The 1,050,861-nt window shown below is 38.8% G+C and overlaps 3 protein-coding genes, 1 long non-coding RNA gene, 2 other non-coding genes and 2 pseudogenes across 20 annotated transcripts; 4 read left to right on the top strand and 4 right to left on the bottom strand.

Annotated features, from left to right (window-relative positions):
• Positions 1 to 61,343: 61,343 nt before the first annotated feature.
• Positions 61,344 to 62,100, bottom strand: SF3B5 (splicing factor 3b subunit 5). The gene has a single exon (XM_036106725.2). The coding sequence runs from the start codon at positions 61,955 to 61,957 to the stop codon at positions 61,697 to 61,699; it is 261 nt and encodes an 86-aa protein (XP_035962618.1). The 5' UTR covers positions 61,958 to 62,100; the 3' UTR covers positions 61,344 to 61,696.
• Positions 62,101 to 90,601: 28,501 nt separating this feature from the next.
• LOC118544782 (large ribosomal subunit protein uL24 pseudogene) lies at positions 90,602 to 91,038 on the bottom strand (annotated as a pseudogene).
• Positions 91,039 to 100,732: 9,694 nt separating this feature from the next.
• STX11 (syntaxin 11) lies at positions 100,733 to 148,204 on the top strand. 3 transcript variants are annotated; one of them, XM_036106726.2, is made up of 3 exons: positions 100,733 to 100,990; positions 101,124 to 101,304; positions 146,241 to 148,204. In XM_036106726.2, the coding sequence occupies exons 2-3, from the start codon at positions 101,238 to 101,240 to the stop codon at positions 147,107 to 147,109; spliced, it is 936 nt and encodes a 311-aa protein (XP_035962619.1). In that variant the 5' UTR covers positions 100,733 to 100,990; positions 101,124 to 101,237; the 3' UTR covers positions 147,110 to 148,204. The 3 variants fall into 3 exon arrangements, with proteins under 3 accessions (XP_035962619.1, XP_035962620.1, XP_035962622.1); XM_036106727.2 differs by having other exon boundaries at positions 100,978 to 101,038; XM_036106729.2 differs by lacking the exons at positions 100,733 to 100,990; positions 101,124 to 101,304 and adding an exon at positions 110,219 to 110,411.
• An 18,131-nt stretch (positions 148,205 to 166,335) lies between these two features.
• Positions 166,336 to 181,555, bottom strand: LOC118544783 (uncharacterized). Its single transcript, XR_013441064.1, has 3 exons — positions 181,448 to 181,555; positions 174,658 to 174,756; positions 166,336 to 166,496 (listed from the first exon to the last, which is right to left on the bottom strand). It is a non-coding gene; the product is annotated as an uncharacterized LOC118544783 (long non-coding RNA).
• Positions 169,700 to 716,595, top strand: UTRN (utrophin). Of its 13 annotated transcripts, XM_078054618.1 has the most exons (76): positions 169,700 to 169,914; positions 175,313 to 175,372; positions 229,734 to 229,904; positions 324,897 to 324,958; positions 338,821 to 338,913; positions 340,356 to 340,433; positions 340,782 to 340,874; positions 343,001 to 343,173; positions 345,492 to 345,607; positions 346,284 to 346,444; positions 350,618 to 350,821; positions 351,757 to 351,938; positions 352,665 to 352,815; positions 354,162 to 354,281; positions 355,898 to 355,999; positions 359,009 to 359,116; positions 359,400 to 359,579; positions 360,378 to 360,544; positions 364,365 to 364,488; positions 368,585 to 368,672; positions 374,363 to 374,604; positions 374,750 to 374,930; positions 378,428 to 378,573; positions 379,240 to 379,452; positions 390,878 to 390,991; positions 391,661 to 391,816; positions 395,819 to 395,989; positions 397,821 to 398,000; positions 402,065 to 402,199; positions 403,756 to 403,905; positions 405,176 to 405,337; positions 405,779 to 405,907; positions 406,602 to 406,775; positions 408,510 to 408,665; positions 414,642 to 414,812; positions 419,176 to 419,355; positions 421,639 to 421,767; positions 422,078 to 422,248; positions 424,654 to 424,815; positions 425,258 to 425,395; positions 436,669 to 436,857; positions 437,724 to 437,896; positions 445,410 to 445,560; positions 446,971 to 447,146; positions 450,957 to 451,092; positions 452,436 to 452,585; positions 455,671 to 455,746; positions 462,907 to 463,121; positions 465,439 to 465,556; positions 469,097 to 469,302; positions 470,887 to 471,041; positions 485,426 to 485,615; positions 569,109 to 569,281; positions 582,171 to 582,327; positions 609,216 to 609,345; positions 622,811 to 623,079; positions 629,361 to 629,507; positions 632,115 to 632,193; positions 635,290 to 635,350; positions 649,558 to 649,619; positions 651,280 to 651,354; positions 657,762 to 657,963; positions 663,213 to 663,298; positions 667,035 to 667,192; positions 668,706 to 668,872; positions 669,793 to 669,904; positions 685,893 to 686,029; positions 691,842 to 691,880; positions 692,106 to 692,171; positions 693,230 to 693,295; positions 701,875 to 702,033; positions 702,417 to 702,657; positions 705,366 to 705,474; positions 706,906 to 706,998; positions 712,374 to 712,396; positions 714,557 to 716,595. In XM_078054618.1, the coding sequence occupies exons 3-76, from the start codon at positions 229,826 to 229,828 to the stop codon at positions 714,563 to 714,565; spliced, it is 10,296 nt and encodes a 3,431-aa protein (XP_077910744.1). In that variant the 5' UTR covers positions 169,700 to 169,914; positions 175,313 to 175,372; positions 229,734 to 229,825; the 3' UTR covers positions 714,566 to 716,595. The 13 variants fall into 13 exon arrangements, with proteins under 13 accessions (XP_077910744.1, XP_077910750.1, XP_077910743.1 ...); XM_078054617.1 differs by lacking the exons at positions 169,700 to 169,914; positions 175,313 to 175,372 and adding an exon at positions 223,923 to 224,044; XM_078054619.1 differs by lacking the exons at positions 169,700 to 169,914; positions 175,313 to 175,372 and adding an exon at positions 224,187 to 224,379.
• On the top strand, positions 169,836 to 169,917 carry TRNAL-UAA (transfer RNA leucine (anticodon UAA)). The gene has a single exon. It is a non-coding gene; the product is annotated as a tRNA-Leu (tRNA).
• LOC118544781 (single-stranded DNA-binding protein, mitochondrial pseudogene) lies at positions 201,357 to 203,854 on the bottom strand (annotated as a pseudogene).
• LOC118548576 (U6 spliceosomal RNA) lies at positions 595,913 to 596,019 on the top strand. The gene has a single exon (XR_004923650.2). It is a non-coding gene; the product is annotated as a U6 spliceosomal RNA (small nuclear RNA).
• Positions 716,596 to 1,050,861: the final 334,266 nt, after the last annotated feature.

Genomic DNA, 1,050,861 nt, shown 5'->3' with positions numbered 1-1,050,861 from the left:
TTTAATTACATCTTCACACCCCCCCCCTTTTTTTTTTTTCCAAATGAAGTAACATTCTCAGTCTGGGGGATTAGGACATGGGCCTGTCTTTTGGGGGGGCACCTTTCAACTGTCTAAAATGGGCAAAATCCCAGTCAGCTTTGCTGTGGAAATTGACAAACTGAATCTAAACTTCATATGGAAATGCAAAGAATCTAGAATAGCAAAAAGGGAAAAAAGGAACAAAGTTGGAAGAATTTCACCACCTGATTTTAAGGTCTATAAAGCTACAATAATCAAATCAGAATGGTACTGGCATGAACAGTATATGGAGTCCAGAAAAGACCCACACATATAATCTATTGATTTTGGACAGAGGTACAACATAATTTCAGTGGAAAAAGATAAATGATGTGAGAACTGTTATCTGTATGGAGAAAAAAAAAACCTTACACTTACACTTCACATCATATACAAAAATCAAATTAGAGCACAGATCCAAATAAAAAACAAGAACTATAAAACTTTTAGAACTGCCCTGTCCAATAAAGTAGCCACCAGCCATGCTATTGAGCACTTAAAATGTGACTAGTCCAAACTGAAATGTGGTATAAACAAACTATAGTCTAGCTTTTGAAGACTTAGGATAAAAAGAGAATGTAAAATATCTCAGTATTTTTATATTGATTAGCTGTTGAAGTAATATTTTGGACATATTGGTTTAAATAGAACGTATGACTGAAATTAACTTCAACTGTGTTCTTTTTTACTTCTTTAATGTGGCTACTTAAAACTTATATATGTGGCTCACATAATAGTTTTGTTTGACGGCACTGTTCTAGAAGAAAACCTGGGAATAGCAAAGACTACTAGGGTAGGACACAAAAAGCAACAACCACGAAAGAATAAATTCTTAACTGGATTTTACCAAAAATAAAATCTGTTTTTCAAAAGAAACCACTAAGGAATTGAAAAGCCAAGCCACATACTGTGAGGGAAATATTCCTAATACATATATCTGACCTAGGACTTGTATCAGAATATTTAAAGAATGCATACAACTCAATAATACAATAAACAATGCCATAAAAATGGGCAAAGACTTGAAAAGATACGTCACCAAAGAAGGTATTTGAATGACCAATAACTACATGAATGATTCTTGATGTCATTTCCCCAATGACTAGTACAAATTAAAATCACAATGAAATACCACTACCTACCCGCTGGAATGGCTAAAATTTAAAAGACTGACAATACCAAGTGTTCTCAACGATATGGGAAATCTAGAACTCTCATACATTGATGGTGGGAATATAAAAGAGTACAGCCACTCTGAAAAATTGTTTAAAAGTTTCTTATAGGGGCGCCTGTGTGGCTCAGTCATTAAGTGTCTGCCTTCAGCTCAGGTCATGATCCCAGGGTCCTGGGATCGAGCCCTGCATCGGCGGGGAGCCTGCTTCTCCCTCTCCCAGTCCCCCTGCTTGTGTTCCCTCTCTCGCTGTGTCTCTGTCTCTGTCAGATGAATGAATAAAATCTTAAAAAAATAAATAAATAAAAGTTTCTTATAACAGGAAACATATACTTACTATATACCCAGGGATCCCACTCTTAGGTATTTATCACAGAGAGATACAAAGACTATCTATCTATACAAAGACTTATACACAAAGATTCATATTAGCCCCAATCTGGAAACAAATTGTAAGAAAATAAGCAAACTGCTAATCATCTCATAGGTGAATCTAAAAAACATGATACTGAGTAAAAGAAGCCATCATAAAAGAAGACCTGCTATATGAATCCATTTATAGGAAATTTTAGGGGGGGAAAAAACTAATATAGAGTAACAAAAAGCAGATCAGTGGTTTCCTGGGGTGGATGGAGATGGGGCATGAAGGAACTCTGTAGGGTAATAGAAATGTTCTGTATCTTGATCAGTGAGATGATTGCATGGATATATTTGTCATACTTCACCGAATACTACACTTCTAATAAGTACATTTTGTTATATGTAAATTAAATCTCAATGAAGTTCATTAAAATTTTTCTATTCTTACTTGCATGGAAAGGGGAGAAAGAAATTATGAGACTGTTTTTATCTTCATCCACTATAGTTTGAATTTGTATTTACCTTCTGCTTTTTTGCTAACTCTTTTGTGAGCACTCCCTGATACATCATCAGTTCATTTTCTCACCTGTGAGGGTTTAAGTGGCAGAGACGAAACTCCAATCCACGTCTTCCCTCAGACCCCTAATCCAGTGTTCTTTCACGATACAAGCAGCCAAAGGAAGCAATCACAGTATACAGTTTACATTTTGCTTAACAGACTTAAACCATACAATTTGAAAAAAAATATTCCAGTGAATTCAACTCAACAAATATTCAATAAGTGTTTAGATTTCATTTTCCCTAACCAAAGTAAAAGTAACACCTTAAAACCTAAATAAACAGTTCTTTTGAGGCCCATGGCTTCTGGCCAAACTACATCTCTCACTGGCCTTATGCTGGCCTTCCCTCAATCTCCAAGGCCCCCTTTTTTTTTTTTGAGAGAAAGAGAATAGGTGCACAGGTGGGGGTTGGGGAGGGGCAGAAAGAGCGGGAAAGAGAGAACCATTAAGCAGACTCCACGTTCAGAGCAGAGCCCCATCAGGGGCTCGATCCCACAACCCTGAGATCATAGCCTGAGCTGAAATCAAGAGTTGGATACTCAACCAACCAAGCCACTCAGGCGCCCCAAAGTCCCTCCTTTTTTTAGAGACTGTAATCCTTGGCTCACAGAGTGCAATAGAGTCAATTTGCAATGACTTCTCTATCCAGGTATCACTTCCTCAAACAGGCCTCCCATGAGAACATTATTTTTCCCAAAGTAAAACAGACTGATGTCCACTTCTATCTTCAACTGACTGACATTTGGTGAACATAGTAAACTCACAAGGCAGTGTTTCAGTAATGTAGTTCCTCTACTCACATTTTTTACATTACGTGGTCAAGTTTTCCTGTTACACACATTTTGGAAAGTGCAACAGAATAATCATGTTGCTTTGCCATGTATCAAGGATCAAGAGAACAAGAGACAAGAAGACATGGCTGCTTGTGGCTTCCAAAGAAGTGAGGATGGTCCATTGATTTAAGCAGCTATGTGTTTCCTATTTTTATAATAAAATGTGTGGTTGTAATTCAAATTATATGAAGTATGGAGAAGACTTTCCAATTTTTAAGTAGGAAAATTCAGTGTCTAGTGTCTAGCTTGAAATGAAAATAGCACAATTAAAGATGGGGGGGATCCATTCACCTTTTATTAATAAGCAGCCAGAACCAGTCAGAAGTAATTTAAAATATAATCAACAGCATTGGTTTTCGTATTTGTTGCATGTGGCATGAAAAGAACCAAGTTGACAATGAATAAATGCTGACCTTTGGAGTGAAAAAAATAAAAGTAGTATACAAAGGCCAAATATTGATATCTATTTTTTTCCGACTATAATTAAAATTTTATCACAAAATTCAACAGCAATAGGCAAGAAGGTACAAGAAAGAGGGAAGGTGGTAGAGGCTTTTCATAATTTAGGAGTACCAGCCATTCATTTTAAAGTTAAAGGATATGGCAGGCTGACTATATCTGTTATCTTCTCCCTCCCAGAGCTCTGCCAAAACAAGGACAGCAGAGAGAGACAGGAGCCACAGTTGAAAGAGTTCAATAGATTTTAAAAGACAAAAACAAATCCTGGAGTGGTAACTGACTTAAGAGTGGAGAAGTACCCCCTGAAGGGCTGGACGCTCAGGGGTACCAGAGAGCAAGAAGTGGAGTGTCCATGAAGTGTTGGTTGAAAGCCTTTATTTTGCGTACAGAGCAATTAGGTGACCAGGTCCCTTCTTGTACCGTGGGTAGTCTGGCAACCCCACTTCCCCCACCCCAGAGGAAACCAGAGTTGCTATCTGGATAAACTGAACTGAGAAAGATGTAGAGATCCATAAGGTAAGAGGATTAAAATAGAAGAAATACTAATTATCTGAAGCCTGAACTAGGGCACCATACATTATTTGGCTTTAAATCTGCCATATGCTTTTAATTCACATTTTTAAAAATCATTTAAAGAATTAAAACAGCAATGAACTTTGCAGTAAGTACATAACTGCTTCATCATATTCTTTACTGTTCATCTTAAATTTTCCCTTTCCTTTTTGGAGTTAGCAGTCTGATAGCCTGCACTCTTGGTCCACGGACTTTACCAACAGTTACTCGTGATTATCAGGAGATATATTTTACTTCCCCTCCCAAAATGTCCCTAGTGACTTTTAAGTCTCTGCTTTAACACAAATTCCTGTACCTTTATCCTAGAGAAGGGGTCAGCAAACTACGGCCTATGGGCCTCATGTAGTCTTTATGTCTCCTTTTGTAGAGCCTGTGGGCTAAAGGTTTTACATTTTTTAGATGTTTGGGAGAAAAAAAAGCAGAACGAGAGTATTTGGTGACATGTGAATATTACATGAAATTAAATTTCAGTGACCATAAAGTTTTATTGGAACATGGTCCCCCTCATTCATCTACATATCGTCAATGGCTGCTTTCATGCTCCAACAGCAACCGTCTGTATGGCCCACAAAGCTGAAAATATTTGCTTGCCAGTCCTTTACAGAAAAAGGGCTGACATATGCCCTAGAGGTCCAGGCACAATCCTGACCTCAGCTCAAACCCCCAATCTCTTGTTTTCTTTTCATCCTTTGCCCTTCAATCCTCAATTATCCTGCAAGGTAATCTCCTCTCAGATTACCCTGAGCTTCCCGGTCTCCTCTCACTCTCTATTCCTATGGCTGTCCGTCCTACTGCCCTTTCCCTTGTGCCCTCTGATCCTCTCCCCAGTAGCAAGACCATGCTTCTCCCTCCTCCTCTTCAAAGGTCTCTCCAGCTCTCCACCTTTACTCAAAGGCCTGGCTCTCCTCAAAGATACCCCACACCAAGGGCCTTTTGGTTGAGGAGGTACAATTGCCAATGGCCACTCCACACTGGAGATGTTAAAAAGACAGCATGATGCTTACCCCCATCCCCACTGCTACATCATTGCTTTTACTCACATATTAAAACATCTTCTTTAGGGCCCAGGACATCTGGCTCCTCCACTCTCTTCCCACCTCTGTCACCGTCATCCATGGACTAACTCACTCTAGATCTTGAACAATGGAGAGCTTTGGCCCTTGGCTCGTATAATTTCTCCTCCAGTTGCCCCATCTTCCTGGGCCAATTCAACATCTACGTGAGGGATTTATGCAATACTTTGGTCTTAGAATTCCCTTGCTTCCTCCTAATGAGAAAAACCTTCTCTCCACTCAAGCTATCATCTGAATCCATGGCAACCTTCTAGCCCTTCAACAACCTGGAAGAGCTCCACCTTAAAAAACTTTAAACTCCAGCATCCCCACCTCTGACCATGACTTCTGATCCTTTCGGGTCTCTCACTCTGTGCTCCCGGCATATTTACTTTGGAGCAACACACACACACACACACACAAACACACACAACACACACACATGTGTGTGTGCCTTCTCTGGGTTCAGTTTCTTCCCTAGACTGTACAACTCATTCTCTCTCCACGGTCTTCTTCAATAGATGCTAAAACTACTGGGTGAAACTTGGAGAGGAATAGGATAGTCACAGTCCATGTAGTTCCCAAGCATCGATCCCCCCACAAATTTCTTATTAATTAAAAAGGGGGAAAACCATAACTTGACAGCGAAGAAACCTAGCAAATACCACCTTAACCAAGTGAAGAGAGTTTGTATCACCAGTAATGGGATAAACTGACCTATGCTTCGTGATGCAATGCACTGATGAGGACACATCATCACATATGGAGCATTCCTGCTGGAAACACAGGACCCAAGTTTACAGTAAGGAAACAAACTAAAATTAAGGGACATTCAAAAAATTACTAGATGGTATGTTTGAAAAACATCAATGTTACAAAGGACAAAGCTAAAAAAATTCTTCCAAATGAAAGGCGATTAAAAATTCCACTGAATGTAATGTCTAATGAATCCTGGAGTGTTTTTTGTTTGTGTGTTTTTTAAGCTATAAATATATTGAGAGGTGACTGGCTGGCTTAGTCAGTAGAGCATGTGACTCTTGATCTCAGGGTTGTGAGTTTGAGACCCACACTGGGTGTAGAGATTACTTAAAAATCTTCAAAAAAAATATTGAGACAATTGGAGAAACCTGATACATTCAATAGTATTGTCCTGATATTAAATTTCTTGAGTAATAATTGTACTGTTGTTATGTAGAAGAATGTCATGGTTTCTAGGAGATAAATGCTGGAATATTTAACATTAAACAAAGTCTAACTTACATTCCAAAACAATGTAAGTATTGCATACATAAAAATGATAAAGCAAATGTGTAAATATTAATAATTGGTGAATCTACATTAAGGGTATAGGGGAGTTCATTCTTTCAACTTTGTATTTTGAAAAGTTTCAAAACCACAAAAAATTTTATTAAAAAACTCCAGCTCATGTCCAACCATCTATGGATGCTCCCATAGTCAGGCTGTTGAGAACTCCTGGAAAACTCCCACCAATGAAGATATGATTGTCGACTGAGCTGTGCCAAATATTGCTTATTCACTTGCCACCCATTTGCTGGATAGCTTTTTGAAACCTTTATCCCTCTCCTCAAAACATCTCAAACACCCTCACCATCTTCCTGCTTCCTAGAAAGCTGAGATTATCAAGAACAAACTCCTACTTCCTCTCTTTTTCACCACCTATGAGCTTGCCTTTATCATCCATCCTGCCCCTTGTTTTGTCCAGAGCTAATTCCCCGCATGTGAAATCTTCTCCCCCCAACGCTTCAAAAAAACTTGTGCTGTCAACATCCAAAGCCCATCTTTAACACTCCACTGGCTCTTTCTCCTCTGTAAACAAACATATTACAGTTTCTCCCAACTTGAAAAAAATGTTAAACCCAAGCCCCAGATCTCCTCTAGCTATACTTTATAGTTCTGGTTCCCCCCCCCAACAAAAAATCTTCTTGAGAGTAACCTCTGCTTGATCTCTCTACTTCTTCAGCATCATTCATGCCTCGGATTTGGGTCCCCAGTTGTCAGTTCTCCTCTGTCGCCCTCGCTACTCTTCCGATGCCCTTCTGAAATTGGAAAGCCAATAGAGAGTCTGCCATTTGGAATCTCTCTGCAGCATCTGGTATTACTCCCCACTCCTTCCTGCTTGGAAGGACCCTCTCTCCCGGTGCCAATGGTGGTCTTCTCTTGGGGCTTCTCTCTTACTACTCTGACCATTCTTTCTAAGCCTCCTGGGAAGGGTAGGAATCTCTACCAGGACTATTTTGCCAGGGAATTTCAGCAACATTCCCTTTCATGGGCTCCGGAAAGGTCCTTGGCCCTCTGGTCTTGTCACTTGAAACATTAACACCCAGGTGACCTCATCCAAACCAGTAATAGTAGCAGCCACAAATATATGCCAGGTACTACACTAAGCACCTTCATGTTTCATTAGTTTCTTTGACATAGCAATCCAAGCAGGTACTGTTATTATCTACATAGTACACTTGAGGAAAGAAAATTTAGGGAGGGTAAAGAACTTGCCAAAAAATATCTCGGCTAATAAGTAATAAGGTTTAAAACTCTGATTCCAGAGCCTGTGCTGTGTTACTCCCACGAAATCATTAAGATAAGACAACACGGGCATAATGGCACATGACCAAAACAGAAACTAAATGGGTAACAGGGCATTCTATGAGATCTCAGTGCGTCCATAATGCAGGATACTAAAACTGAAGGAAAAAGGACTTCATATTCCATATTTAATAACACCATGGGATGGGGTTAAGAGCCCCTACAAGTTCTATTTTGTTAGGAAATTTTAGCAATTATTACTGTACTTTTTGTGTTACAAAGGTTTATTAATATCTTTTCTAAGTTTATTCCATCTGGAGATATCTTCAAGATACTGTACCCCTACTCTTTGTGAGTCTTTCTTGTAGTTACTTTCCTGTTCTGTCCTTCAGGGGACATTTTTTGCAGGAAAAGTAAACTTTCATAGAAAATGGGGTTTGCTCTTTCATAATGGAATAATTACATAGAGGAAGGATATAGAGAAATTCTAAACTGCCATTGTTTTCCCACCTGCCTACAAATGTATAAAATTTGTAATACACAGTAAACATGGAGGTCATTTTTGTGAGCAGTACCTCTGAGACATGATCCAGTATATTTCTGTCCTATTGTCATTTTAAAGTCACTGACAGATTTATTTCACTCTGGCATGCCATCATAACAGTTGAGCTTTTAGACAGTGGGAGTAATAAAATTCCACAAAGAAATTAAAGACTCTCAATGTCTGGATCGTGCAGTTCTTTTCCTTTGCTAAAGCAATTAGAAAGGTAAGGGGATCTAACTGTATATTGGTAGCATTCCAGGAGGGTTTCAAAAGGTCAGGTGGTCATGGAATCATAGAACTGAAAATTGAAAGATACCTGCTCTCTGGAAGGTAACTTAATATTCTTCATTTTACAGATGAGGCAAGCAAGACCCAGAGAGGCTGACTGGTAAGAAATGGAAAGAGAGGGGAGAAGGTAGCTGCAGAATAGATGATCCAATGCTCCTATCTCAATCAGATCTGGGTCTTTGAGCCAGAAATTCAGAGTCACCCAAAGAACTTTCAAAACCCACATGCCAAGGGCAAGCCACAGACTGGGAGAAAATATTTGCAAATCACAAATCTAATAAAGACTTATATTTGGATATACAAAGAATACTTAACAACAACAATAAAACCAATTTAAAAATGGGCAAAAGACGCAAACGGACCACTCACCAAAGGAGATATACAGATGGCATATATGCATATGAAAAGATGCTCAACATCATTTGTCATTAGAGAAATGCAAATTAAGACAAGATACCACTACACATTTATAAGAATGGCTAAAATCCAAGAATCTGACAATACCAAATGCTGACAAGCATGCAGGGCAAAAATCCATCATTGTTTGTGGTGATACAAAATGGCATAGCTACTTTGGAAGACAGATTGGCAGTTTATTACCAAGCTAAACATAAACATACCATAGCATCCAGCCATTGCTCTCCTCGGTATTTACTCAACTGATCGGAAAACTTATGTCTACACAAGAATCTGCACATAAGTGTTTATAGCAGCATTATTCATAATTGCCAAAAACTGGGAGCAACGAAGATGTCCTTCAAATGAATGGATAAACAAACTATGATACAACCATACTATAAAATAGTCTTCAGCAATCAAAAGGAATGAGCTTCTAAATTCATGCAACAACATGGAAGAATCTTAAATGCATATTGCTAAATAAAAGGATCTAGTTTCAAAAGACTACATACTATATGCTTCCACCCACCTAACATTTTGGAAAAGGGGACACTGTAGAGATGAAAAGCAGATTAAACTCACCAGAAGTTTTGGGAGGGAAGAACACCAACTATTCTCGGTGAAGCACGGGAGGAGTTGTTGTTTAAGGACAGTGAAGCAATTCTGGATGGTAATGCTGTAGTGGATACATAACACTATGCAGTTGACAAAACCCATAGAATCATACAGCATGAAAAGTCAACCTTATTGGATGCAAATTTTTTTTTTTTTTTTTTTTTTTTTTATCAACCAGGAGGTCATGAATGCAGACTGTGACAAAAGAATCTAACTGTATTACTAACGTATAAACTCACGGAAGGGAGTCGGAGAAAAAAAAGGTGTTGACCTAAGTAACTTTAGAAATGACTAAAGACAAAAGAAACTGTACATAAGCACTGAACTCCGGTTGGTAAAGTTGTTTCCCATGGGGGCATAAGTTAAAAGTTCTGAAACCACTGTACATGCATACTGGGAATGAAAAATTAGTAAACAGATGGTGATAATGGAAGCCAGGATTTTCTCACTGTTGGAGAGGGAGGTTACAAAGGAGAGAGGGGAAGGCTAGAATAACCCATGTAGTGCTAGATTAGAGTCAGAGATTAACATGATGAACTCAAGTTTACCTTAATAAAAATACAGACCGATATGGCAACAGTTACAGGTAGGTGTGATCCACAGGTTAACATTTCCTACTTCTGTCTATTGAGAAGACCAAGATGCAGTAACACCCTGTCACCATGAGAACACCCAACACTCACATCTTCGTCTCGAATACAATTCTCCAATGAAAGGAACCAGCCCCCTTGGAAAAATAGCCAGTTCTAGGGCTGGGGCAGGGGATGAAACTACAGCATCCTGTAATGTCAGAAAGCAACAAAGTGCTCAAAAACAAAATGGTCATGGGGGTAGGTCAAAGAGACACAGGAGCCAACCTAAAAGAGTTTCCCATGACCGAAACTGGAATAATTTGAGCAACAAAACATTGTGTGTAGTACTGAATTACAAGACACGGTACAAAATAAGTACTCATTTAGATCAGTATTGACAAATCCCATGGGAGGAGAATTCCAAATAATGTATGTAGATCTAGATCCCCTGCCTTCAAGGAAGTGGAGCATAAGTCCTCCCTCCCTAGGTAGTGGGCCACACACAGTGACTTTCTTCTAAAATGTATGGTATGGAAAAGGGAATAAAGGGCAACCCTGCAGTGGAGTAAGCTGACAAACATCGACAGTGACAAGTCATATTCATAGCATAGACCCTATTCCCTCACCTCTATGGTCTTCATCCCCCAAACCCCCGTTAATCATAAGAAAAACCATCAAACAAACCCAGATTAAGGGACTTTCCACAGAATACCTGATCAGTACTTCTGAAAACTGTCAAGATCATCAAAAAAAGGAAAATGAGATATTTTCACTGCCAACAGGTCCCTAAAGAGACATGAGGACTGAACTTCATGTGTTCTCCTGGGATGGGATCCTGAAGCAGAAAAAGAACATCAAGGCAAAACGAAAAATCTGAGTAAAGTATGGAGTTTACTTAATAATTATTAGCTCATTAATTGTGACAAATATACCACAGAAATGTTAAGATGTGAATAATGGGGGAAACTGGGTGCTGGGTATCTGGGAACTCTCCATTGCCTTTGCAACTTTTTTGTAAATCTGAAATTACTCTAAAATAATATATTTAAAAGAAAAAAAAAATCCTGGTCTGAGCTCCACCTAAAGAGATCTGGATTCAGTCTGGGAACACTGCTATGAATAGAAGCTAAAAGGAATACTGAGTAATGGACAACAAATGGACAAAACCTACCTCTAAAGAATTTCTCCAGTCTACCCCAGCACTTTATTACTCACCCAGCTCATTCATTCATATATTCGATAAACATTTATAGAAAGCCTACTGTGTGCCTGGAGCTCTGCAAGGTACTGTGAATCAAAACCTAATAAACCAGTGTTTTCTAAATAGTGAGCCACAAACCATTAGCGGGTCATAAAACCAACATAGTGGGTCACACCTAGCATTTTTTCCCTAATGAAGGAATTTAAAAAATATGGATTCGGGGGCATTGGGTGGTTCAGTCGGTTGGGCATCCAACTCTTGATTTTAGCTCATCTCATGATCTCAGAGTTGTGAGATCATACCTGATTTAAGCACAGAGCCTGCTCTGGATTCTCCCTCTCCCTCTCCCTCTGCCCCTCCCCTCCAACAAAAAAAAAAAATCAGAATGCAATTTCCACAGAAGGATTTTGCTTTTGGGAAATTATTTTGAGGATGTGTGTGCTTGTTCTGGACGATGATGTAAAATGCACTTCTTAAGGTAGGTATGTTAAAGTCAAACAAACTTGAAAGCTATGCAATAAATTATGTTCCTGGCTTCAAATTGCTTAAATTTAGTAGGAGAAAAGATACAAGTAAATCTTAGATTTTTTTTTAAACTATAGCATAATGAAACTGTTTTCTATGATTCAGACCAAAAAAAAAAAAAAAAGGTACAATGCCAACCAGTTCACACAATCTTAGCCTAAGTAGTATCATTGCATATTTATAGTGATTTACGTATAACTTATTCTACCTGTTTGGACTGAATGATGTCTCCTTCCAAATTCATATATTGAGACTTATCTCCAAATATAACTGTATTTGGAAATAGAGCCTTTAGGGAGATATTAAGGTTAAATGGGGCCATTAGGGTGGGGCCCTAATCCGATGGAACTGGTATCTTTAAAGGAAGAAGAGACACTGGAGCTCTGTCTCCATGACCACAGAAAAGAGAGCAAGTGAGGATGCAGTGAGAAAGTGGCCAATTACAAGCCAGAAAGAGAGGTCTCACCAGACACCAACCCTGATGGCACCTTGATCTTTGACTTCTAGCCTCTAGAACTGTGAGAGAATAAATCTCTGTTGTTTAAGCCACCTGGTATGTGGTATTTTGTGAGGGTAACCCTAGCAGACTGATACTACTATACCTCCAAAAGGAATTTAAGGCAGCCAACTAGCTAAGATAGTCAGCCAAGTTATGAAAGTTAAAGACCCGGCACTCAGTTGCTGTGCACATTTTCTTTACAAATGGCTGAACAAATTCCTGGTGGTATATTTCTACAGAAATGCATACATCCATGATTTTCCAATAATTCAATTATACACAAGTCTTTGATTTATTAATTTTACTGTTATTTTAAGTTAGGATATATATACACGTTTCTAATTTCTAGATCACTTCCATAAGCACACAATGATGCTTAAGATCAATTAGTAGTCAGTCCTATGGATGACCTGTAAATCATTGCAACTACTAGCAAGCAGGTGGAAAATTTTCTATTTAAAGACTGAAAAAGTAACTTTTCAACTGAAGATTTCCAGGTTGGACCAATTCACCTTAGGCTTCTCAAATGCAAATTAAGTATATTAATACAACCTAGCATTGACATTTTGTCGGACGTATAAAGTAATTAAGAAGTTAAATCTAAGTATTCAGAATAAAAAGTGAAATTACAAATAAGAGCCTCCTTTTGGTTGCTTTCACAATTCCCAGAAAAGAGGCTAAGGAGGAAGAGAAAACATAACAAAAGACTAGTAGGAGGGAACAGGGGAGAGGGAAGTGAATGGACATATGGGAGGGTGCATAGAGTCCTGAAATGTGAGGGAAAAAAAGACAACAGCCAACATGACAGCCCCCTCCCCCTGAGCTCCAGCATCCACTGAGCCACACTGAAAAGGACCTATAAAAGTACCAGTACATTCAGATTCTGAGGTTGTGCCATGGTGAAAGCATGTTTAAGTGTTCCTCTTTTGAAATGAGGTTAGATCTTTGAAACAATCTCTTCACTGGGAAACACTTTGCTCTGCTGGGGAAATCTTAATCACGTCTGCGAAACTATTATATTTCCATTCTAATTATCTCAATTTCTCCAATCTTGCTAATATGGGTATAGGCTCACATATAATAAGATCCTAAAGAAAGGATTTGGATGTTCTCAATTGCCTCAGAGTATCATTCATTTTGTGAGAAAAAAACAAGTGCCTTAGAGAATTTTAAGGGAAAAACAAGGTCAAGGAAATATAAAGAAATCAAAACTCCCATAATGCCTAGAACTGTCCCTTTGAAGTTGCAGCCCCTCAAAGAATTTAACTGAGGGCGTATATAGCTCTTTATCAAGTTTACTTATTATAATTTTATGGTATAACCAAAAGAGAGGTCTTTTGTGAAGTTATTTAACAATATACAGTTACTGTATAAGCCATTAACTTTTGAAACATCTTTGTCTCTTTTGAATACTCTAAAATTAACCATTTCTCTCATAAGCACTCCAGAATATATTAGTATAAAACACATTAGATCTTTTAAATTATATTTTTTAAAAGTCGGATCTCTGGGGGTGCCTGGATGGCTCAGTCAGTTAAGTGTCACTCTTAATTTTGGCTCAGGTCATGATCTCAGGGTCGTGAGATGGAGCCCCCCATCAGACTCCTCGCTCAGCAGGGAGTCTGCTGGAGATTCTCTCCCTTCCTCTCCCTCTGCCTCTGCCCCTCCACCCCTGCCTCTCTCTCAAATAAATAAATCTTTTTAAAAAAGGTCAAATCTCTGTCATTTTCTAATGCAAATGTTTTACCTTAATTGTGGTGGCAGCTCCAAAGGTAAACTCATTTATCAAAACTTAAGCTGTATAGTGAGATTGGTTATATTTTATTGTTTGTAAGTTATAAATCAGTGGAGCTAAGGAAAAAAAAGCCTCTACCAACGGTCATGAGGATGTAGAAACTGAAAAAGAAAAAAACAACAACAACAAAACACAAAAAAAAATGGCTTAAGTTAAAAAGAAAGCCACACCACTACTAGGAAGAAGAATTTAAAAGAGAAATTTAAAAAAAAATCACTATTACGTGCTAATTTTAGGGTGCCATTGTAATTTGAGCTGCACTTTCTCAATGGTGAAATACATAAAAGAGAACATTCCCTAAGATCCTGATACCTGACAATAGAAGAAAAGAAGAAAATCTGGATAAACTAGCTCTATTCTGGACAAACAACCATGGTTTTCTTTGCTCTACTTCTGGGCTGCTGACGGCGTGAAGAATGTCAAGTAGCTAAAGCAAATGGACCCCACAAAGCACATAGTATATGATGCATGTGGAATGGCAGTATCATCCGTGTTGTATTTTCCTTATTATAAAAAGGCAGGCTTGTTTTAGAAGTTTAGGAAGAACTGGAAGACATTTTTTTTTTTTTTTTAAAGATTTTATTTATTTATCTGAGAGAGAATGGGAGACAGAGAGCATGAGAGGGGTAGGATCAGAGGGAGAAGCAGACTCCCCGCTGAGCGGGGAGCCCGATGCGGGACTCGATCCCGGGACTCCAGGATCATGACCTGAGCCGAAGGCAGTCGCTTAACCAACTGAGCCACCCAGGTGCCCCTGGAAGACATTTTAAATAGTAGTAGTAATAATAATTATCTCGCCATCTAATTACAATTATTAATATGCCTTCCATTTATTCCTTTCCATTTTTTATATTATTGAGATGATCTGGAATAGACACAGTCTTGAATCTGGCCTCAATCTGAACACAAACATCTTCCCATGACATTCTTTTGTAGGCATATGAGGAGCTTCCTAGAAATATTATTTATACAGGTCACATCCTAATCCACTGTATAGCAATATTACAATTAAAACAACCATTCTTCAGGGCGCCTGGGTGGCTCAGTCATTAAGCGTCTGCCATTGGCTCAGGTCATGATCCCAAGGTCCTGGGATCGAGCCCTGCTTCGGGCTCCCTGCTCCGTGGGATGCCTACTTCTCTCTCTCCTACTCCCCCGGCTTGTGTTCCCTCTCTCGCTGTGTCTCCGTCAAATAAATAAATAAAATCTTTAAAAAAAAAAAAAAAAAAAGCAACCATTCTTCAATTATTGTACTTCTGTATGATCAGTTTTTTTTAAAAAATCACAAAGAATGCAGTAAACATCATTACATATAAAGTGTTTGGTCTACTTAAAAATTACTTCCTGAGGTAAGGAATGCCTCCCTAAGTTGGACACGAACTCCAAAAGCCATGAAAAAAAATCGATAAATTCAACTATATAACGAAATCAAATTTTTGTCATGGCAAAACACACCATAAGCAGTTACAAGACACCAAACTGGGGGGTGGGGGACTGTGACTCATGATAAAGGGCTAATTTCCTTAATATATGGAGAGAGTGTGTCTACAGATCAGTAAGGAAAAGAACAACTCAACATAAAAATGAGCAAAAGATAGGAACAGACACAGTTCATTGAGTGAAGAGTATGCAGAGAGCTCTTAAATCTATTAAAAGACACTCCTTTTAATCTTCAGAGAAATGCAAATTAAAACGGTATTGAGATTTTTCACTTATCACACTTCCAAGATTTTAACACATATTGCGCTGTCAAGGGTCTAGAAAAAGTACTGTCACCCTTCACCGAGAGGAAGCTCTTCATGTACCGACATGAAACAAATTGCCGAGGTCTTAGTAAGTCAAACAGCCAACTACTGACCGGTTTAGATAGTGTGTTATCATTTGTGTAAAAATGGAGTGTGGTGAGGGGATAATACCCCTCCCTCCCCATACACGCAGGCATTTGGATGTATAATGAACAAAAATACTTGGAAAAGAGACACAGGGTTTTCCATAAACGCTAGTGTCTGGGGTTCAGAGGATCAAGCAAACTTCTTCACTGTCCACTCTTCAGTGCCTTTTGAATTGAAAAACATTTTAATATATTTCTATTAGAAGAATAAAAGTCCAATTTAAAAAATAAAATTTAAGTCATTTCTTTAGGCTAAATATCTAAAAGTAGAATCTTCCAGCCAAAGAGTCTAAACTCTATAAGACTGTGGAACAGCTTTCCTAAAGGGCTGACACTCTATTTCTGGTGGCAATATGGGATTATCTTTCACAGGCTTTATAGGCTACACAAGAGTGGTTAGTTTTTTAAGTTGTTCTGTTTTTTTGTTTTTGTTTTTTGACAGAGAGAGAAAGAGAGAGAGAGCCCAAGTAGGCAGAGTGGCAGGCAAAGGGAGAGAGAGAAGCAGGCTCCCCACTGAGCAGGGAGTCCGATATGGGGCTCAATCCCAGGACCCCGGGATCATGACCTGAGCTGAAGGCAGACCTTTAACTACACTGAGCCACCCAGCCAGCCACCCCAAGATCTTTTATATTTGAGAAAGTGATTAGGAAAAAATGGCATCATTTTGATTTGCATACCTTGATTACTAGTGAGATTGAGCATTTTCCACCTTTTGTTAGCTCTTATATATATTTGCTCCTTTGTGACTTCCAGTCATCACATTTCTCCTTTACATATCGGAGACAATGTTTTCCCTAAAATATACTATACTGTATATCAACCTTCTTGCTGTCACCTATTGGCAACTTTTTTAAACCAGTTTTTAATCTTTTAAATTGTATTTGACAGAAGTTTTAACCTCTTGCCTGGTCAAATATAGTCCTCACTTCCTCTATCGAGTTCAGTCCAAACTTTCTTTGGTCACCACTGCATACCAGGCAATCACTGAGCCCTGCGGGTAGTTGAGAGGCACAGTCTATCGGGGGACTGGCACGTGCAAGATTCTTCTGACAGAGCGTGGTAACTGAAGGTGAGCCACATGCTATTATGGACACACAGCATCGGGGCACTTAGCTCAACTCAGCAGCAGAGACCAATTTTCTAAAAGAGATGATTCTACACATTTAGTGGATGAAGACATTTGAGTGGGACGAGCACACTAGGTACCATCATGGACTGAGTGTCTATGTTCTGTGCAAATTCATATGTTGAAGTCCTAATCCCCAGTGTGACAGTTTGGAGCTGGGGCCTTTGGAAGATACTTGGGTTTAGATGAGGTCATGAGGGTAGAGCCTCAGTGATGGGATTAGTGCCCTTGTAAGGGGATGGTGAGACCAGAGCTCTCGTCTACAGGCACAAACCAAGGGAAGGCTACGGCAGGGTGGAACTGGGAAAAGGGTTCTCACCAGAAACCCAACCCTGCTGGCACCCTGATCTTGGACTTCCAGCCTCCAAAACTGCAAGAAGTGTTACCTGTTTAAGCCACCCAGTCAATAGTAATCTGTTACAGCATCCTCAACTAAGAAACTGGTACTGAGAAGTGGGCAGTGCTTTAGCAAATGCCTCAAAATATGGATGAGACTTTGGAACTGGATAGAGGCTGTAGAAGATTTGAGGCGCATGCTAGGAAAAGCTGAGATTGCTTGTAGAGACTTTTAAAGGAGATTTTGGTGAGAGCGCAGAATGAGAGGACAACTGTAGAGAAGGCCTCCAGTTTCTTAGAGAACACATCTGTAATCACGTACAGAATGTTGGTAGAAATATGGATGGTAAAGGCCATTCTGATGAGGATGAGACACAGATGAGGAACGTGCTATTGGACCATGGAGAAATACCAGGGTTTCGTGGAAGGAAGAACTTGCAAGCCATGAAATTGAATATTTAGCCAAAGAGATTTTTTAAGCGAAGTTTTGAAGGAGCAGCTTGGTTCCTCCTGAAAGCTTATATAGTAAAATGTGAGAAGAGAGAAATAAACTGAAGAAGGAAGTGTTAAGCAAAAAGGAAGCAGAACTTAAATATTTGGAAAATTCTCATCTTATCCATCTTGCAAAAAATGAGAAAGCATGTTTGGAAGAGAACACTTAGTGTGGTCTGACCGACCATTTGATAAGATTAGTGCACGGGTGTGAACCATGATTAGTGACCTAATCAGCCACTCCAGCAGGAACACCGCCAGTTTCAACAACGGGGGACAAAATGAAGGCAGGCTCTCAGACTTCCCAGATCCTACAGGACCTTAGAATTATTTGGTTGTGAACACGCACTATTCTTCAAAACAAAGGAAGAAGCTCACTGAGGGGGATTCAGAGATAATTGGGGCTGCCATTCCCACCACAGAACCAGAGGACCTGGGCCCAGGGAGCATGGCTGCCCCTACCTCGGTTTTAAAGGGTGGGACCATTGCCCAGCAGAGCTGTGTGACTGGGGCTGCCCAGAGAAGTGGGGATACAACCCCCACCCAGCAGAGCCTCAGAGTCAGAGCCATTGCCCCAGTGAGTCCAAAGGGTAGACCATCCAGCCAAAGAGGATTATTCTAAACCTTGAGGTCTAAGGGAGTATGCCTTCCTGGTTATGGACTTGAGACTCACTGTCCCTTCCTTCTTTCCTATTTCTCCCTTTTGGAATGGGGATGCCTATCTCATGCCTGTCCCACCATCATAGGCTAGAACCAGAGCTTGTTTGGTTTCACAGGTTTACAGCTGGGTTAAAATTTTGCCTCAGGCTGAATTATACAAGTCTCACCCATAGCGGATTTAGATGATACTCAGATGACACTTTGGACCTTAGAATTGATGCACGAATGAGTTAAGACTTTTGGAGCAGGTGGGATGCAATGGATGCATTTTATATGTGGGAAACTGGGGAAGCAAGGAGCATAATGCTATGGGCTGAATGTTTGTGTCCTCCCAAAATTCATATGTTGAGGATCTCACCCCCAAATGTTATGGTATTTATGGGTGGGACCTTCAGATTATTAGGTTTAGATGGGGTCATGGAGGTCATGAAGGTAGAGCCCCAGTGATGGGATTCTCAAAAATTTACATGGGGATGATGAGACCACAGCTCACTAGCTCCCTGAGTGCAATACTAAGGAAAGGCTACGTGAGGACATAACCAGGAAGAGGGTTTTTGTCAAAAGTCCAATCTTGCTGGCACCCTGATCTTAGACTTCCAGCCTCCAGAACTGAGAAATCAATGTTTGCTGTTTAACTCACCCAGTCTACGGTAACTGTTCTAACAGTTTGAACTAAGACACTAGGTAATGGTAAGACCAGAAGAAGTGCCTGGTATCTACAGGGAACTCCCAGCTGCTGGTTATTACCAGAGCCTAGAAGACACAAAGAATTGTGAGAGGTAAAGCTAAAGGGCTAGTGAAAGGTCAGCTCAGACTTGTGAGTTATAGAACTGTGAGGTAATAAAATAGGTATTTTAAGCCACTAAGTTTATGTTAATTTGTTATGGAAGCAATCGAACACTAACACAGACTTTGGTGTCTGGAAGTGGTGTGCTGTTATAACAAAAATATTGAAGAGTTCTGGAATCAGGCTGTAGCGGAGGCTAGAAGAATTTTGACAAACATGATAGAAAAGGTCTTCAGTGGGGCACCTGGATGGCTCAGTCAGTGAAGCGTCTGACTCTTGATTTTGGCTCAGGTCATGATCTCAGGGTCGTGAGATAGAACCCTGAATAGGGCTCCTCGCTCAGCAGGGAGTCTGCTTAAGATTCTCTCTGTCTCCCTCTGCCCTCCCCCAACCCCGCTCTCTCTCAAATAAATAAATCTTTAAAAAGAGAGAGAGAGAGAGACAAGTCTTCACCAAACTGTTTGTCAAAATATGGGCATTAAAGGTACTACCAGTGAGGACTCAGAGGGAAATGAGAACATGTTACTAGAAATAAAGAATGCCACACCTGAAATTGATCTACAAGCGTAACACAATCTCTATAAAACTTGTTGCTAATTTCTATGCAGAAATTGAGAAGCTGCTCCTAAGTTTATACGGAAATTCCAGGGAACCAGAATAACCAAAACAATCTTAAAAAATAAGATCAAAGTTGGAGGGCTCACCCTTCCCTAATTCAAAACTTACTATATATAAAGCTACAGAAAATTAAGACAACATTGTACTTGCATAAGACTAGATATAGATCAGTGCAATAGAAAGTCCCCAAACAACCCATACACCTATGGCCAAGTGATTTTTTTTTTTTTTAATGAGTGCCAAGACCATTCAATAAAGAATAGTCTTTTTGACAAATGGATAAATAAAATATGACCTATCCATACAAAGATTTAGCAGTAAAAAGAAACGAAGAACTGGTATATGCTACAACATGGATGACCTTTGAAAACACTGTGCTATGTGAAAAAAATCAGTAACAAAGGACCACATATTGTATGATTCCACCTATATGGAATGTGCAGGATAAGCAAATATAGAGACAGAAAGCAGATTAGTAGTTGCCTAGGGCTGGGGAGGTGGAAGGATTGGGGGCAAGAGGTTTTTTAGATAATGAAAATATTCTAGACTTGATTATGGCGATAGATGTACAACTCTATGAATATACCAAAAATTATAGAACTGTATACTTTAAATGATTAATTGTACTGCATATGAATTATATCTTTTTTTTTAAGAAAAGAAAACCACATCAAGGCACATCATAATCAAATTACTGGAAAGCAATGACAAAGAAAAAATTTCAAAGCAGCTGGAGGAGGAGAAAAGGACATAAAATAAAACAACAAACCACAAATCTGAAAGTAGGCTTCTTATCCCAGAATTACAAAGAACTACTATAAATAAAAGAGATAAACCACCTGAAATGAAACTGGGCAAAACATATAAATAGGCACTTAACTGAAAAACTGAAATGGTCAAGAAACAAATGAAAAGATGGTTGACTTCCTTAGTAATCAAATAACAAGTTTAAAAATGTCAGATGCTGGGGCACCTGGCTGGCTCAGTAAGTGGAGCTTTCAGCTCTTGATCTCAGGGTCATGAGTTAGAGCCCCAGTTGGGGGGCAGAGCTTACTTTAAAAAAAGAAAGAAAAAAATCAGATATCATTTACCACTGCAAAATTTAAAAATCTGACAGGAACATTTACACTTCTGATGGAAGTATCAAATAGCACAATCACTTTGACCAATAATTTAGACATTCAATGAATAAAAAGGGGTATATACTAAATATCTCAGGAATTCCATTATTGGGTATAAATCCTCGAAAAATGTGTGTATATGTACACCAGGATATATGTAGAAGAATATATCTCAAAATAGGAGAAGCAAACCTGTTTATAGTAGCAAAAGATCCAAATGTCCATCAACAGGAAAATGAATAAATTGTGGCATATAATGACATTCTTTATGCCAATAAAAATGGACATAGTTAGGGGCACCTGGCTGGCTCAGTCGTTTAAGCATCCAACTCTTGGTTTTGGCTCAGGTCATGATCTCAGGGTCGTGAGATCGAGCCCTGGGTCAGGTTCGCAGTGGGCATGGAGTCTGTTTAAGATTCTCTCTCTTTCTCAAAGATGTGATACATACACACATACACACACACACACACACACACACACACACACACACACACACTGGAATATTACTCAGCCATCAAAAAATCAAAAAGAATGAAATCTTGCCATTTGCAATGACGTGGATGGAACTAGAGTGTATCAACTAAGCGAAATAAGTCAGAGAAAGACATATACCATATGATTTCATTCATATGTGGAATTTAAGAAACAAAACATAGGGGAAGGGAAGGAAAAATAAAATAAGAGGAAAACAGAGAGGGAGGAAAACCAGAAGAGACTCTTAACTACAGGGAACAAACAGGATTGCTGGAGGGGAGGTAGGTGGGGGATGGGATAACTGGGTGACGGGCATTATGGAGGGCACCTGATGTAAGGAGCACTGGGTGTTGTATGCAACTAATGAATCACTGAACTCTTCCTAGGAAACTAATAATACAGTATATGTTAATTAAATTGAATTTAAAATAAAAATTAAAAACATTCTCGCTCCCTTGCCCTCTGCCCCTCCCCCCATGCGCTCGCACTCTCTCTCTCTCTCTCGATCCCTTTCTCTCTCAAATAAATCTTTTTTTAAAAATAGACATAATTACAGTTAGGTTCAAAAAAGCAATCTTCTATATAATTTATATCATAATTCTACTTATAAAGCTAAGCAATATTCACAAAAAGGTAAACTATGAAGGGAATGATAAATACAAAAATCTGCCTACTGGTAACACTCAAAGGGAAATGAGGGAAGGAAGGATTTAGAGAGGAAGTCAGAGAACTCCAAAGTTAACAGGAAGTAGTAAAGACAGAGGGTTGCAGGGTACTCCAAATAGAAAATACTTTTATTTGGGGTGCCTGGCTGGCTGAGTCAATGGAGCATGCAACTCCTGATCTTGGGATTGTGAGTTCAAGCCCCACGCATAGTTTACTTAAAAACCTTTAAAAAAAAATAGAAAATACTGTATAATTTGTGTATCTACTCAATGTCTCATTAAAAACCATTTCTAAAAAAGCTAATGGGGGTGAAGAACTAGAGAGGGCTAACCTTCAGTATTCTTTAGAACATTTGAGGGGGAAGAGAGAGAGAAGACAGCGGTTAGAAGGGGCCCAGGGAAAAGAGAAGGTTTGGCTCTATTCTTTTCCAGAATAGAAAATGGTTTAACAAACAAATGGGCTAAGGAATAAAAAGCAGTAGAGACTTCGAGATTAGTAGGTTAACGGTAGTAAAGGTGGGAAGAGTAGAAAGAGCATTCACTGAAAGCCTCAGGCAGATACTGCTCCAAGCCCTTTACCTGCCTTATGTCATGGCCGTTCTATCACTAGTCCCATTTTTCAAATGGAAAAACTGAATCATAGAGAAGTTAAGCAACATGCCCAGAATCAGACATTTAAAAAGTATGAAACCATATTCCAGCCTGGCAGACTCTGGCCCCAAAGCCAGGATTTTTTATGCTCTGTGCTCCTAACCTCTGACTATAATGGAGGGGGTATAAGTGAGGGAGCAAAGTCCTACAGGAGTGAAGACAGGTCTTGACTAAGAAAGATATTTCTGAGGCTGAAGAGGAGGGTAAATGGCAAGGGTAGGGAAGGACGGATGGGAAGAAAGCAGTTCACAAGTTCACAATTTATAGTCTCCCCTCCCCCCCCCTTTTTTTTTAATGAGGTAGGAGGTCAGATTGTTTGTTGCAAGTGGAGTGGAAGCTGGTGGAATTAAAAATATTTGTGGTTCTGGTGAGAGTTGAGTGGAACTAAGACCAAGTAAGGGAACATGAGATTCACATTCTCCATCACATACACCTACTGCATGGAATGCTAGGTGCGACCTCCCGCGCTGACTGATTTGTTCTCTTTCTCTTGATCTTGACTGGTTGAGCTCAAGTAAATTAAATGTATCCATAATACAATCCTACTGTAAAGTCTTTGATACCAGCAACCAGAGCTCACTTAGCTTTCCTGCTTAGAGCCCCTAAACTTTATCTTTTGTTTGTGGTTCTCCTGTCCTCCAAGGAGAAAAAGGTTAGCTTTCTTTGACATTTCTGTCTCCATAATTAGATCATAAATTTATTCAAAGGAATAAGACCATGGTTTGCAAAGAACAAGGATATAATATTTAAATCTCTGTCCTGGCTAATTCAATAATTGCATTTCTATACATATCTCTGAAACAAATTACAGCACAGAAAAATAGACTTCTTAAGTGCTACCAAAATCTATGTATTTTTACAGATTTAAAACTCTTAAGATCTCTTTACACAACCATTTTTAGCAATAAGCTCTTATCTTTCCCAAGTATCAGTCCAATTGTCCAAATTATCAAATTCCAAATTAATGACCTTTTCCTATAGTCTATGGAGTCCCCCAATTTAGGAAACTGAATCTGTTACTCTTTCACTACAAATATATATCTTCGGGCAAAATCCATTGGCAAACGTTCAGAAATTAAGTGGAAAAAATAATTTTAAAACAATTTAGTAGGTTATATTTAAAAACTTAAAGTCTAATCAACTGTAGACGTTAACATAATCAGATTATATGATATTGTCTCAAATAGGTAATTTATTTCCCCAAATTTCTCTATATACCACGCAATTAAATTGCAAAATATATTTCAAAAAATAACGAAACCACTCAATACAGGAAACCGCAATAAGCAAAAGAATAGGACACAGGGAAACCAGTAACTGCAACGTGTGTGTGTTTAATGAAAAAAAAAAAATCTGTTCAGGCATATGTTCAGATGCCAAATAACTTCCACTAGAATTCTCATCACAGAAATTCTACTTTATTGCTGTGATCCCTTTAGGTAATCAACCTACACACTAAAATGATTGCTAAGGATAATCATCTACTTTTATTTTTTGTCACGAACAGTCTCTTACCTGATGTCCTTTAAGCCAACGTTTCAAATGTTTTTGACCACAACCAACAGTAAGAAAAATTTCATGTTGCAACCTAATACAAAAATATTCATGAAGTTCACATAATATTTATCTTACTAATACTGATATACTCTTTTTTTTAAATACTGGTTTCATTCTACCAAATTAAAGCAAGAGTTTGAAAAAATACCGCTTCAATTATTTATTTTACTCACGTGTGTGGTTTTTTTTTGTTTTTGAGAGAGTGCGAGCAATTAAGCATAGGGAGAGGCAGAGAGAGAGAGAGAGAGTCTCAAGCAGGCTCCATGCCCAGCACAGAGCCCAAGGGCGGCGGGGGGGTGGGGGGGGCGGTTTCCATCTCACAACATTGAGATCATGACCTGCGCCGAAACCAAGAGTCCAACGCATAATGGACTTAGCCACCCAGAGGCCCCTACTCACATGTTATTTTTAATAACATGATTCTAGGTTGCTATTCAGAAGATGAATATGATTTGCCCTAGTACTAGAATAGGGTGTAAGTGACTCCCATGGATAGTATATCTTTCCGCATCTGTACCATGCCACACAGGATGGAAAAGAGTGAATCACCACCATGGGAAGAGTAAAGATAAAGTAGACAAAACCATCCTGCTGATATCTGACCAGGTCCTCCAAAATTATGTAAGGTACTATAGCATACAGGATAGAACACTGAATTTAGAATTAAGTCCCACTTCTACTAGGTTGGGCAGGACACTTTGCAGAGATTTAATGTTCTCATCTGTGATGAATAACACGGGTCAGGGGCTCACTCTCTTAGCCACTACTCTATTCCCAGAGTCTAGAACAGTACTTGACAGGTAGTAAGTGCTCAATAGAGATTGTTGAATGAATATCTTGTTCATATCGTTGCAAGCAGGAGAGCGTCCAAATGTGTGATTTTGTTTTTAAATTCAGTCTGAAATAACTGGAGACCCAATATGCTGGAAGCTTCACACTATCCAGTGATTGACTAAGTGCCTTCCTCTTTTTTCCAAGGAAAAAAAATGGGGTTGGGAAGACTTTGTATTTTTTCTTTTCTAACCGCTCATCCTTATGAAAAGAAAGTATGTGTACTCTTCTCTAGACATCCAGCATATATGCAACATTGTGCCCTCTTAAACCACAAATGTAAAATCTGAGCTACTCTTTCCTGCACCAAAACCATTTATCTCCTCCTTGGTACCAAACAGATGATTGAAGAGGGCCCCAGAACAAAATTGTAAATTACAGTACTCAATTTTTCAGCCTAACATGTATACTGATGTTTTAAAATTATTTTGGCTGATGCTCAATCATAGTGAATTATCCTTATTAGCTATAACCTCACGTTGCCAAGATAATTTATTCCATTCATCATTAATTTTTGAGTAATTCTTTTATTCTTTAACTATCATGCCTGCTTCTATGAGGAATACAAAAGATGCCAGTCATTGCAATCTTACCATGACTTATCATGAAACTGCCCCCTAACTATGCAAAATACTATCTGATTAAGCATAACAGTATAGATAGTAAGTCCTTAAGATATCTGGATAAAAAGAAATCTTTATCTTCATAAAGAAACTCATCACCTAAAATTCTAGGATTTGGGGATGGTAAATACATGGCAAATGATCATTTTCTTCACCCTTTAGTACCTTGCTCAGGCCAGTTACTGATCATGGTTTTTTGCCCAGTGAGCATAGATAGGACTTCTGGATTCTTCCCTCTAGGCAGCCACAACCAAAAATGATGACACTCATTTGTCATCTCTGGGTTCAAGACTCTTTAAGTGACTGGAGAAAAGTCTTTGCTTATATTAACTATCACATGAATCTTGTCCAAAGATACACCAAAAAGAACACATTTAACCCCCAAATCTACTCTTCTAATGGAAGAGGTATCCATTTTCCTAGGTGGTCTAACAAAATGATACTATTTAACTTTAGGTCTTAAATTACTTATGTCAAATGGTGATCATGGTCTACCAATCCAATAAAGGAAGACACTTTATGACCATGAAGGCTCATTCTGTAACAAATCACACATGAAATTATAAAAAATATATGTTCATTGTAAAAACACAAAAGTACCTATGTAAAAATTAGAAGTTTACCAGCCCCTTTAATAGTCCATTCCCCAGAGGTAGCCAGGATTAAGTTTGGTGAACATCCTTTCAAACTCCCTTTATATTTATATAAGGACAAAGTGTGTGTGTATACATGTCTGAGTTATACCAGAGGTATTTTCTTTATGAAAATATTTCCAGTAAATTTTAAATTTGAAAATGATCTGTAGTATTTAATAGACGAATGATAATGCAAATTTAATGTTATATCTTGTACCTAACATAGCTCAGTGTTCGACATAAGACACTGGAAAAATACATTAACCCAACACTTTTTCACAACATGTTATAATGAAAGATCCCACCCAAATTTTGTTCAAGCTCAAAAAAATGGAACCTTCTATTGAAAAGTATCCTTTACATATGGTGGTACCATATACACAGAGAAAGGAGGGTCTCATTTCTTTTTAGGAAAAATATGAAATATGAGAAATGAGCACTGAGAGGCACAGATATTCATATCCATAGTTCTTCATGAAAACACACTTGCCGAGACACAAGGTATTCAGCAGAGAAGGAAGCTCGCCAAGTGCTTAGTTTAACACTTTCATTTTACATATAAGGAAGCAGATTCAAAGGTCACAAAGCCAAGAACAGAGGCAGCACGAGAATCACAACCTACTGTCTCTTGCTGTGCCCGTCATACAAAACCACATGGCCTCGGCATTCTTTAATGTGAGGAAATGTGTTTATATGGATTGAGGTTTATACGGTTTAAACACAATTGCCTTTGTCCCCAAATCTTGCTCCTTAGGATCCCACTCTCCTGCATCCCTCTGTCCCAGGACCCCCAGCTACCCTCCTTTCTCCTCACTCCAGGCTGGATTCTACAGTCTCTTCTATCAGCAACCCTCTGGCTGGTGCATTCCCACTCTGATCAGAACTTTGTCCTTCACTTTCATCCTTAGCAAAGTCCTGAGGCTCCAAGAAGAGACATGTGGCCTGCTCATCTCCAGATACAGAGCCACAGTTGTCAGAGGGATAAATCATGTGTACAGGTGCCTTTAGGAAAGCCAAAGTTACATTTCCATGATTAGTGATGACGAGCAAGACCTGGGAGAAAAACTCTGATCCCCATACACAATTATATAACCAATGTCTTGATTTGGGTTCTGTATTCACAGAGATAGTTTCATGTTCCAAATAAATGGCAGCCCTATAATTTGGGCTGAAATGTAGCCTTTGAAAGTTTTTATAATAGTAGCACTCTTACTTCTGAAAGCAGATACACTTTTCCATAATGATAGAGCAGAAGCTCAACATATAAAAGGAACAAGAGTAAAGCAGAGGAGTTGAAGCAGCATGTAAAAGAGATTTCACTTTATTTTTCCCTCATCCCTTCTCCTAACCCACATCTACTTGTGGGCACCCCTGAGGAACCCCTGAGCTCCAGAGAATTAGCTTGAACAACTTTATCTTTTGACACATTCACCTTTATTAAGCCATGTCAACACCCATATAAAGACAGAGTAATCGACATTTTACACATTGCAAATTAATAACGGGTAGTATTCTACTTACCTCTTGCTTGCTAAAAACTTTCTACCCTTATTTTTCTCAAACATTAAACTATAAATATCTTGTTCTGTCTTGGATAATGTGTATATTAAAACATTTTTTTTCTGATCACAGAGCCACCCCACCCATGTCCCCAGCCAAGGGCTGTCCCATCAGTGGCGAGAGGGGCACAAGCCCAGTGCCAGTTTCATGCGGGCACACTGTTCACAGTGCTCCAGAGAACCAGACGCTTCCCTGCCCGGGATGCCGCCTTCCAATGTACCCCCAAATCCCAAACCTTCAAGCAGCTAAAGACACTATATTCCCTTCGATCCTCTTGCAAAAATGACACCAAAATGAGCTCCAACAATTCACACTTCTGGGCCCCCCCAAAAGCCCAGTCTAAGTACTTGGGCCCCTGGGATCAGGGGTTGTTGGGGGCGGGGTGCCATAGGCCATCCCATTTCCTCCACACCACTCACCTCCATTCCTCCTACCCCTAGATGCTGCTTCTATCTTCCTTTAGCCTAAAGTCTTCAGGTTTGTGGACTTGTGCAAATGGATGGCCAATTCAGAAGCTACTCATTATTGTAGTTGTAGTTCAGCCAGAGCTCAATCCAAGTTTAGGCTGAGCCAATACTTGATCATCTCTAATAAGAGTGACTCAAAATTCACACACATATACTGAAGCTAGAATAGGTGTAGTTGCCAAAAGAGTCCTCAAAAGTAAATTTGCACACACTAGAATTTCTCCTAAGAAAAATGACCCCCAATTTAAGAGAGATTATCATGACTAAATCAAAATCACGAATGCCTGAGAGGTGGTTGACAAATCTAAGCAAAGGCCGGTGATCTGGGAGTCCTGGAAAGGGAGACTTGAAGCGGAGCACTGCAGTCCATGCATCTCTCCCACTGTGCAAAGGACAGCCCAGCCTCGGTTCATTGCTGGGCGAAGGGTAAATCACACACTTCTGGGGCTTCGTGACACTATCACGGAGGATCAGTCAACTCTTCTGTTCTCTTTTCTCAACAAGTAGCCCTCCAGCCTTTAACTGGTTGCCCCTGCCATAATGTAAATGCCTCAACCTGCTTCTGAAAAGGCAAAGGGGCCTGCTAGTCACTTTCACCTTTCAGATGTAAATTAATAATCTAAAAATCAGATGCTTTAGACAGATTCGGATTTGTTTACTTAGTGTGACTCAGACCCACAGGTCTTGCTACCATCTGGGCAGAACTCAAGGGCCTTTGTGTCTGATAACAAAGGTCCCAAAGTCCTCTCCAGACACCTCCTCTCCACTTTCCTTTCCTGGGGATCCTATGGCTTCCTGATCTCTAAACTCCGTTCCAAGAACAGGGAAGAATCATTTATACTTTGATAAATGTTCTTCACAGCCCTACCCAAACTCTCTCAGGTGTTTCCAGTATATTTAGCAAATGTATTCAATGGACAGTTAATGCCTATCATAACTAATCACTAGATCGTCTAAGACGCCCTGTGACTTTCAGGGAGCCTTGTCATTGGCAGAGGAAGCTTTGCCTTGCTGCTAGTATTCTCCCCTGGAGGCTGCGCAGCAAGTAAACCTGCTTTAGTCTTTTGGGATGCCTGGGACTAGTTGTGGGGGATGAGCCTCAAGGTCCCAGTTATCTGTACTCTTACTCCCTCAACTCTCCATCCCTAATGCCACCCACTGTTCCTGCATCCTCAGGGTTTGAAAGGCCATTCTGACCCCTGCAGGGAGGCTGCAGTCCCCTCTCCTCCTCTGGGAAGCTTTCTCAAGCCTTTTGGGAGACTGTGCCACATCCATTTGGCATTTACATCCACCCCACCACTTGTTTCTTCACTGCTTCTTGGGCTGTTGACTTTTTACCTTGAGCGTCACCTACAGCACCCAACACTATCCTAGGCACATGCAGTTTTGATTGAGAAAGTTAAAAATGCTAAATTGAGGGGCACCTGGGTGGCTCAGTCGGTTAAGCGTCTGCCTTCGGCTCAGGTCACAATCCCAGGGTCCTGGGATCAAGTCCGGCATAGGGCTCCCTGCTCAGCAGGGAGTCTGCTTCTCCCTCTGCTTCTACCCCTCCCCACTGCTCGTGCTCTCTTTTGTGCATGCTCTCAAATAAATAAAATCTTTAAAAAATGCTAAATTGAGAGTTATGAAGTTGGGAATCCTTTGCGTGTAAAAGGAGAAAGATGATCCACGAAGATTAAAGGCACACCTTCGTTAAGGAAAAAAAAAATGAACGAAAGCTGGGGGCTGCTCTCCAAAACGTTCTTCCTTTATACTCTTCTGCATCCTTGTTTCACATCGAAGAGATTCTTGGTCATACTTCTCCATTGCAAATTACCAATTAACATTCTAATTAAAATCTGACCCATAGCCATGAGGTCTCTACACAGCCATGATCCATGATCCCCTCACCCACCTCTCCAGGGACAAGACATATGTGACGGGATACGCAGGGACATATTTTTGCACCAGAACCACCAGCTGCAGATGAAAGCAGTTAAGTCACTGAGCAATAAGGCTACTTTTCTAGTAATATTACAACACATTACTGGAAGTTGGAGAGAGGGGCTCCCCCTTTTAGAGCTCTTCCATATAAGACTTCCATTTATGGCTTTCCCATGGTCTCCCTCTCCCAATCCCATCCATAAGCCTAAGAAAAATGTAATTTTCATAGAAATCAACAATGAGAAGGGGAGAGTCACTGGGGGCTGGTGTTAGTGGAAGAGTTGTAACAGACACCCACGGTTACAGCCTTTGGCCCTTTAAACACCAGGGAGGGGCGACTTCAGCCAGAACCCCATTAGCAAAAGTGTGGAGCAGGAGAAAGGCAGACACAAAATTGCAAAAGACAGAGCTTCTCCCTTCAGTTCAGCTACCCATTACCTATATGACTTTCGAAAGCCAGCCTGGCCCAACTCCAACTGGAAAAGGAGGACAGAGCTATCTGGCCAGCTCACTGGTGCTTCCACTAGGATCAAGTAAGGGGAGATAAGAACAGCAAGAGCAGAGGCCACCGGTGATTGAGGCCTTATCACAGCCAGGGGCCTCCCAAGCATCATAGCTGTTAATCCTCGCAAGTCTCCTGTAGATCATATTATCCTCATTTTACAAATGAGCAGACGCAGGTAGCTAAAGTCATCAGTCAAACTCAGAACTGTTGGGCCCATGCTTTAACTACCACACTGTACTGCCTCCCCCTGTGTTTTGAAATAACTTTGAAAACTAAGAGTCCATACACATCGAATTCCTGAAGAAGCTGGTGGCCATGTTTGATTTACCCATTTCTTTTTTACTCTTCCCTCCCAACAAGTACCCCCCTCTCCACCACTGATTCTATCAAAGTCCGTTCTCTTCCCGACCTCCTCCTCCTAATTATTCCTTTTTTATTCCTCTTGCAGCTTTCCTTTTGTGCTTTCTCCTCTGTTAAATCATTTTAAGCTTTCCTAATTAACATAATGAAAACCACCCAAAAAGGGGCACATTTTTAAAAAATGCATACAACAGACTTTATCTGAATATTATTTTTAAGTGGAGCTAAATTATTTAGTAAGAATGTAGGACACATTGAAAAGTTTTTTTTAACAACTCTTTCTTGGATTAACTTTAGACACAGCTGAGACTTTTACAAAGATAAAACGATAGAAAGCCTAGTAAATTTTAAAGAGAGTCATCATGAAACCAAAAGTCATTTCTACTTTAGATTGTCAGCATATGATTACACTAGAATTTCATCAGATTGAAAAATAAGAACACAGATTTGACTACACATAGAATCCTCGATTCTCAAAGCTTTTACAGAAGGGTGCTGTTTACCCAGCTCCAGGGTAATGCCCTTCCCCTGAGGCTGATGGGGTTGCTCTTTCTTCTGGGCCACATGGAACTTTGTTCATTCTATACCTTTATAATCATCTTAACCAGGCTATATCGTGGCCTGTTTTACACATCAGTCTCCTCCACTTGCCAGAGACAGCTAGAACAACAAACCCAGCATTTTATTCATCTCTGTATTTCTAAAATGCCTGCTACACCAAGATCCTCAACACAAATCTGTTGAGTAATGGAACCAAAATTCACATTTATCAGGGAAACATGCAGCCTTCAACCTGACTGGGGTTAACACAGGGCAGGACACATTGGTGGTCACTGGCTCTTGATTTGCCTACATGAAAATAATCTAAAGTCTTTGGGGTTTTTTTAGAGGAGGAAATATATATGGTGCCTTTTCAAACCATCATCCAGAAATGGGGCAGGCTGGAGCTTGCGTTTCTTCCAGATGATTCTGATTTTCTGAGTTACACTTTACACCAACACTGTTCCAGATCAGACTACCTGAAAACAAACACTCCTTTTCCCTGGCAGGGTGTTTTCCTCCATTCCCCCCCCCACTGAATCCAAACACAGCTGGCAGAACCAAAGCCTGTGTCCTTTGTTGCCACTGTACCAGAATTTTGGATCATTTTTCTGATTTCTCCCTTTTCGACACTTTGTTCATTCTACACCTTTATTATGATCTTAACCAGGTTACTGGTTATTTAACCAGGTTACAGGTTACTATTTTACAGGTGAGGAAACACTGTGCTTAAAATTTGTTCAATGGTCACACTGGGAGTAGAACCCAGTTCCTCCACTTCCTGATTCCTAACCAAGTGCCCACAGCAAAATCCCTGGGGAAGCGCGCGCGCCGCGCGCACACACGTACAGGCCAGGGCTTCAACCCCAACACTTCTGATTCCGGATCTTTGGGGTGGGCCCAACAGGTGTACTTTGACAAACTCTCCAGGTGCTTCTGCGAGGTGCCTCAGGTTAGGCCGTCCGGCACCAGACAATATAAACCTTGTAGGGTTATTACGCATCCCCTGAACACCTCCCAGGTATTTCTGTTTTCATTCAAAGTGGCCAGACAGACGCTCAATACCACGATGTTGGAATAAGTCTGGTAATTGTCACTTCACTTATTTTTCTCAGTAGGAGGGGTTTCTACAGACATCTTCACACTTAAGTAAACGAAACCGGGGGGTCACTTTCCCTCGGGTAAGCCGCTCCCCCCAACACACACACCACCCCCAGCCCCAAGCAGGGGCGCTGTCGCTGATAACACAGCTGAGCACCTGCAAAAGCTACGGCGACCGCCGCCAAAGGCAGCGTGTCCCGCGCGCCGTCTAGCAAGGCCACTCTAATTCTCTGTGCCTTGTCGAGGGTGTTGGGGGCACCACGGTCCCCAGTCCCTTTTCTCCCGAAGTCTGTGGGGACTTCCCCCCGCCGTCACTCGGTCATTTTCTTCCCATCATCTCAGTCTCTCAGGGGACAAGCTACGCTTGAACTTGAGATTCTCACGTTTGGGGTGGTTCAGAAATTACCCTGCGGTAAACGCAGACACGCCCGCACCCCGCGCTCCCAGCCTCCGCGCACGCAGAGCTTGGATCCGGCAAAACACGCCCCCCGGCTCGGGGACTGCGGGGCGGGCGGTAGGTGGCGGCTCCTCCGCTCCCTCTTCACCGTCACCCGCCCCGCCCGCCCGGCGCAGAAGCGAGCAGCGGCCGACCCGAGAGAAAGGGGAAGCGCGCCCCGAGCCGCACAGAGGCGGCCCGCCGGCGGCCGATGCGCGCCGCAGCACGCGGGAGCGGCCTGGCCCCGCGGCCCCGGGTCCCTCGGCGGCCCCGCCTCGCCCCGCCCCACGGGCCTCCGGCACCTGCAGCCCCGCGGCCGCCCGGCCTGCGCCCCCACCTGCGCGCGGCGCCCCTTCCCCCCCCCGCACCCCTACTGCCGCCGCCGCCCCGCCCCGCCCGCCGAGCGCCTCACCTTCGAGTCCTCCCGCCTCGCCGCCAAGTTTTCCCCCTTGGAAAGTTCTGGGGTCCGATCCCGGGGCCCGGCGCGGGCAGCCGAGGGGAAGCGGACGGTCTGGGCGGCCGCCGGGCGAGCAGCGCGGCTCCGACTCGGCGGCGCGGAAAAGGAGAAGGGGAAGGGGAGGAAGGGGCGGGGAGCCTCGGCGGGGTGATCCCCTCCGACCCCAGCCTGCCCGCGTTAGCCGCTCGCAGGGGCTTGAGCGCTGGTTTTCCGCCCCGCCGTTGGCGACTCTGGTTGTCCCAGTTGTCAGCACCGCCAGTGGCTAAGAGTTTGGGCTGTGGGGTCAGGCTGTTTTAAAATCTTGCCCCACTACTTGCAAGGGTGTCATCTTGGGCAATTTACTTTACCCCTCTTTGCAAAATGAGGAAAACTATAGTACCCATCCAGGGCGAATCCAGATTTTGTGGGTCCTGAAACTGAAACAATGAGGGGTGGGGGGGGGGCTTCTTCAAGGGAAGATACAAAATTAGACTCAGGGCTTTGGAAGGAACTTAGACAAGAGAGGAGGCCTGAACCTTCACTAGCTTTACACCTCAAATGCCTTGTTGGGAGAGTTAAATGAAATGAACCACGCGAAATCCCACAATGGGTCCTGGCACACTCGACAGGTGTTGGTTATAGGGATGATATCTTTGTAGCCCGTCAGGTGGACCTGGGAGGAGAAGAAATAACACTGTCAATTATGTGCCAGGTGTTTTAAATACATACTGTACTTAATTCACGTTATGCCAATTTTACAGTTCAAAAACCTAAGGCTCAGAGAAGTCCTATAACGTGCTCATGGTCACGAGGAACCAATTCTGCCACATTGCAAGTACCTGGTTTTTCCACAATTCTACCTTACAAATACTAATATGTAAATATCTTCTATAACTTTTTTGTTTGAACGAGAAAAGAAAGAAGAAGAAATTCCCCCACGAGAGAACAAAGTGCCTCAGAAATACCTGTGTTTCTGAATTTTCACTGCAAAATTTCCCCAGTTCAATACAACGGCAAATGGATTGCCCTTGAAATCACACCCACTGCATGTGAAGTACCCTGTTGCAAAATCAATAAATGGCTTTACTTCAATGTGTTCAGGTTACACATTTGCTTGCTGTGCTAGCACTGTGTGTTTACTTTCTCTATCGATTATTAATACTACTGCAATTCAGATTGATGGGTTTCTAATCTATCCCCAAAGGGTTTATAAACTAAGACGAACAATAACATAATGAACTCTCCTTGTGGAAGGCACTTTATATACCTTTCTCTTAGAAGCTCCACATCTTTTTGCTATAGATATAGTTACCCTCCATTAACTGACGAAAACTCAAAAGTATATTGCCTCTAAGTTCACACGGATACCCAGAATTTGAACCTAGTTTTGGTTGGGACCTAAGCCTTGGCTCTTTTTTTTCTACACCTTGGAGAAAAGAGAAGAAACTAGCAAAAATACATGAAGTCACTTATGTCTTGTAAAGTGAGGGAGAAGAAGATGTCAAATTCTAGTGGTACTTATCCTAAATTAACTTTCGATAGCAGAAACCTAAGACATAAAGCTTAGACAATTTGGTTTTCTAGAGTGAGGAGAGTGACAAGTATAATGTCAGGCACATAACAAACAGTATATTTGTTGAATGAACTAATTCATAAAAGAATTAGCGAAATGGTACTTGGTGGCGCCTATTAAGTCACAGTTTTTCGGTGGATGTGATTCTTGTAAAATGACAGTATAACAAAGAGGGATCTGTTTCCCCTCCCCTCTATTTTTTTTTCCACTGTGTCTACTTTTGGGTCACTATTAACCAGTAAAATGGGCAAGTCAAATTTTAAGAGCAAGCAAAAGGGAGGAAAGAACAGAGAGAAATAAAAGGACCATAGGCAAGAGAGGAGAGAGAAGGAGGAGGGACATCCTTTCCTTTGCCTGCGTCTCAAGGGGAAAGATCTTTTATCTGTTAAGAAATACGAAAAAAATTCAAAAGTATGTGAAATCCTCTAAATTGTGAAATTGAAGCCATAGTTTTATTTTTATTATATTAGTGTAAAAACAATAATATTTTGTTAAGACAGAAAACAAAACCTGCATCTAAGCAATCTGTGCAAACCCCCCCCCCCCCCCCGCCCCGCGCACACACACCACCACCACCATGTTTGTTCTGCAGCGGCTTTGGATGAGGTGGAGGCTGGGAGGTCACACGTTTTGATAAAGAAGGCAAGTTCACTACCTCTCCCTCAGGCAGGGAAGCGTTCATGCAGGAAGTGAACTTTCAAAGACTTTCAAAAACGAATTCAGTAAAGGAAGTGAGAGAGGGGGGTATACATGCAACTTTCAAGGAATAGGTGATTTTTCAGAAATTCCAAGGAGGGGATGAAATGGTGGTTCTAAGGAAGGGAATCACAGCTAACGTTTTAATGTTTACCCAGGCAAGCTGACTCCAGAGTCCAAGCTCTTTAGCCTATGCTGGTAAGCACTTGGAAGTAGAGGAGGTTAGACCATCCAATCTAAATAGGGCAGGCTGGAGAATAGAAGGTGAGGGGAAAGGAACTCTGGATGCTTTCTTGAATGATCTGCAGAAGATAGGAGGCTCTTGAGCCTGAAGCTTAAAGCCAAGTCTAAAGAAATGAGTGAAGGGGGTCAAAGGGTAAAACAACAAAACTACAACAAAACAAAAATCTGTTGAATGAAAGAATATGTTGGCTGAACTGAAATCTATCTGAATCATCTCATATAAAGCAAGAATACAAAATTGACTTTACACATTCAACTTTCATTCAATAAATATTATTTAGTATTTTAATCTAGCATTTTTATCATAATGTATACATACAGCTCTTTATGAGTAAACATAAAGTTAAGCATATTGAGACAAAATGGTAACTCTCATTCTACATTTTTTTCTATTGAAAGCAAGTTCAGCTCTGATGCTCAGTGATTGAAGTATCATAATTTTTTTCAAATTACCTTCTCTAAGGGGAACCCTCCTACACTATTGGTGGGAATGCAAGCTGGTGCAGCCACTCTGGAAAACAGTATGGAGGTTCCTCAAAAAGTTGAAAATAGAGCTACCCTACCACCCAGCAATTGCAGTACTGGGTATTTACCCCAAAGATACAAATGTAGCAATCCGAAGGGGTACGTGTACCCCAATGTTTATAGCAGCAATGTCCACAATAGCCAAACTATGGAAAGAGCCTAGATGTCCATCAACAGATGAATGGATAAAGAAGATGTGGTATATATATATATATATATATATATATATATATATACACACACTCATCTTGCAGCCACCCGAGACAAGCCTTGAAAGTAAGTTCCTTCCCTTATTAAATCTGCTACCTACAAATCTGGAGTGGTTGGCCTCTTGGCTTTTCCTTGCCCTCCATATATAAGGGGCCAGTTTGTGAACTAACACTACCATAGCTGGAATTTTAACAGAATCTCTCTGAAGTATTGTCAGGTTAAGCAGACAATAATAGTAAGGATATAGGAGTTTTGAAAAAAATAATTAACAGGCTTGATCTACCAGATACACATTCAAAATAAATAAATAAATAAGGCAAATTTATTCCCTAAACCCAGATTGAGAGAACAGCTCTCTTTAGTTATCTTCCTGGTTAGGACAACCCTCATCTCCTCATCAGATTTCACAGGCATATCCAGTAGTCCTCAGCTTACAAATACAGTATCTGAGTTATGTATGGTCGGCACAGTTGTGCACTCTACATGATACCCGCTCCCCCCACCCCAACTACCTTTCATACCCCAAATTCCATTCTGGGCCATCATCTGCTGAGAGATGATACTAACTACTGAGTGATTGGGGCACTATCAACTGCTTACCAAAAGGTCAGGCTTTGGGGGGAAGCCTGAGTTGTGCTGGGGGCTTATGGCCCCAATGCCCACTGCCCTATACCAAATGACAGTGTTCTGAACCTCTGCCTGCCACAGACGGCATCTTGAAGGAGGCTGGGGAGTCATGTTCCAGTGCCCAGAACCTACTCCACCCAGGGGGTGGTGGGGTAGTTCTGACGGTCAGCCTCTGTCCAGTAGTGACATCTTCAACTCCGGTCCCCTCTTCTGTTCCAACTACACAGCCTAGCATGACCCTGGGAGCCAGGTTTAATCTCCCTAGATGCCCAGGACAAGGGGTAGCCTGACACCAGCAATGTGCCTATTTCCCCGCTTGGCATTGCAGGGTGGGGGGTGGGGGTGGGGAGGCTCTAACTCCCACTTGCTTCCCAGGCTGGGCTCAGGCTTAAAGGAGCCAGGGCTTACTGAAACCCTAATGAGGAATTTTGTAATCATTTCTTTGTTGTAGTAATGAGAGCCATTTATAACATTTATGGTTTTCCTTTCCTTATACATTTGCCTTTTGAACACATTTCCAGGAACTCATTCATTAACAATATAAGGGACTGTCTTAGCCAATACATTACTCCAAGCATATAGATTTCTCTTCTCATACCACAGCCTCCTGCTCTGCCCCTCCCTGTCTTGCTTCCTTTTTTTTTTTTTCTTAATTTCTTTATGACCTTTAATCCCTAGAACCCCTTCCTATTTTCTCAGTCCATTATCTCCATTCTGACTTCCCTTAGCTCCCAACCCAGTGGAGGTCAGTTGTTTGTGTGTGTGTGTGTGTTGTGTTTTTAACATTTTTTTAGTGCACGTTTCCTTACCACCAGGAGACTCTCCATTCCCTAGACCTCCCTCCATTCCCCGTCATCCCTCATCCGGAGTCTCTCCCCATCTACTTTCATTGTTACTTTCCCAAATTGTTACATGTTACTAGAACATCAGAAGAGTATGTGGATTGGATCCACTGTGAATTCATACAATCTGAGAAGAGCATCTCTCCCTTCTTAGCATCCTTTTCATCCTCTTTCCAACATGCTCTTTTCCAGCATGCTCTTCCTCAATCCTAAACCTTTTCCATCCAAGACCTTGGTTGATGCCCCTCCTCACTGTCCACAGACAGGATTGCCTTCAAGTAGAAAAGTACTCCCCCCTACCCAGAGCTTCCACAGATATTCTTGCATCTTTCCATTCTTTATCTTTCTTCTTTCTGAGAAACAATTCCTCCCTGCAAAAGCCAATCCCTGTGCCTGAAACCCCAAACCCTCAACTTCTCCAGGATTGGACTCTATCAGTTGTCACCTTTTACTTGCATTTTCAAAGTCCTCCACTTTGTTGGCTCTTGGGTCTCTGTCTTCAAGCTGAGGCTTCGATTACCCTTTAAATAATAATTATTAATATTAATATAAAATTTTCCACCAGCTCTGCTATTCCCTTCAACCATTGACCTGTCTCTATGTCCCCTTAGCATCAAACTTTATGAATGAGTGTCTATTCTCATTCCTTCAGATACTGGCCCTTACCCTTTGCAGAACGCCTTAGAACAGCACACCCACCACCTATCCCCCGGAATCTGGGCTTCCCAACCATTCTACTTTGCCTCCTTCCTTAGAAATCAATAATCAGATCCACTTGGCTCAGTCTTAGCATTATTCACTTCTCTGAACCATTTACCAGGTTAACCTGTCCTTCCTCCTTCACACTTTCTTCCCAAAAGCTTTTTTTTCCCTAAGAAATTTAGAGGATTTTTTTTTTTTTATTGGCTATATGACAACTACTTGATGTTACCCTTATTTAGAGGTATTGGTTCCTTTGGTAGTCCATCAGGTTGAACACTTTAAAAAAGCCAGACTCCTGGGCATTCCATGCCATTGATCAATATTCTAAAATTATGTAGATTTTATATGCTCTTTTCTTTAAGATTTTGTTTATTTATTTGACAGAGAGAGAGATAGCGAGAGCAGGAACACAAGCAGGGGGAGTGGGAGAGGGAGAAGCAGGCTTCCTGCCGAGCAGGGAGCCCGATGTGGGGCTCGATTCCAGGACCCTGGGATCAATGACCTGAGCCGAAGGCAGACGCTTAACAACTGAGCCACCCAGGCGTCCCTTATGTGCTCTTTCAATATTCTCTATCTACAGACTTTCTGGGGAGAGGGAGGAGGAGTTGTAAATACGCCCAAGGAAATAGCTAACAGCTGTAAGTAGAGGCAAAGCAATTATCAAAAAGCTGAAGGAAATCCTACATGAAATGATCTGTCTGTCCAAAGCTATTATCTCCGTACTGAGGACAAGATGCCAACCCTGGAAGAAAACAATTCCTCACTTAGCTTCTGTGATTCTGAATCTCCTGGTTCTCCAGACAGTTCTTTATCTCCATCCTTTTCTCTTCCCTTTTCCTGAATGTAGGCAGTCCTCCAATGTTCTAGCTTCAAATCTTTTCCTTTTTCTGTCATCTCTTACTCTCCTTTTTGCTTGTGTTCTGAATAAGCTTATTATAAACCACCTGTAGGCACACAAATTCCAAATCTCTAGCCCTGAACAATCCTGAGTCATCTTCCCCTCAGATCCCACCTGTCCTTCTAACTCAACATTCCAACCTGAATTCAGTATTATGTCACTATAACTAGTTTCATATTTCAATTTTTGTAATAACAGCACTGCCAATTTCCTAGACACCCAGATTTGAAACCTCAGGCATTTTTTGCTTCTTCCCTGTTCCTTCTCTCTCATTTCATACTTCTTAAATTCTATCAAAAGTGCACTTAGAATAAACTTGGCGTATATAGCCTTATGATACCTATCTTTGTCTTGAATTACAGTATGTGACAATTGTAAGAGAAAAATCTGTAAGAAGAAATTTATTTATTTATTTATTTTAAAGATTTTTATTTTTTTGACAGAGAGAGAGAGAGCGCAAGTAGGCAGAGTGGCACAGAGGGAAAGAGAGAAGCACGCTCTCTGCTGAGCAGGGAGCCTGACGTGAGGCTCGATCCCAGGACCCTGGGACCATGACCTGAGCGGAAGGCAGCCACCTAACTGATTGAGCCACCCAGGTGCCCCTGTAAGAAGAAATTTAAATAGTATTACTCAGATACTTAAGTTAATATCAATGATATTCACTCCGCAAAAATATTATTTATGGCAAGTACAAGATGTAAAACTCAACTTCTACCTTTAAAATTTAATTTCAATGGTCTAAAATTACATGCAGTTGAAATATTTTACCTACTAGAAAAAATTAGTAATAGTTTAAAACTACATATCAGTCATTTTACAAGGTAACTTAATTTCATTATGTGTTAAGGACTGAATTACGTTCACTCAAAATTCCTATGTTGAAGCCTTAACCCCCAAAGTGACTGTATTTGAAAATAGGGCCTTTAAAGAGGTAAAGGAAAATGAAGTCATAAGCATGGAGCTCTAATCCAATAGGACAGGTATCTTAATAAAAAAAGGAAGAGACACCAGAGATGCACGTGCGTAAAAAAAAGGCCGTGTGAGGACACAGGGAGAAGGTACTATCTGAAAGCCGGGAAGAAATCCTCACCAGACACCAACGCTGTGGACACCTTGATCTTGGATTTCCAGCCTCCACAACAGTGAGAAAATAAATTTCTGAAGGATCATAGGGGAAGGGAGGGAAAAAGAAAACAAGACGAAATCAGAGAGGGAGACAAACCATTAAGAGACTCTTAATCATAGGAACCAAACTGAGGGTTGCTGGAGGAGAGGGGATGGGGGATGGGGTAACTGGGTGATGGACATTAAGAAGGGCACTTGATGTAATGAGCATTGGGTATTATATAAGACTGATGAATCACTGAACTCTACCTCTGAAACCAGTAACACACTATATGTTAATTAATTGAATTTAAATTAAAAAAATAGTAAATAAATAAATTTCTGTTGTTTAAGCCACCCAATCTGTGAATTTTTTTATTATGGCAGCCCTAGCAGACTAATACATTATGAACATTTTAAATATACAAAGAAGAAAAAAGAGTAAAACGAGTTCCCCCCCAAAAAATCATTGCTAAAACTTAATAATTACCAAGATTTGGCCATATGCATATCACATATATTTTTTCTTTTCTTTCTTTTGCTGACGTATTTAAAGCAAACCCCAGACATCAGCTTACTTCATCCTTTCTTACTTCAAGATGCACCTCTTACACAATATCAATACCATTGTCACACTGACATAATCAATGATAACTTGGAATTGTATAAAACCCAGGTCACATTCAAACCCTCAAATGTCTCAACAATGTGTTTTCACAACTGTTTCTTGTATTGTTTCATTTTAATCAAGATCTACACAAGTTCCACCCATGACAGTTGATTATTATGTCTCCCGAGTTCTAGTCAATCTTTTTATTTTCCATGTCATTGATTTGTGGAAGAAACCAGGTCTATAATGTCTGAACGGTCCCCATTCTGCATTTGGATGTTTCCTTCCTTCCTAGTGGTACCTTGTTCCTCTATCCCCATATTTCCTGCAAACCTATGCCACTCTGTTTGTTTTTTACATTTCGTATTTTTTTTTCTATCTTATGGGTCATTCACAAAAAGACGTGTTTCAGCGATGCCTTTTTTTCTGAATGCATTTCTGTTGGGTTTTAATGTTTCATTCAATAGGCACCAATTGTGGTAAGTTAGTCATGTTCTAGTTTTTTCTCCAAGATTAGAATGATGATATAATGTAGGATTTGAAGATATATCAACAGGAGTTAAATAAAAGAAAATTATTTTAGAAGAAATTCCAGAAACAGTTATCATTGTTTTATAGAGCTATGTTCATTGATTCAGTATGCTCTACTATAAGAATATTCTCTCTTCAAAAATTTACCTATTTTAAAGGAAATAAAATTTTCCCATATATCAATTATCTTTCTCGATTATGAGGGCTACATTTTTAGATGTATAGAAGCAATTATTTTTAAATTACCGGAGGGATTCAGCTTATATGTGTGCAGACATGCTACTTTTAGTAGTATAGATGGGGAATCTTGTGTTTCATAGATTAAAAACCAGAGCTCAGTGAGTTTCAGTGTCTTTCCCAAGTAAATATAGATATTACAATTAAGTGTTTTATCATGTATGTATAACTTTTTAATAAGTATATAGGTTTTAAATATTTTCTCTAGACTTGATAATTCTTCAATGTTATGGAAATTTTATAAAAGATACACTGGCACAATTATAATTACTCACATTTATTGGGTACCTACAATGTGCCAGGTATTAGTTTATGCTCATTATGTGTAATAAAACATTTCGACTTCACAACAACCCTGTAAGTAGGTTTTAGAATTATTCCTGTTTAATGGATGAGGAATCAGTCACAAACCAATGAGGTTTCTTTCCAAGTTTTTTCTCATAGCCAGTAAGTGGCAGAGACAGGATTTGAATCTAGGCAGCTTAACCCCCTGATCTTTAGAGACCTGATCCTGAGCCTTAGATCCTTACCCTCCATGCTGTGCAAAGCCTGTATTAAAGTGGTCTAAGCAGGAGGGAGGAGGAAGTCACTGATTAGTTCCCAGCCTATACAGGCCAGTGCCCAATTTCCTCGTGGCTCCGGGGGACTTCTCCAGTTTCAGAGGGGCTTCAGGGAATCCCCATCCAAATAAAGCGGTGTGGGATAGATCTGAGAATACTCTTGAAGAGCAGCGGAAAGCCCCGGCCATTGAGAGACTTGAAAGAGTCTAGCAATTTCCCTCCCTGTCTCTTCTGACAGAACTAGCCAGAGTTAGCTTACAGAGACTGCAGCAGGTCAAGAAAGAAGTGGATGTAAGTGCCTTTGGGAGAATGCTGAGCTAGTCTTTGTAAGGCTGTGTTGCCTCGATCCATCATGTCTTCCAAGAACACGTAGGAGGAGGAAGTTCACATTTTGAAGATCAGTTCTGAGCCAACTGACTTAGGTGAAAAGTTGCTTGTCATACATGCCTTTTTATCCTTCATGCTGAATACCTCACTTTAGATCTTCAAAAACTTCTGTAAAGAAAACCTTTCTAGCATAAAAAGACACTGTATTAAAAATGCGGTTGATGTGGGAGGGTTCTGTTTTGTTTTGTTGCAAACATCCCTCTGTATTTCTGAAACTTAACTTTGAACACATTCTACAGTTTATATTTTTACTCCCCCCACCACGTTTTATGTTTTTGATGTCACAATTTATATCTTTTTCTCTTGTGTATCCCTTCCCTTAGCAAATTAATAGTTATTTTTACCACATTTGTCTTTTAACCTACATACTAGCTTTATAAGTGATCTATTAGCCCATGACAGCATTAGATTATTCTGAATTTTACTGTATATTCACCTTTACCAGTGAGATTTATACTTTCATATGTTTTCCTATTACTCATTTCATTTCAGCTTAAAGAAGTCCTTTTAACATTTCTTGTAAAGCCAGTCTAGTGGTGATGAACTCCTTTAGCTTTTGCTTGTATGGAAAACCCTTTGTCTCTCCTTCAATTCCAAATGATAATTTCGCTTGGTAGCGTATTCTTGGTTGGCAGTTTCTTTTTTAGGCACTTTGAATATATCATGCTACTCCCTTCTGGTCTGCTATGTTTCTGCTGAAAAATCTGCTGGTAGTCTTATGGGGTTCCCTTGTACTTAACGAGTTTTTTTTCTCCTGCTGCTGTTAAGAGTCTTTCCTTGTCTTTAAGTTTTGACACTTTAATTATAATGTGTCTTGGTGTGGGTTCTTCGGGTTCATCTTATTTGGCACTTGCTGGATCTGGATGTCTGTTTCCTTCCCCAGGCTAGGGAAGTTTTCAGCCATTATTTCATCAAATAAGTTTTCAGCCCCTTCCTCTCTCTCTTCTCTGGAACCTGGTAAGGCTAATGTTGTTCTGCTTGATGTCATCCTTTAAGTCTCATATGCTGTCCTCACTCTTTTTTTGTTCTTTTTGCCTTTTGCTGCTCTGATTGGGTGAATTCCACTGTCCTGTCTTAAGTTTACATCGAGTGTGCTGTTGAACCCCTCTGGTGTATTTTTCAGCTCTATGATTTCTCTTTGGTACTTTCTTATATTTTCTATCTCTGTTAAAATTCTTACTTTCTTCATCCATCCTTCTTCTAAGCTCAGGGTATGTACTGATGACCAGTTTGAACTCTTTGCTTTTCTCCCCTGAGAGAGAGAGAGAGAGAGAGAGAGAGAGATGGGGGGGGGGCAGAGAGAGAGAGAGAGAATCTTAAGCAGGCTCCACGTCCAGTGCAGAGCCTGACACAGGGCTCATCTCATGACCCTGAGATCATGACCTGAGCCAAAATCAAGAGTCCGATGCTGCTCTCAGCCTTAGCTTCATCTTCTTGGAAACCTCTGTGCCATGAGAACCAAGTGGAGAAAGAAGCGAATGTGCAAGCTAAAGTGTAAAAGAAGAAAGATGAGGCAGAGGTCCAAGTAGACTGCTAGCTTGTGCACCCATGGAGACACAGGGGCAGAAATAAGGAAAGCCAGAGGCCAGGGATGCTGGTACCAATTATTGGACTGCATGCCTACTTTCTAGAACTTAATTCAGTGGAACTAGACCACCCATCGCCATCTGATTGCAACGACCACCTTTGAGAGACCTGCCATGTTCATACCGAAATAGTCCCTTTTGGTCCTTTGCCCTGGACCTGTGGCTTTCAGGAATAATTCTGTTTTCTTTTGTGGCTGAATGTAACATGTGTACAATAAATAATCTCTTCTGCTGTCTTAGCTGAAGAAAAAAAAAAAAAGGAGTCCAATGCTTAGCCAACTGAGCCCTCAGGCATCCCTTGAACTCTTTATCAGGTAAATCACTTACCTCCATTTCATAAGGTATTTTTCTGGATTTTTATCTTGTCCTTTCATCTGGAACGTATTCCTCCCTTTATTCATTTTCCTTGGCTCTTTTTGTTGGTTACTATGCATTAGATAAAACAGCCACTTTTCCCAGTCTTGAAGGAGTGGCCCGTGTAGGAGATAAAACTTATTGTTCTACCCTGTCCTCGCTCTTGGTTGTCTCTCAAACCTTTGTGATTGTCCAAGCAGCCTACTTTATTTTTAGTGGCTGCCAGTACTTGAGGGTGCACCAAGACCTGTTAGTGTCCCAAAGGTGAAGAGCTCAGTCAGCATCTAGATTCAGGCTCGTTAGAATCCAGACCTTCTGCCAGCAGCTTTTAACATATGCAAATATGCCTCTTCCCAGGGAAGACTGGGACAGGAGTGTTTCTGTCTGCTCCCTTTGCACTGAGCCCAGGGGGTAATAGCCAGTTGAGAACTGCTTCTTTCTTTGCTATTGTCCTGTTGAACCCATGAACATAAGCCTCACTTGCACCAGAGCCAGGCTCTCAAGGGATGTGTCCTCTGGGTGGCAGACCCAAACTCTGGGGCATCTGATGTGCACACAGACTCTTGGAGATACTGATCACCTGGAGCATAGCAGAGAGATAGCATAATGACAGCATCGCAGGCCTCCCTGGTCTCTGGATTGGATTGTAATCAGCCCTGGATGTGTGTCTAATCCTTCCCTCAGGCCACAGCCATGAAGACAAGTTAACAGACCTCTTTTGCAAGAAAGACTAGGGGTGTGTTTTAATCTGCTGTCTCATTGCTGTGCTCTGGGTAGAGGGTAGCTGGTTGAGAAGTATTTCTCCTTTTTTTTTTTTTTTAAGATTTTATTTATTTATTTGACAGAGAGAGACACAGCAAGAGAAGGAACATAGGCAGGGGGAGAGGGAGAGGAAGAAGAGAGCAGAGAGCCCGACATGGGGCTAGATCCCAGGACCCTGGAATCACGACCTGAGCCGAAGGCAGACGCTTAACGATGGAGCCACCCAGGTGCCCCAAGTAACAGTCCACAAAATCCACAAGCATAAGCCCTGCTGGCCACCAGGGCCATGAGATTAAGAAGTGTCCCCAAGCCCAGCCCTGGAAGATACTAGCAACCAAGAGTGAGGTGGAGGGAGAGCACAAAGATGGCACCACTGGCCTTCATCCCCAGGGAGCACCTCAGTAGGTTTCTTGGTGCGTGCCAACCCAGAAGCCTGCCCCTCATGCTGAAGTTCCAAGACAAGCAAATAGGTATCTTTCACAGAAAGACCTGGGGTGTGTTTCAGTTTGCTGTCTCTGCACTACGCTCTGTGGGTGGGAGCCAGCCAAGAACTATCTGTCCATTTGTTCCAGTTCCACAGGGCCCCCACATGCATGCCCCACTGGCCACCAGAGCCAGGCAATAAAGGGCAATCTCTGAGATGGAAGAAACCAAGGCACCGGACACATGTAGAAGCTCTACTCTGGGAGATACCAGTGCTCTGAAGAAGCGTGGCAGAAGGAAAGCTCAAAGCTAGCACCAGCCCTCTGAGGTCTCTGGAGAGCATTGAGTCGGGGCTCTTAGATGTGTGTTTAATTAGAAGCCTGCCCTTCAGGCCACAGCTATGAAGATAAGCTAATAGGCCTCTATCACAGCAAGACTGGGCGCCTCAGTTTGTGGTTGCCTCTCTGCTGTGCCCTGGGGGTGATACCTGTTTAAGGACTCTTTCTCAGTTTTTATAGTCCTGCGGGATCCATGACAATAAGCCCTGCAGTCATGAGAGCCTAGCAATCTAGAGGTGTCCCCTGGGCTGCAGCGACAAAAATCAGGGCACCAAACAAATGTATAAGCTGGAGTGAGGCCAAGGGAGAGAGTAAAGATGGCACCCACTGGCTTCTATCTTTGGAGAGTGTATCAGTAGGCCCCTAGATATGTGCTAAATTACATGCCTGCCCCTCAGGCAGACACCTGAAGATAAGCAAATAAGTCTCTTTCACAGAAAGTTTGGATGCTTTTCAGTCAGCTGCCTCTGTGCTGGGCCTCAGGTTGGGATGTCTGTGAAAGCCCATTAAGGACTGCTTTTCAGCTCACTACAGTCTTGTGGATCTTGTGGATGCAAGCCCTGTTGGCTTTCAAAGCTAGATATTTGGGGCACTTGGCCCGCAGGTGCAGGTCTTAAAAGTTGGGGTGCCAGATGTAGGGTCAAACCCTACACTCCTCAGGGAGAAGCCTGGGTTGTGAGTTCCTCCTGATTGTGTGTTGACACACCAGGGGGTGAAGTTTGTGGTAAGATTGTGTTTCAGCCTCTCCTACCCACTTCAGTGTGGGTTTTTTCTTGTTTACCCAATCTGTAGGCATTGCTCAGTTACTTTTTGTTTTGTTTTGTTTTTTTCCAGAGGAAATTTTTCCATATGTAGCTATAGATTCAGTGTGCCTGTGGGAGGAGGTTAAGTTCAAAATCCTCCTACATTGCCATCTTGAAATGGACCTGCTCTTCTTTTATTATTTTCATTTCTATTTCTTTCTCAGAGTATTTTCTCTGTCTTCATCCTCCAATGATAGATGATGACAGAACTCTCCTTCTCCATCTTGTACCCTGCCCCTTCTATCTCCTTTACCCCTTTTCTCTCTACCCAGTCCTTTCTTCATATTGATTCCAGGCTCATCTTCTAACAGCGTAACTTTGAACAAGTAAATCTCTGCTCAGAAATCCCCATTACCTCACTACTCATAATATGGAGCCCAGACTCCTTTGTTTGGGATTTGGGGGGTCTTTCACAATCTAGCCTCCAACTAGTGAAAACCTTCCACTCTTGACTTTCCCTGAATGACTCATTCTGGCCAGGGGCATCTTTCCTCATAAAGTACACATTTTTACCTCCAATTTTTTTCTTGCCAACTATTCTGTTCCTTCTAGAACAACCTCTCTCTTCTTCCTTTTTGTTTACCTGAGTCAGAACCTTACTGAAATGCCAAGTTCAAGACCCACTTCTTTCAGAAGAGGATCTCTGATTACATGATACAACCCAATTGCAGAGACATGAAAATGTGATAAGATGTACATTTAAAAATAAATAAAATACAGGGACACCTGGGTGGCTCAATCGGTTAAGCGTCTGCCTTCAGCTTGGGTCATGATCCCAGGGTCCTGGGATCGAGCCCCTATTGGGCTCCCTGCTCAGCGGGAAGCCTGCTTCTCCCTCTCTCTCTGCTGCTCCCCCCTGCTTGTGCTCTCTCTCTCTCTCTCTCTCTCTGACAAATAAATAAAGAAAATCTTTAAAAAATAAATAAAATACAATATGTAGCATGTAGTCGGCTGACTGTTTAACAGACTTAGTGTAAGCATCTACAGAGGAAAACCGTGGTTTGTCTTTGTTCAGTGTCCATTCAATCTTCTCTCGATAACTGTCCCCCTATTTCTCTCAATGGGTCCACCCCTTTGCCTGCTGTGGGATCAGGTACCTCGGGAAGCAGTGAATCCACATACAATCCAGGGATGGAACACCTGACCAAGGCTAAATTAGTCCATGTACTAATACCCCTGACCAGAATGATTGGTTTAGGGAAAATCTGGGATTTGAACTCGAGCTCCTGGAGGTACCAGCAGCCGTCAGGAAGTGGAGGCAGCACCAAGAAACCAGAACTAAGAAATTAAGAGAGAAAGAGAGAAAGTTGTGGTCACATGTTCGAGTCTTGGATCATAAACCAGCAAGACAGCAGCACCTGGACTGGTAATGACATGAGTCCCTGTGCTCTCCTTTTGCCTCGGACAGTGGATCGCAACACCTTCTTTTGCAATTAAAATAGTCCTGACTTAGAATAAAGAAGACAAATCCTTAGCTATAAAGACACATCCAACAAATATTTACGGCATGCCTATCATATACCAGCACTGCGCTAAAAATAAGTAAAATGTCTCTCCATTTAAGCTCCTTTTAGGTAGGAAGGGAAAAGCCGCCACCAATCTTGCCCAGGTCAGTGTGCCATCCTACTTGGATTCTTTTGTACACCCTGAACAGAATAAATACAATGTCATGTGAGTGGCTTAATCAGGAAGAATTGCTGTAAGCATACCATAAAACAGATAAAATTTGGACTTTATTAACCACATATTTGTGGTAAACTCTATCCTTTTGAAAACCATAATCTCTCATTACAAAAAATTAAGACACGACACCAATTTAAAATAGAGATTTAACATTATCTCTTAAAACCAGCAGGCTGTTTCAAGGAAGCTGTTACTAAAGATACATAGAAATTAGAGGGTAGTTGGAATTAAATCCTTTTTAGGTTTATGTGCCATGCACTACTGATATTCAAGGTTCAGTTACTTGGTGGAAATGTGGAAGAGAAAATATTCAGTGGATTAGGCTGAAGAACAAAGAGAAGGTATACATTCAAGTGTACAGCACTTGGTGTACAAATAAATGTCTTATTCATTTCAACGCTTAACATGGCAGAGAGAAGCCAACTGATGTTGATTATTTACATGCTGGGCATATAAAATTACATTTTAGCATTCCCACAAATAGTCTGACACCAAAAATGTCAGCAATTTAGAGATAGAAGAAAGTATACAACTTAAAGCTCATAAAATCAATATTATCACATGCATACTTAAAAAAATAAGGTAGGGCGCCTGGGTGGCTCAGTTGGTTAAGCGACTGCCTTCGGCTCAGGTCATGATCCTGGAGTCCCGGGATCGAGTCCCGCATCAGGCTCCCTGCTCAGTGGGGAGTCTGCTTCTCCCTCTGACCCTCGCCATTCTCATGCTCTCTCTCTATCTCATTCTCTCTCTCAAATAAATAAATAAAATCTTTAAAAAAAATAAGGTAGTTATTATTAATACTAGTTGGGATTTTAAAACTCAAAGCCTAAGTGAAAAAAGAGTTTCTGCAGAGATCTATACATATATTATTATTTGAAACTTAAAAATGGACATGCACACACAGTGAGAGTCAATTTTTACCTTGGTAATTGACTAGGGCCTTGTGTCTGAGGCAAAAGTAGGCTTTTATATAAGTTAAAAATGATACATTAGAATTGAAAGAGACCTTAAAGGTCTTTAAAGTTACCTAGATGTAGAGCAAACTCCTCATTTAGAGAGGAAGGGTAAATTGAATACATACAAATATAACTTTCATGAAGGCACAAGGCAGCCCTAATTTTGCAAAGAACAAGTTTGAGGCAACAGGCTTTGAATAGCAAAAAAACTTTCTGTAAGGTGAAATCTATATCTATATATCTATATCTATGTATCTATACCTATATCTATCTATCTATCTCTCCTAAAAATAATTCTTCCAGAAATACAGAACCATTACCTCCAAACACTGATGCTCCAAAAAGTGGCTGTTGGGAGAAACACTGGCCTCTCACTGCTCACATGATACTATGGCGAAGCCATGCCCTTTGGAGGGCTCTCTGGTAACAGCTTCTAGACAGTTGCATCCACTTTCCCACTAGGAAATATTTCCAGGAGTCCTGGCCTGGGTAGCGTTATAGTCTGTTTCTCATTATTGCATTAGCAATGAGCAAATTTATTGGCTTAATTAGAGAATATGCTCTCATGCAAAAAATACTTTTGCTAAATAAATTCATCACCCTTAAATTTTTTTCAGAGATTTGACATGGAAGCATGAAAAACCAGCTCCAATATAATTAGCACATTAAACATACTCAAGTGCTCCTAATACAAATGAATAACCCCTCTTATCTTCTGTACAGACCCATAAAAGTATATAAATATTATTAAACATTCTATTTTCCATTAATAATGCTTATTCTATAAAAATAAAGGTTTGTTATCAAACTATGGAATCCTTCACAGAAATACGTCTTATTTACTATCTTAAAAAAATCGTGCCTCTATGACACAAACTTCAGAGTGTGTGAAATTTAATTAGCACCACTTGTTTTAATATGCGAATTCTAAAGAAGTTCTAGGGCTGAGAGAAAAGGTTAAAGGTGTATTGGCTTCACTACACCAATTATCTGTTAATTATCTTATCACAGAACAGCAAGAATCAAGAGGATGTAAATGGGACGGGAGATAGAACACAAGCCAGAGAGAATGCTGAACACAGAGAGAAAAAATGAATGTCAAATCAGCTTACAACCTCGAGTGTAAATATATTAACTTTTCATAATTCAGATTCTAATAATTACAGGTCCATTTAAATTAACTGGAAGACAAGGCGCGTATTTAGTCCTGTGCTACCCCATTATATTCATCAATCCCAAAGCAGGTCCTCACTGAGATGTATTTATCTCAGATTTCATTTTCCACCAATCAATATCTATTTTCTACTACATATTGGAGATATTTTATTTTTAGCAAAATATCCCTTCCCCAAGAAACTAAGAAAGAATTCCCATGTAATTCTATAAAAATGGATATTGTGAACTTGCTTATTCAATCAAAAATGTATTTTGAGATTTACTTTGCTTAAGACTTTCATTTTATATGTAATTGTCGAGTTATTTGGGTATTTGATATTTTTCACATATGTCAAGTGGTAGGAACAGGTGTGCATTTCTTTGAAAGATGTTGAGGCTGGGGGATAACCCTATCTGGCTTATCATACTTGATAAGACTAAAATCATTTGGGTGAGGTTTTTAACACATCACAACACATCAGAGTTCTGTTTTGAGCCTTAAGGGTGGCAAGATACATAATAAATCTGTGTTTAAGTCCATCTCAACTTTGCCCAATCCCCATTGCTTTTTGTGTATTTGTTCATTCAACTCACTCATCATTCAACAAATAAATTTATCAAGCGCCTACAGTTCTAGAACCTGGAGATCCATGGGTGTACTATGTTTTCCTTGTTAATTGTGACCTTATTTTTATCATCTTTTCATCTGTTCAGTGCCTAGGACTGTGCTTTATATGGTCTGATGATAAACCTTACTAGTGTTGATGGTCAACAAATATTAAAGCATCTATACTGTGTTGGATGCTAAGCTACATGGAGGACAATATCAGCTAAAATCATCGTCCATGTTTAATAACTTATCGCTCAAAGTTCGAGTTAACCTAGTAGGAAGACAGAAGTTATAAGAGAAGGTCAAATCCTAAATTTCGTAGGAAATATACACCGTGTTCTTTTGAACTCATTTTTAGAAAAATTTCTTCCATGGCTTATACTCTTTTTTTTTTTACAAGATGGGATGGAGTAGGTAAGGGTAAAAGAAGGGCTCTTGACATAGGGAATATATTCTATAACATTGTAATCCCTTTGGTGACAGATGGTAACTAGATGCATCGTGGGGACGGTGGAGATCGGGAATCGCTTTGTAATGTGTAAAACTATCGAATCACCATGATGTACACCTGACACTAGTAAGATATTGTATGTCAATTATACTTTCATAAAAAATTTTGAGATATATTTTATTTTTTACTTTTTTAAAGATTTTATTTATTCATTAGAGAGAGCGTGCACGTGAGTGGGTAAGGGGCAGAGGGAGAGGGAGAGAGGGAATCTCAAGCAGACTCCCTGCTGAGATTGGAGCCCATGGCTGGGCTCTCACCAGCCTGAGATCATGACCTGAGGCGAAACCAAGAGTTGGTCGCTTAACCAACTGAGTCACCAGGTGCCCTGAAGAGATATATGTATCTTATATTTCACTATTAAAGTTCAAACAAAAAAAAAAAGAAGAAGAAATTCTCTTTCAAGAGGTTGGGATGACTAAAATGCTGTGTGTCTGTGGGCGGGGGGCTAGATAACAAATGAAAATAGTGGGAGGGAAAGGGGGTGCATGGAGGAAGGAAGAGGGAGAAGCTGAGGTGGGCGCAGATGACAACTGTGGAGTGGGAGCTGTCTCATGGAGACTAACATGCTCAAGAGTCTGTCACTCCTGATTCTAACCAATTGGTTGCTTCTTCCCCACAGACTGTGAGATCCACAAAGGCTGTGACCCCGTTTGCCTTGGTGCAGGTTCAATAAACATTCATTAAATGAAGGGCTAATAGTAAAGGTTCTGAACGTGAGAACTACACTTACATTAATACCTTTCAAAACACATGATACACATTTGTGCCCCGAGTAGGACACCCTGCCCACACCTGAGGGGATGTATGTGAGGATGTTCCACTGTTTGAATCAGTCTAAGCCCTTAATTAGGGAACAGATATATAAATTGTGGTATATTCCCATCGTGTAGCATTAAAAAAAAAAAAAAACTACATATCTGTATCTCTCAATCAGGATAGATCTCAAAAATGTGTGAAAAAAGCATTGAATTATATGTACAATATAAGACTATATATATATACACACACAGCAAATATACAGACACAACTTTATCAAGACGTAATTCACATATCATACAATTCACTCATTTAAAGTGTACAATTCAGGGGCCCCTGGATGGCGCAGTCGGTCAGGCGTCTGACGCTTGGTTTCAGCTGGGGTCATGATTTCAGGGTCTTGGGATAGAGCCCTGCATTGGGTTCTGAGCTCAGTGAGGAGTCTGCTAAAGTTTCTCTTTCCCTCTGCCCCTCCCTGCACTTGCTCTCTCTCCTTCTCTCTCTAAAATAAATAAATAAACCTTAAAGAAAGTGTACAATTCAATGGTTTTGATGTTAACTTTTTAAAATTATAGTAAAATACCTATAACATAAAATTTGCCATTTTAATAATTTTTAAGTGCACAATTCACTGGCATTAATTACATTCACAGTATTGTGTAGTCATTACCACTATGTTTTCCAAAACTGTTTCATTACCCGAAACAAAAATTCTGTAACTATTAAACAATAACTCACCCTTGTGCCTCCCCACAACCTCTGGTAATCACTAATCAACTTCCAGTCTATGAATTTACCTATTCTAGATACCTCGAATAAATGGAATCATACAATATTTGTCTTTTTGTGTCTTGCTTATTTCATTTAGTATAATGTCTTCAAGATTCATCTATGTTGTAGCATGTACCAGAACTTCATTACTTTTTATGGTTAAATGATATTCCATCGTATATACTACAAACCATATTTTGTCTATTCATTCGTCTGTTGATGGACACTTAGATTGTTTTTACCTTTTGGCTGTTCTGATAATGATGCATCAAAATTGGTGTACAAATATCTGTTTGAGTCCTTGCTTTCAGTTCTTCTGGGTATATACCTAGAAATGGAATTGTTGGATCATATGTAATTATGTTTAGCTTTTTGAGGAATTGCCAAATCTTTTCATTGGTATATTTTTAAAAAAACACTAAACACTTTGATAGATGATAGATAGATAGATGATAGATAGATAGATAGATGATAGATAGATAGATAGATAGAGATATATGTTTGGTCTAATGCATATACTCACAGAAGTTATTATTTTGGTGGTAGGGATGGGATGCACATATGGAGAGAGGAAAAACTAGGCTAGGAGTGGTCGAAGGAAACAGTCTTATCTGTAATGCTTCTTTTTATTTTTTAGAAGGGCTACATATACATACATTATTTGTAGAATTATCTTAAAAATAGTTAAGAGAAAAGAACATTTGATACAATATAAACAGTTGTTAATTTGAGGTAGAAGGAATATCCATGTTATTCTTTGTACCTTTCTTATTTTTTTTAATTAGAAAAAGACAATTTTTTCCTAAAAAGTACCTATCACCTGATCCCCATACCAAAATTGATGAAGGAGATAGGACTGTGATATTATCCTCATTGCAAAGGCAAAATTCTGAAATGGACAGTGGAGGACCAGAACCAGAGACTCAGGCTCTGGGCTGCTTAGTCGGAGGGCTCGGTGAGGAGAGGGAAGCTGAGGAGGCGGGCACCCTAAACTCTTTGATGCTGTGTACCACAACCCCTAAATATACCTTCTCAATGGTAGGATGACATTTCTGTTTTAAAAGCCACCACTTTTGTGGGGAGATGTGAAGGAAGAAAGGATAAGGTTCAGTAAAGCAGGAGGATAGCATGATAAGAGGGAAGGCTGGGGGACAAGGTAACAACTCACAATGGTGGCTAGGAAATGAGGGAAGTGGAGAAAAGGAGGGATTCTGAGGTCATGCAGATCAAAGAGATAGGGGTTCAAAGGGCCATTTGTAGCCGACCATTTGTGCTGTGTGAGAGATGACATGGATTCTTCCGTGTCCTGGTGTCTGGCCCGCACCCCTCACCCCGTCCCAGTTTTCACTATTTCTGTGCTAAGTGATTGAGCGGGCAGGTATGTGTGATGTGCGTACTGCAGGTTAAGAAAATGAAATGATGGGGAGCCTGAAGGGAATGTGGGATGTGAGATAAAAAGCCAGTTAAGTTAAGAACAAATTATCATCTCTCTGAAATACAACTAACTGTCGGCTGCCAGGTCATTCACTACTGATCCCTTGTCATCTTCCAGAACGAATAAAATGAGTGAACAAAAATGTCCAAATTCCTCAATAACATTGCTTTTTTATGCCCTTGCCCTGGAAAAAAACCTTAATAGCTTTGTCACTAATTTGTACAGTTTAAGTCTCCTTTCTTTCTAACATCTTAAAGTTGCTAGTTTCAGATGAAAAGAATCGGAGCTGAGAACAAGGAACGCTTCACTCACAAAGGTGAGGGAATTACAGTCTAAGAAGGAAAGCGAAGTTATCTGCGGGGATGAGCTCCACCTATACATTGCCACCAGATTTATTTCCCTCAAGCCCAGGGTTGAATACATTTACTCCATTCAAATTTCTTTCCTTGCCAAAAGCAGTAGCCCCCAAAAGTATTTCTCAAAATCATCTTGGTAAGTGTTTCTTGAGAAAAGAAACTTGAAGATCAAATAAGTTTAGGAAGTGATATGTTAATGCAGAACTTTAAAAAAGTAAAAACTAGGGGCGCCTGGGTGGCTCAGTCGTTAAGCGTCTGCCTTCGGCTCAGTTAAGCGTCTGCCTTCGGCTCAGGTCATGATCCCAGGGTCCTGGGATAGAGCCCCGCATCAAGCCCTGCATCGGGCTCCATGCTCCACGGGAAGCCTACTTCTCCCTCTTCCACTCCTCCTGCTTGTGCACTCTCTCTCTCTCTGTCTCTCTCTCTGTCAAATAAATAAATAAAATCTTTAAAAAAAAAAAAAAACCCAAAACTAAAAACTAACCGTGAATCTCCAAACTGCGGGGGCATTTCTGAAACTTATTTGACCAAGATAGTCCCCTCTCTTTATTCCCCCCTCCCCAACCCCAATCTGTAACTTTTTGTGGAATTAGAATTCTGTGAAACATAGTTTTGGAAACCTTGACCTACCCTCTAAAGCCTGGATGCTGGAAATCAGATCTGAGTGTAAGTTCCTACCTTAACACTTAACTAGCTGAGTGATACTAGGCAAACAATTTAGTTTTCTTACGTCTGTTTGCTTATAGGTATAATGGGATAATAACCTTCCCAGGGTTGGTGTGAAGACTGATTGAGATAACTAATGAAAGTGTTTGGCACGTAGTGAGTACTCAGTAAACAGTAGCTGTTACCTCATTGTTACTCTAGGATTTGAACCTTAACTTGCTTTTCCAGCCTTATGAAAAAAGCAGGAGCCTGAGGGTGGGGAATCTTATAACCCACCAGAAGTTAATGGAAGTAATGAAAGGTTTTATTTTTATTTATTTAAAGATTTTATTTATGTGACTGAGAGATAGAGAGAGCACAAGTAGGCAGAGTGGCAGGCAGAGGGAGAGGGAGAAGCAGACTCCCCGCTGAGCAGGGAGCCTGATGCGGGAATTGATCCCAGGACCCCAGGATCATGACCTGAGCCAAAGGCAGACGCTTAACAACTGAGCCACCCAGGCGCCCCAGTGGAAAGGTTTCAAATGGGAACAAGTGGTTTGAATTCTGCCCCCTTGCTGGGACAGCTGGTATTATCTCCAGAGGCTCATCCTGCTTTGCCATTGTCTTAACATGAATACATCCTACTTATCACTCAAGGCCCTCCTTATCACTCAAGACTTGAGATCTCAACAATGTCCTCATTCACTCCCTCACTGGCAGTTTGCAATAATCTCTTCTTGTAAACTTTATAGCCTTTTCTTCCTATATCTTTCACTAGCACTTACCACTTGCAACTACGATCGTTACTTATGTGCTGCTGTATTTATTTCCCTAAGTGGCATCCTTTAAAGGACGGGGTGCACATCTCGTCCCATGTTTGTAAGCATAATACAGGGATTTGTAGTATTCGCTATGTATTTATCAAATGAAAAACATGCTATCACTTTATAGTTCAGCGTGGCTTTCTAATGACAAAATCAGTGTAAATGAATATAGAAAGAGTTGATTTTCTCCAATTAGCAGAAATCTATAAGTATGGAGCTCTTTCCAAAAGTAATTTCTATCAGAGCATCATCTGCTGCCCTCCTGTGTTTGATACGAATATTATTTTATACCAGAACAAAAAAAGAATAACTGGCTCAATTAAATTTATTTCGACCGCATTTTGCTTACTTTCAGATCCTCGAATCAATTTTTTCCCATACAAATTATTTTCCTTTTCCCATTACATTTATCTTTATTCAATACATTTCAAGCTACTTTTTTTACCTAGTGTTATACAGTATATAAGAACTTTTCATACTGGTTTGATACTCCTTCAGTATAATCTACTAAACTTGTTATATTTTCATTTTTTTATCTGAGACAATAACTCATTTCAACTTATTCTAATGTGATTTTTACATACTAGACCTGCTTGGGTAACAGTATATTTAAGACTGTTCTTTGGAGCTAGAAAGGCCTGGTTCAAACCCCAGCTTAGCCACATAGTAATTGTATAATCTTGGGCTGAAATTGTATAATACTTGCCTGAAACTTTGTCATCTGTAAAACGAAGGTAATACCTCCCAAAGAGCACATAAGATAAAATGCTTCGCGCACCATAAAAGCTATTACTATTTAGGAAGCATGTTTTCAAATGTCTTTTTTTTTGGTATTACCTATTTTGGTGAAGTTGAAGACTGCATTAAGGATATGAATTAGGATGACCCAGCATATTTATTATCTGGATTAAGTTCTATCTTTCCATATTCAACACTTAATATTTATTGATCTCCTGCGATGTGCCAGGCATTGTCCTAAACACTTGGCCTTGTGCAGCCTAACAATATAAATCCTAGCTACCTCATGAACTCTTTCTCTAAGTTACTAACTTCCCTTTAAATTCTTGCAGGTCTAATTGTCCACATTACTTATTGGATTCTTTATACAAGCTACCCCGTGTTATGTATCCAGTCCCTTCCTCTCTATCTTCAGTGCAGGCTGTCATCTCTCTTGGTCTACCGCTACTGCCTCTGGTTAGTGACAGGGACTCATTCTCATGCCACTTTGTATACCTTTAAGTTTTTTCAGGATGGGGATTTACAGCTTGAATCTCTCCTACTCTTCAGCATAAGGGGGGAGAAAGCATTAGCGTTGATACTTTTATTTAATTGCTGACAATTACAATCTCTTCTCTGTTACACCACCTCAGTCTCTTCTCAACCAGAAGGATTAGCAGGATCCTCTGAAACAGCAGGTCAGTTGTTTTCCTTGAAGTGATGTCCCCTTTCATTCATTTCTTGGCAAAATGCCTACCAAATACTCAAGTCTAAATAGCCATAGTTTAATCTACCATCTATCAGTTTTTTCAAGCATAAATGATGGGAAAGGAATTTCAGGGAATCTGTGAACTTAACACTATTTTCATAATATGAAGATTTGCCATTTTTAGCTGTTTTAGCGTTTGTACAGATGATACAAAAGCAACAGAGAGTAAACGAGCACTTAGCATGACTCTAGGTAGTGGCACCGAACTACTAGCGGTCTCTGTATTTTCCCCCGGCGGGCGCTCTCAAGAAAAACAAACAAAACCAAAAAGTGAACTCAGTTTCACTTAAAAATGTCCTTTATGCAGTAAAAAGTAGTAATTTTATGAAATCTTAGCCCTTGAGGGCACATGTTTTTAAATATTTTGTGTGACAAAATTGGTAGTACGCATAAAGCATTTCTGCTGCTGCCAAAGTTTTGGTTTTAAGGAAAAGCACTTATTATTTGAGTTGCAAACTGAACCGGCTTTTTTTTTTTTTTTCCCTCAAGGAACACCATTTGTACTTGAACGATTGACAAACTATAGTTACTCAGAATTGGGTATTTGGCAGACATTTTCTTGAAAATGAACCAAGTAGGCCTGTCACTTCGAGGAAAACAAAACAGTATTTGCTACCAGTGATCAAATTGAAGCTATCAAGCAAAACTTAAAATTGTGGAACACTCATACCATCACTGTGAGTTTTTCAGCTTCCCAATACTCTAAGACTTCCCTGATGAGATCAGTGGTGATATTAGCGTGATTTTTTGATATGTATAATGAGATGTGTCAACACTGAAAGGCCTCTATTACTCAGGGAGCCAATACTTTCCAAATGAGGGAGACATGGTTACAAAATCATGTCTGGGTAAAAGATTCTTTCCAAGTTCCAGATAGATGAATGAATTCTAATGTAACAGAATGAAAGTTCATTGATCAGAGTCCATGTTATAACTAAGTTTTAAGAAATTACCACTTGTTGGAATTTTGCTAGAGAATTAAAGATTATCCACAATTATTTGAAAAGGCTATTAGAATATTCCTCCCTTACCACCTATTTTTGTGAAGTGGACTTTTCAAACTTCAACCAAAACTTCATATCACAATAGTTCAAGTATAGAAGCAGATAGGAGAGTCCAGCTGTTTTCTATTAAACCTGACATTGAAGACATCTGCAAAACTGTTAAAAACAAACAAACCCCAAAACATTCTTCTCACTAAATTGCTTTTGGAAAAAGTTATTTTTCATGAAGTTTTTTTGCTAATATGTAATGGTTTTGTTATTGTTATCTTTACACGATTTACTAAATACTTTAAAATTTCGTTTTAACTTCTAATTTGATGAATATCAACAGCTATAACCCTCATAAACAGACTCTGTGGGGTCTTCAAGAATTTTTAAGAATGTAATGAAGTCCCAAGGCTAAAATGTTGGAGAGTTACTGATCTAAAATATGTCAGATCACATTACTGAATAAAACCATTACTCCCAGTGGTTCCCTACTTCCCTCAGGACAAAAGTCCCAAGTTCTTGCACTGGCCTACCAGGCTCTACTCTTAACTGTTCCTCCGCCATTACCTATCCCTCTACTCTTCCCCTTGCTCACTCTCTCCAGCCACATTTGCCTCTCTGATGTTTCTCCAATAAGCCAGACACAATTTCAGTATTAGCACCATTGTCCTGGCAGTTCCCTCCGCCTGGAAAACAATTCCCCCAGTTTTCCCCATGGCTATTTCCTTCCCTTCCTTAAAGTCTTTGCTCAAGTGTAACCATCTCAATAGTCTATCAGAAGCATCTTGTACTGCAAACGTACTGCTACTCCCATCCTGCACAATACCTTCTACTACTTGCTTGTTTATGCCTACAATTTGTGCGGCCTCCCCCGCCCCCAAGTATAACATAAGCTCCAAAAGCGTGGCAAAATGCCCGCCATATAGAACTCAACAAATATTTGTTGAATGTTGAATGAATGAAAGAACTCGTCTGGCAGCCTGTCATTTTTCAGGGATGTGTCCAGAGTCCCAAGATTTAAGAGAGGATGCAACTTACATAGAGAGGAGTGGACAATGCTAGCAAAGATTTTTCGAATGGAAGAAAATGAAGGAGGGATACAGTGATCACAAACCTCAACAGAAGGCGTTATGGGCCTGAAAAAAGGTCTTGGGAGAGTGTGCAAGGCGGATTTAAGTGTCTGGCAATGAACGCTGGCCTTGTGCTTAACTCCCCCACCTCCCGCCTCTTCTGTCTCCTATGAAACCAAAATCCCAGAGCCTTCCCTGGACCCCCTCCACCCGAACACAAGTAGTCCACACCAAAGAGACTGAAAAATTTCTAAACTTTATGGAAAAAGCAACGACGACAATCAACTAGCCAAAAAGGAGCTTCCAAATCCCGTCTCATTCTAGTGCCTTCTCCCCTCTCCTGCTGGCTTTAGGATGTCTCCACCGTCTCAGTTCTCAGGGGTCCTGATGGTCTCCCAACGCTGTGTTCCGAAGGGTCCACAGGAAGGCAGGTCAGGCGGGACGCCCCCAGGTAAGCACTTCTGTACGAGGCAGGCACGAGAAACAGGAGCAATGGAGAATCGGTCCACTTGGGGAAGCAACACGCGGGAATGACGGCAAACGGGGGGACCTCAGGAGAGGCTCCCGCACAGCAGTGACAGCACGGGGTCTCAGTTCTCCTCCGGCTTGTCGGCTGGCGGTCCGCAAGGCTGCAGCATCTTCTCCATCAAGTTGAAGCGGACTCGGGCTTTGCTCTCATTCTCCGCAATGGCGAAGTAGTTGAGAAGGTCGAAGTGGCCCATGTAGGAGCAGTAGGAGTCGCGGTGCTGGTTGACCAGCCACTCCCATTTCGTGGTGTCGGCGTGGCCCGTGCCGATGTACTTGGACTGCAGGTGCTCCAGCTGGCTGTGGATGGTGTAGCGGTCAGTCATCTCGCCGCTTTCTCTTTGCTCCCAGGTCAGAGGCCACAGAGAAGGAGCTGCCCCAGGTTTTCACGCGGGAGAGAGGCCCACGGTACGGAACCTCCGGGCCGCTCAGTCGCAGGCGGATGACGTCACAGCCACGAAGCTGCGTGGACTCGCGGGCCTAGGGCTCAGAGGAGGAAGCGGAAGTGTATTCTGTCACGGAATTGGAGTTGCCTAGGCGACGCTACAAGTCGGCCTCCCCCCTATAGAGTGCCCCTCCCCCCTCGTAGAGCGTTGCATTATGGTTCAGTTAGTGGTCTTTTTTCTAACCGGGAGCTTTGCATGCCGGGACCTGTGGTCTCCGAGGGTTCGTGCACGCCCACTTTTGGGACCAGTCGTCGTGGTTTAAGAGCCCGCCGGCGGCCTAATGGAGCGTGGTGTCGGGGAGGCGGGGAGCATCCTTGGGAGGTTGAAAGCTGAGAAGAAATGGGAAGCTCATGTAGGACAGGGCTACAGGCAACCGTGAAAGTGAACTCGCTATAATTTTGATTTCGGAGCGAATGTGACAGCCTGGAAGTCCCTTCACAGCCAGGGATGGATCACCCTGAAAATCAGTAGACGCAAGTTCTGGTCCCAACTATGTGTCTTATAAGTTGTGTAGAGTGAACGTTATTTCAACGCTCGCAGGGCCGCCGTTTCCTGCCTGGTGACCGAAGTACTCTACCAGTTCTGACACGTTCCGGCTCCCACACCAAGCCCCTCCTTCCACTCCGGCTTCTTAATTTGATAGCCTCCCTCCAAGTCCTCGCCCCACCCTACACACCCCAGCCTGTATTTCTCAACATTCCGTGCAGCTCGCCTCTCCAGTTCTTTGTACTAGATGTTCCCTGCGCTTGGAATGCTTTTGTTTCCTTGGCAAACAGCTTCTCTCTTTAAGTCAGCTCAAAAGCATCTCCTTGAAATCGGCTTTGGCCACACCAGACAGATGTAAATTCTCTTCCTTTTTTGCTTCTTGTACATTTCTTCATTATTATCGCTTTATACCCTACTTTTTGGTTTAAAAACTTCCTCGTGTGAATTCAAACTACTTGAGAAAAATAATTGATACTTTTTTGATACTATTATCATATGCTTCTTTTATGATATCTTTTTATGATATCCTCATGGCCCAGCAGAGTTTGTATTCTCAAAAAAATTTGATGAATGGGTGAACAACTGTCTGGCAGCCAAATAGAAGGAACTCTTTACTGGGAGAAAGATAACTTTAAAATAGTTTTATTCTGATACAAAGTTGCAGTTATGTACAGATGAATAAGTCTAGAGATCTATTGTGTTGAGTATTAGAAATTTGCCAAGAGAGCAGATTTCAGGTGCTCTGACCACACACACACACAAAGGTAACTGTGAGGAGAGGGATATATTAATTAGCTTGACTGTAGTAATCATTTCATTATGTACATAAATCATGTTGCACACCTAAAACAGTTTTTATTTTTTTAAAAAAGATTTAAAGGAAAGAAAATGACAAAAAAAAAAATATTCCTTATGGGATCAAATGCCTGTACCAAAAACAAAACAAAACAAAACAAAAGTCTTATTCTTTGGTTTAAACCATGTTATAACAAACATTTCATCCCTAAAATGTAGATACTATTATAAGACATACCTGTGGATTCACCATCCAGATATATCAAAGCTTGCAATTTTGCCATTGTTGTTTCCAACTTTGTTATGTTTGTTTTGGTTTTGGTTTTCAAACGAATAAAACTATACAAATGAAGTTCTCTGTGTTCCCCTCCCTAATCTATTTACTTCAGGAAACCAGCTTGAAATTAGAGTTAATCATTCCCGAGTCTGGTTGGGTTTTTTGTTTTTGTTTTTGATTGCTGAAAGTTTGTGTATCCAAGAGGTTATCGTTACGCATGTTTTGAAACTTTACATAATGACACCCTGGGGGGGCGACTGGTTGGCTCAGTGTTAAGCGTTCAGCGGGGAGCCTGCTTCTCCTTCTCTCGCTGCGGCTCCCCCTGCTTGTGCTCCCCCCACCCCATGTGTCAAATAAATAAACCTTTAAAAAAAAAAACAAAAATGACACCCTGTGAGTATTTTCCCTCATCAGAATCCATGTTGATATATGTAGTTTTAGTTCATTTTTCCTGTTGTGTAGTATGCTGTTGAATTAATATACCATAATATGTCCATTATCTCAATAATGAACATTTAATTGCACAGCTTTGCCATAAGAAACAATGCTGCAATAAATATTCTTGCATATATATTCTTATACACATGAAGGAGTTTCTTTAGGGCATATATATAGGTAAAAATTTGTTGAGACATAGGAATGAGTATCCTCAAGCTTTGCTAGTTATTGCAAAATTGCTCTCCAAACTGGTTATACCAATTGGCTTTCCCAGCAAGAGAATGAGAATTCCTTTTGATCCACATCCTTCCCAAAACTTTGTGTCCTCAGACATTTAAAATTTTTTTCTAATTCAATGGGTGGAATAGAACTTCACTGTGTCTTTAATTTGCGATCCCTGCTTACTAGGAAGACTTGGCATGTTTTTAATTTTTATTTATTTATTTTAAAAGATTTTATTTAGTTATATGAGAGAGAGAGAGAGCATGGGGGTGGGGTGGCAGAGGGAAAGCAGACTCCTCACTGAGCAAGGAGCCTGACATGGGGCTTGATCCAGGACCCTGGGATCATGACTTGAGCTGAAGGCAGCTGCTTAACTGACTGAGCCACCCAGGCACCTCTGGGCATGTTTTTTTATGAGTTTATTGGCCTATTCTATTTCTGCTTGGTGAATTGCATATTCATATTCTTTGACAATTTTTTAAATTGGGATGTTTGTCTTTTTCTTACTAATTTTTTAGATCTTTATATATTCAGAATACCAGGCTTGCTAGTTATATGCAATGAAAGTATTTTTTTTCCAGTTTGTGATACATCTTTAACTTTCTCTATGGTATCTTGTACAGAAATTAAATTTAAAGTAGTGAGATGTATCAGCCTTCCTTTATGGTTGGTGCTTTTTGCAATTGGATTAAAAAAACAAAATCAAGCATAACTCTTTTTTTACCCTAGGGCCATAAAAAATAGTTTCCTTTACTTTGTTCTAAAAGTTTTATAATTTTGACTTTTTATATTTAGAAATTTAATCTACTTGGAAGTTTTTGTTTTGATTTGTTTGGCTTTAAGGATCTAATTTTCAAACATTTTCCTATTTGGCTGACTAGTCCCCGGTGATAAGGATCATTCATTAAATAGTACAACCTTTCCCTACTCATCTTTAATGCTTTTATTGTATATGCATAGATCTGTTTCTGGGTATTCTGTTCCATTAGTCTCTTTGTCTATACATGCATTGGTAACACAAGATGTTAATTATTATTTAAAAAAATTTAAGATGTTAATTATTATACCTTTATAATAAGTCTTGATATCTGACAGGGTGAAAGCCCATACATACAATTTCCCTCTTTTAGAAATATCTTTACAATTCTTTTTTTTTTAAAGATTCTATTTATTTATTTGACAGAGAGAGAGAGAGCACAAGCAGGAGGAGCAGGAGAGGGAGAAGCAGGCTCCCTGCTGATGATGAGGGCTTGACCCCAGGACCCTGGGATCATGATCTAAGCTGAAGGCAGATGCTTAACCGACTGAGCCACCCAGGCGTCCCAACAATTCTTGATCCTTTGCCCTTCCACATGAATTTAGAGTTGTCAGTAAAATCCTCATGGAAGTTGTGATTATGTAGTCAAAGCCAGGGAAATTAATAATTCCATATCATTAAGAATTATTCTAAGGATGTGAGAGAATTCCTCAAATTCAAAGGCCTTTAGAACTAGATGGAAAATACATTTACATGTAGTAATTAAGAGCTAAGGTGTATTAGTTTGCTGGGGCTGCCCAAACAGAGTACCACAGACTGGCTGCCTTAAACAATAGAAATTTATTCCCTCATAGTTCTGGAGGCTAGAAGTCCAAGATCGAAGTGATGGCAGAGTTGGTTTCATTCTGAGGCTTCTCTCCTTGATTTGCTGATGGCCATCTTCCCTCTGTGTCCCTCTGTATGCCTGTGTCTTAATCTCCCCTTCTTATAAAAAGGTCAATCATATTGTATTAAGGTCCATTCATATGACCTCATTTTACCTAACGGCCCTCCATTCAAATGCAACCACATTGAGTTACTGGGAGTTAAGACCTCATCATGAATTTTGGGGGGACACAATTCAGTGGTAATGGTTTTATACAGTAATGAGGAATATATAAGAAAACTTGTGTCTTTTTACATATTTGTAAATTTAATTAATTAGATTTGTGGGGCGCCTGGGTGGCTCAGTCGTTAAGCGGCTGCCTTCGGCTCAGGTCATGATCCCAGAGTCCTGGGATGGAGCCCCACATCAGGCTCCCTGCTCAGCGGGAAGCCTGCTTCTCCCTCTCCCACTCCCCCTGCTTGTGTTCCTGCTCTCGCTGTCTCTGTCTCTGTCAAATAAATAAATAAAATCTTTTAAAAAAAAATTAGATTTGTGAACACAGTTTGTTTAAGTACATGAAAAAGCTTTATTTGTAAGACAATTGCAATACTTACAAGGAAAGTGCAACATATTACATTAATAAGTGTGGTTTAAAATGTTTTAGAGTAAAAATTTGGAGTGGAACTAAATTTTATCCAAAGTCCTCTTAAGAGTGATTATGAAATTTTGCTAGACTTATGAATCGTTTAGAATTTTTAACTGAATTTACAAGCTTATGGAAAAAAGGAAAAGAAAAAAATATATTTTAGACAGAAAATTATATTTTGTCTTGTCTATTTTTTAAGTCTGGAAATGCAAGGTAACATTTTCTTTTTTCATTATTCTTGTTCTTGTGCTGATGGCTTCAAATTTTTTAAAAGTCATTTCATATTTTGTGGTTGTTCTTTTTTTTTTTTTTTAAGTAGGCTCTATGCGCAGCGTGAAGCCCAACATAGGGCTTGAATTCATGACGCTGAGATCAAGAACTGAGCTGAGATCAAGAGCAGGATGCTCAGCTGACTGAAACACCCCGGTGTCCCAAAAGTCATTTAATATTTTTGAATAGTCAAGGTGTCATTCAAAAACAAAAGAAGTATACAGAGGAATGCAGTTTCTAATATCTGTCCATTTCCCACCCCCATCCTCAGTAAGTAACCATGGTTATGTGTATCTTGTGTATCCTTCCAGAGACTTTTTTAGTGGATGTATATAGGCAAACACAAATATATATGACATTTTACTCCTTTTAAAATGTAGATGGTAGCAAAGTGCTCAAATTAATCTTTTGTTTTTTGTTTTATTTTCTTCGACATATCATGGAGATCATCCCAGAGGAGTACATGAAGAGCTTCCTCATTCTCTTTTTTTCAGTCTTGTTTTATAGCTGTATAATTTCATTGTATAGATGTATTGTACTCTAAGTAACTACCCTCTTATTGTCAAATGTCTTCTGTATCCAGAAATTATATTTACATTTTATTATTATTGCAGAAAAATATGAACTTCAAATGGACATAAACTAAAGTCACATTTCCTTTGGTGGAAAATTATTTCAGGTATCATTTTTTGTCTGTAAGCAAGTTTTAAAATATGATTTTCAACATGTACAGGTGTTGATACCATGTTTCACACTAGGGGACGCCAAAACAGTATTTAACACCAACAAATAGCCTGGTGGTTGAGAACATTTTATAAGGAGGCACCTGGAGTTTCTCAACCACAGTAAGCAGGAACGGTCCATGCGGCGAAGCTGCTGAAGACAAAACTTCGGTCTGCTGTATTTTTAAAGGCACGAAAACTCTGATAATTTAGGAGGAAAGCAAGCAGTCCTCTTCTTGTCATGCAAATTTTCCTTTGGGGTTTTATATTTAGTTGGATTAAAGAGTGATGTGGAATTTAGGTGATATAGAATTTAGGGAAATTTTAAAAAGAAGTTTGCTAGACATGATCTTATGTTCCTATGATTAAAAATGTCTTTAGCTTCAGCTTTTCTTTCCTGGATATCCTGGGTTTCATATATCTGAGCAGATCTAGAACTCGATTTTTGAAGGGTTTTCCCTCTAATTGGGCATATGTTTTGAAAGAATAAAGTGTTCTGTATCATTTTTATAATTGCTCCTGGGGAAAATATGATTGCCGCAGACATGCATTCTTCATTTGAAATTTAATAGGCTGTCCCTCTCTGATCTTTAGTGATTACATTAAAACACAGGCTGGTATAATTTTTGAACAAAAATTTCTCTGGAGAAGTTTCACAAAGGAACTTTGAAGTATTGTATACATTTTCTATTCATTGCAGTGATATGAAATCCTGCAGCACTAAGAATAATGATTGACATATCACAGGTATTATATTAATATTTATTGAATAAATTAATGAATGAATGTTTATGACAATGTCTTGAGAGAAAGCAAACGATTGAAAACAACTTTACTGCCAACAATAAAGGAATAATTACATAAATTATGGTGTAATCTGGATACATGTGACATATCTCACTTAAATGTAAGTTCTTTTGAAATACGTAACTTTTTTCTCCATTATATTAGCATAATGGTTTACCCATTGCTGGCACTCCATAAATACTTGTTGAATTAGAATACTGTTCTCATGCTGGATTAGTCAGGGAGATACCCAAAATCTCACAGCATCCCCCAGGAGTTGGGACTAGCCACCACAAAGTTGCCACCATTCTTAACCCTAAGCTTAAGAGATGTGGATTGGAGGGGAACAATTTTTTCTATGGCGTTAAAGGGAGAAAAAAAGACCTATGATAAGGCTTTACAAAACTGTGACTATACTAAATTTTAACTATTATAGAGTTGCTTCAATGAGTTATTCAAAAGGACCATGAGGAACAATTTTTCATTAGCTGAGCCAGGTGCTTGAACATCAGTAATCAGAAATTAGAGTATGGAATCTAAAAACAAGAAGTGAAATGGATAGGACTGACTTTCTACGCAACATTTCAAGTACCCAATTAAACGTGGTTCATTACAGTCTACCTAGAGTAAAAGTTGCAGGTGAAACTGGAAGAAAGGAGCTGAGTTTAGACTTTCCTTTGATTTGAATTTGAGCAAGTGTAAGATTTGTCCAGTTCCTAGGGAAGATTTAATGCCTCTTGGTTTTATTGTTTTGTTTCAAGTAGGCTCCTTGCCCAATGTGGGGCTTGAACTCACAACCCTGAGATGAAGAGTCGCAGCTCTACTGACTGCGCCAGCCAGGCACCCCAATGCCTCTTGGTTTTAAATCAACACAGGGAAATTGTTTCATTTTGATTTTTTAGAATAGGTATGTATAAAAGAGAACTGATGACATACTTTTCAAAGTATGATTTCTTTCACTTTCCACAAGTTGCACTTACTTCCATGCATCAAACAGACCATGTTTCAAAATCTCTGTGTGAATTTTTGTGATTTTCTTCATTTGTAGTGTATCTCCTTCATATGTCACCTATGAGTGTTTCCTTAGAAATCCCAAAGGATCTGTGTTAATATGGCCCAAAAAGAAAATGACATAAAAGGGCGCCTGGGTGGCTCAGCCGGTTAAGCGTCTGCCTTCAGCTCAGGTCATGATCCCAGGGTCCTGGGATCGAGCCCTACATCAGGTTCCCTGCTCAGTGGGGAGCCTGCTTCTCCCTCTCCCGCTGCCTGCAGCTCCCACTGCTTGTGCGCTTTCTCTCTCTCTGTCAGATAAATAAAATCTTAAAAAAAATAAATAAGAAAATGACATAAAAGCAAGCCTCAAATTTTTAATGCTGTTAATTTGGTTACAGTAGCTTAAGGCCAAAAAGGAATCTGGGGGTGGGACAGATTAACACACGCAGCCATGGCAAAGGACCGGTGGTACGATTTGCCCACCCATTTTTTCTCACTTTTTCTTCAGTTTACATATACCACTCTGCAAATGCAGTTTCAAGTCTCTCCTCTTCCAAGTAGTTATCTGCCTCTAAGTCTCTCTTGTCTTACATCCTTTAAATTTTAACATTACGGCCACCAAGAACTGCTCTAATCATACGTTTCAGTAAGTTAAATGCTTTAGTTGTTTGAGGAACTGATTTGTTCTGTAGATATAAAAATATTTCCAAAGTCCCTTCTTTGGAGCCCTCAAGATAGCTAAATGCTGCTGGCATACTTTTTTTTTTTTTAAGATTTTTTTTATTTTTAAGTAATCTCCACACCCAACATGGGGCTCAAAACCACAACCCTGAGATCAAGAGTCACGTGCTCCACTGACTGACTGAGCCAGCCAGGCACCCCTGGCATACCTTTTCATTTCTATGTTTCTGTCCCTTGATTTGCTAGGATAATCTTTGTATTTTGCTTAATGGCTTTACTTAAAAAGGTCAGAAAAGCACCTGCAGTTCTGTCCCAGTTTTAGTGCAGTTCTGCCCTGAGACGAAGAAAAGAGTGGGCCTTGCCCTGGGCCCCCTCACTGCAGAGGGTCTTGTTTGGCTTTCCCCTAGCTACACCCTCCCAACAACAGAAACGTCCATGGGTCAAGGAAACATACTCATCCATGCTCCCACTCCCCCAATCCCTGACTCAAGCACACACAGACTAAGCTTTGAAACACAAATTCCAAGTACAAATGGCCCCAAGCTCCCTTCCAGGACCTGTGCAGGCTTCTTCCCTGAGTCTGTCCTCCCCAAGGCTGACCTGGCTGCTGATGTGCACACCTCTTGCTGCAGTGTGCCCAAGGAATGGCTGTCTATTCGCTGGCATGTTTACTTTGTGAACTCAGAGAGGCAGGTTGAGAAATGCCATCTGAAGAGTTTGGGCTTGGAGGCCATGTAACTTAGAGATGATTTTTAGAAGGACTTGGGTGCAACTTGTAGATTATCCTGTACTTAAACTTCCTCCAGGTCCCCATCCAGTCTCAAATTCCTTGCTGGCAAGTAATCTTACCATCATAAATGGTATACTTAGTAACAATGACTTGTTCCAGGGGGTAACCTCAGTTCTCCTGAAATGAAGCTTCTTATCACCTGCAATGTTAAAGCTGCTTCATTTAGAAGGTGAGTGACTTTTTTTTTTTTAAGATTTTATTTGACAGAGAGATAGAGAGCACAAGTAGGCAGAGCAGCAGGCAGAGGGAGAGGGAGAAGCAGGCTCACTGAGCAGGGAGCATGACGTGGGGCTTGATCCCAGGACCCTGGATCACGACCTGAGCCGAAGGCAGTCGCTTAACCAACTGAGCCACCCAGGCGCCCCAGTGAGTGACTTTTCAATCAGAGGAAGATTTATAATACAAGGATGATAAATTAAATCATATTATTAGAATTAATATGTTAGATTGAGGAATAGCCTGTTTATGTAGTTAAAATGTAATACTTAAAGAACTTTGGCATTTTAGACTGACAGATTAATGTTGTGATTCTATTTATTTAAAATGTGTAATTGACTTATAATTTCAAATTAAAAAAGGAATGTGACCAAGTTTGTAAGTGGTATTCTAATATTTAAGAGAAATGGCTTTACCAAATATATAAGTTAAATTTAGATTTATTAGAACCTTTGAGATGCTTTGGAATATTTTTCTTACTAGGAGATGTGCTTGCTTGGTCAGACATTTGAAATGCTTAAAAGTAAATTGAACATATGAAACCCATTAATGCAGTTAAGGGAAGTTGATGGATACAAAATCAATATAAAAAAGTAACAGTGTTTCTATATTTCAGTAAGAAGAAAATAAAATGGTCCCCACACAAATGGATACTTGATATATGACAGAGATATATTGCAGGGAGGTGGGAGAAAAGACAGTATTTTTAATAATAGTATCATATGGTTTCACTCATATATGGAATATAAGGGATAGGGCAGAGGATCATAGGAACAGGAAGGGAAAACTGAATGGGAAGAAATCAGAGAGGGAGACAAACCATGAGAGACTCTTGACTCTGGGAAACAAACTGAGGGTTGTGGAAAGGGAGGTATGTGGGGGGGATGGGGTAACTGGGTGATGGGCATTAAAGAGGGCATGTGATGGGTGTTATATGCAACTAATGAATCATTGAACTTTACATCAAAAACTAACGATGTGTTATATGTTGGCTAATTGAATTTAAATTAAAAAATGAGAAAAAAAATAGTGATAGTACAACTGTGCACTATGTAAGAAAAAAATGAAATTGGACTCCTAATTTACACTATACACAACAGTCAATTCCAAGTGCATATGAGATCTAATACAACGCCAATTATAAAGTTATTCAGTGATTAATATAGGAGAATATCTTCATGACTTTGGGGTAGAGAAGGATTTCTTAAATGAGACACAAAATGCACTAACCATAAAAGTTAAGATTAGGAGGGCCGAGGGAGTTGCCTTCAGTAGAAGGCAACATATTCAAGGGCTAGAAAGAGTGGCTGGCTAGCTCCAGGGTCATGAAGTCTCCAGGAGGAGAATCGAGCAATCATTTGGTAAGTCCAGAGGAAGCTCTTCCTTCAAACAGGCCCAACAGAAAAGTATCTAATATTTTTGGACCAATTGAAGAACCTCAGGACATACCTAAAAGGACAAAACCTCCTGGAAGGAGAAGTGGTATTTTTGACAAATCAGTGGTGTCTGAACCCATCTGGTGGGAAGACCAGTGATGTTTCCTCAATCACTGTCACTTCACCCTTGGCACACCAAACAAATCCAAGGATCATGTTTTCTTATGTGAAGGAAAAGACCCCAATCAGACCTGAAAGCTGCCAGGAGCAGCTCCTCTAAAAAAGAGTCCAAGACAGTTATCCCCTTTCAGTTGCCTTGCTGACTTTGGAGCCAACAAACACTCATCCGATGTACTCATTCCATGTGACTGACTCTATTAAGTACTTCCTGTCTCCGTCCTTTAAATGGTTTGAGGTTCAAAAGCCGTTATAAGAAAGTTGTTTAGATTTCAGAGCATTTTTCCCCATTAAAAAATGTCCTATATGGTGGTTTAACTTTTTAAGCCCAAACACACTAACTTGTTTAACTTACAACAAAATGTTCTAATGGTAGAAATGAACTACCATTTATAATTACGTGTTTTTAATATATAAAAAAATAATTTGTGAATTCCAAATTGGATTGCCAAGAAGAAGCTTGACATTGTAGTGCTGGCTCTTGTGGTCCCTCCCTAGCCCCCCCGACACACACACACCATGAACCAAAAGGGAAGAAAACTCTCTAGTTCTGTCCACTGACAAGGATGATTGCATTGGAATTGGGGGAAACCAGAGATAGGAATAGAAGCTTTGGGGAATGAGGAAAACATGAACTATAACAAGAGCTTCTGAGCAGCAGTGATAGAATTCTCTCATTTCCTTTCTCCCCATCTTTTCCCCATTTCTTTTGCCCCCTGAGGCTGAAGGAGTGGGTTCAGTATGCCTGGGCAGTCTGGTAAACAAGAGAAGCACAAGAGGAGTTTCTGCACACATGAGTCTGACAGGAGGGCATTTGTATTTGGAAAATGTTCTATACATTGGGGACTACCTGCCTTTGGAAGATTGAAAAGATCTTAGCATCCTTTTCTCAACATCTAATTTACATTGAGAAATTACTAGTCTCTGAATTTTTATTAAGCCTTAAAACTTTTTTAAAAAGTGCATTTGGTGCAAGTTTTTACTAAAGCTGTATCAAAAACAAAGCAGCAAACCCGTACCCACATCAAAATAAATTTTGATAGAACTCATACAGTAATTCAGCAACATGGCAGGGCACAAAATCAATGCACAGAAATCAGTTGCATTTCTATACACTAACAATGTGACTGAAGAAAGAGAAATTAAGGAATCGATCCCATTGACAATTGCACCAAACACCGTAAGATACCTAGGAATAAACCTAACCAAAGAGGTAAAGGATCTGTATGCCAGAAACTACAGAACACTTATGAAAGAAATTGAGGAAGACACAAAGAGATGGAAAAACATTGCATGCTCATGGATTGGAAGAATAAACATTGTTAAAATGTCTATGCTGCCAGAGCAATCTACACATTCAATGCAATCCCTACCAAAATACCATCGACATTTTTCACAGAGCTGGAACAAACAATCCTAGCCAGGGGAATGTTGAAAAAGAAAACCAAAGCTGGGGACATGACAATGCCTGACTTCAAGCTATATTACAAAGCTGTGATCATCAAGACAGCATGGTACTTGCACAAAAACAGAAACATAGATCAATGGAACAGAGTAGAGAGCCCAGAAATGGACCCTCAATTCTATGGTCAACTAATCTTCGACAAGCAGGAAAGAAAATCCAGTGAAAAAAATCTCTTCCCTAAATGGTGCTGGAAAAATTGGACAGCCACATGCAGAAGAATGAAACTGGAACATTCTCTTACACCATACACAAAGGTAAACTCAAAATGGATGAAAGACCTGAATGTGAGACAAGAATCTATCAAAATCCTAGAGGAGAACACAGGCAGTAACCTCTTCAACTTCAGCCACAGCAACTTCTTGCAAGACATGTCTCTAAAGGCAAGGGAAACAAAAGCAAAAATGAACTACTGGGACTTCATCAAGATAAAAACTTCTGCACGGCAAAGGAAACAGTCAACAAAACTAAAAGGCAATCTACAGAATGGGAGAAGATATTTGCAAAGGACATAACAGATAAAGGGCTGGTATCCAAGATCTATGAAGAACTTACCAAACTCAACACCCAAAATATAAATAATCTAGTCAAGAAATGGACAGAAGACATGAACAGATACTTCTCCAAAGAAGACACCAAATAGCCAACAGACACATGAAAAAATGCTCCACACCACTTGCCATTAGGGAAATACAAATCAAAACCACAATGAGATACCACCTTACACCACTTAAAATGGCTAAAATTAACAAGACAGGGAACAAGAAATGTTGGCGAGGATGTGGAGAAAGGGGAACCCTCTTGCACCATTGGTGGGAATGCAAGCTGGTACAGCCACTCTGGAAAACAGTATGGTGGTTCCCAAAGAAGTTGAAAATAGAGCTACTCTATGACCCAGCAATTGCACTACTGGGTATTTACCCCAAATATACAGATGTAGTGAAAAGAAGGGGCACATGCACCCCAATATTCATAGCAGCAATGTCCACAATAGCCAATTATCATATGGTTCACTCATATGTGGAATACAAGAAATAGCACAGAGGATCATAGGGGAAGGTAGGGATAACTGAATGGGAAGAAGTCAGAGAGGAGACAAACCATGAGAGACTCTTGACTCTGGGAAACAAACTGAGGGTTGTGCAAAGGGAGGTGGGTGGGGGGATGGGGTAACTGGGAGGGCACATGATGTGATGAGCACTGGGTGTTATACGCAACTAATGAATCATTGAACACTACATCTGAAACTAATGATGTACTATATATTGCCTACTTGAATTTAAATAAAAAAAAAAGAAAGTTGCATGCTAAAAAAAAAGAAAAAATTCAATTTTGATAGAAACATTCTGTTATTTTTATAAAGTGGACTTGGCTATAACAGTTGAATTAAACTTAGCAATCATGTACTCAAAAAAAGAGTCAAGATTAGTGCATTTAATTACATAAAAATGAAACACTTTTGTTCTAAAAATACCATTAAAAGAATAAAAATACAAGCCATAGACTGAGAGAAGACATTCACAGTTTATGTAACCTAACACCACCACCACCACCACCAACGAAAAACTTGTTTCCAAATATATAAAGAACTCTTTAAATTTGATTATTTAAAACAGGCAAAATCTGGGGCGCCTGGGTGGCTCAGTCGTTAAGCGGCTGCCTTCGGCTCAGGTCATGATCCCAGAGTCCTGGGATCGAGTCCCGCATCGGGCTCCCTGCTCCGCGGGAGGCCTGCTTCTCCCTCTCCCACTCCCCCTGCTTGTGTTCCCTCTCTCGCTGTGTCTCTGTCAAAAAATAAATAAAATCTTAAAAAAATAAAAAATAAAAAATAAAACAGGCAAAATCTAATAGAAAAACAGAAAAATGACCTGATTATGCATTGCACAACAGAGATTATCCAAATGGCTAGTAAATATTGAAAAGTTGAATAAACAGAGAAAGGTTGATTAAGCCAATGAGATGTCACTGCACACCTACCATATTAGCAAACTTTTTAAGTTTTAGAATGCCAAGTATTGGTGAGGAATTCTAACTTTTGGTGGCGATGTAGTACAACCACTTTAGAAAAGCAGTTTGGGATTATCAAAATTGAAGATATTCTATACCCTATGTCCAAGCAGTTCCCCTCCTGGATATATTCCTGAGAGAAGTGATTCTCAAAGTAGAGTCCTTGGATCAGCAGTATTAGCATCATCTAGGAACATTTAGAAATGAAAATTCTTGGGCACTACCCCAGGCCTATTGAACCTACTGATCTACTGGGGATGGGGTCCAGCCATCAATGCTTTAACAAGCCCTCTAGATGAGTCTGATGCATTGTGTACATGTATATGTAGCAATATATCAACAAGAGAGTTCATAGCAGCACTATTCATAATAGATCCCTAAAAGGAAACAGACTAAATGTCCACTGTTAGTAGAAAGGTAAATTCATTTTTAATTTGGGAACAAATGAAGTATCTTTATGTACTGAGAGTCAGAAACAAATGGGAGAGCAAAGGCAGGAGTTAAAGGAGAAAATAATTTGATGGAATAAGTTAAAGATCAGATAAAATCTAACTGGGGAGGTCATTTGAGATGAAAAAGAAAAGTCTGAGAGACTAGAGAAGGAATGCAGAAATTTTACTGAGGGTGGGAGAACAGGAGGAATTGAAGAAGTTTTTTCATCCATGAGAGGATTTATTTTCTTTATTTGTTAGGAATCAGGGTCCTATGCAGAGGGGAGGGGATGGGCTGGGTGGCATGAGGAGAGTTATGAAGGTTTGAAATATCTTAGGAGCAGACTGGGGTAAGATGTGGAGCAGCCCAGTTCTAACTGCACATTTGGAACCTGTTACAGTGGGCCTAGGAATGATAAAATTGCACAGAACTGCCTTATCGTTTCTGTTATCTCTCTGACACTCACATTCTTCATCCAATCTCTGTGAACTAGTTATTTCAAGTAATTGCTTCTGTTGAAGAAGCAAGCCGCATCTCAAATACTCTTTTTTTTTTTTTTTTTGAGAGGGACAGAGTTTGGGGAGGGGCAGAGGGAGAGAGAGAATCTCAAGCAGGCTCCACATCCAGCACGGAGCCCGATGCAGGGCTTGATCTCACGACACTGAGATCATGACCTGAGTCCAAGTCAAGAGCTGGATGCTTAACTGAGTGAGCCACCCAGATGCCCCTCAAACACTCTTAAAACAGTATTACATTCTGTAACAGCTGCTCAATAAAAAAAATTAAATCAGTGATGGAGGGTTAGCGAATGGTGGTGGATTGCATACCAGAGTGAGTGTGACTTAGTGAAAGAGGAAAGTCTTTGGAGATGAAAAAATTATATATATATATATATAAATAAATATTTATATTATATATTAAATTATATTATATTATATATTTATTTTGTATTATAATTATGTAAATTTATATTTATAGTATATATTATATAAATTATAATTATGTATATATTTATAATTTATAATTAATAATTTAGAATTATATAAATTTATATTTATATTATATGTTATATAAATTTATATTTTATAATTATATATACTACATATAATTATATTATATAATTTATATTATATATTATTATTTATATTATTTATAAATTTATATTTATATTATATAGTATATAAATTTATAATTATAATTTAGAATCATATAAATTTATAAATTTATATTTTATAATTATATATAATTATATATTTATATAAATATAAATTTATATTTATAAATTTATATAATGTAAATATATATTTATAATTATATTTATAATAAATATAATTTATATATTTAATATATAAAATATTAAATTATATTAAATAAATATTTATGTTTATATATTTAAAATAATAGTGACTCTGCAACTTAATAGCTGTTCTGATCCTAGGAAATGTGCAGTTCTCAAGACAGGTCCCCTAGAAGCACAGCCTGATATGGGGATTCTTGGGTAAGTGATTTGTTGAGGGGGTAGTCTCAGAAGAAGGGAAGGAAAAGGCAAGTTAAGGCAGGAAGAATAAGTTCAGCTTCTCCTGATCCCATAGGAAGTGATGGAGCTCAGATTGCCCACAGAGCTCATCTCACCTTAAAGCATGAGTGTCCACAGTCAGTATCTCCAAGTCACTCAGTTATTGGAATGGGCTATCCACCCTAGGGGAGATAAGTGCCCAGGCAAGGGGACTTGTGCTTGGCCAAGGTCAATTCTCTAGAAAAGGAGGCAGTTGTGGGCCTTTAGAACTCAAAATTCCCAGCAGCCTAGAATTAGTGCATTGACCTGGTTAAGGATATAGGACAAAAAACAGCATCCACTACAATCCACTCCTTGTACCCACTTAGCTCTAATTCCTTCTTACCAGATTTTTGGTTGATCACAGTTTCTGGGAAAAACTAACAGAAGAAAGATTAGTGGACCAAATGTAGCTTCTCACTGTTGCAGTTGGTCTCAAGTTTGTAACTGATGTTTATCATCTCCCTTCATCACCACACACTCCAGATTCCCCTCCGCTCCAGTTATCACCTAGGTTGGTCCAGGTGGCTTTCCAGTTAGGCTGAGGCAGACTCTCATCTCATTCAGGTTACCTCTAGGTTACCCTACTATTATTGGGCTGTGGGTGCTGTACTTCTGGGTATAAGGTAACCAAGGGACACTCTAGTAGATGATGTGTCAAATATATCATCTTCTTGTGTTGATAAGGATCAAGCAACCCTAACAATATGGTAACTCCTTTCTTTGATGGCTCATTTATAACAGCCATAGCTTTAAGTTTAGTTGTTTTCTTACTATGTTCTTTGGTAGAAACATCCCCTTCTGGGAACCAGGACCTTTAGAACCACAGAGCCTAAAATTGTGAGAATAAGAAACGTAATTTCTTCAGAGTCACAGGAAGTAATGGTGGGACCATTCTGACTTTTATTTGTTGGATCCCATTGGACCCATGTAATCTACTGAATGCAGACACAGCCATATAGTGGATGATGGTTTAAGCTATACTCTGCATCCTGAAGGATAGTGCCCTGTCCTTTGCAAGGTATCACCAAGCTTGTGCTTTGGCTGTACCTTCAAGATGCTATTGCACTGTTCTTTCAGGCTGACAGTTTCTGGATGGGGCACATATGTGATGTAAAATCGTATGCCTATTGCCATACTTCCTTTACTACAAAGAAGGTCCCTTGGTCCAAAGATGATGTTAGGTGTGACCCTATGCCAGGATATCATATGCTTTATGAACCTTCACATAATGGTGATAGCTGAGGCACAACAGGCAGGAAAGGCAAATCCATATCTGGAGTAAGTGTCAATCTCATTCAAGATAAAAAGGCAAGGGGGGACCTGTAATATGTCATCCATTTAGAGAACCAAAAGGAAGTTCTGTGGAAATTCCAGATGGCCTGGATCCCTTTGGACCCTCATGGCAAAGAATTAATAGAGAATTAATACAGCATTGGGGCAAGACCATGAATGTATACTATTATCCATCCTGTATGATGGCAAACTGTCTAATTCTCATTCTGATAGATATAAGATAAATAGATGTAGACATACCTGCAAACCATACAGCAGAGGCTGTGGTGATCTGTTAGAGTAAATATACTACATCTAATATAGCAGATGCAGATGAAGAGACTACTTGGGTAAGTTTGTAGTAACTCAATGTCATGCTCTCTGATTCACCCATTAAGCCAGAATGGTGGATTAAATGGGGGATATTGTGAGACCCATCACCCCTACATCCTAAACTCTGCCATTGCTCTCCTGAGATTTAAGTTGTTTTTGATTTACAGTCTTGGCTGAGAGTTGAGGGTGTATTTTCAGGGACTTCTACTTGCCTTTCTTACTACAACAACTCTTATTCTACAAATCAAGGAACTAATATGAAGGTTCTGTAAAGGTTCCCAACTCTATAATTTATAGTTATTCTTACCCCACAATTCTCAAACCACAGAGAGAGTGCACTAGCTGGTGCAGCTCTTTCCCTTTATAGCCTATCAAATTCACTACAAGTGAAAGTCTTAGCAATCTCATCTCTATAGCATGCCAGGAGCTACCAGTACTCTACCTACTACTAGTGACCACCAGCTGACCAGTGAGTGAATCAACTCCAGAACCACATTCAAGCATCCACTTCTTAGGATTACTTTCAGTACGAGTTACCTTAGGTTGAAATTCCAAGTAGCAGAACTTGAGGAAAAACAAAAAGTATATTTGTTGTTGTTGTTGTTCATAGTAGTTTCCTTTTTAAAAATAAAAATTTAATTAATTTATTTATTTGAGAGAGAGAGAGCAGGCTTGCATGTGTGCATGCGTGAGCAAGGGTAGGGGCAGAGGGGGAGGGAGAGGGACAAGCAGACTTTGCACTAAGTAGGAACCTGACCTCACCACCCTAAGATCATGAGCTGAGCTGAAACCAAGAGTCAGACACTTAACCTACTGAGCTACCCAGGTGCCCCGGCGGTTTTCTTTTTTAATTTATTATTATTATTATTATTATTATTATTATTATTATTATTATTAATTTTTAAAATTCTAGTAAGGTTAACATACAGTATTATATTAATTTCAGGTATACAATATAGTGACTCAACAATTCATTACTAAGTGCTCATCACAAAAAGTGTACTCTTAATCCCCTTCACCTATTTCACTCATCCCCCCACCCACCTTCCCTCTGGTAACCACTAATTTGTTCTCTATATTTAAGAGTGCGATTTTTTTGTTTGTTTCTTTTTTTTCCCTTTCTTTTATTTCTTAAATTCCACATGTGAGTGAAATCATATGGTATTTGTCTTTCACTGACTGACTTATTCCACTTAGCATTACACCCTTTAGATCCATCCATGTTGTTGCAAATGGCAAGATTTCATTCTTTTTATGGCTGAGTAATATTCCATTGTGTATATATACCACTCTTCTTTATTCATCTATTGACAGACACTTGGGTTGCTTTCATAGTTTGGTTATTGTAAATAATGCTGCAATAAACATAAGGGTGCAGATATCTTTTCAAATTAGTGTTTTCATATTCTTTGGGTAATTCCCTAGTAGTGGAATTACTGGATCATTTGATACTTCTATTTTTAACTTTTTGAGGAAATTCCATACTATTTTCCAAAGTGGCTGCACCAATTTACATTTCCCCCAACAGTGTACAAGAGTCTTTCTCCACATCCTTGCCAATGCTTGTTTCTTATTTTTTTGAGTTTAGCCATTCTGACAGGTGTGAAGTGTTATCCATACATTGTGGTTTTAATTCAAATTTCCCTGATGATTAGTGATATTGGGCATCTTTTCATGTTTCTGTCGGCCATTTATATATCTTCCTCGGAGAAATGTCTGTTCATGTCTTCTGCACATTTTAATTGGATTATTTGTTTTTTGGGTATTGGGTTGTATAAGTTCTTTATATATTATGGATATTAACCAGAATATTCTAGATATTAACCCTTATTGGATATATCATTTATAAATATCTTCTCCCATTCAATAGGTTATTTTTTGTTTTGTTGATTATTTTCTTCACTTTGCAGAAGCTTTTAATTTGATATAGTCCCAGTTGTTTATTTTTGCTTTTGTTTCCCTTGCCTCAGGAGACATATCTAGAAAACTGTGGCTACAGTTGATGCCAGAAAAATTACTGCCTGTGCTCTTTTCTAGGATTTTTATGGTTTCAGGTCTCACATTTAGGTCTTTAATCCATTTTGAGTTTATTTTTGTGCATGGTGTAAGCAAGTGGTCCAGTTTCATTCTTTTGCATGTGACTATCCAGTTTTCCCAACACCATTTGTTGAAGAGATTGTCTTTTTCCCATTGGATATTCTTTCCCGCTTTCTCAAAGATTAATTGACCCATATAACTGTGGGTTTATTTCTGGGTTTTCTATTCTGTTCTATTGATCTATGTGTCTATTTTTGTGCCAGTACCATATTGTTTTGATTACTACAGTTTTGTAGTATATCTTGAAATCTGGGATTGTGATACCTCCAGCTTTGCTTTTCTTTTTCAAGATTGCTTTGGCTTATTGGGGTCTTTTGTGGTTCCATACAAATTTTAGGATTATTTCATCTACTTCCATGAAAAATGCTGATGGTATTTTGATAGAGATTACATTAAATGTGTAGATTGCTTTGGGTACAATGGACTTTTTAACAATATTCATTCTCCCAATCCATGAGCACAGAATATCTTTCCATTTGTTTGTGTTATCTTCAATTTCTTTCATCAATGTTTTACAGTTTTCAGAGTATAGGTCTTTTACCTCCTTGGTTAAAGTTATTCCTAGGTATTTTATTATTTTTGTTGCAATTGTAAATGTGATTGTTTTCTTAATTTCTCTTTCTGCTACATCATTATTAGTGTATAGAAATCCAGAAAACTGCTGTATGTTGATTTTGTATCCTATGACTTTACTAAATTCATTTATCAGTTCTAGTAGTTTCTTGGTGAAGTCTTTAGAATTTTCTATATATAGTATCATGTCATCTGCAAAAAGTGAGAGTTTTACTTCTTGCTTTCCAATTTGGATGCTTTTTTTTTTTTCCTGATTGCTGTGGCTAGGACTTCCAATATTATGTCGAATAAAAATGAGAGTGGACATCCTTGCCTGTTCCTGATCTTAGGGGGAAAGCTCACAATTTTTCCTTATTGAATATGATGTCTACTGTGGGTTGTTAATAAAAGGTCTTAATTATGTTGATGTATGTTCCCTCTAAGCCTACATTGTTGAGGGTTTTTATCATGAATGGATGTTGTACTTTGTCAAATCTTTTTCTGCATTTATTGAAATGATCATATAGTTTTATCTTTTCTCTTGTCAGTGTATTATGTTGATTGATTTGTGAATATTAAACCAACCTTGCCTCCCAGGAATAATCCCACTTGATTGTGGTGAATGACTTTTTTTAATGTATTGTTGGTTTTGCTAATATTTTGTTGAGGATATTAACATCTATGTTCATCAGAGATATTGGCCTGTAGTTCTCTCTCTCTCTCTCTCTTTTTTTTGTAATGTTTTTATCTGGTTTTGATATCAGGGTAATGCTGGCCTCATACAATGAATTTGAAGTTTTCCTTCCTCTTCTATTTTTGCATAGTTTGAAAAGAATAGGTACTAGCTCTTCTTTAAGTGTATGGTGGAATTCATCTGTGAGGCTATCTGGTCTTGGACTTTTGTTCTTTGGGAGGTTTTTTATTACTGATTCAATTTCATTGTTGGTAATTGGCCTGCTCAAATTTTTTATTTCTTCTGGATTCCATTTTGGGAGGTTATATGTTTCTAGGAATTTATCCATTTCTTCCAGGTTGTCCAATTTGTTGGTATATAATTTTTCATAATATTCTCTTATAATCCTTTGTATTTCTCTGGTATTGGTTGTTATATCTCCTCTTTCATTTCTGATTTTGATTATTTGAGTCCTCTCTCTACAAAAAGAGTATTTTACTAAAAACTCTAACATGTTGGAAATGAGGAACATAGCTCAGAAACTCATCTAAGGAGGTCTTGCCCATGAATGAGGGTGGGGAGTGAGACAATTCCTTCCCACTTCACAGCAGAACATCAACAGCTTTGTCATCTCGAGGGCTTCACTGTCTCCACTGTGGTAGAGACAGCTATGCTGGGAAGACCTGTCAGTAGATAGCACCGTGATTCCGCAGGATGGTGGCAGCAAGTAACAGGTGCAGACATTCATGAGTATATGTGTGAACCCTCTGGGAACTCTCAAGCATTCTCTAGAATCACCTACTCTATCAGGCTGATAGAGCCTAGGGAAGCTTGGTTACAGCTCTGGCATTACTAGAACACTCAGCCAAGTACAAACACCTAGCAGATTCTCAATCCATTTTCCACTCATCCCTCCCCAATTCAGTGCCTTGACCCTGCTGCCTTTCTGTCACCAAGGAGGCAACCCTGAATACACATTTTAATTACTGTCAGTTTGAGGAACCCTTGCTTCCAGACACACCCTTGCATTTAATGACAGTATCTGTGAAAACTGTTACTTTTTTATTAAATTCCAAAATGGCAACTATTTTTTCAAAGTGGGTGGAGGAATCAATAACTTAGAAAATCTAGTATTCAAAATGAGCTTTTGTGAAAAGATACTGTTTTGTTGTTCTTGTTGTTATGCTTTGTTTTGTACCTTAATGATTCCATGAGTCACTGCCTGAATGATTTGTCTTTTCTTTTGTTTTCCTTGCCCTAGAAAGTTAACCTGACTTCCCATGTATTAAAAAAAAACTCAAAATTTGATAAAGAGTTAGAAATAAAAATATTAACCTTATAGTTTATTTTCATTCTGTCCATACACTTTCCTAAGCCTTCTTCTAGGTCAGGATTCAGCTGGAGTGATATGTCATCCTGAGCTCTGATTGGTGTCCCAACTCCTCCCATACAAATAGGATTAATACGAAGTGCATGAAATAGTTTTAATCAGATCAGAAACAAGAACTATGGACACAAAAAGAGGTCAGAGAGGGTACAGAAGAGGGATAGACAGAGGGACAAATAATAAAAAATTACAAAAAGGTTAATATGAAATCCTATTTTTCAAGAAGAGGTGTCCTTATAAGGCCGATATGGGGTTCATTTTCATATAATTTATTAATTTTAATTGGGAGTTTATTGTTTATTTCAAATTCTATAGCTATATCTTCCTGTCTGAATCTAATACACAGAGAGCTAAGTGAGAAATTGAGAGAAATTGACCAACATGGACAAAAGATTAATATCAAATAGGTCTTGTGGTCATATTTAACAGATAATTCAATGTTGAAATTATTTTCACTTCCACCTGCTGTCACAAGACAATTAGCAGCAATCAAACTATAATTTTCTTTATTTATTATTTCTGACTAGGCCTGAGAGTTAAAATAGAAAGTAAAGTAACACAAATGACAAACTGAATGACCTAGCAAGTGTTTGACTGAGATAAGTTACAACACTTCTGCTAAAAACTGGAAAACTGTCACTTCCTTGTTAGAGCTGAAAATAGCTCTTACAAGTTGTTCTTTCTGATGCAAATCCATATTAAGCTTTGTATATTAACACAAATCACTTAAAACAATTCCACATAAGTACATATAGACTTAGAGAGAATTATGTAGTAAATAATACTAGATTGTTGATAGAGCACTTAATGTAGTTTAAATGAGCGTTTTATCCAAAGAGAGATGACTTGAGATTTTTCTCTTTCCTTCTATAAATTTAGTGGTTACATACTAATTCCATTTAATAAATATGTATTGTGCAGCTGTTAGGTAAAAATTCAGAGACTAGGTGCTCCCAGGACTGCAAAGATGAGTAATATGTAGTGAATACTATGTAATTCACAATATAATCATGGTTATGAATATGTAAATTTATAACTTATTAAAATGGAAGGCAGCATAAATACAGTGGCCATTCTGAGAATGGGTAAGTTATTTTTAATAGAAGTGATGAAAAATGAGCTTATAAAAGTAATATCATTTGAGACAGAGTTGGAACTCTGCGCAGTGTTTCAAAGGTTGGTGATGGGCTTTTAGGGAGCTCATTCTGGTGGAGGGTCTGCCATGATCAAAGTTATGGAGAAGTGAAAGCTCATGGTATATTCAGGGAATGGCCAGTTGAGAGGATAAAAAAGGGTAGGAAAGAAGAGGGAGATCAAATTGAAATGGTATTATGGAGGATATTAATATCATATTAAGTAAAAGGGTTTAGACTTAATCTACAAATAGTAGGGACCCAGTGAAGATTATGGGACAAGAGAGTAATGTAATTAAACCTGTGCTTTGAATTCATGACTAAGGACAGTGACCTAGGAGACTTTGAAAGTGCAGGCAGTAGACTAGTTAGGTGAATATAATACAGGTGGAAGAGGAGGTCACATTTGGAAGAGCCTTGAAATGTTAGGAACTCATGACAAGGACAGTTTTTTGTCTTCCAATAATCTTTTTCCCCATCTTCCTTTGAATAAAGATTAATCCTTGCCTCTCTTGCAGTTAGATGGGTCCATGTGTCTAAGGTCTGGCCAATGGATGAAGAGGAAACCATGCAATTTCTGTGGAATTATATCAAAGGAAGAGGTTTCCTTTTTATCTTTTCTCCTTTCTGATGGTTAGAATATAGTGCTATAGACTAAATGCTTGTGTCCTCCCAAATCCCTATGTTAAATCCTAATTCTTTTTTTTTTTTTTTTTTGAGAGAGAGAGAGAGAGCATACAGGCATACAAGTGGGGGAGGGGCAGAGGGAGAAGGAGTAGGAGAATCCCAAGTAAGAGAATCCCCACTGAGTGCAGAGCCCAACACAGGGGCTCCATCCCACTACCTGAGATCACAACTAGAGTGGAAATCAAGAGTCAGACTCCTAACCCACTGAGCCACCCAGAAGCCCCTTAATTCTTCATTTTGGTGAAATATTTTGTTCATGTCTTTGCCTGTTTTATAACTAGATTGTTTACCATTGAGTTTTGAGAGTGCTTTATATATTGTAGATATAAAGCCTATGTCAGATCTGTGGCTTGCAAATCCTGCATTCTCTTTACAAGGTCTTTCACAACACCGAAGGTTTTAATTTTGGTAAATTATTAATTTCTTCTTTTACAGATCATGCTTTTGGTTCTTGTCTACGAACTCCTTGCTTAGCCCTGTCCCAAAGAATTAAAAAAACAGAAACAAAAAAAAAGAGGGCACATCAACCTGTTTGAAGTTAGTGATGCAGAGAAAGATCTTAAAAGGAGCTAAGAGGGGCGCCTGGGTGGCTTAGTCGTTTCGCGTCTGCCTTCGGCTCAGGTCACGATCCCAGGGTCCTGGGATCGAGCCCCACATCAGGCCCCCTGCTCAGCGGGAAGCCTGCTTTTCCCTCCCCCACTCCCCCGCTTGTGTTCCTGCTCTCGCTATCTCTCTCTCTGTCAAATAAATAAGTAAGATCTTTAAAAAAAATAAAAGGAGCTAAGAAAAAAAGACATGTTAAATACAGTCTTTATAGTGCTGGAAGGGAAGGTACAAAAGGAATGATTAATATTTTAATTTCATATATCTATTTATCTGTCTATCCATTCACACACACACAAACACACACACACACACACACAGGGAAGTGTCCTTACACAGCTGGATTAGCAGACTCTGTAAGGCTGATACCTGAGCTTAAAGACCAGAGCACAGGTGGACAGGAAAGCAAGATGGATGTAAATTGGCGAAGAGCAAGAACAAGCTGGAGCTTACAAAGACAGACTGAAATCCTTATCAGTTCTCATTGCCCCAGATCTTGATGGTATGAGTGTCCTGCAGAACCTGAGGCCCCTCAGGATGGAGCTAATCACACACACACACACACACACACACACACACACACACACACACAGACACCTGGCCTAGGAGTCAGACAAGGTAAAGGAGGATCCTGGGGGAGGTGGAACAGTCAGAAGCCTGGCTTCAGCCTTGCACCAATGAGCTCATCCAGCAGATAAACAACCATATGCGTGAGCTAAAAAAAATTTCCCCCAAATCTCAGACTCTATCCTATGGCCCTCCCTACACAGAAACATATAGGCAGGGGAATTCTGGGAAGTATAATTTAGCCTTACTACCACACGTGATGTTTTGGTTTATTTTAGAACATTTAATAAAGTGAACATAATGATAAAGATACCTGAAAAACATTTGGAAAAAGGAGTACGCTTGTTTGGTAGATTGAGATCTAGTTTGTTGTGGGATCCATACCCCAGAAAGTTCATAAACTTTGCTTAATGGAGAATATATCTGGCTTGGCTCCAACAGAAAACAAGTTCTTTTTAGGTGAGATTTTGATGAGAATCTGTTAAATTTATCTAAATGAAGAGAACCAAGAAGGAAAACTGAGGTCTCTAGAACAGCACTGGCAGAAAGGCTTTCCTTCCCCATAGCTCCAGTAGGCTGAACTCCACTGGAGCTGTGGTGGTCAGGAGCAGGGACAGCCAGAACCTCAGCATCACCTAAAGAAGAACAGAAGAAATAGGGGTGCCTGGATGTCTCAGTCCGTTAAGCCTCTGACTCCTGATCTCAGGGTTGTGAGATCGAGCCCCATGCCTGGCTATGTGCTCAGCTTGGAATCTGCTTGAGATTCTCTCTCTCCCTCTTCCTCTGCCCCTCCTCCTGCTCACCTGTGTTCCCTCTCTGTCTCTCTCTAAAATAAATAAATAAAAATTTAAAAACACCCCCAAAAAGAAATACCCTAACTCCGTCTCATCCTTTGGGTCTCCTGCTAAAGCCTCCTGGGAGTCAGAGCAGCAGACAGAATGGCTCAAAATGGGTCTGGGATGCACACAGAGAACAGCTAGCTCAGTGAATGATATCTAATTCAGCCAAACTTCCTAACATTTACCAAAGAGCTTGGAATAGTTATGATGATAAACAATATGGTGTAGGGTTTACATTTTTTGTGAAACTTGTTCTTTTCCACTGGTGTTGAAACATATTCATCATCATCTTTATGAATGCCATTAATTTTCATTTTTCCTCAAATGGAACATTGCCCTATAAATTATTTTCATAGCAAAGAGTGACTCAACTCTCAATAAAAGTGATTTATGGAAATCTGCCATGTTCTCACTCTGCGACTTATAAATTTTCTGCATGTAGTCAAACTTCTTTAATTGTTCTGAGTCACAATAACTCATGGTCAGGCACTGAAATGCAATTCGACTATTTGAAAGGTGAACGCAAATAATGGGTTGATATGTCATTCAAGTAATAACGTAAGAAAGCGAGCAGCTCAACAAAGTCAAAGCACTCATGAACTTAGTTCAAAAAGTTGGTGGATTTAAACTCATAAAGTCAATGTCATAACAAAATACTCCTCTAGTGCACTCTCACTTTAAGTATAAGTTTAAAAAGTCAAGCATAAATCTCTGGCTATTTCTTTGGAGTTCATTCAGGGCTCACCACCCCCCCCCTTCTTTCCTCCTATTTTCAAGCACTTCCATGTACACCATCTTATTTACCCCTGAATAGAGGTATTATCCCCATAATGCAGATGATGAAACTGAAACCCAGGAAGTTTAAATAACTTGCTCACTCTATCCAGCCAGGAAAGCTAACACCCCATAAAATTAAAAGCAAGTAACTTGCTTCCAAACACTCCAACTTTAATAAAATACTTTATAATATTTTAAAAGGCCATTTACCTGCTTGCTGACTCTGTAACCTATACTTTCTGTGACCCGTCATCCTAAAAATCAGTTTTTGACTTCACTCTTATGAAGGCCCTGCCTTGTGAGGAGAAAGTGTTAGTACAGCCTCATAGAAAAGCCTTTTAAAAATTTTAAAACTTCTTTGCAAACTTATCAGGTCTACAGTAGTTAAAAATGAATACACAAACAAACAAAACCAACTCAAGTGGTAGTAGTGACCTTTGAAAGCCACTCTTTAGGTCAAGAGACAATAAGTTGACTATAGAGACAGAAGTCATCAAATGCATCAGAAACACAAATAGCCAGTTCAAAATCAGCTCAAAAAAGAAACCCTGCCAAAAGCTTGTGTTTGTCTATTTAATCTTCTTCAACAAGCATTAGAGAACACAGAGTAGTGTGGAGGGTTTCCTCAGACATGTATTTTCAGGAAAGTCTACTCTTACCTGCCACTTTTCTTCCATTCACAATGATAATATTAATAGTATTTATTGAGTTCTCACTTATGTGCCAAGAACCCTCAGATCTTTATAAACTCACTAATCCTCATGTAGACCCTGTGACATAGGTGCCCTATTTATCTTGACTTTCAGATAATGAAGCAAGCAGAGGGAGGTGAAGTAAATTGGCCCAGATCACCCAGCCACTATGGGCAGAGCCAGGCTCTGAGCCCAGATGGTCTTACTCTTAATCTCTGCATTGTATTGCCCTCCAGCCTAGGCCTTCATCCGGTCCCTTAGATGCATTCCTGTTCACCTGAAATCTCCTTCCAGAGCAGGAGCCATCTGTGCCAGTAGAGTGCCCAGTACTATGATTGCTCAGCAAAGTTTATTGTATGATTGATAGAATGAATGAAGGAAGGAGGAATGAAAGATGAGTATACAAATGTGTTCTGAGTAGTTGGAAAAAGAAGAGACTCTTTTAGAATAGGTGGGGTAGGAAGAAAAGGTTCCATCAAGAAGCCTTGAACAATGGTAGAATTTCAGTAGGCAGAGATAAAGAAAAGGGAATTTCAGGTGGAAAAATTATATAAATTTGGAGACATTGGAAAGCCTAGAGATACATTCAGAGAACAGCAAGTTGCACCAATTGGCAGAGGCTTGGGCTACATGAATGAAGGCAATGCAAGGATAGGTCTGATCCAGTTAACCTGAGGTTAGTTTGCTGAATTTTTTTTTACCTTAATGGTTTTTTTTTTTTTTTTTAGATTTTATTTATTTATTTGAGAGAGAGAGATAGCAAGTGAGAGCACAAGTGGAGGGCAGGGACAGGGTGAGGGAGAAACAGACTCCCCGCTGAGCAGGGAGCCTAATGTGGGGCTCAATCCCAGGACCCTGGGATCATGATCTGAGCTGAAGGTAGATACTTAACCGACTGAGCCACCAGGTGCCCCTCATCCTAATAGTTCTTATTTAAAGTCGTATATGAGATTACTTTATTCCTGCATCTTCTCAATTGTTTCTTCTGATATTTGCCCTTTTCCTTTCCTACTTGGTGAGATTTGGCTTTATATTCAAGGATCTTTTCATGGCCGTTGTCCACTTGTAGTCTAGTGATAACCACCTTGCTAGGGTGAATGGCCACATGGACAGTTGTGCCATTTGCCTTCTCTCGCTGTACTCGCTCAATGTAGATGACAGATTTCTTCCTGTAAACCTGGATGACTTTGCCAATTTGCTGACCTTTATAGTGTTCTTGTACAACCTGTACATCATCATCCTCTTGGATGGGCATGGATCAAACATTGTACTTCTGTCTCAGCTCTTTGGAAAGAGGGGAAGACATAATCTTCCTGTGAATGTGGGAAGGCGCATTGAAATGCCTTCCATGGTTCTTGCTCTGGTCAAAAGTCACAAAGGGATTGAACTTCATTTTGGCCGCTTCAGCAAAAGGAAAGAAGTGCTGAATGTTTTTTAAATAGCAGGCTGAAGGAATTACTACTTAAGGAAATGGACACCTCTGGAGAAGTATGAAAGATTTAAGAGGATGAAAATCTTGGGACTGTGCTTTCAGGAAACTAAATGAGCAGTAATTGTCAGAAATTCAGAGCAGGGGCTGCTGCCCTAAAATGAATGAATACCTGGATGAGTCTTAGGAAGTCTGTGAATCCCTGAAAGACACACAGAATTTTGTCTGTATTTGTGTATGTACACATTTCTATTGAGACTGTCTACAACCTCTCAATGATTTTCAAAAATTGTGATCCCCTGCCCCAAACAGGACTGCCCCAAGGCAAGCATCCAAATAGATGCCACCATTCCATATATCTAAATATCTTAAGATTATAAATGAAGTTAAACTGTTAAATAAAATAGGTTCTTCATCCTATCTTGGCAAATATAACCTCATACTATATAGTATAGTAATGATATTCAAATTTTACTTTGAATTTACTTTTATCAAAAATGTAAATTAATGTAAATGTTCAAAACCTCAAAATATTAAACAATATATTATTAGAAGTTATCTATTAAAACTAAAAAGCAATTAAAATAAGAATGAGATACTACTACACACCTATTAGAATGACTAAAATCCAAAACAACAACACCACCAAATACTGGTGAGGATGTGGAGAAACAGAAGCTCTCATTTACTGCTGGTGGGAATGTAAAATGGTACAGCCACTTTGGAAGACAGTTGGACAGTTTCTAAAAAACTAAACATACTGTTATCGTATGATCTGGCAATCCCGCCTTTCAGTTGGTGAGTGGATAAACAAACTGAGCATATCCAAACAATGGTATATTATTCAACAACAAAAAGAAATGAGCTATCAACCCACAAAAAGACACAGAGGAAGTTTAAATGTACATTATCTAGTAGAAGAAGCCATTCTAAAAAAATACATACTGTACAATTCCAACTATATGACATTTTGGAAAAGGCAAGACTGTAGAGAAAATAAAAAGATCAGTGGGTTACCAAGGGTAGGGGAGGCAGGATGAATAGATGGAACACAGGAATTTTTTTAAGCAGTGAAACTATTTAGCATGATACATGTGGATACATTTGTCAAAACCCAATTCAAGAAAAATCACACACACACACACACACACACACATGCATGCACACTCCAGAGAATGTACAATACAAAGAGTGAATCCTAATACAAACCATGGACTTTAGTTAATAATGTATCAACTGTGGCTCATCAATTGTAACAAATGTACTCCACTAATGAAAAAGGAAGTTTGGTGGGGGTTGGTACTCTGTAGTTTCTACTCAATATTTCTTGTAAATATAAAACTGCCCTCCAAAATAAAGTTTATTAATTTAAAAATTAAAAGGAAAAATACAAATTATAATGAATATAAAAACTTGAGAATTGTTTAAATAGACCAGAATTGTATTAATTTATTAATTTGTGTATTTGGAAGCTGACATTGGTACATAAACCTAAGATTATTTCTTCCTGATTAATTGATCTCTTTACATTATGAAATTACTTTCTTTATCACTACTATTTCTGCTCTACAATGTATTTTTTTTAAAGATGATATTTATTTATTTAATTGACAAAGAGAGAGAGACAACGAGAGAGGGAACACAAGCGGGAAGGGAGTGGGAGAGGGAGAAGCAGGCTTCCCACGGAGCAGGGAGCCTGATGTGGGGCTTGATCCCAGGACCCCGGAATCATGACCTGAGCCAAAGGCAGTCGCTTAACCAACTGAGCCACCCAGGCGCCCCTCTGAAATGTATTTTGTCTGACATTAATGGAACCACTCTTGCTTTCTTTTGATTTGTGTAGCATGCCGTATCTTTTTTCCATTCTTTTGCTTTTACTCTGTTTCTCTTGACATTTAATAAGTGATTTTCTTGTAGGCAGCATATTGTGCTTTGATTTTTATCCAATCTGACCATCTCTGCCTTTTAATTGGAATGATTAGACCACTTACATTTAATGTGATTATTATGTATTAGATTGAAATCTAACCTTGCTATTTGTTTTCTGTTTTTTCCATCTTTGTTCTCTTTTCCCTCTTTTTCTGCTTTCTTTTGGATCAATTGAGCATTTTAATGATTCCATTTTTTTCTCTTTTGCTGGCATGTTAGTTATTTTGTCATTTTAGTTGCTTTAGGTTTATAGTATCCTTCATTCACATATCTCAGTTTACTTTTGAGGGATATTATACCACTTTACAAATAGTTTAAGAACCAATTTTAAGGTTCTATTATTGTCATACATTATTATTAACACATTTTATAAATCCCACAGTACATTTTTATTATTTTTGTTTAAACAGTTAATTATCTTTTAAAGATATTTAATATTAAGAAAAAATCTTGTATATTTATTTATTTATGTAGTTACCATTTCTGGTATTCTCCAGTTTTCTGTTTGTAGATTTCCATCTAACATCATTTTCTTTTTGCCTGAAAGGCTTCCTTTTACATATCTTATAGTCTGCTGATAATAAATTCTTCCAGTTTTTATATGTCTGAGAAAATCTTTATTTCACCTTCATTTGTGAAAGATGCATTCACTGGATATACAATGATAGGTTGACAGGTTTTTCCCTTAATATTTTTTCTTTTAGTCTTCCATTGTTTCCCTCTTATATTATTTCTGATGTGAAATTTCTTATTATACTCATCTTTTTATCTTTTTTCCTCTCTACATAATGTGTTTTTTCCCTCTGGCTGTTTTTAAGATATTCTCTTTATCACCGGTTTTGAGTAATTTAGTTATGATATGCTTTGGTATACTTCATGTTTCTTGTGCTTGGGTTCACTGAGCTTCTTGGATCTGTGGGTTTATAGGTTACATCAAATCTGGAAAAGTTTTGGACATTATTTTTTCAAATATTTTTTCTATCTCTCTTTTCCTTTAGGGGACTCCAATTGTGTGTGTGTGTGTGTATGTGTGTATTGAGTTTTCCTACTCTTAAAGAGTAGGAAGAGTAGATTATGTATTATACCTTGTTGGGTGCTAGGTATTTTTGAATTCCCATAAGTGTTCTTAAACTTTGTTAAATTACTTGGAAACAGTTTGATCCTACTGAGACAAAAATTTTCTGACCACTTCTTCCAGTGAATTATGAGGTTTTTCAGTCTGGTTTGTGAAAATAGGCACCATTTCTGGCCTTGTGTAAGCAGCAGTTACTGCTTCCTCCAATCCTTTTACCTGGTTTTGCCCCCAGCCCCAGGTAGTTTTCGGACATGCATTAACTGATAAATCCTCTGCTGAATACTCCAGGGGGATCTTGTACAAATCTGCTGGGATGTCTCTATATTCAACTCTCTCTCCCCAATACTCTATCCTGTGAACTTTAGTCAGCTTGGTCTTCCTGGACATTCAGATTCATCTCCTCAACTCAGGAAATCTGCCTGGCTTCTTCTCTGTGCCATGTGCTGGAAACTCTTTCAAAGCAGCAAGCTGGGACAAGCAGGGATTACCTTGTGTGTTTTCCACATCTTGGGGATCACAGTCTTTCATTATTTAATGTTTAATATCTTGAAAATTGGTGTTTATATATTTTGTCTCTACTTGTTATTCAGTTGGGAGGGTAAATCTGGTCCCTGTTACTCCATCATGTTTGGAAGCAGAAGTCAATGTATAAGTATTAACTAAATAGTAGAGCAGTATCTAGGCTCATTTTCTTCAGTCAGGGGCAGAAAAATGACTGTTAATAACCAGGACTTACAGTGCAATTCTACGAGTTGCTGGATTTATTATAAACTTTTAGAATTAGAAAGATATACAAAAATTATCTGGTCTAAAAGGATATAATGCCTGGGAATAGTCTAGGGTAGAAAGCATTAGAATGAAGGATTATACTGAACATGACCTAATAAATATTTCAGCTTAAGGATTAACTATTCTAGAGACTTTTGTACAGACCCAACATTTGCCATAATAAAGAGTTTAAAAAATTATCCAATCCAAAGAAAAGAAAACAACAAAAAAAAAATTATCCAATCCAACTTGGATGATTTTACAGTTAGGAAAACCCATGTGGCTGTGTTGGGGCTAGCAACATGATGATAATGATGATGATGATGATTACTACACTCAGCAAAGTACTTTCTGATTTCATCCTGCACAAAACAAAGAAATAAAAGAAGCAATGAGTGTTTGCAGAAAGGAGAGTAGATCTGATTTATTGTGATGGAAATTTGTGGTTGTTGCAAATAAAGCTGAAAGTGATGATGATGATGATGATTATAACAGCTTACTACTTTCTAGGCACTATTATAAGTAGTTTGCATGAGTTATCTCATTAAATTCTCATAATTTCCATATATGAGATAGTCTGCAATTCATATTTTTTCACATTTTGACATTTCTGAAGTCAGGATGGCTCTTTGACTGTTGGTATAGTACAGTTACTGTCAATCTGGATAGTTTAGTATTTTCAGAGAGAGTGTACCTTTGTTTCAGCCAGTCGTCTGGTGTCATAATTAAACTAGTCCACTGTAATCTATCTGAGGCCTTTTGCCCCACACAGGTAATATGAATTCAGACTTCAAATTTCCATGACTATGAACTGCATACAATTCTCAGGGGAGATTTAACCCCCCTACATCTAGTGTCAAATTGAGATACAAGTAGGACCTGGAATAAGATAAGATGGTGGGCTTGCAATGAAGAGTTGTCGAAGGATAAAAATTGGTATGACTAGAAGCGGATTTTAAAAGCAATTTCTATCAACATATTTTTTTCCACTATACCTGATTAGCATCTTAGTTCTCTATGGCAGTAGCAATAGTAAAATAGGCCATATTAAACAGGACTATCTTGAAAATTTTATTTACAATTCCAAATGGAGCTTTATATTGTGTTTGCTCTAAGTTTATTTATTCTTCTCTTCCAGATGACTATAAATGCAAAGTAGAGCTTATTTTGACACTTTCAACAATGGATAGATCATCCACACAGAAAATCAATACGGAAACATTGGACTTATACTATGTATTAGAACAGACAGACTTAACAGACATTTAGAGAATATTCCATCCAACAGTAGCAGAATGCACATTTTCTCAAATGTACATGGAATGTTCTCCAGGATATATCATTTGTTAGGTCACAAAACATCTCTTAGTAAATTTAAAAATATTAAAATCATATTAAGTACCTTTTTCAACCATAATGCTATAAAACTAGAAATCAGTTACAAGAAAACTGGAAAATTCACAACTACGTGGAGAGCAAACAACATGCTACTGAACAACCAATATGTTAAAGAAGAAATCAAAAGAGAATGAAAAATTTCTTGAGACAAATGAATATGGAAGCACAACCTACCAAAACAAATGGGATGGAGCAAAAGCAGTTCTAAGAGGGAAGTCCATAGCAATAAATGTCTACATAACGAAAAAAAAAAAACCCACTAAATAAACAACTTTACACCACAAAGAAATAGGAAAGGAAGAACAAACTAAGCCTAAAGTTAGCAGAAGGAGGAAAATAACAAAGATGAGAGTGAAAATAAAGGAAGTCGAGATTATAAAGACAATTGAAAAGATCAATGAAAGTAAGAGGAGGTTTTTTGGAAAAAGTAAGCAAAATTGATAAACCTTTATCTAAACTTACCAAGAAGAAAAGAAAGAAGACCCAAATAAATAAAGTTAGAAACAAAGGAGGAGATGTTACAATTGATACCACAGAAATACAAAGAATCATGAGAGACTAAAACAAGTAATTATATGCCAACAAATTGGACCACCTAGAAGAAATGGAAAATTCCTAGAAACATACAACCTACCAAGACTAAATCATGAGAAATACCAAATCTGAACAGACCCCTTACAAATAAAGTAATTAAATCAGTAATAAAAACCCTCCCAACAAACAAAAGTCCAAGACCAAATGGCTTCACTGGTGAATTCTACTGAATATTTTAAGAATGAGTACTTGGGGTGCCTGGGTGGCTCAGTCAGTTAAGCTCCTGACTTCAGCTCAGGTCATGATCCCAGGGTCCTGGGATTGAATCCCGCATTGGGCTCCCTGCTCAGCGGGGAGCCTGCTTCTCCCTCTCCCGCTCTTCCTGCCTGTGCTCTCTCCCTCTGTGTCAAATAAATAAATAAAATCTTAAAAAAAAAAAAAAATGAGTGCCAGTCCTCAAACTCTTCCAAAACAATAGAAGAGGACAGAACACTTTCAAACTCATTTTACAAGGTCAGCATTACGCTGATACCAAATCCAATCAAGGACAACTACAAGAAAACAAAATTACAGGCCAATATCCCTGATGAACATAGATGCAAAAATCCTCAACAGAATATTAGCAAACTAAATTCAACAATATATTAAAAAGATTGTACACCATGATCAAGTGGGATTTATTTCAGGGATGCAAGAATGGTTCAACATCTGCAAATCAATCAATGCAATACACCACATTAACAAAGTGAAGGATAAAAATCTCGCAATCATCTCAATAGATGCAGAAAAAGCATCTGACAAGGTTCAACATAGATTCATGATAAAATCTTGTAATAAACCAGATATAGAGTGAACATACTTTAACATAATAAAGGCTACATATGACAAGCCCACAGCTGTCATCATGCTCAATGGTGAAAAGCTGAAAGCTTTTCTTCTAAGATCAGGAACAAGACAAAGATGCCCACTCTTGTCACTTTTATTTAACTTAGTATTAGAAGTTCTAGCCAGAGCAGTTAGGCAGGAAAAAGAAATAAAAGCCATCCAAATCAAAAAGGAAGACATAAAAATTTCTCTCTTTGCAGATTACACATAATAGATAGAAAACCCTAAAAACTACCCCCCAAATTTTTAGAATAAAAAAATTCAGTAAAATTGAAGGATACAAAATCAATATACAAAAATCAGTTGTGTTTCTATACCATGACAATGAACTATCAGTAAGAGAAATTAAGTAAATAATGTATTTACAATTGCATCAAAATGAATAATATACAAAGAATAAATTTAACTGAGGAGGAGAAAGATCTATACACTGAGAATTATAAGACTTTGATGAAAGAAATTGAAGAAGACAAAAATAAATGGAAAAATTCTGTGTTCATGGATTAGAAAAATTAATATTGTTAAAATATCCATGTTACCCAAAGCAGTTTTATAAGGATTCAATACAATCCCTATCAAAATTCCAATCAAAATTCCAATTTTTCAAAGAAATAGTATGGTATTGGCATAAATACAGACACATAAGTCAATGGAACATAATAAAGAGCCCAGAAATAAATCCATGCATATGTGGTCAATTAGTTTTCCATAAAGAAGCCAATAATATACAATGGAGAAAAGATGGTCTCTTCAATAAATGGTGTTGGGAAAACTGGACAGTCAAATACAAAAGAATGAAATTGGACCTCTGTCTTATACCATACACAAAAATCAACTCAAAATGGATTAAATACTTGAATGTAAAACATAAAACCATAAAACTCCTAGAAGAAAACATAGGGGGTAAGGTCCTTGACATCAATCTTGGCAGTGATTTTTTTGGGGGAGGGACTTGACACCAAAAGCAAAGATAATAAAAACAAAATAAACAAGTGAAACTACAGCAAATAAAAAGCTTTTGCATAGGAAACTATCAACAAAAAGAAAAGGCAACCTACCAAATGGGAGAACATATTTACAAATCATGTATCTTACAAGGGGTTAATGTCCAAGACATATAAAGAACTCATACAACTCAATAACAAAAACAAAAACAAAACAAATCATTTAAAAAATGGGCAGAGGAACTGAACAGACATTTCTCCAAAGAAGACATACAAATGACCAACAGGTATATGAAAAAGTGCTCAACATCACTAATCATAAGGGAAATGTAAATCAAAAGAACAATGAGATATCACCTTCCACCTGTTAGAGTGGCTGTCATAAAAAAGACAAGAGATAACAAGTTGGAAAGGATATGAAAAAAAGGGACACCCTGTGCATCATTGGTGGGAATGTAAATTGGTGCAGCACGTATGGAAAACAGTATGAAAACTCCTCCAAAAATTATGGGGCGCCTGGGTGGCTCAGCCAGTTAAGCATCTGCCTTCGGCTCAGGTCATGATCCCAGGGTCCTGGGATCAAAACCCGAGTGGCTCCCTGCTCAGCAGGGAGCCTGCTTCTCCCTCTCCCTCTGCTGCTCCCCCTGCTTGTGCTTTCTCTCTCTCTCTCTCTCTCTCTCTCTCAAATAAATAAATTCTTTAAAAAAAGAAAGAAAATTCCTCAAAAAATTCAAAATGGAACTACCATATGACCTAGCAATCCCACTTCTGGGTATAAATCCAAAGGAAATGAAAATAGGATAGTGAAGAGATATCTGCACTCCCATGTGCCTTGCCGCATTATTCACAATAGCCAAGATATAGAAACAACCAAAGTGCCCATCAATGGATGAATGGATAAAGAAGATGTGGTGTATATATACAATGGGATATTATTCAGCCATGAGAAAGAAGGAAATCTTGCCATTGGTGACAACATGGATGGACCTTATGGGCATTATGCTAAGTTAAATCAGCCAGACAGAGAAAGGCAAATACTGCGTGGTACTCTTACATGTGGAAACTTAAAACGACAACAACAACAAAAAAGTCAAACTCATGGAAACAGAGAGTAGAAAAGTGGTTTCCAAGGGCTAGGGGTTGAGAGAAATAGGGAAAGGTTGGTAAAAGAGTACAAACTTTCAGTTATGAGATGAATAAGGTTTGAGGATTTAATGTAAAACACGGTGACTATAATTAATAACATTGTAAGTTTATATCATTGAAATTTACTAAGAGAATAGAACTTTTTGCTTCTTCAAAACAACATAAATCAATGCTGTTCATTTTAATATTATAATTTTATACTTTTAATATGTAGATTTGTTCAAATTTTTTAAAGTTTTTTATTTTAATTCCAGTATAGTTAACATACAATGTTATATTAGTTTCAGGTGTACTATAGTATAGTGATTCAACAGTTCTGTACATTACTCAGTGCTCATCACAGTAAGTGTACTCTTAATCCCCTTCACCTATTTCACCCATCCCCCCACCCACCTCCCCTCTGGTAACCATTAGTTTGTTCTCTATAGTTAAGAGTCTAGGGGTACCTGGGGGGTTCAGTCGGTTAAATGTCTGACTCTTGATCTCAGCTCCAGTCTTGATGTCAGGGTCGTGAGTTAAAGCCCAGTGTTGGGCTCCACACTGGGTGTGGAGCCTACTTAAAAAAAAAAAAAAAAAAAGTTAAAGCATCTGTTTCTTGGTTTGTCACCTCTTTTTTTTTCCTTTGTTCGTTTGTTTCTTAAATTCCACATATGGTGTTTGAATTTTATAGTTTTCTAATGAGTCTGTAACCATAAGGAATTTATACCATGTTTATGTAAGTAACATTGTATTTATATTATATTCAAGTAATTTGTCAACACTGTCATATATTTTTTTCCTTGAAGAGGGGTCTACTCACTACTTAAATTGGAGACAAGATGTCCTAGGACCATGAAAAAAATAAGGCATGAATAGATTATATACAGCACCCACATTTGCATTGTAGTGAATCACGAATTCCAGTTTGCCTGGGGGCATTTGTTTTGTAAATGTTTCTTTGTGACTAGGGATGTAGAATTGTGGCAAAAGTTCCTGTTTCATAATTGACTATGCCCAGCACCAACTTGTAGAAAATAGGGTTTAAAGAAATCAGCTAGAGTGGCCTGCTTTCAACACTGAGGCTTAGTGATGCGAGGCCCCGTCAGCTCCTACCAAAGATTCCTATTCACACTCTGGGCCTGTAAGTAAGGTAAGGAGCTGCGGACTGAGAGGACCATCTATCAGCTTCCCCAAGGTCTCATCAACAAGATCATCACCCCAAGAGCAGGCACCTGAAAGAAGACTGTCCCCTGAATCTGTGAGTTTACTGCTGAGACTTCAATCTGTTTTCACTGTGTCACTTTTAGTAAGCTCATCTTTAAAACGTATTCATCATTTGAAACCTGTTTGTTTTTTGCGGTACCAATATTGTACTTTTAAATTTTCCTTAGGGTCATGGAAGGATGCTGGCCATGGTCCATGCACTCACAGAAATTATGAACCATTTCTAAGGAAGGACTCAGTCCTTTTGAAGATTGTGTTAAAGGGAAAAGTAAGATAAAGTCATGGAGCTGCAAGAAAAGGATGAAGTGGATGAAGAAAAAGAGAAGAAAATCATGTCTCAGCCCCAAAGTAAGGCTTTTTGGTGTAGAAATACATAGTTTCTAAATGAGTGGCACGAATTAATCTAAATGAACAAAATATGGATTATAAAAATGTTTAGTCTGTGAAAATTATGCTTGTTGAGAAAAAATTTAATTATTCTGATTCAAAGCCAATACTTAAAGGCTCATGATGAAACCATTACTTTATTATTAAAAGGCTTGGCTTATTTGTTAGATTCTATTTATGCTTTTCTGTTTCACTTTTATCAGTTCCGCAGGACAGGGCGGTGATGCAAAAAGGGGTTTACAAGAAGTGAGTATTGAGAAAGTCTCATAAAATAGTTTTGCAACTTGTTATGCAAAATCACAGATGCAGAAAAATCATTAAGAGCTGTTAAGCAGATCAATTATACTATCTCTAGACCTGATATTTTTTAGCTCATTCTCTTTCACAGAGAGTGTTCTATTTGTATGCAAAGAACAGCCGTACATGCTCACCTGCAAGCCTCTTGCAAGTATGCCAATTTATCAGAGGGAAGTTTTCACTTAATTGCAATTTGGGTTAAAATAAAAATACAGCCATGTCACTTCAGGAATTGTAGGCAGGAATAAGATTTAACTAATACCAAAACAGTACATTTTCACCGCTAATTTTCTACTCCTCCTTGTGTACCATGTACAGAAAAATAAGCTTACTGCACAATAAGAAATTTGTTTTTCTATGAGTTATTGTTGCATTCTTTTCTTTCTTTCTTTCTTTTTAGTAATTTTTCTAAGCTTATTTAGATTTAGACATCATTCTTTGAGTGTAGGTAACAGGATAAGAGAAATCATTTGCTTCAAATAGTCCTTATTTTTTGGTTCTTCTGTGATCTTTAATGCTGTTCTTGGATTCTTAATTGTGGTTAAGAACATGGACTTTTGTGTTGGATACGAGGATTTGAATCTAGGATCCTTTGCTTGCAGGTGTTGGGACAGTGGACAGGAGATTTTAAGGCTCATTTCCTCCTCTGTCAAATGGGGTTGAGTTGTACATGCCTTATAAATTTGTAATGAGAATTAAACAATATACAAAAGTGTTAGCATAGTGGTTGCCACATTGTAACTGAGCAATAAGTATCAGTTATCTTTATTTTATTTTTAAAAAATATTTTATTATTTATTTGTCAGAGAGAGAGAGAGCATAAACAGGGGAAGCGGCAGGCAGAGGGAGAAGCAGGCTTCCCACTGAGCAAGGAGCCCAATGCGGGACTCGATCCCAGGACCCTGGGATCATGACCTGAGCCGAAGGCAGATGCTTAACTGATTGAGCCACCCAGGTATCCCTAGTTATCTTTAATTTGGGTATTAGCATTATGGGGTTTATGTATTTTTAAATGAGCTGATGTCTGCTAATAATTGTATACATTTAAATATTGAGCTTCAAAGGGTGTCTTAATCCATATAGGCTATATGCTATAGCAAAATTACTCTAGACTTTACGGCTTATAAATAGCAGCAGTTTATCTGTCATAGTTCTGGAGGCTGGGAAGTCCTGAGATCAAGGTGCCAACAGATTTGGTATCTGGTGAGACCCTAATTCCTGGTTCATAGATAGCTGTCTACTTGCTGTGTTCTCACATGATGAAGGGGCAAGAGAGCTCTCTCGGGCCTCTTTTATAAGAACATGAATTCCATTCTTGAGGGCTCCATCCTCATGATCTAATCACCTCCCAAGGCCCCACCTCCTAATATCAACACATTGGGGATTAGGTTACAACATATGAATTTTTGGCAGACACAAACATTCAGTGTATAGGAAAAGGTTAGAAACTGTGTTCTCTGGTAAACTGTGTATATTGAGTAATGATGGTTTCTTTGCAGTACTGAGGTACAGATTTTCTCACATTTAGAAGTAATTTAAAGCTTATTAGATATTAAGATATTTAATATCTTAAACATAACCTATTTATTTTATAGTCTTCTTTATATATTTCCATAAATAATATTTTATGTAGAGAAGCTATATGCAAGAAGATTTGCCTATGAATTAGAATATTTTTCTAGTCTGAGTATACTGGAGAAAAATTTATATTATATGACATACAACATGGTTTCTTCATAAAGCTAACCGGTAGATTGAAATAAGGAGATGCTAATACTATCAGGGAACATTTTCGTAAGGACTGTAGGTATAAAATTTTCAGAGCAGGGATTTAGACACTACGGTATAGCTGATTAAGGATGGCTGTTCAAGGTCCCAACATGAAACAGATGGCACATTCAAATTAGAATAATTCGATGAAAGTTTATAAATAAAGGTAATATTATAAAGGTATAGGCAGAGTGGAAACCATAGGGACTCCCAGGAGGTCATACTCCAGGCCTGAGAACCATGAGTAGGGAGAGGTAATCAGAACCAGGAAGGAGAGGGAATCATACAGAACAGACCATCTTAGAGGAACAGTGACCTTCTGTTGAGGAACACAGATAGCCCTCTGCTTGGAATAAATTCCCCGACCTCATTCTACTCTCCTGCTAGATTTCCCTATTGGCTAAGCCCAACAGGATTGCCTGTTGCAATCATCCATTAAGATCAACCATCCAGGGTAGACAGCAGAATGGAGGGAGGTAGGAAGTAAATCTGAAGGGGCAAACAGAAGGTGTCCGCACACATGCTGACATTATTGAAACCTAGAATTTGTTCTTGTTATTATATTCATTGGTGGCCAGTGTTTATAAAAGAGTTGAAGCTTTATAAACATGTACTAGACAAGATCCTTACAGGAATTAAGTTTTAAGCTATTTTTTGAACAATGAGAGAAAAGAACATGGCTTAAAATCCCTGTTTTGTTAAAAAAAAAAAAACAAACAGTGCTAGATCCATATTCCTAAATCTCATGACACCTGGATGCCGCCCTCTAAAATGTTATCTCAGTGCCCTGAGCTCCCAAGTTCTGCTCAGTGCTTACTTTTGTCATCCATTCACTCATCATTCAACAAATATTTATTGAGAGTCTCTAATATCCTAGGTATCGTGTTAGGCTTTGGGTATAAAGTAGTAAGTAGAAACCTGATTTCCAATCTGAATCTAAAAATATTTTTTTGAAACCAATGGTTTAATAAAGAACTGTTTTGAGTGATATAGAGAAAGGCTTATCTAGTTTAGCAAATCTGTGTTCATAAAGGTAATCATCGAGAGCAATAGAACCACATAATCACTGAAAGTCCAAATCTAATATTTAAACATAAAAATTTGAGACCTTGTGTGGCAGCCATTTATGTATTAAGGGCCATAGAATTTTTAGGTAGCATATTTCCTCCCTCCTGAAAGAAAGACCTTTATCTTAAATTTTAAGCTGTCCAACTCTGGAAAAGCTTATCCAAATATGATTTGTGAGACAAAGCACAGGGCCCTCGCAGGATCTAGAAAGCACTGCCCAATATAGTAACCAAAGAACCAGTAATGTTCGCAGCAGTGTTCTAGTCTGCACACTCCGATACAGTGGACACTAATAACCACTAGTTATGGTGGCTGTTGTGCGCTGAAAATGTCACTGAGCTGAAGAAGTGAATTTAAAATTTTGCTTAATCTTAATTGATTTAAATTTAAATAGCTACCTGTGGCTAAAATAGTGGACCGTGCGAATCTAGAACAAGATGTGCAAGATGGGGCTTGCTGATTCATTTAATCTCATTTCCCTTTTCAACAGGGTTAACAACAGCTGTTCGTTCACTCATACCACATCATGTGCCTAGCAGCGTGTCAGGTAGAGAGGAAATCAGAGCTAGGTTATAAGAAATAACAAGTGTCGGCAAGGAGGTGGAGACATCAGAACTCTTGTGTGTTGCTAGTATAAATGTAAGACGGTGCAGCTTCTGTGAAAAATGTGTGATGATACCACAAAAAAATTACACAGAGAATTACCATATGATCCAGCAATTCCACTTCTGGGTATACACACCAGAAAAATGAAAGCAATGACTGAAAAAGAAATATTATTTAGGCTTTAAAAGGAAAAAGATTCGGACACACGTGCTATAACATAGATAAACCTTGAAGCCATTATGCCAAGTGAAACAAGCCAGTTACAAAAGGATACATATTGTTCCATTCTACTTATACAAATGTCTAGAATAGTCAAATTCACAGAGACAGAACATAGAGTGGTGGCTGCCAGGGGCTGGGGAGTGGGGGATTGGAGAATTAAGTGTTTAATGGGACGGAGTTGTCAGTTGGGGATAGCTAAAAAATTCTAGAAATGGATGGCGAGGATTGCGTAACAATGTGAATGTACTTATGGAGCTGAACTTTACATTTTAAAATTGTGACAATGGTAAGTTTTATGTCACATATATTGTATCACACACAAAAAAGACAGGTTAAACTAATATGTCCTCAAGGAGTTTGCAAACTAGCATGGCAAAGAGAAATGATGGTTGGTGGTTACTACATGGTGTGGGGATAAAAAATGACTATTTACTGAGGGTGATGGAAGAGTTGTACTTGAGAGGGGTGGCTGGGTTAGATGACCCTCCAATCCTGAGATTCAGTGGGTTTATGAGCACTTCAAATTTGGGATGGCAGTAGGATACAAGATAGTGTATACAGAGGACAAGACTTCATTTCATGTAGCAGAGATCCCCCTCTCCAAGCGCTTGTCCTGCTTTATCTGTGTTTACCCTAAAGTCCTCATCCATACTCATGGTTCAAAAAATCCAGACTGGAGGTGAGAGCCAATCTCTCCAGAAAAAATGTATAAAACATAGGAGACCAACCTGGGAGCCTAGATGGGGGTGGGCACATCAATTGCAGAAAGCCCAGGTCAGTCTAGACTTTGTCATTATCAACATCTTCAGCCCTTCATCATCTAAGTCTCAAAGATCCCACTCTCTGATAACCAACTTGCTTTTTTCCAACTGAATCTCTCTAATCCCCCACTGCACAATTCCTTGACATCCTGGGGCCTCCAATCCATTAACCTAACACCTTTTCACTTTCCTCAACACCATCATTTATGTCCTCTTTTCTCTCCTTCCTTGGTTTAAATGCCATGGTCCTTCCTTATAATCATTCCCTTGCATAGATGCTCCATGCTCTTGTCCCTCTCTCCTCCAACATATTCAGCTGTCAACTCCAAACTCTGGTTGTATCTGGACCTCTGCCTAGCATTATTTGTACCCAAATAGGCAAATGAGGCTGGTGAGAATACATAACTATACCAACTGGCCTCCCTTTATATCCTGGTCCCTGACTTCAAATGAACCCTTAGTGTTATCCAGCAATCTGACTATATTTTCAGAGTCTATTTACTCTCTCACTGTCCCTGGATGATATTTCATACTTTCTATCCTCTTCTCAAACTTCCTCTCTTTCCACTGATAACCTTGCTTCTTCACTGATAAAACATTTTTCTGCCTCCACATTAACCAGCATCTGTGCCCATATGTTCTGCCTCCCCTCCAGCTATCAGAAAAGAATTCTATTTTCTCTATCTTCTCCAATTTAACCCCAACATTCCTTTTGTGCGTTGGATCCCACCCCTGCTCATCTACTCAAGAACATTGCTACAGCAATGATCTTCACTCCTCTGCCTCCTCACTTTTTCCTTCTCTTTTGGCTCATGGCCATGAGCATACAAACAGGCATATCTTCCAATTAAAAATAAAAATCTCTCTCTTGACCATATATTTCTTCCAGCTATTCATCTTCCTGATCTCTGACCTTTGGAGTGCCCCAGGGCTCAGACTTCACTATCTAAATTCTATCCGCACATCACCTATATGCTAAGGACTCCCAATTAATAGCGTTATCCCAGACTCATCTATCTAAATGGCTTCTTGACAACTCCAAACTTAAAGTGTCCAAAATGGAACTCTTAATCCCCAGCAACCCTTCCCTCCCCTCCCCCAACCCCACAACTTGCTTCTCAAGCAGTCTTCCCTGCTTAGCATAAGGAACCTCTTTTCTTCTAATCGCTCCAAGTAAAAACCTTGACTCATCCTGATTCCTTTTACTCTCTCATGTCCTACATCCAATTAATCAGCCAGTCCTGTCAGCTTCTCCTTGGGAATATATCCAGAACCTGCCCACTTCTTACCAGCTCTACTGCTAGGGTTTTGAATCAGTGAGGGTTGTCGGAGAGACAGAACCATGTATATATGAATGAAACATATATATTATGGAGGCTGAGAATTTCTACGATCTGTAGTCAGCAAGATGGAGACCCAGGAAAATTGGTGGTATAATTCCTGTCTGAGTCCAAAGGCCTGAGAAGCAGGAGAGTAAATGGTGTAACTTTCAGTTTGAGGCCAAGTCTGAAGGCAGGAAAAAATTGATGTCCCAGTTCAAAGATAGGCCCAGAGAGGGGCGCCTGGGTGACTCAGTTGTTAAGCGTCTGCCTTTGGCTCGGGTCATGACCCCAGAGTCCTGGGATCGAGCCCTGCATCGAGCCCTGCATCGAGCCCTGCATCGGGCTTCTGCTCGGCGGGAAGCCTGCTTCTCCCTCTCCCACTCCCCCTGCTTGTGTTCCGTCTCTTGCTGTGTCTCTCTCTGTCAAATAAATAAATAAAATCTTAAAAAAAAAAAAAAAAGATAGGCCCAGAGAGGACAAATTCTCCCTTTTCCAGGGAGAATTGTTCTATTCCGTTGTTCTATTCAGGCCTTCAACAGATTGGATGAGGCCCACCCATACTGGGGAGGGCAATTTACTTTACTCATTCTATAGATTCAATCAATAATGGTGTAGAGGAGATAAATCTCCCCTGCAGAAGAATTTGTAAAATTGGCCTTCTTCCATCCTCTCCCCTAATTTGTCAACACAACAGAAAAAAAAAAAAAAAAAGCCATATCAGGTCACTCCTCTACTGAAAATTCTTCAACGTCTTCCTTTCTCAATCAAGATAAAATATTAAGACTATCATGACCACGTAGGCCCTACATACACTGTTCTCCACCCCTAGCTCCACCACCCATTGCCTTTCCCCCACTCATTCTGTTCCACCCACACTGATACTATTCTTAGAAGCCAAGCATGCTCCTGCCTCAGGGTCTTTATATCTGCAGATCTCTCTGCTGGAAATGGTCATAACCCAAATATCCATATTGTTTCCTCCCTCAAACTGTTTTCTTATCTTAGAGACCTTTGAAATAACCCCCCCTTTTTTTTGTTTTTAGTTTATTATAACACCCCTCATCTCTCTTATTTTACTTAACTTTTAAAATAACTTCATTTTTTAGAACAGTTTTAATTTACAGAAAAATTGCAAGGATAGTATAAAGTGTTCTCATAAATGTTGTTCCCATTTTCCCCTATTACTACCATCTTACAATTAGTATGGCACATCATCATAACTAATGAACCAATCTTGATACTATACTGCTAATTAAAGTCCATACTTTATTCAGAGTTTCTTAGTTTTTAAAAAAGATTTATTTATTTATTTATTTATTTATTTATTTGAGAGAGAGAGAGCAAGAGCACGAGCATGAGTGGGGGCAGGGGAGGGGTATAGGGAGAGGGACAATCTCAAGCAGACTCCCCACTGAGTGGGGAGCCCTCTAACGTTTGATCTCACAACCCTGATATCATGATCTGAAAGGAAATCAAGAGAATGACTCTTAACTGAATCAGCCACCTAGGTAAACCCTCCTTAGTTTTTACCTAATGGCCTTTTTCTGTTGCAGGATCCCATTCAGGATACCATAAACATTTAAGTGTAATGTCTCCTTAGGCTCCTCTAGGCTGTGGCAGTTTTTCAGACTTTCCTTGTTTTTGATGACATTGACAGTTTAGAGAAGTATTGGTGGGGTATTTTGTAGGATGTCCCTCTGCTGGAATTTGTCTGATGTTTTTCTTATGATAAGCTGGGGTTATCGGCCTGGGGAGGAAGGCCACAGAAGTAAAGTGACATTTTCATCACCTAACAAGAGTGTATACTATCAATATGATTTATGACTGTTAATGTTGACCTTGATCATTTGGCCAAGATCGTGTTTTTTAGGTGTCTCCATTGTGAAGTTACTCTTTTTCCCCCTTTCCATACCTTACGTTTTGGGATTAGTCACTTTGAGCAAGGAGTGGGAAGTTGTGCTTCACATAAACTTTTACAAGTTCTTCTGCATCTCCTCTCCACCATTTATTTATTCATTCAACTACTTATATCATTAGGAACTCATGGATTTTCTTTTTACTTTGATTGCAGTCTACTACCACTATTTATTTTGTTGCTCAAATTGTTCTAGCTTCAGCCATTGGGAACTCTTTCAGTTGGCTTCTGCATTTCTCTGAAAATTCCCCATCAATGAAGCCTTTTTTTTAGCATTTCCTAACTTTTGAGCCTCAGTCTTATTTTTCAAGATACTTACCACCATTTCGCGTAATATACCCTTTATCCGTTTATCTTTCCGCACTGGAATGCCAGGTCTTCGAGGGCAGGGTCTTGGAGCTATTTTTAACCAGGGTAGTATCCTCAGTCCTTGAGTGGACACTCAGTTTGTACTGAATGAATGAATGTACCCGGCTGGGGCTCAGGGCTACTTGAGAGGGGTGAGTCGGAGGGGGCTCTGGCAAGACCGTGCTCAGCCTCCCTGCCCGCCTCCTGGCGGGTCCCATCAGGTGCAGGGCCGGCCCCAGCCTCTCGCACTCACACCCACACTCAGAACCGGCTGCACGGGTCCGGCTGGCAAACGTCACCAGCGCCAGGGGGATTCCCGGGGAAAGTCCGGTGCCTCCGGCCCCCCTCCCCACACGGGGGTGGGGGAGCGGGTGAGGTGCCTCGGTCAGCACGCGGAGAGGGCCTGTGGGCGCCCATGAGAGGGGTGGCGGCTGGAGCTGACCCGCAGGGGCGCATGGACTCCGGGAGGGGCGGGGACGGACGCGCGGGCGGCCGGCGCAGTCGTCCCGGGGCGGGGCCTGCTCCCCCAGCTGCGGGCTCTGCAGACACCAGGGGCTGGGCCGGCGGCGTCCAGATGCGGCGGCGGCGGCGCGGAGCTCGGGCGGCTGAGGAAGAGCCCAGTCCCCGCCGCGGGAGGCGCCGGGAGCCTCGCCGCCAGGAGTCGCGCGACAGGTTTCCTTCCTTCTCACGACTCCCAGCGTAGGACCGGCGCCCGCGCAGGGCAGGGCTTCCCGGTTCGCGCGCTCGGTCCTGTTCCTGGTTCGTTTTTTCCCTTTGTACCTCTTTGTTTCTCCTTAACTGGCCCAGGAGCGAGGATGCGCCCCGCTAGGCTGTGCGCGGAGAGCCGCGGGCGACGCCGGGGTGGCCTCGCTGGCTGGGCTTCGAGGGATGTCTTTGGGGGGATCTCGGGTCCGGCCGCGGTGCTCACGCCGCCGCCTCGCGCCTCAGCGAACTCGGCCCTGGGTTTCTCATGTACAGCGGAGGGACTTTTTTTTTCTCTCAGTGGGCAAGGGACTACGCATTTAGGGCTGCATTGAAATTACTTCGGGTACCTGTTGATAGGCTTCCCTTACAAAGTGTGCACCTAAGACTACTTTGGTTTTAAGTCGAGAGGCTGAAGTTCTTTTGAATTACCGGGGCCATTACTTCGGTGCGATCACCTGTTCACTTCCTATTTTATTTTTATTAATCAATTAATTTATTTATCAACTTATTTATTTATGAGAGAGTGAGCGGGGGGAGGGGCGGGGGGGCAGAGAGAGAGAGAGAATCTCAAGCAGGCTCCACGCGCTCAGCGCAGAGCCCAAGAGGGGGCTTGATCTCCAGGACACTGAGATCATGACTTGAGCCAAAATTAAGAGTCTGCCGCTTAACCAACTGAGCCACCCAGGTGCTGTTCACTCCCTATTTTAGGATGCATTTTCTCAAAAACACCAGAATGGGTACTTCTTGACTTGAACTTGACAATATGACTCAGGAGCCAGGAAATACGGAGAAATTGATATTGCCTTGAGATAGTTCCTTCCAAGCCCACATAAAAAAGACTTTATTTTTAGAAGAATGAAGACAAGAAATAGTGGCAAGGTGACTGCCAGAGCCACACAGCCCTGAGAGGGAATTCTAGACTCCTCTGACAATAGCTGAGATGTGTATTACTTCCTGTGGTTCTCATGCACTTGTTGAAGCCATTTCTCAGCAAAGGGAGGAGTTGTTATTTCCACACGGGTATCCAAAAATGACTCACAGGGCTGCTCTTTTAATTGTGAGACTTTGTTAATGAACTTTTGAAAAGTGAGGTTCACTCTGGGTGTGTGTAAAGTAAGACTAAGATATAAAGTGCGTGCACTGCTAAACTGGGGCTGGTGGTATAGGAAGTAACAGTTCAAGTTTTCAGTTTCCTAAAGCACCTGATGGTACAGCCTACCAGCTAGGGTCACTAGGCTGATGTAAGATAACCATTCAAATCATGTGCTTTGCTGCAGAGGCCCAAGAGAAAATTAAGTTCATTGTTCAATAACCAAGTGTTACTACTTTCACTGGTATGGTATGGTAGAAATATGTCATTTTACATAGTGATTGAATGTCACTCTCTGAATCCAAATATTTTGGACAGTTTGTCTTTAGTAAATTAGTGCCACATGAAAATATTTGAAATGGTGGATACCTGTTGGAGGTGAGATATTAACATATTTAAGCTGATAGGTCCCATTGCAGCTGGGTAGTGGCTCTTGGGAAAGGACTATGCACTGTCTCAACACACAGTAGAGAAGGGGACAGCATCTCTGTTGGAGCTGAGTTGAGCTGAGGTCAGCCCAGCAAACAGTTACCAGGCACCTTCTTTGTGCCACGCTTTTCACAGAGGTGTGGTTATACAATCGTAAATAAGACAGGATGCTGCTGAAAAGGGCCATAAACACTAGTGTGGAAGGTTGGAAAATCCAATGAAGGAGATGGGCACTATGACAAATCTGTGTCCACAGAAGAGCTTCTGTCTTGATATATTTCTGCAGATCTGGGATTTTGAATGAACTGTGTCATCATTGCTGGAAGAATGAGGAAAGTTTTGAGTTTGATCATCTACTTGTCTTTGTAGATAGCCTGTTGTGCTTATTCAGTAAGCATTTCATTCAATGAGTGATTTAACAATGTATTAATTAGAGAGGAATGATTCTTAAAGTGTTTGAATTAACCATATTTCATATTATTTATAACCATGTAAAAAGAAACTGAGCCTGTTATTACCCCTAGACAGTTGCAGGCACTTAGAGTTACTTACCTTTGAAAAACAGAGTGGCTAGTTAATGGCCTATAACTTTATAACACCATATTGAAACAACTTTCTGATTATTGTTTTTTTATAGTTCAAATCAATCTTTTCCAACACATCATAGCTGTACAAGTCAAAATGACTAAATCTACTGTGTCACAGTTTATTGTTGAGATTGAAGTCTGCTGAGGTACTTTTGGACTTGATGCCAAAATATTTGCAATTTCTACAATTCCATAAGGTATTCCAACTAGTGGGGGAAACAATGCTAAACTTGAGACAACTCATTCTCAATTTCCATATTTCATTTCTCCCTCAAGGGTGTCAAAGTTACTTTTTCTATGAGAAAGAAAGGATTGAGTGTGTTCTTCATCATTGTACTCCCTGACCTTGGTACAGGCATTATTCATGGCAGGTGTTAGGAAGTATTTATTGATTAAATAATGAGCCTCAGTGTAAGAGGGGGAGCTGTCGGGCAGATGGAGGGATAGTTGACCCAGCGGAAGGATCAGCGCTGTACTGTTAGGGAACTCCAGCCTGGTCAGTATGGGCACGGGGTGAGGGTTAGGGAGACAGACTGGGCCACATTACAAAGTCCCATGTGCCATGTTGGACCTGTGACTTTATCCCATAGAAGACTTCAGCAGGTGACTGATATTGCCAGATATGTGTTTTGGAAAGACAATTCAGAATCAAGATGGAGAATAGATTGGATGAGCACAACACCAGCCTTAGGGAGACACACAGGAGATTACTGTAATATTTGAGAAGAGAAATTGGAGAAGGCTTGAGTCAGGCAGTGATAGTGAGGAGTGGAAAAGAGGGAAGGAGCTGACATGTCTAATAGGCAGAATTTGGCCACATCTTTAGGGGTGGGCAGTGAGGGAGAGGAAGGAGTTTAGGATGACTCCTACATTCCTAGTTAATGACTAGGATGGGAACCTAAGTAGAAGAATAGGTTTGTGCTAAAGGACCATGAGGCCCTTATACAGTGCTTGGCACATAATCAGTGCTCATTAAAATTTTTGAATGAATAATAATAGCTAAAATGTATAGAGTGCTTATTAGTGCCAGGCACTGTTCTAGGCTCATTATGTGACTTCAGTCTTCTACTTCTCATTGCATCCCTGTGAGTTAGGTACTACAATTGACTGCTTTTGACAGGTGAAGTAAGCGTAATGTTAGTAACTGATAGAGCTAGCAATTGATCCCATGCACTTGGTTCCAGAGCTTACATTCTGAACCACATTGCTTTGACATGGTATCTCTAAGAATGAATGAATAAATGAATGAATGAATGAGTGAGTGAATGAGTAAGTGAATGAATGAATGAATGAATGAAGTCTCAGACACTGTGGTATACTCAAATTGGAGTCATTGTCTTGATGCCAACAATTCTTTCTCGTCCAGGGATGGCCCAATATATAAGATGGGCCCTCAGTGGCCCTATTGTGCTGCATGGCATCGCTCCCCCTACCTTCACCCCTAGATATATTTGGTTGATCTAAGAATAAGCCTAGAAACTTCCCTTATCTTTACACCCCACCCTGAAGTATTTAATCAGTTGCTCCTCACAGTCTGGGGAAAGCAGCTTTTTCTGCCCGAGTGTCCTGTCTCCACGCTTTAATAAAACCACCATTTTGAACTAAAACAAAACAAAACAAAGAAACAAACAAACAAAAAACAGAAGGAATAAGCCTAGAATAATCAGAAAATTTCTCCTGGGAATTTGAAACACTTTTATGGAGACTCACTCTGGCTGTGAGTTTCCAGAACTTCAACAAATGTGTCTTGAGAGCTGCCTTGATTGCCACTTTCCCCAAACGCTGAATGTTCACTGCTTCGCATTTCTTGGATGTAGTCAGTGATCTGTTGCAGAAATCTGTAGTATTCCTCTTGTGGGGAAACAGAGAGGTTGGCCAGGGGATATTAATCTACAGAGCAGGGTCCGATGGTAGAAGAATTGCTAACAAATTCAGGCAGGTGCATAACTCCAAATCTTACACTCCCGGTTTGTGATCTACCTTCTGGGGCCTGTTTTATTCTGGTTTTACCCCGAAGCAGGTCTTTCCTCTAACTTCCAGAATCTTACTAAGTGAAGCTGGCCTGCAGTGTCCCCTGTCTTCTTGATTATAACTAGGCAAAATGACTCAGATTTCTAGGGGTTGGGACCTATTTTCTATTTTTGTATCCAGATAGATTCTTTTGGTCCCAGTAAAGGTATTTTTGACAAACAAGCCAAGCTCCCCACTTCCCCCCAAAATCTGGCCTCAGCTCTTCACTGTTCTCATTATTTCATGAGTTAGATTAAGATTTTGATATTTGTTCAGCAAGCAGGGTCTAATTATCTTTTTCTCAAAAACCTCTACTTTGAACTATTTAAGGATTATAAATACTGAATTAATGTTCTACCTAAACTGAATCAGCAAACTCATCTTAAGGTTGAAGTTTTAAAATATTTTCTCCGTGCATGAAGGAAATGTTTCATTCAGGATCTCTTCAGGCTTAACAGGAAAACAAGGTATTTATAGCTTCCCCCTATATGGGGAGACACTATATGGGGAGACATGTCTTTCCACTATATGGAAGACATGAAGCCTTCTGGAATGATCCAACCCACATGATCACCTCTTGTTCTGAATTCCTGTATGCCTATCTGTAATTCATTCAGTACTCAAATAATAAGAAAGGGAAGGATTTTGGTTAATATTTCATGTGGGTTTGTCTTGCCTCTTCTTTTTAACTGTGGTTTCTCTAAGAGCAGAGAATCACTGAAGTTGGGGGCTTTCATAAGTCTCTCAGCTTCCTTCCAGTTATAATCATTCTGTGACTTTTGCTGATAATAAAGCCATCTGTCAGATTAAGTCGTTCATTAGCCACTCCTTCTGAGTCTGTGAATACCAGACATTATTTGTATATCTCATTTAAGTTCTTGGTAAGGCTCAGTAATTTGGTAATTTTTAATATAAAGCATAGTTTTAGAATTGATAATTTCCACTATTCTTCTTGAACTAACTCAGTGTTTTCAACTTCATTTGTGTATTGTGTTTCTTTTTTTTCTTTTCTTTTTAGTAGATACAGTATCAAGGTAATCCAGAAAATACTTAGTTGCCTGGAAAAGTATTCCTCATTTTATATACTTGTTTCTCTGTTCAAAGATGTAAAAGATATTCCATTACTCATTGCGTAACTTATTGGGTAAAAATGTGAATTCTGACTTTACAGAGGAGTGGAAATTGCTCTGTTGCTGTCTTCATATGGAAACAGAGTGAACAAATATTGTTCTGTCTTCTCTTTCAGTTTCAGGATCGTGGTAGAGCACATCTGACCTGACTTTATTTCTAATTTTTTTTATTTTGTGCCTAGCTGTATTGATTAGTAACACAAATCTCTTGATTTGAGAAAGTAGCATCCAGTGTGTAAGCCGAATGGTATCATATTGGTAGATATCCTACATCCTTCTTCCTTCTGCCTTGATTACTGCACGGTAAACCAGGATATAGAGATGTTAGATGATAGTATGATGTAGCTCTTCTTTAGTTACAAAGTACTCTCATATATGGTTTCTCTTTTAATTCTCATAAAAACCTGGCAAAACAGAAATAGTAAGTATTATTGTTGTTGTCATCTGTATTCGAATTCTATACTTGAGGAAGGACACACTTGGAGAAATTAAGTGACCACTGGATTACCCAAGAAGTCAGGTACAGAGGCCCACTACACTGTGCTGTCAGTGCTTGACTGAAAAGGCAAGTTCAGCAACTTCGGTCACATTCCCTGCAAATAGACTGTGAGGTTTGCATACAGGAGGTTTATCAGAAGATGCTGTGGGAACAGCACTTGTCAGGGAGAGAGAGCCTCAGGATTATGCAGAGGGAGAGACTGAACTTCAGTGCATGTACAATGGGGGCCTCAATAGCAGGAAACTTTGGAGCAGGAATGGCCCTTCAGAATTGTTCCGCAAGCAGGGGAGCTAGTCATCTGCATTCCCTGCATTGACAAGTCACTGGATATGGGCTACACCCAGGCATGAGGTGCAGTCTTGGACTGAGCAGCTTCCTTCAGTCAAAGGCAATTCCTGGAGCTCTGAGCCTTCAGTAGCCAACATTTCTGGCAATTAGGGGAATGAGGGCCTTGGTCCTGAAGGGGATCAGAATATCACATCATCCACAACCATTGTATGGAAGAAAGCATTCTCCTCTGCTGCAGCCTTGTTTGTGTCTTTCCGACCCAGACTGTTGCCCTGCTGAGTGGAGCCCAGAAAGTTGGCATTTTTTCCAAGGCCCTTAAGGATTTAGAATAGCTGACCAGATAGCAAGAAGACAACGTAGGCTTAATTCTAGGAAGATGAGGAGCAGAAGGGGAACCCAGTGAGGGAAGGCTGGGATGAGTGGCGTGTAGGTGCCTCATAGAAAACTAACTTCTGATCCCACGGCTAACAAAAAGCCCTTGGCTGTCCAGACCCAGAACAAAAGTGTAATGCATACTGGCCTTTGCTGTGATTCTGGGCTTTACCATTGTTGAATGGCAAACAATTTTGTGATATTAACCTACATTTTCTTTCTCTTTTCTCCCTTCTTCCCTCTCTCATCTTTCTACACCTTTGAAAAGCCCCAGACCAGTCCAGTGACTCTCAATATGTAGCCTGTAGATTATAATCTTCAGAATTACTTGGGATCTTTAAAAACAACCCCCCAAACCAAACAACAACAACAAAGAAAACAGAAAGTCCAGGCCCACATTTGATATCTATTGAAACAGAATCTTTAAGAGTGGAGCCTATGAACTGATATTTTCAAAAAATTTTCTACAGATGACTTTTATACATACTATATTTTGAGAACCACTGACCTAAGCTGTTATGCTTTTGATGGTGACCAAGCCTAGTGGGATTCTTCAAATAAGAAGTTATGAAAACTGTGGAACAACAGAGGAACACATGAGCCTTAATTCCAGCAGGTTTGATAGAACAACACTTACCCCTTGTCTTTCATAGCATATCTCTGGTGTGGCCATGAAACACTGTCCCGAATTCCTTGGCTGGTTTTGCCCCAGATTGCTGGAAAGAGAGAGGGATGAGTCTGACTTGGCCTTTTACTAGCTGGGTAAGAGAGGCCAAATTCCTCGAATAGTCATAGGGGAGAAGTCAGTGAATTTATAGGAATCAGTAAACTTTCTAGTAGAATTAGAAGATTCTAAGAAATTTTATCTCAGATGAAGCTTTGAGGTGCTATCTTATAACTTTAAATGACCATCCAATAGGATAAGAAAGAGAACTATGACAAGAAAATATATTATCTTATTCATTGAAATAAGGAATAGTTACTGTTCTTCAAAGGGAAAGGCACTTTTAAACCTACCAATTCTGAGTCTGGTCATTGCAGGAAGTATCAGTCACCTAAAGAAGAGTCTGATAAACTCCTAGGACATTTTGATGCTGTACGCTGGGTGCTCTGGGGTACATGGCAAGCACAACAGGTGCAGCCCCTGTGGAACTTATGGGCAAGCAGAGAGGATGGGGAGTCGAACAGTTAACAATAGCATATAGTAAATATCAGGAAAGAGGAAGTGCCAGAAAGTGTGAGATCATAGAGCCAGTCATCCAGCTTAGTCTAAGCTTAGAGAGTTTCCCATTCTTCTGAAACGTATAAAAATAGAAGCTACAAGGCTGGCTTTGGTTCTAAGACAAAGGGCGTCTTTGTAACAAAGGAAAATCTTTTGGTCTATCTAGTTTAAAATCGACCAATCCTTCGTGTGTGTGTGTGTCTGTCTGTCCAGTATGTAAGCGCACACTTTGGCAAAGAGAGGTCAAGAACATGACTCTTTTATTTAATGAGGAAAATAGATAGCAAGGAGCAGAGAAGGAAGTCTTTTGCATCTCATTTGATGTGCCATTGCTTGAAGTCAATTAATGTTTTAACATGTAATACATAGTAAAAGAAAATACATGTAAAGCTCTGAAAATCATGGGCTTATATCCCAGTTTTTTAAAAGTTAATTTTAAGAATCTGATGACTGTGGCCTTGGAGGGTACTCGGCAGCTTTACCTCCAGGCCCTGTCACAGATCAAGTTTGAAGCACATTTTCTCAGAGGTCAGTGTCTGTTCTCGCTCCTCATCTTCCTGCTTCACATTCTTGGCCCTGGTGAGAGAGGATTCAGCAATGGTGTTGAAGTTCCGAGCCTCTGCCTGTCCTGGCAGCTCACGCTGGGCCCTTGTTCTCCTTTTCTGGGCAGTTTTTGCTCTTTTAGTATTTCTGTATCAGCTTCTTTCTCCCCATAAATTATAAACTTCGTCGAGGGCGGGGATTGTGATCTCTGGATTTTTAAATCTTTGAATCTGCAGCAGTTCTTCTATTATACTTTATTACATTAAATAAATAACCTAAAATATAGTATCTGAATTAAGAGGTGATCCCTGGGTTGAGAAAGTAATTAAATTAGTTCTCCATTGAGGACATATTTCTTGTTTAACCTGCTATCACAAAGCAAATATGCCAAGTGCTAATATTTGCATATTTATCCTGTGAATGTCTACTTTAATTACTAAAAATACCATCCACTTGGCTGAGTGTAGGGAAGGGAGGATTAAGTCATCATGGAGCAGCACTTATTAGGTGTAGATGGAGGTATGGGTCTCGCTTAAGTCAACGTAGACATATGTTCACACCATAACATTGGAATAACATTGATACTAAAAATTAGAATTAAAAACCATAGTGCAGGGGCTCCTGGGTGGCTCAGTTGGTTAAGCATCTGCCTTTGGCCAGGTCATGATCCCAGGTCCTGGGATCGAGTCCTGCATCAGTGTCTGCTCAGTGGGGAGTCTGCTTCTCCCTCTCCTCTGCCCCTCCTGCTTGCTCTCTCTCAAATAAATAAATAAATAAATAAAATCTTAAAAAAAAAACATAGTGCAAGTGAAAACATAACTCAGGCTTAAAGTGTGACTTTCAGTGAACAGACATGTGATGTCCTATTATGACCATTTACCGTGTTTTCTTAGATCTTTCTTCCCATGCTTTGGCATGTTCCTTGGTTTATTTCAAGTATGAGTCAATTTACGCTCTTATTTTTTTGTCTGGCTTTTACTGTAAATACTGTATATATTGAGTACATGAATGGTTAGGAAATCATTCTCGACATTTGTTCTTCTACTTTCTATTTTGTGTAGTTCAAACTTGACTTATTACTGAAGTACAGGTTATGAGTCAGGCCACTGTGAATCTGGTTGGATACTTTGGTAATTGTAAATTAGTTCAACTTTGATATTTTCATTAAGAATTGGAATTTTTTAATAAAAGGCTATGTTGGTAAAATGAAATATTTTCTCCTTTTGAAAACTCTTTAGAAGTTGGAGTTTGTTCCCTAAAGAATCAAAATGCTGGTAGTGTCAACTCATCTGAAAGAGGAAAATCCCAGTTAGTCAGTATGTTTTTGTTGTTGTTTAATTGGAAAATTTGTCAAGTTATTAATTGCCTTTTGTTGAAACTTAGAGTGCTATAGACACTTTCTCCTTTCTGTTGACATCTACTTACCTATACCCACCACTGATAACACCGTGAACACAGAATAAGGATTTTTAAAAATTTATTTTTAATTGAAGCATAGTATATAAATATTGTATTAGTTTTAGGTGTACAACATAGCGATTTGACATTTATATACATTACAAAATGCTCACCACAATAAGTATAGTTACCATCTGTCACCATGCAACATTATTACAATATTATTGGCTGTATTCCCTATGCTATACTTTACATTCCTGGTGACTTATATATTTTATAACTGGAAGTTTGTGCTTCTTAATCACCTCCAACTACTTCTCCCATCCCATCACCTCCCACACCTCTGGCAGCACCAATTTGCTCTCTGTATTTATGAGTCTGTTTCTGTTTTGTTTTTTCATTTGTTTTGAAATCATACAGTATTTGTCTTTGTCTGACTTATTTCACTTAGCTTACTTAGTACCCTCTGTGTCCATCCATGTACACAAAGTGTGTTTTTATTTTCTATTCTTTCCATCTAGTCCTAGTAACTAAAGCATCGATAAATCTTATATTCTGATTTCCCCACTCATTTTTGGCTAAGATAATAAGTCTAAACTAAAGTATTGTTTTTAATTTGTATTTATTTGCTAAATAGTAGATGATAATTTCATATTTTTATTAAGAATATTTTGTCTCCTGTGAAATTCCTTTCTACATATTTTGCTCAATAATTTATTGTCATGTTATTTTCTTACCAGTTGGGATTGTCTCTGCACATAATATTGAATACCTACACAATGTTTATTATGTTTTGTGCAAATATTTTCTTCCAGTCTCTTGCTTTAATCCTTAATATTTGTTATTCTTTTTTCTGCATTTCTTGCATAGCCTCACATCTTATAGAAAGTTATTTTCCCAGAGTACTGATGTTCAACTTTACTTTCTATTAGTATTTCTGTTTAATTTTGCATTTTTAATTCTTTGATGTCCCTGAGGCATAAAAGGATTAGAGAGGAATAAATTCTTGCTACTCAATTATACCAGCCTAGTTGCTTAATATTCTTCTCCTTCACTATTACTTTTTGATGGTATGCCTCTTCATATACTAACATTTTACATATAACTGATCTATTCCTCAATGTTGTGTTCATGTCCACTAATCTAATTTTTATGTTTGCAAAATTATTATGCTTTTAATTATTGTCTTATGACAAGTGGTAATATCTGCTAGGGCGCTCCCCATTTCACGAGTGCTATTTTCTTTTCAATTTATAAAAAACTTTAATCATTTATTATTTGAGTTTCATTTAAGGATCATTTTCTTTTTTAGAATTTTTTTTAACCCTGGCAGGAATTTTGGATTTAGTTCAGTCAAAAAAATTAACTTGGGGGAGAATTCCAGATTCCATTTATAAATGCATCTAAATGTTCATTCTAAAGTGGAATCTGTAAAGAGATGGTTCTCTAAGAAAAAGAGAGAGAAAGAAGTAAGCAGGCAGGATGGAGAGCTTCTGGTTACCCCTCAGCCAGAATTTACAGCATTGCCCTTTTAGCTAGTGTTTTTGATTTCCGAAAGCCTATTTTGTTCTTTTTTCTTGCTTGCTTCTCTCTCTCTCCTTCTCTCTCTCTCCCTTCCTTGCTTTCCTTTCTCTAGTTTTTAATTTTATCAAACATTCATACATAATTAAAGATTCAACTAGTTCTATAAAACTAATGAACAATGAAAGTCTAATGAAAAAGGTTCAGGGGCGCCTGGGTGGCTCAGTCAGTTAAGCGTCTGCCTTCGGCTCAGGTCATGATCTCAGGGTCCTGGGATCCAGCCCCGCATTGGGCTCCCTGCTCAGCAGAGAGTCTGCTTCTCCCTCTTCCTCTGCCTCTGCTGCTCCCCCTGCTTGTGCTTTCTCTCTGTCAAATAAATAAATAAAATCTTAAAAAAAAAAAAGAAAAGAAAAAAGGTCTCTTTCTATTTCATCTCCCTCTCCCCCAAGGCACATATGTTTACTGTACCTTTTCTTTATTGTGTTTACTATGTTTACTGATTCTTTTGGTATTTATATTTATATCTCTAAATAACATGCTTCTATTACTATTTCTTGATTTTTCCATTTTGGGCATTATCTGTTGATTTCCCTGTACAGAAGATAATGATTTAGCTCATTTTAGCCCTCACTGCCAGAGATATGCACCTCTCTTATTCCTTCATCCCATCCTCCCAATACAGCAGATTCCTAATTTGAGTTAGATCAGTATTTAATAATTATATGCTTATGATTATGAGCATGCTAATCACAGGAGATCCATGTTTTATATCAAGATTACTCTCCTATAACCACATAATCTGTTTTTACTTTCCTGGAGGTTAATTGTCTGGGTTTGTTGCTGTTTTTGTTAGTTTAGTTTTATTTATACTTACAACCTATTCAATCCCAAATTGTCTAAATCTCCTCCCAAGAAATTTTGACCCATCAGTAATTCTGAGTTTCATCTTTCTGAAGAAATCTCTCGTGTCACCTACTTACCTAATCTAGACAGATGGTCTTTCCAGTCAGGTGCCCAGCTCTCATCTTAGAGTTTCCCTTTGCCATCATCCTGGGCTGCTCTCTGCCTCTCTCCTCTGCTGGATTTCAGGTTAAGATTCTATAGTCTGTGTCTTTTTTGCTTCACTTCCCTGTTTTGTTGGAATGCATTCCCCAGTCTCTTCTTGAGAAAGAACATAGGAATCTTTTTTTGAGACTTTGTCTATCTGAACATGTTTTTATTCTACTTCATATTTGATTGATGGTTGGCTGAGCTTAGAATTCTGGATTGAAAAAGTATTTTCCTCAAAAGTTTAAAGGCATTGTCCCATTATTTTTTAGTTTCCAGTGTTGCCATTTAGAAGTCCAAAGCGTCTTGACTCTTGATGCTTTGTAGGTGATCTGTTTCTTTACCCACCCCCCACCACCTTATGATGTGTTCTCTCTGAAATTCTTGTTATTCAGAATTGGAAATTAAAGTACTGGACCTCCAAATTCCTCATCATCTCTTTATTATTATTATTTTTAAAGATTTTTAAATTTATTTTACAGAGAGAGAGAGAGCAGACAGTGAGAGAGCATGAACTGGGGGAGGGGCAGAGGGAGAGGGAGAAGCAGACTCCCCGCTGAGCAGGGAGCCCAGTGCGGCTTGATCCCTGGGCCTTGAGATCATGACTGGAGCAGAAGGCAGACTCTTAACCAGCTGAGCCACCCAGGCGTCCCAATTCTGTTTATTATTTTTAACCTCTTTATTTTTTCCTTTGCACTTTATGGAGAAGATCTCTCATTCTCCTGCCTGTAGAATATGGGTCGCTGTGCTGGACAATAGGTGAAAGAGGAGGACTTGGAGGTCCACATTTCATATAAAAAAACATTCTCCTCATCCTCCTCTCTTCAGATAAGTACCTCTCTCCTGGTATAGCTTCAGAGTCTAGCCTGTACTCTCCTGCCAAGGGGGGATAAGGGGTGACAGGTCCTTTCCCTTCTTAAAAAGGCTTTCACCAAACTTAGTTGTTACTCCACCATCACCTCCCTTTTCAGAGGTACTCGGCCTTTCGTTCTGATTCCAGGGTATTTATCTCATGGTTGTTTCTTGGTCTTCTCCACTGTTAGCTTAGGATTCAACTTTTTAAAATATCTGCTAGGCAGGGGCACCTGGGTGGCTCAGTCGTTAAGCGTCTGCCTTAGGCTCAGGTCATGATCCCAGGGTCCTGGGATGGAGCCCCGCATTGGGCTCCCTGCTCAGCGGGAAGCCTGCTTCTCCCTCTCCCACTCCCCCTGCTTGTGTTCCCTCTCTCACTGTCTCTCTCTCTGTTTCAAATAAATAAATAAAATCTTAAAAAAAATAATTGTTTAAAAAAATAAAAATAAAATATCTGTTAGGTTAGTTATCTCTCGCCCACTTGCTTTACAGCTTCCAGAATTTTATTGTTGCTCTCTTCTCTCCGCTCTTTCTCCCTGTTGGCTTATGCCGTTGTGAAAGTTCTTTTAGTAGGATTTTGGAAGGGAGCAGAAATACTGTTTAATTTACCATGTTATCCAGAATATAGAGGTCATCTTTAAAAATACAAATGTGTTTTCTAGAATGAGTGGTAAATTAAGCTACAAGCACATAAGAACAGATATATTCATCAAAATAGCTATTATTGCCTTAAAAAGTAGAGACTGAACATAGGACTGGGATGTTTAAGTGGGTAAGTTTGGATTTGCCTGAGGAGTAGGGAGGGGTGAGGGTCATCTCTGATTGGAGGGCATGTCTAGAAGGAGGGCAGGATAAAATGGCCATAGTGGTGTTTCTTTAGGCCAAGATAGATTGGGGGCAGTAAGTAAAAAGCAAATAACTCAACTATCATCTACAAATTTTCTGTTGATGTTCATGGAAAGTGTGTATGTTTACCATCAGGAGTAAAACCGTAAGTATGCATTTGTTGAGAATTCACTCACTGTGCGTCAGGCACCTCACTGAGCACCCCTTGAGGTTGGTAGTGTTATTCCAGTTTGCTCAGAGCAAATTGGGGGTTCAATGCAGGTTTATTAGACTTTGCTTCCTCTTTTAAATAGTAAACTATTATATCTTTGTGTCATAGTTGACAACAGTTGTTGAAACTAAGAAACTTTTTGTCATTGCACAGAAAACCGAAGTTGTAGCTCCCTCATTATCTTCAGAGTTCTGTCTTTAAGCGTGTCAAAAATCAGGAAGTTGCATAAGTCGGTTTTGGTTTCAGCTCTGTCTGTACTTTAAGTATATCAGAAGCTTATTTGACATTTCTTAATTTGCATTTTTTTCTTTAAAAGTGCTTTCTGGGGCGCCTGAGTGGTTCAGTCGGTTAAGCGTCTGCCTTCGGCTCAGGTCATGATCCAGGGTCCTGGGATTGAGCCCCGCGTCGGGCTCCCTGCTTGGTGGGGAGCCTGCTTCTCACTCTCCCTCTGCCTGCCACTCTCTCTGTCAAATAAATAAAATCTTTAAAAAAAAAAAGTGCTTTCTATAAGTTTTTTTTTTTTTTTCTGTTGTTGCTTATCTAAAAAAATACTTTGAAGGGACTGAGACCACATCTCTTTTGCTAACCTTATCCTCTCATATTGCCTGGCACATGGTAGGTACTCACCAAATACCCGTTGAATAAACACATAAAAGTCTCTCTCATAGTAGCCCAGGCAAACACATGCGTCCTGAAAGATATGCACAAGAACAGCAATCCCATAGCTTATTTTATGAATGTTACTTAAAAGCTAGTTAACAGGGTGCCCAACTTGGTTTATAAAAATAAAATAAACCTAACATGACATCATTTCTATGCTGTTATAAATATTTTAGCTAATAAAATTGAGATATTTTAATATAATGCTAAAATCTAATAAATGCTCAACAGAAAGTTATGGTACTTAAAATTATATGCATTTTATGGTTGTTGGAATTAATCTACAAGGATATTGACAGTCTGTGCATGGGGGAATAGATAAAATTATTCTTTAGCTAGAGAATTTTCTGCAATTTTGGACAGATAGGAATTTTTTTAAAGATTTTATTTGTTTATTTGAGAGAGAGGGTGAGAGAGAGAGAGCAAGCAAGGGGAGTGGCAGGGAGAGGGAGAAGCAGACTCCCTGCTGAGCAGGGAGCCCAATGCGGGACTCAATCCCAGGACCCTGAGATCATGACCTGAGCTGAAGGCAGATGCTTAACCAACTGAGCCACCCAGGCACCTGACAGATAGGAATTATCTATTGATTCCAATTATGAATATTACCAATACCACTGTAAAGATGCAACTTCCCTTTTATTCAAAATGGAAGCTCCCACATAAGGGAAATTGTAAATTCTGTTAATATTAAAACATCTGTAAGATTACTTCTCAGCACCTAAAGGTATTGATTCTACATAGCACTAAACAGCACAACTGCTACGTGGAACGGTTTTTATTGGGGTAAATGTGTAAGAAGTTTGGTCAGCTCCTGCTTTCTAGTTTGTTACTTTTGTTTTGCAAGGAGCTGTTGTTTGTCTTCTTCGACAGGGATAATGTGAGATATTCATTTTGAAATAAAAGTTTTCATTATAAAGGAGTTTGTTCCCTTGTCCCTCCTTCATACAGTAAATGAAAAACATCAACTCCTACTTTGCTGTGGTTCTGAGTGAATATAGGGCATTAATATTCTGTCCCCTGAGTAGTTTAATAATATAGAACCTGGTAATAGAATAGTTGTGTGGTGTTAGAGGATCACTTTAGATCACATGGTCTGTACGTGTTTCTTAAGGGGTAGGACTTGTAGTATTTTGAATAAACTACCTAGGGCAGTAAACTGATGATGGATGGCAATGGTAGAACATAATAATTTCTAATACCACGTTTGTAAAATACTTTCAGATATATAGAGTGCTTTTATGTGCATTACTTACATCATTTAATGATCTCCTCCACCCCTACCTTCCCCCAAAAAGACCCTTATGAGATAGGTAGTGTCATTACCATTTTACAGGTGAGGAACCTGCCACTCCAAGTCATGCGAGGTTGTGCTCGACTTCATACAGCTGGAGATGGAAGTGAGGATAAGTCCTCTGATGGCTAGCTGAGCACCCTCTCTCCTACACCACATTTGCTTTCAGGACTCATGTGAGCTAGCTGAGGGGCAAGACTTCTTCCCTCCATGGTCCTGTATCCAACTGGAAAGCAAAACAAAGCCTACCACTACTAACAACAAACCTTTACTTACTATTGGGGTGGGGAATAGGGCTTACCTTCGTGAGACATGTATGAGGGAGATGCTCAGGGGGTGTTTACTGAATTAAAATTATTTATCTGCTCCCCAAAGAAAACCTGGTCACTGACTTTATAAACACTGAATCTTGAAGATAGCGGTCCTCAGACTGACAGAACCCCTTAAGACTCTTCTACCGTCTCTGGGATGTGTGGAATTGGGATCACCATTTTGAGATTCTTAAACATGAAAGCAAAAAAGAAGGATTCTATTCCTTTTTAGAACTTCCTTCCCCTTTCCAAGTTGTTTTCATTGTTCCTGATTTCACCTGCACAAAAATGTTAGTGGTAGAGAATACAGAGGGACATGCCCTACAGGCCTGCATCCCTGAGGGATGCCTCTGGCAGGGAGAAACCCCAGAGAACTCCTGTGGTTTACTGTGGAACCATTCCATATTTCACAGTGTCAGGATCAGTTCTGAATGTTGTCTCTTAAGTATTCACAACCTTATAAAATAGAAAAGAGTCTGGATTGGTTATTTTATATATAGTTATTATATATAGTAGTAGTATTAGATGATGTGAGATTTTTACTTTCCAAGTAAAACAATTCTGTATCATTTGATTTCTCTTCCTCCCCCTTCTTCTTTAAAAAAGAGCATGTGTTGGGACACCTGGGTGGCTCAGTCGGTTAAGCGTCTGCCTTTTGCTCAGGTCATGATCCCAGGGTCCTGGGATGGAGCCCTGCATCAGGCTCCTTGCTCAGGGGGGAGCCTGCTTCTCCCTCTCCCACTCCCCCTGCTTGTGTTCTCTCTCTCTCTGACAAATAAATAAAATCTTAAAAAATATAAATAAAGAGAGGAAAAAAAAACGATGCTAAAAAAAGATTATCTCACACACAAGCAACATCCACAAGAAAGGCCAGAAACTGTTTAGTTTAAAAAATAAAATAAGATAAAAATATAGAAATAAATATAAAAAATAAAAATAAAAATAAAGAAGAGCATGTGTTGCTTTTGTACTCAGAAAAGAAGAGATTTTACAATAAGGGCATTAAAACAAAAATTATTTAAACCGCCAAATATGAGTGTTCACTTATGACTATAGGTGAGATGGGTCATAAACTGTTGGTAGTATATTAGCAAATGCACTATTTATACTAATATTTATACAATTATAGTTGCTGGATATCCTTTGGCTTTTTAAGTGAATTAAAAATCACGAAGAGACAATAACAGCATATAAGAGAGCTTACTCTGCCAGGCACTCTTCGAAGACTTGTACGTGGATTATCTCATTTCATTCTGTCCACCATCCCATGCAGAAGGTATTTATACTTGGGGAAGATAAGGTAGAGAGAAGAAATGTGGCATAAGCAGAGGTTTGAAAAGCACTCATCTATTAGGCGTTGCCCTGTCTTACTGCTGGGAACCCTGAAAGCAAAGCAGTCTAGGCTAGACCCAGTGGTGGTGGAGCTGGCTCAACACTTAGCCACTCTCTTAACATTTCCCTGAGCATATGCGGAATCCTAAGCAGAGTATACAACTCTGAAAAGAAGTACCCTGATTGCCTTTAACAGTCTGAGAGGTTAATAGGGCCATAATCAATTTCTGATGTTTCTTCCAAACCTAGTTCACATCCCTCTAATTTTTATTCTTTTTAGTATGATAGCAAGAAACGTCTCTGGTCATTTGGAACATGGCAGTGGACATGTTTGGAAGTTGCATTTTTGTCTGCCCAGTGTTCTTTATTTTGGCAGTCTGAACGACAGACTTATGATACACTTGAAACTGTCTACCTCCATTTCAGAACTGGCTCTTCAAGTTCTCAGAACCTCTTATCAGACTGAAACTCAGCCAGGGTTAAAAGTGCTGTGTCTTTGTACAGTCCTACCCCCACCACTCAAGCACTCTTACTTAGCATGCTGCATTACTAAACAGTTTCTGGCCTTTCTTGTGGATGTTGCTTGTGTGTGAGATAATCTTTTTTAGCATTGTTTTTTTTTTTTTTTCTCTCTTTACTATGATTATGACCACAATCTTCAAAAGGAAAGGAAGGCTGTCCTCAGACATGTTGAGAAACACATACTCTTTTTTTGTGTATGCTTTATATTAATGTTTGCATACAGTATGAACAGAATATTGTAAATGCACACTGCATTAAAATCCAAGTATGTAAGTGAACCATGATCATCAAGTAGGTGACATAGAGCATCACGACAGTCATATGGTACATGCTGCTTATGTTTGTGTTTTTATTTATTTTTTTACTTCCCTCCCAAAATCAATTTTATTACTTTATTTCTTTATTTTTTATTTACTTTTTTAAATTTAAATTCAATTAATTAACATATAATGTATTATTTGTTTCAGGGGTACAGGTCTGTGATTCATCAGTCTTATATAACACCCAGTGCTCATTACATCATGTGCCCTCCTTAATGTCCATCACCCAGTTACCCCATCCCCCCACCCCCCACCCCTCCAGCAACCCTCAGTTTGTTTCCTAAGATTAAGAGTCTCTTATAGTTCGTCTCCCTCTCTGGTTTCGTCTTGTTTCATTTTTTCTTTTGTTCCCCTATGATCCTCTGCCTTGTTTCTTTTTTTTAATTAATTAATTTATTTATTTTTTAAAGATTTTATTTATTTATTTGACAGAGAGAGACATAGCGAGAGAGGGAACACAAGCAGGGGGAATAGGAGAGGGAGAAGCAGGCTTCCCGCGAAGCAGGGAGCCCGATGTGGGGCTTGATCCCAGGACCCTGGGATCATGACCTGAGCCGAAGGCAGACGCTTAACGACTGAGCCACCCAGGCGCCCCTTGCCTTGTTTCTTAAATTCCACATATCAGTGAGATCATGTGATAATTGTCTTTCTCTGATTGACTTATTTTGCTTGGCATAATACCCACTAGTTCCATCCACATCGTTGCAAATGGCAAGATTTCATTTTTTGATGGCTGCATAATGTTCCTGTGTGTGTGTGTGTGTGTGTGTGTGTGTGTGTGTGTACACGTACCACATCTTCTTCATCCATTCATCTGTCGAAGGACATCTGGGCTCTTTCCATAGTTTGGCTATTGTGGACATTGCTGCTATAAACATTGGGGTGCAGGTGTCCCTTTGGATCACTACATTTGTATATTTAGGGTAAATACCCAGTAGTGCAATTACGGGGTCGTAGAGTAGCTCTATTTTCAACTTCTTTGGGAACTACCATACTGTTTTCCAGAGTGGCTGCACCAGCTTGCATTCCCACCAACAGTGTAGGAGGGTTCCCCTTCCTCCACATCCTTGCCAACATCTGTTTTTTCCTGACTTGTTAATTTTAGCCATTCTGGCTGGTATGAGGTGGTATCTCACTGTGTTTTTTTTTTTTTTAAGTTTACTTTTATTTTATTTTTTATTGTTATGTTAATCCCCATACATTACATCATTAGTTTTAGATGTAGTGTTCCATGATTCATTGTTTGTGCATAACACCCAGTGCTCCATGCAGAACGTGCCCTCCTCAATACCCATCACCAGGCTAACCCATCCTCCCACCCCCCTCCCCTCTAGAACCCTCAGTTTGTTTTTCAGAGTCCATCATCTCTCATGGTTCGTCTACCCCTCCGAATTCCCCCCCTTCATTCTTCCCCTCTTGCTATCTTCTTCTTCTTCTTTTTTTTTTCTTAACATATATTGCATTATTTGTTTCAGAGGTACAGTTCTGAGATTCAACAGTCTTGCACAATTCACAGCGCTTACCAGAGCACATACCCTCCCCAGTGTCTATCACCCAGTCACCCCATCCCTCCTACCCCACCCCCCACTCCAGCAACCCTCAGTTTGTTTCCTGAGATTAAGAATTCCTCATATCAGTGAGGTCATATGATACATGTCTTTCTCTGATTGACTTATTTCGCTCAGCATAATACCCTCCAGTTCCATCCACGTCGTTGCAAATGGCAAGATCTCATTCCTTTTGATGGCTACATAATATTCCATTGTATATATATACCACATCTTCTTTATCCATTCATCTGTAGATGGACATCTTGGCTCTTTCCACAGTTTGGCTATTGTGGACATTGCTGCTATAAACATTGGGGTGCAGGTGTCCCTTTGGATCCCTACTTTTGTATCTTTGGGGTAAATATCCAGTAGTGCAATTGCTGGATCATATGGTAGCTCTATTTTCAACTTTTTGAGGAACCTCCATACTGTTTTCCAGATTGGCTGCACCAGCTTGCATTCCCACCAACAGTGTAGGAGGGTTCCCCTTTCTCTGCATCCCTGCCAACATCTGTCATTTCCTGACTTGTTAATTTTAGCCATGCTGACTGGTGTGAGGTGGTATCTCATTGAGGTTTTGATTTGGATTTCCCTGATGCCAAGTGATGTTGAGCACTTCTTCATGTGTCTGTTGGCCATTTAGACGTCTTCTTTGGAGAAATATCTGTTCATGTCTTCTGCCCATTTCTTGACTGGATTATTTGCTCTCTGGGTGTTGAATTTGATAAGTTCTTTATAGATATCGGATACTAGCCCCTTATCTGATAAGACATTTGCAAATATCTTCTCCCATTCTGTCAGTTGTCTTTTGGTTTTGTTGACGTGCAAAAGCTTTTTATCTTGATGAAGTCCCAATAGTTCATTTTTGCCCTTGCATCCCTAGCCTTTGGAGACATGTCTAGCAAGAAGTTGCTGCGGTCGAAGTCGAAGAGGTTACTGCCTGTGTTCTCCTCAAGGATTCTGATGGATTCCTGTCTCACATTTAGGTCTTTCATCCATTTTGAGTTTATCTTTGTGTGTGGTGTAAGGAAATGGTTCAGTTTCATTCTGCATCACTTCTGGACACTTCTGGGACTTCTCAGACCCAGCTCTTTGCATGTGGATCCTCCTGATCCTGAGACAATGAAAAACAACAACAAAAACCCCCAGTTATCTCCCCATACACACCTAACATAAAATGATGAAATAGGGAAAGAATAACCAAAAGACATAATCCATTAAAGCAAAAACATATTCACAGGATAAAAATAACCATCACAGTTCCATGCCAATTCTATCCAGGTCCGTGTTGCTGGTACCCCCGCTCCTGGGCTAGGGGGTGATTAATTAGGACCCAGTTCTGCATCTCAGGACTGGTTCACAGCTACCTATTTCTCCACTGCTCCTGGCTCCACCTTCTGAAACATTCCTCTTTTCCCCTAAGAAATGGCTTATTTCTGCTTCTAAATATCTTCTTTAGCCTACTTCCTGCTCATAGGAAAGCGGGCATCCTGAGGCCTCTTTTCCTCTGAATTCTGGCTTGCCTTTGCGCTTATCAGGAAATCCTCCTTAAAACCTTGTGGATTTCCTAAGAATCCCAGAGAGTCCCCGCCCCTAAAACTCATGTCCACACTTTTTTTTTCAAGACAAATCTCTCTCTACTTTGGGCCGAGTGTTACGCTGCCATGAAATCACATGTTTAGGCGTCTCAGAGTCCCTTTTGCCCCGCTGAGAAGGTCTACGAGGCACCCCATTAAATTTTACCAAGGTCTTTATTCTGAGGCCATTTTTTCCTATACAAATCTTTTCTTCCAACTGAAGAGACTGAAGGTAAACGGTTTTATTTTCCAATCTCGTGAATTCTGGCTCTTCTCTCTTTTCTCTACATAATGCTTATTAAGTAGATCATTCAGGTTTTAGCACCCCTCTCTCTTGCAGAACCTTATATGCAGCTAGAAGCACTCAACGAACACTTTCAGCCTTCAGCCTGGAGACCTTTGCAGCTGGATCCAGCCTTCACTGTGTGTGTTTTCAGTCTTCTGTGCTGTCACAGACACTGTCTGGCTGCTGCATAATACGGGTTGCCTTTCCCCCACGGCTGCATAGTTTCCTCATCCCTCTTTCCATCAACACTCACATTTTGCATGCCATTTTCCCAGTTTTTGCTAATAGCTACCTCACAGCTTTTCACCTGCTGTCTGGTCCCAAAGCCATTGCTGAATGTTTTAGATTTTTGTTATGGCAACATGCTACTTCTAAGCACCAATTTCTTTTTTCTCTTTCTCTTTTTTTTTTTTATAGATTGCACAATTTATTAAACCACTGATAGTGGTCAATACATAGATTGTCTCCAATTTCCTAGCAGTCACAAGCTCTTATACTAATAAATCTTTGTATATGTGTCTAATCATTTTATTGCGAATTCCAAAAAAATGGTAGTGTTAGGTCAAAGGAGATATACATTTAAAATTTAAAAAAAATTTTTTTAATTTTTAAAAATTTTATTATGTTATGTTAGTCATCATACATTACATCATTAGTTTTTGATGTAGTGTTCCATGATTCATTGTTTGCTTATAATACCCAGTGCTCCATTCAATATGTGCCCTCCTTAATACCCATCACCGGGCTAACCCATCCCTCCACCCACCTCCCCTCTAAAACCCTCAGATTGTTTCTCATTGTTCATCTCCTCCTCCAATTCCCCTCCTTCATTTTTCCCTTCCTACTATCTTCTTTTTTTTTTTTTAACATATAATATATTTTTTGTTTCAGAGGTACAGGCCTGTGATTCATCAGTCTTACACAATTCACAGCGCTCACCATAGCACATACCCTCCCCAGTGTCTATCACCCAGCCACCCCATCCCTCCCACCCCCCACCACTCCAGCAACCCTCAGTTTGTTTCCTGAGATTAAGAATTCCTCATATCAGTGAGGTCATATGATACATGTCTTTCTCTGATTGACTTATTTCGCTTAGCATAATACCCTCTAGTTCCATCCACGTCGTTGCAAATGGCAAGAGTTCGTTTCTTTGATGGCTGCATAATATTCCATTGTATATATATACCTCATCTTCTTTATCCATTCATCTGTCGATGGACATCTTGGCTCTTTCCATAGTTTGGCTATTGTGGACATTGCTGCTATAAATATTGGGGTGCACATACTCCTTCGGATCCCTACATTTTTATCTTTGGGGTAAATACGCAGTAGTAGGCACCAATTTCTGTGCCAGTTAGTTTCTGCTGTGTTGTTCTAGGGCTCCCTGTGGCAAGCCCTTTTGCACAGTGCCTTACAAGATGCTCCCATCATCATTTTTTTTTTTCTGCATCATCGTATTTGCTGTTGTCCCATTGGCCAGAGCAAGTCCCATGGACACACTCTAATTTAAGGAGTTGGAAAATAGTCTATACCTCTTGATGGGAAGAGCTGCGAAAAATGGGTAGTGAATTTTTGTTTCAAACTTCCCCAAAAGAGTATGTACAAATTTGGAAAGGAAGAATGGGGGCACTTGGGAGGCCAGGTCAAGAAAATAAGATGTGAATTGATGGTCATCACATCATGGAAATAATCTAATAATTTGTTGCTTTCATAGTTCAGAGACTATGAGGTACTAAAAGAGTAAAATTAATAGCAATTATTTATCGAGGTTCCTTTATTAAACTTTCAATATATGCCTGGTTCATGAAAATGCTTTACATATATTAGAATCTTTTTGCTATAAATGGAAATGTCTATTCCATAAGAGTTTTCCCCCTTACTAATAGCCATCTCTTTACCATTATTTGTAGGGTACTTAAATATAATGAGCTTCTCTTTCCTCATCTTTAGAATTAAGGCATGGGTGCAAGATAATCACCAGTCTTTCTGCTTCTCTGATTTTACTTGACATAATTACTGGGTTGATTGAAAAGGGAACATAATAAATAACTTCCCCTTACCCATCTGATTTCCATACCCACTGAAATAGAAGGATAAAACAGAGGCCGAAGTGTTACCTTTGTTACCAATAAAGACAAGGTTGGAGGAAGTGGCTTCATTGATGGGGAACTGTGCTTTATGTCCCTGAATCTAGAGTGCCCTCCCCATCAGCCGACCTCTCCACTCCCACCCAGGAGCACAGCGGGGGAGAACACGGGTTCTCCGTGGTAAGCCGCCTTTCAAAAGGAAGAGGGAAGAAGAGGCTGGGCTATCATGGGCAATTTCTCCTTCCAGATTCACCAATCAGATAAGCAACTCTGTGCCCTTTGGCAGGAGGAAGTGACAAGAGATGTCTACAGGGAGGGAAATGTCAGAGTGGTGAAAAATGTTTCTTCTTAGCAATACTTACACCACGTACCCTCAACTCTTCACACAGCTTCGCGCAGGACTGAGTGGACAGAACATGAACATAGGATCTGGACAGATGTGGGCTTAAATCCCAGCCTTCTCACTTACTCAGAGACTGGCTCATATTGGACATTCAGTTTGTCACTGACTAATTAGCTTTTCCTTCCTTGCTTTACTTAGTACATTTGATTCCAGAGGGTTGTTGACCCACATGTAGTTTACCATCATTCAGTGCTTGGCTTTTATCTAATTTCTTACTAACTTCTGCTACAACCTATAAAGGGAATGAGAAGAATATCCGTAGCTGGGAATAACTGAGGAAAGGTTTGACATTTTAACCCTGAGGCAAGAGAAACATTTGAAAACAAAGTGTATCCCCATACAGTTCAGAGATGTTAATAATGACAATCTGAGTCACCAATAAATTGTATCCAAAGTCTTCTCTTTAAGGAAGGAAGTACATCAGTGCATTTTAGAAGAAGATTTTCAACAAAAATGAGTGAACCCCTTTCCTATTTGAAGAGAGAAAATTCAGTTAGGTAAAAAGGTCACTTACATGGAAAAACCTGCAGTGATGACGTTGGATAACTGAGATTTTTCTGTGCTCATGTAAAAATTGTCAGCTAGAAATAATAAATTGTTTCATTGAAGAATTGAAGAGAAGTAAGCAGCCAACAGGATTAGAATCAGTGGCTCACAGGACTTTGTCTCAGAGAAAAAGGAACAGGAAAAAAATATCTACAGATTCTGTGGGATGGTCCTTAACTGATATTATGAGTTGGGAAAGAAATGGTCATTAATGATTCTTGAAAACTCTACTGATTTCCCTTTTTTAAGAAAGTACCCTCTGGAATACTTATAAAATATGAAAGTTTAATCAAAGACATACTGGACTGAACATTTATTCCCCACGATGTTTTTTTCCTCCAAAGATTTCTTCTATATTTCCCAGTCACAAGTTTGTTTCACATTCCAGGGCCAAAGCCAAATCAGATGTAGAATACTGCAACTGGTTTTGTTTGTAAATCCTCATACAGATAAGAGTGGAAAAACTTGTACAGATGATTCGAACCTTGACCCTGGAACTCTGCTGTCTTTACTCTCTCCCTTACCAAGTTCAATCATTAGCCTTTCCTCTGTTACCACTTCCACATTCCTGACTGTAGAATTTCTATTCCCAAGTATCAGTGCTTGGTTATTTCAATAGTTGAGTCAATCCTAAATACAGTGAATCTTTGTTATAAGAGAATTATCTACGAACGTTAATTCTGTGGACTTTTGTCAAGCTGTGATGAGTTACTCCTGTCTGATAGAGTAACAGAGGCTCTAATAATGAAAGCATTGCAGTGTTGGGGAAACTCTGATGTGAGGAAATTATTATGAGAAAGAAGGTAATTGTTCTAATGGTGCCACGGTTTTCATGTGTTCTTTCATATCTGGGTTATTAGATGCTAATAATTTTTGCAGATATAAAACATCGATTGGGTAAGAGTATGGTCTGAATGCTTGGATCCTTCAAAATTCACGTGTTGAAATCCTAACCCCCAACAGGTCTTTGGGAGGCATATTAAGTCATGAGGGTGGGGCCCTCATGAATGGGAGTAGTGCTCTTATAAAAGAGGCCCCAGAAAGCTTGCTTGTTCCTACTGCATTGTGAGGACACAGGAAGAAGACAGCCATTTATGAACCAGGAAGCAGGCCACCACCAGACAAAGAACCCAACCATGCTGGCACCCTGATCTCAGACTTCTGGCCTCTGGAGCTATGAGAAATAAATTTCTGTTGTTTATTTATTTATTTTTAATTTTTTTAAAGATTTTATTTACTTAGAGAGAATGAGAGACAGAGAGCATGAGAGGGAGGAGGGTCAGAAGGAGAAGCAGACTCCCTGTTGAGCAGGGAGCCTGATGTGGGACTTGATCCCGGGACTCCAGGATCATGACCTGAGCTGAAGGCAGACACTTAACCAACTGAGCCACCCAGGCACCCAAATTTCTGTTGTTTATAAGCCACCCTGCTTGTGGTATGTTATAGCAACTCAAATGCACTCAGACAGGGAATAATAGTTCCCTAGAAGATTAAAGAGTTCTTCCTTTTTTTTTTTTTTCTTTTCAAATTTTGACTTAAATTCTAGTTAGTTAGTATACAGTGCAATACTGGTTTCAGGAGTAGAACTCAGCAATTCATTGCTAACATACAACACCCAGGGCTCATCATAACATGTGCCCTCCTTAACACCTCCCTCCATCAGCCCTCAGTTTGTTCTCTATCTTTAAGAGTCTCTTATGGTTTGTTTCCCTCTCTCTTTTTTATTCTTCTCCCCTCTCATATGTTCATCTGTTTTGTTTCTTAAATTCCACATGAGTGAAATCATATGGTATTTGTCTTTCTCTGACTGACTTACTTTGCTTAGCACATAATATACTCTAGCTCCATCCACATCGTTGCAAATGGCAAGATTTTATTCTTTTTGATGTCTGAGTAATATTCCATTATATATACATATAACACATATACCTGTGTATGGAATATATATTATATATATATGGAATATAATGGAATATTATATGTATAAATATATGTTTAATATATAAAAATATATCAAGGAAGATTAAAGGTTTCAAAGCCTTTATCAAGGAGTCTCTGGAAAAAGAAGCTAATGTAGCTTTGTGGTTTATAGATGGGCTCTTAAGTCAGTTTTTCTGGATTCAGGCCTCAGCTCCACATTTACTTAGAGTGTGACTTCAGGCAAGTTGCTTAACTCATTAGGCCTCAAGTTTCCTCTCCTGTAAAACAGGGATGAAAATAGGGCCTCATAGAGACCGCACAGTCCTTAGCACACTGTTGGACACTCTACAAATACTGATATAGCTGATAAATGTCAGCTATAGAGCAGAATGTATGGACTTTGATTTACAGTGCATACCTGCAGAATGCATCTGAAAGCATATTGCTGTAAGTAAGATCCCTCCTGCCAACTGGCGATTTACTGGCCATGCATACTGGACTGCCTTCTCTTCAAACGTTGGCTGAGAAGTCTGATTGAGGGAACTGAAAAGTGAAAGTTTCAGGAAGCAGCAAATGAATAGAGTGATTAAAAAGTGGAGACTGGGGCGCCTGGGTGGCTCAGTCGTTAAGCGTCTGCCTTCGGCTCAGGTCATGATCCTAGGGTCCTGGGATCGAGCCCCACAACCGGCTTCCTGCTCAGCAGGAAGCCTGCTTCTCCCTCTCCCACTCCCCCACTTCTGTTCCCTCTCTCGCTGTGTCTCTATCAAATAAATAAATAAAATTAAAAAAAAAAAAAGTGGAGACTATCTGCTCTTTTAGATTAGATTCCCCAGAAATGCTTTGGAAAAACTCCTGGCTTTGCTTTAATGAAGAGGGGAAGTAAGAAACATGTATTATTATTTCTTCTAGCCTCAGACTTTTATAATTAGAATCCATTTCGGATAATACTTCTCAGACTCTCACATTATGCTTTGAGTGAACCTCAAAAAGTTAAACAATTAAATGTGTTCTTGCCAGTGCACTTTGGATCCAACACAACTTTCTTTGTTTGTTTGTTTTTTTAATTAACCTTTAGAGCAGTAAGAAGATAAGTCTTTTTAGGGACTCTTTCTATTTTAGCCTATAATTTTCAGAAGTTCAAAGAAGGATTTTTACCTCTTAGATGTGTCATTTTTTTAAATCAAAAAATAGAGCAGAATGCCAGGTTTTACTCATTTGAGTAAAATTATTATTTGTGGACCTGAATCATCCTGTTTGGGAAAGTACACTTGTTGCCCGCTAAGTGCTGTGTTCCTGTGTTGTGTGCTGGAAGGTAACTGCTAACTTACCATGACATAGGACCCATAGGACTTCCCGGCCCCACCCACTGGGCAGGAAGGTCAAGAAAGGAGCACGCAGGGCAACCACACGGGGCTGTGCAGACTGCCCAGTACAAGGGTGACTTGCCACGAAGATAAGAGAGACTGGAAATCCATCCTGTGCCCAGTTTGCCAGATGCTGTGCCCTGGTGCAGGGCTATATCACTCAGAGAAAGGGGCACCCTTCTAGCATCCACAAGGATGTCATAGGGTCCTACACAAGGGCTCATTAAAATGCCATATGGACCGGGCGCCTGGGTGGCTCAGTTGGTTAAGCGACTGCCTTCGGCTCAGGTCATGATCCTGGAGACCCAGGATCGAGTCCCGCATGGGGCTCCCTGCTCAGCGGGGAGTCTGCTTCTCCCTCTGACCCTCCCCCGTCTCATGTGCTCTCTCTCTCTCAAATAAATAAATAAAATCTTTAAAAAAAAAAAAAAAAAAAAAAAATGCCATATGGACCAGTGGTGGACTTAGACATAAAGACATTCTGATTTGTAATCACCATTTTTTGTTTGCAAGACTTAAAATATTGCTATAAAATCAGGACCTAGGAGATATAGATTATATGACCTGAAAATCAGAACATGGACCCTTCATAATTGAAGTAAGGGAGTCATTACTCAAAAGTCCTTATTTGGAACTATCTATCATGGGGCAGGATATTTTTAGTTTCATTAATAGCTGATAACTTTATACAAAGCCTATGCACACGTGTGTGTGTCTCTCTCTCAATGTGTTTTTTTTTAGTTCCCATTGAAACAAGAATCTGGAACTTTCTGAACTCAAGAGGAATAAAGTCTCTAAAAACATTTCTTTGTCATAAATACAGAAAGGAAAGTCCTTCCATGCTTTTGGATTTGTTCCCCTCCGTTAATCTACAAGTTGAGTTTCGTAATAAACCTCACATGATTGGCACATTGCCTTGCATTGAACTGTGTATCCCCAAGTCTGAAGTTTCTCACTACTTGTAAAAATACTTTAACATATTGCTGTGAAACAAGAGAAGGTTTTGTTTTCTGGGAATAGGCAAAATTTGCTTAATGTATGCATTGCTTAATGTATAATAATATATAGATTATATAAAGACCTCCTTTTAAGTTAATTCCCTCTTTAAAGACCAATTGCATTCTGAGGTGCTGGGGTTAGGGTTTCAATATATGAATTTGGGTGGGTGATATAATTTAGCCCATAACAATGTATGAACAGTTTTGTTCTTGTTCCCCTTAGAGTAAGTAGGCAAAACGTTTCTGTTGTATGATCAGAGATATGACCTTGTGTTCTGTTTACAACTGGTTCCCTTAGAAGCAAGTAGGAACTTTCATAGTTGTTCTTTGTAGCATCCAGTATATGGGTTATTTGTGTATTATAACCCCACTCATTGACCTTCTGAGGTATGTCCAAACCTGCCTTCTGAATCTTTCTTTTTCTGTCTTTCTGAATCTTTCCCCATCAAGTTTAACACCCAGCCATGAGGACTATTATAAGTGGTCCAGAACTGCATTATGCTTATGAATCAGAAGCTGTCATGATCATTATCTACGGAATGGGTCACAAGTTTTAAGTGTGCACTGGAATCACCTGAAGGTCATCTTAGAAGTCCTGAGTCAGAAACTCTAGGGGCCCAAGCATCTGTAGTGTTTGCAGCTCTCCAGAGGATTCTATTGCCTCCTAAAGTCTGAGAACCACTGAGCTACCATCACTTCTCTGTTCCTATATTTTTTTTGTACATAAAATGTAATTGCCCAACGAAAGAAGGATTACACAATTTCCCCTTCCTTCCCTGTGGGACCTTGTTCTCAGGACACATGATATGCATGCCTGAAAAGGAAATTAAAAGACAGAAGCAGATTTCTGGTAGTTAGTCCTCAAATTTCGGTTGAATTCTTCATCTCCACATGACTCAAAGCAGGATTTATTTTAGCAACTTTATAAATACAATTTACCAAAATGTATTACATTATTCTTTATCATAGTGAGACAGGATGGTCAATAGAATTGTTTAATTTTTCTTTCTCATTTATCATAGTTTCCTTTTTAAGATCTCACAGTACAGAATCAAGCTACTGGATGTGTAGGTTAATTTGATGTTCTTTCAGTGCCTGCATCTATATTTTGGTATAACTACAGCAAGGAATACATTTTAACCTTTTGGGCCACATTCTTAGAAATAGCAGCTTCATGGTTGACTTTTTTTCTCTATTTTTTAAATTTATATTTTATTTTTAAATTTTTCCCCCAACTTTTTATTTAAATTCCAGTCAGTTAACATACAGTGTAATATGAGTTTCAGATGTAGAATTTAGTGATTCATCACTTACATACAACACCCACTGCTCATCACGTGTCCTCCTTAATATCCATCACCCATTTAACGCACCCCACAGCCCACCTCCCCTCCAGCAACTCTCACTTTGTTCTCTATAGTTAAGAGTCTGTTTCCTGGGAGCACCTGGGTGGCTCAGTTGGTTGAGCGTCTGACTCTTGATTCTGGCTCAGGTCATGATCTCAGGGTCCTAGGATTGAGCCCTGCATGGAGTCCTGCATCGGGCTTCCTGCTCAGTGGGCAGTCTGCTTCTCCTTTTCCCTTTCCCTTTGCCCCTCTCCCCTGCCTGCAATGCTCTCTCTCTCAAATAAATAAAATCTTTAAAAATAGTTCTTTATGTATTTTGGATACTAACCCTTTATCAGATATGTCATTTGCAAATATCTTCTCCCATTCCATAGGTTGCCTTTTAGTTTAGTTGATTGTTTCCTTCTCTGTGCAGAAGCATTTTTATTTTGATCAAGTACCAATAGTTTATTTTTGCTTTTGTTTCCCTTGCCTCAGGAGACATATCAAGGTAGAAGTTGCTATGCCTGATGTTAGAGAGAGTTACTGCCTGTGTTCTCCTCTAGGATTTTGATGGTTTCCTCTCTTTGGTTGACTTTCTGTTGTAGTTTTCCTAATGCTTGCTCCCTGGCAACCAGAAGACCTCTGGATCAGTGGGACCAACTCAATCTGGGGTGGGTTGGGCCAGGCAAGGTTGGTAGGAAGGCAAGGTAAAGGCCACCATCTCCTCTATACCTCCACAGAGAATCTTTAATTCCCCACACTGTTCCTTTCACTCTCCTTACCTGATTATGGACTTGAGCCTTCAAATGAGCTTAGGCCTTCACTTGATTTAGGATCCATGCCTTTATGGTTTTCAGGTCTTGAGAAGGAATGACTATCTCTGAACATCTTCTTCCAAGGCCATTATCTGTATGATTGAAGTGTGTTTTTCTGCTCATAATATGAATGAGATGATTCCCCCAAATAGCTTTTTTGTGGCTTTAGGAGAACAATACAGAGCATGGGACCTGTCTAAGACTAGTGGAAGACCAGCAAACAGAGTCCTAATGTTGTGGTGTGTGGTGTTTTACCTTAACCACCCATTCATTACCTTCCATTGTAGTGCCTCCTAAGTCTTGGCCAAGAAGCAAGGATGGCATCTATTCTTACCTGGTTCATCAAAATATATCCCTTCTCTGTACCATCTACCTGTTGCATCGTAGAATATATTGGATACTAACTTAAGCAGATAGATACAACTCAACTCCAAACCAGCTAACTCTAATGTACTTTGTCCAGGTCACATAAGGTGTTAACTGATTGCAATGCATATGTCTTAAAGAAGGACCTTAAGAAATTAGTCCTTTAAGCAAATAATATTTACAGTTTTGTGGGATTTTATTTAATTGTAAAATCTACATGGGCATCATAAAAATTTTGGAAAATACAGAAAAGCACAAGGAAGTAATTAAAATCATTTATAATTCCACAATTCAAAGAAACCAACTATTAACATTTTGATGCATATTGTTCAAGTCCTTGTTTCAGGATGTATGTGTAGTAGCGCTACACATCCTCTTCTCTTTACCTAGTTTGTCTACCTAAGATGGTTTTTTATGCTTTACTACCATTAGATAGCCTTCTAAACTGCAATGATTTAGCAGCCAATACCTCATTTTTGCACATTTAAAGTATTTCTGAATTTCTGTAAAAACAACCTGACGATGGAAATATTTACAGCAATGGGCTTCACACACTCTTGCACAAATTTTTAGAATAAATGTACATGGGGCAAAACAAATACGCATTTTAAAAGCTTTTGATGCATATTGCTAACCTCCCCCTCAAAGATTCTATCAATTTGCTCTCCTACCAGCATTTTTCAGAGTTCCCAGAATCCTCACCAATTTTTAAACATTATTATTATTATTATTATTTTAAATCCTGGCAACTTGGTGGGGGAAGAAAATCACAGTGCTTAAATTTGCATTTCCTTGTTTAATAGTGAAGTCCTTCATGACTCACTTTTATTTATTTGCTGAAGAAGTTAATGTAGTGGTTAAGTAGGGCTGCTCTAGGGCCCAAGTGTTCACTTCCTGGCAACCATGGGTAAATTCCTTAATCTCCCTATGCTCAGGTACCAGCTCTGATAATGACAATACTTACTTCATGGAATCTGTGAAGATTAAAGAGGGTATCACATGACAAGTGCCTAGAAAGCACTTGGTATTACAGTAAGCACCTGATACATATCAGCTACTCCTATGTTCTCTAGCATTTAGATTTCTTCATATATGAGTTGCCTTTTCATTGTCATTTCATTGTCACCAGATAGCAAAAATGGCATTTTAAGCAGGGTATTAAAAATCATCACCTTGGAATAAAACTTCTGCTTAATTTATGTAAATAATGATCATAGCAGATGAGAGGCCATGGTTAATATTTCACCATTTCCCATTTATCACTAAATCCAACTTGTCAGCATTCTTTGGTGAAATAAAATTAATTCCTTCAACTTGAGAGAAGCTTTTAATTTGAGATCAAGATCCCTCATAGATTGAGTGTCCATTAAGTGCTACTACATTTTCCTTCTTTGCTGCAAATTATACAGTCAGAAGAGAATCTTTGTAGCCACAAAATCTTGTGCACAAGGGAACATGTTCATTATTTTGACATTTATACATGCTACTAAAAATGAACGTTTTTCACTTCCCTGGAAAAAATGTGGACACAGAGAACATTATTTTACCTTGCTATGTAGCAACGAATTAGAACCACCCTTATGAAAACATGGAAATTCTGCTTGAGCTGCCAACTTGTTTCAAAAGGTCATGAGAAGTACAAATATTGCAGATAACACTTGGATGTGTACACAGATGCACAATTCCAATATAAAAGTAGCATCCATGTTCATCTGTATGTATGTCTGTTCCAGATCCAGTTTATACTCCTCCCTGATTCGCTCAGTCTCAACTACCCTCTAGTTCTTGGCTGTCCGATCAGGGAAGAACCAAGAACCCAGCTGTTTGCTCTGTCGCCTCATCCCCTAACACTGCCATCTGTCTCAGCCTCCCCTGAGGACCAGACCTTGGCAAGGCCTCTGTAATGTGTGCTGTGATGATAGCCACATCAGCTCCAGTGTGTGGGGGTGACCCGATGCACCCACAGAGGCTTAGGTGCCCTCATGCCTGTTTTCACAGCAGCACCCGGTCATGGGCATAGGACTTGGTTTCCCCAGTGGCTGCCCTGAGGATGTGGATAAGTAGAGGGGTTTTAATGGCCATTGGCTGAATATTGACCAAGAAGAGACAGGAGACAGGAAGGAAGCAATAAATAAATGACTCCCTCTTTCTCCTTTTCATGGACTGTTCCAGGTGCCATGACTCCATGTAGTGTTTCTGGAAACTTCTAGTTGACTAAGCAACTGGCTGTGTTGTTTTGTAAGGCTGTAGCCAGCTGGGTATTTGTCTCTGTTCTTTCCCATCTCACTTCCCTTCTCCCCCTCACCCTGGGGGCCCTGGGATTGTATCACAGCAATATGTTGGCACATAAAATTTGTTTCAGACTGCTTTCTTGGGAACCTGGGGTAAGGCAGCATCTGAGAGCTTTCATATACATTTAAATGAATATTTTATGTTTAAGCACTGTGTTTAGCATTCAGATATGAATAAAATACCAGCATGTGCATAACAACAACAACAAAAGTACAAATATTGCTACTATGTGATGGTTAAATGGGTTAAATGAGAGTGTGCTTTATTACTGCTACTAGGGTTATGTATGATTGAAATTTTCCATGTAAAAAATTTTTCAAATAGTTTTGTTAAAGATACTACTAGGGACCTTGGGAAAAACTGAACATCTTTTGTTTCTGACATTTCATCTGGTTATGCTATGTGATTGCCGCCTAGAAGGGTATCTTCTTTCTGCCCACCTCTCCTACTTATTAAAATCACATTAAACACTTTCTTATCTCTTTCACTTTTAATATCTTCCATCAAAATATATTTTCAGATGTCACCCCCACCAAACAGGCACTCAAACTGAAGTCTGTATCAGTGATAATGAACAGAGGAGCAAGGAAATGTCAACGTCCAAATTTTATACTTCCTCATTAGATTTTTGTCTTTATTTTGTTGTCTTACTTCAAGCATGTTTTACTTTTATAACATTTTTAAGAGAAAACATTTTAAACCATGATTTATATGGTAACTGTTTTAAGAACTGATAGGTTGCTTGGGACCAGGCATGCTCAGCATTTGCTGAAATAGACAAAAAACAGCACTTAGAGCTGGCCCTCCAGCCTTGGAAGTACATTGATTGTCCTTATTTAAAAATCTTTAGCCTTCCAAATATTTTCTTTTTCCTTTTTCTGTGCCTGTTTTGATTTGCGATTTTTGGAAAACATAAAGCAAGAAAAAGTGATTGGTTCCTAATGCAATCTGAAATTTTATTTTTTTAAATTTTATTTTATTTTGTTATGTTAGTCAGCATACAATACATCATTAGTTTTTGATGTAGTGATCCACGATTCATTGTTTTCGTATAACACCCAGTGCTCCATGCAATACGTGCTCTCTTTTAATACCCATCACCAGGCTAACCCATCCCCCCACCCCCTCCCCTCTAAAACCCTCAGTTTGTTTCCCAGAGTCCATAGTCTCTCATGGTTCGTCTCCCCCTCTGATTCCCCCCCTTCATTTTTCCTTTCCTTCTCCTAATGTCCTCCATGCTATTCCTTATGTTCCACAAATAAGTGAAACCATATGATAATTGACTTTCTCTGCTTGACTTATTTCACTTAGCATAATCTCCTCCAGTCCCATCCATGTTGATGTAAAAGTTGGGTATTCATCCTTTCTGATGGCTGAGTAATATTCCATTGTATATATGGACCACATCTTCTTTATCCATTCATCTGTTGAAGGGCATCTCAGCTCTTTCCACAGTTTGGCTATTGTGGACATTGCTGCTATAAACACTGGGGTGCATATGGCCCTTCTTTTCACTACATCTGTGTCTTTGGGGTGAATACCCAAGAGTGCAATTGCTGGGACATAGGGTAGCTCTATTTTTAATTTTTTGAGGCATTCTGAAATTTTAAATTGCTGATTGAGTTCCGAGCTGCAGAGGCCTTACGGGCTATGAAGTACGGCTGTGTTCACGCCTCTCGGTCACGGTAGTCCTTTCCTTGTGAGCCAAATGTCCTAGAATATTTAGCTCCTTTAGTGTATTTGTTGCCTACACCCGGGAATAAAGAACTGGGAGCGCTGTGCAGAAGTTTCTTTATTTTGGGCGTCAGTGTTCTCAATGCAAGTATTTGACTCGCTGCAGGAGTTTAACCCCAGTCTGTACTTGCAGGCAAGATGAAGGACCGGCTAGCCGAACTTGTGGAGTTAACCAAGAGCTATGACCAGCAGTTCCCAGACGGGGACGATGACTTGGACTCGCCCAACGAGGACATCGTGTTCGAGACGGATCACATCCTGCAGTCCTTGTACCGAGACATCCAGGACCTTCAGAATGAAAACCAGCAGCTGATGACCGACGTGAAGCGGCTGGGGAAGCAGAACGCCCGCTTCCTCACGTCCATGCGGCGCCTCAGCAGCATCAAGCGCGACACCAACTCGATTGCCAAGGACATCAAGGCCCGGGGCGAGAACATCCACCGCAAGCTGCGCGCCATGGAGGCGCTGAGCGAGGAGGCGGAGGCCCGGCACGGCCCCCACTCGGCGGTGGCGCGCATCTGGCGCGCGCACTACAGCGCGCTCACCCGCACCTTCCAGAGCGCCATGCACCAGTACAACCAGGCCGAGATGAAGCAGCGCCACAACTGCAAGATCCGCATCCAGCGCCAGCTGGAGATCATGGGCAAGGACGTGTCGGGCGAGCAGATCGAGGACATGTTCGAGCAGGGCAAGTGGGACGTGTTCTCTGAGAACTTGCTAGCCGACGTGAAGGGCGCGCGGGCGGCCCTCAACGAGATCGAGAGCCGCCACCGCGAGCTGCTGCGGCTGGAGAGCCGCATCCGCGACGTGCACGAGCTCTTCCTGCAGATGGCGGTGCTGGTGGAGGAGCAGGCCGACACCTTGAACGTCATCGAGCTCAACGTGGAGAGGACCCTCGACTACACCGGCCAGGCCAAGGCGCAGGTGCGCAAGGCGGTGCAGTACGAGAAGAAGAACCCCTGCCGGACCCTCTGCTGCTGCTGCTGCCCCTGCCTCAACTAGCAGGTCGGCCCCGGCCGCGAAACACCCCGGGGAAGATCTGGGGGGCCGCGGCGCAGGGCTGAGTTGCCCCAAGTCCTAGGGGCTTCTTAGAGAAAGAAGAATTTTCAGGTGCGAGAATTCCCACCCCGCTTGTGTTTGGGAAGGGGGCTCATGCCGCCCCGTGCTTCTCCGGTAAGGACAGATCGCCAGGGCAGTTGTGGGAGGGCATTATATGGCACGTGGCACCCTTTCCCTCTTAACGGAAGCCCAACAAAGAACTTGACGTCGTAGCTGACTGTGCAGTAATTGTCCAGGGCGTGCTTCCTAACGACTCTCTAGACGGAAGTCGGTTCTGCACTGGCTGATGGTATGAACTCATTATCACAACTTAAATTCCTTTACCTTTTCCTGAAAGTGCCTTGGTTCTGTTCAATTTCACATGACATGGATCTTGAGAAAAACTGTACATCTTTCATTTCTGAGTCTTCATCTGCCTTGTCCTGTGTGATTCCTGCCCAGGTGTGCACCTTCTTTCTGCCCACCTCCCCTACTTATTAAAATCACGCTTAACACTCATTATTTCCTCATCTCTTTCGCTTTTAATATCTGCCATCAGAATATCTGTTGGATTTTTTTCCAAATATTTTTAAGCACTGAGTTTTGAACACGTACTCAAATTGAAGTATGTTATCAGTCATATTTTATATATTTTTCATAAATAATTTAAAATTTATCTTTTTACTTGATAATACAAATGCACACAAATCCGTAAATATAAAGTACTAATATTAACACATGTACATAATGACCAGTTGGTTTAACTTGACTTTTGTAAATATGGTCTATAAATATCAAGAGCAACACTTTCACTGGTCATTGGTGTTGGTTTGCTTGTTTTGAGTTTATCTCATTCCCATGTCCATAGTCACAATTCTATTTTGAACCATTCTGTGTTGGTCGTGGTGGTAGAGACAGATGTCAAAGGCGAAAATGCATACAGAACTGGAGATAATAAAATAACATTCTTGGAAATACTACTTTTGTTTTACTGTGGACCATTCCTTTCATGTACTGAAATGGAGTAATTTAAAATAAAATTTAGCTTAATAAACATTACACTGTAACATCCCCTTTGTGTATTTTTATCTTGGCCATTTAAATCTTAGTTTGCTTTTTCAATTGTTATTCTTAAAAATTATTCTACTAGCTGCATGAGGCTGCAACATCTGGATGGAACTCTGACTAGAAGGGGAAAAGATGAAAAAATTCCCTTGTGGGTGTCCTGCTTTCTCTCCCAAGTTACTTATAATAGTTGAGCAAATCATCATGTTTTAGAGATTTGGTTTTGTTTGCAAACTTTGTAATGCTCTCACCCACGTTTACCATACTTCCTGTCTTTCTTCTGAGTCAACTCTTAACTTTTTTTACTCGTTATTTACTAAATGAGCAAGTTTACTCAGCAGTCAAAATTCTTGGGTCTTGCAGACAGATTTTAGAAAGGAGTAGAAAGAAGAGCATGTGAACTCTTTGGAACTCACTGACGAACCTCCTTATGCCCATGAAGATCTAGCCCTGCACCTAATTTTAATTTCATGGTTAAATATGAGAATTGTGGAAACCAAGTTCCACTGGGCTCCTCTCAGATTTCTCCTGATTTCTTTCTCAGTTAACCTCACGGATATGTTTCACTTTTAACCGAATTCCCTTTCCATAAAAACAAAACAAAGCAAAAACAAAAACAAAAACAAACAAAAAACGTCTTCACACAGCTCCATTGCTATGTCTTCCATTGAGGAGAAGTGATATTGTGAATATAGACCACCAGCTGGTTTCCCTGAGAGAGAATGGTTCATGAATTCGACTTCTTTAAACCCATAAATCATTTTCTTTGCCTAGAACCAGTCATAAAAGTAAATGAGTTTGCAGGCTCTGTATTCTTTAATTACCCACATTTCACATTAGAGGTAAAAACTGCACTTTCATTTACTAAGTGATTAGTGAACTGTTGCCTATGACAAGGTAAGAATTTTTCTTCCTGCTTTTTAGTAACTTTCTGAGTGTTCGCATAGTAGTTAAGAGCACTGATTCATGACCTCACTCTCTTGGTTTCAATCCTAACTCTGCCACATACTAAATGTATGATTTGGGCACATTACTTAACCTGTTTGTGCCTCAGTTTCCTCATCTGTAAAATGGACATAATAAGGCCTACTTCATCGAGTTGTAAGAAGTAAAGGCTATCAGCAATGTCCACAATAGCCAAACTGTGGAAAGAGCCAAGATGTCTATCTACAGATGAATGGATAAAGAAGATGTGGTATATATATATACAGTGGAATATTATGCAGCCATCAAAAGGAATGAGATCTTGCCATTTGCAACGACGTGGATGGAACTGGAGGGTATTATGCTGAGCGAAATAAGTCAAACAGAGAAAGACATGTATCATAATGACCTCACTGATATGAGGAATTCTTAATCTCAGGAAACAAACTGAGGGTTGCTGGAGTGGGGGGTGGGGTGGGAGGGATGGGGTGGCTGGGTGATAGACACTGGGGAGGGTATGTGCTCGGGTGAGCACTGTGAATTTTGCAAGACTGTTGAATCACAGATCTGTACCTCTGAAACAAATAATGCAATATATGTTTGAAAAAAAAAAGAAGAAGATAGCAGGAGGGGAAGAATGAAGGGGGGGAAATCGGAGGGGGAGACAAACCATGAGAGATCATGGACTCTGAAAAACAAACTGAGGGTTCTAGAGGGGAGGGGGGTGGGAGGATGGGTTAGCCTGGTGATGGGTATTAAAGAGGGCACGTTCTGCATGGAGCACTGGGTGTTATGCACAAACAATGAATCATGGAACACTACATCTAAAACTAATGATGTAATGTATGGTGATTAACATAACAATTAAAAAAATTTAAAAAAAAGAAGTAAAGGCTATCTATGTTCATTATTGTTATAGCTTTCTGGTAGACTGAGAGAGCTGTTACTAATTTAGTAAATTAATAGTTATTAACTTCTGAGGAAAAAGAAATGTTTATTTTTCTGTTGATAGTCTTTAATAAAATGGAATAAAGAAACCAAGACCCATCTTCTTTGAATATTAGGGCTTTTTTTTCCTACCACACACACACACACACACAAAAAAAACCATTTTCACAATGGCATTTCTATTCCTTCTTATATCCAAACATGTTCTGGAAAAGTATTAGATTTTCTGCTCAAAATGAACAGTTAAGCAGGAAGCAGGTGCTCTGTTCAATTTGGCAAGTATATTCCCCTGATCTTCCCAAGCTGTGAGTCAGAAAATCCCAGAAAGTGTTAAGTTGTGGAGGCCAGGTCACAACAGACTAAAGAGAACAGTTGGCTTTTCCCACATCCTGCCCTGTTCCCCTGAAGCCCTTCCTGGCTCTGAGTGCCGTGCCAAACAGTGTGTGAGATGCTGGCGTTTTCCTCTGGAAAGGCTACTCCGGTGCCCCCAAGAGGTGTGATAGAGGTTGGTTTTACCCAATCCCACAATGCTCTCTTGGCAAACTCTGAAAGTTGACCTTGCGCAAGAAGAGGAAAACTTTGTGGCAAAGCTACTAATTTCATACACTAACATCATTTAATGTACAAAATGAAAGACCCAATCACAAAGAACAATAGATCCTTCAGGGGCAGAAGGTGGAAATCTATTTCTAAAGCTATTTTCATATATGCAGTGACTCCTTCTAACTAGCCAAACGCCAAACCTTACAGTCACGGCCACAGATTATAGGCGGTGACTCCAGAAAGATCAGATATAAGAGAGATGCTCACCGACAATTTATCAGTATCCAGGATGACATGAGTTCGAATTTTTTAAAAGCAGATCAATAATTCAAAAGGATTTGAACTGTGACATCACGGGAGTGAGTTTATGGCCTTTCAGGATAATGACTTTGAAAGAAAACAGCGTTTCTTCTTGTGCTTCCTATTGATTTAAAAATAGCCCCAATGCTTTATAGTTGAATGTCATATGCACGTATTTTTCAGGCTCTACGATGTAAAATTCCTATCTTGACAGGAACCTGCGGAAGATTGTGTACAGCTTAAAAATAATAAAATAAGGTAACTGTCATCTTGGATTTTATGTATAAATCCCACCATTCTATCTTCCATCATCAGATAAATTTCCACTCCTCTCTTCGAAATATGCATGGTATCTCTAATGCAGCATGCAGTTCACTCATTTGTAATCTGGACAATAGCTTGAAACATCCATTGGCGTCGAAGTAACAGTTGACTTGCTTTTGATAGCAAGAATTGAAAATCCTGAATTGTGCAAGACTGTTGAATCTCAGATCTGTACCTCTGAAACAAATAATGCAATATATGTTAAGAAAGAAAAAAAGAAGAAGAATGTAGCAGGAGGGGAAGAATGAAGGGGGGGAAATCGGAGGGGGAGAAGAACCATGAGAGACGATGGACTCTGAAAAACAAACTGAGGGTTCTAGAGGGGAGGGGGGTGGGAGGATGGGTTAGCCTGGTGATGGGTATTGAGGAGGGCACGTTCTGCATGGAGCACTGGGTGTTATGCACAAACAATGAATCATGGAACACTATATCTAAAACCAATGATGTAATGTATGGGGATTAACATAACAATAAAAAAATTAAAAAAAAAAAGAATTGAAAATCCTTGCAATTAATAAAATGGGGCTATTAGAAACGGAAAATGAATAGGATCTAGCATGCAACCTCACCATCATTTAAATATTGGGCATCTTTATTACCATGTGCTATAAAGGAAAGATGAGATGGCCTTATACACCGGAAACTTCTGTTGTGAAGATTATGTATATATTGGTAAGAAAGAAGGCTTTCTGACCTGATGATCTAGGTGAGACCACATAGGATGCTTTTAAACCAGTGATATCCTAAAAACTGAGGAGTGAGAAACAACTCCCCAGCACTATCATTTTCTAATTCTTTTTTTTTTTTTTTTTTTAAGTAAGCTCCATGCTGGGCGTGGATGCGGGGCTCGAACTCATGACCATGAGATCGAGACCTGAGCCCAGATCAAAAGTCAGACACTTAACCAACTGAGCCACCCAGGTGCCCCTCTAATTCTTGATATTTATTTTGAAAGTATTTTAATGCCCCTTTTTAATTATAAGCATCTTTAAGCTACTCTTGAACCTCTTCCATTTTTTCCTGATCTGTATCTCTACATTTGCAAGGTCTTATAGGCAACTTTTTTTTTTTAATTTTTTTATTGTTATGTTAATCCCCATACATTACATCATTAGTTTTAGATATAGTGTTCCATGATTCATTGTGCATAACACCCAGTGCTCCATGCAGAATGTGCCCTCCTCAATACCCATCACCAGGCTAACCCATCCTCCCACCCCCCTCCCCTCTAGAACCCTCAGTTTGTTTTTCAGAGTCCATCGTCTCTCATGGTTCTTCTCCCCCTCCGATTTCCTCCCCTTCATTCTTCCCCTCCTGCTACATTCTTCTTCTTCTTCTTTTCTTTCTTAACACATATTGCATTATTTGTTTCAGAGGTACAGATCTGAGATTCAACAGTCTTGCACAATTCACAGTGCTTACCAGAACACATACCCTCCCTATAGGCAACTTTTTAGACATATCCTTCTCTCTGTATCCAGGTATCCCATAATATTCTGTAGTGGATACAAATAACAGAGCATGAAAACTATATGTATATATATATATCTCCTTATCTCTCTGTTTTCAGGTTGGCCCAGCTATGTGCATGTGCTTAGGTTTGCTGTCCCAAACAGAAAGCACTCTGAGCCATTTAACAGGAACATACATGTAATGCATGTGTTTCTAAATTTCTGTGTCAGGATCTTTGCACTGCCCCATCAGTGTGCTCTCCAGTTATGTGCCCCCTTTCCCTGATACCTCCTGCAGATCCTGTATTCACACTTGGGGATTGCTCTGAGCCACCACAAATCTATTATGGAACAAGGTAGGGAAAGAAGAAGGAATGAGGAAATACCCACATCTATCAAAGCTCACTGGCTGAGGCTGAGTAGTACTTGTTTTCTAAGTGTTCTTGGAGACAGATGGTACCTCATAGCTGTTCTACACTCATCCCCCCTGTTTCCTTGTTTTGTTCACTGTGGATTTGACACCTTGCCTAACTCTTCACTATTCACGTATTCCTGATGGTCTAGTTTCTGTTCAACTGCTTGCCCTGGACTCTGCAACCTGACTGCTATCCGTCTGCAAGTCTTCCTGGCTGTTTTTTGTCCCCCTGACCTTTCTTACGTACACCGCTGGCGCTACCCTGAATGTGACCCCACTTCGCTCAAAAGTCATCCCATCCCACAACAGACGTAATAATACCCATTGGTAGAACACCTTTCAGTTTACAGGGTGCTTTGATCTCAATTTTTTTCATGATAATCCTGTGAAGTAATATTACCATGTCATTTTTTCAAAGAGGTGGGAACTGAGAATGCAGTCCTCTAATACTTGACAAAATTGTGTATTTGCGAGTGTCTATTTCTTACGCTCATATTACTAAGCTGCTCTCTGCATGTTCACATAGACGTCAATCTAGAAGCATAAACTGCATGACGAGAATATGCATTTTCCTTGACTGATCTCTGTAACATTAGTGAAACCAGCTCTTCCCTTGGCCTTCTGGCTCCGCATTTCTTTCTCCTACCTTTGGCTCCCACTTCTTAGTCTCCTTTACAGGTGTCCCTCCCTCTTCCCAGCCTTCACTACAGAGCCTGCATCCATGGCCAACTTCCCTGAGCTATTTCTTTCACTCTGAGGGTTTCAAATACCACCTTTCTAAACACTAGTCGTTTCCAGATCTGTACCTCCAGCCCTGACTTTCCAGCTGTGACCTGAGTCTGTATGTCCAACCACCTAGCAAACATTTGCAATTAGATGTCCCACCGGAGTTTCTTCTTCTTCTTTTTTTTTTTTTAAAGATTTTATTTATTTATTTGACAGAGAGAGACACAGCGAGAGAGGGAACACAAGCAGGGGGAGTGGGAGAGGGAGAAGCAGGCTTCCCGTGGAGCAGGGAGCCCGATGCGGGGCTTGATCCCAGGACCCCAGGATCATGACCTGAGCCCAAGACAGTGGCCCAACGACTAAGCCACCCAGGCCCCCCACCGGAGCTTCTAATGCTAATGCTGCGTACGGACCCTGCCATCTCCCCCCCTCCCCACCTCCTCCTGCTCTTCGTATCCTGCAGGCGTCATCAATCACTTTCTACCCCACTGAGCAAACCAGCGCCCTTGCTGCAGCCCCTTCTCTCTCCCACTTTGCCTCCCCGGGAATTCACGCACTTCTCTTCACACACAGCCCTTTGCCCAGGTCAGACAGTCGTCCCCTCCTGCCTCGGTCACTTCAGCAGCTTCTAACTGGTCTCTGGCTTCTCGTCTTGCCTTTTTAATTCAATCTCTATACTACAGCCATAGTACTTTTTCTTTGTTTTCTTTTTTTTCCTTTCCTTTTTTTTTTTTTTTGGTTATTACTCTACTATGTTGGAATATTTTAAATTGTGGTAAAGTGTATATATAACCTAAAATTTACCATTTTAGCCGTTTTAAAGTATATGGTTCAGCAGTGCAAAGTACACTTATGTTGTTGTGCCCTTAATCTCCAGAACCTTCTCATCTTGCAAAACCGAAATTCTGTACCCGTTAAACAACACCTCCCCATTTCCCCTCCCCTCAGCCCCTGGCAACGACGGGTCTACTTTCTGTCTCTGAGTTGTGACTACTCTATGCACCTCATGTAAGTGGAATCCTACAGTATTTGTCTTTCTGTGACTGGATGATTTCACTTAGCCTGACGTCCTCAAGGTTCATCCATGTTCTCGCCTGCGTCAGATTTCTTTCCTTTTTATGGCTGAATAAGACTCCAGTGTGTATGTCGACCACCGTGGGTTTCTTCGTTCATCGGTTCATGTCCTCAGTCTGCTTAGAGCTCTGATGGTGGCCCCTTGCTGTTGGGATAAGGATGCAGGCCCCACCTGCTTCTGCAGCCGCCGCCGCCCCTGTTCGTGACCGCACCCCCTTCCCCAGCTCTGGCGGGTCCTGTGCGCTCTTCTCTGCCCGGGTCTCGGCCCAGCCTTTCTCCCCGGCGTTAGTCCGGCGGCTCTGAGAAGCCGACTCCAGCAGGGGATTCAACATGCCAAACTTCCATTCGGGGCAACGTGTTAGAGAGACGCCGGGAGAACATCACAGCTGCCTTAGTGTCCCTGCCGCGCTCAGTGACGGAGGGCGGAGAGGGGCTCGCTGGAGACGGAGGGATTTCAGCGGCCACCCCTCAGCGCCGGGGCAGCCAGTGCGGTGCGTTCTTCTGGCCAGCGCGGCCCTTCTCGTCGCCAAGCACCTGTGCTTCCTCTGCGGGGCTGCTTTTTGATTTTTAAGGGCAGACAATATCATCTTATGTGGTTTCTGATCTCAGCATTCTGCATAGTATCTCTGGCTTCATAGTACTCAAACGTTTGTGGTCTGAATGCAGAAATAGAAATATTCAGAATTTGCTTTCTGTTATGACCGACTTTTTGTGTGCCTTTAAAAAAATGTGTTGGCAATGGGCACCTGGGTGGCTCAGTTGGTTAAGCGACTCCCTTCGCTCAGGTCATGATCCTGGAGTCCCGGGATCGAGTCCCGCATGGTGCTTCCTGCTGAGCAGGGAGTCTGCTTCTCCCTCTGACCCTCCTCCCTCTCACGCTCTCTGTCTCTCATTCTCTCTCCGATAAATAAGTAAAATCTTTAAAAAAAAAAACTGTGTTGGGGCGCCTGAGTGGCTCAGTCCGTTGAGCCGCAGACTCTTGGTTTCCGCTCAGGTCATGATCTCAGGGTCCTGGGATCGAGCCCTGAGTCAGGTTCCACACTCAGCAGGGAGTCTGCCTGAGGATTTTCTCTCTCTCTCTCCTTCTACCCCTCCCCCTGCTCACATTCGCACGCACTCTCTCTCTCTCAAATAAATAAATAAATCTTTAAAAAAATTTTTAAGTAAAAAATGTGTTTATTTTATAGCATAAAGCCCAATATCTAGTCCCTGCCCAGTGGAGGGTCTGTGCGGGGTGCTGGGCCCACGGGGGTGGGAGGGAGTGTCCTGGGAGTAGGGGTAGGACTTGGTGAGGGGCGGGAGGTGGATTTGGAAAAAACTGCATGGGAGGAAGGCACTCATCCAAGAGAATGGTCAGTCTGAAAGGGCTGTGCAGAGAGAGAATGAAGGTCTGAGTCACGAGGGAAGCCAGCAGAACTGGGGGGCAAATCATGGCCCGGAAGGAATGGTTCCAGGCAGAGCCTTAAAGGTACAGACTCTGGTTGGATGCAAAGAAACTTGTAAAACAATGTTCTCATCTGGAAGGACTTTCTTTTTATTCTTTCAGCCATATAAAACAAAGATTATTTTTTAAATTGGGGGACACAATGTATTGGCTTGAGTTTCAGCTACACACATTCCTCTCTACTGTTGCATCTAGCAGGGTAATTTACGCAAAATACCTTGTTCTTGGCTCCTGGGCAGAAAAGGATGTTTAGGCTGATGGCTTTGGACGTCAGTCCTGAACTGTCCTCAGTCACTGAGGTCTCTGAATAGATGAGAATGCCCTGCCATGCCTCAGCCCATTCTCCTAAGTCTTTCAGGAGACCTATACATACAGACTCCTTAGAGATCTATATAATGCTTATTCAGTACAAAAATGTTCAGCTGCACATGTACTCTGAGAAAAATAACTGCAAGACCCCTCCTTTCCCTGCAGGAGCTGAAGACCAAGGAGACACTGCAATGATCCTAAACTGCCCTTCCTTTTATCTGGAGCTCAGCTGGGCTGCAAGGCTGCAGTGGGCCTGGCAGATCTACTGTTGCGGGGCCTGAGGCGCCTTCCAGCTAACAGCAGCTGGTGCTTCAGCTCTTTCAAACCACAGCTTGGGACCAAATCACGACAGCAATCTCCAAGGGTAGAGAGGATATACAAGGAATGTCACCCCTCGATAAAAAGAAATGATTTAGCCTCCATGTGACACAGACAGGAATTTCACTTGCAGCGAGGAATGCTTAACTAGTTCATTCTTTTGTCCTGCCCTGTGGTTTACTCTGGTCTAATGCACCCTTAAAAGGGCAGAGATGAGGGAACACGGTTTCTCTTCATAATCTCCATCCCTATTTTGTAATCCAAGAAACCTGTCAAACAAGAAATGTTCCTAAGTGGCAAGATGTTAAAACATGCACTTCCCCAGGAGAAAGTAAAACTGTCCGGGAAAGGGAAGAGAGTGCCTGCTCTTTTAATGTTGTAACTCATCCCTAGGGGAGCTTCTTGTGTTTGGCACCCCGCATTGACCATTATCGATATTTGAAGTAACTCTGCAACAAGTTCTCATTTCCAAAAATCTTCATTAGCAAAAGTTGCGCTCTTCATGCCGCTAAGAGTCTCAGTGCTACAGAAGAACACACTGGAGGATGTGAACATGGTGATGAGCAACCCTTTCCTTCTTGATAAGAGACAAGAGGCTTATAGGAAATATTTTTGTAAGGAATAATCTAGTAGCAGGAATGAATTTTAGATTTAAAATAAAAAGAAAGGGAGAAAGGATGACTTCTTCCTAAGATAAAAGGTGGGTCAGAAAGCAAGAGAACCCCAGGCAACCAGAAGTGCAGAGTGGAATTGGGGGGTCTGTCAAAAGTGGACCAAAAATTAGAAAGGGAAGCTGAAAATACACAAAGTAGATTTTCCTGTGATCTAACCCAATTAATTTTCATCAATGTACTAACAAAGAGAAATTGTGAGTCAACCACTAGAGGTTGGTAAGCTTTCTTTTTTTTCTCCGTAGGCCTTGTGAGCACAGCTTGGTAAAACTGTGTATTGTATTCTCTAAAAAATTTGTTTGGGCTTAAATTCAATGTGGTAAGTGGAATGAAAATTTTGGAAATTTCTCCTAACACCTAAAGGTCTTTGTAGATTTATGATAATCCAATGCCTTTATATTCATTTGCATATTAATTTCTCTTCCTGTTACTTTTTTTGTAAAAAGATGAAAAATGTCTGCCTGTTCTTACAGTTTGATAGAATATAATTGCCAACCCTCTCTTCATCCTACTATTGCATTGTTCTTTAACAAAAAATAAAACCGAGGGAGAAGGATACTATTAAAGCCATTTAGTTTATTGTTTCTTTGCTTGGTCTGCTTTTTTACTCAGAAGAAAATTTAAAATACATATTTTCAGTCTTAAAAACAAAGTTGGTACTTGAAGTTTCTCCCTGAAATGAAAACTCATGTAATTAAAGGTACCTCACACAAAACTGAACAACTCAATTACCTCCTTAAACTATATTGCAAAAACAAAAGGGAAAATTCACGCATTTAGATTTCTATTACCAACTCCTTTGATTTATTCGACAGGAGAAAGAGGCAATAATCGGCCAAAGGCCACACGCCCCGTGCCCTTCCTTCTCCATTGCAGCGTGTGCACACCACTCAGCCTTAGTAAATCATCGCATGTGGTTAAGGCCACTAAGAAAAAGGGGGAGGAGGGCAATTGGTGCTCCCCAGTGCTCGGGAGCACAAAAACACAGTTGCCTCATGTCTGTTTCAGGATATTGGGTCAAATGGGTTAGCCCACACGCTGACATGAGAAACGGCCCAGACTTCTGCCCTTGACTCTCTCTTCTCTGTACACCCTTTGTGGGCCATCTCATCCGTCCCCAGGCTTTGCCCTCTCATGGTGGTAATTTCTAAGCCTTTGTGGAGAGAAGACTGACCACCGACGGCTCCAGCAGCTCCCTTCAGTGTGCCTAAGAGTCTCAGCTTCACTGAGGGCCCGCAGCGCTGTCAGCGTGAGTAGGCAACCTCCCTGACACCCAAGCTAGACTCTTTTCCGTCTGCTTGCAACACTGCTCTTACTCTTACCTTTGAAAAGCATTGTTTTGAGCAGTAGGGCTCAGCTCACAATGTATCCATCCAGCTGGGTCCTGCAAAGTATACCATGGGATGATGCAAGAGGACACGGGCATCAGGATGGGGCCACCCCTCTGCCTGCAATTCCCGCCTGCCCTGGGTGACGCTGTGGCATTTGCCTAAGCCATTCACTCAATAATCTTTATCTTTTGCCTGGATCTGCCCCCTGAGCTCCAGATTTTAATACCCTATTGTCTGCTTGCCCTCCCTTCTCGAATGCCCCACAGGTTCCTGAGACTCAGCATTTTGTCCTTCCTCTATGGACCTCCTTCACTTAATGGAATCATTACCTTCCCAGATCTAGAGGCAAAAGATCAGAATCACCTTCACTGTCCACAGCCTAATGAAATGAAATTTAAATTGTTGCTGATACTAAAAAGAGAGAGAGAGATTAATATTTGTGGACTATTTCGTGGTTAGCATAATCCGAAACGCATACCAGGTACTTGAGGTGCGGTGTGAAGGCTGCTACAATTTCCTGTCTGGACTTTCTTAATTGACCTAGCATGAAAGTGTTTCACGGATCAGGAATTGTATTTTGATTTACATTTAAATTGATATAATCCTTCATGTTAATGTAGTTGATCATTCAATAAATGTCTATGGGCACCTGGGTGGCTCAGTCGGTTAAGCGTCTGACTCTTGGTTTCGGCTCAGGTTGCGATCTCATGGGTCCAGGGATCAAGCCCCAGTGGGACTCCCTGCTCAGTGGGGGGCCTGCCTGAGATTCTCTCCCTCCGCCCTGCCCCCAGACTCACTCTCATGCTCTCTCTCGCTTTCAAATAAATAAATAAATCTTTAAAAAAATGAATGTCTACCAGGTGCAGATCCGATACTAATTCATTTGGGTTTAAACTTTCACACATATTTCTTTTACATAGGTAAGCTACCCAGGACAGCTTCTCCAGGCCTGGTATCCCTGCATCATGTTTAATGGCTCCTTTTCTCATTTTCACAAGTGTCTGTGTTTGGATGACAAATTATATGGTCACCCAACATATATCTGATATATATAATCTGGATGTCCCCATGTTTGACATTTTCTAAGCTGACCCTGCCCTTTAATATCTAACCAGTTTAGGGGTCCCTGGGGGGCTCAGTGAGTTAAGCGTCTGACTTTGGCTCAGGTCATAATCTCAGGATCCTGGGATGGAGCCCGCTGTCCAGCTCCCGACTCAGTGGGGAGTCTGCTTGTTTCCCTCCCCCTCTCTCTCCTCTTCCCTCCTGTTCCCCCTGCTTTTGTGCCTATGGGTGCGCCCTCTCTCAAATAAATAAATAAAATTTTTTAAAAATTAAAATAAAATCCAACCAGTTTAGTCTGAGCCCCCATTCTGAGTGGCTGCAGAAAGACCCTGCCTTTTGTTAGACTGTCCCTCTCCTCGGTGTGAAGCCCATGGAGACCGAGGATGTGTTCTTTCTTTCCTCACTGCCTCTTCCCGAGGCCATATTTCTTACTAGCCAAAAACACAAAGTAAAATAAATATCCCTAAGGACAAATGAACAATTTAAAATAAAATATCACAAGGAAGGGAGAAAATTAAGAAAAACTAAAATGTAGAAATTAAAATATAAGGGTTAAACTACAAATGTAGTGAAAACAAGCTGTCACAAGATCCAACGATCACATTTAATTATAAGATAAAAATTAAAAGCTACCACACGTAAAATAAAATAAAAACACGAACATAGATTTAAAAAACCCTCAACTAAACTGGGAATAAGCAAAAATTCAAAAGGATGAAAAAGCAAGAATATTTTTAATGGAAATATAAAGGCGATGTAAGGGAAACAAGATAGAGGCTGAACACTTGAAGAATGAAGAACTAAAACAGGAATGGGGGAAATTAGATAAAATGAATGAAATGAGATAACACATGTAAAATGCTTCTCACAGTGAAGTGACATTGCCACAGTGCTCCATAAAACAAAATTTGTCTCTAATAAAGTTGGAAAACAAAATATGAGGTCGGAAAGAGGGGAGCAGGGAGTAAAGAGCCCCACTGGAAGAAGCCAAGTGTCCCTGGCAAAATGCCCACTGAGACTTCTCAGTACTTGGCTCCCCGAGAGCTGGGGGATAGAAGGCAGAGGCATTACAAGCTCCTTTCCCCTGCCCTTTGTCTCGTGTCCCCTCACATGTCTTTATGGTATCTATGACCCACAGCTGTCTGAAAGAGCCTCACCACAAACAATTTTGGGAGAGTCAGGGTTGGTTAACTTCACACATGTTCAGCCACCAACTGTGTTCTTTGAAATCCAGAAGAATGGCATGCTCAGGTATCTAAAAGTGTCTGGCAAAAGAAAAGGGGGGTGAGGGGCGCCTGGGTGGCTCGGTCAGTTAAGCGTCTGCCTTTGGCTCAGGTCATGATCCCGGAGTCCTGGGATCGAGTCCCACATGGGGCTCCCTGCTCAGCAGGGAGTCTGTTTCTCCCTCTCCCCCTTCACGCCACTCGTGCTCTCTCTGTCAAGTAAATAAATAAAATCTTTAAAAATAAAAATAAAAAAAGTGTCTGGCAAGTATTTGGTAATCCCCAATGTAAGCAAACAGATGGCTTTTCATTCTCACCTGCAGATGAGAAAATATATCCTAGTGTTGATGGTGTTTAGTGATAATATGATCACTAATTTAAATAATGAAAATCTATGCTATATTTCTTCATAATATAATTGAGATAAAGAATGGGTTTTAAAGTAACCTGGATGTTGAAGCATTTAACTGATGTTGAAACAAAAGGGTGTTAGAATAATGTTGTAGTAATCAAAACAGTATGGTACTGGCACAAAAAGAGACACATAGATGCATGGTACAGAATAGAGAGCCCAGGGCGCCTGGGTAGCTCAGTCGGTTAAGCGTCTGCCTTTGGCTCAGGTCATGATCCCAGGGTCCTGGGATCAAGTCCCACATCGGGCTCCCTGCTCTGCGGGGAGCCTGCTTCTCCCTCTCCCCCTCCCCCTGCTTGTGTTCCCTCTCTCTCTCTCTCTCTGTCAAATAAATAAATAGAATCTTTAAAAAAAAAAAAAAAAGAATAGAGAGCCCAGAAATAAACCCTTGCATATACGGTCAATTAATCTATGGCAAAGGAGGCAAGAATATGCAATGGGGAAAAGACAGTCTCTTCAACAAATGGTGCTGGGAAAACTGGACAGCAACATGCAAAAGAATGAAACTGGACCACTTTCTTACACCATACATGAAAATAAACTCAAAATGGGTTAAAGAATTTATAAAACTCCTAGAAGAAAACACAGGCAATCATTTCTCTGACATCAGCAGCAGAAACATTTTTTAAGATATGTCTTCTCTGGCAAGGGAAACAGAAGCAAAATTAAACTGTTGTGACTATACCAAAATTAAAAGCTTTTGCACAGTGACAAGGCAATCTACTGAATGGAGAAGATACTTGCAAATGATAGAGTCAATAAGGGGTTATATCCAAAATATATAAAGAACTTCTACAACTCAACACCAAAAAAACTCAAATGATCTGATGAAAAATGGGCAGAAGACCTGAACAGACATTTTTCCAAAGAAGACCTACAGATGGCCAACAGACAAATGAAAAGTTGTGCAACATCACTCATAATCAGGGAAATGCAAATCCAAAGCACAATGAGTTTCACTTCACACCTGTCAGAATAACTAAAATCAAAAAGATAAGAAATGACATTTTACTGAGGATGTGGAGAAAAAGGAATCCGTGTGTGCTGTTAGTAGGAATGCAAACTGGTGCAGTCACTGTGGAAAACAGGATGGAGTTTCCTCAAAATTAAAAATAGAACTGCCCTATGATCCAGTAATTTCACTACTGGGTAGTCACCCAAAGAATAGGAAAACACTAATTTGAAGTTATATACACACCCTTATGTTTATTGCAGCATGACTTACAATAGCCAAGATATAAGAGCAACCCATAGATGAATGGATAAAGATGTGGTATATAGACACAATGGAATATTACTCAGCCATTAAAGAGAATGAGATCTTGCCATTTGTAACAACATGGATGGATCTAGAGGGTATAATGCTAAGTGAAATAAGTTAGACAGAGATAGACAAATACCATATGATTTCACTCATATGTGGAATTTAAGAAACAAACAAATGAACAAAGAAATTAAAAAAGAGACAAACAAAAAAACAGACTCCTAAGTATGGAGAACAAACTGGTGGTTGCCAGAGGGGAGGTGGGTTGGGGGATGAGTGACATAGGTGAAGGAGATCAAGAGTACACTTATCTTGAGCACTGAGTAATGTACAGAATTGTTGAATCATTATATTGTATGCCTGAAACTAGTATCACTGCATGTTAATTATACTTCAATAGAAAATAAAATAAAAGAAGATAAAAGAAAGAAAAGAAAAGAAAAAAATGGGTTTAAAAGTAACCTGGACTTTGAAGCATTCAAGTGATGTTGAAATAAAAGGGTGTGAGAATGATGCTAGGAAGTGAAAGATTTCTGGTAAGGTGAAAGTAAAGATTCTCTTCAGGACAAGGCACACCTTAGGAGGAGGCAGTTTCAGGGTTCCACACAACAATTGATATGGCTCTTTAAATACAAGAAGACAACAAGTATACCCTCAGGAGATAGGCTTACCTAAGAGAAAGAGGTAAGTGTTAAGAAATCAAGCCAAAGGTGGGGAATCAATTGAGGAAGCGCCTTTGCAGGAATACTGTGGAGCCCTTCATGCACTCCACACGTACTGCTGGGGCCCTCGGGAATGCTTTGGGTCAGGAATGCTTTGGCAGAAACCCTACTGTGATAACGGAGACTCTAAAACCTGGGTCTGCCTCAGATCACCCAACCCAAGTGTGCATTCAAGAAGTTGGGGTGAGGCTCGAGAATTTGCATTTCCAACAAATTCCCAGGTGTTCCTGTCACTCCGAGAGCCACTGGCTTCTATTTAAAGACATGTTCATTTTCTTGCATAAGAAGCAGATTGGAGGTGTGTGGTTTCTGGTTGGCCGTGGCTCACTAAGGTCTTTAAGGGCAAGGTCTCTCTCTAATTTACCCTTCTGACACCTTTGGGCATTAGCTGATTATCCCTAGGCTTGTCCCCTCATGGTCACAGGATGGCTAACACAGCTCCAATAATTTCACCTTCACACCATCTCAATGAAGGCAAGGAGAAAAAAGGAAGGAATAGTACAAGCTTTTCACTTCCCTAGGCTTTGTTTTTTTATCCAGAAAGAACATCTTTTTCAGAACCCCCACCCAACTTTCCTTATCTCTCATTGACCAGAACTGGATCACTTATTCCTGCCCAAACTCACTATTGGCATAATGGATGACATGATAATCACCTTAGACCAATAATAATTTGTCCCCTGGGACAGGGAGAGGCATCTACCTTGCCTGAAATCAAAACAGGAATGGCTGTTCAAAAAGTAACAAATATTGGGGCACCTGGGTGGCCCAGTGGGTTGAATGTCAGATTCTTGATTTCGGCTCATGTCATGATCTCAGGGTCGTGGGATCACCAGCATCAGTCTCGGAGTTCAGCAGGGAGTCTGCTTGAGATTCTCTCTCCTTCTTCCTCTGTCCCTCCCCCCCTTCTCTGAAATAAATAATAAATAAAATCTTTTTTTAAAGAAGTAACAAATATTGACTATCACCCCAACAGGAGCCTACCTCCAGCCAACCACCCAGCTAGATATTTTGCATACATTAATTCACTGAATTCTCACATTTTCTCTGAAGTAGACATTATTATTCTCATTTTACAGGTGAGGAAACTGAGACTTGAGGAGGATGAGTATTTTGTTCACACAGCTAGGAAAAATTTGGAATTTGAACTAGGTCATGGTTCCACAGTCTAAACAGTACCCTTACGTCACAATCTCCTGCTGCCTCTTGTTTTAGCTAGAGCTCAGAGAAATTGTTGCTGTCATAAATGACAGCCCCTGATTACAGACAAAAAGGCTGATTTATATGCTGCTTACTATATAGGATACATGTGTACTATATCTCACAAGATTTGATACAAAAATTTAAATCTATGAGTACTTAAACAGAAAATCCTGTCACCAAGAATAATATATTCTTAATGATATGACATAGCTTAATTTTTTTTTATGATAAACAAGATCCGGCAGAGTGAGAAAGATGCTTCTAAAAGTGTAATTTGGAACTTCCCGAGTTTTGTACACTCATATTTTCAGGAAAGTCTAACTTATACTTACTCATTTCACTTTACAATTAGATGTGCGGTGGGAAGGGAGGATTTATGTGGAGTCTTGGAGGAGAATTAGGTGGATAAAAGCAGCATGGGACATCGACAGATGAACGGATAAAGAAGATGTGGTTCATATATACAATGGAATATTACTCAGCCATCAGAGAGGATAAATATTTACCATTTACATCGACATGGATGGAACTGGAGGGGATTATGCTGAGTGAAATAAGTCAGTCAGAAATTGATTCATGAGATTATTCACTTATATGTGGAACAAAAGAAACAGCGCAGAGGATCATAGGGGAAGGGAAGGAAAACTGAATGGGAAGAAGTCAGAGAGACAACCATGAGAGACTCTTAACTCTAGGAAACGAACTGAGGGTTCGTGGAGGGGAAGTGGGTGGAGGGATGGGGTAATTGGGTGATGGACATTAGGGAGGGCATACGATGTGATGAGCACTGGGTGTTATACGCAACTGATGAATCATTGAACATTACATCTGAAACTAATGATGTATGTGTTGGCTAGTTGAATTTAAATTTTAAAAAATTAGAAAAAAAAAGCAGCATGGGAAAGGCAGAGGAGAGACAGAAAATGGCTTAGTATCTTCAAGGGACAAGTGGTTCCCAACTTGTATAACTGGGATTTCAGGGGTGGTGGAAAGGGGTTACTCATGCTACTTTAACTTTTAATGTGAATCTGTTTTAGGAAAGATATTTTCATTCTGAAAAAATAAAGAGAGAGAGAAGTCAGTGTGGAAGCCACACATCAGAGGATTCTGGGGGAAAAACTGAAAATAAATGGGTAATCCATTCAAGAGTTGGAGAGCAAATGGGAAAAGGAACATTGGATGTTTGCAAAGGGGTCAGCAAGATTATTCTTTTAAAATATATATGTGAAAACAAAATATATGCTCATGAATATATCATCCAAGCTAGAAAAACTAGTTGGTATGCATATTAGTCATCTATAGCTGCATAAAAATAACATAAAATAACATAAAAATAACATAAAACTTAGCAGCTAATAATTCATTTAAATAAATAAATAATATTTATTATTATCTTACATAGTTTCTGAGGGTCAGGAAATCAGAGCCTGGCTGGTGGTTCCGGTTCAGGGTCTCTTATAAGGTTATAGTCAAGATGTTGGCCAGGGCTACAGTTATCAGAAGGTTCAACTGGGCAGGAGGATCCATTACCAAGTTTGCTCATCCAGGACCTCAGTTCCTTGCTGGGTGCTCTTCACCACATGGGCCTCTCAAAGGGCTGCTCATGAAATGACTGTTGGTTTCTGCCAGAGGAAAAGATCCAAGGGAGAGAAACCAAGACATTAGCAGCATTGATAACCTAGTCTCTGAGGTTGTATATCACCTCTTCTGTTTTATTCTATTCGTTAGAAATGAGTCGTTGGATTCAGCCCACATTGCAAGGGAAGCTCCATCTCTTAAAGGGAGGACTGTCAAAGCACTTGTGAACACATTTTTAAATCACCAAAAAAATGCATAAAGAATATCATGGCTTAAATAAACACACATGCACAGTGAAAAATACTTTAGAGTAAAACATTTGCCCATAAGAAGTATGTCAAATGCAATTCCCTGAATGTGAAGCCATTTCAGTGTTGCGAAATTTGTCTTAATATTGTCACTTGCTTCCTAATATTGTCAGTTATAACAAATGTCACTGCATAGTGCTTTTCACATTTTGTTCCAACACTCAAGTGGATATTTGTCATGCCTTGCAGTTGCCAGCATCTTCTGAACACCCTTCTGATGTTTGGGGAATGCCTGCTTCCTAAGGTAGAAAAGCCAGGACTTTGCTTCCTAACCTCCCTGTGGCTAGGACCTCCGGATACAACTTGTGTTCCTCTACCCAATTGACATCCCAGGAAGGATGTCAATTTGGAAAAGGGCAGCATCGCCCAGGATCAGGTTGCCAATAAGGAGGAGGGAAAGAACTCCAGTGATGGACTCACACTTGGACTCTTCATCTCAAGATGCTGCGTTCCCGTGTTGGCTTTCGTATCAGAGAGCCTTTTCTATGTAACATTCTACTCCCCGACTGCGGAACTCCACTACACTATCCCAGTTTATCAGTCTCAGAGTTTTCATTAACTATTGTTTCATTAAAAAAAAAAAAAAAAAACTTAGTGGCACAAAAAAAAATATATATAACATTTTTATTCTGCCCATAGAGTCTGTGAGTTAGAAATTGGAAAAGGATACTGTAGCTTGTCCCTGTTCCATGATCTGGGGACTTAGCTGGAAAGATTCAACAGCTGGGTCACTTGATGGCGATGTGCTAGATTCAACTGGAGGCTCATTCACTTATATTTGCAGCAATTAATATTGACTGTTGGTTGGGGCTGTTGGCTGGCAAAAGTACATGTGGCTACTTGGGCTTTGTCACGGTTTGGTGGCTGGGTTCCCAGAGCAAGAATCCCAAGAGAACAAGGTGAATGACCTCAGAAGTCACAGAGCGCCCCTCTGCCACAGACCCAAGGCTTCCCAAGTTCAGTGAGGAAAGAACACAGACTCTATGTTTTGACGGTATGGGTGTCAAAATCACAGTGGAGGAAGATGAAGTCACACGTGGGGTGGGAGATATTGCTGTGGTCCTCTTCGGAAAAATATAGTCTGCCACTCAGCAGACCGAAATTTTCTCTTCTGCAATAGCTCAGTTACCTGCATCTCTGACTAGACTAACCTGTGTTCCTGCCCATCCTTAAACAGCGGCCAAAGAAATTTAATACATCTCAAGGCCGCCAAAGAGGAACTTGGGTACCCTATGGTGTGGCAGGGTTGTTCAGAACTGGTTTATACCAGAGGCTTTTTGGAGGCTAAGTCTGGGGTTAAATAAAACTATCATTCAGATAGTATATTGCCGTGTTCCAGAAGATCATGGAGGATTTGATGGCTGGATGGTGGGAAAGGTCTGTAATGGCCTTGAGGTGCAGGGAGCATGTCTAGGAGGCATCTTCTTATATTTGGGTGAGTTTGTAACTGGGCTTCTTAAACCTGAACATGGTGATATAAACACTTGCTATACAGGCTTGTTAAAAAAAATCAGATTAGACAATATATTTAAAGAGCTTAGAGCAATGACTGCCACATAGTGAGTACTTAGTACATTCTTTTATTATTACCATTTTAAGTACTCTGAAAGCCCAATTTTATGAAATCTGATGCTTCTTGATGATTTGGTGCGGTAAGATGGAGATGGCAGTAGGAGGGGGTGATCCTCTCCTTTGGTGCGGTAAGATGGAGATGGCAGTAGGAGGGGGTGATCCTGTGTCATCACCCCATGGATGTCTCTAGACCCCCGCAAAATCTAAGTTCCCCTTCTTTTCTCGGCAGAGCCGGCCAGGTCTAAGGCTCCGGTCGGCGTGCTTGGGTGGGCCAGGCCTCGCGCTCAGTAGAGGCGATACGGTTGAGGCTGGGACGCAGACGCACGCCCCTGTACCTCACAATGTTAGGTGGCCAAGTGAGTAGGGGCAATTCCACCCCCGGCTGTTGCCCGGCAGAGGGGCCGTCCATGTTCTTAGCTGGAACTCAGAGGCTGAGTGACAGCCTCCCCAGGTCAGGGCAATATGCCCGGGGTCACAGAAGTTCGAGGAGGTAGCAGGGCCGTGGGTTTCTTACCACGTGACCCAGCGGGTGACCAGCCAGTCGGTGAGGTCCCACACAGTAAGGTGGAACTGTGAAGTCTCCCGGATGATAGAAGCTCTTGGTCAAAGGCAGCCGCCTACGCTGTAGGAACCAGGGCGTGGCCGCCGGATTGCGCTCAGGCCCCCGGCTCCCCGACTGCGGAACACCTGAGCCTTGGCTCTGTGGTAGGTTCGAGGTCCTGGGTGGTGGGGAACGCAGTGGCGGTCCTGGGAAAGGAGGTGACAGGACAAACGGAATCTCCTGTGCAGAGAATGGAGGGAGAGCATTGCAGGACAATGAAGAGAACCTAAACTTCCAAGTGCACAAGTAGGTCGTGGGAACAAGGCCCTCGCTGCCCCTGAGGCCGTGCAGCCAGCAGGTGTGGTGCCCGCAGCCAGCGGGAGGGCCACTTGTACCACACGCCCTGCATGTGGCGTGGCGCGGTACAGACACGAATTTCTACAAACTTCCTTCCTGTGTGAGTTGTGAAGAAGAAAAGCGGTGTGCTGCCCGTGCCACTCATTCCTTGAAGTTTATTCTATTCAGAATAAAACCAACCAAAGCCCACCCTCTGGGCTCCGTCCCTGCACCCCCATTCCCGCGCGCCTCCAAAACGTGCCGCTAGGAATCCCGAAGTTTACGAGTGTGTTTGTTTCCCGCGCCCGCGCCCCTCGAAACCGAAAGCACAACGGGCTGCGCCGGAGTCCCGCCCGGAGCGAGCAGCCGAGCGCCGCCGCCAGCAGCGCGCCGAACTCGGCTGCAGTTGCCCTCGCTGCCGCGCCGGGCCGGGGGCAACAGTGAGCTGCGGCGGCGGCGGCAGCGGCGGCGGCGGGAAACGGAGGCTCTGGCGGGGAGGTCGCTCCAGCTCGGGATGGGAAAACCGGGAAAGCGGCAGCGAAGGATCCTCAGAAATTCTTGAGGGAGGGTGCGAGGACGATGGAATACAGCTTGTAGGAAGAGTGAAAAGCAGACCGTTCGCCTGAACCAGGATGGCCGAGTGGTTAAGGCGTTGGACTTAAGATCCAATGGACAATGTCCGCGTGGGTTCGAACCCCACTCCTGGTAGATGTTTGCTTTTTGCTTTTTTTTTTTTTTTTACTTAAAAATTTTATTTATTCGTTAGCCAAATTTCACCGAGCACACCATGCCTTGGGCCCAAGAATTCCGCCTTCTAGCTGGGAGAGACGCACCCTTCCCCACTCCTCCCCCCAACACACACGTCGCGCGGCCTCGCTTCCCGCCGGCGGGAGACGACGCGGCGAGCGAGTTGGGCGAGGGCCAGCGGGCTGGGGTTGGGGGCTGGCGGGCCGGCGGGCCGGGGGCCTGGCTGGCGGGCGGGCCGGGGGTGAGGGGGACGCGGGCGGGCGGGCTGGGGGTGGGGGGGGCGCGGGCGGGCGTCCGGCGGGCGTGGGGCTGGCGGGCCGGCCGGCGGGCCGGCGGGCGGGGGGGTGCGGGCGGGCGTCCGGCGGACTGGGGGCTGGCGGGCGGGGAGGCGGGGGGCGCGGGCGGGCGTCCGGCGGGCGTCTCCCCGGCTGGGGCTGCGCGGCGTCAGCGGCTCGCTGGGCCGAGCCGGGGTGGGGACTCGGCGGCGCAGCCAGGCTCGGGTTCCCGGCTGCAGAGCGAGAGCCGGCCGGGCGGGGGCGGGCGCCTCTGCTGTGAAAGCTTAGTTAGAAAGCTGCCCCTGCAGAAAAGTCAGAGATAAATCTCTCCCATTTTCCTTTTAGCAAAATTAATTGTGTGCACGCAGTTCTTCCATTAGCTCCTTGAAGGCGGAGACAGTATGCATCACAGCTCTAAAATCTTAGGACTCTAACTTGCATTCGGCTTAGAATTTTAAAATACTAACGGCATGGTCTACTTTGTTTTTTAATACTTTTTAAATATGAAAGTAATCTAAAACCTAGAGGAAAAAGTTGCAACTACAGTGCAAAGAACACTTAAAAAAATCATTTGACAATAAGATACCGACGAGATGCTCCAATACAACCATTAAAATCAGGAAATTAACATTGATAATTTACTACATCTACTGCCCAAACCGCATTCAATACTGGTTGTCGTTTGTAGTAAAAAGCTCCTGTTCAGAATAATGTATTGCATTTCCTGTCACATCTCCTTAGGCTTCTTCAATCTGTAACAATTCCTCGGTGTCTTCTGACTTTCATGATCGGGACACTTGTGAAGACGACAGGCCAATCATTTTGTAGAATGTCCCTTTGTCAGTTTGGATTTGTCTGATTAGATTCAGGCTGTGTTTCTGTAGCAGGAGTATCACAGAAGTATCACATTGCATCCTCTAGGTGGAGTGATTTTGATGTGTCCTGTTAACTGAACTTAAATCACTTGATTAAGCCTCTGCCAGGCTTCACCACTGTAAATTCACTCTTTTTCCCTTTGTGATTAATACATATTTTGGGAGAAAGTGCTTTGAAGCTATATAAATGTCCTATTACTCATCCAACTGTCCATTTTATTCAGGTATTTATGGAATCATAAGTAATCTAAGTATGCACTTATGGTATCCTATTTGAATAAATGGTTACAATCCATCCTATATTTGTTTGGTGCTCACAGTGTCCCAGATTTGGCCAGTGGGAAACCATTTAAGCTGACTTTTGACATGTCTCCATCATTCTTTAGCACTTCCCTTACTTCCTAATCCAACATATTCCATGCTTACCTTGTATTTTCTGTGACCCAGCCCTAGAATCAGCCATTTTCAAAAGATCCTTGGTTCTCTTTAGCAGAGAATGGTAATTAGAAACCAAGACCTCAGTCTAGATGTGCTCATACTTTTGATGTGTTACTGTTCCCAGGCTGTCTGAGTGAACAGAATTAGGGACTGTGTATGCACGTGTGTGTGTGTGTGCGTGCATATTTATATTTACCTACTCTCTACTTATATTTATATCCAGGAGTTTATACCAACACTTCCAATTCTGTTGCACCATCGTAGATTTTGTTTTAGTTTTTCTATCCATATTTGTAATTCCCTAAGCTTGCCAATGTAAAATTTACCTTGCTTGAGCCTATCTAATGGCTTTAGAATTGAATTGTTCAAGAAGGGAAGGAAAGAGGAAAAGAAAGAGTGTCTAAGTAGTTTGGAAATGAGCATCCTGCCAGCATCTGAGAACCGGCTATGAGCCAGTCACTGTTAGACACTTGGGATGTGCAGATAAATAACCCAGCATCTGTCTCACAGAGCTCAGTTAGTGAGGGATAGATTTTAATGAGCCACATTTATAATGACAAAATATGAATTATGTCCAAGATGCTAAAGGAGCAGTGTGGGAAGCCCTCTTTCCCAGAGTGTCAGCTTTAGTTGGGAATGAAAGGAAGAGAAGTAGGGCTCTGGGAGGGGAGGGAGAGAGGTACAGGTGAGGTAAGCCATCTTGAAACCATGCTAAGTATGGTCTCTGAAGTCCACTAAAGAATTCAAAACAAGAAACAAACTGATTAGTGTTGCATTTGGAAGTTTCTCTGTCGACATAGAAACTCTTGGTCTGTCTGTATAGGTTTGGAAGAGGGGGAGCATATTGAATTGGAAATATTTTTGGGTGAAGATGACTTAATTCAGTCCATAGCCAATTCAACTGAGCTCGGTGTCCCTCTCCGTTTCTCCTTAAAGGCCAAGCAAGAGAAAAAAAAAAAAAAAACAAACAAAACCATATTGATTTGAAGCCTTTCCAGCCTGAGCATAGGAGCTTGTGCTAATTTAAGTGTTCGTCTTACTATGTTCAAGTGCAAATATGGAGCAGTACTACCAAGAATAGGGAAAGAGTAGTGTGGAGTTTTACTTTGTTTCTTTGAAACTATATTGTAAGTCAGGCTTCTAGTTTGTATTAACCAGTTACTGTGCATTAGCAGAGATAGTAAAAGACTCATGAGTATTCTTCTTAAGATTGTTGAAATTCTGCCACATTACTCTGAGATGCCACAAAGAGGGATGAAATGATGTCTGAAGACTGCTGGTCTAGAAACAAGAGAATCTATTAGATAGATCCTAGGGCACTGAATCACAAGTTTTCTATTGATTAGTATGTAGGGCCTACTTAACCACAATCTTCACATACTAATTTAGGTGGAATCTTTTACTTTACTATTTCCTTCTCTGCATAATGTTTTATCACTGGTTTTCTCTCATTAGCAGGATTCTCTAACTGAATTTTGATTTACTGCAGCAAACATGAAGAATACAATTCAATTTATAAACGTTCAAATCACATGGTGACTCAGTAGAAAGAACTCAGGCTTTGGGGTAAGACAGGTTTCCCAATTTTCTCAGGCTACTAGTCTGCCTTTTCCCATTTGCAAATAGGAAAATAATACTTACCCCACTGAGTGGTTGTAAAGCTAAATGAACTATAATAACGCCTTCTTAATGATAATAATAAAAACAAGCATTATTAATATTATTAATTTATATTGTTCTCATAATAATGCCTTCTCACAAAAGTAGGTGTTTCATACCTCTCAGTTCTCTTCCCTTTTCTGGAGCCACTCTTTGTGGGAAGTACAGAAGAACCACACTGCAAGTGGGAAGAAGTCTTACATTGCACGTAAAAACCACTTTGCAATTTTTCAAAAACACTTTTACATTCACGATCTCCCTGGATAGACAAGTTCATACAAGACTCATTGTACATAGGTGGTGGATACAATTATACACCCCCATCTTCTTCCATACATGTAAAACGTAATGTTTTCTTTCACTCAAAATTATATACAGAGAGCTAGAGAACGTCAATAGTTCTTAAAAATCGAAATCCTGTCCTAAAATGTAGCAGCATCTTTACTTTCCCATGAAAAGTAGGCCTGTTATATTAGACTCTTTGTTTTTAAAAATTCGTAAAAAATTTTGAATTTAAATTTGAATCATTTGTGGGTATACCACCGCTAAGTTTAGACTGATTTTCCAATAATTGTTTTAACAATAAGAAATCAAGTCACTACTTAATTTGAATTACAAATTATGAGTATGGGTTTGTAAACATTCCCTATGTGGGTTTGAACAAGTTGTAAGTTATTCAAAAGTGTTTGATTCTTTTCTGTTGAGCTTCCTTACATAGAACTCGTTGGAAGACTGTTGCCAATACATTTAAACAGTGACACCTACTGGTTAATTGGAGGCAAATTTGTGTGTTAAATTCTGTCTGCTATAAATTGTTGTTCCACAGTCACTATGTTTAGGAGCACATTAAGGCTATTGTCTTATCCAGCCAATATTTTGACTTTCTTTTTTCTCTTTCAATCATTGATGATAAATCTGCCATTGGAAAAAATTCCCAAATCATTGACCCAATTTGCACGAGCCATTATTTTAATTGTATGAACAGGGCCTTTATCTCATCCTATCCATCATCTTTGTTTCAGTGTATTTGTTTCAAACTCAGAAACTATGAGATTGAAGATGAATAGATATTTAGGCTAGCCACCGACTTTAAAACACAGAAGCCATGCCCAATTTGGGGAATCCTGAACAAGAAGCTTTCTTTGTCCTCAGTACCAAGTTGGAATTTGGAGATCTTAATTAACCCCTTTGTGTTACATCTTGCTTTTAAGTAACCATTGCAGCTAATTAATGAACAACTGGAATGCACGTCGCACATTTGGTAATTGTTCAAATGAGATAAATGATAATACCTGCAGCTTTCATGAGCATGTTCAGGTACAAAAATCCATGGGAGAGTCAGGGAACATAATTCCAGGTTCCCTGCATCCACACCACTGCTGGAGAGAAGGCCATGGTGAACTCCTTGATTTCATTTTCATGTAGGTAGATTTTGATGTCTCTGAACCACTTACCAGAATATCCGGCAGAGAGGGAGTGATTGTGCTGGGAACTTACTGGGAAACTGTGCCTAGCAGAGTGTCTCCAGCACATCATATGCGTTGTAGAAATGCCTGTGGAATGAATGAACAGCCTTGAAACCCACTGAGCAGACTTCATAGTTCACCGGTTTATTGTACACATATTAATTCTCATTTAGGATGTGTGTTTTAAAATGTACCCCAGATTTGTTTTAATCAAGTACGGTAAGATATACAGACACAGACATGACTGATAGAAAGGAATAATTTTTTTATACCCACAAATCCCTAGAAACAAGCGTCATGGCATGCCATGGAGGGGCACATAGGGAAGCACCAGGGTGAGTCAAGAAGCAGAGGAAGCAAGGGGAAAGGAGGCAAAACCTTTATTGTGGTTTTCACAGGAAGGAATGGGTGAGGCAGGGTAAGCGGGCTTAGGATTTGGTGGTTTGAATAATGTCAGCAGGCTCTGGGGTGTAGGGACTGTTCTGAGGTATCTGGCCTCTCTAGACATGAGCTAACCCTGATCAGCAAGGGCCCAGATGCCAGAATGTCAGAAATACAGAAAATAGGAAAATATAGTTAATTTATATGGGTTCAGACATTCTTACACTTCTTTTTTTTTCTCTTTCTCCTTCTTCTTTTGTAGCTAGGGTGGGCCCTCTCTGATTAGAAGAATCAGGATCCAGAAGCCCAAGGGGGCAAACACGTAAGTGGTTTTTCAATCGTTTCCATTTGGGTAGGTCATGCATGGTACTTGTGCAATTCATATCTCAAATTCATCTTTGGGGTTAGATTGTCTTCTCAGCCATTTTATTCATGGCTATAGTATAGTGATGCTCACAAGTGACTGAAAAAGGTAATTTTTTAAATTGCATTGAAAAGATGGATCATTAAGAAGAGTGTTGAATATTTGTCTCAATTCTACAATCTCCTTTGTACATAAACGCAGAAGTATGTGCATTTGTGAAATACACTGCATAGGTCCAAAGAGGCAATGCAGAACTGTGACTAGAAGTCAGTGAGCCCAAATTTTAGTCCCAGCTCCAACTCTGATTAGCAGTGTGGTTATTCAGCTTCACCAAGTCTTTGTTTTCTCATCTGTAAAATGGGGGTGTTTATAGAAGTACCTATCAAATGATTTCTTGTGAGAGTTAAATGTGCTGTTGACAAAGTGCTTAGAAATTGCCTGGCATTTGGATGATCAATAGATTAAACTATGGCTATACTTTAGTGATTTTTATAAAGTGTACCTATAGATTGACTATAAGACCAGTTTTGCTACAAAGGTAAAAGTTGTTCATGGAATTGATTCTGCTGTTGGATATACATTGTATTTGCTATAGCAGTTGCAATAAAATGAGATCATTAGCAAAAGATACAATTTTTAAAAAGATTTTATTTATTTATTTGAGAGAGAGAGAGAGAGAGAGAGAGAGCATGAGCGGGGGGGAGGGGCAGCGGGAGAGGGAGAAGCAGACTTCCCGCTGAGCAGAGAGCCCGACGTGGGGCTCGAACCCAGGACCCTGTAGATGCTTAACCAACTGAGCCATCCAGGCGCCCCCCAATTTTTTTTTTTTTTTTGAGAGAGAGTGTGTGGGCACATGTATGCAGTGGGGTGGGGCAGAGTGAGAGGGATGGAGAGAATCCTAAGCAGGCTCCATGCCCAGCACTGAGCCTGACTCAGGGCTCCATCTCACGAACCTGAGATCATGACCTGAGCCGAAATCAAGAGTCAGATGCTTAATCAACTGCACCACCCAGGCACCACAAAAGACACTATTTTAAAAGACATGATATTTGGGAGAGGGGCATAGATTGCATTTTTCTGGTTTGTTCACTAAACTTTTTTCCATTTAAAAATGGAAATGCCTAACTTTCCATCTACAATCTTTTCTTAAATAACACGGGTAATTCCTTGAATAATTTTTATGTTAAAAAAATAGCACAGAGTTCTAAACTCTAACTTTTCAAACTCGTGATAAGTGAGCTTATTGTTTTCCTCTGGGTGTCACACCCACTGGGTTAGTCACAAACAGCTATATTAAGGATGTTGTTCACATTTTTTAAACATTAGCATTCTGGCCCACCCAGTTCTGCTCTGATTTTAAATGCAACCTGACTTAATTTTTTTAATTTCACATAAAGAAAAATAAAAGACCCCTATGACTTGGAAGATGTTTAGAATAATATGTAATGCCATGCTTTTAAGTGTGGCAAAGTGCTTCATAGAGTGTAGACTGGCCTTCGAGTCTGTGATGATGCAAAAGAACCTTTTTATGACTCCATGCAGTGTCTAATTCTATTAGTGCACTACAAAGAACAACATGTAGAAGGATACACAGAACCAAAATGAAATTTTAAAGTGGCTTAATGAGTTGAAATGACCTCAGTAATATACTAATTGAATCAATTAGTCAATTTCTTTAATGCTGATTTTAGTCTCCCATGAGGATTCCTCAGACCAAAGGAAGATGAGGATGAACTTGGATAATTCTGGGTGGAGAAGCCCCTTGGGTAGATCTGGAGTGAAGAGGATGATTTCCACTGGATTTCTCTATTTTGCTTCTACATCTCTGCACCATCAGCCGTCTAATGCCTGCTTAGAAAACACACAGCTTCTGCTGCCTTTTGCCCATGTTTTCAAAATGTCTAGGGAAGTCTTGTAGGGAAACACCAGCACTGAAATGTGGGTGACCTCTAGTTCCAACTGAACAATTCATTCATTCAGTATTTTTTAAGTGACTAGAATGGGCAATGCCATGCTGGTTGCTCAGATATGGCAATGAATAAGAAAGACAAGGTCTTGTCCTCATAGATCTTACAGTTAGGGAATAGAGGCACTAAACAACTACTCATAATGTTAATTCTTTCCCAGTCCTAGTTTTCTCCTAGACGTGTGGGCATAGTTTGGTGCAGGAGAGGAGAGGCAGAGGCCTTTCCCAGAACAGATAGAATGTGAATGGACAGTAGCTGTCTGCCCATCACCAGGAGAGAGCCTGCATTCAGCCCACAGAGAGAGAGAGAGAGAGAGAGAGAAAGAGGGCGAGAGGGAGGGAAAAGAAGAGGGGAGGAAGAAAAAAAGAGAGAAAGAGGAAGAGAAAGAGAGGGACAGACAGACAAAACCCCAAAGCCTCACCCAAATTCCTGGAGCAAGCTGTTCTGCAATCAGCTCCACACTTGTATTTCCAAGTTAAGATCGTGAATTCCTCCTTAGTGCGTGGCTTCTTATTTGGAGCTAAAAGAGGCCTGTCCTGAATAACATAGCTTTTAAGTATCGGCATAAAGTTGAGTATCTTCTTGAATAGCAAAGGAGTTTAAAAAAAAACAAACAAACCTGTAATATTTCAGAAGGAGAACAAGTGATGGCTCCATGAGATTTAATCATGTGCTTGTTGACTGTTAGGGTTGGAAGGGATTTACTTAGACAAAGCTTCCAATAAAGCAGAAATAACCCACTGACCACTCCTGGCAGAGGTAAACCAATCTCTAAATTAGTGGTCATCAATAGTGCTAACACTGGCCTTGGGGAGCATTCTGGAGGAAGGTGGGGGCATTTTGGGCTTGACATAATAATTTGGAGGGAGGTTACTGCCATGAGGGAGGGGTCCTGGATGCTGGGCATGCTGCAATGTCTGGGAGTCCCACATAATCAAGACTGATCCTTCATCCTACAAGAGTTTGGACTGTGCAGCAGAATATTCCTGCAGGTTAAAAGCCTGTTTGTCTGACTGCGCTTTTTCAAAATGTCTAGGGAAGTCTTGTAGAGAAACACCAGCACTGAAAGGTGGGCGACCTCTAGTTCCAACTGAACAATTTCCATGCGCTTTCCATGTTAAACACAACCTAACTGCGCTTTCCATGTTAAACACAAGATATTTTTGCAAGCTTTCAAAATGCAGTGAATTTTCCAAGTACCCAACTACCATGTAAATCAAGGAAACATTGTACTTCATTTTATTTAGAATTTCATCAAGAGCTAGTTTCCATGTTAGAAAACACATCACTCACAGCAGCAGGACTATTTGAGTATTTGGTATTTGATTCACTAGTTCAACACACCTGCCTACATTTGTTGCTATTGTATTCCTGATGATTTGGTGGGTTCTGTCCTCTGTGGTATGGTCATGCTCTAGCACCTACATATTGAGCTATCCTAGAGAACCAGATGTCTTTGACTTCTTCACTCATCAAGCTGGGCCTTTCATCCAATTCTGGCTCATTTGTTCTTTTGCTGACATAGGCACAGCCTGCCTGCTCGTGCCTCTTCTTGAAACGTCTGCTTCCCACATTCTCCTGAGGCCAAGTAGGCAGGATTACATCACCCCAACCTCCTTGCATCAGTTGACTAGGCCAGGGGTGGGTACCTGACTCAACTGGGCCAATTACGTTCTCTCTCAACCATTTGCAAAGATACATAAGGTCATTTTCTGCTGTGTGCACAGAGAAGCAAGACCATCTGATGTGCAGAGAGAGAGATGGAAGAAGCCAATGCAGAGAAAAGCAGAGATGAGTGACCATGTGGCCAAAGAGAGAAATAGACACCAGTGAGCAGCTGCTTTGGTCCACAGAGCATTTCCTAATGCAAGTTTCTGACTTCAGGAAGCCTGGCTGACTACTCTACTGCTTATACTTGTGGTCGAGTGGTGCGTGACACGACGGTTCGCCTTTGACTTGGCCAGATGGGTGCAGCAACTCTTCAAGACCTGAGGGTCAGGTAGAATGAGTCTTGAGCTACTCTCAGGTTGCAGTTTCTCCTCTAACACTTTGCTAGTTCATGTGTCTCAGTTGAACTTATGTAAGTGATTTTTAAAAACTTGTATTTGAAATTATTTAAAACTTTCTGAAAAGCTGTAGAAACAGTGCACCCTTTACTTGGATTCCCCAATTGTTAACATTTTACCCCGTTTGTTTCATCCTTTTCCCATTCTCACTATCTCTAATTCGCTAAATAATTTGAGAGTAAGTTATGGATATGACACCCATTACTCCTACATGTTTCCCAAAACACAAGGATACCCTCCTATATTACTACACTATAATAATCAAAATTAGGATGCTGATATCAATATAATATTAGCACCCAATACATAAATCCCATTCAAATTTTGTTGATTTCCTCAATGGCATTCTTAATAAACACTCTTTCCTTTTTGGTTCATGTCTCTAGTCTAGGCTCTTCAATCTAGAATAGTTCCTCCTTCCTTTTTTCACCTTTGTGACCTTGACTGATCAGTTATTTTGATAGAATTTCCCTCAATTTATATTCATCTTCCATTTCCTCATGATTAGATCCCAGTTGTTAACTTTTGACAGGAATGCCATGTACGTGATGCCATGTTCCTCTTAGTACATCATATCAGGAGGCACATGATGTCAATTTGTCCTATTTCTGGTGATACTGACTTTTAAACTTAGATAAAATGGACAGGTTTCTCCACTGTGAAGTTAATTACTAAGTATTGTGTACTTCCACCCACCAGTATTAACTTCCATTGATGATTTTTATCTGAATCAATTATCACTATGATTTTTGCCAAATGGTGATTTTTTTTCTATGTCCATCATTCCATCTACACTTCTTACTTAGCGTTCTACTATAACATAGACTTTCCTCCCTCATGTATTCATTCAATTACTCAATATAAGCTCATGGATTCTTTTTTTATTCAACTGGTTATAACCCATACAGTCATTAAGATTTGGCTGTTCAAATTTTCCCAGCTTTGGCCAATGGAACCCCTTTCAAGCTGGTCATCTCGTCTCCCTGACTCTCTCCATACGTACCAGCCAAGAGAGTCCTGTGTACTTCCTCTGGTCATGCTGACCTGACACCATCCCCAACCCTGTACGATACCCATGTGCCAGGTAGCTATGAATCTAAATGCTGAACTCTACACAGCTTTTAATAGCCTTTATTTCAGCTACTCTTTTAGGTTATTGAGATCATTTTTGAATTTTGATTCTGTCATCTGTTAAACTACCCAGGCTTTTAATACATTTTTATTCATGTTGTTGAGAAAATCTTGAATACAACAGGGGCCAAGACTTTTCTACTATCAGAGATACTTTTTCCTGGTGGAATTGATACATTAATACATACTTTTGTATGTTGTTGTTCAACCAGCTCCAAACTCACATTTAATAACTATCCAGTTTGCAGTTATTCATTGTGACCACAAGCATGTCTTGAAATTTTTCTCTAATAGTGTGCCAAAATTAAAATGCATTCTGTCTACGCATAGTATAGTGACCTTATAAAAAATAAAATTGTTAGTTTGACCTAAGATGTAGTAAATGAACCCATGCTGACTTTTAATGCTCATTGCCTTCTTATCAGAGGGGCTAAGTAACTGGCTCGATGTATAGCTAAGTGAAGACCTGGAATTTGAGCCCAAGCTGGTATATCTATCTCTAAAGCTTTGCTTTTTTCACACTGCCTCTGTCAGTTTACATGGGGATGGAGAAGGACTTCCTCTTTCTCTTTTTACTTTTTTTTTTAAAGATTTTATTTATTTATTCATAAGAGATAGAGAGAGAGGCAGAGGGAGAAGCAGGCTCCCCACTGAGCAGGGAGCCCGATGCGGGACTCTATCCCAGGACCCTGGGATCATGACCTGAGCCGAAGGAAGAAGCTTAACCATCTGAGCCACCCAGGTGCCCCATCTCTTTTTACATTTTGTGTTACTTTAAGGAGACATTGTCCGAGTGCAAGTCTTGGCACTTAGGTGTGCTGAAGGGCAAGTCAAAGTTTATGCTGGAGGGGCTCAGGAGTTACCATTACCTCAGTTCTCTGGGAGTAGACAGGCAGCCATTCTTCACAGTTTCTTGAGTCCCTTCCCAAAATGTCCTACTGCATCGCCCATTTGATGTATAGATTGAAACCTAACTTAGAAAAGCAGATAGTGAGTCTGTTTGACTAAGAGCAAAGCATTTCTAAAACACAATTATGAAATGAAATTATTTGTACATGTGAAATATTTACCCAACATTATTTTATCTCTCAGAACACTGGTATTTCAAATATTATGCAGCTGCTTAGTTCCGGGAAAGTTAAGAATTTTGTTGTTGTTGTTTCCTTCTTTTTTAACCCCTTTAATCTAAGGCTCACTACAGTTTAGAAATGCCACAAAAGCCAGGAAAGCTATCCCCACTCAATGAAGGTGGCTTTGCCAGACAAAGAAAGAAGAGGAAATAAACAGAAATCTCCTTAAGTACTAGGAATGGTCCCTTGCGGCTGTTTTGCTGGATTTGGTGAATGTTGTGTGCAAAGATCACATTCTTGTGGTTGTGGTCGTATTGAAGGGATAAGAACCCAGGAAGAAGAAAGATTCTGAACAAAGGGAGATTGAAGTTCACTAGCAGGGAGAAAAATCCCCACAGAGGAGTCTGTAAATTCAAGGGAAGTGGTGGGAGTCCTCATTTCAATGCTTAGAGATGAACTGCACAAAATAACAGAGGCACTTGTGTGGGGAGCAATCCCAAGCTGGTGGCTGCTCAGACAAGTCCACCCACCAGGATTTGGCCACTTACAGCTCTACAGCTTTCTAAGCTTCTGGGATAAGGGCTCCCTGCTTCCCACCTCTCAGGAAAATGGCCCATGGGCCCCAAAGCCCATCTATCCTGTGATGCACCTGAAGCTGAGTGAGCCTGCGGGCCCTTGAAAAGAACCCTGCAAGTTCACTGATTTTTTCCATGCAAATATCTTTTTTTCTCTACAGAATCTTCATGAAGAAGTAGCATTTCCATCACCTGTTTCATCAAATAAATCTAGATATTTTCTCCTGGTTTCGTTCATTGTTTGTATTGTTGAGACTTCTGGTGGCCCACCTTCCCCCATCTTTTCTCCACTTCATCCAAAGTAGTTGAAGCACAATGTTTGGCAGGGACACATTGCTGCCTGGAATAAAGACCACATTGTACAACTTTTCTCTTAGCTGCAGGCAGCAGTGTGTGTAAGATTTGGCCAGTGACATAGGTAGAAGTGCTACTGGAAAACTTCCAAGAAAACATCCTTAAAGGACATTGTGAGCATGCCCTTTGCTCCTGAGAACATGGATATGGTGACTGGTCATACTGGACCACGGGGAAGGAGGCCACCGCCTGGGGTTGGGAGAAAAGAAAGCTAAAAGGAGCTTTTTCCTGAGGTCTCATCTTAGTAAAGCAAAACCACCATCACGGCTCAAGACTACCGAAATTCAGATGTCCATGAAGACTGGAACAAACTGTTATTTGGGGAATCCAAATTTCTTTTATCTGCAGCCACTCATCCTACTTGATAGTAGCACAAATCAGTATAAATATTAATATTAGTATAAGAAATACTAGAAAGAAGTCACTGACCATTGCTCTATACTGACACTTCAGCTTTTTCTTTTCTTTTCTTTTTTTTTTAAGATTTCATTGATTTATTTCACAGAGAGAGAGAGAGAAAGAGAGCATGCACACAAGCAGGGAGAGCGGCAGGCAGAGGGAGAGAAAGAAGCAGGCTCCCCGCAGAGTGGGGAGCCCGATGTGGGACTCGATCCCAGGACCCCGGGATCCTGACCTGAGCTGAAGGTGGACGCTTAACCGACTGAGCCACCCAGGTGCCCTCACTTTTTCTTTTTATCACGTCCTTTCAGTCTTGCCCTGAAATACTGACATATAATTTAAGGGAATTATCAAATTTCCAACCTGCCTACCTGAATATTAACATAGAAAAAAATGGTCACATGATTAATTTTTTTTTTTTCCTAAGCGAAATTGCAGCCAATGATACCAACATTAAGATGTCAGGCAAAGCAGACAGCAGACTCTACATACTTTCTTTTTTTTCTTTTTAAGTTTAGGACACTAAAGGAGCAACAGAGTTTCTGAATCTGAAGGCTCTGGTCCTGTGTATGTGTTCCTCCTCTCTGAATCCCTCCATTCTCTGCTTCCCCAGAGATTAAAACTTAGGAGAGAGATGGGCAGCTTAGTTGGTTGAGCATTTGGCTCTTGGTTTTGGCTCAGGTCATGATCTCATGGGTCGTGACATCAAGACCCACACCGGGCTCTGCATTCAACTCAGAGTCTGCTTGGGATTCTTTCCATCTTCCTCTCCACCCCGCCCCCCCCCCCCGTCCTCCACTCCCCCCAGGCTCACATGTGTGTGTGTGCACGTGCGCACACGCGCTCTCTCCCTCTCTCTCAAATAAATCTTAAAAAAAAAAAAAACTCAGGAGAGAGATAGGCTAGAGATATAAGATGGGAATCATCAATCTAAAGGTGATAATGAAAGCAAAGGAATGAAAAAAAATTACACAGGAGTAAGGAGATGAGTAAGAAGAGAGTCCCTGATGGATTTCTGCAGAAAGTTCACATTTAAGTAATGCATAGAGAAAGAGACCTTCTTAATGAAGACTGTGAGGGAGTGGTTAGAGATGCTGAAGAAAAACAAAACATTATCAATGTCTTCTATTGATCAACTGATAAACAGCATCAACTTTCTGTGATCTGGAAAATAAGACATGAATTGATAGATGGTCACTTGGATCTAGCAACTAGGAGGCCATCAGTGATGACCAACACACGAGCAGTTTCAGGTGGCAGGAATGGGGCATGGGGAGAGGTTCAGGCAAGAGGTGGGGCAGGGCAAGATTCTGTGCATAGATGTATCCAAGACTATTTCCAGCACACAAACTATTGGGCTGCTCTTTGTTTGCATTCAATGGCAAAGTTAGTTAAAAAGTCAGTTGTTTGACTGAGTGGACCTTCCAAGTCCTTTGAAGCAAATTAATATTTGTGTGCAAACCTAGTCTATGGTAAAAGAAAGAGAAAACTGGAAAGCAGTCTTTCTTGGAGGGTAAAATCTCCTTTATGGCACCGCAGTCCTGCCAAAGTGCCTCTCAGGGGCATCTGGAAAGGGAATGGAAGCCACCACTTGCTTGAATAGTCACATTAGACTTGAAAGGCATTAGACATCTAAGCAAATGCTCTACTGCTTCCAGAATTAAGCACTTACCACACGGAGGGAGGCTGAAAAGTTAGAAAGAAGAAACCTGGGCAAAGAGCCTGAGAAACTGACCTACCTTTTGAGAGCTAGAATTAGGATGGAAATTTGGAACTTGGAAGACTTTCTGGTTTTTCCCACTGTTTCTATTTTCTGTAATTATTTCCTTTTTGTAAAAGCTTGCTATTTTGTAAAGTTCTCTGATATGTAAAGACAGTTTCTTCTTATTATCTCTGTTTCTCAGTGCTTTGTGTTATCATGTGCTAAATATATTTCACCATTTTATTTACTTCGGGCTGAAGTGCTGACGCCATTATGTGACTTCTCCACATCCAAATCCGAGCTGCACATTTCAAAGATAAATCACTGTAATTATTTATCCTCTGCAGCAGCAGGAGGTGTAAAAGCCAAACTAATATGCACCTTTAGCCCATTGGAATGAGTCTTTGAAAACAAATTGCTCAGAACTCTTAACTTTGACTCTGTATTTCTAGATCCCGTAATAGTATGAGATAATTGAGGTTTGTGGAATGAGTTGGGAAATTTTACTTATTTTTCAAAGACTCCCAACCATAGCTTCATATTTATTAGGATTCTTATTGAGTCCTACAGGGTCAGTCCTCAGGGTTGGTCAGTCCTCACCAACAACCTCAGAAAGAGCCTGAAAACTAGAGGTTTGGAATTCAGAGTGAACACTTTCGAAGCTAGGGCTCAAGAAGTTTCTATTTGGTTGCTTTGGTTTATTTTTAGAAGGCAATTCTTGACTCCCTAGCACTTTTCTTAGGTAACTTAAAATGCAATCATTATCACAAATTCGAATTTCCTTCCCTTCCTGATGGCAGAAAATGAAGTTTGCTAAAATTTATTTCCTATTCCACTCTGAGGTAGAGAAGTTTTCTGAAAAATTCTTTCCTTAAGTGGATGGACAAAAAATTGCCCACATTGTAACTTGACCTGACTTTGAAAGGGTAGTATGCATAAAGGCAATCACTATTTTTATTCAGCAAATGTACCATCAGGGCCTTCATGTTAAATGCAACCTCTTACCCCAACAGAGTTGCCAAGTTCTACTAATTTATTTTATTTTATTTTTTTTTCCCTGCTGGACAAATTTCTTGGTTCATTGTTAGAGAGTTCCTCCCAGGTTCTTGGGAAAAACCTTGGCTGGTCAGAAGTGGTTCATGGCTTCCTTCTCTCTACCTCTGCCTTTTTTATTTTAAATACTTTCAAAATGCAATCTCTTAATCACATGCTATACAAGGAAATCTTGATGGAAAATACTAGGGTTTAAAATTTCTCACATAAGCAAATTTTTTTAGATGATGGAAGTTAATCATAAGCAGAAGCCAAGAATATAATTTGCAGAATTCCAATTTGTTGAAGGCTAGTTTTCCAAAAGCTGATTTATAGAATATTCTAATATATCACATTTATGTGAATATTGTAAATTTTTAAAAATATTCAATTTCTCAAAATTTAGCATGTTCTATGGGAATCCATCATACTTTTTTCTTAATATACAGGATCATTTTAGGTAAATTCTGATTCATTCTAGATGGTTTTAAACTTGAAATAAAAATTTAAAGCTGATAGAGATGTGACAATATTCCTGTTAAAGCTAACAAATATGTCTGAAATACCAATAAATCTGCTAAGTTGTTTGTTCAGTAAATTTGCTTGATGCTAATTTAATGTGTGGTGACTAGATTAAGACATGTCTACCCTGTATAGTGTGGTATGTACCCTGCATATATCCAGGGCATTATTCACATGAACTATGTTGTGAATGGGTCCACTCACAGTTGTGCAGCACAGAGACCCTAGACCCAAGATAGATCATAACCCTAACCCTAACCCTAGCCCCAACCAAGTAGCATGTTGGGAGCTCCATTAACCAGACCAACAATTCCAATCTAATTTGGAGGAACACACATATCCTAGAAGTTCAAATTAAGAGGATCAAGCAAGGCCAGAAGCATAGCTTATAGCATAAGTTAGAATTATCTGGAGGAGATTTTAAAAATTCTTATATCCAAGTTGTGCCCCAGACCAATTAGTTCTTGGTAGGATCCAAGCATGAACTTTTTTTTTTAAAGATTTTATTTATTTATTTATTCATTTATTTATTTATTTATTTGAGAGAGAGAAAGAGTGTGCGTGCATGAGCAGGGGGAGGGGGAGAGGGAGAAGGAGAGGGAGAATCTCAAGCAGACTCACAGGGCTGGATCTCACGACCATGAGATCATGACCTGAGCCGAAATCAAGAGGGTTGAACCCTTAACTGACTGAGCCACCCAGGCATGAACATTTTTTTTTTATTCGCATATAATGTATTATTTGTTTCAGGGGTACAGGTCTGTGATTCATCAGTCTTACACAATTCACAGTGCTCACCATAGTACATACCCTCCCCAATGTCCATCACCCAACCACCCATCCCTCCCACCTCCACTCCAGCAACCCTGTTTCCTGAGATTAAGAGTCTCTTATGGTTTATCTCCCTCTCTAGTTTCATCTTGTTTAATTTTTCCCTCCCTTCCCCTATGATCCTCTGTCTTGTTTCTCAAATTCCTCATATTAGTGAGATCATATGATACTTGTCTTTCTCTGATTGACTTATTTCGCTTAGCATAATACCCTCTAATTCCATCCCATGTCATTGCAAATAGCAAGATTTCATTTTTTTTGATGGCTGCATAATATTCCATTGTATATATATAACCACATCTTCTTTATCCATTCATCTGTTGTTGGAAATCTAGGCTCTTTCCATAGTTTGGCTATTGTGGACATTGCTGCTGTAAACATTGGAGTGCATGTGCGCCTTCGGATCACTACATTTGTATCTTTGGGGTAAATATCCAGTAGTGCAATTGCTGGGTCGTAGGATAGCTCTATTTTCAACTTTTTGAGGAACCTCCATACTGTTTTCCAGATTGGCTGCACCAGCTTGCATTCCCACCAACAGTGTAGGAGGGTTCCCCTTTCTCCGCATCCTCCCCAACATCTGTCGTTTCCTGACTTGTTAATTTTAGCCATTCTGTCTGGTGTGAGGTGGTATCTCATTGAGGTTTTGATTTGTATTTTCCTGATGCCGAGTGATGTTGAGCACTTTTTCATGTGTCTGTTGGCCATTTGGATGTCTTCTTTGCAGAAATGTCTGTTCATGTCTTCTGCCCATTTCTTGATGGGCATGAACATTTTTAAAAGCTTCCTGAGTGATTGCAGTATGCAAATGTTATATAATAAATAATTGGATTGGCATTTGTCCCTGGTTCTTAGGGAGGAGAGAAACTCCAAATTCTTGGAATTCCTCCAGTGATAAGAGTGTCTTTGTTTTTCCATAGTGAGCCCTTGGACCACACCTGAGTTTATGCTAAGTAGATGACTCAAATCAGGGGCTGGTCATGCCTGAAAGACCAACCATTGGATTAAAAGCTGAGTCTTGAGCCATAGTGATATTAGCACAAATTTTCAACTTCCAAGGCGGTGAGAAAGGCTAGAGATTGAGTTCAATCATGTAGCCAATGATTCCATCAATTATGCCTACATAATGAAACTTCAATAAAAACTCTGGGCAGTGGCTTGGTGAATACATAGATATGCTAGGAGGGTGATGGGTCCTGATTCCATGGGGAGAAGGCATGGAAACTCTGTATGTGAGACCTCCCAGACCTCACTCTATGTGACTCTTCATTTGACTGGTCCTGATTTGTATCCTTTACAAAAAACTGACAATCATATGTGTAGCACTTTCCTGAGTTCTTTTTTTTTTTTTTTTTTTAAAAGATTTTATTTATTGATTTTGATATAGAGAGAGAGACAGCAAGAGAGGGAACACAAGCGGAGAAGGCGGGGCTAGAAAGGGAGAAGCAGGCTTCCCGCGGAGCAGGGAGCCCGATGCGGGACTCGATCCCAGGACCCTGGGATCATGACCTGAGCCGAAGGCAGACGCTTAACGACTGAGCCACCCAGGTGCCCTCTTTTTTTTTTTAAAAAGATTTTATTCATTCATTTGAGACACAGAGATACAGAGAGAGAGATAGAGCATGGGCAGGGAGAGAGGCAGAGGGAGAGGGAGAAGCACGCTCCCCGCTGAGCCAGATGTGGGGCTCGATCCCAGGACTCTGGGATCATGACCTGAGCTGAAGGCAGACACTTAACTGACTGAGCCACCCAGGCACCCCACTTTCCTGAGTTCTGTAAGTCATTCTAGAATATTATCAATCCTGAAAGGGTAGTACAACCTCCAAATCTGCAACTAGTTGATCGGAGATTGGAAGTGCAGGTGGCCTGGGGACCCTGAACTTGCAGCTGGTACCTGAAGTGAGGGCAGTCTTATTGGGGACTTCCCTTAAACCTGTGGAGTCTGATGCTAACTGTAGGTGATTCACATCAGAATTGAATAGTGGCATTATAAAGATTTTATTTATTTATTTGTCAGAGAGAGAGAGAGAGAGAAAGAGGCAGGCAGAGGAAGAAGCAGGCTCCCCACTGAGCAAGGAATCCAATGATGTGAGGCTTGATCCCAGGACTCTGGGATCATGACTTGAGCCAAAGGCAGATGCTTAACAGACTGAGCCACCCAGGCGTCCCCAAATAGTAGTACTATAGCAACAAAGTTGAGAACCACTCTTCTAGGAAAAGATGCTTCAGAGCATTAAGAGAGTGCCAAAATCAAATTGTCCATCCAGGTCAAGGCAGGGACATTATCAGGGTCCAATTAGCATGGGCTAGTGTGGAAGGAGTTTGAGGGCAGGCAGGAATGAGATAGAGGTGCTTGGCCTCAAAGTTCCATCTGGGAATGAGAGTAGAAATTATAAACCAGGACATAAGGTCAGTCATGAAAGGTACCTATATGTTGTGGGACACTAGAGCTCAGTGCTCAAACAGATAAGCTCCATTGTCCCCAGAGGCAGGCACATTGTCCCCCAGAGGCTTTGACACACAGCCACAGACTCTTGGTGGTGGAGCATCACCCCCAGCAAAAGTCGTTGGATGGAAGCTCTCTATTTCACCAGGGCTGGTTTCATGAGTAAGGTGGGGTTGAAACAGCTAGTCCTGGAATTATGGTCGTTATGGCTGGATGGATCTGGAGTCAGTAAATATAAGATTTAAATAATCTAAATTCTTCCCATAAGTGGCTTCTTAAAAAAAAATATGCTGAACATACAATAATTTGAATATATCTTGTGTCTTGCATTTCTTGATATGGAAGGCTGAATGAGAAGCTCTTGTCAAGGGTGGGATGTCACCGAGCAAGGTCAGGTGACTGGCTGACTTCCAAGAGGTGGCATTCATCCTCAAGAATCTGCCACAGTCCGGAGTCTTTCTCAGCTTTCCAGGTGCATCATTTTCATCTTGCTGCCACTCTAAAGTTGATTCTTCTTGGACAAGCTGATTCACACTGAAGTAAGCCTCGGGTGTCTGAAGTGTATAACCCAAATGTGTGTGAATTCATAATATATCAATAGGAATGGGCTTTCTCTATACACAGAATTGCTTGGGAAAAAAAATGTTATGGGGTGAGCATGCAGTTAGAACAAGACGAATCTGTTGTACCGCACTTAGAATGTCTGATGCTCTGAAGCCCTGTGAGACAGATGGCAGCCATCTCCACCATGGGGTGGGCACACCCACTCTCTGACTAGCCTTCCGCCTCCCTGCGTGGCATCGGTCAGACCCTGCAAAGCTTGCCTCTGCAACTGTCCCTTTGCTTTGCTTTCTTTATTGATCAATGCTCTCTGCTGATTGATTCATCTTTCTTTAGATGTGTTATTAACTGTAATCGGGTCACTGCCAAATCTCGCAGACCCGAGAGCCATTTTGTCTCTTTATCAAGGTGACTTTACATCGTTCTCTGCTGGCCCATCATGAGTGATTTGACTCTCAGAGTACAATTTTCCAAATTTTCTCCTGATTTAAAAACACATTTTTAACTGAAAATACATAAAAATATAAACATCCTTCATAATTCCACCACCTCATTGGAACATAATTATATTCTCTCTACTTACAAAGTTTGTTTCTGGGTTTCTGTGAGTATTCTGTTTTATTTATTTATTTATCTATTTATTTAATCTACTGAGAGATAATTTGCATATGAAATCCACCTATTTTAAGTGTACAATTCATTGATCGTTTTTAAATACATGGAGTTGTATAGCGATCATCACAATCCAAGTTCAGAACATTTCCGTCAGTTCAAATCGATTTGCAGACAATCTCCATTCCTCACTCCAGTTCCAACAACCACTAATCTATATTCTGAATCTACAGATTTGCCTTTCTGGACATTTCATCATAGAAATAGAATCATGTGATCTTTTGTTACTTAGCGTAATGGTTACTTAGTTCATCAATGTTGCAGCACGTATTTGCAATCTGTTCCTTTTTATTGCATAATAGACTTCCATTGTGTGGATATGCCACATTTTATTTATCCATTCACTGCTTGATGGAAGTTTGAATGGTTTCCACTTTTTGGTTATTATGGATAATGATGCTGTGAGCATTTATGTGCAAGTCTTTGTATGGACATATGTCTTCATTTCTCCTGGGTAGATACCTAGAAGTGAAATTGCTGCACTATATGGTAAATTTATGTTTAGCATTTTAAGAGACTGTCAAATTCTTTTCTAAAGTGGTCGTGCCATTTTGAATTCCCACCAGCAAAGCATAAAGTTTCCAGCTTGTTCACATCATTGCCAACACTTGGTATTATCTGACTTTTTGAATATAGCCATTTTAAGTAGGTATGAAGCAGTATCTCACTGTAGTATTAATTTACATTTTCCTAATAACTAATGATGTTACATGTCTTTTCACATGCTTATTAGCCACTTGTATATCTTCTTTGGTGAACTGTTCATCAAGCCTTGTCTCTTTTTTTAAATCCAGCTGTTTGTCTTATTATTGATTTGAAAGAGTTCTTCATATATTCTAGATACTAGTCCTTTATCAGATACATGATTTGCAAACATTCTCTTTCTACAACTTATCCTTTCATTTCTTAATGGTGTCTTTTAAAGTACAAAAGGTTTTAATTTTGATGCAGTTGAATTTAACATCCTTTTACAACGTGCTCTATGATCTATTTTGAATTACTTTTGTGTGTATGATGTGAGAGGTTAAGGATCTAAATTCATCTTTCTGCATGCGAATATCTAATTATTCCAGCACTATTTGTTGAAAACACAATTCACATTGAATTTTCTTGACCCTTTTCCAAAAATCAATTGACCATAAATATTTCTAGACTCTAAATTCTGTTCCATCAATTTATATGTTTTTTTATATCAGTACCACAGTGTCTTGATTACTGTAGTTCTATACTGAGTTTTGAAATTAGAAAATTTGTTCTTCTTCTTCTTGGCAATTCTACTCTGCTTTTTGAGTTATAGTCACCACTTGGTATGGTTTTTCTCTTACCTCTCTTGCTGTTAGTTCCCACACCTGGTTGCTGTCAGGGTATCCAATACTAGAACACTCTCCTCCTTCTCCACCTCCTCCTCCTTCTTTTTCTTCTTGTTCTTTTCACCAGCTTCTGTTAATTATATGCTTTGGTCTGGAAATGAAAGAACACTGTCTTATACTGATGCCATGCTTTCTATTTCTCCCACCATGCATGGGTCACCAGCACAGAGAGGACTGGGAGATAATAGCCCCTGGTATAGTTTCAGAATGGAGAACACTCTCTCACTCACTCCTATATTGACACATGAAGTTTATAATAAAGGAGGCAATTGTCCAACTGTATTCACTGGTTTTACCTTATCCAGGGAACTGAGTTCATATCTGGACACACAATATGAGTTTTTCCAGTAAATACAATTTGTTTCCCCTCTGAGACATCAACTTTTTCCTCACCTAAGGCCATGCACTTCCAATAAAGTCTTTATTTCTTAATCCTGACTGAGCAGCATACTGCACTCTTTTGGTAACAGTGGTGAGTTCAGAAGAAAGCACGTAACACATTCAGAGCTACTAACATACAACGAGACTTTTTCTGGATTTCTGAAAGATTCCCACTCGGCCTACTAGACTTGAGATTGCAAAAAGGTAAGGCTGTATTTTTTTTTAACCATGTTGCTCTTCTGAGCAACCTGGCTCTTCTGAAAAGCCTCCCTGGATTTCTTTCTTAGAGAAATGGAGCTGGGAAATGAGAGAGACAGTGAATCCTGATTCTGGTCATGTTCTGTGAGCCCCTGTTCCAAACCATGCCTTGAATGAAACTTACTCTGGAGTTTTTTAATTATGTGAGCCAATAAGGTTTCCTTTTTGCCGAAGCTAACTGGGTTTTGTTTTTGTTTTTTGCTACATGCAACCAAAATACTTTTTACTGATTCAGTTTAAGAGAGACACTGATAATTTAGAATAAACCCGGAGAAGAATTGCCAGGGGAGGTGAGTGTGACCAGAACTGTGTCAAAGGGGAAGAAAGGGAAGAGTTTGACTTGAAGAAAGAAGGTCTGGTGTGTATGTGTCGCAGGAGAAGGATGTTAACGGCATGGGGGAGGAAACTAAAGAAAGAGAAATATCTCCAAATATTTAATTAGAATTATTGATAAGAAGGTCCTGGGAAACCTATTTCAACTCAAAGTGTTAAAATTTTAACAACTTAATGTGTCTATAAATGGAATGAATTACACTGACAATGTTTGCTATGTCCAGAAGGGTTTAAAATGATTTACCAGAGATATTGTAGAGTGAATTCAAGTGACCCAATGGATGGTGTTTTTTTAGAACTTGGTCATTTGAGTATCATCTTTATAATTTTTGTCATATGAGAAAGGTACAACTTGTACCATCTTTTATTCAGTAATTTCCTTGCATCAACTCCTTATTCTTGTCTAAATAAGTTTATTTTAGAATGAAACTTGAAATCACTTCAATAAATTTAAAAAAAAAGAATCAGTGGCCAAAAATAAATGTAATAAAACAAAACGATGTTATTAAATCCTAACTAGAATTTGCCTGGCCAAAGCTCTGTGTCTGTGATCTGGGCTCTCTTTGTGAAAAGGAAAATTAATAGTTGAAGATATGATAACACCAAACTGATCATTTATCTTTCTCTAGTCAGAAGGATTAAACAAGAATTGAATAGGAAAGTTTTTTCTCACTAAGCAATTCAGTGTTTTTAATGGCATGCCTGTGTGCCATCTAAAATCATCAATCTATTCATACATTGGGAAAGCCTACAGCCTGGGTGTAATTCACACCAGAGCTTCCCAGTCTTTTCATAACTCGTCACACACAGAGAACAATATTATGTGGCACACTGGGGTAAACTAAGTCAGCTGCTCACCACCTGAGATGACTAGCCCAGGGGAGCTGACTCTGGCCAGGCAGCACGCCACCCCCACCGTTGGGGTGGAGGAGATGAATATATTGACATACAAGTAACTCTTGTAGTTAGCATTCTATTAAAGAGTTCTTGCCAGGACGCCTGGCTGGCTCAGTCATTAAGCGTCTGCCTTCGGCTCAGGTCATGACGCCAGGGTCCTGGGATCGAGCCCCACATCAGGATCCCTGCTCAGTGGGAAGTCTGCTTCTCCCTCTCCCACTCCACCTGCTTGTGTTCCCTCTCTCACTGTGTCTCTCTGTCAAGTAAATAAATAAAAAATCTTAAAAAAAAAAAAAGAGTTCTTGCCAGGAGTCTATAATTCTATACTATTTACTCTTCAAGTTTCGGGAATCTAAAAATTCAGCTTGAAGTAGTTACTTTTTATATGTATGTCTGAGAGCTCATAGGCTGGGTAAAGACCATCTCTACACCTTCTGGAAAATTCTCTCGTGGGATATTTGGCATCTCCCTTTGTGCATATGACAGAGGAGCAGCACTGAAATCAAGTTGCTATGTTTCAATGGGAAAACATATCCCCCTAGCTCCCTGACCACCAAATGAAACCACAGCCAATGTCTCTTCTTGGATTTATACTACCCTTTTCTCCAACTGGTACACTGGAAAGTCTGACTCAGTAAAAATGTGGGGGGTGTGTGTGTGTGTGTTTTTAAAGAAACCTCCACAATCCTTCTAGTCTTACATGTATAAATGCACTTTAGTGCTGACAACAATCAGTTCATTATACACCAAATAGACAATCAGGTAAGAGGAAATCGTTGTCTTTACGAGCATAGCTTTTGGCTGGGGCTACCTTATTTGGAAGAATTTGAAATGTTGTTACGGCTCGCAGAGCTCTATGGCTGGAGAACATCTGATACCAGTTTAAGATTCCATGATTCATTAAAGGATTTTGGTCTGTTCCCTACTCTTTCAGTATTTCCTTAAAATCAGATTTTAGGATTTTTCCAAATGGACAGATTATTTCTCTGAGTTTATTTCTGTTTTTCCCTGCATTGTCTTTTTCCCTAATTGTGGTGATTTACTGTCACTGGTGTTTTCCTTTTGAGTTCTTCGAGTCTGGGTGGGAGATCATTTTTGGCTTCAGACTGGAATGTCCCAGAATAACTGCTGTTTAACAGGCTACTTGTGTGTTGCAATTTTAAGGAACTCCCATGGTTGAGGCTGAGATCTATCTATAGGCACCAAATAGAGTAGGAATATTTATATTTCTGATTTCTGTTCTAAGACTCCCATCACTTCAAAGTACATTTAGCCCAATTCTTTACTCAGACCTGGAAGAAGCAAAGCAGAATGTGGACATCAGAGAATGTACTATAGACTAAGTGTTGGTGTCACCCAAAATTCATGTGTTGAGACTAGTTCTGGGTAGTTTTGCTGTAAGCATCTTTGCCACAAATGTTTTTGCTGCATAACTAATTGGTTGTCAGGTAATTTTGCCATAAAAGACAAAATCACGAACAATAAAAGGGACATTCATTTAAAAGGATATAATGAAACATGAAAAATGAATGACAAAATTTAAAAGACTGTGTTGCAAAATGCAAAACATTGGAATGTATCTGAAATATATAGCATAGGTTCATGGCAATATTGCCCAAATAGCTGATTTTATTTTGTGAATTGTACCTAAGTATTTGTCTTCAAAATCTTTAATTCAAACCCCCCCCAAAACCAAAACCAAAATCTTTCATTCATAGCATTATACATTTTTTTTGCTTGTTGACTCGTCTCCTTGTTTAGCATCATGCTTTATCTTTTTTCCCTAAAATTTCTTCCTTCATTAAGAGAGCTATCAGTTTCTAAATACTAGGATGCATATTTGTAGATGTGTTTTGTATTGAGTTGTGAAAGCCTTTCACATTGTTGTTTGTTTTTGGCATATTGTTCCATCTCCATTTATAGATGTTCCAAAATTCCATGGGGAATGGGGATTAAAACTCTGTGCCACTGTATAGACCATTATGAAGGCTAAGATTTATATAATATATATCTACAATATAAAAATGGATCTCTGCATTAATGGAAAAATGAAACCAAACTATCAACAAGTTATTTTTTTTTAATCATTTACAGCAAAATTGCTGTATGGCCAATTAGTTGTGCAGTGAAAATGCTTGCAGCAAAGATGTTTACAACAAGGATACTTACAGCAGAAATACCTGACAAAGTTTCAACTTCAATCCCAGCTGTGATGGTATTTGGAAGTAGAGTTTTGGGGAGGTAAGTAGGTCACGAATGGGATTCATACCCTTACTGAAAAAAAAAGGCCCAGAGAGTTCCCTTTCTCCTTCTGCTATGTGAAGACACAGCGAGAAGACAACTGTCTGTGAACCAGATAGCGAATCTGCCAGCACCTTGACCTTGGCCTTTCCAGACTCCAAAACTGCAAGAAATAAGTGCATGTGCTTTAAGTCACCCCGGCTATGGTATTTTTGTTATAGCAGCCCAAACACATTAAGACTAAATGTAATAGTGGGGCGCCTAGGTGGCTCAGTCGGTTAAGCATCTGCCTTCTGCTCAGGTCATGATCTCAGGGTCCTGCGATCAAGTCCCTCATCGGGCTCCCTGCTCAGTGGGGAGCCTGCTTCTCCCTCTACTCCCTGCTTGTGCTCTCTCTCGCTGTTTCTGTCTCTCCCTCAAATAAATAAATAAATAAAATCTTAAAAAAAAAAGACTAAATGTTATAGTAAGAGGCAGGATTTTAATTCTAAGTGCTTTTCAATTATCCTGGGACCTTGTTAAAAGACAGATTCTGAATCAGTAGGTCTGTAGTGGGAACCAAGACGTTGCCTTTCTGACAAAGTCCTGGATGCTGCTGATGCGGCTGGTGTAGGCACCGTATTTTGAGAACCATTGGTCTGAACTATTTCCCAAATTTGCCTGAAGGTAAGACTCACCAGAGGTGGCTGTTAGATATACCGAACACTAAATCTTTCTCTTAAGAATATTGATTCAGCGGGGCGCCTGCGTGGCTCAGTCGGTTAAGTGTCCAATTCTTGATCTCAGCTGGGGTCTTGATCTCATGGTCTTAATCTCAGGGTCGTGAGTTCAAGTCCTGCACTGGGGCTTAAAAATATATCTATATCCATATATATAACTTAAAAGATAGATAGATGATAGACTGATTGATTCAGAGGTCCGCATTGGGATCTTTAGCCTGCCCTTTCAAGAGCCCCTTCATGCTCTGGTTCCAGACTACATCTTCACCTGATATAGTAGGACTCCTCTACTGCTCCGTTCATTCATTTTCCTCCCACCCTTTCAATCTGTCTCTTTCTCTCCCCTCCCTCCTTTCTTCCCACATATATTTGCTGAGCATCTCCTTGGGATATAGATCTGAATAAGAGAGAGAGACTCTGCCTTTACAGACAATAGATAAGTAAACAGATAAGTAAATAGGAGAATTACAGTTTGTGACACAAGCTAAAAAGGAAATAAATATGGTGATATGATGCAAAGGGGTAAAGCCGAGGTAGGAAACCATTTAAGCCAAGGTTGTGAAGGGTGTTCTCTAAGGAAGATAGTTAATCTAAAATTCATATCCAACCCTCCAATCTAACCCATACTACTTGCTGAATGTGCCTGTGTTTTGGGGACACATTGCCTGTGTTCATGCTGTTTCTTTCACCACAAATGCCTTCTTATCAATCCCATCTACCAGTTAAAAACCAACGTAAACGCCACCACCTTCATCCAGGTTCCCCAGCCATATGTGAGACCTCACCCCTCTGAGCTTCCGAAGCACCTGCTACACCTCTGATCTTGTCTTGATTTTTCTGCCTTAAATTGTAGTTGTTTTGTAATAATAATGGCTGCATTTTGTGAAAGCACACTATTAATTTACATACATTATCTAAATTATTCAACATTGGGAGGTGATCTTATTATCTCCATGTCATAAATAAAGAAACTGAAACTTGGGAGAGTCTAAGTAACTTGCCCAAACTCTCACAACAAATGAGTGACAGAGCTGAGATTCAAATATGCCCTCCTAGTGGATCTGTCCTATCTCCTGTAGCAATCTTAAGCAACATGGGAGAAGTGACTACTTTGTCTTTATATCCTTCAGTTAAACAAACAAAAAAATCAAGTTGCAGAAGAGCTGTAACATTTGTGAAACAAAAGAGAAAAAAGAAGAGAACAGAATTCCCCTACCAAATTATATTAGTTTGCTAGGATGCTGTAACAGAGTACCACATACTGAATGGCTTCAACAACGGAAATTCATTGTCTCACAGCTCTGGAGGGTAGAAGTCTGAGATGAAGGGCTCAGTAGGAACATACTGTCTCTGAAGGTGCCTGGGAAGTACTTGATCCAGGTCTTTCTCCTAGCTTGCAGTAGTTCCTTGGCTTATGGAAGCATAGCTCCAACTAATCTGCACATGGTGTTCTCCCCACATGTGAATCTCTGTGCCCGAATTTCCCCTTGTTATTAGAATACCAGTCATATGGAATTAGGGGCCCATCCTACTGACCTTGATTTAACTTAACTAATTACATGTGCAACAATCCCAGTTTCAAATAAGGTCAGATTTTTAGGTAGGGGGCTTAAGACTTCAATATATGAACTTTTAGGGGACACAGTTCAACCCACAATGCAATTCTACCACCTAGCGTCTATCACAATGCTGATCCCTTAGCCAGACAACCTGACATAGTTGTTCTAGTTGTCCTCTCCTAAAACCAACATTACAGAGGGGTCACATGATCAATTTAGACAAGTTGTATCACGCTAACATGGAACCTGGTTTTAGCTTTGGTCTTTGAAAGATTCTGTCAATCTGACATCAATATTAGCTTTTCACATAAGCAGAAAGGTCATCTACTTAGTACCAAAAACTTGGTCTACTTGAAGCTACTCTTACCTGTGATTCCTTTTGCCTCTCACGAAAGGGCTGAGTCAATTTCTGTAGATAACATTACAATACCTACAAGTTATGTTTGATGGTGCTTAAAATGCTTAAATTTTATTTCAAAATGGGTTTAGCTTAGTGAGTTTCACTAAGTTTCAGCGGTAAAAGGAAATGAAATATTAATATCAAGAACTATTCCCATCAAGAAAGAAGTTGGGCTGGTAATTTAGGAAGCCCTAAATGGGAAATGATCTCTACACAGTACATCATAATGCAAAATAGGTTAGAATGTTGCAAAGTCAAAAAATTAAATGTAAAGTTCAACCAAGCACAAATCGCAGGGGCATGTAAATGTGAAGAATACTGAAGAGGCCAAGTGTAACATTTTGCTTAAGAGACTGCAGAATTGGGGTGCCTGGGTGGCTCAGCCGGTTAAGCAGCTGCCTTTGGCTCAGGTCATGATCCCAGGGTCCTGGATCAAGTCCCACATCGGGCTCCCTGCTCAGCGGGGAGCCTGCTTCTCCCTCTCCCTCTGCCTGCCTCTCTGCCTACTTGTTCTCTCTCTCTCTATGTCAAATAAATAAGTAAAATCTTTAAACAAACAAACAAACAAAAAAGAGACTGCAGAATTCCTGAGGACAGGGACTCTCTCCTCTGACTCAGCTTTGCTCCCCAATGGTGCTTAGCCCAGGGCATTACACAGAATCACTTTTAATACCTTAAGTTGAATGAAGTGTTTTTTGTTTTTTTTAAAGTATCTTATCCCTCTTAATAGAGATAGGAAGCATTCACAGTTACATTGTAGAAGTTAAATAAAGATGGGTAGTGTTTTCTATATGCCAGGAACTGTTTGAAGTACAAGCAGGGAATGAGGTTGACTCTATTATCTCCACCCTAAAGCTAAGGGAACAGAGAGATGAAATAGCTCACACAACTAGAAAATGGTAGCCATGGGAATTCACTCATAGGCTGTTTACATTGAAAGCCCACATTCTGAACCATTGTACAATATGTCCGTTAACACCACTGGTGAGCAGCCAGAGAGAGCTTTTTTTTTTTTTCCTAAAGAATTCTTCAATTGAGATGTTTACTATCAGCTAATCAGTGTGTTACTCCTGTTGAACTTAACAAATTCAGTGTGGTGACTAAGCATTCCATCTTTGATAGTTCTCTAGACCTAAGTTTAAGTCCTGGCTTTGGCATAGCTTGGCTATGTAACCCTGTGTTACAAACTTTTCCAAGACTCCATTTCATCATCTGGAAAATAAGGCCGATGATTCCTACCTCATAGAGTTGTGATTACATGTTTAAAGCATTAGACACAGTGCTTGATACGTAATAAAAACTCAAATGAAATCTAAAATGTATACCTATTTTATAAGTAGTATTTCATTGTATGGATATACACAATTTGATTATTCACTGTTAATACATATTTGGATTGTTACTAGCTTTTAACTATTATAAATAAAAGCTACTATGAACATTCTTATACAAGTCTGCCAAAGGAGTTTAAGAAACTTTCCAAAGGAGTTGTACCATTTGATATTCCCACTAGCCATGTAAGAGAATTCCAGTCCCTCCACATTCTTGTCAGTGCTTGGTATGGTCAGTTTTATTTATGTATTTATAGAATTTGTTTTACTGTAGTAAAAAATCATAGAATTTACCATCACTATTTTTGAGACACAGAGATAGAGAGAGAGAGCATGAGCAGGGGCAGAGGCAGAGGGAGAAGCAGGCTTCCCGCTGAGCCAGGAGCCTGATGTGGGGCTCAATTCCAGGACCCTGGGATCATGACCTGAGCCAAAGGCAGACGCTTAACCATCTGAGCCACCCAGGCGCCCCACCATCACTATTTTTAAGTGTACAGTTCAGTAGTGTTAAGTATATTTGCTTTGTTGTGAAATATTGTACATAATGTTGCTGTGAAACATCCTCAGAACCTTTTCATTTTGCAGAACTGAAACGCTATACCCATTGAACAACACCCCCAACCCCCCCCACCTTGCCCCTGCCAACCAGCATTCTACTTTCTGTCTCTATGAATCTGACTACTTTAGATACCTCATATAATTGAAATCATACAGTATTTGTCCTTTTGTGACTGGATAATTTTAGTTAGCATGATGTCCTCAAGATTCATCCATGTTGTAACAGGTGATAAGATTTGTTTCCTTTTTATGTATAGACCCCATTTTGTTTATCCATTCATCTGCCGATGACATTTGTGTTTCTTCCACCTCTGGTTATTGTGAATAGTGCCACTATGAACAGGGAGGTACAGACATCTCCTAGACCACGCTTTCATTTCCTTGGGATATATATCCAGAAGTGGGATTGCTAAATCATATGGCAGTTCTACTTAAATTAAAATAATATGACTAATTAAATTAATAATTAATTTAAGGTAATTAATTAAATGAGCAATTAAAGTAGTATTGGGGGGTGCCTGGGTGGCTCAGTCGGTTAAGCATTTGCCTTTGGCTCGGGTCATGATCCTGGGGTCCTGGGACTGAGCCCCACATCGGGCTCCCTGCTCAGCGGAAGCCTGCTTCTCCCTCTGCCACTCCCCCTGCTTGCACTCTCTCTCCCTAAAATAAAATAAAATAAAATAAAATAAAATAAAATAAAATTGTATGAGGAACTGCCACACTATTTTCCAAGGTGGTTGCACCATTTAAAAATCCCACCAACAATGCTCCAACTTTTCCACATCCCTGTCAACACTTGTTTTTCCCTTTTCTTTCCCTTTCTTTCTTTCTTCTTATAGTAGCCATCCTAATGAATATGTGATGATATCTCATTGTAGTTTTGATTTGCATTTCTCTGATGATTAGTGATACTGAGCATTTTTTCGTGTTTATTGACCATAAGTTGAACCGTCCAGGAATAAATTCTACTTGGTGGTTGTGTATAATCCTTTTAATGTGCTATTGAATTCAGTTTGCTAGTATTTTGTTGAGGATTTTTGCATCAGTATTCCTTGGGGATATTGGCCTGGAGTTTTCTTGTAGTGTCTTTATCTGGCTTTGGTATCAGCATAATACTCATAGAAGGAATTTGGATGTGTTCCCTCTTCAATGCTTTACAAGAGTTTGAGAGGGATTGTAGTTAATGCTTCCTTAAATATTTGGTAGAATTTTCCAGTGACACTATCTGGTCTTGGGCTTTTCTTTGTTAGGAGGTATATATATTTTAATCCTTGTCCTTAGAAACTAGAGAGACTATACATGATTTGGAAATGAGACTACCAAATAATGGCCAAAGAAGAATAATCAATCCATTCTCTGCTTTCTCTTTTGTCTGGTCACCCAGAAGTGTATTACCTGTTATGATGATCATTGCCTGTCACTTGGAATTATTTTTATCTGTGCATTCACCTGAACCTACTTTCCCTTGCACATCAATTAAAGACCCCTTTTCACCTACTGGTACTCCAAGTCTCTGAGGCCTGGCCATAATATTGATATTCTGTGCCATGTTGTCTTTTGACTGACATTGCCCATTTGGTATACCCCACTTTCCTCTCTGATTGCCACATCTCATTTCTGCTAGAGAAAATATTGTTGCTGGATTTTTTCCCTTCCACCTGTATCATGACAGAGCCCTGACCCACTTTCCCAAGTAACTGCACACAATTTAGAGATCTTTTGAGAACCAAACTGCTAGCTATTTGAGACTCATGTCTTACAAACTGATGAATACCTGTAATTCGGGTCTTTGAAACATGGCTTCTATATTTTCTTACAATCTAATCTTCAGTCTTTTCCTGATGCTCTAGCCCAGACATCTATGAGCCAGGGGAATCTGTTAGGAGGTTTTTGTTTACTGATGCAATCTTCTTAGGAGTTGTGGTCTGTTCAGACTTTCTTTTTCTATTGATTCAGTCTCCGTAGGTTGTCTGCTTCTAGGAATTTTTCTGTATCTTTTAAGTTATCCAATTTGTTGGTATGTAATTGTTCATAGCAGTCTCTTATAATCCTTTTTATTTCCGTAGCATTGGTAGAAATGCCCCCTTTTTCATTTCTGATTTTAGTTATTTGAGTTTTTTTCTCTTTTTTTCTTAGTGAATCTAAGGGTTTCTCAATTTTGTTGATCTTCTCAAAAAGCAACTCTTAGCTTTGTCGATTTTTTTCTATTCTCAATTTCACTAATCTCTGCTTTAATCCTTGTTATATCCTTAAGATAATAAATATATGTTATTTTTTAATCACAATTAAATATTTTTTCTTTAAAAAAAGAAAGGAAGATGGGGCACCTGGCTGGCTCAGTCAGTAGAGCATGCAACTCTTAATCTCAGGGTCGTGAGTTCAAGCCCCGTATAGAGCTTACTTAAAAATAAAGCAAGCATATCAGTTTGCTTGGGTAAGGAACAGGAGGGAGGGATTATCAAGGGTCATGAGGAAACTTTTGAAGCTAATGGATTTACTTGACTGTGGTGATGGTTTCACAAATATAAATATATGTCAAAACTCATCAAATTGTACACTTTACATATATGCTATTTATTGTATGTCATTATACCTCAATAAAGCTGCCAAATTACAGATTTTCTAAAAACAAATCATATTTAAATTTTTAGGTATACATTACTACAAGTGGTTTTTTCCTAAGTATAGTCTATTCAAAATTCCTTAACTAAAAAGTCAATATGAGTATATTTGTCTCCTTTACATTTTCATAGCTCTCCAATTTTGATTCTGATCTGCTGTTACAATTCTGAGTCCATTTTTCTCAGTTTTCTTCAGAAGAGGCAGTACCTCCAAGGATTGAAGTTCAACAGAGATACACTTGCAACCGTTTTTCAATTAGGCTTTCATCATGATGTCTTCAGATAGCTATTCATCCCATCACAAGAGGTTGTATCAATGAGATGATATTGTTTTCTTAATTTTTTAAAGCATATAGCATTTATGACATTATTGCAGACATTTCATATATTTAACTTAGAAGGTTATTTTTTATTTTTAAAAAATATTTTATTTATTTACTTAGAGTGAGAGAGCATAAGCAGGGGTATGGGCAGAGGGAGAGGGAGAAGCAGGAAGCCCGCTGAGCAGGGAACGTGCCATTGGGGCTTAATCCCAGGACCTTGGGATCATGATCTGAGCCGAAGGCAGATGCTTAACCGACTGAGCCACCCAGGAGCCCCAGAAGTTTATTTTTCAAGAGCTTTATTTATCAACAGCAAAACCAGCAATGATGTTATACTACCCCAGATGTCTTTAAGATGCTTATTGTGTTGAAGAATTTATACAGTTTAAACCGCAAATATGACTACTTTTACACTATTGCCTTTAAATAAATCTAAAGCCCCTCTTTGTTAAAATAAACTGAACCTAAAACACTAGTATGTGCTATATAATAAATGAAACTTTTTTTTTTTTTAAAGTAGGCTCTACGCCCATGATGGAGCCCAATGCGGGAACCCAAACTCATGACCGTGAGATTAAGACCTGAGCTGAGGTCAAGAGTCAGATGCTCAATCAGCTGAGCCACCCAAGCAGCCCAAGATGAAACATGTTTTAAGGTAGCCAGACCTAGGTGCAACTGGGCATTTTTTTCTTTGATTCTTAATGATGACCAATGTAATCACACCAGGTTCAATGCAATCGAAAGATTTCTTCTCTGCTTTTGTCTTCAAAACTAGAAATTTGCCCTCTTCATCTAATAATTCCATTATATACTCCACATACAGCAACTTCAACTCCACATAGTGGCTTCATCTGCAATTTAAATCTTACTAGTTCCAATCACCCTTGTGGAAGGCTGTGGCTTCTAGGTAATTTATTCAGCATTTTGTTTAAAAGATATTTATTGAGCGTCAAACTATGTGCCAGGGCTCTCTACCAGAGACACAGTAGTGAGTAAGAAAAATATGGTCACTCTCATGGAATTTATAGTCTAATTGGAAGACAGATATCGAACAAGCAATTATAAGATTGATGAGTGTTACAATAAACGAAGTACAGGATGTTCGCTATGAGAACATTTCTATTTTCCTCTGGGCTTCAGGAGGAAAAACCACCAGATTAAAAAAAAAAAAAAATGATGGTGTGCCCTCCAGCCCCTGCTCCTGGCAATCCAAAGGAAAGATTCCACGTAGGGAGTATCTCTATCAAGAAGTAGAAACAAGCCCCTGAAACTAATTTTTTTCCTTCCTTTTTTAGGAATGTAGAAGCATCCTTCTTAGCAATTGGCATGTTTCCAGCTTAGCTGCTGACGGCATAAGACTAGGTATCTATAACAATTCTTTTGGTTTTCTCTTGGCGACTCCAGTTGTTCCCATTTTATTAGCTATCCCTGCCTGGGAGGTACAGAGAAACAGCCCTCAAAAAGAGATTGCGTTCCTGTGTTTTGAAACAATGGCTAAGGCAGTGGTTTGACAACATCTGCAAATGGTTTCAGGAGAGCCTTGAAGAGATTTTTCTTTTTCCCTTATGTCTTAGATTTCTTGAAATACCTGGGAGTTCTCAGAGAAAAGCCTCTGCGGATTTTTAAGGCCCCATTTACAAGTCAATAGTATTTTTGCTATGAAAACCATTTGGTGGATCTGTGCGCACAGTTAAGCTTGTCCGGAAGGAAGTAGATGAGCAACTTGGGTCTTCTGCAGGATCCGTGGGTTCAGCCTCACCCCCGATGTCAGCAGCAGCCAAAACAGCAGAAAAAAAGAGGGCCGCATCTGGTTAAGAATACAAAAGAGAGAGAAGAGGCTTTTCAAAAGGCTAACCTAGGATTATTTTTCAAACCAGGGCTAAGCCAAATAGAAGATAAATGACATGTTTACATGCAGAGTCCTATAGAATTTAGGCCAGGCCAAGAATGCAAGCCTGCTCAAGTGAGTTCCCTTTTCTCCATGATCCGTCACCCTAGCTCAAGGAGGAGGGGACAGGAGCTCTGGCGCCCGCTGGCCACGCAGGTCTTGCCGCCTCCCTCAGCTTCCTAACAGCCCTGGTATGCAGGAGGAGGGGTGCAGGTCTGTGAGACTAGTTCAGCATTTCTCATGAGTCTCTACTTCTTTTGGCTGGCAAAGATGAAAAATTGTCCTGGCAATGGACCTGGGATGATCAGGCAGCACCTCTGTGTGAATGTTAACACTTTGGGTAGAAAGAGCCCTGAGCTTTGGGAAAATCATGCAACCTCTCTGGGTCTCATTTTTTCTTCATTTTAAAAGGGGCTAGGTTAGAAGGCTGCGCAGCTGAATTGTGTGGGACACTTGTTAAAAGTGGGTATTTCTGGCCCACCCCTGCAGATTCTGATTAGTGGTCAGATGTGGGGGTAGGAGGTGAGAGTGGGGTGAGGGGTGGGAGGATGAGTTGTGGTCTGTTTTTGAGAAGCTCTGTGGCTGATTCTGCTGGGGACCAGGATGGTTCTGCTCTAAAATCCCTCAGGGATGGTTTTGGGAAACCACAAAGTTAATATTCCACAAGGAATGCACTAGTATTGTACTAGGTAAAGTCTCACAATCTATGCTGAAAAGAAAGTATTTGTTGCTCTTTCCTCCCATCTCCCAAAGAGGAATCTGAGTTGATCCCAAGGTTATAAATATAGTAATAATAACAATAATAGAAAATTTACTACACACCAGCCAGTGTTCTAAACATTTCATATGTCTCCATAAAATTCTCTCAACAACACTGTGAGATAGAGTATTACTTTTATCCCCATTTTACAGGTGAAGAAAGCAAGGCACAGAAAAGTCAAGCAACATTCATGTGGTAACACAGCAAAGTGTCCTGGCTGGATTCAGGCTGCCTCAGGGGAACTTTCTGTTTGGAGAAACCCAAGTAGTGTCCCTTTTACTTTGGGTAGCAGTGGTGTTTTTGTGGAAAAAGCCCAGGGTTTGGCATAAAACACTTAGCCAAATTCTGGTGCCACTACTTACCAGCTGTGTGATCTTGGGTGACCTTATTTAGCCTTGCTAAGTGTCTTAGTCAGCTCAGCCTGCTCTAACAAAATACCATAGACTGGCTGACTTCAACAACAAACATCTATTTTTCACAGATCTGGAGACTGGGAAGTCCGTGATCAAGGTGCCAGCCAGTTTCGTTCCTGGGGAGAGGAGAGGCCTCTTCGTGGTTTGCAGAAAGCCATCTCCTCGTTGTACCCTCACATTGCAGAGAGAGAGAGAGAGAGAGGGTCCCGGTCTCCCGCTCTTCTTAGAATGGCCCTAATTCCACCATCGGGGCTTCATCTTTATGGCTTCTGTTAAATCTAATTAATGTTCGAAGGTTCTACCTTCAATTCCATCACATTGGGAGTTAGAGTTTCAACACAGGAATTTTGGGAGGACATAAACACTCAGTCCATAGCACTAAGCTTCAATTTCTTTATCTGCAAAATATATATCACACCTATTTGTAAGGTTTAACAATGAAATAAGATTTTTATAAGGCCTTAGCTCAGTCTCATAATAAAAACAAAGTATTCAAACATTCCTGACTATGTATCATGCACTGTTGAAGAAAATCTAAAGAATAATAACGATTTATGGAATGCCATTCTTTCAGAACTACGCTAAATGCCTTTATGCATGTATTCACTGGATCCTTCATAACACCCTACAAGTATCATTAGTAAGTATTGCTATCATATTTTATAGATAAGGAAACTAAAAGGCTAAATATTTTCCTGAAGTCACAGCTGGTGACTAGCAGAACTGGGAATGAAAACACATTGTGTGCCCTGAGTTCTAGGATATATAGCCTCTTCTGTTTTTATGAGAATATATGAAATTCATTATTTAAAATGGTCATGAAATAAATATAAATGAATATTTTTTACCTAAGAGTTCTGAGGTTGCAAGAAATGTTTACCACGAGCCTCACAAGGAGAGAATTCAACTCTTTCATCTTAAGGATGACTTTAGTTGCTGACTAAAAATAAGAATACATGGGGAGGGGGACTTGGGAAGATATTAGTCAAAGGGCAAACACTTTCAGTTACCCAAGACTACTAGGTCCTAGAGATTCACTGCACAGCATAGTGCATATAATTAACACACTGTATTGTATACTTAAAAAAACTGGTTAAGAGAGTAAATCTTATATTAAAAGTTTTTTTTAAAAAAAGAGGGAGGGTGGGAACTTTCATGGGTGATGGTTATTGCATTGTTTATAGTGACAGTTTCTTTTTTTTTAAGTTTTTATTTATTTATTTGACAGAGAGAGAGAGAGTACAAGCAGGAGGAGTGGCAGGCAGAGGGAGGGGAGAAGTAGGCTCCCCACTGAGCAGGGGGAGCCCAATGCGGGACTCAATTCAAGGACCCCGAGATCATGACCTGAGTCAAAGGCAGTTGCTTAACCAACTGAGCCACCCAGGTGCCCTATAATGACAGTTTCATGGGTGTATGCTTATCTTCAAACTCACCAAGGTATAAACATTAAATATGTACAGCTTTTTTTGTATGTCAATCATACCTCACCTCAAAAAATATATATATAAAGACACATGATCTTACAATGGGACAAAATGGCCAAAAAGGAATACGGTAGCCCTGATCTCTGTTTTGCCCCTCTCCTCCCACCCTCCACTCTTGACATCTGTTACCAAGGGCCAACTTCAAGGAGAGAAATATAGCTCTGAAATCATTGAGCCTCAGGGAAACATTCTTTTCTAGAATTCTTTAGTGTGTGAGCTGTCACCCAGCCCCTAGTTTTGTTTCTGACTCATCAAGAGGTGTAGAAACATTTATACTCTCTCCTTTGGAAGAATTCTTCTGTGACCTTTTCCACCTCCAGCCCAGCCTGCAGGCTGAGCGTGTTGGTTAAAGACAGAAAAACTTAATTTTTAGAGAAACTGATAAACAAACTGGGATTGAGTTTCCTTTTTAGGAAAATCTTCTAGGTTAAAAAAAAAATCAGTATTACTTTTAATATTGAAAAAATGTGTTGGTTATGAAATTCTTGGGAAAAAGTATCATCGTAGTATTGAAATTTTTTGAAGAAACTGCAGTATAATCACAAAACCACACAACTGGTATTAGAAACAAAGGCACTGACAGAAAAACCTCTTTTCCAACATAACCGGAAAAATGATTATAACCACCGAATCTCTGTCAAGTCCAGGGAAATGCCAGAGTAACCACACTATTCATCTCGCCAACCCCAGACAGTTAATCAATCACAAAGACAGAAAAATGAACAATTAGGACTTCTAGAATTTAAAGAAGTTAACCCTGGGAATCTTGGCACCGTTGATGCAATGGCCCCTCAAGTTAATATTGAACAAACCATACCATTAGCCTAAGAAAGATAAGCAAAATATGTGGGGTTCTGGCGCAGCTGCATTGAGCCACTTCGGGGACTAGGTCTCACAGAAGGTTCTAGTAGGAGTAGCCTGGTAATAAATAACATTTTGTGATAATTAAACAAGGATTGTTACTCACAAGAATTGTGGCCAAGAAATAAGCCAAAATTTATTCATATGTTTTTGTGTTTTAATCTTGTTGCTGACCTTATCTTTCCAACTTGTAATTTTGATATGGTCCAACTGTCCTCATCTACTTAGTTTCAATTTTATTTAATCATTATAGAAATAAGCTTAAGTCCCATAGAGAAATCTGTAAGCCACTCAATAGTTAAATACTTATTAAGACAATGACAGCAAGAAATTCTCTTTTCTCTCCTCTCTCTTTTTTAAACAAAGATTGGTTGAGAATCCGGTGATGTCAGGCCTAAAGTATTTGGCTTTCCCCTTTGTTCAGGACTCCTGGTAAAGCAGGGGTGGCCTGGTGATCTAAAATTAAGATGACAATCCCCCCCTCCCTCGTCTTTTGCCCCAAGCTTTTCATGTATGAATTAAGCCTTTGGGGTTTTACAAGGTGCTAGCACTTTTAAAGACTGTTGATATTATTGTCGTTTTGATTAACAGATTTGTAGTGATTGTAACTAACCTCAGCCAAAAGATGAACTAGAGATTTTTGTGAATTCAAACAAAACCTACTGGTATTACTTTTAAAAACAAAAAACAAATGAAATAACTCTGCTTCCATAATTAATTTCAAAGGACAACCATCAAAACAGTAATCTTCCCCAAAGAGTGGGAAAATTTTTTAAATATGTATTTGAAAGGATTTTGCAACTGCAAAACAGACATAAGTCCCTCCACTTAAAATTTGAAGTTAATAAACGCTCAGAAATCTTGCTAAGCTAATGAATGAGACCTGTTTCCTCAAGCGGTCCCTGATACGTTGTAGTTGAGGGAAGAAAAACCTCCTTTTCCTAACCCTCCCCCATGGGAAGAGGCTTGCTAAGAGACCACACCTAAGGGAGGGATTTATCCCTGCCCCGTGAGCCTGGGTCCAGTGAGCCCCGCTAGGACAGGATGCAGGTTGAGTACAAGTCTGGCTGGAATTCCCAAAAAAGAGGCACAGCCAGGGTGGGGCAGAAGCACAGTCCTCCAGATCCACAGCTGCTATCAGTTTCCCAAACTGTTTTTAGAATCCTCAGGGCTGGGGAGTGGAATAGGTCGTCCTCACTCCAGATGGTTTGGTTTGCAAATCTGGGAAGAGAGCCAGATAGACCATTTTCTCCCATAATTCTGGAGATGATGTGTGCTCTCCAGAGATGTAAAGTCATAGACTTATAGCATTGGGCATTTGGAGATTATCTAGTGAATCCATCTACTCATTTTACAGACCAGGTGATGGAGGCATTAAAAGTTAAGAACTTTGGGCACCTGGGTGGCTCAGTCAGTTAAGCATCTGACTTGGGCTCAGGTCGTGATCCTGGGGTTCTGGGATCCAGCCCCTCGTAGGGCTCCCTGCTGAGCGGGGAGTCTGCTTCTCCCTCTCTCTCTCCTCCTGCCTCCCTCATGCTCTGTCTCTCAATAAATAAATAAATAAATAGATAGATCTTTTAAAAAAAAAGTTAACTTGCCCAAGGTCATTACATAGTCGGTCTCTGGTAGAGCTAAGAGTTGAACCCAGTGTTTTCTTCCAAATCATTCATATTTGATAAACTAAGTAGATAGTACATTAAAAGTTTCGATATAATTTGAAGATAAATAAAATATGAACTTTGATATATATAATATATATATAAATTTCATGTTATATATATTTTATTACAATTAAAATTATATATATTATATATATAAAACATATATAAAATGGACAGTTCAGTGGTATTAAGTACATTCACATTTTTACAATGCCCTCTTTCTACATGGAAATGGAAGAAGTCAACCAAAAATATTTTTCCCTTATTAGTTAATTACTAAATGGACACATACTGTGTGACCAATACCATGTAAGGATCAGACAGACTCTAGACCCTCAAGGAGCTTTTAATTTGTTCAGGCAACAAGATACATAAATAAAGAGGCTATAACTAACCATAAAAAAGCAGTATATGATATGTTTTAAATGAGTGTACTGACAACAAAACGTTAAGACTCCAAAGGACACAATCATTATGGGATAAGTACTTAGGAAAAGCTTCCAAGAGAAGATGGGCTTGAGCCACATTAATAAAAGGGAAGGAGAAGCCACGAGAGGACATTCCAGAAGAAAGAACAGAGTGACCAAAGGCATGGGGGTGCTCTACAAAGGACTTTTTGACAAAAAGTGGATTAAGAAGTCTGAGAATACCGAGAGTAGTTTGCTACTAAACACAAATGACCAATTTTATCCCATAGGCAATGCGAGCTCTTGAAGATTTTTGAACATCATGATCACCATGCTAACAAGTTGCTGTGATGGAAAAGTGTAGGATGGATTGAAGGAGGAAGAGTTGGATGAGTGAGTCCAATTAGGAGGCCATGACAGAAGTTCGGGTACAAAGAAGAGACGGGGTAATCGGTTTGGGAATGGGTAATGCAAATGTGTGAAATAATGCAAAGGAAGAGTCAATAGAGTTTACTAATCCATATTGAGAATGGGGAGGAGAGGCAAGAATACTAGGTTCGAGCTAGGACTAAGCTACAGAGACCAGAATTGTACCAATGAATGGACTGAATAAGTCAAGAGAGGGAGAGAATACTAAAGAGAAGTTCCATTCTAGATAATGCTGAAATGGAAATGGTAGAAAGACATCCAAGTAGAAAAGAGAAAGTACCCAGAGAAATGTATAAAGTTGCACAACTGCGAGGTATTATTGAAAAGATTTTTAAAGCAATTCTCTTAGTTTTTACCTGCATCTTTGGGAACAAAATGTTGATCTCAACCTAACCAATTCAAATGGGAAGCTGATCACAATGTATGATATAATCTTCATATGGATGCATGAAGGTTGTAACTCAAAGGCAAATGTCAGGTTCACTTTATAATAATGGAGAGAGAATTGGAGACATAAAAGCCTTTTAATATTGTATGTAGTTGAGAATAACCCTATGGAAAATTGAAAATATATCCAACAATTTCAATTCTGGTTTACATTAAGCTGCTGGGTTCAAGTATTCCAACATGATGTTACTGTTATGAAATAAGTTTAGAAAAATCAAGAGAAAACATTGTGTAAAATGGTTTTGTACTAACGGTATTGGGATCAGAGCAAATAAAGCTTTATTGTTTATGAAGTCATTTAATTTGCCATCATTCTGACCTAGAAATTTTGATTCCCAGCAAAGGAAACTTTGTTACTTATATAGAAAACATAAATCTGTGTTTTCCTCCTTTCTTTTTCCTGCAGGGAGGATTTATTCAGTAGGCACAGTGCTTAGGGTCAATGATATTTTTAAAGAGCCCATGAAATTTTATTGAATTTTGCCTAAGAAGAAAAAAATCTTGAAGTATTTTAAGTTATACCAAACAAATAATTTAAATATTGATATTATAGTGGGAGGGGCCCACAAAGTCAAAAGTGCCGAGGGCCCATGAAAGTCATAATATATCCTGCTTCCTGTACTTAGATCTGGGTCTCTGGTCCTAACCATAAACCATTGCTCTTTGTACTATTTTACATGAACTTAGAAATTCTGTGAGCTTGTTATTTTTATGAAAGTGAAATGTGCACATAATTTTAAGAATCAGCTAGTTCTACAAAGTTTGCAAAGACAAATAGTCTCCAACCCTTTTTCTCCATATCCCTTTTCCCAGAGGCATCTACCTTGATCTTTTAAAGATACTGCTTCTTAGGCATCTGCCTTTGGTTTGGGTCATGATCCTGGGGTTCTGGGATTGAACCCCGCATGGGGCTCCCTGCTTGGGGAGCCCGCTTCTCTCTCTCTTCCTCTGCCTCTCCCCTGGCTTGTGCTCTCTCACTCTCTTTCTCAAATAAATAAATAAAATCTTAAAAAAAAAATAAAGACACTTCTTTTGTTGATGGACACTTAGGTCAATAGACAAATGGATAGGGAAAATGTGGTGTATATATATATATATATATATATATATATATATATGATGGAATATTACACAGTCACAAAAAAGTATGAGATTGTGCCATATGAGACAACATTTGGGTGGACCTAGAGGGTATTTTGCTAAGTGAAATAAGTCAGACTGAGAAAAACAAATTCCATATGATTCCACTCATAAGTGGAATCTAAATAAATAAACAAACAAAAAGCAGAATTAGACAATACAGATGACAAACTGATAGTTGCCAGAAGGGAAGGGGGAGGTTGGGCAAGATGGATGAAGGGGAGTGGGAGATCCAGGCTTCCAGTTATGGAATGAATAAGTTACAGGGATAAAAGACACAGCATTGGGGCGGGGTGGGGGGGTGGGGGAAGTACTACTTCTGTTATTACCTGCATAGCTCTAAGTACCAAGCTTGTGATATTCGTGTTTTTTTTCAGGTTTAGATATTACCTATTGACTTCCTGTCATGAAGATGAGGACTTAGATATCTTGTCTCTTCTACTCTTACCAAACCCAGTCATAAACACTTCCCAGCTGTTCATCCTGTGGATTGAGATTCATTGTAATTTTGATTGACTCAATGTTCAGGGTTACATTTTTATGGCTCTGTAGGCTACTCCATGTTGAGTCATGTAGAAAACTATGATTACTTCTTCTTTACTGCTCAACTTGTAGTTTTCTCTCAGTTAAGAATTGTCTTGTTTTCTCATTTGCCTAGTTTTCTATGTACACACTTATTTCTATGTACACATGTCTACCAGATGTTGAAATATCTTCTTGATACATTAATGTGTGTTGGGTATTATATCAATTTTATTTTTTTTTAATCTCTTCTGAAGCATGTGCACCTGTATAAGTCCAGATGTGTTGCCCTCGTGCTTGGTGCATCATCCTGGGTATATGATAATTCCTTTGCATTTTTTCCTGTTTTGGATCTTTTATCCTGTAAAGCGTATCTTCCTTTTTCTTGGTTTACTTCCTTGTTTTGGTTGCATATATTCTTTGGAAACTCTCTTAGAAAAGGTGTGTGTGTGTGTGTGTGTGTGTATGTGTTGGTTGCACATATTCTTTGGAAACTCTCTTGGAAGAGGGGTGTGTGTGTGTGAAGTGGAGGTAGTTTTTCACTGAAAAATCTTCACCCTCACACTTAGTTGAGAAGTTAGTTAGATATTTAATATTAGTTAGAATTAATTTCCCTTCAGAATTTTGAATGCGTTGCTCCATTTTCTTCTAACTTCCTGTGTTGCTGTTGAGAACTGCAGAATTATTTAGATTCCTGTTACTTTGTATGTGAACTTTTCCTCTTCACCTTTCTGAAAACCTACAGCATCTTCTCATTGTCCCCTATGTTCTAAAATATCTCTTATGTGTCTTGGTGTGGATCTGTTTTTATCGCTGGACACTGGGTAAGCCCTTTCACATTGGAAATGCATATCCTGAAATTTTCAGAAATCTTAAATTATTTCATTGAGGAAATAATTGTTTTCCCTAGTCTCTCTTTGAGGGACTTCTCCTGGACTGGGGTCTTTTAATTTGCTTATACTTTCCCTCCAATTTTTCATGACTTTTTTCTTTTTGTTTTCTTTCTGCAAGATTTATTATACTTTATCTTCTGGTCTATTGAGTTTTCATTTCTACAACCATGTTCACATTTTTTGTTGTTGCTGTTCTCTGTGTCTTTATTTTTTGGCGCTTCCTATTCTTATTTTATTAATTGAAAACCTTCTATTATCTTCTGTAGACACTAAATTTTTTTCCCCTGCCAGCCTAGTCATTGTTTCCTTCAAGTTGCCTTTTTCTGTTTATGTATTTTATTCCAACATTTATGCGAGGGCTTATATCCTCAGATGTTTGATAATTCTTTTTTTTTTTTTTTTTTTTAGGAAGGAAGAGAGAGATGGGGGAAGAGGGAGAGAGAGAATCCCAAGCAGGCTCCACACCCAGCGTGGAGCCTGACATGGGGCTTGATCTCACCACCCTAAGATCATGACCTGAGCCGTAATCAGGAGTTGGTTGCTTAACCAACTGAATCCCCCAGGCGCCCCAGATGCCTGATAATTCTTAATTGTGCAAGCATGATTAAGGGTGTTCAAATAAAAAGCTGTGATGTAGGTAATGGGGCAGCTGTTTGTCTTAGAGCCTCTATTGTCTATCTTTAAATGTTTCTTCTTAGGCTGTTCAGAATGTGCTTCTAGTCTCCTGTGTGGAGGGTAAATGCCTGTCTGCCATTATTCTGGGAGTGAGACTGGGAGGGGAGGCTGGGGATGTCAGCTTTGAATATGCATACTCAATCCCCCTGGTTCTGGGCACAGTTCCCCTGCCCTTGACTTGGTTTCCCAGTACAGAGATTCCCTGGTTTCTCTGAAAGTTGCTCAGCTGTATAAGGAAGGCCAATGACTTGAGAGACCTAACTACTAATTCTTACAACCAATCCTTTTTATCTTCTCCCGGTTACCCTCCTCTCCCAGGGACTGCTGCTTAGAGTGAAGCCTTTTCAGGCCTGCAATTCAATTTCCACTTGACCACCTATGTACATCCTTCAAAAGTGTTGCTGTCATTGCCATCTTCAACTTGTGGTCTTATGTCTTAAAATAAGCCTCTTTGGTGTAGTTTCAGTGGTGTTTTGGAAGAAGCAATATTAGATGATGTTTTCAATCTCCATCTTTATCTGAAAGTCACTGCAATTGACTTCTTGACTGTATAGAGTTTGAAGTATTTAGCTTTTATACAAACACAGTGACTTATGGGGTTTTTGATGTTTCTGATATTTTATAAAAATCTATGATCAACTGGTCTTTTTTTTTTTTTTTTTAAAGATTTTATTTATTTATTTGAGAGAGAGCATAAGCACAAGCCCAAGGTGGGGGAGCTATGGGCAGATGGAGAAGCAGACTCTCCACTGAGCAGGGAGCCTGATGTGGGATGTGGAACTCGATCCCAGGATCCTGGGATCATGACCTGAGCCAAAGGCAGATGCTGAACCAACTGAGCCTCCCAGGCACCCCATACCAACCAGTCTTAACATGGCTATTGTGTTAGCCTAACGCTTTGCAAACTTCAGTAATGTTCCAACTCTATTCAGGGAAAAATAAAATCTATGGACTTCAAGTACTGAGTTACAGTAATTGTAATATTACTTAAATGTGTACAAATGTAAGTATAGATTATTTATGCTTATAGCTCTTGTGTATTTATATAAGCAAAAGCAAAAAACTAACTTAATATAAGAAAATCGCATATTTAATTCAAATTAACAATAATAATTTAATGTGACTGATGTTATTTTAATGCAACTAAATTTAATGCAACTAAATTTTAATGCAACTAAATTTAATGCAACTAAATACTCTAAATATAAACATGGTACTTACTGCTGTGTCACAGGTTCTTTTAAGTCCACTGTCCATGTGCTAGCACGTGTTGCAGGAGAAACAAATTACCCATCACTCTGAATTTGAAATAAGTACAGGGAAACCTTTTTTTTTTAGATAGCAAGATTTGTTGTCATATGGGCATCATTTAGCAAGAATGTATCCTCAACCTATTAAGCCTGCATCTGTTCTTTTCATATTAATGTAACAAATAAAGTAGCACTTCATAATGTCAAGACGATCATAAATGCAAACAAGAATTTGGCCCTTATTTTAATTTAGAAGTATCCTCCGAGGAAAGCTCTGGCTACACACTTGAGTTGAGTGATGACCCCGTAGGGCCTCAGATTTCTGGGACACCTCCTGGGTAGAGGGGACTGCTAAGGAGAACTACAGAAATGGAAAACTTGATCCCAGGGCTCCATCCCAGGGCTCCATCCCAGGGCTCTGGGATCATGATCTGAGCCGAAGGCAGATGCTCAACCGACTGAGCCACCCAGGTGCCCCTTTTCCTTGCTTTTCTTCTTTCTACATGAATGAAGATGCATATAGGAAGAAGGGTACGTTTGACCTGGTGACATGGTTTCATTCTAGCGGCAGGCAGCCACTAGTTTGAGATGTGGGGTGATTTTAAGTATGCCGAAAAGCAGTTGCCCTAGCTTTGTAAAACAAAACAGTTGCATTTGTTAAAACAATCAATACTTAAAATTTTCTGCATAATACCGATAAACTGCCCAAATATTTTACCCTGTTACTGTGATTGGATCTTTGGGCTCTTCCTTGGGGCCACGTGGCCAGAAAGGCCCAATAATCACCAAGGAGGCACTGACCAGTGCATCTGGGGCCCCAGCTAGCTCTCCGGGGAAAGGAGGTCACTGCCCTCCAGGCACGCGTAACATAGGATGGTGAAACTATGTGGCAATATGTCTTTTAAAAGCAGGGTAAGAACCCAAAAGAATTTGGTATCCACTTGAAAACAGTAAGAGTGTTTTCTAGATGCAAAGAATGGAGGGCCGGTTGGTTAATTTCATCACTTGATTAGGCTCAGGTTTTAGTCCTGCTGGCCATCTCTCCACAATACAGAGGGGCCACTGCCCAGAGGGAGGAGTCCAGGAAGGGGGGGCCGTGGAGACAGTCCGGCCTGTGAAGCCGGTCCCTTTCAAATCAGCCAGCTGGATAATGGAATGTTTGGCTTCCAGAGGGGCATCAGGAACACTGACCTCACTTAATCAAGCCTTCCTGTCTGCAGAATTGTACTGGAGCATAAAGAGCACACCCCAGGCTGGATTCTCAATGCTAGAGGGCTGTTATCTATTTGTAAGTGAACCTGAGGGTGCATCCTGGAGCCTGAAGCCTGGCCCTGGGTAGATAGCAGGCAGACTTGGCTAAGGGTTAGGGCTCTTGACAAACAGGTTGTGATTTAGGACACATTTCAGTTCCAATATGGGGCACAATCTAGGCAGATGAAATATATGCAAATGGCCTGGAAATCTCCATGGTGATCCCCACCTTATCAGGTTAAGGCAGGGGATTAATTTGGGTTAGCATGTCTAGCATTGTCTCTAGGGAATTGGGGGTGGGTGGGGATATCAAGCAGGACTTCAACAAAAAGAAATGTTCCTCCTGAAACTAAGCACCACACATACAAAACCTGTGTTCTTTCTTATCCTCAAGCCTTCATCTGGACCTCCTCTTTTCCTAGTTACCTTTTACATTAGACTGGGCTTGGGCAGTTGCAAGTGATAGAATTCCAACACAAGCTAACATTCATAAAAAAGGGGGTTAGAAAGAGGGAACTGCCCCTGTGCCTGGAAACCAGGGGCCCTCGCATCCTCAAGACTTTCTCTGTATTTTTTTAGCTCCTCATGAGATGATTTCATTTTCTCCTTTTGCAGGTACAGAACTCCACCTAGTAGCAGGGGCAGGAAAGGGGCATGGAGGGATTGTGGGATAGTCTCAATTTTATGTTACTCCAGTTATTAATTCCAAAGAGAAAAAAGAGAATTTTCCCTTCCAGTGTTATTCTGGAAATTCCTCTGGAAGAAGATATGTGGGTATAGATCTCCCTTTGTCCCTCTTGGATCAATCGCTATGCCTGGGGTTGAGGCCTATGGTTGGCTGTTCTTGAGTCATGAGCCTACCCCAAGGCTAGGTGGAGAGGTGATTGACAGCCCCATAAAATTTGATTGGAGCCGGGGAGGAGCAATTACCCAAAGGAAGGGGTAATGTTCCTTTACAAAGAAGGGAAAGATGCTGGGCAGAGGCAAGAGGACAGATGTCCTTTAGGATTCCTATTCATCTGTTAAGGCTTGACTCAGGTGTCACTTCCTGGTACCCCCTGTCTCTCTCCTTCCCCTATTGGGTTACGTGGCCCTCTTCTGTGTCATGTTACATCTTAGCCGTACTGTGTATCCATAATAACTTATAATTGTCTAGTTATGTGTTGGTCTCTCTCACTAGACAGTAGCTTTTTGAAGACAACCACTGTGGCTTATTTCTATTGGCACACCCAACCCTTCAGCAGACAATGAGCGTTCCAGAAATGTTTTCAATGAAAAAATAAATGAAGATGATCACAAAATGGCAGCGAATCATCTTGATTTAAAAAAAGGAGGAAGGAACATAATAGTAAAAAAAAAAAAATACCAGGTACTGTGATAAATGCTTCATATCAAGTAATTCATTTGATTCTCAAAACATTTGAGGGAGGTATTCTTTCTATTTCAGACAGGAAGCTAAAGGTTAAGTAAGTTCCACAAGCTCATACAGCTAATAACTGTCAATTTAATAATTAGCACTCAGACAACTTAAATCCAACCTCATTTACTTTCAGCAACTCTGTCTTCTGTTCTCCTCCTCCTGTTCCTTCTGCAGGTTAACAATGAACTTATATAACCTAGGGATGCTCTTTTTACTTCTTAGTGATTTGGACATTTTCCCCCAATAGATTTTTATTTTACCTAAATGCACTCCCTAGCCTGTTCTGCATCTTTGTCATTTGTTTCTTTAGCCACACAGTTAGAGGGTTGAAGGAGAAACTGTAAAATCCCTTCCAGTACCAACATCACAAAACTATACAAAGTAAATGAAACCAACTAAAAGTAACAAGTCTGACAATCCCTAAAATTTTGTCCCTTCCTCTTTACTCAAAAGGCTTTTGGTTCTCAGGGGCAGCACACTGTGAAGGGGTGGGTCTAGGTGTACCCCTCCACTCTCTCCTCACCTCTTCCTTCTCTTTTGGGGACTCTTTTATTCTCTCCTTTTGTTCTATCAGTTGTTCTTTTCTCCTCAACTGCTTAGTTTTTTTATTTTGTCCATAGCTTCTTTAGACCCTGCATTTCAACTCCCCTACCTTCGGCACCCTCCCTGCCCTCCTGTCAGCTGACTTCTCTTGCAGGGCATTCGGTCAGGACTGGCCAGGCTCTGTACCATAGGGTAGGCTGAATTGCCCAGAATGCTCCTGAGGTGTTAATGACCTTGGCAACCTCAAGGGTGATCCACAACTAAACAAAACACTTGAATTCAAATAGATAAGGCTAATTGTGGGCATTTTGAAATTATGATCGATCCAGTGGGCAATGTTTTTCTTGTAGGGCAATTTCTCAACTCCTCCAATCATCCAAAGTGGCCTATTTGAGGCCAGCTCCTTAGGGAACAGTGGCTCTAAGTGAGAGTCCCCAGCCATCCTGATCTAACTTCAAGAATTTGTTTGTTAAAACTGCAGCTTCCTGGGCCTCACCAGACCTAGCAAATCAGGATTTCTGGGAGTTAGTAGGCAATCTGAATTTAAAATATTCTCCTTGGTGATTCTTAAGTTCACTCAATTGTGAGAAACTCTGCCTTCATTCTAATTATTCTCTAAAAGTTTAGTGCATTACTACTATTAGTTTCCTTAATTGTATCACAAAGAATTTTATTTTATTTATCTGTTTTCAGCTTGCACAATAAATACTAGATATTTGACTGAAGAATTCAGCAACAATATTTAGCAAATATTCTGGTATCTATTATATATAAGTCACTTTCTTGACCTGGAAAAGATAAGAAAAGATGAATTCCCTAAAATTTTGTCCCTTCCTTGAATGCTTCCATGTGGGGCTTTATTCACACCAGTCAACACCAAGGGTGAAGCTGAAGGAGTGCCTTGTTTTTTTTTAAATTTTTTGTTGTTGTTTTTTATTTATTTATTCATGAGAGTCAGAGAGAGAGATAGAGAGAGGCAGCGGCAGAGGGAGAAGCAGGCTCCCCGCCTAGCAGGGAGCCCGATGCGGGACTCGATCCCAGGACCCTGGGATTGTGACCTGAGCCGAAGGCAGACGCTTAACCATCTGAGCCAGAGTGCCTTGTTTTTTATACATGATGTATTTCTCTATGTTTCTATTGTTTAAAGAGGAACTACATTTAGATACTCTTACTGTACATACTATATTCATTATATACAATGTTAAGTAATAAAGTTTTCTTTGCGGCTCTTACATTAGGATGCAGTTCCCTACATATGAACAGTATCTATGTAGAATCATGTCTCTCTATTATATATACATACGTATGCATATATTTCTACATCTGAATCTCTATATACACTACTTATCATATTTTCTCCTATGTCAAGGGCTTTGTCCCATTGACGTCAGTTCAGTTTTCTTGAATTTTTACTGTTCTGTGGTGACTGTGGAGCAATTCAGAATCTGAGTTAATGGTAGACCCCAGGCCACCTTCCTATCACTTTCTCTAAATGCTCTGCATTGCCCTTTGGGCTGGGGAGACAAAACCCACTGAGTACTGTCATTACAAGCGAATGTCCCTGGTGCATGGACCCCAGCTGGACTGTTGGTTGCAGGTGCACTAACTGCTATCCTCCCTCTGATAGTCTGTTTCCACTTTCCCCACAACTTGATTCTGAGGCTGGGAAGGAAGAGCACACTGTCTGCCCTAAGGAAAATAAGCCTTCTGTGGTTACAATCTTCCACTAAATGTGTTTTATTCCCTTGCAAAGGAAACAGGGAGTAGGACCAGCTTGGGACCTCCTGGTCATTCCAACAACAGGAAGTTCTTTGTTTGGTCTCTGCCCATGGCCTACAGAGAGTATCAGTCTCTGCATGCGGCGAGAAGGGCTAGAAACAGGGCACAGGTAATGCACCATCAGCCACTGAAGCTGGGGGTGTGGGTGGAGTCACTCCGTGTACAGATGGCAACTGTACTCTTATGACTTTCCTTATGGCCTTTGGGGAAGCTTAACTAAACATCCCCTCAGAGTTTGAAAAACTCAGAAATTCTACGTCCCCAAGCAACTGTGTTTTTCAAAAACTTTGAGTTAAATAAAGTAACATTTGTCCAGCACTTTGCAATTTACAAAGTGCTTTTCACTTACATCCTTTCAAACAAAGAAATCCTTAAATGCTTCAGTGTGGTTTTATTTTAAAGGAGGAATCTGAGTTTCCATCAACTCAACCAGGAGGATACAGTGCATGATGAACAGCTTTAAGGGTCTGTAGGATTACCAGTTAAACTTCAGTCTCCCTGGATACAGAGACTCAAATAGCACTTGATCTGTCCTTTTTTTTTTTTTTTAACGGCACTTATCACTGATCTTGCCTATCCTTAATTGTTTACAGGCCTTATCTCACTTGCTAGATTTGACATTCTTTAAGGCAAGATCTGTATCCGATTTTTCTTTGCATCATTCACAGGGCCCATGGAACTGGCAGGCCATAAATTGGCATTTGCTAAATGAATGAACCAATGAAAGTGAATGAATAAACTATGTCCATTTCAAGTTAATCATCCGGATGTATTGTGGGGTTATATGAAGAAAGTTCCCCAAAGGAAGGAAGCTAAGAAAAAAGATAAAGAACACTATCTTTCAGGACGTCCGACCCCTCTAACAGCGTTTAGGGACTGGGGAAACGTTCACTTTGTAACTAATAAAAAACTAGGGAATTCTTTCTGGAAAAAAAAAAAAAGCATTTAAATCCCCTAGTGGTTTATCTTTGCTAAATCGTAAATTAACTTTCAAATATTAAACCAGCAATAAGCCAGAGCTGTGTTCGCTTATCAATCATCCTTTCTCTTTTTCACAAACTAGGAACTCAGGTTGCTGCCCCCCCCCCCAAGTGTGGTGATCCTGTGAAAGAATCATAGGAACACATGAGGAATGAAATATGTTACTCTCCATGTCTGTATGTGTGTATATTGGAAACAGAAAAATATGGCCCGCATAGCACTGTTTGTAGGCATGACCGAATATAAAACGAAATGTCAAGTTTTTAACACTAAAAGCGACACTAAGAAAGCTAAAATAAATACACCCTTGGAACGAGGACCTGCAAATCAGCAACGTCAGCAAACGGAGGTGGGGTGAATGGAGGGGCAAATGGAGATTTACCTCTCCAACAAAATCACCCGAACTACCCGGGTTGCCAGAAGTGGGGGCGTGACTCACATTTTCGGGTAATCTGAATAAAGGGGATGGTGTTTGTGCGAGGTGTCCATTCTCGCTCGGGGCGCGCCGCACGCACCGGGAACCGCGCGGGGCGCGCAGCCCCAGGCCAGCCGAGCGCCCGGCCAGCCGCTGCCGGAGGGGAGGGCGCGCAGGCCGGGTGCTGATTGACCGGGCGTGCGGTCAGGTGACTCGGGGCGCCACGTTCCCGGAGCCCAGCTCGCTGCGGCCGCCTGGGCCCGGCCGGCGCCGAACCGGAGCCGAGAGGAGCTGCTCTCCCGGAACAAAGTTGCCGGGCCTGCGGCGGCTGGGCCGAAAGCCGAGCGGGGCGGGAGCGCCGGGGGCGGCGCCGGCCCGGGGAGCGGTCCCGCTCGGCCCCCTCCTTCTAGGGAGAGCGAGTCCCGGGGTGCCCGGACGCGAGCCCGTGTCCCCGGGGGGCGGCAGGGCGCCCCTGCTCGGTCCCGCGTCCCCTCCCTCCTCAGCCTCCTGCGCCGCTCTCCAACAAAGGGGCAGGCGGGCGGCGGCGGCGGCGGCGGCGGAGGAGGAGCCGCCGGAGCGAGCGGCTCGCGCACAAAGTTGTGGAGTCGCCTTTCCTCCTCCGAGGGGAGCGGGCAGCAGCAGCCGGCCGCGGGCTTTCTCCCGCCGAGGGCCGAGGAGGAGCCTCTGGCTTCCGAAGCCGATTGGGGCACCACGGCGAGCGGTGCCTCCTTTCTTTTGGGTCACTTCTGCAGACGGAAAACTCTCTAGTGTTTGGCAAACTTGGTTGCCTGCGCGCCCGTTCCAGGTTTGCACTTGGACTGTTTTGTTTTTGTTTTTGGCGGAACTACCGGGGCGGGAAGATTGCACAAGTCGGGGGCGTTGTTTCAACCGGGTGTCAAAAAAAAATTTTTTTTCTTTCGGATTTGTCTGGTTCTTCACATTTCCTTTTTTAAAACACGTCGCCCCACAGAACTCTCGCTCGCACACTCCCCCGCGATCGCTACGACCCAAACACGCACGGAGGAGCCCTCGGCCCGCTCGGGACGCGGCGGCGGCTGGCAGGCGACGCGGGCCCGCTGGTCCCGGGAGCAGGTAAGCCCGTGCAGTGTCTCAGCCTCGCGCAGTGGGATGTGACCGCAGCCCCGGGGCAGTGGGGCGTGGGCTGCGGGGAGGATGGACTTTCTGAGGCTTCTACCCTGCGCGCCGGTCTCCTTCTCAAGTCTGAGTCTAAGATGTCACCAACTTTCGCGTGCACTTTCCTCGGAACCTGAGCTCAGCCCTCTTCGGCGGGAGAGAGAGTGCCAGAAACGTGGAGAAAGCTCGGACCCGGAGGTCCTCTCAATCTGTCTAGGAGCGAACGACCCCAGCTCCTCCGACGCCGGGTGCCGTGCAGCCGCCTGGCTCCCCCAGCCCTCCTTCCGCGCTGGGTGAGAGGGTCGCGTGCCTCTTGCTGTGAGCTCCAAGAGGGGACGTGGCTTCCTAGGATGGCCTGTGCCACACACCCCGGCCCCGGGAAGGCGGGGCCCGAGGTGTCCGCCAGGAGAGGGTGGGAAGAGGGTGGCGGTGTGGTGGATGGGCAGGGGAGCGGCTCGCAGCCGTCGGCCTGGCAGGAAACGTGTTCACCCTCCACGCCGTTGCTGCTCCTGAGGGTGGGGCTCCGGGGAGGGGACAGGGGAGGCCAGTCGGTGCTTAGTCCCCACGGTAGCCTCTTCTACTTTCCCGGACTCTTGGCATCACTTGCTGCATCAGGTAAGGTAATTCGTGTCCCCTTTTGGCCCCGGGTCCGAGGCTCTGGTTGCCCAAGGCCACTTATAAAACCAACAAAGCACGAATTTTGGGCTGTGCAACTTTTAGAAGGCACGCTGTTACAGGAGAATTTTTTTATTTTTCCCAAGCCCCAGATAACGAAAGGGACTGTTCCAGGGTTGGTTCAAGGGAAGGAGAAAACGTGCCCGACCTCCAAGAGCCTGGGGACCCGCATTTTGTTTTACATTGAACTGGAGAGCCCCAGGTCTAACTTGGGGCGATCGGCTCCGCTTTCTGGGCTGTCCCGGGGCCAGTCTCCTCTTTCCCAGCCTCCAGGTCACTTGGGTCATCAGGGCCTCGCGGGTCAGTTCTCCATGCCGCGTTTGGGAGGGTCAGTGCACCGGTTGCTGCGGCTGGAACGCACCGACTTTGCGGAAGCTTCGATTCCCCGGGTGCGGGCTGAGGCCGGGTCTCGGGGCCTCTGGGACCCGCGGCAGCAGCCTCATCCACTCATTTGTAACTCGCGCGGGCCTCAGGAAGTGCGCTTGGCCCCTCCCGGCTGTTGCTGGTGGGCGTGGGGGCCGCGGCCTGCGGGGAGGGCTGGAGGAATGCGAAGCTCGTGGGTGCTTCAGCTTCCCGAGTACCGGCGGCCAGGGCCACGGTTTACGCGGAGTCATTCCCCGCCCCCTCTACCCAAGTTTATGGGACCGATGAGGCACCTCTTTAACTCTCCTTTGGGTGTTTACCTAAAATTTATTGCTCCTGTAAACAGTATTAATCACCGTAGTACTAACCTTCCCTTGGAGCGTTTCCGAGAGTGAATGGCAGTTCTTGGCACTGGGCGGTTTCTTGTACTGTTTCAAGCAGAGCGGCAAATTCTTGGCCCCTTCGCTTCCCTTTCCACTATCTTCAGCATTCCTAGGTTTTGGTTTCTGGTTTAAATGCATGGATAGTTTCTGCCCAAGGACGTATACCGCATTTCCATCATAATTACACGGTGTGGAACGTATTTGTATTCTTACATTATCTAGTTGCCAAATTGTTTTAAAATTGAAACACTGGCTTCACCTTTAAGGCCACCCCCCTACCCTTTCACCCCCAAGTTTATTGACACACACTCATGGCTTCTGTTCCGTATGACAGCCAGACACGTTCTGAAGAAAGAGTTGCTGAATGCAGAGTTGAGTGTATTAATTTCAGTGAGAAAGATCTGGCTACACTTTGCAAAACATAATTCTGAGGGAACAGAGATCTGGAGCAGTGCTAACAATAAATGACAGTTGTATAGGGCTTAAAGCTTCTAAGGCAATAATATCCCATTCATTCTCAGTTTCTCACCCAGCTTTGTGTGGAAGATGGCCTCTCTTACAGTCTGTAGATGTGCCAGTGGAAGGTCCACACCTGAGGAAGGTCCACACACTGTCTGTGAAGAAACCTTGATTCTGTCTCCTGACAACCAGTTATAAATAGCTGCAGCATTTAGTGATTTAGAAGGAGGTATCTTTTTCTGTGTGCTGCTCAACCTGGGGTCCCCTGCCCATTCCTGGCAACAGGTGACAGTCACTGGCTCTCACTGTTCAAATGGCCTTCTGTGTTTCTCCCTCCTTCCCATTCTTTCCTTCTCCTCTGAACCTCTTTCTGCTGTATCTTTGTAGCAAATATGGGATTTTGATGATCAGGAAGAGAAAATTTGAGAAATTAGAGTGGCAAAATAAAAAAAATATGATAAATATTCATGTGCAAATGAAGTAAAGTCCTGTGTAAACAGTTTACTTTTCTTTTCTATGGAGTGGGGAAGGTCTTTGGCATGTGTTGAAGTGAAGACCCTTAACTAAGACTAGTTATGAAGGAGTCAGAATATTTTAAAGGGAATAGTTAATTGCTTTCCAGTAAAGAGAAGTTTTGTTGGACAAACCTGATTTTCCATAATAAAATTTTATATGCATTCTTCTGAACAAAGCTTTACGTTCTTGAATATATTAAAATGCACTTAAGAACAGCAAATCTTTTATAGGTATGTACCCCCAAAAAGGAACTTAATCACATAATAATCCCTAAAGTCTTAACAGTAGTAGAGCAATATAAAAAATGAAAAAAAGTTTTTTATACTCAAAATTTAGCAGACTGGTGATCTAATTCACATGGTCCTCTCTATAAGAGAGGAAATTGTTCCTAAATCTTTAGTAGTGCACCAGTTCTCTTCTGCCTCAAACTGTTAAATACTTAAAACATTTTTTCTAAGGTAATTTTGACCTCTTTATTATTAGAACACACCCTTTTTCTGACTGGTCAGGAAAAAATATAATAATTATTTTTTACATATATTTATATTATAAAATAATATGGAATTTCTTTGAATGTTACATATAATTAAACATAATATATAAAATACTAAGTATTACATAACTATGCCAAATGAAGCATATTATAAAATAATACCACATGGTGTGTCCTTGAATTAAATGATTGAGTTGCCTAATCCTAGCTAGCAGTAAACTCTTGTTCTGTTCTATGTTGTAATATATGAATTAATGCCCATTATTTGCAGGTTAATATTTGGATGTGTTGACTGTTATATTCCCAATTAAATGATTAATTTATTTAATTGGCATTTGGGGTCCACTTAAGGGGCTGTTAGGATACAGCTAAGTTGCTGAACTTAAAATTGAATTCTGATTCTGTTTGGGTTGTAGGGGCTATATATTCCAGGAAGTATTAGGGCAATGCAGAACTCTCATGATTGACATCCTTAAAGAAAAGGTGGTTCTGCCGAGTAGAATCCTCAATTCTTTAAGCTCTGAAGATGATTCTAATTAATTACTGAAGATTAAAATTATTTTATTGCTGGGGCACCTGGGTGACTCAGATGGTTAAGCGTCGACTCTTCGTTTCTGCTCAGGTCATGATCTCAGGGTTGTGAGATTGAGCCCACCTGGAGCCCCATGTGGGGCTCCTGAGATAAGTGCTGAGCTTGCTTGAGATTCTTTCTTCCTCCCTCTCCTTCCCCCTCTCCTCCTCTCCCTGCTTGGGTGCTCCCTCTTTCCCTTTCTCAATAAATAAATAAATAAAATCTTTAAAACTATTTTATTGAGTGATAGTTATACTCAGCAGAATTCATATGATGCACCTTCTAGAATAAAATCTGTGTCAATGGGTATAATGTGTAACTGTCCAGATTTTTATTGAATCCAGACCATTTTTGAGATCAGACCTATATATCCAACTGTCTTCTTTGTTATCTGCCCTTATATAACTCAGAGGCACCTCAGACTTAGCAAGTCCAAGCCACATTCATGATTTCTTCCGCCAGTGGCTTATCTGCCAGTGTTACCCCAGCTCAGTGAATGACTCACCCTCCACATAGTTGCCCAGACCAAAACTGGGTAGTCATTTTGCACCTTAGTGTTCTGAACAACTCATATCCAGTCAGTTTCCAAATGCTATTGACCTTCTGTATTTGATATTTAAATATCCCACATATCTACCCGTTTCTTTCCATGTACCCTTGTTTAGACCACAGTCATTTCCTGCCTGTAATATTATACTAGAAAGAAGAGTAAACACCCATACGCTTTCTCTACATTCCTCACTTACCATTTTCCAACAGTTGCTTTCTTTCTTTCTCTCTCTCCCTCTCTCCCTGTATGTATGTATATAGGTAGAGAGATACCTGTACCTAGATAGATAGACAAGCATATGCTGTCCTGTTTGAACTGAAGTTGAAGTTATTATCACACTTCGTTGGTAAATATTTTATCAGGTGTTTCCTATAATCAAAGATATTCACTTGCATAATGACAAAACCATGAACCAATACTAAAGAACTGATAGAAAATATTACTGATAGAATAATATTGTCTGATATATAGCCCCAATTCACATTTTTCACATTATCCCCAAAACGTTTATTTTTTAAATTCTAAATTCAGTCAAGGATTATACTTGGTTGTCATGTTTCTTTAGTCTTCTTTAACCTACAAAGCTCCCCTTCCCTCAGGTGTTTTTGTTTTTCACGATGTTGATAATTTTGAGCAGTCCAGATTGTTTATTTTGAAGACTATCCACAGTCTAGATTTGTCTGTTCATGATAAGCTTCATGAGGATACTATATAGATGATGTGGTATATTTCCCATTGTATCACATGATGCCCCATTATTGGTCATACGAAGTCTGATCACTTGGTTAAAGTTAAGAATTATTTTTCCCAAAATTCTGTTGTGAAAAAATTTTAAATATACAGAGGAATTGAAAGAAATTTTTATTCAACACCCATGTGCCCATGGCACATTGAATGAACAATTGCTATATTCTGCCATAGTCTTCATGGCTCCCCACTCATCCCCACAAACCAGAACGATCTTTTCAGAAGGCAAATCTGATCTTGTTACTTCCCAGCTTCAAACCATCTACTGGATCCCCCTTCCTCTTTAGAGAAAGATCAAGAGCCTTGACCTGGTCTCCAACACCCTGTCACTGGTCCTGTCTACCCACTTCACCTAGTTCGCCAGATTTCTCTCTTCTTGGCTATTTTCTCTCCAGAGACACTGGCTCAGCCTCTTGAATGCTCAATGATTCTTCCTGCCACTTCACATGGAAGGCTCTTAACCTTTTTCTCTTCCCACCTCTTTTTTTTTTTTTGCTAATTAAATTTTTTTCATCACTGAAGGCTTGGCTCAAATGTCACTTCTTCAAGAAAACCTTCTCTAATTGCCCAGGGCAGGTCAGATTCCTATGCTGTATGCTCATATTACTCTATGCCTCTTTATTTGTACATTTGTAACATATCAGTATTACAATGAAATAATTCATTATATAATTAACAGCTTAATGTCTATAAACTTTGTAATGGCAGAGTCTGGGTCTCTTTTTCAGTCCTATCTCCATTGCACAGATCAGTGCCTTATACATAGAAAGTGCTGAATAAGTATTTGCTGAATGAATGGCTAGTATATATAACTATATGATTATATATATATTAAATAAAAATGTATGTATACATTTTTTTCCAAGCCAATACATTCCTTTTCTCTTCAGATATTGATGTTGAGCTGGACCATTATGGAAAACTGGAAGTCTTAAGAAGAGGATTTAATACAGTCTTTGGATTAAATTGAAACTCAGCAAAGATGGCCAAGTATGGAGAACACGAGGTCAGGCCTGATGATGGGCAGAATGAGTTCAGTGACATCATTAAGTCCAGATCTGGTAGGTAACGGAAGCTTAAGAAAATGATGCATTATTATGTATAAACTACTTAGAAGACATAGGTTTTTTGGCTTGTTTTTGCACTGTTCTTGTGAGACAAACTTCTTTTGAGAAGCACAGTTCTGACGAATGACTATTATATTGTAAAAGGTAATGTACTGTCTCTGAGTATCCGGTCTTAATTGCCAATCCATTTTGGTCTTATCATATGTTGATGGGCACTGCTTGGTGAGACTCCTACCTGTGGTTGGATGCTTTTCCTTGATGAGACTACCCCTTTCCAAACAGACACACAGCTGAGCAGTTTTTTCTTGTTGGTCTATTTTATGAAGTTGAAGGGATCACGTGCTTAAAATATGAAGTAGCAGTTTCTGGCCAGGTGGGTCTTCTTGAGTTTTGCTTCCATTACTGTGTATCCTCACCCCTGTCCTTTATGGGGGCCAGGGTTGGGTCAAAAGGTGCCCTACTTTGCTTCCCTTTTTGGAACTTTTTATGAGTGTTCTGAAGGTACAGTTTTCACGTGGGTCCCCCTAAGACAGATTGATGGTTTTCATATGAACATTTGAATTGGGGACCTGAGGATACCACTCCCTTCCTCAATCTTTTATGTAACTGAGTGCTTTCTGACTCTGGCTGTACAAATGAGTCAACTGGGGAGTTTTTAAAACATGCACATGCACTGACTCCACTCCAGACCTGTTGAATAATTTCTGTATTTTTTAAAACTTCAAATATGATTTTGAGACAGGCTCTAAGGGGAGATATTTTTTTTTATTAACATATAATGTATTATTTGTTTCACGGGTACAGGTCTGTGATTCATTGGTCTTACACAATTCACAGCGCTCACCGTAGCACATACCCTCCCCGATGTCCATCACCCAGCCACCCCATCCCTCCCACCCGCCTCCCCTCCAGCAACCCTCAGTTTGTTCCCTGAGTTTAAGAGTCTCTTATGGTTTGTCTCCCTCTCTGGTTTCATCTTGTTTCATTTTTCCCTCTAAGGGGAGATATTTTTGAGCAGGCAAGGCCTTTCTGAGCTTTGGAAATGACACAGAACTCCACCCTGGGTGTGAACACTGTACTTAAATAACTGAGAGTTACTTTGAGGTATGAAATTATATCCAGTGTCACTTTAAAAATGAAAAAGGAACCTAAACCCTGTTTTTGCTGTGTAAACCAGCTATTTCTTAATTATTTGAGATTGCAAAAATATGTACTGAAAATAAGCTGTAAATTAATAGAGATACACATTTAAGATACACCTTTCCCTCCATGATACTGGTATCAGTTGATTGGTAGAGATTTTGGTTATTATAGTCTTGGCTCTAAATATGTAGCTACTATTGTATAACTTTAGGGCTCTTTTTGGGGGTACAGCTTAATATCCTGTGTTAAAGTTCACTCTCAGGATGTTTTATTCCTCTAAATTTCTTTTTGTTTAAGTGTTAAGTGTTTTGTTTAGTATAAAGGGCGATGTAGATATAAGGGATCATTAATATCTTCTTTAGAGCACAGAATATATATCCAGAAATATGTAAATGTAACAAAGAGGAAAATAAAAGACACAACTTAACATATCCATGCTTGTCATGTTCTATAAATTGTGAGGTGGTATATACTTAGATAGATTTCTGAGTCAATGTCCATTACAGTAAGACCTTTGGTATTTATAACTATGTATTTTAGCCATGTCCATAAAGAAGTCATTATATAAGTTTAAAAATATTGGGTATATATGATGAGTGCATATAACTTCGAAACTCTCCTTTAAATTAAATATTATCATTTAAAAAGACTGACAATTCTCATACATTATTGGGGGACAGTTGGGCAGAAATTGTCACATGTTTTTACCATATGCAAACCAACTGGCTCAATAACTCTATTTTTAGAGTTTTCCCCTAGGGAATACACAGACATGTACAAGCAAGAAGTTGATCCCAGCATTTTGTAATAGAAAAAAATTGGAAATACCATAAAAACCCAGTATTGAGGATTGGTTAAGTCATAATTTCCCAAGGTATTTGTGAAGGAGCACAAGTTCTGATGTATAATTCAAAAAAGGATGTCGTGGGCCAATAACTTTAGGAAGTAAGTGTTTAACCTACTCTGTTCCTTTAGTGTAGGACATCTAAACAGATCATAGAGAATCTCAGTGGAGCTAACTAAATTAGGGTATATCCATAAGGTAGAAGGTTGTACATTCACAAAAATGTTATGGATGTGTATAGAAGTACATTCTTGTTATTGTTAAGTAAAATATATGTGCAATATTAAGTCCTACATGTGGGAAATATTTTTTTCAAGAAGATTTAGCAGAGCATACACTAAAATATTAATAGTGCTCATCTTGGGCATTGTGGCATTATTATTTTTCTCTTTTTTGCTTATATGTGTTTTCTAAAGTTCTTTAATGAGCCTATATTACTTAGTTCTTATAATTTTAAAGACTCTTAAATTGCTTAGAGTGTTCTCAAATGCCAAAGCTGTGACTGTTACTTTGGAGGCACCTACTTCAAAACACATTGAAAAGCTAGCTGTTGCATAGCTGAGATACGAATCCCATTCTTTTGGCTGGATTATGTTGCAAAAGCCAGTAGATAAATTTGGATTTGAATGGGCGTATTAGTCCCAATCTCGCTTTCTGGAAGGCACTTTCTTGATTATTTTATGGTGAATACTAGTAGACAGTGGTCAGGTCTTATAGTACTCTAAAATTTACATATCGAATAGGGAGTTTTAGTTCATATCATGTCAAAGGCATCATCTACATATAAAGATCCTCCTTGGATGTGTTCTATGCTGAATTTGTTGTCTTTTCAGTTTTTTTTTAAAGGAATATTTTCCTATAAGAAAATTTTAATTCTAATCTGTTCCTCAATGTTTCTTCCTTTTGGAGGACTGGATGGGGGGAGAGGGGTAGAGATTGGGTGGGAAAAAAACTAATGTTGAGAGTATATGGATAAACTTAATCTCTTGGTTTATGAAGATTCTTTTCTTTCCTCTCCAAACTTGAGTTTGGACAGTCTAAAAGCCTGGCATAATAGAAATATTTGTGCATTTAAGTTATTAGGCTTGTTTATATTGCCCTTATCCAGTATTGATTTGTTTTATGCTCTGTGTGAGGTTTAAAATTTTTTTCAAGTCATTTACACCATCTGAACAGATGCATGAAATCATCAGGGGTAGGTGATGAAGTAGTGTCGTGGATGTAAAAACTGTACATTTCTTTATGGTTGTAGTACACTTGTCTTGGATTTGAGTGAATTTTAGAAAAGAACTTGAAAGGATATGACCTTTAATGGTTCAGGGTTGGGTAAAAGTAGACCTTTCTGTCCCTGACTGAAAGACACGTAAGTCAAGTTTATCGTCAATGACTGCATCTTTGACAGCCTGAATTAGTGAGCTTCAGAAGGCTTAACAAGTTAGTAGTGATTTTGAGAGAATAGGCCAAGAATTAGAGGTGGTTTTTTGTTTTGTTTTGTTTCTTGTTTTTGTGTGTGAAATATATTGCCAATGGGGTCTGTGATGTGTAAGCTTCTGCTTGGGCTTTTTAAGCATGAAATAATAAAATGGTTTGAGATGTGTATAAAGTCAAAGAATATCTTTGTTGCTATTTCATTCCTACAATAGCTAACACACTTTAAAGCCAGTAATGGAGAATACATCATCCTTTTCTGTTCTTAGTGCTGTTGTGGTCATTTTTTTTTAGCACAGAGCCTTCCTAACTAGGGTCAACCTCAGGGCTGAAGGCAGGGTGTCAACTAGCTACATGTGAGGATTTTGGCCATTTGGGGATTCGAATCAATAGACTGAGATGGGAAAGGGCCATTTGTTGAATGAATGAGGTGAGCCACACACTGTTGTATGATTCAGTATCCACTTTAAAAGGTCTTGGGCATTAAGCCCGAGTGTAACAATTTTATCATTTCTTCCTTCGCCTTTTCTCTTCTTGCCTAATCCTGGTGACTAATGGTTGATGGAACCTCAGAGGCCATAGAACCTGACCCTCCCTGTGGCATACCCACAGTCCCTGTACCCAGTCCCTGCTTGGACACGTCCAGTGGTGGGGTCACACTGGTGATGGTGATGATGATGATAATTCTGGCAGTTTACATTTGTTGTACATAGACCGTGTGCAGATACGGTGTTATGAGTTTAATCCTAATGACCACGATTTTACAGATGACGAACAGGAGTCACATAGAAGTAATTTGCCACACTGGCCTGCCTTCTATTTCTCCAAAGGCCCAAGGCCTTTGCACATCCCTCTTTCCTTGTCTTTGCCTGTTCTTGTCATTGAGATCTAGGCTTAAATGTCACCACTGAGAGGTCTTCCCTGCTGACTTTAGGAAATAGATCTCCTAGCCATTCCTGACTGTATCACTATATTTAAGTTCCCTAACGTTCTTATTGCTATCTGGCATTTTTCTTGGTGTGTGTGTGTGTGTGTGTGTGTGTGTGTGTGTGTGTTTGTTAATTTCCTTCCAACTAGAATTTAATTCCACAAGAGCAGGAACCAGTACATCCCTGGCATCACGCCCAGAGCCTAGCTCCTAGTAGGTGAGCAATGAATGCTTCTTCAGTAAGAAAGGCTACAGAGCTAGAAAGTGCCAGAGATGGGATTAGAACTCAGGTGCTCTGATTCCAGAAACTCTGCATTTGACCTCCACATATTGCCGAGTCTCCCAGTTTATAAGGTAGTTTATTCCATTGCCGCTGGATGATTCTTTGTTTGTGCCTGAATCTATTGCTTATATATTTTGCGTAGTATTAATTTGGCTTATACATCCCTCTGCCTCTTCCCTTATATCCACCAGGGTTGGGACCCTGGGCTATGAGGTAGAGCTTCTCTGGGCCTCCTGGCGTCCTAGCCCTGCCAAGGGAGGGCCAGTGGTGGGGGATACAGCCTTCTGCTCCCAGACTTGTCCTGGCCTTCCTTGGCTCCGGTCTCTGTCACTTTCTCTAAGAGTTAGCAAAGGGGGAAATACCAGAGGACAGGCAGTCTTCTGGATGGAAGGCAGAGAAACTGATAATTTGTTTCTGATGTGAATTCCCTTTTCTTTTTTCCTCCAACTGCTGCTCAAGGCTTTTCACTGGCTGGTGAAAAAACGTAGTAGATTTCAAATGCACTGTGATTTGGCACAGTTTAAGCCCTGGTCTGATGCCCAGATGGATATCTCTGGGATTGAAAGAGTGGGTAGCGGTTGGAGGCGGGGGAGGGAAGAAAAGAGAGGCCAGTGAAATAAAAATAAAATGAATTATTTCATATAGAATATTATACCTGGTTACATTTATAGCAGGTCTCCTGAAAATACTCTGTGTTTGCAATTAAAGCAAACTTGCTTAACGAGATTCAGTTTTATAAAAATTATGAGGAAGATCACCTTATTTGTTTATCTTTCAGGGGCCTTACTTTACGAAGGACACTGGTTACGTTGCATTGAGGGAGTCCTTGATCTACTTTCCCTTTCATTTAAAGAAATACCTGTGAGGGGATTTTTCTAAACAGCCTAAAGGACTGTGAAAAATTGTCCCCCCCTCCCGCCAAAGCTTTACTTGGCTGGAATACCTCTGCTTTGGAGGGAGCTCTTTGAGCAGGTTTGTTTTTTTCCATGAGCCCTGGGGATTTGTGGGGAGGGATGGTAACCCTGATGGAAATTCAACTCTGACAGAGGAGAGCAGCTATTCTTGTAATGCGTGTAAAAATATTCTCCATGTTGTCGCCTCATTATGCTGAAGTAGTGCAATCGTAGAAAAGTTTCCTGTATTAATGCGATTCTCATGACCTGTTACTGTGCTTGTGGAAGCTTTGTAGGTGATCCATTCCCAATTGGGAGACATGAATTGCTGAGAATGTTCTAAGCAATGGAAGTACATTAATTATATGGACAGAATGGAAAACTCAATTTTATTGAACCTTACTTGAGGCCAGAAGTTTGAACTAGATGCTGATACGATGATTTTCTGGGAACAAGGGAACATGTGAGATCATTGCAGCAGTTGTAAATATTAGTTAAAATTTAATTGTGAAAGGATACTCAGGTGGTTTCAGATGTATTGGCCAGATTGTCCCTTAAGCTGTGTGTGGAGGCAGAGGTATTTACTATATTACTATTTTTATTTTTTTGTATGCCTCAATTGTTTAATAATAAATATACTCAAGTCAGTATTTGAAATGTGAGTCATTGTGAGTTTTTAATATATATTTACTCTTGAAATGATGGCTTGTGGACTGAGAAATCTAAGCCAGATCTAGCTCTTTCACTTTTGCTTCCTCTGTCCTTGGATTTGCACATGTCAACAATAGGAGGCCTTTGCACTGGGGCCTTTGAACAACCACCCACCTAAGGTTTATTTATTTATTTATTTTTAAAGATTATTTATTTGACAGAGAGAGACACAGCAAGAGAGGGAACACAAGCAGGGGGAGTGGGAGAGGGAGAGGTAGAAGCAGGCCCCCCCGTCGAGCAGGGAGCCCGATGTGGGGCTCAATCCCAGGACCCTGGGATCCTGACCTGAGCCGAAGGCAGATGCTTAACGACTGAGCCACCCAGGTGCCCTGCACCTAAGGTTTATTTAAATCCTGTGGGTCTTCTCTATCAGAAGCTTATACTCCTGGCCTGGTTAATAAGGAGAATTTTTTTTTTGAGTGCTCATGTGGCAGCTAAGATTAAGGTTTGGGGTGGACCAGTCTCACATTGGTTTTGAGAACTCAGTTTCTTAAAAAAAAAAAAAAATCAGTTCTATCACGGCTGTTGAGCTCAAAGTGTAAAGTCATAGAATAATATTTTGTAGGTGAATATTTTCAAATGAATTTTTCTTTTGATGGGGAGGCTGGCTGGTTATTATTATGATTTCTGTCCAGTTCAATAATTTTAGCATTTGTAACAAATTTTTTTTTTTTCAAGGAGCAGAAAAAGCACATAATACTACTCTTACGTAGCAGAGAAGCCCAATTAAAAATTGACTTTGTGTCTCTAAAGTGGTACAACTTTGAAATAAATACATCTGCTGTAGTTTAAAAAGTATTATCTGGTTAGACATTCTTTTTTAATTCCACCGTTTTAATATTTGAGAATTTCTTTCATCATGTAACATATAGTGGGGGATGGGGATAGCATTTTGAGTTGATACTCACGGATTGGTTCTCTTACTCTTTATAGGCTATGTGTGAGTCATGTTAACATTAATTCAGTAATTACCTAGATGTATATGTATGCTTTTATTTTGAAAGTTGGGTTTTGGGCTCATCGCATGTGGTACTGTTAACTCAGGCTGCACATCAGAACCACCCTTCTGGATTCAGATTCAGTCGTGTGGGGTGGGGTCTGGGCATCTGGAGTTTTAACAAGCCCCATTGCTTTATGGAGAAAGAAGGCCAGTTTAAGACTGTTAGAACTAAAGTGAAAATGGTCTGTGCATTTCAGAGGAGCGAGGAGAGCTATAGTCAAACATTGAAGATTATTTCTACCTATAAACACTTCCCTTTAAACATTATAAAAAGGTAATGGATTCTTGCTATTGGACATTTTTTCTTTTGCTTTGTATTTTGAAGAGTTTGGGTTATGTTGAGCAAAGGAAAAAACCATGGGGGTCAGGAGAGTGGTGAAATTTGGTGCATTTCTTATCGTGGCCCCTTAAACCAGAAGATCATAGCAAAATATTCAGCAGCAAAGTATTTCTTCATTGAACTTGTTGGTCTTCAACTCAGTGTACTTAACCTCTTCCTGCTGTAAGTTTAATGTCATATCCTGAAGTCTTACATGAAGTCCTTGCTCAATTCATTGTAAAAACTTATTGTGTATATTTTCTAAGAAATTGTTTCTAAGACAGATATGTTTTTGACTCATGGTGGGGAAAAAATTCTCATGTCCAATCCTGTATGCTAGTTTTCCTTTTTTTTTTCTTTTTAGTTAAGTTATAATTTATTCATACAGTGGAATAATTTGAGGTAAAAAATCACAAGTTTTTTTCTGTATCAATATGGGGTGATTTCTAAGATGGAATACAAAGTATGAAACAACTTTCTGCTAGTTTTCTTATATTCTTTAAGGTTAGAGACAATATTACATATGTATTTCCCTCCCTGTTTTTGTAATTTTAAATAGGTGACATCTAGTACTTATATTTAATATAACTAAACTTCCTTTTGATGCAAAGTAATTTGCCTATCATTCTTTTAAAATACACTCATTTTAAAAGGATAATTGTTTATTATGTCAAAGATGAATTAGGAGTAAAGTCACTTTTGGACCACTCTAGCAAGTTCCTTGAGGATCTGTAAATACACCCCAGAGGTCTTGAGATGTCCTTGCATTTATTTAACTAAACCAAGCCAAACACCAGACTCCCACTCTTAGAGTCCTTGAGTTCTTTGCAGTAGTGTCTTTGAGCTCTAATCTTTAACCTCTTTGAAGATATAGGAAGGGATTTTCATTTCTTCATTGATTAAACAAACTTTGGGGTGGATCAAAATATGTAATTGCTCTTTTTTTTTTTTTTAAAGATTTTATTTATTTGACAGAGAGAGAGAGAAAGCACAAGCAAGGGGAGTGGCAGGCAGAGGGAGAGGGAGAAGCAGGCTCCAGGTGGAGCAGGACTCTGGGACCATGACTTGAGCCGAAAGCAGACGCTTAACCGACTGAGCCACCCAGGCGCCCCTGTAACTGCTCTTACACACATCATGGTGTAGAATTTGAAGCAGGGACGGGATTTACTTGTCCTGCTGCCCCCCAAGGCAAGCCTCATATGTAAGTTCCCTTGCTGATCAAACCTGCCACCTACCAACCTGGAGTGGTCTGTTCTTTTTTTGGGCTCTCCGTGTCTTTTGTATATGGGGGCCAGTTTCAAATTTCACCTGGGAACTCTTGAGGTTGTAAACCAACATATGCCTTTATCAGATAATATGATTTACAATATATTGTCTTTAAAAATTTTTAAGTATTGCAAGTATTGACTCAGAGCTGGGAGAATGAATCTGAGTCTTACTTTGTGTTGAAGGCTCCTGGCCTTATTCAAAAGCTACCTTCGTGGCGGGGGGGAGAGGGGGGGGCTCTTAAATAAGTATGTTCTAGTTTACTCTGTGACCCTATGTAGTTCCCTCATAGGTGTTTAGAAAATGTCATACTGCAAAATGTAAAGATAATTATTTTTTTGTGTTTTTTCATGTGGCATCAGTGGCCAGTTCTATAACATATCAGATCCTCACTCATATATTAGATCCCATTTTAATATACCATGTCAGCAGAAAAAAATCAGAGTGACTTGAATTCTTTTAACTTATATGTGCTTTTTCAAGAGACATAACCTGTTATAGGTTAGAAGAGTGTTAATATTTGGGGAATGCACATATATGCTTGCTCTCTTTCTCAGACTGGCTTTATTGAACATTTGGTGTAGGACAGATCTTATTCTGGGCACCTGGCATGGAGGCAGATTGCTCAGACAGGGGGACTCATTTGCTGCATGCATGTTTAAATGAAACATTTAGAGACATCTGCCACCATCTTACCTTTCTAGCAGCTCTGCCTTTCTCCATGCCACCACAATACCCTCTGAAGGAAGCAAATGGCACCGTGTGAGGACCGCCCATGGTCCTTTTCTTGCCTTTGCGATGTGGCTTGCTTTGTTTTCTGTGCTTGGTTGTTTTTCCCCTCCCAACCCCCCCAGCTTTGAGACCTTCATTCTTCAAACAGCGTTGTGCCACAAAGCATTCTACTTTCGATCACCAAGCCAGAATCAATCTCTCCCTCTTGTTCAGTCTTTATTTCGATTTTTGGCTCTTCTTGCTTGTGTATGGTCCATGCTTCCCCAATTTGATTTTCCGATGCCAGCCTTTAGCTTAGTCTCCACATGCAGTAAGTGCTCAATAAATGCTTACTGTATGCTTTAATGTTTTTTTTACACTTGATCTTAGCCAAAAGGCCGAGAAGCGATTTTAATGTTTTTTTTTTTTTAAATCAGACTTGTTTATATACATACCTTAGTTAATCAGCAAATGTCTGTTGTTCAGTCATTATTGCTAGATGATGGGCTCAGAGGTGAGCAAGACATGTCTGTTCTTAACATGCTCTCAGGCTAGTTGGGAGGAGAGGAATAAATAGACATCTTGCACAAAAAAACAGTGTAATGCACACAAGGCATAGGAACATGGAAGGGATGAGGACAAGCTCTTGCGTTGGTGGGAATGAAGGTCTGGCTGGTAACGACACCTTAACAGGAGGGAATTTGAGGTGTGCCTTGAAGGATGCTTAGGAGGTACACATATGGACAGTGAGGGAAGGACATGCTAGATTGATGGAAAAGAGCAATGCATTTTAAGTCTGTGGTAGGTGAGTGTGGCTGGGGCATTGTGGATGGTGGGAGAGGTTGAGGCCAGATTTTGAAAGCTCTTTTGAAGCAAGTTAAAGGGTTTGATCGTTTCGCTGTAGGGAGCCACTATAGGATTTTAAGTGGGTTAATGATGAGCTTAGTACTATTTTTCAGAAAGATAATTTGGTTGGCAGTGTGAAAGGTAAATTTAGAAGGGACCAGAGTTGGAGGGAGGCAGGGGAGCAGGTATAAGGGTTGTGAAAGTAATTGAGGTTAGAAATTATGGGAGCTTGAACCAAAGTGGTAGAGGTAGAGATGGAGTAGGAGAAGGGATCTGGAAGATGGTCAGCAGTTAGTAAAAACATGTGTAAAGGTGCAATGGAAACCTCACCTTCATGGGGTTTGTTTTATATTTTTCAATCAGCTGGATAGTTTTTTTTTCAAATCATGTTTAAGTCAGGTTCTCAGCACTTCAATTATTAGCTTTTCCTCCAGAATGAATTTTCTTAATTTGCTTAATATCTACATTTTATGTAATTAATTTTTTTTTTTAGAGAGGGAGAAGGGGAGGTGGGGCAGAAGGAGAGGGAGAGGGAGAATCTTAAGCAGGCGCCACACCCAGTGCAGAGCCTGATGTGGGGCTCGATCTCATGACCCTGAGATCGTGACCTGAGCTGAAATCAAGAGTCAGATGCTTAACCCACTGAGCCATCCAGGCGCCCCTCCTACATTTTAAAGGTAGCTTTACTCATCAGTTACATTGACTACTGCTGTTTTTCTGAAGTATTGTCTCTTGGTCAGTTTGTTTCAGTAACTTTGAATTGAATTGTTTCAGTAGTATTTGTACTTTTTTCTATAAGTATATTCTGAAAGAAATGTGCTTCAGAAAAAAAAGATTAATTAAAATGAGAAGAAAGTTTATTCATGTTTATTTAGTATAATATAAAAGTTCTTTGAAGTAGCAAAAGAAAGGTAGTATTAATCTCATCTTAGAGTGCAGATAATAGTCTTGCACAGCTAAAAGAAAATCTGTGTGCGAAATGAGCCTGGAAAACTATTTCAGAGGAACTTTGATTGAAGAATAGAATGTTTCATGTGACTCTGTGAAGATAATGTCATCCTGTATTACTAATTTCAGCTCCAACAGATAGGCTAGAGTAAATGCAAATTAAAAATAAATTAAGAACAGATGTTGAGAAATACCTTTCATTTAGGGAATAATTAAATAGTGGAAAGGTCATTGAAGTTCAGTCAATAAAGCTGGGATGCTCAGAACTCATAATTATTCAAGTAACAGATGCTTTTCTTAATATGATGCTTTGCTGTGGAGGTTTGGGTACTAGGAGAAAGAAAAGACTGTTATTGTCGTATTGTTTTTCTTTTGAGTTCCATTTTCGAAATTCTTATATTCGGTAGGCTGATTTTAAATTCTGGTGTAAGCCGGTATCTCAGAATGGTGGTTCTCTTGACCTTTAAGACAAAATAAAAGGTCTCATTTGAAAAGTATGCATTGTTGGGTTGGGCACTGGTGGTGTGTAAGGTTTTGATTTGGCCAGTTTAACTGTCCCTCTTGGTTGTGAATCTAGCGTTCTTTAAGATTCAGCTCTATCTTATGTTCTGGAGATCATTAGGGAAGGACCTGTCTGACTCTTTCTGTATCTGTATTTATCTATCTACTTTATGTAGTCTATCTGTAAAAGACATTTTGTTTTATTTTAATTATTATTATTATTTCTTTATTTTAAAGATTTTATTTTTAAGTAATCTCTGCACCCAGCCTGGGGCTCAAACTCGACATCCCCGAGATCAAGAATCGTATTGCTCTACCAACTGAGCCAGCCAAGCACCCGTGTAAAAGACATTTTGAATGGCATTTTGTTACCTTGCTCATACTGTGTGCCAAGCACTTGGATTGGCACAGTGTGAGCAAGACATAGTTGCAGCTGTCAATTGCTTTTCACCCAAAGAGGGCGGATCTCATCAGATTTGCTGTTCAGGAGAATAGATGCCTTGGGTTGGCATGGTGGGTGGGGCCAGGCTGGGAGCCTGGAGGGTTGCTGTGTGACCATCACAGTGGAATGAATGGTAAGCAGTCTTGTTGGCCTGAACTAAAGAGTGGTGGTTGGGATAGAGGAGAGGGAAGAGATGGAAAGCTGTAGGCGGGAGACCGACTTAATGGGGCATAGTGGTGTAGGAGCAGTCTGCCTTCTGGCTTTAATACTTGGCAGGTAAAGCTTATCTGTTAAGGTTTTGGTGTGAGGGAGGTGGGTAAGGGAATATATTTCAATATATATTTAATATATAGGATATGGATGGAGATATATACATATATATATATCTACCAGGAAAGTGGTGTGGGCTGGGATCACATCCTTGAAAATTGGCAGCTGGATTCTTGACTATTTTCCTCCATAGTCCATCGAGCTCTTTTAAATATATTCTTAAACTTTCTCAAAATTTCATCAAGAACTGGTTTATTTCTCTTCGTATTTTCTGAGATTTTTGACTGACCCTAGAATGAGCCTCTGGAGAAAGAATTTAAGAGATGGTAGATTATGGCAGTGAAAGATGAGAAATTAAGTAGTTTTTGATTTTTATTATTTTTAGCAGATATCGGTACTTGACGCCTTGGGAGCTGACTATATATTTATCTCCCAGGGTCATAGGAAGCCTACTTGTAGATGTTATTCTAGCTAACCGGGTTGGCTTGAGGAGGGGGAGGGAGGGGTTAGGAAATGCTTGCAATGTGTGCAAATTTTTTTACAAATGTGCCTCTGTACATTTTCTGGGTAAAACTGTCCATGGTTTTCATTATACTATTAAAGGAGGCCTATGACCTACCAAAAAGTTGAGTCTTATAGGGTTGTGTCTCTCATGGGGTTTCAGTCTTTTCTGATGGAAATGAAATGGGCAGTCGATACTCTGGCATGAGTAGTCCCACAATAACTATTGACACAACTCAGATTCTGGACAGTTATGTTATAGCCCCTGTTGTCCCAGAGCCATTCAAGCAAAGCTAGAATTAGGATGAGTAGACACAAAGTTTGAAGGGCAAAATTTCTGATAATGTTTGACCCAGTTTTGCATATAATGAATTTTTATTTGTTGATGAATCTTTCCCTTTTGTTGCTAAAAGTGGCAAATAATCAGACATACATTACTAATTAACAGTCTGGTTCAGATTTTTTTTTTTAATTAACAGAACTTGTGCTTCATCAAGCTCAGATGGAGTATCACAGTGCTTTATTTTTTCTAACATCAAAAGTAATTTCTTTTTCAAAAATGTTGTTATATTTGTCACTTGAAAACAGGCCAGTCTCTCCCATACTCATGGAGTAAGAGTAGTTCTCACTGGAGGACTCTACTGCCTGATTGCTCCTTACTTTACATTCGGACCAGACCCCCTGTCCCCACCTTAAATCTTATATCATCAAATTGCATCACCAACTAAAGCTTGGTGCTGAGATGCCACTCTGTCCCCCCATCATTCCCTCTTATTTCTTGGTGACTTTAACTCCTAGTTCACTGTCACTGTCTCTAAAAGTTATTCTTATGCTTTGATTTCAATGTAAGCATAGATGATCCTTCCAAAACTCTATCTCTCAATTTTTGAACTTTTCTTTCTAGTGATCCTGTCTTCCACTGTGATGGTAATATCTTGGCAAAACTATGTCATCATTTATGCCTGTGGCCCCTCCATAATCTGAATTTTAAGTGTCACACTTGCTGCCCATCACGTCTTATACTTCTGGCTCACGCCCTCTTATATCACAGCTCTAGCAGTCTCTGATCCAGTGGGGTCTGTAATCCATTGCACCTACCACCATTATGGTGTTGCCCATCCCTTCAGATACCCTCTTTGCTCTTTACTGAGCTTCCATGGTCAATCACAAGCACTCCTTTGCTTTCCTTGTCTTTCTTGCTTCATCACAGCTGTGTCAGACTCCACCCTTGGTTAAATCTGACTCTTCACCTACTCTCTACCAGCCCCCATGCAGAGGAATGAGGCTGGAGAAAAACACAACCCTAATGCCTTCAGTGAAATTCATGATCACACATGAGACCTTAAGGCTGCTTGGCAATCACTCTTCCACTGTTCTACATGATTATTTCACACGTCTTCTCTTTCCTGAAACATCCACCCCTTCCTCCCCATCCTGATGCTTAGCTGATGACTTTGCCTATTCTTGTCCTAAGAAAATTGAAGTAAACTGAAGAGGAATCCCCAATCTGCCTCCAACCAGCAACTTCCCAAGGCCACCCCAACCATACCTCCTCTTGCTTGCTCGAAGACATCTCTCTCTCCTCTGCATCCCTACTATTTCCTTCTCTAGTAGATCCTTTCCATTAGCATTCAAGGTATTATTTGTCCTTTCCTAAAAAAACTGTACTCTTGATCCCACCTCTCTCTCCAGCTATCACATTTCTCTCTTGTCCTTTATGAAAGAGTTCCTCAAGAATTTTTTATGCCCACGGTTGCAATTCCTCTCCATTCATTCTCTCTTAAAACCACTTTAAACAGGCATAGCCCCTACCATTCAACTAAAAGTACCCTGAAAGTAGCTACAGACTTCCCTATCACTAAATCTAGGGGTCAGTTCTCAGTTTCTATTTTATTCATCTCTCGGTAGCATCGACACAGTTGATCATTCCGTCCTCCATGAAGCACTTTCTTCACTTGGCTTCTAGGATATCTCACACTCTCATGGTTTCCCTCTCCTTCTCCTTTTGCTGATTCTTCTTCCTAATATTGGAGGGCATAGTCCTTGGACCTCCTCTTTGTCCCACTCACTCCCTTTGTCATCTTCCATCTCCTGGTTTGAAATACCATCTGACACTGGACTCATATTTCTAGCTCTGGCCCAGCACTGTCCCGCCAAACTGCATGCTTCTATTTCCTGTCATCCACTTGACAGCTCCACATGTTTGTTCAAATCTGAACTCCTGATCTCCCCCTGAGGCAAACCTGATCCCACGCTCTTGCCTATCCCTCTTAAAGGCAATCTGATTCTTCCACTTGTTCAGGGTGAACATTTTGGAGGCATCCTTGTAGTCTTTTCTTTATCTTAGAACCACATCTCATCTGTCAGCAAATCCTGTTTATGCAGAATCCAGTCACATTGTACCATCTTCACAGTTCCTGCTGTGGTGTAGGCCACCATCATTCTTGCCTGAATTTCTGCAGTGGCCTCCTTACTGGTCTCCCTGTTTCCCCCTTTGTCCCACTGAGGCTGGTCTCAGCCAGCAGCAGAGTGAGCCTTTTTAAAATGGAAATAGATCGCATCACCCGGGGTTCACAGTTCTGTAGTGACCTCCCCATTTTACTCACAATAAAAGCTGAAGACCTTACAGTGATCCACAGGGTCCTGAGTGATCCTGCCTGACCGCGCCTCCCCTTACCCTTTTGTTCATTGTCCACAGCCAGTGGTCTCCCAGTTCAGGGCCTTTGCCCTGGTGGCCCCTGGGGGCCTGGAGCGCTCGTCCCTTTGGTGACCGTATGGGTGATCCCCTCCTCTCCATGACCTACCTGATCTGAGTGAAAACTGCGAAGCTCCCCTCTTCAGCACTCTGCATCACTTTCCCTGGCTTTATTATGTTCCATAGCACTTATCACCCACTAGCACACCTGACAATTTACTTGTTGGCCTGCTAATGTCTGTCTCTTTCCACTGGAATGTGAACTCCAGAGGGCAGGGTTGTCTGGGTTCAACCACTAGTATCTAGAAAAGTACCTGGCACATAGTTTATGCTCAATTAAATATATGTTGAGTGACTAACAGTGTTTTTTTTTATCGCTTTTAACAAATGTGTAATCCCTGAGACAAATACCATTTCGATCTTTATTGTTTCTTTATTGTACTGATTGATTAGCTCCACGCTAGCCTGTGACTGGCTAAATGTTTCCTAAATGCTGATTGGCAGACCACTTGATGTTTTCTTCAGTATTCACACGTGAAATGAGAAGGCTCGGGCCAATGTAAAGTAGATGTATGTCACTGCGGGGTTGTCAACTGCACTTTCTTTTCCAGGTTTGTTCATTATTCTGAGAATATGATAATTTACTTGGCATGAGAATGCCCATTTAATGAATCGATGATGACCAGTTTTCTATGAGATGAATCCTGGCAGTAGGAAGCTTTCTTTGGGTTAAGCATTCCAAAAGGGCCCAGGAATAGGGTTCTTGAAAGTGAGGATGCTAATATTTCTCTTTGTTATATGATTTGCATCTTCCCTCCTTTTCTTCTCCCTCCACTCCCCCCTCCCTTCTTCTCTCCCTCCCTCCCTCCCTTCCTTCTTTTTATTTCTTACTTTCTTTTGTCTCAGAAATCCTTCTGGAAACAAATTTTAGATGGAGGCTCATTTTAGGAATGTGACAATACATTGCTATTCTCTTTAATGCAGGGCGGACAAGTAGGGCATAACTTTTTATAAAGCAGGGTTTGGGGAATGGAAGTGTCAGGTAGCTCATCCCAGGCCCCTGAGGGTTCTTCATGGGTTTTGGAACATAATTTACAATCAGTGCTTTAAATGAGGGGCACTTGGTTGGCTCAGGGGTGGAGCGTGGGACTCTTGGTCGTGGGCTTGTGAGTTTGAACCTCACATTGGTTATAGAGATTACTTAAAAATAAAATCACTGTTTTAGTTGATAAATTCTAGAAAACTTGCATGCTCTATTAAAAACAAGGATCTTACCTTAGTCTCAGAGGAATTAGGTTCTAGTTTTGGTTCTGCAAATAACTAGCTTTATGACCTTGAATAAATCACTCAGTCTGCGCAATTAGTTGATTTGTTTGTAAAGTTAGGAGTGTGGACTATATGACCTCACACTGATCACTTTAGAAGCTCCAGAGAATGAAATTGCTAATGCTTAATTGTTGAGGTGGTGCTTGCGAAGGGTTGTGTTCCATTATCTTCTTCCTCATTGCTGTAATTTCAGTTTTGTGTGTACTGATCTTGTGACCTTCCCAAATATTGCATATACTTGGATTCTTACAGGCAATATTGTTTTGGGGATTATAGAAGGGATTATATGATAGCATTTGGGGTAAGCATGTTATCTCTAAATTGGGTTAGGTATCAAGTATAGCATGATGTTATTATTGTATATAAGATTTAAAAAACAGTGTAAGAAAATCCTACAGTATTTAAAAATCTTATTAGTGCTCTCTTGTAGCTTGTAATACAGCTCTGAACAGTGGTTCAGACTTGTATTAGATGATGTGGTTTTGAATCTGAGCATGGTACATTTTGGCTCTGTGAACTTGGGCAAATTGCTTAGCTGCTCTGTGCCTCAGTTTCCTTATCAATAAATTGAGGATAGTAATAGTACCTACTTCCTTGTATTGTAAAAATTAAAGAAATTAATATATGTAAAGCACTTTGGTACATAGCAGCACTCGATAAATGTTAGCTATTACCAAAATAATACAGATGCTTAGTATAATTGTGAGTGTATTTTTTTCAGTCTTTTAAAATAGGCATGTAACAATAGTTTTAATTATATCACACAAGCAAAAATTGTGTTTTTCTTTCCTAAGTAGATCCGGAATTTTGCTTATTATTATTATTGTTATTGTTATTTTTAAGTAAGCTCTATGCCCAATATGGGGCTTGAACTCATGACCCCGAGATCAAGAGTCACATGCTTTACTGACTGAGCCAGCCAGGCACCCCCAGAATTTTGCTTTTTAAATTTTTCTTTTTTGTATTTAATAAGAAGACCTCTAGGGTAGACTGAGCATTTATTTTCAGGTCATTTTATACACTTTTAGATGCCATGGTTAATTTTCATATGGAACTCATTTATTTTTTCTTGTGTGTTTACTGTATATTTGATACATTTTTTGGTAGGATTTTTGAAAAAATAACTCTATCCATGTAAAATTTCTCCTCCCTTTACCCATTTCTTTTCTTCCCCCTTCTTTAAAGGCTTGGTACTGTACTCTTTTGCCTGGGATCACTGTAGTTGACTCATGGTTGGCCTAAGCATACCTCCCGCGAATCTAATTTACAACCAGTTTATTTAGAGCATTTGCACATCTATTAGTGAGAGGCTACACTCCTGTACCAGAGAAACGTCAAAATTCAGTGGCTCAAATAAGATCAAGGTTTGTTTCTCTCTCACCTTACAGTTCAGAGTTGGTGGGTGGCTTTGGTGGCTCTGGTCTGTAGGGCCTCTCAGGAATCCTGGTCCCTTCTTTCTTACGGTTTGCTATTCCACAGTATTGTCTCACCTTCTTGGTTGTGGCTGGCCCCTCAATACTATGTCCACGTTCTAGTCTAAAGAAGAGGGAAGAGAAGAAGGAAAAAAAGCATTTCCTTTGTAAAGGATGTGACCTAGCGGTTGCGTGTTCGATTCCCTTGCCATCCCACTGGCTGTAGCCAGGTCACGTGGCCTCATTTTGCTGCCGCGGAGCTTGAGACATGGGTTTTGTGGTGAGGCGGCCCTGTGCTGAGCTCAAACCTCGGGGGAAAGGGGCGAGGGCTGGATTTCTGATACCAAAAAGAAGGGAAGAATGGATAATGTGAAGTATACTTTTACAACAACTTGGTGAGCCCGGTTTGAATTTAGAATTCTGCAAGTCCTCGGAGTTCTGTGCCAGAACACGGTGGCAGGTGGAACTGGCGTGGCCTCTCTCCTTCGTGCTCCCAGAGGAAGCCTTTGCAGACAACGTCGGTGGCCACCCTGGCCAAACATCTGTGGTCTCTGTCCTGTCCCACTTGCAAACAGTGGCGTGAGGAGTGAGCACCTTGGGAAGTGAGCTCAGGGCTCATTTGGGCAGGATTACAGGGAGCCTGGGTCCCTAGAGTATGTTTTGAAAGAGGTTGTATGGGCTCTCAGTGCACGTGTTCATCCGCGTGGCCCTGTGATCTCTCTATCCCATTGGGAGGGGTGGGGCTGGAAGGGGGCCACCATAAGAGCCTTCGAAAAGGCAGGGTTGCAGGCAGAGACCCTGTAGTCTAGGTCTTAGGGTGGTACTCTAAAGAGAAGCATTGATTTGATTTGCTTCTTAGTTTTCCATTTTCCCCATGCCACTGCTTCATTAATACTCCTATTTATCATTTATAGTGTACACGCTATATATTTAATTTACTAAGAGTGGAATATTTTTGGAATGAATGGAGTGTGCTTTTAATGGATGGTAAGGATGGATAAGGGCACAGTGAGGGAGGCTGGAGAATATTCACTTATTTAGCTTAATGTTTTCCGCAGCTTAAAAAAAACAACCCTTTGAGTGGCCCTTGTGATTCTGTGGCAGTTTGCCCAGACTCAAGGGAGCCAGTGTTGGGAATGAAAACTAGATTCACTTTGAAAATCTAGAAAAAAAGTGACTAAACAAGTTACAAGAATGTGCTTGATGGCCTGCGTCCTCTGAGAGCAAGCGAAGTACTATGGCAGGCTGGGTTTCCACGTTCCCTGTCTGCTCAGCCTTCAGCTCTTTCCTCCTCCAAGCCCTGTGCATGGCCAGCCAAGACCAGGGTCCTGATTTCACCTGTCCCAGGGCAGAGCTACTGTTAACACTCAGACAGCCCGGCAGCTTGTCCAGCAAAAGGTTGCAGTCGAGCCTATCAGACTGCTCTGGGGTAGAGTCAGCAGACCACCACCTCCTTCAGTTGAGGGATGGGTTATGTACGCTCTCCATCTCTTATCCCAACCCTTGGAACCGGGTGTGTTTCAGGATTATTGGTTTCTTAAAGTTTCATGTAGATTATGGTACATATATCACATATTATGCAGCATCTCTGGGGGACTTTGGGACAGTACCCTATAATGAAATATATTAATATTTCTGCCACAAAGTGTATGAATATTCATACTAACTGGGACACAAACAAAGTTATAAATAGCTTCAGGTCAGTTCAGGTCACGTTTTGCTGCCAAATGGGTTATGACAAAACCGTTGGTTTCCAGAACTTTTCAGAGACTGGCATTGTGAATCAGGGATTGTGCACCTGGGATGGGGACTATTTTCTCAATGTTTACTCTGTGCCAGATGCTCTCACGTATTGGATTTTGTAGTGCTCACAACAGACCTAGGAGGAAGATATTTTATTATCCCTTCTTTTTTTTCTCCCTAACTCCCTTCCTTCCTGTCCTTGGAAACTGAGGTTTAGTGAGGTCGAGTGACTTGCTTGAGATCAAGAGGAGGAGGCCAGGACCCCAGGCCTGGACACTTACCTACATAAAAAGTTTCTAATTTGCTTGTTTGAAACTTTGGAATACAAACTGACTTGTAGAATCCTATTTCACATTTCATGGTAGCTGAAAGACAATACGACACTAAAAGTGCCATTGGAAGTAATGACCCCTTACAACATTGTTTCTTGACAGAATGCCTTTTAAGTTCACCCAGCAGGGGCAGGAAGCGGGATCCAGAGCCTTGCCCTTGTCTGTAGATGATCCCCCTTCCTGCAGAGGTCCTCCTCCAGTCCTGGCACGGATAGTCCGTCAGGGCACTGTTTTAGGACCGATGGGAGTGTGGGCAGGACATGGGCACAGTGTAGGACAGAGAGAAGGTTTGGGTTTTTGGCGTGATAGAAGAGGTCGGGGATGGGGAAACTGGCTGAGGTTCTGACATTACTAGGTCAGGGTCCCATTCCAGACTCACGTTCCTGTTCTCATAGCAGTCACTATGGATGTTCCAGAAGCAGGCATCAGAGAGGGGGTGAGTTTAGCCTATCTGTTAGGTAGGGCTGCTGCTTGGCTAGATTTTGTGGGTGGCAGTTTCAATGTGGCTGCTTGGCATTAGTAGGGAATCTGCCGTGTTAGAATCCTTGCACCTGCTCTGGGATGATCCTGTGGAATGAGTAGCTGTGACTACCATTGGCGGATGAGAACACCGTGGCACACTCACACTCATTTAAGCTGCTTAAACTCATCTAGGAGTTTGTGCCTCATGGCTCCTTGTTGTCCTGGTCAGGACAGTTCCCTGCACACGCCCTCTTCTAAAATGGAGGAGACAGCTGAAGGATTTCAGGATCTATCTCCCCCAAGTACTTCATCCTTTGCTGCTACTCTTGTTTCAATATTGTATTAAAAAACACGTAGACTGCTACTGATTCTTATTTGGCCGTAAGTGGGGCTAGTTGGCACTTGCTGACCTCAGCTCTCATTCATGTAGTTTGTGTTACAGTGGGCTCCTTGGGGTGCCATTTGGGTTGGGAGATGCAGTTATGTTAAAAGAAAACCTCGGAAATTAGAAGGTCTGGGTAAGTATATTTGTATACCAATCCCTTTGTTCGTGGTACCTTCATTGACATGACCCTCATTTAAAATTCAACATGATTTGTTAAACTTTTACTTCACGTAATGTATAGGTCTAGGAGTCTTAGCCAAAGTCAGTGATTTTTATGGGAAGTGTCTGGATATACATTAACCTTTTGAAATTGTAACCGGTTAGTTACACCATAAAAACTAGCAACGTGTGAACTAATTGGTTGCTTGCTAGATCCAGAGCACATGAGGAAAATTAATTTTATATTGAGAAAGTAGTTCCTAAAGGTGTGGAAGGAGCTTGAGAGCTAAGCGTATGTGCTGGGACTTTTCAAACACATGATTTCATTTCCTCCCTACAGTAATTCTATGGGGGGGATGTAATTTTTCTGTTTCATAGATGAGGATACATTTGAGTTATTAGTCAAGTCTTACAAGTTTTTGGCAATATTTAAAAGATTATACTCCATCTTATTCCAGAATCCTACAGAAAGTCATATCAGGAGTAGAATTTGAAAAAAAAAATCAACAAAAATGCAGAGAGGGGAAGAATGAGTTGATTAGTTAGATAAGGCCAAGAGGTATTGGTTCACAGGAGTTTGGCTTGCTTCAATATAAGGGGCCCTGTCCCATTGTGAAACTTTGGATGCAGATTTGTCTCAGAGTGTTGTATTAGGCAATGCAGAAAGGAAAATGGTTGTTATAAGATTGACGTTATCCACAAATGTTTATTTTTTACTTTTTAAATTAATTTTTTAAAAATAGGCTTCACGCTCAACCTGGGGCTTGAACTCACATCCCTAAGATCAAGAGTTACATGCTCTATTGACTGAGCCAGCCAGGTGCCCCTATCCATAAATGTTTAACAAGACGTTTACTAATGTGAAACAATTTTTTTCCCCTGGACTTGAGGCCCCAAAAGACCTTTTTTTTCTGGAACCTCATAATGAGACAGTGAATGATAGGGAGAAGCTATCTCTTCAGCTCTATGTGACGTCTAGACTAACAGACTGTTGATGGGTGGCATCCTTTATTGTATAAGCCAGGTACAAATTTATAAAATAATTTTTGAAAATAGAGATGGGAGGAAATTCTCCAGTGATCTGCCTTAAATCAGCAACAACTTTAAATGATCCTGGTATCTCAGTCAGTTATCAAACTGTTGTAATATGAGGATAATACCTACTTTTATCTTTCTTTTCATAAATTAATTTAAAAATGTGATCCTCAAACTTTCCTGTCAAGAAATTCTTTGCTATTTGATCATGTCTCATGGAGCTTTCGCCTAGTTGTGTATATATTTCTACTCTCACGGCATGTAATTCTTAATAGAAGCTTTCTCTCTGGGTTTTGTTCTTTCCTTCTTTCCTTTCCTGGAAATAGCTTCCAGATGGGATTATTATTTTTTTTGACAAACCTCAAGTCCTTATGCTTTACCGTTGTCTGACCCATTATCTCTTTTCTGAGTTTCATTTTTGGCTTAGGTACTCTGCTTTCAGTATTTTTTTAATACTCTGTAATATATACTGGAAATACTTGGCACGGGTTATGAAGCTGCACAATAATCTGTTAATGATACAATGCTCTGGACTTCTCTGTCACTCCCAGTTTATAAAGGAAAAAATCTTCGTTCACTGTATTCCTTCTTTCTTACTCCTAGATGTTTATTTAGAAGATAGCATGAGATATGGTATTACTTTATTTCATTCCTTTTAATGTCTTCTGAAAAAAAATAGAAAACAAGGTTGTTTAAATTTCGTTTGAATTAAAATAAATTTTTATGATATTTAATTAGGCTTTTTAAAATGAATCTTCCGTATTTTTCTGAATTAAGCCACGCACATTCCACCCTTTCAACATCATGGCCCAAGGTGGTGTGTCTGTTGACCAGGCCTTTCCCTGGGGATTGCTGTTTTGGGACATGTCTGAGTGCAGCTCAGTGTTTCTGTACTTGCATGTTCTCTTTTGCCAGAGACCTTGACCCTGAAGCATTGGTTGCTAAAATGCTTTAAATTATTTGTTTTATGAGATGTTTACTTGGACTAGGGATTTAGAGTATTGCTCCCCAAGAGTTACTTGGTTTACTAAAATCCTTGTGCCTCTTATTTCGTCTTCATCCTTTCTGTCAATAAGGGAGTCTAATAGGTTTTCCTATAGAACTTTGTATACCATAAGATTTATTTGAGACATTGTATCTATCTTCAGTTTTTGGAGCCAAGTTACTTAAAGTAAATTTTTAAAAATGATAAACTCTGGGGGCCAAGTAGAAGAAACATAATGGTTCTGCTGCCCTTGAACGGATCTGTAGGGTTGCTGTGACGGTTCAGTGAATTAAGGGTGTTTGGCTGGTACAGTTAGAGGCTCTTTTGTCCTTGTCATTATTACTGTTATTTCCCGCCTTCATTCTTGTCCTCCCTCCCCCTTGCCTCATTTGCTCTTGACTTTCTGCAGGCTGTTGAGGGAGATAGCCACTACATGGCTTGGCCGAAGTTACCAGGGCTGGCTGAATGGACTTTGACCCATGTTTCCAGCCTCTGATTGGTTGGCCCTTGCCTGATGCTCAGGCACACACAGTTTGACTTTCTGGTTGGATTTCGTAGGGTTGGGAGTCAGGGGGCAGCGGGAGATTGAGGAAGGATATAAACCTAGGCAAGAGGGGCATTCTGGAGCAAGGAACAGTTTCTCATAGGAAGGATTACAGAGGTACAAACATTAATCAAAACAAATTAATGTAAAAACATTAATCAGATAAATTAGTGCCACTTGCTCTGTTTTCCACCCTTTCCTTTCAGTCATGGTGTGAAACATTAGAATCCAGGCTGATGATGGATTCGCATAAGCCTCATTTAATACTGGGAACATTCACCCGAGTCAGCTGTTTAAACTCTGTTAAGTACTTTTTCAACTCCGAGATTCTACTTGTGCTTTATGTACCAGATTCTCTAATGGCCTCTTCCTGCTAGTGGGGATGGAGTGGGGGAAGGTACTGGTTGAAATCACTCAGATGAGCTTATTGTTCCTTAGTGGCCATATGGGCACAGATGTTTGGTATCAGCTGATAATTTTAAACAATCTCTAACTCATCCTGTTAAATACATTTGCACATGTTTAGTGTTTGCTTAGCTCTAACCTAAAACACTACATGAAGTAATTTGGTGTATAAAAAGCGTTATAGTAACAAGAAGTGTAGCTTGAATGGTTTTTGCATGCTTACTATGCTCATCACTATTTAACTGTTTTAATATTATTCGTACACACATCCCACACCTTCCCCACACACCCATATATGTGTATATGTGTTTGTCCACACTTACATGTATATATACATATAGACATACACACATGAATTAATTAATTATTTTTTTAAGACTTTATTTATCTGACAGAGAGAGAGAGAGCACAAGCAGGGGGAGCGGCAGGCGGAGGGAGCGGGAGAAGCAGACTCCCTACTGAGCAGGAAGGTTGACGTGGGGCTCGATCCCAGGACCCTGGGATCATGACCTGAGCCGAAGGTAGACGCTTAACCCACTGAGCCACCCAAGCGCCCCCACATGAATGCATTTAATTCTCCCAATGGAAGTGGCACTTCTGTTACCATCCCCATGTTACAGTCAGGAAACCAAGGCACAGAGTGGCTAAGGCACTTACCCAGCCTAGCACAGGTAGTGAGTGCCAGAGCGAGAATTTAAATCTGCATCCCTGTGCCACACTCTTCACTACTGCCCTGTAGTGCTTCTCAGTGCTTAGTCTTTAACTCCAAGCAAATACTAATTATAGCTAATAAGTTATTTTGTTATGAGAAAATCTAAAAAGCTATATAGTTTTAAAAATGGACCCTGGTTTCTGTTGCTTAGCATGTATGGGCCTTTGTTTGGGGTTTGGCTGTTTCTGTTTGTTAAGTAAAGCCTTTAGTTGTTCGGATGTTTGCGAGGCAAACAGTGTTTGTGACTCCCTACAGTGTGTCCTATGTTAGTGAGCTCCTGTTGAGTGTGTCCACTGATTTACCATCTCTCTTCTGGGCACCTTTATCAGCTAATTCCCAAAAGTTTGTGAGTGGCCTTTCATGGTGGTCCTGCAGGTGACTACTGGCCAGGAATTTATTTCAACCACCCAACTCACGCTTGTGACTTATCATCTAGGGCTTCTGTCTTTCCTTATTAGGTATTGGGGATTAAAGAAACTGACTTAGAAATGTTTTCCGCCCAGGGGCCTGTTAAACGAGACTGATATTTTGGTGGGCAGAATGTTGAAGAAAAAGTAACAGGATTTCATGGACCATTTCATGTCACTGCCATTGAACAGTGTTTGACATGTAGGGACTGGGTATGTGTCTCAAGGATTAGCAAATAGAACACTTTAGGCTTCAGTCATAGGAAAATGTGCAGGGAGGGTTTCATTTTGACTTTTTTAGAAGGAGCATTCTGTTTAAATGTAGAGAGCGGCACTGTTTCAGTTTGCCTGGGGATTCAAGGTCTGATTCCCCGATTTAAGTAACAACGACATTTTTAGTTATGAAGGAAACTTGGCAATTCTTAAATTGATGATTGGATTGATTATACTTCCTTCCCTAGGCTATTAAATTATCATGACCCCGAGGTAAATTATGGATTAAATGCTATAAATATTGTTTGTAAATATCTTAACATCATTCATCTCTATTCCTCTTATCAAGACTAATGATTATTATAATTGACAAAATTATTATCATTTGAATGATAGCAGAACAATCCTCCCGCTCAAATTAATGACATGATGGGAAAGAGCAAGGAAATAAATTTTTCAGATACTCTGTTTTGAATGTTAGGGACTGTTAAATATTCTTGGATCAGAAACCATGGAGCACAACATTAATACTTATTTGACTTTAATGTTTGAAGTCACTTAATAGTATTTACCTTTATTTTTTTACTTTAAAGAAAATGAAGGAAGACATTAGGCATTTCTTGCTTTCTTTTATTTTTGTGATACATTAAAGATATATCACAATGTGGGCAAAATAGAATTTCTAGGACTTTCAGTGACTTCATCAAACAGGCTGTATGTGAGCTTCTAAACCAAGTAATTTTTTTTTAAAAAAGATTTATTTATTTATTGGGGGAGGAGGGGCAGAGGGAGAGAGAGAGAATCTCAAGCAGACTCCACACTGAGCGCAGAGCTGGACATGGGCCCCATCTCACGACCCTGAGATCATGACCTGAGCAGAAACCAAGAGTCGGACGCTTAACCGACTGAACCTGGGTGCCGCTTGCCCAAGTAATTTGGGCAAAAGTTTGCAGTTTTATGAATTTGCTGGCAGACTTTGTCTTCCTTTGCCTGAGAAGTTTCCACCCTCCTTGGGTCCCCATAGTCAATTTCACTGGGTTTTGTGGGAAATATTGGCATCTAGCTATGAAGTTCTTTCTGGTTCAAAAGAAGGTCTTGAAAAATTATTTCTGTATTTCATGATGTTACTATTAAAAACATGCACATTCCCTTTCAGCCCAGTTGGGAATTACTTTCTGTGTTTTTAAAACTTACAGGCTGTCCTCTCTATTGGTCACAAGGTACTGAGCATTTGGGTTATAGGACCATCTATATTTTGTCTTTCATTATTAATATACTTGATACAGTTATAGAGTTTTTTTAGTAAATATAGGTGAACTTTAGGTTTCTGTGTTTATTTTAACATATTTTCAGAGATAAAATTTATTTGATTTTTTTAATAAAGTTTTAATGCAATTTAGTATTTTCAGTATGTAAAGTGAATTGAGGTCCCCGAATAGCAGCTGTAATTTGGCTGGATTGAATAGGACTGAATGTACAGTAAAATTTCACATTTAAAGATAAAGGAAAGAAATGTAATTTGATGCTATATCTATAAAATTTTGCTATATCTGAAATGACTGTATCATATTATAAATATTAAATTCAGATTCCAAATTGGACCTAATCATGAAAAGAATAATTAACTGACAGTTCCATCTGATGTTATGAATATTATTCTACAAAGTCTGGTTTTGACAGTAAGATATTCAGCAAGATTGTCTTTTGGGATTTGAGACTGTAAGAATCCAGTCTTGCCTGCACGCTACTGCCATGTGAAACCAGTGCTTGGCTTATGGTCGTGAGACCATTTTAGGACTCTCCCTAAGAATAAATGGAAGAGAGCAGAACTTGTAGTTGAAAGTGGGAGAGTGGATATGTGTTTATCACTGCTTGCTGCCATAATATTACAGCAAAAAGACCAAAAAAAGGAATAAACTAATACAGCCAAAGGAAGTGGAGACCAAGTGGCTTTGGATGGGCAAGGCATCACGTGTTGGAAATGATGGCGGAGTGGTAAGTACTAAGGGGTCCAGGGCAGAGGGTGGTGACAAGAGGCCTCCTATTGCACCCCTCAGACTTTGTAAGCCTCCTGATTTGGAGTCACGAGTACTGCCTGAGGTTGGAGCAGGGGAAAGTGGGAGATGTTTGGGGCTAAAAACTAGGGGTTTGGTTGAGATCTGTAAATAGTGTGCCTTGACTCCCAGATCTTTCCTCTTCTTCCCTACCTGCACAGGAGAATATGGATTTATATATTCTCTGGAGAAATTGAACTCTGCCTTGGGATCCCTGTCCCAGAGAGAATGGTGGGGTTCTGGTTTGACATCAAGGAGGTGAAGAGACACCAAGATTGGGAAACCCCAGAATTGCTGAAGCTATACCAGCCCCAAATCAGAGGGTGCTTTTATTGGGAAGATAGTATAGTTATAGCATGGAATTTGATGACTTACTTTGAGTCCATCAGTTCGCAGGCGATACCCAAGCACGTAGAACTTGGGCATTTGACTGCCTCATTTTGAAATGTGAGGGGCTGCCAGGAGTCAGGTGTTTGAGGAAAGCTTCCGTTATTAAAGCCAAACCCAACCAACGGGAAAAAGAAACTTAGGGGAAAGGGAGGAAAATGATATATAATATAATAAATATCCTCAGAGAGGTGGGAAAATAATTACATCTTTGAAACAAGAACAGAATGCTATAAAAATCAGATTCAGAGAGTAAGAAAGGAATCTTGGAAACTGTATGATACCAGAAATAAAAAACTGGATAGAGAACTGGAAGAGTAGATGTAACAGAGGTAAATGCTTAATTACCATAACAAAAATTTTGTAACTTAGAATCAGAAAATAGCAGTATAAGTGCACTATTTAGAAATACATAAATGTCAGAACAAATAGGTGATAGATTGAAAGAAGGACTGAGGCAGGACTGCTGGATTTTGTTATAATCCTATTTGATTAAAAAAAAAAAAGGCAAACTGTGTATTTATTGCTTTAATAAAAATTGAGAAACATGTAATGAGATATTTACTTTGGAGATCATTTTGTTGAAAAATTTTATTGACAGTGTAGAAAATTCTGCACAATATTACTTTTTTGGCAGTCACATAAGCCTCTGTGAATAATATGGTCCCTTAAATTTCTTTAGTAGTTGTCTTTTCTCAGCACCAGTTTCTAGCTGCAGTTAGGCATGGTTATTGTAACATTTTGTATACCTTCCTCATGCCTGGCTGGACAAACTTTGTGGCTTTAACAATCATTTATTGTGCATGTGAATTGTAAATGTCCCAATAATTTTGAGACAAGCTTCTCCTCACATTATAGCCATGTATTTTCTGTATTGCTAGTGATTATGGGAGTATTTTCTGTTAGACATTTCATACACTGTGGTTGTAATGAAATACAAATGTAAGGAACTAAACATTTGAGCGCTAAGAGCAAGCAGACCTTCAAGCTAAAATGATCTCTTTCCAGCATTTCCTGACTTATAAACTTGCGCGTGTGTGTGTGTGTGTGTGTGTGTGTGTGTGTGTGTGTGTGTGTGTTTGAGAGAGAGAGAGAGAGAGAGAGAGAGAGATAAGTGGCTTTCTTCTGCTCTTATCTCTCACTTACAACCATGCATGGCTGTTGTGGCAACATGGACCTTCACAGAATTTTAGAGCTGGAAGATGTTTTAAGGGACCATTTTCTCCACTTCTGTTGCCTGGTAATTGAGGAAACTGAGTCAAGGAGGAAGGAAATGACTTTCTCAAGATTAAATAGCAGTCCCAAACTCAGTATGCCCCTGCTGCTCTGGGCTACCCGGGACCTTAAGGGAACTTTTTGCTCACTTTCCTTCAAATCTCATTTGGTTGTCGATGGTTTTTTTGTGGATGCGCACCCGACAAGAAATGCTTTTACACATTTCCAAGAAATGTTCTGGTGGGGATGGTGGGGGGTGTGAACTTCTAGAAGGATTTTAGGTTTCTGTTTACTGTGTGAAGTTGAGGGGGTTTTGCTAATATGCTGAGAGAGATGACTCCTGCCCCTGGATTAAAGCAGGCAGACCTTGGGCTCCAAGTCCTCAGTGTCTGCATTTATAAATAGGGAGAGGGGGAGGGAGAGGGGAAATGGGAGGAAGAAGAGAACAAGGTTGTGAGGACCTTTTCTATCCTGTTGTTTTCCTTTTGGTGGGAAAGGGTGAGAATGTTACTGAACGTAACTGGGGCTGCTGAACTGAACTGGCCCCAAACTGTCTTAATTTGTGTGAGAGAAAAGCTGTGGTGTTTAGTTCTTCAGAGCAATTCTCATGCAGCTGAGGCCTGCTGGCTGCCATTGAGGTTCTGCAAAATTTGATTTTTGTACCTTCTCTGAACTTTTTTCTGCTGACCCAGCCCCTGAATGCTGTTCACTGGCCTTCTAACTCCATCCAGGCCTGGCCTCTCTTTTTCTCACCAGAGCTCCTTTTTTTTATTGGTGTTGTGCATATTAATGGTTGGCTGATTAAAGCAACTCACAGTAAGGTGTTAATGATTACTCTGTTACTCCTCCTGGTGGGGTATGTGCATATATTTACAGAGCTGTTACAGAAATAAGATGGGACGAACCTTCAGTTGATAGGTTCTAACTATGGAAACACCTGGTAGAAAGGAGTGTAATATATTTTGTAACCTTGTCTGCCTCGTATCCTCATTTTACAAATCCCAGGGGCTCATTGACTGAATGACATCATTTTGACGTCTTTCTGGAAAAAAGTTAGAGAAGTTTCATCATTATCAAGGATATGTCAAAAAAGTGCTCAATGTCATTAAAGACATGGAAACAACCTAAGTTTCTATCAATGGATGAATAGATAAAGAAGATGTGGTGTACACACACAAACACACACACACACAGGAATATTATTTAGCCATAAAAAAGAAGGAAATCCTGCAAAAATTTGTAACAATGTGGATGAAACTTGAGAGTGTAGTAAGTCAGACAAAGATACCAGACAGATCAAATACTGTATGATCTCACTTATATGTGGAACCTAAAAACAAAACAAAACAAGTAAAACAAGCCCAAACTCATAGATACAGAGAACAGATTGGTGGTTGCTAGAGGCAGGGAGCAGGGTGGGCGGGGGGAGGGGGGGATGGTGGAGGTGGTCAAAAGTACAAACTTCCAATTGTAAGATAAATAAGTCTTGAGGATTAATATATAACATGGTGACTATAGTTAACAATACAGTATTGCATATTTGAAAGTTACTAAGAGAGTACGTCTTAAAAGTTCTCATCACAAGAAAAAATGTTGTAACTATGGGTGTCGGTGGATGTTAACTAAACTTCTTGTTGTGGTGATCATTTTGCAATACATACATGTATTGGGATCATAATGTTGTACACCCACAACTAATACAATGTTATATATCAATTACATCTCAAAACAAGAAAGAGAGTGTATCAAGGATATCTAATAGTTGAACTGTATAGTAACTATTAAACTTGTAAATGTGCCTTGAGTATTTCTTTTTTTTATAGTTTTTTCTACTGAAACTAATGAAATAAATATTTCTATTTATTATAAAAAATAACTTCTTTAATAATTCTGTTTATTTTGAATTGTCTTTCAGAAATGTTTTATTCCTTTTTCCCCTGAGTAAAAATATGTTCAACCCATTGAAAACAGAATATAAGCATTTTTTGGCACATCAAATGTTTGTATCTCACGATAATGATATAGATTAGGGATTTTATTCCTTATCCTCATCACACCCTCCTCTTTTTTTGACCCCCATTGGCTCCTTTAGCAGTGTGGTACACCAGACAAATGTTTTTAAATGCATAAAATAAAGTACATGGCATTATAAAGGAAAACTGATTATATTGAAATTCACTTACAAAATAGTTAAAAAGCCTGTGACAGAGTAATCTTTGTTTTTTATGAATACATTCAATGTCATGATCCAACAGTTGGTCCATAACTGTTCTGAGGGGATGATGAGCCAAATGATTTTTCAGCTGTAATATGAAGTGAAAATGGCTATGATTTTTGCTGGTAATACAGCCAAAGTTACCACCAGTTGTGTGTTTTCTGATTTACGTTTGTAATAAAAGGATGCAAATTTTTGTTAGGGGTTAATGAAGTAGTTAATTTTTCTTCCTGTCCAAGTTCATGGACCCCTTGCCTTGTAATAACCCCTGAAGAAGCTGATGGCTTAAGAAACAGCATTTATATCTGTAGAGCTTTGGCAGTAACAGCAATGTGCCATGAAGAATATTTTTGCAGATAACAATTTGAAATGGAAATAACTTTTTAAAAAAAATATTTTATTTTAGAGAGAGAGAGAGTGAGCACAAGTGGGAGGGGCAGAGGGAGAGGGAGAAAGAATCTTGAGCAGATTCTGTGTGAGCACGGAGCTCAACGTGGGGTTTGATCTCACAACCCTGATCTCATGACCTGAGTTGAAACCAAGAGTTGGGTGTTTGACTGTACCACTGAGGTGCCCCTGAAATGGAAATAACTCTTTATTGAGTTCTCCATATACCAGGCATTGTACTGGGCATGGTCAACAAAATTGACAAACACAACAGCTTTGGTGTCCATCTTCTCTAATGTGTGTGTTGACTAGTAGAAGAAACAGGTATCAGGGCGCCTGGGTGGCTCAATCAGTTAAGTGTCTGCCTTCAGCTCAGGTCATGATCCCAGGGTCCTGGGATCGAGCCCTGCATCAGGCTCCCTGCTTAGCAGGGAGCCTGCTTCTCCCTCTCCTGTTCCCCCTGCCTGTATGCTCTTTCTCTGTCTTTCTCTGTCAAATAAATAAATAAAATCTTAAAAAAAAAAAAGAAACAGATATCAAACCCCAGAATGTACAAATAGTTAGATGTTTATTTGCTAGGGAATAAATGTCCTAAAGTGCTGTAATCGTGTATGGGGAAGGGGCCTGAAATGGGTGCTAGTTGTGAGGGAAGCCATATTTAAGTTGATGCTTGAGTGTTGACGGAGGGCAGAGCTTGGCCCACAGGAAACCTGAATGAGGACAGTGACTGGGAATGAAGTGAGCAGAGGCTACACCTTGAGGTTCGCAAGTTATGCAGTTTGCATTTCATTCAGTAGTATTTTTAACCCTGGTTGAAGAGCATAGTTCACCCTTGAGCTTGATGGCATACATGTATTATTTAAGTATATTAATGAGGGCTAGACACTTAAGAACATTTTTTATTGTGTAATTCCTAAGCGTTTTCACTCACCCAAGTTTTCATTTGGAACAAATTCAAGGAAAACCAAAGGAGAATTGAGGAAGTGCTTGGCTCCTCTGCATTCTGAGCAATTTTAACAGCGGTGTTTGTAGAAATGCATACCTTACTTGGCTGTTCATAGGCAGATAAGTGCTGTCACACCTGCGGATTTTAAGGCCACAGGCTCCACAGCCTGGCGGAGGCTCAGATGGAGTAGACCAGGATTGGGCTGTGCACAGAGGCAGGAATGTAACCATTCTGGTCTGGGCAGTCGGGGAGGGACTCCTCTTGCCACCGTTCCCATACTGTTTGGCTCTGCTTTTCAATTTGACTCCATCAAAGCACACTCTCCAGTGGATGGGTACACACATCTTTGTGACTTCAGAAAACACGCATGGTTGGCTTACGAATCTTAACCACCTTTGAAGGACATGCTGAGTCAACGAGAAATGGAAGTGACATCTGATTCTACACATGGAGACGACAAAGGGTCACAGGCAGGTAATGAACCCTTGCTTAGAATGTTATGGTTGCTTAGATTTTTGTCCAGTGGTTGTAGACAGGAAACCCAGGTATGACTCAGTGAACCAAGAATTAGTGTGAAAATTCCGGAGCAACAGATTCTAAATTATTTTGTCCTCTGGGTGATCTTGGAATTAAAGTTTTTTTTTTTTTTTTTCTCTGAATATTATGAAAGAAGTTAGTTACATATGTTCGTCATTAACAGCATTTCGGAAATATGATGTGCTCGCCTTACTAGCGTTGTAGATCTTCATGGATAGGGCCGCTTCTGGCCTCACAGCCTTATGCGGGGCCTGGCACTTGAAGCGTGCTTATGAATGTGAATAAATTGGTGCCCAGCGTCTAATGATACTCTGTGAAAATTATTCCATCACTTTCCTGTGATGCAAGATTTGCCCAAAAGTGTTTGTTGTATGACAGTCATGGGGGCATAGAAATCATCCTGCCCCCAACACTGTAAATGGGTTAGCGAACTGTATCCATGGTGCTACTCCAAATTTCCAACACTGGGTAATGAATTAGCGTTGGTGGCGCTCCTGCATTCCTTTAATTTGTCCATTCCTCTTTTGGTTTCTTCATCCACTCACTTAAGTTCGTATCTGCTGGTGCCAAGTTCTATATAGACTGCTGGGGAACAAAGACAAATAAGGCAAGATCCCTGCTCATGGGTCCTTGAGCACAGTGATTCAGCACAGCGTGGTAAGAGGTATAATAATGCCACACATGAGGTGCTGTGGGACCACAGGGGAGGGGGGATTAACTTCTGGCATCTTTGCTCTGACTTGGAGGGTCTGGGAATGTTTTCCAGAGGAGGGGCCTGTGAGGTGGCAGAGGGGAGTGTGGAAGAGAAAGTACTCCTGGCCAAAGGAAAGTGTGTGATGGCAAAGGCATGTCGGGTGGATCATGTGGGGAGATGCCATTTCCATATTTATAACGTGCCTCCTCTCTCACTGCCCATGGCCCCATCCATGGCCCTATCCATGGCCCCATCCATGGCCCTATCCATGGCCCTATCCATGGCCCCATCCATGGCCCTGTCCATGGCCCCATCCATGGCCCTGTCCATGGCCCTATCCATGGCCCCGTCCATGGCCCTATCCATGGCCCTATCCATGGCCCCGTCCATGGCCCGATACATGGCCCTATCCATGGCCCTGTCCATGGCCAGCTTGCAGCTCTGGGTACAGCCTCTTTACAGGCTCTTTCCTCTGCCTGGAGTACCTGTCCTCCGGCTGTTGGCGAGCTCCTTCTACTCTTTCTGGGACTGGGCACTGGATTAAATCACCTCTCTTCCTAGATGCTGTCCTGACTGCCCGTCTGAAGTAGATCTCAGCCTGTCATCTCCTACCACTTGTCCTGTTGCTTGTTTCAGACCGTTTGGTCTCCTCTGAATGAGAATCCCTTGTGCGTAGGTCTGTTAATGCCAACAGGTGGCTGGCAGGCATATTGGCTTCAGCCAGGGGATGGATGGTTGGCAACCCCTGATCTGTTCATTAGTGAAAGCTCTTGTTCTTGGCCCCCGATTCTGACCTTCCATTCTCTTTTTGAGGAAATGGGAAAAAACACATTTGCATATTACTCCGAAGGTAAGATTTTATCTTTATTTGTGAAGACAACTTTTTGTTTACCTGCTTGTTTGTTTCATTCATTCATTTGCTAAGTATATATTGCCCACCTGCTATGTACCAGGTGCTATGCTGGTCACTAGGCATGAAAAAAATGTTTTAGTATGATCAATGTTTAAATTATTTTGGAGTAAACTGTGGGAGAGGACAATGTGAAAGAAGTCATGTGTCAACAGAGACATATTTTGTGGTCTGTGTGGTAATTTTTTTTTTTTTTTTTACAAAATTGCTACTGGAGAGAAATGATGATTTGCACTTCTGACATCATTGCAATGTTGGGTTTCTGGGCTTGGGCTCTTTGTGCTGCGGAGGCAAAAGGCGTTTTGAGAGGCTTAATTTCACCAGAACGCGGCACCTGTTGCTGGCTATTCTTGCGTATGAAATCCAGAACCTAGAGTCACTTGCTTTCATTCCCTTTCCCCGCCCCGCTCTTTCCGGTATGGAGGGGGTCAGGGTAGTAGCTCATGCGAAGAGTCACCACCTTCTTCCTTCAGGGTATGATTTTAATGCCCTCGAGAGCAGAAGTGTCATGTCCTTTTGTCCTTCTGTTGCTGAAAGACTCCTATATGAGCAGGCAGCAAGATTCTGAGGCTAGTGTTTGTGCCAGAGTTTGGGACTGGGGTGGGGCTGGACCAGCTTTCAGCAGTTGTTGCTGCCACCTGATACTTGGAACCTTCCTGCTGTTGAGGAACAGCATTTCCTCTTGGTTTCATATGATTCTTGGCTGTGTATCTGAGGAAGAGAGGAAGTACTGTATAGTATCATTTACTTTCAGGAAACTAACTTGGAAATCTCTGGGCTCCATGTTGGTTAAGGCACTGCCCTGGACCACCAGTGAGCTGCTTTCGAAGGCTCACGACTGCTGGAGGGAAAGCTGTGGGGCTGAGAGCTGGTTCTGAGGGTAAGAACATCCAAGGTGAATTTGTGTTTCCTCTGGTGTCATGAAGCTCCGTTACTTTATCTTCCAAATGAGAGATGTACCAAATATTGGTACAGCTGCACTTGTAGGAATTTTGCAGGTGTCACTGAAAATAAATGTGAAGAAACCCTGAGATTCAGAGGTCTCTGAAGCTGGTGAGTTTTTACTGAGCAGTTAAATCCTCTTGTTCCAACGGGGACATCAGGGCTTCCAGCACTCTCCTGAGTTGGCAACCTCCAGGAAGATATTTTAGTCCAACATTCCCAATTTAAAACCAAGTTTGTTATATTTGCTTTATTTATACTCTTGTAGATAGACAGATTTACTCATGGACCTTCTCCAAGGGGAACCATTTTATGGAAAGTAGAGCTTCGTGTGGAACGGTACATAAAGGATCCCAAGCTGCAAAGTTGGGTATGGCCTGCTCACCATCAGAGCCTGCCCTGGGATAAGAGGGCCTGACTCTTGTTTTTGCCTTATTTCTGGATCACTGTTTTCTTTTTTGTACCTTCTGGAATTGTTTCCAAGTTCCACCCTCCTATCTTCCTCCCTGTTCTTTGTGACTTCTGAGAATACTTTAACAATAGGCTGCTTGTGCATTTCTTGCCTTCTGTGGTGATCACTCCCACCTTGTTTGCTCAGCCTCTGCCCTCTCCTTTCCCTTTTTACGGGCTCCAGCCTGTCTCGGTGCTTCAGCCCGATCCCTACGGTGATAGCAAGTGCCACAGCCTCCCTTCTGTGGCACTTGGTGTTGCGTCACTCTGCCTGGCCTGGGAACTGGTTCTCAGTGCACTGCATGGAACAGAGTAGGCGCTTAGGGAACCCAGCTTTGGGCCCTGGGACCTTGTTGCTAAGTCCCATGGCTCATAAATTCTTGAGTGATAACCAGTACTTGCTTTTTCTATTCCTTATCTGGTTACCTCTTGGAAAATCTATCATCTCAGAAATCCTGGAGCTGATTGAAATATGCCTGGTCAGTGCCTTGCATTGGTTCTGCCTCATTATTACCTGGATCCTTCCTACGTAGTCTCCCCGCGCTCAGCCCTAAGTTGTCAGAAGTAGATGATTACACCTCATTCCCAAGTTGAGAGGTAGGACCCATGGGAGTTTGGGTGGGTGTGCCCATAATTAGCACTATCTTTGTGTGGTATCAGCTGCAGGCGGAATGTACACATGACTCACACATGTTAATACCCGCATCCCCGGAGTGGCCAACATCCTCAGATTTGCATAAAGGGCATAAAAGCTCCAAACAGAACACATTGGATTGAGATTGTCACTGCAAGTGACTGAGGGGCAAAGTGTTATGAGTCCCACGTCTGGATCCGTAGGCTGGTGTGCCCGATGGGTGTGACTTAGGTCACCTTTCCCACTAAATGTTTTTATTGCTAACAGTAAAGAATAATCCCCCCCCATCTCTTCTTCATATCTTCTCCTGAAGCTTGATGGTTCTAGAACCCTCTGAAACTGGAGAAGTTTTCCTCACAATGCCAGCAGATGCACTTCAAGCAAAATCACTTGCTGACCTTTGCCCTACAGACCAGCAGGTTGCCTCTACTTTTAAAAATGATTCCACCTTTATATTTCTGAATGTGTCTTTCTTACCTGGCCACAGCTCTCTACTCCTCTGTGGAGCCCCTTTCTGCAGTTTTGGGGTCTGCCCTAGCTCTGCAGTGTTTATTTTGCCCCCATCATAGACCTTGCCTGCTCCCTTCTCTATCAGGTGGGCCTGGATGTGAGAGCCGGCCTGGGCTCCTCTCGCTATCCTGCTCTGCTGTTAACTTCTGCTCTGATGATTGCTTCCACATCAGCTCCTCTCTCTTCTCTCACTAAGTGTTCATTTATTAGGTCCTTGCCATGTGCCAGTCAGTGTGCTAATGGATGGCAGCATTTCTTTTTCACCTGGTTTGTAAAAACAGAACATGCAAAACATTCAGAAAAATCACTTCCATTTTCTTCCTTTTATAATAATGTTTAAACGTTCCTCTTTCCTTTTAAAGCATTTGTGTTGTTTTATTCATCTCTTTTGATGTCTCCTTAAATAACTATTCCTGCTCCTTGCAGAACCCTGGCAGTGTCCTTCCTTTCTTCTGCTAGAGTGGGATGCTTGCTTCCAGAGTGGCCGTCCCAGGGATGCCTGCCTTCAACAGCCAGTACTGCAGGGCTCCTTCTGCTGGCCCGGCAGACTGGATGCTGGCTTCTCCAAAGCCGTGGCGTCACTCGGCAGCCATGTAGTGTTGGCCTCTTCTAACACAGATGGCTGTCAGCTCCTGGGCCTCACCTCTGTTGATTCCAGGCCATGGCCATTCTGTTTGGAAGCAGCATTGCTGGTGAGAAACCCTGCTACACCTGTGTGTGTGTATGCGTGCACACACACACACACACACACACACACACAGGAGGCCTGCCCTGGGAGGGCACCCCAGGTTCCTGCTCAGAGCCCTCCTCACCTGTCTGGGTGTAGGGAGTGGATGTATGCACCTACCACCTCTGTCTACCCATCTCATTAAGGGATTTGGTCGTACTCCTTCCTTACCTCTGAATCTCACTACTTCTGTGCAGTTTTCCTGAGATAATTGTAAGAATGTTTATAATTTAATCCTGAAATAAAACTTCTAGGAATTTTTCTTTTAATTCATCATTCCAAGTAGGTATCTTTGACTATTTGCATGCTAGGAAGTAAAACTGATCATACTTAAAATAATATGATTTCTTTCCTCCTTCGCTGGCATGTTCTTAAAGTCTGCATCTGAGGTCAACCTCTGCATGATTGGGGATAAATTCTAAGCTCTTCAATGGTGGGTATTTTGGCTTGACTCTCTCTAATGTAATTTTGTTGATTATAATGTCATTCCATTCCATTAGTATACTAATATGGAAATAAAGGCATGATTTCAGATTTTATTTATATCTTCGTGCTTTGGAAAAACAATCTCATGAGAAATCACTCAACCCATGAAATACCATCCTCAATGTTACTTTTTTGGTTTTGCTTGTTTTTAGAAAAGTTTTCCTGGCTTTTCCTCTTTGTAATTGTTTTAACCAGATCAACAGTAGGGTTGTGAGTATTTTTAGATATATTATTAAAATCATGTGAAAAATCCTTTTCATGTCAACATGTGGGGTTTTGTTAGTAATCTTTAATGTGATCAAGAACTAAGGGAGAATTTCCTAGCTAAAAAAAAAAAAATGAGTTAAAATATCCTGATACACTCTGATTATTAGAGAAGTTGTATTCTAAGCAATTATTACTCTGATGAAAATACGAAAGGGATTGAATTCAACTGTGAGAATCTTGAGGGACAGAGACTATACCTTTTCTATAATGCTGTGTAGATGGTCTGGACCATCAGGGGAGTTGGCTCAGATTATGGAGACCTGTGTAAACTTCATGAAGATGGTGAGATTCCAACCCCCCCCCCCCTTTTTTTTGGCAAGGGAAATCTTTGAGGATTATGCGACTGGGGAGTTGTAGATATTTTAGAAAGATCATTCTGGGGAATCTGTGGAAAGGTGGATTGGCGTGGAGAGAGCCTGGAGGCAGAGGGGACACTGTGGGTGGCTTCGTCGGGAGACCGAGTGAAAGAGGATGTGGTTGAGGTAGGCGGGAGATGAACAAGGCCGTGGATTTCGTAGGCAGGTCCACCATCCCTCATCTGCAGTGATAGTGGTTTAAAAGAACTCTGAACACCAAAAGGTACTTTCTTTGTACTTAGTTCGACAGTAAACCTGAGCTTGACCTGAATTCATTTGTTGGTGAAATCTGACTTGAATTGCTAGGATGCTTTTAAAAAAAGCTCTACTTATCTCACTTACCATTCACGACACACACACATTTGTTGCAGAACTATTAATGCGTTTGCTTAGGGGAAATTGCCCTGGATCTTGCTGTTTGTTTTTTTTTTAAAGATTTTATTTATTTATTTGACAGAGAGAGACAGTGAGAGAGGGAACACAAGCAGGGGGAGTGGGAGAGGGAGAAGCAGGCTTCCCACGGAGCAGGGAGCCCGATGCGGGGCTCCATCCCAGGACCCTGGGATCATGACCTGAGCCGAAGGCAGATGCTTAACAACTGAGCCACCCTGGCGCCCCTGTTTTCTTTTGTTTTAATTTAACATATGCCCTCTGTGCTCTATTAACTTTGCTCAAGTGGGGAAAGTTCTAATTCGGCAAAACAACTGGTTCAAGGGTTTTGGAAAGGGATTGTGAAGCTCTATTTGACCTGTGTTTACACGGTAAAGTTGATAAGACTGACAGAGTAAATATGAAGAGACTTGTGGAGGAAAAGAACATTCCTAGCCTAAAAGACTCCATGGTTAACAGTGACACCTCCTCATTAGCATGAGAAGAAACAGAACTTTTGGAGGGATCAGAAATGTTCATGAGGTACTGCATTGCATGATTTATTGAAAAGGACATATCCTGGATTTTTGAAGTGTTGCTTGTGTGCGGGATCTTGGACTGAATCACAAATCCCTAGGAAAAGAGGACAAGTGGAGAATTTGGACATGACCTGTGGAGTAATTCATAGTGTTGCATCAGTGCTAATTGTCTGGTTTGACAGTCATACTCTGGTTATGTAATATGGTAACATTTGGGGAGGCTAAGTGAGGGGAATATGAGAACTCTGGGTACTATTTTTACACCTTTTTTGGTAAACCTGAAATTATTTCAAGTTCTAAAATAGGAGAAAATAAGTTGCTTGTCATACCAGGACATGGCATCCTCATCCATGCTGCTTTTAAGTAGAGAATATTTATTAGCTGGAGCACAGTTTTCTTGGAGATTCAAAGTCTGTAACAGCAAGTCCAGTAAAAATTTTTTTTTAAAAGATTTTATTTATTTATTTGACAGAGACAGACACAGCGAGAGAGGGAACACAAGCAGGGGGAGTGGGAAAGGGAGAAGCAGGCTTCCCGCGGAGCAGGGAGCCCGATGCGGGGCTCGATCCCAGGACCCCGGGATCATGACCTGAGCCGAAGGCAGACGCTTAACGACTGAGCCACCCAGGCGCCCCTCCAGTAAAATTTCAAAGTCAGATCTCCCCTCCCTCTCCAATTATTTTTAAAGCTGACTTTGTTTTTATCATAAGAAGATTAATTTAGCATTTTGTGATCTGAGAAAAATGTTTGATTCTAGCCTAAGTGTGCGTAGAGGAATTACAAAGTGAAGCCAGTGTTGTCTAGAGAGTTCGCAGGAAGGGCCTTAACTCCAGCGTTGCTTGCACTGGTGTTGGAGGGTGTGGTTTGTCTCTAGTTTTTGTCTGCTGCTGTGCAGGGTTACATGTAGGTTCATTAGTTAGGACCGACATTACAATGAGATGTTCAAAGCCAAGATGGTTTGTAGGTAACAGAAAGGATGAAGAAAATGCGTGCCTTCCACAGCAAGGTCGGCTCACTGGTGCCTGGCCCGTGCCTGAGGGAGCTGAAGCTGCTGGGCTTGCGCCTCCCCAGTGGAGAGAGCTTAGTCTCCCAGGGGCTCTCTGACTTCTGTTCCACTGCCTGGGGTTTCAGCTGATTCACTCTGTGATTCTCTCTCCAGTCCAATCCTGTCTTTCCTTTTTGATGAAACAGTGGACCTAGGCTGGCAGCCAGTTGCTGTTGAGCTATAATAGAGCTAGTGGTATGTACCAAATTTGATTATTGCTGTCAACACCAGATTGAATAAGAAAGTGCATCCCCCAGACAGATACTTGCAACATAAATGGTCTCTTGATTTCCCAAGAACTAGAAATGAGGTCAACGTGTAATCTAGCAGAAGGGGTCTGTGGATGGAGTGGGTTCTGACATTACAAAACAATTTTAAAAAGTGCCCTCCTATTAGATCTTTTTAGAAGAACTTTCAGATACCTTTGATAAGCTGATGGTTGCTTCTGATTTTCTTCACCATCAAGTTTTTATAGCAACTCTGATAAAACCTTTGTGCTTGTGTTTGATCAATGGTTTGCTTTCCCTGCATAGAATCTACTTTAGAAGTTGTACTGGTTGACACAGACCATATTTGCTCCTGAGCTATGATGACATTTCCACTTAGCTTAATATGAATGTTTTAGAAATTTCCCACAGTGGAAAGTTCTATTTGACATAGGAAAGTTCAGCGGCCAGTTTCATAGTTAGCTGTATGCCAAGAAATAACTAAAACAATGGATTACATAGTGCAGCCTTGGGACATGGAAAATTTCTTAGGAGAGGGATGAATCATATTATTAATACATGTAAGGCTTGAGGTCTTATATTGGAAAATAAAGAAAAAATTATTTTTTAAAGCTTATGGCATTTTTGTATTTTCTTTGTCATATTTTATGTAGGCTTTATTCTGTTTATTTTTCTTTTTTTAGGGATCAAGAAAATGAAAATCCTAAAGTCGGATGTTTTAGGAAAGACATAATTCATATCATTGTACATGAATTTGTTCAAATGCCATAAAGTCTGAAGAAAACTGTAATTCCTCTGAACTAGATTAGATAATCCCTTTGCTTTAGAAAAAAACTGATCATCTCTTTGAATTAGAGTTTTTGAATTTAAAATTAGATAATTCTTTGAATTAGATTAGATAATCCCTTTGAATTAGAATAATTACTATCCTCCCTATATCACATTTCTTTTTTACTTGAAGTATGGATGACACACAATGTTACATTAGTTTCAGGTGCAGAGCATAGTGATTCGACAATTGTGTATGTTACACTGTGCTTACTGTTGGTAAGTATAGTTACCATCAGTCACCATACAAAGTTATTACACTATTATTGACTGTATTCCCTATGCTGTACTTTTCATTCCTGTGACTTATTTATTTTATATCTGGAAGTTTGTACTTCTTAATCCCCTTGACCTGTTTTGCCCACCACCCCACCTCCTCCCCTCTGGCAGTCACAGGTTTGTTCTCTATTTATGAGTCTGTTTCTATTTGTTTGTTTATTTGGTTTCTTAGACTCCATGTATAAATGAAATCATATGGAATTTATCTTTCTCTGGTTTATTTCGTTTAGCATAATACTCTCTAGGTCCATCTGTGTTGTTGTGGATGACAAGATTTCATTCTTTTTTATGACCGAGTAATATTCCATTATATATGTATGTGTGTGTGTGTGAATATATGCCACAGCTTCTTTATCCATTCAGTTATCGAGGGACCCTTAGATTGCTTCATATTTGGCTATTGTAAATAATGCTGTGATAAACTTAGGGGTGCGTATATCTTCTCGACCAATATCACATTTTTAAGAGGAGAGGGGAAAATACTGCTGGTATCTAGATCCTGACTTGTTCCTCTTGGCTACCTTCAAAATTTGTGAGACTCTCAATCTTAAGTCACATCTGGTCTAAAATTTCTTCCTATAAATAATTATGGCTGTTCAGAGGCTGCTTTAGTTGAGCCTATTTATTTAATTTTTTTTAGATTTTATTTACTTATTTTATTTTAGAGAGAGAGAGAGAGTGCGTGAGTTGGGGGGGGTCAGAGGAAGGGGGAGAGAGACTCTCCAGCAGACTCCCTGCTGAGCGAGGAGCCCCATGTGGGGCTCGATCCCACGGCCCTGAGATCATGACCTGAGACAAAACCAAGAGTCGGTCGCTTACCCAACTGAGCTACCCAGGCACTCCTAAACCTATTCGTATTTAAGCGGAAGACACATATAGAAACACAGAAGGAAAGGAATGATTTGTAAATGTTTGAAATATCATATTTACATTGATAATTTCATCTTCTAAGTTTTCTTAAGGAGCCCTTTGGTAGAGAAAGAAGGACTAGCTGCTTTAATAGCCTCTTACTGGAGATATGATTCAAAGGTCAGTAGTTATTTAGCCGGCATGAACCCGTACAGCTGTATCAGTTGAAATTTTTTCATACCTGTTGGAAAATAGCCGCCGTTAAAGCCAGACACCTTTAAGGTCTTGTTTCAGCACTGTAGCCAGTATCCATTTTGATTAAGTGGTCCCCATGCCTTACTGGTTGTTCCATATTTTGAGTATTGAGTCCTGCCTACAAGAATGGAGACATTTTTGGGCCACTGATAAAATTAGGCTTTGATAAAACCACCAGGGAAATGCATATCAAACCACAATGAGATGTCAGTTCATAGCAACTGGATGGCTGTAATTAAAAAGGTAGCTAATAATAAGTGTTGGTGAACATGTGGGTAAATTGGAACTTTTATACACTGCTGGTGGGAATGTAAGATGGTGCTGTCACTTTGGAAAACTGTCTGATGGTTCTTCCAAAGGTTAACCGTGGAGTTACTCTATGACCCAGCAGTCACATATACGAGAAATGAAAACACGTCAACATAAAAACTTGTTCATGAATGCTTATAGCAGCATTATTTGTATTAGCCAAAGGTTAAATACAACTCACATGTCCATCAGCTGATGAGTGAATAAATAAAATGTGGGGTATTTATACAATGGAATATTATTCAACCATAAAGAGAAGTGAGGTGCTGATACATGCTACAACATGGATGAACTTTGAAAACATTATACTAAGTTAAAGAAGCCTGTCACAAAAGACCACATATGCTATGATTTTATTTATATGAAATGTTCAGAAAAGGCAAGCCTATAGCGACCTACAAGTAGATTTTCATGGTTGTCTAGGGCTGGCCGGTGGGGAGAAAACAGAGAGAGATTGCGTTTTGGAGTGATGAAAGTGGCCTGAAATTGATTGTAGTGATGGATGCATATATCTCTGTGAATATACTAATAATCCTTGAATTCTACACTTTAAATGGGTTAATTACATACTGTGTGAATTATATGTCAATAAAGCTCTTAAAAAAAAAGAATTGGGGGCGCCTGGGTGGCTCAGTCGGTTAAGCGTCTGCCTTCGGCTCAGGTCATGATCTCAGGGTCCTGGGATCAGACCTGCGTCACGCTCCCTGCTCAGTGGGGAGTCTGCTTCTCCCTCTGGCTGCCCCGCTTGTGCTCTCTCTCTCTCAAATAAATAAATAAAATCTTTGTAAAAAAATAAAAAAGAATTGGGCTTTGACCATGTGGCATAATTGATGGCACTGTGCTTTTGGCTGCTTGCTCCTCGCAACAATCCGAGGAAACAGGTGGGGCCGCTACTCCCATTTTACAAATTTGGAGATTGTATTAGAACGTATTTTGCTGGAGTCCTACAGCTTCTAATCTAGGAAACACACAGAGATAAGGAGGAGGAGAGTGGGGCAAGTCTTGGCAAGTTCTCTCGATCATACCTTAGCCAGTAGTGGGGACAGAGATGGCTTTTACCTTAAGCCCCTGTGTATCCTGGCAAGGGTACATATTCTATGAAATATGAAAATTTTTGCTTATAAATGAAAAGTTTCTATTTCAAAGCAGGAGAGAAGAAAGAATAGAAAAAGAAGAAGGTGTGGCACTATGGGGACTGATTTTCCTTGTTTGTTGTGCATGGATAACATGTGCAGAGCAAGAGAGGACCTCACATATACAGAATCACAGAGGCTGGAAAATATGAGTCAAAAGTTTTACTTCTTATTTTATAACTCTGTGTTGTGAAGCTTATTTTTTTCCATAATAGTAATGTGTAAGGAATTAAGCAGAAATCCTTGTGAATTTCATTTCTCCAAGGTATATGTGCATATTAAAGTAAAATAACAAGTCCAATTTATTCTTTGAAGTATAGTTAATATGTAACCAAACTCTTCAGCCCAGTTGTGCACCCGGGGCAAATGCCTCTATTTATATACATAGTGGGTCGGGAGGTGGGTGGAGGTGTCCTTTACCAGCCAACACTGTGAAAACAGGAAGCAAAGTTATAATCTCTTTGTAGTAGATTAGAAACATTCAAGAGCCCTGAGTTGTGACAAGTAAAAAAAAAAACCACAAAAACACAACAACGACAGTAATGAAAACGACCTAAGGAGTTTTCACTGACTGCTAAATGTAACTAACTGTCTGGTGTGTAGAGGAGGCTGGCTTAGCTTTAGTCAGATCCTCTCATGGGAAAAATAAAAGCCACCCCAAAACAGGACATCCCAGTGTGCAGTTCGCAGGCTGCTTTTGTTGTCCACTTCCTCTGCATCTTTTTCCTCGTCATTTAAGCCATTGTAGGTGATGAGCAGCCGAGCAGCCACCCCGTTTCGTTGGAAAAAGTGTAGACTTGACTTGCCAGGGCGAGGAGCTCGCCAGGCCTGCAAGCACGTACCAGGTAAGTGTGTCAACTTGCATGACTCCCACCCTGGGAGGTTTTGAAAAGGGGACGACAGCAAAGACAGGGCTCTCTTAGTCACTTAGTGAACCCGATTTGTTAACAGAGCCGCCGAAGGCAGGGCCTGGCTGGTGAAGGGAACATACCAGTTTGTGCTTCCTGACGCCACATCTGTCTAGACTCCAAATAGTAGAGACCAAGGCTGTCTGCTTCATCCTTCTCTTCAGAATGTGACAGTTTGCCAGTCATTGGCTTCTTTGGAAGAAGCACTCAAGGGTCCATAAATACGTTGTCACAAATGTGCTTCAGTTTATCTCCCTGTATTTTCAAAGTAGCTTATTATGTGGCTTGACTATTTATTGTCATATAAAGTTTCCTCTTTGCCGTTGGACAGTGACAGAGCTCATCCCATGGGGTACCTGGTTTATTGTACTGGCTAGAAAGATGTTTTACCTTTTAAAATATATAGTGTAGAACTGATAAAGGGGTGAAGAGGACATTTGTACTTTGGGAGGACTGTAAATGAAGGGGTTTTCGTCTTAGTACCGTGCTGTTGAGGAGAAACAGAGATGCAGAACTTCACATTGGATGTGGTCATGTACGTTTCTCACCGGGGTTTATTTCCAGGGTGATCTAGATTTTCTGATCAGGTCAGATGTACGTATCTTGTTTAATGTATATATTTGCATACTGGTCATAGAAGCTTTTCGAGGAAAAAAAAAAAAAACCCAAGTGATGGGTATTGTTTGACCTCACATTCATGCTTGAATGTTGTCTCTGTGGGAAAAGTTTCAGGCTGGTTAGAATTTTTACAGTATGTGTGTTTCTTCCCTTTGGAATTACTCTTTATCTCTTACTGTTTTCCTTCCTAACTCCATGTGAATGAGGTGGTCAGTGCTGGTAGGCACGTTCTCTGTGGAGCACATTTAAACTAAAGTAGTTGGAGCAGTCCCTATTTTCTTAGTTGGGTTTCTTGGCCAAGTGTAATAGGAGATCAGTGGGCTATAACTCACTTCTTTGGCTATTACTTTTCTCTCTTATTTAAAGAACAATATGCTCTCAACTGAAAATTAAAATACAGTTCAGGGACCAGAATTAAAATCCCATGCATTGGGGTGCCTGGGTGGCTCAGTCAGTTAAGCAGCTGCCTTCGGCTCAGGTCATGTTCCCAGGGTCCTGGGATCGAGCCCCACATCGGGCTCCTTGCTCAGCGGGGAGTGAGCTGTCTCCCTGTCTGCAGTTCCCCCTGCTTGTGCTTGCTGTCTCTCTCTCTCTTTTGTTCTCTCTGTGTCAAATAAATAAATAAAATATCTTAAAAAAAAAAATCCCATGCATATGAAAGCATTGTGGCATCATGGCCTTTCAAAGATCTCTGGACTCTGATTTAATCTTCTTTCTCTGGCTTTTATAGTCTCCACAGTCCGCTTGTGTTTGTGTTACTGTCTTGCTACAAAAAGCCTCAAGTGACTATGGTGGTGAAATCAAAAGACAGGAGAAAAATACAAACAAATCTTTAAATAGTAAGCACATTTTAAAATGAGCAGACTCTAGCTTTAAATATGAATTCTGGTCCATTTAGATAGCATTCTCTCCTGCCCTCTGACCAGCCCAAAGGCTTTAGGAAAATTGAAAGCATTAGAAAAAAAAAAAAAATTCAGGACATGTTCTTTTAATAAAAATAGCAAACCAATGTGTACTTGATTTCAAATTCCACAAAGGCCTAGGCTCTCTTCTCATTGGTTTTTGGTAAACTGAATATTTTTGTATTTGCTGGGTAGATCTCTAGTGATCTTGTAAGAAATAAAGATACAAACAAATACATTTTTAATGGGTGTTATATTTCATCGCAACACATGGCCTTTTTTGGTTTTCAGAGCAGTCTCCGTAACAGATTAAACTTTGCGATGAATCCTTTTTTTTTTGGATGAATCTTTTATTTTTGGATGAATCTTTTATTTACAAACCTCAAGTAAGGTAGAAAGAATGAAACCATAAGTGTTTTGCATTAAACTTTTGACAATAAAGAGTTGATATGCAAATGACCATTGCAGAATTTAAAGGGAATAATAAAAAACAAGGTGTAAAATGGAGTGAATTTTAGATACATATTTGCTCAAAATAAGCCATTCAGTGTTATTTTTGAAAATCCTTTGCTCTATGGTGTGATCTGGAATGGGGAACCCAGTGTATTTGCCTCTCAGCCACCCACTGAGCTACAACAGGGAAAACTGAGTAAGTTGAAATCTGAATCTCTATGTTTGTCTGTCTGTCTGTCTATCTACCCATCTATCCATCCATGTATTTATTATCTTTCTTTGATATAGAATATTCTTATTTTATAATATTAACCCAAAGCTTTTGTGACCTAATTCCTTTTCTTAATCTTGATGTCTATGTACAGATGATCAAATATTAAAAATAATCTAATTGAGGGAGACCAAAGTTAAAAAACAGTCTTGAAAATGTGAAAAAAAAATTATTTGGTGCCATTCTAGGACTTGTAGGCATCTACTAATGCACAGACGATTTATGTCTAGAAATTGCCCTGCTCAGGAAGCCACTTCTGGGAGGCCCAGCTTATCTTGCCATCCTTCCTGCTTGCTTGGTGGCTGACAGGACTCTATGTCAGCCATTTCCTTTTGAGGTGGGTTGGTTAAAATATCCTCAACCTTGGCTCCACGTTAGAATCACCAGTTTTGAAGCCCCACAGCCAGAGATTCTGATTTAAGCAGACGGAGGCCCTGACTTTGTAGCTTTTCAAAAACTCTCTGACTGATTCTACTGTAGATTCAAGGTGGAGAAGCACAAGGGAATGTTATTTGTTCCCTAGGAGACTGAAAGCTCCATGAAGAGGGCAAGAAGGAAACTTTGTCACCATTGTACCCCGCACCCAGCTGTGTGCCTGGCATGCAGGAAAGGCTTAGTATCTGCTTGTGGAATGAATGAATCAATTCCTCTGAGCAACAGGAAGGCTGGAAGAGGGTTGGATCTCTTCGTTTCCGGTTGGTGATGATGTAGGAGAGTATGTTGTATTAGACTGTGGCTTCTCTGAATATCAGCTGTCATCTGGGAAGAAGCTCCTGGAAGGGATCATAGGAGAACCGGCTGACCTTGGGACACATTGAGCAGCCTTCTCAAGAGACAAGCCTCCCAGGTGGCAGCGTCTTCACGAAGCAAGGCAGGTTGAGAACTTTGGAATAAGAATTTCATCAGGGGCTGAGGTGTCTCTCTGAACGTGGAGGTGGGGCTGGTGGGGGGGGGGGGGCGCACTACCAGGAGGTTCTCTGGAAGGACCTGTGTAAAGATTAGTTTGAAAGGAAGGAGTGTGTTTATCTTTGCCAGATATTAAGGGCTTGACCTGCCAGCTGATTCCATCAAAGTGTAGGGAAGTTTGTCTGGGAGAATTTCTCAGGGCTTGTGAGTTTTTAGCTGATCTTAATGTTTATAAAGGAAATGCATTGGTGGTTAGGAAGACCAGGTGGAATATAATTTGCAGAGGTGAGAGAGAAAATTGTTAAATTGGGAGAAGAAGAGTGGACAGAGTGACTTGTTTGAAACAAAAGAATTTGGGGGCAGAATGAGATGTCTGACTAATATGGTACTGAACAACTACTCAAGGTATGGACCTGGGTCTCCGTTCCCCCTGTGATTGACTGTGTAAGTCACTGAACCTCTGAGCTAGGTCTCCAAACCATTCAGATTCCCCAGGGGGCATTTTAAAGCACCTTGCAAACTATAGTAACATTCAAGGTAAATAAAAAGAATAAGTTCTATAAAAATTATCAAAATCTAGTCAGTTGATAATGGGCTTTGCCTGGTACCCAGAGTCTAGGAATAGGAAAACAAATATAATGTTCATTATGGTGCTTAAAATATATTTAGGCTGAAGCTGTGCACCCTGCCATCATTTTTGTTGTGTTTTCCCTTGGCCTAACTTGAAAGGCATGCTCATGACATGGGTCCTGGATCTGTTTCATGTTACACTTGGGTTCTTTGACCCTTATTTTGAGGGCACCAGGTGCTTCCTATCCTAACCATTTGCAAATTCCAGATTTGATTGGAGGGCCAGCGAAAAGACTGGTAGGAGCAAGGACTGTTAGGAGCACTAGATAGGATCTGGGTGCAGTGACTCGCTCGATCCTGCTGCAATATTTTGATTTGAACAGTTCAGTGAACCAGCAACTCAAGTAGTTTTTTTCCCACTGAACTAGAACTTTCATTGTTATGCAGAGGAAGATGAGTCATAGCCTAGTTTTACCATTGTGTCAAAGTGAAATTTTAGTCTAGGACTAAAGGAACACAGGTCAAACTTTCTGTCTAAAGCAGAAGATTGAAACTTGGATTATGAGCTGGGCAAAAGTAAGCGTGGGCTCCCTGTGAGGGTGGCTGTCAAGTTAGAGAGGTATTTTATTATAAGAGATTTTCGATCCCAAATGTAATTTTTAATAATGTATTTAAGCACCTTAAAAAAAAAAAACCTTAAGCAATCAGTTTCTTTCTAAAAAAAAATTCAGTGCAGAATAAACATTATAGAGTAGAAAATTGTCATTCCTTCTCCCCCTTCATAGCCATTGTTAATAGTTTTGTTTGTCCTGCCACACCTTTTCCTATGAATATACAAATGTGCGGCTTTATAGCTAAGTTCCCACAAGCAGCGTGGTTTTTCATTTTGAACCAAAGTCGGAACCATCCAGCATTAGTAGCATCCCATTAAAAAAAATTGTTAGAAATAATGAAATGTGTACATATATCTTAGTTCATTTGGGTAATTGCTGGGGGCAGATAAGTGTCTACTGTTAAATTGCTGTCCAGGAAGTGTAGAGAGATGAAAAGTAGTATATAAATGTTTGAATTTGCATTTGTTTTTTTTTTGAGAGAGTGGGAGAGCGCACATGTGCTCATGAGTTGGGGGGGGTAGGGGCAGAGGGAGAGGGAGAGAGATCTTAAGCAGGCCCCATGCTCAGCATGGAGCCCCATGTGGGGCTCGATTTCATGACCCTGAGATCATGACCTGAGCTGAAATCAAGAGTCTGATGCTCAACTGACTGAGCCACCCAGGTGCCCGAAGGTTGCATCCCTTTTTTTGTTGTAATTGAACTTCTCTGCATATGTTTAATGGCTCTTTGGACAAATTCTTCAATGAATTGCCTTTTCCTACATTGCATCCACCCATCCACCCTTTTTTTCCTGTTTTTTGGATCTCTGACTTTTTTTTTAAACTACTACTGATTCTGAAGGAAATTCTTACAAAACGGCAGATTTTGAATGACTTACTTGAATTTCTTTTGAGTTTGAAGATGGTTAACTTCCAACTTAAAAGACAGGAGTGATTTCTGGATCTCTGGGATAGAAGTTTGAGTCTTTGGATTTAAATTCTGTGTTTTCTCTTTCTCTTCTCTAGTGTGATAGCTGTCAGCATCATCCCAGACTGTGCTGTGACTGGTGATTCTTTAGGTGCCCTCACGATTTTATTACATTTTCCTATACCAATACATTACTTTCCTAGGGATGGTAAGTCCCAGGGGTATCTATAGAATGCTCATTTTTCCATGTAATTTGTAGAGCATAATACACTTTGTGGGAAGAGGCTGTGGAGTTGGACTTACAGTTGAATCCCAGCCATCCTGCATCCTGGGTCTGTTTCCTCACTTGCAAAATGGTGATAATGGGACTGTTGTGAGTCTTTAAAGGTATATCTGTATAAAATCCCTTGCACATTACTTGGCAACTTGCAGGAAGGATTATAGTAAATGGTGGCTGTTTTTGTTAGTAGAGCCTTTCAAGTTAATCCAGGAAAAATGAATACAGCTTAGATAAATAAAGATAAGACATGAGTTTAAATGAGGTCCCATATGCATCATCATACTGAAAATTGACCAGTTTGTCCTCATCCTTCGATCTAGATCTGTTAGTGATTTTTCACATCACAGCATCAAGGCAGTAATCCTATGCTGGACTCCCTTAACTGCAGATCCAGTACGTGGCAAGAAATATAGAAATACATGACAACAAATGGCCTGCAGTTGCTTGGAGAATGTCTTTGTGGCAAGGTGCCCGAAATGTTTTGCTGGTTTCAAAGTTCACTTTCATTTGTTCAGAAAGGTTTTTATTGTTTGCAAGCAAGCAAGGCAAGCAAAGGAAAAGGGCACATGGCCTCCCATATGATTCTGTGCTGTACGACCTATTTGCCTTTTGGTACCTTGTATGAAAAAGCTTTATTTAGTCTGCAGAGAGGACTATTTCTCCAAATAGAGGAGAACTGTCATAATGGTCTGGAAACATGATAGATTTCAGTTTAATGCTGTTCATCCAGACACCGTGAGAGGCTGGAATGCACAGAGGTTGTAAGATAGGCATCTCGTACAAATTCTTCCAGGTCACTTGCATATCATCAATGGAAATGCCTCCTCAGATAGCAATCCTCTTGGCCCTCTGAGAGGTAGCTCCTCCTTTCACACCAACCCTGACCCTTTTCTCCTGGCCCAGCCAGCCCCTAGCTAGGAACCTGATGCCAGAGTGAGTCTCCTGGCTTTGACCTGGCCTGTTTTCTTGTTCTATTCCTGAATTCTGTGCCTTTAGCTTCTGCTTCAACACTTACACAGTCACGCCCTTTCTGGTGTTAGTAGCTCCTGGATTGTGTTTGACAGAAGAAATTCATTTCCCTAGCAGATTCACTTTCTAAAACTCTAGATAACTCCAACCCACCCATGCAATCTGGTATCTGGCATTGCTCTGAGAACTGTTTAGTTAGTTTTTAATAAATATTTAATGGCTAACTCTGAATAACTAGTGTTACAGCAGGAAAAGAAAGGAAAAGCATAGTTTGTGTGTATGTGATTTATGGGACATTTGGGAATAGAGGAGAAAGACATCATGAAATGAAAATACTTATTATATTTTATCTCTGCCCATGCAAATTCTTTAAAACAATTGTTCTGTTCTATCTTTGCTCATATGAATTTAAAAAATCATGGTGGATTTCATAGTGATGGATTTTAAACTGGGAGGTTATGGGTATTTTGCAAGTAGGTTGAGAAAACAGTTCTCAAGTCCCACTGGATCCTTCTTATCTACCCACCTCCTTCCTACTTATTTCTTATGCTGTTACAAGGAGAATCTTATGTTTTGTGATGAGAAGTTACTTTGTGGCTAAATGAACTGTGCACTATTACAAAAAAAAAAATCTTTGAGATTGTGTTCTGTGTATTCACTGAATTTGTTGCTGGGGCCACATGCTGCAAAATTTCTCAGAGTCATAAAATCTAAATAAAAATAAATGGTGTTGAAGGTATATCTACCTCTTGATTACTGAAATAAAGAATCGGCATTTACTTCCCATAACTTGGAAGTCTTCAGTAAATAATATGTGCCTGGTGTTTCATGATGAACAATTCTTACTGTAGTGGGTTTGTTTTAGGAAGAGTGTCAGCATTGATTTCTCTGTAATTTTCTAAAATTTCTCGTCTGCTTTTATTCTTAAATCAAGTAGCACTTACTTTTCTGTCAACCTCCGGTGAGCCACACATCTAAGAACTAGAAGTGAGAAAAAGAAGGAGCCCAAAATAAAAGATTTAAAGAACATTTATAGAGATCTGCTATTTTCTGGGTCCTGTTGTAATTGCTGGGTTTTAAGTGGTTTTAAACTCGATGATTCTCCTCACTGGCAGCCCAGGACCACTGCATATACTCCGCGGACTGCACAGAGGTGACAATCGACATTTCTTTCTTGGAGTGTGCAGTGCAGGGACACCTATGAAGCACATCAGGCCCTCTTTTAGTGACTGTCTTCTCAATTCACACTTAGGTATTCAGTTTCTAGATCTAGGGCAGTAAATCAGAAGATCCAGCAGCAGGCTGGAGTGCTGCTGAATATCAACGCAGTGACAGCAATGAGATGTGCTGATCATATAGAAGACCAAAAAAAAAAAAAAAAGCAGTGCAAAATAGCCTCAAAGCCAAGCAACCTGGGTCAATATGGCAATAGATTTTGCAACCTCTAATAGGGCTGAAAGTGAAAAACCATTAACACGTGAAAAAGCTTTTCCCATGAAGTGGCTACACAGTTGAGGGGAGACAGTATGGTTTTCTGGGCTGCAGCAACCGTTTGGGCTCTAGAATCCTGTTTGCGTATTTTGTCAGACCCCACTGAGTTAAGACAAAGCCCCTTTCTCCAGCCCTGGAGCAGCCTGAGTTAGGCTCATGTGCATTGCTGCTTTCTAGCTGCTGGGGTTGGGACTCTGTGGCCAGCGTTCAGTGACTTTCAGAAGCACTGTACGTGTTCTTGGTTCTGTGCCAGCCCTGCTCGAGGCAGGGTGTGACCTCAAGGTTTATTCTGCTATTAAGTGATCAACAATTCACTTCTTTTCCAGGAATTCTTTCCTGACCTTCAAGTATGGGTTGGGTGCCCCACTCCTCTGCTCCCACAACTTCCCTCCTGGGATCAAATTCAGTGATTCCTAGATGTGTTCATCTGTCACAGCAGTTATGACAGGTTTTATAGACCAGCGTTTTTGAAAGCATGGTCTGTCTTGGTAGGGTGTGGCCTGGAAACCTGCATTTTCATCTCTTGAAGTGGTCACTGTGCATGCTCGAGAACCTCAACTTTAGACTATGACCTTGAAGACAGGCCCTCTGCTTCTTTGTCTTTGAATCCTCAGGCCTGCCTCAGCTTTTGGCACATTTTTGTTGCTCAGATATTTCTTTTGTTGTTGTTGTTGTTCAATGGATGAGATAGGATTCCGAAATTCAGAAATGTATGGAAAGCAGGTGTGCATGTGGAATCCAGCACAGTCAGAGCCACGCAAGTGATTCTCGACCACTTTTCTTTATTGTTTTATAAATAAACAGAATGTGAAACCGAAGATGTAATAGGGATGGACCAGAACTAGCTTCTCTTATTTTCTTGCCCAAGAAAATACCCTGTAGGTGATTATTTTTATTTTTACCTTGTTTGAAATAAACTTTTATTTTAGGGTAGTTTTACATTTATAGAGATGTAAAAGCAGAAAGTATGCAGAGTTCCCATACGTCCCTCACCCAGTTTCTACTTTCTTCCCTGATTGACATCTTATGTTACTATGTTGCATTCAGTGTGTCACAATTAATGGGCCAATATTGATCCATTATTATCATTAACTCATTAGTCATCTCATTAACCAAAGGCCTCCATAAGAGTTACTGTTAAAAGTTGGTAGATTAAGAGATGAAATAATGTTTATAACACACGTACCAAGTCTTTCTTGAGGTTAGTGTTTTGCATTTGATTTTTTTTTAAGATTTTATTTATTTGGAAGAGAAAGAGAGGGAGAGTGAGCAGGCGTGAGCGGGGGCAGGGGGTAGAGGGAGAGGGAGAAGCAGACCCTGTGTTGAGCAGGGACCCTGCTGCGGGGCTTGATCCCAGGACCCCAGCATCATGACCTGAGCCAAAGGCAGATCAACTGAGTCATCCAGGCACCCCGTGTTTGAATTATTACCTGCAATCACAGTTGCAAGTATATTCACAAAGCAAGAGGTACAATTTCTGTGATTATGAAACAGATTTTTCAGGTGTTGGTCTTCTGGGATCAGGAAGAGGTGAAAGTTATTTTCAAAGGCTAACATTTGGTTAATATATCTGAAGTACTCCATATTAATTAGAAATATTTATTGACACCTCAGGTTTTGTTAGATAGGATATTTGTTTTGTCTATTTATAGTATATTCAGGCAGAGTTACTATTTAAAATACTTAATGACCCGTGGGAGAACGGCTCAAACCTATCAGATAGATGTCAATTAATGAGAAGGGGCGATGGCTGGTAAATATGTCTAATGTCTAAAATGCCGTAAAAAGTCTCTTGACCTTGCCACATGTCCCGCAAGATCACTCCCAGTCGAAAGCCCCTGATAGAAATCATTTAGAGCCACCTGTTACTGCTCTCGTAAGTGCTATGGAAATATTTCCTGTCATTATGATTGTTGTTGGTATCTTCCTTCATTTCAATTATTTATTTCTGATACGTTTAAAAACATACAGCTAAGACACATCAGGATTCTGTTCTCCAGTGAAATCGCCACATGTAATACGAATAAGGCTCTACTTTTGATAAGATTTACTCACAGTTTGTCAGAGCACATACACAGGGACTCTTCCACAGAGGGCGTTTTTCATTTTTCTCACCTGCTGCCTTCCTTCCTGACATCTCAGCGCCCTGAAACCGGAGCCTGGGAGGACCGCCCGTAGGTGTGGAATTGGAGACCAGATGTTCCTCTGGGCCTCCTCCCACCGCGCTGTAGCCTGCTTTGAGTTGATTAACGGCTCAGCCGGGGAAGGAGCCTGTTACTTTGGCTTATGCCAAATTCCCCTCCTTGCCTTATGATGATATGTTATTAGTGTCTTGATCCCTCTTATTTGTTCAGTTAATCTGCACTTCCGGGATCTCAGCAGATCACAGCATTTTGTTTTCAGTGACTTCATTTCATAATATATGCTCTGGGTAGGCTAGACTAGAGACATTTAAGCCCATCAATTTAATATCTACAAATATTTTATAGTTAACCTTCCTATCCATTCCTCTTCAGCATTCTTGGAAACAGATGCTTAAGCTGTTTACTCAGACAGTCCTACTTATCTAAGGTATCCATTTTCCTATTGACAGGATATAGGCTTATTTTTTTAATCCCCGAATCCATAAGAACTGAATATCCAGTGGGACATGGGGATCAACTGAAATCCCCCCATGTTAGAATCATTGATCACGTGGCTTCTGGTGGAAACTCTGACAACCTTACTGTTTTTTTCCCTTTGAATCCTCTCAGCAGTTTCGACAAACATTTATTTGTTAATACCCATTGATTATTATAAAAAATAATTTAAAAATATCTAAATATGAGATAAAAGATTGGTTAAATCATTGTTAGGTCTACCCACACAATTAGTAAATGTACTTCAGAGGGTAGGTTTTACAACCATGTATCAGCTACAATCCGTCTGTTGCTGATGGAGTGGAGGAAGGGTAGAGCCTATCTTTCCCTCACCCCCACCTTGTCCCCAAGTACACTTGGGGCTTTAGAGTCAGACTGCCTTGAATTTCAATCCAGGGACTTCCATTTACTAACCCTGTGAGCCCTGGATAAGTTGCTTCATTTTAAGTGTTTTTGACCTCTGCTGGAAAATGGGGATCATAAAAACATTTACCTTGTATGGATGTTGTGGGATTAGATTACATAGTAATCCTATGTAGGAGGCATTCAGTACATTGTTGCTAATAATGGCAACAACAATAATGTTACTACTACTAATATTGCTACAATTATTAATACATTAAAAATAGTTTAAATTACTGTATATAATAGAGTTGCTAAAATGAATCAGATTTAGCTGAATTAAAGTTTGATTCTTTTTGTTCATTCTCTTTAGATGATAGTAAGCCATGCAATAACTGAAAGAAAGAGTGGTAAATATAAAATCTAGGTTATTGATTCTTACCTTGAACATACAATCGTATTATAACTTCAGAATTTTAAAGCACTAACATTTGTTGCTATTCTGTGGAAATCCTTCTTTCTAATTTCTCGATAGTAACTGTCTTCTTAGCTTATTAACTGTTGTGTTGTTAAAATAAGGTATTCCTGGGGTGCCTGGCTGGCTAATCAATAGAGCATGCAGCTCTTGATCTCAGGGTCATAAGTTTGAGCTCCACGTTGTGTGTAGAGATTACTTAAAAATAATTCTTAAGGGGTTCCTGGGTGGCTCAGTTGTTGGGCGTCTGCCTTCGGTTCAGGTCATGATCCCAGGGTCCTGGGATCGAGCCCCGCATCGGGCTCCCTGCTCAGCGGGGAGCCTGCTTCTCCCTCTCCCTCTGCCCTGCTTGTGTTCCCTCTCTCTCTCTATCTGTTTCTGTCAAATAAATAAAATCTTAAAAAAAAAAATCTTAAAATAAAATAAGATATTCCTTATTTCATAAAAAATCATTCTTTAAAGAAAATTTCAAATTTCTTATCTCCAGTGTTGAGTGTTTTTTCTTTTAAAAATCAGAGTAGTATCAAAGAATGTTAGAAAAAGGGAAAAAAATTCATTCCTATTTCTACCATGTTAACACAGTAGTAACTTTAATGTTTTATCTTCCCATTTAGTCTCTATATTCATACCTTAAAATAATTGTAATTATATCATACTCCTAGTTTCTTATTCCAGTATTTTAGTTTTATATTATATCATAGGTATTTTCCAGCTTCTCTTAGGTCATTCTATAATTTAACTCTCTCCCTGTTTTTTGGTATTTAGTTTATTCCTAGTTTTTCAACATTATGGATAATGATGAGTGAAAATGATCTTTATTGATCTGTAACGTGGAGGTAATAAAAATATCCATAAGGTTGTCATGAGGATTACAAAAGCGAATAGATACAAAACAGGGTTTCTCAGACACAGCCCTCTTACCATTTTGGGCAGATAAATCTTTGCTGTGGGAGCTCTTCTGTGCAGTGTAGATGTTCCACAGCTTCCCTGGCCTCTATCCACCAGTTTTGATAAACAAAAATGTCTCCAAACATTGTCAAGTATCTCCTAAGGGGCAAAACCATTCCCAGTTGAGAACTCCCAATATAAAACACTTAGAACAGCCTGGCTCGGCTCTAGTGAGTGCTGCGTAAATATTTGCTATTACTATAATTGTTGTTGGTATCATTCTTTGTTTGGGTTATTTCTGATAAGTTCCTAGAAATAGAATTTCTGGGACAAGGGTTTCTGACATTGATTACTAAATGCTTTCTAGAAGGACTGTGTTAACTGTGTTAAGTTTAATGCCGTCAGTTGTATATAAATATGTCAGTAACTTTGAGATCCAGCCAGTATTCAGTTGTGAATTCCATATATTGTTTTATGTTCAATTTCTGTAACTACTAGTCAAGATGAGCATTTCCTGTTTCTTCACTTGTATTGCCCCATCTGAAGGTTCTGGTAGAGGTTTTTGTTGATTTGTTGATTTCCCCCAGCCTCCTCTCCCCCTGCCCTTTTTGAGTTGCTTTACCATCCACCACTTGAGATTGAAAAGTCATACCCTCAATAACCAAGTCTGTGTTGGGGCGCCTGGGTGGCTTAGTCGTTAAGCGTCTGCCTTCGGCTCGGGTCATGATCCCGGGGTCCTGGGATCGAGTCCCACATCGGGCTCCCTGCTCAGCGGGAAGCCTGCTTCTCCCTCTCCCACTCCCCCTGCTTGTGTTCCTGCTCTCGCTATCTCTCTCTCTGTAAAATAAATAAAAAAATCTTAAAAAAAAAAAAATAACCAAGTCTGTGTTAAATTTCTTTGCTTGACCTTTAATGGCATCCAAGTTGAATGTTGTGAGGTCCTTTCAGATTATTGTGTTTTACGCAAACAGTCCTTTGTGATTTCAGATTAAGACAGGGTAATTGACAGTGTCTCATAATAATAGAACTTTCAGGGTTTAAATATAAGGTGGCACCCTCTTTTTTGAAGGATAATTTTGTGGAGGAGAGCTCAACTTTGTATTCTGTGATGTGTCCTCTAACTAATGTGGTTGCCTCTGGTTTACCCTTTTGGAAATAATCCTAATCCTTGCTGTGGGAGGTCCCACCCATATCCCTGGCTTTTAGCACTTCAGTGCCTGGGGCCTTCCAGCTGCAGTCACTGGCATTCCTTTGCCTGAGGGCATTCTCTGGCTGGAAAAGCTCACACCCAGGGTTGGCAGGAAGTGCCTGACCACTGTCAACTGCCAGCAGCCAGTGACTGCTACAGTATAAATCCCTTGCTCTCTTGCATCTCAGGTGAGCTGCCTTTGAGATGAACATTTTACCCTGAGGTTCTCTGAGTTCCCAGTTGGATTATGATTCAGTGGTAATTTGCTTGAAAATGACCTTTTATTAGTTACTTTTCCTTTCCTGTCTCATTTCTTCATTCCCCACCCAGTGTGTTTTGGGATCACCTCCAAAATAAACTGCAGTTGACCTTGAACAACACAGGTTTGACCTGCATGGATCCACTTCTGTGGAGATTTTTTTCCCAGTACATACAGTACAATATTGTAAATGTATCTTATCTTCCTTATGATTTTCTTAACATTTTCTTTTTGCTAGCTTATGCTATTGTAAGAATACAGTATATAATACATATACAAAGGATGTGTTAATCAACTTTATGTTATTGGTGAGGCTTCCAATCAACAGTAGGCTATTCGTTAAGTTTTTTTGGGGTATCAAAAGTTATATGTGGATTTTCGACTATGCAGGGGGTTGGCATCCTGAGCACTCAAGGTCAGGTTGTTCAAGGATCAGTTGTACTTATACATATGAATGTATAAGTTTGTCTCAGTTTCTGCTTCTGGGGAGAATCTAAGATGTTAGCCAACTTTTCCTTTGATCTTGACCCTTTCGTTTGACCTTGACGAAAGAAGAGCAAAAATCAGACCAGGAGAATAGAAATCTTTTGAAGACCTGGCTGTATAGAAAGTAGATGAGTTTAGTTTCACTGACTCAAGAGACAACTTGGACAAGTAAATATTCTAGTTATGCTCCTGCCCAGGGAGTTTTGAGAAAGAGTGGCTGGGTGGCACGATGGGATTAAAGCCACAGCAGGAGGCCTTTTAGTGTCCCCACCTAATGTGACTTTCCGCCCACTTCCTTCACACTCTGGACTGACTCGGGCTTGCTGAGTGTCAGAAAGCCTGGTTTTTCAGCTTGTGGCTTTCTCCACATAGGGACTGACTAATGTTAGGAAGGAAAAAAGAATCCTCATCTGTTGCTTTCCTAATTTTGTCCTTGTTTTTGAGATTTTATTAATGCTTTGGGAAATTTTTTGGCTTGCACCTCTGCTAGTTTGGCAGCCAGGGGCATTATTTCAATTGCAGGCTTAGTCCAGAGGGCTGTTTGAGTGAAAACCACTTAGGAGTTGAGGGATGACCTGGTGGGTCTATTTCAAGATGCTAAAAGGGGCTTTGCAGAACCATTAAGAGTAGCCCCTTTAAAATTAGAGGCAGAGCGGGGCACCTGGGTAGCTCAGTCTGTTGAGCCTTGGACTTTCGATTTTGGCTCAGGTCATGATCTCAGTGTCCTGAAATCAAGCTGTGGGTCTGGCTCCACACACAGCGGGGTGTCTGCTGGAGATTCTCTCTTTCTCTCTGCTCCTCCTGCTCGCTTGAGCACTCTCTCTCTCTCTCAAATAAATAAATAAATCTTTAAAATTAGAGACACAGGTTGGTTGATTCCAGGGATTTCTGTCATTACGCTGCTACTTCCTTTCTCAAATTTAAAGAACAGAAACAAAGACCAAATTAATAGCAGTACTAAGAGGAAACAAAGAAAATTAGTAAAATAAAATTGTAAATATCTGTTTTGTTAATTAAAAAAAATCAAATCATTCAAGCTGATTTCTAAAAAGTCAAATTTGGCTAGACTGTAAGAACTGAATTTTATGTGGGTGGGGTCAGAATGCGGAGGTCCTATGTGGGTATCCCATGCTAAGGCAGAAATTTCTCTCTCAGGCCCTCCCAAGGAGGGTAATTAACTGATCAGCCTATTACATGGGCACCTGTCTCCCTGACCCATTCCACACCCTCCCCGCCGCCTGCGCCATCATCCAGCTGCTTTCCTTTGGTGCCCGCTCTTCAGACTGCAAACCTCCAGGAGCACTTGTCTTAAAGTCACATAGCTGTTTTGTTTCCTTGCCAGCAAAATATTGCATGTAGTTTCTAAAAAGCCAGGGTCATCACGTGGTTTCCAATGACTTTAGCTGCAGGTGAATGTGACCCAGAGTGAACCAAAGTGAATGATGGGCAGCATAGGTTTCACGTTTTCTGTGTGAAAGTTCTTCCTTTGTTGTTTGTGATTAATAACTGAATAGGATATAAAGCCAAGTGATTTCATTGTTGAACACAGACTTGAAGGTCATGAGAAACTGCCTGTTCAAATTAAACTTTGCCAAGATATGGTCAAAAGGTCAGCATTAACACCTGGATAGTTTTTGAAACAAGGCAGAGAAAAACAAAACAACGAAACACCATTCTTTATTCAGTGTAAAAATTGATGTCAAGTAGATCAAATGATGTGTCAGATCCTTACAATAGATGACCTAGACCCTGAGTTTACACAGGGAGAAACACTTTAAAACAAAGGTGTACTGAGGACCTAGTGTGGACCAAGTTGTTCAGAATGAGTTTGTTGTGCCAAGAAATGTGGCAAAGAGTTAGTTGTAGGTATGACTACTTTGTTAATAACTCGATTTTTAAGTTTTGTATCGTATTGTTTTACTGTTTGAAATAGGGTTTTGAATCAGGTTTCTTGGTACTTGGCACTTTGAATTTTATTGTTTCCAATATTTCATTTAAGGGTCACACATAATAACTGATGAAAATACAGAGGGACTTAAATTTAAAAATAGTGAGGCTCCTGCGCATAATACATAGCATCTTCAATAACTATCTTTTATGCTTATTTTCTTTTCCATGTATTCTCTAGGCTTTTGAATTTAGAAGTTACGAAAAGATTTTCTTCTAGTCTGTCATCTTTACTTTCCCCATTTGGAGAAGGAACTGCCCCAGTTCTTAGTGACGTATTTGTATACACATGTCCATTTGTATGATGAATTGCCACAAGACCTAGCAGCTATAACTTTTAAACCTAAGGATGGGTTAATTTTGAAGATGACACACTGAGAGCCTGGCTTTCTCAGGACTGGTGTGATGTAGATGTAGAGGGATGGCTGGGCCTGCTTGGGTCCTGTTCCTTCCTATGTTATTACTTGCTTGTTTTCCAGCTGGGTCTTCAGTTTCTTCTCCTGGGACAGCTTCTAGGCCCTAAGTCAACTGGTAGGAATTTGTGTGGTAGAAATAACAGCAGATGGGCAGAGATACAAACTCCTCACTTTGTTCCCATTAGAATTTTTCCCTGCTGAAAGCAAACAAACCAAACCAAAGAAAATCCTCTAAAACATTATAATTTAATCGGAATTGAATGATCCCTCTTGAAGAAGTTTTCTTACATGGCTGACTCTTAATTACTTCTGAATGATTAGGATTTTTCTTTTTTCCCAAGGATACATCAAGTTATTTCTTTGTCAGTGAATGTTTATTGTATATTTATGATGTGTAAGGAACTATGTGAGAGAGGCCAGGGGTTAAGACAGTTTCTTCCTTCAGGGAATTAAGAATCTCATGAGGTGGGGTGCCTGGCTGGCTCAGTTGGTAGAGCTAGCATGCGACTCTTAATCTCAGGGTCATGAGTTCAAGCCCCACGTTGGGCATGGAGCCTACTTTAAAAAAAAAAAAATCTCACAAGAAGGGGAGATCAACATGGGCATATATATATATATATATATATATATATATATATATATAATTAATTCCCCCCCAATATTTTGTTATAATTAAGGAACAAAATATGTGAATTCAAAAGGTGGGGGTGGGGTAGATATAGGGCTGGGGAGGAAACTCTAAAGCCTTCATGAAAGAGGATGCCATTTGGTATGGAAACTGGTGGGAGCTCTGGGACCAGAGGAAAATGTTCCAGAAAGAGGGTGCAGATCGGTAGGGGATGGCTATAGGGAGGCATGCAGAATGCCATGCTAAGTAGGTTACTTCACCCTGTAACATATAGATGTACCTGACTAGAGGCAGTGGATGATGTTTGGGAGGTTTTGTGTGTGCAGAGTTTCATGATCACAAGAAGTTAATCTTTCAAAGGGGGTTAGGATGCATATAGGAGGGTGGATGGTATGGGAGGTTGTTGTAATACACTGAGGGGAGGATGCTGAGGAGCTGGACATTGAGGTTGGTAGCTTGGGAGTATCTTGGCTCTGTTGAAGAATTAAATTGAATTATGTCAAAGCTCTCTTCATGGTTTTAATATTTAAGATTCTGCTGCCAGAAGCTGAGCTCACTCTCCTCTTGGGTGTAAGTATGACTGAAAGGACTTGTGTGTGAAAGATTCTTTCCTTTCGTATTTACAGTATCAGTTTCTAGTTTAGGAGCTCAGCTGATACCTGCAGAAATTGCTTCTGATTGTGACCTGCTTCCCTCTGCTGTCCCTTTTGTGCTTTTCCTAGTTATTTTCCCTTGGAAGATAAAAGGAGGTGCTTAGGTCACATTTCATTTTTTTGGGTCAGTTTGTGTGGGATTGCCCCTCTTCAGTTGTGTTTGTAGGTGCTGATCTGTGTGTTGTGCCCAGTTAGGGCTAAAGGCTTGGATGGTTACAGTTGTGCTCTTCCTCCTCTGTGTTTCTGCTTCTGGTTTTATATTTCAGTTTGTGGTTCCCAGGCAGAGATGAATGACTGAGAAATGTTGCCGATGAGTGGGTGTGTTTGTTTCCTATTGCTGCTGTAGCAAACTAGCATGAATTTCATGGCTTCAAACAACACGAATTTATTATCTTACAGTTCTGGAGGTTAGAAGTCAGGCACAGGTTTCACTTTACTAAAATCAAGGTGTTGGCAGGGCTGCATTCCTCCTGGAAAGTCTAGGGGAGAATCAATTTCCTAGTAGCCTGGGAATATCTTGGCTCTGAAGAGGCTGCCCCCATTCCTTGGCTCATGGCCCACCCGTCTTCAAAACCAGCAATGGTGGGCCAAGTCTTTCTCACATTGTGGTGGATAAATCTTAATTTTCATTAAAAAAAAAAAATAGAACATCTGCACAAAGAATTTTGCACGGTGGTTAATTCCCCAGTCATTCCTGCTTGTTCAAAATAAATTTCATCACATTTGGGGGGGGGGACAGCTGATTTATAATTAATTTTAAAAAGTAGTTAGAAGCTTTTCTTTTCCATGTATATGTGTGTACGTATTATATCATGATATGTATGTTTGACCAATGATGGGGAAAAGGGAAGGAATGAGCCAAGTGCAGGCATTGGATTGTAATTCTGGAAAGGGTCATAAAGAGGAGAAGTAACTTCACTGTGACAAAAACATGTAAACCACTCATGATTTGCCACTTTTCACACTTTATTCTGAAGCCCTATACTTCAATTAATGTGATTTAATGGTTTTCTCTCAGTGTTATTTGGCAGGATGTTGTTAAGGAAAGACATCCAACATGGTGTTGGAGTCTATTTGGGAACAAAACAAATGAGTAGCCAAACTAAAAGTGAAATTTAAAGAGTTTTATTTTATGAAAACTGAAGGAGGTCAGAGGCTAGTTAACAGGGAGTTTCTTTGTACATTTATGGATTCAGTGATAGTTCGGCCTTTGGAATTTCTTTTAGGTAAGCCAAATATTATTAAGGCAGATTCTAGATTTAACGTCATTGCATTCTACTGCTGACGTAAGAACCCGGGTGGCGTAATTATCACAAGAATATAAAAATTGATGTATTATAATCGTACAATTCATGTTCATTTACTTGGAACTAGGGAGTATACCTATGGGAGATGTCACTTCCATGAAATCTCTTCCTGCATTTTTAGGAAGGAGTCATACGTGAGTCAAGGATTTCTTAAGAAAACACTTCTAAGACAGTAATAAATAAGTCACTTAGACCCACCACTTCTTCCTTGTTAATTTTATAGATAGGATTTTTTCTGCTCCTCCCCAGTCATCATTATATAGACAAGGCAATTGCCATTGAATAATATTTAGAATTTTTAGAATGATAATATTTAGAAAATTTTTAGAAAATATGCATTTCTGAAATACTCAGATTACCATTAGAATTAAAGTAGGGTTTTGTTGTGGACAAATATGTCAGTTTAATAACCTATGAGCCTAAATCTTTCATTTTTCGTCTGATAAATTTGATTAGCTTTTGTTTTTCACGGAGACAATTGAGTTGGGTGAGGGCCAAGAGAAAAAGTCTAGGAATGTTAAGCCCCTATATAAGGGGAAGTTTGCATTTCTTTTATTGCTGATAATCCTTACTGATCTAAGGATTGAGGTCCTATATGTTTGTCACTGCTCTTCCTTTTCATGTCCCCTAAACAGCCATCGTACAAGCCGTTGGGACATGCACAGTTAAGATGGCCTAATGTTGGACATTTGTTCCTTCAGTTTCTTCAATCTGCTGCATGTAGAATGACATTAATTAAAGGAACAATGAGTCTAGCATGTCGTAGATGCCTAATAAACAATTTTTTAAAGAAATGAATCAAATAACTTGCTTGTATATGTGGTTAAAGTTAGTTTTTATAGGGTAGATTATTTCTCTTTCTTTTTGCTTTAGGAAAGGTGTTTGTATTGTGTCTAAAAGGAAAGAGAAACATATCCTTAACATTTAGAACTATAAATCTTAAATTTAAGAATAAGATTAGCCCAGTGTTATGCTAAGAACTACAGAAGAGGACCAAAGAGAGATCTAGTGCCTATTCTTTCATGATTTGAAAAGGTGTCTCTATACTGTGTTTGGCTTAAGGGGTTTTGTTTTGTTATGTGATCCTTTAATTTCTGTCTTGACCTTTCATATAATGAGACCATATAATCTTTTAAGATAATGTTCTTAAGGTTTTTTTGGGTCAGAGAGTAACTTAAAAATTGATAGAAACTATGGAATTTCTGCCCCCCACTCAAAAAATCACATATGCAAACACATAATTCTTCTTAGAACTTAAAGAAGTTTGTAAAGTCACTAAAACTTATCCAGATACGTAGCAAAATACAAACTTTTGTTCATTTATTCAGTTTATTCTTATTTATCCATTCATTTCCATAGCTTTATAGGTTTATAGGATTATCTAAGAGAAGGCTACCTTTGTTTTTTTTTAAACAAAATATTATGTACTTATGTTTAAAAAGCCAGACATTTCATTGCATAAAAATTACGCCCTGGTCCCAGGGGGGATAATTCCCATCATTAGATGATTAAAAAATTTTTTTTTGTTTGTGTGCATATTTAGTGTATGTATTATAATATGTTTCATATTGCCTATTTTTAATAAATACAAGATCATATTATTTATATTGTTTTACAGGGTTTGGTGTTTTTTTTTTTTTTTTTGTGCTAGGTATGCATATTCAATCTTTTTCCATGCCAGTATTGGTAGATTTAGCATATTCTTTTAAATTACTATTTCACCCTTTAATTAGCATGGACATAAGTCTACAGACATACTAAAATTATTTATAAAATAATTTTTATAGTTAACATGGTTGGTGGCAGAAATAAAAGGAAAATAAGGAGGACTGGTTGGAATGACATGTCAGTTGCTAAAACTCCCCTTTGTTCATCTTTTCACAGAGTAGTTGTGTACCGTAAGGCTGGGGGAGGCATATATTTTGAACAGGAGGTTGTTGGCCAAGAAATAGGCCTCCACCTAACAGAACACCCACTGTGATGATTTACAATGTTTGAATCTCAGCAAAAATACCACTTGTATTCTGAATTCTTTTGTTTCAACTACATAACTCAATAGAAAGAAAGTTTCCTACAATTGAAAAGAATAGACACTGTTTAGAGGCCAAATTTTGCCTTTTAAGGCTGAATGTGCTTTATTTTAAGCTGCTCTTTCTTCTCAAGAAGACTGATATAAACAAGAGAACAGCCCTCTGGTATTTCTGTGCAAAGCATCAGTAATACTGTTTCTTTCTTTCCTTTTTTTTGGGGGGGGGAGAGAGCAAGCAAGAGTGTGCATGAGTGAGTGCAAGAGGGGATGGGGGAGGGGGAAGGAGAAAGAGAATCCTAAGCAGCTCCATGCCCAGCATGGAAACCAACACAGGGCTCGATCTCAGGACCCCGAGATCATGACCTGAGCTGAAATCAAGAGTCAGATGCTTAACCGACTGAGCCACCCAGGCGCCCCAATACTGTTTTTTTTTAAATTAACTATTTTACTCCTGTTTATCCACTTAGTGCTCATTATGTAGCCCGGGAGGGGTTCTGTATTTCTGAATATGAATATGAGGAGCTCTGTATTTCTGACAGTATATCCTATGGCTGAGTGGAGGCAGCTTGTCTGGGTTGGAATCTCTGCTTCAACTCTTACTAGTTATGAAACCTCACACAAGTTTATGAACTTTGTCTCATCATCTGTGAAATGGAGGATACTCACAGCACTATCTCGTGGTTGTTGGGAGGATAAGGCAAGTGAAAAAACAACCCAGGTATGGGGGAAAAATTTGCAAATCATATACAGTAGTTCTCCCTTATCCACGGTTTCTCTTTCTGAGGTTTTAGTCAACTGCGGTCAAGCATGGTCCAGAAGCAGTTGATCCTCCTGCCGATTCATGGTCAGAAGGTCAATAATAGCCTAATGGTGTGTTCACAGTGCCTACGGCATTCCCCTCACATGATCTCATCCCATAGACATTTTATCATCTCTTATCATTACAAGAAGAAGGGTGAGTGTAGTACAAGAAGATATTTTGAGAGAGAAAGACCACATTCACATAACTTTTGTTATAGTATATATTTAGAATTGTTCTATTTTATTATTGGTTATTGATGTAAATCTCTTACTGTGCCTAATTTATAAATTAAACTTTATCATGGATTTGTATGTATAGGAAAGAACATAGTATATACAGAGTTCAGTACTATCTATGGTTTCAGGCATCCATTAGGGGTCTTGGGATGTATCCCCCACAGATAAAGGGAGAGTACTGTATCTGAGAACGTTCTAATGTCCAGAATATATAAAGAATTCTTACAACTCAACAATAAAATGACAAGTAGCCTAATTGAAAAAAAGGGCAAAGATTTGAATAGACATTTCTCCAAAGATACACAAATGGCCAGTAGACCTGTAAAAAGATGTTCAAGATCATTAGTCTTTAGGGAAAGGCAAATCAAAATCACAGTGAGATTTTACTTCACACCCACTGGGATGGATATAATAAAAAATACGGAAAAGAACAAGTGTTGATGAGGATGTGGAGAAATTGGAACTCTCATATGCTGCTGGTGTAAATGTACAATTAGGTGTAGTAGCTTTGGAAGACAGTTTAGCAGTTCCTCAAAAAATTAAGCATTGACTTGTCATCTAACCCGGAACTCCCCTCTAGGTTATATCCCTGAGAGAATTGAAAACTATGTCCATATTAGAGCTTGTATGTGGATGTTCATAGCATCCTTATTCATAACAGGCAAAAAGTAGAAACAACCAAAATGCCCTCAGCTGATGAATAGATCAACAAAATGTGGTCTCTCCACACAATGGAACATTATTCAGCTATAAATAAAATGCAGCATTGATACAAGTTACAACATGCGTGGACTTTGAAAACAATGCTAAGTGAAAGAAGCTTGGCACGGAAGGCCACATACCATATGATTCTATTTATATGAAATGTCTGGAAGAGGAAGATCCAAGGAAGGTCGAGTTGTGGTTGCCTCGGATTGGGGGTGGGGTGGGGATGGGGAATGACTGCTCATGGGTACAGGGTTTTTGGGATAATGAAAATGTTCTGGAATTAGATAGTGCTGAGATTGTGCAACTTTGTGAATATTACTAAAAACCACTGAATTGTACTCTTTAAGTGGGTGGATGTTACGGGTGTGAATTATACCTCAATTGACAAAAAATAAGATGGTGCATGGGAAGGGGTACCATTCCTTCATAGTGGGGACTGTGCATATGGTAGCTACTTCTGCTATCATTGTATCATCATCATTATTATAAAAAGATAATTGCTTGTACTGTGGTTATATTATTTCTAGTTCTTTTCTTCAAATTACACAAATACTAGCAATTTAGTGCTTGCAAAACGTTTGTAAAGATCTGCATTTGTGAACAGGTTTTGTGACAGAGAGCCTTTGAGTTACTGTGGGTATATGTGTTTTTCCCATTTGCTTACACTGCATCTTCTTAGTATGAAACATGGTACTTCTTGACAGGTCATATAGCATTTATAGATTTTTTTTTCTTTTTATTCTCTTTCATTTGATTTATCTGATTGGATACATTCAACTCCTGTGAGGGAGAGAAAGCAAAAAACAAGGGATAGGATAATCTAGAGGAATTCCTCAGTCTTGGTGAAATTTTCCTTTCAGTGTTTTCTCATATAGTTAAACAAGGGTTTTTTCTTCTTCTGGGAAATAGCTACATAGCGTGAGATTTACAGTAGTACAATGTTAACATAATCACACTTGGACGATTTTTGAAAATCTTTTATATAAAATACATGTAAAAATTGACTCTTTCTTTAGTCTGAAAGAACATTTGGGCTGTGTTTGCTGAATATGTCGACCATATCCTAAACACTGTGATCCTTTAAGAACTATTAATAGATGAGATTTGGGTGCATGTAAATGGTTTTAAGGATTAAATGGTATTTATACAAGTATATAAACTTTAATAAATTATAGCATGTTAGAATATTTGATTATGGCTAGGGAAATGCACATTATCTGCCTATTACAGGATCTAAAATTGACCCGAGCTTTAACTTTCATTTCTGGATTTACTGCTTCAAGCTTAAAGGGTATTCTGATTTCATTAGTATCAATACCAGGACAAGAAGGTCTTTTCAGTTTCATTGTAACTGAGTATCATGGTGGCCACCCCACCATTCACCCCCCAGCCCTGCTCTTTGTATGGATGTTAGACTTGTCTTTGGTTATTATATATCTCTACCCCCGTCAGCCTTTGCCTGGCTACCAGTTTGCAACTTTGACCTTTGATAAAGCTCTTACACTGATTCTTTCCTAATGGGGACCCACCTGATTGTCCTGCCAGTTGGATGCTTTGGTCTTGCTTGCTGTTTGGAGTATGTCCCTCGATGGCTTTACATGTTGGTATCCTTGTTTTCTAGCTCTTGTCTGAGTGCTGCCCAGGGGCACTCTCTTCTGTTCTAGTGCATAGGCTGGTCTCCAACAATTGCCACATTCTGTGTGGCAGTTTTAAGGCATGCTTCCCCCGCCCCAAAGAGTAGCAATCTTTTAATGAGTTGTGTGCTTATCATGAGTATTAATACTAAAATCTTATATGTGAATAAATTATATATAGTTATTGTTTTGATATCCAGTGTCATTCTGATTTGGATTTTTCTGGAATAATTATTATGTCTTAAACATTTATATCATTTATTTTCTTCTTGTTATTGAGAAGAAAATAGTTTAATCAGTCTGGTGATTTATACATTAAAGAATTATATATGCAATTGCCATAGGTGTCTGTGGTTAAATTCTTTTATTAAAATTTAGTGAAGTGAAAAATGTACCACCGTAAAAATGGTCTAGCTCTTTTACTTGATTTACGAAGTGAATAAGCATAGTTAATATTAATGATATTGTACTGTGAGCTACAGAAAGAAGAATATGTGTCTCTTATTTGTCACAGCAATAGTTTTACAGACTCATTGGCTATTACATCTTTTACTCTACCAAGTGATGTTTATTTGTCTCTGTGCAAGTGTATAATATACCTGTGTTTATATGTATAATTGAGTTTATCATATTCTATCACTATGTATTCACATGAATCTATCAAATTAAAATATGTGCCGTTTATCAAAGTTCGGCACAATTAGGTGTTTATATGTAAACCTGTAAGATGCTGGAATTTAGTTTTGGTGTGTGTGAATGTGAGTGGGAAGACTGATACGTGGTTTCTGTTTCTTTCCTCCCTCAGTGCCATGCACAGTTTCTTTTTTGGTTAGTTGTTGCCAGCGCTGCTATGGGGCTGCTCCGTGTGTGTGGCTTCGCCTCATAACCCACACTGTCTGCTCCCAGACCCGCTCCGTGTCTGGTTGCAAGTCAGTGTAGTGTTTCCTGGAATTGTGACTGGGCGTTGCTGCTCTACCCTATGCTTTAGCTTGCCCTTATTAGTGTTTCTTGGTTCTCGCATCAGCGGGTCTCTGATTTCTTTATCCACAAATAGTCTTGTGCAGAGTCATGATCCTCCTGCCTTTGCAAATCAACCAAGCTCTGGCAAGGGAAATGATTATTCATCAAAACTCTAAACACCAGGATAAAATGTTCCTATTTAGATGAATCAGGGGTCAATTTAGTTTGCTAATGAGCTTCAGAATTGCTCTGCCTGTAGGGACTATTTTTATACTAGTTTTTCTTCTTTTTAATGTTCCTAGAAGTCAAATTTTCATTCTTTGTCAATAATAAAAGGATCTTCAAGCACATGAAATGAGGAAGCAAGAAAGAAAATCTGTGAGTCATCTTGATGATCATGGTTTTAAAATTTTGTAGAAGGATGAAAAGGCCATAGATATAACATAATTTTTTTTTAATTGAAGTGGAAAAGTTAGAGGTCTAGATTGAATTACGGTCAATACATAGTTTGTGTAGGCCCAATGATCAAATTAAATAAACTCATCCAATGATTTTTTTTTTTAATTGACAACCTGTTTTGGGAGTTGCATATAGTATGACAAGCAAAGGAGACATTTCTTGTTCTCATGGACTTATACAGATCAATATTGTAATCAAATTGAAATAAGTATTAGGGAGCAAAAGAAAAGAAAACAGGATGCTTTGAGAGACTGTGAAAGTCTAGAAGTCTCTTCTGAAGAAAAGATGTTTAAAATTAGACCTGAGATAGCCATAGGAATTAAGCAGGTTGAAAATGGGTGAAGAGTACTGTAGGCAGGCATAGCAGCATGAGCAAATGTCTTGAGGCAGGAAGGGCTGGGTACACACACAAAGGACTGTGTGGCTGGAGCTCTTGAGAGGAAGGGAAAGTGTTGCAAGATAGGACTTGGCTTGGGTAGGGAAGGGTTAGATGAGTCAGAGCTTTGTAAACCATGTTAATTTAATTGTTCCAAAGTTCATTGTCAAGCTGACTACCATTTAGAAAGTGTGTTAGAAAGGAACAGGAGCAGAAATGTTAGGTTTTTGGCTTTAGGTTAGTGGATTCCAAGCAAGAGATGACAGTAGCTCAGGTGGGGGGATGGCTGGGAGATGAAGAGTTGTGGCTGGATTCAAGGCATATTGAGGAATTGGAACCAACAGAGTTAGTGATAGATTGTGGTATCAGGTAGATTGTGGAATGCCAAGGATTGGTTTTAGGGTTCTGGCATGAACAAGTGGGTGGATGAAGGTGCTGGGTACTGAACTAAGAAAGATTGGAGACAGAATTGATTTGAGAAAAAGCCAGCAATTCAGTTTTAGATGTGTTAGGTTTGAAATGAGTCCATGATATATCTCAGTGGAGAAGTCAGATAGATGCTTGGATACATGCTGTTTTTATCTCTTGCTGCATAGCAAATTACTCTGAAACTTAGCAGCAAATTTACATTCATAATCTACTGCTGTATAACAAATTACCCCAGTGTTTAGCAACTTAAATAGCAAATATTTATTATCTCATACAATTTCCTGGGTCAGACATTTGGGAGTGGCTTTGCTAGGTGATTCTGGCCCAGGGTCTCTCATGAGGTTGTGATCAAGGTGTTGGCCAGAGCTGCAATCATCTGAAGGCTTGACTGAGGCTGGAGGATCTGATTCCAAGATGGGTTATGCACATGGCTTTTGGCAGAAGGTCTCAGTTCCTTGCTCGTGTTGGTGGGAGGCCATAGTTCCTCACCATGTGGACCTCTCCATAGGGCTGCTTGAGTATCTTCAGGACATGGCAGCTGGCTTCTCCTAGAGCGAGTGATATGAGAGAGTGCAAGGAAGAAACAGCAAAGCCTGTGACATAGTCTCAGAAGCCCTACATCATTACCTCTGCCATATTCTACTTGTGAGAAGTGAGTTACCAAATCTAGCTCACATTAAAGGGGACGGGAATTACACTCTACCTCTTGAATGGAGGACTAACAAGTAATTTGTAAACATATTTTGAAACCAGTACACATAATTTTGTCATTTAGTAGAGAGGTTTGGGTTGGCGATACAACACTGGGGCTTCTGCACATAGGTGGTATTTGGAACTATGAGAGTGGATTAGAAACTACTCGCTAAGAGTGAATAAATTGAGATGTGGCCCAGGACTGATCTCGTAGGAAATCTGACCTTTAGAGGACCTGCTATGGAGAAGTAGAGGAGAAAAAGGAAATTAAATCTGGAAAGACAATATGAGATTTTTGAGAGGCGGGGAATGGTCTACTGTGTGGAAGGCTACTGAGATGTCTGTTTGACTTCATTTTTAAGAATTTGTTCTTTGAATGAATGAGTGAATGAGTAAATAAATGAGTCATGCATATGTATAAAATTTTAACTCTAAATATGTTTGTTATAGAAATGCTTATCAACTTAAAAACAGGAAACATCATCAGGAATGTACAATAACAGGGTGGTAGTGGGAAATAAATATCAAATGTCCAGTCAATAAAATACCTATGGAGCTTTGAAAGAGACAATGTAAAAGAGTGTGTCATAAGAAAAAGACAAAAATGTCTAGGAGGACAGACACAAACATGTTAATAGTGATTGCCTCTCGGTGGAGGGAAAGGGGTGATTTAAATTTTCTTCCTTTTGCTTATCTGAATCTTCCTTAATAAATGTGGATTGCTCTTGTAACAAAATGTTTTCAAATATCCTCCCAAGGCAAAGCAAAATAATTAAAATAATACTTATACTACTGGCACTTAAAACTTCATTGAGGAAAATTGTGGCACCAAACTCTGGCAGCCAAGGCAAGGTGATAAAATGTGTGGATGAAGTAGCTCCATTATTTAGGACAAAGAAGGACTCTAATTGATTTGGACAGCCTGCCTCATTCCTGGTTCCCAAAGTGAGAGGATGTGATATACATTGCCCTCTAAAGCAATTTCACATAAACTACAGAGATGTTCTTAAATTGTCGTGAAAGCAGAGAGCATACTTTTATTTTTTTTTTAATTTTTAAAATTTCTTTTTAAATATTTTTTTTTTAAGTAAGCTCTACACCCAGTGTGGGGCTCGAACTCACAACCCCGAGATCAAGAATTGTGTGCTCTACCGACTGAGTCAGCCAGGTGACCCCAGCACAGAGCATGCTTTTAAATGTAGGTTCCCTGAAGGCAGTTCTTTAGGCAGAGGGCAGATTCCTGTATGGGGCTTAGGGATACAACCTTTCTAATGATTTGATATAACAAAGTGGTGAAGTTTGTAGTCTCTTGAGAATACAGTAGTTAACATTCGCTTAGACCAGACTTTCCCCCCATCTCTGCGTGATGGGCACCCTCCTGGCTCAGTAAGCCTGGTTGGGGTCAAGGAATCTGTGTTCTGGGGCGCCTGGGTGGCTCAGTCCATTAAAGAGTCTGCCTCCAGCTCAGGTCCTGATCTCAGGGTCCTGGGATCGAGTTCCACATTGGGTTCCCTGTGCAACGGGGAGCCTGCTTCTCCCTCTGCCTGCCACTCCCCTTGCTTGTTCTCTCTCTCTGTCAAATAAATAAAATCTTAAAAGAAAAATAAAACATTTATAAAAAAATAAAAAAGGAATCTGTGTTCTGGGGAAATTCTCTAGGGGAGTCTGATGTTTAGCTATGTCTGGGAATGTCTGCAGTTTGTTCAGATGAGGATGACAGTCACTTTTTATTGAGCATTGCCCTGAGCCCCTTGCTACATACTTGGATCATACTATCATTTTTTCTTCCTGCAGTCATTTGAGTGTTGCATTTTTCTCCCCCTTTTACACAGGAGGAAAATCAGAGAGACTGAACGAGGTGTTTAAGGCATAAAGATATCAAAAAGCAGTTCAGTGGAGTGGTTGGGAGTGTGAGCTCTACCTTGTGAGGTTGTTGGGATTTGTGTTGCACACGGAATGTCTGGTCTGTGTCTGGCTTACAGCAAGCATTTAATAAATGTTAGTTTTATTATGAAAACATATTTGTGGGGTGAGGCTCTGACAACATCCTCAATATACTATCTCCCTATTCTAATCGCCTTTTAGTGTTACCTTGTATATGGGGGCTGTTACGTTTCAGTCTGGCCAATGTCCCTTTTACAGACGTAGACTATAGGACTCCGTCTTCTAGACCAGAAATATTCCTGAATTTCTTTCCTCAGACTTATCCCAGCGGTGCCAGATTGAATTAGAATCGAGTGGAACTGTAAGGAAGAGAAACCCTACTACTCTGGGTTATAAGAAATAACTCCTTTTCTTCAGAAACCTTCTGTCTGTAGATAGGCAATCCAAGGCTGGTTGGCTGCTCAGGGAAATGGGCTGCTCCTGTCTTCTTGGAGAAAGGTGGAAGGCCAAGGGTAAAATGTTTATGGCAGCTGCATGTGTTAAATTTTCTCGGGGAGTTCATAGCTCACCTGGAAGTTCCATCCAACACTCTTTTGCTCACCATTGGCCAAAAATGGGCTGTATGGTTGTCCCTAGTTGCAAGGGGAGGTGATTATTGTAACTGGCCACCTTGCCTCAAGGGAAAAAAAAATGAGATTCGACTTGTAAGCAAGAAGAGGGGAAGAGGGGAGAGGTGATTGAGAAGGTAACCATCAGTATCTACCGCAGGAGTTTGAACAGGCGTGTTTCCCTCTTGAGTTAGAGGTCTAGAGGCGTGGTCATTGTGAAAACGGTTTTGATTCTAGAATTTAGAATATCTCCATTTATATCTTAAAAGAATCATCTGTTGAACTCTGAGTTTTAAAAGATGAAATTGGAACCAAGTGAAATTTCCCCATTCGTCGTCTTGGAGAATGTAAGAGGTGAGGCATACTAAATATCTCTTCTGTGAAAGTCAGGTTGCAATGGGAGTGAAAAATGTTTATTGCACATGCTTTTTCCCCCCATTTTTTGTGGTGAAATACATAGAACAAAATTAACATTGTAACCATTTTTTTTAAAATTTTTTTTATTGTTATGTTAATCCCCATACATTACATCATTAGTTTTAGATATAGTGTTCCATGATTCATTGTTTGTGCATAACACCCAGTGCTCCATGCAGAACGTGCCCTCCTCAATACCCACCACCAGGCTAACCCATCCTCCCACCCCCCTCCCCTCTAGAACCCTCAGTTTGTTTTTCAGAGTCCATCGTCTCTCATGGTTCTTCTCCCCCTCCAATTTCCCCCCCTTCATTCTTCCCCTCCTGCTATATTCTTCTTCTTCTTTTTTTCTTTCTTAACATATACTGCATTATTTGTTTCAGAGGCACAGATCTGAGATTCAACAGTCTTGCACAATTCACAGCGCTTACCAGAACACATACCCTCCCCAGTGTCCATCACCCAGTCACCCCATCCCTCCCACCCCACCCCCCACTCCAGCAACCCTCAGTTTGTTTCCTGAGATTAAGAATTCCTCATATCAGTGAGGTCATATGATACATGTCTTTCTCTGTTTGACTTATTTCGCTCAGCATAATACCCTCCAGTTCCATCCACGTCGTTGCAAATGGCAAGATCTTATTCCTTTTGATGGCTGCATAATATTCCATTGTATATATATACCACATCTTCTTTACCCAATCATCTGTTGATGGACATCGTGGCTCTTTCCACAGTTTGGCTATTGTGGACATTGCTGCTATAAACATCGGGGTGCACGTAGCCTTTCGGGTCCCTACTTTTGTATCTTTGGGGTAAATACCCAGTAGTGCAATTGCTGGATCATATGGTAGCTCTATTTTCAACTTTTTGAGGAACCTCCATACTGTTTTCCAGAGTGGCTGCACCAGCTTGCATTCCCACCAACAGTGTAGGAGGGTTCCCCTTTCTCCGCATCCCCGCCAACATCTGTCATTTCCTGACTTGTTAATTTTAGCCATTCTGACTGGTGTGAGGTGGTATCTCATTGAGGTTTTGATTTGGATTTCCCTGATGCCGAGCGATATTGAACACTTTTTCATGTGTCTGTTGGCCATTTGGATGTCTTCTTTGGAAAAATGTCTGTTCATGTCTTCTGCCCATTTCTTGATTGGATTCTTTGTTCTTTTGGTGTTGAGTTTGATGAGTTCTTTATAGATTTTGGATACTAGCCCTTTATCTGATATGTCATTTGCAAATATCTTCTCCCATTCTGTCAGTTGTCTTTTGGTTTTGTTGACTGTTTCCTTTGCTTTGCAAAAGCTTTTTATCTTGATGAAGTCCCAATAGTTCATTTTTGCCCTTGCTTCCCTTGCCTTTGGTGATGTTTCTAGGAAGAAGTTGCTGCGGCTGAGGTCGAAGAGGTTGCTGCCTGTGTTCTCCTTTAGGATTTTGATGGACTCCTGTCTCACATTTAGGTCTTTCAACCATTTGGAGTCTATTTTTGTGTGTGGTGTAAGGAAATGGTCCAGTTTCATTCTTCTGCATGTGGCTGTCCAATTTTCCCAACACCATTTGTTGAAGAGACTGTCTTTTTTCCATTGGACATTCTTTCCTGCTTTGTCAAAGATGAGTTGACCATAGAGTTGAGGGTCCATTTCTGGGCTCTCTATTCTGTTCCATTGATCTATGTGTCTGTTTTTGTGCCAGTACCATACTGTCTTGATGATGACAGCTTTGTAGTAGAGCTGGAAGTCTGGAATTGTGATGCCGCCAGCTTTGCTATTCTTTTTCAACATTCCTCTGGCTATGCGGGGTCTTTTCTGGTTCCATACAAATTTTAGGATTATTTGTTCCATTTCTTTGAAGAAAGTGGATGGTATTTTGATGGGGATTGCATTGAATGTGTAGATTGCTCTAGGTAGGATTGACATCTTCAACATTGTAACCATTTTTAAGTGAACAGTTCAGTGGTATTCCCTACATTTACCACCATCCATCTCCATAACTCTTTTCATCTTGCAGAATGGAAACTCTGTACCCATTTAACAATAACTCCCAATTCCCCTCTCCTGCCAGCCACCATTTTACTTTCTCTCTCTATAAATTTAGCTACTGTGGGTAAATGGAATCATACAGTATTTCACTTTTTGTGACCAGCTTATTTCACTTAGTAAAATGTTCTTTTTTTTTTTTAAGATTTTATTTATTCGACAGAGAGAGACAAAGCGCGAGAGGGAACACAAGCAGGGGGAGTGGGAGAGGGAGAACCAGGCTCCCCGCGGAGCAGGGAGCCAGATGCAGGGCTCGATCCCAGGACCCTGGGATCACTCAGTAAAATATTCTTAAGGTGCATCTATGTTTTCTTCCTTTTTAAAGGCTAAATAGTATTCCTGTGTGTGTGTCTCTGTGTGTGTGTGTACGTACACACCACGTTTTGTTTATCCATTCATTCATCCATGGGCACTTGGGTTGCTTTCATTGTTTAGCTGTTGTGAATAATGCTACTATGAATATGGGTGCGTAGGTGTTTCTTCAAGATCCTGCTTTCAGTTCTTTTGGGTATATTATTGCACATGCTTGTACCTCAGACTCAGTCAGGTTTGCTCGTCCTGAGGGAAATGCTAAAGCTTTGAATAAAAATTATCCAAATCTTTTTGTTTGATTCACTCTCTTGCTAATTAAACTTCAAGAAAAATTTGTCATCATGAATTAGACTTTCTATAGTCTGGGATAATGGAAAGGAGACAGTCATTGTAGTGCTCTCACCCGCCCAACCACTGAGCCACCCAGGCGTCCCATCTTCCTTTCTAATCTAACCTTGAGATCCACTGGCCGTTGGCTTGTTGCACTATAAAAGGACCTAGTTTTTAAAGTGTCATTAGGAAGGAAACAGAGAAGAGAACAGAGAGTATTACCCTTCCTTTGCAAAGCTGTGTTGACTGTGCACCTGGATGACTCTGAGGTTCTGGCCTTCTAATGAAGAAGTGATTTAACAGTGAGAGGAGTCTAGTGAAGGAAACTTAGAGTGAATCCATTTGGTGTTTCCATAAAGCTGACTGAAATGATTAGGACTCTTGAGTCTAAAATGATGAAAATAGAGAGGAGATATAATAACTGGGTATAAAGTCATTTATTTCAGAAGAGCAAACATGAACTTGTTCTAATCTTCAACTGAATTAATTAAATTAATATCCAACTAAGTTAAATTAATCTAGACTTTCTGATGCTTAAGAGAGGCACATTTTAGACAAAGAAAAGAAAGAGCTGTTTTACACAGAAGGTGATCTCCCAGTTAGCTGTAACCAGGGATGGTATAGTCTGAAGTTATGAATTTTCAAAAAAGGCAAATAAATGTTAGACCTACAGTAGAGTATTAAATATAGTGCTGATTTGAGGCAGGATCTTAATTTTCAACAGTAACTTAGAGGATGAATGATCATAAAGGATAACATTAGCATGCTGGGGAAGTGGCTTGAATATCAGGTTTCTTGCATTTTTTTGTTCATACTGTGGATTTTATCTCTCTTGTCCAACTCTACCTGAATAAGCTTTTCAATAAAAAAGTATTAATGGCTCATGTGAATTTTTTACATAGTTATTAGCTATGTAAATTAAAAATGAGGGAGTATGCATTTTCCAATCTGAGACTATTTAAATTATTTTACTCATTAACTTTCAGTTTATATACTTTGAAGCAAAGAGTGCTGTGCTTCATGGGCTGATTTCTTAACCGTGAGGCCCATGGGAAGAAATCTTTGCCCCTGAAATTTTAAGGGGAAACATAGTGTTCCTTTCTGGCATGCTCTTTCTGCTTACTGTAAATATTTTTCTTGGATAAGGGATTGCATTTTAATGCACTTGCAATTTTGAAAATATAATTACTAAAATGACTCCTCCCCCTTTTTAAATTATGTCATATTTGGTTTTGACTTGCCATGGCTTAATATTAGAAGACTCTAAAATAGAGAAAAATTCAAAAAGTACTTCTGAAATACTCTATTTTCTATTTTAAAAATTATATATATGTATAGGCCCTGAGAAAGTCTAGATGGCTTGGTGTAATCTGTCACTAACATTTTGGTTTACATTAATCTTCTATTTTTGTCTTCCCATCTTCATAGCTGATCAGTACCCGGGTAATTTTACCTTGAAATACTTGGATTTATTGCAAAAGGTGTATTTTAAATGATGCAACTCCCTTTTCAACAATGTTTCCATAGTACATAGACTAGAAGATGGGAAGAGATGAACCTCCAGAAGCACAGCTACTTTACGTGTACCCAATTATCTCTTCAGACTGAAGTGGGAAGCTCAGTGGAAAGACAGATAGAAGGAAAAGCAATGTACCCTGGAGAGTTTCATTTTTAGAAATGGGTGACCTTCACTGCACCTAATGTAGGAGCTTGGGGCTTGGTCTCTAAGGGAGCTCTTCTTGTGTGTTGTGTGTTGAGTGTTGGCATCTACAATCTCTCCCTCCCTCCCTCCTTCCCAGATCCTTCCTGTCTGCATGTAATTACAGACAGGCCATGTCTCCCTTATTCTCACCATCCCCCACCAAGGCAGGCAGGCAGACAGACAGACCTTCTCTCAGCCCAGTTTATTTTTATAGCTGCCACATTCTCTTCCCTTCCTACGTGTTTACATTAATGTGGAAAACAACATACCTTTTGCAGAATGGGTGTTTTAAAGAAAAAAATGGTACAAAGTATTATTTGTTACAGAATTTTGAAAACATAGCTCATAAAAATAGAACATAAGAATCTCTCAGGATCTTAGAAATAGATGGTGCTAATATTTTGCCTCTTGTCTTTCTAGTTCTATATGCACACAATGTATAAGTGAAACACTGTATACTTTTTAATGATCTGTTTTTTTATTCCTTAATGTGAAAATCCTTCCATATCTTCACATATTCTTTCTTAATATCATTTTTTGGTAAGATTTTATTTTTAAGTAATTTCTACACCCAGCGTGGGGCTCGAACTCACAACCTTGAGATCCACTGACTGAGCCAGCCAGGCACCCTCTTAAATATCATTTTTTTAATGGTTGTATTTATGCATGAAAATATACTTTTAAATAATCCCTATGGACGGGGCGCCTGAGTGGCTCAGTCGTTAAGCGTCTGCCTTCGGCTCAGGTCATGATTCCCAGAGTCCTGGGATCGAGCCCCGCATTGGGCGCCCTGCTCCGCGGGAAGCCTGCTTCTCCCTCTCCCATTCCCCCTTCTTGTGTTCCCTCTCTCGCTCGCTCTCTCTCTCTCTCTGTCAAATAAATAATATCTTAAAAAAAAAAATAAATAATCCCTATGGATGGATATTTAGATTGTTTACAGGGTTTTGTTTTTTTTTTTTTCCAACTATGGAGCGTACTTCAAAGAAGTACATTCTTTTAAATGTATCTAAATATGTATGAGTCTAATTATTTCCTTAAGATAAATTTCTAGAATTTGTGGGTCAATGGTCATATAATCCTAAATATGTTAGTACAGAAGTTGTCGTATTGCTCCAGGAAACTTGTAGTAATATACATACATGTCTCCCAGCCCAAAGCCAGCTTCCTTGCTCCCTTTAAAACATTGGATGCCAGCTGATTCTGGGTGGTTAAATTCACCGTCTTTCTCCAGGCACTTTTTCCCCAGCTCCTCTGGTGCTTTAACTTTGTTAAGTATGCCTTTCTTCTGAAAACTTCAGCTCCTGGGATGGTCTCCTGTAGGTGAAGACATTCTCTTTACTGCCCTAGTCTTGCCTTGTCACAGGCTTGCTTGACATTTTCACCTGAATATCCTGCTAACTCCTGATTCATTAGATGCAGAGAACTTCCTTTCTTTCCTAAGTGGTTTCTCTTCCTGTGCTTCTATTTTTCTTTTTCTTCTTTTTTTAAATGGAGAGGCACTGCCATCGTTTTTGCGTTACCTGAAAGCCTGGGACTTTTTTTGACTTCTCTTCTTCTTCATTGCCCTTCTAGTAGTTCAGTAGTCAGGTCATGGTAACCTCACCTGGACGACTCAATGCCTCTTTACATCCATCTCTTCCTTTCTAATTTCTTTTTTTTTTTTTAAGATTTTATTTATTTGACAGAGAGAGACACAGCGAGAGAGGGAACACAAGCAGGGGAGTGGGGGAGGGAGAAGCAGGCTTCCCGCTGAGCAGGGAGCCAAATGAGGGGCTCCATCCCAGGACCCTGGGATCATGACCCGAGCCGAAGGCAGACGCCCAACCACTGAGCCACCCAGGCGTCCCATCTTCCTTTCTAATTTCATTGCTATCTCACTACTTCTGGCTTTCAGATGTCCATCATGGGTGACTGTAATAAGGGTTGCATTGGCTTCCTTTCTTCTAGCCTTCCTCTCTATGAATCCATTCTTCATATGAAACTCACTAGAGCACATTTCTGATCCTGTTACTCCTTGGCTCAGAAAGTCAGTGGCCCACATTGCTTGTTCTTTTGAACTTAGCTTGATTTTAAAAATCCTCCACAATCTAGCTGCAGCCCATTTAAAAAATTCAGTGATACTGCAGCTGTGATCAAAAATCATCCAGCCAGAGAAACAACTCATAGTTTTGTCTCTGTATCCTGTTCTTTATGCCTTGAGGACCTTGCATGTTCTCTCTTCCACAAATGCCCTAATGGTGTCTACATGCCTCAAATAAATCAATTCAAATGCAGCTTATTCCTTGCATCCTCTTCTGATTCCCTCCTCACCCCCATCAAAAAGAAATATTTTTCCTGTGCATTTATGAATGTATCTGTACCTAAGATATTAATTATAATTGTCCATCACTTATTTATATACTTGTCTTATCCTCTCCCCACCCCCCACCTTCCCTCTGTGATACCTTCTTGAAAGCATCATCTGAATCTCTTTTGGGACCAGCATAGTAGATATTCAGTAAAATACTATTTGGTGGTCAGTAAATGCCACTTTCTATTTCTTTTTTTTCCCATAAAGTAGATGAGCAACTAATTTTCATTAAAAGAGTAGGAAATATAAAACTTTAGGTGGTGACTATAACAAAAAGCAGAAATATTTCCAATTCTTAGTAGGTCTGTTTATTGGACAAGAAGTCTTATAAAACAACTGACACTAATTTTTTCATGCACAACTGTTAATTTTTGCATTATTTTTGCTCAGTCCTGTTAGCTCCCAATGCTTAAAAGTAGGTTATAAGGGCTATCGATTGTCTCACTGGGAAGACTGCAATGAAGGCAAGCTTCTCAAACCTGCCATGCACGTTGGCATTCATTAAACAATCATTATGAGCAAGCAGGCTCAAAAACAGTTCATATAGCCTGTTTCATAAGCTTGGTAAGCTGCAGCTCTCTGTCCTTCTGAAGGACATGAGGGTTTTAGTTGGAGTAAATGCAGCAGTATTCCAGAGCTGTGCAACGTAGTGGGATGGCTACCATGTACCTGAACCATGACCAGTCTGAGTTGGGATGTGCTATAAAAGTAAAATACACCCCATATTTCAAAAAGGGTAGTAAGAAAAAGAGTGTAAAATATCAATAGTTTAAAAAATATTGAGTATATGTCAAAATGATAATATTTTATATGTATATGGGGTAAAGAACACATATTACTAAAATTAACTTTACCTCCTTTTTTTTAACATGGCTACTCGAAAACTAAAAATTTAAAATTTTTATATTATATAGCTTGCCTTGTTCTATAGAACAATGCTGTTTTAGAGAGAGGATTTAGTTAGACTTTCTGTCAATATCAGGCAATGAGGATCGTCCCAGCTGATGGCTGAACACAGGGTCTGAAGGGATTGAGCCTCCTAGATATGCCAGGTTTTTATTCTTTTTAGTCAGTGGTGGGACCTGTCTGTAAAATATTTTGGCCAATCCACATTTATTGGTTAACACTAAACTCACCAGTGGGAGACTGTTCCTAACCTTCTAATTATGCCAATTACCAAGCGCAGTAAAAGCACATTTCTCATGTTCATTAAATTAATTGGCAAAGTCTCTGGTGTTGATGGTGACAAGGATAACATACCTTGGTAGAGGCCACCTCTCGGGTTTAGCCTTTCTAATTAAATTACAACTTACCTTGTCTGGAGTTGTTATCCTAGGTTGGGATAACACAAGCCTGGGAAGTGGTTTGTGTGCTGGAGTCCATGTGTTCCCCTGTGGCCAGCCGGTGCAGTGGTTAAGCAACCTGCCTCTCCTTTCTCATCTTTCCTCTCAGGATTCCCCTCCTCCACTTTACAAAAGAAAGACACACCACTCACCCTCTCCAGATCTTTCTGTGCTTCACTACTGCATTATTGCAAACAAGGGAGCAATATTAGAATGCAAAGTAAAGAACATTCCCTTAAAAATTATTAAAATGGTTAGTGCTTTATTGCATCCAGGGGCAAGGCTTTGTGCCTGCCATGCATCCATCCATCCATCCCTCTCAGAATGAGAATTCTGATGGGAGCTGTGGCCTGGTTACCCTGGAGACACATATGAACATGGTTTATAAATAGAAAACTAAAGTCAGACTTCCCTCGTCAGAAAATAAGTCTGATTAGCTGATTAGTTTGACAATGAGGACTAGTTTTGCCAATTAGGTAGTAGAGACATTTTCTAATAATTGAATGAGCTAAATTTGTGGCTCCTTAACAATGTGCCGGAAATTATATCTTTTTAACTATTTAGATTTACCATAGATATTAATTGTCAACTTGAAAATGTGCATGGGAATTCTTTTAGAGGTTCATGAACACAAATGTTTGAAGCCTCTGACTTTAACACAAACATAGCATCCCATTTCTATGTTGAAAATGTATATTATAGGGGCGCTGGAGTGGCTCAGTCAGTTAAGCATCTGCCTTTGGCTCAGGTCATGATCCTGGGGTCCTGGGATTGAGCCCCGCATTGGGTTCCTTGCTCAGTGGGGAGCCTGCTTCTCCCTCTGCCTGTCACTCCCCCTGCTTGTGCTCTCTCTCTCTCTCTTTTTCTCTCAAATAAATAAATAAAATCTAAAAAAAAAAAAAAAGAAATTGTATATTATAGACATCATACAGGAAGTTTTAAGTGGAGAATGAAAAGGTGCAAAAAGACACTCCAGAAAAGAAATGGTACAGAGACTCAAAGGGTGTTGGGATTGCTTGAGGGTTAACACACCCGTGCAGCCCGGTGATCTGTATGGCTAAGAATTCCAAAATGGTGACCTAAGCCAAAACAGGTCCAGGGAGGGGTTTTGGAAAAGAATATTCAGAGAGGCAGGATGGAGGGAAGTTTGGATGTTTAAAAAAGCAAGATGGGTGGAAGAAGGAGGTGAGTAATAAAAATTAAGAGGAGAGAAGGAGGGGAAGAGTCTCAGCCCTAAGGATTCTTCAAATGATGGGTTGTAGTCAAGGAGGCTGGTAGCTCTAGACATTTTGGAATGTTCATTCTGGCCTCTAAGGTTGTGTAGACTTTTGCCAAGTCGAATCTTGAGCAGCTGAAGATAGCTTTTCTTTGATTCTCGAATTCCTTGGGGTCATATTGCTCTTTGGGGCTACCTGGAGACTCTCCTGAGTGGCTGAATTGAAAGGCAGCACTTGAGCTTGCATGAATTGTGGTCTGAGTCTTCATCTGTCTCAGGGTGCTTACATGGGTCCTGACACACACAGAATTAAATGGAAATAGTTCCAAGGAGGGAAGCCAAACAGTACTGCCACACCTTTTAATTCAGTGGAGTTGTTGGCTTCAGAATGTTATCACTGGCATCTAATGATGCTCATTCACTCATTATTAATTGCTCGCTGCTTCTCAGTATATATTTTTATCTGACTGTGATGACCCAAAGTTGTAATTACAGAAGACATGTGGTCTACAGTTAAAGTTTTTCTCCATCGGTTCTATGGAAAATAAAAGCATTCCTACATAGGAGTGAGAGGAGATATTTGGATACTGAAAGTATTGTTTTCTTTTTCTTTGGATATTTTTTCCAAGATTTTTTGTTTGACAAATGCTATTTATTGGACATTTTTGTTTAATTACATGGACTTATTAGGAATCTAAAAGGAATCCAGATAGGTTCCTCATAAAATGGGGAAAATAATTAAATAATTAAAATGAGAAAACTACTATGTGAATATTTAGCAGTCTTGGAAGGACATGTTTTTGCTCCTATTTTAGAAAGTAGAACTTGTCATGAGAAAGTTTGAAGTCAGATCACTGGAATGTTTTTTCCATTCAAAAAAAATTTTCCCCATTCTCATAAAAACTCATTTGCATGAATTTTTATACATCTGGAGATGTATGTTTATGAAGATTTCTGTAGACAGTTGGTGGAACATAATAGATCTTTAATAGGAATAAAATGAGAGAATTTCGCAGATATTTTCTTTTTAAAGTCTAACTTTTTTATCACTAAAATCACTAAAAAAATTAGTTTTCTATTGACTTTTCATGACAGTGACTCATCATCATTGTGACTCATTCACTTCTTCCTAAATAACCTCTCCTTGTACTGTGACATTTCAAGTGATTTTTTTTTAAGGATTTTTTATTTATTTATTTGAGAGAGAGAGGGAGGGAGAGAGCACGAGCAGGGTGAGGGATGGAGGGAGAGGGAGAAGCAGACTCCCCTCTGAGCAGGGAGCCCGATACGAGACTCGATCCCAGGACCCTGACATGACCTGTGCCGAAGGCAGACACTTAACCAACTGAGCCACCCAGGCTCCTTTCAAGTGATTTTAATAAAGCTCCTTCACTCCTGGGACAGAAGTCCAAAATGAAGTGTTTGTATGTAAAGTTTACAGTTTCTGCCCCCATAAATTGAGTGCTTGTTCTTTTGCATTTGCAACATATATAATACAGTTTATATCTAAGATATGAAGAGTTTTTCCAAAAGATATTTCCAGAGAAAAGCTTTCAAACAATTCTGGATGCCTACAAATCTTACAGTCTTTAGGTTGAGTTTAGCAGCTCTAGAAAGTGAAAGTTGGAAAACGTTCCCTCCTGTATTTAAAAAACTTGAATTCATCAACTAGAAATAGGTAAGAGGTGAATAAACTCTAAAATTAGAAGATGGTCAGGAATTATTGTTTATATCTAATTTTGGAAATAATTCTTTAGGGAATAGATTGTTTTGCAATATTTTGTAGATTAAATGCAAAAGAGCTATCTGAACCCCAGTGACTTTGGAGTAGCATGCTGTTGAACTTGGGCTAGTTTCCTTTTGGCTAAGATCAAGTGTAGAAAGTCTTCAGGATATCTCAGATTTTGGTGGTTTTTGCATTTTCAAAATGCAGTCTTATGGTCAGCATCATCAGTCATTAGAGAAATGCAAATTCGAACCATGACATACCACTGAACACCTACTAGGATGGCTATAATTTAAAAAAGGAAAATAAATGTTAGTGAGGATGTGGAGATTGAAATCTGTCTACGTTGCTGATAAGAGTGTAAAATGATGCAGTCATTATGGAAAACAGTTTCCATGGAAGGCAGTTTCTCAAAATCTAAACATAGAATGACCACATAACCCAGCCATTTCACTGCTAGGTAAATACCCAAGGGAACTGAAAGCAGGGACTTGAACAGGTACTCGCATGCCAGTTTTCTTTGTGGCTGTATTCACAATAGCCAAAAGGTAGAAATGACCCAAGTGTCTATCAGCAGACGAATGGATGAATAAAATGTGGCATATAGGTGTGTCTGGGTGGCTCAGTTGGTTTAGCGTCCAGCTCTTGGTTTTGGCTCAGGTCACGATCTCCATGATCTCAGGGTCGTGAGATCGAGCCCCATGTCAGGCTCTGTGCTCAGCGTGGAGTCTGCCTGTCCCTCTCCCTCTCTCCTCCTCCCGCTCACTCTTGCTCTCTGTCTCTAAAATAAATAAATAAAATCTTTAAAAAAAGGTGGCATATACATACAATGAAATATTCAGCCATAAAAAGGAAATTCTGACACATGCTACAACATGGATAATCCTAGAAAACATGATGTTAGGTGAAATAAGCCAGATGCAAAAGGACAGATACTGTATGATTCCACTTACATGAAATATCTAGAAGAGGCAAATACATATAGATAGAAAGATTAGGGGTTACTAGTGCCTGAGAGGAGGGGGAAATGGGAGAATTATCACACTTTATTTGTTTTTATTTATTTATTTATTTATTTATTTATTTATTTATTTATTTATTTATTAGAGCGTGGGCAAGAGAGAGTGAGGGAGAGCACAAGCAGTGGGAGCTGCAGGCAGAGGGAGAAGCAGGCTCCCTGCTGAGCAAGGAGCCCGATGCGGGACTTGATCCCAGGGTACTGGGATCGTGACCTGAGCCAAAGGCAGCTGCCCAATCGACTGAGCCACCCAGGCGTCCCAGCACTTTATTTGTTTTTTAAGTAGGCTGCACTCCCAGTGGTGGGGCTTGAACACACAACCCCGAGATCAAGAGTCACCTGCTCTACCGACTGAGCCAGCCAGGTGCCCCTGTGAATGGGAGAATTATTGCTTAATGGTTATAAAATTTCTATTTGGGCAGATGAAAAAAGTTTTGGACATGGTGGTGATGGTCGCACAACCTTGTAAATGTAATTAATACCACTGGGTTGCTCCCGACGTGTCTAGTTTCAGAATGGGGTTTGATCTCTAATTTTATGTACTTTCCTGCTCTTAGACACACTGATTTTGTGAGAGTAAGGTGGGTAGTTTGGGTGGGTTAGGTTGGTTCTCTGCTGAAACAAACATTTTCCTCCAATGGTAAAAATGACAGAAATCCTAAATACAGTGCAGGTGGGGCTGTAGATTTTTTGGAATCCAAGGGCTGCAGAATTGCCATTAATTTGGGAGGGGAGTGAATGGATCATGCTAGAAGAACTTGTGTTTATGTAAAGAAGTTGCTTTTCAAAGAATCCATATTTTCTTTCTTTTTTTTTTTTTTAAAGATTTTATTTATTTATTTGAGAGAGAGAGAGTGAGAGAGAGCATGAGAGGGGAGAGGGTCAGAGGGAGAAGCAGACTCCCCACTGAGCAGGGAGCCCGACGTGGGACTCGATCCCGGGACTCCAGGATCATGACCTGAGCCGAAGGCAGTCGCTTAACCAACTGAGCCACCCAGGCGCCCTAAAGAATCCATATTTTCTTAAGAAACATTTTTGAGCATATATTTGTAACTCTGTACTCATCTTTTTATGGGTATAAACATTTTTCAGGATTGAAAACTTTAAATTTTGGAGTATTTTAGAATTATTCTTTGAACATTATTGTATGTTAAAACCCTCTGTTTTCTCATAGATACGCAATTATGTTTTAATTAAATATGCTGTTTTTTGTAGATAGTGAGTTTGAGCCTGAAATGAAGAGGGTATTGTTCTATTTTCTCTTACTCTGTCTAGAATGCCGTTCTTCTCATGAACCAGACTTCGTCTGTCCTGCAAGATATATTTTAAGTGACTTTTTTCCCAACGAAACTCTGACCTCCTTGTGCTTGGCATACATTGAACGCAGGTTCAGGAGTCAGTGGGACCTGGTTCTGTTTGTTACTCTTGTCACTTGCGCAGTGGGTGACGCTGAGCAATTCATTCAGCTTTTGTCTCTGGATCTCAGGCTTCTTATTTGAAAAGTAAAGTTGTTTTCCTCTTGTCACTTCACCCACCTTCACGTCTCCTAAAGAGACCATTGAATTGTTTTTTGCTTTTTATAGAGTGAGGTCTGAAAGTCTGTTTCAAATGCAGTTTTTGGCTTTACTAACTTAAATGTGATAAGCGTACGAAGCTAACATTTGAAATGTTAATTATCTAAACTCCACATATACTTAGGTAGTTTTGGCAATTTTGACAAAAAAGCACATTTTAAAGTTTTTTTTTTTCAGGCCCTCTGAGGATGTCAGATTTTGAAACAAATTCAGAGTTTACACACTAATTGAGAGCCGTCTGTCTCCTCTTGTCTCTGTATCTTTGACTACATGTTTGCAACATTTGGCAGATTATTACATAAATATTTACATATTTCCATGTGCCATTTTAATTCATGTTGTTTCAATAAATGAATTGCTGGTGTTCAAAGGCCAAGCAAGTGGGTAGCAGACACCAAGAGAGGAGAATGATCTCACTAAGCCTTGGTGGTAGGTTTCTTTGGGCTTGACTAAATAGAGTAGCCAGAAAAAGAAGAAGTGGGAGTATGGTCTGAAATGCTTTCATTGCTTCTGAAATAATCTCTTTTGCTAATGAGGAACTGGCTTTCTAGGGTGAGTTGTGTTTCATGAGAGGCTTTAATAAAGCCAGTCCAAGTTTTAAATCATCCAACAAGACATTTCTCTTTTGGTTTAAAGTGTAGGGACTTCTTTTCTGAATAACTGCATTCTATGGAACTCAGGTTATTGCCAGCCAATTGGATACTCTTCAATTTCTTTGAAAGATGTACCGGCGGGTAGTGCTTTCTCTCTAATAGTAGTCCGGTTTTAATGGCGGTATGCATGTTCCTAGGACTTGGGTATTTCCATAAGGGAAACAAGTCTAATTTCTCTGCCACATTTCCAGTTTAGGATTTAAATTGAGATTTGTTGCTACGTTCTGCTGAAAGAATTTTTGTTATGCATTTGAGCTGGTGAAGTGAAAAAAATTGCAAGCCAGTTTCCTGGAAGATTTATCAGGCAGTTTTGTTGATGTTTCTTGCTTCACTTCTCTCACCCATCACAGAAATAAAATTCCGGGCGAGACAGCAGCAAAGGCCCTTGGATCTGTGTGAGCATGTCAAAAGCATTTTAAGAGGAGCAAAATATTTAGAGGAAGAATTTGGAAAATCAGCCTTAAGGGATTTAACACATTTTTCTTCTCCTAATTCAGTCCCGTGTTTGTCCCCCTAATGGAGAAAGGTCATTAATGGATAAGATTTGCTAAGCCCCAAAAGGCTTTCAGAAACTAAAGAGTTTTTCTAAAATCCAAATCTAAAGAAAATGCTTGTTTGGAAACTGGAATGAATACATTTAGAGTGTAAATTATACTAACTTATTTATATAGAATAATCGAGTTATATGTAAAATGGTGTTGTCTATACATTTTTATTTTGGAGAAATTAAACGACAGATTGGCTTGATAATGGGGAACTGAATGACTTTGAGACTTTTGAAGTTCTGTATAAATTTCTAGGAAGGGCAGAATGATTGATTTGAATTCCATGACTGAGATTTTTTAGTAGTCTTGCTTATCGCTTTGCTAGCATATTTTCACCTCCCAGAAACAGGACCTGGGCCAGTGTTGTTACCTTAATTGTGGTGCAGAGGGCAATTTTCTACTAGTAAGTGTTCCAAATTTGTTATATTTTAATCTCATAATTGAAAAGCTACAGGCTAATTCCAGTTCTTTTACTGAATTCCTCTCTGGTAGAAATAAGAGGGGTGTGTGTGTGTGTGTGTGTGTGTGTGTGTGTGTGTGTGATTGTTAGAAAAGGGAAATGTGAACTAACGCCTTATTGAAATATGAACTCTTCCCCCCTTTTTAAAAAAAATTTTGTTTTATTATGTTATGTTAATCACCATACATTACATCATTAGTTTTTGATGTAGTGTTCCATGATTCATTGTTTGCGTATAACACCCAGTGCTCCATTCAATACGTGCCCTCTTTAATACCCATCACCAGGCTAACCCATCCCCCCACCCCCTTCCCCTCCAGAACCCCCCCTTTTTAAACTGTATCAGGAAAATGAATACAGAGGAGTGTTTATAAATTTGGGAGTATTTTTGAAAGGTTTGGATGCTGGACAATTTATCTCTGCAACCTCATACTTTATTTCATATTGGTTACTTAGACTCATTCAAACTTTGATTTGACCCAAAGATCAAAGACTATTATAGAAACATTCACTTATTAATTTTTATAAACATCTCTGTGTGGCAGGAATCTATTTTTAGAATTTGATTTCCTTCTTTGTGTGATAAGTTGAAAAACCTTAGTTATCATTTGGTAAGGTGCACATACTCATTTCTTTGTCTAGTCTATATCTGGAGAGGAACCTATGAAGTATTAAATATTTTAACATGTGTTTGAAAATAAGAAGGCTAAATGCTCAGAAAAGAGGATAAGAAAAAACCAAAATTTATTAATATTAATCCCTAAGAGTATTCTCCGTTTTTATGGTGATAAAATCTTCAAATTGTATGAATGTTATGAAATTAGGAAAATTTAATATTTATGACCTTTATATGTATTTTTGTTCATAGCAATATGGAATAATATGTATGGTAAAATGTACAAAAGTAAATCCTTTCTAAGGTTAATGGGACAAATAATTAGCTTTTCTAAGAGCTCTGAACACTGATATTTAATATTATATTGGTGGGGCTGGTATAGTGCTCTCTGCAGGTTGATGTATGTGGCTGACTTCTATTCTGTGTATCATCTCAGCTCTGTCCCTCTTGGGTGTGATTGCAAGGTGGGGACATTCAGAGTGTGTAAGCAAGTCCTCTTGGTTAATAAATGGCTTATATGTGGCATTGATCGATGGTAGAAAGCCTGAAATCAGGTCTGATGCTGACTGCATTGTCCTTCCTGGAAGGCAGGCTACCTACCTCTCAGTGCAATTAACATCAAGAAGCTTCTTAGACAGCAGTTTTGTTTTTCATCCAGTTGTCCCCTTTGTGTCTCTGAGTCAGTCTCCAATTACCTTTATGGATGTGTAAAAGTGCACTCTTTTCTGGAGCTGCAGCTATCCTATTTATTTCAGGAATGACCTTTTAATCACAAACTCTCCTACCAGAAGGGAGTAAGGACCAAAGATATCACAAACTTGGTGAAGTGGTGGGTGAACTTCTAATTCTGCTGTTAGAGATGCATGAGGTCTATGTTGAAGGCAGCCCTTTGAAACTAATGCACGGAGAGCAGAGCGCACTGGGGCCTCTCTCTTATTATTTTACTGTTACGTTGTGGCAGGCAGCCTGGCAGTGTGGATGGTCCCGGGCAGGCGGCGTATTCATACACACAGATAGAACCGCAGCTTTCTGCATGGTTCCAAATCCTCCTGAGGCAGCTTTCGGAACCGGTTAGAGATTGTTAATGTGCTGTTCTCTAGGTGTTAAGCCAACACTGACTCTTGCTGGTTGTAATAGAGAACTGGGGAGCAGTTGAAGAGGGTATCATTAGAAATAACAGAGAGGGTACAATGGGTATTTATCTTTCATGTTTACATGTATACTGTAGTAATAATTGTAGCAATAACAGTAACAAAGAGCTCAAAGCCAGCTCTTTGCCAAGTGGTTTCCGCTCATAGTCACTAATCCTCAAAATGCCCTTGCAAGCTGGGTGTTATTTATTTCTCTTTTACAGATGAGAACCCGAGGTGAGGAGGCATTGTAATGATTTACCCGAGGTCACACACTAAGTGGATTGGGGTGCAGTCTATTTTGTTCTCAAGCTCTTTGTTCTTTTTGATATATCACATGGTTTCCCTGTGCTTAACTAAATCATTCTGCCCATCTTCAAGACGTTCAAGATGCTGTAGTTTTTTTTTTTTTTTTTTTTAATTCATGAGAGTCAGAGAGAGAGAGGCAGAGGCAGAGGCAGGCTCCCCGCCCAGCAGGGAGCCCGATGCGGAACTCGATCCCAGGACCCTGGGATCATGACCTGAGCCGAAGGCAGACGCCCAACCATCTGAGCCACCCAGGCGCCCAAGATGCTGTAGTTTTTAAAGTCAATTTTTATTGGCTTGGGCTTGGAACATGAATTTGTAATCAAAACCAAAGTTGATCATTTTTTTTTTTTTTTAAAAACGACTCTGATTTCTCCACTTGTAAAATACTGTATTTATAGATTAAGATCATTAAAACCTTGTCCTATCAGTTTTACTACAAGAAAACAGGTTGTGGAATAACCTTATGCTAGTTTTTGTTCTGAAGGGTGTAGGACTTGTACAGAAAAGGAGGAAGATCATGAGTTTCTTAGGTTTTTCGTGGATAACTTCGATTTTTGTTTTGGACATGGCTAACGTCTTTATCATGCTGAAATTTTACTTAAACAAAATGCAACAGAAAGTATTATGTGTAATTGTGAAAGTGAGGTGCTGATTCTGTCCCACACACATGATCGAATGGTTGGCGGCAATATGCTGAGGCTCAGGATGGGAGGGCCAGCCCCCTAGGGAAGGTGCCCCGGCTTCCTGTGCAAGCAGACTCCCTCAGCCTTCCTGTTCTTAGCTGTGGATCTTTGTGCCTCAGGAACTACTAGGAGGACTTCTATTTTAAACTCTCCATGATGGGGATGGTTGTATATAGAACCCTTCCCAAAGTTACAGACTTTCATACATTTCCCTTCTTCCTTTTCCCTCCCACAGATGAACACAATGACGTGCAGAAGAAAACCTTTACCAAATGGATTAATGCTCGATTTTCAAAGGTAACGGAGACTTTCAAACACTTTATGGTGATTCAAATGCCTCTTTCTGATTGACGGAGTTTGTTTGGAAGTGCAATGAATTTTCCCATGACGTGACCGAATAGAAATCTTCTGAGTATGCAGATGCATTTATACTTTTTAAAAAATTCTTTTCTCAAATATATTTAAACGGAAATCCTGATACAAACAGTTCGTGGTGTAAACACCTTCATGGTATAAATAGCTTTTTATTTTTACCTGGCATTCTCCAGATATAGGGCAACAGTTTGCTGCTTTTGACTCTGTGAATCCTGGGTATATTTAGGAAATGAATATATCACTGGGCAAATTTTGTGTTCACTTAGCTAGACAGATGATGATTTCACTTTGCCTGGTTAAAATCAGATTGTTATTCAGGCAGCCTTTCTACCCCATGCAGAAACGTTTAAGGATTTTCCTACCTGTGGATGTGGCTAATAATGTTGATCTGCACTGTGGTTCTTTTTTTGAGCACTTTCTCACTTCTTTCCCCAAGAATCTACTCTTTCTCAGCATTTATAACCACTTGGAACATAATCAGTGTTTTGAGCAATATTCCTTTTAGGGGCAGGGCAAACCGACAAAGGAATTGGCAGTGCTATTTTCAAACTTGTTCTTATGTAATTATCCATTGGTTATTGACACTGGAATTTGGTCCTTTAAGTTTGAAGTGGGAGGGAAATTTGCAGGACTCTACACCAGAAGGAGGAGAAATAAAAGTTTCTGGGAGAAACATCATCATAGTCTTTTAAATAGTATGAAAGCTACTTTAATTAAGAGGTTTTTTCTTTTTTTTTTTTTTCAGAATTTTCTATTTGAGAAGGTTGCAAAGGTCAAGAAAATAAACATTGGTATTTCTTTGAGGCAACGTGAGAATGTTTTAGGATTACTATGTGTAGCAGCACGGTTTAAAAATTGCTTCACATCTCAGTGTTTACAGATGATTATTTGATTGCAGTGTTTTCTTAGGTTTTGCACGTTTTTGTTGAGGGATGTTTTATCTTGCCTCTGAGAATGTAAGGAATGTGAAAACGAACTTTGACAGAAGGGTCAAGAATATAGAAGTGCTTGCATAATTGGTGGTTTTATGTGTAGGATTTATTCCAGAGCAGACATAGGTATTTTGGGGGAAATTTTAATTTGTTTTATTTTAGAAGCACAGGTAACATCTGGGTGCTTTGGATTTGACATGATTCAAAACTTTTGAAATATCCGTCTGCGTGTGACCATATTCTGGGCAGTATTGTTTCAGCAACTGAGAGAGTTTGGATAGGAGATGTTTTAACCCAGTGGTTTTATGAGTGCTCAGATGTGTAAGATTATCCATCCTGGTTGTTACGGAGGATGATACGGTCATTTCTAGGTAGAGCAAGTTAAGCAGACCTACTTTTTAGCAGCTCAGTGTAGTCATTGGGGAAGAATTACCTTAGAACTGATTTTAAAGATCATTTGAAAACATCATAGTCTTGGTAGACCTACGTTTGGGGAACATTTGAAACTGGGTGAATGACTTTTACCCCTGTCTACGAGAATGGAGAGAACTAGTGCAAATAGGTCATGGAAAGGTGGAGAGTAGGCGAATAGAGGTGACAACTGAGAAAGAATAATTGAAAATGAAATTGAAAACTTTATCAGTGTTGCCATAAATTTGGATCAGGCGAGATAGTACCTTGACACGGTATATGACAGGCGGTTGAGCTGGAGCGTCACCCAGTAGGTGTGCTTCATCTCCAGGTCCAGAGCTGTTACTGATGGATGCAAGGCCGGTACCAAAGCTGTCACTCATACCCAGTGTGGCCCAAGTACCCCTTTGCTGAGCTTTAAAAACATCCTCACTGCAGCTACTGTCCCTTAACTTCTTTTCCATTGGATGGTCCTCAGTGTCTACTGGATCATTTGGGTCATGTACCTGAATTCTCTCAAGAAATAGCTCAGTATCGGGGCGCTGGGTGGCTCAGTCAGTTAAGTGTCTGACTCTTGGTTTCAGCTCAGGGCATGATCTCAGGGTTGTGAATTTGAGCCCCATGTTGGGCTCCACGCTTAGCGGGGAGTCTGCTTGAAATTCTCGCTCCCTCTACCTCTGCCCCCTCCCCTCACTCTCATTCTTTCTCTCTCTCAAATAAATAAATAAATCTTAAAAAAAAAAAAGAAATAGCTCAGTATTTATCGCTGATGGTTAACATCTTTAAAGAGACCTCATATAACACAAAGTCCAGTACTACCAGGATAGTTTACTTAAAGAACTTGACATTTAAATTTGTACATTTTATAATGTATATATTATTCTGTACTATTCAGTGAGGGTTTTAAGTCCCATGTAAATTATTTGCCCCATGTAAATTATCTCGTAAATTATTACGAAGACAGTGAAAAGACCAGGTAATATTATCATTTTTAACATTTTTAACATTTTAACAGTTCCAGTTATGTAAACTGACACGGAAGCTAAAAGCTTATTTTGTTTGGAGAAAAAGTATCAAAAGTAGAGCTGACCCTGGAAACATTTCCTTTCAGATGACTTTGAGTCAGAAATCAAAGTAGAAGGAAAATTTGATGGTTCTAGAACAAACTTATCAAAGAAATTATGAATATTTGGATATAAAGAGATGGAGAGTTCATGGCAGTGACATTGAACTTCATCCACATTTTTTCTTTCCTCTGGCTGTCTTAAATCCATAAATCAGATTGCTTCCACACTGCTGGTCAGGAAAGAGAATGACATTTCTACACTGGGAGATTTCCATAGACTCCCATACAGCTTAATTCCACTCTGCTGGGAAAAGGTAGTTTTTGGGCATGGTGTCACTAGGTAATCCAGAGGCTAGCACAAGAAAAAAAAATCCCGGTGAAAAGAATGAATTTGATTTCATTTATTTTTTTATCCATGTCTTTTGGTATATTGTGGTAGAGTTTAAAATAGAATTATTGATTGAGTCTGCTGCTTCCCTGCAGCGTGGGTCCCTCCCTAGGGCAGTTGGGCCCTTGTCCTGAAAAATGCAAATAGATAACTGATGGTATCTTCCACCGTTTAGGAATTTATTTTGAATTCCATCCCTGGACATTTTCTTTGTGGTCCCCTCCCCAGCCCATTTTTTTTTTTAAGTGTTTTCATTTTTTATTTTTTAATTTAATTTAATTTTTTATTTATTAGAGAGAGAGCATGAGAGGGAGGAGGGTCAGAGGGAGAAGCAGACTCCCTGCCGAGCAGGGAGCCGGATGTGGGACTCGATCCCGGGACTCCAGGATCATGACCTGAGCTGAAGGCAGTTGCTTAACCAACTGAGCCACCCAAGCACCCCCTCCCTGGCCCATTGTAATCAAAACGCCAAATCTTAATTGATTCCACTACCTATATATATTCAAAATGTCTACTTTTCTCCCTCTTTTCTGACACCTCCTTTTGCCAAGTCACTATCATCTGAGTTAGGAAAAAATGTGAAAGACTTTAAGATAGGCAGAAAGATTAGTGAGAATCCTGTCAGCTCAGACATCTGGGTTATTGGCCTTCCCTTATCTGTGAGCTACTCTACAACTCTGAGAGTTGTAGAAAACAAATAATGCAAATAATTCTTATACATAAAAATGCAAAGTAGGTGGAATGCAGTTGATTATTATACCTTGGATAGACCTATTTTTGCATCTATTGTAAATTTATTTCTGCTTTCCTTTATTGCATATAAACATGTGGTCTTTTGAATTCTCCTTTGAACCGGTCATAACACCTTACTGGTTCTCTTGTCAATTAATGAGTTAAAGTCTTTGACACATGTTGATATTACATGTGTATGAGTCATGATTTTACTGTTTTTGAAAATTATCCCTGAACATGTGGACCACTGTAATAATCTACCAACTGGTTCTGCCATGCCATGCTTCGCCTATCCAATCCCTTCCTTCTGCTTTCTACGGAATAGCAGGAGTGGTCTTACAGTGTAAGTCTCAATACCCTTTTCTCTTCAGTTAAATCTTTCAAGGGCTGCCCACTGTTCTTACTTGGCTTTTAAGGCCCTCAATTGTTGCCCTCTCCAATCTACTTCTGATTACATTTTGCTTTACTCTCCTTCCCTCTTGATGCTCTAGCTATTACGATGAGCCATCTCATGGCTTCTACCCTTCTACATCTTTTCCTGGCCAACTCCTTCTCCTATTTCTTGCCTGAGCTGAAATGTCATTTCAGGGATACATTTTCTGAGCTCCTAGACGAGGGCACATGTGCTCTCTACTCGTAAAGCTTTATCCACTGATGCACTGATCAGAATTGTACTTTAAATTAGTTGCATCTGAAAATATTTGTCTCTCCTCTTCTAATCAGTGGATGCTCCATGGTGCAAGGATTGTTTATTTTGGTCACTGGCACCACTTCTGGCATTTAGGAGGCCCCCAGTGAGCCTTGATAGGCTTGATAGATTAGTCAATGACAGTGACAGAAACATATTTAAATGCCTGATACTTTATATCCATAAACCAGTTGGTAGTGGTTATATTGGAAAGATGTAGGAGGGAGTATAGAATTGAGTGCAAAATGGCATAAATGGAGTTATTTCATGGATATGAATACATTTTTGCTGCATTTACTCACAAAAATCGACAAATCCAGCTATGCAGTTTCCCTAATTACCTGTTTTTTTGAAGTTGCACTGGAAAGATTGTTAAATCACCATTTGGGTTTAATACATAAGATTCGCATGCTTGCTGCATAGGATTCTTCAAATAGAATCCTCCTATTAAATTTGGGTGATGAAAAATGAGATTTAAAAGTTAAAATCGGCTCAATTCATTCCTTGATAAGGGATTTGGTAAAGAGCTTGAGAATATTGAATAATATGGATCTAAAACCATCTTTTGATTTTTCACTTTATAAAGAAACATAGCTAAGGCAGCATTCACTATAAATATATATTCTTTTTGCTGCAAATCATGTTAATATGTTACAGAGATATGCTTTAGAGTTTGGGAATCCTGAGAAGTCATCCAGTGTAGAACAGCTTATGGTTGTTGGATTTTAAAAAGTTATGAAGAGCTCAGAAGAAAATGATTATCTAAAGGAGCTAAGAGTTAGGAAATTTAACATTTATTCCTGGATGTGCTGCTCATTTATTTATAACCTCAGGCAAATTATTAGCCAATTTTCCCAGGTCACTTGGTTTTTATTCCTTTAGCTATAAAACACACTTGATCGTAATTACTTGCCTTATATTGCTAAGAAATATTGAGGCATTATTATGAAACATTATAGGAGATTATAATTACTTAGGAATGCTAAATTAGGACCCTCTCAGGTAACCCTAACTTGTGGTACCCCTGGTCTGTGCTACACATATATTTTAAAACAGAAATGAAAAAAAAAAAAGAAAAAGCATTGGCTCATTAAACCCACTTCATTCCATTGTCTGGTGGGTAAAGCTTGAGTGTTTTGTTCCTCTCATCCTTAAGAGCCTCTGGTTTGTTAGTAGGCTGGTCTCCCGAGGGAGGCAGCAACGGCCTCATTGCTTCACTGTTGGGAACTTTCTTCTGACTCCCAGCCTGCATTTTGTTTGGCTGACTTTCAGAGCTGCTCATCTGGCAGAGCTGAGACATACAAATTGCAGAAGCTCTTTTATCAGTTTGGTGAGGCGATTCTCAAAAGAGGTTTAACAAATAAAGGTTAGACAGAGAATGTGCAGACTTCAAAATGCTGAACTTTAGTTTGGGCAGATTTCTGCCTTTCCCTTTTTGTAGACAAAGATGAGCCAAGTTTTCATATAAGTCACTAAATTCCAAACTTGAAGTTTAAATTGATGGAGCATAAAAGGAAAATCTGTGAAGCATTTTTTTTTTTTAAATAGATTTCAATGTGGAGAGCTATTCAAATGGGTTCCTTTTGGAGGCAGTGGGACATTGCTTTTAGTGTCCCATTGTTTTGTCCTCTTCTCATGTTAGAAGTTGATGGTCACAAAAATGAGTGGGAAAAGATGTGTAGGAAGCTTTGTAGAAGATGGGGCCAAGAGCCCTGTGCTCACTGATTCTTTGTAGCAATCTTGCTGGCTTTCCTTGCAAGGTGTTTAAAGACCTCCTTAGGCATTTCGTTGCACTCATTTTGCTCTCACTCTTCTCAGTCAAAAGCAATGTTGTTTTCATGCTTTCCCTGTGGGGTGGAATCATAAAGTTGATATTGACCATCATAGGTCTTCATTCCATTGGTGAAGCTATAAGTTTATAGTTGTGATGAACCTCATTTTATCAGTTTCCTTAATCTTGACTAGAGATACTATTCTTTGTTTTAACCTATTATTTATTGTACGCAGTAATACACATCACAAAAAGTTAGAAGAAATCCAAAGAAAATATTCTACTTCTGCTACTTTTCTTCCACTACCAAGAGAAAAAGCATAACATTTTTGTTATAAAAAACGTAAAAAATATATTTATATATAAACATAATTAACCAAAATGGCATTGTTCATGGTGCTCACTGATACACTTATTGACTTTTAAGAAAATGAAGAATTACAAGAGCCAAAAGGATGCTGAGATTGGTGATTCATAAATGAAAGATTCTGGCTTTAAAAATGTTAAAAGAAATATTAAATTATTTTGCTTATTTCTTTTTGGAGTTTTAAAATAACCAAGCCCTTGCCAAAAATGATCAAAAACAGAAAACAATAAAAAAATAAGAGAGAGGTGCTAAAGCTTACAATATGTTATCAGAAGCTGGGGACATCAGATTAATCTCAGATGAATCTGAGAAGAATGCAAATACGTTATGGTATATATGCTATATGGTATGTGTGTATATATGTATATGCCATGTATATGCATGAATACATGTGTGCACACACACACACACACACAGTAAACAGTGGAGATTGTAACTGAATTGCATTGGCTGCCTCAAATCCTGTTTTTAAAATAGATAGAGCATAAATAACAGAATAGCTGAACAATGTCAAAGGGCTCATATATTATTTGTTTGTAAGCTACCTTATCAGATATATTAGTTGTGAAAGCATTTAAAAATTAAAAATTATACCCAGTTGTAACTTGATTATTTATAATGAGATTAGGTAAATCATAGGACAGAATCTGCCTGTGTACTGTATCTGTTATTGGTACAAATTTGGCAGAACCACGCTAGCTCATGAGTCCCTCTTCATGTGCTCAGCATGCTGTGTTGGTTTTGTTTGCATCTAGGTTCCGAGGGCCTTGAGGGCAAGGGCTGCATTTGTCAGCTGCGGGGGGTCGGTGTCAGCCTAGCAACTCCAGAAAGAAGGCACTGATCAGTCTTCCAAATGGAAAATACAAGTCCTAATTTTGTCTCTGGTTGGTTGGTTGTTGCTATAAAGAATTAGCACTTGGCCCTTTTAAGACCTCCAAACTAGACTTATTAAATTTTACTTTCTTATTCAATCTTCTGCAGAATTTTTTTTTTCTATTACCACTACTACTATTGCTGAAAAACTTGGCCTCTATGATGGAAATAACTGTGATTTGGGAGTATCAAAGAAGGAGAATAAGACAGTGTCAGATTAGAGACAGGGTGGGGACCTGATCACAGAGGATCTTTTATTTGGAGTTTGGATTGTCTTTGCCTATAATTAGAGTTATTCTGGCTCTCATGCAGAAGCAAAGGGTTCAATTAGCCTGGTCCTGGAGGCATGAACTGGAGTGGGAGCAAGATGACAAGGAGAGGTGGTTACCTTTGGAATGTGTTTGGAGGTAGAAATGTGAGGTGGGGAGTGAGTGGAAAAAAAAGAATCTGAAATGACCAACTTCTTTGTGTTTTGTCTGAGCCAGTAATGACTGCTGGTGTTCTGTATTGAATCATGTTCTTTAGTCTTTGGCTGGTGTGGTATCTGTGTGTGTGTGTCCTTTCCACAGAGTTTATCAGTTCCTCAGAGGACTCACTGTTGACTAAACGTACATTTCACCTGCGGTCATGTCCTGTGCAGAGATTGCTAATCAGTCGCCCGATGATCTGCTATGCCCGTGGACACAATTTGTTTATCTGCACGATGTTTTCAGGAAACTACAAATATCTGGAGATTACACAGATAAATTCAGATTTCCAGGTTCTTTTGCAAAACCAGTAGTCCTGCCCACAATGACCTGCGATTCCTACATGGCTGTCAGTGGCGGGAAATGAGTACTAGCTGTCGTCCGCAGCCTTTGGGCTGATTTCTCCGGGGGTGACGGAGCCCATCAGGTTGGCTTCATGCGGTTGTACTGTCACATGTCCCCATCAGTCTTTGCAGCTGCTGCCCTCCGTAGACCCTGGCTTCTCCTCATGCATTGTGATGACAGTTTGCTTGTATCCTCTGACACTTTTAAATCCAGAAGCTTCCGTGTCCAGCTGCTGGTTTTATACTGGTCCCTCTTGTCACAATTGTGGGGTTAAAGCTGGTGTCAGGAGAGTGCACAGAAGTACGGGGCGGGGGGGAAGGGTTGGAGGAGGGGGTCACCGGAGCTGGTCACCTGCAGCAACTGTCATCTGGACTCATATCATGTTGCCTTTTCAGTTTTTTAAGGTTAAATGTGACCCACGGCTTATCTACGTTCCAAGTTCAAGATTGTTCATTTGTATTATTTTGTGTTTATTGGAAAACCATGAGAACCCTCTCTTATGAATGAAGAGGGTGGCCTGAACTTGGCATTTCTGCAGGGCCAAGCACAAAGGGGGTATTCACCATATATTTGTCTGATTGAATTATTAAACTGTATTTTCTCTGTCAGAGAAGGCTCTGCAAATATGTCTTTGCAAAGAATTAAACATCTAAATAAGAGGTTGACTGTCAGGATGAATCAGTTTTTAATTGTATTCAGTGGTGACTTCTGACATTTCCAAACAGTTTCCCAGGGTGGACCCCATGTTGAGAGCCTGTGATATGAAAGCACAGATATGTGTTAAAGCTGTGTGCTTGGGAAAAAATCGTCTTCATTTTGAGTTCATTTCAATGTGATATGTATTTTGTTGCTTTCTTTGGGAAGTCATTAAATAGAACTCCCTCTATTCTGCCCCCCCCCCATTAAGTATTTCCTTGCTTATATGTCACAGTCCTGTCCCCTTGTAATTTGAGTGGAAGCTTAGCACAGACTTTGAGAACATTGATTTAGAACCAGATTCTATAGTATTAGATCCTGGTTCTGCCTCTCACTTGTCACATCACCCCTGTCTCGTTTCCTTACTTTAAAATATTATTATCAAGAAATAACTAATACATGTAACTAATACATCTAAATCTCTATAAATCTCTTAGAACATTTCTAAGTGGTTGCTGTTACTCTAAGAACATTTCATGTTTCCACTGCCTGTTTTTGTATGGCCCACAAGCTAGGAATGGTTTTGACATTTTTAGGTGGTTGCAAAAAAAAAAAAAAAAAAAGAATATTTCATGACACATGGATATTATATGAGATTCAAATTTCAGAGTCCACAACGTTTTATTGGAACATAGTCATCATTATGATTGGCTCATTTGTTTCTGTATTGTCTGGGCTGCTTTCATATTACAGTAGGATTGAGTAGTTTGGGTAGAGACCACCTGGCCAGCAATGCCTAAACTGGGTACTCTCTGGATCTTTCCAACAGAAATTTTCTGACCTCTGCTTGTAGGGCACAAAGCACTGAATCACCATATGTACAGTTGTTACTCTCTTGGGTGGTAAGTGGAACTTAACCTTTGGCATAATCTGGTTTTTTCTGTCTGTATATGGGACATTCCTAAGTTGTATTTGTCAGGAATATGTACTTTTGTAGTGACTGGCCCTGTGTGTGGTGAGTGTGGGTGTGTGTTCTCTGTGTAAGCTTTGAACCACAGTTTTGGATTTGTATGAGCCCAGGTACTTTCCTTTACTTTGTCCAGTGAGGAGATTCACAGGCTGTATTTCCCTCTCTTTGGCCGTCCTGCAGGTGTAATCCTTGCGAGGAGTCTCAACGGGAATATATGCTGATAACACTATCACTGGTGTGGGGTGGGAGAGTGTTGGAGAAAGGGACACAGCACAAAACATGTTTTTTCCTGATTGCCATCAATATTCATCTGAAATTTGGAGACAGAATAAAGAAATTGTGTTGCTGTTACTGTAGGGTTTTGTTTGTTTTATGTTTTTAAAGAATATAAGGGCATTGGTTATACTGTATGAATGACAGACTTCTAGAAAGACAGGGCTGTGTCTGGGTCATGTTTGTTTCAACAGAATGTTCCACAGGGAGCTTTTCTCAAGGTTTGTTGCTCAGTATACCAATGAACTAGACAAGTGAGAGAGGAAAAGGGTGTCTCATCTAGAAAAATTGATGCTACTCCTAATGCCTCCTGCTTTGCCATGGACCAGCAGTGGAGCTTAGGGAAGAATCTAGTGAGTGTGCTGTTGAATTATGGCTTGTCTCATGGTGCAGACCTACAGCACAGTGCTCTAGTCTTACCATGTTCATGGCTTTGGAAGGGGATGTATCCCTGCCGGTCATCCTCTTAGTGAATTTGGGACTGAGAAGATATTTGTCTATGAACCGACACTAACATGTACTCAGGTTCAGAATCTGCTTTTGCATTCTTGCCTGGGATGAAGAAGTGCTTCTTTGTTTTATTCGTTCTTCCAGATATTGTTGAAATTTTATGGCACTTTTATGACAGTGGAAACACTGAAGTTATGCTCCTACTATGAATGATAGTATCAATCATTTATTGAACATCTGTCATCTTCGTTTTTAACAGATGAGCAAATAGATATGGAAGGGCCAAGTAACTTGCCCAGAGTTATATGGCTAGTGAAAGGCTTTTTTGTTAGTGAGATCACTGATGGGCATTCATAATTGTCGTATGGGCTAATATTTATATTTACCTTATTTTATATTGTGCTGGTTTATGTTATGTTATGTTATTTTATTTATTTATTTTTTTAAATTTTATTATGTTATGTTAGTCACCATACTATGTACATCATTGGTTTTTGATGTGGTGATCCACGATCCATTGTTTTTATGTTATTTATTTTTGAAAATGGATAGTGGATTTGAGAAGACATTATTAGCTGTACTTGTTATCAGTAATTTTTAAATTAAATAATGTTTTATACTTTATTTTTTTATTAACATATAATGTATTATTTGTTTCAAGGGTACAGGTCTATGATTCATCAGTCTTACACAATTCACAGCGCTCACCATAGTACATACCCTCCCCAATGTCCATCACCCAGCCACCCCCTCCCTCCCACCCCTCCAGCAACCCTCAGTTTGTTTCCTGAGATTAAGAGTCTCTTATGGTTTGTCTCCCTCTCTGGTTTCATCTTGTTTCATTTTTCCCTCCCTTCCCCTATGATCTTCTGCCTTCTCAAATTCCACATATCAGTGAGCCACTCTGGAAAACAGTATGGAGTTTCCTCAAAAAGTTGAAAATAGAGCTTCCCTACCACCCAGAATTGCACTACTGGGTATTTACCCCAAAGATACAAATGTAGTGATCCGAAGGGGCACGTGCACCCCAATGTCTATAGCAGCAATGTCCACAATAGCCAAACTATGGAAAGAGCTCAGATGTCCATCAACAGATGAATGGATAAAGAAGATGCGGTTAAAGAAGATGTGGTGTATATATATATATATATACATACACACACACACACACACACACACACACACACACACACCCCACAATGGAATATTATGCAGCCATCAAAAAATGAAATCTTGCCATTTGCAGCAACGTGGATGGAACTAGAGGGAATTATGCTAAGCGAAATAAGTCATTCAGAGAAAGACAATTATCATATATTATCAGTAATTTTTAAGATCCTTTCTATGCCTAGGTATCCCTCTTTGTTATTTATTTATTTATTTAATTTATTGTTTATAAAAGATTTTATTTGAGAGAGTAAGAGAGAGCGAGAGCATGAGGGGTGTGGGGGTTAGGGGCAGAGGGAGAGGGAGAAGCAGACTCTCCCACTGAGCATGGAGCCCAGTGTAGGGCTCCATCCCAGGACCCTGGGATCATGACCTGAGCTGAAGGCAGACGCTTAACCCACTGAGCCACCCAGGCATCCCTTGATATCCCTCTTTATTTCTCCCATGAGCTTTACCTATATTCCTGACCCTTCATGCTCAGAGCAGAGTCACTCATCTCTCCCTGAAAAGGAATCCGGTTATTTGGTGGCTAGTTCTCTGAAGTGTACTTTGGTGGGCTTAGAGAGGAGGAAGGTAAGAGGTAGCAGATGATGAGGGCCACTTCTTCCCTTTGCTTTTACAGGTGATAGGTAGGAAGTCTTTAACATGCAAGGAGCTCCCCCTTGCTCTACCTCCCGGAGTATCCCCTCTGGACCCTTGGGCCACATCTCACACATCACGCAAATCAGTTTGTTATTGTGATTGATGGAGATAATCCACGTGTCCCTGACACCAGCACTGCTCACCAGAATGGCAGCTGGAACAAGAAAAACTGCTTTGTTTCAGACACAAATAAGTCATAGTATGTTATTATTATTATTATTTTTTTTTACTGATTCTGTGGTGAAAACTTTACCATACTTCCCCTCATTTGGAGTATGTGAACTATCCAAAAGCCATGCTAGTCATCATTAGTTGACAATACTTTATATTTAATTAAAAATGTAAATATCAGGAGAGGAGGAAAAATGGAAGATGCTGAGTTTTAGGAAATCTCAGAATGGCTCCCTTCCCCCTCCATTTCAAGCTCAGAGTAAAACTGTGCTTCATATGACTTTATGTATGTTTTCTTTAAAGATTTATCTATTTATTTGAGACAGCGAGAGTTCACGCACATGCATGTGAGCTTGGGGGTGGCGGGCAGAGGGAGAGTGAGAGAATTTTCTTTCAAGCAGACTCCCCTGAGCACAGAGCCTGATGGCAGGCTCCATCTCATGATCTCACGATCCTGAGATCATGACCTGAGCCAAGAGTCAAACACTTAACCGACTGAGCCACCCAGGTGCCCCTGTTTATGTTTTTTAAAAGCAAAAAGTGAAAAAGATAAAATAGTTATCAATTATAAAATATCTTTATTATTGACAGAACTAGGACTGTTAACCTCTGTGGAAATTTCAGATTAAAGGGGAATAATTTGATACAACATAATGTCACACTTATTACATTGTGCTTTATAGTTGTCTAGACATTTTCACATAATATTATTTATTGGATTTTTAGCCTGTGATGCAGAGGAAGGTTAAGAGGTTGATTTAGGTTTACCAGTTTGTTAATGGTCAAACTGGAATTAAAACTGAGGCTTCCTGATTTTCTGTGTAGTAATCTTCCTATTGCATACAGCCATCAGATCATACAGGATCTGCCTGTTGATGGGTGGGATTTTCTGGCATCAGACACAAGGGTTTGTTGGTTGGTGGAAGTTGGAGCTATTTATCAATTAGGGATGCAAGTGTAGAAATTCTATAAGCTTTGGCATTCGAAATACTGGATTGGTACCTTACTTAGACACAGAGCCCAAGTGTCATAATTGTTTAGAAATTATAGCTAGAAGTATAGGTACAGCACCAGAGAGCTGAAATTGTGGACAAAATGACCTGTTCCTGTATTTTTCAGTGCATCTCTTTATCATTCCTTCTCAGGGATATATACCATAGTCAAGGCATATGGACATTACCCATAGCTTTATTTTGTAAGAAATAATGCCACTTATGTAAGAAATAATGCAGTTTATATTGTTCAGCTTAAAGCATTTGTTATGGATATCAGAGTTCTCTGTAATTATGTTTCTTTCCATACAAGGCAAAGCTGAATAGTCTGCTGCCCATCCAGACTTTTAATTGGAAAAAAAATGAAACCACTCATTTATTTGCCACATATGTATGGAATTTCTGCTGCTAAAGAAACTGATAATTTACTTTTTCCTTTATAGAGTGGAAAACCACCCATCAATGATATGTTCACAGACCTCAAAGATGGAAGGAAGCTCCTGGATCTGCTGGAAGGCCTCACAGGAACATCACTGGTGAGAGGAGTCATCTTTGAGAACCAGACTAACAGAGTGTCTCTCATCATTATTGACTTGAAGACCCTCTGGGGGTACTTACAATGTCAAGGCCCAAATAGGAACATTAAAAAAAAAAGGTGGTTCAATGAATCTTTGATACAGCATTATTGAGGCTTTATTGAGGGCTCTATTTTTATCAGAGATAAGATTATATATTATATTTATTACTCTCAGGGAGCCCAGGAGAGAATTACAAAAGAAGAATGGCTATGGAAAGAGGGCATAATGTTTTGAATAGTAGAAAACACATTTTTTGGGGGCGCCTGGGTGGCTCAGTCGTTAAGCATCTGCCTTTGGCTCAGGTCATGGTCCCAGGGTCCTGGGATTGAGCCCCGCATCAAGCTCCCTGCTCCGCGGGAAACCTGCTTCTCCCTCTCCCACTCCCCCTGCTTGTGTTCCCTCTCTCGCTGTCTCTCTCTGTCAAATAAATAAAATCTTTAGAAAAAAAAAGAAAACACATTTTTTGTTTTTTAGAAGATGTTAGTTGTAGAAAACACATTTAAATGTTATTTAATAAATATCTTAAAGAGTTGCTAAAAGCGATGGCATTTAATTTTACTCAGTTTTTCAGTATTATCTTTGTTTCTTCATCAAACCCAACTCTATTACTTTACGTGTTATACTCACACAGAAATAACTCTGCTAATGAAGAGGATGCATTTTATGGGTACAAACTTTAACACTAGAGGTAGAATTACTATAAAAGGTATAGGGAAATGCACTCCTGAAGATGAATTCCTTTCTTGCCAAAGTGTGAGGTGTTATACTCTGCCTTTTGCCTTCCAGATGGTGGGTAAGGTACCTGTTGGAGAGGCTGATCCCTCTCTCAGATAAGACTCCCTGGTCAGTGAGGCAGAAAGAAGCCTCCCAGATCACTTTGCCCCAGATGGCTCTTCCTGCCTTCCCAGTGGGCCCTTGTAATGCTACCTGGAACCTGGGATAGTGCCTCTGAATCCTCCCTGCTCTGTGCACACTGGTGCAGTATGAAGGTGACATGACTTCTCAGTCTTCCTGTGTCCTGCCCTGTTTAGATAAAAGAAACTTTGTCCCGGGAGCATTGGTTACCAAACAGACCTGCACATTCGAATCACCAGGGAAATCCTTTAGAAATTCCAAACCCCTGCTACACCCCAGACTCATTAAGTCATAATCTATGGGGGTAGGATCAGACAGGCTTTGTATTTTTTGAATGCTAGTGTTCAGGCAAATAAGGGACCTACTATCTCAAGATGTGCATGGGGTAATTTGCATTCTGTCACCACTAGCCTCTGTGGTGGCCTGAGAAGCCGGCCCGAGCTTCTGGCAGAGAGGGGTTCTGCATGCTGAGCTTCTCTGTATACCTCAATGTCGTTGGCACTGTGGAGAGTCTGTCTCATTCAATGTCATGTTTTGTTTTCTAGCCAAAGGAACGTGGTTCCACAAGGGTCCATGCTTTAAATAATGTCAACAGAGTGCTGCAGGTTTTACATCAGGACAATGTAAGTTTGCGGTGTGACTTTTGGGGTTTTTTGGTGCCATCAGGATGATTTATTGTCAGACCAGCCGCCTGCTCTGTGCATTGTCATCAACTGATTTTTGGAAACATTTTTCTTATAATAAGTATTGAACCTTTTCTGTGAGTGAGGGAATAGTCATGCTTTTTCTGATTCCTTTATTGATATATTGTATAAATAATACATTTTTGAGATTTAGGTATACCTGATTCTGAAATTTCTTATCATTCACGTATATTGCTGTCCAAAGGTGCTAAAACAAAAGTCTTGGCTTCTGTGGCAAAATTGTCATAAGAGAGTTTTGTTTGTTTGTTTTTGTTTTTTTCTTAATAGGTGGATTTAGTGAATATAGGAGGAACTGACATTGTAGATGGAAATCACAAACTGACTTTGGGATTACTTTGGAGCATCATTTTGCACTGGCAGGTGGGGAAATTTTCAATCACTTCTTAATAGAAATTGAAAATGTATCATTTGTGTGTTAGTTTCTTAGGGCTGCCATCACAAGTACCACAACCTGTGTGGCTCCAACAAGAGAAATTTATTTTCTCAGAGTTCTGGAGGCTAGAAATCTGAGATCAATGTATTAGCAAGATTGGTTTCTTTTGAGGCCTCTCTCCTTGGCTTGTGGATCACTGCCTTCTTCCTATATCCTCATGGTATTCCCTCTGTGTGTGTCTTTGTCCTGATCTCCTCTTCTTCTAGTCATAATGGCTTAGAGCCCACCCCTATGATCTCATTTTACCTTCATTAGAAATCCTATTTCCAAATACAGTCACATTAGCCGGTAGTGGCAGTTAGGACTTCAAGAATTTTGGGGGGACACAATTCAACTCATAGTAATTTGGAATGAAAGAGTCTGACAAACAGCTGTATTCTCCTGGCATAGAAAAAAAAGGTATCTTTAAAAAAAAATATTAAATTTAAAAAGTTGACATAATTTCAGATTTATAAAAAAAGTTGGAAAAATATCTTAAAGAATTCCTGGATACCTTTTACTCAGATTACCCAAATGCTGACAGTTATTATCTGTATTTCTCTGTTTTCTCTCTTTCTTTCTCTTTGCCTAAATAATTCAGTGTGTATTTTGTAAAAACAAGCCTTTTTCCTAAAAGCAAGGAATTCTCTTGTGTAACTAGAATATAATGTTAATATCATAATATACATGTACAATATATAATATAGTGCTGGTGCTAATATTGTTAAACATATGATAATTATACACTAAAATAATATATAATTATTAAAATCAGGAAGATAACATAAAAACAATACAGTTAAGTAATCTATATATCTTATGGAGATTTTGTCAGTTGCCCCAGTAATAGCCTTTATAAAAGAAAAAGAAAATACAAAATCATGCATTACATTTATTTGTCACATCTCTTTAGTCCTCTCTAGTTTTTTGAGCCCTTTGTATTTCATGATATTAACCTTTTTGAAAAATACTGGACAGTTACTTTGTAGAATGTCCCTCCATGTGGGTTTGGCTAGTATTTTCTCATGATTAGATTCAGGTTATTCATTTTTTGCCACAGGGGCATAGAAGTGACGTTGAGTTCTTAGTATACCATATCAGGAAGCACGTGCTTTCCGTTAGGTTTTTTTCTGGCAGTATAAACTTTCATTGTTTGGGTTAAGGTGTCTCCCCTGTAATGTGACTGCCCTTTGTTATTAAAGAGTAGCTTGTGGAGCTATACTTTGAGACTGTAAATATTCAGCTACTTATCAAACTACTTTTCCATCAGTTTTAAGATCCATTCATAGTTCTTACCTGATAATTATTGTGATGCTTGGCAAATAGTGATTTTCCAATTTCATTGTTCCTTCTACATTTATTTGTTGTCTTTCTAATTGTAAGGAAGAGCTTTCCCTTGTCTCTTGTTTATCTGTCTACCTATTCATCCATCCATACATTTATATATCACTGTTCACTCATGGATTTTTACTTATTTGATAGGTCAGTAATCTTTCACTATCACTATTTATTTTGCAAGCAAGCCCCCTTTAGTTGGCTCTTGTGTCCTTTTCATATGTTCACATCATTCTTTGAACACTTCCTTATAATATATGTACTACTTTAGAATAATATAAAATAATAGTTCTATATTATAATTGTTATTACCATCATGAAATGTACTTCATTCTTTGATTTTGTGGTTAGTCAAAAGTTCTTCCTTTCTCGTTTTTGTAGAAAATAAAAATTGTTTTCCTTTTATAAAAAGGTGTTTGCTAAGTGTATAGTATTAAAATATTACTTTGTGGCTGTGAAAGCAATGTTCACTGTCACCAAACCTAATATAAATATTGCTAAGATGTAGAAAATACCATAATGCCTAAAGGTGAGGTAAAAAATTACTTCTAAATCCTAGTACCGTAAAATGATTACTGTTAAAAACACATTTATCTTTCCAGTGTTTAAGGGAAAATTTTGAGATAAAATGAATACCAATTACCTGATCAATGATGGTTAATTAATGTAATATTCCTTATTCAAGGACTTGATTCTAGCAACTATTTTAAGTTATAGGCAGCATGGTTTTTTTGAACAGGTAAAAGACGTCATGAAAGATGTCATGTCAGACCTGCAACAGACAAACAGTGAGAAGATCCTACTGAGCTGGGTGCGCCAGTCTACTAGGCCATACAGCCAGGTCAACGTCCTCAACTTCACCACCAGCTGGACAGATGGACTTGCCTTTAATGCCGTGCTCCACCAACACAGGTGAGATTTGACCCTGCTTAGATGTGGGCCTTACAGATTTGTATCTCCTCTCTCTCTCTCCCTGACTATCCCTCCCTAAAGCCCCTTCCCCACTACCACCACTCTCCTCTCTGCACATGCTTAAGCATTAAGAAACATTAGCCTTCATGTCCGTAGGACTCAAACACCACCGTGCAATGTCCTTGGTTTCTTCTACATATTTATAAGTTTAAAAAATGTAAAATAATTCACATAGTTCAGTCCCACTCACTCAGCACTAACCAGTAATATATACGATGAATTGTGTTAAGTTTTCATTCTCCTACTGAAAGGAAACCTCTATAAATTCAGTGTAATCTCAATTAAATAAAGACAATTGATTTTTTTCATAAAATGTGTAATTATATAAAAGACTAAAGGCCCAAGGAGAGCCAGTACACTCCTGAAGAAGAACTAGGTTGAAGTACCTCCCAAACAGAAGTAAAATTAGTTATGAAGCTATATTTATTAAGACTATATGTATAGTACTATAAGTAAATACGTGAATATAATAATGGTCTGAAAAATGTGAAATTGCAAAGATTTGGCTGTTTTGACATATAAGAATGGCAGTTTCATATAATTCAGCCTAACAGAATAAAAAACTTAGAAGTAGCTCCATCCTGCTATACACCTGAGCTGATGTGGATGAGCAGATGAATGGATAGTATGGGACAACTGGTTACCCATATGTGAATAAATAAATTGGATCTTTACCTCACCATACCCAAAAGTAACTCCAGGTGCATCAAGGATTTAAATGTGAAAGGCAAAATTTATTGTATGTTTTATTGCTATTGTAAATTATTTATTGTTTCAAGTTCTGTTTTCTGTATGTTTTTTGCTTATATGTAAAAAATGCAATTGACTTTTCTACATCTTAGATCTGGAAACTTGTTAATTTTTTACAAATTTTACAAAAATATTTCTGTAATTGCGTGTTTCTGTAGGGTTTTTTTTTTTTACTATCCATGAATCATAATAGTTTCTTCTCTCCTCTTCTCTTCCCCCCTCATTTGTGCCTTGTCCTTCAATACAATATTGATTTGAATTAGTGATAGTGAGCAGAATGTTTTGTTCTACATAATGAAGGGAGTAGTTTCAGTATTTTACCACAAGACTGTTATCTGCTGTAGCTCTTTTCATATACTTTTTATCTAGCTAAAGAACTCCCACACCCAAGTGTCTTTCACTTCTTCTTTATCAGTTTAAAGAGGATTGGCCTTTCTTCCTAGGTGGTTTAGAGATGTTATCAAAGAACTTGAATTTTAGCCAAAGCTTTCCCCCAACTATTACTTAATTGATTTAGCAAGTATGTGTGGACTGCCTTCTACATGCTGGGTATAGGGTGTATAGCAGAGAACAAAACAAGCAAAAATCCTAGTCCTTTCAAATAGAAGGAGGAAGACAATTTAAAAAATGATAATGTAGGTCATATAGCATTTAGAAATGGTAAACATGCTGAAGGAAAATATATCGGGCAAGAGGGGAGGAGGGACCGGGCATTTGGGAAGTCAGTGGGTGCAGTGGCATGAATAGGAGGAGTAATAGGAGACGAAGTCAGAGGAGGAACTGGGTATGGGAGTGGGGCAGGCAAAGCCCAGAAATTAAGTGGGTCTAAGATGCAAGAACAGATAGAGTATAAAGAAAATTATCAACTTTTGGGTAAGTCAGAGCAACAATAATGTCCAACTTGCTGGATTAAAAGAAAATTGAGATAGAAAGGAAATACTAGACAATAGTAGTATGGAGGGAGATGATTGATGGAAAGTTCTCTCAGGGTTTTGTTGCAGTAGTATCCCATGAACAGATCAAAGCTGGATTTTCTATTCTGCTAATCTTGGTCTTTCAGTTGGAGAATTTAGCCCATTAACATTGATTGTGATAATTGATGTATTTAGGTTCATTTTTACCTCTTGTTCTAAGCTTCTCATTTCTTTTAACTTTTCTGTATTTTTTTTCTTTGTTATCTTATATGAATAGGTTCTTCTTCCCTTTTTTTCCTTTACTATTTGGGAAATATTATATACCATTTCTAATCTTTTCATGGTTACTTCACAGATTTTAATAGGCATATTTAACCAACACAAGAAACTTAGAATATTTTATCTATTGTTTTCATATTGTAAATTACTTTAAAATATATATTTGACAAGCCTTTGGGATATAAAAGATAAAAATTTCTTCATTTAAACTCACAAGTAAAATAATCTAAAACTGGAATGTATTAAATTATAGCAGTGACTACTTTTGTCCATATATTTCATTTTCATTCAGTTGTATTTGCATTGTAATTTCAGACCTGATCTCTTCAGTTGGGATAGAGTTGTCAAAATGTCCCCAATTGAGAGACTTGAACATGCCTTTGGCAAAGCTCAAACTTATTTGGGAATTGAAAAGCTGTTAGATCCTGAAGGTATTGTTCAGTGTTTAATTTCAACCTTGATTTTGCTATACAGTTTTGAATACTTGAAAAATAGTTTTTTTTTTTTCTTTTTAGAAAGAGTTATGAGAATTGTGGATTGTTTTTTCTTTTGAAGTATGGTGCAAGCCATTTCATTGCAGACTAGTTATTAGTACTATTGTACTTAATTTGTAGGATACTTCTGGGGGAAATTTAATTACATCATTGGAGAATAGTTACTTGATACTCCCATAAGATTTAAAGGTTTAGGAAAATATAATTATTAGAGAAACAATTTAATATTTGGCTTATTTAATTAAAATGCATTTTTATGTGGTCTTCTTGCATATAATGTGAAAACTTTAGTTACAGATATTGCAGAGCTGAATTCTGAACTTATTTTCATATTACAAATAAAGTATGTGTCATCTTAAATGGTAGCTTATCTGAACATTTTGGGGAAGCTTTTAGGGAAGATTTTTAAGAAATAGGTTACTGAACAAAATAATCTTCTTTTGTCTCATCTCTTATTATATGAACTAGAAATTTACTGAGCTCTGGTATTATAAAGATTATATACTAGTATTGTTTATGGGTACTAAGGGTAGTTATTTTATAGCTAATATCGAGCAGTTCACATATTTTGGACATCTAATTTAAGCTGCTTCTTATTTTCTTCCACTTTTAGATGTTGCTGTTCAGCTTCCTGACAAGAAATCCATAATTATGTATTTAACATCTCTCTTTGAGGTGCTTCCTCAGCAAGTCACTCTAGATGCCATCCGTGAAGTAGAGACACTCCCAAGGAAATATAAGAAAGAATGTGAAGAAGGAGAGATTAGTTTACAGGTACAGGTCAACTTTTATTAAAATGTTTGACTTGCCATATTTGTTTTCTATTAGGTACTAGATTAAAACACTTTCAGAGGATTCTTTTCTTGACTGAGAACATCTTGGGTTCTCAGCTTACATAGGCATAAGAAATTCAGTTTATCAGTTAGCACGCTATCATATGTCACCCGTATGTAATGGAGAACCATAGCTCAACTGATTTTATTGAGAAGGAACATACATCATTTTACACAATAAGGGCTGGAGTTAGAGCCCAGGGCTGTGAGCATGCTGCTGCACGATAGGCTTAAGAACCTACATTGTCCCATCGTCTGTTCATTTTGTCTTTGTTGTCATGTGCTGAAGATGGTTTTCCCATATCAGCCTAGTTTGTTCTAAGTATAATCTTTGTTTCTTTTTTTTTGCCACTGAAAAAAAAGTTTTTAATCATTATATTCTCACAATGGCTATCAAAATATAAGCTTTATTTCCCCTTTCATTTAGGAGTAATTGACAATAGGCTATTAGGTGAGTTTTTCATTTAAGGGCTTCCAGAGGTTTTATTCACCAGGATATAAATGTATATTTTGGGGGAGATATTTTTTCTTCCTGAATTATCCTATCTTGAATCAATCTGTATTTTCTTATTCTGCTTTAGTCTAACCAGTTCTCTTAATTCATAAAATGAGAGAATCTTAACAGTTGGAGGAGACCTTTTCAAAAGTCATTTGGTCCAACATGTTAGCCAACGCAGCAACCAAGGGACATACATGGATTTCAAAATGATAAGAAATACATTTTAGAGAGGCAGAAGGCATGGGCTTGGAAGTTCAAAGTTCATTCCTGTTACTATTTGTTTTGAGTTGCTTACTTACCTTTTCAACCACAGTTTTATCTGAAAAATCTGGATAAAACCACCCACTTAAAAAAGCACCCACAGTGATATTGATAGACATTCAGTATGCAGCAGCTACCATCACTGTAACTTTTCCTTCTAAATTTGTTTTGGCATTGCCATTTATCTTCATTCAAGAAGTTCCTTTTTAAAAAAAATGTTAGTTAATTCTCATATAACGACAATGGTCTTGAGTTGGCATAACACTTGTTTTTCATTCTCCAGGGCTCGAGAACTTACTTATTCTTTCAGATTTTCTTTGGGTAATAGGTACCAATCCTTTTATATTCTCCATTTCAAAAAATAGCATGATTTATGAAAAAGAAAATAACTTATTGAAGGAAAGAGGCAAGAGATGGGCCAGATTCTGAACCCAGGGCTCTTTAGTAGTTTTGAAAATCAAGTGATATTTAGGAAAAGCCCTAATGTTTTATAACTGACTGAAAAGAATGCTGAGAAGCATTTGTTTCGAGTAGCATAGCTATCTTTCATTAACAATTCCCTGCTAATTGGCTCAGATAATCTTCTGAGGTTGCCTTTCGGTTTTAAAATCCTTTCTTTATTGGATTGGGTTCCTTTTGTTACAAAGATGGTATATTTTACTTCGTACAGTTAAAGCCATTCTTTAAAAGGAAGGAAATTTCAGTTGCCTTTCATGATGTACAGATAAAATAATCATTTCTGGTTAGTGCTCAGGATTACATGATAAGGATTAGAGAAGCCATTTGCTGTTTGCTTAAGAGCAAGTATATTAACATTAACCTCTTCATTTTCATGCTTTCATTAGTGCCATAGAGGCTGAATTAAGTTAACTGAAGAAATAAAATGTGGTCAAGTTGTAATCATCTACTCTTTGACAGAGTTTGCCACTCTCTACTTTCCAGTGAACACTGTTAGCCAGCCTTCCTCTCTTGTTCTTCCTATAAACATATGCTGTAGAGTATTAGGTAGTCAGCAAATAATTTTTGCATTTCTCTGTAAATCAAACTTTCAGTTGAAGGTCTCCTCTCGTGTTTCAGTTAATACCTTCTGAACATTTGCAGCTAAATAATGCCTTCCACTTCACTCCTCATGGATCGTAGGGCCCATCTAAGTGACTGTTGGCTGGTCACTAACTGTCCTTATGCTCAGATATCCTCATTTTAGTCTAGAGGTTTGGTACTAAATGATATCCAGGGTTATTTTGTCTCCACAGTTTCAGGAGTTTAGGTCCAGAACTTACCTCATTTTCCCTTCTCTGTCTTTGGCACCATCTGTGTCTTAATTATCCAGCATTTCATCTGCATGCACCCTGATTCATTTTTTTAACTCCTGCATATGGTTTACTGGGTCTCTTTGATTCTTCCACCAAAATGTTTTTGGTGTGTGTTTTCTTTCTGTTCCAGCCTTCATGCTAATTAAAGGCCTCATCTTCTCTTTTAATTTACAAGGCCCAGACTACCTCTGCAGTTCATTTTCAGGCCGCTGCACCGTAGCCATGGTGGACATTGTCTTCTTCCCCAGGACTTTGTTCATGTGCCTTCCTGTCTATGAAGTGCTCCTCCACCTACTATTTGCATGGCAGACTTCCTGTCTTTTCTGTTTTAATGGGACTTTTTCAGAGAAGTCTTCCCTGAAATCCCCATATACACAACACACACATACACACACACACACACACGCCCGCACACACTGTTTCTTGCTGTCAAAGTATTTTTGTAAACTGTGTTAAGAATTTTAAATTGTTTCTTAAGAGCATTGGGAAAGCAATGAAAGATTTTCAGCAGGGAAGTCTTGTGATGTGATTCTGTTTTCCAAAGATCCTTCTGCTCCTCTGTGACAAGTGGATTGTGGAGGTGGGAGTGTGGGTGACAGTGGTCAGCAGGTAGTTGTAGCTCTGAGGACAGACATCATTTTTTTGTGGAGTTGGAAGGGTCTGGATGGATTTGAGGTAGATGTTGAAGGTACAGATTGCTTATGCATTAAATGTGGGAAGTGAAAGAGAGAGAAACCAGGGTGGGCTCCCTAGTTTTTAGCTGGAGGAATTTAGTGCCATTCCAATGGGAATGGAGGAGACCACCGAGACAAGATATACAGAAAAGAAAAAGGGGCCTGGAACTTAATTTTGAGGAGAGGCATTACTTAGAGGTTGACAAATATTATTTAACCAGGAGAAAGCAGGGAAAGGAGAGCCTGAAGACAGTGGGGAGCGCTCAGCCACGTGGAAGAAACATAGGGTGATGATCAGATCTCTGGGTTTGCTTGGAACAGTTCTGGTTTATGTGTGTTGTCCTGGCACCATTATTATAAAAAATGTTCTAGTTTGTTGGTTAATTACACGGTCACTACAAAGATGATGCTAGAAAAGTGAATTTGTCAATGGAAAGGTTATTGGTGACATTGGCCAAAAGCCTTTTGAGGTGAGTAGTGAGGACAAAAACCAAACTGGAGTGAAAGGGAATGTTATCGAACTATAGATGCTAAATACATAAACATCTCATATATTGTTCTCTATACATTTTTGTATGTTTGAAACACGTATAAATTGTGGATGAGGGGTAATAAAGTGGAGACAGGCTGCACACAAATTTTAAAGAAGTTTTGTTCCGAACAGGAGCCCATGAGTGAGAGAGATAGTTGATTTGGTTATAAGATTTTAAAGTATATGAGAAAATACTCCATTGCTTAGAAAGAGCTTGAGATAATTTTATTGCACAGGTCCTTAAAAAAAGGCCAGCAAGTAAACTTGAGGGCAGTTGCCTCAAAAAATACCATCGGTATACCAGCCTGGATGTGTGGCTGTGTTTCAGTGTCAAAAATGCAATGCAAAATGCAATTTAGTAAAACTGGGGGTCAAAGCAGAGTTCCAATCTCTGTCTGTTTTTCCTTAAATTATATACATCCTTCAAGGCCCACCGTGTTCCAGATTCGCTATAAAACTTTCCTGTTTTAGCCCTTAGTGAACTCAAATAGCATCCCTTGTTGGATCCATGGAATTTATAACTTTGCTAATAGCCATTTTATTTTTGTTCAGAAGTGATTCATGTGGGTTATTTATCTCTCTCCAACTATATTAGAATTTGCATGAGTACAGAATCCATGAGTGCATTCCACTTTTGGACTCTTTGCCTTCCTAGCACACTTAATATAAGTGCCTCCTGCCTAGTTCATGGCATTGCGCCGCACCCAGCTCCTGAGAAGTGGATGAATGCCTAAGCCATGGTGGAACCTTAAGGTTCTCGATACAGCGTGTCTTTGTTGAGCACTGTCTTGTTTTCACGATGCTCGTGGGTGTTTTCTTGGGTTTGTTTTTCTAGAGCTCAGTGCTGGAGGAGGAGCATGAGAGCCCCGGAGCAGAAACCCCCAGCACTGTCGCCGAGGTTGACATGGATCTGGACAGCTACCAGATAGCGCTGGAGGAAGTGCTGACCTGGTTGCTTTCCGCCGAGGACACTTTCCAGGAGCAGGAGGACATTGCCGATGATGTGGAAGAAGTCAAAGACCAGTTTGCTACCCATGAAGTAAATAATGTGTAGCTGATGAGCAGGCGACATCCACCGTGGTGTCATGGTGCCTTAATCATGGGCTCTGCCCCGATGTGTGTTGTTTATTCACTTCTCCACAGAAAGGTCATGGCATATTTTAGGACTTGTGATATTTAAATAGGACTTTGTTATAAAATTGGTGTGGGTCATTAACTGTGCAGTGGAATTAGATAGCAGATTTTGATCTTATCATGACTTGTGTATTCTGTGGAGCCACTGACAAAAATTAATGGGTAGTACTGCTTGTTTCTGAAGTTATGGTTATATTGTTATAATTAAAACACAGCATGGCTAATCAATACACCAAATCTTTAGGTTTTGAGTACTCCCTAGAAAGTGACTATTTTCATTTATTGGGTAATTAAGCAAATGTTATATCCGGTGTTCCTATGTAATTTTATATAATGAAAATTTCCTATTGTTTTGAGAATATATATATTTCCTAGTGTAATGATTTGATTATATGGAGATTTCCTTTGATTAAGTAGTTTGTTTTTTTTTTTTTTGGTGTGTTGCTATATTAATTGACAGGTTTTATTTGCTATTTTGATTTGAAAATAATAGAAATGGTAATATTCCTTAAGCAGTTCCTCTTGGGTGAGCATGGTGTTTTATTTACTCTATTTTCTCATAATTCCATGTTCACAATCAGTAGCATAATCAGCATTTATTTAAAAATAGCTGTTACTATCAGATGTAACATTGCCCTCTTTGATCTGTTCCCCTTTTTACTTAGGCCAGCTGCTTAGTTCCTATATTCAGCGCTTAAGCAATTGGATCAAAGTCTACTTTATTTATACTCTACATGGCTACTTTTTTCTGCAGCACTGATATTAGGCATTAACAATTTAATAAGATTTTCTTTTTTCTTCAATGAGCAGCTCACAAATCAAAATGATGTACCTTTCTAGGCTTTTATGATGGAGCTGACAGCACACCAGAGCAGTGTGGGGAGTGTCCTACAGGCAGGAAACCAGCTGATAACACAAGGAGCTCTGTCAGATGAAGAGGAGTTTGAGATTCAGGAACAAATGACCCTGCTAAATGCTAGATGGGAGGCACTTAGGGTGGATAGTATGGACAGACAGTCCCGGTGAGTGGAAGCAAAGAAATTAACCCTTTATTCCATCGACTGTATTGCCCAGTTTAGCTCAGTTAAAGCCTGCATGTCTGTGAAGACAAGATAATTTCAGAACTTGCCTTGTAAAGTTTGCACTTTTCTTTTTGTCATATTGTTGGAATTTTGTGTGATCTTTGTTTCCTCTTTGATATGTTAACCGAATGAGAAGGTAAAGGTTGGAAGACAGAAATTAGCAAAAAAGGAGAAGACATTTCTTACGGACAGTTATCTCTTCACAGTATTAAAATTGGCTAACCATGAACTCTATCTGAAGACAGGACTATGTAGTATTTATCTAGAATTCCATTTTGTAACATTTTTTTTAGAGCAGTTTTTTTTCCCCCCATGGTTCATTTTATTTCATGTATTGTGTATTAAGGAGCAAGCTGCATTCCATTGCAATTTCCACCTATTTAATAAGCAGGAATTCCGGATTGAAGAAACAATGATTTGGATATGAATAGAGGGGGCTGTGATTTGCATCCTTTGACTCCATTTAATTGACTCCATTTAGGAAGAAAGTAAAAGTTTTTTTTTTTTTTTTTTTTTTGCTTGTTTCTATATTTAAAGACTGAATGGTACTTTGAATGGTTAGACAAGACTGCATTCCCTTGCCCCATTTCTTTGGTGCCTGGAGCATGGGTTTGCCTTTGCAAAGGGAAAAAGCAGTGGGGCTGACGTGTGTTTATCCCCGGACAGGCTGCACGATGTGTTGATGGAACTGCAAAAGAGACAGTTGGAGCAGCTCTCCACCTGGTTAACGCTCACAGAGGAACGCATCCAAAAGATGGAAACTTGCCCCCTGGATGACGATTTAAAATCCCTACAAAAGCTGCTAGAAGATCATAAAGTAAATCTGGCTCATATTTCTTGTATACCTTATCAAATATGAAAAGGCAGCACTCAGCCTTCTCAGGGGCTGATGGCTTCTGTCATTCGTGCAGAGAGGGGACACTTCTTCAGTGTTCTCTTCTCTTAGGTGTCTGATAGGGTGGAGTTCCTGGGGGTGTGGCTTTTCTAAGCCCTGGATGATAGTGCAGGTGAAATTTTACATAAGTACGGGTAGTGTTCTTATGAAAGTACTTAGTGTTCATAAGGCTCTCATGGGTTTTTGTTTTTTTTTTTTTTTTATTTGTTTTGACAGAGACACAGCGAGAGAGGGAACACAGGCAGGGGGAGTGGGAGAGGGAGAAGCAGACTCCCTGCTCAGCAGGGAGCCAGATGTGGGGCTGGATCCCAGGACCCTGGGATCATGACCTGAGCCAAAGGCAGACGCTTAACAATTGAGCCACCCAGGCGCCCCGGCTCTCATGGGTTTTTGTTTTGGACCCATAAGTGGCTAAGGACCCTAGTGTATTGGCATTAATGCAGGGTGTGGGGAAAGAGGCAGACCCTTAGATTTATCTGTACCTAATCTTTAATGAAAGCTATGTTTCTTCTGTGATAGAGGAGAGTATCAGGCACTAGACGAGGAATCGAAATTTGGTAGACAATATAATTTGGCCATAAATTTAGAAGATAACTTTTCATAGTCAAGGAAAGGAAGAGTAAAATAGCCTCTCTGCAAATTATTTGAAGAATTTTATTTTTCAGTGGAATATCTAGATAACTGATAAATAAAATCTTAGGGATACATTAAACACAGCTCAAGAGGCATTTAACAACACTGTTGGTAGCATTTAAATAAATTATCTATATACAAAAATCTTATGGCCTATCATGCTCTTCCCATGGAAGAGGGGAGAATGGAAGGTGTCCGTATACCCTGCATTGCTTCCCTGGGCAGCTAATCTGAATGGCTTCTGACTTTCAAATACCATCCTACTTACCTCTCACCTTACGTTATGCTTCACTAAAATGATCTGACTCTGTATATTTTTTTGTCTTACAAAGTCTATGTTCTTATCTTAATTTCTATTATATTCACTCAAGCCATCTATTCCACTTTTTTTTTTTTTTTTTTTTGCCAGCACTTGTAAATAAGGGTGATGATATTTTCAACCTGCTTTGGTTCATAATGAAATGTAAAAACGTATAAGGGGCTTGTTTCATTAGTAGAACACTTAGGGTAATGTTGGGAAATTTAAACACGATGCCTCATTAAGTGTCCTTAATTATATTGACAGCTGAGTGGATTTTAAATAGGTAAATGTGAAAAGAGTAGAAATAACGGTGTTATCTTCATTTTTTTCCTAGTGTTTGCAAAATGATCTTGAGGCTGAACAGGTGAAGGTAAATTCACTAACACACATGGTGGTGATTGTTGATGAAAACAGTGGTGAGAGCACCACTGCTCTTCTCGAAGATCAGTTACAGGTATGGACCCTGGAGATGGGCTACTTGCAAGGACCCTGTGGTCTGAAACCCTGATTTGGCACCCCTGTTGTTCAGGTCCTGTCTCGCTGTTCATTTAGAGGAGTACTCTAATCTTTAGTCTGGACTTCCTAGTTGGGGCCCCCCAGCTTGTGGGTTTACAGGAATACCTTGGTATCTTTCCTTTCCTGCTGCCTTGGGTGTGGAGGGTAGATGGGCAGGGCTGCTTGTGGTCCCCAGCTTCCTCGTGCAAAATGGAAACAGCTTGAGGACTTTGTTAAAATATAGATAACTGGACTCCGCACAAACTTGAATCCCTGGGAGTGGGGCCAGTGGATCTGCACTTACGTGCATATTGAAGTTTGAGAATTTCAGCTATGTAGGGTTAAATATCCCTGCCTCTTTGGTAGATCAGTGGGTGAATTTCAACAACAGTTTTGGGAACCCCAACAAATAGCTGCTTTTTGCACAAAGGCTATAGTGTATCTTTACAAATCTTTAATAAGAGATTTATTGGTATTTTATTTGAACAGTATTTGGATTACTGGATATGATGTCGCCAAATGATTTTCAGTCACTTTTAGACTATTATCATTTGAAATTCTTTTTCTTTTATAACATTTAAAGTTGGTCAGTGGTTCTGAGACTTTTTGGTGGAGTAGTACTTAGTTATTACAGTAACCTGAGAGGTAGGCGTTCATGTCTTGCCTATTTAACAGTGAGGGGACTGAGATTTGGAAAGGTCATGTGATGCCACCGAGAGTTAAGTAGGCAATGAATTTTCATGCCAAGACTGGAGTCCTGTCTTTTGGCTCTAACTTCTCTACCCTTCACATTCTACAAAGCTTACTCTGGTATTAAATATTGAAATCGTATAATATGAATTAAATAATTCCTTGCATATGTAAGTAATGTGGAAATTAAATGTACCATTTGTTAATCATTATTTATAAAATGGCAATAAAATTATTTGTTGGGAAAGTCATCATGAATAATGATTTTTAAACAACCAAATTTATTCATTTAGCATTGCTAATACTCCTAAGATTCTGTTCCTGATTTTTGTGTAATATAAACAGAACAAATCAATTAACCTTTTTTTTTTTAATCTTACAGAAACTCAAAACAGTTTTTATAAGGTTAAATTTTTTTTTCATAATTTTAGTATTCCATATGAAAATTTTGTTGGCATGTAAAAGGTGGCTAATTGATGCAATGAATTTTTTGAAAAGATAATTATAGCCTGAAAAATTTGAAGCACAAAAAGTAGATATGTATGCTGTGTTCTGAAGATATGTGTAAAAATGTCAAATTGTCATATAAAAACCACTGATATGGAAAGAGCAGGAATTTAGAGTCAAAAGTTAAAGATCAGAGTTCGAGCTGTACCACTTCCTAGCTATGTAATATGAAACAGTTAAATTCTGTGGAAATTAGTTTTTCTCATCTATAAATTTATAGGATTCATCTGTATTATTTTAAAGCAATTTTTATTAAAAATATTTTTCATAAATTGCTACTCTGTAGTAAAGAGCAATGGATGTCATGAATTTCTTTAAGGATCATTGTAACTATCTTTTAAGCTTCTGTTGACAAAGGATGGTTTCTTCCTTTACTAGAAACTTGGTGAACGCTGGACAGCAGTGTGCCGTTGGACTGAGGAACGTTGGAACAGGTTACAAGAAATCAATATATTGTGGCAGGAATTATTGGAAGAACAGGTATGAAACTGTTATCCATAATGGGCAAGACAGATGGTGAAAAGTAACCTATCTTTAATGTTGGCATTATGATAAACTTGTCTTGTTTACTTTCCTTTGAAAGGAATACACACAATGTTTATTATTTTCAAAATTAGATTTCTATGTATTTTATAACCAACTGATCGAGTAGCTTATTCATTGAAATCGCGTTATATGGCTTCATTGTAGTAACACTTAATTTGATGTGTTCATTATTTAGAATGTTAGTATTTAGACATTCTACTTTCGTGATTATGTTTTTTTATTGTATTTGTGTTGGGTATTGTGTTTGAACTTGTATCAACATAGTAGTGCCTAGTAAATAATGCATAAATTAACCCACTCAATGCTTTGTGAATTTTAAATCACAATTTTTCTTGATTTTTAACCAGAATAACTGCTGAAATTAACAAGAAAATATTATTTAGCAGCACCATTAATTTAATACTGGATCAGTACTGTATTTTTTCCAATAAGGATTACTATGGCAAATGAACTTTTCACACAAAGCTGCCACTTGAAGTTTTCAGTCAGAAGGGTGGCCCTTTGCCTACCCTCCATCCTTCCAGAAGAGCAACCATCAAAACAGAATACAAATAAGCAAAACTTTTCTCCCAAAGTGTCAGACATTTGTGGTTTTAGAAAATAAGCGGATACTTTATTCCCACATTTCAGTGTCCATTTAGATTCTTTTAAATGCATTTCATTTCCATCCACAAAAAGCGACTATATTCTTTTCAAGGGATAAAAACAAGTGTATGATGTTTTGTGGTTTACTAAATATGGTGGCGGAGAGAACATCTTAAAAAGTGGGTTGCAAAATTTGTCCCAGTAGAAATTATTAATCACTACCTCTTGCCCCCAGTCTTTGGCCAGAATTTTCTTTTTTTTTAATTTTTTTTCAGAATTTTCTTATTAAGAATCCTTTGATGGATCTTATTCTGACTTCTGAAATATTTACATTTCACTTTATAAATGTTTATATTTACTTGGACCCTTGTATTCAGGCCAAAGAGTCACAGAGAATAATTAACTTTTACTTCAGTAATGACAGTAGGAGACATTGATTGCTAGAGAAAACCATCGTGTTACTCTTCTACTAAGTAAAATAATTTAAAATTCGGAAATACTTTCAATTTGGTAATTAAAAAATATTTTAAAAATAGGGACTGACTAGTATTTTGGCCACTTGTATTACTTTGGATTTAAAACTAACCTTTGAGTGGATTTCTGCTAGTGTTAGGGATGGAAGAATCTTGTTAAGATGTAGAATTGGAACCAGTGTTGGTACTTAATATACAGATAATTTGCTTTTGCATGGAACGAGACTAAATAAACTGAATCTGGATGAAAAAGTCTTTCAAGAGTCTATCTATTCACTTGGTTGCGGAGGCTTTACGATAGTTAGAAATGGACTCTGAGAATTAGTTCCAAACTTACGCAGGATAGGCCTAGTGTAAGTGTGGCATGCAGGATATTCCATAAAGGACGCCAACCTCCCTTTCCAACTTTAATTTTCCCTCGGTCTTTCCATGTACCCAGGTTCAAACCCTGAATTCCCAGTTTGTAGCCCGTTCCTAGACTGTCAATACCACGAGAACGGTGCTGGTTTTTTTTCACTGTTCTGTTCCCAATGCACAGTACATTGTAGCTTCCTCATGGTTTGTGTGTTGTTTTATTTTCGTGTTTTTGAAAAAGTGAAAGTATTCGGTTTGTTTTCTAGCCTCTCTGTTTTTGTTTAAGGTGTCGTATCTGCTATTGAATATCCTTTTACCAGTTTTTTCATTTCTGAGTTCTCCTCTTCCTCAAGGAACATGAAGTCATCTATAAACTACCTCTCCCTCCCCCACTGTTCTAAATCTGGAAGTTGTCTCTTCTTTGGAATTGCCATGACATTTAATGTGTCTGTGTGTGTGTGTGTATTTAATTCCCAAATTAAAATATAGTGCAGACACCATTATATAATATTTTCTATTACATAAATATATATTTTTATATATTATAAATATAAAATAAACTATTATATATATATCTTTTGTGGTGTCTGCACTTTCTTTTATCATAGTTACTTATGTGCATATTTTACCACCTTTACTGTATTGAGGACAGGATCCCTGTTTGCCATTTAATTTCTTAATGTTCACCTTTTTTTCTTTGGTGGGGGGAATATAGAGGCAAGGAATAATTGTTAAATAAACTGATAAATAAAACAGCTGGAGAGAGAATTGATCCTACTGCTAACACAGAACCAAGATTTTCTCCTCCAACTATACAGAAAAGAGCTTCTGCAACAGATACTGTATTTTGGGAAGAATTATCCAAATGCAGCCATGTGGTTTTCCACCCCTCTTTCAAGTTTATTTTTTTACATTACTAAACATCTTCTGCATGTTGGCTCATGAGGTTTAAATATTTTTATGTTGGCTTCGGACTATCCTTAAACTTTCCCTTCTAATCACAATTGCTGTTGAACCTGGAGCATTAGTGTGGTTTTCCTGAATGATGCTGTGGAAAAACCACTGGTTTAGGGTGTGGGTCTTTGATCTGATTCTCTCATTAACTAACCAAGTAATCTTGGACATATTATAATGCCTTATCTTTCTCTCCTGCCTAAAATGAGGGGTGGGACAGGACAATTCCCAAGTTTCCCCCTGCCTGTAGACAGTTATAATGTGATTCTTTTGGAGATTTGGATAGTTGTTGGATTTAGCCTTTTAGATCCACCTACCTTCCTGGGAATTAGGTTTAATTACCCAGGTGTGGGGCTAATGCCAGGTTGATCTGTTGCAAATCTGAGAAGGATAATGTCTTAAAGAAAGATGTATTTCTAGGCCATTCATGCCTCGAGCTTGAGTGTTTGAAGTCCTTCCTACCCTAGGTAAGAGTGAAGCCTCAACTAGCATAAAAGTTAGAGATTTGGGTACTTGATTGTATTGAATTACCAAATGATTCTCCAAATATATTTCTCACTTTTGTTATTACTTGTAGTGCTTGTTGAAAGCTTGGCTAACTGAAAAAGAAGAGGCTTTAAATAAAGTCCAGACGAGCAACTTCAAAGACCAAAAGGAACTAAGTGTCAGCATTCGACGACTGGCTGTAAGTGGTGTCAATGTCAGCATCTGTCTTGTAAGCCTGTGATATTTTAGTGTTTTATATCATTGGCTAATGCAGTTTAGTGAATACAGATTATGACTCATTACCCAACACTAGAATGCCGCCATCTAATGATCTAGAACCAGGAATCTTTATGTTTTAGCATTAGTGACCTGCATAGCAAGTAAATTTCACTATAAAATGTATGTTTACATTTCCTGACTGGGGAGCAGGAATATAGAGTCCTTTTAAGAGGGAGTCATCTAATAAATATTTGAAATACTAGATCTTGAAGGAAGACATGGAAATGAAACGTCAAGCATTGGATCAGCTAAGTGAGATTGGCCAGGATGTGGGTCAATTACTTGATAATCCCAAGGCATCTAAGAAGATCAACAGTGACTCAGAGGAACTAACTCAGAGATGGGATTCTTTGGTTCAGAGACTAGAAGATTCCTCCAACCAGGTACCTTTTGCTTTGGATTGTATGTTGTGCCATGAAGTGGAAATTAAATGTTCAGGTTAGTTTTAGTTTTTATGAAATAAAAGAATAGTAGGTAAACTGTAAACTAAAAAGTAGGTTCCTTACACCTGGCTTACTATAAAATTGAGAAATTGACATGTAAAAAATCTTTACTTTTCTGAAGTAAATTTTAATGGATCTTCAAAAAACTTACTAATATCCAGGGACGCCTGGGTGGCTCAGTCATTAAGCGTCTGCCTTCAGCTCAGGTCGTGATCCCGGGTTCCTGGGATCAGAGTCGGGCTTCCTGCTCAGCGGGGAGCCTGCTTCTCCCTCTGCCTGCCACTTCCCCTGCTTGTGCTCACTCTCTCCCTCTCTCGCTGGCAAATAAATAAATAAATAAATAAATAAATAAATAAATAAATAAATAAATAAAATCAAAAAAAAAAAAAATTATGCTAGCCACGAGAAGCCAGTCCCAAGATTAAATGCACTGTAATTCTATCTATGTGAAATACCCCAAATAGGCAAATCCGTAGAGATAATAAAAGAGATTAGTAGTCACGAGGGCCTGGGGGGAGAGGTGGATGGGGAGTGGTGGGCTATTAATGGGTATGGAGTTTCTTTTGGGGAAATGATAAAACTGTTGTGCAGTGAGAAAGTGGGGATGGTTGCACAACTCTGAATATACTGGTAACCACCGAACTGTGTATTGTCGAAGGGGGAATGGTATGGCATGTGAATTATATCTCAGTAAAGTAGTGAGAAAACATTAAAACATGTGGCTGATTTATACTTCAGGTGACTCAGGCTGTGGCAAAGCTGGGGATGTCCCAGATTCCTCAGAAGGCTCTTTTGGAGACTGTTCGTGTAAGAGAACAAGTAACCACAAAAAGGTCTAAGCAAGAACTACCTCCTCCTCCCCCAAAGAAGAGACAGATTCCTGTGGATATCGAAGCTAAGAAAAAGTGAGAACAGATAGAGAAATTTTCCAAACACAGTACCGTGCATCACGTGTTTTGTACTCATCACTAATCATATGCCAATTTAGATGTCATTATTGTTATGGAAATTCAGTTGCTGAGCCCCTCACTGCCCCTGACTCTTCTGAGTGTTCTTCCCCACAGTGGCTAAGCATCTGAATGTCTCAGGTGATTTTATGTATCCTGTGTTCAATCTGGAAAACTGTGTGCCAGAACCCTTCCTTCTTCCTTTCCATTGTCTGCCTTGGGAGGACAGGGCGGTCCATGATTCCTTGTTTATGCTTTCTCTCACTGTGAGAACCCTGGTAGTTTTGCTTTAGATACATCTCCTTATTCTTTGTGCTTCTCTTCCCTCCTCTTGCCATCCAAAAGTACTAAATGCAGGGAAGTCATTCCTTTGTAGTCCCCTTCTTCCTCTCAGTCTTTTTTCACATTTTCTTTCTTCCTTTGTTAATTCTTTTGTCAGATTCATGAACACATTCTTTATGTTGGGCTTAAAGATCCGTCTTTGACATAAAATGTGTGGTTTTTTTTTGGTCTTATTGATTCAGAGGAAACTCAGGCTCTTTAGAAAAGGACTAATCACAGCTACATAACTTGAGCATTTGCTAATGGCAGTTACTTTGTGGAGCTGGGCTGTCTGACAGCCCGGTAATGTACCTCACCCGGCTAGAGCAGCCGAGCCGTAAATCAGCCCTTCTGTTCTCTCCCTTTTATGGGAGAATCCCAGTGCTTGGATAAATGGGCAGTTATTTTGGGCCTGAATAAAAATGATATGATTTCCCCAATGTAGCTTTTGTCAGACGAAGCAGGATTCCAATTTTACCGGATGATTTTCATTTTGATAATAAGGCTGTGTTTGTGCCCCCAGCAGCATCTCCCTGCCGGGCCAGAGCACCTCCGAGGTGCAGGCGGCAGCTATGGACCCTTTGCCCGTGGAACCAAGCAGCACGGGAAGAAGATGCTGCTGATGTTAATGTTGCCTAGATCTTTTCTCTCCTGAGTGTTTACGTTCTGCCCGGTAGATCTGGCGCTGTGTCTCTCCGGTGCTGACTTGGTGCATTTGGCAGCAGGGAACGCTGTAAAAGGCTAAGGGTGCAGAACTATAAAAATCTTAAACATGAGCTTGTTGTAGAGAGTGCACTCTGCTGCCGGAAGTAGAATCTATACCAAAGGTGACCTAAATAATGAGGTCATTGATTCTCTCACATTACGAGAAGTCCGGAGACAGGGCATTTTTGACGGGATGGTGGGGCTCAGCATCCTGCCACCCTGCCTCTCCGAGTATGTTCCCTTTCACCATTGTGCTTGTCCTCTCGTGGTCCCAAGATCCTGTTACAGCACTGGGCAGAACATCCTTGTATAACCTGATGTATATATATATATATCTATATATGTAGATATAAATATAGATATATATGTAGGAAAGGCAGTTTTCCCCTATTTGTCTTTTTTTTTTTTCTTAAATTAGGGAGAAAGACCTTGCCTAGAAGACATTGGTTAACTTCCTCCATGGTCTCACTGGCCAGGATTCAGTCACTTGCCCCACCCTGGGTGCATGGGAGGTTGAGACTCTCTGGCCTTTTTGGTCCCTGTAATTGTGTTCTAGGGGAGTTGGACAGCAGAGAGAAATGTGGGGAGGGGAGTGTCTGTTGCTTGGGCCACCAGCTGTGAGTACCATAGTCTTCCAGTCCATGATTTGATTGATGCAGAAATTCCTTTAGTTAATTCCTGGACAAATAGAAGCTTGTGTATGTCCAGTTCATTATGATAGAAGGCAGTGAGATCTCATTATTCGAAAGGTTATTTTTATGGGCAGCTGAAGTGCGCCCCCTTCACGTCTACCCTTGTGTACTAGTTCTGCTTTCTGGGGTGATAATAGAGCTGCACCAGCCTTCTGCAGGATGGTGCCTCCTCAGTATGGGAGGGGGTTTCATATTCCCATTTCTGTGGGCCTACAGTGTGGAGTCTCCTTAACCATTCCGAGTGTGACATGCCTTCCAGACCCTTTAATACCTTCAGTCTGCTGTAGAAACCACTATTAGCTTGTCTTAAAATGGGCTGTCCGAGCAGATGTGAGCTCAGTACAGTTTATAATACATGCTTCGGAAAAGGCAGTTTATTTCCCTTCTCTTCTCTTTGTGCTGCTAGTGGCTGTTTTTACCAGCACAGGGTATAGAGGGACAGTTCTTTCCTATGATGGATATCTCTGTTAACATGACCTGAGACCAGCTGCTGTATAGAAACCAAAGATTCATAATTTACCAGAAACACTTTAAGCTGTTTCCCAAAAAGAATCAGACAACCTGTGCTTACCTTAAAGTTCCTAAAAATCCCCAGGAGTTGTGTCAAGACTCTGGGTAGAGTCCTGGTGAGGAAGACCCACTGAACTCTATCATCTATAGCTATGTGGCCTGGGGCAGTTATTTAAAACCTCCCCGGTGCTTGGGGGGTTCAGTCGGTTAAGCATCTGCCTTTGGCTCAGGTCATGATCCCGGGGTCCTGGGATCGAGCCCCGCATTGGGCTCTCTGCTCAGCAGGGAGTCAGCTTCTCCCTCTCTCTCTGCCTTCTGCTCTGCCTGCTTGTGCTTTCTCTCTCTCTCACTCTCTGTCAAATGGATGAAATCTTAAAAAAAAAAAAAAAGTAAAAAAATACGCCCCCTCCCCAGCTCCATTTCTCCAGCATTAAAAGGGGTAATAATAGTCTAGGCCTCTCAGGGCTGTTGTGAGGATTACTTGAGTTAATAACACATGCAGAACTTTTAGCCAAAGGCCAGGTACATGGCCGACAATCGGTGAGTGTTCCCCTCTTGCCCCCCTCACGGTGGTTTCCACAGGCCTTCTCGGGTTTGTCCACTCTCTTCCTTCCCATCGTCACGTCTCTGCTCTGGCTGCCGGGACCACCACAGCTGCTCTCCTCTGGCCTTGCCTCTCTTTATTCTTCCTGCGCAGTGAACACTAGAAGATGAACACAGTCATGCCAGGCCTATGCTTTCAAGCCTTCACCGGCTCTCTGTTGCCCTTTGGTTGTGCCCAGACTCCTTAATCTGTCCTTCAGGACCTTCCAGGAACGGGCTGGTGTGGCTCTCTGCCACGTTGGAAGTGGTCCTGTCCCCTGCCTAGTACTCACTATTCTAGCCACGCCTAGCCGCTTGCTGTTTGCAGTGTGGTCCTCCTTCTCTTTGCTCTCTCTTTGCAAGGAAAACTCCTGGGCATCGTACCATTGTTGTGCTCCAGGAAGCCATCCCTCCCTGACTGAATTAGGAGCCATTACTGTGAATTCCTGGGGCAGTAGTACCTGGCGAGTTCTCTTGTGATTTGCCTGTTACTTTCCATTGCCCCTACTAGACTGGAAGCTCCACGAGGGCTGGGATTGTGTCTGAGTTACCTTCATATCAAGAGCCCAGTCCAGTGCCTGGCATACACTGGACTCAATAATTAATGTTAAATTAAAGGAGGCATTGACTTTAAGAATATCTGTCCCTGCTTTTTCCTGTTATTTTCTAATCAAATCTTTTTCATTATCTATAGGAGTTTATAAAAATACAAATGATTTCTTACGAAGTTTAAAAATTATTCAGTTATTTAAAAATTATTAACATGACAATATTATTCCTCTTTTCAAACTTTTAATTGTAAATGTGTGATTTTATTTGGTGTGCTTACTCTATGTCTATGATGCCTGTTTTTTTGAGGCATATTGAGAACACGTGCCTGGTGGGTGTTTGATGGCTCTGTATCTTGAGCCAAGTGAAACAGTAGAGGAATAGGAATGACAAACAGTAACATCTGAATCCTAAATCAGGTTTCATGCTGCAAGTGAAGAGCTGCTGAACTACATTTTGAAATCAAAGACTGCCATTCAGGCCGCAGAGATAAAAGGGTATAAGAAGATGCAAGAGACTTCAGAAATGAAAAAGAAGTTGAAGGTAAAACATAAAACAAAAATATCCTTGTGAATAAAATATTTCATCGGGTTTGATTTGCTGTTGTGATGGGATCCAAAGGCTTCCTGTAAAATAAATATAGCCGTAAGGTAGCTTTTAGAACATTCTAGTAAATTTTGAATCAGTCAAGCTGGCTGGCAATCAGATCCCTGTGTGGAGGAAGGAATTTTTTTGCCCCTTTTCCCCTAACCTCTGAGATGTGCAGGAAGGAATGCTTCTAAGGTGATTCAATTATTAGTATTATTTTTTACCTTGATTAGATCTATTTTAATCTAGTCCCTAATAATTTATGACTTTGTATGTGCTGAAGATATTTTGCACTCTGAATGCAACAAATGATTTCAAATCTCAAAATCCCTTCAGTATATCTTCTTTAGAGAAGAGACACACTTTAAAAAAAGAAATACTGTGAAAATGCGTGGGATCTTAGCTCTGCTACTCTGCACCTGATGTGTGTTACTGTAAATTGTGACAGGAGATTGTAGTGACTTAGGTCTTCGGTGTTCATTTAGTGTGTGTACATCCTTTCACGAAGTGTTTGGACATCTAGAGCAAGTGTGTAGTCCCGTCTACGTTGGTGACGGAGTTCATGAAGAGTTTGGAGAACATTTCCAAAACGAGATGTGTGTAAATATCAGGGATCTAAGCCGGAAAGTGGTAGTCCCATGGGGGTTGAGAGGAGACCAGGATTGCAGTGGTCTCCGTATTCACTGGTGAAGTCCAGAGGGTGAGGTAGCACCACACTGGGACCTGAAGGCGCTTGCTTGGAGCGGGGTGGGAAGGCCCAGCAGGCAGGGTGCCCCTGAGCAGAGGCATGGAGGTGGACACGTGGGTTGTCATAGTGTTTTTTTGTCCTGTGTAGGGCTAGGTGTGTGTGTAAGAGTTGTGGAGAGTTAAGGTTGGAGAGGCGGCTTGGAGTCAGACCCTGCTTGACTTATGTTTGGGTGAGAAGTTCAGACTGACTCCTTACCGCTGCCTTGTGACTGCTCTTATTTGAGGTCACCATTGACTGTTGGCTTCCACATCCAAAGGATGGATTTGTTTCCTCATCAAACCTGCTGCCTCTGCAGCATTTGCCACCGTTTACCCTTCCCTTCTTCTTACATCTCACAGCCCTTGGCTTCTGCGGCCAGTGATTCTACTGAAATATAAATCCGATCAGGTGGCTCCGGTGGTTGCAGCTAACTAATGGCTTCCCACTGCAGTGGGGACAAAGCCGGCATGTCCCTGACATGCGCCCGGAGCTACAGCCCTCCTGAGTCCCGCTCTTTGCTCACTTCCCTGCCTTCACCACATGTGCTGTTTTCCATGCTCAGAGTGGCCCTTAGTAAGCCTTTGTGCTGTGTGGCTGAAAAGGCCTCTGCTGCAGTAAAGCAAGCCTTTTAGCCTCATTAGGAAGAGTTAAGTGCTTCATCTTTGGCCTTCCACGTTGCTTTGAGCGTGCCTCTGTGAAAGCCCTTATTGCACGTATATCAGTATTTGTTTCTATGCCTGCCTGCTAGTGCTTACAAGTGAGGGTAATTTCCCATCGAACCCTCTATTTTCAGCACTCAGCAAAGTTCTTGGCTGATGGAAGGAGGGAATGATGGCTGTGGAAAGGGGGATGTGGGAGGTTGTTAGCTTAGAAGCCCCATTATCGAGCCCTCTGCACGGGGAGTTGGGAGGACCAGAAAGAGGAGCCGTGTTGCATCCTTTTGTAGGCTTCTTACAGCGCTGAAAAACCAATAGGTGTTATTAATGAGCATTTAACAGCTGGATTCTCAAAGGCAGAGAATTTGGAAGTTACAGTGATCTTTATGGAACAAGTTCCAGAAAATATTAATAAGTTAAATTCCATCCTATGATCTAGAAACTTTTTTTTTTTTTGGGTGCAAAATGGTGGTTTTTTAAAGCATGGGTCCTGTCCTGTGTTGGGGCAAGTAAGGAAAAGGGAGGTTTCAAAAGAATTTTCATATGCTAAAGAGGACTGACTACAAGATACCAGAGCCATTGTCAAGCTTGTTTCTCCCCCAGCAAGGTATTAACATTGAAACAGTTGGGAGATTCCTGGAAGAATGTCACACATGTCCCACCCAGAGAGGGGGAGTGGGGTGGGGTGGGAGAGGTTGTGCATATTATGCTTTGTCTTCCGCTAGCCTTCTGCTCCCTCATCATTTCCTCCCTGAGCAATTTTGACCCTTAAATCTAAGGTTGTTGAAGGCAGAAGGTCTCATTTTCTGTAACGTCCTCTCGCTGAATAGGGGCATAGAGATGTCCCTACCTAGGGGAGTTACAAAAGGGGAGGCAGCTGAATCTAAGGCTGACAGGAAGTCAGGAAGTGTCTCTGTGGGTGGTAAGAATCATCTGTTGATGTGAAGTCATCATAGGGACGGAGTCTCGCACTAAGTGGAGAGATACTGTATATGTGGGCAGATTCCTCTTCTCGAGGTCCCCAATATATCCTGAGGTTCCCGCACCTGGTGGGGAAATCTGGAGTGGGTGGTGTTAAGTCCAGGGGGTGCTCTTCTTGATGGGGTTTTGGAATATAGGTGAAATTAGGTGGGGTGAGGTCCGGAGCCGACGACCAAGAATTCTTGAGACATCTTTGGTGCAAAAGGATGGTGTATTCTGATCTAGAAACAGTTTTACTCCTAGAAATTGTTACTATAATATTTGAAGGGATAAAAATAAGGACTGTGTTTGTAACTGTGAGGCATGATTGTCAGTTCCCATGTTTTCCTTTAATATTTATAAGTTCACTTATTTTGTTGTTTTAGACAAGTAGGGACAGATGCCAAAAGGGTTGGAAAAATGTCAAATGAAGAAAAGTTAACCATCACTTTAATCTCTAATTTTTCTTGCAAATTGGGGAAAGGGCAGCTTACTTGTGTTTTAGTGAAGGACTACCTTGTTCCAATTGATGACACACCTGGGTAGAATCCCTCTTTCAATCTGTCATCACCACATAAAGTAGCAACAAATCAATTTGTATAGAACAGGTAATAATTCTTTTCTAGTTTGGTGACTTTTTGCATTGATACTTAGTTTAACAAAAACAAGTGGTGTTTCTTTGAATCTCTTGTTATTTCTTCATCTTTGACTGTAAAATAGTCACAATAAAGTTGTGCAGATCAAAGTAGGATAGTTTATTGGATGGTGCTTATATGTACAGAAGTTAGAAGTGGGATTCTTTGCGTTTTCTGGTTGAAATAATATGGTTGCCTAGAAGTTTTGATTTTCCTATTGTGGGCACTCTTTGAGTAGTTAATTTTATCAGTGGGAGTGAGTGGGAGAAATTTCAAATACTGACTGTTCATGCATACACACACGTGTGGGTGTGTGTGTGTGTGTATGTCTTCATGATTATGTTTAACCCTTTCTTACTAGTTCTGGAAAGATTTTGTCTTCCTTGTCTTTGAGAAATAGGGACGTTGAGAATATCAAACTTTAGAGACGTAAATATTAAAATTAAGAGCCACTCTTCAAACATAAGGAACAAAATGCTTTGGTTTGGGTCCCAAAGCATATTGTCATAGTTTAAAATTATGTATGAATTATGCTTGTGGTTGAAGTTTGCATTAGATCCTAAACTTAATATAATATCAATAAATAATAATAACGCTCAAATATTTCTATTTTTCTTGTTAATTAATTTTTGTCCAGTGATCTCTGTCATAGGATATTCAGTTCACTTGACTTCAACAGTTGTTTTTATTGTGTGGCACAGACACTGACGTTATGTATGTAAATAGATATCCTGGATCTAAAACACTAATTTTAAATGTATCCTCTTGATAGGAACTCATAATTGTACAATTTTTTTCTTATAAAAGTAATCAAAGTTTTTTTTAAACTAACCAAAATTTTATATTGTTTGTTTAAATTTGCCTTTTGAATTTAATCAGCTTTGGAATTCTGTAGGGCAGCTTGGAATTGCATAGTTTTGTAGAATTTCTCTTATGTCAAGTTTGATTATGACACCAAAAGTGATTGTGGGAGGGACACAAAACATGAAACTTACAATAGCATGAACATTACATTCATTGAGAAGAAATGTAGTATTTTTGCAGCATTCTTATATTGGAATTTTTATTTCCAGGGATTTGAAAAAGAACAGACAGAAAGATGCCCCAGACTAGATGAATTAAACCAAACCGGACAAATCCTTTTGGAGCAAATGGGGAAAGGTGAGACCCTTGATTTTTTTTTTAAATGTTTTTTAGATGGTAGCATTGAATGGTATTTACAGTTTGACAAATTATATATTTATTTTATTTATTTATTTAATTTTTAAAGATTTTATTTATTTATTTGAAAGAGAGATAGAGAGCACAAGTAGGCAGAGGGAGAGGGAGAAGCAGGCTCTCCGCTGAGCAGGGAGCGGGACGTGGGGCTCGATCCCAGGACCCCAGAATCATGACCCGAGCCGAAGGCAGACGCTTAACTGACTGAGCCACCCAGGCGCCCCTATATATTTATTTTAACACTGTAACCTTTTTTCCTTTTTTTTTTGTTTTGCTAAAAAAGTGGTTTTCAAAATTTTTTTAGGAATCTTTTTTCAAATGAAATCCTATGCTGAAGCTGGGTTTATAAAACAGATAAAAGGGAAGTTGTTCTGCTTTTACAGAGTCAGACAATCTAAAACTCTGATAGCTTAGCAGAGCAGGTGAAATCCACTGCTGTGGAAGATTTTAAAATCTCCTTCTTTAGGGTTCTATATTGGGAATTTGTTTTGGAGAGCAGTGGCAACAGAAAATTTTACTTTGGCGATATTTGGGAAATGAAGTTGTGTTAAGGTAAATTCATTAAGGTTATTTGATTTTTGATCACTTTCAAATTAATATGTTAATTTACTACAGGTATCTTTTTATAGTTAAATTTGATAAGGTGTTACTTGTATTTGAAATTTTTACCTGTATTAAGGACTTTTTTTCTTTGCCATTAGCCCTCAGTGATTCAGGGGAGTGGAAAGATGAATATTTTTGCTCTCAGTTTTGCATATTATACTTTCTTTGGTCTAGCTCTGAAAGGCCTTTCTTGTAAGTCCTATTCGTTATTCCAATGCTTTGGAGGTCTGCTGCAATATTCTTTGACATAAGCCATACACGCCCAAGGCAGAATTAGGAATATTAGTTTGACAACAATCTTCAGTGTAGTTGTTTTCAATCTTTTTATTTTTTACTTTTTATTCTGGAAAATATAAATATATACAATGCAAACAGAATAGTGTAATGAAACTCCTTGTAGCAATTACCCAGCTTCAGTAATTAACGATATTCTGCCATTCTTGAATTATCTATACCTCTACTCATTCCTCACCCCCTTGTTATTATTATTGTTGTTTATAGTTTTTTAAAAAGTAAAATTTACAGGGCACCTGGGTGGCTCAGTCGGTTAATGTCCGACTCTTGATTTCAGCTCAGGTCATAACCTCAGGATTGAGCCCCGCATTGGGCTCCTGGCTCAGCAGGGAGTCTGCTTGTCACTCTCCCTCTGCTCCTTGCCCCTGCCACTCACACTCTCTCTCTCTCTCTAAAATGAATAATTAAATCTTTAAAAAAATAAAAAGCAAAATTTATTTACATTGAAATACATGAAACTCAACTGAGCTGTTTTGACAAGCCTATATCCACATAACAGTATATAGAAAAATTCCATCTCTCCAGAAAGTTCCCTGGTGTCCTTTATGGTTCAGTCATCCTCCCCCTAAAATCACATTTTTAAAAATAGATTATTTTTGCCTCTGCATTTAAAAAAAATATGTAAATTAATTATACACACACACAAACTATGGACACACACACACATTTATACACAAAATATGTGTGTGTCCAATATATGGCCATTTATTTGGAAACTATGCAAATATACCACTGTCAATCCATAGATGTTAGTACAACTTAATTTCTTAAAAAAAATATAAATAGAGCGGGTATTTATTAAAAAATGGTATTTTTATTCAAAATCCTCCTGGCTCAGTGTCTTAGTTACCCTGGGTGTGAGTACCCCACTTGGAAATTACTCTTTCAAAAATTTACTTAAAGAGATCTAGAGATAACAGAGAGACTGTAATTTCCATTGAGATGCTGATTCTTTCAATAATTACAATAAATTGTGGTTGAATTTATGTCAGTTACAATCAGAGATTCTTAACTTGCACATCAGTTTTGCAGTTTGGGTACCAGGCTTTGTCTCGTGCGAATGTGGGGTACTTTCATGAGTCTGGGTACTGAATTTGACCTCATTTCTGCATCTGCTTTTAGGCAATGTGGCAGGATTTAGGTGCTAAGCCTAGTGGGGAAAACTGCCTAGGGGAGAAGTTGGTGAAAGGTGCTATGTTACAGTGAGAATAGCAGGAAAATGGGAACTAGGAGACCTTGGGGTCTCCTACCCTTTTCCAGTTTCGTGTCCCTGGGCGAGTCATGTAACCCATTTGTGTCTTTGCTTCCTCACCCAGAAAGTGAGGCATTCACCAGCGGAGTACAGCTTTTGTTGCATGAGTTCTTACTGTGAATAGGCATCTACTAAAATATATACTCTGGAAACTGAGTTCATGTGAAAGTGCTACTTGTAAAATATCAAGTGCAATATTGGGGAATATATTTGTAAAGGAATGAATTTTGTGACATAATGTAGACTTGTTTAATTTCATGGGAAACGCTTTATATTTTGCATTACCATGTTTTTTGGAGCATTAGTAGACTGGAAGTGCATTCATTACAGGATCCTAATTTTATTTATCTATTTTTTTTTAAAGATTTACTTATTTATTTTAGAGAGAGAGAGAAGGGGGAGGAAGAAACAGAAGGTGAGGGAGAGAGAATCCTGAAGCAGACTCCTTGCTGGGCATGCAACCTGACACAGGGACTTGATCCCAGGACCCCGAGACCATGACCTGAGCCGAAATCAAGAGCTCGCTGCTTAACCCACTGAGCCACCCAGGCACACCTTAATTTTATTTATTTTAAATGACACATTTAGGATGGGATGGGAATCTGGGCAATGGGGCATTGATTTGAATAGGATATTTATATTCTGAGTTTAATTTCTTGCTTTTTGAGGAGTGTCTGCTTCATGTTAGAGAATAAAAGTGATTTTCAAAAATCTTTGTATATTACTTCTCTCCATGTGGTTTTAGTGCTGTTAATCATACTGCTCTTATAAACTAGAAATGTTGTTTAACAGAAATGAAAGCACAGTTGGGTGCTTCTTGTGCTCCCCTCCCCCCATTTTCCCTAAGAAATTTGAAACAAATTCTGGAACACAGATAATTAATATAGAGGAAGTTTTTTACAGAGTGTTATTTGGCAAGAGATGTTCCAATAATCATGTCACTGATTTCCTCAAACTAGTTCCATCAAAAGCCCCACCAAGGTGAAGTTTGATGGGACTTTTCTGTCTAGTGCATTTGAATTATATTTTGTGGTATCTTGTAAAGCATAAAAAGGTTTTAAACAATGAAATTATCTGTTTCATTTAACTTCCAAGGCTATTATATTTGGTTTTCTTGGTTCAGCCTATGTTTTTCCTAGAGGTTGTGAACAAATAAAATAGAGTAGTTGGGCACTTGGGGCGCCTAGGTGGCTCAGTCGTTAAGCATCTGTCTTCGGCTCAGGTCATGATCCCAGGGTCCTGGGATCAAGCCCCATATCGGGCTCCCTGCTTGGTGGGAAGCCTGCTTCTCCCTCTCCCACTCCCCCTGCTTGTGTTCCTTCTCTCGCTGTGTCTCTGTCAAATAAATAAAATCTTTAAAAAAAAAAAGAATAGTTGGGCACTTGGATAATATGGCTTTATGAATTGATGTTTATTATGACTAGCCTAGGGAATTTGATAGTGGTCCTATGTTTTGTAAATTTTCCTTCATTCCAATAGTGATAGACTGAAAAGTGTAAAGTCAAGTGAGAGTAAGTGGCAGGAATATGTTATATTTTGTTTCTTTTAGATAATCAATAAGATGATGGTCTATTGATTGGGCTTTTGATTAGTCATTTAGAGTTGGATATTCTATGGAAGTAGAAAATTTATTACTCAGGATCTCCGGAAGCAAAACAATTATTTTAAAAGACAATTATTTTAGGGACACCTGGGTGGTTCAGTCAGTTAAGCATCTGCCTTCGGCTTGGGTCGTGATCCTGGGGTCCTGGGATGGAGTGCCGCGTTGGGCTCCTTGCTCAGCGAGAAGCCTGCTTCTCCCTCTGCCTGCCGCTCCTTCTGATTGTGCACTCTCTCTCTCCCTCTGACAATTAAGTAAATACAATCTTAAAAAAAAAAAAAAGACAATTACTTTAAAAGACAATATATAATTTTCCTTGCTTGATATGCAAATTTTGCTTTAATTATTACTTGATATCTGTCTAACTTAAAATATCTCAAGCTTAGAGGAAGGGAGATTTAAATTTTGAGAATTAGTTTGAAGGGGCAAAACGAATGAATTGTACTATATTGTCAGTGAATAACTGCCTCTTACCTGCTTTCTAGATGAGTAGTGATAATTTTCCATCTCAAAATTTTACCAGCTTAATCTTTCTTGTTTAGCATAAATTGCCCGACATGAAAGTGAAGTGGCTGATGTTATTCCTTTGCCCCCTTAGAATAGAAATGACCTGGCAGACACAGAGCCTAGATCACCATTGCTCAGATGGTTTGTCGGGAAAATGGTGATTTGTTTTGTTTATGACCCTGTTAATAGAGATAAATGAACTTGGACTGTGGTGTGGATGATTTGCCTGGGTCTAATATTCTATTACCTGTGTAATGCTGGCCAACTAACTTCAGCAACTGACATGGGTGATATATTCAAATTATGTCATGTCCTGTTGGCATTTCTAATTTTCAGTGGATACAGTGTGTTGTAGTATTTTTAAAATTGCATTGTCTGTGGATCCTAAGTGACCTTTTGTTTTACATGCCATTTTATTCCTTAGAGCGCTCATTACCCTGAATTTCGATTGCATATATTTACAAAAAGCATCATTGTTTTTTCTCCTCCTACTCAAATAATAAAGACGTTAAGCCCATTCTTTCAACATGCCTGCTCTCCTAAGGAGATAAAGATTCTTTTGTAGATTTCCCATGCTTTTTCAGAGTCATTTTCAATGATTTGATGTATTTCATAGTAAGGGAAGGACTGTGATAAAACTTATTACTACCTATAACTATTATTTCTACGAACATTCTTTACCTCTCAAATATATGAGGGAAAATGATAAGATTTTGGTAATAAACATAATGCCATTTATTTTCTCTGATGTGTTTCTAAAGTTGATGCTTTGGTATTTGCTCGTCCATGTGTGGCATGCCCCACAGGCTTGCTGACGCCTCTTGGGCCTGGCTGCTGGCTTGATGCTCCTCCACTCACCAGGTTGCCCCCCTGCACTAGTTCTTGCCATTCATTCTGCAATTCCTATGACACTGTGGTTGGGGCTCCAAAGACTCTTTGGAGCTACCTCCTCCATTGTTTAGCCAGCTGTCTTTTTTGTGATGACAGAGGGTTTACCTTCTCATGTAGGAACTTCAGACAGGTGCACATCGTTCACTATATTTCCCTGGTTCTGTCTAGAAGCCAGTGGAGAGGTGGATGCACATACTCTCTACAAAAGCCCATGACTGCAGCGCCACTGATCTGGCTTTGGGGATAACAGTGCTACTCCTGAACTGCCATTTCAAGCTCCCCTTCTCCCACTTTGGTCATGGAGTGAAACATAGTTACTCTTAAGGGCATCATTATAATTTTGTTATGTTAAAAGGGACTTAAGGGAGCGATCATTGTATGTGACATCGCCTCATTATTTTGAATAGGTTAGAATGTTTATAACAAATTCAAAACAAGTTTTATAATAACATATGAAGCGTCTCCTTATTTTTTATGTCTGCATAGAGGGTATTCCTACGGAAGAAATAAAAAATGTTCTGGAGAAGGTGTTCTCAGAATGGAAGGATGTATCTCAGCGTCTGGAAGATCTGGCAAGAAAGATTCAGCTACAGGAAGATATAAATGCTTACTTTAAGCAGCTTGATGATCTCGAAAAGACCTTAAAGGCAAAAGAGGAGTGGCTGAAACACACTCCCTTTTCAGAATCTCCCCAGCAGCCCTTGCCGAGTTTGAAGGACTCCTGTCAGGTAAAGAGAGAACCATCCAGAGCATGGAAGCATTCTATGCCCCATCCTGTATTTAAAGAAGATGCTACTTCTATCATGAACTTTAGGTTAATGCTGCTCTGATGAACTTCAGTCAGTTCTGTGACCCTTATTTTCTCTTCCGTAGCGGGAATTGGCAGATCTCCTGAGCCTCCACCCCAGAATTGAAATGGCGCGTGCCGGTTGCTCAGCCCTGAGGTCTCGTCCTTCTGCTCCGGATTTTGTCCAGCAGGCCTTCGAGAGCCTTCTGGGCCGCTACCAAGCTGTGCGACAGGACTTAGAGCATCATCAGCAACAGCTGGAGAACGGTAAACCCATTCTCTTGGTTTTCTTGGTAGATGACTCAATTTTTTTTTTAAATTTTATTTTATTATGTTATGTTAGTCACCATACAATACATCATTAGTTTTTGATGTGGTGATCCACAATTCATTGTTTTTTTTTTTTTTTTTAAGATTTTATTTATTTATTTGACAGAGAGAGAGACAGCGAGAGAGGGAACACAAGCAGGGGGAATGGGAGAGGGAGAAGCAGGCTTCCCGCGGAGCAGGGAGCCCGATGCGGGGCTCGATCCCAGGACCCTGGGATCATGACCTGAGCCGAAGGCAGACGCTTAACGACTGAGCAACCCAGGCGCCCCCACAATTCATTGTTTTTGTATAACCCCCAGTGCTCCATGCAGTACATGCCCTCCTTGATACCCATCACCGGGCTCCATCCCCCTCCCCTCCAAAACCCTCAGTTTATTTCTCGAAGTCCATAGTCTCTCATGGTTCATCTCTCCCTCCGATTTACCCACCTTTATTTTTCCCTTCCTTCTCCTAATGTCCTCCATGCTATTCCTTATGTTCCACAAATAAGTGAAACCATATGATAATTGACTTTTTCTGCTTGACTTATTTCACTTAGCATAATCTCCTCCAGTCCCATCCATGTTGATGTAAAAGTTGGGTATTCATCCTTTCTGATGGCTGAGTAATATTCCATTGTATATATGGACCACATCTTCTTTAACCATTCATCTCTTGAAGGGCATCTTGGCTCTGTCCACAGTTTGGCTATTGCGGACATTGCGACTCTATTGTCTTCTCTCTTAGTTTGCTGTAATTTAAAAATTACTCCCAGTATTTAGACAAAGAGCACACTGGCTTGTTTTGCACCAGCACATTCTGTTTTCGTCTGTGCCCTGCTACTCTTCGGGGTCTTAAAATATTTTGAGTATTTCCTGGATTCACACATGTTTGGAAAAGTGCAAACAGCTTTCACCTGCTCTAAAACCATGTTACTAGGATACAGTGACTTTCAAGGAGTTTTTGGAAGGGTGCTGTCCCCACCTTTTATTGAAGGAGGCCCGCTAATATCCTTACTAGCAGGGCTAAAAAGAATGATCACTTACTTCTGTTTGCTCAAAGTGGTTTTAGCAATACCATCTCCTCTTTGAAAAGAAATCATGTTTCTCTTTCAAAGTCTGAAATTATTTATTTGTTCGTTTATTTGTTTATAAGAGGGGGAGGGGCTGAAGGAGACAGAGAGAATCTTTTTTTTTTTTAAAGATTTTATTTATTTATTTGACAGAGATAGAGACAGTGAGAGAAGGAACAGAAGCAGGGGGAGTTGGAGAGGGAGAAGCAGGCTTCCTGCCGAGCAGGAAGCCCGATGCGGGGCTCGATCCCAGAACCCTGGGATCATGACCTGAGCCAAAGGCAGACGTTTAATGACTGAGCCACCCAGGTGCCCCTGAGAGAGAGGCAGGTTCCATGCTGGGCTCAATGCGGCTCTCGATCTCACAACCCTGAGATCATGACCTGAGCCAAAATCAAGAGTCGGATGCCTAACTGACTGAGCCACCCAGAGGACCCTCAAAGTCTAAAAAATTTTAAATAGTTTTTACTTTTGGAATAAATCTAATTTTGGCAAGTTACCTGTTAAATGTTTTGAGAGCTCATTTCTCATCTGTTTTTTCTCCTTAGCTATTGTGTAAGTCAGGAATTGTGTTATATCATGTAATGTTATGGGTAATGCACATTAAAAAGCTATATGTTGAACCATATCCTTCCTTGTAGCAAATGTAGATTTTGTAATGACCTGTAGGAATCTGTATGTGTACATGGCAAGCAAATATGTCATGTTGTCTTTTTCTTCTGGAAAGGCATTTGGACACCATGCTTTTTTGTTCATTGAGTTCAGTTAACCTAGAATGTAAAATAAATGTTTGAGAGTATTGCTTTTTAAATTTACTCTTATAGGGGCACCTGGGTGGCTCAGTCGTTAAGCGTCTGCCTTCGGCTCAGGTCATGATCCCAGGGTCCTGGGATCGAGCCCCGCATCGGGCTCCCTGCTCCGCGGGAAGCCTGCTTCTCCCTCTCCCATTCCCCCTGCTTGTATTCCCTCTCTCGCTGTGTCTCTCTCTGTCAAATAAATAAATAAAATCTTAAAAAAAAAATTTTTACTCTTATAAAACATGCCTTCATATTAATCCTTGTCAAAAGTAAAAGCGTATTTTGTAACAGTAAATTGAAAAAGCAGTACACTGAAACATCTATTTAACATTACATAATACAACACAGTTCCTGACCTGAAAGTGAAAAAAAAGTTCTAAATCTATTTTTTTTTGTTTTTAATTGTGGTAAAATATACATAACATAAAACTGAACATTTTAACCATTTTATTTATTTATTTTTTAAAATTTTATTTATTCAAGTAATCTCTACACCCAGCGTGAGGCTCAAACTCATGACCCAGAGATCAGGAGTTGCATGCTCCTCCACCTAAGCCAGCCAGGTGCCACATATTTTAACCATTTGAAAGTGTAGAGTTCAGTAGTGTTAAATATATTCACATTGTTGGGCAACCATTCTCCAGAACTCTTTCATCTTGTGAAACTGAAACTCTGTAGCCATTAAACAACAGCTCTTCATTTCCTCCTCCCTCCAGCCCTTGGCAACCACCATCCTGCTTTCTGTATGCATGCCTTTGACTATTCCAGATACCTCATATAAGTGCAATCATGAAGCATTTGTTTTCTGTGACTGGCTTATTTCACTTAGTGTAACATCCTCGAAGTTCATTGGTGTAGGTAGCACCTACACCAGGATTTCCTTCCTTTTTAAGGCTGAATAACATTCTATTGTACGTATTATACCGCATTTTATTTCTCCATTCCTTTGTCAAAGGGCATTGGGCGGTTGTGACTGCTAGCTTCTTAACTTTTGCTTCTAGTTGGTTTCACATCTTTGTACTCCAAATGAGTTTACTTCCTTTTCACTCAAGTGTTGCTTGTCTGTGATTTTTACCTTGGTGACTGAAATAGACATCATTCCAGCTACCTTTTGCAGTCCGGGCCTCTGAGAGGACCTGCAGTAGCCCGGCTGTGGTGTTCCGTGTAACACCCAGAACTCTGTAGACGGCTGTTTGTCTACCCCCTTGAGCTCAGAGGAAGACTGGTTGAGGGGATCAGGTTTTCTATTATTCCTTGTGTAGCTACTGGGGAAAAGGAGATTAGATGAGACAAAAGAAACATTGTAGTACCATCTTTAGAGAGACATTTCATCATGATGAAATGAAGAAAAAATGATAGTTAATATTTCAAACATCAACATCCGCCAAATGAAGTCACTGACTCTCAGAAATGCCAATGGAATGATTTATCATAGTAGTTTAACAGAGACCCATTTAAATTTTAATTATGGAGTCTGACTTATTAGGTATTAGGATTCACTTATTTAGAGAAGATTAATGGTATGTATATAATAATATTAGGTTCCTAACACTATTTTCTAAAAGTAAGTGTTTTTAAATAAACAGAACTGAAGAGCCAACCTGGACGTGCATATTTGGAAACATTGAAAACACTGAAAGAAACACTGAATGATTCAGAAAGTAAGGCCCAGACATCTTTGAATGCCTTGAATGATCTTGCAAAGCTGGAGAAGGCCCTGCAGGAAAAAAAGGTAATACATATTTTAGGTCTTAGAAGTCTAGGGTCATTTTGAATACCCCCTATCACTTATTTTGAAATATTTTTTCAGCTATTTAAAAAAATATTAGTCATTTTGGGTCAAAATTGGTCAAAAGTTCCTTATAATTTGAAGGTTAGTTACTATAATGTAGTACCTCAGCTAAAAGAAAAGATACTTATTGAATATTACTAATAGAATAAAAGCATATTTTCTCCTTCAATTGTAATTAGTCTAGAATTCTCAGCCTGTTCATAATCTGCTAAAATATCTTTAATAAAAAGAATATCATTGGAATTGATGTGTTTTTTTTTTCTGTGTTGAATAAAAATGCTTCTCTGGTCATTTAGGGTATATGACTCTGCATTATTTCATCAGATAAAACAGATCAACCATTGAACACTGCACACTTGGTCCTCACTGAGTGTATTGTTTTACTGGATTTTAGTGTGGAGAATATATTATTTCTGGCCCACACACAATTCATGAAGGGAAAGCTTTAACTTTTTTTGGTTATGCTTATTTTTTTTTCATGATTTTTGTGCAATTCTTTTTTAATTGTATACCTTTTAAAAAGTGACTTTAGGCTGTTTATAGCCCATATTATTACATCTGTACAAATTATTGTGCATATTTTTAATCTTTAAAAATTTTTTCCAGGCCCTTGATGAAATTCTTGAGAATCAAAAACCTACATTATATAAACTTGCAGAAGAAACAAAGGCTTTGGAGAAAAATGTTTCTCCAGATGTAGAAAAAATGTATAAGCAAGAATTTGATGATGTTCAGGGCAAGTGGAACAAACTGAAGGTCAAGGTTTCCAAAGATCTGCATTTGCTTGAAGAAATTACCTCCAAACTCAAAGCTTTTGAGGTAAATCCAGAGGCTAATGGCATTTTAAATTTATCAGAGAGCAAAATGGTAATTTATCAAGTAAGACTCTACTATCTATTATTTGGATATTTGCATTTTTTTCATTTCCCATATTTATTATGTATATAAGTTGGGATTTCCAACTTGCTTTTGATGTGCTGGAGAACACATTTATTTGCTTTGCTTTGCAGAAGGGCTTCTTTGTAAGAGGTGAACTGGATCTTGAAGATAAGAGAAAATTCCTTAAAATTGGTCAAAGTAACGTTTCGGGGATGAGGAGCCTGCATGATATTCAGACCGGTGATTAGATTACAGGGGGACTTTGTTGGAGTGGTAAAATTGCCCAGGTGGTGGCAGACAGCTGAGTCCTTGAAGCTGGTTTTTGTAGAATTCAGACATGAATTTGTAGAATGGTCTGAACCAGACCATTGATAAACAGCGTCAAACTGGGAAAGCAGGTAATTTGAGGGATATGAAAATCAGAAGTAGGATCCTTTGCTACATCTGAAAATGTACACAGATGGAGCAGTGATAAAAGTTCCAGAGGAAAGGACAAATGTTAGGACATGAGGAGAAAGTGATTTATGTCAATGTCAGATAAGACAGGATTTTAACATTTTACCTGTGAGGAAGATGGAGAAGTGGTCTCCAGCAAATCACCTGGTTTTCTACTAGAAAAGGTCTGGGTGAAGAATGAATCAGTCATACTCTTCTCCCTTTGTTCCTGATGTCTCCTTACTTTGGTCTTTTGTGTTGTGTTGTGTTTTCCCACTGTTGTATCTCACGATGGACTTCTGGTATCATGCCTGGCAGAGAGAAGGCAGTCAAGGAATATTTTTCAATGAATGAAATGAAATTAGTAATAGGAGATTTAAATTTGGATATATATATATATATATCCAACATTACTTAATATAAATATATATATATATGTATTTGGATTTAGATTCCAAATCTATATATATATATAGGAGACTATATATATATATAAACACATATATATATATGTGTATATATATATATTTTTCATACATATGTGAGAATTTGTGTAAAGGATGTTGTTAAAAAAGTGAGAAGATTGAAAATGAAGACAAAATTAAAAAAAAAAATGCTGTTTTAAAAATCAAAACCAGGGAACATGAGGTAAAAGAGGGGCGGGTAGATACAGATCAGTGTGAAGATATCCAAAAAGATGAGATGAGTGTGGTGACCACTGACCATGGAGGGAAGCTCTGCCCCAGTGGACAGCTCCAGTGAACGGCCAGGAGAATAAAGATGGTGAGGTTCCTGTGAGAGAGAGAGAGAGAGAGTGAGAGAGAGTGCGTGTGTGTGTGTGTGTGTGTGTGTGTGTGTGTGTGGTGGTGGTAATGGAAGGAACTTGTTTTTCCTAGGTGCAAACTGCAGTTCTATACCAAAACTGAGATCTTCTTAGAATAAAGCATTAATTTAGAAGAGGGGTGTGTTATGTGTAGCTTAGTATTTTGGAATCACTGAACTTTGTGAGTGGATCCAGTTCCCCTTATATGGCTTCCATTGTAGTTCTTTAAACTTTAAAACCAGAATTACCCTTATTCATGAATGTAAAATTTGTGCTTATGGTCCAAGCACTGTGTTATCTGTGGTTCTCAACCAGGGGTGATTTTGCTCCCCCCCCCCAACATTTGTCAGTGTTTGGAGACATTTTTTGGTTGTCACAACTGGGGGGGGAGGGGGTGTGCTATTTGTTTCTAGTGGGTAGAGGCCAAGATTACAGCTAATGCATAAGACATCCCCCACAACCAAAGAATTTTCTGGCCCTAAATGTCAGTAGTGTGAAGGTTGAGCAATGCTGGATTAAATATTTCTCATCTTTTCAAAAGAGCATTGCTTTGTTTTCAAATTTAAATAATCTTCTTTTGACTTTCAGAAGTGTATTTTAGGGTTAGCTAAATGTGTGCCAATATTTTAATATGGAATTTAAAGAAAATAAATAGTGTTCCAAAACACAAAAGAGAGTCCTGTGGTTATAGTAATCCAGCTTTAGGCTTTAGTGAGTTGTTGTTACTAATGTCGCAAATCTAGGCACTTAGAGAGCCAGTTGGAATGTGTGCCAAATTCATTCCATAATAAATATCCCAGATATTTAGATTTTTTTGTTATCACAGTAGCAGATTTGTAATGTCCAGCTATTCTTTATTTTTTGTGTTTAACTACAAGATTGTTGACAGTATGTGTTTTCCCTAACTGTGCAACTTCTTTTTTTTTTTTTTTTTTAGATTTTATTTATTTATTTGACAGAGAGAGACACGGTGAGAGAGGGAACACAAGCAGGGGGAGTGGGAGAGGGAGAAGCAGGTTTCCTGCAGAGCAGGGAGCCCGATGCGGGGCTCGATCCCAGGACCCTGGGATCATGACCTGAGCTGAAGGCAGACGCTAAACGACTGAGCCACCCAGGCGCCCCATAACTGTGCAACTTCTTTACTGAAATATGTATTTTTTTATTCTAAAGAAAACTTTTACTCCTTTATTTGCTTTGCTTTGAAGGCATTGCTTGTTACTTAACTACTTACAATTCACTTAGGAAACCTTAGTTTTTAACCCAAAGCTAATTACAAATAAATATTCATTTGTAGGTTAGCATTGCTTCCCTCTTTTCAGTGACCCAATGTACAGTTTTTTAGCCATTTAAGTTCTATTTGTCTTTAAGGCATGAGGCACAGTAGGTTTTTGATTCAGTGCTGGTTTAAGATGATGCTTCTTAGGAAAAAAATGGTTGGCTTGTTTATTTTTAAAATGCGTTTTTAATTATGTAAGTAATACATAAAGAGTGCTCATTGTGAAGAAACTTGAGTAATAGAGAAGTATTAGAGTGAACATTTAGAATTCCCTTTCCCCCTCAATACCATCCCTTTCCTGAAGGCAGCTAATATTTTATTTTTAAAGATTTTATTTATTTGACAGAGAGAGATCACAAGTAGGCAGACAGGCAGGCAGAGGGAGAGGGAGAAGCAGGCTTCCTGCTGAGCACGGAGCCCAGTGCAGGGCTCTATCCCAGGATGCTGGGATCATGACCTGAACTGAAGGCAGACACTTAACCGACTGAGCCACCCAGGCGCCCCTGAAGGCAGCTAATATTAACAATGCATCCCAAGAGGACACACAAAAAAATGGAAAGACATTCCATGCTCATGTATTGGAAGAATAAACATTGTCAAAATGTCTATATTGCCCAAAGCAATCTACACATTTAATGTAGTCCCTATCAGAATACCAACAGCAGTTTTCACCTAAGTAGAAGAAATAATTCTAAAACTTGTATGGAATCACAAAAGACCCTGAATAGCCAAAGCAATCTTGAAAAAGAAAAGCAAAGCTGAGGCCTCAGAATTCTGGACTTCAAATTATATTACAAAGCTGTAGTAATCAAAACTTGTTTTAATGACCTTGCATTCCTTTTCCGTGATCCAGCAGCAGGTGTTGCCCATCTCAGACAGGTACAAATCAGTGCTTTTGAGCAGCGATGGTCAGTGTAGAATTTTGGCCCTTCCAAACAAAATGTTTTTGTACTGGCACAAAAACAGACACATAGATCAATGGCAGAGAATAGAAAACACAGAAATAAGCTCACAATCGTAGGGCGATGAATCTTTGACAAAGCAGGAAAGACTATCCAATGGGAAAAAGACAGTCTCTTCAACAAATAGTGTTGGGAAAACTAGACAGCAACATGCAAAAGAAAGAAACTGGACCACTTTCTTACACCATACACAAAAATAAATTCAAAATGGATTAAAGAGCTAAATGTGAGGCCTGAAACCATAAAAATCCCAGACGAGAACAGGCAGTAACCTCTTTGCCATCAGCCATAGCAACTTCTTTCTAGATATGTCTCTAGGGAAACAAAAGCAACAATAAACTATTGGGACTACATCAAAATAAAAAGCTTCTGTACAGTGAAGGAAACAATCAACAAAACTAAAAGGCAACCCATGGAATGGGAAAAGATATTTGCAAATGACACATCTGATGAAGGGTTAGTATACAAAATACATAAAGAACTTATAAAACTCAATACCCAAAAAGTGAATAATCCCATTAGAAATGGGCAAAAGACATGAACAGACATTTCTCCAAAGAAGACATGCAGATGGCCAAAAGACATGTGAAAAGATGCTCAACATCACTTACCATCAGGGAAATGTAAATCAAAACTAAAATGAGATATCACCACACACCTGTTAGAATGGCTAAACTCGATGACACAGGAAACAACAGATATTGGAGAGGATGTAGAGAAAAAGGAACACCTGTGCCCTATTGGTAGGAATGCAAACTGGTGCAGCCACTGTGGAATACACGATGGAGGTTCCTCAAAAAGTTAAAAATAGAACTACTCCATGATCCAGCAATTGCATTACTGGGTGTTTAACCAAAGAATACAAAAATACTAATTCAAAGAGACACATGCACCCTTATGTTTATAGCAGCATTATTTATAATAGATAAGATATGGAAGCAGCCCAAGTGTCCATCGACTGATAAATGGATAAAGATGTGATATACACACACACACACAGCCATAAAAAGAATGAAATATGCCATTTGCAATGACATGGATGGAGCTAGGGAGTATAATGCTAAGCAAAATAAGTCAGAGAAAGACAAATACCATATGATTTCACTCATGTGGAATTTAAGAAAAAAAAAAAGGGCAAAGGGAAAAAGAGAGGCAAACCAATTATAGAGCACAAACTAATGGCTACCAGAGGGGCAGGGGGTGGGGGGATTGGGATTAAGGAGTGCACTTGTGATGAGCATCCGGTGATGTATAGAATTTTGAATCACTAGAAAGAAAAAGGGTCCTTGCTGGAGGTTAACATATTCCAAGTAAAAAAGAAAAGCTCATGAATGTTACTCATTCTAATCATTTTTTTGTTCACCCTAATTGAAACAAGTGATGTTGGACCTCCATGAGGGACATTTAAATAGTACACAAATGCATGAGCTTGGAGTGTGAATCCCACTACCAAAAATAATGATGGTGCCTTTCATTGGTACAGCACATTTAAACTTCAAAAGTATTTCATAGCTATGTGCTTACTACCAGGCAGCAAAACATTTACAAATACATGAACATTCATTTTTTCATTATTGATTTTACTTGATTTTCTTATGAATTATGGGGATTACATATTATAAACTTCTAGGAGGCTGGTTATATATCTCTTATCACCAGTAATGTTATCTTTGCATTCAGGGGCTACAGGTATTTTGTATTGTTTATTGTTTCTTTTCCCTTCTTCAAGATCTTTTACGGTGTGGTATAACTGCAGAATTGTGAAACCATCCCCGAGGCCCACACAAAACTCTGTCTTATGTTTATCACTGCTCCTGCATCTTCAGACACTCCTGCAGCCTCCCCCTGCTGTGTTCAGACTCCCAGAGAGTCCCTTGCCCTGGCAATCCCATTGCCCTTTAAAGCTGCTCCCGCTTCCAATCTCTTTCCTCCCAAATTCCTCTTCCCCAGTGGTGCCAGAGTTCTACTTCTGGAAAGGATCGGGTTGTCTTTACCATGGTGATAGAGAGCACTCACAATCGTCTCCTAGCTTCTGCCCCTTCCTTGCCCCGAAGCCCCTCCTGCACCGCCCCCTTCCTCCCCAGCAGACCCTCCTTCGTGAACTGAGTCTGGTGAGGAAACAGTGTAGTAGATCCTGAAGACCACATTGGACAATTGCCTTTCTCCGGAAATGCCACTTACTTGCTAGGAATTCACACCTTCCTCGTCTGAGCTCATCCTTTAAGAAGAAGCTTGTTCTGCAAGCAGTGCTCAGTCTTGCTCACCACCATGTCCACAGCTAATTATTCCCTCCTCTGGATTCTACTACGCACTGTTTACACCTTCACAAACCCTCATCTCAGGCCAGCTTTTATTAAGGCTAGGCCTGTGTGTCTCTCCACCCTCAAGGACTGAGCTCATTGACGACAGGAGCCCTGTGTGGGAAACAGCAAGTAAATGGATGGGAATGTCATTGCTTTGTAGGTGCCTACAGGCATCTTACCCAGTCACATTTCTCTACTGAGGTTGGATCTATACAATCTAAATGCCTGCTCATCATAAATGGAAGGACTCTGTGTAGTCACACCCCATCCTTCAATTGCTGATTAGTCGATGTGCTCTGACCCAGAGTTTGGAAGGGGATATGCCAGAGCTCTGAGACATGCAGAACTGAGCTTTGAAATGACTCTGGAAAGAATTTCACAGTAAAAACGCTATGGTAAATACCTAGTAAGAGTAATCTGCAACATGGCTGATTTAACTCTTTCTAGGTAACATATGATTGATGATCTCATAAGGTTTTTTTTTCCTCTCTCATTTTGAATGCATTTTACTTTACTAAAGGTGCATTCTAAACCTTAGATTTAGGAAGTCTTCTTAGTTTTAGATAATAAATGTTGTAGGAATGTCCTTGCTGGTCTTCCCTATTAAATGAAGGAATACTTTTTTAAAGAGTGCATTTGAGGTTCACAAATATTATAAAACCATACAAAATAGAAACCCCATTGCCTAAAATTACTGTTTTAATTCTGGTTTCATCCTTCTTCTTGCCTGTGCCTTGGATTAGAAATTGCTTAAAAAGCTGTGGACATTCCACCAGATGGGGAAGGGACAAAATAAAATGCCAAGAATTTAGCTGTCAACAAAATCTTGGGAGGTAGTTGTGTACTTTGGAATCTTACTGTCTTAAATCCAGAGTTCCCAAGCTTCATATTTCCCCCACCCCTAGCTCAAGGGCCAGGCTGGGAGACAGGGCATGTTAGGATTAGAGGACTTGTTTCAATGACCTTGCATTCCTTTTCCATGATCCAGCAGCAGGTGTTGCCCAAATCAGTGCTTTTGAGCAGCGATGGTCAATGTAGAATTTTGGCTCTTCCAAACTAGAGTATTTGATACTTTGGTTTTCAAAATACTGTATTAGTCACTTTATATTGGTTTCAGAATTTGTGAGTATAAGTGAGAATGAGACATGGTTGCCCTAGGTTAGTACTTACAATTTATTTTGTGCATGTGAATTAATGATAGATATTTATTGTAGAAGTTTACAAGTCTTTTTAAATGTTTTATATTGCTTTAAAAGAGCTGAGGTCCCCTAAAGAAGAGAGAACATTAGAAATTACCCAATCCTAATATATATATATAATAGTCAGAACATATAATATTATATATAGTAATATATGTAACGTACATGTGTGTATTTATTCTGCAAGTGGATGGAAGTGGAGAAAAAAATACTCATTGTACATTAGAAAATCATAAGTGCATAAGCTGAGTGATTTTTTTTATGGGCAGAGAAATACTTTTCACGTGAGCTCTTGTACTTTGAAATTTCTTTCTTGTGTGATTGACTTTATGATGAGCAGAATTTGGATATTTTTTTTTTAAGGCACAGGAAACACCTGCCACGGGTGGATTGAGACAGTATTTTCCTTCTGGGGAAAGAGGAGGTATTGGAGGGCGGAGCAGAGCTCTCGGTCTCCCACACTTGCCTGCACACAAATGGTGGCCAGTATTGATCTTACTAACGTTTTAACCCTTCCCATATGGTGTAGCCACAGGGGGAGGGGGGGAATGCCATGAGAATCTGCTGCCACCAGGCATTTCTAAAGTTTGGGCCTTCCCTCATTTACTGGGCTTCCTTCTGCTGAGCTGACTTCAGAAGATATAGTAGCTATTTCAGTTCCTTTTGAACACCAATAGGATAGGACAAGGATTAATCCTGGCAACAGTTAAAAACATTAAGCTGACTCATGACAGCATGTACCCTCCCTGGCTGCTCATTTCTGAACTTGGAAATGGTAGCTCTTTATGGGTTAATCTTGGTCCTAAAGCACTTGGTTTTGTAGATCTTAGTAATAATAGCTAGCATACTGCATGCCTGCTTTGTACCAGGCCTTGTCCAAGCATTACCTCTGTTTTTCAGAACAACCAGGTGAGCTAGTTGTTGTTATTCCTATTTTATAGATGATCTGCTGAGGCTCAAAGAAAAGAAATTAGTTTCTCAGGACCTTGTGGCTGATGAGGTGCTGACCTTGGTATTCACACTTTTTGTCTTTCTTTTCATGGGTCACACTGCTTCTCTTAGAATTCGGTGTGGCCAGGATTACGTGAAGGATTCTTAGTAGTGAAAATTGTCAGATTCCCACCTGTTCCTTTTGTTACTGTTGGGATGATCAGCTAGTTTTCATGGCTTGTCTGTGTCTATTGCTTTCTTCTTTTTTTTTTCCCTTTCTCATGTTGAAGTGTAAGAGAGAGAAGGAACAGGTGTGTGAATCATGTGTGCTCACATGGGTCTGTGTGTATCTGGGAGAGGGAGGAAGGAAGGCGGTTGATTTCTCACATGCCAATGACAGATTGCTGAGGCTGCTTGCTTCAGTCAAGGCTGGTTGTGATGAAAACCTCCATGGAGTGTAATGCTTCCCTCTAAATTTCAGTAATCCTTGGCCCAATTAAAATCCATCTTTTAGGGGCGCCTGGGTGGCTCAGTCGTTAAGCGTCTTCCTTAGGCTCAGGTCATGATCCCAGGGTCCTGGGATCGAGCCCCGCATCGGGCTCCCTGCTCAGCAGAAGCCTGCTTCTCCCTCTCCCACTCCCCCTGCTTGTGTTCCCTCTCTCGCTGTGTCTCTCTCTGTCAAATAAATAAATAAAATCTTAAAAAAAAAAATCCATCTTTTAATTCAAAAATTGGAGGTAATGAATTGCCCAGTTATACAGCCGTAATGGTGTTTTGAGTTCTTAAAAAATTTAGAATGGAGATTAACAGTGCAGGAAGTGGCAAGTCAAATGGGCAGTCAAAAAAAGTCCCCCCTGATTTCTAGAGATAGATGCATTTGTACTTTCTCTCTTTTTGCACTTTTATCTTTCTGCATCCCACCTCCCCCTGTCCTGGGCATGTCTTACTGCGTAGATCTTAGGACACGGAGCAAATACAGAAGAGATATGTCACCAATTAAAATAATACATAGGAGGAAGAGTGCATGAGCTTGTGAGAATAGTGACAGACAGGCTAAAGAACAGAGGAAAAGGACGCTTGAGGGAAGCTCACAATGTGACTGAAAGGGTTTTTGAAGCTGTGTTTGGAAGCATGTGCAGGGTGCCCAGGGTCAATAAGAGAGGCTGAAAGGCCAAACAAGTGCTTTTTGCTCCCTGTTTTCATCAGACAAGGGCCCTGTAAATTGGAAAGTATCAGATGGTCATTATGGAGGGAGCATTTGTGCCTCAATTAGGAGTTAGATAGGAGAACTACCCCAGATCCTACAGTGCCTACATCTACATCCCAAGTAATGTGGGCATTTTACTCTTGGTCTCAAGACCACATTATGCATCTTGTGAGAAATTACCAGAAAAATAGAGTTGGGTGAATGTCCTAATTTGGGGGAAACATTATTTTCTAGAAGTTAAAGACCTGAAGTAAGCTTGATGTTCCCGGCAGAACTATAGATAAATGACAAACCAGAGATCTTGTATGTGTTTAGGAAAGAATGTGGTGGTCGCTAGGAATCATCATAGACACCACTAAGAAGCCTTGCCAAGACTTATTTCCTTTAATTACTGCTTTCCTTTATTTATTTTTTGGAGGAGGGATACTAGATTGTTAGATATACAGATTCATAATCTTCCATTTCATGTATGCTCATTTGGTTCAAATAATGGCTCCCAAACTCATTTTTGGCAATTCTTGACTTCATCGGTAAAGTATTTGAGAAATCTCTTCCAACCTTATAAGAAGGAGGTGGTAAGCTGGTTAGGTGCTAGTGTTACGTAGATTTCCATATTTTGAAAACTAAGCTAAAACTTTGTTGATTAATGAATGACATAAGTCCTCATGGGGAAATGCTCAGGAAGGCACTGTCATTGGTTCTGTTTTTCACCAGAAAAAAAACTAAAAACCCAACAACAAAAAAATTCCTATAGAAAAAGGACATCCCACTGTCAGATATGCAGATAAGAGAAAGCCAGGAGAAATAGCTGGTACAAAAGTGGTGAAACTAAAAATTCAAATCATTTTGTTGGCTTCTCATTATTACATTGGTAACTACTATTGTTAGCATAACAAGGGAAGATTTAATATTTATAAATACCAAGTCTTGAATTTATTCCAGAAGTCACTGAAGCAATATGATGTAAGGGAAATATAATTTTGAGGTAGTTGTGGGAATTTTGGATTCTGGCTAACCATAAATACCATTGTGACTAATATATCTATAAACAAACAAATGGAAGAAAGAAACAAAAAACAACCCTAAAATAAGAATAAAACTTAAATGATTTTAGATGGCATTTTATGAATGTAAGAGCCATATGTGAAATGGTGGGTTCTATCGTTACCATTCATTCCAGCATTATAAGGAGAAGAATAGTTGGTTCTGGGTGGCATGTTATAAGGACATCAAAAAAAAAATAATTGGCATAGTTTCCTGAGAATGTTGATGGGTGTGGTGAGTGCCATACCTGGATCTCATGTCCTAGAGACATCCCAGAAGGAATTTGGAATGCTTAGCCACTAGGAGACTAAGGGAGGACACAGTGGCTGCTTTTAAATCTTGAGCAGGATTGTAAAGGTACTTCCATTCTAAGGGTTGAACGAGAAGCAAAGAATCGACAGGATATAAGGGAACAAATTTAGCTCCATATCAGGGAAACTAACAAGTCAAACTGACCAGTGACTTTAGAATGGGAGGCCTGGGGAAGAAATGACCATTACTTTGCTCTAATACTGGAGATCAAGTTGGACCTACCTCATTGTATTAACAGCCCAGTTCCAATGTTACTGTCTCTCCTTCTCTTTGCAAAATGTTTTCTTTCTCACTTGGTTTTGACCCGCAGCACCATACACAGTAAGGATTGCAGTGGGTGCCTAGTAAATATTGGGTGAAAGGATGAAGCTGAGCAGCGGACCATCCTGGGTTCTTAGGTAACAAGGTGTCAGACAGCGGAACTAAGAACAATCGATCTATTGTATCCCCTCTCGTGTGCTATTAATTTATTCCTGTTTTGAGTAGCTAACTTTTGGAGAGAATTTGTTCTAAATTACATGAGAACAAAAGATTTTTTTTAGGGAGTTACATCTAGCAAAGCATTTTTACTGTAATTTGAATTTTTAATCATTGATATTGCTCACATTTAAGCAAAGTAGCTTGGTTCACTGGAGAGTGTTTTGAAATTTTTAGAATGATCACCAAAACTGTCATTTCTTGAGGGTTTTAGTCAATCATCAAGAAAATCATGATTTTCAAATTTGGAAGATTTAACAAAAAGAAATAGAATAAATGAAAATGCTGCTATCAAAGTTGTGAAAGGTTGCCTTTCTTCCAGTAGCGATAGATCTTGAGATGCACTAGGTTGAGTGTCACTGAGTAATTTCCTCCTTTGTTATTGTGTTCGATTTAGGCGGATTTGAAAGTCATTGAGAAGTGGATGGATGGTGTGAAAGACTTCTTAATGAAAGAGCAGGTGGTCCAAGGAGATGCGGAAGGGCTACAAAGTCAGCTGGACCAGTGCTCTGTGAGTTCTGCTGACTTAGGGCCTCTGCTGTAATAAATAACATTTCCGTCTGCTTCTTTGTTATTTGCTGTTATTAAAATTGCACGAATATGACATGACAATAAACCAAGATAAAATATCTTTCACCATAAACCTTTTTTTTTTTTTTTAACTTTATCGTTATTAAAAGAATGACTGGTTATTCATATTTTCATTTTTGGCCAGGGTTATAGAATTTTGCATAGAGAGAATAAGAGCAATTTTAATTAATTAGGAGCTTCGCTATTTTATGTTCCATTGATAATTTTAGGGTCATAATTACCAATTATATATTGCTTTTATTATGCCACATGGTGAGGTTTAAAGAAAAACATATTTAACAAGTGAAATTTGCCAGTAAGACTGCATGCAATTTATATTTGGTGAAATCATTAGGCTTTTCTCAATTAATTGAGAGTACTATTCCCTGCCGAGAGTCAAGTATTTCCAATCTAATTTGGCAGATGGCTATATGAAGCGCCCAGGTGAAATGAATTTCTCAAGGCAAAATATTTCTTAAGTAGTTAAAAGTCCTGACTCCCAAGCAGTCAGTTTTTATAATATTTTCAGGGATACAAGCAGAGACAAATTATAATTATGGCACCCACTTATATAGGAATGAACTCAACATGGGTTTGTTTCTGTGTTCAGGCCTTTGTTAATGAAATAGAAACAGTGGAATCATCTCTGAAAGACATGGAAGAAATAGAGGCTAACCTTCGAAGCTGTCCAGCTGCTGGAATCAAAACCTGGATGCAGACAAAACTAGTGGACTACCAAACCCAATTGGAGAAACTTAGCAAGGAGGTAAGTTTTTCAGCTTTGCTGTCTGTGGCCTTTAAGAGGCAGACCGTTCCTTTTTTTCAGTGTCTGAATTGATTTTATAGCCCATCCAGTTTGAAAAACAGTGGTCTAGAATACCTATAGCGTGGGTGGCAGGTTGGGGCAAAAAAATGGATTTTTCTTTTAATGAAGGGAGGGTACTAACTGTCCAGTTTGGCTCCTTGGTGGGAATGAGCTTGGTGTGTTCAACAAAGAACTAGAAAGGCAGTGTAGCTGGAATAGAATGAAGAGAGGAGTTAGCGGGTGGGTAAGATCTGAAATCAGAATGTAGGTGAGATGGATTGTATTGGCCTTGAAACAAAATTTGAAAATTTTATTTCAAGGATGATTTCACACAGAAAGCAGACGGTTTTGAGCAAGGAAGTGACATTACCATGTGGGTACTTTGCTCTGGGAAAGCCAGAATGAAAACAGAGAGATTATTTAAGAGGTTATTGCTGTCTTGGCCCTTCAGACTAGAGAGATAGTGGTGGAGGTCATGAGGACTGTTAGGTTTGGACTATATTTTGAAAATAGAGATAGGAGTCTAGTAATGGATTGGACATGTGATCTCAAAAAGGGAATGGTCAAGGACAACTGAGGGTTTGGGCAGAGTTTCCACTTTGTGTGAATTGTGGTGCTATTTGGTGAAATGGTGGAGACTCAAGGAACGAGAAGCTTTTGTGAGAGCAGGTGAAACAATGATTTCCATTCTGGAAGGGTTAAGTGTGAGATTATGAGGCATGCAGACGGAGCTCTTCAGCACTTACTGCTGGAAAGAGGAAAGGGCGAGTCCAAAGATGCTGAGAAGTTAGGGTCAGCTGGTGGAGTAACACGCCAGGAGGCTGTGAGGCCCCAGGGCCAGGTGGAGAAAGCTTTCCACGGTGCCCCGTACTGAGGATTGCTGAGGCCAAGGAGAACTGAAAGTCAGGCTTTAGATCTGACAAGATGGAGGCTTTAAATGACCTTAAGGAAAGGGTCTGGTGGCATGGCAGGGAAGAGAGTCACGTTGGAGAATGTTGAGGAGAGAATGGGAAGTGAGCAGTTGGGACAACAAGCATAACCAACTTTGAGGAATTTCTCTATTTAAAGGGGCAGAGAAATGGGGTGGGTGCAGAGACCTGGGGGTCCAAAGAGGTGTTTTTGTAATTTTTAGAAATAAAAGATGTTACAGGATATTTCCATGCCAAAAAGACGGACCTCCCTAAGAAGGAGAAAATAATGAGGTGGAGGAGTTTGAGAGAAGATATTCCTGGAGTTAAGTCTGTCATATGTGAGAGGGATGGGGTCCACTCTCTCTGTGAAAGAATTGTTGTTGGATAGTTTCTCCATGGTGATTGAAGGAAGGCAACTCTGGGTACAGTAGGGCTGCAGTATAACTGTTCTCCTCTGATTGCTTTTGCTTCGCCAATGAGGTTACACAAAGCTCATGTGAGCGAGGAAGGGTGAAAAATGGGAGGAGAAGATGTGAAATACGGGACTGTTCCGCAGACAGCCCTCACGTCATACACATCTCTTCATGCAAGGTTTTTGGTTAATGTTTATGTAGGAAAAATTGATATTTGCATCCTTGGAATATTTTGTTTTGTTTTCCCGTAAATTCTGTATTTTGAATATGTTCAAACTTAAAGGAAGTTTGAAATAAAGGTAGAGGGAGTAGCCACATGCCCATTCCTTAATTTGCCAGTTGTAATGTTCTACCACATTTGCTTTCTCTCTCTCCTTCACTCTCTCCACACACACTTTTTTTTCCCTAAAAATGTACTTTTTTTTTATTATGTTATGTTAATCACCATACATTACATCATTAGTTTTTGATGTAGTGTTCCATGACTCATTGTTTGCGTATAACACCCAGTGCTCCATGCAGAACGTGCCCTCTTTAATACCCATCACCAGGCTAACCCATCCTCCCACCCCCCTCCCCTCTAGAACCCTCAGTTTGTTTCTCAGAGTCCATAGTCTCTCATGGTTTGTCTCCCCCTCCGATTTCCCCCCCTTCATTCTTCCCCTCCTGCTATCTTCTTCTTCTTCTTCTTTTTTTTTTTTTAACATATAATGTATTATTTGTTTCAGAGGTACAGGTCTGTGATTCATCAGTCTTGCACAATTCACAGCACTCACCATAGCACATACCCTCCCCAATGTCTATCACCCAGCCACCCCCCCTCCCCCCCCCACCGCTCCAGCAACCCTCAGTTTGTTTCCTGAGATTAAGAATGCCTCATAAAAATGTACTTTTGACAGGGATTTGAAACTATCATGGCACTTCATCCCTAAACACTTTAGCATGGATATTAAATACTAAATACTTCTGTCATGAATAAAGACAGTCTTCTACAAAACCACAATACCATTGCCACACTTAAGAAAATGAGTTTTTAGTATCATCTACTCTGGCCAAATTCAGATTTCTCTAAGTGTGCTATAATCTGATGGTTTGTGCTTGAATCTGTTGAGATTTGGGAGAAAGTAAATACGGAAAATGGTTTGGAAGTGCCAGCAAGGAGTAAAGAAAGTGATAGATGGATAGATAGATACAGACAGACATAGTTATTTAGATCTATGTATCTGTCTACATATATACATACATATAGATATGACAACATAGAAATAATTATGAATTACCATTGATTCATCGTATGAGAGTAAACGTATGGGAAATTTTTAAGTGTCCTTATCAAGGAGGCAACCATGTGTTGTGTGAATCATTATCTAAAGCCATTCCAGACTCTTGTGTTTCATTGAGTAGTATAAAGGTTGAAGAAGTTTTGGACAAATACAACGTTGCCAAATTTTTATTTTGCTAAGAAAGGATGGGCGTGTAAAGTCAATCAACAAATAAAAACAATCTATTTCATCTGTTATAGCCACGGTATCATGAAACAAGGAAAAATTTTAATGCCAAAAAATAGAAAGTATATAATCTCAGGATAATTATAGTTTTGAGCTTTTCTTTTTTAAGGTCATTATAGTGTCTTTATTTCTCTCTGGATCTATGAGAATTATATAATTGACTAGTGTCCAGAAACTAGTAAGGAGAATTTTCTGGAGGCGGAACCCAAGGAATCTGTATTTACATATATGTATGTATTTTTTAAAAACAGCTGCCCCACTTAAAGTGCTGATCAGCAGGACGTGGGCACCAAGGCTGCATAGTCCGCTCGCTCCTGCAGCGCCATGCGGGCCAGGGAAATCAGAGCTCCTGTGTGGCCCCTTTCTATTTTTATGTCTGTGATCCTCTTTGAAGAGTGGGTACAGGAAAGCCTCTGAGGATTCTCTCTCTCTCTCATGAGAGCCGTCCTATTCCTGTGCTGACTTTTGGTCACTGTCAGCTTTGCGGCCAAGTGAGCCCCTGGCGCCGTGAACACTACTCTGAGTGGGAGGAAGTGAGCGCTGGGTGATCTCAGTGGGATGCTATCTACGGAAGTCCGTTTGTGTCAAGTATTTGATTATCTGAAATATTTAACTAAGTTATTGAATGAGATTCAGATAAAACCTATTTTCTGATGTAACTTTTTTGTGTCTGTGTGCAGGATACAAGTATAGTAGATCATCAAAACCAGAATTTTGTACAGCAGTGTTTTATGGGAGAAAATGGACATTCTGGTTGCTTCCAGGTTTTTTTTTTCCATAATAAACAGTGCTACAGTAAATTTCCTTAAAATATATGTTTTTATGGCTGTAGGCTAGATTCCTTCATTTGGGGTTACTCTGTCAAAAGTTATGCATTTTTAGAATTATAATAGGTATTTCCATATTGGATTAATATCCAAAATGTGGTGTAGCGTCCCAGTTATAATGATTGTTTTCGTTGTTGCTTATATTCCACAACATCAGCACAAAATGTATGAAGGACTTTATCTGAATGTTAAAACAAGACTCTTTGTGGAAGGTTCTTACTGTGTCCTTAGATATTAGAAACTAGAACTTGACATTTAGTGTTTTAGCATTTGTTTATCTGGGTGAATGGCTTTTCCTTTCCAGATTGCTATTCAAAAAAATAGGTTGTCTGAAAGTCAGGAAAAAGCAGTGAACCTGAAGAAAGATTTGTCAGAGATGCAGGAATGGATGACCCAGGCAGAAGAAGAGTACCTGGAGAGGGATTTTGAGTACAAGTCACCGGAAGAATTAGAGAGTGCAGTAGAAGAAATGAAGGTGAGTCTGGGGCCAGTGTCAATAGGCTTTATAGCTCCCCTTCTCCCTTAAACATGAATGAATGAATGAATGAATGGGCGAATGAATCTATCTATCTATCTATCTATCTATCTATCTATCTATCTATCAATCAATCATCTGTAAAGCATGATATGTACATATAATCTTGCATAGTTGGATTTCAAATTGGAAAAAAAATATGGAAGGATAGCTGCTATGATTTTAGTAGAAAAAGGAAGCCGAGACTCCACGTGTTCCATTTGGCCCATGAGTTGAGTCCATGAAGGCGCCTAAGACTGTCTCTTCCATCAGAACCTCAGGGAGCCCTAGAGAATGACTCAAAAATTTAGTTTTATCAGTTATGTTCACAGTGTTGTGCAACCATCAACACTTATCTATTTCCAGAAGTTTTAAAGAAGAATTGTCTTTTGTCAGGAACAAGGGCGACTTCCCAATTTGGTTGCGATTTATCTTCATTTTATTAAAGGTATTCTTCCAGTGAATTCATGGGAAACACATGAATAACAAAATTTTGTTAGAGCAGGTAAGAGTCGCAGTAGGAACATTGTCAAGGGATTTAATATCATTTGGGTCCACAGGATGTATTTCCTGTAAACTTATATTCCTGTGTCAATAGTCTTGAATGCTTTCTTTTTTTGTATAGTGAGGGAACTGGGCATCATTCCCAAATTTCTAACATTGATTCAAGTGTCCTTCAGTGTTCATACCAAAGGAGATAGTGTCTTAAAGGCTATTTAAAAGAAAATAAGATTAAGCCACACATTAACTGTTTTATGCCAAATTTAACTTGCCTAAAAATATAACTAAAGCAAAAATTTCTGTATATCTGTTTAAAAAGGGATTATATTTCATCAATGCATTATTGAATGTGAATCAAAGTAAATACAGTAAGGGAGTCTTACTGTACTTGTATGTAGTGTTTTCACTGAAGCATCTTTTTTTAGTGTAGTTTTTTTTGAGAGCTTTTAAAATATTCAGTGTAAGGTATTTTAAAGGTAGCCTACCATGTTAAGAACCATCTTATTTAATTTATTCTCTTCCTTTATATTATTGGCATTGTAGTTTTGTGGTTTCTTAAAGTCACTAGGGATGAGAGCTTAGAGAAATAAGTTTAAAACCCTTGATTGGGCAACATTCTATTTGTTTTTATTCTTCCAAACAACCGTTATGGTTTTAAAAACCACTATACTTAATTACTTTAACAACCGAGAGAGATTTAAAACCATTAAGCAGTAGAGGAAGCTAAAAGGGAAAGTGAAAAGCTGTCTTGGGTTGATTTTTCTGAAAGTGAGTCTTCATCCCCAGCATGGAGGGAATGTCAGGAAAGAAGCTATTTCTAGGTTAGACTTCTTAGTATAACTTCGTCAACTTCGAAATGCTATTAATTATCAGAAGCATAGATACACCTGTGTTCCAGGAGAAAAAAAGATATGTTTAAATTATTTTTAAATGATACCTCTACTATGGCAAAAATTTATTTATTACAGTTTAATATGCTCAGACTTACAGTGTTTAATTAAAATACCTCACTTAGATTCTTATCATGGGCCCAGACTTTGAAAATACTCCACGTCAGTAACTGAGGGTGACTCAGGTGTTCACATTGCTTGTTATGAAATGTAAATGTTACAGTTAGTGTTCGTTCTTATTTCAAAAGTACTCTCTGTGGTGATTACCTAAATAACATTCCAGGTAGGTAGTTAGAATCATGTCAGCATTTTAATTTTGGTTTAGTTATCTTTTTAAAAAAGAAATAAATTAGTTACTGAGAAAGGGAGACAGTTTTCAAGTTCATCCTTTCTTGGACTAGAGGGCGAAAGAGGACGTGTTGCAGAAGGAGGTGAGAGTGAAGATTCTTAAGGACAACATCATGTTACTGGCTGCAAAGGCGCCCTCTGGTGGCCAGGAATTGACATCTGAGCTGAATGTTGTGCTGGAGAATTACCAACTTCTTTGTAACCGAATTCGAGGAAAATGCCACACGCTAGAGGTATGTTATTTTATCAGTGACATATTTCTGAGATCAAACTGTGTAAAGTACCTACCATTTCCATATCTTGGAAAAAACTCGAATTTTCTTTTCCAGTATGGGATCATAAAGGAAGAGTCGTTCTTGGATAACAAGTTGGTAAAATGAAACTGGGATAAAAAAATAGGAAACCAAAATCTGCCTTCAATTAGTAGCAGGTTCTTGGGAAAGCGGTTTCATATCTTTAGAATTTTTTTATATGTGAAATCAAGGTTTTCATGTTTCAGGTGATCTGTAGGGTCTGTTCCAATTCTAAAATTTTAGAACAATGTAATGTGAGCCTCTCCTTCGTTTTGTTTTGCCTGGTTAGTACACAGAGGTGAATTGAGGTTTTTTGTTATGACTGGTGTCTGAAGTTAGAGAGTCACCTGATAGAAAGAAGAACTTGCAGTGTGCTGGTATTTTGCTGGACCATTTTCCCCCCTGGCCATTGGTTGAAGATGTAGATGATGCTGAGTTGTTGTTGTTGTTGTTGTTGTTTTTAAATAAGTTTTTGCTTGTTTGTTTTGACATTAGTGTGACTTTTGTTGCATCTTACTGAAAAGATTTAAGAAGAATTTCAATTTATAAACAATTTAATTTAAATTCAGTTCAACCTAAATTAAATGATTGTATTGTGGTAAATCCTAAAATGGTAAACAATCACAGTTGTAATATTTAAATTCATTCAGTGCTTGGCTTGTTCTGAATCTGTTTTGTGCTAAGATAAATATGTATAATTCAAACTGGTTAATAAGAAAGCTGTAGGTCAAACAAAACTTCATTCCTTAAAGTTAACATACAGTTGATCCTTGAACAATGTGGGGGCGGGGGTGGTTAGGAGCACTGACCACACCTAATGTCACCCAGCTGAAAATCTGTTTATAACTTTTGACTTTCCCAAAACTTAACTACTAACAGCCTACTGTTGACCAGAAGCCTTATTGATGATATCAACGGTCAATTAACACATACTTTGCATGTTATATGTATCATGTACTGTATTCTTACAATAATGTAAGTTAAATGTTAAGAAAATCATAAGGAAAAGAAAGCATGTTTATATTATTGTGTTGTAAAAAAATCCATGTATAAATGGATCCACGCAGTTCAAACCTGTGTTGTTCAACGGTCAACTGTATTGTCTAATATAAAATACCTGAGGTTACTCAATTGACAATTTAAAATTTAAAATTTTGTAAACATAATATATAATATTATGTATGCCTAATCTTGAATCCTAGTGAATGATCTTGGACTTGAACTTTACTGTAGTTTTATCCATGTTTTTGTTTTCCTATTTATTTATAGTCAAAACAACAACTCATAATATGTTAAAATAATGAACAAAGTCCCCAAGTTATACTAATCTAACAAAAGACCACCACGTATCCTGTGTCATTTCTTCAAGTTGTGTTTATGACCCAGAGGTGGCAATTTGAGGATGAGGAGTGAAGTATGCATGTTGAAAATTTGGAATTGCTTTGAGAATTACTTTGGAATTAATTTGAGAGAATTACTTTGAGAGAAGAGAAGGAAAAATGCCAGAAAAAAAAAAATGATAAGAGAGAAAAGATGAGGCCTTGATATCTTTAAAGGGGGAAATGAAAAGATGAATAAAGAAGTTTAAAAAACTGAAATGCTCTGAAATTTTGTCCAAGATGACTAAGGAATCTTGGGCAGAAATAGCCCAAATTCCTAAATTAGAGTAAGAATGTTTTTCTTTGGCAGGATCCAACTTTATTACCTTGATTATTTCTAGATCCCTTAATTTTTTTTTAAATCATGAAATATTTCAAATTTATAGAAAAGTACAGATAATAACACCTATATAGCCCTATATAACCAATGTATAACCATATATATGTGTGTGTATATATATATATATATATTCTTCAGATATAACTTAATGTTTTGCCTTATTTTTCCAGATCTTGTTTTTAAAATAAAACAAATTAGCATTACAGACTATGTTTCCTCCTTTCCCAGCCCGTACCATCTCTCTCAGCCCCTCTCTTGAAGTAGTCATTATCCTGGAGTTGCTCTATATTCTTCCCATCCCTGTTTTTATATGTTTAATATATACACTTATGTTTCAGCTGTCAGTTGCTATGTAACAAACCTCACCAAAGCATAGTGACTTACAAAAACAGCCATTTATTATTTCTCATGATGCTGTGGGCTGATCTGGCCCAGCGGAGTTGCTCTGCTCCACGTGGTATAGGGAGAGCGCACTCAGGGGGCTGCATTCCTGTGGGAGCTCAGCAGGGGGCGCTCGCAATGGCCTCTCCTCTGCCGGTCTTTCTCCCCGTGGTTCTCTGCAGCAGGGCGGCTGGCTCTTAGGAGGGAGAAGCAGAAGTTGCCAGTCCCCTTAGAGGCCAGGCCAGCAATTTGGTAGAGCATCACCTCTGTAGCATTCTTTTGTTCTAAGCAGGTTGCGAGGCCAGCCCACATCCTGGGGGAGGAGAAAACAAATTCGCCACCTAACGGGAGTAGTGGCAAAAAAATGTGTGGTTATTATCAGTCCGCCATAGTTCACTCTCTGGCCATAAATTCGTTCCATTGTTCCCTCATGCAAAATGCACTCAGGCTCTCCCAGGGACTCCCAAAGTCATATCCGGTACAGCATCAAGCTCCAAGTCCAGTGTCTTGTGATGTGCGCGTCAGGCCAGACATAATGGGGCTCGTTGGAGCAGTTTCTTCAGGTGCAGGTGTGTGGGAGCAGTGCCTCTAGATCTGGTGACCTGGACACAAAAAAGACAGGTTATCTGCACCCCCCATACCCAACATCCATGGTGAGATGGGCACAGGAATGCCTCGGTGGACACTTCCATTCAAAAAAGTTGGCAGAATGGAAGGTAATAAGCAGTCACTGGTAATGGCGACTCTGAAATCTAATAATAGTAGTTTTGGTGTCTGGCCGGGTAGGTGTGTGTAGGCAGTGTCCCACTCCATCAGAGATAAGGTTCTGTTGGCTGCTGAGTAGATCTCGGTCGGCTCTCTGTAGAAATCTGGGGGACTAGACACCTCTTTTCTCTTTTATTTTTTTTTTATTTTTTTATTTTTTTAAGATTTTTATTTATTTATTTGAGAGAGAGAGAATGAGAGAGAGCGAGTACTTGAGAGGGGGGAGGGTCAGAGGGAGAAGCAGACTCCCTGCCGAGCAGGGAGCCCGATGCGGGACTCGATCCAGGGACTCCAGGATCATGACCTGAGCCGAAGGCAGTCGCTTAACCAACTGAGCCACCCAGGCGCCCTAGACACCTCTTTTCTCTTTTAGTCTTAGCCAGGGGTTGGCAGATTATAGCCTAAGGAGTAAATCTGGCTTGTGGCCTGTGTCTGTATGGCTCGTGAGCTAAAAATGGTTTGTCTGTTTTTAAAAGAGTGGTTCAAAAAGCAAAACACACACACACACACAATAAACAAAAAAGAATCTGTGACAGAGACTGAAGGTGGCCTATGAAACCTAAAAGACTTACTGTCTGGCCTTTTATAGAAAAATTTGCTGCCCCCTGATCTGCTAAACACACCTCCTGTGGAGTGCTGGGATGTACCTTCTCTAAGTCAATAGATCTGAAAGACGGTCACCCCAGGAGGCTCCCTGCTGGACTCTTTCTCCTAAATTTATCAATCGAATGGGCTCATCCTATATGGGAAGGGGTAGTTCCTCCCATAACTTTGCTCCTAGAAAGTGGAGTATAAATTTATCCCTCTCCCCCCAAAACTCCCGTAGGAATGGGGAATAAGTGATTGGGACTTTGGCATTTAAATAGATCCTTGGAATTTTTTTTAGTGCACAGAGGGAGACAACTCATTCCTCTTTATCCCCCGACCCCCCCCCCCCCACCAACTGGTCTCATATGATTTGTTGAAGAATTTTATTTTTTCACTTACTGCAATTCCAACTTCATCAGTTTCTAAATTTTCAAATATACTCATATCTAAACGAAATTGTTATTATTGGTTAGAGAGAATGTGTTGTACGGAGCTCCATCACCTCTTAAATGACTTCTTTTATAATAGAGCTTTTTTCTTGCTCATGTTAGGAAGTATGGTCTTGCTGGATTGAACTGCTTCACTATTTGGATCTTGAGACCTGCTGGCTGAGCACTTTGGAGGAGCGGATGAAGAGTACCGAGGCCCTGCCCGAGAAGGCAGACGCTGTCAATGAAGCCCTGGAGGTGCGCAGTTCTTTCTGTGGCAGCGAGGCCAAATGCGTACTCCAAGGAGGAACATGGTGCTTTCTGCTGACAAAGGCATTTGCTTTCTCGGTGGTTTTCAGCGTAACTTCCATGACCTGCAGTATTTATACAGTCCTGTGTATTTAGATTATTGGTGACCCACAAACTCAGCCTCGTGGGGTGGGTTAGCTGTTTGATAATTAACACATTTTGGGCATGAGTACCTTTAGCAGAGCACCCTAGTGATTTTCCAGCTTATTTTTACCTTTCCCCAGATGAAACTCTGCCTTCTGTTATTAGGGTAATTGCTCTCTTGTTTCTTCATAAAGTTATTTTTGCTCATTAGACAGGGCAACTGCTGAGTTTACAGTAGCTCTTGCTCTGTTATCTTCCCCCATGTGAAGAGCTGGGGACGGGTTAGAGTGGTTAGTCTTTGAGGCTTGGATCCTGTCCTAGGAGCTTGTCCCCAGGCTTAGGTTCGAGCTCCACGAGGCCAAGAAATGTACCTGCTTTTTCATCATTCCCAAGTTATCAGCACAGCGTGTGGCACACGATAACTTAAAAACTCTTTCTTCAGTGGATTAAAATGTGAAGAGAGTAGATTTGCTTCAAATAAAAGAGGAGGAAGAGGGTCCCTTTGCTTTTAAAATGGAAGGGACACAGGATGGTAACTGAGTGGATGACTGGACTGAAGGTCAGGAATGAGTCCAAGGTGGGACCTGAAGTCCAAGAGCCGGATGCTCTGATGGAGGAAAGATACCGCTTCTCAAGTAAGATCACAGGGTGAGAGGTTGAGAGAAGAAGAAAAAGTATGAAAAGCTTCCTTTAAAAACATATCTTCCTAATATGAGAATTAAAACAGGTGCATTCCAGAAATATGGGAAAATGGAGAGAAGTAAAAAGCAAGATAAGCACTTTTAAACGTTTTAAATTTCTTCCTAATTATTATTTTCTATCCATACTGGAAGGCAGTACATTATGGTACTGGATAAATACAGTCTTTAAGTACAGTCTTAAAGTTGGAATTGTAGCTCTACTTTTTACTGTGTGTTTTTGTATTTAACCTCTGTGAGCTTCAGTTTTCCCATCTGTAATATGGCAATAGTATTTAGCCCATCCAGCTAATTAGATTTATGTATATAAAAAGTGTGTATATAAAACAGGGTCTAGCATTCTGTGTATGTTGTAGAAAAATGAGTACCTATTTTTAGTAATATGGTCAATAACCATTGGAGATAATTTTGCTTGTATTGTTTTCTGCTTTTAAAATTTTCATCATACCATGAACATTTCCCTACGTAATTAATAATTACTGAAATTATTTTTATGAAAGTCTAGTAACATGTATCATCATTCATACTGAGTTTTCAATTTTAGGTATTTATTAATACCATGATGGCTATTTTTGTAAATTAATCATCTACCTCATTTCTGGTCCTGTTCTTTAGGTAGATTTATAGAGAATGGAATTACTTGTTTAAAAAAGTGAACATTTTTAGGATCCTTGATATATTTTGCCTCAGTCAATGCATACTTTTTCTCCTCTCCCTGTCTAGTCTCTAGAATCTGTTTTGCGACATCCAGCAGATAATCGCACCCAGATTCGAGAACTTGGCCAGACTCTGATTGATGGAGGGATTCTTGATGATATAATCAGTGAAAAACTGGAGGCTTTTAATAGTCGATACGAAGACCTGAGTCACCTGGTAAGAATTGGGGAACCCAAATGTTGATAGGTATCACGGTATAGAGCTGACTGCAAGAACTTTTACCAAGGGGAAGAGTTGGTAAACAACATGAATAGGGGTGTCCAGGACATTGAAATCCTAGGTGGGGAAGAGTAGACCTAACACTTAGAAGACAAGCAGAACTTTGATGAATAAAAAAATCTACCCTTGAGATTGTTTCTACTTATGAACTATTTAATTTCCTTTAAGGATATTATAGCTATATATAAGAATAGGAACTCAGATTATCCTAGTAAATATTAGGACCAACTGAATTTGACGTAAGTTGCTGTTATAAAATGTCATAATCTCTAGATACCTATTCAGAATGCATCAAATATGCATGTTCATATCAGTAAGTAGAGAAAGGAGATTATCCTTTATAGGAGGGTTGGATGGATATTACATACTTTTAAACACATTAAATAATAATGATTGATGTTTAGGTTGTGAAGAGCATCAAATTCACCCCAAAAGTGCAGCAGATGGTGGTTCAACACATATGTAAATCCGTAGAACTTGAGACTTTGGGAAAAAAAAAAGAGATTTATATGTTCACTCTACTGATAGACATTCTTGTTATATTTTATATCGTTATTGATAAGCTTATTGTGGGTTCCTGTAAATATCCTAAATGTGTAATAGATGACATTTTTATTGTCTCTGTCTAATATGTTATGTGGGAAAACTTTTTTTTTAATTGAGGTATAATTGAAATATAACATTATATTACTTTCAGGTGTATGACGTAATGATTTGATATTTGTATACGTTGTGAAATGATCACCACAATAGGTTTAGCTAACATCCCTCACCATACATCGTCACAATTTTTTTTTCTAGTGATGAGGACTTTTAAGATCTACTCTCTTCATACTCTCAGTCTATTCTCGTCTCTATGAGCTTGTTTTTTTTGTTTGTTTTAGATTCCACGTATAAGTGAGATCATGTGCTATTTGCTTTTCTCTGACTCATTTCCCTTAGCATAACACCCTCAAGGGCATTTTTATATTTTGTCATTGTATATAGAAAGAAGTAAAAATTAGTAATTGACTGTAAGATAAATAAGACACTAGAAGAATCTTTTCACTGTTATCTTTGCTTGTTATTATTTATTTGTAATGTAGGCCAAAGTTTTGAGCTTTTACAGTCTGTTTCTATCTTGGTGACCAGAACATGAGGGTTTTCTTATATTCAGCTCTTTATATTGGTGCTGAGCAACTAATGATTCAATTTTTCCCCTGTGTAGGCAGAGAGCAAGCAGATTGCTTTGGAAAAGCAACTCCAGGTCCTACGGGAAACTGACCACATGCTTCAAGTCTTGCAGGAGAGCTTGGGGGAGCTGGACAAGCAGCTCACAACGTACTTGACTGATAGGATAGATGCCTTCCAAGTTCCACAGGAAGCTCAGGTACTGCCATGGAGTGGAGGGCTTTCAAGACATAAAAAGAGCATATGTAATCACTTCCTCCCCCACAAGACAACCAGCCCCTCTTGCCATTCCAAACTGAGTCAGTGAGGAAGGTTCACCTTACTTATGGGGCTGCATATGGGTTTGGAGTTCTTTTGGTCTCTCTGTGAGACCCTGGCAAATGACCGCCATTTTAAAATTATAATTATGAAGTTGGGAAAATTCCTTTTTTTTTATAAATAAGTGGTGAACACTAGAAATGACGAACGCCAAGATCTTAGTTTGTGTGTCCCACATGGGAGTCTGGCAACACAGGTGGCCTGTATTATTATTAAACTTATTAAAGCTTGTACAGTGGTCAACATGTTCTTATGTATTGTGTAAGTATCTGGAACTTTTAACAGAAAAGACGTTGTCCCCTTTCTGATCTCTTTGTTGCAGAAAATCCAAGCAGAGATCTCAGCCCACGAGCTGACTCTGGAGGAGTTGAGAAGAAACACACGCTCCCAGCCTCCAACTTCCCCGGAAGGCAGGAATGCCAGAGGAGGAAGTCAGATGGACTTGCTACAGGTGAAGAGGGAGAGCAGCTCCCTTTCACTCTTTGATGTGCTGGGTGTAAAAAAAATGAGGAAGAGCCGATGACTTGGATGCCTTTGGTCTTCTTTATGCTATGAACAGTGGGATGGGAATGATGCATTGCATCCCGGGCAAAGCAGCAGAAACAAATTGTTACATGGGTGGAAAATACTGATCTGATTTTATAGTTGAATTAAGAAGAGAGAGCAAGCTAGATTTAGAAGTTATCTTTGTATAGATTTTTTCCATTAATGCAGAGCCTCTGTCCGTTCTGGTGTGGCCTGGTGCACTGGGCAGGCTGAGAGCGTGGGAGGCAGCACCACCAGTCCTTTAACGGTGGATGCGAGATTGACATTGACTCTGAGCTTGCCATGAAGGGCATTTTGAGTTTTAGGTTCTTGAACTATATTTTTCAAACAGGTGAGAAATTCTGTGAAGTTTTAATTCCAGGAAGGCCCGCTTAGCCTTTTCTTATGTCTTAGACTGATACTCTGTCAAGTAATTCATGACACTGCGTCGTGCAGTGCACTCAGGTGATTGCTTAGGAACAAAGCCTGGGTTCCTTTAAGGAATGTTTTTATGGCTGCTTTATCTTGCAGCTTTCTAGCAGTGTATGTTGTATTAATATCATCTGCTGAGAGAGATTATCATTCTGATGTGAACTGCTTATTTTCATTTCTGGAAACAGAGGAAGCTTCGAGAAGTGTCCACAAAGTTCCAGCTTTTCCAGAAGCCTGCCAACTTTGAGCAGCGCATGCTTGATTGCAAGCGTGTGTTGGATTGTGTTAAAGCAGAACTTCATTTTCTGGATGTGAAGGATGTGGATCCTGATGTCATACAGAGCCATCTGGACAAGTGTATGGTGAGGCCATTGGGTGGATAATGTGTCTAGTGGGTTTTCCAGCAGCTTAATATGGCTTCGTCTGGTGCTTCCGTACATGGCTTATTTAATAATTACCAGTCTATAGTGAGCTAAGAAGAGAGCTCAGTGGTGAAAAACAGGTTAAAATAAGAAGTGTGGTAACCTTCAAGGAAATTAGAAGAGATAAGAGAGACAGGTGGGAGAGAGTAAAATCAATTACTACAATGTAACGAGATAAGGAAGCTGGAATAGACATGCATATTACATGATTTAAAAACAAGGGAAACACATCTTAATCACAGTATGAAGTTAGGGAAGATTTTGACAGAATGTGACTAATAAGCTAAGTTTTAAAGGATAAATTTGAGTCAGCTAGAAGAACCATATTGAGAATAGATGTCAGGAATATTACAGTGTAAAAGAAAATCATTCTTAAGGAAAGTAAAGCTTTGAATTTCAACTTAAAAAGTTTAAGCCTAAAATATGAAAGAAGAAATTAGAATTGATGTCAGAAATATTACTGCATAAAAAAATCATTCTCTAGGAAAGTAAAATTTTAAATTCAAGTTTAAACCTAAGATGTGAAAGAAGAAATTATTTATAAGGCCTTATTACTATTTTAGTCTTCAACATTATAATTTAGTTGAGTAGAAATTTTAAAAATAATGTGGCTAAGTATACACAATCTTAGAATTAGTCTTCTTCTTGAGAAGAGTCACGAAGAAACTTAAGATGACACTTGTTAAGACAAAAGTCTGGGGAGAGTTCTTTGTGCTTTTCAAAATTGCAATCTCCTTGTTTGTTACACACTGAAGGTTTGTGTACTCAAAAACTGGAATGGGTGGGAGAGTGAACAAACGGTAAATTTGTGGGTGTGTGAGTATGTGTGTATGTATGAGTGTGTATGTCTGCATTTGTGGGCGTATGTGCATGTCTGTGTGTATGTGTGTGAGTGTAGATGTAAGTATTTACTGATTTAATGAGACACAGAAATCAGCAGAGCACTATCCTTGACCTTGTGTAACTTAGTCCAGTGGTCTGTTATTATGTGACAACACCACAGGAGATGTTTCAGGTCAAGATCATGATGGACGGAAACAAGAGAACTTACCCAGATAAAAGCTTTTTAGTTTCAAGGTAACTAGGATGAGGACAGCTCTGAATTTGACCTACATAACTCCAATTTCTTATAGTTACATCATCTTGATATATTGAGTATATATCTTTTCATCATATAAGTAATACATGCTCATTGTGGTAGACTTGATACTTCAGAGAATTCTAAGAAAAAAAAAAAGTGAATGTTAATACTCCCAAATTTCAACAGCCAGAGATATAGCCAGTGTTGGCTTTTTTCTAGTAATAGCATGTATGGTTTTTAAAAATGTAATTTAAAAAATGATAGACATTCAGTTTTTAGTCTTAATATTTTTCCATTTTATGTAGGAAAAATGTTTTTATTACTAAGCACTTTCATAAACCTTGAAAATACATGTTTGAGGGTTTTTAAACAAGTATAATCTCTATTAGTTTATTTTCTTATCTGATTTTAAAAAGATAATACAACCTTCATTTCATTTCACTCATCCTTTGAACCAAATCCGAGGAAGATAAAGCCCTTTGATCTCCATAGTTACTTTGTAGCTGTCAGTCTCTATAAGCCGGCTTCTGAAATGATTCCAATTAGCAATTTTTCACCACAGTGTGTAAAATGTGCCTTGCTTTCTTTTAAAGAAACTCTATAAAACTTTGAGTGAAGTCAAGCTGGAAGTAGAGACTGTAATCAAAACAGGAAGGCACATTGTCCAGAAGCAACAAACCGACAACCCCAGGGGGATGGATGAGCAGCTGACTTCTCTGAAGATTCTCTACAATGACCTGGGTGCCCAGGTAAGGGCAACTCCACTGCTCACCTGCGTCTCTCTCATTTATGTATTTTAAATGTTTGCTCCTGGAAGAATGCATGTTTGAATTTTAGGGCACTAATAATAGTGTTTTCAGTTATTCCAGTATTTTTTATTATATTTCTTTACATCTGTATATTAATATCACAATGATGAATAAGTGTAGAGAAATTCACTTTTAATATTTAATTCAGACTCCTTTTTATATTTTCAATGGCTAGTCAATTTTCAGAAGTTATTCTAAGGAAACTCTACCAGTAATAGCCCTTGTATAAACTCAAGTTACTGGTCCTTGGATTTCTAAATTGAATAGTCTACTGAGAAATGTTAAAACATTGGGACTCTAATAAATGGTAAGTGACAGGAAGTTCACATTAATAATCTAGCAGGATCTAAAATCCTTTTAAGAAACATCTATAAATTTAGGGCGCCTGGGTGGCTCAGTTGGTTAAACGACTGCCTTTGGCTCAGGTCATGATCCTGGAGTCCCGGGATCGAGTCCCACATCAGGCTCCCTGCTCGGCAGGGAGTCTGCTTCTCCCTCTGACCCTCCTCCCTCTCATGCTCTCTGTCTCTCATTGTCTCTCTCGCAAATAAATAAAATCTAAAAAAAAAAAGAAAAAAAAAAAAAAGAAACATCTATAAATTTGGGCATCTGAGCAAATCTGCAGGGGGATTTTTGGCCATTTATTGTGAGTGACTATATTCAGAAGGTTGAATGTCTTCTCTTATGAGAACTCTGCCCTGAAACCAGGAAAGCAAAACAAAACAAAACAAAACAAAACAACAACAACAACAACATCAAAAGTGTTTAAGTGAAACCTTCTTGGCAATATTGGAAAGCTGTGTTAGATAATATTTTAGATCCTTCTTGGGTTTTTAAATATTACCTAAGTTTCTACATAGACCCAGAGAAAACTAGCTGAAATTTTGTTATCATTTTTGGATCAGTAAGAATGAGCAGTGCATACATTTTCTGGACAATTTTGACCTCCTCACTAAAGCAAGAGAAAATTGCTAATCTGATATATTTTGTATCATTTTGATACATTGCACATCTGGAACACACAGTGTAGGGCTTCTTCTTTGTATTATTATACAGCTGAAGTTATTTCTCAAATATTGCTGTATTTATTCATCAACTGGGCATTTTTTGGATGGGAATGGTGCTGCCGGTTTTAATGTCAACTCTCCAGTTGTGACTATGGTTTTAGCGTTAAGTCATTTTCTCATTCAGCACAATTGAGACTGTACCGTGTGACAGGAATCATATAGGCAGTAGGGGTGGTGCACAAAAAATTATCTTTGTCTAATAGAACTTAGGATAACGAGAGAAGAAAACATTAATCAGGTAGTCATACAAAGTAATGTCACATTAGCAGTCTGAAGTGTTGTGAAGGAATGTATGTGGTGCTTTAAGAGTGTATGTAATGGGGGATTTGGCCCAGACTGGGGTTACAAAAACTTCCTTGAAGAAGTGGTACGTAAACTGAGATCTGAAGGATGAGTAGGAATAGCCTGGGTGAAAGCAGTGGAGGAGACTTTGAGGTTGCTGGGACAGCCTGTGGAAAGGCTCTGTGGCAGGGGGCAGCAGGGTACATTTGTGTGGCTAATGCAGCAAGTGTGGGGAACGTGGTGTTGGAGAAAGGGATGAGACCAGAGCATACTAGTGTCTTAGGTTTGTGGTAAGGATTTTAATCTTAAGAGCAATAAGCAGTAATTGCAGGATTTTAGCAGGGAGATAACAGGCTCATGTATTTGCTTTTTAAAAGATCACTCACTGCAGTTGAATTGGAGAAAGGTAGCAATGGATGTGAAGAGAGCAGTTAGGAAGTCATTGTTGCATTCTTAGTGAGAAATGATGGTGGCATTAATGAGGGTGGGGCAGTGGAGATGGCATGAGCAGATGGACTAAGACACATTTAAGAAGTGAGGTGAGTAGGAGTCGATGATGGATTAGGATGTGGGAGTACAGGAGGTGGGGAGATGAAGGATGACCCCTGGGTTTCTGGCTTGGTTACATGGAAGATCATGGTACCGTCATTGGGAGGGGGCACTGGAAGGAAAGGCGGAAACATGGCAAAGTCATAAGTATGTATTGGGCATGTTCACATGTTAAGTGCCTTTGTGAGAGTGAATTGAATATATCAGGTACTCAGAAAGTTATTCAAGTCTGGAGACTATATCTGGGTTGAAGCTAGGAATTTTATGAGTCATCTGCATAGAGATGGTAATTAAAGTTTTCAGTGGTGATGAGATTGTCTAGGGAGAAGATATAATGAGAAAAGAAAAGCCTATACAAGCCACAAAATAAAAAATAAATGAGTGGGACTACATCAAACTAAAGAGCTCCTGCACAGCAAAAGAAACCATCAGCAAAATGGAAAGACAACCTACAGAATGGGAAAAAGATATTTGCAAATCATATATATGATAATGAGTTAATATCAAAAATATATAAAGAATCCATACAACTCAATAGCAAAAAACCAAATAATCCAATTAAAAATGGGCAGAGGACCTGAATAGACATTGTACCAAGGCAGATATATGAAGGGTCAATAGGTACCTGAGAAGGTACTCAAGCATGACTAATCATTGAGGAAATGCAAATCAAAACCACAATAAGATACTACCTCATACCTGTTAGATGGGTAGTATCAATAGAAAGAGATAATGCTGGTGAGGATGTGGAGGAAAGGATGTGCACTGTTGGTAGCATTGTAAATGGGTGCAACTGCTGTGGAAGACAGTGTGGAGGTTCCTCAAAAAATTAAAAATAGAGCTACAGTATGGTCTAGTAATTCACTTCTGGGTATATATCTGATGGAAACAAAAATACTACATTGAAGAGATATCTGCATCCTCATGTTCATAGTAGCTCTGTTTAGAGTTGCCAAGGCATGGAAACAACCTAAGTGTCCATTAATGGAAGAATGGATATGGAAGATATGGTGTGTGTATGCATATATATATATGGTTTATCTCACTTAGCACAATGCCCTCATTGTGCTAAGTGAGATAAATCAGAGAAGGACAAATAATATATAATCTCACTTTTATTTGAAATCTATAAAACAACAACAACAAAACTCACAGGAAAAGAGATCAGATTTGTGGCTACCAGAGGTGGGGAGCTGGTGGATCTGGGAATTGGATGAAGGTGATCAAAAGGAACAAACTTGCAGTCACAAGGTACATAAGCCCTAGGAATATAATGTACAACATGCTGACTATGCTCACACTGATGTATATGTACATAGGGAAGTTGTGAAAAGGGTAAATCCTATGAGTTCTCATCACAAGGAAAAAAAAGTTTTCTCTTTTTTTTTTGTATCTGTATGAAATGATGGATGTTTAAAGTTATTGTGGTAATCATTTTGTAATATATGTGAGTAAAGTCATTGTGCTATACACCTTAAACTTATACAGTGCTATATCTCAATAAAACTGGAAAAAATAAATTAAAAATAATTTTTAAGTAAATTAAAAAAAAAAGGGCCTGAACCAGGTCTTGAGGAATTAGATCATTTAGTAAGAAATTTGAGGAAGATGTGTTTGCAAAAGAAACTAAAGTATATCTGTGCCACATTTTATTTATCTGTTCATCAGTGGACATTTGTTTCCACATCTTGGCTACTGTGTGTAATGCAGCCATGAACATGGGCAGGCAGATATCTTTTCTAAACACTGATTTCATTTCCTTTGGATATATACACCAAAGTGGGATTACTGGATCATATGGTAGTTTTATTTTTAATGTTTTGAGGAACCACCATACTGTTTTCCATAACTATACTTGAAATCTGCTAAGAGAATAGATGTTAAGTATTTTCACTACCAAAAAAAAAAAAAAAAGGTAACTATGGGAGATGATGAATGCATTGATTAGAAATGTTAGCACACCAGGAGAGTGCTGGGGCTGGGAAGCCAGGGGAAAAGGGCATTTTGAGAATGGGTAGAGGCACTGGTTTTGAATTATTGAGCATAAAAAATGATGTCCACTTAAAGATGTCCATTTAGATCTGTTGCCTTTGGAGTCATTATTGAGCTGAGTCAGCAAAGACAATTTCTGTGGAGTGATAGGGGCAGAAGGCAGGATGGGAGGAGGTAAGAAATGTGGGGAAGGTAAGAAAATGCTTTAGAGGATTGGTAAGGGAGAGATAGGAGAGAGGAAGGTCTTAGGGTAGATGGAGCCAAAGAAGGATAATTTTTTTTTTTTTTTTTTAATATAAGAGACTTGAGTATGTATATACTCAAGGGGCAGAGGGAGAGGGAGAAGCAGACTCCCCGCTGAGCAGGGAGCCCCATGCAGGGCTCGATCCCAGGACCCTGAGATCATGACTTGAGCCGAAGGCAGACGCTTAACTGACTGAGCCACCCAGGTGCCCCAAGACCTGAGTATATTTCATAGCTGATGGGGATGTTCCTATTAAGAGGGAATGATTGAATATCTAAGAGGGAGAAAGGAGAAATGATTAGGTAAAATCACTCCAAGTTGATACTGCCTAATTCAGAATGCATACATCTCAAAATGTATTGGTTAGACTGAGAAGAGTTTTTGTTGAACTGTAAATTATTTTCTTCCTGGTATATACAAATCTTTGGTAGCATTAAGTTTTATGATGATTGTGTAACTGCCTGGGCATGTCAAGATCAGATGAGATCCTCTGAATACCTAATACCTTTTAATATAATTCGTGTATTTGTCTCCTGAATTCTGCATTGAGGGGCTATTAATTTAAAGTCATGAATTCTAATTAAACTCTGTAGAGAAAAATCTTTGACTTTTAAGAAGGAATTTAATAATAATCCTTGAGGTACGAAAGAATAAAATTGAATCTAGGGGACCAGAAAAAAGAAATGTAATTCCACATACTTAAGAAAATTCAGTCTTTTTATCATCTAAGAAAATTTTATCCCATACATGACTTATCACTCTGCTACTTAGGTAATGCGAATTATCTCTACCTATGTGCACATAAAAAGAACATGTTTATATATGTATTGTGTTGTGATACCCTTAAAAATGCTATCTCAGCATTAGATTATGAATGATAGTTTTGTTAGAGCATACCATCATGTAATGTAAAGTGTCAGACCAAGCTCAATCCAGTGGCCCTGTCCCACTGATCGTAGCCTTGGCCCCTTTAAGCTTCACGGCCCTGACCTGCAAAGTAGAGGCTCCGGAGGGTCTTACTGCACAGCATGTGTAAGATTCTTCAGCGTGATATGGGAGCTATGTTAAGAGCCTGGTAAATGTTAGTTCAGTTCATTTTGCTTTCTGTCAACCACAAAAACAAAATAATACTGAAGGTTTATGTTGCATAGCCCTTTATTATATTTTAAGTTAAGTAGTTAATTGCAAAACATAATTATGAAAATCATACTATTTCCCCCTCAAATTTCTAGAATATAAGGTATATGTGTGTGTTTTTTAAACAGAATTCTTTCTTGAGAGGATTGTAGGGCATCTTCTGTTCAAAATGATAAAAGGTATCATTTACTGATTCCTTAACTTTGTTACAAGGCCTGGCCAAGCCCTCTGTGCATGTATCTTTCTCATTTGATACATAACAACCTTTTAAGGGCTATGCCTCTACCAAGGTCACTTAGAAAGTAATTGGGAAGAGCTGAAATGAAAACCCAGGGTTGCCTGACACTTAACCTCTGTAGTGTGTTGTCCCCTTGTGGAAATACAAGAATGGAGTGATTCCAGGTGGGAGAGATAAAGGTTATGTATGTCTTGGGGGTTAAGTATGAATAGTTTGGATCTTTAGTTATTATTTGGATTCATTCTTTTCATGTTCTTTTCCCTCTTCCTTTCCTTTTCTTTCTCCCTCCTCTCCCTCCCTCTCTCTCTGTTTCCCTCTCCTCCCTCCCTCTTTCCCTCCTTCTCTCCTTCTCTCCCTCTCTCTGCCTCCCTCCCTCTCTCTTCTCTCTCTCTCTTTCTCCTTTTTAGGTGACAGAGGGAAAACAGGACCTGGAAAGAGCATCACAGTTGGCCCGGAAAATGAAGAAAGAGACTGCTTCTCTCTCTGAATGGCTTTCTGTTACTGAAGCTGAATTGGTACAGAAATCCACATCAGAAGGCTTGCTTGGGGACTTGGATATAGAAATCTCCTGGGCTAAAGTAAGTTGTAGTTTGGGTTACCTGCCAATATTATGCCAGGGTCTCCTGTGGCATTTTGTTCAGGATGTCATTTATCTCCATTTCATGTTAAATATAGCCTTTTCTTTTTTCCATTATTTTTTCGACTTCTGTCTTAAGAAAAAAGAAAAGACTATTTTGAAAGACAATAATTTTAAGAAGATATTTTTATCTTGATTCCAAAAGCATTAAACTCACATGGATCATCAGTAGGGCCTACATAGGCGTTGTGCCTATGTGGTACTTAAAAACATTCTAATCATTACCTTCACAATTGGTGATATTTTTTGAGTATTCATTTTTCACAAAGTATTGTGCTGAATTGAATTTATTTATTAATTCTTCTGTAATAACTTTTATACCAGTAACTAAATTTTCTATTGCAAACGAACTGATGGAAAGAGCATAGGAACAGAATTTTCAAAAAAAAAAAATCAATGAAAGATCCAAGAGTTTTCTGTAACTCTGTAGTTATTTTGACATCAGAGATCAGAGAACAGATTTGCTGATTCTCTTTTGAGGTGGACAAAGAATTGAATGGAACAGAAACTACTTTTTTTTTTTTTTAATTGAAGGCATTCTCTTTTCCTAAATTTGCTTCCTAAGAAAGAAGCATGTATACTAGAGATAAGTCCTGAATATAAATGGTCAATACTGTGATGGAAATGTATATAGAGCCACAAATATCAGTGTTGACATCTACAGGTGTTTGCTTGTGGGATGTGGAGAGCAGGTGCTATGAGGTCATGGAGGATGCACCCGTTTCTTAATTTGAACATTTTGTAGAGGTAACAGTTGAAAGAGAGTCAAGATATGAGGCATTACAATAGCTCATGAAAAGTATAATTATGCCATGGGCTGTGTGATGTGACAAGGATCTGGAGAAAGAGATGGAGGAAAGATAGGAGGAATATTGGAATTTGTCGATGAATGCAAAGCAAAGACATCAAACTTTCTTTTTGTTAAATTTAAGTTTTTCAAGGAAATATTATCTTCTTTGTACAATACATTTTGAAAACCATTATTTTCTTATTAATAACTTAAGTCATATAAGCTAATTGAATGACATTTGCACAGTGTAATGAAAAAAGGCAAAAGCAAAAATCATTTATACTCAAAGAATACACCATTTTCATTTGTTTTTCATAGGCATATATAAACATGCACAGACAGAAACATTTAAAAGTAATTATATTGTGTCTAATGTTTCTTAACATTGTTTTAAAAACTTTTATCTTTAATATTTTTCTTTACCTACAGGGGTTTTGTATCACACATTGGAGAGGTATTTTTTATTATGTCATTCCTCTATTCATGTCCATTTAAATTATTACCAGTTTCCACTATTGTAAAAAATGCTGTGATGAATATACTTGAAGCTAAATCATAACATATATTCATGATTATTTCTTAAGGATAAATTCTTAGCCTTAAAAATATTGGTCAAGGGATATACCCATTTAAAATTCTTATACACATTATGAAATTGCCCTTCGGAAATGTTGTACCCACCAGCTGTGAGTGAGAATTCCTGCTTGGTCGATGGTAGGCAAATATCATGTTTTGGTTATTTAATTGCAACATTTTCCAAAGTTTAGAAGCCATTTGTAGCTCTTTTTAAAAAATCGCCTTTTTGGGGTGCCTGGGTACCTGTCGGTTAAGCATCCGACTCTTGATCTCAGCTCAGATCTTGATCTCAGGGTTGTGAGTTCAAGCCCACATTGGGCTCCACGCTGGGCATGGAGCCTCCTTAAGAAAAAATTGCCTTTTTGTATTTCTGACCATTTTTGGTCTTTTAATTTAGAGCTCTTTACCTACCATAATAATAAATGCTTAGTGTGTTGTGTGTTGCATTTTTCTTTTCTTTTCTTTTTTGTTTTTTTGTTTTTTGCCTCTGCAGTTTCCTTTCTGTTTTCTGTTTTTTAAACCACTGTATTATATATTTTTTAAAGAATAAAATTCATCTTTTTCTTCACTGTATCTATCTGTAGTGCTTGGAAACTCCAACACTACACTCTGCTCCAAGGTTATATAATTCTTTACTTATATTTTTTTCTAGCTCTTTTATAGTTTCATCTTTTACCTTTAATGTTTTAATCCTTCTGGACCAAATAGTTAACCATTTATCATCCTTTCCTCTCTGATTTGACATGCTAAATTCATATATTCTTTTTGCCTGTTGCTTTTCTCTGTTTTCCGCTTCACTGATCTGACCCTCTGAATTGTTCTTCAACTGTTCGACTTATGGCTTCATAATGTATTTCAACATGTAGTTAATGGATTCCCTGTCTTCATGTTTCTGGGGTTTTTTTGTGTATACTCATAAAAACTTAAGAAATATTAGTCTGAAATTATTTTAAAAATTCTGTTAGAAATTTTGGTTTGAATTGCCATAAATTTATAGATTTGTTTTGAGGAGAAACAATATCTTTGTTATAAGTCTTCTTAGTAAGTGGTATGTTTCATTTTTCCCCCCAATTTTTTTACATTACTACATAATGCTTTGGTTTTTTTCTTCAAAAACATTATATATGTATGCAAAGATGTTTATTCCTGCATACTTACTTTTATAGGTGTATAAAGAGTATGCTTTTTCTCTATTTTTACTAATTATAGCTTGTACATAGGTGATACTGATTTTCACATATTTAATTTTTAATCATCTGTTTACTCACATCAATTCAATTCAATTAGTTGATTCTCCTTATTTTTTAAGGTAAAGGCTTTTAAAACAATGGTAAGATCGTCTCTTCTGGTGCTATTCATTTTAAAATTCCCATTTAATCTTATTTCAGGTTTGAAATAATGAAGATGGTAAATACAAATCACGAATTCACAGCACATTCTCTTCACTAGAGTAAATCAAATGAAACATCAGTATATAACATAATCACCCACTTTTTCAATGTTGTTTTCAGATTTAAGAAACATTCATATTTTACAACATTTTAATGTATTTGCACTTAAAAATTATGTAAAATTTTTTCAATGTAAAAATTTAAATAGCATTTTCATTCCTGAACTTTAACAGCATTTTTATTCAGTAGCTTAAATATTATTTTCAGTGTAGTCATTTTATTTACAATACAGTCTATTAGCGTAGATAGTTGTGTGTACTGTTTGCATTTAATTACTTGTACTTAACTATTTCGTATAGTTCTTAAAGACTGTTCTAGTCAATCAGTACATTCCCTGTGAAGGTAGGTAGAAAGTCTTAACTGCACAGAGCTTGGCCGTGGTTTTTTTTTTTTTTTTTTTTCTTCTCCCTTCTGGAGAAGAACATTTAAAAGAAACATTTTAGTGCCTTTATAAATATACCAGTATTTGATGTGGCCAAGTGAATGTTTAAACCTTGACTCATCTGGGAATTTGCAATTTTTATGCCTTCCAAAATATAATTTAATGATGTGAAATTAAATATAAATGAGCTCCTTGAAATGATTTGTTTAAATGTTGGCTAAAAAAGGTACAAAGCAGTGGGGTGGGTAGATATGCTCATGTTACTTTTTGATTTTAGAACTTTGTAGTTTTAATTTTGGAATCCAGCATTTTTGCTGTATTTCTCTGCCTGGTCAAACCTTATGAATGTGCAAATCAAGTTATCATTATACCACCCAGAGTATTATCTTTGCATATGGCAACTATATGACTACAGCTTAGATGTGCTAGTTTTCCTATGATTTAGCTAAGATGAAATATTTTTTATAATGCTGATACAACAGATTATATATTAAGTCACCTAGTACAGGGTATTATCCTTCCAAATAAATGTAGTACACATCAGTAGTTTCCTGTAGTAGTCTAGGACATAAATTCATTATAAAATTTTGAAAATTGTGACTTCTGGGATAGTTCTGCTTTGCCAGGTTATAGTTACTGAAAATAAAATTGATTCTTTATGTCTAAAGCTATGATGAAGATACTTGGTGTTTGTGGGTAATAAGTAGCATTTGTACTACATTAAAATTAATGAAATGATTACCTTTTCACAACTGAATTTGTTACTTTTTTGTATTTGCATAATTAAATGTTCTTATTTTTATGAGGAAGTTAAGAACTCTCAACATATTAATCAGATGTGGAGTTTTGGAAACCTTTGACATATTGTGGATTATCTATGGGAGTCATGGACTACTATGCATATGTTGAAGAAAAGTTTTTAAAAAATTAAAGTTGTATAAACTAGGTGTTATCTGCAAGTGCTGAATCACTAAATTCTACCCCTGAAACTAATACTACACTATGTGTTAACTAACTTGAATTTAAATAAAATCTTGAAACAAAAGCAAAAAGCTTTTATAATGTTCTGCAAGATCAAGTGGATCTTGGTGTTTTTCTTTTCTAGAATATTCTGAAGGATCTGGAAAAGAGAAAAGCTGATTTAAATACCATCACTGAGAGTAGTGCTGCCCTGAAGAACTTGATCGAGGGCAGTGAGCCTGTTTTAGAGGAGAGGCTCTGTGTGCTTAACGCGGGGTGTAGCCGAGTCCGTACGTGGACAGAGGATTGGTGCAATACATTAATGGTATGTTTTGGGGAAAATTTAACAATGACGTCTTTTCTCCTTTAATTATTTAAAAGCCAATGCAGCTCTGATTAGAATCTTAAGTCCTGTTTTCTCTGTGTCACAGTAATGTTTTGCTTCAAGTGAATTAATTTCATTAGACAGACTACATGTTATTTCTTTCCTTTGAAAAGATAATAACCAGAAAGAGTTAAAAATGTCTCTATTAAGTAGTAAATCATTTGTGATGTACATAGAAATGTGTACTTTAATATCTTAGTAAACGTACCTCATTTGTTATAGTGTAATGATTTGATATTGTATTTAATTTTTATGCGATCATAAATCATGTATATAATGTTTATAATGTTCTAATAATGGCATACTAACATCTGATGGCCTAAGTAAAAATTTTGACTACTGGGGGGTGACATTGGTGAAGTCACTTAAATACTCTCTAAATCTCAGTTTTCTCATATGTAAAATGGACAGTATTATAATTTCTACCTCATACAGTTTTTGTGATTATTATATGACGTAAAACATGGATATTTGACTATATAACTATACTTAAAATAACCAGTGTTAGATATCATGATGATGTTTATGCTAATTATTAAAGGTTGTATGTTATCAGCCTTTGGTTATGCCAACTGTTAATTATTTCATGGAAATAGTGACCATTTAAATTTCACAGTGGTTTTCTGTCCCTCTTCTACTAACAATGAATATATGGCAACCTCCCTCTCTCTTCCCATAGAGGGTGTTTCATTTATAAATTATAATTTTGTTTTGACATATCTAAGATAGGACTTTTTTCAAATTCATAGAATTACTGGGTAATAAATAGAGACAGAGAAAAAATAAATTATTGTGTAGTTGAGCATTTACTGAAATCAGAATGTGTAGGGCATTGAAGCTCATGGGCTCATATCTTGATCTGTCAGCTTTTTATCTAGAGTTCATTCACAACTTACTACCTGCAGAACTTTGGTAAATTACTTAAATATTGCTACATTTTAACTTCCCTATATATAAAATCAGAATAAAAGAACATATCTCACAGAGTTGTTAAATGTTAAATAAAGAATATGAAACTCTTGGCTCATGGAGTATGTTCATTAAATATTTTATATATTCGTTTTTATTGAAACTAACTTTATTCCACATTCTCACAGCTTACTTCTATATTCTTCAGTCTGTACCTTCCAAATTCTCCTTTCAAATAATACCTTTATAGTCCTGTTAGAACATTTTTAAAAAAGATTTTATTTATTTGAGAGAGAAAGAAGGAGAGAGCATGAATGAGGAAGAGGGGCAGAGGGAAAGTGAGAGGCAGACTTCCCACTGAGCAGGGAGCTGGACATGGGGCTCCATCCAGGAACCCTGTGATCATGACCTGAGCCAACCGCAGACGCTTAACTGACTGAGCCACCCAGGCGCCCCTAGAACATTTAACATTAAATAAGTCAGGTGGTCATCAGTTCTTCTTTCTTAGAATCAAGATCACTTTCCAAACTTTTCTCATTTATAGGTTCTCATTTTCTTAACTATTCTCCCATATTATGGATTAATAATTTTTTCTTGTATTTTAAATACTTCTAAGGTTTTTTTCTAGTTTATCCTATAAAATATAGTTCTTAAAAGTTGTTAATTTCATCCAAAGGCTTCCCTAATCTCTTTGATCAAGTCCTAAATTCTTGCCTTAGTCTCAGCTATTTTGCTTTGTTTTAAGCGCAGCGGCTTTACTGTTTTCTTTTGGTTTTCACATTTATTCTCTCAATCACATTTTCTGTCCTGCTTCAGGAAATGTGAGGTCTGTACCAGCTGTACTTTTAAGTGCTGGTGGCACTGAGTTGACAAGCCACAGGCCTACCAGTCAGTCAGTCCACTGAGCAGGCAGAATCTTATTCAACCCATATTTTAATCGTTCTTTTATATTACTACTTTTTAAGTGAGTTTTTAAAGAATATGATCAAGGGGGATAAATGAAATTACTTAAAAGAATGAAGAATAAGGGAGACAAACAAAATGAAATTGAAAAAGAAAGTTTCACCTTTTATCCCTCTTCACCTTTTGACTGTACTGAGGTCTAAATCAAATAAATTTAAAAAGTATGTAACCATAGCTGTGCATTTTCAGGAATGAGATTTATTCACTGGGAAAGAGCTTCGCAGAAAGACGGAAACCTATCTTGAAATTCAGCATACATTTGGCTTTTCAGAGGTCTTTTAAATGTCATCTAAGATTATTGTCGTAAATATTGCATATGATTGCATCAGCATTTCATTAATTCCTTTCTAGAATCATCAGAACCAGTTGGAAATATTTGACGGAAATGTTGCTCACATAAGTACCTGGCTTTATCAAGCTGAAGCTCTATTGGATGAGATTGAAAAAAAACCAGCAAGTAAACGGGAAGAAATTGTGAAGGTACCGAGCACAGAGCATCAGTAACACTTCCGGGAGTGGAAGGTTTTGGTGTGGTCTTTCTCTAGTGCTCCAAGTTATTTGTGCATTCATTCTTCCCTTGCAGTAGATTCATTAGTTTTTATTTTGGTGGGAGAAACTGAGGTCTCATATGAATCCTATATGAACAGCTCTTCATTAAATTGATTATTCTAAAATCTTCTCCAGGGACCCAAGAAATTCATTTACACTACCTTTAATTCTGAGTTGGCATCATACCCATCTTTGGTTTTGATTTTTCCCATATGATAATTTTGTGTTTTCTTGCAATTAGCGTTTAATATCTGAGCTAGATGATGCCAACCTCCAAGTTGAAAATGTCCGTGATCAAGCCATTGTTTTGATGAATGCACGTGGAGGCTCAAGCAGGGAACTTGTAGAACCAAAATTAGCTGAACTGAATAGAAACTTTGAAAAGGTGTCTCAACATATCAAAAGTGCCAAGGTGAGTAATTATATTTTAATATAAAACTACTTTTCCTGTGGACATGTATCTCAATGATAGGTGATTATATGGTAAATACATCAAAGAGTTCTGAATTAAAATGATTTTAATCACTTTTTCTTTGAGTGGAGCATCAGTCCTTATTTATTTGTGATTTTGCATATGAAGGAGAGACAACAGGAAATTAGTATTGAAGAAAATAAACCATTTGAGAAAAACTTTCAAAGTCTCAATCAGAAGTTAAAATTGGCTATAAAATAATAAGACTCCCCTCTGCCCCTACACACCGTGCTTATTCTCTCTCTCTCTCTCTCCCTCTCTCTCAAATAAATAAATAAAAGGTGGGTGAGCCTGGGGGGCTCAGTTGGTTAAGTGATTGACTGTTGGTTTCTCTTCAAGTCATGATCTCAGGGTTGTGATATCGAGCCCCACTTCAGGCTCTGTGCCCAGCACAGGCTGCTTAAGTCTCTGTTCTCCCTATTCCCTCTCTGCCCCTCCCCCTTCTCTCTCTCTCTCTTTCTCTCAAATAAATAAATAAATAAATCTTTAAAAAAAAATTAAGACTCATTTCCAAGCTAGGCATGAATATTAAACCCATTACTGTGTAGTCATACTTTATAAATTTGTGCACACTACATGCTTGTGAACTGGTTTTTTGTTTTATTGCATCAAAAATTACAAGAAATTTCACAATTTAGAACTAATGCAGAAAAGCTACTATCTGCTGTTTTAAATTTGAAAAAGGGCTTTATAAATTTAAATAAGAGGATAATAAGTAAGAGTTTTCCTTTAAAAAGTTTTCATTTATGCTTCCTTATTATAATTTTTCTCTCTGTATGTATCTTACTAATTCTCTTTCTTATTTCCCTTGTTTCCTGAGGGGGAGGGAAGGAAGCATTTTATTGTAGTGTTCTCAAGGCCTGGAGTATGGCGAGGGCTCAGTAAATGTTAAATTGAAAAGATGAGAACATTTCGATGGTTTGCTAGGCAAAAAACAAAATAGCATAGCTGATTTTGGGGGTCATTCAAACCAGGTGTTCATTCTGACAGAGGATTATGAGGTTTTCAGGATCCCAGCTGGGCTCATGGGTTGGCATTTTTGAGTATTTGGCTAATTCTACCTCTTGAGAGTGGTGTGTGTGGAAATTATCTAAGAGGAAGGATCCTCTTTTTTTGTAAGAAGTAAACATTGTCTAGTCTGCTTTAATTTGAAATATCTGACATAATAGGCCAAACTATCTTTCACAGCTCATGAATATATTTATGTTATTCACAACTTAAGGAAAACAAACAAATAACTTGCTTTAACTTTTGTCTTCCTTAGCTTTGACCTTACTTCCCTACTTTTCTTTTCAAAAGGTATATAGGTATATAGGAGCATTTTCCTGGTTTAAAAGAGTAAGGCATGAGACATAGGGATGGAGTGAGAGGAAGTACAAAGAAGCAAAATTATTGTTGTCCCCATAAATAACTTCTGTTAACATTTTGGCATACATGTCTACTCTTACTCTTATCTATGTGATATGAAAATATCAAAATTTTTATATTGTTTTATATGTTCTCCTTTGACATAGTTTCCAACAGCTATGGGGTGTTCCATTATATGATCTGTTATACTTTTGTAAGTCAGTTTTCCACTTTTAGTGTCCTTTTATAAATATTGAATTGTCAAGATCCTTTTATGCATGTCTTTTTGCTCATTTGTTAATATGCCCTTTAGGGTCAATTCTTAGAATTTCTTGAAATTGTTCTAAGAGTTGTGCATATAAATACCATCAAATAGATTTTTCCAAAGAGTTCTACAAAAGTTTGTGCCAATTTCTACTTCCATAATCAGTGTGAAAGTGCTCGTTTCCTCATGTTCAGCCAACACCTCGTTATTTTCTTTCATGTTAGTTTTATTAAAGTTATTACATTGAGTTGAGTCATATAAATATAAAGTCTTTCTATAGTGATACTATCTGAAAATACTGCATTGAGAAATATGTACTTTTTCAGAGTTTGGGTATCAAAATCCAAAGGGGATTCTATGGGGGAAGGTTACCTGGGAGACATTCTGTGGGATAGACCTGTAGTCGGTGGTGGCCTTTCTTCTTTCCGTGGCCGCGGCACAGAAAGATCTTGGCACTATTTCTTGCTGTGCTCATATGCGATCTCAGAATCCTCCCATTGCACTCCAGGGAGCCACAGTTACTTGCACACTTGCTCACGTCTCTGGCTGGAGTTTGGAGAAAATGGGTAACTCAGAGAAGCCCAAATAGATAAAATCATTGCTCTATGAATGAATGAAATTAAAGTCAACTCAAATAAATGCTAGCTCTTCTCTTGACCCTCCGTCCCTCTGATTAACGATGGCAGGTCTGATTAAGAATGTATCTTTTCAAAGAACACTTTTCCTTCTGCAGTTGCTAATTGGCCAGGAACCATTAGCCTACCAATGTCTGGTCACCACTGAAGCATTTGAAGCTGATGTACTTTTCTCTGACCTGGAAAAATTAGAAAGTGACATAGAAAATATGTTAAAAGTTGTGGAAAAACACTTGGAATTCAGTGATGAAGATGAAAAGGTTGGTTCAAGGAGATTTTCAAAACCATGGTGTTCTTACTTTTCTGTTCTGTTAATTATATTTTTACATCCATGATGTTTACCCAAAGAATTTGCCAAGTCATGCCAAAGAATAGACCCATATGTGATTTTCTACTGAGTGTCATTGTAAGATTTGCCAAGTGATTTACATAATGCTTAAAAAAATAGGCACACTTTTTTGACTAAAGGTACTTTTGTTTCAGTGTTCTCTAATATCTTCTAAACTAACATTCTTTATGAAATATTTTAACCTCAAATGTGAAATATTTAAAAAAACACGAATTTTTGTTGCTTATCATTCAGCTGAACAGATCTTGACTGATCTCATACTTCGTAGGTAGTTCTCCTACTTGGGAACTGATAAGTAAGTGATGCTGTGCATTTTTCTTTTGAGTAAATTGTTTTTCCTATTAAACATTCAGATGGATGAGGAGAGAGCCCAGATTGAGGACGTTCTACAGAGAGGAGAACAAATGTTACATCAACCTATGGAGGATAATAAAAAAGAAAAGATCCGTTTGCAGTTACTACTTTTGCGCACAAGATACAATAAAACTAAGGTATTGTCTTGGGAGAGACTCTGTTTTCCTTAAATAACTTATTTAGCTTGTGCCATTCAGATATTTGATGTTGCATTCCTGGATACCTTAAAAAACAGGTGGAATAGTATCTCTTTCTCCTTTCTAGTATCTAGTATGCATTACTAAATAACATTTATATTTTCAGATGGAACAGGACTCAAAGGGAATAGAAACAAAATCTTATTATTGGGATCTCTTTTGGACTTCTAATAATAAATTAAAAGGCATCTATCCCTTTTAGAAGTGACTTCCTCCTTCAGTTCTGTATTTTATATGTGGAGGTCTTCATCAGCTCAAAAAAATTTTAGTTAACAAGTAACTAGGGGTGCCTGGGTGGCTCAGTCCTTAAGCGTCTGCCTTCGGCTCAGGTCATGATCCCAGGGTCCTGGGATCGAGCCCCACATCGGGCTCTCTGCTCAGCGGGGAGCCTGCTTCTCCCTCTCCCACTCCCCCTGCTTGTGTTCCCTCTCGCTGTCTCTCTCTCTGTCAAATAAATAAATAAAATATTAAAAACAAAAAAACAAGTCACTAAATTTGTGAATTGATAAACTATGATTTGTATTCTAGAAAAAGATTCACTAGCAGCTCCCTTTTCAGTGGCCGTCATTCCAACTGCACTGTAAGTGTGTTGGTTTTCTCTAAAAGTCTGTTCTTAGGTAATCCTTCTAAGGACCGTTTTTAGTTGATGATGTTGAATCTAGTGGAAGATTCTACTCTCTCCGCTTGCTGCCTATTAGATGTCTCTCTCTCTATGCACTGCAGCCTTGTAACATGTCCCAAGCTAGACTCGTCCTCTCCCTTCCCCTTCCAACCCATGTTTCCTAATTTATTCCCTACCTTAGTTTATTTCCTTAAAAACTACCTATTCTCAAAGTAGTAACCTCAAAATCTTCTCAATCATTTCTTGTTCCTTACACCACATCAAGTAGGTATTAAAACCCTCTCTTCTGAATGAAGTATGGTGCATCTGAACCTAAAGTTAAACACAGCTCTACTTGCTTTATGACCCTGGGGAAATGACTGAATTTCTCTTAGTCCACTATCCTTTCCATAATTCAGACTCTTATGATTTTCTCTTGTTATTCACTATAGTGTGTCCCAAGCTGGGTTTTTTATGTCCAGTTTTTCTTAACTCTAGCGCATCCTCCATATTGTCCTCAGAATAATTTCCCCCAAAGTTATGGCTGGTCAGGACATTCCTTTACCAAGAAAGTATTCAGGAAAATATTGCAAAATACAGAAAAAGCTTTAAGTGCGAGGTTCATCACTATACTATACACTAAGTTTTCTATCTGGCCTCCAGCTACCTCTTTGATTCACTGGCACTTACCAGGAATATAGCTATGCTGGTTTTCTGTACATTTTCCCAAACACACTGGTGCCTTTGCACCTTTGGGATCTTGCTAATTTCAATCTTACTCCTTGGTGTGGGTTTTATCTCCTTATTTTTACCTGAAAAATGTGTTATCTTTTAAGGCTTGGCTCCATTTTTATTCCTAACATTTTTTTCAGATGATGTGATAGTTCTTTGCTTCACTGTTACTTTTTAAAAATTTTATTATGTTATGTTAATCACCATACATTACATCCTTAGTTTTTGATGTAGTGTTCCATGATTCATTGTTTGTGTATAACACCCAGTGCTCCATTCAGTACGTGCCCTCTTTAATACCCATCGCCAGGCTAACCCATCCCCCCACCCCCCTCCCCTCTAGAACCCTCAGTTTGTTTCTCAGAGTCCATAGTCTCTCATGGTTCGTCTCCCCCTCCGATTTCCTCCCCTTCATTTTTCCCTTCCTACTATCTTCTTTTTTTTTTTAACATACAATGTATTATTTCTTTCAGAGGTACAGGTCTGTGATTCAGCAGTCTTACACAATTCACAGCACTCACCATAGCACATACCCTCCCCAATGTCTATCACCCAGCCACCCTATCCCTCCCACCCCCCACCACTCCAGCAACCCTCAGTTTGTTTCCTGAGATTAAGAATTCCTCATATCAGTGAGATCATATGATACATGTCTTTCTCTGATTGACTTATTCCACTCAGCATAATACCCTCCAGATCCATCCACGTCATTGCAAATGGCAAGATTTCATTCCTTTTGATGGCTGCATAATATTCCATTGTATATATATATCACATATTCTTTATCCATATGTCAGTGGACATCTTGGCTCTTTCCATAGTTTGGCTATTGTGGACATTGCTGCTATAAACATCGGGGTGCACGTACCCCTTCAGATCACTACATTTGTATCTTTGGCGTAAATACCCGGTAGTGCAATTGCTGGGTCGTAGGGTAGCTCTATTTTCAACTTTTTGAGGAACCTCCATACTGTTTTCCAGATTGGCCGTGCCAGCTTGCATTCCCACCAACAGTGTAGGAGGGTTCCCCTTTCTCTGCATCCCTGCCAGCATCTGACTTGTTAATTTTAGCCATTCTGACTGGTGTGAGGTGATATCTCATTGAGGTTTTGATTTGGATTTCCCTGATGCCGAGTGATGTTGAGCACTTTTTTATGTGTCTGTTGGCCATTTGGATGTCTTCTTTGGAAAAATGTCTGTTCATGTCTTCTGCCCATTTCTTGATTGGATCATTTGTTCTTTGGGTGTTGAGTTTGATAAGTTCTTTATAGATTTTGGATACTAGCCCTTTATCTGATATGTCATTTGCAAATATCTTCTCCCATTCTGTCAGTTGTCTTTTGGTTTTGTTGACCATTTCTTTTGCTGTGCAAAAGGTTTTCATCTTGATGAAGTCCCAATAGTTCATTTTTGCCCTTGCTTCCCTTGCCTTTGGCAATGTTTCTAGGAAGAAGTTGCTGTGGCTGAGGTCAAAGAGGTTGCTGCCTGTGTTCTCCTTTAGGATGTTGATGGACTCCTGTCTCACATTTAGGTCTTTCAACCATTTTGAGTCTGTTTTTGTGTGTGGTGTAAGGAAATGGTCCAGTTTTATTCTTCTGCATGTGGCTGTCCAATTTTCCCAACACCATTTGTTGAAGAGACTTGTCTTTTTTCCATTGGACATTCTTTCCTGCTTTGTCGAAGATTAGTTGACCATAGAGTTGAGGGTCCATTTCTGGGCTCTCTATTCTGTTCCATTGATCTATGTGTCTGTTTTTGTGCCAGTACCATACTGTCTTGATGATGACAGCTTTGTAGCACAGCTTGAAGTCTGGAATTGTGATGCCACCAGCTTTGCTTTTCTTTTTCAACATTCCTCTGGCTATTTGGGGTCTTTTTTGGTTCCGTACAAATTTTAGGATTATTTGTTCCATTTCTTTGAAAAAAATTGATGGTATTTTGATAGGGATTGCATTAAATGTGTAGATTGCTCTAGGTAGCATTGACATCTTCAGAATATTTGTTCTTCCAATCCATGACCATGGAACGTTTTTCCATTTCTTTGTGTCTTCCTCAACTTCTTTCATGAGTATTTTATAGTTTTCTGAGTACAAATTCTTGCCCCTTTGGTTAGATTTATTCCTAGGTATCTTATGGTTTTGGGTGCAATTGTAAATGGGATCGACTCCTTAATTTCCCTTTCTTCTGTCTTGTTGTTGGTGTATAGGAATGCCACTGATTTCTGTGCATTGATTTTATATCCTGCCACTTTACTGAATTCCTGTACGACTTCTAGCAGTTTTGGGGTGGAGTCTTTTGGGTTTTCCACATAAAGTATCATATCATCTGCAAAGAGTGAGAGTTTGACTTCTTCTTTGCCGATTCGGATGCCTTTTATTTCTTTTTGTTGTCTGATTGCTGTGGCTAGGACTTCTAGTACTATGTTGAATAGCAGTGGTGATAGTGGACATCCCTGCCGCATTCCTGACCTTAGGGGGAAAGCTCTCAGTTTTTCCCCATTGAGAAGGATATTCGCTGTGGGTTTTTCATAGATGGCTTTTATGATATTGAGGTATGTACCCTCTATCCCTATACTCTGAAGAGTTTTGATCAAGAAGGATGCTGTACTTGGTCAAATGGTTTTTCTGCATCTATTGAGAGGATCCTATGGTTCTTGTTCTTTCTTTTATTAATGTATTGTATCACATTGATTGATTTGCGGATGTTGAACCAACCTTGCTTGCAGCCCAGGGATAAATCCCACTTGGTCATGGCGAATAATCCTTTTAATGACTGTTGGATCCTACTGGCTAGTATTTTGGTGAGAATTTTTGCATCCATGTTCATCAAGGATATTGGTCTGTAATTCTCCTTTTTGATGGGGTCTTTGGTTTGGGGATCAAGGTAATGGTGGCCTCATAAAACAAGTTTGGAAGTTTTCCTTCCATTTCTATTTTTTGGAACAGTTTCAGAAGAACAGGTATTAATTCTTTAAATGTTTGGTAGAATTCCCCTGGGAAGCCATCTGGCCCTTGGCTTTTGTTTGTTGGGAGATTTTTGATGACTGCTTCAATTTCCTTAATGGTTATAGGTCTGTTCAGGTTTTCTGTTTCTTCCTAGTACAGTTTTGGTAGTTGATACATTTCTAGGAATGAATCCATTTCTTCCAGATTATCTAATTTGCTGGCATATAGTTGCTCATAATATGTTCTTATAATTGTTTGTATTTCTTTGGTTTTGGTTGTGATCTCTCCTCTTTCATGATTTTATTTATTTGGGTCCTTTCTCTTTTCTTTTTGATAAGTCTGGCCAGGGGTTTATCAGTCTTATTAATTCTTTCAAAGAACCAGCTCCTAGTTTCGTTGATCTGTTCTACTGTTCTTTTGGTTTCTATTTCATTGATTTCTGCTCTGATCTTTATTATTTCTCTTCTCCTGCTGGGTTTAGGCTTTATTTGCTGTTCTTTCTCTAGTTCCTCTAGCTGTAGGGTTAGGTTGTGTATTTGAGACCTTTCTTGTTTCTTGAGAAGGGCTTGTATTGCTATATGCTTTCCTCTTAGGACTGCCTTTGCTGAATCCCAAAGATTTTGAATAGTTGTGTTTTCATTTTCGTTGGTTTCCATGAATTTTTTTAATTCTTTAATTTCCTGGTTGACCCATTCATTCTTTAGTAGGATGCTCTTTAGCCTCCATGTATTTGAGTTCTTTCTGACTTTCCTCTTGTGATTGAGTTCTGGTTTCAAAGCATTGTGGTCTGAAAATATGCAGGGAATGATCCCAATCTTTTGGTACTGGTTTAGACCTGATTTGTGACCTAGGATGTGATCTATTCTGGAGAATGTTCTATGGGCACTAGAGAAGAATGTGTATTCAGTTCCTTTGGGATGGAATGTTCTGAATATATCTGTGAAGTCCATTTGGTCCAGTGTGTCATTTAAAGTCTTTATTTCCTTGTTGATCTTTTGCTTAGATGATCTGTCTATTTCAGTGAGGGGGGTGTTAAAGTCCCTCACTATTATTGTATTGTTGTCAATGTGTTTCTTTGCTTTTGTTATTAATTGGCTTATATAATTGGCTGCTCCCATGTTAGGGGCATTGATATTTACAATTGTTAGCTCTTCTTGTTGGATAGACCCTTTAATTATGATATAGTGTCCTTCCTCATCTCTTATTGTAGTCTTTGGTTTAAAATCTAATTTGTCTGATATAAGGATTCTCACCCCAGCTTTCTTTTGGTGTCCATTAGCATGGTAAATGGTTTTCCACCCCCTAACTTTCAGTCTGGAGGTGTCTCTTGCAGACAGCATATTGATGGGTCTTGTTTTTTTTATCCAGTCTGATAGCCTGTGTCTTTTGATTGGGGCATTTAGCCCATTTACATTCAGGGTAACTATTGAAAGATATGAATTTAGTGCCATTGTATTGCCTGTAAGGTAACTGTTACTGTGTATTGTCTGTGTTCCTTTCTGGTCTATGTTACTTTTAGGCTCTCTCTTTGCTTAGAGGACCCCTTTCAATATTTCTTGTAGGACTGGTTTTGTGTTTGCAAATTCCTTTAGTTTTTGTTTGTCCTGGAAGATTTTTCTCTCTCCTATTTTCAATCACAGCCTAGCTGGATATAGTATTCTTGGCTGCATATTTTTCTCGTTTAGTGCTCTGAATATATCATGCCAGTCCTTTCTGGCCTGCCAGGTCTCTGTGGATAGGTCTGTTGCCAATCTAATATTTCTACCATTGTAGGTTACAGATCTCTTGTCCCAAGCTGCTTTCAGGATTTTCTCTTTGTCTCTGAGACTCGTAAGTTTTACTATTAGATGTCGGGTTGTTGACCTATTTTTATTGATTTTGAGGGGGGTTCTCTGTGCCTCCTGGATTTTGATGCCTGTTTCCTTCCCCAAATTAGGGAAGTTCTCTGCTATAATTTGCTCCAATATACCTTCTGCCCCTCTCTCTCTTTCTTCTTTATCTGGGATCCCAATTATTCTAATATTGTTTCGTCTTATGGTATCACTTATCTCTTGAATTCTGCCCTCATGATCCAGTAGTTGTTTATCTCTCTTTTTCTCAGCTTCTTGATTTTCCATCATTTGGTCTTCTATATCACTAATTCTTTCTTCTGCCTCATTTATCCTAGCAGTTAGAGTCTCCATTTTTTATTGCACCTCATTAAAAGCCTTTTTGATTTTGACTTGGTTAGATTTTAGTTCTTTTATTTCTCCAGAAAGGGTTTCTCTAATAACTTCCATGCTTTTTTCAAGCCCAGCTAGTATCTTTAAAATCATCATTCTGAACTCTAGTTCTGACATCTTACTAATGTCCGTATTGATTAGGTCCCTGGCAGTCAGTACTGCCTCTTGTTCTTTTTTTTTGAGGTGATTTTTTCCATCTTCTCATTTTGTCCAGAGGAGAGTAGATGAATGAGAGAACAAAATGCTAACAGGGTAACAACCACCCCAGAAAAATATACACTATCCAAATCAGAAGAGACCTGAAACCGGGGGAAAAGAAAGGGAAAGAAAGAAAAAAGAAAAAAAGAAAAAAAAGAAAAAGATTAAAAAAAAAGAATATGATCAAATATGATCAGGCTGGTGCATAGATCAGTGCCACACACTAGATTTTGGGTGTATTTTGGTCTGTTAGAAGAAAGTGCCTCCCAAAATTTTAAAGAAAGAGAAACTTATATATGTAGAAAAATGAGGGTAAATACGATGACGGGATGGAATATGTAAAGATGAAAATTATAAAAGATTTTATAAAAGGAATTGATAAGAAGTTGGTTGAAAAAAGTAAGAAGAGGAATTAAAAAAAAAAAAGGGAGAGAATGTGATCAGGCAGGAGACTAGAACAAAGCCATACACTAGAGATTTAGGGTATATTTTGGTCTGTTAGAAGAAACTGTATTCCAAAATTTTAAAGAGAGAACAACATGTATATATATACCAAAGATAAGGTTAAGGTTAACTACTATGAAGGGATAGAATATGACTCTAAAAATGAAAAATGAAGATTTTTTTTAAAAAAGGGATTGATAAGATGTTGGTTGAAAAAGGGAAGAAGAACAATTAAAAAAAAAAGAAAAAAGAAAATTAAAAAAATTAACTTTGAGAGACTAAAGAATCGGGGGAAAAAAGCCATGAATTCTCTGTGCTGTATTCCCCTAGTGCTGGCATTCTGCCGTTCTCATTGATCAGTGAACTTGGTCTTGGCTGGTTGTTCTTGCGAATCTTCTGGGGGAGGGGCCTCCTCTTGCAGTGATTCTCAGATGTCTTTGCTGGAGGTGGAATTGCCCCACCCTTGCCGGTCGGGCTAAGCAATCTGCTCGGGTTTGCTCTGGGGAGCTTTTGTTCCCTGCAAGCTGTCCGTACAGCTTTGGAGGACGAGATGAAAATGGTGGCCTCCCAATCTCCACCCCAGAGGAGCCGAGAATTCAGGGCCCCACTCCTCAGTGAGCCCCCAGAGAAAAGCAGTCAGTTGCTCCCGTCTCCCCGGTCTCCGGCTGCACTCCGTGCTCACCCGGCCTGTGACCAAGCGTTTCTATCTCTGGCACCCGACCCCGTGTGGAGTCTCCAAACCCAGCAGATCCCTGCGGTGTGCTCCTATGCCGCTCCTCCAGGGGGAGGAAGGGGAGTCTCCCCAGATCTGCCAATTGTTGGGTCCCTGCTAGAAGAGCAGTGGCCCGACTATGCCGCGCATCAGTTTATGGCAACCCCGAGCTGAGAGCCCGCTCCTCGGCTCCATCTCTGCAGCCGGCTTCCCCGCTCTGACACCTGGGAGCTCTGCCGCACTCAGGCACCCCAGGTCTTTCTGTGACCCCCAGGGTCCTGAGACCACACTGTCCCCGCGAGGGTTCCACCCCCTGCTTAGCCACTGGAGTGACGTCGCTCATTGGAGCAGACTTCTTTTTTTTTTTTAAAGATTTTTATTTATTTATTTGTCAGAGAGAGAGAGGGAGAGCACAAGCAGGGGGAGCAGCAGAGGGAGAGGGAGAAGCAGGCTCCTCACTGAACAAGGAGCCCAATGCGGGCCTCGATCCCAGGACCCTGGGATCACGACCTGAGCCGAAGGCAGACGCTTAACGACTGAGCCACCCAGGCGTCCCTGGAGCAGACTTCTAAAAGTTCCGATTTTGTGCACCACTGCTCTATCACTTGCTGGTAGCGGCTGATGGAGGCCCCCTCCTCCGCCGTCTATCCTCCCGAATATCACCTCGGCTTCACTTCTCTGCACGTCCTACCTTCCAGAAAGTGGTCGCTTTTCTGTTCAGAGAATTGCTGCTATTCTTTTTTTCAATCTCCTGTTGAGTTCGTAGGTGTTCAGAATGGTTTGATCCCTATCCAGCTGAATTCCTGGGACCAGACGAAATTTAGGTCTCCTACTCCTCTGCCATCTTGCTCCTCCTTCTCATTGTTACTTTTTTAAAGTATCTTAACTTTCCTAGAACTTTATCTTTGGGTCCCAAATCATAACTCATTACTGGTCCAAAATGGAAATAATTTTTGGACTTTTAACAAATACATAAATTTGTTTTTTAAGAGTATTAACATACAGTACAACAGGCACATTTCATTTTGGATTCACTAGCATTAGTTAGTGTAATTGTTTTAAAATGCTTGAAAAGGTTTTGTCCTTATCTCATTAGCCCATATCCTTCTTTAGACTTTCAGTTTTTAAAACTGTTTCTTATCTGTGACACTAGAATCTCTTGGGGAACTTAAAAAAAAAAAATCTAACCCCCAAACCAGTTAAATCAAAATCTCTTAGGTTGGGCTTATCTGTGAACTCTTTTTAAACAAACAAACAAACAAACAAACTTTCTAAGTAATTCTAATGTTCAATCAGAATTGAGAACCACCAGTTTATAGGATTCATTTTCTTACTTGAAATGTGTGTTAAATGACCTTTTCTCATTTGTTTATGAGGGTATGTATTACTATTTTTAAAATATGTGTGAGCGCTTTATAAAATAAAGATATTAGTCTTCTGTCATATTTGCAATAAAAGTATTATCTTGTTGATTTTCATGTTCTAATTATTTTATCTTTAACATACAACCATTTAAAATATTTGTTTAGCCCTACATGACTATGTTTTTTCGTGGGTTTTTTTTTTTTTCCCCAGCCTACTTGGGCTCTGGAAAGTCCTTATTTTCCACAGAGATGATGAATATTCAGTTCTGTTTAGTTCTGGTTTTTCCCTATGGTTTGATAAAAACAAAACTTAGGAACTTTTTATAACGTGTTCATATAAAATTAACTTTTTAATCTATTTATCTGGAATTTAGTTGTGTATGACGTGAGCAACATCATGTAACACTGTCGAATGTTAGCATTAGCTTGCAGTAAATTTACATTTCTGTGTCCTAGCAGAATTCTTTAAAAATAAAATTATCCAGAAGTAAAGTCTGGGTCAGATCTTGAGGACTTTTTTTTTTTTTCCTTCTCCTAGGACATTTTGATTGATCACTCTCTTGGGATAAAATCTATTTTTGGAATACAGAAAGCACATGTTTAAATTTTGAACTGCCTTGCTGCTTTTGCAAGAGTATGAAGGCTCAGGAAATCCTGGGTTATCTTTATAGTCTGAACAGAAAACGGTAGTCTTTAATGAATGTGATTTTTTTTTTCACTTGGAACTTCCTATTTACAATACCTACAGACTTTCCTATTCTTTTATATTTGCTTAAAAATATAATTTGCCTTCTTGGACATATGGGTAAATATCTAGAAATGCTTTCTGACTAAAATTTGAATGCATGGCATCAGGATAATAAAATTAATATTAGTATCAAGTATAAATAATCCTGTGGCTAAAATCAGGAAATCTGGCTTGCTTCTATCCTGCTATCCAGGACTGTCCAGCAATTGGTGAACGCATTTTATCACATTCTAAGAGGCAAATAAATGCAAACCTCTAGATTCAACACTATGTTGTTGACTCACTGGTTTTAGTCTTGATTCTTGGTTTCATTTAGGAATTGTAACTGTAACCACTTTCAGGACAGTACCGTATTTATGATCATTTTCACTGCCATCTTTGAATTTGCAAAGGAATATACTTTTTTCGAAGTTTAATAGAGAAAAATAGTGAAAGCATCAGGGAAGCTACTTTAATTTATTAGAAGATGCACTTTACTGTTTGCAAGTTGTAGATGGCACTTAATAAACTGCAGACATTTGGAGTCAAGGACGTGAACGTGAACTGCAAGGCTGGTAGCTAATCCTAGAGAACACTTTTTTGTTGAGAAAGCTCTGATTAGAGAATATATTGATAACTAGTCCACCTGGCTTAGGATCTGTCTGAATTGATTGTCTTATATAGGAGCCATGTTCTGTAATATTGTTCGCAAAGATGAAGATTATATACTGCACTACCTGGATATTATTTTAATCAAAACCACTGTTGCATTTCTTAGGTTACGAATACTTGTTTCACTTATTTATGTTCTCAACAGTGAGGTCCAGAAGTGTTTAATCTAATTGTGACATTTTACAAAATGGGTAAAATGATAATGGTATTAGAACGTTTTATTTCATATGGAACTTTATGATTTGTGGCATATTCTCATTTCCCCAACAGCTCAGGAAAGGAGTTGTTACGTTTTCTTGTTTGCTAAATGAGTTTAGGTGGCACACGTTGTAAAGAAAAACCTGTCAAGCTGTCACTTACTTATACTGTTTAACCACAGGCTGCAGAAGAAAATCAGTATAGAAATTGTGAAGGGTTTCTTCAGCAATACAGGGCAAAAATATAAAAAAAACAACAACAAACACAACTCAGTTTTTTTTATTTGGATTCATGGTATTGAATTGCTCCACAAAATACTATTGTGTTTTTTTTCTATTTGCTTCTATTCATCGTGGGGATATTTTAAGAGATGTGTCTTATTATTATTGTTTTTACAGGCGGTCCCTAATCAGCAGAGAACAGGTCAGCTTGCTCCTGGAACTCGATCACCACCTCTCCCCACAGATTATCTAGTTGAGATTAACAAAGTTTTACTTGCCATGGATGATGCTGAATTATCACTTAATGCTCCTGAGCTAAGCACTGTTGTCTATGAAGACTTCTCTTTTCAGGAAGACTCTCTGAAGGTAGATCTCCAGGCATGATTCAAAGCCACAGTTAATGCAGAAATAAAGCAAGGAATCTGTCCTCGTGCCTTTGTAGATGGTCTATAATTTTTAAAATTTGTGCCAAGGAATTAATAATGCGTACGAATAATAAACTTTCCCCATTTCATCAAGGAAATAGTATCAAATTTTTAATTTTTTAAGAGTAGGCATGGATTTTTAAATATGCACAGTTATTAATTCTTGGCAACATCAAAATCTTCTTTAATCAAACACAGGCACAATCCATATTCCTTTCTTAAAAACGTGATTGTCAGTGTGATGTAAAATATTATGTTGTCATCTATAACGAGTTAAGATTGGTCAGTGTTTGGGGTATGGAATAGCATGTTGCTTAAACATTAATAGAGATCTGGAAGTTTTTAGTTATTCACAAGACTATTAAATACCATCAAGGCTTTTTCATATAATTTGGTTGCACTTAAGTATAAAATTTCAATAAACTTGCTATAGATTTTATATGTTTGCTAGCTCATTTCTGTCATTTAAATTAGCATTATTACATATTTGAAAATATAAATCATTCCAGCTTCAAATACTTCATTACCTTTACAGAATACTAGTGAGGCTTTTTGTATGTTCTGTACAAATACTGCTTTGAACAACTGTGAGGATTTTCTTTTCTGCTGTTAGGACGTTAGGTAGCATTTCTCACACTTTGGCCAATACACGATATTATTTTAAGTTTTCAGTTTTGAGGAGCAACAATCATTATGTCTCATTATATTTAAGATAAATGTTATGCAAGATAAAATTTTGGTCTTCTGTGATTTCATTCTTCTTATCTCTTTGCTGGATTGTGTTAATGTGTGACAATACATTTGTAGAATATCAAAGATCAACTGGACAAACTCGGGGAGCAGATTGCAGTCATTCATGAAAAACAACCAGATGTTATCCTCGAAGCTTCTGGACCTGAAGCCATTCAAATCCGGGATACACTAACTCAGTTGAACGCAAAATGGGACAGAATTAATAGAATGTACAATGATCGTAAAGGGTATGTGTAAATTAAATTAATACTTTTCTTAAAAAGGCCTGTAAGTTCATGGGCCACAACAATGGTCATACATACACTAAGATTAATGAGAATAAATTTCACATCCTTGTCCTAGGCCTTGTTTAATAAATTGTGATGAGTGTGGTGCCTTCAAAAAAGAGGAATTACATCACATATAGATGATATTTTGCAACATAATATCCTCAAGTGAGGAACAGGGATAGCTACAGATAATTTGAATCCATGTATAATCCCAACCCCCCCCTTTTTTTTTAATAATTTTCTGTTTAATGTTTTTGAGCCTTCTTTCTCGATTTTGACCAGACATATTAATAAGTAGAAATAAACACTGATAAGATTTTTGCCAGTAGCTGTGTATGTGGTAGAAAGGCAAGTAAGGTGTGAAATAGCCCAATATAAAGTACTGTGTAAGAGGAAAGTTACCAGAAAAATGTATTGGAAACATTAATGGACATACACAAAAAAACTAAGCATCATGTTCTTTATCTTTGTTTGTTTTAGCTGACATTTCGAGTATACAGTCCTTGAACAGATCACTTTTAGTGGCCTTTGGGTGTATTCCTTTGTATGGATTTTTAAAATCATCTCTGTACATTTAGAGAATATTTTTTACATACATCTTTATGCATAGTTACGCCTAGTTAGACTTGATTATTAGATGATGACTAATTTGTTAAAACATATTAATTTTTTTAAAATTATTTTATTTATTTATTTGAGAGAGTGAGCGAGAGAGAGAGTATGAGCAGGGGGAGGGGTAGAGAGAGAGGAAGAAGCAGACTTCCCAGCTGAGCAGGGAGCCCAACATGGAACTGGATCCCAGGACCCTGGGATCATGACCTGAGCCAAGGGCAGACGCCTAACCGACTGAGCCACCCAGGCTCCCCTGTGTTGTTTTTTAGATTCTACATATAAGTGAAATCATATAGTGTTTGTCTTTTCTCTGCCTTATTTCACTTAACATAATACCCTCTAGGTGCATCTATGTTGTTGCAAATGGCAAGATCTCATTCTTTTTTGTGGCTGAGTAATACTCTATTGTGTATATATACTACATCTTCTTTATTCATCTGTTGATGGTCATATAGGTTGTTTCCATATCTTGGCTATTATAAATCATGCTGCAACAAAACATAGGGGTACATATATCTTTTTAAATTAGTGTTTTCATTTCATTTGGGTAAATATCCAGTAGTATTTCTGGATCATATAGTATTTCTGTCTTTAAGTTTTGTGGAACCTCCATACTGTTTTCCATAGTAACTGCCCCAATTTACATACCCACCAACAATGCATGAGGGTTCACTTCTCTCCACATTCTTTCCAACGCTTGTTATTTCTTGTCTTTTTGATACTAGACATTCTGACTGGTATGAGATGATATTTCATGTGGTTTTGATTTGCATTTCCCTGATGATTAGTGATGTTGAACAACTTTTCATGTGTCTGTTGGTCATCTGGATGTCTTCTTTGCAAGAATGTCTATTCAGATCCTCTCCATTTTAATGGGATTATTTGTTGTTTTGGATTGTGTTGTATAAGTTCTTTATATATTTTGGGTAACAACCCCTTATTGGATAAATCATTTGCAGATATTTTCTCCCATTCAGTAGTTTGCTTTTTTGTTTAGCTGATCGTTTTCTTCACTGTGCAAAAGCTTTTTATTTTGGTGTGGTTCCAGTAGTCTATTTTAGGTTTTTTTTTGCCTTGCCTGAGGAGACATATTCATAAAAATGAATATTTATAGATACTTATGGCCTTTGTCCAAGAAATTACTGCCTATGTTACTTTTGGGTAGTTTTAAGGTTTCAGGTCTCACATTTAAGTCTTGATTATATATTTGCTTTTACCAGGGAAAAAAAATTTTTTTTCATTATTTTCTTACTTTTCTAGTTGTAGTCTTTTCTTTCCACTTGAAGAATGGTGATGAACGCCTTTAACTTTTGTTTGTTTGGGAAACTCTGTCTCTCCTTCAATTCTGAATGACCTTGCCAGGTAGAGTATTGATTGTAGGTTTCTTCCTTTCAGCACTTAGAATATATCGTGCCACTCTCTTCTCATTTGCAGAGTTTCTGTGGAAAAATCAGCTGATATCCTTGTGGGATTTCCCTTTTATGTAACGGTTTGTTTTTTCTTGTTGCTTTTAAGATTCCCTCTTTATCTTTAGTTTTTCCCATTTTAAATTTTTTTTTTTTTTTTTTTTTTTTTTTTAAGATTTTATTTATTTGCGAGAGAGAGAGAATGAGAGACAGAGAGCATGAGAGGGAGGAGGGTCAGAGGGAGAAGCAGACTCCCTGCTGAGCAGGGAGCCCGATGTGGGACTCGATCCTGGGACTCCAGGATCACGACCTGAGCCGAAGGCAGTCGCTCAACCAACTGAGCCACCCAGGCGAAGTTTTTCCCATTTTAATTATGGTGTGTCTTGGTGTGGACTTCCTTGGGTTCATCTTGTTTGGTATTCTTTGTGCTTCCCGGACCTGGATGTCTGTTTCCTTCCCAATATTAGGGATGTTTTCAGCTATTATTTCTTCAAATAATTTTCTGCCTCCTTCTCTTTATCTTCTCTTTTTGGGATCCCTATAATGTGAATGTTATTACACTTGATGATGTTTTAGAGTCCTCCTAATCTATTCTCACTTTTATTATTATTTTCCTTTTGCTGTTTAGTTTGGTTGCTTTCCATTACCCTGGCTTCCAGATTGCTGATCCATTCTTCTGCATCCTCTAATTTGTTGATTCCTTCCAGTACATTTTTCATTTCAGTTATTGTATTCATTAACTCTGACTGGTTATTTTTTATATTTTCTGTCTCTTTGTTGAAGTTCTTACTGAGTTCAAATATTCTTCTCTCAAGTCTGGTGAGTATATTTATGACCATTTGCTCTCTTTAGCAGGTCTATTGCTTATCTCAGTTTTGTTTAGCCTTCCCCTCCCCCGCCCCCCTACGATTTTTGTCTTGTTCTTTCATTTGGGACATATTCCTGTTTCCTTATTTTGTCTGACTCTCTGTGTTTGGTTCTGTGTGTTAGGTAGGTCAGTTACATTTCTTGGTCTCAAAAGTAGTGGATATGTGATGTCCTGTAATGCAATCCTACACTACTGCATGTGCCCTCCTGTTGTGGCTGAGCCATGATTACTATGGCACGCTGGTGGCTCAGGCTGGCCCTTAGCTCAGCTGGCTATGGTGACCTGCTTTGCCTGCTGTGGGCACACTGGGCAGGGTTTGCTCCCCTGGCTGTTGAAAGATCTGGCTGCAGCCACCTTGGGCTTGTTGTTGGATGGGGCCAGCAGTTAGTTTGGCTGTTTGTAGTTAGCTGCTGCAACAGCTGCAGTACAGGGAAGGGCAGGGCTTGCTCTCTGCACAGCCACCTGAGAGGCCCAGCTGCAGGAAGTGTGGGCACTTTGATATGTGGGGTTGTCTCCTCTACTCTCCAGGTCAGGAGTCACTTTGGAGGGATGCCTGCCCAGGTGAGTTGGTTGGGTGGGGAGAGTCTGCAGGGGAATGCCAGGATGGGGCATGTGGTGCTAGCAAGGTGGATAGATGGAGAGTGTCAGAATTGGCTCCCAGAAGCATCTGGCTGTCTGTGCTTGGCAAGACCAAGAAAAATGGCATCTGCCAGCACTTTTGCCCTGGGGGAATTTCTTGCAGATCCCTGCCCCTCTGGTAGTTTTGTGCTTTTCTTGTTTGTTACTGTAGAGTTGGTGTGTGGTAGCTTTCTTCTGCACTCTGTGTGATGTGTGTGTGTGGTATAGCATTGATTTTTTTGACCTTTGTATTTATATCAACACATCAATTGTATATAATGATAACTTTTTCTTCTTTTTAAAAATCTTCCTATTTGTATATATTCACTTGGCTAATGTGGTAGAACTTCAAGAACGTTGTTGATTAGTCATGCTGATGGCAGAAGTTCTGCCATTTTCTTGATTATAAAAATGTTATCTTTTAAAAAGGTAACATGGGAATTTTCAAAAATTTAAGCACCAACTATATTTAACTATATGTTCTTATTTTAGAAAAGTCCCATCTGTCATAACTTTCATTATTTTGTTTCCTTTGTTAACTTGATTACATTTGCTAGAGGATTGTCTCTTTTATTTTATCCCAGCACTTGGATGCATTATGTTCTTATTCTTAATTTTTGTTTTTCTTTCCCAACTTTGGTAACCTATCCTAAATCTTTATTTTTTCTCCATCCATGTTTATCCACCTTTCACAAGTAGTAAGTGAGAACTTTTTTGTATTCTCTTTTTTCATAAAACATCAAGGCAGTGGCAAATGTCCTGCACTTTCATGGTTTCAGTTATCGGTTATAATCACATGAGGGTGAACACCAATCCATTTGTCTATACCAGGTCCCTGTGCCAATTGGCCTATAAAACTTTTCAAACTTTTTCAGGAGTAGAATTTAGTGATTCTTCACTTACATACAACATCCAGTGCTCATCACACCAGGTGTCCTCCTTAATGCCCATCACCCATTTAGACTATCCCCACACCTCCCTTCCAGCAACCCTCTGTTCTCTAAAGTTACGAGTCTATTTTATGGTTTGCCTCTCTTTTTTTTTCCTTTCCCTTATGTTCATCTCTTTTGTTTCTCAAATTCCACATATGAGTGAAATCGTATGGTATTTGTCTTTCTCTCAATGACTTATTACACTATATGATGACTAACTGTAATTTAAATAAAAACTTGAAACAAACAAAAAAAGAGATAAAACTAATCTATGGGGAAAAACTTTGTTGGCCTATAGTGAAAGTAAGATAAATGCCATGAAAATATAACAGATCAGCTTTCTTTGAGAACTCCCTTATGCCTACTTTACACTGGTGCATGGTGTTAGTTTTCATATTTTTTCAAATAAGTAATTTTACAACCATCTTAGATAAATAATGGAGCCCTCTTTTCCTGGACGAATTTCTTCCCTTTCTTTGAGCCAGTTATTTCTTTCTTCTCATCTTGGATCCTTGGATCCTTATGTATCTTTTCTCCTAAGAATGCCTTTTCAGGTATTCATCCTCTGTATTTCCATTGGTGGCTTTACTGCTACGCGGACAAAGTTCAGACCTCTCATCTTGAACTTGGAAGCTTTTTAACAGTGTTCTCCAGATGGCCTAATTTCTTATACCTTGTACATATCGCTCAAAAAAAGTTACTTTCATTCATTTCACACAATCTTGATTAAAATTTTCTTTGTTTTCTTTACCTTCCCAGTTTCTGATTCTTACTCAGAATTCCATCTTCTACAAGGAATAGTTTTCCTTCTTAATTTCATCACTCATTCTTTTTCTATTATTTAAAAAGTTTTCAAAATTCAGTTTTAAGACTTCACCCATCCACCTATCTCTGTATACTTGTCTATCCATCTGTCCATGCACCATCTATTTGACCAATATTTATTGAGTGCTGACTAATTCAAGGCACGTGCAGCTACATGTAAGTAGTTATAAAGGATTATAAGGCAGGTGTACTGAGTAGATACAGTCTCTGTCTCAGGGTCCAAATGTATATAGTAGAAAAGTATAGACGGGGACTTATTACATAGTGCATAGTGCTGTGATGGGGGCAATACAGGAGACCATGCTAGACACCTTGAAGGATTTGGGAAGTCTTCTTGGAGGTTACCCAGGTGAAGGAATAGAGGGAATACAACATTGCATAAAGTCATAGATAAGAGAGAGGGAGTGCAGGGCAGTTGAGGAAATAGAAATAGTCCAGCAGAGTTAGAACTCATAGCAGAGAGATGAAACCAGAAAGATCTGAAGGGACTATATCAGAAGGACCTTGTGTATCAAGTTAAGAATTGTTGACCCTTGAACAACATGGGGATAGGAGCACCGACCCTCTCCCCCGCAATGTAGTTGAAAATTTGTGTATAACTTTTGGCTCCCCAAAAACTTAACTACTAATGCTTTCTGCTGACTAGAGCCTAACTGATAACACAGCTTATTAACACATATTTTGTATGTTATATATATGATATACTGTATTCATACAAGAAAATAAGCTAGAGAAAAGAAAATGTTATTAAGAAAGTCATAAGGAAAAAAAAGTCATAAGGAAGAGGAAATATATTTGCAGTATTTATCAGAAAAATCCATGCATAAATATAGGGAGACTTTAAAGTATTTTAACAAAGGAATGACAGTTTGCTGATTGTAGGATACGTTGGTAGAGGACAAGACTAAGAGCAAGGACGACCCGTCTATGCTGGTCACGTAACGATAACTTGATTAGGATAGTGGCTATGGAAGTGGAGACTAAGGGAAAATTTGAGAATTAAATAGTTGAGTCAGTAAAATGTGGTGATTCATGGGATGTTGGAGTAAGGAAGAGGGAAGAGTAAAAACTGAGCCCCAAGTCTTTGGCTTGAGGACCTAGGTAGGTGGTGGTACCATTGCCAGAGACAGGTACTTGGATGGTGAGATGAGTTTGTGTGGAAGATGGCAAGGCCAGTTGAAATATTAGAGATAGCAAACTCATATGTTTATAGTAGGCTGGGACTTTGAGTCTGATTCTCTGGAAATCCACAGCCCTTTGCCATACTGTGCTGCCTCCCATACGAGCTAGCAGGGTTAGAGAGGAGGTGATGGCTTTGTGAGTCCTACCTGAACATGCATCTCCCCCGCCCCCTTTTTTTACTCTTTCCTGTTTAATCCATAGCTATGCTGCTTAGATTTATTTGAAATTTATGTTCTGTTACAATGATACTGATCTTTACTAAATGTAATGTTCATATTCTCAAGGTCTTCAGATCTTTTAGGCAGCCTTTTTAGCAACATTTTCTATTGCAACATCTGAAGAGTTAGAGTTTATGTTTCTTATTTAGTTATTGCATAGTTTCATGAAAGGTAATGAAGATTGCCTCTGTATCTTCTCTTAGTATTTTGTTTGAAGTGCTTTTACTTTAGTCATGCCCAGTAGAATGTTATTGTCATGTTGGGGGACTAGGGCTTCAACATAGGAATTTTGGGGGGCACAATGCAGTCCATAACACAGAGATAATGGAGTGCAAGGAAATTTTGAAGTATTTTGGCCTTTGGGTTTTGTTCTAGCTGGGAATGAAGTGTTCTGGAAGTAAAACACGCCTTTTTTCCCCCCCTAAGAAAATAGGGTAATTAATCATATTTTACTTATTTACCGTGTTAAGTGTTTAAAGTTGGGTAGGTTAACGTGGCTGCAGCTAATCAATCTTGATTTTCCAAGCTGGAGCAGGCTGTCTTTTCAGGTAAAAAGCTGCCTAGTGTGTTTGTGTATGTGTGCATGCCATGTTAAGATAGAGAGGGAGGATTGCTCTTGGTATGATGCCTGTTTCTCTAAGAGGAATCATGAACTGTAATCTATGAAAACTGGTCTTACAGAGCAGTGAGCTGTGAATTTACTTGTTTCGGGGCTTTCAGTTTAAATGAGGTTTGCATTTCCTTTTTAGAAAAATTGCTTCTAGATGGTCCTGGATATTTTGGAAACCTATTTTGTTTCTTGTCCTCTAGTCATTTTGATAGGGCTATGGAAGAATGGAGACAGTTCCATTGTGACCTTAACGACCTCACACAGTGGATAACAGAGGCTGAAGAGTTACTGGCTGAAACCTTGGCTCCCGATGGTGGCCTGGACTTGGAGAAAGCCGGGATGCACCAGCAGGTGAGTGCTTTCTGTCAGAGGATAGGGCGCCGCTCAAAGGGTGGCATATTTCTTTAGTATGTGGCATTGAAGACTGATTTTGAAAGTAAGGGCTAAATATGTTAACTTTTCAGGAGTACATGGATAACCTGTAATTTTTGTTCCACTTCTACTTTCCAAGTTCAGAAGTTAAAGAAACACTGGTATTTACAGTTTTTAACCAGGACTTTAGAAATTTACATTAAAAATGCTCTTTAGTGGTTAATGTAGAAAAAAAAATTTTTTTTATTTTTAAGATTTTATGTTCAGAATAACATTTGTTAAATTTTGTATGCAAGACTTTATTAAGGACAGAAAGATATTTGTATACCTCACCTGTTTTCTGTACTTAAACACTAGGCATCTTATTTTTCTTTGTATAATTGATAATTCTCATATAAGTAAATTATTCTTGAGCTGTGTCAGGGCCACTGCTCATGTGAGTCTAATATAGTCTTGGGGAAATACAACACAATAGCTAAATCAGTTCTGTTGATATTGGGTCATTAAAAATAATGGTCAAAAAGCAAGCAAAATTTCAATTTACCCCTGTTAAAAGTATTTTTTATTATATCTTTAAAATATACTTTATGTAGAAAGCTGATGAGTTAGAAAATGCTTATATTTTTTTCATGAACATGTTAATTTTCATGAATTTTATTTTTATTTTTATTTTTTTAAAGATTTTATTTATTTGACAGAGAGAGACACAGCGAGAGAGGGAACACAAGCAGGGGGAGTGGGAGAGGGAGAAGCAGACTTCCAGCGGAGCAGGGAGCCCGATGCAGGGCTCGATCCCAGGACCCTGGGATCATGACATGAGCCGAAGGCAGACGCCTAATGACTGAGCCACCCAGGCGCCCCATGAATTTTATTTTTAGAGTTATGGATAAGTGCTTAAATTTGACTTTAAAATATCCCTTTTTGGTTTGTTGCTTAAAAATTTACAGACTCATGAAGCAGTGTCTCAATAAAATACACACAGGTTTACTTACATACAGTGGGACATAGGGGTATGTGGGGTCTATACATATATATGTTTTTAGAAATGCTTTCAAGCACATGTTTGGAAGAAGAGAAACAGTCCACTTTAGTCAAACATAATCGATGCTTAGGCTTCAGCATAAAGAGCTGTTATTTATGTTATTAGGCTGTCCTCTTCCAGTGTATTTTGCCTGATGGCATTCATGTGAATGGGTTAGATTTCAAAATAGATTTCAGTTAGTGTGTTCATTGAGATGTAGGTAAAGTGTTTAAAATGCCTTTTTCATGAACATAAAATGTTCTTCCAGGACTGTGTTTCTCTAACACTTAAACTGACACCATAGTACCTTTGTGGATCCGTTGCATAGTTTAGTAATGGAGTTCACTTTGAGATGTACTCTGTTACAGGAACTCGAAGAGGGCATCAGCAGCCACCAGCCCAGTTTTGCAGCCCTGAACAGAACCGGGGATGGGATTGTACAGAAACTCTCCCCCATGGATGGAAGCTTCTTGAGAGACAAGCTGGCAGGTTTAAACCAGCGCTGGAGTGCGATCTTTGCAGAAGTGAAGGACCGGCGGCCAAGGTGATTTAGCTGTGATAACTCGAGGGCACGGGGTAAAGAGATTTTGGCAGAGCCTTTTAAGATGCAATTAGATGAGTTCAAAATTCTTCGATTGTCTGATAGGAGTTGTACTGACATTTAAGACCTCCACTGTGATGTTCTATATTTTTAGAACGTTGTCTCTTACTGTATTTTTAGGCTATCTGTAAAGTCTCACTTTTCTACTCAGATGTCCTACAATGTGAAAGATATCTTTATTCCTCTCATTTCTGACATTTTATTATGATATGGTGACTTTGTGGCAGGAACTTGAAGTAGGTGGGGAACAGTCTGGACTTGCGGTCTGAAGATCTGGGTTCAGGGTCAGACTTCTCACTCACTCATTTCCTGACTGGGTCTTGGAGTCTTCCTCTGAAATCCCTCTTACTTGGTTGTTCTTAATGTCAAAGGGTGTGTTACATCCATATATGCCAGTGCTTTGTAAATAATACAATTCCTCATCTATGTAATATAATAAATACGATGAATTATTGTTTGCTTTTATGTCAGATTCTGTTAAAATGCCCAGATTTTATTAGATGTCTTCTGGTTGCAAACATGTTTGATTACCAGTGAATATTAATACTCAGCATTACAAATTATTTTATATATTACCTTAAAATTATTTGAAGTTATTTTTGAGACAGTCAAGATTTAATGGTTGATTTCTACTTTGCATAACACATTTTACTTCATTAACGATCTTCTTTTTAGGTTAATGGTAGTTTGGGTTGAAAAGTCTCCCATTTTTTTTCTGCTAATTTTAACTCTGTAGATGCTGTATTGATACAGTGATAAGCTATTGTTTTGTTATAAAGACCAAATTAATATTTTATCAAGTCCAGTTTTACAATGTAAAATATAACATAAAATATGGAACTATGAATATTTGGCCTATGGCGGCTTTTTATAAAATCACATCATCTATTCTTTTGTGTGTTTTCGTAAGAGGCAAATAATGGTTTGTGCATTTGGGTTGAGAGATTGCCTGTGGCTAGAGACCGTGTTTGGCACCTGGCACACATTGTTTCATTTTATCCTCTCAACTGCTCTAGGGGGGCTTAGACCCATTGTACAGCTTTTGAAACTGAGGCTCAGAGGGGAGAGCTTAAGTAGCTTGTCCAAGTCTCACAGAAAGTTAGTGATGGCATGAACTTAGGCTCTTAAATACTGTGCTTGAACAAATTCGGCAAGACCACAGAGCTCTCCGGCCAAGTTTCCTCCTCTGTAAATAAGAGCTGTGATATCCTCTCAGAGGTGTTGTGAGGATTAAATGAGACAGTGTTGGTAAAAAGGATATTCCCAGACTGTTCATAGTAAACACTCAAAATATCTAGTTCTTACAATAGCAAGTTAAACTAAAACTTATTCTCTAAGCATGTTATTGCTGAATTTTGCCAGTGATCGATTGATTTGATCAATATTTATTGAGTTTTGTGTTTAGCCTTGGGGGTGTAAATATGACTTAGGAACTCGGAGACTAAGATGAAGAAAATGTTTAAAGGGACGAAGGATACTGTGTGATTAAAGAGCTCATCATTAGGAAGATACAATGTCATCACAAAGGCAGGGATGATGGGATGGAATTTAGGCATCCCAGGGGAGGGATCCTGAAGCTGAGTTTTGAAGCGCTTGTAACAATTCCCCGTAAGTTCACCCTAGGGAGGACCTTCTAGGGAAAAGAGCAGAACAGGCAAAGGTGAGAGGCATGAAGTAGCATGGCCAGGTGAGAGATCTGCAAAGTTACATGGTAAGAAGGGTTCAGGGGACCAGGGGTGCAATTGGAAGCTGAGGTCCCATAGGGTTTTATGTGCCATGCTGATGAGTTTGCATGGAGAGTCTTTATAGCTTGAAAATCATCTAGCTCCCAGGTCTTCTTAAGGAAAAAGATGTGCCTGCTGGCATGGTATTAGCAATAATAGCAGAAATTCTCCTGAAGATTTTCAAATGGATCTCAGTGTGGTTGTTATTGCTCCCGGAACTAATAAGGTGAAGCTAATACATATTTTACTCATCTTGGGGATGAGATAAGAATAGTGAATCTCTTCTTCAACATCTTGTATTTTAACTAAAGCAATATTTATTTTCATAAATTTATGTTTAACTTCATTTCAGGTTGTAACTTAAATTGGGGCCACCTTGCAATTTTAAGAGCTTGTATGTGTACTCTTATCAGAGTCGTTGAGGAATAGCACACAGTTTAATTTGTTTTTATATTGAGTGCCTGTAGTTAAATATTTGCACAGTTCATCAACTTATGCCATTATTCCTTAATGAGCAATTGTTATCTCCTGTTTGAACATAAATTTATAACTTGTTTTTACTCTTAGTGATAACATTTAAAATGTGGATTATATTTAGCTAGTTTGAGGATGAAAACTTTGTGTGACTCAAATATGTCTCTTGAAATTACTTTGATGTTAGTTTCTTTCATAGATATATTTTCAAAATATTGTTAGTCATGATTATGCAACATTGGAAATATAAATTCGAACTCTTTTTTAAATACAAGTTTTCTAATAGTATTTGGGTGCTTACAAAGTTGTTACTTAAGTTAACGAATCTTCGACATAGAGGGTAAATTACCTGTCTTAGTATTGTCAGTCTTTAACAATTGGTACCATTGCTTGATTGATTGAGTTTAATCTTGAAGCAGTGTTCTCTCCTGATGGATACTTAAAAATGTAAACTTGTGATTTTGTAGTGATTTTCATTCATTTTTAACATCAAAATACTCTCCTTCAAGTATTACTGTGTTAAATACACAAATATTTCTTTAGCATTTGATTATAGTTATATATTGTATCATATGTTAGGTTTTTTGTGATTAAAAAGTCATAGCCATAAAAAATGTAAATTTTTATTCAGGATGACACAATGCAATTCATTAAAAAATTGCATTCCATTTTTAAGCTAGCAGCTAATAACTACAACTATAAAAATAATGATACCACCACCAAGCTGTAAATAGCTTTCAAACCCTCTCTGAAAAATACATAATCTTACTCATCATGAGTTCTAGTCATATTCTCATCTTCTGACAGATGGTTTATATACTTATGAATGTTATTCTTATAACATTTAAAAGATCTAATTAAGGCAGTTCCTTTTTTATATTCATATGACTATTTGTTTCCTTATATCCTTTAAAACTTTTGTTTTTTCTAGATCTCCTTTTATAACTTGGTGCTATATTCAAATACAATACTTATTTTAACGAGCTAACCAAATTTTCATTTTTTTCTTAGTCTTTCCTAATACTTGTAAAAATTTTCCATTCTCAGTATCTTGCCTTGTTCTTACTCTTTCTTTCCTATGAATAAAGTAGAGTAATAGTTGCTACCTAATGTGAATAATATGTCATATAATGATGACTTTTTATCTCCATCCACTACTCAAAGAGAATTATGTGTTTTTCCTTATTTTTTGAGGCAAAGACATTTTTCTTTCTTTTTTTAACTTCCATTATGTTGTACAGTGGTCTCTAGCTTTAAAAAAATCTGTTGTATTAAATTTCTGCAGAATTTTTCTTGATGAGAGAAGATAATGTATATAGTTTCAATATTTTTGAATTTAATGAAGGTAGAATTTTTATTCTCATATTATCAAAAAATCTTTGGTATTGCAGAATGTATACACTAGTATTAACACTCATTTAAAATATATATTAAAATAATTATTAGGAATTTTTGTGTGTGTGGTGTATTTAGTCGGGATATCCAAAGCAAATATATAATGTTCTGCCTAATTGGATAATTTCTGTCAATGTTTTTCAATAATATATTCTTTTAGGCTTAAAGGAGAAAGTAAGCAGGTGATGGAATATAGAAAAAGACTAGATGACATTATCTGTTGGTTAACAAAGGCCGAGAATGCTTTGCAAAAGAGATCAACCACTGAGCTGGAAGAAAACCTGCAAGAATTAACGGTAAGTGGTTTATTTGTCTCTGTATTTGCCAATGCTTTTTGGTGCATGAACATTTACACTAAAAATTAAATATTACATGACTGAAGAAGAAAAGGGGAAGAAACTTTGTACTCTGTGGTAAATGTGGTGAACTTTCAAGAGGATTTTTTTTTTTTTAAGAGCAGCTATAGTTTTGTTCTTGCGGAGGTAAGGTTTCACTCATAGAGAAGTGGTAAATCATATGGTCTCAAGTATTAGACCGAAGATTTTTAGGCTATTTTAAACAGACTTCATCATTTTAGAATATAGTAGTACTGTGAAGTATAGTTCTTTGCTTTTAGATTTAGAAGATAATTACTGATTACTAGATATAAAATTGAGTTTTACAAGAAAACTCTGACTTGAGAGTCACTCACCTCAGCTTACTTCAGGCTTAGCATCACGCTTTTACTAATCAAATTTCCTTTGTTGATCCACAACCAACAAGAATTGTCTATAGTTGTATATGTATACAATATGTAAAAATACATAACGATGAGTATATGTAAATATATCCAAATATCCATACATTTTTTATATCTTTAAATTTTATATTTTTGTGTCAAGAATTAAAACACTTGTTGCAGAACAGTAAGATTAATGTGCTCATATTTTTACTAAAAAAAAAAGGAATTGTGTGTGAGTGTTGATGCACACATGCATGCATCAGAGTATGCCTAAAAGGATACCCACTAATTTGATAAAAGATTTTAACGAGTACGATTAAGGCATTTTGGGAAAGAAACGCTTAATAATGATGAAAAAATATGTGGCAAACAATTACTAAGTTTTCTTTTCAAAATGTGACAAATACTTAACAAACTTCTTCCTGTTTTATCTAAAAATTTCAATAGTTTTCTTGGAACATCCCATTTTGTAAACAATTGGGGGCAGTCACAAAGAGTGGGACAGTATATTAGGATAGGTAGGTAGAGATGAGGTAGAGATGGATGCCTAAAGTGTTCCTGTTGTTTCTTTCTTTTGCCTTTGATTAGAATAGACATTATTTTCATTATCTAAGAACAGTATGTTAAAGTATCAATGTAAATATGATATAATATGACCCTGTTAAGAGATGGGGGTCAGGGGAGGGACTGGAGCGGAAGTTCATACAAATACGCACTGTAAGTATGTGTTCATTCCCATATCAGTTAGAGTTTGTTAACATAAGTTCAGGCTTCTTATAAGTTTATTTTCCAAGAAAAGTTAAAAACATTAGAAGTCCACATTCATAAGAATATTTCCCAGAGAGATTTCTGATGCAGTTCTTGAACTTTTCCCAGTATGACAACTTTCTAACTGCAACTCTATTCTGACTCTTTTAGGACTTAACCCAGGAGATAGACGTACAAGCTGAAAAACTCAAATGGTTGAATAGAAATGAATTGGAAATGCTTTCAGATAAAAGTTTGAGTTTACATGAAAGAGAAAAAATTTCAGAAAGCTTAAGAACTGTAAATTCGACATGGAATAAGGTGTGCATTATTAATTACTGTGATGACTATCTCATGGTTATTGATTTTGTTGTCAAAGGAGTGAGATCGTGTAAGTGTTTTGTTTTCAAGTATACCCAAATTTGGGCATATTTTATTAATGCTTACTAACGTTTGTAATTATTATTTTTTTCATCTGTCATGGACAGAAACCTATATCCTCAATACTTTTTATTTTATGTGGGATATTTTGTCTGGGGATCTATATGTTTTATGCTACATTAAATAATGAATATATATTAGAATTAGCCAATACAATACCATATAAAATCATAAAATTGTAAATTAAGAGCATTAAAATAATGCTCTGATGTTGCACATGACTTCTCACATATGTAGGTTTATTTTAATGATTTTATTCATTTAATTATTTTTATTTATTTTTAATGATTTATTCATTTATTCATATGTTTACTAGGTTCCAGGTGGAATGTAATAGCATGTGCTACAAATGACTAAGATGAGGTCCTTTCCCTCGTGCCATTACTTTTTTTTTTTGCAGTTAAAACAATTAAGAGCAGATAAAATCATAGATTTCTATTTCTTTTGCCCTGGAACATACCATATCTGAATGTGAGGTCTGTCTGAGACAATGTATATGTCTCTGTCCCTGGATAGATCCCTTATCAGTCATTTTTTCCTTTCTTGATCCCCTTGAAATGATAGCCATCATCCTATATCTAATGATGCAGATGCTTTATTGATCTAGACTCTCTAACTGAGAATTACTGCCTTGATGAGTCAGTGTTACTGATGACTCACACATGTATATCTCGGGCCTTGACCTCTCTCCATATTCTAGACTTACATGTACAATGGCCTGTTCAGCATATCCACTTGGCTATGTAATAGGTGTCTCAAACATACAAAATCGAGCTCCTGATCTCCACCTCCTCCCTGTGCTTTGCTTTACTTCTCCCACCTCAGTTGCTAGTAATTGCTCATTATTGTTTGGTCAGAACCTTTGGAGTCAATCTTAGGTGAGTTATATTTCACTTTAAAGAACTCCAAAGCTTGGAGTCATCACCAGCGTCTCCTTCAAAATACATATCTGTTTGATGGATGGTTTGATGGATGGCTAGATGGTTAGATACATGATAAAGTGAATATAGCAAAATTCTAACAATTGTCGATGTTGGGTGGCACATTGGGTATTCCCTGTACATTTTTTCAGCTTGTTTTTAGGTTTGTAGAATTTCCTAGGTTTGACTGCTTTTCATGAACCCCATTGCCACTAACTTGTTTTTAAGCCATCATCATCTCTTGTCTTGATTTCTGCCATGGCCTCCTCACTGATGTCCCTGCTTCCTCCTTTGCCCTTTGTCAAAGCAGCCAAAGTATTTGTTAAAACATAATTCAGATCAAGTAACTCCTCTGACCAAAGCCCGCTAATGGTTTTCCATCTCACTTGGAGGAAAGGCTGAATTCCTTAATGTGACTTACTAGGCCCCTGATGTTCTGGTTTCCTTTTTTCTCCCCAACTTCATCTTCTCTTCTCTCTCCCTTACACTCCTGTCTGGACATGTTGGCCCTGTGTCAGACATGCGAGACTCAGTTTGTGTATATCCAGTCGGAGCACACATCTTTTCTTAACCTAAAGGATGTCAGTAGACATTGTGTAGAATAGGGCACCCTGGTTAATTTGGGAGCACTGTGTTAGACAAAGCTGAGACTTCCTTTATCATAGGATTTCATGTAGATTTAACTCAACCTAGATGAATTATAAGTGTCCAATATCAGACAGTACTTACTGTGCAGAGAATTTTGATAAACGCACTTTGGGAAATACTAACCTGGGGTATTTCATTCATGCATGCATTTATTCATCAGTAGTTTTGGACTGGACTCTTTCATTTTGAGAACTAGGAATCCAGCAAAGAGTATGACACTGCTTCTAACCCAAAGAGTTTATTGTGGGTGAGACAAGTAACCAAGCAATTGTAAGGTAGAGGTATCCACAGGGACACAAAGGTAGAGCACTTACCTGGCTTTGGGAGGTAATCATGGAAGATTTTGTGGAGGACATCATATCCATGTGAATTTATAAAGAATGAATAAGTATGGATCAGATGAAGAATGGGGGAAGGGGCATTGCAGGGAGAAGCAGCAGCAAGTGAAAGGGTCTAGAGGAGACAGAGAATGAGCATGGTGCATTTGGGTCCCGGGAATAGCTCAATGTGAAGTGGAAGGATGAGAGATGCTTGCAGAGACCAGATCCTAGCGGCCTCCCCATGCATCACAAGGAATTTGAGCTCCATCTTGAGAACAGTTCACCACCTTGAGAGTAGTGGGCAGCTACTGATGGGTTTTAAGCAGAAGAAAATTACATTTTGAAAGATCACTATAGCTGTACAGTAGAGATGGATGGAGCGATCCTAAAGATGGAGAGCCTTAGGACATCAAGATATCAAGGAACTCCTCTGAGCAAAGGCCACTATCCAGGACAGGAAAACTGATCTGAGAAGATCAATGAGAGTCATTAGACAACCTTATGAAGGGAGTGTCAGGGAAACAGATGATAAATTCAGATTTGGACATGTCTGAATATCCAGTTGACAGAATGAGCTGGACTAAAGATATATTTTTTGGAGTCTTCAGCTTTTTAAAGCTCCATATGATAAATGAAACCATTAGAAATGAGGACCCAGGGAAAGAAGCCAGGGCCAAGGGTAAGAAGACCAAAAAAACCTCCCGTGTAGAATGTCAGTATTTGATGGATTGGCAGAGGAGAATGAGCTGGTGAAGGATGCTTAGAAGATCAATCAGAGAGGGAGGCATTAAGTCAGGATTGCAGAATATTCACAGTATCCCGGGGAGAGGGAGGGACAGCATTCAGTGTTCCAAAGGGCTAGGACAGCTAAGGACTGGCTGGCACTCTTTACCATAATGTCGGTGGAGGGGGCGCTCTGGGAAGACTGCAGTGGATATGAAGGTGGAGACAGAAGCTCAGGCGTTGAGGGGGATGAAAAGCAGCAGAACTATCACTTAGAATAACACTTCCTCTTTCAAAAATATAATCGTCTTTATTTATATAGTATTCTTCTCTTTGTTTGGCCTGATGCTGTAGATATGCAGAGAAGTGCCTAGCACATTGAAGGAACGCATCCAGGAACCTTGTTCTGTGTCTCAGACAAGAATTGCTGGTAAGATACAGTTTACTTCTTCACAAAAAATGTTTATAAGCATAGCAAAATTTTATGATGGTAAGTATAATGTCAGAAAAACTTATTTAAAAACACACTGCAATTGTGATTTATTATTCTACTTTTCAATATTTTGAAAAGAATGAAAAAAAAACACAAAACATATTTCACTGCCTAGTGTGTGCAAGGCATTCCTTCTTTGGTAGTTAAGACTTCTCACCTTTCCTGGGCCTAGAGTGGGATCTGGGCCTCCTATGCGGAGGCCCCTGAAGGCAAGGGGAATGCAAGGTGGGTGAATGGAGGGATAGTCTTCTGGGGACACGCAGTTTTTCAGGACATCAGCTATAACCTGCTATGTCTGCTGTGTTAACGTGTTCTGGAGTTGTGTTAATTAGACACTGATAATGACCGAAAACAAAAAGTTTGGGTGGATATCCTGGGAATCAGGTGAGAGGTGGGGATTCAGAAGAATTCTCCACCCCAGGGAAGGTCTTTACTGACAAATGCTGATCACTAAGATTTGAAGAAAGAAGAGTTTTCTCACTCTTTCATTTCCTTCTCTCCTTGTCTGGAGTAGAGGGCAGGCTGCTGCCCAGTAGCCACTGTGGTCACTGCTCATCACTGCCTTGCAGGCTCTGGAAACCTCCTTGCCCTGCTCTCCCTCTGTTGAGTCACCAGGCAAACCCCCAAGTGTGATGAACCCTAACTTTCCACTTCTTCTGTGCCAACTATGGGGCTGCTGCTGATTCCCCCTTTCCTCCTCTTCCTCTCCTTCCCCTCCACCCATCATCCTTCTCTCGTCTTCCCTCCCCCTCCACCTTTTCCTTGTCCCTCCCCCGCCTCCTGTTTCTTCTGAGGATTCTGAAAAAGTGTTGAGTGACAAAGTTTTTTAAAAACTTTTTTGAGATCACAAACTTGATGAGAGCCAAGTTTGTAATCTGTTTTATATTTCCCAGTACCTCGCCCCCCAAATACCTGGGGCCTGATAGGTCTGTTGATTATATTCAAAACACTTGAATTAACATTTGGGTACTGCGGCTTTGCAAACACAAGCTCAACTCTATACCTACAGGGAACAGACTTGATACATTTTATGAAAGAGCAATAGGTTATCTTACCTTTTGAAGCATCATTATGACAAAGGAACAGAGAACATTTTAATACACAAAATTTTAATACACATTTAGAAGTATAGCGACACTACGCCTTCAGTGGGTGGGTAGTTCATTCTTAATAAGATACTCGTCCCTGGGACAGGTATGAGACCTGAAACTTATTTCAGTGTGTCCCTCTCCTCCTACACAGTGTTCTAATTCCAATTTCTTCTTTTTTATTATGTTAAAAAAAATAACCATTTTAAAGTGAACAGTCCAGTGGCATTTAATACATACGCTTTATTGTGCAATTACCACCTCTGTCTAGGTCCACAATATTTCCATCACTCCAAAGTAAAACCTCTTACTCATTCAGCAGTGTCTCTCCATTCCGCTCTACTCCCACGCCGTGCCGACCACCAGTCTATGCTCTGTCTCCATGGATCACCTATTCTGGGTATTTCTCGTACAGTGTTTCTTTCACTTGGCATATTGTTTTTGAGGTTTATCCAGGTCAGCTTCTTGCTGACCCTCCTCAAATGGGTGCTGAGCACTGAGAGGCAATCCTACTGTACTTTTCTCTGAGTGCCCCTTGCTACCCATCTCTCAACTAATGACCTCTTCTCATTTTTAAAAGACAAAAATACTTTTTGTCCAACAAGATCTTCTTTTTCCCATCAGAGAATCTCTATAAGTAGGTTTACCTACTACATCTGTCCTCACACACTGTGCATACTTCCTTCCTATCCCATGGAAGATTTATCTCTTTCTTTCCAAGATCATCTCCTCCACTTGGGCTTTGGCTCCCATCTTCTCTTGGCTTTTTACTTCCCCTCTTTCTCTCCTCTCTACTGGATCCTTCTCACTAGCATACATTTGGTTGCCGGCAGCTCGGTCTGTGCATTTTCACTGATGTGTCGTGCTCCACTACACAGATCCACTGCGGTCCTCAGGACTGTCTCTTCTAGTGTGCTCATCAGTCCCATGGCTTTAGCCACTTTTTAATTTTAGAGGGTTTAATCAGTTCTTAGGCCAGTACACTTGAAGTCACCCTTGACTCTTCTCCGGATTTCACATCTAATCCGTCAGCAAGTTGTCAGTCCCGTGTCTCATCCCAGCTACTTCCATGGTCTTGAACGCCCTCATCTTTCATCTGTGTTACTGAAATAGTCTCCTTTCTCACTGTCCTGATTCTGTTCTTGCCTTTCCACTCTTCCATAATCTATTCTGGTAGCAGCTAAGTCACGCTTTATAAACATACGTTTTATTGTGTCCCTCCTGGCTCACCACAATCTTGTTCTCTCTTTCTCATCCATACTGAGTGCTGAAGTCTTACTGTGGTCCAGAAGACTGTGTATGATCTGCCTGCTGTCCATCCCTCTAATCTCATTTCTTATCACTTTTCCCTACTTCAAACACACTGGTCTACTTGCTATTTCTAACATGAGAACGTTTCCGTTTATGGCTTCTGTGCTTGCTGTTTCTTCTTTCTTTCTTCTTCAGATGTCTTTTTTTCAGGTATCTGCATGTTTCACACACTCCTTTCATTCAGTTCTCTCCTCAAATGTCACCTCAGCTAGGCCTTTCCTGACCTTGCCCACCATATCTCCAATATATCCTGTCTCTCTCCATCTTCTTATATTGGTTTTACCTCATATCCTCTGTCCACCTACCCCTCCGGAATGCAGGCTCCGTGATGGCGGGCTCTGTGTCTTGCCCACTCCCATCCTGCAGCATCTAGAATAGTGCCGTGCACACAGTACATCCCTACTAGGTATTTGATGGTTTGAAACAATGAATGAATATTGAGGTTGTTTTGAGTGTTTTGAAGCTATAAAGTGACAGTGAAGGTGGGGCAGAGTGGTATGTGAGGTATTCTCTAGGGTATATAATGGTAGAATTGCTGGGTCAGAGAATATGGAGAACTTCTACTTGACTAGATCCTGTCTAGACAACCTGTTGCAGTTCACCCTTCCACCAGTCGTGTGAGGGTTCTCATTGTTCAACATGTTATCAGCGCTTCAACATTGTGTTCTCAGGACCCCTTTACACTTAAAAAATTATTGAGGACCCTCAAAGAGCTTTCATTGTGTGAGTTATGTTTATAAATATTTACCTAATCAAAAAATAAAACAGAAATTTGAAGAATTATTTATTTGTTTAAAGTAGCAATAACGAATCCATTTATTACATGTTAATAAAAATAATATATTTTTATAAATATATTGTTAGAAACTAGTTTTTCTAAGACAAAAACAAATTTAATTAGAAAAGTGGCATTGCTTTACATTTTTGAAAATCTTTTAGTTTCTGGCAAATTAGAAGACACCTGGATTCTCATATCCACTTCTGCATTTGGTCTCTTACTATAACACATGCCATATAGCCTTGAGTAAAAAAAACACTCAAAACCACAATGAGATACCACCTCACACCAGTCAGAATGGCTAAAATTAAACGACAGATGTTGGCGAGGATGCGGAGAAAGGGGAACCCTCTTACACTGTTGGTGGAAATGCAAGCTGGTGCAGCCACTCTGGAAAACAGTATGGAGGTTCCTCAAAAAGTTGAAAATAGAGTTACCCCATGACCCAGCAATTTCACTACTGGGTATTTACCCCAAAGATACAAATGGAGTGATCCAAAGGGGCACCTGCATCCCAGTGTTTATAGCAGCAATGTCCACAATAGCCAAACTATGGAAAGAGCCCAGATGTCCATCAACAGATGAATGGATAAAGAAGATGTGGTATATGTATGTACAGTGGAATACTACTACTCAGCCATCAAAAAAAGAAAAATGAAATCTTGCCATTTGCAATGATGTGGATGGAACTAGAGGGTATTATACTACGCTAAATAAGTCAATCAGATGGGGCGCCTGGGTGGCTCAGTCGTTAGGTGTCTGCCTTCAGCTTGGGTCATGATCCCGGGGTCTTGAGATTGAGCCCTGCATCGGGCTCCCTGCTCCCCAGGAAGCCTGCTTCTCCTTCTCCCACTCCCCCTGCTTATGTTCCTGCTCTCGCTGTCTCTCTCTCTGTCAAATAAATAAAATTAAAAAAAAAGAAATAAGTCAATCAGAGAAAGAAAATTATATGATCTCACTCATGTGGAATTTAAGAAACAGAGGATTGTAGGGGAAGGGAGGGAAAAATAAAACAAGATGAAATCAGTGAGCGAGACAAACAATAAGAGACTCAATCATAGGAAACAAACTGAGCGTTGCTGGAGGGGAAGGGGGTTAGGGGATAGGGTAACCGGGTGATGGACATTAAGGAGGGCACATGATGTAATGAGCACTGGGTGTTATATAAGACTGATGAATCACCAAACTCTACCTCTGAAACTAATAAAACACTGTATGTTAATTAATTGAATTTAAATTAAAAAAAGTTTAAAAAACACTCTACACTTGGGAAAGAATGAATGTGAAAAGGCAAATCACTTATTATGATAATCATAATTTGGGCATCCACAGCCCTTGGAAGGGTTTCTGGGTACCTGTGACCTATAGAGAGCGATAGGGCATTTCATTTCAATTTGCTTTCCCCAGACACCTGTGTGACTGAGCCTTTTTTTCATGTTTCTTTCTTGCTTCCTCTTTCGTGGATTGTCTGTTAGTATTGTTGGAGTTTAAAAAATTATTTTGGTTACAGATTTCTTGTTTAGAGTGTGCATTGCAAATACCTCTCAGTCTATGGCTTCTAACATCTTTATTAATGGTGCTGTTTTCAGAGTTCTTAAATATTAATGGTCTATTAATAGTTTCCCCTTTTTGTGTGTTTTTAAGCATTTTTAGTACTCTGAAGTCATAAAGATTCTGTTTTTATGTTTTCAACTAACAGTTTTACAATTTTGGTTTTCATATTCAGGTCCTTAATCCACCAAGAATTAATTTTCCCAGGGTACATGTGAGGTCAAATTCTGTCCCTTCTCCTCGCTCCAGCCACGGGTGTCCACTCTAACCAGTATCATTTATTGGCCAGTAAATTCCTCCTCATTGATCTTTAATGCAATCTGTGCCAAGGTCAGGTTTCTGTGCCACCCATGCACTGTGGCTCTTCTCTTCCAGTGGCCTCTTTGAATGTCTGGGTCCATAAAACACTGAGTTAATCATTCATTATTAGCTAAGTGATACAACTAAATATCAAGTAGGGCTTAACCCTCCACCTGCTTTGACTGTTTGTGGTCCTTTTCTATATTGATTTGAAAGTCAGATTTTGAATATATGATTTTTGTCAAGTTACACCCAGAATTGCTGGGATTTTTATTAGAATTGGGCTTAATTTACAGGTTGACTACATTTTTTAGAAAATTATTTAAGCCTCATTTAATATACCGTATGCTAAAGTGGATTCCAGATGGATCTAATAATTAATTCAATTCTCTCTTATATCAAAGCTAAAGAAAAAAAAAAAAGCCAACCTCCCTTTCTTAAAAACAAAGCAAGACAAAAACAGGCAAACAAAAAATAGAAAAAAATATTTATCAAATCTTTGGAAAAGACAAGAGTCTAACTTTAAAAGTTCTAGGAAAACAATCCCCCAAGACAAATTAATGGGTTTGATCACTGCAGGTTTGTTAGAATCTATATATTAAAAAGAAACAAAAATTAAATCCTAAAGTAGAAACATTGTTTTCAACAATATGGCAAAAGTTCATCTGTCTTGTAAAAAGAGTTCATCCCAACTGATAAGGAAGCAGATAAAGAACACAGTTATAAATTATACCATATTTGGTTAATAAACACAAAAAAATATTTGTGTTCATTGACAATTAAAAAAACAATAAATGAAGACAGTGGTGAAGGATGTGTTTATCCACTGAAATAGAATATTGTTGGTGTGGATGTAGGAAGTTCATCAGTTCCATACCTACTGTTGGAATTCCAGATTTCCAACTTTTAAGGAAAACAGTTTGTCAATAAGTATTAGCTACATTAACTGTTTTCATTTTCTGATCCAGGAATTCTAGTTTGGGAAATTTACACTAAGGTGGTAATCAAAAGAGTGCAAAATACGGTACATAAGAAGATAATCCTTGCATATTCCTTTTTGAAGTAACGATTTAAGTGTCCAGCTGCAGGATTAAGGGTTAACTGAAAGTTAGTGAGTATATACATAGATTATAACATAAGTATTCACAATGATTTCGTAGCTGGGGCCCAGAGGTGCAGGAACCCCTGGCTCCCGGGGTCCCAAACAGACTGAGTTTGGCCCCTGGCTGCTGACAAAATCCAAAGGCAGAGAAACCAGTGGTGGTGAAAGAAGAAAGGGATTTATTTCAGTGAAATCAACATCAGGAAGACAGAGGACTAGTGTCTCAAAGACTGTCCCCAAAGTGCTGAAAAATCCTTCCAGGTTGATATAAGGAAAATGTGGGACAAAGGTCGGTGTGTACCTGCAGGTGGGCAGTAAAGGTCAAGTCAAACATCGTTCTGGAGTCAAGCAAGCAGGGACTTGCTGACTCAGGGCAGTCCTTATTGCTTGAGGGGGGTAGTTTAGCTTCCCATCAGGGGATGCTTTGCCCTCTGGGTCTTTTGCCTAAGTTTAGAGATACACTTGAAAGAAGAACTTAATCAATTAGAAAGTTTGAGGTCAAAATGGAGGTAGTGGAAGGGCTCTTTCAATTTTATTAAGAATGACTTATACTCATATTATCAAGTTAATTGGAAAAGAATAGAAAATTAGACTAAATTGACTTTATTTATAATTAAGGCAAACATCTTGACAAAATAAAATCGTGGTCCTGATTTTCCTATGGTTGATTTATTTTTTATTTTCTCCCATTTTTTAATTTTCTTTTCCCTTAGTGTCAGTGACTCCTGAGTTTTTGTGGCCCCAGAATGTTGTGGGACGATTTCATTGGCTTTATGACTACCACAGACATATAGATACAACAGGAAATGCCATTGTCATTTTTGTATGAAAAAATCAAAGCTTCCTACAATTTTTTTTTACTTAAACAAAATTTTATGTAAATACACAGACACACATCACCACTAGGCCACCACAATCAGAACATCCTGTTGCTGTATTCATACTTTGCCATGGTTTTAAATTTCAGCTCATCCTGGTGTCCAAAAGGTGGTGCTAGTGTCATCTGCGTCAGACATTCCTGCTCAGTCTCCTCGTACTTCGGAAATTTCAGTTCCTGCTGATCTGGATAAAACGATCACAGAGCTAGCTGACTGGCTAGTCCTCATCGACCAGATGTTGAAGTCCAACATTGTCACTGTCGGGGATATAGAAGAGATCAATAAGACAGTTTCCCGAATGAAAGTAAGTACATCATGTAAAGGCTTGTCAGGGAAATACCACAACACAGAAACAGACAAGATCTGTTTGGATCTCCTTTGTTTGTCCTAAACTCTGGGAGAATGAGCTTTAAAAAACTCTTTATCTGTCAAACCGCCATGCCATGTTTGGCTGGCTCCGAAGAGTAAAGCTTGTCTTGCCTTTCTAGTGTTAGTGAGATGAGGTTTACCAATGTGAAGTTAGAGACTCAGTGTATTTTAAAGTCTAAATCTGATACCCACAAAGTGAGGCACATCAATACAGAAGTAAATTCATGTGAGATTTAATGCCTCGTGTGATGTGAGTTATTTTCCTGAAGCACCTTTTCAACTATTTCATAACAGGCTTATTTAATTGCTGACTTTAGAAGTGAGAATCTCCTGATTAGAATTTTGTCACTATACATATACCGTCTATTTTTTTTTAAAGATTTTATTTATTTATTTGTCAGAGAGCGCACAAGCAGGGGGAGCGGCAGGCAGAGGGAGAAGCAGGCTCCCTCCTGAGCAAGGAGCCCGATGCAGGACTCCATCCCAGGATCCCGGGATCATGACTTGAGCCAAAGGCAGACGCTTAACCCACTGAGCCACCCAGGTGTCCCCATGTACCATCTAATATAGATGTTCAGGATTCATTGTGTGCTAGGTTCTAGGCTATGTGTTGCATAGGGATACTGAAAAAAACATACCAGATAGAAATTGGGAATATACCATAAAATAATAACAGTAGTTATTACTAACTTTTATTAGGTGCTTAATGTGTGCTGGGTAGTTTTCTAAGTATTTTAAATGTATCATCTCATTCACTTTTTTAACAGTCTTTTGAGGTGGTATTGATTTTATCCCCAGATTACAAATATGCCCATGGTGAGGCGGAAGCACCTAGTGCACATAGGTGGACAAGTTGCTGCAGCAAGGCAGAATCTAAGAGAAGCCGTAGGATAGGTCCAAGCCACCTGTTAGGGGAGCCAGGGTGAGGAAGGAGCTTAGTTCACAGCGGTGGAAGGCAGACTATGTAGGATTTTGACCTCTGGAGATGAAGTAAATGACATTCCTGATATAGGGAACAGGGTGAATAAAGACATGGGGCAGGGGAGCGTGAAGGACGTTGGGTCAACTTTGTGCAATAAAGAAGTGTTGTGGGAAGTAAGATAGCAAAGACAGGTTCAAGTTCACTTTGGGAAGGAGCTCGTTGACCGTGTTTTAAGTGTAGGCCCGTTGGGCTTTTAGTCTGTAAGCAGTTGGCAAGCATCGTTTCCCCCTTTTCTTTTCCTTTTTTAATGGTGGCTGCAGACTAATGATAACAATGCCCTGCACTGATGAGAAGACTGGGATGCTTTTTAGTGCTTAGGATAAATTGGAGGCAAGAGATGCTTAAAGCAAGCAAAAGAGCCCTTTCTGAATGGCTAACGTGATGCTATTGCAATTAGTGGAAATAAAGAATAGAAGAAATGGGCTGTGGATGAGGTTTGAGTGATTTAGTTTCAGATGTGTTGTGTTGAGAGGTTCTTGGGCCATTTAGAAGGAAATAATCAGCCTTCATTGAAATGTCTTTCTGGGATTCAGGATTAGAAGTTGTAAATAATCCATCTAGAAATAATATTTGACACTTTTTAGGGCTAATTGAAATCGGCAAAATTAGTGAATTTATAAAGAGGAGGAGCTGGGAGAGAATCTTTGCCATCCTGTTTGTACTTATTGGAAATTGTGTTTTCTAATCGTTACGGCTGTTTATTAGTTCTATGCTTAAAACACACTATATTCCTGATTTTTAAAACTTTTTGCCCCTATTTATTAGCACTTTGACAGAGTCTTTAGAGTGGCATTTTTCATGTCTGAGATTATTTAATTTTATTCCAATATCATCTTTTGAATGTTTCACCCCCATCCCTGTAGGTGACATTAGTTTGTGTTTATATCTCATGTAGGGTGGACACACAAGGTATCATCAGAAATCACTGCTAAGGTTTTCAGACCATTTTCTCATAGGGATTTTCTTCATTGAAGCTCCTCAGACTTGATATAGCCGAGCTGTAAGTTTTCTATTATTTCTTTTCATGAAAACAAAAACACAGAAAGTCAAGTGCCTTGCCAGGTAACCCAGATGAAAAGTGGCAGAGCTGAGATTTGAACCCAGGGCCTTTGACTTCAAACCTTGCTCTTTTCTGCTGTATTGCTGATGCCTCTCTGTCCTGTATAAGAGGAAAACAATTTTGATGTCCGCACACCAGTTTTGCTCTGTTAGTAGTACCCTTTGGGTAAGGCTTATTCACTTAGATTAATAATCATTTTTTTCTTAACAGATCACAAAGGCTGACTTGGAACAACGCCATCCTCAACTTGATTATGTTTTTACATTGGCACAGAACTTGAAAAATAAAGCTTCCAGTTCAGATGTGAGGACAGCAATCACAGAAAAATGTACGTTTAAAAAAATTTATATATCATCCTCTTTCTCTGAAAATGGTAACACACACACATTTTCACAGATTATTCAACCAGAAATTAATATTATTTGATATTTGATACTCTTAAACTACAGTTTTCCTTTGATTTTTATTTTTTGTGGACCTTGTTACTATTCCTATATGAATTCCTTAAAGCGTTAACATTATTACTTTTAAGTAATTACTGGTACATTGGATTTTTTTTTCTTTTAAGATTTCTTTTTATTTTTAGTTTTTTAAAAAAGATTTATTTATGTATGTATATATGGGAGACAGAGCGCATGCATGTGAGTGGGGGGAGGGGCAGAGGGAGAGGGAGGGAGAGAATCCCAAGCAGACTCCAACCTGAGCTCGGACACCAATGTGGGGCTTGATCCTCTGACCCTGAGATCATGACCTGAGCCAAAACCAAGAGTGGGACACTTAACCGATTGAGCCACCCAGGCGCTCCAAGTTAGGATTCCTCTTAAAGGAATCAAAAAACAAAAGTTAGAGAAAACATTGGAATGCAAACCCATGTTTCCATTATAATTAATTAATAAAACCAGATCTTGCTATGTCTTTTAACTTCTCTTCTCCAAATTCATTCCAAAAAGAATTTATTGAGCAACACACTTGTACCTATGGGCCTGGTACTAATTTGGGAATAATTAAGTTAAAAGCAAAATAAAACAAGACAAAAAATAAACGTACACAACAACCACAGCAAAGATCCCTGTTTCATTTTGCTTTCTGACTTAAAATCATCTGTTAAATCTGTATGGCATATAAAACAAAGTCTAAATTCTCAAAAATGTCATATAGGGATAGTCACAGCCTGCTTTCATCATCCCCTCTCCCATACAGCCCTCCACCCATCTGTAGCTATTCTATATTTTAGATATTCTTTAAAATGTCCTGGTAGTTCCTAATTATTTGCATTATTTCTTTCCTCTTGGCCTTTTCTCCCCCGGTAAAATTCTACTCAGCAGCTAAAATGTCACCCCCTTTGTGAAGTCTTTCCCACCCTCTACTGGTCCCTGGTGAACTGTATTTTCTATCTTTAGTTCCTGCTGTGGCCTTTCCCCCCATAATGTCAGTGTAGATCTCACAATTATTTTGATTTTCTCTCCCATAGATGGTAAATATTCACCTTTCTGGCCCTGGGGCCTCCCACAGTGTCCAATACAAATTAAGTACTTAATAAATATTTGTGGCAGACTATAAACTGGAAGGTATTTTATTACCTTGTCTAATAGTTCTGAAGAGAAGACAGTCAAAAGTATGTTTCAATTTTAATATCAATGTGACAGCAGCAATGTTATTGGAAGAAATGAGTTAGCGGAGAACTTTTAGTGTCTTACAATGTTGGTTTATTTTTTACTACATAAGCCATTTTCCTTCTTTCTCCCTCTTTTTTTAAAAAAAAGATTTATTAATTTATTTGAGAGAGAGAAGAGAGAGAGCATGAGCGGGGAGAGGGAGAGAGAATCTCCAGCAGACTCCCTTCTGAGCACTGAGCATGGAGTCTGACACGGAGCCCCGATCCTATGACCCCAAGATCATGACCTGAGTGGAAATAAACCAAGAGTCGGTTGCTCAACCTACTGCACCACCCAGGTGCCCCATTCCTTTTTTTTTTAAAACATTTTATTTATTTATTTGATGGAGAGAGAAAGCACAAGTAGGTAGAGCAGCAAGCAGAGGGAGAAGGAGAAGCAGGCGCCCCACTGAGCAGAGAGCCCGATGTGGGGCTCGATCCCAGGACCCTGGGATCATGACCTGAGCTGAAGGCAGACGCTTAACTGACTGAGCCACCCAGGAGCCCTATCCCCCCCCCTTTTTTTTTAATTGATGGATTCTTTGTGCCTGTTACCCAACTCTGGAGTGATTCCATTTCCTGTTACATGGCAGAAGAGCTTCTCTTCTTTAGCGACACCAAACTATTTACAAAGTCCTCTCCATTTTGCTTTTTCTACCATTTTATTTATTTATTTATTTTTTACCACCTCCTGTTTGTCCAAACTTTCTTTTAAGGTTTTTGACAAGACTTTTCTTTCTTCTTCTGAATATCTTCCCTTTCCAATTTAACTCCCTCTCTTTGTTTTCTCTCCTTTTTTTATTTGGATAGAGGCTGCATAATCTTTGTCATTATTCATCATATGAAAAAAATATTCTCAGCAGGAGTGTACTGCCTATAATAACCTGCTTTTAGCACTTATTCACAAAGAATAGAACAACTTGCTTATTTTTAATGATAAGCTTGTGATATGTGCTCTCACTTGATGTCTTTCATTTTATTTGTTCAATATTAAAGGATTCTATTAGTAATAGCATTGGTCATAAGTACTTTAACTTTTTAACTGACAAGTAGAACATTATGATAAATTCATTCTTTCTTTAAGTGAAAAACTTAGGCAATCTATTTAAACTGTTGAACAAGGCAGCTTAAAACAGATAAATTCAATGAACAATTTTAAAAAATTATTACATATAAGTATAATTTTCAGTGTTCTGAACAATCTTAAATTGATCACTCTTATGGCTTGCTATAATCTTTTGTTATCCCAAGAATTTTACCAATAGGTCCCAATAGGACTTAGCTGCAATGCTATTTTATAGTTCAGTTCTTGCTGGCCCAGTATTTAACTATTGCTCTGCAGTCTGTGAGACATCCAAAGCATCTTCTAGAAGTTTATTTTTAATTTCCTACCTACTTACTATCAGTGGGTTGTTGAAGTCATTCAAAACTATTGTTGACTAGTGCTCAAGATCTTGAACTACTCATGAAGTAATTAGTCAAAAGTTTAAGTTTCTTTAGATCTTTCTTTAGCTCCATGTTAAAAATGAGAAGAGGACAGAAGGTAGGGAAGAAAAAGGGAGGAGAGTACACAGAAGAGAGAGAAAGAAAAATAGAAACAATAAAAAGGAAAGAAGAAAAGAACTAATGTGGATTTTTTTTATGGTAAAGAGCTACTGGGTACATAGAACTTGAATCTAATTTGCTTTTAGTGTTTCTCTTGAACGTATAAAAATACTTTCTTTTAGACAGGTTTCATGCTACAGTAAAACAAATATGAAAAGTATTCTTAGATAGATTTTTTCCTTGTAAAATCTTGACAACCTTAGAATATCTCCTTTGAGGATGACAGGTGACTGCATCTGTGTCTTAAAGTTCTGTCATAAAGTATTGTTACACTCTGCCTTCGTCAAACCAGGGTCTGTGAATATACATTACATAGGAATTTATTTTCTTTAGAATTTTTGGTTTATCCATAGTAGATATTTTTATTGTGAGATATTTCAGGGCATTTAAAATAGAATTTAATTCAAGATTCTTCTTCAAGAATAGTCTCGGAAATGTATCAGTTGTGTAGTGTGGCAGACATGTATTAAATTCCCTTAAAATGTATATGCCGACTTGCCTTCTTTTTCTTTCCTATTTATAACCTTACTTATGAGAAATTTGGTATCAGGTATTTTTCCCCTTTCCTGACCGTTAGTTTCTGGGATTATTTTTATATGCCTCCTCCAGTGGAAAAGGTCAAGAACCAGTGGGACAGCACTCAGCATGGTGTCGAGTTAAGACAGCAGCAGCTGGAGGATATGATTATCGACAGTCTTCAGTGGGATGACCACAGGGAGGAAACCGAGGAACTTATGAGAAAATATGAGGCTCGACTCTATATTCTCCAACAAGCCCGAAGGGATCCACTTATCAAGCAGATTTCTGATAATCAAGTAAGACTCTTTAGATTTGTGTTTTTTTGGCATTATCAGTTTGTTGGATGTACTTTTTTGTTCTGTTGTTAACTGTAATCTTTAGGACCCTTGTCATGATGTTTTCACAAGTGCTTAGAATATACATTGAAATTTATATAAAGAATTTGACCAGGAAGGTTTTTGAAAAATTTTGGGAGGTGTAACAAGTAGAAATATGCCGGTATACCAGATGTATCGCTTATTGACTCTTTGCAAATGGAACACAACCATGAACCAGCATCTAGAAAGAGAATATTTTCAGGATCTTGGGAACCCTCCTTTTGCTCTCTTCCATGTCTACCCTGAAGCTTATTTTTATTTATAAAATTTTCCGAGATTTTCATTTGAGGCTACTGTACTGAACAAATCAGGTAATAAGTTTAGTTTCTTTTAATAGTTTTATAACCAAACTGTTTTATCTATATCGTCAGAATAAGTAACTTTTTCATTGGTTTGAATATAAAGTTGATGATATTGAACATTAATGGTATTTTTTAAGTGCTATTTTAAATTCTCTCTATAATTACAGAAAATATTTTTGAATTAGAGGTTATAGTTTTTAGGTTATATTTTGGCATAACATTTATTTACCCTTCAGAGAGCCTAAGATGAAAGTGTACATTTGTAAAGAATATATGGGAAACAAAATCTAAAACATGAGAGCATGTTTTCATAATTCACACATGTAGAAGTTCCATGGTTACAATTTAAAAATGAAGTGGCCAGGTGTCCTGATTTTGTGGCTCATTTTCTGTGTTTCTGACATCTGCTGATTGTTTTCACCAAATGACTCAAATATAATAATCAGCAAAGCCCTAGGAAACTTAACTAGAGAAATACAATTAAAAAGTGAGATCAATGCTTCAATCATCGGGTATTCAGAATATAGCTTTCTAAACAAGAGTGTGGCTCTTTTCTACTCAGACTCTAGGATGTATTTTTTTTTTTTGCCAGTTGCTATAAAAAGCATTATAGGAACATTCATTTGTCATTTAGATTTCATGGGGAGTATCTTGATCCAGGGGCTCTGAGAGGTGGAAAACCACTGCCTGTGGACACACTCAGCATCACTTTAGTTATTTAAGCAACTCTTAGTAAATCTTGCTTGGCTGCTTGATCCACCCAAGCAGTTAACTTTGTTGACAGACACAGTGACCCAGGGGCACAGAAGACTTCTATATTGTTGGCCATTTTCATTTTTGCCAGCACGTAGAGAGGAACGCTATAGTAAGTTCATTCCTATATGATGCATGTTGCTAGAAGGATCAGATATATAGCAGAATAAAAAACAAATGGTTTGAGGAAGTAAAATATTTCCCAAAGGAAAAGATAGTCTTTTAATATCATCTGCTGTGTACCTGTTCATTCCTTAGACATTTGCCTTTTTACTTCCAGAATTACTTTTATTTAAGCTTATGTTCAAGAGTTTGTCCCATAATTTGCTTTTTTCTTTTGATATTTGTGTCTAAAATATGTTAAAACCTATGGGGAGACCCAGTGTTTTAGGTAGTACTAGTTACTGAGTGACCGAATCTAATAATGACACCTGCAATTACACCTTAGATATTGCTTCAAGAACTGGGTCCTGGTGATGGTATTGTAATGGCATTCGATAACGTCCTGCAGAAACTGCTGGAGGACTATGGTAGTGATGATACCAGGAATGTGAAAGAAACCACCGAGTACTTAAAAACATCATGGATCAACCTCAAACAAAGGTAACATGAAGGGCCTGGCAGGTAAATGCATGTAAAGGAGAGAATTTGATTGCTTTGGCTTTCTCATGGAAACATGCCAAATATGTGACTACTAGAAGTACATCTTATTATTACTACTTTTTATTTTTGTACGGTGCTGGGTTAGTATTATCACACTTAATACAGAAGGTATATTTATACATTATCTACTTGAATTTCTGCAATGGAGTTTTTCCTTGAATGAGTCTAAACCTTGCCAAAGATCATTTTATGTGTTCTGATTTTTCTATGCCTCCCAGTATTACCTGGTATACATCCTGTAGTACTCTGGGGGTAAGAACTGGTTAGGTATTTGCAGATGCATTAGGGTAATATTATCCCTAATTATAATTAAAATAATGTGGGGCGCCTGGGTGGCTCAGTCGGTTAAGTGTCTGCCTTCGGCTTAGGTCATGATCTCAGGGTCCTCTGCTCAGCGGGGAGCCTGCTTCTCCCTCTGCCTTCCACTCCCCCTGCTTGTGCTCTCTCTCTGTCAAATAAATATTTAAAATCTTTAAAAGAATAAAAAAAAATAATTAAAATAGTGTGCTATTTGGCCAGGTCATCCTTAGTTGAAGCTGAGAACACATGGATCCAATGCCAGACTTCTGAAATATACTATGTATATTTAGGGCTTCAACTAATTTGTTTTCTTTCCATTACTCTGTCTAGTCAGTATATTTGGAACAGTCTAAAATAGCATATGTGTTTATAAGAGAGATTTTTCTGTCACTTGAACACCTAGGGTCTGAGGAACTATAAACAGTGGTTAGCATCTCTTTAAGATAGCATATTTATATTCATCATCGGGAAAAAGTGTTTACTTCTTGCACAGTACTGGGAATGCCTGTGTCTAATGAAATTATGGTTTCACACACATCTTTATATATTCAGATATAACCACCTGAAAGCTAATTTGCATCAAAGCACATTTATTTTGTAGTGAATAAAATGGATAATACTAGAACACTTTATGATGCATGTTACTGGTAATAAAGTTTGGCCAAGCATTTAATAACAGTTTGACATGGAGGTGTTTTATACCTTTTTAGAATGTCATTTTTAGTTAGGGTCTGTAAAGTAGATTTTAGATTTTTGGGAAACTCAAAGACAAGAATTATGAAGCAGTATATGAGTGTGAATATATATCTATGTTGCTAAATATACCTAGGATTCTGGAGGAAATAAGACTAGGGTAGCAAATACACTTCGAAGTAGTTAAAGCAAAAGAGAGCTATAATACTGCTCTTTCTAGCATTTTAGTACAACTGTTTTCTTCTGTTGTAGCAGCTTACTTGGATATAGTAAGGATCCCCAAACTAAGGCAGGGAAGAGGATGAATTAAAAACGGCTTTAAAGTATAAAGTTCCTGTTATAGGATAATGAATCCTAGGGATGTAACGCACAGCATGGTGACCATAGTTAACAAGATTGTATTGTGTATTTGAACGTTACCAAGTAGATCTTAAAAGTTCTCATCACAAAAGAAAAAAATGTGTAGCCATGTGTGGTGATAGATGTTAACTAAACTTATTGTGTTATTCATTTTGCAATATATACTTACATCCAGTCATTATGTTCTACACCTAAAACTAGTACGATATTATGTGTTAATTATATCTCAGTTAAGACATACAGCTTTAATACTAAGATAATCCTTAAGTATACTTGATCTGCGTGTTTCCAAAAATCCATATGTAAGAATTATAACTTTGTTTTTGTTGTCAATGATACCAGAAAAACTGATCACTTAGGAATGTGAAGCCTGCTTTATTTAGCACCTCCAATTCTTTTTTTTTTTTTTTTTGCTTTTACTTGGTAAATATTTTAAGACAGCCTACAGCAGCAGTTAGATTAGATGGTAGAGGCAGTTAAAAATGAATTATATTCCAAGGTGATCTTTCATTTATCAGAACTAAGACAAGCACACTGTTCCAATTTTATGGTAGTTACAAGTCATTGTGCTTATACTATTTTCTTTCTGCATTTTTTGGGGGAATACATCAACATTAAAATTTAGACATGATTTAGGTATATTGCTATCTATAAAGCAGGGAAAATACAAAACTGTCGCTCACAGGATCCTTTTCATGAGTGACAGCTGGGGTTTCTATGTATTGCGAGGATTTTCTCTTTTAAACACAGTGATATTTACAATTTTTAACTGTTTTAATTGGAGACATTTCTAGAATATACAAATCTTTCCTTGCCTTAAACAAAACATATGAACTTATAAGAACCATTTTTAAAAAAAAATTCTTGGCATTATTGTTATGAAGATAGAATTAAGGAACTTTAAGAGCTACACACAACCTTACAGTGCATTTAAGCCAGTGTTTCTCAACATTTTTACATCATCAACCCCCAAAGAGCCTTGTTAGATCCCCACTCCCATGAAATTTTCATACCATGGTTATACTGTGTATCTGATTCTATACTTTATAGTTGTGCTTTATAGATAAAAAGTGTAGATTTTTCCACTCCCCGCCCCAACCCTGCCTCACCAAAGAACCATTTCTCACCTCCCTTGAGAATGCGTGGCCTAATGTAATGCTCTGAGGCTCAGAGAAGGTGAATGACATGTTCAAAGTCACGTAGCATAGCCAAGATGATATTTTTCTATCCTAAGTTATGATAATGTTCTTCCTGCTCTGAGTTCTGAAGAATTGGTAGTAAATTTATTCAGGCTGCTATGCTTTGTGAGATTTTCTGCTTTATTTTTAGTGTATGAATTTTATTGGGTGTCTTGCCGTTGTCAGGCTCTGTGCTAATACCCTCACATGCATTATTTTATGTAATCCTCAAATCATAATAGACAGGCAGCATTTTCATCAACGCTGTGTCAGTGAATAAACTGAAGCAGAGGAAAGTTAAGGAGGACCCGAGATCACACAGCTCGTAAGCGCAGAGCTGAGACTGATATCCAAACCTTTTTGACGGTGCAGTCAGGCTCTTACGTTCTTTAAAAATAATTTTGTTTTCCTCCTTTGTTATCAGAATGTCAGCGATTGCTGGTGACTGCTCTGTGGACCCGCCTCTCGGATCTGTCTGTGATTCCACTTACTGTTTATCTGTGTCTAGTTTAGAAACCAGATCTGATTAAAGACATGGGGGCCTCTACTATGAATAATGTAACACTCTTCAGTATGTGTCCATTGTGCCCTCTGCAGTGGTCACAGAGAGGCCTTATATGAGGGCTCTCTTATCTTCCAGCTGTATTCTGTATATGTGTCATTGTCGCCAAATTCAGGGGGGCGGTGAAGGGTTATTATACTTGCTCATGGAACACTGTCATTGCGGCATAATGTGTGAAGTTTAATATCAGCTTTCAAAGGAAATGTTTTGTATGAATTGCAATTGGCCTAAGTAATTTGGCCATTCACAGTTACAGGGCCTCATTCCCTTATCTCCGATGCCAAAATCCAATACGCTCTGATAACAGAAAGCTTTGAATTGATATGAGGCTGTTTATTATAGTCTTTATTTATCCTGGTTAGTATAAATAGCCTTGTTCCTAGCTGTAGAAATATTAATGTGTTTGCTGCCTCAGACCCTACTTGCGTGTAATATGTCATACAGATAACATTCATAATAATAATTTTTTATTGTATGGAAAATTCTTAATTCTGAAACACAACTAGCTCCCAATATGTTGGATTCTGCAAACAAAAGGCCCGTCTCTAATATTTTTTTTTTAAGATTTTATTTATTTGAGAGAGAGAGAGAGTGAGCATGAGTCGGGGTGGGGGGCAGAAGGAGAAGCAGACTCCCCGCTGAGCAAGGAACCCGATGTGGGGCTCGATCCCAGGACCCGGGGATCATGACCTGAGCCGAAGGCAGATGCCTAACCAACTGAGCCACCCAGGTGCCCCCGTCTCTAACATTTTTAACTAACTGATATACATTGACCACTGCTCTTTCCATCTGTGAAATGTTTTCCCCCTGTCTCTTAATGCCAATTAAGAAATGTTTTAGTGTAAATTGAGATGTATTGGAAGTTGAAAAGTGCTCAAAGTAACTTTTGAGGTGTGAGTGCCTGATTTGGGTCTGAAATGTCGTTTAGCCCCAGAGTGCCTATGTATGTGTATATGTATGTGTACACGTATACTCCATACATGCATGCACATACGTTAACACACACCTAGTTAACTATGTTGAAATATTGTAAAGCAAATGAGACAATATAGTTTTGTGCTATAAGGAATATCTTATGCATTATTAATCACGATGTGGTGGGAAGATGAAAGATTCTCTGCAACGAGTCTGCTTTCTTTCTGATCCATGGATATGCTGTCAGTGAGGCTGGTGGTGGAGCTGAGACAGATTTGAATAGGATCACAGGTAACATCAGAATCCTGGTGGGTGGGGGCAGGGAGCTTCCTGGAGTTTAGTTTTGCTGGGCAGTGATGATGGCCTGTTTGTGGTTTATAATAATAAATGTTTAGCAATGCTTATCTACTCAGAGGCAAGTAGAAAGAATGCAGATGGAAGATCGGGAGCAGGGAAGAGGAAGGTGTTTGTAAAGGAGTGAACCAGAGATGGCTCCTAGTCCATAATCATGTCTAAGATCTCCCTTCCGCTGAGCTCTGCAGTCCCTCCCTGTGGCTTGGCAGGCAGATCTTGAGTTGACTTTCAGACACTACTTACTTTTGAAGTAGTGAGCAACCATTATAACTGTTATGCAGTGACCATGGGCCTGGAGGTCAGTATATGAATGTAATGGACAAATGTCTCGTGCTTTGAAAGCGGAGGATTTTGCCTGGAAGGTGGGAGAACAGTGGCCTGAAAGTATCAGTGAAAAGCAAGGAAGAGGGAGGACACTTATTCCAACGACTCACCCTGAGGCATGTAGGATCTGTGAGGAAAAAGAAAAAAAACTGCATTAAAAGTTTTCCAGGGGAATTGATGGTCCTAAGGAAACCAATTTCACTTAAGATAAGATGAAGGAGTTGATCTGTGGTCTGCTGATCATAGAATAGATTTCTGGACATAACAGAAGAAGGGCTTGGGGGTGAATTGGGGCAGATTAGGGAAGGTGCAGAGTAGTATTGGAGTTACAGTCCAATATTGGTTGGCTGATGAAGACCGGATATTTGGTAGTGATTTAGCTAAAAGGGAAATAGGATGTGGTGATGTAGATTCTGTCATGGATATAGCTCTTAAATATTTGCTTGTGGAGGTGGCAATCCTAGGGAGAGCTGCTCCTTTGGGTTATACAAGGTGGAGGGTAGGCATCATGGAGTGGGTGTGGGGCCAGTGGGGGCTCCTTTCTTGAGCTTCCCAATTGGTGTAGCATTAGCAGCTTGTAACAGTGTCCCATGGAGTGAATATTTAAGTGCTTGATGATGATGACCCAATCTCTGGGTCACCAAAAGACCATAGATTGGAGGGTATATTTGCAGGTACTAATTCTTATCAAATCAACTGCATTTCCCCAAAGGGTGCTTTAATACATTTTTTTAGCTCATTTTATTTACGAAAGAACAAAATTACCTTGTGAAAATATCCATTGAAAAGCTTAAAGAGGGGCGCCTGGGTGGCTCAGTTGTTAAGCGTCTGCCTTCGGCTCAGGTCATGATCCCAGGGTCCTGGGATCGAGCCCCGCATCGGGCTCCCTGCTCTGCGGGAAGCCTGCTTCTCCCTCTCCCCCTGCTGTGTTCCCTCTCTCGCTGTGTGTCTCTCTGTGTCAAATAAATAAATAAAATCTTTAAAAAAAAAAAAAGAAAAGCTTAAAGAATTGTTTCATTATAAGTTTTCTACATGCCACTCAAACTTCTGATGCCACCATTTTCCTCCCAAAAGAGATAAATATATTTAAATCTCATGTAACTGTAAAGGTCACCTTTTAAGTATACCATAATTTAGCAACACATATCCGTGGGTTTCTTTCTTTCTTTTTTTTTTTTTAAAGATTTTTATTTATTTATTTGACAGAGAGAGAGACAGTGAGAGAGGGAACACAAGCAGGGGCAGCGGGAGAGAGAGAAGCAGGCTTCCTGCCGAGCAAGGAGCCCGATGTGGGGCTCAATCCCAGGACCCTGGGATTATGACCTGAGCCGAAGGCAGACGCTTAACCGACTGAGCCACCCAGGCGCCCCTATCCGTGGGTTTCTGAAGGTATTCTTTTCCATTAAAATAGAAAAAAATAGGGGCATCTGGGTGGCTCAGTCAGTTCAATGGCTGCCTTCAGCTCAGGTCATGATCCCAGGGTCTTGGGATTGAGTCCGCATCGGGCTCCCTGCTCAGCGGGGGTCTGCTTCTCCCTCTCCATCTCTTGCACTCTCTCTGTCTCTCTCTCTCAAATAAATAAAATCTTAAAAAAAAAGGCATATCTAGTTGCATTCACTCTTTTAACCAATTATAATAAGCACATGCACACTGGATCAATATAGTATATCTTGTAGCTTAAAATATCAAGTATTACATAACATCTTTAAAATACCGTTAAAAAAGTCAGTTATGTGGGTGGCCATGTTTTGTTATGCTACAAAATAACTATAAGCTATTTTGTAGAATATCAGTTGCTTTTATAGCAGAAATCTCTTTAAAAGCTGAGAGTTTACATTTAAAAAGTCCCAGTTCCCTTTAAGATAAACTATTATAAATCTGTCACCCATGGATTCCTCGAATCTTTTATGAGAAGCTTTCTATATTTTCAGTGTGCACCATTTCTTGTCCCAAAGAATTCTATAGCCTGTTACTCCTGTTTGAAGTAAAAATTGTTTCTGCTAAAGTTACCCTTCTAAACTTCAAATATTGTTATCTTCTAGGCTTTCCACCTATCCTTATTCTTTATGATTTATAGGTTAAAAAAGATTTTTAAAAAAATCTTCTCTGCCTTTGTCTAGTAGCCACAATTTCCTAAACTTGAAATCCTTTTTTTTTTTTTTTTTTTTTCCCCTGTAACAGCGCTCCTTCCCCTGTATTTTCCCATTACATTTCTCAGAACCTCCTCTGGCTCTTCTGATCTTGAGATGTAGCAACCTGAACTGCCGGATATATAAACTCTTCCCTGAGAATTGTAGACAAATGTGAGTTCAGTGCTGGATGTTATCTTAGGAACTTGCACACGAATACTTCCCGACCTTCTTGCTGCCTGCACTCATCTCTCCCCATCAGTAACATTTCGTTTACATGCAGTGATTCTTGATGAAGCTGGATTTGAAGCTAGGGATGGGGTGAGAATGGAGGATCTCTTCTAGCAAGTTTTATAATCTCAGTGATGGATTATGTAGTTTTAAAAGGATCCCTGGAGACTCTGAAACTCCTTTACTCATCTAGTCCAAGCAACTTATTTTAAGGATGGAAAAAATAATTGGAGATTTGAAGTGATTTATCCCAAGCCATATAACCAGTAAGTGGCAGAGGTGGTAGAATTAGGTCGTTTTCTTCTGAGAGCAATGTGCAAATGGTATTCAAGTTAATTTATTAGCCTGTGCGATAAAGTGTGCATACATATTCCTGAACCTCTCATTTTAGCAATTATTTTTGACCTCATGGTAGTATGATAAATCATGTGAAATTCCTTGAAAATGGATAAAAATTCTTGTAGTGCCCAGTATACCATACTCTAGCATTGGATCTAGTTTTTCTTTTTTTTTTTAAGATTTTATTTATTCATTTGAGACACAGAGATACATAGAGAGAGAGAGAGCATGAGCAGGGGTCAGGCAGAGGGAGAGGGAGAAGTAGGCTCCCCGCTGAGCCAGGAGCCCCATGTGGTGCTTGATCCCAGGACCCTGGGATCATGACCTGAGCCGAAGGCAGATGCTTAACCATCTGAGCCACCCAGGCGCCCCACATTGGATCTAGTTTTAAGAAGGCTAACATGGGTGGTATGTTACCTTTGAGCTATATTCTATTTGAAATTGCATATGAAGTTATAGTAAAAAATCAGACTATAAAGTAATATACACTATGATTATAAGGTTTTAAAATGTATATTTATTGGGGCGCCTGGGTGGCTCAGTCGTTAAGCGTCTGCCTTCGGCTCAGGTCATGGTCCCAGGGTCCTGGGATCGAGCCCCGCATCGGGCTCCCTGCTCGGCGGGAAGCCTGCTTCTCCTTCTCCTACTCCCCCTGCTTGTGTTCCCTCTCTTGCTATCTTTCTCTCTGTCAAATAAATAAATAAAATCTTTAAAAAAAAATAAAAAAATAAAATATGTATTTATTATAATAATATGAAGACAATTTGGACTGCTGTAAATAGAGCTTCTAGTATGTTCATTATTTTTAATAATTGATTACATCGGTGATCAAAAAATCTGACACGCAGATATATGTGCACTCAAAAAAATTCTCCAGGACCTTTATTATTAAACTGCACGTTTGCATGCTGTAGGCAAAATTAATTTCCCAATATTTCACTCCATTCATGTACAAGATTAGGGAAAATATTATTTATTGAGTGTTTACCATATCTTGATACATTTATGGGTGTATACCTCATTTAGTCCTTAAAATATTGCAGGAAGGAAGATGTTCTTCTTATTTTTGTAATCGTTTATTCAATACATACTTGAGTTGCTACTGTGTGTAGGCCCTGGGGGTACCAAGTGCACTGATGATTCAGAAACTTCAAACAGATAACAAAATAGTCACTTTCACTCATGATTGGAGATTTGATGCGGTGGCAGAATATCTTCCAAAGGTGGGACTATCGTGGATCATCTGAGTGGGCCTGGTTATTCCATGCATCTTTCAAAGTGAAGACGAAAGGAGTCAGGAGCCAAGGAATATGGGTGACCTCCAGCCAGAAGCTGGAAATGACAAGGAGAAAGAACTCTCTCTAGAGCCTCCACAAAGGAACACAGCCCTGTTGACATCTTGATTTCAGTCCAGTGAGCCCTGTTTCAGAAATTAACTGACAGAACTGTGAGATGATAAATTTGGGTTGTTCTAAGCCACTGAGTTTGTGGTGATTTGTGACAGCAGCATGGCACACTAATAGGGTAAGGGACATCATGCCATGGGTGGAGTGAGGTGCCCTAGAAGGTGTCTGCACCAAGTTCTGGAGGGAAGGTAGAAATTAATTAGGTCGGACGGGGAAGGTTAGTGGGAATGGGGAGGGGGAGGAAGGATATTTAAGGTAAAAGAAGTAAAAAGTAGGAAAAAATAAAACAAGACGAAATCAGAAAGGGAGACAAACCATAGGAGATTCTTAATTATAGGAAACAAACTGAGGGTTGCTGGAGGGAAGGGAGGTGGGGCTATGGGGTAACTGGGTGATGGACATTAAGGAGGGCATGTGATGTAATGAGCACTGGGTGTTATATAAGACTGATGAGTCACAGACCTCTAACTCTGAAACTGATAATTCATTATATGTTAATTAATTGAATTTAAATTAAAAAATAAAAATTAAAAAAAGTAAAGCTCTGGACTGAGGGTTAATAATTGCTTCATTTTTATAGGTAAATAACCCCATAGGACTCTCAGACATTGCATCCTTTTGCTTCTAGTCTGGGCATTCTTAAGGTTTAATGGAGGTAATCTATAATGATCTGCGTTTACATTAGCTGTTCGCCACATAACCTATTTTATACATATGACTAGTCTTAAAAATAAATGATACTGATTCTGTAGAATTAAAGTGTTTGACTTTATCAAATTATATAGTCATTAATTTCATGTGAGTGTTGAGCTGCCTATTCACGGTTGATTAATTGCATGTGTGTACTCATTTATTTTTTGTGTTTAGGTACCTTTTTGGCACAACCTTTTTTTTTTTGGTTTTTCTTAATACTTTTTTTCTGTTGATATTTTAAAAATTGAAAACATGGGTGGGGTTAGGTGGAAGATAAAACGCCAGCCACCACACTAACCACCCAAATTCTAGTGGGTAGCTTCTAAATTTTAGAAAATAAAGAAATATATACATATGATTTAAAAAATTAGAAGTACTTAAAGGTTTATTACAAATTATAGCAGTTCTCTCACTACTCACTCCTTAGGGGCAAGTCCTTTTTCTTCTTTTGGCTTCTCCTTATGTCATTTATGCATTTCCATATTCTACATAAAATGAGTGTATTATTATCTTCCAAAACATCAGTATTAGACACTGTCTATTGATATACTGTTCTGGTAAACATACAGGATTTAGCTTTCTCATGCTACCATTCTCTTACCTTCCTCATCATTGAATTTTTTTTCACTTTTTTTTGTTATGGTAAAATACACATAACAAAATTTACAGTCTTAACCATTTTTAAGTATACAATTCACTGGTAGTAAATATTCATGCTGTTGTGCAACCATCACCACCATCCGTCCCCATAGCTCTTTTCACCTTGCAAAATGAAAACTCTGTACTCATTAGACAATAACTCCCTATTCTTTCTTTCCCCCACCCGTGGCGACCACCATTCTACTCTCTGTCTTTATGAATTTGACTACTCTAATTACCTCATATAAGTGGAATCATACGGTATTTGTGTCTTTGTAACTAGCTTATTTCACTTAGTAGAATGTGCTCAAGGTTCATCCATTTTGTAGCAGATGTCAGAATTTCTTTCCTTTTTAAGGCTGAATAATATTCCATTGTAGGTATATATTACATTTTGCTTATCCATACATCTGTTGATGAACACTTGGTTGCTTCCACATTTTACCTATTGTGAATAATGCTGCTATGAACATGGGTGCACAAATATCTTTTCAAGACCCCATTTTCAATTTTTTGGCTGTATTCCCAAAGGTGGAATTGCTAGATCATATGTTAATTCTATTTTTAATGTTTTGAGGAATCACTAGACTGTTTTCCACAGTGGCTATACCATCTCATTGCTGAATTTTTAGATAAACAGATATTCAATGTTGACATTGTTATGTATGTTTAAGCATCATTAACAGTCAAGCACTGAAGTTTATTATAATTCTGCTTCCTCTCTGTTTTTTTTCACCTGAAATTCGTAATTGCCTTGCTTTTATGTGCTTTGGTTTCTTTGCACCTGTTACTAATTCTTCCCACATTTTCCAAAGGTCTGACAGTATAATTTCCCACAAAGCAATCACAATAAGCGGTCTATCACTTCTAATATTTTTTTCTTAGAGACATTTCTTCTGTAGACATACTTTCTAGGCCTGCTGCACAGCCATAATCCTAGGGATATTCTGTACTTTCCTCCTAGTTTGGAATCCCTATTTCCTGGATTTTATGTGTTTTTTGTTTGTTTGTTTTTGTGTGTATTTTTCTTTTCTCTTTTGGGTTATTTCCTTATTTTGTCAGAGTGTATCCTTCATTAGTTTTGTCAAGTTAAAATAAGAAAACATAGAAGTTGGAATGGTGATGACAGCCCTCACCTGGCCCAATTCATCACTGTCTCTTCTGACATCTCTTTCACCATTACCACGAGGGCCTGTTTGCTTCTCCCTCTCTTGGATCTCTTGTTTTTACACTTCTCCTGTCTTTTTTTTTTTTCCTTGATTTACAAACTGGTTTTTGTGGAGGCCATCTCTCAGTAGCTTCTTGAAAACTGGTGTTTGGGAAGTAAGTTTAAAGACAATATAAATAGATCGTCATTATTCTATAAATACTTATTATAAAACTGTAATAAGGACTCTGAGAAATATGGAGATATATAAGACTGCTTCTGTCCAAGTGAGTCTACAGAACAGAAGAACAGAAAACAAACCCATGTAATACCGTCAAAGTAAAATTTAAGCGTGAAACAAGATCACAATCCAAGGGCTTTTCCAGGATACATGTAATTAATTTCTGTATAGAGAGGAGTAATGACCTTTTATGAACTCAGAGCAAGGAAATCTAATTGCTCTGGGATGTTCTAAAAAAGGTAGACCTTAACCCTAAGGATTGGTAGGATTTTGGTAAGTGGAGGTGGTCAGAAGGATATTTTTATGTGTGTATGAAGTTTTGGGATGGGCCCAGCCTTAAGAATATCCCAGAGAAAAAGGAGCATACCATGTTGACCTGAACAGAGTATTGGAGAGAACTGGGGGATGAGCTAGAAAAGTGAATTAGTGATAGATTGTGGAGGACGTTGAGTTTCAGGGAAAGCAATTTGGGTTTATTCTGTAGCTAGCCAAACACTATTGGAGTTTTTTAGTAGATAAATGCTCAGATGAGGTTGATGACTTTCTAGAATGGCTGAAGAATAGAAACAGCTTTTGTGTCTGACTTTTTTCTCTTAGCAGAATGCACTTGAGATTCCATCCCTGTTGCACCTGTCATTTGTTTATTGAGTAGTATCCCATTGTATGCATATACCACAGTTTATCTGTTTACCGCTTGATGACATTTGGGTTATTACCTATTTGGGGCCATTATGAATAAAGTTTTGCATATGGGTTTTGTGTGAGTGTATGTTTTCATTTCTTTTGAGTAAATACTTAGGAGTAGGATTGCTGGATTGTTCTTGAGTACATGGTAAACTTTATTAAAAAAATCTGCCAAACTGTTTTTTAATGGCGGTACCATTTTACACTCCCACTTGCAATGTATGAGAGTTGCAGTTACTCTGCATTCTCACCAGCACTTGGTATAGTCATTTTCTTAAAGCTATTCTAATGTAGTGATATCTCACTGTGGTTTGAATTTACATTTCTCTGATGATTAATGATGTGAGTATCTTTTTGTGTGCTTATTTGCCACCCATATATCTTCTATGATGATCTCTGTTTAAATCTTTTACCTATTTATTTAAAGAATTTGTTTATTGTTGTGTGAAGAAGATACGTGTTCATTATAAATGCAAAGAATACAGAAAAAGTACAAACAGGAAAGTAAACCACCTTAAATCCCAGCACCTAGAAATAACTTTTAATATTAACATTCCAGACATTTATCCTTTTATCTGTGTATACACAGTCCTGTACATAGGACAGGTAGATGGACGCATGATGTACGGATAGATGAGTGGATGAAATAGAAAATATGTATAAATGAGATATTACACATGCTGACTTTTTATTGTGATGTAGTTCATATAGCATGAAATTAACCCTATTAAAGTGTACAGCTCAGAGTTTAGTATATTCACCATGCTGTGCAACCATCACAATACTCTTAATTTCAGAACATTGTATCATCCCAAAAAGAAACCGAATACCCAATTAGCAGTCAGGCTCCATTGCCTTCCACTCCAGTCCTAGGCAACAACTAATCTCTTTTCTCTCTGTGTAGATTTACCTCTTTTGGACATTTCATATAAATATGAATGGAATCACACAATATGTGGCCTTTTGTGTCTGGCTTCGCTCACTCAGCATGTTTTCAAGGTTCATACATGTTACAACAAATAGTACTTTATTCCTTTTTATGGTTGAATGATTCAAGTATGGGTATACTGCATTTTATCTATCCATTTCTTTATCGATGGACTTTGGGTTGATTGTATTATTTGGCTATAATAAATAATGATGCTATCTGAAAACTTGTACACAAGTTTTTGTGTAGATATATGTTTTCAGTTCCCTTGGGTTTAAACACCTAGGGTGTAATTGTTAGTATCCATTTTTAATTTTTTTTTTTTTTTTTTTTGAGAGAGAGAAAAAGAGAGAGAGTGGCAAGGGAGGGGTAGAGGGAGAGAGAGAGAATTTTAACTGGCTCCATGCCCAGCACGGAGCCCTATGCAAGGCTTGATCTCATGACACTGAGATCATGACCTGAGCTGAAACCAAGTCAGACGCCTAACCGACTGAGCCACCCAGGTGCACCTAAAATTATTTGTTTTCTTCTTATAAAGCTTTGAGGTATATAAAGTTTTAAAGATTGAATTTACAGATATGTGTATCTCTTAAATCCTGCAACTCCATATTTCTGTGTATTAATTTTGATGTAGATTTAATGAAGGGTTTCTAAAAGCTTGAGTTTCCAATGTTTTTCAAATTTAATATTATTAAATCAGCTTAAAGAACCAATTTGTATTGATCTGAGTTGTTTTAAAATAGGTAAATTAAGCCCTTTAAATTATTTTCATTTTATCTTAAGTATTTCTTCTGATTTTACTGCTTCCTAGAATTCATTTGGTCACTCATTGCATGAATATTTACTGGTATTTCCTCTGAGTGTCAGGCATTATACTAAGGTATTGAAATAAAACATTGGGGGATAACTTAATATACAATTAGGAGTTGCAAAATGGAGTCATAATTATTTTATGATATGAATGTGATTTTGTTACTATTTAGATGTCTCTCCCCCTCTCCCTCTTCTCGCTATTCACATTACTCCTCCCATGAAGGATTATTCAAGACACATGTATAAATAAATTTCCCAGTTACATTAGGTCCTTCCATAAATAAAGGTTCCTGGGAGGCTGTCTGTTAATTTGTTTGTTAGGGCGTGCGTGATGTGGGCTGTCCCACCGTAAGTCATAGAGACGTGCCTATCATGTTGTTCCTTGCAGCATTGCTGACAGACAGAGTGCCTTGGAAGCAGAGTTGAGGACCGTGCAGGCCTCTCACCGGGATCTGGAGAACTTCCTAAAGTGGATACAAGAAGCTGAAACCACAGTTAACGTGCTTGCGGACGCCTCTCAGCGGGAGAATGCACTTCAGGACACGGTGCTGGCCAGGGAGCTCACACGGCAGCTGCAGGCAAGTGCGCGGGGACCTGCACCCAGCAATTTTATTTCTGCTGTGCTCTTTTGATGCAGCGACATGCAAATTTATTACCGTTAAAGGGTGAGATTGTTACCTCATTCGGTTATGAGATCCATGCTCTCCCCTGTGAATCATTGGTTTCGGGAAATACGATCTCTAAAATATTTTACTTAATAAGAGAGGAAAAACATCTTGTTTTATGGAAGTAATACTTGTTTATTTAGACTTACAGGCTCATAGCTGTTCTGTTTTTGTCATTTTAAGCCCTATACACTTAGCCTTATTGAATCCTAAATTATAAGGGCATTTCCTTTTAATATGAAGTTACTCCTTTCTCCATTTATTTTAACATACTTAATATAAAAGCTGCAAAGGCTCTGTGGCTTAATTTACAACTAAGAGCATTAGGCTTGGAGGTATTACTTTTATGTCTTTAGCTTGATAGCTATGACTGTAGATGCAGTCTGAGGTTCAAATTCGTCTCCTCCACGAAATGTGCTAACACAAAATCTTTCCTTTACTAAAATGTGTGAGGAATCTCACGTAGCATGACTGTACCCTTTCTCTGCCCCCAAGTACAACTGCTTCAGTGCCCTTGAAGTTACCATCTTTGTGTAGAATGACCTAGTGTTGCCAATCGCAGACCTTCTCCTTTAAACCGATTTTAATGGTGCAGTTCCCTTGTCCACCACAGTTTCACATCTGCTTACTTCTCTCTGCCATGTCATTCGCACATCATTTTGACTGTTATTATTTCTGATATGCCTGTGAACTCGTGACCCAATGTCATCTGAGGCATGTCTTCTCCTGTCCTGGCCGATCACATGACTGCTCAAGGGCAGAGAGTACGTTACTCCGTACTGTCGCCTACGTGGTGCTGTGTGTGCAAATTCTGGGTAAACACTGACTGCTAACCGTGCACCCTAACTTCACCATTATGAAATTCACTGTGATGACCTTTTTGAGTCCTTTCTTAGAATTCTCTTCCCTTGAAACTCAGAATGTTCACAAATATGTGGATCTGGAGAGAGGGTAGTAGCTTTCTTAGAACTATTCCTATTCTTACGAATTATCTCTAAGTTTGAAATTGTTTTCACTAAAAAGTATCAACATTTTTTTTAAAGGACCTTTTGGGAATAGACTTATTTTAACTTGTTCCCATGCATACGGACTGTTAGGGTGTTTTATGGTGGAGTCCTCGAGATTAACGAAAATCTGTGTTTTCTTACATTACTTCTTATTTCTTGTTCATTGCATAATACATTTGTGACTTGGTAATGAAGGTGACCCAGCAGGTATTGAGGTTAAATATGTTCTTTTGTCTCACCATCTAGAATCTCAGGAGGCCACTGTCCATGTTATTTGAAGAAATATTTAGCTACCGTCTCATTTTTGGGGGGTTAGAGAGGGCTGTAAATGTGGGCCGATGCTAGAATGTATTGTTTTTTATGATTTGAACAACTGGAAGCCTGATCTATAAATGCTCACAGATGCTTACTTTACCTAATGGTATAAAAAGAAGATACCCAGCCTGTGCATTTGAGGAGGCAACAGTTTTTAGACAATGAGCAAAGGAGGCTTGAAATGAACCTTGATGATGAGCATCAGCAAAATGCAGACCTGTCTGCATTTAATAATGTCTTCTGGCACATTTTATCTTGGGATATATTCTTACCGTAGCCAAAATTCTTCTCGATAGTTAGTGAATACCCAAACTGTAGAAATAAATGTAAATGAAGATGTTTAAATTCCTTCTAAATAAAAATAACTAAGCACAAGATTGCTTGTCTTATGGCAACCAGCACAAAGAAAAAAAGGTTACTGACTAAAATAATAAAGCACATTATGACATGTATAGTAAATGCCTCTCAAAAATAGTTGCTGAAATTTAATGTTGTGGCTCATAAGAAGTATGAAAGAGGGCATTTATTAAGAGCCTATTTCAGTCTCTTTGTTTGTCTAAAGATAAACACATGTATTTGCTTTTGGTTAGGATATTTCCTGTTATGGTAAATTGCATGATTTTTCACTGCCTTGCTCCTTTTAAAAATGATGTTAATTTTAAAACATTCTCTCCATTTTATTAAAAAAAAAAATCCTATGGCTTTATTTTTGGCACCTTATAGGTAGATGCATTTAAGAGACTTAGTACCTTTTGCTGAGTATTTCCGAGACAGAGAATTTAAATTATCCCATGACTTTTTGTATTAATGACGCCTCCATTTGTGTGAATGAACAGGTAGTTAAAATGAATGGAATGTTTGGGAATGGAAACATGTTTGTTGAAGAAAATGAATGTACAAACAAGAGTGTCTGAAATTATAAATTTTCTGGTGATGTGATTGTAGGGGGGGTGTGGGTGGGGGTGGGCGGTTTATGGGTGCACTGAAAAAGATGGAATAAGGACCTCAGTCTGTGTGTGCTCGTTGCACATTCAGTGGTGGTACTTGCTTCATGTCTTACGACAACTGGATGCAGAGCCATAGAAGTATTTCATGAAGATGAACAAGTCTGTTCTGTTTTCAGTTTAAGGTGAATTTGAGTAAGTTTTTGATAAAGGATAGTTTGGAAGCACCATGGAAGATGAAGATTAATTTCTGGGAGTATGCTATGATACATGCCATTTCTGTTAAGGATGGATGATCATTTGGATTTATGTATTTATGTTTTACTGCTTGGCTGCAAGGCAGTTAGGCTTTCCTCCTCAGCAGAGTTGGCAAAAGAAAACCCAATCCTTTGGAGAGAGAAGCTCCTGAATTTCTGAGCGGTCCAGATCATCGAGGGTCTGATTTGACTTGCTAAGTATTTTATATTTTAACCTGGTGGCAACAGGGAGAAGTCATTAAAGAATAGTGAGCAAGAGAGCGATGCAGTGGGGTTTGTATTTTATTAGGAACCTAGCCGATAGCATTGTGAGGAGTGGATTTGAACTGGGCAAAACTGCCAGTAGGGCGTGCAGTCTGCTAAGATAGTCTTGCAGCCATCTGCAGAGGGGATAATGACCAGAAATGAGGCCATCCCAGGGGAAATAGACCTACTGACTTGATAGTATGGGTAGACAAGGGAAGGGGAGAGACTAAGAAGATTGCCAGGCGGGATTAGAGGCCGAGATTGGGAATACAGGGAAAGAACAACTCAGGGAGATGGTGCCAATTAGTGTGGAGTGTGAAGGAATGATCAATTTCATTTTGACTATGTTGAAATAAGGCATTTGGATAACATCCAGGAGGAGATGCCTTGCTGTGCCTTTGTCACTGTGGATCTGCGTTTATGTAAGGGAATTTGACTCAACTGCAGAAACTTTTTTTTCTTCTTTGAAGAAAAGCCTAGTATTGGCTTCCCTCTAAGTTTATTGGTTCGCATGCATTGATTCTGAATTTTCCTGTCTATGTTCTAGGATATTATTATCATTTTAATTATATTTCAAAATATAAGCTTTACAGTTTAGCAGGAACCAATTAATTGAGATGATCTGATTCTTTCCTGGACAAAAGCCTGCTGCCCTGCTGCCTTTCTGGGGTGGTTTTACAATAGGTGGCTGTTTTTGCTCTTGCACAAGATGTGTTTGGGGATTGTTATATTTTTATCTCCTGTGTTCTGTTTCAGCCTAATTTTCCTCCTCTCATTCCATAGGTGCAGGTTTTGATTGTTTAGATTGTTGCTGATCTCGCCCGATACCCACGTCCAGAGCCAGCATGGTGTTTGGCGGGTAATACCTCTGTTGTGTGAGCTTCACCTGCTGGTTCAGGGACAGGAATTACAACTTCATATATTTTTTTGATAGCAGCTTTATTGACATATAATTCACATTCCACACAAGCCATCCACTTAAGGTATACAATTTAGTTGTTTTTAGTGTGTGTGTGTATTCACAGAGTTGTGCAACAATCACCACAATCAAAGAGAACATTTTCATCCTCCCCCCCAAAGAACCCACATATGGCTTTGCTATCAGTCCCCCTTTACCAGCTCCCCAAACCCCTACACCTAAATAATCACAAATCTGTTTGTTTCTATATTTTTGCCTATGAACTTAATATTTTTAATTACATCATTGACTGCCTCTTCCGGTTTTGGCTTTGTATAGATGTTTTGACGTTGTTAGCCTATCCAGAGGGAGGCAGTATAGGGTCTCAGTATAGACCTGCAGGGGAAACATATACAAGGAGAAGCAGCAAAATATACACAAACGCTGCTTGATAAACACAGCTCTATGAGACCCAGTATAGGACTTTGAATCACACTAACATGAGGGACTGGGAAGGCAGACAAAGTAAAAGAGAAACAAATACTTTCAGGACTGCATTTCTTTTCTTTTTTTTTTTTTTTTAAATTTTATTTATTTATTTGACAGAGAGAGACACAGCGAGAGAGGGAACACAAGCAGGGGGAATGGGAGAGGGAGAAGCAGGCTTCCCGCGGAGCAGGGAGCCCGATGCGGGGCTCGACCCCAGGACCCTGGGATCGTGACCTGAGCCGAAGGCAGACGCTTAACCATCTGAGCCACCCAGGCGCCCCAGGACTGCATTTCTTTTAAAGAATCATGACAACAGTAGAGAATAGCAGCCTTACCTGGGTTATTAGTTTGAGCAGGACACTGATAATGAGACACGTCTGGCTTCTATTTCTGGCTGTGCCCTTTGACCCAGTCATTTAATCATTCTGGGTTATTTTGCTCATTTCCTAAGAGTACTTTACCCCAATTGATACTTGTAATAGTATCCAAGCCACAGTAGAAAACACATCTCACATACGGACATACCTAAAAAAAACCCAAATTCTGTCCTGGGTTTTTATATCATATAATCATGTTTTATGTTTCTTATAAAATTAAAACAGCATTATGGCAAATAAGATGAGATCACGAAGATGCTGTCTTAAGGGGAAATGTGGTAATTTGGAATATTAGTGGTCAGTTACAGATTTTTTTTTTTTTTTGTATTTTATTAAGTTCACTGTTTAATTAGAGAAGTCCTAACCTAACATTAGAAATGTGATGTCTCAAGGCTTTTCTCCTGGAAGGCAGGCATCTGAGAGCCCACGGACGACCCTGCTTTTAGGGTATCCTAGGTAAAGCCGCATACCCCCCTGCAGGTATTTCTTGTTCCGTTTTGTTTTAGATGATCTTGTTCCGAGACCCGTCTGGAGGTGATTTATTAGCACTTAATGTAGGGGCCGATCTCATTAAAGTCAGGTACCCTTCTGCTCTTCTCAAGATTTATAACAATGTCTGTTCACTCATCCCACAGAGCACAGCAAGCGAGCTGCATTTAGTGGGGTAGCGAACGCATCTCTCTTTAGAGCGAGTGAATGAATACCACTCCATTTCTTAATATAAACTAGCTCGAGGCAGGCACCGTGGTGATGTGTTGAATCTCGGTTCTCAGGGGATGTCTGCTGTGTATCTGCAGCTTTAATGTTTCACTTAATATCCTTTTTGGCTACGGAGCGCACTCCTCTCCAACCCCAGGCTGCGTTTGGCTCAACAACTTGCTCATTGTCTGCCCATGCCGTGCTGAGCAAGTACCGGCTGTGAGCCTCTGCTGGGGGGGCTTTCTTTGTGGCGTTTTTCTATTTTTTTTAAATTGAGAAGTTGTTGAAGGAATACCAGCCTCCTTTTGCCTAGCCCCTACACCCCTGTATCTTTCAAATGCATTCCTGGAAACGAGCATGCTCAGAGAACTGGCAAATCATTGTCCAGTGACCGGGAGGAAATGATCATTGCTCTTCATTTATAATGCAAATTCTGAGGTGTCTCCAGAAGTGTGGTAAACTTAAAATGATGGCTGTGGTGAGAACGTCTCTGCAGAAAGTTGTGGTTTTGTTACATCGTTTACAAAGGATGGCAGTTTCTTCTCCTCGGTATCAGAAGCTCTGTAAGGTAACTGAGTGATGGAAATGAGGATCTCGGGGTCTGACAATTCTCCTGTTTCTCAGGCTCTGAAAACTAACCTTTCAGGGTTCTTACCAAGGAAAGATTCCTTTTCTTAGTGACTGATTATAAAAGCTGTGAAAGTGAATTGCTTCGTTAAATTTTGTTCGAGCATCTGAAACAAGTATTGTTTTAGTGCATCTTTTATTTTGCATTTGACAAAATCCTATCTTCTGAGAAGGGCTGATAAACTGTTCAGAGAAAATATGGCAAAACTACATTCATTAAGACCTGTTACCTCTGTGGTACTTTGTAATGTCTTAATATTGAATTACCAGGTATATTAATCTTGTGTAAATTTCAGTAAATTTAAAAGAAGAGTTTAAAATAATTAAGTAGATTACTTAATAACTGTATATCCCTTTCTAGCTAATTGTTTTCCCATTAAAAAATTAAAGCACATTTTAGAAACTACTAGACTGAATCTCATCATAAAATATCCCCTATATTCTTGAATCTTCATATATTATAGCTAAACTTGAAGAACTTAATTTTATTTGAACAGGTGGATTAAGTACACTTTCAGGAGGCAACTTGTTTGACACTTGCAAATTTCAAATACTACGTCATCCTAAACATAAACCATTGAATGGGCTCCTGTGTTTTAAAGAAAAGTTGCCTATTGTATTTTTGATCATAGTTTTGTTTGATATGCCATGTTCATACTGTCTCGTTACTTTGTCAAAAATTGGAGCAATTTGATAGAAAAGGAAGGAAGGAATTGTAATAGGAATGTGAAAGCAATTTATACAGCACGGCAGTACCACATTCTGCCTTCATCATGCACTTAGTACCATTCTCAAGAATGCATCTTGTTGCCCTGTTTGCTGCCCAAACTCATTTGTAATTGGAACGATGGTCTCTAGGACAATATGACTTTTCCGATGATAGAAAATATGACATGTCCAAGCATCTAAACCGCATGTTATGTGGGAGTGCCTTAGAAAGGGAAAGCAGTGTTCTATTAACTTTATCATATATTTTTATTTTTTAGAGCTTGGTCAATTAACTATTTCTGTCTAGAAACTTTTTTTGAAAAGTTTTAGGAGACAGATTGATAGCTGTGCATTCTTTGCAGAAATACTTATAAGGGTTTCATTTGCATGAGAAGTTAATTAAAACTTAATACAACTAAAAATCCATAAATTAATTATTTCGGTGTGTTGTGTTTTGGTTCACTTCAGAGAATATGTTTATTCTGGTATAAACATTCTATGTATTTCAGGAACAGGCAGCTTTGATAACAGAATAAAAGCTCACTCACTAATGCGTGTTATTTTACCTCTTTAACTACAAGTGTGAATATATAAAGCATTTTTTTATTAGCTGGGTTATTTTTCTGATCCATTTATATGCATACTTGCACAAAATCAGGTCTTTTTCTCAAGTCATGTGACCAAAGTGTTAAGTTAGTCTGAAGTAGGAAACAGTAGAAGTTCAAATACTAGAGAAAGTTATTTAGTTTCATAATTATACCCCAAATAAGCACAAGTTCAACTACTAAAGTCATTGGGTAAATTAATTGCCATCAGAAGTACTCTTTGGATAATTTCTTGAGACTTATAATTTCCTAAATAAACTTAAAATTTAAATGTTTAGAATAAATGTACTTTTGGTTTTAAAAAATTAAAAGTTGTATTATTTGCAGTTGAAATGTCACCTTCCACATTTCTTTCCTCAGATGGAAAATTAACAACTGCCCAGATAATCAAATGAGAAATATGCAATTCCAGTACTTGCCAGCAGGTGTCAATATAAGGCAGTGATATATGAGATTTTGGCTGAGGGAAGTCTAGAATAGGAAGTGGCAAAATTACTATGAAATATATCAGCTAGTAAGAGATGTTATTTGCTTGCTTGGTTATATTTTGAAAATTGATATTAGTTACTGAGCTGTGTTAACTTATATGGTATAAATAAAAGTTTTAGTTGCAGAACTAAATATTAATAGTTGCTATCCCAAATACTGGCATAGGTAGGTTTCTATCTATAGAAAGTGAAAATACGTAATTGTATTATAATTATCAGTAGTCTTTGTGTACTATTTAAACGTTAAAACAAGTTTGGTGTATATTTGCCTTAAGATACCATAAATTCTTTTCCCTTTAAATTGTGAATGTTATAATGACTGTCTCTCCCTATACCTCCTACATTCTCTAAATTTGGTTTCTTAGAAAGGAAATGCTGTAAGTTTCAGTGTTTCTTCATAAAAATATAGAAGTCTCTTGTAAATACACTTACAGATCAAAGTGAATGAGAAAAAAATGTTGCATAAACTAAGGGAGATGTGACTATTTTAAATTCATATTGGCATTTTGAAATCCAGTGTCTGTTAATATTCTTACCCTCTTCTCTTCTTCTTCAGGATCTCTCTTTTTATATTATTATGTGGAAATTTAGTCTTTTATCAGACTTTCCTCTGTGATACCTTGTCTTTGCTTCTTTTCATGCTTCTCTTGAGTGTCAGAAAATAGATCATGTGTTACACATTTGGAAATCTATGTTGAGTACTCTCATTTTGTGTGTTTCCTCTATGCTTTGAAGGGGGGGGGATAGATAGAACTTGGAATTCATGGCTCTCAGAGTTAAAATATGCTTTTCCTCCTCTCCACCTATTCACACATTCACTTGTATTTTTGCCTTTAAAAATATTTCTTCCTTATTATACATGCCATAAAATTTGGGTAGGAAACTGAAACAGAAGTGCTGCTTACTTGGAGATATAATTAGCAGCAATGAAATTGCCCTGATGACCTAAAATCACCTCATGCTGGATGCTAATTTTTGGTTTTGATTGCTTAGTTCCTTTAAAATATTAATGATTATAAAAAACAATTTTTCTTCTGACAGAGCACAGCAACAACAACTGAATGTAAGTGATTTAAAATATAAAATTAACTTTAATTTGTTTTCATTGTTATGTGATTATTTGAGGATATTTTATCATTAAATCTTTGTATAAAGCTGAATTTATGTTGAGTCGGAAAGGAATTTTATAAGTCCTGTTTTTTTTCTTAGTGTCCATTTTCATAAAATATTTATTAATTGAGGACATAGTAAAAGCAGCTTTTTTTTGTAAAGCAGATTGAGATATGAACCTTATAGCAAAATAAGAAAAAAATATATAGTTAGTGTTATAAATTGGAATCCTCAAGACTTAATAAGCATTTAAAAAATTTTGATTTAAGTAATGTAACTTCTGTTTGCCTGTATACATATATAAATCACTTTAGCTTATGTGGCTTTAATCATTGCAAACTTTTTTGATCCCGTAGTCCTATCAGCAAAAATATTTTAAACATATATATACACACAAACATATAGTTATTTTAAAATTATACACATATGCTGTGGGCAAGTCACATACTAAATATTAGTAGAGCATAATTTTGTTCTTACTTTCCACTATTCTCTTCTTACACCTCAGTTGGTTGTCGTTTACTCTCTGTGTCAAACTCACGCCATTTTGGTGACCGCCGATTTAGTGAAACTGTGGCTGTTCCCGGCCTTGGCTTATGGGGCACTCAGGCTTTCACGATGGTGCTGATCTTGAAGTCATCCCTGAAAAACCATGTCTTCTGTGGTGTCAGAGCGGCTGTTGATGAGTACTCTGAAAAACAGAGACCAGAAGATCTTGAGATCTTGCCTCGCAAATCTGGATTGGCCAGTGATGACTACAGAAGGCTTTCTGTGTGTGTGTGTGTGTGTGTGTGTGTGTGTTTGCACATGTAGACAACATAGAGCTATGTGGAAGGGTATGCTGTCATGGGCCAAGGATGTATGACCACAAAGGTACAGAGTTTCAGATTCATTGACAAAGTAAATCCACACACCATTTTTCACCTACATGTGTGGGTCCCCTTTATTTAGAGGTAGTTGAGGTTGAGTATGTGTTTTTAAGAAGGTGTGGAATGGAATGGTGTATTTTCAAATGACTTACACCCCACATAGCTAAACTTTATGTTTTTTATTCCCCAACATTTCCCCACCCACCTTTTTTTTTTTTTTTCAGGTGGAAAACTACTATCCATGAGTAATCAAATCTTCACGTGTTTTAGGGTGATGATGCTTTACTTTGTCGTGATCTGAATGTTGAAATGTAGGTATTGTAAGGTCAGCTCTCAGTCTCCATAATCAAATCATACACAGGATCGTTTGAACCGTAGAAGGTCGGAGTCATGGTCTGTAGCCGAGATGTAGAACTCCGGTTGATCGTATGAGCATTGGCTCTTCTTGGTTTTATGAGAAATTCTCGGTTTGGTTCCTTCAGAAAATTCGTGAAGGCTGAGGTTTAATGGAGAAAAATGCCATGCGTGGAAGGATTTGCGTACATTTAACCAGTCACCATGATGCATTAGGCATGTTGCCTCACAGCTATATGGACCCTGGGCGGACTACTTCCCTTACTCTCCGTCTCCGTGCCATTTCAGGGGGCTGAGATGATAGATGAAGCAAGGTGGGTCGATGGAGACAGGAATTAGATCTCTGTGTGTCATCAGATATTTTCCTGTGGCTTCCGAAAGCAGCAGCATGATTTTAGATGATTCTCTGATCTCCATGTTGCCATAGCTCCCCAAGTCAAGGTGTATATCAAAATCATTTTAAAAAAACCAGTTATCTAACTTTTTATTAATCAGAAAACTCATGCCATTAATGACTTTTAGCTAGACGTAGTATAATTAGATATGATGGAATGCTTTGTCAATTAACTAAAAAGTAATTAAAACCATTCTACAGGATTGCATTTTAAGTAGTTCCTTAATAGCCAAGATACCATTATTTGCATAAGTCTAGATCTGTGATCTACAAATCAGGGACAAAGTCAGTCTGACAGAGTTGGAGTAGCATTATGGATATGGATAAAAGTTCTCCTTTGTTTTTAGAGTAGCATTTGATAATTGTGACTAAAATGTTGATGATCTGTGTTTACCGAGGGGTAAAGTTTATTAAATTTCAAGGGGGAAATTTCCAAGGTGAATGTACTGCTGGATTTTAAATGTACAGACATGATCCACTCCCTCTTACTAGGGACTGTGAGCACTGCCAGCTTCTCTTGGGATATTTGGTGGTTTATTTTTAGCTCTCTAAAATAAACAATTAGTAGAACTCTTACCATAGAGATAAAAGAATATAGAAAATTTCATGCTATGGTAGCTTTCTCAGTTTTACAAAGTTTATTCATTTCTGGGCAAGGTAAATGAGTCCAAATAACTGAAATTGGAAAGCATACGAAGTGCATCAGACGGTTTCTTTTCATTTTTCTTCGAGTTTGTTCAGTTCTGTGAAATTATAGAAAATTAATTTATAACAAAGCTCACTTATAAAAGCAGACAGAACCTTGTAATGCTTAATAAATAACAGGCTGATATGAGAGTATGGCTTGATAAAGCTTAAGCAAGAATTTTGGAAAAATATCAAATGGAGTAGTTTTCACAATAGACTATTTTGCTTTAAGAAAATTGAAAGAAAAATGGTCAAATACAGCTATAAAATAACTGCAGGCTTTCATGACTAAAAAAGTCTTGTTACTACTGATATAATATCCTTTCATTTTTAGAGTGTTCTAGAATTTACAGTGTTTTCTCATATTTCATCATTAATATGTATGGTGTTAATTAATTATTATATTAATACTTAGCCTTAAGAGATAGGTAGGAAAGAAATCATCATTTTTCCCATTAACAAATGGAGAAACGGGATTGGTACACTGACAAGTTAGGGAGCATGTCAGTAATTGCTTAGCTAGGGGCACCTGGGTGGCTCAGTTGGTTAAGTATCTGACTTGGGCTCAGGTCATGATCTCAAGGTCCTGGGATCCAATCCTGTGTTGGGCTCTGCGCTCAGTGGAGAGTCTGTTTCTCCCTCTCCCTCTCCCTCTGCCCCTCCCCCTGCTCGTGCTCTCTCTCTCTCTCTCAAATAAATAAAATCTTTGAAAAAAATAATTAGTATGTGGCACAATCTGAACTAAACGTAGGTTGTCTCAGTCTAGTGTCTCCTTACACTTAATTTCAGATAGTTTTAGGGATTATACTGGGCTAAAATGAACCATGCACTGTAGAAGGTATAGAAAGAGAAATCACATTAACTAAGTAGTAGATACCATTTTATTCTACATTATTTTCCTATGCATTTCATTTTCTAAAGAAATTTAGCCTACAGTTTCCTTTAAGACATGAGGAGATGTTGGAAATTCTCTGACTCAACTATTTCATTTTACAGATGAGGAGACAGATCATCTATAAGGGATATTTATCGCTGCTAGTTTTGTAGGATGGAGATGTACTTGTTTTCTCCTAGAAGTTTAAACCTAATGAAATATGTTCTTTTTTTTCTTTTTTTTTTAAAGATTTTATTTGGGGTGCCTGGGTGGCTCAGTCGTTAAGTGTCTGCCTTCAGCTCAGGTCATGGTGCCGGGGTCCTGGGATCGAGCCCCACATCAGGCTCCCTGCTCAGCAGAAAGCCTGCTTCTCCCTCTCCCACTCCCCCTGCTTGTGTTCCTGCTCTCGCTGTCTCTCTCTCTGTCAAATAAATAAATAAAATAAAAAGATTTTAAAGATTTCATTTATTTATATGACAGAGAGATAGCGAGAGCAGGAACACAAGCAGGGGGAGTGGGAGAGGAAGAAGCAGGGGAAAAGCAGGCTTCCCAAGGAGCAGGGAGCCCGATGTGAGGCTCGATCCCAGGACCCTGGGATGATGACCTGAGCCGAAGGCAGACGCTTAACGACTGAGCCACCCAGGCGCCCTGAAATATGTTCTTTTCAAAACTACTTTGATATTTGAGTTCTGGCTGTATAATTTTAAGAGAACAAAGATTTTGTTCTAGTTTAAACTTATACATTGGATATCTTTTAATGGGCTTATTTTGCAGTTTTATAAAAAAATGATGGATTGGTTCATTTTATTGCAAATTAATATAGTTGGTTCTGGGTTTTGATTCATAATTTAGTTTGGTTTGAGTCTCAATACACAAGTATTGAATTATGTATTCACTGCAACTAATTCTCTATACTCAAATGTAGTTTTTTATCATTATATTTAAAAGTGCATAATAGCTTCTTAAAAGAATAAATTGAAAATAGTCAACTAATTTTCTAGACTGGGTCATTTCTAATAAGAAATTTGTGGGGGTTTTTTGTCATTGTTTTTTGTTGTTTTTGTTTTGTTTTTTCAATTCAACTCAAATATCATGTATTGAATGGCTGTCATATGGCAAGGGACATGGTAAGCAGCATATACGCTTAAAGTACAGTATTACATTTTCCATGTAAAATAAAGAAGTTCAAGTAATTTGTTCTGAAGACTCAACTTGCAAGAACAAGTTTCCCTTGACCACTGAGCTTGTGACAGAAACTCTTGTAGGATGAGTCTTCCTCAATTTATGGGGCTCCTCTAGATTATTGATTAGGCTCCCAGATGGCACTTGAAGATCTAGATAAACCACAGTGAAATTGATGTAATCTTAATTTACATCAAACATCATATTTGGAAGCAGTCTTATTCCATTGCCAGAAACTGAACAGAGCAAAGAAGTTATCTTTACTCTGACTGACACTGGAGGAAAAACAAGCATGTTTGCTTAGAAGAGAATGGAAAGGAACTGCCGAACCTCTTAATGTATTCTCATCATTTTTAAGAATTACGGGTTTTTATGCCATCAGTTTTGAATTTAAGTTCACTCTCAAAACATTTGAATTACTGTTCTTGGTACAGGTATACTATTAATTATAGTCTTTTATGGAAAACCCTTGATATTGGGCTCAAAAATGATATAAAATGAGTTTAGTTTTACTTTTTTTCAGGGCATACTTCGCAAGAGTTTAAAGACATAAAGGAAGAGAAAACTTTTTTTGCTTGAAAACATTATCTGACACCATATGTACTCCAGGTTCAGCATTTTAAAAGGCCAAGGTGTGTGTGCACCTACCCAGTGTGAGCTGCCAGGGGGCCAGCTTTCCTTAAGCTGGGGTGGTTGCAATATGGACGCAAGGGAAGTCTTTGTGATTAGGGTTTTTTTTTTTTTTTCTTTTAAATAAACTTTCTTTTTAACTTTGTATATCATTAATGTTTTTCCATGTCATTAAGCATTTCTTACGTTGTGATTTTTTTAGTAGTGTTAAATATAATTCTATTGAATGGCTGTAGGATAATTTACTTAAGTGATCAACTATGGTTAGATAACTAGGTTATTACCAGTGTTCTCTTGATAAATAATTCTGTGATGGACATCCTTATACATCACTGAGTACATCCTGATTATTTCCAGGATGTGCTTTTAGAATAGAATAACTAGACCAAATTAACATTTGATGGTTTCAGTTTATATATTGCCAGATTTCCCTCTTGTGAGGTGTTATATGTCCATTGGCAGCTTGAATACCTAATTTCCTGCACCCTCCCAGAAAACAGGCTATATCAATGAAAAAGTATTTTATGAAATTGTTAGATGAAAAACGTAGCCATGTTGTAGAATGTAAACCAAAATCTAGCGAGGTTAACTGATTTACCTAAGGGTGGGAACAACTAATCTATTCTAGGACTGTCTCAATTCCAGATATGGGCTGGGAACCCAAATACTGTAATGTCTAAAATGGGATGTGACAAATACCATATAATAAAGCTAACCGTTTTTTGAACACAGAAGAAAAAAAGTAAACTCTGATTTGAAAATGTCAGGGAGGGCGCCTGGGTGGCTCAGTTGGTTAAGCGACTGCCTTCGGCTCAGGTCATGATCCTGGAGTCCCGGGATCGAGTCCCGCATCGGGCTCCCTGCTCGGCAGGGAGTCTGCTTCTCCCTCTGACCCTCCTCCCTCTCATGCTCTCTGTCTCTCATTCTCTCTCTCTCAAATAAATAAATAAAATCTTAAAAAAAAAAAAAAGAAAAGAAAATGTCAGGGAAGTGTTTAGAGAAAAGGTAGTACCTCATAGGGGTCTTGAGGAGTGGGTTGAGTTTAACAGAGTAGAGAATTCTGAGAATAGACAAGTGAATGAGCAAACACACAGGGTGCAAAAGTGTGTTCATTATAGTTAGAAAACATGGGGTACTTGTTTATCAGAAATGGCTATGAAATTCACTCATTAACATTTTCATCTCCATAAAAAAAATTATTCTTTTGGTGGCCAGCTCTGTATGCCAGATTGACTTTTGACTGTTTCCAAAATTGAGTCCAGTTTTAAAGGAAAAATATTTGTGAATATTGGCGATATTCAGACATGAAGGGCATTTCCAAAAGGGAATTATAAAATGAAAAATTGCACAATAGCATGTCTTTGAAGTAAGAACATAGTTCTTCCAAGTGTCTCCTTTAAATGGAACAACCTCTCTTTGGACATGAGTCATTTTGGTATGAGAGTGACAAAAACAGTTATACTTTTCATTGTAACTCAGTTGATGAGAGAATGACACAATATATCAAGCAAAAATGAAAGATAATTCAGAGTGGAAGTCAGTCTATCCACTGTTAAATTATAGATTTATAGAACTTTAAAGTTATGAGAATTGAAACTATTTGACCAATTTCTTCATTATTATTTATGAGGAAACAAAGCCTTAACATTTATGTGGAGCTTTGCTCTTAATGTGCTTTGCTATATTATTTTATGCTGCCCAAGATCACACAGCCAAGTGATTCTTGGCTACATATTTAAGTTTCCAGGAGATTACTCTAGTGTCCATTACATTTTATGTGTGCTTATTTTAATAAAATGTGTATTTAACTTTGCCTAGTATTATAATTTGATGTTTATTTCTGTGTTTCTCCCTCTGAATTGTCAGTTTCTTGAATTTGGGGCCATATCTTATTTTAGAAGTATTTACAAATGTTGAATAAATAACCCAAATTTCTTTTTTTTCTGAGATTTACAATGTTATTTTAATATAGTAGAAATGCTGTCTTTGGACTCCATATTTTTCTTTTTAAAGAGTTTTATTGAAATATAATTCAAATACAATACAATTCACTCTTTTAAAGTGTACAGTTCAGTGTTTTGGTTTTTTTTTAGCATGTTCATAGGTTGTCCAAATGTTACCACAATTAAATTTTAGAACATACCCCCTCCCCAAAGGATCCACGAGCAGTCTCTCCCTATTTTCCCCCACTCCACTCTCTTAGCCCTAGGCAACCACTGATCTATTTTCTGTTTTTTTTCTTGTTTTTAACATGAGATTGGGAATAAGAGTTTGAAACCTTAAGTGTTAGGTGAAAGGGCTGGAAAAATAATCCTGATTTACCGTGATACATTTACTACTTTATCTTAATAGAATTTGATAGTTTTTGAGTTTTAATTATCAATAAAAGGATAGCTTTTGTTAAATGATTTGTAAACCTTATAGCACCATAAAATATGGTATTTATTTTTCGTACTAATTTTTTAGAGTACTGTAAAAGTGAAGTGTATTGGGGAAAATGTTGAATTTGGAATCCGAAGCCCTAGGTTTGATGACCCTGCTTGGTGTTTGATCTTTTGTAATATTCAAGTAATATATCAGTCCTCAGTTTCTTCATATAGACAGTGGGAATAATATGCATTCTGGTTATTTTAGAAAGATATTATAGGACTGCTAAGTTAATGTTTATGAATTTGCTAGAAGGGCTAGAGTATTACTAAATATAAATACTAAATTTTCCGTAATTTCTTTTTCTGTAAACCAACCAACCAACAAAAACAATGACAATATTTACTCACATGGGCTTTTACCTTGGCCCTGCTGGAATAATTTTTGAAATATGAAAGAACATACTTGTCTACTTCTTAAGGCTTCTACTTGTCTCAACTCAGGCAGCAGAATGTTGAATACCAGCCACCTCACATCTTTTTCATTTTTCTTCTTTCCTACGGCACCAAACCAGCTTCCATATTAAGGTACATTCTCTGCCAGCAAAATCGTACTATTTCCAAACAACTTAGATTCACACTGAGGCTACATGAAAGGGACCATGTCTTCAGAGAAGGACTAATGGCCCCCGAGGCAGCAGTATCTAGTCAAAAGAAAGATTCTGAAATTTTTATGTAATCCAAAATTAGGGCAGTCATAATTTTTATAACCTATACATTATTTGTCTCAGATGCTGGTGGGCACATATAAAACTTGGGAAGGCTTAAGGAAGGTCTTTTTTGAATTTCAATAATAATTAAATATTCTGGTAATTCTCAGATGATTTGCATAATCTCTATTTTGAGAGTGAGGTTTTGAGAGGTACTGAATAACCTGAATTAATGACTATGATGACTGAGTGCTGTTTTGCATTAATTCTTGAAGCAAATCCTAGATTGCTTCATTACATAGCCTGTCATTATGGAAGATCCTTACATAGTGTGGTGGTAAAGAAAGGGAAACATTTGCTCTTTTTGAAGTAATTGTGCCTAATGGAAGTCTAATGACCTATTATGCTTATTTCTAAAAGCTGAGCAGAGAAGCTTGAGAGGAAGCCAGTGAAAGATTCGAGAAATGATAATGTAAACCAAAATCTTAGGAAGTTTCATGTGGTTGAGAATCAGTACTTTATGATAATTAAATAATTCAATAATTTACTTGTGCCAAATGTCATCCTTACTTGAAAAGCTGGAGTGATTTCTCGAAAGGTACCCATAGCTGGGGTAGACGGCTGCTTCTGGCTAGGTGTCTTGTACCTTTTAATTGTCTTACAGCTTCTCTGAATTTAATATGCTGATTGAACAAGGCGGTGAGCCTAGTGTTCTTGCAGGTACTGAAATCATAGAACTTAATAACCAGTGATGACTTTGGATATTTGCAAGCTCATTTTCTTCATTTTTTAAAGATCAGAAGACAGAGGCTTAGAGGGGTTAATTGATCTGTCATAGGACATATTAATGGTGAGTGGCAATGGTAGAATTGCTTTGACAAGGATATATTCTGTTTTTGGATTTCATGGGACTATATGATTAAAAATGTATTTTACAGGTTTCTGAGATAGATTATTGACACCAAATGAATCAAATAGTTGGTATAAATGATTTACTTGGAGATGGGTCCTGAAAATAAATGAATAAAACATACCTGTTTAAATCAACACATACGGTAACCTCTTATGGTCGTTAAAGTTGGTTGTCAGTATAGCAGTGCTTACTTTGCTGTCTTTCAACTATTCTGTATCCTTGAATATTTTCATGATAAACTGTTTCAAAAGTAGCAGCAACTCTACAATGATAAAGGTTGGAGAGATTACTTGAAGCTCCACAAACTTAACTATGGAGACTCATAAAAAAATTTCAGTTGCCCTCTATGTATATTCCTCACATTTTCAAAACTTATGGCTAGGACAAATGAAAAATAGTTTAAAAGTGTCTTGACTTGCCCATAGTAAGTATTTACAGAGTCTGTAGCTTTTCATTCTTTTAGCTTATTTAAATTTGAACAAGTCATTTTAAAATTCTCATTTTTCCTTTACAAAAGCTGCACATGCCTATTACAAGTTCGTGACTTCCCAAAGCATGAAATATGTAGTGTTGATACCCTCGTTTAGTATCGTTTACTCATTCTTGTGGAGATTAGAAAGAAAATTGTCTTTGTGAAAGCATTCAGTGTTTGAAATTTAATCTAATAGGAAAGTTTGATTTGTACCCCTACTTAACAAGACTTTCCAAGTCCTGTTTGGAACTGATAACTTTTGTCCAGGTAAGCTTGGGGGTGCTCGACCTAACATCTTCATCTTTCATGTTTGTCGAGGTTAGTAGAAATTTATCAAGACACAATTCTTAAACTCCTGGGACTATCCTTACTTCTATTTAGGAGGGACTCATCAACTTTGCCAAAGGAGCAATCTACTCATAATACATTACTACAAAAGCCATTCATATTGGCATCTTTTTGTTTTGCTTTTCTCATTTCTTCTGAGTTACTACTTTAAAGCTGCTGCTTTGTAATAATTTGACTTAATCACATATGGTACGGCTCTTTCAGGACTCACGCTGTTATTTTTAAGCTTTCTGTCTCTTATACCTTTCTATATATATGTATATATACAGAACACTTTCATATGGCCAAATAAACCAAAATTTCTCATCTGGTGAAAGAATGATAGAAACCATACTATTTGAAACCTGGAGTTGTTCCTTATTTACTGAAAATTGTATGGAATGCATTTGATGCTGTTTTCCAAGAATGAATTGGAATGACATATTTGGATTGAATTGGAATGAGACCATAAATAACTGAAGGAGTGGTTGGGAGATTTCAAAACGTATTTATTTATTTATAATGTAATTTGTGCTCCTGATTAATTGCTCTTGATTAACCTCACTGCTCTTTAAATTAAATCAAAATTAGCAAATATTTATTGCAGTCTCAGAGAAACCTCATTTAAGGCTTAAAGCACCATGGAGAGCAGTAGAATGTTTCCTTTAATAAAAGCCAGAATGTGAAGACTAGGGACCCATCTCCCCATTTCTTGATGTATCCCTGTTTAGGACAAGTGCATTATCAGGAAATGGGGTGGTTGATTAGGCTGGAAGAAAGTGAGGAAGGGTACTCATTTAAATAGTTCTCCATGATATCATTTTACATTGAAGAAAATCTTTTGGGAGGATAAACAAAGAATTAAAGTACTTGTGAAGCAGTGCGGGACAGCGGAAGTGCCCTGCAGAGGGACTGAGAGATTCACTTTCTGGACATGCTTTTTACTGTATTAAATGAAATGGGTAGATCACTGACCTTGGCCAAGCTTTGTGGTTTCATCTTGAAGTTAGTATAAAAAAATGTTTTTTAGAAAAATCTGTGAGTTAATACTGTGAAGGAAATCTAATGACAGCTCTTAAATACACATATGTAGTAAATCACTTTTAATTTTGTTTGGCAAATTAAAGCAGATTTCATTAATTTTAAAAATAGCATTTACAGTTTTACTCCTGGATATATTAAAAAGGAAGTGTTCCTTTTGTAAAATTCAGAAGAGGAAGAAGAAAATAAAACTTCTGCAACTCAGAAGCGAGTATTATTAACGTCTTTTCCTATTTTATGTCAGTCTTCCTTTCTTTGTGTATAGATATTTGTATGAAGCATATTCATACAAATTTGGAATCATGTTTTATATAATACTTTTTGCCTTTAAGGATATTGGTGTTTTACTCCTCATAACAGTATTCTGTACACATTTTTATATTTCTTTATTTTAAAAATCATGATTTTTTTTAATGGCAGTGTTAGGTATCCCATTGTATTTTGTGAACTGGACAAATAACTTTTTTTCTGATTTTGACCTTATAATGCTGCGATGGATTCTTTTTGTCTAAATCTTTGACTGTAATTGATTGTTATTTTCTTGTTAGGATGAGTTCCTGTAAGTGGTTCTGCTGGATCAAAGGTTATATACTGCCCGGTGGCTTTCCAGAAAGGCTGTTCCAAAGTACCTTAATAGTGTATGAGAATACTGGCCCTGCCATACTCTTGTTAGTCTTGAATTTTATAATTTTACAATATTTGTCAATTTGATAGTTTTATACTGAGTCACTGATTACTTATAAGAATTTTTTTCTTACTGGCCCTTTGTCTATGACAAAATTTTAATTTCCTTTGAGCTAGTATACATCTGTTTGATGTTTCAGCACCTGATCAACATCTATTTGATGTTAGGGAATTCAAATTACTTGGGAAACAATTCTATCATTGAAGTTATGAAGTAGTTTCCAAAGTATTTGAGAGCAAAATTGCAAATCTGAGTCCCTACAGTAAAAAATTTTTGACTTCTTTTGAGAAAAAATCAGACATTACAATGATTTATAAAAAATGTCAATTCACAGATTTGTTAGTTCCCAGAATGAAAATAGAAGCTACAAGGGTAGTCTCAGCATTATTTGAATAATTAAAATTTTCTGGAGAATTCACTTTTACATTTTCAATTAATTCTGAAAAGATCTAGTCCACTTGTGACACAGCAGTAGTATCTCAATATTCATATTCTCATTCAAATTTAAATAAATAAAATATGTTTGAATTAAATGATTCCAGAATATGAATTACATCTACTACGGCAAAAAAACAAAATCACTCAAGTCTGCGAGTATTTTATCTGAGCCTAGCCTCTTGTAATTTTATGGAAGGACCCACTCATCACAGTCAACCTTGCCTCCCCTCAGCTCTGTTGCTGTTGAGCAAAATTCTACTGCCATGAAAAAGTCTTTCCAAGTTCCCTGTGAACACAGGATTTCTCTTTGACACTGGCCTGACATTACCTTTTGGTTCTCAGACCTGACTGTATTGCCTTTATTCCAACTCATAGGACTTACTCAAGTCATCATTTATTTCTGACAGTTATATTCAAATCAGCAAAGTAGAAACTTTGTAACAAAAATGGATTTTCCATACATCAAAATTCTATAGCACGTCTGTCAAAGGTTTGCTATATGTGGAAAATCACAGCCTTGGTATCCAATAGTGGCATGTAATACATAATCAGAAATATTTGATGAAATAAATTAGGCTAGAATATCCGTTTGCTAAGCAGGGCATTGATAATAGAACTTCCCTTGCAATTTCATTGTTAAACTCTGATCTGTTCAGATCGGTTCCTACTCTTCTTTTATTGCCACTGAATGACTTTTGCCTTATCATCAGTTTGGCAAGAGGTAACCTGTCAATTACTTGTAGAAAATTACTTAGAAATGAATCAATATTCTATTTATCGTAGCACCTCTACTTTAAAAGGCTACAGTCCCATGTTTCTTATACCTAACCCCCCAATTCTTTCACTGTAGTGTGGACACCAGGTTTTGCCTTCCATCTTTTATATCTAATTCCTAAACTTTGTACTAAGAATGAAGTAAGAAATCTTCATTTTCAGATTTCATTAATACAGATGCAGGTTAAGGTAGGTTTCCTGATATTGAGGATATTTAGATATTAAACAGAAGAAATTAGTTTGAAGGTTTCAGACAACTTTTATTCTCATTTGGATCTCCCTTTTCTCTTCTTTGTAAATGTTTGCCTTTGTGAGTTGCTAAAAAGAATAATTTTCAAGTTATAGTCCTGTTTTAGTAGTATTTAAGTTCACACTGCAATGTTTCTTTCTTGGAAAGCTAACATGGAATATATTTTGAGATTTTTTTTTCATGTCTTAACATTATAATTGTAATTGAGGGTATTTGATTGTTTGAGCCTAATAGAAATAAATTCTGATTGTACCTTCTCAACCTGAAATGTGGCAATGATCAGAGACCATAGATGAACTTAGTTTCATTCAATATTATTTATAAAACAGTGTTCAACATTGGGAAATAAAATAACTGATCTCTTTGCTATTTTGGTGTGATGACATCATCCTACACAAAACACACTTCAAATCATATGCCGTTTATACATGCACAGATGTAACTGCTAATACAAACCAGAAAAGAGGGAGAGACAGAGCAAGAGTGAGCTAGATGGTGTCTAGGGCATATAATAATTAGCATTTTTAGTAACAACATCTGTTGCTGGCAGTATTGTAGGAGAAAGCAGTCATTAAAATTAGCTAATGCTCAGTTTAAGTGCCACACAATGTACTGACATTTTCAATATTTTTACTAGTTTTGCATTTTCTCATTCCAGTAAATTTGTGTTTTTGAGTTTGTTTGAATGCCTTGTATTATATTAAAAATGTTCTTCAGATCCCTCCAAATTGATTGGGGGCTAAAGCTTGTATTTTCAGTGGGTCAAAGTAGCATTGTTCCAAATTGTTACAGACATTCATTATCCAACACCTTGGAATGGATTTCTGAGTTTGATCCTACTTGATTTAGGTCCTCTCTCTGAGTTAGAAATTCCCCTCCAACCTGCAACACAAATTTCCCCAAATCGTGTTCTCTAACAGTTCTTGAGGTTTCATTCTGGAATTCTTATTTGAGGTTTAAGTGTCAATATGAACTTTTAAAATTTAGTGAAGCTTAAGTCAGTTGGATTAGTTTGACAGGTAACCTATTGACTCCCAACCTGTGATTCCTCACTTGTATGGGGCGTGTTGCCCTCAAGCCATGGATGAACCCCTCTGAGGAGGAAAATGAGGGGCTTCTGCTCCACCATGTGGTGACCTTGATCTTTTTGTATAATCTTTGTTTTCCACCTGTTTGCTAGTTTGGTAGTATGTCAAAGTGAAAAAGGAAAAAGTCCGTTTTCTCTTCAAAGATAAAACTCGCTAGTGAATCAACATTTGAATCATATACTAAGATACAAAACAAATTTAGAGTCTACATAATTGTTCATGAAAATAAACACAGAATCAGAAATTATGTTTCTGGAAATACTTTGATAAGCTGAAATATTTCCCACTTTTGTTAGTCCAAACTGGGTATCTGTCAAACCTTCTCTGGGAGATATTAAAATGGGTACTGTGAAAGTTGTTTCTGTGGTCCAGTTTGGAAAATTCTGCAAATTATGTCCTCCTTTGGTGCCCCATGATGCACATTATATAGTCAAGGCTATAAAACCTCCTGCAGTAAAGAAACATACTGAACTTGCTCATCTCAGTGGTTTTCAAACATTTTTTTTTTTTCCTGAGCCAGTTTTTGTTATGGAAACCAGTTTAAGAAATGCTGATCTAGTCATCCCAAAGTTTAACTTGCTATTTATGTTTGTCAAAAGTTGCAGAAAGAGCCTCTAGGTAAAGGCTAGTTGTCTGACTTGTAACAGGCTTTTTGGCTCTTTGTGATTCTGACAACGTCTTCATGGCAGAATTGACTCCGAGGCTTTATTAGTACCCTTAGAGATGGACACAGATGACGTCAGAATTCACAAAAAACTGCTGTATAAAGCACAATGAATTTATTCATTTGTATTGGAGGATGTCTTCCCCAAAGACTGGGATGCCCATGAACTTAAATAAATATAACTTAGAAGGTCAGAGATAAGTTGGGAGAATTATTGGCAAGATTTAGACAGGATAAGGACAGACGACAAAGTCACTGTAAGTTGACCTTATTCACGTTTGGGACTTTCCTAGTTTTAACTCTGAAGTCCCCTCATCCTGAGATACCCAACAGTTCCAGACAAACCAGATGGATGGTAACTTCACTGCCCAAAGCACACCTGCAGTGGCTTCTTGTGTTGCCTACATTTCATTTTTCTCTCCCCTCACAATTTGTGATGGTTGATGTTATGTGTCAACTTGGCCAGGCCATAGTACCCAGATATTTGGTCAAACATTATTCTAGATGTTTCTGTGAAGGTATTTTTTTTAGGTGAGATGAACATTTAAATTAGAAGATTTTTTTTTTTCTTCCAAATTTTTATTTAAATTCCAGTTAACATATAGTGTAATACTGGTTTCCGGAGTGGAATTTAGTGATTCATCTTACACATAACACCCAGTGCTTGTTATAACAAGTGCTCTCCTTCATACCAAAAAGAAATAAAAAGCATCCAAATCAGCAAGGAAAAAGTCAGACTTTCACTATTTGCAGATGACATGATAATCAGTAGACTTTTAGTAAAGCAGATTATTCTCCATAAGGCCGGTGGGCCTCATCCAATCAGTTGAAGGCCTTAACAGAGAAAGACTGACCTTCCTAGACAGAATTCTGCCAGCAGATTACCCTCAGACTTGAACTGCAACTCTTCCCTGTGTCTCCAGCCTGAGAGCCTACCCTACAGATTTTGGACTTGCCAAGTCTCTACAGTCATATGAGCTAGTTACTTAAAATAAATCTCTCTGTCCTCCTTTCCCTCCCCCTCTCTCTCTCTCTCCTCTCTCTCTCTCTCTCTCTCCACACAGACACACACACACAGACACACACACACACACACACACACACACACATTTTGTTGGTTTTGTTTTTCTGGAGAACCAATACAGATGTCAAGGACTGGTTACCAGATTTTATTCTGCTCTGTCTTTTTCTGTGTTGGCCACCATTTTTTTTCTCAGACCTTTGTTTTTTTAGACACATTAGTAAACTTGATTAAACTGTTCTCACTTCCACTAGACCCAAGGGACAGGAATTCACTTTCTTCTTCTTATGATTCAAATGTAATTAATTTTACTTTTGAGGGCAATTTTCCTGGGAGGTATCTCTTTTGTCACTACCGTGAACCAGTTTTTTAATACTGAAAGTCCACAACAGTGCAACTAAGCAAATTTTACCTACAGAGAAGGATTTGTGATACTTAATTGTTACCAGTCATGACACCCAATAACATTATAGACTCTAGCTCTGGGATATATCTCACAAGGCCAAAGTCTTACAAAGAAAGAGGACAGTAAATATTAAAATTCTGTTTTGCTTTCTTAAACAATGTTTAGGGAGAATGATTCTGTGGCTCTGTTTGGTAGCCTCTCTGATGTTTAATCATTTTTGCTCTCAAACATTTTTTCTTTGTCAGAATCCAAGCGATCTTGTAGTTAAACTCATTATTTTTATTTCTTATTAAAGACCTCTTTTTTTTGTAAGTAGTAAGCCCAGATATCCAACACGTTACCGTTCTGAAGGACATGAAGCTTAAAAAGGCCATCACATTGCGTGCCAAAGCCAGCACTCAGAGTTAGCAGGGTCTGCTTAGGATTCTAAATCTTGTTCAGTCCTAGTGAGACTGAATTGAGCGAAGATTTAAGTAAATTCCTAAACTTTTTTAAGAAAATAAAGTGTGGAATTACACGATAGAGGAAACTCACTCATTTTTTGTTGATTTCAATTGAAGGGGGTCCACAGAACACAGTGTAATAGAGAAGTTTTGAGAAAACACTTAACTTTTTCTGTTTCGGCCTTATTGAGAGAACATGAACCCAGTGCTCCCCTTCTCACTGGAGCCTTGTCCTTTTCCTTTTCTCCCACCCATCCTAAGAGACAAACATCATTGTATTTTCAAAAGTCAAATTTTGGATTTTCTTCTCCTCTGGGGAAGATAGGCAGACAGACAGATGGACAGGTAGGCACACACACGTGTGATCATTTTCAAGGGAGAGAACAGTTTGATAATGATTTTGCTATTGGAGCAGCTTTAGTAATGACTCTTGGGAGGGACTTTGTGTTTCATAACGACACAGCAGGGCAGTTAGGCTGGATTATTTGCAAGGAATGAGATAAACACAGTTTTGAAAAGTGAATATTAGTAAACAGCCCTAATCTGTGAGAGTGTCTCAGCATTGATCCCCACCAGGAAGGCAGATGCATCAGTTTCGTTCATTTATTTATTCATCCATTTCCAGATTCATCCATAGTACCTGGAATACCTGGAGTACCTGCTGTGGGACAGGCACTATTCTAGAGCTGAGGACACAGCAATGGGCAAATCCAACCAAAAGGCCTGCCTTCTTGGTGTTCACACTCTAGCTAGGGAATTGGGGCAAGGGCTGTGATGTGGAGAGAGCCCCGTTCTTGAGTCGTTGGACAGACTCTTCATACTTGGAAGTTCATGAGCAGTCAGTTCTGGTTACCCTCAATTGTGTTTGGAAGAATAACAACAGCTGCTGTGGGAGATATCTTTGCCCTTCATAGAAGCTAGAGCCACATCGGTTTCCCATGTATTGCGAATATTAATATTGGCCAACTGTTTTATAAAGGATGTAGGTTTGCAGAGAATTTTCACCAAAGTATCATCGGAACTTTACAAAAAAAAAAATCTTATGAGAGCTCATTTAAGCTATAAGTGCAGTCATAAAATAACTGTCCAGAAATGGTCCTTTCATTGTCTAAATGGTACCAAGAGTGACTTTCATCTGCTTTGTATACTATCCTTTTCCCTGGTGGACAATAAATGGATTGAAAGTTCTCTATGGAAAGCACTAAATTTAAGCTAAAAAAAATGACAGAGTAACTCTGTTAATGGCATTTAAAAAGGTTTAATGATCAAATGAGGAAAACAACATGTATTTTCCACAGTTAAGCCCATAAGCTCTTTTTTCATCCAGATGTTGTAAACTCTTGATTTGATGGTGTGCTTGAGCTTGTGGATTACTTATGAGCTTGGGGTTATAGAAGGAGTATTAGAGGCAGAAACCTGAGAAAGAAACTTACAAAAAAGTGTGATAAGATTTAATCATATTTTGTAAAATAAAATATATACATACATACCATTAACATATACATGTAAATATGCATACAAATGTATTTAACTTTTTTTTATTATGTTAATCACCATACATTACATCATTAGTTTTTGATGTAGTGTTCCATGATTCATTGTTTGCATATAACACCCAGTGCTCCATTCAGTACGTGCCCTCTTTAATACCCATCACCAGGCTAGCCCATCCCCCCACCCCCCTCCCCTCTAGAGCCCTGTTTGTTTCTCAGAGTCCATAGTCTCTCATGGTTCGTCTCCCCCTCCGATTTCTCCCCCTTCATTTTTTTCCCTTCCTACTATCTTCTTCTTTTTTTTTTTTAACATACAGTGTATTACTTGTATCAGAGGTACAGGTCTGTGATCCAACAGTCTTACACAATTCACGTATGTATTTTTTAAAACACTATTTTCTTTATTCTGACTATTGCTACTAAAAGTACTCATCAGATTGTCACTAATTTCTCCCTCTCTCCCACAACCTGAATACAGTAGGAGGAATGGATTCTCTTGTTAGGAACCAGCGTCTTTTTCTGTTTTTCTGAATTTGCAATAATGTCTTAGCACTAGAAGTACTCTTAGTATTGTGCTTTGCCCATTATTATTGTTTTTTAAAATTTTATTTTTAAGTAATCTCCACACCCAACATGGGGCTCAAACTCACAACCCCAAGATCAAGAGTCACGTGCTCTGTGGACTAAGCCAGCCAGGCATCCTGCCCATTAATAATTTTTAAATGACATATAATGTATATGTTTTTATTATTATATAAAGTAATCCCCCCTTATCTGTGGTTTTGCTTTCTGAGGGTTCACTCACTTGCGGTCAACTGAGACAGATGATCTTTCTGAGACAGCATCAGAAGATCAATAGTAGCCTAATGCTACGTCACAATGCCTGTGTCATTCACCTCATGTCATGTTATCCATAGTGTTTTGTCATCTCTCATCATCACAAAAAGAAGAGTGAGTACAGTACAGTAAGATATTTTGAGAGAGAGAGAGAGAGACCACATTCACATAACTTTGATTATAGTATATTATTACAATTGTTCTATTTTATTACTAGTTGTTGCTGTTAATCTCTTATTGTGCCTAATTTCTAAATTAAACTTCGTCATAGGTATGTATGTATTAAAAAAAACAGTATATGTGTAGAGTTTGGTATTTACCACGATTTCAAGCATCCCTGTCTTGGAACGTATTCTCCACAGACAAGTGGGGACTACCCTAGTATATGATATAATGCCATATGCAATGCTTTCTCCTGCTTCCAACACATGCTGTTTTCAAACGTGTTGAATTGAGATTCTTGGTGGTAAACAAGAGCATAAATTCAAATGTTATCTTAAAACAGAGTAGTAAAGCTTGGAGTAAAGATCCAGCAGATTCTAGGAAGAGCAAACAAAGGAGAAAAATGAGTGAAAATGTACAAAAGTTTCTCAGGATGCTCCCTGAAGATGGGCTGCTGAGAGGGTTTCCAATAAGTTTTGAACCCAACCATTAAGTCAAATATGTCATTTTAGTCTCAGCTAATCTTCCAAAATAAGTAGAAATTCTAAATAATTACATTATTTTCTCAGATATGTAATATGGATTACATGCCAGTTACATATTCCTCATGCCAAATGAATGAATGAATGAATGAAGCAATGAGTGAATGAATGAAAGGAGCCTAGTTGTCAGCTTCCTTTGGTCTGTGGTGCTCCCATCACTAGGAGATCAGTCAGGATGAATCCTACCAATTAACTCGTAAATGAAATAGTTGGAAGTGCTTCTGTACAGCACTGTGAAACATGAAAAAGGATAAATAAATACTTTGGGCTATGGGATCTTCATAAGGTTGGAAAAAGAAACTCTTCCTAAGTTTGTGCCCCTCCCGGGGAAGTTATTTCCGTGATAATTATAGGAGTTTAGAAGCAATTTGGCCATTAAGCAAATATAACTTCTGGCTTTCAAAATATGAATCTTTAAGAAACCTGAACATTCTAAAGGCATTCCAAATTAGAGCGCTTTATTTCCTTTGATCAAAGGCTTTGCCTTGGGTGGTATAGATAACAGACCCTTCTTTCCTGGTGTTTATGTAGAAGGGTGTAAAATATTTGATAGAGAAAATACAGAAAAAAAATACTAAGTTGTTATAAAATATTATTACAAATCAATTGTAAGTGTTTTAGTATGTGAAAAAACTTGTAATTGCTAAGAAATAAGTTGTTGAAAGATTGTCCCAAACTGGAAGATCTGTAGTTTCAGTGAGGCGTCAGAATATATATCTTACAAAATTGCATACTTCTCAGTGGGGCACTTCCAGGAGTCCTTTTCTTTACTATTTGGCCATAAAATGTATTAATTCAGTTTTTCAAATGTATGGAGCTAATCTTTTAATTAGGAGCCTTGATAAGTATTACTCCTCTGACTAGGTAGGATGTTCTCATTAGGAGTCATATGTCTCATTCCTTTGGTTGCCAACTCAAATACTACTTCTTTTCTCCAAGCTTTACTATTCTGTTTTTAAGATAACATTTGAATTTATGCTCACCCCAACTGCTTCCCCCTGTCGACACCTAGCCTCGCAGTGTCTTTGTGCTCACCCTGTGCCCATTCCCACCCTGTCATTGTCATCCTGGTTAGTTTCCTTGAATTGTGTTGACTCAAACTAAAACCCTCTGAATAGTTCTTGATTGCTCATTTTTTCCACCTACCTTATGCTCCATCCCTGTTCACACCATGTCAGCAGGTGCATTGGCCTCTGCCCCCAAAGTGTATTCTCCATGAGACCATTTCTCCTGATCTTCATTGCTAATCAGTCAACACCATACCATTTTAACTGGACAAATGTACCCATTGAGTGTTCTTATTGCTTCAATAATTATGTCCCTTAGAGTCTACTCAGCAGCCCCAGTGATCTTTTAGAAACATAATCAAGTCATGTCTGTTCTCTGCTGAGAATACACTAAAGGCTTCCAATCACACTTAGAGTAAAATTCAAACCCTTTAAGCTGTCCTACCAGGTCCTGCATAATCGGCTTCCATTTGTCTGTCCCACCTTATTATTTTTTTATTAAAAAAATCATTCTTGTTCCCCTGGCCCACCACATTTGAGCCACACTGACCCCTTTCCTCTTTCTTGTAGAGGTCAAACTCATTCCCACCACAGAACCTTTGTACCACTGTCCCCTTATCCTGGAACAGTTTTTACTGTGATCTCCATGTAGTAATTCCTTGCTAGTAGTTACGTGGGGCCCTAAGGATGTACGCCATTTTATCCTGTTTAATTCAGTTAGCTTGAACTAGGTCAGCAGAGGGCCATACAGCACATAATGGTGAAATTTTGAGCCACTTGAGAAATTATTGACTCACCACTTAAATAATTCTCATAGTTAACTATAATTAACATTGTTATTTAAGAACTACTTAATAAAGCAGGGTTTAGGGCTGGAATTTGAAGACAATTTACTGGATATCTTCAAATAATAAGAAGAGTCACACAGAGAGAAATAACTGTTGGAATGTTTTTTTTGGAGTAAGCCACAAGCCATAGTAATTTGCTGCAGCAAGCATCGTAATACTAATCACAACTGTCAATCACTTATGTTTGTTTCTTATTTAATCATGGCTCAGTGGTTGCTTTGGAAGTTTGTGTTTTCTCTGACAAGTTTTTCTTTGATAGCCTTTTAATTTAATTTAATTTAATTTTTTTATTTTAAAAATTGAGGTGAAATTCACCTTACATAAATTATCCAAATTGAGCATCTCTGATGGATGTTAAATTTTGATTCTCATCTGTATTACTACAGTTATTTAATATCCCTTAGAAAGACCCAGAGTGTCTCATCCAGTGTTTGAAAAGAATTTTTTTATCTCCCCAAATCATATGCCCACGGCTCATTGGACAAGCTCTCTGAAATTGACGCCAGGTCTGCTCTTGTAAATTGCAAGCCTGCATTTCTTGTGCCAGGTTCTGCTCCAGGCGCAGGTGGGCTTCTGCGCAGCCAACCCACCACAGCACTCTACCACCTGGTGAAGAAATCTGTTAGGAATATGAGAAGACTCTTTGTGGCTTTTATCGATTCGCAATCCACTATCGAATAAAGTTCCATGAATTCAATTCAGACCCTGCATTATTGATTTTCAAGCAGAACCAGTGCCATAATACTGTTGCACTGTTGGTTACATTCAGGATCAATTGGAATGTCTCTTGAGAAATTAGAGGGCAATTTTCATTGGGATTAGATAGGAATGTGTTTTGTCTTCCATCTGTCTACAAGTTTTAAGTTCTTAATGATTTAATTCCTCTTTTGGATGAATTAGATCCACTCTATCCCTACTCTGACGAATAGAAAGGGAAACATTCTCTAGTATGCAGATGACATGTTTAGTAACACAAACTAAGGATATTTAAAATCACCCACTGATCCAGCTATTCAGTACTGTCATCAATTATTTTAAAACCATCATTGTGATTTCACTTGATATTCCTTGTATTGAAAGTAGTATAATTGGAAGTCTGAAAAATGAAAAAGCAAGTCATCTCAGTTTGGTACCTAGGTTTGCATTTGAGACCCAATTCCTCTTACTAGCATTGGTAAGGTACTCTTAAAGCTAGACCTACTGAGGTTATGTTTATGAAGGCTGAGGCTGTGAGTGTTGGGTTATATTTGCTTTGAACATCTTCTAGTCTAAAGTCATGTGGCCATGCATTGTGGATGAACTGTAGGAATTTGATCACTCTTGGATTTGTGTGAGAGGGAACTCAGCCGCCATACTTTTCAGGCCATCTTAGGAGAGTTGAGTTGGACTTCTCTAGGAATTCATTCTTTTTATTCAGCTCCTCATACATGTCCATCAGCCCTGCTTTACATGGTCAGGTTGTTGAAGCATAACCACTTTGCATTTCATAAGCTACAGAGTTACTGTTCTACTAGGGAGTATACTTGCGGGGGAGCATAATCTCAAATTTATTGCCACCCACTCAGGACCATTCAAGCTTGCTTAAGAATTTAGGGAGAATTGTTTGACTTAAGTGGTCCAACCATTCTCCCAGATGACCAAAATCTATCCCCAGATTTAGCGGACCTTTGGGTAGTCTTTGACTGAAAAGTGTTGGTTCTCTAAAAGCTTGCTTTGATTTAAATTGCACCTGGGTGTTTTAAAAAGAGAATACACATGAGTGTTAACACACTTGCATTGTAATTCAGAAGATGTATCTTTTTTGCAAACTAAATTAAAAGGTTATAGCGACCATTTAGAGAAACCATCTGTCACTATTTTAAAGTCATAATTAGAATAATAATTTTTAATGTCATTGTTAGACGTTGGAAAAGAAAAGCATTAGGACATCAGTTGGAGGTTCTCCCCCTTCTCTGTAAGGCTAATAGTTCAAAATTTGGGGATCTATCTGACTGAAAATTTTTCTTTCAATTTTTAAATTATATTTATTTTTTTATTGTTGATACTGCTGGCATAATGTCTTCTTAGAGCATGTGATATCCCTTGCCAAATATTTCTTCAATTATAAGAATACTCTGTGACAGCCAGTCTTCAATTTGAAATTTGAATTTATGTTTCTGTGTATTAATTACGTAAATACAAAACACAGGAAATTACTAACTACACTTTAGTTACAGACTAAAAAACTTTAGAATTGATTTCAAAATCCATTATGCTTCAAATAATTTTACTAGTCAATAGTTAACCATGAAATTAAAAAAAAAATGCCATTTCAATTTTCTTTATTTGTTCAGTTATTCATTCCTTTGACAAATATTTATTTTTGTGCCTATTATGTACCTGGTACTATGAAAACCTTTGCTCACTTCTTTTCCTTTGTTATAATTATTTAATGTTTGAATATTAAAATATTTTATGTTTATGTGCTCTATTAGTTAGAACTAAGTATGATGCTGTATCACCAAACACAACAATAATAACAGCCCCCAAAAAGTCAGGATGCACCAAATTATGTTTGATTTATACTCAGAGATTTAATATGATATATTTAGATGCAATATTTAATAAGGCGTGTATTCCATCAGAATTTATATTCTTTCAAGAAGAATCATTTTTCAGTTGAAAATTAAATTGACCATGCACAACTCTTGATAAAATTAAACTATTTCATCTTTAAAAATTGAACTATTTGATTTTGACACTTAGCAAATAGTCCATTATATTAGATATAATTGCTTTGTGATCTTAAGGAGTTTAAAATCATAAATGACTCTCTCAAGGTCTTAGTAGCGTATTAGAAACTTGCTATCTATATGATTAAATAAACACAACAAATTCATATCAAATTGGTCCACCATACACATTTTAGTTTTGTGCCAATAGACTGGTCAACTTTCAGGTTATTATTTTTTTAATCAATAAATAGAAGTATAACCACAATTTCTTATTCATTAGTAGAGTACAACTGCTTTTTAAGCCATTAGGATTATTAGGCATTTAAGCAACGCTTTCTACTTTAAATGATGCAATTATCATTTGAGAACTCTGCCTCTCAATTTGGTCAGTCTAGAAATGCAACCCATTATAGGATGAAGTAGAATAACTACTTAATGAGGCAGAATACAACTTTACAAGCTCTTAAACCAGAAAATGGGTGAAGTCCAGTTTATCTTTAAAACTGTTTGGTGTCTGTGTGGAAAAAAAGTGTTAATGTGCCTCATAAAATTTCTCAAGAAGTATGCAATGATGAATACATTTCTTCTTCTACATGATTTCTTTCAGAAGAGTTCCTTTAATCTTTGTAAAGTTGCCCTGAAATTTGGTTGAGATTGTCAAAATGTACCCGAAATTCAAAGTATCTCACTTTTACTACATGTTGCATAGAGTCTGGAGAAGGCAAAGTTAGATTGACTCTAAAGGGAAGAAGAGAACGTAGTAAATGATTTCTTGAGATCTCTCCCAATCCTGAGAATGTGATTTTGTGAATCGAATTAATGTTTATTAACTGAGTTAGAAATAAGGAAGCATTTGAAAACCTTGTGGCTGATTAAAATACTAGACCACCCAGAAAGGCCATTCAGTGTCCTAAAACAAAGGTCTTTAAACCTGGGCTAGCTTACCACATGTCTTGTGTAAGTGTGGACTTCCCTTGAGCCAGAGTTCTATGCCAGATATCCTGTGTGCCTATATGAATGCATCTATCTGCCTTTCTTCCTCGCTTCCTCCCTCCCTCCCTCTTTTCCTTTCCTTTCCTTTCCTTTCCTTTCCTTTCCTTTCCTTTCCTTTCCTTTCCTTTTCCTTTTCCTTTTCCTTTTCCTTTTCCTTTTCCTTTTCCTTTTTCTTTCTTTTTCTTTCTTTCTTTCTTTCTTTCTTTCTTTCATCTTTCTTTCTCTTTTAAGAATGCAAAAGGAGTGTAGTATATTGAATTCCTCATATCATTGGTTTACTTTAGTCTCCTTCTGCTTATATTGAACCTGGCTTATTTTGGGTTAGCTTGTGAATTTAATGAGATCATAACACATTGTGATGGCCATGATTGCAGAATGGAAAATGTCACTACTACGTGCCAGTTCATTTAAATCATTTTTAAGTACCCACCTGTGTTCTGAACTCTCCATTTGAATTTTATTGGCTAATATGTTTTTGCTCCAATTTCGGTTCCTTTAACTCTTATACTTCGGTAAATTAATCTGGGAGCATGTGCTGGTGCCCTTTCAGCTTCTGTTCTTGTTCTAATAAAGGCCCCCTCTGCTTGATGGGTAGACATACAGGCCTTTCTTATTTTAAAAATCGATTTGAAAAAGCGTAGTTTCTAAAGGGCAAGAAGAACCGTTAACACTTTAAAACATATTATTTGGGCAGTGTTCAATTTCTGCTGTCATATCCTGAAATGTAGTGAATGAGAAATTGCATCCAAAACAATACTTTTTTTTTTTTTAACTACGTTTTTCCATCTTTTGTGCATGTCTGTTTCTGTATTTCATGGAAGTCTGCCTTCTCTGATGGAGGTTTGGTGAGCTGGGGACTAGACAGCTCTGGAGATTAACCTTTCTGCTTTAGATTGACTACCTTTTTCCTTTTAATCCTGCTGCCCTGTTGGTGACATTACCATGAGAATGGGGAGGGAATAAGGGATTAGTGTCGAGAAGAATGCCAATTTTGAGGTCTGAAAAGGATACAAGGGAAGAAGGAAAAGGAGAGGAGTGGAAAAATCTAACTGGAGGCAGGTGAATTTGAGGTCTGGGATCCTCCTTCTTTTTGTCCAGAATATACTTAGGTTGGGCAGATGTGAGGAGATGCGTGAATAGCGAGAGCAGCCCTGGTACTGCATAATTAGGGTTGAAGCTTCAGTGCTTGGGGCAGAGCATGGCTCTAGGGGCTTCCTGAGGTTGAACTGCGTTACCTTGGGCAAATTAGTTAACCTCTCTTGGCCTTGGTTTCTTCATCCATAAAATGGGGAGACTGACAATCGTGCTTACTTCTTGGGGTTGTTGTGAGGATTAACTGAGCAACTATAGGTAAAGTGCTTAGAAAATGCTTATTTATTTGTAGTATTCATTTTTAATAACTATTAGGAGTGGGAATAGCAATGTGGATGAGTTAAAAAACATGAATTGTGAATCATTTTAGAGAAAAACAGTTATTTCATTGCTAATGTCAACAGACCATAGTGGATCTCCAAAGAAACCTTGTACTTTTCTGATTTTGTGCCTCTCCTTTTGCCTAGAGTGTCTTCCTCCTAGAAACTTTTGCTGATCCTTCAGGGCCCATCTCAAATGCCATCTTCCCAGTAGATTCTTTCTGATAGCTCCTAGTTTGCCCCCTACCTAGGGTTCCCATGGCACTTAGTTAATATCTTTAATGACACTTATCTGGTTAAAAGTAGATCATCTTTTCAACACTTGGGTGTCTCTCCTTGCTGACAAATGCAGACTCTAATAATTTTAATAATCAACATGTGTCATCTGTGTATATGAGACAGGTAGATGTTGTTGACATTTGATTAGGAAAGGTACAGGATACTTCTTATGTTCAGGTAGGTTTCTCTTAATACGTAAATCACCACCATGCCTTTTACCCTGTGTATGAGATCCCATTTTGAGAGTGTCATAAACACCTGCCTCAGGTCCTAGCAAATGCTCATAGGAACTGGCAAGCTGATCTGGATGGTTATGGAAGAGAAATGTTTATTTTATATCCTTCCTCCTTCTCCTCCTCCTCTTTGTGCTCTTCTTTCTCTACCTCCTCCTTTTTTAGGGTATAGTTAGTTTATTTAAAGCTCCTGTTTAATTTTGCTCTTCCATTTAGAAATTTACTTAATCTGAGTATAATTAGATTTTCATTCTATTCATGAAGTATTTTATCACATTTTCATGAAATTTTAAGTAATAACCAGTTGAATATTTTGTTATAAACTGCTTATGTATACTTGTAATAATTCCTTTCCAATCTGTTATTGAATCAGTGTTTTATCTTATAGCAGATGGTGCCCTATAAGAAAAAAATAGCGTCATTATGACACTGAATTTAAGAATAATAGCCATATACAAATCTGTGGGATTGGCTGATAAGAAATATGTACTGGTTTATTATTCTTAAATGGCTTAATAATATATGTTTTGTTTTGATATCTTTACAAGCATATTAGAAATCATTTGCATTATAATGTTGTATCATCTAATCCAAGGGGAAATAATGCATGGACATTTATAGGCTTTTATTTATAAATGGATCATTTAGATATGTTTCCTCTCAAAGAGGAAATTTAGCTCTAGAAAACAGGAAAGAATTGTAGAAACTCCCATGTGCTTTGGAAAGTGACTTGCTCTCATACTGGACCAGTGATTGTTGCAGATTATATCCATTTCACTCTGAATCACCTCTATTTAAAAATTAGGTAACACTAATTAATATGAGAAGGAGAGTATTAACAACTCCATAGGTAGTAGTATATAACTACGGTGCTGGTAACTGTCCTTGGCTTGGAATGCCAAATATGAGAGATACTGTAAAGAAATACCAAAGTGGTGCTTTCAATTAATCAGGTTTCTTCCAGAAGACTATAAAGGAATCTTCCATATAAACTTATTTTCTTGCTGGCTGTATTTTATCACCCAAAATAGTGGCTGTGTTGAGTAGAGAACTGGGCGCACGGGTGTGGGTCTTGATTTTGCAACTTTCCTAGCTGTGTGAGTTGGGTCAAGTAATTTATGTTCTCTGAAACTCAGTTTCTTCATCTATAGGATGAGAAGGTTTTAAATAATTGGCACTACATTTTATCAATATGGAAAATATCAATAGAAATATTAGTAACATCTGTAAAGTTTGAGCCTATAAAGTCAAATATTATTTCAACAATTATTTCAATAATTTAAGGAACTCATATAAAATGCACCTTTGAAAATCTCAACAGTGTTGTGTTTGTAAATGACGGTGATAGTAAGGCTTAGTATGGAAGGCTATTTTGTAAATAGCATTAAATGATTCTGATTACCTATGACTCTATTTCATTCATAGATGGAGATAGATCCCCTTTAGGACACTGGGGAGGGTTTCTTTTAATTTCATTATGGCACACAGAATTTAGTGAAGAAAAGGGAGAGCCCCTTTGAGGTAGTTACCAATAAGTCAGCTGTTTGAAATTCTGGGTGTAAACGGTCCTAGGGCCTTGCCAGCTATAGAAACAGGAAATGTAATTGCTTTCAATATTCCCAGCTCTGCCTTTGTTTTGTCAGTGTTTTACAGACTTCAAGGTGTTTTTGAAAAAAATAGAATTTATTCCCTTATTCAACAACAGGTTAGATGGCACACATCTTGGGGAAATTATCCTGCATTGGTAGGGGGAAGAAAGATGTAAAGATGAAAGATACATGATGCCTTTACACTTGATCTTAGCCAAAAGGCCGAGAAGTGAAAAACTCTGGAATTTTGGAGTGCAGATAAGACTATATCGCTGAGGCAATAAAAGAAAACAAGTAGAATGAAGTTATTATTGAAAGAGAAGTACAGAGTCTTAAAATAATTCAGACCTGGGAGACATTACTTCTAGTTGTGAAAACTGGCATACTGGTGAATGTTTCTGAGGTTGAGAATGGTGGGAAGGGGGAAAGGGCACTGGGGTCAGAGGCGGACAGTTTGAGTAGTGGCTTAGGAATGGGATGAAGCCAGTGTTGCCGAGGAGTACCTATTAAAAGGAGCATGGTGGGAAAATTAGAATGGAAAACTGCATAGTGGGAAAATAAGAGAGAGATAGAATTAAGTCAGATTATAGATTTCTTGGATTTCTTGCCAAAGAATTTGACCTTGGTTATTTCTAAATTTAAAGAAGTTATTCAAGTTTTCTGAGCAAGGGAATACATCACTGTGCTTTAGAAAGATGAATCTGGCCACAGTGTATAACATAGAAAGGTAATAGGCAGAAACAAGGGGGAGAACCGGTATGACACCATCATTAATAATTCAAACAAGAGTCAATAAAAAAATAAAGAATGGAAATGTCAATGAAAATCAACAGGCAGGGGCGCCTGGGTGGCTCAGTCATTAAGCATCTGCCTTCAGCTCAGGTCACCAAGCCCCACAGCGGGCTCCCTGTTCCGCAGGAAGCCTGCTTCTCCCTCACCCACTCCCCCTGCTTATGTTCCCTCTCTCGCTGTGTCTCTCTCTGTCAAATAAATAATAAATAAAATCTTAAAAAAAAAAAAGAAAATCAACAGGCAGTAGTCGATTTGGGTGGTTAGAATTAGTAGAAAATAGTCAGTGGTATCCAGTTACCAGGGCTGTATGAAAGAGGGAGACGGAAAGGGCAGGGACGGCTGGGAGGACCATTACCAGGAGGGAAGTGAGGTGAAGGTTGGTTGGGGCTGGGCAGAGGGAGTAGCGGGAAGGGATGAGGATTCATGTTCTGAATTCATTGAGATTTTGACATATACGTCAGCGGTCTAGCCGGAGATGTCCAGCAGGCAGCCAGCAATATAGAATAAGCTAGTAGAAGAAGTCAGACCTTCAAGACAGCATTGGAATAAATAGCCCTGGGAACTTAGATTAAAAGTCAGTTCTTGATGAGGCAGTGAGTATAGATATGTTTTTGGCAGTGATTAAAGTAAACCAAATACCATGAGTAGGTTGAGGGAGTGAGGGGGCTGAGGGATTTCTTTTTAAGAAAGTAAGATAGCCAAACGTGTTCTCACCCTGAAGGAAAAGAGCCAGGACAGAGGACAAGATGAAAGATATGAGAGACGAAAATAATGCTTCTGAAATTCCATTTCAGTTCACCATGGCATTGGTTAAAATTGAAATTCAGGCGCTCAGGTGGCTACCAAAAGTGAATTACTGGATTGGTGATAAAGGCCTAATGAAAGTATTAGGATTTGTACCATTAGACCATAGACATGGAAGAATTGATGAGATGCTCCTGGGAAGAAACCAAAGGATATAACTGAGCTTGAGCAAATAAACAAACTGAGTTTTAAATATAGAGCAGGCACAGTAAACTTCCATAATTCTGGGTCAACAGCGAGTTCATTTAAACTGGGTAGATTTCTTACAAAAACTTCTCTTCCACGTTCGTCAGGTATTTCTGGTATCCATACAGGATACCTGACCTATGTGAAGCTATGTAATTATATAATTTTGAGTTATGTTTTTGTGGTTTATACTTTCCATGGAGAAATTTGATAGGATTATTTGTTGGTGAGGTGTTTCTTTGTATAATTGATTCCTTAGTCTACCTGACTTAGCCCCTTTGTTAGTTTTCAGAATGAAAGCTTGAACTTGGCTAAGAAAGCATTTGTTTATTTCTGGTTTGTAAACAATACCTGATGTAATGTCACTACCATGAAATTCCCTTGGATTTTTCAAGGGAGGTGGTTGAAAAGCTTGAGGATTTGGGTAAAGAAAGTGGTATGCTTTGTTCAGTGAATAGCTGCCAAATTTATGAGGAAGTGCAATCATAAAATGTTTATGAATTGATTTCATCTAAATATGTTCCCTAGTGACCTTTAATCCTCTGTTACTTGCTAGAATCAACCCTGTGCAGCATGAACAAAGCCTAAATGCACAGCCCAGCTAAGGGTCTTTCTGCTCCCTCTGGATCACCTGAATATACTCCATCTCCATTCTAGGTGTGCATATATGACAAAAATGATTGAGCAGCATTGAATGGCGCATCATGATTTTGAAACCATAAACAAAATTGGAGATTTTATAATGCCAAGTCCTAAAACTGAAATGGGAAAAAAAATCCATTTCTGGCTGAAAACTTTCTGTTGACGCTGGGCCGAGTAAACAGTGTTCTCCTCAGACAGTATTTCTGTAGCTCTATCACAGATACTGCGGCCTAACGGTGGCCAGGAAATAGTTCGTTTTCATTGCCTCAGGCTTAAAATAAAAAACCAAAACCAAATATGGAACTTTGAAAGTTACTCTTTAAAATATAAGTTAAGTGTTGGGTGTTTATTTAAAGAATTAATTTACATTTTTAAACTAATCTTACATTTTTACATTTTTTAAACTACTCTCCCTATGATCGCTCATCTTTTCAATTTGTGTTCCATGGTACTACAAAAATTATTTCACTAAATCTGAGACACCCTGCTTACAGCATCAGTAATAAATGTCCATTATTCTTAGCATGGCTTTCAGAAACATTTACAGATTTCCTGTCCACAAGGGACCTCTCCGACATCCTCTAAGACTGGATCTCCCTCTCAGTTAAGGACCGGGCTTTGGAAGTATCCAGCATGGTGTCCCCACCTCAAACATGTCATCTGCACTTTTTGCATTTCTTCTCCACCCTCAGGAACAAGCTTAAGGACTGTATTTTATGAGAAGTTTGGCTTCCATTAGTTCAAAATAATTTCTCTTGGACAATTGGTAGTTTTGGCAACCATGGGCTTGTACATGGTGGCAGCCGCCTGGAAGGGAGCAGATGTGCCCCGGGGCTGCTGCTCCCCAAGATCCTGTCGTGTTGTTCCCAACACCGAGCTGGTCTCCTGTGTACCATCAAGTGTGTGCCGTTGTTTTTCTTCTACACAGATCACTCTGTGCATATGGTACCTGCATTTCAATTTGCAGCCTCTGGTCTATTGCTTATGTCTGAGTAGACCATCAAGGAACAAGATTTGATTGACACAAATGAAACACTTCACGGGCTCCAGTGGCATGTGGTGGGGAAGAAGTGGGGTGGGGTAGACTGGGGTGGGGTCAATGTTGGCTTGTTGCCAGAAGAAGGGCTGTCGGGTGTGGGTGTGTTTTGTTCAAGAGCATCACGTCTGAGTGGTGTCATTCTCCCTGTGGAGACCAGAGATTTGTCCAGACTAAGAGCTGGTATAATTATTTGTCAGTTTACCCTCTGTTTCTTCACATGGTATTCAAATAAATTTTGAATAATATTGTTAACTTTTATCTTTCTGTCTTTGGATTTGCAGCTCTCTTTGGTTAGTTTGACTGTAAACATGACCTTTTTATTGTTGTAAAATACATACCATTTAAAATGTACCATTTTAACCATTTTTAAGTGTGCAGTTCAGTGGCAGGAAATACAGTCACAATGTTGTGCAAGTATCACCACTAGCGATTTCCAGAATTTCTGTATCCTCTCAAACTGAAACTCTTACCCATTAATCAATAATTCTTCATTTCTACCCCCACCTCAGCCCCTGGTAACCAACATTCTACTTTTATCTCTATGAAATTGACTACTCTAGATGCCTCATATGAGTGGAATTAGGCAATGTTTGTCCTTTTGTATCTGGTTTATCTCACTTAGCATAATATTTTCAGAGTTCATCCATGTTATATCATGTATCAGAATTTCATTCCTTTTTTTTAACATCAAACATGGAATATATTTATATTTATTTTACATGTAGCCACTAGAGGAATAAGCCTATTTTGAACCATTAGAGGTTATATAGATATATATGTATGTATTTGTAAAATTATATGCTTATATAATTTTATTTTTTTAAAGATTTTATTTATTTGAGAGAAAGAGAGCATGAGAGGAGGGAAGGGGCAGAGGGAGAGGGAGAAGCAGACTCCTCACTGAGCAAGGAGCCTGACATAGGGCTCAATCTCAGGACCCTGGAATCATGACCTGAGCCTAAGGCAGATGCTTAACTGACTGACCCACCCAGGCACCCTGCTTATATAATTTTAATAACAGGTATGCTATAAATTAATTGCTTTTGGTACCATATTGGCTGATTTTTTTTCTCTTTTTTTAAAATTGTGCATGTACGCATAACATACAATTTACCATCTTAACCATTTTTAAATATACAGTTCAATGATATTAAATACACTTACATTGTTGTGCAAGCATCACCCCCATCTATCTCCAGACTTCTTTTCATCTTGCACGACTGAAACTGTACCTATTAAATAGTAGCCCTCCACTCGCCCTTTCCCCCAGACCCTGGCAATCACCATTCTACTCTCTGTCTCTATAATTTTGAGTACTCTAGGTACCGCATATAAGTGGAGTCATACAGTATTTGTATTTTTGTGACTGGCTTATTTTGCTTAGGGTGTCCTCAAGATTCATCCATGTTGGGACACTTGGGTGGCTCAGTTGATTAAGTGTCTGCCTTCAGCTCAGGTCATGATCCCAAGGTCCTGGGATCGAGTCCCACATCGGGCTTCTTGTTCAGCGGGGAGCCTATTTCTCCTCTGCCTGCCACTCCCCCTGCTTGTGCGCAGTCTCTCTCTCTGACAAATGAATAGATAAATAAAATCTTTAAAGAAAAAGATTCATCCATGTTATGCCATGCATCAGAATTTCCTTCCTTTTTAGGGGTAAATAATAATTCCATTGTATGTCTGTAATACATTTTGCTTATTTATCTGTTGATGGATACTTGGCTTGTTTCTACCTTTTGGCTTTTATGACTAATGCTCTATGAACTTGGATGTAAATAAGTCCCTGCTTTCAATTCTTTTGGGTATTTATATAGACATAACTTTTTAATCAGATATGTTGTTCATCTCCCAAAGCTCTTGTTCCAATATATATTTCTTGTGAAATCTGTATGCATATAGCGTTCTTTCATTATTTGTACTACTGAGAGGAGGTTGATAGCCCTTGTCTTTGAAATGTGTACAGAACTCCAGTGCTAGAAACTTCCATCTGAAATCATTGGTTCCTATCCCATAAGAATTCCACCAGAGCTCTGATCTTTAAAGCTGTGCTGAGCTGTTTCAATCATGTTTCTTTAGAACTTCCAACATTTTAAGCTTTTCTTTGAGTTTTTCTCTGGTAGACATGCTTTAGGTAAAGCTCCTTCGTTTATCCGTTGCTGTTGGAACTGCATTTTCTGGCTTACTAACTCATTATCTAAATTGAGTCATCTAAATAGAGGACCTAGAAATGTCCAATTGGTTTTATTTTGGTTGGTGTGTTGAGATGGAGGATTCTTACTCTGTAATGAATCTGAGTTCCTACCCTGAGTGCTCTGAGATGTTATAGACTGGCTGAGTCACAAGCTTCACCTGTTTGGGATATACCATCCATCATTGTAGAGGAGCACAGCCTGCCTGGGAAGTGGGAGGATCTGGGAGCAGGACTGGTTCAACTAATCAGGACGCTAAGCTGGCTGGACGTTCTACCTGTAATACATCATGAATCTTTCGACTGTATAAATAAGGCTCTCTACCTGTTAAATTTGATTGATTACCATGCATATGGAAAACTGGTTGTTACATTTGTAGCTCTCTTTTTGAAGTTTTCTTTTTGCTGAGCATAGGCACTAGCAGCACTTCCTCCTATTTTGGGAGCTCTTTCCCTTTAACTATGAGATGCCAGTCTTCATTGCTTATCTTTAATTTTAATGTGATGTGTGGGCCAAGCTGTTCCATATTTACTTATTTATTTCTCTTACTTATTTTTCAAAAGGTGTTACATATGTTTAGTTAAAAAAATGTGGAAAGGATGCGCAATGAAACATTTTCTCCCATGAAACAGCCACTGATGCTAGTTTTTTGTGTGTTCTGGAGATACTTGCTGTATTGCTTTTTTTGTCAAGTATAGCATATTACAGAATGGTGTGAAAGGATATATGGAAAGTATAAAGAATCATAATAAAAACAAGCACTCAGGAAAAAGTTATCGCTGGTCCTTCGAAGCTGTCTGTGTGTGTCTCCCTGGTGGACCTCTGTTCTCTTAAGAAGTAACCACTGTTCTGACTGCTGTGATAACCATTCTCTGTATCCGGCAAGGATGCAGGGACACTGAATTATAACCGTCCTTGTTATAGACAGTATCTAAATATAGAGACACAGTCTTTTTAGCACTGATGAATTGTTCATTGTATTTTTTAACTACATTGCAGATGCTTCCATGTGATCACAGAGCTGTTCCTCCTGTGAGCTGAGACTTTGCTTCTCCCTTAGCCAGGACATGATTTGGATATTTGAAAGGCATTTCCACTTATAAGAGCACTTTAAAATTTAATACATTCATGTTATTTTGGGCATGTTGCACACCTGCTAATGCAGAATGGTGATTCTGAAAATGGAAGACAATTAAAAAATTTTAGAGCATTCAAAAATGGTGTTCTGATTGGAAATAGCTGCATTTATATATTATGGAAAGGATTAACATTCAAAAGGAGAGCTCAGCCTTGTTAATTTTCATGATTTGCAGGGTGCTTGATACATAGCAGGTTATTGCTAAATGTTTATTGAATAGTACTGAATTGAACTCTCTGTCATATGCATACTTAAGTCATTCTGCACACCACTCATATTTTGTGCCCTGGGGGGGTGGGTAGCTTGAAGATTTGACTTGAGTTCAGTGTTTATCAACCTGACTATATGTCCTCTCCCCCAGTTGTCACCTCTCTTTGTCCCTCACTCACAGTAAGTATCCTAAGAAGACTTCAGGTCTCGTTTGGTCTGTGTGAGGCCAGAAAGAAGAAAAGAAGATTTATTTATTATCATTTGATTATTTTGGTTTTCGTTTTTCTCTCTTCATTTTCTTCCCTGTAGTTGTCTGCTGATGTCCCCCGACCATGGTTGAAATGAGGCAGGGGCTGTCAAATCAGCTGCAGGGGAGACTCTGCTTAGTCCTTGTCTGTTGCTGAACTCATATAACTAGCGCTGCCTCCTTGGATGAGGATGGAGCCCAAGTTTTTGAGACTGCTTTACCAGAAGCAAAAACAAGTATGTGTGTGTGTGCGCCTGTGTGTGTGTGTGTGTGTGTGTGTGTGTGTGTGTGTGTGTGTGTGTGTTTCAGATGTCCTGGGACTATTCCTGAGTAACATCCTGTCTGGAATTCACTCAGTTCACCTGGCAAACTCCAGCTATGCTGATGCTTGGATATCATACCATAAACTTGTCTTCCAGATGTTGGAGCAAAGAAAGGAAGCTTGTAAAGAAATTTCATTTTACAGAACTTGTAAAATATTCATGGTTCGTCATTCCTTAAATTCCAAAAACAACTGGATAATTTGTGGGGACGAATAATTAAGGAAAAAAAGACTTGTGATGGAAAGGTAGAGCAGGTGGAGCTGAGAGGTTGGCATAAGTATTGGAAAACCATGGTAATTTAGCAGGTAATCAAAGACATTGAGAGCAGTGCTTGTCATGATTTCAAAGGAGTGTAGAGTATTTTCTTTCATTTCCTCTACTGTGGATGGGTTCTCTTCCAGTTTCCCCCTCCCACTTCTTGTTTGTGAGGGCTTTGGGCTCTATCTTCTTTCCTTGTATATATAAAAAATCTTTTTTTTTTTAATTTTAAATGATATTCCAGTTGGCATTGGGAAGATAACAATATTTCACTGTGGCATACTGTTGCTCTGAAAAGAAGGAAAAAAAGAGGAAAAGAATTTAGAAGAAATAGAAGCTAAATTACCATGGTGAAGTAATCCTAAACTTTTCTGAGTAATCCTAGAGGATCGACATTCAGATGTTAAGGAAAGAGTCAGACTCTTAGGCTTCTGAAGGACCTGAGGAGTCCCCAGGATACATCAAAATGTAACAAAATTTATTAGAACATGCATCTCCATAAGCTGTCTGAGTTCTCTGGGGATCCTCCAGCCTTTAGAGTATCTTGAGAGACAGAGCTGTAGTGAGAAAACAATTTCTTCTTAACTCAGTCCTGTTTGAAAACAGCTTAAATCTTAGCTACTCTAAAGAATAGGAAAATGAGTGAATTTGTTATTTATTTGTTTGTTTGTTATTCATAGTCTGTATTCTATGCCAATTGTATCCAACAATTAAATCTTTTCTAAGTACACTGAAACTGAAAAAGAAATCAAGATTTGAGAGACATTTGTGGCTGTAGTTAACAGATTCTCAGAAAGAGAAGGTCATCTTCCCAAATATAAGAGCTAGGAAGTAATAGAAACTTGCAGGCAGATTAAGCTACAGTTTTTATCTTAACTGCCTTTTCCTTCGGAAATTCCATGGCTTTCCTTGTCCTCAGACCTTTAAGCAGTCTTTCTTAACAGCAGAGATACGCAGTTTTGTAAAATGTTGTTTTCAATATTGAACCACAGAAACCCACTTCTCTTATGGCTGCAAATACTTAGTCTTGCATATTTATTTTCACTCTTCAATGACAAATACCCGTGATTAATTTTCACAAGTGTTTGAGGTTCTGTAAGAATATGCATCGTTTTATATTCTAAACATTCACCTTTTTAAGGTTGTTAAGCAATTAATACATAGTAAAAATCAGTACTTTGCCAGCACTTCACTGTGACTTTGCAGTGAGGCATTTAACAGAATAAATTGGAAGTGTGTATTTATTATAATTCCTTTACTTTCCAGTCATTGTGGTTTTTTTTTTCTAGGTCCACGTTTGCATTTTATTGTATTGTATTTTATTTTATTTTTTAAATTTTATTATGCTATGTTAGTCACCATACAATACATCATTAGTTTTTGATGTGGTGATCCACGATCCATTGTTTTCGTGTAACACCCAGTGCTCCATGCAGTACGTGCCCTCCTTAATACCCATCACCGGGCTAATCTATCCCCCTCCCCCCTCCCCTCTAAAACCCTGTTTATTTCTCAGAGTCCATAGTCTCTCATGGTTCATCTCTCCCTCCGATTCCCCCCCCCTTCATTTTTCCCTTCCTTCTCCTAATGTCCTCCATGCTATTCCTTATGTTCCACAAATAAGTGAAACTATATGATAATTGACTTTCTCTGCTTGACTTATTTCACTTAGCATAATCTCCTCCAGTCCCATCCATGTTGATGTAAAAGTTGGGTATTCATCCTTTCTGATGGCTGAGTAATATTACATTGTATATATGGACCACATCTTCTTTATCCATTCGTCTGTTGAAGGGCATCCTGGCTCTTTCCACAGTTTGGCTATTGCGGACATTGCTGCTATGAACATTGGGGTGCATATGGCCCTTCTTTTCACTACATCTGTGTCTTTGGGGTAAATACCCAGTAGTGCAATTGCTGGGTCATAGGGTAGCTCTGTTTTTAAATTTATAAAGAACTTCTCAAACTCAACACCCAAAAAACAAATAATCAAGTCAAAAAATGGGCAGAAGATATGAAAAGACACTTCTCTGGAGAAGACATACAAATGGCTAACAGACACATGAAAAAATGTTCATCATCATTAGCCTTCAGGGAAATTCAAATCAAAACCGCATTGAGATACCACCCTACACCAGTTAGAATGGCAAAAATGGACAGGGAAAGAAACAACAAATGTTGGAGAGGTTGTGGAGAAAGGGGAACCCTCTTACACTGTTGGTGGGAATGCAAGTTGGTACAGCCACTTTGGAAAACAGTGTGGAGGTTCCTCAAAAATTTAAAAATAGAGCTACCCTGTGACCCAGCAGTTGCAGTCAGTGTGTTTCTTAAGGAGTAAAGAAACTTGAGACATAACCTCTGCTGCTTCTTCATTTTGGTCACAAAAATATTTTTTCCTCAGAAGTGTGGCATTGAATTGTCTATTGTTTTGTAATGAGAACATTATCTCAGAGAACACGCAATTTCTTTCAGGTAGTCACCAGAGTAGTCATCAAAAGGAAAAGCAGTATCATTTAACGTGCTGTACTACATAAATATTGTTTTGAGTTCTGTTTGATTAATTGACTGGATATTTTCAGTGATCTATCTGTTAGGATAGTTTTCTTTCTTTCTCTTCCCTTCAGTAGGATACATTCTTTCAAAATGATCTTATTTTATTCATTGAGAGAAATGACAAAATCTTATTTTGTGGTTTCTTAGAAAAGATTTCATCAAAACGTGACTGTCTCATAATCTCAAGGGTTGTCAGTGGAGTGTCTGCTGATGAGGTAGAAGGTTCTGGGGTTAGATGAGCTGTGATAGGCATTCTCCTGCTCAACCTGGCAGCTAGATCAGGTTGCCCAAGGGAATTCCCGCTGTCCAGCCGGGCAAACTATTGCACAGTGTTCCAGGCTGGTGGGTAGAGAGAGCACAAGGAGGGCAAATACCAGCATGAGATTTGTTGATGTGTAGTCTTTCAATGGCTGAGAACTCAGGAACTTGGAGCCCGTAAATAGGGTAAATAAGGTAGTGAACTGGGGTTTAGAAAAACTGCTAACAATTAAGATTCCAAGAAATATCTTGGATTGTGGAATTTGGGCATAGAAGCTCTGTTACCAGCTGGGAGCACTTCAGGTGCCTGTCACTTTGGAACTGGCCTTTGGGGGAGTCTGTTGTTCATCCTTAGTTAGGGTTGCCATGTGGGTGACTGTTGGAAGACTTTATACTAATTCCCCCATAGATGCATGGCTGAGATGGTTTAGATTCACTCTGCCCCTGGAAGTGTTGGCTCAGAAATAGGGTTTGTGAAGTTGAGATCCACAAAGATAGTGGAGAAGGGTCTTGACCCATTAATATGTTACTTATTTATTTATAGTTTTTAGTTTTAAAATTATTTTTTAAAAGTTCTTCTATTGAGGTATCATTGACATATAACATTATATTAGTTTCAGGTGTACAACATAACAATGAGATATTTGTATATATTGCAAAGTGATTGCCACAATAAATCTAGTTAACAACCATCACCCTACATAGTTAACAGATTTTTTTCCTGTGATGAGAACTTTTAATTCTCTTAGCAAATTTCAAATATGCAATACAGTATTATTAACTCTAGTTGCCATGCTGTACATTGGCATGACTTACTTACTTTATAACTGGGAGTTTGTACCTTTTGACTCCCTTCACCTGTCTCACCCACTCCAAACCTCCTGCCTCTGGAGACCACCAGTCTGTTCTCTGTATCTATGAGCTGTTTTTTTGTTTATTTTTTGGATTTTGAGCGTTTTTTGTTTTAGATTCTGCATATAAATAAGATTATACAGTTTCTTTCTCTGTCTGACTTATTTAATTTAACATAATACCCTCAGAGTCCATCCATGTTGTAAATGGCAAGATGTCATTTCTTCTTTACAGCTGCATAATATTACATTGTGCATCTCTACCATGTTTTCTTTTTTTTAATTTTTATTTTAAGATCTATTTTTTTTTAAAGATTTTATTTATTTATTTGACAGAGAGAGACACGGTGAGAGAGGGAACACAAGCAGGGGGAGTGGGAGAGGGAGAAGCAGGCTTCCCACTGAGCAGGGAGCCCGATGCGGGGCTTGATCCCAGGACCCTGGGATCATGACCTGAGCCGAAGGCAGATGCTTAACGACTGAGCCACCCAGGCACCCCTAAGATCTATTTTTTTAAGGATTTTATTTACTTATTTAGAAAGCACACATGTGTGATTGGGGGAGGGGCAGAGGGAGAGGAGAAAGAATCTGAAGCTGGCTCTGGGCTAAGCATGGAGCCTGATGCAGGGCTTGGTTTCATGACCATGAGATCATGACCTGAGCCAAAATCAAGAGTCGGACGCTTAACCGACAGAACCACCCAGGCACCCCTACCATGTTTTCTTTATTCATTCATCCATCAATGGCACTTGGGCTGTTTCTTTTTTTTTTTTTTAATGCTATTTCCATATTTGGGTATCGTCACTAATGATGCAATGAATACATGTATCTTTTTGATTTAGTATTTTCATTTTCTTTGGATAAATAGCCAGGCATGGAATTGCTGGATCATATGGTATTTCTATTATTAACTTTTTGAGGAACCTCCTTACTGTTTTCCACAGTGGCTGTACCAATTTACATTCCCACTAACAGAACACAAAGGTGCATAAGGGTTACCTTTTTTCTATCCTCTTCAGCACTTATTTCTTGTTTTTTTGATAATAGCCATTCTAACAGGTGTGAGTTGATGTTTCACTGTGGGTTTGCTTTGCATTTCCCTCATGATTCATGATGTTGGCCTTCTCTGTATCTTTAGAGAAATGTCTATTCGGATCCTCTGCCCCATTTATAAAAATGATTGTTCATTTTTTCCCCTATTGAGGTGTATGAGTTCTTTGTATGTTTTGGATATTAACCTTTTATTAGATTTATGACTTGCAAATATTTTCTCCTGTTCAATAGGTTGCCTTTCATTTCGTTGATAGTATGCTGTGCAAGAGCTTCTTTGTTTGATGTAGTTTCATTTGTTTATTTGTGCTTTTGTTGCCTTTGCTTGGGATGTCAAATCCAAAAAAAAAAATCACTGCCCAAGACCACTGTCAAGGAGATTACTGCATGTTTTCTTCTAGGAATTTTATGGTTTCAGGTCTTATATTCATGTCTTTAATCTGTTTTGAGTTAATTTTTGTGTATGGTGTGAGATAGTGGTCCTATTTCATTCTTTTGCATGTGCCTGTCCAATTTTCCCCACACTATTGAAGAGACTGTTCTTTTGCCATTGTATATTCCTAGCTTCTCGGTCATAAATTAATTGACCATGTATGTATGGGTTTATTTCTGGGCTCTCTTTTCTGCTCCATTGATCTATGTGACTTTTTTTTTAATGCCAGTACCATACTGTTTGATTACTTAACTTCGTAATGCAGTTTGAAATCAGGGAGCATGATGACTCCAGCTTTGTTCTTTCCCAAAAGTGCTTTCACGGTTTGGGATCCTCTGTAATTCCATGCAAAGTTTAGAATTGTTTGTTAAAGATTCTGTGGAAAGTGCCATTAGAATTTTGATAGGGATTGTAATGAATCTGTAGATTGCTTTGGGTAGTATTGGGTTTTTTACTTTTGAAGAGTTTCGTTGAGATGTAATTCACACACCATGGAACTTATCCTTCTAAATTATACAATTTAGTGGTATTAAGTATATTCATACAGTTGTATAACCATTACCAGAGTCTATTTTTAGAAGATCTTTATTACCTCCAAAAGAAACCTCTTACCCCCTTGGCAGGATATCCTAATCCTCACATTTCCCCAGACCCTGTCAACCTCAAGTCTCCTTTCTGTTTTGGTAGATTTACCATTCTGGGTATTTCATATGAATGGAATCATATAATTTGCAGTCCTTTGCAACTGGCTTTTTTCACTTAGTGTCATATTTTTAAAATTTGGCTATGCTATAGGTTGTATTAATATTTCTTTTCTTTTCATTGCTGAATAATATTCCATTGTATGGATATACCACATTTTATTTATGTGTTCATCAGTTGATGGACATTTGGGTTATTTCCACTTTTGGGCTATTATGAATAATGCTTCTATGAACACTTGTGCACAAGTTTTTGTGTGCATATATGTTTTCATTTCTCTTGAATATTCTACCTAGGAGTAGAATTGCTGGGCCTTTTAATATGTTTTAAATTTTTTGTATGTATTTGGGAACTGTGTAAAATGGTTTGTAAATACAATCTATAGTGTAAAACCTGTAGCTATTAAAAAGCTTTATATATATATATATATTTATATATTTATATGTTTAATATATGTTTATATGTTATATATATATTTTATATATACGTATGTGTGTGTGTGTGTACGTTGGTGCAATAATGTTTTCTCAGTTGAGAGACCTCTCAGTATTATTAGCCAGCCCATCTTATCTATTTAAATTATTAAAATATTTAACCCTAGTTCTCAATTTCTTGGCTTATAACCTTTTAGACAGTTATCGTTACTTTTTTTATGGGAATGGGATGACTTTTGACACCACATGCAGATGTTTGATTATAATTTATCTGTATAAATTATAAGTGCCTTAAAAATAATAGTATATGTATGATAGTATTTTTAAAAATAGAAAATTCTAAGATATAATATGTTACCAGTTATAAATAAATGCTTCTCTTCCATTGAAATGCAAACTCTCATGATTTGATTTGCAAGTTTATTATGTTTATAATGAGATTAATCATTTTTAACTGGATTCTCCAAGAAAGTTTTCCTTTAATGATGAAGATAATAAAGGAGATAGACTTCAGCAGCAGAAATATCTTTTCCCCATATTTCCAGACATTTTCATGGTCATCTTTATAGTTTACTCCAGTGCCATAATTTGAGATTATAATGGTTTGCAGTATAGAATTTTATATATTTGGATTTTCATTTGCTTCTTGTGAGTCATTCTGCAAATAACTCTTCTTTTTTTCCTTTTTCTTTATTCATTCTCTCTCTCACACACACACATTCCCTTTTATTCTCTCTCTCACTGGTTTTGTGAAAGAACATAATTGGATTTCTACTTTGAGCTATCTTTAAATTTGATTCCAAACTCTAATAGACTGAGTTTTTGGATGGTAACTATTTTGTGATGATATGGTTGAAATCATGCTTCTTTATTTTTATTATATTATCATGTTCAGAATCTAAAGCAGTTATTTGGCCCTTAGGTTTTACTGGTATCCACTATCTTCTTTACTATTTTGCATTTATTTATATTAGATTTTTAAAAATTATAGAATACTGCATGTTTCTTGTGAGAAAAACATGAGTATAGTAGTATATAAATATATAAAGTGAAATATCTCCCACAGTATGATTCTCTACCTTCCAAGTACCACAACTCAGAATAACCAGTTTCCTATATAGCCTTCCTGAAAATTTTCATATATATGCAAGCACTTATATTCACATATATTTTTTCAAAAGAAATGGTGTTATTCTATACATTCTGTATGTTTCTACATCCTGCTTCCCCCCACCACCACCACATATAATTGACATTGGATAGTAATATAACTAATTTCTGCTTTTCTGTTTGCTTTGGCAGCCAGGGAGCTCTGTACTCATTTACAATTGCCAGGAGCATGGTGCTCAAATACTTGCCTACTATAGCCCCAGTTTTCTGGTTGAATTTGCTTCCTCTGTTTAAAAAAATTTTTTTGTTTTATTAGGCCTTCTTTATGTCAGCCATTTAAACAATTTTAGTGAATAGGAGAATTGAATAATTATGATTAATGCTAGAGATATATTTGACCTTATATGCCAGATATTGTTACATGCTACTCTGTATAATTTTAGTACTTTGGAAGCTGTAATTACCAAGGTGATATTTAAGAAATTGCTTTTTCAACATAATAGTTGGTACTGAAGTACTCCAAAGGGTTACTGTAGTTCACACACTTGGGAAAGCTTTTTATCTTAGGAGAACACTATGAAAAAAAAACACTAATGATTTTCCATTTGAAACATTTAAACAACTTTGAAGTACAGGGTAATTTTTTTTAAAGGCAGTGACCATTTCATCTTTAAGATAAGCTCTTGTGCATCTGTCATCATCCTTGTTGATGTAATTACACTGTTTTTATTCTTTGGCACTGTATTTAAATAGGAAATATATTTCATGGTTTTTGTTGTTGTTTTTGGTCTCTCAGTCTGCAGTGTTTTATTTTGAATGTCGTAAATATTGATCTTATTACCCTTGGGACTGCTTATCTCTAAACACTAGGTGCTTCCCTTAAACATGGATTCACAGATGGGAAATCACTAGAATTTTTGTTCAACAGTGAAAGAAGTCACTTAGCACAGGCCTATCATTGTTTACCATTGTTTATAGAATTTCTTAGTAGCACAGTATCCATTTGCTTACCAGGAGATTAGGTCTAGGACATATCTGTTCAGAAAATTAGATTAAAATTGGTTTTCAATTCATCAGAGTTACTAATTAGTGCTCTCGATTACCAGTGGAATTTAAAAATTAATTTTGGAAGATGTGTGTGTTGTTTCTTTTCTTTTTTGGGATGATAGAATGCCCATGAGTTAAATTATGGCTCTTGATTGAGATCCTTTCAGAGAGCAATGAGGTGAATTGGCTAATCTGTCATTATCAAATAACTTTAGTGCTAGGATTCCAGTATTTAACTAAAAGAGCTAGAACTAGAATTACTGTTCTTACATTCTTGCAGTTGTTAGTGGTTAACTCAGCCAACTTTATTTTTTAGTGTTTTCTCAGTGGGTTAGGGTAAGCTTTCTATACCATTCATTAAGTCATCATTTGTTTCACAAACTTGTTGAAACAGTTTCTACTCACATTGTCTTGATCAGTCACTTCCCATTTACCCTCAATATAATGCAGTCTAGCTTTTGCTTTAGCCACAAGTTGCGGTTGCCAAGATCATTGATGACTTTACTGCTTTACCTCTTCCCAGGTTTCACCTGATTTTATCTTAACTTTAAAAAAAGAAAAAGATTTATGTATTTTAGAGAGAGAGAGAGAGAGCACAAGCAGGAGGTGCAGGGGAAGAGGGAGAGAGAATCCCAAGCAGACTCCGTGCTGAGCATGGACCCTGACGTGGGGCTCAGTCTCATGACCCCGAGATCACGACCTGAGCCAAAACCAAGAGTCGGAAGTTTAACCAACTGCACACCTGGGCAGCCCCTGATGTTATCTTTCTGTACCATTTTACATTGACAATACTCTCCTTCATGTGTTCTCATCTTTTGGTGTATCATGTACTCTTTTTAAAAAAATATTTATTTACTTGAGAGTGAGCGAGCACAGAGAGAGAGGGAGAAGCAGACTTCCTGCTGAGCAGGGAGCCTGATGTAAGTCTGACTCCAGGACCCTGAGATCATGACCTGAGCCGAAGGCAGACGCTTAACCAACTGAGCCACCCAGGCGCCCCTCATGGACTCTTAATTTTATTGCTGCAGTTGGCTATTCCTTCCCTTTATTCTTTGTTGGCTTTCTTTCCTTTGTTCAGTTCTTAAGTAGTTTTCCAGAGTCCTGTCCTTAAACCTTTTTTTGTTTTCACTTGATGCATTCTTCCCTGGCTTCTGTGACTTCAGTATTTGCTTGTGACTCTCAAGTCCAGTTGGTGATTTCACAGACCCACTGCAATTCAAATCCATTTCTCTTACTGTATTACCTTGTTTGGTTAATCTTGCCCAGTTACCCAAGCCAGAAATTTAGGTACCATTCTTAAATACTTTCCATCACTCCCCATATCCAGTCAATCAGATAGTAAGTCCTATTGATTCTTAATTATTTTTTCTTATCTTACTGCTTTTACTGTCAGTATTTCTTGAATCATGAAGCGTGTAAACAGGCATTGTATTAGGGTTGTTTGTAGGATGCTGCTACCGGAGCTTCTGTGTGGAAGGGGAGGGGGGATACGTAATCAAGTTTTGAGATGCCAAAGCAGACTTTCCAGAGGTGATCATCTGCAAAGAGTTCCAAAGAATGTGTTGCCATTATCCTGGCGAGAGGGGCATAGCCATTATCAGCAGGAGGAGAGAGGGGCTATTTTCAGGAAAGGCTCTAGCATGTGTCAGAGACCATGCAGGGAACATTAAGATAGAACTCTACAATCTAGCATGGGGAAAATGGCTTGGTGGAAGAAAGTATTTTACGGTAAAAAAACAAAACAAACAAAACAGAAAACTGAGGGAGTCATGATAATTACATTTAAATAGAGGAAGTATTGTCTTTTAAAACTGTGAATTTTTTCCTATAATATAAGCAGAAGAGGGAAAATAAGATATATGGAAGCTCCTTTTTTTCCTGCTTTAATATAAAAAAGTAATTTTGGAACCTGATACATTGAAAAGCAGTTCTCCATTGTGTCAGTGTTCACACAGAAATTGGAAAATACTTATCGATTATATTATAGATGGAATCATTATATTGATTATTATAATAATCATATTAACAATAATATAATGATATTGAATCATTAGCTTAACTGAAATATTATACAAAGGTGGACTCTAGAGGACCTGTAAAGTCTACTCCAAACATGCTATGTTGAGAGTATCTTTTACTGTAATACTAAAGAAACTCAGAAAGTTTATGGTTTATTAAGCATGAAAATATTTGCATGAATATACTACTGAATAGACAAAATTTAAACTCTCTTTTACATCTATTTTCTCAACAGGTATCATAAGTAAAATTTATAAATTTTTTCTCTGCTAAGATAATTAGCTTATAATTTCTTGAGAAATTGCCAGAAAAAAAAAATGTCTCATTTAGTTTTTATATCCCTTAAAGGGCATCTTGCAACATACAGATTTGAGTCAGGGAGATATATAATCATGAGTACAGTTTATATTTATTTGTTTGAAGCTCTGGTCTCATGAAAATTGCTGTATAAATACTTATTTTAACAACTGTTGTTATTAGGGGTTTGTATGAAAGTCTGCCAATGTGGTCCCAATATTTATATCATAGATCAAAATGTTTTGAAAAGAGCTGCTTCTCAACTGTGATCTTTGTTTTGAAATTCAAAATGTATTGGTGTTATTTTCATTTAATGCAGTTGAAATAGTTTCTATTGCCAGGTTTTTTTTACTCTTTATTTAAAGACTAGAAGTTCTTGGACAAAGAGTATTTATTTCAGACTAATAAGTAAATAAAATGAAATAAGAGAACTTTTTTTTTCCTTTCTGGAGCTGAGGAAGAAATAAAAGCTCTACCCTTAAATATTAGTATCTTAGTGATCCTGACCCACTCTCACCAATGATAATAAACCATTATTGAAATTATTCCTTGGCCCTAAGATAATTACAGATTCTGAATACCATGCTTATATTAAGTGATATAACAAAATGCTAATTTTAGAGTGTTTGTCTTATGCTTTTAATCAATTCAATTGAGCACAACTCAGTTATTAAAGAAAAAATACTGAAGATTTGAATAATATTTCCATGAATAAGGCAATTAATTTGTGATTGGTTGATTTGATGCTTTAGGTTCTCAGAAATCTTACTGCTCAAGAATCTTGACATAGGCAATGCAGGTGTTTACATGAATATAAAATTAGCAACTATATTTAGCTATAATTAAAATCTAGTATGGTATGTAAAACCTGTTTGTCTTTAACTGGAACTTACTCCGAGTTAACGAGATCTCACACAAAGCACAGAGTGTATGTCCCTTTTTGAAAAGACGGTATTTTCTTCATTACTATGTGTGGGTTAGCTAATTTTGACATAGTTACAAAGCTGCAAAAGCGTGGTCTGAAGTTTTTCATATTATGGCTAATTTTTCGTTAAATTTGTACTACTTGTACAAATACCCTGTAGTCTGAGCCAAGAAATTTTACAGGTGTGGATTTAATATGTAGTGTTGTCTGTAGAGGTTGTACATATTGTATAAAAGCTTCAGTTTCTTTTTTAGTTGCCCTAGTCATATTTAGATCCTTTTTCCAGTCATTTCTCTGTAACTTCCTGCTAATATGACATCCTTTTCACTGTCATAAATGTCTTTTTTGGGGGCAATCTTTTGTTTTTCTAACCCTAATCCCAAGAGGCAAAATTTGTCTAGTTTGAGGGACTGGAGAGTGATGTTTCTTAAACTCTGAGTTTTCTGTTTGCTTTCCTCCCTTATAGACAAGCTGCACTGCTTATGGCTCAGTTCCAAGTGTTTTATGCACTAGTGACTGAAGGTCAGCTTAGAGATAAAATGTCACGGATCTACCCACCTCCTCCATCTTCTCAAAGAACTCTATAACTTCCTATTCTCTTCTTAACTGGAAATGCTTTCTTTGTTTTGGAAAAAACAAAACAAACAAACAGTGATACATTCTGCCCAGCCCAGGAAGAAAGAGATGTTTTTCCAATAGGGCATTTGTTTGATTCTGATTATTATGATTTTATTATATGGGTTTCCCTGAAGAGATTATACTTATGTAGATTATGTGTAATGTATTATGGGTTATGCTTCTTTAATAGATGTTCTATAACCAGGAAAATTTTGACCCTGAGCCTGATTTAATACTTTTTTTTTTTTTTTTTTTGCTCCTTCTGGGTTTACATAGACAAACTTTTAATTTTCCCAGTGGAGTCTGTCAGAACCCACAGCACTCTCTTTCATGCCCCCTTTCATTCAACATAATCATATAGCTTTAGAGAAAATAGTAGCGGATTGTCTTGGGAAAATTTATCGATGCCTGGAGCAGAAGTATGAGGCAAAGTTAAAGGTACGGTGTCATCAAGGGCTCTTGTCTCCATCAGAGAAGGATGGGGTCTGGAATGTAACGTACATGAGTGATCACCAGTTTGGAGTTAGAGCAGATTTCATGGAAGAAGCGGAGCTCAGGATTTAAAGGTGGAAGTTTAAATTTTGATTTATCGGAGGGGATTAGAAGATAATGTATTTTAAGGGAACTACAAATACTTAAAGTCTAGGTTAAGGTTCAAAATATTGCATGTTGGTGAAATAGGAAAGGAGTTTAACTTTGTTTAGTGAGAGAGTAGGTTGGATTGGATAGTTTTTATGGAAATAGGCAGGTTTTTGTTTATTTTGTGAATAATTGAGTTTTGTTAAAAATTTGTGTTAATTTTGCTGAAGTGGTTCTCTGTCTGGATCAAAAATATTATTGTATACTTCTATACACATGCACTCATGCTTTCTGAAATTATGTTTTGCATGTATAGTTGAGTCTATGGTATCTGTGGCTTGCCATATTTATTGTTTTGTTAATTATTTTCATCATGTTCCTAAAAAGGGCAAGATCACTGGGGAAGTTTTCTTCATAATACTGTGTCACATATGACTTTGCATTTGCAAAGGAGGGATATATGTAAATAAAAGCATGGCTGCACAGTTGCTGAAAGAAATCAATCCATGCATAGGAAAAGCAAAACCCTGTGGAACTATGTACAAAACTCCGTAGTTATTAAGTATTCCTAATCTTCATCCTTGTCAAATGACAAACTAATACAATTTACTAAGGTGTTTGCTGTCCTTACTCAAGGCAACACAATCCATGGACTGGGGGAGTAGCATGGAGCACTGTTCCTGGGGGATTTGGGGAAAGAGTGAGTTTTGTAGAGCCTTAGAAAAGGCAAGGTGGAAATAGGGCATGCTTGGCTGAGAGGTGGGGAGATTTCCTCATGAGGCTGGAAGGTCTTATTTTCTAGGGTAAGGCGAGCTAGCCAAAGCTGAGTTGGAGGATGGTGGCTGGTGTATGCTGGGTGTCCTTGACAGGGGGGCACTGCTGTAAATGCAGGCTGATTTTGGCTTAGATTTGCGATGTGGCCTGGACCACAAGGGCAGCCTCCCCATTTGGTGGGTCCCAATTCATGCAAATTACGTTTATCATCCTTTTATGCCATTTTATCTTTTTATTATTATTTTTTTAAAGATTTTATTTATTCATTCGAGACACAGAGATAGAGAGAGAGAGAGAGAGCACGAGCAGGGGGAGAAGCAGGTTCCCCGCTGAGCCAGGAGCTGGACATGGGGCTTGATCCCAGGATCCCGGGATCATGACCCAAGCCGAAGGCAGATGCTTAACCATCTGAGCCACTCAGGCACCCCCTTTTTATGCCGTTTTAAATGAACTCTAAAATTAGTACTGAAAAACTTTGTCTAACTAGTTGAAATGGCTGATATTTGTATGTCACTTTGGATCCAAAGAGCCAAAATAGAGAGTTTCATAGAGGTACAATCATTTTCTAATGGAATTAGGCTTTAGGTATAAAATAACAGGGTATTCAAAATTAATGCTCTCTCATCTCAGTGATTGAGAATTTAAGAAAATATTTTATAACACATGATATTAGTTTTACAAACTGTTAATATCCTAATAATAATCTAAGGAACTTTAGAAATGAAGAGAAAATTATGATAGCTAGGTCTAGGTTTAATTATGTATTAGTAATACATTTATTTTTAGAGGCTTAATTTATATTCTTTTGATAGCAGTTTTTTTAGTTTTATTTTTTCCATAGTGCTTTATTAAAAAAAAAAACAACCCTATCATTTCATAATTCTTAGTTTATCAGAGAAACTAACTTTATCTAAATTTCAGTATATAGTGCTAATGAATTTAAATCTTGTTGGCATAGAATTAGCTAAAGGCCTGGAAATTTGTCTGTGCCAGTTATTAAATTGAATTCTTCTCAGGTAATTTTTTTTTCTTAAGAATACTGTAGTTTGAAGAATTATTTCTATCCTAATTACTATGCATAATTTTGTTTTTTTAATGTAATAAAATTATAGTCTACCTTTTTAAAAACATAGAACTTAGATCCTGTTTAGTTATAAAGTATTTTGTTTTGAAGATGTATTTAAATTTAATGGCTCCAGAGACAACTTCTATATTCCTTCTTGGGCTTTGCTCCTAGTTAAATGTGAGAAGAAGAGAGGAAACCCAAGAATTTAAAAAATGATGGAAATACAATCCACATAGTAGAATGGTGCTTGCAGCATGGAAGGTAGTTGATACAAGTCAACAAGGTAATTCAAGCTTAGCTCTTTGATTAAAAACAGGAGATAGACTCTTCTTACGTAAGAATCTCAAAAAAATAAAATGAAATGAGCCAGAGAAAGCAGTCTTCATGTTGGTGATCAAGAAATCTGGGCAGAACGGAGGGCTGTGGCGGCTTAACATTAGCAGGAGAAAAAGCTTTGGGGAGATGTGCAGAGAGCTGTGTTGGTGATGTAGTGTTTAGAGCTACTCAGGGCGTGGTTCTGACTGGCAGAAAGTGTGAGATGCCCAGGTAACACTGACTGCTAGTGAGGGGAAGGGAGAGGAAGCATATCTTTAAAAAAATTTATGTCAAAATGGTGTTCAGTGGTCCATCGCATTGAATCAACACACCTCTACCGAAAACTTATTATTTAGCACACACTGTGGTGGCACATTTCTTTTCTTCTTTGAACTTGAAAACCTTTTCTTGTTGATCTTTGCTATGGGTCACTGAACAGGTTCTGTTTTACCTGATTAAATAAATGGTAACAAGACTTAGGTTGACTTCTTCTATTTTAATGGACTTACTTAATCGTTCACTTTGTCAGACTTCCACCCCTTCCACAAGATTAAGGGAATTAGTGGTTACAGTGTCATGTAATTCTATTCGGTTTGAAAAGTTATTGAGGCATATATTTCCCTGCCTTTTTAACCTTTGTTTATTTGTTAGAAACATTATCCCTTAGGTATATGATGAATCAACATTTCCTTTGCCTGAAGTCCAGTAAAATCAAAGCCTTATTTAATTTAAAATGTTATAAATCATATTCATGTTAATGTTCTTTCCTTAACATTTAATTGGAGATTGTTTTTCTCAATTAGCTCACCAAAATGTTACAAGGTTCCTCTGTGGGTGTCTGCTATTTGAACAGAGAGGCACTAATTAGAATAATAGAACAGCATGATTGTCATTCCTGCATTTTTTTATGGGTTGTTTTAAAAAGGGATTTTTTTTTTTTAGGGAAGCTGTACCAAAAATGTATTATATTAGTAAATATTAGACCCATACTCTTCCTTAAGGCATTTTTTCACCTCATTATCCAGACACTCCTTTATTCTCTATCATAATACCAATCAAGAAATGGAATGTTTTCCCAAGTTAAGAAAACCTCTCATGCATAAAAATTCAAACGGCTAAAGCAAATATATCAGGGGATGGCTTTTAATTTGACAAAAGATCTACATTACAAAAGAATTTCCTGAAGATTACTTTAAATATACAGCTCCCTTACAGTGCTGAGCATCAAATCAAAGAATGTTCTAAATTTTAAATGTGTTCTTTTATGGGCACACCTGTTCCTAATATTCCTATGTAAATGGTAACTATTTACATGTGTGTCCCAATGTGGTGGGTAAATGAAAACTGGTTTGTGAATTACTCATGTTTGGTAATGTTGGAGAAAGATCAAGATGGTTAGGTCTACTCTTACTATATACTCTTTGTCCAGCCAACCTCTCATCCTCTTTCCATTCCAGGCCCAGAGGAAAGGATGGGAGAGGAAGCAAAAACTCATTATAAGACGCTCACTCCATAGAAAAAAGGAAACACTATGGGATTGACACTAATTTTTCTTTCTCCTATTCTAGTTCTTGATACCTTTAGAATTGAGGTGATCTATTATTTGTCACTCAAGTAAACTGACATGTTTAATTGGATCCTTAAAGCCCATAGGTTTTATGGCAGTCATTTCTGTGAACTGTGAATCTCCTCACACTTGTTCTTCATGAAATCAGGGAATGGTTTTCCAGGCATTTCATGGATAGCAGAATGTGAGCTCCTTCAAAGTAATATTTTTATGGCACCTAGTACTTGAACCATATAATATATGCCCAAATAAAAGATGGCATATGTTGCAATTGTTAGACTTTCTGAGGGACTTTATTGTTTAAATACCTGTTAAGAATATAATCTTATTTATGGTAATATTAATATGAGGTATTATTAAAATACTTTATATGTAAATAAAGACAGATTAAAGACAGATTAGACTCTTACCCAAGGTTAATGGGTTGACTCAAAACTTCCCACATTATCAATGACTCATCTTCTCTGTTCCTGGCTCTTCCACTGTCCCCTCAGTGATAGAATATTTAAAAACTACAGTCTTTCATTCATTCCTGTTATAGTAAAGATATTCCTGTCATTCATTATTTTTTAGTTACAGTACACTTGTGAGCAGTGCAAGTTGATGATCCATTCCTCGTTTGGGTGGAAAATTAACCAAGACCAGAAGGGAGAGACCTCAGGGGAAATAGATACAACTTTGAGATAAACTCTGTTTTGTTTCAATGTTAAAATTTAACTTTTAATACCTTTGCAATATTTACTCAACTGTCCGTGAAAAGATAAATCTTCTACCTCATTTCACAAGAGGGCAGCACTTTCTTTCAAAATTTAAAGTATGACTTAAAAAATACAGTCAAGTTAACTTTTTGTCAAGAAGTTAAGCTTGAGTGGTTTACAGAAGAAGGACCAGAACCTCTCTTTGAAGAAATTTATGAGTAAGAAAAGTACAAAATCTTTAGAGTAACTTGGGATCCTTTCAGCAAATGGAAATATCAAAATAACCCCTAGAATTTTTTTATTTGAAAGTTGAATGAGATTAACTACTTTGGTAACTTTGTAAATATATGTGTCTGCCAAGATCTTGGTTTTCTCTTCAATTGTAAATCACATTAAGGATGTAAAATTTTAATAAATTCTAATTGTTTTATTCCTATTAATTAACAACTGTTCAACAATGATTGTATGTTTAGCATTCTATTGGTTATTTGGGGGACAAATAAATTCAACTTTTTTCCCCTTTCTCTCAAAGAGCTTACTCCCTATTGGGGTTGGAGGGAAGATAAATGGACAAAATGCCCTGTAAATAAAGCAAGGCAGGATGTAAGAAAGGTAGAGGATAACAGTGCAGCATGATAGAGAGGAGTGCTATGAATCGGAAGTTGTTGAATTAAAGCTATAGCACAAGGCTTTGAGCAGAGCAGGGAAAGTGAATTGGACCCTGTTGACTGGATGAAGTTTCCATGGATAGAAAAAAGGGAGGCTATTGTTTAAGAGAAGAGAATCCTATCAGTGGAGAAAAAGTAGAGTGTGTCTTGGAGGAAGTTAGAAAGGCATATCCTTGAGAATATTGTAAAGAAATCATGCCTGGCATGTATAGTGAAGCCCCTGGCCATCTGTGACTGTTTACATGAAAATGAAAATTAATTAAAATTAAACAATTAAAATTTAGTTCCTCAGGGGTGCCTGAGTGGCTCAGTCTTTTAAGCATCTGCCTTCAACTCTGCTCATGATCTCAGGGTCCTGGGATTGAGCCCTGCTTTGGGCTCCCTGCTCAGTGGGGACCCTGCTTCTTCTCCCTCTACTTCTCCCCCCTGTTTGTGCTCTCTCTCTCTCTGTCAAATAAATAAATAAAATCTTTTTAAAAAAATTTAGTTCCTCAGTCAGACTAGCTACATTTCAGGTATTCAATAGCCATCCTACTCTATTGGGCATCAAAGATAGAGAGCATTTCCATCATCACAGAACGTTCTATTAGATGCTGCATTATAGTTTAGGTATTTTTGGGTTGGGATATGGAGAACATTAAAGAAAGGTAGAGAGCTGATACGGTAGTATCAAAAACTTTTGGATTTTAAAGCTGTAAGCATGGAATTAACTTTTTATTTATTATTGTTGCATGCTTTCTATGGATCAAACACAGTTCGCCAGATATAAAGTATACATGTTCTAAAAAAGTCATTGTTAATTTACATTTGAAATTAGCTATTATTGTACTAGTTTTATAGATGAAGCAATAGAGGGGGAGATAAAATATGTGGCTTTTTGATTAAAGTAGTTTTTGAAGAGAATTTAGTTTGGTTTGTCATGCTAATTGGAAACAGAAGAGAATTTGAGAGAGAGAGCTTCAAGAAGGATGGCTTGGATCAGTTCTGTTTGGAGGTGAGTGACAAAACTGTCGCAAGAGGGTATCAAACAATATTAAGACATTTTGATATTTAAATAGTTAGTCATTGAAGAGTATTTGTGATTCCAAGTTGTGTGAAGTCTAAACATTTTAGGAGCTTATGTAAAGATCGTATGTATGAAATTGATTCATACAGATACATTCAGTAATCCAGTGATTATTTTTTGGTTGTCTACTATGTGTCAGGGACTGTTGTAACCTCTGGGGGTACATCAGTGAACAAAATGGGAAGAATATTGCTATCTCAGGAACCACTTCACTGATGTGATGGTTATTTTATATTGCTTTTTAATAATTGGCGATCAGTGGTGAACTTTTTTATAATTTATATATATTTGTTTTTAAAATTGTGTTTCTAATAATAGCCAGTGTTAACACTTTACAAGTTATGAACATTTTGGTGAAAATTTACAGGAATATTAAGTTAACATACACATGCTTCTCAAAATAATCTATTGTAATAATATATTTTTCAGAGTTTTTATTAATTTAGGGGGAATATATGAAAACACTCCTGGTAATGCATAGAATTTTATTAAAGTCTCAATTGTGCTATAATTAAAATTATCCAACTACCAATGAATTTTTGTTGAAACTAATGACCAATCAACTCTACAGTGCTGGTGAATGTCTTTCTTGATAAGAGTATTTGAGTGTTTGCTGAAGTGTGAGAGGTTCATTTTACAAAGAAAAATCAAAGTCTAGACAAGGGTTCAAGTGTCTTTTTCTGGGTCAAGCAGCTAGATAAGTATTATTACAGATCAAATCACAACCCAGGTCTCTTGACTCTAAGAGTGTTGTTGTTTCTTATTTATCCCATGAAAGATATATTATATTAGGGCTGGGATGTAATAATATAAATAAGTAACCTAGTTCATATGTAACATTATTACTTTCTCACATTATTAAGATGGTTCTATATTGCTTTTTAGACTATTACAGTAGTAGTAGGATCTGATTCATAATTTCTAATGAGAAAGTTATGTTCTAATGATATAAGTTCTTGTCATTCTGAGCCATAATCATTTCTATAAGAATATGTAGTGTTGACTGAAAAGTAGTTAAGAGGCATTTAAAAAAATATGCCACAGCTAAACAGAGCAACCAATGGCTCTGGGAGTGGGAAGAGAGATGGGTGGGATGAGTCAAAGAATATTGAAATTCCTCAAAATATCTTGTGGCAACGTTTAGATTGCATTTAAGTTTTCTAAATTTATTTCGTATTTTCCAGTGTTGCGCAGTCTTTGTAGCATCCTTAATAACATGCATCATGTTTTGAATTTACTAACTAAAGGTAGACTTTAAACTTCTGAGTGTATACTTGGTTTTTGCACATTACCAACAGTCATTCTAGTGATCAGTAAATCTAGTGATCAAGATGGGTGTTAAAAGTCTGGTAAAAGAGGAATTATAATTGAAAAATGAGATCAGTTTTATTATATGGCTCTCATTAATTATAAAGGTATTTCTGAAGTGATATTTTAAAAATATTTGTGCAGTAGCAACATCACTTGGATATTTTTTCAGCTTCCCAAGCTTACAATTTTTATGCCAGTACTTGTCCTATAAGCATAAATACTAGTTCAGTGTTGTGCTTTTTAAGGCTGTATTACATTGTAATAATCCCATATTTTTATTTTAAAATTAAAACACCTGCCAGATCAAATTCTGGATTTATTTGTTTATTTAAATTTAATTAACTAACATATAGTGTATTATTAGTTTCAGAGGTTGAGTTCAGTGATTCATCAGTTTCATGTAACACCCAGTGCTCATTACATCACATGCAAATTCTGGATTTAAATTGTGCTTTGAATTCCTTGGTTTGGCAAAGTTAAAGTAGAGCTAGAGATTATAAACCCCCCTCTGTTAGTGGATATGGTCCTAAAGAAGACTGTGGCCGACCTCAGGGTCTGATGGCTGTTTCAGCTGCAGTGGTGTATCTCCTTTTGTTAGAGCAACTTTCACAACACATGACGCGTACTTCTCCAGACGTGAGAAGCAGGGCTGCCTTCCTCCTATTTTCTCTCTAGCTACTGTAACTTAGATCCACGAACACAATTGCTAATTGTATTGCACCATCTCTGTAGTCAGTAGTAAACCCTGGCACTCACTCAGCCAGCCCCCTAGGTTGGATCACGTAGCTCAACTTGAAAGATTAAATGATGCTTCAGTTGCCTTGAGCAAACCAGGCTAGATACTCTTTTTTTTTTTTTTAAAGATTTTATTTATTTATTGACAGAGAGAGACACAGCGAGAGAGGGAACACAAGCAGGGGGAGCGGGAGAGGGAGAAGCAGGCTTCCCACTGAGCAGGGAGCCTGATGCGGGGCTCGATCCCAGGACCCTGGGATCATGACCTGAGCCGAAGGCAGATACCCAACGACTGAACCACCCAGGCACCCCAAGGCTATTCTTTTGTGGGTACATGTCAATTGATTTTATAAACATTCCCAAAAATTATATACCATAGGATATCAAGTATGAGGTAACAAAGATAGATACCAGTTTCCTGGGAAAGAGAATAGTTTGAATTGTATACTGCCTATTTTAGACACAAAGTTATTATTTAAGTAAGCTGGAGTTACTAGTTATTGAGTAACTTACAAGAACAAAAAGGCTTTGTCTCCCCTTTAGAAAAGTTTACCATTGACCAGCCCACTGCCGTTGAAGGCGTATTTCTATTGAGGGCTGATTTGGTAGAATGTCAGACCATCTGGCCCCTAAAAACTTCTGAAACTTTCAGAAGCAAAAATGATTGTGGTGGCATTTACCTTCAAATCTAATTATGCCACCATTAAAACAAATAGATATCTACCCAGAAAGATAAATGTGTTTTAGTTGGGACTTTCCCATCTATTTATTGATTTACTTTTGTGTGGAAAAAGTATCTTGTGCTCGTGGTAAAATTTTCATGTGCTATAAAATACTGAAAGTGTCCTATTCAAGACACTCAGATCTCCAGTCCCTCTCTCAGAGGTGACTGTCAGTGCTATCTTCTTAACACATCTTTCCAGAGATATTTTCTGTATCTCATACAATGTACTTTTGCATAACTGTATCAACCCCCCCTTTTTACCTATCCTATATACATACATATATAGTAGAGATGATTTCTTATGAGCACATAGAAACCATCTCCCTCTTTTCCATAGTGGCACAGCATTCCGTTGTGGGAAATCTGCCATAATTTATTTACATAGTTGTCTACTGATGGACATTTAGATTGTTTTCAGCTTTTTGCTGTATCAGGTAGGACTTACTGAGCATCCTTGTACCTATGTCTACATATTTGCAAATTAGATTCCTAGGGGTAGAATTTCTGACTCACAGGTTATAGACATTTTAATGTTTGATGAATATTGCTAAATTATCCCCACCCCATTTGGCAGATTTTTAAAAGTCAATTCTGCTGCTTCTAATAATCTCCAGGAAATGTAATGGCTCAACTTAATTCTATCAAACCTAGGAATTCTTCATTCTGTGATCAGCCTATTGATTTTTTTTTAAAGATTTTATTTATTTATTTGAGAGAGAGTGAGAGAGAGAGAGAGCACAAGACGGGGGAGCGGGAGAGGGAGAAGCAGACTCCCTGCTGAGCAGGTAGCCCAATGCGGGACTCGATCCCAGGACTCCAGGATCATGACCTGAGCCGAAGGCAGTCGCTTAACCAACTGAGCCACCCAGGCGCCCCAGCCTATTGATTTTATTATGAGCTGCATAATACATTGTCTGGGCTCACTGTCTATCCAGTACTTTATCGAAAACTTTTAGGAAATAAACAAAGACATAATGTAGAACTCATTGCTCAGAGTAAGAATATGAAGGAAGTGAGATAAAAGTGCAGAAAGTAAATATAACTTAAAGATACTCAGGGAATAAAAAAGGATGATGATAGACTGTGTCTTTTGGAGGAGCCATATTTGTAAGTCTAAATGGCTCAAGTGGTAAATGTATTGGTGAGACTAGTGAAGGTGAATCATGATGAGGGAGTCAAAGAAAGTTTGTGGTGTGATTTGGCAGAGAATTCCAAAATGGACACTAAGCAGGGAGATGGTAGGATCGTGGCGCGGAGCAGTGTTGAAGCAGGAACTGTGCCCTGAATGGATTGTCCTGCAGGCATCAGAAAAGCCCCTCTGCTTAGGATGATACACAGAAGCATAGCTGGTCTCACTGGGTCAGTCTGAGCTTCCTCTGGGTTGCTTCAATGTCCAGTTCCTTCAATACATATCCACATTACAGAGACAACGCCCTCCTGGGGATAGTATCAGTTTTTTACTTGTTGGTCAAAACAGCACCTACAATTTTGGTTTATCTTGACATGTTCACTGTTATTAAAATTTGTTTTTTAATTTTGGCTTTAATTTTCTAAATCTGGATAGCTGAAGAAAATTAGAAAAGCCTTTACAAAACCTTTACAAAACCTGTAAGAACTTTCTCCAAAGCCCTCTGTGATTTAGTTGCATATCCCACAGGCGTGTGCTGTCAGTAGACATCTGGAATTATGAGGCTTGGCTGCCTGGGATGGTTTCATTCTTGTCTGATGCTGCCTATTTTTTAGGAAGGATATGGTTTTGAAACATTAACTTATCTTGGCATTATTTTTAGTCACCTAATCAAGTGCTCTCTGAATCATTAAATATTTAGAAGGTTGTTGAAGGCTGACCCCTGCACCTGGTTGGCAAATTCAGAAGCAGATCAACTGGCATTTCTCTTCCTCAACCCTTACCCCACCCATCCACTCCCCTTAAAAAGAAAAAGCCCTTTGTGCCTTTTAAAATGTCTTGTAGAATCTTCTCACTGTAGGTCATGGAAATAAAAAAAGAATCTTTTTTCCTATGAAGTATAATTTTTATTTCCCAAACTGTCACCTGTATAATTATCAGAATAGATGACATTATTGAAGAGATGAACGTTAAAAATAATTTGTGAACAAAGCATATTGCCTGAACTTTCTGGGATAAAAGGAGAGTTCCGCCTTTCATCAGGGGGCTCGGGCCTCCATTTTAGATTGAACCTTCTGCCCTTTAGGGCTGTATATTACTTTAAACGGCTAGCAGCTGACAGACTTGGTTGCTGGCTGATGTGAACTAGAGGGCTGTAATGTATCGAGAGTGGACTCCTCTTAATAGAACTACAGCAGCAACAGACAAGGAATTGAAATCTCAGATCATGATTTGGGTCTTGAAGCTATTTTATTTTTGAATTATAAACCCTGAGTTAGAAGGGTTAGGAAAAGGAGAATTGTGTATGTTCTTTTCAAAGGCATTATAATCTGGATCTTTTCTTAAGTCCAAATGGGTTTCTAACAAGTACATTTTTCTCCCCATGCCTGAAGCTCTTGATTTTGAATGAAGTCATGTACTGATTTATTTGTAATCACCTACTGACCTCCATATGCTTCACTTTAGAGGTTCCCAAGAAGCTTTTTTTTTTTTTCCTTTTCTTTCCTTTCCTTTTCTTTTTATTCTTTATATTGACCAATGTAAAAAGAAACCCATTAGGTTTTGCATAGAAAACATACTTTAGATATCTTCACAGTTTTTAAAAATCTGAACTCTGTGTTTAGACTACTCTATGGGTAAGACATAAGTTGCCTTTCAGCAAAGCATTTAGACTGCTCTTTTTGCTTATATTTGGCTGAACCCTAGAGAATGTCTTGTTGCCTTGATGAAATTGCTAAATAAGTCGTCTTTTAATAAATTAAATGAAATATAGTTTTTAGAGATAAAAAGTTTTTAATTAGCCTAGACTTTGAAAGTTTATGCCAAAACCATATATACATTTAGCTCTTTTCATTTTGGCAATGGAATGTGGTTTTTATTAAGTAATTTAGATTTAGATTTTATTGATTTCATTATTGAGTTTTCCTGTGCTGCTCTCTGGTTCTATAACATTCGCGTCCTCATGGAATTGCGTGTCCATGTTTGAGACATGGCTTATTTAGTTGGAGAATCCTAGCATATTCAGTGTTGATCTGTTACGGAGATTAGCAGTATTGTGTTTTTTTCCACCTCTTGAGGATTAATGCACAATTTATTTGCATGCTAGTTTAGACTGGAAAAATGTCAACTACTTCAAATTTCATCATCTAATTTACTAAGTCTCTCTGGTGATGTACTGCTTACACTGGAGGCCTCTATTTTTTGTGTTAATGATTGCAGGATTATAGGAGATAATGTATCAAAGAGGTGCTTGGTAAAAATAGAAATGGCTGTGGAGATGTAAGGTGTATTACCAAGATGATATTTTGTATACAGAGTTTAAACTGAGAAAGTGTTTTTTTTTTTACAGAAATCAAACACATAACAGTAAAATGTGCTTACAGTTATACAAGCAATTAACTTTTATATTTTACAAGTCTCACTTCTAATGTATCACTCAGTTATCAAAAAGCACAGTACTTCTGAGTAATATATAAAGTTTAGCTATTTGAATTTTATAGAATATTTTTGGATTCTTATATAAACAATTTGTCTTTCAAACTTTACATTTTTAATGTCAATTACATGTCAATAAAATAATATTTTAGTTGCTTTACAGTGTTTTAGTGAGAGTATAGTTACCCTTTTATTAAAATTAGGTGAGAATTAACATTTTTTTTTCTTCTGAATGGTTCCATATGGATCCACTGAGTATTTTTTCCCCTTTTCCTCCTAAACAGGGTGTATTCATAGCTAAGTTTGTCAGTATCTTAGTTTTTGATATTTTATAACTATAATTTGGGAGCTTTATTTAAGTCTTTGAGCAGAGGATGTCTGTTCTGAGAATGGGTACAGGCATTTGCAGGGACGGTCAGAGAAGCTAGTGCTTGGTACAGAGACTAACTTCTGGACACTCCACTTTAGAATTACAGGTAAGAACATACTCTTCCCCTCTTTCTTTATCCTGTCTTTGTCTCTTCCAGGACGCAGGTACCTATCATGCTTTGGGGAAGATTCCCTAATATGCAGGATGATGCTTCTTTTCCCCGACAAAATTAGCCTTGCCTAAAGATAGAGGATATTGGGGTTCTAATAATAACCTATCATTCTTGCTCTGGTATAAGAACCTTTTAAATATAAGACTCTACTTTTAGAGAAAGACTATGCTATTCTCTGTTGTTCCACAGAGTTTTTATTTAATTCATTCTTCTGATATGTGCATGGGGATTGCATGTTTGCACGCGTCTCTGATCACAATCATCCAGCACCCTGGGTGGTAGTTGGAAGTTTGCCCAGCTGAGAAAGATTGTTCTTTTTCGCTCTCTCCTTTATTTATTTATTTTTTGTGGCAGTGGTGCTGCTGGTGGTGGTGGTGGTTCCTTTTGTCTTGTATTTATGTAAAAAGTTTATTTGTTGCTGCTGAAAGATCTCAACATGTGGCCCCAGAGCCCTCACAGGTCTGGGTCAACCTGGTCAGTTTCCGTGTAAGTTCCTCTGCTCCATTTCTGATGATTGGTCTTCATGCTGATGTCAGTGCTTTTTTGATACAAACTGCGCAGATTAATTTTCCTTAAACAGCTCTGAATAATCATTAATTTACCATACTTGTTTCTGAAATTAATCGTGCATGTGTATAAATCTGAATTGGGCACTTTGAGGTGAAATATATTCCGCTAGAAATCTCATAAAACCATTTTTCCCCCAGAGACATGTTGGTTTTATGAATAAATGATGAAAATATTTTAAAAGCTTGTTAAATTTTGTATAGATCGGCATATGTAAAACACATGCTATTAAAATACTGATATGAAAATAAGTTGGGAATGAAATGGAAAGAAAAGTGGTTTGCAAATCCCAAAAATAATAACCATATTGTATATTGTTCTGTGATAGGTTTTTTTATTCTCTTGTTAATGGAATCTCTTTCTCCATATGATCCAGTGCTGACAATTTTGATATTTAAGTAACTCAAATAGCCTTTTAGAAGATACATATTCTAATTTCAGGGTTTTTTTTTTTTTTCCCTTTGCTCTCTGCCCTGATGCAGAAAGTAAACTTAGTTGTATTAAGATTAACATCATTCCATGTGTGATCGTGTCACCTTTAAGAGCATTATATATTTATGATGAATTTCTGCACACCACGAGAGAAATACATTTCATATGGACATATCTGTCAGACTTTTATTGGTATACTAAATAGCCATGTAATGCAAAAAGCAAAACCACATTTTTGCCTTGGAATGATGTCCATAATATCAGTGCTGAGAATATATCATTTGGATTGAACTTTGTCCTTTAAAGCAATTATACTTAAAACTTCGTAGAAGTGTTTTTGTGAATGGCAGGAAAAATTTAACATCAAAATTCAACATTGAAAGTAATTGGTTATTACTCACATTTTGGGTATTTTCACTTAAGTTTTATTTCAGAAATAAGCAAATTCTCCACATGAAAACAGTCTGAGTGACTTTTAGTAGTATCAGTGAGATAAACTTTCCCTTAAAGTATTTTCCCCATCACTTCACTGTTAAAACCTTTTTGGAAATAATACAGCTGATCACACATATTTTGTTTGGTGTTTTGTGTTGTTTTTACACCCACCCCCTTTTATTTTCATGGGTGGGCTCCAGAGTGGAATATGGATCCCATGATCTGTTCGGGGACCGAGACAATTGGAGAGATACCACACGGCAGTTTGGGGAAGGGAGGCCTCCAGGAAGTGGGAGTGAGCTTCACTTCAAACTGTGTGAAGGGTGGTGGAAGGGAGGATGCTGATTAAAATAATAAACAACCGCTGGAAAGAGAAGTGGATTACCACACTACTGTCAGATCAGTGAGGGGAACGGCGGAGCCGCCCCCCCTCCCCCAGCTGCCCCCCCCTGCTGCACACTCCACAGAGGGGGCCGGTAGATCTGCTGCGGGAACTTTTCTCCGGACAGATAGAACAACTTTTCAAACAACTTAGTTCTCTTGCACTGACAGCATCCCTTAGGCATAGCCTGACCTAGGGGAATGGACTGCAACTAGCTTGGTGGTTGCCATAGCAACGCAGGCTGCGGTGTCTGGGAGGGTGCAAGCCGGTGGCCTCTTGTCCCGTGTCTGGGTGTTTCTTCAGACAAGAGTACACTCCTTGCGGTTCGAACTCTTCTTAAGTCATGCTCTTTGAAAACTGGCTCTTTACCCAGGATTTTTTTTTTTTTTCTTTTTCTTTCTGAAACCAGTCTGAATGGAGGAACTTGGTAATACTTGGCCTTTTTTTTCTTTTTTTTTTTTGCCTTCTCTCATGCAAGTTTCCAGGATATAGCTTCTTTTTGCTGTGTGTAATTGAGACCAAACTCTAAGCTTGGGGCCCAGGAGAGAACAGTTGTGGGCTGCAGGTCATTAGTGAGGTGAGCAGAAGGGAATCCTGGGCTTCCCAGAGAAAAAAGAGACCATGCCAGCCTCGTGGAACAGCGCTACCAGAAATTATAGAAGCAGGTCTATTCCTTGCGAACTCCGAAGTCCATGAAAAGACGGACCCACCGTGGGGTGGCTAAAATGTCCCAGCGCAAGCTTCTGCTGCTCATGGACCATAGCTCAAAGGCAAGGCTTGTAAAGGATTTTACAAAGGATTTTAAAGTATAGCCAGAAAAGATACGGATTTTAGAAGTTAAAAGCTGTTGTCTGAAGGAAGTTCGCCGGAAAGATGTAGGCTTCAAGGGCTACTGGACGATGATTGGTTTGAACTTCAGCTTACGGGAATTGCTGACAAAATTTGAAAAGGTATGCAGAAAGTGGACTTCATGAATGTACTATTTTTTTCTTCCTTGTCTGTTTTTTTATAACTATGCATTTACATGGCAGATATTCTGTTGACTCTTGGATTATTTAATTTCTAAGGCGTATTTGATTTGATATCCTCTTTTACTTTTTTTTTTTTTTTTCAACTAAAGAGCAAATTAGCAATTCTTTCCTTTGGTCAGGAGGGCTTCTCATGATGCCTGTCAGTTTTAGAATTCTACATCAGAAGAGATCCTTTGTACTCAAGTCGACTGGTAATTTAATTGAAAGTTATTTTGGAAAGGAAAAAAAAAAAAAAAAACCAGCAACAACACTGGGTTTTCATGCCAAAGTCTGACTTCATCAGGCATGGGTTCTGTTTTCCATACCCCTCAGGTTCCTCTCCCTTCAGTTGGCCAACCACTGCCTTTCCCAGCCTCCTTTCTGAAGATTCACTTCTGAGCTGGGGAGAAGATGCCTCCCAGTGACAAGGGCACATCTGATCTTAAATGTTTTCTTTTTATTTCTGAGTGGCTGTTTTATACGTGGAGTGCTTGCATGCACTGTGGAGTTTTAACGCTTGGATCGTTAATTTTGCACTTAGTTCTTTTTTTCCGTAGGAAAGTTCTTGGCACACTCTAGGATTGAGCCCAGCCTGCCAAAGCTACCTTACATTTATAGTTAAACAAAACAGAAAACCTCAACGTGCTGCTCATGGGCTCCTGCCCTTCCTTAGCCTTTGGATGCCAAGCACTTATCTTCATTCAACTTCCAGTATGTAAAGAAAAAGAAAGAAGTGAAGTAATTTCACTATGTGCATAAATCAATTATTTATCAGTCGTTAAAGATGTGCTCAGTGGCTTTCACAGTGAATACCCCATGGTTCGTTACAAGTACAAATATAAGCAAGACTGTATTGAGTCGTTAAAGAATAATGGACTTTTTCTTACAAAAACTACAATTGCCAGAGGAAAAAGGCATAAAACCATGTCATTTGAAAAATTTAGAAGCTTTTCCAAAACAATTGCAGTCATTGCTTCCCTCCTGGTGATAGAAACAGTGTGGTGGGAAGAGTATGGAGAAAGAAGAATGTAGCTTCTCCTGGCTGGAAGCTCCCCCTTACCCCCCCCCCCGTCTCTCCTACACCCCAACTGTAGTAGTCAGGATTGTAACACAGGACGCACTTTGACCTCTCGCTTTAATATGTTGTTAAGCACCTAAATTCCTGAGAATAGGGATGGTTCCCACTTGCTCACCATTTAAAAGGGGCAGAGGAGGGAGAGAATATCTTTTTTATGGCAGCTGGGAACAGCAGGTGACAAGCTTTATGACCATAAAGAGGTCTGTTAGCTTGGTTTGTATAGATTTGTCTGTTTCTTCCTAAAAAGGTATAGGGTGTATGTTGCATGAATAATTCATTACTTAGACCCCCTGAGAGGCAGTAATTGTGGGCAATGGCTGGACTTTTGTATCGTAATTGCTGCTATTAGTCTAAAAGCCTAGGTCAGATACCAGAGGTTAGTAACCTGCCTCAGTCTTCTGGCCATTTTATTGGCAAAGTTACAAGTTCTGGTCATATTAGTATATTTCCTCTTTTAACTCCCAAATCTTACTGTCTGCCTATTTCTTATTTTAGTAGTTGAGTTGACAGTAAAAGAAGTCTGCTGGCTTATTCCTATCAAAGGCTTGATTTGGGGTTGTTTTTGTTTTTTGTTTTTTTTTTGATACAAAGGCAAACTCAAAGAAACAGTCTTGCTGCCACTCACAATCCGAAGTTCTCCGTGTGTGTTTACTTTTGTGTTAGACACCTTTATAAAAATCTATGTGAGAGTTAATCTCTTTGCCATATTTCATTTGTAGAAAGTTGTCATACGTGAATATGTTTTTCTCCAAGTCAACTATTTAAAAAAAATCCTTTATGTATTTTCACAAAAGCTGTCTTATATAGCTTTTGCTACATTGATTCATTGCCAGGAAAACTGGTGTTACGGAAACGTAACACTGCCTCGCACCTCTCAAATACAACTGCCTACCTTCCCCCAGCTCTGAAAGCAATAATGCCATTTTTAGGGAAGGACCGAGGCCTACTGCTGTAATGCAAAAGCCACATGATGCCTTCAGAAGCTGAGTAACAGTCTTTCCATAGATCTTTTACTCTCAATTCCCTTAGACCTGTCTTTTCCTCAGTATTAGTGATCTGCTTCTTGAGAAAATATTGACCTTAGTGATTTAACACTTCTCATGTCTGTGGTTGAAATTCTGCAGTCTGAGGTTTAGGTTATCATAGCCAAAAGGTAATTTTGCTGTGCTCCTGAAGCCATTTCAGGCTTTAAGAACACGAGGGTCCACAGTTGGAATGTGGTGGGTCTTCCAGTGATGGTTAATCTGAAAAATGGTAGACTGCTCAGTAATTGAAATATCCAAATGACTGCAGATCTTCACCATAACTTCAAGACAGCCCTTTATTTGTGAGAGCAATTGAAAGGGGGTATTATGGTAGACATTTTTGAATTTTAGAGAAACCCAGTGGTCTTGTGATTTATATTGAGTATCCGTTCATACATGAATGTTTGGCACATGATTGCAATCTGTAATTTGGTTATCGAGTCTCAAAATGGGTGATGCCAGGATTGGTTTTCCAGCAAAGGCAGGAAGGACAAATTACACTTGGTACTCATTCCTAATCTCTTAGAACTGGAAAAGACAATGCTGAGCATCCCTGGGAATCCAGAAGGCAGGAGGCGTTCTCTACTGTTCCCTCAAGGTGACATCTCAGCAGGGATCAGGAAATCCCAGCTGACAGAAACCATGGGGACCCCAGAGTGGTCCTAAAGAGGAGGTTGAGACTGGAACTTCTTACCAAGGGAGGATGACCTTGTGGCAAGATATGCCTGCCAGCAAGCAGGCACTTTTCATCTAGCCCAGTAAGGAGGGGGGAGACGCTGACCATGTGCGCAGTGTGATTACTCAGGCCAGACTCACAGTTGACTCGGCACAGAAAGTTGGTCCACCAGATCACCTCTCTGAAATCCTGCCTATGAGTTGGTTTTAGTGCCCCACTGATTTTAGCAATTAATTTTCTCCTTGAAAGTACTTCACAAAGGAATTATCTGATGGCTTCAGTGCCCAATTCTACTGTTATACTTGAGCCATTTGCATTATGTACTGTCTATTCTATTTACTTAGTAGTCACAGAAGATAGAGTAATGGACAGTTGTAGCTCAGTGACATTTTGAGTAACTGTTGTCTTTTATTAATTTATGTGCTTCTACTGCCAGGTGATTAATGATGATGACAATTTTCTAACAGGGTGTGTGTGTGAGCGCATGCAGATGTCTTTGTCTGAGTATTTACTACTGTCTTGGTGAATCCTTTGGGGAAGATGACTTCCCATAGTGACAAAGAGAAGGCACTCAATGATAAATTTCCTTTATAGCATTTTACCCCCTTTAGGATGAGTACTTTTAAAAATTATAATTTGATGGGGGTGGGGTGGGAGGGATGGGGTGACTGGGTGATGGACACTGGGGAGGGTATGTGTTCTGGTAAGCGCTGTGAATTGTGCAAGACTGTTGAATCTCAGATCTGTACCTCTGAAACAAATAATGCAATATATGTTAAGAAAGAAAAAAAGAAGAAGAATGTAGCAGGAGGGGAAGAATGAAGGGGGGGAAATCGGAGGGGGAGAAGAACCATGAGAGACAATGGACTCTGAAAAACAAACTGAGGGTTCTAGAGGGGAGGGGGGTGGGAGGATGGGTTAGCCTGGTGATGGGTATTGAGGAGGGCACGTTCTGCATGGAGCACTGGGTGTTATGCACAAACAATGAATCATGGAACACTATATCTAAAACTAATGATGTAATGTATGGGGATTAACATAACAATAAAAAAATTTAAAAAAAATTATAATTTGAAGCTGTATTTTACTGCTAAATTTGCAATGTTTAATTTTAAAACAAATGTGTACATTAAGACACAGTAAACTTCCAATTCCAAGGTCTACTCATTTGTTCAACAGTTAGGAAATATTTATGAAGTGCATAATATGTATGTACCAGGCACTGGGCTGAGTGCAGGGATGGAGTGGGGGGATAGGGTAGACATTCCCTCATTGAGCTTGCGGCCTAATGGGAGGATACAGACCTTAAACAGGGAAAATGTTTTACTACAAGTGTGTGATTCAGCAAATGTAGAGGGAACTACGTACGAGAGTAACAGGTAGCCCTAATCTAATCCAGGTGCAGAGAAGTCTTTCCTGCAGAAATGACATTTAAACTGGGACTTAAAAGATGGGTTTGAGGTTAATGTAGGGAAATGTGGATGGGGGGAGGAAATTGAGAGCTTGCTGGGTGATAGGACAGATCAGGAGGTGAGGAGTTGGGTGCTCCAGGATTATAGTTTTAAACACTTAACATGCCGTATTTTTCGGTTTTTAAACCTGTTCAGTTTTGATTATACTATCTGATTTGGAGAGTTAAGGTGGAGCAGTAATTTGGCCACATGAAACATTTAATAACTGCCCCTAAGGAGCTTATGTTCATGTCGATAAAACCTGCACACTCCAGGAGGGAGGCCACTGTATTTCAATTCAAGGATCTTAATATGTTTCAGTAACAACTGGTATAGAATCAAGGACTTGGAACATTTTTTGGTTATGAAAGATATTTTGATTAAAAGCAGTGTTTGTTCTGTTGGAATTTAAACTGTAGTTTGTTTATTGATTCTTTATCATTGCAAGTTGGCTTGTTCAATTATCTTGGAAGGGCAGTTAATTGTGAGCTTGTTCCACCTAGTAATTTAACTTTTTTCTACTCTGTTGTCTAACATATTTATAATCATAGATAATGGGAAAAGAACATTACTGGCATTGATTTCTTACTTTATAAATGCTGCTATAGACCAGGTAATACTACTTTCTATTGTCTGTTAAATGTGATTCCATAATTATTAATAGAGTGATTAAAATCTATGAGATTAGTTGTTGAGTGAAAATGTAGTTTATAAATATTAATTGAATAATGTATTGAAATTAATAAATTAATCGTAATAATTAGTTGAATAATTAATTACAATTACTCACTATCCCAGAAGCTTCACAAAAGCTTCAAAGCATATTTACATATCATATGATGACCTTTGATGATGTTATTTGGTTGTATTATTTTTAGGTAATATCTGACTTCTTAAAAAAAAGTTATGATTCCTCACTTTCAAAACACAAATCTCTGGCAACAGTCCCACTGAGCTCCTGTTAATCAATCCTGAACTGTCTCTGAATTCCAGTCTTGTTTTTGAAAGGAACCGTGGATTTCTTTTCCCCTAATGGTTAACTTTGTTGATTTAGCCCGAGCCTTGGGATATGGTAGGGAAGTCGTTGCTGACCTCACTTCTTCACCTTCAGGAAAGGGGTTAGGACTCCTTCAGAGAAAACATTGCTGTGGCCATGTAAGGTTAGGTAAATATGCCATGCAAAAATAAACCAAAATTATGTCAACAAGGTCCGAAGAGGATGAATCTATTCTAGCACCAATTCAGTTGTTGAAGAATTTCTAGGGGTACTATATTCTTAATCTCTGTTTCCTAGCAGAGGGTTCAAGCAGTTCTATTTATCATAATCCAAAGAAACATTTTTGCTCACATAGTTATAGTCACTACTTGATTATAGAACATTATAAAGAAGTAAAATATATGTGACATACATTGTAAAGTGTTGACATATACTATCTCTATGGGTTAGATAATTAGAGAAATGTCCAGTTAAGGGCAAAATTGGTATGAAAATATCAGTTATTAAATAAGCAAGTAAATAAATATTTTCCTTTATTTATGAGGTTAATTTTGACCTGGGTGGTAGATGTTGTGCGCAAGTGAATCTCTGTGAGCTTCATAGCCATCTTCTGGAAGGCTGCGCTGACAGTGTATGTCTTATGCTTTTGGTGTTTTCCTCTATCATCCTCCTATCCTAACCCCTGGCTTCTCCTAACCTTCTACATTCTGCTTATATTGTTAGAAGGTATGTTTCAACTGAATCCTTAGATATCCCTTTGTCTATTTTTAAATGTTAGTTCAACTGCTTGAATACTTTGCTTTGGCCTCTCTGTGCACATGACCGGCTCATGTTAAATGCTTGGGAGAGCATTGCTTTGTGCTTCTGCATGGATTACATTCCCATAACTAATTATCAGTAACTATTTTGTGCTGCTTAATGTTCAGAATGGCTTGCAGGTGACAGAGGTAAGCATTAGTAGGGCAAGTCCCTCAGCTATGTGGTGAGAGTAAACCCTCCTTCATGGAATTTCAATTTGTTTTAGCATTTGGTGCTACATCAGGGCCATGATCTAACAGCCTCCTGTGCTGGCATCTTGATTTTAAAACCAGTGCATCATTGTACAATCATCTATGAAGGAACATAATTCATTAACTGCATGTAATTCTAAATTTCCAGTGAAAGATTAGGCAGGGCTTTGCAGTGCAAGCATCTAAATAATTTTAGGTTCCCATCTTAAATTTTTTAAATGAAGAGATTAAGCAAAATGATTACTACACTCCCTTCCAATTGTGTAATTGTCTGATTTTCCTTGGTATTATAGTGGCTAATATGCCGATCAGAATGAACCAGATACTTTCATTCATGCATTTATACATTTATCTATCTACCTATCTCTATTTTATGCTAGGCTCATTCTGTGTAGCAGAGACCGTGAAGAATACAGAAGAAATATTAAGATGATTTTTCTGACTTTAGGAGCTTTTAATATATTTGGCCAAGTAAATATGCCACCAAGTGTTACATAAAATAATGCATGCTGATTTCTTCGATCACTTTCTGGTTGTTGATTTTTTTCCTAATTTTTGTGGAGGCTCATGTGTGGAAGGGTTTTTCACATACCAAAATTTGCATTCCAATATGAATATATGATGATTGGTAGTCCTCTTAACCAAGACTTGATAGAAATACCTGCAATCATTGACTGGCCAGTGATGGAGCTCTGTTCTACTCCATTTGTCTTTGTGGCTGGGTTGGAAAAGGCCTCACTTGATTGGATATCAGGAGCCAAATTTGCTTTATGTTCTTGGTATACAGATTTCCTGATGTTGTAGAATACTTTTGTGAAACCTGAAATAAAAACTATTTTTGGATGTTAGTACACTTCTATCTTCCTACTTCTCTTGAGTATGAAACGAAGCAAATATGTCAGGCTACTTCAGGAAGTAGTGGTTTGAAGTTTGCCTGTGATTTTGGGTGTGGTTCATTGATAATAATGTTTAGGAACCTATTCAGGAAATTTGAGTACAGATTCATGTTGGCAATAGAGAGCAAAGAGATGCCTTGCTCAATGTGCTGTTGAGCTTCTTCTTCTTCTTTTTTTTTTTTTTTGAAGATTTTATTTATTTATTCACTTATTTATTTTTTATTATGTTCAGTTAGGCAACATATAGTACATCATTAGTTTTTGATGTAGTGTTCAACGATTCATTAGTTGTGTATAACATGCAGTGCTCATCACATCATGTGCCCTCCTTAATACCCATCACCCAGTCACCCCATCCCCCCATCCTCCTCCCTTCTGCAACCCTCAGTTTGTTTCCTGGGGTTCTGAGTCTCTCATGGTTTGTGTCCCTCTCTGATTTCTTCCCATTCAGTTTTCCCTCCCTTCCCCTGTGGTCCTCCACACTATTCCTTATGTTCCATATATGAATGAAATCATATGATAATTGTCTTTCTCTGATTGACTTATTTCACTTAGCATAATCCCCTCCAGTTCCATCCATGTAGATGCACATGGTAGGTATTCGTCCTTCCTGATGGCTGAGTAATATTCTATTGTATATATGAACCACATCTTCTTTATCCATTCGTCTGTTGAAGGACATCTTGGCTCCTTCCACAATTTGCTATTGTGGACATTGCTGCTATGAACATTGGGATGCACGTGCCCTTTCTTTTCACTACATCTGTATCTTTGGGTTAAATAACCTAGTAGTACAATTGCTGGGTCGTAGGGTAGCTCTATTTTTAACGTCTTGAGGAAACTCCATATTGTTTTCCAGAGTGGCTGTACCAGCTTGCACTTATTTATTTGAGAGCGTGCACATGCAAGAGAAAGAGAGAAAGAGAGAGTGCATGAATGGGGGGGAGGGGCAGAGGGAGAGGGAGAAGCAGACTCCCCACTGAGCAGGGAGCCAGATGCAGGGCTCGATCCCAGGACCCTGGGATCATGACCTGAGCCAAAGGCAGATGCTTAACCAACTGAGCCACCCAGGCGCCCCTGTTGAGCTTCTTGAGAAAGATGGCTATCATGCATATGTATAGCATGAGCTTAAAACTATTGATCTTTAAATCTATCTCTTTAGATGTCTTGAAATGCATTTCAGGACACAAAAATACAACAGTTACATCCTAAAGAATAAGGACTAGGTTCAGGAGATGACACCAAAGGACCTTTCAACAGAACTTACCTCACCTTTTTCATTTTCACCAAGAATTTCTATTTAAAGCATCCCAAACTGAAATTATATTGAGATTGCCATTTTATGCACATAATGTTGTCCAGCGTGAGCACCTTGAATCAGGACCTGGCTCTGTCCCTTGCTCCCCTGTTGGTGTCTGCTCTGCAGTCTGTGGAATCGAGGGGCTAGTGAAATGCACAAGAGTCAACAAACTCAGAGTTTTGTTTGGTGGTGAACACCAGTTCTGGGTGTACCTAGATCACACTTTGCAGGTGGACCTGATTTGGCTTTGTCATTAGGGTCAGATACTAATAGGCTTGCAGATTTGGAGCATAAATTTTGCAGAAGCTGTCCATCAAACTCTGTTCATCTTACCCCTCCTCAGATCTGACCCTATTTGTGTCATGTTAGACATCACAAATCTTCTCAGAAATTAGAATACAGCATTTCTGCCCTTTAACCTCATGGAAGTGACATCTTCCTACCATACTTATTGTATAGTGAGGTGCAAAAGGCCTTTCTTTCCATGTGTCCTTCTGGTTAGTCTAGGCCAGTAGATACAGGAAGAACAATCTTTTAGATCCCAGCCTGTAAGCATTGGTTCTTGATGGACTGCTAATCAGGAATGATTTCTAAATTAATGAAAGCATTCCGAGTATTTAAAAAATTTCTATTTACTTTTTCATCGTGCTCATTTGGAATTGGAAAACTTAAGACGAGTGAGGCTTATAAATTTAGGAAACTGAAGATGAGAAAGGTAATACAATTATGGCATTTAAGAGTTTATTCTCCTTTTACTAATTTAGATTCATTATCTGAAATAATTTTTTAATTTCTGTCATAATTTGGTATCATTTAAGGCGAATTTAACTATTTTGCTTAAAAAACCCCTCATCTGTGGACTATAAAAAAATAAAGTCCTATATAGCAACCCCAAGGTAGTCTTGACACTAACACCTAACATTTGCATTGTCTCTGCTCTTTTCTCTTTAGGATATCCAGGCAGAAATTGATGCACATAATGACATATTTAAAAGCATTGATGGAAACAGGCAGAAGATGGTAAAAGCTTTGGGAAATTCTGAAGAGGCTACTATGCTTCAGCATCGCCTGGATGATATGAACCAAAGATGGAATGACTTAAAAGCCAAATCTGCCAGCATCAGGTCAGAATAGTCAATATCAAAATAAAAATGATGGGGGAGGGAGATTTTTATTGTTTTTGCGTATCAGAAAGAGAATGGGTAGCCTTACCATCATGCTGCTTTCTCAGAAGTAGTTTAAGATTTAAATGCAGGGGCACCTGGCTGGCTCAGTCGATAGAACATGCAGCTCTTGGTCTCAGGGTTGTGAGTTTGAGCCCCACATTGGGTGTACAGGTTACTTAAAAATAAAATCTTAAGAAAAAGTTTTAAATGCAAAAACTTTTTTTTTTTTTAAGTTACAGTTTTAGCTCCATTTTTATGAAGGGCCTGCTGCCAACTGTTCTTGACTATTCCCAAATTTGCACTTCATATTTTAAATCTAATACTAAGAAGAGTAATGTTACCAATACCTGCTAATTAGTGAGTGTTTTCTTTGACCAAGTACTATGTTAACCTCTTTACAAACATTACTTAGCATTCAAAATATCCCTGTAGGTGAATAGTAACATCCTTCCTTACATGAGGAAACAGAGGCTTAATGAAAATAAGGAACTTGCCAAGTTTTTCAGCTAACAAGTGCCAAGCCAGGATTTGAACCTAGATCTTTCTGACTCTTGGCAGTGAATGTTTTGCTTCATCATGCTATTTGTACGTCCAATTGGAAAATGTATTTATAGAAATTAAATATTGCTCTTGGACACTGAAATGGGAAACTGATGATTAATGTCTGCTTTTGGAGAGAGTAAAATTAAATCAGGATGAATTTGAGGACCAGAATGCTGACTAGGAAAGGACCCTGAAAAACTATTGAGGGTGACAATTATTAATGCTATTGGGAGTCTAGAATTACATTTAATAGATGGTGAACAGTACCCAACTGGATAACAGGAAACTGACTGAGAATGTGCTACTGAGCAAAGATCCAAAAGAGGAATGTTGGTAGAAAGACCTAGATATTGGGGTGCCTGGGTGGCTCAGTCTGTTGAGCGTCCAGCTCTTGCTTTCAGCTCAGGTCATGATCTCAGGGTTGTGACATTGAGCCCCACATTGGGCTCCATGCTCAGCTCAGAGTCTGCTTGTCCCTCTCCCTCCTCCTGCTTGCTCTCTCTCTCTCTCAAATAATTAAATAAAATCTTAAAAAAAAAAAAAAAAAGAAGAAAGACCTAGATTTTGCATCTGGGTCAGTGTCTTTTAAGATTCAGAAACTGTATGATGTATTGAAAAGTGTACAACCTTAAACAAAATGATCTTAAGTTTGATATTTTGACTTTGCTGTTTACTTACTGATCTTAGACAAGACAGTCTCTCTGAGCTTTATTTTTCTCACTCACACAATCAAAATATAAATATTTAATCCACATGATTGCTGGGAAGATTGAATGGGATAATCTGGTAGTTCCTTAACCTATGTAAAGGCTATCTAATGTAGCATCTAGTTTATTTTTTCTTATGTAAAGGGGCTCAGTGGATCTGCTTCATCTGGCTTCTGGATTTCATGGAACCAGTTCCTAGAGAGTAGAAATCTGTAGTGATTATTTGTTGTGAATAAACTTTTCAGAAAATTTTTCTTTCTAAAGAGATGTCCTCAAAGGTTTTTATTCTTCTGGGTCTCATAGAGGGAGATTTATACTTCGTTTTGCCCCTAAGGAAGGTGGTAATTGAGCATGACCATGGCAGCCTCTGAGTAAAGATCCTCTTGGAGATCATGACAGCATCAGCCAACTACCTTTTTCGATAAGAGAGGACAATTTGGGGGGCACCTGGGTGGCTCAGTCGTTAAGCGTCTGCCTTTGGCTCAGGTCATGATCCCAGGGTCCTGAGATCGAGCCCCGCATCGGGCTCCCTGTTTGGTGGGAAGCCTGATTCTCCCTTTCCCACTCCTCCTGCTTGTGTTCCTGCTCTCGCTATCTCTCCGTCAAATAAATAAACAAAATCTTTAAAAAAAAAAGAGAGGACAATTTGGGAGTATTGTATAGTGAGAGAATATACTTATGCTTATTTAAGATTGAAATTTCAACTGGCCATATCCCACTGGGTTACAACTTTCTGTTCCCCATAAATAAAAATAAATAAAATGATTTACAATGTTAATTTGGTGAAAAACATTCACTGAGGTTCTAGCAAAACCAACATCTAGTCTAACAAATGAAAAGCCATAGTGCTGGTCCTGGTGAAGATAGGGCGCGTGGTGCTGGCATTTGGAGAGTTTGGAGGATGAGCTCTTTAGGAAGGAAAGTTTATTGAAGGCTCACGTCGTAAAGAGAATGTTCCAAATGGAAAGCTACAGACAGAAAAATCTTTGGTCTTCCACAGATGCTATTCCTAAGCCTACCAAGTCACATTTTTTTTTCTAACCTGAAAAGAGAGAGCTCATAAAGTACTGTTGCAATATTATCTAATAAATAAATTAATGTTATTTTTAGAAGATGGGAGAGTAAACTTTTGCTAGTGGACTTCTGCATGAAGATAGATCATACATTCCAGTAAAGTGTGTTATTTTTATTTTTTAAATTAAAAAAAATTTAATTTAAATTCTAGTTAGTTGACATGCAGTTCAATATTGGTTCAGGAGTAGAGTTCAGTGGTTCATTATTTACATATAACACCCAGTGCTCATCATCACAAGTGCCCTCCTTAATACCCATCACCCATCTAGTCCATCCCCCACCTCCCTCCCTCCATCAACCCCCAGTTTGTTCTCTATAGTTAAGAGTCTCTCATGATTTGTTTCCCTCTCTCTCTCTTCCCCCCCCACCGAATGTTCATTTAGTAAAGTGTGTTATTAATGTGATAATGAATTAAAAGAATATTTAGCCTCATTACCCACCTCTGGAGATTCAGGCATTTATTCAGGCAGTTAATAAGAACAAACTTCTGTGTTTAAGGCATTGCAAATAATAAACGAGATATGGTTCCTGTCCTAGCAGGCTCACAGGTCTATCCAGGTTAAGGTGGGTTCAATGAAGGCAGTGCTTACTTTCTCTTCAGATGATCATCAAAGGCTTCATAAGAGAAGCAGTTACTAAGCTGAGCCTCAAAAGGGTATATAGTTATTCTCCAGATGGATTGCATCAGCCCTGGAGAAGGACATGTTGGCAGGAGGCTTGATATAACACTGTTTTCATGGAACAATGAAGAAGTTCATTCAGTCTGGCTGAATTGGTGTGGAGGGGAAAAGATTGTGGCTGGAAAAAAAGGTAGAGAGTTGAGGCACACTTGTGGAACAGCTGTGTGCACCGTGCTCATTCTTCTGTCATAGAATTTGAATTCTATTTGAATAGAATTTTCTATTCTATTTGAATAGAATTTTAGGTGACATAATTAGATGTGAGCTTTGGGAAGATCCCTCCCACATGCCGGTGGAAGATGCTTTATTAGATAGTGCAGTTCTGAAGACAGGGAGAGCTGCTAACAGACCTCTTCAGTATCCGGGAAAGGGAAGAGACACTGAATTGGTACTCGGTTCATGTTGTTGAGGTACTGTTGAGATATCCAGAAACAAACTGCCAGTAGCCATTGGATGGACAACTCTTCAAAGGAGAGCTGTCGGCCAAATAAAGAAATGGCAAGATGGGGAGTACCCAGATAGAGGTGGCAGGCAAGGCATTGTGAGTAGGCAAGAGGGTGAAAAATTAGAAGAGGACACAGCAAAGAATCCCAGGAAGCCCTAATATATAGGGAATAGATGAAGGAAAGGAAAACCAGCAAAGGCACCTGAGAAGTGGGTGGCCCTGAGGAGAGGAGACCCTGGAGTGTTGTCAGGAGCGGAGGGAGGAGGGGTTATGAAGGGGGGGCGTGGCTAGTGGTGCGGGCCGCTGCGGGAGTGGAGTAAGATCAGGGCTACAGAGGCCAGGCGCAGTGGAAAGGGCTTTGGTGACTCTTCGCTGGGACAATGTTTTGTTTGAGGTGAAAATCTGATCTCCGAGGACCAAAGAGTCCGAATGGGAAGTGGGGAAGTAGAAACAGAACTAGTCTACACAGTCTCATTTTCTCAAGTAATTCTGCTATGAAGGGAAGGGGCGAGAGAGAACACATTGCTGTAACTATGCTATTACACATAACAGCATTATAAACGTGTAGGAACTGGAGACCGAGCTCTCTGCCCGTGCTGACTTGCCTGTGCTTTCATATAGATCACATATGCGTCGCTAAAGAAGTACATGACATAGTCTTCATTTTTAACTTCAAAAAATGGGCAAAACAAATTCTATTAACATTCATTATTACTTGGGTATTTATAGAAGATGTATATTTCTTTAAACAAATATGTATAAGTTTGAAACTATATGTGGCGATAGGTGTTCACTAGACATCGTGTGGTAATCATTTGGTAATATATACCTGTATTGAATCCATGTGCTGTATATACCTGAAGGTAATAGAATGTTAGGTGTTAATTATATCTTAATTAAAAGAAAGATAAAACAGTTTCTTAAAGAAGATAGAACAGTTTATTGTACTCAGTAATAGGCCCTCGTATAGGAAGCATCCCTCAAAGAGCAGCGGTACAGGATAGTGTTTCCTAGTGCTGATCTTGTGGAGCTAAACCACCTCAGTTCTAACACCGGCTTTGACACTTCACTGCTGTGTCACTCTGGGCAGGTTACTTAGCCAGTATGTGTCTCCTCATATGTCAAATAGAGATAATAAGAGTAAGTTCCTTATAGGGTCGTCCTGAATATTTCATTTAATTAACCTGTGTAAAGTGCCTAAAACGGTGGCAGACAGTAAGCACTCACTAATTGTTAACTATTATTATTATTTTTTCATGGATTACCATTGTGTTTGGCACTAATTAGTTCAAAAGACATAGAAATTCTCCCTACCTCATTTTTTGTCTTCGTCATTAATGTTGGGAATTTCTGAGAAGGTCCCCAACAAATGGTGTCCATCTGTCCTGGCTGGCTTCTGAGCAAATATGAAATAAAAGTATGTCCAAGAGAGAACAACAGCGTCGTGTTAATTACTGACAGAGGCCAGGTTAGAGGAGGTGGCTTAGAGTGAGGGCCCAATGGGCCCTGTTAACTGAACCCCAGAAGGAGGCAGTGTCACCAGCAGTCACCAGAGAAGGTGGCCGCCCAGGTGAGAAGCCCTACGTGGAAGAGTGGGGAGGAACTCAGTCTCTGCAGGCCTCTTTCAAGAGGCAAGGCTGGGCTGAGCGAAGCATCCAGTTAGTCCCCAAATTGACGAGTCAGGTTCCTCACTCCACCTCTTCAGGGACTGAGAGAGGGGAGGGTCGGAGAGGAGGTCAGGAGTGTGCTCAGTGAGAGGGGGTTGGGCGCGGAAGTGTTCTCATTAACAAATATGGACTCCCAGCCACCCGCCTCCCTTAGTCCTTGCTGAAAACGATACCTGGTGAGCACACTGTCACTTTCTGTCCCTTTATTCTTTCCTCCCGTTCCTTTAAAGCACAGCCTGTCCTTACTGGTCTTCTCTTACGCCCAAATTCTGTTGTATCTTTAATATTTCTGTAAACTCTCCTGCCACTTTTCTGTATACTTGAAAGTTGGCTTTCCCCTTCATGGTCCACTTCACTTAAAGCTCTCTTTGATAGAGTGTAGGTTTCCCATTTTCCTCACCTGGCGGCTGGTGGGAATATTTTGGGTATTAAATAGCTGCTACCAAACAACCGGAACACCAGCCATCCACTCCCAGGATGGAGCTGCAGACCAGTGGCTGCAGGAGGCCGGCCACACAGGGATAAGGAAGACGTTGACAGCCTCCTTGCTGTATCTTAGGCATTGCTGCTCCATCTCAACAGCTTCTCCTACCAAGTAAATACATCCGTTATTCTGCCCTCTACCATCTTCCTCCTGCTTCCTCCTGCTCTGTAAGACACTCTCCTGCTTTACTCATTGATTTGAGCATCTGGCTTCCCTTTTATTCTTCATCTCTTCCTTATCTGTCATCCTTGGTGTCAGTATCCATATTGATAATTTTTTATATTTTGACTTCCAAGTTTATTTTTACGTTGTCTCTAAGAGCCTTTCTCCCTATTCTGTTTCTAAGTCCCACAGACCTGGCCATACCTGGGACTCAGTTAACATCCTGTGTTCTCTTGGCATCCCTGAGATGATCAGTCTCCAGGAGACCAAGGGCAGACCGTTCTCCAGAGCACACATTTTATTTTCCTACATTCCACCTGGCCATGTGCATCTGAATGCCACTGGTTTTGCCATGTTAGTTAGAGAGGATCCCTCTGTTGCCTCAAATCATAATTCCTTGCAACATCATTGGTAAATCAGTTCTCCTTCACATTAAAGTTATGGCCCTAATGAAGAGGGTATCTTTCATTAGCTTATTATATACCAGGATCATCTCTATGTTATTACCTAACTTTGTATTTTTATCTTGTATATATGATTCATCTACTATATTTCAAGTAGATTGTTTAGTACTCATTTTGGTAGCACATATGCCAACTAGATTGTTTAAAAATGCATGTCCTTTAATGCTTCCAACTGTGGAACTCTTTTAATTTTTTTCCTTCCTTCAAACCTGCCTCCCTTTCTCCTAATATTTTTCAGACTCCATGCACCCCTTCTACTTCATTTGGAATCCATCATAAGCCATTTCAAAAATGTGAATTTTCTCTCCCCCTGGAATTTCTTGTCTCCTCCTTTTAAATCCCTGACACTCTGATGATCACAATCTCTCTCCTCCATTTTTTTTTTAAAGATTTTATTTATTTGAGAGAAAGAGGGAGAGAAAGCACAGGTCGGGGGGAGGGTGCGGGCAGAGGGAGAGAGAGAAGGATAAGCAGATTCGAGCACAATGCAGGGCTCAATCCTGGGACTTTGGGATCATAACCCGAGCCGAAGGCAGATGCTTAATAGACTGAGCCACCCAGGTGCCCCTCTCTCCCCCATTCTTGATTCTAGGCTTCTTAGTGTTGTACGAGAAAGTGAAAAATGATGACAGTTCTTCTATAATTTGACCCTTTCTGCTTACAATTGGTATTGTGATTCTGAATGATTTTCTTTTTTTTAAATTAATTATTTATTTATTTTTAAAGATTTTATTTATTTATTTGTCAGAGAGAGAGAGCACAAGCAGGGGGAGCGGCAGGCAGAGGGAGAAGCAGGCTCCCTGCTGAGCAAGGAGCCCCCCGCAGGACTCGATCCCAGGACCCCGGGATCATGACCTGAGCCGAAGGCAGATGTTTAACCAACTGAGCCACCCAAGTGTCCCTTCTGAATGATTTTCTATCCTATTCACCACTATCTCTATTTTGTAAAGATTTTGCTTCCTTGTTAGCGCCCCAAAACTCTCCCTTCCCGTGGCCTGCCTTCCTTCTTTTCTGAGAATGAGGCCATTTGATATATGTCCCTTCTGTGCATTCTGTATTTCAAGTTGTGCTTTAATTGTGCTCAAGTCAATGTTGTCATGGCAGGGAGCATTTGCTTTAATTTATCATCATTTTTAAAGAGAGAATGTCTGCCAAAGATTATAATAACAGCTAATACTTAGTGAATATTCATGTGCTAGCCCTGTAGTAAGTGTCTCACAAACGTTACCTCCTTGGACTGTGCTGTGGTCATTAGAGCTGTGTAACAGTCTGTGGCTCAACACCTTGGGGTAACATCTTAAGTATTATTGTGCAGTTTTTTTGGATAACTTTCAGTAGACTTTTAAATACTGAAGCCCAGTGTGTGAAATAGTCTTTGCAATCTAAAAACAATACACACAAGTATATATTTCACTTAGATTGATAGAAGAGACAATAGCTAATGATTTGAAACGTCATCTAGAAGATAGGCTCTTAGGAAATTTGACAACATTTTTTACTCCCTGGAAAAAATGTGAATTGGAAATAAATTCAGGAATGTGAATGACATGGCCTTTTTATGTTAGATTTATTTAATTTAGGATTATGTTAATTGAATATCCACTTATCAGCTTAATGATGTTTAATAGAGATTCTTATTAACATATGGTTTCAAAGGCCAGTGAAATTGTAAAATCTAATGAAAACAGAGTTCATAGATAAAATTCTATCTTTCCTTTCTTTTATGAGCCTCTTAAGAATTCAGGGCACCCTTTTAAGAGCCCTTAGAGAAGATTAACCTTTAACATCATGGTTACATCTGTTATCACATTCTACAATGTCACTGACACCACTTTTAGCCTTAGCCAGTTGATTTTGCTAACCATATTGTAAAACTAGTAACATTTCCTTCTCTCAAGTCAAATAGAGGAAGATTCTGTCCCTCTCTTCTTTCTTTCCCCCCCCCGGTTCAGCACTTTCTGAGAAGGTGGAAATGTTCTGTCTCTGTACCATTTGGTGTGGTAGCCACGAGCCACATGTGGTATTTGGAGTGCTTGAAATGTGGCTAGTCAATTGATGACGTGAATTTCAAATTTTATTTAATTAACTTCAGCTTCAATGGAAATAGCTACATGTCACTGGTGGCTACTGTATTGGAAGCACAGCTTTGGTGTTCTTTTCAGCACACACTGAATTCCTTTTTGTCCTGGTCATCTTTACTCCCTTTCTGGGAGCAGGAATAATTCCTCTTACTGTAACTGGTTATGCTTGCACTAATAAAGGTATTTTCTTTCATTATAACTTGATTTATAATCTATGGGTTTTACCATAAACTAAAAATCAATTTCATTTGTCATAAAGATACCACATTGGACATTTAATTCTGTGCATTCCTTACACGACAGGGGATAGTATGCATTTGCTCCCTTAATTTGGGTCATTGTATTCTTTGATGGACCTACTTTGCAAATGGCTCTTCACTTGTCTATAAATATGTCTGCGTAGTTTCTATCTGCCATCTTAAATGCTGCCCATAATGAAAGCGGTGGAGTTGGAAAGAGGTTAGACTGCAGTTTGGATCCCAAATTCCCTCCTTGAGCAAGTTTTTTTCTTCTCCAAGCTGTGGTTCCCTCAGAGAACTGTTGTTAGGTTTCTTATATCAGAGCATATTTGGTTAACTTGTCTTTCTCCCACCTTGATCCCAGGACTTTTCATTTCTGAAAGTGTGTAGTGCCTGATAATCAGTGCGAGTGCTCCATAGAGGTTTGTAGTGAGTAAGTGGAAAGCTGTATTTTATTTTTATAAATGCCCCTGCTGACTCACTCACACTGTTTGCTCTCTTTTTCATATCGGTACATTAGGAGAAGGAATAGAAACTTCTCTGAAGAAATATTGAAAAGGAAAGGCTTTTGTGATTAATTTATTTATTTTAGAGAGAGCTAGAGAGGGAGAGCATGAGAGGGGGAGGGGGCAGAAGGAGAGGGAGAAAGAGAATCTCAAGCAGACTGTGCACTCAGCTTGACACGGAACTCGATCTCATGACCCTGAGACCATGACCTGAGCTGAAATCAAGAGTGGGACACAACCTGCTGAGCTACCCAGGTGCCCCAAGGCTTTTGCGATTTAAAATAGATATTAATTTACAGTTTCCTCTATATTATATTTGAATGATGGGGTACCATTTTTTATGGATCCTTACCTTCTAAGAAATTTTTGCATTATATATATTTAAAAATAGTTGGTCACTTAAAAATGTTTAGAGACTTGTAAAATAAACGATTCAGTGTAACAAGAGCTAACTTGTATAAAGCATATTCTATAGTAGACATCATCCTAGGTTGATACATTCAGTGAAACTATCTCTAGTTTTGCACATGTCAAGTACCCAAAGAATAAACTGAAACAGGTGAGAATTAGGATAATAAACCAGTTATCCAGAATGTGAGTGCCCGCAGATATGAGTTAGATAAAGAAATGTTTTAAGATTCTGAAAATATGATTGATGACTGACTGGTCATCTATAGTTGTGAGGAAGGCGAAGCTTTAAAATGTTTAGAGTAAAATTGAGAAAGTACAAGTACACCAAAAACAAGTTTAAGGTTTCTACTTGCAAAGCATTCAACCCAGTGCCCAAGAAAAGGCTTTCATCTTGAAAGATGAAAGAATTAAATTGAAACTAGAACACTGAAGGCTACTATGGAAGCATGCATTTATTTGGGCATATGGTAGTAATCCACTGAACACATAGTAATAATCTACTGGAGAATAACCAGAACAGATTTTCCAGGCAAAGATTCTGCCAGATCAACTTGCTTTTTATGATGGAAAAAGGAAGATGCAGATAAGTACATATACCAGTGTTATCTCATTTATTTCAAAGTCACTTTAGTATCTATAAAAAACATTGCCTTCATCTTTATGAAAAGTCCTGCAGGTGCTGAATGGGATAGATTTCAATGATCAATTTCATTATTTTATGCAGTCAAAAGAGTTAATTACATTGGGAAAAAAAAATGTTTGCATGTTCTTCAATACAATGAGTGTGTGTAACCAGATTTCAAAGGATCTAACGTCTGATTTAGTTATTGATTAAAGAGTTAAACTACAGACATTGAAGAAGCAGGATGAAATAATCTAAAATAGGAGGTCAGGGTATGTGCTTAAGTGTTTTTCACATAGAGACGCTCAAGCACGTCTTGATTGACTAAAGGCCTTTGATGTCTAGCTGTCTTTTTTTTTTTTTTTGGCATTTTAAAAATACTAGAAAGAGACTTTTAGTCTCAGGAAAGAAACTGAGGGTTGCTGAAGTGGAGGGATGGGGTGGCTGGGTGATGGAAATTGGGGAGGGTATGTGTTGTGGTGAGCACTGTGAATTGTATAAGACTGATAAATCACAGACCTGCACCCCTGAAACAAATAATACATTATATGTTAATAAAAAGAAAAAAAAATACTAGAAAGAAATTGCAACACCTCAAATATATTTATGGCAAAATGATTTGTAACTGGCAGAGTTTTCAGTTAATATAATCGAAATTATTTAGCTCTTCTCTATGACAAGTAAAATTACTATTTATCACGGATAGGTAATTACATATTTGGCCTAAAATTAATCAATATGAATATAGAAAAGCTGGCACTCATGCAGAATCAGGATCTCATTAAAGCAGAATTTTGTAAAGTGAGGTCAATCATACCACCTGTAGAATGAATAGAAAAGATTATAAATGCAAGAGAACAAACTTAATCATACAATTCTCAAAGAATTATAAAATACCTCAAACTTCTTTCTGTATTTACAAATAATTTTTTGTTATTTCATATCTAGGTCTTTTGAATAAGATACGTCATTTTAGAGTTTCAATAGTTTGTTTTATATTAGCCAGCTGACAATGGAACTATAAATAGATTGCAGGTTAACTGGCCTTTTGTATGTGACTGAATGCTGGTTCGTGGTATTTCAGAGATATGCAGAACTCCATTTTTTTTTTCTTTTAGCCAAGAATATTGGATGATAGACCATGATCATTACTTTATGAACTAGAGATGAACTAGAGATCAGATCATTCTTCTGAAAACATGAACTTTTAAACAAAGACAGGATATTGTTGAATGTCTATTGCTGGAGTACCACCTAATGTGATCAATGGGAAAATACTTGTTTGAATTAACTATAGCAGAGCTATCAGCTTTAGGAACAGATGCTCAAGTCGATCAGATATCCAAAAAGGAAATTACTGATAAGGCTGAGAAACAGTAGAGGCTGTCCCTGGTTGATTGGTCTCCTATTACTCAGGGAAGGAGCAGTTTTATGGAAGAGGGGATCATAATGCCAATGTGAAGGTGATAGCTAACTGAGAGGATGTGAAGCCTGATCAACAGAGGTTTCTTGCACCTGAAGTTGCCCCAGATGAGTCATCTTTTGCCATCATGTCTTTAGTCTTTGGAAGCTGGTGTGAAACAAGGCTTAGGTCTGTTTCCATCAGCCCTGCACCTCTCAGTCTGAAAGGTCAAGGTAATTCCATTTCACACAGTTAAGTGCTTAAGTCCCCACTAACCGTCTGCCCACTGGGATGGTGCAGGGTTGAGTAAACGCTGACTCCTAAAGTCCCTGGAGTTATTTCTGACTGATCCCCCTTTTCAAATTCAGCCCATGAAGTGTGGGCTTGAGACTGGGTAAGTGGGCTTTCTTCAGCGCCCCAAATTTGTGCTTTTATTTGCATTTCTATTCTCAAGGGCTTTTATTCTTATTGGAATCTTAATCACGGAAAATGTATTTCCAAAACATGGTTTCCTGAGTATAAAGTTCATAATTTAAGAATCTGAAGGTACTTTTCTGTACTAAAAACAGAAATAGTTATTGAACCAAAGACCTCACCTTTAAACCAGAGTATGAAGTACTGTAATCGATGATTTTTGCCCAGTTGTTTTCTATTCACAGTAGACATTTGTCACTGGACACCAGTCAGCCTTAAGCCAAATTGTGTTCTATCAGGCAATGACTTATTGTTTCCCAACTTTTTGAGATAAATGCTGGTGATGTTCTGCTTTCAGTAATTTATTGAGTTTTAAGGGAAATTAAGACAGTAATTTCCTTTCCTAAAAAATTAGCTCTTTTAGAAAGAAAAATAACATGGGCCTGTTGTACATACTCAATTAGTACATAAATATGTAAAAATTAAGTGTTTACTGTGTTTTCAGTAGTAACCCCATCTAATATGTATCTTTGCAAACATGTTATATGCATATAGTTGCTTTCTTTTCTTCTCTCTATCCCTCTCTTCATATATATGGATGAAAGGAGAAGAAAATTATATTTGAGTGTGCGTATATATTATACATAAGCTACTGAAACTTGCTTTTATAATTTTACATTATATCATGGTCATTCTTCTCAAAAGACTCATATTTATGCCTTTGTGGTGTGTAGTTATCCGTTTTAAATTTTGATAGATATTACCAACATATCTGCATATTTCATCTTCTTCAAAATAACTGTTTCTTATAGGATTTTTCTTTTTAACAAGAAGTCAACCTCTTTCTGGGATGTGAACATTAGTTGGTCATACAAGATTGTGAGTCTAAGGGAAGATATATAATTTTTGAAAACTTCTAAATGTGGTCAATACTGTCTCTCACCAGGGCCCATTTGGAGGCCAGTGCTGAGAAGTGGAACAGGTTGCTGACATCCTTAGAAGAACTGATCAAATGGCTGAATATTAAAGATGAAGAGCTTCAAAAGCAAATGCCCATTGGAGGGGATGTCCCAGCCTTACAGCTCCAGTATGATCACTGTAAAGTAAGTTAGCTGCATCTGGTGGGGACCTTTTTTAATTTTTTTATTTTCAATTAGCCAACATATAGTACATCATTAGTTTTTGATATAGTGTTCAGTGATTCATCAGTTGCTTATAACACCCAGTGCTCATCACCACACGTGCCCTTCTTAATACCCATCACTTGGTTACCCCATTCCCCCACTCCCCTCCCTCTGTAACCCTGTTTGTTGATGGCAAAGTATATACTCAAAATTCTAGATAAATATCTGAGTTGAAGCAATCAACACAGGATTTCACCCTTGCCCCCCATTTCTTTTATTTATTTATTTATAGATTTAATTTATTTGAGAGAGGGAGTGCGAGCAGGGGGAAGGGCTGAGGGAGAGGGAGAGAATCCTCAAGCAGACTCCCCGATGAGCTCGGAGCCCGATGTAGGGCTCAATCCAGTGACCCCGAGATGATGACCTGAGCTGAAACCAAGAGTTGGACGCTTAACCGACTGAGCTACCCAGGTGCCCTCCTACCCCCCATTTCTAATTATCAGTATTTAGACACTTAATTTAAGTTGCATGTATTACTTCCATTTGTTTCAAATTAATTTCTCTTCATATTTAATTAATTTTTTTCAAACGTTACAGATCTCTAAAGCATCATATTGCTTTTAGCGTATCAACATTTATCTAACTTTCTAATAGATTTTAAAATATTAATATATTCTATTGGGGAAATATTCTTACTACAAGTGAGTTCTTAAACTGAGAAGGCATAGAGTTATAAAGAATTGCAAATTATCATGTTTATCATGTTTATAATAAATGGAAGTGAAAAAAATAAGGACCTGTAGAAGTATGAATATAAAGTCTTAAAGCAAATGAGGGCCATAGTATTTAGATCATTTTATATGTTTTATTTTTCTGAACTTAGACCTTTTTTTGAGTTACATTTTTATTCTGCTCAAATTTCTGTCTCTCTGCAAATCTGTACTTTTGTACTTTTACTCTGAGAAGCAGATATGCTGAAATGTTATCAACTGACATGTTAATTCTTAGAACTTTGTATTATTTAAATTCTTTGCCTTATTAACTCTCCATTTGTTTATTTAGTACTCCTTCATGTCCATTTTCTCATGTACTACACATGGGCTTGTGTTGTTATATATGTATAGTTTTTACTCTTCACATGCAATGCAAGTTCTCATTCTAAATCTGTACATTTCAATGTGATGTTAGAATTCTCTTCCCTTTGGAAAAGCCACAACACTAACACACGCATCTTCTAAAGGAGGAAAGGAAGATGTCATCTAGGTAATAAGTTTGCTTCAAAATGATAAGACCTTGAAATTTATTTTACTTTGGGTCCTTGTGACTAGGTTATTCAAATTACCATTTGGGTAAATTTTCCCTTTCTACTTGAAAAGAGACTGTGATAGAGAGAGTTCCAAGATAAGAGAAAAGAAGACACTGTTGGAATATAATATGCAAAATAATCATAACAACAACAACAACAAACAATGACAGAAGATTTTAAATCACTGATTTAGGAAAATCATGTTTCTCCTTTTTCAGCTTCCCCTTCTATTAATTATTCATATACCTTTTTTGTGGATTCAGGTGATGAAATAGAATAATACAGAGCTCTTCTAATGGAAGTGCTCTGTTAAGGAATAAAATCTGCTTGTGACCATGTTCTGCTAGTTTTGATTAAAACCTAGTTCTTGAGGCATGAAATGATTTTCCTCTTCCGGCCTTAGCAAGTAAAATGCACATCAGTGTTTCCAGTAAGTGCTGGCTATGTTCTTTCTAAGCCCTCCTCTGAACAAGGCCAGCCTCTTTTAGGCTGTGTTTCACTTAGAGTCTTAGAGTGCAGTTGCTCTGCACCATCCCTTTAGGCCTGGGTGTTTAGATAATAAATATAATACTGATAATGATGCTGATGATCATACTGGTTCATTCGTTCAGCAAGTATTTATTGAGTGTGTCATATGCTTCAGGCACTATTCTAAGCATTGGTGAGTCAACAGTGAACATGATAAAGTTCTTGCCTGACTCCGAGTAGTAAGAGAAAGACATTAGACAAGCAGTAAATACATAATAGGTCTCATGGTAATAAGTACTATGAAAAAGGTAAAGCAAGGTCAAGGAGAGAGAGAGGGATGGGAGAGTATAAATAGCAGAGGTGCTGTTTTATGTGGAGAAGGTCAGGAAAGTGCCATAAATGAGGTGGTTTTTGAGAAGAGAACCTATGGAAATGTGAGGCAGGAAGTAATGCTATCCCTGGGGAAGACAGCGTAGGGAAAAGGGCATAGACTCACACAGGCCACAGAGGCTGCAGTGTTCTGGTCATATCTGAGGAATAGCATGGGTACCAGTGTTGCTGAAGCACTTCAGCCAAATAGAGAGGTAGGAGATGAGGTTGGGGTGGAGGCAGGGGGGAAAGGAGTTAAATCACCTAGGTACTTGAAAGTCCTTTGTAAGGGCTTGGCTTTTACTCCAAGGGAGATGGGAAACCATGGAAGGTTTTGATAATTATACTGCTGCGATCTGACTTACATTATATGATAATTACAGGTGAAATTATGAAGAATAAAATATAGAGGAGTTCAGAAATGTATTTCAGTAATCCAAGTGGGGGATGGTGATGACTTGAACAAAGGTATAAAGGTAGAGGTAGAAGTAACTGGTTTTTGAATATATTTGGGAAGAAGCAACAGGATGTGCTCATGGGTTGGATATGTGGAATATAAGAGAAAGAGAAGGGCTTATAGTGGCAGGAATCAAAGGTTTTTGGATAAAGCAAATGGGGCAGTGCCTTGGGGGAGAATGTGGGGTCAAGTAATGACTTTATAAGGATGAGGACAAATTCTACATGGTTCTATGCTGATGGGAATGATCTTATAAAGTCGGAAAAGTCAGTGATGCAGGAGAGAGATTAGCAGGTAGGGGATGGGATAGGATCCAGGGTACAAGTGTAGCAGTTGGTCTCAGGTAGGAGGGCAAAGAGTTCATCCCATCTAACAAAAAGGTAGCTTTGTAGATCTGTGTGTGGGAATATTTAGATGTCCTCTTCTGATTGCCTCTGTTTTCTCAGTGAAATAAGGAGCAGGGTCATCAACCGAATACGAGAAGAAGGAAGACAATGTGGAGGTTTGGGGAGAGAGGAGACAGAAAATATAGTCTAGGAGTGGGTGAGTTAAACTAGGAATGTACAAGAAGACCACGGGGCATTATGAAGGGCCCCCGTGAGCTCATTGCTCATGAATTTAAAGTGAGAACAGCCAATGTGAATGTTTTTCTTCACCCATGGTTGAGTTGCCTCACTGAAGGTAAGGAGTGAGTTGGAAAGTTGAATTGAACCAAGCACATGTGATGGAGGAAGAGAGGGGAAAGGGGGTTACAGAAATGCAAGGGAGCTATGGTAATGATCGCATGTGGAATCGAGGCTGGGGGAAGGGAGATCTGAGGATATCGGGGAGATGAGGGACAGTAAAGTGATGTTAGAAGTCAATGAATGGGACACGGCAGGGGGCTGAGAAATCATTCAAGTTAGGGACCTGGGGAGGAGCACAAACTGTAAAGAAAGCTGGTTATAGTCAGAGAAGGGGTGCTAGAAGGGACATTTATTGTTTTTGTTTTGTTTTGTTTATTTTTATTTATTTTTAAAGATTTTATTTATTTATTTATTTATTTGACAGAGAAAGCGAGAGAGGGAACACAAGCAGGGGGAGTGGGGGAGGGAGAAGCAGGCTTCCCACAGAGCAGGGAGCCCTATGCGGGGCTCGATCCCAGGACCCCGAGATCATGACCTGAGCCGAAGGCAGATGCTTAACCGACTGAGCCACCCAGGCGCCCCAAAGGGACATTTATTGTTAATGACAATCTCCGGTGTCTTTTTGCGAGAGTGAGTTGCACAGGTAGGGTGGAGGACCCGGTCTATAGGGAGGAGTAGATAAGGAGCTGAGAGGCGGAGTTAGCTGCAGGATCATCTACAGGGACAGTAAAATCACCATGACCTGATACCAGAATGATGATTATGAGAAGGAAGGGTGATGGTGGGATAGGTTGGGATTGATGTAGTTTGGAAAAATGGTGTTTTCACATCTTTTGAGTTTTACACCCCTGGTTGGGGATGGGGGAGAGGAATAGTGTAAATTGGATATAGTTTAGCACTGCTTTCTAAATTTCTTAGTGCCTGTTACTAGATTTTTCTTGGGTTACTATTACGTCTTTATCATAGTTGCCATCACTTAGCCCGTTGTGCATAATCCAGACTACTGTTGAGGGATGTTCTTTATCAGTAAATAGGACTTATCAGGAGTTTCCATTTAATGGTCTGTACTTCTTTGAATTTTATATTAGAAAGTTTCTATGAATAGCACTGATTGAGTTTCTGAGTATGGGGCCAGGTGGCTTCTCCTCTCGTTGTTAAACCCTCACTGGAAATGATCCTTTGTGACGTTTCATGTGGATCGTAGGTTCTGGAATATGATACTTTATTGTGATCTATCATAGTCTGCCTTCCAATTTATCAGTGATCTAAAACTATAGGCTTTCTTACTATCATCTATTACTAATGTTTTGACACGAGGTTCATTTTTAACTCTGAGAACTGAGCAGCCTCTTATGCCAGAAATAAATTATGGAAGAGATTTCCGAGTAAAGTTTGTGGAGGTGTGTATTAGTTTGCGAGGGCCACCATAACAAAACACCATAGATTGAGTGACATAAAAGAAATTAATCTTCTCACAATTCTGGAGCCTAGAAGTCTGAGATCATCGTGTCTGCAGCGTTGATTTTTTTCTGAGGCCTCTCTCCCTGTCTTCAGATGGCCTTCCCTCTGTGAGTATCTGTCTTTTAAAACTGCTCAAAATACCCTCTTTTTATAAGGACACCAGTCATATTGGACTAGGGCCCTAATGACCTCATTTTAACTTAACTATTTAAAGACCTTATTTCTAAATGCAGTCACATTCTGTCAAAAGTAACCTTCTTTCCCAACTGTCAACTATAATGTTTCTAATCACTATAAATTATTACAGTGAGGGCAAATCACTATGCATCGCTACTATTAGGGCAATATTTAAAGACATGACACCTACCTGTAATTATTTACCTTTCTTACTAAACTTTGCCAGCCATAATCATTGAATAGTCTAACTGTAGTTGAATCTCAGCCTTGCCAATGTTCTAACTTAAATATAATTCTGTAAATTATCTGTAATCTTTTCTTAAATTTAAAATCCCTTTGGGTGTTGGGTATACATGTGGTTATCTATTTCAGGATAGCTTTTTCTTACCTATGTCCTTGGAGAATGTCTTTCCCCCCTGCCTTCCGATTCTTTTTACCAGGAAAAAAAAAATCTTTATTTAGAATTAAAATTATCAATGATTAAAACTGAAAGAGGCTCAAGAAATAGTTTAGTCCAATCCCCTTACTGATAGTGGAAGAAAATGAGAGCCATGGTGTGTTTTGATGAAATCTGAGTTTTCATCCCTGCTTTCCTTTCTCACTTCCAACAAATCCTTATCATTTGCCCACGTGTCTGGCAGTTTCTAGGACACCAGAGAGACACGGATACACAGAACAGACACAGTCCCTGTTTCTTCCCTGTGTTATTAGAAATCATTTCCAACAGGAATTGTGCACTGCACATTGCTATCCCAAATCTCTAGTTGTCTTCCCAACTATCCATTTCTCTAACCCCCAACTTCAGTCCCTTGGTGATAACTCAAGCCTGCTATCCGTTCTTGTACACTTTTATTTCTGATCTTTTCTCTTAAAGAGATTCTATAACTCTTTTTCAATTATAACATGATGTAGCTTTGGACAGAACAAAATAATCTTTAAACTATTTTTTCACAGGTATGTTTAGCAATAAATTTAGGTGCCTTTTCTAACTTCTTGCTGTTTTTGGTCTTTAATTGTCATAATAAAGTTTAAGAGATCTCTTCAATTTTAAAGAACTCTTGCTTTATAGCTTAAAAGTACGTAGTTAGAATCAACCAAAATCAACCCTTAAATGGCTTGATACTAATATTAGGCAAGTTTTTTTGTTTCTTAAAATTTCCCCATAGAAAGAGTGAGACCTTGTATTTGATTTCTAACTTACCCTCTCTTCTTGCAGATAGCTGTCTGAATTACTTTATTTTGAACAATGCAGTACTGTGTCAAACTAATGGGACCTAATCTCTTGATACTAAATTAGAATGTCTAGCGATTCCCAGATGGATTTTTTTTTAAACGAGACGAGAAATTTAACACTGATTTGTTTACTCTTCTAGGAGATAAGATCTCATAAATGCAAGTCTTGAATGTCGTGTACACAAGTCTTTTAAAGATCAGCTTAAAAAGCAATACCACATGACTTTCTGTTGTGGTCAAGACAAATACACATTCACAAGATGCATTAAAAACCACCTGTGCTGATGTCACACAAATTAGCACTTAAGTTTTACATTAACATTTCCAGTGACATTATATACAAAGTAAAAAACAAAGCTAGGTCTCAAAACTTTAGGTGGATGTGGGGTTACTGTGGACTAGAAAACCACTATGTGACTTAAAAGCTGCTTCCAGGGATGTCAAACTCTGATGTCAAAGAGTTATGTGAAGAATTTGAATAAGGTAATTCTAAGTAGACATCTGACTAACCTCTATTCTCAGCACTTTATGAAGTTAAGTGAAATTTTTTTTGGCTCTTGCCCTCTGGATAGTGGCGTATCAGCCTCTGTTCTGAGGCACCTTCTGTTGGGACTTTCTATAGAAGTTAGTGAACTAGAACCTGGGCTTAGGTAGACGTGGTTTCAGTGCTCCCCTCCTCCACTCACTAGCTCTGTGATCCAGGCTCTGGAGCATATTGTCCCATCTCTTCAGTCCTGTTTCTGATCATCAGTATATATAAAGCACTTAGCAGAGTACATTTAGTAAGTGCGCAATAAGCAATGGCTGTTGGAGTCCTTCTTTAGACTAGGACCTATATTTTCTAATGTATTTTTCATTTAGTTGTGCTGTGTCCAAATTTTTAATTTTTCCTCAGATTCATGACATTTGGGCAACCGCAAGTTTTGACGTCAGAACTTACATTTACTATTTTTGCCTATTGGTGGCTTCAGAGATAATTTAGACTACTCAGGAAATGGGATGAAGTCATTGAAACAACATTTTTGAGAATTTATATGGGATAAGATATGAGTCTAGAGACTGCAAAATGACTTACTTCTTGTTCTTAATAAAAGAAAACAGCTTATCATGGAAAGGCCAAGCTCGTAAGACATGTCTGTATGCACTGCTTTAGTTAACTTATCAGAGGTTTATAGGCAAATGATAAATGTTTAACCATGAATCTAATTACCTTTAAACGCAATATTTGAATGTTACCATAATCTATAAGTAAAGAAACAAAATTAATGTATATAATTTTACATTTGCATTTGCATTCACATGACCTTATCCTGGGTCCAGTCTGCTTTCACGGTCACAGACGCCGATGGCTAGAGACTCTGGTATCTCAGATTTATTTGTACAGGCACCTTGGATACTTGGAGGTTGGTTTATGGGAACTCACATACTCTCAAAGTCTTCTGGTTCCTACCTATATTTCTATATTCGAGACCTTGATATGTGTGCATCAGTGACTTAATGACACTTTCTCATAGCCATTCTTCAATAATGGCAGTGCTAGTCACCTCACCACCCACCCACACTATTCACTGAGTGCCTTCTTGTGGTTGAAAACAATGTTAAATATACAAAGGGCAACAAGGCACAGCCTCTGCACTTTAATGACACGTTTTAATAATTTCTGTTCATAAAAGCTCTGTGCTTGTGGCTGTATCCAGATGGAATATTACATATTTAAATGTTTAGGGGATGGCTCTGAGACTTTTAGTTAGAATGGTACTGTAAGGTCATGCTTCAGATCACCTTGTCTGCTTAAAACATGTAGTAATTATAGATAAAATGTAACAATCACCCCCCCCCCCCAGAGACCAAACATAGCAAATTTGGGCTCCAGAATGCAACAGACATTCCACAGACCAGAAACAAAGCAGAAAAGCAAAGTGGTTAGTAGGGTTGATGGTGCTGGGGAAAGCTCCCCAGTCCTGGATGCTGAGCAAGCAGAAAGCCCTATAGCAGTCTCTGCTTAAGATTGCTCTCTCTCTCACGTTGAAATGAGTGGCTCACAGATTGGCATTCTTTTCTTCTGTCCAAAAAAAAAAAAAAAAAAAAGTCCCAGGAACTGATACAACATCAGTGTATTTTGGACCCTTAATTAAATGTTTATACTTTGGATAACTTGGATATTTTAATCAGTGACTCAGAACATTGATAAGTTTTCAGTAACAATAATAATAAATACTGTGTTCAGTGCTTTAACAGCACATACATATAGGAGACTTATTAAATAATAATAAAAATTAATAATATTTCAAAGGGCTATGACAGTGAAGCGTGTTTAGCCCCGGGCCTGGCACACAGTAAGGAGTGGTCCATATCTCCTCCTGTAACTGCGAGTCTGTCTTGACAGTTTTGATCATTTTTGTTTTGTTTAAAACTGTCTAGGCTATATGAGTTGTTTTAATTAAATAAAGGTATATTAATACCTATTATTTACCATCTAATACTGCCCCATATAAGTAGTCCCCCATCACTATCTAGGATTAACTTGCAAAATTAGACAGAGTCACCTTCCAGTCTTTACAAGTATCAGTTTGTAAACAACACAATTGTATTATTTTTTTCTCATGTGGGTACATATTTAATATCCTCAAATATCAAAATAAATTACTACTTTAAAACATACGGTGTTTTTTTTAAAAAAAATAGTGTTTTTAATGATTTTTAGAATAAATGGATATAGTTGAATTTTCCCATCTAATGACCTAAATTTTTTGTATAATTTTTATTTTTTATTTTTATTTATTTATTTTTTAAGATTTTATTTATTTATGTGACAGAGAGACACAGTGAGAGAGGAAATACAAGCAGGGGGAGTGGGAGAGGGAGAAGCAGGCTCCCCGCCGAGCAGGGAGCCCGATGCGGGGCTCGATCCCAAGGATCCTGAGATCATGACCTGAGCCGAAGGCAGACGCTTAACGACTGAGCCACCCAGGCACCCTTTTTGTATCATTTTTAATGGTTTATAGAAAGTGAGGTCACTTGTATGCAACTTCACTTTCAAGAATGTGAGATTATCATTCAGTCAACAGTTACTTAGAAAGTTCCTACAATGCAGTCGCATTCATTTGTAATATTAGGGATTTATTTCCAGTCACATGCTTTAACACTGGATTACATTGCAGATGCAGTTTTTGCTATTCACTCTGCACTTCATTTTCTACACAATGTAAATTCTCAGTTATGTGGGGGCAGCTGTCAGAGCTCTGACACCCTTTCTTTAATAGAATACATGTTTGATTTTAGCAAAAAAAAATCACCAAAAATAATTGAAAGTGTATGATTCTGGTATAATTTTTTATAGGTTTAGATCCATTCCCTCAGGGCCCTTCTGTCCTTTACTTAATTTAATTCCTCTATTCAAACCTCATTATGTAAGAGTCAGGACATTTGAGTCTGAAACTGACTTGCTGAAATACACTTGCAAACTTGCTTACTAAAGTAACAAATTCAAACATTGTCTTTATTTTTTTTTTTTTTTTAAGGATTTTATTTATTTATTTGAGAGAGAGAGCACAAGAGGGGGGAGCGGGAGAGGGAGAAGCAGACTCCCTGCTGAGCAGGGAGCCCGATGCGGGACTCGATCCAGGGACTCCAGGATCATGACCTGAGCCGAAGGCAGTCGCTTCACCAACTGAGCCACCCAGGCGCCCTCAAACATTGTCTTTAAATCAGCAACATGCCACCATGAAATTGAGGCTGTGTGTGGGGGGGATTGTTCTCCCTGCTAAAGTAATCTGAGACTCTACCTGCAAACCTGTAACTTCAAGGTCTTGCTGTGTGATGAAGTTACCAAATATGGGACATTGGCCTTTTTCTAAAATTGATTAAATTAATTTCCAAGTTCCCCCTCCAGTCTTTGGTGCCTCCTTTGACTTCATTCTTATTAAATGCATAGCCTACTCTAAGGACTGTGAGTAAAGTTGCTACTTGTGTTCCTTCCCAAAGCAGCAGTTCTAGAAGTGAGACTATACCTACTGGCCATACTCCATTTAGTTGTCTGCAGCTGATTTATTTCCTGTGCCTGACAGGTGTCACTGGACTTTACCCCAAAGGGCCATGGACTATCCACGTTTAGAGGGAATGGCAAGGCAGCCTAATAGCTGGCACTATCTGGTGGTGAAATTGAGAGTGGACCACAAATGCAGCAGGAAGGAGAGGTTTGGGAGACCAAGCAGTTACAGTCCACCCCCTGAATGTAACAGCCCATTTCCAATGAACTGCCTCTGGACATATTTAGCTGAGTTTCATTTATCTGCCAGTTTGTGTATTCATTCAACAGACCTCTATGTTGCTACTGATATTTGCCACATGCTTTGCTAGGCACTGGGCATGTATCACTTCAGAAGACTAATTTTGCTGTCACGGATTTCACCATCTAGCAGCAGAGACAGGCTTGAAAAAAGTAACTACATTGGATACCAAAAGCACTAATGTGTGCATGAGCACATGGCCAGGGAGGCACAGATGAATCATGGTTCTCTGTACTTGGGAAGACCGGGTAAGGCTTCACAGAGCAAGTAGCCTTTGAGCTAAAAAGAGATTTCGGAATAAGAATTCTCTAAAAGCTGTTATCAAAACTCCTGGAGGGAAACTCCTCCAAATTCGTCATGGCATGACTGGAGTATGCAATAGAGTAAGAGGGTGTTGCTTACCTCCCTTTTCAATTTTACTTGAGAGAGAAAAAAAAATACAAGTTCAGCACCTTCTGCAGTGCCTGGTAATAGTAGATATTGAATATATTTGCCAAATGAAGGAATACATTTATGTGTGCATATATTTTGAAAATTGTAGGGAAGAATACTCTTATTACTGTGAGAAGCTGGAGGATTCCTATTTTAGTTTTAGCATTCATACTTAGTATTCTGACTCAGGCATCACTTTTTACGTCAATGGGGTGGAACCAAAATGAATTTGTATATTAAATGTTCATTTAGGGATGTTAACCAAAACTTTTAAAGCTCTATGAAGGAGTTTTTTTTTTTTATTTTGTCTGCATACTAATGAAAAGTAAGCCTGTTTTCTTTTCCTTTTCTCATGTAGTTTTATTAGTGCTATCAAATTTAATGACTCTTCTGCCCTTTTTTGCTGTCATACTATAATGACTTCAGATCCATATATGCTGATTTAGCTTTGAAAGCAAGTTGGGAAAAAAAGTAAATTACATTCTAACAGATTCTCCTTATGTTTGTATCATTTATTTTTTCTGCTTGTATTCTCCAGTACGTAGTTAAGTGTTTTTTTGAAACCAGAAGCTAAGAAAGCCTGCTGTACCAGCAATACTTCTATTCATTGGTTGAGATGCCTTGCATTGAGGGCCAGCTTCGTGGGTGTGTGTCCCATGCAATTACAATCACTTAAGGCTCCACTCTTAGATGGGCCCTGCACTTGGTTTAATGCTCTGCTGCTGCCATCTTGCAATTCTTAGTAATATTTGAAGAAGGGGCTCTGTGAATTCTATAGTCAGACCTGCTGGCATGAAGAAAAACATTAATGTTTATGTTTTGACATACATAAAACAACACTTTTACAATAATGAAAGCCTCTTAAAACTTATTGCAAGCATTTTCTTTCTCAAGTAAGCCATCCTGAGCCTCCACTCTCACTTAGATGCCCCTCACTGTAACTTCTGTCTCTGTGCATTAGTGTCAGCTGAGATGTGGCCAAGGGTCCATTTTCAGTCCTTCTTTTCTTGTCAGCTCACTAACTGTTTCTCTGTTCGGTCTCTTTACTTGACTTCTAGGACACCACTCTGTGCTGGTTTTCTTCTTACCTCCCTGGTAGCTCCTTCTCAACCTCCTCTGCTGGCCCCTCCTCAGCCTCCTAAAATTGGGATGCACCAGGGGCCAGGCTATGCCAACTTCTCTATACCTATTCCTTCCTGAACTCATTGTTTCCTGGTGTTACATGCCATCTATATGCCAAATTTATATCTCTTTACGTGGCATCTCTACTTGGGTATCTAATAGACATCTCAAACTTAGTAAGTCCAAACTGAATTCCTGAACTTGCTGCACAAAATCATTCTACCTGATCTCCCCCATTTCAATGGAAAGAATTCTGTTGTTGCTTAGATAAAAAAATAATAATCACCTTCAATCTTGTCTTTCTCTCATATTCCCTCTATTAGAAAATCTCGTCAGTTCTATGTTGAAAATGTAGAATCAGAATCTGGTTATGTCTTACCATCTATTAGGAGCTACAGTTATCAATCTCTGTTATCCTTAATACAGTGGCCAGAGTGTTCCTATTCCAGTGAATCAAAACTCTGTAGTGTTTTCCTGTTTAATTCAGAATAAAAGCCACTGTTCTCAGAATGGTCTACAAGACCCTCCATGGTGTGACCTACCTCCTACTCACACCTTGCTCACCTCATTCCTGGTGTTTTCTCTCGTAAAGTCTGGTATCAGCCACGCTGGCCCCTAGCTGTGCCTTCGGTTGCAGCACCGTGTTGTCTTCAGTGCCTAGAATGCTCTTTACCTGGTATCCACATGATTAACTCCACTGTTTTCAGATGTTTGTTCTATGGTACCTCCCCAGGGAAGCCTACCCAGACTTCTCTACACCAGTCGAAACCCCCTTCCCAGTACCCCTTTCTCTGTTACCCTGTTCTACTTTTTTCTTTTTCCATAATATTTATCATCCTCTATAATTACTTACTTATTTTCTGTTGTCTCTTTGTCTCTGCCAGACACTTTAGATAATCAATATTTGTTGAATGTTAAAAGAATGAAATATACCCAAAGATAACAAATATACCCAAAGATAATCCAGAGGTATGGTTGTTCCTTTTTTTTCTCTTTATCTCTCTTTAATCCCTTTTTACTTATTCATGTTCAAAAGAATATCCCCTTTTGAAGATATTTCTACTTTGAATAGATGAATCTTTAATAAAGATTAGCTGACAGAAATATAAGTAATAGTATTTCCTGAAGAGCTAAAAATAATTTCAATTATATGACATACTTGAAGTTGTAAGAAAATTAATCAACACCATTATACTTTACATTTTAATATTATAGCCAGTTAAGAGGTTGCCTACTTTCTGTTTTAATATTACTTAAATTACTCAAATCAGGAGTTGGAAAGATTTTTGTCTAAGGGGGAAAGCATTGACATATCTCTAATTGTTGAGATAGCTTTTAAAATGTAGCTTATTTGCCCTTATATACTAAATACTGCTGGGTTCTCTCTTGTGTAGAGATTTGACACCTTGCAAGCTAGATGGGTTAAGATTCCTCACAGACACAGGGAATGCCTCATTCAGTGACTCTGTTGTCATGTGTTACATGTTTTGAATAAATTTAGCTTCAGAGAGATCATGAGGTAAAGCATAATGGGAAAGTTTCATGGTTGTTGTTGATATAAAAACTATGCTTCTAAAATACATTTGTAATTATTAATAATGCCATTCATTAAAAGTAGTAATTTGTGCTTGCTTCGGCAGTACCTATACTAAAATTGGAATGATACACAGAAGATTGGCTGGGCCTCTATGCAAGGATGACATGTAAATTCATGAAACATTCTGTATTTTTTCAAAAAATTAAAAATAGAATTACCATATGATCCAGTAATTCTACTTCTGGGTAATTATCTGAAGACATTGAAAACATCAGTTTGAAGACATATATTCATGCCTGTGTTTATTTACAATAGCCAAGATATGGAAACAACCTAAGTGTCCATTAGTAGATGAAGAAGATGTGGTATATATACGATGAAATATCACTCATCCATAAAAAATGAGTTAAATCTTGCTATTTGTGACAATATGAATGGACCTAGAGGGTATTATGCTAAGCGAAATAAGTCAGAGTGCGAAAGACAATACTATATGATCTCACACATGGAGTCTAAGAAACAAATGAATAAACAAAACAGAAACAGACTCATAGGTACAGTAAACAAACTGTTGGTTACCAGAGTGGGGAGGGGGTGGTGGGTGGGTGAAATAGGTGAAGGGGACTAAGAGCTATAAACTCAGAGTTATAAAATTAGTAAATCATGAGTATATGATGTACAGCATAAGGGATATAGTCAATAATACGGTAATAGCTTTGTATGATGACAAAAGCTAACTAGAATTATTGTGGGGATCATTTTGTAATGTATAAAAACATCAAATCACTATGATATATACCTGATACTAATAGGATATTGTATACCAGTTGTACTTCAATAAAAAAGCAAAAGTAAATAAAAGTAATAATTTGTTCAATGATAAATGAGCTAGATTCCATTTAATATTCCTTTCTTAAAAGAATAATTTTATTTTTTATTTTATTTTTTTAATTTTTTAAATTTTATTATGTTATGTTAATCATCATGCAATACATCATTAGTTTTTGATGTGGTGATCCATAATCCATTGTTTTAGTATAACACCCAGTGCTCCATGCAGTATGTGCCCTCCTTAATACCCATCACCAGGATAACCCCTCCCCCCCCCCAAACCATGTTTGTTTCTCAGAGTCCATAGTCTCTCATGGTTCATCTCTCCCTCTGAGGGAGAAAAGTATAATTTTAAATTATGAAAATAATATCATTACAGATTGTATAAAATAAAGAACAAAAAATTGGCCTTAAGTTTACCACTGTAACACAACCATTTTCATTTTGCATGAGTATTTTCTTTTTGCGTATTTATCTTTCACACAGTCCTAATAGGGTACATAGTTTTTATCCTGTCTTTTTTATTTAGATATATGTCATGTCTGTTTCTTCATGTTGTTATGTAGTCATTATCATAGTCATTTTCCAAGGTTACATAATGGTCCCTAGTGTAGCCATACCGTAGTGAGCCTAAATATTTTCCAGGTGTTAGACATTTAAATTGCTTTCAAATTTTTTAAATCATAAATAACTTTATAATGAAAACTTTTGTGTTTGTAGCTTTTTTCTGGATCGTTTTCCTAGGATATATTCTCAAAGGTGAAATTCTTGTTTCACGCAATATGAACATAGTAATGACTCTTGATATATTGCCAACCAACTTTCCCAAGTGATTGAACCAATTTTCCGCCTCTAGCAATGTATGAAAGTGAAGTTTCACTGCACCCTTGCCTGTGATTTCTCATTTCCCCCCCTCTTTCCTTGAACCTGGTATTGTTAGCATTAAAATGCTGGTATCCCATGGCAGGATGGGAATTTAGAGAGCAGTTCTGGGATGTCAGATGTCTGATTCTGTTTTTCTCTCAAAGAGAAGGGAGAGAATTGGTTGAATGTGTTTGATTTGGTTGTACGTCAAAGGATTGGGAAAAAGATATACATTGTTGGACTGATCAGTTGAAGAAATTTGGTATTTATATCAAATTAGTGTATGTGATGTAATCTGGCTAACCATTTTTGCCATCACAGAGCTTTACTTTGCTGTTTTAGTCTGGAACAAATTGGTTCACAAAAAGACATTACATTTATATGTTTTCTAAAATCTAAAGTGACATAAGAAACTTGCAACCCAGTTTTATACTTTCCAAACATTTTCGCTTAATTTTGGAGGATCACATGATTCCATTTTTCTTAGAATTAAATAATTTATCCCTTAAGAGAGTTAAATTCAGTTGTTCTTGCTAATGGAGGGTTGGATACTGGTATTGGTCATCCAAAGCTATAGATAAAGCAGCTAGAACTTTCCTCCATAAGTAATGGTGAATAGAGGCTGAGGAAAGAATTCTGTCTTGGAAAAGAGGTGAGAATGTTGGTAAGACTTTAGGTTAGCATCATTTTAATAGTAACTAGTTTTTCTACAACACTAGTTTTGAGATATGTCCACATTCACTGTCTCACCTGTGAAGTTAGTAGAATGAGAAATTTTGTTATCAACATGCAGAGAAGTTTCGGGACCAACCCAAGGGCTCACGGTGGGTTAGGGTGTGCCTACATGATGTGCATTGGACTGTCACACAAGGCTTTTGGCTGCAAATCTGATTTTATTATACAACAGAACAGTTTTTTAAGCATCTCCTTATTCTTTCCTACATAAATTCATTGAGCTCCCGCTCTACCCTCTGTGGCATAGATGTGTGCCTTCACAGATAGCCCAGTCTGGTCGGCATAGAAGTCAGGACAGCATGTGCGATAAGTGCTGCAGCAAAGCAGATGCCAAGAGCCGGAGAGGCTCAGAGAAGGGAGGGCTGGCTCTGCTGGAGAACCAGGTGATACTTATATTAATGGTGAGGGTGGTGTTGGTGCTGGGTCCCTCAAGGGTCAGGAAGATCCACCCTTGTGGATCTCTTTGACTTTGACCAGTGAGGGCCAGTGAGATTGCTAAGAAAGCACACAGATACTGTGTCAAGAAATAACTTTCTCTATGAAGGGCTAAAGGAGATGACTCCTTCCCTCCTCTGCTGCTCAGAGTTATTCCATGTTGCTTTCTTTGCAGACCAGCTTCTGCAATGGAGGGTTGGATACCGGTATTGGTCATCCAAAGCTATAGATAAAGCAGCTAGAACTTTCCTCCATAAGTAATGGTGAATAGAGGCTGAGGGAAGAATTCTGTCTTGGAAAAGAGGTGAGAATGTTGGTAAGACTTTAGGTTAGCATCATTTTAATAGTAACTAGTTTACTATTCTACTAACTTCACAGGTGAGACAGTGAATGGGCTACTCCCATTTCTCGGGAGTTCTCCTTCCTTGACTCTGGATTACACAGGACATGAGGAAGGAACACTTGGCGTATTCTAGGGACAGAAGTAAAGACTTTGAGACTAGAAATTAGGGTATTTAGTAGTTGAAGTTGGAGAGCAGGGAAGATCCAGATCTTGATAGGAAGTTTAGAATTGGTTCCAAGTGCAACAGGGAGCTCTTGGAGGGCTTTAAGCAAGAGAGCCAAAGGATCTGCTTTATTTATAATTTTAATATTGTGGTCTAGAAAATTTTAGGAAAAGTGCATCTCAGCAAACTCTGGCACTTGATATACAGACAATTTGGATGATGGCTTTAGAGTAAAGAAAAGAGAGGAGACAGTTGTTACTTAAAGAAGAGGGGATGACACCAAGATTTAGTTCACACCCACGTGTGTGCTTTTTTTCTCCTCTTGTCTCCCCTTGGTCTCAGGGCAGTGTGGCAAGCTGCCATTTAGGACAGAAGGGGATGTCGGAGATTCCTCTCCTCCCTCCAGGTTTTCTTAGACCTTGTTTTCACATCAGGGGATTTGCAAGGTCCTGCCCATGTCAGTGTTCCAGGAGTAACTGATCATACTACTCTTTGCTTGGCCTTAACTCAGCCCCTCCAGTGAGCCAATGCCATGTTCATGATGAAAATGAACAGCCGATTGACTTGAGAGACTTTCAGACTTAAGCCATCTCAGTCACTTCTCTATGCAGACAGTCCCTGACTTAACGATGGTAGACTTACAGTGTTTCAACTTTATGATGGTGCAAAAGCCATAGGAATTCAGTAGGAACTGTACTTCGAATTTTGAACTTGGATCTTTTCCTGGGCTAGCGTTAGGCAGGATGTCCCCTCTCGTGATGCTGGGCAGGGGCAGCCACAGTTCCCAGGCCACCACACAATCATGAGGGTCAGTGACCGATCCTATTGACAACCATTCTGTCTCCATGCAATCATTCTGCTTTTCACTTGCAGTACAGCGTTTAATAAATTACATGCACTGTCCAACTTTATTCTAAAATAGGCTTTGTGTTAGATGATTTTGCCCAGTTATCAGCTAATATAAGTGTTCTGAGCACATTTAAGGTAGTCTTAGCTAACCTATGATGTTTGGTAGGTTAGGTGTATTCAGTGCATTTTTGACATAGGATATTTTCAGCTTACAATGGGGCTTATGGGGTCGTAACCCCATAGTAAGTGAAGGAAGATCTATACCTTCTTATCCCTTAATCCCCTGTCCTTCCCAGTGATAGCAGGTGGGGAGAAGTGTTCCTAGACATTGCAGGAGGATCATTGAGAGTCTCTCTTTAGGCATTTAAGATTGAATAAGGAGCAATTTACTCTGCTGCCTGACACTCATACCAGGAAGCTGCCAAACAGTACCCTGAGTCTGAAAGGGGGCAGAGAAGTGACAGGAAAGGTGGGCTCTGCTGAGTGGGGTTCGGGGCTCGGAGAAATTCTGTTGAGCATGAAAACACTGAGATTTTTGCTAGTTAAGTTCTGATATTCGAATCAGTTTTTCACTAATCTGACATTCCAGAGCTTCCTTTAGTTTAAATGAGACGCAGAAGCTGCTTAACAGGGAAAACAATGAGAGACTAGATTACCTGCTTATTCTGTTTCCTTGAATTGCTTTTCCCTTAATTACCTTTACTCTAATTCCAGTTTCTTTTTCAACACAAGGTTGCTTGTGCCCCCTCCACCTCTCTCCATCTTCTCTATATTTCCTCAGTGTCCTGTTTGTTCTTCTCTCAAAGATTTGTGGCACTTAACACATTGTGACCAGCATTCTCTTCACTTTAGACTGTAAGTTCCCCAAGGATTGGGATCGTGGCTTATTACCATCTCCTCTTGTGCTTGGCATATTTCCTTCAGATTATCTGAATTTACTAGGTTTTAAATTTTTTATTTTGGTGGAAATCTTTGTTGGAAAATTCTATAATATACTCTTACGCCACCTTAGGATGAGAGAGACATTGAACATTTTCTTATGGCCATGGGACAATCATTTTGCTCTCCATTTATTATTCTTGACTTCTGAGGTATCTGAGACCATATTTCCTGATATTAAAAACTTCAGAGCATGCAATGTTTAATATAGAGTTTCAATTTTAGTTTTTGAAATTATTTTGTTTCTCCCTCCTTGTTACAACTGATCTGGTCTACCGCTTATAGGATGAAGCTTGATTTCACATGTGCTTGCCGGGGGTGGGGAGGGAGGAGATTGAGGTCTTTGAATTATCTATTAGAATGGAAAATGCATAAGCTTTGCAGTAAGGTTGTCACACAGAGTCTTCTTAGGTCAATGGCCAGGCCTTGAGTCAGTAAGGTAGCTAGATGTCTGCTGTGTAAAGAAGTGTGTGGTTACTATCAACCACAAAGACTTCCTTCCTTCTAAGTTTCACGATTCGAAACATTTTTACAGAAGCAGTCACCCTCATCCTTTGTTTACCCAGCTCTGACAGTGCCAGCCTGCTAAGCCAGGCAAGCAGTCCCCTCAGGACCTTTGTATTTGCCGTTCTCCCTGCCTGGATTGCTCTTTTGCCAGATATTCTTATGGTTGGCTTCCTCACTTCCTTCAGCTCTTTCTTCAAATATCACTGTCTTTGAGATGCCTTCCGTGACTACTTATATAAAATAGTACCAACCCCCATGCCTCCCCCAGCCTTTCCTTTCCCCTTTATCCTGTGTGGTAGATTGTTATAATAATGAATCATGATTCTCTGTATCTCAGCCCCTATGCTGAGGATCGTCGCTCTTCCCCTCACCAAGAAATGCACTGTATTTGTCCATTCTTTTGAATCTATGCTGGGCCTTGTGACTTGCTTTAAATAATAGAATGTGGCAGAAGTGCAGATTCTAGAGCTGTACTATCTGATGTGGTAACTCTCAGCTATATGTGACCACTTGTATTTAAATTAAATTAATTACAATTAGATAAAATTTAAAATCCAGTTCTTCAGTTCAATTAGTCATATTTTCTTCAGTTCAATTAGTCATATTTCAAGTACCAAATGTTGCAAGCCACCTGTTGTTACCGTATTAGACAACCTGCTTTTAGAGCATTTGTATCCGTGCAGGAAGTTCTATTGGACAGAGCTGTTCTAGAGTCTATGTCTTAAGAAATCTTGCAGCTTTCACTCTACTCTTTGGGAACACTAATTACCAGGCTTCAAAGAAGCCCAGTCCAGCCTACAGGGCATTTAGAGACTCTATAGAGGGAAACTGTGGTATTCCAGCCAGTAGCTCACAATATTTTCTAGACACGTGAGTGAACCCATCTTGGACTTGCAATCCCAGTTAAACGACAGATGGAGTAATCTCTGGTGGCAGAGGAGCTGGGCAACTTGCCAATCCAAAAAATCTTGAATAGTAAGTTGTCATTGTTTTAAACCAATACGTTTCAGATGGATTTGATACACAATAGTAATAACAGATTCACCCTTCAATCTAATGACTCCAGTAGTTTTGGGAAACTATGCTCTATGCAGTTACCTCATGGGTTAGGATGTGGAAAAAAAGGGGAAGATGGAGTGAGCCCATACCACACCTTTCAGTGAAATCTGTTACTTGTTTATTTAAGGAGAAAAAAAAGATTTTTGCTATTAATTTAACAATAATCAACAATAAAGTAAAAGGCTTAGTATTGACTAGCTGATAATTAGTTAATAGGAAGGAGTGCCTGGCTAGCTCAGTGGGTAGAGCATATGACTCTTGATCTCGGTGTTGTAAATTTAAGCCCCATGTTGGGTGTAGATATTACTTAAAAATAAAATCTTCTAAAAAATACTTCTGATAATTAGATGATAGGAGAAAGCTAACTCTGCCTCAAAAAATTATTTCCTTTTTTTAAATTTTATGTTATTATGTTATTTTAGTCACCATACAGTACATCATTAGTTTTTTTTTTAATTTTTTTATTGTTATGTTAATCCCCATACATTACACCATTAGTTTTAGATGTAGTGTTCCATAATTCATTGTTTTCATATAACACCCAGTGCTCCATGCAGTACGTGCCGTCAATAATTTGCAAAGTGTATAGTTCAAATAACCCAGAGCTAACTGGAATCCAATACTTTAGGGTATCCAATTTAGGGTAATCACATGTGGGAGACTTTGTTATATTTTGCTCCTCCCTATTTTGGTATCCTACCTAGTATTTAATCTGAAAGCATTCCTTCTTTTATTCCTTATTCCCTAAGCATTTATTGAGTACTTTCTATATATGTCTAGGCAAGCACTGAAGAGAATTTCGAATGATTAAGATGTGAGCCTTATCCTAGAAAAACTGACAATATAATGGAGGGGACAGATGCACGATCACAGTATATTAGGATGAGCTATGCTAGAGAAATAAGTGCTCTGGAAACTGAGGGGGGATAAACTGAACATACAGAATGAGCTACTCCGTTGTGGATGGGTGGGGATAGAAGTTAGACATAATCAGATTACCTTGGGAACTTTTTTGGGAGAACAAACAGAATTACTATTTTATTTTAATACTAACTTTATTGAGATATTATTCACACAGCATAAAATGCAAGTGAACAGTTCGGTAGCTGTTAGTATATTCACAGAATTGTACAGCCATCATCACTATCTAGATTTAGAACATTATCCCAAAAAGAAAACCCACACCCACGAGCTGTCACTCCCCCATTCTTCCCCAAACCATCCAGCCCTAAGCAACCACTGTTCCACCATGTGTATCTATACCCTTATCCCTTTGGGCATTTCATAGTCGTGGGCTTCTGTGTCTGGCTTCTTTCACTTAGCATAACATGTTCAAAGTTCCTCTGTGTTGTAGCATGGATCGTAGTATTTCATTCAGTTTTACTGCTGAATAAGTCTTTCATTATATGGCTATACAACATTTTGTTTATCTGTTCACCAGTTGATGTTTGGGTTGTGTCCACATTTTGGCGATTATGAATAATATTGATATGAACATTCATATACAAGTTTTTATGTAGACATCTACTTTCAGTTCTCTTGGGTATGTACCTAGAAGTTGAATTGCTGGGTTATGTGGTAACTCTATGTTTTTCATTTTAAGAAACTGCTGAATTGTTTTTCAAAGTGGCTGCACCATTTTATCATTCCACCAGCAGTATAAAAGGTTCCAACTTTTTCACATCGTTGGCAATACTTGTTATTGCCTGAGAACAGAATTGTTTTGAATGAAAATATAGAGTCATTAAAATAGAAAAATTCCTATTATATTATGTTATACTCACTTCAGGCATCCCATGTAGAAGTCATGTGATATTAGAACCTAAAGCTGAATGCTACTTTGTAGCTCTGTATACAAAACAACTCTGTTAGGGTCTAATTATCTTATCATTAATGTTCACCAGGTGGTTAGGAAATGCTGGTTTTCTTTTATGTCTAATTGAGAGGTAAAGGGTGGTGAAATGATTATATGTATAATACTGTTGAAAGTTAAACCTATTTCTGACATGCAATTAAATGTAATTGAAATAGGACAAATTGAATAATAAAATTAAATTTGCAAAATATCATATGAACAGGTATTATTAAATGTATGCTCTTCTCTAGGATATTTGGGTGGTGAGTTGGCATTAGGGCTTGAGCCCCACATTTTTACTTACTTGGCATGGTTCCCACCTGCCCACACTCGCCTCTTCTACTTCCCTCCCTTGGCATATCAAAAGAGTTAATCAGACATTCCCCTGCCAATGCCCTATGCAGAGAGATTGGTTTAAAAAGTGCTGAAGTTTCATGTGGTTAGGAAGGAAAATAGATTCTCCAGTCCTGTAGGGCATTCTCAGACTCAGATTTGTTTTTCATGAATCTGGGAGACCTGACAATGATACTGTAAAAAAACAGGAATGTGAATTGGACAGTCATAGCCCCCTACTATCTCGTCCAGCTCTTCAGTGGCTTCCCAGTGCCCATTATTGGTTGTCTCATGCTCCATTAGGACATCATACAGTGGTTTTTGTGACCTGATATCTGCTTGGCTCTTCACTAAGCGTTTATAGTTCCCTAAGTGCGCACACGGTCATACTGCCTTGCTCTTCTGCTAGTGCTTACTTTCCTCTTTTGGAAATACTCTTCTCTCTCTACAAGACTCCATTTAGACACCACCTCCATGAGGAAGCATTTCCAAGCCCCCTAGCTCTACCAGGTCCCAAAGCGCTGGTGTTGGGTGCCTTGTTTACCACAGTGAAAAGCAAAAAGCAAACAAACAAAAAAACCTAGAAAATGTCCTTGGCCTTGTAGAGCTTATCTTTTATCTGAGGGAAACAGATGGAAAAAAAAAAAAAAAAAGATGAGAAACAATAACCATAATAACTAAATACCTACTTTGCCTAGTAGAAGGTGATGGGAAATGTAGCAGATGGGAGAGGTGGAATTCTACATTAAATAGCATGGGTGGGTGGGCCTCATTGAGAAGGCCTCTTGGGAGGAGGAATATGCCATGTGGATATCTGGGGAGAGAGCCTTCCAGGCAGAGTAAACAGCCAGCCAGTGAAATCTCCCATCACAAGAGCATTTGGGTTAAATTGGTAAAATTCCAGCCATCAGGGAAGTTGACTGGCTAGTGTTCCCAAGTATCCTTTCTGTAGACAAATATATATTTCCATTTGGATGTTTGAAATTCTAAAAATAGTTTGTTTTTTTAAGATTTTATTTATTTATTTGACAGAAAGAGACACAGCGAGAGAGGGAACGCAAGCAGGGAGAGTGGGAGAGGGAGAAGCAGGCTTCCCGCCGAGCAGGGAGCCCGATGCCGGGCTGGATCCCAGGGTCCTGGGATCATGACCTGAGCCGAAGGCAGACGCTTAATGGCTGAGCCACCCAGGTGCCCTGTCTAAAAATAGTTTTAACAAAAATCTTTCCGATGCTGTTTCCGTTCCCCAGCCCCCTAGCCAATGCACATTTTGTGGACTCATAATAATCCAGAACTCCCAGCTGGGCACTACTGTACACCTAAATCATACGAATCCTATTATCCTATTTCTCCACCATGAGATCAGGATTCACCCTCTGTGAAGTATATGCCCCGTAATCATTGTGTGTTTCCAGAGGACCAGTACTGCTTCTGTGCTCCCTTCTCTAAGTCACATTCCTTTATGCTCTGTCTTCTCTCAGTTTTTAATTTCCTTCCCCATCATCACCTAGATGGTGTTTCCTGGTTTCCCTTTTGTGCCAAGTCTGTAAATACTGCCCGTGCATCCTCACCCTATTTGATCAACCAGAAGGAGGAGGTGTTCTTCAGATTCCTTCACTTTCCTTTTAGCAGCTTGAGTTAAATAGGTTCATGTCTGGGACTTCACTTTCAAAAAGAAGAAATCTAGCACAGCCCTTGCACATTATTTTAAGAATCTTTACCTCTCCCACATTTACTGGTTAGATTTGGGTTTGGGGGGAATAAATACTCTGGATCACTAAAATTTTTATAAATCTGCTACATTACCCATTGTTTTTCAGTGCTGGCTTTTAAGCAACATGCTCTTTCGTATCATTATTTTATATTTTATATTTCCAGGTGCTTTGGGAAGTAAATACTAGGAGTATTTTCATCAATCTGGAGCTTCTTGCTGTAACAACACAATAATCTAAATTTAAAGAATAGGCTCAAGGGGTGCCTGGGTGGCTCAGTTGTTAAGCGTCTGCCTTTGGCTCAGGTCATGATCCCACGGTCCTGGGATCGAGCCCCGCATCGGACTCTCTGCTCAGCGGGGAGCCTGCTTCTCCCTCTCCCACTCCCCCTGCTTGTGTTCCCTCTCTCGCTGTGTCTCTCTCTGTCAAATAAATAAATAAAATCTTTAAAAAAAATTAAAAAAAATAAAGAATAGGCTCAAGACCTGGAAATGTGTGTATATATTTCTGGATTAAAATATATTTCCCCGTTTCTCTTATGTCTCTTTCTGTTTCCACGTGTCAGAAACTTTAAATGTCAGAAGATCGTCTTATTTGTCTTGAATGTCACACCTTGGGACTTCTTCACAAGCCACATTTCTCGATAGAGTTAGTGAACGTTTTGTCACATAGTCATTTGATGCTCACAGGTGCTAACTGATGTGGGGATTTACTGATTTGTGCTTGCTTCACAGTCTGGTTATGTAGATGCTATAAATTTATCCATGGATTTTAGAGAATGGTGCTTTTTTGCTATTGTTCACTTTATCCTTTTAAATTTTTTGTCAAGATAATAATTTTAAATAGTCAAATTGTATTTACAGTGCTTATTGCAAAAACCAATGTTCTATTCTGTCATTCATCTCCCCTCACCCTTCCCCACCAGTAATGTTCTCTTTTAAATTCATTAGGTGGGGCACCTAGGTAGCTCAGTTGGTTGAGCATCTCACTTGATTTTGGCTCAGGTCATGATTTCAGGGTCCTGGGATGGAGCCCCGTGGGCGCGTGTTCAGCAGAGTCTGCTGGAGATTCTCTCTCTCCCTCTGCACCTCCCCTGCCCCGCTCACTCGCACTCTCTGTCTCTCTAAAATAAATAAATAAAATCTTTACAAAAAAATAAAACAAATTCATTACTGGTGTTTTCCTGGTGTTTAGCTCTGGTTTTCACATCAGATGATTATTCTGGTGTTTCTAGATTTTTTTTTTCTTTTATTTACCGTGGATGAGGAGTTAGCCCTGTCATCCCAACATAGTTACACCAAATGCTATTTAAAAAAAAAAATAGTTGTGGGGTGGGAGGGATGGGGTGACTGGGTGATGGACACTGGGGAGGGTATGTGTTCTGGTAAGCGCTGTGAATTGTGCAAGACTGTTGAATCTCAGATCTGTACCTCTGAAACAAATAATGCAATATATGTTAAGAAAGAAAAAAAGAAGAAGAATGTAGCAGGAGGGGAAGAATGAAGGGGGGGAAATCGGAGGGGGAGAAGAACCATGAGAGACGATGGACTCTGAAAAACAAACTGAGGGTTCTAGAGGGGAGGGGGGTGGGAGGATGGGTTAGCCTGGTGATGGGTATTGAGGAGGGCACGTTCTGCATGGAGCACTGGATGTTATGCACAAACAATGAATCATGGAACACTATATCTAAAACTAATGATGTAATGTATGGGGATTAACATAACAATAAAAAAAAAAAGAAGAAAAAACCTTTTTTTGGAAAACAAAACAAAACAAAAAATAGTTGTGTTCAGAAACAAAAATTATATTGATTCTAAAATAGTACTAGAATACAATATTTTAGAAAGTAAAAACCAGAGTTTTCATAATGCATTATCAGGTAACTGCACCTAAGCAAAATATAATTGCCCGGAGGTGTTTATGTGTATAATTTTAAGAGGATAACAGTAATATTAGCAACAATTTTGGTTTCGCTCCAGCATTCAAATAGCACATGAGAAAATCTTCATTTCCTCTTACCTTGCAATAGTCAATGAGTGAGCTTTGTTTTTAAACTCTAGTCAATTAGAGTCTTAATCACCAAACATTTTATGGGAGCAAAGGTGAAAGTTTAGCCCTACTTAAAAGAACAAAAGTACTAAAGGCAGACTGTTCTGAGAATCATAAATTTGCATGAAAAACCTCACAAGGGAAAAATTGTAATTGCCTCAGCATGAGAGATGGAACGTATTTGAAGATAATTGGAGACTGTCTTTTATGTGTTCTCTTTGGTTTAGTTTTGATTTCATGTACTTTAATTTGTTTCCATCTCTTAGCTTTTTTCCTTAATATATTCTAGAGAATGTAAAACGCTTCTGAGGATCTCATTACTACTTGTGAAATTGCCTGCTTCTGTACTATTGGATGTAATTTTTTTTGTCAGTCTTATAAGAAAAAGGTATCTTTGAACAGGCTATTCTGTTTTAGTAATCTGACAGGAGTGATAACCCTAAAAGTACAGTTTGTGTAAGCTCAAATATACTATAACAATTTCCCTTAGGTGAATATTGTAAAGATTTTTGTTTTGCATCTTTAAATCCTATCATCTTTTTGCTTTTATTCATGTTTCATCATTCATATGTATAAAATTAATATTTTCACTTCCGACTTTGCTTAAATGGTTATTAGTCATTTCCTTGACAACTATGGTCCATAGTCTAACTGAAGATGTTTCATCACTTGGTGAACACAGTAGGTTACAAATTCAACTTTTGCTTCTCTTTGCAAAGGCCCTGAGACGAGAGTTAAAGGAAAAGGAGTATTCTGTTCTAAATGCTATAGACCAAGCTCGAGTTTTCCTGGCTGATCAGCCAATTGAGGCCCCTGAAGAACCAAGAAGAAACCTACAATCAAAAACAGGTGAGATTGGTTTCTTTCGTACATCATAAAAACACATGTGAGGGGAACAGAATCCCGAAATCAAGTAGGAAATTTCCTTACAGTATTTCAGGATCTAATATTAAAATTTTTCTTCTGAGTGTTAGTTTAATCAAATATGTCATTATTTAATAAATATCTAGGTTTTACATTAAAAATGAGATGACTGTATACATCAATATCCTTATTTTAAAAGGAAATTAACTGCAGACAAATAGATTTAGTAAAAGGCACACTGTAACTAAAAGTAATTTCTTTGAGAAAGAAAAATTTGTATTTCTTATATTCACACAAATAACATGACAAATGATTGCAACTAGAGGAGTGGTTTTTAAAATACAATATATATAAGTATATAAATAATCAAAGTTTTTTTAAGCTTCTGTTTTTTTCAGATTACTTTTTAAAATAAGGCACTAAAGTAAAACACCTTTCTTTTACAAGCAGACAACAGAATTTATTTAATTGAAAATTAACCTATTCGTGTACTATTTATGTACTTTGGCTGAAAATTGAAACAGTAACTACCTTCTTAGCAAATAGCAGTAAATCACACAGTAAATTTAAGAGATGAATTTGGGGCCAACATAGATCTTTATTACGATTTTTCACTGTTGGCAATAAAAGCATTCTGATGCATTTTTAAAAACAAACATGCCATTCCAAATATTTTCTCATCATTCACTTCACATAGTGAAGGCAGACCTGAAAGACTGCCTCATGCTGTGTCCAGCAGCATAATTCATGAGCATTTATTACTTGTAAGGAAAGTACAGTTGAAAAATGCTTTCTTTGACTGTAGCCGAAACTGAAGCAGACGTTTGGACAAGTAGCCATTTTCCTTCTCAGCCTCTGTCAGAGTAGGCTTACTTCAATCTGAATAAATTTCCCATCAAGATCATGATGTTCTTAACCCTCTAAGCCTAGCTTTATGTGTGTCTGTGAACATACACAACACACACACACACACACACACACACATACAGCATATTTATTATCTTTTCTAGCATTCATGTTTATTTTCTGCTGGTAGCATCATTGTCTTTCCAGTCAGCCTACTGGTGACTTAAGTCATTAATGGGCTTCTACCTTTCCACAAACCTCACAGTCTGCAAATCCCTCGTAATTGATTTTCTTGGCTTTGAAGAAGTCTTCCTTCTGAGGATTCTGTTATATACGTATTATACATATACACACACACATACTTGCACACGGCGTACACACGCACACGTAGTAGGTGCTTACTGCACAGTTGCTGAATGAATGCGTGCATGAGCTGAGCGCCTGTGGGGATGCTTGGGCAGTGAGCAGGTTCAGGGAGGAGGGAAGACCACACTGGGACAAGATCATCACAGCAGCAGGGACGAGCAAAGCGGCTGTGTGCCTGGGCAGGAGGCGGGAATGAGGGGCTTGTACGTGCTGTCTGGTTCAGATTGCAGAGGGCCTGGAAAGTCAGAACATTTCAACTCAATACACCAAGAAAGAATGCACTATTACAGTTGTCGTTGTCAAGCTCGGAAGAAAAATAAGTTCACTCGTCTCACCTTACCCAATTTAAAGTCCACCTTAAATCTGCGTTCCTTGGCTCCTTGCTTCCCCAGTACTTTCCAGAGAACAGAGGCAACATTTTTATAATAAGTTACTTCATCACAGTAAAAAAGTATTATTATATCATCAAAGCTTCACTTTGCTATAAATGTTCCTTCTCGGTGGCTAGTCGTTTAAGGGGTATGATAATATTGCTTTTTTGCATTCTTATTTTGCTGTTACATTTGGTATGTTTCTAAGCCCCATTTCAAATACTATATTGGGGGGCAAGAAAAAAAGTCATCAATTTAACTTAATGATTTTCTTGGTTTTTGGTTTTTTATGATTAGCAATTTTTATACTTTCCTCCTTTCCTGATACTGCTTTCTTCAGTGCTGGCTGATTTTACCTGCTGTTAAAGGTAAATGAAAGAAAATTATCCATAATAGCTTTTATACTTTTGTTATTTACCATGAATTATGTAGAGCTGCTATCAGAACTAGAGAGCATTTGAACATTAATTGTCTTGTGTGATGCTACGTGAAGTACTCACTGTCGGAGGGGAGAGGGCAGGGAGAAATGACATAACGATTTTTTTATTCCATTTAATAAGCAGTTATTTATTGAGTATGCTGTGTGTGCTGTGCATAGGGGCACAGCAAAACGGATCCATCTCTTTACTTTTAAGTTTTACTTTATTGCTGAGTGTTACAGGTATGAATTGCGCTCAGGAATCTGTTAATTGACAAATGCTATTAAAAAGAAGCAAATTAATTTTTTCAACTCAGTGATAAGTTGCTGACAAAGAAATCTCATCAGGTATGCTCTGCTAGATATTTCCCCTTTTCTCCAGTTTTATTGAGATATAATTGACATATAACATTGTAGTAGTTTAAGGTATACAACATAATGATTTGATGTATGCATAGATTGCAAACTGATTACCACCATAAGTCTAGTTAATATCCATCACCACACACAGTTACAAATTATATATCTTTGTGATGAGAACTTTTAAGATCTAGTCCCTTACCATCTTTCAAGTGTGTATATTTTGAATATTTAAAAATCACTACTAATATTACTGCCTTACTTTAAGCCCTTGCTATTTTTTGTTAGGACTATTGTTAGTTCCTTCTTAATTGGTATCTCTGCATCGACATAGACACTACAGTGATAAATCTGAAACTCAGAGCTGGCATTTGCTTCCCTGGTTTAAAAACCACCGGTAGCCCCTGGAAGGGCATGTGAGCTCCTTCCCCTGGCACACAAGGCTGCACAGGATTTGGCCTCAGTTTTCCTGGGTGGTAACATCTCATCTCTCTCACTCTGCCCCAAACTGATGTCCATTTTACACCCAACTGCTAGTGATGTTCTACGGGTAATGGTCTTCCTTGCCTTTAGCCTGTTGCCTCCTATCCTGGTTTTTCCTGCCTGTGGGTCTATCTTGCCTGGTTTCCGACTCCTTCCTTGTTTGCCCATCCAGTCCCTGCTCATCCTGTCCCAGTCAGCGACGGCTCACTGTCTTCCCGGCTGCCTTCCTCTCTCAGCTCTCCTCCGTGCTTCCCCGTCATCTCTCTGACTGCGTTACTGAGATCTGTGTCCGGAGCTCAGCCCTTCCCTTCCTTAGTGACCTTTCTCACTTATTGAGAAGCTGAAAGAGTGTGTAAAATTATCTGAGCAGCCAAAATATATATTATACAGCAAATACAGTGAAGATCCTACTCTTACTCATGGAAAAGCCACTCTCTCAGAGGTATTAACTCTTACTTTAGACACTGTTGTAACTAGTTTAACTTGTGTCCCAGTGAATGGTGGGTATGTGGCAAAATGGAAATGACAGGACAGGGAGAAGGGTGACAGTGAGCAATGGCTGCTGACAGTCTGACAGCAAGGAGGAGAAAGAAATTCTAGAGAGGATATACGAGACTTCTAAAATAAAACAAAACAGAGTAGTCTTTGGGGCCTTTTACAATAAAAGAAAAACTGAAGCTATGAATTATGGTTTGTTTATTTTTGAAGACAATATAAATCAGTTAAGAGAAGGCATAGGAATTTATACTACGTTTTAGTATATCCTTTTAAAATGGCAACCATTAAAAATCTAGGGCTCAGTAGGTAAAGTGTTAGCTGAAACGCTAACTCCTCAGAATAACCCATTCCACCTATAAATGGTTCTTAAGTCAATATAATTTTTAATTGAACTGAAATCATCTGAATAATTATAGATACTTTACAGAGTTCACAACTTTGTCAGTAGCCCCCTTATCTGGTTGGAGCCATATGGAACTGTTTAATTTGATTTAATCTGCATCATGTCACTATATTAATTTTCTTTTTAACACAATTGACTTGTTTTTCATTTGATTTTAATCACCTGGTTTATATCTATGGAGAGGTAGAATGATAGAAGAGTAAATCTTTCATCATCCTTTGTATTATTCTTTGTACTTCTAAAACCACTCTCATATTCTCCTAACTATCCCAATGAGTCAGGCAGATAAAACAGTATGCCTTTTTCTTTCTCTCTCTCCCTCCCTCCCTTCCTCCCCACCCACCTACCTTCCTTCCTTCCTTCCTTCCTTCCTTCCTTCCTTCCTTCCTTCCTTCCTTCCTTCCTTCCTCCCCACCCACCTTCCTTCCTTCCTTCCTTCCTTCCTTCCTTCCTTCCTTCCTTCCTTCCTTCCTTCCTTCCTTCCTTAGTAAAAGCACAAACGCCAACAAAATACCGTGATGCTGAACAAGGTCACCAGCTAATGTAGCATGGATCTAGGAACAGAGCTCGAAACTTCTATGTTGGTGACCTTTCCTAACTCGAAGTGTTTTGGCTGGCTTTCACCACATCTCTTCCTTTTCATCTCCTCTCTGTCTCTGCTTATTGGCCACTGACTTGGCTCCTTCTCCACTTTTAGTGTCTAGAGCCTCTTAACCCTGCACAGCTGTTTCTTGGCTTCTCTTTTATTCTCCCAGCCTCCCCTTACCCCTCACTATTCTCAGTCCCGGCTTTCAGTTCCTTTTGAAAACCACATGGCTGCAGAGGGAAGGTGGATGTACAGGACATCTGCGGACTCAGCCACCGTCAGCCTTAGCCCTCTTCGGCCCCCAAAACCTCTTGCGATAATCAGGGAGTACAGGAGCCTTCTCACGTATTTGTCACCTACAGTTCAGGTTAAAGGTCGGATTTGCAGAGGGGAGTTAGAGCTTTTGCGTTGACGTCCCTCTCTCCACACCACATAGAGATGCCGGCGCACATGCGCACACATGCATATGTATATTTTATGATTTGAGGTTATGGTATCAATTGCTAAATAAAACTGCTAACACTTTTATAGGCTAGTTCACCTTTAAAAGTGTTTAGAAAGTTGTACAATTTATTGTATATGTAGGTGTAGAAAAGTTCTTTTCCTCTTCTCAGCTTTTCATTTTTAAGATAAAAAAGATTTCATTATTTTATTCATCAGTTTCCCCATGAGTCTTCTTTAAAAACTGTTCCCGTTAAGGCATTTCTATTGCTACAACTATTATTTTATTCTAGGCTGTCTGAACATTATTTCATTTTCAGCCTGGTGTACTTGATTAGTTGATTTTGTTTCATTTAAAGGATATCATGGAAAAAAAGACATCTATTAGTTTATCATATTCTTTCTCTACTTTATATATATGTGTATGCGTGTGTGTGTACTTTAATTATGTATGCCTATACTTGTGATTAATAGTTAATCATTTTTTTCAGATACAAAAGTATTATGGATTAATATTTTTTTCTCTTTGATCTTCAACAACTGGCTATTTATATTTACTTGTAGTTAATATTTTAACTCAGGTATACTGTTTTCTTTTAATTATTAAATGTTTCATAATATTTTAGAAAGCCAATTATTAGGAGTATTTTTCTCCTATGTGAAATCTTATATATGATGTAACAAAGAAGTAATAAATGACATTTTTCAGTGCACTATGTCAGTCCATTTTATGCCAATATTAGCAAACTTGTGCAAATAAAATTTCATGATCATTAAATGAGTGAAAGTGTGAAATTGTCATATAGTTTAGTAGAAGTTACTTTTATACTGATTCTTAGTATAACTTAAGTTTACAGAAAAAGATGGCAGTAATTATTTCCTTGCATCTCATAAAATGAGACCAAATTACACATTATAGCCTAAGTGATTAGGCTTGTAAAACTGATGGGTGTTTTTTCCCAGGGTGTTTTTATTTTCCTAATAACAGCTTTATTAATTAGAACCCTAGTCATAGTAAATGGCAGACACCCAACTTCCATAAGCACAGGCACAAGGGGAAATGTATTAGCCCCCATAGCCAAATTATAGTAAGGGCAAGGTCACAGCCAGCCACAGGGACTGGAATGCCACCCAGAAGCCTTTTCTCTCTGTTCTCCTTTCTGTCTCTCTCTACAAGTTTTGATTTTCTTGGCTGTTCTATAACCATTTACCTCATGACCTCCTACCAAGGAGAAATAGCCCTTCTCTAGCTCTAGCACATTACACGAGAGGGCTCTGATGGACTCAGCTTGAGTAGCATGAAGCTCAGGGTCTACTGGGATTTGCATGCCCATGCTATAAACATCATGTGAGTTGGAGGAAGAGTCAATGCCCAAGGAGGAAGGGAGAGAAATGTTAGTAGACATAGATATTCACAAGGCAACCTTGATCAGGCGTTTACAGTGTGCCAGGCACCTCACATGCCTTGTTTCCTTTAATCCTCGTAACAACTCATTGAGGTGTGAATACTGTTACCGCCCATTTGACAGATGAGGAAACCAAGGCTTTGAGAGGTGTGGAAGCACACTGTCACTCGTGACAGAGCCGAGGTGCCATGTCAGGCTTAGTCGCTAAACTTGGCGCTCTTTACCACCATGATGTACCCTCTTCGTTACCCCAGTAATCCTAAGTGCTTCCAGCTAGTTAGTAGAAGTAATTTTCTATATTCTTCTACTTTAAAGAAATTTCATACAATATTTAAATACATTTTATAACTCTTTACTTTTCCCTTTACTGTTGCTTTTTCTGTACTGAAATATCAAGCTGCTTAATAGGGTGGCATCCCAGTTCACTGATTTTCCTAGCATCAAGGGAGAAGGTGGTTAAGCAATATTAGACTTTGTCTTTTTAATTTTCATATAAAAACTTGAAGGATAAATAATAGCTTTCAGGCCTATAGACCAAGTCAATAATTTAATTAGCTTCTCAAGTCCAAATTAGATTAGTACTGTTGTAATGCATGAAAAAGCACAGAAAAATGTAATGTTGCTTTCTTTTTCAGTATTCTTAACTACAGAGCAGCAATGTGATCCTTCCCCAATTAAAGTTCTATAATGTATGTATGGATGTAATGACTCTAGTCTTCAGCTTTCCTAAAATATGTGAGTTGGCTGACTAAGCCCACCGATGGGGGAAAAACTTTTTTGCATGATAATGAATGCCATAGTAATGAAATCCAATTTAAATAAACAAGTCAACATTCTTGATGAAGAATTATATGATAACAAAGGTTAGTTTGATGGGCACAACATTTTAAATTAATTGTTCACCGTCTACTGCGTTCTCTAATCACTATTGCAACCATCCATAAATTGCATTTGCCTCATAAAGAAGATGACAGTATTTTCCATGTATGTATTCTATTGTAATCGACATTTGGGATGTTACTTTTTTAAACATAAAGAATAGGAAGATACTAAACTCTTTTAATGGGGTGGAATACTTATCTTGTTTTTGTTGTTCCTCTCTTTGAAAGCTGGAATCTTCAAGAGTGAGTGAGAGGTTTTGCCATTTTTTAAAAAGTTTCATGCTAGCAAAGGCATAAAATCTTCTCTTTAGTTAAACTCCTCGCTTATTACGGCAGTACATAAACGTAAGACGTACCTAACTGCTTTTGTAAGAATGGCGAAGTATTCTAGACACTGAGGATACAATAGTGAACAAAACATATCCTTCCCCTCCTGGAGTTTACATTCCCAGCTTCCCTTCTTTCTTCCCAGTACCATCCCCCACCCCTCAGGGACCTGTCTGCTACTGCCCAGCACTCATAAATGACTTGAATAAATTACAAAACGGACGGCCATTAGTATGAGGAAATTCAGGGAATATTCAGTTACAGAAAATTGAAAGCTGGATCTCAGGTTGCTTAGCCAGGTCTGTTCCGGGGCACCTCTGATGTTCCTGCTCCTTTCTTTGGAGGTTAATTTTCTTAATGATCTGGCCTTACTTCTCCCTCAACTTAGTGCTGGGTTTATTTACTTGGGCCCACTTTACAGGAAATATAAAACTTAAAAGTGTCCAGACTTTGGTTCTACCTCCGTTAACTTCTGATCAAAAGTACCATTTATCTCCCTCCACAGAGTACTCTGCATTTCTAGTTTCCTCTCCATTTTCCTTCCCTCTCTTAAGACCTTGCATGTAGGTTTTTGTGGAAGATACTCCCTAAAGGTCTTTACTTTGGAGTTCTTGCTTTTCTCTAAATGTATCTGTTCACCATTTTTTTTTTTTATTAAGGTTTGAGAAGTCCCTTGGCAGCATGGATGGATTCATATCATCTTTATGATATTCCTTCTGAAAGATTTAGGCTACATATTAGCAGGTTAATTTAGTCTGGGTAACCTCTTAATATTGTCACTCTTACAGTGTATTAGATGAACATAATTAGAAATATTACAGTAATCAGCTGATGGCCCTTGATGATGTACTTGTAACCTAGCTCATAATGATTGTTATCATCATACAAAATAGGAAATGGGTGGAGTCCTCTTACACACTGATCATCAGAGAGATTAAGTTAATCTTAATCATGTAATCAGAAAACGTGGAGAGAATATATTTCCCATTATTTTAACAGAAGCATCTTTTGGTTATGAAGAAAAGAGAGACAAACAGAGGGCAGGTAAAGAGAGAGAAAGTAAGAGCAAGTCAAAACTCTAGAGATATGGGGATGCTTTGTTTTTTTCCTGTGAATTTTTGTTGGCTAATCTATTGGTTTGCTTATGTAAAAATCCCTAGAGATGTCTAAACCTCCCAGACTTAGTAATAAAATCATAAAAGGAATCGTAAAAGAAATTAGCCTTTGTTGAAGCACTCCTGCATGCCAGGCATGTGCCAGGAGCTTTATAGTTATTAACTGAAGTTCAAAGAGATAAGGAATATATTTATGATTACATAACTTGTTAGTGTTGGAACTGGCATATGATCGCCTAATCTTTCCTTGCACTAGATTGTCCAGGAGTGAAAATGCTACTCTGGAAGGTTTTGTTTTTTGGTTTTTTTTGTTTTTGTTTTTGTTTTTCTATATTTGCTTGTCTTGATATTTCCTTTTCATCACTTGGTGAAATACAAGATTATAGATACATGTAAAAAAAAAAAAAAGCAAACAGTACAAGTAGGATATTTGGAATTACTTGAAATAACTTTGTGAGGTTTATCCCTCTCTTTCACAATAAAAACCTTTTTATAATCACTTTATCTGTGTGTAAGGAGGAGGAAGGAAAAATAAGTGGAAAGATTTCCACTTGAAGTTATAAAGTTGAGTATTATCAGTAAAGAGTTACGCTAAAAGTTTTATTGAGCCCAACTTGGTTCACTAATTATATATTGAGGACATACTGGTCTCTAGATTGGGTATTGCCGAACCAAGATGGAAAGAAATAAAACATGAATGACATAAGGCTTTAGAACCTATGAATAGGAAGTCACAATGGAGATTATAAACGTCAATTTCATATTGAGAAAGAAGATACAATAAATATGGAAGATCTTTATTTAAAGCAACTGGGCTGATTCTAATAGAGTTCTATATTATTTCATAGGAGAAACATATACTTTAATTTTTATTGTAAAATGTTTTTGTATAAGCACACACAAGGAGATTGTTTTCCTTTCTACTGTTAAGATTTCTTTGAGATGTATGGTGGCTTTGGCTTTCTTACAGAATTGAATTTTAGAGGTAAAAGAAGTATAAAATGTTTTCTCAGCATGAGAAAATAGGGTTCCCGCTTGATAAAAGTGAGATGAGCAGGTCATTTAGCTCTCCTAGGAGCAAAGGGCATGATGGAGTCAGGGCTGGCCAACCCTAGTCTCTGCTCTTGGTCCAGCTTTGTTTTCCACCTGCATTCCAGGGAACTATGGGGCAGTCTTTCCATGGTGTAGAAGGTAGGGAGGTATAAACGCCACCAATTAATTTGCATAGTTGAGGAATAAAGATAATTGGACAAGAGAAAAAAATTGAGGATTGATCATTGCTTTCTACTTTCTTTTGTCTTCCTTTTCTTCTCTCTTCTTTCTAAAAGATAGTTATTAATTCTGCCCTAAAAGATAGTTATCTACTGTAACACAATAAAGAAATCACTATTTTAAATTACATAAGTATGAAATTAATATAAAAATATTTATAAAAATTAATCTGTTATATATTATGTATAAATATATAATATAAATATAGAAAGTAAATATAATTGCACCCTCAATGTTTGGTCAGTTAAATGGGAAGTCCTGAGGAGAATGGAGAAACAGAGTGCTGCCTCTCAAAAAAATCTGCAGAGGACACATATGCACACACACACACACACACACACACACACACACACACACATTCTACAGGGAATAGGAAAGTGACAGAAAAAGCTCTTTGGGTCTGAAAATTGTCAGTAAATTTATTTGGTTTTATCCTGCTGTTTCCTCGCTCTCTCAGATTAGCCTCTATTACTGCCTTTTCAAATGCAAATTAGATTACCCTCTTATCTCTGAGCTTCATTTGCTCCCGGGGCCTTCGGTATTTAGTGGCCCTGCTGTGGCGTGGGAATGACACAACTCACACAACTCACCGGAGTGGAAGTACTCCAGCTTCAGCAGCAGGGACCAGAGAAATCAATTTGTAAGCCAAGAAGCTGGCGGTGCTCCGTCCTGGCAACATGTTACAGTCATCTGGGGAGCTCTTAAAATATATCCACGCTGCCCTTCACCATTGACCAACTAAATCTGAATCTCTTAATATTTGGGGGTAGGGCCTCTGGGGATCAGTATTTAAACACCAACCGGCAAATAGACTCTCAGAGGGGTTTCTAATATGTCCCCTGAATTCTGAACCACTGGGTCCAAAAGATTCTCCACTCCTGCATGAGGGTCTTAAAATTTATGGCAAAACATTGCTTCAGAAATTTTGAAGGAAACTTTGTCCTTTGGTTTTCAAATAACTAGAGGATTTTTAAAATGTAATTATATCCCTTTATTGTTTTCTTCTTTTATGCCTTTTTTTTTTTTTGCTGTTTTTTATTTTGTTTTTCTATTCTCTTACCCCACATTGTCATAACATGGTATTTTATAGGTTGCTGCTTATTACCTGTTTCACAGACGTTCTGGAAAGTTTTTGTTTGGTTTTGCACCTCTCTCTGTTCCTGATTTAAAGTATGCATTAAACTGAGATTGGTACTGTAATAGGAGGTACTTTTCTTCTGACTCCGTGATCAGTTAATATGTATCCTTTCTGGCAAACAGATGGGGAATTGAACATAGAGCTTTTCTTTTCTTCTGAGGATCTGCTTGAGTAGGGATTATATAATAAATACCACAAAAGGACTGCTCCATCAAAAGATTTTATATTAAGTGAAGACAAAAATGTCCCAGCCATGTCAGGTGTTTTGTCACAGGACAAAAAGACACTGTGTGTCTCCCTGCCAGGTTATTCAATGACTGACTGAGAAACAGTTTTTACTTTATCCAGGGAAAAAAATCATCATAATTAAGTTGTCTGTTCAGAAATGAGTACTGTATCTTTTTCTTTTACAAAAGCCAGGGAAACACGAGTGCTTAAAATAGATCTTTGAAAAAAGCCCAAGCAGCTTACTAACAAACACAGGTGCTGCCATCATAAAAATTACCACTCCCTTTCTCATGAGGCTATTAAGAATGATTTTTTTTTTTTTTCCCTCGGGCACTTGGGTGGCTCAATTGGTTAAGCAACTGCCTTCGGCTCAGGTCATAATCCTGGAGTCCCTGGATGGAGTCTTGCATCGGGCTCCCTGCTCGGCAGGGAGACTGCTTCTCCCTCTGACCCTCCCCCCTCTCATGTGCTCTCTCTCATTCTCTCTCTCTCAAATAAATAAATAAAAAATCTTAAAAAAAAACAGTGATTTTTTTCATCTCACATAAATAGCATTTATTTATTTTATATACTTTATATTATTTATATATAAGCATTTATATAAATAAGGCATATAAAAATAAGGCATTTTATGTTTATATAAAATATATTACCTACAAGTTTCTGTATTTCTCACTTTCTAGTTAAGGATTGAAATAAGGTTTGCCTAATGATGTAGCTTTCCTCCAGTACTGTTGTCCTGGACTGTATCCCAGCTCAAGCATTCCCAGAGGCTGGGTGTTTACTGCACTTGTTCTCCTTATTTCTCCCTTACTGGTGGGTTCAGTCTATCTACCTATCATGACACAGAATCTCCCTGTAATCAGTTCAGTTGCCAGGGGATTATTCAGGACTCTCTGTAGCCTTTAGCACTTGAGCAGTGCGACACTGAGTTCTGTGGCTGCTAAACTCTTCAAGGCCCGTTTGGTTCCCAGACATTTATTACAGCTGTTTTCAAGTCTAAATATTGATGTCTAGAATTTTCTGGAAATTTAGTTAGATAAAAATATGTGTTCTGTCCCCTTCAACTTGGCTTTTAAATAATACCAAAGAAAGACAGACAGGGGGACGAATTTACGTTGAAGATGAAAGTTACGGTTTAGGAGAGCTCGCTTTAATTTAGTTCATCTGACCGTGAAGTTCATTTTACCAGGAAGTTCAGTGAACTTCAGTTCATTTTTACCAACGATTTGAAATATTTTGAAGTGAAGTGGAGTTGCTGATGTGATTGATACTAAAAGATGGGATGTTATCACAAAGAAGAGTAAATATTTCTGTCTTAAATTCATCTACAGCTTACCTTGATTGTATGTTTCTGACTGGCCTCTGTTTTGAGTGAACAAGCGGGACAACCATCAAAGCAGCAAGATAGGGAAGGGGGCCTCCTTGGGCAATGAGGGAACTGAGGCCCAGCAGTGTTTAGCTGGAGACCTATCTAACTGGCTTTATGTTCATCAAATTCCTCTGCCCTTGTCGTGTCAGCTTCTCATCTCTGTGTTTCTGACAGTTGGGTTTGAACTTGACTTTCATTTCTGTCTGTATCTTTTGCTTGTCTTCGGGACTCTTACTCTTTCTTCCTGACCCTGCAGGACCTTCATGATGCCTACCCTTTCCTGTCTGAAAGTCTAACTTTATTTCAGATATTCTGGAAGCTGTTTTGCTGTATGAAATATTTGGGATGATCCTTGAAATCTTGCTGTCTTCCTGTTGAAATGTTTGTGGACATGCTACACGTCTGGGCTACAGAAAGTGTCCTGTATTAAAGATGAACTGCCAAACAGACTCAGCAGTGATAAAGTATCTAAGATAGATTATTTGTCTTCAGTTATTATTTTAAGGAACATGATCAATTAATCTTATTTTCTCAGAGTCTTTCCTTGTAACTGAAAGCTATTTCTCTCCTAATTATACTTCCCATTTTGATTGAGGACAACGAAATGAAAGACTGTCTTTGGATTTTATAGAACTGAATTTATGTTAAAGGAAAACTTTTATTTTTTGAGGGATTGTGTTACATTTCAAGGTCTGTAAATATATTAAAATTCAAAAGTTGCCAAAACCAAAGGGCCACTTGCTACTATGTTCTTCTTCTGAGAAGTAGCAGGGAATTAATTGGTGACGGGTGAGGAGAGTATAGAGAAATTTTTTTTTCCCCTGGCTCATGTAAACTGTGTATCCATGAACCTGGTAGCAAACCCTTCAAAAGGTAATATTCTCATTTGGCTATTGATCAGCCTTCCAAATATTCTTTTTTTTTTTTTTTAAATCACAGAATTGACTCCTGAGGAGAGAGCCCAAAAGATTGCCAAGGCCATGCGCAAACAGTCCTCTGAAGTCAAAGAGAAGTGGGAAAGTCTAAATGTGGTCACTAGCAATTGGCAAAAGCAAGTGGACAAGGCACTGGAGAAGCTCAGAGACCTGCAGGGCGCCATGGATGACCTGGACGTTGATATGAAGGAGGCGGAGGCTGTGCGCAATGGCTGGAAGCCTGTGGGAGACTTACTCATCGATTCCCTGCAGGACCACATCGAAAAAACCATGGTCAGCCTCACTGCCTCTGATAAAGGATTTTAAGAAATGTTTTATTGTTGAATCTAACACAAAGAAAGTCACATATAAAAACCATTATAAGGCATTTTATTAAGCCAACCCTGTTACAACTTGACCGAAATCAGGATAGAGAGATTTTTCCAGTCATGACAGATGTTGTCCCTATGCCCTTCATCATCAGAACCCCCTCCCCACCAAAATAACAGCCAATGAGACTTTCACAATAATTTACTTTTATTTTTCTTTATCCTTTTTTTTACCCAGCTCTGTGTCCCTAAACACTTTACTACTTTAAAAAAAAAATAATGTAAAGTCCTTTTTAATCTCTAGATTTCCCCTCTATCCCTTTTATGTTTTCTTTACAATGTATTTGTTTAAGAAACTGAATTGTTTGTTTTATAGTATTTCTTACAGCCTGGGTTTTGCAGAATGGCATCCACATCATGCAGTTGGGCAGGTTCTTCTCTACTCTGTATTTCCTGTAAATTGGTAGTTGGATTTAGAGATTTAATCAAAAACATAGTGTTTTATTAGGGACTCTTATGTTCAAATTTTCTCTCACTGAGTAAATTATGGAAGGATTAGTTTAACTATAAATTTTGTTTGTGGTCAGGAATTGCCCAAAATTAAGAACGATAGATCTGTGGTCTAGACCACTTTGGGCCCTACATTCTAGAACATATACAGAAAAAAATTTAATAGAATTTAGGCAATAAGAGACATAGTAGTCGGGTTTGTGGTAGCATAGCAAACTATATATTAGGTAGTCATGAGTCAAATCAAAGAATAAACCAACAAAACATCAGAAGGTGGTTAGACTGACAATATCAATATCATGAATGTGATTTTTATTGCAAAAAACATATCTTTTGTGCACAGACATTGGAGGACATTTTCCTTTTGTTTATGCATGTGGCTGAGAAGGAAGGAGAAAGGGTCTAGGAAATGAAATGAATATGCAGGCAAATTATATAAGTAAATATATGTGTGTGTAGATATAGGAATAATAATGGCTAGCATTTATTGAGGCTTACTGTGTGCCAAGAAATGTTTGTAGCCAGTTTATATGGATACCTCTTTTAATCCTCACACCAGCCCAACGAGATAGGTATTATTATGCCCATGTTACAAGTGGTGAAAATGCAGATATTGCTCAAGCCCATACAGCTGGTAAGTGGTAGAGTTTTCATGGTTTCTTTCTTGCTCTTCTCTGTCATTGTAGAGACCTCACTCATACTAATGTAATTAAGCACAACTTTTATCAGCTATTGGAATTCAAAACTTTAAAAGTTACGTACTAAATTTTAAACTTAAAGAAATTTCACTAAAAGAGTGTTGGTGTCTGCCACCTTTCATTATAAATATACATAAATATGCAGAACTCCATGAATTAAGTAGGCTTCTTCCTACAGCTCTGGCATCCTGAAAACCATTTCCATGGATGAATCTGAGTTTCAAATAATGAACTGAAAATAAAGGCTTTTAGTAGAGGTTCTTTGGAAGTTACACACTTCTTGCAATTTTTTTTTTTTTTAAAGATTTTATTTATTTGTCAGAGAGAGAGAGAGAGAGCACAACCAGGGGAAGTGGCAGGCAGAGGAAGAAGCAGGCTCCCTGATGAGCAAGGAGCCTGATGTGGGACTCGATCCTAGGACCGTGGGACTCGATCCCAGGACCCTGGGATCATGACCTGAGCCGAAGGCAGACGCTTAACTGACTGAGCCACCCAGGCGTCCCTACTTCTTGCAATTTAAAAGATGGTTTTTAAACACTAGAAATCTTTAATTCAGTGGTTCATAAGCAGTATATTTTTTTGGACTACAAAAATGCCTCTTGGTTGGAGCAAGAATTTACCCATTTGAATTTGAAAGTATCAGTTTTTAATGCAGGATGATTAGTGTTGAAGGAAAAATGGAAAGTTGTATATAGGCTTGTTAAAGACCTAAAAGTTTGGGAGTTGTTATTCCCATCTGATTAATGAAATTACCCACCTCTGCATCCAAATCCTTTTGTTCAAATCTCTACTAAAGTGGAAAGCCAGGAAAAACACAATTAATATTTAAGAGAAAGGAATAAACTGTGCATTAAAATATTTTCACATCTTATTAAAAAAAAAAATAAAAACCCACATCTCATTAAACCAAATAAAATGGATTCAAAGTCTGGGATGTTTCACATGTACTCTAAAGTATATGCCAAATCCCATTGAAGCTGTTGGCAGATGAAAGTAAGTTGTGATTATTGCTAAATATTATTAAATATGTCAAAGCAACTGGAAAACAAAAGCTTTGAGGGCCAATCAAATAAGTTTAATGCCCTAAAATTATCCTTAATCATTCTTCTTTGCAGAATACACACCTTCCAACAGGAAAAGGCTTTTTTTTTCCCCCCACATCTGCCGGCAGGCTGCCCGTCAGCACCTTTAATGTTAGCAGATGTTCCTGTTTTTATACCAAGAAGACCACATAGACTTTTATTCTCCTATAGGAAAGTGCAGCCAAACATGATAAATTGGTTCTTTATACTAGAACACACAGCAGCTCGGAAACCATTTTAAAACTTGCTTTACTTCAAGCTCCTTAATTTGAAAGCTCTTAAAAAGCAAAAGATAAACTTTTTTATTAGAAAGATTCCTCACTGCCATAAAACACCCACAAAAACAAAACCCAACGGCCTTGTTGGTCAAAGGTCTTTTAATATTTTCACCTGTGGCTTATAAGAGAAAAACATTATTTTTACAGAAGAACAATTAAAACTCCTTGATGTTCTATAAGAGTTTTAAAATCTGTCTTGAAGTTATAATCTAATTTTGGAAAACTTTTCCGATCTTTTAAAATAAAGCTGTTATTATTTAAAGTTATAGAAACCTAAGAACACTTTCTAGCCTTTCATTTTTTAATCTTTGATACCTACAAAACGCAAAGACATTGATTTTAAAAGCTGATTGAAATTCTTGAGTCCTCCCAAGTCACCTTGGAGAGAATATTAAAGTGTAATGTTAAAATACAATTGAGGAAACCTGGAAGGATTCAAGTTCTGTCTTTATTCTTAAACTGAATCTGAAGGAACTCAGGTCTCTTCCAAGTCCAGACTGAAAAATTCCCTTCCCCCCCATCCTACTTCTCTCTGTCCCATGCTTCCATGTTAGTGGTTTCATTCTTTAGACCTAGAACGCCTGTTATCATATAACTACTTTTCTCACTGAACCATATTTATGGGTCTGTCTGTGCACATATTCTGTCATCCATGAAAGACCAGCATCTACAGCCATGGAGAAAAACCATCACAACTCTGAAAGCCTTTTCTTTCCACTTTCTAGCAACTCAGATGCCTTTGTGAGCTTCCTTCCTTCTGCCTGATTTTGAAATGTTGGTACCTTCAGGGTCTGGCGATGTTTCTTACTTTACACACATCGACTTCCATGTTCACTGTTTCAAATGTCATTTGCTCACTGTTCCCTCCTTTGTGTGGAGTTTTCACGCTGACTCTGGGCTCTAGGTCTGTTCTTCTGACTTTCCATCTCGAGTTTCTTCTTGTGGCTTTTGAGCATGTTCCAGAATTTTGAAACACTAAAACATACTCTCTGATTTACCTAAAATTAATTTCCTTTTTGAAGTAAAGTTATATTCGTAATACTATTTTGATTTTATCAACCATAATGATTATTTTTAGCCTATCCATATTATCTAAGGGGGAATTATATAGGGTAACTGGTTTTGGAAGAGAGAAGGAAGTAAGGAAGTGGTTAAAGAGGCTTTCTTTCTTTCTTTCTTTTTTTTTTTTTTTGCCTCCCATCATCAATATTTATTGAGCATTTACAGTGTACTAGGCACAATAGAACATACAGAAAACATTGTCCCTGCTCTTGAGGAGCTTACATTCTAAAAGAAAAAAAAATACACCTCTTTTAAAATGGTATTTTTGTTTGGTGTTTTCTGCAAGGTACTGAGGAAATAGTCTGGGGGTGAGCTTTGGGTATAACTTAGCCCCATCATTATTTAAAGAGAGGAAGAGGAAGGCTTTTAAAGGCAGGCAATGACAGACCATTCAGGATAGGTAGGGCTTACAAGGAGATAAACACAATCTCATCAACAAGGAGAGATTTGTTGCAGTAAATAGGATGAGGGAAATAGTTTGTGGGATGCAAGCAAAGGAAGCAAGGTATCCTTAGACATTGAGTGGAGCCAGAAAGATCATGCGGCCTTTTTTCCAAGTACATAAAAAGAGGCTTTCTTTTGATGAACATAGTGAGGAAGCCGAGTTCATACTGCAGTGTTCCAGTGAAAGTTTACGGTCTTCAAAGCACTCTGATATATAATATTTCATTAACTAAACTTGGTATGGTGAAAAGGGAGAAGAAAGGAGGCTGGTAGACATACTCCTGTCTCTTAAGGGGTGGGATGGTAGAAACGATATAACTTGAGGGCTAGTGCTAACTGTTCACAACACCTAATACGTATCGGTTCAGTTTGGCACATGATTTACTCTGATTCTGTGACATACCAAAGAAATAACCATATACTGTTCCCCTTTAGTATCTCAATTCTGTTCCCAATTGTCTGTTGGCTTAATCTTGCCTCAGATACCATTTTCGTGGGCCTTCGTCAATAGAAGTGAATTCTCCCCTCTTGTCTGGCAAACTTTGTGAAATACTGGAGAGTGTCTGTTCTCAAGAAGCTTCTATTCTTCTTGAGGGGCATCAAGAATATGGATGTAGTAAGAGCTCTGATAAGGAGGGGCGCCTGGGTGGCTCAGTTGGTTAAGCGACTGCCTTCGGCTCAGGTCATGATCCTGGAGTCCCTGGATCGAGTCCCGCATCGGGCTCCCTGCTCGGCAGGGAGTCTGCTTCTCCCTCTGACCCTCCCCTCTCTCATGTGCTTGCTCTCTCTCATTCTCTCTCTCTCAAATAAATAAATAAAAAATCTTTAAAAAAAAAAAACAAAACATTTATTAAAAAAAAAAAAAAAGAGCTCTGATAAGGAATGATATTTAAAATATATAACAACTCGCTTGTATGGCACCAAACAATCAGAATGGCCCTCGCTATAAAACCCCATTTGTGTGGCTGGAGGTGTGCTGGCTGAAAGTCCTGCCTGGATTCAAGAGGGCAGAGAGAATGCTGGGAGCACACAGTGGAGCCTCTAGCCAAGGATGCTGAAGGAAGGGCCGAGGGGAATCTTCCCTGCAATGGGATGCGTAGGGCACCTGAGTTGACTCTTTTGGAACATCAATGGGATCTAGGCAAAGACTTTGTTGGAAAAAGGGAACATGAACATAGAGTCAGGGGGGATTATGTGGTGAAGGGAGAAAGCTTAGTGTTCTCATTATTCTGTTTGCTCTTATAGGACATATTATTGTCACTGGCCCCAAATATCTTCTGTTTTTCTCTTTCCCTCTTCACATACATCCTCTTCCCCCACCTGTACTGTCTCTCTGTCCTGTGCCCAGAGGTGGCATCTGTCACTAAGCCTCATGTACCTCTTTTCTTATAGACACTAGTCTTTCTGCCCTCCTCTAACCACGTGATCATAGTGTTTTTGAAAGGATCAAAACTTACCTCTAGAGTATATAATAGTAATAGGTTGGGGTGCCTGGGTGGCTCAGTCGTTAGGTGTCTGCCTTCGGCTCAGGTCATGATCCCAGCGTCCTGGGATGGAGCCCTGCATCGGGCTCCCAGCTCCACGGGAGGCCTACTTCTCCCTCTCCCACTCCCCTTGCTTGTGTTCCTGCTCTTGCTATCTCTCTCTCTGTCAAATAAATAAAATCTTTTATAATAGTAATAGGTTTTGTGGTTAGGGAAGTTGTTCTTACTGGCCACTTTCTCACTTAATTTTAAATGGTAATGTGTTCAAATCAAATTGTTGCATCCGATGAAAAAATAGTAAGGTAGCCATAGGAAAAAAAGAAGGAAAATATGAAAGAAAATGAAAAACAGAAACAAGACTAGAAATTAGTAAAGTGGCTAATAATGGCAAACATTTTCCAGATGAAATTACATAAAATGGTAGATTTGCAGGAAATATATAATCATTTCAATGAGTTTGCATTATGATTTTTCTCTTTGTGCAGCTATTTAGATTCTCCAGGTTACAAAGGATGACTCTGGCTGGTGGTCCCCATTGCTAAAGACCTGAGCTGAGGTGTCATCAAGTGCACAACTGTTGTCAGTGGCCTCTCAGCTGGTCTTGCCATTTTCTTTGAAGAAAGGTTCAAAATACTACCTTCTGTTATATTCTTTTCCAAAGTCATTGTTTTTGTTTTTATTCTTCCAGGCATTTAGAGAAGAAATTGCACCAATCAACTTAAAAGTTAAAACAGTGAATGATTTATCCAGTCAGCTGTCTCCACTTGACCTGCATCCATCTCTGAAGATGTCTCGCCAGCTAGATGATCTTAATATGCGATGGAAACTTCTGCAGGTATTAGTTTATCCCTCTTCATGATCCAACTTTACACAGTTGGTCCTTAAACCCTGCCTGATTATTCTACCGCACACCATCATTTCCTCCTTCTTTACTAGTTGTAGTTGATAATGGATTTGTAGCATGTAATATCACTAAGTATTTGTCTTTCCATATCTTGAACCCAGAGGCCTCATTTATTTATGAATAGAGGTTTTAATGTAATTTTATGATGTACTATTCATATGATATTTGTAGAAAACTGCAAAGGGTCAGATAAATCATAGTAATTGAGATCTATGATAGGTCACAGAAACATTTTCTCATAGTGGCTCATGAAGGAGTCCTTTTTCTTACTTTAATCATGTATTTATTTTTTTTCCTTTTGCAAAGTTAAAAAATCTCCATCCTTCTTCCACTGTTTGCTATTTAGGTATCTTGTTCATTCTTTCCAGCTAGCACATTTATACTATTGTGGTGTTTTTACCTTTAGCTCTTAGGTCTAAGTTGTTTTAGTGACTCTAGATAATACTTGCTCATCCCAGATTTAATAGAGCCAAACCCAGAAGAACTCTTTTGAGTATTACTAGGTATCAGCATTTACAAGTCACCATACTTGCCAGTCAGTAGTTTTAGGTTTAGTCTTTGCAGAGCTTTGTCATGTTCAATGGCCAGTTCCCTGGAGTCGTAAATAATCATTTTTTCCCTGAAAACTAGCAGGATAATTTAAGTGGAATATTAAAAAAATAATTCTTACGCATTTCTCTCTATATTTTAGGCCTAAAATACTGTATTTAATGAGATAAATGTGCGATTGGAGGTGGTACACAAAAGCATTTTATTTTAAAGCTACAATATTTTATAGCATACTAGGTTTCCTGAATTAACTCAAACATCGAATACCCAATGGTTCATATGTTCTTCATCAATATGAAGATTTAAGAAATGAATGCATAATATTAAACAGTCTTTTCTATATTTGAAAAGAGTGTTAATAACCTGGGATTAGTAAAGCAGGATCTGTTAAACTCATACGTGCTTTTCTAGTGAGTGGAACACAGAAGTGTTTGACTTTCTCTTTTTTTCCTTCTGCTCCATTTCCCTAATTCATTGCCTTCATGTAGGTATTCCTGTGGTCCATCCCTGATCGCCTTCTGCTCGTGTTATCACTATTTCCAAAGATTAGAAGTCAGGGAATGCATTATGCTTGGAAGAGGATATGTATTCTCTTATCCTTATCTCTGAGCTTTGTAGCTGCTAGAGCGCAGATGTTAGTTGCTGGTTGAATAAGACCGGAAGGAATCTCTGCTGACAGCAATGTCACTCCGTTTCAGGACTAGCATCTTCTCTTCTCCTGAACATAGAGTGTGGCATTTGAGTGCTTTTTTGGCTTTAATGAACAAAGCACTTGCTAATGCAATTTAAATAGCTAAGCAAGGGAAACTAGAGCTGTCCAGTGAGCCAGAGATATACACATTTCTTTTAAAGGCAGCTGAAAATAAGATGGACAATCTATGTGGAACAGCTGACTTGAACTCCAGAGACCAGGACCAGGAAAAAGAAAATGGAAGTGTCAGTAGGCTGTGTGCGGTCGTTCTGATTTGCATTTAGTTTCTCGGTGGACCAATTCTGCATTTTCATAATGTAGAGAGCTAACGGGGGAAGTTGTGAGGACCAATTCAGAAAGTATACTAATCGGCTGCTATACACTTGAATACCCTCAAGTCGAGATGATTGGACACAAACGTGGAGGCAAATAAGAGATTACATACTCCTATATCTTTGTGCTCTCCATCCACCTCTATCTATTGATCCATCGTCTAATTCGATCTCTCTGTCATCTACCTGTCTTTCTGTCTGTCCAGCTGTCTACCATCATCTATCTGTTTTTTCCCTGGGAGTATTTGAGACTTCTTCTTCATTCACTTCCTGTGGCACTTTTTACCACCTTCCTTACAGAAGGGAGGTGAGTGGCCACTGGCCACACAGCCACAGCTCGACTTTAGATGCTTTCGAGCTTTACTGCTTTCAAGGCAACGTAGAGTAACAGGAAAGCAATAGCTTCTGGCATCGGATTAGCTGCGTCTGGATACTAGTACTCTCATGTACTAACTTTCTGTCCTTGGACACCTCTTTGTGTCCCAATTTCTTCATCTGTAAAGTGGTGATAGTAATAAATAATACTTACCCAATATGGTTATTGTGAGGGTTAAAAGAGTTAATTTGTATAAACTGCTTAGAAGAGTGCCTGGCACTGTTTGCTGTCAGTTGGTACCAGAAGAAGTCTATTTTAATCCCAGTACTTTGATTCCAGAGATAGAGAAGGAGTCTATACAAGCAATCATATCTTGGGCATCATTTAGTAGCATCATTTAGTAAACAGGGTTGCTGGAGGGGAGGTGGGTGGGGGGTGGGGTAACTGGGTGATGGGCATTAAGGAGGGCATGTGATGTGAGGAGCAGTGGGTGTTATATACAGCTGATAAATTATTGAACTCTCCATCAGAAACTAATGATGTACTCTATGTTGGATAATTGGATTTAAATAGAAAAAAATACTTAAATCAAGTATGTTATTAAAGTCATTGTTTTCAAATCAAATTATTTCTTGCATGTGTATGTGCAGGTTTCTGTGGATGATCGCCTTAAACAGCTTCAGGAAGCCCATAGAGATTTTGGGCCATCCTCTCAGCATTTTCTTTCTAGTAAGTACTAATAAACTTGACTGTTCTCATTAATTGAACGAATGAGCATATTCTTTCACTTTGCCTCAAGGAGCCATATTCTTTGTTGCAAATATATTTACTTATATTAGGTAAATGTACAAAAAGCAATATTAAGATTAATTACAATATTGTTTATTGGTTATTAGTTGTAATAATCTGGTCACAATTGATAAGTCTCCGAAGTGGAACAAAACTGAATTTCTCTTTAGCTATGGTTTTTCAATGGACCATCGGCTATAATAATTAATGTAGCCTCATATCATCATTGCTGTATCATAAACAAATGTTATGAACTTTTTCACAATAAAAAAATCATTTTTACATTTTAAGATTTCTAATTAGCTTTTCTTCTTAAAAAGTGTTTATTAATTTAAAATGTACCTGTATCTTTAGCAGTAAAAAAAAAATAACTCCCCATGGATCCGAGATTTTTGTTTATTAGGTTCACTGTGATCATACTTAGCTTTTCTTTTGGTGAAGTATTGCAGATGTAGCCAAACCACATATGTAGATTTTTATGTAGTATTCTCCAACTGAAATTTTTAATTTTACGGACTGTTTATGAGATCTTATATAAGTAATTTGAGCTCCTACTTTATCGTTCACTGCTGGGGAAACTAAAGAATGTAGGATTCAGAGTCATCCAAATTAAGATTAAAATATTAAGTCTGCCAGACCTGTAGATTCCTGAAAGTTAATTTCTTTATCTTAAAATTACTATAATAATACTTAGTTTTTCTGATCGCCTTGAAAATTAAGTGAGAAAGCATAGTGAGTTTCAGAGCACCTAGCACAGTTCTTGGCACTGATGCTTTCACTAACTATTAATTTCTTTCCTTTTATTTGTCCTGGCAAACATATGCCAGAAAACAGTTTGTTTACTTCAATATAAATGAAGTTTAAAACTTAAGGCACATCTTATTTCCCAATTATGATAAGTTCTTTGTATCTATAGTAATAGAGAAAACTGAAGTAATACCATGTCTTCCAACTAAATTGATTACATTTGTATTTTCCCTTAATCTTTTGTCATGGTTGATAATCTGCTTTACCTCAATTCAAGGTCAGGCTTTTCTATTTTCACAGTTTCAAGAATCTGAGTTAGTCATTTCCTGCCCCTCCTGTCCTCCAGTCCTCATGCTCTCCCCCCTTCTCTCCCCCTTCCTCCCCTCCCCCCACGCACACATGTTTTCTGTTTCGCACACCTGAGCCCTTAGATAGCCTATCTTTGAGTGATTGTAGTCCTTCCTGGAATATACTGGGTGCGAGGATGCATTTCTAAAGTTGGGATGCCATCATTGTTGATAAAGTAAATAAGTTTGCAGTCTCCTCATTAGGTATGAACTACTTCAGATTTCTTAAACTTAATTTAAGCTATGTGCTAAGGCCAAATTAAAGAGGAACTTAACAAATAATTGTGACTCTATTTACAGTTCTAAGGATTAGTTATCTATTAGTATCGATGAAACTCTACACTTTCTCCTAGCAACCATTCTTTCATGATAAAAATCCAACTCATGTTCTTTAGGAAGGAAAACATGGTAAAATTCACAATCACTTTGTGAAACTCAAGCATGTGGCCTGTTATTGTCTGGCCCTGATTGTCCAAGGAGGTCAGAGTTTTTCAAATCAAAACAATGGTTAACATGAGTGTAAACAAAATCCCAATTAATAAATTGAATAATTGTTATCTCTTTCTGCTTGAAATCGTTGGCTTTATAATATTTCTTGGACTTCAGCCATGGTTATAAAAGGAGTCTGTTTAGTTAGAACACAAAATAAACTGACCTATTAGCCTGGTGCCAACACTGAAATGAGGTTGGCTCTAATGAGAAATTTATTATACCTACTTCCACATTTTCATCACCCTTTTATATTTTCATGGACATAGTTGCAGAAGGGAGTGCTCACATGTTATAAAGAGAAGAAGAATTGTTGAACAGAAAAATTGCTGAACTAGTGGTCGGAAATCTTGAGATCATGTCTGAGCTCGGCCATTTCTCTATGGGGCAAGTTATTTCACTTCTGAGTATCTAGTTCCTTATGTATCAGATAGGGCTCTAATATGGATTTGTTGACTTCCTTATAAATAGATATATTTGAAAAGGCTTTTTGCAAAGTTTAGAATGCTATATTTTTATAAGATATTAATATGACATGAAATTCAGAAAAAAAGCATTTATGACAACTCTATGAGAGCCTAGTGATAATTGCAAAGATGTGTTTTAATTGCTTGTTTATTAGTTTATTTAGCAAAATTCCTTAGTAGCTCTAGCTTTACATGTTTAACTCTTCTTAAATAAGTCTTCAACTAATTATATAGGAATAATCTATTTTTATAAATAAGGAATAGCTGGAATTGTAAGAAATCAGTACCTCAACAAAAATAAATACCTAAAACAAAACATAAAATCTCAGTCATAGTGATATCTGATGTGAAAGTAGGAAACTGTATTTTCTGTGCATTTCAGATGAAAGTAAGTATTTGGGATTCTTCTATCCACATAATTACCTTGTTTGTTTGTTTTTTTAACAACCCTTTGCCTGTGTTTATCTTAATCTTTCCTTTTTAAGATTAATACAAATGAGTTTGTTTATATGCCATCTGTCCTAGATAGTTATTCCTGTGAAGCAAAGTAAAGCACATTATTAATGATCTGGAAAATTCAGTCTTGTGAAATCTAGTTTATAATCTGGATATACCAGGTAAAATTAATTTTGGTTTTAGCTTAATCAAAAAATATATGCAGTCCATTTTCCAGATAGCACTAAGTTTTAAATTGTGGTGATTATAAACAATAAAACTTGATTTTGAAAAGTATTTTTAGCAACAGGTTCAATTAGTTAGAGTTGGCATTTGAAATTGAACCTGTGTTGTTTCTTCCCTTGCTTCAAATGAATCTTTAAGAAGCCACTGTTTGTTTAGCCTAGTAGATTTCATAATTATAGGAATCCAGCTCAAAAACCAGAGTAGTTCTCATTGAATTGGCTATAAAATGTGTTCAGTTGTTTTGCACTAGGGTATAAGGCGTTTGGGTGAGCAGTGTTTCCAATAACCTCCCTTTGTTTCTTCAGCTTCAGTCCAGCTGCCATGGCAAAGATCCATTTCACATAATAAAGTGCCCTATTACATCAAGTAAGTTGATTTTAATTCTCCTTTATGATACCAAAAAAACCAACGTTATGTTGATAACTTAAGAGGCTTTCCCTTGTAACTTTAGAAAATAGAATTCAATCCTACTGTCTGAAGGAAACTATATATATATTTAGTATTTAAAAGAAGTTAGTTTAAAAATCAGAGTAATATTTGTAGTTTATTAGGTTAAAGCTATAGGTATGTTTACCATATATTTTTTTAAACAGATATTAAAATATTTGGGGAAACTGACAAAATTTCTAAGTACGTCAGATTCTTGGGGCACCCGGCTGGCTCAGTCAGTGGAGCTTGAGATTCTCAGGGTTGTGAGTTCGAGCCCCACATTGAGTGTAGAGATTACATAAAAATAAAATCTTTAAATAAATAAATATGTCAAACTCTTGACATGATGCTGTTTCTCGCACTGTACTGATTCTAAACCATTTTTATTTCTCCCAGAAAATCCATTTAAAACGTGATGTACTCTTCTCATCTAATCCACCAAAAACAAGCAGTGTTTTTATCATTAAAAAGTTGAGTATCTTCAGGGTTTTTTGACTTATGGAAATTATCTGCAATATTAGTTTAGGTTTATATCATCCTTCCTTTTTTTATTGTCAACTTGACAGTTTCTCCTTCTTATATACTAAGTTTCTCCTTATTATGTAACCTTTTATACATTTTGTATCATTTACACGAGGTCTGAGTAGGATTCAGTCCTTGACTTAGGCTAAGTATTGTCCTAAGACAGAATGATACAATCCTTTGAGGTGTAAATTAGCAAAGCTGTTGATTTACAATGTATTAAAGTGATGACAGTCCTAGCTGACTCTGTTTTATGTGTATGGTGAACAGCATCATAATTACTGGAAAAATAATCACTATTATTAGGAGTCAGCTCTGTCTCAGATTAGTCAGCTGACCTCAGGCAAGTTGGGTAAAGATCTGTGGGCCAACTTTCCTTTGTATCTTTCCTAAATGGCAAGTGGATCTCCAAAATCCATGCTAGCACTAATAGTCTACTCTTCCAATATCCCTCTTCCTGAAAAATTTGTATATGAAGTCAGTGTTTGTGAAATAGTATTTCCTTTTGAAGGTTTTATTGTAGTCTGAGATGTATCACCATACCATATATGAAATATAATAATAGTATATGTTATATTGCCTTAATGGAATTTACTACTTCTTTCACTGTAGTGTCTATAGTGTACTGGGTTGTGATAAACTTAAGGATAAGGTAGCAAAGCAATTGGCTGGTGTCAAATTTGGGCAATCATGAATGGAAAGAAATCAGAGGCTGGGTAATTTGACATGTCTCTGTTGAGAGAAGGTGTAATCATCTGATCCAAATTTAAACCATTTTTAAAATGTTTACATTTTCATTGCGATAAGAGTTAATAATAATAATAATAGCAGCAGGTGAAGAAGGGGGCATGAGTCAGGGAATGCTCACAGCCTCTAGAAACTGGAAAAGGCAAGCCAATGGGATTCTCTTTTAGAACCTCCAAGGAGGACCACAGACCTGCAAACCTCAATTTTAGCTTAGAGAGACATTTATTTTGGAGTCATTTGTTACAGCAGCAATAGAAAACTAATATATGTATTATACAAAATCAAGAAGTCCATGAAATTATTATTTTTTTTTAAGATTTTATTTATTTATTTGACAGAGAGAAAGAGATAGTGAGAGCAGGAACACAAGCAGGGGGAGTGGGAGAGGGAGAAGCAGACTCTCCGCTGAGCAGGGAGCCCGATGTGGGGCCCGATCCCAGGACCCCGGGATCACGACCTGAGCCAAAGGCAGATGCCTAACGACTGAGCCACCCAGGCGCCCCCATGAAATTATTTTAAATTAAATTGTTTTACTCAACTGACAAAGAATCTTTATTATCTGAGTTTTTTTTGAAGTATTGATTGGATCCAGCAAGGCAGATTTTTGTCTTTACTGGATAAAGAACATATTAATTCTCTTGTTTGATTATGTTATACAGTGGTTATCTATTTGATTTGTCATTTTAAAAATCTATCTTGAATTTTAGCACTGCTATAAAAAAGGAATTTCTCTATGTCCAGGTTGGTTATATATGACTAAAAATGACATTAAGTCAGAGTTTCACTGATTCAGAATTTTTATAATTTTGGTAGGCTCTCACAAGATTATAGTCTTGTTCAGACTATGAGATCTGATGGGGCAGACCAGTGCAGCAAAAGCTCGTTTCTCTAATTTCTCATTGGCTAGAGCTCCATGTCCATGACCAGCACTTTAAAATATGTATAATGCAGTGATGGCCAATATGTTTAATATGACCTGTAGGATTATAGCATCCTAAAATATCTTTCAACATCATTGGTGAAAGATTGAATTTCCTTGAATATATATATAGTTTTACTGTTAAATGTCTTTTAGGACTTTGAAATATTTAGAGATCTCTCCAGGTATATAGGATGAATTCTCTTATTTTTAGAAAACTTCTTAGCCAGATTCTTTCATTACCTGCTCTGTTGTGTAACTTAACAGTTTATTTCTTCATAATAAAGTACATCAATGTCTGGAGGTAGGGTTAATATGAGCCAGTATATTTCCAGATGAAGAAATGTTATGAAAACAAAATTTAATTCCCAAGTAAATTAATAAGCAAGTAAATAATGAGTGAAGGGTTTTTAATATACACTTCCCTTCGCATGGCTGCACAAGTAAGTAGAGGAAGAACATTAAAAACAAATTTAGCATGATTGTCATGCAGCTAGAGTTTCCTGGAGCATATTAGGATATATTAATTTAGCCAAAAAGAAAATAAGAGGCAGGTAGAAATGTAATTATTTTCTTTCTTTTTTTTTTTTTAAGATGTTATTTATTTATTTGACAGAGAGAGACACAGCAAGAGAGGGAAGACAAGCAGGGGGAGTGGGAGAGGGAGAAGCAGGCTTCCCGCTGAGCAGGGAGCCCGATGCGGGGCTCGATCCCAGGACCCTGGGATCATGACCTGAGCTGAAGGCAGACGCTTAATGACTGAGCCACCCAGGTGCCCCGAAATGTAATTATTTTCAATGTGGAAGTATACAATTTTGTATACTCTAATGCCAGAATATAGTGAGAAAGTTGAAAGGAGAATGGGAAGAACAAATTGTCTTTATTTCATATTTTAATTTTATCAATTAGCTAAAACATACTTTGATGGCTCCCCAACGCATTTCTTTCTCTGTAGGTGTTTTTTCATTAATATTTTGAGGTGTACTGCAGTGGTCCCAGACTCATTTGTTTCTATAAAATGATAGAATATAGATCTGAACTGTAAGGGTCTATGTAGTATAAATCCCTCTATGTTAATATCTCAAGTTGAAACTCATATCTTTAAATTATATTTGCTTCTTCTAAGGTAGGCTTTCCCAATCTGATCTGGTTATTTTTTCTTTTCTAGTATAATCCAGTGACAGCTCATTGTTCTATCAGTTTAAGGAAACCTGCAATGGTTCCTTCTGCCTTTATAATATACAAAAATCTACGATAAAAGCCAGATTTCTTTCTCTGTGAATTTTTAGTCATGTGTTTGTGTTTTGCACACGTTTTTCATTTCCTCAGCTGAAAGTTAATATCCAGGGTGTTTCAGGCATAAAGGGAACAATGAATAAAAGCTTTGGGTTGAACTTTCCTAATATGTCACATTAATCATATAAAACTCATTGCTTGTTATTTTGATCCAGAAATAATAATAGTAAATAGTCATAGCGGGTGATAATAATGATCATTGAAATGAATTATATTTTTTGAATATTCATTTGCCAGCCACTATGCTAATCCTGTAATTATCTCTTAATTCTCACTGAAGTGTCGGGACTATCATTACCCCATTTACAGGCAAGGCTTAGATAACAAGTACACACATAACTTGCTCAAGTCACACAACCAGTACAAGGAAGAGCTGGTGTTCAAACCCGGGGACTGACTCCAGCTCCGACCTCTTGATCACTAAGCCTCCAGTTCTCTGCATTGAGTGAAGGAGAGAATAGAAGTTTTAGTCACATGGAAAAGTTGGGTAGGATGAAGATATATTTAGGAAGGAGCAGTCAGGTGGAGAAAATTTGAGCAAACGTCCTTTTTTTTCATGCTATGGACCGGTTGCCATTTATGATGCACCTACTATGGGCCAGCAACTGAGTGCAGAGCTAATTTTCGTAGGCTCGTTTCTGTAGGGTAATATATGCTTTATATGTTTAAGGAAATGTCACACTGTGGTGCAGTAATGGACAAAGGTGCTTTTCGATAGGTAGAAAAATGTAGTTCTCCACAGTCCTGCCAGTCGGATCTTGACAGGAATTGAAAGGTAGGGGAGCAAACTGTATCCTTCCACTACCTTTCCTCAGCTCCATGGTCAGAGATTTCTGTCATTGGGTAGATTTCTGTCCATGATTAGGATGCTCAACAGAGCTGGCTCCTAAGTCCCATAGGGCTTTTAGCATAGATGGTTCTATACATGTCCAGTCTGTTAGTAAGTCAGACTCTTTCGTAGAATTTAGTAAGGTGAAGTTAGGAAATGTGGTTTTCCTTTCTCGCTCTACGATGTCATCTCTGAAGCTAGAGCGCGTGACTTTTCAGTAAGTCTTAGCAGAAAAGATGCTACGGCACTCATGACCGGGCTGTACCCTCACGTCTTAACAGTTTTTTTTTTTTTTTTAAAGATTTTATTTAAAAATTATTTTATTTGACAGAGAGCTAGAGAGAGAGCACAAATAGGCAGAGCAGCAGGCAGAGGGGGAGGGAGAAGCAGGCTCTCCCCTGAGCAGGGAGCCCGATGCGGGACTCCTTCCCCGGACTCCGGGATCACGACCTGAGCCGAAGGCAGCCGCTTAATGACTGAGCCACCCAGGCGCCCCACGTCTTAACAGTTTTTCTACTCGAAGCTGAGGTGCAAGCCTAAATTCTTGATAGAATCCTAAGTGTGCTCACATGCATGCAGCTTTAATATGAACATTTTAGTGATGTCTTCTTTTTTTTTTTTTTTAATTTTTTTACTGTTATGTTAATCCCCATACATTACATCATTAGTTTTAGATACAGTGTTCCATGATTCATTGTTTGTGCATAACACCCAGTGCTCCATGCAGAACGTGCCCTCCTCAATACCCATCACCAGGCTAACCCATTAGTGATGTCTTCTTGATAGATAATATATATCACAGTCTCAAAAACTGGCATTTCTCAATCTTACAGCGTACTCATCAGAATAAATTATCTTTACCTCCAGATACCACTTCCATGCATTCTCTGCCTTATTCTCATTCCCCTTGATGACTAGGCCTAAATCAAAATTTTCCTCAACTTATTACATCTCCTTTATATTTTCCTTTTCTAGTCTCATGTCCATTAAGGATAATTCCCCTTTCTTGCCTCCCAAGGGCATTCTCTGCTGCCCTAATCCATCAGCTGCTGGGAAAAAAAAACAAAGTTTATAGTTGTAAATGAAATCTTGGAGAGCAAGTAGCTGTTCTTTATAGCAGTCATGCAGTTTATTTGCATAAACTGTATTTCCTTGTCTCATTATATATGTACAGTCTAAAGGAGAGAATTAATGCTTATTTCTTTAGAGGAATCGTGGGCCCGTTTCGATGATGTAGGTGAAGTATTTCTTCCTTAAGTAAGAGCAGAGAGGAGTGACAGCAAAGGGATATCCAAATATTCAGCCTAACAAGAAAGTCAGGGCTAGCAAAGGTGTATTATAACAAAACAAAGAAAAAATTAACATAAAGCATTTTATGTTTAAAGATTGGAGGAAACCCATCCCAAAACAAAAGAAATCCATAACAAAGATGTAACTAACAATGAAATATAAAGACAGCTCTCTCTGAAAGGCCTCCCACAGCTGTCTTCATCTCTCTCTTCTTCCTTAATCAAGATGCGAGATGGCATCCTTTTGGTGCCAGATTTTCAGTGGAGGAGTCTTGAGACACATTTTGAGTCTCTCTCCAAGAGTAGAGCTTATGTTTTGGTTTTAATGATAAAGAAATAAATGAAATAGAAGCCTAAGAGAATGTACTGGAGAGGCTATTTTTCTAAGAAACAGTCTGTGACGTTATCTGTGTTGAAAATAAATATTTAAAACTCACTGGGCCAACTCTGCTGATGAGGACGGAAGAACGAAGTTGTTTTATGAAAGAATATAAGCATCTTGGGAATCCCTATACCTCCTGCTCTTGGAGGCAGCTTCAGACAAATGAGCACACCTTGGCTGATGAGAAAACTAACAGCAGGCCGCCTGCCCTGCAGCAGCCTTGTATTGGCAAATTGTAACCAGACAACTTCCAGTGAATTTACCAGTGCCCTGACTTATTGAGATAATTCAGGTGGAATTGACATTGTCTGAGAAAGACATTGACTAGTGCAGGACTTAAAAAGATACTGTTTTCCTGCCACTCATCTATACATTGCTGGGGCCAGTGTTATTATTACCATGAAGTGGGGATTTGGGCTTGGCATCTTCCAGATCACTCAGTTCCATTGTATTATAGGGGCACCATCAGCCTTACTGTGCAGTCTGACCTTTAGGGTCAAGTTTGCAATTAATAAAGGTCTACTACACAGTACAGCGGGTCACTGTGGGGCCACTAATAAGGTAAAGGAGATATTCATACTTTGATTTGTAAAGATTAAATTTTTAAAGTAGTCATTGAAACTAGCAAAAGTACAAAAGTAATAATGATCAAATAAACTGTGAAAGAAGTAGAATATCTTTTTCTATATGGATTATAAAGTAAAATGGTACAGTGTTAGAGTCAATACAGCAGTATAGAAAAAAATTGATTTCTCCTTTAAAGATTACATATGAAAGAGATAGAGTAGTAAAAATTTTTTTAAAAATCTAAATAATATAAATTCAGCTTTAAAAAACAAACTAGAAGGATACAATGATAAACTCAACTCTGGTGGGAGATAATCCTGGAGTTGACACCCCAGGCAGGGGTGTAGAGGACTCCCCAGAGCCAACTCAACAACAGGTGACCTGCAGGAATGTTGATTAATGTCGATTACTGGTCTGATCCTCCCTAGTGTGACAACTTAGAGGGACATGGGGGTAGAGTTTGGGTCAGAGGTGAGGCTGCTTCGGAGTTCTGGGCCCAAGCAGAGATACTACCAAGGTAAGGCTCCCTTGGGTTTACTGTGTGCATGTTCATTCTTCCAGACAGTCTTCCAGTGCCCTCAAAACAAGTATCAGCCGAAGCTCCCTGCACACCCAGGCACATCCATTTTGGTCATGAATTCTACTACTTTACTTTAAAAACAAATACAAGCAAACCTGTCGTATTGTTTTGTAACAAACTATTCTATCAACCATGCCTGGAATATTGACATTTGTATTTAGGGTTATGGAAGCCTTTGTCTCTATACAGCCCTTTACGTGCTTGTGTCTTTTAACCTACTCCTAAGCACGAAATTATTTCAAGTGCATTTTATAGTTGAATCCAATAGATTTGGAGTTATCCATTGTTGACAGTTCAGTCTTCCTGCCTTGTGTCTTCATCTTCATGACAAGCTAGTGGCATTTTCTTTTTTTTTAAAAGGCTCCATTTTTTTCAAAGGGGTTTGAAATCATGACCATGAGATCAAGAGTTGCATGCTCCACTGACTGAGCCAGCCAGGCACCCCAAACTAGTGACATTTTTTAAGGAAGACTCTATGCTTTTACAATATCTGTTATCAAGTAGAATCCTGTATCTTATTTGGAATGTAAACAGGAAGGTTTTTTTCCTGAAATGTTGACATTCAAAATTTCTTAAGTTTTCCCTTAGATTTATTCTTATATTTCAAAAACTGTAACCTTGGCTTTCCTGCCTTTAAAAGCCTAGAAGATGGCAGAAAGTGTTTGCGAGGGTTCAAGAAGTTCTGTGTAACCTGAACACATGTGTTTCATCCCCTGGAGGAAGCAGCTTCCTCATCTTCTGCCAAATCTGTCCCCCACCGGCCCCTCAATAAGTCATGCACACAACACACACACACAGTAGGAATCTGCATACTGGCAGGAGTACTCCTTATTCTTCATATATTCTGGTCTCAAGTGAAATAAAGATTGGGGAGATTATAAATTCCAAGATGAGAATGTCACTTTTTAGATCCTTAAGAAGATAGTACTCAGATAAATAACATTGCCTCAGGTTGCCAGAATTTGTTTTCACTCTTTATGCTTTAATCAGCTGAATACAAATTGATTATTTGGAAGTTCCTTGATTCCTGTATTTCTATATAAACTTTCATAAGCGTATGTAAAGAAGGTATTAGCAGAGTCTGCAAAAGCCCATCATTCTGGAGATTCTCTCTTACATATAGCATCTCTTAGCTTCTACTGTGCTTTGTGACTTACGGAGTTGATTTTCCTCCCTTATTTCTCCCCACCCTGAGGAGCGGTCTGGGGCATTGAAGACAGAAAAGCAGCCATTCCATCAGACAACGTGCAGTTCACTCGTAATTTTGATAGGGCTGGTGGGTAGAGGAGTGAAGTTGGAAATGAAATATATGTGGGTTCAGTAATGAATGGGACATGAGGTTGTGCACTCCTCATTTGAGAATTTTGTCTGTGAAGAAGAGAAAAAGGTAATAGAGAGCAGGAAATGTAGATTCAAGGTTGGGATGAGAGAGATTGTGTATGTAAGGATGGCACATCGTTCAACATTTATATTCTGAGAATGGTCTTATTGAGAAGGGGGTTAATAATGCAACACAAGAGATTTTAAAGAAATCTTTGGGGAAGAATTGGCCTTTGATAGGAGGAGGAATTCCTCAGAAAGGAGGAGAGAAGAAGACAATCTGACAGATGGAAGGTAATTTATTGATTTGGTGGTGGGAAGTTGAAGGAATTCTAATCTGGTGGTTTCTAGTTTTTTTCAATGAAGTGTGAGATCAAGTGAAATGATAGAAGGCAGGGAGGGAAACTTACTTAGGCTTGGGAGAGAGAAGGCAGTAATAAATTGTCTTAGGGTCTGGGAAGCAAGTTTATTAGGGAATGTTGTGTGGTTGCCAGCAGTTGGACATTTGAGGTTTGAAGTTAAATATTTAAAGTAAAATTAGTCTGTTGAGTGATTTTCTCCAGCTGTATTCATGCACAGCTGCTCAGGTCCAGAGAAGGCAAGTAATTGAGCTGATCCATGCTTGGGTTTTGCTAGGAGTGAGCGAGAAGCAAGGCAGATGAGATTGTTTGTAATGATTATAATGATGGACCATGGACTCAGATTTAGACAGATTCATCAGAAAGATGTTAGAATCTCAGTCATGCAAGTATACTTCCATATTAAGAACACAGGCTTAAAATCAGACCATCCGGGTTCAAATTCCATTTCTACTACTTGCCAACTCTGAGACTTGGAGCAAGTTATCTAAGTGCCCTCCCTGTCCCTAGTTCCTTCATCCGTAAAATGGGGGTACTGTTGGCACCCAACTCATTGACTTTTTATGCAGATTGAGTTTACACAAGGAAAGTGTTTGGAAGGACACCTGGTAAAGACTGGACGCTCAAATAGTAGGCTATTACTGTAATTAATTTTAGGCATCCTGACCTACTGTGTCATCTTTCACTATGCACAGCAAAGAAGAAATATTTCTCTTTCTGTGATTGTCTTATCCCTCAACAATATGGGTCGTTCTTTTTCTCTCACTTGTATTTTTAATTAACTGACTCACCTTTAATTTTTTTCTCTTACATGCCCTTAGAATTGCAGTTGAAATGAGATGACACATGGCAAAACTCACAAAATCCAGTTTCAAGCATAAAATTGAGTAGATAAGTAACAAGTAAATGTAAATTGTAACAAGTAACAAGTAAAATTGACTAAGTGTCAGTTTTGGGGTAAGCAGGTTTGCCTTCTTGCCATCTTTTAAGGTTTTACGGAAAAAAATGATGCCACTCTAATGAGGACAGATGGGTTTAAAAAGTTTCTTCCCCAGAGCAGTCTATTGCCCAGAAATCAGTATCTTTTCAATCTATCAAAATTACTTGTACTTTGCTGTTGGTTCCTTTTCTCATATATTGGACCGTGTTGTTCTACAACATTTTTGTGTTCTATTCATTGGTGTACAATCTTACTTGTGTTTTACTTTCTGTGGCTTATCAGAATACATTATGAATAATAATAAGTAGAAACGTGTATCGCTTATTAACCTCATTGGTTCAATATTTCATCAAAGTCCATAAAATACAGAGAGCACATGTTGTCTCAGCCAGGACACTTAAGAGTACAGGGGGTGCTCTTTTAATAAGTATATGGGATAGCAGGTAGAAATTAGAACTGTCCAGGGCATTAAAGGATGATTAAAAAAAACAGTTAATGGAGATTTCATGCACAGCACAGTGATTACCCACAAGAGTACTATGTTTTAAACTTCAAAGTTGCTAGGAGACTGGATTTTAAATATTTTCACCACAAAATAGAAATGATAATTATGTGATGGGATAGAGGGGTTAGCTAACACAACTCTGGTAATCCTACTGCAATGTATAAATGTATCAAACCAACATGTTGAACACCTTAAACTTACACAGTGTTACATCTCAATTAAAAAATAAAAATTTAAAAATTTAAATAAATCAAAAATTAGGTAAAATCTTGAGTCTCGTAGAATATAAAAAGAGCATGCGTCAAAGATTTCATTTAACTCACTAATCACAGAATGGGTTAGAAGTTATAAGAGGTTTCCAGGAGAACACTAAGAATTTCATCTTCATAATCAAATAAGGGATGCTAAAATGAAGTTTACCACTCGGTGTAAAGCTGATTCATTGGTCAGTGTCCACAGGACAGTCATCAGTTGCATCCCAGTGGACACAGTTTGCATTTCTATGGATAAGAAACATTTGCATTGGTATCAGTTTTCTTCAGTTTCCAGAGTTTAAAATAGCTCAGAGACCCACTGACTTTTTTGCCCCATGAAAGGCCTTCTCAGTTTTTCCCTTCACAAGCAGACCTAGCACAGCTCAGCACCCTACTTACACATCACATGCTCTCACTATCGCTTTCTTCATATGATTTTGGACTTACCTGTTGATTGCTGCTTTGTTAGATTTTTTTATAGTTTATCAAGCTGTACAATATGAGGTTCTACTCCTCTTTCAGATATGAGGTTGGCCAGAACCTAAGCTGTTGTTATTTGTGGGGTGGGGAGGGGAGCAGAGAATGCTACTTTCAATTCTGTTTTGCTTGCCTACTCTGGGAGGACTTGGAAGCATTTTGGCTGGATGAGCTGAGCAATCTGCAGCTGTTCAAATACTTAGAGCCTTTGGGTTGATTGTGGATTTTCCTTTAAAATCCTTCCCCCGCCCCCCACTAAAAAAAGAGAAGGAGAGAGAGAAAGAAAAAAAGAAAATCCAACAGCCAACTGCATCTACTACCTTTTTTTTTTTTTTTTAACTGTTGTTTGGTAAGCTGCAGTTACACTTCTGTAACCAGAGGCTGTGTTTATTTTCAGCGTTGGCAGTTCTGCCTAATGAATCAACTGGTATTGAATTCACAAAGGGGGATGCCGTTTCCCTCCCTCCATCTGTTTGCCAAATGTGTGTGTTCCCTCAGCTCCTAGTAGTTGTTTCACTCAGAAGAGCCATTAGCAAGCGGGTCTTCTCATTGAATTCTCAGCCACTGCCATGCTGCCGTGTGGGATTTTCCCCTCGTGGTTCCGTAGGACTTGTTTGCCAAAGCTCCACACTTGTGATTCTAGAGAGAGAAAGAGTACTTATATTTGTTGTTTAAGTATAAAGCTTGGCTCTGCATTACTCAGAGCTTTAGTTTGGTTCTTGAGCTTTGATTTGGTCCTTCGTGATGGGATGTCTGCCTCTGGACAGTAGTGTTGCCATGGGGATTTAAATTACTCCAAAGAGACAGGGGTTGTGGGAATACTGGTTGCGTGTCTAGCACTGGGAGCTCCTGATGGATTTTTTTGAATTACACTCTATTTCCAGCAAATCCTTCTTTAATTCTTATTGATGGTAGGGAGGAAGTTGTTTTATTAACAAAATCTGGAGGAATCTTTATTTTTTTGTTTTTGCTTTGCTTTGTTTTATTTTTTACTTCATGCATGAGAAGCTTTTTAGGTCAGTTACTTCTCACACATGAACGTGCATATCAATCCCATGGGATTTTGTTAAACTGAAGATTCCAGTTCAATAGAAAGAGTAGAGGTCAGAGATTCTGCATTTCTGTCAAGCTGTGGGCCACACTATGAACAGTAAGAATTTTAGGTCAGACAGCTTCAGTACTTTCTCTGTGGTCTTTGGAGCAACTTGGAGGGGAACATGGTAGAATGGTTTGGTTGGTGTTCAGCATCCAAATACAAAGTGGAAACATTTTACCTCTGCATTGGTGTCAAGAACCAGGTATGGGAGCTGGACAACTTTCTAGCTTCCCCTGGGATAGACCTTCACATTTTAGGCATGTTAATTTATGTGAGATTTTTTTTGGAATTTCCAGAACATTTTACATACCCAATTTCATATCTAAACTTCAAATATTTTTCAAAGCAAATTATGAGTTCTTGGCGGGGTTCTGTTATATATATGCATATGTAACAGTGATTATGTTCTTTTCCCAGTGACATGTCCCTATTTTTGATATATTACCTAGATTAAAAAAATAATCTCTCTTAAATTTGATGGCATGAATATTTTAATACCACTCTCTCATGTACTGTGCCATTTCACTTAGCTTACTAAACAGTTTTGTAAGAACTGAGTGTTATCTAAGAAGTCTTTTGAGTACTGTTAAACCTTATTACTCTATTCTGACCTAGAAAAGGGATAGTAAAGTATTTTTAAATATAAGGACACTGATCCATTGAAGTTAGGAGCTGTTCACTTCACACGCAGACACAAAGAAGGAACCTAATTTAAGCAGTAAGTGGATTTGTTCTACCTGCATCTTATTTCTGAAAGCCTTCGAATTCTGTGACTTAGTTTTGGAATTTACAGAAAAAGAGAAAATGTAAAACTTGCTTCTTAAGTGAAGAATAAGCATCATGAGAAAAACTGTTGAATGTCTGTCAAAAAGTACTGGTTAACTGAGAGAGGCTGATTGCTGAGAGGAGCATGAAGTCACATTGGCAAGAAAGATTCATGCAGAAGGGGAGTAGAGAATCCAGATACACAAGAAGAGGGTGTTGGGGAGGAAGAACAACTCTTCCTTCACCCTCTTAGGTTTAGTTTCTGGAGGTCTGTGAATTATGCTGACAAAAGACAGATTAGCAAGAGAAGAGCATTTGCTTATGCATGGAAGGCACATACTGTGATGAGTAACTCAAAGGGATGGTTAGAATTGGGGGCATATGTACCCAACTTAGCAGGGGAAAGAAGTTGGGGAGAAAAGGCTCCTTTGTGAAGACCCAGTAGGTTTCTTTAGGAAAGATAAATGGGTTTTTTAGGAGAATAAACACGAGATAAGAAAGTTTGTGATAATGTTTGTTTATGCAGGTGCAAGTAGTTTTTCTGTCTTCTTCGTAGCCATGAAACTCCCCCAGAGAGAGGATTTATGGTAGCCTTGTTTCCAAGAAGTGTCTGCGTTTAGTCAGATGAAGGAAACTCTGAAAAGACCTCTTTCTACATCTGTTCAATCTCAGATGTCTTTAGCTTGAAATAATCTTTGTATCAATTCTAGGGCTCTGAGCGAGCCCCCACAGGGGAAAAGGGCTGATTTACACCAAGGAAGGAGAGACTGGAGGTTAAAGAGGAGGGAGCCTCACTTGATTGTGAGGTGAAGATGTTATTCAGAGTTAAACTCTTCATTTCTCAGTTCTTTGGAAATTTCATTAGGACTTCTAAAGTTCAGCAACTCTTTACAGCACTTCTGCTCTCGGAGGGTTTATTCTGAATGAGGACCTATATCTGCCTAACACAAGTAGAATTATTCTGGAAACTGCATTCATCTGGCTGCATCAAGCCTGAGGCCCCAGGGTCACACTTCATATCTGGGTTTTAATTTGTAGTTGTAAATCTTTTCGAAAGAGGTAAAACAACATTTTTTACTTAATATTTTCACAATATAATTGCTCAAATAAAAATTTATTATTGTTGTTTCAAATGTTAAGTAATAACTGGACATCGGTTTCAGAATGATCCGTCATGGAGATCATTTTGCATGTATTTTAAAAACTTAGAATAAACATTCTATTTGCATACATTCTATGTGACCTATGTTATTTTGTATGTTCTTTAATTTAAAAATACTACCCTTTTTTCCCCCAGCCACCAAACACAGACAACCTGTTGGGATCATCCTAAAATGACTGAACTCTTTCAATCCCTCGGTGAGTGCTATTTTATTTAATTAACCTAAACGACTGATAATTGTATATTCTTAATCGGAAACTAAGCACCAGTTTTTCCTACATGGCATGGTATGTTTAAAAGATTGTGTCACTGACATAGAAAAAGCGGTTGAATTTCTGAGGGCAATGCAGGAAACAGTTTTTACCTTTCTTCTTGAGAGAACACGTGGTTTGAAATCGCAAGAGGTTGATTTTAAAAGGAGGAATGCAAGCTCCCTCACAATGAGTCATCTTAAACTTCAGCCTTGCCTGAAAACAAAAACAATGACAGCGCAGCAACCTCTAATTCATTGCTTTAAATTTCCTGTTAGCTCACATTTTGTTCAGTTAATCTTACAAAATTGGCTTGCCTAATTTCATTTTGTCGAAGTAGTCATGAAAAGCTAAAATCATTTTAATATAAAAATGTAAGAAAACACAGGAGGTGAGAATTCTAATCTTGTAGATTTCTGGTAGAATATGACTTTGAACTGATGACCTAGCCTGCTTCCTTTAGGTTGGTCCAGTGGTTTTGAAAGAGTTTTCTCTTTGGGTAGATAAGGCACTGCTGGAGGGGAGAGCAGCACCCAAAGGTTCTCACACCCACTCCCGCTTCAGCAGGGAGGGAGCACCCCTCTTGATCTCTTTAAATGTCAGGCATCTGTTTGTTGAGCTTTCATCTGGATGGGTGAGGGCGGCTAACAAAGGCTGAACAAATGAGAGAAAAGCCAGGGGTTTCTTTCGTTTGTAAAGTGAAGGTACAAACTTGATGATTTCTGAGTTTGCTTCCAGTTCAAGGAGTCTCTAATACAGACAACTCTGTCTTTAGGACACAGAAAGAAATTACGGTATCTTTTTTTGAACTTGATACCAAATCTTTTTTGGTACCAAACTTTGATACCAAAGTGTTTTGGTTTTTTTTTTAGCTGAAATATAATTGGCATATAAGGTTATATTAGTTACAGGTGTACAATATAATGGTTCAATATTTGAATGTATTATGAAGCTGTCCATCAGAGTGTCTACTTACCATCTGTCACCTCATGTCATTACAACATTTTTTATTCTTGTGATCTTTTAAGATCTACTCTTTTAGCAACTTTCAAATATACAGTATTATTAACTACATTTAGCCTCTTGTTTCTAAAGATCTGAATATAGATTATGGGATAATTTTAACCATATCTATAAAAGAGCAGAAGAAGCAAATAGATCAGGATGGAAGACGTAAGACTAGCTTTAGGAGTAGTGACAGGGACAGCCTCATTGACAGAAAACTAATTGTCCTTGAGGAAGATTTCCCGGGAGGAGAGTCCCTCCCAGCAGCGGAGAAGGAAGGGCCCTGAGCCTACAGTGTGATGGATTTATTAAGCCTTCAGAAGTTAACAGGCCATGTTTCCTTTTCCTCATTTCCCTCCTTTTCTTATTGGATAATGCCCTCTTGAAAGCTGTGTGGCACTGCTTTGGAATGTATCTCACTATGGTGCTAATGAACATTTAATTATTCTCTTAAATAAATGCTGTGGATTTTGAGAGAAGACTTTTTAGTGAGTACAGACATAATACTTTTCCATCATCTGAAGTAAACAAATACGTTCTTGCCATTCAGTAGAAGTTAAACAATAAGCCTGCCTTTGAATGTGTTCCTTTTCCATTTCAGCTGACCTGAATAATGTACGTTTCTCTGCCTACCGCACAGCCATCAAAATCCGAAGACTACAAAAAGCACTGTGTTGTGAGTTATTCTGCCAAAGTTAATCACTCTGTTCTTTGGATTGCCTTTTTTTTTTTTTTTTGAGACAGAGATAAATGAAGAGGGTGATGTGTTTGTAGAGTTAATCTCATTTTCAGTGTATCTCACTCAAGTAATTGGCTGTGTTTCTATAAATACTCTATTATTTGCCCCATCAGCATGCATGCAGTAGTAAAACAAATGAACATATGCCATTCTCAGTTGGAGAACAAAATTAGCCAAAATACAGGAGTAACATAAAAAGCTTTTTCAAAAATTATGCTGCCACCCAATTTAAAGGGATTAAATCAGGAAATCAAAGTAGTAGATCATTGCCTTCTTAGTACTTTGTATTCACTTGGAGGTATAGGATTCCAAACAGTATGATTCAATGTAGTCGTATAATAAAGAAATACTAAAAAACAATATTCCTGATCCAAATTTGAACTGGCACCTAGAAAAGTAGATAAAAGGCTCTGGATTTATTTAAATATATTTTGAGATGTTTGGTCTTATCAACATGAACTTTTCCTGCAGAGTTTGTTCAGAGTAATGTTCTGTGATAGCCATTTTACCAAAGAGGTATTCCTCCCCCCCCGCCCCCCCCGACACACATGCCCAAACAACCTAACTTTAAACAGAAATATGAATACTTGTAATAATATAGATTTAATCTCTCTGAATTCTCTTTGTGGTCATAGTTTTAATGATTGAGTCTATTCAAAGAACATGTAGGCCTTGTCAGATAGTTAATATGGAAACTGACATCCACCCATATTTTTACAGCCTAGTAATTTGAATAATTCCAAGTATTCTTGTTGCTACCTTTTGTTAACAGTTGTTATATGTCTAGGCAGTTCAGTGAAGCTTTGAATATCACTCTTCAAAAAATGATATATTAAGGTTAAAAATCTGCTCTTTAAAGGTCAGTAGAAATTAGAATTACATTTTGAGCTGGTTACGTGAGGAGAGGTGAGGGAAGAGAAGTAGAAATCATTCAGAAAAAACCCACAGCCATGGAAAGCTTTAAGATAAGAAGAACTTAAGTTATGTGTGGAAGGGAAGTCTCCAGGGCTAAAAAACACCTCCAGATTTACGGATGAAAGAAAAAAATGAGATGATTTTGATGCACATAATCTGCAGAGCCCCAGATAACTGGAAGCAACTGGTGCAGGATTACCAGTACAAACCAGTAAAACCAACACATCTCGGCCAGTGATCTGTACGTTGAGCCAGAAGGGAACAGGAAGTGAATTAGGAGCACGCAAAATGGATGTTCAGTGAGCTCTGAGTCCGTGGTGACAGCAGTTTTGAAAGAGGCTCAGCTGCATGTCCAGTATCCAGCTGACAGATCTGGAAGGTCTTCTCAGGCCTGATGAGCTATAAAATGAGGACAAATGAGTCAGCCACAAAATCTCCATTGACCAAAGACTGCTTTTTTGTCATGATGAACGTGGTTCGAGTTTTCAGTAGTACTTCTGGCTGGGTAAACATATTAACACATTTGGTATTTTCCTCTGCTGGTTCTTTTGAGTTCTCAAGAAAAAGTCTCCCTCCTTCAGCTCATTCCTTCAAACCTGAGAGGAGCAGAAGAGGAAGGCCTGCCCCTTCCAAGCTACATGACATGTAGAAATGCATACTAAGAAAAGCGCTGGGTTGCGTTGGATTGTAAATATTCGAGGTGATGTGTTTGGAGCCACCTGGCCTCACTTTTCCCGCTGCCCCTGCCCCTACTGCTCGTCAGCCCGGGGCCTCTGCACCACTTGTCAGCTCACCTGTTCATGATTAATCTCTTCCTCCTCCTCCCATCTTTTCTGTTTACTTGAAATGCCCTGACCCTTCCTCCGCAAAGGTCTATAACCCTTTATTCCTCCCAGACACTGTTAAAAATTTACTTCTTTTGGAAACGTTTACAAGCTAATCCCACCTGCCTCCAATTTTTCCAGAACTTTATGATTGCCTGTAACGACTGTTTCTCACCTAGGCGCCATATGCTTGCCTTTGTGTGATAGGTAATATCAGGAGGAGTCTACTGCAAACAGCTCAGGTCAGGGGTGGTCTCATTTTGTGTAAACCCCCACCCAGCATAAGGTCCTAATGTAGAGGGTGTGCTGTCACTGCTTCGTCACCGTTCATTCATTTACTGGGCTCCACGATTCTGCAGGAGATAAGACCACGTAAAGAGACTTGGTTCCCACACTCGAGGAACCTACACTCAGAGATAGCAGGTTACGCATGGACACACGCTTTCAGCAGATTCCTCTCGCCCTCAGAATGGAATGGTCTTTGCCGTGAAGAGCAAGGCAAGCTTCCTTGAGTAGGAAGCACGTAAGCCAGGCCTTAGCAGTCACACAGGATTTAGGCACATGGCTATTAATCAGGGGTAAGGAGGAAGGGACTTCTGTACATAAGCACCAAAGGTGTGGTTGGCATTCAGGGAACGTAATGGAGTCTGAATGGAGTGGGTTATGAGCTATCCAGTATTCAGAAATGTCCTTAAAATCAGTTTAGATCCACTTGGAAGGTCATTTTTTTCCCACAAAACCTTTTCTCATTCATTTAGTTTTTTTGTTCCTCAAGCTCTCAAAATGTTGCATTTAATGTTTGCATTTGTTTTTTATGGAGTGGGGTGCTATAGCACATTTTCTGTTTTGTGGGAGTTAGGAGATAGGCCCAGATGCAGATGTATGCTTTAGACGATATCTAAGGCAGAAGGAAGGACCACGTGAACAGGGACAAGTACATGGTTCAGGTAAAAGATCATGGGGGCTAAGCTGGCGGGTGTCGGTCACGGGGGCGAAGAGGGTATGGATTGGTGAGGAGGAAAAAGAACTGATGACTGGGGGGATTTGCTAGTTGATAACCGGCAGAGGGTGAAAGAAGGACAGTGTTAGTACATTTCAGGATTTGCAGACTCGGGGTCCATAGAAGGTGGTAACACCATTACTGGATTGCAACATAATAAGACCTTTATTTGGAACATATTAAGGTAGAGGTCCCTGAAACAGAATAGGAGAGTTCTGTTTGGGAACAGAACAGCAGGAATGTGGGTCAGGTGTTCAGGCAGGAGATGGGGATGAGAAAACAGAATTGGGAGCCATCCAGAGAGAAGGGATTACTGAAATATTGACAGTGAGTGAGGGTATCAGGATTACAGAGGGAAGGGGCAATGATGCAAGACCTTGAGCACCATCTGTATTTCTGAGGTGTCTGGGGAAGAGGAGGTAGGAGAGGTGTTAAGAAGGAATGGTCAAGGGGCGCCTGGGTGGCTCAGTCAGTTAAGCGTCTGCCTTCGGCTCAGGTCATGATCCCAGGGTCCTGGGATCGAGCCCCACATCAGGCTCCTTGCTCAGCAGAGAGCCTGCTTCTTCCTCTCCCTCTGCTGCTCCCCCTGCTTGTGTTTGCTCTCTCGCTTTCAAATAAATAAATAAATAAAATCTTAAAAAAAAAAAAGAGAAGAAGGAATGGTTAAACAGTTCAAGAACCTAAGAGTTACAGAAGCCCAAGGTCAGGTGCTAAACTGTGTGGTTTTGCAGAACAGGATAGTGATGATCCATTTCCATTCGATCCCTTGTGCCTCATATGTGGGATTAAAGAAAAAGCCTGAAACTGGTTAGAAAATGGTTCTGCTGTTTGTTTTATTTGCCACATGACCGAGCTGTCATTTGTCTCCCTTTGAAAAGAGAAAATCATAATTTTGTGTGATTTAAATGTAGTCTGTTTTTTAAAGGAACCTAAATGTGACACATTGCAGGAAGGATGGATGCTTGGCTTAGGCACCAAGGCGAAGTGTCAAAGTAAATCACTAAAAATTGAAGACATGATCATCTGTGGGATGTGGCAAATTACTGTCACAGCTACAGAGTATATCACAAAGGAGGCTGTTCTAGAAGAAATGCAAGGGCAGCACGATCCAGGAAATGGTCTTTCTGGAATTTGGTCTATTGTCACTTTATGCCATGTGTGGATACAATAGCAGTGCTGAGTTGCTGGCGTAATTAGTGTTGGAATTCAGAAAACTTTAGAGCATTTTGGCAGATTTTGAATATGTTTCTTTGTGTCTGTGTGGAATTATAGTTCTGTTGCCACCATCATGAAGCACTTCTTTTTGTCAAGCACTGTGAAGGATGAGTTTGAATTTTGCTCCTGCCCTCTGGAAGTTTAAAATTGAAAATAACATACAGTGCCAAGAAGTAGGGTACAAATGATATGGAAGATTCCAGATGGTTCTTAATTTTTTTCTGATACCATCTCTAACTCATGTGAAGCTTACACAAGTTATTTTTGCAATTAGCTAAAATTTTACCAATGATGTATTTGATATCGGAAGGAAAGGGATTGACCCCTATTATCCAGACTTGTGTTTTATATTTGTCTCTTTTTATCTTTTTTTAAATGAAGTCTTCCGTGTTGAGTTGTTTTAGAAATAATTTTATTCTGTATAATTTTAAAGCACTTCTTTTCCATTATAGGTAACTTGAAAAAAAAATTATTCTATGGTATTTAAGCAGCAAGAGTGGACACATTTCATAAATGTCTTTAAAAATTTTAAATTAGTGGTTATTCAGTGGTTAAAAATTGATAAATACAAAAGAAGCTATTCGTTCATTTATTTAACTATCAAAATATGTCATTATATTTTCTGAGGGGATAGTTTTGCATCAGACAAGGAGGAAATAGCTGGCTATATTAAAATTAAAAGTTCCCCTGAGCTTATTTCTTTTAAATTTAAAAAGTTAAATATGGTGGGGCACCTGGGTGGCTCAGTTGGTTGAGTGTCTGGCTCTTGATTTTGGCTCAGGGCATGATCTCAGGGTCCTGGGATTGAGCCCCATATTAGGCTCTGTGCTCAGTGGGGAGTCTGCTTGAGGATTCTCTCTCTCCCTCTTCCTCTGCCTCTCCCCCTGCTCATGCTTTCTAAAATAAAAAATAAATAAATCTTTTTTTTAAAAAAAGTTAAATCGGGAGATAGGGAAAACATTTTATAAAGCAGGAATTTCAATGAGCAGACCTTAAATTCATATAGGTTCTGTAATTTTCCAAACCCCTATCTTTTAGATTTAGAAGAGTCATTTCTACACTCAGTAAATGTATAGATACATGGTAATTTGATAATCTACTGTTTCCCTGTTTTTAGTTAGCTAATGAATGACTCACAGTTGATTGAAAAGAAAGATTATGTAAGTTTTTTTCTTTTTTGTCTAAACCTTTCCTCCTGGCCCATGATGATCTCCCCTAGTGCAACACGTGCTTGCCCCTGAGAGCCAAGTGTCTGCCTCAGCGTAACCAGTGCCACCCACGTGTAAGCCATGTACCATCCATGGTGCTGTTGTCATTTCTGAGAGCCCCCTAGACTTCCTTGAATTCTTGTCTTTTCCCAAGCAGTTCTATCTTCCTGGAATTCTTTCCTTGCTTTACATGGTCTCTTGTATCTTATATTCTTTAAGGCCCATTTCAAATCCCCACCTACCCAGGGAGCCTTTTTTAGGCTCCTTCTACTCCCCTGTGGTAATAGCTCTCCTAGAAATCTATGTATTCTCATTGCATTTTCACTCCTTTTAGTAAAGTTATCAGTACGCTCACTCTCCCTCTTTGACTGGCATCTTTGAGAGCGGGGGGCTCTAGCTTATCCTTCTGTGCCCATCATGCTCGAGCCCTGGCCAGTCCCACTGTAGATGTTCTGCACATGAAGCATAAAAGTGGGAGCAAATACACAAAGACCCATGGATGTGGCCTGTATTGTGGACCTCTACAAATCCCATGTAGCTAAAATGGCCTCTATGCCAAAGCATCATGGGAAGCAAACCAGGTGAGGGCCAGATTGGGAGGGCATTCTAGATCAGGTTTGTTCAGCAGACAGTAGAGAGCTACTTTTTTTGGCAGAACCCATTTTTTTAACTGCACATTTTCAGTGAATTTTGTATGTCATAATGTATGTACATGTTGAGAAACAGAATGATTGGTTTGGCCGTGGTATAAAGGATGACTGGGAGGGGGTGAGCAGGCTGTTCTAAGGAGTTAGGAGAAGAGCAGTGCCATATTTTAGATGTTCTGCTATGTGGACTAGATTTATTTATGCCTTCCTATGTTTAAAAGTAGAAAAAGCCTGAAGAGAGGAAAGCCAGAAAAGGAAAGTAGAAAGAATTGATATTCCAAAGAGCAAAAAATGGGATCAGATTGAAAAGTAACAGAGTTTAGATGCAAAAGCATGAAAATAAGAGATTACAGATAAGAGTTTAGAAATGTAAGAATGGAAATGCTATTTATTTCTTTAAAAATTGAAATTGGCTAGAAAGGATAGATTCTTAAGTTGGAGAGTCAAGCTAAATACTTAAGATGAGAAATGTTTTGGTTTCAGTGTTACTATGTAATGTGATGATTGTGCATATTCCTTTCTCTCACCTGATTAGTGGATCTCTTAGAGTTGAATACAACAAATGAAGTTTTCAAGCAGCACAAACTGAACCAAAACGATCAGCTGCTTAGTGTTCCAGATGTCATCAACTGTCTGACAACAACCTATGATGGCCTGGAACAAATGCATAAGGATCTGGTCAACGTTCCGCTCTGTGTGGATATGTGTCTCAACTGGTTGCTCAATGTATATGACACGTAAGTTTGCATTGTTTCTCCTTAAAATATAATCATTGAATGAAATATATTGGTAATGCCAAATGTCTAAATTTTGAAATGAGTTTTTTAAGAAGTACTTTCAAAGTACTTTTCCTAGTGGAAATATTTATGTTAATTGTTGAAAAGAATGACTTTCCAAAATTTGAACTCTTAACCAACAATATAACAAAAAAGAATGTCCACCTATTATTTCAAGATTTTGCTTCAATTTATAAATACTGTTGGATTCCTAGTGTCACATTGGCTAGGGGAAGCCTAATATAAATAAGTCCTATATCCTCCTCTCTTCTTTTGAAAGACAAAAATTTATATTTGTTGTTATGAGTTACAGTAATTGGCTCATAATAATCCACTTTGCAATTTTTGTATGACAACTTAAGAGCCATTTGAATGGCAATTAAAGGGATTTAATTTGTCTTTTTGTATTAGCTTTATTTATTGTAATAGTGGTTATGTGTATATGTGGTGTTTTAAATAGTTTATGCTATAGGACACTCTAATATCTGTAATTTAATTAGATGCTCACTGTTACATGAAGAGCACTCTCAACTTCCAGCATAACTCATTCGCCATTAATTTGGCTGTTTTGAATGTGATAGTGCATTTGTGAAATAATCAATTCTAGAAAGACCTGCTGTGGGCTGACATTTCCAAAACATTAGGAATTATTCATTCTTCTGGTAGGGGGTTAAAGTATGCAAAGATGAAATAAGAAAATGAGAACTGTTGATTTTCTCTCAGAACCTAAAAGTTATTTTCCATTAATTAGCTTCATGAAAATTTGTGTTTGTCATCCTTTTACTTGATTTAGAGAGCAAGAAGATAGATGATAGTTTATAAATGTACATGTGTTTAGCAGTGGATTGATTCCGTATAAGTAAATGGTGACAACAATAGCTTTAGGGTTGATTTAATTGAAATTTTGTTTCTTTTGATTAGAAAAGTTTGTTATCTTTCAATATTCACAAATATCACAACAAAGTTTTGTTTTTTTTTTTTTTTTTAATAATTAAATAGCCATTGTGTACTTGAGTACTCTTAAGAAACTCACTGGTAACAGATAGGTAGCATGAATCTCAGTTATAATAAAATGTGGGATTTACAATATCCCTATCTGGTATCTTTTAATACATTTCATTTTATCCTTTTTTATCTTTCTAGGGTAAAATATGATAGTTAGCATTAATTCACTATTTAAACGTCCAAAAGAGACATTTTCTATATAGTAAATTCACCAAAATAGATGGTCAGTTGGGTATTTTTTTTTTTTTAAAGATTTTATTTATTTATTTGTGAGAGAGAGAATGAGAGAGAGCACATGAGAGGGGGGAGGGTCAGAGGGAGAAGCAGACTCCCTGCCAAGCAGGGAGCCCGATGCGGGACTCGATCCAGGGACTCCGAGATCATGACCTGAGCCGAAGGCAGTCGCTTAACTAACTGAGCCACCCAGGCGCCCTCAGTTGGGTATTTTAACTACAAAGCCTGTAACTTAGTTTGAGAACCCAAAAAGAATGCTAAATTCATAGAATACTTAGTTGAGAACTTAGTTAAGCGCCACAGGGGTATGATAGAGATGCATATTTTGAGTAATAATTTCAGGAAGAACTAACTGAAATCACCCTCCTGTAGTTCTAACACACTATATTAGTTTGCTAGGACTGCCATAATAGAGTACCACAAACTAGGTAGCTTAAATAAAAGACATTTATTATCTTGCAGTTCTGCAGACTAGAAGTCTAAGATGAATGTGTCAGCAGGGTTGGTTTCTTCTGAAGCCTCTCTCCTTGGCTTATAGATGGCTGTCTTCTCCCTGTGTCTTCATATGGTCTTTTTTTTATGTGTGTTTGTGCCCTAATCTTACAAAAACATCAGTCGTATTGGATTGGGGCCCACCCTATGACCTCATTTTAAGTTAATTACCTCTCTAAAGACCCAATCTTCAAACACAGTCACATTCTGAGGTACTAAGTGGTTAGAGCTGCAACACATGAATTTCAGGAGGATCTAACTCATAACATGTAACACCTACATGTGCTGTTTTCACTGGACAGCCGAAGGAAATAGTGCCACTTAGTTGTGAAGGAAGCAGAATGTGAAATGTTGTGATTCATATTCTAGGGAATCAAATGTTGGCATATTTCCACTTTCCATCATCAAATGTGAACACATGAGAAATGCTATACTAAGGTACTGTTTCTTATTTAGAAAAACAGTTTCTTGAAATTTTCCATTTTAAAGGAAGAAAGGCTTTTAGGATTTATTTCCCTTCCATGCCAAAGAAATACAGTGAAGACCATGCTGGGTCAGAATGGTGTATGCATCAGTCTAGTTTTCTGTCTTGGAGAGGAATATCATGAATTAACCTAAGGGGAAAAAAACACAGTTAATCATACAATGGCAGTCTCAGATGGCCAGAGTTGGTTGCCCAAATTTCTCTAACAACTGTAATTTATCAATTTATGTAAACGAGAGTTATTAACTCTTTTTAAGTTATTAGTTTTCTTTGAGAATCTGATGGAACTATGATCTACATGATCCAATGCACTAGAACGTGTTGGACCCTAAGAAGTCTCTGAACCTTGGAAATGGTACCATGATCTAACCTTTCCATTCATTTAGCTATTTTGATATTCGCTCATTAACCATATGTTTTTGACCACCTTACTTTGTGTAGTATGATACAGCCAGAGCGGATATTTTCAGCTCTTGAAGTATATTCAAGCGGCTCTTGAATTAATGAGTGATGCACACACAGGAGATCATAGAATTCTAGAAGGAGAAGTACTTTGAGGACATTCCATCTTCCATTCTGCCCTCTTCATTTTACTCTGCCCTCTTTGTTTTACCAATTAAGAAATTGACCCAGTGAGATAAGAGACTTTATCCATAGCCACCTATTGCATATAAGTGGTAGATAGGGAATTAATACTCAGGTTTTTTTGATAATCACTTGTTTATTTCTGCCATGTAGCCATATCTAAAAAAAAGAGTACTTTTTAAGTTATATTGAGTTTACTATTTATTTTCAAGTTTTAACATGTATCCAACTCCTAATATTCTGAATTTTTACCAAAAAAACCCCTATTTTCTTCTCTTGTGAATGATGAGAATCCAAATTTTTGGTTCTGGTTGCTTTGTACCTTGGCAGCCACTCAGCTTTTGGCATCTCAATTCCTCATCTGAAAAATTGAGATAAAAATATCTGCTCTGCTTACCATACATAAGATATTTGTGAAGGGCAAATGAACTAATATATGTAGAAAGGACTTTCTAAACTATAAAGATAAAATTTATTCCATTTATGACTTCACAGCCTCACTCAGTCTTCATCTTCCCAGGTTAAAAAGTCTTAACTTCACGAACTTCCTTCTAAATTTAATAGAAATAAAAAATGTTTAAATCATGATTTAAAGCAATAGTCTGGAACGCTTGGTTTAAATATTTTTGTCCCTACAGAAAATATTAACTTCATTTGCTGCAGTGTTAAGTCATTTTTCCACTGTGCCAAGATGGATATAATTTTATGAGGTACATATCTTTCCAGTTAAAGTAATTTCAGGAGTTACTTATGAAGACAATCAGGGAACCAAATACTTAAATATTAGGTTATGTCACTCACTAATAAACTTCTTTGCCTCCCTCTTCTTTTTCAAATCCAGGTATCTTATTTAACATCAAAGCCCTATCATCTGGTCCCAGATGATATAACTTGGACAGTTTTATCAACTGTTTGCCTTAATACAAGCCTTTCCTCCACCCGAATGCATCTTGTCTCTGGTGTTCACACTGCTGCTTCTGTCCCCTTGCCCAGGATTTTCCCATGATAACCTACTTTCTCCTAGGGACAGTCCAGCCATGTCATGCCTTCGGTATCTGATTTGAGTCTTCTCTTCTCTATCAGACGTTATGAGACTAATAACTACTCAGACTAATCGCCAGTCAGAAATAACGAGTCAGCCACAACTTTCTTGTACTTGACTTATTTCCATATATACAGGTTGCTCTCCTGTTTTCTTGTGTGTTTCCCGTTGTTTTCTTGTCTCTCTTCTCTAGCTGTATGTGACCTTATCATGGGTGGGAACTGTGTCTTGTACTTTTTTGCTGATCCTCATGGTACACAGAACAATGCTGAGATCACAGGAAACCTTAATAACTGTTAATGGTGTGATGAATGGATGATTGACATTTTCAGTAGCCTTCCTGATGACGTTCCTTTCTTGTGTTGTCACACAAGAAGTCATCCTCTAATACATATCGTTTTGATCTCTTTTCCCTTAAGGGATTCCTTTGTCCTTAGCCACATCCATCTACTAGTCCATTCACCAGCCTTTTGTTATCTTCTGCAGGTCTATTGTCTGATTATCCAGAGATAATCCATAGCAAGGATCATGTTACCAATTTTTGTAGTTTCTGCATTTCCCATTCCCCATCCCCAGGCTCTAGTACATTGGGACATTTAGTAGACAACTCAGAAATTCTTCGATAAATGACAAGAATACTCAAAGCTTTCAAAGACAAAAATTTTCTTCTAGTCAACTTATGGTTTCTCGCTGGCATAGTACGAAGCTTTTTCCTTGTGTTGATTAATTAACGCATTTTGTATTTAATTATAATTTAAGACTTCCCCAAATAGAGATTTCATACCTGTCTATGTAAGATCACCGACTATTATAATTACAGTAGTAATTTTAAAAAACTGAATTGACAGAGACCAAAATCAATGAAGACAACAAGTTTTTAAGTATCTAACAAGTTATTAGCCCTTGGTATAGTTAATTTTCTAGTTTTTGTATATTTTTTTTTAGATACATCATTATACTTTTCTTGCTATATTAAGCAACATGCATATTATATATACCTTTAGTTATCTATTTTAAATCTTGCATTTGTAATTATTAACAGATTTCAATTCATACTATTTCTAAAAATATCTTTTCAGCTTTATAATTATCATTATCATTTTGCTTTTACTCATTCTTCCTAGTTCCTATGTTCCACGTAAGTGATTTCAGGCTGTATATTCTTCCAGACTGGGCCAAACATACTGTTAAAACATGTCATGAAATTATGGTATGGATTTAAAATTATTAAAAGTGAATAGAAAAATTGCATCTCTAAGATGCAATCATTGTCTAATAGTTTACCCTCAAGAAAATAGGTATCCAGAAATAATTAGTGTCCTGTATATAGCTGTGCATCTTAACACATTGAGATTCTTATAATTACAGGGGTCGAACTGGAAAAATAAGAGTGCAGAGTCTGAAGATTGGATTGATGTCTCTCTCCAAAGGTCTCTTAGAAGAAAAATACAGATGTATGTAAGACCTTTCCTGTGCAATAGTGTTTTTAGTAATAATAATGATAATAACAATTGATTGGAGGCTTAATTTATATGATTTGCTTGTAATAACAGTTACCATTCTTTTTACCCCTTACTACACATGTCCCAGGCTAGACAAAGGGTGTCGGTGAGAAGTGACGTGGATTTGTGTGAAATGAGGTGAGGTGCCTTGATGGAGTGAGAACCAACTGCACATTATTTCTCATCTAAGTCGCAGAATAATCACCTCAGAACGTGGGCATCATGACTTCTGTTTTTTAGCTGAAAAAAAAATTAATTCTGAGATGGATTAAAAATCTAGTTCGTGGCTGCAGACACAATAAATTATGGGGGTAGAATTAGATCTTAGATTGTTCTGACTCTAAAGCCCAAGTTTCTATCTCTCTATACTTCCAATGATTGAAAAAAAAAATTAAGATGGACTAGAACTATTACAGACATTGGCAAATAATTATATTTTATCATGTAAGAAAATAAAAAAAATTGTTTTTATTCACCAAATAAATCCGTGGTATCCTTTTAGCTGTCAGTTAATGAGGGGCAGGCATCTTGGCATTTTGAAAGGGATGGGCTTGGGAGCCAAGGACACCTGCCTTCAAATCTCAGCATTGCCACTTAGTGGCTGAGTGACTTTGGGCCCGTTACCTGATCCCACTGAATACCACTAGCTAAGAGGCGATATTACTCCCATTTCACATTTCAGAAAGCTGAAATGTAATGGAGCTCCTTCAACTGAAGAATGAAGCTAATAGTTCCTGCTTTGAAAGCAATTAGAGATAATATGGGAAAAGTACCTAGAAATAACAGCTGTTGAATAAATGGTAACACTTGCTCGTGTGGCTCCAAACTCTGTAAAGTTTTTCTGATTTAATTTTGTCCATAAAGTGTGGGTGACTTGATCCTTCCATGCATATCTCCGATGATTCTTTACAGAATCTATTCATATATTCTGGGGGGAAGGGTAGGGATATTTCATGAAAGTTGAGATACCAAAGCACAAGAGGATGTTTGATCACAGGTCCTATAAACTTAGTTAAGTTTTGCATCTTCTGTGAACATACATGCCTTTTTTAAAACTTTTGTTTTCTGGGATGTCTGTGAGGTGATTTGCCTGTGAATTTCAGGACTAGATCGTGGTGGCTTGTTTTTCTTAAGCCGTTTGACAAGGATGTCAGTGAAAAGAGATGTGGGATTTGTATGAAACAAAAAGCTGATTGTGGTAAGATCAGGAGGTGAGGTGCCTTGATGGAGTCAGAACCTAGTAAACCATGCAGAAAAAAAAAAAAAAAAAAAGCTTTGCAGAAGGCTTTTGTTGGGTGGCCCTTTATTTATCCAAAATTTAAATCATCCTCAGCATTGTAATTGTTGAAAGATAATAATTTTCAAAACTAAAAAGGTTATTTTTTATAATGAGTGGGAAAGGAAAATGTTCATGAAAACATCACTGTAGCACTAGAAGAAAAGGACTTTTTTTTAATCATTTATAGTCTGGGGTTTTCGTGTGCTCCTGGAAGAATTTAGAGTTCCTTAGAAGTAACAGTTACGTCATGGTGCTCATCTTACTCTGTAACAAATACAAATTCAAACTCAAGGTTTATCATGAATCTTAAAATGTAAGCATGATCTGCTTTCCTAGACCAATGATTCTTCCTCCCTTTCTTTGCAAGTTGATTATCAGAGAGTACCTGAGACCAAAAGAGTTACAACACGGTGACTGTAGTTATAGAGCAAAAACCAGATTCTACACAATACAGTATATAAAGATTTCTTTTATCTGTACACATACCTTCAAACATATTTCTGAAATACATCATGTTTCAGATGAGTGTATTTCAGCATACCGATCCTCATGCACTCATCATACAATGGACACACTTTCTACAAATGTCAGCAAATTTCATCCTCTGTATTATTTCACATTAAATTTTCAGATTATGGCAAGGAAAGCAGAGGCCCTGCAATGAAAATTTCTGATATTTATCTTAATCCATGAAGTATGCTATTTTAGTACTTGGGTTGAAATCTTTAAGTCTTTCCTGTGAGTATTGAGACATCACTTGGGTTGAAATCTTTAAGTCTTTCCTGTGAGTATTGAGACTCTGGAGATGTTCTGGGGTTTTGTTTTGTTTCTTATTTTGAGGTCCTTAGCAACTCTGATTTTAGTTTTGATTGCCCCAGTGATATCAGAACACTTCCTCATTATTATTTCCTTTGTTAGATTAATACTGAAGATAATTTGCTCTCCAAACTCAGCGGTAGAGGTGCCATTCTGGGTCAGTTGGTATCCAAATGCACATTGATTTTGCAATGGCTAATGTCCGTGTCTTCACCCTGGTGACATCTCCTTCTCTCTTCGTGCCTTCTTGAGAATATCCCTTGATTAGGTTCTAATAACAGCTGGACCTTCTGGCTTATAGCTGAGTAGCTTTCTTCCTCATCAAAAACACACTTACAAAGATCCTTCAGAATGGCCTTTTGCATCTCTTCTGTGCCAATTTATTGGAACTTGAGTTTTAGGTTGTGACCTGTCCCCACATCCTTGATAGTCCTTCTTGTTTCTGACTATAATATGAAAATGTGAACTTCTGTCAGAATTCAGAAGTATGTCAAGATGTTAAGGAATCTTTTCTTCTATGTTTTGTGTGTAGTTTTACCTTAACTGTGGCATAGTAGTATAGTTGTCTTCCTCAAAAAAGGAAAGTTTGGCATGATTGATGTCACTGGAATGTGTACTTTCCTGTGTAGAGCATTACTACCTAGGAGGTCTCTTCCTGGGAATGGGTTTAAAATGAGCATCCTAAGAGTCTTGGATAAATATTTTGTGGCTTTGATAGTCTTATTTTTAACAAAGGGAAGGGGGGTGAGGGAATGAGCAAAATGAGTGAAGAGGAGCGGGAGATACAGGTTTCCAGTTATGGAATGAATAAATCACAGTAGTACAAGGTACAGCACAGGGAATATAGTCAATGGCATTGTAATAGCATTTATGGTGACAGATGGTAACTATACTTACGATGAGCACAGCATCATGTATAGAGATGTTGAATCACTACGTTGTACACCTGAAACTCATGTAACATTGTGTCAACTGTACTCAGATTTTTTAAAAAGAAAGAAAAAAAAGAAAAACAAATGGAACTCTAACCAAATCTAAGTGAACAAATGATAATGAAAATTAAATTTATCCAACTTGGATTTGCTTCTTCTATGTATGCTTATAGTTAAAGTTACATTTCATTATAATTACTATGTCAGTATCACCGGGCTTGGTTCAGTTGTTTGAAAGTTCACTGTTGGCAGTGTTAGATTTAGCATTATTTCCCTTAAAAAAAAACACCCCAAAATGATACACTTTGCTCCGATATCCATTTACCAGATATTGTTTGAAAATGGTTTTTAGGATCAAATAAATATTTACTCCCCTTTTTTCTGTTCTTGTAAAACTTCACATGAAAAGCATTGAGAATTTATGTGTTTTTTTTTTTAATTTTTAGAACTTGGAAATTTCTTTCCAAAAAGTATTCACTTCTATAAGAAAGTGGATTGTTTTTACATGAAATTTCTCTCTCGATAACTAATGTGATTCATGTCCATATGATTTTTTTTTTTTTTAATCTATATCATTCAATTGACAAAACCAAGGATATGGTTTACATAAAAGAACAGTCTCAGCTGATAGAAGTTAACCTCTGGGCTCTCCTCCTCGTAGATCTCTTTAAGGAAGTGGCGGGGCCCACAGAAATGTGTGACCAGAGGCAGCTTGGCCTGTTACTTCACGATGCCATCCAGATCCCTCGGCAGCTGGGGGAAGTAGCAGCTTTCGGGGGCAGTAATATTGAACCCAGTGTTCGCAGCTGCTTCCAACAGGTAAACACGAAGGATCACTGGTACGTAGAATGTGTCAGGAATGGTGCTGAGGATGTTCTGAGAATTCAAACAGGGAACCAAATGGTAGAAGACATTGGGTACTGTCCTGGTACATTTGTGTTTTATTTCTTCAAGCACATTTGATTCAAGGAACAGCAACCTCCTCAAGGAGACTTACTACTTATCAATGGATAAAACCCCACATCATTAAAATATGCTCTTAGATTGCTGTGGTTTGGCCCTGACTTTGCCCCGGGCCTCACCTTTTCCCCCTCATTCCCTTGCTGTCTGCTTTCCAGATGCAGTTTTCCTTCCTTCATTCTTGCCCTGGCACCTTCGGGCATGTGCCCTCTGTTTAGAATAGTCTTTCTTACCCTTCACCTACAAACTCTATTCTCATTGCTGATCCTTATTCTTTCTTTTGATCTTTGCTTGAATCTCACATTCTCTGAAAATCCTTCTCTGAGCCCTTCAGGTGAGGTTCTGTACTCCTACTATCTATCTTCACCTGAATCTCCTCTGTCTCCCTTTGATGCTCATGAAAGTGTAACTACATACTGAGTTACATAATTGATTGATTAGTGTTTTTTCTTCCATACAAACCCCAAAATTCTTTTTAATGCTTGCTGTATATAAAAGCATTCTAGAAATGTTACTACTGGTGTTATATGTATGCATAAAGGAAAAGGCTACAGATATTTTGCCAAAGCATATCCAGTGATTTATTACTGCTAAGAAAAAAAAAAAAAAAAGCTCACACCATCTCTTTAAGGAGAATTGATGTTATGGGTTATTAGATTTTATAATGGCCCTTTTACTTATTTTACAAATACAAAAAAATACCAAATGAACGTTCTAAATACGATTCTCCCATGTACTGGTTCATAGGGTGACCTTGACAAACGTGGGAGAAGGATGTTGTTACAAATTTAACTTTGCACATATGAAAATTAGTCAGTATTACGTTCTAAAGAGAGACTAAGACACTTAATGCAATTAATCATAATCAATTTGGAAATGCTGCCAGGTATATTCATGGTAATATATTCCCAGTGTAATGTTGTAACAGGTGGAGCAGGACACAGAGATACCAGTTTTTATTTAGCATCTATAATGACCTTCAAGTTTGGGAAGTTACCAGTGAGTCTTTACTTTCTCAAATTTTTACTGTCTTAGATGAATAAGTTTTATAGGATTAAAATATTTATGTGAAAATAGTACCTAGAATTGTGTGGTTTGGGGTTTTTGTTTGTTTGTTTTAAATCTGAGCCTGTTAAGGTCTTGGCATTTTTTTTCTTCCTCCTATATGATAATTTCTGCTTTTTCTAATTTTAGATTCTAGAATTTTCTGTCCATGAAGAACCTTAACTATTTTATGATTTAACTCACCTGGAAAGAGTTCTATAACTTATCTTTCACTTTATATAGATTTTCAGAAGATTATAAAGCAACACCTGCTGCAGTTTAAATGAAGAGGTTTTCTTCACTTTGAGTATATGTGTTTCTTTACCAGAATAACAACAAGCCAGAGATAAGCGTGAAAGAGTTTATAGACTGGATGCGTCTGGAACCACAGTCCATGGTCTGGCTGCCCGTTTTACATCGAGTGGCAGCAGCTGAGACTGCAAAGCATCAGGCTAAATGCAACATCTGTAAAGAATGTCCAATTGTTGGATTCAGGTGAGATGATCTGTTGCCCGTGGTAGCAGGAGACTGTTTTCTGTTCTGTTGTTGCAATTTCAGCATTCATCCCTTCCTACTGATTCCCACTGGGGGGTTGTGTCCTCAATAAATGGGATGCTTAGCATATTCCATCTATCTGAAAATGGCATTCCTTCTTATAGCTACTACATGAAGCTTATTTTATTATTATTATTGTTGTTGTTGTTGTTGTTTATACCACTCTGCTCCAGAACCAGAGATTTTTCTGAATTTCTATTTACATAGATCCCAGAAATGTTCATGGATGATAATTGTATGACTCATTATACTTACATGGCCCCGATGGAATTTGGTGATGTTGCAAGGCCTTTGGGGTCAAACTTAGTAGTCAGAAAGCGACATTTAAATACTGAGAAGTAACCAGATCACTTTGTGTTACTTCTGCCCAACTTTGTTGTGAAGTTGATTAACCTGCTGTTCACCCTCACTGGAGGAAGTTTTGTCAGGGAATTTTGAGATTCATTTCTTATTGATGGTGTAACTGATTTTTAAAAATTTGATGCGTCAAGCTAATAAACATGACTCTCCTTCTTGGCCATTTGCATTCACTTTCACACATTACAGAAAATCTTCTGACGTGGATATTTGTCTTCACATAATGTTGAAACCGATGGAAACATGTGTTAGAGACTTGAATTCCAAAAATTTGCTTTTATTTTTTTTCACTTGGGAGGTGAGTTCATTAATTTCCCTTGTGAAATCCAAGATTCTCTTGGCCCTAATTTGGAGCTAAGATACTAAGAAAATTCCACATTTTGTGGCCAATCTACCTTTTATTTCCATGGTGCTTTGGATGAATGGCATTCCTTACCACCAATGAATGATTTGGACTAAATAATAGGCATGCAAGCTAATGAATTTTCTTTTCTTCTCTCTAGGTATAGAAGCCTAAAGCATTTTAACTATGATGTCTGCCAGAGTTGCTTTTTTTCGGGTCGAACAGCAAAAGGTCACAAATTACATTACCCAATGGTGGAATATTGTATACCTGTGAGTAATGAGCTACTTCTTGTTTGTTTGTTTGTTTGTTTGTTTGTTTGTGGGAAGAGAGGAAGAGGGAGAGAGAGAATCTTAAGGAGGCTCCATGCCCAGTGAGGAGCCCGACTTGGGCTCGATCCCACGACCCTGAGAGCATGACCTCAGCCAAAATCAAGAGTTGGATGCTTAACCAACTGAGCCACCCAGGCACCCCTCTTAGTTTTTTTAAATGTCATATTGCTTTTGAAATAACAAACGTCAAAATTACTCAGTATGTTTAGACTTAAATTTTTATGGAAAAATATCACTTTTAAGATTGCTTAACTATTTTGTGTTTTTTGTTTTCTTATAAACAAATACATCTATGTTGAATTCATTAACATAGAATAATTATACTTTTTTGAGAAAAATTAATTTATTACATTTTATTTACATCTATGTTTTGATTTTAAACTTAACTTGCTTGGTAGCGGGCACCTGGGTGGCTCAGTTGGTTAAGCGACTGCCTTTGGCTCAGGTCATGATCCCGGAGTCCCTGGATCGAGTCCCGCATCGGGCTCCCTGCTCGGCAGGGAGTCTGCTTCTCCCTCTGACCCTCCCGACCCTCCCCCCTCTCATGTGCTCTCTCTCTCATTCTCTCTCTCTCAAATAAAGAAATAAAATCTTTAAAAAAAAAAAAAAAAAAACTTGCTTGGTAGCAAGCTCTTTTTAAGAGCTCACCCTGGCCTGCGTTGAAAATGATACTATGTGATGGAAACCATGTCTCTTTTAGACACATTTAAAATACATTTTCATAATTACGTATTTTTATATTAGCAAAAAAGTAGAAAACAGAGGAAGTGAAAAATTCATAAATCTAGCTCCTGAATCAAATCAAATCAAATCTCTGATTTTGTTAAGATTAATTTTTATATTTGTTATTTTGATCCTGCTTTAATCACTGAACATATGGTAGAGTAAATGCTGTCCCCTTGTAATTTTCCTAGTTACAGAATATTTAATTGAGTGAATTACTAAAATTTATCTAACCACTCCCTCAAATTTATTTGGACACAAGTTTATTTTCAATTTTCTGATACTATAAACAACACTCATATAAATATCTTTGTGAAAATAGGTCTTTCTCTATATTGCATAAATTATATTTCCATAATATAAAATACTGGAAATAAATGATGTGGGTTGATGAATATGAGTATTTTTATGGCCAAAATTCTTCATGTTAATTTATTTCCAAAAGATGTTTATACCTCTTTACATTATTATCACATTTTATTAATATCCCGATTTCATTACAGCCTCGCTAGCATTGGACACTGATTCTTATTATTTCTTTGATTTAAAGCTATTTTTTCTGAAGTTATCTTCATTTGCTGTCAAGAGCTGTTTTTTAGCTTCCTTCCAAATAGTGACCGAAAATTTATTCATAGAGCTGTACATTTTCTTTAGGTTTAGGGAATTGAGTTACTTTTTCAATTATAAATTGACAGAAAAACAGCAATGCTTATAAAATACACACATATAAATCTCACAGTCTTGGGTATCTTATCTCAAATAGGTACCCCATATATGGAGAGGAAATTTCCAGAAAATGCTGCACAATTATAATAGATGAAATACCCATAGTGCATAATAACTTTAACTAGGATAAAGATCCTCCAAGAAAATTTATGAAGCACCATTTATTACTATGATTAACATATTTATTCACTCAACAAATAAACATTGAGTACTTACCTTGTGTCAGACACTCCTCTCGGCTCTAATTCATCAGTGTACTACCAGGATAGACAAGATTACTGTCTCTCCTGCTACTTTCCATTTAGGAGGAGGGAATGTGTGACAAGGAACAAGGAAACAAATAAATGAGATCATTACAGATTATAGTAAGCACCTTTAAAGAAATAAATGGGTAATGAGATAGAAGATTAGAGGAGGCACTTTAGATAAAGAAATCAGGGAAGGTCGGCCAGAGAAGTTAACATTTGAGTTGAGATTGAAGGATGAGAAAGAAGCAGGTGTGTGAAGAACTAGTAGAAACACATTTCAGAGAAGGAACAGTAGACACAGAAGTCTGGAGATGGGAAAGAGGTTGGCGTGGATGGAGCACAGAAGAAAAATGGAGCATGTTCCACAAGGAGAGGGTGGTGGGTAGCACCAGCTATGTCATTTGAAATGCCCAGAGTATCGTGAAGAGGTGGAACCCCTTGTTCAAAATGTCTTATAACTTTTAAGATGGCAACAGCAGAGCATTAACCCAAACTTAGGGAGCTTGTGCGTGTGGGACCCCTGCAACTGCACAGGTCACACATCCAGGCAGATGGGAAAGAAAGAGGTGGGAATGATAGGGGAACAGAAAGAAACGAGTGAATCTCTCCATCCACCAAAGGGAGAGTGGTAGGAGATGAGATGAAAGAGAAAGGCGGTATCAGATTGTACAGAACCCTGCTGGTCGTTATAAGAAATTGGGGAGAAGTATAGTATTAATATTTGCGTGATTAGAAGTAGGCATTTAGGAAACTGATTATAAAGAGCTAATGTCAAAAAATGGGAAAAATCACAAAGTAAATATACATTGAAGATGTATAAAAATGATGACATGTTTAAAGATGTATAAAGTAAATAAAGATGTATAAAATTACTATTTTTCTAGGTCTTAAATGTAATTCCTAATGATTTTGCAAAATACCCACACAATTTGAAATCTACATCTCTTCAACAATAGTCATTGGCCATTTGGAAATGCTGGTGAATCACTGATACACTGATGCATTTCACTGATACATAAAAACTCATTTTAAAATGAAATCTGTAGGTTACCCAAAGCTCTTCTTGTTACATAGATTTTTGCAAAGTCATTGTTGTCCTTCTCCTGCATTGCAAAGGATGGCTTCCTTTCTGTAGGTGTGCTTTGGGAGGTCCTTTGCCTCTTTCTGGAGTTTAGGTAGTGATCTTAATCAGCAGCCTACTCATAGATCATCGTATGACAGGTTATTTTCTGCATTTGACCCTACAGCTTTTGATAAAGTAACTAGAAATATATGTAAATTGAATTTTTGAACGGTATACTCTTGAATTGAATAGTAATGAATTAATAATTAATGGTTCTCAAATTTTCTTTCTTTTCATCCACATTCTTTGGATTTTTGCTCTCTTCTTTTAAGTAAGCTTTTTTTTTATACTTCATCTGTCTTTTACCCAGCATTCCCTAAACTCATTTGATGTCTGTCTTAGAAAAGGAACTCAAATCTGAGTTTTCCAATGCAATGATAATAAGCACCGCTTGCCTGCAAATAGGTGAAACCTTTCCATGCAGATCTTGACGTCTGCATTTCTCATAGGGCATCTCCATTTGTGGTGGGGATGGTGCTCTAGTTACATTACTGACTTCATTTCTTTCCCCTTCAGCTTCCTTCTTCCTGAATCTGAATGTTTTATCGTTAAAGGTTTTCTGAAGTCTTATTTTAAACCCTCAAAGCTCCAGAAATATTTCTTCAAACACATCAGCTGACTGTGACAGTTTGTCTTCAGATGTAAGCGGACTAATGGTGTGTGAATTCTCTATCGTAATTTATGAAGGCATTTTATGAAACTGATAGTAAAACATCTATATACAGAAGTGAAGTAGACTTCTTCTTTCTCTCGAAAATGACTTCTTTAAACTCGTATTTTCTTCCACCATTCTCTAACCCCACTTTGTACGTTTAAGGAGTTTAAGGACAGTGATTAGGCTCAGTAAGAGTTCATCTAAAACAGTAACATGACATAGGTTCTGTGTCATCCCTGTCACCACTCTCTCTCTATCCCTCCAAATCCCACCCCTTCACAAAAACAGCTCAACTCTCACTGGTGTGTAAAATCTCCCCAACGTCCTCCGGCTTCCCCTCCCAGGACGCCTCACCCTGTGGGCTCTGCCAGTAGCTTCTGTTTCAGCAGTTAGCACTTGACTATGTATTATCTTGTATTGTTTTCCATGTGTTTTTATCCCCTCCACTCTCTTTTTAACTCCTTTTTTCTTACTACACTTACAGCTGGCTCATAAAAGCTAAATGAGTTCATATCTGATATTATAAATACTAATGATAGAATATTAAAGCTGGAAAGATCTGAGAAGTCATCTAATTCATTCTCATTTTAAAGAGAAAACTAAGTCTTAGAAAAGGTGATTTGTTCAAAGTTGGTGGCCTGGATTTAGTGATTTTACTGCTTTAGGGAAATATATGTAATTTGGCACATTAGCAAACTGTGTCCTGTATGCTTGCTGGAGTGTTATGTTTGTTGGGTGTTCAGTTATATAGGCATTTTGCTGGGGACTGAAGATACAGTGAAAATACAATGAAGGGGAAAGTAAAGACCTCTATGTGGAGAAATTTAGGACTATGTATTTTTTTTAAATGACTAAGTTTATGGATCAAGATAAGAGTCAAAATTTTTTATTGTTACCTGTGACCTACATGTTTGAATTCAGCGATTATTATTTATTTAAAAAATAGTGACATTTTATATTAAAGATGTGCAGATTTTCAGTTTCTTTTTTATTGGAATAAGTCTGTGATCATGTAATTTCATAATGAAAGTGACCCTAATTTTATCTTTTAAGAAATTGCTTATATTCTCTGTTGCAAATAACCAAAATTTAATTCACATTAGACACATTTTTGTATGTTAGGGCATAGAAAAAAGATAGCCCCCTTTTTAAAAATTCAGTTAGTCAACATATAATACATCATTAGTTTCAGATGTAGTGTTCCATAATTCATCAGTTGCGTGAAAGCTATCCCTTTAAACTAGAGAGAGAGGATGATGAGTTTCATGTATGATTTCTTTTTTTTTTTTAAAGATTTTATTTATTTATTCATGAGAGACAGAGAGAGAGACAGAGGCAGAGGGAGAAGCAGGCTCCCCGCGGAGCAGGGAGCCCAACGCGGGACTCAATCCCAGGACCCTGGGATCATGACCTGAGCCGAAGGCAGACGCTCAACCAACTGAGCCACCCAGGCGTCCCTCGTGTATGATTTCTAAGAGTTTATGCAGTTGCTGCCAGTGAGCGAGAGCTAGATAGGATTAAATATTAAGGAGCATGGAAAAGGTTTGGAATTGCTACTGGGGGCGAGCATGAGTCAACAAGAGATAAGTAAATTGATTGCTACCTTGCAATAGGAGTGCAGCTGAGGTTAATTGGCAAGGATTTGCACTGACTCCATCATTGCTCAGTCGCTTTGGAATTAAAGGATGGTAGATAGAGTTGAAAGCCAAGGGAGTGAATGATACAAAAGTGTTAATGATACTGGGATGGCTTTGGGCTGTCCCCATACTGAAGAAATCCCAAAAGGGGTTGAAGGGCTGTGGCGGAAAGAAGAGGTTTGTTCGTATTAAAGAAGTAGGAGCAAGGGTAACATTTTTTTTTTTCCAAGTTAGAAATTGGGAACCAAATAATGTTTTGAGTAGTGATGAGGTCTGTATGTGGCTAATGTGGAACGTAAAAGGTTTTGAGATGAGGTGGCATTTAGAAGATCATCAGTATGTCTCTAGAAGGTGACAGGTGGTAGCTGGGTCTGGCCACATATGGTCAAAGGGGAGTGGACGGGCACATTAGTTTTAGTTGGTGAGAAGGCTGAGGCTAAGGGCAAAATGCTGTAAACCTCCTTTATTCTTGGCCTTTGTGGGAGAGAGATTATACAGCCCATCATGGAGAGGATGGTAGGGGAGATGTTTTATCACAGGAGCATCAAGATTCACTGAAAGAGAGGGGTTGAGGTTGCAGATATGAACAAGATGTAGTGGAGTGTGTATATACATCAAAGAACACAGAGTCCACGATGTTGGGGAAAGGAAGTAACTAATCAGAGGCTGTGTGCATCTGGGGAGGGACAGTGGTCCAGGAGAGAAAAGGAGAAATGGGAGGGAATAGGGTACTTGCTTGTTGGCAAATACAGGCACAAGGAACCAAAGTGTGAGCCAGAATAAGAAGGTGGTTTGAGAGATGTGTTAGCTCAGGGAGAAGAGGTGGGATGTTTGCAAAATTTTATTGCTAGAAAAGTCTGCAATGTCAGCTATTCCGAGCATTCAAATTGATGGAGTGGAATCTTTACCAAATTCTCTGCTTATGTGCAAGGTTTGGATAGGACTAGTTTGCACTGATAGTTTCATTGAGATTTTGGTAAGAAGAGCGGAGGACAGGAAAAACATACCTCCATGGGAAACAGCTAATTACTTTAATAACACTTAAGACACATTTGTATTGTACTTTCTAAGCAAGTGCATGTTACTTTTAAAGCAACAGTTTCAAGCATATTCTTGCCAATATTGATTAAATATATGGGGAAATAAACCAAAGTTTTGTACTTTCAGTATTTCTAGAAATTGTAGAAAAGTCAGTTTTCTACTAAGAAAAAAAAAAGTTTTATTTTTTTTATTTGTTAATCACCATACATTACATAATTAGTCTTCAATGTAGTGTTCCATGATTCATCATTTGCGTATAACACCCAGTGCTCCATTCAGTACGTGCCCTCTTTAATACCCATCACCAGGCTAACCCATCCCCCAGCCCCCTCCCCTCTAGAACCCTCAGTTTGTTTCTCAGAGTCCATAGTCTCTCATGGTTCATCTCCTCCTCCAATTCCCCCCCTTCATTTTTCCCTTCCTGCTATCTTTTTTTTTTTTTTTTTAACATATAATGTATTATTTGTTTCAGAGGTACAGACTGTGATTCAACAGTCTTACACAGTTCACAGCACTCACCATAGCACATACCCTCCCCAATGTCTATCACCCAGCCACCCTATCCCTCCCACCCCCCACCACTCCAGCAACCCTCAGTTTGTTTCCTGAGATTAAGAATTCCTCATGTCAGTGAGATCATATGATACATGTATTTCTCTGATTGACTTATTTCGCTCAGCATAATACCCTCCAGTTCCATCCACGTCGTTGCAAATGGCAAGATTTCATTCCTGTTGATGGCTGCATAATATTCCATTGTGTATATATACCACATCTTCTTTGTTCATTCATCTGTTGATGGACATCTTGGCTCTTTCCACAGTTTGGCTATTGTGGACATTGCTGCTATAAACATCAGGGTGCACGTACCCCTTCGGATCCCTACTTTTGTATCTTTGGGGTAAATACCCAGGAGTGCAATTGCTGGGTCGTATGGTAGCTCTATTTTCAACTTTTTGAGGAACCTCCATACTGTTTTCCAGAGTGGCTGCACCAGCTTGCATTCCCACCAACAGTGTAGGAGGGTTATCAAAAAGAAAAGAGAAATGACCCAAATAAATAAAATCATGAATGAAAGAGGAGAGATCACAACCAACACCAAAGAAATACAAACAATTATAAGAACATATTATGAGCAACTATATGCCAGCAAATTAGATAATCTGGAAGAAATGGATGCATTCATAGAGATGTATCAACTACCAAAACTGAACCAGGAAGAAATAGAAAACCTGAACAGACCTATAACCACTAAGGAAATTGAAGCAATTATCAAAAATCTCCCAACAAACAAAAGGCAAGGGCCAGATGGCTTCCCAGGGGAATTCTACCAAACAATTAAAGAAAAATTAATACCTATTCTTCTGAAACTGTTCCAAAAAATAGAAATGGAAGGAAAACTTCCAAACTCGTTTTATGAGGCCACCATTACCTTGATCCCCAAGCCAGACAAAGACCCCATCAAAAAGGAGAATTACAGACCATTATCCTTGATGAACATGGATGCAAAAATTCTCACCAAAATACTAGCCAATAGGATCCAACAGTACATTAAAAGGATTATTCACCATGATGAAGTGGGATTTATCCCTAGGCTGCAAAAAGCTTTATTTTTAAAGTAAAATCACATCTTTTCTTTGCAAACTATATGTTGCTAGCAAGACTCTGAAAATCAAATATCAGAAAATGCTGTTTCATTCTTTGGAAAGCTCTACATCGCGTTAGTGTCATTGGTTTTTGGCAGTCTTGCTTCATCAGATGAGACTTGGGACATTTGCCAGCAGGCTCAATGTGCAGCATCATCGCTCCTTCTCTGACCTCAGCATCCTGAAGTGGCTTTTCCGTTCTTGCTCACCTTACCCTGTGTTCCCAGTAAGTGCAGTGCATTTAGAGTGTGTCATTAGCTCTTAAGTTGAGGTTTGGACAACATCCATTTTCCATTGGATGCCTTATTACCCTACTTATTCTTGACCCCTTGGTGATTCTGTTAATGCTAATTTTTTAGTTTCATGTTTTTCCATTAGAACTTGAAAGGCTTCAAGCTTGTCTTACTGATTTCCTTCTATTCATGGAGTTCAGTGTATCTGAATTTCAACTTTTTGAGATCAGTGAAACTTAAATCAATCTTGAGAAGTTGTTTTTGCAATTATAAAAAAAATATTGGAACGTCTGTAAGATAAGTCCTGTGATAATGATGGACTCCTTAGAAGTATGCATATACCATTTGAGATTATTGACTTCTATGTTTAAGAAATAAATCTTGCTAATGATGATGCTTTTCAGCAGTGATTTTTGCACTTGTGCAAAATGGTACAGGTAGTGTTTAATTATTCTACTCATGTGCCAAATGGCTGTGTTGTTTATATAACCTTGGTTTTCCTCTTTGTACTTCCTTTTTTTTTTTAACTGTGTCTAAAATTTATTCATTTTTGTAGTTAACGGTTAAAGCTCTAACAGTAGGAGCATTTGTTAAAGAATTAGATAATATTGCCATCCCAAGTTATGAGCCGACCAGAGGAATTTGGGGGAGATTTTAGCTAAATATGGTTTTGCTTATTTATTTGCAGTTGTTTGGTGTTTTGCTTAAATTGCTAAGTATTTAGAAGTTGGATGTTTTGGCCTCTAGCTTATTTGACATCATTGTTAATAGTCCTTTTTATGTTTTGCTTTGTGGATCTTTCATGTTAATAGGAGGAGTCTTTTGAGCTGAAGTAGTAAAGCAATTTATTCAAAGATCTACTTGACTACAATACTGTGAGGGTTAGCATATCTAAATTCTAGATTCTTTTGTACCTTCACCTTGTTGCTCCTTGTAATTCACATTAATAAGAAGGAAAAGACTCTCAGTCATATATCCATGTTTTTGAAGTTCAATAATACATAGGTGTCAGCATTTACAATAAGAATATATAGTTTAAAACATGAACAGGGATATATAGAATAATACATATGGATTTATATGTAGATATACAAACACAAGTAAAAAATAGATTAACTCTAAATTTGCTCTATATGATGTCTGTATTTGTCCTCAGTCAAGGAATAAAATGAAGGAAAATTTAAAATACTACCAACTTTGGTTGGCAAAATAGAACTCGAGTGAAAAATCATCTGATGCCAATTTACACAGGAGTTTTTAGGGTTTTGGTAGAGAGTTACATGCACAGACTTACCCCAGGGAAGCATTTGTAATTCAGCAACATGTTTTTGTATTTTATGCATTCATTTGTGTTAGTTGGTGGGGTGCAAGTTGAGAACTAATTACTTGTTATTACCCAAATAAGTTTTCATCATTATCTCTGTGCTACTTAATAGCAGCATAGTGGAGGGAAGTATAATTTTGAGTATTCAAAGCCCACTTGTCTGTGTAGGTTTAGTTTTAAAATGTTTTTCACAGTGACTCACCTTCATTAGCTTTCCAAAAATGACAATTTGAAAGACAGTCCTCATTTGGATATGTGAGTTCTTATGTGCTTGTTAAAAATCAAGCCAGAAGGATTTGGGGGAGATGGGGGTAGAGTTTTTCAATATCTTTTGTCTTTGTCATTTTCTTCCCATTTCTAAATTAGTTACGTAAAAAGAGAGCAACTAGACAGAAAGCCAACTCTCTGGGCAACATTTACAATAAAACTAGGTAATAAGATATCCCCCCAAATAAATCTGGGTGCTGACAAGCCACCACTAGCCATAAAACCTGCATGAAGATATCATTATCTGTAAGATAAAAGAAAAGGAAGCAAGGTGCCTGAGAAATGGAGAACCCCAAAACAGACAGCAGGTGTTCAGTGGAGAGCTCAAAGGGCTGATTTGGGAGCAGAGCTGTGAACCTGGGAGGGGCCCAGAGCGGAAGGTCTGAAGGTGCTGGGGTGCTCTGGGCTTCTGGAGTCCTTAGACCTGACCCCCCCAGGGCTTCCTTCCAGGAAAAGAGCCTCAAGCTGTATAAACTGCTAGGAATGACACCAACATAACAGGTCAAAGCAACAGAGATGAAAGAAAGAAATGGTCTAGTCCAGAGTAGGGCAAGGGAATAGGACCAGGAAATCCCCAAACTGAAGTGCCCTATTTTTGAATACCCAGCAAAAGCAATGGAAGAAGGAGCCCTGTGAAGTTAGAGAAGCTTTCCTGAACCTGCGTGAAGCTTCCCTGAATTAGTAAAATTAATTTCACAACAATGACAAAATTGAGCAGCAGAAAGTATCAAGATCAAATCTCTTATAAAGCAATTATAAGGAAAAGATATAAGAGCCAAATAATATAAGTATAGTAAAGCATACCAGAAATATGTGCTCCTTGAACAGGTCAAAACTGTAACCTACTATTTTAAAATAAGCTTAAGAAAATGATCCAACACACGAAAGAAAACATAAATCAGAACTGGAAAATCTTGGAAAGGGTGAGGTGACAGAACTCAGGAAAGAATTAGAAATAAAAGAAAAAACTCATTGCAAAAGTTGACTAATAAATTTTAGTCTTAATAAATAGAACAGGTAAATATCTTGAGAGAAATAGAAGGTGAATAAGATACAAACTTTAAAAGTCAAAAAGAAATGAAGAAAACAATATAAAAGATCCAAGAGAAAATGACAAATATTGAAGATAGGGGAAAAAATTGAAAGTATGAATAATAGAAATGCAGAATAGGAACCCTGAGTAGGACAGAACAGACACTAAAAATAAAAATTCAAGAAAAACCTTCCTTCCCACCAAAAAAAGAAAAGGTGAAACTGTATACTGAGAGTATATCACATGCCTGAGAACATTGACTCAGAGTGACCAATAATATAATATGTTCTGATAAAATTACTGGACTTCAAAGTCAAAGAAAAAAATCTTCCAGTCATTTAAACAAAAGGAACAATGTGACTTAAAAGGAAAGAAAATTAAATAATCAGCAGCAAAGCTTTATACCAAAAGAAAATGGAAGGACATTTTTAAGAAACTCAGGGGAAAAAAGCGTGTGAGCCAAGGATTTTATATTGAGAAAAACCAGCCTTCTACTATCTAGTAAGGACCCAGGAAAATTATCACCAACATACAAGAACTCAGGTAATACTGGTCCTATGAGTACTTCTTGAAGATTTACTGGAGACCAGGCTTCAGAAAAACAAAATAAATGGAGAAGTAACATCCTAAGGACAGGTAGAGACCATTAAATATACTGTTACCTATAGAGCTTAAACTAAGTGGGGTTAACTGGAAGGGGCGCCTACTGGCCAAAGATAGGACAATTTGATCTTCAATAATGATAATAATTGCAATGGACCCAAAACCCATCAAATATGTTAAAAATCTACAAGTTCATAATGATACATGAAAATAATTTTAAAAAATTGGTCATCTTTGGAGAATGATAGGAATGTATTACTGGGAAAATTGGTCAATAAAAGGGAAAAATCAAACATGTAATCCTGCCTTTCCTGAATGAACTGTATTACTGAGTGGCCAAAGAGTGGTCAAGGGGACATGCCTTCATATAATTATTTCAACTAATAAGTGAAAATGGATGATAGAATTAGAATGCCACCATTTTGAAGCCCCCATTGAGTGGATATAGGCATTTAGCATGAAATCTGCTAGGCTCACAAAAGAATGATAACCAGACATCATGTGCCTACCGAACACTACTGATAGTCTTGCCAGATCATCCCTGAAGCTGATGCATTCTCTGGATTCAGCTGCCAGTTTGCAGGATATCCAAAGGCCTGAAGAATTTGCTGAACTGCACCAAAAATATGCAATCAGCAAAGTTTAGCTAGGTCAAATTGCCTGTGTTTTCCAACAGATAAACTGTAAGGAAATGGCAAGTATGGAGGAGAAATCTGTAGATTAAAAGTGAGTTAAAATATATCAGATTTTTTGAAATGAGCAACTAAAGTATCTAGGGATAGACTTTGGGGTGAAAAAGTATTTTTTACACACAAGGTAGTTGTTGCTCATAAAAATGAAGATAATGGTTATTATGGAAAGAGGGATGGAACGAGGCACGTGGAAGGGACTTCTGGAATGTCTGGCAAAGTTCAATTTCCTGACTGGATGGTATTTGCCTTACGTATTCACTTATATATTCACTAAGCCATGCATTTGTTGTGTATAGTTTTATATATCTGTGTTTTGTTTTACAATGAAAAGAATTAAAAAAATCAGTCCAGTCACAAACATTTTAAGAGTGGGTATCCCTAGGTGGTCAAAGAGCAGGCAATTTTAATTTTTTCTTTTTTCTCTTTCATGTGTAATTTTTTTCTAATTCTACTTACACAAAACGTGTCTTGGACATACAATTTAAAAGTCATAAAATGACATTTCAATATGAATTGGTAAAAATCAGCCACAGGATAGCTTAATGTAATAATAGGTATTTTAGTCAATGGCTATGGGTTCTTTCTCTTACAAAACTTAGAACTGTTGCGTTTTTCTAGGAGAAGGGATATAGTGCTGGTATAGTGAAAAAACCCAGGTTTGCAAGAGCAGCTTTCTCCTTACTGACTTGTAGGTCTGAAAGCTTGGGTGTCAGCTTTCGGAGGGGTCAAAAAAGTAATGGTAATCTTACCACCCTTGATGGTAAAAAGAGAATGAAGGAAAGCTATTTATAAGGTGCAGAGTTCTATGCCCTTATGTTCCCCTTGTCTCATATAATGAGATCTACAAAATCTTTTGTTCTCCTTCTTTGTTTTCTTAACAGCAATAAATAAAAACCTAGTCTTTCAAGAAATACATGGATAACTTAAAATGTTGGATAATTTGTGTAGTAATGAGTGATTCTTTCAATTTCATCCTCAGATCATAATATCAATAGTTATTTGCTTTAAAAAGAAAGAGAACAAAGTATTATACCTAGCTTGAAGATAGAGTTGAATTTGATTATATTCATTATGCTAGGTGGGTGGTCCTCTTTTTTGCTTTTTACCAAACTATTGCTCTAGTGCTTTGAAATAGAGAGATATTAGGTAGCAAATTAGACCAAATATGTAAAAATATCTTTTAACTTTTTTTTGGTGAGAAAATAGGTGTAATTCATTTTCTTGGCTCTCTTTCAACTAAAGAATTACATTTTGCTAACCCGAATATAACACCTGGTTTTTGTGGGTTGAATTACTTTCCACTTTTTCTTTTAATATTACATAAAGTTTATGGCATTAGTGAATTCAGTGCATTTAGATTGTAAGTATTGGTGGAAGTTTTTTTTCCCCTTGATATGAAAATTCATGAGGAAATAAAAATATGCTATTTCTGCATGAGAATGCACTCTTTTTTTCAAATATTAAATTTGAGCATCATCACAATTAACTTCAGCGCCTGCTATAACTTTTTGGGAGGCAGGTGGGTACTTTTTATTTGTTTTTTGTATTTTGTTTCGTGGGAGATGGGTTTTTTGGTTGTTGGTTGGTTAGTTTTGCTTTGTTCTTCCATGTCTGGAATGTCTTTAGCTAAAGAATGTTTGATGTGGAATTGGACGTGTACTTTTGAATGATGTGTCATTTTTTCCCCCAAGCAAAAGTTCATGTTGAAACCTAAATATGGATAAGCTAGAAGAACATTATGCTAAGTGAAAGAAGCCAGTCACAAAAGACTGTATGTATGATTCCATTTATAAGAAATGTCCAGAATAGGCAAATCCAAGAAACAGAAAGTAGATTAGTGGTTGCCAGGAGCTGAGGGGAGGCAACGGGGTTAGGGTGGAGGTGGGAGTGATCGCGAGTGTGTACAAGGTTTCTTTTTTGAGGTGATGGTTGCACAACCCTGTGAATATATAAAAAGCACTGTGTTGTATACTGCCCTGGCGGAGGCCGACTGGTAAGTGTCCTGGTACCTTGCCCCCCTGGCCTTTTGCCCCACCCACGCCACTCAGGGCTACCTGAATTGAAAGCCTGGATATGGCTTGAAAACCACTGGGCTAAATGGTAAAACGTTTTTATTGCCAGAGGAAGGTGGACCAAGTAATGGAGGCCAGTACTTCCGTATCTCTCTGTATATTAACAAGGTGTTAAGAGCAGACAGAAAAATAAATTGAGTCATAAATGCTTATCTTTGCATTGGGGTCTTCTTTTTGTATTTCTGTCATGGAAAGCTTCTTCCCTTCTTTTTCTCTTTATCAAAACATTTCAGGGAGAACGTATCTATAAGTGTAATGAGCCGCAGTTGTGAAACCCATTACCAGAGGTCCAAATGTCCTTTATAAGGTGATAGGTCCTTTTGGCTTTATTCTCAGTCCCACGCATCCCTTCTCTAAGAATTTCCTTCTTTACTCCCAAATGTTATTCTGCTTATTTCTCCTGTTCTATCTGGTTAGGTCTTAGCACCCTCAAACCATCGTCTCTCTTAGCAACACTTTTCCTCTATGGAGTGCCTTGGATTCTTTTTCTTTTCATTAATAGCTTATTTTCTAAAAAATTCTTCTTTATCTTTGGAAGGATCTGTACCTAAATAACTACAGACATTATGTAGTTTATTCTGTGTTATTCAGGAAAAGATTGGACACTGTGGATCTGATGGCAAAGGCCTAGTGACGATGTGGGTGGTCCTTGCTATACTTTTTTTTTTTTAGTAAAATTAAAATTGATGAACTTACATTATAAATAGCTTGGGCTTATTCCTCTCTGCTCTGCAAGCCTAGAGAATCAAAAGTTCTCTTAATTGTGTACTAGAAGCAGACACATTTAGGTAGAATGAGAGCAGATGGAAAGCAACAAAACCACATAAGGGCTGACTCAGAATTTAGTTGTTTTAAAAAATAGTTATATTTTTTAAGCTTCTGTTTGCAAAACAAGTTTGTGTGAGTCCCGGGCATGCTTGTCATGGAGGAAAAGATGGACTGGGGAGGGTGTAAGGAGAGAGGGGCAGGCAGCAAGTGAGCAGCGTATTTAGTACTGGGTTTGTTATTATAGAAAAGTTCTCTGTTTTGTAAAGTGATAGGAGTGAGGTCTGTCCAGGTTTAGGTTGAATAGCCAACTAGGAGTCAGACGAACAAGGTTTTAATTCAGTTCTCTGCAGGTAATGTAAATATTTTAAAGGCCTCTTCACAAGGACTGAAGTTGGTGTCTGTATAACATATTGTAAATAAAAACTAGAATTGGTGATAGGGAGTAAGAAGCTGAGGCTTCAGGAACAGTTCATGGGATAGGAGGAGGGGATGGGGTGGGGATAGATTTCAGCTCACCTCACCCTAAATGATTATTAATAATCATCTTGAAATGGTCAAGGAAAGAGTAACATTTTATATCGCATTACAAATTTAGTCCATGTCAAATAATTATATGTTTGTATGGTTGGGAAAGACAAACTGACAGTATTCCTTACAATATTGTGGCCCTGTTCCTTCTCTCTTATTTATTGCTTTCTCCTTTTCCAGACTTCAATATATGCTGGCTTGTGTGAAGTCAGTAAGAGCTATATAGCTCACCCTCATTTATTCACTTTAGTTAAAACCGTATTATATCCAAAATCCTTCATCATCACTAAACACACTTAATAGCAAATCACAGCTCTTTTATTAATAGGAATCAACCAATAACATTGCCAAACTAATTTTACTTTTTGGCCCAATTTTTTAAATATTGGGGAAATGAGCTAGTTATGAAAATTAAAAAATTACGAACTGATTGCTGGACATTATTTAACGATGAGTCCTGGTTGTCGTGTGATTTCATGACATGCTTTGTTGTTCCAAAAATACATAAAGCTACTGAAACTGTTGTCATTTATATCTGCTCGAATTTTATTATAGCTAGATATCTCCTTCCATTTTAATGAAAGAAGTACAATTTTTTCAACTTCCTAGACAACATCTGGGGAAGATGTACGAGACTTCACAAAGGTGCTGAAGAATAAGTTCAGATCAAAGAAATACTTTGCCAAACATCCTCGGCTTGGCTACCTGCCTGTCCAGACAGTTCTTGAAGGTGACAACTTAGAAACGTAAGTTTAATTTTAATATTGAAACTTCTATGTACCCTTTTCTCTGATGTTGTCTCTTATTATGTTAATGATACAAGAGAAATTATCTGATACCAGAAAGAATTTGTGTTTTGGTAAAATGTTTCATTTTTTTTAATTTTTACTTTATTTTTTTATTTAAATTCAAATAGCCAAGGTATTAGTACATCATTGGTTTTTGATATAATGTTCAATGATTCATCAGGTCAATATAACACCCGGTGCTCAGCACATCACGTGCAAAATGTTTCATTTTAAAAGAGGTAAATAACCTTGGAATCAGTCTTCACAACATGAATTTTTGCTGTTTGATTTGACAATGCCACAGCTGAAATTTTAGGGAAAGTGTTCCTCCACTTTAAAAATATGTATTACTGTGTGTTCAACCTTTGCCTTGGTCATCTCTTTTCCTCTTAAAAATACTTAAAGCGAATTGTGTCATGCACTGTTTCATGATTTTATTCATTTTCCATTTTTCCTCCTGTGGGGAGGGGTTTGCTATTTCATGTAGTATGTTTTACACTTATTTTACATGTTTTTACTTTAAATTTATTAATAATATTGAATATCTTGATTCATATATACCTGTGCTAAAATCACATCAAAATCTTGATGAAATATTTTAAATTTCTTTTCTCTTGAGCATGAAGGCAGCAAAATGAGATAGCTTTATAGGTACATAAAATAGACAAAATTTCTTAAAAGTATGTAATTTGAGTTTATAAACATAAATGAAACAAAAAATCTCAAAATAGCAAAATTACTATGGCATTATAAAGAAAAGAAAAATAACAACTTGTAACCTGAAGTGAAAAGACAAAGAATTCTTAAAGCAAGCCAGAAGAAATGCAAGAAGTTTAAATTATTAAACAATGATATATCAAGATCAAAATAGATCTGATTTTAAATCTTTGAATCACTTTTCAAAATCACAGCATAAATGCACCTGCTGAAGCAATTTTCTTGTGCTTGAATCTTGGGAAAAATTAACTTTTATTGCTAATCATTAGCAAAATGCCTAGTCATAAAAATAGTGATGTTCTAGTTACAGAAAGATGCCCTCTCAAATGACTCTAGAAAAGCTCAGAGGTATGAAGTGTGAAGTTTTCTACATTCTCCTGTAAAGAAAATTGTAGTGAGAAGTATAAGAAGTGTGTTGAGTGCCAATTTTTGTGAAATCAGTCTTTCTTTCTTTTTTTTTTTTTTTTAATTTTTTTTTATTGTTATGTTAATCCCCATACATTACATCATTAGTTCTAGACATAGTGTTCCATGATTCATCGTTTGTGCATAACACCCAGTGCTCCATGCAGAACGTGCCCTCCTCAACACCCATCACCAGGCTAACCCATCCTCCCACCCCCCTCCCCTCTAGAACCCTCAGTTTGTTTTTCAGAGTCCATCGTCTCTCATGGTTCTTCTCCCCCTCCGATTTCCCCTACCCCAAAGATACAAAAGTAGGGACCCGAAAGGCTACGTGCACCCCGATGTTTATAGCAGCAAAGTCTTTCTTTCTTTAACCTTCAAAACTGTTAGTTCGTTTTATTGGGTGTATGAGAGAGATGCAGAGAGCAGTCATAGTCTAGTATTAGAACAATCTACGACTCAAAGATGTCAAAATGGAGGAATAGACTGTTTAGCTTGGATTTTTTTTTCCATATAAAGCTTTGTAGACCATTGACTTTGCTGAGTTTATGAACAAATGTATGTTGTTGTTTTTTGTTGATTTGTGGAACTTCTAAGAAGTAGAAGAAAGACCACAGCCAAAGCACAGTAGCTATTTGATCCCTCAATATAGAATGTCTTGGGTGCACAACTGTGTATGTTGATAGATCCCAAAATACCACACATTTAAAGCATACAGAAAATTGTAACTTTTTGATACCTTTACTCGATATCAAACTGGGTACAATTAAAATATTATGCCTCCCAGTTATTTTTTCCACAGTACATTTTAGAATAAAATTTTTTGGAGCAATTTCAATTTACAGAGAGCTATTCAAATACTTAAAATCCATAAGGAAAAGTAGATTTTTGGTTCTCTCTTTGTTTTATGGATATATTTTTGTCTTTTTCTTCAAAAGGTTATATGATTTTACATTCTTATTTGTTTTGCTATCTAATATATAGTTTAACTGGGCTGAACACGCCATGATAAACACACAATTTTACTTCCCTTGGTATCAGATCTAATTAACCTTTGGAGTAGCTGCCTGAAGCATAGAATGATCACATAGTGCTTTTGTTTACAGGACAATTTGATAGGCTTGAACTAGTGATGCGCCTTTCACTCTTAGGATAAACCATTGGCATTTTGTGTCCCACTTCAAATATCTACATCCTTCATATGAATCATGCATCTAGATCGATCTTTTATACTCCTTTTATGCATTTTTGATAATTTGCCTTTTCATGTCAAAATAATCATTGACATCAGTCATTCTATTCTGAGTGACTTAGTTAAAGACACTCGGATGAAAAAGAACAGAAAAGCATACCAAATAATTTTGTGCTATGATTTTTGGCTGTAATTCTGAAAATGCTTCATTTCGTCTATCATCCATTTGCCCACATTTTCAGGGAGAGGAAAATAAGAGAAAGAAACGAAGGAGTATAAGATTAAATCAGATGTCACAAGATGCTTTTTGAAAAAGATTTATGAGATACTGGATAGAGTGGGCAGGTTTTCTTTTTTTAACTCTAGAACACATCCTTGAAGTCAGTATAGTTCATTTTTTTGCTGAGCCCTTTCTAGTGCAGGGCCACTTAATCTTCTGGTGTAACAATTTATGTGAGTGGGTAGTAAAGTTTGATTTTGTTTATTCTCCTATTTGTGACAGAACATTGGAGAAAAACCAGTCAAGTGGTAAATGTGTTGAAGTTATTTATGAAGCTGATTAGAATTTTCTTCTGCATCTTTCTCTTTCATCCCTGCAAAATGTGATGTCTTATCCCCTATCCAGTAATTATACATGCATACATAGAGGGGATTTGGGAGAAAAATGAGTTATTACTAAACAAACCCATGCTTAGGTTTATTCAATTAATTTGGTAACTATATGTGCAAGAGTTTTCAAAAAATAAATCAAAATAAATGAGTAGAACTTGATTAAAGAGTTACCATTGCTGTGGTGAGCAATGATAACTCTTCAGTCCATTTGCTGCAGAGTAGGTGGGGCCCCAGTGTGCTCCCAGTGTGCTGTGAACTGTGTAAGACCGATGAATCACAGACCTGTACCCCTGAAACAAATAATACATTATATGTTAATTTAAAAAGAGAAAATAAACCTAAGAAATAAGCTAAAAATAAAAGTCATTTGAGAATTGTGAGAGATTATTATTGGCTAAAAGGTAGGTTGGTTTCCCTAAAGATCAAAGAAGTAAAATAGACAATTCTGCCTGGTATTGGTTAAAGTGGAATAGATGAGTTTCATGGTCCTTTTGAGTTCTTACTGGAGCAAGAACCAACTCATGGACCGGGAGGAAGTGAGGAAGTAAGTCTCAGCTACACTGAGACGGGGAAGATTCATAGAGCCAGACGTGCAGGGTTTGGTGTGGGAGGAGGAGAAGGAGAGTTTCTAGGCGAGGGAAGTATTTTCAAAATCCCAGAGACAAGATCATTTGGGAAACTGGGATGGGAAGCTGGGAATAGTGGCAAGAAATGAGAGTGGGGAGAGAAGCAGGACCCACATAATGAAGGGCCTTATAAATCGTGCCAAGGTGTTTGGATTTTATCCTGAAAACAGTAGGGAACCATTGAAGGTTTATATGTGAGAGCACACTAGGGCCCCACCTACTCTGGGGCAAATGGATTGAAGAAGGCAAAAGACTGGAAGCGTAAGGCATTGAAAGAATCATTAAGTTCTTTAAGGAAAGTCTGGATTATATTTTATATAATATTAAGTATATTTAATAGAGTCTAATTCACTGCATATTAGTGTGTGATTAACCAAAACATCCCATTCAGCCCCTGCTCTGGAAAGCAGGGATAGGCTACATTATTAACTGTGTCTTATTTTGAACCCTCTTTAACTATAGACTCTAACTATGCAGTGGGATATTATTGCCTTGTTTTTATCTCCCAGAATTAAATGAGAAAATTTATCACTTAACCTTTTTTTTTCTACAAATCAAAATACTTTGAAGTCAATGAGGCCTAAAGTTTGATTTTTTAAATCTTACTTCTTTTCTTAGAATTCTATGTTCTCAATATATAAAACACTTTCGAGAACTTCGGTTCAGCTTTCTACGTCTGCCATTCTTATCTTAGTTCAGTGAATCACTTTTGTGCTAACTGAATTAACTTCACAAGAACCAGTCATGCAGTTTCACAAAGCTTTTCCGAGTTCAATTAAGATCAAAAGTACATATTTTTCTTGTGCTTAAAGTTTGCCAGAGGTGTTGTAGTACACTTGAATTTTAGAAATACTCTCTGAGTAGCTACTATTTTTTTGGAAAGTTTATAGCAAATCATTCACTTGACATTTAACATCCATATCTCAGAGTTAAGGAAAAGTAATGATGTAAAAGACGATTGAATAATACTATGTTGTTTCATTATTGTTGTAACTAGCTTATATGTGGATGATTAAGTCTATTTACAAATATTCTGACGAACACAGACTGGATTAATGTCTATGTTTGAAAGTAGGTCCAGATAGTCTTAGTTTTTCAGCCCAATAAGATGCCCTTCATCTCCTTTTAATCTTTGTTATTCAGACATTAACTTGTGCTTCCCAGTAGCAGCTAATGAGATCATTAACTTTTTCTTAAGTTTCTATGTATAATAGAAATAGCAGAATCAAGCAGATCTAGAATAATTTAAACTTTCCTTCTGCTTTGTTTCAGTCAACATGAGCTTGTGTGGGAGACTTTTTATTTAATTAAATAAAGAACTGATTTTCTTTAGACTTTTAAATTTCCACATTCATCAGCACCTCACCCCACTCTCCTCAAAAAAAAAAAAAAAATCATTTTCATTATGTTCAGTTTTCAAAAGATATTTCATGGAGACGTGAGGATTTCTAGGCAGTTTTCGAGGTTGGAGGGTCCCCAGGGCTGGGAGTGGTACTGAAGGATCAAGCTCCAGATTCAGGCAAGAACACATTTCCTTATCATTTTCATAGATTGAACTTCCAGAAAAAATTTTGTTTGAAGAAAGTGTATCATCATCAGGTTGCTTTCAGCTTTATTGATAATGTGAAATTTGGGGCTGGGTGTAGGGGAGAGGATCTAGGTGTAGCATCTTCTTTCAGTGTCTCTGGGAGGTTGAGATACTTTGTGCATACTCGGGTTTGAATTTTTACATTTAAAACTGGACAAGGAATCAGAAAAATCTCATTTTATTGCAACTCTGCCATCAATATATAATGTAGTCTTTGGAATTTCTGACCAAGTTTCTTCTCCAGGAAAAACAAGAATCTGATCGCATCATCTCTCGGTATATCGTGGAGCGTTATCTTTTCAATTATTCCATGTTTTTGAGCTATTGTAGAGCATTTTGTTTCTTTTTTTTTTTCAATGAGACTGTTTAAAGATGCGTTTGCTCTCCTGTAACAAATGTCCTGTAATATCTGTGAAAAGCCCCTGCAGGCACTTGAATGCACAGCTTCTTCTCTAGAATAAACAGGGACTTCTCCTACTTTTGATTTCCCCATGGTGTACCTCAGGGCAACCAAACATGAGAGTGGAAGACAGTTGAGAATGTCTTCTCGCCCAGCCTCCCACTGCTTTTGTCTGCAATCGCTCTCAAGTGCTAGTTCTGTGACTTCTGTTTCCCTCTCCCCCTCTGCAGTCCTGTCACACTCATCAGCATGTGGCCAGAGCACTATGAGTGAGTATTCACAGCTCCATCTGCAGGAGCCGGTACTCTGATCGGTGTCATTAGCATGGGGGTAATTACGAAACTCTTGAACTAAAAGAATAGTCTGCCTCCTGGGTAACAATCCTCATGGTTTGTTTGCATGGCAAATTCACTGTTTAACTAAGCTAACATTCCTAATAGTGACGTCTATCAATATTTGGGCATAAAACTGTTTCTTTGCTTTTTCTTTTATAGCCCCTCACAGTCTCCTCAGCTGTTTCATGATGACACCCATTCCAGAATAGAACAGTATGCCACACGGTAAGAGACTTTGATAGGAGCCCTCCGCTGCGCAGCCACCCAGAATGTATCTATTGCTGTATGAATCCTATATCATTGACATGCCTTGATTTAAGAGATGTTTTGCAAGAGTTGTGACTCCATTATATTTGGAATCTTGGTTCTCATCTTTCCATGTTGTGATTTGCACTTTACCAAACACCTGCTATACATTCCATAAAGAGTGAATCTCCATGGGATGTGATTATTGAGCTCATGAGAATCCAAACACTAGACAAGCAGGATTTAGATAATATAACCCATTTCAATGAATGAGTGTAGGAACTGAAAGTGTTCTCAGGAGATGGTGCACATATGAATTACAATATGTAATTAAGTTTATGCTAATGCTTTATTATAGAGGTTTATTTTAGAGTCCTTAAACAATATAGAGTACAGGCTGGTCTTGCTGGCTTCACAAACTTTCAGAAAAGAAGTGTATATAGGAAGTGTCTGTGGAGCTAGCAACTAGCTATTCCTAAAATGGTTAGTTCAAACATCATATAAATAGTAACATTTGAACTGCATCTTGGCCAGATAGAATTTCTGGGAAAAGGTAGGCTTAGACTAGTGGAAAAACATACTTACAAGCATTGAGCTGGGGAAGAACATAGCTTGTTTAAAGGAGTGGGGAGTGAAGGAATAGAAGCTGAAGTCTGATAATGAAGCCCCACTTGCTAAGGAGTTGGGTTATGTCTTAGGTAAAGGGGGTCATGGTGAGTCTTTAGACATGAGAGGAGCATAATCAGATTTGTGAGAATGGAGACCAATTGTAGGGCCTGGGAGATCAGTTAGGAGCCTAGGTGAATTAGGAGTCTATATAGCATGGTAAAAGATGAAGACCGACAAGCCTTAAGGCAGTGGTGATAGAGAGGTCACTGAACATTAGATGTTGTTTTAAATTCCCAATCTTATTAGGAGATTTAGACCTTTTCATATTTTGTCAGAATTATGACAGTTTGAGAACAACAGAGAATGTACCTCAGTTGACCATGCCCAATGGGGCCACCTTATGGAACCTCTTTATTTTCATTTTTCAGGCTGGCCCAGATGGAAAGGACTAATGGATCTTTCCTCACCGATAGCAGCTCTACCACAGGAAGTGTGTAAGTAAATCATGAAATTAGCACTGCCGGGGAAGGCCAGGTCTTTGCATCATGGCTGTCGGAAATAATCTTCATTGATTGTGCCTCTGAATTTTGATCCCAATCAAAATTGATATGTGATTACAAAAATGTCTAGATAGATTTTATGCTTTCCAGCCATGATAATATAAATCGGTTATGTTTATTTAGTTTCATATAAGTTAATGAAAAAATCCTGTGTTTGTCAACTAATTTGCCTCAGGAAGATCAGATTGTTCTATTTATAAATACAGGTATAGATACTTATTTCATTTGTCAGCTATTTCTTGTTGATTTAACAAATGTATTTCCACAGAATACATGCCCTTCTGTAAAATCCTCTTCCTTCTGCTGGCTCACTTTTTCTCCATAATCCCTGCCATTTAACAACTATGACCCATACAAGCTTGGACATATACTCCCCACTCTTCATTGAAAAGTGTTATTTCCTCTGCCAATATTTTATTATATTAGCAATGAGGAAAAGTCTCGTTGACTTTAGAAAAATACCTAAAAAAAAACTTTCTAGGCAATTATTTTATCTCTGATTATCCTACTATTGTGTGTCATCTTGCTTTGGAGCTTTTCCCCTTTTTGTCCCCTCTCCTTGGGATTAACATTTTTGATTTTGCATGATGTCTGAAAGATTTCAGTAGCGTCAAGTTTACTTGACTTAAGTAGGTTCACTGTTGTTTGCATCTGGTGGGAAGCTGTAAGTCAGCCAGGAAAGTTACAGAACGTAGTACTCGGCTCTTTTGTACTAAAAAAGACCATGAAGAGAGCCAAGTTGCAGTAGCTTAAGCACTCTAAATGACAAACATTTTAAAGAATTTAAATTTGTTTTAATTATTTTGGTTTTAATTATTATTTTTCATTTCATCTAATTCTTTGGCTGTTGTCAACCTTGTGGAAATTATGTTGATTCAGGGGATACTTGAGATATCTAACTGCTTTATATAAAATACATACTAGTAGCTAAGTATGAAACAAGCTTTATAAATATGTTATTATCTTGGCTTGGGAATCGTTTCATATTCATAGTACATGAATAATAATGTATAAATCACTACTGTATTCTTGTAGAGTATTAACATGCTGATGTTTGAAATTTAAAAACCTCCTGACATTTTTATTTATAAGCTTAATGATAGTAAATGAGTTTTTAAAATATTGACAGGGAACTATTCTATATTAGAGTGCTTAAGCTACAGGAAGTTTGTAAGCTATTTGGTAAACAGAGCCGTTATAGAAATTAATTTGTATATACTTACAATTAACTAAATTAGATTCAAATGAAAACAAAAGTCATACTCAAACTCCATCATGCCCTCGTTACTCTACTTCATTTTACTATTATCTATGTTCTTGGGGTAATTTATGTTATTGTATTTGTCAGATGGTGTACAACTCTGTATCTTTTCCAAACTCTACATTCAGTAAAGTCATTAGCTTGAAATTGGACTTGATGAAAGTATTTAAACCATAGAAATTGCAAAAGCTACAATTCAGGGCCCTTTTATTCCTTTTTTTTTTTGGAAAGCTCATTAAGTGTTTATCAGCATACCACTGCCACAGAGCCAGTGCCGTGAAAGTCCACGGATGTAAATACTATCCCCGTGAATCTTACCAGCTAGAGAAAGATCCATTGATAAGTGTTTTTAGAGGAAGAACATGGGGTAGGCATTTTTTTTTTTAAGATATATTTATTATTTTGAGTGGGGGGGGGAGAGAGAGAATGCAAACAGGGGGAAGGACAGAGGGAGAGAGAATCTCAAGCAGACACCCTGCTGAGCTCAGAGCCCAACACTCAGGACCCTGAGATCATGACCTGAGCCAAAACCAAGAGTCAGATGCTCAACCGACTGAGCCATCCAGGTGCACCTGGAGGGCATTACTGATAGACAAATGAATGACCCCCCCCCCCCGAAGAACTTCACATCCTAATCCCTGAGAGCTATGCATGTGTCACTTTATATGACAAAAGGGACTTTGCACATGTGATTAAGTTAAGAATCTTGAGATGGGGAGATTATCCTAGATATTTAGGTGGACCCCATGTAATCCCATGAGTCCTTATAAGATGGGGGGGAGAGTCAGAGAAAGATACAGCCATGGAAGCAGAGGTCAGGTACAGAGAGATTTGCAGATGCTATGCTGCTGGCTTTAAAAATAGAGGGATGCAGGTGGCCTCTGGGTACTGGAAAAGGCAAGAAACAAATTCTCCCTTAAATGTAATATTCAATTAAATTAACAGCATATGAATGTATTTATTGGCCACTACAGAGAAATCATTTTCCAGTCACTGGTGCATTCATATTTTCTTAGGGACTATGTTAATAAATCTTATTTTGATAAAGCCAATCCTGGAAGTCCTTTGCTCTTTCACAGTTTGAATTACTGAGTATTCTGGGGTTCTTTTCCTGTGACATGGCAGTGATTCTGCCATTCGAGTGAGGTTGCAAACAAGGACTCTGAGCCCCTGAAGCCCTATGCTGGATCGGGAATCCACTGGTTTGACTTGGAGTGGTCACCTTTTCTCACTTCAATGGGTAGTATTTACTTATCTAAGCATTTCCACTTTATTGACTTGACAAAGTGAATAAGTATTACGCATACTACAATAAATACCTTTCCTCCCAGTGGAGAGAGCCTTACAATGAGGATTCTTCTTACCTCCTTTGGGCTGATGGTGCTCCTCAGAATTTGTGATGGAAGGGTTAGGAACCAAGCCCCACTATTTATTTCTCTGACTGTCCTTCTGTGTTTCCCCATCTAATAATTTAGCATCTTGGATCACAAGATACAGGAAGAAATCTTCACTGCTCTTAATAGGATGCTGTGCTGTTCCTTCTTTGCTTTCAGCTTACTTGTTACCTACAGGACCCTACTGTAGTAGCAGGAAGTATGCAACATACTCCAACCCTGGCCTTTCCCTGGAAATTTCCTAAAGCCCCGGCATTGACAGGGTCATAACACAATCCTGAGATAATCGAGGACAGTTTTCAGTCCATTTTCTGAGCGAGGGTTCAGGGGCTTCCCAAGGAAGCCTTGGCTCTTCTGCTTCACTCTTAGGTCTATCATGAGGCAACCAGCATCAAAATATTAGCAATTTGTATTGTTGTTGGGAAAAATTGAAAGCTAACTCGGAGTGCCTTAAGCCAAAAAAAAAAAAAATTAATACTTAGAAAATTTCTACAATACATTTTGGAATTTTTCTCATTCCTGAATTCTCAACCTTTCCTCCAGGCCCTTTTGTGTGGAGGTTTTGTTATCCCAATAGGTCATAAAAATATCATTAGGTTTCTCTTGAATAACAACAGGGATGATACAAAAACAACCACCATCTCTCCGTCTGTGAATAGCGTACTGGGAGCTGGGCACCGCTCTAAGCAGTTTGCCCATCTTTGCTTCTTTAATCTTTGTAGGACCCCTGGAGATGCTACTCTTGTTTCTGTGACCACCATTTTACAGATGAGTAATTTGAGGCCCTGAGAGGTTAAGGGGCTTGCCCAGGGTCTCACCCTCTGGAAGTCGTGGGATTCAGACCCAGGCAACCTCCGCTGCATGGGAAGGGAAGGCTTCCCAGACGGGAGCACTGCAGTGGGGGTGAGGATGGGTGGGGTCAAGCACCTGCAGTCCTCCTTGAGGTCATCCCTTTCCTTGTCCCAGTCCTGCCCATTCTCCATCCATACCTTGGCTTCACGGTCCAGACCTAATTAGAGGATTTTGTAATTCAGTACGTCCAAGACTGATCTACTAAATGTGGTTTGGGATGATCTCAGCCATAGGTGATAAAAGAAATCCTTATACTTTCGGGTGTGAATTTTGAGATTTGAACTTGTGATTTTAAATTACCCAAGGTCCTTTTAGTCATTTGTATCTTCAAAAGCAGCCATCCTACCCTGCAGTTCGAGCATTTCTCTGTCCCTCAAATTGGTCTGTGGAACCAAGTGCCTGGCTCCCAACAGCATTCATCCTCTGTGAAGCTGGTTAATTCGTTGTTGCATTCCCATGCATCACGGGCGGCTGCCTCCCCAACCTAGACATGAATCAGTCTCATAGCTACTCCCCAACATAGACCCAATTCCCAGTGCTCCCTTTCCTTCTGAAAGTCTGCCTCTAGACAATTTAAAAAGGCATGAATTTTGAGGATATTAATTTTCTTCAAAGGAGGAATTGAACACCCATGACTCAAACCGAAACAGGACCCAGGATAGTCCTGGGGAATCTCAGTAGCAGGAACTCAAGGACAGATCCTTAGACCACTACCATTAGGATGTCTCCCTCCATCTGCCACCTGCCCTTGAGTGACACTGTCTTATGTGGAAAGATCAAACTTGGATCTGGCTGGCACTGGCATTGCTGTCTGGAACAGAATAATCCTTGAGAGGAGGGAAATTATTGTTATTTTTATTTTTATTTATGTCCTGCCTACTTTTAAAAGGCCATTGAATGACTCACAGTTCTTTCATCATCTGATATGTACTAATTTTGTAATCTAGATAGTGTTTACTTTGTACGATTTAAATATAGTATAATTATTTTCCACTTAATGGTATTTCAGTGGTACAGACTTATATTTTTGCAACCTTTCTATTTTAGCACTATTGACATTTAAAGGCCCTCATCTGGTACCTCATGTACTATCTGTCCTTAAAGGGTATGCTGTTGGTTTTTACTATATATAATTAAGAACTTGAGTGTATTTATATTTAATTTTTAGGCCTAATAATCTGTGAGAAATAATGCTAAAATCCTATGTTATACATAAACGATTTTTTTTTTAGAAGTTGCCTTAAATCCCTTTCAGATACCTCAATGAAAGAATGTAATGATAGTGGTGATGATGGTGATTATAAGTTAAACCCTATCAACTCCCCAGAAGAAATGAAGCTATATCAATGTTTACAACAAGATATCTCTCAGATCTAATTTTGACTTGTTTGTGTATATATTTGTTTCACTGTGGCTAGTCCCCAAATCTTGAAAACAGAAATTTAGTTGGTGCTAATATTGAGCACTGAGTATATTCCCCAAGTCAGACGCTTGCTGGCATGAATGTTCTCAGGGCCTCAGTGGTCTGATGGTACCTTGTGACAGGGGAGGAGCTCCGGGCTAGGATCCATGATCATCATAGACCCACCAGATGGCTTACGGGACTCAAGTTTTTCTTTGGCTCTTCCTGTCCTTATTATATATTTTTTTTAACTTTTACTTTTAGTCCTTAATTTCCTTTTAGGTGAATTGTTCATAGGAATCATATGATTTTTTTTTTAACCAAAGTGAAAATCAGTTTACCTCTCATTTATTGCAATGCCTGAGATTAACATCTACTTTTGTTCTATTTTGCATTATCCTTGCTTGTTCTTTCTTTCTTCTGCTTTATGGACAAAGTGGTTTGCTGGACATTTCCTTAGTCTGGCTGGTCACAGGAATGGCTGGGTTAGACCCTAGACATTGCTTCTTAGCCTTTTGACATTAGATATTATAGAGAGCAGGAGGCTAAACCTTTTGCTTCTTTTGTAAGAGTTACTGTTTTGTTTTGATTTCTGGTTGATTGCTTGTGATGCTTTATCCTTAAAATAGAGAAATTTCATGGGGCGTTCTCTTTTGTTATGATTATTATTTTTTTTGGATACTCAGTCCTTCTAGTTTCTATACATTTTTTTCAGCCCAAGAAATATTTACAGAATGTTGCATTATACCCTTACTTTGCTATTTCTTTATTTTATGCCCCCTGTATCTTTATGCTTTATATTTTTCCTCTCCATATTTTAGATCTCTACTTTTTATCCTCTCTTACTATGACTTCTCTCTCCACCTGAACTGGATAAAGTGCCTCCAAACCCTGGCAGTGGTGAGGATCACTGACTTAGAGTCTTGCCATCCTTAGCAGCTAATTGGTGTCCCAGTGTGTTGATGTGTTAGCCTGATAGCCAGCTTCTGCCCTTTCATAATAGTTAGGGTTAGCGGGGCACCTGGGTGGCTTAGTCGGGTAAGCACCGACTCTTGATCTCAGCTCAGGTCTTGATCTCAGGGTCGTGAGTTCAAGTCCCACGTTGGGCTCCACACTGGGCATAGAGCCTATAAATGAATGAATGAATAATGAATGAATGAATTGGGTTTAGGGTATTGGCCATATATTTCCCATCAGGAAAATGCCCGCCCCTCACACACACACCCTTTCTGTCTGATTTAGCTACATGGGCAGCCCAGGGGCGTTTAAACGTGCCTCCCTGCAGTGCCGCTATGCCTGTTCCGTCCTCTTATCCTCATCCTTCCACAGTTAGGAGCAAGCATGCAATTCTTCTAGAGGCTCCTTTAATTTATTTTTCAGTGACACTGCATTTTCTCAGGAAAGGTAATCAAAGGCTAGTTTATTTCAGTCTTTATCCCATCCATGGTCCTTATTTCCCGTTTCTCACTGTGTGGAAAAGGTCCTACTCCTCTCCCCACTGAAGTTGATAGTAGAAGGACGGTGAGGTTCGATATCGATGTTTATATTGTGATCCTAACCAAAGTGCATGACCTTTATTTTTCTAAATGTCTGTCCACACACACTCTCTCCATATATACATTTAGAGAGAGGGAGAGGTTACCAATAAAGGAAGCAAAAGAAATGGATCAGCATTCCATTCATCTGAACCCTTGCTTTGGCAGGCATAACACTCATTTTGCTCCTTTGCTTCATCGTATCATTCTGATCTCAAGGCTCAGGACACACCTTTACTATGAGTTCACTAACTCTCAGACACAATTTCAAGTCCCCTTTTCATCACAGTAAACTGTGATCCCACAGGGTTGCATTTTCAGATTGGACTCCGAGGAATCAAAGGTCTTACCTCGCGTATCAAGTGTTGCTTGTCAGCTGCCGGGCGCCAGTCCGAGGTCCCAGACGGCCACCACCGCTCCCCAGACTCTCTGGACCGCAGTAGGGTGTGCTCTGACCCTGTGCACAGACGAGGGCTCTAAGGGACACTTGCAGTCACATCACTGTCAGATGAGCTAGTAGAGTTATGCCATAGCTCCATTTTATACCCTCAGAGCTGCTTACATGTTGTTTTTCTGAAGCCCTATCCTGTAAACCCCCATAGATCCCAGGATTTGTTTTACCAAACCCTATGAAAGCAGACCAGGTCCGATCTGCTGAAGTCTTCATTCCACAGCTAGCGCCTCCAGCTGGCTTGAGCCAGGGGTCTGTCCCTTGCACGATTACAGGGAGGTCTGACTGGATCTCCCTATAAAGGAAGAGAAGGGCTCCCAGGCATGCTGTTGAGCACTTCCTTCTCAAGAATGTACCAGTTTTGTCTCTCTCATTATGCTTCTGTTTCTGTCAATCGTTAGATTCAACCATGCAATTGATATGTCTAATTCATTAAACAAGTAGTTAGAAAAGTAGGAGAGTCTAAGTTAAGTACCTGCTGTTTCTTGTTTTAGTGCAAAATGATTGATCCTAGTGAGGACATGCTGATAATATCAAGTAAAATATCTGCAGATATTTTATAAATATCTACAGTTAGAATTTTTGCTGTTATTTAAATGAAAGAATATGAGGATTATATTCTTCCATTCTGTGGGTTACAAAGCATTACAAAATGGCTTTCAACCAAATGCTAAAGCCAGTGAAATCAACTTAGGCCTTAGTCCACGTGGGCCACTATAACACAGCATTAAAGGCTGGGCAGCTTAGAAACGACATTTATTTATCACAGTTTTGGAGGCTGGGAAGTTCAAGATCAAGGTCCTAGCAGATTTGGGGTCTGGTTAGAGCCCTCTTCCTGGTTCACAGGTAGCTCTCTTCTTACTGTGTTTTCACGTGGCAGGGAGGGGGAGCCAGCTCTCTGGACTCTCTGTTCTAAGGGCACTCATCCTACTCATGAAGCTCCACCCCCATGACCTTAATCACCTCCTAACGGCCCCACCTCCAAGTACCATCACACTGGGATTTAGGCTTCCACATATGAATTTGGGGGGGGGGGGTTACAGTCTAGTTTATTTTTAATTAAGTCTTTTAATCTACTCATTTGGTATTCAATTGCTGATTTTGCCTAAAGTATCTTTTCTATTAACTCTATAAGAGGTGGACCTTCTTCGATACCTCTGCTGAGTAGAATCTCTCCTGAGGTTTGTGATACATACAGGTTAGTCTAAGGCAAAGCATGAAGTGTTGGTATGTGTAGTACACATACCTTTTAGATAAATATCTTCCTGGATTTTTTTTTTTTAAAGATTTTATTTATTTGACAGAGAGAGAACACAAGCAGGGGGAGTGGCAGGCAGAGGGAGAGGGAGAAGCAGACTCCCTACTGAGCAGGGAGCCCGATGCAGAACTTGATCCCAGGACCCTGGGATCATGACCTGAGCTGAAGGCAGATGCTTAACCAGCTGAGCCATCCAGGCGTCCCCTTCCTAGAAGTTTTAAAGGGACGTTAGAGGGACATTGAGCTTTAAGGCAGACATGGCCCAGCCACCATCCGCATCCTCATTGTTTCCACTTCCCTTACAACTGGAGACGTCGACCGCCAGACGTGCGCCTCAGTGTGTCTGTTTTGTCTCCCTAGGGAGGACGAGCATGCCCTCATCCAGCAGTACTGTCAGACACTTGGAGGGGAGTCCCCAGTCAGCCAGCCCCAGAGTCCAGCCCAGATCCTGAAGTCGGTAGAACGGGAAGAACGTGGGGAACTGGAACGGATCATTGCCGACCTGGAGGAAGAACAAAGGTGCGCCTGACCTGGGAGAGGAAGCTATGTCCCCCTGGGCAGACTTCTGAAGGGAAATTCTTGAATAATACTTTCAAGATGATCCCTAGCCATTCTCTTTTCAGAAGTGTTTTCTAAGAAATCCAGGTGGAGTCAAAGTTTTCGAGGAAGTTAACAAGCCGGGGCATGGGCTGCAGATCACACATGTGAGGGTTCGCGGGTGACGTCTGTCAGAACACCTGCTTAAAGCTATAGTGTTGTTCGCGCTTACTCGTCTCACTGTTAATACATGTTTTTACCTAAGAAGAAAGAAGGAGCCCGAGTTAAATCTGGAGTTTGTGGGCAGTTTCAGAGAGAAGACGATGCATGCAGTGGTGATTCCGGTTTTTCCTTTTCTGCGTTAGAAACCTGCAGGTGGAATATGAGCAGCTGAAGGAGCAGCACCTGAGAAGGGGTCTCCCCATCGGGTCACCTCCAGACTCTGTTGTGTCTCCTCACCACACGTCTGAGGACTCGGAACTTATAGCAGAAGCAAAGCTCCTCAGGCAGCACAAAGGTCGGCTGGAGGCTAGGATGCAGATTTTAGAAGATCACAATAAGCAGCTGGAATCTCAACTCCACCGCCTTCGCCAGCTGCTGGAGCAGGTAGAGTGTGTGGAACTCAGGGTGGCGCCCACACCCCCTCCCATCCTGTCCATCTCCCCGGGGGTGGGGGGTGGAGGTCCAGCATCAGCAGAGAGGCTCAGTGGCGCCTCTCACCTCCATGCTTAATTTAGACTCTTCTAATGGAAGCATCCCAACCCCCACTGGCTCCCAGAGTGTGTTTGCCCTACTTAAGGTGGAATTTCCCATTCTTCCGTAACACAGAAATCTGTCTCAGCTCTGAATACTTTAAGGGAAAAGACCCTGTAACATACATCTGCGTAAATTACATGTGGGACCGCTGTAGAGATTAAAGGGAAGGAAGCCACTGGAGCTCTGTATGCTAAAGCCTTTCTTCCAGGGAGCTATTTTCGTGAAATTCAGTAACAGATGTTTATTAAGGTGCAGCTATCATTTCCTAACATCAGGCCAGTTTTATGGCAATTGCTTGCACACTTTCTTGACAATAAGAAATACAACTTACATTATGATGAATGCATACCTGTGTGATGAATACAACATAATAATTGCCATTATAAAGATCTGTTATTTTCTATTTTTTTTAACTTACTTCCTTCCTTCTTTCCTCCCTCCCTTCTTTCCTGTCTTCCTTCCTTACTCCCTTCTTTCCTTCCTTCCTCCCTCCCTTCCTTCCTCTCTTCCTTCCTGTGTATCTCTTTCTGTGTACCTCCCTCCCATTTTTCATCTCTTTCTCTCTTCTTTCTTTGTGCTGGTCAGCACGTACCAAATCAATTTTATAGCTCATCAGTGGATAATAGCCCACAGCTTTGAAAAATACTCTTCTTTGGGATATGAAAGAAGCATCAGACAATTTTTGCCTTCTTCTTGCTTGCAGTCTTATTAGGGACCAAAACAAGATAGTACAATATACAACAAGATAGTATCGCACATAAAGGCAATACTATAGAGGACTAAGTACTTGATTACATCTAGCAGTTAAAGAATAAGAGTCGTGTCACAGAATTAGTCAGAAAGATGCCTTGGTAGCAGGTGCATATTGGGTAGAATCCCTACAGATGGGGCTAGACTTTCTCTTTCTTGAAGAATCCCTGACATCAACATTCATGTCATCTTTTGCCTTTTTCTCTGGCCTGTGCTGTGTGAGGCCCCAGGCAGTGAATAGGCAAGGCCTTTCTCCAGAAACGATTTCTCCAACCAAAGGCAGAAGCAACTTTTTCTCCAGTGATCTTCTCAAATGTCAGAAAACCATCTTGTCACAGTTGCTGTCAGTATCTTTTAACTTGTCAGAATCATTCAAAACAGTGTGATTTCTGCATTACCTACACAGCAGGCCACAGATCTCGCCTTTCAACCATAAACTTTTCTGTATGTCTGTCACTGTTTCAGGATTTGCGTCAGGCTGTTTTGGGGAACGCTTACTTTGGGTCTCCAAACTGTGCAACATTAGAAAACAGTAGTGCCCCTAGAGTGCCCCAAAGCCTGGCTTTCCCTAAGCCTTCTGGAATGTTTGAGTCTTCTCCGGTGCCACATTGTAAGCACTGTGAATTTGAAGTTTCTCCATGGTGCCTGTGTGAGGGATGAATTTTCTCTTGAAATCTCTGATTTAAAATATGAAATGTTATTATTAACCTAGAGCAGCAATAGAATCTTTGCAGAAGGAAGCCGTGCTCGAAACCTTTATTTGCCATAGCCTGTTGGAGAGCTAACGGCTCTTCTGCTTCCCTTACTCCCCTCCCCTCCCCTGACTCTCTCCATCCCATTAGACAGAGCTGCCTAATGGCTCATGTGCCTTCAGAATTGCACAGTAATGCTTTTAGAGATAGCTGATATCTAAATGGCTCGGTATATCCCAGACTGTGGACCTCTTATCTCTTCTTAATGATTTAGCATGAATGCCAGAAGTAGATGGAAAATTCACCTGACAGCAAAAACTGGCAAAACCACCAGACTTCAACTAATATAAATTTAATGGAAAAACCAGCATCAAAAACATTGTAATTTCTGCATTCCCTGTAAAATGGATCACATTGTCTAATTTGAGCACATACTTGTCAATGTGTCAGGCACCATTTCCAAGCTTTGTGCAGAGTAGATTTACAAAGTGTTTGCTGTATGTCAGATTCTGTTCTAATCTCAGTGGAAATACTAACTGATCAACCTCCTCACAAATTCCTTGGACACAGGCATTCTTTTTACCACCCCCAGTTTATAAATAAAAAATCCAAGGCATAGAAGGTTATAAAATTTGCTCAGAATTAGGTAGGTTCTGAGTGGTGGAATTTGAATTCAAGTACGTGAATCCAAAGTTGTGTCCTTACCTCTCCAGTGTTGCCTTTAAATATTGATTTAAATAAAGAAATGAGCTGATTTTGAAATTGGGTAAATTTATTGTATGAGAAGCCATGCTCCTTTTTTAAAGATGAATGAAACCTTTTTTAAACTCACTTGGCTGAGAATCATAGAGAGGAAAATTGAGGGATGAAGCTGACACTGATAAATAAATCTCACATTATAACCAACCGAGCTCTTCAAGGAGCCTAAAATGAAGGGGATGGACCATCAGTACTCAGGGGAAGGACTGGTGATCTACCAAACTGATGAAAACAGGTATTGTCTGTGGCCAGAGAACTCAGTGTGATTTAATTATCCATGGAGGTCAGACACAAAAATGTTTCCCTTAGCAGTTGTTTGAATCCTTCCTCTGCTTTAACCTCTGAATGTGATTGCAGCCTGAATCTGATTCTCGAATCAACGGCGTCTCCCCCTGGGCTTCACCTCAGCAGTCTGCCCTGAGCTACTCGCTAGATCCCGACCCTGGCCCTCAATTCCACCAAGCAGGTTGGTGTCCCCAAGAGCTGGCTAACTCCCCCGCTCTGCTCTGAGCTTTGCCGTTTGTCTTTCATTTTATTTTTTTTTTAATTTTTAAAAAATATTTTATTTATTTATTTGACAGAGGGAGCTCAAGCAGGGATAGTGGCAGGCAAAGGGAGAGGGAGAAACAGACTTCCCACTGAGCAGGGAGCCCGATGTGGGGCTCGATCCCAGGACCCTGAGATCATGACCCCAGCCAAAGGCAGCCGCGTAACCCACTGAGCCACCCAGGCGCCCCTGTCTTTCATTTTAAATAGCGTTCTTACTCACCAATGCCTTAGAGCATAAAGAAAGGAGTTTCATATTCTCTTTGTGCTTAGCTGCGTACAAAGACATTTTAACAACACCCAAAAAGCAAACATTTTAGAATATTCATCTATAATATATTTGCTTATATAATGTGTAGTAGTGGATTGAATTTTGGCAAAAGATGAAAAAAGTGCTCTTTTCTTTTGGGATGACAACAATTTATTTTTTGCTTTGCCCTCAGAATGATTCTTTTTTTTTTTAAATATATTTTCTGTCTCTAAAACTTATATTAGTGCATATTCAGAATATAATTCTAAAGTATATTATACCAAGCATGGTTTTCTCTGCCCAGGTCTGGGAACTGAATATTCTGCTTTTTCCATGCTAGTCCCTATAGACATTGCCACCCATCTGAGGCCAAGGTCTCACCCAGCCTGTTGTTGGTGACAAAGGGGCTTGTCACTGCTGTTAGGAAGGGCTCTGTCAACTGTCATTCAGGAATGACATTTTGTTACTGGTGAAATTTAAGTTCTAAAATTCTACTGAGGACCACATATTTTAACCAAATTAATTTGTTTATAAGATATCTTTTGCCACATTAGTCAGAAGAAAACCAAAAATATTAATGTTATTTTAATTGTTTTAAGTAAGTGAATTATTTTACTATTTATTGGTTATAGAATAAAAACCATCAAAGTGAAAAGTATCTTCTCAAACACCTCTAGATTTGTGGCAGCGTAAGCTAGCCCACGCCAGAATCTCCAAGAAGAAAGAAGGAAGGAAAAAGAAACGGAGAGGTTTTTTTTATATGAAAAAACACCTAGAATGCAAAATAATGGAATTCCATCTAATACATTAAAATAATATAACCACATTACTTATTTTTCACTCGTAAATGTTCCCCTGGCACATGGAATCTTCCAACAGAAACATCTAAATACATTTTATTGATATGAAATTATATTACCAACAAATTGATACAAACATGGTTTTGGTATTATTCCCTAAAATTGTTGTTTTCAAGGAGAATGATTTTCACGTTGATGTTTAGAGGCCAGGATTAGTATTTTCTCCCAATGTTGGGTTTTGGTGGAAGGCTGGGACCATCCTTTCAAAACCATCTGTTGTTCTTTTTCTCTGCTGTCACAGCAGCGGAGGACCTGCTGTCTCCCCCACACGACACCAGCACAGACCTCACGGAGTTTATGGAGCAGATCACCAGTACTTTTCCATCTTGCTGCCGTGAGTATGAAGGATCCCCACACCACCACGACGCTGTTCCCTTCCAGGTCTTTTATCTTCCTTGGGGCCCTTTGTCTTCTTTGGTAAGAGAGCAAAAACCAATAGGAGAAACAGGATTGAATATTATGAGAGACGATGGACTCTGAAAAACAAACTGAGGGTTCTAGAGAGGAGGGGGGTGGGAGGATGGGTTAGCCTGGTGATGGGTATTAAAGAGGGCACGTTCTGCATGGAGCACTGGGTGTTATGCACAAACAATGAATCATGGAACACTACATCTAAAACTAATGATGTAATGTATGGGGATTAACATAACAATAAAAAAATAAAAAATAAAGAATGGGTATTTTAATAAAAATGACAATTTAACATTTAAAAAAAAAAAAGAAAGAAATCAAACATTCTACATGTCGACAAAGCAAATGAAGCTCAGCCGAGATACCATCACATCCCTGGGCGGCAGTGAGAGTCCTGCTCCTTGAGAGGTTTCATTGTGCCTGATGGATGGTAATGTGAAGGCAAACGAGACAAGCCCCTTTGTAGGAAGTTTCTTGTCCAGGGCAAACTCTAGTAAGAAATGTGTTATTACTTCAAAAAAGAGCTTTGCTATAGCAGCACACCAAGCAAAGCATGAAAATAACCTTTTCTGATGTAATTCCCTATCTTTTTTTTTTTAAAGATTTTATTTTTAAGTCATCTCTACACCCAACGTGGGGCCCGAACCCACAACCCCGAGATCAGGAGTCGCAGGTTCCAGACTAAGCCAGCCAGGCACCCCCACTCTCTTTGCTTCAGACATTGTTCGCTGATGTCATCAGATTCAGTTCTGGAAGGGGATTACTTTCAGATTTTTTTTTCTCTTTTATTTTCTTTCTTCTGGTTTCTTTCCTCATGGAATCAAACAGTCACTGCATAAAGGCCAAATAACTGAAGGCATCACAGATTATGACCCTGTGACTTTTCCATATGAACTACCAAGAGCCAGAAAATAATCAAATGAAAGCAGTCCAAATCCCAGAGGAAATTACATAATGTTACTTACTGATTTTTTTTTTCCAAACTTTTTGACTTCAGCCTCTTGTCACCTCACAGTGAGCTCTCACCAGAATAACTTGTGCTATTTCAAACAGAAGCTGCTTACTTGCATGCATGCATACTACTTGATGCTGCAGTTTATTTTAAATAATCTTTTAAAGAACTAGGAATATATTATTTATAATTTTTAGGGTGGTTTCCTCTCAAATTGATTTTTAAATCTAGGCAGCCACTAAATTAAGGTTTTAGTATGTACATCTACTACTGTATGTATTATGTATGATAGTACATATATGAAACAGCTTCTCCTATCACCCTTTTCCATCCTGTCCTCAGAAAATACCATCCAAAGTTATGAAGAAAGGCATTACCAGGAAGGTAGTTAAATAAGATATATTGACTTCATTTAAAAATATGCTTCAACTTATACAACTCTACAGCTTATAAAAATGCCATCATTAGCAGGAAGTGGAAATAGCTATTTGAAATATAGTCTTCCCTGAATTTTCAGAAGTATTTGCCTAAAGGACATAGTACAGTTTCCACAAGCACATAAATATATTTATATTTGGGAATGTGTCATTTTCCGTTTATTGTCTGTGATTATACTTCTCCAAGTTTCCTGAACTGTATTTACTATATGTCAGTCCCCACACTCACTCCCCAAGAAACACGTGCCCACATGTGCACATGTGTGTGCATACACACGCATGCACACACATGCACTTTTTTGGCCCCTAGAGTCTCACAAAGGCTAAAGAGGGTCGGTTGAAGCCCGTATGCTGTCAGATCATTGCATCTGTGCTAGGCTCTCTAATAGCCACATAGATGAGCAGGTTACATCTTTGATACTAAGATTGGATTTTCTAGAGATTTTGATTCTGAGTCGTATGTTGCTTAATGGCTAGATAAGAACTAATCATAGTCACCATAAAACCTAGAATTTCAAGATTATATTTCTAAGTGGAATTACTTTTTAGTTCAGCTTAAATCCAAATACATTAATAATTAGTTAAGAACAAATTCTATAAATCAAAGCCTGTTTAGAAGTTTGCATTTAAATGTCATGATGGACATGTTCAATCTGAAAGTCAGTTGGCAGTGAGAGGATAGGAAGTATGTTTAATTAAATGCTCTACAGTGACTATAGATGTGTAGTTTCCATATTAACATTTTTATATTAAAAACTCATGATGTATATTTTTTTAAAGTTTGTCATAAAGCAGTGACTCTTAAATCTTTTCCATAGTATATTCTTATATCTAGATATTATAAAAGACTAATCTGTCTTATTTTAGAAGAGAATGTAATTAAACACAAATAATAATCACAAGAATAAGGCAAAAATGAGTGAAAAAAAGAGATGAGTATGTTCATCTCATTTTATGGCCTCCCTTAAAGATAAATATAAAATTCCTATTGGTTGGAATCTCATTAACGATTAACAGATATCATTGGTCCCTGAGAAGAGTGTATACCTTCAGTGGGACCTACACGACAGGTTAAACTCCCACTTTGCCTGGTGCGCTCGCCACTCATGCCCTTTTGGGTTGTGAAGGTGGGTTGTGGAGCCCTAAGGTTCCTTCATGGGACACTGGCCCCATGTTCTCCTAGTCTTAAGTTTGTACATTCACAAATATTTAAGATTAATTATAATTTTCCGTGCATGAGCATTACTAGTCATGTGTTATTTTGAAGAGTTCAAGTATATCCCATGTAAGAAATGATGATGACTGGTGTCTTTTAGGGTCCTCTGAATTTTACATCTTATTATTTTTGATTTCTGAAGTTCTGCTATTTGGCTTTAGTCTGCTCTTTTTCATATTTATATTCTATATTTTGCTTTGATAATATAAAAATCTCCAAGGTAAGAACAGTTTTCCCTAGAAATAAAGGGTGAATTTACTTATTTTATAAAATTGATACATATTTTTTAAATTGCATCTAAAGTAATTAAACCTTTTAAAAATTGATGCAGAATAGAAATAGCACCCGACTTAGACTTTGTGCCCAATACATGTTTCTGAATTGAATGAATGAATGATTACATTTTCTAACCAGGAAGGCTTAATTGGTAAAGTTTCCCTAGGTAGTACATAGAAGGTTTATAGGATTCATTTGCTTTGTTGCCCCTTTTAAGTTGCTCAGCTAGCAAATCTTTTAATAAACCTTTGCATTCCCAAAGCTTCCTGACCACCTTTAGAGGATTTTTTAAGCAAATCGGATTGGCCCTCTCCCAATGCCAAACCAATCCCTTGAGCCCCTGTTACTAATGAGAACTTTAAAACTGCTTGTCACCAGCATTCAGTGAATTGATCTGCATGTTAATCTTGACTTTTGATCCTTTGTGGATTAAAAATTAGCATGGTCACAAGTGAATTTACACTCCTGGCAATCCTGGAATTAAAACGAAACTGTATTCATAAATGCTAATTGCATGAATTGCCTACTTAAGCGTGGCATTTTTTTTTCTGAGTCTGTATACTGTAGCACATAACACTTTAGAATTTCTGTCTCAAATTATCCCAGATGTTCCTGATCACATCCTTGAATTGTGGCCTTTTAAAGTCTTCTTTTAATTATTTACATTAAGTTTCAGAGCAGAGAGGAAAGTATTTTCATCTTTTCTTGACAAGGCATTAATGAAGGGAATTTCATTGTGGTGCCCATTAACTAATGTACATACTAAAATTTTCACTGCCTGCTCTAACATTTCTTTTTATGTAAATTCCTCTCAGTTTTTTCATTTATGTCATCCAAATATACAGGATCCTGGGACTGAATATTTTTGGCTGACAGACCGTTAAAGGCTTTTAAAATTATTTTTTATCTACAGGCATATTTTCACTGTGAATTGCCCATGTTTATTAAACTTGAGTGACATTCATCATAAACTCAAAACCTACTAAAATGCAAGGATTTCCTGGTTTCTTTTAGAAATAGGTGTGTGCGGTTTGTTCAAACTTAAGACTAGCCTTTTATTTGATAAAAAGCTGTAGGGTTAGGGGCACCTGGGTGGCTCAGTTGGTTAAGTGTCCAACTCCTTCCTGAGCTCAGCTCAGGTCCCGATCTCAGGGTCATGAGTTCAAGCCCCACGTTGGGCTCCACACTGGGTGTGGAGTCTACTTAAAATAAAATTAAATAGATAAATAGCTATAGGGTTAATGATGCTGATTTGGAGCAACATGGATTTGCTTTCTGTTTGGGGTTGGCTGTTTGTTATGCAGAAGAGAAGTGTAGGTGTCTCTGGTGTACTTAATCCTAAGGCAACGGAGCGCTCCCTCCGTGTAGCTCAGTGGGAAGGACAGCCACTCTTGTGTTTTCCTGCTGTAACTTGTGTATCTGGTAGGACTAGGCTGGATTTTAGCTTCATTCTTCCCCCAGGTATGGTGGGGGCTCACACTTTCCCTCCTGGCATCATAAAGTTGCCCTTCTTATTTACTCTGTTTTTCTCACAAAGCACCCACTGCATGGTCATGGAGCTCTCATTTCTTTCCCCTCAGCACAAAAAAATGAGAGATGGAAGGAATGCAACATGGTAGATGATTAGGGACAATTCTTATTTGACCCAGAACAGATGTTACCATCCGGGGGGGTGGGGAGCAGAACATCCCCTGACCCAGCTGCCTGTGCCCGCTCTCACAATGCCCACCCGATCAATTCTGCTGACCACGCTTTCTATAACCAGGAAGGAATGGAGCTGCTCAGCTGCAAAGGCGAATCTGTCACCATAGTCCACCTTCTCCAGCTGGGCCCCTCCAAGGCACAGTGATTAGCCTAAGTGCTCACGAGACAACCGAGGGTGCGGCCAGCGCTTTGTTGGAGGCAAACACGTTGCCACCAGTTTCCTAGGCCTTTGGGGCCAGGGTGAGCCAAGATGGGCAGAAACTGAAGACGCATGCCTCTTCATTTCCCTTGTCACCTGTTAGTCAGAATTTGTGCTGTTCAGCAAACTGTGCAGAACTTGCTCTGTTCAGAGACATAAACCAAATACATGGCATGATTTCAATAGGAAATTTTGAGATTTTTTTTTTCAAAACTAATTATTCACTGATGCTTTGGTGTGTACTTATTTGAGAGAGCCAGCATGTGTTTTGCATATTTTGGTAGAACTTTTATATCTTAAAGGACATAGAATATGAGAAACTAGGGAAAAGAAACTAGTCTAGCCAAAAAAAAAAAAAAAAAGAAAGAAAAACCAAAACCTGTTTCTTATTTTCTTATTAGCACCCATTTAACAGCTGGGAGCTGGGTACACCCCCAGTTTTGCATGCCCCAGATGGGGAGTCAGCAAGGCGACCAGAGGGCCTTCAAATGATTTCTTTTTTTTTCTCTTTCAGCCAATCTCCCCAGCAGGCCACAGGTAAGAGTTAATGGGGTTGACTGGCTCAGGGGTTGTTGATCACAACCTAGAGTAAGCAGATGAGCTGCTTTTGATTTTAGTGCTAGACGTTATTCCCCATGTAAATTAGCAAACTTGCTTGACATTTACATGTTAGTTAATTCTGTCAGTCTGGGGAGGGGAAACCCCTCTCAAGCCAGTTCTTCCAGAAGCCCCAAAATACCAACCGCCTGATCCTTTGTGTTCCAACACTTTTCACTGGCCCCATGTGTACTGTGCAAAGCCACTCTGGGTAGATCTGGCTGACCCCTGTTCTCCCAGATTTGTACTTAGGGCAGCTATCACAGAACACTGACTTAAAAATAGTGACTGCAGTGGTACCCAAAGTGGTTTTGTTACTCTGAGGGGGCAGACGTGTTGATTTTTCTTTTAGAAGTTTGCTGAGGAGGCGAGGGGAGGGATTTACCGAGAACGGTCGGCAGCCATACCTTTATACCCGGCGGTGTTTTCCTTATCAGGAACGCTCAGGGCTAAGGAGCCACAAGACCACAGTCCATCTTTGGAGAACATTTTCTTTCCTGAACTTGTTTATGAATCTTGAACCTTCTGATGTTGTCATTGTCTTAATGGCAAGAGGGTCTGGGGTCTTCATGAGAAGCACAGACAAGTGGTCTTTAGAACCTGGAAGGAAGAAAAGGAAATCTCAAGTCAGTCAGCAGGTGTGAGGTGTGAGCTCAGGAGATGTGAGGTGAGAGCTCAGTGAGGAACAGTCTTCTGACTGCTTGTGTTGTCTCAGTGAATTGGAAGCCAGGGCTTCAGCAGAGGGTGAGGATGGGAGGAGGTATCCTAGGTGTGAGAAGAGAGTGGACGATGTGCCCTAGCTGCTTGGAGATCAGGAGATCATGGACAGGGAGGTAGTGTGATGACGAGGCAGCATTCAGCATGACTTCTGGTGCCTGCCTATGAACTTAATGTGAGGCCATCTGCAAGGCTGTGTGTTATCTCCTGGCCACATTCAAGTTCATAAGCACAGGCACCAGAGTCGGCGGAGTGTGGCATTTAACCAGACTTGAAGTCATGGTTTGGCTGAGAGAGTGCAACAATTCAAGGGAAGAGGCAGATAATGCTGCCCCTGCTGATAATGATTGAACCAGGCATCTAAGCTTGGAGGGAAAGAAGTGATGACATTTTAGGTGCTGGAGACAGAAAAAATGGCGGGAGGAGCAATGGATTGTGGTAGCAAAGGGTGGATGGAGTTGGGGTCCTAATGGAAGTAAGTGGTAAAGTATAGGTAGTTGTCAGAAGGATGATTGTAGATTGAAGTGTTGGACGGGTTGAGGTATTGGTGATGGTCCATTTGGAAGTTTGCGTGGCTGACAAGGGTGGAGGACAGGTTCACTGGAGGAGAGGAGCTCGAGGAACTGAGAGGCCAGATTTTTGGAAGAATCATCTATGTGGGTATTGAAATCACTAAGATTTAAACATAGTTTTAGCTTGATGACAGTGAGCCATTCTTCAAAAGTAAGGGAACATGACCCAAGGGGTCAGAAGATGACTGTAGAGTGGGTGGTATAGTCTGATGGCATGAGATTCAAAGTTGAGTGGGGAGAGAGAGAGAAAGGCCTGAAAAAACATAGTGTGGACCTAGAAAGCAGTTATCCAAAATATATGAAGGGTATAGGAGATAAACAGTTAAATGTGAGAAGGTTGTGGAGGAAGCTGGCTTCAGAGGAGATCCAGGTATTGATTAGAGCAAGCAGCTGGAGGATGCAGATAAGAACTGAAGGACATAGACTTTGATGATGATGGATCCAGCTGTTTGACATTCTCTTTAAAAGATTGATGCCACTCCCCTGAGTGTGGCCCAGATTTAGATCTTCTCTGGCCTATGTACATTGGCCCTGGTTTCCAGCCTGGGCAAGAGAAAAGTCTTCCAAACGTCCTCTCTAATTGGCTGCAGTGATAATAAGCAAACTCGATGCCTTCAGCATGAAAGAGAAAGACCTCATCCTGGGGAGCAAAAGCCACAGGGCAGTAGAGGGTCCCCTTCAAACACAGCAAAATGGGATTTGACTTGTTCTGAAAGAAGCACTTTTATTTCTCAGAAGAGTTGACAGGTCCCTCCTACCTGGAATGTTCTATGTAAATGTTGTTCTGACAGGACTGTTTCCCTTCCTGCAGGCAATGTGAAGTATCCATCAAGCCAACCGACATTTCCTGACTTCCAGTATTGCCCTTTTCAGCAAATGCCAATTCCAAGTTCCATTTAATTAGAAGCTCCATGGCTCCTTGAAACATGCTGTTGAGCGCTCACTGTGTGTTCTACTGAAGGAGTAAACACTGACTATCCAAAGAGAAAAGGATATTTTGTTTTTATAATAATCATATATTATTGTTTATTGTCTTCTTCTTCCCTTTCTATGCAACTGTAAATTAAGGAACAGAGTGGTATTTGGAAACGGTAATACATTTGTCACTGATTTGTATACTGTATACAGCATTGGGAAAGTGGGTGGGGGCTTTCTAATATGATACCGTCTTTTTAATAACCATGACAAAAATCGCATAAGAATTAGAAAACAATGTTACATTTTTACATTCCTTCATATTAACCTTGTACTATAACTTCATTTATTTTTTTCCACTCTTTTACCATTATGTTTTGGTTATTTATAATTCATCAGCCCCATGACCAAACAGATGTTCTTGTATTTGTTTCCATGATTTGGCCAAATTATTAAGTTCATGTATTTCAGTCAAATATTTATGTATATGAATTGGGCTATATCTCTGTGTATACTGCTTAACTTTATTTGACATCATGCACTTCAGTTCTTTAGTGGCCACTCGGATAAGCACAGTAAAAGTCCTGCGGGGCCTACCTGACATTCCCATTAGGATTTCTTTCCTACATTTTATTTCCCTGCTCTACGTAAGTAGGTCTTGATTTCTTTATTTCATGTCCCAATCTATATGATAGAGGAGACTCAAAGCCGATTATAATCATCTCAAAGATCATTTCACCAAAGGTTACCCATTTAAGTCTAGTTTCATTTTGACATAGAAACAAAATGTGGGATAACGTTTCCTTAGTTGCAAAGTCTTGATTTTCATCATTAAATACACAGCAGACCTTTACTTAATTGTGCTACCAGGACACATCTTTGTCTTTAATTCCCTTGAAGAGAATTTTATTTTTGTTTATGTATACGCAAGCCATTTGTAATTCTTGAAATTCCCAGTCGTTTTCTTTCTGACAGCAGACACAAATTTAATGCATGTTTCATGTTACCTTTCGGGTGAAGGATTACATTTTTTATTACTTTTCATTTGATCAATATATTTGGAAAGGATGTTTATCAAAAGCCTATGTCACTGCTTCCAGAGAGGAATGAAATTAATACTTAGATGGTGGAACCCCTGCCTGTACCTTTGAGTACATTCAGTTAGATGTTTGCTTCAGCTTCTGATTTAACATTTAATTGATTCAGTTGAAACATGTTACATAATCACCAAATGTAGAGAAAACCAAAAAAAAAAAAAAAGTGAAAATAATGTGTTTTGATTCAAGCATACGTGCATTTAAAACATCAGGACATTTTAACTTTGGGTTCTCTTGACCTGGGATTTGGCCAGAAGGAGGCTTAAAGTTAGAAATTGCTATTCTTTTAGAATAGGTTGGGTGGGTTGGGGGGCAAGGGTGTCTATTTGCAGCATAGATATTTTGAGAAGAAAATTGTTTTATATAAGAGGAAAGCCATGACCACCTTTCTACCTCAGATCCATCTTCATCCATTGTGTTGGAAATAGCTTTATGCCGCTGCAGTCTGCAAGATCTAGAGCTTTTATCGGGCCACATCAAACCCAAGAAAAGCACCTATTTAAAGAAAAAAAAAAAAACTTTCCCTGAACTCTGAACTACAAGTTGTAGATTTGGTGTCTTCCTTGTTCTTACTTTGAAAAAAATATGTATTCATTTTTTTCTGCTTGTAATTGTGTGCAACAAGTCTTCTCTCTGCTATTAAGGAAAAGCTACAGAAAACACTACATTGTAACCTTCTAAGTAATAATAAATAAAAAAGAAATATATCACAGTAACAACAAGGGGAAATAAGTATGTAGTTCTTTTGAAATATGTGGTAAAGAACTAATCATAGACTATCATCTACTCTGGTTACATGTTGTATTTTTCATCCTGAATAAAAGTAATTTTAACACAAGATGACTTTGATATTCTTCAGCTGTGTTCATTGATAGACTCTGAGCTTTGAGTGTACATTTATGAAAATAAAATATAAAAAGAGCCTGTATACTGATAAATCTGCACGTTTTCCTCTACTTCCTCTCATACCCACTAATATATCATTCCTCTTGTTCTCATTGTCTCATTCTTTCTCTGTGTTGCTCTTTTCTCTCCTATTTATATAATTCTCAATTTCCTTTACAAATAGAAAGCTCATAGATAGGGAAAAAATAATGTTGGATGTTAAGAACATGTACGTGAAGCCCTATTGGGCTTCTGTTTTAGTAACTTAGGTGCTGTCGGTATTTACTTGATTACTCTTCCAAATCCACTTTTAGCCTCATGCCCTTAAATAATGTGCTTTTTACATGTGCACTGAATTTTAACCATTCTGGTAGTGGGTTTAATCCCTTCCTGAAGCCATCCCATGGGAAATAGTGCTGAGAATTGTATTACTTGATTCTAAAAGTAAAAGCTCTCTATGAAAGAAAAATCCCCCAACATGTAATTTGTTAAAATAAAATTAATATATTCTAATGAATATACATTTCAAACATCTTGTCTACCCCAAAGTAATATTCACATTAAATATTCCTAAGGAAACAATTGTTGAGTTCCAGTGACCTCTTGAGTAGGTACTTGAAAATGGAAATGAGAACAGAAGAAAACGTTTTGTTTTTACACTAAACCTCAACTTGTTACCTCTATCATTGAAATTAAGTGAACATTTTTTTAAAAGGGTTTATTTATTTGAGAGAGAGAGCACATGAGCGGGGGGGTGGGGTGGGGTGGGTGCGGTGGGGAGAGGCAGAGAATCTCAAGCAGACTTACCCCCTGAGCAGGAAGCCCGAAGCAGGGCTTGATCTGATGACCCTGAGATCATGACCTGAGCCAAAACCAAGAATTGGATGCTCAACCGACTGAGCCACCCAGTTGCCCCTATATGTACATTTTTAAAGAATGCAATTTGCTCTTGGATTTCTCCCCACCCACCCACTCGCCTAATCAACTGTTTCAGTCAACTTTTTCAGAGGCCTTTCTGAATTCATTAGTTGAAAATTTAATGTAAATACAGTAAGACACCACTAACTCCACACCGCTCAGCATTATGGGTAGGATCCAAAAACCTCATCGCCGTACAAAATCAGCTAGTGGTTTGGTGAGGTTCAGGAAGTGATAGGAGTGAGCCCTTGAAGGAGGCCAAGAGCCAGTCCCAATCATGCTATGTCCGCTCCCTGGGGTAGGAGTTTTCTGTTGGCACGATAATCGGTATGGCAACAAGAAAACCTCAGTGAGAAGCATGTCTTTAGCTCATGGGATGTGAGGTTCGGCTGATCTCGGCAGGACCCCTCTGCTCACAGCTGGACTTGCCTGGATGTCTCGGGTTGACTGGCTGTTGAGGGGTGTGGGATGGCCAGACTGGATGGTTGCAGCAACCTGGCTGGGTTCTTTCACTCACTAGGGAGCTAACTGGGTATGTTCTCCTACACTGGCCCATGCTGGGGGTGCGAATGGAGGGCTTTGCTGAGAACCGGCACACCACCCCTTCTACTAAATCCTGCTGTCAAAGCCAATGGCAAGGCTAGGTATGGAGACTCGATCCTACCTCTTTTATGAGAGCAACTGCAAAGTCACGGTAGGGTGTGGTGTAGAGAGGGGCCATCAGGTTTCACGGTATGAACTTCGAGAGCGGTAAAGCAGGGCACTTAGGCCAAAACACCAAAGTGTTCATTTCCTTGGGCATTATGTCCACTGTCTCAATGGAATGGGAAAGGGGTGGACTTTTATAAGGCATTCTTTGAAAACAAAGGTCAAGATCACTCCCTCCTCCCCAGGCTACCAATCCAATTTCATAAAGAGACACAAGTAGGAAAACTTGGCATGTCTCTGCCCAAAACTCTATGAGTGGGAGGAGACCTCAGGACTGATACTAAACTTAGAAAATAAAAAAAACAAAGAAAGCAGAAAACTAGATGAAAAATGGAATAGAAGGGATATTGTCTTAAACTGCTCAGGTTTGTTCAAACTGAATTATTAATTTTTAGTTGGAAGGACACACAATACATAGGAGGTTCTTCGCTTTGACCAAATGAGTAGACACATGTGATACTGTGTCCCTGCCAAGCATTTGTTGAGAAACATGCAATTTATTTGCACTTTCTATGAAGTTAACCAACCTGGCACTAATCTCTCATTTTGAAGGCATTCCAACTGGTGGCATAGTTTCATATTTTAGAATATTTGCAGGTATGCTCTGCTTAGATAGTCTTTTCAGACAGCTTATTTTTTTGGTACTCTTTGGAGTTTTGTGTGTGGGTAATTAGGAAAAAGTAATTGACAGTTTGCCCTCAGCCTAGCTCTGTCCTCTTCCAGAAAGCACAAATGTTGAATTTGTAATTAAATGAGATGAGTTCCCAGGCTGCCATGGGATGTAATTACAATTAGTTCCTGATACTACTTTTTTTAGCCCACTTTTCAAAAGTATTAAAATAGTGATTTTTAAATTTTTACTTCAATTATTTTTTTAATTTGCATAAAATAAAATGACATTATAAAACTGTTGGAAAGAATTGAGTCGTTCTAGTGTAAATCTGACCCAACTGAGCCCATCAAAATCTAGAACAGTCTGATTATTATACCCTGTGAATCTCGTGAGCCCTGTTTACTGCTCGGCAAATTGCGGACAGCAAGCGGGGATGTCTAGGGGTACGCTTTCGAAAGCTCCCCCTACCCCACATGATCCTCCTGTATCCCGTTCTCTCCTCACGCCCACACCCACCAAGCAGTTTTTCTTGTCAGTGATGCCTAAAATAAGGTGCTGCTTAGTGTAAAACAAAAAGCAGGCTGGATACTATCTCCCCAAAATGTCAATGATGAGTTAATAAAATGAAAAAGGTAAAGAGGAATCTTAGGATTAACCATGGATCAAAATTTTGCCTTGGCTTGAAATTTAGTGGCTATAACTGCATTGAACACAAAACCTCCATGAGCCTGGGATGTGTGATGAGGGGCTGCTCAAGTTGGCAAAGACAGAATGCGGGAATGAATCCCTGCACTGGGGAGTTCCTAATCTGGTGGTAAGCCCCATATATAAGCAAGTTGTTACAATAGTAGTAACGGGAGCTGGAAGGAGGATTACATGTAGTGCACTCTGGACCCCACAGGATATGTATCCAAATATAGAGACAGCTCAAGGAAAAACATATGAAAGTCACCACCACCTATAGAGAAGCATATCCCAGGAACTTCACTGGGATGTTTCAATGTACTTATTAGTGATGTTAGAGTCCTAAGAAGACATCGCAATGAACACTAAAAATGCACTGGATGTAGCAGCATTTCCCCAGTAAAAGGATTCCCTGGTTAAATAATCTGGGAAACGCTGCATGCTCTAACGCTCTTTAAAGCTTCACAGTGCACATGAACACATTAAAAGCTTTTAGAAATCCTGAAGTATCCCGCCTAACTGTGCGTCACTCCGCATTTCTAAAGCCTTTCACAACAGAACCCTTTCACTGCTTACCTATTCACATCCTGCAGTGTACGCTTGGATGCTGAATTAATGTTGTAAGTTTTAATCTTGCAACTACATATGGGTGGTAAGCCCATGAAATCTAGAGAAGTGATAAGTGAATAATAAAACAATTAGTATTAATTCAAGAAAGTAACCTCTTGCGACAACCAACATATTCCTATCATTACAGGGATATGCTAAAGCATGGGTAAGAATCAAGACAGTTTGCCCTCAACTTAGCTCTATCCTGGGCTCAGAAAACCTATTTCTAGAGGAAAATGATTTCTATTTCTAAAATCCATGTCTTCCTAGATGAGCCATGCACATACTAAACCAGGCATGAATTACAAAAAGAACAGGATCTAGACATGGCTGGGGTATCCAAATACCGCTTCCTGAGATCCCATTTTTTTATTTATTTACTTAATTTATAATAGGAATTTCTGGGGCACCTGGGTGGCTCAGTCAGTTAAACATCTGCCTTCGGCTCAGGTCACAATCCCAGGGTCCTGGAACTGAGTCCCACCTCAGGCACCCTGCTCAGCTGGGGTGGTGGTGGGGGGAGTCTGTTTCTTCCTGTCCCTATGACCCTCCACCCTGCCCCCGGCTCACGCTCTCCTGTGCAAGTGCTCTCTCTCTCTCTCAAATGAATAAATAAAAAATCTTTTTTAAAAAAGTAATGGGAATTTCTGGTTTCTTTTTTTTTTTTAATTTTTTTATTGTTATGTTAATCCCCATACATTACATCATTAGTTTTAGATATAGTGTTCCATGATTCATTGTTTGTGCATAACACCCAGTGCTCCATGCAGAACGTGCCCTCCTCAATACCCATCACCAGGCTAACCCATCCTCCCACCCTCCTCCCCTCTAGAACCCTCAGTTTGTTTTTCAGAGTCCATTGTCTCTCATGGTTCTTCTCCCCCTCCAATTTCCCCCCCTTCATTCTTCCCCTCCTGCTACATTCTTCTTCTTCTTCTTTTCTTTCTTAACATATATTGCATTATTTGTTTCAGAGGTACAGATCTGAGATTCAACAGTCTTGCACAATTCGCAGCGCTTACCAGAACACATACCCTCCCCAGTGTCCATCACCCAGTCACCCCATCCCTCCCACCCCACCCCCCACTCCAGCAACCCTCAGTTTGTTTCCTGAGATTAAGAATTCCTCATATCAGTGAGGTCATATGATACATGTCTTTCTCTGTTTGACTTATTTCGCTCAGCATAATACCCTCCAGTTCCATCCACGTCATTGCAAATGGCAAGATCTTATTCCTTTTGATGGCTGCATAATATTCCATTGTATATATATACCACCTCTTCTTTATCCATTCATCTGTCGATGGACATCTTGGCTCTTTCCACAGTTTGGCTATTGTGGACATTGCTGCTATAAACATCGGGGTGCACGTAGCCTTTCGGGTCCCTACTTTTGTATCTTTGGGGTAAATACCCAGGAGTGCAATTGCTGGATCATATGGTAGCTCTATTTTCAACTTTTTGAGGAACCTCCATACTGGTTTCCAGAGTGGCTGCACCAGCTTGCATTCCCACCAACAGTGTAGGAGGGTTCCCCTTTCTCCGCATCCCCACCAACATCTGTCATTTCCTGACTTGTTAATTTTAGCCATTCTGACTGGTGTGAGGTGGTATCTCATTGAGGTTTTGATTTGGATTTCCCTGATGCCGAGCGATATTGAACACTTTTTCATGTGTCTGTTGGCCGTTTGGATGTCTTCTTTGGAAAAATGTCTGTTCATGTCTTCTGCCCATTTCTTGATTGGATTCTTTGTTCTTTTGGTGTTGAGTTTGATGAGTTCTTTATAGATTTTGGATACTAGCCCTTTATCTGATATGTCATTTGCAAATATCTTCTCCCATTCTGTCAGTTGTCTTTTGGTTTTGTTGACTGTTTCCTTTGCTTTGCGAAAGCTTTTTATCTTGATGAAGTCCCAATAGTTCATTTTTGCCCTTGCTTCCCTTGCCTTTGGCGATGTTTCTAGGAAGAAGTTGCTGCGGCTGAGGTCGAAGAGGTTGCTGCCTGTGTTCTCCTTTAGGATTTTGATGGACTCCTGTCTCACATTGAGGTCTTTCAACCATTTGGAGTCTATTTTTGTATGTGGTGTAAGGAAATGGTCCAGTTTCATTCTTCTGCATGTGGCTGTCCAATTTTCCCAACACCATTTGTTGAAGAGACTGTGTTTTTTCCATTGGACATTCTTTCCTGCTTTGTCAAAGATTAGTTGACCATAGAGTTGAGGGTCCATTTCTGGGCTCTCTATTCTGTTCCATTGACCTATGTGTCTGTTTTTGTGCCAGTACCATACTGTCTTGATGATGACAGCTTTGTAGTAGAGCTGGAAGTCCGGGATTGTGATGCCGCCAGCTTTGCTTTTCTTTTTCAACATTCCTCTGGCTATGCGGGGTCTTTTCTGGTTCCATACAAATTTTAGGATTATTTGTTCCATTTCTTTGAAGAAAGTGGATGGTATTTTGATGGGGATTGCATTGAATGTGTAGATTGCTCTAGGTAGGATTGACATCTTCACAATATTTGTTCTTCCAATCCATGAGCATGGAACGTTTTTCCATTTCTTTGTGTCTTCCTCCATTTCTTTCATGAGTATTTAATAGTTTTCTGAGTACAGATCCTTTGCGTCTTTGGTTAGATTTATTCCTAGGTATCTTATGGTTTTGGGTGCAATTGTAAATGGGATCGACTCCTTAATTTCTCTTTCTTCTGACTTGTTGTTGGTGTATAGGAATGCCACTGACTTCTGTGCATTGATTTTATATCCTGCCACTTTACTGAATTCCTGTATGAGTTCTAGCAGTTTTGGGGTGGAGTCTTTGGGATTTTCCACATAAAGTGTCATATCATCTGCAAAGAGTGAGAGTTTGACTTCTTCTTTGCCAGTTTGGATGCCTTTGATTTCTTTTTGTTGTCTGAGTGCTGTGGCTAGGACTTCCAATACTATGTTGAATAGCAGTGGTGATAGTGGACATCCCTGCCGCATTCCTGACCTTAGGGGGAAAGCTCTCAGTTTTTCCCCATTGAGAATGATATTCGCTGTAGGTTTTTCATAGATGGCTTTTATGATATTGAGGTATGTACCCTCTATCCCTATACTCTGAAGAATTTTGATCAAGAAAGGATGCTGTACTTTGTCAAATGCTTTTTCTGCATCTATTGAGAGGATCATATGATTTTTGTTCTTTCTTTTGTTAATGTATTGTATCACGTTGATTGATTTGCGGATGTTGAACCAACCTTGCAGCCCAGGGATAAATCCGACTTGGTTGTGGTGAATAATCCTTTTAATGTGCTGTTGGATCCTATTGGCTAGTATTTTGGTGAGAATTTTTGCATCCATGTTCATCAGGGATATTGGTCTGTAATTCTCCTTTTTGATGGGGTCTTTGTCTGGTTTTGGGATCAAGGTAATGCTGGCCTCATAAAATGAGTTTGGAAGTTTTCCTTCCATTTCTATTTTTTGGAACAGTTTCAGAAGGATAGGTATCAATTCTTCTTGAACTGTTTGGTAGAATTCCCCTGGGAAGCCATCTGGCCCTGGGCTTTTGTGTTTTGGGAGATTTTTGATGACTGCTTCTATTTCCTTAGTGGTTATAGGTCTGTTCAGGTTTTCTATTTCTTCCTGGTTCAGTTTTGGTAGTTGATACATCTCTAGGAATGCATCCATTACTTCCAGGTTATCTAATTTGCTGGCATAGAGTTGCTCATAATATGTTCTTATAATTGTTTGTATTTCTTTGGTGTTGGTTGTGATCTCTCCTCTTTCATTCATGATTTTGTTGATTTGGGTCATTTCTCTTTTCTTTTTGATAAGTCGGGCCAGGGGCTTATCAATCTTGTTAATTCTTTCAAAGAACCAGCTCCTAGTTTCGTTGATCTGTTCTACTGTTCTTTTGGTTTCTATTTCATTGATTTCTGCTCTGATCTTTATTATTTCTCTTCTCCTGCTGGGTTTAGGCTTTATTTGCTGTTCTTTCTCCAGCTCCTTTAGGTGTAGGGTTAGGTTGTGTACTTGAGACCTTTCTTGTTTCTTGAGAAAGGCTTGTATTGCTATATACTTTCCTCTTAGGACTGCCTTTGCTGTATCCCAAAGATTTTGAATAGTTGTGTTTTCATTTTCATTGGTTTCCATGAATTTTTTAAATTCTTCTTTAATTTCCTGGTTGACCCATTCATTCTTCAGTAGGATGCTCTTTAGCCTCCATGTATTTGAGTTCTTTCCGACTTTCCTCTTGTGATTGAGATCTAGTTTCAAAGCATTGTGGTCTGAAAATAGGCAGGGAATGATCCCAATCTTCTGGTACTGGTTGAGACTTGATTTATGACCTAGGATGTGATCTATTCTGGAGAATGTTCCATGGGCACTAGAGAAGAATGTGTATTCCGTTGCTTTGGGATGGAATGTTCTGAATATGTCTGTGAAGTCCATTTGGTCCAGTGTGTCATTTAAAGTCTTTATTTCCTTGTTGATCTTTTGCTTAGATGATCTGTCCATTTCAGTGAGGGGGGTGTTAAAGTCCCCCACTATTATTGTATTGTTGTCAATGTGTTTCTTTGCTTTTGTTATTAATTGCCTTATATAATTGGCTGCTCCCATGTTAGGGGCATAGATATTTACAATTGTTAGATCTTCTTGTTGGATAGACCCTTTAAGTATGATATAGTGTCCTTCCTCATCTCTTATTACCATCTTTGGTTTAAAATCTAATTTGTCTGATATAAGGATTGCCACCCCAGCTTTCTTTTGGTGTCCATTAGCATGGTAAATGGTTTTCCACCCGCTCACTTTCAATCTGGGGGTGTCTTTGCGTCTAAAATGAGTCTCTTGCAGACAGCATATCGATGGGTCTTGTTTTTTAATCCAATCTGATAGCCTGTGTCTTTTGATTGGGGCATTTAGCCCATTTACATTCAGGGTAACTATTGAAAGATAGGAATTTAGTGCCATTGTATTGCCTGTAAAGTGACTGTTACTGTATATTGTTTGTGTTCCTTTCTGGTCTATGTTGCTTTTAGGCTCTCTCTTTGCTTAGAGGACCCCTTTCAATATTTCTTGTAGGGCTGGTTTCGTGTTTGCAAATTCCTTTAGTTTTTGTTTGTCCTGGAAGCTTTTTATCTCTCCTTCAATTTTCAATGACAGCCTAGCTGGATATAGTATTCTTGGCTGCATATTTTTCTCATTTAGTGCTCTGAATATGTCCTGCCAGTCCTTTCTGGCCTGCCAGGTCTCTGTGGATAAGTCTGTTGCCAATCTGATGTTTCTACCATTGTAGGTTACATATCTCTTCTCCCGAGCTGCTTTCAGGATTTTCTCTTTGTCTCTGAGACTCGTAAGTTTTACTATTAGATGTCGGGGTGTTGACCTATTTTTATTGATTTTGAGAGGGGTTCTCTGTGCTTCCTGGATTTTGATGCCTGTTTCCTTCCCCAAATTAGGGAAGTTCTCTGCTATAATTTGCTCCATTATACCTTCTGCCCCGCTCTCTCTTTCTTCTTCTTCTGGGATCCCAATTATTCTAATGTTGTTTCGTCTTATGGTATCATTTATCTCTCGAATTCTGCCCTCGTGATTCAGTAGTTGTTTATCTCTCTTTTTCTCAGCTTCTTTATTTTCCATCATTTGGTCTTCTATCTCACTGATTCTTTCTTCTGCCTCATTTATCCTAGCAGTTAGCGCCCCCATATTTGATTGCACCTCATTAATAGCCTTTTTGATTTCTACTTGGTTTGATTTTAGTTCTTTTACTTCTCCAGAAAGGGTTTCTCTAATAACTTCCATGCTTTTTTCAAGCCCAGCTAGTATCTTTAAAGTGATGATTCTGAACTCTAGATCTGACATCGTACTAATGTCCGTATTGAGTAGGTCCCTGGCAGTCGGTACTACCTCTTGTTCTTTTTGTTGAGGTGATTTTTTCCGTCTTGTCATTTTGTGCAGAGGAGAATAGATTAATGAGAGAACAAAATGCTAGCAGGGTAACAACGTCCCCAGAAAATATACTCTAAACAAATCAGAAAAGACCTGAAGCAGTGGGAAAAGAAAGGGAAAGGGAGAAAAAAGGAAAAGAAAGAAAAAAAGAAAAAAGAAAAAGATAAAGATAAAAACAAACAAAAGCAGAACAAAACAAAACAAAACAAAAACAGAATGTGATCAGATATGATCAGGCTGGTTTATAGATCAGTGCCACACACTAGATTTTGGGTGTATTTTGGTCTGTTAAAAGAAAGTCCCTCCCAAAATTTTAAAGAAAGAAAAACTTATATATGTACAAAAATAAGGGTTGATATGATGAAGGGATGGAATATGACTGTAAAGATGGAAATTATAAAAAATTTTAAAACAGGATTTGATAAGTTGTTTGAAAAAAGAAAGAAGAGGATTAAAAAAAGAAAGAAAGAAAGAAAAAAGGGAGAGAATGTGATCAGGCAGGGGAGTAGAAAAAAACCATACACTAGAGATTTAGAGTATATTTTGATCTGTTAGAAGAAACTATCTCAAGATTTTAAAGAGAGAACAACTTATATATATATGCCAAAAATACGGGTAACTACTATGAAGGGATAGAATATGACTTTAAAAATGAAAAATAAAAATGTTTTTTTTTAAAAAAGGGATTGATAAGATGTTGGTTGAAAAAGGGAAAAAGAAAAATTCAAAAAAAAAGAAAAAAAGAAAAAAGAAAAAAAGACAGTTAAAAAAAAATAATTAACTTTGAAAGACTAAAGAATCATGGTAAAAAAGCCATGAATTCTATGTGCAGTATTCCCCTAGCGCTGGAGTTCTGCCGTTCTCATTGATCGGTAAACTTGGTCTTGGCTGGCTGTTCTCGCTGATCTTCTGGGGGAGGGGCCTGTTGCCGTGGTTCCCAAATGTCTTTGCCGGAGGCAAAATTGCCCCGCCCTTGCCCGGTCCGGGCTAAGTAATCTGCTCGGGTTTGCTCTCGGGAGCTTTTGTTCCCTGCAAGCTTTCCGTACAGCTTTGGAAGCGGAGAGTGAAAATGGCGGCCTCCAGTCTCCGTCCCGGAGGAGCCGAGAACTCGGGGTCCCACTGCTCAGCGAGCCCCCAGAGAAAAGCAGTCAGTCACTCCCGTCTCCCTGGTCTCCGGCCGCACTCCGCGCTCACCCGGCCTGTGACCGCGCCTTTCTATCTGGCACCCGACCCCGGGTGGAGTCTCCAAACCCAGCAGATCCCCGCGGTGCGCTCCCGCACCTCTCCTCCCGGGAGAAGAAGGTGAGTCTCCCCGGATCTGCCGCTTGTTGGGTCCCTGCTGGAGGAGCAGTGGCCCGACTGTGCCGCGGATCACGGTTTATGGCAGCCCCGAGCTGAGAGCCCGCGCCTGGGCTCCGTCTCTGCAGCTGGCTTCCCTGCTCCGATACCTGGGAGCTCTGCCGCACTCAGGGACCCCCGGTCTTTCTGTGACCCCGAGGGTCCTGAGACCACACTGTCCCGCGAGGGTTCCACCCCCCACTTCGCCACCAGAGTGACGTCCCTCAGCGGAGCAGACTTCTAAAAGTTCCGATTTTGTGCTCCGCGGCTCTATCACTTGCCAGAAGCGGCCGACGGAGGCCCCTCCCCCGCCGTCTATCCTCCCGAATATCGCCTCGGATTCACTTCTCCGCATGTCCTACCTTCCAGAAAGTGGTCGCTTTTCTGTTCAGAGAGTTGTTGCTATTCTTTTCTTCGATCTCCTGTTGAGTTTGTAGGTGTTCAGAATGGTTTGATCCCTATCCAGCTGAATTCCTGAGAGGAGACGAAATCCAGGTCTCCTACTCCTCCGCCATCTTGCTCCAGGAATTTCTGGTTTCTGCCAAAACTGACCAAAATGTTATCCAATCACAATGTGGTTATCATGTAATAAGTAGAGTTATAGATACCATTTATTTTCTCTCCTCCAATAGCCCCTTTCTTTTGAGGTCTGGATCTTTTGCATGCAGGTAAAAACTCTCATTCCCCCCCCCCCACAGATCTATTTGTAAGGTTTTGTGTACGTGTATATATATATATACAATACAACAAAACAATGTTCTAGTTTGTCACAACCTATTTGAATTATTTCCCAACTCTATTCCTTTAGTATATTGAGCAAACAGTACTCTAAATTGTCACAACCTGTTTGAATTATTCTTTTTTTAAAAAAAGACTTTATTTCTTTATTTGAGAGAGAGAGAGAAAGCATGAGTGAGCACAAGCAGGGGGAGAAGCAGAGGGAGAGGGAGAAGCAGACTCCCCACTGAGCTGGGAGCCCGATGCAGGACTCAATCCCAGAACCCTGGGATCATGACCTGAGTCAAAGGCAGATGCTTAACTGACTGAGCCACCCAGGCGCCCCCATTTTATTTTTTTAAAGATTCCACTCATTTATCTGAGAGAGAGAAAGAGGGAGAGTGAGCATGAGAGAGAGAGCAAGCACCAGAAGGGGGAGAGGAAGATGGAAAGGAAGAAGCAAGCTCCATTCAGTAGTAGTGTTCCATGATTCATTGTTTGCATATAACACCCAGTGCTCCATGCACAACGTGCCCTCTTTAATACCCATCATCAGGCTAACCCATCCCCCCACCCCCTCCCCCCTAGAACCCTCAGTTTGTTTCTCAGAGTCCATAGTCTCTCATGGTTCGTCTCCCCCTCTGATTCCCCCCCTTCATTTTTCCCTTCCTACTATTTTCTTCTTCTTCTTCTTCTTTTTTTTAACATATAATGTATTATTTGTTTCAGAGGTACAGGTCTGTGATTCATCAGTCTTACACAATTCACAGCACTCACCATAGCACATACTCTTCCCAGTGTCTATCACCCAGCCACCCCATCCCTCCCACCCCCCACCACTCCAGCAACCCTCAGTTTGTTTCCTGAGATTAAGAATTCCTCATATCAGTGAGATCATATGATACATGTCTTTCTCTGATTGACTTATTTCACTTAGCATAATACCCTCTAGTTCCATCCATATTGTTGCAAATGGCAAGATTTCATTCCTTTTGATGGCTGTATAATATTCCATTGTATATATATACCACATCTTCTTTATCCATTCATCTGTTGATGGACATCTTGGCTCTTTCCACAGTTCAATTATTGTGGACATTGCTGCTATAAACATTGGGGTGCACATACCCCTTTGGATCACTACATTTGTATCTTTGGGGTAAATACCCAGTAGTGCAATTGCTGGGTCATACGGTAGCTCTATTTTCAACTTTTTGAGGAACCTCCATACTGGTTTCCAGAGTGGCTGCACCAGCTTGCATTCCCACCAACAGTGTAGGAGGGTTCCCCTTTCTCCGCATCCTTGCCAATGTCTGTCGTTTCCTGACTTGTTAATTTTAGCCATTCTGACTGGTGTGAGGTGGTATCTCATTGAGGTTTTGATTTGTATTTCCCTGATGCTGAGTGATGCTGAGCACTTTTTCATGTGTCTGTTGGCCATTTGGATGTCTTCTTTGTCTGTTCATGTCTTCTGCCCATTTCCTGATTAGATTATTTGTTCTTTGGGTGTTGAGTTTGATAAGTTCTTTATAGATTTTGGATACCAGTTGAGGCAAGGGTTTTGAAGAATGTGCGGGAATACAGTTGTTTGATGCTGTCTGCTGAAGAACTGAATAGTTTGATGTTCACATAACTGGGTTTTTCAGGAAGTTTCTGGAACAAACAATGAAGTTATAATAAAATCATAATGATGAACACAGAGGAATACTAAAACTATGTTAGTGAAGCCAATGGAATTCTAAACTCATGACATTGTAGACAAAGTTGAGTGGGCATAGATATTCTTGGCTCTCAGCTTCTTCAGCCTGAGCTGAAAAATAGATCATTGATATCTGAGAACATGATCAAGCCACAACTTCGCCACAATTTGAGGTGTCAGAATCAAGTGTCATGTTTCTCGGGTGGTCATTTCAACTGCCACTGTCAGTTTTCCTGTTCCTTTTGCTGAGTGATCATTTGTTAGATCATTAGATGGGACCACAGCTACATACAATATGCAAAACAATATGCAAAAAAGATGTGAACATTGCAACTCAGACAAGAGCAAGACCAGGCTTACAATCAGAGTTTGCATTCCGCTTTTCAGCCAGGAGCCATGAGTACCCATACTAAACTCAGAGGATAGATACTATCACCCATTTGATGAGCCAGCAGAAATAGGTATGGAGTTACTAGCAAAATTCTTTAAATTTGTAATTTCTTCATTTGTATCCTGGATTCTGTTAGTAATATTTTAGATACCAAAAAGGTCTACAGAGCTGTAATCACAACACCCTTTCTCTAAAATAGCACCTGTTCCCTTTAGAGGTCGATGTTACATGGCAGCTCTATTCTGAACCATCTGTTATTTCCCGTTTCAGTCTTAAGATCTATCCCATCAACAAACAAAACTAAGTCTTGATTTTCTAAAGTAGTTGCTAGCATATCTATTCAAGGGCCTAGACAGTTCGCAAACAGATGTTAGACAGTAATAAGTGCCTCCTTCTTAAAGATAATGGAAGAAGAGGAGCAGGATTCAAAGCATTATAATGATGTATAGGAATATGTGAGGGGAAAAAAGAATAGGATTTTGTAGGAGGTAAGCCTACCTGCAGAGAGACGTTGTTTATTTTACAGTGAGCAACAAAGAATTTGCCTGAAGCGGGACTCCAGTTGAAAGGAGATGCTAAGAAAGGAGCTGACAGAGCTCCCACCAGTTTAGCTGTTGTGGCTGATGCCCTTGGCAAGGTGAGTAGACTTCTGCCACCAAGTCAAGAAAGAAACCGTAGTATGCTGTTGGGCTCTGATGATTCACAAAAAGCTGAGTCAGAACACCCAGGCCTTGTTCAAATCTCTCATATTATATATAATTAGATAAATGCGTGGTAATTAGGGAGGCTCAGAGTGGGAGGTTTTTGAAGAGTTAATTGTAACTCAAGAATGGAGTGTTTGTGTTTAGATTCCCAAAGGGTTGGGTTACCCAGGGTTTGGTTGCATCATACAATGATGTGGAGATTCAGAACAGCTAGGAACTGCAGTAGCCAGTGAGATTCTAGAATCCTCTTCATCATCTCTCAGTTCCTGCCCTGAGAAAGTCCGGCAAGGCCAAGCCTGTTAAGAGAAAGAAATTTACCTCCTCGGGGTAAATCTTGTTCTAGGTGATGAACTTGACTTTGGCAAAATTGTTAGGTTCTCTTTGGAAATATGCTGCTTCTGAGCTAAAACAGTAAGCAGAAGGATGGCATCAGTCTGAGAGCTCACCCCATCTCAAGAACACAAAAAATGGTCATTCACATATTGGATAAGAATTGAATCACGAGGAAATTTAGGTACTAGAGTTGGTGGTTGCAGACCTTGTGAAAAGTAGGAGGGAGCTTTCATAGTACTTTAGGCCAGAGCAGTCAGGTGTATTGTGGATTTTTCTAGAAAGCAAAAAATTATTGATTATTTTGACCTGAAGGGACACCAAAACAAGCAGAACACAGATATACTAGTGTACAATGGAAGCCTCAGGAGCCACTAAAAGAAAATAGTATTTGAGTTTGGTAACTACAGGGAGGCAGGGAGTAACTATCCTCATGGCCTGGACAAATATATATTCCATCCCCTGGGTTATTAACAGTGATGATACCAGTGTTAAAGGGAATGCTACAAAACATTGGGTCCTTTATTAGACGTTTGGTTATTGGTTCTAGTCCATCTTTAACTCTGGTTAAGAAGCTATCATGTGAGTTTGAGTTGACATTTAGACAGGGCAGTCTTAACCCTGAACGGCCCAGCCCCAGGAGGGTGATCTATATGAGTAGACTATTTGTCTGCCAGAAGTCCGGTATCTCCTCCAGAACGACAATGTGGGCTTGATTTAGATACGCAGACATTGGTAAGTCACTCTCCAAATTAACTATGCCATTAGGATGAATAAGGGGCCCGCAGGTACTTCAAGAAAAGAACTATTAGCATATTTAGTCTGGCTATTCAATTTGCACAGTAAGCTACTCTTTATGAAGTTAGCAGGTGTGCATGTTCATTAAGGAGGAAAACATGTTCCTTGGTTAGAGACCCCAGGGCGACAGTTATGGACTGGGACACAGGGAGTGTCTGAGGATTATTAGAGACACCCACCACCTGAGTATTCTAATAGTTCTGTGTTCTGTGTTAATATAGTCTAATAGTTCACTCCAAAGGCGAGGTTGTATAACTGGTAGGATTTCAGGTGGCTCTCGCAGCACCTGTGTCAGTAAAAAGTTTGCAAGGTTTCCCTTCATTATTTAAAGAAATTTCTCCTGGTTAAGTTTGAAACTAGCACAGCTCCCCCTCAGAGCACCTTCACTGATTATTCACTACATTTTATTCCTATAGATTCTTGGCCAAAACAAGATAATTCTTTTTCCAATGCAATTTTGTTTATAGTAACATTTTGTTTATGCTTTATGTCTTCACAAAAGATGGCCTTTTCCCACATAGACTGATTGGGGTGGGGTCGTCTAGCTAATTTTTTGTTTTTGTTTTTGTTTTCTGTAAACCCACGTATTTGTCCTGAGACTTATTCTGGTTTTGTTCTAAGCTTTATTCAAAATATTCAACAAAGTATTGAAGGCCTGGTAATGTAGCTATTAACCATTCTAGTTTTTGCTCTCATATTAAATTCCCTCTTTCTAGCTTAAGACTATTAACAAAAAGTGAGAAGAAAGCTGGGATCACATCTGCCTCAAGATCTACTTCTAAATTTTGCCTAAAAGTAGTAAACAGCCTGTTCTCGAAGTACCAGGTGACCTCATCCTTGGCTTGCCTAGAGCCTGTATCCTAGCCCAGTCTATTCTCATCGGGAAATCTTGGGGAGAGCAACCAGAAGACTGTGCCCGGCATTTCCATCTTTTCTAAACCTCTTTAGATCCCTACATAATTAGGACTCTTTTCAGTTGCTCTTGAGATCTTCCCAACCTATTCTCCTGATTTTCTGCATCCAAGTTTCCACTAATGCATTAACTAATTGGTATAAATCTGGAAGCCTTGGATTATTGGTTTCTAAAGCTCTCCTGCATTCCTCTGCAAATGTCCTTCCATCTTATAGAGGTTTGGAAACTATTTGACAATGGCTCTCAGCCCAGAGTGAGACCGGCTTAAAACCAAGTGTAAGAGGTTTTTCCTGCTCTGAGTGCACTTTCATTTTAAGAGTTAATTGAGCTTTGGGGGTTTCCAACCAGCCAGGCAGCAAGGGGAGAGTGCCAGAGGGAGAGATCTGATGGAGGAGAGTGAAGGTGTGTCATATGGTAGAAAAGGAAGAACAAGATAAACGTGATTAAGTTCATCTTGTGATCTGAGGAAATCCAAGAGGGAGATAACTTTACGTTTTTCACATTTCTTTTGCTTTGGTTGAAAATCTTCTTAAGGAAACAATTTTGGATCTGAATTTCTTTTAGACATTTCCTTATACCAAGTTTGTAGATGGTGGATGTTTGCACTGTTGTTCCCTTTTTGTTTTTAAGGTGTCTCTCCAATGAACAATTTTGATTCTACTGCAAGTTCCCCCAAAGTGACTACTGTAACTCTAAATTATCCTTGGTGAATTATGTCATTTAGAAAGTGCAGCTCATGACTTGGAGTTGGAGTGTAAAAATGTGAGGACTGGACACCCAGCCAGAGGGTGTGCAGATGTAATGTGTGGAGGGAGACAAACCTGTGGGAGTCTGGGAACAGTCAGTCAGTCAAAGAGGTGTTTGGGTACCTCATGGCTCAAGTCCCTCAGCCTGATGGCCAGGCCATCTCTGATTAATCACAGAAGACAGAAAAGCTTGAAAAGATCTTTCCCAGAACCAGACTCCCATAGACAAAGCAAATCAAGACTGAGGAAAGTTCTCCTAGGTTTGGGAAGTGACCAAGACAGTGTTCAAAGGGTAAGTTCAAATAAGAAAACTTCTGAACTTCTCAGTTTCAAGGACCAGTTTGATAAAGGGATTTATTGGGACCTCTTTTCTATAAATTTTCTCTTATAAATGTACAAGCAAGGTGACAAAGACAGAAACAAGGAGTTGTACTAAAGCAGTTTGCACCAAGAATAAAACTTTTTTTTTTCAAATCTAAGCAGATAAGAAAGCATTCCTAAAGTGAGTTCCATTGATCTATGTGTCTGTTTTTGTGCCAGTACCATACTGTCTTGATGATGACAGCTTTTAGAGCTTGAAGTCTGGAATTGTGATGCCGCCAGCTTTGCTTTTCTTTTTCAACATTCCTCTGGCTATTCGGGTTTTTTTCTGGTTCCACACAGATTTTAGGACTACTTGCTCCATTTCTTTGAAAAAAGTGGATGGTATTTTGATAGGGATTGCATTAAATGTGTAGATTGCTCTAGGTAGCATTGACATTTTCACAATATTTGTTCTTCCAATCCATGAGCATGGAATGTTTTTCCATTTCTTTGTGTCTTAATTTCTTTCATGAGTATTCTATAGTTTCCTGAGTACAGATTCTTTGCCTCTTTGGTTAGATTTATTCCTAGGTATCTTATGGTTTTAGGTGCGATTGTAAATGGGATCGACTCCTTAATTTCTCTTTCTTCTGTCTTGTTGTTGGTGTATAAGAATGCCACTGATTTCTGTGCATTGATTTCATATCCTGCCACTTTACTGAATTCCTGTATGAGTTCTAGCAGTTTTGAGGTGGAGTCTTTTGGGTTTTCCACATAAAGTATCATATCATCTGCAAAGAGTGAGAGTTTGACTTCTTCTTGGCCGATTCAGATGCCTTTTATTTCTTTTTGTTGTCTGATTGCTGTGGCTAGGACTTGTAGTACTATGCTGAATAGCAGTGGTGATAGTGGACATCCCTGCCGCATTCCTGACCTTAAGGGGAAAGCTCTCAGTTTTTCCCCATTGAGAATGATATTCGCTGTGGGTTTTTCATAGATGGCTTTTATGATATTGAGGTATGTACCCTCTATCCCTATACTCTAAAGAGTTTTGATCAAGAAAGGATGCTGTACTTTGTCAAATGCTTTTTCTGCATCTATTGAGAGGATCCTATGGTTCTTGTCCTTTCTTTTATTAATGTATCGTATCACATTGATTGATTTGCGGATGTTGAACCAAACTTGCAGCCCAGGATTAAATCTCACTTGGTTGTGGTGAATAATTCTTTTAATGTGCTGTTGGATCCTACTGGCTCATATTTTGGTGAGAATTTTTGCATCCATGTTCATCAGGGATATTGGTCTGTAATTCTCCTTTTTGATGGGGTCTTTGTCTGGTTTGGGGATCAAGGTAATGGCGGCCTCATAAAATGAGTTTGGAAATCCAAATCAAAACCTCAATGAGATACCACCTCACACCAGTCAGAATGGCTAAAATTAACAAGTCAGGAAATGACAGATGTTGGCGGGGATGTGGAGAAAGCGGAACCCTCCTACACTGTTGGTGGGAATGCAAGCTGGTGCAGCCACTCTGGAAAACAGTATGGAGGTTCCTCAAAAAGTTGAAAATAGAGCTACCGTATGACCCAGCAATTGCACTACTGGGTATTTACCCCAAAGATACAAATGTAGTGATCCAAAGGGGTACGTGCACCCTGATGTTCATAGCAGCAATGTCCACAATAGCCAAACTGTGGAAAGAGCCAAGATGTCCATCGACAGATGAATGGATAAAGAATATGTGGTATATATATATACAATGGAATATTATGCAGCCATCAAAAGGAATGAAATCTTGCCATTTGCAACAACGTGGATGGAACTGGAGAGTATTATGCTGAGCGAAATAAGTCAATCAGAGAAATACATGTATCATATGATCTCACTGATATGAGGAATTCTTAATCTCAGGAAACAAACTGAGGGTTGCTGGAGTGGTGGGGGGTGGGAGGGATGGAGTGGCTGGGTGATAGACATTGGGGAGGGTATGTGCTATGGTGAGCACTGTGAATTGTGCAAGACTGTTGAATCACAAATCTGTACCTCTGAAACAAATAATACATTATATGTTAAAAAAAAAAAAAAAGAAGAAGATAGCAGGGGGGGAAGAATGAAGGGGGGGAAATCAGAGGGGGAGGTGAACCATGAGAGACGATGGACTCTGAGAAACAAACTGCGGGTTCTAGAGGGGAGTGGGGTAGGAGGATGGGTTAGCATGGTGATGGGTATTAAAGAGGGCACGTTGTGCATGGAGCACTGGGTGTTATACGCAAACAATGAATCATGGAACACTACATCAAAAAGAAAGAAAGAAAAAGAAAGAAAAGAAAGGAAAGAAAGGAAAGGAAGGAAAGGAAGGAAAGGAAGGAAAGGAAAGGAAGGAAAGGAAAGGAAGGAAAGGAAGGAAAGGAAGGAAGGAAGGAAGGAAGGAAGGAAAGAAAGAAAGAAAGAAAGGAAGAAAGAAAAGAAAGAAAGAAAGAAAGAGAGTTTCTTTGTCCTGGAATTTAAATCAGCACTTTGGAAGCTCACCACCAGAGTTTTTGGTTGAGTAGGTGTGGGGGTGGAGGTGGGGTAGGGTTAAGACTGTATTTCTAACAAGTTCTCCTAGGAGGAGGTCAAGGACAATCAGAGTAGCAATGTCCTAGTCAAGAGCCTTGGGCTGCAACAATGAAGAAGTCTAAGTAAAATCTTAATGGGAACTCCAAGATTGGCAAATTCTGGCTCCCTAAAATAAACAAATAAACCACTAAAATAACCTATTGATAATACAAAGCTGAGTTTATTTTTATTTGTTTTGAGAGCACTGCTGACAAAGTTCTAGACAGTAATGTATATGAAGTTCTGGAGTCTGGTTTATAGTGGATCTTTCAGTGCAGGTGTTTGATTAGGCCTGAATAAATATCATGATATAATAGTTTAGGATTTGTGGACAGAGCAAAGCAAAGATTTTAAGTCAAGGGCTTTAAAGAACTGTGAGGAGTCAACAGATGTCTGATGCTATCTAACAAAGAGTTGAATGCTTTGATATTCATTTAAATGGTGTTTTGGGAAGCTCCTGGAGTAAGCAAATGGGGTTATTTGCAACATTTATCTTCCTGGGCAAGAGATCCTTGGAATAGTAAAACCATGTTGACAAAGAACTATAGTGGCATGCTGAAGTTCTGTTAGTAAGGAGAGCCTAATAGCAAAATTATATAAGCAGTAAGCTGTGCATGTATAGGTCTTGGAGATATATTTTTACACTTCATTTCAGTTATACCCCAAATAGACTGCATATGCAATTGTCATATTATTGATAAAAATAGACCACAAACTTAGCAATATTGGTATTAAAATCAACCATTGAGCATGTAATGAATAGAGGAGAAATAACACATCTTCACTACACCTTCATCTTCTATATCATAAAAATATTTATTCAAAGTTACATTGTGATTTTTTTATCTTGAACTTGAGGAATCCTCATGATAAGGGTTGAAAAACAGAACAGGGAATTTATCTTGCCAGGGGTGGGCCATGAGATAAGGAGCAGAGGCGATTGTCCGATTTTACCAACTCAAACTAAAAACACAATGCATACATTTGTTTGACGTACTTTTGGATAGGGAAGAATTTAGGTGAGGAGAGGGTGGGAACAGTGGCTTAATATATTTAAGAGAAATCCCAGTAATCTTTAATCAAATGAGAAAATGGTTGTCAAATTTATGAGGGAAAAAAGAGCTATTATTGATAAAGTGGAATATTAGATGATCCTTCTAAGCAATATAATCGGTATGTTTCAAGTTACTTTCTTTCAGATGGCACTACTCCAAGTGTTGTCCCTGGACCGTCAGCATCAGCATCCCCAGGGAACTTGTTAGAACTACAGATCCTTGGGCCCCATCTCAGACCTACTGACTCAAAACTCTGGGGTTGGGTCCAGCAATCTTGCTGGTTCTGATACAGGTTCAAGTTTGAGAGCTCCTCATGTATGGGCAGAATCAAATTGCACTGAAACAGATCACCGTGTTTCTTCCGGATGTTTTAGGCCCCAAAGATTACAGACACTGAAGAAACCAATCAGAAAGTCAACTGATACCGGGAGAGTTTCTGTTATAGTAACAAATTAAGTTTATACATGCTTTTGGAGATCTCTGAGGTCCCATAGAGTTAGAAAACAATTGTTATAATGTTTCATGAAGGTAAAATTATGACTCTCATAACGTAAAAAATATAAAATGAACACATTTCAAAATTTTATATAACTCATTAAATCGGAAGAACTAAAAGTTGAACCCATGCAATGGAATAGTTCAGAATGAAGCAAAAACAATAAGGTTAAGACTAGGGAGTTGCAATTGAGAAATGTGTGAGTCCATAAACTTTTTGAAGGAGGGAGTATAAATAGGAAAGAGTAGATATCCAATGCATTTAAGGAACTTATAGATCAAGAAAAGACATGAAAATTGATGCGGAGATCATTAGAAACTTTAAGAGTACCTTTTAGTAGAGGGTATATGCAGATTACAGGGGACTAATTGAAGAAGGGGGTCATGGGAAATGATCTGTATGAACTCATTTAAGAAGTGTAGGGAAAAGGGAAGGAAAATGTTATACAAACCATGGAGTAGCAATGGAGACACAGAAAGTTCCTTTAAGATGGGGTGTCTATTTCAGAGGGTTCTGCAAGGGCAGAATGCCAAGATAAAGGAGAAGAAGCTAAACCCAGAGCAAGAGAGACTGCATCTAGAATATTCTCTTTCAATCAATCTCCATAATATCCATGAAGAGACTGGAATTTAAGAAAGTTCTGTATCTGCTTACTTTGCAGTTAACAAAGGGGGAAGCCTCTCTGAAACTTCACTTGGGGGACCCAGATCTTCTTTCTGATAGAGAGTTGACCTATATTCATTCTATTAGTAACTGTCTGTCTAAATGTCTCTCTGTCTCTCTCTCTTTCACTCTCTCTCTCTCTCACACACAATACACACACACTCAAAGGCAAAGGAGAGTTTGATTTAATTCTTTCATTGACAAAAATAACTCCACATAGAAGTTACAATGCTCATTTGCTATAAGCATCCCAAGGTGACCCCCATTTACCATTAAATCTTGTGGCAAACAGTAGGGAAAGATGATTGATCTCTAATGCTGAGAAAGTAATTTTCTCTTAAAAATAGAAGTTTTCCTGCTACCAACAAAGAGCACTCTGCAATCTTTGAAAGACAGGGGTCTTTCCTACTTAGCCACCTTTAAAATTTGGTAAGTCCCTGAGCAGTACAGGACTTCCATATATGACCATTTCTTGGTCCAAGTTCACCCCTTTCTTCGTGATTAACAAGAACTAGGTGTTTTCTTCAGGGAACCATGGGATAATTCCTTTGACAACATAATTTCTGAAAAAGTTAAGAATGAACATGTGCTGTTACTATTGAATTCTGGCAAATACCTTTAATTATGGCAGCTTTGTAATAAGTACAGAACCTCATGGCTTCATGCTTTCATGTAATAAGCACAGAACCTCATGGTTTCCCCAAGGTAAAAGGGGGTCACTAAGTCTGTGGGCCTTGAGAAGGTACAATCACCTCTAAGTATCTCAACCCATCCTTCCCTGATACTTCACTCGAAATTAAAAGAGCAAACCCTGCCTTTGTTGTCTACATTGTCAGACACTCATGCTAGACTCCTGACACACACAGCTCTTGTCCTCATAAAACCCTGCAGAGGGGGGAAATTTGGTCCCAGCTTACAGATGAGAGAACCTCTTCCTCATGGCTGCTTCTCCCATGAGGTAATAGGAGGGCCTGGGCCTTAAGCTTAGAAACGCCTCGCTCCAAAGTTGTGTTCTTACCTCAGAAATCAGCCTCTCAAAAGAGCAAGGCTGCCACAGATAATTCAACATCAATTAGGCCAAAACTCCAAGGAGGCAAGGACACCATGATGTAAGGTTTGGTAATGACAACCATTTTTAGCAAAACTCCAAGTTTTTCTTCATGTTTATTACAAGATGGTGGCTCAGATAAGGCAGGTAGGGTGTTTCAAGTATTTTCTCCAACTGCCTCACATTGGAGACATTTTGGGCATGGAGACCCTTCTTTCCTTTTTTTGACAGGTGTGGAAGGCTGAGTTAATCATAGCCTCTGGTTCATGTCACACTATTGTCTGGCTTGGGATCAGATCCCTCTCCTATTTCTACCTGTCTGATTTTTCCCTTTTATCACCATTATTCACTCCCCCTCCCCTCCCCCTACCACCTAGGCAACATTTTAATGTGTCTGATGCTATCTTATTATTTTCCATGTTCTTGAAAATGCTTGTTGTGGTTTCTATGCAAGTGTGTGGATGATGAGCCTCACTGTGAGGCATAAATCCTGCCCTGAGAACATCATATAGCCAAGAATGTGGACTCTATCCCAGCTCCACCCCCCAGCAGCCAAAGCCATTTCCAAGACTAGCTATCCTGTGCGAGCCTGTTCCTCCATCTCGAAGTAAGGATAAGGCTACCTACCTTGTCTCTTTCTCATGGTTGGAAGAACCAAATAAGATAAATGATTCTAAAGACATTTTTAAGCTCTAAAACATGTTAAAGCTATAAAGCGTTTAAAGCTGTAAAACTCATATATATGGTTTTATCTCAGAAATCATCTGTGCTATGAAAGGTGGTACCTGTTTTGACAGGGTCACTTTTTGAAGTTGTCCCATTTAGGAGACTTTGATTCCAAACTGTTAATGGGCTGAAATATGTTCTCCCAAAAATACATTACACTGAAGACCTAACTCACAATGTGACTATATTTAGAGATGAGACCTATAAGGAAGTACTAAGGGTTAAACCAAGTCATAAGGGTAAAGCCTTAATCTGATAATACTGGTGCCTTTACAAGAGGAAGAGACACCAAAGATCTCTCTCTCTCCTGATGCATGCACAAAAAGGCCACATGAAGACAGAGTGGATAGGCAGCCATCTAGAAGCTAGGAAGAGAGGTCTTACCAGAAACCAACCCTGATAGCACTGTTATCTCAGACTTCTGACCAGAACTGCGTGAAAAGTAATTTCTGTGGTTTAAGTCACCCTGTCTGTGGTATTTTTCCATGCCAGTCTGAGCAGACTAACACAGAGGCACTTCTCAGCAATGTGTGGTTTGGATGCAAAGACAGCACATTTAAAGGTATATTCCTTAACCCTTGGATGTGTCTCAGACCCTGGAATGACAACATATTCTCTCAATATGAAGTTAATTTGATTTTATTTAACATAATATGTGATATATGGTACTTTTTTGGGGGGGGTTCTGGGTACAGTATACTTTATTGATGGTATATGACAGGTAGGGCTCCTCAAGCCCCTCTCCTTGTTCAGGGTGTCTGGGATGGAAACTGTGGAGGTTGGAAGATTCTCAGTGTGTTGGGGGATGAGTTGGGGCAAGGACTCCCCAGCAGCTGAGGGCCTCTCTCTTCTGCTTGCTCTCACTGGGGCTGGTGGTCCAGGGGGCTTTTACTCCTTGGAGGCCATATGGACCATAAGGCCTACCACCCGGCTCCTGTAGCCAAATTCATTGTCATACCAGGAAATGAGCTTGACAAAGTAGTCACTGAGAGATGACAATCAAAAGATGGCACTTTTGAAAGGGAGCCACAAAATCAGCCAGCTCTGCTTTAAGTGACAGCAGAGTGGTGAAGCATCCATCAGGGAGGTGACACTTAAAACCCAGCCACCCAACAGTGGTTCCTCCAAGGTTGTGTCCCAACAGAGTAACACAAAATTTTAGAAAATCAATTTGTTGCTCTCTAACACCTAGAACAGGCAAACATAAGATCTGAGAAAAGTCCGGCTAGGTAACAGATAACTAACTTTAATCAACTAACTTCTCCCCCCGCCCCTTCACCCTGCTTTGGTGCCTCATTTTTTTTTTTTTTTTAAAGATTTTATTTATTTATATGAGAGAGAGAGTGAGAGAGAGAGCACAAGAGGGGGTAGGGTTAGAGGGAGAAGCAGACTCCCCGCCGAGCAGGGAGCCCGACGTGGGACTCGATCCCGGGACTCCGGGATCATGACCTGAGCCGAAGGCAGTCGCTTAACCAACTGAGCCACCCCGGCGCCCAGGTGCCTCATTTTTCAATCTCTTCTTTAGCATTAGGAAACACAAATGGCATTTGTGGGATGGTCAATATAATTGACAAACATCTGACACTAAAATTCCCCTTTAGAAGAGAACTGTTTCTGTGTTTGGAAAAATACCCTGGCAGAGCTTGGGGATAACTAGTGACATTTCATGGTCTATTGGAAGACATACAACTGTTCTGTGGAAGACGAAAGGAGAAATGTGTTTATTATTCTGGAAAAGGGGTTAGAAGAATGCCACTGGGGTCAAGGAGAGAGAATCTGCTGAAGGTTGCCTGTTGTGGGATAGGACCCTTCCCTGAATCGCTTTACCTCCAGTCATTAATATCCTCATGCATGGTGTGATGTGAACGCATCTATCATGGACTCAGGTGAAGGTGAGGCTTTTGCCTTGGCAGTGACATAGGTAACTCATCTGGATACAAGGTAGAGACAGAAGGCAGCCTCAACAACAAGAATTGGGAGCAATTGTGTGTGGGCTCTAGGTTCTGACAAGCCTTAAAATTAAGTATGGGAGCTAAATTGACCTACAAAACCCAAGATAGACATTCAAACCACATGAATTGAAAGAGAGCCAAGTTGTCCCAAATTTCTTAAGCATCTTAAGCAAATGTCACTAGTTATCCCCAAGCTCTGCCAGGGTATTTTTCCAAACACAGAGACAGTTCTCTTCTAAAGGGGAATTCTAGTGTCAGATGTTTGTCAATTATATTGACCATCCCACAAATGCCAGTGGAGTTTGGAGGAACGTGCCTACCAAAATAACTTCACTGCAACCTAACCCCCTCCTTTGTGCTCAACTTCATGCTTCCTCCTGGTTGGCTTTCCCAGGAAGCTTGAGACCCAGCTGCCGAGTGAAGAACAAGAGTCAGGTCCGGTTGCAGGGCCGACCATCAGTTGGCCAGTCAACGTACTTTGGAAGCTCTGCCTGGCTCTTAGGTGCTGAGCTAGTGTACCCACCATTGTGCCCCATGGCTACAGCAAGCATGGAGTCCTGTAACCTTTGCGGACACACGGGGAGCAGGAGCAGGCTGGCCATAGGTGTGATTCAGAGACAGCGCATCAATTTCCTGGATATTTCTACCCTCCTTCATTTCTTTACTAGCAGCAATTTTCTGAGGCTTGTGCTCAGTGTCTTCCTCTGTGGAGCATTTTAAATGGTTGCATCATTTTAAACTTTGGAAAAATAGAACTAGAAAGGCCCAAGGTGTGTAGGACCGGCAGTTTTGCACTGAGCTACCAACCAGGAGAAGATGCACCTCTCTGACTCCTGACAGGTAAGGGGCCAGTTTCATTTGTTGTGCCTTCTCTTGGTGGATGGTGCTAACCAGCTTTCAATCCCTAAAAAGAGGAGAGAGTGGCAAATGGTGTGTCTTTTCGGATGCCTCTCCTTGGCCTCTGAGGCCCTCTCTGCAAGCAAATGAGTGGTTCTGACCTCTTTCTTTCTAACAGTAATTACAGCTCCTGTTAATTTTACAGAAAAAGGTAGATGTGAAAACTTGATGGAGCAAGACATGAGGTTGAATAAGAATATCACTTCCCCTCCCCTGCTCCACATTTTTATTCACTGTAATGAACACAGTCCCTTGGAGGCAGAAACCCAAGGCTCATTGTGACAGAAATGGATATCAAGCAATTCAGGTTCATTGCCATAGAAATGTTATGATTCAGTTTCAGTAGACAAGAGGCACTCAGGGAGTCTTCTTGTCTTGTACGCTCTCATACATTCTCATCTCCACTCTTTACTAAATAGTCTTAATCAGAAATTAGAATTTATGTTATGGGGAAAAGAATGTTCTTTCTCGGCCTCTAAGGCCATCACCTAGAACATCCTTATCACGGTGTCCACTCCACGGCAAGATGGAGGGGTTGCAGGAGACAGAATGCTTCCCTGGAGGAGAATTGACACATTCTGGCTTTATCTCTCCTGCTAGCACAGGCACTGGGGACACAGGTAGAAACCCCTGGATAGGTTAATGTGGAGCTAGCCAGGAAGAGACTGGCTCTTTTCTAAGGATGTTGTGGGTTATTTGGAAAGCCCAGTTTCATGGTAAATGTGTCACCAGGCTCTCAAACATCTCATGATGGCAAAAAAGACAGAGTGGGGATAAGACTGGAGGCTGTTTTTGACTCACACCTATGGCCAGCCTGCTCCTGCTGGTTGGTGTTCACAGGTTCAGTGTTCAAGGTGGAGGAAGGGGGAGGGGCCCCAAAGCATTGGGTGAGGTGGACTTGGAGAAAGAGAAGACAGAGATGGGAGGAAGCCCACCAATGGCCTGCTTGCCCTTGAGCCCTGCTGGCTGAAGCTTTGGAATGCATCTCTTCTTCCCTACTTCCCTACCACCTGAGATGGGTAAGACAGAGATTTCCTGGCTATGTCGAAGCCCATTTTTGCCAGGAGGTAAACATTTCACAAGGGGAAAAATACAGCACTGCAAATATAATATGGATGAAACAACATTAAGTGTTCAGAAATTGGAAAATAATTGATAGAAACATAGCCTCTTCCTATACTGCTTTCATATATAACTAATTACCAGTTTACTTGAATATGGATGACATGAGACAGCACCAGGAGTCTCATTGTGTGATTGATGGTGACAGTTTTTGGAAATGTTCATTCTGGTTGGTGAGCAGCAAATACCCATTGCTTTCCTAAAACTCATGGAGTTCAAGGTCAGCCTGCTGTGCTCAGAGGAATCCTTGGTAGAAATCCCTGCTTGTTAGCTGATGCAGAAGATAGAGATTTTTAAACAAAGAGACATCTGGTTGAATGTTGCTCATCTGCTTTGATAACTATTCACAGAAACAGCACTGCCCAGCGTATGAAGCTAATACCTGCTTGACTTAAACTGTGGGGGTCCTCAGAATCTGACGTTTTTAATGAAGTTCAGCATCCTGGCCAGTCAGAGAATGAGCCCATGGCTTTTCAACAGGGATGGGAATGCAGCCATCCTTTCAGTGGGTATTGTTAAAAATCATGAGTTTAAAATAGCCCATGTGGTTCTGAGCCAAGGGGCCAACTCCACTTTGGAAGAATCAGGGAGGCGGAGCACACAGGGAATGGTGCAGACCATAAGAACAGCTCCAAGGGAGCTGAGCCTGGGCTCTCACGTACCAAATGTGCATGAATTTCTTAAATATTGCAGGGAAGGATCCCAGGAAGGATATATATATATATTTTTTAAGTGGTGCAACAAATCCTTTCCTTTCCTGTTGTGGGCTGAACCGTGTCCCCTAAAATTCAATTCATATGTTGAAACTCGAATCCCAAGGACCTCAGAATGAGACTGTATTTGGAGACTGGATTTTTAAAGAAGTGAGCAAGTTAAAATGATGCTATTAGGGTAGGTTCTAATCCAATGTGATTGGTATCCTTATGGGAAGAGGAAATTCGGGCACATAAAGAGACACTAGGGGTGTGCACACAGAGAGAAGGCCATGTGAGGGCACGGGGAGAAAGCAGCCATCTGCAAGCCAAGGAGAGAGGCCTCAGAAGGAACCCAACCTGCAGACATCTTGATCTTGGACTTCCAGCCTCCGGAACAGTAAGAAAGTACATTTGGGATGTTTAAACCACCCAGTGTGTGGTGTTTTCTTATGGCAGCCCTAGCGAACCAAGACATTCTCTTTATTGGGACCTTTGTTTCCTTCCCCTTCTCCATTCTGGCTTTGGCTCTTCCATATGAAAACTCAATTTAAAGAAAAACATTGCAAATTCATTTGCACAAAGAGGCCTGGAAATGTCCCCTATCTCGGGACTGTCATATCTCTTGAATTTAACATAATCCTTACCGGGAGGCCTGATGGAAGATCTAAGTGGATGACTGGGCACCAGGGGGGATATGGGTGGACAGGGATCCTCTCTGAGTGGTCCCTGGACATCAACCCTCTGATTCTGGTACTTGCCCTGAAGCCTCAGGCCAAAGGTCAAGATATGGACCAGAAACTGACTTTTGTTTCCTGCTGCAATGGGAACCAGGCCTGGATATGAAATATCAGAGCCCCTGTTTAAAATCTTCCCCTATCAAAAAAAATAAAAATAAAAATAAAAATAAATAAAAATCTTCCCCTATCATAGGAAAACTCCAATGGCTCTCCAAATTTCTCCATCATGTTCATTGTAAGAAATCTTCAACTGAAAAGAAGAGGAAATTCAAAACTCCCAAGTACAGGTTCTACATGGTAATAGGAACTCAACTCAAACATGTTTAAAAGAACATTTCTTATCTTGAATAATGGCAAGGCCAGGAGTCAGATTGACTTTAGGTTGGTTTAATGGCTCAGGTCTGTCACCAAGGACCCCATTTGTCCTCTCTTTCTCTGCTTTCCTCAGTGTCCACTTCCTTCTCAGACATGCCAGCAACCAGAAGCAAAGGAGACTACGTCTTCCTCCAGCTTTTTCTTGGGGGCAAGAACACTCCTCAGGAGCCTCCTGGAGGATTTCTCTCCATATCTCGGGTTTCTGCAAATACCGAAGGCTGCAGGTGGGAACAGATGTCCAGCAGTGACCCTGCATTGCACTCGAAGTGATTATCAGATTGGAGAGGCAAGCACAGCAGTGCCTGCATAGGAGAATGTGTATTGGTTTAGGCCATTTGATGGTCTGGAGCTTACTGACAGCTACCTCCATCAACAGGGCTGCAATGAGATCAAGGGCATGAGGAGAAACTGGACTAAGGGACACAGGACAACTCTGCCTGGAGACGCAAGGTAGCTCCAGACCAATCTCCTAACTTATTTTACCCCTGTGACTGTGCTACTCTTTTGCCTCTGCTTATCTTTTATATTTTATTTTTATGTCTTTCTCTATCCACCCACTGGCCATTAGCTCTTATTGCCCTATCCAAATTCCTTCCAGAGACAGTCTGTGTGGTCCACCTGGAAGCACCTTTTGTTCTTGACTCTATACTGGACCTGCCTAGCCTATGACCGGGTTGCCCTGAAGTAGGGGTCTATCTCTGGTCCCATCAGTGACTGCCTCTTCCCCTTCAGCAGGGATCTGGAGACAGCAGGAATGTTGGCATATTCGATGTGGTTATCAACCTCTGTCTTATAAACTCCAAGAGCAAATCTGTATTTAAATTTTCTTAAATATGGTAACACCGAAAGAGAAAAGTATGTTATGGTCCAAATCAAAGTTAAATAAAAGCCTAATGTCATTATCTTCTTAAGTAATATGGCATATTTTCTTCAGTGTATAAGAAGGGAGAAACAGAAAAGGTCAGGGACTACAATTATTTATGTTTATATTTTATTTGTTAGACCTAAATTAGAGTTTTGGGTACTGCAACATTAAGCCAAATTGGGGTATTTAATGATATTAAACAAGTCCCCAAGTCCTTTATTTTCACTGTTATCTAAGTGCTCTTCTTTCAAATGCCATCATGGAGCATAGAAGAAGGGAATAATGATGCAGGAATTAAAAAATCCTGATCCACATGTTGTTCCTGTAAAATACTCAACCACCACCCAGGTGGGCTTATATTCTGTCCAGAGCCAAGACTATGAGAGGCAACTTCCTTCTCTCTCTCTCTTAGTCTCTCTCTCCCTCTCTCCCTCCCTCCTGGAAACATCCAAAGAGAAAAGAAGAACTAGGGACATAACTCCATCATAATTTCTACATCTGTCATTTCTAAGATATTTGCTAAGGGTCTGCTACCGTGCTGAGCTACCAAAGTAGCCACTTTGGCAAGATCTCATAACTGGACAGAATAAATACAAGATGAAGGAAATGTCTGCAGAAAAATCTGTATAGATGAGAATGGGGTGAAAGGAGAAAAATGGTCTCTGGGAACTCAGGAGCAGGTGTACGGGGAGGTAGCAGTGGGAAATTTTCAGAGGGGAGAATTTTATTAAACTCAGCACATTTCATTGTTTTATGACTTTCTCTGATTGTTTCATGTCTCTTCTCTCCTGGCTGGCTTATTAACAGAGACAGGCCTTACATACGAATACTGTGTAATAGTAATACTCTGAGAACGTAACAGGCAATCAAGGAATCCTTGTCAAGTTTGCCAACCAAGGAATGGCCATGAACTGCCATAATCCAAATGATAAGGATGGTTACTATAATGATCAGTTCAATCATGATTATTAAAAGTGATTGTTGTGGCAAAAGCTAAGGCTTAATTTGATGTTAAGGTATCAGTCCAAAAAGGATTATAATGAAGGTTGGATAGGACTGAAGCTGAGTGGCTAAAGGAGAGTTAAAGATGTGGGTCCATGTGTGTGAACTCAAATGGACAGTTAATAGAAATTTAAGATAAAGTGAAACACAATGGGAAAATGACAGTCATATCATGATGTCTCTGGAGTTGAAGCAGAAATGAAACAGGACTAATAAAGTGGGACCTGGTATGGTCTGATAAGCATACTCTGTTGAGACCACTTATGCTAGGGAGAGTCTGAAGCAAAAGAGATTAGAAATAAGAGACACCATGATAACACATGAAAATCATTTACAACTGTGCCTTCTATATAGGAAGAACTTAGTAAATGTCAATATTATCAATATTGCACAAAATTATATCTCAGTAATTGCTAAATTTTCAGACTTTAAATTTTTCCTGAACATATACCTATGTGCTTAGGTAGCTATTTCTTTTCCTGTTGGCTACTGCGTGAATCCATGTAATACTGGAATAGACAGATGTGTGACTTTCTTCTATGCCTGAAAACATGACTTTCAGAGCAGTTGTGGATGCCCAGAGAAGCCTTGATTAATGAAAGGCTTTCTTTTTTTCTGTGTTAACGCTGTGAAAGGCTTATACGTACTAATTTCTATTTTTCAGCAGGTAGAGAAAACCTGACTGAAATATTAAAGTAATCTTGCCATTTTTCAGTAATTTTCACTTTGCTATGTTGACCATCAAGTGCTTTCTTGTCCCTGCTAGCTCACCGGCAGCAGTGGCTCGCTAATTGCCTAGTCTAGTAGAGGTTTTACTTTTTAACACTTTCATGCTCACCTATGAATACATTACATATATAGAAAAACTGGCATGAACTTGGATTCGCATTAAAAAAAAAACAAGAAAAAGAAATTTCCTCCGGGCATCACATCAAAACAGAGTCAAGCTGCCATTTGCTTCTCCCTGATCATGGCTGGCCACTCTGAATGAATTATGGTACCTATTAACTACCTGTGTTTCTTTCTCTCTTGCTTTTCCTATATAGAAATGAAAGAAATTTATTTGGAAATTAAAATGCTGTATCTGTTCATAATTTTTTTCCTTTGTCTTTTTCTTTCCCATTTCCCATATAAACAGTATTATTTTAAGAAAATTCTGAAGAGACTTATAAAATATTTTTAAAAACATGAGAGTAACACATTTGTGATTGGAGGTTCAAATCTTAGCTACCCAAGTAATCTTTATCTTGACATCCACTTTAAGATTGAGCACAGAGTGACCTATAGTTTCCTTTTAATTCCTCCACTGAAATAGTAGTTAAGAGTTTTAAGCCCAGACAAAATGAAAAGAATGAAAAAGAAGCTAACAGTTGATTAAAATTTCAATACATATATGGTGTCTTAGTCACAGTGCTTCAGAGAAACAGAACCAATAGGATATATATGTACATATTAAAATATTTATTTTAAGGAATTGGCTCATGTAATTGTGGGGTCTGACAAGTTTGAAATCTGTAGGAAAAACCAGAAGGCTGGAAATTAGGCAGGAGCTGATGCTGTTGTTTTGAGGCAGAATTTCTTCTTTGGGAAACCTCAGTTTTTCTTTTAAGGCTTTCAACTGGTTGGGTGAAGTCCACCCACATTCTAAAGGGTAATCTCATTTATTTAAAGTCAACTGATTGTAGATGTCAGCCACACCCACGAAATACCTTCTCAGTGTGCTGACATCAGTGTTTGATTAAATAACCGGGCCTCATAGCCTAGCCAAGTTGACCAATAAGACTAACCACATATGGGGACTGATGAAATAGGGAAAAGAGATTTGTAAACAGAAATGACTGCAGACCAGAGGAGCTGATCATTCTCCCTCTACCTAAGACACACACACACACACACACTTGCTCTTATTCCTAAGCACAAAACGCTTAGAAGACAGATCCTAAATGATCTCCAATGATCCCCACCTTCGAGTGTTCACATCTTTGTAGGATCCCTTCCCCCGAGTGTGGCAGGACCTATATCTTGTTTCTAACTTCTTGACTATGACAAAGTTTGCAGGATGTCCCTACTTTGGTTGTGTTACATCATATAAGTTTCTGTTTCCTAAGGCTCATGCTACAGCTTCTTCTTGTGGGTTTGATGAAGTAAGCAACCATGTTGAGGAAACCCATGTAGAAAGAAATTAATTAGAGGTGATCTCTTGATGAAGGTGACCTCTAAATGAATTCTTCCAACAACCTAAGTGTTCTTAGAAGCAAATTCTTCCCCAGTTGAACCACTAGATAAGAATTGTCTTTATTCATAGATGGCATGATCTTTTATAAGGAAAATATAAAATCTCCAAAAAAAGCTACTAGAAATAAAGAGTAAGTTAAGCAAGGTTGCAGGATATAAGATCAATTTACAGAAATCAACTGTAATTCTAAATGAATAAGAACAATTGAAAATTGAAATTTAAAAAACAACACCATTCAACATTGCACAACAAATATAAAATGCTTAGGGATCAAATTAACAGAGGTTGTACAAGATCTGTGCATGGAAAACTATAGAACTTCACTGAGAGAAATTAAGGAAGCTCTAAACAGATTAAGAGATATACCATTATTATGAATCAGAAGATGCATTTTTTTCAGATGTCCATTGTCCTTAAATTAATCTGTATTTTCAAAGTAACTTTAATCAAGATCAGTACAGATTTTCTGTAGAATTGATAAGTGCATCCTAAGATTAATGTGAAAATCAATGCAAGATATCTAGAATAGTCAAAGTAACTTTGAAAAAGAAAAGAGTTAAAGGACTTATTTTTTACTCCAAATCTTATAAATTTATAATAATGAAGACAGTGTGATATTGCATAATGATAGATCAACAGATCGAGGAACTGGATAGAATCCAGAAATAGAGTCATACATATGTGGTCAATTGAAAATTCAATAGGTTTTTCAGCAACTGGTGTGGGACAATTGGATACGTATATTGAAAAAAAAAGAATCCTAAGCTATATAAAAAAATGAACACATAATGAACTATAGCTGTGAATGTAAAACCTCTAGAAGAAAGCTTACAGGAAGTATTTGTGACATTGAGTTGGGCAATATATTTTTAGACATGACACCGATAATATTATCCATAAAAGAAAATATTAATAATTTAAACTTTATCAAGATCAGGACTTTTTGCTCTTATAAACTCAGTGTTAAGAGGATAAAAGGACTAGCCACAGAATGGAACAAACTATTTGCAAAACACATATCTGATAAGCGACTTGTATGTAGACTATATAGAGAACCTTAAGAATGTGGTAGTAAGAAAAAACAAACCAAACAAAGTCCAATAAAAGTGGGCAAAAGATTTGAAACAGCACTTCACCAAAAAAACACAAACAAAAAAGGTATATGTATAGAGAGCAAGTCCATGAGAAGACACTCAACACCATTAATCAAGGACAATGCAAATTGAAACCACAATGAGATACCATTACAAAGCTATCAAATGACTAAAATTAAAGACTATACCAAGTGTCCCTACAGATATGGAGCAGCTGAAACTCTTATACACTGTTGGGAATATAAACTGATACAACCATTTTGAAAAACAGCTTGGCAGGCTTTTTTAGCATATTAAATATACACTTACCATATCACCCAGCCATTTCAATCCTAATATTTATCCAAGAGAAATGAAAGCATATATAGCCACACAAAAAATTGTACAACAATTTTAGCAGCTTTATTTGTAATAGCCACATATAAGTTTCTTAGGGCTGCCAAAACAAATTATTACAAACTTGGTGGTTTAAACAATAGAAATGCATTGTCTCATGGTTCCAGAAGCCAAACATCTGAAATCAAGGTGTCAGCAGGGCCATACTCCCTCATAAGGCTCTAGGGGAGGATCCTTTCTTGCCTCTTCCGGGTTCTGGTGGCTCCTGGAATTCCTTGGCTTGGGTCTGCTTAACTTGGTTCTCTGCTTCTGTCTTCACATGACTTCTTCCCTGTACTTCTCTATGTCTCAAATCTCTCTTCTCCCTTCTTATAAGGATACCAGTCAGTGGATTTAGGATTCACCCTCAATCAAGGATTACATCCCCAAATCCTTAGCTTAATTACATCTGCAAAGGCCTTATTTCCAAATAAGGTCACATTCACATGTACTGGGGATGAGGACCTGGGCATATCTCTTTGGGTAACACAATTTACTCCACTACAGCCCTAAACTAGAAACAACCCAAATTTCCAGTAATATGGAATGCATAAACAAATTGCAAGACGTTTTTACAATGGGATACCACTTCATAATAAAAAGGAATGAACTATTGGTACATACCATAATATGGATGAATTTCAAAAATAATTATGTGAGTGAAAGAAATCAGACAGAAGAGGAGGCATACTGTATAATTCAACTTTTTAAAAATTTAGAAACTTGAAACTAATTTATAGTAACAGAAAGCTGATTATTTGTTGCCTATGGAGAGGGACAGGATGGAGTGGAAAGGAGGAGGCAGGGGGTTACAAAGTGACATGAGGAAACCTTTGTGGAGGAAAAGCATATGTTCATTATCTTGATTGTCGTGAAGATTTTGCAGCATATGTTTGTGCCAAAACGTATCAGATTAGGTGGGTGGTTAATATTTGATCTGCCCCTGAATGCTTTGGTCGCTTAAGTTCCCCTTTCCCCACTCCATGTGATTCTGATAAGCCTGATAATCAAAGGAATGCCCAACTCCTCTACCAGGTAAGGCTAAACAGAGACCTTTGTGGAGACCGATTTGGATGCTGGAACAAAGAGACCCCGGGTATGGACCATGAGTGCCTGGAGCAGTTGCAACTTGGAAGGTCACTTCTGCTACATGGGGAGAGAGTCTTGGTTTAAATTAAGTCTGCAGGAGAAAGCAGGGAAAGGGAACATAAACTCTGATGAAATTGTTTGAACCCCTAGATCCAACCATTCCTGAAACCAGTAATAATCTTGGACTTCCCGAATAAATGAGCCAAATGATACTCTTTCAGACTTAAGATAGTCTGAGTTTCTATTACCACAACTGAAAAGATGAATGACTCACAAAATGCTGAATCCAAATTTGTGTCACTCCAGAGCCTAAGCTCAAAGCAATGGTGCTACCCCACCTTGGTGAGTATCTTAGTGTGCAAGAATCAATCCAGTGGAAATGTTGCCTTGGAAGGTAATAAACAATGAAATGAAGTACAATCTAGATATACAGGGAATGACAGTAGTATTTTCTCTATAATATAGGAAGATAGAGATATCAAATAATTTAGAAATAATTCAGAAATCTGCTAGAAGAATGAGGTTGTATTGTCTTTTGAAGAAACAGAGAGCATAGGGCAGAATTGTTCAGAGTGGGTCCTGTCAGGCTAACATAATTTCTTTCTCAGAATAAAATGCCTGTCAGATAGATGAATGGCGAGTTTTGCTGTAACAGAACATTGGGCTCCAGACAGCCCAGCCTCAGTGTTTGACCTTGGGAGAACTGCATCTTCCCTTGGGCCCTCAATTTCCTCATCTGTAAAATGAAGTCATCTTTTTTTTTTTTTTTTTTAAAGATTTTATTTATTTATTTGACAGAGACACAGCGAGAAAGGGAACACAAGCAGGAGGAGTGGGAGAGGGAGAAGCAGGCTTCCCGCGGAGCAGGGAACCCGATGCGGGGCTCGATCCCAGGACTCTGGGATCATGACCTGAGCTGAAGGCAGATGCTTAATGACTGAGCCACCCAGGCGCCCCGAAAATGAAGTCATCTTAACATTTAAATAGTTTAGTTCCATAATTTCATTTTGTTTTTTAAATAGGAAGGGGGATATTTGGCTGATGGGTTGGAGGGGTGGGTTCTAGAAAGCCTTCTTTGGAGGGACCTTGCCAAGGCCCCTGAGGGCTAAATCTTCCTCTGGAGCAGGGTCCCTCAGGCTCAGCACTATTGGCATTTTGGGCTGGATAATTCTGTGTCATGGGGCTGTGCTGAGCACTGTAGGATGTTTAGTAGCATCTCTGGTCCCTACCAATTGGATGCTACTAGTAATCCACGCCCCTGAGTTGTGACAACCAAAAATGTCTCCAGACATAGACAAAGGTCCCCTGGGGTCCAAGTCACCCCCAGTTGAGAAACTTTTGAGGTTTGAGAACTCTTTTGAGTGGATTGCTCAATCTGGGGCTGCTTTCAGGAAGGTAATGAGGCAGGTGGTACCAGTACTTGGGAAACAGGATCTGAATGGATCTTGAGGACTTAGAGGGACTGGACAGAGGCAAAGAGGCTGGTGCTCAGCCAGGTCCAATAGAAACAGGTGCACTTCTGTAAAATGGCAAAACAGGCTGGGGAAGTGAGAGTACAGGTAAGAGGGTTTGGATTTCAGGGGAGAAAAGACACAATAGCATAAAACCAATGGCAAAAGGGACAGTTGTGATTTGGGGTGTGGAAGAAGTAATTTTTAATAAAAGTCTGGAAAAAAAGCACTCTCCTTCAAACCAAACTAGCTGCACTTGGTCATGAGGCTGTGCTGCACAGGCCTCTGCCTAGAGAACTGGGGGAGGTGATTAAAGAATCATCATGGAGTACTTGTGAGCAAGGGACGGTCAGCCTGCGGAAGGGTGGCTGCCATTGCCTCATACAGACAGGCTGCAAAGTCCAGCCCAGAGAAGCCAGGGTCCGCCTGCTGTGTAGGTTTCTGGTATACCCCCTCTCCACTCCACCGCCTCAGGGGGAAAGGCATTCTTTTCCTTCCATTTCTTCTTCTTATTTGTACTTTGTAAACTCTCTTTGATCTACTAAAACTTTGTTCTTCTGATCATTTTGCTCACCTTAAAGAGCTGAATTACTGCTGTCATTGAGTCTATGTAGAGACTTAAATTAGACCCTCTGTGTTTAATTTGCTCCACCTCTTTGTTTGGAGTCCTGCCTTTTGCTTATTGAATGTCATGGGCAATTTAGTTAAAGGCTACTAGGCAGGTTGAGTAGGAACTATATCTTTGATTGAATTCATGTGAAGATTACAAAAGAAGCAAAGGAAACAGTTGTTGAATCTCTTCCCTCTCTGCCTCTTCCTCTCTCGCTCTCTTTTTGAAAAGACATTATGAATCTTTATCTCAACAAAGAGAATCAATAAAGGGTGGGAAAGATAAATAAGGACCAAATATAAAATATGTCAGGACTGTGGGAAATTAAGACGCATAGAGTAGTTTTGTCTCTGAGGGGCAAAGGCTGTGGTAAATCAACAAAGAAACAGCACAGGATCAGGAGTTACAGGTGTGGCTATTGGTGTCGGGAGGTAGAAGGTGGCTGCAAATTTATTCACCCAAAATGGAAACTTCGGGGAAACTATAACTTTTATTCTCCTGTCTTACTGATCATTTTGAGAGCCCCCACCCACCAGATAGCAGGAAACATAGGATGTGTGTATGTGTGAGGGGAAAGAATTGATTAGTCCAATCCAATAATCTTACTAGGATAAATATAGCATGTTTTTCTGATTAGATAAATCATTCAGGCTCATTGTAGAAAATCCAAACAGTACATAAAACTAAGAAGAAAGTAAAAATCACTTGAAATTTGGTCACCCCTGAACATGTTGGTGACCATCCTTTCGCTGATTCCATAATTAAAGCAGTCCTTCTGGGTTAAATTCTTGGTCTTTCATATCTCCTCCCCTTCCTTCTCTTTCCCAGCATGGCCTCTGGGTGTGTGAAGAGGCTTCCTATGACTTCCTGCCAGCAGAGGGAAGGGGTCTTTATATTTGATGTCTCTGGTCTCCATAGCACTGTTTGTTGCTCGCAGTCTCTCCTGCCATTCATAGTCTGAAGTTGGAAGCTGCTGTAAGCTGTGGTTGCATCTTCCTTGGCTTGGTTAGGGCTCTTGGTTTAACGGCTTTTCCCTCAGCTCCTGCTGAGACTATAGGCCCTCTGAGCCTCTGTCGTATCTTCTGTTTGGCTCCCTTGTTCCTACCAAGACCGGTCTATGGCAGGCCAAGTCATGGTCAACTGAGCTATTTTCCCAGTCCACTTAAGTTCTGGGGATCGAATGCAGTATAGTGACTACAGTTAATAATACTATATTGTATACTTCAAATTTGTTGAGAGTAGATCTTAAGTGTTCTCACCCCCCAAAAAAAGAGGTGACAGATGTATTCATTTCCTGAAGGATATGCATATCAAATCATTATATGTGATATACTTCAAATATATGCAATTTTATTTGTCAATTATATCCCAGTAAGGGTGGGGGTGAGGAGGATTTCTGCTACCTGTCCATAAAGTGAAGGCAGCCTCCAGATGATCTGTCCAGAATCCAAAGGTGAACCAATGCAAAATCACGTGGGCCCACATCATTCCCCTCAGTTTATCTGTACCACCTTCCACTCTCTTGGCCAAAGCCTGGCCTGGTTCAGTTTCACCACTGTCCCTATGCTGTCCTTCAGGATAGAAATGATGAGATTCTCCCCCATCTCAGGCCTAACCCCCTCTCCATGCTCCTCCTTGCCCAGCAGCTATTCTGGTGGGTGAGATGAGAAGAGAGATGAGCCAGCTTACCGATAAGGGGAATATGATGCCTGTTACAAGGCACAACCAGAGACAGGATGTTCTTGAATTTGAGGATTGGCCCACTGGAGAGAGAATAAAAGGAAAGGGATTATGCTTCTCAGATGATCCAGCTTTTACAGTATTGTTGAAGATTGTAAGATTTCTCCCTTTCCGGAATTTTAAAAATTGGATGTCTCAGATCTATTAAACCTGTCCCCCTTCCTCCCAGACAAGGACCTAATTTGTCTCAAAGACCCCATGGTCATTAGATACATTGCTGTTTCTCAAATTATACATGCCTGAATACTTTGCACCTAACCCAGAGCTTGGCACATGGTTGGCTCTTTACAAACATCTGCTGAAGGGAAGAATGAAAAGAAGAAGTGATAGATAAATGCTGTTCTACAGAGCTAGACTACGGTCTATTTTGTTTGAAGACTGAGGAACAGAGACGATGTCCCTCCAAGGTCGCGGGTGAGTCTGCGTGTGTGTACACATTCCCATGGCTAGACAGCAAGATATTAAAATCTGTCAATGTTTTCATGCTGTCCACCTAGCCGGCTGCTCTGCTCGGCACTGACATCTATAAACAGGTCATTTGTATTCTTCTGTCACCTGCATTCCTCTGAAGGAACATCCCTCAGGTTCACAGAAATTAGTTATCCTTCAGGCTGGACAGATGATGGATAGGTGGCTTTTTCACGAGCCGCACTTGGTTTGGAAAATGCCAGATGCCGTCAGTGTTCCGCCTATGCTGTTGGTGCACATGATTAGAGAGCCCGGGGCACACTCAGAGCAGGAGCATAGGAAGCAGACGTTTCTCCCCTAAGGGAGCTGTCTCAAGTGACCCAGGACTGCCCTCACACTGGAACCATCTGGGATGTCCTTTCCTCTCCCCACCGTCCTCCCAGAGAACCTTGAGAGAGTTGCAAACTTGGAGCAAGGAGGCTGCCAGCCTCTTATCTCCACGGTTCCCGGCGGGGTCTTTCTCTGCCTAATTGTTCCATTTACTCTTCCTGTCCGCTTTTAAAAGCCTGGCATTCAAAGCAGGAATAATTCTGTTCTGGGTTGTGTTGCAAGGGAGCAACAAGAAATCTACCTGTGTTTGAACGCCAAAATCTCCTTTATTCCTCTGTTTCAATAAAAGCAGGACATTTGTTGGTATGTGTTCTTCTAATACCTCCTCTTTTTTCTTGATTTATCAGACAGAACTCTCTGTGTCCACCATTCCATCAATTAAGATGGAAAAGACACTCACACTCCTAATGCCATCCAGCACCTGTCTTTGAACCACTGGGCAAACGTGGTCATAGCATCGGGGCACTCTGGGATGTAGGAAATTGGCTCAGGGTACATGCTTACCTCCTGACCCCTAGGCCATCATGAGCGTTTCATGAAAAAAATCTCTGGATTTCATGCTCCGTTCTTATCTCTTGTGTCTTAGACAACTCCCCAGAAGGCAAACTTCAGCGTACTACTTCCAGCCCTCTAAAGAATATGGCATTTTATGTGTCTTGTAGTATATTATAGATAGGAACATTAGCAAACATTCTTTTTATTGTTTGTTGATACAGAATCCACAATACCAAGGAGAAAGGGGCTCTTCTGGATACCTTACATTTCTTACAAATGCTTAAACATGGAGCTCATGCTCTTAAACATGGGCTGAACGCTGGGTTAGCTTGCTTGGGTGCTCATAACGATTTGCCACACCCTGGGGGGTTTTAAAAAACAGAAATCTATTTCTCACAGTCTGGAGGCTGCGAAATCGAAGACAAGCTGTCAGCAGTTTTGGTTCTTCTGAGGCCCTTGTGCTTGGCTTGCAGACAACTGCCTTCTCCTTGTGTCCTCTCATGGCCTTTCCTTCACACATGGGAATCCTTCGTGTCTCTGTGTGCCCAAATTTCCTCTTCTTATAAGGACACCAGTCAGATTGGATTAGGACCCACCCTAATGGCCTCATTTTCATTTAATTATGTCTTTAAAGGACTCATATTCAAAAACATTCATATTTTGAGGTACTAGGGGGTATCAACATACAGATTTGTGTGTGTGTGTGTGTGACACAATTCAGCCCATAAAAAACACCTAAGGTTTTTTTCCAAATATTCTTTTGTGACAGGCACTGTGATAGGCACTTATGCTCTTGTCTGAGCCTCACCATGATCCTGAGTGGTAGTATTAGTCGTCTACCAGGTCAGATCCTGTAAGCCAGCGCAATGCATCCAGAGATTAGCCACACGGTTGTCTATGGAAATTTCCTGGCAATCAACCTCCATTGTAAGCTATACCTCGTACTTCATCCCTCCAGAACTGCAGCCCAATCTTTCACCCATGATTTCAGGCTCAACACATCCAACCCTCCTACAAGCTTTGTGGCCTGGAGCCTGCAGTTTCCAGCTCCCTCTCTACTGAGCCCAGTCCAGTAAGAGTTGCTTTGCAGAGGAGAAGATGAAATGAAAGAGATCCAGTGACTTCCCCAAGGTCAAGCATGTGACAGAGCCATGATTCTGACCTCTGGGTCAAGTCCAGTCCTGCCTTCTTTACCCTTGTCGCCCTCAACCAATGATTTGAATCAGTTGGAACCAGTAACACCTCCGCTTAGAACCCTCAAGACTCTCATCGTGTCTTTAAAACATATATTCTAAATAAGTAGCCTCATCAGCCCTATGTCTATTGAATCAACTAATTTCTCAATTGGAGGTAAAACAATTTCTTCTTTCTCTGGTGACAAAGGTTCCTCACCCTCTTTAAGAAGAAGAACAGGGGAGGAATCTATTTTCATCCTGATACAGTTATAATTCTATTTGCCAGTGGGGTGCTCTAAGCAACTTGGGGCTCAGTCACTGAAGTTTCCAAGACTAGGTGAAGATCAAAGCCTGTTGTCATCAGTATCTCTTATTTCCACAGGTGACTCAGAGATTTTTTTTCTTGATTGTTATAGCCCTCATTTTTTACTTATAATGCTCAAGAAAGATACTCTGAATATGTCTGAGTGGAAGTATGATTTAGGGCCTTGTGCATGCTTGTTCACAGCCCAAACTGATTCTCTGAGGTTTTTTTTTTTTTTTCCATGATGAATTAGAAATTTCTCTTGGATCTGACTTTGATCTCTGTTCTTGGGGATTTATTGAAAGTTTCTAATTGATGAGGTAGTTGGGAATCAGGTGATGTAAGGCTTTATGACAAGGAAAGCCTCCCTCCCTCTTGCTCCTGCTTGTCTGCCAGGAAAAAAATGTGCCCTGGGTTCCCTAAAATGACAAAGACATCATGGAAAAAATATTCTGCCCCTACAGTTTTATTAAGTACTCACTCATTCTTATAAGCTTGCACATATTTTGTTAAATTTATCCCCAACTATTTCATGTTATTGGTGCTTTTCTGAAATGAACTTTGGTATTTTTAAAAATTTCATTTCCCAATTGTTTTTTGATAGTACTTAGAAATACAATATTTATCCTGTATGTGAGGGCCTTGCTAAATTCACTTATTAGTTTTTTGTTCTTGTGGTTTCTTTATGGCTTTTAACTCACATGATTATGTATCTGTAAAAATAATTTTATTTCTTTCTTTCAAGTCCATATGCTTTTTATTTCTTTTTCTTACCTTATTGCACTGACTAGGCTCTTCAGAACTATGTTGAATTAGAAATGATGAAAGTAGAAGCCTCACTTCATTCTTGACTTTAGGTGAAAAGAGTTCAGGCTTTTTCTAGGTATAAAGCCAACTGCATGGGGCGCCTGGGTGGCTTAGTCGTTAACCGTTGGCCTTCAGCTCAGGTCATGATCCCAGGGTCCTGGGATCGAGCCCTGCATCAGGCTCCCTGCTCCGCGGGAAGCCTGCTTCTCCCTGTCCCACTCCCCCTGCTTGTGTTCCCTCTCTTGCTGTGTCTCTCTTTGTCAAATAAATAAATAAAATCTTTAAAAAAAATAAAGCCAACTGCACAGTTTCATGTGTGCACATGCGCGTGCACACACACACAGTATCAGGTTGTACAGGTTTCCTATTACTAGTTCACTGAGAGTTTTTATAATATGAATTATCTTAGTTTTTATGTGATGAAATTTTTTTTTCTTTTTCCAGTTGGGGAAAATCAAATTTGCCTGTTTCTACTAAGACAAATTCACATAACATAAAATTAACCATATTAGCGTGTCCAATTCAGTAGCATTTAGCATATTCACAATGTTATCCAACCATCACTTCTACTGAGTCTCAAAATATTTTCACTATGCCCAAAGGAGACCCTGTACTCATTAAGCAGTGTTTCCTCATTTCCTCTTACCCCAGCCCCTGGCAACACTAAAAATATGGACTTACCTATTCTGGATATTTCATATACATACAATATGTGATCTTTAAGGTCTGACTTTCACTTTCTATAATGTTTTTGAGGCTGATCCATGTTGTGGAATATCACAGTACTATACTTTTTTTTTTTTTTAAGATTTTATTTATTTATTTGACAGAGAGAGACACAGCGAGAGAGGGAACACAAGCAGGGGGAGGGGGAGAGGGAGAAGCAGGCTCCCCGCAGAGCAGGGAGCCTGATGCGGGGCTCGATCCCAGGACCCCGGGATCATGACCCAAGCCGAAGGCAGTCGCTTAACCGACTGAGCCACCCAGGCGCCCCCTATACTCTTTTTTATAGCTGAATGATATTCCATTATATGGTCACCCTGTAATCTGTTTATTCATGCATCCATTGATGGGCATTCAGGTTGTTTCCATCTCTTGGCTGTAATAAACAATCTGCTATGAACATTCATGTATATTTGTTTGAGTCCCTGTTTTCAATTCTTTTGAGTATATACCAAGGAGTGAGTTATTGGGTCATACGCTACTACTATGTTTAACTTTTTGATGAACCACCAAACTGTTTTCCACAGTGGCTGCACCATTTTACATTTCCACTAAGAATGTTATGAGGGTTCCAATTTTTCCATATCCTTGCCAACACTTGTTATTTTTCTTCTTAAAAAATTATTATTATAGCTGTCATAGTGGGTGTGAAGTGGTATCTCATTTTTTTTTTAAGATTTTATGTATTTATTTGAGAGAGAGAGAGCAAATATGAGTGGGGGTGGGGGGTAGAGGGAGAGGGAGAAGCAGACTCCCTGCTGAGCAGGGATCCCATCTCGGGGCTCGATCCCAGGACTGGGTGATCACGACCTGAGCTGAAGGCAGGTGCTTAACCAACTGAACCACCCAGGTGCCCCTCATTGTGTTTTTTATTTGCATTTCCCTAATGGCTAAAAAAGGCCGTTGGCATTTTGGTAGGGTTTGCATTGAATCTGTAGATCACTTTGGGGAGTATTGCCATCTTAATATTTAAGTATTTCAATCCAGGAAGACAAGATGTCTTTCCATTTATTTGCATATTCCTTAATTTCTTTCAACAATGTTTTATAGTTTTGCAGAAGTCCAGTACAATCTTGAAAAGAAGTGGTGAGAGGGAGCATCTTTGTCTTATTTCTGATCTCAGGAAGCAAGCTTTCAGTCTTTCACCATTTGGTGTTAGCTATCAGTTTTCACAGATGTTCTTTATCATTTGAGGAAATTCCCTTCTATTATCAGTTTGTTTAGTGTTTTAATCAGATGCTTTTTGTCAAATTTTTTTTTTGTGCATCAACCTCAGTTGATGTGTTTTCCCCTTTCATTCTATTAATATAGTGTATTATGTTGATTAATTTTTGTATGTTGAATTACTCTTGCATTCCTAGGGTAAATCCCGCATGATTCACCTTCACTATTGAAGGGTATTTTTGCTGGATATAAAATTCTAGATTGGCAGTGTTTTCTTTCAGAAATTGAAAAATATACCTTTATTTTCAAGCTTGTTTTTTTTTTTTTCCTGACATAAAATCTTCATTCATTCTTTCTTCTCTGGCTGCTTTACAAAGTCTCTTTATCATTGGCTTTAGTGGTGTTATTTGGATGTGCCTTGATATGGTTTGTCTTTGTTTCTTCTTTTAGTTTGTTAATTTTCTTGGATTGGCATATTGATAATTTCCATTACATTTGGGAATTTTTTGTCCATTATTTAATCAAATGTTTTTCTGTGTCCATTCCTTCCCTCTGAAGCTTCAGTTACAGTTTATCAGACTAGAATATTGTTTCAGAGTTCATTAAAGAGCAGGTCTTTTTAAATTATTTTAAGTCTTTTTTGTCTCTGTGCTTCAGTTTGCAGAGTATCTATTGCTGTTTTCAAGTCATTAAGGTTTTTTTTTTTTTTTCTAAAGCACTGATTCTTCTCAAAGAAGCAAGACTACTATGTTATTCTTTGTTTTCCTTTTCCTGAGCTTTCAGTAGAGGAAGTGTTTCCAAGCAGAAATCCAGAGCAATTGTAATGCTTACCTTGTTTGATTCCCTTTTTCAGGGATCACAGTTCTATGCTGTTTGTTGTCTAGTGACTGAAGGTAACTATTTCATATACTTTTTCCAGTTTTTAAGTTGTTGGGGAGAAGACTTTTGACATTAGTTTCTCCATTATATCCAGAGGCAGAATTTGCTTATTACTTTTCTTCATCTAGTGCCCAAATGATAGTTTGACTTCACCTCTTTAACTGATTACCTTAATATACATGTCTCCAAATGGTTACTTGACTCTAAAATTGATTGATAAATCAGAAGATCTGTCACCATGACTCCAGATATTTAAAGCAGAAAGTAGATGTTGTTTTGACTAAACAACTGCATTGTACAAATCCAAAAATCCAATAACCTGTGTGAGGGTCTAAGTCTTGAAAAGGTAGGATAGGATGAACATCTCTTACTCTTAGATTAGACAACACATTTGCCTTCTGTCCCAACTGTCTGCAAAGGAGCAGGTGTTGGCCCCAAGTATTCTAAGAAATATCACCATCACCAACAGGAAACCATCAATGGTCATCATAATATTGCTCCTACTCATATTTCATATTTTGTGGAGCACCATGTGTAACTTGATTTAGCACCTCAAGTGCAGAATAAAAGAACTACAATTTCAAAGAGATTGGAAAGACAGTTTCAGGAAAAGTTTATTAGCATATCCACCATATATCATATGCCTAGGATGTGCTAGGTCCCTTGTACATAATACTGCCAGTCCTCATAAACATGCTAAAAGGAAGAGAGTCTAATTATCATTTCACTGAGTCAGGAACTAATATACAGTGAGACAAAGTAGTTTCCAAGTCCCAGGCTATGTGACAGACAGAGCTAGAATTTAAATTTTTATCTGATATACTCAGAAGCCTTGTTCTTTCTACTACATCATATTGACACCAGCAAATTTTGGAAAAGAAGCAAAACCATAGGCTCTTATTTATCTCTTATTTTGCATTTTCTGGAGGGATGATCATCATGCTTCTCTCAGCAACAATTCCCTACTGGACAGATACTTGGTTCTATTGCTAAAGCACTGATGGGATTCTCACATACAGGGATTCTCACACTTAGCACAGTTTCCTTTATACCTCCAGAGACTTCATCCTGTTCAGATCCCAAATACTCCTCTAAGGCCTCTATTCTCTTTAGCAATGATGATATGAAAAAACACAAAGATTCATTATAGTAAAACTAGAGATTCCAGCTCCGGCATGCATAGTCTCTGTATTAGTCACATGGTTAGATTCAAATTTTAATACTGAGGTCAATAATTACACTCACTAAAATTATATTTAACATCCAAAATGTAACTTTTGTTAATATAAAAATTAAATAAGCCTCTGTATAAGCCTACATCCATGTAGCTATTCTAAGGGCTAATAAGGTCTTGTTATTTCCCTTTACCTATTACTTGAAATACGATGTGGAAACAGTAAGGTATAGTTTGAAAATATTTTCAATAGTCTTGGATTGAAAGAAAGCATTCCAGGTACAGAAAACAAATTGTGTCTGTCTGAAAATCACTTGCAGTATGAGATTTGGAGCCCCTATTCAAAAAAATACACTTTCCTCCTATTTTTCCAATTGACAGTAATATTAGCTTCTGGCTTTTGTCAATGGTTCATTTCCAGTTATCTTACAAGTATGCCTGAAAGCAAAGAGATACTATTTTCCTTCCTATAAAAAAGGCACAGTGAGTTATTTCTAGCAGCATCTGAAGAGTACAGTTGCTTCACTTTCATAACTTATCAGAGATTTTCTGGGACTAACAGTTTTATTTTGGCCAGAAACAGTGAACTAAATTTTAAAATTACAAACACTAATACTTCTTTTTTTTTTTTAAAGATTTATGTATTTATTTATTTGAGAGAGAGGGAGATAGAGCGAATGCCTGGGGGAGGGGCAGAGGGAGAGAGAGGGAGAGAGAATCCTCAAGCAGATTCCCTGCTGAGTATGGAACCCGACTTGGGGTTAGATCCCAGGACCCTGAGATCATGACCTGAGCCGAAATCAAGAGTCGGCTGCTTAACTGACTGAGCTACCCTAAACACTAATACTTCTAATAAATTTAAAGATGAACTATGAACACACAAGTAATAATGTTTCCTTTGCAATTCCTTTTATAATTCCTTATATAATTTGTAATGTATATTTAAGAAAATGAAAGTTCAAAACTATTTCATTCCCTAAAATGTTCAAAGATACATTGTCAGCCTCACTGTAGGAGATTCTCATGAAAGTTTATTGAGGATATATATATATATATACACACACGCACATATATGTGTGTATATATACACATATATATTTTATAATATATATATTTATATAATATATATATTTTTTAAATATTAAAAAAAATTGGAATGGTAAAAACAATACAAGTACCCATGTTCCTGCCATGTTGAATTAATAATGGTTAGCATATGCTTATATTTATTTCCTTAAAAAAAAAAAGCAAAGAACATTGCAGATATAGTTAAGGTCTTTTTAATGGCTCTTCGCCATTGTCACCCCACCCCTTATATACCACACAACCATCTGCTACTGTTATATATATCCAAATGTAATATATATCTGTGCACATTTGTTTTATTTTGTATAAATGGCATAATATGGTATATATTGATATTTATTCTGATTTTTTTACTTAACATGGTATTTTGAGATTTGTTCATGTCGATATGTTACTCATCCGTTTCATTCTATTTAATGTCTCTATAGTTCTCCATTGTATAGAGTTCCAATGCCATTTATTTATCCATTCCCATATTGGTGCTTATCATTATAAAAATTATTAATACTATTAGTTCATGCAGTTAATCCTTATGTAGATTTATCCCCATTTGCCTGAGATTTTGCTCATAATTCCTTTACTAGTATGTAATAAAATAGAAAATGAACACAATCTGTGACCAGCAATCCTACTTTTGGTACATAATCTGGAGAAATTCTTTGTACACAAGGAGAGCTACAGGGTATGTTGCTTAGAATAGATTGTATCAGGCTTGCTCCTGGGTCCACTTTCTTTTTTTCCTTGGAGCATTAAAGTAAATTCATTTAGAGCATGCTTATCTAGATGGCTTTTTGTTCACCTTCACTGTTTGCCGGTCTGTATAAGATCTTAAACACACAGTTATTTTCTCTCAATGATCTGAAGATATTATTCGATTCTTTTCTGCTTTCAGTTATAGACATGGATATATCTATATTTAGTCTAATTCATTCAATTCATTCTATGTTAACAAACAATATTGTCTTTTTTGAAAAAAAGTTTTTGATATTCCATATATTCATTCTGCTATTTGTAGATTTCTTTTTATTTATCTTGCCTTGGATTAACAAACCCAAAGCTTCCTTGTTCTGATGATTCATATCTTTTACCAATTCTGGAAAATTCTCAGCTCTTCCCAATCTCTCTGATCTCCCTTTCTGAAACAGTGTTTATTTATTTTTTTAAAAAGATTTTATTTATTTATTTGACAGAGAGAGACACAGCAAGAGAGGGAACACAAGCAGGGGGAGTGGGAGAGGGAGAAGCAGGCTTCCCGCAGAGCAGGGAGCCCGATGCAGGGCTCGATCCCAGGACCCTGGGATCATGACCTGAGCCAAAGGCAGACGCTTAACGACTGAGTCACCCAGGTGCCCCGAAACAGTGTTTAAATGGAAGAGATGTATTTTGCATCTTCTCGTCCTATCTTTTCTGTCTCATTACTTCTGCACATTTTCTAGCTGTTCAGTTCTTTTGATAGATTTGAGTTAATTTTTTGAGCTCGTTCTTCCATCTTATTAATGATCTCTCTGGCAGTGCCTAATTACTATTTAGCTTATCAACTGAGATTTTAAATTATAAGCCCACTTAAATTCCTCTATAAGTATTTAATCATTTTAATTTTTGAAACTATATTTGACAATTCTATTATCTAAATTTTTAGGGCATTAAGTTTGTTTTTGATTGTGTCTGCTGGCTTCTGCCTGTAAAGAATTCCTTCCTTATGTGTGAGCTCATGTTTTGTGGGGCATGATTTGTGGGGCCAATGTATATCTTGAAGAAGGTAATTTCCTCCAGAGAATTTGACCTTCCCTATATAGGGACGATCACCATCTTGGGACAATTTTCATGTTGATTTCTCACCCTATTTCTCTAGGGGTTCTTAAATAACACAGATAGTGTAAATTCAAGTTTGAAATTTGTGTGAACAGAGGCCTGAGCTCTCTCTTTTTTTTACCTAGATGCTAGCCGGAGGCAGATAAGAGAGCTAATGGATGATGTGTTCCTAATCCATCCTTTCTGGAGGGTAGAGCCCATCAAGACTCCTGGCTTCATGAGGTCATTAGTTCTAACTCCTTGCCTCATATGAGTTCCAGGCCTCAGATCTTTTCCCTGTGTGACTGTTAGAGCCCAAACCCCTTGATAATTGGGAAAGGTACTTCCACTTTGTACAGCCACAGCCTCGGCTTCTGCTTGCTCCTTGTTTGTATGTCTCCTCTCTGTTTGGGCCCTTGGGAATTTATAGTTTGAGAGATATTTGTTATATTTTCTAGAATTTCTAGTGTTTTTTAAAAAAGAGAGTATTTCCAGTTACTGGTAGCACACTGCATTGTCAGAAACTGATGTGTCTATTGGGTTTTCTAGGTAGATAATCATATTTTCTGTATCAGATAACCATTTTATTTCTTCCTTTCAAGAATATGTATTTTTTTGTCTCATGGTTTAATCTTCCACAACTTTCAGTCTTGAACTTAATGGGAATTTTACCATTCAGAATATGATGGCTATAGATTTTTGGATTTATTTACTCAAGTGGAGAAAATTCTAATCCCAATTTCTTAAGAGTTTTAAAAAAATCATAAATGGGTATGTTAAATAATTATTTTTTATTCATTAATACCTGGATTTTGAGAATCACACTGATAGCTTTCCTAAAGTTGAACTATATTTTTATTTCTGGGATGAATCCAAATGATTATGATATGATTTTCACCCTAACTTTTTATTTTGAAAAATTTTACACCTGTAGGAAAGTTTAAAAAGATAGTTCGGTGAGCAACCATATATCTTTCATCCATATTTGTTAACTTTTGGCCATGTATGATATGTCTGTCTCTCTTTGTGTGCAAACATACACACACACACACAAATGACAAGAAGCAGAATATGTCATCTCAAAATATGTTACTTTGGCATACGGATTATTTTGAACTAAAGGTATTTGAGAAGAAGCAGAAACAAGAAAAGCTCTCTGCTCTCCGTTTGCCTAAAGCCCAACATAAATTTATAAAGGTGTCTCTTCTCCCCTATCAGGAAGGACAGAGGTTAATCACTGGAGACAACTCTAAGCCCTTATCAGCCCAGACACAGCACCAGAGGAATCTACATAAACCTTGTTAAAACTACCCCTTTTCTACTGCTAATTTTCTCATATATTTGCTTTCCCACAGTTTGCCCTGCTAGAAGCTCAAAGTGCTTTCCCTTCATCTTGCCACTTCTCTAAAAACTTACTGTTCTTTTGTTAAGATGCTATCTAAGTCCAAGTTCAGACCACACCCTTTGGGTTATTCATTGCTGAGTGCTCCCATATCTATGTACAGTGCACATGTTAATACACTTCTGTTTGCTTTTCTCTTCTAATCTGTCTTTTGTTGGTCTAATTTACAGGGCCCTTGCCAGAGAACACAAGATAGGGAGAGGAAAAAGATTTTTTTTTTCTTCTGCAAACACACATAGTATATTTCAAGGAACTATTTTAAGGTAGATTCTAAATACTTTTGCACATATCTCCTAAGAGAAAGAACATTCTCTGACACATACCAAGCTATCATCATACTCAAGAAATGCTATAATACTCGATAAGCCATTATTAATAAAGGACATTAAAGACATTCCCTGATTTATATTTCAAGATTCACATATAAATATGGATGAAGCATGGTTGCTATGGCAAGCTCACAACTGGCTACAGAACAGAATAAAATGCAAAAACAAAAAATTTATGTTTTGATAGATCGACATGAGCCTTCAGTGGGAACAAAGTGCAGATATCGCCTTGGCTTTGGAAAGATGTAGGTCATTGCTGACTTTAAGAAGGGCCGCTCTAGGAGAGTGGTGAATATGAAAGCCTTTACTGGAGTGGACGAAAAAAAGAAAATGATGGAAGGAGTTGGAAACGGTGAAGCCAGTCATCCTTTGGAGAAATTTCACCATGAGGAGAAGCAGAGAGATAAATAGAGGCTGGAGGGGGACATGAAGTCATGGAGGATTTCTTTTTTTTAATTGGGTGATATTAAAGTGTGCTTTTATGTCAATTGGAATAATCCATCAGGGAAGAACAGATTAACAACAGAGGGAAAAGGCAGTTAATTGGACAGTGACATCCTTGAGAAGGACGCTATGCAGCGAGTGGAGCAATAGTTAGCTGGAGGAGGGCTATTTCTCTTGTAATAGTGAAGCGATCAAAGAATGAGTCAAACACTGGGAGGTTTGTGAGGGAATGGACTCGTGCTAGGCCAGAAGTTGTCCAAGTTTCTCTGTAAGGGCGAGGGAGTAAATGCTCGAGACTTGCCGGCTGAGCGGTCTGCGCTGCCCCTGCCTCATGAAATCAATCACAGACACAACGTAAGCCAATGAGCATGGCTGCACTCCCAGGAAAGGACTACTTTTTTTTTTTATTAAAGATTTTATTTATTTATTTGACAGAGAGAGACACAGCGAGAGCGGGAACACAAGCAGGGGGAGTGGGAGAGGGAGAAGCAGGCTTCCCGCGGAGCAGGGAGCCCGATGCGGGGCTTGATTTCAGGACCCTGGGATCATGACCTGAGCCGAAGGCAGCCGCTTAACGACTGAGCCACCCAGGCGTCCCCCAGGAAAGGACTTTATGGACACTGAAATTTGACTTTTCATGTGTCATAAAATAATTTTCCATTCCCTTTTCTCCCAGTCATTTTATAACGTAAAACATTTTTAGTTCAGAGGTTGTAGAGAAAGGAAGCTGGGGACCAGATTTGAGCAGCGGGCCACAGTTGCAGGTGTCTGTTCTGCACTGACTGGGACTATTTTTCTATTAGGTATGAACCAGGGCCGTCATCATCTGCGAACATGGAGAACACGGGGATGGGGTGATAAATTTCCAGCGGTGTTAAAGAAAACCAGAGCCACACAGTGGTTCAAGTGGTAAAAACAGATTTTAATCAGGAACTATTACAGGAAGGGAAAAGAGATTTCTGTATAGCGTTGGGACTCAATTTCAAATTGACAACAACTGGGATTGATAAGCCAAGAAGCAGCCTTGGGGTGGGGGTGGGGGGGTCAGTGGATAGAAACTACTGAGGAAACATCAAGGCGGGTTGGGGGTGGTTCTCACTGATTTGATGGAACAAGATTCATGCTGAAGGCAGGCTAATGGGATCTTGTATCACTGGGAGGATGATGGAGGATGAGGAATTTGATCAGATATTGAGGGAGCTCTGATAACAAAGATGAGAGATTCTCGCTAAACTGACTAAGTAGCATTGTTTGCTAAAACCAGGCCAGGCAGGCCTATTTGAGAAAAGGGGTTGGAGGAGCCTGACTAAAGTTAGGTCAGAAGAGAGGCTTTGTCAGGGGAGAAGAGAAGATGTAACATAATCATTTTGAAGTGAGTGAGATAAACTTTATTAAGGGTATATAGTAGCAGTATTTTGCCAAATTCATGGTCCAGTTGAGATTTGTGGTGAAAAAAAAGAAAAAGAAAATGGAGGTGAGTTCATTGAAACCAGCTGTGTGTATTTCTCCAGGCTCATCCAAGGTGACTGGGTGCAGGTGAGGAGTAAGCAGCTACTCAGAAGCCACCAGAACTGGGTGTTGCTGATGGAGGTTCAAAGGGAGAGGGGTGCAAAGACATTAGCAGTGTTGGCTCCACACTGAGCCCCAAATAGCTACAGGGAGAAGTGAGGACATTAACGTTGTATAACTTAGTGAGAACGTGGCATTACTGGAGGTCTCAGCAAGGTCAGCACATTACGGGAGCGCGCTTACCAGGGTGCCCTGAAATACGAAGTTGAGAGTCAGAAAGAGAGAAGTTAGGAGATGATACGGTAGAAATGGTGCTGTCTTTCTTGTTCATGAGGTGTGGCCATGAGTTGCATGGCCGTGGTGGGGCTGAGAGAAGACTTGGAGCTAACGACATCAAGAGCCTAAGAAGTGTGGGCAGTGTTTGCGGAAATCACGAGCCGTGCCAGCAGGAATGGTGGACAGCGAGGCCGGCACGCAGGTCCCCGAAGTCACCGGTGAGTAAGGCGGAAGGAGTAAGGGGCCATAGTTGAAGGAAATAGCAGTGGTCAGGAGTTTTGAAGTTGGCCAATATGGAATTCAGGAGAGCAGGTGGAATATTTTGTTTTGTTTTCTTTGTTTCACAGAAGAAGAAAGGAATTCTGGACCAACAACATCTAGGCAGATATTTATTGTTCTCAGTTGAATGCTTCCATGAATTAAATATTCTAACTGAAACGCTTCTCTCTTGGTCCAGTTTAGAACTTTTATACTGTCTTCTTGTTGATTATGTTTCCTTTAGAGTCATTATTCTTTTTAACTGTGTCATACAAAGGAGTGTTCTTGTTATACTTCCAAATAGCTCCCCAACAGTACTTAAGAGCTCCCTTTTCTTCATAATATTCAAACTAAAATTCAAAATGTAGCACATAGATGGGGCGCCTGGGTGGCTCAGTCGTTAAGCAACTGCCTTCGGCTCAGGTCATGATCTCAGGGTCCTGGGATCGAGCCCCGCATCGGGCTCCCTGCTCGGGGGGAAGTCTACTTCTCCCTCTCCCACTCCCCCTGCTTGTGTTCCCTCTCTCACTGTGTCTCTCTCTGTCAAATAAATAAATAAAATCTTTAAAAAAAAACAAAACAAAATGTAGCACATAGAACACAGTTTAGCTGCATATCTGCATATTTTTGGTAAAATGTGTGAATTTGCCTTTGACCTGCTTCACAAGAATCAATAAGCCATTGCAAATGCAAAACACAGAAGTGGGAAGAAACAATTTTCTCCCTGGGCTGAAGCCACATTGCTTCTTCTAGCAGGAGACTAAAATTAATCTCCTTAAAGAAGCTCTGTGTATCACACAGTCCCAAATCACAAGACCAGAGTTGGGTTATACAACATTCACTGGTAAGTTTGGAAGGAGCCAGTGTTTCCAAGCACCTGTAGGGGGCACTAAACACAGGCTAGTTAATATTGGCCCTACCCAAGGAGATAACTGGTCAGTTGTCAAGAGTCTATTATCTAACCAATAAAAGCTTGAGAGCAAATCATTAACACAAGGATCAGATTTTTTATGATCAAGAGAAAGAAGATTGTTTATGGAAAAAATGGAAAACAGATGAAAGAAACATTTTTAAAAGAAAATGATAAATTAGCATAATTAACTTAAAAGAAACAGAAAACCTGCATAGACTAATAACCATTAGAGAAATAAAATTCCAATAAAAATTATTCCCGGGCGCCTGGGTGGCTCAGATGGTTAAGCGTCTGCCTTCAGCTCAGGTCATGATCCCAGAGTCCTGGGATTGAGTCCCGCATCAGGCTCCCTGCTCCTTGGGAGCCTGCTTCTCCCTCTGCCTCTCTCTCTCTCTATCATGAATAAATAAATAAAATCTTTAAAAAAAAAAAAATTATTCCCTTACCTGCTCACCCACCCAAAACATATACCAGGCCAAGTGTAGAGGCAAAGTTTTTGCAAGTTTTCAATGAGTAGTTAAACTGTATCTTATAAAAGTGTACCTAAAAATATAAAAAAAAGCTAAAGCTATCTGACTCTTTTTTATTACCTTGATATAAAATCTGGAAAAAAACAGTATAAGAACATAAAATTGTAGGCCAGGAAATTCCATCTAACAGTGTATTACAAATAAGCATCATAACCAAGTTGGTCCATTGCAGAATGAAATGGTAGTTCAACATTAGAATATCTGTCAATATAATGCTCCACATTACCTGGAGATTAATAAAGAACCACCTGCAGAAAAAAAGCATCTGATAAAGTTCAACATCAACTAATGATAAATCTGGTGGCAATAAAAACTCTTAGCAAGCCAAGAGCAAAACGGAATTGCCTTAGCCTGGTAAAGGATATAAAATATCAAAAGTAAATATGATGTTTAATGGTCAACTATTTGTTGTATTTCCATTATGTATTCCACATTCCATAATGTATTTCCATTAAATTCAGGAATAAGACACCATGCCTGATATACCTACTCTTGTTTACCCAGCAAGTGTAGGTCCTGGTCCTTTTAATAAGAAAAAGAAATAGGGCGCCTGGGTGGCTCAGTTGGTTGGGCGACTGCCTTCGGCTCAAGTCATGATCCTGGAGTCCCGGGATCGAGTCCCGCATTGGGCTCCCTGCTCAGCAGGGAGTCTGCTTCTCCCTCTGACCCTCCTCCCTCTCATGCTCTCTCTATCTCATTCTCTCTCTCAGATAAATAAATGGAATCTTTGAAAAAAAAATTTAAAAAAAAAGAAAAAGAAATAAAAGGAAAGATATGACGATCAGAAAGCCAATAGTAAACCTGAAACTGTCATTGCTTGAACACCTTATTGTCTCTTAAGAAACAAATTAAGAGAGTAAGTGGGCAAACTCTTTGGGCTAAAAAAGAACTCAACCGTATACGAAGTTCGGTAATGTTTCCTTATACCACCCATAACAAATGAAAGAATGTCATAGAAAAAGTAACACCAATTTTAAAACCTATAAAAAATATGGAAGTCCTTTTCTAGAGCTAGTCCAAAGTATGGCTTGGCTGAGGGTTTAAAAAGATGAACGTCACACGTGGAAGCAGAAGAGAGCTGAGTCAAGCACTGTAACGTTTTCAATGACATACTCTCCTGTTAGTCTGTGCTCGAGACTCTGGCTTTTAGTCCAGTAATTCTCACCAATGGATGGTTGCCCTTCATAGGCATCTGCTTGTTACTCTGCCAAAGACTGAGCTCCCGGGAAGTCTGACTGTGTCTCGTTCAGCTCTGTATCTTTAGTGCCTGGCAGTGTTTGGCCCCTAGGGGAGGGCATAGCACAGCTTTCTTCAACGGTTGGCACGTGGAAGAGAAGATTTTTTTGTGTACATATTTTTATATGTTTTCTATGTACCTGGTCACCTGATGCAATAGATTGGAAGTGTTTTTGTGTGGTGCCGCACATATGCGGAGGGTTGATATTACAACTTGCATATCACATAATGATACTGTATCTTAAAAATTAGATGTCTTATAGCACTTGGTCAAAAGAGACCAGTCTGCAGAAGCTTTAAGGCAAGGACACTGAATTTGTGTGTGATGAGTGGGAAGGCTGAGTAGGGCGGTACTTCAAAATAAGGTCAAATCCAGAGGCTGCTGAAAATACACCCTTTCGAGGATTCTTTTTTTTTTTCTTTTTTATTGTTATGTTAATCACCATACATTACATCATTAGTTTTTTTTAATTTTTTATTGTTATGTTAATCCCCATACATTACATCATTAGTTTTAGATATAGTGTTCCATGATTCATTGTTTGTGCATAACACCCAGTGCTCCATGCAGAACGTGCCCTCCTCAATACCCATCACCAGGCTAACCCATCCCCCCACCCCCCTCCCCTCTAGAACCCTCAGTTTGTTTTTCAGAGTCCATAGTCTCTCATGGTTCCTCTCCCCCTCCGATTTTCCCCCTTCATTCTTCCCCTCCTGCTATCTTCTTCTTTCTTTTTTTTTTTTTTTTAACATATAATGTATTATTTGTTTCCGAGGTACAGGTCTGTAATTCAACAGTCTTGCATAATTCACAGCGCTCACCATAGCACATACCCTCCCCAATGTCTATCACCCAGCCACCCCATCCCTCCCACCCCCCACCACTCCAGCAACCCTCAGTTTGTTTCCTGAGATTAAGAATACCTCATATCAGTGAGGTCATATGATACATGTCTTTCTCTGATTGACTTATTTCGCTCACCCTTTCGAGGATTCTGTGGAGGCCCCTAACACTTGATTGTGAATTGCATATTTAGTCATTCATTTGGAGCCTTTACCACTCAGGCTTTTGTTTTGAAGTAATCAAGGCAGGATTGAGTTTCCTATTCCTGCTTTCTCCATTAAATGATCTCCTCTAGTGGCTTCTGATAGAAGATGACCTTTTGCAGACTGACTCAATCTCAGGGAGGGACGTAGGGCGGTTTCTATCCCTGCCTGCCCTGTCCTATCCCTGCAGCACCTGTGGCTTTGCTGGTATCCTAAGCGCTTGGCTTGTTTTATGATTCCGTTTCTGTCCTGATAGAATAACAACAATACCTTATATTTTTGCATTGTTTTATAGTTTATAATTTTCTGGGTTTTTTTTCCCAAATGAAAAAAAATTTCCTGTCTTCAAATAAAATCTTACATAGAAGCTTAAAATAAACAAGCACATTAAATGACAATGCTCTGGTTAGCAAGGGTGTGTGGCAGAAGGTGGGAAGGAAGGTGTGTCTCCAAGTCCGAAGGGCTCCTAGCACTTGGGGGATCAAATGGCAAAGTCAGTGACATGATTATTATTACCTCAATCCTTCAAACCAGATTGGGCAGGTATTTTTCATTTGAATTTTCCAGGTAATTGAATTTAGACAAACACTCAAGCTCTTGCACTTAGTACGTAACAGAGCCGGGGCTCTGGTCAAAAGGAGCCTGGTACTCTTTTCACAAAACATGATGGGTAATTACAACCTGGGCAAAAATGAATCTTACATGTGAAATGAATAACCCTACACAGATTTTAGTTAAAGTTATCATACACAAAAACATTTTTCTTCAACTTAAAGTTGATCCAACTGATTAAATAAATTATGATACGTCCTTTCAATGGACAGTTTTGCAGTCATTAAAAAGAATAAGGCACTCTATGTTTACTAGTACAAAATGATTTCATTGTTAAATGGAAACAAGACAGAACAGTGTTTTACAAATAGTGTCCTATTATTTATTTAAAATGTATACAAGTATGTTTATGTATATGTCTAGGTATAATGGAAGAATATACCAGAAATTGTCGACACTAGTCCTTCCAGGAGAGGGACAGGATGACTGGGGGTTAAGGGTGGGACGGAGAATTACTTTTGGCCTTTTGGCCTTATATCATGGTACATTTGGAATTTGGAATTTGTATCACCTGCATTTAATCACAATTAGAAAGTAATTATTTTATATGCGAACTTGGTCTATGACAATGCATTTTTATTAAGGGCTACTTTCTGCCTCTAAACCATATCAGGTTCCCCATGATATGTTCTCATGTCCCTCTATACCATGTCTTTAAATTATTCATCAATTGGTCATTATTCAACTATTTTGTGATTAATTGATTAATATCAATCTCTTTCACAAAACTGTTAGCTCCAGAAGGTCAGGATCCTATTTTTGCTCTTAACAGGAAAAATTATCTAAGACTTTCAAATGGGTAAAAGAGGTTATTGGATGTCCTTTTCTTTTCTAGTGGACCCTCCAAACATGAACTGACTCTCTAAGGGTCTGCATCTTTGATTATTTTTCTACCAACTAAGCTATTTCAGAGCTCTATATGTGTAGAAGTTACAGAAAACTGATAGCTATGCAAATTATTCTTGTCCATAGGAATGCAAAAAATGTGTGATAGCTTATGCCTTATTGAACACGTAATACCCCAAACATTATATTTTATTGCCTTATAGGATATTGACCAGTTATACATCTATTAGTCAATTAATTACAGAATGCTTGAATATATATATATTCAAGAATATATATATGTATATATTTATATTCTTCTTTGAACCAGTTTTTAACATTTTAGCACTTCTTACTAAGTCAGAAACTGTGAAGGATCTGAGCTGTTCTCTTACTTGCAGAAATATCAGACTCTGAATAGGATGTCACACCTTCGTTATTCACAGCAATAGCAGTGTGGTGCTGGGTCCTCATGCCCAACACCTTAGTGGGTAATGTGATGGGAGCCAGAGGGTTCACTGGGGCCCGTAGGAGGTGGTACCACAGGATAGAAACTCCAAAATTATTATTCTCAGGGCTTATATAGGAGCTGGAGTACCTACCTCTCTTCCTCCTAGAGTAAGAGAGAGAGATTATTTTTTACTCAGAATGTAAACATATCCTCTTGTGGAGGAAAGGAAGATCTCTCCCCTGGAAAGTGCATTTGGTGCTGGGAGAGATAAGAATGATTTTCTTCATCTGAATGGGAGGAGATATCTCTATTGTAAAGGAGGCAATCAACTTCATGTGGAATATCCTTAAAATGTGGAGTAAATGGTGCTGGCAGAAAAAAGGAGAGACTCCCTATCATTGCAGTATGGCAATTTCAGTGTTCAGGAGGCCTGCACTGTTCAGGAATATGGAGTAATATAGGACAGATTGCTTGTCAACAGTTATATCATTAATAAGTCGAGTAAAATCTTTGACATGTATTCACTTCGTAATTATACAAAAGTCAGATTTTTAGTTCTGGAAATTATTCTTGAGAAATCCCAGTGTCTTTCATAGTATCCCAAAATAAAAGAAGTTCAATAAATATTTATTGAATAAATAAATAATAAGTAGATAAAACTGTAAAAATTTAATTTGTTCTATTTTCCAAAAATGATTATGGAACTTTAATGATTTAAACAATATTGTAGAAAATACCTATCCTCCCTTCCCTTTTCCATTTTCTTTACTGTTAGTACCTGTGAAGTAAGCATTAGTAATTGAGCTGACTCTATTCTAAAAACAAGTTTATCTCACTTTGCACATTATGTACTGCATTCCTTCATTTCTTTTCCAGAGATTAGCCCTTAGCCATAACATATCTTGTACCAGGTAGCAGTGAGAAGGGCTTTATGATCATGTGTGATGCTTTGAGAAGGAGGAGGGGTCTAAATAGGCAAGTTCCAAATTCCCTTGATTACAGTTTATATTGATTAGGACTCTTTTGATTGCAAATAACAGAAAATCAATTCAAACTACTCTAAGCAAAAACGAAAATTTACTGGAGGGATAATGGACTATGTCATTGAATTTGAGGACAATGAAGCATCTGAATATTAGGAGTAAAACTAAAGATTGCAGTGCTGCAGGGAACCCTGAGAGCCCTTTTCCCATCTCTCATTTCTGCCTCTCTCTCTTCAGACATCTGTTTCATTGCACTCTCAGACCACTTTCTTATTAGCTGCATGGCCTGGTAGAAAATGGCTGGTGCCTCCTGCTTCTAAGTAATGGTTACTTATTGTAGTCTGGTGACCCACTAGGAGACAGAGTACATGTACTAGCTCGCTCCGGCTAAGGAATTGCTTTCCAATTCCCAGGGAAGAGACTGATTGCCCAGCTGGGTCAGGTACCCAATCAATGAGACCAGAGGGTGTGGGGATGGGATGACACACTATACAAATGTGTTAACTTCTGGGATGACCTTGTGGATAGCAAGCAGGGAAGGAGGTAATTTCTAGAAAAGTAGAGTTAGGCAGAAAACTCAGTAAGTGCTCACTAGAGTGACTTTTCAAAACAATTTGTGAAAAAGGAGAACATCAACCCAGCCAACTGGGAAAGCATAAGAGAGGGCAAAGTCACAGTCTGGTAATTAAGAAAAAGAACAGAGAATGTAAAGTTGTGGGAAAACAGAGCAAATGAGACTCAGAGGAAGAATGGAGGATCCAGTAAGGTGATAATGGTGCTTGCATTTTCCTAGAGGTGTTGGAAATCTAATGAACAAAGTTGTGAAAACGTTTTTGTCATCTCTCGTGTACCGTTCAATAGAATTTTCTGCAGTGGTGGAAATGTTCTTTACCTGCACCACCCAGTTCAGCAGTCCATTAGCCACTTGTGGCTATTGAATTCTTGGAATGTAACTAATGTGACTGAGCAGCTGAATTTTACGGTTTATTTAATTTTAATTAAATTTAAGTAGCCACATGTGGCTACTATATTGGATAGAGCAGCCTCACACTGAGGAACTGAATCTACAGACAATGGTCCTACCACAAATAAAAATAAAACTTTTACCCACAGCCTGCAGCAAATCACCAAGGAAACCAAGCCCCTTGTCTACAATAACCAGCCCAGGAGGCCAGCCTGCTGTATGTGACTTGTAGGAAGCTAGGCCGTGATATATAATAACAACCAGGAAGCCAATCAATCACCACTGTAACATTCAGCCTCAAAAGTTCAGGACTTGATTAATAACAGATAGCTTCACTAATTTTTTCCCCTGCTTCCAACTTGGGACTAACCAGAAAAAGCCAAATATGTCCCCCTAACCAATCATGTAGGATGCTCCACTTCCAGTTAGCCACCTACAGCTTCCTCATGCCAACAACCTCCAATCAGGGAACACCTGAAGCCTTCCCTTTTTTCCACTAAAAAGCTTTCCCACTCCTCTGTCTGCCTTTGAATTTCTGCCAAAATGCACGTGATGGTGATTGACTTCCTTGCCATAGCAACTCTGAGTAAATAGCCTTCGCGTGTCCTCATTAGTGTGGTCTTTGTTTATTTCCACATAGCATTGATTTGATGTGTTTTTATGCTTCCACAGGAAAGGTGGAGAGTTAGAGATGACCATGCCTTTAATTGGCTTGGCCTATGGTCCTTAGTGCTGTACTCTCATGGTATCCTAATGTGAAACCACTGTTTCATAGGATTTATATTTTTTAAAAAATGATAAGAGCCCCAATCATCCTTAATATGGGGACATGCATTCAATTATCTGTGTATATTTATTATATGTGTCTGTTCATAAGTATATAGCTTAGGTTGGCCAGAGTTAACACACAAAAATAGAGGACTCCTGGGGTGCCTGGGTGGCCCAATCCGTTAAGCATCCGACTCTTGATTTCCACCCAGGTCATGATCTCAGGGTTGTGAGACCAAGCCCTGGGTCAGGCTCTGTGCTGGGTCTGGAGCCTGCTTAAGATTCTCTCACTCCCTCTTCCTCTGCCTCTTCCCTCTCTTTCTCTCTCTCTCACTCTCTAAAAAATAAAAACATTAAAAAAATAAGATTCCCAGTTAAATCTGAATTTCAGATAAACAAATTAATTTTCCATACAAGTATATTACATGCAATATTTGTCCTATTCTAAAGAAATGATTCATTGTTTACCTGAAATTAAAAATTAAGTTGGCATCCTATATTTTATCTCAAAGCCTTAGTATACATGGTCTTCTCAATGTGTGACTGTCTCTTACACAGCTTCTCACTGGCCAGGTTTGATATAGGGCAGAAACTTCAGGAGGAAGGATAGGCAGAACCAGAAATGTTTCTAGTTATCCAACTTTGTCATGTGCCCCTTTCCTTGGGTGGAAGAAAAGAGTTAGAGGATGATAAGACAGGAGAGCAGAGCAGATGGCTGGGGAGGTTTGCATTTGCTCAGGTGGGGCAAGGGTACCAGAGTGGATGGAATCCCTAGGAGAGCAGCCCTGTGTCACCCATGGCATCTGTGCTTAGTGGTTCAGTGTTGTGCAGGATTCCAAGGGAGATTCTATAGCCTCTGTAATCCTTCCGGGGACCCAGACATACTGTGCATGTCACTGAATTTAGATAGGTTTCTGTGTCTGCCTTGTCTCCTGATCTTGGCTCAGCAAACCAACAGAGCTCACTATTCTTAACAATTTGAATGAGAACTTACTGTGTGCCAGACGTTGTTCTATTTGCTAGAAATTTTGCTGAGACTAAGACAGAAAAGATCCCTGCCATTATGGATCTTACATTCTATTCCAGGAGAAAGACAAATGAGCAACAAATAAATGACTATATATGTACTGTTAGTATTAAATGATATGAATAAAAATTAAACAGGATAAGTAGAAAGAGAGTGGGCAGAATCAAGAGCCAATTCCTCCCCCAAATCATCAAAATAGACTACTGATAAAGCAAAGCTAAGTAATCACCTCTGTGATTTCAGTGCTGAAAGGGAGAGCACTACCTTGACAATGTAAAAAGTGCCTCCAATGTGGAGGAAGGAGGTGGGATCATAAGGGGTTTTGGGGATCTGATTTAAAGGCAGGTTTTTCAATGTCAGGCCTGATTGGGATTGGTAGACACAGAGAAACTTGGGTTTGGAAGAGAGTTTTGAAGAGGAAACTGTGTTTGATGAACACAGCTGGGCATTCTATTGCCCTGAGAAGGAATTTACTTGAATGAATTTTAGAGTTGCTTAGATAAATGGATATTGGGAATTTCCTAAAATAAGCAATAACATTATCTACAAATTAATTTTTCTGGGAAAGAGTTTCCTAAGATATGAAATCCTAAAAAAAAAAAAAAAAAAGAAATCCTGTTCCTGCAAATAGTGAGCTGTGTGGTTGAGATAATTTGAGGGCTAGGGACTATTTCAGTTTGGGTGGTAAGGGAAAGCCTCTCAAGTTGATGACATCTGAGTAAAGTCCTGAATGATATGAGGGTAAGCCATGAGCAGTGCTGGAAAAGAGCATTCCAGGCAGGAGAAAGATAAAGGGCCAAGCCTCTGGAATGGGAATGATTTTGAGTGTTCAACAACCAGCAAGAGAACCAGGGTGGCTGGGAGCCTAGTGAGCAAGAGAGAAATTACTTTGGAGATATGGTCAGGATCCAGCTTGTTGAGGACCTTCTCAACCCCAGGAAGGGGTTTGGATTGAACTCTAAGTGATATGGAAAATCATTAATGGTTTTCAAAAGAGAAGTGATCTGATTTACAGGGTTAAAGAACTCCTTGGGCAGGGAGATCAGTTTTGGCAGGGAGACTATTGCAGTTGTCCAGGTGAAAGATCAGGTGGCTTGGTCTTTGGTTGTAGCTCTGGAGGTGAGGAGAAGTCACTGATGTAGAGATCTATTTTAAGGTAGATGGGTTAGGTGTGTGATGTGAGGAAAAAAGAGGAACCAAGGGTAACTCCTAGTATTTTGGCTTGAACAACTAGGTGAAAAGTTATGCTATGTGTTATAGACTGAATTGTGTTCCCCCCAAATTTATATGTTGAATTACTAACTCCTGATGTAATTGTATTTGGAGATAGTGCCTTTTGGGTGGTTATTGAGGATAAAAGAGTTCATAAATGTAGGTCCCCAATCTGATAGGACTAGTGTTCACTGAAGATCTCTTTCTCTTTGTGCTCATACAGAGAATAGGCCAGGTGAGGACACAGAAAGAAGGTAGCCATCTGTAAGCCAAAAAGAGACCTCTCACCAGGACCAACTTTGATGGCACTTTATTCTTAGCTTCTGGCCTCCAGAACTGTGAGATTATAAATTTCTGTTGTTTAAACCATCTAGTCTGTGGTATTCTATTATGGCAGCCCTAACAGGCTAATAAATTATGTCATGGTATACAGAACACTATGGAAGGAATATTTATTGGGGTGAAAGGGTGGGCTAAAAATCAAGAGTTCTTGTGGAGATGTGGTTGGTTATATGAATCTTAAAATCAAGGTAAACAATGTTGAGACATAGCAGTGGGAGTCAGTTGTGTGGCTCAGAGATTTTGATTTGTCTTTTCTTCCTTAAACATCTGACTCCATCATCACCATCAGCTTCCTGTCCTGCTTTCTCCAGTACTTTTTGCTTTTATGCCATTTCTCATCTTCTTACTGAAAACTACTTTGTGAAAAGAATTAGCTGTGGCGGGGTATAAAAATCTCTGGACTGGGTGTTAAATATGCTGCATTAGGGGCCTTCTCTAACCCTTACCATTTCTAGCTAAGAAGTCTTAGGCAGCCAATGCTCTTACCTCACTAGGCATCAAGCTCCTTTCCAGAATAAGAATGAGGATATTTGCCTTACAGGGTTACTGTAAAATAACAACAATGTGGAAGAAAAATTAATATGAAAGCATTTTACAAAGTGAAAATTTCAATAAAAATGCATGGGTTCATTAGTATTCAATTACATTTTCTTGTGGTGAGTTAGTTTCCTTGGGGTGATTGCCCATAAACTGTAGATTACAAATATTTGACCCATGAAAAATATGTCTGGAATTAATGGTGTAAGAGAACTTCTGTCTGCTCTCCTTCCTTAAATCTCTCCATATAAATAAGTGACTAAAATCTATTTACAACTGAAACCAGTTTAACCCTCAGTTCTCTTTGGAATGGATCTATTTCTGTATACAAACTAGACTGCCTTGTTCTAGAAGATATAATACAGACTGTAACATGGAATTATAGAATCACAGAATGTTAAAGTAAAATAATCCTTAGATATATTTCCAAGGATGGCAAAATTGCAACTTAAATCACTATTCCCCTATCCTTTGACCATGGAAAACATTGCTTATCCCTTGGAGTACACTTCTCCACTAAACCTTTACATAGCTTCAAATCCTTTTCTTTGTAGCACTCATATAGCTGTTGCTGTTCAGTTTTAGTGGGCAAAATTCATTTCCCATCTGTGATTAGAGTTAAAGCCCCTCATTATTCAGATGGAAAAACTGAGACCCTGAAAGTTAGTCTAACAGTGCTTAATGTTTTCAGTGGGTGCTGAAATTATCCAAGCACATATTTGATTCCAGTACTATTCCTGTGTAAAATAAATGTGCTTGTTATGAATGTGAGTGCCATCTCCCCAATATCCCCCCACAACCATACAGATGATTGTTCATTTGAAGTATTCCTTTTGGATTGAAGATATCCCTAGAGAAGCTAGAGATGGCATTTGTTCAACAAATCTTTCTTGACCCACATTGGCAGTATTAAAGCACTGCTTTCTGAGAGATATGACTCTTGTCTTTTGCCTAATTATTAAGTGAGTAAAATAAAAGTAAAGGCAGGAATTATTAGATTCTTGTAATTTGTTGTTTATTTACTATATTATAACCAAGCTCTTCTATTCTTAAATCTCTTATAACTTCTGAAAAAAGCAGGCAGAGAAGTTTCTTCTCCTTTGATTTTCTTAAGGACAGTGATACATTAAGGGAGGCTATCTTTTCTCAGGCTGCCAAAATAAGACACTAATAACACTGTGATCTCTCTAAACATATCCTTCCTGTAATACCTTCCCGTGACAAGCATAATTACTTGAGTATCCACAGGGGCCTCTTAATGAAACTTTCCATGTTTGTGCTCACTTTTGTTTCATTTAATAGCTCTCTGCATGAGCAGCACATGAAAATAGTTGCCTCCTTCCACAAGGAAGGGAGAATGCCAGTTCATTTCTAAGAATGGATGAAATTGAAGGTACCTAAATTAGAAAAATTCACTTTCCTTTTGGGCTCAGCAAGCCCCAAATATACAAGCCCCCATGTTACAGTATATTTTGCTACTTACCCTTACCTATGAATTTGCAAACCTTTCATCAAGATGTCAAATGGGACTCTTCCTATCTCAATGTTAATTGATGCCAAAGACAGTAAGTGCTAGGTGCCTCCTTCAAACGTGAATTGTAAGTCAAACCACCATGGTTGAATTCACTCTTAAGCCACACTGAAGTTCTAAAACTTGTTCAGTTATTGAGCATAAAGAGAATTGGAGAGGATTTCTTTGGAGAAATTCACCCCATTGAGTCCGCCCTACCAAAAGAGAGAAGCATCTGTGCACAGGGAGCAGTGCTTCCTAATCCCAATCTAGTGAGAGGAACTCCAATGAGATCTTTGAGAGCTTGGTATGGAATCTCTGCAGGTGTAGGACACAGATACATGAGACTTGGTTCATGTTTGTGAAAGCTAACGTGGCTGGGGGTATGGAAGTGGTCTGTGTCTGGAAAAGCATTGCCTGCCTTCCAGCTGCAGATCAGAGTGCATGAATCCTACGGACCAAATGTGGGGCCCACACAGGTAATGTCAGCCTGAGGTAATTTTTAAAAAGGCTTTGAAAGGACTTCCAATTATGGTAGTATGAAAAAGCTGGTGAATCCTCTCATACAAGTTGGACAAAATTCTAAAAAAAAGAGAAAAAGTTCAGGGCTCTGGACCACAGAACCCAAATTGTGTAGACCAGAATTTGAGAAGCGTATATGCATGTATTCTTAAAAAAACTGGTGTGCTCTAGATAAGAATAACAGAAGTCTATGGCCTTTTTGCTTGGGTTACTTTCATTCTCTCTCACACCCTTGGACAGTTGACAAGAAATGTTATTTTACCAGCTAGGAGCTGGTCAAAAAACCTAGCAGTTTTATTGTCAGATGGGACATAATCAATTTGGGGAGGGTGGCAAAAATCAATAGCCATGTCAGGTAAAAGTGAAACATTTGGTAAAAAATAAATAGAGAAAAACTGTACATTTATTTGCCCAAGTTTGTGGTCCTGGTTAAAGTGAGCAGTGGACTAGCTGAGGAAGTCTTGGAAAAGAGAGATCAATTGAAGGATTGAAAAGCTCTCTACATGTCCTTCGTTTACTAGGAAACTATTTATCCCATCTTTATTGCAATAGAAAGTATAAATCAAGAGACCTGAGAACTTGCTGCAACTTGGAATGTACTTGCCAATCCGTATACAGATCAACAGGCAGAAGGTCTCAACCCAAATTACTGGGTGATCACCAAGCTATGCAGCCACAACGATGACCCATAAGAATCCAGGCTAAACTACAACAACAAGAATGAGAAAACGGAACCAAATCATCAGTAGGTGCACATTGTGGGTAGACAAGCATTGTAGTTTATATCCAGGCAAATGAAAGTAAATCTCAGAAAAATAAAACAGAATCTATGGTTGTATAATAGGTTATCTGAATTGTCCTGTTTTTTTTTTTTTTTAAAGATTTTTTAAATTTATTTATTTGACAGAGACAGAGATAGCAAGAGCAGGAACACAAGCAGGGGGAGTGGGAGAGGGAGAAGCAGGCTTCCCGCTGAGCAGGGAGCCCGATGCGGGGCTCGATCCCAGAATCCTGGGATCATGACCCGAGCTGAAGGCAGACGCTTAATGACTGAGCCACCCAGGCGCCCCTGAATTGTCCTGTTTTTAATAAAAAATTATGAGACATGCACAGAAATAGGAAAATGTGACATATACTCAAGGAAAACAAACAAACAAACAAACAAACAATAGAAACTGACCCTTAGGAGGCCCAGATGTGGGCTTTAGTAGACAAAGATTTCAAAACAACTATTATAAATATGCTCAGAGAACTAGAGAAAAATACTATGACAATGACTCAGCAAAAAACCTAGCAACTTGAAAAAGAACCAAATAAAATTCTAAAATTAAAAATTCCAAAAACTGAAATGAATTCACAAGGTGGGCTCAAGAGCAGATTCGAGATGGCAAAAGAAATAGTGAACTTGACATTGGATAAATCTGGAGAGCAGAGAGAAAAAAGATGGAAGAAAAATGAACAGAGTCTCAGAGTCTGATGGGATAATGTCAATGTACCAATATACTTGTGATGGGCCTCCCAGAAGAAAAGGAAAGAGAAAACAGTATTTGAAGAAATAATGCCTGAAAATGTTCCCAATTTGATGAAAACATTAATTTACAAATCCAAAGAGCTCAACAGACGTCAAGTAAGATAATCACAAAAAACCCACTTCTAGACCATCATGGTGCAACTGATGGATGACAAAAACAAAGAGAAAATACTGAAAGCAGCAAGAAAAAAGTGACTCATTACATATAGGGAAATATCAATACAATGAATGGTTGACTTCTCATCCAAAACAATGGAGTCCAGAAGGCAGGAGAATGATATACTCAAAATGTTGAAAGAGAAAAATAATTGTCCATTAAGAATTTTTTATCTAATGAAACTCTCTTTCAAAAGTGAAAGAAAGCTATTCCCAGATAAAACCTCAGGGAATTTGTTGTTGACAGACATGTCATACTAGAAATACTAAAGAAACTCCTTCAGGCTGAAAGGAAATGACGTCAGACAGTGACTTGAATTCATAGGAAGAAATGAAATAAATATGTGAGCATATATAAGACTGTGTGTGTATTTATATATATATGTATATATATGTATGTATGTGTATATATATGTGTGTATGTGTATATATATTCATGAGAATATATATATAAAATATATATGAATATATATTGTATATTCATGAGAATATATATACACCTATATATGAAAAAAATATATATTCTCCTGTCTTTTACAAAGATGTTGGCCCGCCAGTCAGGGGCTGAGCAGTGAAAAGGCAGGACAGAAACTCAGGGGGAATCAGAAGTAGCTAGTTGGAGGACATGACTCTGTGCATGATGATAATTGCAGTCAGAGGGGCCCAGAAGGGGGATCTGTGAGGAAGGCACAAAAGTGCCCTTGAGAAAAGAATAAGCTTTAAATACTTGCCAGATTTAGAGAGCAGGAAGGCAACTTTAAACAGGAATAGTCAAATTAGAAATTTCCAATCCCCCTTACTCCTTCTTCCACCTGGCTCTGCTTTCAGTCTGGCAAGGGTTGAAAAAGCAGTCAGTGGGGAGAAAGAGAGAAGCAGCCAACCACACCCCTTCCCAAGGGGTAGGCAGCCCACCTATAACTAGCTCTCACTCAAGATGAGGAGGGAGACAAACCTCGTCTTTAACGGGGATTGATCTAGAATTGGACAGTTTTGATTACTGGCTTGTCTGTGAATGAAAGGATCTGTAGAACTGTTCACTACCTGAGGGAGGCCAGAAGAGTTGCGAGCCTGCTCATCTTGCACTTACCTCACAGGTTGAAAGAGTAAGTGGTTTGGATTTCCCTGATGCCAAGTGATGTTGAACACTTTTTCATGTGTCTGTTGGCCATTTGGATGTCTTCTTTGGAAAAATGTCTGTTCATGTCTTCTGCCCATTTCTTGATTGGATTATTTGTTCTTTGGGTGTTGAGTTTGATAAGTTCTTTATAGATTTTGGATACTAGCCCTTTATCTGATATGTCATTTGCAAATATGTTCTCCCATTCTGTTGGTTGTCTTTTGGTTTTGTTGACTGTTTCCTTTGCTGTGCAAAAGCTTTTTATCTTGATGAGGTCCCAATAGTTCATTTTGCCCTTGCTTCCCTTGCCTTTGGCGATGTTTCTAGGAAGAAGTTGCTGGGGCTGAGGTCGAAGAGGTTGCTGACTGTGTTCTCCTTTAGGATTTTGATGGACTCCTGTCTCACATTGAGGTCTTTCAACCATTTGTAGTCTATTTTTGTGTGTGGTGTAGGGAAATGGTCCAGTTTCATTCTTTTGCATGTGGCTGTCCAATTTTCCCAACACCATTTGTTGAAGAGACTGTCTTTTTTCCATTGGACATTCTCTCCTGCTTTGTCGAAGATTAGTTGACCATAGAGTTGAGGGTCCATTTCTGGGCTCTCTGTTCTGTTCCATTGATCTATGTGTCTGTTTTTGTGCCAGTACCATACTGTCTTGATGATGACAGCTTTGTAATAGAGCTTGAAGTCCGGAATTGTGATGCTGTCAGCTTTGCTTTTCTTTTTCAACATTCCTCTGGCTATTCAGGGTCTTTTCTGGTTCCATACAAATTTTAGGATTATTTGTTCCATTTCTTTGAAAAAAGTGGATGGTATTTTGATAGGGATTGCATAAAATGTGTAGATTGCTCTAGGTAGCATTGACATCTTCACCATATTTGTTCTTCCAGCCCATGAGCATGGAACGTTTTTCCATCTCTTTGTGTCTTCCTCAATTTCTTTCATGAGTATTTTATAGTTTTCTGAGTACAGATTCTTTGCCTCTTTGGTTAGATTTATTCCTAGGTATCTTATGGTTTTGGGTGCAACTGTAAATGGGATCGACTCCTTAATTTCTCTTTCTTCTGTCTTGTTGTTGGTGTATAAGAATGCCACCGATTTCTGTGCATTGATTTCATATCCTGCCACTTTACTGAATTCCTGTATGAGTTCTAGCAGTTTTGGGGTGGAGTCTCTTGGGTTTTCCACATAAAGCATCATATCATCTGCAAAGAGTGAGAGTTTGACTTCTCCTTTGCCGATTCGGATGTCTTTTATTTCTTTTTGTTGTCTGAGTGCTGAGGCTAGGACTTCTAATACTATGTTGAATAGCAGTGGTGATAATGGACATCCCTGCCGTGTTCCTGACCTTAGGGGAAAAGCTCTCTGTTTTTTCCCATTGAGAATGATATTCGCTGTGGGTTTTTCATAGATGGCTTTTATGATATTGAGGTATGTACCCTCTATCCCTATACTCTGAAGAGTTTTGATCAAGAAAGGATGCTGTACTTTGTCAAATGCTTTTTCTGCATCTATTGAGAGGATCATATGGTTCTTGTTCTTTCTTTTATTAATGTATTGTATCACACTGATTGATTTGTGGATTTGAACCAAACTTTCAGCCCAGGAATAAATCCCACTTGGTCATGGTGAATAATCTTTTTAATGTACTGTTGGATCCTATTGGCTAGTATTTTGGTGAGAATTTTTACATCCATGTTCATCAAGGATATTGGTCTGTAATTCTCCTTTTTGATGGGGTCTTTGTCTGGTTTTGGGATCAAGGTAATGGTGGCCTCATAAAATGAGTTTGGAAATCCAAATCAAAACCTCAATGAGATACCACCTCACACCAGTCAGAATGGCTAAAATTAACAAGTCAGGAAATGACAGATGTTGGTGGGGATGCGGAGAAAGGGGAACCCTCCTACACTGTTGGTGGGAATGCAAGCTGGTGCAGCCACTCTGGAAACCAGTATGGAGGTTCCTCAAAAAGTTGAAAATAGAGCTACCCTATGACCTAGCAATTGCACTGCTGGATATTTACCCCAAAGATACAAATGTAGTGATCCAAAGGGGTACATGCACCCTGATGTTTATAGCAGCAATGTCCACAATAGCCAAACTGTGGAAAGACCCAAGATGTCCATCGACAGATGAATGGATAAAGATGTGGTATATATATATATATATATATATATATATATATATATATATATACAATGGAATATTATGCAGCCATCAAAAGGAATGAAATCTTGCCATTTGCAATGATGTGGATGGAACTGGAGGGTATTATGCTGAGCGAAATAAGTCAATCAGAGAAAGACATGTATCATATGATCTCACTGTTATGAGGAATTCTTAATCTCAGGAAACAAACTGAGGGTTGCTGGAGTGGTGGGGAGTGGGAGGCATGGGGTGGCTGGGTGATAGACATTGGGGAGGGTATGTGCTATGGTGAGTGCTGTGAATTGTGTAAGACTGTTGAATCACAGACTTGTACCTCTGAAACAAATAATACATTATATGTTAAAAAAAAAAGAAGATAGTAGGAAGGGAAAAATGAAGGGGGGGAAATCAGAGGGGGAGATGAACCATGAGAGACTATGGACTCAGAAACCTACTGAGGGTTCTAGAGGGGACGGGGGTGGGGGGATGGGTTAGCCTCATGATGAGTATTAAAGAGGGCATGTATTGAGTGGAGCACTGGGTGTTATACGCAAACAATGAATCATGGAACACTACATCAAAAACTAATGATGTAATGTATGGTGATTAACATAACATAATAAAAAAATGCAAAAAAAAAAAAAACCCACACTAAACTGAGCATAATCAGGTAATGAAAATGAACAATGAAAAAAAAAAAGAAAGAGCAAGTGGAAGCCAAAGGTAATACTCGTTTTATAAATTCATCCCATCCTTCCTTTGTATTACATATTTATGGTATCTTTGCTTGTTCTTTGCCATCATTGAGATTTCTAGTCCCTCAATTCATTTTTTTACTCCCTGTTCATTCTTTTTGTGATTTAACATTCTCATCTATTCAAAGCAGTTCTCAGAATTGGTTACTTCAACCAAACTCTTCCCTACGTGTTTAATGATTACATCTGTTTTTCCAGCACACAAATCTTGAATCAATCTAATCTTTAGAGAAAATCCCACACCTGAGTTCTTGGCATCAGGATTACTTAGTGGTCTCCAGTCTCAGATGGGTCATTTACACAACTCATCAAGACTTTTGTCTGCCTCTGGTCAGTTTCCTTTCCCATTCACCCCACGGTTATCACAGCTTTTAACCACACTGTTCAAGCTCCTTATTCTACACTGGCCCTTTCTTCTTCTAGCTAGTGAAGCTGCTATCTACCTTCCAAAGATAATTGAAGTTGAAGTGGGATAAAAAGAGGAAAAACTTTATGCTCACTCACATCTTCACTTCTTGCTCACTAGCCTTAGGGAGAGAAGCTTCTATTTACAGCTGATCTTGAGCTCATTCATCCTCTCTCATCTCTTCTATATTTACCCCTCTTCTGTATTTTTAAACTTATCCTCTTCACTGGATTCTCAGCATCTTATGAACATGCTAAAGGTGTTCTCACTTTAAAATTAACCTCTCTGTCAGACCTTTGTATTCCATCACATAAAGCCCTATATCAGGGCACCCTTTTACCACCAAGCATATTGAAAAGGGGTCTCTATTTTCTGTCTACACTTTTTTAGAACCCTTAACTCTGCTCCTAGAAATAGATATGTACACCTTGTATTTGACAAATAAAATACGATTTTCTCATTAGCTCTGTGAGATTTGATACTGTTGATGGTCTCTCCTCCTGTAGACCCTCTCCGTCCTTGAGGACCTTTTGGGACCCCACTGTCCCCTGCTTATCTTTCTTTCTCCCTGATGTTTCATTCCCTTAGCCCATCCCTTTATTTCTGAGAGTTCTGTTCTCAGAGTTTTATTCTTTTACTCTATATTTTCTCCCTAAATGATGGCATCTGATCTCAAAGGTTTAACTGTGGACTTACCTAACCTGGGTCCCTGGACCAGAGCACTGTGTATTCAAGAGCTTGGACTTCTTTGTTTAGATCTCCATCCCCCAAGCACTAGGATGTGTCTAACAGTCATCTTATCTCATCCCAGCACATGCACCTTGCCTGTCTTGGTGAATGGCACCACCTATCGTTTTACTATCCAAACCATTCACGCAAGATGAATTCTCACCTATGTCATTTACTTCTTTTCTGTCTACTCATATCCAATTGATTTTCAGATCATGGAGATTTTACCATCTTGGCATTTAGCCTATAGTTCTTAACCTCTTCTGTAAAAGTCTCAGTCTAGATCCTCAAAAGCTCTAATGGGCAATTACTACACTCCATTTCTACAACTCTGCCAGGCTAAATGTTTTAAAATGCACTGTCTTTAATCTTCATGGCTTTCAAGTTAAAGCCTAAATTTCTTAACGGGTTTATAAGGTCTTTCATGATCTAGTCTCTGCCTCTCTCTCACACATTGTTCCCTACCTCCCTGGACACAATCCTTGCTCCTTACCTTCCCAACACAGCTGAGCTCTTTTTATCTTCACTCAACTATCTGTTCTTATTCAAATCTACTATGTATTTCATGCTTCTATCCTTTTGTGCACACTATCCCCTTTGTGTTCCTATGCCTTTCCCTACTTGCCCCTTACCCTTCAAGTCTTTGAACTTTCTCTTCTTTAGTACAACAGTTTCCTTCCTTATTTCTGTTTTCACTCTCTTCTATAAAGATACTATTGTGTCACTTGGGATTAAGTTGGGTTTTCTGTAAGCTTCTTGGGGGCAGAGCCTCATTTTGTACATTAGTGTATACACAACACAGAGCATAGTGCCTGGTACACGGTAGGCACTTATCAATATTTCTTCAATATAATTGAATAATAGCAATAAGTTGCTCTGTGTCTAGATAGCACACTTCTTCATTTTACCAGTAATATTCTTTCAGGCTCTGTGTGGGGGCAGGACTGACAGCCCATACTTAACTAGGTCCAATTTCATCACTTTTAGCCAAGTGGCAGGTGGACTTCTACATCTTTCTTTGGATCACTGTACTGAGACACTTCAGTGAGCACTCGGGCAGTCAGTTCAAGTGGAAATGGTCACACCCCATTATTGTTTCTCCTATTTATTTATCTGTTTTAAAAATAAATAATCAAGAATTTTGGAATACACACTCTACAATCCCAGTCAATATTTTAATGTTTGGCACAGTGAAGGTCAGCTAAGCTTCTTCAACTAACTGGAAAACATAACCTAGTGTTGTGTCTTCTTTTTTTTTTTTTTTCCAGAAAAACAGAGGCATGTGAGGTTCAATGACTTGCCAAAGGAGGTTTCTAAGTTTTTGATGAATTAGAAAGAAATACCTGCTTCTCTTATATATAGGCCTGGACCCCTTCCCATGTCCTTTTTAAGTAAACCAGAATATGAAATTGAGGTGTTATAGAAATATTCTTCTCAAATTGCTAGTTTTTTAGACTTAATTTTTTTTTTAATTCATTCACTCTCTTTTCACCCAGTCCATCAAACGATATTGGCTGACCACCCTTTGCATTAAACATGGTGCTACAGTTGACTTACAAGTGCCTAGAGCTGATCTTAAATCTCACCCTGCCACCTAGAAGCTGTGGGATCTTGGACCAATTGGTAAACCCCCTTAAGTCCCATTTTCTCAACAAGTAGAATGGGTTTGGAGGAATTATAAAAAGCACAATTGACTCTGACCCTAAAGATTTGTTCATTAACTGGATGAATGTGCATAGTAATCCCGAGAATAACAATGCCACATAATAAAGAAATCGTTACAGTTCCATGTGAGGTAGTTAGGGTATAGAGAAGGAAACTGGTCATAGTGGTGGGCAAGGCCTCATGGCAGGGTCAGCTGGAACCCAGAAGATGTGAAGTTGTGGGTAGAAGCCATTAATTTCATTTTGTAAACTTGAAGTGTCTTCTTGGCTCAGTGATGGTAGAAGAAATTGCCCTCTTTGAATCTCTTCCCATCCTCACTTGTTTTCCTCTATTGCCTTTCTCTGTGGTGGCTGTCCTCCTTTAGCCCAGGTCTTTTATATGGTGTTCGTTTTTTACAGACTATTAGCCTGTCATGCAGGCTTATTTTCTACCTGGTCCTTCTTTAGACCTTGGAAAGCTCCTTGGTCTTGTTGATAAAGCCATGGCTCAAAGCTCCAGAATTCTAGAGATCTAATTCTGGGACAGAATATCCATGGTAAACTCAGAGAAAGAAGCCATTTGTTATCACTGTATTTTGTTTTACTGACTTTGTAGATTTGACATAAGTATAACCTAAAGAATGGATGCCAGATACTCTGCATTGATAATTCAAGACAGTTTATGTATCCAATACATATTAATAAAACAATCATTTGAAGGTAAAGTCCCTTCCTTGATTTCTTTCTTTTTTTTGTTTATCCCACCATACCTTTGAAAACTGTCAAGAGACACACATCTATAGCTACAACATAAATAATGATGAAGGAAGGCTGCTTAGCCAAACATCTGAGCTCCCCTGGCATGCTCTCTTCTGTGCCTGACCCTGACATCTATCCCAAACATCAAGGGGCAAGTCATACTCCATTTGTGAAGCAAATGTTTCCCTTTGTTTGAGGTACAGTCAGGATATACCAAAGCCCTGGGCTATTTCTTCTTAGTAGCAGGGAAAACCAGGCAAGTGGAAGGGGTGGCCCAAGCACTAATCTGTCAGTCCAGGCAGAAGTGAGTTAAGAAAAAATATCACAAAAGGAGTTGATGACACTCTTCCTTACACTGTAGAGCTGCCTGTTGGGAGGTGTGGATTTCTGAGCAAGCAAAGAAAGGTTTTTTTTTTTTTTAACTGCTACTGTCTTCTAGCATTAGAAATAAACAGACTAGAATCTTGAGATAATCCTTGGGAGAAAGTAGAGTAATAAAACTGTCAATCCTGATGCCAAGTAATTGTTTTGCCTTCTGGATTATGGCCATGAAAAATTTGTGAGACCCTAGTTGGTGATGATTTTCGGGAGTGTCTCTTCAGCTGCCTAAAAACTCCTCATGGGCTTGATTCATTGACCTTAGAGTTGGACATGGGGGTTTAAAAATATTTTTGGAGATTATTTTGTGAAAATCTTTAATGATGGCCAATTATAACATGATAATTTTAGGAAAATGGTTTGGAATAATGTATCATAGGATTCAGGAATATAGAAATAAGCAGAAATCATGAACTTTAGGGAAAGAATGGTTAAGGGATGATTTTCTTAGAAGTAAATAGTGCAGAATGGAACAAAAATCTTCCATAACTCAAGGATAAGGTGATCTGATAGGGCCAAGGACAAGCAAAAAAAGGAAATAATTGATTAACATAGTTACTGCTGAGCTTTGGGACATTCTTCAAGTACATTCACTTCTGTGATCCAATGCCATTGCAGATACAAAGGACACTGTGATATGTCTGTGAATCATTCATGAAGTGACGTTAAAATGTTCTCTTTAATTAGTGATGACAACCAGCTGGACAGTTTAAGGGCCTCGGTGGACTGGAGAGTGTTCCGTGACCTAGCACATGGGAGTAATCCTCCCACCTCATCAGAGCTTCAGTGAGTGTAAACTCTATGTCTGAGCTGGCTGGAAAAAACAAAAACAAAAACAAAAAACAACCAAAAAACAAAAAATGGCCTTCTGACTTTAAGAAGAGACTTTTTCAAAGTGGGCATAATTGGAGCAATGCATTTTCTGGGAGAATGAGACAGAAAGGAAATTGACTCCATGGAAAGCAAAGGCCTTTTTATATTAAAAAGAAAGAAAAGAGAAACAGTGTGCCTGACTCTCCCAAGGAGCCAGAGAATGCACTTTTCTAGGGAGTAGAGTAGGTACTATGTTTTGCAAATCCTGTATTTTTTCCCATGATGCCAGCCCCCACACGGAGGATCTCTAGGCCCAAATTGATGGTCCCTGCATTGTGCCAGTTAGAAATGGCATGGCCTCTTGGGAAGACAATTTAGCAGTCTCTTACAAAGCTAAATGTAGTCTTACCATAGGATCCAGTGTTTATGATCCTAAGTATCTACCCAAATGGGCTGAAAATTCACATCCACACAAACCCGAGCATGAATATTTATAATAGCTTTATTCATAATGGCCAAACTTAGAGGCAACCAAGATGTTCTTCAGTAGGTGAATGGATAAACAAATTTTGATACATCCACACAATGGGATATTATGCAGCAATAAAAATAGAGCTATCAAGCCATGAAAAGACATGGAGGACACTTAGGTGCATATTGCTAAGCGAAAGAAACCTGTCTGTAAATGCTACATACTGTAAGATTCCATCTATATGACATTCTGGAAAAAGACAAAACTATAGAGACAGTAAAAAGATCAGTGGCTGCCAGAATTCAAGGAGGGGGGTGCTGTGAATAAGTGGAGAACAAGGGATTTTTATAGCAGTAAATCTATTCTGCATTTTACTGTAAGGCATTTGCCAAAACCCATAGAACTGCACAACACAGTGGATCTTAATGTAATTGATGGGCTTTACTTAATAGTAATATAAGAATATTGGTTCATCCATAGTAACTAATGCAAGATGTTAATAATAGAGAAAACGTGGTTGGGGGACAGGGGACCTAAGGGCACTCTCTGTATATTTTGCTCAATTTTTCTATAAACCTTTAATTACTCTAAAAAAATAAAGTCTATTAAGAAAAAAAAAACTTTGGTAACCTACTGGATTCAGGAGTAGAGATGAGAGAGGGCACTGGGGGTCAATGGAAGGAAGAGAATATCACCTCCTTCCTCAAACAGTATATTAGAGTCCAGCATGATCCAGAGCACACTTTCTAGTTAATGTTAGAACAAACACCAGCCTCTGAGGCTGGAAGAAATCACCACTCCCAGATTGGGATATGAACCAAAGATCAGTTGCATTTCTTGGCCCAAATATTGAAGCAGAGGAATACAGTCTCTTTGATGATGTATTAGTGCCTGATTTTGACAGAAAGTTATTTGCAAGATGGGCTATGACCTGAGTTATAGAACAGATCATTAAAACTTCCAAAGAGGATTGTTATTCTATCCACAGTGCTGGTCAATGTCAGTGAAGGGCAAGTAAGATTTCTGTTCTAGTGAGAAACAGCTGTGCCAGCCTATGGCTCTGTGTGCTGTCAGAGCTTCATGCGTTTAGAAGTGGTTTTCCTAAGAGTGAGGATGAGTTGCCCTGTGACAAGCACCCATGTTTGCCCAATCTATCCTTGCAGGCTGGCGCTGAGCCTGCGTTTTATGCCCAGAGAGGAGACTTGTTTGTTCTTTCTAAGCATTGAGGACAAACCTCAGAGCACAGAACAATCTTTTCAAATATTAAAATCTGGTCATTTAATTCTCCTGCTTAAAACCTTCAAAGCTTTCCAGTGCTCTTAAAGTAATGTTCAACATTTTAAAAGAGCCTCTAAGGTCATACAGCGTCTGGCTTGTATCTACCAGCTTTGTTTTCTGCCTCCACACTTTGCTCACAGTGCGCCAGGCACAGTGACCTTCTCAATGTTCCTTGACTTGTACAAGGTGCTCATCCTTTCTGGAGATTCTTTCCCTGGCACACCTCTCCCTCTATACTTCTGTGACCAATTTCCTCTCTTTTTTCAGGTCTTAGATTAAATGTTACTTTAAGAGGAAATTCCTTGCCTGATGTCTCCAAAGGTAGGGGGCCTGGGATTTTATTATTGTACCTTGTACAGTTTTATAACCATCATCATGGTTGTAATTATTCAGCTATTTTCTTCTTTATTGGACTGTGGACTCTATGAGGTTACGAGTTGTCTCTGTCCCAGACACTGCTCTAACTTCTGTTGCTTGCTTAGCGTCTGGCAAAATTAGGTGGCTAAGAAATACTTTCTGATGACTGAATGATGTAACCATGAGTTTAGTCATTTTAGTCTCATGCTGACATTGTTGTATAATGAAACTGCATTGCTGGAAGATTCTTTAAGGCAAAATATTTTAAGCTTAACAAAGGGGATTTTTTTAATGTAAAAAGGCAACAGCAGAACTCTAGCAGAAATAAAATTGCAAGGAAAATTCGGTCCTCATGCTTCAGAGAGTAAACCAATCACCATTTCAGGGTAAGTTGAAAGATGTTTTCCTCTTGCCTTATCCATCAAAGCATTATAGTTGGCAGACTTCTTTGTGAATTCACTTTTCTTCCTCTGAATGATCTTGGATGTGGCCTGGTACATTTCTCCGCGACACTACAAAGGCAGAGGATCAGAATATTCCAAAAACAGAGCTGGGTCCACAACTTAGTGCAAAAGGTGAATATCCAAAGGGTACCACTTTCTCAAAGTAGGTTTGGCCTACTACTCCTGAAAGCTGAAGGATGCTTGTAGCAAGGTTAATTCATTTAGGTTCATTTCTAGTGCAATGGTGACTAATCCCTTTAGAGTTCTGAGAAGGAGAGCTTCTATTCTTAAATTCAATAAAGGCAGTACTATTCTAATTCCTGGAAGATCTCAGAGATGTTCTATCATCTCACTGCTCAGAGATTCAAGGTTCCTCTTCATGAAGGAGAGAATTTTCTTACTATTGTAGAATTCAGGATCTTTTTTTTTTAAAAAGATTTTATTTATTCATTTGAGAGAGAGAGAGGGACAGCATGATCAGGGGGAGGGGGCAGAGGGAGAAGGAGAAGCAGACTCCCTGCTGAGCAGGGAGCCAGACAGGGGCTCAATCCCAGGACCCAGGAATCATGTCCTGAGCCAAAGGCAGACCCTTAGCCATCTGAGCCACCCAGGTGCCCCAAATTCAGGATCTTGACAATTTGTGATTAGCTCTTCTGAGACTTAAGTGTGAATGAAGAGACATCATGTAGATTATGGAATTTGATGTGCTTAAATATACAATATATTAGTGTTTATTAATATATTAACATTAGGTAGAGATCTTTCTAATATGAACCTGTATGTTCTCCTTATTTTGTAAATTCAGTGCCAGGAAAATAATCCATTTTTCCTTGAGCATTGGGGAATTTCCCAAAGTTTCCATGCTATGAATATTAGTTTTTATTTTCTAGAATTATGATTGCAAATACAGAAACTGTGAAAGATTGGAATAAATGTTTACAGACCCAAAGACATAATCTGAGAATTTTATTTCTTGGAATTTTAATTACTAATATGACTTTATTTTCTCTTAACTTATTCCTTCCCACTAAAATTAAATTCCAAGAAAATTCTGAGTAAGTTGTCTAATTTGAAGACTTCCATTTTTGGAAATACTTGTCCTAAATTTAAGAGAATTTAATAAATCTTTAACTATGTCTCCTACAGTATTCTGCAGAGATGACATTTATTTGGTCTAAACTTAGATAGGGGAGAAAAACCCTCAAATCCTTGATGTCCAGGAATCAAACGTTTTTACAGAGTTTGAGAGGCAAGTTGTAAATAGATTTGTGTGTGTCTGTGTGTGTGATTCTTTCATCCAAACAACTCCTATGGAGGAATAACTTTTATTAATGCTTTACTTTGATTGACGCCTACACCAATGTAGGAATTGTACTTCTAGAAGATAAAACTGTCCTATTGTAACCAATAACTAGAGCATTGCAAGTAGAAGGCAAGTTGCACGAATAAAGGTGGAAAAAGAGAAGGGAGACTAAGAAAAAGAGAAGGGAGACTAAGAAGGGAGACTAAATAGGGTTTTCCCTATTTCCTAACTAGGAAAGAAAGTTTTGCTTGTAGGTGACATGTGCAAAAATGATGACCTATGCAAAACACTAGCATTCCATAAATAAGGAAGCTAACAATGTGGGCCTACTATGTGCCTGATATTACATACACCTGTATTTCATTCAGTCTTTATGTAGACTCGTGAAGTAAATGCTATTATCTACATTTTATAGAAGTTAAAGTTATTGCCATAGTATATGTGGTCAGTAGTGAACACGTTTGATGATCTTCTTATTTTACTAATCATATATCACATAAAAATAATGAGATTTTTGAGCATCTTCAAGAATGAAACAGCTAAGGAAAATGCCTGACTAGATCTTGGTTTCCAGTGAAGGAAAAATATAATCCCTTCCTGAGAATTGATAATCACTAGCCTGCCCACAGGTGGGTTTAAAAACCAAGTTTTATTTAAAGTAGTCTCAGATTTGACCCCCAGGCTAAATAAATAAGTAAATAAATAAAAGTAAAAATAAAAATCACAAAATATACAAGGAAGCAAGGCACCATGAGCAAGAATAAGAACAACCAGAATTAGAACTGCAAAACTTCAGGTATTGAAATTATCAGACTGAGAATATAAAATAAGTATACTTAGTATGATTTGAGATTCAAAAGATACTTATCAAAATCTGTGCAAAGATCAAGACACTATAAAAATGGCAAAAAATTCTGTCAAAGATACAATGGGAATTTCTAGGAACAAAAACATTATAATTAAAATTAAAGAACCGCTAGATCTAAACAGAGGTTTAGAAACAGCTAGAGAAAGAATCAAGAAAATTAAAAATGGTTCTGAAGAAGTTTTCTGTAATTCAACCCGGAAAGAAAAAAAATGTAGTTAATCAATTTGGAACATAGAGTGATAACTTCTAATATATATCTAATACCAGAGGAGATAGTATAGAAAAATGGGGGGAAAAAGAAATATTTGAAGAGATGATAGCTGAGAATTAAAAAAATTGTTAAGACATTAAGCTTCAAATCCATAATTACCAGCCAGGCACGTAAAAAACCACATCATAGTGGAGAGTGAGATGACAAAGAATAGATCTGAAATGTGTGGAGAGAAAAGATTGGTCACCTCAACAGAAAAGCAGTTGGACAGAGGGTTAGGGCTCAATGACAATAAAAAAAATGAAAAATGACTGTCATATTATCTTCAATATGCTGAGAAAAAAAAAACACCCTGAATTTAGAATTCCAAGAATTGGAACTCTGAACTGAAAGAAACTACTTTTCAATAACAGGAGCACAATACATTTTCAATCAAATTAAAAATTGAGTTTATCACACTCAACACTTGTGAAGGGAAATTTTAAAGAATGTGCTTTAGGTAGAAAGAAAATAAACCCAGATGGAAGGTCTGAAATCTCAACATGAATGGCAAGGGAAAAAATTGGTAAATATGGGGTGAATCTAACAAACTCTAACTTCATAAAATAACCTCCAATTTGTGGTGTTATAAAACAAGATGAAACCAAAATATTGGACAAAACTAAGATATAAATCAGGAGGGGATGACTAGAGTTACAGCATTCAAAGAGCCATGTATTTTTTAGGAAATGGGAAAAGCTTGACCTTAAATGTAGTAAGAATGCGTGTTACAATACGTAGCATAGAGAGTATATAATTTGCAAATTAATAGAGAACACAAAGAAGAGTGAGAAAATGAAAACAGCAATTACTTTAAAAGTAATTTATAATTTATATACATTTATAAAGTAACTTATAGAGTAAATTTATAAAATAATTTATAATTAATCCCTCAATTATAAGGCTAGAGCGATGGTTTTCAACCAGGGGTGATTTGGGCAATATCTGGAGACATTTTTGATTGTCACATGGGGGGGATGGGGACACGACTGGTATCTAGTGAGCAGAGGCCAGGGTTGCCATAGGACAGGCCCGTATAACAAAGAATTATCCAGCCCAAAATATCAATAGCGCTGAGGTTCAGAAATTCTGGAATAGAGAACGATTAGAAGTAAAAGAATTAAAGAAGATGTCCAAATATATTAGTCATGATTGGTCTGTTATGGTCTCAAATAACTCCAGAATCTCAGTGGCTTAAAAGAAAAACATGTTATTTGTCACTCGTGCCTATTGCCAGTCACTTGGGGTTCTGCTCCATGTCTCCTGCCTTCAAAGCCTGGGATGACCAACAGCCATTCCCTTGAACTGGGTTAATCATAATAAGAGCAGGATGGTTGAACACCAGCAATTTTATACTCCTGCTTGAAAGTGAGGTACTTTGTTTCCATCTACAGATCACTTGTTGGAACTTTTCCCATAACTCAACAAACCACAAAGTGTCCAGAAAGTGCAGTCCTAATCTGTGCCCCAAAGGAAGGAGAATGGAAGCATTTGGCAAACCAGAGGAATGACTACCAGGCAAATATGACCCAAAGAAGGCTACCATAGCCAGATTAGCACCAAATAAAACAACTTTAAGACAAAAGCATTCCTAGAGATAGAGTCCCTTCACAATGATAAAATAATTCAACTCACTCAAAGCCATAACAATTCTAAATTTGCATTCACCCAACAACACAGCCTCAAGAGAAACAGCAAAATTTGGCAGTCTACAAGAAGAAGGAGAAGAAGAATCCGTGAATCGTGAAAACGACATTTTCAGGCTCTGCTGCAAAAATAGATCAGGTACAAATCTACACAGGTTTTGCCCCAGACCTCTTTAGGGACCACTGGTCATTCTAATTTAAATGAGCTTTCTCCTTCTCTCAGGAGACATGCCCATCTCCTATAATTGAAAGTTAAAATGTAAGATCATTTTACTCCTCTGCTCAAAACCCTCCAGTGACTTCCTATATCACTCAAGTAAAAGGAAATGTCTTTACAATGACCTTTAGGCCCCTTCACAATCTGACTTTCCTCCCCTTTACCTTTCTGAGCTAATCTAATACTCTGCTCCTAGCTCACAACGCTCTAATCATACTGACCCATACTGTTCCTTAAAAACACTGGTTACACAGTATTATGGACTGAATTATGGCCCCCCCCTTTTCCTAAATTATTATGTTGAAATCCTAACCCCCAGTACCTCAGAATGTGACTGTATATGGAGACACAACCTTTGAAAAGCTGATTGATTTAAACTGAGTCCATGAGAGTAGGCCCCGATCCAATTGGACTGGTGTCTTTGTAAGAAGAGAATATTAGGATACAGAGAGACACCAGAGGCAGGCATGCACAGAGGGACAGCCACAGGAAGGAGGAGTAGGAAGGTGGCAATATGCGTGCCAAGGAGAGAGACCTCAGAAGAAACCAACCATGCGGGTATCTTGATCTTGGCCATCTAAGCTCCAGAACTGTGAGAAAGAAAGTTTCTTCTGTTTAACCACCCAGCCTGTGGTATTTTTTTATGGCAGCCTTAGCAAGTAAATATACATAATCACCCCAGGGCCTTTGAACGTGTTCTCTCTGCCCAGAACACTCTTTCCACAAATAAACACAGTTCTCATTTTTTACTAACTTCAGGTATGCCTTTATACAAATATCTGCTCAGCAAGGCCTTCCCTGGTACCCTATATAGAAGTGAAACCTGCCCCTCCCAACACTTGCTATACCCCTTCCCTGCTTTATTCTCTGCACAGTACTTCTCATCACTTACCTCTAGTATATCTTCCCCTTTTTATTGTTCTCTGTGTCCTGTTACTAGAATGTGAGTTCCATGGGGTAAGATCTTTGTCTATTTCATTTCCTCCTTTATTCTCAGAGCCAGAAGAGTGTTTATCACAAGGTAGGCACGCAATGAACATTTATCAAATACATTTTAGTATATGTGCTGCTGAAGCGAGCACTATCAAATACATTTTAATCAATTATTCTCAGTAATCCAAATATTAAGGGTTTAAATGACTCATTTTTAAAGGAGAGGTCAGGCATCCCCTACAGAGAAAAGCAAGTTCACTGGCAAGGGGATCCAAGGCCTGCCTAGGCAGGTGGGCTCACGGCAGGGTGAGCACAGGGCTCATCGTAATTGTCACCCAGGAATTTCACCCAGAAAGCAAAGCAAACATGCCATTTGCAGAACTTCTCTGGGATTTCAACATTTAGTCAATAATTCTGAAAGTTAGGAGAAGAATGGTTTTCCTTTATCCAGGGTAGCATTAGCGGATATAAAATTTTCTCTTTTAATGAGCAGTTTCTTCTACTTCCATTTTTTTTTTTTTTTTAGAAAGTAGAACTTCAGAGAATAGATATTTAATAATAGTCTGCACCGTAAAGGAGAATAGTACTCCTGCTTGTGTGTGTACATGAATAGTTGGACTCACTTAAATTTTGAGGTACTGGAATGTTTTGGGGTACCTGACTGGCTCAGTCGGTGGAGCATGTGACTCTTGATCTCAAGGTTGTGAGTTTGAGCCCCACACTGGGTGTAGAAATTACTTAAAATCTTAAAAAAAAGTTTTACTGAAACATTTTAATGTGAATACAGCAGGCTTTCGGGCTTTTTTGCCCTCTTGGCTCTCCTAATTTTTTATTGCATGCTATAATAATAAACGGATTTGTCATCCTGGGAGAGTCTCCATTGATTTGAGTTTAAAGATATACTTCCTTTCATTCTGCACCCATGCATGACACAGGAACTCAGTTGTGCGTAAAACACGCTACTTTCAACAAATAAGCAAAATCAAAATATTTTCAGATGACTTGGCTTTTGCCAGTAAAGTGAAATGTGGCCAGGAGTGGTTTGAACATATTTCATCTCATGGGTATTGAGAGTAGTTACGGATCTTGACTTTGGAGTTGTTTAAAGTTGGTTTGAATCCCGCGTGACCACTTCCAAATTACTCTGGTTAAACCATGTAACCTCTTTTCTGTATTTGTGGAATTTGTAACTCAGAAATGTAGAAATGAGGGTCATAACACTTACCTCATCTAATTCACGTAAGGTTAGATGAGATAATGCATATAAAGTATTTAGACACCTAGTACGTGTGTAATAAATGTTAACTATCATTAATGTCATTATCTCATGCCTTGACTTTTATGCTTGTTTCCTCTGTGTTTCTCTAAGTTTTCACACTGGCAGGAAGGTTTCTTTAAAAATATAACAACACACAAACCATCCATTATCTTAAAATGCACCTCCCCTGTAGAAGGGTCTATATGAGGAAAAGTCATATCTCGTGAATCAGGCCACCTTTTCCCTTCCTCATGAGAACTCCACAGTCAGACTGTAGGGGAATTAAATTGGGAGCATGAAGAATCCTTATTACTACAGAGACAAAGCAAGTTTCTCTCCGGCAGCTTTGAATACAATAGAATGCAAACAAGGGATTACCAAATAAACCTGTTGTTTTCTAAAATGTGTCTATTTGTTCTTTTATTAGGTTAGGTGTGCAGAATTCCAAGGCCAGAAAAATAAATTAGGGACAAAACAGTTCTTTGGTAACTTACTTGCCTTAATTTGATAGTTGCAGGCTCAGGAGTCATGGGCAGGGCAGTACCTCTCTTCGATATAGAAAAGAGGGCCCCTGCTTGGGAAGTCATGCTGTAAAGGGTCCTGCTTTGGCCTTCCTTTGGCTAAGCCCCTCCCCATCAAATGAGATGTTCAGAGGACCAAGTGTCTGCCCCCTTTGTAGACTACACATGAAGTACTTAGGACCCCCAAATTCCCTGCTCCAACACCCCAGATCTGTCTTCCTTAAGCAGACCATTGACAATATGCACATGCCTGTGTCCCAGACATGGCCAAGGAGCAATGGTTTGGGGAGTGGGGGGGGTTGGGGTGGGAGATATAAATGCAGCTGCATGTGTGGATTGGGGTGCCTACATGTGTGTACACAAAGCTCCTCATCATGCAGGATAGAGTCTAGGGGGAGAAACAAAGAGGAAACTGTCTGTCTGTAGCTTAAGGGGCCCGGGGGCAGAGGGGCTGCCATATTCAGGAACTCTAAGGAACGCAAGAATTTTAATTTAAATCTAGCCTCCCACTTCTTTGAAAGGTAGGTTATCAAACATATTTCATTTAGCTCTTTACTTGATTTATATAAATTTTGTTCTATGATATTATGCTATATTATGTGACGTGGAACTCCATTTACACTCTTGCTCTGGATCCCGCGAATGTCAGATGTAGGCGGCAGCCAAGGACATATTACAGAGAGCCATAGATTATAGAATGTCAGACCTGGCAATTGTCAAGATCAATATAGTGCAATCATTTCATTTTACTAGAAGCAAAATTAGATTGTGTAGGGATTGACAAAAATTTATAGCTTTATCGATTCTTTGATGAAGGATGACACAGGTGCCATGATTCAGTAGATATGATGGTTAAAAATGGCTTCAACCATGTTAATTACTGTGTTTGAAATTTATCAGAAGATATTGGTATTTTATGGTATGTTTTGTGCACTAAAAAAAGTGTTTGGGGGCACCTGGGTGACTCAGTTGGCTAAGCAACAGACTCTTGAGGGCATGGAGCCTGCTTAAGATTCTCTCTCTCCCTCTTCCTCTGTCCCTGCCCTCCCCTCCCATGTTCTCTCTTTAAAAAAAAAAAAAAGTTTGGTTAACTTTTCCTGATGGATGGTGGTTGGAGGTATACTGGTGAATTAGAGTTCAAACCTCATGCCTCTTCAGGTAGCCCCTGCCCACCTCTGGAAAGTTATGGTCTAAGCCCTTAAATGAGAAGCAGACCCAGGTAGATCCTTAAATCTAGGTGACCATACTCTGTTCCACCTGATGCCCTCATCCTGGCCACTACTGAACATACTCAAGGAGCAGATGCCCAACTCAAGGGAGCTCACTTGACTTGCCAAACACCTAGTAAATGACTGATAGGACTATTTTACCTGACAAGGCAAAGTGACTAGTTATACTCTCTCTTGGGAAATTTGAATGTAAAATAGGAAACTGAGGGTAGGTATGGAAGCAGAATTTAAGTGTCACACAGAGAGAAAGCAGCATGGGGACATCATGAGTAAGCAGAAACTGAAAGGGTAAAAGCAATGAGGTCAAGGAAAGGGTCCACAGACATGGAATCAAGGAGAAAAGCTGAGTCATATTAGTGGTGAAGACTGGGTGAAAACAGATTTGTGGCTCAGGTGGCATTGGGTCGGGGGGGGCAGCAAAACAACATGGTCATTAGCACCACTCAAGTTTTCAATGACTTACCAGTTCAAGATATTCCAAACTTCCTGAGGCCTGCCTGACTGAAACAGACTTTTTTCTCCCAAGAATTCTTGCCACTTAGCTTCTCCTGGAGCCTAGAAACTTAACACTGTTCATGAATAACATTTATTGATCCCTCACTTTTCACCAGAACTGTTTTAAGAGTTTTTCAAGGATTTTCCCTTTAACCTCAGAACAATTATTTGAAGTACACACTTTCAATAACCCCATTTAAAAATAAGAAAACCAAGGCAAGAAAGGTTAAATCAGTTGCCCAAGGTCACATAGTGTTCATATAGGGAATAGAATTTGGAAGTCAAATGTAAGTAGTATGATTTAGAGCCCAGCTCAAATCAACCATACAATACCACCTCTGTACGTTTGAGATTTGTTTTCTGTCTTCCCTGTGTTTATTATTATTTTCTGCTCACCACCTGCATGCCATATTCTCGAGTAGGTTTATATTCCTTGCAACCCTGAGTTCCTAAGTAATCCAATTCTCGGCAACAAGAGACCTGCCGTTTCAATCACTAGGCAATTAATTTTAGCTTTCTTTTCATGAGCATATAGTCAGAGGTTTAGTGCTGATTCTGCTGTGCACACAGCAGGCCAGCTCCTTGGAATATAATGTTCTCTTTGACCTGCTCCTAGGAAGAGTGATCCTCTAAAACAGCACATCCTGTCCTAAACTCAGCTAAATTTTAGTGTGTCTCCTCCCCTAGACTGAGAAATCCCGAGAGCACTAATTGTTCTTTTCTTTTATTTTTTTGTCTCTGGTAGGTCTCACAATGTCTGGGACAACGATGCTCCAAAACAGGTCAGTAAATGAACATAGTGTCTTCTTACTTATACTCCGGACCTCAGATGTCCACTCACACTCTGTTCTAGCCTACTTTGGGAACAAGCCAATTTGGTCAATAGAGAATATATACCTAATCCAAGGTGGCTTTCAACTCAGAATGGTAGTATGTAGGCATTTAAGAAAATTACTTTGGTATTAGAGACAGAAGGCCAGACCAATAATTCTGTATTAGGATAGATGTAACTGAGTTAATAGTACATAATTAAAAAATAAGACCTTATTTTTATAGCACTTTATAGAGTGAAAAGCATTTACATTTAAATGGTTTCATTTCATGCTCACGGCATATCTTTGAAAATTTATTATCCTGGTCTTGAAGTCTGCGCCTGTGCTAAACCGTGTGGGCAGCCATGTGGGTCAGTGGGGTCTTTTCTGCTGCTGCAGTTCTGTGGGACTCTCCACTCTGGGCTCCTGGGTGGCACTGCCTAGGAAATCCCAGGATTGGAGTGGGATGGGGTAAGGATGGAGGAGTTCTTCCTCAGCTCCGTCTATGATCAAGCCTCTGAGAATGAGGGGGTAGGTAATGGTTTGTCCCCTGGGTGTCACCCTACTTCTTGTCACCAATCTGCCAGTCTCCTCCAACCCATCACACACCTAACTGTGATGGAGACTGAAGAAGTATTTTTCTAAAGGATCAAATTTCAGAGGAAATAGTATCTCTCTCTAAGGAGAGTGAACCACAGAAAACTTTCTCTCTCCTGATCTCATTCATCTCTGCCCTTCTCCTTTCTATGGTGCCTTTCCCTTCAATCCCTTTTCTCTGGTCCTCCATACCCCTCCTTGATAATGTCCTTTACTCTCCATGGAGAGATGCTCCCACCACCATTTCTACCTTCCTAAACCTTAGTCCAATTATTAATTCAAGAGGTTCTTGTCTGCTCATTCATTATTCAGAGGGGAGATAATGGGCCATAGTCCTACAAGTGGTGATGGTCAGAGGATCTCCAAATCCACTGTAGTCTCCCCACCAGAGATATAGCCAGGCCAATCTCCTCACAAGTTTACCTGGGATGCTGGTTCACACTGCCAAGGCCAAAACTTTCTCTGTGATAATACATTCAAATTTCATTTGCAGGAAGAACAGTCATCCTACCGCCAATAAACTCAGGCATTGTTGTTAGGGCCTTAGAGTCTTTTCTGGGCTATAATCAGGTTACCAGAACCTCTACTAGGTACAAATGTGTTTCTTTTTGCTGTCGAAGAAGGATAAACCACTTCTGATTAATATTTTAAAGTTTCAAATCCTTTCTTCCTCCACACCAAACCTAGTTCCCCTTTCCCAGGGGAGTGGGGTTAATTGATTCTAGCACAGTGTAAGAAAATGGAACCTTAGAGAAATTAAGTGAATTACCAAGCTATGGCAGATGCACGCCCTGCAATGTCTCACTCATAAATATTAATTGTATACTTTGTAAGAGATTTACTGGCAGCTCTGAGGAAACTTCTGATGGTAAATTATTGAATCTATTTGTTGGTCTCATTTTCCATATTTCCTTCATTTCCTTCCAGCTCCCTCTTAAAAAAAAAAAAAGCAGTGTTAAATATATTGAAAAGCTCTTGATTTAGAATGATCCAAGATGTAAAGTTTTGTCTCTTACATGGACAAAGTGGAAATTTCTGAAGATAAGAAGGAAAAGGTTAAATATTCTTTATGTCATAACTTCTTTACAGATCCCCCAGAATTAATGCTCATAGCATCTATATTCTGCTTGATTATCCCCTTCCCCAACCCTGTGCCTTACACAGAGTAGGAATTTGAGGGAGTCCCTTAGAATTCCGTGTATGATTTTATTGAGAATGTTTAAGTAAAATCATCCCAGAAGTCTGATCTTTGCCAATAATATTCATGCCAGGTCAATTCCCCACCAACAAATTCTGCTCTGCTGTTGAGATTTTTTTTTTTTCAATCAAATTATGTGAAACTTAATATGTTTACCAATATGGAAGGATCTGAAAAATATTTTTTCCTTTTATTTTTGAGGAGTACCATTTCTTGCAGAAAAATAATTTTGGCTCATTATTTTCTAAGCAGTGACTTGCTTAGGGAGATGAGTACTTTTCTCCCTTCCTCACTCAGCTTTTCTGGTCAAGCCTAATGACTGAGGAGTATAAAAAACCAAACCAAACCAAACCAAACCAAACCAAACCAAACCAAACCAAACCAACCATCTCTTCCTCATTTTGCCTCCCTCTAAAAATCTTATTTCACCTTTGTGTGGTCTTCTCTCCCTACCATATTTTGCTTTCTCTCTCTGTCTTTGTCTTTCTTTCTCTCTCTCTCCCTCTTTCTCTTTCTGTCTCTCGCATATATAATACACACCTGCAGAAAGTGGAATTTCCTTTGGCAAATGCATATTACATGTGTTTTAACAACTGCTTGATGTGCCAGGAATTGGTCTTTTCATTTCTGCCAGCACCCTAAGCATCCCTGGGACATATTTCCAGATTTTCAAGGAAAGAAGCCCTGTTTTCAAGTTAAGGGTAATGAGCACCCCCCCTTTTTTTCCAGATTGGTGGGCATTCCACAGGGTGGGTACGACCCATGGTCTTTCCAGTAGCCATGAAAGAATGTGACGGGCATTCAAAGGCATTGCTTTCAAGTCAGGGAATTGTAGATGAAGGTGTGCCACACAGCAAGAATGCAGACTCTGAGTAAATACCTGGATAGGATGGACTATGGAAGGCAAATAGATCCACCAAGACCTTAATAGATTGAGGCTTGATTATCACTGTAATGTCAATGGAGTCTTTTCACTCCTTATTCTTCCCTGCTTCTGCCACTGCTCCCCTTCCCACAAATACCAGGGACAGCACAATGAATTGGAGGGCCAGTGAATGGGGAAGTTGAGCAAATGGGAACCAGCCAGAGCCTCTTCCTGCTGGTCTGTGGGTTTTTGAGCCTGAGTCAGGATCATGTCAGAGGACCCAGAAAAACTTTATGTCAGCTGAGAGACTGGAACTTGATATAAGATAGGACTAGCTTTTTTTACATCTGAAGATGTTACGTTTATTATTTCCTGAAAACCATCAGAGATGCTATGAAATCTGTCCAAGAAATTGCTCAAAGAGAATGAAGAAAAGGCATGCATGAGAAAGAATAAGGATTCCTTTTTTTTATCTTCATACACAACTTTGCCCAACTTATTCAATAAATTAATTTATGTTCCATGAATAAATTTTTGGCAAAAACTTCATATCAATTTATTTTACTTCAGTTGAGAAGCCCACATCACCAGACCCCCTTCAGCATATTAACCTTAAATAAACAAAAGAAATTCTGAATGACTTGGGTGAGAAGGAATTGTTGCTGATTTAAATAATGAAGATTTAAATATCCTCTACAGGCTTTTCTAGCATTTGCTAAAGATGCTTATGGGCTCCTTTTGGTTAGGCAGTACTTCAAATAAAAATGCTCTCTGACCCTGGAAATACAGCTTGGAGCAATTCAGGTAATGGCTCATAGCCTTGGTCCTTGCTAGAATCTTACTTTACATAACACAACACATTGTTGGGAATTATGAAGAAGTTCATTATCTTCCTTTGAATAGGAATGCAGGAGAACTATTTATTTCAAGTATTATCTTAGATAATGTGTAATGTTCTCTTAAGCTAGCTAACTTTGGCCTGGCCATGTGCCCGAGTGTAGTTAATACACATAGGCTTAGAGGAAATTTTACTGTGGTGAATTGAATAATTTCTTGAAGATGGATATTCCATTTCTTCCAGTTATATAATAATTTTGATATTTACTCTTTGGGGACTGTTCTGAGATAGTCTAAACTCTTAACCCATAGTGTGCCAAAATGTAGACTAGGCCGCTGTGCAGTAAATTAAGCCCCCGAGCAATGAAATGTTAGGGTTTCTGTGAAAGCAATGGAAATGTCATGAAACAGAGAATGTGCACACATTGAGAATGTCAGACCCCCCATTGTGATTGCCAAGAATTAGATGCATTTCTTTTTTCTCCAGAAGAGATTAGACTGATAATCTCCAAATATAGAAAAAAACGTGTATGTGAAGGGTAATTGGTTCCTTCTTTCTTCTCGTATCCCATATGGCTAAAGAATATCCATAGAATTAAGTAGAAAATATAACATCTAAGATTTAGATTAGACAAAATAAGAAAAACTTTAAATAACGATTGCTAAGAGAGAGTGTGGAGTCCCTTGGACCAGTTCTATAGCAAAGGCAGTACCCTGGTTTCGATGTTGAGATATATGTCACTGAGGGCAAGTGACTGAGTTCTAGGGGTTCATCCAATGCCCTGAGCTGCATTCCCCATGTTCCTGTATTTCACAAGCATTTCAGTTTGGGGTGGAGAGAGGTCTGTGAAGTGCTGGCCTCCTCCTATGTTGCCTTCCACTTGTGGGTTTCCAGAGCATCAAAAGAAGATTTCACTTTAAATTTAATCTAGAACCTAGGCTTAAATGTTTTCAAACTCAACTGCTTTTCCTAAAAAAAATTCAACTGTTTAAAAATCATCAAACATTTTAGTCCTTTCCATGTGGGAACAAGGCACCTATTTGCAAAAGGCTTGGGAATAGGCATACCCTTGCAGAGATTCTCCTGGAACCCACCCTTTTGGAAGTTGTGAATGCCCATGTCATTAAATAGGGTATTCCTATTAAGTTGTGTGGTTGGTGGGTAAAAATCTAACACTTTGTCACTCCAACAATCATAATGAAATCTAATCTGTGTTCCCTGTTGAGTGACTCAATGAAATCATACATGACCAGCTTATTATCTTAAGAAATACAAAGCAGAAAAATGCAAGTTTCTATCATTGTTGTGCAGGCAAACTTCTTAGGAAAAAAAAGGATGACAGATCCAATGAATCTGTGAAAGAAAGTTATAGTTTCAATATGAGCATACATATTTATATAATCTATTAGTGTAAAATCATAATAAACATACTCATGTGAAAATATCATTTATTTTGAAAGTTTCTTATTATAATCTTCTTAGAATTATCCAGCCATTTAATGCATTATTTAATACCTATTAAAAAGAAAAATCATTTGCCTTAGAAGACAAATTATAGAATTACTTTTCTCCAAAATATTTTCTGTAATCAAAGACAAAGCTTTTCTTCCTTTGAATTTCCATTTCTTCCCACCAATTCATGCTACTAACAATTTTCTTCTTATATTTTTATTGTTACCTTGAAAGAATTTATAGGCCATAACTATGTCCCTCTGAGTCTTCTCTTTTCAACTAAGTTTAGGTTTCCTAAGTTCTTAATATGTCATCCTGTCTAATGATTGAGTCATTCAAGGTTGTCCTTCTTTGCATCTCCTTGGGGTTGTTATTATACATGTTGGCCAACTTTTTGGGAGCTGAGGTGCACATGAGGTCCTTTTTGCAATCAATCCCAACCCGAGTCTCCTCTTACACCTCAGATTAGATGGAATCTATTAGCTTCTGTGCTGCCTCATACTGCGGCAAGGGCAGAAAGAGCTTCTTGTATCACTGAGTTTGGCTTAATGAGGCAGGACCCATTGAGGAAGAGATCCAATGTTTTCTCTCCCATGGCATCCTGCAGGGAACCTTCTCCTAATGCATCACCAACAACCAAGCAGAAAGTCAGGTGCTGAGGAGCTGGTTCTTCCCAGAGCTTTAGTGTGATCCTAAATCCAGGGCTTCTTCCTTAGGTAAATCAAGGGCTCTGGTCTGTTTGTTATTACAACAGCCTCATTGTATCGTAGGCATGCTGTGAATGAGGCAAAGATGCCATCACAAATATTTGAAAAAGTAAAGATGAATACCTTGGGAATTATGGAATCCCCTACATGCGGCATTTGAAAATAGATCCAAATTCTCTAAGCTCTGTCTGGACTCTTCTATAAGGAAATGGTAGAAATAATCACAGCACCAGCGGTGTGCTAGTGACAACAGACTCTCAGAAAAAAGTTCATGCACTTATATATGTACATAAGTGTATTATAAATTTTACTGATACAAAGGATGTGTATCACACAATTGATAAATAATAATAAAATATACTATACCCTTTATTATAAATTCCATATAGCCAATTGATTCTCACAGATTGATGTGGTTGAATTTTGCTAAACTCTATTCGTATGTGGTCCACCCACAGTTGTAATTGATGAATGAGTATAGTTCTAGAATGAGTGATGGTTAATATTTTTATTTACTTTAATGAGTAAGACTAAAGTGAAAGTGAAACAATGAAGATGTGTCAGAACTTCATTAATGTATCAATGATGTCAGCAACTTTTTGCTTCAAACCTGGGAGAATAATCTTTAATTTTTTGTGCTACTCATTTGTAATGGTGATAGACACTTACAAATTTAATCTGCATTATTAACATTTTCTCTGTTACTCCTCATGACTAGACAATCAAAAAAGAAATAAATCAGGCTCTGATTGGTAGCCACCATGATCAATTTAAAGCTACCAACATATTACTGATTGCAGAGCTTAAGAGATACACAGCAGCACATTTTCGTATATTCTTCCTACCATAAAAATAGAATATGTGGTAATAACCTCAAAGGCATATATAATAGAAAATGTAGTATAATACTCAGGATGTAATGAGTTTGGGGTATTTGTTATGTTTCTTTTTAATATGATTCATTTAATATGTAAGTTTGCATGATGTAATTTTTTTTTTTTTTTAAAGATTTTATTTATTTATTTGAGAGAGAGAGAGAGCACAAGAGGGGGGAGTGGGAGAAGGAGAAGCAGACTCCCTGCTGAGCAGGTAGCCCGATGCAGGACTCGATCCCGGGACTCCAGGATCAGGACCTGAGCCGAAGGCAGTCGCTTAACCAACTGAGCCACCCAGGCGCCCTTGCATGATGTAATTTTTAATAATGGCTTTGTTTAACAACTGGCTCTCAAAATCTCTGAAAAATTATTAGTCAGCTCTTGTGAGCCAGCACAAGTGGGCTCCAGAATACCATGGACCACACCTCAGATGTATTAAAACATTATAAGGATGGGACATTAGAGCTGGAATGGATCTTATCCATTGTTCCTGGTAACTGTGGACTCTGATGTGTCATGGTTTGTAGAGGAGACGGTCAGCACAGTGAGTTCTGGTCTGGTTCCCAGATTCCTGGAGTTATGAATCACCAAGAAAACATCTCTAGTACAAGTTGGCCCTTTTCATGGGGCAGCTTGGCAGGGGAGTGGCAGCTCTTGATAAAGGCCAGGCCAACTTCTGTGTCTGTTTGCCATACTCCATGTTTTGTACATGTGTGGGGGGAAAGGTGCGGCAGAGAAAAAGGCACATGTTGGGAAGTCGTATCCTACCACCCAGGACTCTAAACCCTAAGGCAATCTGGAGCTTTGGGAATGTCTGGGTTCCTCTAGGATAAAGATTTTCTCTATATATTCAGAAGCAATCAGAGAGAGTAAGCATGGAAATGGTAAAAATTTAGGAGAGAAATGAAGTTTCAATATTGTGATTATGCAGAATGGGAGAGGGAAAAGTTAAAATCATCAACTCCAGCTGGGACTAGAATCATAATAGCTCAGAACAGTTAACATTTAATGTTTCACTGCATATTTATAATATGCTAAGTACTTCACATGCATAATTTCACTTAAACTTCACCACGACCATATAAAATAGATATTATTTTTCTTGCCATTTTTCAGATAGGGAAATTGGTTGAGGTAGTTGCACAAAATAATACCAATAGAAATGGGCAGACCTGGACTTGATAGAAATCACAAACTTTGAATGATGAATATATGCAGTTGTATGATTTTCTCCATCAGCTGCCCATATATTGGGACCAAGAAGACTAGGGTTGGGTTTAAATAGGGTTGGGTTTTACTGGTTAGATTGGATAAAAAAAAAAACAAAAACAAAAACAAGGGAGAGGTGGATAGAGAATTATTTCTCAGTCCTCTGGAATTCTTATCTATGACCAGGATGAAAAAGGGGATCAAATTAGCTATTTCTACCACCATTAAAACCCAGGGTCAAATACCACCAAGAATAACAAAGTGTTATGAGTAACCAAAAGAGTGTCAAATTCCAGGGTACTGACACCAGGAATGAAGACTGTAATAATGGTTCCCTCACTTTAAGCTTCTGGAGCCACTTAACTATTTGTCTTCATCGAATGTTATCTTTACCCCAAAACTAGCCTGAGAGAAATAGAGGCAAATGACTGCTGGCTGTCAGACTGAAGATAGGGGTTAATTAAGAAGTGGCTGTGGTATCTGTCCCTGGATGTGGAGTAATGTCTCAGCAGGCTGGTCTACAACTGTCTGAAGCTCTGCTGGTAGTGGGAGTAGATAAGACAAAGTGGGAAAATGGTCTGTTTTATAATGGCCCATGGTGGGTCCTGCATGGGTCTGTTCCACTGTTGTCCTGAGTTGGTGCTTTGGATTCAGTATGGTCTTGACTCCTTGTACTATCAGCCCCACTTACCACCTTCAAGGTGGCAAAACTACTGGCAACAACTTTCTTTCTGTTACACAAGTCATCTCTCAACTTTTAATGTTTAAAGATAAAGCTTATTATAGCTGTTACCATGGTGGTTTTAATGGCTAGACCCAAAAGCAAGTCTGAGGATGAGGATGAAAGGAAAGCGACATGCTTCCTAATATCATCCATGGCAGTTTTAAAATATGACCTTAAAATACCAAGGTGGGGGTCTATGTCGTTTCTCTAACTACAGTTATAGTCCAGGTCAGAAAGGGCTGTGCGACTCCTACCTGGCCTTCTTGGGAATCTCCAGGACACTCCTACTCAGAACCCAGTCTCCATGCTGTGAGATGCTCAAGCCTCATGGAGAATGACAAGTAGATGCTCTGTTCATCAGTTCTAGTGGAAAGAAGTCATCTCAGCTTGCCAGACAAATGAGTGAAGAAGCCATCTTATAAATGGCTCCCCTCCTTCCAGATACGCCTTGTTTCAGACACATACTTCTTTCTGGCTAAGTCCCCCAGACATTGAGGGGCAGAGAAAAGCTGTCCCAACTGTGCCCTTTCCTAATTCTTGACCCATAGAATCTGGCATGTGAAAAACCATGCACATGATGTTGTGGGATTTCAGAGGCAAGAGTTGCCTGGGTTCTTGGCTCCTGGAACAGTGGAGGTTCTGTGTGAGTCAGAGTCCCCTCATCAACTTCCAAGAAAACTGGCAGTGGCCTAACATTTCAAGTTAAAGCTGATAGAAGAAACACAACCAAGGATTAAGGACAGTTATTATAATCCATATAATAATGATACTAGACATCTATTTTCACTGCAGTGCTGATTTGGGGCTATTTCTGTATCTTCTTATTCTATTGCGCTTCAGTCTTTCAGTATTTTGGGTACATAGTGTTTGGGGGTTATTTCCATATCTTCTTATTCTATTTAAACTCGAGTCTTTGCATGTTTAAGGTGCACAGTGGCAGCAAGCATTCAGAGCAGTATTATGTGCCCAATGGCAACATGAAGCACAGGCAATGATCATACTGCAGCCCAAGGCAAATATGGAGTCAAATGGCTCACGTCTCTGGTTGCTCCCGAGAGGCCACCAGGAATGCAGTTGGTGAGATGCTTGCTTCAGTTCCTAGGGGTGAGACCCAGGCAAGCTGTGGTTGAACACTGTTCTGGGGGTAGGGGATGTCTATTTTCATGCTTCCAAGATGATATACCTAAAGTAAGCCCCATATTGAAAAAAATGTGCAAAGGATGCCCAGTCTCTACAATTGTATCAATATCAAAATTGTCTTTTTACATATAGCTTCCTGTTGATATTTTACTGAATGGCTTCTGGATTAAATTTCACTTTTTTAAGAGCAGAAAAACTGAGAAAATTGGCACTGATTTGGGTATTGTTATATGCAAATTGGATTAATCTTTGGGTTAATAGGTCTACTTATTCAATCCAACAATTGGTCATTTCCCTCAATCTTTGGTAGCTTATTTCCTAAGAATCATTCAGCAGTATTTATTGAATGAAATTGTTGTTTTTATGTGCAGATATATTATTAATAATATAAGTAAATAGGGTGCCTGGGTGGCTCAGTTGGTTAAGCAACTGCTTTTGGCTCAGGTCATGATCCTGGAGTCCCTGGATCGAGTCCCACATCGGGCTCCCTGCTCAGCGAGGAGCCTGCTTCTCCCTCTGACCCTCCCCCCTCTCATGTACTCTCTCTCATTCTCGCTCTCTCAAATAAATAAATAAATCTTTAAAAAAATATATAAGTAAATAAATATTAAATAATGTACAAATTAAACATTTGCATTATCTGCAGTCAAAAACATTTCCAGGAATTATAATTCCTTTGCCATTCAGAGTTCTTCCTACAGTTACAGAAATCAGATTTCTGGGCAGTATATTAACTTAAAGAAAAGGAAATAGTGCATATTCTGGGAAAACCCTTATTAACTGTAACTTTCTTCTGAAAACAAAGGTGGACTGGTGAAGTAGGCACGAATCTTGGTTTTCCCTCTGTTTAGAGCTCTACAGGCTGAGTGAGGGAGAAAATGTGCCCCCCTCCCCTTATAAGGGATCACCACATATCCCAGTTTGTTCTAGAAGCAGTCCAACTTTATATCTGCTCTCCTGATATAATTATTATTAGAACCCCTTTTCACTCTCAAAATTGTTCTGGTTTGGATGATAAATTATATGGTCACTCTATTCACAAGTCTAAGAGAAAATTTCCAGCTACCTACCTACACAAACACACTTGGTCCATACTCCTTTTATGCACATGAATCGCTGGCCATAGCACAGAATCCTGTGTCAAATTTCTTCCATCATGTGTAAAACAGAATCCATTAAATCTATATTCCCCTTGGTTTTTCACTATAAAACCAAATTACCTGCAATCAAAGCTCAGTTTGTTTCATTTGTATGAATCAAACACCTGTAACTTTTATGGAACATCATTTGGGATTGGTTTAAATTTTGCAAACATTTGTAATTATAAGGCTTAGTTTAAATACAGTACTTACTTGGGGGGCGGAGCAAGATGGCAGAGGTGTAGGAGACCTGGATTTCATCTGATCCCAGGAATTCAGCTGGATAGGGATCAAACCATTCTGAACACCTACAAACTCAACAGGAGATTGAAGAAAAGAATAGCAACAACTCTCTGAACAGAAAAGCAACCGTTTTCTGGAAGGTCTTTTCTGATTTGTTTAGTGTATATTTTCTGGGGACATTGTTACCCTGTTAGCATTTTGTTCTCTCATTCATCTATTCTCCTCTGGACAAAATGACAAGACAGAAAAAATCACCTCAATAAAAAGAACAAGAGGAAGTACTGACTGCCAGGGACCTAATCAATACGGACATTAGTACGATGTCGGAACTAGAGTTCAGAATGATGATTTTAAAGATACTAGCTGGGCTTGAAAAAAGCATGGAAGTTGTTAGAGAAATGCTTTCTGGAGAAATAAAAGAATTAAAATCTAACCAAATCGAAGTCAAAAAGGCTTTTAATGAGGTGCAATCAAAAATGGAGGCTCTAACTGCTAGGATAAATGAGGCAGAAGAAAGAATCAGTGAGATAGAAGACCAAATGATGGAAAATAAAGAAACTGAGAAAAAGAGAGATAAACAACTACTGGATAACGAAGACAGAATTCGAGAGATAAGCGATACCATAAGATGAAACAACATTAGAATAATTGGGATCCCAGAAGAAGAAGAAAGAGAGAGAGGGGCAGAAGGTATATTAGAGCAAATTATAGCAGAGAACTTCCCTAATTTGGGGAAGGAAACAGGCATCAAAATCCAGGAGGCACAGAGAACCCCTCTCAAAATCAATAAAAATAGGCCAACACCCCGACATCTAATAGTAAAACTTACGAGTCTCAGAGACAAAGAGAAAATCCTGAAAGCAGCTCGGGAGAAGAGATATGTAACCTACAATGGTAAAAGTATTAGATTGGCAACAGACCTATCCACAGAGACCTGGCAGGCCACAAAGGACTGGCAGGATATATTCAGAGCACTAAATGAGAAAAACATGCAGCCAAGAATACTATATCCGGCCAGGCTGTCATTGAAAATAGAAGGAGAGATAAAAAGCTTCCAGGACAAACAAAAACTAAGGGAATTTGCAAACACAAAACCAGCCCTACAAGATATATTGAAAGGGGTCCTCTAAGCAAAGAGAGAGCCTAAAAGTAACATAGACCGAAAGGAACACAGACAATATACAGTAACAGTCACCTTACAGGCAATACAATGGCACTAAATTCATATCTTTCAATAGTTACCCTGAATGTAAATGGGCTAAATGCCCCAATCAAAAGACACAGCTATCAGATTGGATAAAAAAACAAGACCCATCGATATGCTGTCTGCAAGAGACTCATTTTAGACCCAAAGACACCCCCAGATTGAAAGTGAAGGGGTGGAAAACCATTTACCATGCTGATGGATACCAAAGAAAGCTGGGGTGGCAATCCTTATAACAGACAAATTAGATTTTAAACCAAAGATGGTAATAAGAGATGAGGAAAGAACTATATCCTACTTAAAGGGTCTATCCAAAAAGAAGATCTAACAATTGTAAATATCTATGCCCCTAACATGGGAGCAGCCAATTATATAAGGCAGTTAATAACAAAAGCAAAGAAACACATCAACAACAATACAATAATAGTGGGGGACATTAACACCCCCCTCACTGAAATGGACAGATCATCTAAGCAAAAGATCAACAAGGAAATAAAGACTTTAAATGACACACTGGACCAAATGGACTTCACATATATATTCAGAACATTCCATCCCAAATCAACAGAATACACATTCTTCTCTAGTGACCATGGAACATTCTCCAGAATAGATCACATCCTAGGTCACAAATCAGGTCTCAACTAGTACTAAAAGATTGGGATCATTCCCTGCATATTTTCAGGCCACAATGCTTTGAAACTAGAACTCAATCACAAGAGGAAAGTCGGAAAGAACTCAAATACATGGAAGCTAAAGAGCATCCTACTAAAGAATGAATGGGTCAACCAGGAAATTAAAGAAGAATTAAAAAAATTCATGGAAACCAATGAAAATGAAAACACAACTGTTCAAAATCTTTGGGATGCAGCAAAGGCAGTCCTAAGAGGAAAGTATATAGCAATACAAGCTTTTCTCAAGAAACAAGAAAGGTCTCAAATACACAACCTAACCTTACACCTAAAGGAGGAGCTGGAGAAAGAACAGCAAATAAAGCCTAAACCCAGCAGGAGAAGAGAAATAATAAAGATCAGAGCAGAAATCAATGAAATAGAAACCAAAGAACAGTAGAACAGATCAATGAAACTAGGAGCTGGTTCTTTGAAAGAATTAACAAGATTGATAAACCCCTGGCCAGACTTATCAAAAAGAAAAGAGAAATGACCCAAATAAATAAAATCATGAATGAAAGAGGAGAGATCACAACCAACACCAAAGAAATACAAACAATTATAAGAACATATTATGAGCAACTATATGCCAGCAAATTAGATAATCTGGAAGAAATGGATGCATTCGTAGAGATGTATCAACTACCAAAACTGAACCAGGAAGAAATAGAAAACCTGAACAGACCTATAACCACTAAGGAAATTGAAGCAGTCATCAAAAATCTCCCAATAAATAAAGCCCAGGGCCAGATGGCTTCCCAGGGGAATTCTACCAAACATTTAAAAAAGAATTAATATCTATCCTTCTGAAACTGTTCCAAAAAATAGAAAGAGAAGGAAAACTTCCAAACTCGTTTTATGAGGCCACCATTACCTTGATCCCCAAGCCAGACAAAGACTCCATCAAAAAGGAGTATTACAGACCAATATCCCTGATGAACATGGATGCAAAAATTCTCACCAAAATATGAGCCAACAGGATCCAACAGTACATTAAAAGGATTATTCACCACGACCAAGTGGGATTTAACCCTGGGCTGAAAGGTTGGTTCAACATCCGCAAATGAATCAATGTGATACAAGACATTAATAAAAGAAAGAACAAGAACCATAGGATCCTCTCAATAGATGCAGAAAAAGCATTTGACAAAGTACAGCATCCTTTCTTGATCAAAACTCTTCAGAGTATAAGGATAGAGGGTACATACCTCAATATCAAAAAAGCCATCTATGAAAAACCCACAGCAAATATCATTCTCAATGGGGAAAAACTGAGAGCTATCCCCCTAAGGTCAGGAACATGGCAGGGATGTCCACTATCACCACTGCTATTCAACATAGTATTAGAAGTCCTAGCCACAGCAATCAGACAACAAAAAGAAACAAAAGGCATCTGAATCGGCAAAGAAGAAGTCAAACTCTCACTCTTTGCAGATGATATGATACTTTATGTGGAAAACCCAAAAGACTCCACCCCAAAACTGCTAGAACTCATACAGTATTTCAGTAAAGTGGCAGATATGAAATCAATGCACAGAAATCAGTGGCATTCCTATACACCAACAACAAGACAGAAGAAAGAGAAATTAAGGAGTCGATCCCATTTACAATCGCACCCAAAACCACAAGATACCTAGGAATAAATCTAACCAAAGAGGCAAAGAATCTGTACTCAGAAAACTATAAAATACTCATGAAAGAAATTGAGGAAGACACAAAGAAATGGAAAAACGTTCCATGCTCGTGGGCTGGAAGAACAAATATGGTGAAGATGTCAATGCTACCTAGAGCAATCTACACATTCATTGCAATCCCTATCAAAATACCATCCACTTTTTTCAAAGAAATGGAGCAAGTAGTCCTAAAATCTGTGTGGAACCAGAAAAAACCCCGAATAGCCAGAGGAATGTTGAAAAAGAAAAGCAAAGCTGGCGGCATCACAATTCCGGACTTCAAGCTCTATTACAAAGCTGTCATCATCAAGACAGTATGGTACTGGCACAAAAACAGACACATAGATCAATGGAACAGAATAGAGAGCCCAGAAATGGACCCTCAACTCTATGGTCAACTCATCTTTGACAAAGCAGGAGAGAATGTCCAATGGAAAAAAGACAGTCTCTTCCACAAATGGTGTTGGGAAAATTGGACAGCCACATGCAGAAGAATGAAACTGGACCATTTCCCTACACCACACACAAAAATAGACTACAAATGGATGAAAGACCTCAATGTGAGACAGGAGTCCATCAAAATCCTAAAGGAGAACACAGGCAGCAACCTCTTCGACCTCAGCCACAGCAACTTCTTCCTAGAAACATCACCAAAGGAAAGGGAAGCAAGGGCAAAAATGAACTTTTTATCATCAAGATAAAAAGCTTTTGCACAGCAAAAGAAGCAGTCAACAAAACCAAAAGACTGCCGACAGAATGGGAGAACATATTTGCAAATGACATATCAGATAAAGGGCTAGTATCCAAAATCTATAAAGAATTTATTAAACTCAACACCCAAAGAACAAATAATCCAATCAAGAAATGAGCAGAAGACATGAACAGACATTTTTCCAAAGAAGACATCCAAATGGCCAATAGACACATGAAAAAGTGCTCAACATCGCTCGGCATCAGGGAAATCCAAATCAAAACCTCAATGAGATATCACCTCACACCAGTCAGAATGGCTAAAATTAACAAGTCAGGAAATGACAGATGTTGGCGGGGATGCGGAGAAAGGGGAACCCTCCTACACTGTTGGTGGGAATGCAAGCTGGTGCAGCCACTCTGGAAAACAGTATGGAGGTTCCTCAAAAAGTTGAAAACAGAGCTACCATACGACCCAGCAATTGCACTACTGGGTATTTACCCCAAAGATACAAATGTAGGGATCCGAAGGGATACGTGCATCCCGATGTTTATAGCAGCAATGTCCACAATAGCCAAACTGTGGAAAGAGCCAAGATGCCCATCGACAGATGAATGGATAAAGAAGATGTGGTATATATATACAGTGAAATATTATGCAGCCATCAAAAGGAATGAAATCTTGCCATTTGCAATGACGTGGATAGAACTGGAGAGTGTTATGCTGAGCGAAATAAGTCAATCAGAGAAAGACATGTATCATATGACCTCACTGATACGAGGAATTCTTAATCTCAGGAAACAAACTGAGGGTTGCTGGAGTGGTGGGGGGTGGGAGGGATGGGGTGGCTGGGTGATAGCCATTGGGGAGGGTATGTGCTATGGTAAGCGCTGTGAATTGTGCAAGACTGTTGAATCACAGATCTGTACCTCGGAAACAAATAATACATTATATGTTAAAAAAAAAAAAAGAAGAAGAAGATAGCAGGAGGGGAAGAATGAAGGGTGGGGGAAATTGGAGGGGGAGATGAACCATGAGAGACGATGGACTCTGAAAAACAAACTGAGGGTTCTAGAGGGGAGGGGGGTGGGGGGTTGGGTTAACATGGTGATGGGTATTGAGGAGGGCACGTTCTGCATGGAGCACTGAGTGTTATATGCAAATAATGAATCATGGAACACTACATCAAAAACTAATGATGTAATGTATGGTGATTAACATAACATAATAAAAAAAAAATACAGTACTGGGGCACCTGGGTGGCTTAGTTGTTAAGTGTCTGCCTTCGGCTCAGGTCATGATCCCAGGGTCCTGGGATCGAGCCCCGCATCAGGCTCCCTGCTCGGTGGGAAGCCTGCTTCTCCCTCTCCCTCTCCCACTCCCCCTGCTTGTGATCCCTCTCTCGCTGTGTCTCTCTGTCAAATGAATAAATAAAATCTTTAAAAAAAATACAGTACTTACTCTAAGGTGGGCTAAGTGCTGTTTTCCAGAAGAATTCCTTAGTTTCAACTAGATCGAAAGGCCAGATACAGTATAGACGCAAGAACATCAGACTTGGGGTCTGGAGCTCTAATGCTTAAGTCCATACTCTGCCCTTTATATGAAGAGGGACAATGCATGACAGTTTTCCCAAGATTGTCCCGATTTACACCTACTACTCAATGTAGCTATTAAGAGTACCCCTTTTCATTCTCAACAGTGTCCTGGTTTGGAAAGTAAAGGATATGGTCACCCTACTTACAAGCCATGTAGGATCAGGCAAATGACTAACCCTTTTGTGTCTCCATCTCTTATTTGCCTAAAAATACCCATTCCCGAACATTATTTTGAGTGAATAAGAGTGCAAACATGAAAAAGCATATAACAACCCAATATACTAAGCAAGTGTAACATATTAGATGAGCTGCTATTTTTCAGACTTCTGCCTGGGGTAAGCAAGATCAAGGATTTGTAGACTTCCCATGGCTGGGCTTGATTCTTGCTCAGTGCAGTTGTTGCCTTTTCTCTCAGGGCCCCAGCCAGCCCAGTGAGAGGGTCGGTTCCCCTTCTGTTTCACCCTGTCAGAGCTCTCCACTACATCCTGTGTACACCACACGCACTCCTGCTTCCTAACTCTTCTGCATACTCTCCTCATTTTCTGGAGTATCTTCTCTTTGCCACTCTCACTGTTCACCTTCTTAGCTAAAGTCCAATCTCAAATCATGTCATTTGAAAGAAGACTTCTGTTAGTGTGTTTAGGGGTTTGGGGGTGCTATCTAAGATTCTGGCCACTTAAGTTTAGGTACAAAAACAATAAGTAGGAAATGAAATATAGTTTTATCAATTATGGAAAGCAATGATGCTACAATGCAGCACTCTGACCAGTGGCTGGATTAGCTCTAGGCTGGGATGGGGAATTCTATTTCCTTTTCCAGATCTAAATCTTGAAATTCACATGCTTAGGTGCGCCAACGCGGGAAGTGAAAGAGGAAAAGGGAGAGAGGAAAGAAGAGAGAGAGGGCTGGCCTATGGAGCTGACTCAGAACCCACTGATTAGAAGACTTCAGGTCTTCTCACACTTGAAATCATGAAAGGATGACAAATTCTTTCATCCCAAACTAATTACTCCCTTCTTTAACACCATTTTTACTTAAAGGCAACACTGCATAGTTTAATGAATTGTTCTCTGATTGTTTCTTGATGGTCATTTTTTAAACAGTGATGATATTATCAGCTCTTGGATATCACTGATTGGTTCTTCACTTCTTCGGTATCTTTGAGAGAATCTAAGATAAACTGGACTCCTACTAGGTAATTGTTATTGGTTGAAGGATTGAGTTGCAGGCTTAAATAGCCAAAGTTTTGGGGGAGAAACTTGACCTTTTCTAATTTGATAAGATCACATGATGGGACTGTGCCCTAATGCTGAAAATATCTCTGTCACTATATTGCTATAAAAGCCCCCCAGTGCTACAAAGAGGGAGAGGTGCTGAGATTGTATCAGCAAACACTTCACCAACTCCTTCATGCTCCTGAAAACATCAGAACAGAGGAAGCATGGAGAACAATCCAGAAAACCTATGGAAAAGACCAACTGCTGGTCAACAAACTCATCTCCTCTTCATCCTGTACCTGTAGCTACATTTTATTTCCCAGCCTCCCTTGCAGGTAGGTGTGTCTATGTGGTTGGGTTCCGGCCAATGGAATTCTGGCAGATGTGTTGTAGGCCACTTCCTGGCCCACACATGGTCTACCACACTGACCTCCTATACTCTTGCCCTTCTGCCTGGCCAGAATGAAGATGACCCACAGGGAAACACCGAGAGTCCTGGACTGGAAGGCTTGCACTGGGAGCTGGTCCTTAAATTAGTGCTTGCAGGAGAGCTACCCAAAATGGAACACTGGCATCAGTTGTAAAGAGGACTAAACTTGTATTATTTTGAGTTGCTGAAATTTGAGGTTTACCTGTTATTATTATTAGTATTAGTGTGCTAGTGCCTTCTTGATCTTATCAGAATAATCAAGGATTTCTTTCCCTCACAAATTATGTCACTAATGCCAGTTACTAAAAGAATCTATTGGCTGTAAAATGTACCTTGATTTCAGAGAGCTTAAAAGGTGAAAAAAATGTGTATCTTAAATTGATGAAATAGGATAATTCAATGTTCCTGCATGGAATTTTTCATAGCCTTTGTGTGAGTCCCATAGCGGGTGCCTTGAAGAATGGAAAAACTACTCTTTCTAATGATCAAAACATAAACTCTTAGAGGACTTACAGTTAATCTCCTTTATTCTCTCTCATGTCCCACACCCAGAACATCGCCTGGTACACTGTAGGAACTCAGTAAAATTTGTCGAATGAGAGACCAATGTCCACATTTTAGAAACCAAATGGTAATTTATTAATTTGTGATAAGAAATCTAACTTGAGGGGCGCCTGGGTGGCTCAGTCGTTAGGCGTCTGCCTTCGGCTCAGGTCATGATCCCAGGGTCCTGGGATTGAGCCCCGTGTCGGGCTCCCTGCTCAGTGGGAAGCCTGCTTCTCCCTCTCCCACTCCCCCTGTTTGTGTTCCCTCTCTCGCTGTCTCTCTCTCTGTCAAATAAATAAATAAAATCTTTTTTAAAAAAAGAGAGAAATCTAACTTGAGCATGCTGCCTGTAGCATTCAGGTCTGTGTGAGGAGGAATTCTCCTGCAGTTAAGCCTCATGGGAAAGTGAATGACAGTGAGGAGCATGGATTCAAAATCCAGAGATATCGGGTGTTTAATGGCTTCATGGTATGATGCATGTTAGCAGGGCTTCTGAAGCATGCGGGAGGAGAGTATGTGGAGGCAGACAGCTTACCTTTTTATACAGACTCCTGAAGAGCTGCCTCAAGACTGCAAAGCTGAGTTTATGTATTTATGTGAATTATAGTCTTCAGTGTTAAAAAAAATCTATAAAGCTGTTTGTCCTATTTTCTAAATAATTTCAAGGGGATGCTTTGTTTCTGATGATTGTGTTTAGGTCTCTGTGAGGATGTCTCTGTCACTGGAAGAGGAACACACACCATATAAGAGCTTGTCCTACTCTGACGTGCATTGAGTTGGCTCTTTATGGCAGGGCAGTAAGTAGGGACCGTGTCTTGCCCATTGCTGTATCCCCAGTGCCCAGTACAGCACCTGGCACTGAGCTGGTGCTCAATGCATATTTTATGAATAAGTTGTAACTATTAGTTAGAATGGCTGAAAGGATGACTCAAAGCTGAAAACCATATCAACTCCTATCTGGAATTGGAAAATAATATTAGCCCCATTTTTTGAGTTATGTTCTATGAGCCAGGCATTTTACACATATCATCTTGTCTAATATAAAAGGAAAGCACTAGCATTATTTCTAAAATAGAAAGAATTTGAGACTCAGAAGGACAAGCCATTTGCACAAAGTCCCAGATTGACAGAGCTCAGGTGTGAGCTGAGGTTTGATCTCCGATTAAGCCATTCTTGCCCGCTCTGCCTGAGAAATGGTGTGCTTTGAACAATGGAATAGCACCATTGCTCCAACATGACATAGCTCCAACTGTGTACGCTCCTACCTTCTTGGTGGAGGCGCCTGGCCTCAAACCAGCAAGTCCGCACAGAAGTGAATAATGCTGTTTTTTTTGAGAAAAATGGTTCTCATTTGAGCCGTACCCTTTCAGGTACCAGCCTAAGGCATTTGGGGTACCAGGTAAGAGTGAGCACGGAGTGGTTGACCACATGCCATCTATTACTTCAGCTGTTCAGGATCTGCAGCGAATTCCAGATGCCGGTTTCTGCAGCATAGTATTATAGGCTGAGGGACCAAAACATTTGCAAGGACATGGACTCCTTAGAGGTGCTAAAGGTAGGTCTCCCTGGGAAATGAAAAGGTTGCAATGTCATCATCTTTTAAGTTATAATGAAACACTCCTAGCTTTCCTTTTAATCTGAATGAAAAATCAATGCACTTTTACCCTGTGGCAGAATAGAAGTGAGACTTATATTTCAAAATAAACATCTCTGACATCCTGTCTTATGCACAGTTTATTTTGATTCAGACAGTTACAATTTGTTTTTCCTCCAGGAAGGAGGGGTGACGGTGTACATGTTACCCCCTCTCTTCCTTCCCTGAGTCCTCACCGTTCTTAGGCTGATTCATAGCATCATACTGGCCACAGATTGAAAGGATTTTACATGTGCTGGAATAGTTTGAGATAGTTCATGTTTCAGATTGGTCAGCAAACATATCACCTCTTTTTTATTCAGTGCTAGGAACTCAGCTCAGTGAGATCATTCTCAGGGAACTGATTATTTGCCAGGCATCAGTTTCTGTAATAGTAGTTGATAGTGAGTGGTCTTTGTAGAAGTCATGAATGCAATGCTCTCTGTTCTCTGAATGCTGGTTGGAAACCAGGGAAATTTTGTAAACTGGTGATTCTATCTAGAAATTTTCGTGTAGGTACAAGACCAATTAGGGTCTCTGGTTGCTGTGCATGCAGCAGGGGGCCCTGAAGAAACCCCAAGTGCGAGGCAGAGTACTCTTCTTTTTCAGTGAAACGCTTCTACCCTAGTTTTTGGCCTAAACAATGAAGAATATAAGATGTTCTACGGAATTTAAAACCAGTCACTCTCTACACTGTTTCTGAAAAGGAGAACATGAATAAATATCTTCAGGTGACACGGACTGTCTTTGAAATTATTGCCAATGAAAATTATGCTCTTAATATTTTCTTTAGCTAGTGTCATACCTCTGTCTATAATGACACAGGTTTGTTGCTCACCTCTCTGGTTATTGCAGTGGCATCAGAAACAGTATCTCACATGAAATATTGAGGTAATAATGCGCATGGACTTGCAACCACAATCTCAATCTGAGCATGCAAGCTGTGTTGTATTTCTTTATTAACAAATAAAGTCTATCCTGAGCCCCTGTCTTGTCAGGTTGGTGAGAAGCTGGTCATTGTTGGTGACTAGGAAATTTCCAGTTTATTCTAGAACAATGGCAGTTGAAATGACAAAAGTAACAACAACAATAAACCCTAGCTTCAAGGTGGCCCCTTTAGTTTTCTGTAAGAATGAAACACCCCAAGCCTTTAAGAGCCTTAAAAGTCAATGTCTATGTGGCTTCCATGCCTCATTTTGACAAGGGAAATTTTTCGATGCCAAGAATCTGAATCCTCATCACACATACCTATTAGTCCTTCTCCTTGAAGTGCTCACTGGGCAGGGCGTGCTTTTTTTGCTTTTAGACCCTGATGTTTTTATGTTGACAGGAGGTGGGTTTACTATAAAGCTAATTAAAACTGGCCTCAAGGGGCCCTTTCAATGACCTTGGAGGGGCCCTGACAATGTGTTCGTATGATCACATGTTCTGTAAAATTTTCAAATGCAAAATATTTTAACCATCAACAATGAAGACCGCTGTCTCCATTCTGACTTCTCATGTTAGGTGTCTTTGAGGTTTACTGGCATTTTGGAAGTCACACTACATGGAGTCAAGGAAATGTTTAGTTTGCTTAGATCATGTTCAGTGCCTCACATATATGATTGTGTTATTGCTGGCTGTAGGTATAGCGTAGGAATGGCTTCCAGGGATCCTCCTACATATGACTCTTTCAGCATTGTAAAACAATGGTGTGGGACCAGAGGTTGGTTGTGATATATAAATGTATCCTAAGGCACTGGAAATAAGTGGGTATTGGAGGAAAAAATAAGGTTTGAAATGTTTGGAGCCAGAAGCTAGTCTATGGGGAATTCTCTCAGTCATTGGGTGTTTATTATTGAAGCAATTCCTGTTGATGCCTAATGAAGACGTTCTCTGAAAGTAAACACTTGTTGATGCATTACATAATTATAAATGTAACATATTTTTCTTTTTAAAGTGAAAATCATGAAAAACATTATCAGAATTTTTGCATTTGTAGAGCAGAAACCTTTAAATACTAAGTCCTTCTCTGTGTGAAATCACATGTTTTATGCATTCCAACATATTAGCTCACATCTTGGCCTAGCTGAGGCATATTGTCATGAAGTAACGTGAAGGTTCCAGATGGCTTGGCGTACAAAATTACCACCAATACAGCAAAAATCCTCAAGAAAGAGTGGTCTAGTGACAGAACTCCTACATGGATTCATTGATACGTTACCAATACTAATTATATATTACTATATTAAACGCTCCAATATTTAACGTATTAGTTTTATCAGTGCACATTAATCTATATAATTGCATATATAATAGAAATATTATATAACTATATAGCTCACTATAACGTGACAGTAGACTAAAAATAAATTTTTTATATGCCTTATTTTCAGATTAAGATAACGTCATACATTGTTATCTAGAATTATTAATTATATATACGTTCGGATACTATGCAAAGAATATTCTAGTGGAAGCCAAAACTGTAACAGAGACAATCAGGCAGAAGACAGTTTGGTACAGGGGGCCTGGGTGGTGCAGTCAGTTAGGCGTCCAACTCTTGGTTTTGGCTCATGACATGATCTTGGGGTCGTGAAATCAAGCCCCATGTGGGGCTCCGTGCTGAGTGTGGAGTCTGCTGAAGTTTCTCTCTCCCTCTCTCTCTGCCCCTCTCCGCCTCACATGTGTGCTTTCTCTCTCACTCTCTCTGAAATAAATAAATCTTTTTAAAAAAGACAATCTGGTACAAAAAGACAAAATTTGGCATATCAAACCTCTCTTACTGCAACCAAAACTAAAAATCTGTGTGGTCATCAGAGCACACAGGGATTTCAACAACAACTTTATTGGGAAAATTCATTGACTTCGATAAATTCCATGCTTGTCCTTGTAAATTGACTTTAACACTGTTTAATTAAAAAAAGCAGATTTTTTCCCCCCAAAGCATGATGCTGGTTATATTTACAGGGAATTAAATAGAACGTACAACAGACAGTAGAAATATTTTTCAAGTACATATGAACAACAACAGGAAAAACAAAAAGCACAATGTTTAAACTGCTATAAGATCACAGGTAGTGAGTACAAGATAAGATGTTGTGTATACTGTATAATTTATAAAGTATTTCAATAAGTCAGACATAACTTCCTAAAAGTCAGGAGGACTCTCCAGACAAGAAGGTACTTGAATGACAGATCAATCAAATACAAATATACGAGATGAACACCTTGAAGAGCAGAGAAGAAAGAACAGTCAGTTTTATTGGTAATGTTTTGTATTATTTTTAAGCATTTATAAGTGAATGGGATTTGCCCTTCAGAGGGTACAATGAAAAATGGTGTTCTTTAAATAATGATAATTACTGAAATCATGGGAATTTTTGAACAAATCATTGTATTTATTCAGTTTTGTATGAGCACACTGAAAAATGTCAAAATGAAAAAGTGGTTGCGACTCAATTATTGCAAATCATTTATCAGAATTAAATCATGGGAAAATGTGTAAAAATGAAATAATAGCTAAGTAAACAAGATATCAAGTATTACTACTTTATTGTTGAGTCTACACTAAATGTGATTGGTTGGCCCTTATTATATGCTACTGTTCTCACTGAAACCTTATGAATAACTTTTAATTCTTTTGCCAGCCAAAAATTCTGTGTGAGAGGAAGTGATAAGCAGAGATAATGAATATGACCTTGGATTGCTTGATAATCCAATTAGTGAAGAGGAGTGACTCATACAAATACATTGGAAAAAGATTTAAATTTCTTGCTGTTTTGACATAAAATAGTGACTTCAATGACCATATTGTAAATGCATGTGACCCTATCCATGAAGACATAGATAGGACAAATGGATCAGTGGGCATCATCATTGAAAGAGTATTTAAAATTGGTCACCACAAAAACAAACAAAACAAAACAAAACAAAAAGAACCTTGAAATGACCTGAAATCTTCCAGCTCATATATAAACTATAGACTTGATAGAGGTTTCCTAAATTTGACAACTCTAAAGATTTACATGATATTACCAAAGGAGTTGTAGAACTGAAAGAAACTTTTCTAAACTTAAATAAAGATCATAATATTGCAAAATTCAGTGGACCATACTAGAAGAAATACTGAATTATCTACCTTTTCTTTAGAAAATACACAAATGTCATATGAAAAAAATCATTGAAGTGTACGCAGCTGAAAAGTAAGCAAAAGCAGAATCACATAGGTGTGTGGGTCAGTTCTTTTAAGAAAAGAGCGCTGTGAATTGTGCAAGACTGTTGAATCACAGATCTGTACCTCGGAAACAAATAATGCAATATATGTTAAGAAAAAAAAAAAGAAGATAGCAGGAGGGGAAGAATGAAGGGGGGGAAATTGGAGGGGGAGACGAACCGTGAGAGACAATGGACTCTGAAAAACAAACTGAGGGTTCTAGAGGGGAGGGGGGTGGGGGGATGGGTTAGCCTGGTGATGGGTATTAAAGAGGGCACGTTCTGCATGGAGCACTGGGTGTTATGCACAAACAATGAATCATGGAACACTACATCAAAAACTAATGATGTAATGTATGGTGATTAACATAACAGTAAAAAAATAAGAATGAATATAGAGAGATAAATTTTAGAAGAAACTCTTATCAGGAACATTATGTACTAAATGCTTTCTCCTGGCTTTTTTTTTCTTTCATTTAGTTCTTTGAATTTTTTTCAGTAGATTATTCTAAGTTTGAATTTGAATTATGTTTATGTCTTGGGAACTGGTCCTTATATACAAGTAATCAAAGAAAATGTTGAACGTGCAATTTTTTAAATAAAACAGGATTAACAATGTAAAGGATTATGAAAAATGTCTTCAGAATGAGCAAACTGAGAGACAGAAGAGGTGGTACCAACATGTATTATCAAATTTTTTTGGTAGAATATGTTCAGAATTAATTGAAAAGTAATCTTCTATACTAAAAAAAAAAAGAAAAGTAGTTTTACAAGTAAAGCTACTATATTTATGGATTTGTAATGTTTTCTGTTTTCAAATGCTTTGAAAATTTGTGATCTGTTGTGATTTCTCCTCCTAAATTTATTTTGAAATCTAATTTTGTATTCGTAATTTTTTATTTTTTTAAGATTTATTTATTTGAAAGAGAGAGAGAGAACGAGTGGGAGGGGCAGAGGGAGAGGAGAGAGAGACTCCTCACTGAGCATGGAGCCCGACTTGGGGCTTGATCTCATGACCATGAGATCCTGACCTGTGCTGAAACCAAGAGTCAGAGGTTCCACCCCCTGAGCCACCCAGATGCCCCCATAATTTTTTATTTTATTTTTAGATTTTTAAAAAATTTATTTGAGAGAGAGAGAGAGAAAGCAGGAGCAGGGGGAGAGGCAGGAGGAGAGGGGAGAAGCAGACTCCCCACCAAGCAGGGAGCCCGATGTGGGGCTCGATCCCAGGACCCCAGGACCATGACCTGAGCTGAAGGCAGGCACTTAACTGACTGAGCCACCCAGGTGCCCCAATTTTTTATTTTTTAAAGGAGACTCATTCAAGCATATAAGCTTCACCCCCATGAAACCCTTGGTCTGTCCTTCTCATTTTAGGCTCCATTCCAGTGTGAAGGTTTCTTCTTCTTTCTCCCTCTTTGGACCACTCTCCCTTCTTGCCTGGAACAAGTTGTGCTTTACACTTTAGCTGGGAAGATCAGAAGTGACTTCTGCTTTAGGAGCAATCCCTTATTTTTCCCCAGCAGCGCTGGAGCCCAACAGAGAGGGGCAGTGTCATGGAGGGTGGGGAATACAGAGACCAAAACCAAAACTCTACCTCTGGGTAGCATTCTGCCATGTTCAAATTGCTAATAAGTGTGCCCTCCCCTTGCTATGCCCCCTTGCTATGCCAGCCCCCCATCTCCTGTTCATTCTCCACTACGAAAGCAAAAATTTAAAGCAATAAATGAAGGCCTCACTTGATCAGATGACTCTCACTGATTTATTTATTGGTACCTGCTCTGCATGAACAATTCTGTGTTGTCCACTGGTGTTATTTTCAAAGATTTGGAGCTTTAAAGAAGGATCATGTGTGGAGGTTGGAGGTGAGGTGGTCAGGTGGCCACTCAGCAGCTCAGAAGAGCTATGTCATTTTCTAATTGATATGCTGGACTTTAGGGTAAGATTTTCTGAAAGAACATGTCTGTGTTTAAAAGGATTTCGAATATCATTAGTCTTTATGCAATTTTAAACTCATGATTTGTAAGGCTCCTCAAGATCCAGCCCAAGCTCATTGACTGCTTGTCCATGATATGCATTCTCTATGCCAGCCAAAGAGAACCGCTTCTCTTTGTCTCAAATATGCTAAGTGCTCATGACCTCCACACCCTGCACACACTCTTCCCACCTATATCCAGGAGCACCTTCCTTCCCTGTCCCAGAGACAAACTTCTTTTCCTCTCCCTTCCAGCTTAAAAGCCATATATGCTCAGTGGTGGCTCTTTTGACCCTGTTCTCGTTTCTTCCTGCCCTCTGGCAAGCCCGGGCAATCATTTATTTATTGATTCAATTTCATCATGGGACTTCGACATTGCCTTGTAATTATTTGTCCTGTTTGCTCATTATGAGTTTTCCTACAGCATTTATCTTGTTTATCTTGTATCTTTGAGACCTAGCTCAGGACATGGTAACATACATAGCAGGTGCTTGGAAAAAAAATTACTCAGTGAATGAAGAAGAGATTTTAAAAATGAGGTAAGCTAAACAGTGTTTGTCAAGACAAAGGAATACTTCCCCGAGAAACCATTTCTTGAGCTACAAACCTCTAGTCTGTGTTTGTACTAAGCAAACGAAATGACAGATATGTCTTACCTTCATTCTACTCTGTAATCCCTCTTCCCTTCCCTGACTGACACAGCCTTAGGCTCGCCACATGATGTTTCCGTCTGGTCAGTTCGAGGAATATATAAATCAATGGTTTCTTTCCTATCAGTTGCTTCCTCCCTTTGAAATGGGAGAGTACAGAGCATGTGTTTGCCCATTTCTTTTAACTACTTTTTTCCAATGCTTATTCCGCTGTGGAAAATCTAATGTCCCTGTTTTTCAGGCATCTAAGGAAGATCCTTTTCCTCTTCTTTTGTTATATTTCTGCGACAATATCCTCAAGCCACGGCATGGCATAGGAATCATGTGAACATTACATTTTTATCAGGAAAAGGGAAGGTTGCTTTAAAAATACATGAATGCAGCAAATATTTATTGAGCACAGGCTATTCTATGTAATGGGGTCATAGAGGTGACCAGGACAGACAGCATCCCTAACATCATGGAGCTTGTTGTCTAGCTGGGGAGACCAGATAAAAGAAATACTCAGAACAGGGTGCCTGGGTGGCTCAGTTGGTTAAGCAACTGCCTTCAGCTCAGGTCGTGATCCTGGAGTCCCAGGATCGAGTCCCACATCGGGCTCCCCGCTCAGTGGGGAGTCAGCTTCTCCCTCTGACCCTCTCCCCTCTCATGCTCTCTCTCACTCTCAAATAAATAAATAAAATCTTTAAAAAAAAAATACTCAGAACAAGTAACTATACTAATTCCTAGTAATTATGATTGAGATAAATGCATGAATGCCCAGCCCAGGATGCTACGCTGCTTTAGAAGGGCCCGGTGTCCATCCCGGTGGATGGGCCTCTGGTTTGAGATCTGAAGCTGAGCAACCATGTGATGTGGGGAAGATGGATCGAGTAGGGGGGCTTTAAGGACAGAAGCAGCAGCATGTCCAGAGATCCTCAGCTCAGAGAATCCTGCAAAGATTGAGGAAGAGAGAAAAAGTCTGTGAGACAGGAACAGAGAAGGCAAGAGCATGACTGGATATGAAGTTCATTAACAGAGTAAAATAACAAAGCAGTGTGGTCAACCTTGAAGCTCTGCTGCTGTCCAGAGGTTCTTTTTTCAGACTGACTTTCTTAACTCAGCTTTCTTGCTTTTTCTGCTGTTTAATTATGAATAAAACGCGATATTTTCTCCTTTTGTCCTCCCAAATGTAGTGCGTTTCAGCCAAATTATGGGTAATTTAGGCATCTGTGGACATGTGTGGAACTCCCACCATCTTTTATGTGTTTGCCTCTGGGAAACAAAGCCTCCTGAAATTCAAACAGCCTACTTCCTGTGTTCTTCTGGAGCACCCCATTTCTAAGTTGGGAAGTGGCTGCCTACACAGGGGTCTTGTCTGTGATGACTGCTGAAGAGTGAACATTAAACTCATTCTGAATAGCAAGTGATAAAGCTCTTCTATCTGCCAGCGAAATTGTGGTTTTCATAATTTTATTGCTGAAGAAAGAGTTGTCATGGCAATGATTTACATAACTTGGAGCAGCCATTGGTTAAGTACTGTTAATGATGTGCTTTCAATGCACCAAGAAAGTACTGTATAATGAGGAGTTTGCTCAATGCTTTGTCAGAGTTGGTGTATTTCCTGGTTTTGCTGACATAATTGATCAAATTTTTAGAGCCTCAGGTGATTTCTATACATGTTTATTTTAATCCCTCAAGATGTTCCATTATGTCAGGAATTGTCCCTTTGCTTCTTTGTGCTTTAACCTCATGCTCAGTTCATTTGGTGAGCTTATGTGGGTTCTCACAGAATGCATTTGTGAGATCCGAATCTTAGCAACTCTAAAATAATTTAATTGAATTAAAAAAATATTTTCAAGTGCCCACTGTGAACAGGGCATAATGCTAGGCTCTGCAGAGGATAGAATGGATTCTGAGGCATGTACCTAAAAAATGCAGAAGGAAATTTGGAAATAAAATAAATGTTGCTTGATGTTATGATTATATAGAGTAGCATTGCTATGGGTTAGAATTTGCAGCTCATGCCACTGAGACTGAGAGTGGTGTGTGAGCACTGGAAGTCACTGCTGAATTTTCTGTACTCCTCTCTGGTTTATTTTCTATGGTTCTTGTAAAAGGGAGGCAGCATAATGAAGTCATTAAGAGTGGAATCTGGGACTCCTTCATTTAAGCACGTTTCTTATCTTCACTGAGTCAGTTTCCTTTCTATAAAATGGGGTTATAAAACTATTTTCTTTAGAGATTCATCTTGAGGAGTAAATGAGTTAGTATGCACAAAGTATATAGATGAGTGACAGCAAATGCTGAGCAATTAGTAATAATAATAACATTATGGTGATGGTGATGATGATGATGGGTGAAGGATGGTGATCCATTTAGGTACATGTGGCACATCTTGGTTTCCTGATTTAGTCCAACTTTGGGTCTTTCTAATCAGTGAATCGTCTGGCTCAAAAAGATGGACACATCTATCCATCCAGTAATCATTGATTCAATAAACATGAATTGGGAGTCACTAGTTAGATGCTAGAGATATAGTGATGAAATAGACATAGTTGGAGTAGGGGGACCAATCAGTGGTTGTAGCCAGTTTGGATTTCATGGAGGAATAGCATTGCAAATACAAATTTGGAGATTGGCACTGGGTTGCCAACATTTTACTTTGCCGGGTCAGGATGCTTAAAAGAGGCAATTTCATTTTGTATCACCACATTTCGACCCCACAGCAGTAGGAAGAACATAATATCACAATAGATGAGTCTATAAAATTAAATAAATTTAGCATCGAGGAGAAAGGGCCCAAAATAGGTGCTCGATAATTATTTGTTGAATGAACTTGCCATTTCCTTGTTTTCCGCAGGCCTGTGCAGACCAGTGAATCTTTGTTTGCAGACCAGTATTTAGGAATATGGGAGAAAGTGGGCTTCTGTTCTTGCATTTAGATTAGACTCTGCAGACACCTTTTACTTCATACATCTCCAAGGAGAAAACTAGATGCAGAGGTGTAAGGTTATCCGTTTAACAGAAGGTAGTCAATGATGTTTAAATAAAAGGGGTTACCAAGGAGAAGGCTTGGAGTGTTCTTTGATAAATTATGGGAATGGATTTTAGTTCATAAATCAAAAATTTGTATGAGCTTTTTGTGAATTTTATATGCTTTGTGGTTGAAGGTTATATTCCTGAGAGTTTAAGCAGAAACTTCATGGTTAACAGTTAAATATCTTGGGGAACACAGTGCTGCCGCTCAGTAGAGATAACGAGACAGGACCCACAGACATATAACTTGAGAGACCTTTTATTCACTGGGATCATCTTTTATCAATGCACTTTGTTCACTGTGATCCTGTTTTTGAGGAACGTTACTATTTTCTCGCCTTCTATCCTTTATCTTTCCAGCACACAACTATAATAGACTTGTGTCAGCAGGATGTTTCTTCCTAAGGCTTATCAGATACCACCAGGTGGAACATTTTCTCTTAATTTTCACCAAGGTGGAAAATTTTTTTTCTTAATAGTTTTATATGCACAGGAACCACTGATCCAGGATTAGCTATAATCCAACTGATATCATAAGATTGAAAGTAACAACATTTCTTTTCATAAGGACATAATATATGTATCTAATAGAAAGGTGACTTTGTGCTTTTTAAAGCTTTTTAAAGTGCCACAAGTTGAAGGACAGCAAATTAGTGTGGGAACAGCACATTGAAAGGGTGTACCTCTCTGCCTTGTGATTGTCCCTGTAAACGTGGATTCTCTGGGGCTGCGAGAGGCTGACTGATGAGTGGGGTTTTTTTCTAAAGACGTCAAATTGCAGACTGCAGGAATGAAGATTCACATTTCCTGAAAATCAGAGAGTCTTCTGAAGACCTGTCTCAAGTGGGCTGTGACAGATAGACATGGGATGACGATACTGCTAGAAGTCCACCTCAGATTCCTTGGGATATAGAAATTAAATTATCTCCAGGAAATGGCATTATGATCATTAAAATTTTCTATTTTGATTTCTTCAACTTCCTGTAATGAAAGTAAGTTATTTTTATAATCTCTGAAAAAGAGCATTATGTTTTTTTAAATAAAAGGTCAAGTATTATATGTCAAACACCTAAAGTTCTTAAAGAGTAGTTCACATTGTTATTCAAAACCTATTTACTCTTATTCTAATGTGTTTGGTTATTTGTGTTATTAGCTTGTATCAGTGGGAAAGGTGTAAACAGCACAAGATAAAGAACTTGCAGTTGGAAAAGCAAAAGGCACCAATTATAATTTCAGAAAAAAATAGATCCTGACAGCAGGAAAAGTGGCAAAATATTCTAAATCTAAACATAAAAGAACTTTTTTTTTAAACATAAAAATATTCCAATCCATTCCACTGAGTATAGGGGCATAAACTTCGTGTTCCTTGATTCTTTCCCCCAACAAAAGTAACGTTATATTTTATGCCTTTTAATTAAGAAGACAGCGATATATGTATTGTGCATAATTTTGTTCTTTTAAACATGTTAAAAAAGAAATTTATTATATGGGTCATTATGTGGGTCTTACTTACCTTATTTGAGCCTCGGTTTCCTCATCTCTAAAATAGGGTATATTAGTCAGTGTTCTTCAAAGATATAGAACCAATGGGATATATAAAAATGATTTTCATATTATTTATTTATATTATTGATAATGATTGGTTTATTAGAAATAATGAAAAATGATGGTTTGTTTATACTATTATATTTATTGTATATAATGATGTTTATCATAAGGGATTGGCTCACATGATTATGGAGACTGAGAAATCTCATGATCTGCAACCTACAAGCTGGAGTCCCAGGGAGCCAATGGTGTAGTTAGAAGGCCTGAGAGACAGAGTCAATGTTGTAGATTCCAGCCCAAATCTCAAGGGCTGAGAACCAGGAGCATCATGGGCAGAAGATTGATGTCCCAGCTCAAGTAATCAGGTAGAGAGCAAATTTAACCTTCCTCTGCCTTTTTGTGCTATTCAGGCTCTCAGCAGATTGGATGATGTCCACCCTCTCTGGGGAGGATCATCTACTTTAAATGCTAATCTCTTCTAGAAACACTCTCATAGACACTCCCAAAATCATGTTTAATCAGAATTCAAAGCATCTCATGGCTCAGTCATGTTGACATATAATATTAACCACCATATTAATATATGATGCTAACTATATCTGCCAGTCAGGGTCCAACTAGAATATAGAAACTACACAGGAATTATTAAAGAAGTTTAGTATAAAAAATTGTAAACTATAAGAGAGGATTACTATAATGAGGAATTGGCTAGTAGGAAGGAATAAAACTCTAAAGAATATAAAAATAGTGAAAGCAAGGACCTTATCCCTAGGGCTGAAATAGAGCCTCCAGGAAAAGGATTCTTCAGAACTGGGATCCAGACCTCATTGGAGAGGGCATGGCCATGGCTCAGTGAATCGCACCATGCTTGTAGCTCTTGCTGGAACTCCATGAGGTGCCAGTAGAATTTTTTTGAAGCTGCCTTCGGGAGTGGGTAAGGAGAGTTGTGTCAGGAGAAGTTTCTGGATAAGCATCCAGAACACAGGAATCTCTCTAACCTTGTTCTCTAGTTAACACTCTATCTTCTGCCAGGTATCCCTGACTCCAGCTGCACTCTGGTATGAAATAGGTCAAGTCTCTGGGAAGAGTGTAATAAATTTTGACTACCTTGAGGAAAAAAAATGGTTTTGAGTCAGAAATAAGGAGAAAGTGAGGAAGGTAATGTACATACACTGAAAGTGTTGAGACCTTTCTCCAAAAGGATTTAAGGCTCATTTTCAGCAATATGCTGAAAATATAATTAGCTTGGTGGTTTCTCAGCTACATCCCAAAGGAAATATTAATTTGATTTATTCAGGTTGCAAGAAACATAAAAAAATCATTTCTAGCTTAAACAAAGAATTCATTGGAAAGATACTAGGGAAGCTCAGAAAATTAAAGGAAGGGTTGAACGGCCTTTGGTTTTTAGAAGGGAAGGTCCTAGAACAGCACTGGAGTCTCAGGAGCAGAAATTAATACCCTTTCTATCTTTACCTGTTGCCATGACCTCAACTCAGCTCTAGTGAATGTCAGTCCCCAGGCCTCACCATTAGGTATAGGAGACAGCCTCTGACTGATCCAGCTTGGGTAATATTGAACACTTGCCTGAAACCCAGGGCATGGGTCACAGGGTGTGGTCATGACCAACAGACATTTGAACTGGGTATCAGGGTCAGAACCAGAAATACTGGCATCCTGTTGAGCTAGGCAGCCAATGGAGAGAAAGCTGCCTGAAGGAGAAATTTTACTTATAGCCTGTTCTTGCTAATAAAAATGTGAGGAGCTATCTGGAAGCAGCCAGCCCTGTCCTCTCAATTCATAGCTGGTCCTCATTTGGGAATGTTCAATTTGTGACTGGTAGGACTTCCATTTCCATCAGATAAAGCCTGGCAATAATGAACATCTTCCTGATAACTCTTGTCACTCCTCTCCAAGGAGCTGAAAATGGTAATTAATGCAAAAGCTGTGTTTATTGGTTCGTGAAATTGAGTGTGTACAGTCCTTTGATACTGTGTCTTCTTGACAGTGAAAGTTTGGGAGGGGGCGGGAAGCATACTGCACATTAAAGATACAATTTATTTTACAAGATATTACAACAAAGGCAACCTCATGTATATGAAAATCTTGGGCTTTTGTTTGCTTTCCCAAAGTAGAGACAACAGAGCAAGAAGCAGGTGTTCTTCCCATTCTCCCTCCTCCCAGAGTCTCAACATACTCCTGTACTTTGTTTACCTCCTTAAGAAGGCAACCACAGTGTTGGAATGACATTCTGTTTTGCTCAAGGACACAGCTCAGAGTTCTGTCCCTAAAATGCCTCTTACTCTTGAGTTCTTAGTAGGAGGCCAGGGCGAGCAGTTTTATCTGATAAATTCCCAAAGCCCTCAAGGAGGTATTGAGGCGTGGAGGGGTAGAAAGACCCTTTCTGCAGCAGAAGAAAGTAAGAAACTGTGTTTAACTAATAAGGATTCTAGGACTGATAGCTTCATAGCTGGAAGGCTTGAGTATGCTCTGCGTGTCATTATTTTAAGTTGTGAGTTTCAGTTGCAACCAAATCAGGACTGGATGGGGTTTTGTAATCATATATTAGTCATGATGGAAGTGAAAGAAATACTGAAGGGAGCCTCCAAGGAATTTTACACACATACACACACACACACACACATGCACACACATGAGGAGAAGGTTGTGTGACCATAGAGACAGAGACTGGAGATAGTAATGCAGCCACAAGCCAAGAAAAGCCACCAGAACTGGAAGATGAGTATAGACAAGAGTTGGAGACTTTGAACAGAAATAATAGGAAAGATGCTCAAAATTTGGGAACTTTCTGGATTGGAAAATCAAGTGCTTTTGGACTCTAAACACTGAGTATTGAGAAGGAAAAGAAGTTTGAACAAAGACTCAGAATTTTTTTTTTTTTTGGTAAAGCAGAAACCTTTTTCTTGCAACAAAGAACTTATTAAGAACATTTCTTTCCCACTGAAATCTATTTTTTAGGTGACTTCAAAGAAGCTACCACCAAACTGAAAGAGACACATCGTGGCAAGAAGGACATGAAATTCAGCAGTATTGGATAATATGTCACAGGTTCTTGGCACATGGAGCTGAATAGAAACAAGTAGATCAGAAGCCCAGTAAGTTGTTGAGGGGATTGTATTGTAAAAGTCATCACAAGCCTGGACTAAAAAAGCCTGTGATTATAAATCAGCCTGAAGACTACTAATTTACACCAGTAGGATATGGGCTTCCCAATGCCCAGTTCAAAGGTGAGCATAGAGTATAATGGATAGAAACTCCCAGAGAACAGAACCAGGGGTTACAGAGAGCTATGGACAAGAAAGTTTCTCAGAAAAAGCAGAAGCAGAGTCAAAGTGCAGAACTTTGTCCACGGCTAATGCACAGGGTCTTTATTATTTCTTCCTGGAAGGATTCCTTTTTGCTGTGGAATCTCCCATTCTTCCCTTTACACAAGGAAATTTTAATTGAACTATGGGTCACTGGTGCACAAGGAGACACACCTATCCCTGATGGAGAACACCATATGCCACCCGGGACCCCTGGACTCTGTCCCAGGCACAGTGCCGGAATGGGGCTTTGGCTTGACTAACTTGGGGAGGCAGTGAGGGTTTTCTTGGTGGGGAGGGGGTGCACCAGGCAGACTGTGCAGAGGTGGCTTTCTGTCCATAAACATCTGTGCTTCACCTTCTATCATACTGCTGAGGAATGGTGTCTTGTCAAGGGTCACTGTTACCAGCCTTGCTTGTTTCAGGGTGAGGTCATATGATCAGTACTCACCAAAAAACTGTGAAAGAAAGTGATGTGTATCATTTCTGGTTTAAGAAGTGGGCATACCTTCTCTTCCCACCCTTTCCCCTTTTGCCTGGATGCAGTGAACTCTGAGACCTTAGGGAACGGCAGAGCCATGGGATGGCAGGAGTGAGGGTCCCTGAAGACGAGGTGAAAACATTCAGCAACTAGGAACACGTGCATTGGGTTGTTACATGAGAGAGAAGAAACAACCTCTGTGTTAAGTTGTAGGATTTATTTATTATAGCATTTGGTGTCATACTAAGGCATACCTTGTATACATATATAGGACACACACAGACATACACATACTACATTCTACTCACAGCCACCCAGACACAGATAAATCATACTCACTTTCTTATACTCCACTGGAAGGCTGTCTGACTTCAATGCTTGTGCCACCCAGCACAAGTGCCAGAAGGTCCCCAGATTTATGACCTCTTGGGACCACTGAGGACATATTTACACTTAAGAGACCAATTCTTGATTAGCAAGGACTACCATTGCAGTTTGGGACTTATCCAAAATCCGTTGCTCCCTTGAGTCTTATCTCTCTTAAAAGGGCAGGAAGCCTTTTGCTATACATGGAGATGGGTATAGGAAATGGTGGGGAATCAAAGCAGCTAGAACTGTATTGGACCCATGATAATTACATAGATGGAGAAGTGATGCAGTTTTCAGGAGATGACTTGCTGGTGGTAGAACAAGGTTTAGGGGCAGTATCTGCTAATTCTTTGTTCAGTGGTCTTTCTACCTGACTGGTTTTCTTCCCAATTTCAGAAGCCACCTAGATCACACACTAGGGACAAATCAGTAGCTCTAATAAAAGGCTTATTCCTAGAGGAAATTAAAACTATTGACAACAATAAAGTTCAAAATTACTTTTAAGCTCCAATCATCTTGCTCTACATAGCTTCATGAATGATTAAATAGAAGGTGGTTATGGCCAAGAATCAGCACTGATTCTTCACTCATTATGGGATTTACTGTTTTCTAAAAAAAGTATTTTCCAATTTGCATCCTTAATATTTTATTTTTTAACCTCATTATTTTTTGTTAATTTCAAAAAAGTATTTAAGTATATCTTCTGCTCCTTGCTTCTTAAATTCTGAGTGGATAGCCTTGCCATATTAACAAGGATTCTGGGGACCATCAACATGAGCTGTTAAATGGCGACTTTCGTCCAGACCTGCCTGTACTGCTGCCCTTTCTAATCCAACTTCAGGAGACTAGAACTTCTGCTTCCTGCCTAACACTGAAACTTTCACCCGACTCCTGGTGCCATTCTGTCTAGTGCTTCCTGAAGTTTGCACCACCAACTACTAATTCTCTGTATCTTATGTTTAAAGCCTCATCTTAGCCTGTATATGCTTATTCCTCTTTAAAAACAATCCCCAAATTAAATCTTTCAACCTTGAACCCCCTTGCAGCTAATACTTTATCTCCTTCCTTCCCTTGGCTATCTATCATCAACTACTTGAGTTTTCCCTATTCATTCTCTCTACCTCATATCTCCTTTGCTCCATACCTCATTGCAGTATGGATGTTCCTCCAAAAGTCACCAGTAATTTCCTAATTACAAAACATTAGAATCATTTTTATTCCTACTTCCTTTGACTTCTTTGTAGTATTCAGTGTTGGTTATCACTCCCTTTTTTCCATGACCCTGTTGGTTTTCCTTCTAGCTAACTGCACCTTCTCCATCTCCTTTAACAAAACATCTTGTTTCCCTTGGGATTTAGTGCTAAACCAGAGATTCAAATAGCATCTTGCTCTTGAGATTATTGTGTGAGTGAAGTGATATAATTTATATAAAAGTTATGATAACCACTTGGGACAGAGTAAGTGCTTGGAAAAAAATGTAGTCACTACTAATGAGTTTAATTTTAGATTGGTTGATTTGAAAAGCTTGCGACAGCTAGAAATAGACAGCTAGAAATAAGGAATTGGGTATCAGGAGTGAGAGCTGGGGTTGTGGATCTGGAATCGACAGTACATGCATGAGAGCTGAAGATATGGGAGACCATGAGTTCACCCAGGGGGTGCATATCCATCAGGATAGGCTAAGTTAGGCTGAGGTAGCATCCCCAAGACTTAGTGACTTGCAGCAACAAAAGATAAGTTCCCACTCATATCATGTGTCTATTGTGGGTCTGCAGGAGTTCTGCTCATTGCTGTCATTCAAGAGCTTAGACTGCCTGAAGAGCTGCAGACTCAAATGTGGAAAAGAGGGAAAAGAGCTCTAGAGGTTTGCATAAGCAAGGAAGTGCTCTGGTCTACAAGTGATCCAAATTTCTTTTGCTCACAATTTATTGGGTAAAACATCATGAGGTGCACTCATCCATAAACATGGGCAAGAAGTGCAATTCTATCAGAGACTGGGGAGGTGAAAAGCTAGAAATATTTGGTGAGTGTACCAATCACTACCAGAATATGTCTAGAATGAAAAGCAGAGAGAATATTTAGGAAAATATGCTGTATTGCCTTTCATTACCTTCCACATTTTCCTTCCCCACCCAGTGCCTACATTGTTTTTCAAATCTCACTTTTCTAGATACTCAAGCCTGATACTTCTTTTTTTAAAAAAGATTTATTTATTTGTTTTAGAGAGAGAGAGGGAGGGAGATAGAGGGAAAGGGTGAGGGAGAATTTGTTTTTGAGAGAGAGAGGAAGGGAGATAGAGGGAGAGGGCGAGAGAGCATCTCCAGCAGACTTCTCACTGAGCACAGAGCCTGACTTGGGGCTTGATTCCAGGACTCCGAGATCATGACCTGAACTGAAATCAGGAGTTGGAAGCTTAACCGCCTGAGCCACCCAGGCGCCCCTCAAGCCTGATACTTCTAAATATCTGTGACTCTTTAATCTTGTTCACTCTTTCCCTCTAATTTGAATATAAAATTCTATCAATTCAATTAGCAACGTATTTGCTGAATCCATTCCCTCCTCTCTATCAGCTCTGGGATTCTTATTAGAGGCTCCAAACTGCTTTCAGTCAGAATGACCTTATAAAACACAAATTTTGTCATCCCACATGGCTTTAAAAATACTTTTTTTTCTAATAAAATAATTATCAGGATAGGATAAAGATGGAGTGATAGTGGTTAGGTACTAGAGTTTTTATTTATTAAAATACAGACTGGGGATAGAAAAATTATAGAAAACAGAAAAAGTATAAAGGAACAAAAGTCCATGTCTCCCTGTGGCATTTGATATGATCAACTGCTCCTTTTTGAAACTATTCATGTGGTTCTAGCACTCTCTCTAGTTTTCTTCTCACTGCTTCTCTGCCCTTTACCAGCTCTTTCCTCCTCTGAGGGATGCTTAAATACTGGTAATCCTTGGGGCCCTATTTTGGTTCAAGTCTCCTCTTCTCTTACTCTGTATCTTCTCTCTAGTGATCTCATCCATATCTTACCATCAGTCAGCCCACCACACCCAGCACCAAACTTTTTCTTAATATTCTCTTAGAAGGTAAAGCATAGTGTGTTCAAAAGTTAGCTCATTTCTTCCCCCCACCAATATTCCTCTGCCTGATTCTTTACAAGTTGCACAAGCTAGACATGTGAGGACCATCCTAAGTTTCCTGTCTTCTCTACTCTCTCTACACAATTAGAACAAGCACTCTTGTTTCTAGGCTAACTCCCTGGAGCCTTCTTACCCTCTTCTCCATCCCCATTGCCACTGCCTCGATTCAGGCACTCATCATTTCTTGCCCAGGGAACTGCAACAGAGATTCTTCGTGCATCTGCCTCTACCTCCTTGCCTTTCCCCCAACCCTCAACTCACCAGTATATCCTGTCTCTACTGCAGAAGTAGACCGATTCTTCTAAAACCTGAAGCAGATCAGGATACTCTTTTATTTCTTCCCCAGCTCTCTGTTGACTTCAGGCTAAAATCCGAGGTCCTTAGCATGGCACAGAAGGTTTCCATGACCTGGTTCTCGCTTGCTTCTCAGTTTTGCTTGCAGTCTTACCTCCTCCAAATTCCTCAGGAGCACCTTGATATTCAGAAATCTCAGTGTTCAGTCTTTTAAGGCACCACACTGTTTAGTTCTTTGTAAAGATCACGCACAGTCCCTTCTGCCTGGCATGCTCTTCTCTTACCCTTCCTCTCTCCACACACCTGCTTCCTTATGAGATCAAGTATATTCTATTCATCATTTAAGATGCCACTCTGGAGTGAAGTTTTCCTACCACTCCTGAAACCTCCCTCTCTGTTCTAGGTCCATTCTCTGGTTTCCATAACATTCTGTATTAACCATTTTGTACTCCCCTTGAGGGAAAATACTTTATGTATATCCCTAACACCTAGAATAGTACCTGGCACAAACATGGCATTCAGAAATACTTGTGGAATAAATGACCATGTTCAGTGCTCCCATGGTACTTTGTCCAACAGTTTTCTCACTGCCTTGTAATTATTTCATTTATATATCTTTCTATACTAGATTATGAAATATCCCCAATATTTATGCAATTCTAGACACAAAGTAAGTACTATAGAAATGTTACCTGATGTTGTCCAATTTGAAATTCTTTTGTATTTCAAAATACTGTTCAATATAAGGCTTTATTTTAGAGTTTAATAAAAGCAGGGTATATGAACTCTTATTATTTTAATGGTGACTATAAGATACAGAAATGAAGAAAAACTGATGTTAATTTCATTTAGACTTTTTTTCTCTTCTATAGTTATTTTAATTCTCTTAGTTTTTCAAGGTTGTTCCCAACAAACATAAGACATTGTACCCGTGCCTTTCTAAGGGAACTGGAAAGAATAAAAATAAGAACAGAAGAAAAAAAAATGAGCAAAGAATAAAGGAAGGGGAAGAAGGGGAAGGAAAAGAAAAAGACAGGAAAGTTTACTTATCCAGAGTTCTGATATTTATTTAAAAATAAGGAAACATTTTAAAAAGTATTAATTAGTCAAGTTCCATTTCATAAACAGACTTTATCTTTACATATATTTAAAACCAGAGATAAATATTTTTACATTCTTTAAAGATTTTATTTATTTATTTTAGAGAGAAAGAGAGAGAGAGAGGGTGAACGTGAGCAGAAGAGGAGCAGAGGGAGAGGAAGAAAGAAAATCTTACTCAGACTCTCCGTTGAGCATGGAGCCCAACTTGGGGTTCAATCCCACAATCCTGAGATCATGACCTGAGCCGAAACAAGAGTCAGATGCTTAAATGACTGAGCCACCCAGGTGCCAGTAAATATTTATACATTTTTAAAGAATAAATTAACAAGTGTACTAGATTTAACACCATGTTTAACTTGTAGATTTAACATTTATTAGAAGATATGAATGTTTTATTCCCTCTGATATTTGGTTTAGTATCACCTTTGTTATATACTATAGTGAGGAGACACTGTAATAATGCTGGTGTAGAAGAAACACTAGCATTTCTAGCACATCTTAAATGCATATAGGCAATATTTGAGAATAACAAATAATTTCTGATGTGTGTTTTTCCTTATCTGTCCCATTTTCGTATTTTTACAAACTCTTTAAATTTACTGGTAAAACTATCTCATCAGTTTTGAATTACTTTCTTGGGGGAAATGATTAAAAAAAATCTCTGTTAGGGGAAAAGTTCTCAGTAACTTGAGTTAATCAAAGTACAAATAAAAGAGGATTAAATTCTATGAGGCTGCTACACTTCTATGTTTTCCATCTCTTCAATCAAGACAAGGGGCTTGTTTTTAAGAGGCTTATAATCTAATTAGGGAGACAGAGCATATACATAAAAGAATGAATAGCACTATGGGGAATCCAAATGAGTAGTCCAGACAGTAAATGTTTCCAATTTCAGAATCCGGAGGAGTGCCTGAAAGCTGGGGTGGCTGGACTTGAATTGATCTTCACAGAAATGAGGGGATCTTTAACAAGGGGTGGGAGGAAGTGGGGAATGACTGTTAATGCATACAGAGTTTATTTTGGGGATAATGAAAATGTTCTAAAATCGAATGTGCTGACAGTTTCGCATCCCTGTGAAAATACAAAAAAATCATTGAATAATACATTTCAAGTTAGTGAATTGTATAATACTGAAGTATATCTCAATAAAGCTGCTATATTTTTAAAAATCAGCTATGGTATTGGCACCAGTTACAGAAATGGGGCCTTCAGGAGCTGTGGATATTATCTCCCCCCACCCTTTCCTTTCTCTACTTTTTTGTAAAGGGTGGCTGGTGATGCTTAACTTCACAATCTAGTTCATAAGTCACTACACAGACCAGTGAGAAGCCATATCCAAAATAGATGTGGATGGCTGCATATTACCTGGAGTTCCTGAATTATTGAGACAATATAATGACTGATGCGCTGTGTCTCCTTTCTTTGAGGAGAGTATGAGAATGACTGTCTACAAAAAATAGTTGCAACACATTAGGTAAAAGCTTGATAGTGCTATATGAAAGTAGAATATGATGGAAGTCCAGAATGGATGCAGAATGATCCATCTTTGGCCTGTTTTGCTCTCAGATCCATTCCTTTCTCTTTTCTGACTGGCTCTGTATAACCCACCCTGTGGCTGTGGGTGACTTCTGTGGAGGGCATTTTCCAGGTTATAATGGCTACTGGTTTCTGGATTGGTTTGACCAGTAGGAGGCACTAGCTGGTTGGAGGACAAGAAGAAGTGAGCCTCAAGGGTATTTCTCACTCCGTCCTGCTGCTTTGAATAGCATCTCTGGCAACAGATACATCTTCTCTGTTGCTATAGCTTGGCTGCAGCTTTGCTCCAGTGACCTTAAATCTTGAGCTTTCTATCAAAACCTCCTCTCTTCATTCTTCTAGCTGAGATTAACTAGTGTTAATCTATATGTTGCCTCACCATGCCTTGTTCGGCTTCTCAGCTCTCCCACCACCTGTGTAACCAATTTCCTGCCCTAAGTTCCCTCTGTTTAAGGCATTTTGACTGTTTTCTGGTTTTCTGTTTGGATCCTTAAACAGTATGAACTTAATAAATGTTTGTTGAATGACTACATTTAGTCGATGGGGAACTGGAAAAATTCTGGGGCTGCTACAAACAAAGGAACGTAAGAGGTGGAAACATTTGGGTGGAGATGAGTTTGATTTTAGACATTTGAATTTGGGAATATAAGGTGGTAATGTAATCATTGGCTAAAGTAGGGAAGTGCGTTGGGACTGGGAAGCCAAAACTTGAGAGCTGTTTCCATAGAAATAAGTCCTGAAGTAGAAGCAATAGCAATAGGAAACATGAACAAGGGGGAATGTGTAGAAGATGAAGAACAATAAAAGATCATGGAGAAAAACTTGGGTACCCACAGAGACAGACTACGAGGGAACCAATAAAGGATGAGAAAAGTTAGCCATAAAGGTGGGGAAGGTATCTGCTTAGCACTGAGGGCAATGTCATGGAAACCAAGTAAAATAGACAGAGAAGGAAAAATTAGTTAAATGCTAAGTAATACAGGGTAGTCATGGAAAAGAAAGACTGAAAACAATTACTGAGTTTGGTGATTAGGAGGTCATTGATGATCTTGAAAGTGTGGTTTCATTAGTAGTGTGATGGCTGATTACCCATTGCCAAATGGGTAAGTAAGTGAAGAAAAATTGAGGTTAAAAGTATACAGAGATAATGTGATTATAGAAATTCAGAAATGAAAGACAAAGCTAGGGTAACAGCTAGACTGGTAAGATAGGCAGCTTGTTGTTCTCTCTCTGTCTCTTTCTTTTTTTCTTTCAAGGAAAAGTAAAATCTAAAAATATTTGTAGATGAAGGGAAAAATACCAATGGTTATTACATGAATGAAAATGAAGAATTCACAGAGAATAAATGATGGAATAAAATGCTGGGGGAAAAAGCAAAAAGATCACTCAGGACACAGGGGAATAAACACACTGAGGAAAATGTGAACTGCTTATTTTGAAATAGAAAGTCACAGATACTCACAGGCAGAGTGGAGATTGGGGAAGTTAAGGAGCTTGTAGTAGATGGCCTGGTGAGAGTGAGGGGCCCCGAGAGTGATGAGCAGTTTGGAGAGAGTGTTTGAGGACAGAGAGCAAGAAATCCTGAGGGGTGTCAGCAGAGAAAGTGATTGGTGGGCCAAGTTAAGGAAATGATGGTGGACAAGAGTAGGTTGGAGAACTAGGATGTGGTGGGAGAGTCAATAGCACTTGGTAACCATATGAAAGAGACAACCTAGAAAGTGCTAAGTGAAGGCTGCACCAAGTTTATTGCCACTGATAAAAAATGTTTCTGTGAGGTGTGGTAGGTAAAAGATAATGAGTTTGTTGGATGGCATCTTTAGTTTGAATTGAAAATATCTAATATGCAGTTAGAAATTTTGGACTAAATCTCAGAGAAGCAGATGTAAATTTGAAGTCAATGGGAAAGAGTTGATAGCAAAGCCAAAAAAGTGAGTAAAAGCTCTTAGGTACACAGTGTAGAACAAGAAAGGTAGAATGCCAAGGACTGAATGCATCACCATATCTGAGGATAAGAGAGGAAATGGAGCCAGAAAAATATGCAGATAGGAAAAATTAAGAACCTTTCTCAAGTGGAAAGTAACAGTGCTTCTCTCTAAGTTAAATTCCCCTAACTCAAATGTTTCACAAGTAGAGCTACTGGTTTTGTCCATATCCTGCACATTTGCATCCCTAATAGACATCTTGCAGAGCACTTTGAATGGCCTTAATGTTTTTCCACATTTACGAAGATGAGCCCATTCACAGAGAAGCACACTAAGTGAAAGAGAAATTTCTGTAAATAGGCACATTCATGGGCTACAAAGCCCACTGAAAATTCCCAGGGATGTATATGTAAAAGCTGAATTGACACATGTGGATGGTTGAGAGTGAGAACATGGAGCTGTCATAGTTGAGCCATCAAATTCTTTCCCGAAAATAAGAAGAGGACTTTTCTGTTCCAAGTCCTTTGACATAGATTACTGCACTGCCATGTTCCCTCAGGAACTTACTGTGGCCAAAGACTACACTAAGGTGATTTTGTCTTTTGTAAGACATTGGACACATTGATGGGCCACAATGTTATTTTATTCATCCGGGGTAAGCTGTTTACAACATTAAAAAGCTCTAGTTCCTCAGAGTTGACATACTTTTGAAGCTGGAGGTGGCATCCTGGTAATAGTCATCGCCCATCCCCAGTGAAGTCAGGCCAAATTACTTAGACCAGGGGCCAATAAGGGGCCTGGAGGCAGAAATATGGTTATATCAATACCTGGCAAACATAACCAACTTAAATTTACTTTAGGATACTTTCTTGTAGTTGTTAAAAGAAACTTCTACATTAAAAATAAATCAAACTTTCTGCTTTTAGGCAAAATTTCTGATCCAAAGACCTAGAAGCATCTAAATATTTCTGTGCCAGCCATCTAGCAATTCCTTTAAACTTACAGGTTGTGCCCTGGTTTCAAAATGAAATCTTACCCACACAAGACGATTCTAACTATTTGATAGGATTCAGATCTGCCCTCTCCTCTCCATTTGACTGCTCTGTGCAGCTCAAACAACCATCATCTCTGGCTTGCTTATGACACCTACTTCTTAACCCTCTCCTTACCTTTTGTCTCATTCATGCAAACTTGTTTTCTCATATTGCGATCAGCGTAGACTTTTTAGAATGCAAATTGTTAATGTTATTCATTTATTCATTCATGAAGATTGGTTGAACACCAACTATTTGCCAGAAACTGTCTTTGATGCCAGAAATAGAATAGTGATAGAAAAGAGTCCAATACAAGCAAGTATTCACACTGAAGAACTTATGAATATATAACAAAAGAAACTGACCGACACAGTGATGTCAGGAAAGTGGAGCCTGGTGATGGAGGAGGGGTGAGAAGCAAGGAGGGGGAAAGGGAGGTTAATCTAGTTGGAGGGAACAGTGTGTGCAGCAGGGGTGGGGGTGGGAGGACGTGGTATATTTGAATTGCTGAGAGAAGCCCAGAGAGCAGGATGACAGGAGTTGGGAAAGGTAGCAAAGACCAAATATGCAGCTTCTTATGGGCCTTTTAGGGTCTTTGATTTTCATCACAAGAGCATCGCTAAGTAATAGCTTTTAAACATGGTCAAGGCGGGATTAGATTTACATTTTAAACAGTTCTAGCTTTGATGTGACTATCAGATTGGAGGAGAATCAGTGCATTTGGGGAGTCTGGGCAGTTCTTTACCACTATAGGCCAGATGAGAGATAATGGCAACTCAGACCAAGGTGGTGACAGTGGAAGAGAAGAAAACTGATGCACTGCAGAGACATTTTTGTAGTGATGTGGGGGCAGGATGAATACGGGGATGAAGGCGATTTAATGTCAAGGATGCACTTATGTTTCTGGCTTATGAAGCATCACTGATGATGTGACATTCACTGGAATATGGAACACCAGATGAGAGCTAGTTTTGGAGGGAAATTCGATGTATTGAGTTTCAATACATTGAGCTTAAAGTGACTTTGAGATTTCTAAGTTTAAGTGTTTAATGGCTTCCCGTTGCCCAAAGAGTTAAATTAAATCTCCTTAAAACAGATATTTCAAATCTTTGTGACCTTATCCCAGACCCATCTTGGGTCACACTCATATATGCTCTGTATTTCAACCATTTTGAACTAGTGGAAAGATCCTGAATGCCCCAAAGTGTTTCACATCTTGATAGCTTCGCAAATACTGTTATTTTTGTTGGACAGATTTTTTTCTCTACTCCTTTCTAGAATACTAAGTTAACACTCCTTCAAGACTCAGCTTAAACATCATCTCCTTTGGAAAGAGTTTTTGTTTGTTTGTTTGTTCCTAATGTTATATATGTGTGTGTATGTCTGTGTGTGAGTATGTCTATATGTACACACACATACATATGTATATATATGTATTGTGTATGTATATAATTTTTTATGATTATCAATTTATTAATCTCAACCACTAGATTATGAACTTCTTGATGTCAGGAACTATATTTTGCTCATTTCTATAAACACATTTCTCTAAAATGCAGCAGTCAACAAACGAATTCAATGATGAAATCAATGAAAAAATGAATTCTGAATTCTTTTCCTTCTTTCTAGGAAAATATTTAAAAAAATAGACTATTTTTGGTTAACATAACCAGAGACCACTGATAAGACTGAAAAACCAGAGCTCTGTCTTTCTTCTTTGAGCAATTATTTATTGAGGACCTACTTAGTGGCTCATCAGCAAAAAGACACACTGGAAACCAAAGTAAATGCAAGATGTCAGTCATCAAATGCCTGTTTCATGAAGGGCACAGTACAAGGGTGGGGTTACAATGACAAATTGCCAGCCCTTGAGGGTCTTGGTCTGATGTAGGAGATTGGACAAGGAGTCTGACCTTGAAGTGGGTCTGGCTGTGAGTAGAGATGGATCAGGAGCTCTTTGGGCAACTTGGGGGTGGTTGTGTTGTGCACCATGGATGGCAAAGAATGAGGCTGCAAAGCAAGAATTTCTGCTGCGACTTTGAAAGGTCTAAGTGACAAATTTGGTACATCTATATAAGACTTTAAACACCACACAGAGTCTAGATTTGAGCTGATAATGAAGACCTCTTACAGTTTTGAGCAGGAGACATATTGAGGACATATATTTTGATACCACACAATCACTGTGCAGCTGATAATGCACTATAATTATTATGATAAAATTATTATGATAATTTTGAGGGTAAAGTACCATTATTCCTGTTTTACATAAGAGATTAAGAAGCTTGCAGGTGATGCAGCTGAATAGTGACAAAACCAAGACTTGAACCCATAGAACTCCTTTCCTTATGAAGGATTTCTATTAATAATATTGAACCAAAGAATACATCAATCTCTCTTTCCCTGCCTGATCAAAAGTAAAACTCCAATTAAAAACCATGTCTTTCCTAAGATTCACAGAATGTCATTTTAACATGACCATAAACTATAAGTCAAAACCAGTATGAAAAATCTGAATTTTAAAAATGTTTTCCACCCCTCCATTATAGAAATGATATAGGTCCACTAGGAAAAATCTAGAAAGAGTGCAAAAAATATAGAACGTAAATATAATCTCACCACCAAAAGAAAGCCACTTTTCATATTTTATTTGTAAAGTTTTCCTGTCCTTTTTCTGTGTTATCACCTATATTCTGCCAGTTTTTCTAATGGAGGTAAGCATCTAGATGTGCAAAAGGCCAGCATTCCAAGCCACCTTCTGATGGGTGATCAGAGTGATTGTGTGTTCGAAAATACATGAAAGTTTTCTAGTTCTTTCTAGGGCCTGCACCTCCTGCTTCCTCTCCAGAAAAGGTTAGAGGATGAGACAGAGCCAAGCTCACCTTGCCAGCTGGCTCTTCTTTCTCTCCCTTTGCAGAAATAAACAAACTTGGTAGCTTTAAGAGTCAGGTTTGGGGGGAGTTAGTAAAGGACCATATTTGGTCCTCAAGGCCTGAGCATTGTGCTCAACACAGTTTTTAGACAGGCAGCCTTGCTATGGGGGATATTATTCAACTACTGGGAGTTATTAGCTCAACTGCTGGAATGGATGAGTCATACTCTTGAGTCAGATTTATTTTCTTATAGATACCTCTCTAAAGAAGTATATGGGGAGGACAGATGATTGTTAAGCAAGTACACAGGCATTTCTAGCTTCCCAGAACATGAATGAATTTGAAATTCCACATCTGAGTTTTAACACCATACATCTTGTAAGATTAAGGGAAAAAACGGTAGCAAAAGTGTATACAGACCCGACATGTTCGTCCAGCCAAGTGGGGTACTACAATACAGTCTGAGGGATTCTAATATATATACACACAACAACACATGTACAATTTATGCATAAATATGTACACATATCCACATGTAGGCACACACTCGCATCATCAAAAAAGTAAGTTCCAGACCTACGATATTTGTCAGAATTATTTCTGTTTATTTTATGGCAACTTTGAAAACCCCAAATACGTTTGCTTTACTCTTATTTGATTCTACAAAATGACCGTATTTCTAATCAGTTGGTATAGTTTAATTCTAATATGGCAGAGTAGCTTGTTAATTATTAGGCATCTTTTCCCCTAAGTGTTCATTCATTCTCTTATTACTCACTTGGTTACTTGGCTGAGGAGAAATGTCACAATAATCGGCTGTGGATTTCTCAGCTTAATTTTTAAGGCAAAATGAACACTGTCAATGTTTTCCTCGCCTTGTCTGTGTCTGTGTCTCTCCTGCCATCTGCTCATGCCTAGGTATAGCAGTTTGCATATACTTTATTCATGGCCCCAAATCCCTGTTTGTTCTCCTACTCTGTGAATTACAGTGAATTGTGTGGAAATCTAGAAGGAAGACAACATGACAAAATGCCAAAAGTACCGAATCACTTCAGCCTCTCCTATTCAGAGCCCAGCGGGTGCCATCTTTAAATACATTGCTTGTATGCCTCATTTCCCCAAAGCCCTCATTCAAGAGGCTGTTGAAGATTTGGAGGGGACCTGTTGTATTACAAAACACCATTCTAGGGAAATGTCAGACTGTTTTATCCAGAGGATCTGAGAGGGCTGCTCTCTGTGAAGTGTGGGTCAAGCAAATGAGTCTTCAAAAAAATGTCTTGTTCCACAGTGATGCAGCATAGTCTGACCATGGCTCAGAAGCGTGTATTCTGCCAGGGAGCCATTGAACAAAAAAGAGACCAGTGGTCCATTTGTAGTTTTCTTAGCTTAAATTATCTGCTATCACTATTAGGTTTCCTCCTTTATTATTCTTTTCTGTCTTTGTCCTAGTTTCCCTAGAAATAGTAATTTAAAAATCAACCAGAGTTATGTTATTTTTATGGTCATCCAAACTTTCACTCTGAAACATAGATGACTTTTTTTTTTAAGATTTTATTTATTTATTTGAGAAAGGGAGAGAGAGAGAGAGAGAGAGCATGAGCGAGGGGCAGGGAAGGGGAGGGAGAAGCAGGCTCCCCGCTGAGCAGGGAGCCCTATGCAGGACTCGATCCTAGGACTCTGGGATCGTGACCTGAGCTGAAGGCAGATGGTTAACTGACTGAGCCACCCAGGCACCCCTAAAATGTAGGTGACTTTTATTCAAATCATTGGTCCTTCTTTAAAATATCGTATATTCTTACTTATAGAGAACCCAGTTTATAACATGAATGCAATTATAATCCTATACTACAGATTGTTGATGTTCATTAATCACCTTAAATATTTTTCTAATTAAAGAAAAGAATATACCCATGAGCTTTATCAACTCAGATTTTTAAGCATATTGTTAGATATTGAATAATTTAATAATCATGTTTTAGCTATTTGAGCTATGTGTCCCAAATCAATGACAGATAAAAGTTACATCATTAAAAACAAAGTAAAGCAAATACTCTGCATACAAAGATTACATCAACCAAATGAAAGATATTTGTAAATCTGTAGTATTTTTTTATTTGTAGTGTTTTTCCTAGATTCCCTCTTGAGGACAAGACTTTTACTTATAAAAATAAATTATTTTAATTATCTCACAAATGATGATTTTTGAGCATCTATTATATAGTAGGTTGGTGAATAAGACAGACATGGTCTTTACCGTCTTTTAACATAGAATCTATCAAGGTAGATGGATATGGACAAGTAATACATTTGATGACTAATTTGACAAGAAGCACAAGATAATGTAGGAAACATATTAAGGGTAATATCCTACTTTTTACTTCTAATATTGTAGAATAACAAGAAGACAATTTCTTGAATTTGGAAGTTTCCTTCATTGATGAAAGTCCCTTGCCACAGACAGAAATATAGTTTTATGATTTTAATGTGGAAAATAGAAATAACACCCCACTCAGGCTCATCTGGCTTTGTTGTTTTGCTAGAAGCCTTTGCTCCTAGCTTTCTCATGGTTGGCTCTATTGCCTTCTTCAAGAATAGTCCCCATTCCAGCCTTTCTCTGAGGGTATTTCTTTTCTCTATCCTGCTTATTTTCATCATAGCACTTGATACTATTAGTAACCATTTGATATCTTTTATTGCCTGTTCTTTATTCCCAAATGACAGGACCCATATCTTTTTTATTTACCTATGTATTATCCAGCAACTATTATTATGTCAACATATAGTTTGCTCTGAATAAAAATTTGATGAATGAATGGATAAGCAAAACTCATAAGACAATGAGACAAAGTTGAGTTTCTGGTTGTTCCAGAGAATATAAATGATACTCTCATCCACTTGATTACTGTTTATTAAACTATGATCAATGAAGTTTTATTAGTTGTTTTTTAAAGGGTGCTATGGTTGCATAAGTTGGTAATCATTGACTTAAATAAACTTAATCTGATTCCCTCACTGCTGGATTTCTCAGAACACGTATATATTTTACATGTAATTTCTAGTAATGTGCACACACGCACACACACACACACACCCTCCATGGGGTATAGTTTGGAAAATGTTTACTTTGTTAGCAGGTGGGACATGTTAAGTGACAGATAACCAAATTTTGCAGTCTCATTCAACAATTAGCAAGAGTTAGCATAGCTGGGTCTGATTCAAAGATGGCCTCAGGAAAGCACTGAGACATGAACTGATCAAATGTGTTGTGCCTCCAGCCTTTTGGACTTCTGTGTAAAGAGACTTCCTAGTCACAACAAAGACTTCTGCACCCTGTGAAGTAATCGAAAAATGATTAATCAACTTCCTGCTCTGCTTCTTTTTGCTGAGCTGTTGCCTGTGTTCTTCAGGGTTCATCCTGCTGAGATTATCTGTTCTGGAAAATCCTTATATCACACTTGCTACTTTTTCTTAAAAGTAGTTTGTTGGTCTTACCCCTGCCCTCCAGGAATCCTATATCAATACACTTCATAGCAAGAAATATTTTAAGATCAAGAGAAGCTGATATCTATCATCTGGACAATTCATGCTCAGAGTCCTTGTCCCTCTCCGGTGGGTGTTCTTACTTTCCAGACCAAAACATAAGATCCTCTGAAGTGACAAGGAGACAGACCTCTGGTGAGGGTCTATCTGGCCTTCCCCTTCTGCAGATGGTCCAACAGGCAACTTATAAAGAGGAGGGAAGGAGGACTCCTTTGTGCCTTTGCCTCAATGTGGCCACCATCCAGTAATTCTCCCCTCTCCTGGTGAAATAGGTCTCCTGGGGTAACCTTAGAGGTCCTACGTCTTCCCAGAACTATGCTCATTTGGAACAGGGGAGTTGGTGAGTGGCAGGGAGCCTTCCAGACACTAGCCACTTCCATTCAGCCTGTGCCATGCTATTCTCATCTGCCAAGGCCTAAGGATGGTATCCCCACCCACCTTTCTAGAGTAGACTGGATTCATGTATTACTTGTAACTAAAATTTAATTTGACAGTAACAGTGTGTTTCAAAATTTGCTCCTATCTTGATTTTAGCCTATGCAATTGTATTTCAACCCTGGCCTGTGGAAATGAATTTATCTAGCATGGTGAGACGTGTCACCTGTCCCAAGAGGGTTACATTATGGGTCACTGCTTCCCCCTTTCTTCGAAGTGTCCCTTATCTGCTAGGAATTGCTGGTGATGCAATCTACCTTGAAGGCATTAACATTCTCTTGAGAGAATTTTTGCTCAGAGTGGCCAATACTTGAGCCTTAAACCAGAGACCATTGCATCATTCTGACTTGGAGTAAACTCTTTATTTCTTTATCTTTAAATTGAACACAAAACTATTGGAGACATGAATAATAGTTTCTTCAAAGTGTTTTAGCACCATAAAGAGTTGGGATATTTTCATCTTACAACAAAGTTATTGTGTGAATGTAATAAAATATGTAATGTGCCTTGCACATTGCCTGACACATATTAGATATTCCGTCAAACTTAATTCTTTTTTTCTTTCATAAATCTAATACAAAGAAAATGAAAATACGTTTTTATGCTTGCGTTCAGTAGCCAGTTTTTCTCTACCAGAACCCTAATGCTCCTGGGTCAGAATTCTAGCCGTTATTAGGTATAAATTAAATTCTTCTGCAAGTTACGCTGATGATGGGGAAGAAGTTGGGGGTATCTCTTCTGAACCCTATATTTTTAAATCAGTGAACAAAACTGGAAGAGCCAACTGCACAGACTGAGTATTCATATCTCTGTATCTCATTGACATGCAGCTGAGTTAATACCTTTAGCATTCCCAGCCCTTCCATCTTGGTGGCCCATAATCTCTTCTGTCTGCGAGGGAGGCAGATAGTATTTTTGATCCTGATTACCAGGATTAATATTGAAAAACCTCTTCAGGCTAGTGTCCTAGAGAAACTGGAAAAGTTCCCTTTCTATTTGAAGTGACTTAAACTGTGAGGCTGGAACAAAGGACTCATCTCTTCGATAATCATCTCACCTTCTTTTCACTCGGAGTCCAGTTAAATAAATGACTCCCTGATCTTTTGTCAATTGTCAGCAGATCTGGCTTTCACTTTTAATCAGCCTGCACATCATGTGGACTTTAAATTCTCTTTTTGCCCTTTCCTTTGTCCATAAATATCATGAGAGCAGGAGTTGAAAAATGTTGGTTTAAGAATAAGATAAATATGCAGATTTCTCTAAGCATTCTTCATGTTGCTTCTAAGCCACCTTTTCTCTTTTCTCTGCAAAAATAATTAGGCTGCTGGTTTAACTTATCAGGATCACCAAATGACTTCTGAATGCTACAGGAGCCTTCCATTCAGAAGGATGATTTTAAAGACTTTTTTTTTCTCTCATTTTCACTTCTATTTCTACCTTTAAAGCACAGAGTTTCCATTCAAACAACAAAAACATGCTCTTTAATTGGAAATTGGTTAGGGGAAAAATAGGTCCTTGAAAACAGGAATGTATTGTCTCTCTTTGAAAGATTTCAGAGTCCGTCCTCCTCATCAGTGGCTATAATCCCATAATGAGTGTTTCTGTTCTACTCAGAATCGGTGAGACCTGATCCTTTTTCTCAAGAAAAAGTCCCTGACTCAAGGAGGAATGCAAGGCAAGGGGACACTGGAAGGGTAGACAGAAATGTAACAAGAGAAGAAATAAAGATACAGTAGCATCACACACACTAATCAGCAGTGTTAATTTTTTTTAAATTTTATTTTATTATGTTATGTTAGTTACCATACAATACATCATTAGGTTTTGATGTAGTGATCCACGATTCATTGTTTTCGTATAACACCCAGTGATCCGTGCAGTACGTGCCCTCCTTAATACCCATCACCAGGCTAACCCATCCGCTCTAAAACCCTCAGTTTCTCGGAGTCCATAGTCTCTCATGGTTCGTCTCCCCCTCTGATTCCCCCCCTTCATTTTTCTCTTCCTTCTCCTAATGTCCTCTATACTATTCCTTATGTTCCACAAATAAGTGAAACCATATGATAATTGACTTTTTCTGCTTGACTTATTTCACTTAGCATAATCTCCTCCAGTCCCATCCATGTTGATGTAAAAGTTGGGTATTCATCCTTTCTGATGGGTGAGAAATATTCCATTGTATATATGGACCACATCTTCTTTATCCATTCATCTGTTGAAGGGCATCTTGGCTCTTTCCACAGTTTGGCTATTGTGGACATTGCTGCTATGAACATTGGGGTGCATATGGCCCTTCTTTTCACTACATCTGTGTCTTTGGGACAAACACCCAGTAGTGCAATTGCTGGGTCATAGGGTTAATCTACACTTGTATAGAGACTCGGCTTCAGTCATACCCTGCAAGGCAGGCAGCAGTGCCACTGGGAGGGGAGTCTCTGGAAGTTGCAATCTTTTCTGAAGCAGTACAAATGTCCAGCCTGGCACCTGGATAAGTTTACCTATCATCTTTTCTTTACCTTCAACTCAGATGCAAATGTAAGCTTTCGATTAATGTGAGTCAGGACCAAAAGCAACATGACAATGGAGAGTTAAAAATAGCTTGTAAGCCTTTTATTTTTTTAGCAGTATGACCTACCAAAATTCTACTCCCCTCTCCCAAATGTTGCTAGGCAAAATTTAACAAGACACTTGGATTGCATGGCTGAGTTTGAAAGCTAGAAAATGAAAATCCCCGTAAGAGGAAGGTGAAAATCAAATCACTGAGCTCTCTCAGGGGCATTTGCTGGATTTTGTGGCCAGATTTTAATTGCCCTTTGGGGTGGGAGACAAAGACTTGCACTCCATTGATGGGAAATCAATGAACTTTTCCATGTCCAACCAGTATCCCCACATTTGGTGAAAGGATGAGCAAAGAAAAAAATATATACTTACCAGCAAAGATAGACTATGAGAAAAACTACCTATGTTAGCTTTGGTGGTGGTGGAATAAAAAAAAGTCCTCTTTAAGAGTTTGTAACCCTAGGCCTGGCCCCATTTCTTTCAGTGTTTTGAAGAGATAATGTTCACCTGTTGAGAACACTGGAGGTGATCATGCATATTAGCATAGTCTCCAGGGAACACTGAACTGAAGCAAATGCAAATCCTCTCAGTAGGGCCATGCTTTCCACACAGGCCATGAGCCAGTGTCACTGGAAGTAACAAAAAGGAAATTTACGTCCCCCAAGAACATCAAATGGAACATCAAGATCCATCCTACTTTCTTTAAAGGTGTAATACAAATAGTTCTAAGAAGAAAAGATGAAATAAATCTATGATCAATTAATAAGATTAGAACAAAGCAGGCAGGTTAAGAAAAGAACCAAAATACAGTTTCTGAAAATGAAAAATATAATTGTAATGAATCATTTCATAGATAAGTTAAAGAATAGATTAGACAGAATAAAGAGAAAATTTATGAACTAAAAGCTACACATAATGAAATTCATTAGAATACAGCAAAAAGAGGTAAAAATAGAAACCTGAAAGGGATATTAAAAGATGGAGAAGAGATTGAGAAGCTCTCACGTACATTTAACCAGTACCCAGGAAGACAAAATAGAAAAAATGAGAGGCAACATTCAAAGAGAAAATGAGGGAGAATTTCCAGAATTGAAAAGAGATATGAATCTACAAAATACAGTTGACCCTTGAACAATGATTGGGCTAGGGGTGCTGACACCTTGTGCAGTTGAAATCCACATATAACCCCTGACTCTCTAAAAGCTCTACTACCAATAGCCTACTGTTGCCTGGAAGCCTTAACAATAATATAAACAGTTAATTGACACAAATTTTATATGTTATATGTATTCCACACTGTATTCTTACAATAAAGTAAGCTAGAGAAATGAAAATGTTGTTAAAAAACCATAATGAAGAGCAAATACATTTACAGTACTGTGCTGTACTGATTGAAAAGAAAAATCTACATAAACATGGACCTGCACAGCTCAAACTCATGTTATTCAAGGGTCAGCTGTAAAATCAGTCCTACTCAGGATACATTCCTTTTAAAGAAATCCTCACATAAACACATTTTAATGAAACTGTAATAACACCAAAGACCTTAAAAGTCGCCAGAAGGAAAAGACAGATTACTTGCAATGAAGCCACTCTGACAGTGGTTTTCTCTACAACAGTAAGAGAGAAAACAGGGAAAAATGCTTGGAATATAAAAACAGAATAGAGAGCTCAAATAAACTGGTTGGAATCAATCTAAATAAGCCAGTATTTACAATAAAATTAGTAGAATAAAACTATCACAAAAATTTTCCTCACTGAGGAATTTTACGTGATTTTTCCCCAGTTAAACAGCAAGAATAAGTCTTTTGCTATCAGTGAGGCCATTCATTCATTAAATATGAATGAATTCACTTCTCTATTTCCAGCATCTATTAGGCATGTAATGCCTACTGTGTTCCAGGCACTATTTATTTTATGTGCTGGAAATAGCAAAGTGAATGAATGTGGCAAAGTCTCTATTGTCATGGATCCTACATTCCTTCAAAAAGCCATTCACTAACTGGCTATAATGTGCAAGGTATTTCTTAAAAGACATCTGCATGTTAAAAAAAAGACAAAGGTTTTGAGCCAAGAATATTTTCTTAATTTTCCTGTAAGAAAATTTAAATTAAAACTTTCTCATTTTTTGGGCGCCTGGGTGGCTCAGTTGGTTAAGCGACTGCCTTCGGCTCAGGTCATGATCCTGGAGTCCCTGGATCGAGTCCCGCATCGGGCTCCCTGCTCGGCAGGGTGTCTGCTTCTCCCTCTGACCCTCCCCCCTCTCATGCTCTCTCTCTCATTCTCTCTCTCAAATAAATAAATAAAATCTTTAAAAAAAAAAAAAAACTTTCTCATTTTTGAGTTCCCATAAAAAAATAACAAAACTCTGTAATCAAGATTATGAACTGTACTTTCACAACCAGATCATAGTTCATAGCATTTTTGCTTCTGAATTAATGATGTCTGAAAGTTTTCTGCCCAAACATCCTACTGAGAGTTGAGGAAATATCAGACAATTAAATTTAATTCAATAATTAAATCCATTAGGTAATCATATCTTACTGGGTAAAGAAATGATCAAGAAATTAAAAAATTGAACCTCTAGAGTTTATTTCCAGTTGACTAGAGAATCAACCAAAAGCTCAGAAATAAAAACTGTGTCTGTTCTGTTGAATGTTCTATGCCTACCATGTAGCCCAGTTCCTGGCATGAACTGAGTACTCAGTAAGTATTGACTGAATACCATGTTGTAAATGAATGACCATTGCAAGTCAACTAAACTAAATGGCACATGCGAAGCTAGTCAGAAAAATGTAAATCAAAATTAATTCCATTTTCCTGTCTACATTCTAGAGGACTGGAGAAAATAAATAAACCAGAACATAGGAAAATACTCCTGACCCTTTAAATGAAACCTTATATGAATTGAACTGTGATGGTTATTATAGTCTTAAATTTTATGATCTGAATTTGTTCTTCACCCAATTGTTTTAAATAGCAGCATAAGTAGAGAAAATCCAGTCTTACCATACTTGTCAGCTAGAATCACTCATTGGCAAATCTTCTGTGTGTCTGGGATTAAATGGATAATGCAGTGTGTATAATGTAAAAGAAAATTAAATACAATGGCTGTCTACCTCTGATAAAAAATATCCTTAACATTTGCTGATCTCTTCATTTTTTGGGTAAGAGGATGAGCTCTGGATTAGCATAAAACAAAGTAAATTGAAGACAAATTTGTGCCAGAAAATTCAGTCTGCATTTTTCAGCCAGGGATGAATGGATGAATATTGTAATCCTACTTGAAATCTAATTAATCTCAAAAAGAAAGCCCTCAGGGGCCAAAGAGCACCTCTTTAACTTTTTATGCATAGTACCTGGTGTGGTGGGCAACGTGTGTAGGTCTGATCCATTCTCTGTGCTGGCAGTGATGGTGGTGAATAAAAGCCCATCCAAAGATATGAAGCAGCCACACCCCAGCGTTGACTTTAAAGCGGCAAATATTGCTACAGGGCAGAAGTTCATCATTTCAAAATCTTAAGGTGAAGAAGTTTCTCAATAAATACTAAGAATCGTTAGCAATTGGCTGCAGCATAAATATATTGGGAAGGGACATCTTTAGACCATAAACTGATTTGGGTTAAAATAAAAAAAAGATGCTGGTGATAATTTGAATGCATGAAATCATTCCCACATGCCTAGACTGCAGCAAAAGGAAGAGGAAATGGGTGACAAAAGTAATCTCAACGCAGGATGTCAAAACAATTAGATTGCCCAAATCAAAACAAACACTAAAAGTGGCCCTTTGGGCCAGTTACCCAGAGCCTAACAAGTAGGGGAAAGGATACAAAGATAAGTAAGCTCTCAATTACTAATTTTTTTAAAAAGTGAGTTTATTATAAAGATATTGGGGAGACAGGAAATTGGAACAAACACTAGGAAGTTACTTGTTTGGTGGATGGTATCTGAACTGGCCTGGGATCCTCTCGGGGCCACTTCTCTATTGGGGGATCATCACTGGCAAACACTAAGAAATAATATCTTAACTTGCCCTCTGTTTTTTAATTCACCGTTACAAAGATAGGGATTTTTCCTTTCCCCAAATAGATATAACAAACAGAATCTACATACTTTTCACAACCTCTCCTCACTGTCCTATTATAATGACTGAAGACAAATTAAGTTTTTAATTATTAGCAATCTGGCTAGCATTTCATAACAAAGTCTACTCGCTAATTGAGATGAAATGTGTTTTGTCATCAACAAATTGAAACAATATTGTCTATGCATGCTGCAATATTTGCTTCTCTCTTTTCATAGCCTCAAAACATCATTAGTTTAGCACCATTTGGTCATCGTACCCTCTCTGAGTTTCCGAGCAATTCCAAAGGAATCAGATATTCTGATACAATGCATAAATATGTTTAGCTTCACTCATTAATTTTGGAAATTAAATGGTTATGCTTATTAATTTGACCTTTCACCACTCTCTAAACTTTTAAAATGGAACTGAAACAAAATGGCATCACATGAATCCATACTGGAAAAATGTGGATAATGCCAGTGTTCTTTTTTGGTGGGGGAGGGATTCTTCAAGGACAAACCAAATTGTTTCTGTTCTATATGCATAGGTTGGAGAGAAGCAGCTTATCAAAAAGACAAGAAATAAAAGAGCAGGGTAACTATTATAGAACTTCAATTTAGAGTTTTTGAATTCTTTGTGCTCAGCCTATTGCTCATGGTGGTGCATCTGAAAGTCACAAAAATCAATTTGAGAGGGTTTTAGGAGACACACAGCATGAAGGCCCAATCTGCTGCTTTAATGCCCAACTCCTCCGGCCTGGCAATGAGGTTCATCAACAGCTATTTTTTTGGATTTACATGTATTTCAGGTTGGGGTGCCTTCTTTAAAAAACAAGGATATGACTGGATAATTGGCCTCAGCATCACCTCTTGACCACAGTATTTTCTTTTCAAATTAATGAGTCTAGGAAAAAAACAGTAATGGAATATCCTAGGTTTTATCTTAGGACTCACGTATGCTGACGCAGCATGAAAGAGGGACGTGCCAAGCAACATGAGAAAAAAGCCAGTGGTAAAAAAGTTTCAGATGAATTGCGAACTCTTTCCTACTCTCCTTACACAATCTTTTGTGGCAAAATCCATAGTATTGAAAATCAGGCATTTTTGTTTCTGGCACTTCCTGCAAAAAGGAGTTCATTGGCCTTACCTGGGGAAAGAATTATGCCGACAGGCAGTAGCCAGCAGTGACCTGAACAATTTCATCTTCCACGCTATCTGTCATCTGGTGTCCCCACCCTTTGTCTTAGAGTCATCGTGTGCCTTAAAGAAATGGGACTGCCATCTTCTGGTGGCCTTCAGTGTAATTAGGTGAATGTCACTACTAATATTGTCATTTTCTTTGCTCTCCAGATGACTGTATTACTGTTTGTATCATTAAAATATGCTTGTCTTAGGTCTTAGGAATAAAAATTCAGATTTGGTCAACAAAATGGAGAACCAACTGTGTACCAATAGTTTTGCCATTTTTTTCCTTTAATGTTCGTAACAACCCATCTGTGCTGTAGGTATTGCAGTGGAATAAAAAATTTACTTGATGATTCATTTGTAGAATCAGCACATCAAGCACATACTGCATGTAGTCACAACTATATAAGGAAAATCATTTGAATTGCTCATAAAGTGTGATAAACATGATTTTTTGTGTATACAATCATACACAGTAATATGTATATCACCAGTACACAATGTATGCAGTATGATTATACATAATAGCATGCACAGATATAAATTATAACTTTATGGTATTTTTTATTTATGTAAAAGGGAGCCATATGGTTGAATATCCAAAGTTAAATGCGATATAGTATCTTTACAAATGAGATAATTAAAACTCAGATAATATATGCTCTGAGTCATATACTATAAGAAGCAAAATTCAACTGTATACTAATATTTCCTGAATCTAAACCTGAGACCAATTGCTGTCTTGTTTTTTTTTTTTTTTTTTAAAGATTTTTTTTATTTATTTATTTGAGAGAGAGAGAATGAGAGAGAGCACATGAGAGGGGTTAGGGTCAGAGAGAGAAGCAGACTCCCCGCCGAGCAGGGAGCCCGATGCGGGACTCGATCCAGGGACTCCAGGATCATGACCTGAGCCGAAGGCAGTCACTTAACCAACTGAGCCACCCAGGCGCCCAATTGCTGTCTTGTTATAAGACCTTAAGCCTTACAGAAATACCAAATGCACTGATGTGCAATATTTTTCAATAAGATAAAATTTATCTGACTCCTGTTTTTCAGCACTGATATTTGTTGACTAGATTAGTGATTCCAAAATATGTCTTCCTTGTATCTGCTCTCTCTATTTGAACAGATACCATGTCTCAGTTCATTTCTTTTCTCTTTTGTCCAGGGAGAATTTAAAGAACATATAATTTCGATTGGGAAAAAACTTTTCTAGTTCTCACACTGATTATCCATATTTATATACTATCTTGTTCAAGAAAGGATTTTAGTTGTCCAGTATACAACATGAAGACATGTCTACTGCTCAAGGAAAATCTGTGAAAGTAGACATTAACAGTATGCAATGAATTTAATGTAACATGGTCTATTGCTATGGACCAAAGAACACTAGTAACACACGTGTATCAAACAAAGTTAAGCTTATAAGTGTTATTAGTCATACATACCAAGGTAACTGTAGAGTGTTTCCCAAAAAAGTGAGTTAGGGAAAGCTACTTGTAGGCTGGAGTTGATTACAGGCTGAGCATCTCAAGAACTGGTCAGAATTTGCAAATAAGGGAGTTTTTCAAAGAGTCAGAAGTTTTATGAATCCAGGCAAAGTTAGATCAGTTCATCTGTGGCTTATCTTGGGACATATGGGTCTGAATAAGGTGGGAAATTGAGTTTAGATCATTTGCTTACATGTCATGATTTGGTATAGTTTAATCTGTTTTGTTAAGTGAGAGGACAGTTTTGCAAGTTGTTTTTTCTATTTTGAAATATATTGAAATTATTCAGTTTTCAGTATCAAAATAATTTCATTGTTGGCAGCCTTGATTCTGTAGAGATAAAATATGAGGTTCCTCCTTCTTACCCTCTAATAGCTGTTTTTCCTATTCATCCTTCAAATATTTATAAATGATCAGACATGTGGCAAGCATTGTGCTTTTGCTACATGGAGCTTATAATCTAGCTAGACAGTGATTTAATTACATCATTAGAACAACTTTATTTTCATTATGTTTTTTAAGGTTTTTTTTTATTTTTTTAAAGATTTTATTTATTTATTTGTCAGAAAGAGAGAGAGAGAGAGCACAAGCGGGGGGAGTGGGAGAGGGAGAAACTGGCTCCCCGCGGAGGAGGGAGCCTGATGTGGGGCTCTATCCCAGGACCCTGGGATCAAGACCTGAGCTGAAGGCAGACACTTAACTGACTGAGCCACCCAGGCATCCCTACGGTTTTATTTTTAAGTAATCTCTACACCCAACCTGGGGCTTGAACTCACAACCCTGAGATCAAGAGTCACATGCTCTACCAACTGAACCAGCCAAGCACCCCACAACTAGAGCAACTTTAATTTGACTTTTCCCAGTCTGCATTTTTAAGAAATTTTTATTTTTTTTCTTAAAGGAAAGCTTCTAATTTTTAACTGAATTACTCTCTGCAGTGGACTGAATGTTTGTATCCCCTCCAAAATTCAGATGCAGAAATCTTAACCTTCAATGTGATGCTGTTAGGAGGTGGGGCCTTTGGAAAGTAATTAGAACATGAGGGTGGAACCCTCATTAGTGGAATTAGTGCCTTTATAAAAGGGACCCCAGAGAGCTTTTTCAATTTCTTTCCACCACGGGAGAATACAACATGAAGAAGGTAATCTGCAATCTGAAAGAAGACTCTTACCAGAACTGGGCCATGATGACAGCCCAATCTTGAACTTCTAGCCTCCAAAACTGTAAGAAATAAATTTCTGTTTTCCATATGCCACCCAGTCTACAGCACTTTGTTATAGTAGCCCAAACCAAGATGATTCCTAACTCATGTGGGAAAATGTTTGGTTTTTACCTATGTGACAGAGAATGTTGACTTGCTCCTAGCAATAGAGGTATTGTTTTTTAGATGAGCACATGGTTGTCTTAAATTACAACTTGATTTCTCTAATTTTATAATTAAGTGCAACCACTCAATGAAGTTATGGCAGTGGGGTGTAAAGGAGAATGGGGTTTCCATTCCAGGAATTGTGTTCAATTCAAAGGGAAAGTGTATGGCCTCTTTAAAACCTCTCCCCTTCTGATGGCTGAAACGATGTAATGGCTGAAGGTTGACCAGCCATCTTGAGCCATGAGGTAGGATCTTTACAATGATAATGACAGAGGGCCAAAATAGAAGAAACCAGAGTCCCTAAGGATGATTGAGTCCCATGAACCACTAACCTCCAGAGTTCATTTACTTGAGCAAGAAATAAATATTTATCTTCTTTCTACTCCATTTCTATTTTAAGGCTTCTGTCACTATAGAAATCTATTCTGCTCAGAAGGAAAATAAGCAAGAATTGAAATTATTGTATATGACAAACTCCCCCCTCCCCCTGAGATGGACAATGGTTGTAATATTGAATATTTTAAATTTTAGAAATTTTCAATCATGAGACTGTGCAAAGCTTCTTATGAGGTACTTCTTACATTTCAGGAAATTTTGCAGATGTGAGATTGTTTGATCCCTTGGCAAATTTGTAAAGGAAACAGGAAAAGTATTAATGACCTCATTTTAGCATTAAGGGAACTGTGACTTAAAGGAATTGTCACATGCCTAGGCTTACCAAGTAGAGTAGTGACACATCCAGGGTTAAATTCCAGGCCATCCCTGGTCCAGGGATTTTACTACCCCAGTTCTTAAGTGGCAACTCATACTTTCTCTTGCAATCAAGATCATGAAAGATTAATTAGAACTCCATGTTTTTGTGGAAGCAATTTAAGTTTGAATCTCAATCACAACTGAAATCTTTTTGGAGACTCCTAAATGGGAAGGGTCATATCTGGGAGCCCTGGATCCTAACTCTGACTCTGTTCTAACTTGACTTCTTTTCTGTTAAATAAAAGAGGTAGAAAAAAATTATCTCTAAGGAATTCATTCTTTCTAGGGTTTCATTCAGCACTGATACCTTTTGGACTGGTAACAAGAGGCTAACTAACATTCACCTGTGTGCTTCCTATTTTTGGAGAAATTATAAAGAATCCAGAGAATGTTTATTGGTTTAAAAAAGAAAATGTTTTCATTAAGTATTTGGGGTTACTCTATTGTGGGAATCTTTAACTAAGAATAAATATCACCAAAGCTTTGTATGAATTGGGAATAACTTCAATTTCTATTGGTTTCCATGGCAGTAGGGTTGCCATACTTAGCAATTAAAAATACAGGAAGCCCATTTATGTCTGAATTTCAAGAAAGCAATGAATATGTCCCTTGTAGTATTTGGGAAATACTAAGAATTATTTGTTGTTTATCTGAAATTCTAATTTAACTTTGTATCTTATATTTTATCTGAGAATCCTATGTGCCAAATACTGGAGACTAGCTTCCAGTTCAATCTCTTTTCAGGTACATTCCTGTACCATGGAAGCTGTAAAGCATTTTGCATGTGATTTAGGTACCATCAGTCTGATGCACTTATCCAAGACTTAAATTCAGAACTGGCTTACACAGTAAGAGAAAGAAGGCATGAAGCTCCATCTCATTGGGGCAGATCATACAAAGGCAATGTTCTCCTAGAGCTAACAGATGTGAGCAGAGCTTTCCAGTTTTACAAGCTGCTTGTTGTTTATAACAGGAAAAGCAACCCTTTGGGGAGCCCAGTTCTATGGCATGGCCTTGAGAATTATCTCTGGAAACTCAGCCTAGTCTATTTCTCTAACCATTGCCTTGATCCTACAATAAACACCATTCAGCTTAATTTGGTTGGAATGGTTTCTTTTCTTTGTAACTGGACCATGACTGATAAGTTCCTAAATTATTTTAAGTGGTAAAGGGAAGGGGGGGAAATGAAAAGTTCTCCTCCATTTTTAAGCTTATAGACAACACAATAAAAATAAACACTTATTAAAGGAAAAAAGCCTCCATCTCACCATCCTAAATAATCCTATATTTCAATTCATAAAAAAAAAATCATTTTTGTGTTTCTGCCAGTTCTAGTTCATATGCAGACCTTGTTTGTCATATTGCAATCACAATGCAGGTATAACTTCACCTTCTACTTTCCTGCCTTAACATTATGCCATAAATACTTTCTGTGTTGTTACATAGTTTACATAATTATTTTAATGGCTATGTAACAGTTCTAGTTGATGTATCATATTAATTTAATTATTCTCTTATTTTTGGATGTAAAGGGTTTTTTTAACATTATAAATAATTCTTTAATTAATAAGGTTTTTTTTTCTTCTTCTGAATTACTTCCTTAAGATATATTCCCAGCAGTGGAATAACTGGGTCAAAAGGCTGTGAACATTCTGTATCTCTTAAAATGTTTTTCCAAATTGCTTTCCGCAAGGGATGTGACAATTTTCACTGGGTGGCAAATTTTATTGATGACTGAATTAAGGAAAGTCAGTGAAAGCTAAACATCATTCAGAATGTATGTGGCCCAGCTATACACAGCCCACCCATAGAAAGGGAAAATGCATGGAGCATGTGGCGAGAGAGTACGAAACCAGCAAAAAACACATGAGAAAGCCTTGTTTTTAATAAAACATTATATTCTCTGATTCCTTAAATGAAGTATATCTTACTTACTTTAAAATTTAATAAAAATGTCTTTGCATGAGGGCCCAGAAGTAGCTTCTCCAGCCTTCTATCTTGTGTTCTCATTTTCCTAAACTTTTCCTCTTATTCAGATGGAGCAGACTGTCAAGAATTTGTTTCTTTTATTAATGGAAATTAACACCAACTGTTTATTATCTGGCTTCAGATTGGGCTCAGAAATATTGCTGTTGAATCCACCTGAATGTACAGTTGGCCTCTGGTGAGGAGAAAGGGGACAGGAATCTTATTGACTAATTTTAAACTAGATTGTTCTTTAAATTTTCTTCCAAAGATTTTCAAATGTGGAGTTTTTTTTCCAGTCACTAAATTTAATCTAGACTCATGAATGTCACATCTTCCTATCTTCCCACCAAAATTACCCCCCAGTATGGCTTTTCAGGTGTTCAACTCTAATGAACTGAAGGTCGTTTTTGGGAGAGGATGCTTAATGTGGAAGATCCTGGGTGATTCCCATTGGAAGATAGTAATTTTGGTCTCATTTGGAGCCATTAAAATAGAAAATGTTTTCAAGTGTCAGATCTCCTTTAGATATGATGTTATCTTGGTGGAAAAGTTTGGACAAAACTGACTACTTAATGATCATGATGGTAGCCAACTAACTTTTCTGAGAGATGACCAACTTTTGTCATGGAGGTCTGACTGCACAAGGCAGGGAAACAGCAAGCTTTTTTTCTCTGACCGCTCAGGTAGGAAATATTTCAGCTTCATGGGCAATGCATTTTCTGTCCCAACTCTTTAATTCTGCCCTTGTAGTGTGAAAGCAGCTACAGAGAATATATAAATGAATGTGTGATTGTTCTAATAAATGTATATTTACAAAATCTGGCTGCAGGCCCCTTTGGCCAGCTGGCCATACTTTGCTGACCCCTGACTTCAGGACTCTGGCTTGAGATGTCCTGCAGTAATAATCCAACTTCGTTTCAGAAATCTCTTAACACTAATAGGATTATCAACTTTACAAGGAAAGAAAGAATTTAATAAGAAAAAGAAAACTTGGCTTAAAATAAACTCAAATAATGTCTTAAAAAAATAGACGTTATACATTTATGAGATAATCCAGAAACTATAAGAAAGGATAACTAGGAATTAACTTGGGAGAGCTATCTATAATTTGAAAGGGTTTTGGAAAATGGATTCCCTCAAAAAAGTGCAACCAAGGGGCTCCTGGTGGCTCAGGCGTTAAGCGTCTGCCTTCGGCTCAGGTCATGATCCCAGGGTCCTGGGATCGAGCCCCGCATCAGGCTCCCTGCTCGGCGGGAAGCCTGCTTCTCCCTCTCCCACTCCCCCTGCTTGTGTTCCCTCTCTCGCTGTGTCTCTGTCAGATAAATAAATAAAATCTTTAAAAAAAAAAAAAAGTCCAACCAAAACTTAGGACAGGGGTTGAAGTAGCTGACCACCCTCAGGAGCAATACCTCCACCCAGGCCATCATCTTGTTATAATATTCCCTCTTTCAGGGTCTGAGTCAATTTAAGGACAGGGTTATTGATCCTTGGACAATGCTTTTCACTGCCTAGAGTTGACCGACATCCTTGGGGTTTCTGAGACAGACTGCCAACACTATGTTGCTCCCACTCCGATGTGGAACCACTGGGGGCCTGTGTTAAAGGTTGAGTCTCTGGAGTGAGGAGGAATGGGCGAGGGTAGGAATCATTTCTGCCAATCAGTGGGAGAGACAGCAATAGCTAGAAGTGCTATGTAGGCCGTTAATATATTGCTGATATAAATGAACACTAATTTTTCACTTTTTTACTTCAAGTTTAGTCAATAAGCTCTCTTTAGTGATATGTGCTTATTATTTATTCTGAGTTGGGACCTGCTCAGCTCTCTTACTTGTAGTAAATATAATGCACATACTAACAGCTGACTGTTGAGTGTATGTGGAGGTCCATGTGGTCCTGAACATAATTCTCCCAGAAACTACTCTTTTAAGTGGGGGATATGATTATTCACATGTTACAAGTGAGGAAACAGAGCCACCAAGGGTTTAGAGAGCTGCCCTGAGTCATACCCTTAATGTGGGCCATTACACACCCAATTATCTGGACTGTTAACACTCTTAAACATGACACTATACTACCTCCTTTTGGTTAGATAGGGAACAGATGCTTTTCTTCTTTTTTTTTCTCCTATTACTTCAAGTAAGCAAGTGGGCAAAAGTGAAAAATAGAACACTTAATTTTATGTCAGAGAGGTCTGGTATCCTAACATAAAAGCAACTCATGAGAAACCTGAGAAGTAAGACCTTTCTGCACATACAGAAATGCTAATCTGGCTGCATTTCTGCTGCCTGTTCACTAAAGAAGGTTCATGCCCCTTCACAGGTGAAAGCAAGTGTCCCTCCAGCGGGTAGAACCCTGGAGAGGTATAAAACAAGATGGAGCCCACAGAGGACAAGGATTCTTCTTGTCTTTCCCACAGGAGCAATAGTGTACCTATTTCTTCTCAATCTGAGCAAAATCTTTTGGCTTCTCTTCCTACTATTGGACTTTCCAATAGCTGTTTTTCTTACTCCTTAGTATTGTCTTGATTCTTCACTCTCTAAGACAGATTCCCTTGATGTCAGTCTCTGGCTCCTTGATGGCTTGGTCACCATTAAAGAGGTTAACTTTTCTTTAAGTTGGAGGGATGTCTCTCCAAATTTCAGAAGTTGACATGAACATGGAATAAATGGAGGAATAGCTGAGTGAAGAGGTGAAGCTGTCCTCTTCCTCTGTGTTCCATGGAAAATCACCTTCCCTGCAGTCCTGGTTCCCAGGCTCTGGAATTCCATGAGTGACCAAAATATTGAAGACATTCAGATACCATGACAACTTGGCCAAGTTTTAAATTTTTTCCCGTAATGATACTAAAGAAACCCAAGGCAAATAATTACCGCCATAATCTCTATAGAAAGAACATTTTTAGTAGCAGAAGTGGGCCATAATCTGAGAAAAAAGAATGGTGCTTTAAAGTGAATTCATCTTGTTTTAGAAAAAACTCACCACATGGTCCTAATATTTTTCACTTTGCCTCTGACAGCTTATAACTTAATTTTGAGCTGGCTCCAGGCCAAGGGCTGGTATTTAGGAAGTGTAATGCAAAGAATCTTGTTTTGGAGTCAGACAGATCTGGCTACAAATTCTGGCTTCTACACTTGACCTTGAGCAAGTCAAACGATGAATTTGAGGCTCTCCTTATGAAGGGGGTTGGGAGGCCTCCAGGAGGTAGTGCTTATCAGGCACTAGGTGAGCACCTGGTGAGAGCCTGTTCTTGATTCATGTCTGCTCTGTCTTCCTTTCCTCCGTAATGCATCATAACCATTGAATAACAAGAAACAAAACAACCTTACCATGAAGCTGTTGTTAATGGTTTTGTTAATGGTGTTTTTATTGATATAAGCATATCAGTTATTTGAAGTGTCGCCTTTCTATAAATTCATAAGTACTAATTAATAAAAATGATTTGGGTGATTCCTAAATTATGCCCTTAGAAACAGTTGGCAAATAAACCCAAAGTAAATCAAACAAACACAAACAGGTGGGGAAATCTGAGTCATTTCTCAGACCTGGGGCTAACACACCTCTGTTAATGTGAACGCTACATGGGTGTATCATTTGACAAGGGCTCTCACTCCTGGACCAAACTTAAGTCAAGCTCCCATGAGCCCTCTTCTTGACTAGGTCTTGTCCTTGGCCTGCCAATCCAGTTCAACAAGAGTCCTGCCAAGTCAGTTTAGCAGGATTTCCTCCACACTGGATATCAAACCAAATTCCTCTTAATCATTTTCCACTCACTCCCTTACCCTGCCCATTGGCTATAACTCCCCATCTGCCCCAGGTTGTATTCAGAGTTGCATTTAATCTCTCTCCCCTGTTGCAATAGTCTTGAACCCTATTGTAGTAATCTTGAATAAAGTCTTTTCCTTGTCTATTTAACTCCATTCAGTGCAATTTTTCTTTGACATATCGCAAACCCACACCATGTTGGAAAGAGATCTACAGAGGAGGATATGGAAGCCACATAAAGAATTCATGAACAGTCTTAGGAACAGTCAGCTCCAGGCTTTATAAATTAAAAAAAAAAAAAAATTTCAGGGGTTATAACCAGATGGAATTGTTCAAGTTTGATTATTTTGGAGAAAATAGAAGTCAATTTCTATCCCCAGGGGATAAACTACTAATTTGGGAAGGTGTTGGGTGAAAGAAGAGTCATTCCTTTTTCATTCACAAAATGGTTGTTAAATGTTTTCCATTACCATAATTATTTTTCTAGTGTCTGGAAAACTAGCAAGGAAGGCTTCACTGATGACAGGTTTGTTATAGGTAAAAGTGCCAGAGGGTTTTTTTCCAAGTGTCAGCACTGATGCTGCTATTAGTAATTACCTCCCCACCAACCCTTTTCCTTCCTGCTGCTTCACGTTGGCTTCTTAATTACAAAAAAGAAAAGAGTCCTGAGGGAAGGGGGAGAAAAAGTAGTTCAGAAAGTTTACTTTTCTCTACAGAGCTGCTCAAGAGATGATTTGCGCTGTACCTTTTTTGTCCTAAAGTTCTTTTTTTCTGCAATGGTTTATAAGCCATTTCATAAAACAGCCCACGCGAGTGCTCACCACTTCCATCCTCTTGTGTCATTCTGTCGCCTATATTGCTAACCTGACAGGGTTGTGCAGACATGAGAGCATTTTGAGTACGTGGCAATCAGCTCATTGGAGCATGCTTGTGTGAGCAAGGGCTTTCTGGGCGCTCATTACACGGCTCACCACCTCTGACTTTGGCCTCTCTGTCCTGCTTACAGTGTCATCTTTCTAGTGGTAGTGGAAAAGAAGGACCAGGAAGAAGACTCCTCCAAAAATGTTTGCAACTTGTAGGTAACACCAAAGTCAGAACTGGCAAGTTGAGGTGAATCAGAGGCATGAAACACAGAAATATTTAAATGGCATTTCAGAGACTTGTGGTGGGCTCATTTCTGCAGTGGGCAGCATGGTGCCTCCATTTGATGAAACTGAACTCAGAAGGGAGCCTGGACTGCAGTTCTAAAGTCTGAACAATAAGCTTCTTTCTTGGCCCCATCTCCTCTAATGTCAAGGACTGAATCTGCATTTTTTTTGAGAGAAAGAGAAAGAGAAAATGGGGGGTGATATGTGTGTGTGGCAGGGGGGAAGGGGGCAGAGGAAGAAAATCCCAAATAAGCTCCAAACCCAGTGAGGAGCCCAATGTGGGGCTCGATCTCACAACCCTGAGATCTGACCTAAGCCAAAATCAAGAGTCAGACGCTTAACTGACAGAACCACCCAGGTGCCCCTGCACTTTTATTATAGAGCAAAATCCAGTCAATTGTTTTCTATATAAATGCCTTGATATTTACCAAAACACATTATTCATGTTAATGGAAGAGCTAATTCTTAATGCCAGTGGAGGGAGGGGGATGTCTTAAGAATATGGTTTGAGTGGGATTCTAGTGTTGGTTCTGTGCCTATGTGTGAGGATGGCCAGGTACTGAAACAGTTGTATTCGTGTAGTAGTTTGCTAAGGCTGCCACAACAAAGTACCACAAACTGAGTGGCTTCAAACAACATGGCTGTTTTCTTATTCTTATTCTTTCACACTTTTGGAGAGTACAAGTCCAAAATCAAGGTGTTGGCAGAACCACGTTCTCTCCTGGCTTCTGGAGGCTTCCAGCCTTCTTGGCCTTCCTTGGCTTGTAGCTGCTTAACTCCCATGTATGTTTCCATCCTCAGGTGGTCCTACAGCAGTCTTCTCTCTCTGTGTCTGTGTAAAAACAAGGTGCTCTCATTTCTGCACATGTCTGTCTCTGAATCTCTTCTCATCTTCTTATAAGGACAATAGTTATATTGAATTAAGGGCCCACCTTACTCTAGTATGACCTCACTGTAACTTATATCTTAATTGCATCCTCAAAGACTCTATTTCCAAATAAGTTCATACTCACAAATACTACAGGTTAGGACCTCAACAGATCTTTTGGGGGGATATAATTCAATCCACAATAGGAAATGTATCTCCTTTTTTAACACTATTTCATATATGGATATACATGGTTCATACAATTATTCTTCTAGTACTGTTCAGGTTGTCTCTAAATTTTCACTAGTACAAATAAAGCTTTTTTATCTTTCAGCCCTTTGTTTAATATTTGTTCATTTGTTGTTTGTTCATCTCTCCCATTAGAATATAAGTGCCTGTGATGTTAAAGACCATATTTATCTTTTTTATTATACTCATCCTAGTGCAGAGCACAATGAGAAGCACATGGCCAATGAATGAAAATATCATTGTCCACTCATATAAGTACTGTTAGTAGGAAAAACTTCTGGAGGTAAATTTAAAAATTTAAAATTATTGCCAAGTGCTCTCAAAATCAGCTGTACCAATTTACATTCCCACTGATCTTACCCATTGCCACATGTACTCATCCACACTGTTTATTATCAACAAAGTTTTCCCCAACCTGATGGGTGAAAATGGCTATTCATTATCATAAAATGATTTTATTTTATCTATCTTATGAAGCTACTAGATTCAAAGCTTCTTTTTTTTTAGATTTTATTTATTTGAGAGAGAAAGAGGGAGAGAGAGAGAGAAAGGGAGCAAGAACAAGAGCAGGGGGAGGGGCAGAAGGAGAGAGAGAGAAGCAGACTCCCTGCTGAGCAGGAAGCCTGACATGGGCCAGATCTCAGGACCCTGGGATCATGACCTGAGCCGAAGGCAGATGCTTAACCAACTGAGCCACCCAGGTGCCCCTGATTCTAAGCTTCTTACAACCAGGATCTGGCCATAGGTATCTTTTGCAACCCCAGTTTAGGGCATAGTAAGTACATAATAAATAGCTATTGAATCGACCTGCTATTCATTTTTGAATTTTTATTTAATTTTCTTCTCAGGCCTATATTAGTTTCCTAGGGCTGCCATAATAAATTACCACAAACTGGGTGGCTTAACACAACAGAAATTTATATTCTCATAGCTCTGGAGACTGAAGGTCTGAAATCAAGGTGTTGGCAGGGCCACACTCTCAGAGGACTCCAGAGGAGAGCTCCTCCTTTTATTTTCCTAGTTTCTGGTGCTTGTTGGTAATCCTTGTTATTCCTTGGCTTATGTCGCGACAGTCCCTTCCTCTGTCTTTACATGGCCTTCTCATGTGCCAAATTTCCTCTTCTTAGAAGAATGCCAGTCATTGGATTAAGGCCCCCCTTATCCAGTATGACATGTTAACTTGATTATATCTGCAAAGAACCTATTTCCAACTAAGGTCATATTCAAAAGTCCTGGGTAGACATGAATTTTGGTGTTTACCGTTTAACCCAGAATAAAGAATCCTTTACCTAAGCAAGGTAGAAGACTCTGCCACCGCAAAATATGCCACTTTGTCATGAGAATTATTTTGAGCTGAATGTAATTGAGAAGAAGCAGATGTGAGGAAAGATCCCTGCCCCCCACCCTCCATTTGCTCAAATAAATTTTGCAGAAATTAAATGTGTCTCTCTTCTTCTCTGTACCAGGAAAAGCAAAAGTTAATTACCAGAAACAATTTTAGACCCTATCAGGTTGGAAACAGCAGAAAACTATATAACAAACTTTATTAACTAGTCTTCATCTACCGTTGGTTTCCTCCCATATATTTACTTTCCCATAGTTTGCCACCATTGGAAGCCAAAAACTACTTTCCTTTGTCTTGTCATTTCTCCACAGATTTATTGTTCTTTGTTGAAGTTGTTCTGTAAGCTGGAGTTTTAAGCCCTCACTTTGAGTTACTCAGTTTTCCCTGGGTGTCTCCCAGGTGTAGATGAAGTATACATGTCAATAAACTTATTTTTTTTTCTCTTGTTAATCTCTTTTATTTCCAGAGCCTCCCCCAAGAACTCAGGACAGTAGAGGGAAAATTTTTTCCTCTCCTACTCCACATGTCTTTTAAGACTTTTGTAGTTATCTTTATAGCTGCAACACCTTGAGATAGCTCTTGGCTATGCCAGGTATTAAAACTTCCTTGGTTTTCCTTTGGCTCTTAGTGAAACCTAAAATCTCTTATTGCCCTTGTTCATCACTTGTTTCAAAGTGCTCCCCAGCTTCTCAGTTTTTTGCCCAAGAGAAATAAATGGCTTTCTGCTCCACACAGCTCAGCTAAAAACGCGACAGATTGCAACAATCTCAAGAGCCTGCCATGCTAGTGTGAATCCCTCAAGACTGTTCTTTTTCAATTAGTATGAATAATTTGCCTCCTCTGACTATTTCCTCTTTCTCAGATCCTTGCCCTTTGAAGCCTGGAACTGGTTTAAATGCTAATTTGAAATTAACATACAATTTATTTCTTTGCTAACCTCTCCTGGCTAACTTCCAACTTCTTAACTTGGCCTCTAACAAATACCTTAAGCATTGATTTAATTCCTTTTTAAAGAGCCCATAACTGTTTTTCTTCAGCTAATGTTGAAACCTTTTAAAATTGTCTGTCTCTTGTGTGTATATGTTGGAGGTTGTACATGTGTGTAGGTGTATGTGCAAAGCTTAGGAATTGGACTAATGTCTTGTGACATCCTGTCTACCTCCAGTACCTACAAAAGCAATACAGTTTCATCTGGAAGTAAACGGTCACTTTTCTCTATCACTAAATTTTACAAGTTTCTGACAGTGCTCACTCTTCAGGGGTAAATTGTTGAAAAGACACTTGAGCAGGTGGTCTCAAGAGACACCACCTTCAAGACCATCCCTTTTTCCTTGAAGGGTAATTTTTTTTTGCCAGTCATTGTGATTCTTTTCATTTTCACATGGTGCCAAGTAGCTTCACTCTAATTGGCTTTTTTTTTTATTATTGCTGCACACCATATTGATGTTTTCTGCAGCTGTTTCTGTGTGAGACACAGCTAAGCAATGCCACTGGAAGACATGCTACCTAAGACCTTGTAGAGAGACTTCACTGCATTTCTTCTTACATGGACACCTTTCTTAGCTAACCATACCTCGTCAGGGTTCATTTTCCTTTGAGCCTTTTATTTCCCTCCTTTCTTCTTCTCAAATATTTATTGAGCTTCTATTTTCTCCCAGATTAGGGATAGAACCCAGTAAGAAAAATTAAAACAAGACATAGGATTTTTCCCTGAGAGACTACCTCTATACAAACAGGCAGTGGAAAGACCATATATGATAATAGACTCTGACCCACAACCTCTACAGCAACTGGCCTGGAAAGTCAAACCACTGCCTCTGCAGCAATCAGCCAAGAATGGTCAGGACTTTGTCTATGAATGACAGCTTCCCTACTTTTCTGTCCTTGCTTCTAACTCAGGACCAACAAGAGAAAGTCAATTATACTCCCCAAACCAATCACATAAAACACGTTGCTTTTATTTTTTTATTTTTATTATTTTTTAAGATTTTATTATTTATTTATTTGCCAAAGAGAGATAGAGAGAGAGCACAAGCAGGGGGAGTGGCAGGCAAAGGGAGAAGCAGGCTCCCCACCAAACAAGGAGCCCAATGGCGGACTCCATCCCAAGACCTCGGTATCATGACCTGGACTGAAGGCAGACTCCTAACGACTGAGCCACCCAGGCATCCAAAGACACGTTGCTTTTAGTTAGCCTACCTCCTGCTTCTTCATGTCAACAAACCTCCAATCAGAGCATACTTGGAGCTTTCCTTTTCTGCATTATAAAATTTTCCACTCTCTTCCTGCCTTTGAGTCTCTGCCAAGCACAAGTGATGATGACTGACTCCTTTGCTATAGTAAGCTCTGAATAAGCAGCCCATTTGTTCTCATTTGGTTGGTCTTTGTTTATAACCACAGTTTTCCTGGAGATTCTACTAAGATCCACTTTGCACTGCCCATCAATTTTTCAACCAGGTTTGATCTTATGGAGGCCCCTGTACTTTGCTGCTTGAGGTCTACTGAATGCATGCCACCGTGGTTAAGTCAGTATAGGTCTGAACTTGGTCTTTCTACATTGAGTTCCTTGGCAATTTATTCCCACTTTGGTGCCTGGGTTTTTTTATTGGTTCCCACTTTTTTGGCATCCTTGGTGGAATCAGACCATTCCTTTTTATCCCTTTTTGCTCTCTTTTGTGATTCCATTTTGAGTTATGTGTCTAAAAGCATTGTTTATAATCAGAATGAGAATCACTAAATAGAATGTAGGCATAGACCCTATAAGCCTATTGTTCAAAAGCCAGCTTCACTGACTGGTGAGTTTAGGTTTTTACACCATGCCAGCATCCATTTGGAAAAACATTGTTGTGTGTCAACAATACAACCAAGTAAGGTTCTCCTTCAATCTTTAATTTTTGATCTGAGTACTTGACTTGAGAGTTTGAGAGTTTTCTGCCTGTTGGGGGGTGTAGACTCTCAGGTCTGTGTTTAGAGACAGCCAAACATCAGTTGAGGCTCAAGGCATGAAGTGCACATTCATAATTTTTGAGTGATGATTGCTAGCTCTCATGAGCTTGTCTAAGTCTAAATGATCTCTTTTTCTTAGAAAAATTCCTGATTTTTTTGCATGTTTTCTTAATTCTTGTGCTTATATCTCTAATGACATAACTGCACTGAGGATGATTTGACCTTCATTGGCCACCTTGGGAACATTTGACTGGAACACAATTGTTCATTTGAGAGATGCCTTAGAAAGAAAGGGAGTAGCATTTCTCAGGCCCAGTGGGCAGCAGTGTTTGATTGGTGACAGAGGCATCCAAACAAAATCCTCATCAATAATTGCTTAACAACAAGGTTCTTTGGCCAACACTAATGAGCAATTTGACAAACTCATGTAATGAAAGATTAGACTCATTTCCCAAGTAAATTCTCCCCATCTTTGTCCTCCAGTTGCCTCTCTATATCCAACTTTTCCTTTTCTCTTTTACCTTTCTGATCTCTCCTTCTTTGCCTGTTGACTCTTCCCTTCTTTTCCTCTTGTCCAGCTCACCTACCTTGTTCCACTGATTCTCTTAAGAATCCAAATGCCAGTTTCCTATAAACATCCATCCCTCCCTGAGTCAGGTATATAGGTAGGCCATTGTAAAATTTAAACCTTGGGATCAAACTAAATCAAGAGGTATAACTGAGGATTTCCCTAAACCCAGACAAGACCAGCAAATATTCATAGAATAATTTAAAATTCTTTGGGGGCATAAGATCCAGGACTACTTGATCTATGGTAAGTTGTACACATGTGGTTGGAAACTCAGATGCTAAAATCTGGATGGCAAAAGGTGTTTGGACCAATGTAAAGGGAACGATACTATCCTTCTTCCATAATAAGTTTGAGAATAAACCCCCCTGTCCCCATAGGACAAAGTCTCCTAAAAGCCAAAATATTTCCAATAAGAATCAATTGAAAATCTGTTGCACAACAATGTGAAGCAGTTAATACTACTGAAATGTACATTAAGCAATGATTGAGATAGTTAAGCTTTTTCTTTTTTAAGATTTATTTATTTAGTTTAGAAAGAGAGAGAAAGTGCAGGCAGGGGGAGGGACAGAGGGAGAGGGAGAGAAAGAATCTCAAGCAGACTCCCATCTGAGTGAGGAGCTCGACACAGGGCTGGATCTCACGACCCTGAGATCATGACCTGAACTGAAATCAAGAGTTGGACACTTAACCAACTGAGCCACCCAGACACCCCAAGATGGTTAAGTTCTACATTATGTGTTTTTTACCACAATTAAAAGATTCTTTTTTTAATTTGAAAATTTGATTAAACTATAATTTAATCATATAAACAGAAAAGAGATGAAATCATGGGAGATTTTTTGGAAAGATTAGAGAATACCTTCCAAAAATATTCGGGAATTTAAGAAGGGGGCAGTTCTTTCGTCTCATTTTGACAATGGAGTTCAACATGAAATTGGAGATCTAATTCAAAAACAGAAATTGGAATGGGAAATAGTCCCTTTACCTGAATTATACCTGACAACATTTTCAAAGGGCTTTAGAACAAAAATGAGAACTCCAAATAATCTTAAGGCTGTATAGATCAAATAGGTGGCCTATGTCCCTAATTACTGACAGTATGTATACATGTCAATAGTATATGTGAACATATGTATATAAACAAAATGTAAACAAAATGACACTGGATAATATATGTATGTAAAGTGTGTATATGTATGTATGTACATGTAAACACATGTAAACAAAATATGTATGTATTTGTATGTAAACACTGGAAAAGAAGACAGTTCCATCTTACAAAATGAAAACAAAAACAAAAACAAAACAAGGTATAGAAAAATCCTTTAATTTAGATGACTGAGGGATACTTCAACAAAGGAAAAAGAGCAAATATCCTGCCTAACCTATAAACACTCAAGGTGAACTAAACATAAATATGCATGGCCAAAACCTCATCAATTACTGGTAGATACAGGTATTTCTCTTTCTACACTAAACTCTTATGTGTTCACTCAACCTCCTCCTAAGAGTAAATATACCATTCAGATGGTAGGTATTTCAAATAGTCACAGATGTTTCCTATCTCCCAGTCTTTAACTGTAGCCCTGGGGACCTTGACTGAAAAACATTCCTCCCTGACCTGTGATAGCACTCCTGGAAACTTTTTTTAAAAAGATTTATTTATTTATTTTATAAAGATAGAAAGAGCTACAGCATGAGCAAGGGGGCAGGGCAGAAGGAGAGGGAGAGAGAGAATCCTCAAGCAGACTCCATGCTGAGCATGGAGCCCAACTCAGGGCTTAATCTCATGACCCTGAGATCATGACCTGAGCTGAAATCAAGAGTTGGACACTTAACTGACTGAGCCACCCAGGTGCCCCACCCCTGCAAACTTAATAGGGAGAGACTTACTTAGCAAATGAGATTGTAATATTAAATGCACACCAGAGGGATTATTTCTTGAATGCCTTTAATCAAGTCATGTCTTTTCTGTATATTCTTTTCCCTTCTCCATTATATTTGATGCATAGCCCAGATAAAGATCCTCACATCATACCTGACTCTATGAACTAAAATTTCAGCTGATATATATGAAAAATAAAAGGAGCAGAACCTACTAAAGTTCATGCAGATCCTCATTTATCCAAACTTCCCTAATATGTCTTAAAGCCAGAAGCAAAAGAAGGGATCAAATTTGTACATGAAAGCTTTACACCTACAGGACTTCTCATACTACATACCAGCCTACATACATACTACATACATACATCCTGTCCTGCCAAAAAACCAAACAGATGAAGATATCAATTTGGTCAGACCTCAGGGCCATCAATAAAATTGTCATCTTTTACTTCCTGGTCATACCTAAATTGAATGCCATCCTGTCATCAATTCTACCTGAAGCTACTTGCTTTACTGTACTGGAGCTTCGCTCAACCTTTTGCAGTGTGCATTCACACTAGAATTGTCAGCACATTTTGCCTTTACCTTAAGAGGGCAACAATATACTTGACCAGTCATATCCCATGGTTGTTCCTCAAATCAATACTTAAATTTCCCTTGTGATTCAGTTCTGACAAAATATGTGGATGATCTCCTACTTAGTTCTCTGGAACAAGGAAGCCTGTAAAAAGGGCTCAATTTACTTTCTTTCAGCCTTAGCAGATAAAGAACATAAAATTTCAAGACAAATTATAATTTTTCTAAAGTACACTTCATTATTTAAGGCGTGATCTATATAATGAGAGAAAAAGCACTCTCCTTACAGACTAAAGACAACCTAAACTTATCTAAGGTGCTTCAAAAAATAACTATTGAGAGAATTTCTACATTTTGCTGGATATTGTAGATAATGGGTGCTAAATTTCACTGAAATTACAACAGCTCTTTAGGAATTGACTAAGTCTGCCATAAGAGACTCTCTTCAGGGAGCTCAAACATTAATGGGCCTTCTGCAACCTGAAGAGGGCTATTTAACAGCTGTACTTAGGCATCACTAACTGCAAAAAGCCCTTTTGTCTCTTTGTGCATGAGCAATCTTGACAAGCTTTTGGAGTTGTAACTCAACTTCATGGCAATCACCAAAAACCCATTGCTTACCATAACCTCACTCTTGACATGATAGCTGCTGCTGTAAAATTTGTCAGTGATTCTGCTGGTTGAGCTCCCTACTTGACCTCATGGTTCCTCATGCAGTACAGACGTCAGTGCTGGCTGAGAACATGCAATACTTTTCAGCCAGCCAATTAACCTCTTACGGAATTCTTTTGCTCTCTCCCTCTCACATTACTGTTCTCCATTGTAACACCCTGAATCCCACCACTCTCTCTTCTTACCAGAAGAAGGGGAGACTCATGATTGTCTTACCTCAGTTAGCAAACAATCTGTACCCTGATCAGATTGATGGAAACTCCCGGGGTGCCTGGGTGGCTCAGTCGTTAAGCGTCTGCCTTCGGCTCAGGTCATGATCCCAGGGTCCTGGGATCGAGCCCCACATCGGGCTCCCTGCTCTGCGGGGAAGCCTGCTTCTCCCTCTCCTACTCCCCCTGCTTGTGTTCCCTCTTTCGCTGTGTCTCTCCCTGTTAAATAAATAAATAAATAAAATCTTAAAAAAAAAAAAAAAAAAGACTTATGGAAACTCCCATTGAGAACTCTGACCTAATTATTGATGGGTCATACCTCAAAACTGAAACTGAAAATTATCAAACAGAATACCATATGCTATCCCTCATTTAAATTCTCCTTTAAACTATAGTCCTCTACCATAGGTATATATTGTTCTCTACCATGAGTACAATCAGCCAAGATGAAGAGCTTACACCACTTACTAGACCTTGTCAACTAACCGAAGACCAGAGAGTAAACACGTACAGGTAGCACATATGCTTTTGGAGTAGTACATGACTTTAGGATGCTTTGAAAACAAAAGGAGTCTCTCACTATTGCAAGAACCTCCATCAAAAATGAAACAAGTTGAGGAAATTTTAGATGCACTACCATTTCCCAGAGAGTGGCTATTACAAAGGATGCAGCCTCTGCAAAAAGACATAATATTGAAGAAAAAAGATATGCTCGAGCATATCATTATGTCAAACAAGCAGCCATAACAAAGGTTATGATCCTATCTAATCCCTGAAGAGATTAATCTCTGAAGGGATTCAAAGATGCCATTATAAAATATCAATATGTGACCCCTATTTTGTAAGGGAAAAATGAGAAAAATCTGGTTGCCCTCTTCACTCAGATAGTCTTTGGTGCTCCTAAAATGGCCTGAAACCATTCATCGAGTACAAACTGATTATTATCCTAAATCAACACTGGTGGAGAAATTCAAAAAAGTTTGCCGAGGTCATTTCTGGTTCCTTTGTCACCTGTCAACAACATAATTCTGGAAGAATTATAAAGGTAACAGATGGCCCAAAACCAAAGCCTCATGGGCTATTTGAATACCCTCAAATGCATTTCATCCAGTTTTGAGCTCCATGGGATTTGAATTTGTTTTAGTTGCTGCATATCTATTTTCAGGATGGGTTGAAGCATTTTCTTGCTGTAAAACTACAGACGTGTGTTAAAAAGCTGCTTGATTTTGTTTTCAACCTGTTACATGTCAACTTTTATGTCAGCAACAAAGGTACACCCTATATGGGAAACAATATAAAAGAACTCTGTAAAGTGTTACCTCTTTCCCAAAAGTTATACTGTCCTCACCACCTTTAATCTTCTGGAAAGGTTGAAAGAATCAAAGGCTTCTTTAAATTAAAATTAGAAGAATCTTCAGAAGCCTCTGAGCTCCCTTTACCAAAGGTATTCTCACTAGTTCTTCATGATCCACTCCCTCAGGGACACATTGATAACTGGAAGACTCATGCATTTAGTGATTCCATCTTCAACTCTAAATTCCTCCTTGCTGCATGTAGATAGGACAAAATACTGCAAGGGACTCATGTGCTATACACATTCCCTTTTGCCAACATCTTCCCAAGTAGCCTCTTTATAGTCTTCAACCGAGGGGTTTTATATATTAGAAGACACATCAGAGAAAACCTGCTCTTGAACCTCCCTGGAAGTAACCTTATCAGAAAGTGTTAACAACAAATATGGCACTGAAACTCCAGGTTGTCAATCTTTGGGTTCACATGTTGCAAAGAGTGATTCAGAATTCCACACAATTGGAAAAATTACAAGGTTAGGACAAGAATAGAGGACCTTGAAGTCAGAATTCTCAGAAATTCTCTACAACAGCTTATCTTCAGAAGCAGACTCTAGCCCAAAAAGTTTGGAACAAGTAGATGACCTCAGATAGTAGTGCCCATTGGATCAAAATGCCTGTCTAATTCTCACTTTGTTTTTGATGTGCTTATATATATTCATTCTTTCTCTAGTTTTCTAAAAGTCACTGGTTTTTGACTACCTGTGACCCTTTTTTTTCCTTCCTTCCTAATAATAGTTCTATAGCATACTCTAATGCCATTTTTAAATTATCCCAAATGCTATCCACTCCACTCAATCTTACTGACTGCTATATATGTCATCTATCACCAGAGCCCTATGATCAAAACCTCTGGGCAATTCTGGTCTCATCAAGTGAGACCATAGGGAATTACAGCTGGTCACATTTCCATTTGCACCTACATGAATAGATGACCTTAAAAAATATCAACCTGTGACATTGCTAGTCTCCTTATCTTCCAGAAAAAGAACCAATTATTATAATCTCTTGATCAGATCCTAGGTAATTCTAAATTTTAATTCAGCAACTTTTGAGGGGGAATGGGCCAAATACTTGTCATCTGAAAAAGACTAATAGAGATTCAAATATATAACTCATCTGATGTAATGCCTTGGTTCCAATGTTGTGTCATAAATGACTCCTTTTTCCCTGGATCTCCATGTGTCCCTACAGGATACTACTTCCTTTGTGACCAAGACACTAATCCTCTTTGTAGCATATCAACACTTCATTTACCTTAGGGATAGTACTCTGAGAACTCTCTATACATAGAGAACTTAATTATATAAATCACTAAGCCTGAAGATAAGTATTTTAATTATAATTTTATAAAAATGAAATTCTATATCATTAATAATTTTATAAATCAGATGTGAGTTCCTAAATGAGGGCACCCATAATTATTCATTCTATCTAGAAGAATTACTGTTTATACAAACAGAACAGTATTCACAATGATGGAAATCAGACAAACAGAAAAGACTATAAGAAACTTATTCTATGAGAAGTTATTAACAATACTAACTCTGCTTTAGATGGAAAACAGATCAGTTTCAAATAGTTCGCATGTGTAGTGATGGATGTTTGTATTGCTGTTTGTTGTTGGCTAGTTCTTGAGGCATTTGTGACATTGCTTATACTTTTTGCTGTACTTGGATCAATGAAATGGGTACAAGGAAGGTGGAACAGGGGGCGTCTGGGTGGCTTAGTCAGTTAAGCATCCAACTCTTGATTTCAGCTTAGGTCACGATCTCAGGGTTATGAGATTGAGCCCCGAGTTGGGCTCTGCACTCAGCAGGGAGTCTGCTGGAGGTTCTCTCTCTCTCTCTCTCTATTTCTCTTCCTCTGTCCCTCCCCCCACTCACATGCTTGCTCTCTGTCTCTCTCTAAAAATAAATAAATAAATAAATAAATAAATAAATAAATAAATAAATAAATTCTTAAAAAGAAAAGGAAGGTAGAACAGAATTAAGGAAAATTCTTAAGGAAAAATCTACTTGTCTCTCTAAGTCTGATCTTTATAGAATATAGGATTTATTCTTTTGACCTTGGTTAAGCAACTGGAATTCCTGGTTCTGAATCATCTTTCAGAGATAATTCGTTATTCTTGTTTTTGTGATAGTGGTTATGATACTGGTTTGTTGTATTTTATCCTCTCCTAAATGCTTCTGCACATCCAACTCAGATGATTGTCATGATGTTATAACAAAAAAAAGGTCAAGAAGATTTTGTGATACTGTTGATTATGGGGACAATGAAACAATCCCTATGCAGTGAAGATCTTGATATCTACCTTCTACTGAATTGGTCAACTTTCTTCAAGAGAGATAATGATAAAACAGGAGACTGAGAGACTGATGTAAAAACTGATAATGATCAGTCTACGTATGATAATAGAATTTTGACTACAATTTCTGCAGCAATTGGTCCAGAATGGCCAGAACATGGTAAATGACTTATCAGTTTCCTAATTTTTTTCCTTCTGCTTCCAACTCAAGACCAACCAGAAAGCCAAATATGCTCCACAAACCAATCACATAAGATGCACCACTTCTATTTAGCTCCCCTCTTGCTTCCTTATGCCAGATTTTAATCAGAGCATATCTGAAGCTTTCCATTTTTTGCATTATGAAGCTTTCCCACTTCCTTTGCCTGCATTTGAGTTTCTAAGTGACAGTTGCTGACTCCCTTGTTATAGCAAGCTCTAAATAAATAATCTTTGCTTGTTTTCATTCGTTTGTCTTTATTTCCATAGATCCTCAAGGAGCTCACAACCTAATGGGAAGAGACAGTGTTAAATGTATAATTATCATACACTAATAAAAAACAAAGCAATAGAATTATAAACCAAAAGGTATAGAGGAGACAGCAAAAAGAAAGTAATAAATATTTCCTTTTTTGATTGGCTTATTTTATTGTATCACTCTTCTTCACTTTTGGTGAAGAATGATAGAGTAGCCTGAGGATTCTGGTGAATTCCTCAGGAGACTTATATTAGGTTGTAGCTGAGAAAGCCAAGAACTGTGGATGGCATCCAGTCATCATTATATAGAGTTGCTCCCTCTGTACCATAGTCACTGACACTGCTCAGTCTACATCTACAAAGCAGTAAAGGACACTACAGCCACCAAGATGTCTATGGCAACATGATGCTGAAATAGTTCGTAGGATAGTCCTTAACAGGGTGTAGCTGATAATAGAGCATGGTCTGTGACTGGAGGCTGAGCTGGAGGAGTTGGGATATTATAGTTATGATTCTCGTTAAGAGAATCATTGATGGGGCTGCAACAAAAGGGGAACCTTCTGAGGGAGAGGATTTTCTGCAGACTTTTCCTACGTCCAGTCCAGTGATGAACACATGCTCTTCCTACAATAGGAAGGTTTTTGTGGTGGTTGGATGTTGTGAAAAAAATTCTGGCTACCTCAGAAGAGAATGACAGATTTTGGCTTGTCATTCCTCCTGGAAATTGAAGCTTTCTAGAATAAGCGCATCCATCAGTCCATGCAAAGCAAATGGCCTTCTCTTGCCATATGGGCCTCATGATAGTTATTGCTCCTCATCTCTAGGTGCCAAGAACAAACTGAGTGTAAAAACTGGGAGTCTAAAAATTTCAGTGGCTGGGGAGTTTTACCAAATATTTTGGCTGCCATACAAAAAAAGGCATGATGGTTTGATAATCTTCTTGGTGGGAAGGGGGAGGCAGAAGGAGCCCAGATAGTAGAATTTTACTAGTAGAATATTACTAGTAGTAGAATTTTAACACCATCATCACCAACATTAGCATAGGGTTTGTTTTTATAAAGATGTCTGATAATTTCAAGAGAAGATGGCCTAATGCATCTGTCTTCACGTTTTGAGTGTGTCTCCCACTGGGCCTGGGCAGTCAGTTCTTGGGCTGGACACACTCTAGTAGGGACAAAGTTGGCTCAATAATGCCATGGTTGCTACTGAAGCTGCTTGTTCTCCTTTTCCATGGTCAACTAAACCCCTTTTATATGGCATACTATTTTTCTTTAGATATAATTGTATTTTCATTCTGATCATAGTTAAAATTGTGGACCTAGGTACAAGTCTTTCTTTCGAAGATGAATTTGCTTAATTTTTTCCTAATCCTTTAAGCATTGATTTTTTTTTTAGCTCTCAGAGAAGATATATATTTTATTTCAGAGTTTGAAGAGATGCCTCCCTCTAGCTATGAGAAATGTCAAGAATTCTTACTTTAAAAATAATCCCTTTCCTTATTCACTGATTGACCTGTTTTTTGAGTGTCAATTCTTATAATTATTCCTTGGTGTAATCATTGTGATCAGAGCTGTAATGAAAAGCTTAAAAAATTCACTCACATAACAGAGGGTAAGTTTGATGCTATACTCTCATTATTGAATCTCTCATCTTATTTATCATATAAAAATCCTCAGTGGGAAAGTGGAAAGCACTCTTGACTTCAAATCATATCATGCATTTTTTTATCATTTGATAATTGTACTAACATCAAATTTTTGATATTTGTGAAAATATCCATATCAAGTGGGTAATAGTTTTGCTAATAAAGGAATTAGTTTAAATTCTCTGAGCCTCAGATTTTTTTAAATCTATAAATTAAAGATAATAATATCTAACCTGACAACCTCAGAGATGTTGTGAGGAAAAATATAATTTTTCAAAATACTTCATGAATAGTAAAGTGTCCCAAAATCATATTGTTTCATTAAAAAATATTAATAATAATCATAACAACTCTTAGAATATTTCATTTTTGTGTAGGGCACATGTTTTATGGTTCTGCCCAGAATCCTTCCCCAGGCTAGAACAGTTATTTCCAGCTTCTAGAAAGGCTGACAGAAGATGACCCTCAGCTGTCAGACTTCCTTGGGAATTGTCTCAATTGAGATCACACCTTACTCAAGGTCATACCTCTTTCCAGGGGCAGCCCACATCCAATGACTAATTAATACAGTGATATAAAGAGTTGACCAGGTTGCCTCAACCTGGAACAGCTCTAAAGGGCCATCCAAACTGTAGATCTCCCCTTGAGGTCAGCTAATGCTTTCATTGGGATTGCATCACAGCTCAACCTCTCCTTGGGCAAATCCTATTTCCTTCTGTTCCCTTGATCAGGTTTTGAAACTGCGACCCTTCTGTAATGAACAACCTGCATTCTAATCTTCATGTCAAAATCTACTTTCCAGATATATCAAAGTGTAAGTTTGGGTGCCAGATCCAAGACAGCAAATGCTAAGATGGAATTTTGAAGCTAGATCACTTACCACCCAGTTGGAATGTGGAACTGTTGGTACATGGAATACAGGTAGACCTTGGCACTAACAGGGCAATTATTTAAACGTTCACTGGTAGTGAACTGGGATGATATGCCTATGAAAGAGAATTGTGCCATTAGTTGGTGTCATGTATCAGGCATTTGAGAAATGTAAGGACGGTACAATTGGGTAGCTATTGATAAGATTGCACTCTGAAAAAAGATAATGGAAAGCTGAGAGTGATTAATTGGCAATAAGGTAAGTGTGAAAGCCAGGGGACTATTTGGTAATGTATAAAGAGGCTCTCACTTTCTTCCGTGGAAATGCAGAGAAAGCAGAAGGCTGACTCCAGAATTTAGTCAAAAAGGGATTGTGATTCAAAAAGGGTAAACTCCAAATGAAGGCTGGTCTGACATACCAACATGAGAGCCCTGGTTGGAAGAGAATGGGACTCAGAATATGGAATGGAAACATCTGAGTTAAATGTGACTTTCAATCTTGCATCCCCAGGTTCCTCTGAGCCTATAGAAGTGGGAAGCTAGCATTCCCTCCTTGTTTGAAGAGCATTCAGAGGCCTCTTTCTTGCAAGACAGTATATGGCCCTCAGAGTCTACCCCTTTCAGCCACTAAGACAGTAACTAAAGTCAAAGTTGGGGACATACAAGGCCTTCTAGGAGTGGAAAGGGACTATATTCCCTGTAGTAACTGTAGGATCTAGACAATACAGACTGATAGGAGCTGGAAGAGCACATGTGGGACTGTTCTAAGGGTGATAGACCAAGAGGTTGCCGAACATAAATTTGGATTAGGAGAACTTATCATTAATGAGAGCACTCTCCCAGGATACATAATTTAACACCCAGCAAGCACTCGGGAGACGCTATGCATGTTCTGCCAAGATGGCTCCTGGAAGCATGGAAAAACTATGGCCCCCACCAAATGAGGTAGAAATGCCAAAATTGTCCTAGCCACCAGTGAAAGAAAGAATTAAAGTTCACAAAGGTGGGCTTGTTAGTAAGGATATACAATGTAATTCTGGAAATTCTACTAGATGACTATATATCATGCGAGGGCCTGAATCATATGCCACTTGCCATAGCAATAAAGAATGCACTGGTGAGAATGGAGGCACCATCACTGAGAAAGCCATGGCTGACAATAGGCAGATCTAGGCTCTATAATGGCACTGGGAATCATAGAATCCTAAAAAAAAACTGAAGCCAGACAGCCATTCTTAACCATCTTAAGTCAGGTGGATCCTGTTATCATAGTTAATAGTGAGGTTGGAGTGACCACCAAGTGAGCCTAACTCACAGAGAGTTATCAAGATGATTAAGAGAAAGTAGCATATCTAGGGGCAAAATAGATGGGCAGTGAGCAAGTGTTCTTGAATTTGTACAAAGGAAATCAGGTTGGATGATCAGGAGATGGTGAGTAGCTAATCCAATAAAATGTGATAATTTCTTACCTGGTTTCTGGACCTGAGACAGTTTTCAGATCCAGAACTCATTGATTGAAAGAAAGGCTGGGTCCCCAGGAGGACAGGCCATGCAACACTGGCCAAATGTACCTAGTAATAAATTCCCCAGTATGCCCCCAAAAGCACCTAATGCCCATCTGTGAATGTAATTGTATACTAAGGAAAGGGAGTGCCTAACACTTTGAGACCTGCTGAACAAAGATCTGCATTGATTCCTGGAGACCGGAGACATAATCATGCCTCCTTCTCTTTTAAAGTGGGGCCATTATGGGGAGCTTGTCCAGCTTATACTGGGTCCCATGGGTCCTTAGAACAACCTGTTGTTCATTTTCTTGCTGCCCAAATGTGTAATTGGAATAGACACACCTGGTAATTGGCACAACCCCTTATCATACCCAACCCTCTTCCTGCCCAAGGACCATATTGGATCTTGGCCTATAAGGTAAAAACTACTGTTGTAGGGATAGCCAAGTGAAAGCTCCTAAAACTTTCCCCTAACCTCCATATTTTATTATTAAACTAATAAGTATGACAAAAAAAATATCTTGGGTAAATGGCAGAAACTAGTGCCATTCTTAAAGCCCTAAAGAATGAAGTTGTGTTGATCCCACCATACCTCCATTTAATTTATCAATCTGGACCTTGCAAATAATAGATGAGTCTGAGAGGATGACAATGGATCACAGCAACCTCAACCAAGTAATAAGTCAGTTGCAGCCACTCTGCTTGAAGTGGCATATTTGCCAAAACGTATTAATCTAGCTTCAAGTACGTGGTATTTGGCCATTGATCAGATGTATTATTTTTCATTTCTATCCAAAAAGAGGAAGAGAAACTGTATTCATTTGACTGGATGGTAGTGTTTACCATTTTGTTCCAGCATTTTGTCAACTCTCCTTTCAGCTGTCATAATATAGACTAGAAAAACATCTTGTAGAACATTATGCTGGCCAAATGTATTGATAATATCATCCTAAACAGAATGAATAAGCAAGAAATGGCTCATAGGTTGGAGAACTTTGTAAAGACTCATGTACTCTAGATAATGGAGAATAAAGCCAACAGACATTCAGAGACTCTTTGCATCCTCCACAACATACACCTCCACCAAATTAAATGTCAAATTATTTATTTTGAAATTTCTCCCATAAAGAAGAAAACCCAATGTCTTTGTAAATATTTTCAAGTTCTTTTTTTTTTTTAAGATTTATTTATTTATTTGGGAGAGAGAGAGAGCCAGCACAGCGGGGGAGGGCCAGAGGGAGAAGCAGACTCCCCACTGAGCAGGGAGTCCAATGCAGGACTCGATCCCGGGACTCCAGTATCATGACCTGAGCCAAAGGCAGTCGCTTAACCACCTGAGCCACCCAGGCGCCCCTTTCAAGTTCTTATTACAGCATTTCCCACATCTGGAAACACAGCTCTGACCTATATTCTGGGTAATGCAAAAGGCCGCCAACTTTGAGGTAGGCCCAGGGCAAGAAAGAGTCCCAAAGAAAATCAAGGGTTTAGTGTGAATGCTCTACCACTTGAGCTATATGACCTAGCAGGCCCTGTGATATGAGATATCAGTGGTCAAGAAATATACCAAGTGGAGTTTATGATAAATCCCAAATAGGGGAAACCACAGTGTGTGTTCACAGAACTTTGGGGCAAGAATATGTCATTTGAAGCAGAGAATTATACGTCTTTTGAAAAAGAGGTCCTGGTATATCACCAGGCCCTAGTAGAGACAGAATATCTGACCATGGGTCACCAAGTACTCATTTGGACAGAACTGTCCATTATAAGCTGGATTTCACCAGACCCACTGTTTCATAAGGTAGAGCACGTCTAACAACTAACCTAGATGATAGAATGGAAAATGTTCATCTGGATCAATCATAAACAGGACCAAGGACACAAGAAATCTGGATGAGCATGTAGGCCAGATACCCACTTTCTCTACCTATATTGACCCAGCAGCTCTCACTAAGCCTGCATCTATGCACATGGGCCATCCTTTATATCAGCGGACAGAGGAGGAAAATGTCCAAGTATGGTTTGTAGGAGGTTCAGCTGAAAATAGACAGTGGTTGCACTATAGTACCAAAGAGTATAGAACATACTATTCAGACACGTTTTTGAAAGAGGGTGGTGAGAAAAAGTCCTTTCAATGGGTAGAGTTTTGGGTAGTATATCTGGTCTCCTACTTTGTGGCTTAATGTATGAAACATACAAACCCATGAGCAGTGGTGAATGGCTTGGTTGTCTTGTCTGGGCCCTGGAAGGTAAAAGATTAGAAAACTAGGGTCAAGGAATCTGGAGTAGAGGCACATGAAGGGACATATGGTATGAACACAAAGTATGAAGATCTTTGTGTTGCATATTAATACGCACCAAAGTGTATCTACCATGGAAGAAGCACTGGACAACCAAATGGATAGCTGAAATCAGCCAACTTCTGTCCTTGTTCATTCCATTGCTACACGTAGATGCATGAAATGAGTAGCCATGATTGCAGGGATGCAAGTTCTACACAGGCCCAAGAGCATTTAAGAAGTGCTGACAGCTGCCTGTAGCAGAGACTAAAGCCGAGCTACAAATACAGCACCGTCCCTTGGGAAGACCAGTATCAACTTGGTGGCAGTCTGACTACACTGGAACTCTTCTATCATGGCAAGAGCTGTGATTCATTTTTACAGGAATAGACACATATTCCAGATAGGGGTGGTTTACCTTTCTGCCTGCAGGGCTTTGACCAGCACCACTATTAGGGGGCTTATAGTGCCGTTTGATTCCTAAGCAAGGATCCCCCTGTATCAGACCAACAGACACACATTACAGCAATGGTGGTACAGGTAGGGGCCTATGACCATAGAATTCACTGTTCATAATGCATACTACATTACCCAGGATTTGCCAGCCTGATAGAATAGAGCGGAAGTCTGTTGAGGGCCCAGCTAAAGACATAGTTCAAAAATAATACTTTACAAGGATGGGGTTTCATCCTCTAGGACAAAATACCTTGAATCAAAGACCTTTAGATGGTGCTATGTCCCTAATAGGTGAAATATATAGTTCAGGGACCAAGTGTGGAGGAAAGAGGAGTGACACCACTAGCCATCACTCCCATGGATCTGTTTGGGAAATTTGTGCATCCTATCCTGTCAGTTTAGAGATTCTTGTTTTCAAAAGGGAAGCATTTCCATCAAAGGACACAGCAAAAGTCCCATTGAACCATAAGCTAAAGCTGTCATCTCAGCATTTGGGGCTCCTTGTGTCAAAGAATAGTAGGTAAGAAGATGAATTTCCATTTTGGTGGAGATAGTGATGCTGATCAGGAGGAAGAGGTAGTGCTGCTCTTACACATGGAAACATGAAGGAATACATCTTGCACCTGAGTGATTCACTTGGGTACTTCTTGGTACTCCTTTGCCCTACATTGACTGTAGATAGAGAAGTACAGTAACCAAAATTAGACAAGGCATAGTGATATGATCTCAGGAATAAGAGTCTGAGTCACATCATCAAGCAAATTATGGAGACCAGAGGGAGTACTGGTTGAGGCTGAGAGGAATCTAGACTTGGTAATAGAGGAGGGATAAAAAGACCATCTGTTGCAACATTGAGACCAACTCTAGCAGAGGAGGCTCTGGTTCTTCTCACTAGACTTCCTCTTCCAAGTTTCCCCAGGAAGAGAGAACTCCAAGAACCTATAGGAAGAAATGGATTCAAATGGTGCAAGAGTAGCCTGTGGTGAATGGTGTGATGTGCTGCCCCACTGCCTTTAAGGAATGAAGGACTTAGTGTCCTGCTGCTGGGAAGGTTGAGAGATGCCCCCAGCTGCCAGCCCTGTTTGAGAGTTACTGCAGCTGAAGGAAATTGGCTCACCCAAGGTCACACCTTTTTCCGAGGGCAGCCTGTATTCAGTGACTGACAGCATGGGGCATATGGCCCTGGATCTTGCCCCACTTGGATCAACTCTGGGCTGTTGCCATGAGCTGACTGAGGCTGCTGGTAGCCTTGCATCAGGTTCCATTTCTCTCTGCACAATCTGCTTTCTGTCCTCCATTGGTGTTGCTTCCACTTTCCTGTGGAAGACTGGCCTAATCTAACATTTTTGTTAGGGGTAGCAACCCACACTGCCGAGGAAAGAAAATCTAGACTGAGGGTGGGGGCCTGAAATTACTGGGGCCATATTTTTTTTCTCCTGTAAAGGTAGTTTGGACCTTGAAAAACTGGAACAATTAAGCTCTATGGAGCCAAGAGGGTAGGTTGTGTAGAGTGTGTGTTTGGTTGGAGTTGGGGGTAAGGTTAGTGGAGAAGGAGGGAAAAATGCATCATACATGAGGAGAGGCTGAGAGAGAGAGAGACAGAGAAATGGAGAGAGAGAGAGAGTTTGAGAGAGTCCCTGATCTGCCTACTTTCCTTTCCTGGCTCTAGTTAATTAAAGCCCAGTGTACCTCCCTGACATTCCTCTGAATCAGAGACCTACTTCTCCTGAATCTCCATTATACACAAACAAACAAACTGCTCTAAGTTAGCTTGAGGTGATTAATCCCTTTGCAACCAAGAGTCTTCACTAGAACAATTATATAGTATCTTTAGCTTTCCAAACTGTTTTTATATGTATTTTTGAATTAATGTAAAGGTCAAGAAGCTGAGCAAATGTTTTAGATGCACAGAAAGGAAATGAATTGAAATTTGTATTAGTCAGACAGTGACCCATCGAGAACACTCCAAAACTATGAACTCTTGGCCTACAAGTGAAGTAGAACTAGGACAGAATTATCACTCGCATTGTTTTTCTTGCATTCAAATGTCTTTAGAGCAAGGAGAATTCCATGAGAATGGAAAAGCTGCTTCATTTTTCCCACTGAGACATTTTACAAAGAGGCAGGTTTGGGAGGGAGGGCCAGAGAGAACAAGAGTGAAATCATACTAATGTTATTTAAAAAGCATAAATTTATAATTAGAATTCCAATGAGTTTATCACTTCTAATATCAAAATTAATCATCATAGAGAAAAATATTAGTGAGATTTGAGGAATGATATTGTACCATTATCAAAATAAAATGGGAAGTTACTGTAGATGTGCCACCATGCAAGAGTTGTTTTTGTAGACAGGGTGCAATAGCATTGTGCCTGAATTCAGGATGCCTGGAAATGGCCAGGCAGGTAGCCATGACAGGAAGAAGGGAGTTTATTGACAGACCAGTGGTTTTCACAGTGAGGACCCCAGACCAGCAGCAATACCATCCCCTGGGAATGTGTTGGAAATGCCTACCAGCCCATCCATACCCTGAGAGATGCCCTAAACCCTAACCTCCTGAAAATACTATCCTGTGAACCCCATTGACTTTGATATCTGCTGCTAGGGTTATGTGGTTTTCTTCTTCCAGGCTGATGTGGTTTTGTGTGAAGAGCTACTCTTTGCCTCAGGTTTTAGGAATAGAGATTGTAAGAGTTCAGTGCCCGTGGATTCCAGGCCACCTAGTTGCCTCAGCTGCAGGTAGTTTATAGTTTATGGGGTCAGCTGAGGTTTACACTGATCAGATGGTAGAAGATGGGAAACCAGGAAAGAAGTGGAGCAAGAAATGTGAGTTAGAATCGTACTTAGCACTCTTCCTTCTAGTGTAGCCATGCACCCCTTTGAAACATAGTACATTTTACTTGATGATGATGGTAAAAGACCTTTCTGGGCCTAATACTTTAATTACATAATCACATAGTCTTTTAACTAAGTTTGTTTTCTAAACACTTTCCTATTAGAAATTAACTGGAATATACACCCAGTACATGGAGCCTACGTATATCTTTCTGACTTACTGAGTTGTCTGAATCCATTTTCTCCTACTCTGTAGACCAGCTATATTCAGCCTGGGTCAAAACCAAAATCACCAGACTGAACTTAAACTCCAAAAGGAAGTAACAGGGCACAGAAAGTGTGTATTTCTTTTCCCATCTTCTTTAAGACTTCATGAATATTGTTGAGTTTTCTGAAAATTCCTCTATCCAGAGCGATGTCTACTTATTACTCATTTATTAGATGGTCTACAGTTGTGTGAGAAAACTTGGCTTTAAAATGCTAGCGTCTATTATTATAAAGTAAGTAGTAAAACCATTATGTTTTCATTGAGTATCAAAGTACTAGTACACTAATAGTAGGATAGCTGTTAATGAATCCCCAAATTTATTGAACTTCTAAACAAAAAACCTAAGTCACTATAACCTCGTATTACCAGAGTTACTTAGCATCACCTGAGAAGGGAAAAATGGCTAATGGATTACAATTAAATATACACTTTACACTTTATCCCACTGTCTTTTTATTTTTCTTCTTATGTTGTGTTTATTATACCGAGTGAGAAAGTGTAACATTGATTTTAACCTAAATTTGATTTCTCAATTCCTAAAATTTGATTAGAATTTGGGTCTCTAGGTGAATGCATAGAACTTGTCACCAAGAGTACAAGCTGGTTTGACTGGGGAAATGAGTAAGAAGTGAGGCTCAAAGTCTCTGTCATCATCATAATCAGTATATTTCATCCAGCTCCATCTTGTTCAGGTATCCAAGCAGAAAGCAGCAAATTCCTACCTGGTCCTTGCAACTTTTCATGATCACCCAACCCTGTGTTATCCCCTGCTTTCTCTGCACACTTGCATGTACTACTTACTTGACACTGATCAGCTACTGCCCAGAATATCATAACTATTTTGTTCTGACGGCTGGCTTGCAAGCCCCCAGAGCCCAGGGACACTCTTCCCTAATCTACAGATGTCAGAGCCATAGATTCTTGTATAAAATGTTGGGAAAAATCTAGACTAGCTTCCTACTCACTTAGGTCAATAAATATTTATTGTTTTTAATGTACTATGCTAATAGCTCTCCTCAAAGATATTCTCATAGCAAGAACAACAAAATGTTTCCCCAAGAATCTCATGCAGTTCAGCAATATTCTAGAGAATGTTGTTCTCTAAGGCATGCTTGAAAAGAAAGCTGTAAAGGGAGAAAAGAATATTACAAAATTAAGCAGAAGTAAATCGTGCCACATCAGAAAAGACTGCATACATAAGTAAAGAAAGCCAGATGGTTTTCTTCATTAGAAAGATATGGAATCTGAAACCAACATGCAGAAAAGAATTTTGGTTGTCAGCTCTTCAATTTTAAACTTCATCTTAAAGTACGAGTTAAACTGATTCTTCAAAAAAATTCTTCTAAGTACTTTATAATGATTTGGAGTTTGTTTTGGGGGATTAAGCTGGTATTTTCCTTATATATATCATACTTTCCTGGCTTTGGAATTAGTCCATGCTCTCTCCTTTTAAACAATGTTTCTTTTAGCTTATGTAAATCTGGATATTAAATCTTGCTTCATGTTTTACTTTCTGTATTTTTGGGGGGTCCAAAAGGTCTGAGTTCCATGTTTCTCTGTCTCTGACGTTTTTCTGGGATCACTACCTGTTTTTTCTTTTCCTATTTATTGTGTGTACTCTTGTTCTGGTTGCCTTAAGATATTATGTTATTGACTTCATTGCTTAGTGTCAATAAAAAACATAATTATAATTAAAACCCTGTCACGGAGGTTGAACAGCATGTTTTTATTATAAAGTGAGATTTGGTGCTAAAGTAAAACAGTTCTATCAAGACCTTATCTACATTGGTTATGTAATAACACAGATTTGCAGTGTATAAAATATGACAAATATTTGTAATTCTTAAGAATTCCAATGATGTCAAGTATATAGGAACTGTCCATAATTTGGAAATAGACTTCATCTAAATATATTCTCTAGTATCTGTGATGTGCATCCTTTTGCAATCCTATCACTCTATTTATTGTGATACTGTATGTAATACTTAAATCTGATAACTCGCATTTAGGGTGATATCCCTCCATTCCCTAGGAGAATGTCACCTCCTCATCTCAAAGACACATTTGTACCGAGGTAAGTGACTGAGGCTTTTAAATGGGTCAGAGCTAGTAATTACTCAGGGGTCCATTACAGAAACCTTAAAGGTGTAAATATCTCCAGAAGCAATGAGGTTGCATAGGTGTTAGTAATTAAATGTCCATGGGCCCCTAGGGAATCAGTGTATGGCCTTTAGAGAGACTAGAAACCCTCTGAAGTATTGGGTATTTGTGCATTTGTTCTTTTTTTTTTTCCTAGATAGGTTGGGCATTCTATCAAATTCATAACAAGGTTAAGAATCATGATCCTAAAGGGAGGCAGCATAGGTAAACTGCATGGAGACTTCAGTGTAAAAACCTGTGTTTCATTCATTGATGTAAGAGTGTTAGACAAAAATGAACCCCAGGAAGCTGGGTGATAGTGACATTTACCTTCCAGACAATTCCAAACTTTATCATTTCCCATTGAAACTTACCAGCACCCACATGTGGCATTCTTTTTTCCAATTCATTCATTCATTCATTCATTCATTCATTCATTCATTCTATATGGAAAAGGCTGTGATTTATTGCAAAGCATAATTATATGATAAATTTCAAGGAAGGTCAAATAATTTTCAAAACCAAAATTTAAAATTTAATGGCTTAGGCCAAAGATTCAGTTACTTTTCGGAGATCTCGGAAGTATTAGAGATGGAAGAATGGTTTTCTTTTCCTTTTTCCTCCTTTTTTTTACTTTTTGTGATGTTTCCCACTTTTTGACTTATTTTTTTTCTTTTTTCTTTTCTTTCTTCTGATATTTTTGTTTCTTTTGTTTTGAAGTGTCCTCTTCAGTGGAACTGGATGAATGAGACCTTTTCCTTTTTTTTTATTCAATTGACTCATCAATGTCCAGAACCTCAGTCAAGAGTGGCATAGAGGGGAAGAAAAAAAAAAAAAAAACAGTACCACCCCCTCCAAGCCATGCAAACCAGTTCAGAAAGAATGTGCTGGACTTAGAAAAGGTTTCTGGAAAAAAGACTGTTGGCAATTTTGTTATCCCTGGTATTAAGAAGTTCATTGGAAAATTCCCTACATGTGTTCAGGATGGTTTGGAAAATTAAAGAATCCAATCTCCAGGAGAGGGATGCAGTGCAAGTTATTTTTGGATATTAATTGGTTTTATATTTGATAGGAAATAAAGGCTCAGTGAAACCCTCCTGTCTGTCTTTTGGTGCTCTGGGTTTTCCGGCTCAGTGAAATAAGAAAGAGAGCGCCATCTTAACTAGAGAAGGGAAAAAATTCTACTTTTATAGGCTTTGGAACACTGGGATTTTTAAGACTGAAGTGCTCTGATGTGGTCTGTGCTGTGTTTTCTTCTCCCCAACCCGATCCTCCCATCACTTCTCCTTCTTCGTGCCTACACAAAATGAGAGAGCTCCTGAAAAGAACCCTGAATTTACCCAATAAAATTAAAAGATAGTTACTCAAAGAAGCTACCCAGTTCAAACTCCTATCACATGTGAATTTATTCTAAAACATCTTAAGACATGACTTGCTTAAACACTACCAAATAGACTGAAATGTAGGTTCTACATGAGGGCTTTTGAGGCTTGGAGGATGGTTCTTAGGGATCTCTGTGCAGGGGAATAGTGATGGAAAACCTCCCAGGCTGGGTAGATGAATATAGATTGGTACACTTCTTGTTGGCCAATGTCCTCCAGATGTCCACGAAGCAGAGCTACCTCCTTGTGCATCTTCCTCGACTGAATTCACACTAGTCTTCAAAGGGGGTTTAAATTGCCCTTTCACTGATTCCTTCATAAGTGCCCAGAACCAGAACAGAGAGTATTTGGAAATAAGTGCTGGTAAAACATAGGGGCTTCCTTGGTAAACCTTCCTTCAGAAAATGACTCAGATAAATGTTCCTTCCTTCCATAATGCTAGGCTCCTTGCTGACAACCTCTATCCTGTTCTAACCCTTCCCATGCAACTTTCTTTAACCCTCTGCTACTCAGTGTTTCCACACTCTCCCTCTGGACACACCAAACTGGCCAGAGACCTTGCATAGTCCCATGTGCCTTTTCAGTCCAGTCCTTGGGTAGCTTGACTGGATGTCAGTGAGCTTCATCTGCTCAAACAAGTCCTGTCTTCTAATGGCTGAAGGGGGCGCTCTGATCCCAGGTAAGATGCGGTGGAACTGATGGGAGGTTCTTCAACTCTTGTTCTACCTCTGTCCAATAACACATCTGTGGTTTTATTTTCTTCTGAAGTTTTTGATACAAATGGTATGATGACCTTGAGAATTAAGTTTTTTCTTTCAATAATTGACCAAGTCTTATTTATGTAAGAACTGTGTACTCCTCCTTTTAACAAATGTTAGTCACACTTTTTATGAAATAAAAAACCCAGCCTTTTTAATGTATAAAAGTACATGATTCTCCTTTTTTTAGGCATCCCTCCAACTTACTTCTCAATGAAGTCATATATTAATTGACAATGCTTCTATAGTTCAGATAAATGGCACCTTGTTCTCAAATTCCTTTCTAATCCTCAAGCTTTTCCCTTTATCCAGAAAAAGGGGTTTTGGTGCTTCCTATCAAATTAGAGATTATGAGACACAGATTCTTTAGATATGATGGTCAAGGATTATGTCAAAGACTTGATGTATTGGGGTTTTAAATATCCTTGCCTTTGAAATCTTGGTCTTCAGTTTCCACTTAACTTTTCTAAGATGGATTTATGGTTCAGAAACTGAAAATTAGGACCAGGTCTTGAATTATATTCAGAGCTAGAAGGGAATCTGTCATGACAGTTAGTGCGATCCAGTCATTAGCCAGACCTGTCCTCATGGTGCATATTCCCTCAAGGTAGAATTTAATCAACTTCACTGGATCTACACAATACCTAGAAATATATTTATACAAACAGGTGAGTGCTCCCAGACCCTTTTAAATTGATAAAAAACCTACCTTATTTTACAATCTCCAGAGGTATATGTAATGATGGTGATTTACAAAGTTAGAGGAAAAGACAGACTAATAGGAAGTAATCGGTACTAATTCCACAGAGTACTTGGGGAAGACTGACAAAGGGTCTGGCCATGCAGTCAGTGAGTAAAAAAAATACAGCACTGAGTATGTATGTTATAAAATAGACGATCTTTGTCACTGTATATAAAGCCCACAGAACCTTTGCATAATTTGGTTTCATTTTTGGTGAATGTTTCAAAATGCACATTTAAACAAAAAATAATGCAGGTAATTTACATTTTTTTCCAATTTTCTCAACTAGCTATGTACAATGACTATGTATGATTATTGTGTTGCGAATGAGTCACTGTGTCAAAGTAAAAGCACTTCTGATATTAAAATTTCATTCTTGTACCCTAAGAAATCTAATCAAAGTGATAGTAACATATTCTCACAAAGGATAGTCTATGAAATGATGGAGTACATTATTTACATGCCACAATATAATAATCAGAAGACCATTACACTTCATAGAATCCTATGCCCAGTGACAATACCTGTGATAATTGCAGCCATGAGCACTGGGGGAGGAAGGTGTATGAATCATTGAACAGACACTATTGTCATTAATAATAAACACTGGGAATAAGGTATTAAGGTTTTCATCATGACTGCTACTGTTCAGACTGTAGATTTATCTTCAAAGTTTGAATTGATGACCACATAAAATTAGGAACAACACCCACAGAAATAACAAAATGTAAGTTAATATATTATAGAAGACTTGAAAACCAGTCCTTACTAATTATTGTAATGCATAGATATTTACACTTAGTGGTTAACTGCTGAAATAATTAGGTAGTATTTTCCAAACAGTGATGTGGAGCTGTAAGTATTCCGGTACACCCCCTATGGGGCTGCTTTTGATCAGGAGTGGGAGGTACAAAAGGGATCAAATATATTTCCCCTCTTATTTCCTACCCAAATCCTAAACCACCTTTGAGGCATATTTGATGACTTTCTTTTCCACATACAGCCTGACACTGATGGACTTCTCCATAAAGATTATAAGTTTATTGAGGTCAGAGGCTGTGCATTATGTTAGTTTTTATTTTCCAGGGCACATGGCATTGTATACATGGCAAGCACTCAATAAGAATTTGCTGAATTATATGCAAATAACATTATCATAGCCTTTTTGACCTTATGAGGCATTCAGAAATCATTTAATTCAAGTCCCAGTTTTGTAGATGAGGAAAATGAAGCCAACAGAAGTTAAGTTCTTGATCAAGGTCATATGACTAATGTATAGTTTAAAAATAATCCAAGCGCTTTATTTGCTTAGGATGTAGAGGTCTCATTCATATTCTTACTTACCCTGTTTGTTTTCCTAACAGACTTCGCTTTTCACCGACAGTGCAAAATTGCACCTCATCCCCTCTACTGCTGGGGTAAGTGAGAATTTGGCATATTTGTAGTTCTCTTTACAGCTCTGATGCTGTGATTAATATGCACAAACACATTTGCTAATGCTTGTAAACTTTTTTAACTTGATAGTCTTAGGCTTCATCATCAAACCTCTATCCTTGGTCCCAAACGGAATTATCCCAACTGTCTGGTCATATAGAGCTCTGTTTCTGCCCCAGTTTTGTTACCACAGTCAGACCTGTATTGTGGTTTGATGAATAGATGTTTGTCTCCCATACTATTCTGGGGTTGTTTGAGGATGAGAGAATCATATAATAATCACCTTGACTTCTCCATATCACTAGTCCTGTGCTTTGAGTACAGTAAGAACTTCAAAAATGCTGAAAAATGGTTTTCCAGTCTAATATGATTTAATGGTAATTACAAGAATCTGTTCTGGAGAAATCAGACATTTTGCATGAAAATGCTAACCAAATCATATTGCTTATTATCTTAAAGGAACAATTATATTACATGTCAACACAAACCAACCAACCAATTTCCTAAAATGCGATTAAAACCCAGTAAAATATCTAGTTAGAAGTAACTACCAGGTTAGGAAATAAAAAGTTTAACCAATTCATATTATAATAGTGATGCATTGGGACAGATGAACTTGTGGAACTTAAGTTGAACTTGTGGAATCACTACATTGTACACCTGAAACTAACATTGTGTGTCCACTATACTCAGCAAAACAACCAAAAAAGCTTAACCATCTCTTCCTGATCACTGAACACTTAGTAAGGCTGTTCATAATGTTTTGTATGCAGTAACATGTACAGTTTTAGCTGCATGTCATAAATATTATGTCTGTGACAGGGCATAGAAATGGACACACAGCAATAAACATAGTTGTTAGGGAAAACAAAGACAAGTTTACAATAAAAGCTTCATTTCTTGTAATGAACTGGTCATATGCAGCTTGAAGAAAAGTTGGGAATGGAACTGGGAAGAAGGGTTGAAGCCATTGTTTGTTAAGGGTTACAGAAGGAAGTAGTGTGAGGCATTGGGGTGACTAGGTGACAAAGGGCAATTTTAGGTAAATATCAGACTCAGACGCACTGGTAAAGAGGCACTACCTTTCTGAGGCTGCTCCAAAGACTCCTGAATGGGAGACTGAGATCAATCTTCAGGTAGCTCACTGAGGCTTTAGGATGCAAAAAACACTTTAAAATAAGCAGCCAACTTTGCTTATTTAAAAGAAGAAAAGTTTTTAACCAGGATTCTTGTCTTACCACCCCATTCTGGCATGTTTGTCTTCTCATCTGCATGACTCCTTGTGCCACAGTCCTCTCTTAGGATCTACTCTCTCAGCATCAGCAACATCAGGGACACTCCCATTCCCTTTAAATTCCACGAGATGCTGTTTCTTGAATGTAATTTAAGACTTCTATCTGCACATCCTGTTGTTAATAATGTTGCACTGAGTTTTAATGACCTAAGGATAATTTTTTTTCCTTTATCAGTAATGTTAGGAAAATACTGTATTTAAAAAGATATGTGTTTTATGAAGTTTGCATATTAAAATCTAAGAAATGACTAATACAGGATATAGTCTGTGGAAATATATATGATACGGTCTCAGCTTGCTTTGTTCCTCTTCACAGGGCATATCATTCTTCCAAGGGAATAAAATTCTCAAGTCCTTAAAAATATTTATTGGGTGCCTAGAATGTTTATAGCATTGTCAAGAGCACTGTGGAGGAAACATGGACAGTTCAGATAAGGATCCTGAGATAAGGTCTGTTCAGAGTCAGCTGCACAAACTGGTGGGAAGGGATTATATCCACAAGCAAGATGCAGGAGTCAGAGGAGTGGGGTTCTGTGTCACAGAGGGAACAGTAGTGTCTGGAAGGAATTGGTGGCATCTTCAGGGCAAAGGTAGAAACTGAGTATGAGTATGAACAAGCCGGCACTCTTATTTAAAAGTAAATTTATTCTTTATAATGAGAGGTATTCCCATGGGAGTTGGGGAAAGGGTGATTCTATTTGGGAGTTGGATGTTCAGTAGTAGAGAATGGCCTTGCATTGAGGCGATTCTTTGAGAACCTTCGCATAGTAAGGATAATGCTTTGAGGCTTTGATGTGGAGGAAATTCTAAGGCCCTTTTGTTATGAAGCTTTCTGTCTTCAGTTCCTTGAAAGAGGGGAGATAGGAAATGGGGCCATGGAGCACTAATTGGGGGACTTAAATTCTTGCAAGGTACTCTGTCTTAAGGCAACATGGACTGTGTAAATAGAGATTTTAGGGTATAGGAACTAAACAAAACTATAGCTACCGCCTGCTATCTGAGTGAATATCTGTTGTCTGCTGCCTAGCTTTCACTGCCCGCTCTGAAATTTCTTTTGGTCACCACCCCTCATTCTTAGCCATCGAGGGTGTGGTTTTGACCTCATTGCTGTCTCCAGCAATAGGTCCTGACTGTCTTGAATCTATCAGTGTGTCTCTTTCCTTCAGTTGATTAACTGGATCAAGGATAGTCATGTCATACTGGTGGACAGAATTCAATGTGAGATGTTGCTGGGGAAGGCACTTAGGAGAAATGTCTACAAGAAAGAAAGAAGCTGCTTCTCTTTCTCTCTTCTTTGGACAGTGTAAGAAGTAAGGTCCAGAACCGACACTGTGACTTTTAGACTTTTATTGTTGCTATTTGTTTCTGTTTATTCTGTTTTGATTTGCTTTTGGCTTTGGCTTCCACAAGAATAAAACTTAGAGCTCTTGGAGGATGGAGTGGATGTCTCAGGGTGGGTCAGGGGCGGACTGGGGTAAAACAGACGCTGGCAGCGTATAGAGATGGAGAAACCAGGCTCTTGGCGACAGTGTCAGGGCTACTAGATCAAGCTTAACCTAAAGCTGGCCCCTATAGGGATGAAGAATGTTCCTGACACCGTCATATTATAGATCTTTTAGGTATTGTTTTGGCATGATTCTGTGTATGTACGTACACGTGTGTATTGAATGTGGGGGTGGGCATAGCAAGGGCCAACCAACTTGGTAATAAGACTGTTGTAAAAATGAGCATGGAATGGCTCAGCATAGAGTGAGGCCAAGTCATCTTATAGCAATGAAATGACCTGCTGTCAGTGTCAATACACCTAAAATTATCTTGGAAAATGCTAGTGAAGTAACTGAAAGATTCTAAATTAATGATAGTTCAAAACCACCTGAATCAAGAGAAATGCACAAAAATCAATACTTCTCTATACCAGCAACAACTGGTAAGCAAACATAGTGGAAAAAAAATTCCATTTACAATAGCACCCCAAACCCATTAACTAATTATGAACCAATTAAAAAGTTCCTATATGAAGAAAATTACAAAAGCTTAAGAAAGATATAAAAGAACATTGGGGTACCTTTTAGCTAGATGGAAGGAGTCATAATTGTAAAGGTATAAATTCTTAAATTAATATTGTAACACTATTACAATTTATATTTGAATGACTTTTTTAAACTTAAATGATTCTAAAGTTTTTAGGAAGAATTTATTTGTGAGAATAGCTGGTTTAGGAATTGTTATTTTTGTTTAAATATTAGAGAGCGTTTCTTCTTGCCAGGCCCCACATTAATTTAGTCTTTTTATAGAGCAACAAGTGAAAGTGTCACAACTTTGAGATAGACATCAGTTTGAAGGGTTTTTCAACAAAGTCATTTGATTTTCTCCCCAATATAATATTAAGTTAAAATAAAGTGTCACCTGAATTGATTTCTCGGCCCTCTGTTGATGGTAACCTTTTCTAGCAACCCTATTAAATGTTCTAGAGGAACTGGGGATTTATTCCCCCATCTTATGTGGGACTGTGGTTACAGCCTCCCCATCTCTTTAAAGGCCAAACAGCCATTTAGTGATATCATCAATTACAACTTTTCTTTTCCTTTTGAGGCACTGGAGGTACATTTCCTCAGTCCTCCAAGCAAAAATATGAAGTTGCACAGACTCAAAAATTTTTATGACAAGATGCAATCTGAGAACAGATTACATTCTCCCTCTCTTTCTCTTATTAAGATGTGTATAAGTCATCTCATGAGAACAGAATGACGGCCTAAGCCTGGCTACACTCTGCTCCCTGAGTGACAAAGGGTCACAGTAAAGAAAATACTTTCACATTCATGTTCACATTTCATATTCATTCAGCAGACGTTTACAGCATTAGTTATCAATGAAGTGCAAATTAAGTCAAGGAGATAACTGGTTTTAGTCAATCTTTTTTGATAAAGATAAGATAGTAAAGCCACTGATGGGTAACGAAAGAAGCACAGCTATGTACTGGCAGTAAGCATGCATACTGGGGCAAATTTTCTGGTGAGCAATCCAGCAATACACATTAAGATATTTTAAAATGTTCATCATGTCTCACCCGGTAATTTCCCTTCTTTTTTTTAAAGATTTTATTTATTCATTTGAAAGAGAGCATGCGCATCTGTAAGAGAGAGCACAGACAGTGGGGAGGGGCAGAGGGAGAGGGAGAAGAAGACTCCCCAGTGAGCGGGGAATACAACTCTCAACATGGGACTCCATCCCAGGACCCATGAGATCATGACCTGAGCTGAAGGCAAGACACCTAACCAACTGAGCCACCCAGGTGCCCCAGTGATTTCACTTCTAATAATGTCTTCCATGGAATAAGATATGCACCTAAAGATTGAAAAGGGCTTATTTTCCTCATTTTAAAGTAGAAAAATCTGGAAAAAGAGACATTAAACATTTAACAAGGAATAAATGAAGAAAAGGCCATGAGGAAATGACACGAGCCCTTAAAAATTAAAACATATTTTTCGCACACATACTTTATAATTTTTAAATTGAGCTATAATACATATGAAGTGCACCAATCTTAAATCCAAAATTCAATAACTTTTATATACATCCATAACCACCACCCTGACTGACAGTACATTTGTGGTAGGTCAGAGGACTCCTCAGATTGCCTCCTACTCAGTGTCACACCCCAAAGGTCGCTGCCATTTTTGTTCCATTGATTACAATTTGCCTGTTCTCTAACTTATGTAAAGAGAATTGCACATTACACTCTTTTGTGCCTGCTTTCTAAGGTGTGGAATGTAATTACAGTGCATTCGTTTTCACTGATGCATAATGTTTCATTTTATGAATATATCAAAATCTGTTAATCCAACCTATTGAGGGATATTTGAGTTGTTTCCAGTTTGGAGTTATTGTAAATGAAGTTTCATCTTTTTTTTTTCCAAATCATATTTTGAACATAAAAAAATGTTAAACTAAAGTGCTAATTTAAAAAACCTGGAAATACACATCTGATGAAGTATCAGTTTGAAAAATTCAGCTATGCAGAAAAAGAGATTAGAAAGAAATACAGGAGAAAATTGACTGTGGTTATATTCCAATGGTAGTACTACAGATAAGATTGTGCATGAAAAGGATATTAAAATGGGACTCTATTTCAGTTATGAGAAGAGGACAACAAAATATGAGTAAAGGTGGATTCAGGCTATTGACACCCTGCATTTTGGCTATTAAAGTATTAAAGATGAAGTGCCTTAGAAGGTTGCAAATAAGCAAGAGAATTTGATTGGGGAGAGGAATCTCCAGCTGTGACAGAGGAGTGATTTTTTTCTCCAAACCTCAGGATAGAAGATTAATAAAGAATACTTGAAAGGCCTCATGCCTGTCACAGTTGTCCAATGTCAGACAGAAGTTGAAGGAATCTAAAGCTGTGGCCCAAGATGACAGAGTAGGGGTGGGGTGGGGATAAAGTTGCACTGAGAGTTGGGTCCATGAATACCAATGGTGGGGCAAGGATGCTTCTGTGTCTTGCTTAGTGGGCTACCCTGAGGACATTGGTGGTGACTTATATCCTCTGCTAGAAGAGTATTTGGAGAACCTCACTGGAGGAGGAGACTGCTGGATTCTCAAGGGGTATGGGAAGAAAAGTATGTGGCCAGCTCAAGGAAAACATCCTTGCCTGTATTATAAAAAGTACAGTCCAAGGATTCTAGTGAGGTCTCCAAAGAACCCATGAAGAGTACCACTGAGGAAAAAGGTCAGCTTTCCTCACCCACCAGGCCTGGAAGAAGCCATCACCAATTGCATTGGGATCACTCAGGGCAGGCTTTTCCAGACTCTTCTCCTACCTTCTACCTCTCTGATTTTAGAGGCACCAGACAACTCAGGTCGCCAGTGAAGGGAGGGGATGTGATGGCTGGAAGCAAAAGAGAGAAGTCACCCATCTACTACCATCACAACTCTAGGCAGAGGAGGGGAGCTTTATATATATTTATATATTTAAAAAAAAAATATATATATATATATATTATTATGTTATGTTAATCACCATACATTACATCATTAGTTTTTGATGTAGTGTTCTAAAATATTTATATATTTAAAAAATATTTATATATTTTAAAAGCTTAGGATTTTTATTATTATACAGACCGATGCACTTAAATTACGGCAGTGAGGTGATTATTGTGACTAACAGTGAAAAGGACCCATTTTTATTATTTAAGAATGATAATAAATACCATAAAAATCTGCCTTAAATTTCACCAGCAGAGTGAGGAGGAAGCAGCCACAGAGATTAACCTTAAATAGGCAGTAAGGAGAAAAATAAAGTTATATTCAGACTGTATTTTGGAGATTCCTGTTGCCACTTATGTATGTTTTCCAAATTTTATGCAACGGCATTAGTTAATTTTTAAATAAAAATGAGTTAAAAATAATTCTTAGCAAAAGAGACTGAAATACACAGCATGGACACACAGAAACAAAGGGTCAGAGGATTAACCAAACAGTGGCAATGTCCTTGACAGCAGCATTTGTCATGTCTTATGGCCACCTAACTTCCACTGTTTGAGAAACTTCTTATATTATGAGCCCCATCTTCCCAAGGTATAAACAGGGAATTCACTTTTCCAGCCTTTCTTGTAGTTAGGGTACAGTCAGAGGACATCAGCTTCGCCAATCAAACACATCCACGAGAAACCTTGCATTAGAAGAATGTAACTTGAGGAATGAAGTACTGAGCAGATTCCAATTTTTCTGGCATGAAGGGCAGTGGAGTTGTTTTGTTTTCTCTGGAATCAGTGGGTGAGTCTTTTGTGCTCAGCATCAGCACTGTGGTCAGCAGTGTCCGTGCCCAGCAGGGGCAGAAGCAGGACATCATCCTCTCCCATGGTGTGATTGGTATTGCCCTTGGCTTGTAGTCTCCAAACCTCTGACCTTTCGAAGATTCAATAAACTAACTGATGTCCTTTAATAAATAGTTCTACTACTTCTAGCTGGGGTAGCTTCTTTTATTTTCATCTAGAGGAGGGGATGCCTTGGACAGAGTATCCTTCACTCTCCTCCCCATGGAAATGTATGCATTGAATTACCAAAGCCTGATGCCATTGAAACACTTAACTAACTCCCTTGCTCATGAGACAGATTCATGATTGTCATTTGTGTCTACTGGGAGAAAATGCACTGAATATGCCGATGTGTTCTAGGCATTAAAACAGTTAGGTTTCTCATTTTTAATTCACAAATTATAATTCTGGTTTGTGCACAAGTCTTTTGTGAGCTTGCTTTATTATGAATTAGTCCTAAGAGATGGATTTAGTCTCTGTATGCTGACAAAATCAAATTGCTAAATTTAAAAGCTAGGATTACAAACTGGGTCTTGTTATTTTTTTCTTTGAATCAGTTGACCTCTTGTAAAGACACAGCCATGCACATTTCTTGGTGACGCTTTGATATTGCCATGAGATTTTCCTTTCAATATTTATAGTTATTTATATAAGCTCAAGAAGAATTACTTGTGTGACCCTTTTTGGTCATGTTGAATATATCAATAAAATATGCTTTTTAAAAGGGTAGAACAGTTCACCTTTAACAGCATTTTCTACATAATGCTTTAAAGTTTCAATTTGATCCCAAGTAGCTGCTCCCTCTTTATGAACCCATCCAACCTAAATGAAAAACAAAAGACTAAGACTCTTACTGGAGTTAAATTCAGGTTTACAGCTTTACATGTAAAGTGGGAAATAGGAGCAATTAAAATAACAAGTCAAGTTGGATATGGAATCAATAATCTCTCTCAGATAATAGGACAGATCTTCATTTTGCAGAATTCTTTTTATAGGAATGATTCCCCTTTAATATCAATCTTATCAAGTGTTATGAGACTCTTTGTACCTGACCTACAATCTCTCCTCTGGTCAATATATCACAATTTCTTCCATATTCTTTCAAGTAATTGAATCAACATAAAATATTGACTTGGTGACCAAGTAAATAAGGAGCTTGTTGAGAGATAGTGATTCAGATTTGATGATTGTGATTTAGTCTCAAAAAGTTCTTCTGTGAGAAGCATAAAGTAAAATTTTGTGTTCAAGAATACTTCAGGGAATTAACAGTACACTTGAAAATGGTTTTAGAAGGAGTAGAAAGTGCCTGACCTAGATAAAGCACAAAAGTTATGTAGGAAGCATTAAAAGTGACTTTAGCTATCAGAAAGTAGATGGTTCTTTTATGAAAAGTTGTCCTATAGAAATCATTACAATCAGGATACTTCAGTTAATTGGTCTTAATTTAAATTTGATGGAGCAAAATCAGTTGATGGAATAATTTTGGAACAGATGAATAGATAGATATTTTTTGAACATACCAGAGAAGCAGTGGAATAACTAAAACTCTCTTTCATTCCTGGTGAGAGTGAAGAACATAGCAATCACATTTGGAAAAGCAATTTGGCAGCATCTACTTTAACAGATGCCTAATCTCTGACCCAGCAGTTCTACTCCTAGATATATATCCAAGAGAATGGATGCATGCACCCACAAAAATACATGTGCAGCAATGTTCATAGCAGCTTTATTCATAATAACCCAACTGGCAATAATAACCAAAATATCTATCAATAAGAATGGATAAATAAATTGTGGAATATTCATAGAACACTACATAGGGAGAAAAAAAATCAAAAAGAAGAAAGTCCAGATACAGATGATGGCATAGATTAATTTCATAAATATAATGTAAGAGTGAAAGAAGCCAGAAACAAAGGAGTGCAAATTGTATGATTATATTTTTATGAAGTTCAAAAAGAAGCAGAACAGAGCTACAGATTTAGAAGTGAGAATAGTGAGTACCTCTGAGTGAGATATTGACTGGGAAGGGACACATGGCAAATTTCTGGGGTGCTGAGAATATTCTCAATCTTAAAAAGATGGTGATTGCAGAGATGTATATACATGAAAAGTTCATTGAGCTGTATACTTGCAATGAGTGTGCTTTAGTGTATGTTATACCTCAATAAAGCAATTTTTCAAAACATAATAAAGTTAGTATTCAGAGGAGAAAATCATACTTGATTACATCTTTCTTTTTTTCCTCACTTCTCAACCACTTTCAGCTTAGCAAACAAATAATTGTATTATCAGACATTATTAAATAGCACCAAAGGTTAATTGGTTCTCTAACTACAGCTCAGCTGCTGGATTGTTGCTAGTCTTAGTTGGGAAAATCTTTTGTAACCACTATATTTTCCATCCCTTAAAACTAGTATCATCAAAAGCCTTTCATATTATATCATCCACCTCTTCCTGAGTGGCATTTATCATACTCAAAAACAACAGGCACCCTTTTCCAAAAGAGGTGTTTTTCTCATTAGTTTGACTACCTATCATCATGACTTTATCAAAGCATCACTCAGGTGAAAATCAGTGGCTTGTCCATTCAACCATATTCTTGTCTCTACACAAAACTGCTGTGCATTGAACTGGCATAACTTAAAATTTTTTCCAGTTGCAATAAAAAACCAAGCTATATATTTGATTAAAAAAAATCAAAACAAAAACCAAATAAAAACAAAGGGGAAAAAAAAAAGATTCCAAACTAAGTAAAAGAAACGGTAGCATGTAGCACCTGGAAAACTAAAGGGTAGGAGTAAAGTTTTGCTAAAAAAAACTAGGGATTAAATAAAAGCCTACAAAATAGATGTTAATCTCTCTACCCCATTCTTTTTTTCTCCACCTTGTCCCCAAAGTGCTGGCAACCAGATTTATGACTTTCAGCTTTTCCTGACCAGCCAAGGAGAAAAGACCAATAGACGTCATTTGGGTAGCCACTTCCCTCCCCAAATCCTGATTCCCTCATAATTACCTTGCAGAGAAGCAGTTATGAAACTTGTAGTGCCCCATTCTCAAAGACGAATGAACAACCCAGTGTACTGGAGATTTCAGGAAAGATTTCAACATGAAAGAAACTAAAATAAAAAGAAACGGGGAGAAAAAGAAATAAACAGGAGACTAATGTTATTTAAAAACCTATAAATAATATTCTTCAGAGAAGATGTTTTCATAATTGGGAAGAGGATACCGTCAAAAAGTAATGGAGATAAGAAAGAGATCTTAGAAAATAAAAAAATACTATGGTAGAAATTTCAAAAAGATCTATAGAAGAGTGGAATGCAAAAGCTAGTCAATTCTTCCAGAAAGTAGGGCTAAAATATGAGAGATGGAAAGTAGGAGAAAGAACAAGTTAGAGGAGCGTTCAAGAAGGCATAATATCTGATTAGTAGAAATTTTAAAAATAAATAATAGATAAAATGGTGGTAGTGGTAGTTGGGGATGGTTGTCAAAGAGAATACAGAATATGATTTCACATTAAAAGGGCCCACTATGTGTCCAGCACAACAAATAGGAAAGGTCTTCCATCGCACGTAATTTCTGAACACAGCTGAGGAGAAGAGGGGAATAATAGGTTCCACAGAAAGGATTGTGAATCAGATTGACACTGAACTTTTCAATAATATATTGGAAGCTAGAAGATAATGGAACATTGACATTAAGAACACCAAGGGAAAATTCTTTCTGACTTGGAATTTTATATCCAGATAACCTTGTATAAATGTATAAAAAACTAATTTTCATATAGGCAAGATCTCAGAAACTTTTACCTCTCACAAAGTCTTTTTGGTTAAACTAATGAAATAATTACTTGATAAATAAATCAACAAAGAAGACATATTACCCATAAAACAGAGGATTCAACAAAGGAGAGAGGACACAGTCTAATGATTAATGGAAGTCCCTCTGTAGACAACAGAATACCAGGGAGAGAAAAATTGGTATACGTTGGATCAGAAGAACCAAAGCTCTAGAAATAATCTCAGAAAGGGGAACAATGGATTTGTTATATTCCCTGATGTGAATGACTACACCAAATGGTGATTTTCCCAGTTCTGTTGAGAATTTGGGAAGGAATTAGTGATAGGAAGCAGAAATTAAGAAAAAAAAAAAAAGGGAGAGAGAAGGTATAATCATTAACTTAATTAACTTCTAGAAAAATTAAATTATGTAAAAGAAAAATGACATTATCATTGTATAATGTGTGGCTCAGCATGGAAATCACTGACTTGGCAATAATATGCAACCAAGCAAACACTGTGACTATTGAGAAGACAGAGGAAGCATGTGCAGATTGAAATGAGCACTGTGGCAGATTGTGTTCTTCCAAGATGGCCCTATCAATGCTTCCCATCCAAATGCTCTGCTACTATGTGATCTTGCCAATCTTCCATCCAGGGATGGAGTCTAATCCCCCCTCTGGCCTTATGACCCAGTTGTTACCAACAGAATGCAGTCAAAGGGTTGCTAGATGATTCCAGAAACTAGGTCAGAAAAGGACATATAACTTACATCAGGTTTTCTTGGCACTCCTGCTTTTAGAGCCTTCACCTGCTGTGCAAGAAATCCGCTGACCCTGAGACTGCGTTGCTGGAGAGATCATGTAGAGAGATAGAGACCACGAAGAGGCCCCCAAGCCTTAGCTGCAGCAGCCTCTAGCCATGTAAACCATTGCAGCAAAAATCAGATATGTGAATGTGTAAGATGGCTCCTTCAAGATGACTCCAGCCTCAGGTGCCATCTGACTACAGCCACACGAAGGACCCTGGGACAGCTGAATGAGCCCACCTGAGCCTCACAGAACCAAAGAGCTGTGAGGGGTGATTGTAACTGATGGGAGTTTTAAGATTGTATGTTTGGGGGTAGATTTTTATAAAGAAATAGGTGAGCCAAACAAGTGCTAAATCCTTATTTTTCATAGTTGGAAGTCAAAGAAGAGAGTATACACAGAAGTATAAACATCTAGTTTAGAAACATGGTTGTAAATATAAGAAGAACAACCCAAAGAGATAAAAGTAGTTGCTTTTAGAAAATAAAATATGAAGGGTAGGAACAGGCGAGACAGGGGACCACTGTTAGTTGTCTTATGACATTTCACTTTAAAAAAAAAAAAATGATTGATTGATTGATTGGAGAGAGAGAGAGAGAGGGAGAGAGAGAGCACGAGCAGAGGGGAGGGGCAGAGGCAGAGGTAGAAGCAGGCTCCCCACTGAGCTGAGCAGGGAGCCCAATGTGGGGCTCAATCCCCGATCCCCGATTCCCGGACTCTGGGATCATGATCTGAGCAGAAGGCAGATGCTTAACCAACTGAGCCGCCCAAGCGCCCCATGATATTTCACTTTTAAAGCTAAATGTGTGTAATTGTTTGACAAAAATAAAAATTAAATTAAAAATCAGCAAGAAAAAGGGGGATATCTGCCCTGCCCAGCAAGCATACCCTGAGTACAAGATTTGCTTGAGGACGTGAGCGTGAACACACTTTGAAAACTCCCAACACTATTCACGTGCTTCATTTTACCTAGTATTCTTTTCTAATTTTCCATTCTGCCTTCAAGCTTATTATTCAACAAAAGTTTGAAAAGAATTCAGTTTAAATGTATGATGAAAATATGGGTTCTAGTACCAGTTTTGTACTAAATGTACAAGTTCTTAACCAACTTAAGCCTCAGTTTCCTTATTAATACGGGTGCGGGTAGGCATGGATATGACATTGAAGATGTCACTTCCAAAATGTTACAAGATTTAGGATCTCTTGAACTCTACTCTATAACTCATCATTACTAGTTTCTAAGATGATCGGTTTTAAACGGTCTAGGACAGGAGTTGTCACTTCTTGTTCTCAGGAGCCATTTATACTTTTTAAATCATTGAGCGCCCCAAATAGCTTTTTTAATGTGAATGACATATTTTGATATTTACCTTATTAGAAATTAAAGATAAAAAATTAAAATAAACTTATTTGAAAATAACAATAAACCTATTACATGTTAACATATTTTCTTATGAAAAATCAGTTTTCCTAAATAAAACAAAGAGCAGAGTGGCATTGGCTTACATTTTTGCAAATTACTTTAATGCCTGGCTTAATGGATGAGAGTTATAACATCGTATCTGCCTTTGCATTCAGTCACTGCAGTATCACTCATTAGGTAACCTCTGGAAAACTCCACTGTACACTTGCCTACAGAATGAGAGTGAAAAGGACAATTAGTATTTTGATATTATTATAAAAATAGTTTAACCTCACACATCCCACGGAAAGGCTTTGAGGACCTCTGGTGTAAGACATTAAAATGCACTGACTTTGAAGAACTTCAAAGATATAACCTCTAAAAAGTCAGTCAATCTTTAGAAAGTTAGCAGATAATAAATAGATTAGAGATGAGCCATTTTTCTTTGTTTAAAAAACATGGTTATGAACAGGGTGTATGAAGGGACTCAGAGAAGCGGCGTAATGCAATGGATAAGAGCACTGCCTCTGGAATCAGACTGCAGGTTCAAATACTGGCTCTGCTATTTATCAGCTGTGACAACTCGGGCAAGTTACTGAGTCTCTCTGTGCCTCCAGGGTTATTATCCCATTAAGTAAGTCAGTATCTCTTGACACTTAGAATATTGCCTGGCACATTAATCAGTACTAACATATGTTCATGAAATAATAGAAGCTGCTTCCAGGGGAGAAAGGTGAAACTCAGTTCATCAAGTGAACGCTGATCATGAGGCAGGGTGTCTGTGTCTGTCCAGGCTTTACCACTCATGGGTCACATGACCGTGGGCAACTATTCTACCACCTGACCCCTGGTTTCTCTGAGCATGCATCCTCTGCAAGACTGTTGTGAGCCTCAACTGATAAGATATATGTGAAAACATTTGGAAAAAGTTCAGTGTTGCACTGCTTTGCGTTTGTGAAGGGTTATTCTGATTCATACTCTCACCTGTGGGATGATCTGCCTTCAGGAACTGTTACGATTTTTGATAACCATCTGTCCTTCTGGATTTCCTTTGCCTTTGGGTATCAGCAATGCAACTACTGAAACACTCCTCTCTCTGCCTCTTGGCATTTTGATTTCTGTTTTCTGTAGTGTTCCTTTCCAAAGTAACCTCATTAGGTGGTTTTGGGATATATGATTTAGTTTTCACATCACGTAACATTTGCTGAGTTTATCAATCCCCTGGGGCTTCCACAGGACAGTAGGGAGGAGAGAGACAAACACTCTTAGAAATATCATTATTATTGTAATTATCCACTGTGAAAGAGATGGTTTTGTTTTCAATTCAAAGCATTGCTGGGAGGAGAGGAGAAGAAGGAGAGCCTAGCCAGGAAAGCTGGGTGGCCAATGAGCACTTGGGCTCAGACGGCAGGCCGACTAGAAGGATGAGAAGCCACACAAAGTCTGGCCCCATTCCGTCAAGCTTAGATCTGAGGGAGATGAAGTAGGTCCAGCAACTCAATCTCCTAGAGCCAACATCAGCCTCTCAAGCAGGGCTAGTGATTGATCAGTCCCTTGAGCTGCAGCTAGGAGTTTGGATTCTTAATTTAATGATTCTGTAGCCTATAAAATACAGTCAAAAACCTTTCACAGAACAAGGTCCTGACAGTCTCCCTTTGTCCCGCCCCTGTCATGGAGCTGTGACAGTTTTCAGAATCTGCTATGCTGCTCCTCTGCATCTTTGCCTTTGCACGGGCTAGCCCCTATGTGATACCTCTGTTTTGAGGCTTGGTAAAATTATTTTTCCTTCAAGATTTAGGTCAGTTGCTGACTCCTCTGGGACTCCCCAAGAAAGCTTAGGCGGTTCGTTTTGGTCTATTTCCATCTAGCTCTAACTTACAGCATCTAGACTTACTTAAAGCATTTACTCATACATATTGGCTTGACACATCTATTTCTACACTGGATGTTGAGTTTTTTGTAGGTAAGAGGTCTTGCCCCGGTACACACATTTCTGTAGCCTTAGGATCTTTCACAGTTCTTACTGGAATATCAGTAGATGTCTCTGGAATGAATACATGAGTAATGCCAGGATTGCAACACATTTGGAGTTCTACCGTAGGGCAAAAATGCTGACCACCTGTGGGAAACTTTCTTCCTTGGATCCTGTCATGCTCTTGAAGCTGATAGTGAGAAGACAGGGTGAGTGGTGCCAATGAGGGGACAGTGTAGATGAGGGTAAAATTCAGCTTCTTGCAAGACTTGGTTATATGTGGGTGAGGGCAGGAGCTAGTGGGATGGAAGCATGGTGAGCCAGAGAACACTGCAATCCAAGGCTCTATCCATCCAGCACTGCTTAGGTGATAGAAACAGGTAGATTTCAGTCTGAATTCAAGAGGTAGGATGGTGCGGAGGATGGAATTTGGGCTTTGGGCATTGTGCAGACCTGGGTTCACATCTGTTCCCACCACTAAATGGAAGCTTGATTTTGAATGAGTAATAGAATACCAATCTCTATTTTCTTGTTTAGTTCTGTCTGAAAACAGGACTACATATTCTTAAAACACTGAGTAGTTTTATAAATTAAAGGTGATTAATTTTGTAGAATTGGGTTTCAAATTTCAGCTCAGGCCCTTACTGAAGTTGTAGGGTAGCCTCAGTTTTTTTTTTTTTTCTCTTAAAATGGGCATAAAAATAGTACTTGGAGTGTTGTAAGCATTAAATGAGAGAATACATGTAAAATGCTTTCATAATACCCGACATAAGCGTTTAATAAATGTAAGCCAATATTTTTATTAGGTAATATATGGAGCATCCAGAACATAACAAGCACTCCTCACATGTTAGCCTCCTTCTCTTTCAATAAGATGGAGTGGGACAATTACACTGGCTTGGTCCTATTCCAGTGATCATTTATTTTTATAAAGGTAGATGAAAAGGTTGTATGAAAATGTGAGCTCCTCCCTCCCTCCCTTCCTCCCTCCCTCCCTCCCTCCCTCCCTCCCTCCCTTCCTTCCTTCCTTCCTTCCTTCCTTCCTTCCTTCCTTCCTGATTAGAACATTTGAAACAACATGTGTTGGGCTTCACACAATGCAGGTATCAGGTGCCTGTAGTGTTAAATTTCCTGTGCAGTCTGGGGATAAAGAAGCAAAGGTTAATGGCCATTTCCTTTATGTTAGGTGACCATGCATTTCTTCCCCAAAAACACATTGCGCTGAAGAGGGTCAGCTTCAGAAACTCTCGGTCCCGCTAACCTGTGACTCTGAGGATAAATCACAAACTCACCTCCACACTGCTGTCTGGGAGGACACACATGGGAGCCAACAAAATACATTTTGACCAAAAATAGAATTATAAGTATTTCATCTATACTGAAGAAGTACGAGGCAGGAATGGTAGGGCCCTGGAGGAGGAAGGGAAGGAGAGGAGACAATATTACCAGCCCGGCTGGAGTTTCCACCCCATTTCCAAAGGGCACTGAAATGCAGGCTCCCGAGCCATGGCTGGGAGAGCCTCCTGTGGCGTTTGGGGCTCAGGTGAATTCGCAGCCTTATCTAAATCTAAATGAATTCTTTTCCCCTCCAGCCTGTGGGAAGCCAGAAAAGACCTCTCCTCTACAGGGAAGGCGGGTGGCCTGGTTCAGGGGATTAGCAAGTGTACTATAGCAGCTTCAGCTTCCATGGTTTTAGATCCAGGCAAGATAGTAAGGAGTATCTCAGGGCTGCCTATCAGTTGCTCAGTGGCTTATGAGAACAGAGTGTGGGTAGCACTGTGTTCTTTTGGACAAAATTTTTTATAAGCCTCCAGAAAAGCCAACCTTCAGTTCTTGACTATGCTATAGTTTCATATGTGTTTACTCCTAATTCCTGAAAACATTGACAAGGGAGATTTGCCCAGATGTAAACTATTATAGCTATAGTAAGATATATATTCAGAAACAATTTATATTTTAATTTTATCTATCTGTTTTTTGAGTGAGAGCGTGTGTGCATGCAAGCAGGGGGTGGACAAAGGGAGAGAGAGAATCGTAAGCAGGCTCTATACCCATTGCGGAGCCCCACCCGGGGCTTGATCTCACGACCCTGAGGTCATGACCTGAGCTGATATCAAGAGTCAGACATTTAACTGACTGAGTCACCCAGGTGCCACAGAAATAATTTATATTTTAGATAGGTATCTTAGTCCATTCAAACTGCTCTATAGCAAAAATACCATAGCCTGGGGAGCTTAAATAACAAATCTTTATTTCTCACAGTTCTGGAGGCTGGCAAGTCCAAGATCAAGGCTCCAGCAGATTTGAACTTTGCCCTTAAAAGGATTTCAGCCTTTGGGGCACCTGGGTGGCTCAGTCAGTTAAGCATCTGCCTTCAGCTCAGCTCATGATCCCAGGGTCCTGGGATCGAGCCCCACATCAGGCTCTCTGCTCAGTGGGGAGCCTGCTTCTCCCTCTCCCTCTACCTACCACTCCCCCTGTTTGTGCTCTCTCTCTCTGTCAAATAAATAAATAAAATCTTAAAAAAAAAAAAAAGAATTTCAGACCTTTAAAGGGCACTAATCCCATTCCTGAGGCCTCCACCCTCATGACAATATCACCTCCCAAAGCTCCCACCTCCTAATACCATCCCATGGGGGGTTGGGATTTCAACATGAATAGGGGGCTGGGTACAAACATTCAGTTCATAATGGATAGCTTTATCCAAATTATCAGAAATGGGGCAATTATAAATGTTAGGATAGTTTCTGATGCTGATAAACAAGATTAATGGCACTGGCCTTTACTCAGATGGAAATAGCTGTGTGGTTTTTCTGACTCATCCAGTCTGCCTGCCACCCAAGCCATGGATGTTGTTATCTGTTGATTGTACTGATCACAGCAGGTATAGACCTCTGTGTTGGATCAGAGTCATAGGTCTTTGTGCAGAGAAATCTGCACTTCTGCTAAAAGGGTATGCGCTCGTCCTTCAGGGGTTAAATACTTATAACTAGAGGAAACAGAATAACATACCATGTTGTCTCATCCAATGAGCCGGAGCTCTTCAGTGAGACCTGTCTTATGTGCAGAGTGACTTTAAAACTTCAGAATAAGTCTCCTTACCTAAGATCTTTTTGAAATCATGGATTTTAAGATGTAGAATTTACTTTGACAATTTTATGTTTAACATGGGTTTTAGAATCAGTTCTAACACTGTACTTGTGTGCAGTTTTTCACCTCTCTAAATTTAATTTTCTCAATGTGGAAGTTGGGTGGAATCAGGATTGTACTGGATAATTAATCAATTTCCTTTCTGCTCTAAAACTTTTTGAAAAAGATTCTTTGGTTATAAACAGATTCATACCAAAGAGAATTTACCCGTAAATAATTCGTAAACACCAATAAATAGTGATCCACTCATTGGATCCCAGTATATGTTCCAAAACTATTTTTTTATGTTGGAGAAGAGAGAATGTTTTGTCAGATGTTTCTGAATCAGAGTCACAGTCGCAATAGGAAATAGCTGGTACACTCAAACTGACACATTTAAGAGAATTTAAGGGAAAAAAACTATTTATGTAGATATCAATGGGATTAACTACACTAATAAATTATAGTGAATACCCCAAATAAACAACAGTAGGAACTATCCCTTCCTCTAGGCCTGAAGAGGTAAGAGAACAGAGTGGTTAGCAGGACCCAGAGAGTGAGACCTAGAACATTAGGACAAGAAAGATGCCACGATCTTAAGTAGGAAGGGTACAGTTCTTGCCAACCTGTGGCACTACAGGAAGGGAGCCAGGGAATAACTCACTCTCTTTCTTCCCTCTGATCTCCTGTCTGTGTCTCCTATTGATCAAATCAAATCCAAAGCCTGAGAAGAGGGGGCCCATGGATTTATTAGTTAGAATGTATATATATTGGGGAGGGGAGAGAAGGAGGTAGAGAGGAAGAGAAAAAGAGGGGAAAAGGAGAGAGAAATGTATTTTAAAGAATTGTTCACTGCTATTGATTGTAGAGGCTGGCAAGTCCAAATCTACTGAGTAGCCTGGCAGGCCTAAGACCAGGGAAGAGTTGATATTTCAGTCTTGAGTCTGAAGGCAGTCTGAAGGCAAAGTTCCTTCCTTCCCAGAGGACTTCAGTCTTTGCTCATAGGCCTTCGACTGATTGCACGAGGCCCACCAACATTAGAGGATAATCTGCTTTACTCAAAGTCAACCAAACTAAATGTTAATCACCTCTAAAAAAATCTTAAAAATAAAAAATAAAAATAAATTAAAAAATCTTCACAGCAACATCTAGACTGGCATTTGAACAAACAATGGACCAATCCAAGTAGATACATACAATTAACCATCATGGTACCCATATAGGTCAGCCTTTGGGGGTACAGAGGATTGAGAAAGGTGGAGAGAGGATCTGGGGGAGGGGGACACAAACAGAGAATATTTGGCAACCCAGGTATACAGAAATGCCTACCAGGCTTCCTGAGAGTAGGAGGTAGAAGCATTTTGTACATTGCTCGGTTCCTAGGGCCTAGCACAATACCTGGCACGTACTGTAATACGTTCCCCAAGAGTGTTGGCTGCAATGACTTGAATGTTATAAAAGCAAGTTCCGAGAAACAAGTGTTTAGTGAGATGGCCCTAGGGAGTAGCAATATCTCAAGAGCAATTTGCAAGAAAAAGGTAAATACCACCACAGTTTTCTATCATCTTTTGAGTATAGAACAAAGCACCACATCAAATCAATCAGATGTAATGATATCTTCTAAGGTTCAAGACCAGATGATATTTCCAAGCTTCACTCTATGCCTTATTAATAGAATAAATTTAGTCATTGAACTGGATGATCACCTATGCTGGCAAAGACTTTCAATTGCTCCCTTTTTAACCATGCAATTATATAAAGGATTGGTTATATTGCTGGGCTATGATGGAAGTCATTTATCAGGTAAATAATCTCAAAGACAATCTAGCCTTAATGGTCCACACCTGCAAGGAATGTGACACCAGATTTACTCCCAGCAAAGAAATGGGCTGGGAATCAGAATGCATCTTATGTGTTTCAGGACAGTGAAGATAGAATGCAAATGAATAGAGTTGAAAGGACCTGTAAGTAAAGTGCACCCTGGCTTATATGACACATTATTTTTGAAGTCACTGAAATGGTTGTTCAAAAGCTACTGAAACATTACCCTTTGATAAATCAATTTTTGGCCAGTTCATTTTCGTCTTCTGAAAACCAGGAGCAGGGCAGCTATAAAGGGAGAAAGGAATGATGAAGGTCATGGAGATGCTGAATGACATCTCCGAGGCCATTGTGTCACCAAGGAGTGTAGCAGCTATTGATCAAAATGCCAGTTTGGCTTTGTGTTTCAGTCGGTTCTGAGAAGAATCTTTCTCTTCTTTCTGTTGCTTTCCTGGTTTGCTCTCATAATGAGCAGATCTCTGAAATGGAAAATTAGTCATTGAGCATCAGAGAACAAAATTAAAGGAAATATGTAAATACGTCATCCAGGCATGTGAGGCACAGTGGTGCTGCTTCTGGTGATATTATAAAAAGAAAATGTCTTACAGGGACAGCTTGAGGCAAAAGTATGAAGTGGCTGAAAGTTGTCACTGGAACACATGCTTTCTGCACCTGTTTCTGTCCCTTGTCTAAACTCCTTACCATTCCCCCAGCGCGTCTGCATACCCGCATACGCATGCACGCGCACACACACATCTCCTGCAGCTATCCTGGGTCTTATTCCTACAGAGCCTGATTTAGCTATTTCTCAACTAAGTTGGAGCCACTGGATTTAACTCTGTGTCCCCAGAGCTTAGCACACCACCTGGAATAGTGAAGGTGCCCAATAAATCTTTTAGGAGTGAATGAAGCTTCAGTAAGACATTAGATGAAAGTGGGCTCAGCCACTTCTGGGGTTGGGAGTGTTTACAACTTACTAAGGGATTCTTAAATCTAGAACCTCGAATGACAGAATTTCTAGCAATGTGATAAGCAGCAGCCACAGACATGAAAAGTTAGTCTTGCCTAGCAGTGATGATGTCATGCCCTTTTCTGATTGTAAACAGAGGCGATTCCTGGCATTTCTCAGAGTTCTGGGTTCTGTCTCCATCAGGAGCATGGAGTCAGAGAAGGCTTCCAGAGTTGGCAGCCATCCCTCCTCTTCTCCCACGTAAACGGGGTGCCTCTTTTTCCAGTCCTAGGGCTAGGATGGTCCAGACGTAGTTTGTCCCATTGTCGGTATCACCCTGTGTGTTCAGCTGCCTCTCTTCTCCAGAGTAATCTGTTCTACCAAGTTAATTCAAATTCCATAATGTCAGGCCTATGTCTCTGTTTTCCACCAGAACCTAGTAAAATATTCTACAGATAAAAGTTGTTAAATAAATACTTTTTTTGCTTCATGGATTTCAACTTGCTGGTAAAAACTATAAACCCTTGAACTTCTGGTTTCCCTAAGGAAGTTACTTTTGAATTTTCCAATATTTTCTTTTTTTTCTGGTTTAATATTATGTATGTAAATTCTTGCTCAGAATACTCTCTAGTGACTTTTCCTTCCAAAGGTCAGTTTTTCCCAACCCATGGCTAAGAATAGGTCCCAGCATGCCGAAATACTGACCATCCTTCCAGCCCGAGACCATTCACAGAGGGCTCTGAGTAGCTCAGGGCTCCGGCCCAGCTGCCTCTGGGCAGGAGCAGTATCTCTGTTCAACCTAACTTGCTATTCAAAAGTTATCATTTTCCTTGTGCACCATGATGTGGGGAGAAAGAGTTGAAACATTGTTCTATTGCAGAGGTCAGCAAACTTTTTCTGTAAAGGGCTGGCGGGTAGATAATTAGGCTTTGGGGGCCATATGGTCTTTGTCTCAACTAAGCTCTACAATGTAGTATGAGAGCAGTCACAGACAATACTGAACAAATGCGTGTGACTGTGTTCCAACAAAACTGTTTAAAAGATAGGTTGCAGGATGGTGATTTGGCCTGAGCGCCATGTTTGCCCACCTCTAGTGCACGGGATGAACTTTACTCTCCTTGCTGCAGGTGATCTCCCATGGTCCTCCCCTGTCAACCGTTTCAGCTCCACCTCTTCTTCTGGCTCAAATGTCCCACATCCTGGGAAGCAGTCCCCCTCATCTCCAAGCAGAGTTACATGGCCTGTGTCTGCTCCCACAGCCATGTATTCACACACTTTCCCACTTTGATGCAATAATATGTTGTAAGGTCAGTCTTCTCCATCAGACTGTGAAATCTTTTACAGTAGGGACTGTGTCACAGTTATATCTATACCCATTAGATACAGCATAGTATTTGTCACATAGTTGGTTCTCCATACTTCTTGCACGAAGAAGAAAAGAAGAAAGGAAGGAAGGAGGGAAGGAAGGATTCTCTCTGGTTGAACATTTTTATATATAAAGTTTCATTGCCTCCAGAGGGGGTCAGGGGTAAGTGTTGGTGATAAACAAAGATGAGTGAGGGCAGGAAAGAGAAGGGGTAGATAGATTTAAGGAGGAAGTAGGGCTAAAGGAGTAGGAAGTTGTCTGAATTCTACAAAGTTCATTGGCTGCCATTGAGCCTGCATTATGTCTGAATTATTTGGTATTATCCCCAGAAAAACCAGCATCATAAAAATATATGCCTTAAGCAGTGAGATAAAAGGTTACTGTGGCAAAAAGCAATTCAGCAATGCATTTGCAGTAACTCTGGGGCTCTAGAATTTATGACAAGCAAATGAACCAGAAGTAAATGAATCAGAAACCATAATAAGGAACAATGGCAATCTACAATTTAGTTCATAATATACCTCAATTATAAAGTACATCTAGAAACTTTATGAATTAATTTCTTTTTCTTCCTCTTTCTTATGAATTGTCTCCAGGTTTCCCCTGCGGTATAAATACTCATATAATGGTATTTTCAGTGTAATTTCATTTCATCCCAGCCAAGACATGGAGTAGAAATTTCCCTAGACTAAAAAAATAAACAGTGCAAAGTTTCATGAACTAGTCTGAAGTGTATCTCTCTGAGTCATGTTTCTCTAACTGCTAGGGCTTAACCCCTAAATGTTTTAGTGATGGGTAATATATAGTGAAATATAAGAAATAAAATTCAGAAAATGCCACAAATTAAAATAATATTCCTATATACATGCCATAATTTGTAAGTTATAAATAACTTCTATATACATCATTTTAACTTGTCCTTAAGATCTGAATGTTATAGGAACCTAGACTATAGGTATGAAGGCTTCCAATCTTTTGATTTTTCAATATTGCCTTATATGGTCTACTATGAGACATTGAAGAGACAGGCAAAGCCAAAATTTGGTATTTCCCACCCAAACACCAGTCATCTCGCAGGATGTAATACTGTCATGTGCCTGGCAAAAATAAGTTTATTTTTTCTACTGATTTTTTTTTTAGCATATACTAAATGTTCTATGCACAGAGCTGTGACTTAATAACAAATAAGTTGTAATAGGTACAAAGTTTTGCCTGATAGCAAGTTGTTTTTGAAATTCATTTCCCAGGCTAGTATCACTGAACTTTTTCAGTTCTTCCGAAGTGGTCAAACCTTCACCATAAGGTAAAGTCAACGAGTTAGAAGAGGCCAATTCATATCAAGAGGACAGCATAAGGATAAAATAAAATATGCGTGCTCATCCTTGCACAGAAGTTACAATGTATTGAGGAAAGGCTGTTCAGTTGAGGTCCATAGGGATAAGGCTATTCTCCTTTGTAGAGTGTTTATGGCCTTTCTTAAGGGAATGGTCATTCCTGATGTCCATTACCAGGGAAGAAGGAAGTTCTCAGATTAAAAAATGAAAACTATGAAGGTAGGTCTTAGGTAGACAGGAGAGAACACTATCTTTGTCTCTCTGAGTCTTGTTCTCTTTGTTATAAACAGAAGAGTATAAATGTCTAGCTCTATGTTCTCAGGAGATTTGGAGGATGTGATGGTAGAGATGTAGAGATGTACCTATGTAGAGATGGACCCAGAAAGAGGATGAGTTAGTTACTGTGAGCCTCAGAGAGCAACTGGTATCTGTTAAGTAGAAGTATCTACAACCATATTTCTCTAGAAAAAAATTTTTTTTCCTTTTTTTATGGCTGAGACAGGGAAAGTCTTACCCAAATGTTTCAGCCTTGCATCAGCTATCCCACTAGGTACACAAGGTCAGATCTGGAGCTTCTACTAGGTACTTGAAGAAGTGGCAGGGTTCTCTGAGACCAGAGTGTAAACACCAGAAGGAAATAAGGAGAGCTTTCTTTTTTTTTTTCAGAGCGTTCTCTTTTTTTTCTTTTTTTTATTATGTTATGTTAATCACCATACATTACTTCATTAGTTTTTGATGTAGTGTTCCATGATTCATTGTTTGCGTATAACACCCAGTGCTCTATGCAGAACGTGCCCTCTTTAATACCCATCACCAGGCCAACCCATCCTCCCATGCCCCTCCCCTCTAGAACCCTCAGTTTGTTTTTCAGAGTCCATAGTCTCTCTGGGTTCGTCTCCCCCTAAGAGAGCTTTCTAAGGGTAAGTGGGGCTTAGGATACAGTTGGGACTCCATAGTTCATTGGCCACCATCCATGTAAAGATCTTAGGATACAGTTGGGACTCCATAGTTCATTGGCCACCATCCATGTAAAGATCTTCTTTGGGTTCTAACTTTCATTCATTATAAAAAGGGCCATGGGTGCTTAGGCCAGGTAGGGACCTTCCAAAATCATACAGTCCATTCCCCAGGGTCTAGATAGGATTGAAGCAAATGCAGTGTCAAACCTACAAAGCAGTGAAACAACATATTGGCTTATAACACTGCTTTGAATCATTTCAACTTATGGTAATAATGTTCTGATAACATTAAGCATGTAATTTGAAAACACCAAAGATAATAGTTTAAATTATACTTTTAATGAGATTAGTTTCTCAGCTTTTAATGAGATTAGTTTTTCCTTCTTAGCTTGACTTGATTCTTCTATTTATTGCTCCTCACAACATACCAGAGGACAATATTTTTTTTAAGTCCTAAATATATACTATGGTGATGGAAATAAGCTGAATTAATACACAGAAACTTTTCCCTAGTTGTCCTAAGCCAGTTAACCTAGGACATTTTGATCATTGCCAAAAGGGGAAAATATTTTTGGCTTGCATTCATGTTTAACTATACCTTGTCATACCCACAATAAAACTTTTCCTCTCATGTTTCTCAAAAATTGGGAGACCAGTTAAATTATTCATCACAAGGTAGTGTACACATTAAGCTCAGCTTTTGCTAAAATGTTTTTTTTTCTGCTGTCAGTTATGCCCCTAGGATACATTGGATTTATGCTGAGGCAACATTCCAGGGCATTTGAGTAATAAATCTTGCCCAAGTTCTCTGAGAAAGCGTATTTCACTGGCCAAGGGAAATGCTCCTTTTATTTAACCAGCAACATAAATAAAGCAAATGTTTTCAGCATCAGCATTTCCCTTGGCCTAATATATGTTTTAACGTTCTATAAGCTTAAATGATTTTAATGGCCTTATGTTCAGGAAACAAACACATAAACAAGATGTAGAGGAATTTTTCCTTCAGTGTTTTCCTTTCTAATGCCTATTTGGGGAGAAAAAAAATCTAATTTCTGTATTTTGAAGAAAACATTCAAATCCCTGAAGTTATCCCTGGAGCACATCAAGGGATATGTATTAGTACTTATTAGGATCTAATAGCTAGCATTTATTTAACGTTTACTATGTGAAACAATTTTTGAAAAATGTTTTGAATGTTTAAAAATGTTTTGAATCCTCATAATAAAGGCTCTGTAGTCTAGATTCTTTTATTGTATTAATCTTCGTTTTACAGCTGAAGACATGGAGGTGCAAAGAGGTTACATAACTTACTCGAGGGGCACCTGCATGGCTCAATCAGTTGAGCGACAGACTCTTGGTTTCCGCTCAGGTCATGATCACAGGGTCATGAGATCGAGCCCCCCCGCCCCCCTTCCCCCATTGGGCTCCACTCTCAGTGCGGCATCTGCTTGAGATTCTCTCTCTCCTGCCCCTCCCCCTGTGTGTGTGCTCTCTGTCTCTCTCTCTCTCACTCTCTCTCTCAAATAAATAAATAAATCTTTAAAAAACATAACTTCCTCAAGGCGCCACCACCATTAAGCGGCAGACAGTGTTCAACTTGGAGTTGCTCCAGAACCTGTGCTCTTAGCCACCAGGCTACATCGCACCCTATTGTCTATTGTCTGCCTCGTGCCAGATGCCTGACATGCAATATTGCTAATACCTGCCACAGTGGGAAAGTAGGTATTTTTACCTTCCATTTTCTAGATGAGACACAAGAGGCTCACCACACCCGAAGAACTTGCCATGGCTCCCATGGCTCATGAGCAGTAGCTCTGGGATGTGAACTGTGATCTTCTGATGTTACAAGCTTCGTTCTAAGACCACATGTTTTTGCTCAGTTGAGTTGCAATGAAGATGTTTAAAGTTTTCACTGTGCAGTCTTAAGATCTACTTTGGGAGAGAATAACCTAAGAGTTAATTCTAGAGCTTCCAAAGGAACTTTCCAAGGGAATTTATATATTCACAGAGGAAATTACACTAAACTGGAGACTAGGTTCCTAGGATGCTGATGACTGGGACTCATAACTCAGAGGCAAGCTATGAGTTGGGGATCAGGCTAGACTGGTTTTCTAAGGAGGTCCCCTGGGAATTTAAAACTGGGTGAAGCGTTAGAAAAAAAGAAAAAGATGAGGGGCGCCTGAGTGGCTCAGTCGTTAAGCGTCTGCCTTTGGCTCAGGTCATGATCCCGGGGTCCTGGGATCGAGCCCCACATCGGGCTCCCTGCTCCACGGGAAGCCTGCTTCTCCCTCTCCCACTCCCCCTGCTTGTGTTCCCTCTCTCTCTCTCTCTCTCTGTGTCTCTCTCTGTCAAATAAATAAAATCTTTAAAAAAAAAAAAAAGATGAGTCAACACAAAAGACACTTGTGTATAGTATCTAGAATCTGGATTTGGGGTCTTTGGAAGCCCAATAATGCTTTTATAAAATCAGCTGAAAATGGGCCAAAAGCCACAAATCCAACTAGATAAAATGTTGCCAAGTAGATTCAACCATTTTTGGGTTAGGCTTTAAGATGGTGAGTTATAAAGCCTACTAGTGTATCTCAATATATTCATTTATACCTGCCATTCAAATAAAGTGCAACTTCAAAATAAAGAAATACCCTGGAATAATCTTTTCTTTTCTAGAACACCCAAAAAAGAACTTTTAAACTACCTTAGGGAACACAGTGACTGTACGAGTGAAAACCAAGGGTTGTTTTAAAAAACAGACGGTTACACTTATTTGTGGAACATAAGGAATAGCATGGAGGACATTAGGAGAAGGAAGGGAAAAATGAAGGGAGGGAAATCGGAGGGGGAGATGAACCATGAGAGACTATGGACTCTGAGAAACAAACAGGGTTTTAGAGGGGAGGGGGGATGGGTTAGCCCGGTGATGGGTATTAAGGAGGGCATGTACTGCATGGAGCACTGGGTGTTATACGAAAACAATGGATCGTGGACCACCACATCAAAAACTAATGATGTATTGTATGGTGACTAACATAACATAATAAAATTAAAATTAAATTAAATTAAATTAAATTAAAAAAAGACGGTTACTCTATTCAGGGGTTCATTATTTAGTTATTTTAAAAGTGTCCATCTATAAACAGTTTTAAGGTGCAAATATGAGAGATTAAAAAGACAATTAGTTAAGAGATTTGAAAGACCTCATAGGAATGCTAAGAACAGCAGGATAAGACCACAGTTAGTTAACTGACATGAAAAATAGCTGAAACCTCCTGTCCCAGCAGGGACCTCATTTTGTGATGACAGTACCCTCGGGTGGCAGAGAGGGGGCGGGGCTGAAATTGACCTGGCAGGATGGTAACAAGCCACCTCAGTAGAAGCAACCTCTGTATTTTCAACAGTGACTCACTTCTGGTTCTGAAGAGTGGTGGACATTCACCAATGGGCAGGGTGGGGCCAGCCTTAGGCCAACGGTGGAGTAGGTAAACCTAATTTTTCTACCGTCTTCTTTTTTTTCATATTTTTTCCTCTCTCTCTAGGCAGATCCTCCCAGAACTTGTCCTTTTCCTTACAGAGTGAGTTGTCTAAAAGGCCCTTCACTCTGAGTCCATGGGGATTTAAGTGTCATTCACCCCTGGAACATGTTTAAAAGCAGGATTAGAGGTGGAGATGGGTGTGATGAGGAGTGGAGATGTCCTCACACAGGCCCTGGTGCAGTATTTTTTGTGTCGTTAGTCAGAATCCATTAGGGCACGTGTATCGTTTTGTGAAGTTTTTACTTTAATTATACGTTGTGTGTGCGTGTGTGTGTGTGCGTATGTGTGTGTGTATGTGTGTGCTAAGAGGCAATGAGAACTACATTTCAAACCATAAGTCATGGTAAAGAACATTTGCACTCCAGTGGCAGTGTGGTTAATAATCTAGATTTGTGAGCCAGCATGTAATAGTTCAAACCCCAGCTATACAACTAAGTAGTTTTGTGACTTCGGGCAAGTTTTTAACCCACTTGTGACTTAATTTCCTAATAGCGAATAGGTATAATAACAGGGCCTTTCTCACAGGGTTGTTGTGCCATTAAAATAAGTTAACAAAAGCAAAGTGATGTAGGAAACAAAGGCAGAAGAAAAATTATTAAATTTCCTTACTACCTACAGCCCACTGACAAGTCCTTGAAAGAGGCAGAGTGACATTCCTCTAGGGACTCAACTGCCTCAATGTTAATACTTTGCTAAGGGCAAAAGACAATCCTAGCCCAACCTCCCCCCTCCCCCCAGGATCCTGTAAGTCTACTTTAACATATAAAAATTCCTTTAGAAATTTCCTTTATCTCTAAACCCCCCAAGATACATGTTGGCAATCACCCCCCAAGCATATGGCCCACCGATATACATCTGAAGGGTCTTATGACTAATGTTTTATTAGACTGTAACAAATGACTTTTCCCGACAACAGCTAGACCCCTCAAGGTCCTGGAAACCTTGCTTCCAAATTCCTTAGAGACTTATGCTATCCCTAACCCCCTCCCAACTTGAAAGGATATGATGGGCCACTCCTCATGACGCCAAAGCCGCTCTTTCTGTCCATGGGTCCTGTCCCCGTGCTTTAATAAAACCACCTTTTTGCACCGAAGATGTCTCAAGAATTCTTTCTAAGCCACCAGCTCCAAACCTTAACGTCTTTCCTACATCACAAAGCACTTGAAAAGTGCCCAGCATAAAATAAGTGCTCAATCAGTGATATTGGCTATTCTGATTGTTGTTATTCCAGTTATTACTGTCACTTGGGTAGGATCGCTGCCTTATTGCCACTGTCCTTGTTGGAGAGACGGAGAAAGAGTGTGTCCTGAGAGTTGCATGACTCCTGGTGTCCACAAAGTGACTGGGTTTCCCAGGGCCCCTCTCGAGGATGGCTGGGCTATTGCTGATTCGTGTCTAATTGCACCTGCTTCTTTCCTAAGCCAGTTCCCTTTAGTTTGACTTGTCTCTGGAGTGAGGACAGGGATTTTCTCACCCATGCATACATATGCATTATGTTCACAGAGTCCTCCTAGATGTCTGGAGCTGTTCTACGTGCTGATGATAGAGCAGTGAGCAAAATGGCTGAGGTTCCAGCCCTCACAAATCTTACAGTGGTAGAAAGACAATAAACAAGTCTATGTTTACTATGATAGATGGGGGTAAGTGCTGTAAAACAATGAGGCAGGGTAAGAAGGATAGAAGTTGAAATGGTGTCGGGGGATATTGGAATTATGCTATTTTATTTGGGATGGGCAATGAAGGCCTCTCTGATGGGTAATGCATGCAGCTATCTGGGAGAAGGGCTTACCTGGCAGAGGTAGCTTAGGCTCTAATGTGGGAGGGTATTCAGTGTGTTCCAGGAACATCAAAGAGGCTGGTATGGCTAAAGTGCAGTGGGTGTGAGGCAGAGAGTAATGGAGACGAGGTCAGAAGGATCAGAAGAAGTGAAATTATGGAGAGCCTTAGAGGTCATGATAAGGACTTTGGATTTTATTCTGAGTGAGATGGTAAGTCATTGGTGCATTTTGATTGGAGAAGTGACTATTTTAAAAAAGATCACTCTAGTCGTTGTGGGAAGAATACAGTGGAGCACGGGTGAAAACAGGGAGACTAGGTAGGGGGCAGAATGTGGGAAACAGAACACCACAACGACCACTGGTGCATGTTTGCTCAGACTCCGCGAGCTCTGAGAAAACTCGAGATTGCAGGGTTAAAAATAACCCGAAAGGATCAGAGTGAAATGCCCTTGGGATGTGTGTGGTCAGTTCTAAAGCACAGCAGCAGAAGATGTTTTGTAGATAGGAAGCCAGCTGTAAACAGCACACTGGGCACTCCCCTCTTTGTTTCCTTGTCCTGTAAACAGCACACTGGGCACTCCCCTCTGTTCCTTTATTCTGTTTTAAAGATTCTTACGTGCTTGACTAATCCTGTATACATGGAGGAATGTGCCTTTCTACACCCCTGCTGTAAACCATTATAGATCTATATCTCTGTAGGAGGTATATAAGAGGATGGAAAATAAACCTCGGCACCTCGGGCTATTAGCTGGGGGTCCCCTGTGCCTCGCTGTACTGTTGTCTCTTTTTCTCAGTTCCTTCGCCACCCCAGGTCCCCAACTCTCTGAGATCGACAGCAGAAATCCAGGGGATGATAGTGATTAGAAATATGGGGTAGTTCTCAAAGTAGGGAGAAGTGGTGGGATCCTGGACATCCACTGAAGAAAGAGCTAATGAAATTTGCTGATGGATGGCATCTGGATTGTGAGCGAAAGATAGGGGTCAGTTAACTCTCCCTCTCTTAAGTATTGCAAACTTAAATGTTGTTCTGCCAGCCAGTGTTCTTGGTCACAAGTGACAGAAACCCAATTCAAACCAGCTTTTTTTTTTAAGAGTGAAACTAAACTGCAAAAAGCAGGGGTAATGCTGTTCGCAGGACACTCTTTTTATCAGTCTGTCCCATATATTCTCTCTGCAGTCAGCTTCTCTCTCTCAGAATATCTTCATGCAATGAGATTTGGACATTTATGAGCCAAGATCCTTAACCACTTGTACTTGGAGAAGAAAGAAGTCACTTGGTCCTGGTTTTGTCAAGAGCATCCTTGAAGGATAGTCTTTCTGTTACCACAAAAGTATTGATCCAAACATCCAAGTGGGTTTCTGCCCACCACCCTCAATCAAGAGCTATCTCCAGTGCCCCAAGGGTGGTCACCTCTCCGCAATCCCACTTCAGGCCCCAAATAAGAACATAGACCAATTCAGAAGCTACAAACCTTCTGCCTGACACTAGGAATTTGGGAGGAATTTCAGCTAGGTGTATAGACCAAGAATCAAAAGGATGGGTCCAGTAGGCACCAGCACTGGGGAGGATATGGCAGGGAATGAGTAAGGCCTGATGACTTAGAGCAACCCCACTGAGACTGGTAGGGCCTTTTTTTGTTTTCAAAATCCTTTCTCAGTTTAGCTGATCCCCACGATAGTCCCTGAAAATGAGAAAGGCAGAAAGGAGCCGCCACCTTCTCTTCACTCTCCTTCTCTCTCCTCCCCTCCCCCAACCATTTAGAGTGAAAGAGGTTCAGTCATGAGTCACGGCTAAAAGCTATTAGGTGGCAGCTTCAGGTATGGATTCCTCAATCTTCTCAGTGCTGCTCCCAACTGTATAGAAAACCATATTCAATCAATCACTGATATGTTCCCTAAAAGAAAATGCTGATGATTCTGTGGCTTTTCTGAAGAGACTTACCAGATTGTGCAGGTGCCATCTGACAATAAAACAAAAGAAACCCAAAACACAAAGCAAAGAAAAATAAATCAGACAACTCTCAGGCTGAAAAATGCAAATTGCTGCACCGAAGTATTATGGTAGACTATTATACAATATTTTGGACCAAAACATCAGCACCGTGTCTGATGAGAAAGCAGCCTACCCAAGGAGTGAAAGACTGTAAAACAAACAAACAAACCCAGAACAAACTTGAATGGGAATGTAGGGGGAGGGTGTTTGGTCCTTCTCTGATCTGGGTAGCCTCCCCACTACCCATTTAGAGCTTGGTACACATGGTATCTCCTTCAGAAGTCAAGGGCAGTGATCTGACCAGGCGAGACAATTTAGTCATGCAAACCAAATTTCTCATGATGGGAGTTCGTGAAAGTTATTATTCAGTTCGGCTCCAGGCACTGTCTGAACTGACAGTAATGATAGACATAGCTTTCTAAGGTTTGTTTTTCTGACGTCTAGACACAATATATGTATTTTTTATATACCATGTGCAATTAATCTCCGTTACAAATGGCTGTACAGTCCACAGATTCGTATAATGAAGCCCCTATACTTGTTGATGTGAATGATTTTTCTTAAGCCATTGTATTATATATCAGTTCAGCATTTATTTCCTTATTCACTCACACATTCACTCCCACCTTCTCACCTTCCATAATTTCTCTAAACATGTCCTGAGTGCCTATTCTGTACAAGGCTCCAGGTTTGGAGTGAATGGGGTATGAACATCTCGAATGGGGTGAATTCTGTGGTCAAGGCTGTTGATGTGGTAAATCACCAAAATTAAGCCTTTGCCTTGAGCTTGAGTTTTAAACAAAATAGAGACTATTTTGTTAAGGAAGTCAGCCACTCAGCCCACCCCTGGTGTCTTGCTTTTTTTAGTAGTTCTCCTTTCCTCTCCAATAATGAGGACAATTAACTTGGGTTAGAGATTTATCCAGGGCAAGCAATTCTAAATAGACTTTGGTCTGTATATTCTCTCATTGGATGCTGACAAAGTCTGCCATTCAGAGGGAGATGGCTTCTGATGCAGGTTTTAGAATTTCAAATTTATTTCTTTGAATGAGGTGATAATTGTTCTTGAGGATTCACTTTGGAAAAGCAAATAAATGACTTCACTTATATCTTGCCTTTTGTGCTTTCCCAAGACTTTCAAACTGATTTCCTAATCTCATTGCTTATCCTTATAAGTCAAAAATATCATCTATGATTTGGAAGCTCTTTAATAAAAAGAAGGGGCATAGGGTGGTAGAAGGGGCATAGTGTTTTGATCTTAGACATTATGACTGAAGAAGTAGGGAAGAAAACTTAAATGATGATATTCTATGGCTTTCTCTTAATTAGTGCCCACGACCTGACTTCCTGAGTCTTCAATAAGACTGGTATTCTGTTATTCTGACATCTATGTTGACTTTGAAGAAGGCACATATTTTATTTTTGTGTGTGTGTGGCTTATTTGAATTAGATACGAGCCCCCCAAAACATTATGTTTTATTCTTCCCACAGTGGAGCTGGCAAATGAGTAGGAGTTCAGATGGCATCTTTGGTTATGATTCTATCTACCTAGATCCAAACAATGAGCACTAGATCTTACCTAGATAATTTCAGAAGGTTTAAAACAAATCCACAAACTTCACATTTAAGATAAAAGATTATTTCCTTTGTCTTAAAACGAAGTAAGTTGCCTTGAAATGCTCTCATTATTTTAACCCAGAAAGGATACACATTGCTGACCGCTTCATCAAAATGATGGTTGTCATTAGGATTGTCACTTATTTCACATTTGGAGCATGAACAGGAACTGCAAAGTAACACAAAACCATTGACTTTTTTTTATAGTGGTGATAGTTTCATGTTATGACTCTGGCCCCATTTGCCCATGCTGCAATCATACCATGGGACAGGGCAGAATTTGTCTCTCTGATGTATTGGCTCCCTTGACATGTTTAAGTAAGTAACCTATCAACTGTGGCCTTATTAGATATGCACACGGCTTTTGCTGCACACTCAGTTCCACTTACAAATCCTCTGCCATTGCTCCTCTTTCTCCAGTAACAATTCATCTTGACCTCCTGTATAAATGCTGTCGTGTAGCCCTGCTCCAGCTGTTAACTTGAAGGAAAAGTGGTGTCTCCTGAAAAGCCCTGAAATCTAAAAAAAGAAGTGAAAGTTAGAGCTAGAGTAGAGGAGGATCCATTTTCCAAGTCAGGCAAGTGAAATGCCTTCTGAACAGGAGAACCGAATTCAAGTTCAGAGCCTAGATAGGACTGCCTAGCTTTTTACATCAGGTGGAAGTTTGGAAACCAGAGACCTGTATTATCTCATCTTTTTCTTTTTAAGAGAAAAAGAGGGGGTGGGGAGCAGGGAAGGGGCAGAGAGAGAGAGAGAGCAATCCCAAGCAGGTTCCCCACCCAGGACGGAGCCCAACGTGGAGCTCCATCTCACAACTTTGAGATCATGACCTGAGCTCAAGTCAAGAGTCCAGCGCTTAGCCCACTGAGCCATCCGGGTGCGCTTGTTTTATCTTTAACAACTTGGGTGAGGTCTGAGCTACCTGGGCAGTGGGCCCTCCTCTAACACGATGATTGACATTTCTCTTTTCAAGTGGACACACCAACATGAACAGATTGCTTTGAAGGACGTTGGGGAGAATCCTCTTTGTCTCAGAGCTATAGGATTTCAAATACACTTCAAGATTCATACCAAAGTCACAGTATATAAACCCCATGTGGAATATCTGTCAGCAGTTGGTAACGACATATATTATGATTCCAGGCGTAGCTGTATTCCCCCTGGTAATTATTTACTGTCATCTGTAAACGTGTCAGTCTTCCAAGGTTACATGGCACTGCATTTCTGAGACGCAATGAGGGATATCTGTTGGAGATTCCTTTGGATCTGGTGTGTATATCTTTTCTTTAGTGTCATATAAGGTGACAAATCCACAAAAGACTTCAAAACAGAGTTGTAACTAAAAGAAATGCTTATTTGAGATATATGGTTATAATATGTACTTTAGGTAGATTCATGTGTGACACGTATAATGTTTTCCTGGGGAAAATATTTAACATAATTTTTTTCTTGTATTCAGGAAATCAGATGAAGTGGTTGGGGCTGCAGTGAGGCCTGAGATAAAACTTGGCAAAAAAAACTAATATAATCGTGTGTGGATATCTAAATAAATTTGCTGATGACAAATATAGCTTCTCAGTAAAAAAAAAATTAGGGTTTTTTGTCTTTGCTCTTTCATTCTTTTCCCAAATATTGGAGCTATCTTTCAATATCTATTTTTAAAAGATTTTCCTCTGATGGTCTATTCTGAAAAATGTCAAACCTACAGAAAATTTGCAAGAATAGTACAATCAACACCCATACGTCATTTACTCTGATTCACTAATTGTTAGCATTTTGTCACATTCATTTTCTCTCTCACTCTCTGATTATTTGATGATCCATTTTAATGTCAGTTGCAGATAATCATGATCTTTCAGTCCTCTATATTTTAACAAGTATCCTCTAAGAACAAGGACTTCCTCCTATAAAACTACATAACAGGGGCACCTGGGTGGCTCAGTTGGTTAAGCGTCTGCCTTAGGCTCAGGTCATGATCCCCAGGCCCCCTGCTCAGTAGGGAGTCAGCCTCTGCCACTCCCCTTGCTTGTGCTCTCTCTCTCTCTCTGTCAAATAAAAAAATAAAATATTAAAACAAAAACAAAAACAACAAAACAAAAAAACTACACAATTATTAACTTGGTAAATTTAATGTTGATGTTATATTATTATATAGTTTGTAGCCCATATTAACATTTCCACATTCAACTCAATAACGTCCTTTACCTGTTTTTTAAATCTGAGATTCAATTAATACATTACACTTAGTTGTCATGTTCAATATATCATTTAGGGCAAGAAGAAAACCATACTCTTTGAAACATTTCTATCCAATAGGACTTTTTTTTTTTTAATCTACAAGGGAACCACCATTTTTCCATATCAAGAATGGTTGCTGGGTTTGCTTGCTCACCATGTGTGCAGAGCCTGATGCTGTGCTGTTTGCTCTGTCTAGAGTTTTCTGGTAGCTCTCCATCTCAACTTAATTGATGCTGGCATTAAAAAAAAAGTTCATATTTTGAATTTTATTCTCATGGGACTATTCTTTCTCCTGAAATAAAAAGGTAATACATAAATATAGGTCAGTCATTGGCAAATCTGTTCTGTAGACCAGATAATAAATATTTTAGGTTTTGTGGGCTTAAAATGGTCTCGATCTCAACTATTCAATGCTGCCACTGTACCTTGAAAGTACCACAGAAGATATGTAAACAAATAGGCATGGTTGTTTTTCAATAAAACTTTATTTACAAAAACTAACACTGGCCAGGATTTGTTCCTTGGACAATATTTTGCTGACCCTTCACCTAGGCTAACATGATAACAGGTGATAATAGTTAAGGAAATAGTACTGGGGTAGCTTAATTTTATGTTAGCTGTAGCATTCTGGAAACAATCCTTTTATAGATGAAAAAAATTTCTTCTGGTCCTTGGAGAATATGAAGCCTGATCTCAAGAGACCCATAAACACCACTTTAAGAAATTATTAAGTCTTATTCCCTGAAAGCATTTTTTACTTGTGGATTATCCTTGCAAAAAAGAAACTTAGTCTTTACAATGATAGAGTGTTCAAAGATTTTTATGCAAATAAAAGAACAAACAAAATTAGAAAATTCTACTGGAAACTTCAGACCCACAATTTTTTAGGTTTTTATTTAAATTCTAGCTAGTTAACATACAGTGTAATATTAGTTTCAGATGTGCAGTATATAGATTCAACACTTCATATATCACCCAGTGCTTGTCACAAGTGCACTCCAATCACCCATTTCACCCTACCCTCCATCCCCTGCCTCTCTGGTAACCAGCAGTTTGTTCTCTAGAGTTAAGAGTCCTCAGACCCACATTTTATAACTATCTTGACCTCCTGGTATGAACTTTTAGGGACTGTAACTTATTGTTGGGGAGTAAGCTTTACTGAAATGAGAAGGGGTGGTTATTGAAACTCTCATGCCCTCAAAATATAGCCTTATACTCTGTCCACACTGGGTGACCTGCCTGGCTGCTCTCCCTCCACTTGTTCAAACACACATTGGCATAAACTATGCAAATCCTGAACTGCCAGGTGATCAGGCCTAGAGACTTCGGTGCTTTCAGAAACCGAATGTCAATTTGCTTCCCTCATCCTTCTATTCCAAACTTCTTGAGTTTGGTTGTGTATACTACTAAGTAGGAAAACAATATGAAATCATTCTTTAAAATCATTTTTTAAAAGTGAAATTTAAGGGACGCTTGGGTGGCTCAATCAGTTAAGCATCAGACTCTTGATCACAGATCAGGTCTTGATCTCAGGGCTGTGAGTTCAAGCCCCAAGTTGTGTTCCACATTGGGCATGGAGCCTACTTAAAAAAAAAAAAAAGGGTGAAATTTAACATTTATATAGAAAAACATGCACAATCTTAAGTTTACTACATCAGTGAATTGTTATTAAATAAATACAATAAAACAATAAATAAAGCATCACAGACTGCTACCAGCCTCCCTCATCATCCGTCCCAGTAATCCCCTCCCCAGCAAAGGAAACCCCACTACTGTTGACTTTTATTCCATGCATTAGTTTTGCCTGTTTTGGAATGTTATAATAAGAATTATATACTGCATACTTTTTGGTGTCTTGTTTTGCTTGATGTTATGTTGGTAAGATTTAAGCATTGCTTGTATGGCAGTAATTTATTCATTCTCATTGCTGTAGAATATTCCATTATATGAACATTTCACACTTTATCTATTTTGCTTTGATGGAAATGAAATTGTTTCTAGATGTTGGCCAATACAAATAATGCTACTATGAACCTGCTCGCTCATGTCTCTTTGGTCTTTTGGAGCTCATAGTACAAGTAGAGTTGTTGAGTCATAGGTTATATATATAAATTCAGCTTTAATATATAGTGACAGTTTCCCAAAGTAATTACACCGATATTCATCCCTACCAGCTGTGTGAGAAATCTAGCAGGTCTTTTGAAATTAAGTTGTCTATTTTTCTTATTGATCTGTAGGAGTTCTTTTATATTTCAGATACAAAGCCTTTTTAAGGTGTACATATTACAAATACTTTCTCCCATTCTATGACTTGCCATTTCATTCTCTTAATCATGTCTTTTTAAAATTTGTACATTTTATTTATTTTTTAAATTTAAATTCAATTAATTAACATATAATATATTATTAATTTCAGAGGTACAGGTCAATGATTCATCAGTCTTATATAATACCCAGTGCTCATTACATCACGTGCCCTCCTTAATGTCCATCATGCAGTTACCCCATCCCCCCATCTCCCTCCCCTCCAGCAACCCTCAGCTTGTTTCCTATGATTAAGAATCTCTTATGGTTTGTCTCCCTCTCCTGATTTTATCTTATTTTATTTTTTCCTCTCTTCCCCCAGGACCCTCTGTTTTTTTTCTTAAATTCCACATATGAGTGAGATCATATGATAGTTGTCTTTCTCTGATTGACTTATTTTACTTAACATAATACCCTCTAGGTCCATCCATGTTGTTGCAAATGACAACTTTTTTTTTTTTTTTTTTTTTGATGGCTGAGTAATATTCTTCTTTATCCATTCATCTGTTGATGGACATCTGGGCTCTTTCCATAGTTTGGCTAATGTGGACATTGTTGTCACAAACGCTGGGGTGCAGGTGTCCCTTTGGATCACTACATTTGTATCTTTGGGGTAGATACCTAGTAATTCAATTGCTGGGTCATAGGGTGGCTCTATTTTCAACTTTTTGAGGAACCTCCATATTGTTTTCCAGAGTGATTGCACCAGCTTACATTCCCACCAACAATGTAAGAGGTTTCCCCTTTCTCTGCATCCTTGCCAACATCTGTCATTTCCTGACTTGTTAATTTTAGCCATTCTGACTGCTGGGAGGTGGTATCTCATTGAGGTTTTGATTTATATTTCCCTTTCCCTGATGCTGAGTGATGTTGAACATTTTTTCATGTGTCTGTTGGCCATCTGTATGTCTTCTTTGGAGAAATGTCTCTTCATGTCTTCTGCCCATTTCTTGATTGGATTATTCTTTGGGTGTTGAGTTTGATAAGTTCTTTATAGATTTTGGATACTAGCCCTTTATCTGATATGTCATTTGCAAATATCTTCTCCCGTTCTGTCAGTTGTCTTTTGGTTTTGTTTACTGTTTGCTGTGCAAAAGCTTTTTATCTTTTTTTTTTTAAGGTTTTATTTATTTATTTGAGAGAGAGAGAATGAGAGCACATGAGAGGGGGGAGGGTCAGAGGGAGAAGCACACTCCCTGCCTAGCAGGGAGCCCGATGTGGGACTTGATCCAGGGACTCCAGGATCATGACCTGAGCCGAAGGCAGTCGCTTAACCAACTGAGCCACCCAGGTGCCCCAAAAGCTTTTTATCTTAATGAAGTCCCAATAATTCATTTTTGCCTTTGTTTCCCTTGCCTTTGGAGATGTGTCCAGCAAGAATTTGCTGTGGCCAAGGTCACAGAGGTTGCTGCCTGTGTTCTCCTCTAGGATTTTAATGGATTCTTGTCTCACATTTAGATCTTTCATCCACTTTGAGTCTACTTTTGTGTATGGTGTAAGGAAATAGTCCAGTTTCATTCTTCTGCATGTGGCTGTCCAATTTTCCCAACACCATTTGTTGAAGAGACTCTTTTTTCCACTGGACATTCTCTCCTGCTTTGTTGAAGATTAGTTGACCATAGAGTTGAGGGTCCATTTCTGGGCTCTCTATTCTATTCCATTGATCTATGTGTCTGTTTTTGTGCCAGTACCATACTGTCTTGATGACGACAGCTTTGTAATAGAGCTGGAAGTCCAAGATTGGTGATGCCACCAGCTTTGGTTTTCTTTTTCAACATTCCTTTGGCTATTTGAGGTCTTTTCTGGTTCCATACAAATTTTTGGATTATTTGTTCCAGCTCTGTAAAAAGGTTGATGGTATTTTGATAGGGATTACATTGAATGCATAGATTGCTCTAGGTAGCATAGACATTTGAACAATATTTGTTCTTCAAATCCATGAACATGGAACGTTTTTCCATTTCTTTGTGTCTTCTTCAATTTCTTTCATAAGTGTTCTGTAGTTTTTAGAGTACAGATCATTTACCTCTTTGGTTAGGTTTATTCCTAGGTATCTTATGGTTTTTGGTGCAATTGTAAACGGGATCAACTCCTTAATTTTTCTTTCTTCTGATCATTCTTAGTGTATAGAAATGCCACTGATTTCTGTGCATTGATTTTATATCCTGCCACTTTGGTGAATTCCTGTATGAGTTCTAGCAATTTTGGGGTGGAGTCTTTTGGATTTCCCACATAGAGTATCATGTCATCTGCAAAGAGTGAGAGTTTGACTTCTTCTTTGCCTATTTGGATACCTTTTATTTCTTTTTGTTGTCTGATTGCTGTGGCTAGGACTTCTAGTACTATATTGAACAGCAGCGGTGATAGTGGACATCCCTGCTGTGTTCCTGACCTTAGGGCAAAAGCCCTCAGGTTTTCCCCTTAAGAATGATTTCACTATGGGCTTTTCATATATGGCTTTTATGATACTGAAGTATGTTCCCCCTATCCCTACACTGTGAAGAGTTTTAATCAAGAAAGAATGCTCTTTTTTGTCAAATGCTTTTTCTGCATCTATTTAGAGGATCATATGGTTCTTGTCCTTTATTTTATTTATGTAGTGTATCACATTGATTGATTTGCAGATGTTGAACCCCCTTACAGCCCAGGAATAAATCCCACTTGGTTGTGGTGAATAATCTTTTTAACGTACTGTTGGATCCTATTGGCTAGTATTTTGGTGAGAAATTTTGCATCCATGTTCATCAGGGATATTGGTCTGTAATTCTCCTTTTTGGTGGGGTCTTTGTCTGGTTTTGGGATCAAGGTAGTGCTGGCCTCATAGGATGAGTTTGGAAGTTTTCCTTCCATTTCTATTTTTTGAAACAGCTTCAGAAGAATAGATACTAGTTCTCCTTTAAAAATTTAATAGAATTCCCCTGGGAAGCCATCTGGCCCTGGACTCTTGTCTGTTGAGAGATTTTTTGATTACTGTTTCAATTTCCTTGCTGGTTATGGGTCTGTTCAGGTTTTCTATTTCTTCTTGGTTCAGTTTTGGTAGTTTATACATCTCTAGGAATGCATCCCTTTCTTTCAGATTGCCTAATTTGTTGGCATATAGTTGCTCATAATATGTTCTTATAATTGTTTGTATTTCTTTGGTGTTGGTTGTGATCTTTCATCTTTCATTCATGATTTTATTTATTTGGGTCCTTTCTCTTTTTGATAAGTCTGGCCAGGGTTTATCACTCTTATTAATTCTTTTAAAGAACCAGCTCCTACTTTTGTTGATTTGTTCTGCTGTTCTTTTGGTTTCTATTTCATTGATTTCTGCTCTAATCTTTATTAATTCTCTTCTTCTACTGGGTTTAGGCTTTATTTGCTGTTCTTTCTCCAGCTCCTTTAGGTGTAAGGTTAGGTTGTGTATTTGAGACCTTTCTTATTTATTGAGAAAGGCTTGTATTGCTATATACTTCCCTCTTAGGACCACCTTTGCTGCATCCCAAAGGTTTTGAAACGTTGTGTTTTCATGTTCATTTGTTTCCATGAGTTTTTTAAAATTCTTCTTTAATTTTCTGGTTGACCCATTCATTCTTTAGTAGGATGCTCTTTAGCCACCATGTATTTGAGTTCTTTCCACATTTCATCTTGTGATTGAGTTCCAGTTTCAAAGCATTGTGGTCCAAAATATGCAGGGAGTGTTCCCAATCTTTTGGTACTGGTTGAGACCTGATTTGTGACCCAGTATGTGATCTATTCTGGAGAATGTTTCATGTGTACTCAAGAAGAATGTGTATTCTGTTGCTTTAGGATGGAATGCTCTGTATATATCTGTGAAGTCCATCTGGCCCAGAGTGTCATTCAAACCCTTGTTTCCTTGTTGATCTTCTGCTTGGATTATCTGTCCATTGCAGTGAGGGGGGGTGTTAATGTCCCCTACTATTATTGTATTATTATTGATGTGTTTCTTTAATTTTGTTATTAATTGGTTTATATAATTGGCTGCTCCCATATTAGGGGCATAAATATTTATAATTATTAGATCTTCTTGTTGGATAGACCCTTTAATTATGATATAGTGTCCTTCCTCATCTCTTATTATAGTCTTTGATTTAAACTCTAATTTGTCTGATATAAGGATTGCCACCCCAGCTTTCTTTTGATATCCATTATCATGGTAAATGGTAATGCTTCTTGTTCTCTTTTTTGAAGTGAATTTTTCTGTCTTGTCATTCTTGCAGAAAGTGGTTACTTTTCTATTTGTAGAGTTGCAGCTATGCTTTTCTTAGATCTCTGGTTGAGTTCGCAGGTGTTCAGAATGATTTGATAGCTATCTAGCTGAATGCTGGGACCAGAGGAAACTGAGGTCTCTTACTCCTCCACCATTTTGGACTCCTTCTAATTATGTTTTTTGATGAACAGATGAACTTGATTTCAATAACATTAAATTTATCAATCTTTTCTTTAGAGTTAGTGTTTACTGTGCTCTAAGAAAACTTTGCTTATCTCAAAGAAGATATTCTTCTGTCTTTTTTAAGAAATTTTATTGCTTTACCTTTTACATTTTATTCTTCAAACCACTGGAAAATGATATTTTTGTGTAATATGAGGTAGAGATCAAGATTCTCATTTTACATTGCCCTTTACTGTCAGTGTTCTTATAAATTACCATATGTGGTTCTCTATTCTGTTAAATTCTATCAATTTGTCTATGTGATAATTTGCTGCAGATGCTATCTGGGCCTGGAACTTTTTGTTGTTGTTGGAAGTTTTTAGATTGAGGATTTTATGTGTATATGACATGTATATAGATATAGATATATAGATAGATTTCTTGTGTCAGTTTTGATATTATGCTTATCTTTATCTAAATTTCAAATGTACTGCCATACATTAATACCATAATCTCATATTTTTGATGTACATAAGATTTGTAATTATGTACTACTTTCATTATCAGTATTTATAATTTGTTCCTATCTCTCATTTTTTCCTTAACCTATTTTACCAGGGTTTACTCATTTTATTATTCTTTTCAAGGACCAAATCTGGGTTAATTTTTTTCTATTATATACTTGTTTTTCTTTCAGTTAATTCTATTTTTATGTGTATCATTTTCTTCTACTTTCTTCATATTTAATTTGCCATTCTTTTTGTAACTGCTTAAGGTAGATATTTACATAATTTTCAGATTTTCCTCTTTTCTAATTTATGCATTTAAGTATATAAATTTTCCTCTAAGTATAGCTTTAGCTGCATCATATAAATGATGTTATGTCATATTTTTTATTATTATTCAGTTGTATTGTCTAATATCCATTCTTGCCCCCTGTAGCTCAAAATTCGGCAAATACCTTAAGGAAAAATGTGATGTAGAATATCAAGTTCATGTCTTTGAGGTTATCTTTTCTTGGGGATCATGACCTCTCAAGTCCTGAATGCTTTTTTAACCCCTGAACTTACAGCTGCCAAAAGCTTCATGGTGCCCAAACCACCAGTTTCTGCTCAGTTTGATTGTTGCACTAATGAACCAGCATATACCTAGGAAGGGAAAATGTTGGAGAGTATCAGGTAACTCAACATGCCTTCCTTCTTTCCAGGATCTTTTACCCTCATATCCTCACTGCCTTCATTGCTGTCCCATTTTTTTTCAAACAACTATTTCTTAAAAGTTTTATTCAGTCTTTTTAAATCTCCTCAGTGGGAAAGCTGGCCTGAATTAGATATTCTGTCATAGCAGAAGCACAAATTACCTCAGCAAATAACTTTGGAGCTGGGGAAAACCTTGGAGATTAAGGTTTCAGTACTGATCAAATTTTATTCCCTAGGTTTCATTACCTAGTGACAGAGGCAGCACTACAGTTTCTAATTCTTGATTCCTTATAAAGTACAAAGAGCATGGGGATGTGGCTCTGGGGTCACAGATATGCACACATGGCAGCTGGACTTCTCATTCCTCTCCACAGCCTCAGATTTAGGAACAATGATTTTCTAATCCTGTAAGATCTCCTAAATGCCCCAACTGTGTGAATTATAATTTTGAATACAAGAAAAAAAATAGACCTTTCAACTGTGTTCCCAAACCATCAACCTCTGTTGACAATTGGTATTGTATGACATGTAGTTCCTGTGTTTACCATGTACTAGGACTAAGACTGTGGGTACAAAGATGAAAAGCACAAGTTTTTCCTCAAAACACTCACTGGGAAAGAGAGAGGCAAACAAACAATAAGCAAATGGTTTTCATGTGGAGGTGCCTGAGATCGCTCAGTCGGTTAAGTGTTGGGTCATGATCTCAGGGTCCTCAGATTGAGTCCTGAGTCTGGCTCCTCAGGGGGAGTCTGCTTCTCCTGCTCTGTGTGCCCCTCCCCACACCTGTGCTGTCTCCCCCCCCCCACCAATAAATGAAAGAAAAGAAAAGAAAAAGAAAACAAAATGATTTTCATGTGGTTTAGACGAAGTGCAATGGGAACACTGCTGAGGAGCAGAGGATTGCCTGGGGAGTCAGGAAAGCCTTCACGAAGGAATGCTGAAATAACTTTCTAGGCCCACGATGGAGCTGCTCCTACCTGGAATGCCACATCAGCAAACATAAACTCAGATAACTTTGGTGTCCCTGAAGATATCTGCTCTGCTTGGCCAGAAACACAGTATAGCCAGTCAGCCAGTACCCAAATGCCAAACCAACTCGGGCTCTATACTCACCTCCTGTTCCTTATTCATTTTCTATTTTTCTCTTCCTTGTTCCTTATTCTTTATCCCATAAAAGCTTCTTGCTTCCCACCCCATTTTGCACTTATCTGGACCCTTGGGAATGGAGACTGCCCACTTCCTGAAGTGTTAAATAAAGTTTCTTTTGATCACCTAATTGTCTTTTAAAATTATTTTTAACATGTCCTAACATATATACTCACATGTATGTATACATACCAAGCCTACCCCCATACACAGATAAACAGACCAACACACAGACCAACTACTGTGCATCCAACTTTGCGCACTTTCATGTTCCAAATTATTCTCTTCTGTGTAACCCAGGCTAGCAATTTGCTTTTGACCTCTTGGTTTGTCCCCCGCCTCAGCATTCACCCCTCAGATCTGCTGCTAGATACTACCTATTCCAGCTCCCTCATCAGACATGAGTCACAATTTATCTCCACATAACAGCTCGCTAAAGTCTGTAGAAGCACCAGGAACCAACCAGTGGTGTCCATGTGGTCCTGGATTTGCCCTAAAAATTTTGGAAGTAAGTTAAGCACATGTTGAGCCTCCTGGTGAGGCTCAATCCTGAAATTTTAGTAACCATGTGAAGTCCTTCCCACTCCCTCCATTTCGTCTTTTCTTCTGAACCCTATAATATTTTTTTGTATTCCTGGGAAAAAACAATGGATAGCCAGTGAATAAATAACTCTACCCCATCTGTTATGAAGAAATAATTGAGGCATGAGGCTGTCTGTCTTCCTCTCCTGCACCCCTCCCCAGCTCCTTCCACCCGACCACTGGCAGAGCCAAGGGATTTTCCTTCCCTGATGTACAATTACAACAGCAAATGCCATGAGAAGTGAACACTGGAAAAGCCCTCAGTGTGCTATTTATTATGGGCTGCATCACTGGGTTTCCATTTCTGTCTGCTATGATGCTTCTTGGAAATATAATGGAAACTAGAATAAAAAATATTAAAAGAGTACAGAGGGGTGCCTGGGTGGCTCAGTTGGTTAAGCATCTGCCTTTGGCTGGGGTCATGATCCTGGGGTCCTGGGATCGAGCCCTGTGTTGGACTCCCTGCTCAGCAGGGAGACTGCTTCTCCCTCTCTCTCTGCTGCTCCCCCTGCTTGTGCTCTCTCTCTCTCTGTCAAATAAATAAATAAAATCTTTAAAAAAATAAATAAAAGTATATATAAACATTTTTTCTCTTAGGGTGTATTAACATCATACTTATGCCAAGAAACTACTAAGAACTAGGGATTTAAATATGAATAAGAAAAATCACCTGCATTCAAAGAAACTTGATAAATACACAGATAATGAAAATAAATATGATAAGAATTATGGGATTATGGAGGACAGAATAATTAATTTGGGTATTTTGAAGAAAAGATAGTAAGAATTGTTCAGTATTTGAACTGTGCCTTGGAGGTAGGATAGAATTTGCATAAAATTTCATACATGTCACTAATTTGTAAAACGAGAGCTGCCTGTCTTTATTTCCTTAAACGCCATATATATATACACACACATATATATATATATACATATTTAAGGAACAAAAACCTTAAGACTGAAGTAGTCCTGAGAATGGATTGACAAGGAGATTTTAAGGATGAAAATAAATTCAAGTAAACAGCCAAGGCACCAGGACTCACATTTGTTATATCTAAGAGGTTTGTCTAATGCCCTTCATGGCAAGATAAGAAATATTGACCAGAGGGATGTATTGCATAGGACTCTGGCCAAGGAGTTAGGTGGGTATTCTATTCTCGGCTCTACAACAAATGTGCTTCCTGACCTTGAGTAAATATCTTAACTTCCTTTTGTTTTCAGAATCTCTCTGTTCCATGGACATTTGGATTATTATGTTCTTCATAGGTAGCCATCACCATGGGCCTATCTCCAACATGCTCTCATTTCCCAATGACAATGGAAAATACACAAATGTTTTTGCTCAGATTTGCCTACCAAGTTAAGAGGCTGTAAGTCCAAGTCTTTAAAATGAAAATAGTCCCACTAATCAGGATAACTAGTGCAATCACAATCGATTCTTAAACTCCGTGATGAATCCCATGAAGAGAAGCCCATGTTTGGCTGATGAATGTGGATGTTCCTTGTTTTAAAAGACAGTTTCAAAGTGAACAAAATGTTAAGGAAAAGGGGAAAAAGATGGATACATATCGACTAGAGCAACAAAGGCAGGTATATATGAAAACCAAATGGAATATATAGGGGCCAGCTCTAGCTTACACAAGAACCAGATGGAGCAGAGGAAAACATGATACTGACCATACCAAGTGGCCTGGAGCTAAAATGACCCATTGGAGTTGTCCCACACTGAGCCAACATGTCCTTGACATACAGATATCCTTAGAGTACAATGGTGAATTACAACAGGCTATATTGGCTCCGTGCAAATATTTTTATGGCAAATACTCTTCTGGTGGTTTCCTCACCATGCACCTTCATGTATCACTCATTGGCCCTCAACATGTGGCCACTCTACCCTATTTCCAAGGTTTATCTAGTTAGAGTAATATGTTAACAGTATAACAGTAAGCCCAGTTTCTTGTGAGCCTAGAGGGCTTTGGAGCTACACAAATGAAGTTTCTGTGCCTACATTTAGAGAACTACCCCAGCGCCATGTTGAAAAGGCCACTATGGCCCTCTCTTGATCCACACAGCAGCCTTCTTCAACCTGACCTAGCCCATAACTGGCAAGGCAGAAAACAATCTAAACTCTTTTATAGCCATAACTGTCTTTAGGATCTATAGCCATATATCCACATCCGTACAGCTCTAGATCTAGCTCTATAACTATTTACTCTATCTGCCTTGCTACCTACCTATCATCTTCCCTAAAATGCGTACATTAAAATTGAGGGAAATCTTAGGTGCACAATCAAGACTGCAAGTTATCTTGGAGAATGCCTTCTTTCTATAGAAGGGGCCCAGAATCACCCATAGTCAAAGGAGTACGGAGAGAATATTCACTTAGTAGTGTTGGGGAAGCTGGGAGAGGGGTGAAGTAATCCAAAAGCGATGCCTCTGACCTATCATAAGTATTTCTTTCGTCGTATGAAGTCCATGAAGGACAGAGTGGAGGTAGAGGGGGCTCTTCCTCTCCCGCTGGAAGCCTTCGGGAGCGAGGCAGGGACCAAGAACGTGCATGAAGGGACCCTGCGAGTAACCCCAGTCGTGGGTGGTGCAGCGCATTAGCTGCAGTCATCCTGCAAGAGGCCGGAAGGCGGACTGAATGACGTCTGTGTGAGAGGTGGAGAGCCTGAGCCTGGGGAACCGGAGGGCGGCTGGCCGCAGGACGCCCGGCCACATTGACCGGGACTTCCCAGAACACCAAGGACTCGCTGTTTTGTAGGTGGACACTTTCTGGGGACTACATGTGTGGATTTGCTCACTTCACACTCCTTTTATTCTGCTGTGATTTGCTCTGACGGAGAAAAGGGCCCGGAAGCAGAACAGGAATATTTCCCTTGAATATTTGATTTCCTTAAATATAAAATTGTTTCTATATTGCTTGATGTAGTCTATTTTAAGGAACAGCAAATGTATTGAATGGAGTTCCTGCCTCTATATTTGAAAACAACATAATCATGATTGTGTGGATAAGAGGACTCTGTGTGCTGTCAAGGTGCAGAGGAGCTCCACTTCACTCCTGAAAAATCTGCGTTCCTGTACAAAAGCCCTAGCACAGCACCCTGCCGAGATTGCATAATTACAACCGATCCCCCACATTTCACAGGTGAGGAGATAAGGCTTAGGGAGGTTAAATAGCCTGTCCTGGGTCTCACTTTTGAGAAATGACAAATTCTGTTCTGCTTGATTCCAAACCTCAGGCTCGAAACCACGGTGCTCAAAAATTGTTCAATAAATGTAGCACAAAGGAAACGTGCTTCCAATGTTGCTATTATAGAAATGCAGGGGTACTGTAAGGCAGGAATAGCCACACAGGCTCGTCTTCAGCATCTTTCCTTGTTCCCATTTCCATGCGGCCAGCAGGTAAGGACAGAACAGAGGAATGGAGTCTGTTTGAAAGCTGCCAATAAAACTGTCTATCTTCTATTACTGTTTATATTTAATGCAAAGAGGATCATTAATTAAAAACAATCCTCTTTATCTATGGGGCTGCTTGCAATTTACAAAATGTTTTCATAGACTTTATCTCTTCTTTCATTTGATTATGTTTCTTCTTTTCTTTTAAATTTTATTTTATTATGTTATGTTAATCACCATACATTACATCATTAGTTTTTGATGTAGTGTTCCATGATTCATTGTTTGCATATAACACCCAGTGCTTCCATTCAATATGTGCCCTCTTTAATACCTTTATGTGGAAAACCCAAAAGACTCCACCCCAAAACTGCTAGAACTCATACAGGAATTCAGTAAAGTGGCAGGATATAAAATCAATGCACAGAAATCAGTGGCATTCCTATACACCAACAACAAGACAGAAGAAAGAGAAATTAAGGAGTCGATCCCATTTACAATTGCACCCAAAACCATAAGATACCTAGGAATAAATCTAACCAAAGAGGCAAAGAATCTGTACTCAGAAAAGTATAAAATAGTCATGAAAGAAATTGAGGAAGACACAAAGAAATGGAAAAAGGTTCCATGCTCAAGGATTGGAAGAAAAAAGATTGTGAAGATGTCAATGCTACCTAGAGCAATCTACACATTTAATGATTATGTTTCAATCTTAGGAATTTATCAGTTCAGCCCTATCTCTGCATGATTTCAGATATTGAGTGAAATGTTTAGGGAGGGAGGAGCTATGAAAATTGGTCATTCAGCTATGGCCAGATGTTTTGCTTCCTGGAGACACAGCATCCATATGATTGATTGATTTTTCCTATTCTGTCAGGATGTTTTGTTATAAGCCTCAAACTAACCTTTAAAAAAGAAAAAAAAATGAAAATATATTCAATATTTTTTATCTGGCTGGTTTCCCAGATATTTCAAGTATATTTTATTTACTAGCATCAGAAGTTAAAGTAGGCCATTGTGTGGTGTGATTTCATTCAATCACTTCTTTTTTTCATCTATCCCTACCTGCCTTTTGAAAAATTCATTTATCCATCTTTCAAGATTCACACCAATATAAATAAACACACCCCAGCATCAAAATATATAAAATAATGTTTGGGTTAGTGACATTTTATATGATTTATTAACAAATATTCATACACAGAAATCATGAGCTCTGAATTATTAAAACTTAAGTCTCTAACTAACATCCTAACTGATTAATCAGAATAAAATTAATTTTATAATTATGTCATGAAGTATATATCGACTGTATTTGGTTATCAGAATTTCAACTTAAGTGGCTGGAAATTATATGAAGGACATAGAGTCTCCTTTAATTTCAACCAGATAACTCTTAATCCCTTTGTTCCCACCAATTGCAGCTTCTCAAAAATTAGTTGTTTCTCTCATATCTTAGAAGGCCATTCACAAAAGTCAAAGCTCCTCATTTGCCATGCATCAAAGCACACTTGGAACTAAGTGTTAGAGAAACATGCATATTTGTTAAACTGTTATGCTTTCTTTCTTATTGTCCTTACTTTGTGGTTAACATAAAGGCTTTGACACCCTACATGTATCTTTTTTTTTTTCTTCCTTCTAATTCCCAAGAGAATTAAAGCTAAGTATTGCCTTTGTTTTCAACAACTGCTATCCTTGACACTGACCTTAGACTAAGTTCCTTAAGTATCTTTTACTCTTCTTTGCTTAGTGTGTATTCTTCATATTATAAAGCATGTGCTTAGAAAATTTCTAACAGATTCCAGTGTCTTATGAACAACTCCTTGTCCCAATTAATTCCTGATACATATAAAGGCCCTAAGTTTGTACAGCAATTGCAAAATCCTTGATGAATCATCTTGCTGTTTTTGAATGGAGGACCTAGTCATCCTGGGTGTTGCCCTTACACGTGTGGTCATGGCTGCCATGATGGCCTCCAATAGAGTCACTGGGAGTTGATCACACTGCATCCTCTGCAGCTATCCTCACAGAGCTCTTGGAGACAAGGCCCCTACCTCAGCAGAGTGGCATCTAATGCCCTTGCAGTAAGAGCCTGGTTTAAGAAACACTCATATCAGAAAGATGACCAAAATGTTCATTATTCAGCCACTTCTATGTACCCTAAAATTTACCTCAAGGTGTGCCAACTGTTGGCCCCCTTATATCATCTTTGGAGCTGCAGTACTCTTGTAGGTGGGTTTAGCCATTCACTGTATCTGAACTGCAACCCCAGAGCTAGCGTCCTTTCTTCCCAGGTATGGTGAAGTTGAGTGTTCCATCCCCAAAGATTTCCCACCCTCATTGTTTGGAGGTTGATAGGAGGTCTTGCTTGCCCCCGCCAGTGTCCACATATCAGGCACTAAAAGACCATTGATATAATTACCTAAGACTTCCAGAGAGCACAAAGCATGTCTCAATTTGAGCTGAAAGCTAAACGATCTCTTAAGGGCACACACCTAGCAAACTATATTCAGTATTACCAAGGACGCTGGGGAGGAGAGACCTCTTAAGTTTAATCTATCCAAGAGGAGATAGAGAGGTTTAATTTAGGCTGCAAGGCCCTGTCCTAGAAGTCGTCTTGATAATTCCTATTTTCTGAAGAGCTGGTCGGCTATTCTGACAAATAAGTAAAAGGGCTTTCTTGAAGTATGGAAATTCCTAGTCTGGGAAACAGGAAGACAAATTTCTATTTCTGGGTTTTGTTTCTTTTCTCTCCAGATACTGCATAATCACAATTAGTCAAACTGTAGCTTCAAGTTATTTTAATGTTGAAGACCAAGACTTTTGCTTGTCTGCAAGAAAATTACATTTTGAATGGAAAAACAAGAAAATATACAATAGACGGCAGAAATTGTATACCAACGCAGGGATCTTGGAAATAACCCACAAGCAAATAATTGTTCTATGGAGATGCTCTGGAAGATGTCAGAGATTTTTTTTAATTGAAAGTTAAGAGCTCTCTTATTAACAAAGATTACAAAGCAAACACTTACTATGCCAACAACTCAAAAATTCAGAAGTCTGAATTGACATAATGTCATTGCCAAAGGAAGGGAGTTCCTAATTTTAAAGAAATTCACTGCAAGCCTGAGTTTACTAGTTATTTCATTAGTCAATTAAAGAAAACTAGCAATTAGAAAGTGATTATAAAATCAGTGTTAGAGATTGCAAGATAGGGAACAGAAGGGAAAAATGGGGCGATTTTTACATTTATATGACTACTCATAAAGAACGTGCTACAATCAGTAGAATGTTAAATATATTTTTTTCTTTTGCTTATTGCAGAAGCTCGGTTTTAAAAAACCTGCCACTTTCGTTTTATTTTTTTATAGGTTTTCACATGCTAGTGTTAAATGAAATCCATCTCTTTTTAATTGTTTACAGACTTTATCATTTCAGCCTCATTAATTCTATGTTATAGCACCAACAGTTTTTATAATGCCAAATATATACCCAGAAATGAGCACACAAAAGCAAGCCAGCAGAAATAGGGCAATTTGGGGGTTCTTGTCTATCTCGTCTTTGATGCAGGTGAATATTTTTTTCTAACTTTTTTCCAGGGTATCCCTAATTGTTTTTATCCTATATAATCTTGCCTTTAGCAACTTTTTTATACCCACTATCTCTTGCTATATTAGGAGGGAAATGATAGGTAGTGGAGTCAGACAACATGGGTTCACACTCCAGCTCTGGCACTGAGAGTCAGTTTAGATAAATCATGTAATGCTCAGAGGCCCAGCATCCTCATCAGCAAGAGTGGTTAAGAAAGTCCGGTTGGTACAATGTGGAACTGAGTTGATGTTCTTGATGCATCTAGCTTAGTGGCTCACACACTGGCACGCAATAAATGGTAGATTGCATAGGACAAGTGGAAACAGATTGTTTCCCCAAATTTTACTTTTTTTTTCTTTCTAACTAGTCTCTTCTTGGCCTGGTCTCTCTTTTTACATGAATGTTATTATTCAGGGGGGCACACATACTTTTCAAATTAATGAAAATGCTATTACATTACCCGGAGTTTTCAGCCACCCCTTCTCAAATTCTTTGTCTCCAGCTCTCTCTATCCCTCTATCCACGTTCTTCATTTGGACAAAGAACAAGCATATATTCTTACATGGATCACCCAATACTAAATTGCATAAGCATAGTCTGTATGAGTGCATGAAAATGTTTTTCTTAAGGCCTTAACTGTTTTAAAAATAGCTATTATTACCCTCAATAATTCCTTGATTATGATAGGGTCTTTTAACAGTGAGGTAATAGATGTAAAATACTCAGGAGACCATGACACAAGATAGAAACTCAGGTGAAATTTGTTTAAGGTCCCTTCTCATGTTTCCACCTTTACTCTACCATAGTAGTTATTACTCTATAACATGTTTTCTGGCTTATACCTCCTCCAACAGATTGCAAGCTGTTCTAAGTCACAGTCTTTGCATTTAAAGAACCCAGCACACAGTCTAACTCATGACAGACCTTCCATACAGATTTGTTGAATGAATAGAATGGTTTGTCAATATTTTAGTATTTCTTTACTAATTTTACTAATAAAAATTTTACGATAAGTGGGATATAATTTTACAATAAATAAAATAACTTCTGCCTCTCATCAGATTTTTTAAAATCTCAGATTTGGAACATTTGGCTGTTTAAATTCAACTGATGAATCCCACTCATATAAAAAGGTGAAATGAGGCATTCATTCTAGACCTAAAATGATTCAAATAAATAAAGTAAAGAAGTGGTCATCTGGCAATGCTCAGCCTGAAAGACAGCTCATTTATTGTCATTTTAGTCAAGATCAAAGCCCTAGGACCAAAGACTCCCTGTATTCCTTCCGCAGAGGTCCCTGCTCATGGAAGAGAACATGTTTTTGAGCCACTTTCTGTGATGCTAGAGGGTGAAGACAGGGGAGTTGGTAGTTCCCAACTGAACTAGTCCAGAGAACTCAGGTAGAGAATTAGGTTAGAGAATCCCTAGTGACCTGAAGTAAACGAGGCAGAGTTGGGAGACCTAACCCCTTGGCAAGGAAGCAGAGCCTCTGCCTTCTCACCCAGGTCCATGAACTTTAACAGGTAGAGTTTCTGTTTAGGAAATCAAATCTTGATAGAATGCATCAAATGTTATAACACTGGAGCCAATTAGCTGGTTATAGTGCCCACTGCCAAATAAATTAACAAACAGGTTGCTGTGGTGCTCCCTTCCCTACTTATAACGCCATGTAACATATTAAAGTGCATTTAAATAAAGCTTATTTCAGATAAGTTGAAGTACTGTACAAAGAAACTATTTCTGTAATAACTGGAAGATGGCCAATTGTAACTATGCTTTACAGATTTGTTTCCTTGCCTTCAATTCATTTTGTTCAACAACAATTCCTGATGAACCAGTTTCATAACCACTTCCTGACAGTGGGGGGATCACTCTCTGTAATGAAAACAACATTTTCTTTCCTCCTGATTTTATTTATTGCAAATACAATATTGTTGCAAAAGAAAAAAATGCTATCCAAGTTACATTGGTGGTAAGTCTGTATTTGGGTTTTTAAAAGTTGTGACGTGCATTTTGTGGGTGACCTGAAGAACCAACTGTTGAGGGGTAGAGGGAAAGTAATTAGTCATTTCAATGGAAGAAGAAATAAGTTGAGAAATGGCTCAGAGGACACACCTTTCTCTTTCTTTGTGAAAAATGTTGCATTAAAATCATTGGCAGGAAAGTTTATCAAATATAAAACTGAACTTTTAAATGTTCAGGTAGGGATGAAGTAACGTGATTTTTATGAATGTTCGTGCCAGGAAAGGCAGTGTATTCTACCAACAAACATGTATTAAGTATCTGCTTAATAAGCAGATTAGTCTAAGCATTTTAGTCACTGTGAACACATAACCTTGAGGGAAGTATGTAAACAAATATTGACATGAATTACAATATCGGCTATGAAAGAGGTTCATCCAAGATGCAATAAAATCACAGAGAAATTAACACTTAGGTTCACCCAAAGGAATCAGAAAAGATGTCACTGGATTTTTTGACTCAGTGTTTCTTTTTTCCTTTGATATCCTAACAAACAGCTTAGATTGACCTGAACTCATATTTTTTCTGTCACCACCAAAACCAGCATCCCACACCCACCCCACTCCACCCTCCCTACACACAACATATGGACCAGTTCTGTGCAAGGCATTTGGGTAAATATCTCCCCATGTCTTTTCTTTCCCTTGTGCTCACCAATCCTTAACTGCAGGGTGACAAGATACCTAACTCTTTGATTCACTTTTGAGTCTAAAGGGAAGGGTCACAAAGGTAATTAAGCCCTGCTTTTAGTGAAGGACATGGGCCAGAGACAGTCAATAAGTCCTTCCAGTTCATCTGTGGCCTAGACCAGACTCTAGCCATTTGAAATCAAACCATTTTATCCATTCATTCAAAAGATATTTATTGAGCTCTGCCAGGGCTAGGCTCTATTCTAGGAGCTGAGGATAAAGTGATAAAAGTAACAGAAAATTTCCACCTTCGTAGGAAATTGAGGTGGGGAGGAGGTGAATTTATGTGCTGACTCAAATGGAAATTCACTGGCAGAATCAGGCTTAGCCCCTCAGATCTCTTAACTCCCAGAAGTCATGGAGGTATTTTTCTACTGTTTTGCTACTTGAATGTGCAGGATTCTGAAAGTGTGCGTGTGTGTGTGTGTGAGAGAGAGAGAGAGAGAGTCCATGTACGTGGTATATGCCAAGCTTATTGGATTCTGCTATTCATCACTTAGCCCATTGCTTACCATGATCTTATATATGACATAGTCCCTGTCCTCAATAATTTTATCTCTAGTAGGTACATTTTAGCTGGTGCCTTAAGCATGGTACGTCCCCAATAAATATTTATAGAATGAATGAGTGAACATATGTCAAGTAAAATGCCTGGTGAATAATTTACTAGGAGTATGTTAATTATGCAGAAACATACAGTAAAACAAAGGATTCACAAATGGAAAATAACCCCAAATGAGGATGCTGTGAGAAAGTCAACCCTCTAATTTGAAAATGTTCTATTTCCAAAACAGGTTCCCTTCTAATTTTTTCACCCAGGGACAATTATTGAATTGGTTTGGCCTACATTGATATTGTTCGCAGGCCCATTTTCAAATTTAGCTAGGTTTTCTGAAAGGCTGCCAGTGGTCCTTACACCGAGCAAACGCACTCTCACTCCCAATGCCTGGACGGTCACACACCAGGTGACACAACCACTGCAGCTACTTACCAGTTGGTGTGAAGTACTCTCTGCCATCAAGACTGATGCAGAAAGTGGCTGAAATGGTCGACACACACACACGTGGTCAGCCCAAGTTCGCATCTATTTTCCCTCTCAACCTGCCTCCCAGAGCTCCTTTTGTTATTAATAATTACCCATTATTATAACTTGAGAGATTTCATGTGTGTCGAAGAATTAATTCCCTTTGCTGAAATGAGCACAATTTTTTGAAGTTCTAATATCCCCTTGGTGGCATTTCTCCTCCCTTTGCCATAGTTCTGTGGCTAGATTATTTCTGTGGTTGTCTTTCATTTCTCTGGGGCCTGATTTCCTAGTAAGGAAGCGAGCTTTAGCTCTGACATCCACAGAGTATATTCAAGCCACAGTGAAAATTGGATCTAATTTATTCTCTGAAATGTGGAAAACAGTATTAGGCAAGAAGCTAGAAATCAAACAGTAATAAGGTTTGAGGAACAATTCTGCCATGGCTGTCAGAATGTTGATAAAAGATAGTCTCTCTTCATTTAATCAGCCATTTCAAAGCTGGGAGAATGAGAAAGACAAGGAACTGGTACTTTGCTTCCCAGTGACTGAAAGGAAACTCCAGGAAAGAGACAGATTGAGGTTCCAGTGCCAAGGGTGTAAGTACGTGTGTCACTTGTGATCAATCTCATGCTTGAGTCTGAAGGACTGGCGTCCACCGTCCCACACCCTCCCAGAGAGCAGCACATTGGCCTAACACCCAGTGACCCCCCCTGGAGGTAGAGGAGGGATGCTCTTGAAATAATTTCCTGTGATGGAGAGCTCCTGGAATAGGGTGTGATGCACAGTGACTCTTTTGGTAAAACAACTTTGCACTAAAGGATCTTTATGAATCTGAAAAATGTCTATGTGTGCAGGAGTCAGTAGTAACTTTATATTATTTTATTTATTTGATATGTTTTATTTTGTATATGTTTATTTTATTTATTGCATACTTATTTATAGTTATAATTCAATAAATATATATTTGTTAATACATTTTATATTAAAACATAAGAAGTACTTTGTGGAGGGTGGGTTATGTTACACTGGGTTTTCCAGAGGCAGAGCCAGAGACAAGGATTTGGGTACAGACATTTCTTTGCCAGGGGAATCCTAGAAGAAATGACAAAAGCATGGGGAAAGAAAACAGGGATGGGAAGGAAGCCAATACACATACCATATGTAATGAGCCGAGACTACATGGGCACCTAGGGCTCTGTTCCTCAGGAGGCCTCTAAGCTACTTTGTAAAAACCATGGTTCAGAGTTCTCCTTTCCAAAAGGAGAGGAAGCTGAGGAGTCCATCCACCAACATCTACTCCATCACCTGTTGAGGTCTACTGCCAAAGAGGCATTAGCACCAAGGAACTTGGGGCCTGAGTTTTAACCAAACTGAGCACACTCCTGTAGGCAGACAAAACCCTTGAGGAGAAAGGTAGAAGTTGGCACCAAGAAGCTGTGGGTATACTTGGGAGCTGTGAGGGAGAGAGGGGCAGAGCATCCACAGCACCTGCTACAATGTGCTGATCACCTCCTGTGTGGGGAGAATCATTTTCAGAAGGACACTAACTGTACATCACAGGACACGAAGGATAAGAATTTCGTCAAAGGATTCTGGGAACTGAGAAATTGCTTCTCCTCTTGTCCTCTGTCTACCCCAGGGATTTTTAAATGCGCTTTCCAAAAAGAAAGGAAAGCCTTTGAGAATTGCATGTAAATAAGAGAAACACAAAAGCATTCTCCTCATATTTTTGGCAGACAACTTCCAGTTCTGTTGCTTTCTGCAACAAAACAATTCTCCCCAGCTCATAAAAAAAATTTATTGTTTTCTTTCCTTTTAGTTTATGAAGTGTTCCCACCTATTAACTCCTTTGATCTTGAGGATGCAGTCTGTTCTCATCTACATTTTCACAAGAAGAATCTAAAAGTACATAGTTATTAAATGAATTGCTTAATAGAGCCAGGGATAGAGCCTATGTCTCAATACATATTTACTGGGCATCTATATTCCAGAAGCCATGCTCAGTTTTAGGGATATGGAGATTAATGAGACACAGCCCTCCTCCTTGACATAGTCAACCACCTCTCCTCCTGCTGATTCTATCTAACTCACCTCTTACTGTTTGACTCATCTTTTCATGACCTAGCCACCAGCTTCTTTTCCCAATCTTGCACTTTAAGTTCAGCAAAGGGGAAAGAAAAAAAAATTCCCTCAAACATATCACACTCAGGCTTTTGTCTTTTACACATGCTGTTGCCTCTTACTGAAAATCCCTTGTCTTGTTTGTCTACCTTGAAACCTCATTTCAATCTTGCCTCCTGTTGAAATAACTTTCTAGTCCCAAGATGGAGCCACTCCTGCCCCAGTACCCGGTCAGCAAACTGAGATTTAAGTAATTTTGATGTCCCTGTAGGTGTTCTGCTTGACCAGCAACACACTATGTCCAGTCAGCCAATCCCCAAATACCATGCCAGCTCTGGGCTCTATACTTCCTTCCTTGTTCTTTAATCATTTTCTGTTTTTCTCTTCCTTGTTCCTTATTCTTTATCCTAAGAAAGCATCCTGCCTCCCACCCCATTTTGTGATTCTCTGGACCTTTGGGAGGGGAGACTGCCTGCTTCATGAAGTGTTAATAAAGTTAATTTGTATCACCTAAATTGTCTTTTTTTTAACCGTTTTTAACAGACGTTAACTACTGCAGGACTAGAAAATTGCACTCTGAAAAGCATAGTGTTTTATGTTTTGGAATTGGGGTTTTTTTTTTTTTTTGGTACATTTAATTTATGTATGGGTCCTTTATTTTTAAATTAAAATTCCTATGGGAGGAATTTTTATCTCAAGTGTGCTAAGGGAAACAAGAAGATAGAATATTGATTTGTTGACTTGCAAACCATTTTATTGATTGGTCAATTGATCATTTTATATATTGCTGGGCTCTACAACTTTAAGAAGGAACAGCAAAGTCTGGTTGAAAACAGAAATAATCACTATTGAGCTACTGGGCTGTGAGATTGCAGAGGACAGCATATGTTCCCAGAGTGAGATTTCATTCCACTTGGCCAGGCTTCAGATCCCCCAACTTCCACTGAAAACACATATCCTTGTAGGGGTGATATGTCAGCTTCATCAGTCTACACCTGGTGTGAATTCATAAAAGGTCTTTGAAAAATTTCTAAGGCACAACTTTGAAGTACTTGAACCCATCAACCTACTCTTTACTAGCCTATTTGTCCTGACGGCAGGCTGAATGAGTCTAGTTACCTGGCGTTGAATCACTGGTGCAGCACAGAGAGTCCACATTCTGTGGCCTCCTCTTTCCTCTTGTTCTCACTTACAGGAACCTCTCTTAGGATGGCCCCCTCAGGTTTATCCTTCTGTGGACATTAGTCTCAGTTGATGAGACACCCTTTCCTCCCCTGGGCCTCTTTTATACTTTTTCAATTTTCTAATTTGAAAAGAGAGGAGAATTAATTAGAAGCAGAATTTTAAGGGAGGATGATGGGCTCTCCTGAGGCCCACTTTAATGGTGGAAGGGCAAATATCGGTGAGAGACCCCCTTTGGAGGGATCTTGCCTCCCATCCAGAGATTTATTACTTGCAGCTTTTCTCTATTCTAACTTTATTTATTTATTTATGTATTTATTTTCTACTCTAAAAGGCTTTTTGTTTGTTTGTTTGAGTACTTTGAAACAAGATGTTTTTCCCCTCACAGAATTCCATTTTATTATAATTCAGAATTATTTATTTTATTTTTTTAAAGACTTATTTATTTGAGGGAGAGTGAGAGAGATTGAGTGTGTGAGCTGGGGGAGGGGCAGAGGGAGAGAGAGAGAGAATCCTCAAGCAGACTCACCACTGAGCATGGACCCCGACATGTGGCTCCATCTCACCACACTGAGATCATGACCTGAGCTGAAATCAAGAGTCAGCCGCTTAGCCGACTGAGCCACCCAGGTGCCCCAAGAAGTATTTTGGATAAAAACTATTCCCTTGAACTTTATGCTTTCATTAAAATCCAGCAAAGAGTTGGCCATGGCTGGTGTGAAAATGATTCTGAGAGTCATTATTTTCCCTCTTGTTTTCTTGGAGATCACATCAACATTGCAAGGAGAACATAGAACAGGAACACAAACTCCAGATGAAACCCAGAACTACAAAATAAGTTAAAGGGCTACCAAAACAAGTGGAAATTGAACAGAGGAAGTGCGGGGAGGGAAACAGAGAGGACTCCAAACTCAGGAAGCGCTGGCTCCTTATACCTCTCTGAGGGCAAGAACGCAGACCAAATCCTAGGCCCTGGACAGCAGGAACAGGTGGGAGTTCCCCTGCTGACAAAAGATGTCTGTTAGAAGCTGAAGTCCTGTCGCAGGGGGGAGGGGAGAGACTTTACATCAGCCCTCAAAGTTGACTTTGAACAGTGTCCCAGCAAGACTGCCATTTGGTGTAGGCCCCACTTCTACGTAAATTTCCTGCTGCTCACCACCCTCCCCTCCCCCCAGTTAATCACATAGTTCCTTATTATTTCTTATTCTTGTCTTTCCCTGCACCTCTCTTTTTCCACATTTCATTTCCTTCCAGAAGATTGCCCGTTGGTTTTGATGTTACCTGTTGTTGCTTAACTTAATCTAAGTTGACTTTTAATTTTTGCTTAACTACAGCAGTTTCTGATGTTGTTAAAAATGATTAAAGAAGACAATTTAGGTGATACAAACTTTATTTAACACTTCATAAAGCAGGCAGTCTCCACTCCCAAAGGTCCAGAGAATCACAAAATGGGGCGGGAGGTAGGACGCTTTCTTAGGATAAAGAATAAGGAACAAGGAAGAGAAAAACAGAAAATGATTAAAGAACAAGGAAGGAAGTATAGAGCCCAGAGCTGGCATGGTGTTTGGGGATGGGCTGACTGGACACAGTGTGTTCCTGGTCAAGCAGAGCAGCTACAGGGACACCAAAATTACTTAAATCTTGGTTTGCTTGGGCGCCTGGGTGACTCAGTCGGTTAAGCGGCTGCCTTCGGCTCAGGTCATGATCCTGGGGTCCCGGGATCGAGTCCCACGTCCGGCTCCCTGCTCAGCGGAGAGCCTGCTTCTCCCTCTCACTCTGCCTACTTGTGCTTTCTATCTCTCTGTCAAATAAATAAATAAAATCTTAAAAAAATAAATCTCAGTTTGCTAACATGGCACTGGGGCAGGAGTGGCTCCATCTTGGGACTAGAAAGTTATTTCAACAACTTTAAAAATCAGTCTTAAATTTCAACCAAAAGCCGACCAATTTTCAAAGACAATTCACCAAACTGAAAGATCAGTTTGTTGAATGACAATTCTTTGAATAGACAAAAATACAAAATAAAAGGTTCATATAAAATCTTTTTTCTTCTTTTATTATTTTTATTTTTTTAAAGTTTATTTTATTTGTCAGAGAGAGAGGGAGAGAGAGCACAAGCAGAGGGAGAAGCAGGCTCTCCACCGAGCAAGTAGCCTGATGCGGGACTCGATCCCAGGACCTTGGGATCATGACCTGAGCCAAAGGCAGACACTTAACCGACTGAACCACCCAGGCATCCCTAAAATCTTTTTTTTTAAAAAGATTTTATTTTTAAGTAATCTCTACATCCAACATGGGGCTTGAATTCACAATCCCAAGATCAATCATTGCATGCTCCACTGACTGAGCCAGTCAGGTGTCCCAAGGTTTATATAAAATCTTTTAGAAGAAAAAAATTTTCTTGAATCTATACAATGATGAGAATATATTCCTTTTATGAATATTTTAATAACATATTCTTTTTAATATATTCAATGAAAATATTGCATTGAATACATTCTATTTAGCTAAATGTTAAGGAATGTTTAATTTGATAAAAGTTAAGGATAACTAAGCTTTCTTATGAGTATATTCTTTAAAAAATTTGCATATATAATTTTTTAAGAATTTATTTCAGCTTTATTGAGATATAATTGACAAAAAATTATAAGATATTTAAAGTATACATCATAGAGATTTGACATACATTGTGCATACACTGTAAAAGGATTTTCACCATCTACTTAATTGACATATTAATATATGCATCACCTCAGGTATTTACCTTTTTATTTATTTTTTTTAGTGAGATGATTTAAGTTCTACTCTCTTAGCAAATTTCAATTATATAACACAGTGTTATCAACTATAGTTATCATGCTGTATTTCAGATCCTCAGGCCTTATTTATCTTATAGCTAAAAGTTTGTACTCTTTTACCAACCCTATTTCCCCCACCCCAGCCTCTGGCAACCACTTCCCTACTCTCTGTTTCCATGAGTTTGGCTTTTTTTTCTTCCTTTTTAGATTCCACATATAAGTGACACCATGCAGTATTTATCTTACACACATACACACACACACACATCTTCTTTATCTGTTCATCTGTGGATGGACATTTAGGTTGTTCACATATATTGGCTATTGTGAATAATGCTGCATTGAACATGGAAGTGCAGCTATGTCTTCCATATCTGTTTTTCATTTCCTTTGGACATATAACCAGAAATGGGATTGTTGGATCATATGGTGGTTCTAATTTTAATTTTTTTGTGGACTCTCCAAACTGTTTTCCCATGTATATTTGAATATATTAAATACATTATTCTTATGAATACATCCTGAGTTTCAGCATTTCATTTTGAAATTTTAAATTTTAACCTGTTCTTTTTTGCCAATCCCTTTGAAGTCACTTCCGTCTTAGAAACATTTTGACGTTTTTAGGTTTAGGTTTTGCTGTGTGAATAATGACTAAATTTACCACATTAACAAAGATAATTATTTTAACTATGTACAAAGTTTATAACAATTAGTGTGGAATTAGGCATGGAATATTTATAACAGTTTTCATGGATTTGGCGTTTTTACTCTATATTGAGGTATAACAAGGACACAGCAAAATGCATGAATGCTAAGGATATACAGCTCTGTGAATTTTAATATATGCATATGCCTGTGTAAGCAGGTCAAGATATAGAACATATCCAGCATCCAGAAAACCCTCTGCCTGCAACCTTTTCCAGTTCATGACCCTCCATATCTATTATGACATTGCCATAGATTAGTTTTGTATTTTCATACAGGTTTTAAAAGAATGTGCAAAAAACAAAGCAAAACAAAAAAACAACCAACCAACCAAACAATGTGCAGTTTGCATCTGTTCCTACTCCCTACTGCCTCAGTGGCTGGAGGCTGGGCAAAGTAAAGGAACCTCCTGCTAGAGGAAGAGAAATAGAGGCTGCCAGTCCCAGGAAAGGCAGAGACTGAGGGCAGAGGAAGACACTGAGGCAGGGAGTGAGTGAAGGAGCCTTGCTTCCCACAACCCTCAGAGACCCTGCCAATCCAGCTGCTATTAAGTATTAGAGGCATTATAAACAATTTTTTTAAAATCCATTTTTGGTCAATATGTAAAAAATCAATCATTTGATGAATTCATCTTTCAGTGTGTCATCTCTCAGTGAGTTAGTCACTGGCTGCAGATTCCAGGTGAAAACCCTCAGTCCACTGTCGCCTCTCCTTTTAACAGCCAAGCTATGATACTGATTAAAGGCCAGTTTTGGAACTGGAAGGAAGGAATGGGTGAAATGCACAGGCTTGGAGAACTGCATGTCACTAAGTCCTTAGCTGAGCCGCTTCATCCACCCTGAGGCAATGGGAGCAGAAACAGACTCAGAGGGCTCATGGAGAGAGGAAACTACCAAGTCCTGACCCATGAAGGACTTGGCCTGCCCTCACAGGCACCAGTGTAAACAGCTGTCCCAACACAGTGAAGTGAGGGTGGCCTTGAGTAACTCTAGCTAAAAAGTCATAGCTTGACATCAGATCCTAGTTGTCACAATGATCCTGATTATGGTCTCAAACTTGGCAGACTTGACCAGACCTGATCATAGATCTTGTTTTGTGGGTCAATGGGGGGAACCAAGGAGAGGAGAAAACAAGGTCAACCCAGAGTTTTCACGCTTGATCAGCTGGGTTCAAAGGAGTGTCATTTGCTAATTGGGAAAAGTAAAGATTTGTGGGAAAAGTAAGGACCTCAATTTTCATGAGGTTACGTTTGATTTTCTTACAAGATGGGCAAATGGATATGGCAGGTAGGCAGTCGGTTTTACAAACCTGGAAGTGAGAGGAGAGAGATAAATTTAGGAATTTAGCATACAGATGGTATTTAAAGTCACAAGAAAAGCAGTGTTTTTAGAACTGTGAGTCACAATTCATTATTGTATTACATCAGTTTAGTGGGTTGTGACAAACATTTTTTACAAAATGAAATAGAATAGGATATAGTGTAGTGAAAGAGAAAATATCAGAAAGAATCAGATTCCTAAACTATCATTTTGTGAAATTGTTAATTTCAATATATGTATCATATAAACTCTGTAACACATACATATACATATATATCTGACATACATGTCATTAAAGAGAGAGTGAAGAGGACCCAAAACTAAGTTCTTAGTGGCAACAGCACTTAGAAGTTTTGCAAATGACAAACGGGGAAATAATACTGAGACGGAATAGTTGGTGTTAGTATAAGGAAAACTGGAAATAGAGAGATCGTAGAATTCAAGAGACCATGTTTCAAGTTGTAGAGAATGAGCAGCTATGTCTAGAACTGCCAGGAGGTGGGAGAGACGAGGGCAGAACTCCTTCTATAAGATTTGTTTCCTGGCGAGTGTTGGTGACCTTGGCAAAAGTCTTTGAGTGGATAGTGGGAAAGAAGCCAGATGGGTATGGGTTGATGGGAGATTGGGAGGTGAGAAAGTGCAGACAGCATGTATATGCAATTCTTTAGCAGGTTTGACTATGCAGGGGCTGAAACTGAAGGGGGCAAAAGGCTGCAAGATAGTTTCATTTTAAATAAAATAATAATGTAAATAAAATTATTTCTAGACATGAGAGAATGTAGAATATACTTGCATCTCTACTCCATTAAGCCTAGCCTTGTTGTTGGTTTCTTGGCTTAGACCAAAGAGGGCAGCATAGATGGACTAGGAGTGGCTGCCAGAAGCACAGTGTTAAGAAGCTATGTTCAGTGGCACGTTGCTATCCTTGACTTACATGGACATGTTGGAAGACAAGTAAATGAAAAATGATTTTAAAGGAAAATGACAGTGTTTGGTGGTTAGATTTTTTTTAAACATTTTATTTATTCACTTTATTTTAGAGAGAGAGCATGCGCACGCAAGCAGGGGGAGCAGTGCGGGGGAGAAAGAATGACTCTTAAGCAGACTCGGTGCTGAGTGTGAAAGCTGACGTGGGGCTCAAACTCACAACTCTGAGATCATGACCAGACACTTAACCAACTGAGCCACCCAGAGACCCCTCAGTGGTTAGATTTTGCTCAGTTGAGTTAAAAAACCCAGAACAATCGCATTAATTGAGGAAAAATATGTTGAATAACTATGAAACAAAACAGAAGATGGTATTACACTATCAAAGAACTTACAATAAAGATGGGGAAGTAAGGCATACACACAAAACTAAATAGTAGTATATAATTGCATGCCTAAGTAGTAGAGAAAGTAAATGCTACAAAATAGGGTAATTAAAATGTGATGCAGGAGTTGAGAAAAGGCTCGTAAGGCAGTGTTTTTTGAACTGTGAATCTCAACCCATGAGGGCATTGTATTCACTTGCTAGGGCTGCCATAACAAAGAACAGCAGGTGGGTGGCTGAAACAACAGAAATTTATTTTCTCACAGTTGTGGAGGCTAGAAGTCTAAGATCAAGTGTTAGCAGGTTGCTTTTTTCTGAAGCCTCTCTCTTTGGTTTATAGGCAGTCATCTTCCTTCGGTATCATCACATGATCTTCCCTCTATGTGTATCTGTGTTCTAATGTCCTCTTCTTATAGGAACAGCAGTCATATTGGATTAGGGTCCATCCCAATGGCCTCATTTAACCTTAATTACCTCATTAAAAACAGTCACATTTTGTGGTACTAAGGGTTAGGACTTCAACAATGTGAATTTGGGTGGGCACAATTCTTCCCATAACAGGCATCATTATGAAATCAATTTAGTGATTTAAGACTGGAATTATAAAAGAAATAAAATAAAATAAAGCACAATAGTAAGAAAATATTAATGTGTATCATATAGAAACATGTTAAATAATTTCTTTTTATAGGTTATACTAAAAACAATAGTTCAAAAGTCACTATCATTGAGGACTCTGGAATACAGTAATATGTGAAAAATGGAAGGACAGAGGGAAGATTATAGATTAACGGAATAAACAGGAGATAAGAGGATACCAAAGATGACATTTTCTTGGGAGACTAATGAGGCTCATCTGCTTGGAAGTGAACTCTCCAGCCAGGCCATAATTGGAACTTAAAGTTGGATTATTCTATGGTCTTGATGCCCAAGCTGAGAACACAGATTTTCATCCTACTGGCAAAAGATGATCTTAAGCAGTAATGAATTTGATAATTTATAAAGATACTCTGGCAGTTGAATTGTAAAGCAGAAAGTCTAGAAGCAAGAAGATTGTTTGGAGACTGGTGAGTTTCTCTGGCATAGATTGAGGAGGGCCTAGACAAGCTGGTGACAATGGAAATAGAAACAGAGAGATAGCTATCAGGTATGTATCAGAAAAAAAATTCGGTAGGACTTGTTAACTGAATAAATATGGGAGACAAAAGAAGACAACTTGTGTAGGTAGGAGGGGTTCTGGTTTTGGGGAAGCAAATAGAACTGTGTTGTCCAATACAGTAGCCAGTAGCCACATACAGATGTTTTAATTTAATTTAATTTAATTATTTAATTAAAATTAAATAAAAAATTAGTTGTTCAGTAACACTAGGCACATTTCAAGTGCTCAATAGTCATGATGTGGTTGATGATTATAGTATTGGATAGTACAAACATGAAACATCTATTATCCAACAAGTTTTACTGAGCAGTGCTTTAAAGAGAGCTTCCTCGTGGAGAACTTTCCTTTGAGATGCTAACTAGGCATCCATGCCTTTCATGCTCAGAGGCATTTTCAGCTATAACTTTGATAAACTTAGTTTATGGTCATTAGAAAAGCCCATCTGTTCTCAAATCATTTACTCATTGGCTTATTATATTCCTACCATTATTCCTATCATTATTCTTGGGCTTAAGCCCTTTACGGATCTAATGAAATCTCAACACTCTAAAAGAGGCATGAGTAATCCATCAAACAGGTGCTTTAAAAATTATTATTTTTTTAATGTGTAAGAGGTAAGGGAAGAATGAGGTCCTGTTCAGAGTTAGAACCAACTTTTAAGCATCTGTGAGAAGTTGAACAAGTTAATAAAATATGAAACATAGTTTAAAAAATTATTTCCAAGTTAATTAGCTATTCTATGGAAAGAAAATGAAACCCAGAAAGTCAACACCTTGGAGAAAAAACAAGTGTTTTCAGGCCTGATGTTCTGGTCAAGGGCAGATTTAGAATAGAAGGAAATGTTTGCATACATTCACTAATTTCATCCTGTGAGATAGTTATTATTTTTTCTATTTTATGGCAGGAGGAAAGGGTGTATGGAGAAGTTCACTAACTTGCTCAAGGTCATTTAGCTAGTCAGTGATAGGTCCAGGACATGCACTCAGTTTATTTGGCCAATTCCAGTGTTCTCATATGATTTAGCCAGCTCTGCATGGGAACACAAGCATCTCTGGTTGCTTGCTGATTAAGTGATGGGCCGGACCAAGTAATTAAATTTTTATTGAGAATCTAGTATGGCCTAAGGGTATCCTCCTTGTACCTGGCTTGGAGGTGGATGGTACCCAAAGTTTGGGATATTATCACCACTTGGAAAAACTGGTAGCATTCAAACATTTCACTCTATTATACCAACTTAGTTCTGTCTAATATCTGCCATAGAACAGCTATCTGCTTGAGTTCATTATTATCACCTACCATAGTATATTTTATCAGTAGGATTTTCTCCACCTTTACTGGCTGACCAAACACCCCAAACTTAATCCACTAAACACAACCCCAAATATAGACAAATCACATCGTTGGACACTCAGTCTCCTTTGTAGCATATAAAAATATTACCATACTGTACAGTGTCACAGGGGATGTGAGTAAAGTGGGAACTAATGAAATGACTTATGTGCCAACTTTTTGGATTTTTGCGGGAGGTGATTTCAGGCAACATGATTTAGGATTCTTAATGAGTTAGATTGCTGCCAGAAAAATATTGGGTTGTATTTTATAGGGGTATACACTTCAGCTTATATGTAGATGATGTCATCCCATGTGAGATTTCTCTAATTATTAATACATATGTTCTCCCCACTTGCTGGCATTAATGGTGTGGTAGTAAAAATCCTGCCAACATTTCATTGAGACCATGAGTAACTTGCTTTTCCAGATGTATTGTACATGACAATATGTTGGGAATTAATTTTTCTTGTAGGTTTCAGCAATAAGAAGGCTGGATTTTATTCCTGGGAGGCTGGGTAACTGGAATGTGTTGGGGGATACGTGGCCTCCCTCTGAAAAAAAATTAGATGAAGCAAGGAGGTGAAAACAATTTTAAATTCTTTCCACAGTCTCTGCAAGTGCATAACAGTATTAATAGGTTGCTAACTTTTGCATAACAAAAGGGAGACTATAAACTTATATGCATAATTCCTTAATGTTATACATTTTATTAATATTTAAATTAAATATTATATTTATGTATGATGTGTCATATTAATATTTTGTATTTTGTATAGAAAGTACTAATATATAACATTTCCATATATTATATATGTATATTATATTTTTCATATCATGTTTTCCCACTGTATCTTTGACATAGACTCCTAGGAATGGGATTGCTAGGTCAATGGGAAATTAATATGCATGTAATTTGGTTATATTTTGTCAAATTTTGCTCCATGTGGGTAATATAATTTTGCATTCCCAACGAAAAATGCATTACAGTACTTGTTTCCTCACAGTTTTATCAAAAGAGACTATGGATTTTGCCAACCTCATAGGTAGAATGTGGTTTCTTAGTTAAAATTTGTATCTCTATTATTGTGAGTGAGGATGATTATTGTTTTCTGTGTTTAAAGGCCAGTTGAATTAATTTTTCTATGGCCCGCCTATTCATATTTTTTGCTTATTTTTTGTGTTGCTTTTTTTTTTTTTTAATTCTCAATTTTTAGAAGTCCTTCATATACTAAGGATATTGGCTCTTTACTGTAAGTTGCCAAAAATGTTATATATGTGTTACTTGTCTTTAGATTTTGCTTATGGTGTTTCTTGTCATTCCAAAGTTTTCATGGTTATATTGTCAGATTTATTAATATTTCAAGTTGCTCCTGGATTTTGAATTACCTGCGTTGCTTAGCAGTACTCATTTCATTTTTAATTTTAGATCTCTGATTCCTTTCACTTTGGCATTATGAATTCGAAATCAATATATCAAAAAAATAATTTTTCTTCCCCTTCTCTCTAGACTCACTTTCTTCTCTTGACTTCCTTGTTTCTACTAATGACTCCCCTTAATCTCCTTGTCATTTGAGCCTCAAATCTCCAAGTCATTTTTGATTACTTGCCTACCCTTCTTACCTCTGAATAGATTTCTTAAAATTCTGTTTGTGATTTTCTTACCTGGTGGGAGAGAATTTCACAGAATATTGTTAAGATTATAGAAAAAAGTCATAAAATTTAGACTGACTTAGGAGTAAATATTGAGTCTATTTTGGTTTAAAAGTATAATAAATCAAATGTAATATTTGTTAATATTATTATATTATATATTACTGGTCAGTAATACTTAATTGGAAGGATATATTTATTTTCGTAAGTCTGATAAATCAATTGAACCAATAAGTAATAGACCCCCAATTCTCTGAATAGGTCTCAGAAAAAAAATTAATGAGAAATAACATTTTTTTGACAGCTTAGGTAAGATGACCACTCATGACCATGCCCGCTTCTGATGAATAGTTAACTTAGGGATGGGGCAACTGAGTGGCTTGTCTTGTTTGGTCTAAGATCTAACATTCCTGAGAAAAATTGTCCAACAGTTAACAAATCACAGTTTAATAGGAGTTATCAGCATCAAATCTATTTACAGTTACATCCAATTTGCAGAAAAACACCACGAGAGCAAAATGTCTTGGACCAAGAGTATGTGAGTAAGGGCTTAGTGATTGTTGTCACTTCTGTGTTTTTCTTTTTTGCCTGTAACACCCAATAAACAGGCTTATTTTATTTTTGAAACTGATGTTTTAAGATTCTGTGTGGGAAGTCTGTGGTCATTCACATAAGCTATTGCTTAATTTCTAAAAGGAATCCAGATGTCCAATGTCATTTGGTAACTGATTTTTAAGGCAAAATAAAGCTTGTAGAGAGCAGATATTGGAATGTTGTTAGTGGTTTGTGTAGATGACAAAATTTGTGGTCAACAAGACCAGAATTTCACTTTCATGACTATCTAGCATAGTACACACAGTTCTAGGGCTCCTGACGCATCCAAAAATTATGAGCAAATCTACAAGTAGGTAATCAAAAGAGTGTTAAATTTTTTTGCGTGTTAAAAGAGCAACAGCATTTTTTAATTTTAGTTTGTCACTTTTATATTTGAATGAAAGCCTTTAATAATTGTCAGCAATTGGGCAAAGTAAGGTTAGCTTTAAAGAATGAAAAAGGATAGTTCTGACAAGAAACAGCAATCTTCTTAATCCATGTTATTTAGAAATAGATTTAGAAAATGTTAGAGTTAAAATTTTGTAGTTCAAACTGATCATTGATTCAGAAAACTTTGAAACTAAAAGATAACTTATCTGGTTGATTTCACAAATAATGATCAAAAGTAAAATGTCCAAAGGTATAAGGATATAATGTGAACCAAAGTGTATAAACACACTATTGATAGTTAGTTTTCTACTCAGCATTGCCTGACTGTCAATTTCTGTCCCTAATTCTACTCAGATCCTTTTGTGCCAGTCAGTACAGCAATTTGCACATGATTTCTGGTTGACAAACAAGTGATGTGCATGGGATCAGGTTTGGTCCAGGTCTTACACTATGATTGATGAAGACTTAGTGACACAGCTTCCTCCCAGTTATCTAAACTAAATATTGCACTTCTAGACACGTTTTAGGTAAGTTGGCTATATTTCACTTGGTGTGATATCCTTTATCAAGCATCAGTTAATACACATTATCTAATACAAATAAAACGAGAGTAGGGACATTCATAAATTGTATTATTCCAAATTGCCTAACAGAGCTTGTGGAATTGCCCTATGAAATAAAAACAGAGTCTAAAAATAAATCTAAAGTTTTTCGTTCCCTAGGGATTTCTATTTCTGCCAATATAGTAAAATAAATAACTTGAATGACCTCATGACCAAACCAAGTAAAATTCTGGATAAAATAGAGTTTGGAAATCTTTAAACACTGATCATAAGGAAACAATATGCAGAGGCAAAACCAAAGTAAAACAGGAATGCTGGAGGGCAAGCAAGTATTGATGGTAGCTTTTATTCTGAAATTATCTGCATTGAGACTTTGAGCTTTCCATCCGAAGGCTGAGCAAGCAAAGAGGATGGGTACAAGGCCTCAGAACTATGTCAGGTGGAGAACCTAACAAGACTGACTAATAAAGATGAAACCCTAGAGAATTACATTCTTTACAATCTTAGTGTAAGAAAGAAAGCTCAGTGTTAAGAAGGAGAGGCAAGAAAACTATCTTTACCTTGATGTGAGGTAGAGGAAAAAATAATCTCATCTGAGAATTTGTAACTAAATCTAGCCCTCATAAAGATGTGTGATTTTGATTTATTCTATGTATATGATTGGAAAAACCTCAAGAAGCAAGTTTAAAGTGGCCCATGTTTGGAAGTGACCCCCAGCTAGTGACACAAGCAAATATAAATTACCTCTGGAAAAACTTAATAGCCAATCTTCAAAATATTCTCACAGAAAGAATTCCAAGGACAGTGTCCCAGTCAAAAATTATAGAGCACACAAGGTTCCATGAGAATAGGTAAGAAAATAGACACTAGAACACAACCACAAGGACTTCTGGGTGGTATTATCATAAAATTGAATGTAAAATGACTATGGAATATATCTAAATAAATTGAATATAAGCTTAAAAATTGGAGCAGATAGCACTATGAAAACCTAACAAATTGGAAGAATCAAATAGAACTTCTAGAAACTAAAAATATACAAAATAAATTTAAAATCCTGTGGATACATTAAACAGATGAGACATAGCTGAAGATAAACTGAGTAAACTGGAAGATAGACCTGAAAAATCCAGGATACAGAAAGGCAGATTAACTCCTATGCTTATGAAGGAAAGGGGTGATAGTTAAGATTATATATATATATATATATATATATATATATATATATATATATGTATATGTGTGTGTATATATATGTGTGTGTGTATATGTATATTGCAATATATTGCAAACAGGGAAAAATCCACACATAGACACATTATCATAAAGTAGCTGAATATAAAAGAAAAACATATCTTCAAAGAAGACAGAAAAAAATAGACCACCTACAAAAGAACAGAAATTGCACTAATTTCTAACTTCTCAAAATCATCAATGGAGGAGCCCCTGGGTGGCTCAGTCGTTAAGCGTCTGCCTTCGGCTCAGGTCATGATCCCAGGGTCCTGGGATCAAGCCCTACATCGGGCTCCCTGCTCAGCCAGGAACCTGCTTCTCCCTCTCCCACTCCCCCTGCTTGTGTTCCCTCTCTCGCTGTCTCTCTCTCTGTCAAAATAAATAAATAAATATTTTTTTAAAAAAATCATCAATGATGCCAGAAGACAGCAGAATAATATCTCAAGCATGCTAAGAAAAAAATCACTGCTGACTTAATATTTATTCCCAGGAAAACTATCTTTCACTAATGAGGATAAAATCAAGGCACTTAGAGCCAAACAAAGACTGATGAATTTATCACCCAAAGTTCAGGAAATTCTAAAGGATTCCTTCAAGAAGAGGGTAAATGTCTCTCTAGGTGGAGTTTCACATGAGTGTATGAAAGGTAAATAAATATATTGGTGAACGTGAAAGGTGAATAAATATATTGGTAAATCGAAACAAACATGAAATGTATATAATAGTTGTGATAATAATGATTATAATAAGGATTAATTTGTAGGCATAATAAAGGCTAGAACTAAAATATGGAACCATAATAACATTTAAGTGGAAACGAGAGCAATGTCAGTTAAAATATTCAAATTTGTTTAGATAATTTGAGAGGTGGATTTGGATATTGATAAAGTTTCAACTTTTTTAAGTATACATGTTAAAAGAGCCAGGGTCTAAATACAATGTGGAACCTTAACTGGATACTGGAACAACAATATAAAAAGGGTTTTAGTAAAATCAAAGTAAAATCTGAAGTTTATTTAATAGTAATGTACCCATATTGATTTCTTAGCTTGATGAAAGTACTATGATAATGTAAAATGTTAACAGTAGGAGAAATTGGGTGAGGGTTATATGGGAACTTTCTGTAATACCTCTGCAATTTCTTTGTAAATCTAAAATTATCCTCAAATAAAAACTTTATTTTAAAAATTACCTAGGATAACTACAAACAATAGCAAACAGTACAACACAGCCAAACAAATAGAGGGGAGAAATGGTTTGAAAAAAAGAAAAACATCTCAACTGATCCAGAGGAAGATATGAAAAGAATGTAACACACACACACACACACACACACACACACACACACACACACACACAGAAAAGAAAAAAATTAATTAGTACCACAAGTCAGAATCAGCCCTTAGCTACAGAGAAGTTTAAGGTTATGCATCTACACTGGTTTCCATAGCAACAGGATTTTTCCCCCTGAGTTTAGGCCCTAAATGTCAATTTGATGCTTTCACCCTAAATTTTAAAATCATATCTTAGCTAATGCTAATTCCATTTATAACTTTTCAGAATTCTAACAGGCATAAATAACTCCAGACCTCACTGTAGTGAAAGAAAAAAAAAAAAAAAAGATTACTTCTTCAGTCAATTTTGGAAGATGTAGCTAAATATATATATAAAAAAATAGCTGGCAGACATTTCTTTTTGTTTTATGTATTTTTTAAAAATTTTAAACCTGCTTTATTTTTCCTCAGGATAATAACAGGACATTTGAATAAAAAATTATGGTAGAGAAGAAATGTGTCTGAAACAGTATAATAATGGAGACATTTCTTATGTGTTAGTACTTTACCACTTCTTGATGACAATAGGTTCAGTCGCATGCTTTCCTGAGTTGGGTAATTTCTAGTGAAATCCCAATTCTAGTTCTGTGCTGTGTCAGGGACCCCTAAAAATATAAGTGTTCAAATAGTTCTCCTTAGTTTAAAAATCATACTTTATATTATTTTAAAACTATCAAATTTTGGCCCTAAACTTCGCAGATAACTATTTTTTCAAAGCTAGCAGGGAATCTGGCTGTCATTTATACTTGATATTCAAAACTTTTCAAAGATTCTCTTCTCCACTCCACCAGATGATGGCAGGATCCTTTATATCTCCTCTCTTGAGTCTCAGAGATAAGTAATTATAGTCCTAAGAAGCTGCAGCATCCTTAATTGTATAAATACCAAGCTACAAAGGATGGAGCTGTGGACAGTGTATAGCTCTCCATAGGAATTTCTGTAAACAATTGAAAATGCTGGAACAGTGAGGCCTGGAGTCTTGCACACGGCAAGTAGATAATGGCTCCTTTCAAAGGGATTGTCACTTCTCTCTTGTCCTTTTCATTAGTCACTGCTACTCTTCTGTTTCACCAGTTCTATTTTTCCTCCGGGCAAACGTCCCATAAGGCATAAGAAAAGAGGGTGGGAGACTAATTAGTGTGTCAAGAAGAACTAGAAGGTATGGTGAGAAATTCAGAATCTCATTTTCCTTTTCCCCCCTTAGAATTGATTTTGCTGTCACCATTTAAAAAATAACAAATGGATGTGCTTCTATTATTTGATGGAGATAAAGTACTTTCTTCCTCTCTACATATAATTTGCTGCAAGTTCTATTAACCAAATATATATTTCAGAACCAAAATTATTAAAAATTCTGCATAAGTCTTAAATAGTATAATGATTTAAGGCTATGAAATGGATTGATTTTTATTTGTTTATACATGTCATTAGGATAAATCCAGATAGAAGTAAGGTAAAAGACATATAATCAGATTAGAGTGCTTGCCAGAAAAGTAATGATTTTTTAAAAGCTGTGCATTAGGGGGAAAACTTTGCAATCTGCTATTAAAAGCATTCTATTTATATCATTTATTTGGTTGCAGATTGAATGCAAGATAAGGCTTTGTTGTTATTTGTTTTTAATCAAACACCTCTAGACTCCTGTCCTGAGAGAAAGTCTTGTTTATAGTGTGGTTTGTGATTGTTGACAGAAAGTTTTCACAGATGAACTCTTACTAATGCCTTTCTTTTTTTCTTACTGAGGAAAGGGGTGGGCAGGCACCCCTGCTTTCTGTAAACTACTTTTATTTAACACTAAGAAGCTGGTGTGATTTGATTCTTCTCTCTTGTTTTCTTTTTTTGACTGATGCTCACATCCTTCCCAATTGGGAGTTTGTGATATGGAAAAGTTAGACTCTTGCCAGGTCCTCATTAATCTGAGGTGTTAGGTATTGATTAGGTAAATGTTAACCCTACACTTGAGTTTCATTACTTTGTAAGCTTTGCTGATTTCTGCTCTTTTCCCTTATCCTGTTTCCCAAGTGATCAATTTCTGTCATAGGCCTGTTTATTTCCAATGGGATTGTTTTCCTATATAGATTGATTCAAAGAGATTGATTTATTTCCCCCCCTCCTCCCTTTGGAATGGTCTTTTGATCTTATTTTACTTTATTATTTATATTTATTTATTTGCTTCATTAATTTGCTAGCAAAAAATTCAGTCTTCCTCTTTTTCCCCCTGCTTTCTTGTAGAAAGTTATTTTAATGGTGATACCCTGTGGTTGGTTAACAGCAAACTTGCATGATAGGTGAAAGAAGGTGTTCTATTCTTTCTGTGGAGAAAGTAGTCTCTTTACCTTCCTTCCCTCCTCCCTCTCTCTCTCTCTCTCCTTCTCTCCCTCTTTCTTTTTCTTTTCTTTTTCTTTTCCTTGCCTATTATCTGCTTCAGGAAAGCATATTTCAGTTCTTAAAAATGGAGCCAGAGAAGGTACCAGAAGACATTGAGTTAGGAATCAGGGTCCACTGGCCATTCCCATAAATGTTAAAAAGATCAAACAGGACAAAGGAAAATTAGGCAGGAGTCCTTTAAGAAATGGGTATCATTTTCTCTAAGCCCCTTCAAGTTCTGGTTTTCATGATCATCTGTGGAAGGCTGGACCAACACCAAATCTTGTTGTTTTGATAGGGCTTTCAACAACTGGATTAAAAACTAATTGACTTTTATCAATTAAAAATAATTATTTGACTTCTCCAAAGGGAAAAGTGGAGGGAAATGCTTAGGAGTTAAAATGGAAGACCACGGGGGAAGCAGTAAGTGAGGAATGAGGGCAGAGTGAGGAGGATAATCCAGGAGGCTGAGTCCTGGTGGGAAAGCTAAGGGGCTGCCCCTTGGTTCAGTCTCCTCTGTGCCTCACCCTGGCTGTGTGACTTTGGGCACATTCCCTACTCTTTCTGATTTCCAATTTCTTCATTTGTAAATGGGAAGATAATATGTATCTCCCAGGGTTTTGTGAGGCATTTGTACCTTTCTATGCCCCAGAATCTAATATGGGGCTGGCACATAGTAGGTGCTCAGTAAACATCTGGTCAAAATGGAGGAAAGGACAAGAAGCCTACAAGAGCAGTATGTTAAAGAAGTGGGTCAGGAAGATAAGCAGGAAAACAAAGGAGGAAACACGGAAAGAACAAAAAAAGGTGAAGCGTAGATAGTTGACCAGGACCATCAGGTTACAGCTGTGAACTCTCCAGGAGCCACCCATCCCCCTACTTATCCTGTCTCCTACAGAGGGACTCTTCTGCTCTTTTTTTAAAAAGTCCATTAAGGTCTAAATCACAAACACAAGATAAAAGTATACAGCGTTAGTAAGTACACTGGGATAGTCTTTTTTTTTAAATGAGTTGGTAAACCAAACCCCACTTCCCTACCCTGTCAAACACCAATGGTAATTGGTTCAAATATTCACATCCTAACCTACATGGGTATGAAAACTACAAGTTCAGTGTCACTACTCACCCTGATCACATGAGGCAACCCCTAAAATTGTCTTCTGTGTCATTGTTTTATTTATGTGGGCTAGCAAGCACTGAGAAGTGGTGGTGAGGTTTTTCTTGTTTTCTCAGTGATTTTTATTAATCTGCATTTGACACCTTGAGAAACATTCATGGGTTGTAGATGGTCAGTTCAGAAAGGTCATCTAATGTCAGCTCTGCCCATGGTGTATTGCAAATGAATCCTGACTACAGTGCCCTGGCATTTTGGTGCTTTATTTACCATAAGTTTTGAATTGTTCTTTCATATTTCACCCTACAAAATTCATCTTGTCTTGATAGATCTGGTCGGGGGAGATCACTCTCCTCTGTTTACATCAAGATCAAGAACTTGAAGTTATCAAGGAATTTTTTATGTAGGTCTACTTTTGATGTTTCTTAGTGTCTCCACCCTCAAAATAATAAAAACCATATATGCTAATAAAGAGAGGCAATAGTATAAGCAGGGATGAACATTTCACAAGTCATCAATGTCAGAGTAGTCACCTAATTAAAATACAACTAAACAAAACAATAAAGCCTCAAAATAAAATTAATCTACATTTAAAAAAACCTGATGTCTTAAACTAAATGAAAGACCTGAGCATCTGTTGGGAAGAGGATAGTTAAAGGAGAAATAGAACATTTACCTCCAGCCCAGAGGCACTTGCCTCCTCTATTGTGGGGCTGTCATCCCAGCAGGTCCTCAGTCATCCCCGAGCATTGGATGGTCAGGGTCTGTAACCTCTGGGCTCTGAGAAGGGATGGCTGCTACCCTGTTTCTGCATCATTCTTGTAGACAGACCCATGGGAGGAGTTCTTCCCTGTGAGGTTGAAGCATAGGAGTGATTAAGTGATCTACTTTGCAGCTCTCCTTCCCATAGCATAGATAATGTCTATGTTCAATCTATCAATTTCAAGCCCTTTGTACATATTAAATTCTCAAAAGATTTTCAATGTATGAAAATTTCTTTGAATGAGTGATGAAATTTGATCTTTCAGAATGGACTTTCAACACAAGAAGAGTGTTAATGAGGAGGGTGTAAGATACTAGATTCGGTTATCAATGAAGTATAATTGAAAAACTACTATGTTGCAGCACTGTCCTGGGCATTTTCAAACAGAGTAGGGAATATGGTGGCTACAGAAGGTTGACACATAGCTCTGTGTCCTGGTTATTGTCAAGGTAATGGTGCGAGCGTAAGTCCTACAGTAAATTATGTTGACATAGCTCCTCAGATGGTAGAGTCTTTCTTACTTGTTTTACTATCTTGTGCATTTTCTAGCCTCCTGGAAATGTCAAAGCGAAGTTCCATTTTGGGGAATAATTCACTTACTCTATTAGAGTGATAAGTGGTAGGACTTTGCTAAAGTAGCGAGAGGACACAGGGCCACTGAAAATAAAACGTTTTTGGATTCTATCATCACTCATACACTTGTGACACTGTGTTTCCTCTGTGTTATAAAATGGCCTTTTCTCAAGCTGTTATGAGGGCTGAAAGGTCATATAGCCTTTGGTTTATTATTCAGAGCTCTCAGGGAAGGGTTTAGTATTTTTTAACAGCATTTCCCCCCACTACATTAGATACATGTCAGATTGGAAAAATCAGACTAGGATGGATGAAGGTGCCTCCTTTACCTGTGATAAGCAACAAATTTTTCCGTATTAAAAATATGAAAAACTTGCATGGAACATTTACTCTGAAGGACACTGTGTTCTCAAATATTTCCTTATTTGTCTTTAAAACAGCCCTGAGAGATAAAATAATGGAGCAAATATTACTGTTCCCTTTATACAGATGTGGCAACCAAGGCTCAGAAAGATTAGGTATCTTGCTTAAGGTCATTTGTGGGCTTATTTGTTGGCTCAATAAATATTTGTTAGTCATAGAGTAATTGGCAGAGCTGAAAATACAATTTGATTTTCTAACTCTGTTTTCCCACTAAGTTAGGTTTCTACTACCTTTTAAAAAGCCCAATTCAAAATTCTATTTTGTAAACACATGATTGCATAAGATCTCAAACACACAAAAAATGTCTAAAATGGAAGGGAATTGTCCTTGATTCAGAACTTATCATCCCAGACATTGACAACCTAAGCCAAGTAGGAGGTGTCTTCTTGCTTTCGAAAGCCATTGCAGTAAATTTTTGAAATGATACCTATCATTGGTCACAGGTAGAAACTGACAATGAAATGGTAATATATAAATATATAAAGCTACCTCAGAAAACATTTATTTTGTTCTTCCCATTATACTAGGCCTTTATCTCATAAATCTTAGATTTTTTTCACCCCAGTTTTGAACACGTCACCTCATTTCTTGTGAAATTTAGTTGGGCCAATCTCAACATTGGTTTAACAGCAAAACAGAACTTTTTCATGGAGGAAGACCATCCTTGGAAAGGATCTGGGTCAATGAGTGTAGGTAGGGTGTACATAGTACATGGAAGTGTACCAAACTGAGATCCTTCTCTTGTCATCTCCCATACAAGCACCTGCTCATCACATCTGTTCATTTTTCCTTACTTTTGGCAGTTAACACAAGGGACCAGTAACAAAAGAACACCAGAACACTCCTGTTAAGGACAGTTTTTAAAATGTTGCTTGCCTTAAGGTTTCTATCACTTAGCTTTAGAACGAACATTGTTTTAGTAACTACACTCTGCCAATCAAGCACCTTCATTGACATCACCACCCTGTGTGGGCTGAGGAAAAGCCAACAATGGGAACCGGGCAAGAAGAAGGAGACAAAGCGGAATTCAAACACAAGAGACTTTAAGTCCTCAGTAAACATTTGTCCTCTTTTCTGATAAGTGGAAACTAATATTTGTATTAAATATCCATCTTAAAATACATCTTAAATAGGACATTATTCTTACAAGTTCTCATCACAAGAAAAAAAATATAACTATGTCTGGTGTCAGATGTTAACTAGATTTCTTGTGGTGACCATTTTGCAATATACCCAAATATTGAATCATTATGTTGTACACCCGATACTAATACAATGATATACGTCAATTATATCTCCACAAAAATTTTTAAAAGAATAATGTTAGTATTCCAATATTATTCCCTCTTTACTGATCTTATTCACTCAGCAGGTAAATTGGAGGGGAGAATCTCCTTGTAGTTCTCAGCTACGCTTTGCTCCACTCTTTGTCCCTTTCATGACCATGGGAGCTCCCTCAGGGCAAGGACTGTGTCTTTAATAGCGTCACCTCCCCTCCCAGCGTACAGAGTCTGCACACAGTGGTAAGTCAGTAAGAGCCGTCATCTGTCTGATGGGTAATACAATTTTGTGCATTAGTGCAATGGTGATTTTCCTTCTCTGTGTAGTGTGGCTGAGCAATCCCATCTGCTATCTGCACTGCTTGCTGTAATCATGGCAGTAGCGTGTGGCTAGAGGGCCGGTTTTTGTTCAGAAAGCCATCTTCCGGTCTCTCAGATACATGTGGCTTTCAACAGAACAGAGGCTTGAAAATCAAAAGATGAAATTTCATATCTAAGAAAGCAAGACAGCAACTGCTCTGGTAAGCAGACATGGTAATCTAGCTAAGTTTAGTCTTTATGATGAATCATCTAGAGACTATTACTTGCTCTGGGTCATTAGCTGTTTTATTTTTAGAAAATCTGAATTTCAGTTCAATCCATTTGGTGGTACATAATCAGAGTGGATTTAGTCCAAAGTAGGTAATTATAGGTCAGCTGGAGGTGATTATCTCCATCGATGAGCCTGCCCGGGGGTAAGAGGCTCTATGTAAGGCTTTGAAAGCAACATTTTCTTCCTCAGCAGCAATTTAATATAAATGAGGCTCTTTAAGGGCTTTGCAACATCTTAACTTGGTTTGTTGTCTTTCTGCCTGGGGTGGGGGGCAGGGGAGGTTCTAGAAAGTTCTAAAGAAAGACTGGCAGTACACTTTTCTTTATAGCCATTAAAAGGAGAAAGCAAATGTAACCATCTTAAATGGGTTAAGTTTGCTGGGCTGGTTTGTATCTTTAATGGGAGGGAGAATGTTTGGTGTGTCAGTGAGAATATTTCATCCCCCAGCAGGTGCTTTTCCCTGGGCACCAGATGCTTTTCTACTGCTGAGGCATCAGCGTCTCTCTCATGTGGTCGACTCTTCATCGAGCCTCTGCTTCCTCCGCATCCCACCTCACTGACACGATTACGTCCAAGAGGTCCTAATAAATGTGTCACCAACATTGCAGGCATTAGATCTTCTACTTGTCACTATCTGCTTAGGGATCTTAGTAGGGAAAAGAAGAAATGTCTATCATTTGGACTCTGCTGGAAAGAAGTCTAAATTCCTCCAGTCGTGGTTGTATGTTATTTCAGAAAATGTTTTTTAGAAACCCTTTTGATGACCATGTAAACCCATTGGCTTCCTTCACTCATCCCTGGCAGCAGACGTTTCTGGCTTCATATAACCTGGAAGTGCACCTCTCATGACTCTTTCTTCTGTCTTTCACTCTTGAATCCAAATTGCAACAAGTGCTCTGTGTTTGTGCCATGAAAACATGACCTGGTGAAAGGAAATTAATTTGTTAAGTTAGAAGAATACGGGCCAGCTAATGGAGTAGTGATTCATTGAGTAATCTTGGCATGTTTAATCTTCGTAAGGTTTGTTTCTTCATTTAGGTAGTGGGAGAATATGTACTCCACAGGTTTATAGAAATCATCAGATGTGGTTTATGAAGCAACGAATATTCCAGAGTTAATAATTGTTAGCCTACTACCAATTTATGCATCCATATGGTCTAATTTTGTCATACTTATTGGTGGCAGAATTCAGTATTTTATATTAGTATGTGTCTGGGGTCTGTGAATACTATCTATGTGATCATTTCTAAACTAGCAGCATGACAGGTACAGATAGAAACATGCCATGTGAGCATGGAGTGGATGAACTAATAACTGAGAAAAAGAAAACTTGATTAAAAAAAAAATCCACAGAGTTCTAGAATCATAAAGCTGGAAAAGACTTTAAAGTTGAGGTAATACATTCTTATTTATGGGAAAGTAATGTCCATAGATATTATGGGACCTGCTCGAAGTCTTGCCAGCTATGTAGTCGCAGACCTGGTTTAGCCCCAAATCTGACCTGACCCCTGAGACACCCCTTTGTCCATTCTGCAAAGTCATTATAACATGGTCTGCTTAAACTCTGCATATAAGCACATTAGGTAGATATGAAATGTTACCAATTGGAAGAGAGAGATAACCTAGAACCCAAGGTATTTGCCACATGAACAAAATATTACAGAAGGATTGTATAGTGCCCATCATTTTCCATTCTGCTCCTACCTCCACCCTAACTAAATGATTTGGTTTAGCTTATGTTGCTTCTCTGACCTCTTCCTCTTTCTGGGGTCATCTCAGATATATTTGTGATTCTTAAGATGGCAGGGAATACTGGAATCTCTGTTTTCCATCTGGTGGGAAATATGTTGTGACATCCAGAATCAGAATCAGAATTCTAATATTGTCTCTAAATACCTTAAATTCTGGTTGTTATAATACACTTATATTTGACTTCATAAACTAGGAAGGACAGTCAGTAAAGTGAGGGCCAGAAAAACTTCTAGATTGAAGTCCAATAGTTGACATATTTCGTGGTGAGAGTGGAGATCCTGCTGTAACCAAATCAATTCTCCTTTAAAGATACAGAACATTTTGCAAGATTCAAACCAATCCCCAAAACTTATTTTAGGGGGAAAACAGCTGTTGGCCAATAACTTGACCAGATAACAATCTTATCAGGCCTCAATTTCCTCTGTAAAATAGGGATAATAACTATTCCCCGTGCTAAAGGGAGGATGCAATGAGGTCACGAATTTAATGTATTAGCGCAGTGCCTGGCAGACAGCAAGTACTACCGAAAAGGGGAAAAAAATTTTTTTTCCCGAAATCAAACAGACCTTGAAGAAAGAAAGAAAAAATCTCATTTTGTAATAAAAAGAAAGAAGGGTGATATTTGCAGGTGGTACTGGATAGGGTGCAGACACGAGTTTGTGCTACGTTCACTACTTTGATCAGAGGACACAGAGAGTGAGTCAGGCTCCAGATCAGCTTACTGGTCCATCTCTAACTTTGTAGGATGTTAGCTTTAGATACCTGAGCTATTCCAAACAGAAAGCAAGCTACCCATTTTAGATCAAGTTTTATAGGTGAATATGAAGAATATTTTTGGTTCATTAAACTTTCATGTAAATTAGTTTAAGTACTTCCTAAAGCGATATTGAAATTCAGGGAACACTGCCTGATTCCAAATGTCCCTAACCTCAGTCCCTGGAGTAGCTATAGTTCTCATTTCTGAATTATCACTAACTGATTTCTGGAATTGTCTGGTTCAGTGTAGCACTGGCATTAGATAATGGCACAAAGAAAAAGTATAGAAAATCTATAAAAAGACTCCATTTCACTTATTAGCTGTATGGCCTACAGATTAGATATAATACTATGTAAAAAACCTAACTGATGAGAATGGTAGTTAAGAAAAAAACTATAGATCATGCAAACTTATTATCTATCAAATTTTAATAAACTGCTCTTTCAAATTTTATTCATATCTGTTTTATCTGACTCAGTTTAAATTGGTAGACATCATTATTTTAAAACAAAATAACCAGAATTTTTAATTTAAGAATCTGAATTCATAGTTTTTGAAAATAATTTGGAAATGGGAATGTATTTTAATTAAGCAAACTTTAGTAAGAGTTATAGATGAGATAGTTCCAAAGATGACTGAATTCTTTTAAGATTATTCTAATTTGAGAGGAAAGAAGAGTGGTAACTTTGAACTAACTTTTCAAACAGCCTGAAAAATATAAGGAAATCAATTTATTTCTTCTGTCTCCTCCGGTCCCATGGATCCTCTTTCTCTTGTACAAGATCTCACAATGATGAAAAATACTCATTCAGGTTTTAAACAGTTTCCCTTCAGTTTCTGCTCTATTAATAAACCTTTGAATTATTCTGTTGGCTAGGCATCTTATTCAGTATTTTATTTCTATATTCAAACTTTAAAGCATAATAAATCATCCATCTATTTATCCAATAAACATTTATCTAGTGCTTACTGTTTCCTAGGTTATGAAAATATGAACTTGAGTAAGATCCACCTCTGTACTCAAGGAGCTCATTAACCTTTATCATCTCTCCCTGTCCAGGCCATTCCAGGGACACTTACCCAGCAGATTCAGAGTATCCCAGTTAGTCACAGATTCAAGCTGTTAATTTTCTTTTGTCTTCATCACTATGACCTTTAACTCTGGCTGGTGACATTTTTTGTTGCCTTCTTTCTACTTTTTTGACTGAAAACTAACTACTGAATTAACCAGGTATTTTTTCCACAAAGGTGAGACATCACTTTTCAAGGGTATGATAGGCGGTTTTTCTCCAGAAATAAGGCTCTAAAATCCTAATTTTTTCCCTTTTTCTGCTAATTCTTTGTATAACCTCATCAATTTCTTCCACTGCAAAATTCTATTAATAAGTCTGCTAAGAGCTGTTTGATGATTTGCCAAAATTAAGATCAGCCATAAAACTTTGAGCTTTTGAAAGTAGCACAACTAAGTTTATCACAGTAGGGTGATTTTTATCTTCTTTCAAATTGTCTGATACAAAAACTCCACTTCGCAAAAATCTAATTGATCACTAATTCCTTAGTAAATAATAGGCAAAAAGATCTCAATAGCTGATCTCCTCCTTTAAAAAAAAAATTTTTTTTTTTTTATTTACTTATTTGAGAGGGAGAGAGAGAACGAGTGGAAGGAGGGCAGAGGAAGAAGCAGACTCCCTGAGGAGCAGGGAGCCCGATGTGGGGCTCGATCCCAGGACCCTGGGATCATGACCTGAGCCGAAGACAAACGCTTAACCAACGGAGCCACCCAGGTGCCCTGACCTCCTCCTTTTTGCAGTAAGGGATATCTCTGATTTTTATATGCATTTCCTATAGCAAATTGCCTATTCCCATTGTCATATACAGGAATATGCTCCCAGAAGGAAAGACAAAGTATGACAGGTGTGGTCTCCCCCACCACATGATACATAATCTATTAACAATCGTTCTATTTTCCTTGTTTTCAAAATAGACAATTTAAATAGTTTACCTTTTTCCATGTACAAACTTGTTCATGTAATTCCCCTATCATGCCTTTTCAATACTTAGTCAAATGGCTAAACTATTGAAACTTGCAAACTCATTTGAGTATGGGGCATATGTTTAAGTGGAGGACACAATTTCCCCATCCTCAGGGGTCCTCACTGACTCTGACTTTAATATTTGAACAGTCATACTGGTTATGTCATTGCTTCAGTTATTTACTAGGCCACACTAATTACATTAGAGCCACTGGAGGCATGATTTAATCAGTTCACCCACAGCAAACGCTCTAGAAAGAATGTAACAACTTCTTCAAAAAGACTAGACTTCTAGAATCAGATCATCTAGCCCAACCTCTACAAGAATCCCTTTTAAGGAAACTGTGAAGGATGGTCATCCAGCCACCACTTGATTATGTCAAGAATTGGGTGACTCACTACTAGTTTGTGGGGCATTCCAGTCCAATGGTGGTTAATACAAAGTCCCTTCAGAAAATTCCTGGTGATGGCCCTTGAAAAAAAACAAAGGACAAATCTAGCTCTTTCTCTCAGAACTATTTCTTAAATATTTGAAGAGAGAACTGTTTCTTAAATATTTGAAGACAGTATGAGGTGGAATCAAGTTCCTGACCTATTATTGTCTCCATTTAGATTTTTCCAATATTTGAACTAGTTATTCAGAAATGTTGGCCAAGAAGGCTTCAAGACCTTGGAGGTTTCCAAACCGGTTTATAACCACCTAAGGGCAATGTGGAAGGCAAGAGTATGGCGGACCTGACTGGTCATTGTGAAAGCAGATAGCTGGGCAAGGGTAGAAAAGTGTAAAAAGCCTAGTAGAAGAGAAGGTCTAGGAAGCAAAGGATTTACACAGCAGAAAGCCAGAACATCCTGACAGTGGTTACTCCTATAGCTCCCTGAATATATGTGCTTGAACCTTGATAAGTGTGGAATGAAGAGGTGCAATAAGAGAGAAGTTAGTGGTAAACTATGTTGGGGAACTCCTGGATTAAATAAGATGAGATGGGTTTCTTTATTGCAGGACCCATCAGTCTTCAATATCCTGCAGTAGATTGTCATTCTCCAATGGAGGGGTAAAATACAGTGTTTTGGAACATCGTTAAGCCTGAAATCCTGTTTTTTGTAAGCAGCTTGGGTCTATCAACTCATCCTCAGTTTGGATGATCAGCTTCTCTGGGTTTAAGAGTTCTTAGTAGTTTCTCAAGTAATTAAAATAATCTCAAATTGAAAGGAGACAATAACTCTATGTTAACTCATGGGAACTATGCATTCATATTACCTGCAATAGTTATCAAAGTCTGCTGTACATCAGAATCACCAAGGGAGATGGTCAATAAAATATTTGGGCCCTATCTTAGAACCAGAATTTCCAGTATGAGACCTAGAATCTGCATGTTTAACAAGTTTTCAGGTGTCTTCTATTCAGCCATTCTGCACTGACATCAAGTCTACAAGACCCCTGGTGGGTCATTTGACCTCTCTCTAAATACAGTGAGCAATGGAGCAGGTTGAGGAGCTGGGGCTTTGTAGTAGACCTCAGTCTCACATTGCTTGTTACCTGCTCTGTGGCCTTGGACAAACTTTTTAACTTTCCTAAACTTTGACTTCTTCATCTACTTAATAAAATCTTCCTCCTAGTGTTTTTCTGAGGATAAAAAAAATTTTTTTAAGTAAAATACATAGTATGTTTCATGGCTCATACTTTTAGTTCTTACACAATACTTGGGAGCTATCATTATGTTCTGAAGTATGTTGGAATTAATTAAATACAGCTGAAGAGGATAAACTGTTCAACATAACTTTAAAGAGTTTTTAGTCAAAAGCACATGGGCTTCCTAAAAGCCAGGTACCTTCTCCCTCCTTTTACAAAGAACCACACCTGCTGCTCAAAATAGAAGGCAATCGAATGTTCCAGTTGACTTGAGGCTTTGTTTCCCTTTCTTTAGAGGTTAGGCTTTGACTCCGACAGTGGCATAGATTCAATACAGTTTGAGAAACTTCTGTATATTATGGGATATGTCATTTAACAAAAACTAAAAAGTGTAGTTATGAATGTGTTTCAAGGATCCCACCGAAAGAGTCTCTTTGCCAGATGCTGACTAGAGTTTTATGATTCTGCTGTCAGAGTTCACTTGATTATTTCCATGGTACAAAGGGTGAGGCGCTCACCAGCTCTTGAGGCAGTAAATCCCATTTCTGGGAAGCATCAGCTGAGAGAATATTCTCTCTTAGAGTAGGAAGCTTAGCTAGCCTGAGCTCTGGAAGTTTCCTTCCAGCAGAGCAGAGACAAACCTCTCTGAATTGGTGGGCAGTTTTCTCTAGGGTGTATCTTTTTTTTTTTTTTTTAAAGAGGGCATATCCTTCCAAGTTTCTGCTTTATGCACAAGTGTCTTTTCCAACTCCCTGCTCCTTCCTCTCTGGGATCCAAGATCTTAAATTTCATCCTTATCTCACTCTTAAAGCCATTGGTCATTAGGGCCCATTTCTGGGTCTAATAACAGTCTTCTTTCTCATCCCATCTTAATCCCCTCTGAGTTCACATCCTTTTCTCCTTCATTTCTGTCCCATGGAGATTTTCCTTTCCACCTGTTGGTCTTTTTGTTATCTTCTGCTGTCACTCAAAAGGTCTTATTCCTTTTCCAGACGAGTCATTTGTATATTTGCAGATAGTTATGTCAGTCTATTTCCTTTCCATGGATATAACATTCACAATTGCTCAGTATAAATGGACTATGGTCTGTGTTCTTTAAATGCTCTTTACTTTTTCAATTTACCTTAAAGTTGCAGGCCCAAAGTAATGCCTCAGGGGCGTTTCAACCTATGTAAATAGACTACACTATCCCCTCTTTTGCTCTAAATGCTATTCTTCTGTTAATTAGCAATCTATGATTGTACTGGTCCACTTTGACAATTCTGGAATGTGTTGACACAGATTAAATTTGGTCAAAGAAAGCTTTTCTATGTGCTCCTGTAATCCTGGATAGAATTGAAGTTTAATTCTGTTGACTGGTTTCAGTCAATTAAAAGAGATTGAAGATATATGTTAATTGCAATGGTTTTTGGAGGACTCAGTGATCTCTATTATCTATCTGAGGTATTTTGGCTGGGCTAAGGAGAAACAAAAATTTTCACAAGTGAAATCTGTGAAATTAATTCAGACACCATAATTTACCAACTATAAAAAGGCAACACTTTACTAAAATGTATTCAACGTGTGACCGATTTGGCCTTTTTACCTTTTTAAAATTTTTTTTACTTAAATTCAATTTACTTAACATATAGTGTAGTATTAGTTTCAGGGGTAGAATTTAGTGATTCATCAGTTGCATATAACCCAGGGCTCATTACATCAAGTGCCCTCCTTAATGCCCAGCACCCAGTTACCCCATCCACCACCCACTTCCCTCCAGCAACCCTCAGTTTGGCCTTTTTACTTCTATTGGCTCAATTTATAGTTTTTTTTTCTTACAAAGGTCAGTGTTTTGTATTTTCTATTTTGATTCTTTTTAATTGTTTTCTTTGTCATTGGCCTTGTGGCCGTATCTTTAATTTAACATACAAAATATTCAATCTAGTTTTTTTTTTCTGCCATTTTTTCCCCTGCCAATGAAAATTTAACTCTACAAAACACTTGGAGATAAATTTGGTTTAATTCAGCAGGTTGACTTGGAGATAAATTTGGTTTAATTCAGCAGGTTGTTGCCATTTTTAAAAGAATAGGCGGTGCACTTACTGCCATCTGGTGGACCATTTTAGAGGAAAGAGAAATAGCAACTAGATTAGTTAAAACATTACAAACACCTAACCAGGAAAAATTACTTCACTGAATCAGTTTACCTGTTTAACTGGAGTCATGTAAAACTAATTCAGGCCCACGTGAAGCCTAAATTAATTGAAACCAAAGAAAAAGATGGTATTCAATTTTATCTCTTCTTCTAGCTGTTAATTTACTGTCCCAACTGTGTAGCAATACTTCTGACTATAATTCCACGTTGGTTGCTTAAACATGGAGGTGAAAATCAGAAAAATTTAAACTAAAAGATTTCTATATTAAATTTTCTCAAGTTTTGACTCTATCAATGTTTGATTTCCTTAATGGATTAGCCTCATTTGGGCTTTTTCTTTTTTGTTAAATTCTCATCTGAGTTTTACAGGTTGTTCTATTTCACATCCTAACAAATCAAAATCAGGTGAATTTCACGATGGTGTTTCCTCACACTGTAGTCCCTTTCTTCCCAAGGAGTCTTTATTATTCATCTCCTTTGTTCATGAATAAATAGTGAAAGCACTAGTCCCATCTTCTTGCTAAACATCTCAGGCAAGCAACTGTACCTTTCATCCTCAGATTACATATCTGTATAATGACAGGGATTGTCTTGTTCATATTAAATGGTCTCTTACAATTCTGAGACTCCATGAAGTCATGAACAAATCATTTAAATTGGTTTGACCAGTTAGATCCAATAGAAGTGTTAGCATTTTCCTCAGGGCAGTAAAAGCTGGTAGAATTGCCCTGACTTCAACACAAGACTGAAAGTAGCCTTCCCTTAAATCATACCACATGGGTAGCTGCCTGGTTTATTATTTTAAATGTTTATTACATTTATTATTTCTTTTATGTATCAACATAATGAGTCTGTGTTAGGTTTGGGGACTTAGTCATACGCAAATTAGCAAGCAACATTAGGGGAAGACAGGTAACTCTACAAATGATTATAATATACCTCAGTGGTTCATCAACTTGAATACCCATAAAAATCAACAAAAATGTCAAATTGTTAAACTTGAGGGTTCCTGGGCCCTACTCCTGGAGATTCTAATTGAAGAGGTTTGGGGTAAAACCACAAACCTGTGTAGTTCAAAAGTCCTTCAGGTGGTCCTGATCCGAGTGGAAGGACACAGTAGAAGAAAAGTTGATACGGAGGATGGATGTTACAAGAAAGGTAAGCACATAGTTATAGATATAAGGGATGGAAGGAGTGTTTAACTTAATTAGAATGATTCAAGGAGGTTTTTTAGGAGTAAAGAAGGAAAAGACTGAATCCAGGAAGAGGTTTTGAATTCCAAGCAAAGAAATGAGAATTCCAGGTAGGAGAACTTGGCACTTTGAGGGGATAGCAAGTAGTTCAGTATTTCTGAAAGGCACAATTTGGGGATGAAATTGACCACATATTCAGATATAAAGCAGGTGGCAAATTTCAGAGAATTAGTCTAATTTGGACAATGCTTCCTAATCACAATGTGATTCATTTAGAAACCAGTAAGTTATTTTACAACTGCTTATGTCTGGAAATGTAAAACCCAGATGTTTAAATAATACATAGGTTAAAGAAGAAATCATAAGAAAAATAAAAAATGACAAAACTAAACTTTCACGAAAATGCCACACATTGGAACTAGAGGGAAATAGCTAAAATCGCATTTAGAGGAAAAATTAGAGTCTTGTGATACGCATTAAAAGAGCAGAAAGGTAGGGCGCCTGGATGGCTCAGTCGGTTGAGCATCCAACTCTCGGTTTGGGCTCAGGTCACGATCTCAGGGTTATGAGATCGAGCCTCAGGTCGGGCTCTGTGCTGGGTGTGGGGCCTGCTTAGATTCTCTCTCTCCCTCTCCTTCAGCCCCTCTCCCCACTCTCTCTCAAATAAATAAATCTTTAAGAAAAAATCAGAAAGGTTAAAAATTAAAGTGGAAGGAAGGAAATAATTCAACTATAAGCTACTGAAAGCAGAATCCAAATACAGCAGAATAGGAATATTGTATCAATTTACAGTGTTTTTAGAAATTAAAAAAAAATCCATGTACATGTGTGTCTATTTTTGACTTATGATTTAAACATGTGAGTTATTAATTTGGCCTTTGAATTGAATCTATGAATTGTTCACATGTAGGTTTTAAACTTCCAGACATATGAAGTTTAAAAAGTAAGGTTTGTAGTAGTTATTGATTTCTACATCCAGGCCAAGGTTGGTTACCCATGGTAATTTACCATAATATGATTCCAGCTGTATCCAAGAATATATATATATATATTTGAAATGTATTTTCATGGAATCAGTTACCAGACAAATGAGCACATTATTAAGCCATAGATCTTAGTGGGATGAATGAGACGACTCCTTAGAGTTTTCCCACCTGGTGATCAGAAAGAGAATGTATTGCTGTCAGGGTTATGGACAAAGATCCAATCCTATATGTATGTATCACATAAATATCTTTCTTCATTGTATGTCAGTAGGGTAAAGAAAAAAACTATTTCTGAAGTAGTTGATATTCACAAATGAATGAAAGTATTATTTTTGGCATAAATCTTCAACCTCAGGTGATCAGCACAATACCATTATTTCTAATAGCAATTATAAAAACAAGCAAGTTCTAATAATTAATGATTGAGATAGAAAGAGATTGCCCAACCAGAAGTATTTCTGAATACTTAGTGTAATGCTATTGTAGTAGCCCTTATCTTTCTTTAAATTTTGCCTCTGACTCAGTGACACATGAAGAAAAATATCTGCAGCAATTTATGATTCATAAACATGTTGTACTAGGTTAGAATTATAATGAAAAAGTGTTGATAATCCTGGATACATTCATCTGCCCCTCCCCTTTTTATTTTTTATTTTTATTTTTTTGAAAAAGCAATGCATTTGTTTTTTTATTGCTATGTAACAAATGACCACAAACTCAATGACTTAAGACAACACACTGTCTCACAGTTTCCAATTTCTAGATAACTCTATCCTTTTGCCCCTCCCCTTTTACTGCCTGCTTTAGGAATCTTGCTGGCATCTCAGGTGTTGGGAATTTTGGAGGATCTTTGACGAGGCAGAAAGCCTTAAAAAGCTGGCTTAAGAGCTTGGGTGGCTCAGTCGGTTAAGCATCTGCCTTCGGCTCAGGTCATGATCCCAGGGTCCTGGGATAGAGCCCCGCATTGGGCTCCCTGCTCAGCCGGGAGCCTGCTTCTCCCTCTGCCTGCCGCTCCCCCTGCTAGTGCTCTCCCTCTCTCTCTCTCTGTCAAATAAATAAAATCTTTAAAAAAAGAAAAAGAGCTTGCAGAAGATGACTATGCAAAAAATGAATTAATATAGTAGGTCTGATATTGCTATTCTTAGAAAGGTCTACTTGCAAGGTTGAATCTTGACTGGTGTTTGGTAACTTGGCTGGTAAATAGTTCTTTAGACTTATAGAGAACTTTCTCTAAGTGAAAACAGTGCCTCACTATACTTAAAACTATTTGTACAAACAATATGATTTATGCTGAATGCCTGCTTTCCTTACAGGAATTTGGAATTTTGGTACATGGTAAACAGAGAGTGCCTATGTTACCAGACTACAATAAAAACTTTGGGCACTGAGTCTCTAATAAGCTTCCCTGGTAGACAAGATGTTGTCACAATTCAAAGCTGGGGGATGGGGGGGACAAAGAGTATCCTTTGTGACTCTAGTGGTGGAAGTTTATACCTGGTTTCATCTGGATGGTGCCTGTCTGCATTTTCCCTTTGCTGATTTTTCTTTTTTTTTTCTTGATTCTTTTTTTAAAATTTTTTATTTAAATTCAATTTCATTAACATATACTGCATTATTAGCTTCAGAGATAGAATACAGGGATTCATCAGTTGCATACAACATCCAATGCTCATTACATCACGTGCCCTCTTTAATGCCCATCACCCAGTTTCCCCATGCCCCCACCTACCTCCCCTCCAGCAACCCTCAGTTTGTTCCCTATAGTTAAGAGTCTCTTATGGTTTGTCTCCCTCTCTGTTTTCTTCTTAATTTATTTTTCCTTCCCTTACCCTATGTTCATCTTTTTTTTTTTCTTAAATTCCACGTGAGTGAAATCATATGGTATTTGTTGTTCTCTGACAGACTTATTTCGCTTAGCATAATACCCTTGAGTTCTATCCACGTTGTTGCAAATGGCAAGATTTCATTCTTTTTGATGGCTGAGTAATATTCCATTGTGTGTGTGTGTGTGTGTGTGTGTGTGTGTGTGTGTGTATCACATCTTCTTTATCCATTCATCAGTTGATGAATATCTGGGCTCTTTCCATAGTTTGGCAATTGTGGACATTGCTGCTATAAACATTGGGGTGCAGGTGCCCCTTTGAATCACTATACTTGTATCCTTTGGATAAATACCTAGTAGTGCAATTGCTATGTCTTAGGATAGCTCTATTTTTAACTTTTTGAGAAACCTCCATACTGTTTTCCAGAGTGCCTCTACCAGTTTGCATCTCCACCACAGTGTAGGAGGGTTCCCCTTTCTCTGCATCCTCTTCAGCATCTGTTGTTTACTGAGTTGTTAATTTTAGCCATTCTGACCAGTGTGAGGTGGTATCCCATTGTGGTTTTTTGTTTTTTTTTTAAGATTTTATTTATTTATTTGACAGAGAGAGACACAGCGAGAGAGGGAACACAATCAGGGGGAGTGGGAGAGGGAGAAGCAGGCTTCCCGCAGAGCAGGGAGCCCAATGCGGGGCTCGATCCCAGGACCCTGGGATCATGACCTGAGCCGAAGGCAGACGCTTAACGACTGAGCCACCCAGGCGCCCCTCCCATTGTGGTTTTGATTTGTATTTCCCTGATGCCGAGTGATGCTGAGCATTTTTTCACGTGTCTGTTGGCCATTTGGATGTCTTCTTTGGAGAAATGTCTGTTCATGTCTTCTGCCCATTTCTTGACCATTTTTTGTTTTGTTTCTTTTGGGCGATGAGTTTGATAAGTCCTTTATAAATTCTGGATACTAGCCATTTAACTGATAAGACATTTGCAAATATTTTCTCCCATTACATAGGTTGCCTTTTAGTTTCCTTTGCTGATTTTTCTATGTATCCTTTTGCTATAAAAAGTCACAGACACAAGTAGGACTCTACAGTGAGTCCTATTGGTCCTCCTAGCAAATCATCAAATCTGAGGGTAGTCTTAAAGACCCCCAAGACAGTGACACATAGGAATAAATGTTCAGGAAAGATTGAACTGCCATGTAATGTTCCCTATTCATGCTGCTTGAAAGACGAATAGTACAAAGGAAAAAGAGGCATACATTTGATCAAGTTGAGGTTTATCTGGATTAATAAACATCCTTTAAAAGTATAAAAGTGTCTTCTAAAACTGCCAAGGGGTTATCAGTTACATACTACATGAGCATTAATACTAACACCCAATGCCACTGTAACACTTATACTAGGCATAGTCCTAAATTCTTCACATGGATTATGTTATTCAATCCTTGCATTGCCTTTTGACAGCACCTATAATTATTTCTACTTTACAAATGCAGATTGAGGCTCAGAGTGATTAAGTAATTTGTCCTGGCCACACCTCTGTGAGTAGCAGAGTCAGGATGTCAACATAGGGAATCTGACTCCAAAGGCCATCCTCTTAGCCACCAATCTTTTTTTTGAAAAAAAATTTATTTATTAGAGAGAGAGTGAGCACAAGCAGGGGGAGTGGCATAGAGAGAGGGAGAAGCAGACTCCCCACTGAGCAGGGAGCCCAATGCGGGGCTGGATCCCAGGACTCCAGGATCATGACCGGAGCCAAAGGCAGACGCTTAACTGACTGAGCCACCCAGATGCCCTTTAACCACCAATCTTTATTGCCATCTTGAATTTGGACTGGATTTTTTTTTTCTAATCCCCACAGAAAGAAGGGTAATTTTGATTGGAGAAAAGAGAGATGGGTAATTTTGGAATATGGAACACTCAATTCCTGGCATGTTTAGGTTGCAACTCCACTCTATTCCATCATACTGTATCGCCAGATATATATATATATATATATATATATAAAAACCACACACACACACACACACACACACTGCACTGATGACATAAGAGAAGGCTACTGAAGTCTGTTGGCCCAGAGGCCTCAAAGGATTTGGAAATGTCAGAGAGATGAAAAAAATAAATTAGGAAAGTAACAAAGGTAAACATTAACCTACATTTTAAAAATATGCCTAGAACCCAGTGGTCTTACTGAAGGGAAAAGAAAAAGCTCAGAGTTTGGAAATCCAAGGAAGCTAGAGTGCAAAGGGGTCCTCTCAAGTGTTTGGTAGAATTCTGACCTAGATTTGCATGTAAGAGACTACAAGAGTCAAGGGGAAAAAAACCATAGGAAGGAGCAGGCAGAACAATTCCCAGGGCTCACATTGGTGAGGGACAGTGACCGTTTCCAACAGCCAGAATGGAAAAATATCTTCATACACACAGCACTGGGTAGATTTCTTAGGGAGTTATTGTCTCAGTCGTGATCCAGATTAGCCCCCAAATTACCCCAAGCAGAAGAAGCATGAAGAAACCACAAGATACATCATAATAAAATTGCTTAAATCAGTGCTGAAGAGAAAAATGTTAAAATCAGCCAGGCAGGGAGAAAAAACAAACAAACAGACATGTGAAGTATAGAGGAATGCCAGCCGACCTGTCATCAGAATCCACTCAAGCCAGAAGAAAATAGTGGAACATCTTTAAAGTACTGAAAGGGAAAAGAAAATCAACCTAGGGTTCTATATCCAGTGAACATATGTTTTTAAAGTAATATAAAAATAAAGACTTTTTTAGACATAAAAAGGCTAAGAGAATTTATTGCTATCAGACCTCCACTGCAAAAAATGTTAAAGTAAATCTTTCAGGAGAAAGGAAAATATTATCAGAAATTTGATCTACACACAGGAATGAAAAGCATTTGAAGGAGTAAACATATATTTTGAAGAAATTTAAAAGCTAATAGACTTTTAGAAGTAAAAATAACTATATTTTGGAGTCTATAACACATGTAAAGGTAAAACCATGACAAAATAGCACAAAAGCCAGAAGCAGAAGAATGGAAATACACTGTTGTAAAGTTCTTATACTATGTATGAACTTGTATAATATTATTTGAATGTAGAAGTTAAAGATGTGTATTGCAAACTTTAGAGCTACCATTAAAAAAAAAAAAGAGGTTTAGTTAATAAGCCAACAATGGAGATGAAGTGGAATAAGGAAAAACACTCAGTTAATACCAAAATGGCAGGAAAAGAGAAACAAAGATTAGGTAAAATAAATAGAAATGAATAGCCAGAGTGTAACTTTAAGCCCTAGCCTATCAATTGCATTAAAAGTTAACACTATAATTAAAAGGCAGAGATTGTCATCTTGATACAAAACAAGACCCAATTATATGCTATCTAAAAAAATCCAGCTTAACTATAATGGAACAGGTAACTTAATGGTAAAATGATGGAAAATTATGTACCATAAAATACTAATCAAAAGAAAGCTAGAGTGGTGATATTAATATCAAACAAAGTAGATTTTGAAACAACATTGCTAGGGATCAAGAAGTTCCTTTCATACTAATAAAGATATTAAATTATCAAGGAAAATTAATCTTAAATGTATACACACTTAATAACTAGCTTCAAAGTGCATGAAACAAAAACAAATAGAATGGACAAGAAAGACAAATCCACAATTATATTTAGATATACTAACACCTTACATTCAATAATTAATGGAAGTAGAAGACAGAAAATCAGTGAGACTAGTCTTGAATGACACTATCAACTTATTCAATAGAATTGACATTTATAGTACACTTCATCCAAAACAATAGAATGCACATTCTTTTCAAGTGCACATGAAATATTTTCCAAGATAGACCATTTTCTAGGACATAAAACAAGTCTCAAGAAATTTAAAATAATTGGAATCTTAAAAAGTATGTTCTTTGACCACAACAGAATTAAATGGAAAAAAAAAAAAAGACCCACCAACATCAGAAACATACCTGGAAAAATCCCCAGATATTTGAAAATTAAATAACACATTCCTAAATAAAACATGGGTCAAGAAAAAGTTTACATGGAGAAAATAGAACATATTTTGAACTAATTGAAAATTAAAACACCACATCATGAAAGTTATGAGATGCAGCTAAAATAGTGGTTAAATGAAAATTCATAGCAATAAATGCTTACATTTGTAAGACTTCAAAATCATCGATATAAATTTCTACCTTAAGAAACCATAAAAACATAGATGCAAAAAAATTCTTTACAAATGTTTAGCAAACCAAATTCAGCAATATATAAAAAAGAGGATTAATCACCACCAAGTGGGATTTAGCCCAGCAACACAAGATTGGTTCAACATTTGAAAATCAATTGTTGTAATTCACCGTGTTAACAGACTAAAAAATGGAAACCACATGAGCATCTCAATAGATGCAGAAAAATCATTTGACAAATTCAACACCCATTCAGAAAAAAGTCTCTTAGCGCATCGGGGAAAGAATGAAGTTTCTTTAACCTGACAAAAGTCATCTAACAAAGAACCTAAAGCTAACATCATACTTCATGGTGAAAATTTGAATGTTTCCCTCCATCAGTTGGGGAATGAGGCCAAAATGTCCCCTTTTACAATTTCTATTCAACATTGTATTATAGGTCCTTGCCAGTGTGATTAAAGAAGAAAAGAAAAAAATACATAGATTGTAAAGAAAGAATTAATGCTTTTATTTACAAACAACATGGTCACTTATAAAGAAAATTCCATATCTACAAAGTATTAAAAAAAGAGATCTAATTGATTTCTAACAAAAGTGCCAATTGATTTTCAACAAAGTTGGCAAGGTAATTCAAAGGGGGAAAAAGATCTTTTCAACAAATCATGTGGAAACAATCAGAAAGCTTTATATATGAAATAAAAGTGAGAGAAAGAGAGATTAAACTTTGGCCCTTGGTTCTTAACCCATACCATCTATAAAAATTAACACAAGGAGCACCTGGGTGGCTCAGTCGGTTAAGCGTCTGCCTTCGGCTCAGGTCATGATCCCAGGACCCTGGGATTGAGCCCCGAGTTGGGCTCCCTGCTGGGTGGGGAGCCTGTTCCTCCCTCTCCCTCTGCTGCTCGCCCTGCTTGTGCTCTTTCTATCAAATAAATAAATAAAATCTTAAAAAAAAGAAAAAAAATTAACACAAAATTGATCATAGACCTAAGTTAGAGAGCTAAACCTATAGCACATCTAGAAGAAAACATAGGGAAAAATCTTCATGACCTTCGGTTTAGCAAAGAATGATCACTCTTTATGCTGCTGATAAAATGCCTGTTCTATCATGAAATGACTCCACAAAGATGAAGCAATGTTAATTTTCCACTTTACTCTTCGAAGGATAAATAAGGTTATCATTCAGGAGAAAAAGAAGTAATTTCAATGCCCATAACAGAAAACTCAATTTATTGTGACTTATCCAATTAGAGGTCTTTAGTTGTTTTTTGTTTTTGTTTGTCTCCTAAAATAGGAAGCACGTGAAGTAGGAAGTTCAAGACTGGTAAATTAATTCCATGATGCAACTATAGACCCTGGCATTTTCTATCTTTTTACTCAGCCTGCAATTAGATTTCTCATGCATGTCTTCTCAGGGTAAAAAAATGGCTGCTACATCTCTTGTATCACATCAGTGTTCCATGCAGGAAGAATATTAAGAGAAGGAGGCAAAGGTGTTTGTCCACCTGCTTTTAAAGAGCTTTCTGAGAAGCCACACTTAGTAGCTTTTGCTTACATTTCATTAGCTGGAAGAATGTTGCTGGCCATGCCTACCTGCAAGGAAGGCTGAGAATCAATCTTTCTTTTTCTTTCTTTCTTTCTTTCGTTCTTTCTTTCTTTCTTTCTTCTCTTTCTTTCTTCCTCCCCCCTCCTTTCCTTCTTTCTCTTTCTTTCTTTTCTTTCTTTCTTTCTTTCTTTTTCTTTTCTTTTCTTTTTTTTTCTTTCTTTCTCCTCCCTCTATCCCTCCCTTCCTCCTTCCTTCCTTCCTTCCTTCCTTCCTTCCTTCCTTCCTTCCTTCCTTCCTTTTTTAATCAGGAGACATTAATGTCACAGGAACAATTGAGATTCTGATGGTAAGGAATAAAGGAAAATAGATATCTAGTGGTAACAAAGTGTCAGCTACAGGCTCTCTTCCCTGCAGTCAACTGAGGGCTTTTGTCCACTGGTTGTCTCATACTGAAGATATTATATCTGCATACAAAATTGTAACCTAATTAGATTTTGGATCTCTATAGACCTAGAGAATAATCCAACCATATCTACACTAACCTCTGCTTTTCTTTGCAAACCTTGAAGAAAAAGTGAAAGAATGATCTCCTGAGGTGTGGAGTGACTTAGGTCTCTCTCTATCAAGCATAAATATTGTATTTTGGGATGCCTGGGTGGTGAGTCAATTAAGCGTCTGACTCTTGGTTTTGGCTCAGGTCATGATCTCAGGGTTGTGAGATTGAGCCCCACGTCGGGCTCCACACTCAGTGTGGAATCTTCTTTAGACTGTCTCTCTCTCCCTTTGCCTTTCCCCCTCTCAAATAAATAAATAAATCTTTAAAAAAAAGATTGTATTTCTTCAGGTTCTTCTAATCTTGACTTATAAAACATTAAAGAAAAGGATTTTCTTTTTTTCCAAGAAACACATGGATTAGATTACTTTACCTAAGCCTTTTAAGTATATGTCTGAATTGTGCCTACTTGAAATGCTAATTCATCAAAAAACTGCACAAAACACCAATTATTTAATATTACTCTTTTTTTTTTACAAGTATATGGGTACTTGATAAATGGCATTCTGGGATGTTCATCAATGAGGAATTTTAATCTAACATGATTGCTTACTTTGTCTCAAAAAATAATTTGTCAGTTAATGAATTGTGAAATAATTCACTTACTTTAAGAAGTGTGAATTTTGAGAAAAAATAGATACAGAATACAGAATACAGAAGCATTGCTGCAAATGAATGAAGTGATGATAAAAGAAGGACTTAGAAAATCTAAATTTTGTTCTTTATTCCTCTACTCTGATTTTCTAAGACTTGCAGAAATTTATTTTGACTCTACATAATGTGAAAAACATCCAGATGCAAAATGAAAAAGGTTTTGATATCTTTTAGACATAGCTTTCATCTATTTGCACTTCAATTTTCTTGACACTAAGAAAAGCAGTGCCTGTTTCTTACCCACTGTGAAGAGATTCTCTTTTAAAGTTTGAATTCTTTAGCCAAATTGATTCCATTGCATGAACAATACATAATTTCACCATGAGGAAAAGTATTTTATTGCCATCATTATGGACCCCTTCTTCTTCTGTTCAAACACAAAGCAAGTTCCCAACTGAAACAAGCTTGGAGCAGTTGTAATTATTGAGTATGCTAGGAGTCAGAAAACCTGACCTATTTCTGTCATTAATTAGGTCTGAGATGTTAGACAAACACAAATCCATGTCTGGGCCTCACATTTCTGTTACAACATGAGGATGTAATTCAACTGATACCTAAATTTAAAAATGTAGGATCAGTTCATTTTCTAGTTACTGTTTTCTCAAAGAGAAATGTGGATATGATACTGAGCCAAAATAACTTCCTTTGTGGTTTGTTATATTTATAAAAATGATCCATATTCTTCGGGAGAATCTCACTGGGTATCTCAAAGCAAGGCATCACTTGGGTTTGCATTCAGCCGTAGCTGAGCTGTTCAGCTTGAGCTGTTGAGCTGAGCCTTGACTGACATATCTCACCTAAGTCCTAGAAAAACTACATAAACTCTTATGAAGCTTATGTATGGACCAGGCTTGAATAATTGACCTACTAGAGCCAATAGTTTTGCCAGTTGACTGGACAATTATTATATTTGGCATTTTCTTAACATATCCTTTTTTTTGCTAGGCACTGGGATTTTTATATATTATCTCATGTCTGCAGAACAAAACCTCAAAAGTGGGCATTAGTAGTCCTATTAGAGGAAACCAATTCTCATAGAGGTTTAGTAATTGCAATGGCCAACTACTCATGAAATTCCAGAGATGAGATTCAAACCCAGTCTGCTAGACTTCAAAGCCCATGCATGCTCTTTCTTTCACACATTTAAGGCTCAGTCAGTTCCTAAATTTGGAGGGGTTTTAGGTTTCTTATAGGTCACTTCCCAGGCATCACTGCCTTTGGCCAAATTGGAATTCCCTGGCATTTCCAAAGTGGTATGAAACTTGTGGAGAGTCCCTGGAAAGTATAATAAATACACAAGAGTAGAAAGTTGTCTAGAAAAACCACAGAGCTCCCTTAAATGAGAATACTAGACAAAGGATTATGGATGGGCTAACATTTGAGTTGGGCTTGAAGGAAAAGGAAGGTTGACAGATGGGGTAAGTAGAGGCAGATGGGAACATTGGATATGTTGCAGGAGACACTGAGACATCCCTACCCATAGAAACATAGAGGGAGTTGTAGTTGACTTGGGCAATAATCTTCAAGGAAGGGAAGGCAAAGCAAGACTTAATGCGTGTCAGTTACATCCCAAGCCTTCTGCTAGATTCTTCATAGTTAACATTTCAAGGCCCTTTCAGTAGGGATGGAGGGTGTCAAGACAAAGAGTGTGTGTTTGAATTATTTGACAATGACAATCCAGTGAAGTCTTCTGAACAGAATGTAACCAGATTAGTGCCAGGCTTTAGAGAGATTAATTACTCTGTCAGTCCTCCGCCAAATATATTAATCATATAGGGGAAAGGTTGAAAGGAGAAGAGTTAAAGGTAAGTGGGACACTAATCCATGGACACAAATACCTTGGATATATAAATGCTTTCCTCTGCCCCACCTCCCAAGCAATGATTTGCATTTTTTTTCATTTCTTAGGGCTATTCATTACTTTTTAATTTATGACAATGATTTTCTAAGCACTTATTTATCTATTCTAAGTGCCTCATATACATTTTTTCAATGTATATAAAGGCAGATAGTTAGTCTTATTTGATAGAAATGGAATCTGAGATTTAGACAGATTAAGGCACATGCCCAAGACCACACAGCTGGTAAGTGCTGGTGCTGGCATTCGTACTTAGCTGTGAATCCAGAGATTTTGTTCTTAACCACTGTGCTCCTAAAGAACAGGCCAAGGAAAGAAATGTCTTGCCATTTTGAGAAAAACTTCGTTTCTTTTCAGTGAAGTTGAGGAAAATTGACTTTTGAGGCCTGGATAGTAAGTGAGCTAACAGAATGTTAAGAGCATTCCTGATATTAGTCAGACGGTTAGAGATAACTCTTTGGGTAGAGAGCCAATAAAGCAGGCCCACTTAGAAGGAAGAAAACTTCAAAGTTCTATTTTAAAGGAGATCCAGTGAGAATCACTTTGAAAATAGGAAGTGGGGCCACATGTATCTGTGAAGCACATCAAATACCCATTGTGCTTCCAAAATCAAGATCCAGCTGAAAGAGCTGAGGAGAATTATGGAGGAGTCTCTGTGTGAGCAGGTGGGTGGTACTGCAATGTGATAAGATAAGGGGAGAATATGTTGGAAGGAATGACTCATTCTACTCCCTGCTGCTGCTATTCTGAGCTTAAAGATAAGGTTTAATCATTGAACTCAATTTGCTGTTAAGGTGACTTGTTGAGAGCTGAAGATAATTGGAACTGGATCTCAAGTCTCTGTTAAATAGTCTCTTAAGTGACATTATCCACAGTGTCATGGATCCTCTTGGAGGCCAAAGTGTAGTTCCAATACCTGTAGTTCCAATACCTGTGAAAGATCTGAGGGTTGTTTCAGGTGGCTTTACAGAGTATCAGCATTTTGGTGAATTCACCATTGGTCCAATTGCTGGATCTAGCAAGTTTATCATTAGGAGAAATTGCAATGGAATTTATTCATGCTACCCAATTGTACAGGATGCTGATTCATAAACCAGAATTCAGTTATTAATTTTAAAACCTCAAGTCCTTTTTGGAGTAATTCAGAATGTAAATAATGGGAGGCTAGGGGACAATGTGGAGAGAACAGATGGTCTAGGTTTAGACAAAGCTGTTTCTGAGAACCTAGTTTAGCTAGATGACCTTGAGCTGCATCTTAACAGCTCTGAGTTGCAGTTTCCTTTGGGAAATGGAGGTGATGTTATGGAATAAGACTAGTTTGACTCTGGAAAACTCAGCTCAAATGCAAGGGACATGATGGGGAGAAGCACTGCAGGCTAACCCCAGCAATCATGGATTGGCGATCCAATACTCAGGGTCCCAAGAGAAGCAAATGTCAGGTGTGGGTTAGGCTAGGGGTATTATAAGGAGTCTCAATCTGGTGGTTGGACTATAGCAGTATCAGTAGATCCTTTCCATTTTAGGAAACCCTGCACTATAGTATGCTTCAACCCAAAGTACAGAATTGTCAAGACATTAAATCAGGGCTTTGATCGGATGGCGTTGAGTTCAGTGTCTGGCCCAAGTGATGGAAGAAGAATGGCAACGTAAGTCAGGCTACCCAGGGCAATTTCAGATGGAATTCTGTGCACTGAGCCATACGTTGTTTTGTTGTTGTTGTTGTTTTTGTGTTGTTATTATTATTGGAGGACAGTCCCTGGTGCATTTGATCTAAGCCCTAACATTTGATTCCAATTCTTTCTGTGTGATGGAAGCAAGGTTGTTATCTTTCCTGCCATCTGTACAGCTAACTTTGGGCAACTGTCAAAGATCAAGTCAGGGAGGCAAGCAGAGTCTATTAGCATCAGAGTAAAAGACATTGGATAGTAATGAGGCTCCTTGAGGGGAGTTTTTGGAAAGTGCCCTGAACTCATGAGGAGCATCTCTTCCTAGTGCCAGTAAGGTATCAGCTGGGGCCACCTGCATGTTGCCATCTAAATAGCATTGGCACTGTGCCCTCCCCCAATTTCTCAACCTATGGAAGCCCTATGCCAAGATTTCTCTGAATTTTTTTTTCTACTTTCAAGGAGATACTTTTTTCTTTTTTCCTTCCATCTTTCTTTCCTTCTTTTTCTTTTACTTCAGGAATTTCTGTTATACACCACAGTGGCCAAGATATGAAATCCAGTCCATTCTTCAAGTTTAAGATATACCTACTACCCATCCCCTCCCCTCCCCGCACCCCCCCCACACACATTCTCAAAGTGATCATGACCTTGGTAGAGTCCATGAGTGATTTTTAGAAATGAGCAAGAGGAGAGGTTCACATAATAGCATTGGGAAAAATAAGTATAATGGATAACTATCCCATCCTTGAAGATTTCATTACTCCTCTCTTCCTCCTCCTTTCTCATTCCTCTTTATTCATCTTTCTCATTTCCTTTTGGGTACAAACTCCACAAATTACTCTTTTCTCAGGCAAAAGAACCCTCTTCCACATCAATTATAATATCCTTTGTTGATGTTGATGCCCTCTGCTAAGTTCTCATCTTTCTTAAGGGAACATAAGGTAGTTTTTTGAGGATCATTTTCTCCCTAAGAGAAATTCTTATTTGACCAGCAAATACAGTGAAACAAATTTGATCTTAAGTACTGGTGACTGGTGCTCAAATGATTCAGAATTTTTCTTAAATGATGCTAAGTAAACACTTAACACCTTTTTGTTTTTAAAGCCAATTCCCTTCTTTTTTTTTTTTTTTTATCATTTTAGCAAAAGGCTTTACTAGTCTAATGTTATCTAGTGACAGTCAAGTTTCAAATACTCAAGTTTAGCTTTCCTTGTATTTATTGCATTTTAGATGGAAGTTGGAGCATACAGATTTTACAAGGCACCGTGTTCTCATCAGCAATACTTTTTGATGAAATATCTATTGGAAGAAGATTTTTTTCCCTAGAAAGAATTCCACAGGAGACCAGCATCTGTTTTATCTTGTTCTTTGTTTGGTTCAGTTTCTGAAAATGACTTTTTTAACCTTCTCCCTTGATTCTGAGGATGGCGCTTATATAAAATTGGTGATTCCCTGTGCTCTGGCCATTGCTTCCAAGAAATATTGTGATGATAATTTTTGTCAGTTGTTGTTGCCAGTATAAATGAAGGCACAATTGACAGGGATTAAAAAATGTTGCTTCTCAATGTGTTGTGCAGAAAAAGGTGATTAGTTTAATCCAAATTTTTGCTCTGATTCTGCCAAAAATAATCTGTCTCTGTACAAGAGGAAAGTTTACCTTTGATATACCTCATCATCGTGGTGGCCAGCAGTATTTTTTAGAATAGATTACCTTATTTGACCATATTACAACAAAATATTCCAAGTATTGAAAACTAGGGGTGGGGGGAAGGTAAAGAATAAGTAAAAGAGCCTGTAGGCTAGAATAAAAGAAAAGTATAATATATTATACATCAATGTTTAAGCATAAAACTGACTTTTTGTAGAAGTTTCTTCTGACACTTGCCTCAAAATCTTTTTAGTGATTTAAAATATCATATATATTTGCACATAGTTTTACATTAGTACTGCCTGGAGTTGGGACACTAGGGTGGAAAAAGTTTATGCAACATCACAAAAGGAAAGATAATATAAAACTAAAAACTGCTCAAGCATGTCCCAATAATTTGCTGTCAGTGAACCAGGGCAAAAACAAACCTTTCTTGTCATCACTGTAGTTTGAATGGCACATTCACTGACCAAAAACTTCATGGGTCTGTTTTTTCTAAGATTCCAGCACACTAAACAGAAGAAACAATTAATTGTTTGGTGGTCCATAATTCCATTGGCAGATTAACATGCTTAATCATGCATACTTTTCCCACTTGAATTCCTAAAACAGTAAAGAAATATCAGGGGTAATAAAATAGCTTCAAAATACAGAGCATAATTTAAACAATAATTTCCATATATAAAGTAGATCCCTGCCATTTGTACTAATGATGGGGTCCCAGCTGTGCTACATTATAAGCTATTCTCCAGGAGAGAAATGAGCAAAACAGGACCAGACTGTGGGCTGGAGTAGGATGGGGAAAATCTGACTAAGACAGCAAGGCTGCTTGCTTCTTTCTTCCCTCTTGGGAAGAGACCAGGAGACCAAATCAATGAGTATGTGGCAACCTGGAAGCCCTCCCCTGGGCATCTCAGCTCTAGGAGATAAATATTGCCCCCAACCCTTTGGGGAAGAGTTCTCAGGGTCAAGTGGAGGTTGTCAAGTTCTTAGTAAGGAAGCTTGGTGTAAGCTGATACCAAGAAGTTTGGGAATAGTTCTGATAGAAATGGACAAGAAGAAGAAAGACCCAAGGGCCTCAGCTCCCCCAAGCCAGCCAGCTGAACCCTCAGGGCTGGCCTCTAAAGCTGCAGAGAGCTAGCGAGCCACAGAAAACCAAGGATCTTAGTAGAAAGACCATTGAGACTGGTTCTTAATTTGGTTCTTATATGAAATTGGGTAGTTGGAGAGGTCTAGCCTGACACCCATAGAAAATAGACCTCCTAATATACCAAGGACCTGCATTTCAGTGGCTCAGAGCCTGAGTGTCAGTTATTAGTACAGGTATCTAGGTCCAGATGGTAGCAACCAGAGACCTACAGTTTTGATAGCTTAGGGAATGATTGGAATATATTGCAAATTAAATTATATACCTCTTCATAAAAATTAAATGTTGCAAAAGTTAGCCCAGGTTACAATATCTTCTTTATATGGGCTTTTTGTTCTTACTCCTTTTTGATCCTAAAAAAGAGTAAAGAATACTTTCTTTCTTTCCCTAGCATCTTTAGGTTGGATTCTTTAACACTTGCGTATGAAGCTTGTCAAGTCGGAAAGAATTTGTTATTGCAACCAATACATCCTGTTTTATCAGCCTGAGATACCAAAGAAGATCATCTTCTTTTTCATATTCAAAGTAGATGATGCTGAACCCCTACCCACATTTTGCAAGAGTATCTCTTTTCTCCATCTGAGATCTCTCTCTTGTAGTAACTGCAACAACTTCAGGGATGCTTTTTAAGCCCAAGTTAGTCCACAGAGGCCTGGTTAATGTTCTATTTTTCACTATATTGCTGCCATATCAGATCATGAGAACTCAGCATCCTAATAGCTACCTTGTCTACTGAAGGGCAATCTGCCTTGGACAGAGCAGGTGCCTCAACACTGGGCTGGTAACCCAGTAAAATGGTGCAATCTTAGTCTCTCTTGAGGTGCATCCTCTGCTGAGGTACTTCGTACAGGAGGAATGAGGTATAACATATACTTGTACTAGTTTCCTAGGGCTCCTGTAACAAATGACCACAAGCCAGGTTGGTTAGAATAAAATAGATTTACCATCTCAGAGTTGTGAAGGCTAGGAATCTGAAATCAAGTTATTGACGGGGCCACGCTCTCTGGAGCCTCTAGAGGATCATTTTTTGCGTCTTCCTAGCCTCTGGTATTGTTGACAATCATTGGTATTCCTTGGGCTTGTAGACATATCCAATCTCTGCTTCATCATCACCTGGTGTTCTGTGTCTATACCTGTGTTCAAACTTGCCTTATCTTACAGGAACATTAGTCTTTGGATTGGGGCCTGCTCCAACCCGGTATGAATTCACCTTACCTTGATTATCAGCGACTTGATTATTTAACTTTCCTCCCGATCCACACCTAGCTCTAATGTTCTGTCCTCTGACTTTTGCCGTGATTTCAGCTTCACAAAAAAGAACTTCATCGACCTTATGTCCTCATCTTCCAGACAGACAGTCCAATTCAAACATATATTTTTTTTGGCATGGCATCTTCTTTCTCTCTGCTTATGCAGCCTGACATACTCTTCTATGGATGATGAATTCGCCTCCTAAGTTGAACTCTAGCCTAGCTATATGCTTATTAGAACCATGTCTACATTCTAAAAGAGTTGAGAAGTTAAAAAACATACTGAAAAAATCTTATCCCAGTGGAACTGAGGAATTAATTAATTTCTTTAATCATTTAATCTAGTAGTGTCCAATATAATTTTCTGTGAAGATGGAAAAATTTTATTTCTTTATGGGCCAATTCAATAGCCACTACTCACATATGATTATTGAGTACTTGAAATGCAGCTGATGTGGCTTAAGAACTAAATTTCCAATTTTACTTAATTTTAATTAATTTTCATTTAAATTTAAATAGCAACATGTAATTAGTGGTTACTGGATTGGACAGCACAGATCTACTCCATTCCTTTAATATAAAGGAATATGTGGCAGAACAACAGTTAAACCTTCAGGAGCAAATAATCAAATTTAATTCATTTGTTATGATAAGAGCTTTATAGGACCTTAAGGGTAAAAGAAAGAAAAGGTGATGAAATAGATATGGCAGTCTAACCGAATAATTCCAGGCAAAATGAGTGAGGTGCATCATCATGTATGTGTTGTTGGAGATTGATATCTTTATCTTTCTAGCTCCAAACATACTTCAAGAGCTATGGAAAATCTGACAAAGGTAAAAATGTTTGAAGCATATTCAGCCACATTTTCTAAAAGCCAGATGAGACCCTGGAGAAGCCAAGGACCTAGCCTTTACTGATGAGTATCTCAGCCGCTTGATAAAACTGCTTGACTCACATTTGAAGTTACTGCACCAGTAAGAGATAGATTAAGGTATTATCTTCACATTTTCAAATTGTCTCTTTTAATTTCTCTGATTCCAATTTAGTATTTTCTTTAGATAAATTGCTTCATTAGCATTCATGTGCAAAATGTTATTCAGACTTTAAAAATAGAAGATGTCAAAGTTGAGGTAATATATCTGATTGGGAGATTATCTTTCTCCTGAACTGGAAATCCAAAGAAAGCAAAGAATGAGAGAGCAGTTAAGCAGAGACAGGTTATTGATCTAGGGAGTGTGTCCATCATAAGGCCTGAGGGAAATATCTTCTTGCGTCACACAAAGATGAGTTACCTTATGAAGAACTTTAATCAGTTTGATTCAACTTTAAGATGGTAGGGCTTCTGAGTTCCATATATTTCCATGGTTATCAAGAAATCCTTGCAGAGAAAAGTTTTAATTAAAGGTAGCTGAATCTGGAATTCGTATAATTTACCTTCTGATCTCATGGGATAGCTCTAGAGAAGATGTAGGTATACTGAGCAGACAGAGAAAAGGCAATGGATGAGTTGAGAAATAATTTTTTAAATAATTTTTTAAAAGATTTATTTATTTATTATTTTAGAGAGAGTGAGAGCTAGAGAGAGAGCAGGGGGAGGGGTAGGAGAAAGGGAGAGAATCTCCAACAGACTCCCCGCTGAGCACAGAACCCGCTGTGGGACTCCATCTCACAACCTGAGATCATGACCTGAGCTGAAACCAAGAGTTGGTTGCTTAACTGACTGAGCCACCCAGGCACCCAGAGAAATAATTTAATAACATAAAGAACTCTAATAGCTAAATGCAATTGAAAATAAGCTTATATAGGCACAAAATCCTCGGTCTTTTTCTCTCTGAATTCTATCCCAAAGACCAGGTAGTCTCCAGCTTATATGAATTTCAATGTCCATATATATTTAATTTTATTTTATTATGTTAATCACCATACATTACATCATTAGTTTTGGTGTAGTTTTCCATGACTCATTGTTTGCATATAACACCCAGTGCTCCATGCAGAACGTGCCCTCTTTAATACCCATCACTGGGCTAACCCATCCCCCCACGGTCCCTCCCCTCTAGAACCCTCAGTTTGTTTCTCAGAGTCCATAGTCTCTCATGTTTCATCTCCCCCTCCGATTCCCCCCCTTCATTTTTCCCTTCCTACTATCTTCTTTTTTTTTTTTTAACATATAATGTATTATTTGTTTCAGAGGTACAGGCGTGTGATTCATCAGTCTTACACAATTCACAGCGTTCACCATGGCACATACCCTCCCCAATGTCTATCACCCAGCCACCCCATCCCTCCCACCCCCCCACCTTTAATGGCTTTCTATTTGTTCCCTCAAAATTTTTTTATAATACTTATAAATAAAACTTGTAAATAAAATCCTCACTTTCATTAGATGGGAATCAGCTCCTCTGAAATGTAAATTTTGGGTAATTTGTTTTGTTAAAGGAAAATAGTCTGTGTGTCTATGTAGCTAAGGAGACAAGGCCTCTCTGTCTCTCCCTCTCTCCCTCCTTCCTTCTTTCATTCTTTCTTTTTATCATATTGCTTTCTGGATGTGGGTGAAAATTATGAGGATTGACTGAGGAAATACACTATTTTAATATTTTGTCTTTCAAAATATCAGTGAAATCTTCAGGGTCCAAGCCAAGCCTGAATAGGAGTGTTGCCTGATTTCCATGGTGAGGTGTGAATCAACTGGTTATGAAACCCTCCTCTCCTCTGTTACCCATCCCTCATACTCATTTGCCTAAGACAAGAATGCTTTTCTTTTCATTCTCAGATTCTCCTTTTATTTATCTTATTAAGTCCTTTATTTTGCATAAAGATGAGGAGATGTTTTACTGTTCATATCACTGTCACTTGCCAGGGAACTGATTTATCATATGTGACACTAGAAAAAATAAAACACTAATTTATATTCATGAAGTCCTCATTTGTGCTTTCTAAACAGATATAATACAATCTGTCTAACCTCTCCAGGATGTTCTAGAGCCCTGTCATTTTATGACATTTTCTGTCCAGTATAAATAGGGGAAAAAATAGTACGTGGAAGGTAAAAATATTACAAATAAAATTGAATTGAATATTTTTTAAACAAATGAAAATTAGAAGGAATTACTAAGTGATGTTTTAGTTCCTAAACTTAATTTTATAATATGTCAGAAGATGACAGAGAAAACTTTGACTTGAAATTTGAGCATTATCATAACATTTCTCTCATGTGCAAAGAGATATCTATATTGACAAACAAGCAAACCAAAACCAAAAGACACTCATCAGTAATAACTACCACTTTCAACTACAGAAACCTACTGTATAAGAACCTCATCTGTAAACTTACAACACACCAAATCTTTTTTTTAGATAGCCTGTAAATTTTTATCATAGAGCGTATCTCAACCAACCAAACAAAAAATAAATAATATTTATCATTTTTTCAATTAATGCTATCATATTCAAGATTCCCAAGGAAGGCAGATAGGATCAAAAAGTTTTAAGTCTCAGTTTAAAGATCACTTTCTTAGAACAAGTTCCCCCAAGTTCCCAGCCTTAACTAGGTTTCCCTGATATGTACGTGTGTAGCCCTATGTTCCCCGTAGAACTTTGTACAGTTGCAATGTAGGCAGTACTTTTGCAAACATTTGTCTCATGGCTGTCATTATTAGACCAAACTCCATGATGGATCCACTGCATTGATTCTACACACCCGAGCCTGAACACAAGAGCTCCCTGATATCTATACTGTACCTGCTCAAAAACACATGTTGAGTTAATGAGTTACAATTCTCACAATCACCTTTAATGTATTTAATGCATTTAACCTTTGCATAAGGACAGAGGGATGGTTTCCTCTGAAGGGAATTGGCTTTTGTAGTAAACCTACTAGGCTGGCCCAGTGTATCACAACACTGCATTCTGTCAAGGGTCTAGGGATGCATTCCTTTATATTTGCAATTATGTCCTTGAAATAGAAACAGTGAGTAATGTGTGGCTAAAGTATTTATTTATGTGATGAGGCCACAATTAGCTTTACTCTGTGACTAAGATAATTCTTCTTCCAACAGAAGTTCAAAGCTAAGGAAAATAAAATGCTGTTGAACAGGGAGATGAGAGCATCATTGACCAGGAGCTGAGCAGGCATAGGAAGCTTCAGAGTTGGAATTCTATACCAAACAATTTCCTGTCTCAGCAGGGCAGAACCAAATAAATGGAAATAGGATAAAAACCTTTTGTGAAGGGTGGGCTGGAATACAGCCGGTTGGTGAAGATGCCAACCAAAAGGCTGGTGACGAGTCTGGTCTTTTGGAGTGTTGAATGTTGGCACTCTTGAAGTACCACTAAAAAGCCCTGATGATCAGGAAAATCTGAATTTATTATTCACAAAGTCAAGGAGAAGGGAGGGAGAAATCAGAATATGTTTGAGGCTTTAGAGTCTAATTTAAGGGTTAAGATTGGGTAAGAATCGTGATATGATAATGAATAATGCTGCAATGAATATAGGAGCACAGATATTCAAGGTATAGAAACAATTATCTGTCAATAGAAAAATGGATCAAGAAAATGTGGTATATTTATAGAATGGAATATTAGTTAGCCTTAAAAAAGTAAGAAATCCTGCTACTTGTGACAATGTGGATGGACTTTGAGGGTATTATGCAAAGTGAAATAAGCCAGGCAGAGTCAACTCCTATGGGCTGTGGAGGGTGGTGAGAGAAATAGGGAGAGGTTGGTAAAACGTTATAAACTTTCGGTTCTAGGATGAATAAGGTCTGAGGACCTAAGGTAGAACATGATGACTATAGTTGATAACACTGCATTGTATATGGAAATCTGCTAGGAGAGTAGAACTTAAATGTTCTCACCAAAGAAAGAAAAAGGGTAAATATGTGAAGTGATGGATGTGTTAATTAACTAGATGGTGGAAATCCTTTTACAATGTATATGTGTTTCAAATCATCACATTGTACACTTTTTTTTTATTACATTATGTTAGTCACCATACAGTACTTCATTAGTTCCTGATGTAGTAGTGCTCCATGATTCATGGTTTGTGCACGACACCCAGTGCTCCTTGCAGTATGTGCCCTCTTTAATACCCATCACCGGGCTAACCCATCCCCCCACCCCCCTCCCCTCTAAAACCCTCTTGTTTCCCAGAGTCCATAGTCTCTCATGGTTCATCTCCCCCTCTGATTTCCCACCCTTCATTTTTCCCTTCCTTTTCCTAATGTCCTCCATGCTATTCCTTAGATTTCACATATGAGTGAAACCATATGGTAATTGTCTTTCTCTGCTTGACTTATTTCACTTAGCATAATCCCCTCCAGTTCCATCCATGTTGATGCAAATGGTGGGTATTCATCCTTTCTGATGGCTAAGTAATATTCCATCGTATATATGGACCACATCTTCTTTATCCATTCGTCTGTTGAAGGGCATCTCGGCTCTTTCCATAGTTTGGCTATTGTGGACATTGCTGCTATGAACATTGGGGTGCATGTGCCCCTTCTTTTCACTACATCTGTATATTTGGGGTAAGTATCCAGTAGTGCAATTGCCAGGTCATAGGGAAGCTCTATTTTTAACTTTTTGAGGAAACTCCATACTGTTTTCCAAAGTGGCTGTACCAACTTGCATTCCCACCAACAGTGTAAGAGGGTTCCCCTTTGTCTACATCCTCTCCAACATTTGTTGTTTCCTGCCTTGTTAGTACGCTTTAATTATCTCACAATTTTATTTGTCAATTATCCCTCGATACAACTGAAAAAAAAAAAAACAACCCATAAAATTGGTGGGTACAGCAAGGGAAGGGTTTTATGGTGAGGTTTCCAAGAATCTTGAAGAGTAAACTGTCACTTGATGCTCTCTGTTGAAAAGCTGGACAGTCTGGTATTAAATGAAATAGGATTTTGGAGAAATTTCCAGAATGAACAGTGAAGTTATCTGCAACTTTTATCTTCATGGGCAGGAGTTTCCTGGAATAGGAAAGTCCTGTGGATGAAGACAATGAAGTAGTTAGGTCCTATTAAAAGTGGACAGTGCTCTGCATGTGTGCAGGATGGTTTCAGGTCTCTATCCTCTTCTTTCTCTATGACATTCTTCTGTTTCAGGAAAAGGAGACCCATTGGAGGAGCACTGGGGAAGTAATGGTCACCTTACTTTAGAACTGTAAACATCAGCAGTGAGAAAGGGCTATATCTGTCAACCTTACCTCCTCTATCATGAGCAAGGCTTATTCCTTAACCTCTACTTCAGAGTGGCTATTAGGGTTCATGAATTTAAACCTCCTCACTCTCAGATTTCTAATGAAATAAATATAAAGCGATAAACAGGTACAAGAGCAGAAGAGAGGGGAAAGAGCAGATGTTACATTTACTTGTTTAATTCACGTGCTTTGAGACTTTCAGAAATATTTGGTGAGGAAAATTATTTGTAGTGGGAACAGATAACCTAAATTTATAAAGTTAGTTATTTAGGCATATGCATAATACAATAATCATATAAGCAGTATAATACTTCTGAAAGGTATGTGGGGAAATGCTATTAAGTGGGCCAGCTATAATTTGTTTTGTCTTATTATATGCTTGGTTAAAAATGGCTGTTCTCATAATCAAATGAATACTAGAAGAAGTGAGTGTTGTGATTCAATTTTAAAACATGAAAAATGTTTTTAATAAAATACTTATTTAATTTTTTGGAAAAAAATATTGCAACTTGACAAAAAGCATTAAAATGCTAAGCAGAATTCTGGAAAGAAAGCCAGCATGTCAAGGACCCTCCATGTAATGGGAGGCTAGCAAATCCTCCTGACCTGACTGAGGAGACAAGAAAAACACATTGAAATTCTTACAGTTACAAGACTCTACATGGACACACACTTCAGCCAACAAGGCTCAGGTGATCGCAATGGCATCATCCTTATTTTAAGTAACATAAAGGGAACTGGACTGGCTTGGATGTGCACATTGTACCTCCCTTCTCTTGGCCCTAACAGGACCTCTCTTCTTCCCCACATGCTTCCCTTTAAGATGAGGGTATCAAGCCCATGTAAAGGCAAAGGTCACAAACTCCAATGCCCACAGAGAACAGGAACTCAACAGAAGATGAAGTGGGCCACAGTAAGATTAAGGTGAGTGTAAGGAATGGTGGTCATTGGTGAACTAAGAGCACGGCTACTCAGATCTAGTTGATTGTTACTGTATAGGAATATTTTTGCTCAATGGTCCAAACGTTTCAATGTTTCGAGAAATGCTAGCAATTCAGATTTTTGTATGCTAGTTTTCTGTTTATAAAGCATATTTTAATGGCCGAAAAAATTCCACACATCTGCAGGTTGAACTTTGTGGGCCTCATCTTGTTTAAATAGCTGAATTCTAAAGACATAATAGCCAATATACAATTGACTTTGTCTCTGGCTCCTCTCAGATGTCAGAAAGCAGGCCATTGCATCCTCTTTTGCCTAAAGCAGGATCTGAATTTCCATGGTTAGGGACACATTATTCTTTTAGAACAGGGGACCTTTCATTCCTTATTAAACATTAAAATATCTCTGGTTATTAACTTATTGAGGTAATACAATAAATCTAATCTACTAGAAGCTTCTGCTGAAACTGATGGGAAGAGAATAAAGCTCTGGGGAAGTGGTACCACTGTGTTAAAAAAATCACTTCTTCAAAATGCAGATGCTCTAGCTGCCACCCTGGAGATTTGAGGTCTCTAGAATTGGAGAGGCCAAACCGCCTGCTCAGCAAGCACTCCTGGGTGATTCTCACGTAGGTAGTTTTCTGGAAATAAACAAACAAAAACAAAAACCTGGACAGCAGTTCTCAAACTTTAGTGAGCACTGAAGTCACCTGGAGGGCTTGTCCTAGCCCAAACTGCCAGGCCCCGTGCCCAGAGCTTCTGGTACAGGAGGTCTGGGGTGGGGCCCGGGAATTTGCATTCCTAGCCTAGTTCTGGGTGATGCTGCTACTGCTCCTGGTCTGGGGAACACACGACATGTTGGCAGGTTGTCTGGGGTGAGCATGGTTAAGTGTACGCAAGGGCTTCGAGTAAGGACTGAAGAGGCTGGAATAACTTCATCTCCTTCATCATGGTGTCTTGGATCTGGTGCTGGAGCTCGAACCCAACTGCATTGCAGACTTTGCAGCTGGTTCATTCACTCATCAAATATTTAGTGACACTTGGCATGTGCCAGATACCACACTAGGCATAGGTCCATAAATTAATTATCTTATTAAGTCACTAATTAATTAATTCAACACATATCTATTGAGCATCCATCATTACCCAGGCCATGGGCTATTTGCTGATAGGAGTTGGACTCAGCTTTCAATGAATCAGGAGCCCAGAATCTCTTGGCTTCTCTGCTGTCATTCATATTCAGAAGACTGCTTGAAGAAAATACTGGTTCTTTCTGGGTAAGCAAAATGGAGTACAATAGAGCTAGTTTGTTGTGTTATCCTGTGGAAATGATGTTCTGCACAGATCCCTGAAGCTCAGAGGGGGCAGGCACTTCTGTCTGAACCGAGCTGACAGCTGCGGTCCAGCCAGCCCAGCAGGGACAGTGGGCACTTTCCCATTAGAAGCAACCGGGCATCCCACAGTCACCCTATGCTTGGCAGCAGGACCCCAGACACATTTATTCTAGAAATGGTGCCTTGCCAGTGAAGACAAATGCAGATGAGACAGCCTGTCAAAACCTCCCCCATTGCAGCCCTCCTATATTACTTCCTAGAAAATGCCCGGGATGCCCCACAGGAGGCCTGCCCTTTCTCTGTCTGCAGCCCATGGATTATAGAGGGCACGGGGGTCAGAAGCACATATATTTCTAAAGTTACAGAGGCTGCCCCATACTTTACCTGATGACAAATAATTGTTGTTTTTTGTTTTTTGTTTTTAAGAAAGGGTCAGAGGAGAACTGAGAATCTTCTGGTGGCTCTGCATTGCTACTTTGGATTCAGACCTCTTTTTACAAATATGGTACAATGATACTGAAGACAAAAAGGGACTCTTGATTCAGTCTGATTTTTTTTCCCTTCTTGGTTTCCTGAGTCTATCCATTTTTACAAAGTCTAAAAAAGTGAATTCTTATCCAGGCAGTGAATATTGACAGTTTTACATATGTTTAAATGGATTAGTTCCTTTGTCTTCAAAATATAGAACGTTTCCTTGAGATATCCTTGAAATTAATATTATACTAATTTTTAAAATCACAGTTGTTTAGCTTGCAATACTTGCACTGAAAGCTCTTTGAGAATTGGAACTGGCTAGTTCAGGACTGTATCTCTCCAGGAGAGAGACAGACTTGCCTAGAGTGGACGCCCAATGTATATTCACTGAATATATGCATGATAGAGTGAAAAATGAATGAGCATTAGAGAATATTGAAGAAGCAGGCTCAAGGGAGTGTGGTGGGGTCTTCAAGATTTTCTTGCTACAGAAGTAGGTGAGGGCCTGTCTCTTGCCTTCTAGCATGGGGTTCACCACACTACCTCTGGTCAGAACCCTGCTGACTTTTACTGATAAGTATGGATGCAGGTTCTCAGTTACTAAATTTGAGATTTGAAGACTCCAAGGAGAAATGAGCTATCTTTAGAATAGTAAATATTTAATATAAGTTGAAATTAAAAATAATTTCTTGGGAAGGTAGTTGTTTTTCCTTCTTGGGGGCAAATGTAAGTGGAAAATTTGATAGAAAATTTAATTTATATTGGGGCATCTGGGTGGCTCAGTCGGTTAAGTGTCTGCCTTCAGCTCAATCATGATCTCAGGGTCCTGGGATTGAACCCCTCATTGGGCTCTCTGCTCGGTGGGGAGCCTATTTCTCCCTCTCCCTCTCCCTCTGCATTGTCTCTCGCTCACTCGCTCGCTCTCCCTCAAAGAAATAAATAAATCTTTTTTAAAAAGGAAAATGTAATTTATAATTCTAGACCCAGGTAAAGATTCCCATAAAAACTCCAAATCCCATTAAAGCAGTTTCAGGGAAACATGTACACCTTTTACTACAGATATTTTAATTGACTTGATAAATTGAGTTTACCAGTAAGTGGTAAAATCTCTGTTAGATGGAAGGAAGAATATTTCATTTCCATATCTGCTCAGGAAACTATTTAAACTTAGAATGCTTATCTTTATGGCTGGATAATAAGGATGATTTGACACTAGTGAATATAAAAATTTAAGTAGTTCTAAGAGTTCTCTGTGTTTATCCCCTATGTGCTCTGTCTCAGTTAACAGACCACTCATGTCTCAAGCTCCTGTGGCCTCGTCTAGTTCCACCAGTTATGTCTCTGAAATATCTCCCAAGCCTGTATCTCTTTTCCATTTCCTTTGGCCAGATTTACATGCCCATCACCTCCCTTCTCTTTCTGCTTCACAGTGCTGTCAACTATTATTTTGAAACACAAGACAGATGATGCCATTTCCTAAAACCCGATGATAGCTGTCCACTGTGCTATGACATCCTAACCCTATAGCCAAGCGTTCAGAGCCCCCTACAGCTTTGCTCCAGCTATTGTTTCCAGTCTCCTCTTTCACCACGTCCCTCCACGCAAACTGTTCCGGCCATGCTCAACTCCTCCCTGACCCTCTTCAGTCAATAAACGAGGAAGACCACAGAATGCAGGTGTGAAGAGTAGGTAGGAGCTCTGGAGGCACACTGCCTGGGTTCAAGAGTCAACTCTGCCACCAACTTGATGACCCTGAGTCCGTTCCATTGCTTCTCTGAGAAACAAGTAATGAGAGAACCTCCCTTGTAGGGTTACCGAGCCCCACATGAGAGGACTCGAGAAATGTGCCTCGAACAGAGCATATCAGTCATCACTGTCATCTTTCACGCTGCTGCTCAGGATCCCCTGCTGGTGCCGTCAGGGTCACACTCACCCTGCAATCAACAGTATACATACCACTTTGGAAACCAACAAGGGGAATCAATGATTTTTGTGGATTCCTGCAGCACTTTAGTTGCCTTGAGTGGTGCTGAGGTGTTCTGCTGTCTTCATATTCCCCCTCCAGATGATGAAATCCTTGGGAGCAGGAGCGCTGTGTGATCCTCTCTTTCCATCTGCTGTACCAGCACCGTGCTTAGCACCTGGAAAATGCACATTAAACATTTGGTGATTATCTGTGAGACATTCAAAGCACTTATGTTTAAATACACACATCCAGGAAAATAATCTGATTTGAAACTCCTACTACTCATTTACCCTACATAAAAGTTCATTTCACTCATTCAGCAGATACTTACAGAGTACCTACTCTTGCCCCCACTGTTGTAGGCACCAGGGATAAAACAGTTAATAAAATAGGTAAATTTCCTGCCCTCAAGGAGCTTTTTAAAATAAAAGATGGATGGAAGTGGATGAAAATAGTGAATTAAAAAGATTTAAGGTGATAAACGTTATGGGTCAAAGGAAAGCAGGGGTGGAAGATCGTTGCTTTATGTAGGGGTGGTCCACATAGACCTCGCTGAGAGGTGACATTTGAGCAAAGACCTGAGGAAAGAGCTTTCTAGGCAGAGGAATAGCCAGCTTCAAGACTGTGAGGTAAAGCTTGCCTGGAGAGGTTTAAGATGAGCAATGAGACCTGTGTGGCTGGAACGGTGTGACCCCAGTAGGGAATGGTAGGAGTGACATCAGAGGTAACGGGAGCTGGAGCTGGTAGCAGCTGTGGGGTTTGTGCTGTTTGAGAGTATGACTCTCCCCATCCTTACCCTGTCACATGCTACCCTCACCGTCTGTCTCTTCTCCATCAAAGAACACTGTGGGGCCCAGTTCATAGTCTGCCTCTTCTTCCCACCTTTTGAACCTTAGTTCCAGATATTTTCAATACCTATGTAGACAAAGCATCCAACGATGCAGCCTACAGTTCCAGGTCGCCTGGCCTCAGGTGACCTTTACCTCTTCTCCAATCAGCCACTCTCAACTTGGAACATGACATCACTTGGAAACTGCCTCATGAGACATTCTTACTTAATACCTTTCCAGCCCCATCTTCATGGAAGCTGTCTGTGGAATCTTCCAGACCTCCAGGCTGCTGATGCTGCCATCTCTCTCATTCTACCTGTTCCTCTAGAGTGTCTTTCTGGTATGTTCAGGCCAGACCCAAACTTAATCATCTGAGTTCTTTTTATGCTTCTATTATCAATTTATTACAACTTAATCCTTCTGCTGCTCTGTCCTTCAAAATTCCAATCCTATGTTAAATACTGAAAATCTAGCTTCTTCAACCTTAATGGCAGAATTCCTCAGTGTTGCTAGAAAACAGAAAAGCACACCTAACCATGCCTTGATACCACTCCAAATTTGTGGCCCTACAACCTAAGTGCACCATTAAACCTGCCTACTGATCTTTTATTTCTCGTTTTTTCATCCTTGTTTTCCTTCCCTTTCACTGCTGTTCTAAATGGCTGAGGATGGCCTTTAACCAAAACAGGAAGGCTACCCTGCTTGACATAATTATCTTAATTTTTAAAAAGTTAACTTATTTTCAAGTAGTCAATACATGTACAAAATCAAAATTCAAAACGTTAAAAAAAGGTATATAGTTAAAAGTAAGTTTTCTATAAAAGTATCCCTTTAATACCCAGTTCCCCTTTCAGAAGACAATCAGGTTTGGAATTTCTTATATATCTGTCTAGAGATACACTATAAAATACAAATAAAAACATTTGTATGTGTGCCTATAAACTCCAGTTGTAAGCATATGAGTATGTGTGTGTTTGTGTGTATACACACATGTGGTAGGACGTTATAGACACTACCTTGCCTCTTCTCCCTTCACACTATAATTTGGAGATTCTTCCACATCAGGGCATGTGGATCTGCCTCATTATTTTAATGGCTGTATAATATTCCTTTGTCTGCTTGTATCACCCTTTATTTGATCACCGTCACGCTGATGAACATTCAGGATATTTTCACATTTTGCTATTAGAGAGTTCTGCCATGAGAAACTTTCTATATGTGTCATTTATCACAAGTACTAGTTGTAATAGTCATAGAATATTCCTTGAAGTGGAATTGCTGACTAAGTACATGGACATTTTAAATTTTGAAAAACATCTTAAATATAGATAAATGATACCAAAACACCCTCCACAAGAGTTGTACCAATTTACACTTCTGCCAGCAATCACATTTGAGCATGCCTGTTTCTCCACTAAGTGAAAATGGCATTTCGCTGGAGTTTTAATTTGCATTTCTCTGATTGTGAGTAAGGTTGACCAACTTTTCATATGTTTATGAGGCATTTGTATGTCTTTTTCTAGGAGCAATCTCTTCACATTGGAGTCTATTTTGGACTCTACTTAATTGTCAGATTTTTAGAGTTAGACTTTTCTAGTTAATATTTCTTCCTATTATATTCCTGGGTTGAACAGTGTTATAGCCTCGGTCATCCTGCTGCTTATGTACCAAACAGCCCCACCTGAATATTTTCCCTAAACTTTCCCCTAGTGAGGATTTGTGTATCGCAGTGGTGAGCTGGGGGACTGGAGTGGGGTGGTGGTATCGTCCCAGGACAGTCAGGCAGACTTAACTGGATCCTCAATTCTACAGTCTGTGAAAGTCCAAAATTATCTCCCCACCCTAATTTCTCATGATATTCAGGAGCAGGGGAGACCCTACACTCTCAGGGTCTCAGTCTCTGCCGTCTGTATCTCTGTGTGATACCTGTGTTTCCAGTCTTCACTTTATCCCCATTCTCTCAGTAAAGGTAGTAAAATCACTCACACCCTTTACTGTTTCTCTCAAGCAATTCCACAGCAGGATTTCTTGCATTTGGTTGAATTTATCAACGGTGTGTAGTCATGAGAAAGGTCACTCTTCCTTTTTCTTTACATCTAACTCTCCTGTTTCATCTCCTTTTCTTCAGTGAACTTTTTCCCCACTTTCTTCTCAAGAATTAAATACATTCCTTTCTTTTATAAGTGTATGTATATATACATATATATATATGTGTATGTATATGCAATCACCTTTTGGTGAACATTTTAGAAAGTAACTCCATCTAATGTTCTCACTTCTTTCCCTCCCATTCACTCAGCTAATAGTTGTAGCTTGACTTCTGTCCCCACCAATCTACTTATTTCGCCAAGTCACCAATGATGACACAATTTCCAAATAAAACAGTATTTTCCTAAATTTCATCTAATTGGGCCACTTATCCACGCTTGTTGCTGTTGACCCTTCCCTAATTCCTGAAAAAATCTCTTTCATTATGCCTTCCATAGAACCATTGATTCTCTGAAAATTTCCAATATCAATCCTGACCTGTATGGGTTTAGTGTGATCTTCTTTGTCCCATCCCTAACATGTCCAGGTCCCCAAGACTCCATCACTGCCCCTGCTCATGTAATCTTCCTGCTGCTTCTACCCTTCAAAATTCCAATTCTGCATTCTGTGTGCAAACTTCTCTCTTTCCCGCCCACTCCCCATGAGATATCTCACCAAACTTCTTGGTTTCACCTACAGCTATGATGCTAAAGACCCTTAAATCTTTGTCCAGCTCAAATCTCTCTACCGACTCCCAAATTTTACAGAGAGTTATTCTTAACTTCTTTCTGTACCTCATCTTCATTGCAAATCAACCTTAATATTTCACAAATCTTTCCTTTTCACTGCATCTCTACCATCACTACCCCAGCTAAGGTTCTTTCTCACTTGCCTGTCATGTTTCAGCAGTCTCCCACAAGCCTTTCTGCCTCTCCAACCCTGGCTTTCTTAGTTGGTCAGTAAATGCTAGGGACATGTTTCTGTAATGGAGGTGTGACATTTATCCATCCTTACTCCTGCTGTCTCTCTGTCTCATGTCTTATCCCTCCTTTCCTCGAAGCACAGCTCCTCTTTCATGTCACGATGCTTCTTGTCCCAGGTCTTTGCTCTGACTTTCCTCTATCAGAGTTTTTCTCATTTATCATTTCCCAGTTATCAAACCACCCAGTAAATGTCCAGGGCTACTTGTTTTTTTTGTTTGTTTTTTAAAATTATGTTATGTTAATCACCATACATTACATTATTAGTTTTTGTAGTAGTGTTCCATGATTCATTGTTTGTGTATAACACCCAGTGCTCCATGCACAACGTGCCCTCTTTAATACCCATCCCAGGCTAACCCATCCTCCCACCCCCCTCCCCTCTAGAACCCTCAGTTTGTTTTTCAGAGTCTATCGTCTCTCATGTTCATCTCCCCCTCTGATTCCCCCCTGTTCATTCTTCCCCTCCTGCTATCTTCTTCTTCTTCTTCTTTTTTTTTTAGCATATTATGTATTATTTGTTTCAGAGGTACAAATCCGTGATTCAACAGTCTTGCACAATTCACAGCACTCACCATAGCACATACCCTCCCCAATGTCTATCACCCAGCCACCCCATCCCTCCCACCCCCCACCATTCTAGCAACCCTCAGTTTGTTTCCTGAGATTAAGAATTCCTCATATCAGTGAGGTCATATGATACATGTCTTTCTCTGATTGACTTATTTCACTCAGCATAACACCCTCCAGTTCCATCCACGTCATTGCAAATGGCAAGATTTCATTCCTTTTGATGGCTGCATAATATTCCATTGTATATATATACCACATCTTCTTTGTCCATTCATCTGTCGATGGACATCTTGGCTCTTTCCACAGTTTGGCTATTGTGGACATTGCTGCTATAAACATCGGGGTGCACGTACCCCTTTGGATCACTACATTTGTATCTTTGGGGTAAATACCCAGTACTGCAATTGCTGGGTCATATGGTAGCTCTATTTTCAACTTTTTGAGGAACCTCCACACTGTTTTCCAGAGTGGCTCCACCAGCTTGCATGCCCACCAACAGTGTAGGAGGGTTCCCCTTTCTCCGCATCCCCGCCAACATCTGTCATTTCCTGACTTGTTAATTTTAGCCATTCTGACTGGTGTGAGGTGGTATCTCATTGAGGTTTTGATTTATATTTCCCTTTCCCTGATGCTGAGTGATGTTGAGCACTTTTTCATGTGTCTGTTGGCCATTTGGATGTCTTCTTTGGAAAAATGTCTGTTCATGTCTTCTGCCCATTTCTTGATTGGATCATTTGTTCTTTGGGTGTTGAGTTTAAGAAGTTCTTTATAGATTTTGGATACTAGCCCTTTATCTGATATGTCATTTGCAAATATCTTCTCCCATTCTGTCGGTTGTCTTTTGGTTTTGTTGCCTGCTGTGCAAAAGCTTTTTATCTTGATGAAGTCCCAATAGTTCATTTTTGCCCTTGCTTCCCTTGCCTTTGGCGATGTTTCTAGGAAGAAGTTGCTGGGGCTGAGGTCGAAGAGGTTGCTGCCTGTGTTCTCCTTTAGGATTTTGATGGATTCCTGGGTCACATTTAGGTCTTTCATCCATTTTGAGTCTGTTTTTGTGTGTGGTGTAAGGAAATGGTCCAGTTTCATTCTTCTGCATGTGGCTGTCCAATTTTCCCCACACCATTTGTTGAAGAGACTGCCTTTTTCCCATTGGACATTCTTTCCTGCTTTGTTGAAGATTAGGTGACCATAGAGTTGAGGGTCCATTTCTGGGCTCTCTATTCTCTTCCATTGATCTATGTATCTGTTTTTGTGCCAGTACCATACTGTCTTGATGATGACAGCTTTGTAATAGAGCTTGAAGTCTGGAATTGTGATGCCGCCAGCTTTGCTTTTCTTTTTCAACATTCCTCTGGCTATTCGGGGTCTTTTCTGGTTCCATACAAATTTTAGGATTATTTGTTCCATTTCTTTGAAAAAAGTGGATGGTATTTTGATGGGGATTGCATTGAATGTGTAGATTGCTGTAGGTAGCATTGACATCTTCACAATATTTGTTCTTCCAATCCATGAGCATGGAACCTTTTTCCATTTCTTTGCATCTTCCTCAATTTCTTTCATGAGTATTTTATACTTTTCTGAGTACAGATCCTTTGCCTCTTTGGTTAGATTCATTCCTAGGTATCTTATGGTTTTGGGTGCAATTGTAAATGGGATCGACTCCTTAATTTCTCTTTCTTCTGTCTTGTTGTTGGTGTATAGGGATGCCACTGATTTCTGTGCATTGATTTTATATCCTGCCACTTTACTGAATTCCTGTGAGTTCTAGCAGTTTTGGGGTGGAGTCTTTTGGGTTTTCCACGTAAAGTATCATATCATCTGCAAAGAGTGAGAATTTGACTTCTTCTTTGCCGATTCAGATGCCTTTTGTTTCTTTTTGTTGTCTGATTGCTGTGGCTAGGACTTCTAATACTATGTTGAATAGCAGTGGTGATAGTGGACATCCCTGCCGCATTCCTGACCTTAGGGGGAAAGCGCTCAGTTTTTCCCCATTGGGAATTATATTCGCTGTGGGTTTTTCATAGATGGCTTTTATGATATTGAGGATGTACCCTCTATCCCTATACTCTGAAGAGTTTTAATCAAGAAAGGATGCTGTACTTTGTCAAATGCTTTTTCTGGATCTATTGAGAGGATCCTATGGTTCTTGTTCTTTCTTTTATTAATGTCTTGTATCACATTGATTGATTTGCGGATGTTGAACCAAACTTGCAGCCCAGGGATAAATCCCACTTGGTCGTGGTGAATAATCCTTTTAATGTACTGTTGGATCCTATTGGCTAGTATTTTGGTGAGAATTTTTGCATCCATGTTCATCAAGGATATTGGTCTGTAATTCTCCTTTTTGATGGGGTCTTTGTCTGGTTTTGGGATCAAGGTAATGATGGCCTCATAAAACGAGTTTGGAAGTTTTCCTTCCATTTCTATATTTTGGAAAAGTTTCAGAAGGATAGGTATTAATTCTTCTTGAAATGTTTGGTAGAATTCCCCTGGGAAGCCATCTGGCCCTGGGCTTTTGTTTATTGGGAGATTTTTGATGACTGCTTCAATTTCCTTAGTGGTTATAGGTCTGTTCAGGTTTTCTCTTTCTTCCTGGTTCAGTTTTGGTAGTTGATACATCTCTTAGAATGCATCCATTTCTTCCAGATTATCTAATTTGCTGGCATATAGTTGCTCATAATATGTTCTTATAATTGTTTGTATTTCTTTGGTGTTGGTTGTGATCTCTCCTCTTTCATTCATGATTTTGTTGATTTGGGTCATTTTTCTTTTCTTTTTGATAAGTCTGGCCAGGGGTTTATCAATCTTGTTAATTCTTTCAAAGAAACAGCTCCTAGCTTCATTGATCTCTTCTACTGTTCTTTTGGTTTCTATTTCATTGATTTCTGTTCTGATCTTTATTATTTCTCTTCTCCTGCCGGGTTTAGGCTTTATTTGCTGTTCTTTCTCCAACTCCTTTAAGTGTAGGGTTAGGTTGTGTATTTGAGACCTTTCTTGTTTCTTGAGAAAGGCTTATATTGCTATATACTTTCCTCTTAGGACTACCTTTGCTGTATCCCAAAGATTTTGAACAGTTGTGTTTTCATTTTCATTGGTTTCCATGAATTTTTTTAATTCTTCTTTAATTTCCTGGTTGACCCATTCATTCTTTAGTAGGATGTTCTTTAGCCTCCACGTATTTGAGTTCTTTCCGACTTTCCTCTTGTGATTGAGTTCTAGTTTCAAAGCATTGTGATCTGAAAATATGCAGGGAATGATCCCAATCTTTTGGTACCAGTTGAGACGTGATTTGTGACCTAGGATGTGATCTGTTCTGGAGAATGTTCCATGGGCACTAGAGAAGAATGTGTATTCTGTTGCTTTGGGATGGAATGTTCTGAATATATCTGTGAAGTCCATTTGGTCCAGTGTGTCATTTAAAGTCTTTATTTCCTTGTTGATCTTTTGCTTAGATGATTGTCCATTTCAGTGAGGGGGGGTGTTAAAGTCTCCCACTATTATTGTATTGTTGTTGATGTGTTTCTTTGCTTTTGTTATTAATTGACTTATATAACTGGCTGCTCCCATGTTAGGGGCATAGATATTTACAATTGTTAGATCTTCTTGTTGGATAGACCCTTTAAGTATGATATAGTGTCCTTCCTCATCTCTTATTATAGTCTTTGGTTTATAATCTAATTTGTCTGATATAAGGATTGCCACCCCAGCTTTCTTTTGGTGTCCATCAGCATGGTAAATTGTTTTCCACCCCTTCACTTTCAATCTGGGGGTGTCTTTGGGTCTAAAATGGGTCTCTTGCAGACAGCATATCGATGGGTCTTGTTTTTTTATCCAATCTGATACCTTGTGTCTTTTGATTGGGGCATTTAGCCCATTTACATTCAGGGTAACTATTGAAAGATATGAATTTAGTGCCATTGTATTGCCTGTAAGGTGACTGTTACTGTATATTGTCTGTGTTCCTTTCTGGTCTATGTTGCTTTTAGGCTCTCTCTTTGCTTAGAGGATCTCTTTCAATATTTCTTGTAGGGCTGGTTTTGTGTTTGCAAATTCCCTTAGTTTTTGTTTGTCCTGGAAGCTTTTTATCTCTCCTTCTATTTTCAATGACAGCCTAGATGGATATAGTATTCTTGGCTGCATATTTTTCTCATTTAGTGCTCTGAATATATCATGCCAATCCTTTCTGGCCTGCCAGTCTCTGTGGATAGGTCTGTTGCCAATCTAATGTTTCTACCATTGTAGGTCACAGATCTCTTCTCCCGAGCTGCTTTCAGATTTTCTTTGTCTCTGAGACTCGTAAGTTTTACTATTAGATGTCAGGGTGTTGACCTATTTTTATTGATTTTGAGGGGGGTTCTCTGTGCCTCCTGGATTTTGCAGTGCTACTTGTTTTTAAGGTTTAGATCAGGTGTCACCATCTCCAAGATATTTTCTCAAATATTCTTTCTGCCCAGGTCTAGTTTAGGGGATCCATTCCTGAGACCCTGAACCTACCCCTTATTATTGTAACACATTTTATTAAGGGTTGTCTATTTACACAACTGTCTCTCCCACTAGTTTTGAGTACTTGAGGGCAGAAGCTTCTTTTACCTACTTAGTTATTTCTAATGACTAGGTCAGAGCATGGCACCTAGTTTGTGCTTAATAGTGTTATTGAATAAATGAATGAAGGAATAGTTTAGATTAGAACACAGAATGGGTATCTGAAAGTCAAACTGAATACTGGACCAATATAATCTTTTCACTTCTTTTAGTTATTATTTTAGAATGGGGATTCTTAATGCTTACATTGTTAATCAGTAACAATATATTTTGATTGTAAAGAGCATAAAAGATGTCAAGAAATAAACGGCAGTATGCAGTTGCAAGTGCTGCCTTTGCTCTGCATCCCCTGTGTCCCGGTGATTTCGCGACCCTTACCCAGGGACCCCAACGCACTAGACGTTGACAATTGGCGCCCGAACAGGGACCCTGAAGGACGTTCAGGAAGGGTGAGTAATTTAATACAATACAGGGTCATGGGACAAGAAACCTCTACTCCTTATGTTCGAATGCTGAAGCATTCACTTGCTGTCTATGGCATTACTGTCGCTTCTACTGATATTGAGATGTGTTTGAAAGTGGTTCGAGACTGGAATCCTTGGTTTCCCGAGGAGGGCTCCCTGGAGGTGGATAATTGGCGGCGGGTCCGCCATAATGTAGAAAAGGCCATGAGGCAGGGGGAAAAGATTCCTGTACGATTTTGGTCCATCTGGTCGATTATATTTACAGTGTTAAGAGCAATGGAGGATGATCGCACGGTTGAGAATTTTCAGAAGGAAGTGGCTCCTTCGATACAGGACCTTCCCCTTGATACAGATGAGAAAAAGGCAATAGAAAAGGATGCCTTTAAGCTTGCACTGCCTCGCGAACCTAATGAGTGCGATAGCGATGAATCGAAACTGAAAGTAACGTCGGATCCCGAGACCGAGCACTTATGGAAGGTTTTTCAGCGGGTCATGACCATGGCGGGGGAATCTAAGAAAAGGCCTTCCGCTCCGCCTTTGCCGCCCGCGCTAGCCTTTTCTCCCAAAAATCCTTTTCTTTCTGCTGCTTTAGCTGAGCTTGATGCGTTAAAGGATAATGACGATGAGAGTGAGGATGACAGACCTATCTTTGCCTTTCCGGTTATTAGGCCTCCCCCGGTCCAGGGAGTAGCACAAGCACCATATTATGAAGGTATTTCAATAGATGATATTGGTCGCTTGAAAAAGGCAGTGACTCTATATGGACCGCAATCACATTATGTCAAAGAGCTACTTCTAGGTATAGCTCGACATTATAATAATTTTGCTCCAGAAGATTGGAGAGTCCTTTGTAGAGCTCTCTTAAAGGAGCCTGAATATCTGCAATGGCAGATGTGGTTCTCCGAGCTCTGTATGGATCAGGCTCGTCAGAACGCTTTAAGTAACAATCCTCGGGTCCAGGCTATAACTTATCAAATGTTGGCGGGAATAGGTCAATATTCTGATATTGCTGCTCAAGTTATTACCCCTGAAGAAATCCATGATCAATTACGGGAAATTAGTTTAGAAGCTTGGGATCGTATTCACCCAAAAGGAGAACATTATGGATCTTGGACTAAGGTTATTCAAAAGACTAACGAGCCTTATGTCGAGTTCTTATCACGATTAAAATTAACCTTGGAGAGAACTGTCATAGGGGAAGAAGCTAGACAGCAGCTGTTAAAACTGCTGGCATATGAAAATGCTAATGAGGATTGTAAGAGAATTATATTGCCTATTAAAGATACAGGAGATATTAATGCTTTCATGAAGGCCTGTAAGGATGTTACATCAGAGAGTAGAAAGATGCAGCTGTTTGCTGAAACAATGGCCACTACCTGGCATTCCTTGCAATCTAAGCAACTCGAGAACATGAAATGTTTTGGTTGCGGTCAATTAGGGCATTTGAAAAGGAACTGTAAAGAAAAGAAACCTGACAAAGGGCGCGGACCTGGAATTTGTCCACGATGTAAGAAGGGAAAACATTGGGCTCGAGAATGTCGCACTAAATTAAATACAAGTTTTGCAGAAAAGCCGCAGGGAAACTCGATTTCGGGCCCTACCCCGGGCCCAGGACAAATGAACAGGGGAAACCAACCATATTCTCCCTTAGCCCAGCTACCCAACACAGTGCCGCAGTGGACATACCAGCCATAAGGCCATTTACTTTAAAAGGAGGGGATAGACCTCAGAAAATTCCTACTGGAATTTATGGACCCTTACCAATTGGCACTTTTGCTCTATTAACAGGTCGCTCTTGTTTGACATCAAAAGGAGTGACTGTTCACTTAGGTATAATTGATGCTGATTACAGAGGAGAAATTCAAGTTCTTATGTCTTCCCTAGTTGATGTGTCCTTTGAAGCAGGAGAACGAATTGCCCAGTTATTGTTATTACCCTATCTCCCCATAGGTCAGACTACCGCTGTCAGGCATGGAGGGTTTGGCAGTACGGATCAAAAATGTGTTTTTTGGGCTACACAAATAACTCGTATGCAGCCCTTGATGACAGTTAAATTGAATACGAAAGATATTACTGTCTTGTTGGATACAGGGTCAGATATCACTATTATCAAAACTGTTGATTGGCCTGAGAATATCCCCTATAATGAGATTCCTTGTCAGATAAAAGGAGTTGGCAAGGCACCTGTCCGAAGTATTGGCTTAGCCACTCAATTTGTAACATTTACCTCCCAGGATGGGCAACTGGCCGTGTTAAAACCATATATTTTAGATGTTCCTTTAAATATTTTAGGCCGTGATGTTTTAGAACAGTGGGGAGCTCACCTGGAATTTTGATTATAGATGGAACCTATTAAAATATTATGGAAATCCGAAGATCCCTTGTGGATTGAACAATGGCCATTAACTAAGGAAAAATTGGCTGCTGCACACCAATTGGTAAGAGAGCAATTACAAAAACAACATATTGAACATTCCACTTCTCCGTGGAACTCTCCAATTTTTGTCATAAAGAAAACTTCAGGTAAATGGCGTTTACTTACAGATTTACGTGGAGTTAATAACTCCATGTTCCCCATGGGGGCTCTCCAGCCTGGGGTACCTTCACCGGCTGCCTTGCCGAGGGATTGGCATACAATGGTAATTGATCTACAGGATTGTTTTTTCACTATCCCTGTACATAAAGATGATAGGAAGCGTTTTGCCTTTTCACTTCCTTCTATAAATAGGCAGGGACCTCACCAAAGGTTTCAATGGAAGGTTTTGCCTCAAGGCATGATGAATTCCCCTACGATGTGTCAACTTTATGTTGACGCTGCCTTGCGTCCCGTGCGTCAAAAGTGGCCTCAGGTGTATATAGCTCATTATATGGATGATATTTTGTTTGCTAGCCCCCATCAAAATGAGTTAGAAGAAATCTTAAAATTATTGCCAGAGTATTTTATTCCTTTTGGATTGGTAATTGCTCCAGAAAAAATTCAAAAAGGAAGTATTATAAATTATTTAGGATATGTGATAGAAAGAAATACTGTTAGACCACAAAAAATAGCTATACGAAGGGATAATTTGAAGACTTTGAATGATTTTCAAAAATTATTAGGAGATATTAATTGGTTACGGCCATCTTTAGGTATCCCTACTTATCAATTACATAATTTATTTGATACATTACAAGGAAATTCTGATATTCATAGTCCCCGACAGCTTACTGCGGAAGCAGAAAAGGAATTACAATTTGTGGAAGAAAAAATTAAATCCGCTTTTCTTACTCGCATTGATCCTTCTTTACCCTTGACAATGTATATTTTAAATACATGGCAATATCCCACAGCTATTATTGGACAAAAAGAGTTGCCTGCTGAATGGATTTATACTAGACATCATTTTTCAAAAAATATCACTCCTTATGGTATTCAGATTGCATATTTGATAGAACAGGCTCGAGATAGAGCTATAATTATGACCGGATGTGATATTATGGATATAATTATTCCTCTTTCTAAAGATCAATTTTCATTTTTGTTACGGAATATAGAGGAATTACAGATTGCCCTTGCAGGGTATGTGGGACAAATTAATTACCATTTTCCTAAAGGAAAATTATGGGATTGTTTTCGTAAACAAGAATTTATTATTCAGGATATAATTAGTGAACAACCTTTGGTTAATGCACCCACTGTGTTTACAGATGGGTCAAAAACTAAAAGTGCATATTGGACAACTAAAAGGTATTGGGTTCAAAATACAGATTTTAATTCAGTCCAACAAAATGAATTATTTGCCATCGCCCAAGTATTAAAAGATTTTCCCTCGGCTGTGAATATTCTTGCTGATTCAGCATATGCTGTTGGGGTCGTTAAAAATGTATATACTGCCGTGGTATGTTCTAATAAGTCCAACCTACTTAGTTTATTTTTACTCTTACAAACTTTGTTAAGAAATCGTAATACTCGTATTTATGTAACTCATATTCGCTCTCATACTAATCTTCCTGGTTCCTTGGCTTATGGCAATGCTCAAGTAGACGCTTTGGTGTCATTTGCATCTGCAGACGAGGAACATAATTTATTGCATACCAATGCTGGTAGATTACATGTTCAATATAAAATTCCTTATCGTCAAGCAAAGCAAATTATAAAACAGTGTCCTATTTGCAGACCTTTACACTTACGTGCTGTAAAAGCTGGGGTTAATCCTCGAGGAACTTATGCCAACGAACTTTGGCAAATGGATGTTACTCATGTGGCACAATTTGGTCGCTTATCTTATGTACATGTTGTGATAGATACTTATTCTCAATTTATATGGGCCACAGCACAAATGGGTGAAACTACACAACATGTTATTACTCATTTATTAGAAACGTTTGCTGTGATGGGTTTACCTTCCAGTATCAAGACAGATAATGGGCCAGCATATAAAAGTAAAAAATTTCAAGCCTTCTGTTTGCAATATGGTATAATGCATAAAACAGGCATTGAATATAATCCCCAAGGACAGGCCATTGTGGAGCGTGCACACAATACTTTAAAATTGCAAATTAAAAAATTAAAAAGGAGGAAAACAGATCATATATTATCATTTACTCAATCTAATGCACGTTCCATTTTGTCACAAGTATTGTTTACATTGAATTTCTTGAATCTTCCGCAGGGAGATATTCTCTCGAGAGCAGAAAAACAGTTCATAGAGGGAGAGACGGCTCCTCTTCCCTTGAATGAACATATATGGTTTAAGCCCGCTGCGGATGCAGAATGGCAGCCAGGAGTGTTGCTTTATAGAGGGAAAGGTTATGCTTATGTTTCCACAGAAGATGGACAAACCTGTTCCTGGCTCCCGGCAAGGTGGATCCGGTCACGAACTAATTCGGACGGCTGTCAGGCGACGCATGAAGGCCCCGAGAGTGCATGAATCGTTGTTACAAGCTGATGAATCTCTCCTGCAAGCTATGGCTCACTTACATTTGGATAGGCGTCATCATTGGCGGCCTCCGCCTCTTGCTTTACCCACTTGGGGGCATATTAAAAAGCTTGCTGGGGAGGGACAGAAAATCTTGAAGCAAACAAGGAAGCCTTGTACACCTGAGCATTTGTTCTTGGCCATGTGCGCTTTGCTTACTATGTCATCCCCTCCTATTGAGGCGACTAATGTAAGTTATTGGGCTTATATACCTAACCCACCTATGATGGAACCTGCACCTTGGGGAAGTGCAAATATTCCCATTTATACCTCCCCGATGATACTTTCGCCTCCTTGGAAGAATCTGACTTATCTTAATCAGGATGACGGTACCTTTTTTAATTTCCTGCATAGAGGGGATGGTCCATATATTTGCTTGGGTCCCTCGCCATGTGTAAATATGAATTGGCAGAATTGGATTTTACCTGGACCAATGGTTAATTCCTCTCGCACTCAATTACAGAGGCTTGAGGCATGGTCTCTTAATATGACCTGGGGAAATGTCACCTTTGATGAATTTCCCTCGTTCCCTGCTTGTCCTGATTTTACTTATATTGGAATGGCCTATAAGCCATTTAAATGGCAGGAATGTGTTGGTAGGTTTGCAAAATATTATAAGGATCTGCTTATGTGGGGACCATATGGTCAATTTTTACAAAATTGTTCAGAGTGGGATGTCTTGCGCTGTAATTTATCCTTGTCTTATAGGATGCCCCCACGGGACCGATGGAATGAATCTGTAGTAAATCATCGATTGATGGCTTGGGGAGATGGCGGCATCGCAGACCCTCGCATATCACATCAAAAATTTCCAGATCATATTCAAACACACTTATGGAAAGTTGCAGCTGCGCTTAAGACTGTCAGACTTTATAATGGAACCTTTTCCGGCACAGCAAAGACTGCGTCGGCTTATAATTTCACCATTTTTAAAGAAATTAATGTAACCGCATGTGTACCTTTACCATATCTAATTTTGATAGGAAATTTTAGTTTTAATGATGGAATTAGCTGTATTAAATGTCGATTGTATTCTTGTATTAATAGTTCTATAGAATTTAAACCAGGATATTCTCTTATGATTTTGCAACAACGCTCTCATATTTGGCTTCCGGTAAATTTAGAACGTCTATGGGCTCAAAATCCAGTGGATGCTCTGGTATTGGAATTTTTCAGGAAAGTTTTAAAACGAACTAAACGATTGATTGGTATTGTTGTAGCGGTCATTCTAAGTTTAATTACGGTAACCACATTAGCCACTGTTTCTGGAATTGCGTTACATACATCTTTGCAAACTAAACATTTTGTAGAAAATTGGCACCGTGATTCACGGGATCTTTGGCTTTCCCAAACTATGATTGATACTCGTTTGCAAACGCAGATAGATGTTCTTAGACAAACTGTTAGTTGGTTAGGGAAGAAGGTTTTAACAATTGAAAGACAAATTTGGTTGCGTTGTGATTGGAATTCCACATCCTTTTGTATTACTAATTTAAGTTATAATGAATCTCAACATGATTGGAGTATTATCCAGAAATATTTAGAGGGCAATTCATCGGTGACAGATATGATTAATAATTTGCATACTAATATTCAGGAGATATTTGGAAAACCCTTTGAGAATGAGGATGCTGCTACATTGGCTCAGTCGTTTTTGAAGCAATTTGAAGGACTAGACCCGAAGGGAATTATTCAGAGCTTAGGGCATACCGCTGGAGGAATCGGAATTTCATTAATTTTTGTTATATGCTGTTTTCTGTGCATGTATGTATGTTTTGTTCGACCTTCCCGGAAGTCTATTGCCACCCTTTGGTGGGCGTTTCTTTCTAAACAAAAGAAAAAAGAAGGAATTGAGGCCAACATAGGCATGTGAGCCCTCTGTGGCCGGAATTGTTTGTGTGCTGTGGCGCACGCAGGGTAAGGTCGGGAACGCCCAGGCCTGAGAGGGGGAAAAGTCTCCCTCGCCTTGTTGTGTGCCTATGCCTCAGGCATCCGGTCAGCTGAGAAATGGCTCATGATGTTTTGAGTAATCTTGGGCACATTGTTCCTTGTGACGCCCACCGAGGAGAGTGGCTTCGTGTGCGGGGATGTGATGATCAGATAACATCCTGCTTCAAATGTATATGCGGGGTGTTGTCTGATCTCAGCATTCCTGCATAGGGTTTGATTTTATGTAGTTTCGGGGAATGGGTCATAAGGTACCTTTGCATAAGAACTGATCAGAGAATGAGATTTACTTAAGATATGTAATTATTCCGGTGCAACCGAATTTGATTTTGTCCTCTCTTGCGTAAAGAAGTATCGGGATATCTTAATGCTTACATTGTTAATCAGTAACAATATATTTTGATTGTAAAGAGCATAAAAGATGTCAAGAAATAAACGGCAGTATGCAGTTGCAAGTGCTGCCTTTGCTCTGCATCCCCTGTGTCCCGGTGATTTCGCGACCCTTACCCAGGGACCCCAACGCACTAGACGTTGACAGGGATAATGGTAGTAATAACCTTATATGATTTTTCGTTGAAGATTAAATGAGATAATAGTATGTAAAGCACCTGGCATACTGCCTGACATAGTCATTGCTCACTAATATTACAATGTAATATTGACAATCTGCTCTATTATTTCTAGTGATACTGTTGGGGTTAAGCATCATTAGGAAAACAATATGTGAAGTCCATTCTTTTCACTTACCACTATATTAGCCTTAACAGTGAGGAAATTGGCCTTCAGGTGGCTCATTTTCTTAATAAGTAAGCTCCAGGATCATGCTGGCTTTATTACTATTTTATTTTATTTTATTTTATTTTATTATGTTATGTTAATCACCATACATTACTGCATTAGTTTTTGATGTAGTGTTCCATGATTCATTGTTTGCGTATAACACCCAGTGCTCCATGCAGAACGTGCCCTCTTTAATACCCATCACCAGGCTAACCCATCCCCCCACCCCCCTCCCCTCTAGAACCCTCAGTTTGTTTCTCAGAGTCCATGGCTTTATTACTATTTTTAAAATACAAAACTTTTGCCTTATTTTCCCAATTTAAAAACAGAGAATGGAAGGAACATGTAAAAATTTCTTGTAGCCCCACCATCCATATACGACCACTGTTGATGTGTATATTTTTCTCCTTAGAACCCCTTTTCTAGACACACATTGTTAGGAGCTGTTAGTGACAGTGGCGCCCCCGATGTTAAATGTGCTCCTATTTAATGCAAGGACCACAGGCACTGAGAAAGTGCAGATTTAAAAATCTGCAAGGAAAGGAAACAGGTTTAATCTGACTCCAGAGCTGAATGACAACCCCAAACAAAGACACTTGTGAGGTATCAAATCACAGTGAGACCATCTCTTGGTATCAGATCCTACAGTGGACACAGAAATAAGCATTTTTGTTTGTTTGTTTCAAAACTCCAAGACCTAGGGTTGGTGATGTCTGTAAATAACAATGGTAGCTCAACTCCTTGCTCAGCTAATAAGGATTCCAGCCACATCTAACTTCCAAAATACTTTGTTTCATTTTATTGTGATTTCTGAGCATGTTACAGTTATTGTTTTATCAACAGCCATATGTTGTTGCCCTCTGGGAGTGAACACCTGTCACTCTCAAATACACTTGTCACAAATTTACCACTTATTTAGCAACAAATATTAAGCAATAGCAGTGGACGTTATTTCAGTTTATTGAGTCATGCTAAGACTAAGATTGAGAAAAAAAAGTGATTTATTCATTACTTCTTTAATTAATTCAAGAGTTATCTATTGCTTGACTTTTATATTCCAGGCATAGTCCTTGGCCCATGGTTAAACTGTCATGAACAAAACTGGCATGGTTCAATGTCTTCAAGGTACACCAGCATAGCTAGGAAACTGATAGTAAAGAAGGGAACAATTAAATAAGTACAAAAATTAGTATTATGATAAGTGCACTGAAGAAGGAACATACATCGCTGAAACAAAATAATAGGGTTGGAGAGAATGGGGTGGGAAAACCACCCTCTGGTAGTTAGGGGAAGACCTCGCTGAAGTGGTAACATCTCAGCTGAGACCTAATGCAATATAAGGGCCAATCAGGCAGCAAGTTGGGAGAAGAACCTTCTGGCCTGGTGGCTAGAAACAACTTGCTTCCTAGGGTGACCAAAAGGAGACCAGTGTGGCTGGAGTGTGGAGGTGAGCAGAAGGGTGAGAGGCCCAGATGAGGCTGGATGCACCAGACCTGACCACACAGGACCTTATAGGCCACGTGAAAGCATTTGAGTGTAACCAGAGTCTAACCTCCCAGGATATTATGAGAGCCTAACTGACCTGGGGAAGAGAAATACCCAACTGCAGCCCACACTAGCCATCCTGTCCCATCTATGGAGATAGAAAAAAAAAGGGGAAACACTTGTGAAATTCATAGTCCAGAGGCATAGTCTCACTAAGAGACTGAGACCTAATCACAGGACTGTAGAATGCCTCCCTTCCCTCCACTCATCACCACAACCTTACTAACAACCTTTTACAGCAGTTTCTTTTACCCAGTACATCATGCCTGGCTATCAAGAAAAAATTGCAATGCATACCAAAAGGCAAGAAAATAAAGCCAAAAAGAAAAATTGAAGACAGAGAGCAAGCATTAGAACTAGATGGGCAGGGATGTTGGGATTACCAGACCAGGAATTTGAAACAACTATGATTAAGATGCCAAGGGCTCTAATGGATAAAGTAGATGGCATGCAAGAATAGATAGATGGGTCATGTAAGAACTGAAAAAAAGAAAGACATTTATTCACTAGTTCTTTAATTATTTCAACAATTATCTATTAGAAATCCTAAGAAGGAACCAAAAAGGAATGCTAGAAGTCGAGTTTGAGTGTCTCTAATCCTGCTACTTCCAAGCTTATGCCTTCCCCACCAGATGCTCTGCTCTAGAGGATTGCCGCCATCATTAGCTGTCCAACACACCTGTGCATAATGTTACCTTCATGCCTTGGTGCACGCTGTGTTCCTCCTGCCTGGGATGGAAATAGTATCAACTTGAATTAGAATGTCTGCTCAGAGATCTATAAGCAATAGAATCTTGGGCAGATTTTGAAACCCTGATGCTCTTAATATCTTGTAAAATTACAAAAAGGTGTATCTCACATTTCAGTTGGAGAGATAAATGAAATACTATATATGAAATCCCCTCACATGGGGCCGGATGAAAAACAGCTACTCAATAAATAATAGTTTCCCTGTATCTCTCCACCTATTGAATTTCTTATCCATTCATTCCATTGCCCTTTCATATGACTTGGTCCTTACCACCTATTTTCTCTTATCCAATAATTCACTGTGGATTCATGTCTATGTGTGTGTGTGTGTGTGTCTTCTCCCAAACCTCATTGTCACGAGTAGCCTTGGACACAGAAGTGATGCCCCGTAAGTCTGTTGTGTTTGTGTAATTACAACCTAGTGAAGCAAAGGAAATCTTGACTTGGCAAAGCCACAGAGGTTGCAGGTAACAAAAAGGAAAATGAAAATGGATTTCATGGCTGCAGGGAAATTAAAGAAACCTGCACAGGAAACTTTGGGTGAAGAAGAGAGAATGGTGTTAGATTGGGAAGAAACGTCCTTCAAATAATGATGGACACTCTAAGAGATACCTGTGGTTATGCCTATAATCCCAAACTGCAGGGAATTCACTGGTGAATTAAAACAAGCTGATTATTTGGACTCCCCATTAATTAATTAATTAATTAATTAATTAAACATTTATTTAATGTTTACTGTTGACAATGTTATGTGTTAGAGTAGATGGTGATATTTGCTGGAATAAGTAGCTTAATTTTGGACAGGTTGAATATTATGTCTTTTGATCCAGCTATAACTGTGAGTTGAGGCATAGTTATCTTACATGGTGTTTTTCTATGTCAATATTATGAGATTTAAATTAACATAGGTTATTTAAATATATTTGGGGTTTTTGTACTATACATTAAATTAGCCAGTGAGATTTTCAATTGCTAAACATGATGAGATTTATGCTTTTTTAGACAGAAGAAAAATAATATTTTCAAACCTTTTTCTCTGAGAATTATTTTCATATGTATATTCACTAAGAGTCTTAAGGAATTTTGATACGCAATGCAAATATATAATCTATAAAATACAAATAATTTGTTCCAAGTCTCCATGTCGAAAAGAGATCAGCAGCTTTTATGGGCCATATTATAGCTGTTATTTCAAAATTCTATTTTTAAGATAATTTTTAAGACATGTCTGTCTTTCACTTCCCAAATAGTTTTTTTATCTTTATGTTGAACTTCCCTTTAATTTTTTGAAGGTAAGTACTTTAAAAGCAGAGTAATTTATAAAGTCAAATAATCCCTTGAATATTTTTATGTTCCACTGTTTGGTTCCTTTATCCCCCAGTCTCCCAAAGTAATATTTCTTTTTTCCTTTCAATAAGCAAATTTGTCAGATGTATAATAATTTGATTTAGAGATGCTGCATTAATAAGTTTATCCCTCTAACTAGAAGGAAGACCTTTATTATATTAGGCTATTTCTCCAAGGTATTTAAATTTATCTTCAACCCTGTGGTCCAAGTTCCAAGAGATGCCTGTAATTAGATGTAATTACATGTCATATGAATCAAATGGGGGCACATCAAGTTTCAATTCTGCTACAGTCCACCTTGCACCTTTTCCATGTTATCTTCCCACCTCCCCCTTTAGAGCCTCCCTTATGATCCCCACCAAGAAAATGTCTCTAAATTATATCCTATTTCAAAAACTGTCTGGGAACCAGCTCCCCCGAGAGCCTGAAATCAAGTGTGATAACAGGAGCACAACATTGTTATAATGTCCACTTTTCCCTGAGGAACCTATCTTTAATTTCCGACCTTAAATCGCTGTTTAAACCCCCCTCAAAAAGGGTAGCTGCGATTGACCTGGCTGTCTAGGTCTGAAGGGGCGTCTTCTGTTTTTGTGTTTGCTCCATAGCTCAGTTCCCACGATACAAGGTTCCTGTGCTTTCTTTTTTCTTGCACTTCCTTGGAGTGTAACAGCCAAATGACAGTCTGGTCTCTCATGGATGTCACAGGTGCAGTTCCTGGCCTCCTTTCCCAAGATTTGCTTAAAAATAAAAGGCTTAGACTCTGGCTCAGGCGAACTCTGGGAGGAGTATGAGGTCTGGGCAGATGTGAGGAGGTGAATGTCTACTGGAGATTTATTTCGATTCTTCCCTCAGGGGCCTGGGATTCTTCAGAGGCCTCCTCCTAAGGGATTGGGTGTGGGCAAGGGTCCTAGAAAATCTGATTATCATTTTCCTCCTCCTCCTTCTTTTTTTTTTTTTTTTTTAACAAATTTCCTTTTTGTTTCCCAGCATGCAGTTCTCCTTGCAGATTGCTTTAAGCGGCTTAAATGAACCACTTAATATAAATAGCAGTTTGTTTGTTAACCTAGTTAGTGTCAAACTTACAATCCCCCCTCCCCCCAATTCACTAAGTTTTCCTCAGCTTTACTGAGCAGACGCAATTTGCTGGTTTCCTAGTATCACACTGAAGCATGGGCAGATATGCTGTTGCCATGGAAACAAGGTAATTGCTCAGAGGATTCATCCTGCGCTGGTAATATTGAACTAACTGCTGAACAGTTTCTCATTTATTACAAAACATTTACAAGGAAAATGTGATGTGTTTCCCAATGTTAAAGTGTTTGCCTTTTTTCAAGAAGCTAAGTAAAAATTTCTTATTAGAATAAATGCTAAATGGGATGGCAACTCTTTAATGAAAAGTGAGTTTACAATATGCAGAGGTAACCAATGACACAAAAAATCAATTGGTGGGCCTTTGGCCTTGACTGGGTGGAGGATGTGAACAGGTCTCTCTGGGCCTCAGGTGAGTTTCTGCAGTGATCGTCACCAGGCTTGTCCTGCACAATAATATGTGGCTGGAGTGTACATTCTCTTGTGCAGCTGGGACATCATTTCATATTCCCTCCTCTTCTACTGTGCCCGTCATGACCTGATCAACTTTTTCTGTCCTACCTTTCTTTTCCTTTGTCTAATTTCCCATTTTCTCACCCATACTAAGTTCCTCTAGGAAGGAAAGCATTTTGGGGAAGCCTGGGTGGCTCAGTGGGTTAAGTGTCCGACTCTTGATTTCGGCTCAGGTCGTGATCTCAGGGTTCTGGAATTGAGCCCCACGTGGGGCTCCTTGCTCAGTGGAGAGTCTGCTTGAGATTCTCTATCCCTCTGCCCCTCCGTCCCCCCACCCCCCCCCCCGCTCTCTCTCTTTCTCTCTCTCAAATTAATAAATAAATCTTTAGAAAAAAAAAAAGAAAGCATTTTTTTCCTCTCCCTGTCAATGGACAGAATAGATTTTACCACATATTTTAATTTTATTCTTAAAGCACCACCTTGCATGTGATAGGATCTCAGCAAATTGTCGCTGAAAATGCCTTTGGACAGAGTATTCATTCTTTGGCTCCAGTGTTATACATAAAACCAACCGACTAGATCAGTGTTTCCCAGTTTCTTGTCCTTAGCTCACAAGTGGCTTCACGGAGAGCATGGGTAGGACTGCTCTGCTTTTCTAGTTCTAGTGCAATCCCACCCCCGATCTCTAGCTTAAGAAAGGTCCTTATATACTTTCTTAATGCACACCTGCTCACACAGCCCTGCCTACTCCTAGTTTGACATTGACACTCGTGGTATGAGAGCCAGAAGACCTCCAAATTCACTTTCTGTTCTGATGCTCCACAGTTTGGTGACACTGTTGTCCAGTCACCTTAAGGAAATCTGCTCTGACCAGGTTTGCTTAGCATATCTTTTAGGAACTCCCAAATAGCCCAGGCACGCTTTTATTGTTGCCCTCACCATGTTTAGTTGATGTTAGCTCTTTACCTATCTATCTTTCCCCAGTAGACTTGAACTCCTTGAGGATGCATCTGTTATTTATTCAGAGTTGTTTGCATGTGACCTGCACAAAGGGTAACAATGGATCTTCAATAAATATTTGCTGAACCCAACAGTTGGTTGGTTATTTGTGTTGATGTACTTATGTCGTCCAGATTGTTGCTCTATCTGTGTATTAAAAGTAGATCCCAAGTAGGGAGCTTTTGCAAATCTTTGCTAACATGGCTGTCACATCTCCTAAAATGTATTCAAGTTCAACTAGCACCAAAAAGGGTTAAGAGACTGGTTGGGGGGTAAATGAAAATGACTAAGCTTGAGGAACACATTTGAGGAACACCTTTAGGAATTTGTTTGTATTCTTATCTGTATAACATCCTCCCCATACCAAGTATGATTGGCTTGCTTAAGTGGTGTAGTATTAACATTCATGCTTTATAATGCTTAACCAATTGTTTATTCATAACATTGTTAATTGGATGGCTACTTTGTTGCTTGCTTTTAAAGGCCACAGGATGGAGACAAATCATGACACCTCCATTTCCCCCAGAAGAATTACAGAATTGGATTTCAGTTTCACAAAAATAAATAAAAATAAAATATATGCCCTTATATGAAATGTCAACTAAAATTAGTAGTAATCTATTTCCCTTGGAGCTCGAGCTGGACCCAAACGATCAATTAGCAGTAAGCTTGTCAGAATGTATAGGACACAGTTTGGTAGGTGCTTTATCATAATTTTATTTGCCCAAGGCATTTGAATAAATGAGGTGAAATGTTGCCTCGAGTCCCTGAATCTTTGATAGATAATTTCTGGACCTCCTGCTGAAATAGTGTTGGCTAATCTTCTGCAGTAAATTCTCTCCGTGATTGTCACAGCCTGTAATAATAGACGACTTTTTCTCCCATACATTACTATGCCTGAGTGCAGAGAGATGACACGCAGGCTGTGTGTATGTCCATGAAAATGCAGCTGTGTGTGCATTGTTTTTTTTATGAAGAGAAATAGCTTTCTCCAGAGATTCTGCTGAAAATCCCATTCCTTCTCCCAAATAGCAGGCACTCAATAAATATTCATTGAGTCACACTCCATTTTGTGTTATATATTGGCATTGCCCACATCTGTAGGATTGGAGAGCGGAGTGGAAGGGTGATTAAGCTAGGAAGAAAAGTCTGGTATGATGTCGCACCAACATAGTCATTGGTAGATGTCCAAATTGGCAATTAGACACACAAGGCACAAATAAGCTTGAAGGCTACATTTCCTTAGCTTTATAGAAGGATACAGGCAGGTGCCTAACAAATACAGCATCGTGTCATGCGGGCCCAGCAG

The sequence above is a fragment of the Halichoerus grypus genome, chromosome 9 (genome assembly GCF_964656455.1).
Source record: "Halichoerus grypus chromosome 9, mHalGry1.hap1.1, whole genome shotgun sequence".
NCBI classification, from domain to species: domain Eukaryota; kingdom Metazoa; phylum Chordata; class Mammalia; order Carnivora; family Phocidae; genus Halichoerus; species Halichoerus grypus.
Note: the sequence above shows the minus strand (reverse complement) of the source record. Positions and strands in the feature narration are given on the sequence as shown.

What these genes read in the sequence shown, in the direction of transcription:
- UTRN (XM_078054615.1), top strand. Translation starts at nt 276,061, where the DNA reads ATGAGCAGCCGAGCAGCCACCCCGTTTCGTTGGAAAAAGTGTAGACTT. An exon ending in TGGAGAAACTTAGCAAGGAG is followed by an intron (nt 391,817 to 395,818) that starts GTAAGTTTTTCA and finishes TTTCCTTTCCAG; the next exon opens with ATTGCTATTCAAAAAAATAG. An exon ending in TTCAGGAAGACTCTCTGAAG is followed by an intron (nt 436,858 to 437,723) that starts GTAGATCTCCAG and finishes ATACATTTGTAG; the next exon opens with AATATCAAAGATCAACTGGA.
- STX11 (XM_036106726.2), top strand. Translation starts at nt 101,238, where the DNA reads ATGGAGCTGCAAGAAAAGGATGAAGTGGATGAAGAAAAAGAGAAGAAA. An exon ending in AATCATGTCTCAGCCCCAAA is followed by an intron (nt 101,305 to 146,240) that starts GTAAGGCTTTTT and finishes CTGTACTTGCAG; the next exon opens with GCAAGATGAAGGACCGGCTA.
- SF3B5 (XM_036106725.2), bottom strand. Translation starts at nt 61,957, where the DNA reads ATGACTGACCGCTACACCATCCACAGCCAGCTGGAGCACCTGCAGTCC.